At 37.1% G+C, this 1153433-nt stretch overlaps 4 protein-coding genes, 2 long non-coding RNA genes and 1 other non-coding gene across 9 annotated transcripts; 2 read left to right on the top strand and 5 right to left on the bottom strand.

Annotated features, from left to right (window-relative positions):
- Positions 1-41112: 41112 nt before the first annotated feature.
- On the bottom strand, positions 41113-42913 carry LOC127467609 (uncharacterized). 2 transcript variants are annotated; one of them, XR_007903216.1, is made up of 3 exons: positions 42830-42913; positions 42088-42145; positions 41113-41311 (listed from the first exon to the last, which is right to left on the bottom strand). It is a non-coding gene; the product is annotated as an uncharacterized LOC127467609 (long non-coding RNA). The 2 variants fall into 2 exon arrangements; XR_007903215.1 differs by lacking the exon at positions 41113-41311 and adding an exon at positions 41325-41483.
- A 249315-nt stretch (positions 42914-292228) lies between these two features.
- GPC6 (glypican 6) lies at positions 292229-1047793 on the top strand. The gene is made up of 9 exons (XM_051779729.1): positions 292229-292604; positions 526149-526307; positions 705619-706010; positions 845844-846009; positions 981041-981171; positions 989952-990095; positions 1037806-1037942; positions 1046932-1047107; positions 1047548-1047793. Exons 1-9 carry the CDS (start codon positions 292229-292231, stop codon positions 1047748-1047750), a joined length of 1884 nt encoding a protein of 627 aa, XP_051635689.1. The 3' UTR covers positions 1047751-1047793.
- A 24532-nt stretch (positions 1047794-1072325) lies between these two features.
- Positions 1072326-1090490, bottom strand: DCT (dopachrome tautomerase). Its single transcript, XM_051779730.1, has 8 exons — positions 1090010-1090490; positions 1081288-1081587; positions 1079710-1079810; positions 1078462-1078628; positions 1076616-1076795; positions 1076375-1076510; positions 1074728-1074929; positions 1072326-1072941 (listed from the first exon to the last, which is right to left on the bottom strand). Exons 1-8 carry the CDS (start codon positions 1090398-1090400, stop codon positions 1072760-1072762), a joined length of 1659 nt encoding a protein of 552 aa, XP_051635690.1. The 5' UTR covers positions 1090401-1090490; the 3' UTR covers positions 1072326-1072759.
- Positions 1090491-1096321: 5831 nt separating this feature from the next.
- On the bottom strand, positions 1096322-1100932 carry LOC127467604 (uncharacterized). Of its 2 annotated transcripts, none has more exons than XR_007903206.1 (4): positions 1100267-1100932; positions 1099893-1100025; positions 1099171-1099336; positions 1096322-1098420 (listed from the first exon to the last, which is right to left on the bottom strand). It is a non-coding gene; the product is annotated as an uncharacterized LOC127467604 (long non-coding RNA). The 2 variants fall into 2 exon arrangements; XR_007903207.1 differs by having other exon boundaries at positions 1099171-1099316.
- On the bottom strand, positions 1100802-1100874 carry TRNAF-GAA (transfer RNA phenylalanine (anticodon GAA)). The gene has a single exon. It is a non-coding gene; the product is annotated as a tRNA-Phe (tRNA).
- A 5093-nt stretch (positions 1100933-1106025) lies between the features above and the next one.
- On the bottom strand, positions 1106026-1119656 carry TGDS (TDP-glucose 4,6-dehydratase). Its single transcript, XM_051779733.1, has 12 exons — positions 1119528-1119656; positions 1118032-1118098; positions 1117545-1117613; positions 1114845-1114935; positions 1113723-1113865; positions 1112145-1112243; positions 1111280-1111339; positions 1109622-1109665; positions 1109175-1109340; positions 1108557-1108615; positions 1106580-1106677; positions 1106026-1106207 (listed from the first exon to the last, which is right to left on the bottom strand). Exons 1-12 carry the CDS (start codon positions 1119602-1119604, stop codon positions 1106107-1106109), a joined length of 1074 nt encoding a protein of 357 aa, XP_051635693.1. The 5' UTR covers positions 1119605-1119656; the 3' UTR covers positions 1106026-1106106.
- A 379-nt stretch (positions 1119657-1120035) lies between these two features.
- Positions 1120036-1146324, top strand: GPR180 (G protein-coupled receptor 180). The gene is made up of 9 exons (XM_051779731.1): positions 1120036-1120248; positions 1122751-1122909; positions 1125956-1126150; positions 1129611-1129791; positions 1129995-1130044; positions 1133562-1133719; positions 1139989-1140180; positions 1140534-1140611; positions 1142269-1146324. Exons 1-9 carry the CDS (start codon positions 1120098-1120100, stop codon positions 1142425-1142427), a joined length of 1323 nt encoding a protein of 440 aa, XP_051635691.1. The 5' UTR covers positions 1120036-1120097; the 3' UTR covers positions 1142428-1146324.
- The last annotated feature ends 7109 nt before the right edge of the window (positions 1146325-1153433 follow it).

The raw sequence follows: 1153433 nt of genomic DNA, 5'->3' as shown, positions 1-1153433 counted from the left end.
AACAACTTGCATCATCAGGATCTTCATCACAAAAGGTCCAAGGAGTCAGCTCTGAGTCCTTTCTCCCTGGTTCGTGAAGATTTCCTCCCAGGGAGTAAGACATTCCATTCTCACTCTCCAGGTTACGGGTTCTGGGTGTCTGCTCAGTCCTTTACCCCAAATAGTTTTCACCAAAAAGTCCTCACCCAGAAAAACCTACTGGTTTGGCTCTCCCACTCTTCCTTAGCTGCTGCAGCTTTCAGTTTCGGTAGCCCACATCCAAACCCAACGTCGGCACCTCCGAGCCCTCTGGCCCATCTCCCATTTCTGCCTGGAGTTCTTCCAGCTTTTGCAACGAATCGCAACTGCTTCTCCGGGCAACCGAGCCTCCTGGCCCGTCTCTTGGCTTGGCTCCAATGCCTCACCTGCCTTGAGTCCACACCATCGCCTCCCCGGGCAGTGGGGGAAGAAAAAGATCCCCCTCGCCTTGACCGCAGGGTACTCAGTCCAGTTACAAACTGTCCCAAGCCCCGCAGCCTAACTGGGGAGGGAAAGAGGCCCAGGCCCCTCTGTAAGGGGCTGAAGACCTCCCCCCTCTCTCCCTCACAACACACACACACTCCAGCTGAGCCAGGGCAGCGGGAGCACAGGGCACCCCCCCTTGCATTTGGGGGGCCCCCGTCCACCCCCTCGACCTCTCTCTCTCACACTCATTCTCACTCACGCTGCCAACAACTTCCGGCTGTTGTGAATATCTAATTTCACAGGAGCAAAAAAGAACAGCTGCAGTTGGTCTCAGGGGAAACTCCCCTGGGTCCCATCTCCTGGGACCATCTCTAGCTCCCAGCCCCAGGGGGAGCGGCTCAAACTATGACAGCATATGACTTCTATAGGTCCTATGTCTTGTGTGCTGCCTATGAATATCTCAAACACTACATATCACTTCAACTAGATACCTTTGATTAACTGGCTGAAAAAAGCTCACTATTACACATAGGCATCACCAGTGTGGTCATGTAAATTAAAGCAAGTAAAAACCCATCCACAGTTATAGGAAACTTAGAAGACACACAATGAGGAACAATCACCACAAACTGATTGCGAGTGATCTTAAGCAAGAGCCACCCTTGCTCTTGCTTAAGATCATCCATGTTGCATATCCTTATCCTACTTGGGTGTTTACATACGATGTGTATTGTCACTGTCCATATGGTACAGAAAGTAGTATTCGGTGTAAGAGTCACTCACTCCTGAAACAGGCAAAATGAAGCCATGCTTTCATGGATCAATCTGGTGGCTTGCTGCTGCCAGCAGCAGAGGTTCTTGTTCCTCCTCTTTCTTTACTTGCTTATCTGTCCTTCCAATTTCTCTTCTGGTTTTGTAGTTTCACCTCTTCCTACATTGCCAAGCAACGCAGGCATTGCCAGGATTTGATCAAAATTACTAATTCAGCTGAAAAAGATCCAGTTTTGTCTTCCAATTTAGTTTTCAATTGATTTAGTGTGCTAAGGAAATTTAGAGAAGGCGTCCAAAAGTCAGATACAGCATCTGAAGTGAAGAAGAAAGGGAAGGTTTGGGAAGGTTTGGGAAGGGAAGGTTTGGGAAAGGAAGGTTTGGGAAGGTTTGGGAAGGGAAGGGATTAATCTTTTGGCATCAATAACTCATGCAGCTAGATCATATGCACATGAAATCAGAACCTTTTTTCAATCTATTTTGTGAAACTTAGTCTTCATTGGCAAAGTAGAAATCAAAATGAGATTTTTTTACAGCTCATTGAGGAAACATTAATTAGTCACTAAATTACAGGTGATGTTGTCTAATCTAACAAGGAGATATCCCTAAGCGAGTGAAATAATGCTTACTTTAATTAAGAAGAATAAGCAAACTGCCTCCTAGATGAGGAAATAAAAGTTTCAGGTAGAAAAATTAAATTTGTCTGGACCCTCGGAGGATTCCAGAAGTGAGATTGGTTACTACAATTCAGCAAGAAAATCTAATCTACAGTTAATCCAAAAAATGTTAGTGCAGAAAGAGGGAATGCCCCAAAGCCATGAATTCTGGCAGAAAGTCAGATTGATAAAGGTGAGACAGAGTGCCTTTCATATACATTTGTAACACTCTGATGCATTTGTAGATGTTATATATAATATCTTTTATTTACATTCGATATTAATTCAGTTTTAATCAGGAAGAATTTTACTGTAATTACATAACAGCATTTCTAATTTAAGAATTTGGCAAATCTATCAATGATGCTTCTTGGACATTTTACCGAGTAATTAAGGTATAAGTTATTTAAACAAATAACTTGAACAAGAAGCAAGTAACTTTATCTAGTAGAGTTTTCACAGAACTCAAAGAGTTCTCAAAGAGAATTTCCTCATTTCCCTTGCATTGACTGTTTGGATAGTTGTCATTACACAAATATGGAAGGTCAGAAGACCAGCAATAACTAAGAAAACAGATTAGCATCAGGGAGATGTTGTGCTTAACATTTGGAAGCAAAGGGTCCTCTAGTAGTTTGCTACAGACTTTATTTTTCTTTCTCAAATTTAGACAAGAAATGGAACATAGAATATGGAAATATTAGGATGAAGATTAAAATGGAGGAACAAATTGTCATTCAGCTTAGTGCTCAATATTTATTATACCACAGTGTAGAAACTGTATTGACCTCTGAACTGAGGTCTTCCAATTCTCAGGCAACTGACATCCTGATTTTGCTATGTAAAGCCTATAACTTCTACCAAGTTCCCAAGAACAGCACTACACCCATTGTGAGGGAAGCCAATAATCTTAAGATCTTAATTCTTTTTCATTAACTGCAGCAAGAAAAATCTGCACAGGACTTTACTACAAAGATTTGTGTACCATACATGGATTACAGAATATCTAACATGTCTTTTACTTATTGAAACCATTTTTTGTTACAAGTGTTTGGTTATATTCAAGATTGGTTCAGTGGACCAAACCAATGATATCTAAGAATTCCAGGTTTAAAATTAGGACTGATATTTGCACAATTCTGGCACTCAGAAACCTTTCAAAAAGGAAAACAATTTCTACGGGGTATAAAATTTCCAGGCATTCTGGTACTAAAGCATAGTGGAGCTACAAATCATCGCAAACTCTGTCACCCCTTCCTGAAAATGAAAGTCACCTGCAGTCCAGCATAACTCCTCCAGCGTAAAAAGTGTGTTTGTCTTGCTGATTTTGAAGAGAAACAAATCTAGAAACAATCAAAGTTGCACGTGTGTTCTTAAAGAGACGATGAAAGGAGACATCTGTGAACAACATATTTATAAAAGATGTTAGTACCATTGCTTAGAATACAATGGAACACACACTGATGCAAAGAAAAAGAATAACAAAATATGAATACATACAGTATAGAAAAGAAAATGTTTTATTGTTATTGTTCAATAAATATTTTTTTTCAAATCAGCGGCCACGTATTTAAAGCTTAAGATAATGCTGATTAATGAATTTTTGTCAAAATAAGTTTATTATTCAGAAAATTTCCTTAAGCTCTATATTCAGTCTAAATAAATACTTGCTATATCTTCTGACAATTCTGTATCTAACCATTGCTTGTAAAACTATTTTGCATATATGAAGAAATTAACAATAATTGTAGGGATTTCTTTTTAGGAGAAACTAACATTTGTGGCTAGGATCATAGTTTAGTCTCAGACAGGGAAGCAGGTAAAAACTGAAAACAGTTCCACCTCTTAGGGAAGTAGTGGTATATGTTTATTTTTATTCCACTCTATTCTTTAACATTTTTATTCATTTCCTGATGAAATATTTCACCAATTATAGTTTCTACATTGCACCAAGAGCCAATGTTTTTGCAAGCTAAAGATCAGCCCAATATATTAAAAAGGCATTTAAGTTGTTCTCCTACATCATAGAAAAAATTGCTTGTCCCTTGGTAGTCAAACCTTGCATCAATGGATACCTGCATTCTCCAGAACTCTATTCAGAGGCTCAAAAAGATGAGCTGATCCACTTCCGTACTTTCACAATCCAGTCGGTTATTTTTCAATCCAGCTAATTATTTTTATAATTCTTTAACATGTTAGTATTTGTTTGACTGTAGGTTTGATTTTTTCCTCAGGTTGTGGCTCACTTTGGATAGATTTCTAAAGTATTTTAACTGGGCTTTTGTGTCTAAAAAAATTCAAGTCTATAGTGCTTCTCAAAGTGGCTGAAACTAAAAAGAAACTGTGTTCTTGGCTTGATCCTTGGGCTGTTTATCCATTTCATTCTAAACAGTAAGTTGCTAAAAAGCAGAAACAACTGAAAGCACAAGGAATCTAGCACAGTGCTGTGTTTTTTGCCAGATTAATTTTTTAAATAATATGTTACTGCACCTGTGTTTCCACAGCAGCCTAAACTGATGTTAATATGGGCTGCTACAGTCCAATCCTCTCTCATTCATGTGTTCCATCTCTCTTCCTGAGCTGGCTTTGGTGTTTGCTGGGCTCTTCATTCACCTGTCCTGTGTTCAGTGTCACGAAAATCACTATTTGGCTCGCAGGAGGAACCAACAATAACCAAATTGAGTACCAAGAAAGGTGTACCAACCCACACACACTTGAGATTTGGGTTAGTGCAAAATTACAACAGCTGGCAGCCATTGACTCATAGCCTGCATCATGCTCTTCTTGATTGTTCTTGTCTCTTGAATTTTTTACTCTATGGGGATCTAAAGTCAGCTTAAAAGAACTGTGTCATTACAGAGACTTGTCTGGATCTGCGGTAAGAATTTAGCCAATGAAATTAAATGGTGTTTTTTACAGCAGGACAAAACCCATAGTGTTGATGAGCAGACTAGTTAATATCATTCTAATGAGATAGCTTGCTGTATTACTGATATTTATTTTACCATTTTATTGTGACACACCATAACAACCATAAAATCTCGGAGTTGCTCATGTTAATGAAATGGCAAAAAAAGTGCATATATACAGATATTTAAAACCATACACATGTATTTTTAAATGTGTATAGTTATATACACACATATATATATATATACACATTAGTATGGTAGACTGTTGTTGTGTTAATGCTCATTGCATCTGAACTGTGCCTGAACTGTGTCTATGCAGTTCTTAGTGTTTGAGGACAAAGAAAGTAACTGCTCACAGTGTATTTGGTTTGCCTCTGAAATAATAGTACAGAACTATTGACAAAAGGCTCACCTAACAGCAGAGCTGAGATTAGGTGCTGAGGGTTATTGTCTTCCTCTAGTCTCAAAGCTATGTGAAATGTCAGTTAATTGAAGATGGTAATTGTTCCACATAACAACATCAACTGTTTCATTTCAGGAAATGTGCTACTCTTAAATTAATAGCCATCGATCCAGAGGTATTTCGTGATTCTTCTGCATCCCTTTCTCAAATTATCCAGCTATCAGTCCTTGGAAGAAAACCTATTTCACCATTTTTATTGACCATTCTTTACTGAGTGACCCGGCTTCCTGTTCAGATAGACTAAAATAGGTCTATCCATCTGAATGTATGTCAAGCAGACCAAGCCACCTAACTTTCAAAACATCTGCTACTTCTTACTATAAATACTCAAAATGAAAACTTTAAGTAATAGTACAGAGTAGTTACATGGTTATTACTGATTAATACGATGAAGTGCTCTCTCATGCTGGGAAATTGCTTTTGTGATAGTAAAAATTCTTCAAGTTTCTTCCAATAGTGCACTCCAGTAAAAAAATGTTTGATTTTTTATGAAGAAATGCAGGTTATCTGAGGGATTTTGTTTGCCAAAGGACTATATTATTTTTACAGCCTACTTGAGTAACAAATAACAATATGTCTTCCTTGTTGCATACAGAAAAATTGCAAAAGCTTTTGCATTACTTCGCTGTACCTTTGAAAGCTTAATAGAGAAATTAAGTCATGCAAAGGTATTCTTTTGTTCTATTGTAGAAACAGTTTACTTTCTCTGTGTGGTCATCAAAAATCCAAAAATATAATTCCAATAAGCAGTTGAAAACATTTATAGAGATAAAACTCAAAACATTTTGGTGTTTGCAGTTTGGTAAATTATCAGTCTAGTAAATTTAAAATTTAATTTCAAAATAAATTGTAAATTCTATCAATTAATTGCTTTTGGTAGTACTGAATAATAAGATTCATATTTTTTTCAAAGCTTTCATTTCCATTTTAACTTGGAACAATTTCACTTTCACTGATATATTTGAAAACTGTTAACTATTCATAATGTTTAGATTCCAAAGTGAAATTTATATAAAAAGAATAATGACAAAAGTGTACAGAAATATAAAGTTTTTAAATAAATATATACTAATATATGGTTGTGCAGCAGCCTAGAAAATGTCTCCTTTAATCTCAGAACAAAACACTCTACATTTCTGTCTTCAAGGGCTTTTTCTTACTTGGAGATACAATTTAATGCAAACTCAAACAGTTGCTATCAGGAAAGAAAAAGCAGTCTTGTGTAATATAAGATACTTTGCTATTGTTTCAAAAATAATAGGCTGGTTACAAAGAGTTTCTATGTGTGATCTTAAGTGGCTGTATTTTTGTCTTCTTTTATTTGTTAACAGACAGTTTTATATTAAAAATGGAAGGGGGAATCTGATTAAAGTTTCTAGGACAGCTACAGTATAAAATCAATTGAAATTACATTTCAATATAACATACATAATGAATTCAGATGTTATATACCGGTTTTAATGCTCAATCCGGTTTATAGTTAATGGAATCAAAAGGTAAGGGAGCCAGGGAAGACTTTAAGAAAAAATTTACTGCAGCTCAGAGGCAATGGGAAAGATCCCCAGGCATATGGCTCTAAGTAAATGAAAGTGAAAATGACTGTTGTGAAAATGACTGTTGTGAAGATACATAAAGGAGTAAAAAGAACTAGTCACAAAAGGTGAGAGCATTTTTACGTCATTTATGCCTGTGACAGTGAACATACACACAGTTCATCCCATTTCTTGTCAGTTCATCTCATTTCTTGTCATTTTGTCCATACTTGCTCCTTCAGTGAATTTCAGCTGCATAGTTGCAAAGTACATGTGAATCAGAAATAACTGAGTAAATTATTTGGTCGTTCTGTGAAGCAGGGTAATTTTGAAGGCAAAAGTTCCTCTTCAAAATCAAAATATTTTCTTTTTTTTTTTTTTTTTTTTTTTGCAGATCCTGTGTCGGTGATTTGTGTCCATACTTTGTTTTATTCTGTTTCAAAATCTAAGCTTGCTCATTGTTTCATTCATTTTGTTGGTTATAAATATGAACAAGGGTCATTTGAAATTATTGAAACTTCAGCATCATCCCTCATTTGTCACTTTAACTTCAAGTTATTCCAAAAGGTTACTAGTTTTTTGAGACCTTTTGGAAATGTGAACCACTTGGACAAATTTGTGCAGTACTGATACTCAGTTCGGAATATCTGAAAATATTTGCATATCTAAGCATATCTCTTTAAAGTTTATATTAGCTGTTAAAGATTGTCTTTTTCAAAGTGATTTCACATTAAAATATCAGAAAAATAACATTAATTATAAAGATGAGGATTACAAATGTAGATAACAGCTGAACACTGCTAAACAAATTTGTAAGATAGCTATAATCACTTAATTAAAACAAAATGCATCTGTATTGAAGCACGGTAATAAAGGAAAAAGAGGTAATCCACAGTAACAAAAACATGAACAGATCAGCTGAAGTATGTAAGAGTAGCATGTAATAGATTGGCTCAGGTAAGTCTAATTTATGCCAACCTTAAACATTAACATTCTAATGGCTGCCAGAAATTTAGAATATGTTGTCTTTTGAATGCCAGGTAGTTTAAAGGGTAACTACCAATTACGCGTAAACTGAGTAATTTCAGAAATGACTTCATGTTTTATTTCCTCCTTTGGCCAAACTGGCTCTGATACCTTTGCAGTAGACTTCATTTACTCTGCTCCCAGATTTAAAGGGAAGCTGTCCTTTCCCACTTATCAAATGGACTGAAATGACCTCAACAGGGATCACTGCAAAGCTGGTGCCAAGGAGCAGAGTTACATAGAGGCCAGTTCACACTGGGTGATATTCTATCTAGTACACATGGCTCACACATGGTCCATGCAAAGCTTATCTCCTGTCCAAGCCTGTTTTAAAGAAACCCTTACTTGACTTAATCTGTACGTTCTGGAAAGTCAACTGTTTGTAATCTATATGCAACAACATTAGTGTTTAAAAGAATGCATTCAATTCCTGTAACGAAGCTTAAAGGGAGCAGTATTTTCTCACCCAGATGTGGAGGGGATGAAAACCAGACTCCCCTTGTGTCAACCTTTCCTACATAGCATTTAGATGGAAAAGGGCCACAGAACCAAAGGCCACTAAAGATACAAACAGCAGTACTTGCAGTTGTTGTAGTAATCATAACTACCATTTTTGCCACTCTGCTCCCATCACAAACAGTGAGACCTGATTCAAGAAAGTACATAATACTAAAAAACGTCCTTTTTTTGAAACATCACATAGCACTTGTTTTGTTTTAAGCATGCATTAGCTTTCTGTTAATGTCAAAGTGCAAGAGCAATAGCCTGACTCCGAATCATAGCAGCAGCAGGCTTGGACTGCATCGTTCCACACTGTCTGTCTGCAAGAAAATTGACTATCTATTTTATATCTTATACTGATGTTGGTCAACTAGAATGGATATACTGTAGGGACATCCAAAATATCTGATTCTGCATAGATATGCATTGTTTTTATATAAATATTAATATAATCACTTGAAAACATAGAAATTAAGATTAGGGTTTTACTGTGGATGGAACTTGCATCACTGTGATGGTACTCTGTAGATGTTTAATGATACGAAAGAAGAGGGGCTTTAATTTACATGTAGTGTACACATTACATTTCTCTGTGTATTATATTGAATATGGTTATTAATATATAAATCTGTATTAACTAAGATTTTTTTGAAGTGAAAAAACTACACATTGTATCTAACTCACAAATTTTCATTATAATGCTAATTAATACTTTTCCTTCCCTGAAATATTTATCTTCACCTGAGAAAAAAAATAATTCCCTTTGCTTACATATGTGTCTGCCCATACAAGTTCTCATATTATGTTCTGCAACTATTAAAAATTATCTTTGTGAGGGAAAAATCTAATTACCTTCGTAAAGGATGATGTTATTTTTCTTCCCTTTTTATAAAAAAACTTTATTTTTCTATTTGAAAAAGTCTCTGAAAAATGTCAGTTTAAAATTACAGAAAATTTGTTTCATGGAAAAGAGGAGTTATTTTATCTTAACAAAATATAAATAAAAACCGATCTTTTAGGTATTAAATTTTCATAAAATTTGATCTTGCAGTCATTACTTAGAGTCATACAGTTACTAGTAAATTCAGAGAAAGGCTTTGTATGACTGGGTGAATAAAAAGGAAGATTATATCACTAGACAGTGGAAATAGTGCAGATGCAGCCTGGATGGCTGCATTTAGAGAAATAAAAGAGCAAATTTTAAAGAAATATGAAAACAGAATATTGTATATTGACTGCTGTCTGTAGATGGATAAGAAGACAAGAAAACTAACTGTGTTGAACATTTGCCAAAACTAATGAGAATTAATTGTTGCACCCATAAGTTCTGATAGAGTTTGAATATGCAAAACATGCAGCATCACCACTACCACTGAGAGCACCCTCTCTGGAAGACACTTATCCTCAAGTAAACGTTAGTCTTCCATCAGTCTTTTTTGTTCAGCACAATTACTTTGCCAGGGCATCTGAACTGCATGAACTTCATAATACTAAGTTAAAAGGTCCAATTTTCCTACCTCTTTATATTGAGAGTGTCATCTTATTGAGAGAATTAGGTTTATGTGCAGTATACTCTGATAGAATATTAATTAAGTTCCATTGAATGGCTACTTCAGAGCTACTTCATTTTCAAAATATCACCGGGGCATAATTTAATTAAATTACATAAATTTTAGTCAGTGATGGAAGAAGTAATATTTGCTATAAATAGCTGTAAGTTTTTATTGAAATCCCTATTAGGAAAAAAAAATGTATGGTGATATATCACAAATGTAATTAACAGTCTTTTTATAAGTCATGGAGGAAGACACATCAAAAGTAAGTTACCTGTTCCCAGGCAGGTAAGCAGGATCATTGCTGTTTCTTCTTTCCATGCCTGTAGGGCAGAACTCATTCATAAGTCAGACAGTAAAATTTAATGATGTACAATCTGATATTAATTGTGCATATACTCATGGGTCACAGTAAAGGGTTTTTCAGAGGTGGCAGCTTGCCGCTAGTGTTTAATGTCACATGATTCATAGTAATGACTTGAAGCTCCTAAGTATCTACAACTAAAAATAATTTCACTCTGCAAGTGCCCTCCAGAGCAGAGTGGCTATCTGTCAGCACAAGATAGTGGGTAGCGACTGACTACAGTTAGCACCACCTATGAACCATTTTTCAAGGATAAAAAAGTGATAATGGCCAACTGTGTCATTAGAAACCAAGTTCTTTGCACTGGGTTAATTTTTAATATTTTCCCTAACTAGTAATATAAAAAACTAGCTTCTATCATTATCATAAAACTGCAAAAGGACCCATAGGCCAGACTTGAAACAGAGTAGCAATTTTTTTAAGCTTCAGCCATATTTTCAAAGACAGAAGCTCTCTTCTTTTTCCCATTTATTCCTTTACTTGAAACTGGAAGCTTTTCCTTCTGCACATCATGCCCAAAGAAAATGATGGGATGGAGGACTTTGGAGATTTTCCCTCACTGACAGTGATAAACACATTTGAAAATTCAGTCCTTTGACATTTTACAGTTGACATGACAACTCATGGCAATTCATGACAACTTCATGACAACCATCTTCCTTCTAAAATTTCTAGTGCACTTTTTGCTTCCAGTCCTGCTTAGAATGGAGAAAAGCAGTAACAGAAAGCTGAAAAAAATGGTAAAAAGAGATCTTCTACTTTGAAAAATATCAATTCTTCATTACTTTCTTTTTTTTAATAGGAAACATAGACAACATATTCTTATTTCATATGAACTATCTTGCTCAGCTCAGCACAGAACACAGAATATAGTTGCAGAGAATAATTTTGGAATTGTAACTTTCTGTTTAGAAAGACCACTACTAAGTATAAAAACTATGTCAAATGCTATTCTAGCATAGGGTTTTCAGTGTGAGAACTTCTAAAACACAGTAATGGTTAACCAGATTTCAGCATGTGTCTCTCTGAGGCAGACAAGGACACCTTGGTGTTCAAACCTTTTAAAGAAGATACCTTCCAGTACTTACCCTTGTCCTTCCAACACTGGCAAGGGGAAATACAGTAGACCTGCAGTATATTTGGCACTGAGACTTAGCATCTGCAAAAGCATCATGAGCCAGGGATATGATTGTCCAGCTCTACTCTGTGCTGGTGCACCCTCACCTCGAGTCCTTTGTGCAGTTTTGGGTGCCACAATATAAGATATAAAGCCATTAGAGAGCATCCAAAGGAGGGCTATGAAGATTGTCTAGAGGGGAAGCTGTATGAGGAGCAGCTGAAGTCACTTGATCTGTTCAGCCTGGAGAAGAGGAGACTGAGGGGAGACCTCAGTGCAGTCTACAACTTCCTCGTGAGGGGAGGAGGAGAGGCAGGCACTGATCTCTTCTCTCTTGTGACCAGCAATAGGACCTGAAGGAATGGCATTAAGCTGCATTGGGGGATATTTAGGTTAGATATTAGGAAAATGTTCTTCACCCAGAGGGTGGTTTGGCATTGGAACAGGCTCCCCAGGGAAGTGGCCGCAAGCCCGACAGAGTTCAAGAAGCATTTGCACAACTCGCTCAGGCACATGGTGTGATTCTTGGCGCTGTCCTGTGCAGGTACAAGAGCTGGACTTTGATGATCCCTGTGAGTCCCTTTCCACTCAGGTTATTCTATGATTCTATGACACTACAATAAGCCTAGGAGACTCTATAGTAAAATTTTCTGTCACATTTGCAGTGAGGTTATATGTCAGTGTGCCTAAAGAGCATGAGGTACCTTCTACAGCTCTGCGACATGTCCTTTCACTAGAGGTTATTTGGACATCTGGGCATGCTCCAGGTATCTAGAAATCTGGAAGATCTCTTCCCAAAGATCAGTACATAAAACTGACATTCTTTTAAGACAGGGAAGGTACTCAGGGCTAAGTTAAGTCTTTCAGATTTAGGTGTCAGAATTTGAATTCCTCTGCCGGTGCTCAGTTACAAGATTTGCATATGTAGGCTCCAGTCAGTGGGAAAAGAAATAAAGATATTCTGGCAGTCTAGTTTAAGTACCCTGAACTGCTCTGTTCTGACTCTCCTGAGCAATGTTCTAGCAGTTAGTATAGTAAGAATAAATAGCAAGACTATTGGCAACAGGAATATGCCTATCTCCAGCTGGGAAGGAAAAGTTTAAGGTGAATATTGTGCCACAAAACTCTTTCAAGCAGAACAAACTGATACACGGGGTTTTTTAAATGTGAAGGCATGAACTCATGCTACTCCTTGTACAGTGCTTGCAATTTTGGAAAGTTTCCACTTTCTGCTGCCTCAATAGCTAATTGAAAGTGATAAACCACTCCAGAGAATTTAGGTCTACTAAATTATTCCCTGGAGGGGTGACTGGCTAGAGAGGAAAACCTTGGTAATTAAGATTGTGAATTAGACACTTCAGTTAAGAAGATTAAACACAAGCTAAGGAGGTTTAAAGAAAAAAGTATAAAGCATTACAGCTAAAAGAAGGTATTAATATTGTATATGAAAAAATGCACATCAACTGGATTTTTTTTTCATTCCAGTGGAAAACATTTTTCCTGATATAAACATAATATGTATATTTTAGAGATCCTTCAGGCTGCCGAAACTTTTGATTTTATGTCTGTATGTGTAATCAATTTTTCATCTTATTTTTATTACTTGTTACTGGTTATTCTAGGCATTCTTTACTATGACTGGGAGTTGGATCATATAGACCTAGAAATCAGTCATAAAATGCTATTGTCTGAGAAAGAGTGAAAAGGTAAATAGGTACTGCTGGGTTTTTGCTAGTAAAATTGATGACATGAAACATGTTACTTACAAATTTTGATAAATTTTATATATGCAAATATATATATATATATTTAAGAAAGGGTCTTTTTCAATCTGAAACCAAATGTGACCTTTAAAAAAAAGAGGGCAGGTGGGAGAAATGATTAAAGATCTTAATGAATATGTAGAACAGGAGAGCTGGAAAGGTTACAAGTTAAATTATTTTTCTGCCTGTGAATGCAAATAGTTCTTCATAAAGTTGGTTATGCAACACTGATGCAGGAATATTTACAAATATTTTCACAAATCCTATTTAAAAGCTGCAAAATGCCAGCACATACTGTTGGTCAGTAAACAGATTGGAAGACACAGAGGGCAGTGTGCAATTAAAGGAAAGCATCAGAAGGTTGCTGTTAGGAGAGAGAGGAGGCAGAACAGAGCCAAGGAACTGAAGAAAAATGATATGCTAATGTATTAGAGATCTATGTATCAAAATCTTGACAAAGTCTTTCATAGCTTCTACATGCTAAAATTCTGTTGCTGTTGGAGAACTTGCTCCCTATAAACTCTTGGAAGTTGTATGAAGGTAGAAACCTTCTTTATTCAATGAAACACTTCAAGTAGTTTAAGATAAGAACAATTTATTGAAACAAACTAACATATTTTGGCTAGATCTACTTTTGTTCTAACACTGATTGTAGTATTTATAGACAGGCTTTGCAGAAGTGCTCCTAATCTATTATCAAAACAGAAGCAAAATGTTGTGTAGAATAGATGCACCATAGAAATACATATGAAGCATTAGTTGCTACATTAGAATCTGGAGAAGTGTATGACAATTTCAGAAATATTCTGAAGAAAGGAGGCAGAAAATAGTCTTTTGAGGCACATTGTAGACTCTGCGATCTTGTTGTAGCCTTTTTTTAAGCACAAAATATGGCAAAGGTTTAAAGATAGTTTTGTAGATTGTCTTTAAGAGTACACACATTTGAATAATGTAATTTGGGAGACACTGACTATGCAACTTTCTCCACTAGCAATTATCTAGATCTTCCCTTATTATACTGATTATTTTAATAATGAATTCACTCTGCTTGTGTAGAAGTGTAGTTCACTGTACCTGAATTTAACAGTTCAGTTAGATCATTCTAAAAGATAAATTACAATCTGAGTACTCTGCTTAACCTGACCATCACTGTTCTAAAAAGACTTGCAGGAAGATTTTCTTTGGAAAAGGTGGTTCTACAGTCACATACTCTACCATTTACAAAGAGTTGGAAGGACATAAGTAAGACTTTTCTGGGTGCAGCAAAATCAGCTGGCAAGGAGATATCACCTGGGAACAGATGTCAACTGGTAGGAAAAGTAAAGACAGAAAACAGAAGACACTGCAATCTAAATGTCTAACACATGCTTGTAACAGATCTGCTTATGGCTTTGATGATATCTGTTACATCCCTACCCTGCACACCTCTTTGAGTGGTCAGATTAGTATTTCATCTTTGTACATTTGCTTAAAACAACCAGGTTAGTCAGACTAATAATCCCAATCAAATTTGAATAGAAAACTCACATGTTCAAATGATTTTCCTGGTTTCATAAAATTTGGATTTGATTTCCCTAGAGGTGAATTTTTCTACATGACCAAAGTAAAGTAATTTAAATTCTTCATTGGATCAAGTTGTCCCTCCATGTAAAAGAACCAAATAAATATTTGCAAGCAACTTATGATGTCATGAAACTCTTCTGTTTTCAACATCAAAATGAGAGAGCTCTGAACTTGGTATTTCTACTCGATAACAATTTCAACTTCACAGTTACTTTGAGAGCCACTTTTCAAATCCCCATTTCTAGAGATACTTTAAAACTGCATCACTTAAACATAATAGTTCAGTCTTTGGATGCCCTGATAAGGAAATTACATTGCTATGGTGGTGCACTGGCTTTTGGAACCAGTTCACCACATAACCATTTTGAAGAAGAAACAGATGGTTGAAATGTTATACTTGTATGACCTACATACAATCCGTTTATTATTGCATTATGTGTTCTTAACTTACCCTACACTTCATTAATTATTGTATTATGTGTTCTTAACTTACCCTGCAGCTAGAACATTAAATTTGCACTTCATGATGACTATATGGAGGAGTTATAGAAATCACAATTATTTGACATTAGAATTAAATGAGGAATAACTTTTTCTATTATTATTTCTCTTTACATAAACACACAGTGAAGGTTCAAATGTAATTCATGGAGAGCACCCTAGAGGGAAAAAAGTGATTTCCATAGCTGAAGGAAAGTTACAGTATGAACAAAACATACAGTATGAAAAAAAAGATTTTTTCTTACATGCTGTATGTATTATGACTTACCACAACAGTTTACTAATGGTTAAATAAAATCTTGGAAATAGAAATGTAATAAAAAAGTTTTTCAGACTGTGGACAGTGTTTAAAACTTAATTCTGACAGCCTAGAAAACTATCCTTTTTAATTAAGTAAATTTCTAATTAGCTAAGAGAAGTGGAACAGATTTGAATCTATGTGAGATACTTATCTTAATAGAATCAAATCTTACTGATTCAAAATTACCCATTGCAGATGTTGTAACTCACTGTAAGCTGTTTATCCTGTCTTAAAGCATCTGGAGGTTTGGTTACAATGCATATGCAGAGGTTTCAAGAAGGAAATTAACCTGTGATGATCCTCTATTATGATGACAAGTAGCAATACTATTTTTCTCACTAAAGTGAGCTTATACCTGCTTTTAGAGTTTGTGAAGGATTTATTACGCTTGGCTGAACTTACATGGATAAAGTAGGAATCAGTCTGAATTTTATCTGATACCTGAACTGAATCTTCTGCATTTCTTTCTTAGAATAAACCAGATAAGATTTTCTACTTTGTACATATTGTTACAAGCCTATAAATTTTATGCGTCTGTAATATTGTGGTCTATATTTATTGTTGAATCTCTGCTTTTGTGCTTCCTATCATTACATGTTTTAAATGGCTATTCATAAGATTTGCTAGTTGAGATCCAGTGTTTCAAATTCGTTGATATCATGATCTAAAAAGTATGGTATAAGCCCTCGTATGTGTAGCAGGGCACTAATAGGAAGTCTCAGAATACATCTTTCCACTCTGGATCTGTATATCAGTGTACATCCAGGGGCACAATTAACAGAAATCTCTTGAAGGTAGGCAGATTTCCCGTGTGTTTTCCATTTTGCCAAACAGATGCGGGGCAAACTCCCTGTACTTTCTTCCTGAAAGAGGCAGAGAGAAAGAGTCTTATAACAATAATCATATAAATGAATGACATTTCTACTTGAAACATTTTTGAGAGAGTACTATAAACATGCAATAAGCTGGTATAACTGACTGCAGACTGTAATTTAAAGAAATTAATACGATATAAAACAGACCTGTCTTCCCTTCTAAAATTGAGTAAGGAGGTCACTGATTTAATTTTTTTAATGAAGTCTGTGACAGGTATTTCTGACAGAGAGCTAGTAATATCATCAAACCCAAATATTAACATTTAAAATGTCTAGCCTAAATCACAGTCTTTTTTTTTTCTTTTTCTTAGAGATCTATTTCTTGTATGTTGTTTTTAAGCAACTGGCAGAAAAGTTAGTCTCTCAAGCTATAGGATCCACTATCATTTACACCATTTTTTTTAGCAGAAAAACTTTAAGGTGGGCATTTCATGTTTCAGTGAATCAAGTATTTTTTTCTGTTTTGTTCAGCTTCTTACAGCTTCTTCTGTTTCTTTCACCATTCCTAGATAGTCAAGTTCAGGTAGAGGGCTCCAGGAAATATATGTCCACTGCTCCCTTGATTGATTAGGAATTAAGCAAAGTCATCATGGAAAGAAATTCTTTGCTAGGAAGAAATTCTTCAATGCGAGGGTGGTACGGCCCTGGAACAGGTTGCCCAGAGAGGTTGTGGATGCCCCATCACTTGAAGTGTTCAAGACCATGTTGGATAGGGCTTTGAACTACTCAGTCTAGTGGATCCACAATCCACAGCAGGGGATTTGGAATGGGCTGGCTAGAGAGGCAGTGGAGTCACTATCCCTGGAGGTGTTTAAGGAAAGTCTAAATGTGGCACTCAGTGCTATGGTCTAGTTGACATGGTGGTGTTACGTCATAGGTTGGACTGAATGACCTCAGAGGTCTTTTCCAACCTAATTGATTTTGTGATTCTTTGACCTAAATGGTCTTTAAGGTCCCTTCCAACCCAAGCCATTCTATGATTCTACGATCATCAGGATCCTGGGATCATGACACCAACTCTGTAAGATAAGACAAGGACAGTATCCACTGTGCCCTTCCAGAATCCCTCAGGGATTCTGTGGTCCGTGTTGCACCTTTTATGCAGAGTGTTTTTAAACAATGGGCTTTGCATCAGACTTTTAATGTAAATGGAATGTGCTCTGAATTTTCTTCTCTGCCAGTTGCAGCCTGCACACTGTGCCAGTTTTATTGTTCACCTTGTGTCAGTCTGTGTAAGACTTAACTGATGAGTCAGAATATGCAGCTAGTTATTCTTACAGCTGATCATCCTTATTCTAGAGTAATATTTGAGTAGAATTATCTGTAAGCAATTAATATTTTTTAATTTATTTCCAGTTTATTTTTTATGCCTTAATGTACGTCATTAGAACATGTGTGTTTACTCCAGAGATCCTTTCTGTGCCTTGAAATCTCATATTGAGAATATGCAGCCTCTTTCAGAATCATGAACCATGTAGGAAACTGCTTGTTTCAGGAATAAGCTCATGGATGAATGGATTATTGTTGAGCAAGTGGGCTAAGCATTTCAACACTTTTTGCCAATTGGAACCTCATTACCTTTTTTTGAAGATGCAAGGCTTGTTACAGAATTCTGATTTATTTGTTATTTTTATTCCTTATTGAACACACCATTTACCTATATTTGCCTTTTTGTATGTAAGTTCTTTGCAAGTTCTGTATTTGGGACAAGTTCTATCACATTAAAGAATATATGAAATTGTAATAAAAGTGTAAATGTGTCTCATGCGTATATCTACATCCTTTTACATAGACTTATCTGGTTTGTATTCCATGACTAGGAGGCATACAGCTTCATGATGATTTCTATAACAAACAGAACTAAATGGATATTTTCTGAGACAACTTTCAGCAGAAAATCTATTTGCTGAACCCAATTATTATTTTTTTATTTATTTTTATTTCTGCCTCTTATTACTATATTTACTTCTATGGATTTTATAATCATTTTCTGAAGTCATCCTTGGTCACATTCTTACCTAGCTACCCTAGACCAGAAACTGAATACTTTTTTTTGGGCTTAGACAGTGTGTGGTTACCACAAGTTCCTGGTTTGAGACCCTAAAATTTTGGATCTGTGACCAGATCTAGGCAGACCACCTAGCAAGATAATTTTGGGTTGTATGCCAGATGAACTGCTTATATGATGCCAGAAGCAACTATATCTAATACAACTGGGAATACCAGAACATTTTTTGTCACAGAGACGGGAATTTAAGTACCTGACAGACTTAAGATTAGCCCTGGGTTCTGTTACAGCGAACTTGGAGATCAAGAGATTTCTCTGATTTTCATCACATTATGAAAGGGTTTTGTATGATCCCTGTAAGGGTATATATTTACACAATAAGGAAATTAATTACATGGAAAATGCATTAGCCAATAACACTAACACCCCCGATCAATCAGTGATAGATGTGAGTACAACCATGTAGGTATGATTATGACCAGAAATCATTGAAAAGGTAGAAAGAAAGTACAAAGAACTTTGTTTTGACCTAGAAGTTCTGTATACAATGCAATTCTTGCAGTGAAAAAGCAGAATGCCTTCACTAAATTGAGCAAGATTAGAGAATGGACAGCTCTTTGTAAAAACAGATTAACAGGGCAGTAGCAAATATCTTCACATTATCAGGATTACCTTGACAATGGAAAAGAACAAATCGTACTCTGTGAATTTGAAATTGCTTTCCTAATGTTGCTTTCCAAACGTACCTGTTTATCTCTGGACTGTAGGAATTAACATCGAGCTACTTAATAGCAAAGGCTGACCTGTTGATTTATTTGAGGAATTAAGGTCAGTGTTACCATGTCTTTTGCCATAAAAGGAGGAGATGAGAGAGTAGAAGAAAGACTTGGAACCCTCAAAATCATAACAAAGTAATCTTAAAGTTACTATAGTTTTTGCGATTCAAGTTGAAAGATACAAATTGTCTTCCCAGACTGGCAGTCCATTAAGAATTCAGGACCTGTTTACTTCTCTAATTTTGATTAACCAAGTTATCTAGTTTGTTTGCTCTAGGGTGGTTAATTTGGAAGAATTTTCAATGTATGATGAAGTGAAAATATGTGTCCTCAACAGAAATCCCAAATTATACGTGACGAGGGAAAATATCTTTTATGAAATAAGAAAATGAGGCCCCAGGGTTTTATATATAATAAAATACTGTACCAATGTGTGTGGTTAGGATGCTGGAGTTGAATCCATGAAACCAGATACATTTCTTAAAATCCTTGCCCAGGAAGATTCATTGTAAATAGTTAACTCTCCACCTAGAATACGGACAGGGACAGATGAACATATCAGGTTGAAGCTGGACCTTATTGTGCAACCAATAATGACAGGAAGATCTGGACCAGGGAGAAAAAAAAAAAGGAAAGCATAAGTATATCATTGTAGACAGGCCTTGTGGGAATACTAGGAACACGAAAAGGTTGTGACTGTTTCTTTTAATCCATTTATGAATTTTATCTCATGACTCTTGTGTAAACTATGTAAGTAATTTGACACAGTAGGAATTGAGGCACCTGCAAAAACTCAAACAAAATGTAGGTGAAGGGGTCTGGTTTACATTTTTATGTGTTAAATTTTGCATAAGTTGCACTTGATTATAACACAAATTTGGATATAGCCCTGAAATTCTTCTGAATAATATTGCACTCGGAAATTATTTTTAAGTTGTTTATATCTTCTGGCTACTATTCCCTCTTGCTTTCTTCCCTTCACTACATGTGCTTCTTAATTAGGGCTCATCCTTCTAGAAATTAGAAACTCCATTTGGTTTGGCCTAGGATTTCAATTTTTAGGGGAAAAGGTAATGCCCAAAGTTATTACGCAATAATATATACAGAAGTGTTAATTTGATGCTACCATTTGGGGTTTTTTTGTAAAAATTCTTGTAATTCCTTGAAAGTTACTATAATACCTTTGATACATATAATTTAGAGGCCTTGAATCTCCAAACATTTATTGTCATGATTAATTTTAAACATCTGCTTAGCTCATTGATTTTTATGACATTACTTTTACTTAAAGTTAAGCACGTGAATATTTTATGTAAGAACAAGGCCATGACTTGCTACAGCCTAGTGGGGTTAAATAATCAAAAGAGTTTAAAATACAACAGTTGAAAGAGCTACATTGCAAGAGCTCTGGTACATTAGGTTACCGCACTGTGTGAAATACTTTGAAATAATATTACTTTTTTAGAAGTGCTAAAGCCATATTTTCACTGTTTACAAAATCAAGTAAGAAATTAAAATGTAAGTATAAATATGCTGAAGATAATGCATACAAACAGATGGGGTTAATCGAAGAACTCAGGAATTTCTCCAATATTATTTTGGTCAAAATGAGGTTTGCTGTTATATATATATATATATATATAATATCTATATTCTTACATATATACATGCTAAGCCCTGCACAGCCACTCACTCACTGCTGTGCAGTGAGGTGGAGGAGAGAATCGGAAGGATCAGTGAGGAAGCTCTAGGGTTGAGATAGATACAATTTAATAGGTAAAGCAAAAACTGAATACTCCACAAAGCAGAACAAAAGCTGAGGCTGGATGCACCCCTCCACAACACAGGGATAGGCAATCTCATTGTCCTCAAGTGCCGTAATAACACAGTATATACCTGGCCATGTGCCCATCCTCCATGGGCTGCCTTCAGCAGCCTGCAGCCTGTCCATGTGGTAGCTGGGTGCTTCCCTTTCCTGCTGCTCATGGCCTTTCTCTGTGAAGAGATCACAGAGTCAGGCTGATCTAGGAAACAGTCCCAACCTGATCTTTGCATCCAGGAGGACCAGCTATGTCCACAAACAGCGCGTGTCTGCAGCATCATGGAGGACCCCAGGGATGGCCAGGATCTCCTCAGTGAGCACCATTCCACAGGGTCTGAGCTCAGCGGACAAAGCTGGGACCAGCAGCAGGACCACTGACAGCCCCCAACACTGGTGCACCATGGGGGCAGACAGTGCCAGAGATGAGGCTCAAGATGAGCTGTCATGTGGGCCCAAGAGGGAGATGAGCTTCCCACAGCATCCAGTCCAGGACTGGTTGGAGACAGCACATGTGGAATGTTGGGCATGGGTACTTCCACTGACTGAGAGAGGTTGTTCAGCCTGGAGGAGGGAAAGCTCCAGGGAGACTTTCTAGCAGCCTACCAGTACCTAAAGGGGGCCTATGATAAAGCTGGAGAGGGACTTTTTACAAGTGCATGTAGTGATAGGACAAGGGGGAATGGCTTTAAACTAAAAGAGGACAGGTTTAAATTAGATATTAGGAAGAAATTCTTTACTTTGCGGGTGGTGAGGCACTGGAACAGGCTGCCCAGAGAGTTATTCAAAACCCACCCAGACTCAGTCCTGTGAAGCAGGCTCTAGGATGACCCTGCTTGAGCAGGGAGATTGGACCAGATGACCCACTGTAGTCCCTTCCAATCTTTCTCATTCTGTGAAATAAAAATTTCCACATCTGCAGGAAAAAATTCTAAAATATGACTTTTTAGAAATATCTTAGGCACATGCAGAAGGACCTGTCTGGGAGAGTTCCTGTGACTGCCTGAGAGTATACCCAGGGTGTTTATCAATACATCTGTCCATACAAACAGTGCCTAACAATTGGTCTAGGTCCAACAACAGCTACCTAGAGTAAGGATATGGCGGTAGGACTGTCTGAGATTCAAACCTGAAGAGGTTCTGTGACATTTTGTTGAATGCATTGTTTGAAACCAGATAGCAGTTCAGTCAGCCACTTTGTCTCAGATCAGTTCCTTGTCTTATCATGTAAATATATTCATTTTCTTTTGCAAAAGCTGAATTTAAGTATTTAAACAACAATGTCTTTAGAGCCATGCTTAACACCATTTTTCTCTGTTTCTTAATGGGCATGTGCAATCTACTCCCAGGTGCAATAATGAACTACAATCAGAGTTACAGCAGTTGGAGGGGTATTCTTCCACTTTATTGAGTTAATCTTTATCAACTCTAGCAAGGTCATTCCTGACATATTTTGTCAGATATGGTCTTAAAGGCTGCCAATCTTGAGTCTCTACAATTTAACTCAGTAACCTATTTAGTTCTTAGAAGTCCTTCTAATAGAAAATCTTTCTCCAAGTCTACCTTAAAGTTTTCTTCCTTTATTTTAAGTCTGATACTTTTTGACTTCTCCACTATGAACATTGAGAACAGAAGCTTTTTACATACATTAAGGCAGTTATCATGTCTTCAATTTTCTCTTCAGTCTATAGCAACTCCTCTTACTAAAACTCTCTTACTAAGCCATAGGAGTTGGAACTCTACCACCCTTATGGCTTTTTTTTGCTGGATTTTCTCTAACTGTACTACATCTTGGGTCTGAAAATATCATGAACATGCTATCTTTACAATAGAGGAAATGTATTTTGGGAATAGAAAGCAGATTACTAAAAGGTTAAATTTCTAAATGAAAGATGAGTAAAAAAAATTATAGAGTTTTACATAGGAAATGGATATGGATAGAAATAGTTTTAATTGTGTGGGTTCTGCCAAAATCCAGCTTTGAGTTTGAATTTTATTCAGTATGGCAAAAAATTCAGGGAACATCATCCTGTAGTCACGGATTCAGCAGTTACATAATCACGTACATCAAAAGCACCATGGGAAAGAAGTTGATTTTTCATTAAGCAAGTGGACTGATGAACTGGTTCATAAAAAAAAAATAGGCTAAGGGCTCCTGGGTTCCATATAGTAATGGATCTCACGCTTATTGTTTTCTTCTCAAATCTTTGCCATCCTTGCCAGCAGAAAGCTTGCACATCACCTCTGATCATTCTCCCAGGACCAGTTCCTGGTTGCACTTTGTGATTTAGAATAGAGTTCTAACACGGCAGATATAGAAGGAAGGAAAGTTAGAGGAAAATATTTGTGTTGATCATTTTCCTGATCATTTTCTCCCCAGTGTTTGGGTTCATAAAAGCAGCAGCAATGATTTTAGGCACATAGTTTATTGCATGAAATTCTTACACAATACTTATTCTTCCACCTAGAAAGTTCTTAAACTACCATTTGTCAGATTTTTGAGAGGCAATCTAGGGAAAGATCAATTTATACTTGTCCTGTGTCTTATATTCTTTACCTACGTATCTGAAATGGAAGAAAGAATGAGTTTTGTTCTGATCCAGTATCATGGTTCTCATATTATTACATTATAAGTTTGTTTTAATGATCTCTTCATTTTATATCATTTATTTCTCTATAAAAAAATCAGAAACCATAGCTATTATATTCATCTAACATCTTAATGTTTTCCCTTTTGGTACTAAATCTTCTTCATTCTTCGCTTTTTTTTGTCTTTTCATATTTTACAGTTTCCCTTTTTCCCATTACCTCTTGTCTGTTTTGTTTCACAGATAAAGGAAAATAAAGACAAGGACATAGAAAGCTATTTCCACTTTTTTTGGTCTTTTGTGTTTCTGTAATACTTTTGCTGTTCTTATTCTTCATCTGTCTATCTTTCTCGTGTACTTTTAGGGCAATGACTGTGCTTGTTTAGCTAATATTGCTAATGTTTTTAACAACATTCATGAAGTTTTAATTTCTCTATTCCAGTTCCTATATTAGAAAAACCACACTAATAAAAACCCCACACTTGTACTGCCAATTCCATCTGGTATGTCACTGAGATTACACTCAGATGACACTTAGAGAAAGCATTGTCACAATGCATAAAATTCAGCAGGAACAATAATAACTAGGATAATAATTTTTATTCCTCTGATTATAGTGACTTTCTCATTATGCTGTCATTGTTGGGATAACTTCTTGTTCATGTTTGCAGCTTCTCTGAAAGAATATTTTTGAATGTATAAAATTAGAAGGTAACGTGGTCTTTATGGATTTAACAATTAGCCACTGCCACTATAATGTCCTTCATTTTATCTAAAAGTTTGTCCTTGAACAAATTCTAGGCCTCTTCTGTTTTCATTGTACTTTGTGATGATCTTTACCTTTTCATTGATTCAGCACTTACCTTTGAGCCTTACTTTTCAAATATGTTGAATTTGCCTTTTATCAGCTTAAAAATGTGAATCTCATGCATATTTACATTGCAAGCTGTGACAGCTCTGGAAGAGGTCAGTTGTGTCAACTGCTTCATACATCCACAAGAAATTCTATTATCTCTTGAACAGACACAGCTTTATTATGTGTAAAACTAAGCATATTTATAATATTACCTCCTTATTTTGAAACTAAGAGTTTGGGGGTATAGTTTTACAGTTTTAAGTAAGAAGGGTCTTAAATGAATGCTGAAAAAGAAGAAAAGTAAAGTTTGAATGAAAAATTTTTGTTCCATTGTACTTTTGTGGCTGTCACAAAGGAACAGTGTTAGTTTTAAAATGATAGCTGTGACTTCCTTGTCATTGTGATATCAGTTTTTCTCATTATGGGATGATAAGGCCAAACAATTTTGATTAAAAAAAAATAAAAAATCAGGCAATCATTGGTTGATAATCTGTTGAATCAGATATTTCATAGGCTAGAACCTGATTCAAAACTGTTCTTTGCAGTACAAGGACACAAAATATTTGTATGTCTTTGCTTTTAATTTTATCTCTTCTTTTATGTAGCTCGACTTAGTCTGTGATGTCATTTTAAAAGCATACATTTGTTTATGATGATCACCACTGAGGTAAATTATTGGTGAGATTGTGTTTTGTCTTGAATTGGATTTAAAGGTCATGGGGAGAATTGGGGCAAAGGAAAAGTTACTCTAGTACAGAACCTGAACTCAACTCTGACCTTCAACATTTCAAGTAGGAGTTGCATGAAAAAGGAAAAGATAAGGCTGGGACGGCTGAAAAGCTAAAATGAGGAGAAACAACTCAAAGTTTTGCAAAAATACATAATAAAATTAACTCCTGCTGGGAACTGTTTTGTTTTAGGGAAATCCTTACCTATCCATAGATATGTTCTTAAAACAATAGCAAAGTGCTGCCTGCACTGTTTCCTTTGCCGCTATTTTGTTGGTTCCGTGAATGTTATCGATCACTTAGTCTTACATGAACATTTCTGTCTCTTTTACAGTGACAAGATACTCTTTTACAGTGCCAATATATTTATTATGTTAAAAGATATAAAATATAAAAGATATTACGGGAGTATTTCGTAAGCATTATGGTGCTCTGATAATGACAGGTTGAATTTACCCAGAAGGAGGCTCTAATATCCAATGAAAAAGAAGCTCCAACTCTTCCCAGTGCTTGGAAAAATATTTAGAAAATATTTATCACTGACAGCATCTGGCAAACACTTTAAACCCTGTTGTGTAGCTTTAAATTCTATACATAAGTTATTGTTGTGGTTTGAACCTTCCAAAAATCCAATTTTCAAGCCTCCCACAATTTGCCTCAATGTGAGAGAAGGTTTCAGACATAACACATCTACTATCATGAGGAAATTATATCAAAATTTATTACTAACCACAATAAATACTATAATACATTTATATACAACAATCCTAACTATCTCTCCTATGGTAAAGCAATATATTTACATAGATCAAATCCCTCCTTTCCCTCTAATAAAAGTTCAGAAGGAAAGGAGATCACTTTCAGGGCAGCACAATCTCTTCTCTTCCAAGCTACAGATTCACTTCGTCATAGCTGGAAAATCTCTCTCTCTCTCTTCATTACAACACAGGGGCTTTCTCTCACCCCTCTTGGCCCTTTGGCTCCAACCGAAGGTCTCTCCCATGGACTGCAAAAGCAGGGACAAAGCTCGCTTCACCACAGTCATATCACAAAGTACAAGGCATTTCATGAAAGTCTCTTCCTCAGGGGGTCAATTTCTCTCGAGTTAGGACGGTTTAGGGCTCTCAGTTCAGTTTTTGCCCCAAGTGTTCTAACAGAGCTCCTTTGCTCTGTCTCAGCTGCCAACGTGGCGGGGGGGGAAAGGTCACTTCCCTCGCATTCTGTCCTGGTCCAGCTCACAGGACGTCTCCGAGTTCTCAGCTCTTCTTTCTCCCTTTAGCTGCTGCTGCATTTCGGGACTCCCTAAAAGTTTGGAAGCCCACCCCTCCTCTTCGGGAGGTCTCTGGGTTTCTAAAGGGTTTTGGGGAGATTTAATTCAGTCTTACCCCGAAACAGTCTCTACCGAGTTTTCTCTACTCTGTTGCCAATTCTCCCTCCTGCAGGACATCTCTGCATCTCTCAGCCTGGCTCTGTGCCATCTCACTGCTTGCTGGCTATCTTCTTGGCTTTCAGCCACAGCTCTCCACCCAGTGCTGCCTCTGCTGCCGCTCCGGCATCTTCCTGCCGCCTACTTACAGTGGGAGAAAACTCCCCTTAGCCTTTGGCCATGGCACTCAGTCCAGTTTTAATATTTTTCTTGGTCCCCCCCAGCCCGGACGGGGGCTGGGGGACCTTGGCCCCCAGCTGGGCTCTCTGGTCCCTCTCTCAAACATGTGGTGTCTCAAGCCATGGCTGCCTTTCCTCTAGCTACGTTATCAGGTCCTTTTCCAGTCTTAAACCAATTCATTTCACAGGGGTGAATTATAGCTCCTGATTGACTCTACACCAAGAACACCACCCCCAGGGTTAACCACTTTCTAACTCCACGACAGTTAGCAACGAAAAATTAAAGTTACTAACTTAGGGAATTATTAAGGGAGATATTTTAATGCAAAAATATAGAAAAGGAATTCAAAAGAAAGGAAGGCAGTACATGACATTTTTACATTGAGTTAGAACAGATTTGTGACAATTTCATAAAATATTTTGATAGAAGAAAGAACACTTTCATCAAAATGTTTATTTTTTTTAAAGTTCTTATTAATACATTCCTCAGTCTCCTGTTGGACTGTGGAATATATTGTTCCATGGTCTAATACAGTGGAATTCAGAAAGGATTTCTGTGTTGTGTAACAAATAATGGCACTTATTTTATATATTATGTAAATTTCATATTTGGGGAATTTACCTTCATTGAAATATTGGAAAATATTCTCTACTATAGGAAGGAAATTATTACTCTTCTTCAAAAGGAGGTGTTTGAAAGGACAGCATAGGAATCATCAGATATGTTTCTTGTGTCACAGAACCTACATATTTTAGAAAATTACCAGTGTTATGTCTTCCATTTCTCCAGCCAAATTAAAAGAGAGAAGGGAAAAGGGTTTTTACCGTTGTTTTAGACTAAAATGTTTACTGCATTTTGAAATGCATTTTCTCAGATTTCCCTTTGGAACTTTTTCATTGCAGGAAATGCTAGGAAACAAGGTAACTAGATCTCAGTGTAAGTTCTTTACCCAGGACTGTTCATTGCACTGGGTCGCTTCTTCTGCTACCATTCATGTTCTCACAGTTTCATCAGAGATTATTACAGTGACAGGGAAAGCATTCAAACTGATACAAAACCCAGCAAGAAACACATTGGTTAATTGTTCCTGTTACATATCTACCCAAGGTGTCTTTCTGTCACATTCTGATCTTTTTGGTTTGCTTTAATTAATTTGGTTTGCTTTGTTTTATTCCTATTAAAGCACAGGGTTTAGGAAGAAAACAGATATACTTGAAACAAACAAAGAAAAAATGTTATTCCAAATATCCTTCATATTCTACATACTTTAGAAAAAATATTTGCACACATTTACAGACTCATTTGAATGACTTTTAACATTTTTTCATATTGAGTAGCCTTACCTTTGCTAACGAGTGTCAGTGAAAAGATCACTGAAGTAAAGATGGTTTTTATTATCAGTAACTATGAAAATCTGGTCCTCACACATCTGACTTTTGTTTTTAAACTACTCAGTACCCTTAATTAGCATAACAAAAGATTAAACTTTAACCTTGTTTTGCAGACTTTTAATTTTTAAGGAAGTGATTCTAAATGGTCAGAAAGCATAAGGCATACTGTCATTGCCAATCACGTGAACACTGCACCATAAACATGAGCCAGGTGCAGATTATGAAGGGCAGCTAATTTAGTTCTTCAATGTTTATAAGCACTTCCACTAAACTACATGCTATAGGGGGGGAAAAAAGTAGTCTTTTTTTTCTGTGTTAGGAAGAACATGGAAATGGTATTCAAAACTTAGTTGATATCTAGTAAGTACTCCATTTGGCCACTGCATTTTTTCACTCTGTTTCTTTCTATATTTTTCATTTGTATTTTTTAATTTTCAGGGCACTTTGAAATTAATAATTCAATGTGAATTATTCCTCTATTGGAGTTTCTGCAATAAGACTGCAGTGAATATTGCTGTTTGTAGCAAAGGCTCTATCACAAGTCAAAGGAGTTTTATTTCTTTGTGTGTGCGTCCATTGAAACAATTTATTTGAAGACTGAGAGTGAAAGAAAAAGCAACAAGCCAAAAGAGGCTAATAAAAGTCAATATCTTCCCTTTGAGCAATGTCAATCAATTTGAGTGAAATAGATTCCCTGCTTGTTCCATAAGAAAAGTACTTTGTGTCACAAATGACATGGAGAATTCTTGGGTGTCCTCATTATCAAGAAATACCTGATGTTTTGGTCTTGAATTCCCTATTTAATTGGTAAAGGTTATTTGTCTTAAACTATCTGTTTCCATTAGAAAATTTAGAAAAAAAATATAATTTTATTAAATTATGTTACACTGAAAGATAAGTAGCACTTCCCAGGACAAAAAGTACTATAGTAAGTCTGGAATTATTTGGCATTAAAACAACATAGTAAATTGAAAATGTATAATGGATGTTTAATCAACTCAGCAGTGACAGGTTTGAAATTTTTGTAATACTTTGTCCTATCCAAAGAGAGATTCCATTATATTCTTATTCTCTCTTATCTGGTTCATATTTTAGTGGTAATTGTAGTAGTAAAAAATAAATGGGAAAATGTAAATTTACTTAAGGATCTTTTGCATTTAAATGTTAAAAACATTCAACTGGTATACAGAATCCAGCTTTCCTGGGCAATATTTGTTATGTATATAAAATGAAATTTTATGGAAGTAGAAATATTATTTTAAAATACATTTGGTATTTTAAAATAAATTATTCAAACAAATATTTTATGTTTAGGTAACAAATCTGCATCAATTACCTAACAACACTTTTTTTTTTTTACTATAACATATGGTTACTATATAGTTAGGACAATAGGCTACAGTGGGCTTTAGTTGGGAAATGCTAAGGACTGCTTTGTCTGAACTTTCATAACAGGCTTGTTTTGTCTGGTTTTTAACGTAATAATTTTTCATTGTTTTTTAGTTTTAATTTCCAGTCTTTTGGCTTAGTTTTTCCTTCTTTACTTTGCTGATCAGTAAAAACATACAACCTCTATGCTAAGCAGTGCTAGAGATGGTTCCACTGAGGCATCTAATGAGATTTTTTGTTTGTTTTTTAAGGCTATTTAGAGTGTTTCTTAGTCCTTATTCACACCAATCTTCTTGAGGGAGACATGTTAAAATCCCACACATTCTTTTTTATCCCTACCATAAATGTTATATAATACACACACTACAATACACAGTTTGACTGTAATTTGGTCCCTTGTTGATGACAGGCTCCAAAGATCTTGTTTCTGCCTATAACCCTTCTACAAATTATCCTCTTACTACAGAACCAACTTCTCTGCTAAATACTGTATTATTAATTATGGGTAGGGGTAGAGAGGAAATAAATATCTGGCAAAACTTCCTTATAGAAATTTGATATAGGAGAGCGTACCTGCTTTCAGGAATGAATAAATATTATATATGGGCAATTGCAGACAAGATTTGAATTACTGAAAATACCTGTGCCTGTTGGTGAAACACTAAAAAATGTATTCTTAGATGACTCATCCCTTTATCTTTCCTTCTTGTGGTGCTGCATGGAGGGTGTTGTATTCTGGACTATGTAATTACCGTTGTCCTTCTGCTTTGCTATTCCTACACATTAAGGACAGGGAAAGACAACTGACCTACACAAAGTTTTTTCTACAGGCCAAAAATAGATGAAATATCTCCAACTTGAAAACATTACATGGTATTCTTTACCCACAAGGCTCCATCTGCTCTTCTTATGGCTGTGTCTATAAAGAGTAGAAGTATATTAACAAGAAATGGTTTTATCAAACACTCACTATTTAAGGGAAATTCCAAGGTGACATATAAAACTCATCTTTCTCTTCACCATTAACACCGTATTAAAAAGAATTCTGTTCTGTCATTTTCCTCACTGAAAAATAGGAATGCAGTTTGCCACATAGGTTTTATAAGTTTTAATTTATATGCTTTTCTATAGGTGATAAATGAAAATGGTATTTGGTCCCGACATTGGTTAAATAAACATTCCAGATGTTCTGTTTTTTTGATTCAGCTAAAATATCCTACAGTGGGTTCAACATCTGTAGAAAGTCCAACCAGTATTAATTAATTTAGTGCATCTTGATGAACTCATGATGAGTTCATTTGCTATTGCTTTAATTGTTTTAAGTGCTTTGGTAGGATTTCCAGAATAATTAAGTATTAATTAAGTGGATCTATGTTGTTGAGAATCCCCTGATACACTGAGTATTTCAGTGTAATGGAAAACATCAAAGTCCTCATCAGAACGAACAAATCCCTTCTTGTTCAGAAAAATAACTATGCAGAAAAGGAAGTAAAGAAGTCAGGGCAGAGGAAGCCTTCCTTTCTTTCATGCTCTGTTTCAGATTCTCAGACAGGTCTTCAGAGTAGACATTGTGCTCCTTACATGTGATGACAATAAAGTGGTCATGATGGCTGAGTTACAGAAAGTTATCTGGTTCAGTGTTATTGCTATAGAGTGGGCTAGCAGCACTGCTAGGACTTACTGACAGATTAGAGACCTTTCAATGAAAATGGGAATAGCAGGATCGGGTCTTTTATTCAGTAAATTATATGAGTGACTATTCTTTTGCCATGTTTAAATGCAAAACATATGAAATATATTTTTGTTTTCAAGTTGTTAAGTTATATGTTAATGCACCCCGTGATTTTCACAACCACGACAGAAGTTTCTTGGCATTCTAGATTAAAAAAAAAAAAAAGACAAAATTAAACCTGAAATAATTCAACTGTTGTTTGAAAAATGGTGATCTGTCACTGAGTAGAAAACTAAGGAATTGTAAAAGGGGGAGGGATAGGGAAGGGATACTCTTGTACTGTTATTGTGAGTTATATAAGTATTTCAAGGAGACATTAATATGCAAAACAAAAGCTGTCTTTATTCCAGTTTTCTTTATGAACAAGAAAGAAAACCAAACCAATCAAACAAAATACTGCCACTCTGTGTAGAACTGTAAAGGAGAGAGAAAGTGCCTTTCCAGTTCTCTGCTCCTACATTTCCAGAGAATTGAGACAGGTTTTGCTTGAAAAGAAAAATCCCTTTAAGTAAGCTTTTTGTTCCATTGTACTGGCATGCCTCAAACATTCTTCTAAAGCAAACCCCAAAGTATGGCACACCACTAAACTTAAATTTCTATTTCAGTACTTATTATTGGATTTTTCAACTGTATGCTTTCCTTCAGTACTTTAAATTAACTTTTGTAAGAAGAGAATAATAACATGTTGCTCTGTTATGTTGACCCATCTCAAAACACAAAACGATGAGAAATTGAATATATAAAATGAAGTGACTCAGTTAGTATTAGAAGGGTGACCCTAAAACCTGGCCTAAAAATATTAAATACATTTGTTTTATTCCTTTTGTTAAGACACTTTTGACGTGGCTTCTAAAAGGATGAACTGCAGGATAATATTGAAAATCTCTCTGGTTAAGCTTGAGAATAAAATAGGAATTACGATTTCAAAATATCTGAGCGTATCATTATTGTCTACTTAAAGAAAATAAAACTTGACAAAAGAGAGATTGTATAATGCAAAATGATGTGGATAGAAGACATGGAACTTCCAGAAACTAGAAATTAAGAAATTGATGGGAAATCAAGGAAAGGTTCCATGAAGAAAATCACATATCTTTGGATGCATCTGAGATGCGTGAGAGTAATGAAGAAAATTTGACAGTGATGCAGTGAAGAAAAATGCAGGTGGATAGCAATGTACTCTTATCAAGCTGATAGCAGAGATGGAAGAGAAAATATTGGAGGATGAGGAAATAATGGAGAACAAATAAATCAGAAAAATTAAGTGTGATTTCTGAGCAAACAGAGTGCATTACCTAACACTGAAGAGACTAGTGGATAATAGGAAGTAGACTTAGGAGCTGAGACTTCATGGAGGGACAGTAAGCAAAAAGAACAAGAATTTAAATATTTTAAAAGTACTTGTAGAGATTGCATACTAAACAGTTGTTTGATTTTGGTTTGAGCTGAGTTTTTTGTTTGTGGATTTGTTTTCTTTTTTACTTAAAATAACATTTCTATAGTCAAAAAATTACTTAATAGTGAAGGTTTTGGCAAGGAGTTCCTACTACTAGTTCTTTGTTGAGCTGGCATCTACCCAGAGTCTAAAAAAGACATGGTAAATCTTCTCCATTTGATTGAGATTAAAGCCTCCTTTTTGCAATTATTATACTATATTTCTCCTCTATGTCTCCTTTAGAAACCATTGCATGACCCTAGGTGGTATATAAGAGTGTTATAAATCATGGAGCTAAATAAGGAATATTGTCACTATATCATACAATATGAGAACATAGAAGGATCCAAAGAAATTCTCAGGTAATAGGTTTGAAGAAGGCAACTTCAATACTTTTTCACTCAGCACAAGACTTTTCAAAAAGTCAAGAAATGTTTCAACAATTTAATGGAAAAAATGGTCTGGCTGTGCCCATCAGACAGCACATTTCAAATACAAGTGAAGCTGCAAAAGGCCCACACTGTAGTTTTCTGGAAGAAGAGCAAGGCCAGCCCTGTGCACATCCTGTTTTATATTCTTCCATACATACAAGTTATAGCCTGCTAATAGAGGTGATATACTTTACTATTACTGCATTTATGGCTTTATACACTTAACTTGGTAAAACTTAGGTAGCCCAGAATCTGAGAAATAATTTATTTTGGAAATAACTAATATTTGATATCCAGATGACAATTTTCTAGTACAACTCTAGGTTTTTTTCTGCTATAAGGAAAAATTTCAGGAACTTTTTCTCAATAATTTCAAATTTAACTCTGTTCTTGTTTTGACTTAAAATGAGCTCTGTTTTGGTTTAGCAGTGACTGGTCTCATGTTTAAACCCTTTTTATTAATAGTTTTGTTTGTATGTCTGGAACAATTCTCAATACATCAGTTTAGGAAGGAAAGGACTAATATATTTCTCAGGTAATATCTAAAGTCTCTAAAAGAAGAGTTAAATCAGGTCAAGCTATAAAAGACAGACAGAAGCATGTTTCATAAGGTAATATTTACAGTTCTAGTATTAGAGGAATTTATAGCATAGAGTTTCTATAATTCCTAGAAAGATTTAAATGTACATTTGCAAATATTCCAAGGATTGTGAAATACTTAGCTACTCAAAAGACATTATTCCTGTCCTATCAGTTTCTCTGATCTAAATTTATAAAACAATGTTTCTGAAAGATTCATGTTAAGGGTAATAATGAGTTTTTTATCCAGATTGCTTCTAGAAATATAAATAACAGCAGCAACAATAAAAGAAAAAAAACCCACCACATACATTGTATTTTCTGGGTTCAGATTGTTTTTACGTAACCAGTAAATAAACAGTTTTCCTGTTATGAAAGAACAAATTTATATGTACCTGAAAGTGCCCGGACTCTTATAGTAAATGAAAAAATATATAAGGCTCAGAAAAAAGTTTCTCACACAAAACCGCTGGTCATGCAAAGGTGAAGTTAAGAGAGTGGAAAAGCACTCTATCAGAGCATTTCATTTTATAGCTGTATTGCTAAAGTTGTACAGAGAGAATATCTTCTTTCTAAAAGAATACCTCATTGTTTTAGTTCATTCTTTCATTATCTTATAGAAAGATCACTTTCAACATAAATCCTAGCACGAAGACAAGGGACTCGACTGTACATTTTCAAATTACTTTAAAATAACTAGATGTTCCCAAGAAACATCTATTTCCCTAAACTTTTTACATTAAACAACTCTTCATAATACCTTTTAGTATGCCAAAAAAATAAATGGTTATCTTAATAATAATTCAACCACAAAAAATATACAACCACATTCTATAGAAGGTGAAGCAAAATGATACAGAATATGACTGAGAATGATATTATAAGTTATGCAGATATAAACTTATGAATCTTTGTATGATGACTTTTACTGCTTTTACAGCATTGTCCTTGAGAGCTAAAAACCACTTTTTTTTTTTAATACTGCTATGTTTGTAAATGTCTAGGATGATAACGACATATTTCAAGTTGTTTTCTGAATTCAAAAGAGCTTTAGACATCTGAACAGAGAAAAAAAAGTATTTAAGCAGGGAACAGACATAAAATTTACATAAACTTTCTTCTCCAATCACACGATGAGGAATATTACAAGCTTCTGGTTGAATTATATTTGTACTGCTTATCCTTCATAGCAATAATCAACAAGATACAAAATCCTTACTAGCAGTACTGGATAGAGAGATTCTCTCGTATCTCAAGTTACGGACTTGAATCATACATAGTGTTCAGAAATGTTTTCAGGCCCTGGTGCATTATACCACTGAGAAATATGGAGTAAAATTCCATCTATAGATGTCTTTTAGTATTCTAGTCTTTCCTTTTCAGAAAAAGGCACATATATGTGCATGAACAGTGTTTAAACAAACAGTGCTGGAAACACCACAAATGTCAGTGTTTGCCTTCCTTGTAACTCTGTCTACCCATATGTAAGGCAGGATCAGGAATGTGTATCCTGAGAAACAGGGCCCTGAGAAGCCAACAGACCTTGAAACACTGTGATACCCTTTCAAAGGAATGGACTTTACAAGGTGACTTCCTCTGACCTCCTTGGTCATTGCTGAAAGGCGATAAAACTGGTTTAAATAGATCTTAAAAACTGATGCTTGGTCAGAAGCTCAGATTGGCTACCTTAGTTCCTATAGTTGTGTAGGGGGGGCGTGTAGCAAGGTTTTAGAAGTGGGTGGGCTGAAGAGTGATCTACCCTGGCCACCCTGTTTCCAGCTGGCTCCATGACACATCCACTGCAGGACACAGCTGAGCCCATCAGCCAAGTGTGTGATGTCTCTGAAAACATGTTTAAGAAAGGGAACAAATGCCAGACAAAGAGCACTATGAGGGGGCAAAAAAAGGGAAAAACAACTATGCAAATGCCAACGTTAGGGATGGAGCTGGGAAGGAGGTGCTCCAGGCACCAGAGAAGAGATTGCCCCACGGACAGTGGGGGAGAACACGATGAAGCAGGTTGTCCCACTGCAACCCATGGAGAACTGTGCTGGAGCAGATATCCACACTGTGACTAGTGGACAACCCTATGCCAGAACACATGAATATTTCCTGAAGCCCCTGGAAATACCCCTTATGAGCAGGGGAAAGGTCTGAAGAAGAATGATCAGCAGAGACGAGGTGCTACAGACTGATCATGGTGTCCTATTCCCCATCTCCCTGTGTCACTTAAGGCAGGGAGAGGTAGAGGAGTGGGGACTGAAGGAGTGGAGCTGGATCTGAGGAAAAGATGGGGGGAAGGTGTTGTTTTAAATTTTGCCTTTGCTTCTCACCATCCAAATCTACTTTAATTGCCAATAAATTCCATTAATTTTGAAAAATAAGCTTAGAATTCACCTCTGTTAACATAGCCAGTACCACTTAACAGCCCTGGTTGAGACTGTAATGTGACATCTTAAATTGCCATACTCCATCTGCTTCCAGAGAATGGGCCAATTTACAGAGGAAGTGTGTCGCATCATAGATCATAGAATGGTTTGGGTTGGAAGGGACCTTTAAAGATCATGTAGTCTGACCCCTCTGTCATGAAAGGGACAACTTCCACTAGTTCACATTAATCAAATCCCAACCCAACCTAGTCTTGAACAGTTCCAGTGATAGGGCATCCACCCGTTCCAGTGTTCCACTACTCTCATCATAAAAACTGTCTTCTTTATGTCCAATTTTAATCTACCTTCTTTTAATTTAAAACCATTGTCCCTTGTCCCGTCACTACAGGCCCTGGAATAAAGTCTCTCTTCATCTTTCTTATAAGCCCCCTTTTAAGTGCTGGAAGGCTGCTAAAAGGTCTCCTTGGAGCCTTCTCTTCTCAAGCCTAAATAACCCCAATTCTCAGTTTTTCTTCAAAGGAGAAGTGTTCCAGCCCCCTGATAATTTTCATGGACTCTTGCTCAAGTGAAGTCTATTTTGTTCATTGATAAGTGATATCTCTTTATTTATCTTACACCCTATTTTCCCCCCTCTCCTGTTGTGGAGTGGGAGTGACAGAGCACCTGGGTTAGTGTCTGGTGTGTTTCTATGTATCAGGACATTAAAGCTAGCAAAATTCCAGTGCTGCATTGACACACATTTCCATTTATTAGTTGTTTAGATGGCATTATTTATAAGTGCAGATGAATCATTTCAATGATTCATCTCAAATACAAGTGGAAATCATAAGAAAAAAAAAAGAAGAAGAAAAAAAGAGTATAACCCCCCCAACAATAAGAAGTTTAAAGATCCCATTGTAAAGTAAATTGTAAACATTGTTCCCTTTGGATGAGATCTACACATTTTCTGACAGTGTTCTTTCCAGATCCTTCTACCACCACCCCTGCAGTTAATATAGACTAGCATTATACTTATGTCAATAAAGGATTATCTTGGTACATCAACATGTTTTATTTGAAAGCATTTTATTTCTATCTCCATTGTCCATTTCCAGCCAATTAGAAAATCAGTGGATGTATTCATTGACATGTTATTTGAATTGTTATTCTTAGGTAGAATCTATGATTATGAAGTATAGCCAGATTGTTGATGTGATTTTTTAGTTGCTGTGTGAAAAACAACCACTTAGAATCAGATGGATATTTTTGGCTACAGCTTAGTCCTTATTATTGTATACTTTCTTTAAAGTATGGTTAAATTACTAACCCTGGAATCTATAATAATGAGTAAAATATTGCAAAATACAGATGTTTTTATGTTATTAAACTCATCTAGCAGCTCTGTAGCAATAATCTTGAATTCATACCGTAACATGGATGTTAATGGTAGAAATTAGAGCTGAAAATAGCTATTTGGTCTTCTATTTCATGTAGTCACTAGATTGTTCCCTAAAGAATATTTTCCAGTGCTTTGTCTCATCTAGACTTAAATGTACTTAGCAATAAAGCTTCTACTACTTTCCTTTGGAGACTGTGTCACCATGTAATAGATTTCACTATTGGGAATCTTTACCCTATTCAATCGCAGTAAAATATTGCACCTTCACTGAAATGGGAAAGAGGAAAAACATAACAAAATCAAAAATATGTATTGGCTAGAATCTAGCAAGAGAGCTCACTACAAACCAGGGATGTCACATCTCTTAAAAGTTCATACCTTCTGTGATACTATTTTAACTTCCTGTGAAATCTGCTGTTGCATTTTTAATCACATTTTCCTAAGTAAAGGTAAATCCTACATGTTCCCTTTGACTATATCAGTTAGCTCTCATTTAGCATTTCTTATTTGTAATTGCAAGATTGTCTTGCCCTTGAAAATGAGCTGCTGAAATATCCACATAACCATCAAATTTCTATAAGTCAGATTTATTTAAAACAGAGAAAATGGATTTAAGACAAATGAAGTCAAGGACAAATGGATGGCCAGGCCCAGAGAATGGTGATGAACGGTGTTGCGTCCAGTTGGCAGCTGGTCACTAGTGGTGTCACCCAGGGATCAGTGTTGGGCCCAGTTCTGTTTAATATCTTTATTGATGATCTTGATGAGGGGATTGAGTGTACCATTAGCAAATTTGCAGATGACACCAAACTGGGGGGGAGTGTTGATCTGCTGGAAGGCAGGAGGGCTCTTCAGAGGGACCTGGACTAACTGGAGACGTGGTCTGATTAGAATGGGATGAGGTTCAACAAGGCCAAGCACCGGGTCCTGCACTTTGGTCACAACAGCCCCAGGCAGTGCTACAGGCTGGGCACAGAGTGGCTGGAGAGCAGCCAGGCAGAAAGGGACCTGGGAGTTTGGATTGACAGGAAGCTGAACACGAGCCAGCAGTGTGCCCAGGTGGCCAAGAAGGCCAATGGCATCCTGGCCTGGATCAGGAACAATGTGGCCAGCAGGACCAGGGCAGTGATTCTTCCCCTGTACTCAGTGCTGGTGAGGCCACACTTGAAGTACTGTGTCCAGTTCTGGGCCCCTCAGTTCAGGAAGGATATTGAGGTGCTGGAGCAGATCCAGAGAAGAGCAACGAGGCTGGTGAAGGGACTGGAGCACAAGTTCTATGAGGAAAGGCTGAGGGAGCTGGGGTTGTTTAACCTCGAGAGGAGGAGGTTCAGGGGAGACCTCATCACTCTCTACAACCACCTGAGAGGAGGTTGTAGCCAGGTGGGGTTTGGTCTCTTTTGCCAGGTAACCAGCAGTAGGACAAGAGGGTATGGTCTTAAGCTCTACCAGGGGACGTTTGGGTTGAATATTAGGAAGAAATTTTTTACGAAGAGAGTAATCAGACATTGGAATGGGCTGCCCAGGGAGGTGATGGATTCACCGTCCCTGGAGGTTTTTAAGATAAGACTGGATATGGCACTTAGTGCTATGGTCTACTAACCACAGCGGTGTTGGATAAAAAGTTGGTCAGAGGTCTTTTTCAACCTGCTTGATTCTATGATTCTATGAAGTGTATAAAGATGTCGTAACCTTTATGAGGCATTATCTCTTTAGGCCCCAGGGAGGGAACAAACTTCCATAAGTGACAGAATAAGTCATTATTTTTCAAATTAATGGAGTAAGGACAAAGATTAGGATAGCAGTTACACCACTGATTAGAAAATACCGAACTGACTGACAGATATACATACAGTCACCTATTCCTAACATGTTCCTGGCATACAGCATGTAGAATATTTTGACTGGTGCTAGGATTCAAAAAAATAGGTTATAAAATAGTTATAAAATAGTCTAGGCACTGTCCAACTATATGATATGAGGATACATGAAGAGAACAGAGTAAGGTAAAGGGCAGCGGAGGAAATGATAGAACTGTTTATGTGGAATAAGGTTTTACTAGCAAGTTAGTGTTACAGGGAAGGAGAGACACACACATGTGAATGCACATGTACACCCTCCCATACCCTTCCACGCACAATCCTGGACAACAGCCTTAGCAGGTCAAAAGAATGAAGGGCTCCTGCAACAGGCAGAGAGAGGGAGAGCTGCTGCTCTTGGAGCAGGCAGCAAAAGACAGGTCCCTCACTAATCCAGTGATCTCACATCAATTCTGCAGGAACAATTCCTGTTATAAATACTTCTGTCTCCATACCCCCATTCCAAATCCTGTCATTTTATACAATGTTTGTGCTTCTTGGCAGTTTTAGCCTTTAGTCTCTGCCCACTAGACTGCAATGCACAGTGAGGGTGTTACTTTCATAGGCAGATGCCTTGTCCTGTTGCTTAGCTATTTTTTCTTACTTATCTGTTTCTTTTCTTTAGTATGCTGAAAGCAGTGTTTTCTCCACTGTCAACGTTGTACTTCTTCAATGACCAGTAATCAACTGACCATCTATGGGTTGTTTGTAGGTCTAGGTCCTCTGTTTTCAAATACGTTTTCAAGGCACTTGCTATTATCCTGTGTTTAAACTCGACATCATAACAAGAGACACCTGGTACCAAGCTCAAGTTCATGCAGTGAGTTCTCATAACAAGTTGGTAATGTGCTTCAAAGGTCAGGGCAGAGTATTTGCACTTTTGGCATAAGCTTTCATTTGCATTTTTACTGGGCCACTGTTCTCTAAACTAGAACTTTTTTGTTTTGTTGGATATGTAGATGGTAAGGAGTAGGAGGGAAATAAAAAAAAAATTAAGTCACCTCCATTACCAGTGGATGTGTCCCTTATTGAAAATTTAAATACATGCTTTTCTACCTGTCTAATCAGGTCAAAATATTTCTCATCAAAGATTTTGCTCTGTTCTTGGAGAAGGCAATTTTTTCTGTTTAAATTTTCTACTCTAGACAAATTTTGTACCTTAATTAAGAAATTGAAAAGGAGAAACAGGTGTTCCAGAAACATGTACTGTTTCCATTTTCAGCTTTCAAAGAATTAAGCCTACTGTCCTCCATTTCATGCAGTAAAACCTAGCTTGGCAAGCTTCATTACACTGCTCTCCAGAGCAACAGAACATGTGGAGAAGTACACAGAATAATTATTATATCTTAAGCCCACAAGAGGCCCAGGAGAAATGCTGGGTGACAGAAAACACCTAGTCCTGAGTAGGATGCTAGGACGTTTTCTGCAAGGTTAAGGTTGTGTACTGGCAACTACTTGTAACACAGATGAGGTGCAGAAGCTGTACTCAGAGGAGTGTTCTAGTGAGCAGGTAGTTCTGCATACTCTGACCCTGCTCAGTCTCACTTCTTCAGCCTATAAAGAGCAGCAGCTCTCTAAAATGTAATGGATGTGTTTCTTAATGTAGCAGGAAAGCAGAAAATCTTGAACCATTGCTTATTAAAATTCCCATTTAATTTTCTCATTAGTGTTAAAAAAAAAAAAAAAAAAAGAAGGCAATGGAAACCCGGTTCTTGTGGTTTAAGACCAAACCACAGTGTGGATACTCAATGCATGTGGATACCAAAATACTTTAATCATAGATATATGTAACTTTATGAATTACTCAATGTTCCTGTAGCACAGCAGTCCCAGCTATGTGATGTGCATTTCTTGAACTGGGCCACAGGGGCTGAGGTGTTGGAGTCATGGTCGTGGTCCCACATCCTGCTGCACAGTTCCCTTCAGTTTCACAGGATCTCCTTTTTCTGGGTCCCTGCTGGAATATCTTCCTCTGGCATCTCTGAGTATTCTTGATTGTCCTCATTTATAGGGCTGGGTAGAAAATATCTCATTGACGATTAGTCTGATCAAATCACACTCCTTTTCCAAATTGCAGTGTTGTGTCAGAGTCTGCTTGTACCGGATAGTCCAAGACATGGTTGCACTTGATGATCAGCAGGTTGCTTTTATAGTTTGGCTATCTATATCCTTGAACTCAAATATTCTGTTGTTTGGAACAGATGGATTTTTATATTTTGTTTACCTCTACTAAAAAAGAGTTGTTACACTGCTCTTTGCTAACAGTTAGGCTAACTAGACTAAATTCATGATACCTACCTGGGTGGAAGGGGAGAAGAGAGATTGTTTCTGTGTGAAAAATTTTGAAGACTTTTTCCTTTTCTTAAGCAAGTATATGTATGTCTTTCTGTGAGTTGTGATCCCACTTTAGCTTCTGCCCACAACCCATAGTCAGTTATCTCAATAAATGGAAAAATTTACTGTAAAATACACCTGTCCATTAAAAACTCACTGAATGTGAAGCTTTCTGACATTCAGAGGTGTTTCTGTTGTGGGATGTATTACTGAAGATACCATTCATATTGCAATAAGACATGTTCCCAGTTCTATAACAGTCTAGCTGTTAATGTGCTTTATGATCAAATGTCAATAAAATTTGAAATTGGACAGCTTTTCTCTTAATGTTTAAAGAAGTAACCTTTATAACCCATGTTTCTTCTCTAGTTCACAAGTTTCACAATGCTTAAAATATACTTCTTATTATCAACTTTAATTAGGCAAGACATTGCTTTGGATGTTTTTCCACTTACCTGTGTAGCACATCTAGCATGGAGGACTCATATCTTAGTCTCGAAAAGTTGGCATGCACTAACATTAAAAAAAGGGAACATTTTATGAAACTGTACAAGAAAGTATACCTTTCTTATTTACTGACATAATAGTCAAAATTAAGAAGAGTATTCTGATATTAACTCATATATATCATCTTTGAAGACATAAAATTGGTCACAGAGCTAGTGTTTAGCAATTTTAAGATAATATACCAATTTTGAACAAAAATTATCTAATATATTTTGTTTTAATCACAAGTAATTGTATTTGGGTGTGCAGGGGAGCTTTACAATGCACCCAAATTCTCTTAATATAAATGGCTTTTCCACAACTGTTCAATCTGCTATTAAAAATATATATAACATTAATTAAATTGATAAAGTAAATTTCTCACTATTATTTTACCATTTACACTTATGATATATTATATACCACTTTATGATATTGACTGTGACACGTCTGTGGGAAATGTTCTTATTGTGCCATTAAACTAAATCCAATATGCTCTTTATAGAACTATAAACAGACTTAAACCCTTAGACTGTTAGTCCAGAAGTTTGATGGTATCTCTTTCTATTTTTTATTCTCAGTTAAACACATAATACATGATGTCTTCTTTTTAGAGTTAAAGATATGTAAATTGTGTGGAAAAATATTTGACGCATGGGGAAGAAAAATTAGTATGGCCTGTATGTGATTTATGAAAAATGTAGTACCTACCAACTCCAAGCAGAAAAGATTTCTGCAAAGAGACTCCATGTTCAGTTTCATCCCACTGGTATGAGGTGTTCCATCTGGACTACTGGGAGTTAAGAAAATGTAGCCATTAATGTGAAATAGCTGAAACTAAAGAACAGTCCAAACAAAGTTATATTAAAGATAAAGGATTTTGTATTCTTCATTTCTATACTTACATGAAATTTGACAGCTTTTCTTGCTAAATAAATAGGAAAAAACTGATATAGCTGGACTGAGCAGTAAATATTTTGTTTTCCTCAGTTTTTGTAAAACTCCAGTTATTGACTGTAAAAACATCAACAAAGTATTTTTGCTTCCCCAAGAACTACTTTTTTAAATACATTTCGATATTATTTCTATTCAAACACTGATTTCAAAGACCTGTCACCTGAGTTTCAAGTACTAAATGAACTCTTATATCCAGAATTCTTAAACCTAGATTTCTCTCATTTAGAATAAACTTCAATTATTTTTTTTTAAAGAGGAAATCAACAAAACAGATGCCTGAAGAGGAGCAGAAAGCAAAGAGAAAAGAATGTTTTGTGTCTCTGAAGAAAAAGATTAAGAAAGGTAAAGGTTTTATCACAATAGTAGACCTCATACTTACTATAAAACCCAGCACATAGAAATATATATTTTTTTTTATTTTAACAGCTTTGTTGGGGAAACAGACAGTGGGATTGAGGATCCCCTCAGCAAGTTTGCTGATGACGCCAAGTTGTGTGGTGTGGTTGACATGCTAGAGGGATGGGATATCTTTAAGGAGCTTGACAGACTTGAGAGCCTGTGCAAACTTCATGGGGTTCAATAAGGCCAAGTGCAAAGTCCTGCACCTGGAATAGAGAGTCACAAACATTGATACAAGATGAGTGATGAGTGAACTGACAGAAATCCTGAGGAGAAGGACTTGGAGGTATTAATGGATTAAAAACTGAGTATGAGCCAGCAGTGTGCGCTCACAGCCCAGAGAACAAATCATATGCTGCAGCCAGCAGGTTGAGGGAGGTGATTCTTTTCTACTCTGCTCTTGTGAGAATGCAGCTGGAGTACTGTGTCCAGCTCTAGGGCCTGTAGGATGAGAAAGATGAGGACCTGCTTGACTGGGGCAGTGGTTTTAAACTGAAAGAGGTGTTTAGAATGGAACCTATCATTGTGATTGGATTAGTGGAAGGTTTCCCTGCCTATGACAGGAGAGCTGGAGCTAGATGATCTTTAGGGTTCTTTCCAACCCAAATCATTCTATTTTTCTATGATCTACACATATTTCCACTGTAAAATGTCCCACTCTCTGGAAGCAGATGGAGTATGGCAATTTAGGATGTCATCTTACCATCTCAAACAGGGATATTAAGCAGCACTGTCTAAGTTACAAGAGGTGAATTCTCAGCTCTCATTTTTCAGGAGCTCTGGGGTTGATATCTCTAACTGATAAGGCTTGGAACCATCTCTGAGCTTTAAATGAGTTTGTACCATTTCTGACATAAATACTACCAAGAATGCCATTACTTACAAAATCCACCATTTTTCAGGATAAAACAGAGGAATAATATTAGGTATTGAGCTCTTGGAGAACCCAGTGAAATATCTCTATAATTTCAACATTGATCAATACTGATAACATCCGTCCTCACAAAGGTAATGCTGTGATGGCTGCAAGTGGTGATTCTGCCTAAAGATAGGATGATCTGTGTTATAGTATACCTACCTAATCTTTTTCTTTTCTGTCATCTCTCCATCTATAAAGACAGTAATATACTTCCAAAATAGGGTCAGGAATAGTGACAACTCATGACATCTCTACAAATTTACCATCACTTTGTTACAATATTCACTTTAAATGTAGAGTACTGAGGAAGAATAAAGAATCTATTGTAATCCAGATGAGGATATATATTCTCTGCTTAATGTATTCATTTTACCAGCAGCTAATCTTTTAAAATTCTGAATGTTCTATGATTGAGGTGCTCATAAAATAATACATAAGGAATGGTAGCATGGTTATTTTAGCACAATGATAAGAAAACTAGTATCTTTTTCTGTTGTTTTGGTTTTGGAGTTTGGTGGGGGTTTTTTGTTGTTGATTTTTTGTTTGTCTTTTTTCCCCCACAAAATATTCCACATTTAACCTCATAAAGTCATATTCCACGGTGAAATTCAGATGCTCATCTTTCTTGTCAACACATATTTTTAGTTCCTTTTTTATATTTATATAGTCTGAAAATTTTGAAACTTTCTTCCGTGAAAGGTTACACTCTGGTTGAAACTTGACACACATTGACTGAAACTTGACACATATTGGAATAAGTGTTTTCTCAGTATGTAATTGAATAGAATGTATCACTACAGTTGCTATTCCAAAGTGATCATACCCTGCTCAGCTGGCATCTAAACCTGCCTTTAAACCCAATAGGAAGGAATGTCCTTTGAGCTTGTAGTCTCTATCATTTATTTTAGCTAAACATTTACATAAAGATTTTAAGCAATTACAGTTCACTTCCTTCTGTAGTTTAAGACCCCTAGTGATTTCTTGGCAATTTTTGTGTGTACTCTCTGAAGTTTTTTTTCCCAGATCCTTCATTAGCTTCAGAAATCATAATGTGTGTTTTAGATTAAATTATATGGCATCTAATTTATTGTAGACATAGTGAATATGGTGCATAAATGGGTAGCTTTTATAACCTTGACATAAAAGTACATTTCACACTGAGTTTTTCACTTATCTTCTCTGACAGTTTCTATCATTTGCATGCAATTTGGGGATTTTAGTATAAACATTCAAACAACATCGTGATAACCTTTGTGTTGATAATGCCTACCTGATAGGGTCTAAATTTTATTAGTGTAATCTTTCTTCTGAGTTTAAGATTAATTCTGAATTTCATATTATTTTTTATCCCTGTTGATTCTATAAATACTATCAGAATCCCTATAACCACCCAAGATGTGACTTTTAATTTTGTTAAAAATGTGAAAATTTTTTCTCTTGTCACAGTGTAGGAAAATAACACTAAGGACCAAATGTATTTTCATAACAGTAGATGTGTATATTTGTGTACAAAAGTACATAATGAGAATAAACTCATTACAATTTTAAACTCTGCAGAAAATTATGACTATAAGGCAATGTAGGACACAAAATCTCTTCAGCTTTCATCTTCTGTCCTAGTACCTGTTTAAAAGAACTTCAATCACTTTGTGTTGCTTCTCATGCACTATTCACAAGGCATATAAAAATATACCTCTTTTGTATTTTCTTGGTGATGAAAATAGTGTGTCTGATTCTTGAAAAAGAGGAATTACCTACTGGATTGTATTAATTTATCTGCAGACATGTCAGAAGCTGAATATTTATAATGAATTTCAACACAGTTCCCTGAGGAAAACTGCCTGACAAAGCATCAGGCATCGCACTGAATATGCATGTAAGGTAGATTTTCTATTCCTTAAAAAGTCTATTCTGATACATAAAATTCCCTGGCTGTGAAAAATACGTCACAGGATTATCAACAAGTGAACTTGTTCCCTCGTCCATAGTCTTAGAATGCTCATTAAGTAATTCTAAGGTTTGAGTATTACTTTAACCCACCAGGCAGCTAAAGTCATCAGCAAATTAGACTAAATACCTTGGGTTTAGCCTTGTGCATGCAGTTTTTGATGAAAGTTTTGGCTGCACTATCATGTTTTCCTCCAAATTCTTTACTTGTCAATACACTGAGGGACAGTTTGAGCTACAACACAGTTTGGAGTTTTTTCCCAATAAGTTGTAAAAGTCCTTGTTCAACTGTTTGAATGAATCACCAAGAGGACAGTGATCAGATATATAGTGCTTGTCTGTGTGTATACTGAAGAGAGCATAAACAGCAAGACAACCGAGATGCTTTCTGAAAGAATTCCCTAAACATAAAGCACTTCTGAAACCAGACAACAATTTTCTGTGTGGATTAAGGGCAAAGGAAAAAGGCTGGAGGGAAAGCAAGAGGCTCTTGTCATGGTAGGGTCCCTGATTTAGGAAGAGCTTCAGGATGACCAAGAAGTCCACAATAGGGCAGAAGTCACCAAGTCCTCTAAGATCAGTGAGTTGCTTTCCAAGCTTCCTCATTTCTCTTCACCTGTACTGTAAGCTATACCCTCTGTGATAGGGCATTTGTTTCTCTGGGAAAAGACTGTGTGGTCTTTAAGCTGTTCACATCACTCTTTTGTTTTCTGGAGGCTACAGGAATGATGTGATTTACAGACCAGTGGGATTTAAACAGATCTTTGACCCTAAAAACCTTTAATCACAATGCTGCAGCATTCTGTGGTCAGGAAATATTTCCAACCTTGCTCTTGTTTTCCTGGCACTAGGGAAGCAGGATGCTAAAGAAAGGGTTATTTGTCATCTTCTGTGCCTTGTTTGTGAATGGGAATGTCCTTCCTAAACCTGCCTGTTAGAACTTGATAGCCTCAAAAGCAGTCTGGACACATGGTTCAAAGTAATCATCCTAAGACTTAGTCCTAGGAGCTTCTTGTAAAACAAACATGCTATTTTGCTAATTAGCAAAATACATGGTGGTTGAATTTGTAGATATCTTTAACAATGAAGAAGTACATTTTAGAAACTGATTGCATTTTTGGATGTATTAGGTGGGGTTTTTTGAGTTTGAAATTATTTTTGCTCAAGTGAATCTCAAGACTACATGCATAGAATGAACTAAATTCACATTGAGACTGAGAGCAACAATACAGCTCCCATATGGATCTCTAAATTATTGAACACAAAGAAGAATGTTTTTCAGCTTTGATTAGGGAATTGTTAATCAGGCCTATAATAGAATGTAGGTCAAAAACCAATTAAAAGAGTCTGACTAGAATTTTTGATTAAGCAACCATTAAAAACACTGCTTATTAAAGAAAATAAAAAGATGGAATAGATCCATAAATATGAGTACTTTTTTTCTGTGCTCTGGATACAGTGTGACAGTTTGAACAGCAATAAAGCAGTTAAGTTAGCAATCAATTACTAACTTCAGGAACAGAGTAATAGTTTGGCTGATGAAAAGCATATTCAGCCTTTGACAAATACTTGGCTGTCACTATAGTTTATTTGAAATACCATTGTAGCAACCCCAGGTCTGGCTTTTATTTTTTATATCTTCCAAATAAATAAACTATGTATGGTGCTTTTAGTCAGGCTTTGAAGTTCAATCTGTTCTGGCAAGGAAGTGGTACTTCACAAATAGTAAAAATACAGTTCCTGCTGTTACTTATCCTGAAGAACCGTTCTTTTATCAGAAAAGCTTGCAAAACAAATGAGCAGTTGGATTTCCGCTAACTGTAAAGTTTTGTAAAACAGTAATGTGAAAATAAAAGAACATAGCAACAACTCTAGCACTTCAAAATGTACAAAAATTCCAAAGAAGAAATTGTGTATCTTACCTGATTTTTTGACCAACAAAAAAACTTCATTTGTATCTCCAATAATGATGAGCATAATTTCATTCTATTAGGAGCTTTTTCAGATAATGTTTTGCTAGTCAAATGTGCCTGTATATGCATAAAACACTTAACATTCAGTCTAAAATTTAGAAAACACCATACATTTCACTTAAAAACAAACAAAACAAAAACCTTATTTTTTTGTTTAGTCAAAGTTTTTTTGGAAAAAAATCAAGGAGAAAAGTAGTGTTTGATATTAGATGAAGAATGTTAAAAATGGAACATTCTTTTAAGTTATGAAATGAAATGAAGTTTCAGGTGTATTCTGATGAAGAAATCCCAGATGGAAGTGAGACACTGAAGAGATTGTCATGCATGAAGTATATTCAGTCTAACAGGATTACCAATAATTATATGCTCATGTTGCAAAGAGTTTTCAGAGGAAACTAAGGGAATAAAGCGGGTGTTGGAAAAATTATAGACCACAATGTTTGTCTCATTTCTTTCAGTGTAATATGTTTATTCTTTCATAAAAATACAGTAAGAAAAGGTGGCAATGTTGTCCCCTGATAGATCCTGTAACAGTAAATATATGAAGCTTTGAGAAAGGTTCTGTTTTTTACAGAAATAAATATGCTAATAGGAAAAGAGATACTATAAAAGCAGAGGGCAAAGAAGTTCATGTCTTTTGATCTTTTTAAAAATTGCCTTATGATAAGCTATAGTATTTCTGTTACTGATTTTTAACAGATATCTGTATATATTTATTATCAAAACAGAAACCTGAAATATTATGAATATACATGTTCATCATAGAAGCAGTTTGGGGAACAAAATAAAGCTTGTGAAGAAGATAGCTTTAATTGAATTTTTTAGGAAGAACTGATAGCAGTATTTTTTGACATGGGCCTACAAACACCTTCACGAGATCTGAAATCAGTGCAGCACAACTGGTTTAATTTGCTTTGTAAACAAGGACACACAAGCATGATAATAAATGGTCTTCTTTATAAAGACTAGAGTAGACTGGAAGCTAAAGAAGAGAATCAACAGTATTTGAGCAAACTGCTAATAGATAAGGCACATGATCTTTTTTTTTTCTGGTCTTGAAGACCGAGGAAAAACATATTTGTTGTGTTCTATCTTCATAGCTTCTAACCCTGGACCTCTTCTGGTCCTGAAAATGGCAACTATCTTTTGTGCATTTTTTTCCTATGGTAGTATGAAGACTGTCTTGTAGCTCATCACAGTGAGATCTTTCACAGCATGAAACTGAGGATAGGAAAAGGTGTGCAGGATGGATATGGCACAAGGTATTGGAACAGCTGAAGGTGCAAAGACTGCTATAATAGTTTTGGAGGACTGGCAAGGGTGACAGGATGCCAGTTTTGACCAAAACTGCCCATAAATAGTTATTTCTTCCAAGTAGTTTCCCTTGAACTGTGCCTGAGCATTGTGCAGAAGCATGTTGATCAGAAGGGCCAGGACCAAGCCAGGATCTGACGGAGTCAGTATGTGCAAACCCTGCTCAGTGTTTCTCCTTCCTCTTTTATGTACAAGTACAGACATGACTAAAGGGGTTAGGACTAATTTCAAGGAGCTAATTCAACTTTATGTGTCTCCAGTGAAGAAACAATGAGAAAATTTCTGATTCCTTCCCATACACTTACTCTTAAAAAAACCCCTTACAATTAAAACTTAACCTTGACAAATCAATAAGCATAATTTTTTATATATTAAAAATATAGGATATAATACTTACCACATTTCTGTTGCAATAAATTAGATGAAGAAAATTTTGATTTAAGATTTGATTACCTATAGATATTTATGCTTTAATTTTCAGAGATAGATGTTGCTATAGAGACATGACCACCCTTTTACAGCAATTTAATTTACAGATCATATCTGAAGTCTGTCTGCAGCAAGTCTGCATGTTCAGTCAATTCCATCAGATGGTGCACATTGAATCTGCCTTATGCTGCTTGCTTCCTCACCTAGAAATAGAGAGAGATGAGCACTTTCACTTCATCGGTTAATATGCATGCTGGTGTCTAGATTTGTTGACACAGAAAGGATGGAACTGAGCCTGAACATTTCCCTGGTGCCCATGACTGAACCCAGAGAAACACTACCTATTACTCTTGTCTCATATGCATGCTTAGAAAATTCATATTTTTGAATGTAACATATGAACATGAACAAACATAAAAGGTCAAGTATATGTCTGGAAGATGGAAATAATGTAAATTTAGTGGCTTGGATACATCTAAATAATATCTTTCTTGGGGATAGTCCATTAAAAGAATATCCTTTCTGCTCAGTGTTATGCAAACTCCCAAGTCACAGTTTGTTACATTTCTACAAACTCTTAAGCTTTGCATTTTCTGAGTTAGAAAAGCAGATAGGTGTCTGTAAGGCTTGAAATAATTGCAGAGGTATTAAATAAAAATTTGATATCATAACAATGAAAGAGGCACAAGAAAGAGCACACAACAGTGCTACCTATCTCTTTTAATACAGTTATTCATACCTATCCTCTTTGTCATACTACATTTAAAACCAACATGCTATAAAAATAATGATTCTGATTCTGATGGGTGTACAGTATGTTTTATGTGTGCTTTAATAATACACATGCTGTAGTGAACTATAGGGCTACAACTATACTATGAACAGTTAGGATCCTTATCTGAAGTTGGTAGGATCTGGTACAAATCTCAGCTGCAGGAAGTCCATGTGGAACCAGAATTTTAATCATTTAAACAATGTAAAAGGAGTAAAAATTACACAGTAATGCTTAAGATTAATACCTTGAAGCTGTCAGTTTTTAAGTGCTGGAAATGTGGTAATATTACTCTTGTACTGTTTCTTGTTTTGTTTTGTTTTGTTTTGTTTTACAAGAAAGCTATCACCCCTTGCATATAATAACCACAAGATTTTATTTCTGTATCGTGTATATTGTTTGAAGTCATTTATTTTTTTAGAGCCTGTGGTCTATGTCTCTAGCTGCTGAGTCAGCAGAGTATGGTCCAGTCATAAACCCTGTGTGATACTGGTCAGCTTTGGGCAGATATTTTGGGCACTGTGGGGTTAATTGCCTGTGTTTAGATGCACAAATCCCACCTCTGTCATCAAAACTGTTGCCAGAAACTAAAAAAGCCCATGTCCATAAAATCTCGTAAGAGTCAGCTATAGTTCCTATTTTTAAGCGTTCGAATCTTTAGGAGAAATATACTGTTGGATCTGGACATAAATGAATGTGCTATGTATGGTCTTAAAGAATAGAATATAAGTCTGAGTGCAGTATACTAAGACACTAAAATAATACAAAGGTTAATGTTTTGTTGGTATCACTTTGTCATAAGTAAAATTTTTGTTTGGTGTACTAATATGCATTTCAGTACTTCTCTACTTCATATATTTCCAAATTATTATCTGCAAGCAGTTCTGTGTACAGCTTGATGCATTATCAGAAATCCTGAAAATAAGTACATATAGAGAGGGATGTAGTGTCTTAGTACCTATGAAAATTATACTTTATTTAATTTTTTTGTATTTTAAACTGTATAAAGAACAAATCTAATATATAGTTCTTGTATAGTACAAGTCAAGATTTATTCTTGCAAATGTCTCATATGTGTTTGGCAATAATTGCATGAGAATAAATATTTATCAAGCACTCAGGATTAATGTTAAGGGTAAATTAGAAGTTTCCTTTCTGAACAAGTAGGTTCTGAAACAGCCTTCTCATCAAATTAGCAGAAACAACAAAGGTAGTTGGTTTAAAAAGAGTCTACATGCTTTTCAGATTGACTAACCTAGTTGCAGACATGTAAAGTACAACGCTTAATGACTCAGGATATGTCCTATGCTCTTATTTACCTAGATCTGTGTACATAAATGGCAAATAGATTTATCTTTGTCTGTGTTTGCAGGATCAGAGACTAAATAGCTATTGGATAGTTCATTTTACAGGAAACCTCATTTCTTAACTTCAAAACTAAATCAACAAATTTTTCCTTACTTGTGTGTATAGAGATTCTATCTCAATACATCTTGTGAAACACTTTTCAAGCTACTTCTAAAACAAAAGTATATAAAAGGTTAATACAATACTTATTTTTAGCTTCACATGAAAAAATGGCAATTTGACTGTATTGTGATTTGAAACCAGATAAATAATGAATAGTTCAAGTAATAATTACCTTATTTCAATATTTACAGAAAACTGGCACTTCATCATCATCAAAGCACATTGAGAATTGTCTTATTATCTACACAAGTGCCTGGTTTCTATAAATATTGAAATTTGGTAATTATCACTAGCTATTTCTTCCTTATCTACTTTTCAGAATTAAGCAAATAGAAATATCATTTAGTTATTAACATTTTCCAAATACATATCTGGTTTCTTTTTAATGAGAGTGCATATGTAAAGAAAGTAAATTGCAAAATAACATTAATGAAATGGAATGAAACATCTTTGTATCAGAGGCATACCAAAGAAGGAGCTAAGACTCTGTTATTCAAATATCTAGATTTAGCCGGAGTCCATTCCTAAAAGGAAAGACCACTTCACAAAGAAAGCCTAACTGACAAAAAAGAGCCATTGACCATATATGCATTATGAAATCAAAACCTCAATTTTTTTTCTGTGTGGCACATATTTGAGCCAGGCTGTGCAGAGTCATTTAGCCTTCTTCACTGAGGTAAGCAAAAAGATAACATTTCCCCAGGTTGTTATCCCTTGTGAGTTCCTTTGGGAGATGATAGACAGGACCAGACTGAATTTGTCTGTGTTGCAATTGTGCTTTTTTCCGGATGCTAATCTATGATCACATGGATTTGTATCTCAGATTATCAAGAAGAAATAATCCATAACAGAAATGTGCATCTGTTAAACTCTCATTCTCCGCAACAAAAACCCAAGTAATGGAATATTGTGAAAGAAACTTTGTATGGACTTAAGGAAACCATCCATAGCCTGAAGATAGGGCACAGATATTAGCCGCAGTTCACTGCAAATTCATTCAGTGTCCTAACTTCAAAATCTCTTTTTTTTTTTTTTTTTGTCAATGTATTTGGGTATGCTCTGGAGTCTAGCTCTAGTCTGGAGGAATCTTTAGCCATATCTCCACTAGTATGCAAATCAGGGTCTGTGAACAGGCTTGAGCTCTGTCCAGTGATTGTCCATATAATTTCATTGTTTACCTGCTCCTCATCAGGTCTGGCTCATGCCAGCTTGCAAACTCCCACACATGCTGAGAATGCTCCTGAAAGTAATTTACAGAAGTTGTTTATTTACTGTTTCACTTATTCTCCACATTAATTTGTCTCTCTCTTAAACTAGATGCAATGACCACTAAAATTTTTAATGCGACTGATTAGATAGGATTCACATCACCTAGCCTGAGATGTCAAGTGACTTTATTATTTTGCTTAGTAAACTGAACTGTAACCAGAAGTCTTTCTTTCAATAAATATAGGTGGAATCAAAACAATTAATCAATATGTAGATGTCAATGACATATTATGTCTATAATATGTATTTTTAGGATGGATGAGATTAATCCCACCTTTCACTGTTTTCTTAGTTTTTTCCTTTTACACCCTTAGTCTCATTATGATATATATAGTCCTTAAAGATGAACATCTTTCACATCCTTCAAGTGATTCTTGATCATCTGCATTACGGAGGAGCTCAGTCAATCTACACTTATCAAATACTTCCTTCCCTAAAATAGAATCACTTGAAATAAAAGAAGTATATGATTTTTTTTTGCCACCTTTCACCACACAGATATCACAAAAGGACTTTAATGTTGTCACAGCAGTGCCTGATGCTGTAGGGGTTCAGCATGAAATTATACCATAATTAAGACCCTATAAAATAACACTACTTCCCCTCTTTCTCTAAGATTCAAGATACAGACCTAGCTAAGACAAATATGTATTTTTGGCATTTATTATATCTTTACCTTTGAAAGAGCAATGTAGGTAAAACCCCATCATTCACAGCTTAGTGATACATAGCCGGTCCAAGCTATCTAAAGAAAATGTTTTTTCACTATGACAGCAATTTAGGAAAATAATTCCATGCTTTTTATCTAAGTCCGTATGCCAGTATTGTACTGGTGAAACTGGTAAAAAAATTCTTTGAGTATCTCTTTGTTGCCATTTAATTTTAAATCTATTGAGGGAGGGTTGGGAGGAAAGTTACTTCCCTGATTATTCAATATATTACAGAGGATAAATACTAATGGCGTTCCCCGTGCACTTTTCAGCAACAGGTAAGCTATGAAATCCCTACATTTTCCTCAGTGGCCTTTGAGGCAGAAAGAAGGAAATCAGGAAGACATAATTCTGACCTAGTATGTGGAGAACAAAATCAGAGATGCAATTTATGAAAGGAAACTAGAAGTGTAGAACACAAAGAGTGCTCATCCTTTGCACAATTCCTGTTATTAAAAATGAATTAAATGTATAAAGTCAGTAATACGTGAGATCTAGGTTATGATAGTTTTACAAGGAATAGGGTTGAACCTATCAGCACTATGAAAAAATTACATACTACATTTGTGTGATACCAGTTCTTCCTTGACTGAAATATTCCTTTTTCTTCCTTTTTATAAATAAATCTGTGACTGTTATTCTATAAAACAGCAGCAATACCTTTCTCAAAACGTATGTAGAGCACTGAACCCGTTCCTTCTGTCTTTGCCTTATTGCGACTTTTATCTCTGTCCCAGGGCCATGCATAAAAAAGTCTCTAGACAGGAAGTAGAAGATGGAAAACAACATGAAAAAAACAACTCAGTAAGGGTGTATCTTGGATACAACAAACATAAGGTATGCTACCTTTTGGGAGCTCACAGTATAATACCTGTCTATTCCTGTACTCCTGGAAGTTCCTCGCTCTTAATTCTGAGATGGTTGCGTTGGCCAGCGGCAAACAGCCCCCTGGCAGACACGTCTTTGCAGAGCCTCTAGGTGAGGCCTTCCAAACAGCACTTCCAGGGCTTGGGCAGAACAAAGATCTATCTCCCACGGCAGGCAACCCTAGCATGGAAATATAACCCTGAAGCATTTTCACAGCATCCAGTTCCTGAAATTCTGCCTGCATGGTAATCCACAAAATGTTCTTCCAGTCCTATTAATATACAATATCTGTAACAAAATGTAAAAGTCATAAATTATATTGTGCCATAAAAAGAGACAGAAACTTGTGGGTATATTCAGCAGTCACCTAATAAAAAGTGACGTATTCCAGTTTTCTGTATCATTTTCCAAGGTTCTCAAGGCAGCTTTACAAATATTGTGGATTCATTACTTTGGCAAGTGAAGACTGCATGTTCAAATAAAGAACATAGCAAACATTCTGTACTTTTATAAGGAATCAGAAGATATTCCAGAGTATCTTGACATCAGAATCTTAAAATTTATCAACACTATATTAATCCTTCAGAGGTGCAAAATTTCATGGCATGAAAATTATGACAGAAAAATTATTTGTTTTCAAAGTACAGTGCATTATCTTCCTTGTTATAAATAATTAAAAAAATGTTTTCTAGCTTTCATATTTAATAGATTTTTAAAATAAGAAGTATTAATTGTGCCATTTTAAAATGTTACACAGTCTTACTTTAACTGGAGAAGATAATAGACTTAAATCAGAAATAGATGTCTCAGAGTGTCTTAAAGGATTGTCTGTCAATGACTTAAGACAAGTTAATACATTTATAAACATCCATAACTTACAACAGGTTTAGAGAAATGAATAATTTTAACATAACTACTGCTAATGCATTCTCTTTATTTTAAAAAAATGCGTATTTCATTATAAATGGCTTACTGAATAATGAGATGGCTTTTATATCTCTTTATTTGATTTTGAATGTGTCAAGGTTTATTCTAACTTGATACAAACTACTACAACAATCCTTACTTCATTTTCAGAAAATGCCATTTTCATTACACATAGCTTTCAAATATACTTAAAGTATTTACAATGAATTTTGAAATATGAAAATACATTTTATGTTATCACAGTGGAATTTTGAGTCAACCCTTAGTATTTAGAATTATAGTTTTTAGGTATTTGTCTATTTTTATATCCATTTACAAATGTTTACATGTTACTAATACTGTACCTGATGTGTGAAGAACTAGCTGAGGGGCAGAGCTCAAAGGCTTGTAGTGAGTGGGGCTACTTCTGGTTGGTGATCAGTCACTGGCAGTGCTCCTGGGGGCTCAGTCCTGGGGGCCAGACCTGTTCAATGTATTTACTGACAATCTGGATGCAGGACCTGAACACACCATCAGCAAGTTTGCTGATGATACCAAAATGGGAGTTGCTGTTGACACTCTTGAGGGACAAAAGGTCTTGCAGAGAGATCTGGATACACTGGAGCATTGGGCTATGATTAATAGGATGAAATTTAACAAGTCTAAATGCCAGATTCTGCACCTGGGACAGAGTAATGCTGGGCACAAGTGAAAATTGGGAGAGCAGTGGCTGCAGAGCAACCCTGCAGAAAGGGATCTGGGGGTGCTGGTTGGCAGCAGGATCAGTGTGAGTAAGCTGTGTATCCTGGCAGCCAGGAGGGCAAATCCCATCCTGGGGTGCATCAAACAAAGCATCAAGAGCCAGTCAAAAGAATACACCAACGCTGTATTCAGCATCGGTGCAGCCTCACCTCAAGTACTCTGTGCAGACCTGGGCCCCACAATTTGAGGAGGATGTTGGGGTCCTTGATTGCATCCAGAGGAGGGCAACAAAGCCGTTGAAAGGACTGAAAATTATGTCTTGTGAGGACTGACTGAGGACTTTGAGCTTGTCTAGTTTGGAGAAAAGGAGTCTGGGGAACCACTTCACTGTTCTCTACAGCTTCCTGAGGAGGTGTAGCGGAGAGGGAGGCACTGATCTCTTCTCCCTGAGATCCAGTGACAGGATATGCATGGGAATGATCAAAGTTGTACATGGGAAGGTTCAGACTGAATATTGAGAAACATTTTTTTTATTGAGAAATAGGTCAAACCCCGAAACAGGCATCCTAGGGAGGTGGGTAATACCTCAGTGTTTAAGAGGCATTTGGCCAAAGCCCTTAATAGCATTCTTTAACCTGGTCAACCCTGAATTTGTCAGGCATTTGGACTAAGGGGTCATTGTAGATCCTTTCCAACTGGAATTATTCCATTTATTCTATTAAATACTATCATTGAATCATTCCCTTACTCCTTCTGGAGGTATTCCTTGAGTCTGTGTTGACTATAGTGGTAATTTAGACAAGTATAGTTCACATGTAAACATCTGCATTTTTAGAAGTAGGGCAGGTCAAACCTTATGCCCACTTGAGTCACTTTTCTACAATTGTACTCTTCCATGTCACCCACAGCTGAAGTCAGAAGATATTTGATTTCTTTGTCTCATGTATACTATGTTATTAATCTCTCAAATTCCTACAATACAATGTATTTGATTGAAAATTTGGTTGGGTAAATGATTACCTATATTAGACTACAAAATTTTATCCTATAGGTATAAAGTGATTTTAAAGATAACCTTAGGTACAACAATTTACTAAAGACAGTTCAAAAAGGAGAGAAAGGATGAGGTTTTTTCCTTTGTTTTCAATAAATGCCTTTACTGTCTTAATTCTTTTCTGGCATCTGTCTTGTTAGGTTTTGTAGACATTGGCATCACTGGGGCAATTGATACTAGGACATCAAACAAGATTAACTAAAGATTAAGTTGGCACAAGGTCTTTTTTCCAAAAGGTACTAAAAGCAAATGTCCAGAGAAAAACCACAACAGCATATGGAAATACTTCTTCTAGCCTACTAGACTACCTGAGGCAGAAAAGGTTTGTATGGATTTTTCTGACATGAATTTGTCTAGTCCTCCTATGAGCCCATTTACATTTTTATCATCCATAACACTGTGTCAAAGTGAGGCACAGTCTATCTGTAACCATGTTTTGAACCTGACAACTGACAGCTTCATTTGATGCCTACTAGTTCCTTTGCTGTCAAGGGGCAGAGAACAATAGATCAGTTCTCTACATGCTCTATCATTTCCCCCTCAGTCATTTCTTTTTCAAGCAGAAGAGTCCCAGGCTACTTATTTATTCCTTGTAAAGACATTGTTTCATGCTTTTCATATTCTTTGTTGCCCTTCTCTTAACCTCATCCAATTCCTCTATATCATTTTGTTTTCTGGGTACCTACAGTACAGACAGAAAGCAAAATGCTTTGTACAGCTTTATAATGACATTCTCCATATTATACTGTGTTTCATTTCTAAAAACTCAGTAGTTATTGTTACTGAGATTCACCTAATATCTTAAGGGTTTTCTCTGGTATAGCCTCAAGATCATTTCTCTAATTGATAGTGTTTCACTCAGAATTCAGAATGTAAGATGATTCTTTGCTATGAACATCACTTTATCTAAACTTGTCTTCATTTTGGTAGTTATTTTCTTCCCTAATATCCTAAGATTCTTTGTTGGATCCTTCATAATTGGCCCTGGTCTTTGCTACTTCAGATGGCTCAGTATCATTAACATTATTTTCACTTTGTTTTTCACCTATATTTTAGGTCACTTATGAATATGTTGAATATTATGGAGCCCAACACATACTCTTATGGACTATCGTTGATGTTGTACACCTACAGTGAAAATTGACTATTTACTGCCATTTTCTGATTCTCTTTTAGAACTATCTCTAAATACTTACAAAGACCTGTTACTCGGTAGTTTACCTGATAACCTTTTGTGATACATATGGTGAGCCAGATCTCCCTCAGCGCTTGCTTATTCTAACCACAAAAAGTTAGTCGTGACAACATAGGGGTAAAATTGTGTGGATATCCATCTCTAAGAAGTGAGATAAGGTGATAAAAGGGCTTTCTTGGCCCAGAGTTCTGTGAAACTCTGAAGACAACTGCCATCTGAAAATTAATAAGAATGTGAAGGGAATGAACATAGGGGATTCAGTGGTTGAGACTTGATCGTATTTATAAACTAACAAGCTCATAGAAGTATTGCAACTAGTATATTTTCATATTAAAATGCAATAAAATCATACTGAATCCTCACATTTTCCCCACGTGTCCCAGAAGACTTTCTACAGAATGAATACGAGAACAGCTATGAATCAAATGTAATTCTGGATGCAATGAATAAGATCAACAAGCAACCCTAAGGGTAGCTCCAGCACAGTAGTTTACCATCTTTTTTTATTAGTTATATAAACAGCCTCAAGATGTTTTGTCATATGATATCCCCATGGCATCTTTAAAAAACCCAAAACCTTTTAATCAGCCTGTAAAAGCTTGTAATGTGTAGCTCAGCCTTGCAGCCCTTTGCCTTATCTCCATGTACAGCAAAGGCTAATTTGTCCCCTTTAAGCCTTTCACTGCAACCCGACGCTCTCTTAATCACCCCCTGAAAATCTGCTGTGTTTATCCCCTTTTACAGAGACAGGTGCAAGGGATTTTATTAATGCAATACCTTCTTAAGTGGTTTAGTTTTATCCGTCACTATTGATCCAATGGTTTAAACCATTAAGAGAGTGTGAACAGACACTTTATTCTTTGCTTAATAGAATCCATTCTAGAAAAAATACGACAGTATTCTATTCTCTTTTACAACTTTAATTTTTTTTCTGTAAAACCTCAAACCAATAGCAGATTACAGAACATTTAGCTGCTATGTAATTTTGATTGACATATTTGTTTTTCTGTCTTTTAATTTTCAAGTGATTTATTCAGATTTTTTAAAATTCATATATAACATTTTTGTAAAAATTTTAATATTTAAAATATGATTGCATACCATAAACCTTCTGAACTTTTCATACAGGTTATATGCTACAGAGGACACGGACATACTGGAGAGACAACAGTCAAGGGCTACAAAAGTGGTTAAAGGTCAGGAACATTTCACATTTGAGGAAAGTCTGAGGAGCTAGAACTGTTCAGCCAGGGGAAGAGAAGGCTTAGGGGAAATGTCTTCAATGTATATAAAAACCTGAAGGGAGGGTGTAAAAAGGACAGAACCAGTCTCTTTTCAGTGATGCCCAGTGACAGGACCAGAGTCAATGGGCAGAAACTGAAGGGCAGGGGGTTCCCTCTGAATGTCAGGAAACACTTTTTGATTGTGAGGGTGATTGATCACTTCCACAGCTTGCCCACATAGGTTGTGCATTCATCATTCTTGGAGATTTTCAAAAGCTGTCTGGACATAGTCCTGGGCAACCATCTCTTGGTGGCCCTGCTTGAGCAGAACAATTGGTCCAGATGACCCCTGGAGCTTCCCTCCATCCTTCATTTTCTTTTTTTTTCTGTGAAGGAGTTAATGAAAATTCAGTCATATAATGTGAACATGTAATATTTTTTTGAGAAAGCTCAGTGGTCCCAATCATTCAAGAGAATGTTAAGTCTTATCAGTCTGGGGAAGTCTTTCTGCTTTCCCAATGAGTTATGATACATAGCAGAGTCAATCCAAACTTTCAGTGTGCATTGCCCTGAAAGAAATGCAATGATAGTGTCCTGTCATGAGCATTTTAGCACCTAAAGTAAACAAGCATAGTAAGAGATGATATTAAACAAGACAGGTGTAATTTTTCTTTGACTTTTTAGTGCTAATAAATAAAAGTAATGAGGGTTTGAGTATTATCTAACCACTTGCATGCTTAACCATAGAAAACACCAAGTCTTTATGTCAATGGCAGTGGCACCACTGAAGCACACTGTCTCCATTAACTAGACCTCAGGAATGCAGGCTTGTTTCACAGCCTTTCCTGAAGACTTTTTAAACAGTTGTTCCAGCATGACTGTCAAAGAATTATGCATCTATATATGTAAAGGAAGAGTGTTTAGAACAGTCCAGGATATTCAAATTAAAAACAATATTCAATTAGTGGCAAGGAAAAATACCAGTGTGCTACTTACACATTCAGTGGAGATGTACTGGGATGTGTATTTGTTTGCATAACAGAGTTACTATCTATTAAAGTTAAAACAGTCCACATGCATAGCAGTAGGAAAATAGTTTTATCATAATATATCTGTAGTTTGAAAGCTATTTATTTTTTTTAAGGTATAAATTTGCTCTTTAGAGGGGAAAATCTTGTTCTTTGCCCAAGTTCTATATTTATCTAAACTTTCCAGGAGTTTTAAAATTCTGTTTCTTCTGCAAGGAATTTAACATCCTCCAGGTTACATTACTCAGAAAAAAAATGTAGTATTTCTACTGAAAGAGTAGTATTCCCTTCCTGTGGGACAAGAGGAAGTTTGCAGTCTCTTGCACTTTTGCACATGCTCTCAATGAAGTTATCATGCTGCCATTGGCTCTGTGACAGACTGAAATCTGGTTAAGCATGAAGCAGTTCAGTTTAGGTTTGGGTTGTGGACCTAGATTTCTGAAAGATAATTTGGTGGTATTTTGCATTCCTGCTGTCTTCGGAAGCTCTGTTCTTTAAAATCCTTTTGACCTCTTGCAGTCTTACAGATTAAATAACCATGTATTTATACAGGTGTTCTCAATACCATAGAGTAGAATGGTCTTCAAATATAAAGAGAAGTAGATGAGTAAGATGGCAGACAGAAGTATTATGGATATGTTGTTTCCCCTCTCCCTCTGTATTTTCTCACCTTGCAGTCTGGTTAGTGTCAGTGTGAGCTGACAACAAACAAGTGACATGTACATACTGCCATGGAGTCCACCACGTGCCAGCTGACTGCAGCTGGTGCCAGCTCTCACTGAAGGCAGCAGAAAGATTCCTTCCAGCCTATTTTTCTTTAAAGTCTTAGTTTTCTGTCCTGTGAGAATTCAACCACTTTAAGCAAAGTCCAAAAAGTTCCAAAAGAATGTCTTACAAGGACGCTGCAAATCTGAGTCATTAACAGACAGAATAAAACATTTGAAAGCTTATGCATGAGGTAGTGAGTAAAAAGGATTAGGGAGGAAATGCAGGTTGTTTTAATTTGTCTCTGAATATCCTTCTTCTCAGGTATCCACTTTTAACCCCTATAGGATTTTTTTGGGGTGATGACAAAGCAGTGTCGGTACAACTATATGAAATCTTTTATCACTAATGCAGGAACCAAGCATTATATCAGCTCTTTTTTTTTACCAGGTGTCAAGGGTGTTTGGTTATGCTCCCAACTATTGCAATTGGAGAGGTTACTGCCTAGTGTAATTGCAGCCTTCCTCCATTCTGTTATTGCTGCTGGTTTCCACTGAGCCAAATCAAACCTGACAGCTGGCCAGATGCTTCTTGTGCCAGTCAGCAGGACTCTGGTCTCAAAAGAGCATCTGGTTATAAGGAAATTTTGCAGCAAACTGTACAGTCAATTTTATTTTCTAAAAATATCAAGATGAACACTGAATAAAAGGTATTTAGTGACTTCACTAATACACTGGTTTTTTAAAGGTCGGGGTGAACAAATTCTGTTTATATCACTAATGGAGACTTGTATAAAGCTTTTTTAATAGATAAGCTATGTATGTCATATCTGTATTACAGCCTGTGCAGTCCACAGACTCAAGAGCAGCTGCTTTAAGTGTAAGCCAACAGCACAGAACACATTTATTCCAGAATTTGTTTAGTGAGGTCACAAGTCATTTTAATTTGGAAGCTCTTTGGGACATGGACTCTTCAACTGCCTTGAATATTTTTTTTTTATTACCAGGTAATAAGGAAAGGTTTTGGGGTTGTTTGGGGTTTTTTTAGCAATTAGAAGAGTACAACACTTTCCACAGAAGACATCAATGCTCTCATGCAGTTTCTTTAGATGAATCTGGACTTGTTTTCTTTCAGCTTATTTTCACTTTGCTCAGAAAATCTTTTAAGGAAACAATGAAGTAGAATGCTTCTATATTTCTTAACACAGAAAAAATTCTAAGTATGGATAGGTTGTCTGTTTTTTTCATTTAATCTTTTTCTTTCCTCAATGGAAGCTGTTGGATTTATGGTCTGAAAATATGTCTATTCATCCAAGGAGTGAAGAAGAAGGAATAAAAGTTCCATGTATGGTAAAGGCTATTTGCCTTTCTTAGTGTGTTGGTCCATATGTGAGAGAATATACTTTGGATGTGTCTGAATATGCTGAAACATATTCACATATGTTTCTTACAAAACTGGAAAGCAGGTACAGCTGGTGAAACCCTACCAAACCCTCAAAGAGGCCTCCCACTGCCTGTTTGGACTTAGTCATTTTGACAGTATAAAACATCCTTTAGAGTCATTATATTAAAGTCTCCATACAGTTCACATCTATGGTGCACTTCAGCTAAAAGCAATAGGAAGAGAAAAGGGGTAAAACAGGGTATTAAAACTCCTGGCTTCTCATCGGACTTTTCTCACCATCTTAGTCCTGAATTTTCTCAACTTATTTTTATCATATTCAAAAGGAAGTTGATATATATGCTTTTTTTTTTTTCTTTTGGTCACAGAACTTACCCTGAGAACATATGTTAAGTGAAAATTTTTGACATCTGTATTTGTGTAATAAGTGATATTAAATTTTGTGTCACTATATAGTAGATTCCCCACACTCATTGTTTTTTTCCAATTAATGGAGTGCTCTGATTTGAAAAGTTTAAATATATGTCTTGCATTGACATCACTTCAGAAATAAAGGCTCAGGAGTAAAGATCCTATTCACTTCATCTTTATTTCTCCATTTTCGTTTTCCAACTGAAAGCCTGGAAATTTTACATCTGTTTACCAATGGCCACACACCATTTAACATGATAACACCAGCCAAATGAATCTCTCTTAAGTGTTACATATGTCAGAACTGAGCAGCAGTTATTATTACCCTTAGTTTAAAGATAGTGAAATTAGCTCCTGGGGATAAATTCCTTTTAAGCACCAATTAGCATATATCTCTTTTCTTTGCCATTGCTAGTGCAATCTACTGTGACCAGTGATTCAGAGGACCTAAACATTGGCCCAACCTTTCTATATATTGTGCTGGGAAATAGTAATTAAACTCTTTTCATTCCCTCTCCTTTTCAGCAAAGTGATTTGTGCTTTTGTCAAAAAAAAGCTCCATATGAGCTGTGTATCCGCATTCTGAAGTTACCAGGAGCTATTAAACATTTTGTCCACAGCCCCACCTCTGCACTACCCTTTCTGTAGGTTCCCTGCCCATCCCAGGATTAATCTATTCACATGTTTTAGTTCAGGGTCAGCAACACCAAGAGCAGCACCAGCTGACTAAAAAGCCTGGTGTTGCTGTTATGGAGACCCAGGTGAGGAAAAAATACTAGTTCTTTGATGCCACTCAGAAGTGGAGGAAGATTTACGTGAGTAGACTAATGGGCAAACCAATATAGGAAAAAAAGAGCATCTGTGACTTGATCCTGCACCTGAGGAGGCTGGGAAGTATGGACACACTGCTAGGAGTACTATATCAGTGCCTTAGAAAGCAAACAGTGCTTGGGAGGATAGACTGTAGTCTTGAAGAAGTCTGAAGTATCCTGAGTAAGATGGTGAGCAGAAGGTTTCAGTACTGTTGTAACCAGTCAAGCGAGTATGACTGATATATCTTTCCACTTTCTTGACCATTTTCCAACTCTCTCCTCATGATCTCAACTAATCATAGCCATTTGACACTGTGTGTTCAGCGAGGTGGCCGGGCTTTCTGCATATATTTCTGTCTCTCTTTTCCCCAGAACTGTCTGATTCTGGCAGAGCATCATACTTTCTCCTTCCTTAGTTCAGGTACCTGGCCTGAGCATGGAGGCAGGTTTCTCTGCTGCTGTCACAAACATTTTGTACAGTAGCAGACAGACCTGCTAATTTTCTTTCCGCTTGTGCCTTTGCCTTTGCTTTCTAAAATTTCAGTAATGATCTCTGCTCCATGCAGCATTGTCAATGATGAAGTGTCATGCACAAAGTGCTGCTGAGCATTATAACTACCACTGCTGTGTACTTTTAGCATTTACGTAAAACTTCCCGCCTATGGATTTCACCTATCTTTTGCATGAGAAAGCAGAGTGAAGTGATTTACAGAAAGAACTAGAACAGTTATCTGACAAATCACAGCTAGGAAAAAACACCACCAAACCCCAGGTCTTCCTTTGCTGAGCAAAGGTCTTTCTTCTTTCCTAAATAGTATAAATTGAGGTGTAATATGGTGTGTTTTTACATGACTCACTATGTATATTGCAAAGTTTTACTTATCCATTTTGGTGTTCGTTTCCTTAAAAGTGAGGCACACGTAGAAAATCAGGCTGTTTCAACTTGACTACTGGTTGAATGACTGGTGAAAGTATATAACTAGTGAAACAGGCAGGCTTGCAAACAGTATGTTTTGGGTTGTTTTTTGGATTTTTTTTTTCAAAGGCCAGTTCACACTCTACTATATGAACATTGGCATATTATGATCTTTATTTGTGTATTCTTGTTTTGAGTTACTACTCATAAGAGAATTTAAAATGACAGAACAATAAAGATATTTTCATTGGTAAATATAACATGTAAAAGTAGCTGTCTGTTCAATTGGTAAGTGGAATATTTCTGAAATACATAATTTAATATAGAAATGTTTTTGTTTATACATCTTGAGTGATTTTTATTTTCACTCATACTACTTCATGACCCTTATGCTATATATAAAATCATTAATTAACTTCTAATATTTACTTTAATTTTTCCTAAAACTGAAGGAAATCTGGCAGAAAATGTGGAAAATACAGCTAAAACATAGATTAATAGGTGGAAGCTAAATGACTGTAAATAATTTCTTAAAATAAATCAGTTTCTGTGCTTAATAAACTTACAAAATTTAACCATGTGGCTTATAGATTTAATTTATGACAGTCTTACTTACTTCTATATGTATCACTTTGTGTTAGCATAAAGTCTTCGGTTGTTTTTAATCACAAAATTAAATTTTGCTCTAAAATTAATTAAGATTCGTTGCCCAAAGAAAAAGTTATAAGAAAAAAAAGTGCATGACTCAAAGTCTCACCTGTAACATACACAAAATATTTCATTGAATTTAATTTTGATTGACTGCCACAGATGAGGAGGTTTGGCTTTCTGAAAGTGAGGGAAAGATAATGATGGGCATAGAGAGGTTTGCTGAGGAGCATCCAAATTCTTGTTATGGAATCTCTCTTTGCTATGTCTTGCTGTTTTGTGTCCACCTCTCATCTTTTTTTAATTGAAGACTTTCTTAGTTTGTGGCTTCTCAGTAAAGTAGACCATTGTAGGACTGAAATAAAAAATTCAACCCTGAAGTTGTCAACACAATCATAATTTGTGATTATGTAATCAGATTGCTGAAGTGACTCATAGAGCACCATAGTCTCCCATGAACAGCAAGATCTAGCAGAGCACAGCAATGTAAGCTGCTGCTGTCAAAACATTAATGCAGAGAAATAGACCCCTCTAAAAAGTGTGTGGTCACCATGAGTCTACCACCAGCAAACTGTAAGAAGTGGAGCATGTTTGGCATGGGGCTGACCCAGGGGTTTCACCACACCTGCAGGCATCCATCTGTGGAGCTGGTTGACTTCAGCTTCTCTGATGGAGACAGAAGTGAAAACCTCTCCTAATGCCACACTGCCGTGGTGACAGCATTGACTTGGGAAGAGGAGACTGGATTGCTTGAGTTTCCCAGAGGGATGCTGCAACCACCACCTGCGCAGCTGCTAGCTGTACACAGCAAAGAATTCAAAAGGTATGGAGGCAAAAGGGAGAATAAGAGCAGTGGTCAGACAGTATTTACTCTGCAGCACCTATAGGTCAAGCTGTGTTTCTTCCTGTGATACACTATGTATTCTGGACCACAGATTATTGCTCTTTTTGCTACTTTTTTTGGTGAGGTATGTAAGGAAAATGCAGGAATGCTTTGAATTTTCTGTCTTTAATTTAGCAAATATTTTCAGACATGTTTCTGACTATTACATGTTTCATATAAATCAAGCAGGAAGTGAGTTTCCAATTCATATTCAGATAGAACACATGAGATCTCAACATGATTCATCTCTTCAGAGAAAAAAACATGTCATGAGACCTATCTAATTTATCCAAAATAACACAGAAACTTGCTGAAATTCCCACAAGTGACAGAGCAAGAATGATATTATAAATTTTTATTTCATGATTTCTGTTAACTTATATCTTAAAAAAATTGCAGATGATTCCTATAGCAAAATGCTGACACTTGCTGAGTATGTTTTGGGAGCTACTCATCTGTCCTAACTTAATATGCCATTTGATTAAAGTCATATGTTCTCAGACTGCTAAAACAAGAATTTTATTGTTAGGAAAAGGAAACTTAGCAAACCGCATGTTTTTAATACAGTGTCTTGATAATTTTTTTCTGTAAATTCACTTTACTTTCAAAAATAAAATTTTGCAGATTTTCAGAGGTTGATTTATGTTACACTTCATTTCACCTAGCTTTAGATGTCTAAATTGGTCACCCTAAGCTTCTACAGCCAATGGGAAAGGAAATTCCAAAACTTCCAAGGTATCAAACCTATTTCATGCATATTCTCAAGATGACCTGAATTTCCTTGGACGACACTTTTCTCTACACCTCAATTAAATTTAATTCTCACATGAAGTATAAGTGCATTCTTGTGAAATTAATGAAAGATATTTTTTCTGTACTGCAGAAAAGCTTAACATGGTCTCAGCTGTTTGAGAGGGGGAGGGAGTGTCAGGCAGGAGGTCAAATAAATAATCCAAAGGCTACATATACTCATCCCTAAATCATAGGAGAGATCACTTCAGGAAATTATGTGAGAGAAAGAAACAGTCTTTCACTCTTTAATGTAGACCTGATCTAAAGCCTTATGATGCTATATTGAATCTTTTAATATGAGTTTAATGACAATCCAGAGATAATTGAAGAAAACTCATTGAACTGGAACTCAGTTTCCATTTTCCTGCACAGCAAGAGCTCACAAAGAAGATGAAAGGCCTGAAGAATAAATTTATCTTAACTAAAAGCATTGTTTGACTTTATAAGTGTTTAGTCTTCATTTTATTTGTTGTATCCTTTTCTACTATGATTGAAATACTAATGAATATTAAGAAATAAATTTAAGAGATTGCCTCATTTTCTCATGGAAAAGGGATGGAGCTTTTCTTTAAGGATCTCCAGCTACCTTTAAACACTGAGTGCTATAATGACTGAGCTTCTTACAGTTGTTGAAATAACCATGATCTTTGAGTTGAAAGAAATCAACCATCAAGAAATAAGAATTCCTTGTTCATGTTGATACTATACCTATTTATTGTGAGCTCAATTAAGAGACAAAATTAGAGAAGACCAGACCCAATTTCCTGTTTATCAAAACTTTAATATATTTCAAGACCACAAGGGCAACTGGTAACCTTTTACTCCAGAGTAGGTTTTCCAATGGCTCTGCTGCTGCTGCACACCAATTTCATACAGATTTATGTTCCAATTTGATGTAGTGACAGAGGTTGATTTTTTATAGACATAATTAGACAAAATGTTTATTAAGGTTTGTAAATTCACAGACACTTCACAATATATAAACTTATTTTTTCAACAGCAGCTAATCCAAATTATCCAGGGTTGACCAACACTGTGTCTGTTGACCCACACTTAGATTTTATGAAAAGTGCAGCGACATCTGTCATGAGGTTTTACACAATAGTCATTACACTTTGTAACATTAAATCATCTTTCTGGATATGATTTTTCCATTGTTCTGTTTCCTACGAGTGAACCAGTGGCTGCATAAATAGCTATGTCCATTGCTAGTAAAAGGAACAGCATAATAGTGCCTTACTCTAGGTTTATGCAGATGTATCATTGCTGTTGTCAATGAAGCTACATCAATATAAATCTAGATTATCGCCAGCATGAATTATGCTTACATTTGTAATTTAGATCTTATGGGATAGTATTCATAATTGAAAATGCATTATTTGCTATTAATGGTAAGATTCTGTGTACATGTATTGAATTGATTTTAGTTCTGGCTATCAATCCAGAAGATTCTCCAAATACTCTCTAAAATTTTGATTATCTACTTGTTTTAAATTTTAATATTTAACATCACTAGACTTACTTTTGTAGACTCATTATAGTGGGATAGTAATTGTTCTTGCTGAGGAGTATATGAAAAGATTAATGGATTGTGACTCAGTACCTGCTGAGGCTTCAAGCAAAATAATTTATGCATTCTTAACACATTTATCTTTGAATTTACTTCCCAGCAAAAACTATTATCGAAGGTGAAAGCATTCATTGACTTGTAATGGTAATAATGTTATCTGGATTTAGAGGTAATATTATGCATATTATTGATACTGAGGATAAGATAAAGGCAGCAAAAAAATCAAAATGTGTTGAGGCTAACCATAGAGGTCAATGGGAAAGAGACAGTCTTACACAAATACATCACTGTTAAAAGAATTACTGGGTGGAAAATAGATCTAATAAAAGAAAAAAATAAGGCAGGCAATGACACAAATGGTAAAAAATAGCTGACGTTATTTTAATTTGAAAATTCTCTTCAGAAATGAAGTAATATGAATAATTAGCAGCAAAAAAAAAACCTGTAAAGGCAAAGTCAAACATGAGCAAATCGGTCAGTTGAGATGCTGTATTGCCCAAGATGTTAATATCTCTGTTTAATAGGCAGAAGAGATTTTCAAAGGTGTGAAGGACAAAGGATGTCTTACTTTATGCAGGTTAGTGATAATCAAGAGCCTAGTGACTGTATGTTTTGGTATACTTACTAATGGAGACACCAGTTAGGTCTTTTCAACCTAAGGAACAGAAGGTTCAGGAGGATCTTATCTTAGTTTTCCAGTACCTAAAGGACGTCTACTAAGATGACAGAGACCATATGGAAGAAGCCATATGGAGTGGACAAGGAGCATGGGTACAGGTTACATTGAGAGGTTTCATCTTGATATAATATGGAAATTTTTTACAGTGACAATAATCAATCACTGAAACAACTTGGATAGGGATGCGGTGAAGGCCTCATCACTAGAGGTTTTCAAGACACCTCAAGCAGCATGGAATTATAGTAATTTTATTTTGCAAAATATATTCATTTCTTATACAGGATATGTAGGTAAAACCTTCTTATTTTATAAAATTATGGTGAACAGCAGAGGTCATAGCTGAAACAAAAAAATTCAATTACACAAGAAGGAAGAATTTTGAAAGAGCTTGCTTCCATGTACATTTCAATAAATTAGCTTTCATCAGTGGAATACATACGACCAACATCTTACCACTGACTGCTTTGCATGCAGTGGGTATCCACATTTTGATCTCAAGAGAATATTTACCTGTGTCTCCCATGCCTTGTGACTGACAGCAGTATGTATGCACCACATTTACATCACTGCTCTAGATACGGGTATAGCTGGAAACCTTTCTGAGAGGAGAAGATGAATTGTTACACAAATCAACTCCAATCACACCCAAAGGCTTAATTCAGCCTTAATAGATCCAGAAACTAACACAGCCCTCAAGATACATTAATGATATATTGTCTTCTTATTCTCAAGCTGTTCACAACCTCTCCAGTGAAACACTTGTCCCACCAATCAGGGTCTGGGTCCAAATGACACTGCTGAGAACAAGACAGTAACCTGTTCTGAAAAACAAGATCTCAGTCTATGGCAATTCACCTTCCTTCAGCTCTTCAGGGTGTGCACTTCCAGAAAGAACCTGTAGAAATATTTAGAAAGATACAAAGGATTCCAAGGGAGAAAATATCTGTTATTTTGACTGTTTAAATTAGGAGAAGCAAATAAACTGGATAGACATGTGTGAACTACACAGAAGGTACATTTTGAGTTATATTTTAGTCTTTGGTGTATGACCCTTTCAATGTAATGAGCAATCTAACTGAGGTAAGGGGTGTAACTACATCAAATTATATGAGATTTATCTCTTTCATTTCTGCTTTTTGAGTGTTTCTTTCAAGAAAGTTGGGAGTATGTGATTTACAAGGCACACACAGCTAGCTTGACACATTGTGATGCCCTTGAGCAATGTCTGTGAGCTGCACAGATGGCCAGAACACATACAGTATGCTTTACCTGTTCTGGATGCAATGAGCTGATTGCATATGCTCAGCGGCCTGTTATTCAAAACATTTAAATACTTGGCCACTGATCAGAGTTACAGCTGCTGCTCAGGCCAGGTCACTGTTGTTCAGTAATCCTGGAGAAACATTCTTTTCTCATTGGTCTTAAAGTAAAGGCTAAGACACTTGTCTGCTTTTCCCTTGCAGGCAGCATGACATGGTTGTGTGTAATAAGAACATGTGGAATCCACCACTTCACATCATAAGGGGTTGGAGTGGAGGCTGAGTGCTTTTGAAGATCAAAAAAAATATGCATATTAACCACAAGAGTTGCACAAGAGTTCATCCAGACAGTTCTTGTATAACTCCAGTGAGGAAGACTCCACAACCTCTCTGGATAATCTATTCCAGTGTGCAGTACTCACACAGTAAAGAAGTTCTTCCTTATGTTCAGATGGAACTTCCTGTGCATCCGTTTCTGCCTGTTGCCTCTTTTCCCATTGTTTGGCACCCCTGAGAAGAGCCTGGCTCCATCCTCTTGACACCCACACTTTATATATTTATACACATTAATGAGGGCCCCTCTCAGTTGCCTTTTCTTGAGGCTAAACAGGTCCAGCTCCCTCAGCCTTTCCTTGTAAGAGAGATTCTCCAGACCTTTGACCAACTTAGTGGCTCTCTGCTGGATCTGGTCCAGGAGGTCTGTGTCTCTCTGGTACTGTGGAGCCCAGAGTTCATTTCACTTTATTTTACGTACTGGACACTGACATTTTTGTGTCTATAACTCTACAGCTAAATGCAAGTGGACACTCAAAGTTGTGTTCTAGAGTTAGGTACCTCTCTTAGCAACCACAGGAGTACTCTAAGACAACTCTAGCCTCCAAACATCATTTGTACTGAAAGTAATGATGGTGAATCTGATAATATATGAATAATCAAATCCTTTGTAGATTTAATTTTTAAAAAAGAAATATGGAGTAAAGAAAGGGCCCTTTGTTCTATGTTCTCTGTTCTCTGTGTATAGGAATAAACAGAGAATAGTCCATGGGCAAGCACATGTGTTTCTTTTCTATGTTGCTCAAAGCTCTTAGAAATGGACCTATCAAGGTGAATCACTGCTATCCCTGTAGAAGTTTGGGGGTTAATGTAGTCTAAAATAATGAATGAACTTCATCAGTTGACTTGATAAATTTGTTTCTGATTTATTTTTAGCAAATAAAGAAGGAAGATTAAAGTACCTAACACTGTAATTGAACTCAAGTCCTTTTCAAAATCCCTCTGAGAAAAACACTGCTCTACCTTTCATCTATTGTGATATAATATTTTATTATATCTGTGCTCCACTTCACAGTTCTTTATTAACTCCCTGTACAACTATTTACTGTTCTGAATTACTTCAGATGCCTTTCTGAATACAAGTATCCTGGTTCTAATAAAAAGAAAAAAAACATAGAAGGTTTTCATGTGTGTAAGGCATTTTAAAGAAAGATACTGAGGCAACCAATGCATGAAACACATTTTTATGGAGATATAAATCACTCAAACCAATCATTTAAATACTCCTAAATTAATAGTGAATACAACTCCTGAAATTAAGAAATTAAAGAAATTATTTTGTGAAATCACTTACTTGTGATTATCCCCATTTTGAGTTCATTATCATTTTAATAATAAACCTGCATTTCAATAAATTATTTTCCTTCTTAAGTCTAAAGAACACTATTGATTTTGAAGACTAGTGATTAAAGGAATTATGACTTCTTTCATAAGGGTTAATTCTTCAACTCTTCCTGTAATTACAAAACTGAAGGTTTGGCCATGACAATTTTCATAAAGGTCAGACTAATTCTCAGCCTAGGAGCACTGCATTGCACTAATGTTTTACTGGATATCTTCATTTATGTTTCTTTAAATCAACCCCTCCCTGATGTGTTATGCAAAATGCTTACAAAGGGCAAATGAAATAACTGTTTAAAGAAAGCTAAAGATAAATAAAAGTGGAATTTTGTTCTGCCTTTTTCTGAGGCAGATTTTGCCTCACCTAGTGCTAATTTGAAAGCTGGCCATCTATCCTAACAAGGTATATGATTCCTGTCCTCTATCCTAGACATTTTATTTGATACTGTACTGTCATTCCATATATATTTTAAGAAACAAAAGGGTTTGGTGTTTGGAATATCTTCTTTTTGCTGAATCACTTACTAGTTCTCTTCTGCTCAGCTCCCTGGATGGGAGTGTTCCAGGGCTGAATTTTCATGGAAGTAAGTGCCATCAGTTCTGTCTTTCCCACTGTAGAGGACCAACAAAATTGTCTCCATCTTTGTTGTCTTTGTATGATTCCAAGTATAATTTGAAACCTGAGAAGGCTATTCATTGTATCTAGGATCCAATCCTGCACAGAGCTATGCATGTCTTAAAAGCTGATTACTCCTTTAGTGCCTATTGACAGTGGTGCTTAGGGTGTTTGATATCTGATAGGAAACTCCTAGCTTTTAACAGATGGGGAGAGAAGGCTGCAAGTGATAATATCCCATAGGAAAATTCTTAATTGTCATATCTACTTTTATATCTTTACTGAATATATATAAATCCCTGTGCAAAGGTAAATCTATTAAAAGGTGACCTGCTGAGTTTTTAATTTAAAAAATTAAGTTCTGATGTCACCCACTGTCCCCTTTTTTTGATCTTTAGCTAAGAGAAAATAATGCATCAGGGGTTAGGAATATCATAATTACTTTTTAATCACAAAATTAACATCTGAATAGTTTTAAAACCAAAGAGCTCCTTATAAAAAATAAGTGACTGAATACATAAATGACTCATTTTAAGACCAGTACAGGGAAACAGAGCATAAAATCATGTGTTTATATATTTAGAACACCAAAATTATGAATTTATCTGTCTATACAGCAGTTTATTGTGATAGAAACATGGAGAACATCTGAGATTGAAAAATTCACAGAGTCTGAATCCTTTTTGTGGGGTCTTGCTCAAAATCTCAGAAAATAAACAGTGGAAAAGGGATTTCTTGACATCCTTAAGCTTTTGATCTGTCCTTACAATATATTTCTATTCTTTACATGCTATTCTGTGCTGTAAATACTGTGTATGTGCTTAGTATTCTTTAACAAAAAACAAAGTTTTGGAACATAGACCAGAAAATGGATTTTTTTTTCAACTGGGATGTTGAAGCAAATCTGCACTTTTTTATTATATACCTGGATTTTTGTATATGGCATTTATTTTTGTACAGTCTTTCAGCTTAAGTGAAAGGCATAAGAATTATCTCACTTGAGTCTTCATCATACTAAAGTGTAGAGTACCTGAATTTGCATAAGAGAAGGAAGCCCTGGAGCACAGGTTTTGCCACTTGTAGATCTGCTCTAAACATTACTATTGCTTTTTCCTCCTCCTGCTCTGGTTATTTTTATTCACTTATTGTTCATTCACTTTTATTCAATTTCATTCACTTATTGTTCATTGTTTATTCACTTATTATTCATCATGCCTCTTTAATAATTTATAAAGCATCTCAGAGATCTGTCTTCTTTAGTGATCTGAACAACTCAGGCCAGTTGAATACAGATATTGTGTAGAGCAAATGGCTGCATTGAAGCAGATGCTGAAAACTAGCTTGAAATGACTTTGCCTACTGTCACAGGTCTCTTTCTCCACCTTTTTTTTTTTTTTTTGAGTGCACACTGCATGAGACCAAGTTTATATCCAGCTAAATAAGACAAGACAGCAATACTAGAATTTGGGTAGAATCTTCCAGTTTATTTGGCAAATATTTTATGTTAATGGAAGTTGGGTTGACAAAGAGCTGCTGGTTGTGTGTGTGCATGTTTTACGAGGGAGGAAAGGGAGGTGGCCAAGTAGCAGGAACCTGGCTTGCTTCCATGGTAAAGCAGGAGGTAAATCTGGTACTGTCCAATTGATTTGCTCAAGGTGTTTGCTGGAAGTGGCTGCTGTCTTACCCATATATTGCATAGCATGAACATTTACCTTGTGTATTTGTCAGAAAGGTTATTCTGACAAAGGTTTCTGAAAGGGTTTTCACAATGCAGCATGAATTCTTTCCCAAAACAACTGTCCTAGGTCTCCAAAGCAGATGGTGCTATCAAACTTTTGATTGTGGACTCTCACTAATTTTTGTTTTGCATTAAGTAATAAATATTATTTCAAAACAGATGTTGAAAAAGGGAGGTAAAAAAATCCATATTAAAATTTTATAAGTGTGTAACTAAAATCCTTTGTGCCAGGAAAGTGTTCAGATAAAAAAATTAATAGCAATATAGGCATAATATGATCCTCTTTTTTGATCCAAAGTAATGGAGATCAAATTCAATTAATGTTCTCATTCTCTCTTTTGCTTTCTTAATGTAATTCAAAGAATTTATTCTAAAACCACAAGTGATGAGGAGGCCTGTTTTGAATGTCATGCAAATTAGCCAGGGGTTGGATAAGTATTAGTAAGGTTCTGTAGAGGAAATTCCCTAGCTATTGTGAATATTTCTAAAGAAAGTAACAATTGCTGAAAAGAAGTAAAATGAAGTTTAGGGAAGAACCACAGCTTGGTTAAGTATTTGAAAGAAATGTATATAGAACAAAGAAATAAAATGGCTTAATGTGTCTTGCTTGTCCAGACGCCAATTAAAAGTGCATATAAAATATGTATAATACTGTTATTTGTAACAACTGAAAGTTCTACAAAAGTTTAATATGATTTAAAGTGGTGCTGCTGCAATTGCTTCTTCCTTTCTGTACTTGTTTTTGCATTTCTGACCCTGCTTTTCAGTAGCTGACATTCTTCTGCGCTGTGGTTATTTCAGGGAACTAGAGCAAAAGAAAGCTAATCTCCGGGTGGCAAAAAAAACACATTCTGAAAGGCCAGAATGGTAAACAAACTGTTGGGAAGGAGGAAGATCATCTTGAAATAATCTAATGAAAGAAATTATGGTTTAGTTTTATTAAAACACCCAGGATTAACTACAGACACATCTTATCTTCCAGAAGTCTCCTCATCCAGGATACATTAAACTTTACCAAGTGAATGTAAACATGATATGGAGAAAAATCCCACATGGTTGTGAAAAAAAATAATCATGCTTTGTCACAATTTTTATTAACTTTTATTATTTGAAAGGATGAAAAATAGAAAACAAGATTTAGGTATTTCCCATCACTAGAAAATTGGTGGAGCAATTGAAAATAGGACGAAGTGTTCTAGCATTCAGTTCTAAAACTGCCATTAACTATAATTTTTATATTAGTAGTAAAGAAAATTTTTTAAATAAAACCATTTGGGAAAAAAATAAACATTCTGCAACATATCTACTATGAAGACAGTTGCATTAATTATTTTATAACTGTTATTTGCTTTCATATATTCATGTATTCTATGTGTTAATATATTTATTTTGTGTGAACAGCTTGCACCTTTTTATTGTTAGTAGAAATGTAATACAGCATTGAGCATTTAAAGCATTCAGTGAAAACTAATCATGGAGTTGAATGAAGTTATTCTAGATATATACTGATATAATGGATTGCCAATGAACACAAAGAGCTTGGAATTCAGCCATTAAAATCCATCTGCAGAGCATTAATTTAGTTCCTAAAGGAGTTCCTGGGAACTCCTACCAAGAGGGAGTCAGATGATTCTGTGTGAATGAGGACAACTGAGAAATGACTGATTGTGCTGTCCTTGAAAGGAAGGACTTACAGCTCTATTATACATCCTCAAAGTGGCAAGAATTAAGAGTTTTTCTTGTGAATAAAATTTGAATATTTCTTTAGCTGCAGTTGCATGCAGGGAACCTCTGGAAAACTCAGATAATTTAGATGTTTGTAAATAAAAGACTTGCCATTTCTAGCTATTCTTTTTCTGTCCCTATTCCTTTGGTTATCTAAGTACCTTCAGGGCTGCACCACTTCTGACTGGACCCTGCTGCTGTGCTTAAGCTACCTTGAAGGGAATCTCAGGGGTTCAACACCAGCCACCTGGTAGATTCCCAGAAGGAATTATTTGGGATGGTAGCATGTGCACATTACAGACTAGAGTTTGTACAGAGCTCTAATTTCTCTTAAGACTAAGGAAATTGGAATGGAATAAGCCACTAATTTGGGAATATTCAATAATTTCATTGTCCTGGAATCTCCAGGCACTATTTGGTTTATTCCAAATACCGTCACTTTCTTATTCTTTACAGGGCAATGGAAAGCACATATTTTTTAGTTTTAGCTCTTTCCTTTGGTCTCCAAGATTTAGTATTTAATCTAGGCTACATCAACAACATCAGAAAATGATCCAGTAAAAAACTAAATCATATGTTCAATAGACTTCAGGAAGGTCTGTCAAGAAAACACGCTAAACTCATTTGACACAGAGTCTTAGCTACCCAAAACTCATCAGCAGAAGAGCAGCTACTTACCATGACTTCTAATCAAATGTGTTCTGATATAATCAAACTCAGATTTGCAGGTTTTGCTATTAGAGGTATGAAGCATTAGTCACTAGGGTTGATGCAGAGAATAGTGAGTAAATTTTATAAGTCAGAATATTCACAGATTGTCCACATTATCATATGCATTTTAGGAAAATGACTAGGTTTTATTAAAAATAAATTAGCTAGAGCTCTTATTAAATAGTTCTCTTGGGCACAACACTGATAATACCATATGTTATTTTTTTCTCTCATTCTCAGCTTTTTTAATGAAGGATGTATGGGTGAAAGCAGTGAAGTTTCATTAATTTAATTAATGAATTGAGAGGCCATATGACCATGAATTAACATAAATTACTCTATGGATACTACATTATGCTTTTGAGGAAAGAAACATTTTACTGACCTTTTGTCATCTAAGTAAAATGAGCAGAAATAATCAACAACCAGGACTCACTAATTAGCAGATCAGGAAATTTAAAAACACTTTAAAACAATTCTTAAACTTGAATTTCTTTTAAAGTAGATACTTCAGTGCATGGAAATTTGAATATATCTGTCATTTCATTTCCATTATAATCTACTCTTCACCAAGATATTTGCGAAGGAGAAGGAGACTGTTTTTCAGTTGGGCTAGGAGTACAGAACTCAAGATATCTGTTTTACTTTTTCTGTGAGACACTCGATGAGGGATTTTTCTGTGCTTTGAGATTCTCATCTGAAAAATTAGGATGATCATTCATAAGCAGTTTGTTAAGCACATGTTAATGAAAAATGCTAGACATATAGAAAAAAGAGCACTATTTAGCAAGTTAAAGAATTCTTGAGAAAATAATTGAACTTTTAAAGAATGTACTCAAAGGACTTCCAGAAACTCCAAGACACTTCTTTCTAGTGCACTAGTTGGTAACAGCATTTGACAACCGAAATAAGAGCTAGTTTTATTATTTTTTTTCTTAAAATTTAGACATTGTGTCAAAATGTGTCTGCAGAAAAACAGGTTTTTTGAAAGAGACGAATATACACCAAGCAGTAAGGTGGGTATTTTAAATACTTAATTAAAAATAAGATATTTTTACAGCTAATCAACAGTAAGTTATAATAATATTTAGTCTGTAAGGAGTCCTGAAGTATGAATTATATATTCTTCTTCTCTTCGTTTGATTACTTAAATAAATAGTTTTATGGGGTTTGAAATGTTTTGAAGTTTTATGTGTGACATTTAACATGGATTTTTAGAGAGGTGAATGAATCTACTGTTATCTAAATATTTACACATCAGAGTTTTTTATGCATCTGGTCACTCATTGCAACATGAGACCATGTCTGAAGTAATGCGAATGCAAGAGACATGAGATTTATACGGATATAATAAATATACCTTGGTCTTGTCCCAGAAACAAAGAGAAGTAATATATCTAATTGCAAAAGAACAAGTATTTCAGAAGCATGTTAAAGTAATTCTTCTCAGACTGCTTTATTACTTGAAGTGCCTTCAATGTTTGAATCAGCTTTTATCAGAATGCATGTAGTCTTCATGAAAGTATATGTTGGAATATTTTTGTTCACAAAATGCTGCCAGAGTCACCAGTGGAGCACTTACAGATGTATACAACTGTAGTGGAATCTGTATATGAAAACCACTCAGATATATTCATGAAAGAATACGCTTGCTCTGCCACTAGCAGTGTTTTATGTGCAAAGAACTGTTTCACCGGTCCTGTAACAGTTTCTGTGTCTTCCAATTTTTTTTCTAAGTACAGTTCAAGGTATGGTATTTTGCCCATGAAACCTTTCACTGTGTGACTCCTAAGTATCTTAGAGACCTGTTCTGTCTCTTTGCTTTATGTCAGTAGTTGAGATCAGCTGAGACATTTAAACTGACAGCCTCTATATTTAGTTTAAATGTCATGGGGCTGGTGACACATTCTCCTAAGAACAAAGCCATAGATTTCTACAATTCACTTATCCTGTTGTTACATCAGAATTAATTTTAGGCAGACTTCTTTCCCTAGCTGTATTCAGATAGAGCAGGTTGCTTAGGAAGACTTCTAATCAACTGGGGAATTCCTTTCTGTCATTTGCCATTCTCACTGTCAATCTATATTGTTATGAGACATGCCTACCTTTTTCTGTATTTGTGCCTACATCTTTTTTTCCCCTCCAGTGGGAAAAAAAAACCAGCTATACTGGGAAGTTGCCAAGACAGCAAGAATAGCCTCCTGGGTGAGTACACAGAGCATTTTTTTTGAGACCTCTACTGAGTGGAAAAAAGGCAGTATAAAGCATTTTGTAATTTTAAATGTATGGAATTACTCAAAATATTCTCTGCAGTAGGCACAGAGAACGTCTCACAAAAATGAACCCATAACTTCAATTTTAATCAGACTTCCTTATCTGTAATACATTTTATCCTCTCTTATACCTCCCATTAGACTCTGGAATGTATGAAGCTCACCAGCATGTGAAATATTCTTCATGGTATCCATTGAGCTATTTTATTTATACTACTCGACTTTCAGCTAAAATATGAGAAGAAGACATCTTACAAAAGATTTTAGAAATTCTCTGTGCAGCCCATCTCTGAACACTGTCCGCAGGATGTCTGTTGGGTTGACAGTCCAAACCCTATTAAAGTAAATGAGGATGATATGATCAAAACCTCATAGATTTAAAAGTTTCACTCTGACTGTATTTCTGACCTGCAGTTTAGGGGGGACATGGCTATATGCTTTGTGACTAAGTCATTTAAACAAACAGCAGTTATCTTCTCTGTCCACTTGTGAAAGTCAACCTAGTTCTACAGGGTCTAATTTAGCATAACGAATCCCTACACCAACTCTGGTCAAATTTTTTAATATTAATTCACCCCTATAATTTCCACTTTACACCTAAAAGACTCTGACACAGTAACTCCTTAACAATTAAATGGGAACAAAGTTGGGCTGGCCCAAAACTGAAGTTTGTAAATCTCTGTGAAGATCTACCAAGTCATTGGAGACACATAACAGCAAATGCTCAAAACCTTCAACTACTATGTTGGCTGGTTTGTTGGGTTTTTTTGTTATTTTTCATTGCTTTTGACATAACTCATTTTGTGCTTTCACTTTAACTGTTGTATTGGTTATCTACACTATAAATATCTACTTGCCTTTGGTTCCTCAGAGAAGATTATTAATTCTTGTGAATTAAAAAAAAAAAAAAAAATAATTTCTTCAAATACCTTTCTGGTTAAACTGGGTCTTCCCTCTTAAGTGTCTTTTGCTCTCCAGTAATCAATTTTCTCTCCTGTTTTTTCAGCTGTTCTGGTATAGTTTGGTAGGCAGCATAAGAGGTGGAACAGTAGGAAACTGATAATTTTTGCAGTGTTAGTGGAGTGATTTATAATTATGAAAAGCAAAATCCAGAAGGTCGAGAGGTTGCATAAAAAATAAGTGTGTATATGATGCTCTCAAAAGAATCTGGAGAATATGCTTTCTAGCATTTCAGAAAAAAAATGTATATATAGATGATATTAAAAGCACACTTTTATATTAAAAAATTATAATTAATTAGGTATCATACATGTATTATAAACTGCAGTTAATAAATGATACACTTACATAGCCTAATGGCTACATTTTTAATCACAATTCAGCTTGCCAGTGGAAAAAATTGGTCAGTTTTTTAAATACCCAGCATAACACAAAACTATAAATATTTGGATTATAGGGCAGATAGTACAGAAACTATGCCACAATAATGCTTACGGGCTTCAAACACAGTTACAGGAATATCTGCATGTATTTCTCCTCTGAAAGACAATAGAAGGTTTACTGGAAACTTGTAACACAGTCACAGTACTCTAGTGGTTAAAAAGCTTTTTCTGATTTCCTCTTTAACTATATCTTATTCATAGCCCAATTTTACTTATGTTCTTCAATCATAGTAAATCTTATCTGAAATTTTTGCTTCTTTTAAATTCCAAAACATCTATAGATAACAAATATACTTCATGGTTTTTTTGTTAGTCTAGATAAACTACCTAGGTAGCCTCATCTCCTCGGATGGTAAGAGAGATAGACGACAGGTTAGCAAAGGCATATAGTGCTTTCAGAAAGCTTCATAAAAGAGTTTGGCAAAATAAACACTTAAAGAAAAGTACAAAGATCAGTGTTTACAGAGCCATAGTGCTGTCTATTGTCTTATATGATTCCGAATCATGGGTCATCTACCGCCACCACCTGCAACTCCTAGAACGCTTCCATCAACACTGTCTCCACACAATCCTAAACATCCAGTGGTCAGATTATGTGACCAATACATCTGTTCTAGAACAAGCAGCAGTCACAAGTATTGAGGTCATGTTAATGAGAACACAGCTGCGTTGGGCAGGGCACGTCTCCAGGATGAAGGACCACTGCCCCCTAAGATGCTGTTTTATGGTGAACTTACCACTGGCTGCCGCAGGAGAGGAGCCCCAAAGAGAAATACAAGGACTCCTTAAAACAACATCTCAGCCTTGGCCATATTGATCATCATAACTGGTCTTCTCTGGCCTCCAGTCAGGAGGTCTGGAGATACACCATCTATAATGCTGCAGATGCTTTTGAGAAAGCACACAGGATCACTCTTGAGGAGAAAAGACAACGCAGAAGGAATTGTGCCTTGCAGAATACACCATCTAAGGAGTCTTTCTGCTGTGCCTTTTGCAACCGGACATGCCTATCTCATATTGGCCTTTTTAGCCACCAACGCGCTTGCAACAAACGTGGGTAGAGCCTTCCCCAAATCGTTTGTGAAGCCTAACCATGATGATAGATAAACTAAATTATTTCAGTCCCCATCCAGACATCCAATCTTCTGGATCACCCAAATTGTCCTTCTCTTTTCTATAGCACATGTAGTTCTCAGTGTATTAGCATAGCTGCAAAGTGCGTATAAACACCACGTACAGCACTGTGCTTTTCACTTGAAGTAATAACATCTCCTTCTGCAGCTAATGGAGAGAAATAATCCAAATAAGTTTTAAATCAGTCAGAGGTACCTGTGTCTCTACTGTGACAATACAGAGATCTTAAAGAAAATAAAGTGATAAATTAGGTACATCATGAGATTTATAAAGTTAGGAAATTTAAGAGATGAGTGCTTACACTTCACATACTGAAAACTGAGTCTCACAGGCCTAACCAGGCAAACTTCTCAAGACATAGGTTTTAGTGACATTGCAGATGGACAAAAAACAGGATACAAATTGCATATTAGATGGAAAAAAATGTCAAAAAATGCATTGTACATCTTTCAAGGTTAATTTTGCTGTTTCCCCCTACCAGTCTTATGTTTGTTTTAAATGTGACATTTTAAATTTTTCTTATTCTAAACAGTAAGGTAGGATTTTCTCAAAATGGAGAAAAAAGAATCATTAATGAATAATATAAAATCTAACCAAACCTATTTCTATGCTGGAATTTTTGTATGTTTGTTTTTTTTCTTCAGGGTTTTGATTTTCCTTTGAAAGTGTTGCTATATTAAGCTTAGTGCTAGAAGTTATGATTTAAAAAAAAAATCATTGTTTTTCATTGATTAACTAAACTGCAACAATATTTTTAATCTGTTTTCTTCTTAGAATATATTCTAATATAAATTAGTATTTTGTAATTAACCCTATTTTCTATGCAATATGAGAAGTAAGAAAAAGTGTGGTATTTCAGTATTTTGCTTGAGAGTAGACTAAAGACTGCAGGATTTGTCACCAAATAAATTCTGAGATTCTATAGTTTATAATAGTTTAAGTCAACTTGTAAATAAATTATTTGGGAAACCTCCAAAGCAGTTCCAGCCCTAAATCATCAGATTTACTGTCAGGAAGCACATTTCATTCATCATAATTTGTAAAACAAGAAGATAGCAGACCAGAGCTAGCTCAGCAGCATTCAGATAACAATCACTAATGGGTTGACTAGCTCAGAAATATGTTGACTGCTAGAAGATAAAAGAGTTTCCAGAAAGAAAAAACAAGCATCAATGACACTCCCTAAACCAATACAGTTGTTTGACCTATGCAACACAACAGGCACTGTTCTTCAGGAAAATTTGCTGTCCACTGCCACCTCCCAGAGTAGGAAGCTTCAGTGAACAACAATGAAGTGTATTTTAGGCTGCAAGCCTTAACTCTGCCAATGGGATTCATTAGCAGCAACATGAAAATCAGATAATTGAAATGGGTTTAAAGTTGCAGAAGTAAAGCTATCATTGAATCTCAAGGTTGTCGGAACTTGCTGATGATAGGTACTTTGCAAGAACTTTAATCTGATGTTTCCAAGTGTTTACTGCAAAACCTGTTCTAAGTATTCTGCAAAGAAAAAAAAAGAAAAAAGAAAAAGAAAGTAGACAGAGTACAATTTTGTATTCAGTAAAAGTGGCAACACAGCCTACCTGGCATACATTTAGCATCGTAAAAACATTGGGCCACCTGAAGCAGTTACCACACAAGTCATGTATATACATACACTAAGTGTGCCTTTGTGGCATGGACAACCAAACTGCAGGTGAAAATGCAATCTGACAGCAGCCTATGTAAACTTGCATCAGGTTTTGTCTTTGTTACAGGATTTCCTGCTTCCTGGAAAGAAGACGAACCACTATATACCTATACCGCCTGATGCCCCAGTTTGGTCTGATGTCAACAAATTTTAAACACCTAAGATCTCACACCTTTTGGAGCATAAGGAATTATAAATGTTTTACTCAAGAGAAATAGGCACATACCTATATATCAAATATGGAAAGATTGACCTCAAGATGTTTTCCCAAGGTTAGACACAAAATCTATGGCAGAATCTGGGACAGAACAAAGGATTGAAATCTTGGCGCATTTTAAAACAGTGGGAAAGATCTTTAATAAGATTATTATTAGTATTTCATAATAGATCTCAATTCAGTCTTGATCCTTGATTTTAGACTGCATATGACACAATATCTAAAATCATTATGCAAAAAGGAAAAGGCAGTGAACCCAGACATAAAATTATATTACCAGTCTGGAAGTCTTCCCAAAGCCAATGTGCTTTGCTTCCCAATTTGCTTCCCAAAGCAAATGCAAAGCTTGTTGTATTGGGAGCTGGAGTTCATTTCCACATAGTAGCCCTCACAGTGCTGTGCTTTGCATTGCTAGCCAGAAGGGTGTTGGTAACACACCAGTGTTTTGCCTACTGCTGAGCACACCATCAGCACTGTAACATTCCTTCCTCAGTCGAGGGCAAGATCCTGGGAGGGGACACAAGCAGGCCTGCTGACCCAAACTGACCAAAGGGGTATTCCAGACCATATGACAGCAGCTCAGATATAAAAGCTAAGACAAGGAGCAGGAAGGCAGGCATGCATTGTCTCCAATGGCTGCCTGCTGAGGAACCATTATGTGTGCTGAAGCCCTGCTGCTCGGGAGTGGTCAGCCATGGCTGCTGATGGGAAGTAGAGAATAAACCCTGCTATCTTTCCCTTTGCTTTTGCGCGTGCAAGCTTTTGCTTTGGTTTTTTTTTTAAATAAACTACCTTATCCCAACCCATGGGTTGTTTTCCACCTTTCTCTCTCCCCCGTCCAACTGGGAAGGGGAGTGATAGAGTATCTGGGTGGGCACCTGGCGTCCAACCAAGGTCACCTTGCCACAGTTTTCAAAACCTGATAATGGGATATTGAGAAATCTTTCATCTCATATTTTCATGCTAGCATTGCTGAATGGACTTTAAATATCTAGGGAAGCCATAAGCATATGCAGTACAATTTCATATACCATGCTTGACAAAGAGTAGCGACTGCATTAAATTACCTCTGAAAGCATGTTTTTTATATATATTTTCAAGATCTTACCAAGCACAACCTTGAATGTCAATATCTTAGAAATCTTTAATTGCACCCTATGCTAAATTATCATCTAATGTCAAGGAAAAAAAGTTAAATCAGACTGTATGAATTATTCATCATCCTCTCCAATTCAATATGAACACTATTCTAGCTGAGTGTTCAGCACTTCTGAATAGTATTGTAGAAGGTGAATACTTCTCTGATAATAGAATGCAAGAAACTATTACCTGACCTTTATAAAATAAAGAATCAAGACGATACACTTTAGGAGAAGAAACAAAGTTACAACTGAAGATAGACTTTGTTAATAGGCTCAAATAAATATTTGCATAACATATTTCAGAGCAAGTCCACTTGCAGGGGATTAAGACTCCAAAAATGATGTTAGAAATCAATATATCTCTCCACTCTTCCAACAATTTCTTCAGTCGTGTCTTCAGTTAAGGTACAGAGCCTGTTTGGCATGTGCCCATTAGAAATCTCTCCTTCTGGGAATATTCCTAAAGCAATTGTTGCTACTGTTCTGGTTTGATAAGGTTTTGCCTGTACTTTGCCGAGGATGCATATACTGAGGGAGAATGCTGAGATGGGCTGCTGCTTTTTGTATCTGTGTATTCTTATAGTAGCTGTATATACCAAAGATAAACGTTTAGTGTCAGTTAATAAAGGCACTCTTTGGATAAAACATTATTGTCACATGCCTACCGTGTAAACTTCCACACTTTATTCTGCACACTTTAGAAGCTCTTTGACTGATCCAAATAGATTCAACTCTCACAGATCTTACTTCCCAGACTGATCATGTAATAGTAAGTGTGGACATGGAAGGAAGAGTTAAAAAACAACCACAACTGAAAAAAAAAAAAAAGGACAAAGAGAAGGTAGGAGACTGTTGTCAAAATCCAATTATTAAATGAGAAATGGAATTTTAAAATCCTGATGACCAAAAAAGCCTGCAGTGACCTGATGATCTGAAGATTGAACTTTCCTATCCAAACTAAGATTATGAGACTTACTTTCTTAGACATATTTTAATATTTTTATCTTTATCTCATAATAGGAATGATTATTTGTTAATGGTTAGCAAGTTAATGTATATTATTATTGTATAGGAAAAACATTAGATGTCTCTAATTCACCATAGTAAACACTGTTCTGCAGAAGCTGCCTTACACACTGTTTAGAAAGTGCGTATCCTCCAGCTGGCCTTCCAGTCTGCCAGCTGGGAGGAAAAACTGTAGAGAAATAGAAAGATGCAGCAACAACCCTATGAAGCACAGCAAGAATCTTTAGTCCGGGAGAAAATAGCACTGTCCCACTAACACTTGTGTTCTTTCTGTGTCATATTATATATTATTCATGTTCTGAATTTTTCAAATATTTTTCTACTAGTTAGTTAGTAATCTTTTAATTCTCAATTCGTTTATTACAAAGTTAGTTGTAAATATAAGTGTGATAGAGTTCTTCCTTTGCATTTCCATATACTATACCCAGTACATGATCATTGCTTAATACTAAGTAGTGAAACACTGTTGTGAACCTGAAATTTCAAATATCTTCACACAGGTTAGGAGTAGGAAGGAAACCAAGAGTTTCCCTAAATCATCACTTTCCACAAAAAGATCAACAATCATCTGTTTCTGAATAGAAGAGGGATTTGCAAAGAAATAATTATTCTCTTTTTTTTTTCTTCACTTAAAGCATTGACACAAATCTATGGTAGCTTCAGTTTCATTATGGATTCATTCACCTATGCTGTTAGGGAGTATAGGGAGTGGACTTGAGTACTGGATGCTCGACTGAACTTGCTGCTTAACTCCTAGGTACCTCTCTATCTTTATTTTGGACCACTCTGACGTAGCTCTTGGAAGAAAAATTTGCTGTAGAAGAGAATAGATGTAAGCAGTATAGGTAGAAGATAGTATGGATAGGTCAAACCTGTTACACTTGACTCTGACCTCAGGACTGATGTCTGACCCCTTTTTTATTTAGTGGGACAGACAATCTATCTAGATTTCTAAGTCCAGTGCCATCTTGAAACCAACAGTTTGAAAACTAGATCTTAGTCACTTATTCCTCTTAGAAACACCTACAAAAGACGATATATTCACTTACTGAGGAGTCTTGTCTAAAGATAAATCTGTGGTCAAAAGAGGTCTATCTCTAGTGTCTAAAACAAGATGGAAAAAATTTAGTGCCTAAAGTGGTATGACACAGCCATACGGTGTATGTCTTTATACTCAAAATTTAGAAGCAGTGTTAGTGCCTGAAAGAAGGTCAGTTTGTAAGGGAGAGAAGAAAGGAATCAAACTGGCTAGCTCTTTAAAATTTAAAAAAAAAAAATTACAAAATTATGGTAATGAAAATTTACTTGCTTCTATTTTATCATAATTTTTCATTGTGTTCTTAATGGATTTCTAGTTTGGAAAATACTTCCTAAAATATTTTTAATGAACCAAGAAACAGACACATAAAATGAAGGAATGTCATTCAGATGATAACCAGGCACTACATGTATACAGGTAAGTTACTGAACCTGTTTTAGGCAATTGTCTAAGATCAGGGCCATGCAGCATAGACTGATAGCACATCTGCTATGGTTTATAGTTATACAGAGAAATATTTATCTACAACTAAATTCTAGTACCTCTGAAACAAGCACAGTGTGGAAGTAAGAGTTCTATGTTAAAAAGAAAGTGCCAGAAAATACATTAATGGGTAAATTTATAGCTATTTTTTGCTTTAAATTGTCAAGGGTTTAAAAGAGCAGACATATATGAAACAAAAACAGTATGGTATTTCAAGTATATCCTGAAAATAGAAACATTGCATACACTTGTATTTACAAGATAATACAACAATTCTGGTTGTCATGGTAGATTTTCTGTACAAAAGGGTAGTAAAAGCCTTCTGCTAAGAAGGAATCTGGAAGTTCCAGAATCATGAGAATTGAATGCAATCCCCAGCATCTATTATTATGCAAGAATGGTTCAGAATGGTAGAGAGTATCTTCTTATGCAATATTGAAAAAAAATTACCAGTATCTTCACAATGTTTACTTTCTTGATGGACAGTTTATAGATAGGTGTACACAGAAGTTTTATGCAGCTGTCCATACATAAACATCTGGTAATATCTGAGATGACACAGTTGCATGGGTTTATCAGCTCTGACACAGGACCTGTATGAGAACCTGTCACCACCAGAGGACCATCTAGGCTAGGCAGGCTATCGTTGGGAATCTCACCTTTAACCATCACCTTGACATGGGCACCTGAATTGAACCCAAGGTATTTAATGGTTAAGCCATTAAATAATACAATAACGAAAACCAAAATTTAATAGGGTGCAATTTATTTTCCTGAATATGAGTGTCTTGTACATTTTTAGGTATCGAGAGTTCTCCCACCTAGCTTTTGTCTCTAGGGAGCTGTAGGCCTCCTATAGATCTCTACTCAGATCTTAGCAGATATCTAAGCAGCCTCCTCAGATTTCCCAAGTCAGTAGGCGTCTACGCCTGAACAACTGAATACAATCCCTAAAAGCCTACAGTCGTAGTACAATTTGATAGCAAATCAGCTCTGATGGATCTTACTTTTACTGTTTTTTCAAGTGGTCAACTACTTGTCTGGGTTTATGAGCTTTCTTTTCTGAACAGAGACACCTCTCCAAGAACATAAGTATCCCAAGAACATAAGATACATAAGTATCCCAACCACTACAAATATGTTAAACCTTTCTGTGGTTAAAGAAAAAAAAATATTTGTATCAAAGACAACAAAAGTTAGAAAACGGGAAAAAAAGCACCAAAATTATCTAGAGAACTTTTCTATTTCATTATCCAAAGGATTTCTCATCAGTATGCTGATAAGAAAAAGACAGTGAGATGTGTGTTTCCCATATCAAACAGTGCTTGTTATTCTGTTCTTGAAGCTGCCCCAGCAGCCAACGACCTGTGTGAGAACCTGTGCTGACAAGCTCCACAGGTATCCAAGCTTAATGTAGCTCCAGAGTGCTTTTAATAGATAAGCATAGTCTATCTGTTCTGGCAAAGAAAAATAGGGCAGGCAATCAGACAGCCATCTTCCACAACCTGAGTGGAATACTTAACATAAGTCAAGGGTAAAGAAAACAATCTTCCCAGAACAATGCCTTAAAATACTATTGAAAAAAAAATATCTGTGTTTATACACATATGTATGTGTATATATATATATATGTATATATATGTATGTATGCACATATTTATAAGAATACAAAATGAGAGATTGCTCCTTTATTTGCTTAAATAAATTATTTGACAAAACAGAAGCCCTTTCTGTATAATAGTCTAGATATTACATCTAGTTAAATGGCTAGAAGATGTTATATAACACCAGAAAAACATAATGACAAAAAAAGTTGACCCATGAGAAAATGTTTTCCTTAGTCATTCTAGTTGTCTAGAAATGAAAATTCTAATGCTACTGCATAAGCTGGCACACAGAAAAAAACTCATAAGGCTTTTATTTTTTTAACACATTTTCCTTTTTATTGAGTTTTATTCCCTTTTTATTGCCAATAAAATCTACAGTAAGATGATTTTGGTGTAATACTGTGTATTGCAAATTCCCTCCTACCGAATCATTTTTTCTTTCTGTTGATTTATACACAGATACATCTGAGAACAGAGTACAACAGCTTTTTTTCCTTAGTTTGTTAGATGACATTGTTATTATTATTATTATTACATTTTTTTAACCTTAAATTCTAGAGTTACTTATTCATCTTTAAAATTTGGCATGTTAGTTTCGAGTAAGCTTCTACAGGGAATAAAGTCTGCCATCATGAATTTAAAGGACCAGAAAACAGCTTATTAGCTTTTTGTTTAGAACAGCTTTAATCACATTTGAAGTACAAGACATCCTGCAAATTAGAGAAAATATCTCCTTTGACCAGTGGAGTTGGAGTATCAATAAGCTGATGAAAAGATAGAGGGAGATGAGGAGCCATTTAGATGTTCCCATTGTCTCCAAATTGTCATCTCACGTGACATGATCCATATCTGAGTAACATCAGTGTGAATGTAAGATAAATAATTCTGTGGAAGGGGATACTGGCACCTAGTCAAGCTTTTGAAGTGTTACTGAAGGAAAATGGTGTAGGGAGGAAAAAAATTAGTTATAGACAGAGGAAACAAGGTATCCAGGAAAGAAGAATTAAATCAGAGTCCTACTAAAATAGATCTTATGATATAGGGGAAGACTGCCCAAACGTTCATGATTTCTGATCGCAAATGTCGAAAAATAGTGAGATTTAAAAGCTAGCAAAAGGCTCTTATTCTACTTTGTGAGGCGGGGCCTACTTAGGTCTTCAGAGCTGTAAAGATCAGACACTAGACATGCTTTTCAATGAAATATGAAATTATTTACATAATCATCACTTTGAAGAGCTAGATACTTATGTAAAACATTAACTATTGAGATTTATGACAACAGCATGAGAACTGACAACATTGTCTGTGCAAGTTTGTTAAAAACAATGAAAAAAAGGAAAATTATATGTGTGACTTGCTAGTGTCCCTTTGCTGCTGTAGTATGAAAATCAAGTGCTATAGAATAATGTTCCTTAAACTCACTGTCATGCTTATTTACTACCATTTAGGGAGCTATAACAGTAAGATAAAGTTTGCTAACATGATCAGAGATAAAAGAAAAAAAGCTGGGAATAGACGTTTGCTAAAAATTTTATTTTTTCTTTTAATTTAAATATTACTTTTCTCTCTGGCATTTGCTTTTGTGATCCACACAATATTTTAGTCTCCTTTTTAGTGCTACCATCAGTGAAATGTATTCTGAGATAATAAAACAAAGATAGGTTAAACATTGATATTGTCAGTCTGAAGCATGCACTTTTGAAAAAAAAAGTGTTTAACGTAGTTCTCTTTAGTTGTCTCATTAAAGCAGTGATAAAATTCACAGTCTGCTGAAATCAGATAGTTTTCCCATTCTTTCCATGGTGTCAGCATTTTATTTAGAGATTCAACACTGTATTTCAGACAGAGAGTATTGACTCAACTTTTCCCTTTACTCTGTGTCCCATCTCCTAGAGACTGCTATTCTTTTAACAGGAGGGGAAAATGATAATGAATTCAGTGGTCATTAATTGAGATTATCCTTGTATGCATTCAGGTTTTGAAATATAGGGGCTTAAGACCTTTATATATTTCAAAAGACATTCTAACAACACGAATTCCACACCAGATTAGACAGAAAAAATGGAACAGTGAAAATAGCTTGCAACAAAAATCAGATACATTGTTATGCACAAATAAAAATTACCAAATATAAAACATTACAATAATTATTTTTTTTAAACCAGAGAATACCTTTTCTGTTTTTCTTTACCAGTTTCACTTCCTGTTTCTTTTTAGCGTCAAAAAGTAAAGAAAAAGAAGAAATAGAGAAGGAGGAGAAGAGTAGGAATCTAGGAGGAAAAAGACAAAAGGGGAAAAAAAAGATTAAGATATTAAAAATAAATTAATAAGTAAGAAATAATTCAAACTTTGAAACTAGTAACTTTTTAAAAGGAAAAATAAAAACTCAAACCACAAGTGAATTTTCTTACTTGTCTGAAGATATAACACTGACTAGACACTCAGACACCACTCTACCAAAACATGCTGGTACACAATACAGTAAAATCCAACAGTGAAAATATTCTCATCTTGGTTTTCTTTGGCAGATGTTTCAAGCATAGAGATCCTAAAATATAATAATTTTTCTCCGATGAGACTTTCAAAAACTGTCATGTCTTCTTATTCACTCATCAGTGGAAGCAAGGTCTAGTAGCAAATCCTGTGCTGGTTTTGTGCTGTTTTCCATTAGAGCATTTAAAATGGGATGTATATTCTCTGGATAAATATCTCGAGAAGTTTCTATCAGTAAAAACCCTGAAACATTTTGAGAGCTCATTTGCTTATGAACACAGTGTCTGCACTAATGATGAAAGTTTGTGTGGTTGCTTGTAAGGCGAGGGAGAAGTGCCATCAGTTTGATCCATGAAAGGTTTATTCAGCCAGCTTATTTCCACTGCATGTGCTACCAGGCCCTCTATGTCCCTGCCTGGAGTATGGTTAGCTTTAAACTGTCTCTTGTTACTTATTTTTGCCTACAGCAGTTTAATCTTAGGTCATTCAGCGGTCAAACTAATGTATATGTTCCTGAGATATGGCTGTAAGCCATATGGAAGAAACAATACTCTAGTTTCTGATTATGGAAAAGCGCAGTATACTTTCTTCCTCTTTCAGCTTTAATGAGGGTGAGGAAGCTAGATTGGTAAGATCTACATTTTAGGCTTTTCCTTGGGGAAAGAAGTGGAAAAGTAAGATTTTATGCATGAACAAAGGGATTCAATTAAAATTAACTGATGAATTTTTCCCCTGACTTACATGGCAGTCAAACACTAATTGTGATGTCAGTGTTTTTATAACATGTGATCTTAAGGATTTAAGATTCTCAATGTAAAAAAATGTGAATAGTTGTTAGCAAACCACATTAAAAAAAAAGGAAAATGGTATGATTTTATTAGATGATTCTGTAGATTATACGTAAAAAAAGAGTTTATCGCATATTATCACTCCATATGAGTTTCAAGATATTAATGTAATCTGTAGGGCAGAACTGATCCTGGATTTAGATCCTCTTTTGGCATAATAAACTTTATTCTGACACAACGTAAAAAAGAAGTTGTCTGTCATTACAAATATGTTTTTCAACTACCCTGTATAAAACCTTCACATTCTTTTTCGAAATATTTTCTCTGCTGGGATATCCTTGAACAGATATTTTCAGTCATTTTGCTGGCATTGTTGTCCTTTTTGATAAAATGCAACTCGTTCTAGTTTTGATAGTGAAACCAATATAAAGCACATTTTGCCACTATTGCATCTTGACATTTGAAATTACACATTCCAAGTTGCATAATATAACCATATTATGTTCAGAAACAGGAAAATTTATTTTTTTATTTTTCCTCTAAAGGAACTATCCAGAAACTGGTTAGATCACATGCGCTGCCTAATTACTTCGTTCTTAACCATAACAGCAACATTTACTTTCTTGTCAATAAAGCCCTTGCAAACAGTCAAGTCACTCATTTGGAATAAATAATTGCTTGACCTCTGATAGTTGTGGAAGAAAAATCTATCAACACAAAGATATCACGCTTGAGGAATTCCCTGTATTACGGATTATTTAAAGCTGAAAAGTATCACACTGTCCATACTTTTTTCATAAACATCATCTACAAGCCATTATTAGAAGAATGGTCCCACACTACATGAACTTTGGTCTGACCTATTTAATTCATATTTTTGTTGAGTGATTTGTTCTATTTTCAGGTTTCTGTTCCTTTATTATTTCATGGTTAGGCTTCACGAACAAAGATTTGGGAAGGGCTCTACCCACATTTGTTGCAAGCGCGTTGGTGGCTAAAAAGGCCAATACGAGACAGACATGTCCGGTTGAAAAAGGTACAGCAGAAAGACTCCTTAGATGGTATATTCTGCAAGGCACAATTCTTTCTGCGTTGTCTTTTCTCCTCAAGGGTGATCCTGCGTGCTTTCTCAAAAGCATCCACAGCATTATAGATGGTGTGTCTCCAGGCCTCCCGATTGGAGGCCAGAGTAGACGAGTTATGGTGATCAATATGGCCAAGGTTGAGATGTTGTTTCAGGGAGTCCTTGTATCTTTTCTTCGGGGCTCCTCTCTTGTGGCAGCCAGTGGCAAGTTCACCATAAAGCAAGATCTTAGGGAGGCGGTGGTCCTTCATCCTTGAGACGTGCCCTGCCCATCGCAGCTGTGTTCTCATTAACATGGCCTCAATACTTGTGACTGCTGCTTGTTCTAGAACAGCTGTATTGGTCACATAATCTGACCAGTGGATATTTATGATTGAATGGAGGCAGCGTTGATGGAAGTGTTCTAGGAGATGCAGGTGGTGACGGTAGATGACCCATGAACCTTTATTATTTAATTCTTAATGTAATACCAGGGAAGGAAGGAGGGTGTTGAGGTAAAGAATTTAGAATCAATCTAGGAACAATAAATTCAAGTTTTCTAGAGTACAATAACAAGACTGAGAAACACAAACTGAAACTGTTCATATTGAAATGTATCCTGAACAACATAGGTGCCAATGGATTTGACCACACACAGGAATCTGGCGCTATTTGACATTACTTAAGGCATCCAGGACCCCACAGAGGGGTGCCAAATATTATACCGGTGACCTATGTCCTTCTGGAGTTGCAAATCAGGGTCAGGAACAGGCCTAGCTTAGTCCAAACAGTACTAGGTATCTCTGATTAGACAATGCAATTGTGTTTGTCGGTACAGCACCTCCTTTGGTCATGTATCTTGATGAACTTGGAGCCTTGCTCTGCTGTCTGCCATTAAGTAGTTTTTACCTGAGCCATATCTTGCAAGTTTAAATGTTTTTCTGGAGTTTTTAAAGCTTCATTAATTTACTATTACTCTTATCTGCAACTTCGCCTCATTTGTATACTTCTGTTATCATGTTCACAGGTTATTTCTACAAGAATATTGTATGTTGCTATTTTATTCTCTATGACAAATTTTTACTTTCTATTTTTGTATCTGTTAATAGATGAGAACTCAGAAATTATTATACTGCCAAAGATAAGCACAGTTTTAGAGACATTTGATAGCCTCAGATATTTCTATACTGAATAAGACACAATTCATGCACTTTACAGAGAGAAACTTCAGAATATTGTGTAAAGGTTTTGTATAACTGCATTCTCCTGAAGAGAGAGCAAACTCCATCACAAATCTGATATGCAGAATTCTGACTAATTTTTTACTTTCATGTTAAGTTTTCCCATGGTTTCCTTTACTACTTTATTTGGTTTAATTGTCTTTTTGCTTAGCTCAAAACACCATGAGATTTACAACAGACAGCATCTTTTAGTGACAGCATTGTTTTGTTTTGCTTGAATAATATGTGGCATTTATGTTCTATCAAATGCAGAAGGTCAGAGGATAAAAAGAGGTTTTGTTTGTTTGTTTACATTTGCTGAAGTCCATTCTGGGATGCAAAGTACAGAACACAGTGGTAGAGATTGCACTAACACTATATGTTGCATTATGAAAACCTTTTATCATATTGGGAAATAAAGGTAGAAGATTGTGTCACAGTTTATTGGACATAAAACAGTCAACCATCTCACTATGATTGAAGGAATACTGTTTATAAGTGCAAGTTCTCCCAGGTCTGTGTGCAATGATCTCTGCTGGAATGCCTTGAGCACTGGAAAGGAGAATTCACCCTGCAGGGAAGTCTGACACCTTTTGTGTCTCTCCTGTGGACTAAGGAAAAATATTGCATCTTGAGCCAACTCCCTTTTCCTTTTACCTCCTTTTATAGAATATTCTTTTCTTTCAGCAGACAAGCAATAATACCGTGTGCTAAGACACTGCCATTTGAAATGTCTGCTGCACAACCAAACCGTGGGAGTGTATACTAACGTTTACTCATCCCCTGCTGCTCATATATATGTAAGGTCAATGATGAATGAGATTTGGACATAGGTCTGTTTAAATTCTCTCTTTTAATGACAGCTTACTTAATTCTTGTTTGAAAGACAAGCCAAAATTCTGCCATTTCAGGACTTATCAAAGCTGAGGTTAACCTCCAGCACTATTCCTCATAAAACTCTGATAAGCATATTTTAATAGTTCACAGTCAGCTAGAGTAAGACAGTCACAGAGAAAAGCACCGCACTGTTTCTCAAGAAATTAATGTTCCCTGTAAATCAATAGCATTTAAAATACCAGAGACAATGAGTATATGGAATTCACTAGTTGTGCTTTAAAAGGAGGTACAATCTCTTTTGAGAAAGGATTAGCCACAAAGTTTATTGGTATTTTTATTCACACTACACCTGCTTTTATTGGTCAAGTATAGCACACCACTGCATGCTAACAAGTGTTTAAAGTGGGAACAACTCTATACATTTACATCTTGCTCAAAAAAATCTACTGTTCTTCTGATGCACTATTTTCTAAAAATTCTACTTTCCAGTTATCAGTATTTTGATTAAAAAAAAATAGCTTACTCTCTTGAATCTTTTGAAAAGCTTTGCTAGAGAATTTGACAAGTCATAGATATATTCTGTCTACTCCACATTTGATTCAAAGTCATGTTAAAATATCAAGTTCATCATCTGAGTTTTAGTGCCTTTTTGATGGAGAATGTACATGAAGAATGTGCTACCCTTTCTCTTTTTTGCTAGATTTGAATTAACAATTGTCTGATTATTCCGAAGCTTTCTGAATAACTGGAATATGTTGCCCTTTTGTAGCAACAGTAGTTCATGGATTAGAAGTTTTCCATCTTATTAATTTAAACAATCAATATGACAAGATTATCCTTTCTTTTTCAGTTATCCCAAGTTTTTTTATGAATGCAACATTCTTCTTCATCAGAAATAACTATCTGAGAGCTTTGCAAGCAACTCAACTGTAAAATTTCTCTTGAGATAAATTTCGGATTCCAAAGACTGTATCGACACAGTGGGTCGTATTAAAATTAAAGTACAGCAGTAACTTTAATTTCTAAAGACAAACTAAAAAGCTGTATTGAGAACAATAGGAACATACGGGAATTGTTAACCTGACAATATAGTATACAATAACCATGGGTAAGATTCTCACAAACTTTAGCATGAAAACAATGCCCGTTAAAGCATCCTTCTGATTTAAGAGATTTTGTGTCACATGAAAGTTAGGTATTTATTTTAATGCAAGGTAAGATTTGCATGATTATAGAACCTGGACCATTAAGGAGAGAGCAAGTAACAGCCTCTTGATGTTTGGACATAGTGCTGCTATTCCTGGAAGAGGGTTTGAATATGATCATATTCTTCGTCCTACTTTTAGGTGTACAAACATGCTCATTTCAGAGTAAAAGTACTTGTGAAATACGACGCATAAAGGATAAGACCTTATACACCTCCCTGGGCTCAATTGTTTTTTGTCATGAATCTGTAATATTTCCCATACTTTTGTAACATTATAGAAGAGCAGAGATAAAGGATTAACTACGTAAAGTATTGCTTTCCTCTAATAATTGGCTTTTATATTGAAGATATACTGACTTTCCTTTTAATATTTCAGTATTAAGTCACCTTTTTTTTCCTGTGATATGATAAGATCATTTCTCTGCACCATCTGTTTGACACAGTATTCTTGTGTTATACTCTGTATAGTGTTTGTGGTTTGCTGCTGCCCAATCAGTACAGGAGATTCAATTACAGAAATGCTGCTTGCATAGCTCTACTAAGAGTATATTAAGCATAGAATATCTGGCTCAATTTCATATTGTAACATTTTAAAAAGCTAAAAAAAAATTAAAATATTTTCCTTTTGCAGAAGCATCATCAATGATGCATAAAATAGGAACTTGGTGCATTAAAGAGATTCATAACATTAACAGGGTTTAAGATGGTTCATAAAGTTGGAACATAAATGTAAATGTAAGATGGTGCAAAACCCCAAGATTGTGGAAGTACATTACCTTTGATTTTAAAAACAAGTAATTCTTGTTTGTTGGAAAGAAACATCATCCATGCTTACACTGCATAACAGAGTGCAGTACAAGAACAACTGAGCTAACTCAGACCTGATTGAATTTGTTAGGCTCAGGTAGACTTACCAGTGTGCACCTTAAATAGGCTGCACCAGCCTATTGCTGTATCCTGATGAACACACTGAATCATTATTACTTGGGCATTGCACCAGGCTGCTACCATGCTCATGAGTGTGTTGCATGTACAGCTTATATTAGAATGAAAACTGGCTCACAGAGCAACAGTTTGAGTTTGTATTTCCAGTCTGGGGTGTCTTTCTCTACTTTTTGCCAGTAAGACTATAAACAGATAGGTCCAAATTGAAATGTCTCGCAAAACCTTTGTACCAGGCTGCAGTACTGTAAGTTCAGAGGATATTGTCCTTAGGGAACTACTTGTCCCAAAAGGGCATAAATCCTAAGCTGTGACAGATGTTTTCAGCTACAAAAGTACTCAGAGTCCAAAGAAAGGGGATTTTTAAGGTACTTCCCTAGCAACTGTCATCCATGAAACAGACAAGTAATAGAGTTTAGTCTCTAAACTCAGTTCATCCAAGACAAGGCCAACCCTCTACTACAGCTGTGCTGCAGAGGCATTTCAAAGTAGAACACTTAAATAATGCAAGCATGTATTCACTATCTGGAGTTTCATTTGCTTATGTTTCACTTTATATATATATATATATATATATATATATTTATATATATATAATATATATATTTTTTTTGTATTTATTTAAACAGTCAAACATATATAGAAAAAAAATCCTAAAATGGAAAAGTAGGGAAATGGAACATCATTAATGTTGATGTAAAACAGTGTTTGTATAATAAACATAATGAAATTGAGTTAGTGAAATAGAGGAATTAACTGGTAGATTTAAAACAGAAGCAAAAGTAAAGCTTCCTGTTCTGGTTTCTGCCAACAATAAGTACAGTGAAAGCAATTTTGAATTGAGATATTTTTCCAGTTTAAATTCAGTCATAAAGGAAAATCAATCGGTTATTCTTACAGAGCAAGAAAGATGACATTTGTCTCCCCATTCCTGGGCTGCAGTGTTACTGTATATACCACCTGCTGGTTAATAATGTGAGAGGAGTCATTCTTTCTGAAGAGAAATTGGCTTTTTGTTAAAATATCCAGCACTACTAATAGAAGTAGCTTCTCTCTGTGTTTGCAGTCTGCCTTCTGTTGTGTTTGCTACAAAATCGTTGCTCTGACAATTTGGGAGGCTTCCAGTGGGCATGTTACAATGTTCTGCTTTCTGCAAAGCCTGTCATCCTCCAAAGAAGGAAGTAGAGGTAATTACGTCCAATCTCTAACATGCATTCTCATATCTTTCCTAAAAGGAGAATTTTTTGTAGCAAAAGCACTTTGGTATTTTTCTTTGTGTTCATAAAGAGAGTTAGTAAAGCATTTTATTGAGGGCTCTGCTCCTACAACACATGGCCAGCAGTGTGAGGCTGTGTAACACTTTGAACCTCAGCACTGGCATGGATGTTGGAGGATGTCCTAATGCTCTACAGCTGCCTTCAGATGTGCTAGATACGCTTTCAGACCAGGATACTGGGATGTGAATGCAGTTTAAAATCAGCCTGGACCTAAAATGAAAAAGGGATAAGGATCAAGCAAGGAAAAGGGTAAAGCAGGGAGGCTGAGGTTGACACCAAACAGAGCTGTCCTTTCACTCCTTCAAGGCCTCCAGGGTGCTGGATTTGCCCAGAGTTGTGACAAAATAGGTGAACTAAAAGTGGACTCTTTATCATAATCACCATTTCCCTCCCCTGAAACTTCTTCCTGAAAGAGAGGACGTTCTGATGGATGGATCTTTGGTCTAATCTCACCACAGCCATCACTGAATTATTTTCTGAATGCAGATATGAGAATACAGGAATTTCTACAGCAGTTCCACTGAGTTAATAGCCTTGCCCATCTAATCCATTAATTCATCTCTTAAAAGAGGCCCCTATGCAAAGTTTAGGTAAATGTAAAGGAGCAGAATGTACAGTGATGCTTGCCTGTATGAAACAGTCCCCAATTCTGATGAACTGAAGCAGTCCAGTGTTGTTTCTTAATATTTCATAGCTGATACTGTGCTTTTCCTCCATGAGCTTAATAATTTCTTACCATCTTGGAATGATGGGTGCAATGGTTTGATTATATATATATTTTTAAAAAGTCCACTTTCATGTCAAAAAAAATGCTGACCCCACTTCCTCTGCTGAATAAGGATTTCCAAGTTAATTTCTCATACTGGTGATTCCATTTCAAGTTCTTCTCCAGCTCCCACTTTCAATGAGTTCTAGTATATTTAATTTCTCCTTAAACAGAAATCATTGTGTACAAATCTTCAACAAAACTTGTTTACTTTCTCTGTATCTCTATTAGCTCTACTATACTCTTTTCACAAAAAGGAATCAGAAGTCCGTATATTCAGGACGCATCACATTATTATAAAAGGATTATTTCAGACTTTTTTTCTGTTTATTGTTTAATAGATCTTAAAATTTCCTTTTTTTAAAAAATGAGCGTTAAATCAAAATATTCATATAACCATCTTTAGTAAAGCATAGCTTTCAGCCCTCTGTGGCAGTAGCTATTTAGAATCAGTCACTGTATATAGTTCGGCTTGTTTTCCTATGTGTGCTAATTTGCGCTAATCAACACTGAATTTCATTTGCCACTTTATTGCCTAGTCAGTCAATATTTTGACATACTTCTGCACATCTTTACAATATTTTTTTTACTTTTACTATCATGAATAATTTAAGCTTATCAGCAAATTTTATTCTCACTACTTACTTTCTCTTTCAGATAATTAATTGTTATGTTGAACAACACATACTAGGAGAAAGAAGAACCCAATTTAAATCCCTTCTATTGGGAAAAGAACTGCTTATTTTATGGTTTGTTCCCAAATTTTTTATCTGATGTGACTGATAAATTTAGGGTTTTTTCTTTTTGGTTTGGTTTTGTGTTTTGTTTCATTTTTTTTAATAGTCCTTCTAAGATACCCTGAAATTTCTCTTGAAAATTTAAACTGTATAGTGCTAATATTTGTTTATACGATTTTTTGTGCAAGATTTCCCTCTAGAAAAGTTTGTTGATTTATTCCTCTTCAAACATAGCTTTTATTGTGATTTTTAGGATACCTTGTATTCTGGGATAACGTTCTTTTGCCCATGCAGTGTCCTGCTGTTACAGCAATATTTCAATACATCTGAACCTTCAGTTCTAAAGATAAAATGTTGGACAATAATAGTTAATAATTATATGACAGTCAAGGTTCTGATCCAATGTGTCTCAGCTACTGTTTTCTAAAATAATACAGCAATTCTGTAAGTATAGGTGTTTTTTTCAGAATTTTTTCATCAAAATTGAAGGATGGTAAAGGTCATTTAAGGTAGATATCCACTGGTACAGCTGCTGAATACAAGATTGTTTGAAGCTGTGATTTGCTTACTGATAAAATAATTCCCAAACAACATTTAATAAGTGTAGTTAGTCATTCTTCTAGGAGAGTATTAGTACTAATTGTCTTATAACCTGAAGTGGTGGAATGTATTCAACGTTCACAGTGAAGAGAAGGCTGCATTTGTGTAGACACGGTCAGTGCACTTCCCTTTTAAGTGAAAGGTAACTTCTACCTGATAAACTCATGCTTGTTTTGTAAGCACTGAAGTATTGGGAAAAATTCATTATCCCGATGAGGAGGGAACAAGTTAAGAGGGAGGGAATATTCTGTTCCCATATAAATAGCAAATAAAACAGAAAAGAAGACAGAGATATTAGGAAAAACAACCAAACACACTTATGAATTGTAAGAACAGTGAACAATGAAATAGGTGTCTGGGAATGTTTTATAACCTTCATTATCAGGCAAGTCTGTCAGGAATGATTTAAAGATATCTGAGCACAGCATGTGGAGAAAGGTTTGACTATATGATTACTTGCATTTACGACCAACTAATTTTTTTCTGATTCTAATATAACTTTTAGTCATCCTCAGTAAGCTCTATTTTTTTAATGTTAAAAGTAGAATTATAACCTTAAGATAAACAATTTAGTCACTTGTTAAGAGGGAGCATGTGCATGTCACTGCTGCTTCTTTTATCCGTAAGACAGCTGTAATTATGGCAGATCTTCTACTTGTTTTGAAGTTTAATTTTTTAGCATTTGTTTCGACCTGCATACGCCAAGTTTTTAGAGACTCTTGTTCTGTTCATCTATTAACAAACCAAACAAGCGTTTTGTCACACAGTTGGAAATTCATAGACTCATTTTAGTTTTGCATGTTTTGAAGCATTTGCTCGTAATAATAGACTGTTGACTCCTGAACTGTTTCCACAGAAAAGGCAATACAAAATCTGGTTCAAGTAATTGTGGTGACGGCTAAGTTGTCACTCAGATAAAACATTTACCGAAGACAAGGACTTGTCTGAATGAGAACTCCAAAAGTCTTTACTTTTTATTCATCTAATATTTCTCCCTCGCAGAGAGTGGAATTCTGCTCAGATACCTAAATTTATTTACCTAAACAGATATGCCAACTACCACTTGAGATGTTGTAGTGTTTCTAAGATATCCACACAAGGTTGACAAAAATTAGAGTCATGAGAATTCTGCACCCTTCGGAAGGTGCGACTGAAAAGCCAGGGAGGACATCTAAGGGCATCTCAAATCATTAGACATCTGTAGTTAGACATCAATTATCTCATGATAACTGAGACATGCCTTTTCAGACCTTTCAGGTCTTCTTTTTACCACAAAGTTGGTAAACAGCAGTCAAATAACACTTTCAACAGCTGATAGATCACTTCCTGATTTTTGCTTTTCTTGCTTCACAATCACTCTACTTATGCTAAAAGTTTTTGCCTTGTTGAAAGCGCTTTTGTGTTTTACTTGTTCTCTATTTGCATCCAGATGCATTTTAACCCAGAAAGTCTTAAGTATCCAGATATCCATAGTCATTTGCAAGGTGCAATTCACTTTCACAATGGGTCTGTAGTGATTTGCTTGTTAACTATAAGCAGACATAAACAAATACATATTCCTTGTAACTAGCCCATGAATTAAGAGTTTACAGGACTTCTCAATATGTCAGGGCACAAACAGTAATGCTCTTATGCCTCTGGATGAAATAGTTTATGGAATTATCTCTCACAGCTGCTTGTTACCAGCCTCACAGCTGAGATGCCATAACTGATCATTTTAATTTCCAGTCCATTTTTGTGCAAAGTGAAATAGATTAGTTTAATCTAACACTGGAGCTGTTTTAAACAGATTTACTTCTTTGCATTGAAATGGAGGAGGTTTTTCCAGTAAAACAGCTGTGACTCAAATCATTATTGTTACATGGAAAGGAGTAAAACTAAGAAAAGAGGAGACATTTGGGTAAACAGTACACTTCAAACTGAGATTTAGTCAAAAAGTAATGAAAGTTTTGCTTTAGAAAAAAACCCTCTGTTTTCTTATATTGTTTGCCACACACTCTGTATTGTCTAAAACACATTTTCTGTTTGATTAAATAAATTGTTCATTTTATTAAGTCAAAATTAGCTCTGATTTGTTCTCTAAAATGCTTCTAGCCCCATTATTTCCTTTACAACACTGACATTTGCAAAGTCACAGAATAATTACATACAATTTTTTTTCAGAGTTGTAGATAGCCTGAACAACTAGTCCTCAATTGCCTTGCAAAGATGTAGCAGAGCAAATACATCCTCTGGGAAGAAGCCTATCACTATTGTTCTGCATTTCTCTTATTTTTCCTTTCCCTTTGGCTGGTTTGACTTCTGTTTCCTATGTTGAGGCTATATATTCTATTACTTAACTTCCCCATCTAAGTTCAAGGAGGTTAAGGGCACTGATTTCTCTTCTTTCTTTCTTTCTTTCTTTCTTCCTGGCCTATTTCACAGGCTCTGTGATTTCCCTTTGGAAACTGAAATTCAAATATTTTCTGTGGAGGAAGCATTAAGTGCTGTCTATATTCTTCATTATCTTAAAAACTTCCTGTGCCTGCATACATTTATATTCACAAACATGAACATACATAGCATGGCAGCAGATATAGCACAATTGTGCACTGAGCATGTCTGGATCTATGTAACAGCTATGTAACAACTACTATTTATTGTGAAGTACTATGGATTCCAGAGCAAGCATCTCTCACACAACACAGGTGCTCTGCTGTCTGTTTTTCACACAACATAACCAACACCATTAAAAAAACCTAGTCCTTACTAGCTCTAAGACGAAAAAATCAAGCAGCTTATACTGAAGGTAAAAAGGGCAGAGGGTATGTCAAGTGCAGAAAATACTTGGTTGTGCTTGCAGCTACAGTTGTATGCTTCATGACCACAATTAATTAGGTTAGGACAGCTGCTGCATTGCTCTCTGAGGGACATCAACAGTTGTAAGAATGTACTACATCCAGTTGCTCAAAGCCTAGCAGGCTATGTCCTGCTCTCAGATATATGTGTTTTGCCATCTGGACTAAGACAATGCAACATACCTGTGCATCAAACCATCAGCCAGTAGGAAACACCACCTGCTTCACAATTTATGACACACCCTCTCTCCAAATGAATCGGCAACTGCAAACACAAACAATTCTCTCATGTAGTTTTACTTTCTCACAATACTGAAATATGGTGGAGGTGAGTTATTTAATCAGGAACTCCCAGAGCTCTGGGATAGTCAATGCACCCGATGAATTAGTATTTTTGAGAATCCACTGTGACTGATCGTGGAGAAAGCTAAACTGACAACAACGTCTTTGGGGATGCAAAGCTATGGGGTTTAGTCTATATATTAGTGGTCTGACAATATTTCTCAGAAGCTGGGAATTTTAAAAGAGCATTAGGTCCAACAGGTTGTGATCTGAATAAATATATCGTGTGTATATGCCGAGGATCTTGATCACTTCTTTCTCTGAAATTTTATTTCTCAATTTCATTTTTATATGAACAAAAGAATTTTTTTCTGTTCACTAGAACTACCTAGCAAGGAAATAATAGCAGTAAAAGTGAGTGTGTAAGGTTATCTAATCACTGATTTAATCATAATATGGATCAGCTAGGTGAAAAGGGGTTATTGGAAATACCTTACCTTTCCCCTTTGCTTTTTTACTTTTCTCAAGCTTTGAAATAGAAAATAAAGATGTTAGACTGAGACCAAGCATAATAAAATGTTTAGAGTTTTGTTTTGTTGCATTTTTTAATGGAACTACTTTGAGCATTACCAGAGTTTGCCTCCTGATGACCCTTGGTAGATAGATTACAAAGACAACACTAATATATCAAAGTATAAGGGATATGAATACCTTCCTTTGAAGTTTACTTCAGTGACCTCAGGACTGGGCAAGTAAAAGGTTTTCCTGAACACAGCTGTTTTTCTCCTCTAATCTAGTTTTTTTTGACTTGTAGGTTGCATCCACTCTGTGCTAGCCTGAGAATAAAGAAAAACTGTCTCTAAAATCAAGCATCCACTTTTGATACACCTTTGAATAAAAGCACCCTAACCATTGTATTCTATTTCTCAGGCTGGTAAAAGATTCTGTGATGGAGCTTTGATCTTGAATTTTTACTTTCCCAATTTGTCTGTCTTCTTTCATTCTAAAATCAAATGCAGCTATCAGACAAGTCCAAGGCTTCCTTTCATCCTGGATATAGAAAAGAGCTCAATCTGCATCTAAAAGCATGCTCAAGCCATACAGTTTGTTCCCATTATAGAGACAGATACTGAATTATGCAACAAGTTCCCAGTGAGCAATTACATTTTAATCACTGTAAAGATTTTTTCTCCAAAGACACTTCTATAGATGATTTATTTCAAAAGATAAGAATTGTGCCCATATAGCTTAAATAGGAAAGTATTCAACTTCCCCAGAAAAATTTCCTGGTAGGCAGATTGTTTGAGGAGACCAGAAACTAATAATTAAACCACCTTTTTTTAAATATTTATTTTCCTTATTTTTTACAGTAAATCTTTGACACAGCATGACCTATAGTAGATTAAGTATTAGTTTACAGGTCCATTTGGTCACTCATTGCTTGCTTTCTTGGATTAGAAACTCCATGAATTATTTTTACTTTTCATAAATGGATTGTGATGTTTACAGTAGTTGCCTTCTGTGCAGCCAAATTGAATAACCATATAGTACTTCAAAGAATGGCTGGAAATAGAAGGATATTATAGAAAACTGTTTCAGTGCATTTAACGTCAAAATGAAGGTTTTACTCAAGGGAAATAAATGTGATATTGTTCAGAATTGGTGATTTGCTTATCATGATGCATAAGACATAAATTGTGTAAGTTAAGACTTAAATTCAAAAGCACATTAAAGATGCTTATAAACTACATCCATCTATTTAGGTTCTGACTCTAGATAAATTTCATGCTGTGCTGCCACAGTGCTACAAGGAGTATTTGGTACATTTGACATGGAAAAGCATAAAAAGAGATGAGTGCATTAAAAAAGAGGTGAGAACCCTTCTTTTGTTGGTCTTTCTACTAAGAATTTGAGCATAGTTTATAACTGGTATTTGTGTTTCCCTCATGATCAGAAATCCCCACATTCAGTTGCTTGTACAGTCAACTGAAGCTCAAAAGCTATTTTTGGTTTTGATTGAAAAAGAATTTTAGACCATAGTAAGAAACATGCCAAATGAAGCAGTCCTTTGCACAGAACATGGTTTTCTAGCAACTATAAGCAGGCTTAGCCAATCTCTGGCATTTTTGCCAGCACAAAGGAACAAGCTGCGATATGGCAAATGCCAGCCCCTTAGGGATTTACAGGAAAAAAACCCAAAAATTTCAGCTCAACTCAGGAAACCAATGTCTGGTGAGTGTTGTTCATGGAATTTAGGATTCTGCCAGGTTGCTACAGCATGCACCACCTTGAGGCTCCAGAGAGATTTCCATGAAGTACTTCGCAATTACCATAGATTGTATCCTAGTTGCCTGAATCCACATGTACAGCTATTTAAACAAATAAATAAATAGACAGATGTTTAGCATGGAACAATGTTATACATTTCATAACTGTGCAGTTTTCATCACAAGAGAAGGATTCAGGACTTACATTTTACAACCTGCAACCAATTTTATCGAACTCTATAAAATGTAAATGGATTAAGAAATTTTATAACCTGGACTGCAGGATGCCTTCTGATCTTCTCGAAAAGATGAATATTTGTAGTAGTTTTGCACAGGGGAAAAAAGAAAGAAAAATTAAATAAAAGCTTTGATTGTTGCAATGCCTAGCTGTAAATAAGACACACACTAGCACATTGGGGGAAATCACTGAATCAGTTAGCACAGCTTGTTCCAATTCTTTTGTATCCTGGAAGAGGTAGTTAGAAAGTAGAACATAACAGATATTGTTTTAACATCTCTTTCTAAAATAGTCAATCTCAGCATACAATTTTCAAAAAATAGTATATTAATATTCAGTAATAACCTGAATGTAATTATTTACAGATTTACAGTAACTTCTGTAAAGTTACTGTAAAAGACAATATACTTTTAGCAATACATGTTGACTTTGGTACTTTGGAACCAATATGGTTGTCCAGTTGTTAGCTAAAGTCTTCACATTTTCTTGATCTTTAAAAACTTTCCATATCCTAAAGAAATAGCCAGGAGTAAATATAATTCTTTGAGTTATCTATATTATCCACACTCAATGTTAATGTGTCAATAAAATTAAATACTTCTCTTCAAACCCCAGCTGCTGACGTAGTAATTTGAGAATCTTATATTTTATCTGTTTATTTTTCAAATACACTTAAAGTTCTCATGATTATGAAAAAAAGTCTGATGTATAAAGCAAGCGTAATATAACAGCTCAGAAATGAGATGGAAGCCTACACATTTATTTATGTCACTTCTTGATTATTTAAAGACAATGTTATGATTTTTGTGCCACATTCCCTATTTTTGAATGCTCGAGGTTGTCAATATGGAGTTGCAATAAATCTGTGATGACATATTTTCCTGATGAGACCCATAACATTTGTTGTGCCAAATAAAAATAAGCAAAGGAAACAAAGAAACATTAGGAGTTAGAAATGTGAACAAAACAGAGGAATTGAAGCCAATGCACTCAGGTGTTTAGCAGGGTTTGTTATGAACAGAGTTATTGAAATACTACTTTTCTTTTTTTTTCCCGTTTGCTCACACTTATTTATCCACTAATTTTTTAGCCACAAAATCTATCTTGTCTGGATTTTTTCCTTTCCTCTTCTACAGTCAACCTCTCCATCTCCTTTTTTTGGAGCCTTCATTTTTGACTCTTAGATGTAGCTCACGCTCCCATGACAATTTTCCTTCCTAGTCCTTGGGAGAAAAGCTATTCCTTCATTTAATGCAAATTTATCAGCATACTTGGTGTACTTAGTCTGTGTTAGCTCAAGACTTTGAAGACAGAAATTGGTATGTAAAGGCTTTGTGCACCACTTAATACAGTCAAGACTCCATTAAAATAATGTACCCACTGTATTAATAGAATAATTAAAAGGTGCTTGTGTCCCTGAAATAACAGAAGCGTGTTTTATTTTTCATCATCCTAATTAGAATATGTTATATTATTGTAGGTGGACTATTTTATTTCACTGAAATGAGAGGAAACCTCAAGAGTGAAGCCAACAAAAAGCTTGGTATTAGCATAAAACTCTGATAGAGGATTGCATTGCCAATGGTATAGGTAAATCAGCTTCTCATTATGCTTTCATAATATGAGACTTTTAAAGGGTAAAGGGTAAAATACTATCTGCTTTATGATTAATGGAAATTTTGCTGTTGGATATATAGGAGTAGGAATTCATCCCAAAGGTTTTGTTGTGGGAAATTAAGTGATTTATTTATGAAATATGTTTTCATTACAAGTGTACATCAGATTAGTAAATATGAGGGCTGCAATCAGGACAACCCTACCAGGTACAACAATGCTGTTACTTTATGATATGAAGAGTGTAAAAATGCTACTTCAGGAGCTACAAATTTTGATCGACTTCTTTAGTTTTCTATTGTTTTTTTCCATAGATGCTCTCCTGTAACCTAAGGGAAAGGATATTTAAATGGGTTTCCTTCTAAAACTAAAAGTTGAATAATTATTATTTTCACCTTATATTATTTATTCTTTTTGTCCTGACAGCTTGTTAAACTACAGTTACCTACCAGAAAACTCACCCTTGCCTTTTGTCCCAAGTTCTTCTGTATTTATGACACTCCTGGCTAGGAAGCCTTTTAAAATTTTATACAACAGGCAACATATATAACATTAAAACTTTGTTGTTGTTATACAACAACTTTGTTGGTTTTATACAACAAAGGCAACTAGGAAATCTCTGTCTCCCTACTTTTATTGTGATCTCATAAATACATCTAAGACATATTTATATAGCATCTGTACTTTGATAGGAACTTTTCTGAATATGTAGTTTTGCTAAGAATTTTAGCATTTTAACAGATAGCATCCCTTCACTTGCAAAGATTAGTTAGAATTAAGTTATTATGCCACTAGAAACATCAACTTTGATTAACATTTTACACTCATGAGAATAACTTTGGATTTAATTTATGACAAAACCCCCTTCCCCCCAAACAGTCAAAACTTCAAAGTACATAATATCATAGGGAGATATAAAACTGATGTGGGAATAACTTGCAATAAGAGATAGAGTAACCATTAAAATTAATTTGCATATAAAATTCCATTGTGATTTTCCCTTTTTATGTTAAAATTAAGTTCCTTTACTCTTTGGTCATCACCTTACAATAGAATAGAACATAGCACAAATTTCTCAACTCCTGTCAAAAACTTGGATGAAGCTCTTTGATCAAGAAAAAAAAATGTAAAAATAAATTCAAAAACTGTATATGGAAAGACTGTGAAAATAAACAGAGTCAAGAAAAGATGTTTTGTTTTTTTCTAATTGAAAACATTTTCCAAATTAATTTTCCAATTATTCAATGCCCTGAAAACAAAGAAAGAAACATGACAATTAATTGATTCCCCTACCTTAAAATTCTAAAGCACTGATTCCTCATAAATAAAAAGGCTTAAAAAATGCACACTTTCAAAAAATTATGTCAGAGGACTTCTGCTGGGCCAGCATTTTGGCACCCTGATGATACAGAATAATTTTCCAAGCAGTACTGCTTGCAGGATTCCAAAATTTCAGAGCTGTAACTTCCAAAATTTGTTTCTAGGCTTTCATTAGGAGATTAGCAAAAAATTTACAGATTGTTAATAATGCAACTAAGTATCACATATAATACTGAGGTATTGAATAATTGACTTTACAGTAACATTTATTTTCTGATACTCTTGTGATTTTCTTTCACTTAATCAGAAAATATTCTGCTCAGATCACCGAGAAATAGTTGTATTTTCTAGTGGAATAAGGAGAATGAATATCATGTTTCCAATTTCTGTTCAAAATCTCTTTTACATGTAGTGACGAAGGAAAATGCACAACAGTTACCCGGCACAAGGGCCAGGACCCGGCGCTGTCCTCCTGTAAAAAATGTGTCTTAATCATCAGGTGACAGAACCAGGCTCCTGATTTATGGAGCTACTCCTCCTGGACTGAAATGATGCCTGTCTGGAATAAGAAAAGGCAAAAATTTGGGCTCTGTGCATGCAGTTTAATGTGCTCTCAGCGACTACGAATACAAATTCTCCCAGACTGAAAGAAGGTGGGCAGAACACAATTTTCTGTTTCTAGAGAGCTCACATGGACCGATTTGTCTGGGGATACTTCTAACAACTGATTTTTAATGGTTACGTTTGAAAAATAAGTAGTCTGAGTTGCTTTCTGCATCTCTGAATTTATTTAGACAAAGTATATTTTTACAAGCTGGTTGAACTTAAACTGATTCTGGTTCACGCTCCACACACATTAACAGCAAGATAGTGTATATTCTTTACTGAGAGACAAGAAGCATTATCCCAGGAGCGGGATAAATGCAACTGTATGACTTCTGAGCTGGGCAGTGCTTCTTTAGCTCAAATTGCAGAGGGAGATGCTTGTGTCCATCCTAACTGAGACAAATGTGTCTGAAGTTTGACTGCACTACACTTGGGTAGAATATAATATTCTTAATGTCACCTCTGGAGCTCTGGGATTGTATTCTTCCCTTTGTGAGAGTTAATATACAATATCCATGGCTTCACTTAAACTTTTAAAGATATGGGATTTGGGAAAGGATAAAAGGGATTCATGTCAAATGGTGTGAATAATTTCACTCAGAAATCATGAGAGTTGAACTTTAAAATGGGAAAAAAAGTACTGAAACAGGTCAAAATTATGTACAATGTGAAAAACTAAGTATGTGCAACCGACATAAGGCAGAATCACACAGAGAATTACTGTTATATAAAAATTGTCAAGACAGAAGAAGATGTGCTATAACCTCACAGAGGAGTCCACTTTCAGTCCAGGGCCATTTTAATTAGCATCTTTTTGGGGTGAAACACAGAGGAGAGTAATCTAATTCAAAGAGGAAAAAATTGGAGAGGAAATTGCAAATACTCTTGAAGTAAATGCTTTAAGGACAGAACTTTAGAAAAGTATTGTCTTGGTAAGCTGGACAAATTCCTAATGTGGTTGAATTTAGATTCCATTACAATTTTATAACATTCACTTTTCTCTTAAAGGAAAATCAAAACCAGGAAAACTTCATTACAGATTAAGTTAGGAAGCAAAGAACGATTATACATAATTTGATTTTTCTTCTTCCTTTACTCATATTTAATAAACATTTGCTGTAATTGTGATCAAGGTTTCATTTTTTTAATAACACTTTATAAAGTGTTAAGTGAAGTATTATGTAGACAATGGATACTGAAAGAGCAAAAGCAGGCTCTGAGAAAATGCATGTAACACCCATCATTTCTAAAGAAAGCACTTGTTTTACAGGGTTGCTGTATGTAAATAAAACATGCAAGCACAGGTAACAATATCATAGATGTTGACTAAAAGATAGATCATAATTTGTTTTCACCTTTCTAGTACTAAAAAACTGCAGCAATTTTTGAGCTACTACAAGTATATTGATACTTGTGAAACTAATCTCACTGAGTTGTACTATAAGTAGCAAAATACTCATGTCTGAATCGAACACCCTGTTTAACTTACAGAAATTTCATATGAGCATTTTCAAAACCAGAAATGAGTCAAGGTTATACACATAATACTATCCTAGAGAAGAATACATTTGTAGCTAATAACACAACCCTCTTTATAAACCTGCAGCAAAACCTTTGCATTACAATGTCAGTGAACACAAATTCTTTACAGGATTGCAAACATTCTTTTAATGTACTGTAACACTAAACATCTAATCAATAAAATTTCATTAAATACACCAAAACAACAGCAATGAAAACAAAAATCCAACAAAAAAGAGCAGTCTAATCAGGGAAATCTGCATGTTTTAAATAGCCGGTTGAAGGTCTTGTCCATCAATGTCTACTCCAATTCTGAGGGCACCACTGACAAGCAGCTCTGTGCTCCATTAAAAGACACTGGTCTGTGAAGTGATTTGGAGGTCACCTGTCATTTTAAAAACACGATCAATACAATCCTGAAACGGCTCTCAGATTCATTTAATAAGTGAGAAAGGAATAGGTCAGTGATGCCCCAGTGAGTTGCCTGTTATTTTCTGAAAGGCTTTATTTTTTTATCAGTGTACATCAAGTTCTTTTTGTGCTTTTATAAGTAATGGAATTTGCATATTTTCACACTGAGAAATTCCCTGAAGAAGGCATATTAACACCTCCTTTAATAAAATATGGGCGAGACTTCCCATATTTTCACATTCATGAACTTGCTTTTACTTCTAAAGGGAAAACAAGCCCTTCCACTGATTGCTAAATGGTGTGTCAGTCTTACAGTAGAGAAAATAACATAAAGCAAATATCAGGAGGCAAGGAGAACTTAAATGCTATTTCTGATTTTATGTTTGAAACTACTAAACTCTATAGTTAATAAATGGTGTTTGAAATAAAGAAGACAATGTCCTGCTTGACCAATTGTCAAAACCATTCTTTTCTGTTAAATGTACCTGATAAAAATAATACTTTCTTTTCAGCTGAAAAAGTTAATTTAAGTCCTTTGCAAGAAAACATTATTATTGTTGCTTTGTGACAGGAGGAAATGGAGGTTGGCACAACAGTGATGAAAAGTGTTTTTCCACCCATGATGCCTAACCATTAAATTGATTACTCCATGTATTTTTGTCTACAGGTGAAGATTTAAAAATTGTATATATTTTCTTAAAAACATAGAAACTATTTTGCAGAGTACAGTTAGAAAGCAGCAGCAGAAGTTCACCTCGTTTCACTGTGGGCAGTATCTCAGCAGGGACAGCAGCCTTGAGCTGCATAGGTGGTCCCAGGTGAGCACAACTGAGAGCGCTCACTTGCTACTGTCTCAGGGTGGCTCAGTAGGATTGAGGAATATGGGAGTAAGCAATAAGGGAAGAAACCAAGAGAAGGGGGAGCCCAGACTGTGGACCTCCAAAATACAGTGTGCTCTGAACTACTGGAAGATGCTCACAGTAGCTGGTCACAGTGTGGTCTTCTTCCTTCTTCCTCACCTTGCCCCTTTCAAAGATAAATGAACAAACTCATGTGCTTGTTATCTTGGCAGATGCCAAAACACCTCACTCACAGCTGGTCATTAGCAACAGCCTGCCTTCCACCTGGAATGTAGCTGTCTCTTCTTAAAGCCCACAAGACTTCTCCTCAGCAATTTTTTGGCTAAGTCCAATCCTGCACACATCCATCATCCCTCACCACTTGTTGCACTTGGTCCCATCCATTTGACCAGCCTGAATTCCTGCTTTCTAGATGCTTTGCTGTGAATCAAAGGTGGGAACTTACTGTAGTATGTTTTCAGACTTTTCCCTTGTTCTGCAATGTGTGGAAGAAAAATGGCACTCACAGTGTGTTTCCACTAGTGCTAACTTCCCTGGCTTCTGTCCCTCGAACCACAGGTCTTCAGCCCCAGAGCTGGATCAGCTCATGTGACCTCAGCAGCAGCTTCATCCTGATATTTTCCAAGGGCTTTTGCTCAGCCTGCCCTGTGATTCAGTGCCTAGAACACAACCACCTCAGTGAAAATGTCCCCTCCATGCACAGGAGACTGGAGACTGGTGAATCAATTGCTAAGGGCTAGTGGCTTTTTGATTCAAGATTAATTGTACGCTTCTTTCTAAGCCCCTTCAAGGCATCTGAGGCTGTATTGGAGGGATGTAAGATTTCAGGACTGGTACTTTTGTTCTGATTTCCTTAGCTTTTTCAGATGCATCTTTTTGTTTTTCTTTTCTGGATTGCAGAAGCATGTGCTAGATGGGTCAGGGGTTACTTTATATGTGTGCATACTGGAGAGGATATCTTGGCATCCTTGTTACTCACCAGATTCTCTTCAAATCCTATAGACTTTACTTTTCCTTTGATGTTCACCCAAGTCAGAATTTCTCCGCTATGTGACATTAATGAACATTTGTCTGAAATATAATCAGAGATTAAGTGTCCAATATAGCTTGTAATAAAGCAGCACCTCTTCTTCATTGTTCTATGGAGCAATCTTGAATTTGTGCACATCTTTTGATCACCTGTGAAGTTTCATACCCTTTCTAGGCTTCCAAATACACCTTGATAATTTTTAATAGGTGAAGTAATGGTTCTTCTTACATTTCCCAGATCATCATGGTTAGGCTTCGCGAACGAAGGTTTAGGAAGGCTCTATCCACATTTGTTACAGGCACGCTGGTGGCTTATGAGACCAATACAAGACAGACATATCTGATTGCAAAAGGCACAGCAGAAAGACTCCTTAGATGGTATCTTCTGCAAGACACGGTTCTTTCTGTGTTGCCTTTTCTCCTCGAGAGTGATCCTGCATGTGTTCTCAAAGGAGACAGCTGCGTTATAGATGATGTGTCTCCAGGCCTCCCGATTGGAGGCCAGAGTAGACCAGTTATGATGATCAATATGGCCAAGGCTGAGATGTTGATTCAGGGAGTCCTTGTATCTTTTCTTTGGGGCTCCTCTCTTGCAGCAGCCAGTGGCAAGTTCGCCGTAGAGCAAGATCTTAGGGAGGCGGTGGTCCTTCATCCTTGAGACATGCCCTGCCCATCGCAGCTGTGTTCTCAGTAACATGGCCTCAATACTTGTGACAGCTGCTTGCTCTAGAACAGATGTGTTGGTCACAAAATCTGACCAGTGGATGTTTAGTATTGTGTGGAGGCAGCGTTGATGGAAGCGTTCTAGGAGATGCAGGTGGTGGCGGTAGATGACCCATGAATTTCTCGGAGCCATGGGATATTTCTCCTGATCTATGTCTAACTCTTCTCTCTTGCAGCCTATTCTCCTTTTAATGATTACCATTTGAGTTGTAATTCAAATAAAATGAAAAGAAACTCCAAAGGAAAAAAAAACCCACTTCATATTTATTGAAAATTATTTTATTTTTAAAACTTTGCTAAACCACCTATCCATACATTCTAGCAAGGAATTCTCTTAGGAAGGCAGACTATGGTTGTCTTGTAAGAAGAAATTGATGCTCAGGTCCCAAACCCTGGACCTCAGTACTTGGGATAGAACGTAAACAGTTGTCCCATGTGGTACCCCTACTTTGCTATACCAACTCATTCAGGACACCAGGCCAAGAAAGATGAGTTAGACTCCTGGATAAGGACTAATACAATATTGAACAAAAAGAACAACTCAAATCAAGGCATTGTATAGTGGACACAGTATATCCATGTCAGTAAACACTAGACTCCATATGACAACCCACACAGTTGGCTTACTAGTCTCATTTAATACTGAGCCATATTGGAAGCAGGGGCTTATGTTGAAAACTTTTTTTGTTTTTTTCACATGCAGCAATACAATATGTAACTTTTGTTACTTTTGTTGTTTGTGTGTGTAATTAAAATTTCACATAAATTAACTACTACTGTAGTAGGAAAAACTGGAAATCAAGCTAGTGGGTTTTTTTAAAAGTTTCTTCTGAATTTACTGACACTAGTAGTAATTTGGGTCTCACAAGGAGGGAAAAGAACGCTTAGACTGACAGTTCAAGTGAGATTTCTTTCATTCTCATAGCATTGGCAAGAATATATTGCTTTATGCTTGTAGATCCTCACAGGGTGCATAGTTTGTTGGGGTTTTTCCTTTGTTTACTAGATAGGCAAAGCTGAAAGCCCTGCTATTTTCTGAATAGAGGGATTTCTTCCAGGTTCAGCTGGAATTTTTCTCATCCTGAAAGCCTTTATCAATTTCAAGACCTGTTCATATTGCTAAAGTGGGAATCTTTTTTCAGGTGACTAAAATGGACATTTTTTTGGTTATTAAGAAAAGAAATGTGATTTATATTCACATTTTTATACTTGTACATTTCTATATCATTAAAGTACAAGTATTTTAACTGTATTTGTAGCCATTTGCTCTTTCTATATAAAATAAAAATCTATCAATACATTTTCACCACAGAAACCTAACTGACATTAGTGGTTTTTCCAGACAAAAAGTCAGGACAAAAAAGAGTAAATGTTCCCTAAAGAGAGGCAATTGCACCAGGAACAACATAGCAATACCTCAACCTCAGACATATCTATTTAAATGTACTTGAGCCAGACAGAATTCTAAAGATGTAGTAAAGTTGTGCAACAGCCAAAATAGCTGTTAAGGCAGGCACAAGTGAGAGGGAGGAAAGGGAATGAAAAACCCTGAATGGCAATTGTTGTGGATTTCTCTGCAGTGGTAGCTCTCATGAATGTTACCCACAATATTGGCATTAAAAATATTCTGAAAGACCCACTTGTAAAATGCTCTTATACCCATCTCTACCTGATTTTTTCCTCCTTTTCCCAGTATCCAAAACATACCGACAAATTACAGAGTTAATAGTACTTTCTGGATAGCTGATGAGCCTTTCTCAGAGCACTTGCAAATCTATTCATGAATTCCTTATTCATGATTCATGGAAGTAAACTCTTGCTCAAAATCTGAATACTTTATTCATAAATAAAATTATATGAGATGGAGATAAAATAATTTGGTTTGGTTAATAAAACTCCAGGTGGCACAGTGTATTCATCTACAAATGCATTTCAGAAGTTCGTCACACAGTGCAATGTGTACTGCATACGAGAGAGGGATTGTTATTCTAAAAAGAGCATGTATTAATTCAGTATGGATTTTCTGGTGTGAAGCATGGGATTCTTATGATTGTTATGGAAACCTGGAGCCTTTTCATCCAGCCATAGTCCTAGCTAGACTCATCATTGCTTTGGCTGCACCTAGACTGCACCAGGATCATATCTGAGTTAAGTGCCTTTCTGCTTCACATCACATACAGCTCTTTATCAGGCCCCCAAGCTGCTGTTCCCAGCCATTCCTGAGGGATATCTAGTCCCATGGGCCAAAAGTATGCCAGGGCATCTACCAATAATTAACAGAAGATCTATCAATTATTTATATTTTACCAATAATAAAAGATTTACCAGTAAATTATATGTGCATTTGCCCCCACTGAGAAGATGAGTCTACAGGAGGCTGGATCCTCTGAAATGAGCAGGAGCTACCTCAAGCTCTGACAGGACTGACAGGGCATCTTATGCACCCTCCAACCAGTGCCCCCTTCACCTCCTCCACAGCGCTGATGCAGCCAGTTAGGGGCTGGTAGGGCAGGTGGTACCTGGGAGAGCCCAGGGACCTAAAAGCAATGCTCAGTTGGTGAAATTGCACCAGTGCCTGTTGCTTTCTGCTGGCTAAATACTATATAACAGAGAGGATCTAAATAACTTCCTCAGCACAATAATATTTTCTAATAATAGTGTTGTTTTAGCTGACATAATATAAACATAAATGCAACAAAGGCTGTAGGGGGAATATCTATTACTATGCCAGATGTTTCACTTGGAAAAAAAAATTAGCCAGAACACAGAAGCTGCCCTCAGTCAGTGGATTTTAGTTATTTCACAGAATCCTAGTGAATCTGGACATGCAAACAACGTCACCTGTCCATTATATTAATTTTAAGTTATTATGCAAATGGGAAAATGTCCAAAACCTTTCCTTGCCAAAAAAAAGAGGTTTTTAATTTATATTCTTTGATTTGAAAATCCTACTGAAACATCCTCCTTTCCAAAGTAAACAAAGTAGAATGTACCTGTCTGCAAATAAATTAAATATGAGTAATCTCAGTTTCAAATGCTTCTTTTGTTGTTTGCTTTTAAAAAGGTCAAAGGGCCTGGCAACCAAAAACAACATTGAAAATGGAAAAAGATTTGCACTTACCAAATCAAATATGATTTTCAGGGCCTTTTAGAGGATTTTTCCACATTCTTTTAACTCTGCTCTTGACCCATTTAGTCTTTTAACTGTGTTGTGCTTTGCATCTTGTATGTGACATCCAGCACTATGTTAACTTTTCCCAACTTCCCCATGTAATTTCCACTTTAAACATATTTCATGAACATTAATGTTATTTTACAAAACTAATTTGATGTTTTGTCTTTGATTTTTCAAGGCAAAGGCCTTTTTGGTTTTTTTGTTTGTTTGTTTTGCAGTTTTTTCTTCACTGCTTTTAAGCTCTAATGTATCACCCTTGCTTTTTTTCTTTTTTTAATTGGCGAATTAATAGATTGGCAAAAGGATCAGAAGTACTCATTTAATATATTTTCTAAAAGACTAAATCTTTTGTGGTGTTGACTTGCTAATTATCCTGGGATTGTTCTCTTCTTTTTTGGAACATCATTTGAGAAGTCCTGCTAAACAATCTCAGAACAAGTAAAATGAGTTACCAGATCCTCAAAAATTCTTTCATTTGGGCTTCTTCTGTTATGTATTGGATATTTCTAGTCATCTACTGAGTAACTTCTGCCTCATTCAAAAGAAACTGAAGTTGACTGATCATTTTTTCGTGAGTCTCCACCACTTTCACTGAACAGCATTTATGATATTCTGGCTGGGGATTTGAACTTAACATTTGACAACTGTTTTCTACTAGCAAGATATTTCCAGGCTGCTTGTAACTTACCAAACATATCCATTTAAAAAAAAAAAAAAAAAGAAGAGCTAAGTTCCTAAGTCTAACAGCCTAAGATGATTCATATACTTCCTGAATACAAATCAATGCTTTGGATAAGAGAGCATGGGCTTCAGCAAACACTGTCAGTCAGACAATGAAACAAAGCAGATGTCGAATGACACTTTGCATTTAGCCTGGCAGTTTGTGGTAGCAATCTAGCTTTCAGCAAAATAAAATATAAATTCTTAAATGAAATTGAAAAAGAGGAAATGAACCAAAGAGTATCCCGGTGTGTACATATGCATTTATTCCTAGGTTTCTGTAGATTACACAAAATAACTCTTTCTGTGGATATGAACCAAGGAGCTCATTTTCCTCTTTTATTTGTCCAGCCTTGTTATTTTGAAAAACAATGGCATTTCATGTTATTAAATATATTTCAGACACAAGTGTCTGAGTATATACACACATGATCAAAATATTGTAATATGGTGAGATTGCTTCAGGAAATATATATTCAGGTAAATTCTTCCAGATACATTTTCCTCAAAAATCTCTGCTAGGAATATTTTTAAATTATTGTGACTTTCATATCTGGCATTAATGTACCTGAAAATGTTATACTTTAGGTTGAATCAGCTTCTGCTAAAAGACACTTGTGGTACAAAAATAAAACATAAATCCATGATATATTCTTATTTTTCACACATTATGTAGCAATATAAAAATCCCATTATTTTATTTGCAGTTTTTAAATTTTAAATGCTAAGGCAAATAGGGATACAAATACTAATACTAATGCAAATAAAGTAGGAACAAGTAATGTGATGACATCCAGGAAAAAAACTCCTAACAACTAAGCAAGTACAGTTATCCCTCATGAATATACAGCTTAAGTCTGGGGACATAAAGGTCTTTCCTCATCACATGAAGACGAATTAGAAGAAAATTCAAATCAAGCAGTAACTAGTGCATTCATACCACTTCACTATAGGGATTTCACTTAGGCTTGCAGTGACATTAGGTTCTTAGATATGCACTGAAGAAAGAAAATGTGCTGCTGCCTATAACATTATTTTACAGCATCCTAATTTGCTCTGACCAGATCTTTGCTACCTCCCATTAACTATAAATGAAGTCATGGGTGACTACATTGCTGCCTGAAGGATCTGTATTACGTACCACAAATAGGTGAAATTAATCAGATCAAAATAGTCAAGTACACAGAACAGGTAGTGTGGTTTGAGATTTCTGAGAATATGATGTATATAAAGCACTTATACATCACTTTTGGGAATGCCAAAAGTAGACAGACAAGCAGTTCAATCCGTAGGGTCATGCAAGGTTTTGGAAAGTTCTGACAGAGGCCAGAAAAGTGAGATGAAAGCATGACAAGAGTGAATTCATACAACGAACACTGCAGTGCCAGAGCAAGTATTAAAATAGTGGAATTGATGCTAAAAAGTGAAGAAGAAAAGCGAATACCAAAATGCTCCAGAACATGGCTGAAAACCCAAGGAAATCTTTAGTATTATTATTTCACATCCTTTTGAAGTGGCCAGAAGTTAAAAATTTGGAGAGAACACGCAGCTCATATCGAAGGAAGACTGCGAGCAATACAAAAGCACAATCTGTAACAAAGGTCTCCTTCATAGTTGAAGTCAGGAAGGAGATAAAGGGAACCTTCAGAGGAGATGCCATCATTGACTGGCAAGGGATTGCCTGCTCTAACCTCCCAGTTCTGTCCTCAGTGGTCAGGAAACATAAATAGCAAAGACAGCTCTTCAAGACCCACATTAATAATACCTAGGATTGAGCTTCCTACACAAGTGGTATATTTATAGAAATGTTGGTTTTATCTGTAGAATTTGAATATTATATTGGGTAAATCATTTAGGCAAAAAGTATAACTTACAATATCACATACCTACTTCAGCATCACATATTTATTTTGAATTAACAGCTCCAGGATACAATATGTAATTAAGAACACTATAAGCGATTCACTTTGAGATTATGAAGATTTAAATCCCTCTGTTGACTTTGGACATGATTTCTTGGTTCATTTTCCTAGTATTGATTGGACTGGCATCTGTTCGTGCTTTCAGAAATTTTACTATTTGCATTAAAGCAGGTTATATTTTCCTCCTCCCTGCATTGCCCATACTCCTCCCCCAGCAAAAGACTGATTAAGAAAATAGACTTTATATTTTTTATATTTATTTAAAGAGTTCTTTAAATGGAATATAGGTCTAAATCTTCTGCCTTTAGAGGATTATCCTCAGGAAAAAAAGTAGAATAAATAAAGATGTTCTACCATCAAATAAATGAATCACCACTAAAAGTGTTAAACTTTTTTTTGTAAAGTTCTGAGTCCACTCGTTCCTGCTGCCAACATCAATTTCAAAATGAACATAGGAAACAACAATCTTTAGGAAGTGTTGATTTTCCCCAAAAAATGCACTGAGCTGAATCCAAGGCAGGAATCTTACACCAAAGCTGACCTTTTCACCCTTGCCAGAAGCTTCAGACATCAGATGTTTTAGCACTGTGCACTGCCTAAAAAGCTGGTCTCTTTTCCTATTGGCACAGTCCTCTGCTTTTGCTGCTGCTGCCAAAGGCAGTACACCAGGGTCTTCATGGATGTTTTGGTGGACTGTCAGGAACCATAGATCAAGGCTGAGCCTCTGAGAGTCCCTTGGCTATGGACAGAGGTCTCAGGGGAGGCTTGGTGTCCTCAGGGTCCCAATGTCTACTTTGCCTGTCAAGAACATCCTCACTCTTCACAGCAGCTTCCCAGCCTGGCCAAACACCTCTCAAAATCTGCGTGATTCCCTTCAGCTGTTCTTCACCAAAGCTTATTTGGCCTTTATATTGGGGAAAGCAAAACTCAGTTTTTTTCTTGTGGTGCTGAAAGAAACTTTTTACTGACTTTAAAACTAAAAGTAATTGATTTGAATCTTGAGTAATCACTTCAAGGTTTAGTTTAAAATAAACAGTTTTCAGCAGACTAGACACAAAAGTGAAGGAAGAAAGGTTAAAAAAAATAGTTCATCTTGATTGAACAAAACATCTATAATTTATAAACAACTTGGCTAGACAGGTTAAAGCCCTTTCTTGTTTGTTCCGGATGACATTTGACCATTAAATGATAAATACAAGTTTCAAATTTTCCAAAGGATTTGTTATTTAAAAGTATGTAAGCAGTCTTCCCTGGAACACTGAAGTAAAGCTCTTCACATTCTGAACGCCTTCCTGTAGCAAAAATATTATGTCACTAAAGGAAAATCTCAGCTTTCAAAATATACATATGGTCTCACTTTTACAGTATTCTAAATTAATGATACTAGATCAAATTTTATACAATATGACCAAACAGTTCTTTGAAAGGTTCTATTAGTGAGGAAAGGATATCCTGGGATATAAATCCAACAAAATCAACAGATAAAAGACAAATAATTTTGCCGGAGCAAAGACTTCCTCTTAGGAGTCAGTCTAAAATCTATCTTTGGAAGGTTTTATTCCTTATTTTGTGGAAAGAAGTATCAATTCCTTAGACAGTGCTAACCCACAGAGTTCTCTATTATCTCAAAATTGTTCTATGTAAAAAAAAAAGCTGGAAATTCTACTAAAGTAGAAGAACGAGCAATAATATAATGGTGGATCGGGTCTCAAAAAATACGGTCTGATTCAGCTAAATTGAGTTAAAAGCAGCTGTGAACTTTTCTGGAGTATTCTACACTCATGCTTGTGTAATTGGGAGCAGGAATCAAGGCTCAATTGTGCAGCAACCTGAGGGTTAACAACACTTGAGACTACTCACCTGGTGTCTTTCTGCTGCACTTACCTACACAGAGATTATTCTGGTTTTTAAATGGAACACTATATCCATCATTCTGTTACTTCCACTTTTCTACGAGTGAGGAAGCTTCTCCTGTATATCCAGACATCTCATTGTCAATAATCCAGTATCTAAGTAACCTTCTTTAGTGTTGAGGCATATAGAGAAAGAGAAGAAGTTTTTTTCTATCATGTTTTTTCTATCTATGATATAAATATCATTAGATAATATTTTTTTCCTGTTCAGTTATAACACCTTTTAGCTTCAGTCTTTCCTTATTAACTATCATCTGAAAACTCTTCCCTTTATTCTTCTTTCTTAGATCCTTATCAGATGTTGTTTCAAAACAGTTTCTTTCCTGCAAGCTGATATGGGTGAATATAGTATAAATCCAGAGGTTGGGAACTTCTGGAGGCATAATGTTTATTTCTTATTGCATTCTTGGAGCAGGTAGGTCTATAACATCATGTTTATGGAATCATAGTATCAAGTGGTTTGATTTGAAACTAGTGTTTAAAGATCACCTAATCCAAGCCTCACTTGCTGTGGAGAGGGACATCTTTCAGTGGATAAGGCTGCTCAAAGCCTCACCTACCCTGGCCTTGAAAGCTTCCAGGGATGGGACACCCACAACTTCTTTGGACAGCCTGTTCCAGTCTCTCACTACCCTCATCCTTAAAAATGTCACCATTATGTGCAATTTAAATCTACCCTCTTTCAGTTTAAAACCATATCCTCTTGTCCTGTCACTGCTTGACCTTATAAAAGTCCCTTTCAGGCTTTCTTGTTGGCCCCTTTTAGGTATTGGAGGGCATGTCTAAGGTCTCTCTGGAGCCTTCTCTTCTCCAGGCTGAAGAGCCCTCAGCTTCATATAAGATGCATTCCAGCCCTCTGATCACTTTTTGTGGCCCTTCTCTGAACCAATTCAAACAGGTCCATGTCTTTCTTGTAATAGGGACCCAAGGACTGGATGTAGTAAGCATTTAAGTTCAAAATAAACATTAGTTTTGATTCAGTTGCACTTCCTGTATCTGTTGCAACTCAATTAGCTATTTTGGTAAGAATACTGATGTATGGGATGGACTTTTTAATGCTCTGTCTTGAAATATTGTCAGGACACAACTCTATTGCACCATTTGGCTTTGAAGATTCAAGCCTAATTTGAAAAACTGTTGCCAAAAACACCGTGTGGTGCTATACAGTGCCACAGCTTTCCCTTATCTATAGGGAAGGAAGACAGTAGACAGTTCACAGAGCTACATCTTGTCTGTGAACTTTAGAGTGAATGAGGCTCCCCTGAAAGCAATGCACAGAAGTACCTGACCACAGGGTGGATGGATCTGGTTTCAGATCTTGACAGAAATTTCAGAGATTTTCCGTTTTCTGAAGTTTCAGAAATGAAGAAAGTACTTGGAAGGGAGAGGAATCCACTGGGGAAAATTCAGTGCTTTTTTATGTCCTCAACTTCTCAAAAAGATTTTCAGAAAAATGTAAATAATCTGACAGATTATTTCCAATTTATAGTATCAAATGCTTACAGCTGTTGCAGTTGACCACCAAAGTCCTATGGAAGACGAGATGACAGAATTCTCTGCTTTCTTGTAAATAGGGAAACTGAACAGTACAAAGAAGATCTCTATCTCATGTTTCTTCTTTTTTTTTAACTTTACATTGAGAACAGGTTTTTGTTTATTGAGTATATCTTTGTCTCTACCACTGAGAAGTTTTAAAAAAACACCACATCATTAGCTGAACTCCTATAGTTGTCAGCACCTCGTGATGTGTGAATGCTGAGCTGCAAAATGCATCCCACAAGCAGCAGAAAGATGCATTCTTTCAGGTATCTTTACCCTTGTTACCCACCTTGTTCAGATTCATGTTTCTTGCACTGTGAGCCTGGGCTCCCTGGGGCAGGTATTGACCTCTTCTTTGCAAAGCATCAGCAAGACATTCATTGAAAATTAAATGAAAGGAGAACCTTTTTTCCTTTCTTGTGCAATCAGTTTTACTTAGGAGGAAATAAACACAGAAGTAGCTATGCTTTTTAACCAAAAAAATAACTGTATGTCTGTGCTTGCCGACCCTTAAATAGAAACAGACTGAAAACAGGAGGAAAAATTAGACTGGTCTCCTCACATTTTTTTTTAACAAATATCTCAAAAGAAGGTATTTGTTTTGGTATTTTTACCAGCAGAACTCCCAGCACTCTTCTAAAAAATAGTCCTTGTGTTTAAGGTGAGGCTTCTCACATTTTTCATTACTGCAGAGGCATTAAAAGCCTGGGAAATCCTCTGTTATCAAACAAGGTAGGTTATCACCAGTTGCAAACTGCAACATTTCATCCTCTTTAATGGTGGCAGTTTTCCTCAGAAAGCCTTTTTGTAAGCATTAAATTCTCTTTTGGATATGCCTAGGCAGGAAGGTAAGGAGTTTTACCTTACCTGCCAGTGTCCTTTCCCAATCTGTGCAGTATTTGAAACTATATCAAAATAAGGTAGGACACAGCAGGCGACTTGAGTAGAGTTGGAGCTCTGGGAAAGTTTACCAGTAGCACTGCTGAGGATCAGCTCTTTGCAGTGTCTCCATCTGGGATTGTAGTGATGGGCTATAGGCACATGTCTTTTGATCTCCGCCAAAGAGACATGGAACAAGGCAATCAAGGGAATAATCACCAGGTAATTATCAGGCTCAGTTCCCTTTGCCCTTTTTTTTAATCCAACAGCAAACAGCTTCCTTGTGCCTTTCCTTATGCCAAAGTTTGAGCAGGGAAAAAAAAGCCTCGTCAGTCTCTCTAAAGTACAGGTCCATCAGTAATGATGCAGTTTACTCACGACCTGTGGCTCTGCTTAGAGCAACAACCCAACTTCACAGCATCTTTTCTGTGTTCTTTAAAGATTATGCCTTTTCTGATTTTTAGCAAAATGAGTTGCAAAGCAACTTTTTCTGTTACTACTGATTTTTCCCCTTCTGGTGGATAAATAGTAAAGTAAAAGACTGAAGGCACACTCCTGCTCTTTCTTCCAGCTGCTTCTGAGCACTATCAAGCATTGCAGCTAATGGTGTACATGGACATCAAGTGATATGACATGATGTCTTTGACTCTTCAGAAATTTTAATTGTAGCTGGGAAAAATGACATATTGGACCTCATCATTGACAAAATATGACATTGCATTCTATGAGAAAATAATTCAGAATCTAGTATAGAATAGAAGGAAGTTGTTTCTGGCCTTTAGTCCAAGATTCTGCAGTTAAATGATTTTGTGAGAAGTCTGTCTTCCTTATTTTTACTTTCCTTAGTGTCTATCTTGTATAAATGGTAGTTTATCCCTGGATGCTGGTATCAATGCAGGGTCAATAGAAATGTTTGGTACTCTTTAGTTTCAGTACTCTGCACACCAAAGCTTTTTCACTGCTAAGAAAGTACACATCATAGCAAAAATATCACTGTACTTTGAATACAACTGAGTAAAGATTCATGTTATGTTAACTTGAAAGTGTTTTGTAGAGAATAGTCCAGTTAGTTGCAATTGAAAACTGATTATGAATCACAGAATCACAGAATGGATGAGGTTGGAAGAAACCATAGTGGGTCATCTAGTCTAAACTCCAGGCTCAACAGGGTCGTTCTAAAGCACATTGCACAGGATTGTATCCAGATGATTCTTGAATATCTCCAGCAATAGAGACTCCACAGCCTCTTTGGTCAATCTGTTCTAGTTCACAGTCACACACACAGTAAAGAAGTTCTTCCTCATATTCAGGTGGAACTTCCCATGCATCACTTTCTGCCTGTTTCCTCTTGTCCTCTTGTTTGGCACCACTGAGAAGAGCCTGACTACATCTTGATTTATATACACTGATAAGGTCCCCCCTCAGTCATGTCTTCTTGAGAATTAATAGACTCAGCTCCTTCAGGTTTTCTTTGTGAAATAGATACTCCAGTCCCTTATTCATCTTTGTCTGCTGGATTCACTCCAGGAGCTCCATGTCTCTCTTGTACTGAGGAGCCCAGAATTGGACACAGCCCTCCAGATGAGGCCTCACCAGGGCTGAGTAGAGTGGCAGGATCACCTCCCTTGACCTGCTGGCAATACTTTTCCTAGTGCACCCCAGGATACCACTGGCATTCTTGGCCACAAGGGCACACTAGTGGCTCATGGACAGTTTGTTCTCCATAAGGACCTCCAAGTCTTTCTCCAAAGAGCTGCTTTCCAACAGGTCAGCCCCCAGCCTGTACTGGTGCATGGAGTTATTATTTTCCAGGTATAGGACCTTCCATTTGCTTTTGTTGAATATGAGAGAGTTAAAGTGAATTAAAGTGATGTCAGCACTCTGTACTGCTAAATTGCTTTTAATTTAAAGAGACAGGCAGCACTTCCTATTAATCTTTATCATTAATACAACCAGAAAACATGAATTTTCAGAAATACTGAACTCTAGCAGTCTGTAATTGGTAACAATATAGATATGAACAGAAACTAGAACTCTTCCATTAAACATCTTTTCCATTTTAATGCATCCCGTGAATGTAGGGAGAATAGTGTTGCTATACCTCTTTATTTTAGAAGGGCTTTGGACATTATCACATGGCAGTATTATAAATAATCAAGGGAAATACTGTCCAGGTTAAAAAACTGTAATACTGATACGAAATTAGTGAAAAAACATTTTAGAAAAGAATTACCTGTGACTCCTTGTCAGAATGAAGAAACGTTTATTGTGTGATATCACAAAAATCTATCCAAGGCTCTACAATTTTTTTTACTCATGACAGTAGAAGAAAGAACAGCTTTATTAAATTTTCAGATGTTATGAAGCCCTAGGTGTACAGGTCCTTTGGAACATAGGATAAATGAAAAAAAAATTATCTATTTTAGTACTATGCTTAAGTTAAATATAACTCAGCAGGAGGAAGGGAATGTATGGTGGCAGTGAAATCCTGTGATACAAATGCAAAACAGGAAATAACCTGTTTTGCAGAAAAGGCCTCAAGGATTATTATGGACTGCAAAATGAACATTTGCCAACATTTCTTGCAGTATTGTGGAGAAACAGCTTCTCTGTTGGGACAAACCACAATGGCATACAAACTTTTTTAACAGAGTTTTTGCTTTCTTTATTCTCCTTCTAATTATTTACTTTGAGCATTGATCCAAAGAAACATAAGATAATTAAGATTAGAAGGAAACTGTAGCTGAACCTCCTGCTCAAAACAGAGTCTCTGAAGTACTCCAGTTCTTACCAACTTGCAGATATGGTCTGACCCATTAGCCCAGACATCTAGATGTCGCTTTTATACAGGCGCAATTTCAGGAATGGACGTGAGCCAGACAGGACACAGGAACACTGGGAACTAGCAAGCTCTAGAAAACATGACCTATGGAAAAAAATTAAAATATTTGGGTAGCAGAATCAGAGAAAGAAAACCTGGACTTTGCTGTGATAACAGCCTTCAAATGTGTCACGGTAGCTCACAGAGGACTTGTAGTGAAATTAGTGTAATCAAATTCAAAGGCCTTCTATAAAAGGAAGGTGATTTTCACACACACACACATGCACACACATGACATATGCAAATAGATTTATTTTTCACACTTTTACTTTTATAAATTTCGTTCACTCAACATACTCACATGCTCCAAGTGGTCTGTTCAGGTCTCTGTTTGTGTGCAATGGAGAACAAGGTATGAGTCCTTGTCCTTATCTTTTTTTTTTTGGTCTTATTGGTGGCAACAAACCAATTTTTTGACAGATCTTTCATACACTGTAGGAGTCAACAGCTGGGTGGTCATTTCTCCCAGAATCTTGCTTAACTCAGCTTCCCTAAATCATAGGTCATTTTACTGCTTTCCCTTCTTTGGTACACCAAGTTTTCCTGACAGGCTAAAAAGACTGATATATATGATATGCTGTAACCCTGTTGGCATCCTCCTGGAGCTTGTATGTGAGTTCTTCACTGATGAGACATCTCTTATCAATATGGGCCACTCTTACAACCCCATGACGTACAGTTTCTTTTGGTGTTTTCAAACACATATTTCCAATCATACTTCATTCATAACAACCTCTAGATTTCTCTGCAAAAAATATTTACAAGTAATAATACAGTTGCATTTATACGCACTGTGGATAGGGCAAGAATTGGAGGGTTTTTAAGTTGGAACAGGAAGAGTTAAACTATACATCAGGGAAAAAAAGACAAAACCTTTCTAAAAAGGCAACCCTAATCTAGATTTCTAGTGAGGTTGTACAACTCCATCACTGCTGGGTTTGAAAACTAGTTGTTATCAGCTGATCCTGGCTGGGAGCTAAGCCCTCATCCAGTTGCCCACTCATTCTCCCCACAGTGGGATAAGGGAAAGATCTAGAATGGTCAAATCGAGAATAACTCATAAGTCAACATTTTAATAAGGAAATGAAAAAGAATGGTGTGAAAAAAATAAAAAACACATTACAAAACAGCAAGTGATGCAAGGGCAATTACTCATCTCTTCCCACCAGCAAACTGATGCCCAATTGGTCTCTGAGCAATAGCTACTTCAGAAAGAGTCCCTATGCTACACCCACCCAATTTTATTGATTAATATGATGCCATACAGTTTGAGTTATCCCTCTGGTCAGCTGACCCAGCTATGTCCCCTACCAACCTCTTGCCCACTGTTAGCCCACTCACTCGTGGGACAGAGTGAGAAACAGAGAAAGCACTGACCTATGCAGACGCTGTCCAGCAATATGTAAAACACTGGTGTGTGATCAACACTGTTTTGGTCATAAATCCAAACCACAGCAACACAGAAGTTGCTGAAGTAACTTAACTTCATCTCAGCCAGATCCAGTACACCACTTTACACAAATATCTTCAAGAGATATTTTACATTTAACTGTTCTTTCTTAGGGGTGTAAAGATGGATGAGACCATCCCTCTGGCTATATTTCCACTGTAAACTGAAACAAGAGCAAGGCATAAAATCACAGGTGCAGTTTGGCTCACATCCACACAGCTAAATCCTCTTACACCCAAAAGCGATGGTGACTGTGCCCAAATTTATAGGAAATATTCCTGTCATAAGTTATCTCAGGAGCTATGCCCAACCATCATCTGGAACTGTAGTAGCTGGCAAAGACCAAAATCATTAAAAGGACCCGTTTTAGGAACTAAATAGCATGAATAGTCAGGAACTGGGCCTTTTACTTAATTGTATGAGCACATCTTCAAAGTTTCTACCAAGTTGTTTTTCTATAAATATAATGTGTTGAAGTAAATATTTGCTTGTTTTGCCCTCTTTTGATAAAAATTATGTGGGTTGATCAATCTTCTTTTGTCAGAAGGAAAATCTTTACCTTAATGCTATGATAAATCATCGCATGGGGATACATGGAGTAAAATAGTATTCCACAAATAATTGCTCATTCTGAAAAAAAGGAAGAGGGGGGGAAAAAACCAACAAACACCTATTGCTTTTCACTGATAAGGGAGACAAAGTATAAATAATTTTATAGATCCCACAAAAAAGTTTGCACAGAAGCAAATAGTACAGTCAAAAATTCCTTCTAGTGGCATGACTGTGCCTCTGTGGATTCTGCAGTTAGTATTGACATATATCTGGGAATTGCAGAAAAGAAGTCCCTTCTATGTATCTGATATAAGAGGATAATTATGTTTGTTTGAGTGAAAATTTTTTTAGGTGTAGTAATTTTTTGCAACCTTTGGGGAGAAATTAAATTTTAACCTGTTCTAAATATTTCATCCATTGTATACATATATTTTCAGACAGTTCTGTCTGAAGGTTCAGACTGTTAATGTTTCTAAAAGTCCTAACTCCACATAGTGAATCAATACAACACACAGAAAAAAATAGTATTCAGTACATTCAGAAATAAGGTCTTTCCTCCTTTAATGAATTAAATAAATCTATTTTAAAATTGGGGATATTTGTCATCATCATGGTTAGGCTTCGTGGACGAAGATTTGGGAAGGCACTATCCACGTTTGTTACAAGCACGCTGGTGGCTTATGAGGCCAATACGAGACAGACATATCCGATTGCAAAAGGCACAGCAGAAAGACTCCTTAGGTGGTATCTTCTGCAAAACACGATTCTTTCTGCATTGCCTTTTCTCCTCAAGGGTGATCCTGCATGTGTTCTCAAAGGAGACAGCTGCGTTATAGATGGTGTGTCTCCAGACCTCCTGACTGGAGGCCAGGGTAGACCAGTTATGTTGATCAATATGGCCAAGGTTGAGATGTTGATTCAGGGAGTCCTTGTATCTTTTCTTCGGGGCTCCTCTCATGCGGCAGCCAGTGGCAAGTTCACCATAAAACAAGATCTTAGGGAGGCGGTGGTCCTTTATCTTGGAGATGTGCCCTGCCCATCACAGCTGTGTTCTCAGCAACATGGCCTCAATACTTGTGACTGCTGCTTGTTCTAGAACAGACGTGTTGGTCACAAAATCTGACCAGCAGATGTTTAAGATTATACAGAGGCAGTGTTGATGGAAGCGTTCTAGGAGACACAGGTGGTGGCAGTAGATGAGGATATTTGTACTATTTAAATATTTTCATTGCATATCAAAGAACAATAGTTTATCACACTGCACATTAATATGGCATATGCATAAATACCATCAGTTTTCATTAATTACTTTCATCTCCAAAATCTCTGTTGTCTGATTAACATCCAGATCTCTATGTAAACTAACATATGACAGATTAATTAATGTAATTTCATCTGTAGCATGCTATATTTTGCCTATTTATATTTTACAGTAAAAAAAAAATGAAATCAGTTTTGCATATACTTTACTAAACCTTTTTGTAAATTACAGCTTTGAAATTCGTCTCCAGCTCAACTGTTCCTCTGTTGACTTAGTAGGCGGTATGTTTCCAGGAACAAGCACATAAAGGAATTAAATCACTAGATTTCATTATTTAAGTGCAACGTACTTATTTTAAAGGGCAAAAGACGGTGTACTGCTTATCTGTCAGCTACACCAATAATAAAACTAAATGTTCGGAGCAATGCTCCCTAATTTCCTGTTATTTTATTTTGGATTTGATATTTCTAGAGGAAATACGATTTAGCTGTGTTTCTCCTTCTTTTAAATCTTCTTTTCCATAACGTGACTTTCACAAAGAAAGAAATGTTAAACCTTGCTGAAAATGTTTGATTCTGTTAAAGCAAAAGTGACACATGTTCCCTGTGGATCTAAAAGAGCACTTCATTAGTCCAACCACATAATTTCTCAAAGAAAATCATTATTCCAGTTGTGTAACTGAAAGTCAACTTGCAATTCACTTAAATTTTCTATCTCAGAATTTCACAGTTTTATTTGCTTACAATTTTTACTTTGCATGGACTTGTAGACTTGGCTGAATTAAAAACTGCATGTAGGTTAAACAACTATTGAAAAAGTAGAGGGAAAAAAGGATTGACTCTGTTAACATTTCTCCTTTAGGGTATAGACAGCCATAGAAATCATTGCATGTAGTTGGGAACTTTTGGAAAACAATTTATTAAAAACAGAAATGAACACACAATAGCATCCTTAGTGTGAATTTAGGTACAGTTGTCTTACAACTCCCAGTCACAAATTTCCAAGTTACTTCAGTGAAGAGTCTGTGACTTATTAGAGTGTTAGTAGTAGTAAACTGAGAAATTACTTCCATTATGTCAGGTTATTAAGACTTTAATTCATTGTTTGCACTTTAATCTTGTTTCAAATACACCAACGGTCATTGCAAAAATGTAAGTATTCACAGAAAATGGCAGCATATTTAACAGATTAACTACCAGATTTATTGCTGTAGCACACATATTAGTGCATAGAGCCCAGTGTATATTTTGGTGTTGTACCGTGGTAACATGAATTTATTTCATCTCCATTCCAGTGGATATCATTGGGTTAGGCAATTTACGAGAAAAGAATAAAAATCTGTTATTGCCCCAAAGGGTTTGTTTTTTTTATACTTCTACAGATGAAACTATAACTCTTCCTGGTGCACACTTTTCTGAGAACCCATGCATTATTTACAGGAAATGTTTTGTCCTGGTACTCAATCGTGATGCAGCTGTTACTAGAAACTGTCTACATTTGTGGGGGGAGAGGATTAGAGAAGCAGAATCTGTAGGATCTATGCCTGAACTATCTACTTCATAGAAAACATGGTGTAGCTTTGTATGAACACTAAGATTGACTTAACCACCTTAAGCTCATGGTAGGGTCAGACACAGATGAAAGATAACAACAAGTATGGAAATAAGCACAAGGAAAGCACAAAGATAAGAGAATAAACCTGTGATATGTTCTGGTACCCTGGTAGCTTGGAGCTGCTGGGGGGGGGGGGAAAATACAAACCAAAAAAAACCCCCAAACCACTCAGTTACATCTGTATTAATAAATAAAATTGATAGGTCCTGATTAGATGACAAATATCAAGGAATTGTAAAGTCAGATGAGCAAACTCCTTCTCCTTTTCACTCCTAGAAGAAAAAGGTATTAATCATCCCTCCTGTTGAGAACAGTCTGTGTTATATTCTCTTCTTCAACTGACTCCTAGGTTCTGTCTGAAAGTGTGGATCAAAATCATGCTAGGGAGTGTGCTAGCCATTACTGAGGACAGATAGTTGTATGCCAGTTATCAAACCTGTGTTCTTGGTCTATGTGCATTTCTGCTATAAGTGGACCTTGAGGGATCATATAAACAAAGTGTGGGAAAGTAAGGAAGGTTGAGAGATAATGTAAAGAAAGTTTTCATGTAAAGAAAGTTTTCAGTGTAGAGGTAACTAATGGTACAGAATGGGGAAACTAATCTGTTTGATATTTTGAATGTGTTTGTGCCTTCGTATAAAGTAGATTACACAATTTAAGTACTACTTGAAGCCAGCGAATTCTTTATTTTAACAAGCCTCCAACCCTTTCAGAAGGAAGAGTTTGTTTCACACAGCAGACATAAAAAACCTTTTCTTCTCTACTGATCTCACCTGGATTTCATTGGATTGCTTGACAAAATTTTTTCCTTGTTTTTTTGCTATGCTGATTTGTTCTTAACTCCTAGCAATACACAACACAATGTATTCTCAGAGAACAGCATAAGGGCATCTATGTTGCTGTACTAAGACAGTTCAGGGTCCCTCAATCTCATCTACTTTACCTATCATTTGTCTCCATTGACTAATAAGAGCTGCTTAAGTAAGGATTTACAAAACCAACAAGACTAAAATAATCATTGATCTTTTCCTGTAATATTTTCCCAGTTCTTGTCAGTCTTCAATTTAGGGGTTTCTTGAGCCAGAAGTAGTTGCTTTTAGCAAAACATTAATACACTGTCATTTGGATGTCTCCACGCAACTGCTTAGCTGTGAGCTAGATGTCTAAGCTTTGATTATAGGTAATAGACTGAAATATGGTTAATGAACTGCCTAGTCAAGGCAGTCAATAGAACCTCAAGAGAGATTCAGTTCATGCTAAAGAAAACATCTGATGCATAAGCATAAATGCATGGTGTCATTTGAAGTACCCAAGTTTATCTCACCAGCTGTGGTCAAGAAAGGAAAGGTTTCTTTCAGGTTTGACATCCATCTGCAAGTTTCTAGGGTGTCTGAAACAATATTAAGTGTCAAAGTAAATAGGCTGAGGCTTTTGTATTTAATAGTTACAGCTGGACTTTCCTGGACTTCTCGAACTTCAGTAATTCATCAAGTCTACAGGATCCTTGGGCAAGGTGTTCCAGGTACCTCATGTATGTTTTGTGTGAGGACATGCTTGACATGTTTCCTTCTTTTTTTTTAAGTTTCTGTTCTTCTTAATATGTTTTTCATCTAAAAACTGCTCCCTTCATTCCATTCTCTCTTCCTCTTTTTCAGTAGGAAGATTGAACCATTGCTTTCTATTTAATCGATCATGATTTTTTAGACTGCCTTATTGTCTAATGATATCTCCAGCTGGTAGGACTACATGAGGATAACCACATATAGAACATACGAGACATAATATTTTTTAAAGTTCGAAGCACATCTTGCCGGTTTCAATTACAACTTTCCAAACAACTTAGTTGCTTAAAAACTTTGCTCATTCAGTCTTGGTCAATTTCCCTCTGCTTGATTTTTGAGTCTTTATTGTCTTGCCAAATTCTAACTGTCTTGGGATCTTTTACTTTTTGAGACAGTCTTCTACATTGTCTCATGCATTGTCTACTGTCTGTCTTGAATGAAGTTACTTTCCTTTTAATCACACATTTAAGTGCTTTTCTGAAATGATGCCCAAACTGCTATTGTTCTCAACCAACATGTTTTCTTTTTCTAATTCTGTTCTATTGTTTTATATTTTCAGTAAAAACATCATTACATTCACTAACACTCAAGATAGAAAGACATTTTAAATTAAACTGAAAATCAATTAAAACTTAGTTTTGACTAAAATATAGTCTAGTTATTGGGCATAGATTAAAAAAAGATTTTGGAATCCATGCATCTTTTGTGGAAATTCAAACTAAGCAAAACATTTTTTTTCTGCCTCTTTAAAGAAGCACGTATTTTGAAAACAAGAGATTGACTCTCCTGGAAAAAATATTCTGGACAGCAAAAGTTAATGAAACTAACTCAGGCAAATCATTAGTCAGGCTCATGAAGCCTTGTATTCAGGTAGTTAGAAAACTTAAAGCAGAAGTTGAACTCTAAAACCACAGAAACTGTGATGAGGAGGAAAAAGAGGTTACAAATTCAGAAAGTCACACCTGCCAAGTTTTGTACAGATCTAGTAAGAATTCATGCCGTCCTTTGGATGCCTATATCTTAAACTCCTAAAAACATTTTGAGAATAGACTATTTCAGTTGGAAAGAACCTACACTGATCATGAGCATCTCTTTCTCTACTCCCCCTCCTCAGAAAGCTCCAGAGAGCAATGAGGTCACCCCTCAACCTCCTTCTGTCCAAACTAGGCAAGCCCAAATGACTCAGCTACTCCTCATAGGACATTCTTTCTAGCCCTTTCACCAGCTTTGTTTCCCTCCTCTGGACACTTTCAAGAACTTTCACATTCTTCTTTAGTGTTGGGGCCCAGCACTGAACACAACACTGCAGGTGAAGCTGCAACAATGCTAAATACAGAGGGATAATCAGTTCTTTAACCTTCTAGTGATGCTGGATTTGATGCACCCCAGGATGTGGTTTGCTGTCTTGGCTGCCAGAGAACAAGTTTTCTATTTTATGTTAGCCTGATTAAATATCTGCAATGAACACAGAGCAAATGCATTCATGTTCTTGTACATAGACTAAAAAAAATAAAAGAAAGAAATACATAATAAGAATAAAATATTTTTCAAATGAAAAATATCTAACAAATTTATGAAACTTTGTGTTGCCTAAAGAAAAAAAACATATGAAACATACAGAGTAAATGGTATGTGTATAAATATGTATATATGTATATACAAATATATATGGATATGTGTACATACCTACATATATGTACATATGTACATGTATAGGCATATATACATACATATTTATGTACATCTTGATAGGTAGGTAGGTAAGTAGGTACAAAAAAATCTCATCAACAGAGACAAGAGACTTTGTTTATCAAATCCGTGTATTTTTTCATTCACCTTCCTCTGTAGCATGAAAATTTGGACAAACTAAGTTCCCTTCACAAGAAGTACTCTTTACCATGAAGAGGCAGAAAGCACAGTTATACTTAATCCTCTAGAGATGGATCTTGGTTGTTGTTTTGTACCAAAACATTTCAGAAAAAAACTTACAGCAAAGTGTAATGAATAGGTCCTCTACCTCAAATGAGATATTCTCTTGACCAGTGCTGAATAATATATTTGTCATCTAAACTTCTGTTTGTTGTAGCGCTGAAATCAATAGAAACACTTTTCTTTCACAGAAATGTCTAAATTTACCTGGAGAAATGTACTAAACTTTAACTGGAAGTATTTTGCTTTAAATTTCCACATGCAAATCTGATCCTTCTGAATGAGTAAAACTGAGAGGAAATGTAGTTTTCATATGTCTAAGAAAATATTAAAAACCATAAAAACTCTATGCAGCTGCAAAATATCCATTATTGTATATGAAAACCTGTTTTCAAAGTTCATTTTGAACATTTTTGTCTTAGATGACATAGAACTGTGATTAGCCATACTTTTGAAGAATACCCTCAGTAAATGAGCAGAGAAAGTTGACAGAAACAGCTTGAAATATTTGATAATTAGTAGAGATTCCTCCATTCAAGGATATGACTGGGGCAGAATGAGAATTATTTTAGATTTTTGGAACAGAAACTATCAAAAAAATAATTTAACTCAATAATTTTCCAAAACACTAATCAAATATTCTAACCACAGAGCACTCCTTAAATTAGGAGTACTTTCAAACTGTTGTTTTTTCCTCTAGCCTTCCATTTAATCTCCTGAATAATAAAACAATAACAAGAAGAAAACTCACACAAACTTAGGGAAACCTTCATTATAAGTACACGAGTTTCCTTTCATGAAAATGCTGTGCATTTTTCATTCTCATAAAAGATGAAGTTATGTAATTGAGAGTAATGCATCAAACCACATTAAATTTTTGAACACTTTTTATTACTGTTCCATGAAGCTGGACTAGAGTATGGAGAAAGAAATTTTGTGCAACATTATTTTTTTTCCAGTTCTCCATCTGGGACAATCTTTGTCCTTTTTTCATTTCTGTATCATTAGAGGTGTGACAAAGTATGACTCCATCATTCTAAAAGCAATGGAAAAGAAAACTGCATTGATTAACTCACCTCAGTGACTGATCATGAAAGAAGATGCCTTTGTGTTTCTCGGATTTGTACTGAGGCTCTAGTCTTGGGAATGTCATTACACCTATTTAGTGCTGTGCTGTAGTTTGTAGTTTGGGATTTTGTTTTAAAGCTCTACAGTAAAAATACGTTTTAGATTTCATTACATAGATTTAATATCTGGTTTAAAATGCTATCAATTTTTACTGGAATTTTTTCAGACTATGAACTGCTTAGAAATAATAAGACAATGAGAATTACTCCTTGTTATTCCATTATTTTGTTATTTATATATTATTAGATATATGTTATTTCATCCACTTTAAGGTGCTGTGGTCATGGTAATCTGCTGCTCTATGGGGGTTACCTACAACACTATTGCTTATGTTGACTGTTTTACCACTCTGTTTCTGAGGGAAAAGCAGTCATAATCAAGTTTCATCCAAATGGGCTGATAGTTCAGTCTGTGAATTGTTTACAGGACAGGCTGACCAGTTAGGAAGATGAAAAATTATTACTTCTCTTTTTGGAAAAATATCACTCGATGTGACAGGGGAAATGATAGTTCACATATGAGAAGTTACTTTTTTCTATATTAAGACAGGTTTCACAACAGTACTTTTGAAGAGCAATGTAAAAACAATAAAACATATAAAACGGGCATGAAAAACATTCTTTAATTTTCTTAAATGTATACATTCAAATATTCTTATTTATTTATTTAAAAAACTAAACATTCCTCAAGCTGCAATTAATAACAGAAACAAGGTAATTTATTTGTAGAAATGTGACACCTCTGATCATTTTATGTCTATCATCCCTATTACTTTCTGGGGAAAGTGTTTTAAGATTTGTTGTGTTGCCTTGTTTGTGATAAAGATATTTTCCATGGTAAATTTTATTGTTAAAAATGAAAATATGACAGAAATTTTACTACTAGAGTTTTCATAATGGTTTTGAAGAAAGACACAAATTGGAAGAACAATAGCTTACAGATTAGGACTCTGTATGGGCTGTTGGACGCTAAGATTCAAGTCCCTGTTGTAGTTGGGGCAGATAATTGAACTTGATTTACCTCTTTTCAAATAACCTACCTATTTATATTTATTGTGATGTTTATGCCTTTGTTACTTTTTATGGTAAAAAAAAAAAACAACAAAAAAAAACTCAAAGCACAGAATCACAGAATCATAGAATAACTTACATTGGAAAAGACACTTTAAGTTCATTGAATCCAGTTGACCCAGTGCTGTCAAGTCCACCACTAAACCATGTCCCTAAGTGCCACAGCTATTCATCTATTAAATACTTCCAGGTGATTACTCCCCCACTTCCTAGGCAGTCTGTTCCAATGCTTGACAAACCTTTCAGTGAAGAAATTTTTCCTAGTGTCCAATCTAAATTCCCTGGTGCAACTGGAGGCTATTTTCTCTTGTCCTAGCACTTGTCACCTGGGAGCTGAGACCTGCTCCCACTTCACTACAACTCCTTTCAGATAGTTGTTAAGAGTGATAATCACAGAATCATCTAGTTTGGAAAAGATCTCTAAGATCATCAAGTCCAACCTTTGACAGATCATCACCTTGTCATCTAGACCCTAGCACTAAGTGCCATGTCCAGTCATTTCCTGAACGCCTCCAGGGGTGGTGATTCCGTCACCTCCCTGGCCCATCCATTCCAATGCTTAAAACTTTCCATGAAATTCCTCCTGATGATCAACCTGAAACTCCCCTGGTGCAGCTTAAAACTACGTACTCTTGTTCTGTCACTAATAGCCTGGGAGTAGAGGCTGACGCCCACCTTTCAGGTGGTTGTAGAGAGTGATAAGGTCATCCCTGAGCCTTTTCTCCTCCAGGCTAAACAACTCCATCCTGACTGACCAGTCCTCATAGGAATTACCCTCTAGACTCTTCACCAGTTTCATTGTCTTTCTCCACACATGCTCCAGCCTCTGGACACGCTACAGCACCTCAATGTTTTTCTTGTACTGAGGGGCCCAGGACCGAATACACGACTTGAGCTGCAGCCTGTCCAGTGCTGATTACAAAGGGACAATCTGGTCCTGCTGGTCACACTATTTCTGATGTAGGACAGGATGCCACCGACCTTCTTGGCCACCTGGGTACACTGCTGGCTCATGTTCTGTCGGCCGTCGACCAGCACCCCCACGTCCTTTTCGACTGGGCTGCTTTCCAGCCACTCTTCCTCCAGTATGTAGTTCTGCGTGGGGTTGTTGTGACCAAAGTGTAGGACCTAGCACTTTGCCTTTTTGAACATCATACAACTGTCCTTGGCCCCAACACCTTTATTTTTCTTTCAAAGCACAGTAAAAAAAAAAAAAAGTATAAACTTGGATTTTTTTAAAACAAAATAATATTCCAGTTGTAGAGACCTCCCTGCATACTTTTTTTGGCCACCTTGAGTGTTTAGCCAGGTTTTTGAAGACATTTAGATGCCTGAACCCTGTTGTGTCTGTAGGGGAGTATTACTTTATATTTTATAAATGTATTCTTAGATTTCTCTTCTCCTGAAGTAACAGACTCAGTTGGATAGCAATGAGCAATTATTCCTCACTGAGTTCAGAAAAAGGCTCTAGTCCAAGTTCCTCAGTTAGCAGACAGTGTTCAATTCATGCTTTTTGTCACTATTGCAGGCATTCAAACTGGGTGCAGTCTTTCCAGGTAGATTACTGTCATTGATTGTCACCTTGCAGTGGTAAACAGGGGACTGCTATAAAAGGCATATAACAGAGGAGCAGGGGTTTTTTTAGGGTTACAAAGGAAATTCCAAATTTCAAATCTGATCTGACATCTAAGTCTTTAGGATTCTTCATACTTGACATGTACATAAGACAAACTAGTCTTATCAGTACTAATGTAAATATAGTTTTCTTTTATTTCTGAGCATGTTCCATTATTAAAAATAAACTTGAATTAGTTTATTAGCAATGAAAACTCTGGAAACATTTTTGTGGTAAGTTGTGCATACAAGTGAGTACTTATTCAGGATAGATAATATTATTTATCCTTGCAATAATGGACAACTTCAACTGAATTTGGGCAGAGAAAAAGAGTAGCATGTGAATTTGAACTTAAAAAACTCTTGGGTTAGATAATAAGGATTTGTCTACGTTCATTAACTAAATATGCACTGGATTCTTAAATAGCACTAAAGCCAACTGGACAGAAAAATTTAAGCCCTCTTGCCTGCTAAGACCGGGTTGCCAGATGTAAAATGATTATTTGCTTCCATGTCTCTACTTCATAATACTTGACAGTCTGTGAATGGGAGTGAGTTTGGAAAGATCATGGGCTGTTCTGACAATAGAGAATTGCAAATGATCTCTTTTCAGCAGCTTAAAACACTCCCTCGCAGTGCTTAATTAGAAGGGACTTTGATTACCACATTCTATTTTTTTAATTGGTTGACTTTTCAGTCAGATAGTAATGCTCTAACATTTATGGGCTTATGCTTTTTGGAATATTTTTTCTCTAGAAAAATTAGTGGAAGAAAACACCCCAGAATAAAAAGAAATCCTGTAGCTTTTTTCCCTCATTCATACAGGTACTTACAGTGACTACCAGTGGGTCTTGAAGTTTCAGATCCACTGTAAAAACTCTGTTGTTTCAACTAAAAGATAAAATGAGAATGAAGCAAACAAGTTATCTACAGTAGCAGTTACACAATGCCACTGTCTCTTCAATTCCAGAAGATAACTCTCCTTTCTAATTCTGGTTTTGGTACTTATTTAACTCAATGGTAATTGATTTTGATTGAGTCCTCAAAAATTAACACTTTTAAAGTACTTCTCTTTCAGTTTCTGCACTGTTCCTACTCTTTCACCTTTTCCTCTCTACTTTTGTGTCAAGGTCAATTTGGCCCATCAGCTGATATAGTCCTTTTCATCAGATTCCATTATGCCATTGTTTGCTCAGCTACTTTTTTCATTCACAAATCTGATTTTCCTGTCAGTTCCACTATCTCCCTTATCATTTACTTCTTTTGAACTGAATGCCCTTTTCCAGCCAAAGTTTTCTCCCTGTATTTTCTTTGTGTTCTGAGTTCTTCCTTTGCCTTCTCTAGTTTCACAGTCTTGGATAAGTGAATTTAACCAGCGAATTCCCACCTCAATAAGATATTTGTTTCCACTGCATTTGAATCAGATTTGCCTGAAATTTACGCTGTCAGATGCCACCACTGTTATAGAAGGAACACCACCCTTGTTTTCACTAACGGTGCTCTAAGAATCTCATCTCACTCACCTCATGGCCAGGCTTCGCAAATGAAGATTTGGGGAGGGTTCTACCCACATTTGTTGCAAGCGCGTTGGTGGCTAAAAAGGCCAATACGAGATAGACATGTCCGATTGCAAAAGGCACATCACCCTTGTTTTCACTAATGGTGCTCTAAGAATAGCAGTTTGGCAAAAAAGTCTAGAGGTAAATTTTGAACTCTCAACCATGTTAAGCAGGAAGTATGGTCAGTTACCCGACTAATGATGCAGGCAGAGTTTAATCGTGACAAGGACAACCAAAAAGAATGGATTCTTCAGAAGTGTTAAGCAACAAAATCAACTTTCTAATACATAAGCGTACTCAGAACTAGGTAACTGGGCATACTTACAGGTTTGCAGTGGGGAAAAAAAGATATTGCAAGTCACTAAAAGTGAATTTTTTCAGCCACTGGAATCACTTCATGACGAACTGGACCAAGTATCCCACAAGAGAAGATGTAAATGCAAAAAATGCAAATGATTTGGAAACAATGTGTATTTTTATTGGTTCGTTTTTCACATGTATGTTAATCCTTATGTCTGAACATTTAAATAGTTGAATTAGACTTCATTCTACAGTAAATACTCAGAGATTTTTGAGTATAAATAACACAATTTTGGCAAGAATGAAGCTTTTCACCATTAATGAAAGGTCCAGAAAACCTCAATTACAGAAGATATTACCAACACCAGTGAATATCTAATAGCAGAAAATATTAAGCTCCTTCCATGACATACATTTCTATGCAGGAATTATTCAGGATACACACTCTAATTTGATATGTATTCAAGAAAGATACTTTTACTCAGTTTTAATAAATATGTGAAATTTGATATCTCAATAAAGGCATTCTGATGAACTTGAGATGTCATATATACTTAAAATCAACATGATTCTAGAATAATAGTGTGCAAGACAGTGGAAAATGAAATAACTTTTACTCCCTGCAGAGATTAAATTTAGAGGAAATATTGAAGAAAATACTATAAATGCAGGTTTGACCTGTATGTAGAAGTAATTGGAGCAGAAATAAAACAAGACCTTCAGATGCTCATTTTGCTTCCAATAGTCCTACTATCCACTGTTCAGGATGCACACAATATTTTTACATGCAGAATGGAGAGAGAAAACAGGAAGCAAATCAGTTACTGTAATATATGTATTGCAATGTACTTAAAAAAAAAAGAGGAAGAAACAGATGTTTCTTGTGCAGGTATAAAATTCAAAAGGATAATAAAACTATCAAAGAATGTGTAATTAAGTGTAGATTAAAGAGCACAGTTATGTCGTTAGAGCATATGTTCTGAACTTTCATGAGATAGGATTGTATAACACTAGACACGTACTCATGAAAACAAGGAGATTGAAAGGATTTGCAAAAGAAATGTTCTTTTTATGTTCTGAAAGGTACAACCTGCAAAAGGGGATGAATGCAGCATTAATGTACTGTAGGAGTTGTAGAGCTGGACTGATGCATTAGCATCCATTATCCAGTTCTCTGCAACTGAAAGTCACTTTGACTGAAGGTCATTATGAGCAAGATATGGTCTCAATAGTTCTTGGAATTGGTTTTGATAGAAAAAGTGACAATTCTGTGAAATATCAGATTATTTTCATTAACAATACAAGGAAAGAATTTATTTCAAGTATCTCATTCTTTTCCAGACTTTTTGAGAAGGATTAATTTCAATTTAAATTACAGATGGAATCACCAGTCCCTAATTATTGTGCCTAAACAGATGTCCTCATGCACTTCTGTGCTAACTAGACACAATATAGCTGTCTAGAAAAACATTACTTAACAGGTTATAAGTGTTGGGATAAAATCCAAGTGTCAGTAACATATGTACATCAGAATGTAATTTTTCATTTCATTATCATCACGCACCATTTAGGAAGATGCAACAAAACCTTAGTTTCTAACTAATATCAGTGCTTTGTCCAAACTGTAACCATGTAATGTGTGATTTATAGCCACTGATTATAAAAATAGACATACAAAAATAATATATGCATACATTGCAATCCAACAATGAGAAAAATATGAGCTAAAAAGATATGAAAAAGAATTGTTTTGTTATGTACAAAACATTAGATATTCAGTCTTCTTGTACATACTTCCATATGAATACCAGTGAATATTTTCAAATTATGCCACAATCTGGAAATGAAAAAAAATAGGAAGCAACCTTAACACTTTCAGACAACCAGTATATTATTTTCTCCCGTGACTTTGTGAGTGCTTCATCAACATCCATCATCATCCCATTTATGAAAGCCAAGGACAGCAGCAGTCAGACAATCAACAGATCTGCATATTCTCCCTGGCAGATACTGGATCTGATAGACTTGCAAGAAATTTAGAAACACTTTGCTTCTGATAAATGTTCATTTGAATTTTTTTCTGGATGTGACATCTCTTTATTTCAACTTCAAGTTGTCATTTGGCAAAATTGAATTGTCCACAGGCAGAGCAAGCCCGATTATAAACTGATTGTGTCAAAGAGCAGGAATATTTTTGACATCCTTAAACACTGGTAAGTAGACATGGACCATGCAGTTTCAAGATGCCAATCCAAACCAATTTTGATTGACGTCAGACTGAAATAAGGAGATTCTTCTATATTGATAGGTACATAACATCTTCCAAGGTATACGAGAGTATCCAAGATAGGAGGCTGATAGGTACAACACAGGTCTCACAGGAAGTCACCATTCTTCTAGACTGACAATAAGTAGCTAAGCAGGATACCTGACAGTGCCTGAAATAGTCCTTATTATCTGTATGTAGGCAACTGAATCACATATTTTTTACATTCAGGAGGTAAGCGCTGTTCCTATTTTGCCAGACAAGTTGTTCCGCAGTTGGGATGCACAGATCATCAGAAAGGCCTTGCAGACTTGTTCATCCCCCAAGGGAATTCGTCCCTTACCCTAGTTTCTCCCATGCTGTATGGTTCTACATGCCAGGAGTTTTCTATGGTAGTATGCAAAAGGCCTCCCGCCGTAGCTTGCTGGTCTATGCATCAAAGCCTTTATCGCAAAAGCACATGAGGAATGTGGAAATCCATATTCTTTTTGGTTCTGTTCTGAACTCCATTCGGTATCTGTGTCCCATCAGCTCCATCATCATTCCTTCTAAGCACAACAGGTTGCTTGGAAAAATGAAGGTATGCCTTATGAAATCAGAGTACTTATTCACAAAATGGCAGACAGTGAGTGTACAAGTAGATGTACTAGAAAAAAAAAAAAAAAGAAAGAAAAAACCCCAAAGCAGCCAAAAAACACATAGCAATGAATTGCAGGGAAACTTAGTATACCTGGAACAATGAATTGCAGGGAAACTTAGTATACCTCGGGCAGATATAAAAGCATGTATAAATCTAAAACATGTATCATGTTCAGGTTCAAATGGATGAATCACCAAGAGGATTGCTTAAAAGCACTGAGTTTAGTTTCTTTGTTCAGGAATTTCAAGAGCTGAAATCTCCCACTGCTAAAGAGTCTGGTAGAAAAGTACATCCTACTGTTTGGCATTGGGGTATGAGAATAGCCACACTGGTAACAAAAGCTCAAAATAATTTCTATTCATCTAAAATATTTTTAGCCCAGGTCTGTTCCATTTGTCAATTATTTGCCTTTTTCTGAACTATTATTTCACTTTATTCAGCCCCAGATATGCTCACAAGCATGTCTGTGCTTGAATGAGGATTTCCTTCTTATCTAGGACACTCTGACACTCCATTTCTTCTTATTACATTGATTGGTCATTGTGATCTTTCCATAGTGTTTCTACAAGTCTGAGATATAATAAAAAAATATCTCATGCACTAAGAAGAAATGCTTCAAGAATCTGTTTTCCCATCTGGATTCTTGGGTGACCGGTAAAATCAACAGTAATCAGGACCATTGCTGGGCAGTGGAATTTGGAGATTAGTATTGGTAAATTGCTTGAACAATACCTAAAACATGTTTAGCCTGTACCAAAATTTTCCAATAAATTCACAGGTACTGGGTTGGTCGTGCCGTGCTGGAAAAGCAGGAATTACATGTGCCGTGGAAGAGCCCTGTGGATATGGGAGATTAGAACTTATGCTGGGCTTCTTTGCAGATGAACACATCTTCCAACTGAATATCACAAAGCTTCAATTTATTATTTTTGCCCTGTTACAGGACCCTCTTTTGGGAATTTGTCTACCTTAGCCCGCAATGCCTGCATTTTATTCAGAAATTGCTTTAAAAACAGTGGGCGGTAGCCAAGGCTCAAGGCAACTCTACCATTCAGACTACCTTTATTATCAATTGTAAAGATGCCCTCAGTGCCCAGGAGCTCTAGGTAAAATTGATCCCAGCATTGGGATATTTTTGAAGGTCTGAAGTTGTGAACCTGTTGGCTGTTCAACTCTCTCCCTAATTTGTGCAATTTTTGTAGTGTGGATGGATTCTTGTCCCCATTATAAACTTGGCACAGACAGGAGGCAGCACTGGGGCTGTTCATGCTCAGTTCCCAGCAGCCCAGTCTGATTGCATCTCTTCAGAAGTTTTTGACAGCAAGCTCGTAGGGAGCTTATGAGTTTACATCTGAAACTGTTTGAAAGCCTATCTTCCTCAAGAAAAAAAAAAAACAAAACCCACAAATGAAACAACCAACCAACCAATCAAAAACCCAACCCAAAAATCAAACAAAATGTAGCAGTTTTTAAGTTGAAAAAATATTAAACTTGTATTGCAGTTGAAGGGGGGTTTCTATCCACTTTCATTTAGTATTGAAACAAATGCAAGAAAACTTTACCCAAATAAATTAGTTTTTCAGACAGGTATATAATTTGCCTAATGTATTTGTGTACTCCCAGAAGGCAAGTTATACATAGATTTACACAATTACCTGGATTAAATATTAGAAATCTCTCTTGCCCCCAGAATTTTCCTCCAGATGCTCTGACATAATTGCATTCAGTTGAAAATATCTAGTTGTACTGTTGGATAAATTGGTTTATTGCATACTTTGAAATCATTGAATATTATTCCTCCTTCTTGCTCTGTGTGAATACCTAATTTCATATTACTTCTTGCCAGAAACAAATTGAAATAGATGTGCTGAACACATGGATATGAAGCAGGCTGCCCAGTAATAATTGCTTCATGACAGTTTTGTATTCTTCCAGTTCTTCGCCCTTTGGGATTCTTTAGTCGTTTGGATAGCATTAGTAAGAGAGAGACAAAGTACTGTCTCGGGCTAGATATTATTAGTGCAGACTTGATAAAATCTAAACATTTTTGGAACGATTGTTCTCTGAATATATAAGTGGATTCTGAAAACCTCCAACCACTACTGTTTTTACTACACTTTACATTTTTTAAAGATCACAAAAGAATTTCAGTCTTGAAGAGAAGTCACCTTTGTATGGAAATTAAAAATATTTCAAGATCAGACTATATTCAGGGCAACAGTTCTTTTTAATCGACTATTTTTCAATATAGTCCATCCATAAAAAAATTACATAAACGTTGCATATAAATAAAAGTTCTCTTAAAGTAACTTTTTAGCTTTTCTTTACGTCTAACAGAAACACTATAGTCAGAAAATTCTCTTGTTTAGATTTCAGTATAAAACAAAAAGCAATCAGCCTCTAAATAACTAACTAACTAAATAAACATCAGCTGTTAATAATTCTTGCACATCAGCTAGTCGTTGTGTAAAACAAAAATAAATTTTGACATGGAACTTTTCATACAGAAAAGTTTAAAAAAATCTTTATTGAAAAATAAATTTTCTATTTCATTGAGCTGTATTTTGGAAGCTTTGCAGCACATCTGCTTGTCTATAAAGCTGAAGAGAGTTCTTCAAGTGTTATGTTTGCTCTAGGCTTATGTATTATAACTCATTTTGTAGATAAAATGTTTGAAAATTTTTACAAATAACACTGAAATACTTCTGCTGTAAAGTTTTCATCAGCAATATTTTTCTTCAAATTTGGTTTGGAAAGGAGAATTTAGTTCAAGTTTCACTAGGTAACATGAGAAATTCTTTATCGCTAATATATTTAAATTACTCAGGTTTAATACAATGAAGAGTTATATTACATTATGTCTTCAACAGTAAGACCAGTTATCCTCAGGACAACTGGTCTCCCAAGCTGGTAGAAAAGGACAAGGAGCAGAATGGACCCCCTGTAATCCAGAAGGAAGTAGTTAGTGACCTGCTGAGCCACTTAGATGCTCACAAGTCTATGGGATGGGATAGAATTCATCCTAGGGTGATAAGGGAGCTGCTGGAAGAGCTCACTAAACCTCTCTCAATTGTCTATCACCAGTCTTGCTTCACCAGGGAGGTCCCAGATGACTGGAAGTTGGACGATGTGACGATGTGACACCTATCCACAAGAAGGGTTGGAAAGAGGATCCAGGGTCAGCCCGACCCCGGTGTCCGGCAAGGTTATGGAGCAGATAGTGAGTGTGATCACACAACAAATACAGGGTAACCAAGGGATCAGATCCAGACAGCATGGGTTTAGGGAAAACAGGTCCTACCTGACTAACCTGATCTCCTTTTATGACCAGGTGACCTAGCTGGTGGATGAGGGGAAGGCTGTGGATATGATCTACTTGGGCTTCAGCAAAGCCTTTGACACCGTCTCCCATAGCATTCTCCTGAAAAAGCTGGCAGCCCACGGCTTGGACAGGCACACTTTTTATTGGGTTAAAACTGGCTGGATGGCCGGGTCCAGAGATTGTGGTGAACGGTGCTGCATTGAGTTGGTCACTAGTGGTATCCCCCAGGGATCAGGAGGACTGTTGGGTCCAATCCTGTTTAATATCTTTATTGATGATGTGGAAGGGACTTGAGTCTACCATTAGCAAATTTGCAGATGAAGTTGGGTCAGAGTGTCAAGCTGCTTGAGGGTAGGAAGGTTCTGCAGAGGGACCTGGAAAGGTTGGATCAGTCGGCTAAGACCAACAGCATGAAATTCAACAAGACCAAGTGCTGGACCCTTTGCTTCAGCCACAATAACCCCACACAGTGCTCCAGGCTGGGAGCACAGTGTCTGGAAAGCAGTCCAGCAGAACAGGACCTGGGGATACTGATTGACAGGAAGCTGAACATGAGCTAGCAGTGTGCCCAGGTGGCCAAGAAGGTCAATGACCTCCTGGTCCGTATCAAGAACAGTGTGACCAGCAGGACTAGGGTAGTGATTGTTCCCCTGTATGCAGCACTGGTGAGTTGACACAGAATCACAGAATATGCTGCATTGGAAAGGACCCACAAGGATCATCGAGTACAACTCCTGGTCCTGCACAGGACCATCCCTAAGAGTCACACCTGTTGCCTGAGAGTAGCATCCAAATGTTCCTTGAACTCTGAAAGAATTGGTGCTGTGACCACTTTCCTGGGGAGCCTGTTACAATGCCCAACCACCCTCTGGGCTAAGAACCTTTTCTAATATCCAACCTAAATCACCCCAAGATAACTTCAGGCCATTCCCTTGGGTCCTTTCACTGATAACCACAGAGGACTGTGATGAGATCTCTCCTCAGCCTCCAATTCTGGGCCCCGCAATTAAAGAAGGACATTAAGGTGCTGGAGCAGGTCCAGAGAAGAACAACAAAGGTGGTCTGGAGTGCATGTCCTATGAGGAGCAGCTGAGGGAGCTGGGGATGTTTAGCCTGGAGAAGAGGAGGCTCAAGGGTGACCTTATTCCTCTCTACTACCACCTGAAAGGAGGTTGTAGCAAGGTGGGGGTTGGTCTCTTCTCCCAGACAACTAGTGACAGGACACAGTCTTAATCTGCTCCAGCGGAGGTTTAGGTTGAACACAGGAAGAATTTCTTCACAGAAAGGGTGATTAAATGTTGGAATGGGCTGCCCAGGGAGATGGTGGAGTCAGTGTCCCTGGAGGTGCTTAAGGAAAGACTGGACATGACACTTAGTGCCATGGTCTAGTTGACATGGTTGTGTTAGGTCATAGGTTGGACTCAATGATCTCAGAAGTGTTTTCCAACCTAAAGGATTCTGTGATTCTGTGATTATGGTATTTCTTAATTACAGTGAATCCACAATCAAAGCAGTTAAATTTAACATTACTCTGGTGTACCAAAAATTATTTCTAAATAAAAAAAATACTTCCAGAAAAATGTCCATCTCATTATATTTTATGATAACTTACATCTATTTTTTAAATTGAATTATTTGTAGCTTTTTTGTGTCTGTTAAAGAGCTGTCACAGAATGTCACTTCTGTAACAGTGAAACACAGCAACATACATATGAATATGTCTCAGTCTCTGACCTATAACAACACTCTGGACATATCGTTATGTCTATATGAAGAACATAAATTAGAATAGATCTTATAATGTTTTGCAGTAGAAAAATTTTAAAGTGAAGACTGACTACTTCTATGGATCAAGTCAAAATAGTAAAATATTTCATAGTTAAATAATTTATAACAACATTTAGATGTTGACTTTCTAACTTGTTTTATGATGAAAAGATTATGTATTTCTCTTTTTTTCTTTGTTTACAGAACTTATAAGAAAGTTATTTCAATAAATACAGATGCATTGAAACCTATACCGTGCACAGAAAGGGCACCATAATCAAGACTTTTAAATGTCAGTATTAGTGTTTCAATAGTTACAGAAGGATAGATATTGAAAGTATATATCTTGGCATGAAAAATATATCTGCCACTGATATATCATTAACTAAATGTGTGCATTTAAAAAATTGTAAATGTACTGTATTTCTGCCCATAAAAAATTTACAGTTACTCTCAGGGATGGAACATCAGTGAAACTCACCACAGATAAATTAGATATTTCTCTTAAGAGCAAGGTTGGCTAAAACTTCAACTTTTTCACACTTAATGCTCGAAGGCAGCCAGTATATCACTGACCTTGTAAATGCAGTCTTGCCATCACTGGTAGACTCACAAGTGGATGTAATCGTGGATGCAGAGTGACCACTTGACTAGGATTTCTGGGTTTTCAGTCTCTTAAGTGTCATGCAAAAATGTTAGAGGCAGTATTTCCCTAGATATTTGTACTATTTCTCTATGGGGAAAATGTTGTAAAGAGTAGCCATAGTTGAAGAAAGTGATGTGAACATGAGCAAACTTGCTCATGCTAATCTTGCACCTTTTCAACATAATATTAACCTTGATTTTATAGCCTGTTTTGTTGTTTTTCTTTTTTTTTAATAAGGAAAATACTTGTTTCTTTCTCCTTCAAAAAATCTGAAAACGTGCCTGGGAACCCTGAAATAATTAATTATGTATTTAGCATAATGAATCTTCTTAAGCCAAATGATCACCTCTAGTTGCATTTCAATTTGAGCCAAATATTTTAGAAAACCTGGGCTAGATTGTGAATCACAGTTGTGCTGAGATCACAGTACACTGGACAAGATATTTAAAAAAAAATAAATCACATACCTTCTGTTATACAAGCTGAAAATGTGGTTTAGGAAATGCAGATTTGAATAGCAGTATTTTCTTCCTTCATAATCACTCCACAGGGCAAAAACACTGAGCACAGCCTCACTGTAGTTTTAATACTGTTATTGAACTTTGGATCATGATCTATTTTAATATATTCCTTTAAAAACAGGCAGAGAGGTATAGAACAGTTACACAATAGGCACGGACGAAGGCTTCTCATATTTAATCATCTGTTTCTCAGGTTTTTATCACCAATAAAGAACCTGCAGAAATGACCTACACTCCCAGAAGTAAAATATCTTTCCAGGGAAAGTATTTGCACAGAGGAACAATTTGAAAAACGTCACCTGAATACAAAGCATTGGTACAGAGTTTCTAGTACCATGGGTACGTGGCTGTGACAGTGTTGAGTGTAGTGCTTCAGGGAAGTGTTTGTCAGCATTAGCTAGTAAAGGCCTAATTTCAGAAATTTACCTCTTTAGAACTTATGAATTCATTTTGGCACAGAAGTTCTCCTGACATAGTGTCTCATGATAAGAAATTAGTTTTAATTTTGCATAGCTTTGAAAGATGATTGTCATTTGTGAATTATCTAAGTTCAACAAAATATAGTAAACTAAGTAAAGGTAAGAAATTTATGGTAAATATTAAATATTTAAAATATCCGCATTGCTTTGAATTTAAAAAAAAATTATTATAAAATACTCCAACAATTAAAAATCAGCTTTGTGAGTCTGTTCAAGACAAGTTCATCAGGTCAGGCTATCCTGTTTGTGAGCACTTATATCTGATTCCATATAATTAGAGAGTTTTGGGTTGGAGAGATAATGTGGAAATCTGGCTAATTCAAGTTCAAGAGGGTTTCAATCTGCACATACATTATGTGCCTTTTTGGCTACAGACAAAAAGATTCCATTTTGATCATTTAGTCTGATTTTGTGCCTAATGCAGGCCACTGAATTTCGCTGTATCAAGATATCCATACACAGTCCAGATGTGTCATCTAAAAATATTCTTGGTAATGTATAATTATTTATGTCTGTGTGTCTTCATTTTCCTGTTTACAACTTCTTCTCATGTCAGACAAAAATCTGAATGAGATTGACTAACTGTCCCTAACATGCTATTTTGCATGTTGTAGTTCAACTGTAAAACAAAAGGCAGTTTTAAATACCATAGTCAAAATAGAATGCATCTATAATACTTTATTCTTGAATTTTCTATGTGCCAAATTAAAAGAAAAAAAAATCTGATTTATTGATGGATTTTGAAAGTATTCCAAGCTTGTAATTCACTAATATAGAAGTAAAAATAATGTGTTTTTTAATATTTACAATTAAATCAGCCCTTAAACTCATAATTTTGCAACAGTGCCCAATCATATCTCCTTAGGATTTTGATTGATATAAGATGTGAAATATATTAGGTATTCATTGCCTATTTATAAATCAGAGCACCTGTGTGAAGAAAATTTCCTTTTTTTATGCTTTCACAGTCCATATGCAGAGAAAGCCACTAAAAATAGTCTGCATCTGGTGAGTTGATCACTGTGACAATAAAAGGTTTAAACAGCAAGATATCTCTCTGCTTTCAGTAACACCTACCAATTTTGTTCACTGTGTGTACATCATTCAATATTTTCAAGCATTATGATGGCCACACCTTTCTTTTTTTTCTCTTGAAAAGTGACTACATTACTACTAAATTTGTGATATATAATGTGTTACATGAAGAAAAAAAACATCAGAATGCAGAAAACAAAATTTGCTTAAAATAGTCAATTTTTCAGACATGATTTTCCCCAAGAAAATTCCTTTTAAGGTAATTTAGTACCTAATTGTTTTCTATCATATTGTTAATTTTTTTTCATACACCAAAAATTGTAACAGGGATGTAATTCTCATCATGTTTTTTAAAAAGTGAAATTTTTTTGTTCTAGTTTTTTGTAACAATTTGATGTTTGATACTCACATTTGTAAAGCAAAGCTTGTAGAAGCCAATAGTCTTGCCTGATCTCGACTACTGTGTAGTGAACTTTTTTTTTTGCTTTAGGAGCCAGGCACTTTAATTCTTCATCTTACACATATGCTGATTTCCTTCAGGGCTTCCACTTGGAGTCCCTCGACAGAGAAATGTCCAATTGCCCTGAGAAGATAATTTGCTTCAAGACTGTCTGTACTGCTAGAAATAGGTATAATTTGAACAAGATTTTCCTTCACTATTCTGAATAACAACTCAAACCTTTTTCATGGCTTCTAATCTCCCTCTAAAATCACAGTTCCTTGGTGTCAGATTGAAAAGCAAACCTGTGGTGGTCTGTAAAGCAGTCATCTTATTATTCAGCTACCATTTTCTGGAAGATGCGTTGAAAATTAGCATTTTTCATATTTTAACATGCCTCTTCACTGGCAATGGTACAGCTCAACCTACCATGCCCCACTGGAAGTAGATTTAAAGCCAAAATGAGTGCCTCCCAACAAAAACAAACAAACAAACAAACATAGAGTGCAAACTTACAGTGTCTTTAACTTACAGGTCCACATAGAATTACTTTAAATAGAAGTCACCTTTCTCCCTTCTCTTCTCTTTGCTTTTTAACCCTCATCCATTATTTACTCAATTCTTTCTCTCTTAGATCAATATCTTCAGGCTAAAAACTTAAACTGTAAAAGTTCAGCTGTTTCTCATTCATCTGTATTCCTGTTTTCTTTGAAGAGCTGTGTTGTGACTAAAAATCTGTGTTGAAATCAAATTAACCAGAACTAGCAGTTCAGTTTCTTTGTTTATATTTCAGTTAATTAAGTAAGGTAGCATAGATAGACCTTCCACTTTAGTCAGAAGTATGGAGCAGGCACAGCTTACATGTTTTTAAGAAGAAAACCTTGAAACCATATACGTTTTTTTTTTCATATTGGCATCCCACATGTTCATGCTACCTATACGGAAAACAAAGAAATAATCTTTTTCTTTCAATATATCTCTTCCTCTTTCCCACATGTTATCTTTAGACCTGTTATTACATTACTCACTTTGTTGCAACCCTGGAGACTGACATCTTGCTTTTGTTAGAAACTACTTTCCTCTAGTCTGTCACCCTGAGCCAAACAAGACAATGGTCAGCCTTGATAGGCTGTGGGATCATAGATGGGCAAGCAGTTTTTTTCTGTTTGTGGGCAGATGCTTGGGAGCCTAACAGAAGAAACAATATTAGTGTGTTGCTGAATTGGAACTTTATGTTTGCATGAAACCTGCATACTCACATGAATTCCGCAAGGCCAGCTTTCCTAAGGAGAGGTAAAACTGCTACAGATATCAGGCTTGGTTTTCAAATTGCCCAACAGTTACCTCTGAATTTAAAAAAGGCACTTATTTTGATGTTTAACTGTTTATTTTTAGCAACTTCAGATCAAAGATCTTGTACTTGTGAGATGCACTGAGACACAAGACTTCCTATGGTATTTCATAACAGTAAACACACAGAAGAATGCAGATCAATATTCATCAGTAAGCACCACAGAAGTTATCACTGACATTCATCTAACCTGAAAGAAATTGAAATGCTCTGCCAGAAAGAACTCTCTCTGAAATGAAAATCAGAGAGTAAAAATTTCTGTGAAAAATTGTAGGTTTTAAAACCTCATAATCTGACTAAAGAATGAATTTCTAAGAAGACATCCAAAACCTGATTCTTTTCAGTCATACGCTTTTGCTATAGATTGAAAATAATAGCTGAGCTAAAACTTGCAGAACCAAAAGTAAACCGAGAAAGGATGAGAAAGCAGCAACTGAAGAGAATCTCTGTGTTCTTTTTATTTATAAGGAGAAAACCTGTGCTTTTGTTTATAGAGAAGGAATTGAGGCAAGGACATCTACCTCCTTTGCAGCTTCACGCTTCCTTTTTTTGTCAGTAATCCAGTCTTTGATGTGGGTTTGGGTCAAATATTAACAACAGATTATACATTTTCTCAGTCTATTTCTGGGTGTTTTATGATGCTATGGTTAGCTGACAGTTTAAGTTCTTTTCCAGATTATAACAGTATGATCTTTCTTCCTCTTGCCAACATTTATCAGATCCCACTGTAGGGTGATTCGAAAAGTAAGCTCAAGCTGCAGTAAAACTAACTCATCGAGAAAAATCACAGATCTGATCACTCATCTCTGGGAACAGTTTCACAGGGGCAACCTTACACATGCCACTGAATGGTAACAGGTTGGTTTAATAGCCCCCACCTGGCAGACAGGATAAGGAAACGACTGCAAGCACTTCTGCCTTAAATCATCTTAAATTGTAGAAATACCTCATTAAACTTGCTTTACAGCAAAAATTAAGAAGAGCTACTTAACCTATCAGTATTTTTGGCAATTAAGATAACCTACAGGTTATGTTTTTTTTTAACAGAGAGTGGAATTACTGGAATTCTGGGTGGACTGACCTGAAAAAAATTACCCAATTTACTTCATCATCTTAACAATGGAAATTGGATTAGTTCAGATTTATTTTCCAGAAAAGAGTGACTTTTTTTTATACTTTCATTTTAAAAACAACAACCAGACAAATAGTAGAATGATGAACTGCTATAGTGAAATTGGGCCATAAATCTGGGGAATATGAATGATTAAAAAAAATTGAAAAACATTTCATCTTTTTAATGGGCCTAATTGATAATATTCTTCTTCAACACAAGGTCATACATTACTTTCAGGAATTTCAGTTCAAATTCATCTCTGTCTTCTAGATGGTAGTTTTGTATAAACCAGAATTGTTGATTATAACTGTCCTACAGCAAAATGAAAAATAAGAATATCAAAGAATCATGAGTAAATTGTTTCAAAGTACAGTAATTTATATTGGACATCTGGACATGTGACTCATAGGAAGGAAATTAGTACTGATCAGATGAAAATTCAGAGAATGAAGAATTTGCTTACTTTTATATAGTCTGATTTATGGGACTTTAGGCTTATGTTAATTTTGTATTGATTACAAAGCCTTTGCATAGATTAATGATAAAGGTTAAAAGTCCTTCAATAGTAAAGAAGACTGGAAAGATGAATTTCTTCACTTACAGGAGGCATTATTGGCAACGTTGATTCCAGCACCCCAGAGCCTTGCAGTTATAATGAACATGTCTTATAATGAACATGGATTTAGAAGCTATTGCCCAAGAAAGCAATAGGAATAGATCTAATGAAGGTTATTGTGATTCTCTTTACTTCAGACATAGTTATGTTTAGTCTCTGTATGGAAAAAAAAGCTAAGTGTTTTAGACACCTAATACTTGCTATTATAGCAAAACAGTTTTAGCATATATGCTGTATATGCTAAAACTGACTGACAAGTAAAAAAGTTCATATTAGCTATTTCAACAAATAATGTTATCTCTTTCTGATTCTTAACAATGTGAAACAAATGGGAATGTTTTGGTTTGTGACACCATTTGTTTGTATTACATTAACTCATAAAATCTTTGTTTTCTCAATGGAAATACTGAGTTCATTAATGTATAATGTGAAATGAATGTCACTGTCAACTTTGAAAGGAAACTTTCAAATACTGGACTAGAGACTTAATGTCTGATGCTCTTCTAGTTAAAATGACTTGCCAGACTTATCTTAAGATCATTGATTACACTCTGTTTCTTGTGTATACAGATTTCATAAAATAAGTGCAGTTAAACATGATATGTTGGAATCATTTCATAATATATGGTTAACCATGCAGAATTCTCTTAGCTAATGCCATTAGACAGGTTTCTTAATTGCTTTCTAACAATAACAGTAACAGTATTCCTTTGTTTCTAGGTGAGATTACTTGCATCTTGATATTCTCTGTACAGATATAATTGTTATTTGTGTTGACTTGTTTATTATTATGATTGTTAAAATATATGAAGTAAAAAAAGAGGATTTTAGATCAAATTATTTCCTCCAAATAAGCACCTATTACACATTACAGAAATTTTTTTCATAACATATATCTAGTGCATAGACAGAGAGGAAAAACTGACAACAGTTCAATACACTCTGTTTCAAAGAGTTCTTACCTGCATCCTATATGTGTACCTATAATGTAATATGCTGTATACATGTACAGTGACATAGTTTTCATGGTAAAACTGGTAAAAATTCTGTCTCTTAAGAACTGAGTGGATAAAGCACAAGAAAGTTACTCTGAGAGATAAAGAAATCTAATGGTGGCTTGATTATCACCACATTCCACATACAGACACAAGAATCCCAGACACTGATGATCTCCCTTTGCAGAGGCAAGCTAAACATAAATTTGAAGTTTGTTTGGCTCCTCTGTTCTACATCACCTTATGGCATATAATTCAGGTTCAGTCCTCTGCTACTCCAACTCAGGGTTCTCCTTGGGATCTGATACAGACTGCATAAGATACTTTTCTTAGGAATAGTCACAAAAACCCATATGACTGCATTTCACTAAAAGAAATGACTGGTCAATTGCAGAGGTAAGACTCATAAGGACATTAAGAATTTGCTGCTAGAATTTATATCACAGTATAGAATCTTCCTATGATATTAGACACTCCTCCAAATGTAGGTGATTTCACTGGTTGTGGTCTACGTTGTCAAGTAATTTAGCTTGTGAGTTGTCTCCTAGTTTCATCTACTGTTACCCACATTGCATGAACATTTATTCACTCCATGGTTGAGCACTAAGGAAAACTATCTCTGTCACTCCAAAATAAACTTCAAGTTCTGTGGATAATTCATTCCAAGGACTGGTTCCAAAAGGCAACACAAACCAGACAGCTGAAGGCTTGGGTTTCTCTGCCCTGCAGAGTCCCTCAACAGGCTTTTTATTTTCAAAATACTTTCCCATGCCTGAATATCATAACCTGGAACCTGTAACGCATTCCTTCAGTTTTATGATATAAAAACACCACCTGGTGGGTTGCAGCACAGCCCTCATGTTTTTTTCAGGCACTTTAAAAATAAACAAACAAAATGATAACTAGGTCTCTGAGACAGGGAGATCACTGTGTGAGGCTTAAAAGAGGTGCAGGGCATTGTACCATGCGGTGGAGTTCCGTTCAGCAGTTTCTTCTTAGGTATTGCTGTCCCTGAGCACAGTAGGAATACGCTGCTCAACACCATTTTGCCTGAAGGATCTCCTTCTGGGATGTATATTTATCTATGTAAATATAGCTCCAATGAAATTTTCTGTACTTCAGCAGGAAACACTTTCATGAAGCCCCAGCTTCTAAGAAATGTTTGCCCATATCAGATATTGACTGTTTTCATGGCAGTATGCAGCCCTTCATCCTGCCCTTCAACACCAGATGCTGAAACCAAAATTGATTAAAGACAGGGGTTTAGGCATAAAAGTGAAAATATACTACTACAGGTGAAGCAAATATGAACTCTATCAATACTCCACTTTTTTATTTTATTTTATTATATTTTATTTTTTGGTTTTCCTACATAGAATTTCTAAAATGTAATCCATTTGTGAGCTACATGATCTGGCATTTAGTTATATTTTTCCATCAAAGATATAAAGCATGATAGTAGGGAATATGTTGGAAAATATTCACTGGTCACTCATTATTGAACCTGTTAGGTGAGTAACTGTAGGATTTATCTGTCCAAATTCAGAGCAAATATCTAGATCTGAGCATTCCATCTCCTTCTGCATTTACTTATTTCTCTGCATTCATTGGACTTGATGATCTCAGAGGTCTTTTCCAACTCAGCTGATTCTATGATTCTATGATTGTGATGGGAGCTGCTGTAACTGACTGATGCAGGGATTCAGTTGTCTAAATAGAAGGACTAAAAGTCACTGGAGATGCTCTAAGATGTCCAAGACATCCTTAAATGGTTTTACAAGAATCAGGCTGCTTTTGGATAAGCAGCTGTATGTCAAGTGTGATACCTCTCTTCCCTATGCCTAAAATGTCTGTAGATGTCTATGTTTAACCAAATGAACCCAAGGTGTAAATGTAGACTCTACAGATATGAAAAACTAGATGGAATTAATTGCACCTTGCATATCATCTCTTATTAATATCTGAAGCTCACCACTTCAGCATCAACATAATGTTACCTTGTGCTGCATTTGGGGTAATGGTCACACTTAAGCTTAACATTTCTGACATAAACTGAGTCATATAACCACTATAACAAAGTGAATGAAATTTTGCTCTGTCAAAATATGAGCTCATTTGTGATTTCAAAAGAAGTGTACTGAATTGTTTTTAATGGATGTATTTTAAGGGCTCTGGCCTTCACATTTAAAAATGATCTCATACAACTGAGAAGGTGTAAGCTAGTTTTTGGCTTGTTGGACTTTTTTAATTTTACCTTTTCATTACTTTTGGTTTGGTTTCTTCTTGCATAAGGCAAAGTGAATGTAGAAGAATTTATGAGAATTATGAGAATCACTGACTCTAATTTATAAAGATAATCAATATCCCTGTGCTCCAAGGTACACATTAGTCACTGGATACTAGAAGTTAGGAGTCCCAATGGACTGATTATTTTAATTTGTCACTGTATTTATTGTTTCTCCCACCTCAAAAGCATCAGGCAACAGTCACAAGCAGACTCAAATAGTGAAATAGAGACATTACTGTTTTAGCAAAATCTATTTATTTGGGGTTTGAAACTTCTTTTCTATTGCACCTTACCCTTACTGGCAAGTTATTGGAATTGACACAGTGAGACTACACTCAAAGTAAGATTTTAGACCCAGAAGAATGACACAAGGCGACAGGAATAAAAACTATTTTACATCATGCAATTTTATTATCAGTGAATGCTGTTTTCTAGGCTAATTTCATTGATAGGGTATTGATAGGGCAGCAGTTATATGTATGTTTATGTAACAACAGATTGCATAATGAAACAGTCTTCATTCATTCTAAATTAATAAAGTTGGATCCTTTGTTTTTTTATTGTGAACCTTGGAGCAAATGGAGTTTCACTGAAAGACAAGTTTGAACTACTAAGAAATTCAGCTGAGTAAACTGATTTATAATTCAGATATGGCAAACATATGTGCAATGTTACATAATTAAAACTTTAAAATTAAAGCTTAGAAATCTCCAGAGTTTCACTGGAAAAGTGTTTGAAAATTGTAACATTTCTTTAGCCTCTGTGGATCAACTGTTATTTCTCATTCATAAAATGAAAACTAAACAAAATAAAGATATATTTTTTACTAAGTTGATTCCTGACTTAATTCTCAGCAGAAATATTTCACGTATCTCTCACTGTTCACATCTTCAAAAGTAACATAGTCAAAGAACAGTAAAGCAATGTAGGTTCCTTCCCTCTGTACTACTTGTTAATGAAATCCAGTGGGGGTTTTTTTGTTTGCTTGTTTGTTCGTAATTAGTGCTGAATTGTGAAACATTTAATACTTATAGAATCACAGAATCACAGAATTGTTGGGGTTGGAAAGAAGCTCCGCAGGCATCCATTCCAATGATGCTGTTCTTTTCTGTTTTGCTTAAGCTGTGTAATGGAGAGGGGAAAAGTTGCATTGCATAATAAAAACACAGATTTCCTGAAGTGTGTGAACACAGCCACTGCTATATGTGTACTATATGAAGGGCATATGTTCAAGCATAATATAGCATATGTTTTCCTTTCAGGGACATCCCTTAGGTTTTCCAAATATAGATGCAATCATAAAAACAGCAGCCTCCAGAAATTAGTCCTTTGCCAGGTACACTTCCTAATAGAGTTTCACACATCTTTTCCTCCCCTCATTAAGACTTCATGATCAACATCACATAAATTTCACATGAGTCTTTGAATAATAGTAGAGGCAGTCCATTGTTTCTACTTTTCTTTCTAAGCACGTGAGACTGATAAGTATTTTGTGATGCGTTTAAGAGTTATGGCTTAAATACACTAGCTGGGGGATAATCTGACATATTCTCAGTATTTTTTTTCTCTTTTTTTTTTACTGTTCATTAGGTTAATATATATATTTTCTCTTTAAAGTAGGAAATTAAAGTTTTCATAGGAACCACTATGTATAACTGAAGTGTTTCTGGGGTATTTAAGCACAGCTCTGTGATTTAGTTAATATAACTATGTTTTGAAATATTTTCATGATATTGTATAGTTAGGAATAAAACCTGACAAAAAAAAGGTCTAGTGAAATAAAGGGAGAAAACATCTATTAGAAGTTTTGAAAGCTCCAGCTGACAAAAGATTGAACAATAAAAAAGAAGTTTTCGGAACTAGTATGTCATTTTAATTTAGGGAATGAAAATGCAAAGTAAATACTTGGTTATTGTTGTTGTTAAATTAATGCATTTTTTTTAAGTTTACATAAAGTCACTATTGAGAAATTACTACTGTGAATTGCAGGAATCAAATTAATATTACATCTTCTTTCATACTACAAAAATACATCTACATTAGTCAATGTTAATGTTTACTTGACACAGTAAGGAGATTGTCCTAACTCTTGTTTGCTGCAAATTCCTAAGCCCATTGCTCTGATATCACTGTCCCTTCATTCCACTTAATCATTATGCTATTCTTCTTGCTGCCTTTCCCTACAACTTCTTCAGCTTACTTTATCAGCTTCATCCAAATTTTTCTTCTACTTCCCCAAAATGCTATTGCTCTTCACTGACGTCTATAAATTCATGTCCAGCACGCCCACATGTCATCTTTTTCCAGGTATCTCACTGTTCTAAACTACATTTTCAACTTCATATTTAAAAATTCATCTATGTCAAATCAGGGTTTTGGTCTATCCATCTAGGCTTTATGTATTTCTTTAACCTCTCATAAAGCTTCTTTATGATCTTTCTTACAAATTTTGAACAGAACTTCAAGTAGTGATGGTTTTCTTCAGAGCCTATGTGTTAAAAGGTCCTGAAATTTCAATTACTATGATTTAAATAATTATTTTTCTTCTGAGAAGAATTTTGCCTACAACTTTACAGTGCTACACTACACATTCTTTCCTATCTGAAACACTATCCCATCCTTACTTAAATTTTTCTTCATATTTGAGGTTCATAGATAATGCAGGTTCCATAAAGGCTGCATTTGGAATCTTTCAGAACATCATAAGAGTGTTGCACAGAGAGAAATCCAGTTCTTTCTCCTCTCTTAACTCTTTTTCTGGGTTTGTGTCCAATGGGATACCCACAGCAGCTTATTTTGCACCATCTGTTTCCCTTGAATCCCCATGTTAGTTCTGTTATGTGTTACTCAGCAGACAGAAGATAATACAGCAAGGTGGTTGAGGTTTCAAACTTTCTGGTTTGGTTTCAAAGTAGGCCATTGTCAGAGGATGTTTCATTTAATACTTTTAATATATTCAAAGTCCCAGCATGGCCCTTGGTAGGCAAGCATCTACTACCCAAAAATCATAGCCCATTTTTGTAATATTTTGACAATTGCAGTAGACAAGATCCATGTCAAATGAAAATCTTCCATGAGTTTATGATTGACTTTTCAAATCAAAGGTTCTTGCTGAATATTGAAAGGAAATTGTATTGTTGCTGCAGTTACTCTGGAGAACACAACAGATCAGCTCTCAAGGCTGCCAGTACCTTTATCTCTCACAAGCCTTAAATATCTTTAGAACACGTTAAAAAGCATTAGAAATACTCTGCAGCTGTTATAATATAATGAGATGCTGTAATAGCAATCACAATGTTCGGTGAAATTATTTTACTGATTTTTTTTTTCTAAACCAGAGTAGGACAATACTTTAGATTGCAGCCACTTACTGACTTTCAGAGTTGATGTCAGGGACAAGTACGTGATATTTGTCAGCTTTGCTTTATACAGGCTTATGCAAATTATAACTTTTCTTCAGAAAAAAATCCAATCTGAATCTCCACTGAGACTTCTGAGTTTTACCATTTTCCAGTCAAAATATTATTTCTAGTATGCTTTTGATACTAAATTAGACATTTATCAGAGGAAATACTTGGGAAACTTAAATGCCTTTTCTATAACATAACTCCAGCTTCAGGCATGTGGGGAGACTATAACCAAATAAGTTTGCTTTGTGTTTGGTCTGTTCTGCTACAAATATTTGGATAGCTCTCATTGCAAGTATGCTGTGAACTATGGAGATTAAATTCATTTAGAGAGAAGGATTGTTTCTGTTACTGATAATGATTTACGAAAGGTAGCATATATGTTTAAATCCTGATGCATAATGGACAACAGAACCTACTTATTTAAATAGAAAGTATAGCCCAGGTGCAGGAATTAAATTCATAGTTATACTTTTTAGAGCTACATAAAAAAACCCCAACAACATAGCATTCTGGAATCAAAAGACAGTTCTGTTCAAACAGGCTATTTTTAAGGAGTGTAGGTTTTTTTCAGTGATTTTTTTTTTTTTTTTCACCAGATTATACCTATATAATTTTTTAAACCTTATTTCAATAAAGTCAAAGTTTTGGCATAGATCTATGGGGCTGAATAGGATAAAGGTTTGCTATATGTTTATACTACAATCCTAACAGTGTATTCATTGAACAGCAAAGAGTATGTTAAATTATTTATGACATTTTAATTGATCAAAGGAAAATATATTGATAGGTTTTAACATTTTTTTTAAACACTGTTTTCTGTTTTCATGGGAACTTCCAAAGTCTGTAGTTTTCATTTGAGGCTGGAAAAAAGAGGAAAAAAAATCCATCAAAAGAAATCTCTATTTTCCATAATATTGTAAATTAAATTTTCACTAGAAATTAAACCTCACTCTCCAGTCAGTAATTAATATCTAGTGACATTGCCTTCAGATTCAGAACACATACTCTAACTGTAGCTGCTTATTTCTTCAACTGAAAGACCTGGGAGCTATATTTCATTTTTATGGTAATTTGCTTTTATAAGTGATATCCTGGTTAAGGATCTGTCTCTCACTACTGTGATAATGTATCTGTAAATACACTGCGAAAAATCTATTTTGTTATACCTATAGCACTCAGCAAACTGCTTTGTTTTATAGGTGAGAGATGAATTTTTCACTGCCTGTTGAAATTAGACTTTTTAAATACAAGAAAACCTCACTAAAACTCTGGAAAAATTATACAAACCATTTTTTTGCTTTGTTTTGCTGTTGTTCTACTTACAGAACTTCCCTGAAAAAAACACCTTAATATACCTCGATATCGATGATCCACCCAACAAACATTCAGTGAAGTGTTGAGTGACTGCTCTTTTTCTAGACAGGTTACTGAGTGTGCATGATGAAGAAAGGTTGTATTCTCTCCTTCCCAACATCTATTGTCACTCTTCTTTCTTGTATGTCCACTTGCATTGTACTTACGGAGCTAATTTTCACAAATTCCAGGAAGAGAATTGGATTGATAAATCCACACAAAATAGCAGTATATTCTGCTTAGTACAGCAGCATAGAAGACTATGTTTTCTTCAGACAAGATCTAGCAGTTTTTTTCAAACAACATGGTTGACTTAAGCTGACTCTTCCCGTAATGCTTTTTTTTTAAAGCTGCAAGAAGGATATTTGAGTACATAGACCATAAGTTCACAAGAAGCATCTTTCAAGTTGCTTTTAGAGAAAAGAGTACTTTTAACACAAGCACCAAAAAAAAGTTGTTCTTTTTAAAAATGAATATCCTCTGCAGCTTCTGTTAAACCAACTTAACAAAGAAGATAACACCATGACTAAAATATTTATATTTCATCCTAGTCCCTTTGAATATTCAAAAAAAAAAAAAAAAGGTTCACTACTTTGTTCATCTTTCCTAATGATACAGAGAGGAAAGAAGTAACTAAACAATGAATACCAATGCAGAAACTCAGACTGTAAAATCAATATGTCAGCTCAGTAGAGCTGAGCTTCTTTCTAATGCTGCTGTTCCAGCAGTAGAGTTTACCTTCTGAATTATATATGTATTGACCTAATTACATAAATATTGACTTTACTTTATATGAAGCCTTTTTCAGTCTCAGTGTAATTACAATGTCAATATTTGTTGTATGTAATAACACTAAATTTAGACTTGTTAATTTTGATTGATAGTGGCATGCCACAAGTTATTATATAGGATAAGACAGTTAGTGTAGAAGCACGCACAGTAGACACAAGCTGAAAATGCTACCAAATTTCAGTGTGTCTACAAGACCTTCTGTTTCCAATGTGTAACCAGGCAGAGGAAATATAATGGGTGATTACATCCTTGTTCCATACAAGGTACTGTTTTGAGTTGGAGAAATGTTTACCCTGGTCCAAAAAAAGTACAAATATTCAGCTGGGAACTCAGTGAAAAAGTTCCTGTTTAAAATTAGCTTTAAAATTTTGCCTTACAACGTTGTAAGTCCTGTTTAAATTGTGCCAAAATGGAGGTTTATGTAGCAACAACTGCATTTTTCTACATACCTTCCATCAGGTATACATTATTTTGGAATATTTTTGGGACCCAGGCACAAAAAGTTTCACATTAAATTATTTCTTTTTTTCTTCAAATTCAAGAAAGATGTGAGCAGTAAACTTTTAGATACTACTGGGACTTGCAAAACTGTTCACTTTGGTTTCCAAATGTTTGTTGAGATATATTTCTACAAGAACAATTTTGTTCATAGCTGGTAGACCTCTGAACTGCTTTCAATGATGAATAACCATATAGTGTAGTGTGTGTTTCTAGATGCAATTATAAAGGATTTAAATTTGGCAGTTGCATGGGAATTAGAAACCAAGCTGTGACAGTCTGTGTGCTGAGGATATTTAAATTTGTTCTAGCTATAATATGTTGCCAGTAGTGACAAGGCATACATCATTCTGTATTTTCTTGTTTGTCTCAGCAGGGATGCCAGACAAGACGAACCTCAGTGACGTAAAGCAAATCCATCAAATCAACGATGGCAGCACTTTAGACACAAGTGGAGCAGGATGTACAACAATGGCCAATTATATAACATTTATGCTGATTAGTTTGGTAATACTATTTCTCAGTCTTTGGTAACTGCTTAGCTCTGGCTTGATATACGTATCTCATTGTCGTCTGTTTATCCCCACTCACAAGTCTGGAACAAGGGATCTGGTGAATATTTATGATATGTTGTATAATATGAGCCTCTGATCTTCGCCTAAATATTAACAAAAAGTTTTTTGTGTAATAAATTTAACCTGTGGGTTTTTTAAACACCTGTAGAGTCACACAGAATCATGTTTTCTTTTATAATATTTTATGCTAAAATTGTCTATGACTGTCTATGATAGGCTTTCTCTTAAAAACAAGTTGTGAAAAAGAGATCACAGTATCACTGAGTCATGGAAAGGGCCCCTGGAGATCACCTAGACCAACCCTATGCTCTGAGCAGACTCACTTGGAGCAAGTTGTCCAGGGCCAAGTCCAGTTGGTATTTGAATGTCTCCAAGGGTGGAGATTCTACTGAGTCCCTGGGCTAACTCTTCTGGGTTTTGAGCACTCCTGGTAGAAAAATTTTTTCTTACATTTAAATGTTGTCTATTATATTTCAGTTTGTGCCCATTGTCCATTGTGCCCATTGTATCCTGTCACTGGGCACCACTGAAAAGAGTTTGTTTCCATCTTCTTTACTCCCCTTATTTATTTACAGTATTTATATACTTTAATAAGATCCCTCCCTTCATCTTTTCTTCTCCATGCCAAACAGACTGCCTCTCCTTTTATAAGATTTGTTCCCATACCTTAAAAATCTTCATGGCCCTTTGCAGGACTCCATTTACCATGTCCATGTCTCTGGACATAGCACTGGAGATGTGGTCTCACAGGTGTTGAACAGAGGGGGAGGATCACCTTCTTTGATCTCCTGACAACATTTCTCCTAATTCAGCCTGGGAGGTAGTTGGTTGTCTTTGCTGCCAGGGCACAGTGTGAGCTAATGTTCAACTACGTGTCCATTAGGAACTCAAGGTCTTTCTCTGCAAACTGCTTTCTACCTGGTATGCATCAGCCTGTACTGTTGCATGGGATTATTCCTCCTCAGGTAGAGGACTCGGCATTTCCCTTTCCTGAACTTTTTGATGTTCCTATCAAGCCATTTCTTGAGTCTGCAGGATCCCTCTGAATTAGTAATTCTTTTTCATAGTTCAGAAAAAACACATATAAGATACTATATATCTATATGAACATACACATATAAGTCCATTTTATCTCGGGATAACAGCAAGGTTAAGATTCAATGTTAAATTAAGGTATCTTTATATGTCTACATATAGATATTTACATACCCGCTCTGTATCTCTAAACTATAACTGTAGTTATTGGATTCAATTGCTAAAATACCAACAATGAGTACCAATTGTGATGCTATAAAAAACCTACCTGGTGTCCACTACTGTTCTGAATGGTTTCAGCTCTTTGGGCAAGTGACCAGAGCCCTTTGTCAACACAGTCAGTGAAGCTCAGTAGCTTATTCAGCTCCTGTGAAGACAGACATTTAAAAAGGCTACTCAATTGCCCAAAAATAAATGAATGGTGCCACCTAAGATTTCTTGGAGTATCCAAAACATCCTCATGGGACTGGCATATACAATGCATGATTTATTGGAAGTTACTTAAATGGGAGCCATGGGGAGTGGCAGCTGGCAACTAAGTGGTACATCCTTTGTTAACTCAAATAGATGTAGACATTCACATGTGGGTCCATGAATCATAGACCAAACCTCCATCAATGTTATTGGTAGCTTAGATACCTAGTTGCAGTGGTGACACATGAATGCAAATCTGAATCACAAGAATCCCAACTCACGTTCTTATGCTTCATAAGATGAGGTAAGTTAATGTGTTCCACGGTATTAATGGCACATTATATAATGCTGTTATAAGATTTGATTATTCTGCCATGAGTAATTCCTGCATAATTTTAAGCAGGATATGTTTAAGAATATTTTGTAGTTATTTTTCCTTTACAGTCCTTTACAAGTGGAAAAAAATAAGCTGTACAGGATTGTATGCATTCATACTGTACCTGGAACTCTTACTAGACTAAAAAAGTTACTCTTATATGAGACTAACATAAAGAAACATGTATAAATATTTTTATTGCCAAACATATGTGTTAGTCATTCATGTGCGCAGAATAACATACAGGTAAACAGATAAAATTTAGAAAAGTAAGTGAACATTCCTGTGAGCAATTCCATGCCCAGATAAACACCATTAATAGGCAGTGTCTACACTTTGTGTACCAGTGTCTACACTTTACTTGACCCTTTTTTTTCTTTTGCAGGTTTTGTAAATCAATCTTTCAAACTCCCTAGTCTTTTTCCCTCAGCATACATGAAATTATGAAATTGGTAATTCAGGGAAATAAAATGTGATTTCTTTCTTTTCCTTTTTATGTCACCTCATACTGGTAATCAAACTAGTTCGTCAACTTTTTTTTGAACAATGATCAGTAGCAGTCCTCTGTCCTTCATGTTGCAGAGAATGATGAGGGAAGAGTCAGTAAGCCAGCATATAAAATAAAGCTCATTAGGGATAAGCCTGGGGGTGGCTCACTAATGTTTAAGAAACGATGTGCTAGAGAGATCCTTTGGTCTGCCATCTCAGCAATGGTAGGGGATGGAGATCCATGCAGCAGCAAAGACACAAGGGTTATTGGTGTGTTAGAAACCATATAAGTGTGTGAGAATGATCATGTAGAAATTAGAGTTTCTCCCCCCAAAAAGCAGCAGGATCAATAGCCCAACTGAAGTGCATCACACCAATGCACACAGCATGGACAACAAAGAGGAGTAGCTGGAAGCCATTGTGCAGCGGGAAAATTATGGCATAGCTGCCATCACAGAAACATGGTGGGAGGTCTCACAGAACTGCAGTGCTGTGATGGATGGCTATAAACTCTTCAGAAGGGATAGGCAAGGAAGGACAGGCAGTGGGGTAATCCTGTATATTAAGAAGTGTTTTGATTCTCTAGAGCTTGAAAACAGTGTAAACAGGGTTGAGTGTGGGTAAAAATCAGGGGGAAAGTCAACAGGGCAGATTTCCTGGTGGGAGTCTATTACAGACCACCCAACCAAGATGAAGAGGCAAACAAAATCAGCAGCAGGGAGAAGTCTCACAATCACTACCACTTGTTCTTGTGGGGGACTTCCAACTTTCCAAATGTCTGCTGGAAATAAAACACAGCAGGATATTCCTGAAGTGTGTGGAAGTGAACTATCTGTCACAACTGGTGAGTGAGCCAAACAGGGAAGACATCCTGCTGGACCTGTTGTTTGTGAACAGAGAAGGATTGGTGGGTGATGTGGTGTTTGGAGACCATCTTGGGCAAAGTGATCACAAAATGAGTTTTCTGCTCTTGGAGAAGTAAGGAAGGGGAGGGGGGTGTCATTAGAACTGCTGTCTTGAACTTCTGCAGGGCAGGCTTTGGCCTTTTTAGGAGGTTGGTTGAGAGAGTCCCTTGGAAGGCAGTCCTGAAGGGCAAAGCAGTCCAGGAAAGCTGTGCATACTTCAAGAAGGAAAACTTAAAGGCAAGGGAGCAGTCATCTCCACATGCTGAATGGTGAGTCAGTGGGGAATAAGACTTTACTAAAGTGAGTTTGTTGAGTAAAGCAGCTTAACTAAGAAAGCTTCTGCTACTTAGTATTATAAAAGTTTAATATCTAGTTAAAAGTTTTTCTTCAGTGATACCTTTGTCTTACTTAAGATATTGATGTCTATGGATTTTTGGATTTTAGCTTTCTGTAGATTTTAGAAGTAGCTATATTATATCTCCTACCCTGTAGCACAGTACTTTACACATTTACCCAACACTGTTACCCCATTCCATATCACTCCCTCAAAATTCCGTTAGCTTGTTTAGACATCCCTCAAGGTAGGCCTTCATTCTGTTTAAGAGCATCTGCACCCTGGCTTGAACAACAAGATATCACACAGGCAAAGCGAATTTCAAACCCAGGACTTTGCGGAAACTCCAAGGACTGAATGCGCTGTGAGGAAGAGGAAGATGGGGAAGAGGGTGTCCCAGAGCCCCCTGCCTCAATTTCCAGAGGGGCGTGCTGGGGCAAGGAGCTAGGGGTGGATAGATCTGGGATTGGTTAGAATAATACCTTAAATTGTGGAACCCCATGGACACGAGAGACATGTCGTGTATTCCTGTAGGCCTCAGGCCTCAAATTAAAGGACCTACTCTCTTTATCTTATCTTATACACTAAATTGGCTTGGAGTCCTGTTTTCTGCAGTCTCTAAAGTCAACAATATGAATGTCTAAAGTTAAGACTGTGTCAACATTCACATAGGTCATTTTATTATCAAGAAATTCTCCACAAACTTAGAATATTTACAGGAAACTGGCATACAGAAGCTGCCAAGTTGGACAGGAGTGTTGATCTGCTGGAGGGTAGCAAGGCTCTGCAGAAGGATCGGGACAGGCTGGATCAATGGGCCCAGGCCAATGTTATGAGGTTCAACAAGGCCAAGTGCCGAGGCCTGCACTTGAGTCACAATAATCCCATGCAGCTCTACAGGCTGGGGAAAGAGGGGCTGGAAAGCTGCCCAGTGGAAGAGACACTAGGGGTGTCTTGTCATGAGGGGTGTCACTGTCATGAGCCAGCAGTGTGCCCAGGTGGTCAAGAAGGCCAATGGTATCCTGGATTATGTTAGAAATAGTCTGGCCAGCAGGACGAGGGAAGTGATCACCCCCCCCATACTCAGCCCAGGTGAGGCTGCATCTTGGGGCTCTTCACTACAAGAAAGACATTGAGGTGCTTGAGTGAGTCCAGAGAAGGGTAATGAAGCTGGTGAAGGATCTAGGGAGTAAGTCCTATGAAGAGTGGCTGAGGGAGCTGGGGCTGCTTTTCCTCCTCCTGGAGGAAAGGAGGCTTAGGAGTGACCTCATCACTCTCTACAACTACCTGAAAGGAGGTTGTAGCAGGTGGGGATCAGCCTTTCCTCCACAGCAGCTAGAGACAGGATCAGAAGATATAACCTCAAGCTGTGCCAGGGGAGATTTAGGTTGGACAGCAGAAGGAATTTCTTCATGTAAATGGTTGTTAAACATTGGAATGGACTGCCCAGGGAGGTGATGGAGTCTCTAGCCCTGGAGATATTTGAAAAGGCATGCAAATGTGGTACTTAGGGATGTGGTTTAGTGGTGGACTTGGCAGTGCTGGGTTAATTCAAAGAACTAAAGCTTTTTCCAGCCTAAATGATTCTGTAGTTCTTGACTGTCCATTTCTACTTTCTTTGGGGGTATCTGTGTTTTCAAATGTGCTTTTATCTCCCCGGGGAAAAGGTACTGAAGTACTTATTCTCATAACTGATGTCCTAGCACTTTAAATAAACATTTCAAGGTGACAGCTTTCCTATGTGTAGCTGGTGAAAGAGAATAAAACCTATTTATTTCCTTGTGAGGGAAATATCATTGTTCCTTTCATGATTAATAAAATATAATGCATTACTACAGCCATGTAAAAGGTTATCTTTGTGTTTCTCTCTTTCTATAGATAGATGTACATATACCTTGTTTATGTCTCTGTACCTGTGTATTTATATGTTTAGTAAAATAATACTCTTGTTCAAATTATAACAGGATTTATGTTAACCTATTGAAGATTTCAAATTAAACTTAATATTTCCATAGCATCCTCTCAGGATAATGAATTAAAATATATGGTTGAAGCTATCTCTATTTTTTTTAATTCAGTTCTACTTTGAAATAATTGTGCAAATATTAATCTTATTCAGAAAATTATGTTTTTTCTATGTGCTCTGAGTCATAACTGACTATAATAGGTATGAAAATAAAAGTTGTTTCTAACTATATTACACTAAAACAACTAGTGTGACTCTAGTAAACTCCAGATTTTCTTCTTGAAAATCTCAGCAAAGTATTAATTAAGTTCTAACTCTTCATTCTTTTTTCCTGGTGATACATGAACAAACGTTGCCAGACAAAATGTGTGTATCTTGCATTAGAAACTTTTCTTTTGCTTTATTTTGGTACTTTTTAATGTGAAATGCTAAAGACAATATACCTGCTACCCCACAAAGCTCTTTTCCAGTTCACATTGAAAAGGAAGCTCACGCTGAGCTTCTGTGGTTGGGAGGACTTGGTCGATGCATCTCATCACCCCTCACAGTGCAGAGGGCTGTGCTAAGATCACCTGCTGTGCATGCCTAATTAGGTGTCACAGCAAAGTCTCTCCAGGTTTGTCAAGCAGTCTAAATCAATTGTTAGTCTCTTGAATGTAAGTCACATAGGGGTCTTTCTCAGTGGCAGTTTCTGATTTTCCTGCTTCTCTCAATGTCACTCTCTTTCCCATTTCTGCTGGTACAAGAGTTTACAGGATCATGCAGTGAAACTGGTCGGGGTGTTTCTGACCCAAAAGATCTCTTCAATAAAGTTCACCTTGCATCTTCAAAGACAATGCCACTGGTACAATGGATGGTACGGCCAGAGTGCTCATGGAAGTTTAGTCACACATTTATAGCAGGTGAACACAATGTTAGGGACAGTAAAACATTTGAATAGCATAAACATATAGGGCAAAGTTGTTTTCATAATTGCACCTGCTGGAAGGATTCATACTTCAGTACCTAAAGCAGGATGCAGACTTTAAAAAAATCATATTAAAATCTGATTTTATTCATACACATGCCACATATGAATGTGTATAATGGATCTCTTTTGCTGATGTGCAAAAACATACTGTCCAATATATACCTCAGTATGCCTTATCCTGAGTTTTTTCCCTTCCTTTGTCCCCTGTATCTGTCTTTAGGGCACTGGTATTGTATAGAACATGCCTTCCTGTTTACTTTTAGTTCACTTTATTTATATCCATAACATCTTTGTACTAGCTTTTAAAAATAATTTTCATGTCTGTTCACATCCCTGCTTTTTGGCAGACAGAACTCTTCATGAAACCTACGTCTTTCACCTTTATATTAAAAGAAAATTAAAACCAGAGGTTTATCAACTGAAGCAAAATATGGCATTCCAGGCCTTCAAAAAGGTGAAAAGTAACATGATCCTGAAGCATAAAAGTTGCTCGTCATCTATATCTTTATTAAGGTATTAAACATATTGTATTTTTAGTTTCAGAGAAATGATGGACTGGAAATTAGTGCATGGGCCAGGTCCTTCTTTTAGACATTTGTAATACTCCTGAATTCCTTGGATATAACTGAAAGCATAGCTTGACTTTATACTATCTATATGCAAAATTGAATTGATACACTTAATACAATAAGATTGTTTTCAGAAAAGCATCAAAAAATTACAGGTAATAGCAATTTATATTTTTCTGCTCTAGATTGGTTTTATGTACACCAAAACAAATAAAAAAATTATTTAGAAAATGAAGATTTATATTGAGAACTCTTACCTCTATGACACTAAGGAAAAATAAGAAATATGTAACTTGATGATTAAAAGATCAGCATTTTAGTCATCTAAACAGCAAGGGTAAGAGGAAACTACTTCTGCTCAAATATGTAATTAGACTTGCACATTAATATGTGGTTAAAATAAGTATTTTGAAACAGTTTCTTACTTTCTTGGTTTAATCTTTTGCCCTGAAAATCTTGTTTCTCTGTAACGTTTTAGAAAACCACTGAGGACAGCTGTTGACAATGGAATTTCTGTGAGAAATGTTGAGGTATACCCTAGATAGGCAAAAAGGTTTCTACACTATGTCACATTATTTATGGTGATCTATGAATAAAAAATACAAAATACCAATTTTATGGAAGACCATAAGTATGCAGGCAATTTCAAATCCTAGAAAACACTGTAAACCCACTGATTAATAAAAAACATAGTTAAAGTGGTTTAGACCTATCACTTTCTTTAGGCAAAGGGGAAAATTAGTCTAAATTTATGCCTCTAGAACTTAAACTCTCACTGACTGAGCCTTTTCTGCACTCTGGAATAGTCCAGTTGCTGAAACATAGGGACCTAGTTTTACAATTAATTTTTTGTTTATGAATAAAGAGAAAATGCACCATACATAGAGAGTCAAGACCTTACTTCTAGTAGAATTCAATTATTAGTCTAGATCTATTAAAAAAAAATAGAAAGCACTGTGACTTTCTTAAAACATGTCTACACAGAAAAAGTTTCAATAAGAGTAACAATGCAAATAAATTGTAATACATAAACTACATAGTTTCTTTTTTGTAGTTTTATACCCAGCTTTCCACTGTTTGTATGGGTCCTAAAACTGGCAATTTCAGACTGCAGAAGAGGCATTGTGTAGGGTTGTTAGCATCTGGAGTCCTTTAAAAGGAGGAATATGACATTGATGCTTTACTCTTCCTCACCTTAGGATTCACTTCATGTAATTTTATATGTTTGCTAACATGCTTTTATATCTTTGCTCTTCCTTCATTCATCTGTTGCTACAGATTACATCTGAATTTGCTATATATGGTACCATTTACATGTGTTAGATACTACCTCTTGTTTCTCTTTGTTACCCTTAAAACCAGTTTTGTCCTGTTCCAGATCTGCATTTCTTTAACAGCCATGTGTCAGTTGTTTAGAGCCATGGGGGCCCCATGGCTTGTCTTTTAGAATCCCATGCCTGTGCTCCTCTACACCAGACCCTGTGTCTGCAGTTCTCTGCTCTTGCTCTGTCTGTATTTCTTTACTTGACATCATTGTCTTAGAGTCATAAATATGTCATACATGGAATAATTGCTTGTTATTGCTATCTATATAAAACTGTGGTTGTCTTATGCAAAGGTAAATGAAAGTAAACCCAATTTGCCATAGTCGTCTGGCCAATCAAAAAAAACTCTTGCCACAGCTAAACTGAGCGAAACAAATCTTCAGGCAAACAAAGAAACTTTCAGACAGCAAGTTTGACGAGTGCCAGTCCAGAGGGCTTGAAAACTTAGTACAAACCAATAATGGCCAGTTACTACCCATGGCAACATCATGTTACAAGGCTACACAGCTACACCAGGATGGTCTGAGACACCTGCCCCTGCCTGGTGCTGCAGAGGCGGTGCCCTTCTCAGCCCTGTCCTTCACTGTTTGTGCCAGCTCCTGGCAGATGCCTTAGGTCATCTCAAAAGGTACAAATAGCCTCAGAGTGGCCAGCTGAACTGAGCCCTCAGGATCAATGGGTCACCTTGAAAGCATGATTCCTGTCATCCTGAGAAAGGTATCTGGGGTCACATACATCTCTTCTGGTAAAGAAGATACTAGTTCAAGGATATCTAATATTTAATATGTTGAGTTACAAGAGATAAAATTTACTTTTAGCATGGGATTCAATCCAGTTAAGTCCTTCCAGTTTCTCTTCATATAAGGAGAACAACTTCTAAAGTGTTACCTCTCTTCATTAGCTGCACAGGGCATTTGGATACTTAGCCTAGCAGGACTGGTCCTCTACATCACCTGATACTTGGGCATCATCTGGATCTACCGTATAGTCTTCTACAGTAGGTCTAAACTATGTAACCTGTAGTCTTGAAACTGAGAAAAATATCTTTCAGATTTTGTGGAGAAATCCAGGGAGAGGCACTCTTCATATGTTTCTAGAAAATTACTGAAATTTCAAATCATATTATATGAGAGTTTATAAATCCATGAACATACTTCCTAATCCGAGCAATGATCAGTCCTATTTCAAATGTAGATAACATAATAACAAATAGATCATGTCACGTTCTGTGGTTTACCAAGAAAATGCAAATGATTGTGCTTATGTCTGCTAAGATTTGATCTTCATTTTTTCTTAATGTAATAGAAAAGCTTGAAGCCAAATTTACTGATTGTGACTCAATAAAATCAAAGCCAGAAAACCCAGCTAAACAAAAATTTAAAAAAAATAAAATAGAAAAGAGGTAGGACATGACATTAGTCCAATAGCTAGAAATCTGTAATGGAAGCCCTGACAAATTTCATTCCTGTTCCCTAAGTGGTTTATGCATTTTAAATGTAATTTTTCACAGATAAAATCCTGATATAGTCGAGAGAGAAGACAGTAAGATTTCAGACTCTCTGTGAGCAAATTCACTGTCTCTGAGCTCTGATGGTGGAGCAGCTTTTGTGTTATTGCCTCTAAAAGCTATTGTTGTCCCCTTAGAAGGTAACACGTCTGGTCCTGAGTTGCCACAGCATAAAGCCTAGCAATTTGCAGAAACACATTAGGGTCTAAATTGCTGTGGCAAGGACAAACACTCGTATCACTGTTGAAAAGAGAGAAATCTCCAGGAGAGAAGAGCCAAGACCAGTAATAGTTTTCCTGGACCTAGTGGAAACTCCCTTTTAATGGGAATCAGTTCTGAGTGTTGAAACTCTAGCCAAGTACTGCTTTCAGCAGAAATTAGAAGAGGAAAATTGTTTGTCAACTTATATTAATATATATAAGCTTACCTCCATACATAAACAGGCATGTACTAATATATCAACTAAGGATCACAATCATTCCTTTTCTTTTTGTTGTTGTTATTGTTTTGTTTTTGTTTTAACAAACATGTTTTCCTTTAAGACATAAGAGGGTTTTGGAAGATCATCTTTCTGTTTTAAAAACAAAAGGCAACATAGAACCAATTGAACACTCAGGAAAGAAAGATGACATCAACATTTACTTTTGTATTTTCATTTCTAAGGTAATAAACATGCTTCATAGCTATCTTAACCAGGAGTCCATGTACCAATCTTTAACAAGAAATACTGGTTATCTGTGCATGAAAACATCTGGTTTCAAAGACTATAATTTGACTCTGAAAAAGATCCAGTGTTGTCAATATCCATTGTTCTTAGTTTTTTTTAGTTAAACTTAAACAACAGTGGGTCAAAGTAGTAATTAACATGCAAACAATATTACCTTAAATGTTTTCTAAATCCCTGCACAAATATGAACCTATCTAGTTCTCTGGCAATACAGACAAAAGTAGATATATATAGCCACAAACTAGTATGCGTATAGTTCATCCCCACAAATGCATTACCTTTTTGTTATCTCTCCCACATCATAAACCCATTGCTCCTTTTGCATGCTAATTTTATTTATTATTCTGTATAATTGTAAGTTTTAGCATTTGCTTTATAATTCAACCGTAGAATTGCAGAGCAGATCAATTTCTTTGTAAGTTTGTTCATGGCCTTCTGATAGGGAATCCCAATGTTGTTCAGGTCTGTAGAGCCTTCTTCAAAAATTTATGCTTAAAAAACAATTACTACAAGGGAAGCCAATCACCACATCAGGTACAGGATATTAACACTGGTATGCAAAATTCTGCCTTTGTTTCCAGGCAGATAATTTATTTAATATCAGTTGGTAATTTTAACTGACTTCAGACCAGAAATTAGAAGAATCATGTAAATTCATAGAACTGTGAATTTATTTTTCAGATTTCCTGATGAGGCAAATGGGAAAAACTATAAAATTGCAAACCCAAACTTGTTTTTTTCAGATAGACCTGGAAATGTTTAGGGAATTAAGTATGTTTATATTGCCTGAGCTAGTGGGGAATACATTTCATGAATCAAGAGGTCCCTCTCATTCACAATTGCTCACAACCGCTTTTCACTCCATGATCCAGCACCCATTTTGCAATTTCTGATTCTCCTACAGTGACTGTCACAGTATATTTTATTGCTCATAAGTGCTTAGAAAACCCATAATTAAATAGGTATCAAACCCCTCAGGACAAATCAAATAAAACTGAGGAATTCCAATGAGTTCAGATAGTTTTCAGTCTCAGAAGGAAAATAACATTTATTCATTCACTGCTAAGTGGTTACACAGATTACACTCTCTTTATATCCATCATGCATATTTTTGTAGGCAGTAATTGTTGGCATTTCTGTTTCTATACACTATCTTCTTTATCACAGTCATCTTTTCAACTTCCATTCCACTTTCATCCATTAGAGTGATAACACATATCTTATTAGAGACCCTAGCCTCTCTCCTATCAGAGACCCTAAAACAGAAGAACAAATTTATTTCTGTGATATGCCAACCATTTCCAGGGAATGTAGTCACAGGAGCTGGATGAGCCAAGGAACTGATAAAGTTCTGATTATGAGATGTGTCAGTTTTAGATTGGTTGTACAATTTTAGGCAAAAAAGCAGCACCACCATTTGCTTTAGTCGATAGATTTTTGCTGGACTACATTGAAGAAACTGCTGGACTACACTGAAGAAACTGCATTCTGTGACTAGTACATTATCTGATTGGCAATTTCAGCAAAGAGGCTGAGGTTTGAACAAACAGAAGCTGAACCACATCAACCTCTATCAGTGATTCTTCCAAAATGGAACTGAAGACAAGTCTTTGACAGGGTAATGTCAGGAAGCCTGCAGTGCTGCTGCGGATGTTGTTTGTTCAGTGTCTAGATAAAAGGCATTAGATTCTTGCACTGTCACTCCAACACATTTCAGAAATACAAAAATGGTTTGTAGAAAAGGCCCATAAAGCTGTCAAATGCTATGGCGAAATTAAATTTACATTTCATGAAGGTTAATAATTATCATTTCTCAAACATTCCTAGATGGTTTAAATAAAATGTTCTTGAGGATTTGTAAGCTAAAACACATTACACTGAAATGGCTTTACATCAAAGCCAGATGCTGGCTTTTCACCAAATTATGTCTTTGCTATACGATGTATGTGTGTGAAGAGTCTCTCAGATTGTGAGGTTAAAAACAAAACTCTTGATGCAGACCTAGCTCTGCCTTTTATTTTTCTGCCCTTCAGGCTGTATCTCATTTATTCAAAAAGCTTCAAAACAGTGAGTCTCTGAATGAAGTTGAATTTGTCAAATTCAAATATCCCATTTAATGTTGCCCTAACCTTTATGACACAGTAAGTACATAGTAAGATCTTATATACCTTTTTTCATAACAAGAATCAACCCAAAATAGAAAATCCATAGCACAGTATAACAGATCGCCAGTTTCATGTGCAGAGAACTGTTGTAGATAAAAACTCCTGTAAGATTCCATCTTATCACCTCTAAAGAAAGAAGCTATCAAATTGCATGGCTCCTTGATGCCATGCAGTACATGGCCCAGGTTTACATGACAAAAAGAATTATTTATGAAATTACTCCAAGCATCCAAGAGGTCACAAAGAATGTTATGGCAGATTTTTTTCCCACAGATTCAAAATGGTTGTACCCATTATTTGCAATGCCTTTAATAAAGACTTATTAATTTCAGGAAGTATGAAGTAACTAAAATGTTATGTGTGGAGTCTGGGATTTTACTGAACTGATTAAGTGATCTCTTATTAACTGATTAAGTGACCAGTGACAGGACCCAGGGGAATAGTCTGAAGTTGTTTTTGGGGAGATTTAAGTTGGGTATTAGAAAAAGGTTCTTTACCCAGAGGGTGGTTGGGCACTGGAACAGACTCCCCAGGGCCATGGTCACAGCACCAATTCTGCCAGAGTTCGAGAAGGTTTTGTATGATACTCTTAGGTACATGGTGTGGTTTTGGGTGATGATCCTGTGCAGGGTTAGGAGTTGGACTTGATTATCCTTGTGGGTCCCTTCCTACTCAGGATATTCTGTGTGACTCTGAGTGAAGTCTTTAGACACAAGTATGTAATACTTGGAGGTTTCTCCCATGAAAAGATTGGAAAGTTATTAACTGTGCATGTGTGGTGGAGATTACATTTAATCCTTAACACTGTGTGCATTTAATCAGCACTGAGGGTTTGTACCAAATCTCCTGCTCTGTTTTATATTTCATGTTTTAATTAAAACTTTGAAAGTATGCTAAGTTTTCTCTCTACCTTTAAATGTTAATTTACTTTTGTGTTAGGGTACTGCAAATGAGTGACCATTTTAGAATATCAGAGTATTCACCTACTCCCGACTACAACTAAATGTTTTTTGAGAAATAAAAGTAAGTTTCAAAAACCTTTTCCACTGCTTCCTTTGAAAATAACTTTTAAAATAACTTTGAGTAATATGATCAGTGTAAAAAGTTTCTGTCTTCCAGGCCTTGATTTTACTACACTAAATCTTTCTAGATATTATTAAACTGGACTTCCTCCAATGCACGAGCGCAGCCCAACTCATCCGCAAGCTTCTCTGTTCTATCAGCAATGTATACAAACTGTCAAAGGCAAATAACTCTTCACTGGCACACCCGAAAAATAAATGACTGAGAAGATACACAGTTACAAAAAAGAAGTGTCATCTCAAATTATAGCTTTTTTTTCCTGTCTTCTTTTCTCAAAGAGGGAGTAATAGAGGGAATAATAACTTAAATAAGAGTGAAGTTAAGAAGACTGTTAATTTTGAGTTCCAAGGTGAAAAAAAAATAACACCTTAGCCTTTAGCATTAAAGAGACAATTTTCTCTATGATAATAAGGTCAAAAAAAAGGTGGGGAAGGGAGAATTGGGTAAGAGGTTTTAGTTTTTCTGGCTAATCTTTATTTAAAAAAAAAAAAAAAAAAAGGAAATGGAGATGAATAAGCCTAAGTCAATGTATTTCCAAATCAACTCAGTAGGACTTTCATGAACCAGAGTATTCCCAAGTAAATACCTAAAACTATACCAGAAGAGTTGAGCATGGTCTAGATATTATTCTAAAGTTTCAATAATAATACAGAAGAAATTATCTAATAAATGTAAGACAGATACCAATATCCTATTATAACCTTACGGTCCCACTTCTTGCACTTCTGCAAGTGCTGAAAGCTGTAAGTTCACACATAAAGGAAATAATTATTTATTCTGAATAATGTTTCTTCACCAAAACTATACAGAAAAGGTTACACCATTTAAGATCAAATTATATATGTTGTCATTGATTCTGACAGCAGACCCTGCTCCATTGCAGGAAACTTTTAGTATAGAGATTCAAGCTTTTGTTACCTGTTCAGTCAAAAAAAATCAGGAAGAAAACAAACCTGACTAAATTCTATGAGATTTTCATAAAAAAATAAGTATCTTGGGGAAAAAAGTGCTAATCAATGCATAAAAAAATTGAACTATTGAACAAAAACTTTGAGAAATCAATTCTAAAAGGAAATCCACCAAATATCAAAAAGATTGTTTAGACTTTTTTTCCTTGCTCAAAGGAAGCATACTGTTCACAGAAAGTTACTACAATAAAACTTTTATTTTGAGACCTTTGAATGAATATCTAATCAAAGACCTTGCTGATAATGTAAAACAAATTGAGCTTGCAGGAGAAAAGATAGAAGTCATCTCACCTAAGCTCAGTCTTCTGAAAAAAAAGTATTTGGTCCAAGCCTGTTACAACACTCCCTTAGTTATCTCTGAGATATTTGCAGTACATGTCATTTTAAGATCAGCTTATATGACAGGAAAATGAACCACCCCCTAGAGATGTCATCTTCAACTCCCCGTAAAAAGAGGTTAGATCACTGATGGTTTTAGATAGCAAATAACCACACTCATCCCCACCTCAGGTGTCCAGCAGGAGTGAGAGAAGTAACACTGGCTTAATCAACACAAGGAATTCTGAATATAATTATGATTATTAAAATATTTATTAAAATACTGATTATTATTATGTAAATAAATTAAATTTATGATAAATACACAGTTCAACAATTTTGATGCCTTTTAAAAGGACTAGAGACTAAATAAAAAGCATCAACTTAACTGCATCTACAAATACAGGTTTTTTCCAATGTGTTGATTTGAAGGTGAAGGGACTGGAGCACAAGTCCTATGAGGAAAGGCAGAGGGAGTTGGAGTTGTGTAGCCTGGAGAAGAGGAAGCTCAGGGGAGACCTCATCACTCTCTACAACTACCTGAAAGGAGGTTGTAGCCAGGTGAGGGTTGGTCTCTTCTCCCAGGCAACCAGCAGTAGGTCAAGAGGACACGATATTAAGCTCTACCAGGGGAGGTTTAGGTTGAATATCAGGAAGAAATTTTTTACAGAGAGGGTAATGAGACATTGTAATGGGCTGCACAGGGAGGTGGTGGATTCACCCTCCCTGGAGGTTTTTAAGATGAGACTGGATGTGGCACTAAGTGCCATGGTCCAGTAACCATGGCAGTGTTGGAAAAAGGGTTGGATTTTATGATCTGGATTTCCAGCCTGGTTGATTCTATGATTTTATGATTTCAGGCAGCCAACTCTACACCTGTATCAGCCTTACGGCAGTAAAGAACTGGTAATAGGACATTGAGTTGGTTATTAGGCCATGATTGGACTAGGAAAAGAAAATATTTCTTAGAGAGCAGAAAACATCATAATCTGACCTTCCAGCTAACTATTTGAGTTTGCTACAAACTCGATTTGACAGAAACACACATAAATTCAGCCTTCTGCTACTAACTGTAAACCTTAAAAACAATACATTTCTTTCCAAGGGATTATTAATGGAGATAGTCTGGATCTAAATGGAGAGGTTAGTGCATTTTAGATCTGTGCTAATGAAATTAATGAACAAAGTCATAGTGCTTAATGTATTAAATATTACATTAACAGTCCATTTCCAAAGGATTGATGAGTTCCATGCTTGTTTCAGATGCTATTTAAAACTGACAAGTAGACGGGCAATCTGAAGATCTGAACATCTCTGATTTTGTTTTCCAAAATTCAATATAAAAAGCACCAAGTCCACCACAACCAACAGCAACAGAACAGCAATAAGAAAACACTTTTCTTGGCAAAGTTCTGCTGGAAGGCAAGACTACAAAGTAATGCTGCCTCAAGATATCACTCAATATCACAGATGCCTTATACAAAGGCTAATGAGCCTGTTGCCAGTACAGAAAACAATATTTGCTGGCAGCAAAATTAACAGTAATTTGCTGGCTATCTTTCTGCCTTCATTAGCTGATAAATTCCAACAACATTGCTTCTAGGGAAATATCAATTGCTATGAAAAAGGCGTGCAAAAATGTCATAACTCTAAGTGGTTTTGTGACAGGATTATTAATATTTACAATTCACATTTATCACTGAAGATTTGAAAGTTAAACTTTTCTATAATATGGAGTCAAGGAAATCTGTTTGCTTGGATATAGAAATGAAGAGTAAAGAAGAGTAAATGGCAGTCCAGTATTGCTGTAATGTCTTCAAGTGATTTCTAGTTTAAGTCCTTGAGAGAAGGAAGAAGAGCTAATGGTTTGTCAACTTGTAAACACAAAAGTTTTTCTGAAAAAAACACTATACAAATATCCACTAGTAATGCTCAAAGGGTAAATAAAATATTTATTTCTGTGGGACATATTTTTTCAACTATTATTACCCTTGTTAAAGGATAAGACCTCTTACAAAAAGATTATAAAAGTTAATGGTAGCAAGGTTTTCTATATCGAACAATTATTTTACTACGACAGAGTAGAAATGGCAAAGGGAGCCTTGTAGTTACATTGAGGAGCCTTGTCATTACCCTGTGTTGTATCTTCAAAAAGTTTCCTCTGTAAACAGTCAAGATCAGCTTGGATAACAAACATGATGTGAATTTAATGATACCTACTAAACTGTAGATTTTTTTATTGAAACAGCTTAAGTCTAAATTTAGAGACCTATCTCTGCCAAAAAGTACACTTGATGATGTGTTTTCTTTCTTACCATAAAAGTTACCGTATCTCCAGCGAAGTTTTTTTGTAACATGTTTTAACAGCTGTTGACAAACAAAAGAGATACAGGAGAGCAGTAAAGAGAGAAGGATAGAAATGAGGGATAGAAGGAGAGAGGAGAAGATTGAGAAAATGGATGGAGTAGAGAAGGAAATTGGGAAAGGGAGAGATTCAAGAAAGGAAGGGGGGAGACGAGGTATCTGTTTCACAGAATCACAGAATATTCTGAGTTGCTAGAGACTCATGAGGATCATCAAGTCCAACTCTTAAGATGGTCCATGCAGGCAGCAAACCCACAACCTTGGCGTTATTAGCACCAGGCTCTAAACAACAGAGCTAATCTCAGGGTCTGGTAAGGCAAAAAAAGGCAAGGAAAGGAAAGTGGACAAAGGAGAAAGAGAGAAAGAGAGGAAAAAAGTAACAGAAGAAATGAAAAAGGGAAGGAAGGAAGGGAGGAAGGAAGGAAGGATATTTCTCTTGACCATCTATTTCAGAACTCTGAATGTTATTCATATAAACATCCCACTCTCTGGATTTTGCTAAAATTTTGCCTTGTTGTGGAAAATACGTTCTATTGGTTGATAGTGCATTTCACAGAATCACTGAATCATCAAGGTTGGACTTGATGATCTCCAAGATCGTCAAGTCCAACCATCAACCTAGCACCACCATAATCACCCCTAAACCATATGCCCAACTAACACATCCAGACACCCCTTGAACACTTCCAAAGACAGTGACTCCACCATCTCCTTGGACAACTTATCCCAGTGCCTAACACTTGTTCAGAGATTTTTTTCTAATATCTAATCTGGACTTCCCCTGGTGCAACTTAAGGCCATTTCCTGTCATCCTTTCACTTGAAACATGGCAAAGGAGACCAATCCCCACTTGATTAAAATAATTATTTCCTTGGTTTTAAAGTTGATGACATTTTATAGGCAACAGTAACTTTTATTTTCTTTACATATTGGCAGACAAGGAAGTTAAACCTTCATTTTCCTTTTTCTGCTGCCTTCACAGGCAGGATAAGCCTCTTAATAAGCATGGGCTGGTACCTTTGAGTACTTCCCTTTCGTATCTAGAGTGGGTGGCTGATGTTGCAAGGTGTTAGGTAAAATGGTACAGAGAGAAAACATTGCAGTAAAAAAGACATTTAAATAATACAGAATAAGCTCTAACCCTTTTTAAAGAGAGGGCAAGACTATATTTAATATTTCAAGGGTGAATTTAATGTGTGTATTATAGTTTATATTCTAAACTCCTGTAAAAAGCAACCACAAAATCCCATATCTTCCTGTTGAAAGGGAAGTACAAAATTCTGATAGACAACATTGCAATAAAAGCATTTATGCCTGCATGATAGGTGAACACGTCCTATATTCACTTATTTTCAGGTAAAATGAAAATTTCTGTTGAGTTGCCAGACACTTTGAGCAATGTTTGTTCTGCTTATTTTCTGTTTACTTGAAGAAAAAGCTTTTAAAACCTTTGTAAATCCTTTTGTTTAGATTTCCTGCATGAAATATACTGATACAAGTAAACTATGTTAGATAACATGATGAATTTATAAATGCCCTCCATTTCATGTAACCGGGATGCCTAGAGATTCCTCTAAACAGCAGGCTAAATGGAGATCACTGATTTGATTGAAAGCATACTGGGTCAAAATGGACTACCTGGAAATGCATTACAAGTGACACTGGTGAAAAATACTGCTGAAAGCACTTCTTTCTCCAGGGTGGCATCAATTTTTCCACTGGTGCTGGTCAGAAGACTTCAGTACATTCACCCACAGATCTGTACTTCTTGCAAGTGCCAATGCACCATATGGCATATTAAAGATCTTCCCAATAAATCTAGCTAAGGATACCTTTCCCTCAAGCTGTTTGTTTGTTTGCTTTATAATACAGTTTCCTGGTCTTGAAAACTGCTGGGTCTGACAACGAGGGCAGTGTACATTTTGCAGAGAGTTTCTGAATCACTGTTATCTGCAACATTTACTTTAAGTGTTAAGAATTCTATTTTTCTACTGATACATATCTGTCTTTATGAGATCCTGAAAATATAAGATGTAAAACAAAATGTGGTATTGGCAAACAATGAAGGCATATAGTATTTGTGGGCTTTTCTTCCTTTTTGTGTTTTAAATATTTTCTCTTTCAACTGTCATTCAGAAGGAAAATTTGCATTCTGATTGCAAAGACAGAAGTTAAAAGCAAGTGGGAACATAAAAAGAAAAGGATTACTAGACAGGATATATGCTGCTTTCCATCAAAACTAAACACTTAGGGCTCCCAGGACAGCTGCTGTTTTATATAATATCTGAAAAATCTTTTTTTTTATATGACTTTCAATATATCATGTATTCAAATGATGTGCATGCACTCGTTTCATAAAAAATTAAATGGCACCTAAACTGTCATGTATTGTCCATCTTATATGGAAAAACTATAACTCAACACCTTTGACACTATAAGTAAACCTTTATTTCTTTGAGATTTAAGAAAATAAATGTTATCAATACAATATGTAGAATTAATATGTGATTTTATTCTTTAATATAAGACACAAATCAAGCACAGTCAATCAAATACAACTGATTATCAAATAATAATGAAGCACAACAATCTCAGGCAGTAAGAGTTCATGGATCTGGTACAAATACTTGTGTATCTTCATATTCATAGATTCCCCTACACTGGCTCTGGGTGCCTCTGTTACACTGTAAAAGAAACTCTCATTCTCTGGCTTTCCTTTTATTCTCCTATCAGAATATAACAAGGTACATTTTCCTGCAGATGTGCCTGATTTCTGGTGCACAAACATAAAACCCCCTAGATTTTTTTCTTTTTTTCCTTTTTCTCTGTAAGGCTTCCTTACTGAAAGATTTCAATCTGTGTGACACTATCTTTTGTACTTGCCTCTATCTGTGGCTATACCAGTTGTAACTATCCACCCATCCCACATGTGCTCACTCATGTAGTTACTCTTCAATAAGGCATAACACAATTTTTTTTTTGTTAACTGTGTTGTTCAAATACACCACATTTTGGCATTTACTTTGCTGTTTTATTTCTATCATACTATTTACTTCATTTGCTCTCTTCTCTTTTCCTTTCCCTACTTGTTCAACACAACAGAGTGTGATCTTCCTGTCTCCAGTGGCAGTGAGGTTCCTTGCGTGCTTCAAGCCCATGTGGGACAGTGTTATGCTGACAGTGCCAACCTCCCCCATGTCTGTAACAGCACACTCTCACTGCCTCCGGCATATTAGCTAACCAAGCAGTGAGGCAGACCAATGTGTTGATCCCCCTGAAAATTTATCCAACAAAAAATTAACATTTGGTTTTGGTCTCAGTGCAGCAACTCTGGCAGCAACTGCTTGCTGGAGCACTACTTCAGATCTAGAAGTGCACAGTATTCCCATCTTAGAAGTTATTGTAGTTTGAAAAATTAGGTTAATGAGGACACTGTCATAGATCTTAAAAGATGTGAAATTGAACCCTCATGGCTTGGAGACGTAAGGATCCTTCACTGATCATTCTAACTACTTTTGCCAGGTAAGACAGAACATGTCTGCCATTGCTGCAGCCTGTTTAGTCAAGTGGTGCCCAGAGTGCCCCTGTCATCTGTGGTTCATGGAGAGATAAAAACATACACACACAAACATGCACAAGTACAGCCCTTCAGGACACTGGGATTTCTGATGTATCTCTACCGTCATCATTCCTACCACGCAGTTACTTGAACAATCTATGGGATTTGAGGTCATGGGGAAATTAGCTACCCAACAAAACCTGCAGTCTTAAATATCAGGCCTTATAGAAATCTTTTACATCCTTATTTGAATATTTCACTCCAAGAATCAAGAATTTGGTGTTATCTATGACTTGTTTCATTTATTATCCATCATATCAGTCCCTTGCTAAAATGTGATACAGTTTTCTTTTAGAGTTCCTTCAAAACTAGAGGGAGGAAAATGCATCACAGTTAAAGCTCTAATGGTGTAACTATTTTATGTCTTAAGAATTGTGATCTTTCCATCAGTATCTATCTTTGGAGGTCTGACGTGCTACTAGTAAAATTATCTTCTATTTTGTCATTCAGAACAGTTTTTTCTATCTTTCTGCAATATGGTCACGGACTACTCTAATTTAACACATTCACCCTTTTTTAAAGCACTCTATAACTCCACTTTCTCTGCTATCTCTCCTTTTTATTTCTTTCTATTAACAACAGAGAATCTTCCTCCTGACACAACCTACCATGCATTTTTTATTAAAAAACTGTCTGTGCTGCAAGAGCAAGTTGATAATCATCTGCTATGTGACCTTCTCCTTTGTCAGATTGCTCCCTCAACCCCACTTACACTGTGGGAACAGTTCTCCCTACCAAGTGTATTGTTATGTGTTTCCATTGTCCATTACTTGCATTCATTGCAATGAATATACCTTAATGTTGTATACAGCAGTACTATAATGAACATATTTTTTGCATTTCTTGGCTTTCTCCATGGTCACTGAAACGAGTATTTTTTTCTATTTTGTTTTTCTTTCCAGGAATGCTTCAATGAGCTTTGAATTAGAACCCTACATTGACTTTCCATGAACAGCGACTTTGTCTTTTGGATATGACATTTGTATTCAATGTGCTATTAGACTCTGGGCATGTCACCAGTGTGGGAGAGTAGGTCATCTCAATAGAAGAGGAGAAAAGTGAAGGATTTTCTCCAGATTTTCAATGAAACCTTGTTAAAGAAATGGCTGTACTTACACGAGGTTTTTAAAGGTCTTAGAATACGAAAAAGTGTTGCAAGATTAGTAAACATGATTGCTGAAAACCTTTAATATCAGTTAAGTTAACAACAGCCACTTAAGAAGAAAAAAAGTTCTGTAAAATGTAAACATCTTCTTGATATACAATTCTGGTACCACTGGGTTTTTTCAGCTATTCATCGAAGTAATGCTGTTATTTGAAGTGTTGGTACTGATGGTATTACTGTAAATTCTCTTGTTTGTAGCATTACACCTGCAAAAGAAAGGTATTCCCCAAGAAAAGACTGAAAGGCGAAAAAAAAACAGGAAGGGGAAAGAATATTTAGTGAAAATGTTAATAAATACTAAATAACTAAATAATTACTTAAATGAGTGATGTCATTATCATGATGATTTTAGCTGTAACAATGTCTGCTTACATCACCTAGAATTGTCTACAAAATATGGAGGAGTTGTGCCAGGTACCTATTACTAACATATGCCATCAATTTTTAATATTCTTTTAAGTGCATTTTGGAGAAAAGTATATTTTATATTATGAGTTTGCTTGTTTTCATACATACATTTTAGCAAGGCTTGAGCTGGCATTTGGTAAACCTTTCTTCCTTTTCTTGCTAAAATAAGTGATTTTATTTGATGTTTTGTCAGAATACTATTTAAAGAAAGCCCCAAAGTGAACTCTATTTAACTTCAGAGTAATTTAAGATCGGGCTTAAGCATGAGGTCAGTATTGTATGACAGTTTCTTCCTCCTTTACAACAGCTATCATTTATTTAAACTGAGCATAAAATAAAATTTATTGTACCTCGTGTACCTATAAGCAATCTCTGTTGAATATGACTGATTATCCAAATCACTGTGTTTTCTTTGTCCATTTTATTTTCCACTCTTTTGGAACATTTTAGTGGAAAAATTCTCCTGGAGAGAGATCTAGTTAATGTTTTATGAGATAGACAACTTCCAAAATTCCTTCTGAGCTTTGCAAAATGTGAAAATAAAGTTGTCAGGTGTAAGAGCAATGGAGCAGTGGAGCATTTTTGCTGCTCCGTTTTGGAGGATGAAATCACATGGTGCTGTCCAGGGAAAACAGATTTAAGTCACTGTGAAGTGTATCATTATTATTCAGTCTGATTGATCAAGGTAAATACATTCACTTCATTTAGATCAAATAAAGCCACAACCAAATTATTCTGTACACAGTCAGTGTATGCCATCTATCTAATCTAAACCAATCTGTACACTTTCTCATTTTGTTACCAAAAAAGATAGACTGGTTCCAGCAACTGAGAAATACTAAGTGGATGATAAATAGCTCAATGACTTTCAGACTGTGAGAGCAGCAAAAAATAAAATAATAGGAAAAAAAAGACAAGTCTTAAATCTTACAAGTTACATGGATGGAAGGAGTCATTTGATAAGATTTTATTTGAAATATTGTTAGTATCAGGTAAATCAGATGTACCTTCTGCCAAACTGTTCACTAAGTTTTGGAATCAGATGGAATATTTTGATACTAGCAGGATGAATAGGTGATAAATAATACAGTTGGGCTACTTGTAAACAATTCTAATTCCTTCCATTACCTTATTAGACAACTGTCAAAGAGACTTACCATGTCATATGATTTGGTTCTAGATGAGAAGAGAAAATTTTTGAGCTCCCAAAGTGCTGAAATGAGGGACAGTTGAACTTACAAATGTGTATTTAAAAAATTTTCTTTCATATGTTCTTTAGATTTATGGTTGAGAAAACTATATGTATTCTGAGCTCTCAAATGCTCTGTTTCATGTTTCACAACAAATTTTGGTTTTCATATAGAGTATTTAAAAGAAGGACAAGATGCAATGATGCCAGTGAGAAAACTTCGCTTGTGTGGTGGAAAACTGCACCTGCAAATGCACTTTTGAATTCTATTTAAAACTCTAGTTTTAAACTGAAAGGGTTAAATGTAAATAAAATATTATCATTTTTTATATATTGATTCTATCCTTAACTACATGTGAAAGAGAGCATGATTCATGCTAAGTTTGCAGTCAATAGACCAAACCAGATCATGACCAGAGTCAGTTTCTGAAGAAAGAGAACACCTCCCTAAATCCATGGAAAATTTGATCCCAGAATTTCATCCCTCTATGGCAAGAACAATATTTGAACTATTTTATCAGATCATGTAGATTCTGAGTTCCTGCATCAGTAACTGATAACAGTAAAAGGGAGCAGAAACACATCACTTCTTCTTGTACTTCTATAGGTTTCATCATGAGTATTCCAAATAAATAAATAATGTTGACCTTCAGTGTTTTTTAGTTCTGCATTATGAGATAGAGAGTATAACATCCTGACAGACTAATAATGAAACGACAGAAATAAATTATACCAGAAAGTAACTATTCTTTTTTCAGAACAAGGTTTAAATAAGTAGTAAATGAGGTGTAGGGCAGAAGAACAGTGATAGCAAGAAAAAATTATCAAATGGTCAATGGAATTCTGGGGAAAGTTTGTTTCTGTTACAGTCATACAATACTATTATGAGGCACTGAGAGGAAGTGCCAAGCATGGTGAAACCACTGTAGGTGTTAATGCATGAGTTTCCTAGCCTATCTCATTAATTTTATCTGAAAATATAGCCAAAAAGGAAGGATTAAGGGATAGCAATGCACTTGGTATGATTGGAAAAGTCATTCAGGAAGTTCGAGATAACTCTTTCTCCCAAACTTCAGCTTTATTCCACACCATCTGCTGTGTCTACTACAGAAGTCAAGCCACGGTGGAGTTAGGAGTGCGAGATCTATGAGTGCAGAATAAAACCCAGATCCAGAAAACAACTTATTCTGAGTATCCTAGTCTTGGCTCATAGATTACTACATATTTTAGAATAGACAGTCACTAAATACAGTACAGTTATACCTCAGAAGAAAAGACCAAACCTCTGCCTGACATATGTGTTCAACCCCATAAGCATATTTTGCCAAATAATTTCAAGATTTATTACCTGGACATGAGGATTTGTGGATTTTTAGTGAAATTTTGGATTGGAATTTAGGCATTAAATTCCTCTTCTAAATTCCTATATTTCACTTTAAGCATCTTTGTGATTGAAAAGACTTCCTGTATGATCCAACAGCTGAGTACAGACCTCAATGAAGGGGACCAAATGATGACAACATAGCTTAAATTCTAACCATTTGTATCTTCTTGAGTTCTTGGTTTTGTAATTTCAGCATTCTTTTAACACAAACATGTAAAATATTTAAATTATGTGAGTTTGAGTGATAAATAAAAGTACCAGAATTAAAAAAAAAAAAAAAAAGCAAAAATCAAATCCATGTGGGATTTATTTGATAATCCTATTTTATAAATAAAGGATGAGTCTCTTTTATCAGTTCAGCATACTATCAATTCTCTCATTAGACAGGAATATAAGAGAGGGATGTTCCAGTCCCCTGCTATCGCAGGCAATTTGCTAACATGGTGGTTCAAACAGAAACCTCCTAAACAGATTATTTCTTCACAAAGATTAAGAGAAGTGTACTCAACAAAGCAGAGAGAGATAGTGAACACTGAGGATGTCAAAAAGAAGGCAAGGATTTAAACCTTATAAGGGAGCTTACAGTGAAAATGCCTGGGAGATGAAATTAGTAACATAACTTGCACTTATGGATGCATGTAGGAATAAGCATAGACTTTCTTATGGATCTTTAGGGAAAGGAGGACTTATTAATGCTTCCTTGTTTGGTCTGGAATACTCAGGAAATAGTTTTCCTGTTTCCACTGAGAGAAAGACGATGTGAGTTTGACCTTATATTGAACCAACCTTATAAATGTTATAAAGTGTAGCTGGTACAATGCTTAAAATAGTCCAGAAAAGAAAAAACTCATTTATTCTTACTCAAAACATGGTAAAACTGGGAAGAACCATGTTCAATACTTTATACCAGCCAGACAGTAAAGGTAAAATCTATAAATAAAAGGCCTACTGGAACAACTAGTTCATGATTAGTCTAGATAATTGGATGATTGATTTTATTTAGTTGTGTGTCCTGGTTTTGGCAGGGATACAGTTAATTTTCTTCCCAGTAACTTGTACAGTGCTGTGTTTATTAGGATGAGAGCGATAACACACTGATGTTTTAGATGCTGCTAAGTAGTGCTTATTGTAAGTCAAGGACTCTTCAGCTTATTATATTTCCCTGTCAGTGAGGCGGCTGCAGGGCACAAGAAGCTGAGAGGAGACACAGCCAGGACAGCTGACCCAAATGAGCAAAAGGGATATTCCATAGAATATGAGAGCATATAAACCAGGAGGAAAGTTCGCCAGGGGCTAATCAGGGTCAGGATAGGCATTGATCAGCAGGTGGTGAGCAATTTTACTGTTCACCACTTCTTTTGTATATTCTAATTCTTTTCTTATTGTTAGAAGTAATAGTATTGTTATTCTTCTTGTTGTTATTATTATTATTGTTGTTATTATTGTTATCATTTCTCCTTTCTTTTCTGTCCTATTACACTGTCTTTTTCTCAACAGACAAATCTTATTTTTTTTCTGATTTTCTCCCCATTCCAGTTTTAGGACAGGGAGTAAGAAAATGGCTGTGTGGTGTTTAGCTGCCTGCCACATTAAATCATGACATTGTGATATAGATGTTACCTTCTCCCAGCGTGGACAACTGGTTGTGATCTTTACACATAATTAATTTGTTTAATCCATGGATGTCCTTTAGTATATCTCATCCCTCATCCCACATAATTTATCTTAAAATTAAAAAAAATTCAATCAAACAAAAAAAGAAACCAAAACCAATAGAAAAGCATGTTTGCATAACCTATGCAAAAATACACCAAAATAAATAGTTCTGAAAAAGTCAATCAATGATGGACATAGCTTATACCAGATATTGTTTCAAGATTGACAGTCTTCCCATATTTAACATTTCATTTAATCAAGATGAATACATAAATGACTTTTTGGATTATTTAAATTTTCTTGATGTTCTGGCATGACAGGACAATTGTTAGATATAGAGCTCCAATTAAAGGACTTTTTCACTAGGTTTATCATTCTGGACTTGCTGCAGCAACTGCTAGTACTACCAGTGAACAGCAAAATTGAGAACTACACAGCTGATAAGTTTTACCCTTTATCAGCCTCATGCTAATTTAATGCAACACAGAATATTATTTGCATTACTTTGAAAGTAAAAGGATGCTTCCCATGAGATTACATCACTATTAGACGTTTCTTACTCTGTTTTGTGTGAGTCAACACAGTGTTCAAAACAGGGATTGTACAAACTTCATTTGTGATAATAAACTTAATGAGCAGCTCTGAGAAATGTCTCAAGAACTGAATTATGATGACATAGTATTTGCAAAATAGAGCTTTGCAATTTTTTTGTATGTTGCTTCACTAAAGACACAGTAGTACTTTCATTTTCAATTTTCAATTGAAAATGAAAATACCAATGTGCATTTTAAACATCTGCCATGCTAGGCAATCATTTGAAGGGAAACAACCTCTAAAACAGATATAGGATGTAAAATTAGAACACTCAAACTTTTTTCTTATGAAATAACATTGTTATAGTGTTTTGTTATGTTTTCTGTTGCCATATCAGTAAAATACTTGTTTTACGGTGCATTACTAACAGGGACAGGGACGAAGGATCAATGTAGAAGATTTGTTTCATTAGGAGAAGTAATTTTACAGTCCAGCTTACTTAGTACCAGAGGGAATGGCTGAAAATGGTGGTGCACTAATCAAAGTGAAGGGCACCTAACTTGGTCATTATAGAAGCAACTCCAGCAGAAATCAATGGAAAAGGCTTATAAGGATTCATACTTACAGGTTGGATTTTGCCTGGTACCCCATAATCCTTATAAATCCAACCCTGACAGGGACCATCTCGCACTGAAACTATTTAAAGATGAAAATTTCCAAATATTTTTGGTTCGATTTTTCATAAATTGGGACATTTTTTTAAAATTCATTTAATGTTTGATTTGCATCATACTTTTTTTTTCTTGTGTCTGACAGTCTTTCTTCTGTCATTTCATTTTCTGTTTTGATATTTTTAACCACATTCTCACTGTCCTCATCCTTTTGTTCTCATTTCTGTCAGTCTGCTCACTACAGACATCATCACCTATTTACTCTGAATGAAATAGCCAGCATGGTGGGCCGTGGGCATGTCAATAATTCATATTGTACAGCAAAGAGAATTTGATAAATACTTGTCATCTCCGTAAATCACCTTGAAAACTGATTATATGTAGGATGATAGAGATCAGAATGACCTGTGAAACTGCATTTGGGGACAGAAAGGTGAAAAGACAGGTTTTCTACTGTGAAGGACAAAATCATATATTTTATTTGTTTTGTAGAAAAGCTGGTGCAACTTCACCCAGTATGGCTTTTTTTCCAATCACTTCTCATGACCAATATTCTATTATTTCTAAAACTAAATTATCTAGTGCAAAACAAATAAAAAACCTACCAAACAAACAACCCCCCCAAACAGAACTACAACATGGAGAACAACTTCTGGCTAAATTGTTCATCTGGGATTTTGTTGCTGGATATACATATTGTCATTTTTTCTAGTTGTGTTAGCTTTGCTCCACAGAACTTTGACAAGATTGTATGTGAAAGAATTAGTGTCTCCTGTTCAATACCGTATGCTTCTAAAAACTATTTGTTTTTCATCATTTCTTAAATCCTTTAGCAAATTTTCTTCAAACAAATTGGTCAGTGTCACATAGAATAGGCTGAAGACAAAGAATTCTTGAGTGGAACACTCACAAGGTAGTCCTTTTCCACCGAAACACAGCAGAAGGTTGTAGCAGATATTCTATAGGGGAAACTTTAGAGAGCACTTGTGAGTTAACAGAGCTATGATGATGTTCTACAAAAGCCATAAAATTATGTGTTATAAAGAAACAACTACAACTGGCACTATTGATGGCAGTCACAGAAGAAAAGCTAAAAGCTAAAGAGTATGATGGATTAATTTGTAAACTTTCTTTCTCTGATTCAAAGTTCAGATCATTTGGCACATATGTTACTTGTATTGTAACTACTTTTGCCTATGTCATAGTGATAAAGGCCTTAATCTACAAATTTTTCATTTCATCACCAAATTCCAACTCTGTCAAGCAAAGAGAGGCCATGTCTACATACTGTATGAGACAGCTTTTCTGGTTTCTGTGTGTTGGTGAATGCCCAAAGCACATCCCAGTCGCATACTAGGACAAGTTATCAGTATGTAAAAGCCTTCTCCCATACTCCCAGAGTGGACTTTTGGAGCACAGGAGCCATCATCTGTTAAAAGAGTGCAGGTCTAGGATACATGGCTTAGGAATGCAACAACAGCAAAACTAGTGACAGCCACAGAAAGACAAAGACGAGAACCAGTGCTGAAAAAAAACCCAAGCTGTCCTTTTTTTCAGGATTTCTGCATATGCTCTTTGAGTCTGCTGTAAGACAGAGCAAGAGCAAGAGCACTTCAGAACTCCAGACTTAATTACCATCAATCTGAAAACAAACAAGGAACAGCTATAGGGTGACAAAGAGCAGAAGTTAATCTGTGCTATAATGCAGTCAAGAACTGCATGCCAAAGGCTGTCTAGTTAATAAACTAATGATATAGACTCTGTCAAAAATTTCTGTGATATTTCTGCAGTGCAGACTTGTCTAGCGAAGGTCTTCCAGATGCATGAAAATGGAAAGTATTCAAATGTTTTTTATTAAGTAAAAAAAGATTTCAAAGAGGACACTCTGTATGAATGTCATAGCTATATCCCTAGTTTTGCTGTAATGTGATTAGTTGAAAAATAATTGTGTCCTGGCCCAAATTTATCCTTTTCAATGAAGTAGTCATCATTTTTTTACCTAATATTTATCAACTGTTTAACATCAGATGGTAAAACACTGCTGTTACTTTTATGTTCTAATATTCCTTTGACTTTACAATATTAATATTTTTTTAAAAAAATGTAATTTCTCATCACTGCAGAAATTATGGAAAGGAGTTCCAATTTGTGCTAAAATTATTTTAGATTATTTTGAGACTCTCTTTCATTGTTATAAATAATCGTGGTATTCCAAAAACTACTTGTTTTGTTTTCACCCTGATAGGCAGCCAAGCTCCACAGAGACACTCATCTACTGCAAGATGGAAGAGAGAATTGGAAGGGTAAAAGTGACAAAAGTGGTGGGTTGAGATAAAAACAATTTATTGGGGAAAGCAAAAGCTGTCCACAGAAGCAAAGCAAAACAGGGCATTCATGCTTCCCATTGGCAGGGAGCTGCTTGGCCATTTCCCAGAGAGCCGGGCTCTGTGATGCCTAACAGTTACTTGGGAACACAAGAACCATAACTATGAACAACTCCCCTTCCTTCTTCTTTCCTCAGATTTTATTGCTGAGAATGACATCAGATGGTGTCATGCTTGGGTCAGTTGGGGTCAGCTGTCCCAGCTGTTTTCCCTCCCATCTTCTAGTGAAACCCCAGCCTCCTTGTTGGCATGGCTGCATGGGAGACAGAAGCGGCCTTGACTTTGTCTAAGCACTGCTCAGCAACACCTAGAACAGAACTGTGTTAACACTTTTTTCACAAATCCAATGCATAGCCTCATACAAGCTACCACAAAGAAAATTAACTCTTAGCCAAACTGTATTGACCAACACCGGCACACCCCTGTATGGTGGGGACCAATACAGTGCTGTGTTAACAGAATACAATTTCTGCAGTCTACACTGTTCATAAGGACTGTTGTTATAGTTTACCATTAACTAATTATTTCAAGTTTCTTTGTTCATCCTTAAACCTTCTTAGGGAAAATGTTTACGAGAATATGTTGCATTGCTCTGCTGCTGTCCAAAGAGCTGTTCTGAAAGAGCTACTGCCTGTTTTGGCCCTTCATTGTGCTGCTAGGACAGGTGAAAGAGGAAGAAGAAAAAAACTGAGTAGTTATAAATCTTCTTCTAATTGAACCTGATCTTTGAAAATTATATGTAATAGGATGTAAACATATAAAAAAGTTTAAATTTTGTTTGAAAAAACAAATGCATAACAGAAAAAATTTAAAAGGGGCAAGTAACTATTTAACTTATTTTAAAATCATTTAAACTATTTTAAAAGATTATGCCAATAACTCTTGACAAGATTTTTGAAACAATCTTACTGAAATGACACAAGAAACATCATAACAGAAATTTACTTTACAAGAAACTGTAATGCCTGTTTTTTTTCTAAGGAGGTTATCCCCAATGAAGCATATAGTCATTTTTTGCTATGAATATACATCTTTATTGCTGCTATAAAACCGATAATCTTTTCACGTTATTAACATTTGTAGAAGTATTTAGATAACCTTTATATAAATTTTGCAGCAAAAGAAAATAATGAAACTGACTCTTTTATTCTTGTTTCTTTTGAAACAATAATAAAAATTATACCCAGAAATCTGAATACCTCAATTCACAAGATTCTGCTTTCCATCACATCAACCTATATTTTGAGACACATAAGTATATGAAAACTGAGCTGCACTCCCAGTATAATGCAATTCTGGGAAGTCATCCAAATCTGGGAATGCCGTTTTATGATCAGCACATCAAAAATTGATAGATATCTCATAGTCAACTAAGAAAAGCATATAACCAAGGATTTTGAAGCGGAGATTTTGTATTTTATAAAAATTATGCAAGAGACTTTCCTGTTTCCTTACTAATAGTGCCAGTTTGTATTCTTTGAAAGACCCCTTTCCACTTACAGTTGATTTATTAGCAGGCAATACAGTTCAAACAACATTTTATGTAGCCAAGATTTCTTCTATGCAAATATTAAAGATTTGTAGACAGAACCGCAAGACACAGTGGTGTTGTCTACTGTTTAAAATCTGCCTTAGCAAAGCTGCAATTAAGCAATGTCTCATTACTTGCAAAATCTTTCCAGCCTAACAGTCTTTCTGCTTCAGTAGTTTACTGCTTTCTTTCTCCTGGAATCTGAAGGTTATTTGAAAAGAAACAGGCAGAAAAATTGTCTTTGCAGGAGGAGTAGATTAGGCAAACAGTTTAGAAAGGATGAACTCTGGAAGTGGCAGACTTGAGTGTCTAAAATAATATTGGAAATTGCTTTTCAGTGTTTATGTTCTCTGGCTTCAAGAACATGTAGTGCAAGATGATGAGTGTCAGCAAATAAACATGACAACTCCAAGAGGGAGTCATGAAATGGCCATAAAAAGACCTGGTAAATACAGCAGTACCCAGAAATCCCAGAACTTCCAAATCACAGATTTTTAACAACTGAGGAGGTGACAAGATATTAAATGCGCAGCCATTCTTTCACATTTGTAGCAGGTTACTTGCCATGGGAAATAACCTGCAAGTCAAGTTTTCTTGTTGGGTTTTTTGTCTTTCTGATACTGGGGTTGTATGATGTCCAGAACACAGTCCCTAATTTCAAGTTACATTATCATTTATGGAGTTTTTATGAATGAATCACCTTAAATAATATACTTAGTTTTAGGTACAATGCACACTGATTGCCAATGGTTCTCTTAAAAATTTCTATTTAACCTCTAAACTATTTCTTGCAACTGAATGGGTCATTCCAAGAGTTAGGTTCATTATTATACCAGGTAGAAGAAAATGATAATTTAATCTTCTCAAGTACAATTTGCCCTGTGCAGATCACTCCTGCCAAAAGCTAAAATGCACCACAAAGTTTTTATTATTTTTGTTAGCAGTTGAATGATAAAATCCATGCTTAATTACAGCAAATAAAGTCCTCCAGAACTGTAAAGGAACAAAAATCACAGACACTCTGTACCTACATATTCTGAAGCAATATATTTAATGTAATATGCACATACAAAAAATCCAAAACCCAATAACCTCCAATGAAGATAAAATCTGAAGTCTTTCTTTGGAGAAATTTAATAGATTAGAGAAGAACAAAAAAGTTGGATGAATTTGTTTTGAAACATCATTCATTCCTTGTCATGGAGTTTAAATTAAATTCAAATCAATTTCTGATCTCATCTTCTTATCACTTTTTGTGTGGACATTTTGAACCTGAGGCTAAAATTGATGAAAGCAACAATTTGTAGAACATCTTGCCTTACCTTTAAGAAGGCTCATGCATATCAAAACAAAAAAAAGATATAGAGTTAGAGCCAGAGGCAGACAGAAGAAAGAGGTATCACGGCAAAAAGCTGTGTATATTTCTGTGTTCTTTGGGAATGTTGTTTTTATGTTAAATTTCATCTCCCGTTAGTAAATGTCATTCGAAATATTAAAATGACTGACAGGTGATGAGAAACTGTGCCAGGGGAATATGACTAAAGCAAGAGGTGAGGTGGGGCAAGGCAGGGACAGAGAGAGGGAGATGGAAAGGGACAGGAACATGGAGAGGGAGATGGAGAAGGACAGGGACAGGTAGAGGGAGGGGAACAAGGGATGGGGAGAATGGAGTGAGGAGGGGAGGGGACAGGAGGTTTCTTTCTAATTCTACTTTCTAATCCAGTTGAATTCTGCACATAACAAGGTACATCTAATATGTTATTTCACGTAGTATTTGAGACTATAGAAGACACTCTGACCGCACTAGAGAGGAAAAATCAGGAATTAGACATCTGTGTAGTGAATTACAAGGTTGAAGAAAACTGTAGCAGATGCTATATGGTATAACATGGATGGAATATCATTTTAGCAATATAATTACAACTGCAGGTTTTATAGTTAAATGGAAATTAAGTATGCCAGTTACAATTTGAAAGGGACAGAAAGAAGCTGAACCTGAAGACTTTATTTGCACATTAATTTCTGAGTAGTTATCTGTACACTGCAGGAAGTGTACATGAATACAGGATTGTGAATCCTGTGTTATGAATCATTGAATGTGCTGATAAGAAGGCTAGAGGTGGTGACTAATTATTATACATAAATATATAATATTTTTATTAATTACAAAGTAATAAAATGCATTTATTAGTGAAAATATAGGTTGTCATGTAGAAGATACTTCCATGTAGAAGATAGTTCCATCACTAAAGAATAATGAAAGTTACAGTAAGAAGGAAAACATGACAAGGTGTATGTATATTAGAAATGCACTGCAGAATGAAATAAGCAAGATAACAAGTGAACTGAATATGCTAATGGTAAAGAATATAAGTGACATCCCAGATGCTATTTTACATCAAAACTCTTCTTCTCTCCCTATCTTTTCCAAACTTGTCTTTATAAAACATTCATACGTACAGTTTCAAAATGCTGAAAGAGAGGTTTCAAACTTTTCTTCTCTAAAGGACTTCAAGATGCAATTACAGTAGTCCAATCTATTAATTTGTGTCAGTCAATGTTCCTGAAAACAAAACATTTTTTTCATATGTGTACTTTGCTTTTCTTCAGGAATGTTGTTTTTATATTAAATTTTATCTCCCAGAAATAAATATCATTCACAGTACTGAAATGATAGGTAATGAGAAATTGTTCCTTCTAAATGGGCAATATGACAAATGCAAAAGAAATAAGATCTTTTTAGCAATTTGATTTACAGCACCTGAGAATCTGATCCAATAAAGGAATTTTTGTTACCTTTTTTTTACATTTACTTGTGCTGTGAAGAAGAAAACACAGCAAGCATATGTGAAAAAAATTTCAAGTCATCCAGTTTTCTTCAGATGTTGCTCAGGAATGCAGAATAAAAAGAGAAAGAAATAGTTTGTTAGCAATGAGAAAATAATTTACACACAAAACAGCCAAAACCACCATTCCTCTGAAACCCTGCTGCAGTAGTTTGGCCTAGATACAAACTTCTGGGTAATTTGAGATTAAACATTAACTTCAGAAACACAGAAATAAACATCAAACTATACTTGAGGCCATAGAGTTAATCATGCTACCATTCTCATTTGTATTTGTCTGTTGAAAAGCTTTAAAGGGAACGAAGTTGTATTCTAAGAGACACATTTTAGGCAGTAGATTCAAAAGCAGCTGAGCTTACTCAAAATCACTCCAAAAACCTTTTTTCTTTTTTTCTGAGAGCAGTTGTATTCAATGGGCATACTGTTCCAATGTCTTGCAAAACATTATAATAACTAGTGTTAGAAGACAGAATGAATTTTTTCTGTGTGCAGAAAAGAATGTTGAATCACAGTGGGAGCATTGTTCTAGTTCAGTATAATCGAGCTGTAAAACCAAACCCTAAGACTAAGAGGGAGAACTATCTTATGAAAGTGCTTAAAATGGTCTAAGAACTATGAAAAGTATGTAAAATTATCTCATTCAGATTTTACACAAGATTACCTAAGCTAAATTTCAGTTTGAAACTCAAAATCAAGACTTAAACCATGGTTTGCAACTGAATTGCATTTTTCCCCTTTCTGTCCAGCTTGTCTTGTCCTTCACCCCATGTTAGTGATCTACTCACACAACAGTTCAGAGAGCATTCATAAACCTCTGAAGAGAAGGGTTTAAGAGATATTCTCCTCATAAGTATTTCTAATTAATTAGATTCAGTTATACATTTAGCACTCTGCCTGCAGTAGATTTCAGTGCAGGTCATTGGTAAAAATACACTTCATTTAATCATTGTTTCTTCCTGCTTGTAAGAATGGGACAAGGTGATGAAACTTTATGCAGTCCAGTGTTCCTAAGTTAGGTACTGCCATACTTGAAAAGCAAATTTTAGTGTGAGCCATGGCAATTCTGATAATCTAACTCTGCTGCTTGGGTTTCTCATAGAGTCAATATAGAGAAAAAATAGTTTTGATGTTTGAATGTTTTGGGAGTTAAGTATCGACATTAGATTGCTCAAATGGAATAATCTGGGCAAACACCTCTAAGAAACTAAAATTCAGAAATCTTAAAAGTTATAAAGATCTCAAACTGAAATAATGTATTTTGGAAAAAAAATTGTTTTACTCACTTATGATTGAAAAAGAGATTGTTTCACATTACTAAACAGTTAAAGCATCAGTGAGGGACATGTTATTCCTTCATCAAGGACTGTATCTTGGTTTCTTCCCGGTAATGTAAGTTTTATGTTTTGGGATATACAGGTACACTGTTTCAGTGCATGGTATCTAAGGGATACTGTGTTAATTCTGTTTCTCTATAGACTGTTAGTCATGTCATCACCAAAGAAAATCTATGCTGCACTTTACTTGAGCACTCCTTAAAATGTCTGCAGTAACAATCAGACCATGCTATATCTGAAGAGTAGACAGTATGTGTTATTACCTAAGGCTGAACCCTCTACATTTGACCTCAGTGTAGTCAGAATTATTTTACCTGATCTATCCTACAGGAATTAATCTATTTGTTGCTGCAGCAATTGACAATTCAGAATTCTGCTAATCTGGAGCTGTTCCGAAAGTTGTTAAAGATCTCCAGTAATTTACAGGGAATCTGACTTGTATTATTTATCTTTTGAGACACTGGAAGCATGAGCAAAAGAGTAGTCAGTGTCACATTTTTGCCCAATACTTCTACAGTGATTTTTTTCCTTACTTTTCCACTGCAACAAGAGAGGAAATAAAATTAAAATCTCCCATGTTTCTCAAGGTTTGTCCTTACGTGGAAGATCAAGTCATATAAGTCAGAAAAGATCTCCAGAGGTCATCTAGTCCAACCTCTTACTCAGAGCACATCCAGCAGGTTGCTCAAGGGCATGTCCATTTGGTTCTTAAATATCTCCAAAGATGCAGGTTCCATAGTCTCTCTGGGAAACCTGTCACAGTGCTTGACCAACTTTATGGTAATTTTTTATTATATAGAAGGATTTTATTTAATTTCCTTATCCTGTGTTCCAGCTTGTGTCTGTTATCTCTTGCTTTCCACTCTGCGCAGCTGAGAAGTTTGGCTCTGTCTTCTCCAGTTTCTTGCATTGGTTGCTTGTAGGTAGTGATAAGATCCCCCTTTGGCTCTCTTCTGCAGGCTAAACAATCCCCATTTTTTTAGCATTTCCTCACATGGCATGTGGATAAACATCCTCAAATGATCTTGTTAACTCCCTGCTGATCTCACTCCAAAATGCTTTTCCTTATGCCATCTCTATGAACAGAACCTCTTATGTGTATGAATCCGGGGTCCTTTTTCATTAATTCAAGTAAAAAAAAATTTCAGTCTTTTCATTTTAGTCCTGGATTGTTTACCAGAAAGACATTCTGCTCTCCACTCCCTCAAACAGAAGTTGCACACATTATTATACAATTAACAAATGTCACAGAAAGCTCTTGGAGAAATTGTCTTACAAAGTATTTTGAAAAAATTGTGCTGAATTAGTAACTAGTCTTAATACTGTATACTTTTATTCCTCTGGTTGTTGGATATATAGAACAGAATAAGTGATTCCCTACATGCGTACATAAATGAACAACTTTAATTTGAATTTTCCTTTAACTTCAGTGCAAGTAAGCCATAACAGTTCAGAGTCCTTTGAGCCAAAGTTTAATGAAGTGCTATAGCTTAGGCTAGTTTGTTTTATACATATCTTAACTTTTACAGAATAAATTATTTGTACCAGTCTGCATGGAATACAATACAGGGAACAACTGAAAAAGGCTTCCTTTTAGCAGTCAGAGTTTATTTTAATGGCCACGTTTCTTTAAATCAAGACTACTCCCATTTTGTAAGATTTCTATATTGTGAACAGTTGCTGTATTTAATGAGTTATGAGACTTCATGAATTTTAGAATGGAATCATACAATTACAGAGTGATTTGGGTTGGAAGAGACCCTAAAGATTGCCTTGTTCAGCCCCCCTTCCATGAACAGCGACACCTTTGAGCAACCTGGTCTAGTAGTAGAAGGTGTCCCTGCCCTTGGCAGAGGGGTTGGAACTAGGTGACTTTTAAGTTCCTCTCCAGCCCAGGCCATCCTGTGATCTCTTGTGCTTGTGATGAGTGAGCCATATACTTACCCATACACACTTAAAAAATTCAATCTCGTCATAGAGTGTCCCTGTAGAATTTGTATAACTTTCCTATGAACAATATTGCAGTTATCCATTTCTTGAGTAAAATGCACCAGGAAATCTAGGGGTTTATGAAATAGATACTTTACTGTATAGTTTCTGTTGTCTTTTTTTTTTTTTTAACTGACTCTACTTCTGTAATTGTTGCTTCTATGACAGAAAAAAAAAAGAAAAAAAAGCAGCATCATTTTGCTAAAATCTATTAGCAGTTCTATATTCCAGATGATACTCCAATTTGATCAGGGGCTATAATGAAAACCTCTAAGTATTGACCCTGAAATATATATTGTATTGATAATACTAAATGTATGATCGATCATATCAGATCTTCAAAGAGTTCAAACAACTATAGAAAATCCAAAAGTTTGATTTAGGTCTTAATATTAGTTGAGACCAGGTATAAGTTTTTACTTACTCTTTAGTAATAAGGAACACAAATATTTCATCAGCAAAATGAAATATCAAAAAAGTTGACAACACTGACAATATTGATTACTACATTTGTTTACTACTAAAAAAGAAAATCATATACTCAGTCAAGCTTTGAATAATATATAATAGCAAAATCTTTTTTTTTCTATGTTACATTCTTCACTGGACCTGAAGCACTGCCAAGTCATAACTTTTTTGTGCAAATGAAATATCTATCCAGTCATTCCAGATGGTTAGGCTGAGAAACATCCCATCTAATTTTAGGCAGATAATCAAGGTGCTTCCTCTTGAGTTGATGCCAATTCTTTCTATGACTATACATGAAGGGAGCACAGATTTAATGGTAAGAGAAAATGTTAGCTACCTTTGGCTCTTCTTCATCAGTCTGGATAGAAATGTGGAGCCTAGAATACTAAACCCATAACAGTATGATCTGTATGCAGGGCTTGGCTAAGAGAGCTCGAGAGTTCACTTTCTAGTCAATTAATTTAGAAAACAATATGAAAATAAAAATTAAATATAATAGAAGCTTAGGGAACTAGCATAAGAGCTTGACGAACTTGGATATCAAAGGACTACTCAATTTCTCTTCAAAAAATTGCTCATATAGGGAAATCATGGATCTTCAAATGTTCTACTTGCTCTTGAGGTCAAACTCAAGACAACTCAAGGTCTAACTCAAAGACAAACTGGTGTTTCACAAGACCAAGAAATGAAAGAAGGCATAACAAATAATGGAAGCATTTGGTCACACAACAGTTTCAAAGCAGTAATTCTCAGACATTAGTCAGAAATCTTCTGGAGAGAAGAAAACTTTTCATTTCCTTTAGCACCTGTTTCTTCATCTCAGATTTTGAAAGGACAGAGCATTAAGTACAGAAGGAAGACATTGTATTGCAGTTATTCCATAGAGATTATATTGCAGCTACTCCCACCAGAGAAATATTTTATTTAGAGCCAGTTGCACAGTACTAAAGCTTGGTATTTAATCTTTGAAGACCTTAATTAATTGAAGCCCGTGAGGAAGGCGAATGCTTGATATAGCATTGATATAGTCTTAGGTTACTCAGTCATGAGTGAAAATATATGTTTAATTAAATAAATATTGTGTACTATATAGTATACCTACTAAAACTATGACAACTGCTGCTATGAGGTTGTTTAAATAGTTAATATTCATACTGAAATGATCATTTATATATCTACTGATAAAGGATGGCATAAACCCACTCCAGAAATCAAACTGCTTTATTTATGAATAAACTCTTTGTGCCATTTTCTCTGTGGCTCTATTTCAGAAATTTGATGGAATATCAATGTTTTTTCTTTTATTGACAGATGTATTTTGAGATATAAGAATAAAAAAAAAAGAAAATAATTTAAAGTATCTAGAATCTTATGGAATGTTTACTTGATTTTAACATAATTATGTCAATTTTATTTAATAAAATGTTAGATCACTTTTTTATTCTGCAGAAATTACGATTTTATTATTTTCAGGGAAAACATAGGTAAAGAGAAATAAGAAGGAAATTTGTAAAAGGTAATTAGACAAATGAGGTAGTTGCTTGGGTTTTATTCTTATATCAGTTTCTATAAATATCGATGTTTTTCTGTTTGCACTTTCTTTGCTCAGTCTTAGAGTGAAGCAAGCATATAGAACTGAAATTCTGTATGTAAACTGACTATCATGGCACTTATAACTGCTAATAACACCTATTAAAATCAGTTTTGTGGGAGGAACAAGTAGACAGTTTCCAGAAGTATCATATAAACATACCATCTTCCCACTTTCAGGATTTTTGTGAGGCTCCCTAAGCAAATAAGTGTCTTTTACATGAATATTGAAAACTTGCGAAATTAATTTCTCTGTAGCTTAACATAGTATAAACTTAAAGTTCCTCATTTCAAATTAAATTAATTCTAATTATTTCTAAGCTCATTTGTGCAAGTATTAGTCTATACATTCTATTTAAACAGGTCTTTTTAAGAATTTAAGCCTCGATGACTAGGTCTTGAAAGGAAAAAAATCACTGATAGAATTTTTTCTCCTCAAAATAATGCAAATAATTCATATAATACTGCTTCCTTTTATCCTTTTTAATACCCATTCTAGTCTCAGTTTTATGATTATGTACATGAACTGTACGTGCTGAGACTGGTCCTATTGATTACAACTCATTCTAGTTACACCGTGTGACTTAGGTGCAAGTAAATATATGCAGCAACAATTCTTTTGTAAATATATGTAGCATAAATCCAGATTCAAGATAAATTCGAAAGTTTACTCCTTACCCACAGCTGTTTTCAGGAAACATATATGAAGATGACTGAGAGATAGCTGATAAGGAGGCAAGAGGTCAATACAGAACAAGCAATTGGATTAAAATTATTAAAAATAATATATGCATTATATGTTCCTCATACATTTTCCCATCTTCTATAGTATAAACATCCAAGTAAACTTATCATTCAATCAAATATTTGAAAACATTATTGTTATATTATTACCTTTCTTCTTGAATGTTTCTGTCTCTTCAATTATTGGCAGTTCTTCAATTACTGCAAACAGTGTTCATTTAAATGAGTGATCTGAACCTGTAATCATAACGCTGATTACTTTTCTTACAAGACATTATCTTTGTATCTATAGAAAAAGATTTACAGTTTTATGTAACATGAGTCTAAGGCACTGATGTATCTTTTAAAAGCAAAGATTTAAAAATCTAAGGCATTTAAAAGCACAAACATCAAACAATGATGTCCACTTTTCCTGTATGAGAAAAAAAATATAACCTTGATTTGCAAGTTTATATTTCTGTTTTACAAGACTCAGTAACCACAGAGGTCATACTTAAGCTACCTATATTGGAAGACCCCAATGCCTTATATTGATCACTTCTTTGATACTATGAAGTTCTCCTTTATTAAAACCTGCTAAAAGTTCAGAAGCTATTTCAAATTCTGAAGGAACAAACCCATATCAAAAACTTTTTCAAGCTAAAAAAATAATAAAATAAAAAGCTTGAATTCCTTCCCTTTTTTTTCCTGCAGTAGACAGTAAAACTGAAAGAAAAACCTATCTTTTGTCTGCCTGATGTTACAAAACCTCCTCCAGCATGCTTGTTTGGATGATAACCTTTTATGCAGAAACATTTTGTGGAAAAATGTAAAAGAAAATCCTTTTTCTCATCTTTCAATATTAAGCATGAATTTGAACTAGAATTAAAAATGAAGATAATTCTTAGCAATGGAAATCATTACTTTGTTGATTTCATCATTAGACCTGTGGTTTATGGGTTTCAATACAGCAGGAATTCCCGGAACATTTTATCTGATCTTCAGAGCTGCTGCAAAAGTAAAACCAGTGTTTCAGAAAGCCTTCTTTGGTAACTTAGGAAGAGATGAGAACAGAACATAAGACAATTAAATTCTGTTCATTGTATGCTTTGGGTACCTAAAAAAAAAAAAAGGAAATATTGGTAAGGCAAATAGTCTTGTCCTAGAAGTTATTTTTCTAATAGACTTTGGAATAAAAGTGTCAGTAACAATTTGGACATCTGCAGATGTGTCAGTACCTCAGCTCATTTCAAGGAACTACTCACCTCCAAAATGACACAATCTCAGAGAAATCTATGTTTTACATTTTTACTTTTTAAGGAGCTGCACTAAAATGTATTTATATATGTAATAATTTATTAAATTTTATATAGAATCTGCATAATGCAATAAAGGAAACTGAATGTTTTTAAACTCAGCAATGCAGTCGCTTATAGATCTAATTTTTAAGAAAGTGGCATTCCATATATACTTTGCTTTTCAGCTATACGCTTGATTTTTAAAACCTTTATTCATCCAAGTGCCAAGAATATTTAGCTTGACTATACATCTCAGTGTATTTCAGATATCAAAAATATTATGTCTCATAGAAACTCCACTTGCAGGTTTTCCCTTTTGCACATTTGTTAAGTTGGAAAATAATGTTGATTTACTTCACACAGAGAGAACATCTCAAATTAGACTTTGAAGGTAAATTAATATCTTAAGGTTTCATGCATCTCATAGCTTTCTATGGGATGTTTCCTGCCTGCAGACTCTGCTCAGTACACAGTACTCTTAACACCTGACACATCCTCCTCTGACACTTCCGAGGTAGTTGCACATCAACAGCACACTCTTATGGGAACTGTTGGCACTCTCATGAAGTCCAGAGGTAAACACAGATTTACTTAGCCATCTGTTACATCCAGTCATTATTCCTAAAGACTTGATTCCTCAAAGTTTTGAATCACATACATAACTAAAATATCAATTCCAATTCTGGAGTTTTTTTTAAAAAGAAAAGAGTTTTCCAATTTTTTTTCTGAAAGCATATTTTTGAGAAAAAAAATGAAATTGAGAAAAAAATTACAAAGTATGTCAGTCACAATTTGTCAATAATTTTGCAACACTTTTCTTAAGCAGGAGCAAGCTATATTTATAGATGCTCATTTGCAAAAATAGTAAAATAAAAGTTTGAGCTGCCTAAGATCATCTAGATTGTATTATTTTTTATAGTTTTTTTTGCTACTGACCAAACTGATATTGCTCAGTTTCTTTTTTCTTTGCCTTATGTAATTTCATTTATGAACTATGGTTGAAGAAAAAGAAAATGTGGATAATGATGATAAGAAGAAAAGCAGTAGAAAAGGGAAGCACAGAAGAAAATAAAGAAGAATTGACTTTTGAGTCTTTTCTTATAACACACTGAGTAAAGGTAAAAACTGAGAGAACAGAAAAAAGAAACATAATCATGATGCAAGAGGAAACTGAAAAATCCCCAAACGTATTTGTTGTTGATGTTATTGACTACTAATGTCAGCAGTTGCATCAACATTAAGTAGACTTTCCACAGTATATCTTATTCTCAGTGTCAAACATTTAAAAGATTGAGTCCAGAAATTTGAGTTCTGAAATTTAGTTGCAATTTCACTTTACTGACCTCATCTGCAGCCACATTTTGGAAATGGTATTATGAAGCAACAGCTAATTGCAGTATTCAATTTATAGATAATATGGTAGCAGGTGAACTGAAAATGCAATGGGAGACACAGAGTCAATCCTCTATCAGACTGTAAATGGACTGTGATTAATAAAGAATATTGCTATTTTTAGTGCGTGACACAACATATACTGGCAGCAACCCACTGAAAAATTTCTGTAACGTTTCTGATTCTCTTATCCTCCAGGAGTTTAAATTTTGAAAAATGTAGAGCATAGATATATATAATACATCAATTCTGCATTTTTTATTTCATTAAAAATAAATTAAACCTAAAATAACTATAAATATGGAGGCCAATGGAAAGTAATCTCACCAGATTCTGAATTTCCTTAAATGCTTTCTAAAGTATGCCAGGCATGTGAAGTACTGAAGAATAATTCTTCAGTTCAAGGTCTAAGCTGAAGAACCCCATAAAATTTGAGTGTTGCCTACTAAAAGCTAACGTATTTGAAAACCTCAAACATTTGTTGCATTTGACAAGTATTATGGAGAAACCCCAATAAATATTGAAATGCATAATTATACCATGATAGGGAAGTCACTATGTTTCTAAATTACTTATCTTCTTAAATCAAAAGCTGTCAATTTGAATTACAACACTTCGTTTTATCAAACAACATGGCTTATATGCCAAACTCTCAAACAAAAAAATATTAGAGAAGAAAATGAGAAGAGTGCTTAATCTTACTACAAAAATTATGCCTTTTCTTGTCCATTTTCACTTGTAATTCTTCACATTTTTGCCCTTTACAGGAAAAGAAAATCATCTCCCTTTCAGAATTTTCTAATATCTTTGGACTAAAATTTTTCATCTATTCAGACTAAAAATATTTTTAAAGGATTAGCTCTTAAATATGTCTCCCTTTTATAAATATCAAAGTTCTGAAACCATCTCAGATTTACTTTTGAAATTTTCTAGGACACATTTAATTTTCTGAAAAAAAATAATTTTTTGTTTAAAAAATTAATTGTTTTGAGCACAAAAAAAAGACTAAAGTAGATTAAAAAATCTTGATGACATAAAATGCAACCAATTTTTGGTTCAGAGATTTATCAGCAATATGAGATTCTGATGTTCCATCTTTCAAGTCAACCACAAGAGTCATGGTAACAGCCACAGCTGGGGCAGAGAAGAATGTTCAGCTAGAGGGTTTCATATTGAAGGCTGATTTGTCCACCTAAACACAAACATCTGGTTAATTCCATAATGTTTTGGAGCACTTCTCCATATGGGGCACTTCTGCAGATAGCACACACATTCCATATCAGACTACACAAACTGCATCAGAGACTGATGTGAAATAAAGTTGTCACTATCTTGGTCATTGCATAAAGGAATATTATTCACTGAAGAACCTGAAACTGAAGTTACTGCAAGTAAGGAGATTCCTCAGCTAGCTGTGGGAATGCAACAGGGTATCTGCCATACTGTGGTGGTTTGAAAAACCTTTTCTCTGAGATAGTAATGATTTGCCCCACTGATAACTCTGGACCAATCAATGGTCCACATGCGCCCTACGGAAATTACATACCCACAGAAACGGAAGAGAAGGTGGTGAAGATAGTTTAGAAGGTGGGTAGCCATGATCTGAGCCAGGACGAAGCAGGGTGCCAGTGAGCTACTCTGGGGGTCAAGGGCCCCCAACCCCCAGTTGAGGCTACAGGAGACCCGGTATAGTGTCAGAGTTGGACTGGGTCCCATAATCAAGAGCTGGAAAAGTTTCCTTACTGTCAGCAGCAGCAGAAGACACTGAAAGCGGCAGTGGAGCAGTCCTGAACAGAGACAGAGATGGCTGAAAGCCAAAAAGATAGCCAGTAGCAATGAGATAACGTGAAGCCAGCTGAAAAGACACAGAGATATTCCTGCAAGAGGGAGAGCTGGCAACAAAACAGAGGGAAACTCAACAGAGCTGGTTTGGGGTAAGACTGTATTACTTTCCCAAAACCCAGAGACTTCCTGAAGAGTGGTGGACTTCCAAACCCTTACGGAGTCCCGAAATGCAGCAGCAGCTAGAGAGAGAGAGAAAGGAGCTCAAAACCCGGAGTTGTCCTGAGAGCTGAGCCAGGACGGAACGCAGAGGATGTGGCCATGCCCTCTGCTGCTGCTGCTTCTATCATGCTGGCGAGCTGAGACAGAGCAAAAGAGCGTTGGTAAGACTGAACTGAAAGCTGTCTTCAATGTTCTAAACCAAGAGGAGTGAAGATCTACAAGGAAATCCCCTGAAGGTTCGGGTTTGGGGTTGGAATTTCCACAGAGTAAGAACCAAAATCCTGACTGCCATACTTAAATCTGCTACCTTGGAAAAAATGAAGGACACTAACCAGTGACACAAGAAAACTGAAATGAAGGAACTGTGGCCTGAGGAGTGACAGAAAGACTTTTCTCTTTTCTTCTTGGACTTTTATTGAAGAAAAGGAGAAATTTAATTTAATGTAAATATATATGTGGGTGTAAGTAAACCTTTGTAAATATTTTCCCCTTCCCCCAATAACGAATAGTTGTGTTTTGTCTGAAAACTCTCCACATGAGGTGAAAAAGATATCAAGTCCATACCATCACTAAACCCTCTCACAAGGGCAAACTGTGGGAGGGGGGCTTGAACTTAAAAATTAGATTCTTGGGAGTTTCAACCACCACAAGGTGAAACATGACTATTCAGGCTTGATGAATTTGGCAGTTGATAGACTTGGCTACTCCAGCTGCCTGTCCCCAGATCCAGCCACTAGTGAGGCCAAGTATTGGTTCTCAACAGGCCTGCATGGATGAGCACACACCCTCACACACAAAATTCACACACATATGGCCAGGCACCCCATGCTAAATTGGATGGAAAACAGCACCTTCAACAGTAGCACCTACATAAACTCAAACGAATATGAATAGAATGGAAAGTGTGATCCCATGGCATTTCACCAGTAGATTGGGATTAAAGACCATAAATGGACCACACACACATACACATACATACTTATATGTACAGAAGGAATCATGGACTGGTCCAGCAGCTGGCCTTAGGCACTCAGTCTGTGCAGTGGGTTGCCCTTGGATTCCCTGGTCTTCTTAGTTGCTAGCACTTGAGCCTATGAGCCTCTGCAGTTTTTGTCTTACTTACTTATACACTTGTTGGTTAATGCATTTTGAAGATGGGTAGTGATCACATATATGCAGTAAGAATAGAGAGCATATCCACACAGAACACAGTTAAAATTAGAATTGTTAAAGTGCAGGGCACAGGTGACCTGTTTACACCTTTACCTTTTATCTCGATTTCTTTCTGTTTTCCCAGGCTTATTTCTTCCCTTTCCCTGTCTTTGATCCTTCAAATAAAGATTTTATTGTACGTCTTGCAAATTCTCACAGTCTCCTGAACATATCCCATAATGTTTTAGGCAGTCTAAAAATGCTCTTTCCTCTGCATCCGATAATTAATCCTATAGCCCTCTTCAGCAATATCCCCATTTACTCCACAAGGCATTTAAGGAGGAAGTTTCTTTCCCTGATTCTGGGCCCATAGTTCTTCTCGGATGAACAGAGTCTTCTGGTACAGATGGAGTTACTGGGGTCCTTGGCCTGTTGTTGTTCCTCTATTTCTCACCAGGCTTAAGTGGCTGTGGTGATATAACAACCCAACATCCCCTGAACAGTATTCAAGTTCTAAAAATTGAAAGATTATTTGGTCACATTGGAGGCACCGGGTACATTCTTGGGAGCAGGAAGGCCAGGAAGAGCCAGCGCTTCAGCTGCGAGCTAGGAAAAATGCCTGGCTCATTTTAGGAAGGGCATAAAAGCAAAAGAATTGAAGCAAGGTGCTCTGAACTAAAGGGCTCAGGGAATGAGGATGGTTTCGAGGGGCACATGATGAAGGTGACAGAGGTTGTCACAGCTGGTACATCTGTCTGAAAGGAGTCATTTACCTCCTCTTGACCCATACATTTGTCTGAAAAATGGAAACACTAATATTGCCCTATGAAGGTTTGAAAAATGCATAATATCTGACAGATACTTGGAAATCATGCCACTACTGTAACACAAGAAGAAAGCATTTCTAATTATGAACAGTGTTTTCTTATGCGGTTGTCAAAACCATTTAAGTCTTGTACACTAAGTTATTAAAAGTCCTGTGCCTCCTTCTTTGTCTGCACGTTTCATTTCCATCTGAGGAACAGCATGAGACAGCGCACTTCTGGTGTATATATATATATATATATATATATATATATATATATATATACTGACAGTGTCAAAGGATTTGAAACTGGAAAGGACCCTGCACACTGAGAACTTACAATGTGCCCTTCAGGAGCTTAGAACAGTCTTGTACATGTGGTAAGTAATCATACAGCTCAGCTTTGAGATATTTGGGGAGAAAGTGACAGCCATAGTAAGGCTGGGCTCCATTTTTTACTTTTTTTCTTTCTTTTTTTTTTCCCATATAGTACAAGACAAAGGATAGGAAGCAAGATAATCTTTCTCTAAACCACAACCTTGAGACACTAAGATTTTCAAAGGAATTATCACAATTGTGATGTGTACTGAGAATACACAGATTTGTTTAAATAACTCACTTTCTGGCACACTGAGAGAAATTATTTCCTGTCAGGAAAGATCAAACAACTTGTTATAGAGAACTATAGAAGACAAATATAACAAATTGCCTTGCAAAATAGTGTATCATTAGTGTATCATCAGTAGTATAACTGCCCACAGCAGTTAAAAAAGCACTGTAGGAGCCAGGAAGTAAGCACCTGTCTTTAGGACAAACCTCATTTTCTTTGGAAAACTAAATAATTAAATTAAGTAATAATAACTATACCATCAGAAAAATGTTTTGTTACTAGTGTATGTTTCACACATACTACACTGAGATTTATGAGAAGCAGCTGATGTCTAGGTTAATATACCAAGTGCCAACTCAATGACAGAATTTCCTTCTTTGCATATCATAGAAGTACTGTATATTGTAACATCTGAAAGAAATATAAATGGAAATAGTCACAATCTTTCATGTGGAATTTTTCAATTTAAAAAGTCATGATTTATTGAAACAATCTCTCAGTAAGAGTGTCACTGAATGTTCCGGGTAAAAATTAGTTTATGACAGTTAAAGTTTTATAGTTTTTAAAATCTATTTTCTGGTCTTCAGAAGAAAAATTCTCTTAATATTAAAATATAAATAAATTTATAAAGTGAGAAATAAAAGCCAAAACTAAGAATAAATGTTTTAGAAATTACTAAAGCAGAATGTTTTGGTTAATCTTTACAGATGTTTTTCTTTCTTGCATTTTCATTAACATATTTCTCATATATTCAGTGTTTCTTTCCAACCCAGAAAGAAGCAATTTAGTTCCTTAAAAGCAGGCAACTAATGTCATTATAGATACTCTAATGTTTTTCCAGATAGTTGCGTAGAGCTAGCACGTCTGACCAAGAATCATGTAAGGAGAGGAGCAGCAGATGGGTACTTCAAAGAGCTCTGCATGTCTGCATTAAGGTAACAGAATCCTACATTTTCAGACACTGCAAGACAAAATTATTTGATGAACATATGTAAACATATCTTCATATTCAACTACGCCACTTCTTTTGATTTTCTTTGCTTCTTCCCAAAACCCAATCCACTCTCCTTAAGTCTAAAGCTAAATAAACAAGGAAATTTGCATAAAGATTACTTACTTCTACTCTGATCGAGTTACAAGAATCTTTCAGCTGTTTCATGGTTTTTTATAACTTCATTATATTGATCCCCAGTTTTTGATGGGTAGAACATGCAAATCAAAACTTTAACATCTTTATAAAGTAAAAGGAAAAGTAAACAGAAATTAAGGGAAAAAAAAGCTAAACTCTCTGAAGAGTGTTGCTCTGGTTTTACGTCATATCTATCCAAAATTTGATATTATTAAACAGAAAATTTGAATACACAAGGAAATCAGCTATTGGACCCTTCTTTGGCGTTTATAGGAAGAAAAAGCAATCAAAACATTTACAAGTAAAGAAACAACCCAAATAACTGGCATTTTTGTGCTTAGTGGTTAGTTTTCTTATCCTTGGTTCATAAACCATGTTTTCTTTACAAGCATCTGAAACTAAAATTGGAACATCTGAAAAAAATTATTTTATGCTTACATTAATGCTTGCTACAAATCAAGGCTGCCGGAGACCAAAACTCGTATTTCAACCATAGCAAAGCAGAACATAACACAAATACAATATAAACTGTGGAAACTTGTTTTCATTTTATCCTTACAGCTATTTTGTTTCTAGTAGCTTATCTTTTTAAGGATTAATCTAAACCTAATTTTAAACAGATTCTTTCTTTCTTCTTGGATATATATGTGTCTCAAATACAGACATGGACACACATATACTGCCTCACCAAAACATTTACTCCCAGTGCAGTCAGAAAGAGAATAGTGTCCCCAAAATAACTGGATCACTCAGGAGAATAATGTAGTTGCGGAAATCAGCATTATAGTTCCTCAGAGCTAGAGAAAATATGAAAAATGTTGGACAAAATGTGAAGAATTTTTTTTGTCTTCTCGTTCCTTGGAAAAAAAATTACCAATGTTTGAACACTTATTAATTTTTTTCCTGAACAGTTTGAGAGGATCCAGTGAATTATGCACTAAAAAATTAAGTGCATCCTCTAGATTTGTTTCATTCAAATTAATGATTACTCTGAACCAAAATCCCAGATCTTAATATATGTTTATTTTCACTTTACGTAGATTTTCAACTGGACAGCATAGTTTCTCATCTCTATCATGGTCAAACCCACAGTTCTATATCTCAGCTCTTACCAGCTTTGGACAAATGAGGACACAGCACAATTTTGTATGGTTATCTTCTTTTGCAAACTTTACATTACTGATATATTCAAAGATCTTCACTAGTTTTGAACTAACAACAAAAAGAGACGTATTTTCCAAACAAATAAGCCTTCTTGTAAATCTAGTGCCTTTGCTAGTCAGAAAAGCATAGTTTCAAACCCACTGTCATTTATGACAGGTTTGACATATGAAAATAATGAAAAGTCTTAACTGTGATCAATAAAAGAATAAATGCTTGACAATATGCACATTCTGTAATCACAAACAAATGCTTCTTAAAAATGTACCGGAACTGAACTAACTTGTTGGAAAACTTGAAGGTCGGTTAGAGACAAGGGACTTGGTAAATGGAAGCAGTCACATTGCCCACAGAGTTGCCCTGTCACAGGAAGTATTTTCCTCCCGCACTCAGGTACTTCTTTTTCAATACAATGCATCCCTGATTTGTCAAGAATGTGACACACTCTATTAGAAGTGAATACTGCTTAAGTGTCTTCACAGAGCAAGTTCTGCTGAGCAGCCTGCCGAAGTGTCACATTTTATTAGAACTGCTACCCTGTCCTCACGTATCATTATGCGTGGACAACTATGTAGGAAGGTATCAGTTAATAAAATTAATGCTGAAAATGAAACAAAACCTGAGATGATTGCATGACAATGACACAATACGTCTGCCCACTTTAGAACATGCTATAAAATAAAGGTACAGCTCTCACTATTTCAACTGGCTTCATTATAAGTGGTTTTTTTGTACTTGCAAATCACTTTAAATGGCTACAGAAGGAGTATTTTACTTTTATTGTTTAATTTATGCAAACAGGTCTGAATTTACTATTCTCCTTTCCCTCTTTTTTACATTACTTTTTCTTTTTAACCTCTTATTGTGACTTTTTAGACAAAGATTTCTTCCAGTGTTTACCTTCCTTAACTTGTCTATGCTGGCTTGAACAACCTGAGTCTAAAATGCATTGGAACCCATCGGTACTATTCACAATATACGTGATGGATACCAACAGAGAGCAAATAAAAAATAATGCAAAATATAGGAATTAAAGGCCCATAAAACAGTTTTAGTCACACTAACATTTTTCTACCTGAATATTGTACATGGATGCTACAGAGTTTTTAATTGTTGGAAGAAGGATCTGTCACAGAGGCATATGCTAGATCATGCCTAGGAAAATATTCATGCTGACTTTAGTAATGTCAGAGTGTATTACTAGGGTTCCTGAACAAAGTGGCATTTATCAACAATAGTTACTATTTGGAACATTTAGGCAAGAACGTGTCCTCCAGCACCTTTAATGCAACAGACAGATCCTGGAGGAGTACAAGGGAGTCCACTAGTTGCACAAAATGGGTTGATTTGGAAGGTCTCCAAATGGCAATTCCTACTGCTCTTGGAGAAAAACACAGGGTAAAAAGAACCATTGGTTTGACTGAGCCCAGGGGGAGAGGGGGGGGATTTCTTGTGTTCTTGTGATAGGGTCAAATCCAAATCCCCCGAAATAATTTCATCTTTCCTCTACCACGTCCTCCATTTGGAAGATGGAAAGGGAAAGATAAAATACAGAATTCCTGTTGAAAATGCAGCACTCAGCTGCTAAGTAGAAGAGATTTACAAGATAAAAGGGATCTTGTCTTTACAGTCTAGTGCTCAAAACACCTCATCAGGCTATGGAGTCCTGGATTATGTTCCCTGTTTTGTGTTTTACATTTGAGAGTCATTGATTTTAAAACACCCAGAGTAGTACAAAAGACTGTTTCCCGTCTGGGTTTCCTAGCTACTAGGATAGCTAATAATGCTTCAGGTCTTTAGTTATGAAGAGAGGCAATGAAGAATTCTGGGACTGTTTTAAAATAACAATATAGATTCTTTAAGTTTTAAACTTGGATCATACATAGTTCAGTCCTACAGAGATAATAGTTTATGATAGTCATAATCTTTGCTATCATCATGCAACTCATTTCATTTTCACCTTAGCTCAGCACTCATGATTATAACTTTTGTAAAGTAATTTCAGTCAATATTCTGCAGGACCTTGATTCACAAGAGCATACAGGGATGGGGAAGGGAATCTAATGTATCACCTAAAAATTTCAGATATATTTTCTGTGGTACTGTTTAGCTCACTTCCTTTTCTACTCAGTCAAGATATGTATTCTGCTGGATGTTTTTTCTCTCTTTGTGTCAGGTAAAATGGAAGGAAAGTCATTTCACAGTGTACAACATGTTTTCATCCGTTGTTTCTCAAGTAATGAACGAAGTTATGCACAGGGCATTTATTCAGTTTGCTCATATGTTAGATTGTACTTTCTTGAATAATTCATTATGGTCCTTACACTCCCATAAACAAATCAGAATAGGTAAGGGAGTCTGGGGAGAGACATGCAACTGTCGACAAGTTACTATCACCTGAGCAGAGGTCATGAACAAAGTTGAACCTCTGGTAAACTAAATATGTAAAAATGGCGCAGAAATGCAAGATCTTTCCTGTCAATCTATACATCGAGGAATTCACAATATGAAAATTTCAATTCTGTTAACAGAAAGGTAATAAGAGATAATAAAATGGCACTACAGAAACACCGCACTACAATTGTTAGACCAGTGCCCTGCAAACACGGGTTTTTTTAAATCAAAGTTATCTACTGTTCTAAACCCACAAAAGTTATCTTGTGCAATGTTGGAAGAATGGTTTTCATCTACATCCTATAAAAAAAACTAAACATGGGTTGTCTAGTTATTATTTTTGCATTTTTCCATTTTGATTGTTTCCTTGCCTGTATGTAAACACATAACATTTAATGAACCACTTGCTCAGATCCTACAGATCACTTATAATACAGAGATCATGGATGGAGAAACAGCCTTACATTGGGCTTCTCCTACAGCTTCTTTGATCTGTCCTACTCAGACGAAATGGCATGAGTAACACTAGCTGCTATAAATCTATATGAGTTATTCTGTTTTTTTCTAGGAGCTGTCTGACAAAACAAGGGACCAAGATCAGTGTTATGCTATATTGTTATTGTGATGCCTTAAGCCCCTAATGGTTTTTTATTTTTCTAATATTTGTAAGACTTGTAAATTTTATAGGTAGGTTTTAAAAGCAGAAACCCCTTTGTCCTTTGTTCCTTTCCCTTGTTTACACATTCCCTAACCCTTTTACCCCATTCTATGCCTTCTATATCAAACCTACCCCTGAATTCAGTAGCAGTGTTTAGTCTTTTGTCAAGGCAAAGGCCCAGACTGTTTGGAGAACAGCATATCAGGGCCTAAACCACAGAATACGGTCAAAAATTACGTAAATATGTACCCTTTGTGCTCTGATGAAGCTGAAGATGAGGAAGTAGGTGACCCCAAAAAGACCCCAGACCCAATTCTCAGGGGGAGGGCCCGGGGTGGACCAGAGGAAGGGCCAAAGGGTGGACACATCTGGGATTGGATGGATAATGTTATAAAATGTAACCTCTCAGGCACGGCGGGCGCGCGCGTCTATATCACCTATTGCCTTGGCAAATAAACCCTTTCTTATCTCACCCCTAATTAACTGCTCCGGAGATTTTTTTCAGCACCAAAATACACAGGTAACATTGTATACTGTCCATCTTCACACATATACCCAAATACACATGCACACATGCACATATTTCACAATGTTTTCTCTTGAGGTTCGATGGAAGTTGATTAGTTAAAAAGGTGCTCTCCTGTGACTTTATCCTAAGACATTAATGGTCTCCTTGAAGGTGCTAACGGACTAAAAGGTGTAAAATGAATTCATATCATATCACACCTGTGTCTAGAAGTGTATTTCTGCAACCATGAAATCTGTGATTTTTCTTACAGTCTTCCTCAAAAACTGAAGAATATCTTTATATCAAAGTAAGCAGGGTTAGCAGAGAGATTGACATTCATGTGAATTCATAGATGACTGGAAACTAATAATTATTTCATTCTATACTCAATATATTATGAGATGGACTTTGTACGGTTTAAACCGTTGTGAAAGAAATAGCATGAGATGAGGGAAATATTCACTGTTAAAATCCCCACGGAGCTCATTATAAAGATGAATTGATTACAATACTGAAAAAAAGAATGAAAAACTAGACTGAAAACAAAAGTGACTATCACATGGGGTTTGGTCTTATGTTTTAGGGTTTTTTAAATATGCTCTTGTTTCACTGTGTTTTGACATTTTTGTTACTTGGTCATCACTGAAACTTTATTTGTGATGTCAGAGAAAATTCATAAAGCTCCAGAAAGGCTAAGGGAAGTGTCATGGAACAAAAAGAGTTGAACTGATATTTTGGGGGGAAAAGGGATTTGCATGTTGCTCTTCAGCAAAACTTTTATTTGCTAGTTCTGCAAAATATGATCCTTGCTGCAGTCACAATGTCAAAATATGAGGAAAAAAATAGGAAAAATAAAATAAAGGTCCTACAGAATTTTCCAAACACAAAACTAGATCTCAGGCACTAAGATCAAATTATTTATAAGGTTTCTTTTCTGTTTGTAACTTTGGTTTTGAAGCCTTGGGCAACTGGCTCTAGGTGACCCTGCTTGAGCTCTGGGATTAAATCAGCTCACGTTCAGAGGCCCCTTCCAATCTTAGTTTTTCTATGATTCTGTGGTTAAAAAATTTAACCACATCTGCGTTTGACAGACGTCAATGAACTACAGTTTTTTTATTATTATTATTTCTCTTTAGTTAACTATAAGGACAATTCAGAGGAAAATCAGATTTGTGTCATTCACTCGGTTTCTTCAGAAAGATGTGAGTAGCTAGACAATGTAGTTGAACTTATTTTGAAGATGCCTATCTTCCCATTGCAGAGAGAGCTGATATCATTTAATCAGTTGGATCATTCTGTAGACCCTATTGGCTACAAATTAGTTGACAAGACATTTGTGACTGACACTGTTTGAAATACCATACATTATTCTCTTCGTCCCTTACTCTTGCATAAGGACATGGAACTTCTGTAGATCTTGTGTGAGATCTGTTGGTGTGTGACATCTCAAAAGGCACCAAGAGCCTTTGAGTAGATGCCCGAATCAAGGCTAAAATCTTCTACAAATGTAGTGGTGTCTTGGACACTACCTTGTAGGTAGACATCTAAAAATAGGTGTCTAAATCTGCTTTGCAGCTTGTCCACATCGGCACTTGTTTTGTTTTCAGTATAAAGGACAGCACAAAACAGTTGTTTAGCTGTTTTAAAACTGAAGACATTACATTTAACATCCCTACAATGCATGCTGATCGTGTTACTTTAGTGCAGTCATTGGCTAGCCAGACCCTATGAATTGAAAACAACGTTAGCTGACACTAAACAAAATTATCTAATAGACAAAAATTATAGTAGAATGAAGAATAAAAGATAACCAAAACTCTTATTAAAACTATCTCTTTTGCAGAAGAAAACTTCCTTTTAATGCAATCTAAATTGAGATACTGTTGATTACAGATGTAAGACTACAAGAAGCATTAAACAGAGACCTTCTTAATTAGTTTACATTAAATTTCTCAATTACTTTGCTTCAAACTCTCTATTTGTAGCTCATGGCATTTGTGCTTAACAGCAACTTGTTGGATTAAAAGCAAAAATGCTTCTTTCCTTTTTTATTTTAAATAATCAAAATATGAAATTAATCAATTCGCATTTGAAATTCCTTGTGCAATCTGAAGTAGACAGGAATCCAAAATCTTTTTCATGATGTTAGATAGTCAACACATTATATGCACCACAACAACTAAAGTATAATAAGTACCTGTTTTGTATCAGATGCCTATAGTCAGCATCTGATCTTTTTTTACTGCTATCAAGTGCACAGCGCTTGATGCAATGGTGCAATCAAAAAAAAAAAAAACAAACCGAAAGACGATTTTAGAAGATATCATTTGTCTTTTCTCTTCTTCTGCCCTATAAATACCATATAACTTCACTATATTATTTTCTCAGCCTAGTTAATTTTTCTGGCATTGGTATTTTTCAAAACTACTCGATAGTTTTTGAATTAGCATTGTATGTGTTTCTTGCAGACACTCTCTCCTCTGAACGAAACTTATGTTGATAGTCTTAAGACTTCATTTCGTTTCAAAAAACTTACTGACCTTTCAATCTTGTTTGGAGAAGAGTTGTGAATCAGAAAGATAATAATCAGATTTTTCCAATTATACTGTAAGCCAAAATTAGTCCAAGCAAACTTATGCAACTTTAACCCTATTCCACTTGGAAGAAAGGTGGGACCCAGAGATTATGAGAGGTTGCTCCACAGCCTTTTTAAAATATATTCTGTAGTCAATTGTAGATAAGACAATTACAGCATATTAGAACTACATTGTCCATGTAATTGAGCTTTTTTTTTCCACAATGAAGTCTGAGGAACAACTGCCTATAAAAGGGTATATCTATGTACACACACATATATAAGTCATTAAAAATCTCTAACTGAACAATGAATAACCCTCCTGTTAGATTATTAATTTCTAGCTTCATAATAAGTTAGACTTTTTATGCTAAAACTATAGAGACATATCTGTTTGCTGAAGTTCCTTTACTGTTCTTTACAGGGGTTTAGTTGGTTTTTCTTGGAAAAAACTGCTCAGGTCTGATATTTTGAATTTGTAAGGCAGGGTGATTGGTAGATACATTAGGCAGCCTTAGACTTTCTCTTGCCACCCTTGTGAACAGAATTTTTCTTTCTCCTCTATACTTTACAACTTGTTCTAACACAGTCTAAGCTAGTGTAAACGTCATAAGGACAATGAAGGGAGCAACCCCAAATTCTCTAGATGTTTTATACTAGTCTGTAGCATACAGAAGTAGAGGGTCTGATAAACACAGAATTAAAAGTAGAAAAAAAAATCATAAAAGAGAGGAAGTCATAAGATTTATAAACAATACTAAATAAAATACCAGGTGAAGTGCTTGCTTTAATACTGGCTCTCCCATGCAGACTATTACATATAATAATACCTTTATAGCTGAAACCCCAGGTAACTTAATTCTATCTCTATAGTTTCAACAACATCTTTTAGGGTAATTTTAATGTTGTTTGGAGAATTCATTTATTCCTCCCCCCTCTCACCCAGCAGATGAACTAACCTAACATACAGAGAAATCAATATCAGGACTCCATTATAACAGCTGACAAAACATAATTTGTTAAGAGCTACTTACTTTAAAAGACAGTTGTCTTACTATCATTTGGGAAAATATGGCCCTACTTTGAGCTGGATTTTTGAGAAGATGACCTCCAGATGTCTTAAGTAAATAATCCTATGAATCTGTGATTCTAAAGCCTGTTTTATCTTTCAAGGAGTTTGTGGCTTAATTGAACATAGATCACAAGAGTCCATCCTGGAAAGAAAGTAAGGATCAGAGCAAAACAAGACAAATCACAGTCAGGGAGAATGATCACAAGGAAAACGAGCTATAAGACTAATTTGTTCAACTGGAAAATTATGTCAATATCTGTTCCCTACTTAATTCAGGGCTTATGCACAGTTGAAAGAAGGGCAGACTTGAGCACAAAGTCTTGTAACAGGACTACTGAGACCTGTCAGGCTTGTTACTTCACTGACAAATCCACTTGAACTCAAGACTAATACTTCCAAAAATGTAAGTACCCTGGCAGACACCACTGCACTGGTTGTCCTTGGTGCAGGCTTTTAGTATTTTCTTTAATGTTGCGTGAGTTAGAAACTAAGCATGCTAAAGAGACGTTATTTTTTTCTTCTCTTCATTCTATCTTTTGTCTTCCTTAATCAAAAGTAGACAGTTCAAAAATCCTCCAGACCCAGAAAGTAAGGCCTAAGTTTAAGTTTTAATCTGCCCTTGGAATGTCAAAACATGATGAACGTAATAAAAATATTTTTTCCCTTTAAAGTACCTATCATAGTTATGATGTTCTAATGTACAGAACATAGTTTACTATCTTGCACGACACTAAACCACATTGATCTGTTTGCATTGTATCTCCTCATCACTGTCTAGTTAAGAGTACACCAAATCATTTCATTCTTTAGGAATAGTTGAACATGCTTCTCTGAAATTGTTATGGGTGCTTGAAGGATAACTGATTGGATGACCTACCTACATTCTAATAATGAACAGACTACAGAAAGTAATACAGCATATTAAATTGAGGATATAAATCTCTTTCTATTACTACTGTCTTCCACAACACTAATGGAAAGTTCAGCTTTTTATGGTAGCTTAAATAAGAACTGGAAAATGATAAAGCAGGCAGGATTAATTGAATTCCCAGGAGATATGGCTGTTGCTGGTCTGCCTTCTCTTTGTTGGTCTCCAGCACTTACCCTGCAGTACATCTGTGCATTCACCCTCTGTTTAAAGTGTGTATTTGTGGCAGATTTGGATTAAGTTTTTTATGTATTGTTTGATGAGATTAATTTTCTGCAAACTTCAGGGGCCATTCTTGTATTGGCATTACACATTTATGTATAAAACTTAGAATTTCCATTTAGAATCCTTGCCCACTCTGTAACTATGACAAATCAGCAGTGTCAGACAAGAAGCTTTGTTGCTAAAAAAATAAAAAGGTTGTGCTGGTTCAGCATCCAATACAAAAGTGTTTCTCCATCGTTTCCCTTAACCTCAGATGCATAAACTCTCTTCAAAACTTGATGCCCTTGGATTTACACTGAATAATATCCCTCCTGATGTGTATATAAATTAACTCTGAAAAAAATCTCAATTTATGAAGTTTAGAAGAAACAAGTATATACAATACTGACAGTTTACTAATTTTATAGAGGTCTTTCTTACCTTTTTTTTCCTGCATTAATTTGGCTTTAGTAATAAGAAAAAAAGTTTTTTGTTGCCTTATTAAACTCTTTTGTTGTAGTGTATTGGCTTAAGGTTTAACACCAACAGTCAAGATAGAAGTTAATTACTATTCAGTACCTTTAATTGCAAGCTACAGTTCAAATACTTCAGGCCAAGGTAAAGCAAATAACACTTGTCACCTGTAATTATTGCCGGTTTTCACCACCCTGCCTTAAAGATCCTGAGCTGCTGCTTTCTTAAGAGGTCATTAAGGATAAATGAGTTTAAAAATCATATTTCTAAAAGATCAAAATAATACTTCACTTTGATAATTCTTTTCGTTGTCCTCAGTAATGCTCGCGTTCACCTTAAACATTGTTTAGGCCCAAAAAATGCCTTTCTATTCTTTGGTTACTATGCATTCCAGGAAGTCTTCAAATCATTTACTTTTGCTTACTGTGTAATACTCACAGGGTCTGAGTTTAGAAACGAGTTGGTGGGTTTGCTTTTTTCTTTTTAACAAACTCCCCGAAAAACCTTGTAGGCAAAGTACATCCTTGTAAGAAAAATAAATAGGAAGTTTTATAAAAATGCAGTGGTCAAACGGAGACTGGCATTGTCTCTAAAATTCATATACCTCTTTTTCTCCCTTACACAGCGTGTGTGAAAAACATAAGCAAGTAAATGGAAGAAGAAAATTTACATCAAGCTGCTTCTTAATTGAGCTCTAATGGATCCCCTTTGAGACTCATCATAACACAGAAATTCATATGTAGTCTGATTTGCATCTCTGCATTGAACTGACTCACAGGTGTTTACTTTTGCTGTCTAGCAATAACAGTCAGTTTTTAGGACTAGCTTGCAATCTAAATCCTCCTCTGATCTCTTCTAAGCAACACAGCCCAGAGCCTCAAAAATAAATTTGCTGATAATTGTCTGTGAAACACTATTTCCCTTAAATATCTGCACCTAAGAAGTACAATTTTTAACCTTTCCTCACAGAATTTTTATGGTGTATAGGTGAGTTGGATAGTTAAGAGTAGAAGAAAGAAAACATGAAATCAAAAAATGTCTCTGCTAGACAGTCCCTTCCATCACCATCAGCTTTATCTGTTTTCTAGTGATTATAAATCGTCACTGACAGAAACAAGGTGAATGTGTGGTTTCAAGGCAAGTATTCAGTGAACTAGTGAACATTGTAAATTCCAATTTACAATGTATTTATCATTTTCATGCATGTGCAGATGTGCATTTATTGCACACACAGTAATGTAAACAGTTCTCTGAAACAGATTGATCTGGAAAATGTTCATCCTGTTGAGAGATGAAATACTGCAAAGGGAAAAGTAGGGCTGATATTGTCATTGAAACTACTCTATACCCAAGGAAAAGACTTTGTTTTGGATGCTGAACTTCACTCACCTAATGACCACAAACTACTTTAACTGCCTGGAATTATTGGTACCTTCCTAAGAGGTTCTTAGCTGACTTTGGTCAGAACATTCAAGTATTGTCTGTTAGGACAAGCTCTAAACTGCTGCTGTACATGAAGTGAATCCTACCAAGCTTTTGGACAGGTCTATGCTCATTCTCCTGGGTCATTTTCTTTCTCTTGAATTGTCGTTGGCCCCTACTCCTGGCTGTAGTCAGTGAGAAGTCAGTTGCAATTTGAGAGGAGTAGGAGGACATGCTGACAGCTTCAGGATCAAAATGTGCTCTTATGATGAGTTCTTTTGTTTGCTTTTATTCAAAGTTCATCATCTAACTTTGTTTTGAGGTGATATAGGTAATTGAAATGTTCAAATGTACAATTAATACTTTGTTTGAAAGGAACTCATTCGAGTCAATTAAATAATCCCTATGAAATTCAGTTTCAAAAAAAAAAAAAAATCATGGAGAATTGTCTGGGGACAAATTACCAGGGAAGAACACACATGAAAACATGGAGAGAAAGGGAATGTCTGTTTACCTAGGCATTTCAACTGTGAAATGGAGATGCAAGTCAGAAGTTCAGAGAGTAAATTATATGTCTGCAAGAATTTTGAGAGAATGTTATCATCACAAATAATGTAAGGTCCTGATGGTACTGGCCCAAAATTCTGGCAGTAATCAAAGTAGAATGTGTTTCAGATGATGCTAAGGATGTATTATAATGCCTCTGCCAATTCACTGCCTAGATAAAAGCTATCAGACTAATTGTTCTCTTAGTGATTAAATTATATAAAAAAGACAATTTTCACCTTCAATAATGTGCACCATGAGCATGCTTTTAGAGACCTAAAAGTATCTTATGTCTTTTTCATCTTCCTGATTTTATAATTTATATAGAGACTATCATGAATAAATTTTCAAGACCTGGACAAATACCAGATTAAGAAAATGAAGAGATCCTCCAAAAATAACAGTATCTAAGATGGCAAACTAGTCTCAGACTATATCTTAATCTTGACATCCTGTGAGTTTCTATGCATCACTTTCACTGTGTGAGACTCCTCAGAGGGTTAAAACTCAGGAAGGACAGTGACAGTACATCAAATGTGAGCAGAAGACAGATATCAACAAATCTGAGCTGATGCCTTCCTCACTGGTTTGGTTACACCAAGTGCTTTGTCAGCAGAGCCCCCAGCGTATATGCAGAGCATGACAGCAGAAAGTGCTTTTCTGCCATCATAGTCTCACTAATTCTCTGAATGACAAAAACTAAGTATGACACTCTCCTCTGTCAGCATAAATGTTTCTGCATAAGGTGTTTTTCTGACATAACAATGTCAGTAAGGGGTGAGATTTTTTTCACACCCTCATCTATGAAAGCTCTACTGATCAAAATTAAAGTATAATTTGGACTAAGACTGCAAGACTAAGAAATCAACCTTAAAATACCTAAGAACCCTCTGTCCTTTCCATCTGCATGGAGGAAAAGCTGAAATGGCAGAAGCAGGATTTGTGAGCCACATAAGGATAACATCAGGACAGATTTGATGTGGGGCTGTAAAATTAAGTGTTCATGTCAACCTCATTCAAAGATGATGTCAAGGAGTTTGGGGAGAACTAAGTAGTGTTTGGGGATTGTAGTGATGTTAAACTGTGATGTGATTATCAAGATGTCACTTTCTGTACAGTGATATACTGGACAGTTGTTTCTAGGAAATTGGCCATATAATGGAACCTCTTTTCCATTGCTTTCTATAGGACACTGCTGGGCCTGTTGCCATGACTTAGCCCACTGTCAGTAACAGTGCCCTGTAATATAAACTGAATTTATTATTAATAATAATAATAATAAATTAAGAATAATGACATCAGAAATTATGTACCCATTTGATATTTCATATCTTTCCTTTCACAGTTAAAAAAATGTGCTACTTTAATGGGTACATAACCATATAAGCCAATAATGTGCACTATATACCATGCATACAGTTACATAGAGATCTAGACACAGTATGTACCTGTATATTATATACAGTTTATGTAAAGATATACATATATATATATTCATATTGTGTCTAACCCATGCCTCAAGATGCTAAGTTTTAGATGAATTCTTAGACTTATTCAGTGAAGCATAAAATACAATTTTCCTGGAAAAGCCCTGATATTCCACTCTCCTCAGTGACAGATCCTGATGCCATTAAAGATACTCTAAGGTCTGATCCACAAAATTTGTGCGTGTTGGTTAGTGAAATGTTTGTTTTTCATTACCATTATACTCACATATACAGTCTTGTACAAATATATTCAAGGGAGTACAATTTCTTCATGAACAAGCTCTTCTTATCAAACTGTTATATTTAATTTTAAACCTGTAAAGTATCCCTGGAATAATTCTAGCAAAGTTCAAGCATTTTGCCCTCATCATTTATAAATATAATTTATAATCAGTGGTACTATTAAAAGGCATTGCTTTATTCAGAGCATTCATTCCGAATTTCAATTTTCTGCCTTGTTTGCCTTTGACTTCAGGTGCTTTGTATTAACTATTTGTATTTATTTAACTTGGCATGGCTGTTTTATCTGCAATTCATATACACTTCATTACTGCAATTAGGTGACTGAAGTTACAAACTTGAATGTATCATGTGGGTGGTAAGTAGCAGATTTCCTGGCTTAAGTGTTTTTTTTTCTTTGAGTATTTTCTTTTGGACTGTATAGTCATTACCTGAGTAGTTGTTTTCTTTCTTACTATTCTCTTAAGAGTCATTTGATACTACTGGCAAAGGTTGACTCGCATGCAGATCTGGCTTCTTATTCCTGTTCACTAAGCATCTAGTTCCAACCCCTGCCATGGGCAAGGACAGTTTCCACTTCCCATTAAACCTGGCCTTAAACACTTCCAAGGAAGGGGCATCCACAGCTTCTCTGGGCAACCCGTTCCAGTGCTTCACCACTCTCATACTTAATCTGGGACAAGCCTGTGCTACACCAATCCTGTCTGTTCGGTGTGGAAGGTTCTTCCTCAACTGGAGGAGTTGCAGCATTCTCCAGAGGATGCTACTTGGTCTCTCCCTGGCCTGTAGATGACAACCTAAACACTGAAGCTCTGATGTATAAATCATAACCTAGTGACAGATTCCTCATGCGTCTGGTTAGATAAATGGCTGTCACCTTTGGCTGATTACATATATATAATGTACTACAGGCTGTCACATAATGAGACTTAACTGTAGTATTCATCCAGTTAAATTAATATATTGTTGTCAAGAAATTATTGCCTTTCAGGAAAAATGTATGGTCTTGAATGCAATACATTGAAGTCAAATCAAATTTTTATTTTACTGCAGCAAGTACTCACTCTGTAAGTTCTTTTACATTTTTTCATGTTGTATTTCTAGATTAAAAGATGTTAATTTTTTTAATTCTCATCTATACATAATTAGTTTAGTAGTTTAGATAATACTGCTTTTATTGTTAATATAAAATAATGAACTGTTAATCAAAACTCTTTATATCAGCAAAGGTTCAGCACTTGCATATCAAATCTTTCTTCAGGGATGTATAGGTGCTTTCTTTTTATTAGGTTTATCAACGATTTTAATACCAATAAAATCTCAAGTGCACCAAGACTAACATTAAGTTTCTGTGTCCTGCATTTAAGGTCCAGATTTGAAGTTACAGAAGAAGAAGACAAGGGCTGAGTTAGTCTTTTTAGAGCCTGAGGACAGAAAGATAAGGGAAAGGCTGTCCTTAGGTCAGCCATTCCTGGTGTTTGCAGTGGAAACTTCTGCTACAACTTTAAAGCACATGAGCACAAAAAGGTATATACTACACGTTACTCATCCTCTGAAACAGAGGTGAACAAAAGTGTCCTCACATACGAGAATTTGTAATTTGTATTTGCACAGCACAGAATTCAATGCCAGGCAGAGGCTGTGTCCTACCTAGTTCTGCAACTGGAGGCACCCTTGTCCTGTGCCTGTACCTTCAGTACTTATAGTGCTACCTTAGTGTACTTATGTTGCTTCTGAGGTCTAACGTAGCAAGAATCTGCATCTATAGTATGATACTGCACTGTGCAGTCACATTGCATCATTTAGAGCTAGCTGAGATGTATCTAACAAACTGTGGTATTACCTCTTGTAAGCTTGTCCTTAAAGCCCTAAAAACTTGGACTGAAATCAACTCATCTGAGATAGCTGACACCTCTATTGGCTACAATGACCATGTTATGCTATAGTGTTATGGTATTGCTGAATACAATTTCTTCCTAGAAAGTATAAATGTCAGTTCTGTGGACGGACATTGCTCTGGTTCCATGATGTGCCACATTAAGAAGAATCTTCAAAGTCAAGGACTGCCAGTGCAAGTGTGGTTTCCAGCCTGTGCAACGAGAATTTGAAAAGCAAAACTAATAGTTTCTCTACGAATAAGAACAAGCAGATTTTTAATCCTGCTTCAGTAATTTCTGAAGAATATGTAGATTGTCTCCTCTTTTTTATGTGCCTGTAATTGTGAGATGGCCATTCTATCAACATGTCTTAAATAAAAAGTTAATAGCATTATTAGACTCTGTTATGTATCTATTCCAGCCAGTTACAATGTCAGCACTGCAGGAGTGTTTTGATCTGTATCTTCTAATCACAGTTTTCTGGATGATATCCTTCCTAATCTCTGCATGAGAGATAGTTAATCAGTATTGTCTTGAATTGCAATAATAAAATTTCAAAGTTCACTTTCAATACTCTTTCTCTCAGGCATCATTTCTTATAACAATTACTTAAATAAATTTCATATTCCGTTCCTAGAGTTATCTGTAGTTTTTTGATTTATTTTCACCCTGATAGAATATTGGTTTTGTTCCACTACTATTGAAAATATAGTTCATAACTTTTAGCTCCAGCAGCTGGAATTTCTACACATAATCTAGAAGCATAACACCAGAGATCATGTAATAGATTTTTTCATGCATAATTTCAGAAAATGAATATCTTAGCAGCTACTGAAAACTTTATAAAAATTTCCCAAATGTTTCTTAAAATCATGCAGTACCATTTTCAAATTAAGGTTTTTCAGGAAGGTAAATCTCTTTCAGTATGTCTAAACATCATCAACTACTACCAGTTGAGACTAGGTGAAACATTTGTCCAGAGCTGGCAGAAGAATGGGAAGGTAGGGGATATATAGCAGACCTGTTCCTGTGGACTGGCAACAACAGGCTGGGTAGCACGCTCCCTGATTATAAAAATGGCTCCAGATACATACCTTTTATCACTTGAAACAGTCCCTAATTGATGTTTTGCCATGCACTTAAAATATTTGAATAACTGTAGCTTCAAGACAAGATTTAAGAGTTCAAATATTTTACAATCTCACATTGAAAAGCATTACTGTAAAAGAAATGTTATTGGCATTTTTAATGTGGGGCAATGTGCAGCAGGGTCTTGTATATGTGTTAACCACTTCATGGAAAAATATGCACAGACTATTTCTGTAGAAAAAGAAATTTACACATCTGAAAGGACACAGAACTGAGGTCCCCATGAAGATTAGAGATAAAAATAATGTATCAGATTGTAACCATTTGGGTCTACGCAACTGCACTTGTACAGGAACATCTGTTCCTTGTGAATATTAGTCAGAAGCTGCTGAGATGCACTATGGATTTAATAATTATAAACAAATTCCTTCAGCAAATAAAAAAAATCATCAGAACAGCAACAACCACAAAAATTCTTTGCCATAATAAATTCAGTGTTTGATCTTGGTGTCCCAATACTGCACTGAATTAAACTTATGGATCACTTAACACTTCTGAAATGAACCCTATTTATACTTGTAACAACACTGTAGTTAAACTCTTCCAGGATCTCTATTATCTGCCTTACAAAAACGTTCAGGAGAGTTAGTAACACTCTTCGCAACAGCAAAAAGGGTTATTAATCAACACTAAAATAAACACACCGAAACAATTGTAAATTAATGGGTTTGCAAATCTGTAGGTTTTTAATGTAAAGACTAGTAAAGTTTAGTGGCCATTTGAGAACTTACTGTAAAAACACTACAGTATTTTTATGTTCCTAATAGCAAAGGTGGACTTAATTAGCAAATGTGATCCTAAGAGCAAATTAGAACATCATAGGCAAAGGTCTTGTCTCAGCAGATAGAGAAACACTTCTAACCTGAAAATTTCAACACAAAGTTGAACATCGGTTTGAATTTGCCATCTGATTTGATAGCATTATCTCAGTTGTTTTATTTGCTAATACAGAGGATAAGTTTGTACAGTTTTTATACCTCTCAGTAGTTACAGGGGATTTATAATAGTTTTCAACCAGCCTGTAGGTATAACTGTAGGTAAAACAAACATATGAGAGAGCTCAATTTCTAACTTGATATGCCTGATTTATATTATAAAATTTAATTTTTCAAAGTTTTTACATAAAATTATGGCATTTTTAATCCACAGGGGTTTTTTGAGTTCTTCGCTTGGCTTTTCTTGGAGATTCCCTTGAACAAGGGCAGAAGGTAACTACTGGCTCCTTAGAGATGTCAAGTGCCCTTCCTGTGATCTAGTGCTTCCCTGAGTCCGTTGCCCCTGATGTGAACGTGAGTCGTTGCTCATTAATGGCATTATTGGGAAAAGGTCAAGGTTGGCATCACAGGCCTGAATTTGCACATGGGCTCCCCTGCAAATTCCCTCAAATTTGGCCCCTTCCCTTGTGGAAGTTGGGCTTCTGTGCTCAAAGCCAGTGTTGATGTGGTGCAGCCAACTAATCTTTCAACAAACCACCAGGTGAAGAGTTTGGGTGGCAGAAGCACCTCATGGAGGCTTCCCTGGAGGCCTCCACCCTATCACATCAAGGCTGCACTTATGCTCAGATCCACAGTCCTGGCCCTTGCCTGAGCTATGCTGTAGTTATGGACACATTGACCTGCTGACTTGACTTCATGTGTCCACTTCAGGCTGGACTGTCTACTGCAGTCTTGCACAGTGAATGCAGGACTCTTAACTGACCATAGTGACAATCAGTGGTCCTGCTCTGCTCTTTTAGTTTGCATAGTGCTGTCGGTGCTGTTCCCAGCAGAAGCCCTCTGATCTGTTCCCCTCATTTTAGCCTTCAGCACCAATGTTGGGAGCAGGTACAGTGGCATTCAGAGGAACCACCATTGCTGCTGAGCTTCCTCAGGCAGCATGGGCTAGATGAGAACTCATCTCCTGGATGGGGAATTTCTCCTAGCATAGGTGAAGAATAAGAGCAAGGGCTTAAATGCAATTCCTGAACAAAAGAATGGGGAGTGCCCAATGGTAGTTTATTCACTGCCCAAAACTGCAGACCACCTTCTCTCTACATAATCATTTACCAGAGCTACCACTTTTTTTTTTCAACCTTTATTGAAGATTTGTGGTTTTTTTCTCAGTTCAAGATGAAAGAATATGTTACTATTGTTGATATGGTGTTGTCATTCTCTGGCACTCAAAAATCATTCTGAATCACAGGGTAAAAGCAGCTCTGTTAGTTCTCCCTTTGCCTTCAGTCTTCTTGATCTATATATTAAAGCTTTTCTAGATAATATCTTTTTAATTTCATGTTTCCTTGCCTCTTTTTAATTAAAAGGTCACATTCTTAGATAATAATATGGAAGTGAGAACATATGAAATGAAAATAATTGATTTTGCAAATGCCAGTGAGTCTGAACAATGGTTTCATAGACTTTGATCTGAACCAAGTTTGTTTGTATATCGAGTTTGGAAAAATCCTTTACCCACAGTCATACAATGCTTCCCTATCTCCTCTATGTCATAATGTTAACACTATGAACTGTAGGATCCCAAAATCAAATATCTGCAGAAAGGAGTCTGAGCAGTCTCAGCAAAAGGCCTTGGGCTATGAAAGCTGGGGAAAAAAACTCAGTTTGAGGACCAGACAAGACATCACTGGTTTGGAATGTCCTGCCCAGACCCAGAGAGACTGTACTTTGATTTTATCAAGCCTCTGCATAAAATCCATTGTTGTTTTCTCCCTCCCTCTGTATCCTGTGTATTCTGTAAACTTGAATATCTCTCCCCCATGTAAATCCCCAAAAATGTAATCCTAAAATAAGTGGTTTTTCCCTATGTTGTAATTCCTAAGACCCCAAAAAGTGTAACTTAGGTTTTCCACTTAATTATCCCCTGAGACCCCCTACTTATAATAAGTTCAACCCCCCATTGAATATGTAAACCCCAGACCCTTAAAATATCTGCTTGTAAGTCCAATAAACCATTCCGGATTCTGCGTCCAGCTGGGATTGTGATAGTTTCTTTGACTCCCACAATGAACAAAAACCTGAGGATGTTCCAAATTTTCTTTGAGGTAATTAGCTCTCCTCTATACTGGCATTCAGCTCACACAACAGTTGGAACTGCAGATGATTCTTTATTTCTTTGCAATTCAGTCTGAAGCCAAATCAGTTGAGCAGACAATATTCATGTAGATTGCTGATGATGTTGGTACAAGGGAATCTATTTTTGCTTTCAACTTCACCTCACATATGAGTTAGAAGCATGTCTGCCAGTCAATGCAAGTGCCCTGGAAAAGGGTATAAAACTGACAGTTTGTACAACCAAAGTTGCCTTAAAAATGTCCTTCTATAAGCAATAGAAGATGCACACAGAAATTAGATAATTAGAAATTTAATAGGTTCCATTACATTTCTTTAAGCATACAATGTATCAATTTTATCTCCCTGGAGAAGTATAAAAATAAAACACAAAATGGTTTTAAAACCTGGACAAACACTCTAGATATAATTACTCATCTTTGCAAAGAACATTATTATCCATTATGAACATGTTATCCTGAACAAAGCATTCAGCCTGTCTTTTGTTTTGCTGAGATTTTTTACAATAAAGACATATACAGCACACAGTATCATGTTTTTCTAGTTGTATTTTTATGAGTAAATACAGGGTTAAACATTTACTTGATCATGAAGAACTAGGAAAATTAATAGGGACAACAGAATGTCTCCCACAACATCTAGAAACTTCTTCCTCATTCATATTTTATTTTTAGCAGTAACATTAATCCAACATCCCAGAATGCTTTGAGAGATCTGGATTCAAATGTCCAAGGCACACTGGGGACTGAGAGGTCCACACCAAGTCCACACTGAGTAGGGACGGGACTGTGAACAGGGGAGTTTCCCATTATGATTCACTGATGCACCCATTTTCTGCAATGTCCCTGTTACCTATGGGTTGGTTTTGTGTTACACAATCCAAAATTGGTGAATATCAGGGTTATTTATGAAATACTATCTTTTGGTTTTGTTTACAGAATTTTCTTATTTTTTCTACTCTGTATTTTAAACTTTATTTGATTCTTTTTTGTCATGTCATGGCTAGGTTTCACGAACGAAGATTTAGGAAGGTTCTATCCACATTTGTTACAAGCACGCTGGTGGCTAATGAGGCCAATATGAGATAGACATGTCCGATTGCAAAAGGTACAGCAGAAAGACTCCTTAGATGGTATATTCTGCAAGACACGATTCTTTCTGCATTGTCTTTTCTCTTCAAGAGTGATCCTGCGTGTGTTCTCAAAGGAGACGGCAGCGTTATAGATGGTGTGTCTCCAGAGCTCCCGATTGGAGGCCAGAGTAGAGCAGTTATGTTGATCAATATGGCCAAGGCTGAGATGTTGTTTCAGGGAGTCCTTGTATCTTTTCTTCAGGGCTCCTCTCATGCAGCAGCCAGTAGCAAGTTCACCATAGAGCAGGATCTTAGGGAGGCGGTGGTCCTTCATCCTTGAGACGTGCCCTGCCCATCGCAGTTGCGTTCTCAGCAACATGGCCTCAATACTTGTGACAGCTGCTTGTTCTAGAACAGATGTATTAGTCACATAATCTGACCAGCAGATGTTTAGGATTGGTTTTTGGTTGGTTTGTTTGTTTGTTTGTCTGTTTTGGTTTTGTTTTTGTTTTTTGTGGAAACTGCCTAAAAGAAATATGATTCTAATATGGAAATACAATTTAGAAAAAATGGGAATATTTATTTCAATTGACTAATACTTGAATTCTGTTTTTTGGTAATATAAGTACAGCCAATGGTAAGGCTCCTAATGAGTGTACATCTGATTTAAATATGAACCAGAAAGTTTCTGACACTGTGACTTTTAGAAGTATAATATGTATAACCAATATTCCTACTTTTCTTTTCTCTCTTTAATTTACTTTTAGTATCAGAGAGGTTGCTTTGTAACAATAAAAAGTTTAGGAATAATTTAATCTCTTCTTTTACCTAGATGTCTTTAACAATTTACTTCCTTACAAATCAGTCAATGGCAATAGATACAAATGAAAATCATTAATCTCTGTATAATGCATGCTGAGTTTAGACTGTATCCAGGAAGTATCTTAAATACACTGGTCAAGAAAAAAATCTTTAAAAATTACTCTGACTGAGATTTGCATACAATAAAATAAGTAGTTGTCCCATTTCTACAATTTACAGTAAAGATATATGTTTCCAAAATCTTCATGTCTAATTTCAGGTTTAACTTTTATATATTTTTGATGTCTTTACACTTTGTTCTAATTATCCTGCTTTCATATAAAAAGGATGGGTAAACAGTTAACATTAGTAGCAACATAGATCAAAATGTGTACAGCGGGAGCAATAATGCTCATTGTTGCAAATAACCATCATCTGGATGATTATATTCAGACCTCTATTTCCTGTCTGCTATGTAAGTCCACTGAATAGGCCTGCACTTGAACAGGGCTTTTGTTGGTTTTATGCTTTTGGGGATTTTTTGTTTGTTTGCTTGTTTGTTTGCGTTTTGTTTGGAGTTGGTAATTTTTTTCCAGATTTTTTTTATTTTTTTTTCATTAATTTCTCTCCTAACTCTGTAGATTGATGTAAGATTATCTGTTTCTAGATATCTTACATGTTTATCGTACAGATAGCTGCTTTCTATGAGATTTTCAGGGTCCTGTGACAGAAATGACCAAGTATTTCTGACTTTAGACATTGCATCTTCGAGTTGTACTTTCTCTTCGTGTATGGACATGCTCACATTTCTGTATGCTGTTCCTACGTGTTTAATACTGTCTTCCTGAGAGTACATGGAAGAAGACAGTATATGAGCTTTGTCAGAGTGCAGTGCTAATGCAGTTGGACTGTTTCTGGTGTACGAGGGAGCTCTTTCAAGCTATTTTTTTATTATTATTACTATTACTTACTGATATTTATAAAGCTAAAATTACTTTGGGATTTTGTTCTTATTTCACTTGCAACAGTCTAACTCAAACTTACAGTAGGAAATCTATACCCACACTTACTGCTTTTTTTTATTAGCTAGTATTTTCTTTCTTCCTCCTTCCAAGTTTACTCCTGACGAGCTTACAGGTGATATTTTCAGTCAGAAGAGACCACAGTGATTTTCCAAAAGATTTTTCCAGGATGCTTGTCATGTGAGGGAGTTCCAGAATTTTTGTGAATCAATACACTTAACTCCTCTGTGCAGCATCACTAATTCCCTAAATTCATCGAAACCTAACCACTTCCAACCAAAAACATTTGTTACGGAATTCCTTTTTTTATACATATAATTAATTTAAATTGACTGATTTAAGTTTTTTTCTATCATATCTTTAAAAGGATATCCATATCAGTACAAACTTAGCACCACTTCTTGTTGATTCATGACTTAGCAACAAAATCTGCCAGCTGTCACAAATCTGAATAGCCGAGGCTATTCAATACTAATACCATTATTAGTTATATTTGTTCTCCAACGTTGTACTTAGGAAGTTAAATACTTCTGTAATGATACTGTTCCCAATTTGCCATCTGTTGAATGATGATAGGTCTTTATGCAACACTTACAGCAAAATTAATACTGAAGTCTTCTGTGGTGATTAAAAAATTGCTGTTTCTTGAGAAAGAAGCTATACACTTTTACAAACATGTCTTTAGAAAGATAAGAGTGAAAAAACAGCCTAAAACCTTTGAGAAGATTGTAAACAAATCAAACGGTACAGTAGAAAATTTAAATAGGGAAACATTGCTGAAAAAAGCTAAAAGACACAGCCTAAAAAACAGAGACTGAGTAGGATTATCCAAAAGCCAAATCACTGAGAACTAGGAATCAAAGTCTTGTAACAGCAAGTTGGAGACCATGTTAGAAAGGAAATGAGAGACAGTCATATTCCTAAACTAGGCAAAAGACACTGAGGCACTTCAGGAAGAACCTTAAGGATTATCTGCATTTGTATTTTCTTGCCTTAAAGTTTCTTTTGTAATGTTTTATTCAACATAGTGATATTTTTCATTTTTAATCCCTGTCAGGCAGACTAATATTTTGGAGGTCTGGCAACATCAACCCGGTAAATGAAGAACGGTGCCCAGGTAAGCACTAAACTCATTCTCCAGAGAATGATCAATACACACTGCTCAAGAGTCTTTTCCTAATTCATTTCTTTGTGTGCTCACAGGCTTATATGAGAAAGAGAGTTCTAGAGATCTGGCATATCTGCACCTGGCTGCAAAGGCTAATTTGGGAGTGGGACTTTCCGAATGTCTAAATTGTGGAGGCCTTTTACTGTTGTTGCAACAGACAGAAAGAGTATCAAAATGACTGTGATGTGTCTGGCTCAATGGACAAGAGCACACTCCCAAAACAAAACAGTAAAATTTCCTTCAATGTTTTTTTTCTATTTTACTCCCACAAGATTATTGACTATCCATATCTTCTGTGTACTGATGCTTCTAAGGCAAATAGTTTGTGATAAAAGAAAACAAAATATTTAACAGAACCAACAGTTGGAATGAGTGATAAAGGAACATCCATATTTTCCAGAGGTAAATCTTTTGAGACCAAAATTCCTGAAACAAGATAATTTGTCTTCAAAAGATGCATAAAACATATGCCTGTACTATTTTCAGGATTCAACCTCTGTGTCAGACATAGATTTCCTAACCTGCTGTGATAAAGCAATTATCTGAAGCTTTGAAGTCAACTATAAGAGAAAATATTTAAGGATTCCATAGTCTGGTGGAGACATCTGGCTGGAAAACAGAAATTAGTGCAAATTTATTGCACTAACCTAGGAAACAGTTGAACCAACAGCCTCAACAAAACACCTGATACTTTTTAAGGCTGAAAATATGTTTTAGAAAATAGAATGTCTGTAAATACAGTGGATGTTTGAACTCTAAAAATAAATCACAGATCAAACTGTTCACTTCTTTTGAATTGTCTAAATCCCTTTCTGTTAGGCAACAAAGCCACCGAGAATAACTCTTTAGTAGAATGTAAATATTATTTTTTCAATTTGTCTTCTACAGGTTGTATTGGGTCTGGCTTAGATGGAGTTAATTTTCCCTATAGCAGCCCTCATCCTGCTGTGCTTTGGATTGGTAGCTGGAAAGATGTTGGTAACACCGGAGTATTTTGGCCACTTGCCAATGCCAATCAAGACATTAGCCCCTCACCAGGCGGCTGGCCATGGAAAAGATCCTGGGAGGGGACACAGTCAGGACAGCTGACCCTAACTGGCCAAAGGGATATTCTACACCACGTGGTGTCTGCTCAGCAATAAAAGCTAAGAGAAGGGAAGAGGGCAGGGGGAAGGTGAGAGGGCATTTGCTATTATGACAGTTGTCTTCCAGAACAACAGTTACGTGCAGCCCTGCTTCCAGGGGCTGGACATCACCTGCTGGTGGGAAGTAGAGAATAAATCTTTTGTGCTTTTTTGCTTCTACACACTTTGCTTTTGCTCTATTAATCTGCCTTTATCTTGAACCATGAGGTTTTTCCCATGCTATTTTCTCCTCCACCCTGTCCTGCTGAGGAAGGTAGTGATAAATCTTCTTAGTGGTCCAGCCAAGGTCGACCTATCACAATCCTTTTTGGCTCCCAAACAGGGACATGAAGAATTTGAGATATGGCAGAGGCAAGGGGTGGAAAATATTTGGTTTGTGTGGCAAGATTTTGGTAGTAAAGTGGCTACAAGGGTGACTTTCTGTGAGCAGCTGCTTGAAGCTTGCCTTTTGTCTGATAGAGCCAACGCCAACCAGCCCCAAGACAGACCCACTGCTGGCCAAGGCCAAGCGCATCTGTGATGCTGGATGACATATTTAAGAAGAGGAAGAAACCCCGTGCATTTCACAGCCAGAGGGAGGAGTGAGAATATATGAGAGCAACAGCCCTGCAGACACCAAGGTCAGTTAAAAAGGTTGGGGAGAAGGTGCTCCAGGTGTCGGAGAAGATTCCTCTGCAGCCTGTGATACAGACTATGATGAGGTAGTGTGATAGTTTTCACCCTAGGCCTTCCTGGAGACCAGCTTGTAACCAGGAAGGAACTAGGAAGGTGACCCAGGAAGTATTCCATGCTATTCCTTTACGCAACCTGGGGTATAAATAAGGCACAGATAAGAGAGCTCGCTCTCTTCCTTTCCGGCGAGGTTCGAGAACGGTGGGTCCTTGTCTCGGTCTTACTTATCTGGAGCTGAGGCCTACAGTGACTGCTGTTATCTGCCACATGTGGGGGGAGAGTGCTGGGCCGCGTCCAACCATCCTGCTTCTCTCAAGGGAAGTGGTGAGATTTTGCCAGTTCTTTATTTTACTGGTTACTGGGTTTTTAGATTGTGTATACCTGCTTTGCTTCTGTCCCAGGTTTTTAGGTTGTGTATACCTGTTTTGCTTCTGTCCCTTTTCATCCTTTTTTTATCCTTTTTTCCCTTCTCCCTTCCCCTCTTCCCTTTCAGGAAGCTATTTGGGGTTTCTGGGGCGATAGGTATATAGTATTCTCACTGTACATATCTGTTTTATATGTGAAATATATATTTTTGCTATAACTTTGGCTGTTTGTTTTTTTTTTCTCTCTTTGGGAAACAGGCTCTGTTGTCAAGTTTCAGAGACCTGGCGGGAAGCCAGCTCAAAACTTGCACAGGTAGGTTGTCCCTCTGCAGCCCATGGAGGTCTGTGGTGGAGCAGATTTCATTATGCTACTCTGATTTTTTTGACAGTAAATAAAACTAATTTCCCAAAGTCAAGTCTTCTTTGCCTGTGACAGTAAGTGGTGAGTGATAAGAATAATAAGTAAGTGTCAATAGAATAATAAAAATTGTCTTTTTTTTCATGCTATTCACAACACTGGTAGTTACAAAAGAGGTACACAGACCAACAACTATGAAAGAATCCCCATTTTCTGTTTGCATTGACCTCGAAACATGATGAATGATTTCTAAAAAGCATTATGGACATTAAAAATAAATGTTAATCATTTCCAAAAATTCATGCTTTCATATGAAGTGACTAATGTGTTTCCTTGAAATTAAAACTTTTGGCTCTCAATGCTTTAATTTTTAAGTCTGTATGTATACTGTGTCTGCTATTAGTCCAAGTGATTCAGATGCTATTGCCAGGCTGAAAAATACAAATAGTCTAATATAACTTGACCTTTTAAAAGTAACATTAATTTTTAGATTAAGAAGACTTATGTGTTTTCATCAACTGTAGAGGCAGCATGTTATAAATTTCTGACCTTTGTAATAAAATTTTATTCCTCTGATTATTGGGAAGACCAGAAATAAAAAAAGTGGCAAGGTATTTAAGGGCTAACAAATTGACATCTGGTTTAAACTAAAACTATAGGTTTTGACTCTGCACTAATTTTTAATGAGAAACTGTATCTAAACACTTTGTATTGACGCTGTTTTTAGCATTTATATTTTTACTTCACCTGACATCTAAGTTCTGTGTACCTGCTTTGACAATATAAATTGCATATTTGGATTACTGTAAAGTATAGAACCAGTAAAAAAATAAACATCTTCCCTCAATTAACTTCCAGATTTGACAAAAAAAAGAAAAAAGCAGATAAAGAAAAGGGATAAGGAGATGAACCCAAGATGGTTTAGTACTACAAACTTGCTTACATAATTAGCTGATCCTACTGTAGGAAAATCCTTTTGCCAATACAAGAGAGAAGAGATTATGAGGGCTAAGATGGTTGACTGAAATTTTCTAGTATACACTGATTCTTTTTTTCCCTTCAGTGTTTTCCCTTCATTTCCATGATTTTAAATGATACTCTCCAATGAAGAGTAAACACCTTTTTTTCCAAAGTAATGAATACGTGCAGTAATGATACAAGCAACTGTTACTGTCTAACAGAGAGGTAGTAGCTCACAGAATAAGAGGTGAAGAGAGAAAAGCTTGAAGCGTACATAAAGATTGGAGTCAGGGGAAGATTTTTGACAAGCCTCTTACATATTTTACTGTGTTCACTTTTGTTAAAAGGCAAGTCTTCAGGGAACTTCTCAATAGTGCTAACAAAGTCCAGTCCCTTGTATAATTGATTGAGAAAAAGGCAGGATCCTGCTTTGAATCCTCCTCTGGAAGAACCTAACTATATAGACTAAATTAGCAGCTGAAAAGCCTTTGTCTCTCTTCATTGACTGTTAAAGAAGAAATGAAGATCAGTGTCTCTAAGTACAAATTAATCCTTAAGAAGACCTTTCACTTAATTGAATCATACCTCTGGATGATGTCACATCACAGGATGGTTCTTCAGTTGTTCCCTAATGCAGGCAGCCCTGTGTGACAGCTGGCTCTATGGCAGAGCTGCAAAGGCAGGGGGTAAAGTGAAAAGGTAGCAAGACAAACCATGGATAGAAAGGAAAAACCCAGGATATTTCAGAGTGATGAGAACAACAGCATGTTTGGAATACAGCATTTAGAAACACAGAAATTTTCTTGTTTCAGATTGTCAAGCCTTTCTGCAATTTTATTCCCATTGTGTAGAGAGAAACAGGACTGTGAATATATCACACAACACCTACAGGATGGACAAGGGATCAGACCCAGCCAGCACGGGTTTAGGAAGGGCAGGTCCTGTCTGACCAACCTGATCTCCTTTTATGATCAGGTGACCCGCCTGGTGGATGAGGGGAAGGCTGTGGATGTGGTCTACCTGGACTTCAGCAAAACCTTTGACACCATCTCCCACAGCATACTCCTGGAAAAGCTGGCAGCCCATGGCTTGGACAGGGGCACTCTGTGCTGGGTTAGGAACTGGCTGGAGGGCCAGGCCCAGAGAGTGGTGGTGAATGGGGCTGCATCCAGTTGGCGGCCTGTCACTAGTGGTGTCCCCCAGGGATCAGTGTTGGGCCCAGTTCTGTTTAATATCTTTATCAATGATTTAGATGAGGGGATTGAGTGTACCATTAGCAAATTTGCAGATGACACCAAGTTAAGGGGGAGTGTTGATCTGCTGGAAGGCAGGAGGGCTCTTCAGAGGGACCTGGACTAGCTGGAGACATGGTCTGATTCCAACAGGATGAGGTCCAACAAGGCCAGGTGCCGGGTCCTGCACCAACAACCCCAGGCAGCACTACAGGCTGGGGACAGAGTGGCTGGAGAGCAGCCAGGCAGAAAGGGACCTGAGAGTGCTGATTGACGGTAAACTGAACACGAGCCAGCAGTGTGCCCAGGTGGCCAAGAAGGCCAATGGCATCCTGGCCTGGATCAGGAATAATATGGCCAGCAGGACTAGGGAAGTGATAGTCCCCCTGTACTCAGCGCTGGTGAGGCCACACCTTGAGTACTGTGTCCAGTTCCGGGCCCCTCAGTTCAGGAAGGATATTGAGGTGCTGGAGCAGGTCCAGAGAATAGCAATGAAACTGGTGAAGGGACTGGAGCACAAGTTCTATGAGGAGAGGCTGAGGGAGCTGGGGTTGTTTAGCCTGGAGAAGAGGAGGCTCAAGGTAGACCTCATTGCTCTCTACAAGTAGCTGAAAGGAGGCCGTAGCAAGGTGGGGGTTGGTCTCTTTTACCAGGCAACCAGCAGTAGGACAAGAGGGTATGGTCTTAAGCTCTGCCAGGAGAGGTTTAGGTTGGATATCAGGAAGACATTTTTTACAGAGAGAGTAATCAGACATTGGAATGGGCTGCCCAGGGAGGTGGTGGATTCACCGTCCCTGGAGGTTTTTAAGGTGAGACTGGATGTGGCACTTAGTGCCATGGTCTAGTGTCATGGTTTGAAATTGGCCCCCCTTGAGAGTTCGAGGGGCTCAGAGGTGATTGGGTGCCAGGGCAGTGTTCCCTGAAGAGCCAATCACCACTCATGTTGTTCACTTCTGCTCAAAATCTTATATCACAGCACCAGAAGCGGTTGGCAGTTCTGTCTTGGCTGTTTTGCTGTTGGTGTCTCTGCTGCGTGTAGGTGGAGAAGGCCAGGGGGTGGCTGGGCTGCCTCTCTCCCCCTCCAGGGGAGGAAGGGGGGCCCTGCGACCCCCCAACTCTGCTTGGGCCAGAGTTGGAAGCAGCATTTGGAGTGTGTGCTGTGAAGTAAGAGATTTCACAGCACCTGAGGTAAGAGGAGAGAGGCAGGCTTTGCAACCAAGCCCTCTCTCCCCTCCTTTTCTGCAGTGAAGCTGTAGAGGGGGGCTTTTCTTTCCCTCCACTTACAGTGGAGGAGAGGCTCAGCATTGAAGCTGAGCCAAGAGACAAGACGGAGGAGGTAGGCCCAGCACTCGGGAGAAGAGTCCCAGGTGAAATTGGAGACGGGCCAAGAGCTCAGGAATTGCCTGCCGAAGCTGACCGGGGGCAGCCAAAAACTGACTTACAGGAATGAAGATTCCAGGACACGTACGTTGATAAGCTACGCTGCAGCAGCCTACAAACCAAGGTGGGACACCGAAAGGGAGAAACCACACAGCAGCAGAAGAGCAAGGACTCAAAGCTATCTTCTTGGACTTTGTGAGGAGGAGAGACTGCAACAAACAACTGGAACTTGGTGAGGGGAGAGCGTTCAGGCCCAGAACACTCCCACAAGAGGGACTGGTTACTTTCCAGCCTTGAAAGGCTTCTTTCTGGACTAAAGTTAAAGGAAGGGGCTAAAAGGACTGACAGAAATGTAATATAGTTGCTTTTAGTTTGTACAGTATATTTATTTGAGTAAATAAATGTATATACTTCCCCCCTTCCCCTACAGAAGCCTCTGGTTTGAAAGTTTCTCTCTGGTGTTAGGATAAATTGTTGGGAAGGGGTGGGGGGAAGCCTGGAAATTGGATTTTTGGATTTCTAATGTGGCTCAAACTGCCACATCGAGTAACCACAGCGGTGTTGGATCAAGGGTTGGACTTTATGATCTCGGAGGTCTCTTCCAACCCAGTTGATTCTATGATTCTATGATTTTTTCTAAATAACCAGTATTGTATTTTAAAAATATACAATTTCTATTTCCAGAAAATTGAATCAAATGTAAATTAATTGCATAGACTTATCACAAATATTTTCAAGACAACTGGTAATCTTAAATTTTTGTTCAATAAGATTTTATGAGCTTGGAGCTGCATTGAAAGTTTTCCTTCATGTTTGGAGAGATTAAAAAGCTCTACTTTGGAGATTGTTTTCTTCTGAGACAGCTGGAATTGGATGCATTTCTAGTCAGTGACATAGATATTTAGGAATGCACTGAACATACATTCCATTGCACAGAGAGGTGGAAGCTGCTTTCAGAGGGAAGCAATTTTTCTCCAGTGGCACCCGATTCTGCATTTATATGAAAATACAGAGGTGAATGTTTGATGTCCGTAACCGGTCTTCTTATTGATCTGTCTCTGAGACAGATACAAAGCTTTTTATTTTTTTCTTTTCCTGCTAGTATATCCTGTCAAGACCCTCACTATTTACTTACTTTTGGAAAATAAACATTTCACTAATAGCCATGGAATTGTCCATATTTGATTATATCAGTGCTCCTGTAGGCAAGCTTTAACATACAACAAATTCACCAGGTCACTGTATCTATAATCCACCGACCAAAATGTCTGTCCTTTGGCACTGTATCATTACTGGTAAAATGTGGAAAGCTTTGCTTGCCAAACAGATACTCTAACCAGACAAGTTATAGTCATGTGTCCCAACATATTAGGCTATGGTTTGTAGCCACCTGCTGTGGGAAACAGAAGCAAAATGTCAAGCCTGCAGCACTTGAGGATCCTGTTTTAGGCTCATGGTTCTGTATCAGCTAGGACTCCCTGCTGCCCAGAAATGAGCTTCTCTTTCTGACTGACAACAGGATTGCATTCTCACATCCTGAAGTGCTCTTATTTGCACATTTTTACTCACCTCTATTAGCAAGGTCATTTTGTTCCAACAGAATAAATTCTTACAATATAAATTGTATTCTATTTAGAACACATTTATACCCATTTAAATACCTACCTCTTAATTACACAGAAGATATATACATTTATATCTTTTTGATATCATCAAATAAAAGACCAAGTAAATCACACTTCAGTCTTTATATATGTAAAGGATATCATTAATGGTGCTAAAAGTTAATTATAATTCTTTCATTGGTGTGAGACTTTTTATATTATGCAACTCTTTATGTTCCTCAGTACATCCCTAATTTGCTTATAGTAGGATCTTTGCACCTTCATCAGTAGGAAAAACATTTCAGCAAGCTAGAAAAACATGATTTTAAAATGAAAATTGTCATTGGAGTACAAACCCAGACATCATTCTGTTCTGAAACTGTTCTTTAAATGAGGGGTGTGGGATGTATGTGTGTGTTATTTAGTCCAGCAGTAAACATATTCTTACAAAAACTCGGAAATGAAAATTTCAGTTATTAGTAATACTTACAACAGTATTGTGAACTTTATTCATGCTCAATTTGACTGATGTTGATCAGTTCATCTGAGTGTGTAACGATGGATAATACTGGAAAGGCTTGCACACCAAAAATAGTCTTCCTCTAAAGAGATAATACTCATGATTAACTGATTAACCAAGATCAATTAATTGAAATGTAGCACAGTGACATTTTCTCAGTTTAATAGTGAGCATTGATTTGTTTAGTTGTTTCAAACATCTAATGACCAGTCAGTTTCTAAGTAATTAAACAGTGTTTGAACAAAGGAAGTAATTTTTAGACTATGAAAAGGAAAACAATAGTCAACATTCTCATTTCCCTCATAAAGAAGATACTCATTGAAGTTTCAATATGTTTGTATGAGTGTAACCATGGAAAAATAAGACAATAAACTTAGAGATAATAAATATGGAAAAGAGAAATATAATCTGAAATTTTATTCTTGTCTTTTTCTCAGCTACATTCCTAAGTCAAGACAAGAGCTGTGATAATGAATATATTAAAAGTAGCAGTCTGCCCCATTTGTAAATTCATATGTTAACATTTATATTAGAGACAATCACTTTGTTTCTAAATATTAAATTTTAACAAACATTAAAAAGACTATATATCAAAGTTCCTTCTGGACTATGTTCTCTTTTCACAGCAGCATAAGGCACTTTTTAAGAATTTATCAGCACAAAAGAAAATAAACATAATAAAACCTGATCACGTCTCAGTGGAGATGAGCAGAAGTTAAGCTAATACAACAAACATCCGAGTTTTTGTAAGAATATGTTTACTGTTGGACTAAATAACACACTGAACTAGGTACAAATTCAAGTGGTTGCATGATGAAAATACTCAGAAATATGCACAAGGAGTACTTCAGTCACATTTCAGTCTCTATTGACAATGGTGGAAATGTTGTCCCAAGCACGGGCTTATTACCCAGTGTGCAGCACCAATTCATACACCAAGGAGAGATATTTCCAATTTTTATTCTAGTTCATGCCAAGTAGGGAGCTAAGAGTTAACCCACAAATGGCTAGTTCACCTATCATCAAAACCTTAAGTCATTTATACATTTTAACGTCATTTATTGGTTACAGGGTACATAACTTTTTTATTAGTTAGTATTCAACCCCCTATTTGCTAGTTATATCTCTCATTTCTCATGCTAATTAGTCTGCGCGCACAATTCTTCCCTCCATTTGAGTCTGAGGTCCATTTTGAATTGGGGGTCAATGACTCGAGGTTGTGAAGTCCCACTTCCGCAATTACTTTTCCCCCAGTTACTGATCAGGTCCACACTGGACCACGCAGCCCTGGGGACAGGGCTCGTCCAGACAGCCTGTTCATATCGGGATTGTCTTCATTTTTCCTTAAAACAAAAGATTCGCCAAGCAAACAGAATTCACAATGAAATTGCTTACTCATAACTATCCAGCTGTAGCTACTGATTAACAACTAGGAAAAAAATTGCAACGTTTGATTCAAATCTTGAGGTGCTCAAATCTTGAGGGGCTTGATATCATAAATATTCCCTTTGATATTACTATTGTACTTTACATCAATAACAGGGTTCTTATAAAGGAACACAATAATGGCACAAATCTCTCTGATCTCTTCTCCAAACCATGATTCAACTCATCCTAATACAAATGTCAAAATCAAGTGAATTCATTCTAAAAGTGTTCAACTTCAACTTAGACATCCAAAATTAAGAAAGATATTTCTCATCCTGTGTGAGTTTGAAACAAATTCTGTTTAGGCTGTTCCTGTGCTGAGTATCTACCAACAAAGAAGCTTTCTTCAGTAGTGAAGCATTTTGTCCTTGTAGGTAAGATATGTCTCACTTAAATTTAGACAACTACAATTGAAGTAGTTTGCAAGGCTTACTTCAGAGTTAATAGAGATAAATAAGCGTCTTGAATCAAACGCATTGTTTATGAAGACAGTCTGGACAAATAATCAAATGTAGACATCCTAATTCACTTTTGTGAATCCTAAAATACGTTCTTAATTTCAGATACAATGTTTGGAGTGACAACCAGACACGTCTCTTTTCCTTTTCTCTCCCCTCAAAATTCTTATTCCTCACTGTATTATGAAGATACTTTGCAGTCCTATTAAGAGTGATTAAATAATAGTTTAAGTAGATAATCAGTGTCTGCTAAGACAGATTACCTTATTAAAGAGAAATTTAATTTTAGCCATCCCTAAAAACTAGGACAGAATAAAAACCCAAGGCAGTTAAGGTCACGTTCAGAGTGAAAAGTATCAGATCAAGATGAGCAGAAATGATTACACAAAAACAGTCCAAGCAAAAGCAAAAAACACAGATGTAGGGGTAATTTATGTCTCGATATAGGCAGAACAGGACTATGTTTTAAGAATCTCTTGCTTAACCTGCAGTGACCTCTTGACTCTGTGCTTAAATTATCCAGAAAAAACATTTACTTCATTATAAGAGGGAATTATTTTTTGCTGTGCTAATGATAAGGCTCGTACTGAGAAATAATCAGTTACTTCAGTTTTCTGCTTAAATTCCATGTATTTTCTTTCTCTCTGATTAATGGAAGTTCCATTTTTCTTTCTTTTTTATGCTGTCATGTATCATCTGATCTGTTTCTTTAAGGATACCAAAATTGTGGGACATATTGTCCCCTCTGACATACAAGTGGCTCCCAAAGAAAACTTTCTAATGATCCTTATTCTGTGTTTAAAAAGCAAACACCAAATAATGGGTAAAAATTGGTGCACCATGAAACTGGACAAGCTCTGAAAGTTTCATTGCTCATAATCCTCTGATGCATTAATAATGATACCAAGGGACACCTTGATCTGATAAAGGCTGGCTCTAGGGGCTAACACGAGAGATATAGCTGCCCATATGGTATCCTTCTTGATTCTAATGGTCAAAAGGAAAGGATTGGATCACATAGGATGCACCAGAAAGTCAACTCCCAGCTGATCAGCTAGGAGTCACTGGCAGGTCTTTTTCTCTCAGTCCATCTGAACCCTCTTCAGGGGATGAAAACTTCTGCAGAGAGAAGATACAAGATCATAGAATCATAGATTCATGGAATCATAGATATATAGATCTAAGATCATAAAATCATGGATTTACATTGAAAAAGACTTCCAATATCGAGTCCAACTGTTAACACAACACTGCCAAGTCTACCCTGAAACCATACTGCTAAGTGCCACACCTACATGTCTTTTAAATACCTCCAGGGATGGTGACTCCACTACTTCTCTGGGGAGCCTGTTCCAATGCTTAACAAACCTTTCAGTGAAGAAATTTTTCCTAATATCAAATCTAAACCTTCCTTGATGCAACTTGAGGCTGTTTCCTCTCATCCTATCACTTGTTACTTGGGAGAACACACCTACTCTCACATCACTATAGCCTCCTTTTGGGTTGCTGTAAAGAGCAATAAAGCCTCTCCCGAACCTCCTTTTCTCCAGGGATTTTTTTTTAATTCAGCATGACTCTGCATTCAATACTTCAAAATGTCACTTCACCAAATTCTGATCTCCTGTATACCTCAAAACCTTGTAACTTCTACATCCACAATTAGATGTGGCAGCAAATGAAGAAACAAAAATCAGGAAGGTATCTCTGTTGTTATACCCAGACACCACCTGAGATTCTCATGCCTGTAAGGCTTTCCAAAGAGAGAGTGTTCAGGGGTAGTGGAATAAGGCAACACGTCTCACAGGGCAGGATAACATAATTGCTAAACAACTTACGTGGGTTTACTTACCTGCAGACAGATACTGCACACAGTTTAGAAATACAAAGGATGTTTTCGTAAAGACAAGGAATGACAAACATTACTAAAAATTTTAGTCTACAACTTCCCCATGTATTTTGGCATAGATTGCTACAGCCTCTGACACTTTTAAATGAACTAGGCAAGGTTACAAAAAAGCTACCTTTTGTCTCTGACCTTTGTACAATCAATGTTATCCTAGAATACAGGTAGAAATTTTTAAAGGGTGAGAGGTGAAAGAGACACAATTTTTTGTATCTATCTGCTGCTCCTATTGATTATTTCTATGGGGACATGTATCCTACCTGGTAGTAGAACTACCACTTTTACACAGATTTCCATGACAGAGAGCTATATTAACTGGCAGATCCATTTTCCTTCAATCTCATGTACAGCTGGGACAGAAACATTTCTTTTGTAAGCTTAATTCTTGGAATGTTATATGTTATATGTAATTTGAATCATACAAGTTTCACAGAATAATATGGCTATGTATGCACTACAGTACTGATATCTGTTTCTTCTTCTCCCTCACCCCCAATATCTCCCTAATTTATCCTTTTATTTTTGTATACTTTAGTTATGTTGTTATGAAGAAGCAGACTGTATCTGCCTTTATTAGGCAGAGGTTGAGACAGGAGGAAAAGACTCTATTTCTACAACAAACAGGCACATAGAATGATTTTTCACAAAGTTATCAAAAGGAAATATTTGAACAGATTTTGGTATCATTTATGAGTAAAAGAGTGTTGAGCAATAGACAACTATGGTCTGTTGTCCAACAAGTGAATAAAATACTGGCAGATGGCAATACATTATCTCTAATGTGTTTATTGCAAGATGTCCAGTGCCAGCTGCACTCACCAGAACATCTCAATATTAACTTCTTTCTCTTTCATTGCCACATGCCACCTAGTGACTTAACATTGAATCACAGCTTTGAAGCTATCAAGACTGGGAATTACAGGTACCATGAGAACAGTCTTGTTTCTTCATGCTTAAGGACGTAATACTGTCCATGGAAACAGCTAAACGCTGAGCATGAAGCACACCTTTACTTTGAGAGCAATATCTCTCACAGACCTCTAAGGACAAAAAATCAAAACAAAAAAATCAGATGTATCTGAATGATGCAAATTTTTGTCTTCCAGTATTTGTGCCTGTGAAAGTTAAATAGTAAAAGAGAGACCAGGTCATTCAGACATTCAAATAATTAAAAAAAATAAATTGCAAGACAGCATGTCTGCTGAAAATCAAGGAATAAGTTCACTTAATGTATAAAAATAACAAACATTCTCTTCTTCTGACTTGGACTTCTTAAACATTTTATTTAACTTTCTTATTTGTCTCCATATATTTTAAACCTTTTAAAAGTCATGTTTTTATTAATGTGAGTTCTGAGGATTTTTTACTTTTACATTCTCAGAGAATACAAAAAGTGGGGAAGAGATCCTCTTTCTGACTGCAATCTAAGGCCATGTTGCAGAGATATTTAGGTTTTTGAACACAGCATTACATTTATTACATAGAATAGTAAGAGTATAGCCTTTGTAGGATAAAATTAGAGATCTTAAAAATATTATTTTAACTGCTTCACCAGTAACTGAAGCCCTAGAAACTCACTAAATTGTCATTCTAATAGCTTTAAAATCAAAACTTTTGTGCTTTTTTGTACGCAGTTCTGAGAAGGGATGAGGTGATCTCAGTATTCTTCCTGCTTAGGAAACAACCCAAACAAAACAAAACTATAGAGTACTCATGATGCTTATCAAAATACCGTGTCTACTTTCTCTCAAGTGTATTTTGATTGAACACTGTCTGAGAGGTTCTTCATTACATAGGCAGTCCAGACATCAGACATCCAACATGACTTTATGTAATGCAGATCAGAAAGCATTTGATGGCAACTTAATATTTGAAATGCAATGAATAATTCACTATGTGGATCCAGAACAGCATTCTCCAACTTGCTACTTTAATAAAATTAAACTGCAAAGAATTATTATCTCAAGACAAAACAGGATACCAGACCAAATCCAAATGACATTTATCATACAAGACTGTTCAAAGATCTTGTAAATTAATGCTGCAATAAATTCTCCTTTGAGCAAGGGTTACTGTGTGACTGGTAACATAATAATTATGCCATGTTTGCCTATAGTATTTTTTTTCATTTTATAACTCCTGACCTGCTTCCTAGAAGAAACTTCCCTAATCTACATCAGGAAAGCTGAAGTCAAAAGAAACAAAGAATTTGTTAATGATTTCTCTCTTGCCTGATTCACCTGCAACTGTACAATATTGAAAACAGCCTGTCTTTCAGCAAGATTTCGGAATTCAAATCTGAAATATTTTTTACTTCTCTGTGGATTTTTTTTAAAGGATCATGCATAGCATGACTCCACAGTTTTAATGATACAAGGTATTTCCTTGCCCAGCAGTTGAATGTTTACAGATACTCCAGGATGCACTCCATGAGAAGCAGTATCCATAATACTATCCCCTGTCAAGATCAAGTGCAACTGCATTTGCCAATTTTATCCCTTGGTCTTTATTTGCACTGAATAGGACCAGCCGAAATGTCTTTCATTATAGTGCTTAAGCTTCAGTCGTCCTCATTTATGAAGTCCAAGATTTACAAACATAATTAACAAGTAATTTTGAGATTAACTGAAAAATTCTCAAATGTCTAAACAGAGGTCGATTTTGTAATGCTGATATGACATGAAAACAAATCTGGACTGTTGCTACAGACCTACACTGGTGCTTCATCAGTATTGACAAAAGACAGATTGGGGAAAGGCAGTTTTGTGAAGCTTAGGCTTTGATGGTAAATATTTAAAACTTAAAAAGCCTCTCTTTTAATTCAGAGGCTAAATATTCTTCCATAACTGTTGATTCTCCTTCAGCCTGTCATGGATATCAGCTTTGATAAATGAGAGGATGGGAGTGATTCATCCTTCCTAATGCTGTGCACTACAGCTCACCTCAGCCTCTCCTGAGAGTTCCCAGAATCTGCTGAATTTACTGGTATCATCTGTGGCTCATAACTAAAATTTTGAAATAATACTTTACTGCAATATAAATGTATTATATATATATATATCAGTGAAGTGATATACATAGATATCAGAGATGGTAATGAGGACAATATACACTGCATTGTGAACAGAATCTGCCTTTGAAAGGCTATGTGTTCATTTGGTGTTTAAAAACCATCTGTTTTACAAGAGAAGGCAGCAGCACACACCGTAATACACCACAGGCTGTCAGTTCTGTATTTACTAGACAAGGACAATGCCAGCATAATTTTAATGATAAGCTATTCTGGTTGAAGTTAGACAGAACAGCTTCCTACAGGTTCTTTGTAGATGTGGCAGTTTGGAGAAAACCTCTCAGAGTTTGACAAAGTAGCTGAGTTGTTAATAATGTCTCCCAGAAACCTTACAGAGGCAAAGAAAGAGAATGATAAGAAAGAGGAAGAGGAAGAGACAGACTTTGTGGTTTAATGACCGACTCTGGCAGGAGAGCTTCTTGAAAGATATTTACCTAAAAATTGGAGGGTTTTTACAAACAGTAAACAAACTGTGGAAACTGTTGCTTGGTATTGGGGTTTTTTTGGTTCATGACAGTAGTAATTTGCTGCACTGAATCTGCTGAGCATTCCCTGTGCGTCATGTCTCACTTAGGCCCTTGGAAGGATGGAAGGTTTTAACCCCTGTGGTAGTGTGAAAGTGCATGTCAAAGCTACCAAGGAATCACAACTAAAAGAGTTGCGGACCTTTTTACAAATAGGTAATAGTTTAATAGCATGATTCAGGCAATCTATTTTTTCCTGAATCCTAAAGAAGAACTTCATATTGTCTACCCTGGAAAGAACAAGGGGCTAGGGAGAAAACTCAAGCATTGGTCCTGATTATCCCACCACGCAGTTGTAACTCTCCCACTAGATCACTATTCGACTGTCCCAGATAGCTTTTTCCAAGATTAAACCTGAGCTGAATGAGGGATTTAGTCAATTCCCAAAACAATAAGGACAAGACTACATCAGGACTTCTTTCCTCTACTCCCACATCCTCCAACGCAATCCAAGGACGTCTTGCAGCATCAAACATACCTGAAGACCCTTTTCCTTTCCCCAAGGCATGCAAATAACACCTTCAGTTTCACACTAAGACAACACTCTAGTGAGCTGTATCACAGACCTACATTATTTCAGACACTCCTGATGGAAACAGAAGTTGGGATGGTGCAGATTGTGTGCGTAGATTGTATGTAAAAACTGTAGTACCATATCTTATAGGGCAGTCCAGTCTTCTCTTTCATAACACTACTCATGTCCAGAATATTCAAAGTAAATTAATCATGCCACACTTAAGGAAAATGGTGTTGCTTGAGCCATGTTTCAGTTCAGTGATAAGTGAAGGAGTCTAAATTCCTTTTTAATCTCTGGCAGGGTAAAACTGGCAGACACAAAACATGTTCACATGAAGTCTAACACAGCCAGGCAGCACAAAATGCACAAGTGGCACAGAGTAAAAAGGATCAGAGCAGTGTGAAAAAGGCATGTCCTAAAGGTCTAAGCTTCATTTGGGCAGCCAGCTTGGAGTTAAGGAATACTTCACTCTACCACTAGTGATCTGCTACATAAAACTTGCACATGAAACTTTACTGGGCTGTGTGCTAAAGAAAATATAAATTGAAAATGTGGGTTGTGTACAATCTGATGTTAAATTAACTGCTTCTGAGCTGACTCATTGTTAATACTCAATGTTATATCACTACTAGGCATCATCGTACATACCTATTAGTAGTCTAACACTAAACAAAATAATATAAATCAGTTTAGAACTTTAAGTGAAATCAACATAATTGTGTGTGTGAGGTTTCTTTAATGCAGTAGTTTAATGCAATTAAAGCAGAGAAAATTGAACAGTAAAGCATAAGCAGAGAAAGAGTCCATTAATTATGCATTTACAACCTGTGATGCTTATTGTATCAAAATACCGAAGATTTCAAAGCACAGTAAAGGGCTTTTACGAATGAACAAGTTGTAGTGCAACAGCTTCACAGACCTCAGCTGATTTGTGGTAGCTGCCTGTATACAGGCTCTTACCTTGTGGTAAAGTTAACTCAAGCTGCCTTAACCTTATTTCATTAACTTCTTACCCAGTAGGAACTATTTTCATGTATTTAAACTTTCTGGTGGACACCTAAATTTTGAGATTAATGCACAGCACTGAAACATCAAAGCCTGTCTGGTAAAAAAGCCTATCCAGGTTTGAAAATGTGAACAATATTTTAACCTACACTGATGGAAAAAAGATTTGCTGGTATCACACAATTTTCTTTTTCTCTGGAGAACATAATCAAACCTTATGACAAAGTGAAACATCCAGAAGAAAGTCAAAAAAATCCAGATGCATATACTACACGTTTTACCAAACCAAGGGGTATGTTGGTAAGAGCAGCATTCTCTAACACTGTAAAAGTCCTTTACCTTGCAAAGCTGTCTTTAAGTTAACAACAGAAGAACAGCATATCTAGAGGGACCTTGACAAACTTGAGAAGTGACCCTACAAAAATCTCAGATATGAGTACACACTGGGAGAAGAAATCAACAAGAGCAGCCCTGTGGAGAACAGGCGGTTCTCATGGGTGAAAAGCTGAACGTGAACCAACAGTGTGCACTCGCAGCCCAGAAGGCCAAGCATATCTTGGGTTGCATCAAAAGAAGAGTGGCCTTATAAAAAGGAGGGAGAGGGACTTTTATGCAGGTAGAAAATACACTGTTCAAGGGGCAATGGTTCTAAACTGAAAGAGGACAGGTTTAGATTAGATGCTAGGAAAAAATTCCTTACTGCGAGGGTGGTTAGGCACTGGTATAGGTTGCCCAAAGAAGGTGTGGATGCCCCATTTCTGGAAGTGTTCAAGGCCAGGTTGGACAGGGCTTTGAGTAATCTAGTAAATGGCATCCCTGCCCATGGCAGGGGGGTTGGATCTAGGTGATCTTTAAGGTCCCTTCCAACCCTAGCCATTCTGTGATTCTATGACCTATTTAGAATCCTTTCTTTTCATTCCCTCCATACACTTTTACCAAAAATTATTGAACACAATAATAATAATAATAATTTTTAAAAGTTAACAAAATAAAAACACAGAAAAACCCATTCTTAACCATAGGAGAGGGAAAAAAACCCCACTGTTTCCAAATGAATGCAATACCTATAGTTTTATTTTTATTAAATATTTTATTCCTTTTTTTTTCTGTATTCCTTCAACATAACAGTTATTTCCTGCTCAGCTTATTCCATTTTCACAGATGAGTTACCTATTCTTTCAAGTTCTGCTCATTTATCTCATTCATTGAAGAATCAGAAACTGTCTCTTCTGAGTCCTGTTAAAGCTCTTTATTCACAGTGCTCCTCTGTGCTTTGTGGTGCAACCACCTTTGAAAGTGTTGAAAAATGTACTTGATGAGGGAAAATGTTACACTTTGAAGAATTAGATGGATGTGCATACAGGTCGTTATTTCATGAATATGAGTGAGAGTTGTGAAGGGAGGGGCATTATTCTTACCTGGCTATAGACCTTCAAAATGTTATTTAAATCTGTCATCCTCATCAATTTTTATTGATGGAAGAAAGAGAGCTCCAAAGAACAATGTAGTTCACCCCAACACAGATACATAAGACAAGCCAGATTAATCCAAAGGTGTCTGTTTCTTTCCATCATCACAAAAAAGAATTTAGGATGACTACTTCTAACTTAAACACCTAATTTTCAGACATCCAAATGTGAAAGGTGCAAATGTTGCTTTCAGAATTATTCAGTCTTACCGAACTGATTAATTTCATGCTGCTGAGGATAATATGCAACAAAGTAAGAACCACTTCCTTTCATAAGCATTCTATAATGTATATACTCCCAGTACTTTAACTAACCCATTGGTTTTATAATTTATTTAAACAAGTTAGCCAGTTACCTTCTTTAGTGATTTCTACAGCTTCCCTTTCTTGCCCCATAAATGCAATCTCTTTTTTTTTCTAGTAGTCTATATAATCTGAAATAATTTTCAACATATGGTACCCTCCTCTTAGTATCCCTCAATTAAAATACAAACTGTATTCATATCTTATTTGAAAAGGGAATTTTCTGCAATAATATTAAACTGGTATCTATCAACTACCCAATGAAGTGTTGAATTTTTCCCATCATAGATAAAGTATTAAAAGATTTGAATTAGAACTAAGTTAACTATGTTTTAAATATGTGTTATTTTTACTACTTCCTGTAATGATATCAAAAAATATTTTTGGAAGATAACAGTACTTTAGTGTTACCTTTGTAGAACATTTCTCTAGCTGTTCCGTTAAGTAAAATGGACACTGACCAAATGATAATATTTATGTGTAAGCAGGACCTCAAAAATATATTATATATGACTAGGAAAGGAAAAATGAGCAGGACTTGGAAGAATAACAGCAACAGGAGATATCACTATCAGAAATAAAATTAAATGTAGACAGGAACATCAAACAAGAATGTTGCATTATAAATAACCATGTCCCTAACTGAAACCATAAATCAGACTTTACTTATCTTTAATCTCTCTCTTGAGCATTGTAGATGTAGTTTCAGCTGCCTAACTACAGTCCTGACTGGCATTTGATCCCTGGGACCGTCCAGTCAGCCTTGAAGCAATGCATCCCCCCTCACATTAATCCACGCCCTGAACCAGATTTAGGCTTCATTTCTACTCTAAACCATATCTCTTCCCAGGCTGCTTTCAAATGACTTTCCTGGTTCACCTCGAGGAAAATTTTGAGACTATGCATTCTGCACGGCTCCTCGGCAATTGTCATGCAGGCAGCACAATGCACCCTGGCACTGGCCCATTAAGGCTCCAGTCGTGCCTCCAAGGTCTGCCCCTGCCTGCATTTCATCTTCAGCTCCCACTTTAGCCCAACTGCCTCTGCCAGTTCCATGAGCCTTGAAGGTCACTTGGTCAATAAAAAGATCAAAAGTGAATAATGAAGCCTAAATGCACAAAAAGGCAGGGGAAGAAAGTAATACAATTGTACTACAGGAAATAACTCCCACAACTTTTACAGAAGTGGATATAATGTCTGTTACAGCTAATAAATAGATGACTGCCTTTATTACTTACAGACTTCTTATGCATAACATATCTAAGTTGATGCCTTTCCGATCCATCTGCAAAAGAAAACAAATAAACAAATTTGATTTAATTTTTTTCCATCTCTTACTTTAATTAACTATCTTTTTTTTGTCTTGAAAATGGTAATGTTGGCCAAAAATATCCATTCTAAATATTCTTACAAATCATATTGCCTGCTTCTCTGAGTTGCTTATCTGACTGCCCATTCTTAGCTAAACTATAAGCTATTTGTCTTTGAAAGGATTATATATATACATTGAACTGCATTTTGTGCGATCTTGAATACCTACCCATCAAAACATTCGGGCAAACTTTTCAAGCTAAACTGTTCAAAAGAATCCCATTTTTTTCTTAATATTGTTACGAATGTTTGTTTCAAACTGCATACAACTGTTAATTATTGATGAAATACAACCAATTCAAAAATGAATAATAGAAATAAAGTAAAACTGGGGGGGAGAAGAGTTTAGAGGACAATAGAGCTGAGGAAGAATCAAATCCAAAGATTTTAGCTTCTGTTGCGCATTACTTATTGCAAAACCAAACAACATTGACACGCCCTTTTTACATCAGAAAAGCCTCTGCTATAAGATGATTTGAACTAATTGCACCAAAATTTTAATAGTAATACACCTATAAATAACCACATTGAAATTACACCAAAATAAGCTAAATATGAAAAATATTCTGATTTATAAAGTGTCCAGCAAGTGAACTGCTGTAAAGTCAGAATAGAAATAGTGATCAAGCTAATAAATAAGAATGAAGTATGTAAAAGAGAGAAACATAAGATGAAAGAAAAGAGTATTAAATACACTACACCTAGGGTTGTTAGTTCTTAATTTAAATTTATAAATACAATATGCACAGATTTAAAAAATAATTCCCTTCAGTAAGTAATACAAAAAATAGTTGATAAAATCTGGGTGCAAAAAGTATGTACCTCCACCCTTTTTCAAAGTCTTATCTCTATTGTCCTGCCTAATCTGCAACTGCATTGTGATGAATGTTTCAAAAAGGTAAGAAGATTCTGGAGCAGGTCAAGTGGAGGGCCACAAAGACCATTAGGGGTATGGACCATCTCTCTTGTGAGGAGAGAATGAGGGAGATGGGCCTATTTAGTCTAGAGAGACTTAAAGGGGATCTCATAAATGCATACAAATATCTCAAAGATAAAGGTACTAGATTCTTTTCCGTGGTGTCCAGTGACAAGACAAGGAGTAACAGCCATAAACTAAAACACAAGAAATTCCACCTCTACATGAGGAAGAACTTTACATTGAGGGTGGCACAGCACTGGAACAGGTTGCCCCGTGAGGTCGTGGAGTTTCCCTCTCTGGAGACATTCAAAACTCACCCGGACATGTTCCTGTGTAATCTGCTCTAGGTGACCCTGCCCTGGCAGGTGGATTGGACTAGATGATCTGCAAAGGTCCCTTCCAGCCCCGACTATTCTGTGACTCTGTGATTCTGTGAATGAGGCAACAGAAGGTAATATAAAATCAAGGTATTAGGGTTTGAGTAATGTTTTCAGCAGGTCAGATGAAGAGTGCGACACGTTGATAGAAGAATTTCAGAAAGGAATGTAGAAAAGAGTAACAGTACTCAGTCTTCAAATCTTATAATGTTGTGTGTGGAAGATGTACAACAACACTTAAAATCTCTTAATTTTGTCAAGTCAAGTGCTAATGACAAAAACACAAAACATAATAGATGTGTACTTCAGCTTCATGTATCAAGAAAGAAATCTAGCAGCAGGATTTCTCAGTGGATTAGTATGTGTTATAACTTTTGGGGATTCTATTTAATTTTATTCCGAAGTTAAGTTAGCCATTCGCTTTCCTAAACAAAGGAATGTACCTGTGTTGTGTGTTTTTTCCTCATAATAGAAAACAAAGATGCACTTTCCAGGTGTGTTTGATTTATTTAAACTTAAACATTTATTCAGTGATCAGTTTTCTGCAATTTTTGCTAAAGCAATGTAGTGAGAAAGGCTACCAGCAATTAAACTACATGATTAACAGTTGGTTTGAAATTAATAAGCACAGGAACAAGTTGTTGATGCAACTAAATGCCCAGGGCTGGACACAAAGTGAATTGGAAGAATTATTTTAGGAAACTAGGTGTACATTAATGACACCTTGACAGCATGTATGTGGATACTTACTACATATGTAACTAAAATGAATCTTCCCTTGTTACATATTCTATGGAGCAGATGACTTTGTGCTGAAAGAATGGAGATTATGTCAGTCAAAATACAAAATTGCCCCAACAGAGAACTGCAAGAGTTTAATCCCTTGATGAAAAAGTGTATGAAGAATTAAAGAAAGATTTTCACCTAGTTTCTCTCTGGGCCTTACCATTCATGACTTCTGAGCGCTCATTCAGTTCATTCAGAAAATTCATGACAAACAACTAATTCAGTTCTCTTACAGGCACGTTTAATAGTTGAATAGGTTATACTCTGACAGAGACATTGAAATCAACTTGGAAAATTTTAAAAGGGTGCTTTTGACTCTAATATAGACAGTTGTTCTCTGATGGCTCCAATTCCAATTTGCAAATGCTCTTATTGCAGACATTCAGTTTCCTTGCCATTTTATTTTGAAAATTAATTAATAAATACACATAATAAATGCATAAGTAACAAATGCATTGGCTTTTTTGTTACTGTAGATACAAAACCGGAGGAGAAAACTCTAAGGTTATTGTAAATTTTATGGAACAACAGGGTAAGTACATACTTAAATGTCAAAAATTATTCTCAGTGTGTCTCAAGGCAGTTTTAAATGCCTTCTTTTTGTTAATGTGATTAATGTGTTACCTTTGAAAATAGTCACAGAAGATAAGTGTGGCAATAAATTTGGTAACCAGTAACCAGAAATATTTCAGATTTCATTCTTGATTTTCATTAAAATAAAAAGTAGCTTCCATAAACTGTGACTATAATCCCTGAACAAAATATGTCCTTTGAAATTTCCAGAAAGCAAATTCTGTAATTCTCTCAATGTTTAAATTGGGACATTTTCTTATTATAAAATAAATCTTCCCTTTCTGAAATTAAACCCGCAACAGTGTGTGTACAAAATACATGGACAATGTCTTTCTTCACTGTGGTGTGCTCACCTTGGCTGAATGCCAGGTGCACACCCAGCCGCTCTATCCCTCCCCTTCCCAGCTGGACAGGGGAGAAAGTAAGGTGGGAAAAGAAAACAACACAAATTGTGGGTTGCAATAAGGCAGTTCATATTTATGCAAAAAAGAAAGCAAAAGCAGCGTGCGCTCGCACAAAGAAGAAGCCAGCAGTTAATCTCTACTTCCCATCGGCAGTGATGGTCGGCCACTTCTCTGAGAAGCAGGGCTCCAGCATGATGTTACAGAGATTATCAGAGTTTTCATGTTTCAAAAAGAAAAGGGAGGAGGTGCAGTAGTTTGACTCATGAGAAATGTATTACTCACAGCTGTTGGGGGAAATATTTAGTATTAAAAAAAAAAATCCTATCTTATTTATGTTAGATATTCTTTTATTATCAGATCTTAGTGTTGAAATCAAAATATTTCCGTTCACATTTTTAACTAGTGATAATCGCAAAATTAATATTTCAAGAGTTATTTATATACTTGGTTAGAAACCATGTTAGACACTTTAAATAATATTTTTAATAATACAGTTCAATTCTAGGATCAAAGATTAAGGCAGGCATAAATAAGATAGTCCTTCATTTTCTTCTCAATTCTCCCAATAAATATTTCACTACTGTTACTCCAGGATAAAAGTAATTGTTAATCAAATAAATATGTAAGCAATTGTATTAGAATAAATTGAAAAAATACAATAAAATCAGCCCAGTGTGCAAACAGTGCTACACCTTTTCTGGCAAGCCTAATTTAATTACAGGTTGATTGTTCAACTCTGGACAGCGATAAACAACAACCAGTTCACCACAGCAGTAGCTAATTCCTCCTCATCAGTTCCTTTCATTCCATTTCCTCTGATCTGAGAATTTGGCTGAACACCCAAGCAATTATCTCTCCTTCCACTGTTACCACTAGAGCAGCAAGGGCTCTTTTGCCTGGTAAATGGCAACATTGCTTTTCCCTCACATAAGCGCTGCCAGAGCAGTGACCTAGCCAGGTAGGTGACAATCCTAGTGTGAGACCCATGAGTCCAGTGTCTTCCAACTGGATGTCTGGGAAAGAGTTAGGCACCTTCATAGGCTCATAGTCCTTATGACTGCCATTGGACAACCAACTTTTGCAATCACAGATGCAAAAAAGAGACTTCAGTGTGCTCTAACAGTTCTTTTGGAGAGAGACTGGAACTGCAAAATGAGCTGGGGAGCTACACTACCAAACAGCTTAAAAGCAGTCACAGACTTTGAGTTGGTCAGTGCATTCATTTATATATTTTATTTTATAATTTCAAGACAGTGTTATGAGTTTGTCTGCATTCAATAATTTCAGATGTTTGCAAGATGACTGTAGTGTTCCCCTTGGTTACAGTGAATAGAGGAGGACCAGGAGCACCATCTGGTAGTATGGCTATCATCTAGAACTGAAAAATTTACCACATTTGTTGTGGTAAGAGGAGATGTTTACTAGTATTTTAGATGACAAGTTCTAATATAAAAGCTTGAGTATAGGTTTTCACAGCAACAACAAAGGCTTAGACTTGACCTGGGACTGTACATTTACTGTATTATAGAGAGTAATACATGGTTATTCCTGAGAGGAGCAGTTGGGGAGCTTGGAAACACTCTGTACCACTGTGTGACAATTAATTCATCTGGAGTCTTGTCTGAATTGATGTGCTGTTCTTTTCTGAGTAGTGCTGATACTGACTGCTTTGAGCTGTTTTAAGGAAAAAACAAAGGAATATTTATAGGTAACCACTTACAGAAATGAGCATTGTGAAATCATGAAATTAATTGCTGAATTCTTCATTTCACTTCTTAGATTTCAACAGCACCTTCTCTTCAAGCTACCGTGAGGTATGTAAGAATTTGTAGCTATCATCAACAGATCTTATTCCCATATAAAAGGCAGAACTACTTCCCATTATGATTTCCTCTTGGAAATACTCCCTGCAGGAAGATAAACATATGGTAAATGTGAAAAAGTTAATTGGCTATATATTGGCTGTAAAAGTTAATTAGCTGCATAGTCTTCTATATATTGGTATTTTAACAATTTACCTTCAGATGTCAAAACTGATCCTTTCATTTTCCTTGATCTGTTACCTCAAAATTAGCTTTCAAGAAAGTTCAAAGCGATAAACAGATCTTTCTGTCCAGATACTGCATGCACCTTACAGAACAGTGTTATAGTCTTTTGTTAACTTATTCCTTCATGTCTATTATGGTCTGCCCCAGCTAGATCTTTCCAAGACAGAAGTACTGTAGAGACAGATAGAATTAAGCAGTCTGGAGGCAAGACAGTCTGCATCACTTGGTTTTGAAGTCCTCTTTAAATATTATAATAATTTATTATAACAGTGTAATAATCACTTGCTTCTCTTTTACTTACTAGAGCCTCTGGACCTGTCAGTGAGACCACTGAGATCTTCAGCTAGAAAGAAATGCACAGCCTTGAGGAAGCTGGGTAAGATCAGATCTATAGGAAGGTTCTTTATTTGTCCCTCTTTTGGGAAAAGGAAAGGTAGAAAGGGGGCTATGATGAAAAAGGATGAAATTATTTTTGCATTTACAGAGGGGTTTTTATGCAAGAACCTTACAGCAGTTATGAATTTCATGTACTCACGCAACTTCCACATGGAAGTTCACATTTCCTGGCGCCTAAGGGCTTAGAAGACATCTTTTCAGTGGCAGAATATATACTAGATCACCAGACACTGTCTCTGATGCCAGCTAACTAATTATTTCAGATACAAGTTCTTAATTCAAACCTAATCTAAACTTTTATCAAATATCTGTAATAAAATTTGTAATACTTACCAGAAATTACCCTTGCGAGTCTTCAATTTTTCTTCAACTTCACATGTATGATTTCTTATAGTATTCACAGATGCTTCTGCAGTTACATCCTTCCATCATAATCTGAAACCTCAAAGACTGAACATCTTTTCTCATTTCATTAGATGCCTTAGTTATCACAAAACTGAGAAAAATAAGTGACTATCAGTAAATGACTACCAATATTACTCAGCTCTTAACACCGCTGTCTCTGGTCTGACTTAATTGGCCAGCAATTTCACAATGAACACTTTTAATTCCTTTTTTCTATGCAGATTATTCCCAAAGAAACAGTAAAATTTTCTAAAGCATCTGAACTGTTTATTTCTGCATATTTGAAACAATTCTCCTTGGATCTTATATACAATTCCAGTAAGCTTTTATATCGGAATTTACATAGCCTGGAAAATCTTCCTTTTTTACTGCTCCATTGGCAAAACTAAAGTAGTATAACACAATCTCGTGATGGTCAAACAAAGCATTGGCCTATTTGTTCAATCTGTGTTTGTCTTTGACAAAGAGCTGAAGTGCTAGACTAGAAACAATTGAATAAAAAGACAAATCTAGACCAGCATCAAGAAAGGCTTCTTAGCTCATTATAAGGCAAATTCTTCTTAATTCAGTATAGGGCAAATTAGATGCAAAATTAAGAGCTGGCAAACTCTACAAGCATTTACAGCTGGGCACTTCTTTGTCTGTGTCAGACTGTTTCACCATCAAGTTAGCTTTGCAGCAGCAGCAGTTTAGATCCCTGCAAGCCCAATAAAGAACGCAGATCTTACTAAAGGCAAATTATTTTCTTTTTAAAATACTGAGAATAAATACAGCCATTATATTATCAAGATGTAGGAGATCAAAATTCCTCTCCCACATCAGACTGAGGAGCCATAAATCCACATTTTAAGACTACTATTAAAGCATCAAGATAGAAACTTGTTTCCTCTCTATGCAATGAGGCTCTGGTGGCATATTTTGAAGAATATAAAGTTCCAGAGGCCAGAAAACAAGTTAATCAACACGTCTACTATGAGATGATGCTCTGATTGCTTTTTACCTGAGCAGGGAATGGAATCCAGGCTTTTTATTTTGTGGTTGACTGCTTTATAATTTTGTAAACACATCCTAAAAAGTGGGAAGTGCATCACTGCCATGTTCTCCTGATCCTTCATCAGCTCCTGGAGTCTTTCAGTGCATAGTCATATATGTGGTTTCCAGGATCTAAGTGGTGAATGTGTTTGTGGTTTTTTTCTCTTAATCTTGGTATCCTAGGAAACAGGTAACTAAAAGAATTGAGATTTCAGGTATAGTAGTAGCCATTGGTTACCTTTAGACCTCCTACTGCATTAAATATCAATTTTTTTTTAGTGGGATGGCTGTATAGGATTCCCTTTCTGAGATCCTGTCCAGCAGAGGAGAGAACAGGCTGTCATGGCATTTGGCTTCTATCTCTGGGAAAGATGAATTCAAGGAGTATTCTGTGGTAATACAGTGCCTGAAGGTGTGACTAATAGTCTTTCTGAATGAAAGCCCGTCTCTGTAACCAATGGACATGTTAAAATCAACAGGTCTCTCCATCTGTCCACATCTGTCTCAGGCTCAGTCTGTGACATTTGGTACCTCTTCCTAGTCCATCCCAGCTACACCCTGAGCCCATCTCAATTGGTGCATGCCATCTCCTTTCTCCACAGCTTATTTTTTTTTATGGGAAGAAGGAGTTGCACTGCATTCAGGTGAGTACCCCGACCTGGATAAAAGGATCCAAACCATGATGTGCTCAGGGAGGGCATCTGTCTCACTCTCCTGACACAGTCACAAAGTCTGCTAACAATGAGCCTAGTTTGGAAATTTATAAACCACTGACTAAGAAAAACCCCAAAAAATCCCCAAACAACAACCAAAAATGCATGTACATATACCCTGAGTATGTATGCAATGCTATACGTAAACACAAACCCCCTAACTTTGAGTTCAAGGTACCACCTATCCTTCAGATGGGTTGAGAGATCCTGTACGTCATTCTTTCATGAATTGCTACTTGTTTGGAGGACCCTCCAAAGTAAAAGCTAAAAGCTGCCCACAATGTTTAGGTATCCTGTATTTGTATGTGCCAACGTTTTCTTGAAGAACAAAGGGCTGGTTCTATCCTTCTGGTGAGTGATATGAAAGATCTTGCAGGTTTGCCAAGTCAATCTGGACACCTCCAAAGTGAAGGTAAACCCTCTTTCTTCAGCCTGGACATAAGTCCTCAGATACTATTATGAAGACTTGTGACTAATGTCAAGGTCTTGAGAGAAGCTTTTTAACATCTCACATGCAATGATAGATTTTATCAATCTTTCCACAGCTGGAAGACATTTACAGAGGGCAATTGAGCCTTATTACCAAATCAGGCTGGCAGACAGGACAGGTAGCCTCAAGACTATTTAAAAAGACGACTATCAAAAACCATAGAGGATACTAGACTGGATATTAAGGGAGAGAGATGCAGACCAGAAACATTACCTGAAGATACCAGAAGCTGTGTCATGAGGGAGTCATCAGTAAACATTTGTACATTTTTTGTTTTCCTGGAACATAATTGAAATTAGTGATGTTAGATACAGCTGGTCTACTGCTTGGAGACTTTGATAATGAACTTCAGAAAGCTGCCAATGGACTCTAGGTCTGCTATTTATTTCTGTGCCTCTAAGTCCAAGTATAATGGAGCTATTGATCCTTGCTGGATTTGCATCTTGTGGATAAACACAGTCTTATTATAAACTGCAGTTTATTTAGCTTAGCTGTCTTGCCAGAGTGGAAGCTCATCTTTGCTGTTTAGTATCCTTTTGCTGTTTGTACTTTCATGTGCTATGTTCATTGGACAGTACAACCGCAGAGTAATTGAGTTACCGCAAAAGCAGTCGAATAGTCTCATCCCAAGTCATGTAGCTGTAAATCGGAAAATACGACTTTTATTTATGCTGAGAAACACTTACATATTCTTACATCTGAGAACTTTATATGTTGTAGTATTATTACTTGCCACATTTTCTTTTTAACTCCTATTTCATTGTTTTATTGGTAGACAGTAAGGAAATGATTAGCAGCATTGAACAGAAGTTCCTAAAGCTTACATCCCATAATCACTCATATTTAGATCTAATTCTCTTCCTTGCTGTCTTTTTGCCTAACATGTCTTTCAAAGCAGCCACATTTTACAAAGACATATATAAATATAATGGCAGTCATATTGATTCTCTGTTCCAAATGCTTAAGTCTCATAATCGTTCTAAGAAACATGTTTAGATAGGACAAGATCTCTGGCACCCCTGTCTTGATTTGGGGCATGCATTCTGGGATTGTTTCCCAGTTCAAGACGAAAAAAAATAATATCTGAAATATTAACATTTCATGGGTGTCTAAATAAAACACTTTCATTCTAAAAAAAGAAGGTGCATATGCAGACTGCAGAAAAATGAAGGAAAAACATGATTTCAATTCTTGCTAGCTTGACAAACTGAAAATAAGTCCCTTTCAAGTTAAAATTGTTTATGTATTAGTTAAGGGTAAAATCAATGCTGGACTGTGAGTAGCAAAAACCCAGAAACTCAGAAATAGTTTTTTTTTCCAGAATTGAGAAAAATGGAAAACTGAAATAAGGTGTACTTTATCACAGGGACAAACTTGTTTTTAATTTTTTTAATTATTTTTCCTTTACTGAGATACACAACTCTTCCAGTCTATTTTAAACCTACTGACCTTAGAATCTCACACAATTATTCCAGCAGACTATTTTTTTTATTAAAACTTTTTGAAATAACTTTTTGGACAAGAAAGTGGTACCCGCTGATACCACTAGGATCCAAACTAGGGCTCAGTTTGGAAGCATAAACATGTCAGACACAGGAAGGAACAACTTCATTGTTGGTATACTGATTTAGCATTCTTTCTATGTATAGTTTTGTGAAAAACATTCTATTTGCTCACACAAAAAATGAAAATAAAATTCCTAGGTTACATCTATAAGACTAAGTATCTGAGATGAAGGGGATCAAACTGTACCTTGTGCTTTTCTTGTTTAAGGGTTTTGGCAGTTCTCAATTTTTCAAAAAACAGATACTTGGACTCAAACTGAATTTTGCAAAGAGTTGCAGCACACTGCTGATACAAGTTCAGGTAGCACAATAGTTGTTCACTGTGTTACATATACTGGTTCCTGCTGATTTTTTCCCCAGCTCTTTCAAATCATGATGTGATATATATTTAATGTATATGTGATGTACTCCTGTATATTTAATATTTTTTTAAATGAATTATGATGAATAGGGAATTTATAAAGCTAAAATAATAGACATAAAGAAGCAGGACAGTAAGTTTGATTTTGAAGGTCAGTCATGTAGTCATTTCAAGTTTCAATAATGTGTCTTGATTATGAGGTTTTGCTCCAAATCTTCAAAGGAATGAAGATTTTGTACTGATTTTGTATTTTCTGGAGGGTAGTCAGTTTATAGTTCAAGATTCAGCAACCAAAATCACTACTCTTTTTACAATTTAACATACAGTCATAAAATTCATAGCTGAGTTAAGTGTTGTCTCCTAGTTTTTCTGCACTTCCAACTAAAGTAAATATGAGTAAACAAGCTAACAAAGTTCTGTGAATATTCCCTGATGATTTTGTTCTGTTAAGCCATGGAATTCCTTCAATATAACTATTTTTTCATATTTTTCTTCAAGAACAAAGATAATATCAGATACTGAACTCAGAATTCTGAGGAGTTCTAGCTGCTGTAAAAATTTGGTTTATTTTATTTAAAGAGTAAACTGTGCTCATCCCTTTGGAAGATGGGTTTTGTCAAAGAACTTGCAATGATTAAAAAGCAATTCCAAATGGGTAGAAAATGAAGATTTAAGGTGATGTTAAGATTAATTCCCTGCACAGTACAAAAGAAAAATAGAAAGTTTTCTCATTTTTTTATATAGAGTCAATGTTTTTAATGAAGTTTTTGCTTTCTAAAGATAGACTCAGGCTAATCAGTTTGCTGAGGTTTAATTTATAATCTGGTGATGTCCATTTTGCATATTTGGACACTACTTGTATAAATAATGCAGCTCCTATTATCAGTTTTTCCCAAAAGATTACAAAATAACTAATTAATCTAATTTACATGAGGATAAAGATAGGTACCTGAGCCTTTTTTTTATTTTAAGCCACTATGTACCCTTACAGAACTGTTTTCTAATAAATATTGTTTGAAGTTTTCAAAGATAGGGCTCAATTCCCTCAAAATGGATTATTCTGTGACTATATTCCCTGGATATTATCTGATATCATGCACCCATTCAGCTGAAAATTAAATCTTGGAGTCCTGAGAACTCTCAGCACTATAAATTGCCTCCTCTTTAGTCTTATATTCTCACATGCGTGCTCATAAATGAAAAATTTGTGGAACAGGTTAACCCTACTGCTGTGTTTGCCTTTGAACACTGAATTCCTCCTCCTTTTTTTTTTTTTTCTTTTTTACTTTTGTGCCTCTGGATATCTCTATATTCATGTTTGCTTTCCCAAAAAAGGAAATGCAAAGCTATATTAAAACTTGTGTGGGTGAAAAAGTAGAGTTCAATAGATTTAAATCCCTAGATGATTGAGAGGTACATTCTTTGCATTCAGCATCACTGTAGTCAGTGAGCTAAAGGGTTTCAGAGAGAGCGAAAATAAAGATCATACCCAAAGGATTACTTCTCCCAGTACTGTCAGTAATAACCCTGAGTTTTATCCTTAGGCAACACACGTGGAAAAAAACCAAAAACGAGTACATAAATTATTTACAACTATTAAACATTAAATGAGAAAAGTTTGGGGTTTTTTTCAGAGGATATGATGTGTCAATAAAATAACAAAAAGGCAATAGCAGCATATTTGCCGTATTCCCGTATTGGCATCCAAATTGAAGGGAAAGTGGCAAGGACAGAATTTCCACAGATTGCCTATGAGTAGTTACTTGAGTTATAAATATGGGCATAAATTAGTATAACTCAGTTCTTCTGTTACACGTGGTACAACGTTTTTCCACTGTCACATTGTCTTGTGGGTTTATGCGGCCTCTCATTGCTTTCCTGGTATAATACAATAACTATGTCTGAATAAGTAAATTTTCCTGGTTTTTGGCTGTTGCTGCATCTCATAGATATGGAGCAAATAGCAAGTTTTATCATGATGTATAGATGCAATGGTTACTTGCACAGGGCTAGCTGCATCCAGTACTCTTTGTGGTAGCATCAACCACACGTCCCTTAGTGTCAAGTTTTCTGCTTTTGCCTTTCAGGGCAAGATCTTACAGGCAAGATGTCCCCCACTTTTAGGGCAGACCTTGTGTACCATCTCTTATACTGTACATCCTCATGGTTATTGTGATGGTCTGGATCTGACACCTGGGATTCTGCAAGGATGCTGGAGCAGACTGATGAGACAACTTTCTTAATGTCAACAGAAACAAGGTTTTCTAAGGAGGTGAAAAGAAGGCAAGAAAGCATGGCTATCTTATCTTTCCTTAAAGATTAACTTTTTCTTTAGACAATATTCTTTTTTGGCCAAACTAGTTCATATGGCATTCTGGGCAACTAAGCATGAATCACCTCAGTCTTTGACTTCTCCCTTGCCTTTAAATACATCAAAAGTGTTCTCTTGTATGGCTTTCTTCAACCTGCAGTATATAGTTCCTGTTGTTTTCTGAACTTTCTGTGGACTTACTCCAGTACCATGTGCAGTATTATTACATGGTACTTCAGAGATCCTTCAGTCTTCTACCTGTTTCCCTCTACCCCTGCCCCAAATCTTCCCAGACCCCTTTCTTTTTCTGTTGTTATTTCAAAAGGAAAGTGAGGAAACTAGTTTTCAGCAGGAACAGGTCCCTGAATAAATAACTATGCTGCATTATTTCTGATGGACTAATACTCAGAGGTAGGAGGTGATGAAAGAATGATCGGGTTTTGGCAATTATGTTGCAAATAAATTAGATTTCTAGTTAATTTTTCCTACAGCATTGTGGAATAGCTCCAGTTTATCAAGAAACTATTCTCTTATTAGTAAAAATTACTAAAGTTTTTTCATTTAGTTTAATGTTGAATGGAAATAGCTAAAATTATTTTCTTTTAGAATAAATAGAGATTGTTTTATTAAAATAAAATGGCAGGAGGGATTTTGAGATGTTCTCAGATCAGCTTTATCTATAAGCAATGCTTTTTCATGCAGCAGATATATTTTAACATTCATGTGTTGTATGAAGACTTATCTCTGAAATGTTGTCTCAGCTTGCTTATTGGTCTGCCATTTTTGCTTCATGTTTTAAAAACCTCTGTGAAGTTTCAACCTGGACTACATGAGAAAAACAAAGCATTAGAAGCCAAAATAGAAGATGAATAATATACTGTCTAATACCAACAGGGCAGAATAAGATTCGGCTTCAATAAGATTAATTTTCTCCTATTTCTCCTATTATTTTCAATCATAGTTTTAGTCATGTTTTAATTGAGTAGAAGTTTAAATTTCTGGTCCTTTCCTAAATTATATGCTAAAATGAAAGTGCTAAAAGGAAGAATCCTACATTTGTCATGATTTTTAAATAGTATTAATTGAAAAAACCAACAACCACCACCACTGCCAACAAAAAAAACAACGAAAAAATCCAACTAAATTGCAGCTCCATGACTCCTTGGAGGAACTGCAGATGTCTTAGTCATGTAGTTTGTTGGGGTTTTTTTAATGCTAAATTATAATGCTCTCAGAATTTTATCTTGTTTTGAGCCTTAAGGCTGCTGCAGGACAGTACAGAGCAGCGCAGTGATGAAGGCAGGCTAGACCTTCAGTCTGTTCTCTAAAACTCTTCCTGACAATCCTGATGTTGTCAGGCATTCTGGGGAACTTGTCATTATCCATGTCAGTTGGGCTGCATATGCTCTCAAGAATGCAAATCTGTTATGCTAGCAAATAGAGCTCTGCTTTTGAATGTGGGCAGTGCAGTCATGACTGTCCCTGAGCAGCAGCTGCAAGGAGAGTTACTAGATGGCTTTGAGATACTGGAATTCCCAGGGATGAAAAGGAACTAGGTAGTCAGAAAGTCAGAAAAAATGCTTTAGTCCTTGAATGAGAAGCATGGTCAAAACTAAAAAAGCAAAACCAACAGTGTTAATTTTACATTTTATACTGCCTAAATTTTCATTACATTTGCTTTAAAAGAAGAAAAAAAAGAACAAGTGAGAAAAGGTCTGGGAACTTCAGATGTAAATGGATTACATAAAACTTGAAGGCTGCTTAGACCATGAGAAATAAGGTGCATGTAAGCTTTTCAAATATATCTATTAAGTACTCTTTTAAGAGAAAAAGACACAAGAAATACAAAATTCATTTTATGAATAGTCTAGTCTTGAAAGCATGAGGTACCCATTGGTGCCTTGTTTACTGATTTCAGTGATAACTTCATGCATGCAATGTGTGACTTGTACACATACATTTGCATTAGGCAGAAACCACGTTATCAACTCATTGACGAGTTATTTCTTTCAACTTGGTATACGCTGAGTTGGCTGCAAGTGTGGCAGCCTGAGTGAACCTTAAGCTTTAGAAAAATCATTGGTGTGTTTGATTTACAGAGTTTGAGAGGCTTTACTTGCTGTAATGAGATGATTTATTAATGTATGTCTGCAATTATAAGCATGAAAAACATAGCTCTCTGTTTCTAGGTTTCCTACCTGTCCCAAAGAAAAATCAAGTCCTTGGTTTTACTCATTACAGATCCTGTGTACTTTTACAGAATTTGCATTATGCAAGTAGGTCACCGATAACCTCAAAGTTTCTGTGCTGTTTGAATGCTGTTGTGTGAACACAAAATGGAAATTCATTTGAAGATAAGCAATTTGCCAAAAGGATTTGGAGAAAACCATGAAACTATATTAAACTATTTGCTATACTGTATGTTTTGTATTTCTCTCTCTCCAATAGTGAAGTAAACTTGAATGATAATCCTGGTAAATTATCTGAATCAGTTATTATTAAATTTTTGTTAATTAAACTACTTAATAACTTCACCTACTGATTTTTATTAAGGTCAGCTTATATTTTTCAGTGTTGCTTGATTAATATTCTATCTCTCTGTTTACTAAATCAGCTCTGAACTGTTAGTAAAAGGAAGTATTTTAAAGTATCCTGGTTATATCTTTTAAATCCCCCTAGTCTATTTAACTGAATCCACAACATATTTTATGTCGATAAGTGGCAGTCTTTACAACCTCACAATACAGTCAAGGATAAAAAGTTGCATGGATATGAAGTAAATTGATTTGAAATATTGTTCTTCTATGGCAAGAATGAGTTACTGGTGTTTCTCTCAAGGGTTTGCTTCTGTGTGTTGTCTTAAGCTACTGATGTATTTTTACATTACATAGTGCCCAGTGAGTTGTTTTCTACTATCTTTTTATTACTGATTGAAACATAGCAAAGGCTAAGTTAAAATTTTATCATGTCAGACTGCATCAGATGAGTGACTAGTCTTTTTGTTAGTTTTGTTGTACTGGTCACATATTTGAACCCAAAATAAAGAAATCCCAGCCTCCAAGAATATTGAATATTATCTGAAAAAAAGTATTGTCTCAAAAACCAGAGAACCTGAGGCTGACCAAGTGGTTCAAGTCTGTCTCTTCTGGGCAAACAAAAGGGAATTGGTGTTATTTAGGATAATGAAGAGTAGATGTGGAAAGATGTACATCAAGTTTTCTGATTTGTTATTATTGATCACTCTAAAAAATTTTTCCTATAATTTTTTAATGCACTGCTTATCCCACTTCTGTGCAACTACTGGATTACTTTGTAAACCTATATTCCATGAACTGATTAATCTGATAAAATCTATTTTGTAAAGCGTAAGTACTTACTCTTTCAACCTATTATTTTTGCCTATTATATTTCACTCTAAAAAGGTAAGTACATTAATATGCAACACATTCATACAACCTGATAGTGCAAGCTGCAGCTACTGAGGTTACAGCAGGGACAGACACTACCTTGTGGGGGAACAGGTTAGGGAGGTAGGGTATCTGTATCAAGAGATATCCTTTGCCAGACCACCCAGGGCAGGAGAAGATAACATGAAGTACAGAGCTTTGGGTGGGAAGAGTAATTGTTCCCTTTCTCACTAAAATGGCTATGGTCTATCATGTTTTTCTTCTGCTTGGCATTTGGTGACAAAAGAGCTTGCTGGCTCCATGTGGAAATCCAGCTTACATAAATTATGATGCATCCACTACAGTGGGGTGTATGCATGAACCCATATTTTCATCCAAGGTTTCCTAGGTAGAAAAATGTGATGCAGACCCACCGTTTGCTATCTTAGTAGCCCTTTTCCTTGCCACCATTTCTTTTTCCAAAGCATGATTAAAGTGTGGTCATTTTACATTTGGTTTGAGACATTACGGAACTGGAGAAGGATATCAGTTGGGAGGGCAAGCTGTGCTGGTGACCCACAGAGTAGAAAGAGCATGAAAGCAAATGAGGTGAAAGTAATGAAAACTCCCTCTATTAATCTTCACCTTGAGGCAGTGTGAGATACATCATTACATCCTCAGGAAAGTTGAAAAAGAGACATTTAAAGATTAAAATATCTAAATTTGTCCAAGTTCTCTAAACTGTACATAATATGAAGAAAATAAAAGTCACCTCTTGTAAAAGACACTAAAAAGTGGGACATCTCCCAGAATAAACCATGCTGTATCTGCCAGGTAAACACATGAGAAAGTACATTGAACAGGTGTGGGGTTTTTTTGATAACAATCACTTGGTAACATGCTGGGTTGCACAGGTACAAAAACAATGCCAATAGCCTTCTGTAGCTGAGGTCATGTTTTCAGTCACTGGTGCTCCCACCTGCTCACTGTAAGCATGTCAGAGGATTTCACTGCTAGGTGGTAGATGCAAGAGAGAAAGAGAATGGGCTTACATTCACCCTAATAAATCTCATGTATATGAAAAATTCTGTTTTCTGTTTGTAAACAGGACTATTTGGTTCACTGACAGTTTCTGCCTCAGCTCAGTTATATGTAAATGAATGCTTAAAAAAGTGAAAGCAAGAAGAATGATGCCACTGTAAAATTTACATTCTGTATCTCCTGTATCACAGAGATGGGATGTAGACATTGAGACTTGTTCCTGTGTTGGAACTCTGAATGATTTGTAAGCTGGGATTCGGTATACTAAACCATCTCAGGAAAGTAATAAAATTGAGATGATTAAATACTATGTACTATTGTTGGCTTCTTTAAATAGGTAAATATTTGTCAGTAAAACTCTGTCCTTTTCCAGCATCTGCAGAATTATGCTGTGACTCAAATGGTATTATTCTACCACCTACAGAATGTTTTTGCTCAGAGATCAGAGAGATGGAGATGATAAAAATGTATTCTAGCAATAAATGTGTTAGGGGAACATTTCTATTGCAAGGATGTTAAAAGGTGAATCAAAAGAACATCTACCTTTAGCACTTTTTTTTCAAAGAGGATTTTCTCCTTTGTTTTCTATGAAGGTCTAGTAAACAAAAGTATGGATTCATACTGCATAGTCTTATTTTTGAGAAATAAATATTTTTTCCATTTTCCTCCTGTTATTTAAGGTTTTGATCTCTTGCTGTGAATATTTATTTTATATATTTTTCAATTGTAATATTAAAGTGAATATTGTTATTATTCTGTCAACATTTCATTTCATCAGCATATTCCTTACCGAGAAATAGTGTCTTGAGTTAATTTAAACCAATTAGTTTTACAACTTTTTTTTCTTCCTAAAAAGAGCAGTTGTCTTTGGTTTCTTTAAGCTGGTGTAGAGGAAATTTGTATAGGTGTGCTCTGTACCTTATGGTTTGTGGCATTCACAGAATATCATATATAGGAAAACCAGAAAGTAGATAATTGATATGACAAGGGTTGGCCCCGAGGAGAAATATTAGCTCCACGTACATTACATGCAGACTTTTCCTTCACAAAGTACAAGATGCGATAACAGAACTGTGAGCTTCATATGCTGAAAGAGTTATCAGTTTTATATTTTGTGGAATATTTTAGCTGAAAATGTCTGGCTTCACTCATCGGCTACAATCACTAATATTTTGGATTTGCCCTTTTGGAAATTATGATGTGATTTGTGGCTTAATATATAAGATAAAGCGGAAATATATGAGGTCACAGCATGGGGTCACAGAATAGGTCACTACTGTTTTGTTAACGATCATTTAAGCTAAGGTCAGTGTCTTCCTATTTAAAGACTTTGTAAACATCATGTTCCCTTGTTGAGCTTAAATATTCCAGTTCCTTTGGAAAGTAGCTATATGTAAAATTCTCAGGTGCTAATTCTTTAGCCAAGATTTGCTAGCTGCAGAATATCTCACCTACTGCTAAACTAATACCTTCATAAATATTTCCCTGGTACAGCGCTGATGGTTATTTTACACTGAGAATATTTTTGCAGTGATCACTGTCAGGAGAGATAGGGTCTGATTAACACTGGTCACCTTTGCCAGCTGGATCTTTAATCACAGACCCTGCAATAAACAGAGGAATTTAATCAATGAAATTGCAGATACTATAAAGAAATATAGGTGAGGACTAAAAGACTATTGATAAAATCTGGTGATTATTTCTCATCAAGACTTTAGGCTGTTATCTTCTTTACCTGTAGCACTACCTGGCAGAACTGAGTGGCCAATTATTAATAAACACTGCAAAGGAAAAAACCACTGAAGTAGTCCATCTAAGCTACATTTCTTAAAACTTACTTTTATTTACTTGATGTATCTTTTTTCTGTATGTATTTCTTCTGCTCTTTACTATGGGATCATTTGGTAGACAAGCGAGTTATGCACACTAATTTGAAGTTTGCATTATTCCTCATCATAATTCTATTGTAACTTAACATTTCAGGTAACCACATAACTTAAAGCCTTTCTAGAAAACGATCAAATACTTTCACTTAACAAAAAGATCATGTATTTGTTTTGCTTTCCAATTAATAGAAAAAATATTATTTTGACTGTTACAGTACATGAAATTTTTATAAAAATATAATCCAATTCTCCTATGTTTTCTTAAACCTTAATTTTCTCTTTCCTCTCTCATTTTTTTTTAAGTTTTGGAGAAAACAAAACCACAAACAACAACAAAATCAAAAAACTCCCAACTATTACATGTGATAAATGAGATTTTGATGCTTTTTTTTTAATAGAAGTTGCATGCAACTGTCAAGGATTTTCAGGGAAAAAAAAAAGGATATTTGCCTTAAGTTTGACTTCTTTTTCAGCCAAAAATTTAGTAATAAATCTGCCCATGTAAAAAAAATGCCTAAACTTAAATCAGATTACAATATGTGCATCATATGTAGAATACGCTTGAAAACTCTAAACCTAAAGCACCATTGTAAAGAAGTAAGTTAAACTGAAGCAATTAAAATTGCTTTTGAAACCAACAAATGGTATCATTGCTCTTGGTGATCTGGAACACATCCAATGTTTTCTTGGTTTTTTTAAATCAAGTAGGATAAAAATATGATAAATATGTCTACAACCTCATAAATTCATGATAAACTGTCACTCTCTTCCAAAAGCAATTTCTCATTGATAAATCTAAGCTAGCAACTTGAGTATAAACTTCTCGGGGATGAGCATAACTTCTATAAAGACACTTACAGGCATATTTGCAGTATTCAATACCTTTTCATTAATTACCTTTATAAAAATATCCTATATATTTTAATGTTCAAAAACCTTACTCTATCTCTGCAAAACAGAATTCTTTCTCATGTTTTCTGTGCTTACTTCTACATATACTTTGAAAAATATGAAATTAGTTGTAGTTTTCAAATTCAGATGCTCTGCTACTTTTATGAGAGCACATAAGCATATTTCTAGGAGCTTTGTAAAGGTATTTCAGGGATGAATCCAGGATGACAATGGAGTTAGTGAGTGAAATCTTTCTTACCCACTGCAGCAGAAAATGTACACTGCACAGTATTCATCATGCTCTTTCTCCAGTAATTACTCCAGTGACTACTCCAGTAATCACACTGTATTTCAAAATGTCAGCGTAACTTTATTAAAAACTGAAAAAAATAAGAATATCATGTGATGGACAGATTGCATAAGGGGCATGGAAGTGTGATCTTCAGCTAAATATTGGCATGTGCCTTACATGTCCCCTGTGTGAAGACTTAAATTATTGAGTCTCCTACTTAATCCTTGCATTTTTGCAAGAGGTGCATGGTTTAGTATTCAAGTGATGTTCAGACTAGTAGATTACAGATATGATGCAGGAAAGCTCTTCCCCAAGTTTCTCTGACAAGATGGTATAAAGTTTTTAGCTTGCATGCAGATTTAGTCCCCTTAGATGCACACAGAGGAATCACTAGGACGCAGACAAATACACCTTGAGGGGCTCCTTGAAGCTCTCAGGCTGTAGTATGGGGGATTAGGGGCATGACTCTTCCTCTCTACCTAAAACAAAGGCTGTCTGTTGGACTAGTTTGCAATACTAGTCTCAAATAATCTGAAAAAGTGCACAAACTTATTAGTAAGAGGAATATGCAAATTCCTCTATTCCTCAAATGTGCAAATTCTTCAAGTGCAACAGCAACAAATCTTTTTGCTTTTTCCTTCACTTAGTTTTCTTGATGTATTTTATTCTATCGTCTGGTTAGATATCTAGGGTGCACTAGTCCATTTTCTACATGTCAATTATTCTAGTTGTTACTATCCATTGTCTGGCAATATGTTTTTTCCTGTTATTACTTTTTTTTTCTGGCTATTTATCTGGAATTTTTCAGCAGCTGGAGTGATAAGACTTCAGTAAACCCAATCTGAAATCTAGACAAAAGGACTCTGCACACGGATAGTCTACGTGCATCTAAATGCAACCTACTGCACATGACTAGACCAACTATGCAACATTTAGCACATCCATTTAAACATATGCAATTTGCATACATCTAGTAAATTACAAGCAGAGATAGTATTTGGGAGGAAATCAATTGCAATAGTTCTACTGAGACCAGGGCAGTTTAATACCTTTTTTTTTTAACTCACTGTTTTTGGAAGAGCTTTGCTAGGGTTTTGAGCTTTGCATTTCAAAATAAGTACATGATGTAGGAAAAGCATCACGAGACTACTCTGTAGCTCTTCCCTTGAAATCATGGCAAATCAGATTTACAAAAGGATCTGTATGGTGTATGTGCCAAGATACCAAGGTTCACATTCAGCACATTAGGATACCTGTGGTTTCTAAGAAGGCCTCCAAAGGCACTCTAAGAATTGTGAGTTTTGTCAACTGCGTATTTAGCAAATATTTATTTTTATATAATTTATAAGGATTTTAGAGTGAAAACAAGCATCAGGAAGCCATTTCAGGTAGACAGAAAAACATGCTTATTAAAGAAATATAGTAAGAGTATGAACTAATACTTTTTCTTGAGCTGAGAGGAATCCAGTCACTACACATGCACTGAAAGACAACAGGAGCCAACAAAAATATTCTGAAAGAAAAAAAGACTGTATTCAAGGTGTAGACATCACAGTGCTGCTCTTCTGCTCAGGCTCAAAAAAGTATATCCCAGTTTCAGTCATCCCAAGCCTGTTTCATCATTCCAGTTTGACAAGCCACAAGACAGGAGTCAGTGCTGTCTTGCTCATGACTCCAATAGCTGAGACCAATCCTAGGAAACCAGAAAGCAAGCTGGAGCTGGGTGCCAAGTTCTTTTCAGAAATTTTTTTTAACTTTATTTCTCACCCAAGAATCCGTAGTATCACATTGAGGACTCAGAGTTATTGAATAATCTATGTTAGAAGGGACCTCAAAAAGTTATCTGATCCCACCACTACTGAAAATAGAAATACTAAAGTGCAAGAATTCCAAGGGGTTTTTTTCTAGCAATGGTGGAAATCAGTACAAATAGGCTTACTGATCTTCTGCATATTCAGTAATCTTCATATACAAAACTCCCACTGGAATTGCAGATAACACAGAAAAATGTCTTTTATATTTTTTTCTCTTTATTCTAGATGAATTGATACCTGACTTTCTGACTCGGCAGAGAAACTTATTTTCAAAGATTTGAGGCTGAAAGTGACTTCTCAGCCACTGACTTCCAGACTTCAACACTTTCTCTTTTCTAGGGAAGGCAGGGAACAAGCTTGTTTTCAAAAGACGTCACCCTAAGACTTTATCAGATCACTGAAATGTGTTAGCCCGTTATCTGTGCCTTGTCAGGTTATGCAAAAGGTCTTGCAAAGGCTGCCTGGAGGCAACTGGCCATCTGCCATGCTGCCTTACATGCCCGTGGGGTGTTATGCTCCTTAGGAATCACTGGGGAACAAACCATCCATAAGGAGCAGGTAGACTGTTGGATCCTACACAAATATGCGCTCCTTTGTTTGCTGAGTTCCCACAGTATCTGTGTTTTATCTGCTTTGGAACTGATTTATTTTTAAGGGATGCAATTTGTAGTTGCTGCAGAGGAAACTGCAGTGGGAAAACAAAGTGTCCCTCCTTTTTTTTCTTCTTCCTTTCTGCAAATAAACTCCTGCCCTTACCACTCGCAGCACTTTTTTGAAATCTTAACATTAAGACTCTGAGCTTTCAGAAAAAAAAAGAGAGTTGGTGATAGGATTATACTAATGATAATTTTACTGACAGAGGTGAAAAGTACAAAGAAAGATAACCATAGCATTTTGATGAAGAGTTCATGTGGGGGTAATGAAAATAATCTCAATGACAAAGGTATCCTCCTAAAACTTGTGTGCCTAGAAATAAAAGTAAAACCTCTGAGTTGTTTAACAAATACACATTTTATAATTAAAGCCAGCTACTGTCTGAAGATAAGAGGGAGGTTGAATGCAATATCTAACTTTCACAGAAGAAGTAAAGGTAATGCTGGGATCTACAAAGCAGCACTGAAGTAGTAGAGGAAAAGCTAGCTGCCACTAAATTAACCAACAAAGAATTGAATAAGGACAGATTGAATAAGGACCCATAACTGATTTTTCTGTATCAAAATTGTAAATCAAGAGAACTCCCTGAACATGAGTGTTGTTAAAAGAATATACTCCTTTTCTTTGTAAATTCTGTAAAAAGTTTTGTGAAGAAAGTGGGGTAAACATCTCACAAAAAAAAGATTTTTTTTTTCTCCCTAAGCTTGGATTTGTAGCTTGCTGAACAGGAATATAAGGTTGTTTGTCTGAATAGTGTGCAGATAAATATAGAAGAGAGATTCTGTGATCTTTACTTAGGAAAGAAGATCCTTTTATTCAATTACTTATGTGGAATTTAGTGTAAAGGATAGAAAAAACCCCAAAACTAGGACTTTTACACTGAGATTAATAAAATCTTCTGAGTTTTGCCATTTAAAGTTCAAATGGCCATAAACTGTGTTGAATCAAACTAGAAAATACTGCCGGGACTTAGGAAAGTTTCCCTGCCATGGAATACCACTTCTTGCTAAGTCAGGAGTACTTACCGAAAAGGAGGGATGGTATGGAGGAACTCCTTTTCAGTGAAGTAAAACATTCTTTTAGAAGGAAGTGACAGTATTTGTCCAGCCAGTGATTTTGTAAAATATGGTAATTCCTGTCAACTGCCTTGACTGTGGAAAGTGGAAAAAAGACAGGTTTTGACAATCTCTGTAGCACTTACATGGTGTGGTTGGTAGGCTGGAGGTTTATGATGGATTTACAAGGCATGCATATTTAGGGAGGGGTCTGTACTGCTTTCTGCTGGAGATCTGAATTCATCAAAGGCACTTTAGAAACTGGTTATCTTTTTGCAGATCCAAAGAGATAAGCATTTACTTTATATTTAGGTTACCTTCTGTTCTATGTACATAAAATCAAAGCCAAATTAAGAGTATAACATCTGCATGGTCATATTGGCTTTGCCCAAAGGGTAGAACTTGCAGGCTGTTCCTTCTCCAACAAAGTGGCCCAAAACACATGCTAATTGAACGTATAGAAAAGGACAAATTTCTAGAGATAACCTGTCATCTTGAGCATTTGGTTGCTCAAGGTATTGCTGAGCCAGAAATCAACGGTGTATTTAGCAATTCTCAGATAATTTCTTTTCCATTATTTTGCCTAGACTCTCCATGAACACATGTAAATCTGTATTAAATATCCACAGGAAAGAGACAGTATTATCAGTTCTTTTACATGCTACACAATATTCTATTTTGATTATTAGGCATGTCATTCCCACCCCTGACAAGAAGGTGATGACATCATTCTATTTAGAGTACCGAGAAAAATGAAATTAGATAACTGTGCCTGAGATGTATTTTCCTTTAATCCTCATAAGAGGTTTCTTTCCTGTCTTTACCTAAGAATGTGCCTTTTCTTCTCTATCACCCTTCCAGTACACGTATGTGTGTGTTCAGGAACTCTACTGCAACCTCCTCCCACATTTCTTTCACTGATATTCCTAAAAGATATTTTGTTTTAGAAAACTAAAAAATCCAAGAAGCTGACAGGGTAAACATGCCAAGAAATAAAAAGAAAATTTATTCTCCAATAAAGTCACAACTATTATCATAATGCATATTCTATGTCAAGTCTAAGATGTCCTGTATTTTTGCTAAATGTAAACTTGTGTGACTCGTTAGGACTCCATTCATTATGGAAATAGACCAGTAAATTACAGCTTTTGCAAATGCAATCATTATAGCTGTAATTTACAAAATATATTAAACCCTTTGATCTTTGTCAGAGAACATATCATATACTTTTAAACACATTGCTTGGAAATGGTAATTTAAAAACTATAAACCTTACATTCACAGCTTTAATGCATATATTATGCTGTATTTTCTACCGGAAATAATGTCCATGTTCTGTCTATTGCATAGTATTGCATCAACTTCCAGCTGAACAGAATGATGCAACTTGATAAGATATGAATGAAAATTGTCACCAATGGACATCTATGGGTTTTTGCATTACTCAGGACTATGATGTAAATAAAACTGATTTTTTCCAGTGCTAATGTATTGCATATTGAATATTATCAACTCTAGTACTGCTTCAGTACACCCTGTAGTTCAGTATCTTAATATACATGTTTAAAAGTAAATAATGTTTCTCAAAAATATTAATTTACCATGTAAATGCTGTTTGGAAATTAACACTTTGACTTTGTATATCAAGTGCTTTTTTAATTCAATTGTTATTCTCTACTGATAGTAGGTGGTGCAGGAAAGCAAGGATAAAAAGATGCTTAGCCATTTCTGGGAATCTTTAAGGTAATATTCTTGTATGGTTTATAATCAGAACAGATGTGGTATCTTATTTATGGAATAACTAGAGAGGAGGAGACACATAAAAGTACATGTTTGAAAATGAAATCTTTTACATATTTGTTCTTATGAAAAATGGCATTTGGTCTTGAAAGATCTAGTATAATGTCAAAATGCTGTCTGAGCTGGAGACCAGTCACTTAGAAGGATAGCATCATAATGGCAAAAAAAAGCAGTACGTAATATTTAAAATGCTACTCCTTGGTCACAGATGTATAAATAGTTGGATTTTGGAACTTTCCCAACATTTACTCAAGTTTTAAAAATGTTTTGGACTTCAGTGAAATTGAACATAAGTACAGAACTTGTCTATGTATGTACACTTTGATGGTTTCACTGTTTATCGTAATGAATAGGTATGATTTAAAAATAATTTCATTTTCACCCTGTTTTATTGAACAGGCAATTTCTAAGGAAATACAAACTGCAGATATTTCATTTGAGAGATAATGCCACTGTTGTCCATTGTTTTTATTTAAAATGGGCAGATTAAATAAATGACAATGCCTTAAATAAATAGATAAAAAAATATGGGTTTTAAAATTATTTTTATGAACAAAACCCCCGCACTATTTGCTGTAATCCTCACATAAAAGGAGCAATGGTTCTGTCCAGCTTTCAGGTACTGCTGCTGCAAAGCCCAGGTATTTCAACTTACCCATTCAGTTGCTACGCATAAACTTGTAGCATTCGTTCGCAAAAGGTTTCATAAAATGAACAGCTAAGATAAAAAGCTGCTATTTGCCCAAAATAACATAGCCTGCAGATTTCAAGAGTACCACTCCTGCTTATAATTAATAGGACATCACTGATTACAACTTATAAACCTTTTTTATGGGAGCCTAAGCCTCCTGTATTATGCCTAACTGAGCATATGGAATCTTCGATCATTTTTTTACCTTCTGTCTCTGAAAATTTTCAGAGGAAAGAAAGCTAGTTGTATTTCATTATTCTGTATATTTATCAGGTCTGTTTTCTTGGTCATGAGTCTGAAAACTTTTTCTAAGAGGAGTTACCTAGCAGCTGTGTTGACAATTTTATTTTTGAGTGCAACTTCAAGAGCAAGATGAGTTCTTCACACCTGTGCCTCTAGAGCTCACTTTTTGAAAAGAACTTGACTTTGCATTAATTTTGCTGCAAACACCATTCAGTACAAATTAAAAAACCCACAGTTTCTCCTTCCTAGCATACAATGATATGGAAGAGCAGTCTGTGCTGTGTGGAGAAAGTTTTTTTAAGAAGGCTCTGGACACAACATAAAAACGAGTTAAAAGGCACCTTTGATGCTGCAATATACACTTTCATTGAACTGCTCTCTGAAAAGTTTTGCTGGGACAAACTCATAGTTCAGTTGCATTTAGAGCGTTACCTCATCACCATGCAATTAACCATTTCTGGGCTTTTAAAGACACACGTAGGAAAAGAATAATTTCTGTGAGGATGGAAATCCCCCTGAAATGAAGGCAGGATCCTCCCATCCCTCCCACCCCCAGAGCTACAGCTTCTGAAGTGTTGTAGGGCCCAGTGGTGTGTACAGGGGCTAATTGCACCGAAGCAGTCCTCTGCCTGCAGAAAGAGCTGGAACATCAGAGGCACTTCACCAAGAATAATTCTATTGGACATCTGAGAATCTCACCTCAACCTGTGAAATTATTTCCTCAACCTGTGAAATCCATTATGTGTAAGCTGCAAACTTGTGGAGTGCATAGGTTTAATAGAGAATTAAGAAATCAGCTTCTCGTTCTTGTGAAGTTGAGTTATAGAGCATTTTGACATTTACTAAAGCTTTATTGTCTAGTCAGGTGAAAGATGCTTTTGTCTATGCAGTCCCCTTAATACCCATGACAACAAGGAGAGTTTTTTGATAACACCTGAAAATAAATCAGTGTATCTTTCAAAGTAACATCATTTATCCTGTTTCCAAAGTGAAATAACTCAAAAACATGAAAAAAATGAGCCAAACTTCCTTGCACAATCTCAATCTCATGCTTATGTACTACCCATTATAATGTTTAAGATCTGTAATCATGGGTTTTTCCACCATATCCTTGAATCATTCAGAGCTCAAGATGATGGCTACTTGGCAAATGATGTAGCAATTCAACATTTATTTTTGCCCTTATTGTTTAGAGATTCTATAGATCCTTTACTGAACACCGTAGAAGTGTCTCAGCCATGGGTAGATTGTTCCAATGGTTGGAGGAATTAACACTGGATGCTACTCCACTTTCTATTGATGATATTTTTTTTATGATTGGGTGTGAATCATTACTTGTAATTAATTTTTTATACAAGTATTTGGAAACAAAGGCTAAAAATAATTTATATTCCATATTTTTGAGAGATATTTAGGAAAACTTTTGCAAAAAAAAATCAATCAGTAGAACTTGACATGAGTGAATACATATTTGGAATAACTTGGGGAAAAAAAGCCTGCTTGTGGTAAATTTGGCCAGCAAGTCTGCATTGCAAAGTCTTCTTTCTAGGTAATCATCTATGTTACTACATTGACTGTGTTTAAAGAGGGGGGCTCTCCAAGCAGGTAAATGACTGATTTTCAGTCTACCTGCCAAGTAAGAAAAACATTAAAAATTTATTTTCAAGTGCTATTATATCTTTCCTCAGAAATACAAAACCCACAAAACTTTCCCTGGTGATTACAATATTGCAGATAACTAAAATAAAAAAAATCTGGTTTGTACTTATGCAAACAAATTGAGTTGTTGAAAAGGTTCCTTCCCAAAATTGATGTAGGAAAAACCAGCCTTTTACCCAACAACTTAGAGGTTTGAGCCCTCACTGATGTGCAGCAACTCAAAATCAAGTCCATCTCTGCCAGAGAACACTTTAGCCTGGGAGACACTAATCACCATGTTAACGAGGAGGAAGGAGGACTTGAAAAAAAAATTAGAGGACTTTTGATGGGTTGGGAAGCAGAATTGTTTTTTGTTTGGTTTTTTTTTTATCATGTCCAGCTGGAAGAGGATGTGTTTGGTGTGACCACCTCAAATAGCCTCATAGTGTGAGTCCTGAAATAGGAGAGCTTTTGTCTCATATCTATGATGTGCCTGGCAGAAGGTGTTATGTTTCTAAGGGATTGTGAAAGCCACTGGCTTAGAGTGCTTTTCGACTTGGGCTTTCTTTGGACCTCTTCCACTTTGTAGAAAATTAATTGCATATGTACTGAGAACACACAATGATTCTCCCATGTGATGAGTAGGAAATTTGTTGAAACCTAGAAATACCTGTGTTTAAAAGTGAGCTCTTGGGAGGGTCAGGCATTCCTTCCACATGCAGGACTACAACACAATTGGCTGTTCAGGCCACTTACATCTGAGGCAGGATTCAAGAGTGGAATGACCCTGATTTTCCCATAGCAAGTTTCCCATGGTATATAAAGGTTATATCATGCTGTCATTGTCTTATGTGAAAATGTTAATCATACTAACAATGGTATGAATTCAATGGGTATTTGCTAAAAAAGCAGGGGTGAATAACCCCCTTTTTTTTTTTCTGGCAAATTTACTTTTTCCTAAAAAAACAATTACCTAGAGACACTCCTGAGCTAACCACAGAATCTTCTTTACTATTTTACAATGATTTTTGCACTTCAAACCAGTTTGATGATTTTCATATTTGCATTTTTGAATCTGTGTCAACTAACTGTGGCAGGAGAGCCTACCCCTCATAAGACCTAAAATCCAATCCAATGCACTGCTGGTGCCAGGGTGCTGTCTTGGTGTTAAAGTATGCTAAGACCATCCTGGTTCACCAGACTTCGAATACACATCCTGCTATTGAAACGGGATTTGACAGATAAGCTAGTCTGCTGGTTTGTAGATCTATGACTACCAGTCAATCACTTTATACTATAAAAGTCCAGTACCCTTGCATACAGTCAGGTTCATCTAACATAACCCTTCTTAGGGTGTATGTGTGGAAATTCCTCCCTTGGCTGGGGATGCCCTCCAAGGTTGAGAGAAATAGATCTCATGAGCTTTGGTATGGGTGAGTTACACCAGATATCTACTCAATAATTATTACTTTTTGCTAGCTTTAATATAACTGCTTCAATAATGTTTTATTACAGTGCACTATATTATTTTATGCTATATTATACTCTAGTAGTATATTTTTAGTGTTTATATTGTGTAGTAAATAGTTCTGATTAAGATATTTTGTCTGATCATTTGTATAAAATAAATTATTCATTTTATATAAATATTCTCATTTTGCCAGTCATTAAAACCTGTGGAACAAAGTGGTTTAATCATACTTCTATAATTCCTTTAAATTTAAACTGTTAACACAGTCCGAGGCTAAGATAGTATTCAGCCACACCTAAACCTTTCTCTGAGAAGGAGTTTAGAAAGCAAGGAAGTCCTTTCTGTAACTCTAGACTCACCAGCAAGGCTTTTTAATAACTTTGTCTAAGCTTTTCAGACCCGCGACACTAATTTTCCTGTGGGTTGAAGAAGATTGGATTGTGGGGAAGTCTGTCATGCTTGATATGTGGTAAGCTAATGTTCTGCTTTGACCACAACATAGAGGAAAGTTAGAGCAATCAGAAGAAATGAGGTATGTGTAACATTTGTAACACCCTTCAGATCCTATCTTTGGGTGAACTGTGTATATCTTACATGTATCTTACACACAGTGAGACTTACATATAGATCTGTCAAAACTTTTCCACACAGTAATTACACAAACCTTGTCTAACTTTTCTCTAATACAGGGCACCAACATGTACTAACAGCTTGTTATTTGTAGTGGGCTGATAAGATATTGAGTTCTCTATCTGTGGGTTGCTAAAGCAGGGTCGTCTTCCACCCCATCCTCTGGGAGAAGAGGGTCGGTTATATCACTTGACACTGTTACAATACCAATGCACCAGCCCACCACTCCCCCAAAACTAGTCCTAGGAAGAACTGTGGTATATGATTAAACCTTTCAAGCTAGCAAGTCTTTGGAGCTTTAAATGGCTTGCGGACTTGGAGAAAAGAAAGAAACATCCTTCTTTCAGTAACCTCTCTCCCAAACCGATCTCACTGGGGGGTCTGGCACTGGTGCCCTAGGAACATCTCACCTTAGGGGAAGGTTAGAGGGACAGGTGATAACCCAATCTTTCTGACCAGATTGCAGTACTCCAATAAGACTCACTGCTCACCCACCCCTTCCTTTCCCACACTAGCCCCCTCACCCAGCCAACCCTCTACACATGGAAACTTTGGTAGGAAAAGGGAGAACAAGGACTGCACACATGAACTTTTTATCTGCTGTATAAACAAGCAGTGTCAGAGCATCATCACTCAGGTGGGGAAAAAGGGAGGGAAGCAGAAGGAATAACAATGTGAGAGAGGTAAAACAGGCAGAGGAACACACAGGGTCAGGTGGAACCACGCTGCCTACACTGACCCAGACCCAAAATTAACACTGCAGTTAATGTGAGACTGCAGCAGTATTGGCACTTAATAATTTTAGTCTAATTTGAATGCATCTTGAATTATGATAGTGTCATGATATTGCTCTGTTGCTCCTCAGTGATAAGTGAGTCTTCAAGTTCATGGTCTTTTAACTCTTCTGTTGGCCTTCTTCACTTCATCCTGGATCTGACACCTCTCTCTTGTGTTTTGGACAAGATGTTGTACTTCTCTACAGTACTCATAAAAAGCATTGCAATCAATCTTTTAAAACTGTAAGTTTAGATTTTGCTATCAAATACTTAACAGAATATTTTTCTCTGTCCCTGAGCAGAGACTGAATTTACCTTGCAGGAGTTTTCTTCACTTCCCCTATTCAAGTCTTTGAAGATGCATATTTGCAGAAAGGAAATTTATGTGTTTGTTCCCATGCTCTCCTCTCCTAGGCTGTCAGGAATTATCCGGGTCAAGGGCTGTCTTTCTTATTTCCTCATTCATTGTGCGATGCACAGAAACATCTTTCCTACTCTCTGCTTTAGACAATGGACTAATCCTCCTTCTAGCTCGTCAACTCAGGTATTTATGTGTGCAACAAATAATAATTAATGGAAAAAAGTATTTAAAGTGCTCACTCCAACCTGGCAATACCGCCGAGGAGTCTATTTTTCTGACTTCTCGCTAGCAGGCAATTTGTAATTTTGTGGCTAGGAGCAGATGGATTCCTGGTGAGGAGGAAGTTTTCGGGGTTTGAGGGTGCTTTTCCTTCCTTCTGCCAGCAAACAGCGATCCACGCCAGGATTTGCTTTCTGCTCCTGGATTTCGGCGATGCAATGTGTAGCACGTTTCTCTCTCTCTCTCTCTCTCTCTGTCTCTCTCTCTGTGTGTGTGTGTGTGTGTGTCTGATGTGTGTATGTGTGTTGTGTGTGTGTGTGTGTGTGTGCGGCTCTCCCTTGCTGTGTCTTGTCTCCAGGATTTCTCCCTGCCTGGCTCCGGAGGCTGCTCCAGCGCTGTGCGGAGCAGAGGTTTCCCCAGCTCCCGTAAATACAGGCACACGCATTCAGAGCACCACACGCACGCACACCACACACACAGACACACACACAGAGGCACACAGGCACGCTCCGAGCCGCTGTCCAGTCCATCCCCACGCCGACTGCCTTTCCCACCACCTCCATCCAGCCTGGCAGAGGCGGCAGGCACAGCTCCGTGGACGGTCTCGCTGCTGCTGCCCCGGGACTCCGATCGCAGCAACGCGCCCGCGGTTTCAATCTTCACAACCTACAGCCAGATTTTTGCCCTCTTTTTTTCCTTTTCCTTTTTATTTTTTGGTTTGGGGTTTCTGGCTGTGGCTTTTTTTTGTTTGTTTGTTTGGGTTTTTTTCTTTTTCCTTTTTTTTTTTTTTTTGGCGTGGGGCGAGCGCTTTGCTTTTGGCTTTCGGAGAAGGAGCCGGGGGGGGACGAGGCTACCGCTCTCCTGCCCCCGCCGTGCGCGCATGTGTGTGTGTGCGCGCCCATCTCCTCCCCACCTCGCAAAAGTTTGCCTGGGCGGCCAGGGGGCTCCCGGGCAGCCGCCCCCGCAGCCGGGGGGCGCGGCGGAGGCGCGGCGGGGCGCTGGAGGCGGCGGCGCGGGACTTGCGCGCCGCGCGGGAGTTGCGCGCCGCGCCATGCCGGCGGCGCGGGGGGCTGCGCGGCGCTGCGCCCTGCCGGGGCCGCTGCTGCCGGGGCCGCCGCCGCCGCTGCTGCTGCTGGTGCTGCTAGTGCTGCCGGCCGCGGGGGCCGAGGGCAAGGCGCGGAGCTGCGGCGAGGTGCGGCAGGCGTACAGCGCCAAGGGCTTCAGCCTGGCCAGCGTGCCCTACCAGGAGATCGCAGGTAAGGAAGGGGCCGCGGCTGCGGGGCGCGGGCGGGGCGGGGGCCGCGGACCGGGGACGGCGCTGTCGCGGCCGCCGCCGCCGCCGAGCTGCGCGCACCGCCGCGGGAGCGCGGCCGGCGGTCGCGGGGGGTGTGCGCGGAGCGGAGCGGCTCTGCCGACCCGGGTGGCACCCGGGGGTTCCCGGCGGAGCTTGTGCGTGTGTAAATAATGGTTAAATAAACACAGAAACTAAGGGGGTGGGGGGTAAAAAAAAAAAAAAAAGAAAAAAAAAAGGAAGGAGAGCGAGGGCGACGCGGGCAAGCTCAGCCGCGGTTCTGCTCGCCGGCAGAAACTTCTTGAGAGTTGCAGCCGGGCGGCGAGTGGCAGCAGGCGGGTCCGCAGTGCCGGCTGCCTCCGCTGCCGCCCTGTGCGGGCGAATAACTTTGCCCCCTGCCCGCGGACACAGGGAGTGCGGGAGGCTGAGGAAGAGGAGGAGGAGAGTGAGGAAGGCAGTCCTGCTCCCCTCCCGCACCCCGCCGCGGCCCCGGACCGGGCGGGTCGCCCCTTGGAGGCGCCGCCGGGCGCCTCCGCCGCAGCCCCGATGGAGCAGAGGCACCGGCTGCCGGGGAGAGGCACCCACTCACGTACATACACACCCTCTCCGCCGCCCCGGAGCTCGGGCAGCCTGTTACATGGCTCTTCCGTCTGCTGAAACATGCCTACAACAGGTTATATCTCAATCCGCCTACGAAGGTGGGAATGTTTTTTGTTGTAATTTTATTTCCATGCTTTTCCCTACAACCTTATCACAAAAATACGTCCGGGGCCGATAATCCTTTAGCAATCGGAGAGCACCACAAAAAAAGAGAGAAATTATATGGGAAGACATGAGCTGGGGCTTCTTAAATCGGACTGCTTGAGCCCTCAAGAAAGGTTTATGCTTTGCCACTGGCACTTTGCTGTTAGGTCCTGCTATTTGTAGAGTGAATTAGATGCTCCTTGGTTTGCTCGTTTCCTTTTCAAAGTTGGAAGCAGTAGATTTATATTCCTTGAGGTGAAATAACACCACAGTTATTCACTGTACAGTATTTAGCACTTTACGTGAGGAATGATAAATGTGGAAAATCTCAGGACAGCGAGGCTGTAGTTCACAAAGATACGGGGAAGGTTGTTCCGTGTTGCCAATGCAGAACAGACCAGATCTCTGCTCAACCACGTTGGGACCCACTGATGCGCTTTAGGACAGGGCAGGAGAGTAAAGGGCCTGTGGGTGTAACTATTCCACAGGCACCTTCATTCCTCAGGCTTACCAATTCTCTGATCTTTCTGTGCTTTTTCCTTTCATTTATTTTCAGGTTGCTCATCAGTTATTTGAAATCATGAAATCTCTCCTGTGAGCCACAGATCCTTTGAATATGCAGTCAGGCTTTCCCTTTGCTAACTATTACACCAGTTCCTTTGAAACAAGGTGGAAGGATATGTTCTCTCTCAGTAAAAAAGGAAATCCAGTAAATTTCTATTAACTTTGGTTAAACACTTGTTGCTTTCAGCTCACAGAGAAGTTTTATTGTCTCATATATTTTCTGAATGTACCATGCAAAGTTGACATGCAATTTTTAAGTAAGTCCAGCATTTGCATGTTTTTGTTGACATGTATCAATATACAAAGACTCAGAGTAATTAAATATTTAGTAGTAGTTCAATCCAAAATTACTCAGTGGTTTCCTGCTAAGTTTCATAAGTAATATCTACTTTTATGATTAAGAAGTACATGATTTACAGAGGTATGAGTAATTTTTTCTGAGCTTCCTATTGAAGTTGTTTGTTTTCTTTGTGGTTTATCTGCCTTGTTACTATTTGGTGTATCAACTTTTGAGCAGTTCTGTTTGTAGCTGTTCAAGTTACTCAGTTGTTGGAAGACTAGGACTGCTTTAAGGTGTGTTTCGGAGTCTGCTCTTCTTGTACGTTTCTGAGAGGTTGTGTAAAAACTGTTCATGCAGCATGGACTCTTGTTAATGTGAAAGCTATGTGTTTGTGACCTGGTGCATGGTTGGAAATTTAGTTAAAGCAATCAATGTACAAGTTTCAGATTCTTTTTTCTTTTTTTTTTTTTCCCCATTTTGTCTTTTTCTACCTTACTGTTGTGGTTAAGGAAGCAATTTGTTACTGTTACAAAAGAAGTGTAATCTGTCAAAGGCCTCGTTTCAAAGGAGTTCAGAGAACTTTAATGAATGTCATATTTCTGAAAAAACATTATGTTTTCAAAAGATTTTGCCTTAATGCCTTGATAATATGACAAACAGTAGTGGACAGCGTGGTTTGGGTGTTTGATTTAACATTAGTCAAATGTTTTCAGTTGGCATTTATAGCTAGGACTACTGAAATGAATAAACTGAAGGTGTAGTACGTACGTACTGATGCAAAGTGTTTATGTACTGATGTAAAGAGCTGAAGAATCTGTTTAAGTTAGAAAGGCTATGGACACAGAGGTGTCTCTCTGTGAATGGAGCTGCAAGAGAAGACTTGTTAGACAACTTCTGTGACATTATTTATACTGTCACTTTTGAACAGAGAATGTAGAAGTTACAAATTAAAAAAACTGTCAGTTTTTGCATCCTAAGGCAAGGTTTTCCTCCAGTATTTTGTTGCACATGAAATACACTGAAGTTGGTAGTAATGTCACTACACTTGTTCGCTGTACTTTTACATCAATGCTAAATTGTTCAATGTAATTATACAGAACTTGTTTGTAATCAACCTGCTGCGTCTGACATCTTGTCTGATCGCCAAGTTCTGGTGCTGTGACTTGCATTAGAGTACAGTATATAAAGTTGTTTTCCAATATAGGTTGTCAGAGTAAGTCCTTACTTGCATCAGAGTACAGTATATAAAGTTGTTTTCCAATATAGGTTGTCAGAGTAAGTCCTTAATAAAGGACTTTGCCTGGGAATGGAGAGAGGAAGAAAATTTGAAGTATACATAATATGCTGCTGTGGGCTTGATTCTGTGCATCAGTCATGTGCAGGGTTGGTAGTAGGAGCTTGCAGTGTAAGCTTGGCTGTCCTTGTAAAATCTGCCCTTTCTGAGAGCTGCTGTGGAGTATCCTGCATGTGAAGAAGAATTCTACTGTGAGACTGAGGCTGCTGTGACCCAGCATTCATGAGCATTAGTGGAGCTCCTGAGGACTCTGCAGGAAATGTTTTGCTGTAGGAAAATCTGTGATTTGAAAGTCAACACAACAGAGAAGAATCATAGCACATATCTGTTAGCAATAGTTGTTTAACTCCAACCATGATTTCAGTAACTTACATCATCTTAGAGGAAGCCATGAAAATGAAACATCAAAGTTAAAGTTGGAGTGTGCCCTTGTCTAAAAGTTTTCTGAATGAAAGTGAATTTCTGACTGTTTAAAGTAATGTATGTGTCTGTTTTTGCCTTTCTACTTTCAGTTGTTCTAGAGATTCTGAAAGGTGAAGGGTGTGGGGGTTTTGCGTGTTGTGGTTTTGTTTGGGGTTTGTTTTTTGTTGGTTTTGTTTGTTTGTTTTGTTTGGGGATTTTTACTACATACTGAATAGTAGTTTATTTAGAGAAAGACTAGAAGTGTTCTGGTAAAGCGGCCGACTGTAAAGATGTTGAATTCTAAATGCTGCGTAAGAAGTATGTGAGCTTTGTTCTCCTGCACAGATGATGAACGAGGTGAGATTCTGGCAACACAGAGACACCGTAGTCAAAGTAACTGAAATGAAAGCAGAAGCAAACCCTTCATTTTGAAGGTCAGGAGTCACTTGAAATTGTGCTTTGATGAATGGGCTTCAGACTAGCATAATACAGAGGTGTTGACGAAAGGGAGCTAGCGAACATATCACAGTTGCTTGTAATTCTAAAGTGGTAATAATTATAATGATAATAATAATAATAATAATAATAATAGTAATACCTCGATAGTCACTCATGCAATTGAGGTATTAGTCCATGTCCAAGATAATCCTTCTGAATGGTTTGCTTTCCTTTAAGTAGCTCTAAAATGCAATGAATAGCGGAAAATACTCCTGGCTGAGTCTGTATCCAAGCACTTGTTCATTAATACCTTCTTTTACTGTTTCTCTACTGCTGCCACTGAGAACTGTGTGAAAAAAATACCTGTACTCCAGGAGGCAGATAAGGATTCATAGGCGCCTTGTATGGTTGCCTCAGCAGTGTTAAAAAAAAAAAAATAGCCTTACTAAAATCAATACTATATTCTGTGCAGCTTGTGAAATCCGTGTTGGTCCGTTAGAGATTAATTCACTCCTGATCTACATGATGGCAATGAAGATGGACATGGAATTTCATGTAAACTTCATCCTTTTTTTTGTTTTAGTGCTGTTGTATTTGTATCCTCCAAATTGTGTGTGACCGCCTCTCACCTCTGTTTGCAATTTCAGTAACTGCAGCATCACCTCCCCTTACAGCCTCCCTTATTTTCCTGTTGTGGGTGCATGGTGCATGCTAATAAATTGGTGTATGCATTTAGCTAGGAGGATGTGTAAGCTTTCCTAAGACCTGGATTTACTGTCACTTCTGTACATATTTACTGGTTGGTATGTGACTGATGCCATTAAAAGGAATACAACTTATGTATGCACATCTAAACCTAAAGGTACTGTTTGTAAGATCAGAGCCTTTAAGAAGAAATAGCATGTTTTTAATGCTTATAAATAATTCATTTTTGAATGAGAATTTTAAATCTTGGCATCTGGAGTTTCCCAATGTGACTTTATGCTTGAGTATCTTGGAAAGAGGGACTTTAAAGTAGAAAAGGCAATGCTTTAATAATTCGTGTAATGATTAATTTCAGTATATTATCTCTAATAATCTTTTTTTTCCTGCTGTCAGTCAGATTTATAATCAAAAAGCATACCTAAAGCTATAGTATTTTCTACACTCCTAAGTGCTAATGTGTTAAAGTGTTCTAATACTGTATTAGTACTTATTTCATCATATGCTGTTGTGAAATACTCCTGAGATTAGGTGGTGTTCAGACACCAGCGAGGTCAAGCACTATGTTAAAAGCTCAGGCTATTCTTTTTATATTACTGCAATAAAGAATACATTAATTTCATTTATATTACCACTTGGCTCTCATAAAAGGTCAGTTTCAGCTGAATGTACAATTACTTGCAAATGACAAATCTTATAACAAGTGATCAACAATAAAAGCTTTTCTGGGTAATTTGTCTTTAAAACTACCACCTGCCATTTCTTTTGAATGACTTGAGCATCTTGCAGTATCACTTGGAGATCTCTGTCTTATTCCCCACTATATATGTAAGAAAACTATGCATACTAATCTTTGATTCTGCTTAGTAAAGTAAAAATGCATAATTACATTAAAATTTCTAGTTGAAATAACAGGCTTGGTGCTTAAAACTCCATTATGGTATCAAAGTATCAGCACTCCCATTACTAACAAAATGAAATTACTTTTCCAGTGAACTATGACTGTATGCCCCCTTTCATACCTGGTTAATGGGTGCTATCTCCCTGGGAAGAGAACCCTCATTCTGTGGTTTGACTATTCATGCTACCAGGCATAATTATTTTAGCAGCTTAAATATGTGCAAAAGAATTAACACTTCTCCACAAATTCCTAAGAACAGCATATAAAGGTTGGTGTTTAAAGGCAGAATAGTTATTACGCTAAACAGACAGAATACATTACAAGATGCAAAAGGAATTTAAAATGTGTTGCAGATGGCAGGAAAACATATGCCTGGTAAAATTCTTAGCACTTTATTCCTATGTATGTAAAAAAAGGCCTAAAACCTACTGAAACTAAGGTTTGCTTTCTTCACTACTTATGGCTCTAGAGCTCCTGCATTCATCCAAAAAATAAGCTTCCCTAATAAGAACATTTTTAGTTCTTGTTATAGGAGGCTGTCACAAAGACCACCAGCTCTCTCTGACAAGCTTCTTTTGGCTAACATGACCTTTTCCTTCCAGCAAAGTGAAATAGTGGCACTTTATTCTGTTGAGCGATAGTGGAATACAGAAGACGCAGCATTTGGAGGCAGGTGCTGCCAAAGAGGCACTGGAAGAGGTTCCCTCTGACTGCACAGGTGACAGCAATTTGGGTCCTACTGTGATGCCTGCCCAGCAGAGCCAGACTCCGTGGGCAAAATCAGGGATTATGAATAGTGCTACGAGGGCTCCTGCCCCCACCCCAGCCACTGTGAAACCTGAGTGCCCATGCAGAGGCTCCGCAGCACAGCCCCAGCCCTGGGATGGAGACCTGCTGGCCACCTGTTCTGGCCCTGATTTTCAGGGATGGGGACAGGAGCTGCTTTCAGTTCATCAAAAAGAAGCAGCCAGGGCTGATACTCCTAATGCAAACAGCAAATTGCTCTCCAGCTCGTCTCGCCTGTGAGGTCTGTCACCTTGTGCTTCTAATGGCCTTTTAACTGTGTCTCCAGCTGAGCAGCAGATGTAAAGGGTACCGAGCATCCTGAGCTGTTTTGTTTTTTTTTTTCTCCTGAAAGAAGCATTTCTACAGATGCTTGACTAACAATGGAGCCTTGGACCTGCTCGCTGACCTGTCGGGTTTAAAATAGCAGGGCAAATCTCCCAAAACAAGTGCAAGTCTTGACTACTTTTAACAGGTGCTCTGTAGGGCTGTGGCATTAAATTAGGGATGCTTACAGAATGACACATCATATCTCTGTGTGTGTATGTGTGTGCATGTGGAGGTAAAGTCATAGCTTCCACCTGCAGTGGCTTCAAAGTCACATTTAAGAACTGAAAGAGCCAGAGAAGTTGCACATTACCAGAAGAGGTGTTTGTAAACCAGATTGAAACTTTGTTTTATGGGCCTGAATAACATGTGTGCAAACACACAAATGCAAACATATGCATAATAAAAAACTACACAGGGCTCAGTTCATGTATGTCAGAAAGATCAAAGGCTAAGTCAGCCATGCTAATCCTAGTGTTTGGAAAGTCCAAGTAGTTCAAACCTACTGCTTGACTAAGCAGTAGGTCGTATAACCTGCCCTGTAAGTTAAAAGCTAGACCTCTCTGTTAGCAGAAACAGTTTCTTTGTCAGTCTCTGCAGCTCTTACCATGTCTATAATGGTAGCAATGCACTTCTCTGATATTTTTAACCATGCCCCTCTGCCTGTGTGTTTAGTTTTTAACATACTGGAGACTGCAGGAACACTGTTCTGGCATTTGTATGAGTTTGACTTGGAGGGAAGTCAAGGGATGAAGCTTTCAGACATCTGGGTATCAGATTGTAATATATATGTAGGTACAGTGTGAGGATATATGTGGATACTGCTGTGGTTGGAGAACTATGGACGTATGTGGAAGTACTCCAGATCTGGCAAAATAGTCTGTGAATGCCTCAGTAAGGTTCTCATATAATATGTCTGTGGATGGCTTTTGAGGTATGATATCCCTTATAAACTTGGAGTTTGTCTTTGAGAGCAGTAATTAATACAGGAAACTAAAATGACTTCCTTAACCAGGATTAGTGTTTTAAGAAGTGAAGCATAACATTGGGGAACAGATATTTATGTGCAGTTATCCTCCCAAAAGTACAGCAGTGGTGACTGATGGTCACATGACCAGGGAGGGTCCTGTCAGATCCCATGTACATTTCATGTAAGTTCTTTCCAGTTCAGGATTCAGTTTCCCGTCTTCAGGAAATGTCTTTGAGCTGCTCTTGTCTAAATTTTGTTTTGTGATATCAGTCATTAGAGAGTGTCCAAAGGAGGGCAACAAAAATGGTGAAGTGCCTTGAGGGGAAGCCATATGAGGAATGGCTGAGATCACTTGATCTGTTCAGCCTGGAGAAGAGGAGATTGAGGGGAGACCTCATTGCAGTCTACAAGTTCCTTGTGAGGGGAAGAGGAGGGGCAGACACTGATCTTCTCTGTGGTGACCTGCGACAGGACCTGAGGGAATGGCCTGAAGTGAGGTCAGGGAAGGTTTAGGTTGCATATTAGAAAAAGGTTCTTCAAGAGGGTGCTTGAGCACTGGAACAGGCTCCACAGGGAAATAGTCACTCTCAGACACCTGGTGTGACTCCTGGAGATGGTCCTCTGCATGGCTAAGAGTTGGACTCGATGATCCTTGTGGGTCCCTTCCAACTCAGCATATTCTGTGATTCTGTGATTTTGTGATTCTGTGAAGTAGCAGGGGTTACATTTTGGATAAAGTGTTGGTATTTGTGATTGCATCATTTGGATCTGGAACAACCACTTCTCTTGCCCAGTAAGTAGGTGCCACATTGATCTGTGTTTTGGTTTTGGATAGTCTTTTGTGAAGGTAGCAACGTGTGGCTTTGGAGTCCAGATATGCAGCTCTGTATACAGGTAGTGAGTCTAGGAAAACCTGACTCAGAGAACCAAGGGCACAGTATAGGGTAAGATGAATTGTTGGAGAGGGGACTGTTACTGGAAGCTGAATGAAACATGAGTGGATGTATTTCTTTCTCTCATTGCTTGCATCACTTTGCATTCATTGTGTGAGGTACTAAGACCTTTCATGCAGTTAAAGCCCCAGGAGAAGGGGAAAGGACTGGAAAAGTACTTTCATGCAAAGATTTTGATGAATAGGATGCAAAGAAGAAGGAATGGAGCAGAGGTGCTACTTTTTTTGTTTGTGCTTTTGTTGTTGTTGTTGTTTTTGTTTTTTTTAATCCCCTACACAGTCTTGGTCTGTAAAGTAGATTTATCCTTTTTCACACCATCTAAGTTGTTAGACATCGCATCTCGAACAGATGACAACCTGACTGACCAAACTCCAAAATGGGGAAAAGCTCTAATCAAGATGTATTTGTGTTTCTATTGTTGAACTGTTTCTTCAGAGCTTGTTGCTCTGCTAAGTGGGCAGTTCTCAATAATTAAAGCTCAGTATCTAATGTGTAATTGTCTCATTGCAGAGACAACAATACAGCTTTTGCATGGTTTTGTCTCTCAGCATAATTTTACATAACTGTGCTTCATAAACTGAGAGAGCAGTCTCTCAGTTTCTTTAACCCTAAAAAAAGTTTTAACAGGCTTGGGTCCAGACTATTGAAGTATGGTTTTGTTTACATCCCACCCAACTGTGTGGGAGTTGTCTGTCAGCAAAGTTGTTCGTCGTTCCCTCCTCTGACTGCTTCTCTTGAGTCAGGTCTAGCACTGTCTGTCATGCTGGCCTGGACAAGCAAACTGGTCTGATAGTTAACCCACCAAAAAAGATCTTGAAATTACTTAACGGAGTATGTGGGAATGTGTGCCTGAAGTCATGAAGAGAACATGGGCCTCACGATCCGATGGTGTTTTTCAGGTACATGTCATATGATTATCCTGAAACTACCAGAGGAAGACTGTCCATCTTTTGTCACGTGGCAGTGAAACGCAGTGTGGCAGAACTATAGTGCTCTTAAAGGTAGAGTTGAGAAGAAACTATCAGCAGCTGAGCCTTCTTGGCTATTATCCCCACTTCTGTGCTTGGCTTTCTGGCTGCATCACCAGAATTTTACAAGACATACTAGCAAAGTCATCTGTTTTCTGAAGCTGAAGGAGCTGAACACTTGCCTGGGATGAGGGTACTGGAGGCACTTCACTACCTTAGGGAAACTGTTAACCATATCAGTGTGTGATAGTGTGGTCAGTTTACTGGGTGTCCTCTGATTTTATGGCATGTTGAAATTTGGGGTTTAGGAGGCAAATGGGTGGGATTGTTAGACCTCAGGCTTATATATTGCTATTTATTGCTGTTTTCATGTTTCAAATCTTTTCTACACCTGAGGATGCCCATTCCCAGCTATATGTACCTTTGACATTACAATTGTCTTAATAGTAGTGCTGAAATAGAAATTGTTAAAAGCAGCGGCAGAATGCTTCATTGCATGTCTTAAGTGTCCAATTGTCAGGCAGCAGACTTGAGAAGCTGTTGCACAATTTCTAAATATCTTCTAAATATCCTGCTTTTTAAATAAGTGCTTGTCCTTAAGAAGTTTAAGCAATGCAGTGACAAATCAAAGGCAGGGGCTGATGAACACTTAGCGCCCAGTGGCTAAACCTGATCTGTTTTCCATCTTTTCTCTTAAACTGATGTAATGTTTCAAAGAAAAAGGAACTGTAAATACAAACAGTGACTGCATCTTCTTTAGTTACACAGAATTGATTCACAGCATAAACACATAATAAAAAAATTTATTTCTCTGATATTAGCTTTTGGCTTTACAGCTTTAACGTATAAGATAATACTACATACGAGCAATTTAGGTTCCTTGGATGAGAGTAGTTATATATCATTTAATCTGTCAGCATTGTCTCTGTTGTAAAGAACTATGGAAAATATCTCTTTACCAGTTTTTCACTCAGGCCATATTCTCTTTAACCAGTTAGAGTTATTACAAACTACAGTATTCTTGTCTGGTTCAAACTTTGCATAGCATACATGTATTTGAAGCTGTTTCAAAAATGTAAAAGAAGAAGCCAAAGCTGACCCATAGTGAAACCTTCCTTAATAAAATAATTTTTATTTTGTGAAGTAGTCTATCCTTGACTAGCAGTCCTGTTGCAAAAATAAAACAAGGAAGACAGATAATGCAAATCAAAATTGCAAAATAAGTTTTTTTGGCTCTACAGAAGTTTAGTTATTTCTGAGCAGAAAATCAAAATCTAATTTAAAAATGAGGGTATTTAAAGAATGGCGCAGGGGACATTTATTTATTGAATTGGTGACAAGCCAGGAACAATATTCTTTGACCATTGCTGTTCCAAGAGATAGTCTGTTGTGCTGACTATGTGCTGGCAATGAGTACTGTTAATTGAATACCTGGAACATAACTAAAATGCATTGATTAAGTACAAACACCTGTCTTTGCCATGTAGCATGGCTGATGAAGTGGAAAGACTCCCAGAAAGGACTTCCTGAAATTGAATGCTGAAACAGTGATTAGCTTGTTCTTAAAGCTGATCTTCAGAAGTCCTGCACTGTTTTTTGAATAAGAACTCCAAAGCCTCTTTCTTCTGTAACTACTGAGACAACCAGTATTTCTTCATGAGACTTACACAATTGTAGTACCATAGTTTTGTACTCACTGTTTAAACCTTTTCCTATTACATAAACATTAAATGTAATACAAATAAATATGCTGCTTAATTTTTTAATTGTCCTTTTAAAAAACACCAGCTTCATGTCCTGGTGAGATTCAACAGTAATTGATGGATTGTTTGTAGACACCTCTTTGTTATTAATAATTTAAATTTTGAGTTTACTTTTTAAAGCAGCTTCAGCTGGACACTGTAAATCATTGTCTAGAGCACAGTCTTTTCTCAGTACAGAAACTGGCCAAACCACAAACTCTTTCCACTTCATATACCGAAATCTGGTTGCTGGCAAATACCTAAACACATAAATACAGATCATTGCTGAAGTAAAGCTTTTCTAAATCTGATGAATGGATTTAAATTGCTCTTTTCTCGTGATTTGCCCAACAGTCTAATGCTATCTCTTCAACTTAAAAGAATGCACAGAATTATTATGTCCAAAGTGTGTGGACATATATATGTTCATTCATATACCCAAACAACCCCTTACATTCGAAAATCTGCTGAGATTGTATCATACACCAGACACTTTTTTCCAAGGTCATTATAACACTGTAGATAACTTTTGGATTACAAGTGAGGTCCAATTGTCTTTTTAATAGTTGCATAGTTTTCCTGACATTGTTAGTGTTTTCTTGTTTGGTATTTTAGAGTAATTTCCATTTTCTGGTGACAGGATGTTCACTGCCATTACCTCCATGCCTAATGAACCTCAGGCTAGATCTGCTTTTGACCTAAGGGGAAATGCTATGGAAGATCCCTGTCCTTTTTAGCTGAAAGAACAGCAAAAATCAAACTCAAGATGAAGCAAATTCTATAGTTAAGAACAGATTCACCAGATTCTAGTCTGTAATGCTGAACAAATCTGATGTTGGTCCATAAGCGTCACTTGGGTTAAAGAATCATGTGTATTACTTTGCTATTGATTCATATACTTTTAGGTTATTTTTTATAGTCCTGTCTCTATCATTACACTTATTGTACAGCACAGACAATAAACCTTGCTAGAAAGACTAGTGGCATTGGCATATTAGGGTCATTATCATTTTAATGGCTGATACCTAGGTGCTTCTCTTTTTGTTCCATTCTGTGTCTTGCCTGATGTTCAAAGCCAATCAACCTGTTGCATGCAGTGACTGTTGAGATGAGTCATGTGGAAAGGATGGATGTAGCAGAATAAAACTTCTCAAAATGGAATTTACAGTTTCTATACCTTTGTGTTAATCCAACATAAAGATACAGAGGTACAATCTTAATTAGTTTAAATAGGTGAATATGAGATGACCTATTTAAAATTTTCAACAATGAGCATTTTGGGAAGATGAAAGTAACAGCTAGGAGCCACATTTTTTGATTAATACATATTTGTATTTTTGACACTCTAATATGAACGGCAAATTTGTAAACATGACTAATATTTAGTCCACAAATATTTGTCTCATTTTTATTTCACCCTGCTAATCATGTGGACCCCTTTGAAACAAAGGAACTTACTAAGTTGTGTTAGAACAGGAACACAGTATTCAAACAAATGTTTGTGGAAAAAGTGTCTTGGTCAGTTTAGTTTTAAAAGTGAGCTGCAGGCATGCCTTACAACAGTGAGAAGTTAATTTGCAAAGGCAAGCTAAAGAATATATTCTGAAAATTTTCTCGGTTCCTTACTTTGTGACTCCTCTTTCTAAATCATTCTTTTCCATTCTGTCCAGAGTATTTCATGTTTATGCTACACAGACACATACATCCCCATTTCAAAAGAAGAAAAAAAAACCAGATAGTTCATTTTTTAACATTACTTGTCATTGCTGAAATACTTATTGCTTCCACAAAGAGTTAGGCCATCGCTCTTTTTACTGATACACTCCCTTAATTTTAGGCAACTTCCTGCCTTGCAGGATAAAGTTTTCATATAGATGCTTAAGGCTACAGGATACAATGCATGAGGGAAGTTAATCAGAACAACTGAGTAATCAGCCAGTGAATGTTATCTAGCAGAGAAATCTTGTGTCTGATGCTGATGAGTGAGACAGTTGAGTTCTGCACTCCTCACCTTTTGAGAGAACATCTTCAAGGCCCTTTTAGGAGGCGTGTATGTGATCTTTCATTTTGAAATGATTCCACTGTGCATAAAGAGTATCATGTAATAACAAGAACTAACAGGAAAGTGGAGAGGGACTTTTTACAAGAGCATGTAGTGATAGGACAAGGGAGAATGGCTTTAAGCTGACAGAGGGTAGGTTTAGACTAGGTATTAGGAAGAAATTCTTTACTGTGAGGATGGTGAGGCACTGTAAAAGATTGCCCAGAAAAGTTGTGTATGTTCCATCCCAGGAAGTGTTCATGACCAGGCTGGATACGACTTTTAACAACCTGATCTAGTGGAAGGTGTCCCTGCCCACGGCAGAGGGCTTGGAACTAGATGATCTTCAAGGTTCCTTCCAACCCAAATAATTCCATGATTCTATGATTCTGTGTTCACTAAGCCAAAGAGGGTGTTTGGTTTTGTGCCCGTTTCTTAGCATATCAGAGGACACTGTTTTGAAAGAGTTAAAACATTCTCAACAGTCCAACAAACACATAAATATCTTTATGAAAGGTAGCTGCTGGAAAACAGATGGAAAGCAACATCCTGGATCTGCAACCCCCCTGTGAGGTGAGGACAGGCTCCACTCAACTAGATTGCTTCTTCACTCAGTTTCTGTTGAAGAAATAGTTATTGCACTCAAAGCAAAAGTATTCTAGTAGAAAAGGTTGAGATCAGGTTGTCAAAATTGCTTTTCTTTGCCAAAGAGAACCCTATCTATAGTAAATCTATTTAAACATAGTGTGACTTTGAAGTAGGCTGGCATTGCTACTTGATCTTGTAGCTTCTCTTAATAAAACTAAATCAACTTGAAAATTGGTTAGCCTAGAAGGGGTGTTTTTTTGTGTTATTTTTTCCCTCTTGAGGAATATTCAAACAATTCCCATTTTTTTCGTGTGCTTATAATTTAATTTAAATTATTAGTAATATTATGCTAGATTACAAGCAGTCAGCAATGATCTAAAAGATGTTTGATGAATGCTTTGATTTATGGCATAATCTTACATGGGATTTGATGAGAAACTCATTGCTTGGGTCATTATATCCTAAGTTAGATGAAGCACAATGAATTATGAGTTTCGGTAACCTTATGATTTGTCAGTACTGCTAGCAGTACATTTTTCTTTAAGTTCTCTAAGGGAGCAAACTACAGTGAAAATTAGCATCTACACCTTAAAGTGTGAGGTTCTGTAGGGCCTGGTTTGGGTTAACTCATTTCCTGGTGTAGGTGGCTACTGCCCCTCTGGCTTATGGATTCTCAGGTACCTCAGTCCCTTTTGATATATTGGGTTTGGGTTTGGGGCAGGATCCTTAAGAAGTGTTGCCAATTTGGCATGAGAGCCTATGCAGAATTATTTTCTGTTTTCTGCAAGAGTGAGTCTTTCATGGAAAAAATGTATTACCTATTGGAAGTGCACATGATTAGTGTTAAGGGTGAGTTTTGAGTAGGCAGTAGTTCCAAAAAAAGATCAGGTATTCCTCAAACGTGCATGACACAGAAAACATTCTTGGAGGATGGTCTTATTTTCCTGTTAGTGGGAGCAGGTTGTGGAGCAGAATGGTTCTTCATAGACCCTTGCCAAAGGGTTTAACGTTTTGCATTCTATAAATATTTTTTTTTAAAAGAATAATACTATTTTAAGAATAATGCTGTAAAAGCAAACAAAAATATTCCATGGAGAGTCAGCAGCAGAAATCTTAGTGCTCTCTGCTGAAGATGAAGCTATTCTCCCAAGGTGTTCCACTAAGGTTAAGGTAGAAGAGAGAGGTCTTGAAAATCCTGTGGGTTCTGTCTGTTTCCACTCGAAGTTTTATTTGCTTTCTGAGCCTAGATACAAACTTGGTACTGGGAATATCAGCAGCTTTAAAATTTTCTCCTGGGCTAATTGTTTGACTTTAGAAGCACCTTAGAAGGTTGCAAAAGTATTGCTGGCCAACAGGCACAAAATAATTATATAAAACTGAGCTCTAGGTTGCTGTTGGAAACCACCAGGATAATGAGTCAGTTTTAGAAAAAAACAGGTTCATTATTTTTTAATTGGGCTTCTTTTCAATAAATTCAAGGGCTGCTCATCAAAATGCAAGAGGTGTTCCCAATATCATAAAGTTTAAGGAAATGAAGTTCTGATGGATTCCATATATCTAAGGTGATGAATCTATCGATTGTACACTGCTGACCCTCACAAGTTCTCCTACCTCTTCAAATGTCTTCTCAGGTGAAAAACAACATAAACATCAATTTAAGCAGTATATAAATATGAACTGAAGTAAGTACTTAAAATGATACTTTAACAAGACCAAAAGCATTTTGGCAAGATTATTTCAGGAACACTTAAAAGAAATGAGAACAGTTTTCCTATGTGATTAACACCATTATGTTCTCATCCATTCATGACATTATATTAATTCAGGATATTATATTCATTCAGGACTTATACAACAATTTTCTGAGGAGCTGTATAACAACAAAATAAAAGGAATAAAAGTCATAGAACTAATAATATATTTTATATTAAGAGAAAGTAGGATGCAGAGTGGGCCGGGAGGATTGGGGCACATCTACACTCAGCTTGCTGCAGAACTGTGATATAGGCAAATGTAGGAACTAAAGGAGCATTTCTCATGCAGTTACATAGATATATCTATGACAGAGGTGGTAAATATTTGGTGGAATGCTGATGAGTGGATTTACAAGGCTTTCTGAAATTGTTTTTTTGCTTTCACTTGCATTATGAATTCTCTCCTTGTTACCATCAATCCCAAAAATAAAACCAGGATCAAAACACCCTTACAAAGAATCTTGTAGTCATCTGATAGGGACTTAATACTGAAGTCAAAAGTGAGCGTGACACTTCTAGCACATATCTTACTGTGTCTTCCCGAGTGACTAACAACTGCATCAGTCCAGTGTGATGCCTTTCTGAAAGCCCCTCCCCCCCTTACTGTCTTCCCTTTTTCTTCCTTGGGTCCTTCCTTAAACACCCTATAAGTTTCCAACATCTCCACAGTCCCTTTAGCACATCTCAAAAAATTTGATGCAGTCTCAAAATGCTTTTCCCTCTGCACCCATCCCATCAGCAGTCCTTTACCTCTGTACACAATTACCCTGTTTCTTGTGGACAGCATGCTGGGGAGAGAGTTTCTTTCTTTGACTTATTTTTTGTTTCATATCAAACACAACAATCTCATCAAGAAATGATTCTCCTTGGGCAGTCGGGAGTAGCTGACTCAGTGTCCTCTGGTTTTCACTGACTGTGTTACTAGAATTCCTCCACCTTTATTGTTTCTGTAGTCCTAGCCAGGAGTTAGTATTTAATTTTTGTTGCCTTTATTATAAAGATAATCTGACAGTAAATAACTAGCAGCTTCACTCCATGTCACTTTCTTTCCTAGCTGCTTGATCTTTTACTAATAGTTTGTTGGGGTTTTTTTTGGTGTGTATCCTGCCCCTGCTTCTGCCTCTCTCCCACTCCTCCCCCCCTATTTTAAAACCACCTTAATATTTTGCTTCTGCAACTCCAAACTGTAGTTTTACCTGCCAGTTACTCAAAAGAAGATATCATTTAGTGTGGTCTTCTTACATTCATGATTTAGCCTCCCTTCAATGCACTTTCTGTCAGGCTCTTTTTGGAGCACTTTCTTACCTTGTCAGGCACAATCTCCATTTTATCTATATCTCAGAAAATCATATGAGGTCTATCATTGCAGCTCCTCTGGACTGGTGGATACAGTACTGATTTTCACCAAAGTCTGTCAAGACTGTTGGATTTTAGAAGGGACAGGACTTCTTTCTTTGCCCAAAATTTAATTTCCCAAACTATTGAGTTTGGAAGATTATTTTCTCAAAAGTTAAACCATATGTAAGAAACTTTCTGGCCTTGGGGATATGGAGAGGAGTCCAGTCAGTTCAGAAGGAACAAACCATTGGGGAGTGAAAGCATGAGGCACACAAGTTTGCTTCTGCAGAGCTATGTAAAAATAGAGGAACACAGGCCGAGTCTAGCAATATCTGCTGGAACAAAAGAAGCAATACCTAAAGTAATATTTTGTAATTTTAGTATATGTGTTACTACAGCAATTTTTCTTAAACTTGGACAGTGCCAGAATCTTGTTTACAAACTCTGATTTTACGGCCCATCTGTAATTAGTCCATGTATTTTATTCTTAGACTATGACACAAACGCAGTGGAGTTCCTGTCCTTTTTAAAAAGGTGTATGACAGCCATTAGCTGTCCCTTCTATGTTCCTGCCACAGCAGAGGTCCCAGGAATTTTCTGCTAAAATTCTCATATACCCACAAGAACTGCAGAGGCAGCCTTCGTGAGCCAGAAGAAGGGGCATCTCTGTGAGGGCTACGGGTAGGAGATGACGCTGGCTCCACAGTGGCCCCTTTGCTGCATTATGAGGTGACTTACTGTAGAATCATGGAATGGTTTGTGTTGGAAGGGACCTTAAAGATCACCTACTTCAAGGCTCCCTGTCATGTGCTAGGACACCATGTTGCTCAAATTACATCCAACCTGTCCTTGAACATCCACAGCTTCTCAGGGCAACCTGTTCCAGTGCCTCACTACCCTCACAGTAAAGAATTTCTTCCTAATATCTAATGTGATCCTACCCTCTTTCAGTTTAAAGCCATTGCCCCTTTACCTATCACTACATGTCCTTTTAAAAAGTCTCTCTCCAGCTTTGTCATAGGACCCCTTTTGGTATGGGAATGCTTTTGTAAGGTTTTCCTGAAGCCTCTCCTCCAGGCTGAACAACCCCAAACCTCTCAGCCTGTATTCATAGGAGAGGTGCTCCAGCCCTTTGATCATCTTCATGGCCCTCCTCTGGACTTGCCCCAGCACATCCATGTCCTTCTTATAAGTCGAAACTGTAATGAGCTTCTCTGGCATCTCAAGTCCGTGTGTGTCTGTACTCCAGGAACAAGTGCCCTACAGCTCACTTGCAAATGCTGTGGTGTGGCCCAGGTAGGTATGGATGCCCCACCTGACCTGACTTACACTGAGTAACACCACCTCTTGCCTTATAAAGTACTTTGATGCTGTGTGGAGAATAATGCTATGTAGAATAGGGTGTTAGGATCGCTCTGAATTTGGATAGGACATGACTTCAAATAAAGATGTTAGAAATGAGAGGTTTATTACTTTTTTCCCCCTCACACTTGAAGGAGGGAGAAATATTAATAGCAAACAGCAGTACAGATATATTTTTGCTTCTCAATCATCAGCACTTTGGGAAGAATACAGACAAAACAAGAAAAAAGCGGCAGCAAGACAGAAGTGGCAGGATGTACTGAAAAGCACTGCCTTTGCCATTCTGTTATATTCAGAAAAGTCAAAATCTGCTCAGAATATAGGAATGAAAAATGACAGTCTGCTAGACTGAAGCCTGACAAAATTGCAGTGAAAGTAAGCTAGCTCCAAGCAAAACACTGCTCATCTACCATTTACCATGATGTTGACTCTTAAGATAAGAAATATGATACTGTATTTGGAGAGTGAAAAATTAAATTTTTTCATTAGCATGACAGTTTTTAATGCCATTATTTCATAATTACTCCACCAAGTTTGGAGTAGAACTGTTTAGCATTGCCAGTAGCTTTTTCATCCCATTGAACAGTACTGAAAAGTGATCAGCATAATAAAATGTAAATATAAAACTAATACGAAATTACCAGAGCTTTGGCTTTTGTTTTGTTTTAAACAGATGCATGGGTTTTTTAAAAAAAGCTTTTTTTTTTTTAAAAAAAGTGCACATTCCCTCTTTTTATTACCAAAAGGAAAAAGTGGAATTTTTGACCCACAGAAGGCAGTTTCAGAATAATGTATGGAATAAGCTGTTGCTATCTAAAAGTGGCGAATACCAGAGGCAAATGCAACTCCAGTCTAAATCAAGACTGTGCAAGCACCTAGTGTGTGGCACCACAGGGCTAACTGATCTGTTTATTGCTACTTTAATCTCCTTTACTGGCCTGCACATGCCCAACAGGCACAAACTTTGCTGACATTTTTTATGTTAACTGTGCTTTTAGTAGCAGTAAGTAAATGCAAATGTTAGGAAACACCAAATCAGATTTTTTTATCAGTGTAAATAAAATGTAGCATATTGTGATTATAACCTGACATGAAAAGTATTACATCAGCAAAATTATTCTTAGGTTTTATTATGGGGTTAACATTGAATAGTGGTGGTATTCCTTGCCACCTTTTTTACCTGTGACTAACTTGCCTTTATAATCATAATATAAAAAAACACCTGGTCAAGATAGAGCTATTTGAGTAATTCAGATAGGCAGAAGAGCCTGAAGTTTTGCATTTCGTTATCAATCTATATGTCTGTAGATCAAGAAAACAGTTTATTTAAAAAGATTTTCCTTGGAGAAAGTTGACGGTTACTACTGATGTAGAGTCTGGACACAAACAATACAAATCCATATAATGAACCAGGTATTGTGATGACTGTTGTTTAAAACTTACTTCTTACACAACAATTTATGATGGGATATTGGTAGAAAAAGCTTTAGTTTGAACAGAACCAAAGCTGGAAAAAAAATAGGTAAGAGAGAAAAGTCTGTGAATTGGACTGAGATGTTGGTTCAATAGAACCGGACATGACTTTGTATTTCTGTATGATGCTAGGGGCAGGCAAAAGAGATGGATCCAAAAAGAAATGCACTTGGAAGCCCATTGACAATAGAATCAAAAGGAAAGCAAATGGGAAATAAAGAGGAGGGTGAGGGAGAAGAGGCGCTCCGTAACAATGTGCAGCAGACTGTGGAGGGAAGTGGAGGTGAAGGAAATGTCATGTGGTAGCTTCCCTTCAGATGAGAGTCTTTAGCCTGTTCTTGCATTTTTTGCACATGAATTCTATGGAATTATATTTGCTTTCAAAATCTCATCAGGCACAAGTGCTTGTTGGAGTATTCCTGACAGTATTCCTAGTGTTTGAACTTTATATCTGTGATTAGTTCCTTCAACAAATATTCTATGCAGTTGCTTTGATTTTCATAATTACTCACTCTCAATCAAGTACATTTCTCAAAGACTGAAATTGTGAAATATAAATTGTTCATGATCCTATAATGAAAAAGCAATTTTAAAGGTTTTGGTTCTTAATATATATTCCATCTATGAAAGGAATATGACCATGTGAAAAAGAACAAAGAGCCACACTCCATGATATTTTCCATTTAATGATAGGTTAGGGAATATTTTTTATACCTTCTTAATGTATTAAGATGCCAGTTTCTGAATACTTGAAAAACTTGGAATTGATTTATTAAAGATGGAAAACTATATAATATTTGTGAGGTGCATATATATGCATGTATAGGTGATTAAAGCAAAGCTATTAATTTGCTGGCATTTGTGAAAATATTTTTTTACTATGCATGTGACATCAGAGAGTCTCAGCACATGAAATGATGTATGATGCTAGCAAACAGAAAAGCAAGCAAAAATGAAAGGTGTTGTTTCACCTGGAAGTGAGGACTGGAGCAGAGGCTGTATTTTAAGTGTTTTATTGAATCCAAGTTCAATAGTCCACTTATACAGGACCTATGAATATGCAGACCTCCAAAACTGGAACCTAGAAGGACTTTATGAATAATTTAGATACTAATATCTTAGAGAAGAGTTGAGGCAGTGTCTTCTTAAGAACCCCAATACCTCTGTAAAAAACATAAAAAACAGCCAACCCCCCAGCCTGAACAGTTGCATTGGCTGTTTTGGGGCAGAAACTTCAACTGTTCTATCCATGAAGCTACTGAGACAGAAGAGGGCTATTCTCCTGTGTATGTTTGACACTTTGAATCCAACTGGATTTAGACATCTGCTTAATCAGGTTTATGAGCACTCCTTTGCCTGATATTCTGGTGTGTAGGTACCCTGCAGTTCCCTTGGAAGTATATAGGTCTCTATGGTCTTTATGTTTTCTTTTTTTTCTTGTTATGGTACATGAAAAGAAAATATAAAATATGTGTCTTTTTTTCCATTGTAGTTATTTGTAGCCACTGGAGAAGGGAAGACTTCTAATTAAAATGTTCCATATCATTCCCTGGAAGCATTCAGGGAATGTACCTACATTAGCATTTCAGTATGAATTAGGAATGTGCTTTTGAAGTAAAGCTCCCCCATTGTCTCTACTTGCTGAGACATCATAGAGTGGTCTTAGAGAACACAAGATGGACTTTTTTTTGGCTAAACGGAAGATGTGCTCCAGCCATTACCAGATAATCAAATCCCCAGGCCCAGATCTGAATAAATCCAAAGCCTTTAATGTGTGTGGTGGGGATGTTGGTTCTCATCATCCATGCTTTACCCTAAGGAGTAAGTTGCTTCTATTGAACTGCTTGCTGCTGTAGGTGCAAGCACAAATTTCTTCAAAGCTTTCTCTCTTTTAGCCACAGGGTGAGTCTGGGTCCTCAGCATAGGCAGTTGGAATCGCTCTGCTGTGGGAAGGTGCCTAAATCTGAGGCACTGAAATGTTCACATTAGCTGTCTAAAAGTAGGTGCTATAAATACAGTTCATAGTGTTTATATCATAAAATAGAGCAAACCAATGCAGGCAGCAGCTGTATGTCACTTCTTACTTCAGTCCCTCTCGATGAGTTATTCTCCCTTGGACGGACTGTGATGGGGATAGCGCCCCATCTGTACTAATCCAGCTCTTGACTGCTGTTTTAGAGAGATATGATAATGTTATAGAAAAATATGGACCAAAAGAAAATAGGCAAACCCCACTTTTTTTTTGGAACATACCCTTCTCCACACTTGCATTCAGCTGCTTTTAATCACTAGGCTAGTGCGAAACAAATACTTTCATCTGGTACTAGGACTATTAAGTAAACCGTCTAAGTTGTTATTAGCATTAACTCCTGTTTTCTAGCTTGTTCTCTCAAAAGCTATTTAGTAGCTCTTGTTTCACTGTCAATTTAGATGTTGTTACTCCCTCCCAGAAAACACAGACCTCTCAGTTCATTCAAAGAATAGTTTACCAGTACACATTTCTCATGTCAAGGCCATAATAAATCAAGTATGGAATGGTGCAGGCTTTAGTGATGTACTTTCCTATAACTTACTTATTCTCATAGCATTCGTAGCATATATTTCTACTTAAAACACTAAAAATACTAGCTTGTAGGTAAGATCAAGGGAAAAAAAGAGACAATATATAGTAGCATATTGTTAGAAATTTAGAATTGTAACATCAAGCATTAAAAATTTAGATAATTAAGATTGTTGCAGTTTTGTTTAGCTTCCTTATATCTATAAGTAAAGATAGTTCTAGCAATACAATCATGCATAAATCCTCATACATGAATAATGGTACTTACACAATTAATTATTTTTTCTGTCTTACACGAGATCATATTCAAATTTTGTTCTGAAGATAAGCTATAAATATTCTCAGAGCCTCTTCTCTTATAACTATTGTATCTGGAAACTTAATTAAATCCTTTTATTTTCACAATACTTTCTGAGATATTACTTCCCTTTTAAAGGTGAGAAAGAAACACATTTTTAAAGATTCAGATGCTCAGCTTGTGTTGTAAGAGTACTTAGCACTTTATATTTTCAGAGCATCCCTAGCACTGGTTTCAGCTGCAGTCTCCAAGCAGATCTTCTGCATATCAGGCTCCATTGTGTCTGATTTTGGACACCAGAAAGAGATTAATGTAAATGAAGAATCATTTGTGAAAGTTTGGCTGAGATGCAGAAAACTATAGGAAGAAGAATGGTGCAAAGCAGTTCTCCATGGAAATGCTCTCGCCATCATACTCATGAGATTATCCTTTCTCTAGCTGCAACTCCCATCTCTGTTCACTAAATGCTTTCCAAGTTTGGCAAGAAAAAAAGGCTTTTGTCCTACAGGCTGAATGCTACCTAATCTTGCTGATTCTAAACCTACTTTAGTCCTGTACCATTCACCATTGTGATGTATATGCATGCAGGACAGGACAGTAGGTATGATTTTATTGTATGAATGTTTCATTTCTTAACTTTCTTCATGATTTTTAAAGAGGACTGCTTCGATGCATATTAAAGTCACAGTGAAGGTGCCAAAATTTAGACTTTCTTATTGCCATGACATCTTTCTGTGTAAAATTCACCCCACATCTGTTTCCTATGGTCTTTGTTCTGCCCAAATCACATCTTGGTTCATTTTAAAAAAAAGTCCTTTATGGACCTTTTGTAGTGTGATGAATTTTCCTGGTATTCATATAGTAGTAGATTAGTGAGAATTGTATTAAAATGAACAGAGAATATGATGACATTCATTGAAAAATGTGAGATCAGCTGCACATTGAAGTGTTCTGTGACTCTGACTGGTTGATAAAATTGGAAGATATGTGTCAAAACATACACAAACCAGCACCACTGCATACACTGTGGCACTCTTGCCCTAGTGCAGGTTAGGAGGAACCTTAGAAGGATATTTACAGGTGAAAAAATAAACACTGGTGTTCAGTTTGATTCTTTTGAGCATCTGACATGGGTTCAGGTCCATACATGCATGAAGAGAGTGGTTTGGGATTTGTCTCACCAATCCTCTTCTTTGTGAAGCCATTTCTGCTCCAGGATTGTTTGTCACTGGGGGACCAAGAGACAACTAATGTGAAACAGTTTGCAAGTACAGTGGACTTGTCAGCAGAAAGACTACGGAAGGCACAGTTGAGTAACAAATGTTTGGTTTATGTTTGAGCTCTTCCAGAGAGAGGAAAACCACAGTTGTTCAGACCAAGTGGCAGCTGCTGAAGTACTGCTGTAAGTGTATTGAAGTGCCAGGTTCATATGGGACGCAGACTTATTTTAAACACTCCATGAAAATGAGAACAATTCTTCAAAGTTGAAAGCTAAAGCATTTATTTATTTCAGATGTTTCTCTTGGAATGATTTAGTAGACTAGACTCTTCATTTACTATTGAGTAGTTTATTATTGTTTCTGTTTCCTTCTGAGAGTTGCTTTTGATATTGTACTGTGAAGTTGAGAACCTCCCTGAAAAGTCCATGAAAGAGAGAAACCTGGCTTATCTCCTCCTCCTTGCTGCCTGGTGAGGTTACAGCGATGATGGAATTACATGAGAGGAGCAAGTGGCAAGGTTTAGGAGACATACCGTATTGTGGTACTCCTCATCTAATGCCTTTCACTGGGTACAAAACCCTCCTGTATTACTGATTACCACTTTTCTCATTTCACGTATCTGCTTAAGAAGCTTTTTTCCTATTACTATTTCAGACTTGTAAAGTTTTTGTTTTCATAGGTCTCGGGAACATTTTTCATTGTACTGAAGTCTGCAGTGTGTAATGCAGCTTCTATCCATAGCACCATGACCTTGTACCAGCCAGCAACGTGGTGTCAGTAAGAGGTGTCACTCATTGGCAACAAATGCTCCTCCTTCGCCATAATTTTACCTGTCTCCACAGAAATTGACAGCTCAGATGGATTTCCCAGAAGCAGAGCTTTCGTGTTGAAGGCTTAATTTCAAATTCTAATTCTAAAATGTGTGCGCTGCCCACGTCTAATTTCATTTGTGCCTTCGCTGTGTGCTGAAAAAATTTCATCTTCTCTCTTCTCCTTCCCCTGTCTTCTGACATAATTGTAGTAGATGCTGCCCCAGTAGATTTCAAGCAGCATATTACAGGCAAAAACCCAAACAAACAAACAGAGCAAAACAAAATAAAGAAAACACCCTAATATGCTTTTCCCCTTCAACTTCCATCCTAATGCCTATAATCACATATAACTGAATACAGTCAGAGACATCCTGAAGAGGCAGGACTGAATCAGAACTGTAGATGGTCTACTCCAAGACAAGCATAGATTAGACAGTATTCCTAAAATAAAATATAAATCTTTTTTAAAAAAATTAAAGTTTCTTATTCTATTTATTTTTTTCAGAGATTAAGTTCACTCATTGTGATCTTTTTTATACCTTTGCTAAGTATACCATCCTGTTGAAATTGTTGTGCACATGTTGTGCATTGTAAGGGTTTTATAGTAAATAGTTTTCTCTTTTGATTTCGTTTCCTGTTACTTAATAATTCCTAAAATTGCTTTTTATTTTGAATAGCTGCTGGGTATGAAGAGCAGTAATCAAAGGCTTTAAATTGACTATTAATATTAGTGAAAGATATAGCAGTCCTTGACTGTTTATCTATGGTTAAGGCTGTCTCTTCTTTCCTTGCATATGCAGTAGTTTGCAAGTAGCTACTTTGAATTTCATCTGTCATTTCTTTGCCATGTGATTGAGTATTATGAGATCCTCATACAGCTCTTCAAAGACAGCTTTAATTACTCCTGTTCTGGTTAATTCTTTACCATCAGACTTTCTCTTCACTCACATCCTCATTTCTCATATGCTAAAAAAGGAAGTTCAGTATTACACGAACCTGAGTGAAGTTGTTGGGAACATTTCGTTCTCTGTTGTGAATACTGACCATTTTATTTCTAACATGTTTTCTGTCTGCTAACCAGTTATTAAGCCAGAAGACACTCTTGCCTCTCCTCCCATGATAGACAGGTCTAAGGACCTTTGAAGTATGAATGATCTTTCCAGGAATACCACTGTAAGGAGATCTGTTTGTCTAGAGAAGTATAGCCACAACCGTCAAACAACCATCTTTTTTGAAGCTAGAAACACTTACCAAGAAAGATATGGGATCACATTATTAATTGAGATGAATACTTGTTTCAACTAACATCACATTCATTTTCAAAGTTAATCCAAATAGCATTCTCCCTTTCAGGTAAGCGTCAGGGCTTTTGTAACGGCACTGTAAATCTGAGGCAGAGGTCATTTTTCGATTTGGAGATCAATGGGGGTGAATGCGTGGCTATCAGTACAGCAATTTACTGTTTCTGCTATTGGTTGTACCAAGTAGAGGAAAATAGAAATTTTATATAATAAATAAGGTTTGTTTTGAATTTCTATACTAGAGTAGGATCTTGCTTTCCAAGCAAGATATGTCTTTCCCAGCTCATAACTATGAAAAATTGCACCACAGTTGATTTATGGACCTTAATGTGATGGAAGGTAGAAAAGTGTAACGATGCTTACTTGGAGGTTTCCTTTGTTCAGCAACAAAAGTTCTCAGATCAGAATGTTCTAGAAATGCTGTGTAGAAATATGGAGATTTTTGTCCTAAGTATTAGAAATCTTTTTTTCCCCCTTTTTCCTCAGTCTTTTAATTTGAAACAGTCTGTTACTTCACACTGAATTAGCTTAGTTGTGAAAGTGCTGATGCCCACTGAAACTTCAGGGAATGAGAAAGGGTCTCACTTATGTGATTTTGTGCTCCTGTTGCAGGGACAAATCTTTTATCAGTCTTAAGATACTTGTGATTTTTTAAGAAAGAGAAATTTCATCAGTTTGCTGTGACTTAAGGTTTCCATTCTTTAACCTGTTTATTAAAAAAGTCTGCAGGTATATGAGGCCCACTGAATAGCCCTAGAACATTCTAATTCTTTTTAAGTGTCTGAAATGTTGGCACTAGAAGATATATACAACTTTCAAATATATGAAACTTTTAGATCTGCTTTCTCTGTTCCCAGAAGCATTTTATTACAATATCCAACTATGGTGTGTTTGCTTTGTTGAAGTTTTTATTATATGATTTGCATTTATGGTATTTTTTTTGCTAAACTTCTGCCTTCCTTCCTTATCCAGTAATGCAATATGTTAAGCTGTGGATTTTGTTAGCCAGCATTAATGGTAGTCTGCTTCTAGTGTGTTTTTATGTGACCACATTTGAAGTGCCAATAAAAAGTTATGGGTTCCACAAGATGAGAACGTAAAAGATGCAAAATTCAATCCTCTACCTCCTAGTCTTTTAACCACAATATTATCTGAATCAAGGACACCGTCATTATGTGCCATAAACCCTAGTATTTTTAGAGTGTTTCCCAAAGCAATTCTGACAGATTTGACAGATTCTTTTTACCTGGTCATTGCCTACCAAGGGTTTTTGAATACTTATGTATGTTATAAGAAAATAGTAAGAAGGGGACTTAGCGCTGCAGATACTTGAACAAGTAATAGTGATCTGGCTCTAGATGAGCCTTCCTCAGGAGTATTTCAGCACAAACCAGTTAAAAGGCTACCATGCTTACCAGAGATTACTGGGAAAAAAAAAAAAAAAACCACCTGTGACTTGCCTATATCCTAGTACAACAGTCAGGGATGTGTCTTAGGTTAACCCAGAAAGGTTTGTCTTGAAGGAGTCTAGTTAAGGCAGTTTAAAATAGTCTTGGAGGAAGATGCTATTGAAGCACTGTAGAATTGGTGCTTGACTTAATTACGTAGCATTTTATTTTATTTTATTATTTTATTTTATTTCAACATAAATGCTAAATCTCAAATAGTTAGAGAATACTACTTGGTGATTTAGTGGCTCTAAATCCTTTCTCCTGGCACCAGCACTGAAATTTATGCTCCTTGGTCAACATTGTAATAATGCCCCCCTCTCACCCTGTGACAGTGAGCTGAACACTCCTTCCCTCATGGGGAGGAAATCTGTCTCCTTGGCTTTTTTTTTCCTATAAGTATTAATTCTTCCCTTGCAACCCCTTCTTTCTTGGGCTTCTTTTTTGCCCTTCAGTAAATATAACACTGATCAGCATCCAGACAGTTCATTTCCAAAGAGACTTCTCAGCTTGGTCCTCAGCAACTTCTTTTAACATCAGCTCCTGACAACAGCTCATTGTACCTTGTTCATAGTCTAAAACCAGTCTAAAATCACTCTTCAGGCACTGTGGAAGAGTTACCCCATATTTGTGAGGGTAAAAGGGGTCATGGAGTAGGACCAGATATTCCTAGTGGGTGGAATCTTCACACTCACCCCCAAATTGTAGGGTCTTGGAACCACTAGACAGCCCTTGTATAAACACTTGTCCTGAACCAAAATATCCTAGCCTGAGTTCTTGCCAGCAGGACCACATAACTCCATGATTAAGATGTTCCCAGCCAGTCCCTGAAACTTAGGATTATCTATATGTTTGCATATGAATATATATATATATATATACACACACATATACCTATATATCTAAGTGTGTAGAGAATAATAGAACTGTACCTCTTTTATGAAGACAGGCTGAAAGAGTTGGGGTTGTTCAATCTGAAGAAGAGAAGGCCTCAGGGGGACCCTAGAGTAGCCTTCCAGTACCTGAAGGAGGTCTGCAGGAAAACTGGAGAGGGATTTTGTTTACAAAGATGTAGTGATAGGATGGGGGGGATGGCCTTAAGGTGAAAGTGGGTAGATTTAGATCAGATATCAGGAAGAAATTAATTACTCTGAGGGTAGTGAGACACTGGAAACAGTTGCCCAGAGAAATTGTGGATGCCCCATCCTTGGGTATGTTCAAGACTAGTTTGGATGGGTCTTTGAGCAGACTGGTCTAGTGGAAAGTGTCTCAGCCCATGGCAGGGTAGTTTTGAACTAGATGGTCTTCAGGGTTACTTCCAGCCCAAACCATTCTACATTTCTACAATAGATACTTCATCAAAGGATAGCATTTGCCCTTGGGATGCCTCTGACCACAGACCAAACCTGTTAGGAAGGACCTCCTTCATTAGGCTGAGAAAATGTATGGCTAAAATCCCTTTTTTTAAGGTAGGAAAAATATCCAAGAAACTCCTCAGTCTTTCCTGAACCCTCTTTCCCCTCACAAAACTTTTTTACATAGGAATCTATTCTGCCTCTGTCTCTGATGCAGGTCTCTTGCAGCTCTTTTAGCAGGCAGTTACAATTCCTTGCTGATTTCTGAAACTAGCAAAGGGTTTGCTGTAGGATCAAAGCTGGCTCTTTCCCAAACTTCTCTAAGGGACACATGTGCAGTGCATCACTGACCATTACTGAAAGCAAGTTAACTGTGGAGGCTGGATCTTCTTTAGTAATGAAATTACGAATTTTCAAGTACATAAATTCTTTGAGAAAAAATGGTTTTAAGCTGGAGTGAACTTTTGAGCAGCATAATGCATACCTGTGACAGGGACTGTGCAGGCAGAGCAACCATAGCTGATGTGTTGTGTTCTCAGTGTAACAGTATTTCATACAGTGGATCAGCATGGATGCTACAGCTGCTGACTGCAGAAGAGTGTGAGGTTTAAAATTAGGTGAAATGTCAGAGGTCAGATAATGGGACTGAGGTGCGAAAAATTAAGTCTAGTTAGACCAGTTGCTTGCTAAAAAGCTGGACAGGATTTAAAATTTTGGGGGGAGTGGAGGGGGGGGGAGTTGTACACATAATTTTGATTAGTTTGTTTTAATCCTTCTGTCATACAGTAGCTTAGTTTTCAAGTATGCTCTCTATTTCTATGCAATGTGCCAGAGGGATTTTCCTCGCTATTGACAGGAAAACATTGGAAAATGTTTCTTCTTTCTTTTGTGTCATTTGTTATGGTGATTCTTGAAATATCCCATTCTGAAGAAATATATTTGTTATTCCCTGGATGCCCTAGAAATAGTCTGTTGCTCTACTGGGCACTTGTAAGTGTTTCAGTACCTGTGTACCATGTACTTTCATCAGGAATGTCTTCTTGTTTGTCAGGTCATCCAGACAGTGCTTCCTCTTTAAGAACTAAATAGAATGTCTTTAAAATATAAATTTGCAGAATGATACATTAATTCTATACAGAATTAAGACTATGCTTAATAAGAGCAATCTTGTATGGCTGCTACAGCCTCTCTGAAGGTTTTATTACTCTTGCTTTTCTGTCAAGACAGACTTTCCCTCTATGAAGTGAAGCTTATCTGCAGATCCTTTATAGTTTGCTTACGCTAAAGAAATTGTCTCCAAGTAAAATCTAGCGCTTTCCTCCTCTGCCATCCCCAAGCTAGAATTTTCCTGTCTGTTTACTCATCGTATGAAAAATGCTCTTTCTTTTTCTTCTCTTTGCTGAAACCCCTGGTGATGACTAACCCAGGCACTGAGGAAGAGGTGAAGAGATTAGTTTACTTTCTCCCCACGGTTCTTGAAGTAATGCTTTGGTGGCTACTTACTTCAGAGTTGGGAACAGAGCAGTTCCTGACAGAGATATGTGTGCTTAATTTGTATGAGAACCATTCCTAAGACAACTTATAAGGATTTGTCTGGGATCAGTGGACTTGGTAATATGTCTCTCATTCACAGAAAAGTGAATTTTGTGCCTTTACTTTTGTATTAAAAATAAAATGACTCATCAGAGGTTTCAAGCTTTGGGCATAATATGTGATTTTTTTTTTAGGTCATTTAGAATATATATCTTTAGGTTTTATTGCACCTTAGACAACAAAATGTTAAAGCAAGTGCAAAATCTCGGACTGGAAAAGTAAAACACAATTATGTAACATCAAAACCAAGAAACTGTGAAGGTGTAAAGATTTGTGCAATGTAAATAAATGCAGAAAATTTTTTTAATCTTTTTTAGCTATCAGTGAGGCAAGTGTTGTAACTGTTGTTTTCCCTATCTTATTTCTAAATATTGATAAATCATTTTAGCAACTGGAAACCCTCACCTTCAGCCACTGTTTTGTTCCTGTATGTTGTTGGGACAGGTTCAGTAAATGAGGTAATAAAAATTCATCCGTATTTGTCTGGCAACTCTTCAGAAACAGCAAGTCCACAATCACAAGAATACATGTGGAAGTCCCTGATTGTTGATTATACCAATTTAATGCATGACATAATAAGCCACTTAGGAAACCCACTCTGCATCCCCTCCATATTTATTTAGGTTAGGCAGATGCTAATACCGTTCAGCTGATCGGAGTAGATTGAGAAGAATTGCGTGACTTCTGTAAAGGTTTTGATTTCAGCCAGTGGGTCTCTAAATGGTTATGTCACCGACAAGCAATATTAAAAGAGGACAAAACCAAGCAAACTTCCTTCTCCAACAACAGAATACATTTAGGAACACAAATTCCTCAAAAAATTGTAGTGATGATCTAATGGTAGTTTTTGCAACAAGATAGGGGATAAAACATACCCTAGATCTACGTTTAGATCCCTTTCAAAACTGCTGGAGAATATATGTAATTTCAACAGTATTTTCTGTGATTGCTTGCTGTGAGAAGACTGCACTCCTTTTGAATGGGAACAAACTCTGTCCCTTCATACACATGTGCAGTTCCCAAAGAAAACAATGATTCTATATAAAGTGGTTTCTTGAAAATGTTTTCAGGTGCTGAGAGGCTTAGAAAGAAATGGTCGACGAACCATTACTGGTGACTTAAAAGCTGTACTTTCAGGATGGAGTTTTCAAAAGCTCTTATTGAGGACCTCCATAAAACTCATGGGAACAAAGGTACTTTTGTTTTGAAAATCTGCCCTAACCATGTAAGCTTTCCAGGTGCTACAAGAGAATGTGAATTAGGCTATCTTTTGCCCAAGAAAAGCTTGTTTGACCACTACTGATATGCCCTTACTCTGTCATGGGGGCATTTCTGCATTCTGCAAGCAGTGCAGAAATGGGAGTTGCCACAGCATCCAAGGACTGTCATAAAATTATAAACTAACAATTGAACTCATGTGGAATCAACTCAATTTTCCTCTATTTAGTTCAGTTTCTGCTTCTGTCTAACAAGCAAAACGTGTTATTCCTTCATGAGAATGAATTTCTGCTGTAATTGCTTTAATTAAATGGTACTAGACAGGTAGTGATGTAGGATAAAAACACTGCCAAATTAGATATTCAGGGGTACGCTAACATTCTAAAGACCCCTGGGCAAAAGTTAAAATTGTAGTATTTTGTAAATTGGGATTTATTATTAGCATCACGACACAAAGCTCACTGTGCCTACTCAAAATGTTGCAAAGTGTCATTCCTGATCCCTCAGCCTCATCTCTTGGGCAGCCTTTGGCTGTATTATTTGATGATTTTTTTTTCTGGCTTGCTTGTTTTTGTTTGTTTGCAATTTTGTTGTTGTGTTTTTTTTTTTCTTATTTAAACTTCTCTGTATCCTTTTTCAAACTTGGAAGTGTGGTCATTGCTATAGAGTCAGTGGAGTACATAGTGGAATGGTCACTTGTGGTTGGATTTAATAATAACTAGGAGGGCAATGTGAGGTCCATTTATAAATTATAACAGCTTGAAAAGCTTTGTGTATAATAGCTGGAGAAATACAGCAGATGTATTGCCCAAGTTCAAGAGCAATTGATTACAATACAATCAAAAGAGACGTACTTATGAGAGTGCAGGAATTCTTAAGTCAGTGCTTAATTTCTGTTTTCCTGACTGCTGGATCCAACTGTTGTGTCTCATTTTCTATACGCATCATAAAGCTACATGAATGTGTTACTGTTTCTCCCAGCCTGATGAAGCCTCCTGCCCTGATCAGGGACACTAGGTTTAGATTTCATTAAGTTCCAGATAATAAATGCATCACAAAATGAAAGGATCAATCGGTACCTGTTGCATAAATTTTGTAGTGGTGGCATCACTTTTTGTGAGGATTAGCTCATTCCTTTTGTTGCTACACTGTACTTCCTGCTTATCATTTAATTCCTTCTCACGCTGTCTGAAGTATTTAATCTCTTGCATTATATATTGGGTTTAAAATACTATATTACTAAGTATTTAAATATTTTATAAACATACGAGCTTTATAGTTAATATTGTTCCTGATCTTTCTGCTAGTTGACATATAATGTTTGCTCCTTCTAGGTAGGAGAACAGTCTAACTCTTAGGATTAGACACATGGGTTCCAGTGCTCAAATGGGATCCACAAAAGGCAGAAGAGGTTCCATGGCACTTAGTAAACCTTAGTAAACTTAGGGAAATTGTACTGGCTGTGCTACCAACCAGCATCCATCTCTCACCTATTGTTCCTTTCTAAGTTAGGTCATATCGAGTGTGCAGTAAGTACAGTATTCTACAGACCTCAGTGTCTGTAAAAGCCCTGTCTGCAGATTCGTCTTTGAAGTGCCACTGTCAATGTAACTGCTTTTATATCCAGCAAATATATATATTCTTTCCAAGTCTTCTGTACTTTTCCTGACTGCTAATTTTGTCTCTTTTGTAATCTTGTTATCTCATCTATTTCTTTGAATGGTGTTTTTAAGGAGGCTGGAAATAAAGTTGCCCTTGCAGTCATGAGAAGAATTAAAAAAACCCCCCAAAATCAAAAAACCCACTAATAAAAATAAGATTTAGCTACTGAATGCTGAGCATTCCAAAATTGGAAATTATGTGAGCAGCTCTTTATCTTGTGCTTGAGAATAGTATAGGCTGCAAGGGTGATAACTGAGTGCAAGACAGCATAACTGCTGGGGGGCAAACAGGGAGTTGAGGGCTTCAAACCTGCCTCCGGTAGTGGTCTAGTTCTTTATGTTAACCGATTGCTAAATTTCATAAACAGTTATCACAGAAGGAACTGGAGCATACTTCTCTCTCACCTAGCTGCTCTGCCCTCAAAGCTACAGAATCATGCTCTTTGCTTTTTCTTTCTCCTCATGACTAAGGAAAGGCTGGAGGGGGCTCTTTCCCAGCCAGAATAATGTACAACCCATTTGTGAAGACACTTTCCAGGGAAATTAGCGGTTGCAGATAAAGCTTCAGCTCTCCCACCTCAAAGCAGTACTGAATCCATTAGTCAAGGGTATATATGGGACCTAGAAACATCAGATGGATTTTTACCAGTGCTGCCTGAAGGAAAAGAGTTATCCCAAGTACATTTTTAAAAGAAGGGGTTTCTTCTTCTCAGGAAAGTTGTTTACCTTTTATATCTCTTCAGAGATCTTGAGAGGGATAGCACTTAAGATATATATGGGTCTGCTTTGCTAATTGGTGGCTACTTGGAGGCTAGTCTCAGTACTATTCTCTGAGGTTAATTGGATCCTCCATCAGCCTAGCTTGAGTATCTACTTCTGTCATAATACCGTACAGTGTAAGGAGCTGTGCCTCCCATTCCTGATTTCTTACTCAAGTCACATAACCTGATGCTTTGCATAACCTGCAAGGTAGTAGGAGACATGGGCTTGAATTTCAGGAGCCAAAGAAAGGAGCTGAACCATTATCTCTGAAAACATCCTGAGTATATCCTTGAATCCGAATATATCCTCTGACTTAAGAGTTTGAAATTTTTCTTTTTTAATGCTATCCTGGCTGAGACGTGTATCCACCTATAGCAAACTTAAGTTTTACTGATGATAGGTATGCTCTTAGTTATTCTTTATGGATTACATTGAGACAGTCTGTTCTTGTATAATGCCTGTAGACTACAAATTGAAAATAGGCTCAGCTACACTCAGCTACTGAAAAAGAGGAAAAACTAGCACTTTGCGTTACATTTTAAAAGTGTTGGTTAACACTGTACTTCAGATGTGCTTGATCATGATCCAGTGTGTCATAAGAACATTTACTGAATTCAGTTTTTCATGGAAGGTAGGCAGAAGATTATCAACTTGATTTTTATGTTTGATTTTAGCTAAATTCTGACTTCTCAGTATTCCCAAACCTGGAAAAAAATCTGTGTATGTATTAAAGGAAAATTTTAGGCACCTGGAAACTTTTCAAATAGTAAAAGTAGATTCCTTGAGTAAATTTCCATCTGAGTTCAAGACTTCAGGATTACTTTCTTGAATAAAGGCAACTCTGTTTTTTTTTATTCAGTCTACTTCAAGTGCCTGATATCCTTCTTCACTTCTTTTAGTTTTTTCCATTTGGACAGACATGAATTAACCTTACAGTGTGCCTACAAATGAGTGAATTAATACCTAGGATATGCTGCTAATGGTGTTGCATTTACTGCTGAACTAGGAAGGAGAATTAGTTACCTTAGCGTCTGGCTGTCTGTGATCTGGCACCAAGCTTAATTGGACAGCAGCAGCTCCTTGAATTAACAAGTCCTGCTGGCAGCATGCACCTGATTCCCAGCATGAGCAGAGGGGATGCAAGGAAAAAGATATCTGACCAAAAAAAAAAAAAAAAAAAGATGTTGCTGTGAAAGTGAAGCTCATCTTTTTACTTTCTTTAATTTTTTTCCCCATGATAATTAACAGGTAGTGATGAAACATCATTTGTATTTCAGGAACTGCTAGCTGAGAAATACTTTCTAGATTTTGAAAATTTTTGGCAGAAAGTTCAGAATTTGTATCTGTCTTGTGAAATCTTGGAACAGAACAATCTTATTTATAGTAAATACTGACAGAACATTGGATATATAATGAAGAATCATGCTACTTTGTGTAACAAAACACTTTTCATACCACTTTCTCTAGTCAATGAATGCATTTTGACAATTAATTACTGAGTATTTTGTGGTGTTTTTTGAAGTATTTTTGACACCGACAAGGAGAAATTATGGCATAGATACTTATGGTAGACCATCTCAAAAGAATCACCCAAGAGCTGTAAAAATGGTTTTGGTGGGGGAATCCCTGTTCTTTAACCATTATGTGGCAGCTTGGCTGTGGAATATAGGAAATGAAAATGATTTTCAGCTTTATGTCATGTATCTGCATGAAAAAGTTGAATCATTCAGTATGTTTAGTTGGTTGCAGCTAAAATATGATGCTCACAATCTCTTGTATCTGTGTTTGTGCGTGCGTATGTGTGTGTGTAGGACTTCTGAACCTGATAAAATTGTAAATAGATTTAAGTGTGCCTTAGAACATAACCTTAAAAGCCTTCTATCCTCATAATATAGTAGCTGATAAACTCGTTATTCCACCTGTTTACTCCTCTCTTTTGCTACAAGTATGGATTTTGTATGATTTTAGTTAAAAGAAAGAAGGGCAAAAAGAACTGGAATTGAAGAGGACCGGTTTCTTATGGATTTTTTTATCTTCGTTAATAATTAAATTATAGAGCTCTTCTTTTATCTCTGAATATGCATATATTCTGGTAATGGTATGCTGGCTGCCACACTTGACAGCAGAAGTGGGCTGATAAGATTGTTAGCACCCTGCATTTTAGTGCTAGGATCCTGGTCTCTCTTCTCTTCAGCAGCTGCTGCTTTCAGAATTTGTAAGAGCATAACTATCTTTGAGATTTTTATCTTCTCAGTCACATTTAGTTGAAATTGGACTACTTAGTTCAAAAATTACAAGGAGAGGACACACAGACTGTATTATACTGTAGCGCAGCCTTGTTTCCATAGGAAACTGGGCTAAAAACAGCCTGAAAGTCAGCTTTATCCTCTGCCAAAAAAAAAATCCCCTCCCAATTTGTATGCTCTAGATCATAAGGTAATGAGGATACTCTGAAGCAATTACTTTTAAGGAAGATTGCATGCCAAAGCACACATTGGCAATGCCAAATACTCATCTTCTGTTAGAAAGAAGCATTTCCTCTGAGGAGGAGTAGATAGGAGTCATCTAGCTATGGAGAGCCTTCTCTGCCCAAACCTTTCCACCCTGTCTCCATGCAGATGAAAGGAGAGGAGAACTACAGAAAGGTAAAATATTTTTTCTTCTCTACCTCCTGTTGAAGATCCAGATAAGTCTTCTGCCTTCCCTCTGCCTCCCTGTTCAAAGCTCCCTTTCTCTACAGGTGTGCAGGGAACATTATGAAACTAATTAGAAGTACAGTATGAAAAAAATTTGAGATGCAAACTTTCAGTTTTATATTGCAACAAGAAGAAGCCTTGTTTGTAGAATTTAATTGATATATGACAAAGTGAAAGAATGAATATTTGGCTAAATCATAAAAGAACTATCAAAACCCAGCATCCCATAGAGATATATCACTCAGTAAACATGAACTTTTAAGAATAGTTTCACCTGGAAATAGTATTACATAAAAAACAACATTGAATTGCTTAATAACATGATTTCAGACATCTTAGAAAATATTGTCAGGAAAAAAATCATCATTATTTCAATGATAAAAATGAAAGTCACAGCCTATTTGCCAAGTACAACTAAATCAATAAATTAGAATAGCTTAACTTGAACAGTGCAAAATTTTAAGACTTTTGTCTTGGCAGGCTTGTCAGAAACTTGACTAAGTGCTAATTTGCTCTGTATTTTTTATGTGCAAAATGTCAGCTCTGATCTAGTATTATTTAGCCTTTGGGCCAAGTATTGGTCACTCAAGTCTCACAAAAATAACATATATTGTATGTCTAGTACATGTAACAGACATGCTGAGACCAGCTTACTACTTTCACAAATATGTGGAAACTAAAGGCTTAGTCAACAGAAAGCTTCCTTATACTTTTAGACATTCAAATAATGATTGTTTATGTAGTAATACATTTGGAAGTGTACAGTTCTGGAAATGACCTAGTACGTGTAGGTGAAAACGCTTTTAAATTGAATGAAACCATAGATAATCCATCTCATTTGTGTTAGATGGGCAGAATGCAGTAAGTTGTTTAAGGCTTCAGCATTAAGCCTCAAGTTAGTTACCTCAACTCCTTCTGTAGGCAGTGGAGAGAAAGGGGCATCTCCAGAGTGTGGTTCATCCCGTGCTAATTGTATGACTGGCATAAAAGTGGGGAAAAGTGAAGAAAAGAGATATTCTCATTCTGAAGACAAGGAGTATTTTAAAAACTTGCCACTGATCTTAACACGTCTTTCACCTTTAGAGCAGGACTTCAGACATATGTTTTGTTGCAACATTTACAGCATGTGACATACCAGCCTGTTAAGATGTATTTAGGCAGTGATGCATAGGAACTGTGCCAGGTAAGGATTTCTCTTTCTACAGCATTTTGCAAATAGACTAAGGTTAATGCAAGATGCAGGTAGGATATATCCTTCTCTCCAGTTTGCTTAGAGATAGTGTGATTGGCTTATTGAGTTCTAAAAAGCCTTTTTCTCTATTATTATTTAATCAGGCTTAGTACTAGTAAATATATTTGATAGCAGTTTTACTATCTGAGGAGCAGATTGATTGCAGATTCCCAGTCATGTATCCAAGAGATGATGTTATGACAGCTACCATTTTTATTTCATTGATTGAGAACAGTAACGAGGTCAAAATCATACATCTAAAACTGGTCCATTTAAGCCTCTAATGAGCTGTATGATATGAAAGCTTTTTCCATGTCTTATAGTATAGACACATACTGTGCAATAGGAAAAATACAGATAAGCAAAACATCTGAAACAAGAAATAATTTCTAAAGGCAACAGAAATAGCAAGATAATAGTAATATGTTTTGAATTTTTTTATGATTCTAATATTATAAAGGAAATCTGGGGTGTAGTAACATGAGGCTGCAATGCCATGTTGGCTTGCAGCCAGAAATTATTTGCCATTGTCACTGGAGGAAGGTATGTGCACTGAAACACATGTTTATGGAGTCTGTTGCTGCCCACAGGTACGATCAGGAGTCCACTGTGTGGAGACCTGGGAAATGCTGACTGGGAGAGCCATGCTCTTTAGAGTTGCAGTCTAATTTAAGATGTGATTGAAGAGGTAGGAGATGGTCCTAAGAGGACAACTGAGGGCAGGAGGCTTCCGGTACTGGGGGAACAAAGCCAAGGAAACCAGCTCTGTGCAAAAGTCTCACATGCATGTTTTTATTCATTTATTTATCTGTGTTCTTATGACATTAATTATTATTCAGGATTTACTGTAAAACTATAGGATCTTACTTATTTTTATCTATTAAGAGACAGATGTGTTCACCCACTGAATCAATACATGTGTAACTTTTCAGGTATATCACTCATCTCTTATAGGATTGAATTCCCATGGTTTGCAGTTTCTAATGAGCTGGCATACCAGCTATCCATCTGAACTGAAATACAGACACTTAAGACTAGTAGATTGCAGTAGAACTGCAGATGTGTTAGTGTCTTAAGAGCTTATCTTAAAACAACCCTTCTCTTGTTTTGGCATCTTGCTTCAAACCACTGAATTTATGGGGTGTAAAACAGTCTGTGAAATTAATCACAGCTAAAAGAATTGCAATTCAGCTGTATTTGTAGGCCAAACCCTGCATTTATTCATGCAATATAATGGCTACCCATGAAGTCTGGTGTACTAGTCCCGACATACTGATGGTTTCATTCACGTGTTCTAAACCCAATGAAGAACAAGACCAGAAATCAATTTCTTTTAGTTGACAGTATTGTATCTTGTCTAAAAAATTATTTCATATAATTTTAAACATAGTATTTTGTTATCTTCCTCTTACTGTTTCTCCCTGTCTTTTAAGAAGATCTCAATCTCTTTATCTGAAGTTTTTTCCATCAGGTAGACCTTTTTCTTTCTTAGTAACTCATCTTTATACTTTTTTTCTTAAAACGTGTTTCAGGTAGATAGTTTTGACACTTTGTTTTCCTCTCAAATGCCAGTTGTAGTGTGGAGAACAAACTAAAAACATTTTAACTTTTTTAACTGTTTCAGCACTGGCATTCAAAACAATTGCATTACGTTTCAATCCTGAAACCTGGTTTTTGCATTGAAAAAAATTCACATTGAGTCAGTGTCAAGTTGATTGTATTTAATTTTTCAAAGATGTCTTCTGAAAGTCTGTCTTGCAGTGTAGAGCCAGGCTGTCGCTGCTGTTTGTTTTGTACGTGCCTCACTGATTTTTGTGGGATAACAAGTAATAAGGCACTGAAAGATTTCTGTCCTTAAGAAGCATACCAGCCATTATTATAGGATCATTCTGTTTTTTTCAGCCTCTTCCAGTGTTTTCTGTGTCAAAGTTCCCAGCCTGACCTGGAGGCCACGTAGCAGCCATCCCCTCTCCTCAGGAGATGCTGGATACAGGGCAAAGGGAAAGGAAGCAGCCAGTACCATTGCAACAGAAAACTATAAGACCAGAAAAAGCCTTGCAGTTTTGGTGCTGACTCTCTTTCCCCGTTGCCATTTTTTCTTTTTGAATACTTGTTAATATTTTAAGTGCATTGGCATTTCTACCCTTGGCTCTCCATACCTGGAAAAGGAGAGGAAAAATTAAGACCATTTTGAGCCATCTTCCCTTCAGGCCTGAGAAGAGACCCAGAGTGGCTATAGATGAAGGTGGATGTGCTGGGTATGGATGCAGATGGCTTGAATGTACCTAGGTATGGGGCATCCACCACTTTTCTGGGCAACCTGTTTCAGGTTTCACCCCCTCGGTGTAATTTTTTTTTCCTTCTATTTAGTCTGAATCAACTCTTTCTTAATTTAAAATCTTTACTCCTTGTCCTTTTGTTATAGGCCCTACTGATGTCCTGATTAACCACAGTGTGGCCCTTTGAACCAGAGCACATTCAGGCACTGAGGGACTTCTTGGAGCATCTAGTTGTCAAATTCATTTCCACAGTGTGTGTCAAAAGAGAAGTCTTCCAGAAGAGTTTGTGTTTTGTTCAGAGGCAGTACTTTTTTCCTAGGGACCACAAAAAGCAGCTTTGTTGACACATTTCCGTTTGCCGCTCCATGGTATGAAGTGACAAGTTATCTGACAAGACTGGAAAAGGAATTCGTAAAGCTATTGCATAGCAAATCTTTTCCTGCCTTTCCCTCTCTAATTTCAGTCTGGAATGGAATATATGAACAGTTTTTGCATACTTAAAAAACAAACCTCAACCAGATAACAAGTTAAAGATTTTTTTGTTGAAAATTGATTGGCAAAATTTGAAATTCCTGATAATAAGGAATGCCATAGAAAATTCTGAGCAATACAAGGACTGAAACTTCCCATCTCCTGCAAATAGCTCCAAGAATTTGCTTTTAGCAGTGTCTCTAGAAATAATGAGAAATAGCACAGAAGATTAATGACACTGCCATTATCATAGTGCTGATTATAATTGGATACACATTAGAATAGCTTCACACTGTGATTAGCTGTTCAGTTTAGGATTATTTTAGGTTTAGAATTTTGAATTTTAGAAAGGTTTACTGTGGTAGTTAGTTGCTTTTTGTGATGTATTTTTTTATAGCTGTACCAAGATTTATCAGGAGAAGTGGAACAAAAAATATTCCTTCTTTATGCAGACTGCTATTTCATTTTCTGTTTATACACTTATAATAGGGTCAGAGTAGTAGACCAGTAAAAAATCTTTTGTATTTTACATGTTAAAGGCATTCATAAAATTACTACATGGCAAATCACTCTTGATAACAATATGTACCAGGTGTAACAAGACTATTACAAGGCTACTGTTAATGAATAGTCCACTTTCCAGCTCCTTTGAACTTTTTTCTTTTAACAAGTGGATATGCATATATAAGTTGGTATTAGTAAAATCTCTCTTGGTTTCTAAGAATTGCTGGAGAAAGAGGGAGTGGGAGAGGCAGACAGGTGAGAAAGTATAATAAACTGGTAATTCTTTAGTGAGAAGACACAATTTTCTCATGCAAGCCCACTTTCAAATGGAAATTCTCTCCTTCAAAGCATTTTTGTTGGTTTTTTGTTATTTAGAGGAATATAGGGAATGCATATGAGGAGCAAAGAAAATTTTAGTCATTTGCCAAAAACATTGTATTACTAGATCTTACCTCCTGAATAATTATGTCCAATATCTACTACAGTAGGAACAATTTACAGTCCCTTTTGCAAATATAGTCAATCATATTTTACAAATAATGAGCACATTTTGCCCACTTGTGGTTTTTTATCCTTCTTGATTACTCCATTCACCCATGCATTGTTCCATTTTCACTCCATGGTGAAAATATGGGTATCAGGCAAAAGTATTCTAGACACAGTACATTATGTAAGAGCACAGGCTCTTTTCCATATACTCCTAGTATAGTAGAGGTGGTTTGTTTGGTTTTGGTGGGTTTGTTTGTGTTTTTGTTTGTTTGTTTTTGGGTTTTGTTTGTTTGTTTGTTTTTTGTTTGGTTTGGTTTTTTGTGTTGTTTTGTTGAGTTTTTTGTGGCTTTATCATCATGTTGTCATCTCCTAATCTTCTGGTCTAGATTTCATAACAAGTAACCTAAAAGGTGAGCACCCACTGTAAATTAGTTGTTGAACTGGAGAGAAAAAGACATCTAGTGTGTGTGATTCATCACACGTAAGATTTCAGTTTTACTTCAATATGAATCATGAGCTAAAGATACTCTGCACTAACTGCAGAGAAATCTTTGATGGCTAGCTTAGGCTAGACATATTTTAGATGTCTGAACTGGGTCAGTTGAATGTGGTGGTCTGTGATCACTTGTACACAAAGACTTTTTCTTGATTCTCCTGGTCACAAAGAGAGTTCTCTTGTGCAAGAAAACAGTAAATACACTTCTGTAAAGTATTCTACCAAGGAAAAAATTATGCAATGTCCAGAGCATCAGTGCCTTTATTCTTACATCTCTCTTCCCTCTTCACAAGGTGTGATGGACTGAAATGTCAGTAATGTCTTAAACATTGTCAAAATCATAGAAAGACTTTTTGTCAAACTGCAAGGAAGCAACAGTCTGTCTGTGACCACCAAAGCCTGACTGGAATTTGGACTGTGAAGGGAGACTTAAGATAAGGCTATTGTCTAATCATCTCAGGTCTGAGAAGAAGTAAACAAGGCTCAGGAAAGAACTATGTATCTGTGTTAAGAAGCAGCCCTAGCTGGGCTCAGAGGGTGGTGTAGGAGAAGGATTTGGGGTGTATGATGGTGAAATCTCTCCACACCAAACCAGAAGGAGAAAAATTCCCCCTCCACACTCCAGGAAGACCATGTGCACACAGGACATTCACATCAGAGGCCGCTGAGAAGGGGTCATAAACCATCAAAGACCCTCAAAGCACCCCCAAACTAATTCCTGAGGCCTTCTACCACCAGAGGACTGCATGTGATCCAAGTGAAGTAACAAATCCAGAGCTTGTCACAAGAGATTGCAAAGCTTCCCCACTCACCCCCAGGGGAGGTGCCTGGTCCTGAATGTATATTAATCCACTGGACGCTGTGTTTTGTGGGACCCTCACCACCGAGAAGACCAAAAAAACCAGATCGATGGGATGCTGCTGGATTACATGGAATGGTGATACTTTTTCTGTTTTAATCTCTCTCTGTCATTCTCTTTCTTCCCCCGTCTGCTTTTTCCTGTTTCTATCTCTCTTTCTCTGTCTCATATTTACCAGTAAATAGAACCCATACTATTGACTTTGGCATCTGGTCTCGTTTGTACCTTAATTTGGGCAGAGGCATTTCTAATAATTTTAATAACCGGACCAAAACACAAGGCCATGCAACACCAGTGATGCTGGAATTAAGTGTCAGTCCACTGCAAACATGATTAGTGTCAGATTTTGAAATAGCTCACTACCGCAATAATAAAATGAATTCTACTCTATAGAGAGTTTCTCTCCAAAATTAGTCTTGGGATAAAGTGGTGGATTTAACCTAAAATGACAGCCTGCAAAGAGCTGCACGGGAAGATAGAATACTGGTACCTTAGCAAAACTGAGATGGAGACTTCTTCCTATGATAGTTCTACAGAAATATCAGAAAGAAGTTGCATTAGTAAAGTTGAAAGCATAGTTAGAACTCTTCTTGGTAGGTACATTATGAATAACATAATCTACATTTAGAACTCTCCAATGGTTTTCCTAGATTCCAAAATTTTTGGTCTTACTGATACCTCATGTTGCAGAAACATTAGTGAAGTAAAACCTTAATTTTCCTTAATGCTTTATATATTATTAAAAACCTAAAATATATTCTTTTAAACTTAAATAATTGTTAGACTGTGTAAAATAAAGTTTTAACATCAGTGACTATTGAATAAGTTACTGGCAATTTTTTTTTTAACTCTTGGAGAGCTCATTCTTGTTTTTATGAGCCTGATAGCTTGATTAAACATTGTCAGATGATTAACTAGCTTCCCAATTAAAATAAGCATTTGATAGTTAAATGCTGATACTACACTGATATCCAGCTATAATGTGAAATGACCTTGCAGTTTTTATACATAAAACAGACTTCTTTGTACATGATCATAGCCATATCAAGTATTGCTATTAAAAGCTGGAATATTTTTGAATTTGGGGGAAATAAGAGTTTTTGTCATAATATTTGAAGCATTCATTAGATATAGGAAGAATTTCTTGTAGAATAATCTCCAACTCTAAACATTCTTCATAATATTTAAAGTGTGAAGACTTCACAGACTTTATGATGCATGACCAACAGGAATTACAGAGGACAAAGTCGAACTCAGTGCCTACTTTTTTGTTGTGGAATGTAATATTACAGATAAAACTATAAGTACTGTAAGATTTGAATACAGAATAATTCTTTTGAGCAATTTTATGTATAAGTTATCTAAAAGTTGTACACATGCAAACGAATATATTTTAAGTATCAGTTATCCTTAGAGAAGCCTATGATAAGGTAACTTTAGAAATCAGTAGAATTCTAATTATTAGCTCGTTTTCCTGTCATTTTATTTGTTATCAGTTTTAGCACTTACAAAGGTCATATTATTTCTTACATAGCAACCAAAAATAAGTCCTATTTATCTTGTAGTAGCAAGAGATAATGATGTGCTGGTGTTTCCCTTTAATCTGGAAAATGCTGTCATTCCCAGTTTAAAATGGTCTCTTATCTATACTATTCTAATTTTCTACAAGTTTGCAAATACTTGAAGGCAAGCACACAGTTTAAAAATCTGTAGCTATGTTTCTTGAATCTTTTATGCTCAGATGATGGCAGGAGATCAAGACACCAAAGCTTCATAACTACTGCCTGTCAAACGAGCTATGGGAAGTGATGATGTCTCTGTAACAATAGTCATCTGCACTTGTGAAGTAAAATACACAAGCTTAAACGCGGGATACTCAACCTTTCTAGTTGGGTGGAAAATGCTTATTACAGGAACCTAGTGACTTCTGTCAAGAAGCACCCATTAAGTGAACAACATTAGTGGAAACTAAGACAGAAGAAGGCTGAAGTGCTGGAGATGTTCTGATGGCCATAAAATATGGTAATTTTTTTTAATAACCCAGTGTTTGCTTAAACCCCTTTGGAGAAGGTGGTGTCAATTTTAGCTTTTAAGTTTGATACCTGATTTTTTTCCGACTTCCTATCACTTTGCAGGTGCTGGCTTCTGATGCCAGACATTTTTATGTGGTGTCTTTTGATGTTCACTCTTAGAGTCATAAAATATCTGGAGTTGGAAGGAACCTACAAGGATCATTGAAATCCTGCACTGGACCACCCCAAGAGTCACACCATGTTTCTGAGAGCATTGTCCAAACACTTCTTGAACTGTCAGGCTTGAAGCTGTGACCATATTGAGTCCATCATCAGCAAATTTGCAGATGACACCAAGTTGGGGGGGAGTGTCGACCTGCTGGAAGGCAGGAGGGCTCTGCAGAGGTATCTGGATAGACTGGAGAGATGGGCTGACTCCAATGGAATGAAGTTCAACAAGGCCAAGTGCCGGGTCCTGCGCTTTGGCCACAACAACCCCCTGCAGCGCTACAGGCTGGGCACAGAGTGGCTGGAGAGCAGCCAGGCAGAAATGGAGCTGGGAGTTTGGATTGACAGGAAGCTGAACATGAGCCAGCAGTGTGCCCAGGTGGCCAAGAAGTCCAATGGCATCCTGGCCTGCATCAGGAACAGTGTGGCCAGCAGGAGCAGGGAAGTGATCCTTCCCCTGTACTCTGCGTTGGTGAGGCCACACCTTGAGTATTGTGTTCAACTCTGGGCCCCTCAGTTCAGGAAGGATATTGAGGTGCTGGAGCATGTCCAGAGAAGAGCATCAAGGCTGGTGAAGGGACTTGAGCACAAGTCCTGTGAGGAGGGGCTGAGGGAGCTGGGGTTGTTTAGTCTGGAGAAGAGAAGGCTTAGAGGCGACCTCATCACTCTCTACAACTACCTGAAAGGAGGTTGTAGCCAGGTGGGGGTTGGTCTCTTCTCCCAAGCAACCAGCAGTAGGACAAGGGGACATGGGCTCAAGCTCTGCCAGGGGAGGTTTAGGTTAGATGTTAGGAAGAAATTCTTTACAGAGAGGGTTATCAGGCATTGGAACGGCCTACCCAGAGAGGTGGTGGATTCACCATCCCTGGAGGTTTTTAAAAAGAGATTGGACGTGGCCCTTAGTGCCATGATATAGTAATTGGAGTTGGTTCAGGGGTTGGACTTGATGATCTTGGAGGTCTTTTCCAACCCAATCTATTCTATGATTCTATGATTTCCCCGGGGAACCTGTTCCAGTGTCCAGCCACTGGATGGAGAACCTTCTCCTAATATCCAACCTAAACCTTCCTGTACAGGGCTTCATGCCATTCCCTCGGGTCCTACACTGGTAACCAGAGAGAAGAGATCAGTGCCTGCTCCTCTGCTTCCGCTTATGAGGAAGCTGTAGACCACAATGAGGTCTCTCAGTCTTCTGTTCCCTTGGCTGAACAGACCAAGGGATCTCAGCTGCTCCTCATACGGCTTCCCCTCAAGGTCCTTAACTATCTTCGTTGCCCTCCTTTGGACGCTCTCTAAGAGCTTAATATCTTTCTTATATTGTGGTGCCCAAAACTGCACACAATATTCAAGGTGAGGCTGTACCAGTGCAGAGCAGATGAAGTGATACAGGTCTGTTGTTGTACTGAAGTTTGCATCAGCGATAACAGAGAAGAAAGTAGTATTAGAATACAAATAGCTTAAGTGTCTTCATGAAAAGAAATATTTGGAAATAGTTTTTGTTTCAGTTTTTTTAGTTACTTTTGGTAATATAATTGTTATGATTTGAGATGTAAAGTACGTGTACAAGTTGGTGGAGATAAGGATCCAAGGAATGTTCTCTTCTGTCTTCATATGGCAGTTTACTGGCCAACCGTTGTTTCAGATTTTAGAGGGGTTCAAGTATAGCAGATATTTTTGATCCTGTGGCAAAAAGGCAATGGCTTCCAGTGCAGCTGAAGAAGAGATTGATGAAGGAGGTCACAGACGTTTAAGTGCAGAGGTTTTCTATCCTTCTTGTACCTGCACATGGGTATCATGGAGAAGGTTACTTTGATTACTTCTTCTTAAATCCATGGCAGAGAAACTCCAGCTTGTTGAAGCAAATCCTAGCAAACCTAGGCCATAAATTCAATGTTTCTCAGTGTTATGCCCTATATTATTGTCAAAGGTTGGGCTTGATGATCTTGGAGGGCTTTTCCAATCTTAGTGATTCTATGATTCTGGGATTAGGTTTTACATCATACTTGATCTGGGATTAATCTTGGCTAACCTGAAGGACTGTTCTTGTATTTTCAGTGCTTATCTGTGCAGTTAGCTGTACTAACCTTTATGCAAAAGTAGTATTCTTTTCTCATGTCTTTGTGCCTTCAGAACAGTATCTATCAGGAAAAAAATCTCTTTGTTTACAGCATCCTTTTCACTTCAAATTATTGTCTTCAAATTCATTACAAAATTCATGAAATCCTTCATTGCAACATTAATCCTTTCATGGTTTCTTGTTTTTGATATATTCTTTTTACATTAATCCTGTTATGGTTTCTTGTTTTTGATATATTCTTTTTACATATTTTGTATTTTCTTAGATTGTAGATTTTGCAATCAAATAATATAAACAAAAGTTATAAATCAGAATGTCCTAATCATGAGATTGTACTAAAATTAAATTTTTTTATGTTTCTAGTAGGGTTTTTTTACACATGCTTCTTAACATTTGGGGTGTTTTTTCCTTATAATAAGACTGGTTCTTTTTTCAGCTGAAGGTTGAGTTTTGAATAATCATGTTTAAATGGATACATAAGGAAAATACTAAATAATGTAAGACTTTTGATGACACTGTATAACCTTAAACCACTGATGATATTTAATGATCTGTTTTAAGTATATTCTACATTTGCACTCTACAAATGTTCTGAATATTAGAATAATATATTACAACAGAATAAAATTAATGGATATGATCAGAAGTTTAAGGCTTGCAGACATGGCTTGTCTCTTAATCAAGATCTTTTAAGTTTGGATATTCATAAGAATTCAGAAAATGTAAAGATATGCAGTCACTTGATCAATGAAAAAGGGAAAGACTGGACTTCCTCTCTCAGACTATTGGCTCCAGAGCAGATTTCCTGACTGACTTAAAATGCTGCTTGGGCTTTTCATTTTTGTCCTTTGAGGAGGAACAACTTTTCTTGTATATAAGGCGTAGTGGAAGAAAGACCACAGTTAAGGAAAGAGTTAAAGATCTGTTGGTACCAAAGGCTAGTGTTTTCTTAAATGCTCCTTTGGTTTGTATTTGTAATTTTACAATAATAAATAAATGAATTCACTTTTGATATTATAAGGGCAAAAAGCCCTGGTAAAATTTAAAAATTTTAATCGGTTATTTTGTGACATGCCATCATCAATTTAGTTTCAACAAATTACTGTGAATGTTTTTATATAAGAGTAGCATACTTGGTAAAAATGTACTTTAATTATATGCTGGTCTAGGTTTTGGTGGGATTTTTTTCATAAATAATACTATATTAAAAATTGCATTCCTATGTGGCTGCAAAATTAAACTGTTTTCATTTACATTTGATTTACTTTATTTACTCAAACTGACTAGGTACTTTAAACATGTAATTAAACAGTATCTTTTAATGAGTGAAATTTGAGCAAAAAAATTGAATTATTCCCAATCTTTGATGGTAAATGTATACAAATATTATTTTTCAAAGAATAAATTGCAACCCTGAAAAAATATATTTTTCCAGAGATTTCAAGCCTGATATTATATAGGTGCTATTCTTTTAAATTATGTTATCACTGAAAGGCGAACAAGTAAAATGCAGGAAATCTAGTTTCAAGATGGATGCCTTATATTTATATTTTTGTGGTACTTTCTATTCAATTATAATCAAAACCAAACTTTTCTTGGAGATTGTACTGATTTTCCAGGAATTTGGGTTACATTTTTTCAGAACCAGTTACTCTGAAAGTATCAGCGCATTGCACTGGTCCGTCCGTTGCTGACCCTTCTACTTATTTTTGTCTCAGACTCAATTTTACCTGAGCAACACAAAACAGACTAAATAAAATGATCAAGAGGAAATGACACTGGGGGAGGGGGAGGCTTGGGTTACCTGGAGTGGGAGCAAGGTAAATAAACACACTTCTGATATTTTTTCCTTTTTTTATCTTCCATTAGCTTTGACTGCTTCATGAACTGTGTCTTACAGTTTCAGAAAAAAGAAAAAGGGAACAAAAATGCCCCCTAACCAGAAAATTAAAAAAGCCTATAACTGCAAGTTCAGTTGCTTTCATTGTGTAGTACAATAAGAGGAGTTGTTGGTTACAGTTAATACTCCTAGGCAGTAAAACACTGATCTGTCAGCATCTCTGTTACCTCAAGTTAACGAAGGGAAGTTAAAAACTTCCCTTTCATAACTTCGGTCACTGTGAACTGTACAGAAGGAATTTAACCTCTTAAGTCCCCCTCGTTTGGATTGGTTATATAAAAAATAAATTAAACACTGATTTTCATGAATTGCTTAGAGTTGTTGCAGGTGTTCCTAATTTCCCAGCTACTATGTAACATGCTTGTTGAAATGGACATTTGACTTGTGCACAGGATTTCAAGCCATGAAGCTCAGCAAAATGGTGCCTTAAAATGCAGGGCCAAGATCATTCTTGATGGCTGCTCCATAAGGCTCGTATGGCTTTGGTGTATAGAAGAGACTGAAGCCCGCTAGAGGGCTCACAAAGTGTTTGAAGATACCCAGCTTTCATATAAAATCTGCAGCTTTTCTGCAGGACCTGACAGTAAGCCTGAAAAGCACCTGCTAGCATCTGGAACATAAACATACTGAGTACAAGTAGAGATGTCTCAAATTGTTTCAAGGATTACTATCAGCTACAAATTCCCAGTACTTTAGTGTGTGTACCAAGCCTGTGTAGTACCCTTGTACTAATGGTGCTCCCTAAGAGCCAGATTCTGCACACATTTGCATATGGCATTTTCCCTTGCCAGGAGCAGTTCAGATTTTTGCTTCCTAGCACATGATTGGAAATTCAATAAAGATTTTATTCAGCTTCAGAACCAACATCTAAACATCTGAGTGTAAGCCAGGGGTCCACACTTCTCACATAGAAAACACAGCTTTAGGCAAACCAGTCAGCGTGGCCAGAAGCACTAATTGGTCCACAGTAAAGTTAACCCAGGGAATATGATTCAGGTGGCTACAATGGTCCCGTTTGACATGCCTTGCTGGTTTACAGATGGAAGCTAGTGCTGAAGGTTATAGGTGTCCTACCGCGTTGGAGTGGTTTGGGTTGCTATAAAACCTCAGATGGAACAAAGCTCCTGAGGAGGAAGCTAAAGTAATCACCTTTGGTCAACTGAGTGACTCTCATCCTAGGGTGGGTTACAAATTTCTAAAATTATGACTCAGTTCTAAAATTATGTCTCAGTATGCATACTGTTTTTAACTAAAGCTAAAGCAATTTCTTGTAATTTATTTCTACCCCTCTACAGCTTTCCACAGGGAATAAATAATACACATGCTTAATTGATAAGTACATTTGGTATAATTCAGTCTTTTTGTATTATCAAAGGAAAAATTACTCCTAGTACAGGGTGAGGACTGGAGCTCCTTATCCCACCTGTGCTGGACTGTCTTCCCCACAGGACCAGGATGAAGACTAGCAGCTCTTTGGAGAAGATTTCATAATTCATTCATGATGACTGTGTGCTATACCAGTGCAGTGGGCTTATTAGGACTGACAAGACCCTATTACTTTTGCCTTGTATATCAGCACAGTTTGGCTCTCTTGACAAAGAGCATCTTTTGTAACAAGGAAAACCCTGTGTATCCTTTGAATAACACTATTTTAAAATCAGTGTTACCAGAATAACACAAGGTCATCAATAATCCTCTCCTTCTATCTGGAAATTTTAATATGAGTCTTTGGAAAAGCTATAAATGTTGATAAACATCTAAACCTTGCTATATATAGCATCTCACATGGAAAGGCACTTCAAATATCAAAGTGAGACACAATGAGCCATCATTAGTTTGTTCCAATTGATACTAATAATACTATTTTCATTTTTAATCCTTTTTTTACAAGTGCATGCTGTGTACTTAGAAGAAAACACAGCCTATCTTAAATATCAACAATTTCCACTTGAGGAAGAAAAGATTTTCTAAGCCCTGAAAAAAGCATTTGGAAGCACATGAATGAAGAACTAGAATAAAGTCAGGGTAATCCTCTGTCCTCTATTATGCAGCAGGTCAGATTAGAGGATCACTGAGATCTTTATGGTTTTATAATTTATGATTAACATATTAATTTTTGACTGTGTGCTTTGGATCATTTCTTTGCAACAATGCATATAAGCACATCTTTATTTGGAGCAGGTGGAGCCGAAGCAAGATTTTAAATTTAGGCAAATGTTGAAGTGCTTTGCAGACTGGATCTTGACTCCTGACGTCCTGAGTTCTCTTTGTCTTCCAGAATGGTTGCAGTGAAGTATCTTTTTTTGATGTGGTAGTTGTCATCCCTTATGCTATATTTAGTAAAATAAAAAGAAAAAATATTAAGGCTTTAGTACTTCTTCTTTGCCTAAAGAAAAATTCTATGAATTAAGAAATACATTAAAACAAGTTTTATTTAGGTGGAATAATTTTTTCTCCCTAGGTTTTTTTTGTTGTTGTTTAAGTTTTACATTTTCACAGAATTGTAGAATAATAGAATATAGGTTGGAAGGGACCTCAAGGGTCATCTGATCCAGCCTTTCTTGGCTAAAGCACAATCTAGACCAGATGGCCCAGCACCCTGTCCATCTGAATCTTGGAAGTTTTCAATGTTGGGGAATTCACCACTTCCCTAGGGAGATTATTCCAATGTCTGATTGTTGAACAACTGTTGTTGAACACTGTTGTCGAACACTGTTGTCACAGCCCATCAATTTGCAGGGCTTAGGCTCCCGTAACAGTTCACAACCAACTCTTCCTTCACTGATGGTGGGTCTGTGTTTGCAGCAGCTCTGATTTTGTTCCCAAGGCCTGGGGCCCAACGGAGCTGCTAAAGACAGAGCTGAAGAAAGTGTTGAGAACCTCTGCTTTTTCAGCATTGTTGGGTTACTGATTCACCTCTCTTGTTTTACAGTGGGCCAATATTTCCCTTCTGCTGCCTTCATTTTCAGAAAAAAATACATACATCACCGATAGAAATATTCTAAAAGTTCAATTTTTCTTGTGGAGATACGTTAAGAGAATGTAAATAATGGAAAATTAACATTATCGATCTGAATTTTGTATTTCAGGACCTAAATTAAATCTGGGTACAGTTACAGCACAACTACATAAAATATCTTTGTGTTTCTAATAACCTGTTAAGGTTTTTAAAAGTAATAAAACTTAGGATATTAGTCAGCTTGATATCACTCTTATTTAATTAATTAAACATCAACAGTAACATTGAATGTAAATATACTGACCCCTGAAGAATATACACTTGATTTTTGTAATATGAATTAGCTGGCTTATAAAGTGTAACTTTTAAATAACTCCCTGGAGGTATTAAAAGACATGTAGATGTGGCACTTAGGGATATAGTTTAGTGGTAAACTTCTCAGTTCTGTGTTAACAGTTGGATTCAGTGATCTTATGTTTTTCAAACATAAATGTTTCTATGATTCTATGACTAGTTCTCCAAATGTGTATTGGGGTCATTACTTTCACTACAAAGTCCCTGTGCCAGCTAAAACCAATAAATTCATAGCAGTGTGGTGCACCTTGAAATGTATCAAGGAGAGAAATAATAAATACATGTGCCTATAGTAAAAAGAACCTACATCTTCCTGTAGAAAGGATTCATCTTTCCATCTCTCATCCCTTCTCCCTTTGCTACTACAGTACCAAAATTTACATCTCTCAGAATGTTTCTATAACAAGTAAAGTTGCAAGTGTAATTCATAGACAATGATATGATCAAAAAATTGCTTTGCATTCACAAAGTTTCTGTCAAGGTTTCTTGTATTGATTTGTTATTCATACACCCTGTACTTCCAATAACATTTTTGCATGCTGTTGTCATCTGTCTTCAAGAATCTCAGATGTGTTTGGTTTACTGGGTTCTCAGCCATTTCTCAGCTGCAGTTCTAGCCACTGCCAGTTTTTCAGCTAGCCAGATGCTACGAGTAGGATAGCTGCATCTATTCTAGTGAAATACACACTTTCTACCAAACTTCATCATTTCAGAATGAAAACTTCGCCATCACAGAATCCCCTCAATTTTATCTCCATTGGTGTCCTTTCCTGCCATGTCTTGTCTTTCTCCCAAACCCACTGCACTTCGTCGCTTCTGTCTGCACTTCCACGTGCCACAGTCTTTCCTGAAACTTCATTTTACTGCTTGTTTGTTGGATAGTTTTGCGTCTGTGTGTCATTTGACTCTCTGCATATCAAGGTTTAAATGGTTTTGCTGCAGACAGCTCTAACTGTTGTCCTAAAATCTGTTGACTAAAAACTAAATCAACAGATAACCAACAAGAGAATGACTAGAATTTGTATACAAGTGTGGGTGATTCCAGATGGCTGGCTGAATTGGAAAACCACCCTATAAGTGTCTTAAGACTTAATGGTAATGAATAGTTTTTGAGGTCCTGTTTCTGCTTCTGTGTTTTGAGCTGGTGAGCTGTATGGTTGTCAGCTTAGATGAGGTTTAGGACTGTGTGCAGGCGGCGGTGGGAAAATGAAAGCATAGAAGCAGCAAGAGAGTTTGTCCTGGTCTCTGCATGCCTCTACCTTTTGGCAAAACTGCACTTTTATAGTGGTGGTGTTGATTTGTGATTCTTAGCAAGTGTACATTAGTAGTCCAAAAGTCTACTCCAGAGGTTGCCAAGGGCACCTTCAATTTTTGTGTTAAATTACTTTAAATTCTCATACAATATAGTAGTGTATTTTATAACACCAGAAAATGATGAATTAAAGTAATACTAACTTCATCTTATGAAAAACAGTTGCAAGTATGCCACAAAATAATCTAAGGCTGCACTCCTGAATAAGCCAGTTGTTACTGGGAACAGTAGTAGTTGTACAATAGTATACCTAAGTAGCAATGGGATTACTTGTGTTGTATGTCAAGTTTTTGAGTTTGCAGCCTTGTTGGTTCTCCATCTTCATTCACAGTATTAAGTGCAAGTGTACTGAAGAGTGAGGAATTGGTTGAAGGAGCTTGTCAGTGTTGTTAATGATTTATTAAGACTCTGGTGGAATCCTGAGGCTTCAAGTTATTGTCCCTGTTTTGAACTAATCAATTCTGTACATAACTCTGCTTGTAATAGTGGGAACATGATCATATTTAGACACCTCTATGTATATTAACAAAGAACTGAGCTCATCTCCCTTTCACTACTCCCTTTCACTAAAATTTAATATCACTGATAACAATAGGGTGGAATTTTTAAATTGTGATGGAAACAAAAGACTAATTATGAATTATCAAGATCAGTGCAATAACTACATCTAAAAAAATCAGTTTAGGAAAGATATTCTTGTACAAAGGAAAAATTATGAAGTTCACAAGGTCTATTTGATGAGCGTTAGATTCAGAGAAAGAGTGAAAACCATATTTAAGTGGTTTTCTTTTAGCTTGTGTCTGATTTCACATAATGGTTTCTTTTCCCAAGATTTTTCTATACCATTCTGCAACACCTGTAGTGGAACTGTTCTGGCCCCATTATTAAAGAGGGCAGAATTGAGGTTAACATCGTTAAATCTTCTTTCTTTGATTTTTTAGAGGCTTCAGGATATTTTAGTTCAGATTGTGACATTAGCAGGTGACCCTGACTATGTATGAGCTGGTGGGTTAACCTGAGCAAGCAGCCAGATGCCAACCCTGTCTTCTTGCCACAGAGGCCAGCCCTGCAGCCTCTCACATCTACCCGAACCTTGGGACATACACCCAATACAGTCAGAAACAGTATTTTCTTTTTTGTGCCAAAGAAGGAAATGTCCATTCTTCCCTCTATTGCCTGTAGTTGTTTGAAAATTGTTCTTCTGGCCAGAATTAACCCTTTTTCTACTTTTTCTTTTTTTTAGTCTCTACTTAATTTTTGGCCTTCTCCTTTTGAGGTGGGGAAGTGGCGTGAGTAAGTAGGGTTTGATGAGCCAAAGAAAAGAGACAGGGAAGTTACTGACTGAGATGAATGGTGACATACAATGTGCAAGAATGGAAGAGAATGGAAAGGGCAAATCATTGTGACATGTACATCCCATGTGTACAGATGTACTCTCCTCTTTTTACTCACATGTGTTGTGCTGCCCATCCCCATATCCCAAGTATGCTCACTAGCAATTAGGAAGACAAAGGGAAATTAAGGGTTCTTTCCTCTAATCACAGAGCAGCAAAGAATTCTCACATGAAATACTGAAACAGATGCTGAAATTAAGAAAACAAAACCCAAACAAAAAATACAGAAAAACTGTATTGTAAATATTTATTTTATCCGTTAATGAAGTCTCCTTCCTGTTTCTTAATAGTTGTAGTTCTTCTCTGCCAGAATTACCAGAAAGCAAAGGCCAGTTCAGACCTCTATTTGTTGATGGGCCTTAGATATAGACAATTTTTGAAAATCTACTTCTTAATTAAGGCAATAACCAAATTGTATTCTCAAAAACATAACAAGGCATAACCCTAAGCCCTACCTCACAGCTTTGGGGGAGTCATAAGTCAGGTTCACATTGATAGAAGAGTATGATGCTGCTTTATCAGTATTGGTACCCATCTGGCAGTGGAAAAATATTATTAATGATCTCTTTTGGCAGTGCTCTAAACTTTTGAACTTAAAACCTTGAACTGCAACATTTTGAATTAAAAAACCCTCACAAACAAAACCAACCAAGCAAAACCCCATCAAAGCCCCCCCCAAATTTTAGTTACTTTCAAAAACGTGAATACCAGAATTAATGTAACATTTCAGTAATGTTATAAATGTCTTAATGCATCCAAAAGTTGTATTTGCTGTCTTAGATGCAGCATCATGCTTGAAGTACGTTTAATTGGTCATTTAAGCTTAAATTTAAGTCCTTCTCAATTTCACCGAGTTCCACTGAAATTCTTATTTTGTGTGAGTATAATCTGCAATTCTGTTTTGAGTTGCAACCTTGAGTTTAAACCTCTGACATTCACATGGCTCTAGATATAACATATTACCGAGGATTCTTAGTTTTCTTGTAGTTGACCCATTTCTTCATTGCCTTATGTCTCCAGCAACTTTGGATTATCTACAAATGTTTTCTATACTGATTTTTTTAATGAGTAAACATTTGGTTTTATCCAGAAACTACCGTGATGATGTCTGAAAATGCACTGTCATAAATAGCTAGAAAAACATCCAAGCTGAGGAAAACCAAAATAAAATATGGTGACATAGAAATATTTTTTTCCCAAACAAATAGCTTTTGTCTACTTATGTCATGTCATTTAGGTGTGTTTCTTTAAAAATATTAATATATTTATACAGTTTGTCTGTGGAAGGATTTTGTATTAATGTACAAAATACCTTTTGAGAAAAAAAAAATCATAAGACAAATATGGATTTTTTAAATCATCTGTTTAAAATTTAAAATTTCAGATACTTGAATATGTATGCAATACTGAGGACTAGAACTAGTTTGCATGTTTAGTAATCTTTACTGCATGATGTTGGCTTACTGAGAACAATAGTTTGTTTATGCACATGTGCATAAAAGTGATAAAAACCTTCAATTTGAATCTAGAGGGAAAAAAACCCAACCATGTGAATACAGCTATAGCATATTTGCTGTTGTGCCTTAAAATACATATTTTCAATTACATTTTTCAGCATCAGTAAGTTACTGTTTCATACCAGGATATAGCCTATGGTCTTAGGTGATAGCTGGCGTTTTCTCCATACTCTCAAGATATAATACAGGGAACTTTGGTCATTTACATTTCACACAAGCAGGATTTTCCCATCAGTAGCTTTACAAGGTTATCTGTTTATAATCCTTCCTCACTTCTTGAACATAATTTTGCTCTTAATGCTGATGCTGAATCTTGTTGTAAAGACTATCTTTTGTTACAGGGGTTTAAAGTAGGGTAATAAAATCTAGTGATGTGGTCATTGTCATTTACTAAAAGCCTATAGTCAGACAACTTCTGCCAGAAGTGAAATTGGAAGCATTATCAATGATGATGTTTTGTAAGATCAGATGGGTTTAATTATGTTTTATAAGCACAGATGAAAAGAAAGTGTACTTGTTTAAGTACCATTTCATCCCATTTATTCACTACACTTCCTCCAGTGTACTGTATATGTTTCACAGAAAGCTCTCCAAAGACAATATTTTGAAATTAATTATTGTTATGACTTAGTCTTTTTGCTTTTTTTAAAAAAAATAGTACTGCAGGGAATCCTTGGACTTCCCAAGAGTGCTGCTCTGTGAGGTCCTTTGATGCAAAGGGGTTTGCAGGACAATAAGAATGCAGTTTTGCAGTTTGCACTTTTCCCTGTTTACAGACCCTGTAGAAAGAAGAGGATCAGTGAAACTATTGCTTAGCATCTGTTTGCTGGTCCTTCTAAATTGTGTCCCATGAGGGTAATTCCTATGCCTCCTTATCCCCAAAGTATTTTGTTGAATTTGAGTTTTGTGAATTGGTGATGCACTTCTTGCTTTATGTATTTTCCTTTTGCCACTGAAAATGCAAGGTCCATTAACTGTTGTTTGGTGAATACCTTTGTTACCTTTTTTATGTTCTAAATTGTAAAGCTCGCAGTAAAAGGTCTAAAATCCTCAGACAATATAAACATTTTTATCAGGGATAAAAATCCACTGGGGATTAACCTAAGTCAAAGCCTTGATTTTTCTTCTTATAGCTTGATAAGTGGGATAAATTTTATATTATATCTTCACAAAATATTCCCACTGTATTAGTTTATACAGTGCTCTTCAGAAAAACCATGCCTTTGCCAGAAGCTGAGCTTCTGTTGGCTAAGGAATAATGATGACGAAGGAGAAGGGACCCAAAAGAAATCTTCTCACCTGACATCAGAGATGAACGGAAACAAATAAACACCTCTCAAACACTGTTAATCTGGTCAGCAGTAGGATGAGATGCCTACTTCTATAATTAGAAAAAGTGTCTAGCATGAAATTCTTAATGGTAGATGTCTATGATATAAACATTGGGACAGATAAATTCCCATTTAGAACCTCTGTCATTTTACACTGATGAAAACACAACACTTCATTAGTGCTGTATTATATTTTACATAAATAGAGGCAAATATATATGCATAACCTACATTTTCGTATAATTTAAGGAAGTATTTTTCTTCTTAACAAAAATTCTATTTGAAGATAAGTGCTTCTGAAAGTCAGTTTTCAGCTTGTTTATGGGAGGATTGATTGAGTTGAGCAGATTCTGCATTTAATGACAGAGTAACGTAAAGTTGTAATATTTTAATTCCAATCTAAGCCTACTTGGTAAAATACTTAAAATATGATTGGAATGCAAAGGGAAGTTATTATTAAATGAAATGGAAATATTTTAGTGACACAGAAGCACAGAGTTAGTGAAAAAGTATGGTTAGGGAGCTAGACCAACATACAAGCTGTTTTCCAGAATATCTAAAGCTCCTGATTTTCAAGGGTTTATATATCAAGTTAAATGTAGCATGAATGTAAACAACTTAGCAGAGGTTATATGAGTTTCGTCTTCTGAAAACTTATGTCCATATAGCCCAGAATATGCAGAGAAAATTACATTTAACTTTGAATTTCGAAATTAAAAAAAAACAACTTAATTCTTTTCCCATACTTTTTTTGAAAAAAAGAAATAGTTTTAATTTGGAACTAGTTAAAATAGAATCAAATGCAACAAATTAAATTCTGTGATACTGTCTGATGTTACAGAAGGTATTAATCATACTCTTCAAACAGGGACTGTGAACTGAAACATGTTTTAGGAAAACTATTACTTATTGGCAAAGTCATTTATGTAGATGCCAAAGAGATCACGCTTTTAAAGTTAGTTTAGTTTAGTAGACGTACAATAATTTGGAATTTCTTCAACAAATTGTTGAGTTTAATTTTGTGTTCTAATTTAACAGTGACATTTTCAAAATGTCTTCTGGCTAAGTATGGAGTTATGTTAAAGCCTCATATATATCAATGATCAAGTGTTATTTATAGAATATTTCCAATCTATCAAGAACAGACAGAACCCCTTCTGCAGGAAAAAAAAAGCATAGTTTCTCCCAGGCCTTCCTGGCTGTCCAGGATAAACAGGGTATGAACCAAAAGCCGTGGAGGTTATCAGAAGGGTTCCCCTATACCTGAGCACCTTGGATTTGACTTGCTGCCCCTTAACTCATCAGAACTACCTGCATGTTTTAATTAAAGTTTATTCAATGGCAAGAGGCCTTTCTGTGCAATGAAGAATAGAAAGTAGTAGCAGTACTTCTTCTGCATGGCCTGCTTTGCTATCCAAATCATACTGAACTATTCATCTTTTAGGGGCTATTTTCAAGCCAAGCAAAATGGTTGTAGTGCTGACAGAGGCATTGGTTTTCTTGTCAGACTGTGATGTGCCAGCTTTTCGGAAAAAGAGGGTAATAGATTAAAGGGGAGTCTTACTTTTCTACTTCCTTTGGACATGGCTTGCCTTTCTGGTTGGCATATGACAAGCTTCTGGTTTGGGAAGGAGCTTAGGTATCTAATTCAAATTTGACATTAATGGTTCATGTTTGATTTTCTCTCTTTAAAATCTCAGAATAATACAACAGCACAGGTTGGAAGGGACCTCAAAAATTATGTCTACAGTTTGTAAGAGATCTGCTTATTTGAGGTGTGCTCAAGCATTTATCTATCTGTCTGTCTACCTGTCTGTGTATCTGTTTATTTATTTGCATGTTGGTGGATTTATCATCTTCTGAGCCACTATTATTTTCATTAACAATTATGCACTATAAACTGCTGATTTTACATAAACTATAGTATATATAAATTTATATAGAGAAATTTATATATGTAAATTATTACACAGCTGGTCTTTGACAGACCTATAACTAGAATGCATTTAACCTAAGAAACATTTATAATGCCTTCCAGATAAGTTTGCAGTTCAAGTAAAAGACCAGAGAAAAACTAACAAATTTTAAGTCCCTTGCAATATATATATATTTGAAAGTAGATATAAAACCAGATTGTAGCTAACTATTACTTTACAACTAATGAACGTTGAAAGAGAAAATAACATACTAGTCACAATCAGAAAGCTGTAAAAGAGAAAATTAATTATTAAGTTTATGTTTACAATAAAAGTGCAGGATTATGATACAGCAAGACAAAATCTAAAGAGTAAACAATGGTATCTAATAGTGTGGTTTCATTCATATGGTTAATGTGACATTCTGGTAGTTCTACTAACTATATATGCTCTGTACATTGTTTTGGGGAATATTTGCATAGAATATGTAAAATGCAAAACAATATTGTATGAAAATAGCTTTTAGAGGTTATTCAGGTCCTCTTTCTTACATATTTTATTTATTTGTATGTGCTTTTATTCATTGCATAAGAATAAATTTGGTCACATTTCAGAGTGTAATGTATCATTATATAATCCAAATATTTCTGGTAAATTGATTATAAAATATTTTTTGTGGTGATTAATCTATGAATAAGAAAGGTGGATTTATTGAATTAAGTTGCGAATTGAACAATTATCTTAGATTATAAAAAGTACCACATTTAATCAGTATTGTTTGTCTAGAAATCATTGTGGAACATTTATGCCTGCTAAACAGAGCGTTCCCTAAATCCTTAATGCAAACAAAAATATGAAGACACAAAACTCTATGGGAACTGAAATTAAAAGGCTGGTGCTCCCTAATGGAGAAGAAATTTATAGGATATTAAATATATGTTTACTTGTATTTTTATTTCTCTATGTCATTAAAGAACAGGATAAAAATAATATTTTCTTCATACAGTCTCAGCTAGTGAATGAAAAATGTACCTGCTGTACCTGAAGCATTCTTACACCCTCCCCCAACACCAATCAAAGACTAAAAATTTTGTGTAGAGTCAGACGTGGTTCCTAATAATCGTTTGCATGTATCTGTGCATTTCCTCACTTGGTTTGCGTGAAGGTTCAGGCATGGATCTTGTTCATACATGGCCTGACAATAAATTGATTTAAGGATTGAGAGGGACCTCTGATCTCATTGATAAAAGCTTGTTGGTTTTATTAAGAGCTGGATACTTCCACTGCTTCATATGAATGCTACCTTAATTCTCATGCCGTTGTACTGACATGAATAGGCTTTCCTCCTGAAAGATGACGACGAATATGTTAGACGGCAGACCTTAATTTTGCCTGATAAGATGAAAATATATCATTTGTTTTATACTTATTACTCTAATTCTCCAAATGTTTTGGGAAATAGCAATAAATCATACATCTTTTAACAGATTTTACTTGTGTGTATGTATGCTTTGCATATATACTTGTGCAATTAGCTGCTGGCAGTGGGCAGTAAAATGTCTATTGCATGCTCTCCTTATGGGTATGAATTTCAGAATTAAATTTAGCTTATTGCAGAGGAAATGTGCTGATCCACTGGCAGAAGAGTGTCGTCTATACCAATGACTGTCTGCTTCTCAGGAGAGCAGGGGCAGTCGTGGTGCTGGAACTGGTGCTCAGCAGGTGCTGATATGGTGGCCAGCAGCAACACCTGGGAAGCACAGAAACACTGGCAGGAGGAAAAGAGGGGCCAGGCAGCGCAGAAACTATGTTTCTTCCCGGAGAGATAGAGAGAGATTTTGGCATGTTTCTTTTTTTTTCATTATGGTTATTATTTCTCTTCTGAGACCACACATGAGAAGAAGACTTAAAACATACTCGACCCTAAAGAAAGAGAAGAGAGTCCACTTAGTTGACACCAATCTGCAGAGGGACCTGCTGGCATGTATGCATCCAGCCTTGGCTATAATATGGTCTGTAGTTCAGTGGCACTTAGGAAAAACCATTGCCTTAATATTGTGTTAGCCTCTACTGTATAAGTGTTGGCCTTCAAAAGCTTTTTATGTTTTGTTTTGTTTTGTTTTTCTGAAGCTATTCTATTCTATTTAGTCAAAAACCACGCCAGTCAAAAAACATGAGTACGTTGTGCCAGTAAGTCCTATAAAACTTTCCTCCGTCGGGAGTTCTCAAGGCACTAAACTCAGCTGCTGCTCCCACTAAATTCAGGAAACTGTATTACTCTAAATCCCCCATCTTCTCACTCTTAGAGGAATAGCAAAATGTATGGGATTTATTTCATACTGTTCTAATGTCTAAGATACTTCTGCAGAAATCCTGCATTGCAAAAAAACCTATTGCAGAAATAAGCAGACGAAAGAAAACACATTGGAAATTATGTGCAGCTCCAATGATGGCATAAGCATACTTTATTTGCCTTCCATTTTTTCTTTTTTTTTCTTTTTTTATAGTGATGTTATTTTTTAAATCATGAGTTGAGCATTTGTGATGACAGTACTGACAATGTTTTTCAACAGAAGTCCTGCTTTGATGCATCCAGACAGGCATAAGGCTGAATGGTTCATAGGATTAGAAATGGGATAAAGAATAGTAAGCTTTGCATTCGTAATTCAGGAATATTTCAGTATTAGTACCTACTAATTGGTATTGTACAATATAGTTTTGTGGCTAATTTGCAGTAGAAGCTGTTGTTTACAGGCAAATATTCATATCACAACTCATAAGTTTCTTAGACAGCTGAGATCATTAAATCATAGAAATGTAAAGCTCAAACTGTCTTAAAGAGATCATCTAATTCATCACCTATACTGAAAGCAGGATCAAGTACATCCGTATGTGACAGATGCTGGTGAATATTCTGTGAGAAAGCTTTTCCTGAGTTCAAACATAAATTTTCTTTTCTGCAAATTAAAATAATCTCTTCCTATCTGCCATGGCCACAAGGAACTCAAGGATCGTTGTGTTTTCTGCTCCAGCTCCTGCTCACTCCAGTCAAATGCTTCTCCCCTTGCTCCTTCCTGCTCTCAGCTGCACCTCATGGGCTTCTTCTGGTTTTCCCTCATTAAAATTACATGTTTTGGTCTTTTAGTGTCTTCTTGTTTTCATCTGGGCTCTTCAATTTGTCTAGTCTAACTTGCCCCAAAACAGTGGAAAAGGTCCACTAGTGCTAAGTAGAAGAAAATAAATACTTCCAGTGTCTCATATGATAACTGCTGACTAATAACTGCTTTTGTTCTGCAGCAGTGACATGTACAGACAGTGATGACTCATACATTTAGGGAGTCATTATAAATCCCCAGACCCTCTCTATCATACTGCTAAGTTTCCAGTCTGTTATTTGATCATTTGGTATTGTATTGACACCCTGCCCAACACTGCCCCACCATTCTTTTTTTTTTTTCCATTTTTTTTTTTTTTTAAGCATCACACTTAGGATTATGTCAGTAGGTTTATCTGGCTCACCAGGTTCACGTGGCATTCTGGTTGTCTGCACAATTTTTTAGAAACTTCCCCAGAGTCATGGCATGCCCTGTGAGCCCTGTAAGCAAAGTTTCTTCTGTACCACTCTGCTGAATGAAGCTGAGTCCGGGGCAGACTTCTGTACTTATGGTCGTCCGTTGTCCACAGCTTACTGAAGAAACATCAGCAACATTTCATGTGTTGTTTTTCAATGTGTTTTGCACCATCTAGGGCTACACTCACTTGTCCCATGAAGACATTAGATCTGTTTGAGATGCCCTGTGTTTTCTGCTGGTTTCCAGATGCTAGGTCTTGTGCCCAAGCAGGGTAGGCTGCTCCCAATAGGTCTGTGTCATATTTATGAGCCTTGTGTCTGGAGACTTAAATGTGTTTGGATATGTCTCTCTCCTTCTGCCCGTGATTCTTCAGATGTTACCGTAGATTATTGCCTTATTCTTCCTTTTACCTCTGACCCTATTTAAAAAGAAATAGTATTTGCTATGAACAGACTTTTGATTTCTCACAGTGTCAAAATATAAATGTGTGTAATTCTAGAGATTTGGCATGTTTTCTTATTTCCCTCAAAAGTGGACAGAGAAAGAATCTTTACTCCGGGCTTCTTTTCTTGTGTATTTTATTAAGATCCGTTGATAAAGATTTTCTAAAGACATTATTCCATCAATTTCTTAGAGTCACAATAATTAAAAATAAAAATTATTTGTTCTAGAAATGAGATATACGCTTTTTATTTTTTTCCTCAGCTGTATAGGGAAATCATCGTGTACAAAACATGTCAGTAACTTAACTGAACTATTGTTAGACTGCAATGTCAATATGTACAGAGATGTCATACATAAGTAAAAGATTGAAAAAATATAAGTTTCTGGTTTTCTGATTTTAATTATTCTTTACCTTTACAAAGGGTTAAGTGCTTTCAGAATAAATATTTTCAAACTGCTGAATAAATCCTTTCAAACTACATATAAGCCCTGTGTAAAGACAGTCAGCAAAGTTGATAAGTATAATTTTAGAAATGAAGCTGAGTGGCTCAGTTTTTGCTATGGAAGAGATGTAACTTCAGTAAATGAGAACATTTATACATTTTATTTAGTTGAGGTAGTTGTTGCTGATCTTACATTTTCATTTTATAATATAAATTGAAACATTTCCAGTAATTACATATATGTTGATATTAAACCTTTCACTGAAGATAGTAATCATATTGATATAAATACATCGCACAAGGATAGTAATACTTGAAGTAGCTTATTTTATATTAATCCAAAATGAATAGCTAGAAATAAGTTGAAAACCGTTCTTGGGTATCATTTTTCAACATTACTTGAAATAATGGGGATTGTTTGAACCTTTTTTATCACTATGGCTCCAGAATACATGCATTAATTTTAATTCCCTTTGAAGATGATTGCCACAGGAAATTAGCCTTTATTATTGCACTGGCCTTATACAGCTGAATAAAGTTTGAAAAAACAAAGATCAAAAAAGAAAAAAGTACTTTGCCTACTACACCTTCATTTTCTTCTCCATTTTTTTTTTCCAAGAGAAATCACAGGTTAACTTCTGGTGAAATTGCTTCTTTCTCAGTTAACAGTGTTTCTAAAGCATGTTTGGGATTAAATGATCTAGCTATAGATTGGGTAGATACTGCTGAGACTGCTGAAGTTGGATATGGATTCTTTTAAACATTTGAATGAACTCCTATTATTGAACCTGAGAAAGCTTTGTCAAACATCAGGAGTTACCATCTGCATAAAGTAATTTTTACCTTCCTAAAGCACTTTTGCATTCAAGAGTTAAACCTCCATGTCAACTAAGAAAAAAAAATACCAGAGGAGCATCTGAATGTAAATGCATACCATGCTTCTTGATATGTTTTAAGGTATGGCTGAATTTTATTTGCAGTGTCTTTATTGTTTCTTCTGAGATATGAATGTTTACAGATATTTTAAAGTCCGTGTATGACAGACACAAACCTAAACATCTAGATTCTTGTCATTTAACCAATTCTGAGGACCTCTCTACAATGTGCTGGGGAAGCCTTCCTGAAAAAAAGAGAGAGAGAGAGCAGAGGTAGTTCAAAGGACAGTTTCTAACTGTTGGTGGGCTCCAGTCCTGATTTGAACTCTGTGAGTTGCAGCGGAAGACTGTGACTTATGACTGATGAAGTGGATTAATGTTGTATCCAGAGGTTTCTGGCAATTATTTTATCTGTGGAGATACTGGATTGCACAGTGTGACAGTTGTTATTGGTGGCACGGTAGAGAGCCTCTGGGATGCACCATGTCAAGACAGAGAATTAAGTACCCTCACAGATTATCTTCAACTCTCACCCCATGTCATTTATTTTGACTTCTGTTATTTCTTTATTTCCAGTGACTGGAAAAATCATTGCAAAATATCTAAAGTTGTACATGGGTGAGGAAAAAATAACTTCACATGGTGCTTCCTAAAAAAATCCCAGTTGTATCACAGCCTTATAAACCCTTTCTTTTGGTTCTAGTGCTGAAGTGAATATTCAGTTTTACAAGAAAGAATCCCATCTTTTAATACAAAGAAAATAAAACATCTTTTTATTGCAAAGGTAATTATGCATTTTAGGTATGGGTGCCTCAGTTATATATCCTTATGTGAGATTATGCCATGGAGATTACATTTTAACATAGATACACAAAGATGTTTCAATGGCAAAGTTTTCTTTCTGGTGTTTTACTATTGGTTTAGGTTTCAGGTGAAAGTTTGCAAAGTTTCTCTTTGCCATAACAGGAAGATTTATGTGATGGATCTTTAACATATTAGCCACTGGCAGGTATTGCAATTGCCTGGATGAAATTTTCAAAGTATGTTAAAGTGCAGTGTTATGAGTAGATGGTTTGCAGTATCCCAGTTTCCCTTTTAAGCTTGACTCAGAAATGTACAATGTTCAGTGTTTCTGTGCAAGAATATGTTAGTTTATTTGTAAAGCAAGTGGGTTACTGCAGTAGAGGGAAGATAGCTGACAGGCTGGGGGGCAGTGCCATCCTTTGGATTTGCAGCAGGCCATGGGAACAAGCCCACAGGGTCCTGCTGTGTGGTAATACTCACAGGAGTGACCGCCGTGTTGCAGTTCTGCAGGGAGGAGAACCTTGGTCCAGGCCTGTAACAACCTGCTCATCAGCCTGAAAGCAGGTACGGTTAGATTAGATATAAGAAATTATATCTAATTATATCTGTGCCACTATCTGTAGAACATTACAGAGAAAACAGACTCTTTCGGAAGTGGGTAATGGAAGGACAACAAGGAGCTCTTACAAACTTCAATGCAAATGATTTCAACTGAATATAAGGAATAACAATAATTTAGAGCAGAAGTGGTTTATAGTAAGAAAAAAAACTCTACAGAGAGATATTGGAATCAACTTCAGTCTTTTCCCTGGAGAATTTCTAAAGTCCGCTGACTTGAAGCACTGAACAATCTGATCCAGTTTTTCCATTAAGTGCCATCTTGAGCAGAAGCCTGGACTAATCTCCTCCAGAGGTCCCTCCCAGACTCAATCTCTCTGTGGTTCTTTGAAGGCAGCTAGCAGGAGCCCCTAGGAAAAAAATGTAGTTGAAAATATGAAAGGGGTTTACTCTCACTTTCTTTAACTTGCTTAGTGTGGACATAATATGATTTATTGCATCAAGGAACAGAAAGTGCAGATCATAATAAAACCAATAAATTACAAGAGAACAAACTAGTTGGGCTGATGAGTCAGATCTCATTGCAAATAAATCTAAGGGAAAAACATTTACAAGCAATGGCAGTTCCCCCTAGAAATTATATTTAAGGGAGAAGCACAAACTGTCTCAATACTTGTGACGCCTAGAAAGTAGCTCCCTTAAGTAAGCCTTGACTTCAGTGCTTGAGACCCAGGGAAAAAAAAGCATCTTCAGAAAGTGGAAACTAGGTCAAATTACCAAATTAGTGTAAATGAAATAACACTAATAGGAAAGAGGACAAAAATGGAAAAGCCAAGATACAGAATTATGCATAACATAAAAAAAGGACATAAAGCGAAACTAAAAGTCATTTTATAAACACATTAATAATCAGAGCAAGGAAAATAAAAACGTTGATATGCTATCAAACAGGGAAGGAAACAAACTGAAAAATGGTATTAAACCTGCAAAAGTGTTTAATATCTTTTTCAGTTTTCATTAACTGGAGCTACTCGGCTTTAATACAACTACTTAGCCTAGGAATGGGCTAAGATGTCAGACTGGAACGATGAAAGAGCTTCTGAAAGACTACATAGAACCAATTATGTATTTGAAAATAATCTCTGTTTAATGAAGTTTATTGTATAGCATTTAAGTAACTAGATGAAGTCTTCTCAAAATCCATTAGCAGTTCTCTGTTGTGAAGATGGAGAACGTTTCAGAGAATTCAAAAAGAGCTGACTCAATGCCTGCTTTTATAAAGGAGAGAAAGGGAGAGCTGGGGAATTACAGACCCATCACCGTAATTTAAATGTCATTTAAAAAACCCCCAACAACTGGAACAAATAAATCAAATGAACTGTAAACACCTGCAGAATAGCAGGGTAATAGCCAACATGAATTTATCAAGGAGAACTTGTGTGATACCAGTCCAATATCCTTTTGTGACAGCATAACAGTTCTTGAGAAGGTGATGAACCAGATGTCATCTCTCTTGACAAATAAATCTTCCAACATTGTTTCACATGACATTTTCATAAGAAAGCATGAAAAAAGGAAATTACACTACTATTATGTGATCATGTAATTAGTGGGGAAACTATGCAGAGTTTATTGTTCCCTGTCAAGCTAACATGTTCTGTAGGAATAGGTCCTCAATCTTGTATATTTGCACAGTCTTAGCAATGGCACAGACAGTGAAATAAAGACTAGTCTAATGAAATTTCCACCAAAATGGGTTGGAGAGGAGGATGAGCAGAATCAGCAAACTGGATGAGAATTCAAAAATTGATGAGTTTAAAAAAAAACAACCCAAAGCCCCAAACACCACAATTCTGTGATGACAAAGGCAAGTTCTTATTTTTGGTAAAAAAAAAAATCCTAATACAAAGAGAAAAATGTTTAGAATTGAACCTTTATGGTCATTGATGTTATCTCCATGATTGTAGTGATAATTCTTGGTCTCAATTTTTTAAGAAAAATTTTAAATAATGTAAATAAGATACTTTACACTACATAATTCATTATGAAGATAATTATGGGAAAGTTACATATAAAGCTTCCAATGTCCTTATCTTTGATCTTGTTACAAAGTTGTTGCTAGTAAGAAAGGTAGAGCTTACACTTTTGAATTTTATGAAAATGTACTTCGTCTCTTTCCAAAACTTAGAAACCAGTACATTTTCATTTTACATTCATAACTTCTTGTTTTCTAGATAATAATGATAATTTTTCCCATGCTCCTCCGGAACAATTGTACTTGTTTCATAGTCCACAAATTTAGACTATAGCATCATAATATTTTTGATAACTAACAAAAAAAAAAAAATTCAGCTTTTATAATGTTTTCAGCCAAGAGTTTTCTAAAATATATTCCTGAGAAATGTTAAGGGCCTAGCATTTGTATCATATCTTCATACATGCCTTAGAAATTCTCTCCAGTGGATGCAAATCCAAATTTTAGGGCATGAATTTCTATAGGTGTGGTTATGGTAGACTCTGTTGTTTACATTTTTCCACTTCTATACATATAATCTCATTGCATTTATTTTTTCTCATTTTCATGCTTTAGCCACCCTGACCATATGTTAGCAAAGTGTTTTTCCAATAGATGTCTCATACAAAATACAAAAGAGAAGTAAAAATTGCATATTAAGTTCACCTAGACTAAAAAACATGCATCAAAAAAAATTCTACAATTTGTTGGTGCTCTGAAATTTTATTGAGGCTTAGGTGACCTTACTGTAAAATGAGTGAACTAAGAAAATTTTCACAGGATCTAATGATAAATTTAGAAAAGAGGCATTATCTCTGGTTCATATTTCTTAGTTAAATACCACTGTATTCTTTAAGAGATGACAAAGCATTCAGCTTTAAATGCTCCATATTCAAAGCTGGGGGGGGAACAGTCAAAACACTTGCTTCTTAATTTCCTATTCCAGAATTTATGTACATGCAGGCAGTTTAACATTTTTAAAAATCTTTGAGCAGGATTTACAGAGAATCAGGAGGGGAAACAAGGAATTCACTGCTACAGTCAAGAAGAATTTTGTCAGATTAGTGACATTCAGGTTAGACTCTGGTGCCTGGATTTATAGCTGCTAATTTTAGGTATGTAGGTATCACAGTTCATTTAAGTCACGCTGGGCCACTGTCACTGAAAAATACTTTCAAAGATACAGTCTAGAAAGCAGACAAAGTCCACACAAATACATAAAAATAATAGTAATGTTCTGCGATAACAACTTAATCATTACCAATTCCTTTGGAATTTGTTTTGATAAAATTAATCATGAGATACTCATTTGGGATTAATGTGGATGAAGTACTTAAAGGATTTCAGTGTTAACTGACCATTATACTGCAATGTTCCTACATGAAGTTTGAGCTCGGGAGCATCACACACTGAAGGTGACTTGGTTGTAAGGTAGCTCCAGAGCTACAGAAGTATCTTCTGTATGAGTATATTATTTAGGTATGGGAATGGTTCTACACCCTTATTGCACAAACTGAAATCTGCATGTAGTGTCCTTTGTGGTTTGCTTTTGAATTTAATTGAAATTGCCGATCAATTAATTTATATCTATTTAAGTCAGAGAGTACCTATGCATAAAAAGATGCTAAGTTTAACGAGCAGGAATGAAGCATTTACAGCTGAATTGCCTACATTTTGTGTAAGTTACCAACCACTGGCTTTTGAATGTTACTTTGCTTTTATTAACTTTGTCTTGAAACTAAACTGCATAAGATCAGTATAGATATTTGAACTGTTAAAATCGTGCTCTTAATTCAGGACCAGCTTCTTTCACACTAAGCGCCTGTCATAGAATCATAGAATCAGCCATGTTGGAAAAGACCTCTGAGATCATCAAGTCCAACCCTTGATCCACTACTACCTTGTTTACCAGACCATGGCACTAAGCGCCACATCCAGTCTCTTTTTAAAAATCTCCAGGGACAGAGAATCCACTACTTCCCTGGGCAGCCCATTCCAATGTCTGACCACCCTCTCTGTAAAGAAATTCTTTCTAATATCTAACCTAAACCTTCCCTGGCCGAGCTTAAGACCATGCTCTCTTGTCTTACTGATAGTTGCCTGGGAGAAGAGACCGACCCCCACCTGGCTACAACCTCCTTTCAGGTTGTTGTAGAGAGTGATGAGGTCTCCCCTGAGCCTCCTCTTCTCCAGGCTAAACAACCCCAGCTCCCTCAGCCTCTCCTCATAGGACTTGTGTTCGAGTCCTTTCACCAGCCTTGTTGCTCTTCTCTGGACCTGCTCCAGTACCTCAATATCCTTCCTGAACTGAGGGGCCCAGAACTGGACACAGTAATGGGCAGTAGATTCAAATAATGAGAAATCAAAAGGAACAGTGGTTGTAATAGCTGTAAATGGTTACCTTTATGGTTGCAGACTGGTTTTCCATCTGCCTCCTTCTTTTTATGATCTCATTCTCATATCTTACTGAAACTATCATCTTTTGGACTGTGCCAATTTAAGTCTTTGTGAGTATATGTTTTTAATTTCTATTTTGGAAAATCTTCAGTGAAGTTTGAGGTCTTCCTGTGAAGTGACACCTTTGACTCTAAGGTTATCATTCATCTTCTGTCTTTTACAATTTCTAGTGAATTGGGAAATGCTTTTGTCTGAATTCAGTCCATTTTTATAGACTAGCTAAAGGTAGATTTACTCTATGCAAGAGAATACAGAACAAAGGTTACTAACCTTAGTCTGACTTGCACCTACGTGTCACAGCGCACTACTCTACAGAGACACTAGCTGTTGTCCCCAAATGCATGTTAACTGAAAAATTGCTGCAATTTCTAACAGAGATATTGTAAGAGAAATGTGTTTTGCACAACTCGTATTGAAAAAGGGGAGGTGGGGAATATAAAAAGAGTCAACTGCAAACTTCATGCCTGGCAAGTGATTCAGGGGATTGCTGGCAGTTGCTAGAGAAACAAACAGAAGAGGTTATCAACCATGCTGCCCAGAAGTCAGAAAGATTATGTGTTTTCTGTGTTCAGTGTCTGACAGGAAGTATACAATTTGTGTATGGGTAAGAATATATATGATATTCTGTGTTCTATGGGTGAAATAATGGAATCTTGCTTTGTAAGTGAAAGCAGACTAAAACCATAAAGCATTAGTGTTGCTTTGTTTTAAAATCTCATGGGTTTAAAAATATTCTTTGTGATTGAGAGCTGAGAAGGAACTTGAGCAAAATTCGGCACTTGCAATTGTTTAATTAAAAACAAAATCAAAAGCTGAAAATTAATTTCTAAAGTTTTTCTCAGTTGTCAAAGTCCACAGGCAGAGCAGACTGAGCTGTCTATTTCATCAGGAGATAAAACAATAAATACAAATCTAGTCCATGGTGACTAAGTCAAGTTCAGAAATTTTAGACAAATAATTCAGGTCAGATCTGGTATTAAAATATGTTATTTCACTAGAGTGTGAAATATTATTTAAGAAAGCAGAGAGCATTATTTATAGTTTTGCAGATTACCTACTTTACTCATTTTGCTAAACTCCTTCTGTGCTGTAACATGGAGCGGTAAATGTTTCAGGGTAGACTTTATGAAGAAATGAAGCGGTAAATTGCATTATGTTTTGTATTATCACTCTCTGCCGCTAAACAATGTGGCATCAAATTGAGCTCATATGTACAACAGCTTTTACTAGAAAAAACATAAATTCTAAGCAACTCGTTCTGTACGTAGCAAGTTTTCTTCCTCATGCAGTCTCAAGTTGTTTTTCTCTGAACTTTTTGAGTGTATTACAGAGGATTGTGAGCCCAGGTTCATTAGTTTTGGAAGTCTGCGAAGACATTTCATTTAGTCCATCAAAGCAGGGAGTATGCTCTGGTCTGGCTGAATTGTGCTGGCTGTGGCATCCTACTGAATGCCCTCTTACCTGTGGGCCCCTCACAGCCTGTATATGCTGTGGGTAGCATTCATATATATACACTCAGTACAGGCATCAGTGCTAACAGCTCCAGTACTGGATGTCTCCTGCAGCCTTCATCGTGTGTCGCGAAAGGGGCTATGACCCACCATCCTCAGCTGCTGATAAGGAGATATCTGGCTCTGAAAGTCAAAGAAACTGAACCAAGAGTAAGAATTTAAAATGCATTAGTTGGGAAATGCTAAGTCCCTGTCTGGATATTTTGGTAAATTAAGTGGTCTTTCTTCATAAGAAACTGGTCTACATCTGTCTGGTTGCACACACAGATGTATTTAATATGTATTAAAGGTACATCCTTGGTCAATTGGCTTCATGTACCATCTAGAAAAAGTTATTTGCTGTGGATAATAAATGGTATAGAGATCAAACAGCTCAGTAATTTCACTAAGCCCCTGCAAAGGTCAGAGCAATCACAAAGTTATTGTTTGGACTTACTCCTTTATCTGCCTCTGAGCAGGTCAGTCTCTTCTAGAATTAAACTACAATGGTCATATTGATGGCAGGAAAACCTGAGGAAGAGCAGAACATACTCTAGGCAAATAAATAAATAAGAGGAGATGGAATTAAACACCTGACTGTGATTTACTGTTTAATATACACTCTGTTCATGGTGAGTCACAAGTTGGAGATGACCAATTCCACTTATCACAGAGTACATTATTCTTCATTACCACCCATTTAAAGATCATTACAGTGTAAGTAAAGAGCACTTCTGGAAAGAAAGAGACATGAATGAAACTTAAAATGGTAAGCACCCAGAGGTTTTTATGTTTCCCTGCTGTGTGTCACTTTTTAGTATGACACTTTTTCTTCCATTAAGCAAATCACTTTTAAAAAATTTGCTACATCTTTCACATCTGAAAATGAAGGTGCTCTGTATCTCAGCTCACAAAAAAAAGAACCCTGAAGGCTTTTTCTTGACCAAACCCTTTTTAACCTGTGGGAGGGGAAGAGTATGAGATGAAAATAAATGTCATTGGTCTTCTAAGGAGAATTTTCCTTTTCACATACCTTATTGATGGGCACTTTGTTTCCAAAACTTCTTTATGCATGTTTCAGAAACTTTTCTTTTATTGTTTTCAGATATTTTAAAAATTCTCAGTAAAGAAGCCTATTAGTAGCAACAAAATTGGCCAGTCATTGTACAGATATTATTAGAAAGTAAAAACTGGTTTTTTATAAATAAAAACTTTGTAGCAAAATCATACCCCAGAAGCTGCAGTACTTGTGTCAAAAAAATTCTACTGGTGGAAACAGTTCAACTATAAAACAGCTGTGTGCACTGATGGCTGAAGAAATTACCATTTTAGTGTAATGGCTCATATTGTTGAAAAACTCCACTAAAGATGATGAAAAAAAAAATTAAATGTTTTTTATTATAAAATATTATTAACTTTTCACATGATTGGGCCATATGAAAGAGATGGAAGAGGAAAAGGTAATTTAAAAAATAATTAAAATTGATATTTGCAAAAGGTTTATTACCTAGATTTTTAATAAGGTTTTCTACTAGCTGCTCTTGTCCCTGCTGTTCCAGATTTTTCTGCTAGAAATCAGTCATAGATTTTAACAGTAATTTACCTGTCACCAGGAATTTTAATTGTCAGTGTGATCATTTATTAAAAAAAAAGAGGTTGATCTGCCTTCTGCTATGCAGCATGTATTTCCAGAGATTCAAAAAAAGCAATTGTGCAGCCATGTCCTGTACAATAGAAATAACACTGCAGGAAGAAAAACTACTGTGTATGAGCAATTGTCTAGTGATAATATTTCTGAAGGTGTAAATACCAGTGAGGGGTCTCGTGCTATGGGCTATGGTATATGCTGCCTTGGAGGAACTGCTTTTATATCACCAGAGATATTTGAAAGTCTTTTCACCAAAGGAGTCTGTGCACTAAGGAAAAAAGGGACTTTGAAAGTAGTTGCCCTTTATTCTGGCTCTGCTCAAGGTAGCAATGGGGCAGGAACAGGATGGGGACAGATGCTGCTCTCCTGGAGTAATAAATGCTTGGTTTTGGTATTGGAAACCCACAATCCTCTCTTAACAGACTACTTGGTTAAATGTACATAGGTCCTCATTGATAAAGGATATGTCATGGGTTAAAAAGGGGTTTTCCCTTGGAGCTGGAAAGTGGTTAATCCCAGGGGGTGGTGTTCTTGCTGTTGACCCAATCAGTGCCCCTGCAAAATTAAACATGTTACAACAGGCCAGAAAAGAAGAGATTACGTAGCTGGAAGAAGAGAGGTAGCCATGGTTTGAGACCATGAGGAGAGAGGGGCCAGGGAGCCCCGCTGGGGCCAAGGCCCCCCAGCCCCCGGCTGGGGCTGCAGAAACTCAAAACAGTGTTAGACTGAACTGGTGCTGTAGCCAAAAGGTGAGAGAAGTTTTCTTCACTGTGAGTGGGCAGCAGAAAGATGCCAAAGCAGCGGCAGAGACAGCACTGAATAGAGAACTGTGGCTGAAAGCCAAGAAGATAGCCAGCAGCAGCAAAGATGGCGTGGAGCCAAGCTAAGAGACAGAGAGATATCTGACGAAGAGATAGAGAACCAAGCTCAATAGAGACTGGGGTGAGATTGGCTTTATTTCCTCAGATCCTTGAGACCCCTCTTGGAAGGAGGGGGTGGACTCCCACTTGAAGGGAGTCCTGAAATGCAGCAACTAGAAAGAGAGAGAAGCCAAAAGCTCAGAGATGTCCTGGAGCTGGACCAGGATGACCAGAAGGAATGCGGGGGAAGTGACCTTCCTTCCCCCCTCTCCCCCCACTTTGCCTTATTGGCAGTTTGAGATGGAGCACAGGAGCTCTGGTAGAACGCTTGGGGCAAAAACTGAACTGAGAACTGCCGTAAATGTTCTGACTCAGGGGGAATTTAACCCCCCTGAGGAAGGGACTTTCATGGGATGCCTTGAATCCCATGATATGACTGTGGTAGGGCGAGCTTTGTCCCTGCTTTGCGAGTCCACAGGAGAGAGACCTTCAGCTGAAGTCGAAGGACCAAGGGGTGAGAGAAACCCCCTGTGTTGTAATGAAGAGAGAGAGAGATTTTCCAGCTACAACAAATCCAGCTACGACTACTACCTTGAAGAAGAGAGACACTGATGCCCTGAAAGTGGAAAGGACCTTTTCTTCTTTCCTTCTGAACTTTTTTGGAGGGAAAGGAGGGATTTGATCTATGTAAATATATTGCTTTACCATAGCAGAGATAGTTAGAATTGTTGTATATAATGTATTATAGTATTTATTGTGTAGTAATAAATTTTAATATAATTTTCCTCATGCTAGCAAATGTGTTATGTCTGAAAACCCTCTCATACTTAAGCAAACTGAGGAGGGGGGAGGCTTGGAAATTGGATTTTTGGAGGTCTCAAACCACGACAGGATGGAACTAAGTAATTTTTTGCAGTAAGATAAAAAAGAAGGCCCATACTGAATAGTAAATCAAAATGGTATAGTAAATAGTATAGTAAATATCAATTTACTATTTAATAGTAAACAGTAATAGTAAACTACTATTTGGTAATTTATAAATTAGTACATTGAATAGTAAATAATAAATCAAGATTTGTCATAACTAAGGCTTCTAGTTTTGTTCTCTAACTATGGCAAAATACTGTTTCTCCTTTTTCTACATGAATTAATATTTAAAATATAATTTTCGTACCAAACCTACACGTATAAAAAACATGAACTCTTAACTGTTGGGAACACAGGCCATTTTCATCCTTTACTTTAGGCACCTGCTTGAGTCACTGCAGCTAGAAGGGTAGTTGGCTATGAACCCTCTACTATTAGAGGAGTAAGTTAAGGCTTAAGATGCTCTGAGGAAGACTGTGTATATCCATCTTCATTGGCTCTAGAAGGAACTTATTAAAATTCTAACTTAGATAGCTCAGATTTCATACATGTTGGTCATTGTTGCTAGATTTGGGCTACCAGACTGTGTGCTCCACGCTGAAATTTAGTATTCTTGACATTGTCCACCTCCTTTCTTTAAGTTTTCTTCTATGATGACAGGAACAAGGAAGAGAGAATACAAGAATATATAGGTGAAATCTTATTTACCAGTCTCAAGACTGTACATCTTTATACACAATGATGACTTAATGAAAACTGTGCAAGTAGTCTTGAGTACAAAGTATCACTTTGCTCACCTATGAATTGAGAAACCAGCATGTACATTCAGCCATATAAAGACTGAGATTGACTCTGAAACTTGTTAATTTATGTAGATTGCTGGTCCCTCTTTTGCATTCGCCTTACAACAGCCTTACGTTGTTAAATCAAATGGAATCACTTAAGTGCAACTGCATCAGCATGGGTGCAATCCAACACAGTACTTCAAAATTGTACAAAGGTACTTAGAGATCACTTTGTATTAAACATAAAAATTATCAGGCATCATTATTTAGTGACCAAGAATGGCTTATCTTTTAGCTTTGTTCTCTGTACCTGTGGATCTTGTAGGTTTCTGGGGAAAGGGGTTCCTTTCATTGTGGAATTGATGGAGTCTTTTCTATGAGCCAGACGTCTGCACTGTGATAGAAGGAGGATGTTGGATGTAATGGATTAAAGCACTCCTGTCAGAGACTGGATTTGTATCTCGCCGGATTGTTTGATTGATGGGTTGAATAAACCATCTTGTCTCTGTGTATGTGGGGGTGGGGGTAGGGAGGAAGGGCTAGGCCTAGGCCTGCAGCCAACATGTCCATGTCCATGCAGAGCACATGGGAGGGAAAGCGGTGTCACTGGGCTGTCAGTGGGGTCCACACCATGTCAGTGGCCAGCCCACACCATACCCCCTGGAGCCTTTGAGTGGCTGTGGCACCCCTGACTTTGGGTGGGGGGACAGTGAGGGGCAGTGAACCTTTACTCCTGTGGGCAACTTAAACACCTATTTTCTGTATTTCACTTAAGTTGCATGGAGTTTGTGTTTGCTGGGTGTAACAAAGGTTCCCTTATTATAGCAATGCCTGCTAGTCTCAGTAATCTGTTGTAACACTTTTGGGAAGTTGCATGTTATTTCTGTAAAACCCTTTTTGCCAAAATGCCAATTTTCTCACCAAATAAAAAGAAATCTCTTAGAGAAAAATGTGTAGTTTTTCTCCAGATGTGAACTCAAGGTATCAAAGAATCAAAGACTTTGCAAAGGTTCTTGTGGGTGAAATCTCTTCAAGTCTCAAATTAAGGTGTACAACCGGTAAAAGCATGGAGCTTCTGGACCCCAGTGTAACAACTCCTGAAAAGTTCTCAAGAAATGTGTATGCCAAGGACAAATAATCTAGACCAGAATTCAGTGCAATGCTTCCTTTGTAATATCTGAAAGTAGAAGATTATGGGGACAATGCAATGATAAAGCAGAGATCTCTTTCAGATCTTCTAGGTATGGGAGAGGGCAAAGCTGCAGCTATGTCATCAGCTAGGACAGCTAGTATTTAAGGTCTTCCATCAGGCTTCTAATAAAGGAATTTTACCAGGAACTTCTTTGAGAGGTTTGCTTTTATCAGAGATCTCCAACCTCTAGCAGAGGGGATTATCTAGGCACTAAAATACAACTGCCCCTGTAAAATAGTATAAAACTCATCCCATGTCCTGAATTTACCAGATTTTGGCTAGTAGGATATTTAAACTGGGGAGTTTAAAACATCCCTCCAGCAGAGATTTATGATAGACTGGCAACATTGATACCCAAATAAAAAATACCACTCTGCAGTATGATGTCTGGAGTCTGCAGAATGCAGAATGAGTTCAAAAAACCAATTCTCTCTTCTCCTCTGGACACTAATCAGCTTTACATTTCCCTCTCTGTTACTGGACACTCTTTTCTGTTGTTCTATTTTATTCTTCTATGCCTCAATAAGTTTTCCTTGCAATATATGCTGAAGCGAAGTTTCCACACACTTGGCTGTCAGGAACTCAGAATTTCACTTAGCACCAAAAATAATCTAGTACTGATCAGGAAAAATATTTTATTCGTGGAAGTGATAGTTTGGTAAATTGTAAATTATTAAAACCTCTCCTTTTCAAAGTATTGTTTTAAATGAAAACCAAAGGATTGTGTAATCTATTTTATTATTTGTATGGAACATCAGTTAAAATTAAAAGGAAATACCATTAAACTAAGCAGCAGTCTAAGTCGTTTTTATATGACTCCTAGCTCTTAATAAAAACATAGCTGTTCGTGTAATTCACTATAATGTTGGATAGCAATAAAATGTCTTCCTCATTACAATCAATACCTATGAATACCAAAGACCTGTAGTGTACCATGGCCTTTCTCAATAGGCAGCCTCACTTGGTGGTAAGGAAAATTGCTATTGTCTTATATGAAACCATTTTAGCATCACCCTGAGCTTAATAGAGCAGTCTTTCATTGCCTGTTAACAAGCTGAGCTATTGCCAGGAAGTGTTTAAACTGACAAATGCTGTCAGCGCTCTTTCCTTGCAAAGATTAATCTTTTTGGTGTGTGTAGTGTGTTAACATTAGTTTGATTTCTATCAAAACATATGGTGATTAGTTTATTTGACAAACCAATCAGTCTGTTAGTTCAGGATAGAGAAAGTCTCTCAATAACAATAGCCAGATATCAGTGGTAAGTGGAAGTCCCTATGTCTGCGCTTAATTTCATCATCATTTCAGATGCATTAAAATATGGAGGAGATACAAAACTCTATCTTGTGCTCTGTAGTCACTAGTTCTTTCTGTGCAATATACAAGACATTGCTATTATAGTGACAACCCACATATATCAAAGTGATGGAATGGCAAGCATCTCATAAAATCCAGACATGCTGACATTATACAAGCATTTATGTACTTGCAGTTGCATATAATGTATACTGATAATACCATATATAAGTAGAACAAATGAAGGTACACAGTATTTATAGAGGTTTTGTGTAAGGTGAACGGTCACATAAAGAAATTTAAGGAAAGAATTGTTCCATTGCTCTGTATCCTAAAAGGGAAAAGATCAATCCTAAAAAATTTTGTTAACATGAGAAAAATAAAACATGTAGGCTTTTTGGGTACATACATCAATTTTATGATTTCAACAGTTGAAGTTATAATAAGGATGCATTCTTTGTGCTGCAACATCTTCCAAATTACAGAAGTGGTCAAGCAGGCTTTGACCATCTGCCTTCAGCTTTTGGAAAGCTTTCACAGGCTGTTAGGAGACAGGAAGAGACAAGAAGAAACACTGAAGAAGATGGGCTGGTGTGTGCTGCTGTAGGCACTTTCCTTCCTGCTTTATTTTATTGCGTATCTTGATTCCATAATTTATCACAAGGTAACCCCCTTTAACCCTCATGGCACAAAGCTGTGCTGTACTTATCTTGCTGCCTGTTTCGCTGAGTGCTCTTCAGGTAGACCTGGTGGATGATACGTGTTATTTTTTGAGTGTCATAGAACTAGTAGTGATTTTACTTCTAAGTCTTATGGTTAGGATTTTACTTTTCAATAAGCCTGGCAAAAGGAAGTAATAATTTTTTTTATTATTATTTTATAGGGGAAATGCACAATATTTTATTCTCTGTGCATTTCCAGGAACCTGTAGCTTCATCAGATTTTCTAGATTATAAAATTCTTGAGGAATACATTTGTTGCAGGTAGATCGGTTTGCACGCTCCAGTTTCAGCTGCAGGTTGAGCTGTGGGCAGAGGGAGCCCGAGACAAGAAGCTGTGAACTGCTGACCCTTTGCATAACAAAGGCACCCAGAGGGCACTGGGACCTGTGGAGCAACCAGGAGAATGGACACTGAGAGACACAGCTGGAACTGAAGATTCAGGAAGATGAGCAAGAGTTTCATGTGCTTGGACTGTGAGGATATAAAAGCCCAAGGGGTCCTTGGTTGAGGGTTCCTCCTCGGAGGCACCAGCTCAGGCTGTTTCTGTGTTACTGAGCCGTAAATAAATGGCTTTATGGAATGAGACATCTGAGACTCCACTGTAGGAAACCTGGTCTGATTCTGAGTGGGTGTTTAGGGAGTCGAGCGGGGCACTTGTTGGTTCACTGGAGCCGCCCGCTGAGAAGGGGCTTCGGTCCCAGTGAAAGTCTCTGGCTTTGAGAGTGTGACTGCCAGAGAGTCTTGTGAGTGGTGAGACTGGGAAGTTTCCTTAACAAAGTGGAGCTGGATGTGAAGGGAGAGGAAGACGCAGTTGTTAGTCTGAACCTTCTAATTTCAACTGGTTTTCATGAAACAATTAGCAATTTCATTATGTCTTTTGTTTTGAACTGGAACAGTTATTAGGCTCTTTAGATAAAATCTTCTGTTTTCATGAAGTCCGGAAGCAACCTAAAAACTCGCTTTCAAATTAAGTAAGGATCTTTCCTTGAGAGTTGCTTTTTCATTCCCCTGTCTAATATAAACTTAAGTTGTAGCCTTTCTGAGACATGTAGTTAATCTGTGGGGAAAAGTGACTCTTTAACGAAAGTTTTTTTTTTCTTTATGCTCTCAGGAATGTCTGGAATACTGTAGTGACTAAAAAAGAAGAAAAAGAATTAATTACTAACTTTCTTATGCCAGCTGTGGGTTCAAATCCATATTTCTTGCTGCTTTTCTCAAGATATGCAGTCCTAGAAATAAGGTTTCAGAACAAGAAAAAAAAAACTAAAATATAAAGAGATACAGATTCTCACAAAGGGGGGAATTGTCTTCTTTTTTACTTGCAAAACCTCAACGGAATCAAAAGGAGGACAGAGCAGTGCTATACAGTTCCCTGAAAAACAGTCCTCCTCTATATCCTGGAGAAGTAGGATTTTGCATCGAAATCAGGCTCATGCTACAGCAAGTCTCAATACAAGCACTGTATTAGTTGAGACATGGGGGGAGTTAGGAGGGAGCAATCAAAAGGAAACATAGAGGAAACTCCCACTTCATTTAAAGCACTTCCTAATTGCTAAGTTCCTGAAATAGTGTTTGAGACAACTCTGAAATTTCATGCATTCTAATTACATACAGCAAAATAAGATACAGGTTTTTCAAGAATCTTCCCATATCTGTGAAATGCCATTGAGGGTTGAATGTACAGCCTCTCTAGATCAGGAGACCAAGTTAAATTGAGGGCTGTCACTGCATAATAACAATGTTGTTCTTCATAAAACATTCGTTATATTGTGGGCCAAAGGTTTCCTGTTTCCCTGAGCTGTGGGATTTAGCACAGTTGTGTTAGTGCTGAGAATTTTACGCAAAAGCCAGTAGTTATGCTTCTGATATTGTAGAGATATCTGAAGTTTTAACTAGCTACCCTTTGCACAACTTGTGAGAAAAATTTAGGCACACATAATTTAATTTCTAGTTCTCTTTAAGTGGAGTTTGAAAGACACTTTCCAAAATGCCGAACTGATTTGGTTTTTTGGAAATAAAATACATATTTGTCAGTTTATTTATAGCTTTTTACTTGAGTTACCTTATTTTGAATGTGTAAATGAGAAATTATCAGAAATAGGACCTATGTGTACATCAGGCAAGTAAAACATACAAGGTTAGTATACTGTTGTAAGTTTGCATACCACTGGGGATGAGACCAATTTTTTTGTCATCTGGTCCTCATGACTATTTAAAAAAATGCAGAAAGCATTTCTATATAATGTATCATAAAACACTTTGGAAGCAGAAATCTTTTTCTTCATAATCATGTAATTGTACTTCTGTTCCAAAATATGTTTATCCATATTCAGAAGTTTTGAAATCTAGTTTGTTAAAAGTTCTGCGCTTCTAAACATTTACACTTACTTTGAGCAGATTTTAATTTTTGGAGAAGATTTTCAGTGCTAAACAGAAGCATTTTCATTGAAGATTGCATCTGCTGCAAAGGAACAGCAAATGGGTGTTAATATCAGTGAAGATATTTGCAATGTGGAGGCTTTTCTTGTTTTTTGTTTTTTGGTTTTTTTTTTTGTGAAGTTTGCATAAAGTCTCTGGAACATTTTTCCCCCTTATCTTCCTGCACCAATACATTAAAGCCTTTCCAGAACAGCAGGGATGCTTTATTAGCATTTGCATTGTGTTCATAAAATTATCATCGTACTCCTTTTGTTCAAGGAGATCTCATATGATCTTTCTGAATAGCTGCAGAAATAAAATCAGCTTGCTGCCTGCAAAAGCCGAGGTCTTGCTGGGAATCAGACTGTGGCCCTAGTAAAAGAGTAATGTTAGGGTGATGGAATCCAGATCAAATAACAATCTCAAAAGTGTGGGGAACATGGGGAAACGTAGGAGCTCTGTCTTCTGAGAACTGTACTTCAATATTAAAATCTGTCATGCTAATTGCTTAAGAAATCTCTCTTAGATTGCTTTTGGTTGCATGCAGGTGAAATTTCGTTATTTAAAAAAATACCGAAAAAAACATCCATTGTAGTTTCAAGTACCTTGTGGTCAGTCGGTGGCTTTTGCTGCTTTATGCATTAAACTATAAGCAGTGTAGTTGGCTGAAGAGAGGGATATGCAGACAGTCCTATGGTTTAGAAGCAGATAGCTGAAACAATACACATTTACTTTACTGTTTCAGTCATTTAGTATCTTTTGGAGAAATAGTTTAACAGTGTGATTACAAGAAAATATATGCACAGTTTAATGTGCGTAACCAAGGTAACGCTGAGGTCTGCTGGGAAGGAAGAGGATTTATTTTGGAACCTGTTTTATAAAAATGTGTATTAATTGGTATCTCAGAATTGTGTCTGGATTTCAGTTTCCTATTTTCCTATTCCAGTTTCACAGGATCTGCCTGTGTGAGAGCTGAATCTCTCAAAAATGCTGACATTAATTTTTAGGTTTTGAATCCAATTTTGAGGGAAGCTTTTACTTCAGGGAGTTGAATTAGGGCCTATAAACTGTATAGTCTGTGATGACACACCAAAAAGATGTGGTAGCTTGTTATAATAAGGACTTGTGCTTGACACTTTTTGAAACTTTATAAATGCAATTTCTCTTTTTAATTGCCCTGTGAATTCTTGCTGCCCAATGCAAACCTTGCCTGGACAAAAAAAATTCTGATCCCCTCTGGAGTCTGGATCCTTATCTGGAAATACTGGCTGGAAACATAACCCCATGTTACTCATAGATAAAGGTCCAAGCTTTCAAAATAGGTTGCAGGGAGAAGTTTAAGGTCCAGCCTTACACAGACAGGTTGAATTTAGTGTTGTTAAAAAGCATGCTTCCTTATTGCATTGCATTCAGAAATGGGGTTTCACTAATAAGTCCCAAAATATCTGCTGCTTTTCTGTTCATTTTCATTTAAGGATTGTGTTTCATGGCTGACTCAAAATCTGTAGGTTTTGGATCTTAAGCAGATTTTTGCCCTTCTGTCTGCTGTTTAGCTCTGATAGTTTATCTGTTAATGTATTAATATGAATACAATTTGGAGCAATGATCATGCTGGAAATCCCTGGTGGAACTGTGTGACTACAAGGCCTTTGAATTTACTGTCTAATATCTGAAATTCACGTCTAATAGCTTCAAGGTCAGACGTCTGAAGCAGTTACAGTGTTTTGTGTTGATGAAATATTGCATTAGCAGTATATAAATGTTGATTAAGTGTTATTGACAGTCATTGGTAAATTATTGGCTTGCTTTTGCTGCTACTGCTAGAAAACTTAGATTTCTCCAGACTTCTTACAGCATAGGTAGACAGTTTTACATAAAAATTCAGTGATCACATAGGTAGCTGCTTACAAATATGTTAACTAATGATTTAATTGGATCTCATTTATAAAATATGGGAAGGTATTTTTTTGTGTGTTGCGAGATTAATCCTTTTTTCTAAGGATACCAACAAATATATAATATTATTTTAAGAAAAAATAACCTGTCCATTGTCTTAGAAAACTGCTTAGTCCAAAGCCTGTTAAATTCAATGGGAGTCATTTGATTGACTCTTAAAAACCCAGACTTTTGCATCATGCCTTTTCATCTTTCGTCCCCAAACCTTCTGCTTTCCAGGCACTCTCTACCTACCATAAATACACCATGTCTTCCATGATTATGAACAAATTCATATACTACATAGTATAGCAAAATATTCTCTATGCCTTTTCTGACTCTCATCCAAACTTTTTTTACTCATACAGTGTTCCATAATTGTCTGTTTTCTGGTGTTTTCTAGGTAGAGCGTATTTGTTATGACAGATGTGCTAGATCTGCACTACAAGTTGCTGTGTTAAATACCTTGCATGATTCTCATGCGTAGAATGAGAATTATGTGTAGTTTTGCAAGTGCAGATGGTAGCAGGAGAGTTAAGCAATCAGAACAAAAAGGACATGGACCTGCTGGAGCGAGTCCAGAGGATGGATTTAAAAATTATTAGAGGGCTGGAGCAGAGCACCTCTCCTGTGAAGATAGACTGAGACAGTTGGGGTTGTTCAACCTGGAGAAGTGAAGGCTCTGGAGAGACCTTCTAGCAGCCTTCCAGTACCTAAAGGGGCCTACAAGAAAGCTGGAGAGGAAGTTTTTACAAGGACGTGTAGCGATAGAAGAACAAGGGAGAATGGCTTTAAACTGAAGGGGTGGGTCTAGATTAGAGATCAGGAAGAAGTTCATTATGCTGAGGGTGGTAAGGCACTGGAACAAGTGGCCCAGAGAAGCTGTGGATGCCCCATCCCTGGAAGTGTTCAAGGCCAGGTCGGATGGGGCTTTGAGCAACCTGGTGTAGTGGGAGGTGACTGCCTATGTCACAAGAGGGTGGAACTAGATGATTTTTAAGGTCCCTTCCAACCCAAACCATTCTATGATTCTATTCCATGATCATAGAAATGCAGTGAGCAGATCTTTATCCATCTATCAAAAAAGAGATCTAAAAACAGCTCCTTCTAATACTTTGGACTTCCCAGTGTAAAACTGTGTTTTATAATCACTGAATGACACATCTTCATCCCTCAATCTTGTTGTTGAAAGCTCTGAAGCTCATCTAGGTATTTTCTAAGGAGAGAATGGTTTGTTGTACTTTGGATATTCTGAAATTGTGCTGAGGAGATAAAACACTTCTTAGCATGTCACAATACTCATTTATAAATCTACTAAGCAGTCCTGGATGAAAAATCCTGACAAGCATACTTAGCTCAAATCTGTGTAAATTAAAAAGGGAAAAAAAGAAGTTGGTTACCATGCTGTCTATTTTGCATGTTGTGTTTCCAAAAACTGAGCAGTAAATGAAAGAAAAAAAATACTTTGTTTTCTGACATCAACATTAAAACTAAAAGATGTCTCTATGTCTGTATGCATTACATAGAGGATTATATTTTCTACATGCTATTCAGATTTCTTTTGGGAGAAAAATGCTTTTTGGCAGAAGTGTTAGCTTTATAGGTAATCTCCTTTCTTGAATGTCAGTAGGCATCTGGATAGATTTACTTGTTCTCCTTCAGTTCTTTCTGCCTTATTAACTTCTACTTTTGTTAGGATTTTGTTTTACTGTTCCTCCAGCTGAAACAGACATTTCCTTAAGAGAGCAAACATAACTCTGATGAGGCAGGTATCAATTTCTGCATTTGACATGGTTACCTCTGAGTAAATGAGGTGGACTCTCACATTGCCCTCCTATATGGTGACCTTCTGAGAAGTGTGTCCATACAACAACCTTATATCTTCCTTGTCCACTTATGTCTTCTGCGAGTCAATGTACTAAGAATACGACTGATGCAAACATGTATAGGAAATAATGTGTGTAGTCATTACTGAGTCATGATTGTTCCGAGGCACAGTAGAAACTAACCCCTTTGAGAGGACAAGAAATTTATACCCTTGTTCATCTCCACCCTAATTTTTTCTGAGTATACCATTCTGAATCCCATAAGTCAGTAATGAATCTAAAACCTTGGAGATAGCTATAAGGTTTATAACACTGAAATGTAGGTGGGCACAACATATTGTATTTTCCATACTGTTGATGTGAATAACTGTAATTCATGCTTAAGATGTTGCAAATGTTTAGACATGAAATAAAGCCGTAGTTTAACTTAACCAGTAAGAGCATAAAGAAAAGGTCTCAACAAGACAAAGGAGGTAGAGTAATGCTGAAGGACAGTAAAATTCAGTAAGATTCATCTGGAAAGTGAAAGAGATTACAGCATCATTTGTTTATACTGTCCCTTCTTTCCTTTTTCCCTTTTTCTCAGCCAGTCGGGTAAAATTGGAGGATCTGTGTAGTGCCCTGTGAAGCCATGTGACCCACCCAATGCTCCTCCCACCCCAAGTTAGTCCTCTTGCAGGGTAAATTCTGCCATCTTTACTTATTATTTCATGATCTGTTATATGGGAAACACTGCATTTCAGCCAATAAGGCATAAAATTCTAATCTGTTGGTGTTGACAGAATTACTCTCAGATTAATATTACTTTCAGGAGGATAAAAGCTTTACCAAGGCAAAATGAGATTTTATATGCTCTCAGACTCTGGAAATGAAGACCGTTTTTAAGAAGAATTTTTGTTAGGATGACCATTAAATTTATTAGGGGTAAAATGTTCTCAAATTTTACATCTTCTTCCTGTTCTTCAGAAATTTTTGTTGGGCAAGAGACTGTAATTAATGACCATATATAGTTCTGAATCTTTGTAATGAGCAGATGGTAACTGATGCTTATGTCTGTTCAATAATCTCATATTATGCTATTTAGTTTTTGGAACCAAAGTCTGCTTAGAACTGATTTTGATTGTTTCTCTATGTGAAGGATCTGTACCTTGGAATCTTGCAATCAAAATATTTTGAAGGTTATATCTTAACTATATTACTAGAACTGATTCTTCTATAAATGGTATAAAAAGTGTTAGATCTAGTATTGTTTCCAAAGTGGGGGGTTTGTGTATGTATATTTTGTTGTCATTGTTATTGTTTTGTCCGAATTTGCAATAAGCGTGTTAAGGTAGATTTAATTTTCTTTGATTGTTATTCCATTTGGAAGACACAAGTTAAAAATGTTCATTGATGTAAGGATGGTTGATGGCTTTAAATATGCTGGATAACATATACAGAAGTGCTTTGTCATAAAAATACAAACACAGAAAAGTTAAGAGTTGAGTGACAATAATTAGCTAGACTGACTTTTGGAATCAGTCTAATTCTTCAATTTAACGTCTCTGTTGGTAAAATAGGTATAATAACCTAGTTATGTAAAAATACTCTCCCAATGAACTGTGCAGCATCATTTTCCAGATGCCGTAGTCGTATAATTGTATGGATATAAGGACTAAAGTGACCACAGAATACTTAAGAATAAAGCTCCAAAGACATTGAAAAAGGGATGGTAGATCAACATGGTGACTGAAGAAAGCCAAGTCTGCCTCAGTCATCTGGAGAATGGAAAAGACCTATGGAAGAACAGGAGCTCGACATATGTATAGATTTTTTGAAAGGATATTTATCCTATTTGAAAAGTTAAGTTGTAAATGTAACTACATTTTTTTTAAAGAATGCTACCACGTACCTTTTCCTAAGTAGCTGATAAGATTTTAATTTGGGTTTGCTGAGGATAAATTGGTTATTATCTATGCGGGCTGCAGTCAAATACCATATCTGACTACGAGTGTGGGAAGATACTCTGTGTTCTTTGCTATGCCTATATAATCTGGCAAACTGGAAATTGATTGAGCTAACCTAGAACTAGTTGGAAACATGATTGCTTCAAATTCATACATGAAAAGAGCAAGGAAAGAATAACCCTTCTGGTGATCTGAGGGGGAAAATGTTCACTAAACTCTTCAAGTTACTTTGAAGTCTCATGTAAGCCATCAGGTGCCCAAGTTTTTAAATTACATACTTTAAGAAGCCAGGCAGTCATATTCCAGCAGTGCTTTCTATCTATACTTTTCCCTTTATGCTCTAAGTAGAAGAATGAATTTGTACTTAAAGGAAGACTATAAACATTCTGATTGCCTGTAACGGGAGTGATAGATTTTATGCTGTACATCTTTTCAGCGAATTTTCTCAGGGACCCTCCACCGTATTTTAAGATTTTATGATCTTGATTACTAAGGCTAAAAAAAAAAAAAAATCTGTTTCATGACCATTTTTTTCTGCATCTTGCCCTTCTTTCAAATTGATAAATGGACTTCAGTAAAAGGAACTTTTGAGATACATGAAAATGGACTGTTCAGACTCTTCCTTCCAAAGTGTAAAGGGCATATAGTTATTTTAATAAATCTTTGCTTAATACAGAGAAGAGAGTTCTGTCATAGAGAAGGGAATAAGCAGGTGAAACAGCACTTATAAGGGATGAGGAAAAAGATGTTGCACAAATGAAGGCACAGGGTCAGAATCTGGGGAGTGCCTAGGTTGAGTGTTTGAATAGGAAAGGCTGTGTCTCTTAAAAGTTTTTCTGAAAGAGTCTGCAAGGTGGAGATATGTCCTAAATATAGGATCTAGACATGTCACTTGAGATAAGTCATTGGTTTTCTATCTGAGGAGGCTGGAATTATTCACAGACATATAGAAAAGAAAGAGTAAAGATCTCTCAGGCTGAACAGTAAAATTAAGAGTTCTCTTTATGCCATTATTATCTTAAGCCAATAATTAGGAACTTCTTGAAATATATCAGTGTTATATTAAAGCAAAATTAGAGAAGTAGGACTAAAAGCAGAAAGGAGTGATCCCAGAAGCTGTAAGATGACTGTATTTCAAGAAAAAACTTGTTCCAGCAGCATTTGAAGATTAGGAGGGTGAAAATTAAGCACTGGTGCTGCTTTTGGCCAAGGAAAAGCATCGACAATATTTCTGGGAAAGTTGCATCCATGGAATACAAGGATAGAAGTCATGCTGAATTACAGGATCTACAGACACAAAGTATAAACAGAGAAAAATAAGAACTTGGAGATAACTGTAAGAAAATACTTAAGATGGGATTGTAGGTGGTTGATTATGAGTTGTTTCTGTTGTGGTTTTTGTTGAACCAAAATGACTGAGGATTTGGACAGGTATTCTCTGCCTAAAGAAGTTACCATATCTGTCTGTTGTCTCACTTAGAACACTATTAGAAGGACTCAAATATAGTCTATGGAAGTCTTAGTTTTCATCATATTGATATTGCAGATTCAGGATCCAGAGCACTATTAAGTATGCTAAGATTATTATTATTATTATTATTATTATTATTATTATTATTATTACTATTACTATTACTATTATTATTATTAACAGCAATTATAGTAGCAACAGCAATAGTAATAATAATATCAACAACAACTTTACCTGCAGTAAGAAGATACGAGTGATAGCACTGGATAAATCTGAAGAGACATGCACTACAGTACTGTATATCCAAGAGCCACCAGTATCAGATGCTGAAGCAAGAACAGAAGATCAAAGGAGCATAGAATGATGTCCCTCATTACTTGCCCAGACCCCAGCAATTTATAGGATTGGTTTTTTTGGTGGGGTTTTTTTTTTTTTTTTCATAGTTCTTAAATTAATTATCTTCCATGATTTAGGCAACATTGTGTTTCAGATTAGAGTAAATTTGTTGATGGGCATAGCCTGACATAGCCAGTCATTTTTCTGTGGAGATGATAGCTATAGGTAGAATCTGATATGTACTTCACTCGTGGTACTACCTAACCTCTTTGCAGCAGAGAACTTTCTTTTGAAGATATTGACTCAGTCTATTTCTCTTTACATCATTTCCTTGTATAAAGTACTGTTCTATTTTACTTACTTTTAAATTATAACAAAGAGTTGGGTATTGTGCCTTTGTTTTGTTAAAGATGAGACAGTAAGGGATAGTTCTTTTGGAAAAGATTGTGTCACCACATGTTCTTTTTTTTTTATATCTTCATAGCTTTGAGCTTTAATAACTGTGTTTACACAGCTAAATACCTGTCAGATTTCAAGGATTTGATCTGAGAATCAATATTTTAGTGTTGGACTTTCAAACCTATTCCTCAAATCTCAGGTCTTAGAATAAAACCCCTAAACAGTTGAATGACATAAGACACATCATATTGCTCTTGTGTGGAAATGGTATCAGTCTCTTTTTTTTTTTTTTAAGGGATTTAGAGTGTATCATTGTAACTTTTTTTAGTCAGTTTTATTTTTGAAAAGTCTGTTAAAACTTAAGCTGAGGCATTTCTCATGGGTGACTTTCTGGTGATTTTTTTCAAAAGCAAGCCTATTACTTTTTTTTCAACCAACTGGCTTTCAAGTCTGTTCTACTATATAAAATTCTACTATGTGAACCACCTAATATGCATTCAGAACACATAGTGCTTTAATATCATCTAACAGCAAATTCATTCTTCTATCTTATTTTGGTGTAGTCAATTTATTTTTTTTATTTTTCTTTTTATTTTATTTTATTTTTTTTTTTTTAATTCAATTTAGTTCATTGAAAGTATCATATGGTAAAGACTCAAAGACGTGAAGATTAATGTGTGCTTTTGGAAGTCTGCCATGTCATCTTTGCTTAATCATAACAAATATGTGTCCAATGCTCCCAGAGTCAGGATTTACTGACAGTCCTATGTAGTATCTTAAGGATTGCTTAGGATCTTCTGCATTTTGTCAGTGAAGGTTGTAGTGACCTAAATTAAAAAAAGCTAAGTCCATAAAACCATTCAATCCCTTTTAAAAAAGATGTGTCAGAAACAGCACTAATCCATGTCATTGATAGCAGATAGGTCTGTACTTGAGTGAAGTTAGTCATTCGTTTTGGTATTGATAAACCTGACCACATCACTTAGGAAAAATTTTTGAAGCCATACACTTGCAATTTTGACTTTGTTCCTGCTACTTCAAAGAAGCAATATGGCTAATGCAGTCAGAAGAAGATTGCTTTGGTTTGGTTTTGTTTGATTTGAATTCCCATAAATACTGATTTGGTCGTGGAATAAGGTGGCTGACTTCAGCTGAGTTATATCCACATATACAATATTTGACCCAAGTGATCTGATGCAGGGAAACACTATGTTTAATAATAAATCTGTTTGAAAAAATGTATCTCTCAACTTGCCAAGGGCCAGACTGCCAACTTCAATGCGTTACTGGGAATCTGAGAGGCACAAATATTACCATGACAGAAAAATCTTAAAATTCTCTGGGACTCATTCTTTCTTAAAAAACCTCAAATCCCTCTTTTGGTAACTTCAGTGTAGAAATCTTTATTTTTGATACAAATAGTTCTTAACAGTAGAAGTAAGGAGAAAGCAAGCATAGTGGGGCATGCACATTCCTTAGGGACTGAAGATTACTGTATGACTAACATGACCTTTTTTAAGTGATCATGAAAAATGCAACTCCCAAATTTTGCACTCACTAGAATGCAAAACAGGCTACATACCTGGAAAAAGACATTACCAATAGCAGAAGTAAAAATCAGTGCTGCATTGTAACAGGCATTGAAAAATAATTCTTGAAGCTGTCACAAACAATGAAAGGATAATTTCTGCTATGTGTGTAAGTTATTTGAAGTGCCTCTAGTAACTGTTTGTACATAGAAGAAAAATGATATTTGGGCCCATTTATCTTATGGTCATTCTTCGGTGATACTGAATAATTTCGTAGTTTCACTGTGTTCAGCCTGTTTTAGGCTATTTTTCTGTTAGCTGCCAGACAATGCTTAAAATTAGTTTATGCAAATTGATAATATTTGTTTGTATTTCATTTAAATAATATGTTTCCTTTATAACTAGCTTTTTTATTATCACCATGGCAGTTATAGCTTCTGCGACTGGTTTTTTTTTTTTTTTGAGTTATATAAAGCACTTATTTAATTTTACTATGCACCAAATTTGTAAAACTACTAACCTACAATTTGACAAAATCTTGAAATCATTAGAAAACTCCTTACAAGCAGCAGAGAACCTGCCAAAGCCAGTGAAGATTCTTACCACACATGGAAATTGTTTCCTGAAGGCAAGCAGCTTTCCATTTTTGTGAAATGATCAGAAACTGTAATTCTCATTTTTTTTTGTTTGCTTATGCCCCTTTTGCATTATTTTATAACCTGTGGAAGCCAAAATGGTGCAGTGTAGGAGGATATTAAGCCCCCTGACTCATGTTCACATATTTTCAGGATGACTAAAAAAGTTCTTATTTTTCTCCTTTGCTGCCACACCTGACACTCAGCTTTAGTACTGTAAAGTACTGTTGTTTTTAACTTAGAAAATGCCCAGGACTGTGAATCCTAGTGGAGTAGGAAAGTTTCCCTTTCTCCTGTTCCTTGTCTAACTTCCAGCCATGAGAGGAGCATCCAGCCAGGATGGTCACCACTTCAGCCATTTCAACACATCCCGTTTGCAAACATTCACCATACAAGCTGGAATCCTGATTTTTAACTCCCTAAAAGACTGCTGTGGTTTTGAAGGGGGCTGAATTCTCAAACTCTCTCTCTATCTGCTAAATGCATCTTGATGGGCATTCTGTGGCACTGAGGCCACTGGGAGAGGAGAACCATGTCCAGGGCATCTAAGCCCAGCTCCACTGTCATGCATGCTCCTGGGGCAATGGTTGGAAGGACAGTTGGCACAGGTGGGAGCCACGACAGCTGCTGTCCTACCCATTTCATGGTGCAGACAGTCAAATGATCGACTATTTGATAATTTCAGAACCTGAGTCTCAAGCTAATAGTTATTAACAATAATTTCTACACTTTAGCATCTTTTTATATTCCATGAGTATACTACTGCAGTAGAAGAAATACATCCTATCACCTACTGCATGCCTGAGAGTAATTTATTGTGCACTGAGAGCTGGCTTTAAAAGTTGAAAAGCCTGTAAGGGTGAAGTCTTGTTGTGTATCACATTGTTCGGTCACCAGAAATGATCTTGCTTTGTTTTCTTTCTTCCTTTTCTTTTTTTCACCTTTGACTAACAGCCTTTAGGGAAAAATTAGTTTATTTAAATCTATATTTGGAGGAGCTATTAAAAGAAAAAAAAGCCAGAAACAAATGAGCTACAAGAGACATAACAATAAAATCTTTCCTTGGTTATTTCAGTGTCTTGACAGTTAACAGCTTAAATAACACTCTTCTTTCTGCCCCAAAGTCCCTAGTTTGAGAGTTTTTAAAAGACATTTTATCTGTTTCAGGTGCTAAAATTGTTCTGGAACTGCTGAGTGGATGCTCTAAGTAACTAGGTCTCTTGCTGTTCCTAAGTAAGAGTATTTCCTTCCTTCTTTCCTGCCTTCCTTCCTCCCTTCATCCATTCATCTGTCCTTCCCTTTCTCCCTTTTTTCCTCTCTTCCTCCCTTCTTTCCTCTTCTTTTGTCCTTTCACTTTCTATGAGAGACAGGGAACAGTTGGTGACTGAGTCCTTTCCTTCTGTTTTACTTACTGTTTTTAATTTAATATATATTTATATTTTACACAGATTCAAGTATATATGTGACTTTTCATATGTTTATATAAATAAACATATATATATGAACTAGAAGCATATAAACATATAAAAATCATTATACATATAAAATGATAAATATACATACACAAAAAAGTCCTGACTTCAGGCTTCTTTCCCCTGTAATTCATCTTCTAAAAATGAAATGAACAACATTTTGTATACTGCAACATGAAGAATATTAAACACTGGAGCTAATTCCTTTGGTTGCTGCCGTGTTTTGTCTGTAGGCAGTAGCCGGGGCAGGTAGGAGAGAGCAGTTAGGTGAGCAATGAGAAGATACCCTCATCTACCCACATGTGCTGTCAGCTTGGGAGGTCTTTCTGGGGACTCTTTAGGAACTGGAGCAATCAGACAGACTGGATGAAGACTGCTGATTATAGACTGAAGGATGTGGAATCTCCTTCTGTACAATATGTTCAGACTGCTATAATGAGAAGTTTTGCGATACTAGGAATTCTCCTGCATTTTCTGTAATTCTTGGAAAACTCATGTCAAAATCTCTCTCTCTCATGAAAGTACTTAGTACAAACATTTTAGAGTTCATGCCATGATAATCATGGCTATCATAAACAGCACTCTTTTTCTTTCAACTCATTAATGAAATTTAGCTTTTACAGTACAAAAAAAAATCATTTAAGCGGTGACTTTAGTTGCTTCTGTGGATTTCCTGAAAAGTATAAAATAACATTATTAAAGAGTCACCCAACTGTGGAAGTGTTAGAAATTGCTTGTATTTGTATATCTCCATCTTGAACTAGAAGATAAACTTTGAGAAAATTATCTGCCATCTTATTGTTTCTGTTTGAAATTATAAGATGTGGCTTAAATACATGACCATAACAGGGGCCATGCATTTAAAACACTGACAATGGTTCTAGACAAGCTGAATTAATTTGTCTTGCAGTCATAAAAACTATCGAGTACTCCTAAAACCAATGATCTGAATCAAAAGATGAAGAAGAATAGATATGGGGCAGGAGATGAGGCAGTGAAAATGTCTTCTGAGATAACTTATTTGCATTCTAATTTCCATAAAAAATGAATTATTATTACATTTCTGCATATTCAGAAGTTAGTAAATACATTAACTTTTTTTCCTAGTTCCATGGAAGAATACACATTTTAAAAACATTTTATGCATACCCTCTTGTGTGATTTTTGAAGGTTTATAATGTAAGTAGAATTATAAGTAGAATTTTAAAAATGAAGCAGAATTAGTCATAACTTAGAATTAAAAGTAAAATAGTTCTGCATTGGATTGTATGGTTTAATAACAAGAATAGAAAAAGAAGTTATTGTACTCTGGCTGTGCTGAAAAAAAAGTCCAGTTTTACAATATCTGCATATATTCAGATTATCTGAATATTTTATATATATATTTCTTGGAATTGCACTATAGTTCAGTACAAAGAGATGTTTAAAAATGAAAAGTATTGGTATAAAAATATTTGCATCAAAGATGAGAATAAGCAAACCTCTGACATTGTCTCAACATTACAGTGCCTACAATTTATTTTCATGTTTGTGGTGCTGTTAGAATCACGTAAGGGATGTTAGACATGTGCTTAAATTTTTTTTCCAGTATTGCTGCTTTCTGATCTGACATATACAACACAATCTTAAAAACACTACGAAGATACATGAGTACGTTTAATACTATTGTGCATACTGTGTGAAGGAGATGGTGTTTTCAATAGAGTTATTCATGAAGGATATGCTTTGCATTGCCACTTGAAACAATTATCTTGTTTCCTAGTCATATGCTCTTGGAATTTTTTTTTACCTTTTTGTTGTTGGTATCAAGTGTCCAGTAGGATAAAATTAATCCCCGCAACCATATGTTATACAGCTCAGAGATCATTATAGGATTTTTTTTATTTTTTCAATGTGACTTTTATGGTGTTTTTTTCTCTTTATATAATTCATGATTCAGTGAGCATATGATAGTTGAATTCCTACAACTTTTCTTTTTGAGTAGTTTTAAAATAATGTCATCCTTTTGATGATATGAGAGATTGTGAGAGATATTTGAAAATAACTTATTCCTTAGCAGTGTTTAAAAAAAAAAATAATTTCACATCTTCTAAACATGTTGTTCAAGTGATTAATATGATAAAATGAGCTTTATTGCTGACCTTGATCTGTGACTTTTAGCTGAAAGAGCAGCTATCTGTCTCACATGGACAGCTAAAACAGTAAAGGGTGATTTGAGAAAGGGGCACTAACTAGGTGGTTAGCTCAATATGAACTTATTTCTGTACTTGAAAGCAAATTTTAGAAAATGTAAGTTAGTGTCCTGGCCAGGTTGTGTTCTGGTTGTGAAGTCCATTAGCTTGCGTCCCACTATATGCATGAACCCATGGGCCAGAGTGGTTTGCTACTTGCAGATCTTTGCCAGAAATGGATCACAACCTGCGGGATCTTATACCTGCAGAAATAACCTAGGGTGGTTATTTCTAAGCAGAAGAAACAGTCCCTTTCCAGCTGTTTTATTTAGAATTACAGGTTTCAAGCTCAGTGCCATCCTCCCTAATTAGGAGACCTGAGGGTTGTTCAAGCAAAAGGTATTCTCCAGCACAAACGTATTTTTATCTCCAATACAAGTCTGCTTTCGGGGCCTAACTGCAGTCAGTTATTATAGTCATACACATTTAGCTTTGGGCAAACGCCGTGAGCAGCATTTGTATTCAAGACAATAGGCACTCATGAGTGTCAATTCCTGTCTACTATGCAAGTTGCATCTTTTGATCTCTTAGAAAGAGCTGGAAAATTGGATGGCATTTACAAAAATCTTTCAGCAGAGCAATGTCAATAAAATAATCATGTTGAGACCACTACATGGAATTGACTTCTTGGAGGGGCCACAGGGATGGTTGCAGGTGCAGAAATGAATTGTGTAGCTTTTGATTACATAGACCGAAGTTCATAGATGAGAAATTGTGCACAGGCTCCAGGCTGTACCAATCTCTCATTTGACTTGGTGAATTGAAGTTTTTCCCGCTTCTTTTTTTTTAAGCAATGTGTATGGAAACACTGTGTAAATACTTTGCCTTCAGCACACTAGTAAATACATAAAGGCAACAGCGAAGTGCAATTGCACTGCTATGGCTTGTGCATGTTAACAAATCAGGGCGAATGAGTATTATAATTTCTTACTGAAACATTCTTTCACAGTCTGGCTCCCCACAAACACTCTTCCTGTGCAGATTTTTGCAAATCTGCAGTGTTTAATGTGTCTCTCTGCAGGTCACTGTTCCCTAGCCACACTACTTCCATAAATAAATAATTGCCAGTGGTTTAAAATTATAATTATTATTATTCATCTGTTGCATGGGTTAGGTATTAACCATTAACTTGAAAACATTACTGTTGTCTTTTTGGGGGTTGTTTGGGTTTTTTTTAAATACATCTGGAAGAAACTCTCTAATGAGTATATGTAAGTCTTCACTCCATCTTAGATGTCACTGCTTTGAATGCAGCATTCTTCAAAGTTTATTCTTCTAAGAACCCTATAAAATGTCAGGATGTTTGTGAAGTACAAATGCAAGTGCTGCACACAGAGCAATATTGCAGGATTGCCAGGGTAAGCTGAAGGTTCATTAAAAAGCTGGTTTTATTATGGGAGAGGAGTAATCAAGTAGTGGAAATGAGAAAATAATCCAAATGGAAATACAGAGTAAGGGAAAAAAAAAAGACTTAATGGAACATATAATATCAGTGCTTCCTTGTTAGGAGATGGATGTATCGTATGTAGGAAGAAGAAAGTGGTAGGTTTCTCTGACATCAAATTAAGATCTTCAGTTTTACTGATTGGTATATGTCTTCCTTGCTGTTCCTTGTGTAAACAGCAGCATGCAGGATTTTAACAGTGCTTACTTAAGCTGTGAAGAAGAACTAAAAAATAAATTCTCTGTTGTTTGCATGTCAATATATTTCTATAATTTTCCGTAAAGTACTTTTCGGCAAAGGCTTCTTGCTCAATGGCCTCAGAGGAGAGAAGCTGATGATGCTACAACAGCTGCTGAAGATAGATATTTAAAAAGATGACATCTAATGCTTGAGACTGATTTTTTTTTTTCAATACAGGGTATCTTTTTAACTATAGGATGTACCCATTATCTCTTTGAGATTTTGACATGTGAGTTCTGGAATAGAAAAAGTTCATATTTAATTATGCCAAAACAGGCTTTTTTTCCATTAATTTTTCCTGTCAATTTTTGAACCTTTGTAAATATTTACAAGGTGTTCTGTACCTTAATTTGTTGTGTGAGACAAATTATGTTACTTTTCCTTCCTTGTTCTGGGGTTGGGTTTTTTGGTGGCTGTTGCTCATTTTGGTAGTAAGTCTTCTCTTACTTGCTGTATCAGAAAAGAGAATGAACAGTCTGTATGCACCTTCTTCAAACTAACTGAGAATTTAATAGACCTCTATTATATCTCTCTCCTCTATTTATTTCTCATTCAGGCTGAAGCATCCTTGACTGTTTTGTAGTTCCAGGTAGAGAAAATCTGTAAAGAAGACTAATATGTTAGGTGAAGTTAAATAATCCGAAAAGTCAAGACTGAATAGTTGAAGCAGCTGAATCAAAAGAGATCTCTGTTGGCTTCTAGAGTTCTCCCAAGCATTAGCTGGTATTGCTCATTGGAAGTTTACTCAATACTTCATTGCTCATTTATGAAGTGTATACATCTTTGAGTCTGTCCTTTATAGTTCTTCCTAGAAATACAGGTTTGATAATAAGAAAGAGCAGATCTAAAGGATTTAAATGTGATCTTTGTGATAATTCAAATTTCAAAAAACATCAGAGTCCCTTAACTTTTCTCTTTGACATGCACATACCTAAATAGAGCAAGATCACCTTATAAACGCTGAAGTTTATTCACTGACATGGTATGCTGCTAACAGTGACACTTCCAAACGACATTACTGACAAGGACTCTATTGCTTAATTCAGTTGTTCAGACTTGATTTTTTGGAAACATTTGTCTGGTGATTTGTGTGAAAATGTAGATGGAGACTAACAATGAGAGTAGAAGGACTAAAAAGAAAGAAGTTTACTGGATTTTAAGGTTTGGGGTTTTTTAACAATACAGAGTAAAGCAGAACTAGGGAGATTATATTTGTTGGCAGATGTTGTGAGGGATTTGCCATTTCCCAACTCCTAGCTTTGTGCTGAATCTTGTTAAACAAATACTACTAAGCTTGCGGTTTGCAATTTTGAGCTGGATTTTAAATACATTGTTGCCTACACTTTCTATATATAATCTTACAGTTTTATGGATTCTGTGGAAACACAAACTATGGGAAGGTGAGAAACAGAGTTAGTCATTCCACAGTTCCCATATTGCTGTGATTCCTTACCGCAACACATCCTTCTTGGGTGTGCAGTGGGAGAAATAATGTTAACACCCTTCCCCAGTTCTTTGGACAGCTTAGCCAGATCTACACCTTCTCTGAATGACTCTGCTTTGATGCTAAGTATTGTGACATAGATAATTATGGACAGGATACTTTTTTGGAAAAAAAACCCGCCAAAATTTGGACCTTGGCATACGGTAATACTCGCGTTGTGAATTAAATCATCCAGTTGATTGCTGTTTGAATGGAAATGGGAGTCTTCCTTGCAAGGGTCTTTGCAATAGTATTGTTAGCTTGGATAAGACTCCCCAAACCACTCTTCTACTGGCTTGTGGTACTACTCGACAACCCTAGTACATGCATCGTGCATTTGCAGGAGCTATCTTAAATGACATAGAAAACATCTTCTAACTGTTGCAACAGTATGTGTGAAAGCCTGTCCTACATGAACATTTCTGCATCTGTGGCAAGTTTCTATAGGTTATTTTCAAGTGGTTTGCCTGCATATTATTTGATTAATCCCCCAGTAGGATCTGACTGGGACACTGTACTCAGGATGTTAATCAAGACATTTAAGCTCACAAATTGAATGAGGCACTGAAGGAGCTGCCTGGGGGAATCTCTACAACTCTCTGAAATTCCCACCTGGAGAGCTTCCGTATCTGTAGCTCCTCAGTCAAATAATTAATTGTGACAGAAGGTGGCTCGAAGTTCAGTCAGTCGCTTTGCTTCAAGTCAGTCCCTTGTCTCCAGCCGATCCATTAGCTCATCCGTGTAGAAGACTGGCCTTGGATGTCCTGGGCCTCTCAGGGAATACGTTGCTGGGTGTGAATGCAAGCACAGTTGTGATATCCAGCTGCACCACTGTTGCCACTGTGGACAAACTAGAGCTTTGTACTTGGAGCTTAACTTCCATAGCTTGTGCTTCAGAAGAACAACAGGGGAGGTGGCTTACATAGAAGGGACATGGAAGTACAGCAGTCATGGGCTTTCCCACCTCTCCAAATCTCCTGCGACCTGCTACTTAATATCTGCAACCAAATGGCTAGTCCACCTGCAAACCTAAAATACTTCGGCTTCTTTCACTTACTAATGTGACAGTGTTTCTATTCTTAGTGGCTGTAAAAAGTCTCAGTCTCACCAAATTCTTCAGGACCCTGTGGCATAAGGAAAAATTCTGGATTCCTGTTAATCATAGAATGGCCTGTGTTGGAACTTAAGGATCATCCAGTTCCAACCTCCATACCATGGGCAGGGACACCTTTTCTAATATTTGCAATGGCATTGTTGGAAGTCTTCCTTCAGGTCTAGGTGATTAGTAAGATAACAGCCTGCAGTTCTTCTTGCCAAGTTATGTGAGTTCTGCCAGTTATCGATAGTAGTAGGGTTGGGCCTAGCGGGTACAGAAAACTGTGAGTATGAGAAACAGCAGTGAAGTCCTTTACTGCTATCATGTCATTGAGAGCATGCCTCCTTGTTTGTCTTTAAAATAAACTTTGGAATAAAATATCTGCACATCATCATTTAAAACACCTTGTAGTATATCCATGCTATATCTCTCCTACCAGTGACAGCTGACAGTGAAACAATTCTCAGGTCTATCATCAGTCTGTCTGGGTTGCTTTCATAAATTTAGAAAACACCCAAAGAGCCATGCAACAGTTAGACCTACTGCTCCATACCCTCCTGTGTTACAAGCCTCAAATGAAAGCTTCATTTTGAATCATCTACCTGGACTGACAGCTTGACACCTAAAATGAAGTGTTCTCCTATCAGAATAAATATTTAAAAATATATCATTCAGTTTACTAATGTCATGATTTTAAAATTAAAGTATAGTGTCAGGAGTGTTTCAGAGTGCTCCTTTTTTTTTTTTTTTTAATTTTACTAGCCCAGATAGGCTGACACATCATCATTATTATACTTTAGCAATTCCACTAGATGTTTCTTTCCTTCTTCTACCATTTCTGCGAATAAAAAATAAATTAAAGAGTGAATTTTATTGAAGTATTACACATTATTTTGTATTTGCCTGCCAGTCTTTCAGTAATGCACAGAATGTCAGTGTGGCTCCTTTAGAGTTCTTGTGGAGATGGTGCACTTTGAAATATATTCTTTATGCTGGTTTTGGCTGGGGTAGAGTTAATTTTCTTCACAGCAACCTATGGTATGGGTCTGTGTTTTGGTTTTGTGACCAAAACAGTGTCAATAATACAGGGATATTTTAGCTGTTGCTGAGCAGGGCTTACACAGAGCAAAGGCCTTTTCTGCCTCTCCCCCCACCAGTGAGCAGGCTGGTGGTGTGCAAGGAGCTGGAAGGGGACACAGTTGGGACAGCTGACCCCAACTGACAGAACTGTATGGCATCATATTCAGTGTATAAAGCTGGGGGAAGAAGGAGGATGGACCTTGAAGTGATGGCCTTTTCTCATCTCAGTAAACGGTTACATGTCATGGAGCCCTGCTTTCCTGGAGATGGCCAAACACCTGCCTGCCCATGGGAAGTGATGAATGAATTCATTGTTTTGTTATCTTTCAATATGTGGCTTTTGCTTTACCTATTAAACTGTCTTTTCTCAAACTAAGTTTTCTCAATTTTACCCTTTCCAGTTCTCTCTCCTATCCTGATTTGATGGCTGTGTGATGCTTAGTTGCCATCTGGGGTTAAACCACGACATTAGTCCAGACAGTTTTCTCCCTACTGAAATTTGAACCCCAATTTATGTGGGATTTTATGCAAACATATGAATTCCCATTTGCTCAAGGTTGCTGCTTAAAATTACAGTTCAACAGTTAACTGTTGATTGGTGACTAAATGCTGCATAAGGAATATTTGTTATCTCAAAAAATATTTTGCAAATCTTCTACTCCTCTGGGAATGCAAGCTCCTATTTACTACACTGAGCTTCAAAAACAGGCTAGTAACATGCCACAGCTGAATTATCCTCAGACATGAATGCTGGTTAAGTGCATGCCTTGCTGTCATCCATTTTAGTTAACACAGTAGCTTTTTTTTTTTTTTAAATCTGAGCAAAATTTAAGTTTTACATAACCTGGAAAGTTGACCCCCTCCTAATTGGCTGATATGCCCGGGAAATGCTGTAGCTTGTATGCCAGAGAAAGAACAGAAAGATTGCCAGTGAATATGAGTATAAATTGATAGGAACTACCACATGTGTTTGCCTAAATTAAGAGTATGTTTGTGATATATTTAAGCAATTAACTGTGTCTCTGTTTCTGGTCCAAAGGCCCTTATAAATTTGGTTGCGTTTTTTCTTTGTGTTGTTTTGTCTGACCAGTCTCCTTGTAATTTTTTTTTTTTTTTTAATAGATGATCCCAGTCTTACTGCTGTGTCACTAATTGGCTTTGTTGCTGAAGTAGCATGATCTAAGAGTAAAAGATTCTGTACTTGAAACAAGGACCTCTCACATATGCTTCACTATTACTAGGGACATACTCCCTTACTTTTTTAAAACCTGTACAAACCTTTCCTTTAAGTGCCAAAATCTTTTGAATTAGTGCAAAATATATTCACTGGTCTATGTGGCTTTTTCCATGATTGATTTTTTTCGTATTTATGCTTCTAATGACTTGTGGTAAATCTTGGTGGCCTAGTTCTGCAATATTTTATACAAAATGTTTCTAGAGTGTCTCACATTTTGTAATTTGGATGATAACTTCTCCTAAGCAGGCTCAAGCTCACTGCCCACAGGTAGAACTCCTTGCATTGATTTTTTCCACTCCTTCTTCCTTACTTCATATGGTTGGAGCTCTCATGTGTTATCCCTCTAACTCACCACCAAGTTTTATCCTGCTGAAATGCAGCATCTCCTCATTTCACACCCCTCCCTCCTCCATTCCAGCCTCTCTCCGCCTTGGTATTCCTTCACCAAGGCGAGTAGCTCCATGTGTGCATCCTTCCCCCCCTGTGCTATTTAGACCCCTTCCCTTCTATTTTCACCCTTCCCACCTCTTGTCAGACGTCTTCTTTGCTCCCCTGTTGGGATGTGCAAAAACTAAAGTGTGCCTTCCTATGGCAGCTTTCCCTGACACAGATTCCTGAGTCTCCCTCACCCAAGGCATATGGAAATCTCCTATTCCCCACCTCCTTAGTGATGCATGCAGGATAGTCTTTTAATGTTCATTCAGCTAAAGTATAAAGGGTTTTCTTTGGGCAACTTCTTTTTCTGTCACTCCCCATTTGTCCATTGGGAAGGGGAAACAAAAGTCTGCTTTAGTGCCTTCGAGTTTTAACTAAGACACAGTTTTCCTTACTGAACAGAACTTTTTTCTCTAAGCAAACATCATTGACAAGACTCACATGATAGGCACAAAATTTGAGATATAACTCATGAGTCTGTACAGTCACTTCTTGAAAGTCATGGAAATATCAGAAATATGAGCAAAAATGAGGGTGTTATTTTCTGGCTATGCATACTTAGGTTGAGCTGTTTTCACTGAGTAACATCATGTGAGTAATAATATTTGAATGAAATTGCAGTAGTTTTTCATAAAGAAATGGAAGAAATCTGGTCTGAATTGAACAGCCAGAAGAAGAGATGGAGTAGATTAAAACTGTATGAAACAGAAATCCACATAAGTTGATAGGAATTGATCAGACACTTATTACCAGAAATATAAACATGAAAATGCCTCCCACAAACATATCTACACTTACAAATACACCAAAGCAAATACGTCAGCATATAGTACAGAACAAACTTTTTTTTTTTTAATTGAGGGTAGAGCAGTTGCTCAGAATACAGATTATCTCAAGGTGCATTAAAGACATTTTTCCAAGCCTAATGTAAACTTGCATTGACAGCACTGTGTAACTATACTGCATAATGGTAGCCACTGCAGAAATACTGAAGCTGGCAACATCTTACACAAGCACTGGAATCATGTGATATAGCATACAATTAAGTAATTTAAAAGCAGTGCAACTGTATTTGCATGATGCCATATCCAAACTCTCTTCCTGCTGAGAAATATTCTGTCTTAGGTGTAATGTTACATTTATGTTAGGACACGTGCATCATGCTGAGCTGCCTCGTGCAGACACAGGAGCTTGGTCAGCATTAGCTTCAGGACCTCAGTGATCTACAGCACGGTGGAAGGATGCCCCGTGGAGTCCCTTGTTTATACATTACAGTGCTTTCTCTGACTCTTTATAAGAAGATGTGTTAATTGAGTTTGCCACTGAGAAGTCTGTGCAATAACGACTTCCCTTTGCTTTCATGTTTGTGATGAATTATAAGTTATCAATATTCTCAACAATTAATTGCAGTTAAAAATCTGTAAATCATCTAAATCTGAAAAGAAACTTATTTTCTATGCTGCAGCAGAACCTTCATCTTTGCTTCAGCTGCATTTGGGCAAGACCTCTTGAAAACTGCAGTATTTTTCACATTCACATGAGTGTCCCCATGGGAGACATCAGCAATGTAAATACTGTACTGGGAAAAAAATTAAAGCTTAATTGTTGCTCCTTAAGTTGATATTAAGCTTTGCATTTGTTTTCTCCCCTCTAACTCTCTAATTCAAATTTCTATTCCTGTCATCAAGCATACAACGTACAGAATCTTTTAACACAGTGAACTGGTATGTGAATTGAGTTGTGCAGAGAGCCAGGCTGTGATGGGAGAGTGGTTCCTGAAGGACATAGTAATTTGTGCATTGTGTTTGTATGTAATTCTGCTGTGACTAGACAGATGGGTGGCTATAAATGAAGTATCCTCCTATTCCCTCTGAGACATGTGTGGTAATGTCCTTCTTTAGATGTTCTGTCATGGCAGTGCACACAATTAGCTACAGAATATTAGTTACTCTGCAGGATGCAAATCAACATCTTTCTGTAAGTATAGAAAAGGCACAAATCTATCAAATGGTATCAAGATACCAGATTTGCAAGTATACCCAGCTTGTAGTAGTGATTTGGTTGCTCACCAGCTGAGTCAGGGGAAGAAAGTATAACGAATGGACAGTCTTATGTTTGTTTGTAATGAATCGCAATTTAATGTTTTCGTCTCCTTGCCCATTTAAATGCAAAAGAGGACATTTCACTTTGTAATGAACCACATACACTGATATACAACTTCAATGAAATATCAATTTCTTCCAAAGCTTCTCATTGAGATGTAATAGTTTCACAGTAGAGAATGACATTGTGGTTAAACACCAGTAAGGATCTAAGTCAGAAGCAAACGCTTCTTTAATGTCCTTTATATAGAAAAGAGAAATACATCCTCCTGTTAATTTTAATATTTTTTTCAATGAGGAGGATTTCCATGAAATTCTTTGTGACCTTAGCTACACCAATAGGTGTCTGGCTATCTGTTATGAGCTAGTTGGGCAGATTGTTTTAATTGAAAAATAGATGGGTTTGATTAAACACCTTAATCTGATATGTGCATATAAAAGATCTCTGCCAAAGACCTTCAACAGGCTGTCAGTTTGTCATTTTGTTCTTAGACATGAAGTCTTAACTCATTTATCTTGCAAACTTGGAAACTGAATTTGAATCTGAATGCCCAGTGGCATTGCACTCCTGAGAATGAAACTCTCAACTGGGACCTGAAACTCCAGGACATGACCTAATTTTGAAAGCACAGAGGCATTTGATAGCCTCTGTAGAATCCCTTCTTTTCTCAGACACTGTGCAAATTCAGCAATTCTGTTAATGTTTATTTTATTGTGAGCCATGTTGTGGAAAGATCTAGATCGCTCTTCTTACGTCAGTTCTGTCTTAAGGAGTTAAGGCATCTCACATTTCTTAGACAAAATAAAATTAATAACCCTCTGGAGAAGCTAATTTATCTCTGTTGATTATAAGGTAGCATAGGGATGACAGGATAGACGAAAGTGTCTGAAAGCTTGTTGTGTAAATTAGTGTTTAATAACCTTAACCTTGAATGCAGCAAAATCTGCTAATTATAACAGTCTATGTCTTCATAATCTACTTTCTGTTAGCTTTTTACGCAATAGAAAAATATGTTTATTCTAAAGCCTGAGTATGGCTTTTGGAAGGACTTAGAAGCAATTTTTAAATCATATTACAAGTTCATAACTTTCCTTGTTCACACACTTTTTTCATGACATACAGCAGTACCCATAACCCTAAACAGAGGATTCTCTCACCTACTCCTATATAACACTTCTGTATGTTTAGTTCTGCTTTAAGCTGTCTCGTGTTACGTGATAAAGCATTACAAATTTGCATCCAAATCTTCCAATTTGTCGCGTGTTAAGCCTTTAGAGAAGACAGGCAATATGAAGTTGCTAACAATCCACTTCTTCCCTATTTCTACAAAAACTTCCTGATGAGCCTTGATGATATTGTAAAAGTAGGAGAAAGAAAATATATCCATAGCATTTGAAATGAAAAGACCTTCAAGAAAGTGAGTCTTTAGCATGAAACACCAGGAGTTATCTTGAGCATTGGCTCAATATTTCTGGAAAACCAAAAAAGCTGCTCTCCATATCAAATTTGGATAGACACCTTTTAGAGCAAGTCAAGCCAAATTTTAAGACACTTCAGGGGATCTGAGAGTGGATTAAGCAGTTCACGCAGATGTTCCTAGTACACTCTCCTGTCACTGTTGGAAATGTTTGATTGTGTTACTCGTGGTAGATTTTAGAGTGACTGTTTTCCAAGTGGAGGTTTTTTGGATATTTACTAACAAATCTATTAGATTAGTGGGGGGGTTTGTTTGTTTGCTTGGTGGGTTTGGTGTATTTGTTTCTTGTGTCCCTACTTTGCAGTACACTTGCATTTGTTTTGGAAGAGAATTCTTTTCTGTGATTGTTGAGACAAGTAGCCACGTCTTCTGGAGCAGAAGTGTTCCTTTCAACGATGAATTATTTGGTCTTCTACTTAGGGCAGTATTTGTGGTTGTTCAGTGGGGAAACTATTGAAGCATTAAAGCTTTAACATTACCCCACTTGAACTTGTTACATTACTGCAACACTGTAAAATTTCACACCATCTGTTAAGTTCCTTGAAAGATTCCTGACTCAAGAAAGTTCTTGAAAGGGAAGCTCCAAGCTTCTTCCAACATAGATAACACTGAAAGCAGTGTAATAACTTAAGCATTACCATCAACTTGTATTGGGTTTTCTTCTCGAAAACCCAACCCAAACCAAACCAAAGACCCCAAACAAAACAGGTTTTTTTTTAAAAAGAAAAAACCCCACCCTCAAAACCAGTCTTTTATTGTAAAGAAGCATTGCCTTCTTGTGTTTTTTTCACTCTTGTGTTGTCTTCCTTAGAACATTTGTTCAGCTCTAGGAAGGTCTCAAAAGCAGGAACGCCAAACCAGAAGCACCTACAAGAGTTCTCTTCAGGAATTAATTTTGTCTGCTGATCATATGTAGTCTGTGTAGAAATTGATGTAGAATGGCAAGTCAAATCTGCACTAGTGATACTAGAATCATATAAAGCTCCACATTTTTGGAACGATCTGCAGATTCTAGTCTATTTGTACTACCTCAGTATTTGTTTTGTGTGGGCAAAGTCCACGTGAATCACTGCTTTGAAACATATTATGTCTATTTCCATTCAGTTTGAAGATGGGTAAAGAGCCTCACGTAATTTTTGAATATGTTGCTTGCCAGTGTACATTAGCTTTGTCTAGGCATACTAACCAGGCTAAAAGTAACAAGTCGTCCAGTAATTCTTCATTTAATTCTTTGAACGCACATAGGCTGGTAGTGGGTATACCATACTGAATTTGTCAGTATGCCTTTGCATTAATTTATCTTGCCTGACAGCAGTTTCATTCTCTTGCTTGGGCTTTGGCCAACTCAAATTATCTACTTAGACTGAAGCATCTATTACAAGGATTGTGCCAGATCTGCGTAGTATTGGCAAGTTTTTGGAGACAGCCTTGTGCCCCAGAGGTCTAACATGTTTAGTTGATTAGGAGTGACTGTTAGGAACCCCATTCCTGTTCCCTACATCCATTCATTCTGGCTGTGATTCAAAGAAAGCTCTTCCCTTGGCAAAAGAAAAAAAAAAAAAAGAATGTTTCAGTTGGAACAGCCTTGTGTCTCTTCCTTTGAGTGTCATTATATTACAAATAGATGTCTTTTATAAATATAAAATCTGTTAAAGAATTATGGCGTGCTCAATTTTGTATCCAGCTGACTGACTTACACTGTACTTGTGAAACATGATTTCTGAGCTTTGAAATTCAAGTTCTCGGTCACTTCCATTAGCAAATTAAGAACAAAAGTTTGACTAGCATTGGTTATTTCACAGAAAACTTCAACTTATGACAGGCAGGCTGCTGGTCACTTCATCAGTTCCTCTGATGCTTTTCTACTGAAGCATTTGATAACAGCTAATCCAACAAAGGTTTAACGGTGTTTTTAAAATCAGCTTCTCTTTTTCTCAAAAACCACCAGATGCTGCTTTGATCCCCTTTTGCACCTCTTGTCTTTTAGTCTTATTTAAAATTACTGTGTCTGTTTTGGAGTTTTTTGAACATGCTCGCATCTGCTCTTTTGTGGTTCATCAGAAAAACCTGCTGACAGTTTTATCTTCTTAAAAATAAATTCCATGTCTCCTACCAGCATTTCTCTTTCTTGATGTGAGAAACTAGCTAGTAATTAGAGTCCTGAAGATCCTTTGTGTTAGAGGAGAAACTGACAATGAGGTTGAATCTCTCTTTGTACTTCCTTTGTGAAATAAATAGGGTTGTGTCAAAGTAATGTTACTGAAGCACTGTATGGTAAGGAGATGTGCTTTTATTCACAGATTCTATTCTCCTGCCTGGCTGTTTTGTTGCCTGCTGCCTCTGCTTCACTCTGCATTTCTTTAATCACCCTCCCTACCTGAGCAATAGGAAGGCTTTCCTACCATCCAGCGGAGATGTCGAACCACCATGCCCATATCTGCCTGGCACCTGCCTTTGTGCAGGAAAGTGGCCAGGGTTTGTTCTGCCCTGCATCTTCTGCTTTAGCAGTCTCCTTCCCTGGAACTGCTCGGGAGATGTGCCAGCTGTCTGGGAAATAGAGCTTTGACAACAGCACTTCATTCCCAAGTCATTTAACCAAAGCATTACCTACCTGAAAACCTATGCACGAAACACCGTTGAGATTGGACAAAATGATCTGCAAAGGTCCCTTCCAACCTCAGCTGATCTGGGACTGACTCTGGGATTGTGATCAAACGCTGTACAGAAGTTTGCCAGATGGGAAATATTGTGGCCCTCAGCTATCCACATAAAAAATGGAACCAGATGCACATCTCCAGACAGTGAGCTGATGAAGATCTAAGTGCTGTTTGCAAAACACTGCCTTCCTCCCTGTTGACAATAGTGGAAATATCCCAACTACCTCTCTGTTAGCGCTTCATTTAGGTTGTATGACTCTCCTTGATCTCCAGATATAGATGTAGGTATTGGAGTAAAATGGTCTACATGAGTTTGAAGGGACATCTGGTTTTAAGAGACATGTTTGAAGGATTTCAATTACACTCTGAAATGATGGACCTAGAATCTGTCCATATTATTCCATCTCATTTGATCTGATGACTAAGTAAATACATCTCCATCCTCTCCTTCATACCTGAACTTTTGTCTTCTCTGCTATAGCATTTGTTTTCTTGTTCTGGTATTCTGCACATCTTTTGGTATTAAGAGATTATCTTAATCAGTTCGAGTTCTGGAACAAAATAAAATGCAAATGCTAAATAAACTGTAGAATAAAGATATGTTCTGTCTTTAATATACGATTTATATATAAACCTATATAGAGTTTAGATGAACGTTCGTAGCATGAATTTCTTTTTCATAATACCCTATATTGATAATTTGGGAATAGAAAGCAGATTGTAAGCATATAAATTTTTCTGTATCTGTGTGCAGTATTTAGGTCTTGAAAGCAAAGCAAGAAAGGAAACAATTTTTGGAGTCCTATGTCATCTCTTGTATTTCAGAGATTTTCCCAGTACTATATCAGAGTAAACCCAGTATCTTCGGAATGAATACAAGAATATAAAGATGAAGTTATGTGTCTGAATCAGGGAGAACAACAGTATCAACCTGTCTCAAACATCACATAGGAGCTCTGTGACCACCTGCTTAGTGGATGTAGGTGTATGTGTGCTCCCTTTCACAAGTGATTCGATCTTTACTAAAAGCAACACCACATGTCTCTGGAAAGCTTTGTGTCTGTAAGCCAAATGAGAACTGAAATTTGATTGAAAATTCCAGCTGCCTTCATCTGCAATATCTTCCTTTGAAATACCAGCCTAATTTATCATAGAAAAGTGGAGATCCATACTTTTATCTTCAGTTGCTTTTAAATGCATTTTAAGTATCAGTTTCACATTACTACCTAAAAGAAAGACAAAATCAAAAGCTGCTGCTTCGAATTCCCTTTTGTAACTTCTCCCCAGTCTTTAACTTGTTGCAATCAGTTGTTCCGTTTCCATGGAACTGTATGAATTAGACATCTGGGTAGGGAAACAAGGAAAAAAGGTACAAAACCAGAGCACATATCTTATCTGACATTTTCAGAAGAAAAACACTATGTTTTCTTTCGCTATCGGGAATGTAAAAATGGGCACATTTTGAGTGTTTTGAAAGTTTCACTTACTCTTCAGGCAGAAGGATCATTACCGGAGCACTTCAGCAGAGCTCTTTTCTCCCCGTTGAATTGTAAGCGCTCAGCAGATTATAGCAGCTGCGACAGGGTTTAGATTTCATCCTTTTTGTTGGGAGCAAAATAATTCCCTTTCGGTGAAAATAGCATTAACAATACTTCTCTATATTTGTGAGAGTTTTATCATCTTTTTGTGGTTGAGGACACTGTCTGTAACTCAAGTTTCCTTGTCATTCAGGTATGCTGTGGCATGATCACAGTGAAAAGATTCATCAGTTAATCAATCCATCAGTCCATTTTTGTATGCCTATACAATGATTCATCAGTTAGTCAGTATGCTTATTTAATTGCTGCTTGCCCCTTGCCAGGTTGGTAGAGATGCCATTGTGGTCCCCATAAATTAAAAATAGTATTTTGCTAATGTAATAGCAGTTGTGATTAATTATTCATAAATTCTTATTTATGTGATTATTCTTTTGACTGTGATGTAAATGATATTTAAACCCTAGGCTCTATTTTTGGAAAACTTAATGACAAAGAAAGTACTGCCATTTAATCTGAGGTGAATTGAATCTCCAAAGAATAAAGGAAGAAAAATAAAAGGAACTGTGATCCACATCCTATTCTTTTCCTCAAGTCCGTGAACCATTACATAGTGAAAAGGTTAACAATTTACCTCTAGAATAACAAGCTTCAGATTGTTCTGCTTTAAAAATGCATTTTTTATCTTCTCAGGGGCTGGAAGCTACCCAGATGACTTTTATGTCCTTATGGCTCTCAAATAATACAGACACACACACAAGAAGCAAAAGGGTGGGAGTTGAACCCATTAAAAATAATTCAGGACAGAAACAGCTAACTAGAAGTGACAAAGTAGAACTCTCTTTCTGTAGTCTTTTGTACTTTTCAGTGATTTTCTGCTGATTCTAGTAGCAGTATCTCTTGTAGCAAGGTAGGGCTCTCCCTGCTACCCCAACACTTCCACCTGTGCAGGATGCAAAGAGACTTAGAGGTGTTTCATTGCTGACATACGTGTAAAGAAGGGACACATCATCTCTCTGTGATTCTAGCATTTGGGGTAATACCATCTGGAATGCTGAAAGGTGTCAGATTTTATTCAGGGTGAAAACTGACCAGGATCCTTCATTCATGTGGACAGTGTGGATCATTTCATCAGCAGCATTAAGGTATCTTTCAGGCCAGGGCATGTCCTTTGACTCTGAACCCAAAGCTGTAGTATAGTTCTGCCTCCCAATTCCTTTCTTCTTTTGTTTTATATTCCTCAAGGAAAAATGTCCAAATTTTTACTGAGAAATGTGTCAGCTGCTTGAAGTGGTATGTTTTAATGTTGCACAATTCTTTGCTCTCACTAGTTTCTAGAGAATTGTAGCAGAAATCCAGGTTGGTGGAAAGCGCAAAATGCTTCAGCAGAAGTGTTGAAACCACACAAGCAGTAAAGAAAAATATCCACTAGATACAGTAGCCCTAAAAGGAGCTGAACAAAGGAAGATTTCCATCTTCTACTCAAATTTAGTTTTGCCAGCTCTCTTAAGGTTACTATCCACAGCATTTTCATTACATTAACATCAATAAAGACCTGAATCTCAGGAATATACTTTTTCTAAGAACTGGCAAACACTTTAACCAATACAGTAAAATAGAATCTTTTCTGGGAATCACCAGACCTAGCATGGGTACATTATTTTTATGAAGCATCTGCAAAATCTTATTTACTTCTGCTGCTTTGGATTGCTATGATAAATACACGCTATTTTTTAAAGAAAATGAGTAATGTCTCTATGTTATAGGAATAAAAACCAACAACCAGGTTTTCTCTTCTTGATTAAAAAAAAACCCTCACATTTTCCTGTACTGCCCCAAAGCGCTATTGAAGGTCCTTCTCACAGTCTATTTTTGAAATAGAAGCACTACATCCTTTCATATGAGCAGCATGAGAACAGTGGGGTTTGGATTTTTATTCTCGTAAGTCTTAAAAATGAGATAAAGATAAAAAAAATAGGATATAATGTAATTACTAGCACTGGAGTATTGCCAGGATACTGGACCTTTTTTTCCCTGAATTCCTTAAAAAATATCATAGGACTCTCCAGTTATAAGCAATGAAGATCACAATTCCATATTTGACATGAAAGACTCTGCCTCCAGCAACAGAGAGCATCAATCTGGGCATTTGCTCAGTACTGACTCAAAAATGCCCTCTAACGACTCATATTTTCTGTTGGTTTTGTTGGCTTGGGGTTTTTTTATAAATTTTGTCATGTACGTAGAACTTGTCAAAATGTCTTAATAACCAACATATGTACATTTTACAACACACTGTCTTACAGTCAGTATAACAAGATCAACCAGTACATATAATCCAGTCTATACTCCTTAACACCATTAACACTTTCTTACAAGAGAAGTGTGTGGAAAATTTGGGGCAATTTTATCTTCTTTGTTCATGCAATTTCATGTGATAGAAAGTAGGATGGAAGTGGTATTTTAATTGCAAGGTGTTTTAAAAACGTTAATATATGATAAACAGTTACAAAGTCAGCAGGAAAGAACTGTAAATTACAAAGCAATGTCCCACCATACTATGCTGGTTGTAAACTGTGTCAGACTCTATTTTACAAGGCAATGAGAAAAGCTATATCCATATTCCAGTGACAAAGCTGATCAGCATCTACCAATGAAAGAAACTACTTCTGTGAAATCTGAATTTCCTCACAAAGTTGATATAACAAGCCCTGTTACTCTTGTGCAAAAAACCAATAAAATAAAAGAAAAAAACAGAACAAAACCAGAGGAAGTGAAAAAGGAAATTGAATAGACTTGCTCTCATAGAATTATTTTTATACCATACATCAAGTAGTTTCCAAAGACAGAATGAAATAACTTTGTAAATTACTTGAGTTGAGGTGTCTAGGTGGAAGGGAGCATATATGTGTGAAAATCTGCCCATCTCAAACTATCAACAGCTCTAGTTTTCACCCTTAAAAGGGAGAACTGGTAATACAATATTAACTGTAGAAAGCCTAGAAAATATCTTTATTCACATACTAATTGGAGGAAAACACAAAAGTTATTAGATAGAACGTGTACTTACTTTTTAATTTCTCTCATTCCTGTTTATATGCATAGGATGTGATAAAATCAATGATCTGCATGGGTAAATGAAATCAACATCAACGTGTTGACTTCATCAACATGAAAACAGAATCAACATCAGCACGGCTTAGTGAAATAGATGATTTCTCAGGTTGTTTTCCATTTTAGGAATCATGCAACTTAGGTTTTCCTTTTCTAAATTTCCTGTCAAGCTGTTGATAGTAAAAAATAGAAAGATCACATCTAGTGGATGCCTGGAGGGAAGGAGATGGGCATCTCCATTATTTTTCTGTGTCAAGGAGTGTGCATAAGGAGGTTCCTTTCTTCATATGACGAATTGGTGATGATTTTAACCCTCTGTCTATTCAACTTCCCTGACTACTGATTTTAACTTATGTTTGGATTGTCTTTGGTTTACAATAACTCGGCTCCTGTATACTGTAAGGCAATAAAAACATAAACTTGTGTAATACAAATTTAAACAATTTTAAAAGAGTTTCACCACTTTTGGAAAACTGGTTTAAGACAGCTGAGGCAAGAATATTGTTGTGTCCAGTGAGATTAGAGGTTATGTGGTTGCCTTGAACATCTCTTGAGTTTTTCCTGGTGCTCAATGCAGTGACAGCCTTTTAGAAGTGATGTTGAAGTGCAGTGGATAGCAGTCCTTTAGAAACTGGTTACATCATCTTTGACTTCAGAGTTTAGGAGGATCAGGTCCCCAGTTTCATTGCACTCAAAGTCCTTTAAAAAAGCTTGCATATGTGAAAATAGAACAGATTAAGATAGGCTTTGTTCTGAATTTAATAGTTATTTTTGGCAGAAATTCACATGTAGCAATATGGTTATCCAGGCAAATTTTTGTCTGTATGAACTATATATTATATTCCTCTTTGCAAGGATGTCAAGCTGAAAGCAGGTTGGAACAGATGTAATTCTCAAATATTCAGGATATATGTAGGTGGCCCCCTGTGAGGGAGACCAAAATTTAACAAGCTAATAACAAATGAATAGGAAAAGTGGCATTCGACAGAAATGCAATTATATGTTGTGCAGAAATTTTAATGATCTGGAAAAAGAAGTCTCACAGCCTGATGTTATAGGGATAGTAATACCAAGTACCTCAGTATGCTTAATTGAAGTATGGGTTGTTGTTATTACTAACATTTAAATGTATTATAACCAAGCTCTGGAGCATTACCACAGTGATGCTTCACAGAATGATTTAAACAGAATACAGATATATTAGTCCATTAATTGTTAGTGATTTAGTTGTAAGTTGTAGTTGTGAAATATTACTTCACTGGATGAACAAAAGAAAAGGGCAAATAATGAAAGATGGGCTTTTACTGAGAGGACCCACCTCCTCATTTAGTCAGTCAAGGGTTGTTATGCCTTTATTACCCTGTAATTTGAGGGCAAGTTCAATGAACAACTGTGAAGGCCATTAGGAGCTGTCGTGGAGAATTTATTTGGCTTCGAATAGAAGGTGGATGCAGAATGGCAGAAGCTGTGGTCTTCAAAGTGGGTAATTCTCCTTTTGCAAGCTTTCTAATACTATGTTTATTGTTTCCTAATATGTCTCCCTAGACTGTTCTTTGTTGCGTTTTCTGCTCTTGTCATGAATAAAATTTATGGAAGTGTGGCCCAGGAGAACCAATCTTGTTTTGTGTAGCGACTATGCTAGCAGCCCACAGTGTCTTACTGAAAACTTGCAGAAAACAGTAAAATCTACAGCTCTTCAGAAGCTAAAGGTCTGGTGACAAATTTTTCTTCACTGCTGTAAAATACAGGTTGTTTTGGTAAATAGACTTTTTCTTACAGTGTTTAACTCCAGAGCAAATCTCATCAAAGTTCGTTAAAGCAAATTTGTCAGCTAAGTTGTTACATCCTGGTTTGACAGTGTAAGCATCTGATTTGGTATGAAAGCAGTTGTTGCTCCTATGTTTCCTGAAGTGTAATAGACATCTTGAATACAAGAGAAAAATCTGGTCCTTGCTTTGAATAATGCATTATATGAACTTAAAAGACATAAGAAGATATGTTAATTTTGAGAAGAGACTGACAGTGATAAATTCATCCAGTTGCAAATGCAGAGGACATTTATCCTGAAAGAACTGGTGCTGCTCAAAAAGTGGAAACAACAGTTTTGCTCTGTGTTTTGAAGGTAAGAGTGGGAGTAAGGGAAATCCTTTTTTACCAGACACTGTATATTGGATGTGAAAGATATCTGTAAGGAAAGATACAATTTCTAAAGCTCATGTCACCAGTACTCTGTAATTCACATAGAGTTAATGTTTTGTGTTATGGAAGTGTTTGAGAAATGTATTTTATTTATTCTAAGTGAAATCAATCCTTGAATTTTGATCCACTTTATAAGTATGCAGTTTCTCACCAGGATTTCTCTTGCAAATGTCTCAGAGAAAGAAAATTAAAAACCGTAGATGAGTATGAAAATTAAAAACCATACCTAAAAAAGTTTTTTCAGATACAAAGTCAGACAGTGGATTCAAAGGCCTTAAGTTCATGGTCATCTAGAATTAGTTTTGAGACCTTTGTGTTTCTCTTTCCCAGTTAATGTTGCTTTGGTAACCACTCGGTATGCTAAATTTATGGGATCTTATTGTGGCATTAATACCATTTATTCGAGTCAACATAAATTGACAGTTGCAGTGCATTTATGTGCATTTATACCAACTAACTTACCCATTCTTCTTAATACTTTGTCAAAATGGGGATTTTAAATAGATTCACTATCAGGCTTAGTCTCAGAATTTAAACACTGCTTTGTTTCCTGATGTTATGCTTTAAGCCCAGATGAAATTAAGCACCATGCAGCCACTGGTTCAACCCCTCCTCTCTCCTCCTCCCCACCCCAGTGGAATGGGGAAGAGGGTCAAAGTAAAATTTTTATGTTCAGATAAGAACAGTTTAATTATTGAAAGCAAAGTAAAATACAGTAAATAATGGGAAACGATGATAATAATAATGATCATAAAAGAGGAAAAACAAGTGATGCACAATGCAATTGCTCACCACCTGCTGATTGATGCCAGACCTCCCTTCCTGAACCCAGATCGGCCCTCCTTCTGGGTAGCTCCCCCCAGTTTATGCACTGGACATGATGTTCTATGCTGTGGAACATCCCTTTGGTCAGTTTAGGTCATCTGTGCCAGCTATGGGCTATGCTCCCTTCCTGTTTCTTTTGTGTACCTCCTCACTGGCGGAGCATGAGAGAAGGGAAAAAAAAAAAAGACCTTGATTTAGGATAAATATGGCAGCAAAAAACCAAAACATCAGTATGTTATCAACACAATTTTCATTCCAAATTCAAAACGCAGCACTGTAACAGCTACTGAGAAAGTAACTGAAACCAGGACACCTGAAAAGCGCAGTGTTATAGAAATACTGCTGAATGAATATAAATTATCTAAAAACTGTAGCTAAACTAAGTTTCTACTGTCATTCATCTGAAAAAAAAAAAAAAAGAAAAAGAAAAAGAAAAGAAAAAAGTTTCCAGATACACAAAATAATTATTGTTCATAGGATGTATTTCCTGCCCAGCAATGATCTCTTATAGCATAAACTCTTAATAACGTTAATATGCCAAATCTTCTCGTCCAGACAGAAGTACACAGTCCCAAGTATTTTATTAAATTATCAGCTGCATCTGATCAATTACAAAGATTCAGGCACTAATTTTTTTTCCTCTTAGTTGCTTTATTAATAAAAAAGAATTAATATGCACTTTTCAATTGGATATTTCCACAAGGCATGGACTGATTCCTTTTATACCTAGGCATTATTTAAAACATTTCTTTCAACCACTGGCTTTTAAGGCATGCATTTCCATTCTGCTTTTCTTCTGATTTTCCTTCCTTCTTTCATCTGCAGGGTTTTAAGCAATTTCTAGAGGCAGTAGCAGAGTTTTCTTGTGATGTTATTGATAGCCTAGAGGGCAGTTTATGGAACAGCAATAGGAGGTGCAGTCAAAGGCAGAAAAAAGCTTGGAACAAAGTTGAAGATGATAACTATTTTAAAATTTAAATTACATGATCTTCCAAAGGACAAGCAACATTCATTTGCTAGCCATCAGTTATTGTAGGAATGGTTATTGTGGGTTTTTTTAGTTCTGTTCCAAACTCTCTGTGGCAAACAGTTGCAAAAATGTAGCTATGTTGCTGTTATCCACTGTGTTTGGTTTTGGTGAACAGCAATTCCTCAGTGAGCAATGAGCTCACCTAGTGTTAATTGATCAAAGCAGTAATGGGAGAAGAAAAGAGAAACCTCTAAACATATGAAAAGCATTATCTGACATTCCCAAGTCATCATGAGTCTGGGCTTACCTTTTGTGTGTTCATTCATTCAGCTGTTGCCATTTGTAGGCTACATCTACAAGGCTAAATGTATATGTTCCCAAAGCATTCCCAACTCCTGAGTGGAGGAATGCAGAGTGGTCTGGCCCATGCCAGTCACGGTTAGCATCCATTGAAGAGGAGCAATAGAGTCAAGTGAGACAGCTCTTGGCTGTGAGGGGGACTACCAGAGCCCCACATAGTGCTCTTGTGATCCTGCTAATATTACCCTTACTCAGGTGTGTACAAGCACACATGCACATTGGAGGCAAAAGCTCTTTTCAGTTTAAAGTATTATTTTGCATCACAGTATTTTTATAACATCATATAGAAAGTACATCCTGCTCAAGGCTTGGCAATCTTGTTCCCCATGTTGAAAGTAGAATGCAGTTGCTCGTGTTACTGCGCACTGTGAATATCTCTGTTAGAGACACTGAGTTGTTTTCATGGTAGTTATGTTTTAAAATAAACAGTAGTGGATGATCACTACTGGTATTCATGTTCATATTTCCCAGTTAGGTTGCCACCTGAAGGGGAGCAGAACTGCTCACTCCCATATGATGTGATTAAGAACAACAGGAGATGGCACTTCCGCAATAACAGTGTGAGCAGTGTTAGAACTGTCGGGTGAAGCTCATGTCCATCATTACCAGCAACCGCAATCTTCACTGCCATGGCACCATTCCCCTGCTGCTGTATCTGACCTTAGTTGTGCAACCCTCTACTTCTGCCTTCGCGTTTTACAGAACTGCTGGCACACCAGATGCATTATGTACATAACCGGTTCCTGCAGCTTCAGGAAAAGGACACCTGGGCTGTGTTGGCAATGTCAAATAAATCAGATACTTCTTTGTGAAGAGGTAGTTATGTTGCTTAATTCTTAGGCTCTCTAGTGAAGCAAACCAGTGTTCCCTCCTTCCAACATGAACCCAAGTGCAGATCAGGAGGTGCTTTGCTCTTAGGGCAAATCATTCATCAGACAGGACCATGTCAGGCTTGGTTTCTTCTGCCCTACACAGTCCTCTACACTATCCCAATGGGCCATGTACTTTGAAACACACCGTATGTTCTGATGCCATATCTCTCATTCCTGTAGCAGCATGCTGTGTACACCACTCTGTGCTGACAGATTGCGCGACAGCCTTCCTGTTATTTCAGGTATTCAAACTGAAACAACTTAAAGCTCAGACAATTATTTCTAACAGGCACAAAGACATGGCTTGAGCGAGTGGTACTGGACTGCAGGCCACTGTACTTCCAGCCTGACCAAGCAGTTTCTTCACTGCATGGCCTGGGGCCCAGGGCTGTTTAGCAGAATAGTTGTAGTTTTGTCCTTAACAGACAGATGCAATTAATCTCTGCTGAAGGATATTTACTTTCACAGTGTAGCTATGTTAGCAGAATGATGTGAAAAAGTGTATTATGTATCAGAGGTGGAATAATAGCCTTACAGTAGCTCTTTTTTTTTCAGCTGTCCACATTCCAATGTAGGTCGCCAGTATTAGAAAGGTCTTCTTAGACCTTCTCATCTCCTGTATATCAGTGTGAAGAAGTAGGGCTTGCAATCAAGACCTGAAAGAATAGCTACTTTTAAGTCATGCTCACGCATTACGCCTTTTAATTGCCTGATTTTCATGGAATGGGTTGCTCTTGCATGTCCACAGGGCTTACCAGTGTCACTTTATGGTGCATCATAGCTTCATAGTGCACTCAAAGGGAAAACCACTCATTAAAAAGATGAACAGTGCCTGCTTTTCAGCACCTATTACTATCAAGATGTCTGAAATATGCAATGCACATTCTTAATGGGTACTGACAAGATACTTTTAAGCACATTGATGTTTTAAATTTATATTTAGACTAATGAACAAGATGTATCTGGAGATTAACCTTTTGAGTCTATCAAACCAGTGGGATAGCCTCCCCTGCCCCTGAATCCCACTGTTTTCTTTCTTAATGTTTTATCCATACAGTGATACATTAGGGAGATAGCGAGGTTACAGCTCTCCTTGAAGCATCCCAGATTATAGAGAGAAAGTGTGGTAATTTACCAGGGTAAAAAGAACCTACATAATAGTAACATAAAGGACAGAGCACAGTCAAGATTATTGCAATTATGATTTTGACCTTGGCAGTGACTTTGCACTGGCATTGTAGATCTCCATATTTTTTCATATTTTTTTTCAGATAAAAGTTGCTTAGCTGGAGAGTGAAGAAATGTTGCTTTTCTAGACCTGATATCCCTATTGACCTTGCCTCAGCTCTAGAGTCCCAGTTGAGCGCTCTCTGGCATAAGAGAGCCTTATGCAGCAAGCATGCTTCTACTTATCACCACCCATCCATGTGTAACCTTTTCCCATAAGGGATTTCTTTCTGCAATTCCTGTAAAAGCCCACTGGAAGGTTATGATCATGCTGTCACTGCATTTGATGGATGGACATGAGAAAAACAGGTTTTAGTCATGCCTTGAGTGGGACTAGCAGGCTCTGTGAAGGTATAGATAGAAGGGCAGGTGATATTGATAGCAATGCACAATATGAGCAGTCTGTTTGGGATTGTTCTGCACAATTTGATCTGTCCTGGCATGCAACCTATATGCACCCATTTAGATAGAACAGAGATTTGCTTACTTGACACTAAAAACTGGAAGAGAGCCTGTTCAATCTGAAGTACTGTTTGATGTAGAAGTCAATGTAAGAGTTCAGTCTTAGAATAATTTTGTCTAAATATGGTTTTGGGGGAAGAATACTTTACCTCCCAAATTTCTTTCCCCTGTTGTTGAAGATTCAATTGTTTCTGCTAATTTCTAGACCCTACTTTCTCATACAGTTTACACTTATATGTACTGCTGTGTGGTTGTAAAACAAGCCATGTTGGGACTTCTAGGCAACAGGTTTTATGTCCTTGGATCACCTGTCGTAAATGCATGATCACCCACCAAGTTAACATGATGTGGAGGACTGCCTAGATCATCAGTGATATTGGAGTTCAGAGTACCTGGACATAAGCCTTGAAAATATATGACTTGGTTTACTTACCTTTCTCCTCTATTTGTTGTCTTAATAGCAGTTTTCATCACACCTAGCTTTAGGAATATTCTTGATATTCTTAAATGAGGAGGATATCTGCCCTAGGCTTCCTTAGTAATAGCTGAAAGAGACAGGCACTTTTAACAAACAGATTTTCATGCTAAACATTAAATTTTTATATTTTCTTTATCACTGCAGAGAAAGAATAAAAGTGTTTTCAGAATGGGAATCTATTAAAACATGTGCCCCAGAGACTCTAATGCTAAGACTTGCTCTGGTGGATCATCTGTGTGTTTGAATTCTCAAAGATACAGAAATATGAGTCCCCTGACCTGGCTAGATCCCTCCGAATATTACTAAAATAACTCACAGTATATGAATAGCTGCTTCAACAGTGTGGGGTTTTTACATTCACTGAGATAATAAAACATGAACGTTCTAATGAAATACTTAAAGTCTCATAAAGCTATATGTGATGTTCTTAGCTGTTTTTTTTTAAAGGGATGGGAACAGTAGGGGCTTCAGTAGCATTGCATACATTGGATGTTTGGAACTTACATTTGCAATATTGGTGTTTATTTCCAGCTCTCACTTCTTAATGAGTAGTTTTCCTTTATGTAAATTTTTCTCCTAATCACTTTCCTAATAAAATGCAGAAGATATAAGGGGTTTGATTTCAAACCCATTTGTCATATCTTACACTTACATCTTTGTATGTATAAGAACCAAAGCAAGCTACAGGAAAAAGGGCCTTGGTAAGCATGCAAATTTGATTGCCAAAAAAATTCTATTGCAAACAATGTCAGTGAAAGATTTGTTAACAGGTTAAAAATTGGAACAAAAACCACTATGAAATTTGAATCTTTCAGATTCTTCTCTATTGCATTTTTTAAAAATTGCTGAAATTGGAAATTCCACTGAAGTTTTGTAAAACAAACAGTCATACCACTACTTCTTAATTCCACAAAATATACTTCTATTTTAAGCTTACATATGTTGTTCACTGATAAGGTTAATGTACTTTCTAGATAAATGTCCTGTTTCAAACTAGAAGGATTAGGCATTTTTTTCCTGATACAAATGATCATTTACTTTACCAGAAATTAGTGTTTCTCATTCAGTCTCCTAACTATTGCAGATCTATGTGACGTTTACAGTCTTCCATACTTCATTAACTGAAATGATCACCTGCAGGCTTCAACTATTTAGTCAGCTTTCTCTTGCAGTACACTAATGAATAGATCTACTTAGCATATTGACATCAACTGTCTCTTTCAGAAGAACAGTCCTTTTTATAGAATGTCTTGAGTTAATATAGCACAGGAATTTTTTTATTTATTTATTTGATTAGTGACTCTCTCACAAGATTGTGATTTTTAATATTCTTTTGCATGGTAGGCCATGTTTTGTTTGCATACTTTTCTAAAAAGAAGCAGATGTTCTACTATTGACTCTGTAGTCTGTGGTACTCTATATACTCACTGCAGTGGAAAAAAGGTTTTTTCCCTGGTTCTGAATATTTGTGGCTTCATGGCATAATCGAATCTATAGTGAATAACCTTTATACAGACCTATCCAAATATCTGATCTGCACTCAGTGATTTGCTGCACTTAGGATTCTCCCTAGAGATTTAAGTTTCCAAGGATCAGTTCCTGAAAAATGTCTTTAGGAGGGCATGCAACTCCTCTCTCCCTGTTGAAGACTGACAAGAGAAAAAGAAAATTAGCCACTGTGATGGTTAACCAGCTCTTTATTTATCCATTGAAATACTGTGTTTTCCCAGGTGTACTTTAAAAAAACAAAAAACAAAAAACAACCAAACTTTTTTTGCTATTCATTTCCTCTTATTGGTTGTCTTACTAAATACAGTAATGTGTAATGTCCATTTTCTAGTATCTCCATTGCTCGTGAGGAATCCATATGTCTGTACACTTTTACTTTCTCTTTTCCACTCTAGGACTCATTAAGAATTTCAGTCTGTGCTGTAATCTTCAGGTGAAGGAGACAGGAAGAGAGGCCAGTTGTCTCAGTGCTCAGCAGCAATTTCCTTATTAAGGCAAGAACAGAGCAAGGCAAAAGCAAGTATAGTAGTTGCTGTCATCATACTTCCATCTGTTTTTTTAAGTTACCAATTCATTCCAGAAATAATTTCCTCTCATTGGAACAATACCTTCTCATACAATGGAAGCAATGCTGGATGTGTATGCATTTTGTTATTCTTAACTTCCTAATGATCACTTAAAATCAGGCATCATCAGAAATCTTTAGATGGAAATTGCAAGTCAGTTGCTCAAATATTATGAAACAAGTTCATGTGTCCTTTATTTTACTCACAGCTCCATTTTTAGTTTACATTTTCTTTTTAATGTGTCTTAGCTGAGATGGATGGAGGAGGGGAACTGTATAAAAAATATTGGATAGTTTAATGTCTTGATCAGTTATTTCTTTCTTTCCCTCATGCCAGCACATGGCTGATCTGAATCATGGCATTTGCGTGTATGGAATTGATGGAAATACTGTAGGTTGCACTAATGGTTCTAAAGCCCACCAGGAGAGGAGCCTTAAAACCCACCTGGGATCCCACGGGGATCTCTCACATGTAGGGAAGAGGCACTAGGTTGAACCTTTTCTACCAACTCTATTTCAGAGTCTTTTTGGGCTTGAATTAGTCAGTAGTGGAGCTCTTGTGTGTATGCCTTCCACTTGCTCACCCTCTATGAAAACTTTTGGCAGAGCTCCTGCTGACAGGGGCCTTTGTTCTGCTGTCACCGAGATGGAAACCTGCCTATAAATGTGAGAAATGTCTCTCAGGCGTCATTCTCCTGCCTTCAACAGAGTTACACAAGGGATAATTTTGGACATTTTCAGCAGTACTTTGTGATTTTTAGTACCTGTATGCATACAGTTTGAAGCACGTATTTAATCTGCACAATCAATTTGATAGCTGCCCCAGAAAGATGTCACCTTTTGTCAGAATTATTGCTCTGTGTATTCCACAGTTAAGAGACTATTAAATCATTTACTCTAAAACCTTAACATTCTCCAACTTTGAGACTTTGCTTCCTTCAAGGAAGTACATCTGGTCCAGTATAATGTAATTTTTTCCCTGTTTTTTAATAAATTCTTGAGGAACTAAATAATTAATAATGCTGTGATTTAGAACCTAAGGCAAATACAGTTTATTAAGCCAAAGATCAGAAATGTGAAAGTTCTTTTTTTCTTGATGTGCTGTATTTCAGGGTATATGTTAGACTGTGGTCTGATATTCACCAGTCTTGTGAGCAAAACCAGTTGCTGCATCAAGTCCTCTGTATGTGACCAGAGCCAGGAATGAACTAACAATTAAGCAATTAAATGGGTGATGAGAGATCCCATGATTGAGCTTTCTCCTTGCCCTCTTCTAGTTTGCAATAGGGATGTACTCAATTATTCAATCACAGAAGCTTTTATGTTAATTGTGTCTGGATACGATCTGCATTTTTAGGTCTACGAGGCCAAATCTCAGGTTCAGAAATCCTTTTAGAGTCTCCTTCTGTTGTTGAATAACACTGCCTAGCTCTGAAAAATAATTTCTAATACTTCGTGGTTCTCCTGGAGGTTGCAGCCAGGCTTTTGGCGCTCTGGAAATTCAGCCCAATTTATTCATTTAAAGATGATAGGCAGTGAAACAAGACTCAGCAAAGGCTCAGTGGTACTCACTGGTACTTTGCCTTAAAATATTAAGCATTTCATAATATCCTTCTGTTACTGGACCTTCAGTGAATGTGACGATTGGAGTTTGGGCAGAGGAGAACCCTACCAGTCCTTGCTTTCACTGACACCTCTTGGGCAGCCAGCAGTTTGGACTTGCCTTTACAGAAGATATCTTTGTTTATTACCAGCAGCTTTAAATTTGAGAATACTCCAAGCAGTCCTACTCATAATATTCCCCTATACAGCCATTGATATAGCAGATACTTTTTGTTTCTGTTTTTTTTTTTCTTTCTTTTTTTCTTTTTTTGCAAGAAAATGGAAGTAGTGAAAGAGCAGTAGTAGCTTTTAGGCTATTCCATAGCCTTTCCATAAGCAACCCTGATTTCCAGGGAAGAGAAGGCATTTAATGTGTTTTCAGGGTTGTATAGGCCTTTAGAGTCACAAAACTTCCAAACTCAGACCCATGAGATACTATAACAAATTTGAGGGGATCTGTTCTGTAACATCTGTTTCTCTTCACATCTATGTTACAACCTCTCCAGCACTCTGAGCTGGCTGAAAAATGAATGTGCTTCATCCAGATACAGGTTGTGACAAGCAAAAAAGATTATATTTTATTTTTAGTGAATTTTTCTTTGAAAACTGCAACTGAATGGTCCTAGAAACAGGGGAAAGCACTTAATACACTGTATGCACAAGAAGACAATGCTGCTGGAGCACAAGTGAAGGTTTCATTACCATGAGGAACAGCAATGCTGACTATTCATTAGAATTCTCCAGCACACTGGTACACTGCATGAGAACACTTTATTTTGTATTCTGGGTTTAATTACCGCATTAGACCTTAGACCTCTCAGCAAATGAAAGCTTCCTGCCATTCTGATAGCTTATTTGATAGCAATGATTGTTAACCTTGAAGGTGCCTTAAATGACATTTGAATAGTGTTATGGATTTATACCGCACATCGTGCTGTTTTGCTCACTCTCCATTAAACCAAACAAGACACCTCCAGAAGGCTGTATTGATTCTTGACCACAGATCCTGGCTCTGCAGGATACCAGTCTATTCTTCAGAAAGGTCGTGCTCTCTCAGAAATCTTTTTTGCAGAAAATACACATCGCATTGCAGCCAAGAGCTGTGCAAGATGACCACATAACCTAGTTTTAATGAAGGTTACTGTCCTTCTGCTCCTACTACATCAATAGTGCAATATCTTTTGCAAAATATATGCGTACACAATTTTTTCAAATTCAGCTTTATTGGTCTAATGAGTAGCAGACGTATTAAACCTGTTCTTGTTTTGTGGATAATTTAGTGAGTTCTACCCGAATTTTAGGAATAGAAACATCTCATTTGCTTTTAACACTTTTTTTTTTTTCCTGTTGCCCTTTACCTCTGCCTGTAATCTTTTCCTATTTATGTTCTGTTTCTTTGCCCTTGGAAGAAAACACTGGGAGAAGCCACTACTCTGATCACTTTTGACTCACCTTACAAAGGAGAAGCGTACCTTTATATCTTCTTTTGTACTTTGGAGATGTTTGAAAGCTTTTCTGCTTTAAACGTGCCTTACAGACATTTGCATCTAGAGTTTTTTTTACAATTAGAAGGAACTCTGAACTCCTAAAAGCCGACAAGGCAAAAGAAAACAGACAATCATATTAATGATAAATAACTTTCTGGATTTTTTTTTGTTTGTTTCTCTATATTCAAACTACATGCATTTCAGCTTTGTAGCCTCAGCTTTTGTTTCCTGTAAGAGGCACTGCATTACCCATTCAGACAACTCCTAATGTATCACATCCAGTATAACTCTAACCTCTTATTTCCACAAAAACACATGACTGAATTCTGTTATAAACTATCCAGACACTTTGGATGGACTTTTCAAAAGACAGGTACACTCTTGGCTTTCTAGGCTATACTTAGAGTCAATAAAATGATCTCTTGATTTGTACAGTATAGATTCTGCTGCAGGTGTCTAGATAAGTGTTGAGAACTGTGTCCAGTTCTGGGAATCTCAGTTCAGGAAGGACATTGAGGTGCTGGAACAGGTCCAGAGAAGGGCAACAAAGCTGGTGAAGAGTCTTGAATGCATGTCCTATGAAGGGCATCTGAAGGAGCTGGTGCTGTTTAGCCTGAAGAAAAGGAGGCCCAGAGATGACCTCATTGGTCTCTACAACTACCTAAAAGGAGTTTGTAGCCAGGTGGGGGTTGGTCTCTTCTCCCAGGCAACTAGCCTAGAGGACATAGTCTTAATCTGCATGAGGGGAGGTTTAGGTAGGACATTAGGAAGAAATTCTTCATAGAAAGGTTGATTAGACATTGGAATGGACTGCCCAGGGAGGTGGTGGAGTCACTGTCCCTGGAGGTGTTTAAGGAAAGACTGGACATGGCACTTAGTGCCATGGTGTAGTTGACATGGTGGTCCTCGGTCATAGGTTGGACTCGATGATGTCAGAGGTATTTTTCAGCCTAATCGATTCTGTGAATCTGTGATAATACCATTTGCTAAATGATTTTATAATCCCATTGCAATTCACTAACATAACCTTTCAATATTCTGTCAAAACCAAATTTAGTTTTCAAAAGAACATATTAATCCTTAAATGATTTGTCCCAATTGACTTTTCAAGTTGGTGATGCCGGTTCATTTGTATATATACTCCTGAATATGATTTGCAGCTGCTGGAATATTATCTAGAGGACTGGAATTAGAAGTTGCTACAGAAACTTGGTAGTTTGATAACCTCCAAAGACTTGTGAGGAATGGACTGACTTTTGGTTACAACTCCAAGGAGAAAAAAGCCACTGACTCTTCACTGCTTCTTAAAACAGGATCCGACAATTAATAGGAGTACCCAGCATGTTAAAGCTTGATCTTCAGAATGACTGACTCTTGACTTCTGCCAGTGCTTTTCACTATGGATTATCAATATTTTTAATTGTTATATGAATTATAATATTTAGCTAATAATTTTTGAAACACTTTATTTTCTTAGTGATGTACCGGTAATTTTTCAACTACCATGCAGCAGTGGGCTACAAGTTGGTCTGCTAAAATTTTCTGAAAATTGTAGATAGTTCTTTGATAAAGCAGTGTTTTGAAAAAGCTCTTCTATGGATGGTGAGGCTTGTTTTAATGTGACATTTTAGAACCACCAAGAGCATATGTGTTTAGAGTTCTCTACTAGTAATCAGGGACCTCTGTGACCTTTTAGCTGTGTTTATCAAGCTCAGTCCTGAAGTTTTGGTGTAAAGCAGCTATCAAGAATGAAGGCAATGAGCAGAAGCGTGTGGATGTTGATGCAAAGAAAAGTTATCTACTAGGCAAAAAGGAAACAGAAAAGCATTTTCCAGAACACGTTCAGGTTAGTTTTCTTATTTTGATGTTGTAGTGAAACGAAGAATTTTTTAAAAATATGTTTTATTTCTGAATACACAAGTTCATGAAGCTTGATGGAACGCAAAACAAGAAACTAGAAACTTTCTAAGGTTATTTCTTCTTTAAGTTATTCCAAAGAAAATTATTTGGGGACTGCAGTCTTTATCTTTTGCATCTGCTATCTATTTAAATATGTGTTCATTTGCTTTGAGCCTAATGACATCATTTCCCTATTTATAATAATCTAATGTGATAAGTCTACTGAATCATGAATTTTATTTCCCCAAGCTCCAGAGTCCTTTGTATGTAAACTGAAGCAGTTGCTGATATAAACAGAATAATCAAAGCTACTAATCTGAACATCAGGCCTGAATTAAGGCCATTAAGTAAAACAATGACATTAGAGAGCTGAACTGTAATTTACTTTAAATTAAATTAAATTGAAAATGTTAGCATTATTGTACTGTGAGATATTAAATACTTCTACCTCCTAGACATGCACAAATGCTGATGAATTTTCCTAATTGTTATTGGTTTAGGAAAAATGCAGTACAACACACATTATTGTTTGAACTCATTGACTATAAAGAGAGTATAAATGACTTCTGCCAATTGAATAACACTGTTAAAAAAGATGCAAATATGGGAAATAGTAACATTATAAATTATTTAAATCAAATATTCTTTGATAAAAATATAATTGATTGCATTCCTTTTCTACACAGTGCTACTAATTATGGTCTAAAATTAACCAGAGATTGTTAGACAAACCAAAATTTTTATTTTTTAAAAATTGAGTTTATTAGGAAATTCTGAAATTACTTATGAATGAAAACTTAGAGGAATTAAAAAATAAGTTCATTCTTTTGTGCTTTGGTAAATTAAAATCTTGTCTTCCACTTTTAAAATGCAAAACATGAAATTAAGTTATTACATAATTATGAACGATAGGAACATATTTATCTTTCCTTTAGCAGTTATTTTTCTAACCAAGAATCACAAACATTTTTCATCCACATTTCTCAAAATTTTTAAGAAAATTTTTTGAAAATTTTAAGATTTCTTACAGATTTGTTTGGGGTTTTTTTATACTTTTGTGTAAAACACCTACTTTTAATTTCAGTGAGTAGTTATTTTGAAAAAAAAGATTATTTACATGCAGATTCAGAAACAGCTGTTTTACTACTAATTCTTCCCAGGTTGTCCTTAGGGATAATGCCAGTGTAGCCAGCCTTTTCCACCATCACTTCTGTGCTAAGAAAAAACACTGTAACCCGTGTCAAGAGGATTGATCTTTCTGCCGCAGAATTTGTCCATGCTGCAGACAAACTCTTTTTGTGAGCTGGGGACAAAAATCTGTGGAGATCATGCTGACACAAAGGGACTATTCAGCTGCTATCACAGCCTCCTTCTGCTTTTCCTGGTGGCATATTTATTTGTTTGAGGCATCCACTGTTTCATAAAATTCCTCCAGTCTCTCCTTGATTCTTCACAATCCTTTCCAAATACACATGCAGACTCATGTACACACTGGAGAGATGTCTGAGAATTACAAAAATATCCATATTCAGAAAAAAACGCACCTTTGTTCATGGTGTTTGTCATAGCACATAGAGAGAAGGATTGCGCATGGCTTTGTTGAATGACAAGTTAGACTGACAACACATGTACAGATTTTTCTTCTGTTGCTATCTGTACTGCAGTATACATTGTGAATTTGCTTCCAATGTGTCAAATAATGCTAACATCACCATATTAAAAGGCGCAGGTAGTACTTAACTGGAAAGACTACACATATATTCCTGGCAGTGCTGAGTTAATGATTGGACTTGGTGATCTTCGTGGTCTTTTCCAACCTAAAATGATTCTGTAATTCTATGAGTCTGTAAATAAATGTGGTGATGATATTCTGCAAGCAGATAAAGGCAATTTTGCAGAGTTGAAGCTACCATGCATTGTATGTAATTAGTAATAGATATAATAGCCAAAATTATATACATAAAGAAGGAAGAAGGAGAAAGTGAATAAATGATGAAAATTAATTCATAGAATCATAGAATCAACTGGGTTGGAAGAGACCTCCGAGATCATCAAGTCCAATCCTTGATCCAATACCGCCATGGTTACTAGACCATGACACTAAGTGCCACATCCAGTCTCATCTTAAAAACCTCCAGGAACAGGGAATCCACCACCTCCCTGGGCAGCTGATTCCGATGTCTGATTACTCTCTCGGTAAAAAATTTCTTCCTAATATCCAGCCTAAACCTCCTCTGGCACAGTTTAAGATTGTACCCTCTTGTCCTACTGCTGGTTGCTTGGGAGAAGAGACTGACACCCATCTGGCTACAACCTCCTTTCTGGTTGTTGTAGAGAGTGATGAGGTCTCCCCTGAGCCTCCTCTTCTCCAGGATGAACAACCCCAGCTCCCTCAGCCTCTCCTCACAGGACTTGTGTTCGAGTCCCTTCACCAGCCTTGTTGCTCTTCTCTGAACCTGCTCCAGCACCTCAATATCCTTCCTGAACTGAGGGGCCCAGAACTGGGCACAGTACTCAAGGTGTGACCTCACCAGTACTGAGTACAGCAGCAGAATCACTTCCCTGGACCTGTTGGCCTCACTGTTCCTGATCCAGGCCAGGATGCCATTGGCCTTCTTGGCCACCTGGGCACACTGCTGGCTCGTGTTCAGCTTCCTGTCAATCCAAACTCCCAGGTCCCTTTCTGCCTGGCTACTCTCCAGCCACTCTGTCCCCAGCCTGTAGTGCTGCATGAGGTTGTTGTGACCAAAGTGCAGGACCTGGCACTTGGCCTTGTTGAACCTCATCCCATTGGACTCCATCTCTCCAGCCTGTCCAGGTCCCTCTGAAGAGCCCTCCTACCTTCCAGCAGATCAACGTTCCCCCCCAACTTGGTGTCATCTGCAAATTTGTTAATGGTACACTCAATCCTCTCATCCAGATCATCAATAAAGATATTAAACTGGACTGGGCCCAACACTGATCCCTGAGGGACACCACTAGTGACCGGCCACCAACTGGATGCAGCACCGTTCACCACCACTCTCTGGGCCCGGCCCTCCAGCCAGTTCCTAACCCAGCACAGAGTGCCCCTGTCCAAACCATGGGCTGCCAGCTTTTTCAGGAGTATGCTGTGGGAGACGATGTCAAAGGCTTTGCTGAAGTCCAGGTAGACACATCCACAGCCTTCCCCTCATCCACCAGGTGAGTCACCTGATCATAAAAGGAGATCAGGTTGGTCAGACAGGACCCGCCCTTCCTAAACCTGTGCTGGCTGGGTCTGATCCCTTATCTATCCTGTAGCTATTGTGTGATTGCACTTAGGATGATCTGCTCCATAACCTTGCCAGGCACTGAGGTCAAGCTGACAGGCCTGTACTTTTCCAGGTCCTTCTTGCAGCCCTTTTTGTGGATCAGCATGACATTAGCCAATTTCCAATCATCTAGGACCTCCCCAGTGAGCCAGGACTGTTGGTAAATGATGGAGAGCAGCTTGGCAAGCTCTTCTGCCAGCTCCCTCATCACCCGAGGTCCATTTGCATTGCATTCGGTAGGACTATATCAAAGTGGTAATGAAGCAATGAGGCTTGCAGATCATACACAGACTAAAGACTTCAAAAATTGGCAGATTTATTAGGGGGAAATATCTGTCTTTTTAACATTTTGATACTGCTTGTAAGAAGGCACACAAAATGTTTTAGCCATTTATAATTTAAATTTTTCTCACACTTTTTAATATATAATACAATTTCTCTTAAAATTAATGTTTATTTTCTCTGATAGCCATGCACTATGGACTGTTTCAACTTGGTGCTTTTACATTCATATCAAGTGTCAGTTGTTTGAACAGTCTTGTATCTTGCAGTCACTGCGGATAATTTGTGAACATCAAGTCTAGCAGGGGCCCACCACTTGTAGGTTCACTTCCAGCTGGAGCAGGAAATTATCCTCTATACACTCTAGGAATCTCCTAGACTGCCTCTTCTCTGCTGTGTTGAGTTTCCAGCAGACATCCAGTAGGTTAAAGTCACCCACAAGAAAAAGGGCTGGCGATTTTCAGACATCTGCCAGCTGCTTGTAGAATAATTCATCACCCTCATCATCCTGATTGTGTGGTCTATAACAGACTCCCACCAGGATGTCAGTCTTGTTGGCTTTCTCCCTGATTCTGATCCACAGGTACTCAATCTTATTTTTACTGACTACAAGTTCTACAGAGTCAAGAGAACATATAACTCTAACATATAGAGCCACCCCTCCACCTCTCCTACCTTGTCTGTCCGTTCTGGAGGGGACATCCATGGCAGCACTCCAGTTGTGTGAGTCATCCCACCACATTTCTGTGATGGCGACTACATCATAGCTTTCCTGCTGCACGATGGCTTCCAGCTCCTCTTGCGTTGGTGTACATGCACCTCAGCTGGGCTGCTGATTTTACTTCCAACCCTGGCTTTCCACCCTTAGGCTCATCTCTGGAGAACCTGGTTTCAACCCCTTCCCCCTTCAAACCTAGTTTAAAGCCCTCCTGATCAGCCCCAACAACTTATGGGCTAGAGTCCTTTTGCTCCTGCTACATAGGTGAAGCCCATCTGATTCTAGCAGTCTAGGTACCATAGAATTTGCCCCATGGTTGAAAAAGCCAAAATTCTGCTGGTGGCACCAATCCTTTAGCCACCTGTTGATAAGATGGGTTTTCCTACTGCTCTCCTCATTCATCCCTGCTACTGCAGGAACTGAGGTGAACACCACCTGTGCTCCTGTCCCATTAACTAATTGACCCAGCGCCTTGAAGTCCTTTTTAATTAGCGTGGTATCTCTTTCATTAGTCATCACTGCCAGCCTGGAACACCGGCAGTGGATAATAATCAGAGGGCTGGATTAGCTCAGGAAGTCTTCTACTAATATCCCTCGCCCAGGCCCTGGGAAGGCAGCAGACTTCCCTGTGGGATGGGTCCGGTCAGCATATAAAGCCTTCAGTTCCCCTCAGAAGGGAGTCACTGACTACAACTACCCTTCTTTTTTTTTTTTTTTGTAACTGTTGTTGTTATCTGTCTGGTAGATGGGGTGCAAATGGGCGATCCTCTTCTTCACTGCCCTCTGCCTGACTCTCCGGGTCCAGGGCCTCATACCTATTCTTTAAGGGCACCCGGGGAGGTGATGGGGTTGAGAAGGGATTCTTTTACCTCTTTGATCGGGGACCTGTTTCCATTCCCACCCATCTACTTGGTTTGCTCCATCTACCTGATGGCAGGGGAGGCAGATGTGCAGAGTTGGGGTCAAAAAGGTATGACTCCATCAGTCTATTTCCCTTTCACTCTCCATGATACTTCTTAGCCTCTCCACTTCTTCCTTGAGCTCTGCCACCAGGCACAGCAGATCATTCACCTGCTTGCATCATACACAGGTGTCTCTCACACTGTCCTCTGGTACTAATGCCAGGCTCAGACACTCTGTGCAGCCAGAGACCTGAACAAGTGTCCTTCCTGGGGGGTTCTGCCTGAGTTAGCACACACACATCCACCCCCAATAGCAGCAGCAGCGGCGGCAGCGGCAGCTTTTGCCCATTTGGAAACGATTGTTGGATCAAGTTGAGTTGCAAGAGGTGGAGAAAAAAAAAATATACCCACACCTACCTCACAACCCACTAGAGAGAGCTGTTTGCCAGGCTCCCTGGAGCAGTTTAAATCTCTCAGCAACAACCTCACCTCCACTCCCTAGTCAGCTGATTAGGCCTCGCAGGGCAGCTGGGCTGAGCTGGGAGCAGTCCTCCCTGATTACAGAATATCTAGGGTGGAGATGTTCCTGAGATTTGGGTATAATGTTGAGTTTGGAATCCTAGAGGAGGCTGTCCTTCAGCCTGCCTGTCTTATTTTAGTACTCATGTTTATGCATAAGTGAAATTAGTACCTCTGAGATTATGCACGAGTTCTACATCACTCTTGTCCCTTCTGCTGGGATACTGAAATGAAGGATTTGTGCTTCTCCACTGAGATCAGAATTTTATATTACAGTCCTTCCTGTCTCTGTTGGCAATTCCCTCCAGGCACCACAGAAAACACGAGCAAGATCTGCTGCTGGTCAGCTGTAATGGTTTCCTCTCACTGCTGCAGAAAGTTATCTCAGATAAGCAGCTTGCTAATTCTATTTCTTTTAAGTATCTAGAGGAGGATTGCAGTCATACAGTTGAAAAACTTCTTGGAAGAAAACAACAATAAACTGAATTGAACCGTGCTCCTATCGTGAAAAAACAGCCAGTAGAAGCAGTCAGATGTGCTTGGATAATTAATCACTGCTTGATGAATGGCATCCTTCTGTTTATTTCTTTTTAGCTGAGCAATAACTTGGTCGAGAGTGGATTGATATTTTCAGAAACATACACCTGAATTTTATAACATCCGAAATTGACTTGCAGCTGAAGTGTAAACTTATTTCTGTTAAAAAAAATTTACCTCATATCACTGCAAATAAGTGAACCAATAAAAGCAGCAAGAATGCTGTAACTGTAAAAAATTGAAACACAGAGTAGTACATTGTGCAAGAAGGCAGTAAAATGTCAGCAGAAACAAATAGTGCATACTTAAGTATTTACAGAGTAGAGATATTTCACACTCATGGTCATTTCTGATGTCAGCAATTCTGCCAAGATGTGCGGAGAAGGGCTGTGTAGATACTGCCATGCAAAGATTTTGGGAGGCACAGGAGATGAGCTGGGGTCATTTTAATGCGATGGTTACTGTCTTTAGAGATTCCTTTTCATCACTAGAGTGTGATGAGTTATAAAATAAATAGTTGCCATCACCATTAAAAAACAAATTGCAAAATGGTGTCATGGAAATATGTAATTAGATGTTGATTATTATATAGGGGAATGTCAAGAAAAAAAATAAGATCTAAACTACTAGTTGCTATATTTGAGATTAGAGTCCTTGCTGAAAACATTCTCATAACTCGAGAGAAAAGCTTAAATAGTTATTTATTTAAATAGTTTCAGTTTTGAAATATTGTACAAATGAATATTCCTTTTTATTGACAATTTTTAAAGGAAATGTTATAAGAATTTGTATTTTCTCAGTGGTGCCAGAACTACCTGTCCAGAATCATGTGGCTTTACTACTGTTTGGTAAAAGTTTAAGACAGGAGCGCAGTATCATTCTTGTATAATTTTATTTTCTACTGTAGGCAAATTCATGCAATGATGTACAACAGATATATTTATGAAAGACAGTCCTGTTTGAAAACTCTTACAAAAGTATAGAAAGTAAAATACCCATTCTAGCAAATGTTGACAATTCTTATAGACACCTTATTTATCAGACGCTTATTTTGAGCTTATTTTTTGTTTTATTCTAACAAGACATAACATTAGTGATAAAGATATGTCTTTTATTAATTTGAAATAATTAATTTGTAGTATAAATCTCTTCTGGTGTGCTTCTTGGTTTTGTTGTACCATAAAAATATATGGGAATAGCAAACTCTTTTAGAAAAGATAAATAGTTAATAATATCTGTAACTAAGGCAAACTTTTTGAGATGCTTAAATTTATTTTTTTTTAAAGTATGGAATTTGAGCTCAGTGAAAGAATTCATGAATATGGGTCAAAAATGGTGAGCAGTTTTCCCCAAGACATATATAAAGTCATAAAATAAAAAAAGTCTCATTTTCAAAAGACAGCTTTAAGTTACATATTTAAATATCTTGAGCCACTAACTAACTAACTAATTTATTTCATAAAAAAATCTTTACACAAAGCTTTTTAGGGAAATCAATTACAGCAGATATTGATTGGAAATGAAATATATGGAAAAGGATTTTAGCTGTGAAACTGAAGAAAAAGCTATCTCCATGCTGCAATGGAAATTAGACAATGTTTGGTTTTCCCTGCTTTTAGAATCACAGTACTTAATACATTGAGCTCTTACCCAGAATGTTCAATTATCAGATCTCAAGGCATCTAGAGAGGATTTAATTGCAATTATATTAATCCCACCAAAGACCTCTTAAAATAACCAAGTATTAAAAATCTAAAAACACAAAAGAAATCAAGGAAATGTCTAATGAGACATGAGGTCTACTTCCTCGGGGAAATTTCTGCCTGGGACAAGTTTTGTGCAGAGGTTTTTTCAGAACTCTGAGAAGCAGAAAAAAAAAAGTGTTTTTCCTTTTTAAAACCTATTTTAAAATTGTCTTCAGGCAAAGATGTGCACATCAAAAGATCTATGACCAGACATTTAGTCTTTAAGGCATTGATTGTAAGTTACATATGTAAAGGTAACTGACTGCCCGTGTTGCACTGCTGAACATTCTCTCTTCTTCTCTGCTGAAGATATTGCACTGTTTATTTTCCATACTTATTATTAATCTTTTTTACCAGTTAGGCTTGATGCTTGCAAATAAAAGCTATTGTTTATCTTACCAGTAACACAGGCATTATGTTTGACTGTGGGATCTGTCAGCACACCATGTTGGCAAAGGCAGGAGAACAAAATGATTCCAAGAATACAACACATATAAAATATTGCTGCAGAGCTAAAGAAACTTGTAAATTGTGTTCTACTGTAAGAACAGTTCAGTTAAACAAATCTCATTTCTGCTTGTAAATGTTATTTCTAGAGATCTTTCATCCAACTGTCATATAAGGGACAAAACAATTAAATCATGTCCTCTGCTGTAATATTCTGGACTTTGGTAGTGTGTGAAAACTAATACAAATAAAAGTAATGGGAAAAATTCAGTTTATGGCTAATATTCATTTTTGTTTTAGTCCTCTCAAAGGTCAACTTACATTTATTCTTAAAGTTTTTTCTGAACCACATCTTTAAGTAGTACCCACACTGCACTATTTACCTCTTCAGGATAATTTTTTGTGTAATTACACCTCAATTAGCTAATTTACTCCTTTGTTTCACTACAAATAACAAATAATTGCAAATCAATATCTCAGCAGAGTGTCTTTCACAATATTCTTGGGATATTAGTACCAACAGTATTTTTTTGTGTATGTTAGAAGCCTCAGATAACCACCTTCAAAAAATCTAACTTGATGTATTTGTTGCTTCTTTTTAGTAAAATCATGATGTTTTTAAGATAAGCTGACTTTAGAGAACTCTGAAAGGAGATTTATGCAGTCACACAGTTTTCCCACTTGTGTCTGCTTGAAGCCCACTTGCTAATTTTCACCCAAGCTTCTACTTTGCAGTAGAAGTCTCACCAACAAATTCACAAACTTGGGTGGAAATACAGTGGTAAATAATGAGAGGAAAACTTAAATTTATTATCTTGATGCAATATTCAAGAGAATTCAGCTTGTCAGTGTCTGGCTGTACAATTTTGCCATCATGAAAACACTGGTTTTCCTTGCCAGTGGACACAGAGAAGGAGGTAAAGCTTACTGTGCTGAAGGAGGAAAGGACAAATATTCTTTAGTTCCTACTGCATGTAAACAATGTGTTACTCTTCTGTGCTCTTTTTCCATGTGCACAGAGGTGCACCTGGCTCTAGTATTTATATGGAGTCTATCCATTGGAGTGCTACCTACATGATGGGCATAGAGCAGTCCCATTGAAGAGTGACGTGTCAGGTTTACTAATTGAGGTGTTGGCAATTCAGGAACATCAATAGGTTCCTGACCATGTAATTGTTTGTGGGAGCACCAAAACACTATGCTCAAATACTATTTTTGTTGCCATCTGACAATTTTAACAGCTTCTCTGGGTAGTCAGCTGAAAGCCTCTTCAAAAATAATGTCATAGGTTACAGTCTGTAGGTCGTCCACATGTGACCACCAGTTGAAATCAATAGTAAGGCCAGAAATACGTTTCCTCCAAGTAAAGAAAAAAGAAAAGCAAATGAAAAAATGAGAAAGAAAATAAATGTCGTCTTTTTTTTTTTTCTTCCCCCAATGATAGTTTATATGCAATAAAAACTGTGGCATGGTTGGGGATGAAACAACCTTCATACACAAATATATCCACAATTGTTCTGATAGCTAGTTCATGTTATTTAATGTGCCAGAGAAGTAAGAAAACAATGAAAAAGTGCCTGTGCCTCTGTCAATTAGTTGAGATCCACCTATTGTGCTATTCATAAAGCAAGCATTATTGGTGCAAGTGGTTGTTATGTATTAGGGAGCTCATAGCCTGAAGACCTGGTGTAGAACTGTCATTAAAGTGAATACTAAATGAAGTTCATTCAGTTTAGTTTGTACATGATGCCAATGCCTGATTTTCAAAGTCAGGCTAATAGAACAGTTTTCATCGGTCCTGCTATTCCATTACTGTTAGAACATTCTTAGATTTTTTTTTCTTCTAGTATTATGGTTTTAATAGAATTTCTGAGTCTCTTTTGTTGCTCATAAACTTAGATTTAATTGGATCATGAGATCTCAATACTGAAAATTCAACCTTTTATTCTTTGGAAGTAGAACTGCTTTTTTGTATTTCCACCCTCTCAACTGACTGACCTCAAAAAGATAATCAATGCTTTCATGGTGGCATATATTTCAAAACCAGAAGATGGCTTGAACTCAGTCATATAATTTACATATGCATTATGAAGATTAAAAAACCATGTCTCTCTGTCTTTTTAAATGAGTTTGGAAGTCTGCATGTTTATATCACAATTTATAATGAGAAGATATTTAGTCATGTTATTTAAGTGGACACCAGACATTGAACAAATAGTATTTTTTATAGTTTTCTTGAAACTAGTATTTTTTTAAATAGCACAGATTAAAATGGTCCATAACAGAAAGATACAAGAGTCCAAAGAAAAATAAATTATTTCAGACTGATTAAAAAATTAGCAATGGTACATTGTGATGTTGTTGGCTCTGAAAAATCAGCAAAGCTGACTGGTCAATCATGTTGCATTATCAGGTTGTATTATCTCAGTTGGGGAAGAACCTGCATATTTGTATACTGAAAACGTAGCAGGAAAAATTCTGTTGTTACATTGCTGTTTTATATTTTGTATTCTTTTTAGGTTTCAGTCAGTGTAAATATCTTTAAGACAAGTATTAAAAGCAAGAGTTCTCAAAGTGTTGCATAGTAATTAATAAACTGAAATAATATTGAAATAGTATTTTTTCCTGCTTTTACTTGAAGATTACTTCTAAATGAAATAGGAGGTGTGTGGGTCAAAACACAGCATCATGAAGCAGACAGATCTAGAGGTGCTGTCTGCAATGTCATCACAATCCAAAGCATAGTTGGTACACCCTGCATGGTGAAAGAAAAGTGTCTCCTTTAGAGTCACTTGATCTCTGTGGTTTATAAACTGTGAAAGCCAAGAAAATGCTGAATGAGAGGGGAATGTGAATATGCACTGAAGATAAACAGAATACAGATTAAGGACTGGTTTGCCCACAAAGTACAAATGATTACTGAAGAAAAGATTTTCATATACTAAAGCAAAAGTCTTTCATGTTTTACACTGATGACCGTGGCACAAATAAGATAAAAACAAAAGTGAAAAAGATCGTGTTTTACATGATAACTTTTACTAGAGCTGGAAATAGGTCCTATTTTCTTTTCAGATAGGTGGAGAGAAATGGATCTCAGTATGATTTTAAGAAGAAGCCATGCAAATACACTGCAAGATAGTTTATATCATGTAAGTTAAGTACCTGGTGCAATAAACTAATAACCAGCTGTACATTCGCCAGAGGAAGCAGCATGACCTTTTCAAAAAGTACTTGGGTCTGCTGCCCAGCTATTGAATCTCACAAGACCATCTTTGTGTGTATTTACAGATTGTATTTAAACTTACAAGGTTCTTAAAATTACAAGGCGGTCACTATTTTGAAAAACAATTAAGACAAAGGAATTTAATCTTTTAATGTAAAAGATTGCATTTGCATGATGCAATTTCAGAAGGTGTAATGTGAATGAAAATACCAAAAGCAAAACAGTCAATGCATTTTTTTAGTGATTGTATATCAAAGTTGGAAATCAATGGGGTTCCTTGTCCAAAAAATAGCTGTAAGATTATGAGAGAGGGCACAGAAGTTCAACATGGTAGGTAAAAGGGAAATCCCTTATGAGCCTGTTATTTTCTCTGACTTTCCCTAAAGCCCTCTCTCCATTTCTATAGCTGCTTGCATCAGGGAGAGATCTCTGTTCTCTAGCCAAGGGATACAGGGAGCCTTTGTGTGCCCACTGACTGTGACCAGGAGTACTGTGTTGTTGCTGCAGAAGTAGGATCTGTGCACTGGGACCTGTGTCCTTAGATGCAGTGACTGTCATGTAGGTGTTTTTCAAAGTGTCTGAAATAAAGTGAAGGCCTAATTGCAACTCAGCAAGTGGTATTTTCTTAGCAGGATGGTCAGTGTTACCTTGCCTTGGGATGGAGCCTGAGAAGGGCAGTTGCTCAAGGTCTGATGATAAAATGTCAAAATGCAGTGTACAGAGCTAGGGAGCTATACTTACATCCCAATCATCCATCCTCCAGGACTGGGGAAAGGGCAGATCCCATTGACTTCACTAACAAAAGGAGTCTCAGTGGAAGTTAAAGATTAAAAAAAAACAACAATCAAATAAAACATCAAGCTAAACCAAGAAAGAGATTGCTCTTTATGGGTTACTTTGTGAACTGTGAAACTGTTGGCCATGGGTCTTTATGGACACCAGGGCTGTGCAAGGGGCAATCTTAAAAGTTAATGAAACAAATCCTATCAAGAGTTCCTAAATGCAGAGGTGTCTGTCATCCCTGAACTGGGAAACCTGTATGCCGCAGAAACACAAGCACTGAGTGAGTGTCTCCCTATGTGCTTACCTTAGGCATATACTTTGATTTTGGCCACTACTGGAAACAGCTTATAGGGCTAAATAGAGTGTTTTATGTTGCTGTGCTCAATAGAGCCAAGGTTTCCTTCTGTGTCTTTTGCTTCTCCAGATGGAAATGTCCTGTGTTAGCTGTGTTTGTTTTTTGCTGGCTTTAGGAGGGAACTACTTATCTACATCATCAATAGGAGGATAGTACTATTATTTAGGAACAAGGGCAAACCTGAGGGCTGCACTAAAAGGGCTACAAAATTCTGAAACTCTATTTCTCAATTTTTACTGGGAACAGAAGGGTGTTTAAATTAGTCAAAAGATGTCTCTGTGGGGACTTAAATGAGGAGCAGAAGCTGGGAAAGCAACAGCTCTAGTAAGTAACAACTCTAGTAAGCCTTTAGGCAACAAAAGTGAAAATCTGATTTTGTGGGAGATAGAGGAGAGGAGAGTTTTTAGGGACAGGTTTTTAGGAGAGGAGAGTTAAAGGGACAGGAATCTTACACAACATGGAACAACTAGCACTCTTAGTCTTGCTATTGAATTTCAAAAAAGATATCTCTAAATGTCTTTTGTTTTAAATCAAGTATTTTAGTTACAGTGTGAAAAATCCAGGACATTTTTTAACTTAAAATATTTGCTAACAAACTTATATTTTATATACTTTCATTGTGGTAACAGTTGTAGATTTAAATAATACTTGTAGTTTTACATAATATTGCCTTAAGAGACCGCAGAAAACAGAACTCCAAGCCGACTTAGTATATAAGATATTGATAGTCATCAGTATTGATTAAAATGTAAAAGTGAAATAAGTTTACAACAAAGGCCAGCTTGCAATCATAGACCTTTGTAAGGGTTTTTTGAAGCCATTGCAAAAGAAAGTTAAGATGAAAAAAGAATAAGGCAAAGTACCTTATATTAATGAATTCTCAAATATCCTGAATCATCATAATGGCTAGGCTTTGCGAACGAAGATTTGGGGAAGACTCTACCCATGTTTGTTACAAGCGCGTTGGTGGCTAAAAAGAGATAGACACGTCTGGTTGCAAAAGGCACAGCAGAAAGACTCCTTAGATGGTATATTCTACAAGGCACGATTCTTTCTGCATTGTCTTTTCTCCTCAAGAGTGATCCTGCGTGCTTTCTCAAAAGCATCAGCAGTGTTATAGTGTGTCTCCAGACCTCCTGACTGGAGGCCAGAGTAGACCAGTTATGTTGATCAATATGTCCAAGGCTGAGATGTTGTTTCAGGGAGTCCTTGTATCTTCTCTTCGGGGCTCCTCTCTTGCGGCAGCCAGTGGCAAGTTCACCATAAAGCAAGATCTTAGGGAGGCGGTGGTCCTTCATCCTTGAGACGTGCCCTGCCCAGTGCAGCTGTGTTCTCAGCAACATGGCCTCAATACTTGTGACTGCTGCTTGTTCTAGAACAGATGTATTGGTCACAAAATCTGACCAGTGGATGTTCAGGATTCAACGGAGACAGCGTTGATGGAAGCATTCTAGGAGATGCAGGTGGTGACAGTAGATGACCCAGGATTTGGAACCATATAAGAGAGTGGACAGCACTATGGCTCTGTAAACACTGATCTTTGTACTTTTCTTCAAGTGTTTATTTCACCAAACTCTTTTATGAAGCTTTCTGAAGGCACTATATGCCTGAATATTTATTATTTTTCATAACACTATTGGAATATTATGAATGTACAGCACACATGAAAATCAAGTGTCTTATTTGAGACATAATTATTTATTTTTTTTTCAGTAGAGGACACATGCAGCTCACTTCAGGGAGATTGGTGAAATAATTTTGTTCAAAATTTTATTTAGTATTTAAGCATCTAGATAGGTTTTTATAGTTGCCACTGCAGCACTAGTAACATAGTCTTCCCACGTAAGTACTCTAGAGCACTTTTGACAGTTTAAGAAGTCACGACGTAAGTGTAAAGTAGTCCATATGGTCATAGTACAAACATTTTCAACAAACTGTGGTAATAATTGGTATTTCGTCTGTTCACAATGAATATATATGATCTTGCTTTTGGAAAGCCTGGTCAAATGTGGTAGTTAAGAGAGCTGTGGGAAAAAAAATGGAGGAAAAAGAGAAAAAGAAACTTTCAGATTAGAATTCTGAAAACATATTTTATGCAATGAAGATTTCTGAGAAAGTTGCTTCACTAGAAACCAGAAGGTAGAAGATGATTGAAACAGACAAGAAGATGAATAGATACAATTAGCCATGGATCTAGGAGACAGTAAGGCGAAGGTATCTGTGTAGTTTCTGGAACACAACAGTAAACACAGAGTAGGCTGTCAAGGAAAGTACCTGCTCTAAAAAACATGAACTGAGAAGGACTGGAATTAACTTTCATTTACTGCCTCACAAAATGAGCTGCTGCTTTGCTTTTAATATTAAGAGGATGTAGCTATAGCTCACTTTAGTTAATATAGATGTTCAGATAACATAATTATACTGAAGACTTGACAAAATAATAAATTACTGTGCTTTTGAAGTAGCCATTTATTTCTGTATTTAAAAAGAAAACATGAGCTCTTTGCAAGCAACTCTGCCACTGTAGGAAAAGCTGTATTTTTAAGTTTTTAGTATTTTTTCCTGTAAATATAAAAAAATGTACGTTTGAAAATTAGAAGATAGAGTGTGCAAAAAGATGCTGTCAGACAGTGGGGCAGAGAACCAAATCTGACTGTAGACTATTTGCTATGCTATCAAGTTTAACTGGTCATTGAAGCAATTTATCTAAAGTTGTTTTCATGTTTCCATTTTACTTTGAGTAATACAATTTAAAATACATCCAGACAGTTTTTCTCTTGACCTCAGAGGAGGAAAGGCTAGGCAAACATTTTTTATCCCAGAGGCTGGTATCATAAATTACCATCTTTAGTAAGGTACAATAAAACCCCTCATATTCAGACCCTGGTTCTGCATCTTCCTTCCAGCACTGCAATGCCGATGAGTTTGGAAAGTGCCTTCCTGAAAAATGCATAGAAGTTAGTGTATGTGAAATGTCCATTTGTTCTCATATCTCTTGGTGTCTCCCCAAACCATGACACTTAAATTCTGCTTTATGAAGGCTCTGAAGGAGGAAGGTCCCAGTTGGGATGGAGAATATCTCACAGTACCAATACCTTAAAGTATAAGCTTCACCTTTTCCATTCTACCTTTGCTTTTGAGTTGTCATCTCTCTTAAATCCTGTCAGTTTGAGTATTTTACGTGAAAATGCATTTAGTGTTTTAACGTAGTTAATGAGGTTTCTTTACTTGTTTAGTAAGTGTTTGTTCAAATGTTTGTTCAAAACTGTTGTTTTCTGGAAACCATTACCCACAAGAGTCCAAGAAACCTTTTTTCCTTCTTGAAAACCTATTTGGAAACTTGACCTTGTTCTCTAAGACTAATATGGTAAAATTTTATCTGTATTTGCATAGTATTTAATAACATGAACTGAGCATCATTATCCAATTTTAATTGGTGCTGTAAAAACACAGATGGAAAAAAGAAGGTCCTCAAAATATGCAGAAGATAACTACCAGATGGATAAATTTTAGCTGTGGAATACACGGAATGAACTAACCAGTGGAAGTATATATTGCAGGCAGAGGTTTCAGTGCAGTCTTGGATTTGACAGTCATTTCAAATGAAAGTTTGTTTCTAATCTGGAAGTGCAGTTGATAGGGTACTGGTGAATCTCAAGGTTAGGCCAGTGCATCTGGATGCAGTTTCACTGTTCAAAGACTTTGCATCTGCACCGTTGTTATGTGTCCGCTTTCTAAGTTCCTGTGGTCTTTCTAATTGTTTAAATGGTTCCCTTGCTTAGGTTTTGTATTCAGTTTATCATGTGTCAAGAATTAGTAGCAAAAACAAGAAAGAAAGGTGCAGGTTGCCTGAATATTCTGAAGACAAAATGAAGTAGATAATTAAAGATATTTATCTCCATTATTCTTTTTAAACATATTTTTAACAAATCCAAAAGTACAAAGAAATTGATAAATTATTATTCAGACTGTGAAAGCAATATATATTTTAATGGGAGGAAAAAACAACCTGCTGTTTGTATATTGTTGCTTCTTTCTGCTTTTTTTCTGGAATAAATGAGGTTGCAACTCTTTTGTGGACATCCTTGCTTATTCCAAGCAGTTGCTAGATGCTGCAATGTGCTTTTATGGCAGACAGTACCAGTTGATGCCAGTGGAGAGGTCAGTAATAACGAAAGCAGATTACCAGCTCAAACTATTAATGGCGTTAAATTAACCTATGAATTCTTAAATGATTGTAAATGTTAGATAAATTTTAAACGAAAAACAGGCAGAGGTACTGTAAAAACTACATACCTGAATATGTGGTGTGTTGGATGATGTTCTTGCATTCAGTGCTGCTTCGCTTGTAAGCTTCACTCAGTGAAGAGCTTGTTATCATTTGGTTGCCAGCTTTTTCTCTGCTTCAGAAGGAAAGTTACAGACTGCTTCTCTGTTATTTCCATCTTTAAGTCATGTTTGCTGGTAGGTTTACAATCATACAGCACATCAGACTGTCTCCATGTGCTGATGTCTCTGCTGTCCTGGTGGGACCCCCAGGACCCTGGCAAGGCTTCTGGTCCTGCAGGGACCTCGTCGGGAGCTGGGTGTTACAGAGGAGTCTCCAAGACATGGCACCAGGCCCCAAATCTCTTTTATTTTGCTTGCTGATTGCTGTTATTAACTGTGTGAGTATTTGATTCCTCAGTAATCCCCCAGAAAAAAAGTAAAAATGGAAGGATGGTAGTCGTGTGGTTTAAAAATGCTTTGAACTCCCTGGGCTCAAAGCCACCCAACTCTTTTCTGTCTCCCTAGGCTGCACACTGCTCAAATACAGAAACATGGACCAGTGTCATAAATAACGGCAAAGTAGTGCCATGTTTTACCAGAGCAATAGTATATACTCCTTTCTCTTTTTTTTTTTCAGAGAATTAGTAGTAGCTGTGCTTAAAATAAACCTGCTTGTTGTTAATTTGGCCAGGTCATCCGACATACTTTTTATCAGTGATCAGTGTATATCAACTGCCCAGCTGCAAACAATCTTTTTTTTTTGGTCAAATAACTATAGGAGTAACCCCTAAAAATTATTTTAGTTCATATTGTACCTATTAGATTACTGTACTTTTAAACTTATTGTACTTTTAAACATTATTTGTTAACCCTAGTTGTAATATTCCATATTAGTATTTTAAAAATACTCTAAACAAATTATTGGTTGTCCAAGAACATTGGACTGTCAGGTAATCCTGATGGATTAATGTGTTTGCTGTAAGTGTAATGAAGCGTATTTTACCTGAAAAGGTTTTAATTAGGAAAGCATCAGAGGTTTGTATAACACAAAACCATTAATCTGAAAATGAAATTATAACAAAACCACATGAACACACCTCATCAACTAACCCCAAATTTGTTATAATTATAGAAAATTACATAGTCTGTTTAATACATAAATTGCAAGATAATGAAATTAGGGGTCATCTACTTGAATAATAGTACTTGTTTTTGGAAAAAAGCACACTAGCACACATAATGGAGTGGAAAAGGGGCTATGATAAAAGCTATTCAAACAGTCTCCACTGATGCTTGTAAACTGAAAAGGGCAAACATGATCTTGAAGAATGTCTGTAGAAAGACAGACAATAAATCAGAATAATTGTAGAATTTTCTGTTGTGTTCACAGTATGTTATATTTAAGAAGTTTTGGTAATTCTAAGACAAAAATGTTTGAAAAAAGGTCTCAAAGCTTCATTTTCTAACTTCTTCCAATCATAGAATGTACAATAGAAGGGCAAACATTTTGCTAATGGAAGGAGTGACTTAGTGACAAAAGTAGCTCTATAAGTAACTGATTTTCAATGAGAAAGGCTAAATATGTTAATGATAATAGTTAAAAGTGTTTCTGTTCGGTAAACTCAGTATTGTTTACTTATTAAATGAAAACCATGTCTGTGAATATCCAATTAGATCACAAAATAATTACTGTTATGTATAACCAAGACAGCTCAAAAGACCCAAAGTGATTTGTGGCTTCATATTATCATGGCTTAACTATTCATTAAATTTGTTTTGTAGTTTCCATACATCTTGTAGTGGTTTTGGAGAACTTGGGGAATTTTTCCCTGCAGCATAGATCTTTGAAAAGTAATAACATGTTTTATCACTTTTGCCCAGGTACAGTGACCAAGGTAAGACAAATGATTTAGCTGATGACCTCATACAGAGTTTTGAGACTTACAGTAATTCTGATGCAGAACCAGGTTCTGAGTCACTGTTTCCTTTCTGCACTAGCCTAATGGTCAGTGCCCAAGTCCAGATGTCCGACATCTTTGTGTCTCTACTGCTGACATACGCAAGCTTGTATTCTATTTTTGAGGATAAGAGTAAAATATAGTATGTATCCCTATAGACTAGCTATTATCAGCATTGTCTGAATTTGGCAGTTTATTAAAAAGCTTGGCAAAAAGCAAAGACTTTTGACAGATTTTGACTACATTCATGACAAATTGTGACTGAAGCTGTATCAGCAGCTGTAATTCAGCTACACAATAAAGAAATGTGCTACGTTTACGATTATTAAATATGTAATATTGACTATCAGATTCCTTTTGTAAGTCAGAAAGTGATAGCATAACTAGCCACACAAGAAGCAAATCCTTGAAAAGAATGAAAATGTCTTGAAAGGCCTGGGTTTCCTTTCATGTCACAGCAGATTAGTGGATCACCTTCTGAAAGTACATGTTGTTCATCAAAAAGAAAAACAAGCAATATTTTATCAGAATTCAATCTGTACACATATTTTTCCCCACTTTTAAAGTATGTGTATATATATATATATATTTATACACACATATACATTTCTTACACATTATATACGGAGAAATACATATATAATGTGTATATTATATACAGTTTTCTTGCACACTACATCTATACAGAGAAAGTGGAAGATGATGTTTTGTGATTACAATTGATTGATCAGGAAAAATATAAGCATGAAATCAAGAGGCATTGAGAAGTGTTCTAACCTATAAGTCTGGTTGTAAAGACATCACAGCAGTTACGCAAACATAATTGTATTAAAATGCCTTGACACAAAAATGTCACGTCAGCATATTATTTTATGAAGTTCTCTTGCCTTGTAATATCGTTACAGAACTGCCAGTGCAGTAAGTTCTTTGAAAATATCATCCTTCGATATTTTGTATGCCTCAGTGATTCATATGCCAAATGAAATTACCTTACGTGCTGTAACAGAGCAGTGAATATTTTGTTCATTGAACTTTTTATGACAATAGTGAATGGTATTTCTTTTCAACTGCTAATTTTTTTGCTTTCCTTATTCCATTCAAACCAATAATTCAAGCTTTTTTAACTTATGTAAAATAAGTAATGGAAAGGCAGGTTAAAATACTTAGGTATATGTATAAAATGTGTACATATTTTAGTGTGTTCACATATGTATAAATATGCATATGTGTAAAATAAACAGGTATAATGTGTGTGTGTAAGACAGCTTGAATGCTGTGGTAAATATCTCACAACATGATAGAGTTAGTAAATGTCTAACTCCACTTGTTTTTCAAAAAGCAAATCTCATAAGTAAAATGACACAGTGTTCTTTTGCACACCGGACACTCACAGACATTTTTTGCCTTTCTCTTTGTTAGAGCCAAAATATTATCCCAGAGTCCTAGTGGATAAATATATCAAGTTCTAAACTGGAAATAAGCAGTAACCAAGTACTAAGTACTTTTTCCATGACAAGACAGAAAATACAAAATAGTTTTGTTATGTATCTCTTTTGAAAATGCTCTTTCTTTTTTAGATTTGCTAAAATATTTAAATTTACTTCTGAAAAAATTTCTTTTAGTTTTCAAATATTTTAGTAATAATAGGCATCAGGAATAGAGATCAGTATGTAAAACGTTTTCCAAGTACATAAGTGGAGACGTGAGTCTCAGATACAAGAACATTAATTCACAGTCCTGTATCAGTCTTACCACCATTGTCTTTTGAAGTCATACTATAATTGTTAGTTGAAACCATTATCTACTTCAAGCTACCATCATAGATCCACTGTTATTATAGTTGACCTTGGTATTGGTATATCCATGATACGTGTCATGTACATCTCTAAACTTTAGCACATATATAGGATTATCTACATAAGCTGTACCAAAATATTATTTCTGCTTGCTGTATAGATAAAACAAGTACCACTGAACAGCATTGTGTGTTCTCAACAAAGCAGAAAAAATATAATATTCACAAAGAATTCTAGTTTTGTCTTCAAGCATGTTATTTTCCTGTATTAAAAATGTGATTCAGAGAGAGATCGTAGCTACCTGTGTAGAGTTATCTACTTTGGGGTAAGCCAAATAGGTCATCAGTCTCCTGTGACTATGTTGGTCAGCCACTCAACTATGCAGAAAGTAGTCTAATGCCATTTTGACTTCCAAGTCGTCACAGCTGGCCTCCAGCTACCAGTCCAGTAAGTCTTAGTGCTCACATTGCACCTCTGTCATATCTGTTGCTGGCTCAGGTACTCCAGGGTCTCTCAAATGGGACTACACGCGTATATTTAGGTAGATGAATCCAACACTAGGGTTTTTAAGCTGAATTGCACCTGAGATGGCATTATTTTGACACATATTGCATTAGCCTTTACCAGGAGCAGATCTGTGGTCAGGCTTTCTGTCTCAGTCAGAGATACAGTTGGTTAGTTTTGGGGTTTTTTTGTATTGTTGGTATTGGTTTTACATAACATGATTTTTCCCACAGTGGTATGCATGGTGTAAGAACTTAAGCAGTTAAGGAAAGTTACATCAGACTTAGGAAAACTAAGAAAATGGTAAGGCAGGCAAATTACAGAAATACTGAATAGGCACAATTGCATTGAAAAAGACTGGGGTTTCTTGGTGCTGGACACTGTGATGCTTGTTCAGGTTGCCCGCTTTAGACCTGTAGTGATTGTAACTGTTTTAGATTATTTCATCCTGATTAGTTTTAGTTTTAAACATGAACAATAATATTGTTTCTATTTTTCTACTAACCACAGCACCTGAAAGACATCATGATTTGGGAGGAACTCAGATTCCTCCAGTCATTAACGGAAATATCAGAGAACCCCAAATGACACTGAAAACTGATCCAGAATATCCCGTTGCTGCCTTCTTTTTTTCTGTCTATTCGGGGAAATCAGGCACCTTTATATAGTGATTCATTTCTCCTGAGTACCCAAAAGTGGGCCAGCTAAGGTCATACAGAAAAAGTTCAAACATGTGTTCGTAAGGAAGAGAGGTAGAAGTTATATTTAAATTATGGGAAATATTGTATGAATTTAAATTATTAAATTTGTTAAGAATATTTTTTCTTCCTTTTCAGAAATGCCATAAATATTATAAGGAATCTTAAGTGTACAGAGCTACTTTAGAACTTTATTGTGTGCATGTTTGTCTCTAATGCCTTCAGGACAAAGCGTTAATCAAATGCACTAATGTTTATTACTGCTTTAATTTTTTTTCTTATCTCATTTGTGTAAGGAGATGTCTACTACACACTTATGTAACCTAGCTCCTCTAGGCTAGTGACACATCAGAGTTGCTACAGATGTATAATAAAACATATGGGTCAACAGTGGCTGTGCACTCTGCATAGTATTAGAAATATTGGGGTTTTTTCTCTTTCAAATCAGCCAGTGGGTATTTATTTCATTATATTTCCTTAAAAGTTACATAAGCAGAGATTCTCAGTCTCAAATCTCCAAGATGGTCTTTTTTTTTTTTTTTTTAGCTTACTTTATGTCAGTCTAGACTGTAATTAAAAAAAGAGCTTATTCAGAAAAAATCTGACTTGCTAAATGGTAATTCTATGTGCCTCATCTTTAAATTAAAAATTTACTTTCTCTTTGGATAAAAAATACATCTTCTTTTACTATGTACTTCCAGTGTTAAATTTTCTGTTAGAAGTAGGATTTTAGGTTAACATTACAGAAGACAATACATCATTGACTATTGTAAAACTGTTGGATCATCTTAGTCTTGTCCTTAGCAATGAAAAGCTTAGCACAGGTTGTAAAACTTGACTAAGAAGCAGGTAGACTCTTCATAATGCACTGTGCATAATCTTGTGTCATCGTGGCTTGATATGAATACAGTTGTTAACTACATCTTGAACTGCAGTTATATTTTTTTTACTCTTCCTTTCCCTTCTGTTTTTAACCATCTGGACCTGTGTGCAAATTCATACCCATTATGACTTAAAATTTGACAGAAAACATTGACTCTGTTATGAGAAAAATTTTGTGTACTATGAGCTGTTCCTCAGTTATCCTTATGTACACCACTTTCCTCCACTAATTCATTAGGGTTTTGCATATGCAAATGCCAGACTCCTGTAAATTCTGCAAAAATGCTGTGAACAGGTCAACCAGATATGCATGTCTTCCTTGTCAATCAAATATGGGATAACTGAAAACTCCAAGTGCTTCATGGACACCAATATTTGTTCATACCCTTTTTACCATGAAGTTAGTTTGCCTTCATGACAGTATATATGTATGTATGTATATATAAAGAGCTATATATAAAAATAGCAACGCTTTAGAGTTCTCTCTCAAACCAAAATATTCACATCTTTAATCTCCAAATGCCCTGCCCACTCTTTCCCTTAATGACAGTTTATGAAAGAGAATCAGACAAAAAAAGAGAAAGGAATCAGAAAAAAGTCTATGTTCAAGGTCTTCAAATTTAAACCATTTGTGAACCTGTATAAAGAAAACTTCATAGCAAATGCAAAGGGTATAAAGCACAGGACTGGATAATAATTAATGTAACTGTTTACAGATAATACAGAAAGTCAGGAATTTATGATCCATTTGAGGTAATTTTAGAATGCACCTTAATTACAGAGAACCTATCAATCAAGAAAAATAGATTAAGCAGCACAGTTCTTTTAGCACTCAAAAAATACACAGTATACACCAAAATGTAATACCCATTGTTATACCTACTGGTGTATTCGTTCATGTTGTTGTATTCATGAACATGGTTAAAGAAAAGATAAAAAGAGTTTCTATTTAAAAAAAGATTTAATTTCTTCTTACTTCAATTAGTAAAATATAAATAACAACTCTAGCAGTCCTTCTAACCTTAATTCTATTCATCCATGTCTTTACATAACAATGAAGTATCAGAATTTTTTATTGTATAGAGATTGATTTTATACTAAATACACTTACAGTAAGATATTACCATTAGGTGAATGTAATGTCTGGAAAAAAGTCACAGAATGGTTCTGTATAATATTAATAGTGAAATAAAAATATTCAGAATGAAAGGACAAGGCTGAAAGATACAAAAATTGCATGTAATGTGGTATAAAAAAAAAATGTGAGTTTCCTTAAATTTGTTTTTATTTTTCCCCTGATATTTTTCATTGAAGAATGGTTCTAAGATGCCTGAAGTGTTGTCAAATGTAACTCACAAGATCCAAAAGGTTCCCCATATGCTATTTGTTTACTTTATTTCTTGAAGCTTCAGAAAACACTATGGATGCCTATAAACAACCATCATTTAACCATCCTGGAAGAATAGATCACATGTAGTCATAATGATCCTTTGTTGCTAAAGGAAAGTGTAAGGACAAAAGGGAGCTGTCGGATACGCAGACTTGGCAGTCTCCTAGATCTCAGCAGTAACAATATCTTTCATGATATATGTCAGACCTTTTACACTATCCTGAATGTTCCAGATGAACTGAGAAGACATTTGGATTTCATGCTTTAACTGGGAGAGGCATTTTTAATGTTGTTTGCTAGCATCTTACTGAGGCTATTTGTCTACTCACCTGGGGAAGTTCTCAAACCTGTCACTCATGAGTCTCTTCTTGGAAGGCATGATTGGATAGCTCCCAGAAATAAAAGATGTAAACAGTGTCATAAACGATTACTGTCTCTCAAGACATCCTCATTTTGCCAGAGGAGTATGTTGCAACTGTACAAATGCAGCCTCATTCTTGATTCCACTTGTGATGACTTACAAATATAGGAAATAGGTAAACATGCTGTGTCTGGAGGGCACATAAATATGACCTAGTAATAATAAACAGCAAATCTCATTCACTATACATCAGAAATACAGATTTTCTTTATAAAAATTCAAGGTGAGATAAAAAGTGGTAAAATGCTTACAGCATGCTTAAGGATGGTATGGTGTTTTCTGTTTTTTCACTTGCTGGGTGTCCTAAAACAGACTTCTAAATTTATAGATTTGCTGAGTCTTTCTTTCAGGACAAAAGCACAGGTTCTGAAGCGATTCACAGAGCACTACTAGATATTAAAAAAGCTTACTTATTGTTAGTAGCAAAACTCAAACCCTGTAGAATGCACCAAAGAGAAAAATCACCTAAACTTTACATGTCCTCAGCTTTAGTGCTCTAGGTGACTTGAAATATGGAGTTCTCTTTATCTTAGAGGATTTTTTTGTTTGTTTGTTTATTTTTAGCCTTTTATCTGAATATACTCAGCACATTTTCAAGATTTCAGGGTTTGCATTCAAGCCCAAGATCACAGTGTGGCTGTTGCATTCAGCACCTAAACCCAAGAGTTTTTCATAGAATCACAGAATGGTTTGGCAGGGACCTTGAAGATCATGTAGTTTCAACCTCCCCACTGTGGGAAGGGACACCTTCTACTAGACAACATTGCTCAAAACCTCATCTAGACTAGGACTGAACACTTCCAGGTATGAGGGATCCACAACTTCTCTGGGAAACCTGTTTTGGTGCCTCACCACCCTCACAGTAAAGAATTTCTGCCTAATATCTAATCTAAACCTACCTTCTTTCAGCTTAAAGCCATTCCCCATTGTCCTGTCACTCCGTGCCCTTGTAAAAAGTCCATCTTTAGCTTTTCTGTAGGCCCCCTTTAGGTACTGGAAGGTCACTAAAAGGTCTCCATGGAGTCTTCTCTTCTCCAGGCTGAACAGCCCCAACTCTCAGCCTGTCTTCACAGGATGAAGCCTCATAGAGATGCTCCAGCCCTCTGGTCGTCTTTGTGGCCCTCCTCTGGGCTTGTTCCAACAGGTCCACATCTTTCTTATGTTGTGGACATTTTAATGCTCTCCACATAGAATGAGAACCAAACCATAATTTTCTAATAATATTTCTAGAAAAACTGATGTATCAGAAATGCTGACTAGAACAGATACATTGTGAAAACCAGTAGGAAAGATTGTTTAACAGTTTTAGAGAAAGTATCTTTTGAAAAAATATGAGTAAGAACCAACTCAGCCTTACACATCACTAATTTAGTTCTATATAAAAAAAGGTTTTTTAGAATTGATTTTGCACTTTTATGGTTCATTAAAAAAAAACTCCAGTTGGTTTCCTGTCGAAATATACTTGAAAAGATGAACAGCAGAATTACAATGCTGTTCAGATTTTTATAGCTTTGCCTTCATAATATGAGGGAAGTGTGTGAGGTTGAACATCGCAAAACTTTTGTATTTCCTAATTTTATTTTTAGATTTGTAGTTGAATTTAACACTTCTGAATTTGTTAGATTAACAAATGGCATGGTCCTCAAGTGGTCTTTACGTATCTCTGCATCAGCTTTAGCAGTGTTCCCACTGCTGCTGTTCTGAGCTGCTTTCGGCAAAGATTCGTTATGGGAATGCTAGTCTGTGGTCTGTGTAACTTGAAACAACTAGAGCACCATCAAAGGCACTTTTCCCTTTGGGCTTAAACTTCACATTCAGAAACAGAAGTGGTATTCTCACTCTACAGGTCTCAGTTATAATGTCAGGAGACCATTTAGTGATGGAGACTTGATTTCCTAATATCTGGATTCTCCTATGGAGGTTAAGGCTTTATATGGGTTTTCACTCAGACACAGAAGTAAATGACCAAGCTGGTATCTTGAGCTCAAGGAGAGAGCTCAAGAGAAAGAGATCTAAGATCTACACATTTATACTGTACATACAAGTGTTCTTACATGACAGTTACAGATATCAAAAGGTTCTTAGAGTTATAATTTTGGTTGAGGGGTTGGCAGGTGGAGAAATCACTGTAAATCCCATTCAGTTGTGCACAGATGAAGAGATGTCAAAAGAGAGAGGCTGATCAGTATATATAAGAGCAAAATTATTCACGACACCATCAGCACACAAAAAAGAGCTAGACATGGCTATTCGATATACTTTAAATTCAAGTGGTAAGTTTTTTATTCAGAAGTTTCCAACCCATCTCTTGAACTGAGTCACTCAGCAATATTGTGGATTGCCATTTGAATAAATGGCAGTGTCTTCCTTGCTTTTTTTATTGTGTACTGAGAATGGAAAAGAACTATGGAACAACTATTTTCATGACCCTGAATTTTGCTCCTTTTTTCTACTATATTCTCCTTTTTCTGCTATATTGACCACTAAAGTGATATACAAATAAAAATATTCTCTTCTAGAAAAGCCAGAATTTAAGAAAACAGTAAAAAACCTTTACTTAAATGAATGATGAAAATTTCCTTTTTGTCTGTAGATTTTAATAGTAAATCTTCTTTTTCTTCTTCCTCTCTTCTTTGACATTTATCTGCTACATTCAATAGCTTCCATTAGGAAGAAGGTGCTATTTCTGAAGAAGAATGTGACTCTTACTTTCCTTTTGCCTTAAGATTTGGCACTGACATTAGTTATACTTTTATCCAATAAAGAGAAGCTTTCTCAAAAGTGATTCATGTTCTGTCTGTTTAAAGAATGCAGAAGCATATACTCCCTTCAAAGAGGAAAAAAAATATATTTTTGGGCCTTCTTAAGTCATGTCTCTCCTCTTTATATCATTTTAATGGTTCCTTCAGTTTTTATGGAATGGAGGTTTTATTGACTAGTCAGTCTAAAACACAGTGCTAAATATTATATACGAGCTAAATAAGTTGATTGTTATTTTGCCAACTAGATGTCTGAAAAATATGAAACTCCCCATTGTGATCATCTAAAGAGAAAGCTCATTTAGTCTCTGAAGAATCTATAGTAATGTTACTTTTTGATTTTGTTTGCATTCATTGTTAGAAGCGAAAGGAAGAAGTAAAAAAAAAAATCACATCTGAGGAGAAAAAGCAACATTTTAGGAAAATTATTTATTAGTTTGATCGAAATAATAGTTCATTTCTTCCCTTTTGTGTTTTTAGGTGACCCTTCCTTCTCTAAAATAAACATTTGATTGCAGAGGCAAAATCCATTCTTCCTTATAATAGATCCTCACGGTACAGCAAGAATTAATATTGTCTGTTTTCATGTTGTTTTTTCTCTCCAAAAACACTCCTTAAACTTGCTAGTTACTTGCAAATGCTAAGGAAATAACAATAGCCTCCAGATGCACAACACACTAATCTAATTCTAACCACTGAACTACCATATTTCGAGAGTAGTAACTGTAGTTGTCCTTAGGACAACAAAGCAAGGAAAAGATTTTCCAGCTGAGGAGAGAGAACTCATGCTAAAAGACTAAGGGCTACTACTGTAAATAAATTTATTTGCGGATGTAAGTTAGGTGCTTCGTAAGTGAAGAAGAATATGTTTTGAAGTTTTCTAAGGTCTCAGTAGAAGACTTAACAGCTGCAGTGTCCCAGTGTTGATTAAACTGGGCATTTGGCTTCTGTCTCCAGAATCAGAGTACTAGACAACTAGTACAATTTTTTTAAAAGTTGGACCATTAAGAGAAATTTTTCCTTTTTACGCATTTAAAATGCAAAGTATCAGGATTTGCATAAAACTGAGTTGATTATTCTTTTTTTCAAAGAAAGCTGAGGTGATTGCGTAGTTGTCTGACTGCAGGTGCCAGTGGGTCTAAGGAAAATATTAAGTACTATAAAATGCCTGATAAACCCACAACAGTGGCTGCCCTACAGCAGAGACTGTGAGACCTGAGTTGCATTGCTGCAAATAAGGATTATCAATCAAAATCATTTCCTGAGCCAGAACATGCCTCATTCTGCTGAAGAAGGAAAATTCACACTCATTTGCATGAGAACAGGAATGAAGGAAAAGAGAAAAGGCCAAAGTTCACATGAATCATAGATGGTTCTTTAGGAAAAAACAGAATATTTGAAGTTCAGAGGTGCCTGTGGAGATCATCAAGTCCAACCCCACTTCTCAAATCAGTGTCAGCCACAGCACATGGCTCATGTTGAATTTTGAGAATCTCTGAGAATGGAGACTCCAAAAACTCACTGGGCAACATGTGCCAGGGCTTGGTCAGGCTCACAGAGATGTTCAGAGAGAACCTCCTGTGTTTCAGGTTGTGCCCATCTCCTCTGGTCCCATCCCTGGGCACCACTGAGCAAAGCCTGGATCTGTCCTCTTTACATCCTTCCTTTAGGTATTTACATACATTGATGAGATCCCCCTGAGCCTTCCTTTCTCCAGGCTGAGCAGCCCCATGGCTCTCAGACTTTCCTTAAATGAGAAATGCTCAAAACTATTAATCATTTTTGTGGCCCTTTTTTTGCCTCACAGCTTTCAAACTACTAGGGGTTTTTTTAAGGTTGTGTGTACAAATAATAGTCAAAGCCACTCTGTAAAGTCTACCATAAGAGGAATAAGGCAAATTACAAACAGTTGCTTTTTCAAGAATCAAACTATATCTTCTTTAAGTTTTAATGTCTGGATAGACTTTGAGTGCTGCTAACCAGACTCTTGTCACTTAGAAAGCCAAATGAATGACAGGATGAAATCTGTCTGATAATCTTTTGTGGCTGGGAGGAAGCAAAGAAAAATTATTAATTCATTAAAAAGGTGGGGACCAGACTTAGGACCTTTAAAGCTTTTTCAAACTATTTCTTAATTCCTTTTGGAGTAATACTGAGTTTCAGAATGAGTTGCAAAGAGTGCATGTATAGAGATACATAAGACTCATATCGACAGAAACATTCATAGCTTTTTGCATCTTTTAAGGGCCTTAAGACAGGTCACATTGAAGACTGCATGTAATGTCTTGATAACAGATGCATCTATTTTAGCATTTTATCTAGGATAAAAATTATTTTGAAGGAGTTTTTCTGACCATTCCACCTTTAAATGTTTCATTGTTATCATGGAAACAGTGCTGGAGTGTAGAAAGTGAAGAATTTTTGGATGAAACTTAACCAGATGTTTTTCTGCAAATCCCACATGCACCACAAAATGAGTCTGTAGTTAAAGCTTCCAAAAACCCAGTAGAAAGTACTTTGTCCTACAGAACCCTCTGTTGCAGTGCACTGATTGGTAATGCAAAAGATAACCCACAATGCACTTATATATGCCCAAGAATTAAATTTCTTTGTCGTTCACAGACAGCTAGACCATTTGGAGGTGGAAAGCCCCATCTTTTTTTTAGAGAAAAATTGGCAAGGTGATGGATCATTTGTAGTAACAGCTTCTTTGTAGCTGAACCCATACAAAAGTGTTCAGGTGAAGTTTGCAAGTTAGACTTCAGTCAGCGCGAAAGCTGACTTCGTAGCATTTGGGCAGCCATTTGTTTTCCTTCAGTACTGGTGTAATGGGTCTGCGGATATGATTTGTTTTCTTTGCAAATGTTGACACTGTTAAACTAGTGATCTAAGCAAACTTTTATTAATATATTTATGTGTATGTGTATGTAGACACATGCACACATACAATAGACACGTGCACACCAAACATGGTGTAGTGTTCATAAAGCCCTGTATTCTAACTTCCTTTAAGTTGTTTCTCACAGAAATCTTGCTGAAGGAACTTCTGCTGGTACACATGTGAAAAAAATCCAATGTATCCTCAAACAGCTGTTTCTATGAAAAATACATTAATGCACTTAATTAGTATTGACCTTTTAGAATATTCATCATGCCGTTGCTTTATTATCCTGAAAGTTCACTTTAAAGGAGGTATAGTTGGTATTGCAGGAAGAGGCTGAAAGAAAATGAAGTTGGGTTTTATTTTTATGCTAAAGTAGCTGGTTCCTGCTGGATAGCCTTAATTTGTGTCATCATTACACAAACAATATTTATTTTGTGCTATTGTAAACTTTCTTAGATTATATTACTTTAGATGATTACTCTGGTAGAACAGGAAAGTTATTTGTACAGAAATTGCTTAATAGTCATGTTTTAGCATATTTTCTTGCAAAAATAAATGTCTTTATCCAAATAAGCAAAGTAATAACAATTCCTCAAATACAGTCACATGTCCATTGAAGATTAATCATCAGGAGTAGTATTAAGGATCTTTTAATACAGTATATGAATGATTTCTTATGAGTCTTCAGTCATTTTGTGTAAAGATACCTAAGGTTATTATTGTTGCTTACTTGAGTGTCCATGTTTTCTGTTAATATTTTTCTGGAGCTCTGTCATGCAGACTTCATCTGCTGTTTTACAAATAAACTCAAGCCTATCAAAAAAAGACCTGATGCAGGTCATAGCCATGGTCATTTTTGCACTCCCCCATTTAGACTTCCCACATGAAAATGAAATGTCTTTGAGATATGGTTTCTATATCCAAATTACAAACAAGAGGAGCAAAGACACAGACTTAAAATCTGCATGGGTTCTTAAATACACATTGTTCTTTTTCAGAATTTTTAGAGTGCTTCCCACTGCATTGAGGGCTTGCACCTTGCAAAATGCTCATCTGAATTTCTACAGTTTTCAAATTCTTACTGCTATATTGGGGTTATTCCAGCATATCTTGGCTAACTAGCTGGTGGCAATACTGGATTTTTCATTTTACAAATTTTTACATTACTTACCAAGGATAGATTTAGGGGAGAGCACTCCAAAACAGCTGCCATCTCAGCAGGGTTAATGCAAGAGTTCAATGTATCTATGAGGTCATGTAGTGAGATAAACACATTTATCTCGTTTTTGTATTAGTATCAAGTATATTTGATAATATCCAAGTTAGTATAAAAAATGCATTTGATTTTATAAATGTAAATGGAGTCAGTGAAATTTCTGCTCTGATATTTTTATGCAGTCTGGAAAAGGAATTATTCATAAATCAAAGGGATTGTAGTGGGTCAGGCAAGTGCAGGAAGCAACACTGTTCTATCACACCGGTGTTTACATCTACAACAGCAGCAGGACAAATTTCTTTTGTATGGGAGGGCTGTCTACGTCATCTCTCCAATAAGTAAAAGAGGTAAATAAATTTGGTAATTGGGAAGAAGTGAATGTGTATTCCAAGACAGCAAACAGAGAAATAATCTATTACCCCAGTATATTTCAGTAGGAACAGATGCTCATTAAGAGCATGCAATGGGAATGGAGGACAGCAGGATTCCTGAGACTATTTCTGAGAGCTGGATATTTAGAGAAATCTGTTAGACTGGATGTTCGAACATCTACCTTAAGTACAGATTACTATAAACATTTGCAACTGTTTTCTATTTTACATTTGCTTTAAAGGGCTTTTTATTCTATGCTGAGTTAAAGAAAATATTGAAGTACAGCAAAATTCTTCTCACCCATTCAGGGGAGAAAGAAGGCTTGAATTCAAAACATGGACTGCTGGAGACACTTTTACAATCATCTACCTTTGCAATAAGTTATTTTCAGGCTTGACACATAGGCATAACTCTTCCCAGTTTGAAAATGAGCATCTCAGAAACCAGGAAAGGGACTTTCCCACTGAGGGATCGTGACATTTGTGATGGTTCTTTTACTGTGAAAGTAATAGACAGTTCACGTGAATGTCCCAAGTCCCAAAGGTGCTTACAGTTGTTCATACTTGCAAATAGAAGGACAAGCCCTTTAGTAAGTGTATTTTCAAAACTTACCACAGAGGGGCCACACTTTGCCCGGAGTCTATGTGTGCTGCTCTTCTGCTGTATAAAACCATTTTGACTGGACCACATGAGAGTCAAATTGGGCAATTTGGGCAGAGCTAGGCAGGTAAATACAAGGATGTATGGAGACACCTGTATTCCCCTGAACTAATTTGTTCTTCATTGTCTGGTTTAGGTTCCAGGAGCAGGCATCAAATATAGCATAATTAAAGCTCCTAATCTGATTTTGACACTGCTGTTGTTCCTGCTGCTGCCATTCATACTGTCAAAGGACAATTAGTTTCATTTACCAAGCGAAAGTACTGTTTAGGGGGATGCAAATTCAACACATCTTACTCAGCACTTGGTCTGTCATAAAGGTAAGCAATCTCTGACTGTCTGTGAAGACTTTACACTTCCCATGGGCAGTACAGTGGTGAATTTTTAACCAGTGTCATGCTTCTTTCTATACCTGATGATTAATGTGCTGGTAAAAACTTCATGCACACTTAATCATTCATAACCAAACATAACTGAGTATGTGCTGCTAAAAGCTTCAGCATTTATAATTAAATGACAACAGGAGAAAGAAACCAGCTAAATCTGGAGCTAGACAGTTTGAAAGCTGAATAATAATGTTTAAATTTTCCTCCATATTGCACAGTGGCATTTAAGAGGATTTCTTGGTGAGTTTTATAATGAGGGAGGGAAAAAATTATAACAGGTCCTTCTTGGGTACACTGTGTTTTCTTGACTAGGGAGAAAAAAATGGGGCAGCGCAAAGGCAGCCTAAACATTTTTACAGGAATATGCATTAGAAAGTTTGTTTGAAGCCCTGGGCATGAATTTTCATCATGTAAGTTTGAAGAAAGTCTCAAGAAGACAGCTTGTTGGCTGTGAAGATTGTAAGAAGAAGGGGAGGGGCAGTCTCGGAGTCTATTTTCTCATCTGGGAACTCTCTTTTACTATATTAGGGTGTTCATGAGAAATAAATCAATACCAACATTACTAGAGAGTCTCATCTGCTACTCCTTAACCAGCCTCACCTTAGAAGAGAAGGAAATTTAACTTTAATCTCCCAGCATGTGAGAGGGGGCTTCAGCCTCTGAAGGACTGGATAGAGGCACGTGCATGTTATCAAGTCACAGCCTGAGTGTGAGCTTGATTCAGAAAAACACAGTTCATGAATTTTAACTAAATTCAGAATGACCTGTTGTTTCTCATAAATTCAAGAATATAGCCTCATAATTTTTTTAAATTGTTACTTCCTTTTATGATTTATTTACTTTTATGATTTACTTACTTTTATGATTTATTATAACTCATCAAAAGTAGCTTATCTTAGATTTAAAAATAGTATTACTAAAACCTATATAGGTATTTAAAACAATTTACCTAGGGATATGAAGGGTTTTCTTAGAATGTTTGGAATTAAATTTTAGTATTTTCGTGTAATCCACTAAAAAAAATAAATAAACACACTTTAAAATCCAGATTTTTAAAAGGACTTTTTTCTGTTTCTTCAGCTGGGAAAATGTCAAGCAGTAGTAAAAGGGAATAAATTACACGATGTTTCCACCCTGTGGGGCTTTTTTTCCTTTTTTTTTTCCTTTTTTTGTGTTCCCCCAAAGCAGGTGTAATAGATGGATCAGTAGTCTAATTTATTAATTCCCTGAAGCTTGAAAGAGATACCTTAGGGCAAAAGAATGTGGAAGCTATCTGAAGCAATGCAGTATTCAATTATTTATTTGCCTCTGTCCTTAAAAACTGCTTCAGCTCCAGATCTTCCCATTTCTCTTATATAATTAATGGGGGTATAAAATACAGCTCAGAGAAACTTGGCTGGATTTGAAAGCATGCTTACATGTCATGTTTTTTGTTCACCATAGAAAGTACATAGGCATATATGTACCAGTTTCTGCTTATTTGGTCAGCAAATACTTGATGTTTGTCATGCGTTTAACTATGTCCTGAAAGTGAGGACACCTGTTTTTGCCAGACACATTAGTTGTAAGTGCAATTTGCAGGAACATATCTGCACAGGTGTATAAAATACATTTATAAACTTGCAAGTGGGTATATTTTTAATGATTTTTAGGACTAAAGCACAACTTTAACTTAGTTGTGCTGAGATAGACCTTAGAAAGTGACAAATTCCTATTCATTTAGTCACCACAGACAATGTTTTACAACAGGAACAGAAACGTTCACTACAAAACATGGAAGGGATGAGGGCATGTTCTTGGGAAGTAAAAGGATTAGGTGTATTCTCCTGGCTGAAAAGAGTGTTGAACTTAGGTCTTCTATTTAAGGGATAGACTCTAAGATGAGAACCACCACTGCACTCTTCAGGTGCTTCTTTGCTTCCCTTTCTTGAAAAAAAAAATCAAGAATTCAACTGATTGCCTCAAATAAGATGTGTAAAATCATTTCCATGTCATTGCAGAAATTCCAAGTTGGTCATCTCACCACTTCACAAATCGCCACATAGATTCCAGATCCCATCCCTCTTCTGCTTTTCTCTTTTTGTTAACTTGGCGTAATCAACCATCAATAGACACCATATTCCTAGACACTCTCTTTTCCTCACTAATGGGAATGCCCAGATGGGAATAGATAGCTACAAGCTCACACAGCCCTTGCTCCAAATCAACTGGGCATCAGACTCATGAAAGTAAAACTTTAAAAAAATCAGGGGATAGACTTTTGAAAGTATGTATGTGTCAAAGAGTGTTTTAAATATCAGGCTTTGTACAGCTGAGGATAGAAACACCCACTGTTTGATACCTATGGAACTTTTGATCTTAAAGACACAGGAGACCTTGAAGATATTGACTTGTGCATCCGTTAATCGCAGTAAATTGTAGATACTTGTTATAATAAAAATAAGCATGGTGTCAAGATTTAAAAAATATAACAAATGCTTGGTTTTTTAAAAATTATTTTGGGGACAGATAAATGTGATAATATTTCAAACATTATAATTAGATTACTTACTTATGGCTGTTACATATGTTATCACCTATATGGAGGAAAAGTATGTGTGTTTATGAAGTTAATTAACTGATTTGTAGACTAAGAATTCTGCTGATAATAGAAAGCTGAGTTATATGGTTGAACACAGGATGTAATTTGTATTTGGATTCCCTGTGTAGTTTTAAGATAAGTAAAATCCAGTAAATGTAGCATTTCACTACTGGTGAAATCTTCAACTTCTAGAAATCACCCATTTCCAGTAACTGAAGACAAACCAGTCCAGTTTGGGACACTTGTATATGCTGTTTTCCACAACAAATATTTTAAAATATAGTGCATACTTTTTGCTTCTGTCTAGAAACCTGTGATATAAGAAAATGTGCCTATGGATAAATGCATTCTTTCAGAACAGCCCTTTCCCAGGCTTGCTAGACTGATCTGCATAACTCACAAGATTCTCTGTAAGGAGACAAATGTTCTATGGAAATCACAAAGACTACTGTTTTCTTAAAAATCGGGTCCCGTTTTACACTCTGGTGTACTAATCTGAACCTTTCAACAGCAAAAAACAGATGCAAAAATCATACTATTAAGTATGGTAAATATAGTGATTTATCAAATTTAGCCTTTGCAAGTTTTCTATACAGAGGTTAACAGGACTATTTATTTGGCTGTGTCTGGAGCTGATTTAGCACTAGAAACACCAAAGGAAATACAGTTTGCCCTTGAACAGTGCTATAGTTTAGGAATGTAAGACAGTATCTTTATTTTGAAAAGTGCATGATCTCTATAGATAACAGGTTGCTCAATTTGCACACATTAAGTAGACTTTTCATGTTGTTTTTAATGTTTAGTTTACAGAAACCCAGGTCACGATGTGTGACGCTGGAAGCGGGGTGAATGAAAGCACAACTTCTCCCCTCATTTGTGAGAAAGGAAAGAGTGGGGAGGAGGGTAAGTGTTTTAGCAGCTGTCTTTGTCAAAGATTATTTAAAAGCTGTAAAAGCCTTCATTTGCCTTCAGGAATTGTGACATATGGTCAGAAATGGTTTGAAGATTTATTGTCATTTTTGCTGGATGAGATTCAAAGTGTTTTTTAACAAGGATCTTGTCCCTCATCATCTTTGGAAAAATCCTTCAGAAATTGTAAAGCATACAGAAAGCAGACTGAGCCTTGGAGTTTTTAATGATTTTTTTCTTTCTTTTTAAGAAAGGCAGTAAGCAGGTTTTTCAGATTAAATAAAAGAAATCTTCACAGTAAAAGTGAACTTTATTTTTTACTTGCAATCCATTTTTTATTGTGACACCATTTCACCATATGCATTAATGACAGATTGTTCCTTTCCCAGTTAATTACAATTTCCAGTGCAAATTGTGCACACTACACATAGATTCTCCATGCAATTACAGCTATCCATTTTGTCTGGACCTCCCTCCCGCAATAGTTAACAGATGTGGATTTCACATTTTGAAGGCATGATGAAACCTTTCTACCCATAAAAGCCCATCAAAACTTGTGAGGCCAAGAAAGTGACAGGCTGGTACCAAATGACAGGCTTCCTGATCAAGCAAAAGAGAGGCTGGTAGCAAAGGGAAGACAAATGCCTGAGCACAGAAGTACTTGGAACCAAAAATATCCCCCAAAAAAGTCTTGAAATGGTTATGAACAAATCTTCTCTTACTTGATTCTCCAAGCTGAAGGTATGTGGAACAGTATTGTGCCTGCTCTTGCTCCCACTGTCTGCTGCACCAGTGGGAATTTAGAATACAGCCCAATGCAATGAATATTGATCTCAAGGTATATGAGGTACCAGAGAGATATGGCAAAGGGCACCTTTCTCATCCCTCTCAAATTTTGCGTAAGTCAGAGTGATTTAAGCTTTAGCTGAATAAAATCCTCAAACTTTAGCAGGCTTACAAGAATTTATTGTGTTCCAGTAAGAAAATAACACAGAAACATAATACTCTAATCATATTTTTAAAGGTAACTTCACAGTATAAAGTTATGGTGCTTGCATGGTAGAATTATAGTTGCTTTCAGATTCAGTGTCCTTGGTTGTTTTGTGAATAACGATAATATATCACATAAGCAGGAAGTGAATCATCTACATATGTAAAACTTCTCTATGTCTAATGTGCCACCACGTTAGTGCTTCATGGTGGGAACAGGCGAAAGGCACCATGCAAGCCTTTCACACTTTCATGATGACCATGTGAAGACCAAGAGGAAGGTGATCCAATTGTAGTGACAGGCAGAGAAGCAGAGTAAATGTATTTTCACCAGGGTTTCTTGGAACACATGGAAACATGAAGAGTGGTAAGGGAAAGACAGACTTGGTATGACTCTTGGCCAGGCGTTTTTATCACTCCCTTGTTTTTCTCGCTGTTATCACTGAAGTTTTCTGGTCTTTTGGGGAGGGGGGACAGTATCCAAATAACTTCTTGTCATGCTCCTTACTTTGTTTCCAGGTTAGATGAAATCTGAGTCAGGATTACATAAAAATAAAACCACTCATTCCAACATCCACCTAACCATCCAAGACAAAAGAAAAAATTGTGTTTTAACAGAAACTACTTCATCTAATTTTCCAGATGGTTCTGGCTACACAATTGGTGACAAATTAGACCTGTCCAGAGCTGTCCTCTGGCAGGGGGGCCAGCAGACCTGTCTGTTCAGTTCTCTGCCTCCAGGTGTTGCTTTGTGCAACATACCCATGGGCACAGTGGTTGCCATATGCCACTCCTAACTCCATTTTTTCCATACATGCCAATGCAGGGAGGAAACTGGTCTATAAGTGCCGTGCTTCAGGGTTCTTTAGTGTTTTTACCTGTTTTATTCTTTCTTCAAGTGCGCCAAACTTTCTACAGAGCTTCATTCTTCCTGGCAGGAAACTATGTTTTTTTGGCAGCAAGACCTTCCTAACCCTCAGGCTGTATTTTTCAGACTTGATTTGCATAAATTTGCATCAACCCACCAATATAGGGCCTCCCATCTGCTTTGCACTATTATCACTGAGTGGTAGGAATAACACAAATGTTTGAAACAGAGCTACCAGACCTGCCTGAGATGCTCTCCTCTCTCACACGGGGACTGCTGCAGTGCAGCAACTTGAAACCAAACTTCCAGGCATGAACAGCACTCACTGTGAAAAACACCCCCTTGCAGTGAATTCAAGGGTTCAGACTGACGAATGTGTTCCTAGAGGAGCAAAAATGCAGTGGGAACATCACCACTGAGGAGAAGCCAAGCAGTATAGGTTCTCAAAGAGTGTTGTGGTTGTGCTGGCAGTAAATTCCCTGCTGTCAGAGAGGCACGGATGTGCCAAATACCAGATTGGCGAGGTGGCCGCCACTGCTGTGCCCCTGTGTCTTCCTAGTGCCCATCTCCAAGTCAGAAATATGGGATGGAAATTAGGAAGGAGTACATAGTAACAGAGATGTTTGCTGCAGAGTGGAAGGGGAACCAGCCTTGATAATGAGGAAAATAAATCCCTTTCTCTCCACACCTACATCTTGATTAACTAGGATGAGCTATCCCAGGTAATAGTGAAGCAGTCTTGTTTTGTGAAAGATGAATCAACGCAGGCCCATGTATGGTGCCTCAGAAATTGCTCCAACAGGATGTCTTTCTGCTTCTGAGATGCAGAACTTAAGCCCTAACAGTTTTCTGAATTACTTGAGATTTTCTTCTTATTAATGCTAATTTAAATCTTCTTGAGGAATTTGGTAGCAAGTCTGTCACAGGCAGAAAGTCTCCCTTTTTATTTTTAACGAAGGGAAGATTATACTTGGAAGGAAATCTTAGTAATTTTCATTTGATTTTTACGTGAATCACTGAGATACCACTCCATGAATTAAATTAACCTTGTTGCTACAGTTATATAGAAATTCACACTCTCTGATGGCTCTTAATTCTTAGTCTATTTTCAAACACCTGTTTTTGAACACAGAGGCAAGGCATCTATATGACATACACTGGCACAATATATTACTAGGAACTTCTAATACCCTGTCCCATGGATACTTATTGTCTCATTAAATAACTTATGAAAAGGAGTTTGAATTATCCACATTAAATGATAGCTAGGAGACCTGCATAATGAATTTATAAGTTTATCCTAATCAAATGCTGTTTTCCAGATATAATTTCTTGGCTGAGCCCTGGGCTAAGGACAGCTCAGTAGGGGGTTAATTATAGTGATGCTTTTAGTATGAAAAATAGTTGCTTTCCCTTATGGGAAAGTCTCTTTAGACTACTAGGTCATGATAATGAAGCACTGTTTGTCAGTGTGGAAAACTGCAAGTAATAGTTACTTTTATTAGAAGTTGATGTAGATGATTTTGATGAAGTTTGTGAAATACTGGGAAATACTTGTCATTGCTTCCAGAGAGTACTGGAAAGTGAGTAGGATGAATAGACTACTGTACTTTATTTAATATACTACATTAGAAATGTCAGCATGCATGAGAATAACATATTGTGGGTGAAGCAACCATTGCTTATTAAAGGAAATCAATATATAACAACTAAAATAAAGCCTCTTTTCAGTATAATGGGGGACAACATTTTCAAAGAACCTGCAATGTGCCTACAAAGAACATTGACTCCAAGAATAGATACTATAACTGATCTTGCCATTCATACACCATAAAACCCTTTTGTCCCTTACATTTTGGGTTCACACAATGAGCTGAAAGTCTGTAAATACAAAGAAAAGTGGAACTTTTTTGTTTGTCACTGTACAAAAGTAGTAATTAATTTTATTGTTGTGCGTGTATTTTAAGGATGGAGCAGAATAACAGGGTTAGAGTCTCTGGATCTACGGTAAGAAGCATGTTGAAGAAAGCTGAATTATATGGGTTGAAGAATCTTAGGACAATCAGGATTTTGACTTAGGCCTTAAATACTACACAACTATTAGCATGTTGCATACCAAGGTCAGGGATGATTTTCTCTGACTTCATTTTTCTGTTGCGAAGACATATACTTACGTGATCTCAGAAGACAAAGAGACAAGCAGATGTGTGTTTGAATTCTTAAGTATTGATTAAAGTGTCTGAGGCTGGGTTCTGAAATTATTTTGCATAGCTTTTGTTGACACTGCATCTAGTCTGTCTTTGTTTTAGTTTAGGGAATAGCTTAATATAGTGCTCTCGTTGAAGCATTAAACATTGCCAAAGTTTGCAGTACAGAGTGTAAAGTTGATGAAAAAAATACTAGTATGTGGGTTTCTAACATCAGCTACAGTTGATTGCAGGTATCTAAGAAATTTAGGAACTCAGTTAAAAATCATGATAAAACAGCATGATCTTCCCAAAATATAAAAAAAAAATCAAAAAATCATCTAATTTGTTTTTTACTGTTGATTTGGTTCTGATAGAATCATCCATGTTTCTCTCTCTGTTGTTTTTTTTGTTTCCTTGTTTGGGGTTTTTTTTTGTCATCTTTTGTATTCAGAACTATTTCTTAGAATAGTTCTTATACAACTTGTTTGACTAAATCCTTCTAATTGTTATAGATTGTTGGAAAAATTTCTACTTTCTTTTGTCTAAGGAAATATTGCAAAATTTGGCCTCAGATGTATGGGCTTCAGTCTCTTTTTACCTCTTATTGTAGGTTGTAAAGAGTAAAACACTGATAAAATGAAAGGCCATTAGCAGGTTGGAATGAAGGGCTGCTTTTCAGATTGCAATACATACCCCGAAGTGAGTATGAGGAGAAAGAAATGCACCAAAAATGGGAAACCACAGAAATACAGTGCACAATATTTGATCGTAATCGCAGAATTCCTGTTTCAGCTTAGGAATGCTACAAGTGGTCATTTTTGCTTCTGCTTTATAATGAATAAAACCTTTGCAGTCCTTATAAGGGACAGAGAAAAACCTCAGGAAAAAAATTACTTGCCTAAGTATGCATACTTATGTACATAGTTTCTACTATGGTGGAAAACACACACAATGTTAGAGATGATGATAAAATAGAGATTTTATCTTTGTTTTAGCATTGTTGATAGTCTTCCTAGGACTTCACTGCACAACTCTGAGGGTTTCTTTGCTACAAATTTTGGATCGTATGCAATTTGGAAGAATTAATACATCTCACTTATCACTGGATTTAAATGCTAGTAACAGCAGTTGTGACCTAGCATTTGACAGTTTAGTTTAAAGAAATTTGAAGGTAATAAGTATATGTTTTTCTCCTTGGTGCCCAGGCATAACTGTGATTAGCTTTTGAGATACTGTGTTTTAAGCAAACCCATTTCCTTTCAAAAGTATGAAAAACAAACTGATGTGTAGGTCCCTACAGCATAAGCAAGGTATGAGTAACCCTGTCAGATTTACTCTTTCAGCATTCAGCAGACTACTTAAGGAAAGATATTAATTCATTTTTAATGTTAGGAAAATATAGTCATTAAAAAGCAGATAACATAAAATGCCAGAAATGCTTTTAACATTACATGAAGTGCACTACTTGCCTAAATAGCTTGCTACTTTTGGAGATCTAGATATGGTGAGGTATTAAATATTAAAATAGAGGTTGCTTTTTAAAATACAGTGTTTCTTATCAGAAAAACAGTTTGAACAAGCGGTGCTGTTGTATAATGCATGATGTTGCTAATAAGAGGGTCTTGGAAAATAATTTTTCATGCTGTAAGAGTGACTAGTGTTCTGAATAAGAAAGATTCTTTCTCTGTTCATGTTCTCTTAGCACATATATAACAGTGCTGTCAAGCTGCTTGCAATTTTAGATTTGCGATGCACTCTGAGTCACATGAGGTCCATTCGGGGCTTTTATCCTATTTTTGTTTACTTACTGGTTATCAGCTCTGTTAGCAGGCTATACATAACCTTGATTGGAAAGTCATTCTCAAAGAGTCGTTATCAGTGCTTCAGTATTAGTTTAGATGAATGTGTTGGAAAGGTTCTGCAGTGTCTGTACTATGTCTGGTGTTATTTAATATTCACGGTATTGATTTGGATGAGACAATGGGAACAATCCTTATTCAGTTTTCCAGTGATGATAACCCATACATGTTTGAACCTCCAACATCAAAGGAAAAGATTCTGAAATGTTGGGGAAATCATGGGGAAGAAAATGGAGGGAATTTAAACAAAAGCAAAGTTAATCTGGGAGAAACAGCAATATAAGTACAGGCTAGGGAAAGGTTGATTATGTAACATTTTAAAGAAAAAGATTTTTTTACAGCCACAAGGCATTACAAACTGAGCAGAAGTCAAAGTTTTATTGCCAAAAAACACCCAGGTATATAGTGGGATGGATGGACAAGAGCATTTTTGGAAAAATATATAAATATACCTTGTGCTGTGATGCAGGGACGTTTTGTCCAGATTTGGACACACTTGAGAAAGAGCAATTGCAGATAGTCCAGCCAGTGTAATAAGAAATATAAGACAATAGAACCTCTGAGAAAAGGTGGAAGAAATTGAAGTTTCTCAGTTAAGAGTGTCTTGGAATATAAAAAAAGTGTTTAATAAAATAAATTCAAGTAAGTTCTCCAAATTTATGAAAGGAAAAGTAGGTAGGCATTCAACATCATAAATTTTCTAACACTAAGGCCATTGAGGCATTGGAATAATTTATGAGCTGACTAGACAAAAATCTTTCAGTGATGGCAGATACATTGAGAAATGGGAGATGGACGAGACCTGTGTATTCAGTTCTGAGAGAGAATTCATTGGCACGAAGTGCACCCCGGACACCATTCCTCATCCTGCAGAAAACAGTAAACCATAGTCTCACTTCAGGATGGATTTGGGATTATCAGAGTGTCTAAACCTTTGACCTTATAAATTAGTGATATTTAAACTATGCTGTAATTGTTTCATGTTAGAACAATGTGTTAGGAAGATCTAAGTCGTGTAGCTGTGTGGGCTTTTAGGGTGCGACTTTGAATTTGTATTCAAATGAACAGAGTAACACACTTTTTATCTATGCAAGTATATCTTTTAAGAAAATTCCCAAGGCATTGGAAAATTTTCATACAAAATAAGAAGGGATGTGAAGTAGATGGGAATAATGCATTTGTTGCTAAGAGATTCTATGTGAAAGTTTATTTTTTGTGGTCTGGTTCAGTTTGTCTTGGTGACAGTATGCAGTGATATGGCTTAAGAACAAGTAAAATAACATTTCCACTCCATAAAAAGTAATAAAGGATGACTGTTAAGGAAAACTGAGGGTTTTCAAAAAGCCCATATGATAACATGGAGCTAAATGACTCAAGAAGAAGGGACATCAGACTGCATTCATTTTTTTTGTCTTTAACTTGCCACAGACTTTGAGCTAATCTCTTTGCTTTGCCTTATGCAGGCTAATTCTTTGGAAAGAAGTACAATGAGTGGATCTCACCGCTTGTTTAACAATATGACTATCCTTGTTCCACTGAGTACTTTAGGGAACTATTATTATTTAATAACTACAACAATATAAGGCAGAAAAGGAAAGGTTGTAAGGTTTGTAGGCACAGCACACATGTAGTCTGGTTAAACATGAGGTCTTGCAGTGAAAAATTAGTACTAGTCAGCCAGAATCTGCTTTGTTACTTATTCCCTTTAAAATATTAATATTCTTCACTTACAGTGTTCTGCACACCAACAACAATAAAAGGAGATTTTCGTAATACTCACTCTAGTAATTTGAATTTATTTCTTTTGTAATCCCAATCCTGTTGTCTTTCATCTCTTTTATATAAAACTCTTTTTCAGTAAGTACTTTACTTAAGATGCAAACTTAATGCTGGAAGTATTAACATTGGACATTGTGTGATAGCTGGAAGAAGGTAGGCATATTATCCCCCTACCATTTTATACATACAAGTTTTATTTACATTTTGCATGAATTTTTGTTCTGAGTCAGAAATGTTGATGCGGTAATCTCATAACCTGTTGATTTTAAAGTCTACAATTCATAATAAATGTAAACTTTCCAGTGATCCATTATTTGCAAGCACTGTAAGTGAAAATTTCAGCTGCATATGAAAAGGATTAAGTTCCTTGAGGTAACTTTTGGGTAACAAAGTTCCCTCAGTGCCGGGTAGAAGAGCTTTTCAGTGGACTAATGCCTCCAACCTAATCAGTTTTATTGATTTAAGTGGTCCACTCTGGAGCCTATTCTGAGTCACAGTCAGGATTTTCATATTCAACACAACTTGGGACTTTATGGGAATCAAAAAATATTCTGTATTCTGGTGTATTCTTGTCCGGTAGCTTAACTGGAAAACATCAGCACGAACTATTCAAGAAGAATATTAAAGGGGTTAAGATTGTATTAACCCTTTGTGAAAAAAGTTCTAATTGGATCTGAACTATAATAAAAAGAAGTAAATAAATATCTTGGTTTTTATAATGTGTAGCATTTGGAGGTGGATTAAGAACTACAGAAGAATATATTGTAATTATTTAGTCTATTTTATTTGTTTCATTCCAAAAATGTTGATACATGGGATGGTGATAAATGGAAAGCCTGAGATGTTTACTAACACTTGATTGAATATTTACTGCTGCTAGTTATGTCTGCACCTGGGGATGTAAAATTTTATCTAGTCCAGTTTTCTGTTGCAACTTTCAGTCTGCTCGTGATTTCTCACGAAGAGGACAGGACATGCAAGTTCAATTTCAGCCTTAGACTAACATTTTTGAATTCAACAAAAAACCCCAATGATCCAGGAATGCCACACTGAGATTTGGCCACACTGAGATACTGAGGAGTAGTGTCTTCTCTAAACAGGTCCATTTGCATTGCATTCAGTAGGACTGTATCAAAGTGGTAATGAAGCAATGAGGCTTGCAGATCATACACAGACTAAAGACTTCAAAACCTGGCAGATTTCTTAGGGGGAAATATCTATCTTTTTAACTTTTTGATAGTGCTTTTAAGAAGGCACATAAAATGTTTTAGCCATTTATAATTTAAATTGTTCTCAAACTTTTTTAATATTTAATACAATTTCTCTTAAAATTAATGGTTATTTTCTCTGATAGCCATGCACTATAGCCTGTTTCAACTTGGTGCTTTTACATTCACATTCACATCAAGTGTTGGTTGTTTGAACAGTCTTGTATCTTACACTCACCGTAATTTAATTAACTGTAACTTTAGTGTCCAAGCTTGAACTCCCAGCTTCCCTTTACAGTCAAGGAAGAGGTATTTCCAGAGAGTAATTCTCCTCATCCTTAAATAGGTATCTATGGGGTCAGACAAATTTCCTTCTGGTGTAGTCTAATTTTCTTCATCATTACATGTATGCAAACACTCAAATGTAGACATTTAACTTTAGATGTCTGAAATTAGAGGAGATAAAACTTATCTAGACAATCAGTACTGCACAAATAAAAATATTTATTTAACAGAAAAGCCTTACCTGGAATTTCAAACATTTTTCTTGATGAACTTCATAACTCATTTGTTGAATTTCTGATGAGATCGTACATTGTACTGAGAATAGTCTGCAATATTCAACAGCTGAGAAACATTTTGGTTTCTTGCTCTGAAGTATCGGAAGTCACTTATTCCCAAGACTATATTGTATGCCTGTGTTGGAGAAAATTATATAGACATTTTCATGGCCAATTTCTGAAGATGAGAAAGTCATACTTTTGTTTTGTATAAACAAAGGAAGTAGGATTGGATTTTGTACCATCTTTCAATTGGTAATCATTTACGTGTGTGCCAAGAACAGAACTTTAGCAAGTCAAAAGAGTTGGCTTTATGAATCTCAGATCTGTCAAATCTCATGTGCTGAATGTGAGACTCCAGCCCTTCTCCTGTTTTGATTCTTTTCTCATGTTTCTTTACCACTACGCCTGTATATTTGCCATACAGTGCTATAGTTTCTCTCCTACTCCATGAGTCCCTGAACAGATACTGCACTTCCTGGTCAGGAATCTAGTGACCAGCTGCATATACAAAATGAGTCAACAAATAAATAAATAAATAAAATATCAACCGTACCATACTGTTTCCAGGGCATATCTTGTAACCTAGTTTTGCTTCAAAGGACCAACAAGAAGCCATTTTCCCTTTTTACAGCCCTGTGTGCAATCATGTATGTGTCATGATAATGTATAGAACATACATAATTTTCTACAATAGTGTAGGAGAAAACTAAGAAATATGTACATTTGTCTTTACTGCAGAGATGAAAATGGCAACTCAAGGTATAACAAAGACTCTTGTGACTCAGATCCAAACAATTTTCTGAGGTTTTATGACAATACAGATATAAAGCTAATTTGAAACAAAAGTCTTCGATTCTCTATGAAATAGCACATTCAATATATTTTGCAATATATAGACAGCAGTATGTGGCTAAAAGAGGCAATAAGATGTATGAAAATATAGCCAAAAGAGATTGGTAAAGGAAAAGGAAACTGTTACCCCTTAATCCAAAGCAAAATTACTGTATAATCACCCAAGACCTGAAAGCAAAACTGTAAGAAAGATAAATCAGTGAAGCAACTGCCTATTTCTTTCAGGGAGTGAAATCTACCCACAAGAAGCATTTCTTTTCTTGTATGCATGAAAAAAAGAAATAAATGAGATGTTCAAATAATGGAAGAATCTGCATATTCATCACTTATATGGAAATGAAATTTGCTATGCGGTCATGATAAGAGTTGCATTTCAGTAGCATTGATAAGTGAATGCCAAAGTATACATTTTTAGGAGACAACCTGGTTACTTTGGCAACTCAGGCAGTATTAGTCAATTCTGATAAGGCATCCTTCTTTCATTACCACCTGTGGCCTTTGTCTCTCTGTTTCCTAGTAACATCAAGTTGTTTTGATAAAAAGTAATTAACATATTCAGTTGTAACAAGACTGTACATAAACTTGATCATTCTTTATTGTTTCTTCTTGAGGCAGCATAATAAAAGTGAAGAGTAAGCTTTGTTTCCTTTTCTTTTTTCCTAACCAAGCTGCGCGAATTACACTAAATTACTGAAGCATCTATATATCCAAGCCCATTAAAATAATACAATTAGGTTTAAAAATGCCAGTTAGGATTGCTGCTTTAGATCAGGGGATATTTGGTTAACGAGAGGGGAAAATAGCCTTGAGTTATAATAAAATAAGAAATGATTATTGCGTGAGCTTTAAGAAAATTGCAACAATTCAGAGATACAGAAAATAGTTAAAGGTCCTTTCAAAATGTAATTGTGAATGATTTCTATTATGAATTACCTTGATTTATTTAGCCACGTCTCAAAGTCCTGATAGTCCTAGGCCATGAAAACCACTAACTTTTAAAAATTTTTGTACAAGAATTATTGTTAGGTTTTATTCAGATCGTTATTCATTTTGACACACAGAAAAAATACCCACTTTTGTATGCATGTGCTAGAGACTCTGTTTTTCAGGATGTAAGATTTTTTTATTGCTGGCAAAGAAGTCAAAACAGGGAAACTATACCGCTGATGGCAGCAGCAATTCCCTGCATTAAATTCCTGATTGCTTCAATATATTACAGAATTACCTAATGACTGAAGTCGGACAGAGCCTCTAAAGACCAACCCCTCTGCTTCAAAGTAGAGTCGATGATAGCAAGTTGCCAAGGAGAGAGTCCAGCTGGGCTTTGAATAATGTCAAGGCTGAAGTCTCTACAACCTTTCTGGGAAACTTCTACCGGTGTGCAATCACCCTTTCAGTAGAAGTGTTTTGTTGTTTAAATAGAATGTAGCAGTTTGTGTCCCTTGCCTCAGCCTGTCACTGCACACCACTGAAAAGTGTCTGGCTCAGTCCTCTTTACTCCCATCAAGTACACACCGAGACGATCATCCTGGACCTCCCTTCTCCCATCAAACAGTCTCTCTCAACCTCTCCTCATCCTCTCCTCATCCTCTCCTCATATGCTCCAATCCCTTAATCATCTTGGTGAACGTTTGCTGGACTCTCTCTGTGTTTCCATGATCCTCTTATAGTGGCTGTTCAGAACCAGACACAGCACTCCAGATGTGCTCACCAGGGCTGAGCAAAGGGAAAGGATCACTTTTGCTCAACCTGCTGGCAACACTCATCGTAATGCAGCCTGGGGAAGCTGTTGGGGGTTTTTGCTGCAGTGGCACACTGCTGATTCATATTCAACTTCTTATCCATCAGGTCCTTGTCTGCAAAGCTGCTGGCCAGATATCCCCAGTCTGTATTGGTGCGTGGGGTTATTCCTCCACATATACAGGACTTCACATTTCCCTTTGCAAAACTTCACGAGGTTCCTGTTAGTCCATTTCTTCATCCTGTTGAAGTCATTCTGGGTGGCAGGACAGCCATCGTCTTTGCTTTGTATAATCTGCAAATTTGTTGAGGGTGCACTCTGTCCCATCATCCAGGTCATGTCCTTACTGAAGTCAAGATAAAGATACATCCACTGTTCTTGCTTCATCCACAAATCTAGTTACTTCACTGTATAAAGTTATTGGTTTGCTCAAGCATGCTTTCCCCTCCATAAATCCATGCTGACTACACTCAGTCACCTTCTTGTCCTTTATATGTTTAGAAATGGCTTTCAAGATTATTTGCATTATGTCCTGCCCAGAGACTGAGGTGAGGTTGGCTGTTCCCTGGGTCCTCCTTCTTGCACTTCTTGAAGACAGAAGTTACATTTGCTTTCTTCCAGGCCTCAGAAACCTCCCTGTCTTGCCATGACCTTAAAAAGATATTTAAGAGAGGTTTTGAATGATGGCAGTCAGCTCTGTCAGCACCCATGGCTGCATACCATCCAGATACAGGTTACCTATGTCTGCTCAGTTTAAATGTTCCCTAACTTGATCCTCCTCCACTGACCTTTAATCTTCCTTGTTCCAATAGGTGTCAGGGCAGGGCTTGATGAAGGCTGGTCTTGCCAAGGTCACCTTGTCAGGGTGAGGAAAGTGTTGAAAACCTCAGCCTTTGCCATGTCCTGTGTCACCAGCTACCCATTCCCATTCAACACCAGGCCCACACTTTCCCATTTGCTGTCAATAGACCTCTAGAGGTCCTTTTGCCTTTCCTGCCCATTGTCAGATTCAGCTTCAGGAAGGCTTTCACTTTCCCAGTCAAACGTGCCTTAATTTGAGACCAGCTAAAATCTTTAGGGGAAAAAAATATGCAAAATATGTTAGTGTATATTTATGTGTGTTAGTGTGTGCATATACATATGAGCCGTATATATTTATGTTAGTAAATTCTATTGACCATACAAACAGAGTGAAAAATAAATGTGATCCAGTTCTGTATATATCACAGATATCAGAAGCCTAAAAGAAAAGATACCCTAAAAATTAGTGTAGATAAAAGAACTGAGCTTTTGACTGCCTGACAGATTGCTGGTGTAGCTGGAAGTAGCCACTCCATGTCCGTGAAATGTGACATCCCTGCTCTTGAAAAATAAGTGTCATGAAGGGATTTACTCGTGGAATTAATTTTAAATTTAAGTAGGTGTAATTAAATTTGTAAAGTGGAAACAGCAACTCAACAACTAATTATTCAACACCTTATACATTTAGGTACTATATCACAGAACACACATAATAGAGAGTTTGTGGTCCTATATGAATGTGTGTTTGTACTATGTAGTGTTGTATATTAGACTGATGGCAGTATATATCCCATTGATTATAATCTAATAGCACCAGTAAATAGTACAGAGAGATGAGAGGAATACCCATTCAACAGCTATAACTGAAGACAAAGAAATTAGAGAATGTTTTTTCTGTTCCATTTCAGACAGATGTATTAAATATTTTCTGTTTGTGAAGTTTTTTTGTTTTGTGAAAAGTAAGAAAATCTGAATATATTTATTCACAAAATAAAGCAATCTATTAGAACATTGTCAAAATATTTACCATTTTATGATGTTGCATAAATTTGTTTAAAAGCCATCATGCACATTTGTTGTTTCTTTTGGTTTTCTTTCTTTTTGTTTTAGATCTATACAGTCACTAGAAAGTCCTGCACATTGTGATCATAACATCTTCTGATTGACCCTCCTTTTTTATTATTTATTAAAACTCTGTGATTTTATTTAAGTGTCCAGAAATGTGCCAGTAAGTTCCTACTGAGAATCAGCACTTGGTGAATATTGATACTGATTACTCTGGCATTTTTTGCTATGCAGTCAAGTTCTCAAAGACTTAAAAAATTAGAAACCAAAGAAACCTGTAAATATTCTACATGAACTTTAGTCTTCTCTGAAGTTCTCTCTACAACAATGCCAGAGGGTAGAATAAGAGTTGTTCCATATTGCTGTTGAGTAGTGTTCAATTTTAAGTACAATTTATTGTTATACTTCCATGATGAAATAATTTTCAGAAGTCTAATTACGAATTTCTGTGACTTTGTGCTATTTTTTCTCATAAGCCCAGTAAACAAGTCTACATATTCTTTGGAAGAATGAAAGGAAAGAGGTAATTTTATGTTGTAATATAGGAACAAGATGATTGCTTGCCATTATCACCTTTATTCCATATTTTTAATAATTGATAACATAATGGTATTTGCAATATTTATACAGTTTAAAAAAAAAAAGAAACATTTTCCCTAACTAAATATTTCTCATATTGGACTATTGCTGCAACTGAACTGTAAAGAAGTGTAATGCAATTTGTGAAAATGAAACACTGCAATTTTAATTTTTTCACAAACTATTTGCTTTACTCATTAAATATAATCTAAATTTCTAGTCAAAATTTCTTCTTTTGGTAATGTCATGATCATACTCATTTTGCCTGGTGTTGACTTATCTATGTCAGATGAATCTCCTGCCTTCTCCCCCACCCTACCCCTGCAGTGTCGCTTATTTTCTCCTCTGACTTTGAAGTGCCAAAGCTTAGGTGTAAATGTGGATAGCCCAGATGTAGACACCGACAATTTAGAGAGATAAATAGTGGAGTAAATAAATCCTGCCTTCTTTACCTCTGAAATGAAATTACATATTTACAAGAAAGGCCATTGATTATGTTATGGTAGAAAGACTCAGAAGTTCCGTAATGAGTTCCTTGACTGCCTGATGAAAGGCATTTGATACAAAATCTCTGTGATGGTCAGCAGCTTATTTTTCAGTCCCTTTAAATGGCAAGGGACAGTTTACTGTGACTTTGATATCTGTTATTATATTGTAGAGAAATACTTGTTACTTTGGGGATAAAAAAAGCCAAAACCAGAATAAATTTTAGCTTAATTAGCTCAGTTGGTTAGAGCAGGGTGCTAATAATGCCTAGGTTGTGGGTTTGATCCAGGTATGGACCATTCACTTAAGAGTTGGACTCAGTGACCTTTGTGGATTCCTTCCAACTCAGAATATTCTGCTGTGGTGCATCCCCTCCTCCCTGAGGCCTCACTATGATCTGAGATTCTTTAAGCGAGCTTAGAACTTTTTTTTGCTACACTGTCTGCTGGTCAGAAAAGAGCTGAGGTTAATTCCTGGTTCTTTTACAGCTCTTTTAGTTTTGAATAGTGAAGGGAATTAATTTACTCACTATTTGCTAAAACACTGCAGCTAGATGAAATAAAAAAGAACTATGAATTTCTGTGTGAATTTGAATATATGTTTCTGTCACAATCTTGATCTGAAAATCTTGTATCCAGAGACACATCCTAAAGGCAAATCATGTAGATATGCTATAACTATATCCCATATGAAATGTGTTGAAAATGAAGAGCTGTAGGCAAAGTGCAGTTTTAGAGATATAATTATGGTTCAGGACTTATAATTGGAAGCAAAAATCAAACAAACTTGTTAAGGTCAAGCCAACTGTAGCATTGCAGCCAACCAATCTCAGTATAAAAAAGATGCTTCACAAGGAATTCCATCCCTTTAGACTGAGAGATGTCTGAAAAATATTTCTCCAACAAGTACAGTTTTGTGGCAATAAATTCATGTATACTTTTAATTCAGAAAATAAGATACTTGGAGAAGATAGCAACTGCAATACTTCCCTTTCCAAGGAGTAAAAGGATGGGGAAAGAATTGAATATTTATGTATGTGAGGGGGAGTGTTATTAATATTGCATAATTTAATATGTTGAAGTTAATAATATCTATGTTTATCCATTTGAAAAGGATAATTTCTACACAACTTTCTATAGAGAGCTGATTAACTTATATGTTTGTAAGTCTTATTACCTTAAAGGGGGTCCATTCAGATGTTGAAATAGAGATTTGATTTAAAAGCTATATATACTAACAGTATTCAGGTTTTCAGCACTAAAAATACATTATCAAAAAGCATATCTGTGCTTTGAAATGTTTTTCTTTCTCTGTAACTAGAGTATTTTTTGGTTTTGTTTGAATCTTGTTTAATAAGTGAAAGTATTTCAGAGGCAATATTTACACAAGAAGAGCTGAAGACAGTGATGATATCAGTATCACAAGAATTGGAGTATAGTTAATACAGCAATATCACCTTGAGATAGGGAAGCTGTATTCAGGGGACAGTCGGGTATTAGGAAACCTGAACTGTAACTATAAGTAGTTGTTTAGAAAGAATAAGGACTATGATAGGAAAGCAGATACTCAGCTTTATCCTTCTGTGTCCCTGGGAGTTGATGTAGTGGAACAGAGTACTCTACTGGGATCAAGGAGAGATGACATGGCCATCATCAGTAAGATGAGATGCAGCTGACTCAAGAAATTCCCTTTGCAAATAAATCAGTCTTCCAGGTTACAACTAAGAAAATTTTGCTAATACTCTTATTACTGCAAGAACACAAGGCTCCTGTCTCATCTGTGAGTATGGTCAAACACTTTGATGGACAGTAAGCTCATTAAGCCCTACCGACTGATAAGCAGGTAATACCAGCTTTAGACTGAGGTCCTATAGATCAAAAGAGCAAAGAATTATTTTTGTGGGTGCCCCATCCCTGGAAGTGTTCAAGGCCAGTCTGCATAGAGTTTTCATCAACCTGGTATAGTGGAAGGTATCCCTGCCCATGACAAGGGAGTTGGAATTAATCTTTAAGGTCCCTTCCAACCCAAACCACTTTATGAATCTATGAAGGAAACAAGAAAAAAAAGATAATTAAGCTTCTGTTTAGAATTAGAAATATTATGGGTTTACTACTTCCTGATTAGGTTCTGCTTTGGAGTATTCCTCTACACTTTTGCAAAACACACCAGAGGACAACACAACCAAAACTGAGAGAATTTGCATTGCAGTTGAGTGGTGCCAGAGCACCAGTTCATGGCTAAATGACTCTCCATTTTGTTTTATTTTACTGGGGTTTTGTCTTGGTATGGTTTTGGAAGGAACTGCCTTAAACTTACATGTTGGTAAAAAGTACCATTAAAAACTACCTGTAATTATATATTCTCTTGCTTAAATTTCCCCAATTTCAGAGTAATGCGAGATGACAACTGAAAAATGATTGTTTAAAAGGTGACCTTAAAAGATTGAGGTGATTATAGACCTGTTAGTTTGACTTCTCTAGTGGAAGAGAAGTTATAAAGGTATGTATAATTATTGTAGAGAAGAGAATTACTCATATTTTGTTTACAGATTATCACACAAGATGGATTTATAACAGTGTCAAATATACTTGATTTTCAATAAAATCTTTACTCAGTCCTTCTCATGTTTTCTAGGGGAGTTACAACTGTTTAAAGGATAGGAGACTAAAGTTGGGAATAAATGATCAGTTTCTTCAAAGGAGAAAGGTTCTGCTGAAGAGTGAGATGAAACCTGTGCTCTTTAACCTCTTTATGAATGACCTAAAAAAAAAAGATGTCAGAAGGCAGATACAGCTGAAGTGATCAAGTTGTGATTAAGTTGTTGATCCTGTTAAATTAAGGGCAATGAAATTAAAATAAACCTAATTAATCTATATTTTAGTTATAGCTGTGTGTAAAAATAAGAATGTGAGTGAACAATGATGATCTGTAGTTTAGATATTACTTTTCAGGAAAGAGTTCTTAGAGGATAGTTATTAAATCTAACTTCTCAACATCTGTGAAAAAGACAAATAAAATGTAGGAGATTCTTATGAATGGCCAGTGAAAAAGAAGCATCATTATACTTATGTCCAAACAAATGTTTTGCCCTTATCTTGAACATTCTGTTCAATTCGGCTCACGTCTAAGTAAAAAAAAAAAAAGTAAGAGCTTGAAAGTGTGCAAAGGCAGTTGGAAAAAGAAATACAGACTTCCATATAACCAGGATTATTAAGTAGACTAAGAGTATTCAACACTGAAAGGAGATGATTGACTGAGGTCAAAGTTGATTCTGGAGATCTCCATAATATATGGAGAAAACAGCCAGGTCATTATAGGTCATCATGTTTTATTGTACAAGGAAAAATTATTGACATTCAATTAAACTGTCGGGCATAAAGCTGGAAAGAAACAAAAGTATGTTTCTCACATGACCCATAATTATGGAACAAGTGTGGAGGTAGCAGGGTGTTGCTATGGCCAGATGTATAAAAGTATTCAAAGTGCAATTGCATATCTTATCAGCGCTAAGCTTTGCTGCTGTTAAAACTGCAGCAAAGTTGTTATGGAGTTTTGTACAGGGGAATGGATTATCCTTACACCACAGACTGGCAGTTGGGAAAGTTTTGAAAGAAAGTGTCACTGTACTTTTTCTCTGTTCTTACACTCTTCTGGGTATCTGCTATTTACTCTTAATGGTCTAAGGCTCTGGAGGTTAAGTAGTTCATGGGCTGGCTCCTGTCCATTTTTGCATTAGTCCTTGCAGAGCAGATTGGCTAAATCTGGCTACATAATGCTGAATCTCTTCTCAACCCTGTGTGGTGCTTCTATGGCCCTGGCACACAATTCTTATTTTGTATTTCTGTATGTGCACGTGGTTTTTCACTCAATGTGACTGAAATAACATGAAGACTGTGTTGCAACTTGCCAGAACAGGCTCTTCAGGTGTGGGTTGCGTGGCACCAGGACAGGGACATGATTATTCCCTCTACTTATCAACCAGAAGACCATGCTGGAACATTGTGTCCACTTTTAGGATACCCAGTATAGAAGAGACATTGTCATGTGTTGACATGTCATCTACCAGGACCCTGACACCATCTTCAGAGCTGCTGCAGCTGCATGTTGTTCAGCCGCAGATCCAGGACTTGCTACTTGTCTTTGATGAATTTCGTGAGGTTTATGATGGCCCATTTCTCCATCTCTCTTTCTGAATAGTAGCTCTGACCTCAAGTAGTCAGATGTTCCCCTACCTGTCATTTGTTAACTTACTGGAGGTATGTTCTGAACTATCATTCACATCACTGACAGAGATTCATTGATTCATTCAGTTGATTCATTAGCCTCAGAATGAACTCTTGAGAAACAGTACCTCAAACTGGTTATCTGTTAGACTTTGAACTATTAGCCTTGATTCAAATTTGCACAGTCAGTTTTTCATCCACTGTGTAATTCACGCATCCACTCCATCTGTCTCAGTTTGGCTACAAGGAGACTTTGCCAAAAGCTCTGCTAAAATAAAAACAAATGTCTTCCAGTGCTTCCTCCACACTACCTCCATGATCCACAGAGGCTGTTAACTCCTCATAGAAAGCAATCAGGCTGGTCAAGTGCAGTTTGCTCTTGGTAAATCTGTGATGGCTGTTCACAGTCACTTGTTGTTCTTAATGTGCTTAGAAATGGATCTGTGGGGACTTACTCCACAAGCTTCATAAGCTTTCATATTTTCAGATGAAACATAAACCAAAGTAAAAATTCTCTTCTAAAAATTCCTTTTTCATCCCAGTAGAGTTATTCTAGTTTGCATTCATCTTTTTTTTTTTTTTGGTGAATGATGAATTATGCATAGAGTATTCTAGATAAGGTTTAATATTCTTCCTTACAAAGTTGCAGTAATGCTTACCTTCAATTCTGCAAATACATACTGTGACACATAACAAATGCATGTTGTAGCCTTCATTATGCTGGCATCTTTCAGTTATCCTCTCTTCCACAAGTAAACCTATTTCTATCATATCTTTTATGTTCCGTCTCAGTAACATTATTTCCTGACTGTGTTACCTTTTTTCCTAATTCTGTTGTTCCTGAAGATTTGTGTCTCATATATGGTATTCTTATCTTCCTGTCTTTTTACTTGAACAGTGTACTCCTGCTCTTTATGCCAAAATCACTAGTTAACATATTCTTAAGAAACTCTATGAGTAACTTCCTTCCAGCAAAATATGTTGCTTTCCTCCCTTGAACTAGTTTAGTCTGCACCTCCATTATCATAGTAATAAATGTTAAACATTTTTATATAAACAATTTTTCAAGCCTTATTATAGCTAGCACTTGGGGAATTCTGAAAAAATATATCCATATTTTCTAAAGTATGTTTCTATTTTCTAAATAATTCATTTTCTAGATATAAAGCCAGTCTGGAACCTATGTTTAGTACATACCTTTTATAATTTGTTTTTTCCTTATCAACATTCTTTAAAATATTATTCCTTTCAAAACAATTACTCTAAAACATGCATTTTTTAATATTCCTACTGAAGGAATATACATTTTTTTTTCTTTTTCTTGTAGGTTTTATGTTTGCTGATGTCTAGTCATATGAAACACTGTGCAAGATGCTGGTGTTTCTTGCTAGACAAGTGAGAGCATCACTAAAAACAGGACAGAGAAAGTTTCTTCTTAAAAAAAAATGGGTTGGATAGGAGAAATCAGTGGGGCAGCTTGTTCTATTTAGCATCACCAAGAGGAGACAATTTGGCTCCAAGTCAACAGATGTGTCAGGTCTGTTGAGGACACCTGGCTTGTTTTCACTTGTCTTGAAAGGCTGAGAACTACACTAACTTCTTTGCACCTGCATGGATTCACCTATTTGTCAGACCCCAGAACAGATTTAGGGGAAGGAGAGAGTTTGTAGGGATGTCTAGCTTTTTCTGTTGATGCCTGCAAATGTAGCACAGTAGTGTGTTGTGGTTGTAGCTTACATAGATGCTGGGTACAAACTGTGGCTGGACCCAGCACCAAGAGATTACTTGTATAGCTGCCCCCACAGAGCAAGTGGGATCTCAGGGGTAAAAAGAGGTGCTGTATTGCAAATCTCTGGTCTGTAGGGATGCCTGGGATATCTCACTGAGAATCAACACCTGCAACTTAAAAGGATCTTGATCCACACTTAGCCAAACTGTCTACGTTACTTGGCATTCCATATATAAAATGGCTGTAGTAGCAAAACACAGTGGTGCAGGTATACCAGCAATAGCATTTTGTTCTTAGTTCATTCTGAGTTTCATGATTTAATTCTGCAGCTAAAACACAGCATGATTTTAAAAAACTCACTGGGCATTCAAATATTAACACTCTTATTTTCTGAAATTATTAATCAAGAATAATATAAAAAGGAGAATAAATAGAAAATATGCAAGAAAATTGCCTTGAATACACTTCCCAAATGTCATTTTCACATATAAAGAAAGCCTGAAAAAATATCAAAACATTTCTTAGTGCCTAAAAGAGTATTATCTTGCTATGCTTTCAGAGAAAATACTAGCTTATAACATTTATATGCAAACAGTGTTCACATCAGTGAAGTGGAAGTAAAAGTAAAAGGGTTATTGGGTTCTTTTATAATTGTGTGAAAGGAGCAATCACATCACTTTATGAACAGCAAGTTCTTAGGTCAGGGAGCATTCAGAGACAAGCCATAAAATAAAGAGTAATATAGTGAAGATTTCAGTAAAATAGTAGAATCAGCACTTCTTACTCTAACTGGAAAAGGATGAGGTCTGCCTTGGGAACTAATACTTCTTAACAGTATTTGGGCAAAGCGCCAAAAGGAAAATGCATTTCAGAAAAAGACAGGGCAGTAGTCAGTAGGATAGGTAATCACAGCAAGCCACTCTAAAGCAGCTAAATCTAGGCTTTTAAATTGAGCATGAATGGGACTTTCAAGTCCTCATGGCTGAAAATACAAATCAGTGTTGTATTTATCAGATTACTAGTGAAACAGAAGCTTGAATTTTAGATTCACTTACTCTCCAATGCAAAAATGAATTTATGTAAGTAACCTAACAAGTTAAATAGAAATGTTTTTATAAAAATACTGAATTTGACATTCAGTTAGATCTGCATAGGCTTTGCAAGATGTAACTGGAAGATATATTACCTTAACGATGTGTCCATCCATGAACAGTCCACACAGAGTTCACAAAATCTAATTTTTCAGTTTGTTACTGCTTCATTTTATTGTCTAGTTTTGTTATTTGCAATGTATTATAAAGAGCAATCGATTCAAGTAGTCTAAGTGTAAATGCAGATTACTGCCCCTTCATCTTTTTCTTCCTCAAGTTGTTTTCAACTATAACCTAAGATTATAAGTGGAGCACAATAAGGGGCAAACAACTCTTTAAGCATACTTTAGGGATTTTTTTTCTCAAAAGTAACCACATTCCCAAGTTCAAACATACATGAAGAGCTGTTGGAACAGAAATCTGTGTTCACGCTGATGAAAATTTTACTATAGAAGCAATAAGTGCTCTTATGATATGTAAATAGCAAAGGTAACACCTGGAAACTGCTGATATTAGACAGCGTGATAATTGAGATACAGATAATATTAAATATTTATTTCCTTTTAAGAAATATTTGACGTTGCTTTTGACTCCCAAATAGTGTTAGATGTTAATTAACTTTGTCATCAAGACTAATTTTGATTCTCATGTGTTAGCCTTTTTAAATAGAATATGTCTTATATGTCTTTAATCATATGTCTATTAGCATCATACGCAAGAAGAAATCTAAGCATTTCCAGTCTAAATCCATCCTTGGATGCCAAGCATGTTAACTTTAATACCCTTCTAAGGTCAACTAAGAAGTCCCCTGAATCTGTTGCTCATTTGTTTATAAAAAGATAGTTTAAAGCGATTATAGAAGTACATTATTTTGCTGTTTTGATACAAAAGATTTATCCCACCATTGAAAAACTAAGCATTTTTAAGATATGACTTCTTAGACATTCAGTTTGTATTAATTTATCTTAAAAATGTGTCAAGCAGAGTTATATCAGTCCTTCAATCCACTACCAATAGTTCTGTTCTCAGAGAGAGACTATGAAAAATCTTGAATGCTGCATATCCTTTACAGCACCTCCTTACCTCCTTAAAACCCCAGACTGCCTGGTATCTTATGTCCTAGTAAATTGCCAGGCTACGATGGAATTTCTTATTTGGAAGAGAGTACAAGAAAAAGCAGCAACTAGTATTGAAAATTTCACAGCATCTATAATTTTTCTTCTGCATGAAGGTGCAATTTTCCTTGTCATTGAAAGTGATCAGTAACCATAGATGTCACAAAAAATAGAAATAAATAGGTATATTGGTCATTAGTTGGTCTTCAGAGTTGAAAGATTCACAATACTGTAAATTACTAGTGATGTTTTTAAATATTATTATCATTGAGTTTTGATTTTAGAACTTATCCTCTCTTTACTTAAATTCCCATCCGTAGATGACAAAAATATATGCAAACAGACTTTATTTTTTAAATAAGTTCTTGTGGGTTCATTTTGTTCTTTTATTATAGTAATTTGCATAGTAAATGATATCATGTATTTTCATCTTTTTGCAACTTAATATCCATCTCGCTCAAGTCTAAACACTTGGTCTCACTCTATTGTGTAAATCTGCACAAGCACAGGCAGAAGCTAACAGACAGGTGTATCAGATACATGTAGTATATAATGGGGAAACTTAAATTTCCTATGGTTTTCTCTTAGGTATGGTGGAGGCATTGCACTCTTTGGTTTTTCTACAAGTAAACAAAAAGACTGAGCAAGTACCCGGAAATTTTCAAGTGAGGTACTGACTCTAATGTGAAAGTAAGGAATTATTCCAGTGTCTTTGTCCCTCTGCTCGCACTAAAAGAACACTGTGTATTTCCTAGAGAAATATTCTAGAGGATTGAAATGAATTTTAAACATGTTACCTTCATGTTCACTTTTATTTGTCTCATGGCTTATAAAGACGAGCAAGACTTGAGCTGTGCTTCATTTTGGGAAAAGTATCAAAAGCTGCTAATCCAGATCTTAGTAAAGATCTTAAGGGATAAATGTACTTAGCTCTCCTGATTTATATAAGTATGCTATAACCTTTCTGCTGAGATCAGCTCTTTTGCAGGTTCGTCTTTAATTCTTTTCCTAAGTAAACCATTAATGAGTAATTGATTATGAGAGATTGTATAAAAGTTAAATTTTGAACTTTTTTACCTCCGCTTCAGATGAGCTGTGTATAATTATGCTGCTAGAACAATAGTGAAAAAGAACAGTGCTTAGCAGTCTTTTGTGTGCACCTGTAGAAGAAATAAAACAGTTCTTCCAGCGTGAGAAAAAATTGTAAGTATTGCCCATAAACACCTATTTAATCAAAAGTCATAGTCTCCTAAAATCATCTAAATATTTTCAGATCAGTAGCCTTTCCTTCAAAGAGTTGTCTGTGTATTGTAGATGACAGTGCAGCACAGATGCTTGCATGCTACCTGTACATAAGATATTTAACCTATCTTACATGTCTTACATATGTTAAGCTATTGCACAGGAAATTGTTTCAGGAGGAAAGACTGAGAGAGAACCAACCTTTGGCATTAAATATCCGACCTGGAATTCATCTCATGAAACTTTAGGCAATAAACAGCTATTAAAGATTTCAGCAGTGGTTTAGTTAATAGGAAAAGTTAGGTGATGGGAAAAAATAGAAATAACCTAAATTAAAGGACTCTATCCTAAAATGATCATGAATGGCCTAAATGATCATGAATGACCTAAAATGTCATGGTTTGAGACAGCCCCAAAATCCAATTCCCTAGCTCCATTCCCCCTCCCACATCTCAACTTAATGTGAGATGGTTTTTTCCAGACAAAACACACCAGACTCAAAGTGGGGGAAAGGGAAATATATTACAATGACTGTACAAATAAATACTATATCACATTATACACATGATCACAACTACCTCTACCATGACATATAGTATTTACAGTGGACCAGATCTCTTCTCCCCTCCAAATAAAAGTCCAGGAGGGAAAGAAGGACAGATCCCTTCCAGTCTCTGAACAGCAGCATCTTCTGAGGCAGCAGTCTGTCTGTGTTCTCCACATGCAGCAGCTGATAGCTGGATTTCTGCCAGCACTCACGAGGGAGGTATCCAAACCTCTCTCGGCCCCATCGCCTCCAACCAAGGGGTCTTCCGTGGGCTTCGTAACCCCAGACAAGGTCGTATCACCACGTCATATCACGAAGACACAGGGGGGTCTTCGTGACGGTCTGGTATCTCCAGGAGACTCAAACTCCTCTGCAGGGCCTCTGTGCCCTGCCTCAGGCTGCCACCATGGTAGCAGTGCAAGGGGGGAGCCAAGGTCAACTCCCCCTACATTCCATCTGGCCGTCCCGGTCTAGCTACGGGACGCTCTGAGCTTCTTAGCTCCTCTCTCACTCCGGTGCTGCATGTCCAAAACTGCTCTCCAAAATAGGAGTCCATCTCCCTCTTCTCCAAGAGGGGTCTTAAGGGAGTTTTAGGGGATCTGGTACAGTCTTACCCCCAGAACTCTGTCTCTCAGGCTGCTGGCTCTCTTTCTCTTCCCTTTCCAGGAGTCTTCTCTCCGGTGCTGCATGTTGTTTCTGCTGCTCCTTCAGTTCAGGTGTTATCTATCCTGGCTCTCTGCCACCGTTTCTCTGGTCAGTGCCGGCTGCTGCTCTGTGCCCATGGAGAAAACATCTCCCGGCATAACTACAGGCACCTAGCCCAGCTTTATGCTGTTCCAGGTCCCTGCAGCCCCCCAGCCAGGGGCTGGGAAGGCCCAGAGGCCCCGAGGGGCTCAGAGCCCCTTCCTCGTGGCTCTACAACATGGCCACCTCTCCTCAACAACCAAACTACATCTCATCTCTTCCGGTGAGTTTGTGGAATGTTGACATTTTTGCAGGAGCGCCCATTGGACAGAACTTCAAAACTTCCAGGGGTTTCCACCCCTTGGGGTCTACCACTTAATTTAGCCTCTGGGGGAAAACAAGATTCAAACCACGACAAATAGATTGCTGTTATAGGTATTGATATTGACAATTAACATGTAAACAGTTAAATATAGATAAGATATATCCAGAATGGATGAGTACCAGAAGAATTTGGATCAGGTTACCTCGGGCAGAGGTAGGGAACTGAACTTGTTTCATCTGGAGTAAAATCTCTATCCACTGAAAGACTGGCAGAGAAGCATCTCTTGAAGCTCACATTCATTTCAGACATTTAAGGAGAGTAGGAAGAGGAATACTCAGTTTGTGAGCCCAATATGTGTGCCAGAAACCTGCCTGTTTACTTCGCCCAATGCAGGTGCAGTCTGAGTGTGCTCAGAATGGGAGACTGGTGCTGGAAACACACCTGTGGTAGTTCAGGTCCCTGAGAGCGTCGTGTAAAGCTGGCGTTAGGTAACAGTGCTCTGTAGGTTTTAAGGAGCTTAATTTTTGATGTAAATGAGAAAACGGCACCCAAAAGCTAATGTCACATTTGGGATTTTGGTGTTAATGAAGTAAATCTGTTCTAGCTCTTTCTTAAGTACACTGGGAATAAAAAGTCTTATTTTTTTTGTATATTATTTCTGATATATCTTGGGAAGGATTTCTGCCATGCCTTCTTGCCTTCCCAAAGGATGACCATAAGAAACCATGTTCTTTAGTCCTTAGAAAAATGAGCTGCTTTTTTTTAAAGGGTTTTTTTTTTTTTTATTCTTATATAATGTATACTTGTGTGTACTTTAAACGGTTACCTTTATTCTCTGACGTATATGTGTCTCTGTATAGTACAGAAAGCCTAGTAAGCTAATTTTGGATATTGCATTTGAATTATTCACTTGAAAATTGTAACACATCAGCTTAACACTTCTGATTGCATCTGTTATTCTTTAGTTCTAGTGGTGGTTTTGCTGAAGGGAGGCTGAGAATCATCATTTAGCATAGATTCTCTGTCTTGAAATTTACAGAATGTCATAACAGCCTCACTAATGATCCATACCTTTTCTTCTCCCCTCAAATAATTTCATATTGCGTATTCAGAAAGATAGCAATTCCTCAGCTAATTCTGATCTCTGATGATTATTTTGGTCTCTGTTGCCAAGCCAAGGACTATTTTCCGTTGCTACATTTTCTTTAATCCTAGACCCTAGTAAGCAATAATAATAAAAAAGTGTGTATGGGAGGGTGAGTAATAAAGAACAAAATAGCATACAGAAAACTAATATCTAGTGGAGCAGTTCAGATGTCAATATTTGATGCCATTATCTTCTCTCTCAGATCATTAAACAGCTGATGACACTGAAATGGAGCAGAGAACTTCTTTGGCAGTATTTTGTCTTTAACTATTATGTTTCCCTTCCTAGACTATTTGCAGAAGCATTGGGAGGAGTTCTTTCTTGCCCCAAGGAAAACTTGCTTTACAATTTCATAAATAGCTTCTGTATTAAATGGCCAATGATTTTCAAACTTTCTGGATATTTATAGGCTGAGTCATTTTACTCAAAGCTTTACAAATGTAGAGACATTTGAATAAAAGACAGCTAGTGTTTTTTCCACCTTTTCATCTACAGGAGAATGTGGAAAGCCACAAATAAATATTCAATAAAGCATATGTATTATAACATTAAACTGGGAAATGTGAAAACACTAAAGTGAAATGGTACCAAAGTAACAAGAAAGGTAACACTATACCAAATAACTGTAATAGTACCGTAACTAATAGAAACTCAATCTGTAAAACTGTGATCTAATGAAGAGAGATAAAAAATATTTTAAAACAGGATTTCAAAAGAAATCTGAGATATAAAATATAAGGATATTTAGCCACCTGTATGTTCCAGAAGGAGGAACTACGTGTAAAGAATTATGACAGGAATTTAAATAAAATGCTGTTAACTTTTTGGGGTTGGATTTAAAACCAGTGCCAGGGTAGATTTTAGGTATGCAGTCAAGTTTCAGAATATAAGTTTGTGAGGTGAAAAATTATAGGATTCCAGACATATAAACATGGTTTTGTCATATAAATTTCTCAAACTGTCAGTGGGACTGCAATGCTTGTATTCTTGTGTGTCCTTCTCATTTTCAGTGAATGAATACAATCCCATCAAATTCTGCTAATCACTTTCTCTGCCACAAAGATGCTTCAGAAAATATCAGCTGCTTTTTTTCTAAGAGGTCTTTTATCCAAATGCAAGCAATGGGTGATGCGCTAAACACTCTTCTAAGGCCTTATGACTGTATATGATTATATAACCAAAATGATTATATAACCAATAATAATAATAAAAATAAAATAATAATAATAATAAACTAACCTACTAGATAAAATTTGTAGTAGGAAAAAATCCTTTCCAAATTCCAAATAAGGTACTAAGATGATGAAAGTGCAGGTCCTTGCTTTACAGCTGTTGGACTGAAGAGATAAAGATCAAAAGAGTCCCCCCCAAAGAAAACCAGCTTCCTAGAAGGAACTTCAAAGGTTCATGTTCCTCATTTTGATCCAAGACAGAATCCTATACTTACAACACTGCACATCTAACCTTTTTACGATTTCACAATTTCCACAATCTATTCCTGTATTCAGTTAGCTTTACTCTTAAAACATGTTTATATTTCTTAACTAAAATTTTCTTGCTAGAGTGTAATACCATTTTTTCTTCTCTTATATACTGAGGGCATGGAAAGTAGCTTATTTCCCTTCTCTTTAGAACTGCTTCTTAATTTTGAAGGCCATTCTTATATTTCAACTTCAGTCATTTTTCTTCTATGAACAATAAATCTGGTTGTTTCTGTAGATTATGATTATTAGACATCTGGTTGCTCCCCTGTAGGATCTCTCTAATTGGCCAATTTTTCTTTGAAATGCAAGGCCCAAAACTAGACTCAGTGAATAGAACATGCTTTACCAGTCCCTAAGAATTATTACATGTGGCTTGCAAAAATATTTCTCTTTATACATCTCAGTATGATAGCCTCTTACCAGTCAGCTGGCATTGACAGCTTACTATCAGCTGAGAATTCATTATAAGCCTTAGATTTTTCCTTTTACAGCTGCCTCTCTGCCAGTTGTTTCCCATCTAATATTTTTGCACCTGTTTATTCTGCCTCACTGAAGAACATTGCATGTTGGGTTTTTTTTTCTGTAATGAATCCCATCCTGTTTCATTCAGACCACTTTGTCAATTTTTTGGTCTTGTTTTCTAACTTATTTTTTTATTTTGGTGTCTGTGAATTCAATAGGTATATTCTCTGTTCTGTCATCTAGGTTGTCAATGAAGAGTGAAGACTATTAATGTAGTACTTTTAGTACTGTGCCTATATCTGTTGATCGTCATATACCTTCCAGTCTTACAATGAACTATTGATAACTGCTCCCTGAGTGCAGTTCTTAAACTGATATTTCACGTCTTAGAATAGCTTTGTCTCCAGCATTGTTTCCATATAAAAATATCTCATGAGCAAAATGCTCAAAAGCATTTTTAAGGTTAGTATATCTTCTGCTACTCTGTTTATCGTAAGGACTTATTCTTAGAAGGAAAACTGAATTGGATTTGCTCCCGTAAAATATGTTACCTGCTATTCAACTTCATGTTACCTTTGAAGTTTCTAAAATTCTTGATTTCTTCCAGCGTTGTTCCAGGTACTGAACATAAGTTGAGTAGTTATTTTATAATTCCTTTTCTCTTGCTTTTGCCACTTTGTAGAGATAAAGATTGTGCTTGACCTTTTTAAATCTGAAATGTCATTGTCCTCTTGAATTCTGAAAGATAACTACGAATGCTTCTGACATGGTTGTAGTCAGTGTTTCGTGTACTCTAAAGGAAATGTCCTGAGATTCAATTGATTTGACATCTAATTAAGCCAGATATTCCCTCCTCAGTTCTTTTTCTATTCTCACCTGATTACTTGTCTCTCTGTTAAAAATGTTATCTGCCTGATACCTACCTGGTAAATGCAGTAACCCCCTCTTTCTTCAGTACTGATGAGATAGGCTTGAGCTTAGGAAATCAATACAGACTGATCCTCAATGTTCTTGTGTCTTCTTAATCCAAATTTGAACCCCTACTTACAGATGCTTTTTGTGCTCAGACAGGTCTGATTTCTCTCCAGACAGCAGTTACAAAATTTTCTAAAAGCAGGTGGAAACTCTGTAAAGCTCTTGATATGACATATTGTTGGTTTGGTTTTGTGGATTTTTTTGCTTTTTCTCTCTCTATTTTTTTGTAACTGATATTCAGTCACAGAAATGAAACGTGTCTCTAAATTGTCATTAAAAGTAGGATCTGGACTGTGATATAAACACCTCATTGTAGGGACTCGATACATCTGCCTAACATAAATGCTCAGGGTTTTCTGAAACATGTTACAGAATCCAGAACACTCTTTTAACACAGGACTTTAGTCTTCGTGTGTCAGTTCAGTTCAGGTATATGGTACCATCTAAAATGTCCTACAACATCCTGCTTGACTTCAGCTGCAAATTCAGAAGGTCACATGTCTCACATGTGTCTTCTGTTTTATTTGATCACTCTTGCAGATATCCCAGGTATGCCAAAATGTCTTAGATGCAGCTTGGTACCTATATTTAGGTAGCTGATTTCCCCACATGCACACACCTGTAGGCTATAAATTAGATGTCTGATTTACAACTTAAATCCTACCTCAGATTTCATAATAATAGAATTATTACTGTTTGGAAATAATCCTGCTTTTTATAAAAAGTGCTTGCATACCTTTTCATCAGAAACTGTTCCACTCTTGTATATATTTGATTATTTTCATTTATTCTTTAGTACTAAGGAAATTAAGTAAGAACACCCCTCCCCCAGGTTGTTTCTGAAACTTAATCTTCTTGCTTCTCTTTTGTATACTGAATTCATAATCCTTAATTTGTGACACCAAAACTGGTTGCTGTGGAAATAATTGCAGTGTTACAAACCTGATTAAGAGCTCAGTTAGTGAAGCAGCTGGAGAAATAAAAAAAAAAGTTGTTAGAAATAAAGATTCTACTTTATCATTAATATCCCTGGTAAGGAATTCTGAATTAAAGCACAGTTGTTTCTGAACAGAATTATGTGACTCTTTTTTCAGCCAACATCAAAATTCTTTTTTCCCCCATAGTTCTTTGTAAATATGTTCAATACAATAAAAAGAAACAAAACAGAGAATATATATAATACAGTGAAAAAAAGTGCTTCTAATATATATTCAGAAGTGGTAGGAAAAAATCCCTGAGCTAGAGTTGCTGCTGGCATGAATTATTTCTGCTCCTCTTGCTGCAGATTAAAACATCCAAAAGTATTTTTCTCTTAATCCTTTTTTTCAGGTTAGTGACTTTTTTTTTTGAGAAAGCATATGGTTTTCTTCATGTATGATAAGACTAAAATTAATCTGAGGGGGGCAAATGAAACAAAGTAAAACTAGATCATTTGAATAGAAAACTGCAATAGAGAAAAAGATTTCTTAATTAGCATCCCAAAAGCACTTCTTACTTTAGGGTAAAGTGAGTAATGTTGCTCAATAATATTGGCAGGCCTATCTCTTGTATACTGGGAGCACCATGAAACATTCAGTCCAGAGGTTTACACTAAAACACTTTGACAGTTTGCAGACATCTTAACCCAGCACTCCACCGAACAGCAAAGGAATGTGTTCCCAACGTGGAAGAATTTACATTGGAGTCAGGTTAACTTGTTCCCGTTTCTTTGTTCCTTTCAGTTGCTCCTCTGTACCTCTGTTACTGTCTCCCGCTTCTGTCAGTACAGCTCCAGTTCCGACTGTAGGAGAATTTTTGCAGACGTGCTCAAAGAATGAGTCCCAGGGATCCAAGAATACAGAGACAAGGCAAAACATGAAGGCAAGGAAAAGAGACATAATCTAAAAAGTGTGAGAGAAAGAGGGTTGTTATGAACCATCTGTGTTTCCTTTGCGCAAATTTATATTCTGGACCAGGCATTAAAGACAAACTTTCCAAAATCATAGCAGTTTAAGTTGTGCTAGACTACCTCCCCTGTTACTGGCCACACCACAAGCATTATTTCTAGTCTTAGAGTTTGTGTAGCAGCACCTAATCACTATAAATCTGCATCTTTAAGACTGAATTGGCTTAAAATATCTCTTTAAGTTTCTGTATAAATCACAAGATTGGAAGATTTATTTCAGAGGAATGAACCTCAGCATTCCTACCAATGCATATAGGCATGGAGTGAGAGTGACCAATCTCTGAATCTTCCTCAAACTGTGTAGCAGCCCCATAAAAACGTCTCTAATGGTGGCATGGAAAAACTCAACTTTCAACAAATTTATTTAATGAAATCTATGTGCAATTGACTAAGGAAGCTGAAAGATAGAACAAATTTCAGCCTATTGACTGTATTGTCAGTCAAATAATATTGCCACAACATTTTTAGGAGCATGTTCTGGCTGTGGAGCACTTACAGAGAAGTAATAATCTGAATTCCTTTTGATCTGAAAAGTGTAAAATCCTGAATCTGTAGTAGGTGTTGATTTCTCAATTCCTAGTGCAACAACATGAAATGATTAGGCCAAATCATAAAACATATTAAATTGAATTAAATTGAATTTGTACTTATAAAATATTCTCTTTTTTAAGTTGTGCACCAAATTTTATCTCAAGTTTAAGAAATGTTTGATGATTGCAACCAGCTTGTTCACATATGCCTTAATTACTCCCTTGGGATCTTGTAGGATGTCTTTAATTTGTAATTGCTAGCCCCAGTAGTCAATGGTGCCTTTTTGATTTGTGACTTCTTGCATTGCCAAAAGAACATTTATCATTAATTTTCCTATCACTTCTTTCTTTTTGAGCCTTCTGTTAGTTTCTCTGTTTTATTTAATTTTATCACAGTCAAACTGAAACAAAACAGCTCATAATTGGCTAGGAAATAAGGGTAATGGCTATGTTAGCAAGTAGTACAGTCCAATAAGAGTAGATCTTTAGAGTGAAATAGCTTCTGCTGAGGACCTGATGTCTATATTATATGCATTTCAGGAAGTTTATTTGGTTCTGGCTGTAATGGTTCTGTGGAATGAGTTTGTCTCGAGTACTGGAATACTTAAGGTAAAGAAAGTCTGGATGGCATCTTTTCACTTGCTGCAATTTAATTGGAAAGAAATGCAAGTTGTGCCTGCTGTCTGAGACATGACATGAACCAAAGCATCACAGGTGCACCCACTCCAATATTCACTTCAAAAATCTCATTCCTGGTCCAAACCAAAATGCTAAAGTAGCACACCCAAGGATTAAATACATATAGGAACTCAATAAGGCACAAATACCAGGGGAAAAATTTTCTTTTTTTCAGAAGACAAAATATCCCAGGATTCTTGATCAAACCATAGCAACTCCAAAATGCCCAGCCTGTGTTCAAGGTGCTATTTGGCACTGTGTAAAGTCAAGCGACAGTACTGAATAACTTTCTTAACTCAGTGCTTGGTGGATGATGGTTTGCTCTGCCTTGACAATGCTAGTGAAAGTTTGCTAGGCACCACCAGAAAGCCATCCTGCAAGTTCTGGTTATTAAGCAAACCAAGCATCTAGGGAACTCTGAATATCCAGGATCTATTGAAACTGAATTCAGGGTACGCAGCTTGAAAGAGAAAATGACTTTATGATGTGCATGACCAAAAAGGTAAATAATGTGACAAGCATGGAAAGACCTGTCCACCAGTTTGATTTCCTGATAATCTGTGATCTGGGTGCTTTCTGAGAAGGAACTTGCATCTGTGTCAATATATTCTGCAGTCATCTTCTTTGTCCAATAACTCCCAAACCCATTTAGAATTTTACCACCCAAACAAAATATATGGTAATGAGTCAAATACTGAATACCTGCTTTTTAAAGTCACTGCTTGATTTGATGCCTTCTGGTTTTTGCAATGTAGGCATATCCAATGTATAGGCATATAGCTATACATAGCTATATATAGCTACTTAGCAAGTAATACAGTGCAATGAAAGTCAATATGTAGAATTAAATGATTTGTGCTGATGACCTGATATCCTAAAATATGCATTTGAAGGGATTTTACATCAAACTGACAGTAGTCTAGTTCCATGAACACCTGTTAGTGGCTGGCTCATTTTAGGTGAGTGCATCTATCAGTTTACTTTCCTTTTATAGGAATCTATTTCATATGCATTGAAGGTGCATGAACCAAAGTGGATATTTGCTTCAAGTGCTCTCCAGATAAAAACAAAATACTGATGTGGATTCACACTGCTAGTAAGAGTTCCCTACTTACTCTTCTCTCTGCTATTTATCATTTTACAGATCTGCTTCACATTTCCTCAGTAATCTCTTTTCCTAGCTGAAGAACCCTAGTTTATACATATTCTTGTATGAAAATATTCCATCCTTTTCATCATTTGTGCTGTCTTCTTAAGTTTATTACCTCCTTGAAAACTGAACTGCAAAATTCAAATCCTTCACCACTAAGAGACTGTGCTGCAGCAGGGTTGAACAAGGGAATTGCTCTCCCCCATTTGTGGGACCCTGGGGTCAGTCCCTGGAACTGAAGGTTCGTCATGTTCTTGTTCCTTAGCTTGGCACCTGGTCAATGGGGAGTAGAAGCCTTATTCAAATACAGGGACATAGTGGAGGAGAAGTGGAAGGTGGCATTCAGGAAACTGGCAATTTGCAGGACTAGAGGAATAACAAAACTGACAAGGGGAAATTTGATAAGGGAAATGGAAAAGAGAGAGCAGGGAGGTCTAAAGTCACATATTTGCCTCAGAATGTGGAAGAAAATACCAGTATTCCTCTGAAAATGTCTGTCAAGAATGACAAAAGAGCATCCTGCTTGCAAAATTGGTTCTAGTAGTTTGGGCCTATATTCATTGTTTGCTTTGAGGCAGAGCTGAAATCCTGGGCAAAGCCCACAGGTGATCCCCACATGCTGCACATCAGAGAGCTGAATTACAGAGCTGTTTGCATTTTCTGAGTAAAGCAATACATTCTTCAAAATAAACCCCCTTCATAGAAGGTTGACTTAGGTACAAGCCAGATAGACTCTGCCCCTTCTTGGAGAGTTAAGAGTTCTTACCAATGACTGTTCCTTTGGATCAATCAATTCCCACATGCCTGGTGGGAGCACTCAGTCCAAGGAAGTAGATTACATCTTGTCTGAGGTAAAACTCATGTATCAGATGTATCATTCAAGGGGTCACAGTGCCGTCTGTTTTGATCTGCTGGTCCTCTTCTGTTGCACCAATTTACTTGTTACTGTATACGTAGGATGCAAAACCAGCTGATAATTAACTTGAACATCCAGTGCGTCTAACATTTAGCACAGAGCTCATTATGATTTCACAAAGCATTTGTGACATTTACTTTTCTTTGTTTATATACAGCAAAAAAAAAAAAGTGACGTTTGAAGGAGCAATAGACTCCTGCAAACAGGGTCTGGAAAGGTTGGAAAGCCACATGCTCAAATGTAAGGAAATGTCAGCATTACTGCTGCAGAAGTGCCCAGCAGTCACAGCGGCAAGTTAAGTCAATTAGAGCAATATGATATACATTAAGTGTTAATGCTCTTAATGCTCAGGTTCTACATAGCTTTAAGAAGAAAAAGTGTAGTGTATAATATGGATGGTTTTCCTTTCTCTTTAGCAAAGTGCTTATTGCCATTAGTTCTCTAGCACTTCTAGAGCAACTCTGGTGTAAGGGATGTGTGCATATATTGTGGTATAGACATATACGGATAGGTCTGTGAATTTTACCATCTTGGTCAGTGGTAAGCTATACAAAATTGCCATCAGAGCATTTTTGAATTACAGTCAAGCTGTTGCAGGAGTGAGAGTAGTCCTTAATAAAAATCAAGCCGTACTGCTGTGTTGCTGAGATCATGCCTGCCCTCCCGATGGAGCGGTGCAGTAATGCTGCGAGTGCACGGCTACTCGTTCACGGGTTCGCTGTTCTTCTGCCATACCAGACACAGACTCCACTGGAGCTTCCCATCCTGAGCCTGTCATTTCTGTTTCAGTAAAAAAATACCCTTTAGAGTGACTCCCAAAGTTTGTCTGTTGTGTCCCTGCTTAAAAATGTGATCTTCCTTTCAGATGAATTTGTCATAATTTGTATTCTAGCTGAGATGAGAGGGAGAGAAGAGAGAAACGGGCAAGGATCTGATGTTCTCTGATTCTCTGTTATAGCCTGATATTTTTTTCAGCACTGATATTAGCTGAACTGACAGTATCATCGTGTCAGGATTTCAATCTGTGTTTACAGACATAATGTATAATTCTTCATGTTGCCTAGCAGTGAGATTAAATATGGCTAAGTGATTTAAGTGCATTGGCTTGCAATTCTCCTGTTGTCTGTAATTTGCAATTTGCACTAATGTTCCCATGACTGACTTTGCTGTAGTGGACACAAATGGAAAATATACACCTCCAAATTAATCTAAGTACTTATTTGGGTTTCTTTTTTTTTTTTTTTTGGTGATAAAATGCATTGAAACACAGGTTATGAAAGGGCTCTTAGTGAGAATTTAAAAACAGAAAACAGAAAGCTAATGTGCTTTTTCAGAGAGACACTTCCAAAAAAATATTTATATAAATCTTCTTTTGTGTAGGCTTTATGTGTTTATGTAATTTCAGAAAAGAATTATGAATCAAATTATTCTGAATACCTTTGTAAGTCAAGTAAAAGACATCTAAATACTTTTTTTGTGTGCAGAGGAGATGAAATGTCTGCAATCTCATTTTAATTTGCCATACTAAATTGACTCCTTTTTTTATTTGTTTCTGGTTTGCATAACAGTTACTTCTGCTCAAACTGTTCTCCCCTTCTAAAGGAGGGTTTGCAGATGGTATAAGCACATTGATGTTTTCATGACATATAGACTGAATTCCTTTCATAAAAAGGTAGATCAAAAATAACATTTTAGTAAACACAGCTATGCTAAAATACCAGGTTTCTTTGGAAGATGTGACAATCTTAATTACCCTGTCATTGTGAATGTTCAGCTATAATCATTAAAAAAAACCCTCTATTTTGATTTTTGATGTTTTTTCCTATTTCAATCAATTTGGGGTATTTCTTCCTATTTTAATCCCCTATGTGAACAAGTTCAGCAATCCATGTTGAAAGGAAATCAAATTAATAGAAAAATATATGGTTCATCATTGGTCTAACAATACATAATCCAAGTGTCAGACTGTATTGTAACAAGATAATACAAGAAGTTAACTCTAAAAAGGAATACTTGGTATGTCAAGCATTACACAAATTTTCCTGAAAACCTGTTTTCTATCTTTTTTTTTTAGTTTAAAAAAACTTACGAAAAATCTTCTGAAACAAGAAATTGCCATTTAAATTTACTTGGTTAAAGGATATGCTTTTTTAATTATATACCTCTGTTTTTCACACTCTCCTTCCAGTTTGACTTTCACATAAATCTCAAGCCATGCCACCCCAGTTTCATCAGTGCTGTCAGTCCTAAAGCCCAGCTGCTCTTCTGTCACTTTTGCTGTCTCTTTGCATGCCTGTGCAATGCACTGATTTTGTTCCCAGTGAAACGCATCAAGTACAGCCATCTGCCTATGCAAACACAACAGGAAAACCTCTCTTGTCTTGTCCCTTGAAGCAATTCTCCTACTAGATCTCTCCTTCCTTGTTTGTGCAAAAAGTGAATTGAAAAGAAACTAAATATCCCCAAGTTATTTTCTCATAGTGTTTTTCAAACTTCTCCATTCTTTATCCAAAGTATTCATATTCCAAGTGTGGAGAGTATTCCTGTCACCAGGGACTACACTGACACTCGAATAGCAATTTATTATTTCCGGGAGTGATTCTGTACTACATGTAATTCTAAATCAACCTCTTCATCTTCACGACAGCTGTACATGCAAAAGTTTGCCAACACACCCTGGTATAGATGATGTATACCATCCCAGCCACACCATATTTTGGTATGCATTGCTTTTTCTGACACTCTGAAATTTAATAACAACCAACCAATACCAATAAAACAAGTCATGTACTATAGTACTGTGGACATAATCATCTGTATTTACATTAAAAAGATTCAGTAGCTCTTTCTTCATTTAAGTGAAGAACTGTTATTATCTGAGATTGGAAAATAACCCCCAAACAGAAAAGCTGTTAGGATGTTAAGTTAGGCCAAATACATTACTATTCTGGAAAGTGGTACCCCAGATCTCAGGAGGCAGACCTTGTTTGTTTTCATGGAAGTGGCTATGGAACATCTGAAAACAAAATGTATGCAGGAGAAATGAAGTGAGAATATTTAGAGTTGAGGGAACAGTAGGAGCAGATAGATGTCTTAGAGAAGATCCACTGGCTATCCTGCTGCCATAGAGACATCAAAACTGTCAACACTTCAGGATATAGAATAGCACATCATTAGGGACAGGACCCTTCCTTAATGGACACATGTTCACTGTCCAAAAGTGGCACATAAAGGAGCAGTATTTGCTATCACAGCGAAAAACCGTCCCCCACAACAGAGTGAAATCCCTGTGTGCAACAGCTCCCATTTTCCCCTAGTCTTGAAATGGCAAAAATCTACTTGTGATAGTCAGGCTGTCATATTAGATGGACAGCTCAAATATTTTGAGGGCTAGAGAATGGCAAAAGAATTGGGAGTCAATGAGAGTACACCCTAACTTCATCTGATAATAATAAGGAAAGTTTATGAAATGATGAAGGAATTATGTCACTGTACAAAAAACACTTTAAATACAAGCTTCAACATACAACCTATGCAAATCTTAGAGTAACCACTGAAAGTATTCTTTTTTCAAAAAGCAGTGCAGTTTTAAATATATGTTTTAATTTTTTTATCTAAATTTCAACATTCCTTTTTTTTTAGTTTCTGTTATTTTATGTAGTCAATTATATTACATCAATTATGTGTTAAGCCTAAGTGCAAGTAATCAGAGGAGTAGACCTTTTAATTACAAAATAAAGTTATTGTACTGTACAATTACATATTCATCCTCATTAAAACTACTACATGGTGTACGCATAAGTAAAATTTCTTTTGAAGTTCAGTATTTTCATAATTCCAAAATGTCAAGAGTAATTAGTCTATATTATGTTTTTCATTGCCTCAGAAATACAAAATACTTATAAAATCTAGACATGAAACAGAATAGATGAGTTTCAGTTTGATTTCCTACCAAGCAAAAACACCCTTGACACAGAGTCAGATTTTTTGTCTTTTTAAACTTTTGGGTTCATACCATTATTTTTAAAATGCGTTTCAGGAGCATCAAGTCTGCAGCAAAACTTGAAGTTTTGCCAGCACTCAAAATCATAAAATAGTTTACTGCTATCATAGCATTTTATTTAGAAAACCAGAGGCACCAAGCTACAGAACTAAACGCAATGACACGTATCTGGTCTTTCAGCCCTGTTTTGGAAGTGCAGCAGTGCAATGCAATTCTCAGAGTAGTTATAACCAGTGATACTTCACAGCAGCTCCAATGAGCAGTTCCAAACCAGTCAGCTAGCAGATGGGCTTGCTGACATGATGGGCAGATGAGCCTCAAAGCCCTGCAGTCACAGCTTGTTTTGTTCCTACCAACTACTGTATTTCATGCCATGCTCACTGTTGACAAAAAATTTACAGCAAGTGATTAGTGTTGATGAATGTTTCTTATTCTTAATACTTTGTTGCACAGACTTATTACATCTCCACTGTGGTGATTCAAGCAAACTTTTTAATTAAGAATTGAAAAGGAAATTATTAGTTTGAAATCCCCATTTCATAATACATATGAGATTTGAAACACCCAGGGTTGTTTCCCATTAGCTTTGTTCTAAATGTGGGAGCAGTGGGAAGTTGAAAGTTTGATGATAATTGCTGTCTCAAAAATCCAAGATCTAAGCAATATCTAAAAGAGTTTCAAACTGTAATACAAATGGCCAAAATAACCCATAGCTGTAATTAGTAATATTTTTAATTGTTACAGTAATTTGTCTGTGATGAAAATCTCAGTTTTTATTGTTAGCAATTTTCAGAATAGTAGCCTTCAGGTATCATTTTAACAGAACATTTCAGTACAAACTTCACTGAGTACTCTTATTTTTTTGACTCTTTCAGAGGAAGTTAACTTGCTTGACATATTATGTAAAGAGATAAACCCCCTCACTAGGGAAAATAAACCCGTGTTCCTACTTCTCTATATACCAATACAAACCTTTCATACAGGAATCATGTCAGGAACATTATAATTTACAAATATCAAGAGAAGAGTTAGTGATGATTTGTTGATCACTGGAAATTAAGAAATTCTTGGCTTTTTAATGTGTGCTTATGTGAATGAGATACCTAAAAATGATCACAATATTACTGTGACTGGACAACTGTATTTCCAGTTTTCTGTGGCAAAGAATGAGAAATCAAAAGTTCACAAATGCCAAAGGTTCACTGAAAGAGGCTTGGTAACAATTCGTCCAATGCCTGAATTATTATGATTATGATAGTTGTTGTCAAACATTTACTTCAGTAAAAGTAGGTATATAGGTTAGTGAAAACTGCATGACAAACTTGATCTAACCTGGGAATCACTTATGCTGTGAAAAAAAATCAGAGCAATAAAATGAATGAATGAAGGAAAATTATTATTCCTCTTGCTCAGCTACAAAATAAAAAAAAAACAGTATTCCCACATTATAGCATGATCTTTGATATATCTGATATTTTGTAGACACTCTACAGATAAAATACTGATGTTAAACTCTCAACATTTTTTTTTTCCATTTAAATGGAATAAAGACTAGTTGGGAACCTGCCGTGCAGGTTTCTGGTTAACATACTGCTAATGAGAAGGGGAGAGTGGATAGTTTAGCCTTTAACATTTTGCAAGATATGTTTTACTCTTGAGGCAAAAGCTATTTTTTCAGTGGTCTCACAAGGGAAGTTCAAAGAATTAGGAAGGAGAGAAAAGTGAAATCAAATCCTTTAAGTGGCAAAAAAACCAAAAAAACCTTAACAGAAGTGTTCTGAATAATTTGCTGGAGCTACCAGTCAAGAACTATAAAACAAACCAATCATCTGCACTGATTGTTTTCCACTGTTTGAAAAATATGTTATTTGGGGAAAAAAAAAATAAAAACCCCACACAAAATCACTATAGTGAAAGATACATCTGGTATCTTGGGAAATTCTTTCTTCTGTAAAAAAATGTTGAAAATGAAGGACTATTTTTTTAATTACTTCTATTTTAGATGAGCTCCTTTTTAAATATAAGGTAATTAAATCTTACTAAAAAAAAACAGCCCAAAAGCTTTAATCAGTCTTTTGAAGGGTAAGTCCTATGTCAGTAGTATGATATTTGGGCTTTACTTAGTTTAACAAAGCCTGCTGGCAATTAATTACAGATGGTAAGTTGAAGTGCTGATATAATTTAAATTTTGCGATTTAACTTGAGTACTAAAATGCTACCAGTATAATTTTCCTTTGGGTAGAGAGAAATGTTTTTGGTAATGAGTAATCAAGTCTTTTTAAATATAAATATATTTCATATAATTGAATCTCGAGTCCTTTTGGGTCTCTAATACTATTAGTTAATCTTTTTGATAGTCGAAATTCTGTAACTTGAAATGACTTTTGACAATATCAGTACAGAAAAATAATCAGCAATGAGCTTGAATCCTTCATGCAATTACATTTTGTTCTTCTAGTAGCATGTGAAAAACATATAATAAGCATGTATTTTTCAATGTGCTTATTACAGCCCTAATTAGACCTACAAACTTTTAATATTGGAAATGAGAAACTGATGATATGGTGAATCGATTATCCTCTGGAAGGAGTGTTTAATGGACCAGTTTTGCTTCAGTTTTCTGCCTCTTTCTTGTAGAAAATTTACAGATTTCAGGCTGCTTTAAAAACCATAATTATAGAATTCCCAGAAACTTACATATGAACTCCTAGTTAAATTAGAGAATATACACATATACATGGTAACACACACACAGACACACAGGCGCTGACACATGTATATGTACACATTGATGGACCGCTCAACACACACATATTTCTGTGATCAAAGAAGAATTTAGATTTTATCTATGATATTGTCATCAGCTGAAGTAGAAGATTATAATAAAAGACTGGATGCAAATGAACTCTAGTGCTTGTAATATACAGACTGGTTTGGATATTGGTAAAAGTAAAAATTCCCATTGTTCAGAAGAGTGCTTATTGATGGAAAGATTTAAATGACTGTGCAACTCCATTTGGTTTAGTCTAGCATCCCCAAAGCAGCAAGATGCATGTAGAAAAACTCTCATGAAAAGTTTATAAAGAAACATTTATCTTACAATCCCTTAAATTCCTGAAATCCATATAAGACACTCAGAACTCTATAGTTCAAAGTTTGAACACCATTAGCTCAATCTCTGCCAAACTCCCTCAAAACTTAAAGTTCTTCCTATTCTTGTAAGTATCAGTGTGGCAGATAATGATATGCCATAAATAAAGACTTGTCTTTTGCAATGGGGAATAAGTCGACAGAAAAGTACTTTTATTAACTAAAATTTTTAAGAGCTTAAAACACTGTGCAAGATCTCTTTGTAGACTAGCCAATGTGTGGAGCTCAGGTTGAAAACTAGATGAGAATTTCCAACTATAAATCAGAATAATAAATCAAGTTGAAGTCCACTGCATTTGTGTCAGTGGAGAATATGCACATCAGAAGTAGTGAACAATCCATGTAAAAATTCATTTGAGCCTGCCTACACATTTCTTTTGGCTCCTCCTTGACCTCTTCAGCCCACGAGTGATGTGTGTTTGAAAAACAATATTAATGACAGGAAATCTGCAACTTTATGGATTTCTGAAGAGTGGAGATCAGAGTTAAAGGCTGGCAACTCAACTTCATTTGTCCTGTTCCTGTTCAATGCATGAACAAAGCTTATTGGAGAAGTATTAGCTGTCTACAGGTCCAACTAAGAAATAAGGAAAGGTCTCTTTTGAGGATGGAAACTGATTCTACAATACCATATTAAGGACATCAGCACAGATAGTGATGTTTTGGACAATGCCACTGCTTTGCTGCCATTCATAAAAAGCTATGTGTATTTCTTCATTTGTAACTGTTACTCTGTCCTGTGTGATTTAAAAAAAAAAAATTCTTTGAGTTGATAACATATCCCTCAATACACTGGAAACAAGAAAAGGAAAGTTGCACATACCTGCTACTTGCAGGCTTAGCTTTCTCTTCGGTTTAGGGAAATGTGCTGATTTCGGCTGGGCTAGAGTTAATTTTCTTCATCGTGGCTAGTATGGGACTGTGTTTTGTATTTTGTGTTGAACACAGTGTTGATAATATAGAGATTTTTTTTTTATTGTTGAGCAGTGCCTACACAGAGCCAAGGTCTTTTCTGCTTTTCACTGCCACACAGGTGAGGAGACTGGGGATGCATGGGAAGCTGGGAAGAGACACAGCTGGAGCAGGTGACCCTAAGTGACCACAGGGATATTCCAGATCATATGACACCATGCTCAGTAAATAAAGGGGGGGAGGGGGGACAAAGAACGGAAACGTATGGACTGATGGCATGTGTTTTCCCAAGTAGCTCTTACACATGATTGGGCCCTGCTCTCCTGGAGATGGCTGAACACCTGCCTGCCCATGGGAAGCACTGAATTAATTCCTTATTTTGCTTTGCTTGCGTGTGTGACTTTTGTTTTCCCTGTTAAACTGTCTTTATTTCAAACCCACGTGTTTTCTAGTTTTTACCCTTTCTGTTCTCTCCTCAGTCCCATTGGTAGGGGAGTGAGCGAGTAGCTGTGTGGTACTTGTTTGCTGGCTGGGGTTAAATGAAATGACAAGAGGTTTTAATTTTATCTCTTGATAAAAACTTAGAATTTCAATGCGCTAATCTCAACCGATATGGCAACTTGGATGCTCTGGAATATATATATCATTATTCTCAGGAAAATATATTCATTGACTCACAATGAAATAGCAAATAATCTGAAGAATCCATTAAAAGTGTAGATAAATCTTAATATGACAAAAATACATGTATATTCTGAACCCTTATCATAGACCACGGAGGAGAAGCATTGGTCAGGTGTAGTTTTAAGAAGGGAGTTTTTAATTTGTCCTTTTTTTACATATACTTAGAAATGGGTCAGGAAAAGAAAACAGTATTTTGCAATTTTTTTTGTGTTTTGTTTGTTTGTTTTGGTTGGTTTTTTTTGTTCCAATGCCCCCGTATGAAACTAATGGCACTGTTTACTGGCAAGTTATATATGCAATACAAAATTGGGCAAATGTCAAATAGAAGATTCAACTCCTAAGCCTGTGGAACATTTCCTTTTACCAGAAAATCAAAGCACAACTCTGAGGGTTGTAAAAATGTGCTTTCTATATTTATGCTGCCTAAAAAGGCACTTCTTTTATTAGTTAAAGTTTTAAAGACAGTGTAGAAGCATGCTTCATAAAGAGGAAATATCATATTGCAAAGAAAGTATTAAATATGCAGGTTCGCAGAGACCGTTTCTGCAATAAGAGAAATATTTTATTCCCTAAGTTAATAACCAGTACCACTTGACAACATATGTAGTAAAATCTGTAAAATCACATTTTGTTATGTTGTCCAAAGTACTTTTTTTCCTCATCCACTGGAGAATTTTTTTTCAAACTCCTTTATCATATATTATATGTCATGATTTATTTGTAACTAACAATCAGTAATCAGGAACAACACTTAACACAATACCTTTGGCTAACATGGATGGTATTTTATTTCTTGGCAGGCAGAGGAGAAGGAGATTTTAGAATGTGTGTATGGTTTTTAATTTTAAAATATTGTTGCAGTAATCTTAATATTTTGGAAACTTTTTGATGACAAGTCCTAAATATTCAAAAGTTAATTATACAATAAGTCATAAAGTTTCAAAACATTCTATCAAACAAAAAAATAGTTCCTCCAGCATTTTGCACAGCTTGGCTATGAAGCTCCATCAACACTCAAATCAAAGTCCTAATCTATAACACCTGAGATCTGTTGCATAATAGTACAAATTTGTGAATAAGAACATCTAGTTTTCAATCAAGTACTAGGTGCAGACTGCTCTGCACTGATCTAGCATGAGAAACTCTTATATAAAGAAATACTGTTTTATTTCTTTATTTAAATAGCATTGAGAGTGAGATGTACTTGCAAGCTAAGGGGTAGCATTTTAACATATCCTCATGCATACTATTTTAAGCCAAAGGTTTAAAAGGTAATTTTACATTAGGCTTTCTTTTTTTTTCTGCATAATACTGTCAGTAAACATCTGTATCATGTTTTGCATAAAATAAGATGAAGTTATTAAGCTTTTTAAAAAGAAATAAGGTATTTAATGGGGGAAACTTACTATGTACCAATAAATGATAAAATATAAATAATTTCAAATTGTTCTGAACAGTTGCTTTAAGTTACACTGTAGCTCTTATTTTTGATATTGGGAGTTAGTGGCAAAGTACCTTTAACTTTAACAGAAGCAAACCTGGCTTCACATCTCTTAAGGAAATGTAAGTTAAATCGAATAAATTTAAACAATATCAATAAGAGGTCTGACTTGTGAATATTGTTGCACCAAGCAGAAGAACTTTTCATATTTAAAAAAAATCAAGGCAAATATAGAAATTTTAGAGTTTATGTAAAATCGGAGAGGCAACCTCTGAAACCATCTTAACAAACTTATTTAATTATCTTACCTAACTTAACAAAATAAGTAAAAAAAAAAATTATTTGTAGTGAAGTTTATAGCAGATGGACCAAGGCAAAATATTCTTCACAATTTTTTCTGACTATCTAAATATAGTTTCACACAAGTTTCAAGAGGACTTTTCCTTTGGATTAGCGCACAGTAACTAGTATTTACCTTAAATTTATTTATTTTGAGGAATGATTTTTTTTAGAATTTTTCCCATGTATCTTGTTTTCCTTTCAGTGTTTTCATTTATACAATTTATCCTATGTTGTCCAAACAATGAGTACATCGATTAGGACCAAAACTTAGACATGTCAGTACAGTGCTATTTATTGCCACAAATATGTTTGCCTTATGGTGTTGTCTCTTTTCTTTTTTATCATCTACTGATTAAATAGATTTTTGGCATTCACTGTTTCTTTCTATGCTGTTAGATGATGAGCCAGCTATGTACCACTGTGCCTAGGAAATGTCAACAGTTTACCACTGATAGAACTTTCTGTTCTTCTGAGAATATCCAGGTTTGCTTGTAAACACTTATGAACTGAAAGAAGAGCATATGTAGGTTTCTCCTAGCTGCCACTACTTTGCATTTGTTGTGCAAATTTACTCACATTAAATTTCAACATTTGTCATTCTGTATTCTTACAATACCAATGTAAATAATCACATGAACAATCACCTAATTCCTGAGAAAGACAAAATCTCAGAAAATAAATTTACTTATTTCTGTGTAATTCTATCTGTAAATCTCCACTTTTCTGCTAAGCTTTATATCAAGGATAACACATATCATTTACAGGGAGAAATAAATGAAAAGAAAAATGTTGCCTAAATTTAAGATTCTTTTACAGAACTAATGGTCAGAATGAAAACACAAATGTGTTTTTTCTCTGTAGCTACTGAGACAAAATTTAGTAGTTAGACAGTAAGATCTAGCAGGGTTCCTAATCCAGGAAATAAATGTCAAGAAACCTTTGGGAACTTCTTAAACTGTATGGGTTTCCCCAAAGTATTCATACACAATACTTAGGGAAAATGTTGTTGCTCTTCTTCTAACTAGCAGAAGTTGCAACTGTTAGTGTAGGTTGAGAGTGTTCACAGACAAAAAATGTAATCAAGCACATCTCAGATTGTATAGGCTCCCAAACCTTTGAGAAATTAGATCATAACCTTCTAAAGTGCAGTATATTCAAGCTCAGGAATAAATCTTTTTGGATATGTTTTAAAAGAAGTAGAGTGAATAGTTTCTCATTATCGTCTTTGTTGATGACATGTTTTCTGTTTTTTACATTGAAATTGTAGTATATTTAGGGGCTCTTTTTTCCGCTACCATTCCTTTCTTCCTGCATGTTTATCAAATTCCTCCTGCCAGTGAAGGAATTTACAGTAAATACAAAGTAAGTAGACTTTATTGTAATACATTCAAGTGCCTGAAGGAAATCGTATTGAAAAATTATGTGAGTTTTTACTTTTATTTTACAATAAAAAAATAATTTAAATACCTGATTTTAATATACAGGGAACTGGAAATATCTTAGACTTTCTATTTATTTTTTTTTAAACTAAGTATATACCAGTATTAGCTTGTACTTTCTTGCATTTCCGCTCTTGACAAAAATGCTTTGATATGAATCTTTGCACTTTACTCTGTGAAGATGTAAGTCCTCATAGATGTAAGTTTATAGTTTAAGACTCTGTTTCCAAAAAAAACCTGAATAATCTTTTGTCTACACACTTCTGAGAATTCCTGTCGATTAAACTGAAATCATCTGAGTCTTCTAACGTGTAATAAATACAATACTTTAGGTAGTCAGTATGTGAAAACTTCTTTCCAAGTAGTGCACTCTTTTGTTTCAAGGACAGTGAGATAACACAAAAACAATAAAATAATTTTCAACATCAAAACAAGTTTCTGAATATTTATAAGACATGTAACATGGATAGAGGTGAGCCCAGTAGACTACCACCTTAATAGACAGCTCATTTTATTCAGATATAAAAAAAAAGTTGAAAAAGAATTGAAAATGGTCAGATCTCCCTATTTTTTACTGCTTAGAATGAATTGAAGACCAATCCCAAGTGAATATACAAACTGTTGGCTGTTTTTGAAAGAAAAAGGGAAATAGCACTATGAGTCAGAAACACAGCTTTTCCAAAGTGGCATAAGAATCAAAATGCATATGGAAAGTATTTGTGCAGAAGAGGTCTCATAAAGTTACAGATCTTGAAAACTGGTAAGAGAAAAAGGTTTTCAGTCTGGTGAGTCCTGCCAATCATGGTATCTGAAGTCTGTTCTACAGAATTGAACTGAAGATAACAGACCAGAAAACTCTTCTTTCTATTTGCATTAAATATTACTCAGTAAAAAAGGCAATGTACTGAGAAGGAAAATCTTTTTATTTTCTCTCATCAATCCTTGATGAAATTTAAAAGCATTTTAATTTATTTTGAGAGTGAAGCATCCTAGGTGAATCTGTCCTCTGAAGGTCTCTGCAACAACATAATACTGAAACCAGGACAAGAGCATGTAAAGTCTTTGCATCTTGATATTCAGTGAGACTGAATACTTAGTTCTGAAGATTGAAGGCACATATATGTGGGACCACATGAAAAAGGAAGACTGTATATGAAGACTTTATATGTATCATATATTTAAACTTGTATGTATTTGGTTTTGTTATTGTGTTACACTGACAATTAGCAATACAGTTATAAGTGCAACTTAAGGCACAAGCATCAGTCTGTAAAGTTAAAATATCTTAATGACATTTTTTAAATTAATTCCAGAAATCTGGAATGCTACATATTACATCTAGAAAAATATCACCACATTTTTTACTTTTCAGTGTTTCAAAAAAAAGGCTAAACTTTTTATGAAGTTATCTACTAGCTCTTCTGCAATGATTCTGCTTTTATTTTTCACACTCCATATGGTTTTTCACTCATATGCAGCTATACAAGCTCCTTGCAGTTATCCTCTTTTGGGTGGGTTTTGGCATGAAAAAAATATGCCAATCAACACAACCTCTTCAAAGTTGCTGTGGAAGCAAGGATTCTGTGAAAAATTACCAATATATTGCATTCACAGCAAAGCCATACAACATTTGGCAAAATCTTGAAAGTAGAACTACCAGCTACAGTGTGTGTATGTGTGTTTTTGTGTGTGTGTGTGTGTGTGTGTGTTTTGCAGTGAACCTGAAGGAAGGACAAGTTTCACTTCCTGGAGATCTGCAATCTGTAAAAATCTTCTTTAAGACTGAAATTATTCAGTCTGACATTGGATCATACCTTTTTAAGAACCATGTCTGAGTTAGGAAGACATAGAAGACCAGGGGATGTTTTCTGCTTGCATACCTGACTTAACCAGAAAACTGCTAATAAAGGGCTGATTCGTAGCCCCAAATTGTGTCGCATAGTCAAGCTCATACTCACATTACTCTACCTCTTTTGGAGCAGAAGCTGTTCACTTGATCCTGCACTTCATATTCCTCAACTTTGATTCTCCTGTGGTCCCATAATAGGGTAACGCTGTGGCATTATTGGTGTATTTATTCAGGTGACATTATTGGTGACATTATTTCAGTTGAAAGTATCTGAAATAATGTGAGGTTTTGTCCTGTCTAAAGAATTAGTGTGAATTGATTTTATATTCTATTTTAGTTGAGAGCTTATGAAAATTAAAATAGCAATGACATGGTTCCTTCTGGACAAATGTTACATTATTTATACCCTCATTATTAATACACTTTGACTGTCTCTCTCTTTTAATTTCCTTTTCTTTCAGTTCCCCTTTTCTTCTCATATTTCAAAAGCACTAGACCTTTGTTTGACAATTTAATTACACTATCTAAAATCAAAATGAGACTATCTAAGGGTTGTGGTCCAATCCTGGGTCGCAGTTGAGCCTCATAGTTATGCAAACTTATGCATTGAGCATGTGGGTAAGTAACGAAAATATGACAAGTTTGACTAGATTTGCTTTTTGAGGATTGTGGGATCATTCAAACTTGGAAAAGGGCAATTTAGGCAGATCAAAACTGAAGATTATATTAGCTTGACTCCAAAAAGTGAAATAGGTGAACTTTGTTCAGTTCTGAGCAGCAGAAGGAAAGTGCAAAACTGATCATGTCATGCTACGGAAACATTTAAAAAACTAAGATGTAGTCACTCAAGGACAATGTGATTGCACTCTATTTCTCTGATCAATCCCACTTTCACCGGTGTGGATGTCGCTCCCTGTAGTATTTCCAGTTTTTATCTAACGAATCTGTTCTAATTCCCTTGTAAAGGAAATTTTGCAACGTTCAGAGACCTGATTTGCCTATAAAATAACTGACACAGTTTCAGTTTGATGATTTTGTATTTGGAATGTATCTTGTCAAACAAGTCTTAGATGCTCTCTCAACTCTGAATGATGCATCAAATTAGCATTAAATCACTGCTTGCTGCTTCTCTTTTCAAAGTTTGTACTCACAGATCTGCAGCTTGACATGGATTATGCAGCACCTGCCTTTAAAAATGCAGGGAGCTCATTTCATATCTTCACTCTAGAATTCATTCCTGAAGGAGATGGATTGGTTAAAGCTTTGAATCTCTTTTTGTATTACTTATTTAATCTTTATAGCTCTAGTATACTGAAAATCAACTGAGAATTATTATTGTGGGACCTTAAAAGGTTTTGTCACTAGCATATATGCCTGTCTTTATTATTCTATGATTACTAATGTTTTAATCTTTTTAACAGAATTTTATGTGAGTAGTAATAGTAATAATAATAATAATAATTTCAGATTATCATAGGAACTTCAACTCTCTATTGCACAAGACCTCCAGTTTCTTGCTCCAGAAACTTATTTTACGTATCACTCATATGAAGAGGACAGTGAAGGTGCTCAATTTGCTGTTTTCTTAGATATCTTAGATATTGATACATTAAGGTTGTCTCGGCTGAGTTTATCACTAGATTATGTGTAAGTAATCACACACTTATAGGTTATACCAAGGAAAGGTTGAAGCAAGGACTACAATAATGTGATACATGAATCATGCTGCTTCATTGTATCTCAAATAAAACTTCAATTATAAGCCAGTAAGTTTGATTCATTTTAGATCCTGTTTATCCAAACCAACCCCTCATGATCATGCACAAATCTTGCTATATTTTAGGAACTATAAGAAAAAAAATAAATAATTCAGTAATCAATACATGATCAGTAATAATTCAATTATAAACTTAAACCCCACACATCAATAAAAGTTACATACACCAGCTGCTTGTCCTGCTGAATTTTATTTCTAACAGTATTTATGAATGAGGAACTTCAGGTATGTAAGTCATCCCATAGAGCTTTTTGGAAATGTTAGGTGCAGAAATTATTGCAGAATTTGTCATCGTCATCATTATCATCATCATTTCAGAGTTTATTTTGAACATTGTGGGTAGCTTTTGATTTTTTAGGAAGTAATGTTATCCTGAGGTAGTTACTTTAAAAGTTTTCAGATAACAGTGAATTACCAAATGATAGCAAGGAGTAGCCTAGGTGGATTTTTCGTGTCTTGTTTTTAATACTTTTTGTGTAAAATAAGTTTTAGAACTTTGTCATGAGACCATGCAGTATTATTTTGGATGATAATTCCTTAAGATAGAATTTTAGCTTTTGTGTTGTGTTTGTGTGGCCAGGTTTTCGTAGCTGGGGGGCTACAGGGATGACTTTTGTGAGAAGCTACCAGAAGCTTCCCCCATGTCTGGCAGAGCCAATGCCAGCCAGCTCCAGGATGGACCCACCTCTGGCCAAGGCCAAGCCAATCAGGAATGATACTTATGCCTCTCTGATAACTTATTTAAGAAGGAAAAAAAAGTTATTGAGCAGGTGTAATTGTGGCCAGAGGAGAGCAGAATGAGAATATGTGAGAGTAATAATTATGCAGACACCAAAAACAGTACAGAAGGAGGGGCAGGAGGTGCTCCAGGCACCAGAGCTGTGGCCCCTGCAGCCCGTGGTGCAGACCATGGTGAGGCAGCTGTGCCCCTGCAGCCCATGGAGGACAACGGGGGTGCAGAGACCCACCTGCAGCCTGTGGAGGAGACCCATGCCAGAGCAGATGGATGCTCAGAAGAGGGCTGCGGCTCCATAGAAGGCCCATGCTGGAGGAGGCTGTGGAAAGAGGAGACCACAGTGGAGAAGGTATCCTGGTAGGATTTGTAACCTTGTGGGGGACCCACCTTGGAGCAGCCTGTGCCTGAAGGACTGCACCCCATGACAAGAGTGACCGACGTTGGAACAGTTAATGGAGAACTGTTGCCAATGGGATAGACTTATGCTGGAGAAGTTCATGGAGGACTGCCTCTCGTGGGAGGCAACCCACACTGGAGCAGGAGAAGGATTCCTCTCTCTGAGCAGTGACAGGAACAACCTGTGATGAGCTGACTGTAACTCCCATTCCCCTATCTCACTGAGCTGCTAGGGGAGGGGGAGGTAGAGCTGGGAAGGAGGGAAAGGAGGGGACAAGGTGTTTTTAAGATTTATTTTTCTCCTCATTATCCTGCTCTGATTTTGTTAGTAATAAATTCAGTTATTGTCCCCAAGTTGAGTCTTGCCCGTGATCGTAATCAGTGAGTGATCTCTCCCTGTCCTTATGTCCACTCATGAACCCTTTGTTATGTTTTCTCTCCCTTGTTCAGAGGGGAGTGATAGACCGGCTTTGGTGGGCATCCAGCCAGGGTCAACCCACCACAGCTTTAGATATTTTGTTTGTAATGACTGTGAGAAGGTTAAACCTATTTAGCTATGCTATATTGCTTTTAAAAAGCGTGCTGTTCCAGTGGAAGGGGATTGAGGGTGTTCCTAAAGTGATGTTAAAAGACTGCAAGTAGTAATCTGATTCTCCCTTTAGGACATTAATCTTTTAACAGTAGTATCAGCTAAAATCAGCATTGATAATTCAATCACTCAGGAAGTGAATTTGCATTTGGCAGAAAATGGTTGGGAATATCTGCAACAAGTGCTCAAAACTGTTGTTGCAGTTCAGCAACTGCTGTTGCTGAATGGATGTAGACAATAGCCATAAAGTTTCAAAGAATATTCATTAAACACATTACTAATTAGGCAATTTGTGAACTCCACCACATTACTTAGTCTGCTTAGAAGTCGCATTGAAATAGGGACTTTTTCTTAGAAAACAGTACATCAGAAAAGACTTTAACAAAATGCTTTGGTATTTTCCGTTTAATCAAGATGTACAGGATTTGCTTTTCCTTTTTTACACATAGCTTTCAGTAAAGTTAATAGCACCTGCATTATATTGTTCCTCATTATAAACATGTAAATGTCTTTCAGAAACATAAAATGCCATGAGAGCTGTTAACCAGTAGTATATTGTATTTATTAGGATCATGAAACCCTAATTTGTAATTTAGAAAGGTGTCACCTGAGTGAAGAGGTTATTTACTGGCAGGTGTGTATAAACACGTATATATATATGCATATATTTTGTATACTTGTTTTTCATAAACCATTCTGACTTGTTTGCTGATGACTGTCTTAGCTTTTGCAGAACATGATTTGTTGCCTTATCTCATAAACCTACTATAAGCAGACCAATCTTGATCCTTTTTGTCACAAAAGCAGCCAAACCACTCCAATTTTTCTGAAAATGACTTTCCACAGTTTCACAAGAAGGAAATATTTTTATTTTCATGCCATGCTTTTAACTGCATATGTAGTTTTGTGCAAATGTTCATCATTTGTACATAGTCTTTCCAGTGTGATTGTTTAAATCACCACTTCAGAGCAAAGCTCTGTCTCCAGATATCTCCTTATTACCCATAAATCAATCCAGGAAAGAGAGACTTCACAGGCTGGCATTGAAGAAATGTGACACAGTTGTGCAGTAACTTAAAAGATATGTAGAAATGACACTGAGTGGAGACCTTCTTTCAGATGCTTTGCACACTTCACCACATTACTTTTTTTTTTCTCCTTTGTAACTACAGACATTACCTTTACTTGCAGTTAGTCTGGGAAGACAGGAAAAGACAATTTAATGTTATTCCACAGTTTACTATTCCTTAACTGAAACTTGTCAGTCCCCTTTTATAACTGTATTTGTGATATACAAGGAAAATAAAGTGTATGCTACTTTCTTTTGATAATCAGTAAAGACAGTTATAAGGAAAAGGATATGAGTTTTATTAGGAGATTTTCTATTTAAAATAGTTTTAATGACAGTAACATTACTGTTGCTGAAAATGTCAAAATTACTAGAATTTAGAAATTACTAATAACTAATTTTTAAAGAAAAACTTCATGAATATTGCCTAGAAATATTTTTCTTCTTTCCAGTATTTTTTACCAAGGTGAAAAAAGCAAAATATTCCAGGCACAAGATTTTAGGCATACATTAGTCCAACAGAGCACCATAAAGTGCTGTAGTACATTTACTGCTGCTGCTGTTTAGCCCAGCATTGAACTATGTAGTTCATAGTTTATAGAAATAAAAAAACCCACCAAAATAGTACTCTTTACTAAATATGCATGATTCATATTGGGATTATGTGTATGTTGATCTCGCTCTTATTTTACAGGTTCATTCTTGCTGTTTGCAGGGGTTTCTATAGATAATCGTAGTCATTCCTTATTATGGGTGATACTCTCAGGCACATGGTGTGACTCTTGGGGATGGTCCTGTGCAGGGCCAGGAGTTGGACTTGAAGATCCTTTTGGGTCCCTTCCAACTCAGCTTATCCTGTGATTCTGTAAATGATTTTAACTGCTGCTCAGACAGCACTTCTACTTTGGGACAGTGCAAGCAGCACACTACACAGACCCCCTTGGCAGTGAGGGTCACAGGACTTTCTCCAAGAGCAGTCTCATAGGAGGAGAAGGGAGGGAGGTCAGTAAAGCAAGGAAAATTCCACCTTTTTAACCCAAGGCATGCAGGGAATAAGAAATCTTTAGATTTAGTCCTTCAGAGATAATAATAAAACCTGGAAGCATTATAGCTACATTTGCAATGTCAACTTGCACATTGTTATGAATTTTACGGTTGTTTTTTTGCAGTTTTTGGGATAAGGTGGGCAAAGTCCCTTGAGGTTTGAACAGACATGCCCAGAGATTTCTTTACATTTCCACGTGTCATTACTGTGATACCTTACTGTGGCTCCATCCACAGGGAGGCTAGGGAATTCCATATTCTGAGTAGTTTCTGAGAGAAAGAACCAAGACAGAAATGTATTGAAGGTGATCTGAATTTAGGCAGATGCCTTAGAGTCTTCCTCATACTAAAGGCAATAAGCATAAACAACTTTGAACCAGCCTTTGCCAACATTCTTCCTAGCTCCATCTGCTGTAGATCTGCAAAGACTTTTCTCCATGAGTTAAGTATTCTCTTTGGATAGTATCTGTCCATATTATGTGAGTCAAAGTGCAGAGTAAACAGTAGTAAAGGGTGCCTTGTATTCTTTATAGAAAATAGCATGTTCAACCATAATGAAGAAGAATTATCAAGCTTCTTCAAGGAAAATACAGTACCTATCAGACCCAGTACATGATGTTCTTTCAGTAAATAAATTAAAAAAACAAACCTTGGTTGTTGTTTCAGGTGTGGGTTTGTGTTTTTTTAAATCTTTCTGGTAAGATAACCAGAGGCCACTGCTGTAAGCTGCCAGTCAAAAGCTGTGATTTACTGGAGAGATGTGCCAAAAAAGGTATATTAAGACGGTAACAGTCATTCTGTAAAGGTACAACAGAACCAGTTAGCTTATTACTGTTTCTTCTATATTTAAATGCTTAGATTAAGTCTATGAAGTACACAGGAGCCTTTTAATTTACACAGTTAAAAATGCGTGGTCAGAAATATGGTTACATAAGAGAAGACTTCAGACGTAGATAGGGATTTCCTTTCAAGTTGATCTTTAATCATAAAGGTCAAACCTTTGACATTAAAACACTTGAAGGGCAAGAAACATTCCGTTATTGATTTTTGAGACCCTGACCCTTGCCAAGTATCACAGTCCACAGAGGGCATTGACAAAAGTACAATAATAAAAAGAGCTAAAAAAAAAGTTCAGTCTCTTTTTGTGTCTAAATTCAGTTTAAAAAAACAAAACAAAACAAAACAAAAATACCCACATGAACAAAAACCAAAAAAGACCATTCTGTAGGGCTAACAATAGATTAGATCTCGAACACTATTTGGAATAGTGGCTAAGCTACTATCCTCTAAAAAGCTTTCTTTTTCCTTTTGGCAGTGATTACTGTGGTTGGATGATATTATGGAAGTGTAGTTTCTGTTAATTAGAGTGAGCTAAAGGTTTTTTCAAAGCAAACAGAGTTCTGTGGGAAAATATTGATCAAAAAAAATCATGATTTTGTAAGCAGGTTTTTCTGTTACACTGCAGGACTGCCTACATTCCTGAGCTTGTGGCATCAGCAGTGCAGGACATGCCTACCCTGTATCCTCCTTTAAGCAAGGAGACCACTTAAATTCAAAGACAATGTCATGCGTGCTCTGCCAGGATCTCTGAAGTACTCTTCTCTAATTCATTGTTAGAATCATAGAATCATTTGGGTTAGGCAAGACTCATAAGAGAGACCAACTGTTAACCAAACACTGCCAAGACCACCACTAAACCATGTCCCTGAGTTCCACATCTGCACATCTTTTAAATATCTCCGAGGATGGCAACTCCAGCATTTCCCTGGGCAGCCTGTTCCAGGGCTTGACAATGCTTTTTGTAAATAAATTTTTCCAATCCAAACCTACCTTGGCGCAACTTGAGGCCATTTCCTCTTGTCCTATTACGTGTTACCTGAGAGAAGACACTGACCCCCACCCCATTAGAACCTCCTTTCAGGTAGTCATAAAGAGTAATAAGGTCTTCCCTCCTCGAGGCTGGACCACCCCAGTTCACTCAGCCATTCCTCCTAGGATGCTCCAGACCCTTCACCAGCTCACTGCCCTTCTCTGGACATGCTCCAGCACCTTCATGTCTTTCTTGAAGTGAGGGGCCCAGAACTGGACACAGGATTCACGGTGTGCCCTCACCAGGGCCAAGAACAGGGGAACTGTCACAGCCCTGGTCCTGCTGGCCACACTGTTTTTGATACAAGCCAGGATGCCACTGGCCACCTGAACACACTGCTGGCTCATGTTCAGCGACTGTTGACCAGCACCCTCAGGTCCTTTTCCACTGGGCATCTTTCCAGCCACTCTTCCACGTGCCTATAGCACTGAGTGGGGTTGTTGTGACCCAAGTTCAGGACCCAACACTTTGCCTTGTTGAACCTCATACTATTGGCCTTGGCCTATCAATCCAGTCTGTCCAGGTCCTCCTCTAGAGCAGAGGGATCGTACAGTCAAGCAAAGCAACAAACCTTCCTGTCAGAATCTTTTCTGAATAGGGGATAAGAAATGACCTCAAGCCATGACCCAAAAATGGTAGGTCCCACCCCATCTTTTTTTTACTCATTCAACTGCTTTGCTCACAAGTTCATTTCATGAAAGGTGATTTTGCCTGTGAAACATGGGGGCAAGCTCCTCTGACCACATGTGTCAGTTGCTGGCTCCTTTTTTTCTGGGGATATAGGTATAGCCTTTCGATGCACATGGAAGGGTACAGAAACCTGAGAACTTGACCCAAACCAAAAGCTAAGAGGATTTCTGCCTCCTATAATAGAAAATGTGGAAACCTCAGTGATTTTCAAAACTGGCAAGCTCTGGGAAAGCACTGGGACTCAATAACAGAAAAGAAACCATGTAGTCCATTCTCAGGAACCCTTCAAAACTTTCCACCTTCTGCTGAAGAGTGACAGCACTGTTGCCTAAACCACCTTCAGTCCAAACATCCCCAGGCAACTTTAGGCACACACACCAGCTGCCTCCCTCTTCAGAGAACGCTCCTGTGTCCGGCTTGCCTGAAAAATGAGAGGACCTGGACACCCCAGCCCAGGCACTAGGAGATCTAACAGCTGGTTATTGAAAGCAGTAATGAACAAAGGATTTCAAGAATGTCAGTCCTCATTGCTGAACTCTGAGACTCCTAAGGAAATATAAGTTATTGAAAATGTTTCAGAATTTTCTGCATATCCGTCAAGTTTGCTGATGCATGGTTTTAATAATATAAAATATCTATTCTCATGATATAGTTGACAATATCCACAGAGAAACTTTAGTTTCATAGTGATAATTAGAAGCCTCTTAATTCAGAATATTTTTTATTCATACTTTAAAGCATGGGTATTTTCAGTTTCCTGAAGTTATATCTGTCACATAAGTGAATCAAAACAATCTAAAAATAGTCAGTTGATAGAAAAAAAAATTTCACATGAGAGAACTTTCCACTGGCACATTTTTAGTAGATATCTGTACCTGTACTTCTTCCTCCTATGTCAGCTGATATCCCCTGTCACTGAAAAAGAGTCATTCCAACAGTGTTAATTTTCATAAGAGTGGGCAGAAAAAGATCTGAGTTCCTTAATTGCATAAGATTTCCTATGGGAATTCATAGAACATTCTCCTGTACACGTTTAGGAAAGACCTAAATACTTACTTCTGTAGTTCTGAGATGTCTTAAGGAGATGCCATTTGCAGAAAAAGGCACCCACTTACTGTGGTATCTTCTTCCACTTGGCCAGTCAGGAAGAGCTAAGCTGGGGAAGTTTTTCCCCTAACTTCTGGGAGTCAATTCTCCCTGAGTCACCGCAGGGCATGCCCAAACCCAGAACATACACAAGAGTACAAAGCGATCTTTTTTTGCTTGCTACACATGATAGATAATTAGGACTAATGAGCTATGAGGCTAAGCAATAGATCGATTACCATCAGTGATAAGACACCCAATAATCCTCAGGTGCAATCATCATTTAGGTTGAAAATGAGCTGATTGTCCTTGTTGCTTCATTGCCACTCTCCAGTTTGTCAATTTTTTTTTCCCCGTGGGGTTTCACACTTTCCCATGTCAGTAGTTTTCCTCTTGAATCCTTTAACTCCCACAGTTCTGTCTGTGCTTTGGTTCCACTACTTTATTTGGCTTTAGCATCGACTTTCTCACACTGTAACAGTGATTAGATCTGTAGAACCAAGCCAAGGACACATAAACTTGCACCAAATTTGGCTCACAGACCACAGAACTCCTGTGTGGTGGTAAGAGGATTTTTTTTTTTGCATATTTTGGCCTCTCGTATTAAGTGACTTCTCTGTGCATTACACTTGTTGACATATTTTTAGCATGCCTCTGTGGGAGAAAAAAAATAAGTTTTTTCCCCCCTCCTATAAAGTCAAAGGTACATAAACTTGGAGAAACTGCTTTGCCTTGTGACTTGAGTCACAGTAAGGTTAATACTTAGGAGCTGGTAGAGGCATTTTGCTTTTCACAGTAGTTGTTCCAAATAGAAATGAAAGGATAAATGCCAGCATTTCTGGCCCTGAAATTTAACGGATAGACCTTGAGTCAGTACAGTAACAGGACTCTCAGATCTTTATAAATTGTAGCCTCTCTTTTTGTACTCTCTTTTTCCTTAAGCAACTAAGAAAGAGATTAGGCTGAAAAATATCTCAATAAAGACCTTATGGCAGAAGCACCAAAATCTTACCACTGACATATGTACTACAACCTAGGACTTAAGACCAACTTGACATTTATCATTTATCTTTGTGAACTGTTTCTATGACTGGCATTGCAGGAAACCATGTCATTATCAATCAGAAGACAGGAAGGTAGATTAATCTGGTAGAATGAAAAGGTCTCTTTGGGCTAAGTGAAGCTGTATGAATAAGAGAAGAGCATTGTGATTAATGACTCTTAAACAGTTGTTGTTAGAAACATGGATTTTATGCATGATAATACAGTGATTAGCAAGGGATCTGCACAGCTTTAAAATACACTTGAAAGTGCAATCAAATGGCAAGACTGTAGCTCATGCTGCTTTAACTTTTGTTGTATGCAAATTAGTAATGGTGTAGCTATCTTAAGGACTTGTTTTGGCAGAACAGCACACCCAGTTGGTCCAGGGCAACTAAGTCCAGCACTCTTTCCTACCGCAGCAGTATTTTTGTGGGTTTCTGAACTAAGTGGTGTAAATCTGTCTCTGTGTCATGTACTACAGTCACATTTGGATTTCAGTTTCATGTGAGGAATGTTGATTAAAATCTTTATAAATGCATGAATGTGTACCATCTCATCTTGTTATCGCAATAATAAAATTATTCTGAGAGTGGATGAAATACAAAACCTGCCTTGCATTGTGTTTTACAGTCATGGTAAAGCGATGTGCTGCTTGTATTCTACTTCTCGCTATAATGTTATGTAAGATATTTCTGCTATTACAGCAGAGGATGTAATAAACAGCAAAACTCAGTTGAGGGGGAGGGGAAGTTGGCTGCCATTCCCAGGTGGAAACATGCCTTGAAATCAGAAAATTGCAGCTGTGTAGTCGGTGAGATGATGAAACTGTACAGTGCTGAATCATAGCCTTACCATTTGCTTTCCACAAGGCACTGAGCACAAAGCCAGTAATACACTCCCCAAGAGGTAACTAAAGATTCTTCTCACAAACTGTGCTATCAAAAAACAATTTGTCTGACTGTGTATGCTCGGAAAATAAAATGATCCTGAGTGTTCAAGTAGTGGTAGTGCTTCTAGTAGTTTAGTTAGGAATACTCTAGGGACTTCAGTTCTTTCTTTAGCATCTATATATTCTTAGCCTGAACAGGTTTGCCTTGGCTTCAGCTTTGGTAACTTATTGCTGAGATCTTCCCAAGGACAAGAGGGTCACGGCTTCTTGCAAATAAATGTTCCCTGTGGGACCTGTAATGAAGAGACTGTTAACTAATTATCAGTCTGTTTGGAAGACATTAATTTTTTAATTGACCTCAAAGAATTCAAGCAACAAAAGGAATCTGAGCAAAGGTGATTTGGGTCTGAGGCAAACAAATGAGTCTACTTCATGGGGTAGTTGCACATGTTCATTGGAGTACACTGGACATAAAAATTTTTCACGTTCAATATTCACAGAATCAAAGAATATGCTGAGTTGGAAGGGACCCACAAGAATCATCGAGTCCAACTCTTAGCCCTGCACAGGACCACCCCCAAGAGTCACGCCATGTGCCTGAGAGTATCATCCAAACACTTCTTGAAATCTGTCAGGTTTGGTGCTCTGACCACTTCCTTGGGGAGCCTGTTCCAGTGCCCAACCACCCTCTAGGTGAAGAACCTTTTTCTAATATCCAACCTAAACCTCCCCTGACGTGACTTCAGGTCATTCTCTCAGGTTCTGTCACTGGTCACCAAAGAGAAGAGATCAGTGACTGCTCCTCCTCTTCCCCTCACGAGGAAGTTGTAGACTGCAATGGGGTCTCCCCTCAGTCTCCTCTTCTCCAGGCTGAACAGACCAAGTGACGTCAGCCGCTCCTCATATGGCTTCCTCTCAATGCCCTTCACCATCTTCGTTGCCCTTCTTTGGACATTGTCTTAATGTCTTTCTTATATTGCAGTGCCCAAAACTCCACACAATACTCAAGGTGAGGCCCCATCACTGCAGAGCTGAGCGGGACAATCCGCTCCCTCAACCGGCCACCAATGCTTTGCCTGATGCCCCCCAGGACACGGTTGGCCCTCCTGGCTGCCAGGGCACTGCTGACTCACATTCAACTTGCCATTGACCAGGATCCCCAGGTCCCTTTCCATGGCACTGCTTTCCAGCATCTCATTCCCCAGTCTGTATGAACATCCAGGGTTACCCCATCCCAGGTGCAGAATCCTGCACTTCCCCTTGTTGAACTTCATATGGTTGGTGATTGACCAGTCCTCTAATTTGTCAAGATCTCTCTGGAGGGCTTCGCTGCCTTCAAGGGAGTCAAGAGCTCCTCCCAGTTTTGTATCATCTGCAAACTTGCTTAGTATCCCTTCCAGTCCTGCATCCAAGTCATTTATGAAGATATTGAAGAGCACAGGGCGGAAGATGGAGCCCTGTGGAACTCCACTAGTGACAGGTCACCAGTCTGATGTTCCCTCATTCACTATTACCCTCTGTGCTCGACCCGTGAGCCAATTGCTCATCCACCCTATGACGTGTTTATCCAGCTGTGGGCTGGATATTTTGTCCAGAAGGATGATGTGAGAGACAGTAACAAAAGCTTTACTGAAATCCAAAACAATTACCTCAAGTGGCTTCCTTTGATCAGCTAGGTGCGTTACCTTGTCATAAAAGGAAATCAGGTTGGATAAGCAGGACTTTGAAGCTGTGCTGGCTGTGCCCAATGACTATGTTGTCTTGCAGGTGTTTTTCAATACTTTCCAGAATAATCTTCTCTATAACATCACTAGGCACTGAAGTGAGACTGACAGGCCTGTAGTTTCTGAGGTCCTCCTTCTTGCCCTTCTTCAAAATCGGAACAATGTTCACCAGCTTCCAGTCAGCTGGGACCTCTCTTGATTCCCAAGACCACTCAAAAATCATCTCTTTTGATTAAAATTAGAAGAGTTGTGTCCAGTGGCACAATCAGTATGTTACAGACAGCTTTCCCTCCCTTCCTTCAGCTGTCATTTTCTGTGCAAATGTTGCTCTTGTCATCACTTGTAAGGCCAATATTACAATGGAATTAATTTAAAATGTAATCTGTTTCCTTTTAGTTTGAGTAGGAAAGTTCAATCTGTGACTCGAATGCCAGGTGCAATTTTACAGATGCTGCTTGCAGGGCTGTTGTACCCCACAGAGAAGATAATTACAAAGTCAGAAGGAGCCTTAGGACTTTTTGGTTAGGGAACAGATGATATTTTAATTTTCACTATTTGAATGTTGGCTGAAATGCTATAACTCATGTGTCTAGTTTATTTTAAACTGCTAAATAAGCTAATGCAGACAACATGATAGTGCTTCTTGTGTTTGGTTTTTTTTCAAGTTAAAGATGATTGTTAGTCAGAATCTTCTACAGAACTGTTTTCTCTTTGCACATGAGTGACAGGACAGAAAGGTATTGGAAAAGAATGGCTTTCTATCATAGAAAATTAATAGTGTGATCATTAAGAGTTCTCCAGTGCTCTTGATTTCACCAGTAGAGAACTTAAATTGAAAACTTGAAAAAGCAGGCATTTATCACCAATACTGAAAAAGATCCAAATCCCAAAACTGTGGGCAAGGGTTCAAGTGGAATGATGTTTTTCTTTTAATGCTATTCATCATGTTTTTAAAATAATTTAAATTAATAATTTTTAAAAATACAGAAAATTAGGTGGAAAATGCTAATTCAGGAACAGAACTCCAGTGGTTCCAGTCCTTTATAATTCAGAGGTAGGAAGCTCTGAAGTACCTAATCACAGAACCATAGAATAGCCCACGTTGGAAGGAACCCTGACAGATTATCTGGTCTCAGTCCCTGTGGGAAAGGGAGCCTTGATGGGATTAACTAACACTGTCCAATTGCATCTTGAAAACCTCCAGCAATGGGGTCTCCACCATGTCCCTGGGGAGGTTGTTCCAGTAGCTGATTGTTCTCAGTTTAAAAAATTTCTTTCTTATGCCAAGATGAAACTTCTCTTGGTACAACTTGTACCTTTTATCCCTTTTCTTCTCCGTGTGGCTCCTTGTGAAGAGAGATCCTCTATCCTCTTTGTACCTGCTCTTTAAGTACTGGAATACTGTGAGTAGGTACCTCCTGAGCCTTCTCCTTCTCTAGGAAGAAATACCTAACTCTTTCAGTCTTTCCTCACACAGCAGGTTCTCCAGTTCTTTGATCATCTTCATGACCCTCCTTTGGGCCCTTTCCAGTCCGTCTGCATCTTCCTTGAATTGTGGGGACCAGGACAGTGCTTCAGGTGCAGCCTGACAAGAACTGAGTATAGTGGGATGATCATGTCTCTGTCTCTGCCAGTAATGCCGCTGGGGATGCAACCCAGTATGGGATTTGCCTTTAATGCTGCTGCAGTGCACTGCTGACTCATGTTGGCTTGTTGTCCACCAGGAGACCATATTCTTTTCATCAAGGTATCTCCCCTTGCTACAGATTGTAGCCTGTACTGGCTCTTTGGCTACTCCATCCCAGGTGCAGGACTTGGAACTTACCTTTGTTAAATTTCATACTGTAGTAAATTGCACTGCTTTCTCCGCAGCTGACTGAATATGGGCAGGACTGAAACAGATACTTCTAATTTCAAACAACACAGCTAATGACAAAGCCAAATCACATTAATCTAATCTGCATGATGTAGAATGCAGAGATATCTTTTCTTCCTTTAGACTCTGTTGATGCATACAAGGTGATGAATTTTGAAAACACACCTTGAATTTACCCCTTTGTTTTATCAACATTTATTCACTCCTGTATTTATGAAGCAGTGTGGTGACTGTATGTTTCTCTTCCCTCCAGCCATACAGTTAGTCCTACCACTCTGTGAAGAGACCAGTATCAGGTTTTTAAATTTATGATTAGGATAGAAACTATAAAATATTGACTGCCTGAGAAAGAATTGTTTCCAATACTGTTAAACTTGCAACATGACCCATAAAAAACTCTACCTGATGTTAAATGTTTTATGGATCATATTTCCAGTTCTAATAGTGTAAACAATGTTTGCATCAGATGTTCAGAAAATCTGTTGGTGAAATTGTTAAGGGTAATGTTATATTCCTTAGGGTTTATTGATCCTTCAGATTGTATCCAGTGCAAGTAGATACAATGGTCAAATCAGTTTCAGCATTTTGATACACAGTAAAAGCATTTATTCCGGTTGAGAGCTGTAAATTGTAATTTTTTAAAGACTTGTGAGGTTTGTAGCATGTTTTAAGGACACCAAACTGCAATACATCTGAATATAAAAGAAGTGCTTTATAAATTGCTTTATCACACTTCAAAGCTGCATGCTAGAAGGATTGCCAAATTCAACTGCAAAACTTGCCAATTTGGATCATGTGAAGGCAGGTGTGAGATTACAGCTGTAATAAAACTGAAATTGAATACTGGTAGCTGTATTTGTAGTAGACAATTCATTTGATTTATATAACCTAAGCCACAGGAGGAGATATTTGTAGGTCAGCATCTTCAGCTGGAAACAGTAGTTAGAAGAGTTGTGGTAGGTCGCTAGGAATATTGAGTTCATACTTGTTCAGTCTGGCAAAATGCTAGTGCAGTGAAACTACATTCTGTCAAACATCTTTGGGGACACACCATTTGCAACAAGGAAAAACTAGTCAGTTATGTCCAATGCCACTTGTCCCATAAAAAGTGTTGCTAAAATTAGCATAAGAACCTAGACCATATGGAGTTTCCCAGGGCAAGAATTGGTACATTAGTTATGAGCACATTTTCAGCCTGCAAAATACTTGAGGTGTGTAAATACACAAATTAGTGATTAAACTCCTTCTATGGTAATAGAACAATGTATTATAAAATGCAAACAGTAAATGATCCAATTCAAGAAATCAGAGGAAGCACAATCAAGTATAGCCTGCAGAGCTATTTCCAATCCAAACAGTCTGTTAGGACACAGATTTGCATAAAAGAAGAAAAAAAAATCCAAAATAAAGCACTCACCCCTTAATTAAAAAAAACAAACTAACAAAGAAACCAACAAACTCCCCTCCCTAAACTCCCTACTTCTGTTTTGAGAAAATTGTGTCCATTTTTTTTTTTTTCTACAAGGAGTGAACTATTGACCTGGTGATTCTAACATGAGTTGGAGGTTTGGTAAGAATGAGTAAAAAATGGAAATCATGCTTTTAAAAAACAAATAAGATTAGGCATACAGAAATGACTTTGTCAGAGAGTTTCCATTTGCCATTCCTTGGAAAGCACATGAGTTTTTTCTAAGTTGTGAACCTATGGAGACTGCAGCCAGTCATACTTGGTATAAACATGCCAGGGCTTATGAGACAAAATTTCTAAAATCTTCATCTTTGCATGCTTCTTGGCATGAAGCAATGGAAGATACTTTTGCTTTTTCTTTTGCTTTATCTGTAATCTGACCTGAACCTCTAGTTCAGGAAAGAGAAGAAGGCAAAAATATTGAAGCAGAATATGAAGAGTAGCAAAATATTTCCCTTATTATTTCATTCTACAAAAATGCAGGGAGTGAGTATATGGTTGAGGAGAAGAGAAGAACTAGAAATGTGGTTTAAAAAAAAGTTCATTAAAGTTCAGCAAAGTTTTTGTGATGATGGTGGGTGGCTAGTTTAGATGATTTAGGAAGACACATTGTTGGGAGAAAAAGGCAATGAGGTAATATAGAATTTGCGAACATTTCTGATAAATGTGAGTTTCAGATTTAAGCATTCAAGAACCTCATGAATGAATGAATAACCAGTAAATTAAAAAGAAGAAACTTAATGAAAATACACATATAAAAAAGAAGTGCAGTAGGAATCTGAATGAGTCTGTAGCAGCCAAAGTGAGAAGTAATTTTTGTAGCAATGCAAAAGTAAGACTGCAAATAAATAAATGAAAGAAAAATTAATATTGCTGCAAAAATAACTGTTCAATAGGCTTTAATTTGTCATAGCATTCAGCACAACACAGTGTGTTAAAAAATTTAGACTCATAACTGTTACTTACTAAGCACGGTGCCTTCATGATTACCATTAGTTCAGTTTATAGTCTGGCAGTCATGAAAAACAGAGCCAGAGAGAAAAGAATAAGAACTTGACATGAGCAGAGGAAAGAAAACTGAGCTTTATAAAATTCCTTGGTTGCAATGGCACTAGAGGACATAATCATAATAACCATAATGAAAGCATAAACTACGACTCTGGCTGGAACTGGGATAGTAGGTGTTTAAAATAAACAAAACCCCCTGAATTTATCAAGGAAGGGGGTTGCACACATTATGGATGGGTTTTTGGTTTGTTTTTTTTTTTTAATTTAATCAAGCATGCAGTATTGCTTCTAATGACACAGTATTTCAGCTTTACTTGTCTTTCTGACATCTAATAAAAACCTCACAACATTACTGTTACTAAAATAACCTTTATTGTTTCTTATTATGGTACCTCCTTTACCTGTTGAATAGTTTCAGTTTAATGTGACAGAGATGTAGAGGGTAAGGCAAACATTAGTTTGCCACTATCTTTTATGTTTGACAGCAGCTGGCTCACCAGGCCCCGTGTGTCTTGTTTTTTGCTTAGATGTGTGATTTTGAGGATGGAAAAGAATTATTTGATTGTGTTGGGAAGGTGTAGTAGACATGGGAAACAATCTTTACAATATTTTGATGGTCATGGGGTATCTTTTTTTCCCAGGTTTATACAGTGATTTTTATCATGATGCTTTTGGACATAACTGAGACTTGTAGCTAGTACTGCTGAACAGTAACTGATAATAATTAATGATCCTTCCTGAAGATGTATAACTGAGCTTTTAAAAAATCTTGAGATTGCTAAAAGAAATCTCATGGCATTATAGTTCATATATTATGATGAACTCTTGCAGAAAAAAAAACAAACAAAATGGGGATGCATCAGGGTTGAGGAATGACTGAATTTCAAATTAAAAGTCTTCATTCAAGAACTGAAACATAAAGTGGAATAAGGTGAGGGCAAACTCAAGACAATGTTTATTCTAAGCATGTGCAAACCTCTTTGTGATGCTGCCTTCAAAATGATGCGGCAGCTAAATGTATTATACCCCTGGGAAGCATTAAACTTAGAGCCTGATTCTCCTCACTACATAATAAGAATGGTGAAAAGCAGCCTTAAAGTAGGTATAAATTGCATTTAAGTCTTCTTTATGGCTCAGCAGTGGTAGAAAGGAGTCTTCATATAAATGAGAATCAGGTCCCCAGTATTTATTTAACCCTCGGGCTTTGTATATCATTTTATTTGCACCTTTAAGAGATTTGCAGAGGGATTTTTAATCAGGATTCAGTGTACAGAAAGCTAAATGTTTTCATTGCCTTACAAGTTACTTTAATCGTAGAGGTAGATCATTCTTTTTATTTCTCAAGAGGGAATGGTAGAAATTCCTGCCTTTGTACAAACTGAGCTAAATGTTTCTGACACCCTTAGTACAGTGTCAATTGGAAATTCACATTTCATGTAATAATAGACCATTTTAATTTCATGAGCTGAAGAATTGGTTTCCACTTGCAAATTGAACTGAAGAAAGCAATATTGTCAGAAGAACTGGCACAGTGCTTCAAGAGATAAATCTATTGAATTAAATAAGAGGCTTTCATTACCTTTTACATTACATTTCTGTATAACATAAGCATTAATTAAACTCTTCATTGCTTTCTCTTATTCAGCAGAGCACTTGCTCAGTCTGACAAGAAATACTGCCCAAGAAAACATGTGGCATCCAAAAACAGTCTTTAAAATACATTTAAGCAGAAGGGAAGGAAGGTGAGAAGGGGAGAATGTTTTGGTGCACTTGGGCGAGTGGGACCTGTCTACAGAAATGCATAATTTCTGTTTTTCAGGTTTTGACAGCAAATGCATGATTTCTGTTTTTCAAGTTTTGACAGTTCCAATGACTTGTAACAGGTCATCTCACTAGGTATTTCTCCAGGCATTTTGAATACAGACAGACAGCAAGCATCTGTTTTTCAAATCTTAAGTGTATTTCTGTAAATGAGGAAGGCTTCTTCAGAGTGAGAAAACACTTTGATGTGAGATAGTTCTGCCTCTTGAAGTATCAAAACAATTCTGCAAAGTGTGTCTCCCCTCCCATGTGAGGAATACCCAACTATAGAAAAGTTGTTGATACAGATTCAAAGTGTTCTCTGTCAAGAAGTCAAGCCTTAAAGAGCTCTTTAAGTAATCCACCCAAACTGGAGAGCCATCATTTGTATTTGGTTCTGGCGCCTTTCTGTCTGTATTCAAATATTTCCAATTCCTTTTTTCTTGTGATTCCAGGGGAACATTTGAGAATCTGCCCTCAGGAATATACATGCTGCACCTCAGAAATGGAGGACAAGTTAAGCCAACAGAGCAAACTGGAGTTTGAAAACTTAGTGGAGGAAACAAGTCACTTCGTACGCACCACTTTTGTATCCCGGCACAAGAAGTTTGACGGTAGGCTGGATATAATTTACTTATTTCATGGTTATGGGATTTAAGAGTCAGGTATCCATAATAGATTCCAGTGTTCTTTTCTTTACCATTAGATATCACATTTGCAGTTGTCAGTTTGGCTAAGATAAGGGTTAATGTACAGCTGGTGTGCTTATCAGCCTTGTGAGTATTGCCTTTAATTACAATGACATCAAGAATAAGACTATTAAGCGCCTGCAGGCTTGGCTAATGTTGAAAAAAGAGATTAGATATGCATAGAAACGTTTATAATTTTTGTCTCCTAGTTTCAAATGCAAAATTTAGATTTGTAATCATGTTCACTGTTGCAAGATGAACTGTGGATCTCCCATGATTTTTGTTATTGCAGAGAACTATTTGTGTAGTTTGCCTTTTTATAGCCTTAAGGCTGTGGTTTTTTCCTGCATGATTTTCTTGTGAAGTACAGAGTCTTTAAAAGGGCTTCTGGCTTCCAAACACAAAGGCCTCAGTTGCGTTTGAGAGGGATTATCATACAAAGTACTTAAGCAGTATCAAACACATCTTTTCTACCTAGAAAGAACTGACAAGAACAGTTTGGGGGTTTTATTTGCTTGCAATCAGCCTTTATAAGACCTTTGTAAGATCAGGGTTATGGGGTCACAATTTTCTAAGTACTTGTCTTTAACAATGAAGATTAATCAGTTTTCGTGGTTGTGTCCATATTTTTAAGTCATGGTTTTATCTAAATATGAAATCTGCATTTGTGTTAGAAGTGTCACCCTAAGCACTTCTGCATATGTGTAAGTTGAAAAGGGTATGGCATTAAGAGACATAAATCAGCATTACAAAGAGGATTGCGGAGCTTTGTGTAGGTTGAAAGCCTGAAAATAGGTGGAGTAAAGCTGACTAACCCCAGGTAATTGGTCATATACACACATGTAGGAGAATGGTGGAAAGGTTATCTCTAAAAATATAAGCTTACTTCGGAACTCTATGGTTCCATTAGGAAAAAAGTGAAGATGTCTCTAACTCCTTGGGGTAATTCTGTATCATATCCAATTAAAGATTTTTTTTTCTAATATTGATTCTCTCAATATGACACAGAAGGGAAAATGAATTAAAAAAGAAGGGAATGGAAAATGTGTAATATGGGGATGAGTTGGAGAAAAATCCACAGCAGCAGATCAGATGCTAATATAATTTAGTGAGTGTCCTTGGAAGGTGTGAATGACTGTGCACTGTTCTGCATTATGATGACTTTCCTTTTAAATGTGAATTTGGAACTTTTTGTGCAGTGGATTTTCAAAATTTTACTTATCTTCAAAGGATCTATAAACAAAATAAATCCAGAAGTCATGTGCGGTCTTACGAGTGTGAAAGCAGAACAGATATCTCAAACCATCTAGGGCATGTACAAGGCTCTTTTTTTTTTTATAGAAGGAAACCAGGATGATTGCTGGTGTTCAGTGAGCCATGCAGTATACTCAAAATTTTGGGCTCATTGACCACAGAGCTCAGTTGTCACCTTACTAATTCTTTGACAACTTCAGACCTTTTTATGTTGCAATGAACTTAAGGGTATTATGGCACTTTCAGTAACTGAAATTCGGTATCTTAATGCTGTTGGTAAGGCATAGCTGACACTTACTGATTGCTTTTAAGTACTCCGCTCTGGGATTCTTATGGATCTGCTCCACAGATAAATAAATGGAATAAAAGACTGAGTGTTTTCTTCTGTCTTATGGTTGATGTTTTAAAGGGAATTTGCAATGTGACATCTTATCAGAGAGCATTTGAACTTAGTGTATGCTTTCAGTATTTTAATGCTATTCTAAAGCTATTCAAAATTTGATCACTTATATGGAAAAATTGCTTAGTCTTTCTAGAGAGGCAAATACATTAATGTAAAAATGTATTCACCTAATAGGCTGTCTTTCAGTGTAAAACCAGCTAAATATGTTGCAGTTTAAAATAGGATGCTGCTTTTCAGTATGAAGCAATATTAAGATTGTTAGATAAGGTCAGTGTTTTAACTGTTCAAGAATCATCCTTTTTTGTTGTTGTTTTTTAATTTGGTACTTTGATTGCACAAGGGAATTCTGATACATGATTCTGCCATTTAATGCTAGTATACCACAAATAACAAAACAGATACAGCCAATTGCGATGATTTTATGGAAGTTTTGTAAAGTACCGGTGTTTATCAAGAGCAGCGCATGTAAGCAATAAATGAATATATGAACATCTAAGGAATGTTGCAATAGATATTAGCTTTGCTCCTGTAAGGAGTTAATTTAAACTAGAGTTGCTGCCAAGCTCTTTGTTCATTCAGACATTTATATAGTTTTGAAAACTCTTGAAAGGGACATCGAAGGGATATCTTGTAGACCTTCACTTTTTTTTTTTTTTTTCTGTACTGGACATGTCTTAGGGTAATGTTAAGTTTTGGAACATAAGTATTCTTGGGAGTATGTGAACTCTTTGTTGAATTTTGATCTGACCTTCATAAGCTTTACCTTTCTTATTTTATGTTGGGAGAGCAAAGATTGAGTGAGCAATTTCTCTTGCATTTTTGAGAGTCTTGCTTTGGCATAGCTGGGTACAAACAGTAAAAAATGCTGCGTAGTTAACATGGCTTCAGGCTCTAAAGCTGAGACAAAGAAGGATCTATGCCAAGATTAAGGTGGAGTCCCAAGAGGTAAACTTGTGTCCTCATTTCATATGGACACCTGCTATAAACCAATTAGAAGCGGTCAACAGGGCATGTTTACATTGTGAATACTTTCGTGTAACCAATACTGTAGAAGAAGAAATCGCACGCCGGGGTGTAGTAATGGTATTTAAGGGGCATCTTTGTAAATAAAGACGGACATTTTGCTGATCACATTGGTCATCGCAGTTTGTGTCGAGCCCCTCTGCCAACAGTTTTATTTGCTTTCTTCCCCACAGCCGTACACTTAGGCATAGATGGAATGATGTTATGATTTTCATTTTGAGAGACAATTTGAGATCTGTTTTCCTTTTCAGAATTTTGTCCCAGATTCGTGATCTAATCTTAAAGGAAATTCAATCTGCTTTAACTTGAATATTGTCTCTTTAGCCCTCTGGTAAGACAAACATTCTTATACAGAATCATAGAACATGGCTGAGATGTGATGGAGGTATTCTAGTCAACAGTCCCAGCTCTCTCTGCTCCTATGAGAGGTGATCCAGTCCTCTCATCACCTTACTGCCCTTTGCTGAGTTTGTGCCAGTGTGCCCATATCTCTCTTGTACTGGGGAGTGCAGACCTGGACCCATCTCTCCATGTGTAGCCTTATCATGCTGAGCTGAGAGAAAGATTCACCTCCCTCAGTCTGCTGTCAATGGTCTTACATAATTTCTATGTCAGTTTTGTATTTCATTTTACCTCAAGTACAGTACTTCCAAGTCTTTACATTACAAATTTCTGTAATAACTAAAAGCAATAGAAGCTAAATATGAAATTTGTAACAGAGAACTTTAAAAATTACTAGGCTTTTTGGAACTAACTATGATCAGAACTTGTTAAATCTTTCTTTTAACTGGCAATCAATTCTTGCATTTTAAAGCCCTTTATAAGCTTTCACTTCTTATTCATTTGTCCTTCACATTTCTAAGGGGCGGTCAGTATGTTGGGACTTTTAACTACTCCATTCTTCTACGTTCATTTTTTCCTGTTTTATTTCTCATAGTATGTGAGGTTCAAAGATATCTCAGAGCCAAAGGTCTGACAATGTTATTTTTCATTCAATTTCCATGTTCTAGACAAGAGTGGATTAGCATACAACATAATGCTAGCTGCCAGTTGTTTCTTGGCTGAGCCTTATGTGCAGATGTTTACAACTGTATTGCCCACATCTACATATTTGTCATTCCATTGACATACTGGATGGTCTTTTCAAACAAAATCAGTATCTGGAATTTCACTAATGGGTGCATGAGGATCCAGAGAATCTTCTCTTAAGAATCTTGCCAAATAAATAAATCACCAAGCTGAGAAAAGTTCCTTTGAAATAGCAGGTGCTCAATGTTCCTAGCAAAGAGGCCAACACCTGTTTCAGCAAAGGACACACAAACCTTTCCAAACACTAGGAAAAGAAACAAAAAACTTTTCCAGCAGACAGAAAACACACAGGAAATGAAGAATTCCAGCAGATAGAGATTTTTCTTTAACCTCAAGGCTTTCTGTAGCACTAACCTGTATAAGCAGACATGTAACAATCAGCTGTTTCCTGTTCCTAGCACTAGACAAATAGTCATGCTCCAATTCTTGGACCTCAACTGTATACCTCAAAGCAGCTTAAAATATACTATGCTCCCAGTGTAGCTGTAATAGTATCATCTTATTATCACCAATTCCCCTGCATACTGACATTGCTGAGCAGCTGTTTCACATACAAGCCAATTTCTTTTAGGTATTGCTCCATCAGCAGCCGAAACCAGCTCCGGCCGGAAGGTTTTGTCATGAATGTTAATGAGGAGACAAGTAGCTGTTCAATGACATTTTTTCACTAATCCTTTGAATAACTATAGGAAAAACATAGCAAAGAATTTTAATTTAAGCTAAATAGATCTGAACCTGATAAAAGAGACATCGTCTCTTCATTGTCATTAAAAATTACAGTTCCAGTCTTGGCAATGGTGTTAAAAATGAACTAATGTCTAAGAATAGCTGTCATGAACTTGAATGGATAAGGATAGCCTTCAGCAGAATGTGTGAGACATGACGCCTTCTAAGGAAAATAACCTGGATAGCCTAAGAACCAATCTGCAGCCTGATTGATCTGTCATACAGGGTCATCACTCCCCGTGCTCCTTTTTTTTTACATTCTAGGAGAACAGTGATCCATACTCATTAGTGCTTCTCATATTTCTTACAGTCATTACCAGCAGTAGCAGTGTAAATTACACAGCAACAAAGAAGTTTTCAAAGATAATCCCCCAAAACTATGCCTGTAAGAATAGCTATCATCCCAGACACCCCATATTCCCTTTTCTTGAACAATTTATGAAAGAATTTGGAGGAAAATAGTGGATTTGAATCTTTCCTTCATACCAGAGCTGACAAAAATATGTTTTGTGAAGTTGTTTTCCAACAAAGTAAGAACTCTTCAATGAGATGAACTATTATCGGCAGGTATAGCTGTCACCTTAAACTTGTCAAAAAAAATGTGTGGAAAGTGAAATAAGGGAGATGCTGGAAATTGGAATACACTGAGGTTCAGTTACATAGCCAATACAAGTCTCCTACTCTCTGCTCCATTTTCCTCCCCTTCTTGCTGCCCAGCCTGCCAACCTGCCTTGCGCCCCAGCTCATGCCCAGAGTCACAATGACCTCCATGGATTTCTGCAGAACAGGGGAAATACAGCAGCACAGAAGGTCACTTCAGCAGGTGAAGGATGGACTTCCAGTAGTGTATTTTTTTCATGCTTTACTTTTCATGCATTGAATATGAAAGGAATGGTTTTTGGCTTGTTTGGTTGGTTTTTGGAAGGAGAAAGTCAGAAAAGTCTGCCACAGTTTGGGAGACAGGAGGCTTCTTTGGAGTGTGGAAAGTCAAATAGTTATATATTCATATTGTTCTAGTGCTGCTGTGCCTGAGATGGTGCATGGACTACACCATGCCAAAGCTGGGATAGCAGATATTTTGTAGTTTAGCTCTGGACAAGATAGTGGTGGCTTGGGTTTTTTTGTTTGTTTTGATTTTTTTTCTTTTTTTTCTTTCTTTTTTTCTTTTTCTTTTTTTTTTTTTTACAAGAGTTCAGTGTTGCTTTGCAACGTATTTTACATGAAATGCAAAATTCATTGCAGGACAGGTGGATTTTTAAAACTGCACAACTTCTGGGCTGTCGCAGTGCTAACAGGCCAACAGTTTCCATATAATTCATCTACTGGTTTAACATACTACATAACTTGCCTTAAAAAAAATCAACATCTGCTGACTTGTAACATGTAACCGCTAACAAGCCTTCGTTGGACATCTGGCACAAGTTTCTAAGCATTAGAGATTCTTGGTAAGAGATGCCATACCTTATAATTGACAGGAAACACTAATTTGAAAATAAATTATTCTACACCTCATTAAAATCCTATCAGAACTGATAATAGCCTAAGAGAAACCTTTATTGCCTGCAAACAATTTTAGGGTCTAATTCTTTAAGATTTGCTCTGAGATTACTGTTTATCAGTTTCACATAGTATGTCAAAATTTGTTAACTACAGTAGAGCAATGGTTTTTTTTAATTAAACAAAAGAGGAGACGTGGCAAGCCTACAAAACTTGCAAAAGGAAGGATTTGCCTAGTAATAAGAAGTTTCCAGCCACGGGTGCAATTTCCTCTAACCTGGTCAGGTCCAGTACTGAAATGCAGTGCTCTGGGAACCAGTGTCTTCTGCACACTCCCTGCAGTTAGAAATGTGCTTTGTGTATTTGGGTGGGTTGTGCTCTCTGCACTTCCTCAGTTTCATTTGCTAAGTGCAGCTGGTCAGCAGAGCATGTAATTTGCTAACCTGCTGCATCAAGTTTATGAAGCTGCAAAGCAAAGAACAAGCTGCTACCCTGTGCTGGAACAGGCAGACATCACCCACTCTCAAATGGATCTTGTTAGAAAGCATGTTGTCCAAATAATATAGCCAAATCCAAACAGGCTTTGAGAAAGCAGGGATCCAATGTTTTTCTGTTAGCAGAAAGCAGAATTTGCCTTGCTGAAGACAAGACATCTTCCTGTATACGGAGTACTCCTGTGCGTTCCCTCAGTAGTCAACAGGGAATGAAAGGTGCAAGTCATGCTAGTGTAAAGTTTACACCTCAAATAGGTCAGGAAAAATCTTTCCCTGGAGTATTTATTTCTCTCTATTGATTAGAGAGGATATTTAGACATAGATGCCTATACTTTGGACTTATTTATACATTTATTCAGATAAATTTCGCTCCAAGGAACAGAATAAAAATAAGGTGTGAGACATCTAAAACACTTTTGAGACTCTCCTTTGTGCTTGCTTTGGCTCTTTTGCAGATGTCATCCTCTCTTTTTCTTTTCTGTAGTATTTTGTGGGGGAAAAGACATTTGAAATATTGAGGCAGGTAAGCACTATAGAGGTCAGTCATTATCTTATGCTGGTTGAAAAAAATGCTATCCTGTTGAATTCAAATAGCGTTTAATCTTCAGTGAAGCTCTTAACAGTGTATGTTTTTAATATTTTATGATGGAAATAGTTTTCTGAAATTAATGTCTAAGCCTTAAAAATATCAACCCATAAGTAAAATTACTGATTTACAAATACTAAAACCCCTGTGATTAAAGATGCTTCATATGCATATGGACAAGAATAGAATTAACAATGGACTCAGCCTTAAGTCGATAATACTGTTGTCTTCTTGCAATCATTTGTCAGAGGCTCTCTTGTCCATACATGATTCTTACTCTGACAGTAGATGCTTACCCATCACACAGCAAGGACAAAACTATGCGTGAGAATAAAAAATAGGGACTGTTTATAAAACCCAAGCTTTGAAACAAGGGTATTCATACATATTGTCAGTACTTGGATAATAGGAACTGTACCCTTATAATTTCTCATTTGTTGTCCTCAACCCTCATTAAATGCAGAAATACTGTTCTTTAGATTAATCTCTTGACTGCAATACACAGGCATTGTTATCTTTTTGCTGACCTTCTTTCCCTAATTCTTTTGCCCGTGTGTCCAAGCAACTGGGAAATTAAAAGGAAACTTAGTATATCATGAAAAGGTTCCTGTAATACTGAAAAATGATTTAATGACTCTTTGTCGCTCTTCCTCTGCTAATCTAAATGACTTTTTAGAGTTTAAATTAAAGTTTCCTTTTTTTTCCTTTTACCTCTGCTATGTAGTTTACCAGAAAAAGATGGAAATGGCTCTTTTTCTGGGCGAAATGTCATAGGACTGTCACTTTCAGCAGTAGGATAGATCCTTTAGGGACAGAAGGGAACTATATGCCTATATGCCTGTGTGCCATAAGAATACTTTTAGAGATAGCTTAAAAACAGGCATATGAAGGTCCACTTTTGCTATGCTCAGTGGCAATTATGAAAATTGTGTACATAGATCAGAGCTACCAGATATTCAGGAAGATATAAAAGGTGTCTCATAGACATATTGTTCCTCAAGTCTTCCTCACTTGCTTTACATTATCTCTCATTCTATACCAACGGCTGGGAGGTAAAAATAAACATATGCTGCCTAGACCCCCAGAGTAGAATTTGTCTAGTTGTCTGTGTGGTGCTGGGAGAAAGCAGGAGCAGTCGGTCTCCGTGTGGGCAGCCCAACTCAGTGCTGGTGAGGGCTGGCAAATGCAGTGCAGACAGGCTGGTTAGTTTAACACCATAATCACCACCAAGCTGATGTTAGATGTGACACCACTGTAAAGAACGCAGTTGCTACTGGCCAGGGTGCTACAAACAAAATAAATACAGATAACCAAGACATAAACCCATCAGATTACCCATACTGCAGTATTTCTTGTTCTTGGACATTCAAGTGTTGTTTATATATGTGTATATATTAGTTCACAAGCTTTATAAGAAATAAAGTCTTTTATTTTCTTCTAGTTGTAACCTTTATGCTTTGAATGCTTTATGCTTTCAGAATGATATAGGACTAAAATGTCCACTGAGTGTTTCAGCGATGCTCAGGTCAGTTGCCTATGATTAACAGCAGTGATATCGCAAGGGCAATGTGTAGAGCAGGAGATGAGGTGGAAAAGGGGGAGTTGGGACCAGGAGAGGGAAAGAGAGGACCAAAAATAACTGTCATGAGCTATCTGTAAACTAAATTTTAATAAAAAGAAAACTAAAGCTTAAAGCCTGAAATATATCTTTTTAATATATGGTAAGTTCTTAATTTGACATTCTTAGGTGAAATTATTTACTGTGAATTGATACTTTTTTGCATTATCATGGGAGGATCTAGAAACCATTCACTATTTCCCAGTTAGGAAATTCATCAACTCACAGCTAAAAGGCTGTTCTTGCTCTTGAAGAGCTACACTTCTAGTGAAAACGTTAGACATATGTAAAGCAGGAAGGAGGTGAAAACAGCTCATTTCAGAAATGTAGGACATTTTCAGTCAATGATGTCTCAGCAAGATCGTGACTGGGAAAAGGCAACAGCAGGTAGTTGTTGAATACTAACATCAGTGAGTGGGTACAATATATGAGAAGTAATTTTTACTCTGACAAGAGCAACTGGTCTACACAGGTGCTAAAACTGTGCTGAGGAAATCAATTCTGTTGTTATCTCCTTTTCCCTTCTTCTGACATTGAAGCATTTTCACAGGGGTGTGCAGTTTAAGGAAGGCATCAGTTTATACAAGCTTGCTGTATAAAAGTTGAATCAAAGTTTGGTAGGTGGAAGATGAGGTGATTTCTTCTTGATGTGAGCTAGTTTTTGGAGCATGTAAAATCTCTAGAGGGGAAAAATACAACAAGCTTTTTGAACATAATAAGAAATGAATACATGTGAAGGAATACCAACTGGGAAAATTACTGTTTACTTGAAGCAATTAACTCTTAAAACTAAGCAAATATATACAATTTGGATTGTTTAATTTTCAAAAGCTGGAAACAATTTTTTGAAGAAAACACCTTGTTTCAATCATCACACAAAGCAAGAAGCAAGATTTGAATTTGAAATATGTATTTCAGGTCAGCAAAATACCACACAGATTTAGTTTTGAATTTCGGTAAATTCAAGTATTTTTTAAGATTTCAAATGAATGCTAAAGGTTATTTTCAGCTGAAAACCCCAACGTGTTGCATTAAAAAATGAGGAGAAAAAATTATAAAATCTTTTCCAATAGTGTATTTTATGGCACAGTGAAGTTCTATGAATTTGTGAAAAACATCAGCACAGCATTTTTTTTACAAGTTGCTGCTGTTAACACTTGATCAGCTTTACAAGCAAATCTGAAACGCTCCCAGGAAAGTAGTGGGTTTTTTCAGTATCTACTGTTGTATATATCTCCATAACTTTCCTGGCACTCCTACAAGTAAATAACATAATTTAATGTCTCATTAAATAACTTGCAGGGAGAACCTTCTCAAGTGCCTAATGAAGTTTCAGTACTGGCCATGAAGATGCTTTTAGGTCATGAGGAATGGATCCCAGAGTCTCAGATATCTCAGGATCATTTTTTGACTCTGCCTAAACCCAGCTAGCTGGGATCTGCTGCCTAGTGAGCTACAGCTAGTGAAGAGCTACAGCTGTGATATTAGTCTGCTTTTTAGTTCAGTGTCCAGAGCCATCCTTTTCCTACATGTAGCCTACATTTAAGATTCAGCATCCTGTGTTCATACCAAAACATACATGACAAGATATTTTAAAAGACCACTGTGAACTTGTAAGCATATCGATATTCAGCTTCTAAAAGTTATGATTTGTTTATTCACGCATTGAATTTTAAGTCTAAGTAAAGGTATGGAGTCTCAACCATTCTCATGTAATTGTATATCAGTAAGGAAGGAAATTTGTTTGTTTATTTGTTTGTTTGTATTAGCCGGAAACTTGAACCAGTGAAACTTTCATTTTCAGTGAGGTTTACTACATTGCCACATCCTCCTTGGTCCAGTTTTGCCACATTAACCCAGAATCCAATCATTCTTGGAGTTTTCTTTAGATTCCTGTTTTACTAGTGTGATAAATGGGAACAGTGGCATTTCAGACAAAGGACTTAGCAGTCCACTGTCAGAGACTAGCTTGTCAAGCAAGTTTTATGGTGACATAATTAAAGACAGGGATAAAATAAAATGTCTTGCAGCATAGGGATTCCTACGTGACAGGTTGTCTGTTAAATAAAAATTAGAAGTTAAATATCCAGTGATCATTAAGGAAATTTAAATTAAGAATTTATACAGCTTAGATTGGAAATTACCCTACAACAGACTTTTCTACCCACAAAATTTTATAGCATTTCACTTCTTGTATAAATATGAACACATCTTTAATATTTTTTGCAGTTTCAGTGTCATGCAATCTCCATATAGATGGGATGATTGGATCGGTCTCTGCCTTATTAGGTCCACATGACCTTGTACAAGAACTTCTTTTTATGCTAAAACAAAATATGATAAAAATAAGAGAGGTTCTGGAAAGTGAAGGAGAAATAGGAACATATTTCAAAATGGCCCTTCAACAATGCTCCTTATGGAAGGAAGGTACTGCTGGTCTCAGCAATCTGAGTATACCTGAATTCCATTTTTTTTCGAATTTTACATAGTTCTTGAAAAGGAAAAAGTTATTAGTGTTTGTTCAAAGTAGTAATCGATCAGTTATAACAACAGAGCCAGAGAGACAATACTATACTTTCCAGGATAATATCTTGCTTAACTGTTCACAGCAAACCCTAAAAGTATAGCAATTTATTTGGATTTATTTGGCATCTTAGATTCTTACATTCTCTTCCTTTACATGACTGGTTTTTTGAACTGCTTTGTTTTGTATGCATGGCAATCCATGACTACATAAAACTAGAAAAATCCTTATTCCATTCTTAGCCCAAGGATAAGTCTGTGCCGGATCTAAATATGTGCAGGCTTAATGCCAGGACTTTGCATGGGGATCAATTGCATTTTCAGCTAATGCCTAAAATAAAAAGCAGCAAGCCAAAGTAATGATGTACCCACCAGTTATAAAAAAAATCCTTTTTAAATAAAGCTCCTTTTCATCACCTTCACCTATGCTCGTGATTTATGTAGCTACGTTGCTGAGAGATGTGTTTCTCTAGCGTGATCTGTTTTTCTACTGAAGCATCAGTAAGTTGCTTGCTAAAACTTTATCACTGTTGTAGTGATGTGTCTAGGAGGAAATTATTTTGTTCATCTATTACTAAAGAAGTGCATGGAAGAAGGGGAATGAAAGAAGCGCAGGAGAGGAAAGGAAGCTTAGAGGTGAGAAAAGGACAGATGAGAACTGACTATACTTTTATGGTGGTCTTAGTCCCATGAAAGAATGGGTAAACATTGAAATGTAATGGCCCGAGGAAGGCCACATCAGCAAAAGTCTCTCATTGGGCAATCCACAGGGCTTTATTGCCATTGCAGTCTATGGACTTGTCAAAAGTTACGGGATCTGGTAAATCATCTAAAGGTATGAGCAGGAGAAGGTGGCTACCCAAGGATTGTTTACAGCAGGAAGTTTTTGTTCTTATGGAATATTATCTAAGACATAAATCCGCGCTCCTCCTGGCACCTGCTTTTCTTATTCAACTCAGAAGAGGCTTCAGAATGCATGGAGTATCTGTAATTAGGCCTTCAAATGCACAACTTGGAAGGAAACAATCTTAGCACAGCATAAAGACAATAGCAGTTTCCTGGTTTGACTAAAATGTCTAAATGTCTTAATCACCTTAATTTACATCTCTATTGCTGCTTTTTACAAATTCCCTAAATAGAAAATGTGTTACTATGCAGACTGGCAATGCCCTTATTGATAATCTGTATTGTATTTATTCATTTTTACTACTTTAAGCATATGCAGGAAAGATATAATCCATATTTAACTTTGGAATAGCAATGATGTGAAAAGCTTTTTATATAATCTCTGGAATAAAAACAAATACAGCATTAGGGGAAAAAAGTACAGACCCAGTGATCATTTACAGGGATGATTTCTGCATCCCTAATGTACTGCTGTAGTTGTGCAAAACAAAGTATCCCTGGATATTCTATTGGCAGGTCTCAAACTAAGACTCGTGATAATACTGCTTGCGAGTTTGTGCAGTGCTGTTCATTTTACATAAGGAGATAAATACCTATCTGTCGTTTTAAGTGTATCATTATTAGGCATACAGTCTGATGGATGAAGGCTGCACAGATAAAAGGGCAAAAAAAGACATCTTTGTAACAAGTACATTTTTAGATCAAAATATTAAAATTTCATTTGCCAATGAAAAAGGAAAAAATTAAAACTATTTCTGCCTGCAAAATTTTGTAAGACACTACCTGATGTTACTCTTGTTTGAATGAATTACCCTAGTGTTTCTTGCCTAAAACTTGTGTACAGGATCTCAATATTCCTAGGTATGGGTTCTTTCCTTCTTTTTTAAAATCTCCTTTTGCTACTCAGACTGGCATATCCTTCTCACTTGAAATTTCCTTCATTACTATGACAAACATATTTAGACTGATTATAGTTAAACTCCTATTGTTCAAGAATTGTAGGATCAACCACGAGGCCACCTTACTGTGATGGTCATGCAAACCATCAGTCAACTTTAAACCGACTAAACTGGTTTACCTTGTTAAATCAGAAAAAATGTGCTGTGATTTCTTCAGCTAAAAGAAAGGGGAGGAAAGGATAAAAAGAGAGAGGTGAAAGTTTAGTGGTCTGTCCATGTAGTATGGCAAGTAACTCTTGGAGATAAGAACAAAATACTGTCAAGGGAGTAATAAAATTAGGAGGTGGAAATTTTGAGGAGGAAGTCAATAAGTAGGTGCTTGGCTGTCTACTTATGTTCAGCTGTGACATGAAAACCTCAAAGTACTAATGCAGTTTTCAAGATCCTAGGAAAGGGCCAGACTCTGCTCCCACCAATGCCTTACCACTTAGTCTGTTTAAAAGACTTTATTAGACTACCCAGTGAAACAGCACACTATCAAATTCACTAATAGACCATCTACAACAAGTGCAGCAAGTTCTGCAACAGCTAAAAGGTTTCTTCTCAGCTTCTGTTTGCAAAACATGTGTGAGTTAATGGGGTATCACATTTACATAGTGCTGGGGCACTGACCTGGAGTGTCTTCAGGAAATAGATCTAGCTTTTATCTAGATGTACAGTGCTTTACAATGGAAATAGCCCACATTTTCTAATAAGAGAGTAGTGTTATTTGTTATACTTGTTATATCTGTTATGCTATATGTTACTATGCTGTTCCTTCTTGGAGGGAAGTTATCTTTCAAATTAGTCTTATTTCTCTGTGTTTGCCAACTTAAGTATCAAGTAAACCAGGGCAGCTCAAAGTTTACCGCAATGATCCCAGTTTGTTTGCCTAGAGGAAAGAAAGTAGTCTGGTTTTGTTTCCAAAGAGTTGAGTGCCATTTGGGAAGGAATTTGGAGATTGTTTTAGAAATGTCTAAAGAGTAGATCACTTCCAAGGCCACATTCCTTGTAAAGGCATGCTTCTGAGATTAGTCACACAGATAATGAAGAAACAGAACTATTTTTATGCTGGTGTAATGTAATATTTTAACTATTGAACATAGAACATGGCTATGGATTGTCAGGATTTCCTGTTAATGCTCTCATCTCTTTTTTCTTAGGTAAGATATGAAGAAAGGTTGAAAACAGATTTAGCAATTAGACTTTAGTAGCTAAATTAACATGGTCTGAAAATTGTTATGCGCTGTGCCATCCACTCTCAAAAAAGACAATTATGAATTGCATATTCTTTCTCTGAACAATGCTTTCAACTCTGAGTCTGCTTCACATCTTTCTGAAATTATACTCAAGATGCTTTTCTGAAAAGAAAATTTTTAGTCAGATTTTGCAGAGTTGTGCTACACTGTCATGTTTTAACCAAATACATAATTCTCTCTAGTCACATAGAAAGACTTCCTACAGATTATTCACAGGGGATGAATATGCAAAAGATCATTGTCCTAGAATGAGAGATGGAAATCATAGGTGTTAAATGAGAATGTAAATCACGTATCTCTAAATCTTTGAACCACAAGGATGCTAACTTTCAAGCAGTTTAACTTATCTGGATCTTGACAGTTCTTTCATATGTATAAGAATCTCAGACATATTTTGTTTTTCACTCCATGTATTTTCATTCTACTATTTATATTTTTAAATCAAGATTAATTAATTAAATTCTTGCAACTTCTCTGTGAAATCAAAAAAGATATTCTTATAATATTCACATAATTATAGAGGTAATGAAAAAATTGAGGCACCTAAAGGCAATCTGACTTGCCTGAGGTCACACAATTTCGTAGTGAAAAAATTGCAAATGAAAAAAGAGCTGCTTCTCATCTGCTTTTGCTCAGACTTATATTATATATAACCTTACTCTTTTTGATTTTCTTGATTTTTCTTGATTTTCATTGATCCAAGCTTTTACTGTAAGCAAACATTCTTTTTATTTTCTCTCGTAAGTTTTATTTTCTCTCATATACGCTTCTTATTACTTTTTAGTAAATTCCTTTCAGTTCAGATTTTTGCTGAAGAAATGTCCAGACCTATACACAATATTCAGTGAATGCACCATGTTGCCGTAGAAGGGGTTTCTCATGTACAACATCCTTCACTCTGTGAAATTAAATTATTATTTCTTCCATGCTGAAACACTGTGTTACACTTTCACATTGTATTTACTACCCTCAGGTCATTTTCCCCCAGGTATTCCTGTTGAATTTTTTTCTTATTAGTCTTAAATGCATTCTCTTGCATTTTTCTAGATAGATCCTATTTCGCTAGTGACTGCCAATTTTTATTTTCAGTCATTACAGGCTTTTTGTCTTACCTCTTATGTAAGTTGTAGCACCTCCCATTTTGAAATAATCTACAAATCTAATTAATGTGCTGTTTACTCCTTCTCCCAGGTGATTATTAAATTATTCATTTGCAAAAAAAGCACCTATTCTTTATCTAACACAAGCTTTTTGGGATATACTACTAACATCACTAATTAGACTGCTGAAATTCTGCCATAACCTCCTCTCATCATTGATCTTTTAAAACAGCAGTTCTGTCATATCAAATTTCTGCTTTGCAACTTCATGACAGCTTCCCACAGCTGAAGTGGATCATTGAACCCCAGTTATTTATCAAACAAAGCAAGCCTTGTTCTTCAGATCTGTTACCAAATTGCAATAGTCTTCTGGCCTTCTTAGATTCAGCATTCATGAAAACTTTTAGGTTGTCTAACATCAAAATTGTTTCCATGAGTACCATTACTGCATTGACCACTCTATTTTCTGCATCTCACTGGTTATTAGGCTGCCTAGTATATCTCTAAAACAGTGAAAGACTACTTGATTTCCTCAAACTTTCTCCAAACTGAAAAAATAAGTATATTATTTCACCAGGACTGACTGGGTTTTGATTTTATCCATCAAATTCTGTCCAAGGCACCAAGAAACCATTCTATAGTGAACTAGCTATAAATTATGAATATTAACGTTTGGCATATTTTGCAGCACCTTTTAGCTGTTAAGCAGAACCTCCTGACTACAGGTTCTGTAGGTAAGGACTTCAAATACAGTTTCTCTTTTAGAAATGTTGCTTCAGTTGCCAAATGTTTTATATTTACCATATTTCTATACGAAACTGGAAAATCACTGTCATATCTAACAACAGTGAACAACAGTGGTACCTAATTTTTAATCCTCTTAAGGCTATCTGTTCTTCAGAAAGGCAAGACAGAGCTGCCTTTTAGGCTGGACAGAGATTTTGTGCTGGTATCTTCTGCATGTGCATGATTTCCGAGATCCAGCTTTGCTCTTAACTTTCAGAAGTAGAAGGAGGGTAGTGCTTAACCACAAATGTACTTAGTAAAGAGCAGATTCTGGCTTTTATTCTTTCTCTCTCCTCTCCAGCTATGCCATGTTATTTGTCCTCTAGGAATGTGTTCTGATATCACAGGTACTAAAAAGTGTCAGCTGTTGCTAAATAATGGGTTTTGAATGACAAGGACAATCTGAGAGAATTAATTATTACATTCATTGTTTCCTTAATGTAACATAAATAGTTGTGACTGCATACCCAGAATGTCAGCATAGTTGTATAAAACAAGCAGACAAACCCACAAACAAAAATATTTAAAGAAATAAAAAGTAGAAAAACTAACCATTGCATCCCCTCAGGACCACAAGTGAGTCCATAGACAAAAGCACAGGTGTCCCTAGCATAGTCCCATGGTCAGAAATATTTAGGAAGAATAAATATAAACAAAAAGAAGTCTGGAAAAAGACATGTATTCTATGTCTTTAACAGATGAAGGCAAGAGGAAATTTGTTTGCAGATAATGCAAATATACTTAAATCCATTCCTTCAACTGACAGTATAAAATACATGTAGATAGTTTGCTGGCTGGCCTGGTCCCTGCCTGTTACAGCACTTAGCTCTGAGCTATCCAGCATCTTAAAGCTCTCTTCTCAGAGGACTGATGGAAATCAGGATGTCATCTTGAATCTTTTCTGTGCAGAGAGTACCTGCACAGAAATATCTGTGCAGAGAATACCAAGCTAAATGTTCTTCTATTCCTTATGCAGCTGTTCCTTGAAGATGGGTTATTAGTGAAGTGATTGATTTATGCTTCAACCTTTACCGTTCAGTAACTGATCTGTTTGTCTTTGCCTCTGCAAAACAGAAATGCCTGTCTTATAAGGTAACCCTGCCCTGATTTCAATACATGCTATTTTAAATGGGAACAATAAAACCTGATATTTGAAATGCTTCATGAGGAATATCTTAATAGAGATGATGGTATTGACAAAAATACCAAGAGTAATTACTGTGAATATACCTTTATGTTACCTGGAAACCTGTCTCAAACAGATGTGTATTGTGTATTGCTGTATACTCTTGTAAGCATGAATAGATGTAATCATTTATTCACAGACAATTGCAGTAAGAAATGCTTTTAATCAGATGTCTCAGAATTAATATTTAGAATATCTGAATGACTCTGAAAATACTCTCTGTATTACTCAGTAGTTTCAAGCTAGTTTTATTTAGTTTTAAGGCTTAATTTTGGAAATAAAAAGACACACACAAAAAATGAGATGTGAGGTTATTTAGGAGTTTAGTATTTCTGTTACTGCTTGTTAATTACAAGTGTGATCTTACAGAGTCTATTGCCCTCCCTAGAAACAGTGCTCTGGAAAAAAACCAAACAAATCTAGGATGTCCTGAAGTGCAGCAGGTGTTGACTGTGTCATTTCAACATCAGTTTGGGGCTCAACAGCCTTGCAGGACTGAGATTGTCAGTTTGCAGGTGTTAAAATTAAAAGGCTGTGAGGCCAGCTGCATTCAGGCACTGCAAGTGTTCACGGCAGGCATTCAAGGGCAAATCATGCTTGAACAAACTGATTACCTCTCCAACGAAATGAGTGGCTCTGCAGATGAGAAAAGAGCCGTGGAGGTAATATACCTTGACTTTGGTAAGGTTTTTGACACCGTCTCCCACAGTTTTCTCATTTGATAGCTGAGGAGACCCCGGCTACCTAATCTGACTGCTGTGTGGATAGAAAATTGTCTGGGCTGTCAGGCTCAAAGGGCAGTGATCAGTGGCTAGATGCCCAGCAGGCAGCTGCTGAAGAGAGGGCCCCAACACGCTAGGGTGTGAGTGCTGGGGCTCACAGTGTTCTTCTGTGACCTCGATGGTGACACAGAACAAACTTTTTACATAGCACAAAGTTAAGGGAAATGGCTGTCCTTAGGAACTTGAACTTTGGTCCAAAGGCTTATCATAGCAAACCTGGACTAACCTGAGGACTTAATCAACAGGAACCTCATGAAGTTCCATGAGCACCTAGGAATGGAAAGCCACTTGCAGTATAGAAAGCAATTACCTGAGAAATAGCCCTATTGAAGGGACCTAGGGGTAAATGTGAATGACAAGTTGGCAACACTCCCAGGGATGGAGCATCCGCAACTGCTCTTTAAAAAAAGTACTTTCCAACCTCTTCCAGTGCCTCCCCATTCTTATAGGAAATAATTTCTTCCTAATATCCAATCTAAACCTACTCTCTCTCAGTTTGAAACCAATACTCCTTGTCCTATTTTTCCATTCCTCTGTAAAAAGTCCCTGCTCTCTTGTAGGCCCCTGGAACCTTTCTGTTCTCCAGTCTGAACAACCCCAACTCTCTCAGTCTTTCCTTATTGGAGAGGTGCTATAGTCCTCTGATCATCTTTGTGGCCCTCCCCTGGTCTTGCTTCAACAAGTCCTTCTTATGTTGAGGATCCCAGAGGTGGATGCCATACTCTGAGTGGAGTCTCACAGGAGCAGACTAGAGGGGCAGAATCACCACCCTCAACCTGTCGGTCATGTTTCTTTTGATGCTACCCAGGACTTGATTGGTTTTCTGGGCTGCATGCACATGTTGCTGGCTCATGTTGAGCTTCTCATAAACCAACACCACCAAATCCTCCTCCTCAGGGCTGCTTTCAATGCATTCTCCCCTTGGCCATGTTAAACATCATGAGATCTGCACAGGTCCACCTGTCAAGCCTATCAAAGTCCCTCTAGATGGCATCTCTTCCTTCTTATGTGTTGACCACACCAAAAGGCTCCAGTTGGCCATGTGGTGAGTGGGAGGTTGGGTTAAATGACCTCTATAGGTCTGTTCCAACCAGCATTTCTGAGATTCTGTGGTTTGTCTTGCAACAATAGCTGGAATAGCTGGAACAACAAAAACATGAGATTTTTTAAAGATTTTAAAATCTTGAATAGCAACAGGAAGCAAATGATCTATATATAGAAAAGGAAATGGAATATTCTTAACTGAATATGTAGCACAGCTGTATGGATCCAAAAAAATTAGCTTTGTGTAGAAAGCTGAGGAAGTTTCCCTTCCTGTCGTGTTTTAGCTTCAGTGTTCTGTGCACATTTATATCCCTTCTTTCTTGCTTTCCACAAGCTTGGCAGTAAGTTATTAAAAGTGTTTTCCACTCTGCCTTTGGCAGTTAGATCTGTTCATCACTTTGTTCTGTTATGAATTATGTTCCAATGTAAACCTGTGTGTACTTTCCCCACAAGCATTTCAAACACTGGCCTATCACTTTCTATTATGTTAGTTGCTGTTGTTTTCAGTTCCTGATGATTCTCTTTCTTCTTTACATAGCACTTAAATAATAAAGGTTAGTCACTCTTCTGATGCTACACCTTTTCCATTTAGCTTAGTTGCTTTCGCTCTGCATCTTTGATACCTCTCTCTCTCTCCCTTTCTCTATCTCTTTCTCTCTCCCTTTCTCTTTCCCTCTCTCTCTTTTTTTTGAATGGGGATGTCAGCCAGTATGTGGATGACTTCATCTAAGCAAAGTGTCTCAACTCCCTTGACAATAAGTGGAGAGAAATAGAAACTCTCAGGGTACAGCATATATCCTACTTTTGAATGGGTTAGATGAATACATCTTAAAAGTGGCTCCTTTTTATTGCCTGCACAAAAAATGAAGATTTAGCCTCTCAGATGTATGTCACAGGTATCTAAAGTTAGGTATGGTGATATCACAATACATCAGAGGGATCACAGCCAGAAAGAATGATGTTGCCACTATCCCATGATAATAGAAGCTATTCCTCCTTCGTGTTTTAAGGACTTGTCATTCCTTGCATGTTCAGAGTTCTCTACCTAAATCTCAGTGCTGGCTTTTGTTTTTCCCATATTTTTAATTTTTTTTTAATTTTTTTTTTAATTTATAGACACAGTGTATGGAGTCATTACTCCCCTCCTATTTGTTTATGTATCAGGAGGTTTCAGGCACTGAAATTGCCTTTCACACTCACAAAAATGGTCAAAGGATCACAGTCTTGGGTATCTCACTGCTAGATTTGCAGATGCAGATTTCATTTAACAGAAACAGAATGGATTATGTACTACTTTTCTGGTTGTTTTCTTTCAGTCTTTTACATTCCAGTTAACGCATTGGGCTCTGTTATTTGAATACTATCAATGCTCCACAGCTTGAGAAATATTATAATGTATCTGACTGGTACAAAATGCTTCTGCTGTGTGTTAAGTATAACATTATGCAGCCAATGAGATTTTAATGACTCTTTAACACAGTTGGACTCCAGTAATAAATGTGTCAAGATTTCAGACACTTACATCCTCCTTATTTCTGACTGAGGACAATGAAGGAACCTAAATACGTGGGACATATAATGAGATTTTTTTTGATCTATAATAAAAAAGCCAATGCTGTAGCACTATTTTCAGACTCCTCAGATTTAAACTCATCTCACTTCAGATTTTAATGCACCAAAAATCAATATTAGGCTAATTTTATAGACATAACAGCAAACCTTCAATTTTTTTGTTTCCAGATATTCATGAAATCTCTGATGACTCTTACAAGATGAGCTTTTTCGATCACAAGCAATAATGAATCCATCTGCTTTAGAGATGTAAGATCATCAGGTAGCAGGTTTTCTATTCTTCCAGATTTCATTAAAACTATGATTTAAAAAAGGAAAGGTTGACCAAAAATTTGTTTATTAATTTGGTGGCTGACTTTCTTTTCTCCTCTCTTATTGCGGGCGTGTTTTTATCCTTTTTTCCTTATTGCACAAAATACAACCCAAGTGATTTGCATGCATATGTGAGCAGAAACTTAGGTATACGGTCAAGTAACATTGCACCAATATGAATTGAAAAAGTAAACTTGGAACAATTCTTGGCCTGCAAGTTATTGTATGGTTTAGGTCATTGAAAAAATAAGTGATTTTCACTGGTAATGTAAACAAAGTCAAATGTGAAGGAGCAACTTTTAGCTCTCTTCACACTGTGTTTTACAAAACAGCCTGGCAAAAGGAGTTTTTTTCTACCTTTTATGAATTTCATGTAAGTAGCACAGTCAGAGACAATTGAAAGTCACAGAAAATACAGGACAGTTTCTCATAAAGGAAAATTTCTCACCTTTTTTTAATAAGTAATAATAACTTTACCTCCGACTCAACACTATTCTTGGTGTTCCATTCTTTTAACTCATTGAGATATTAGGACTAAAGGGTCTGATGTTACTCATCCTGCTACAAGACTCTCTAGATTGCATATCAAATTCTTGGTCAAAAATTTGAGTGTGACAGTAGAAAGAATGTAATGCCGTAGTGCTACTCTAAAGTAATGCTGGATGTGCCATAGTGGAGATATTTGATCTGTATCTTTCTCAGGAACAAAGATGCAGTTGTATATTTGGGTTAGCCATGTATTTTGGTTTGGATACTCAAGAAATATCTACATTCATATTGGCTTTGATTTTCACTACAGAGAAAAATCCCTCTTTGCTGAGTCATTTTTGTAGCATGCATATATAAATCTGTGTCCACCTCTTCTGCATAGTAGTAGTGTTGTCTGCATTAATAATTTCTGGGGTTTGTGGTTTAGCTTTTTTTTCCATGTATATCTAGTTCTGTAAAATCCACAAAATAAGCCTAATCTATGGTTAGTATTTTGATGTTTCTACTTTTAGTCGACTGTGATGTCCCCTAAGCACTGCTGGTGACAAGTGTTGCAGAGCTTAAACATTATTGTTGTGATTTCTCCAGCCCATTCTGTCTAGGAGGGGTCTGTGTTTGTTGTAAGGGTGGTCTGCATTGTGGAAATGGCAGGACAGTGCTGCACAAGCTTTGTGCTTTGGAACAGACATTAAGTATTTTGAAGTCCATACTATAACTGACAAAGTGATAAGTAAGTATTTCATAAGAGGCAAGGTGGTAGGTCAGTGTTTATAGCAAGAATGTTATGACTTGAGTTTACTAAGATACTGTTTCCTTACCACTTTTTAAATAGCTGGGGTGCTTTCTATAACACCACAGTTTTAAGTCCATTTTCTTTTCCCTTTCTGACTTACATATTGTTGTAGGTAGTTTTACTGGAAGTTATGGCTTAACCACAGTAAGGTGTTCCTTTGCAGCAGACACAAACAGTATATTTTTGAAAATGATACTGTGTCTCTTAGCCATCACCTTTTTCTTTTCAGTATATAAAAAGTAATTTAAAATAAATCACTCCATTGTTTCTGCCTTCAGCCAAAATGTCTTTCAAGCATATTTATCCTGGGTAAAGAGGAGTTTGGTCTTTTATGATACACATTCTTGTATGCCAAACATCTGCTGTTAGATAGATTAGACTTTGTCGTGAACATATCCCAGTAACACATTGCTATGGGCAGTCTTAGGCTGCTTTACATGACCCATTATGGTATCACATGTGATTGTTCTCCTTCAAAAAGAATGATATACTGATGAAGAATTAATTAAATTTATAAGGAAGCAAAATTTGCTTAAGGGCAGAGATAATAAGTTCACCTATGATTATATTTACTGTTTATTCTTTTGTGATTAGAGGGTTAGAGGAGTTTATTGATTAGCTCTCTTCTCCAAAATTAACATAACAGGTTTTTTTCATAATAAAATTGAAAACAAGGTTGTGCTATTTTAACTCATTTAAGCCTCAGAATCCTTCTTTTGTTTATAAAAATTTGTATGAGTACATTGAAATTTAAAGTTTTTGGCCTTAAACCAAAGTTCTTGTGTTTTTTAATGAAAATGTGGATTTAGGAACAATACATTGTAATTACACTGTCTTGTTATCTGCTCTTTTCTGTTATGCTAAATGGTTGTCAAAGTAATCAGATATGTTTGAACTATTTAGTTGAGAAAAAAATGTGCCCCTGGTAAGCTTTTTAACACACTGAATTACAAGGGGGAAAATTCGCTCACCTAATATTAGACATGTTTGCCATTTGAGGTGTTTCAGGGCTCCCAAGACAAATGCAGGGTTGGGCAAATGATACAGTCAGAAGGACTGATCTCCCCAGTGTTCAAAATAATATGATACCCTTTTCAGCAACTGATTCCTATGCTGAATGTCTGCTCATGACCTATATTTTCTGATAAATACACCTCATGCCCTATGAAATGCTACCAGATATTCCTTCTGGCCTTCAGATGCCTCTTCAAAAGGGTACGGTTGAGCCAGAGGTCCCATGTCACCCTTGTTAACTCTGCGGGGACATCTTGCATAACCTAAACCACCTCAAATGGCACCAGACTGCTCTACCTGGATAACTGAAATAAGACATATGCTTTTTCAAGTGCAGAATAAGCCTATGACAAGGAGATATGGACTGGAAACCTAGGAACAACTATTTTCTTCAGGACATGGAAAAGGCAGTGTCTCTGTGATCAAATGATGAAAGAAAGGACACTACAGCTCAAAACACAGTAGAAAGAGTTTGTTAGGTGTCTGTGAAGTAGTCGGGTGTTTCAGGTGGCTTTACCAGCACATTGCAGGCGCAGCAGATGTGGATTGACATTTATATTTTGAATTGGTGAGTGTGAAAGGTGTGAAAGTTTCATCTGATGTCTGCTGAATAATTACATGAATACCAAGGAGTCCCATGATGAGGGTGCTGTGGTGAAAGCTAGAGTTGTCTAGGCTACAGTCAAGAGCTGGAGCATCATAGCACATTTTTCTTCCTGCTGTATTGTGGACGATGAAGAGCGAGAAATTAGATACCCCTTTTAAACACAGAGAGAGTAAAGTAGGATCTCACAGTCCTAAGCCTTGGAGGTCAGGAGAATTAATGGCTTAGAGCAGTAAGCAATACTGATAAAATAGAGGGAATGTAAATGAGAAGAAGACAGTTTGGATGTTTTGAGATTTTTTAGCCTATCAGTAAAAAAATAGAAAGAAGATAAATCTTCTTGAGGAGGTGGGATGCTCATCAATAGGAAGGGAAGCTAATTCATGTTTGATTAGAGCTGATGTTTTTTTCTTTCTATTTTGGGGAGATTTTTTATTTTTAAGCAATATTTTTTTTCCTGCTCTTGTTTGAAAGAATGCATTTTCTGATGTAAAAGTCAGAATCTGCATGGTCCTTCAACATCATAACAGGAAAATTTCATTTTCTTATCCAGAAATGATATTATTATAAATACTTCTTATTACTGAATGAAGTGTAACCTAGAATATTTTATTTAAATGTAATTTTTGAAAAATGAATGCAAAATTATCTCTAAGTTCATTCAGTATCAAAATGCTGTTACTGGGTAAAAATGAATAAACACTTAAGAAACTATAATTCAGCTTTTGTATATATATCTTTTAATATAAAATTTTTGAACTATTCTAAAAGCAATACTCCTCAAGACATCTTTATTTATGAAAAGTGATTTGTGACAGGTAGGACATAACTCTATAACTCTTTAGTTTCATTATGGATTCTGTTTGAGAAAAAAAAAACTAGAACATTCAGTGTCCTTGTAATTTATTACATTTATGAAAGAAATTGCTATTGGTGTGTCTGCTGGTATATGGTGCAAGGGCGCTGCTTGTCTTAATCTCAGTTTCCCTGCAATTAATAATTACTACATACTTCCCTTGTTCTAGACATCTGATATTGTATGCTTGTTGTTGGAGTCAATACATTGAACAAACCTTTTTTTTTCGGTTTGTTTTGTGGGGTTTTTTTCTCACTTTTTTTTTTAAGAAGTGCTCTGGTTGTTGAATCCAAAAGTGGACTCGCCCAAGAGCACTAAAATGGTAGTGTTCCATTTTCTTTCTAATTTCCTTTCACTATAAAAAAAAAGTTGGTTCAGTAATAGTTTCTGGTATATTAAAATTAAAGTAAGGTACCGTTTTTAGTATTCTTTTCTTGCCTCCAATAAAAAGCAACAAAGCTGGTAAAGGGTCTGGAGCACAAATTTTATGAGGAGCAGCTGAGGGAACTGGGGTTGTTTAGTCTGGAGAAGAGGAGGCTGAGGACACAACTACCTGAGAAGATGTTTTAATGAGGTAGCTGTTTGTCTCTTCTCCCAGGTAACAAGTGACAGGACAAGAGGAAATGGCCTCAGGTTGTGCAAGGGTAGGTTTAGACTGGATATTAGAAAACATTTCTTCATGGAAGGGGCTGTCAAGCCCTGTAACAGGCTGCCCAGGGAAATGCTGGAGTTGCCATCCCTGGAGATATTTAAAAGATGTGTAGATGTGGCACTTAGGGACATGATTTAGTGGTGGACATGGCAATGCTGAGTCAATGGTTGACGTCTTTAGGGTCTTTTCCAACCTAAATCATTCTATGATTCTATTTTTAGCTATGACACACATTCAGTGTGGCGTTCACGGTCATACTTGGCATTTTCTATTGTTCATTTTTAAATTGGGGTAGTATTTAGTAACTTTATTAAACTTATGACACACCTGGGTTGAAAGAGACTGCCAATAACTTTTTCCCATCTTTAGCAGTTCAAAAAACACTTTTGGGTACTAAAAAGAATGGAGTTGCTAAAATTCAATGCTTTGCATCTGTAAATAGTAATTAAACATCTGTGAATAATTGTACATGAACAGATTAGCATTGAATTAAACAAAATAGAACAATGTCATTAAAACACAAACTGTAGCTATGCACAACTATAAAATTCTTCACTGTTGTAAAATAACAATAACAAAAAACTGCTACCTTTCAGAGGGATTAGTGTTGATGTCATTGCAGCTTTCTCACTTTCTCTATTTTGCAGTGGCATATGATGGTCTACTCTCTTTAACTCTTCATCTAATAGCAATACTGGAATGTATCATATATCAAGCCTGAAAAATGCACATTTTTTTAATGTAAAATCAAAAAATCACCAGGTCAACCACCCATTCCTGCAAGGAGAGACAAATTTTATTTAGAAAACAAAGCCTTGAATAGACAACTTTGAGAACCTTAAGAGTATCCTCCATTTCTTCTGTATTCTTCAAGGGTAAGAGGATCAGCATCTGGCTCAATCAGATATCTGAGAACGTAGAGTCTCTAGAGAATCCTTATGCAAGAAAGATAAATAAATTTCTCATTGGACCATGAGGGAAGTTTTACAAAACAAAACAAAACAAAAAAAAGTTAAGAACAAAAGCTAGACAAACAATGACTGTAATAATGGATATTGTGTCACAAATATTCATCTTTGTGCTAGCAATCTTTTTGTGAACTGCAGTATCATATGGTTCTCACCTGTTTGTATGTGCTTTTATCCTTCACTTTTTTTTATTGCTCTTGAAAAGGAATAAAAGTCTTGACACATTACATTTCTAAGAAGCCTATTGTAACACAAGGAGTGAGCAGAAGTAAACAGAAATAACAAATATGAAGTGAAAAATCATATAAAATGGTATTAATGGATCTCTTTGGGTTAAATAGGCCTTTTTTAAGAACTTGAGTTCAATCGTTTTACAGTCGATAGGACTCTTTACACTGACTACAGTGAGCTTTGAATTATTTCTTGCTATACAGGTTTAAAGAGACAATTTTAGCTTAGAAAGGGACCTTTCAAATAGGGTTTTGCTTTCAGCTTCTTAGGACAACACAGATTAATATTTTAGCCAATTGTAAGATGCTGACAACATCTGTATTATAAAAAGTTCTGCAACTTATTGAAAAACTTCAAGTTTCATAAGCTCTACTCAGTGAGCTCCTGTTCTGTTATAAATTACTAACTCCAGTATTATTGCAAATCCAGATAAACTCCCTGGTGATTACAGATTACAGTCACAAATCGAAAAGGTGCAGCACAATATTCTTTTCTTAGGTAAATTAATTATTTCAGTTCTGGGCAACTCAATAGTGAGAACTGAACCACCAGCTGGCTAATATGTACAGTCAAAACATTTAGCAGCAGGTTTTTACATTAGTAACAGCAAGAATCCATTTCACGGAAGACAACAGAGAATAAATGATTCTCATTTTAAGAGTCCTTAAGGCTAAAATGCTTTATCCTCCTTAAGTGTTCTGACTAACTAGCACCACATGATGTCATCGAGATTAATTTTATGTAGGTAGTTTCTACTGCAGAAATACTGTAGAAATGTGTACAAGACTATAGGAAGTAGGGGAGACAGAGGAGAACAAATTATGCAAAATAAAATTTTCCATTTTCATAATCAAGCTTTACAAATCTCAATTCTCTTTGGAGTGTGAGGGAATCTCCTTTTTCTAGTTGATGTGATTATAACCTCAAAGATGGAAAGGACGAAACTCTTCCCTACTCTCAGAAGTGTTCTTTTCCATGAGTCAATGTATAAGCTAAACATTTTTTAGAGATAAATTTGCAAAGCAGTGGTGCAACATTTTTCTGGAAAGCATACAAAAGACATTATATCTAGGAATCTGCAGCTGTAGTTTGCTATTCAACTGGACCAGCAAAGATACAGGGTAGATAGGGTTATGGTGGAGCTTTTTGGTTTTGGTTTTGTCCCGACTCCCCCACATCTCTCCAGAAACACCTTTTGTCACGTAATTTGAGGAAACTACATTACCTGTAAAAAAAACCTTCTTATTCAACGACATAACCAGTAGTGCTTTAGCTATCTGGACTTCCAATAAAGTCAAAGGAGGCACAAATCTGTTGTGTAAGCATCAGTGCCCAGTTTCATTGCAAAAAAACCAGAATACCCAAAATGTATCTATCAGAGTAGCAGGTATGACACAAGACTTGTTAGAGACATTGATAAGTCTAATTTGGTTTGTATTGGTCTATTTCCTAAGAATTGTGATCCAGGCTTGTTGCAATTGACAGGAATTGGTCCATTAATTGCGATGGAAAGATAAGACACAGGACATTTTGGAGACCCACATTCTTCTGGTGTGACAGTTTGAGGCCAGGAAGATTACAGTAATGCATTTCAAATGACACTAGTTGCCTGGGAAAGAAATTGAACTGAGTGTCTGCAATCTAGCCAAAATCATCAGTGGATATTGTCATTTCTTCAGCTATACAGTAGGATAAACAGAATCGCTCTCCAGATCAACCATTGGCCTGAACATACTTATCTAAACACACATACAAACATTAGACAACCATCTACCTACTTGTGTCAAATTCTATGTGAGATGACCTATATGTTCCAAGATACAGTCTTGGCTATCTCGATGGTATTAGTAACTGGTTATCAGCAATTAAATTGAGACCAATTGGCTTCCCAAATCTTCAGTCATTATAACAGAAGTTTTCCCCATTCCCAGATGATGTCATGGATATATTGGCATGTTTTGAATTAGACTCTGTATTAGTCCCACTTGCTGTGGGGACATCTAGATTTATATTTTTCCTGTCTGAAGCTAATTCTTAGTGTGGGCACCAAGAAGAGCATTTGGTGAGTGATAGATAAACCCCAGATACACTGGAAATTCACAGTATTCTGTCACGGTAGCTGGAAACCAGGCATAATATTTTGAGGGATCTCAAGACACTAGAGACACTAGACACTATGTCCAGTCATTATTCCTTCTTACTCCAGACAAATTCCCCCTTCCAACCGAAGCCTTTCTGTGATTGTGTGAAATTCTATTATGCACAGAGAAACTCAGCAAAGAATGATACACAAAGCATATGAGTGCAAAAAAGTTATTTACTGGCTAATACACAGGACAGATAGCTGGGACTAATGAGCTACTAGCCTAACATTAACATGATCGTGCAATGAGATATCCCAAACTGGAATCACTCAACAGTCAGATTGATGCTCAACAGTGCCGGGTTTCCATTTCTGCTTTTTTACTTTTGTGCTTTATACCTTCCTATATCACTTTTCTTCTTTTCAAGTCCTTGATCTGCTAAACAACTGCTCAGCTATCTCTGGTTTTGTTTTCGTTATATTGCACGTTGTAGCTAATGGACCTTTCTCTATCAGGCTGAGCGAAACCAGTCTTGCCTCACAGAGAGCAGACTGCCTGGACTGACACTTACAGAAGTGAGTACAAGATCTCCAGAAGACTTGCATTTTTCTGGGGAGGTAGCTGGAGGCCAGGAAGAATGCTGCCTGAAATAATGTCGAGTTTGGGCAACTGAGTCCTCCACAGGTCAACATTCATCTGTATATTTGTTCCTTGATAAGTGCAGTCCTAGTTAAGTCAATAGAACTTTGTCCAGACTAAAACTCAAATCCTGACAAATTTTGTTTAGAAATTGTGATTTCAGAAAAAATTGATAAAATAATTCTGCAATTATGCTTATTGAAAATAATTGCAGGAATGAATAAGATTTTTTCCCTTTTTTTTTTTTTTTCTGAAAAAAACTTTTTATGTTTTAAAACCAAGACATGTCATGGTGAGAAACAGTGACAAACAAGAAAATGAAAATATATCTGTGTCACACAAATGCACAGACATCTAAAAGTATATGTTCAAAATACTATTTTCAGCATGTAAACAGTGTTTGGCATAGACTGTATTTCTCTAACCATCCATGAAATATCTCTATAGACATTTTTTCTAGATGGATAGTCTCCACTTTGTCTGTTGAATGAAAGAAACTGGGAAGATGGCACAAAATGCCACTGTATATGATTACATTCTCACTAGGAATAACAAGAATTAATATATTATCTGTTCATTTTTTTATAAACTTGCCTCATATGTATTATCCTCATATGTGCAGATTAAAATACTGCCAAATTAAGTTTTTTCCACAATTAACCCACTGGCTATGAAATTGTGATAAATAAGTGTATTAAATATCTTCCTTACAGAAAATTAGAAGACTTTCAGAATCTGATGGAAGAATTTATTAAAATATTCTTTCTGGACTACTTCCTCAATATTTTGATGGCCTGATTTTTAATTTCATGACTGGGAGAGGATGTTCTTCCACTCCCTGAAGAGTGGAATGGAAGTTAATAGAAATTTCATATATTGCCATGGTGGGATTATTTTTAATATTTTCATAATGATGTTGATAATATTATGTTCTTTATTTCTTCTATTTTTTTTTTAATCCATAGATGCAGACTATTATATAGACATCTAGATAGCTTTCACAGTTGAGGAAAGGGGGATGCTTAAAGATGTTTTGATTTACACAGGGACAAAAAAGATCTAGGATGGAATGCATCTTTGTTGCTTAAGCATGCACTTTTATCTCACAGGAATCAGTGGGATATAGAAAGGTGATTAAAGTTAAAGTATTGCTGGCATGCATTCCTTGAAGATGAAAGGCATAGTTCTGGTCCTATCCTGTCCTGTCCTATCCTAATCACGTTTATAGTTTTCCTTTTGTTTGAAAGCTGATTAGACAGAATAGGGGAGGGGAGGACATAGCAGTTGAACAAAGCATATTTTTTTCTGTAAATGTTTAATGAATCTGAGAATTGATAGCTTTAAGATGAAAATTTTGAATTAAATATTTTGTGGGAAATTTGAGCTTTTAAAAATATTTAAAATAGAATTTTGGAGAAATTATAAAGCCCAAAATAATTCCGATTAAAAAAATAAATCCCATTTTATTTGTTTTCATTTTTCTCTTTCTGAGTCGACTCAGTTACATTGCCTGAAATTCTCAAAATATTTTTCTTTAGGTTTCTTTCTTTACTTTTCTTATGTTTCTTTCTTTACTTTTCTATAGGAACCCTATATTTTTCACAAAAGAAAGCTGAATGCAGTGTTTACATTTTGCTGCTTTTAGCACACTGAACTAGTTTGCTGATTTGATGGATCAGTGTTTCCCATATGTCAGGTATTCCATCCCAAAGTCAATTTTCCAGATATTTGGGCAATAAGGCATTGTGGAGGAAATTCTTCTTTGTGAAAGCAAAAAAATAGAATTAGTGTTGTCATTGAATGTAAAATATTTCCAAATGTTGAAATAGAAGGCAGATGAACACCCGGAGCAGAAAATCATAGTAGAAAGATGTTTACAGCATGAAAATATGTGAAGGAGTTAAAAAAAACCCAAACTTGTGGAAGGATACCCTGTCTACCTCAAAACCTCTATGGCTAATATTATTCTTTGAAAGGGAGCTTACAGCCTTTCAGAGAAAGACAGCTCAGGGATGTTATTATCTTTAAAAAAGTGCAGTGTTGCATGCAAAATTTTTTTATCATCAAAATCACACCTTTTATACTGAGCCAATAATATATGGTGAGTATGTTACAAATGTTACCAGTTTAACCAAATAATTATTGTTATCCAGGTCTAATTACAGAAAAGAATACAATCATAGAAAAATATCCAATACCAATACAACTAAAAATGTTACACTCACCATCCCAGTTTGGGTACATGTGTAAATGCGCCTCTTTTCCCTGGGGTTATGTTTACCCTTCCTCTGCTCCTCTGGTTCTAATGGCCATCAGCACTTGTCTTCCTCAATAATGATGTCAGTGTCCCAGCTTTGTACTAGCAGAAGGCCACTACTGGTGCTGGGAAATTCCCCCTCCATGCTCCTGGCTTTTCTTGGGAGGATTTGCTTGCAAATTTTACTAAATCTTCTGTTGAGTTTGCTTGCTTGTTCTTCCTTCATTAGCTTACAAGCTAAAGCTTTATGTAAGATTCTACATATGTATTCTTGACCTTTGTTCATTGTTACCCTTGAACTAAACTCAGCTTTACTTAGCTCCTGAGATTGCACCCCTACAGTAACCAGGAATAGACCAATGGTGATTTATTTGTAGCTCTGAGACCTCTCTTATCCTCCTCTGTGTCAGCACCTCCATGCTATCATCCTATGCTTGCACTGCTCTAAATAACCTTTTTATTCTAGAGACAGAGATACTTTGTTCTGTGCCTTTTATGTTTTAAAACTGTGGATAATATTCATTCAATGCAGAACTACTGCTTGAAATTACTCTCCTTTAGTTACATATAAGTGTGTATGTGTGTATCAGTCAAAATTTTGCTAACTATTTCTGTGTCACCACGGAATTGCACAGATATAAAGCTAGAACAAGTTCAATTTGTAGCAACCTGGTCATTAGACCACTGGTGTTAGAAATAAAGCAAAACAATGCCCAGGCTGGAAAGGTAATGCCACGTCAAATAGAATGCATATCACAGTCACTTTGCTAAATGAAGAAACTCAAATTGCCATTGTAATCTAATTCCTGGCTTCCAAATAAACAAGATAACAGACCGTTGTCCGATTTTTACTCCCCTGAAGAGGAATCTGTCTTATTTTTGTATTTTTAGTGTCTGTACAGACAGAGAAAAAAAATGAGAAGAAATCGCACTAACAAATGTCAAATTAGCAGATGCTCAAGAGGCAACTTGAGGCAACAACAGCAGATGTTGGAAAAATTCCTTCAGATACAGAGAGGTCTGTAGCTCAAGGCAGTGAAGTCAGAGCATGGAGTTAGATTGTTTTAAGGAAGATCTGAAAAACTATGACAACTTATCTTACCTAAATACTGCAGATTTGTACTGTGGCTTCTTTCCCCTTCATATAATTGGATGTAAGTCTGTTACATGATGATTTTTATGTTTTTTGTCATGTGACAATATATGACATAAAAAAATGATGATCACGTGGCTTTCACAGAAAACAAAAAATAAAATGGAAAATTTTGAGGTGTGGAGTGATTTAAAAATATCACATGGGTTTGTAGACAAAAGTTTTTTCTTCAAAAATTGGTTTAAGACAATGAAAAAGTTTATGCTATTTCAGGTATGGGATTTTGATTCTTTTTCCATTGCTTAACTCAAGCTTTTCATTATTTAGTTACATATTTAAACAGTCTTACCTTTGGATAACAGTAGGAAGAAGGCATGGGTTTTATATTGAAGAAAGAAATTTCACAAACATAGAAAGTTTACAAAGTAAAATCCCTTAAGCTCTTTCAAAGGGTCATAGTACCATACCAAGATGTTTAAGCTTTCTGATAACTTTGACCTTTTGGTTATATTTCTCCAGAGCGTTATCCCAATATAATTTGTTTTAAGAAGGATAAAGAAAACAGGAATCTCATGCAGTTCAACAAATGGAAGTGTAAAGCCCCATGCCTGGGTGGGAACAAGACCATGGACGAGAACAGGCTGGGGGCCAACCAGATGGAAAGCAGCTTTGCAGAAAAGGCCGTGGAGGTATAAGACGTGATCATACTGGAGCAAGTCCAGTGTAAAACACTAAAATTATTAAAAGGCTGGAGCATTGGACATAAGTGGAGAAGCTGAGACTGGCCTGGAGCAGAGAAGGCTGGGGACAGGAGGAGGAGCTTGTCGCTGTATACAAATATCTGAAGGGAGTGTGCAAAGAGGATGAAGCCAGGCTCCTCTCAATGACAGGACTAGATGCAATGGACACAAGCTGAAACAGAGGAGGTTCCCTCTGAACATCACAAAACACTTTTGATTGTGAGAGTAAATGAGTACTGGCACTCTTAAATAACTGAGTACTTGGGCAACTTGCTCTAGATAGCCCTGCTTCAGCAGGGGGTCAGACTAGTTGACCTCCAGAGGTCCCTTCAAACCTCAGCCATTCTCTGATGTGATCATGATGCTTTAATGTCACTTATTTGTGCAACGGTCTCTATTGTCATTGGAGAAAAAAGCAGTAAAATTTCTGAAGGGTTTTCGAAAAGCTTTGTAAGAAGTCTTTGACAACTACAGACACCTGATTTACAATGAAATTCCCACATCTCTACAAGAAACTGGAAGATATTTTGCGAGAACTGTTAATGTAAAGTACTATTATTTCCACAATTATTTTTTTTTTGCCACTTGCTTATTAAAATGTTCTGTGATAGTGAAGGTAAGAAATAAAGTTGGTGTAAGAGATCAAAAACTTCAAGTATAGCTTTACGTAGATGGAAGTGTGTAATCATCTCGTGATCTTTCAGTACTTAGAACACAGTATGAGTTTCATCAGCATTTTCAATTTAGACAAACAGCTTCGGAAAATGCAGTTGTATGGATAGCAATGAAAATTTCTCAGCACTATTTTGTAATAGAGTTGTCATTTTGTACTGTTGTTTACTATATGGCTGAGATTTTTGTCTGTTTAATTTGAATGAAACAGCTGTTCCTGTGTCAGAACGAGCAAAGACAGAAACTGAACCAGGTCCCTTCCATCACACTGTGAAATACAAGTATTCTCTTTCATCTTGTAATTTAAATTCTTGTGAGAAAAGTTCCAGGGAAGTAAGAAATAGATGTACTTCTATAGAAGTACAAAGCAGGTACATTTAACTTTGAATGGCATGCAGCAAAAGTGCTTTTCAGTGTGTCTTTCAATTCCTGCCAATTTGCATTAGAAAAGTGTCTAAGTAGTTAACATATTTAAATAAGAGCTTTGAAGAGATGCTCTATATTCTGTATAAAAGATAGGTATTCAGTGATGTTTACTGAATTTTTTAAAGCTTGGAGTGCTAAAGAAACTTATCTTTCAAGAAGAAAATCTGTTTCTTCACATATATGCATGAAGATATTTTATGGAGACAGTATGCTGAATGATTGAATTTGAGTTGATAATTTACAGAGACAGTCAAACAGCATAAAAGTAATTTTTAAAAAGCCAGTGTAATTAAGCTTGTCAAATGCATCCTCAGTAGTATTTGGGTTTATATTTTGTAGCTGTGTTTATTCATGGAAATTTTGCCAAGATACTGCAAGATTTTAAATTTAGATTTTAAAATCTAAAAAAAAAATAAAAGAAGTTTTTTAAAATTAATTGTTATTAATCTGACAGTTGTTGAAAATGTCTCTCTGAGCCACTAACTTGAATTTCAAAAGGATAATTAGCAGCAGACCACCAATGTATGTGACTTACATGTGTTACAGCATCCACTTTAAATCTGTTTTGAAGAAAAGATTGCACACTGTGAGTAGATGATATACACATGTTTGATTGTATCCTGTTGACCCCATTTTGACGGGACATTAACTTCCATTATGCAGTTCACTTGTGTTTCACCTGATATGTCAGCCACAGTCTATAGTAAAGAGTCAAGGCTTCACAGAGTATTCAGATAACCTAGCCAAGATTTGCTGGGAGATCAAGAGCAAGTATTTGCTGTGAAGCACATAGCAGGATGGTTTTAGTGTAAATAAAGTTGTGCAAAGAAGCATGAAATTGAGAAAGTTCTTGAAGCCTCTGGGAGTGGAGTGAGCTAGTGCTTGTGCCACATTTGACACCCTTGGTTGGGTGATTTCTCTTCAAAAGGTGATGAAGTAGGGTAAGAAATCAAGAAGTGCCCGTTATGCAGACCCTTTAATTTCTCAGAAGGTTATAATGTTGGAAGCCAGCAAAATGCATGACCAAGGGAAAAGGTAAAAAGTTACAGTGATGTGAAGTGAGTGCATCAAAAAGTTTACTGCAGTTTAGTTTAGCTGGTGGCCATTTTATTGTTCGTTTGAGGTTTTTTTAATAGAATATCTTTTATTACTAGTAAAATTTTTCACAATTATTAGTGCTACCTTGCTTCATATCTCTTAAGGCAGTTCAAGAGTAGTACTTATAAATTGTTTCACAAAGCTGTGAATGGGTTCCTTGTCTACTAGGCATATCGCTGCAGCTCAGCTAGAGCATGCAAGAAAATTGATTAACCCGTGTTTTCTGAAAGAAGCAATTTCAGAGTGTCTGAACAAAATCTGCCTGTGTGAAGTGATGCAAGGTAGTAAATGAGGAGGGTGTTAGTTGGAGAGCTCATCCAACTGTAGATTAGTCTCAATAGATGTTTACATTGAGGTCCTAACATGTCATTCAGAATGGACAACTAATGATTGTAGATAATTAGTTCATAATAAATGGGAAATTTTGAGGTTCTGTTTCTTGTATTTTAATAAATTTAGCTGATTTTTTTAATAGTTGTTTGGAAGTACAGGATAGAGGATAGAGAAAATATAAATTTATTTGTTGGTTTTCTCTATGGGCTTTCTGTCTATGTTTTGGAACATTTTGCTTCTTGGCATCTAGCCATGCATGATTTTTGGGGTGGTTCTAAACTAAAACTTCTATGAACATGCTGAAAAATGAAGTGTAGATGGCTTAATTAAAGTACCTATATTTAGTTATCTTGTGCCATACTACTTTTTTTGACCTCCACCTGTTACTTCAGAAAAGCATACACCTTGATACAGCCCTCAGGCATAATATCGTATGTCTTGAGCATCTTAGAACATTCCAAATAATACTGGACATCTCTATTTAGCCACCTGAATTGACACTGAAGTTATATTACACTCTTAGAGAAGGATAGAGTTGCTTAAACATAGGTGCTTAATGTCATTCAACATCCATGGTACTGTACATACAAGAAGCTTATGTTTAGGAGCAGTATTTCTTAGATAGGACTCAGTTTCAAACCAGAATGCTTTAATTTAGTGGTGTACTACACAGACACTTACAAGCGAGCCAACTGTGTAAATTCCTATCACAGTCAAAGGAGGTCTAGCACATGGCAATGCAGTCCAACAACTATTTATTCATCTCAATTCGATGTCCATACTTGACATCTCAGAAGGTTGTAGACACTGCTTTGGTAATTGAAATAACATCAAGGATTTGCTCTCAAGGCCGTGCCTGAATTGCTGAGGTCACCTTCTGGTTCCTGCACATAGGTGCTAAGTGTTGCCTGAGCCAATGTCTGGAACATTTGATCCGCTTATGGCACTTCTGAAGTAGCAGCTGAAGGGAAGGCTGGGTACCTTACTGAATTTCAAGTAGTGCTCAATAATTATGTTTGGGCAAGTTAATTAAATTTTTCAGCCCTGCTGATGATGGTGGGTGCCAGGACATGTAAATAAATTTGGATATCTTCACCTGAGGATTGAATCTCATCCTTCATGTCTGTTTTTTTTTTTTTCCCTGATGTAGTTGTCTGTGAGTTGCCTGTGGTGTTCTGCCTGTCCTCTAGCTGCAAGACCAGAATGATGTGAATCTCGTAGATCTTGTGTCACTTCAACCAGAATCATGCCCATATCTCAGATAAAAGGCCATATTGAAGGGCCCTAGACACTTTACTTTAGCAACTGTGGGAAATCATTAATATATATTTCAGTGAAGTGATAACACTGCAAGACCTTTATAATCTGAAAGTGACCCTGAAGTATAATGGCAAGTAGTTTGTAAGTATGTTAAGACCTCAGAGTATTTGGAAACAGAAGGGGGAAAAAAATAAAATCAGTCTTGAAAATAATAATTACAATTTTTAAAAGTGTTATGCTTCCAATAAATTAGTAAGATTTACTAAGATTTTCACAACAAAAATAGGCAAACCATCATGCAGAATATACACATAGTTGTTTACTAGTGAACAATGCAAGATTTTATGTTATCTGGGAAATGATCAAATAAAAACACTAAGGACCCAAAAGGAAAGAAACTGGTATTCATCACAAAAATGTTACTATTTAAAAAGTTGAATGATAATCTGAAATACTCAAAGAACTCAAGCTGAGGAGTGAAAGGACAGATAACTGTTTTCCCACCAAATGTGATATTGAATGCTGCCAGCTTCAGTCCTGTCTGTATTTGCTGTAGCATTCTCTGTCAAAGTACTTAAGCTAAGACTGGAATCTCCTCTGGGAACATATGAGAAATGAACTGTGACTTTCTTAGCAGGTATTGGAAATAAAGAGCACTGATACTTGTAATTTTTACAGAAAAGAGAAGAATCTGTGTTTGTACTAAATGTTGACTCCTGTGCATACTTTTTAATGCACACCCAGTTTTTTCATGTTTTTCCTGTGATAGAATGTGACCTTAATGGTAGCATTGTCAGTGGTATGGTGTCTACTAACTGAGAATAACTCTTTTTTGCTAGAGAGAGTAAACAAACTGGCAAGGAGGTATTTTTGACTTTAAAAATTGGAGTTCAGATAGAGTATCTGTGAAAGGAGAAAAAAAATACTAGATGTTGATATGCATAAAAGTAGATTCGAGTATAAGGACATTGCTTTTTTATGGTTCAGAGGTCTATGTCTTTTACTTCATGAATACTTGCTACCATGAGGAACTGTCAAGATTCCAAGCCTCTGACAGCATGAATTCTGACTTCAGATGTTCTTTTCCTTTTTTAATTAGTGAAGTTCTTGAGCACAGTCTATTACCCTCAGTAAGCCAGACAAACCTGTCCTATCTCTAGTCCTTAGTGCTGCTTGGAAGAGTCTATGGTTTCATTACATTCCAATACAGAGCTACTGGAATGCTTTTATAACTCATGCATTACTCATCATTTCAAATTGCTGCCTATTTCACTGCACTTAACCTGGCACAAAGTGTCTTAGGTTCTTGACAGTCTCTTGCCTTTGACATATTTATTGGCTTTGATTGATTTGCTAAGTGTTTTCCATACTCCCAAGCCCGTGTCGGTTTTGTTCCTTTGAGTCTGTCATGGTCTTATAGACAACTTGGTTCCTAGCAGCCGCTCCCTACATTATACAGATAGAATTCAGTTATACTTACCTGCTTATCTGTAAGTGACTTTAGACTCTTCATAATAAGCTGGAACAGAAAGCTGTCTGTTTTACAAACTGTACATCTATCTTAAGACAAAATATCATTTTTATAATCAGACTACAACTCATATTCCTTACTAATAGCAAAGTTTGTTCTGCAAATGAGGAAAAATAAATGCTCTATTTGACTACAGAGGGACTAAAATAAATCCACAGTGTTTGGCTCTGATCGTATAATTTTCTGGTTTTCATTTAGTTTTGTTTTCGTTCCCCTAAATTGGCTCCATTTAATACTGAACTAATGGGCGATCTCTCCCTTGGTTCTAATTTCTGCTTCAGAAATTCTGATTCTTAAGCCACACATTGTTCTATTTTCAAACTCCTGCTATTCTGGCAGATATGATTTGATACCATGTGTGAAGGACTTGGATCAAAGTAGACTTTTATTTATACAAGGCAGGGAGACTATATCCAGTAAGATTCAGAGGCTTATCCTTATTCATTTATTTTTAGTTAAATAATTATGTCTTGATACACGTACTTTGAGACTCTTTATTCTGAAGTGGGAATTTAGAAAATCATGCCTAAGCAACTTAGCAGCATGTACATTTTCTACTTTTTCTTTATCTGTTCTGCTTAGGAATGATCTTTAGTGCAGTTATCTGTGACTTTAGTCTCATTGTTTGGAGATTTCTGCTACATTGCTATAGAAAGACTGACTCCTCTGTTGGCTTGCTTTCCATTACATGGATTTTCAGTCAGCAGAAGTGCTGATTATACTTAACCCTCTCAATCTCTTTCATAGTAGTGAATGACTAACTGAAAGAGTATGTGAGCACCATGAGATGTCAAAAGCATTCAGTAAATTTAGGTCTGTGGTAACACAATAGAGTTGCTGCTGAAGAAGAACTGGGGTGTCCTCTGCAAGCTCTGTGTTGCTTCATGACTCACGTACACTTGATCACACTGGTCTTACATTTATAAGTGCATGGAGGTATCTATTGTAAGCTGTAGCAAACTTCAAAATGTCATCTCTAATCTTGTGCATTTGTTTTAATTTGCCTTATGTTGCCTTGCTTTGAATGGCATTTTTTGAAGTGATACAGCCTGAATTGTTGCAAGGTAGAGACACAGATAGCTGTGAACTGATCTTGTTAAGAGTTCATTAACATAAAATGGCAGACATGCCTTAGAAATTGAATACAGGTGGTGCAAAGAGAAAGTTATTACTTTGTATCTGACTTTGTCTGGAGACAGCTGGTGCTACTTTTCTTCCTTTTTTTTTTTGGTAATGGGAATTCAGGCATTTTATTTATTCTCATCTGATATGTCACTTTCAAAACATAATTAAATGGTTCTGAAGATGTTACTAACTGTAATAAATAAAGATGGATTTGATTCTCAGACTTGCCAAGTATTGTAGAGTCACAGAATCATAACATGGTTTAGGTTGGAAGGAACCTTAAAGATCATTTAGTTCCACCACCCCTGCCATGGGCCCGGACACCTTCCACTAGAGCAGGCTGATCAATACCTTATCCAGCTTGGTCTTGAACACTTCCAGAACCCCAGTGATTTCAGTATGTTTTTTCAAATCGAATACCTCAATCAAAAAATTGCAAAATCAAAATGCTTGCATTTTGTTTCAAATATTTTTCTGTATTTGCACCTGAGTCCAGGCTAATCAGTATAAACATAGTTGGGCATAGTGCCTATATATTTTGCAAAGAAGTTGGCTTTTGGTACATTAAAATACTGAAAATAAATAGTTCCCTACATCCTTCATGGTCCTTCATATCATATCCTCAATTCCCATTAACTTTTTATCCTGAACAGAGCTAACTGCAGCACTAACTGGTAACCTTTTGTTAAATCGATCCAGGAAGATTTTGTGTGGCTGTGTACCCATATATTATCACAACATAATCAGAAAAAAAAAAAAAGAAAATTAGTGGCTTTTGTTGGATTGACTGACTGAGCTAAAATGAGGTACTAAAACATGTTGTTGAGATGTGAACCAGAAAGAGAAAAGTGAAAAATTAGCTACCAGTTAGAAACAGTTGTGTTTGGTTGTCATTCTGCTAATCAGTAAAGCAATTTGAGAGAAAAGGGTGTATGGCAGTTTGTGGAAGAAGGGGAGGATAATAGAGCAGAGGTGGGAAGATCATTATTCTGCATGAAGCTGACAAAAGCAGGTGGTGAATACCTATGAAACATTCAGGGCTAGCTGGCAGGGTGTCACTGAGAAAAATGGAATGTGCAATATCTTTATTCAGTCCATAACTTTTACTGTCCAGTATAATAATGGGATTTAGTTTCCAGGCTCATGTGTTGAAGGTATTTTATAGGTCTCACTTGAGGGATAGAGAGAACAGTGACAGACTGTTCCGTGAAAATAGTTTCCTCCGACGACTGGATGTTTCTGTCGTTCGCCCAATTGGCTTTTCGTTTTGAGATGTGGCATTCATTTGATTTCAACCATATGACTTCTACAAGGACATACTTTGCAGTAGCTGAAATGTATTACAGCCTGAAATGAACAGCTGTAGGTCACATAGGTTTTGATGACTGAGTTGTCCAACTATTTAAATATTGGCTTAGGACATAAATTGAAAAGTTTTGCTCTATAATGTTTTCATGCCACTGATATTTGTGGATTTGGGGAAATTATCCCTCTGTGAAGGGGAAAGTTAGAAGATACTTTCTAGTCTAGGAAAAAGAAGAGTGATAGGAAATTTTCTTCTGATTCATGATCTTTTATGGATCGATTACTACAGCTTAATTACCTTTTTAAAAAATAGATTTCAGAGTTGAATGATAGGTAACACTAAAAATGCTCAGTTAAACAAGGTTGGAAGATCTCTTTCATGGCAGAAGTCAGTAGTATAAGACTATTTAGAATTAATGTGTAATTCAGGTCTGTTCCAAGATGCAATCCTGTTTTGCCAGGGGAGTACTGAGTGAAAGTCATCTTTCAGTTATTAAAATCATGGAATCATTTTATCACTTATGTTGGAAGGGACTTAAGATCATCTTGTTCCAACCCCTCTGCTATGGCCAGGGACACTTTCTGTTAGACCAGGTTGCTCAAAGCCCCATCCAGCCTGACCTTGAACACTCCTATGAATGTAGAATCCACAAATTCTCTGGAAAACCTGTTCCAGTGCCTCATCACCCTCATAGGGAAGAATTTCTTTCTAAAATCTAATCAAAACCTACTCTCAGTTAAAGCCATTCTCCCTTGCACTGTCACTATATGCACTTGTAAACTGTCTCTCTCCATCTTTTTCACCCTTTGGGTACTGGAAGGCTACAGTTAGGTCACCCCAAAGCCTTGTCTTCTCCAGGCTGAACAACCTAAATTCTCTTAGCCTTTCTCCATATGAGAGGTGCTTCATCCTTCTAATCATCTTGGTGTCCTTTCTCTGGACCTGTTCCAATAGGTCGATGTCCTTCCTGTGCTGGTGACCCCAGAGATGGATGCACTGCTCCAGGTAGGGTGTCAGAAGAGTGGAGTAGAGGGGCAGAATCACATCCTTTGGTGAGGGGGCCTCACATTAATGCAAGCCAGGATACAACTGGCTTTCTGGGCTTCAAGTGCACATTGCTGGCTCATGTCCAGCCTCTCATCCGCCAGCATGCCCAAATCTTTCTCAGCAGGGCTACTCTCAATCTGTTCATCCCCCAGCCTATATTGGTAACAGTGGTTGTACGAACCCAGGTGCAGCATCTTCTACTTGGTCTTGTTAAATCTCATGACATTCCCATGGGCCCACTTCTCAAGCTTTTTCAAGTTCCTCTGGATGGCATCTTGTCCTTCAGGTATGTCAACTGCACCACTCATTTTGGTGTCATCTGCAGCCTTGCTGAGGGTGCACTTGATCCCTCTATGTCATTAATGAAGGTATTAAATAACACTGATCCCAATTCAGAATCCTGAGTGACACCACTTGTCACCAGTGTTCATCAGGACTCTGAGCCATTGATTGCTACCCAGGTGTAGCACTACTGGGTGTGACCATTCAACAAATTCCTCATCTACCTAACCGTCCACCTATTAAATCCACCTCTCTCCAGTTTAGAGAGAAGGATGGTGTGGGGAACTGTGTTAAAGGCTTTACAGAAATCCAGGTAAATGACATTTGTAACCCTTCCCTTGTCCACTCTTATGATCACTCCATTGTAGAAGGCCACTAGGTTGTTTAGGCAGGACTTGCCCTTGGTGAAGCCATGCTGGCTCTCTGGAATCGCCTCCCTGTTCTCCATGTTCCTTAGCATAGTTTCTAGGAGGATCTGTTCTGTGGTATTCCCATGCACAGAGGAAAGGCTGACAGGTTGATAGTTCACAGGGTCCTCCTCTGTTCTAGTAAGGTAATGCTCTCATAAAATCAAATGCTCTTTTGTTTGAGAACCTAATTGTGTGTCACTTTTTCTCAGTTTTGTCTGTGTGACTGCTGGTGCTACACTTACATAATACTCTGAGAAGGGCTTATAGGCATTAAGCTAGACACTGAATTTAAGAAACTTTCAATCATCCTACTCGTGCTGCAGAAACATCTCATGGCACATACTTAACTAGGAGCACCTTAAAATGAAGGCATCTAAGATGATCAGTCCTCTTTGAAGCGTAACAACTTGATCCTCATTACTTTACCAAAGTTTCTTTAGAAATGAGTGTACAAAATTATAATGTGAAATTCTTATTTCATGTTCTAAATTTGTTTGTATTTTATCATTTGGTAGAATTCAACATCACTTACATTAAAAAATTAATGTGTGAAATGCTGAAAGTTTTTAAATAAGCAGAAAAAGTATGTTCTGGTGCACTGATATATCTCTAAAAATGGTGCTGGCAGTTCTGGGTAAAATCATACTTTGTGGATAGTACTATGAATCTCTGGGGATTCTGATTAACCACTGGAATAAGCAGAGCTCTTCAAAAGACCAGTATTGCAATACCTATATTCATATAGCTCAATAGACATAAAGACCCTAGAAAGTATCTTCAGTTTTCTACCTAGATTTTGTGTAAGTGGTACAGATGATGAAATATTAGGATGGAAGGGAGTTTATCAGAAGCTTAATTATTTATTTTTTTAAATTCACAATGATGCAAAATCTCATTGTTTGGCATAAATACATGGGTTGTGTCTTATTTAACTTTATTTTTCAATCCTGATTCATAGTCTTTATGCTGGAAATAATATTTCCAACTAGAATGATAGGCAAAAGTTTGCTTTTAAGCCTGTTACATCAGCCCTTCTGAATTTTCTTTATTAGTTCTGTTTTCTGAAGTGATAGCATAAAATCTGTTTACTGTAAGGATTATAAGTAAAAAGAGTAAAACTGATTTTTCAGTAATTTCACACAGTACTTAGTATGTGTCTGAACTACACTGTACCCAGCAGATGAAGACTTGCTCTGCTTTGCAGTTGCTGTCATCTTTCCCATTAACCACAATTGTTTTAAAGACTTAAGGGAATGAATATTATTAACAAAAGCATGAGAACTACTTTAATTGTTAAAAACAATAATAAAAAAACCCATTTGAACCCTAAAATTAACAAAATTAATATTTAATATGACAAATCTACTGTGGTGAAGGTTCTGGAAATTAGGAAGCCGTGCAGTGTTCAGAAGTAACCGAGTGAATGAGGAGGTGCAAGGCGAGCTCAAGGAGGTTGCAGAGAGCTGCATGTTCAGTGACCAGAACCATGATCCTTCGAACACTGGATCTCTGTAAATGATTAAAGTGGTGATAAAGGCCTAATACACGCCTTTGAAATTATAATGATAATAATCCTTTAAATGCAATAGATAAATGGCTATGGAAAAGATAGGACTGCATAAAAAAGTACCTTGTATTTTTGAGGTTACTCACTGCATTATTATATGTATGTGTGATGGCTGGGTAAAATATTTAGCAGATGAACTGAAGGTTAACAACACTGATTTATTCATTCTTGTCCCAGCAAAGCTTAGCTAACTGGACAGGAATCACACCTTCCCTTCCTCCTTATTTATTCTAGTACAAGGGCAAGTTTAACAGTGCATTCTTTCCTCATGAATTGCATTTAAAAAAAAAAAAAGAGATTCCTATACCAGAATGCAGTTGTCCATAGCATTGAGATTATGCCAGTATCATTGTAGTAGTTTATATCTGCAGCTTGTTTTGTATTAACACATCCCTCCTAACTGGCAAAGTCCTTAGTAATTGAGGGTCTCCTGGCTTCAGAACTCCCAAGTATGCTCCTTCACACAGTTTGATCTAAAGTCCTCTGGAGCTACTGGAAGCCTGTTGCCTTCAGTGTAGTTTCCATCTGACTCATATGCTGTTATGAGCCCTTGTGTAAAAAAAAATTAAAAAATCAGTTATTTCTCATTTTTTCAAGTGTAATGACTGCCGTCATTCTCAGCTTCATTATAAGGGAAGACTGCTTTGGTAGAGAAATTTGAAGAAGCCAGATGGACTTAGGTATTGACAAGGAGAAGTGGCCTTGAACCTTATTCTTTTCCTTCTTTAACTCAGCAAAGGTCATTTATCATCTCTTGCTCTGCCTTTCTAGAATATTATACCATGGCTGAAATGCCAAAATGCTGTTTGCATACTATTCCAGACCATGACTGTTGGCAAATCTGTCCTACCTCTATGGAATTTGAAGATTACTTTGGAGGCAAATTTGTCTTTACTTATACTTTTCAAAGTGTTTTCCTATTTCTTTTTTTCTTCCCGTTTCTTGTTTTACCTTTATTCCCCTCTGTTATGCAGAGCCAGAAAATTTTCTTTGGTCCCTTCATATTTCATTAATTGTGACAGAGTGCGCCTCGGGAGACTGCATCACTCCAGGTAATTTCATCAGTGTCAAAATGGATGTTAGCCAGTGGCCTTGACACTGCAAGTTAATCTTTTATGAAAGATTTAAACAGACAACAATAAGGCATAGGGTGGTACCTTTATACTAAATTGGGGAGAATTCAAATGTCAAAAGCATACTGCATTCTCTTTAGTGTTTTTCAAATTTTCTTGAAGGTTTTACATTTGCAACAGGACACATACTTTGAAAAATCAAAGCAGTAGTGGTAATTTTCAATGAGTTGTCAAATTTACATTTCAGAATCTCTCTTTCTCTCCTCTTGCTTGGATGTAATAAAACGCCATAAAGCCTGACAGTCACCCACACATACTAATATATTAAGTCCCGGAGAAATAAAACCACAAACTTTAAAGTGCTGACTTTTAACTCCTGCCAGTGCTGTGTGGTAATCACACAAACGCAGTATTTTATTTGTACAGTAAAGAACTTAACTTAGTATATGAAATGTGGCAATACTGAAAACAAGTCTGAGTCTTTACAATATTTAAATTGAAATGTCGTTAAAAATTACTTGGCTTATATTATTAATACAAAAGATTAAAAGACTTCTACAACTGAGATGCTTGTGATGTGTGTTGTTGGAATTTTGTATGTTATTTTTCCCATTTTGTAATAAAAATGCATTCAAATGTTCCTTTTTATGGAACATTTCAGAACATCTTCAGTAATAATCTGATTTTTTTGCGTGTTCTGATAATTTTTTGGATAAACAAAGAAACAAGTGATCTTAAGGTCTATAAAAATATCAGAGAATTTTTTCTACACTTGAGTAGAAAGTATTTATTTCCATAATAAAGTCCACAAAGTCCTTTAATAATAAATTATCTGGGTGTGTGAATAAGGAGTTGCACAAGTTTATCTGGTTACAGACTGAAACTACAATGATTTTTTTTTTTCAAAGAAACTCATCAGAGTAAGTTAGTTTGCCTCTTTTTAAGAATAAGTAAATAAGGGGAATGCAGCCCTACATGATTAGGGCTGCAGATGCAAAAAAAGATAAGCTAAGGTAGGTTTGAGATAAGATTTTGTTTAAGCAACAGATGCAGATTTTTGGTCTCCAGGGTAGGTTCTATTTTCATAACTTAATATTATATCAAGAACTGTATCAAAATTTAAAATAATAATTATAAACTATAAAATAATAGGAAAGTAGTCCGGACCAACAGTGTCTATGTTACTTACCTAATTGGCTTCCAGGGAGACCTCAGAAGATGAGACAGAAGGGTGGCTAGAGGGGTACTTTGTACAAAGTATCATAATCTATATCTGCTGTCTTACTTTATGGTTTGCCAACTTGGTTTAGGTACTTTACAGGAATTTTCTGATCAGTTTTGATGATGAGACTGACTTTAATATAGGGTCCCTGTTTTTGATGAGCTAATAAGCCTCCATCTGTTAGAGCTATTACTGTTTTATTAGTTGGTTACCATGGAAAAATTGTTTACAATCTGTCTAGTCTTAAAGCGTGGTATGTATCCATTCTTCACCTGAACAGATCCCTTCTTTATAGTCCTTATCCATAGCACTCAATAGCAAGAGTGCTGATATCTTGTATTTGAATTTGGGTTTTGGTTATTTGTCCAGTTTCTCTCTCAAACTCTCTTTTGTGCATTTCTTATACGGAGGTCTTAATTTTTCATTGGTCTGATTTATCCTTTTGACATACTTATGTGTGAAAATAGCACTCTCTTCTCTTAGGTACTGAAATTATATTTACAAATTATATATATTGTAATGATGAAAAGAAAGACACAGCAAAACAGTGAATTTAGAAACAACAGGCAAAATGAATGGGCATTTCACTTATTTTTAACTTCTCTAAGGATGTATAGAATTTAGTAGCAAGAGTGGAAATACTTCCATATGTTTTTAAACACAAAGTCGGGGGTGAAAAAAGAAAAAACAACTTGAAAAGAGAAATTAATCTGCCAAGCCTTGACAACATTCAAAGCATAGATGTGTAAATCTCAGCCAGTTCCCATGGCTTCTTTTAAAGTCAGCAGAGATAAACATTCCAGAGAGTAATTCATCTTAGTCTTCTTAGATGCCTTTCTTAGCATGAGATTAATTTTCCTTTGTCGACTGCAAAGGAAGCCTAGAATGACTTGTTGAGACTTAAATGCCCAGTCTTGAGATGTCTATACTAGGGCTAGCCAATCTGTCCCAGCATTTAAAACAGAAGGCACTGTTAGACCACTTAGTCTGAATTTCTACGTATCACATTTCACTCAGTAACTGAATCCAGCAACTTCAGCTAAAGCTGACATAAAGCTGAGCCAATATTAAGGTCAGCTTTAGCTCATCTATCACAGAGGATCTTGTCATCATGTACCAATCTGAATTCTAAAACCTGTATTAGAATGCATGCCTCTACAGGAAGTGCGTGGGTGAACTCTCAGTCTTCTATTTTTCTATCTCAGATCCTAAGCTATGACATCATCTGTCTCCTGTGCAAGTGAACCAGGTTTTCTGATTCTAAATGATCATTACTCTACTTCAAACAGCTTTCTGTTCATTGCATATGCAACGACTTTGTTTTCTCCCAGCCAATAACTTTCAATTTCCTCTCAAAATACCATTTCCATGTATTAGGTGTGAAAAAGTCTCTCTGAAAGCTATGGGATTTAATCTATTTTTGAGAATCTAGTGCTTGGTGTATCTTGAGTTTCATTTTCTCACCTTCAAAATATTGCCATATTGCAAGTCAGTTAATACCAAATGCAGCAACTTAAATCCTGTCTGATTTGTCTGTCTCATTACATTACACCTGTTCAAAAAATCTCCTTATTAGCTTTCTGTAAAATTTCTTATGAACTTAAAAGTGGCTCTTTCTTTCCCCACCTTACAGATGCTTCCACAATAGCGATCCAGGTATGCTGTGGCTCTTTGAGCACCTTTTGTCACGTCACTAATTTCCACGCAGGCATGTATGCATCAGACTATTCTTTGAAATTTCCTCATTATCAGCTGGATTTAGTCTTTAGCAGCTGTAAATCTGACTGTAGAGTTACCCTGTGATCGATCCAAATTTAGCAAGCTGACACCATCCTGTCTTTCAAGTCCACATTTAAGGAAGATAGGTATGCTGGAGATTTTTAATGATCTTTTAGACTGTCAAGTATACAGTGTGTATTGTGAAGAAAGCCCTTGAAATCGGTGATTTTAGTACTGAGAACATCTAGGATTTAATTTATGATATAATAGTTAGCATTCCTCAGAGGAAATCACATGCCATATTTTGGGTTGGTTCTTAAAACTTTACAGTTCCAGTAAATCACTGATTTTGCCTGTTTTCTGAGATGAGGGAAATCAAAAAGATTGATTGATCATCTAGTATCATTGTCTCAAAATACAGGATAATTTAAAATATGCAACAATTGCAATGATCTGAAAGTATTACCCAGCTTGACAGTTGACAGGCTTCCTATGCCTGAATATTATTTTTTTAAACTGTTTGTCATGTTTTCATACTGAACTGCAAGTATGGGAACAGGCTTTTTTTCCTATAAAACAAATTCAGTCAACCTCTGACTCCTCCAACCATAGTTTCACCACCGGAATGGGCACAAGGTGCCTGCAGACTTCTATGCAGATCTCAAACAATGCACTCTAGCTTTTCTTAACTGGGATTTACTTCCTGTTGTTTAGCCTCTTCTGGCTTGCTCAGCTTTCACAGAGCAGCATGATCTTTCCCAGCCTCATCAACCATCACTGCCACGTGTACAAAAAGTAATACTGTGGTGTTTAAAGCCCTTTCACCCCTGGAAGCTATCCCACTCGATAAATATCAGCAACTATACACATTTGGAGTCATGAGGTTCATCGAGGCTTAGATATCTGCCAAACTTGAGCATTGCAAATGGTATTTATGTGAGTATGCAGGACACAAGAGTGAAACATTTAACGAAAAAATCCCCTCCTCTTCAACCTTTACCATATTTTAGTGTTAGTTTTTGTTTACTCCTCTTTCCCTTTTACTTAAGCTCTGATCTATTTATTCTGACATAAGATAAGAATTATGTCTGTCAATCAGCAGTCATGTTAACAACTAGTGCCATGGTGGAAGGGAGGATTTCCTGTGGCACCTGGGAGTAGAAAGCTTTCAACTTAGGTAGCAGCTTGCCCTTCCCGTTGGCAGTGGCTGGGGCATTGGTGGGAAAAGCAGATGCATAGTTATGGAAAAGAAACAAGGATCTACTAAATCTCATCTGTGACTAAATGAGAAATATAGAAGTTTGAACTACCAGGTCACTGTACCTTCTGAAGTCTAAGAAGTCCAGACAGCTACATATACAGCAGAATCACAGGTATGAGGGGGAAGGTGGTGGTGGGCAATAACAGGTGGTGAGTAGCAAATAACATATAAATTCAGGAGAGAGTGAACAGGAGGTTGGCTGTCGGTTGGTCTGGTTAGTTCTTATTTAGCAGGAATACAAGTACCTGGTACAAGTAGGAAGTTAGGTTATTTTCTTTGACACAACAGTTTCCTGTTTCTACCAGTCAGTGTATTCTGATTTCCTTTCTAGCTTCATCCATTTGCTATTTATGTATTCATTCAAAAGACCACGTGTTTCATGCTAACCAATAAGAATGACAATGCTAAAATATCTATTAAAATATATTTCCAGATGTTTCAGTGAGATTTGCTTATGTTCATAGCTAGCCAATATAGACTTAAAAATGAGAGTATAGGTGTATTTATACCTTTTGATATATATGTTTTACATGTAAGTATGCAAACACTGAAAAAACTGTAGTAGTGGACATTACTGAATTTTTACTTAGACTTAGATTTTAGAATACCTAGCATTAGGGAATGCTAAAATTAAGGTCTGCACACATGAATGATAATATAGTCTTTGCTTTTATGATCACATACATTTTTAACAAGAGCCTTTAACTAATGCCTTGTTCTCTCAGGGTGCATTGAAAGAAAATGCTGTCTGTAGGATGTCTGATTCACTTATTTTTGGTTTGAAGATGTGTAACACTAGAGATGGAATGTGATGGCTGTGAAACAGGATGACACCATCATTAATGAAGCCATGTTAAAAGCAGTATTTTTGTAAGTAGAAAAATGAGACAAGATTTCAGGAACCTATGCCCCTTTCCCATTCTTAAATTGAGGCAGCAGTTTTTTAAGTTGAGAACAATTGCTCATGTATCTCTCAGTTAGACCATCTCTGGTAGGAAGAGGAGGCCTATGGAGCAGAGAGCCACAAGAGGAAAAAGTAAGAGGTGATAAACTAGTTCTCTCCTAGGGGAAAGAGAGAAAAAAAGATGTAAAGTATGACAGAGTCCAGAGGGAAGGAAAAGGAATTTCCTGAAACCTACACCTGAAGTTTAAAATTATGTCTTCCATCCAGGGCATGAAGTACTCTTGTAACTATTTTTCCACCTTTCTGGAAAATGTGGGGACAAATTTGCAGAACTGTTGTGTTTCCAATTGTAAGTAAAATCAATTCAAACTGCTCTGAATGAGGACAACGTTATAAATTAGTGTATGAAGAAGTCAGGTCTCAAGGGATCAAAATTGCATACCCAAAACTGGTGGGTACCCAAAACTGTGATTAATTTTCAAACTGAAAGATGGCTGTAATAAATTGAATCTTAGGAATTTGTAGTTAAAAAGCATTCATTCACCATTCATTCACTAGAGCAAAACCACCATGGAAACAGTGATGAGGAAAACAATTATACTTTCAATTCAAAGATTGAATAACGTGTGCTAAATAAGTCATGGGGTCAAACACTGAATAAAGCGAAGAACAAAAATGCCACCTTGAATAACAGTAAATGCAACTAGAAACTTTGAGGAAGAAATATAATGAGTCATGTAACTAAAATATTATGATGGATGTGTCAAAGAGGCTATAAAGTTGCGTATGTATAGGAAATTTTTCTGAAAAACTTCTGGGCGCATTAATACATAACCATGATATTCTTCTCACAAAGGGCTGTGTGTGCTTCAGATTAATAGAATTCTGCATATTTCTAACTTCTTGGAAAATAATCTGCCATCTGATTATCTATAATTGTGTTGGTAATGAATTAGGATCATCAGCATTTTTCCAATCAGTGGCACAAACTGCTTCAGCTTCAGGCAGTGGAGCAACAAGTAGCAGTAGTAGACTATGCATCATCTATGTACCAGCTGTATGGATAATGCAACATATGGAATCCAAAGTATAAAAATATTAAGGACCTTTGAAGTTCAGTTACAATTTCTTTAAGGAAATTTACTTTACAGATTAGAGGCACTTCTGCCCATATAACGTTGGCTAACCCGGTCTTCTATTTCTATGTACCTGCATATCTTTTTTTTGTTATCAAAACTCCTGTTTCTCATACTTCTGCAGAGTATTCAGGCCATTACATCTATTCTCATTTTACTTTTATGTCAGGGAGTAATAATAAATAATTTTAGATTAATAGCTGAGCTCCCAGCCATGCCCAGTCCTTTCATGGAACATTGAGGTTGGTCAGACGCAACTCAGCCTTGGTGATCCTGATAAAGAGACAATAACAGTATCAACATTTTCGTGACTATTCTGTTACATTAGACTTAACAATGTGGTGACTGATTAAAGCATGTAAGGAAGTGTGGGGAGAATAAATTAAGATAGGCTGAAAGCTATCCTGAATTCCGTGTCATCATGGCAAGGTCATCCTGTTTTGGTAGCAGTAGTATCTGGGGCAGGGCATAAAAGTATCCCTGAGACTTTAATGGCATGCAACTGTGCAGTCATCATAAATGACAATATTCATTTATCACCATCACGATTAAAGTAAATCATCCTGGATAACCAGTGAAGATGCACTGAATTAAATTCATTTTAGATCTTTCAAGACCTGCACCTATTTATCATAGTTTTATCATTATTCCAAAAGTCATCAGTTCTCATATGCAGAAAAATATCAGCATAAAACCTGGCTAAATAATTCATTATACCATATAGTGAAAAAAACCCAACCCAAACCAAACCAAACCAAAAAACAACAAAACCCCAAACAAACAAACCAAACCAAACCAAAAACCAAACCAAACAAACAAACCAAACAAACAAACCCAACAAAACAAAAACAAACAAATAAAAACACAAAACAAAAACAAACAAACAAACAAAAAAACCCAAACCCAAAAAACCCAACACCACTGTTCCTTTACCTTGATGTGACACTCTTTAAAAAAAACAGTTAAAACGTGATATACTGTTCATGAATGATCCATTATTCTTCATTCTTTCATTTTACCCCTTTTTAAGAAATAGTTTGTAAGTACTCCAATCAGTATTATAAATTCTAAAGCAATTTTAAAACTACTGGTGATGCTACAGGTTTTGTTATCCCATGTATTTCACACCTCTTGTCAACCAAAATCAGACTGTGTAAATCCTGCCCAAACACTTGGTAGACTAAATTCTCACTCTAAAAATGTGATCTTTGACTCCTGATTAGAGGTTGTGTTACAACAGTTCTATTATTATTTATAAGTCTTGGAAAACCGCACACTTTGTTTTACATTATGTGTGATACTAGCCAATCATTCTGAGAAATCATTTTTCCCTTTTTAACCAGAGAATTCATCTCTCTCTCCCCCCTTAATGGTGATGATAAATATAGATTCATTGGCATTTTATCTACGTTATTTTATGGAAGGAGGAAGTTACATTCCATAAGACTCTTCCCACTCCCTTTTAAATCAAATTTGTATTTTTTTTAACATATGTAAGCATGAAATTTGCTAATGTATTTATTATTTTGTGTGCTATGTGCCCTATATGTTGAAATTTAAGTCACAATGCAATCAAACAGAGATGGAATTTAATTCAGAGAATTATTAAATATATCAAGATACCTAAAGTAATTTTCAAATCTTTTTTATATTTGAGTGGCATCTTCTGCAGTGATACAGTCTTGATTCAAGGAATATTGTAAAGAGGGGAAGCAACCCACAGCGATATATAACTGTAACCTGGATGAAATATCGTATTGAAATTTAATCCAATCGATCAATCAGTCAATGAACAGAGTAACGATTTTATGAGACAATTCCACTTTTAAAACAACTGTTACTTCTTTCATTAAGAAATCAACATATAGCCATTATTTAAAGGCTGCTTAACTGACTCCTGAAATAGGTCTGTTTCTATCAGCTTAGCAAAGTGCCACAAATCTCTAAAGTCAGTGCAACCATAGGCAAGAGCTCATGGAATAGAGATGTGCTGCTAACAGCAGACGTGTAAATTTGGGTAAAAAGAGAGGTGGTAACTATTACTTGTTATGGCATAGTTTACCTATGTATCACAGAGCTTAAACCCTGAAAATTCAACTAAATATCCAATCCAGTCTTCAGGTCTTTCTCTTGGCAATATATCTGAGCCTTCAGTAGATCTCAAGACCTAAGAAGCAAGGCAGATATTCATCTATAAAGCTATATGCAACACTATAATACCTATGCAAGTAGTTAGAAAAACTCAGGAGACTAGGCAGCATACCAGAAGAAAACAGCATGCAATCAGAAGTGCATCAAAGAAAGATTATTTAGGTGAGATACACAAGATCTGAGTGCAGCAAATCTTGCATTTTGGAAGAAAAGTAGGGGTAAAAAAATTCCAAATTCTTTTCCTAAAGAGGGGGAAAATTCCTTCCAGATCCCAAATTAGCAATCAGTATGATCTTGATTTTTTGGGGCATTTATATGAAGTGTCAAGCATCCTAATTATGATAACCCAGGAATACTGTATTGAAAAACTCTTCTCCTGGTAATTGCTGGTAACAACTACCCAGTATTTCCCAAAAGAACCTGAGGCAGCCTCATGATTCCCTCTGTGTATCTAGCATGAGGAGTAGGTTGTAGCAAGATATTGGGAATATAAATAAAAAAGGAATTTATTTTGCAGACATAATCTGCATGCCCTTTCCTTGCCTCCCATACTGCATTCATTTTAGTGTACCATGATGTTCTAACATATTAAATTAGTCTAGTTGGGGACCATACTTAGTCAAGAAGAGAGGGAATTTTAAAAATGAAGGGGTTGCTGCTCCAAATTTGAAAGTAACTCTCTAGTAAACTTGTGTGTGGAGGAGAATTAAACAAAGAAGGTTACAAATGTGATTTAACACAGCTCTTCTGTACCTTTATGAACCTTTCATGTTTTCATTTCCTTTTAGAACTGTAAAGTTGGGTAAGTCTGATGAGGTTTCAGGAAGGTTTCCAAAACCCTGACATTTATTGCTATGGTCTCTGACTCCAGGTGTAAATGTGCTAGTGTATGTTGGCTCATCTGGACTTTTGGCGATGTCTGAGACTTGTTCAGTTCCTCCTCCTATGTGTATTCTGGCAATGCCAGTGGGCTAGGCAGCCATATGCTCCTATATTAATTTTGGCAAGGCTAGTGTTGATTCATTGCACATTCCACAACACAGTCATAACCTACTGTTGTCCCAGTGGTGCTGGTGACATTACTTTGAAATCCTAGAGGTAAGTCAATTGGAGTTTTTTTGTTGTTGGAAGGAGGAGTATGCTTTTTTATTATTATTATTATTTTATTTTTTTATTTTTTACTACTTATTTCCACAGAACATGAGAACTCAAAGCTTTAGCCTTTGGATATGAAATTTACAATGAGCCAGTGCAGCTGAAGCTATACCTTGGCTGTTTGAGCCAGTTTAGAGTAGTGTTAGTAATTTCCCAGGGTTTAAGATAGAAATGTCTTAGGATTTTAGTGTTCATCCTTGTTCCTAATAGAGCTAAAACTCATGTGTTGCTTAAACACCCTTTAACAGAAAATAGGCTTCTGTCCATGTTCTTCTGCTAACTGAACTGAATGAACTTTTGGTCACATAAAATAGTACAAATAAATCAGGAAAAAAATTTAATTTCCGGTACTTCACAACTAAAAATGTGTCTTAATAGATCAGATGGATAAAATAAAATTTTTGATTGCTGAAAAGCCAATATATCTGATTCAGAAAGATTCTTTATCAAATAATGATGAAAATTGATATTTTGGTAAAATAATTTATGAAAGCAAGTTATACAGCAGAGTGGGGATAAGCATAATGGACTTGAATGTTCTTGCAGATTTCTAGTTTTACTGAACAATGCTGAACATAAAAACAAATTCAGATTGACTGTGGGAACTGTGGTTTATGACTTCTTGGTCTCTAGGTGTTCGTAAAAAGTGTCTTAAGAGAGCACTTTATTTTAGAGGCATTTCATTCTTAGCATATCTCTTTGCAAGGTAGTTTTTATTTAAATGAGAACTGTCTATTTTATTTTATTGTACATGCAGTTAAGAAAAAGGTAGCATTTTAATGCTATATGACAAATAATGCTACTGAGAAGCTGAACATATACTTGAAAAAACTATAAAAGTCTAGTTACTGAAGCATAATCATTTTACCTCTTGTCTTGGCTTTTACTGGAATGTGGAGAAACCAGCAGTGCATCTTAAAACACTGTGGAGCAGTAAGGGATATTTTAGAATTTACTCTTCTCTACAGAATCCTATTCTTTGCCAGTACTTATGTAACATTAATGTAAATATTCTCATGGCTACCTGATTCACTTCCTTCTCAGTACTTCAAGTTACGGACTGTAGCAATCAACTTGGTCAGTAGTCTAACCACTGTGGAAAAGAGCAGACCACAGTGAAGAAGAAACTATTCTTTCTGTTGAAGAAAGCTATTCAATTGCATGATTTAATATCCATGTCAATGAATATTTAAAGAATCTTTCTGAAGTTTCAGAAAGAAAAAAAAATCAACACTGTATTTTTAAAATGTTCTTTGTTTATTTCTTCAACAGAGAACATTTGCTTTTAATTTATGCGTAATAATGTGGAAGGAAATGCACTCATCAATCCTCTATTGAAGTTGATCCAAATTGCTTGATTTGTGGAATAGCTTGGAGGGGAAAATCTACCTGACATTTGTCTCTGTAAATTAGTGCAAGTTTTAGTGTAGTCAGATAAAATCCAGTTTCCATATATGCCTCATTAAACCAAGAGAGACTGCAGAACTGTATTTTCATAAGTGTAAAAATGTCAAAGCAAAAGTGTGCAAGCATTCAGAGGACAAGAATATATAGGTCTATCATCCATGAGAAATATCTGGGATAAGAATATTTGATTGATTTTTCTTCTCTATTAGGATTTTGCACCACAGACCTCCAGCTGACATTTCCTCATATTTTCCTTGTATTTCTCTTGCTATTAAATGGGTATTGGCTCAAGACTCTAAGGAGTAAGGCTGTGAGGGTCATTGAATCTTCCATTTTGGGCACAACAGCTAGAGATGTATGGTTAGTCTTGCTACATTTCTTCCATTGCATAAGCCCACTTCTTTTAGTTGATCACTTCTGTTTTCCAGCAGGTAGCAATGACAAGGATTAATGGGAAATTCATTCAGAAGTATAAGCTACGCTGTGTGAATATTTGCAAAAAAGGCTTCTAAACCGTGACTGAACCAGTAATTTTGTTTTACATTTGAATTTTGATTTATATTATAGAGTAAATCTTGCCACTGAGAATTGAAAATAAGGGTGCACAGGAAAATATTTGCTAAGATATATGTCTATTTTCACTAGTACTGATAGCAAAATCAAGATAAATCTCTATGGCTGGGTTGCACTGACCAATCTAAATGGGTTTACAAAGACAATCATGATGCTGAGGAATAAGGAAATATAAAATGTGTTACAACAAACCAAAAGGAGTTCATTGAAGGGAGGACAAACTCCAAAGTATTTTCTGAGTTTGCAGGGTGGAAAGGCAATGGCTAGGTGACACTTGCTTTTCTGTAAGGTTATGGATATTATTCAGTAAGCCAGATCAGAACAATACTCTTTATTTAAATTGTGCTGCATTTCTAGTTTGTAGCTTATGAAGAACAAAATGTCCCTCAGTCAAGTTTCTTGTGAATAATTTAAGGTTATTGTTGAATTGCCTAATTTTTAGTAGTGAAGCAATTTAAAAGGGAATATATTAGGTACAACATTCCCTTGACATTTTCTTTCTCCTTGATTCCATCCTTATAATGCTACTGTCGACGTTCCTTCTCTGACATTTATTTTACTTTCTTCACTAGCTATGTAATTCTGTGTAGAAATTAACAGACTTCTCTTAGTTGCATGCAGTACTAAGTTATATTAGCAATACTGCTTATTATTTGGATTAAAGAAATTATCTTGTTTCCTGCCCAGAAGAAAATGTTAGTTAATTGATGGAAACCGAGTGGGAAAAGCTAGTCTAATTCTCAAATGTTTATATTAATCCAAACAGGTAAATTTGCTTAACCACAGTGATGCGTCCAAAGCCTCAAGCTAGGAAGAATTTGGACCTTTTTCTAATTAACAATGACTTTATGTTTAAAAATGGATTAAAGATAATGCACGACTATACACAGTAAGAGATTCTGTTCATGGCAACTCAGAATAAAAGTCGGGGTGATATATAATACATTTTCTTTAGCTGGTTTAATAACATTGAATATACAGCTTTCACAACTTAATTGGGAGATCTGGAGTAGCACAAGGACATTTTTATTTCCAGCAATTTGACTGAACGGGATTAGGGGGGTTTTGGTTGGTTGGTTGGTTGCGTTTTTTTGATTGTTTGTTTTGGGGTTGGTTTGTTTGTTTTTGTTTGTTTGTTTTGTTTCATTTTGGTTTTCCTTTATCTATTTTATCCTATATGTACTTTCCTGTGGACTTTTAATTTTTTTAAAACATTTTGCTGTGGCTTCATCTTAACACTGATTTTGGAAGTCATAATTTTGACTTCCAAACCCCAGCAGACATAATTGTCTGTTAAACTGTTGTATTTTCCCAGACATCTTATGTAGTTTGATTTTTAAAAGTTTTTTAAGCCCCATATGTTTGGGGCTTTTTTGGCTTGTGAGGGCAGTGAAGTATCTATTTTCTTCCAGGGACAACAAGGGAGAGGAAGGGGAAGGGCAAGGGAAAGGAATTTTCAAAGCAAAATACCCCACTGTTTTCTGTGCTTGTCATTTCATTTCTTTTCCCAAAGACTATAAAATATTTGGAAGGTCTTACCATTCCTTTCATAAAAACTAATAGATGTACCTCTGTGTATTCTATTTTGCAATTAAATGACATCTTAACTCTAAGATAAATATTCTGAATATGATTTTGGGGAATGTATGTTGGCCAGTATATGCATCCTACCTATGTAAACTTTTTTTTCCTATTTAAAAGAATAGGCATTAGCAGCCCATTTATTGAAGATTTTATTTTCTCTCCTATAATGTCTAGAACTCTTTGCTCAATTGCATCATGAAATATTGTGTTTGAAATTAGCTTCTGAAATGAACTACTGTTCTTACTGACTGTAACATACAGATATTCTAATATTTGAAACAAAGTTCAATAAAATATTTTTTATTTATATTTAGTTTTCTCTATTCCTTAATGCATAAATACATCACTGAAATGATATGTTTTTCTTCAGTAACCCCAAAAATATAAAAAGTTAAACTTATTATAATTTCAAAGGAAGATGAGTTTTTGTAAGACTTATCAAGTATTTTCCTGAGATCTAATTCCCTGAGAGATGGGAATGTTGTTAGAATATTGTAGACACATGGGAGAGCTACCAACCAAATACAGCAAGTTGAAGGAAACTCAGTGTCAGAGACCAGGAAGCATTCTTTCAACTGCCTCCCTAGTCTGAAACTCTTTAATCTCCTTCAATTTCTTAACAGCCTGTGCAGAGTAGGAACTTTACAGGCACATATCTGCTCTGTATCTACCTAGATCTGCTCCATAGATGCACTTCTATGTCTGATGGAGAAACCAAATGTTTTCCAGACACTATAAACTCCTTCTACTATTAGAAATTCTCAGAATATATTTCAAACACAGATAGTAATGCATAATGTGTGGCAGCACCTTTTATATAACATAGTGAATCTTAGCAGGAATGAAAGTGTCAGAGCATGAGCAGAGGAGGGAACAAAAGCTGACTGGGATGTAGGCTGGGTGTGGAAAATTTCCACTCCTTTTCTTGAAGTACTCCCATTGTTTAATAAACTTCTTCAAATGCTGTTACCTAAAGAAAGAGTATGAAAGAAACATGAATCTGTAACACAGTAATTAAGGAATGCAGCTATAATAAGGGATCTTTAGTTGTTCCTGATGCAAGGATTAACTTTTGTATATTACATTTAAAAAATTAATAACATTTTCTGACCAATTTAAAAGAAAAGTTCTCTGAAAGATTTGCCAAGGCTATATTTGTAGACTGGTGGTAGCAAATGAACAAAGAGTTTTTCCCAAAGCCCAGAGCATGATATCTGAGTCCCATACAAGAAAGGATGAGAAAGGATTGCAGAGATGCCCACTGCACAGTGTTTCCCACAGGCTGGCTCAGACTGAGCTTCAGCGTGCCGGTTGGCTTGGATCTCCTTGGCTCTTAATATTCTAAAATTCTCCTAAAATTCTCCTGTGTAAATAAGGCATAATGACAGCTAATATATAGGTACCAAAATCTTCTGTTAGACTGTCATTTTATACCTAATATTTCCTAGAGCAGGCCACATATCTAAAAACTTACATCTACAGGCAGAAAGATTACTTCTTTAATTTCCCTTTGTGGAAGGATCTCCAAAAATGTGGCGATCAGAGGACTAAAAAAAAATCAAGAAAATATAAAAAATAATAAATAAATAGTGGAATAATCCTGCAGTCAGACTTTCATGGCTACATAGATCCCTCTGTACAGACTTTGCTGTGCAAACATGGTACAACTGTAAAAGGTGTCAGCATATTTTTGAAAGAAATAAAGTTTCTCCTAACTTAGACAAAGTGATCAAATGTAACAAAATAGATCTTAATGCCATTGAAAATGACCAGTAGAAATACCAAACAAATATAATAAATGAAGATAGTTATATAGAGCCTGAAATGTTGCCCATTTCTTTAAAAAACCGAAGTCAGTCATACTGTCTATGGGCACAGGCTTAGTTCCTGTAAGAAGAAATTAGTGATATTCCAACCAGATTAATTTCAGACTAGTATACTTCATAATTTACATTCATTTTGATTCAGACTGTCCTCTAGTCTGAATCAGACTGTCTCTCAAGTACGTCTCAATCCACCATGTAGGAAAAATATCTTCTTTCCCTGAATCTGGGGGCTAGGATTGAGCTTCTAAACTTGTCTTATTCAGACAGGTTTCTAAACTGTCAAGAAGTGGAAAAGTATAAGGGCTTCAACACTCCTGCTAAAAAGGCAATTTATTTTAAAAAACACCATTTTTTAATACTAATAAATTCTTGGATAGAGTTTTGAGGACTTAGAGATTACGAGTGTGGTGTATTGCAAGATGAGATGTGATTCTACATTATTCAGTACCTTTTACTAACATGCAAAACAAAGAGAAGAAATAACCATGGAATGATCAGTTAACTTTGATCTTACAACTTCAGTCTGAGAAGTATTTGCTATAGGACAATTAAATATAATAGAAAAAAAATATCGAAATTAACACTGAATGTTATACCTGCAAGATGCATCCTTGTGTAATGACACTGAGAAAGATCTTGGGATCAGGGATGAAGATGAGTAAACAATGTTGGGCTACAGATAAGAAATAGCCTGTAGCTACTGAGAGTAATTGTCAGTAACCAGGGCAATAAATGGCACTGTGGAAGGAGTATTACTTAGTATGCAGCATCAGTGATGTTATTGCTGAAGTACTGCATTCAGTTCTGGTGATGATGCTGTAAAAGCTGTTGGTGGAGATGAATTACTAAAAGATTAAAGTAATGGTTAAATTCAGATTTATCTCTCATGTTATGAATTTAAAATAATTCTCTAGTTTAACAAGTAGAAAGTCAAGGGTGGCTCATTCTAATGCTTCTAATGAATTTGATCCAAATGATTTCTGCAATAAACAGCTCTATAACATAGCAGAAGTAAAAATTGCCTGTACATGGAAACTGAAACTAGGTAAAAGATTAGTCTAGATGAAGACAGAATGCTTTCACATGAAGTCTCTGAGAAAATGTGTTCAGTGATATGGTAGTTACCCTGTGACTTTAAATTCAAGCCATCGCGTTTTTCTCAGACACATATAATAACCCTAAATGAAATGAAGGCTTTAATTCTTGAATTATTGCATGACTTTTTTATTGTCTGTATTGTGAAAAGACCAGGTGATTGTAAGAGTTACTTCTGGCCTTTAAATCTAAACTTCTGTGAAGAGGCCACTGGAAGAAAAGCTCACAGATTTTGGAACTGACACTGAAATATAAACCCCATGAACAAAAGTGAATGTAATATTGGTATGCTGAAGAAGACAAGCATACTATACTATTTGCCAATTTCATCCCACATGCCTAAGCTTTTTAATTTTAGTTGAAGTACTTACAAAGAACAACTGATTTTTGCTGATCATCAGAGCGTAGCAGTATGTAATATTATCTAATTAAACCAGCTTCTAAATCTGCTTTTATTACTTCTGTTCATTACAAAAAATATTGGATTCATATTTTTAAGAAAATGCCATAACAAAAATTATCAGATGTCAGATTTTTTTTTTATTTTTTAAATGACATAATTTCATGTTGAAAATGTCACAGGAAGATGAGTTGGGATATTTGAAGGTTTTGTCAGAAAGCTGTATCTGTCTGGTCAAACTTGCACTTTTCAGATGTTTTTGCTACTGTGTCTGGCCATGGTTTGTATAGGAACAATAACTAAATGTTTTATTATGTTGCTTATGATCCATCCAAGATTAATTGAGACGCCATGAATTGATAGCACAAGTTCTGTAGTTGTTTTTTTTCCTAATTTATATATATGACTAAGATACATAAATACTTAAAGTGTTAAGTAGCCTTATGAAGATGAGCTGTCGCTCCTTCAGTAGCATCCTAAGTACTGATGGAAACTAGGAAAGAGACTCTCATTTTATGTTAATTAAAAATCACCTTGACAACTGAAGAAATCCCTTTAGAGAGTTAGAATTCATTTACATGTAATTAATCAAAATGTTATTTGAGAAGACAAATTCATTTCAAGGAAACATACAAGTATTATTTTCTCTTTTAAAAGTATGTTTGAAGAATTGTATGAAATGCAAATTTTTTTCTAGTGATGCAGGTTTCCAAAATTTCTTTGCCAATGACATTCTAAAAATCTTCTTAATTAATACCTATTTTCTCTTTTGTGGAATACTTTTATTATATTTAAGGACAGAATCAAATACATAGGACCATCCTAAAGATCATCCTGTTTGGATGAGCATACTTTAAAAAAAAAATTAAAACTTCTATTTATTTCCTACAATGGAATTATGTTCTGTGCCACTTGCTCACTTTCCACAAACCCACAATCCACAAGATTGAAAATCTATGAAAAGTCAGATGTGAGTGAACCCACTAACATTTAATGTGCAAGAATACTCATCAGTCATTTCTCTATCCCTTCTTTATTCTAGTTTTACTCCCCAATTAGGAGCAAATGCTGCATGAGTATTATTATTCATAGGATTACCTGTTTCAGTGGCTGAGCCCCTTGGAGTTAGTACTGCTATATGAAAGCTGTGCAATGCAAACCCTTTTGTACTTTTGCAACTTTGCATGTTCACAGTAATGTTTGCCTATCCCAGCTTAATTATTTGTGTGATAATCCAAGAAATTTTCATAAAGCCTAATTAATTTTATGGTTGGATATAGAGTCAGTCTTTTGTTGTTCTGTAGATGCAGTTCATATATCCCTTTAGAAGCAAGGCAGGCTTTGCTGTCAGAAACAGTTTGCAATTCTAAATCATAAAGGTGTAATATAAACAAATAAGATGAATCAAAAAAGTGGAACTAAAGCTTATTGGAGAGAATATAATTTCCCATTCTCTTTAATATGTCAAAAGCTTTAGCATGTCAGAAGAAAGAGCTACATAGCAGTCATCAAGTGTTCATGGAAGAATATAAGTGGTTTTATACTCTTTTAGATCAAGCTTTTGCAATATTTCACATTTTTTTCCAACAGTCCTATGATCCACAATCAGGTACTACGTAAACTGGGGGAATTGTCTTTGCATTAGGTCACTTGATGGATTTTCATTTCCATCCATAAGTTCTTTTTGGCCCTTTGCATATGTCATTCATAGCTTTCCAATGATAGAAAGGTAAAATTTGGGAGATGGGTTATAAAGAGGATAATGAACATTGATTAGTACAAATGAAAGAGAGGGACCTCCTTCAAGTGTAGGAAGCAGAATTTAGGAAAAATATTTTAAAAGTTTTCCCTTCTTTTCCTACACAATGTTAGTGAGCTTTCAAAACAGACTAAACATATAAATATGAAAATCAGATATATTTGTCTATCATACCTTTACTGAAATGTGGCTATTCCAGCAACTCATGTCATCAGTACAAAAAGATTGGCAGGAGCTCAGCTGGATTACATCATCAAGCTGTGACCAGGTGTATTTGCAGTTACCAAAGGGTAAATTCCTGTATTTATCTATGACACAAGAGTTGATGCCTTTAAATGAAAATATGAAGTGTAGTCTTACTTCCCAAGAATGACCAAGTCTAGCATTGTATTTCACACCTGAAATACAATGTTCCCCTCATCACTGTCCTGATGCTGCTTTCTACATCTGACAGGTCTTTCAGCACAGCAGAGGAGCAGCCTTAGCAGCTGAACACAGAGGTCTGTCTATCCCAGACTTTGTCTCTGACAGTTGCCAGTAATGGATGATTACAAGTGTGGAACAAACAGTGATCAGTCACTACCTTGTTCAGGTTTTAGCCCAACACAGCAAATAGCAGTACTGCAGACTAACATGCTGCATTTTGACATATTTTAAAGCTAGCACCTTAAGAACCCCAGGTACCACTTCAGCTGTATTCTTGAGCAGTAGGAATGCTGACAGCAGCTGTACACTGAAAACTGATCTAGCCATTGTACATTCCCCTTATCTGGTGATATGTTAGCTGCTGGTATTTAGGGGCTCCTCATTTCTATTTGTTTTTTATTCGGTCTGCTTTTGTAAGTGGGCTAGGCTGTACATTGAGTAATTTTCCCCCCACAGCTTCTAGTGATAAACACCAGCTGTCAACAGTGAATGCAGTGACATGAGAAGCATACAATGATCTTCAAGAACAAGGTCAAATGACAGGTAGTTAAATAATGTAGAAAGGATAATCTTCTGAACAAGCAAAAAACTGAGATTGGCGCAATGTTTTTCACAAAATTTGCAATCAGCAGATGGCAACGCAGAGGTCAAGCTCCCAGACAGAATATATCATGTAGCTGAATAAATAATTTGTGTATAAGTGATACTCTATGAAAACTAATTTTTGCTATTGAGATACCTACCTGACCTTGTGATGTTACTGTTAGTACTCTTTAAATTGTTTTCTAAGTTGCATTTTAAGATATTACTTGAAATCATATGTTGCTACTAGAGTCAAAAGTTATATTGTTATACACATGTTTAAAGGTCTCATGACTGTGAAAGCCTGAGGCTTTGTTTTCGGTGTTAGTGTGTGTACTTAAAAGTGTCTTATGATGGGAACATGACAGAAATCATATTCTTGAGAATTTAAGCAAATCTTAGGTGCTTCTGGAATTTTATCTAGTTGGTCTATTGCCTTTCCTTGCATATTGCTTTTTCACTTATGTCTGGCTTCCTGTGTTTCATATTGTCTCTTGAGAGGTGTTCCTTTACATTGTCCAAAAGCTTGCATTTATCTGGCTAATAAAATTAGCAAAGTGTTTTGTATAACTTTAGAGCTTAATTCAATTTTCCCTTAAGCATGAGGTTCTTTATATTTCTTTAGATTTCATTAAATTAACAGCATCACACTTATTATGCAAAAGTTTAATTGAACTCCATAAATATCTTTTCACTACCCTTTTAGAGCAAAAACAAATTAATGTTTTTCTAAAGTGGATCTTTTATGTAAATAGAAAAAAAAATACAGTAAAGCAATAATCTAAAATCAGTATGTAACCATAGAACCCACAGTGAGCTGTCACAGACATAATAATATAACTCTAGTGGAAGAATTTTTAATGGAAATGTCAAATACAATTGTATTAATAGGAAGTTATCTCCCTATGATGATGTAAGTACTATTTCATTGTCAATTGTGAGTTTAAAAGATTCCTTTCCTTTTATATATTATATTTTAATAAAGGAAATAAAAATATCAATCAAAATCTGTGATGAAATAATGTTAAAGGTTTTGAGGAACTAGGCAATGTAGGAAAATAAGGCAGATAAGGCTGCCACAATATCCAGAGATTAAAAACAGTGAAACTACCCCCAAGAATTGCATGCCTTTCGTGAACTGTCAGTTGATGATGAGAGATGAGGTGATAGTAAAGTGGAATATTTCTTCCCAGTGAGCTGAAGGTGTGATATTGACTTTTGAAGATGCAAATATAACTTGATTAGACTGAATATATTCTGGATTTGCTTTCTACTTTTAAAGAGACAATATCCCTTTAAGTTAATGGAATACTAGTAAGCAGAACCTCATACATTATATTGCTTTTAACACCCAGGACATTCTCCAAATGTAAAGAGGGATTTATATATTAGTGCAACTACACTGATTTCAAAGATCACAAAAACCTCTTTGACCATCATGATAGAGAAGACAGTTTTGCAGATGGGCTTTACAGCTACCCTACTTACTGTTCTGATAATAATCTTATGACCTTGGTGCAAATAAACTGGATTCACATCCAGGAAAACAAGAAAAAAATGTTATTGACAGCTTGAATATTATAAAAATTACTGTCTATGAAAGTCAAGTGTTTAAAAAACTCAGAGGAAACTTGTTGCTAAAATGGCATTATACTCCAATTCTAAAACAACTCTTTTGTAATACCGTTAGTAGCTACAACTTGTTCAAATGCAATTCATTATTATTTTCCTTTTTGTAACATTCAAATGAGAAGAGCAAGATTCATGTCACTGAAATGACAAGGATGTATTATATTGTAATATTATATACACTAAGAGAAGCATAGAGGATGTTATCAGGTTCTAATATTACTGTTTCCGGCATTTGAAGATGACCTCCAGTAATTTATGATATTTTTATGAGCTTTGCTAGCTGGAAGCAGAGAAATTTTTTAATATATATCTCTCTCTGTCTTTCTTGAGAAGGTTTTGGGCTCTGAATGGGTTTTTTACTTTTTAATCCTCACTTTTATTGTCATTGAAGTTGTTGCACAATACTTTCAAGCTGAAATTCCAAATAACCTAGCAGTGTAATAAAAATTTGGTACTGGACATACATTTCCATGGCTACCATCAACACTTTTGAAGGATCTACTTATTAGCAGAGGTTGGAAATTATTGAAAGTATTGAAAATCATAGCTGTTGTAGTGAGAAGGGAGGCTGTCTACAAGCGAGAGGGTTCTCTTTGCATATTTTGCCTTTTACAACACAAAGTTGCTAGCTGATGCAACTTGTGTGTCACTGACAAACCTGAGCTGGTAAAAAGCAACTGAGATTTGAACAAAGGGCTTCAAGTTGTGTATTGTGTATCTTGATTTTTTGAACAAAAGGCAATTTTTAAAAACTGTATTTCCTCCACTGTTACATTAAATATGTGCAGATCATATTTTAAACTCTAATAGATATAAGGAATCTTTTTTTTTCTGAATCCTATGTCTTCATATCTGTTTGCCAACTGAAATTTGCAATGATTATTGAAACAAAAAACTGGAGTTCAGGATGCAGGCGTAGCCACATTAGAAGTAAGATTCACGGTTAATTTTACTACTCTGTATTTTTCCCCCATTCACACATTTTGATTAACCTGATGCTCCTGAGACCTTAACTGATAGTCTTAAAGGATGGAGTCTTATATTTAACTACAGAATGGTTTTAATACAGAAGCAACAAAACATGTAACATGCAACAGTTGAAATTATTTTCTCTTCATTGCGGTACCTGCTAAGAGCAGTGAGACAAAGCTATAGGAAGGAATGTTTAACCCAACAGCGTATTGTGCTTAGTGTGGCTGTGTGTAAGTAGAGTCTGATTCAATACATGCTTTCAGGAGTTTTTACCTTTTGTAAATCTTTCTTGTATAGAAAAGTGACTAGGGGGACACTTACCATCAGTTTTGCAGAGTTTTATATGAGGAACATTTTAGCATTAGATTGCCATAGAGATTTAATCAAGTAAGTCACTGGGAAAAAATCAAGAAAAGATTTTGATCTGAGATGTCAGGGAATTCTTTCAATCCGCTGCCTTAAAAATAAACACTAAATACTATTAAAGCCTTTCTGTTGCTCCAAAGCAGATTCTCTAATGCTGTCAGTACTGCAAAATTACTCTGGAGATCTCTATTGACTTAATAGGAAACCTACATGATCAGTTTTGGGTGACTACCACCAGTTATAGGAAAAATATAATTAGAAAAGCTTAACCCAAATCTGTGGTGTTAATGTGCACCAATGCTTTCTTTCGAAACTTTAATCTCACATAGAAATGAAGTTTTGAAAAGAGTGATTCAGGTCCATAATGAAACATATCCATATATGACACCTTTACTTAAGATATTATTAGAATATTTTACAGCTCTGTTTTTAAGGGTAATTTAATGATAGAGATTTATCTCCTAACATATGATAATGTTCATATTTGACTTTCACTGAAATTCTTTTTGGGTATTTTTTTCCTCAGGATTTTTTTTCCTTTCATACAGCTACATGCTTACATTAGGCATAATGATTCATTATCATGCTGTATATTGAAGAAGTAGACTTCTACCATAATTTAAGCATTCTGACATTTTACATCTTGCAAAAGAAAAAGATGAGAGCAAGAAAAATATTTTGCTATTCCATGATGAATTTAATAGCTATGTGAGTTCCTGAGTGTTTGAAGAATACAAAAATATGAGGTCCAACCTGCTATACACAAGACAGATATACAAAGAGATAGGTATCAGTTCAGAATTACAAGATGAAGAACAGCTGTGAAATCAGGCTGATGAACAAGGCTAAGAATAACCGAAATAAAAATTGTAGTTTCATATGAAAAATGTTGCACGAGTGATTAGTAGGTAGGTATTTCTAGATGTGCTTATTGAAAAAATATGTTGCAAAATGAAATTTAAAAGGCATATATCTTTATGGCTTTTGTTTCATGTTATTACCATGTTTTCAAATGAAAGTGAATATAAATTAGCTTGAAAACAACTGAAAACTACCACCAATAACAACAAAAACAAGGGAAAAAAACCAAAACAAACAAACAAACCAAACAAAAAAACCCAACCAAACAAACAAAAAACTCCCACCTAAAACTAAAGTTAAAAATAACATAACCCACAATCAAGCAGTTTGCAAAGAAAATCGCAACACAGTTTTGTAATCCTGTAATGCAGCAAAGGTGAATGAACCTAGTGACATCTTATTGAAGTTTCAGGGGAATGCTCAGTTCAGACTATAACACGGTTAAATATATATTGGGAATTACCAGGAAAAGCCATTCTTTTACCATTTGCAGAATATGGTTCATATATGGTTGGTTTATGCTGATTTACAGGATAGGGCGTTTAAGGTTCAGTAGCCCTTGTCACCCTGGCGATTCATCTGTCAGAAATGTTTGCATTATGTGGTGGAAGGGATGTGGTTAAGGCTGCATAGAAATTCAGTGTTTAGGATCACACTTTTTCTACTTCCCAGAGTGGAGAAACTGTACAGTCAAGCTACAGTTTCCACCTTCATATTCTTCTGTGGTAAAATCCTGACTAAAATGTGGCTAGTATTTTACTTTATCTTTTATTTTAGGACTACTATCTGTAGTGTAGGAGATAGCATGGGAGGAGAAGTATATAATTTGTGCTGGCATGATTCTGTATTTCAAGGTAGTCTATAAGGAGACATGAAAGGATGCAGAGGAAGCCTCATTTCATACACAAAACTCTGTCTTCATGTTTCTTCATCTGAAGAAAGAAGTTTTTATCTGCTTATCTACCTTTAGCACAAATTAGTGGTTAAACGTGCTAAAATTTTAACACACGTATGAGCTCACCTCTGACTGAATACATTCTGTTTGGCAAGTTGCCTTCACATCATTTGCAGTCACATTTTTCTGTGCCTTAAGTGTTTCTAGTTGTGCATGGAGAACATTTATGTACAAAAATATCCATGTAAAATGGATAATGCTCTCTTCTATTTTTATTCCTTTAAAACATGCTCAATATAAATATGCAAAAAATAGAAGTAAAAAGGCACAAGGAGAATAGAAAGCAAGTTAAAAATACTTCATCAGCGAAGAAGATATTGAGTCAGAAAAGTGGAAGCTATACTGCTTGTCATACATCACTTTGAATCTTTAGAGAATACTTAGATACCATTATGACAGACATTAGTGCAAGAATACAAACATAATTGCTATTAAAATGCATCAGTGTGGGCAGGACTCCATTTCCCTTATGTAAGGAACTGTGAAATAACTTATTAACAAGTTCTGGGGTGACAAGGAGATAAGAGAAAAGAGAAAACTCTTTTTCTGTCAGTCAGTATTATAGTTGTTCTCAGGAACTGGGCAAAGATGCACATTTTGTTCCTATTGTAATTTATAAATATGCAGTTACTCAGTCTTTATATTGCAGTTGTTGGTAATAGTCAACTGATTAAATACTCTTAGTTACTCTGAAAATCAGAGCATCCAAGAGCATACTGGTTAAACAGTTTGAAGAAGCTGTTAGGACACAAATCTAGAGCATGATACACATAAAATGTATAATGAAAGCATGTAATCATATGCTGTGGATCCAAAACAAATTAATTACCATTACATATGTACCTTTATCTTATTTTCTATATGTTCACATGGACTGCATGCAGCTGGTGAAAGCTATATACTTTACTTGTTGGTTTGAAAGAATAGGGTTAGTCTGAAACTGAGTCACTGCACCTGGTGCATTTATACTTCCCAAAGCAGCACTTACAGGAAAAACTGCAAACTTTATCTAGGCCACTGTCAGGAAGTGATGAATGAGGTCTGTGGTGGTGTAGCCCCAATTCTTTTCCCATGGGTTCAGTTGGCTCCCTTGGAAACATTAACTAGCTGGTTTCAGAATATTCAAGGTTTCCTACCAAATATCTGTGGACTAATAGCTTTTACAGGCCTTCTGAAATATTTTCTTGTCTATCAGGAGGGAACGTTGAATTTAGCTGTGTACTGTTTTGAACAAGCCATATAGTACTATATTTCATGAATAAAGGCAGAAAGTATTGTTTGTTAATCTATGAACATGTACAAATTCACTCACATATCAACTTTTAAAAGTTAGCATCTGCATTATAGAAAATCGGAAATTTGACATTTGAATAATTTTTAAGCAGTCTGCTAGCTGCCTCTGATGACTTTTTGAAATACAGACTTTATGCTGGAATCAATGGAGATATGATAAAAATTGCATAGAGTAACTGATACAAAAAATTGCCTGTAACATTACCTAATGTGCATTTTTATCAGCTGTGAAAAGTAGCAATTAACTATCTGGTTTTTTATTTGATTTGTGAGTTCCCTTTTGATATGAAGAGGCTGTATTTGTGTAGTAGCATAAACAAACTACAGACTGAAAGAAATGAAGGTTTAATTTGCATTTTTCCAGTAGTCAGATCAGAGTTCAAGAGAGTTTAAGAGTTCAAAAGATTATAGCTCCTTAGGACCTTAAATATAATGGTCCCGTGTTGTGTTGATTTCAGGTCAGTGTAATTCTGTCAGTGGCATGGGAGTTTATCTTCAGAACAGAAGGAGATAAAATACTGTGTTTTCTGAGAAGTCCTATGGTGGAATAATGTATTTCATGTTCATAAAACTTAGTTCTGCATAATGTCTCTAAAAAGCATCACTATAAACATAAGGAAAATATGTGATGTAGGTCTGTATTTGTGTATAGCAAACACATCTAAATTCTTGTAATACTCAACTTTGTATTTACCAATGAATAGCAATGCTCCCTAACTGTGCTCTGTTGCTAGAAATGTTTTTTTTTTTATCATTGCCAAAACCACAGCTTTACAAAAAGAAAACAAATCAGGAGATAAAAAATTAATGCATTCATTATAGTGGCCCTTTTTCTCCCTGAAGAAATCCAGCACCTGTTAATAGTTCTTAGACAAAGAGGGAGAGAAAATGTAATTTCACTGCACTATCCATTAGCAGGAGTTCTTAAATTGTCAGCAGAAGGATGACAGTATCCTTTGATTTCCTCCATGGCTATGGAGGAAACATGAGAAGTTTACAATGAAATCAATATTGCAGATTACATGGTGATAATATAGTCTTTTAAAAGGATCTTCATTCCTTATCATCTTGGTTCCAAATAAGAAAAGAAAAAGAAACTCACCCAACAATACAAACGAAACCACATCAAACAAAATATATGAGTCAAAATGGTAAGAAAACAAGGACTGAATTTTAACAGGCTGGAATAGGGCAAAAGTAAGTTGCTGTGAAGTAATTTCAAAAGGCACATGGCTTTTTGGTTCCCATACCCTGTAAGATTTTTGACTGTTAGAAAAGGATGAAAAATTAAGAGAAGAAAGAAGGTAGAAATGACTGACTGGAGGTCTGGGCTAAGTACTGTGTTTCTGAGGCCCTTCTGCCCATCAATGACATGCAGTCTCTGATACTCTGGTAGTCTCATGCTCTGTAATGCATAAGGCCAAGTGTGATCATGCTGCTATCAGTATCAGCAGATTTAGAAGTTAAGTGAAAGAAATACACTGAAATCTTACTTTCCATGGCAAAATAGCGAGAGGTAGCAGCATTTTTTAGCGATGCTGAAAACCACATCTTCCCACTAACTTTTAGTAGATTCTGCTCAATTAATAAGAGCATATTCAAAATTATTGAGACCTTTATTTTCCCAACTTGCCTTCTGTTGGTCTTATTTTCTTCTGTGAAAGTGTAATAGCACACCCTACACTTTATTTACAGGAATTTTTTGTGTTTTGGCAGTGTGAAGACCCTTTTTCTCGTTTGCTCCCCAAATGGCATAGGGCTTTGCTTCATCATCCAGATTCTTCAAAAAAAATAAAGTTTATGTTCTCAGTTTATGTGCTAAACAGACTGAAAGCATGCCCTCACTTTTTTGCTCTTTGTATAGGAGTATACATATATGCAATGTACATTTGGACAGAAAGTGCAGAACTAAAATCCTTGTTCAATGAAATTAATTCTGAAGATTAATGAAGAACCCGATGTTCATGTTGATTTGTATTATAAAAGATCTTAAAATTACATATTCTGACATCTAGAAAGATTTTTTTAGTTCTATTTTTTTATTGCAGATGTGGCCTCATAATTTTGAAAATCACATTTTTTCTTCTATTTTAACTTTCCCTTTTGAATGCATCTCTGTCTTTCTTTCTGTACTCAGCTCTTTTGTACCAATAGTCCCTTGAGTCAGAAAGAACCAACATGACCTTGAACACAGATCAAAACAGATGTAGTAAATTTGCATAGTATCATGCAGTTTTCCTTGAAAATATATCACCTAGTGGAAAATGGGGACATACAAATGCCCAGACAAGATGAAATGAAGGATAGCTTTGGCCAAAGGTCTTTGACATATTAAACTGTTCTTTATGAGAAATTACAAACTTCTGCAACTTTTTTTCCTCAAATACTCTGAAATAAAAGTCAGTAGGTTGGCGGACTGAAAATGTGGTGCTGAGTGGGACTTATTCACACCAGGAGGAACTACAGTGTTTTTGCACATCTGTATGCTGTTTGGCCTCATGAATTTAAAAATCAAGGGTGCTCCCTTTTAAAAAAATCAAAGCAGTCCCTTCCTTTTTCTAATTCTTGCCCCTTTACCCTTAGTGTAACATGCACATACCAGTATCCAAAATGTTTCTTTACATTTACTTTCATGTTTGCTTTAATTAGATGCAACTGTGAGCTTATATTTTTTTCATGCTGACCAAGAACAGCATCAGCTGACTGACATCACAACATATGCTGGTGCAGGCTGGCTGGGTGATAACAGTCCTTGTGAAACAAGTTGGGAAATACTCTACATATTTTCTGTGTTAACTGCACTACACCACATGCCTTATATACAGGATTCAGTAGCTGGAATCTTTCTGGTGGCAGAGAAATAGAAAGAAAGCTAGTCTCTTGTGGCTACACATGGTATCCCAGAAGTACCTCTGAAATTCACTTGAAAAACACTTGAAGGTTCAGATTGGTTGAGCTGGATTAAGTCTATCTGCTATTAGTATTGTTAATAGCAAGTGATTTCCCAATTGGCCTTGTCCCCATAGTTCATCAGATGTTTGGAGAGAAGAAAATCTGAAGATTTGTGTTGGAAGATTTCACAGGTGGGTGAACAGGATTAGATACAGTTGAATCAAATGAAGAATCAGTGCAACGACTCAGTCAGTCAAAAGCATAGTTGACAGAAGATAATAGAATCAAACCTCTACACCTGGTTTTTTAATTTATGTGTATTGACTACAAAGATAAGAAAACAGGAATAGGCGATTATCAGTAGCGAAACTGTGTGCATGCAAAACTATAGTTAAGCACTGACCTTCAATTTGGGTTACTTTCATTTTTCCCTGTTGTGAACTGACTAGAGCCTATCATTTTGCAAAAGGAAGTGTGGAAAATGCTCTTCACACTTCAGGTCTTAAGAAGTGAGAAGCTGATATGTTAGAGCTATAGGTCAGTGAGTGCTGCCAAGATTTGTGACAGCAAGTACCATTTACAGATGTCTCTCTTCTGTCTTTGCTATTGTTTTTTATTCCTGAAATACTAGGCAACCAAGCCTAGTAGACAGTTCAGACTTTTGGCCAACTTAGTTGTATTTGTCTAGCAAGGACACTGAGCTCTAGGAGGGTATTCCTGCAGAATGCAAGGAAGATAAAATTAGTGTCTCTCTTGAAATAGAGTGGTACAGCTCTTTCTATGTTACAGCTACTTTCAAACACCAAATGCCAAACTTCTTTGAAATCAGCAATGCTTGTTGTTGAAGTTATACATCAAACAAATTGTATATTGATAGAAGGAACATGAAAAGAGTCTGAGGATTATTATCATACATGAAGAAATCATCTCATATTTCAACATATTTGATTATGATATGGTGCTTTTCTGGGCAGTTTCTGGAGTAGATTAACTTGACATAGATATGCATGGGTTTTTGAAAGTATCCTCCATAATCTGCTTATTTATAACATTTGGAAACACAGATAGGGACTAGAAAAATACATTTTAAATTTTACGTAGATTAACATTGAAAGGCTATTTGAAATAGAGAATAAGTTGGTGCTAATCAGGTATGGTCTATATATCTGGCATACTTTTAAACATGTAAGCCTGCATTATTTTCAGTCTGGTACTTTAAAATGGTTAATTCTGGTGACCATATTGTACTGTCTCTATTTCTCAAGGATCTGGTCCAATGCCCATTAAAGGTTAGAATCAGGTACCAACAGAAAACTGGTTATCTCTCCCAGGACTCAATTTCTGTAAGTAGCATCTGAAAAAAGGAACTTGAGTTTATGTTCATTGTTTTGAGGGGGGAAAAAAGTGCTTGGAAATTAAATGAAAGAAGGAAAATAGAAAGATTTAATTTGTACCTTATTTGAATTTGCTTACAGAAAGGACTTAGAGATTCCCACCGATTAAAAGATTTGATAACTTCATAGAGATATTGGAAATTGCAGCTCTTTAGTAGTTTTCATGAACTTTTCATGTTATTTAGTGCCTAGGTTCTTTTTCTGATGACCTATGCCTAGTCTTCATGCAAGTGTTACTCTTTACATAACTATTTTTGAGTTTATTTGTCTGCCAGCTGTTATTTTTATTATGGTCACAGACTTCCAAGGAGCTGAACTTTTATGGTAAACTAAGCTGTCAGAGAGGCAGTATACTTTTTTTTTTTTTTTAATCTGTGTAATGGAACTTTACGCCTAGCATAAAGATTCTCCACACTTAACTAAAGAAATCTTTAAAACAGATCATGCTGGCCAGAGAGTTGTGGCCTTTTTTGACTTAAAAGAAGAGTGGTCATTTAGACAAAAATTATATTCATCCTTAGGAAAGGTATGAAGACAGAGCTGATATGTTTTTTGCTGCAGGGAATGAATGTATGAAAAACTCTGAACTTTATTGCTGCTAGTAATGGAGAGTAGGAGGAGGAAGAGCAATTTCAGCATCTTTATTCATTGATTTCCAACAGTGAATCATACATTCCCTCACAAGCTGTTCAAAAACTTAAGTAATCCTGCACTGATGTCTTCTTAAAACTCTAAAATGAAAACCCAGTGAGCAGTTGGTCAACTTTCAATCAAAGTCACACTGAGACCCTTCTTCATCAGGTTTATCGACATAAAAACATGCCTCAGAGCATGATGAGTAGTGCCCTGGCACACTAGTGAGAAATTATAGGGATGGGCCATCCTTTGTCCACCCTGGCCTGGAGAAGAGCTAGACTGGACCTTATGGACGGGGCAATACTACTGAATCAAAGAGGAACACTTCTTGTCCCTGAGAACAAGTGACGTGGATTGCCTCACAGCTGTTACTGCCTATGACTTCACTACCTCCCACATCATTCATTTCTTGCAAAAACTGTTTGGAACAGTTCAAAATAGAATCAGAAAGGAGACTAACAACAAGACAACCTGGTGTCTGATGACATGACTTGCTTGCCCCTTTATTTATGCCCTTAAGCCTAACCTCAGAGGGACATTAGTGTTTACACCAGCAGCCACAGATAGCTCATCTGTTCACACCTACCCCGAACCTCTTCCTCCCAGCCAGTCTCTTTGCCAGTCACATCACAGTGCACATCCCTACCTAAAGTACTTGGACACATTTCAACAGGAGAAGTTTGGTTTTTCCTACCAGAACATCTTGACTACATACCAACTGCAACTTCAGTTTGTGAGGCTCCATATTATGTATACATATTTTACCTTGTTCCACCATGTGTACTTACATGTGCTGGTGTACGTTTCCATCTCATATCCATAATTTGTGGCTATGATGTCTTAAGGACTGTCTTTATAGAAGTTAGAGTAAACTCATCAGACTAGAAAAACTACCTGGATTTGGTAGTCTTTTAAGCCTTTCCCACCTCTAACTTTGTAGTTACAGGTCCTAGTAGATAGTGTTTGTTTTCAGTACACACATGGATTAAAACGATCTGTAGAGCAGAGACTACCCATTCTGCTGTTGCTGAACAATTTGGAAATATTAGCTCATCATTTTCCAAGCATGTACTTAGATAAAACATAATAACTTGAAATGAAAATAAGGAAACGAATCAATTAAAAAAATGACCTAGTGAAGCAGACTAGCTTCACTGTTTTCTGCAGCTACAAGGCTGTGTTCTCCTCTGTCGAGAATGGAGACCTCTGTGAGCTCCCTTATTTGTCTCATAAAACTTTCTCAATCATTAAAGACAGAAATAGTATAATAAAAGGTCAGGGCAGAATCAGGTGTTTCCATCTGGAAGAAATCTTATTGTGTGGGTCTGTCTGCAAAAGGACCTTCTACATCTTCAATAGCAGCACTAGCCTCATTTTATTTCCTGCAGCCATACTCATGTAAAGAAAATTTCCTTTCTCTACTACATCTCTTCCTTCGCTACAGGAAATGAACTCTTAAGCTTTAAATATTGACATTGCCTTTACTCTTTTGTGTTACTAACATATCCTCATCATAGCAGTGCATGTACTGTGCTTGGAACAGCACATACCGTAGGAAATTTTCTTGCAGGTAGCATCACTGTTCCTGATCATTCCTCCGTAGCCCAGGACACAAAAGTTATGGTGCAATTGATTAATCTGCAGGGTTTAGAGCCTCTCTTATGCACAGCTTTGTAGCCCTGAATGGCACCAAAAGCTTCTAGATCTGGCCAACATAGACCTTTTATGGGAAATCACAGCTGTGCACTCAGAAAACTGGCCATCACTCTTCCTGCCTATGGGGTAATGGCGACATGTAGAGCACTTTGTATAACCCAAGACAACCAAGTTTCAGAGTCTTCACCTAAAGCATCATCAGTTTCATGAGGATTTCCTCAACTTAAGGGTTTATGGAACACTATTTCTTTTATGGGTAGTGTAGCCAATTTGCGTTGGCCAGTAAATCAAGAAACTTCCAGCAGTTCTCTCTTATTTCTACCCATATTATTTTGCAGCACTAAGCTCGTGTACCAGTGAAACATGTTGCTTACCAAATCTGAAAAAGTACAGTTGCTTGCTTTTTTTTCCTTGAGAGAACTCAGTGAAAACATACTGAATGTTTTTAGACACACATATAATGAGTATATGTAGAAATTAATTAAATGGTCTTTCTGAATAGGATACTAGCAGATTTAAACACAATTATGAAGTCAAATATAATTTTCAGTGTATAGATCAATTTTTAATTGCTAGACTAATTACAGAAAGACAAGAGACCTTTGAAATCATTTGACTGAACAATTAATCAAATGTGGGGTTTGTATTTTTGCATTCCTCTCCCTGCTCCTTTATAAGTAATACTAATCTTCCCATAGTCATGTCATAAAAGCTTTTTATTAAGTCATTTAGAAGTTTAACTTCTTGAATAACACAAATGAACCATTGCATTAATATGCTAATTTATACTTCTAGGGGTCTGGAAATTTTTGAAGTCTTAAAATATTTATTGCTGTTTTGCTTTCAGCCAATGTAGGAAGTGAACTCAGTCTAAATTTAAAGATTTGTTTTTGAAAAAATTCTGAAATGTAAAGAACTTTTAATAGTATTATAAAAACACTTCTGATTTGGGTATTTCGGCTGCTTGAATATTTTTTACTGAAATCAGTCTCTATTGGATAAAATTTTCTTCTTTTGGGAAATTTTTGCTAATTAAGCCATCTGAAATGTGAGACAGTATCATTCAGCAACTCAGACTTTTTCTCTGACTGTGAAAAATAAGACAGAATGTTAAGGAATTACAAGCTCTATTTTTATGAAAGATTTTTCCATCACTCCATAAGTGAGGGTCTATGGGGCTCTGCTACAACTCATGAACGTCATAGAGTATCAACGTGAAACATACAGAATAGGTTGTAATTAGATCAAAGAAATAAGTTGAACATAAAATATTTTACAGCTACAGGAAAAGTAGCTTTCTTATGAAAATCAGGATTAGATCGAGTTTTGAATTTCTTTTAAAAAGTGAAAATCGGATTCTCTTTTGTGATAGTATATTTTCAATAATCTGTGACTTAATGGTAAGTTCTCTGAAATAGGAAATAAGTACTTAAAATAGGCACTGCAGGATTCGCTGTCATTAAAAAAGGTACAGTTTAAGGTCCCCTAATCTGGTTACATAATACCATCTCTACAGAACTGTGTGCTTTCTGAACCTCTTTGAAATATTACACTTAATATAGAAGAAGAATGCTGCAGCTCTTTGTGAAAGTGGTTTGTGAGAGGAGGTATCTTTTTTCAGAGGGAGAAACAGGTGTGTTGATTTTCAAATTACAAAGAAGGAAATACAAGAGACAGATGTTGACTATGATAAGGAGATGATGATGTATATGTGATTAATATATCACTAAGTATGTTTTGGGGCAGTCATATGATGACCTCTTTATTCAGATTAAAAGCATGTGCTCTAAATAACAGTAGGCTTTTAATTTAATCAGCGTTTGTCTTTATACTGCCAGGACTCAAATGGAAATGTCATTGGCATTTAGGCTGATGGGACCTTGCAGCTACTATATCATTCTTGTTAAAGACAGTAAATGACTACCTATGTGACCTTTCCTGTTATATCCTCTTAGATAGGAAAATCATAGGAGCTGTAAATGTTGTCATTATGTGCTTTGCTAATACAAATCAAATCCTGTTTTGTGAATATCCACTTAATTGATATTCTTGAATACTATCATTTTTTTGTGCACATGAAATTATAGCCTGCCCTGCTTTAAGGAGACTAAATTTAAACATATATGAAAAATATATTGTTTAACATAAATGCTGCATGTCAGTTAAGAGTGAAGCCAGATATTAGAAATTTCATATCAAAATACCATATTGCTCATAAACCCAGAAGAAATTCCATGCCTTGGAAATTAAATTCCATGCCTACAAATTTAAGTCTTAAGTTTTATTGAAATACAGCGTAAAAAGAAATCCCAGGTATAAGACTTAACCTTACATCGAAATGCATAGCATGTTATATATGACAAGATTTTGGGATTTTCTTTTTTTATTCCAAGATCATTCAAAATCTGTCTTGATAAAACAAGAAAACTGCAGTCAGCCTTGTTATATGTTCTGTGAGTTATATTATGATATAGACAAAATGCAAGCGAAAAAACTGGTTTTTAGGGGCTAAACATACTGAGAGAGCTCTAGTGCTCTGGTGGAAGTCAGCTACGTATGCACCTCTGTAACAATGCAGCCTGCTTCTAAAAACCTAGGTAACAGCTTCTGCAGTCTTACAATGCATCACTACCTTGCACTGGATTGAGGTAAATGCAAGCATTTGAATTCAGTCAAGTCTACATTACATCATAGTTAACTAAAATCTAGGAACAACTCAGTTACCTAACCACAAGATCCAGTGCCACATGATCTGTTCTTTGATACCTACTCTTACACCAGATATCTCTCCACGGTGTTTTTATAGATCTTGAACCATAGCTGCTAGTCCCATGTGATGACTCTGAGTACGGCAGGGTTCTCAAATGGCAGTGGAAGCCTGCCTTTATTATCAAGAGAGTAACTCATCTACTTGATTACTGAAGAAAGGATCCCTAGAAATACTTCTGAAGTCGATTGCAAGAGATGGGTGACATACATGACAAACTTACACAAGTGCCTACATTCTGGACACATAAAATTTGCTTGTCTTCTCTGCCCTTAACATTTTTTTAACAGTAGACAACACACCACTGACCTAATAATTTGTTTTCCCACCTAAATTATAGAAAACACTATGATTCTTGTAAGAATGGAGTTCACATGTAGTTTTTGTACAATTAAATTTTTTATTCACCGTCAAATTCCTTTGATTAAAAAAAAAAAGATGCTTATGCAAATCACTTTTACTTTGTATGTACTTTCATCTCTGTGGCTTTCATTTGTAACCCTAATGAAGATAAATATTTCAGTCATGGTTCACTGTTGTGAAATTTCAATAAGAAAAAAAAAGTCAATGGGAATTTAAAGTTGGACCACATTATTAAGACATTTAGCTCCTGAGAATGCAAACACAGCAATCACAAAGAGAATGAGACAAATCACTTTTCTGAGCTGAGAATTCTCAGAGATAAGAACAGAGGAGAGGTTTTCCCTGGCCTCTCTGCAGATAAAGATATTATTTTTTTTTTGATCAAACGTGCAATTTTAACACTCAACCCATTTTTCCAAAATAGGATCTCCTGGAAGACTTCTGGGCTTCTTTTTGTTATGAGATGATTTACAAAGTCACTATGGGTAAAGGGACTATCAAATGGCTGTGTATACCAGAAGTTAAGTATAGGAAAATAGACTAAATCTTGGAATGTCTGAATATATTCAATAAAGTTTTCAAAGACCAGCTAATATACTAGAAGTAATTGAAGCCTTTAAACAGTCTTATAAAAAGTTCATGTACGGTTTAATTATACAATCCTCTGTGAGCATTTTCAGGCTAAATATTACAGTAGGAGGGTTTTGATTTTTTGGGATTTTTTTGACTGTAATAACATTTGAAAGGAAAATCTATTTAATAAAATATGAAAGGATGAGTTTATGAATTTCAATTCACTTCTACTTGTCAAAATTATTTTATGCTATTTATTGTGAGAAAGTGGTCTTTCTAATTGCTCTGATGTATAGACTTCATGGTAAGTTAAGAGCACAGACCTCTCTAAATCTGGTTATATGGATTTCTCCATTCAAATTAAATTTGTGTAATACAGAGAAAACTTCGATGGTTTTGTCAAAATACAATAAAGCAAATTCAAGTTAGATATAGATCTACTGAAAATCATGAAAATATTCTCTAGAAAGGAAAAGAATGCTATGTAAGTCTGTATCAGCAATGAATTGAAGCTCTTCCTTTTAAAAGGTCTTATTATAACAACAACTTTCATTTTACTACTGTTTACAAAATTTAATTTTTCAGTTACTGAGGGGACTTTTGGATTGTGATAGAAATGAGCATGAGTTATGTGTCCTACTGAGAAAATGTGATTATCTGCATGAATAAGAGATAGGTCAGACTTAGCGTAGTGATGTCTGGTTTGTGCATGTTGTATCCACATAAATGTAAAGTGCATACCTACCTTCATAACAATGAAGAGCAAATCAGAGTCCCTTTCCCCTTACTCAAACCATGCTCTTTCCCCCTTGTGTGGTATCATCCTGTCTGACCCTCTATCCTCCATCTATCCACAGCTAAGCTTTCTAGAGCTATACTAAGGTTATACCAATTGATGGCTTCATAATAACATTTTTCTCCCTTTTGATTGACTTTCTTCAGACAGATCTTGACTCACAGCAATATGAATTTCCCAGCTGAAGAACTTCCAGTTGAAAATGTGTTCTCTCAGTCTTTTCCGAGATGAAATAAATATGGGAGAAATAAAAGTATAGGTCTACAATGTGAAAGTTTTTAGTTTAAGAGCAAAGAAAGGTTTGATGAACACAGCTTCTATAATCCAAAATATTTCTCTGTCGCCAGGTTTTGGTGCATCAGGCTGTTTTTCTGTGCTTGTCACTAAGCTTTCTTCAAACATACAATTAAGTATGGAGCAGGGAACTGCAATATAGAACTGACTTAACTCATTCCACAACTGGAACCATACAGTCGTGTTGGTATAGAACTGAATCCGAACTCATCAAAACTCCTTCTAGGCAGCAAAGTTAATTAGGACCATGCTAATGAATTTAGAGTGCTTTTGGGACTTCAGATGTTTGTTTTTTCTTCTATGCCATGCTCCATTTAAAAATATAGACATGCTAAAGAAAATGGTATTAATTGGATGCTCTCAAATATGTTTGTCAGAGATTAGAATATCAATGCATGATGTTTTTTTTCTTAAAGCATTGATGAATATCAATGCTTTAAGAAAAGTAACAAGGGCTTCCTCTGTTGATTAGTTAAGACATGAAATGTTTTGGCTGATTTATGCAGCTCTAGAATAAAATTCAGATGTGTAAATGTGTGTGTGCACAATTTGTGGGTGAATTCATGTAGATGAACACAGATATGTAAACTATAGATGTCTTCATCTGAGTTAATCATCTTCCACTTACTTCCACTTATAATCAGTGGAAACAGCAGAACTTCTAGAGTGTGATTCACTGCGTCCTAAAATAGACTTCTAAATCTGACTATAGGATTACAGTCCTATTTCTCCCCATCAACTATACAAGGATCCTACAGTGACTAGCAGATATAAATTGCATTGCAGATTACTTAGGTCAGATATCCCATCCTAAATCACCAAAATAGTTTCTCTCAGCACATATTATAAGGATCTGAGGTTCCCTGGAAATGCCATGATAATGAGTAAGCAGTGTAGGCATTAAAATAGCTAATTAACTCTAGTGATAACATACCTGCTGTATGTTTGTCAAAGTGCTTATGAAAATGATAAATACTTTTAACATTTTCTTAAAATGTATGTTCCCAAATCTTCGTTTGCAAAGCCTAGCCATGAAAATGTATGTTAGGTTTTCTTCAAATTGCATTAAGAAGTTTCAAAGCAAAATATCTGTACCACATTTTGTCAACATAGTTTTGCTTTAGAACAATTCAGGTGGGTCAGCTCGAGTGAATCTGAGTGCTTGCAATGATAATAATATTATTAATAATATTAAAAAGCAATAAAAGGTAGGAAATGAGACGAGTTGTTATACAAACATATGGTAACGGACTCTGATTTTTCTATTTATCTGCTAACTGGACTAAAGGATGACCTCTCTGTTGGCAGAGAGACTTCTGGCTATGCTAAGGAAACCTAAGACTAGGCCATTTCCTAATATTTTTTTTCATTTTTTGCCTCTCACATATCTTCCTAGTTGTTGAAATACTTGATTCAAGGGATGGGATCATCTTTAGGAATAGCAGCATGCTTTTATCAGAAGAGACCAAGGAATTACTTAATAGTACTTATGACTGCACTAATAATTTTTTTTCCAGTATGCAGAATTATCTGACTTGGACATACTATTGCAAATTTATGGAAAAATAAGGCTTTAGAACAAAACCTGAAATCTACAGACTCAATGCTAAACACCTTTTCTGATCCTAAATATTGTGGGACAGTATATATAAATATTTAAGTGTATATGAGCATAAACTCTCTTGTAAGAAATGTGCTGTGTAAGAGTGGCAGAGGGCTGGGCAGCTGCTGTATGGGAAGCATTAAAAGGAGTTGCTTAAGACTTAATGTTAGCAGAACCCAGCCCTAACAGATGACTACAAGTTTGAAGTCTGAACTTCAGCTAATGACTGGAAGTTTTAAGGCAGGCACCTCTAAAAGTCTTTCTCTTTTTGGACCCTTATTTTAGAATAAATTCATTTCCTTTTAGATCGATTTTCAGAGACTGTGAGGAGAGTTCCAGACTAATTTTCAGAGGTGTTATCACTTTCTTCTCCAAAACTGCATTGGGCTGCTGTGAAAATTATACCAAGAGCCAAGTGATCAAGCTTACAGAAGTCAGGGTTATAAATTAGCGAGAATGGGGCACGGGGTACCATGTATACTTGAAGCAATTGTTGTTATTAGAGAGTTTCTTCTGCTTCTCCATCATAGGATGGAGGGTTTATTCTTTCTTTTTCCTGTTCTGTGCCCTCTTCAAGCTTATCTACCTACATCTTATTGTGAGCTACTTTTCTTTGGTTGTGCTAAGTGTAGTTAACATCATTTCCTGGAGTCCTTTTTCATAAAGGAAAACTGCATTGCTATTCAATATACAGTCCAGTAGTGATTTTGTGCTTTTGAATTTAAGTATCTTGATATCTTATATCGCTGTGTGTCATGAATTTTTTATTTATTTTTTTTTTTTTAGAAAAAGCATAAGTGGCAATTTTAAACATTGCTTGTCATACTGGTGAAATTAACACTGAAAATACAAACAAGCTGTCTTTCTGTTCAGTGTAAATCTCAGGGGGTTGAACTAAAACTACGATTTGTTATCATAATGATTGCATAAAAGAAAAAGATGAAAATAATGATGATAAAGAAGCTCCATGAATAAATGATAGCTGAAATGACTTTAATCTCCACTGTTAAGTAGTCTCTCAACCCCCTCCTTTTAACATTTTTTTTTCATAAATCCTATACACCAGTTTGGTGTAGGGAAGCAAAAGCATTTTTAAAAAGAAAAAAGTCTTCAGTTGTAACTGATAATATAATAAACAATGACAGAGATTGTCTCTGGTCCAATCTTAAGATATAATATTTATATTCCTTAGTGGCCAAGAAATGGGCACGTCAGTTCAGTGAATCTTCAGCAGAAATCAATAGCTGCTTTGTATACAGAGGTGAATATAAAAAATTACATGTAAATAAACTAGAATACTAGACTACTAGAAATTATATGGTTGTAGATGCATTTATTATAGACAGAGCTGACAAATGGTGCTAAAGTTCCCTATTACAATCACTGGTTTCAGTCAGTAGCTGTGAGATATCAACCAGCATTTGGTTTCTGCTAAAGGTAGATATTAGTCTTTTAAAAGTTTATGCAACTTTATGGCCCTTTCCATATCTTACATTCTTGAAGTATTACTCTCCTTACAAGAGAGTTGGAGGTTTTCTTATTTTATATAGCAGTATAATTCAGTAAGTGGGAGAATACCTTGTTAGAGATAACTATCAAAATATGTGCGGTGTTTGCTATGCACTTTCCTACTGAAATACCTAGAAAACTTGCACACTTGATTTCAAAATAAGAAAAAAGTGAAAATACTGTTATGAAGAAATTTTTAGTGTCAGAATATTTCGCTGGATTATTTAATGAAGATTTGTGTAGTAGCATTATTTACATATTGAATCAAATTTCCAATTTTCTTACTAAAACTACTTATTACACTGTACCCCTCTCTTACCCTCTCTCTCTCTAAATGCTTATTTATAAATAGATTCTATAAACTTATTTAATTTTCCTCTGTTTATCAGGCTCTATCCTTGCAGCTGGAAAAGATGACTTTGCAAGTGCCATTGTGCATTACTTCTGCCACTCACAACTTTGGAAACCTTCTCTAATAAAGAGTTTTCATTATTTGTTGTAGCTGATATATCACTGCGTAATGTTACAGTAATAGAAACACATAAATAGGAAGATTGCTTTGCCTGGCAGTAGATGGAAATATTAAAAGTAAGACTTGCCTTTAGTGTCAGAATAAAACATCTTACTGCTTGACAAAACCTCCTGTAATTGTCATGTGTTGTGGCATTTGAGGGGAGAGAAGATATTTTATCTGGGTATGTTATCAAAGGAACTTCACTGATATTGTAAGTGAAAAGGAAGGAAAAATTATAGTGAAGTATTAGAAATGCTAAATTTCTCCTGAGAAATCAGGAGATACTTATGGTTAGCCTTGGAAAGAGAAATTAAAAAATACCAAAATATTCTGTAAACTGAAGTGTCCCAAAAATAAATACTTTCTTCTGGATAGATCTCATTATTTTAATAGGAAGGGAGAAAGAGCTAATTCTGTGGTATAGAGATGCCTTTTCTGCCCAAGTGGCCAGTGTTTTGTTCCTCTCATTTAATCTTGCCACCGTTCAGGCATATTGTCTGCACAACGAACAGAACATCAGGTAACCTGTTTTCCAAATTTTATTTGCTCTTCTGTTGCTATTGTAATATCTTGCCTGATTTCAATGGTCATAATAAATACTGATTTTTTTAGGGAATACAGAAAAAATCCAACAAACATTATCTTCTTATACCAGCCACAGGCAAGATAGACTAAAATATGAAGTGTTTTATGGAGCACTAAATTGAAACTGTCTTGGCTAAAATACAATCAAATGACAGTGCACAGGCATGCTTTATTTTAGTTCGTTTCCATTCTGTCAGGAAAAATTGGGAATATCAGTCCTCCTCTCTGTTTGATTATTCTATTATCAAAGGAATGAGGTGTGCCAGAAACATGCATGTTGATTTAGTGTTGCACTGATGAAACCATTCTGGTTTTGTGATGTGTCATTTTTCATTGCTTTCTTATCAAGGTGTTTCAGCTGCACCCATCCCAGGTCTTGTAATTGCTTCAGTTGCTTGTGGCAAAGTTATGTCAATGTCAATTGCTAAATAACTTTTGAGTGCTCTGTGTTGGATCTGTTAAAAGAGAAAGACAGTGCAGGATGAACTTTTACATACTGATGGTGTGTCACTCTGGATTGCAAAATAAGGCTTTCTACCAAAGAATGTGGTTGCTAGTAAACATATTAAACATAAAGTATTAAACATGAAACCCTGATATAATGTTTAAAGGAGTGAAAAAATACATTTATGTTAAAAAGAACTGTAAAGTCATGTGGAGATCAGATGACACATCCATAAAATATCAAGTAGAAATCTACAGCAAACCTTGTTATTCATCCTAGGTAAAGCTCCCGAATTTCAGCAAAAGATATGTCCCCAGCTGAGACTCAGTGGACACAAAAAGCTCACACAAAAGGCAGAGATAATATCCATTTGGTATTCCTGCGTTGCTTTGATATGAGATAGCAGTGCAATAGGGTAAGGTTGTGCATCAGTGGTAATTAGCAGTTACTGGGATGTGGAAGATTGTTCATCCTGCTGTGTAGACAGCTGCTGAAGCAGATTTAGGAAGACACCACAATTTTTCCTGAAGCACATTAGGTACAAGGAGCAAGAATTTCAGATTCTTGTATCAGCCGTACATTATTTTAATATCATATAGCAAAATGAAAATGGAGAAAGTCTGAAAACTAAATGTGTCATATGTCAGAGAAATCAACACAATACAAGACAGTATTTCTTTCTTGAAGTAGTCATGTTAAATTTTCAACATACTAAACTACAGAGTCATATGTGTACTTGTAAAATATAAGAGAGGGACAAACACAACTAACTGTTTTTGCTCTGTGACAAGTTAGGAACTAATAAGTTGACCATCAATTCTCAAATTGCATTTTTCAGTGACTGTATGTAAGAATACTAACTGGAACATATTTCTAAAAATAATTTTTTTACCACTCTGAATTTTTCATGTCTGTAACATTCACAAATTGCTATAACTCAAGACCATACTCAGCTTAACGTGATTTTGTTTAGGAGCCAAGAAGCTCTGACATGCCAGGAACTGGAATCTCAGGCTATTGTGAAGACATGTGGCAGAAGCAGATATGGGAAATCTGGGGGAAAAAGGTAGAAAAAAAAAGAAAGGGGCAATATCAGACTGGCTTTCAATAGGGGCCTTTGCTTTGAAATGTGCTTTGGAAGTACCTTGGGTGCTCTGAAGTCAGAATAGGGTCCAAGTTAGAAAGAGAAACAGATTTATTGACATTGACACACATTGGTGTGACCATCTCTAACAAGACAGTGACCTTTGCCTGTAACCATTCAGATTTTCTCTACCTTCTGAATTTGGCATAGCTTAGGACTGGAAGCTGCTCTGTGTTTGTTTCAGAGAACCTGAAGACCACAAAAGATGAATCACTGAGTTCCCAGACTGATCACAAAATAAAGATAATAACCAGGTATTACCATAAATTTCTAGGTGGCTTTGCACCCTTGTTTGAGCAGGAGCAAGCTCCTACATAGTGGAACCTACAGCACTTGCTGAAAACTACTCCTCGTTTTCTTCACATCCACTGGGAGACATTACATTTACAAAATACCTGTTGTGTCCTTACAGATGCTGTGATATTTGGAACTGATTAAAAAAATATGAACACATGGAAGTGAGATCACAGCTAATATTCAAAGAGGAATAGAAAAGGGTTTCCATGACATAAACTGGACAACATTTTCTGGTAGAAGCAATATTTCTTGTCTCTGTTACATTCTCTGCAGCTCTGTTGCTGAAATCACTACAGACATTTAGTTTTGCAGAATTTGGTCTTTAACTCAAAAATAATGTGTTTCCTACATATAGACAGAGGAGACTCCAATAGAGCTTACCTCCTACTGCTTGCCTGTCATTTGAGGCAGGTGATTATGAATGTATTTTACCTACTCAAAGCCACTCTACAATCCATGTCAGGTGCAAGAGATAAATAGTTGTACCACCTGGGGGAGAATACCCCCTATGACACAGACTTTCTTTCAGTCAGGTGAGGAACAGTAAAGATATAGAAAATAAACTCTTCAAGATACGGTACCTATGTGAAGATGCCAGTGTTCCCAGGCCATCCAGGTGCTCTGTCAATATGACAGCATTGCCTTCTGTATCTGTATTTAGCATCCCAGTTCTGCTGCATAGAGCAGGACAAATGATCTGATTTCAACTTCCTGATGACACCAGAAACATATTCTTCTTGATTTCTCCAAAACAGTTAAGCATCTTCCAGAATCCACTAGCTTTCATGTAACCCACACAGCAGCCGATCTGAGTTGTTGTTGCTGTTGTTGTTGAACACAGTCTAAATTTTTACATTAGTATCCTCAGTGGCTCTACTTGTTTTACTTTAGGGGATAACATATGGTGTAACATATATGCAATAATAATTTACAAGACTCCTGGGTAAGGATCCATGTTTGTGCTCTTTTGAAACACAAAGGAACCATTTCAACTTTTCCACATTGGAACAACATTCAAGATCCAGTTGCTGTAATAAACAGTGACATTCCCTAGGTAGATGATTTATATTTTCCAAATTAACATGAAAAAGGCCAAGAGTTTCTGTTACCAACTTGTTGGAAAGTTAATTTAAACTTTAATTACAGGGAGACATTTTAAAATTCCTTTAGATTTTTTTTTTAATTATTCTGAATTATAGGCTTGTTATTTCATTCCAAACATGGTTTTAGAAAGGATATTCTTCAGGTTTTAACTGAATGGAAAATAAGTGTTGCAATACACCTTCTTTGGCAGAATTTCATTTTTCTTCGTTTGCTTAGCATTTCCTATTATGTCTTCAAAAGTCTGTCCTTTCTGATCCATGAGATGACTGTAAAAGCAAAGCAAGTTATATCTCAGTTGGATCAATGCAATACAATACTTCTTTATTACTGTATTGTTTGTTTTCAAAAATTTTCTTAAGTAACTCCATTCTAATCCCAGAGTTTCGTGAAACTGTACTTTTCAGATTTTAGAGCACTTAACTTTCCCATACATTGATAGTCTCTGTATGTTTCAGTGACTTCCAGACTACTTTTATGTGCTCTGTTTTCTTTTGATTGCTTTTGATACCTTTTTATTCACTTAAATCCAGTTAATTGCATTGATTTTTTGAGTCAATAATTTTGGAAGAGCACATTTTCAGTTCTTTACTTGAATAAGTTGTGGGGTTTTTCCCTGGTGATTTTTAAATGCTTTATTTTTTTTTTTTTACTTTTTTACCTTTACTTTGACGTGCAAAAATTTGTACATGCTCTAAGATGTTTATAAAGGTGTTTGAGACAAAGAGAAAATGGGAGATGTAAATATCTTTTTCTAATGTGTATCTGTTTTTAAGCTAAAGAAGCTGTCAGGACAATTAAGCTTATGTTTTGTTTCTTAGTCACATTTCACTGTGCAGTATCAATAGTTTACACACAAGCAGAGAAAACACTTCAGAATTTCAGAAATGTTGAAAATATTTCTTTTTAGTTGCCTGTCTTTTACTTAATATGAATGGCCCAGCTACTCAGAGTGGTTGATATGTATTTCTACAGCAGATGGCTGAATTTCTCTTTCCTTTTAATGATTTACCCCACAGTTCCAGTTTGCCATTATTCTACTTCTGACAGGGAGGCATCTAAAAAGGTGTAAGATGGTGACAGCTGTGGACATTGAAGTACTTTGAATAACCATAGATGAAAGAATAAAACTTTGTTATAAGTTAAATATTAACCTTCATTATAAGACTAATAAATGTCAAATATTGTTATAACACCCATATAAATATAAGTGTATTTATAACACCATATTTTTAAAAGAGGAGTAGCAAATTTTCAGATGTTGTATCTATTACTTTGGATTTCGTAGGAGGAGAACTTGTAATTGTGGCAAACAGCAAGACGATTATAGACAAATATATATTTTAATACTTATTCTAGTGAAGTCTTGAGGAAGACTTTATAGCATTTTAATTCTGGTCAGAATTATGTATCACGTTATAGCCTTCCTTCAAGATCAAGCAGGAGGGATGTGTGATGAGAGGAGTCAATCATGCCAGTGCTATGGATTTATGCTGCTTTCACAAAGGCTGTATTTACGCTGTCATTTTGAATGATTCAATTTTTTCAATCCAAAAACCTGTTCTTCCTGGTTTTTCACACCTCATGCATGCAGAATCACTCCTGGAATCCATTTTGGAGTGGACCGACTGTGTCTGTTTTGCAGATAAGCATCACGAGGGTCTCTTTGCAGGCTGGTCCAAGGGTCAGTCCAGCAGGCTGGGACTACACTGCACAGCACAGATTTTCATATTCCTGCTATTGAATCAAAAACTTGACAGGTACCAAGGAAGCCATTTAGCATGTTCATTCCATATAGAAGTATTAATTTTTAAACACCTGTAAAAATACTTCTACAGTGTTTCATACCCTCAAATGAAATTGTCCTTCATGAGATCCAGTGTCACATGATGAGAGAAATACTATTCATGGTGTGCTGAGAATGTTGAAAAGGCTTGTGAAATACTTGTGAAATACATCCAAATTATATATAGCCTGAAGATGCATGCAGACTAATTCATAAAGAGCAGGATGGGCTTGAATCATTCAGGACTGATTTAGCTAAGTCAAGGGTCACTCCCTGGAGCATATCACAAAAGCCACCTGACCCAAATGTGTACATGCATATATATATATATATATATATGTATATGCTTATTGATAGAAAGGCAACACTTGGTTTTAAAAATCCAAAGATGTGTCTCAGTTGCAGGCATGAAGAAGTGAATGGTTCTTTTTCTTTCAGTAAGACTGAAATGTCAGTATTACAGACATCTATAAAAGCCACGATAATGTAAACATGATTTACCTTTTTATAGAACTTTTAGATATTTTCCCTTTTACCTGTGATTTTGCTGTTAGTAATGTTCATTTTCTTATCAAAGGTACCAATGAAAGTTTCACCGGATTTGTTAACTTAATGTATGATGACACACTCATTTTTTCTGTGTAAGCTAGAGTGGAATCAACCCCCAGATATCTAGAGAGAAAATAGTCTTTCTGGAAATAAGAACACTGGACTCATAGTTGGATCAAGAATGGCAGGTTTTTGGCAAAAACTTCAAAATTCATGTAAAAATATATAATTCTTTTTAACTACATAAGGCTAACATTAGAGTTCCAGTGAATCTTAGCAGACTATTAATATTGCCCTTTAGAGCGCAGTGCTAAACAAAAACACTGTATGTCACTAATGATTAACATAAAACTGCTTCAAAATTATATACTAGCAATTAAAAACCATTGTATAGAGATAAAAAACAAATTAGGAGGCAAAAAATGACAGGAAGACTGCATAGTCTTTCCCTAAACCTTACCTGGAACAGTAGCTGCCTTGCTCCAGTTGCTGAGGTGATATTATTTTCAGGTGTCACTCTTTTGCTTCATAACGTTATGTTAACTGCATATGTATTTATGCATAGCTTAGTGCCCTGACTTATTTATTTATCTTTAAATTTCACTAGACAAAGGATGAGCTCATAAAATAAACATCTTCCTGAGCTGACTAACCATAACACAGTATATTCTTTTTTTTTCTATTTTACATGTATGTAGATATTTTCTACAGCAAAAAAGATTTCTTTCATAAAACATTATATATGAAACTTGTGGTTTTACATTTTTTTTCTGGGAAAAGATTAGTGTATCTTAACTAAGCACCATTCAAATAGTTGAAATGTCAATGAAGAGTGAAATTATGAAATATATACACATTATATTGCAGAGTGCTATCAACAGTGTCTGGAGAAAAACAAACCCAAACATTCTCTAATTGATTATTTATAAACATTTGATAGATTAAAGTTGGTGAATGAAGAGAAACTCGATGACATAATCCATTTTTACTTTGAAAGAGACTCCACTAAGGTCCTTCATAAGTGACTGTTAGCAGTAGGGTGTCAAGCACAAGATTCAGAAATAAGCTCAGCGATCTCTGACGAGCAATTCGGAAGAAATATTTCCATATTTGAAGGTGATAAAGAATTATTCAGGATATTCAAGAAAAAAAAGAAATTAGTAGAACCTCAAAGAAAACTAGAGAGATTAAGAAAATGGAATCATGGGTTTAGATAAGTTCACTGTTGAAAAATGCTAGGAAATCTATTTAAAGAATATGTGAGGTGATTAATCAGCTCAAACTTAATTGCTTAGCTTCAGGATAAAGAGGAGACCAAAAAGACTTAGTAACTTCAGTTGAAGAAATCAGAGAGAATGGGCTAGAGCAGATAAAGCTACTAAAGAAAAAGGCTTCTCACTCGAAACCTGCAAATAAAAGGAATAAAACTCAGCACAGGAAGGGGGAGAAGTGATGAGGACAGGTAGAATACAGAAAGTTGATCAGAAACTGTGGACAAGATACAATGATCTGTCCTATATTTTAGAATTTGCAAGCTAAAAGTATAGTAACATTTTGTAGAAGAAAAAGATTCTATCAAACTATAAGCTATATAAGTATATTTTCTTTCAATTTCTCCCAGAGAAGTTGAATTTAGAGCTGCAAAAAATGTGTGCATGTGCTTGCAAAAATCTTCATACCAGCAGTGATTTATCTAAATTCTTGTCTCTGTCGCATTTGCTTACTAGCCTGGGAACTGTAGCAAACTCTTGTAAAGTTCATTGTCACACAAGCATAAGGAACAGCAGATTTTGTTGCATGCCACAGAATAAAGGTTGGAACCTAATAGGCAGAGATATTTTTTCCATAAATGTCTAAGAACATGATACATATACTTATGTCAGCTTAAAAAGATGAACTTTATTTGCAGATAAATGCAAAGTGAAAGAGAAGTTGCATTTATTAAATAAATAGTTCATTTTAAGTGAGAATGCTTTAAGAGTAAATCACCTTTCAGGTATTCATTCACTGAAATGCAAATGAACTGAAAATATTTTTATATGAGTGGGAAATTGATAAAATTTCATGCTTCATAATTGCAGTTTTTGTGTCTGTGCCTTTACCATATTATTTTTCCCTTCTTCTGTTTCTTTCTTCCTATGTCCACAGAGGAAAAAGTCTTGGACCCAACATCAGTAGATGTGGAATGTTGCAATATTTCCATCTTTTTTTTAATAACTCTCAAAAACAAACAAACAAACAACCCCCTCCCAAAAAAACCCTAAAATACTCAAACCCAAATCATAGTTGCTGGTTCTTTGTATAGTCCTTGGAATTTTTAATATCTTAAAAGAAATTTTAAAGTATGTGCAAGAGCACAAGTGAATTATAAATACGTAAAAGATATAAAAGGCATTTGCATAAATATGTATATTATTTTATACTCATTGATTTCTTTTTATGTTTCCACGTGGGCTTTAACAGTAATCAGAATAATAAAGAAAGAAAAATAGCTGAGTTCTCAACTTTACTTTTTACTGCCTACTGTAGTCACGGCTGAGTTGAATTGCTTTCTTATTTCTGTTTTAGGAAGATTTTGTGAGTCTCTGTGTGATTGGTAAAGGACAAAAGACCTTATTTTTAAAAGTTTGCATAAGAAGTTAGTTTAAAATAGGTTTATTCTCTATATGAACACAGGAATTGCTCTAAATATCTTCATCATGTTGTGTTGAAAATTATTTGTTTTCCCATTTCTCTTACACAGAAACAAGAAAACTGTTGCTATGATGCACTCGTTCTTTCTGTTGTCTCCCTTGTGTATCAGAATGGACTATGTGAATGTACTCATGAAGAAATATCCTCTTCATCATTTATTATTTATTTGGAAGCACAGATTTACTTTTCTATTAAAACCTTGGAGCCTGAAGGGAAGGTCTGAGATTCAATTTGCCCTTGTAGCCTCAGGACCGTACACCCTCATCTTTGCTTTAAAAGGTTGCATTTGCACCCTTTGCTCTTTCTTGACACATATCTCACACAAGCACAGAGCCAGATGCCAAGGCACCCTGCATCCACCTTGAAGCTGCATCTCATGGGGCCTCAGCCTGGATTTTCACCAGCAGGGAAAACCCTTGAAATCAGTTTTGTGTGCAAGCACAGACTGCAAGGCTATAGACCAACTGTAGATACAAGGGAAATTTTTACCACACAGGAGTCACCTGTGTGCTTTCTTCGTTATCCCTAAAAATGCAACTCTGGGAGCAGACTCCACCTATGAACTGCAGTGTAAAGTGTGATAATAATTTGCCAGTGAAACAGTGAAATTTCCTATTTGTAATGTTTACATACATATTCTCTACTTACATATGCATGGTGCTAATCACTGTGCTTGAATTTTTTTTTTTCTTAATACTCTACTAACATGAAGAGTTATCAAAAAAATACATTTTGCATGCAGAAATAGTATTCTTTGTAAAAGATTACTGTGATCTGGTTTTGTAATGTCTCTCCAGCACAACTGAAGTTTTATTGAGATGTTAATTTTGCATTGTTTCATTGTGGTTTAGGGACTGTAAAATTGGATAGGGACTAAGGTGGTCTTTTTGGCGGATTTGATTTTTTTTTTTTTTTTTTTAGAAAAGTCTGTGGGACATTTGCATTCTATTCATTTTAATAGCAGATGTGCAATTTTAAGAGGGTTAGATTTGTTTTATATAAGCTTTTGTAGACAGGAAGAATGAAAATTTATGTGATATCTGAAGATTTACAGGTATTGGTCTCTAAATTATTTTTGTAGAAATAACAGAAAACTTCATGTCTCATTGCTTTATATTATGCAAATTTACCTAACTCAAGCTCTCTGGACCTTTGATTTGCACTTCACTGTAAGGCACGAAGTGGAGATAAAGTCATAAGAAAGTGTCTGAAAGATCACTAGAAACATCAGAGGGTTAGAGGTATCAAAAGTCAGGTCCACAAAAGCAGCAGTGTTTATGGAGAGAGAACTATTTTTAAAATAAATAATTACCATTTCTGTCTAGGGAAAAGTAGAATTGATAATTGATAGTTACACTGTCAGAAAACGGCTTTTGTCACTATGGGCTTGTCTGAACTAAACTTGTGAGAGGTCTAACTCAAAATAACACGGATTTTTATCCTTAGATGTGGAACATTTACAAGTAAATGTTAATTAACAGAATAATTTCTCGCATAGACCCAGTAAGTAATTCTTCAGTGTTTACCTCCCCTTTACACATCAGAAAACATAAGTACAGTCTCTGTGAGTCACCAAATGTGGGACAAGGAGCTTTTGTTATTGTTGTTTATTGTGTTTGTCTTCAAAACGGGAGTATGTTTATTTTTTTTTAAGACAAGTCATCTATGCCTAGGAAACATTTATTTTTAGCATTTTTTTCTTTAAATATTCACAATGTTTCAGTATCAAACAACTTTTTTTTTATTTTATTTACTGGGTCTATCATCTGTATTCACACAACAATACAATTAAATTCTTTTTATATTCATTATATAATTATTTTTCTTTATGCTGTAGATATTGGTGGGTTTGGGAAGTATATTACTAAAAAGGGGCAAGTCTAAGAAAAAAGTACTCTTATTAAAATTTATATTAAAAATGTTAATCTTATGCTGTTAATATTCTAATAGCTGAGGCTGAGGTATTTTTGTCTGTGAAAATGTATTCAAAAACATGCAGCAGTTTGCTGCTAGGCTTAAGGTATAAGAGTGTTTGAACATTGTGTAATGAAAATGTAATCCAGGGAAATTATTCATTCTTAAGCATAGGTTCTTTAATACAGTTTTGTAACCTCCTGAATATGGTGAGTGTACTTGAAAGGACAGAAATAATTATTTCCTGGAGACATAAATGTTTCTCTCACTGAGACTGGGAAAACTTTGAATAATTGGGGATTAATGGAATAGATGGGAAAGTCATAAACTCTTCTTTTACATGTAGATTAACTCACAGAATATGTTTATTAACTGCCTGGAATGACTTTGTGGAAAGAACACATTTTAAGATGTTAGAAGTTTAAATTAGCAGATGACCACTTAATATATGAGCTTGAAACACAGTATTTATAAATATCCTGATTTAGAAAGATATTTCCACTGAAGAAGGCATATACAAAGGTGCTTAAAGTAAAGCTGACTCTGAAAGCTGGCTCTGAAGTTCAATTAGGAGTAACTTAATTGGAAGTATGCCAGTAAATTCTTCTCTGTTTTAGGGAAACTTGTACACATCTGCTTTGCAGTCAAGTATACAATGAAGTTATTTCCCAGATAGGGTATGTGATCCATCACATGTCTAAACCAGGGACTGCTGTCCATACCTTACCATTTTTTATGGCATTATAAACATAAATTAACTAAATTTATTTTTTGTTTTATTTAAGGACTGAAACCATGCTTGAAAATGAACCAACTTTCCAAAAGGTGCAAAGTTCTCGGATGTAACTTTCAACAGGATAGCACTAAACTCATTTCAAAACCACACTGTGCCATTTTTTTTATATAAATGATGGAACGAGTAATCCTCAGTTAGAAAAGATTTTTTTCTTAGACCAGCTTTGAAGGTTCCTAAATAAACAAATATTTGAAAGGTGAAAGGTGTACTTATCGAGACAGCATGCTCAGACTGTGACATTTTATGTAGCTGATATCACATCTACTGCCTTTGATTGTGCTCATCAGATGGCTTACCCCTTTGCTGCTGCATCAATACAAAGTGGCATTTGAGAAGCTTCTAGATCCACTTCTACTTCATAATTTCAAACTTGATTTGAATTTAACTGTGCATTGTTTTGAAAATAGCAATCAAGACTTCAAGTACTAGGACATATTAAAAGGTGATTGTTAACATTTAATAGAGAGTATTAAAGGTTTCTCAAGTGCCACTGCAAAGTCTTCTAAAAATTGATCTACCCAGTATGGTATCAGCACTATAAAACTAATAAATAAAAACAAAATTTAAGATATGATTGAATAGAGTTGAACAGATTATTTAGAGTGTCTGGGGATAGAGAAATGACAGACAGACAGGCAGAGAGATGTGTATGCATGTGTATACATATGAGCCCATGAATTCTGCTAGGTGTCCATTTGGGTATTTAATTGTAGGAGTTTGTGCACATCTCTTACACTCTCCCCATCTGGCAGGAGCTTTTCCAGAAATTAACTGCATGGAAACTACAGAAGCATCAGTATTCCCCGTTAAAAGAAAACAAACACACCACCAAGTTTTTAAGCTGCTCTTGTCTTGATAATTTGCACTTTATAATTTTTATTGGGATTTAAATGAAAAGAGGACTGTAAGACTGCTGTGTGCAGGTCTAGGGTAGTAATAGAGTACTATTAAGTGCTTAAAATTGAAAATAAAAATAATCCACAATTTTTTTATTTATTCACATATTTTGGATTCTTTTTGTTTCTTCATATTTGAAAATGTGCAATCAGTTGTGTTACACCTACAAGATTCTCATTACTACTTGAATCAGAAAAAAATCAAGCAAGCAAACAAAAAAAAAAAAAACCTGTTCTATCTACTAGGATTTCCATTTAATCAAAAAGGGGCAATAGTCTATAATGTCACATCAGTTTCCAAATTTTTCAGAGTGTAGAATAGGAAAATACTGATATCAGGCACTTAATTAACTACTGTTTTCAATCAGCTGAGGATAGGATAGACACAGTATGTAAAATAAGAAGGTCTGATCTAAACAATTGTCTACTTTTCAAAACATTACGAATGTTAATGATGGTGCACATGTGGACCTTGTGTCATATTCAAGTAAATGGCTTAGTTGCACCCCTCTTTCTTATAGATTGCCCATGTGAGACTCTCATAGAAGAGATAAATTGATTTGGAGAGTCTGATTAATGTTGTGAGATGATTTATTGGCTTTGCATATGTTTTCCTAAGTATCTCTGTCTTTATTTCACTCTTTTTCTTCATGAATCCTGTATCTACTTCTTTCTTAGAGAAGTTCTAACTTCTTCCTGCTTTCCTTTTTCACTGAGACATCTACTTTGGACCTAGTAACTGAATATGTCTATACTATATAAACCATGTCCTTGGAGTGGGTTTGAGAACTGGAGTGATGCTCATTCTTGCTACACATTACTGGAATGGTTTTGTCCCATACCACCTAGTCATTTCTTTGCAAGACAGTGCTCCAGAGTTGTTTGTGGAGAACACTTGAAGGGCAGTTCCCAATACATGGTATGAGAAGGACTGCACCAGTCCTGGCTTTCCATAACCTACACAGTTTGTGAGTCCCACAGCAACACCAGTACTGTCCCATCTGTCCTCATGCTGCCTTCTGGCACGTGCAAAGCAAATCATAGAATTGTAGAATGGTTTGGGTTGGAAGGCACCTTAAAGATGATCTAGTTCCAACCTCCCTACCATTGCCAGAGACACATTCCACTAGACAGTCCTCAGTTTCACTCTTTGCTATAAAAATGTCAGTCTAGCTGGTGGCACCTCAGTGCTATATCAACAGTTTGAAATGAAAAAAACCCACATGTACAAATAGCAGTAATGTATGAGGATCAGCAGCAAGATAACAAGAGGCTTCAGAGGAAACCGGTCGCTGGGGTTATGCAGTATGTCAACCTGTGCAACTTGTCCTGAAGGGCAAAGGACTCTTCATGACCTTGTTTTATTCAGCAGTGCAAGTATTGGCTCTTTGCGCTCAGTGGAATTAGTGTTATTGTACTGCAAAAGTCTAATTTGGATTAGTTGAATTCTACTGTAAGGGAGGCTATTAATCGGGTTTAGGTGAGATCAGTCCCACCCCAGGTGCTCCAGTTCTCTTGCTATATACTTTTGTGTGGTTTTTGTTTTATTGGGAGGTAGGATTTCTAGGGCTTTTACACAGTCCTTTATCAGTAGCTAGCTGGGTTTCTGCTGTTGGGAGGACTCTGCTGGTTCAGAAGCATTCCTTCAGAAATTCCATTCCTTCCATTATATACTGAGAGACTGCTGGTAACTGCTGTATTTCTGTGTTTGTGCAGCAGAAGAGAGTTTGCCCTTGCTTGACAAAGGGAAATTCAAAAAACAAATTTCAAATTGCACAGGTGTTAAATCTTATCTTATTGGAACAAATGTACAGCTAAACCCCTATGGTGTGGTCTCAGGTTCAATAAACAGCTTAGTTATTAAGGTTAAACAGTGCTCCTGAGAGATATGTTAATGTCCACCTTATTTTTAACAAACATAGTTTGAACGGCTTTGCAATCTGAAGGGACACTGGGTTAGAATGGCTCATACAGGGATGATTAACTGTTGGATCTAGCACTGGAAAGTAAAAGTATCTTTTGAAAAAATATTTTAAAAAAAGGTTTATATAGCAAATATCTTTAGACAAAAATGTTAAAAATTGTCAATTTTACTTAGTATATCTTTACATATATTTTTTAACCATAGTTTCTCATTATACTTTATTTTTATATATTGTATGTGTTTTTACCTATAAGTATTTGACTTAGTAACTGAAACATCTCATGTTCTTTCCTTGGTCCAAATAAATATTGAAAAAAGTACAGTTTCATTAGGAGTGATTCTTTGCAAGGACTACAATCTCAACCAAAGAAAAAAAAAAGTAATTTTTTCTTTAGAATTGAAATTTTAATAAAATTAAATGCTGGTATAAGTTCAAGATATGAATTGAATTAACAGTTAATGTAGCTTCAATAATGCATTGATTTAAAATTGAAAAGATTTCAATACTGAATCTGGTGCAAAAAGTAAAAGATTTTCTAATATTTGTGCTCTATCAGTGGTGGTATATAAACCCAGAGCAAAACTATTGCAGCAGATAAAAGGCAAGTATTTTAAAACTTTTAACATAATGTTATCATGTGCCTTATTATAGAAAACATAGCTACACTCTAACAGATATTGATAACCTCAATTCTTAAATAGCATTCTCTTGAGTGGTAAACCTTTCTTTAAAATATTCTTCGCTGAAGGGAATTATATGGCAAATGTCTAATGAAGCAAGACAGTCTTCTAGCCTGGAAAAATGAAAGTATAAATCAGAGAAGAGAAACCAAATTGTGTAAAGACTGGATATAGATTGAAAAGTAGTTTGCAAAAAAATGCAGGATGGGGTTATGCAGTCATTGTTTTCTCTAGACAAATTGATCTTTTGCCTAAAAAAGAGGTGATTTTGTAATCGCAAAGTTGCAGAATAACTTCAGTCTCTGGTCATCAAGGTAAACTGTCTTCCTACCATGCACTTGTTACCAGAGGACTGCTGAGCAGTTGCACAAGTTTTTGTTTTCATCCTCTTTAACTTTTGTACATCAAGGTTATATATCAGTAATGTATATTATCTCTCCACAGTAATACAGCAACACAAACTTTCTAGTCATGACCTATGGTGACGGAGGCTTCCTGTCTTCAGAGTTTGTGTTGCCGTATTACCATGAAGGGATAATTTTTGAACAATCAGATGATGTCAGGTCATAATCTACCAAAACCAGAATAGATTCTTCTCATCAATGAAGATGACATTTTCATTCATTTATGAAATCTTTTTACCGATGAGCAGCCTGAGTTTTCCTAACTGTGGATAAAAGTAACAAGTTGTGGACATATGCTGTAAAAGAAAAGTAATGATTCTGCAGTTAATTTTTCCCTGTACCTTTCCTTAGCACTTTCCTCGCAGTATGTATTCCATTCTTTTTGTGTTAACATGATCTTTTCCTAGGTGTTTTTTTATTTATTTTAGTCCCATAAGAAAGGGGACATGGACTTGTAGAAGAAGGCTTTAAACTAAATGTACAGTTTCTTCTTCCATGAAGAAGTATATGATTCCTTAATCTCATAAATTATTTATTTATGTGCTTAGCTGTGCACTGAAAAAACCATCCATTTTATTAATGCACCTTTTAAGAATGCTTAAGAACAGCTATAATATATTTGAAGAAGGAGTACACAAGTTTCAGAACAATATCTTAATATTGTATGCCTTGGGATGCTGAAAAGAACACCTGAGTGGGAAGAGCAGTTAGCTTCTCCAAGGAGGCAGCCATATTTCCTCCACAATTATTCTATGAAAGGAGAACACTCATGCAGGCAAAGCTTAGAAGAAACATTTGTATAAGATCAACCAATAGCACTAATTGGGATTTAAAAGAATGAATAGATGGTCTTTTTGTGACTGGAAGTATCAGGATAAAAATCAACACATGTGTTTACTAAGCTCAGATTCAAGAAAACACACCTGTTTACTTTCCTGCTAACAAAACTATTGTTCATACAATTTTTATTTAGAGTTATCTTTGCAATTAAATTACTCTGCACTGTTTTAGTCCCTTTTGTAATCAGACAGATAATCAGCTTTAAACTACTTAATGTTATTCATATAAGTGTTTTTCCCCATGGGTCCAATAACATTAATCATAACAACAGAATAGCAAGGTGATCTTTCTAGTTTCCTTAATCCTATTTACACCATATGGCAAACACAGTCCGACTAGAAGGAGAACAAATGTTGTACCTTCACAACTGGGAAAGAGAGTTTCTTCCAAGTAATAGCAAATTAAATTTTAGTTTTCACTGGAATGTACTGATGGTAGATCTTCATATTGCTATCTCCCTAACATTTCCTAACAGCAGTGAAAAAGTTTTTTGTAGCTACAACAAACCTTTCCCACATTGCCTAAAAAAAAAGGAATGGGTATTAAGTATTTTTCCTTAACTTAGACAATACACAAGTGGGGCTCTGACAAAAGGTTTCCCTGTGTGTCACCCTCTGACTGCCCCTTACTAAAAGGCATTCATCGTCAAGAAATTTGCTATGTCAACACATCAAACTAGTTCTTGGAGTTTAGTGGAAAACAAGACCCAATTCCAAGGATTTCTAAGCTCATTTTGAGTTTCATAAACCCCAGAAGTGTGACTACAACATGGCTTTATTTGGAAACAGATTGCCTTGTATATTCAGATGGCCTTACATGTTCCTTGAGTAAGTCTACTAAAGTGAGTGAAAACAAACTTGACTATACAACAAATATCTAAGTATTTAACTTCTGAGTTTGAAATACAATTGCAAAGATGAAAACAAAATAACATGAATCTCTCTGTGCCTCATTGAACTCACTGAAGGTCTTCCTATGTTGCTTTCACATTTCTGAAAACTTTGAGGGAATTAGCACTTCAGAGTTTTCTGAAACTGCAGTTTCTTACTGAAATTGTTCAGGATATAAAACTACTACCTTGCCCATGGCTTTTTAAGAAATTTCTTCTAGTTCATATTTATTCTATAATTCAATCAGAATTTAACATTACTAGGCCATACCTCTTAGATAAGTATGTCAAACAACTCTGGCTTCTTTAGGCATTGGTCTTTAAAAGGAAAAAATGCACATGCATCATCACTCTGACTATGGAACTTCCTTGAATATACCTTTAATCATACTTCTTATTTAGCCTTTGCATACTAAGCTTTTTCCATACTACCCAAGGCATTTTTAAATGTAATAAGCAGCAAATAATAGTAAGTACTCTGTAATAATAATAGAAAATAATAAATAAATTGTATCTTTTCATGTGAGTTGCCTGCCATACTTCAAAATGAAATAAAGTTTTAGTGATTAATGTCTAGAATTAGATGAAGATGATATCTGTTAGCCATAGAATTAACCAATTAGACATGAGAGTATGCTTTCCCTTTACCTGCTTACCTCCGTTTCTTTTACCAGTGTCGTAGTCTAACCCCAGCTGGTTAAGGTCTGAGCTCTCTCTCTATTTATATGTGTATGTGTATGTATATATTTAATTGAATGAGACATGAGTCCTAATACAGATATTTTTTCTAAGATGGTGCATATTTTTAAAAAATTATGAAAACTCATTACTTCCCAGTTAATAGAAATTCATCTGTAAGAAAACAGTTATAGCTAATTTATAATTAAATCAGTAGCAGTTAAGGTGGCAAAACTCCATAGTTCCTTGAATATCTGGTCCCATTTGAGGCAAACAGTTCTGAAATCAGGTCAGAAGCAAATCAAAAGTACACATCATGCCCTCAAGCCAAGAAATATGTTTTTCATTTACAAAACTTCATTAAGTTACTTATAAGCCATGGGTAGGAAGTTATAGCAGAAAAAAAAAAAGGTAGAATAGAAAAAAAGTAATTAGAAGATACTTTAGCCCCACATATGCCCCACAGAGCTTAGCAGTTGGAGATCAGCCCACATTATCAGTGAATCTCATTTAAGCTTCCTTATCTTGCTTAGGAAACTAGGGAGTGAAAAAGATATATCTTGTTAATAGACATCAGACTACATTTCACCTCACTAAAAATTTTCCTTATCATATGCTAAATCTTATTATCCATATGGTTGTCATTTAGGCCACAGCTAACCCATTTATCTTTTATTGTTATTTAATGTTATCCATACGTAAAAGTATTTCAGAAAACTTAATTCATGTCATCTATCACTACATGTAACAAGCATAAAATTAACTAAAGAAAACTGTAGCTTTGCACAGATGGCCAAGTGCTTTCTGATAGTGGTTCACATGTTGTCTTTCATCACCACCTGGATATATATTGCTTCTTAAGTAAAATATAAATACACATGTATAAATACATAAATACTGAAATGCTGTCATCTGCCTGGCATGAAACCTGATTCTAATATCCAGATCAGCTTCTTTTTTTTTTTTTTTTTATCTACCATAGCCGCAGTTCTACAAGGCACTTAAGTCAGGGATAAAATTAAAAATGACTGTAGGATTACACATAGGATAAAGGAAAAATGTATTTCAAAGTAGAAGCTTTCCTTTGAAAGTGTTTGGATCTTAATGTTAAAATGCCTTAAGTGTTTTGTGGAATCACAACTGCTACAGAGAAGTTCAGAGGGTAAAGGAGTGATTACCTCCATCTTCTAAATTTGATACTGTACCGTTCAGTTCTACACAGAAATTGTGATGGTTTGCAGGAATCCTTGACAGATAGATAACACACTCAATCAATTAAGTAGTTATCATCTCATCACTCTTTGTTTCACTTATACCTTATTTTAGAAAAGAAGTTTATATTTTCAGTGTCTTTAAATGCTCTAAGAAGTGTTCAAAAGATGTTCTTTAGCAATTGCCCCTGGGAGTAATATGTACTTTATGTATTATTTCCATGGTAACTTGAGGGAACAGCAACAGGGTTGTATGCTATGTTATATCCATCTTAATTTAGTTTAGGACATGTTGTTTCTTGGTTTTTTGTTGGTTTTGTTGGGTTTTTTTCCCCCAGGGTCAGCTTTCATTTAACAAAATATTAAACGGCCTGTAAAATGAAGATTGAAAAGGCAAATATCCTTTAATATAATACTGCACTGAAGTCCTTTTTCACAGTACATTTGCTTTCATCTTAGAGTAAAATGAGAATCTTTTTATTATTATTATTTCTAGCAAAGCAGTAACTGATATCTCTTGCAAGTTTTCTGTGATGATTTGAAATTTATCCTGAATCTCTTGGAAAAGTGATCCCTGACCTTTTTCCTGTGCTATTCATAGTTAATGAAGGTACTAGTCATGGACAGAGGCAACTTTTTCATGTGAATCCAAGCAGCTGATTGAGTTGATAGATCCTCAGGAGACATCCTCAGGTGCTTCTGTCTTTGCTTCTTTTTAAATTACAGCATTGAAGCAATTTTCTCTGTTCCTACCTGCCTCCGCAGCCCACACATTCTATCAGTATAATTAAAAATTTTTCCACTCTTCATCATCTTTAAAGCAAAAAAACATACTTTGATTGACCACAATGCTTTTATAATATTTGGTTCCCAAACGCAGGACTGGAAGGGATACTAAGCAAGTTTGCAGATGACACAAAATTGGGAGGAGCTGTTCACTCCCTCAAAGGCAGGGAGGCCCTGCAGAGAGACCTCAACAAATCAGAGGACTGGACAGTCACCAACCATATGAAGTTCAACAAGGGAAGTGCAGGATTCTGCACCTGGGATGGGTGTACGTAGAGACTGAGAAATGAGATGCTGGAAAGCAGTGCCATGGAAAGGGACGTGGGGACCCTGGTCAATGGCAAGTTGAACATGAGTCAGCAGTGCCCTGGCAGCCAGGAGGGCCAACCGTGTCCTGGGGGGCATCAGGCAAAGCATTGGCAGCCGGTTGAGGGAGGGGATTGTCCCGCTCTGCTCTGCAGTGATGGGGCCTCACCTTGAATATCGTGTGCAGTTTGGGCACCACAATATAAGAAAGATATTAAGCTCTTAGAGAGCATCCAAAGGAGGGCAACAAAGATGGTGAAGAACCTTGAGAGGAAGCTGTATGAGGAGTGGCTGTGGTCACTTGGTTTGTTCAGTCTACAACTTCATGAGGGGACAACGAGGGGCAGGTGCAGCACCAAGCCTGTCAGAGTTCAAGAAGCATTTGGATGATCCAGGCACATGGTGTGACTCTTGGGGATGGTCCTGTGCAGGGCCAGGATTTGGATATTTTTGGGTCCCTTCCAACTCAGCATATTCTGTGACTCTGTGATATAAAAAAATAAATGGGACTCCCTTTTCACCTAATGTTGTTACTTGGTATTTTTGCACAGGTAATGTAATTTTCTTCAGAGTTAGACTTTTTACTGGTTGTCCTCATATTTATATCCTTTGGTCAAATGCATATTCATTTCTAAGTAGATGACATATGAAGTACTGAGATAATGAAGAATCTGTAATAAATGAAACTACAAGAAATGAAAACAGCAAGTATTACTGCTGGAGATAGTGACATGCTAGCAAAAGACATTTATTAAAAGATTAGGTTTCATTTCTCTGTTTGTGTTTGTCTCCTCTTAAACATTAAGAAATACTATGTCAGACACCATACAACTTCATCATGAAGCTGTCAGGGGAAAAAGCACACTTTGCAGATCCTGAAATATAGTGTATGGAAGGCATTTTTACAAAATATCAATAGAAAATATACTTCAGGGAACAGTTGTGCTATGTAGAGACAGAATTACATTATAGTCGTCTCCATTAAGATGTCAGGAGTCACCGATTGATTCCATGAAGTCATTTCCTGTTTACAACAGAGGAAATAGCAATCAGCTGTATGATGGAACAAATGCATTTAGTTACACATAACGTTAACTTATCAGCAGTTTAATGACAATCACTGTATTTCAGGTACAACTTAAGAATATTTGCATGTTTACTTCACACTGGGGCCAGTTTTCACAAGAAAGCCTTGGGGGGGGTTAATAAACAATAACTCTTAATTTTGAAATTCTAAGTGAATTGGGCTAGAAATTTTCAAGAAGGGTAAATGGGTTAAAATTAAAACAATATTTTAACAAAACTTTTCAAAACTGAACTTTTCTATTTGACTTCTTGTATTTTTCTAATTCCTGTAGGTGGACACAGTTGAAATTCCTGATTTGTTCTTTTTTTTCCCCCATCTTTGAAATGTTCCTGTGTGTTGTTTACTCACTTCTGTTGCAGAATGCATTGATTTTGGCACATGGTTTCAAGTCTGCGAAAAAAAATGTGTGTGTGCCTTAAGCTTTTTGGCTGAAGGAGGGAAACGTGAAGGTTACATTTTGTACGAAATGTTTTCTGTAGCAAGTTACACCTTCATCTGTAATGATACTTCTGACTTTCCACATGTCCCTTCTCTTACATCCTCTTCTTGCAGTTGCTCACAGTTTGCTCAATTTGGTGCCTAGAAGGGGGCAATGAAAAGGTTAGGGTATAGTTTTGCTCATTTTATGCCCTTTATTTTGTGTTTCCTTCTCATACTGTATTTGGGGTTAAAAAAAAAGGTAGAAAATGACAGCTGACAGGCTCATTTTCCTATGGAAAAATGATTTCATGAGTAGCTTTTAGAGAGGGGGCCAAGTCAGGAATTGGACTTCAGTGATCCTTAAGAGTCCCTTCCATCTCAGGATATTGCAGGGCATTGAAGGCAGGGTCATTATCTTTCTATTCTATGACTATGATTTTGGAAAAGGAGAGAAAAGAATCGAGATAATTGGTTATCAATGGAGGCACCACATTTGTATAGTACAAATCCCATAGGACCCACAAGGTTTGGATATCATGGTAAAACAAAAATACTAGTATCAAACACTGTAGCAGGATATCAGGGAATTTTATTTTCTTTCTGAGTCCTGGTGAATAGGTTTGCTGCCCACCCAGAAATGATATCTTCATTAATGAAAAGAAAACTTCAGCATGAGACTGAAATTAACAGAAAGGCAATATTTTGTCTTTTTATGTATAATGTTTAATTTAGCTATTTCTTTAAAATTCATGTTTTGTTGTTCAAGTGAAGTGTCGTGGGTTAAAAAAGGTTTTCCCCTGGAGTTAGAAAGTGGTTAATCCCAGGGGGTGGTGTTCTTGCTGTTGACCCAATCAGTGCCCCTGCAAAATTAAACATATTACAACAGGCCAGAAAAGAAGAGATTACGTAGCTGGAAGAAGAGAGGTAGCCATGGTTTGAGACCATGAGGAGAGAGGGGCCAGGGAGTCCCACTAGGGGCTGAGGGGCCTTGGCCCCCAGTGGGGCTGCGGAAACCTGGAACAGTATCAAACCTGGACCAGGTGCCGTGGCTAAAGGCTGAGGGAGTTTTCTCCACTGTAAGCAGGCAGCAGAAAGACACCGAAGCAGCAGCAGAGACAGCACTGAATAGAGAACCGTGGCTGAAAGCCAAGAAGATAGCCAGCAGCAGCAAAGATGGCATGGAGCCAAGCTAAGAGACAGAGAGATGTCCAACAGAGAGACAGAGAACCAAGCTCAGTAGAGACTGTTTGGGGTGAGACTGCCTTTATTTCCCCAAACCCTTGAGACCCCTCTTGGAAGGAGGGGATGGACTTCCACTTGAAGGGAGTCCTGAAATGCAGCAACAGCTAGAGAGGGAGAAAGGAGCTGAGAAGCTCAGAGATGTCCTGAAGCTGGACCAGGACAGCCAGAAGGAATGTAGGGGAAGTGGCCTTCCTCCCTTCCCCCCCCCTTTGCCATGTTTGCAGTTTGAGATGGAGCAAAGGAGCTCTGGTAGAACGCTTGGGGCAAAAATTGAACTGAGAGCTGCCCTAGCCATTCTGCAAGGATTGTGTGAAAAATTGCATGCTAACACATTTAATGATTATTGTACCGCGTGAAGAGGCAAACTTTAACGGTCTTGCTACTTTATGTTGGAGAGCATTGCACAGAGATCTCCAAAGTCACCCAGACCTACCCACAGCAACCCTGAACTTCAGCTGGAAGTTGAGGAACTCTGCATTGTACTATGCCAGTATAGATTAAATCATCTGAGAGCTTAGGAGTCAGAAATCTAAGCATCTGCTAAAAGGAGAAAAATGTAATTTTTCAAAACTATAGTTTATGCGTGTTAGGAGTGATAGAATTCCTCACTGGCACAGAGGCTATGCAAGAGCCACTCCATGTCCTGCTTGCACTAGGTTGGAAGTGGGATCAGTGTTTCAATTTTCAACTCTTCTCTAACTTTTAAAATTATTTCCACTCTTTAATATTTTGTGTTCTGTGTCATCTTTTGGGGCCATTCTTATCTGCAGTGCAGGAACTCTCTGCCAACCCTCATTAGGGTATATTTACTACCATTTGCAAAAGTAAAACTGTGCCACTAATCCTCCCTTGTAGTGTGACCTCATTTGTATATTGAAATGGTGCTGCTGCTGTTGCCAGTATCAGTGCTTTCCTCCTGAAGGTGACAAAATGCCTTGAAGATGCTAACGAAGTAGGAGTCCCAACACCCCTGCATGATAATTAGATAACTTTATTCTGCATTATAGATGGAAGTAATTCAGGTGCACAGAGGACTGAGGGTTTTCTCCAAAGGGCATAGTATTTTGAGACGTAAAAATTTATAGGACCAGATTTGAACAGAAGTTTCTGTATAACACTGTTCACTCCTATCATAAAAAGATACTGCAGTGGCACATTTTCAGTGTAAGAATGTTTGAGTTCCGCTTTTCTGGTCATTGCCTGTAAATTCAAATGTATATAAAGATGTTTTGAAAATTAAACTAATTTCCATAATTCTTCTTGAGTCTAGCTTAAACAAAATTAAAGAAATCTTGGTGGCATCTCCCTCTGTGGAGATTTTCAAAACCAGACTGGATAAAGCTCAGAGCCCAGAACCTTAACTGATCTCAAGGCTGACCCTACTTTGAGGAAAAGATTAGACTAGAGACCTCCTGAATTTCCCTTTGTATCAATGTTCTTATGCTGTTTACTACTGTGCTGCATGCCTATGATAATTACATGCATGTATATTGTGTGTAGGAATTGAATATTTAAAATGGGATTAATGGAGAATGCATTGTATTTGTTGTAATATAATACCATAACACTAGAACTTCTTTGCATTAAAGAAATTATAGCATATTTTAGAACCTCTCCTGCATAAATAAGTATATGACTTAATTATAACTAAAATGTTTACTAATGAAAACAGATACTAGTTATGAAAGCTGGAGCTAGAGAATGTAAATGTAAATGGCTCAGAAACTATTCTGGGCACCTGTAGTGCGTACTTTCAAATTGATTTAAAATGTATTAGAAAATGGAAATTATGATTCATATATTCCTTCCATAATAATTGTAAAATATGTTTTGTCTATGAAGTTTCAAGAGGTTATGCATAACATTTATACAATGAGTGTAGGTGAGTTTACATTGTGTGTAAATTTATCATTAGCTTGCATCATCCAAACCCTAGAAGCCGAGAGACTGGAGCTTAAATTCCATATCTTTTCTGCAGATTAATGCATTAATTGGCACACACTGTACATAAACTTGTTTATTTAATGAAGTTCATGATGGTCTCTGTGGGTGAATGCACACATTAAAATACTACAAAGCATGCCTAATACTTTTTCTTCCTTTCATTCATGGAACATTTTTATGTTAATTCTTGATTATTTTCTGAACTCTTCAAGTTTAAGGCAGAGCTAATCCATAATAAGGGAAATCCAGGGAACCCCTGGAGTCAGGGTTGTAGTCTCTGCCTGTCAGCCTTACTTGCACTGTGTCAGTAGGGAACTGAGAAGAAACTATCATGACGCTCTGTGAGGTTTTGGCAGATGAGGATGCTGCCCTTTGTATTTAAAAGATTATTTCACCTCCTGCCTGTGTAGCAAGCTATCTTAAAAGTTGGCTGTCTGAGAGTGAATAACTAGATCCAGGCTCTTTTGCAAGGTCTTTTCACAGACAGAAAGAAAAGAAAAAGACCCAATGCCCCCATTTGAATGTGCAGTTCACGGTGCAAAAACTGCAGCCTGTCAATCTAGTGAGAAAATTCAGCCACTGAAGGTTGCTACAGGAATCAGTATCAAGAGAGTGCCGGAACAGTAGCTTACTCCAGAAGGCAAAATGAAAGGAAAAGTAATGTTGTACCAGGACAAGCATATGTTGCCAGTTGCTGTAGCACATTACTTGTAAAACTTGATCCGGAGTTTGAACCCATTTAGTGGTGACTGCCTATAGGTAGTGTCAGGATCTGTTTGTTCTTCAGTGAATGAAGAACAAACACAGTGTAAAGCACAGCACCTAAGAAGATATTAGGTAAATAGGTAATTAGGTAAAAGATGGGGTGACTGATATGTCTGAACTCTATCATCCATCCTCAGCTGTCCAAGTAAAACCAGTTATCTGTTTTGGATTTTACCAAAGACAATATATTTGGAAGAGGTAAAAGAGAGTAACAGAATGCAAAGCAATTGCCTCCTTTGATTTTACTTATATGAAATATTTATAACTTGCATTCACTTTGTGATTTCCACTCGTGTTGAAAGCATACAACTTAGTACTGATGTGAAAAGCATAGATCTTAGTATTTGTCATCTTGTGAACAGACCAGAGTAGCAATCTGAAATCTGACCTCACGTCTGTTGTCTGGCTACTTAAGTGGAACTGTTGTGGGAAAGTCTGCATACAGAAAAATGATTGAAATACTCTAATATTTTTGCATTTCTGATGTATATTTGACTTTGATAATACTTGTAAGATTGTAAATACAGTGGATAAGCACAGTCCAGATCATGGTCATACAGTAATGACCAGCTGGAAGCTTCTTTTTCTTAAAGGGAGATATTTGGGTGCCATAGCTCCACCAATCAGATAGTGCTCTGTGACAGAAGGCCTGTGCCATGCTCAGGCAATGTGTTGACTGGCCATCTTGGGTATCCTATCTTATTCATTAGATATTCAGTGATTACATCTGGACAATATGGATATTAGTCCTGCAAAAGAACATGTGCATGTTGAACACTTAACAGACTTTCAGGGTCAGGTCCAATTAACTTAAAACCCTGGTAGCAGCCAGCAAGAAACCTGTGCTGGGGCATTGACCTTGAAGAGGTTTGCTACACAGCAAAACTTAAGGATTTTTTTAATTTTTTTTTTCCTCAATGAAGAGCAAGATAACAGGAGGTGAATACAATTAATGACAAAATTAATCTGTAGCAGAGATTCTTTTTAATGTTTCTTCTGACACAGCTGCACCAGTCCAGAAAAGGTTTTCTCCTGCCACCGCTACTCTTCCTCATTTTCTAGGTAGAGTTCTGGCCACTGTGCTCTTCTGCCTTCCCCAGTTTACCTCTTTTTCCTTCCCCTGTGACTCTTGGGAATGGGCCCAAAGGGGATGGTCCTGTGCAGGGCCAGGAGTTGGACTCGATGATCCTTGTGGGTCCCCTCCAACTTGGCATATTCTGTGATTTTGTGAAAGAGGCATAGTGAGTTGGGTAAGCCTAGCTGTCCTTTATTCCTCATTCCTCCAGAAGTGGCACCCTTGAAACAAGCATAAAGCAGGCTTTTCTTTTCTCTGAGTGATAATGGTAAGCCCTCTGGATCTGTAATACGCAGCCTGAGCAGCCTCCTGAGTCCTGGTTGTTTGATAGTTCTTCAGAGAGCAGACTAAGAAGGAACAGGTAACAAAGTTCTGGTCGTCATACTCCTTTCTTGCAAGGTAGTTGGTCACCACCTCAGACTTGGGGATAGCCATGACTTGAAAAAGTCCCTTCATGATTTTATGTGAAGGCTTTGCAAACCACACAGAGGGATTCTGTGGTGATGTGGGAATCTTTCTTACTTTCTTTCTGTAGCACCCAGTATTCTCACTGGAGTTCAATACATTTCAATTAGCTGTAGAGGCTTAAAATAAATAGGCTAAGAATCTGTAGAGCAGCTTTTAGCACTTCCTTTTGTCATTTTTTATCTTAAAAAAACTTAGTGAAAGTGAGGTAGAGAATATTAGTATAATGCAATTAGATCAAAAAGTTCTTCATTTGGGTTCTTTCAGGTTTTTTAACTACTATGATTTTGATTTAACAAGTCACCACTGACTTCCTGTAGAAAACCAGAGTGCAACAAGCAAGCTATTCTTTGCAACTGGTTGGGCTTGGTGGGTGCATTTCTTTTCTCTGTTGGGATTAAACTTGAGATCAGACTCACATGGGCTAAGGTGATGCTTCATACATGATACTGTGGGACTTCTTGCTACATCAAATAAAGCTGATATTAAAGGTTTATCAGTAACATGGTGTTTCTGCAAGAAGAGGTTACTAGAGAAAGAGAATATGAGAAATTACCAAAGTCCAACATTTACTGAAATGGTGGGTGACATAAACTCAAATCTGTTATTTCCTGTCTACTGGGAGCTTGCATTTATATCTCCCTATATCCTGGTCATACCTCTGACTTCATGGACACTCTTATAAAAGACTTTAGAATTTATCTTTTAAAAATACATGTACTAATTTTGATCTATTTCTCAAAGCACCGGTGCTGTAGCTGGGCATCCTGTTCTTCATAAGATTTCTGTAACCTTATGCATCTGGCCATCTAGGAACTTTCAAAGGAAATAGGTTTCAGGACAAGAAGAAAGGAGAAAGAAAACCAATGGGGTGGGGAGTTGTGTTTTTTTTTTTCTTTTTTTATAGAATGTAAATCTTTTTCTTCTAAGAATTTCTCTTCAATGAGATCTTTCTCATTGCTGGATGTCCCACTTGAACTAGAAATGCAGAAGCTTGAATAACATATAGTAGCAATACTATACTACTTAATGTTTCTATCTTTTCCTCTTGAATGTATTTCAAAGTTCATGTAAGTTTACCATATCTCTTAGTAAATTTTGGCATATAGAACAGTTGATCAGATCCCATCCCTTCCAAATTCTCATTATGATCCCCTAAACTTAAAATGATCCTTTGTTCTTACTGGGTTGAATATGCAAAAAATAGGGAATAATTTGTCAGCATGAGAGGAGTACATTATGTTGGTGAAACTTTCATATTAGCTGGCATAATTGACATCAGCAAGTCACACGTCCATTCTGATTTCAGGTGAGCGAGGGAATAAGGGTGACAGGGTGTCCTTTCCTATTCTCACCTGAAATCTATACATCACATGTTTCCAATGGCTGTATCTATTAGTATTTACTGTTGTTGCACAGTTTCTAAAACATTGGTTTCAGTAACATTGCTTTCCGTTTTTAATAACCCACAGTTAACTGAATCACCAATCTTTCTTCTCTCCCTTATCTTTTTTAAAAAACATGCAGACTGATTTGTTATATCTAGCATATGCTAATATGCTGTTTCTGAGATACATTGATTTACCATACTGGCTGAAGCACCAGAAAACAACCTCTGCCTCCTATTGCAAAAAATCACTCACAGAAAGAACTGCTTGCAATGTGTAGATAGATGGGCAGTGATCAAGCCAGACTATACATCAAATTTATGTCTCAGAAATTTTACTATTAATAATTTTTACTGTCAACTTTTAATATCAAAGAAGAAAGTACAGCACAGTGTTTTAACACACTCCACAACACTTTATTAAATAGCATAGCAGTATGCTGTTGTAAATTGAGGTCAGGAGGAAGGGTAGCAGTACTTTACAGGCTTAGGAACTCGATATTCTGGTATACCCCTGAGATAAGAGTCTCTTTTCCAAGACTGTTTACAGCTGACAGGGTATTGTGGTTTAACCCTAGCCAGCAACTAAGCCCCTCAGAGCCACTCACTTACTCCCCCAGCTAGTGGGATACGGGAGACAATCGAAAGGGTAAAAGTGAGAAAACTCATGGGGTGAGATAAAGACAGTTTAATAGGTACAGCAAAAGCTGTGCACAAGCAAAGAAAAACAGTGAATTCTTTCACCGTTTCCCATCGGCAGGCAGGTGGTCAGTCATCTCCAGGAAATCAGAGTTCCATCACAGCTAATGGTGACTTGGGCAGACAAACACCATCACTCCGAATGTCTCCCTTTCCTTCTTCTTCCCCCACCCTTATATGCTGAACAAGATGTCATATGGTGTGCGATATCTCTTTGGTCAGTTGGTGTCAGCTGTCCCAGCTGTGTCCCCTTCAGCTCCTCACACACCCCCAGCCTGCTTGCTGAGTGGATGAAAAGAGAAAGGGCCTTGAATTTGTGCAAGCGCTGCTCAGTAATAACTAAAACATCCCCCAGTTATCAACACTGTTTCCAGCACAAATCCAAAACACAGCCCCATACAAGCAACTGTGAAGAAAATCAATTCTATCCCAGCCAAAACCAGCACACGATGCAATCAACAACTCCAGCTCATTATAACAGCAATAATAATAAAAATTAAAAAAAAAGAAAATAAGTAATTATCAGAGATATAGGTAAAAACAATGATTTTGTTTATCTCAAGCAATAAAGGCAGCCAAAAGGGACCCCAGAGACACCTGAGGGAAGAAATTCTAATGCTAATTGGCATGATTTAAAAAGATGGTTCTGTTATTGCCAACAGTCTAATTTAGTCATTATCTCCCCAATGTTGTGGCAATCAAACCCGTTATAATTTTAGTAGATGGATAACAAGGTATGCCTCAGTCTACAGATGCTAGAAGGTAGTCTAAAAGAATGTGAAAAGAGCTTTCTAATAAATACATTTTGTATATCTTTTTATGAAACACCACTCCTTAATGTTATTTGTCTGCTGAATGAGCTTCATTATATTTTATGAAAATATGTAGTAGCAATTTGTCACGAGGCCACAGAAAAACAGCAAAACCAAACAGAATATCTACATCTTCTTAATTTCACCATTTCTCAAATGTGTACATTTTTGGAGAAAAACAAATATTTGGTAGAGAGAAACTGTTCTCTGGCTTTTTTCTTCCCTATACTGTTTGCTTGTTTTCAGAAAATGTCCCTGTATTACAGAGCTCTGGTATTCACCTGGAAATTGTCAAGGTTGTAAGAATTGAAAAGCAGATGTGCTTACTCAAAGATTTGTTGCAATGCTGTCCTCACATCTGTTCCCTGAGTACACTTCCTGCTCTGAGAATATCCTATCAGTATCATGCATTTTTTCTAAACTATCTGACAGCGTCCTGTAATGTGTAACACCTGCTTCAACCAGCCTCTTCACTAAATCATATGTGGTTCAAATGAAGAGTGGAGGAATGAAAAAAGGGTAATATATGTATATAGAGAAATGTCTCTTTCCAGACCTCCCTGCTACCTGGAAAAACTCTCTATGCAGCCTATATGAAGTCCTTGTCTTTGCTTGACTTTTCTTATTAAACTCACTTTTACCCTTTCCAATAGGTTTGCTACAACTCAAAATGCCTGTTGTATAAGGATACGCCTTGAGAGAGGAGAGAGCCTTTAACTTTGGGAAGTTTTTGAAGTGCACCCTGCTCATACAACATCGTGATGCTGAAAGTAGCAGTAATTTTATTCCTATTAAATAAGAGAGTTAGGAACTTGGAATAGGATTTTCTTCTTTGTGACGGTTGTTCATATCCCATGTGGCACTTCTGCTGCATACTTTGCTTGACATTTGTCAGGAAGGGGATAAATACAAGCCCCAGTACTGTTGATATTCTGCCACCCCAAAAAAGAGCATTTCATCGTGGTTTCTTTGTTTCTTTGCCAAAAATGTTGATGCTTTGAAATCAAGACTTGGTCTTAGTGACAGGTTTGGGTTATTCAAGGAACAAATATCTGAATGAGAAGGGCAGTAGCCAAAAGGTGTTCTTATTCCATGTGGAGATCACAGGTTTGTTCTTTACTTTATCTCAAGAAGGTATACTAATGTCCCTGTTTCCAAAATCTTTAAATGTAAAATTCTGAAAGGTCAATTCAAAAAAGTTCTAAGTGGGATTATTAAATTAGAAACCCTCAAAAAGATTAAAGTTTGAAATTAAATGTTTAGTACCAAATTATTTTTGTTTACGCTTTGTTTTGTGCAAAACAACAGAAAAATACTGAAGATGAGCTTTTGAAAGAAATCTCTTGTTTGCTTAGCTGGTAACTGACAAGAGTTCTAGCAAATTTGATAGAATTAATTCACTTCCGTGACAGTACTACAATTTTTCCCTGGATGGGTGTCATGGTTTGAGATAGTCCCCAAATCCAATCCCCTAGCTCCATTCCCCCCTCCCACATCTCAACCTAATGTGAGATGGGTTTTTCCAGACAAAACACACCAGACTCAAAGTGGGGGAAAGGGAATATATTACAATGGCTGTACAAATAAATACCATATCACATTATACACATGATCACAGCTATCTCTACCATGACATATGTATTTACAGTGGACCAGCTCTCTTCTCCCCTCCAAATAAAAGTCCAGGAGGGAAAGAAGGACAGATCCCTTCCAGTCCTGAACAGCAGCATCTTCTGAGGCAGCAGTCTGTCTGTCTTCTCCACATGCAGCAGCTGATAGCTGGATTTCTGCCAGCATCCACGAGGGAGGTATTCAAGCCTCTCTCGGCCCCATCGCCTCCAACCGAGGGGTCTTCCGTGGGCTTCGTAACCCCAGACAAGGTCGTATCACCACGTCATATCACGAAGACACGGGGGTCTTCGTGACGGTCTGGTATCTCCAGGAGACTCAGCTCCTTGCAGGGCCTCTGTGCCCTGTCTCTCAGGCTGCCACCGTGGCAGCAGTGCAAGGGGGGGGAGCCAAGGTCAACTCCCCCCGCATTCCTCTGGTCGTCCCGGTCCAGCTCCGGGACACTCTGAGCTTCTCAGCTCCTCTCTCTCTCTGGTGCTGCATACTCCAAGGCTCCTCTAAAATAGGAGTCCATCTCCCTCTTTTCTCAGAGGGATCTCAAAGGAGTTTTGGGGGGCTGGTACAGTCTTACCCCAAACTCTGTCTCTCAGCTGCTGGCTCTCTTTCTCCCAGCTCTGTCTTCCAGGAGTCTTCTCTGTGGTGCTGCATGTTTCTGTTGCTTCTTGGTCTTATCTCTGGCTCTCTGCCACCGTTCCTCTGGTCAGAGTCGGCTGCTGCTCTGCGCCCATGGAGAAAAACATCTCCCGGCATAGCCACAGGCACCTAGCCCAGCTTTATGCTGTTCCAGGTCCCTGCAGCCCCCCAGCCAGGGGCTGGGAGGGCCCCAGAGGGCCCAAGGGGCTCAGAGCCCCTCCTCGTGGCTCTACAACATGGCCACCTCTCCTCAACAACCAAACTACAACTCATCTTTTCCGGTGAGCTTGTGATATGTTTACATTTCTGCAGGAGCGCCCATTGGGCAGAACTTCAAAACTTCCAGGGGTTTCCACCCCTTGGGGTCTACCACTCAATTTAGCCTCTGGGGGGAAAACAAGATTCAAACCACGACAATGGGATAAATGGGCCTTAGAAAATGACACTGCCTGAAATGGATTAAGACAATTAACTTGCATAAGGAGTCAAATCTCTGACCTCTACTTTGCTTCACCTCTCAGAAGTGCCACAATCCACTGATAGAAAGATGGAAGTGATAGCCTTTACAGAACAGAGCAGATGAGTGCTCTTGTATGCAGAATGGCTTTCGAGGAGTTGGATTTCATGTGGGTCACTCCAGTCACAATTTACTGCTGTCTACTGCTAGGGCAATTTGCATAGAAGAGATTTTTATACAGCTTGTTAAAACAAGTGTAAAGGAGTCATCACCAGACAGGATTATACACAATGGGAATATTAACAAGCCAGCAATCTGTCATACGCTGTCTGATATTTTTTTTTGCTAGTAATCTTAAAGCATAAACTAGTCGTAATATACAAGGTACAGAATAAACAGGTACCATACAATCCCTGCTTACACACAAATACCTCCATCTCTTCTTGGGAAGAGTAGCCCTATTGCAAAAAGGGGCTAGTAAGGCAGAAGCCATGCCCAAGTAGTGGTTCATCCCCTCACTGAAAAATTTCTCAGTGTACATTGCTGGTGCCTTCAAAAGGAGAAGGAGCAGTTGTAAGGACAGGAGGAGATTTCTGCAACTGCAAACACAGTTGTAAGTCAGGGTTGGATTTCCGTAAGGCTCCTGGTTCTGAAAGGGTAAAAACAAGCACAATGTGGAGGAAATAGCAGTCATTTAGCAGGAGTTATTAAAAAAACACAATTCACAGTTGGATGTCAGCAAAACATTTTTACCCCTTGATATTAATACATTTTCTGTAGATAGCGTATGTGTAACAGAGCTGCAAATAATTAAGTATGTGCTTTCTGATATTGGAAGCATAGAATGCTGTGGCCGATAAGGGAAGCATATCTGTACCTCATATAAAGAGACACTTGTAAAGATTTCTCTTTTGGCTCTTATGTAGAGTTATAATTAATTTTTGCTCCAGGAAACAGATTTTCAGTTTATTGAGAACATTCGTCTGTGCTGCTGAGAGAAAACATCCATTTTTTGGGCAAGGGAATCCCTTGGCCATGCCACAGGTTCCCTGCCAAGTGGGCCCTCAGTGACTCTAGAGCACACCTATTCTGCTATAGTTTTGCTTATGCAACTCCTATGTAGTAAAATGCTGTTTCTTTGGTGAGCTTCTTGCTTTATTTGTATACTCAGAAGACAGCAGTCCTCATGCATTGGTGCTGTCACTACTCATTTGCCCTGTGACTCATGTTCCCAGTCCTAACCTCCAACTGATGCAATGCCCACCTTCTGCTGTATTAGCTACACACACCTAAACCTCTCAGTTAGCATGTAGTATGAATGGTTGTAATACAGAAGCAAAATACTTCCCACCACCAAAGAAAATTCTAAACTTGTCATTCAAAGTTAAACTATGTTTGTACATAAACTATGTTTGCTAGTAGGCTTATTTCACTTATTTTATATTGAGTCCCGTAGATCAAAAAGCGTGGACTTGAATAGAAGGAAGTTATATGACATCACATTAGCTTGTAACCATGAACATTTCACTACAGCTTTCAACTTTCTGGTGCAGGTGGTGATCTGCAGAGTTTCACACATCTCATCAAACTCCTAGATAATTCACCCACTGCACTGCCTAGCAGCTTTGTCTTTTCCTAGTTGCATTTTGGGATGTAAATATAATGTGCAAACATGGAGAACGTGTCACTGATTCACTGTTCAGAAGGGCTCTAATCCAACATAGCCGCCTATGAAATGCCACGTACACCGGTCCTGTTATTGTCATAAAGAGTTAGGTGATTGTAGGAAAATATGACCTTCTATAAAAAGCTGTCTAAATTATCTTCCTGGAGCTTGTATGGTATTACTCATGATGAAAAAGGTGAGGGAGTGTTTTTGAGTGGGGTTTTTTCCATAAAATTTTTCAATCAGGAAAGAATTAGAGCTCGTGCTTATGTTATTCTTTATTCAGTAAAGGCTGCAAGAAGTCACTCATAACCTAGATGATAATTTTGAAGGAGAAAATTTACACGAAATAGAAATTCAGAAAACAGTTTTTCTGAACGGCTATTAAACAGTAGAATTACATGTTGCATGTTTTTGTTAAGGGGACATACTTTAGCCAGTGCCAAAAAGACATTAGCATAATGCCTTCAAAACATGTGAAGGGCTGTATAGGCAAGCAATAGTGAGTCTGCCTTGGAAAGTTAAAAAGCTGTCTGAGTGCCAACAAGTAAGGGTCAGAACAATACACTGCACTCAAGGATTTATGTATTTTTATATATATTTGCATTTCAAAGTTACAAAAACTTTCATACTCTTCAAAGATCTGTAATACATATCCAAAATTATATTTTAGAGTGTATAAATGAATACAGCGTAATTGTTAAAGTTAAAATACAGGATTCCTTCTGAAAGAAGTCTAGTTATGACAATGACCTACCCCTTAAATTACTTTTTCTCTCAGCTATTGTCCTCAAGTTGCACCAGGGAAGATTTAGACTGGATATTAGGAAAAGTTTCTTCAAGTGAAGAGCTGTCAAGCACTGGAACAGCTTGCCAGGAAAATGGTGGAGTCACCATTTCAGGATGTGTTTAAAAGATGCGTAGGTATGTCACTTACAGGCATGGTTAAGTGTCAGTCCTGCCTTAACAGATGGACTAAATGATCTTAAAGGTCTTTTCCAAACTAAACAATTCTATCATTCTACTAATAGTTCAGTTGTCACTATTTATGCAGTGTTTATAGCAGTCAGGGCCTCTACCCTGTAGGTATTTAAGCACCACAAGAATTTACATAGTTAATCATGATAATTATAGAAGGTGTATGCTTAAGAAAGCACAGTACAACAATTGCACAACACATGACAAGGGCACTGCCACTGCTAAAACAGTAAGCAAACAAATGGGGCAACAGCCTTGTTTTAATGTACTACATTACAAGATGCGAAAGATAAGCCTGAGTGCAAGTAGATAAACAATCCAATACTCCAGTGGGATGTTGTGCATCAGAGGCAGAATACAGTGCAGATCCTTCGAGATAAAAGTCATCTGATCATATTTCTTGAGTCTCAGCAGAAAACGAAGAGCAGTACATTTAAGCATGCAGATAGATATGCTGCATTTAGAAACTGTTGATTGTCAGCAAGAAGTGGGTGAGGTAGAAATATGAAAGTAGGAAGAACATGACATTCTCACATTCTCCATGTGAAAAGGTAAAAGAAAATGTGATCCTATGGCTATATTGATCTGAGAAATGTATTTATTAAGATTAAATGCAGTCTTCTGTATGTATGAAAACCTGCAAATATTCGCAGACCAACTGCACCATCTTAGTGAATGGCAGATTAAGCTATATCTTTAATAATGAAAATTTCCAAACATTTTATTTAAACAATTAATTGCAATACCATTTATGAGATATATCTGGAGGAAAAAACCCACTAGTTATACTTTAGTGGCCTTTGAAATTTTAGCTGATATTTGTGCTAATCCAGTACAACTACAGAATACTTTTATGGTTTGAAGAAAAGCAGGGTAAAATGAAAAAGAAAAAAAAAAAGAAAGTAATAACAATTCTTCACATTTTCTGTGTCATTTCCTCCATAAGAGGAAATTTGTGACTACTAGTTGTTAAAAGTACCTGCATATCATAGAATCAAAGGATGGTTTGGGTTGGAAGGGACCTTAAAGATCTTTTTAGACCATCATATCCATAGGACTTGATACTTATTGCCAGTAATACACTGCAGATTATTCTCACATAAAAGGTTAATCATGTGCATAAGTGTTTGCAGGAAGAAGCTATTAAAATGTGCAGTGTACATGCCCCAGTAGCAAACCTTGAAGAAAAATGAGACAGAAAAATTCCATTCTTTAGACCTTGCTGCTTATCTGGCAAGTTTTAGCTGTCAGCTCACACAGCCACAGTCTGGATAACCATCATCAAACAAAGGGAGAGAAATCAGTGTTATAATTATTTAATAATAATATTATCATCTGTTATAATAATATTGTTTTTATGTTATAATTATTAATAATATCAAAAATTTATAAAATTGCTAAGAAGCAATCAGAGCCAATGTCTCCTTTCTAATATATGAGCTGGATCTTCAAGGTTCAATGCATTTTACTCTCAGTAATATCAGAAACAGAACACTGAATTACCTGCCTTTTACCATAGGTTTGGAGAATAGTTGCTGTGCATCAGCTAATACCCTGTTAACATTTTTTGTATGCGTAAACCTTCAGGCACCATTTTCAACCCACTGCCCAGCAGAAGTGATCACACAGTCCATTCTCACCTGCAACTAGCACTTCCCTCACCTTAATTTCCCACCTGAAAGGTTTTAGAATCACCAAATTCACTAAGCAAAATACCTTTCATTTTTTTTATTTTGCAACTAAGTGGAGGAATTCAAAACCATGTGTAAAAATGTGAGCTGAAAAAGCTAAGCACAGATTGTCTTTGATTCTAATAGGTATGATAGGATTTTATGTAAGAATAAATATTTTCACAGTTTTTCTTATAATCAGATCACAAGTGGAGGATGGATCCTAACTCCTACATTTCTACACTTGGAGTTCTCAGCAGGACACAGTAGCGTATGTCAGGGTAAAATGTTTGATTTCTTAATTGCTGTGAAAGACCTGTCTCTCCTGGTACGTTGTACAGAGAGCATTCCAGCCTTCAAGTGTTTTCCAAATATCTCTGTGTCCTAGTTTTACTGGTTTGTTTGGTCAGGTTTGGCTTTGAAACCAGTCTTATGAAATATTTTTTCTAAATTAAGCTATGACTTTCTCTCTCCACTTCCATACTTGACTGAGGAAGTTGAGCACATTGGTTGATCTATATAATGAAATATCTAGGTAACACTGTGCTAATCTTTCAAAACACTTCTTGTGAATCCGCATTTGCCAGACAAGGTTTGTTTTCCCTTTGGGTAACCTGAGACACCACAAATACAGGAGCATAACTTGATTTCAGACTCCAGGCACAAACTAGTCTGTGTAAGGCTGAAGGGTCTTAACATAAAAAGACTAAGCCCAGTGCAGCTGATATGGATTTACAGCCCTCATCATGCTAATATATTGCAGAACACATAACAGCTTTATAGGCAGCATACTTAATAGACACAGAGCAGAAGTCCCCAGTATAAGAGAAGATGCCATATAGTTTCTGATAGTGGGAGTGGGCTCAGCCTCAAACTGTTTTTTACACAGCTGTTCCCACAAAACTGAACAGCTACACCCACTTCAGATTCAAATACAAAGACTGTGTTACAAGCTGCCACCATAAAAACCACCTTTTCCCTTTAATTAAACATGAAAAAAAGGGAAGAAAAAATCTCAAGTGGCTGAAAATGCACAATATTCAATAAGTCTTGCAATTCTAATGTCCTGAAGAGTTTCTGGAGTAAAAATCCTTTCTGCTCCGCAGTTTTTAGGCAGTAATGCTGATAGCCATTACTGTAAAAAGTTAGCTGAAAAGGACAGCAGCTTTCACTACTCCAGTCCTGTCTAGTTTCCTTGAAGACTAAATAAATCAAACAGATTCAGAAGTGAGAAAAACAGATAGCCAGAGCAGAAAATACTGCCTCAGTGACGAGGGTTGAATGGTGCATCATAGCTTCTGAAAGAAAGACAATCTAGTATTACAGACAATCTAGTCAGCTAGTCTGACACTATACAAACTTGTGGCAGTGTCAAACTGTTTGAGATATTATCATTAGCTGCCTTTCTAGTGATAAGCTTATTGCAATCAAACAAAAATAGAACATTTTGAGCAGCTAAGGCTAGCAGACATGCAATGAAATGGATTAGAACTCATAATCTGCTAAATGCATCTGTTTTGACATTGCCTGTTAACAAAGTGTGACCACTCAGCATGTGGCTGTGGTAGCTGAAAAAGAGGTATTTCGGCTGTTAGAAAGAACCACAACCCAATATGCTGAGTGTTTCTAGCCCCCAAGTCTATTCCTACTCTGGGATTTTGTTCATCACATCAATAAGTAACTGAGTTGGTAGATGCAGTTGCGCAAATACAGCTCTAGTCATCTCTTTCTGTCTTCCTGTTTTACTTAAATTTTAGGTCTGCTTTCCAATGCATTGTTTTTCATGTTGATAGAAAACATATTCAGGGTTGCTGGTGTAGTTCTGCAAAGGATTGAAGATAAAAAACATGAAGTGAATATGAAAAGGATACAGGAAAGCAAGTGATGTTAGGAACACAAGTGCTGCATTTCGAATAAAGCTGGAGATTTGACTGAGGCAGGGAAAGTGAAGATATCCTCTGTATGCCTTTTCTGGTTTTATCTGTTCAGGTCATTTCTAAGCATGAGGATGAGGAAGAACAGTGTTAGGTTGGGTAGGAGGAAAGAGAGAAGAAACTCCAGGAGGTGGCAGGGTCTGTTGATAACTCTCATTCTATTACTGCCAGACTGCAAATCCTGATGACTGATACGCTCCCTTCCATTTTTATTTTGTTCGCTTGTTAGATCCTATATTTTGATATCAATTTAAAGTTAGTAATTTCTCTTCCACAGTACATATGTTCCATAGCCACTAGGTGATAGATGTAGAAAATTTAGCCTTGGTTTTTACTGTAATTGCTGACTGACTTTACAAATTACCTCATGCAAGTAGATGAGTTGGGGTTTTTTGTCACCTTGGACAACTAAAATAATAATTTTTCAAAAATGCAGTCTCCTTTAGTTCTCTGCTGTGAATTTCTCCACAGCTTCATTGAAATAAATTTAGATTGGATGCCGTTTCCTCTGTAGTCTCTCTGGAAGACTAGGAAAGAATCCAACCAAATCTGAGATAAAACTACTGAACAAGATATAAGCTCAAGTTTAGCATTATAATTTGGTCAATGAAAAACTGACATGAACTCAGCATAATGGCAGCCCCTAGGTATTGAATTGAAGATGGAGAAGTATACCAACAGAGAAATGCTTGGTAAAGCTGAGAGAGAGGGAAGAAGACACCTGGAATAATATCCCAGTTGTACTCTGAGGCACCATACCACCAAGTCCTGCAGGAAGTCTGTTGCCTTGACAGGCAAAAAGTCTGGAAAAAATTGTTGCCATTATAATTCCCCTGCTGAAAATAGCAGAGAATTCTCAAATAATGTAAGAGAAAACCCCATTGGCAACTGTAGACAGAGATGGACTGATGAAAGAGTCTTTAATTACTTTATATGATATACCTCACTGGATCCTTGAGGGGTTATTTGCAACCAAGTCCAAACAGAGGACTTGCTAAAATGCAGAGAAGGGGTGTAAGAGATTTTTTTCCAGAGAAGAAAAAAAGCTAACAGAAACCTGGAAGAGTTACAAAGAAACTATCAGAGGAAGAATTGTAACTGTAATGTAGAAGAAGTGGTTTAATTGTTATTCCCCTCCAACTAATAGGTAATAAGAGACTCTGACATTGACCACCAACATCCTTAATTTATTTTTTAAAATTATTGTGGCATTTTGAATTATTATTTCTATTACCTGTAAACATTTTATGAAGTGGGTCTTGGATATATATTATACTCCTAGTCATTGCATTGGTAGATTAATATTATAAAAAGAAAATTAAAAAAAGTCAATTATTTCTGGACAAGATGTTTCACGACCTTTTTAAGAACCTCTTAAGACTAAGAGTCTGCTGGGAATTAAATGTAGCTTTTAGCTCTTCCCCAAACAGACCCTAGGGCTATTTGAAACCCCAGCTGATCAAATTCCTCTGTAGGCAAGCCTGAGAGTTGCTTAGGAATACACTTGGTCTTTCTGCTCTCCTTGATATTATGTCTCCGACTGCAAGCAGTATTAAATTCCCTTTGTAAAATCAATAATGATAAAGGAAGCATGAAAAGCTGCATCATCCAAGTTTCACTCTATAGAAGTACCCTGTCCTTCTATTTTCCTGTGCATCACTGCCTTAAATCTCAACAACTTGAAGTGCCTTGTCATTAAGGTATCAGACTCCTTCTGTTTTATGGAGACATGTAAGAGTTATGAATAAGGTGAAATCTATAAGGTAAGACTTTTTTCGTGGTAAAGTCCAAGGATAAATAAGGATTTCTAACTGGGTTTTTTAGAAATGATTGATTTTGAGAGAGAAAATTATCTCCATTTAAAAAAAAATTTTTTTGAGAGTGCCCAGGGCTGAAAATTAAAGAGACAGAAGCCAGACCGTAGAGAAAAAGGGTTATTTTTAAGGTAAATAGTGATTACAAATTTTATGGTTTCTGAGAAATGAATTAAATAATTAAGTCTCTGGCTCACTACAAATTTTATTATGCCAGTAAACAGACAAAAACAGAATTTGGGGAAAAAAAAGTAAGAATCAGTAATAGCTTATTTCTATTTCTGGAAGACCCACTGGAAAAACTGTCTATTCTGCATCCACTAGTGAATGGAATGTATAATTTGCTAGTTTTGCTTGGAAGAGACCATCTCTTTCTGTGACAGTTCTGATCAGAACAAACCATCAGACCTCTAAACCACCTTCTGCTGTGAATGACTATCACTCAGAATTATAACAGAGCAAAAAAACCCCTCAGCATATGTCTTTCATAGCTTTAGCTTAGCATACTAGCCCCAGCTTACGTCTCCTTTCATAGTAAAGGCTATATTTTTACACTTAAAAATGTCTCACAATTTTGACAGAATCGTAACAACCATAATGCATAATTTACTTTTCATTATCAATTTTAAACACTTTGCAAAGGTGTCAAAAACTTTACTGGATGCTTGTTCAGTGTTATAAATAGATGGAAAATAAACCTTAACATTTTTAATACTTCTGTTATTTCTTTGAAACAATTGTATTGTTCATGACTCGTGTAGAGCGGTATCTTTTCACACATTTCAGTATAAATGCATGCTAGTTGTATAAATGTGTAGCTACTCATAGCTAAAATTATGGTTCTTTGCTTTGTTGTTGCTGTTGTTTGGTTTTGGTTTGGTTTGGTTTGGGTTTTGTTGAAGGATAGTATTTTGGTGTTGACTTCATATCATGTATACAGAAACATGGTCCCAGACAGAAGTAATGTAAAAAAGACTACAATATAAAACTACTGTCTCTGTTCAACACATTAAAAAAAAAATCTTTCAAATAAAATTTTTAGAATATGAAATTATTTCAGCTGGAAGTTTAAAACATCAGAACTGTCTTATTCTGTATCACTTTAGGATCTAGACTAGTATTACCATCTTTAAAATTCAATTAAATGTTTTGGAGCATTAAAAATTACACACATTTTGTCATTAAGATAAACCAAGGCAAATATATGTGTATTAATAGAAACTGACTCCCAATAGAATCTATCCATATTGTTTCATTAATTGAATGAAGTATTAAGCATTTCAAATTGTGATGGATTTTAAAAGCCACCCTAAAATAGCAGTATTATATTGCAAATGGGGACATCTGTCCTTCGCATTTCAATGTGTGTAATCTCTAACGCCCAAAAACATTTAATTGAATTCAGCTCAGCAACCCACACATACAGATTCTGTACTGGCAGAAGTGCTTGTTGGATCAAACCATTGTTTGGCTTGAATTACATATCCAAATATTTGTCATTTTGTTGCCTGACTTTATTTACAGGCCTCTTGCTATTTTGTCCATTTCACATAAAATAAAGTGGCATTTTCATAAGTTTAAAATATTTACACTTCTTGGAATTGAATTTTGTGACTTTATAGAACCACATGGAGTGAATAAAATTGCGATGTTCGGTTAAGATGGCATACATGAGAGTACCCATAGCATCAGGCTTGGTATTTGCTCTTGTGGAGGAATAACAGTAATTCTGTTTTCTAACTTGTGTTTGAGTAACTGCGGTGCCTATCAATAGAGAGCTTGTCTAATTATTCTCTGACTTGACATGAGGCTTGGTTTTCCATTATATAGCTGATAGAAATTCACCACAGTAACATTGTAAAATAGAGGCACTATTTCTAGTAATTAGTTCTAATCAAATGGTCATTCCCTAAACCACATATACCTGCTTCTTACAATAGAGCATTCCAGTTGATGAAAGGCAGAATTCTGTTTGCTTTTTCTTTGTTTACCTCGTCCCGTCACCCTGATTTTTGTAAATATTTGTGAATCAATGGATTTCTTGTTTACAAGCTCTCCTACAGAGCTTGAATACAAATCTTTTTATGTGAGTCTTGGGTAAATTATCACACATTATGATAAGTATAAAGAATTGGCTATTGTTCATTTACACTGCAGTCATCTTACATTCTATTAGACATATATTAAAAATCTCAGTTGGGCGCTCTTTGAGAAAGTCAAGGTTGTAAGGTCACAGATTTCATGTTGAACAAACCCCACATTAGCCACAAAAGAGACAGCCTGTACCTGTGAAAAATCTTGTGGTTGTTTTTTTTTTTTTGAGGGGACCAGCCATTATCATACAGCATTTGCATCTTGGAACTTCATTCTAGCAATGGTATCTTAAGGTTAATCTGTACAGAAGCTGAGTTTTCTTCAGCTAGTTATTATTCAGTGAATGGCCTGGCTTGGACTGCTGAAGAATCCTTAAGTAGTTTTTTCATTCCAAGTCTTGATGTTGTAAAAAAGAAACTGGTCAGTTTTGAAAAGGAATTTTAGATGATTTTCTCCTTCTTCTCAGAACCTAGGGCAGGAAGATAGGCTTTTCACAATCTCATCAAGGACTGTGACAATTACTGGTAAGATACCTACTTGCAGTGACACAGTTATTTGGGTAATGTTACAGCATGACTGAGCAATGTACCTTTCAAACCTACTACTGAAGTTTGTGAATTAATTCTTGAATGAATTCAGTAAACTCTGATACATTAACTTGTAACTGGCTTTAATGATAGAGATGGAATTGGTCCAGGAATTCTTTTGTGCATAGTAGAAGTGGTCAAGAGATTCATGACAAAGTTTTGTTTGTTTATTTTAGCTGCAAAATCCAATTAATTGAAACAGAAACTGATCATTGGTTAGGGTCATTATAAGAAGTCTTTTGCTGGCAAAGCTGCCTCAGCTCCCCAGTGAAATTCCTGCTCAACACCAGTAGTGAATGAGAAATTGGATTTAATGTGTAGGGTTGTGGTCTCCGGCATGAGAAGAGAGTGCCACATTGAATAGGTTATTCATTTTTCTGGATTAGTCTTTTTCAGATTTTCCTACTGGAGCTGCTTCACTTTGTGTGCCTAATCCTATATTATTTGATGAATCAGTGTCATCAATGTCCCAAGTAACTCCCCTGCCTACTGAATTTATCCTTAATAATTTTATTGAAGGCAGAAGTTCTTCAAAAAGGGACAGACATAATAAATAAGATCCAAAACCAGTAACTTCATCAAATGGAGCATCTGTGAATGGAGTGAAAAAAAGGGACTTGAGCCAGCAAGAGCAAACAGGAAATGTTAGTATTATTCAGAGCATCTTGAAGGCTGAAAATGACACATCCTCCAGTTATCAGAGCAGTGATGGCAGTAGGGCTGAAGCAGGGAAGTTAATTTGAGATAAAAATGCATGACACCTGAGACAGCAAAAATTATACTCAACTCAATTCGACACTGCTCAAAATTACCAGTTTAATAAGGATCCCTACGCACTGTCTTGCCAGCCTTCAGCAATGACTCCTGTAATAATGATTGCTGGCACATATTATGCCCTCAACTTTATTTCTTTTCCTTCCTTTCTCAGTATTTTGGGGCATTTTTACTGACAGTCATTGATAAAAATTTTTACTCTGCTCTCATGTAACAAAATAGGAGAGATGTTGAATTTTTGGGAACTAAAGCTCGAGGTAATCCACTAAGTGGGTTTAGCAGAATGACTGCAGGATCCTGGCTGAGCTGCTTCCACGAATAATGACTATAGATTAGATATCATAATAGCAGCTGTCAACAAGCAGGGCACAAAAGAGTTTTTTTGAAGTCACAATTACTTGACAACCTCTGTTTCCTTCACGTACCAAAGACATGTTTGATGTGCCATCTGTTACCCTCCCACTTCGCATCACCACTGTTTTGGGCACCATACATGCTGGCTGCTGCTTGCAAGATGAGTCAGGCAGTTCAGCAGAGCATATCCTTCAGCTGTGGAAAAATGCATAAAAGTGATACCAGTATGCTCACTGCATGGGATGTACTAAAACTAGAGCCTTTTCAGTTCAGCTGGAAGCTGTTTTTCTTTACATTTGGGATTGGTCTTGGCAGGAGGTTGGAAGTAACTACGCCGTGATAGCTTTTGTCTGTAATTTGCCTTTGCTAGTCTGACATAGTTGATCTCAGTGGGAATAAATTAATCTTTCAATCACTTAGATATTGACTGGGTAGTTGGAGTTTAGAGACATCATATAGAATTGCTGAGTCGCAAAAAAATTGGCACAGGAGAGGTAAGATGAGAAAGGATAGAGGTCTTCTACAAGATGAAGCAGGGAGAGCAAACTGTACATTCCTTTGTTTTCTTTACAGAGTAGCTGAACAAAATGTTTTCTAAATAACAATCTAAAATGTTTGACTGATTAAGATGTAATACATGGAGAAAAAAATATTATTTGCTCTGTTTAGAAGGCAGATGTCTAACTGAAAGGCAAAACATGATTTTCCTGGTTTAAAAAATGATAAGATAGTTACCTAAAAATAAGTTCCCTGTAAGATGATTTCTGAAGAAAAGTATAAAAAACGTTACAGCTCCCGTAATGTATTTTTTGCTGTTGCTTCTCTCTGCATTTAAAGTCCATCATTGCAAGTCTTTTAAATGACATAAATCAAGAAATCCAGTATTCTGAGAATGCCTAATGTGCATGAGGATACACATTGTAACAGTACAGTAAGCAATATTGATTCAACCAATTCTTTGCAAAGAGCAAATGCAAGAGGAAAAGCCTCTCAGGTGTTGTTTCTTGTGCTCCCCGTGTTTCAGTCTTACATGTGGAAAGCTATTTGTGGGTGTGGGTATTACTGTTTTGGGCACCCTCATTACATCTCCTCAGTTGCTATAAGCAGGCAGCAGTGACTAAGAAAAGAAAACGTGTGTTTTTAACCTTTGGCTATTCTGTATCCCAAAGATGAGGCTGCCCACACTCACAGTGAGTAACAGATCTTTTCCACTGTCTGAAACTCTTAGGGAGATTTTGGAAATCAGAGCCCCCCTCCTTCAGCCTGAGTGGATCAAGACATACTGGTAAAATTCTGTTTAACTTTGCATAAACCAGTGGGACTTGCATACAGATTTAAAAGCAAGAAGAAAAATGGAAGAAGTCAAGTCAAGGAGTTAACTACCTTCTACTCTTCTAGAATTTGAACACATTCAAAAGTCCCTCCTTGTACCTATGTGAATGTGGATGAAAATTTAGTCAGAAGTTTTCTAAACCAACCTTCCTGTCTGAGTAAATAGGATTTTCTATACAGAGTTTCAGGAAAAGCACCTTAACAAATAACATAAAATAGAATAAAATAAAATAAAACTTTAAAAAGTCATTCAAGTTAAACATACATGGCAGAATGGATTTAGTTCCATTAGTAATTTAATGGAATCAGTTATTTTCTTTGTAGATAATATACTATTAAGGTGATTCAGAATTTGGGGCTGATCCTAAACTAAGAATTTACATTTTGAACTGTTTTCAGTTTTCATTTCTAGATTATTTTTTATTTAAATTTTTTATTTTTATTAACGAAAAATTTGTGGGTTTTTTTAAATCAGATCTTACTTTCAAAATTAATATATTTTTACTTCATTAAAAATTATTAAAATACTAAGTAAAAACTAATTTTTCATTTTTTCCTGTGATTTGCGAGCAAAGCACAAAGGTATTTTTTGCAAAGCTCCAGTCACAAAATATTTAGTACATCCTAAAGAAATAGTACAACATGATTTTTACTTTTTCGTAAATTTGGATCTGAATGTGTTATTCTTTGTATTTCTAGGCAAGCAGCTCTAACAGCTGAAGTGCATGTAAAATACTATTATGAGGGATAGATATTTTTGTCTTTTTTCCCCCTTCATTTGAATTTCATGGTCTTACTAACTGTACTAATGCAAACAAATTACCAGGCACTAATAGGTTTGGTTTGGGGCAGGTGGGGGAAGGAGGAAAAAATTGATTCGCATACTTCAAACACATTCTTTTTTTAATTTTAATTTTAAACAATTAAAAGATTGGGTTTAGTGGAATGATTAAATGGTTAAACCTACCGGATTAATTCTTTCAACTCTGCAAGTATGCAAAACATCTAGGGGTAGTTGTGTCGTGGATTCATGTATTTTATATGTGAAAGCCTTACAGTTTTCATAAGAGAGCAGTAACAACAGACAACTGTAAAAAAAATCAACTAAAGTGGTAATGATGAAAGAAAATACAGTGCTATACAGAATTCAGTTATTTCAGTTTATAGCATCTTCTACTTTTCTAAGTTCTGACTAATAGAGCTTCTAAAAAATGTTAGTCATTTTAAAACTGTCCAACTAAGAAAAGATATTTTATTGAGAACTCAAGAGTTTGGCCAGGTTATCCAGGGTTCAGATGAAGCTCACGAAAATGAAACTTTCTCTCTGATGTTTTTGTAAAGTCTTAGCAACATCGATTCTTTACCTTTTCGTCTAAGCTTCCTTGGAGATCTTGTTAAAGTTTCACAACTTGCTACTTGCTCCCTTCTGAGGTTTATTGTTTCTCTGTGCAGTTAACCAAATTGGTTTCAAAACATTGGGGTTTGGGATTTCTCTAGGGATGAATTAAGAAATTCATGTTACTTTCCAAAATCTTCTCCAGGGACATCCAGGAACTTTTTGCTATTGCAGCTTCACATCTTCTTTTACTTAAAAATGCAAAAATTTACTTTTATAGTTGCCCACTATTAAAGTAAAGAGCAAAATGGGCCCGGAGATGGAAGTTAGAAACCTGGTATACCCTATGGCCATGTCAAAACTATTACATCTCCATCATAGAACTAATCTTTCGCTATTTTTCCCCTGAAGCAATAGACTGGGATCTCATTGTGCTTTACAAGCTAAGAAAGGTCAGGCCAGCCTCCTCAGTCTTTGGATGAATGAAATCCTAAGAACTCGTCTGTGCTTAGGATGATGCTGATTAAGTTAGTGCAGAGACAAACAAGATCTAGCTAGAACAGTTTGAATTTACTTTTCACAGCTGTTTATTGCTGCTTCTCTGGGTAATCATTACAGCCCCAGCAGCTGAGGCCCAATAACAGCTTGTGGGAGTCCTCCCACTCTGTTTCAGGGCAAAACAGCTGTATTAATTTAAGTCACTGTGGAAGATGGCTCAGGCTAACCCAAATGGTGACTCATTAGTGCAGCTCAATATGGGAATAATGAGGAATGGCTGTTAATCCTGAGAGCTAAAGCTACTATTGCTACCTTCGAAGTGAGTACTTTATGGTTCTTGAAGGTACACTGCTACGTAAAGGCAATGGCTAGAAGTCCTAGAGTGTTCCAGGTTGTATAAGAAGATATGATTATTATTTTTGAGAGCTTTGGCCCTTTAAAACAGGACAGTGAAGACTTCTGTGTAGTTTAACAGTGCTAAAAGTCACAGTGGTTCAAATAGTATAAAGTTTCTCTTTCAGTTAAAAGAACGGGTCCTTTCAACTTCAAAAGAATGAAGTGAAACAGAAAATATTTTTAAGTAAAATTAAAATTTCTTAATTGATACTACTTTGGTTTTATTATTATTTCTCTCCATACAAATGAAAAGTAATGCTATTTAATAAAAATAATCAATTGAGCTCATTTCTTTAAAAATAATTTAAGTTTATTTTACATATTTTTTGTCCATGGCTAATGCTAAATTTCTGATCAAATTTGGACTAAAATACAGTTTGGTTCTTTTTTTTTATTTGGGAAACATCCAGCTTTACATAAATGGAAAAATTATTTATTTCTTCTGTTTCACAGTACTGCATGCTGTTGGTGAATGCTGTTAGACATAACCCTCATGATCAAAGATACCTATGTTGCTAAATAAGAGACCCAGGAAATCAGCCTGTTCATCCTCGCCGTTTATTTTTTAGGGCAGTCCTGATCTGGTCTGTTTTGGACCTTTTTAACTAGCTCTCTCTGATAACCTTTAGCATTGTGAACACAAGACTTATGAGCAACAACTGGTTTCTTTTTCTTGCCTTTTCAAACACTGATATTTTAAGTTAACTGACAGAGGTTGTGTAATCAGCCTATTAGACTATTTGTGCATCTGCTTATTAAAGTTCAGTTATGCCCTGTCATACAGTTTCTAATTATCTTTTTTCCTGAAGTTTCCTGAAAATCATCACTTTCTTGTGACATCCATTGCCTCTTGACATATGGAATTATTAGTTATAGAGAATAAAAGGGGGAGGTGAAGCTTTTCCTTAGATAATTTGTGGGGAGCCAGGGACAGATGATAGTTCTTTTGACTCTCACAGATGAAGGAGTATATGCAATCTTTGCAGTAATATCATTACTTATTATTTATTATCTGAGACAGACACCACACCTCTGGCAAATGACAGATTGAGTTGCTGCCAGAACCATCTTTCCTCTGGCCGTTGCTGAAGGGCACATATTTATTTCCTCCCAGGCTATTTTTGTCACTGCTTCCCACTCAAGGTAACTAGAAAAGGATATCTGATAAGTTTCTCCCATGTGATCTCAAAGAACACTGCAAGACAACCCTTGGAGGAATTTCTAATTCCATTTATAATGACAGAATTGCAATTTCATAATTACTAAATGGTGCTTATACATACATATTTGTGTGCAGATATATATACATGCACATATAAATATCCATGCACGTGTCTGAGAAGCTGCACTGATATCAGGGAAATAAATGTTTTGTGATAGGTAGTGTCCCTTTTCTCCTAAACAGTCTAAAAAATACCTATCAACAGTAGCATAGGTTTAATGCTGGCATTCAATTAATGGTGTAATTTAGAGTTTAGGTTTCAACGAGAATTCTGTTAATTTGTTCTTATTTCTCTCAGACTGGGGAGAGGGCCTGCAATATTCTGTGGATCATTTTGTTCCTTTATTTTGTGGCACTGCTGAACAGCAGCCTCATGATCCACCTGTGTGGAAAGGTTCATGCTAATTGTGATTCATAAATGTTATCCTCCCATTGTGCTATTTTAGAGCAACACTCAATCCAGGTAATTATGGTCCATTGCATCTGCTGCAAGCAGATACTATAAATCCTTCAGCCAAGGTGGTCTTGTCAGGCTGAGAATAATGTACAGGTCCTCAGAAAGGATTTGTATTCAAGGTCCATTTGATAGGTATGTTTTCCAGTTTTTCATTTCTCAGAACTGATGACAAACCAAACTAGTTGGTTATTCCCCACCAATGCTGTTCCAGCCATAAGATGATCAATAATCTGTGATTAATTTAGAGTCACTTGTATGCTAGTGCTAGGCAGTTTTGACAGCCTTACTTTCAGTATTGATTTCTTGTATAATTTACAAAAGGAAGGCATACCAGAGCCAATGATGCTTGGAAATTTTTTTGCATTCTTATAGATACACACCAGCACTGCATCAGAAAAATCCCCATGATATAAAGTTAATTTGAATCAAATAGTCTTACCCCTGGTCCGCTGTCTTTCATTGATAATGGATTTAAATTCAGTTTAAAAATAAATAAAAAACCTTTCACCAGTGTATGAACTACAGTCTGTCCCAGCAACTTAACGTACTAGTGGTATTATGGTTTTATAAGCCCTCACAGTCTAAAAGTCTGAGAGATAAAGGCATGTTTTGCTTTGTTGTACATTCAAACAGAAGCCATTTTTGGTCAGCATAACTAAGGAAGTACATGATGCCATTCAACAAATAAATACACATGATGGTCATGTTTTAGAAGTAGCGACTTTTTCTTTTCTTGGAAAAACATATAGTGTTAAATTCAGTTTTCTGTTTTAAAAAGTGCAGTTTCTGTTGAAATCAATAGCATTATTATGGCTGAAAAAAGGTAAATTGGTAGTATATTAGGCTGTATCACTATGGCACAGGAAAATTCATCTGATGGGAATGAAGGATAATAAAAATTGTAGCAGAGAATACAGGATATCCTGTTAGATAATACTTTATATTTGGAACCACCAGACAAATACTTTGGGATGTTTAGTGAGGCCTAAGGAGAACAGCCTTTAGAACAAGTTAAAAAATAGTGAGTCAGTTATAGCAAGGAAATGTTCCTCTCTGCTAATTGTGATAAATGACTGCTTTAATAGTGGGTTAATCTTCCCTGACATTTTCAAAACTGTGAAAATTTTTTAAGCAAATAGAAAAGATCAGTGGTGAAAATGAAACTAATTCATTTCCCTTTCCAGAATCATCAAACTGTAAGATATGTTAATCATTTTGCAAAAATAATTCCCTTTTGGGAAATTTGCTAAAATATTTTTAGTTAATTATGCATTTTAATTTGCATAATGAATTTATGAAACTAAATAATAACAAAACAAGAAGACATGTAACATTATATGAAAACAATGGACATCGTTTTAACTGAAGATCAAACAAATGTGCTGCTGATAATATTAAAAACATTGAGCTCATTTTCAGTTCTTAGTCGTGACGCTTTTTTTATTCTTAAACTGCCCTGTGAGACGTGAAAAGAATACAGGAATAAACTAGTCTGGAGTGGTTTTTATTGATAGTTTGGAATTTTTTGTTATCAAATATCAAGCTGAATGTATTAGTACTTGCATCATGCTGTTTTGCTAATATGTGTCAAACTATTCTATATAGTAAAATACACAATATCACAGAAACAGCAGGTAAATATGCAGTTGTATATACAAAATGAAATTAGAATGCCATCTGCAAAGCAGCCATCCAAACCCATGGAGAGTAGAGATACATTTAATGTGATTTGTAGAGCTGACATTTTCAGCAAAGATGCAATATATGCAAAAATACCCACCTCACAATGGGAGTGTCTTGTGACTGGTTTTGATTAAAATTTCTTGACCAAACTGAAGGCATCAACCACTCAGCCTTGGTGAGAGGACCGCTGTCTAGTACAAAGGCTATGTACAAAGTATGTTGCTGCAGCTATGAGAAGATCCCAGCTCAGAGACCCACGAGATAGTGGCAAGAGGGTGGTAATAGAGTTTTGTGATTTTGGCTCTCTCACCAGTACAACTATTTTAATTCTTTCTTGGGTGAGAATCTACCTGCTGCTTTCACAAACGTGAACATCTCTGCACATCCTGCTCTGATCCACGCCCTCACCGTGAGTACTGTGTGCAGTTTTGGGTACTGCAATATAAGAATGATATTAAGCTCTTAGAGAGTGTCAAAAGGAGGACTATGAAGATGGTGAAGGGCCTTGAGGGGAAGCCATGTGAGGAGCATCTGAAGTCACTTGTTTTTTTCAGCCTGGAGAAGAGAAAACTGAGGGGAGACCTCATTGCAGTCTGCAACTTCCTCATGAGGGGAAGAGGAGGGGCAGGTACTGATCTCTTCTCTCTGGTGACCAGTGGTAGAGGACCCAAGGGAATATCATGAAGCTGTGTCAGGGAAGGTTTAGGTTAGATATTTGGAAAAGGTTCTTTACCCAGAGGTAGGTTGGGCACTGGAACAGGCTCCCCTGGGAAGTGGTCCTGGCACCAAACCTGACAGAGTTCAAGAAGTGTTTGGATGATACTCTCAGGCACATGATGTGACTCTTGGGGGTGGTCCTGTGCAGGGTCAGGAGTTAGACTTCGATGATTTTTGTGGGTCCCTTCCAACTCAGGATAGTCTAGGATTTTGTGATCTCAGGTGACCAAGGCTGTGCCTTGTGTCTGTAGAGCACAAAGGAAGCATATGCTCCAATACTAACCACTATATTTGCAAAAGTTGTGACAAAAGTTCTTGTTCGTAAATGGCAAATAAGGGCATACTTTATCTGCATTTTGCTGTTCATTATCTGTGATATCAACTATAAGTGTCAGATCCCACCAGCATTTGCTGCCTGGCATGATTATAAATAGAACAGCACTACAAGATACTGCATACAGTATGGAAACTTTTCAAAGCCCTGGACTTAGGCTATATTTATTTTAGATGGACTTTACTCATAAGAATCCTTATTCTCTTCATTGATGCAATGAAGCCTAGGTTTATTCCATGTAATTTAGGCATGTGACCAAAATATAGAAGTCAGAAAGAGATGCACTTTCAGTGAGTCAGATCTTATATTTCAACAGAATGCAGAAAAATCCATATTGTACAAGAAGTCTACAGATGTTCTTCATTTAAACTACTAAAAGGAAGGTCTGTGAATCTGTTAGCACTGTACGTTGATCTATTTTGAAGACCCATACTTACATAGTTATAATAACTGAAATAATTTGTAGGATTTAACCGAAGGTACTCTTAATCATACTGAACATAAGATAATCATATGGAACATAAGATTGGTGTCAAAATTTTGAAAAAGCATATCTCTATGCCCCACAAATTATCCTGAAGAAAAAAGTGTATGTCAAACTTTGCAGAACAAGTGATTTAAACTAACAGTGAAATTGTACTTTATGTTGTAGGGGAGTTCATGGAATTCATGAAGAATTGAACATCCTAGTTGTTGATTTTCAAGATAGAACAGATATTTTTCTAGTTAGTATCTGTTACCCTAGCATCTGCCTTTGTTTTTTATCACAGCATGCTTTTGAGTGCTGGGCAGCTGGGTAAGGGATTTGCACAGGCATAGGAAAAGAAAGGTAAGTGACCACAACAGCCTGAAATCCCAGGCAGGGAATTTCATTACAATGCTAGTTCATATTTAGTGCTGTTCCAGAATGTTTTTATTGTACTTATTCCTAATCTTTTTCATATTAAAGCAAAGGAAAGGGAAATGACAAAATATAAAAAGTAGATGGGAATGACAGGAAGGTTATCTTCTTTATCTTCTCTTTTATCTTCAACATGGTACTCATAGATTTAACACATTTACTAGGGTATGCAAGTAGAAGTCCATCTGATGGCCCAGTAATGAAATGACATGCAATATTCTGTGATTGCCCTCAATTACCCTATGCAAAGCAAGAATTAATTACTAGCATTGAAAAAATTCACCTTTGTCCCTCATTTCAGGCTCTGTTATACTGAATGTTTCTCAGGTGATAATAATAGAGGTCCACGTACTTGATAGCTGGCTTTTTTCCTTGTAATGGAGCTGATCCTCTTACATGATAACTGTAGTCTAATCAATCAATGACTGAAGTAAGCATTAAGGTATATACAGAGCATTTTAAAAGTGCTGAACCCACCCATGTACTGTTTGGCACTTTGTTGTCCAAGACTGTAGTACACAGGATGGTTAATTTGATCCATTTGTTTTGCAACAAGGACTGCCACCACCAAGTTATTTTAATGTAATGTTATAAATCAACTTGAAGGCTGCATAAAAAAATAAATAAGCCAAATAAAACCAACATAGAGATTCATCACATATTCTCTGTTTTCCCTTGTTGAATTAAGAGATGCATTTCTAAAAGAAAAACAACACTAAGTGATCATTACCCTAGACTCCCTTTGATTCCCAAGTTGCCAGTGTAGTATTATGTTGGTGGAAGGAACTGGTTGCTTGCATGTGATTTTAAAATATATTCTGTCTGTACATATTTAGTACAAGTCTAGTCATAAATGCAGAGCCAGAATAAGAAATTCAAACAGAAATTACTCCAAAAAAAAGTTATGAGAATAATCATATTTCTCAATTTCATATTTATTTTACAATTAGTTTTACCCTTTATTCAGGTCTAATTTAAAAGGTAGAAGTGATGCTGTAGTAATAGTAGAGAGTATCATGATACATAAGAATGAACACTACCATCTTTATTTGGTTTTAGACATTTTCTTCCAAACAAAAAAGGCTTGTGGGGTGTGTCCACACACATGGGTGAGTCCAAGTTGCACAAAGATTTTTTTGTGTACTCTGGTATGACAGTCAGGTGCATGCTAAGGCTGAAGACAAGTGCATGAAGAGTAAAGGTAGGTTGGAAATCAATTCTAAAGTCTCAGTAACTTTGAAATTTCCAGTCCCCAGTGTCAGCTGGGGAGTGCTGATAGCAAGCTGCTGGTGAAGTGAGAGCAGCTTCTGAAAGCAGTTGTTCATATTAACCTGCTTGACTCTGCTGTGAAGGGTACTGTATATACTCATTCACTCAGGAAAGAGTGGGAGGAAACTTCAAAAATCTCTCTTTGCTCTTTCAACAAAAATCTCATCTATGTAGACATCTCTAATGTATTGGCAGTATCTGAAGCAGTCATTCAAACTTCCTTTATAGAAAAAGAATTGGCACTTGTAGAGTGTGGTTCCCCTCATTTCTTAGGTACAAACCACTTTAATAGCTCTCTAAAGGTTCCTACTTCTCACTACCACAAGGAAAGGCGGTCTAGAAAACTAAATTTGTTGTAGATGTCTACAGAGATCTACAGGTGGATGAGATAAATCCCATCTCTGGTAAGTGTCTTAAGAGTGCTTTGATCCCATTTGGTGCTAAGTCAGACTGGTTATTTTGAGTGATAACTGGATATTTAGGAAGCTGATCCTAGCCATTTCCAATAGGTAGAAGATTTCAACTGAAAAGCATTTAAAATAAGCTGTTTGCCTTTGCACTGAAGGGGACTGAAACATATCACACACCACCTGTAAACATGAAATGCTTCAGAAAGCATCTCCCATTGAGAAAGCAGTATTTGACAGTAACATTGTGGGTGGGCATCCATGTCAGTCTGGCACATTAACCTGCATATAATGAATGAATTCAGGATAGACAGAGAAGTCACCTAATCATGCAAGTGTGTTCTTAATTACTTTCTAAATAAACAGTAGCAAAGATGGTGCTTCAGCAACACAAAAACTTGATCAGACACTAGTTGCAATGAAGACTCACTGAAGGCTTGCTTCATTTTATGTATATACTGTGTTTTGTCTCTTCTTTAGCATTTTTTTAGTTTAATATTAGCAAAAGATGCCATAAAAGTTTGGATTTTTTTATTTTTCTAAAACCTCAATATTTTCTTCAAATGCTATCTTATTCACGCTTTCTTATGATCCAACCTAAGGAAGTATTTTCAGGATTTTTTTCTGCTGAAGGGAAATATTTTTTTCCTTTTAGAAAAGTAGAAGTATATAAACCCAAAGGATTATAGAAGTCAGGCCACAGCTCTGGAGCTGAGGTTCTGTTTTCACGGAAAGGAGGATTAAAATCCTTCTCTTTCACACATTAAAAATTGAAGTAAGTTTCTAACCAAAACTGCAGCCTTCACAGAAACATGGTACAGCTGGAGAAAAAGACAAGCTTGGTAGCTGTACATGGGTATTTTTGTTCTTGTCTCCCCTCATTTTCTACCTACATTGTTATGAAGCAAATGGAGGAAATGTATATCTGAGACTGTGTAATTTGTTTTAATGAGCTGTGATCTCTGCAGGAACCGCACTGACCACCTTCACATAGACACACTAGAAACTTTGCTGATCTGCAAAATTTCTAATGGAAACACAGACTCAGAAAAATAAAAATATAAACAGAAAGAACTTAAGTCTTTGGATACCTGTGACTGAATATCCCCAACACAGTAAATTGTTATGAGCCTAAGTTTTTTTTCCTCATTTGACTTAATAGGGAAAAGCTGTGATAGCACAGGACTGGGCTTGGTGAGAGAACCAGGCTGGCACACTTTTTGATGTTAGGTTATGTGCAGAAATAGGACTAGCAGAGAGACCTCTAACAGAGGAGATACAGAGGATATCAGCAGAGCATCATATAAGAACACTGAATGAGTCAAAACCACAGTGCTTTCTCCCTGGGTAATACATACTGAAGCTCCTTCAGTAGTCTTTAGAGAGGAGTGAGAGCAAGGAGTGAAAGGAGAGCAACTGAGTATAGTCATAAAAGCACATGGCTAGTGTAGGTAGCAGTAGGTCAGTGGAAGCGCTTCGGTTGTTCTCACCCTAGGAAAACAGAAATGGTGAGGTCAGCCGAGACTTTAAGTGAAAATCAGAAGATGATAGTGTCTGAATTACTCCTTTTTTTTTTTAAGAATGTATAAGGTGGCAAAACAGTAGGAGGCTTTATAGGATTCAAATGATAAATGTTTGCAAATTTTTGGTTATGAGATCATTATGATTGACAGGGTAAGGTACAATTTTGAAGCCTGGTCCTGAAAAAAACAGTAAGTATTTCTCTACCCTTCAGGATGAGGCTAAGATGGAACTTTAAGGAGAAATTAAATGTGCCATTAGAACATTGTTAGTATCTGACTATATTTCACCTGTAAGTGAATAGGTTTCTACATAGACAACTAGTAAGAATAGAATGCTGAAAGAATATATTTGTTTTCCATTGTTTTTCAGGAATCTTTATACTCACTGAAACATCCCTAATGAATGTTCAGTCTCAACACAACAGTTAAATGAGTGAAAGTTCAGAGCATTAAATTGTGGGCTGCATTGATTTTGTGACCTGCATACACAGTAAATTTTTCACATTGAGGCTACCCACAAGGTCTTTTGTTTTCCACTTCTCAGATTTCAGTTTGAAATAACTGAGAAAAAGCTTTCAGAATCTCTTTCCAGAGTCATCTTTTGGAGGTGACCTTTGACTTAAAAGGGACAGTTAAAGCAGCACTTCATATATCAGAAAATTACATAATTTTCAGAAATCTTTTACTGTTTGGTTTAGTAGCTGAGAGGTGAAAATATAGTATTGGAATAAAAATTGTCTGGAAAATTAGTAGTTACTTGGTTTTAAAATTCCTTGGATGCTGATTGAGGAAGAAATTAAAAATGCAACCCTCTCACTGAAAAGTCAGGGTCCCTTCAGTTAATATGCTTGCATAGTCTGTGTATGATTGACACAGGGGTTCTGTACATAGAGGTTTTGATAAGGATGTAGAGAAGAGTGAAACAAAGTTAAAAACAGATGTCAAAGTAGAAAGCGAAGTTTTGTATAAATGCTTAATTTTTCAAGAGAAGCCTTCCAAGATAGCAGTGGTCTTTTTGTAGTTTATGAATGGTGTGATTTTAAAGGGATTATATTCCATGAAAGCTTATAGGAAGATAGGAAGCTTTGTGTTTGGTCTTCATACTGTAAATAACCAATTTTAATGCAACTGTTCAGATCCAGCTCTTTTCCTATGTCTGTTAAGGTTTTGGGAAAACAGCCTGTCATTTGCATCGCTGACTTAAGATGTGGGTTTTGACAAAATTACATGTTTTCATATTTTTCAGTCTTCACTTTTCATTGTAGGAAACTAGACTTCAGGAGTTTCTGAGGAAGGAGAGAAAAGAAAAAATAAGACTAAAATTGAACATTGAATGCCTTACCTCCATGAGAAGACTCTTTACTGTTCTGTAAAAAACAGTGATTATTGAGAGTTACAGCACATTTTCATGAATGTACACTCATTTGGTCCAAGAGGACATTTAGGGCTAGTCTGGTAATTAGTGTTTTCTAGAAGAGATTGTAGATATAACTTATGGCATCACTGTCAAAAACTGGTTGTTATCATGGAGTAACAATCATATATCAACTGCAAAGTATAACTTTAAGGTAAAAACAAGCCAGTGTCATTTTATTCAGAAATAAATAAAGTGAGTACTCTAAATTACTAATAATTAAAAAGAACAGGAGTTGAATTCTATTAGGAATTCAGTTAGTGAGGAGTAGTACATGAGTAGTCTTATGGTAAGGAAAAAAAAGACCCTTGTTTTCTCTAGAAGGCAGGACTAGACCACAGTAGAATTTATTTTAGTACTGTTTGTTTGTTTGTTTGTTTTCTTTAATCATTCTGAGCCTATGCTGATGTTCACAGCAAAGAATTTCAACTTTTGGTTAATATCTTAAAATGTTTTCCATTCTGGGAGTAAAATTTTCCATTGAATTAAAAAGCTTCTTGCAGCTATACAAAAATTGCAGTTGGACTAGATGATCATTGTAGGTACCTTCCAATTGAAATAGTCTAGTCTATTCTATTTACTAAAAAAATTCATCTTATTTTCTCATGGCCACACCCTAAGACAGATAAAAGGTTGAAACTTGGGGCCTGAAACAGTCTCAGGCAAACAGCTGCTAGCATTTCAGGGTAGGGGGTTTATAAATTGTACAGTATTTGCACTTTTGGGGTATGAATCACAGCTAGGAATTACTCTGCAGCTAGTAATTAACTGTAAGCTGGTGAAACAGTTTATGCAGAAGAGAATTTTGTTGTTCATGAGTGGCAATTCAAAACTACCTATTGTGCAGAAACACAGTGTTGCTTTTGTCCTGGTTAACTTCTGAAATGTGTATTTTCTCAGGCTCTGATATGCCTCTGAGCCATTCAGACTAAGTCCAGGTAAAATATTTTCAATTCAGCAAATCAGCTTCCTGCTGATGTACATTGTTAGGAAGTACTGAAAAGTGCTTTCATTTTTGTAAATAACAACAGATCATATGAAAATGACTCATCTGTTATAGAAGACTTTATATAACCAAAGTATTCATTTCAATCTTTGGATGCATGTGGTGATGTGGGAGAGTTCAAGCATTTGGACAGACCTGTTAATACAGGAATGAAATCCTATGGATTATATTGTTAAATGCAAATTTCACTAGATTTTAATTTTTTTATTAAAAATTTTCTCAGCTTCCATGCTAAAAGTGATATTTCAGGAATACAAATGAGCAGACTAAATATGTCTTTTAGACCCATTACAAAAGAGAACAAAGAGAAGATGCTAGAGTTTGGCAGCAGACTTTTGAAATACAAAACTCATGCTTAATCTCTGTGCTGACATTTCCACTGACTGTACTACAGGTCCAGAGGGTCTCAGAGGTATAAGAAGCTCCTCAGGTTTGATAAAAGTTTTTACATTTATGAAGAAGAGCTTATGCCTTTTGAACTCTTTCATAATACTATTTTACACTGATCCTTTCTTAAACTAATGGTGTTATATAAAATAAGAACAAATTTTCCCTTGAGGATACCAACCCACTGGTGAAAGTGTATTAGACAATCCTATACCTACTTATAGAAGATGTGAATAGTCACAGCTGCCAGATGCAAAGTCTTGCAAGGTGCTTTTTTTTTAAAACAAGATCCAAAGAATTTGGACAGCATTCAAGCATGTGCATTCAAAACTGTAGTTCTGAAGTTTTGCATGATTTTCCTGTCCTGTACTTGGAGAAACAGAGCACCCATCACATACCCCTTACTTTCCGATCTTAAACATTTTCACGTCCACACCACTCAGAACAGCATGGATCAAATCAGAATCACAAAACACGGATAGTCCTCCAAATCACCAGAAATTACAGGTAAAGGTTATTTGTGGAGCATTGCTAAGGCAACCTTGGGATGTGGTTCCTCACAAAATACAACAGGGATTTCTCTTTCCTTTTGTTACATGGAAGGCAGAAGCAGAGGTAATTGCCATTGCAGTGCTCTTGCTGTAGCTGTTTGTAGCTGAAGCACTTTCCCAGAAAAACCTGGCTTCTGTATCTGCTTTTGTATTCACAGATAGAGTTCTGTATTGCTCAGGTCCTGAGGAGATTGATGTTTCAATACCAGGGGACTGATGTTTCTTCTGTTGAAGGTGTGTGATTGCACAGAGAAAACAGAGAGAGAACTATGTATTGGGAGACTAAGCCAAGGAAAGGAGTGAAATTTCAGCCTTGTTTCATTCCTCAACATTTTCTACTGTGGGAAATATTTGCCTAACTGTAGGGTCCTTGTGTAATATTTAATGCCGTCAGATACCACACTGCATCTCCAGAATTCTTGTACTCTGTCTTCTGGACTTGGCTCAGGTGTCTCAAATGAGAGATAAATACTGCCCACTGGGCTTGCCATTGATTAACCTGATGCTAAGGTGACTCAGATATGTGTTTTGCATATCATTTACCAGAGGTGTCACTTCTCCCACTCTGGGTAGCTGGTAACCTTCCCAAGACCCAGCATTCTATATTCCATAGAGCTAAAGAACAGAAGTGCCCACTATGATCAGCTTGCCTACCTTTGGGATTTTCATTAAGGATTTGGGTTTTTGGGTTGTTTTTGAGAAAGGGTAGTTGCTCATACTTGATAAGTATATTTTAAAACTAATTACATTTTAGCCTGAATAGCTGACATTCTTTTCAAATAAAATACTAGAAATAAACTTAGTTTGTATGGAGGGAAACCTGACCAAACTATAACCACAAGTAGTATTTAGCATCCCTTCTTATCTGTCAAAAATGCTTTGTCATGATAAACATACAAGAGGTATTCTTTAATGTGAATACTATTCCTGAATATCTCAGTCAGTTGTGGGTTTGCATCATATATTTATTAAGACATGAAAACCTGTTACTAAAATTAATTTTTTCCTCTCTTGTCCACTTTACTGATGAGAATATCAAAATCTCTGTTGCCTTGGAGACATTCTGCTGATTGCTTAGATTTTTCAAGGTAGAGGTCACTCAGTGTTACTTTTGAAGACGGATCAAACTAGCTTTAGTACTAAAAACTTTTTTGTATGTTGACAGTGAAGAACTACTTATAGGGAAGACAGTACAAGGAAATGCTTCCAGGTAAAACAACTTCCTTTTGTTTTTAAGTGGGTTACCTCTTCAAAGTTCATTTAATTGCTCTTCCCATCCCCTTAAATGTATTTTTAAGGAGATGAATATGAAATGAAGATGCAGAGTGAAGAAGGCCACTGCCAAGCACTTTTTGTTATCATGTATTTTTAGAACAGTTGGTTTGAACCTTGAACAAGTACTGCTGTATGCCTTTACCTTTTGACGCTGTAGATATTTTTAATGTTGCCAAGCATGTATCAAGAAGTTGAATACTCTAAGGCAGGCAAACACATTGACATCCAAGACTGAACACATTAAATTAATGTACATAAAATGCTATATCACATAACAATATAATAGAAATAGATGTTGCTCTTGCAACTCAGTTCTTGTCTGTATCAAGCATCTGCTATCTACAACCTCTCTCTGCTGAGACTTGATTGACAGCAGTGAGGGAAATATTTGAATTGATAAATATCTCCTTAAAATATCAGCTTGTACCCATAAACTTTTCTTGGTGACAAGTGAAACTCTTTTGCCCACTCAGGAATATCAATGAAATGGCTTAACAGACAACATTTTCCTTAAAGAAGGAAATTCTAATGACATTGATAGAAAGAGTAACAACAATTAGGTCTTGTAAGCAGAACTGTGACAGTTTAGTCCTTTTCTTTGAGCTAGCTGATTGCATTTCCTTCCTTGTTGCAACCTTCACTTCAAGTTTAAGATTTTTCAGTTTTGCTGGTACACAAAGCACAGTTTAAACTGAATAGACTTTTTGGCATGATCTGTTTTTTCTAGCCCTTCCCATCTCTTCATTAGTGGCTCCCATTTGACATGGTTTGCACTGCTTATCCCTCCACAAGTTGACATTTTCAGAGCCTTATGCTGCCATATACTCCTTTCCTTGGTGTGCTGGCTGTGCCTTGTACTGCTTCTCTTCCTCTTCTACCTGCATCAGCAAACCCTGGCAGCTGGGCTACCACCTTCTGTTATGACAGCTCTTTTAAGAGTGTACACAGTATGAAGTATCAGACAGTTTCTCAGGTTACAGGAACATCTTTAGCAACTTCTCTATCACTCCTTTACTATCTAAATTTTTCATTCCAGTGTTGTTAACTGCTGCCTTAGAGTAGGTGGACCATTCACCCCCAGCTATTGAAGACCATGTGCTGGTAGTTGCAAATTTTCCTCCTTCATATTAGTCTTCTTTTCACAAAACAAGATCAACAATGTATGTCTCATCTCCCTTTAAAAAACATGTTTTTCTAACTCTATAAAGGCAGTATACAAAATAACCACATCCTACTTTGGTTTTTTTTATTAACCTCCTTTCTCTCTCCTAGAAGCCAAGAGAATCCTCCTGTTCTGAGGCTCTTTTACCTGGAGCACTCCTAAGACAAGGAATGTATGATTGGATTGGTGCAAGGAGAGTTTGTCCCAAGTCCTGTCCACCCAGCTTATGCAAATTTTAGAAAACTTGTTTCTCTATCAGTATAAAGGGTTCATAATTTGTGCAGCAGTATCACTGCTGGACCAGATCTTCTGTAAATGTGCCTAAAAGAAGAGAGGAGATCTAGGGTTTATGCTTTTTGGAGGCCTAATCAGAACAGAGATAATATTAAAAACAATGCAAATAAGGTCAGTTTCCAAATAGGAAATCTTCAAGTCAGAAATCCACAGAATATAGATTATTTATTTTGATAACTACTACAGTGTCTTTAGTAAAGGACTACAGAGCATTTGAAAAATAATACCTTATTCCCTAAAAAATCCCTTTAGCAGTAGTGTTACTGTTGTCCATGGCTTTTGCTATGTAATCATCATGACTGAGGGAAACACAGGTCAGGCCTGCCTTTGGGAAAAGAAAGGAGAGTAACACAGTCCATCATACCAGAATTATTTTTATTAATGTTATAGTGAAAGCTTTGTATTTTGTTTGATGTGCAGCATGAGTTTACAGAGATGTTTCAAGTGACTAAGGTATAACTGATGGAAATGATTCATTTGGGTTAATTGATTACACTAATACAAAAATACTCTAGCCCACCTCAGGGTTTTAATGGACATCACACCTCTGACCATCATCTGCTGCTTGAGCTATAGCACAGCCTTTACATGAGACAGAAAAGACATTCCTTAGGCTAGAGCAATATTAGACTGTTTCAGTGTGTTCTTGTGAACAGTTTTCAATTCCAGACTTTATGTGTCTGCATTTAGGTATTTAGGTATTTAAAAGTTGGTATGTGATATTGTATCTGTTTACCACTACTCAAAATTCTATTCCTGCAAGTTTTCAAATCCTTAGAAAGAGGAGTTTGAACAGTTGCAATCAAAGAAATTGACACTTTTCTCTGAATCCTCTGAATCCTCTGCCACAGCAGCTCATTTCAGGGCAATTTGGTTTTAGATGGTTTGCTATCAAGTTTGACTGTCATTCAGTGGTTGACATGGGATAGGATGTGCAGCTGAGAATCCTTCTGTGCTGCCTACTACATAGAATTCTAGTATCAATAGCTATATTGGGGGCTTAGTGTCCATTTCACTTCTTTCTGTAGATGCATATCAGCATTATTTACATTAAAAAAAAAAGATGTTGAGGGGATTCTTTTTTTTGTTGTTTTTTTTTTTCTTTCCCTTGGTAACCTTACTTGTTTCCCTCACTCAGGAATTCTTGCAGTTGGTAAAATGAGGAAAACTGGAATTACCAAAAACAATGCACTCTGAGTGGGTTCAGGTACACTAAGGATCTGTGCTGAAAAGGTTTGCATGGAGAAATATTTAGGGCTATAAAAAAATGTGATAATTTACATATAAATTGATTTTTTTAAAGAAAAGGTTAGCTTTCAAGAGTTTGAGCGAAGAGGCATAATGTAAATTTTATTTTGTTGACTGCAGAACAAGTGCAAAATTAAATTATAAAAAATTAAATTATAAAAAAACCAAAGACATTTGGAAAAACATGTTTCCGTAAAAGACATGGAAATTAGTTGTTAAAACAATGGCCCTCAATTTTCAGAACTTTGACAAAAATAGAAGTTTTTAATAATATATGATAATGTTCAATACAAGTATTCTGGATATGGAGCCAACTCAAAACCTAAACTCTCAAACTTGGTTGGGTTGGGGTTTTTTTGGCATTTGCCTTCACATTTCTATATTTAAGAATGTTGATTATGTTTCTGTAAAATAATGTCTTGTAGCATACAGAAGATTGTTCAGAGGTTATGGTACAGAAAAACTGATATCTCGGCACCAGTCCTCTGTACCTTGAGAAATAAAGTAGCAATATCCAAGACTAGCAACCCCTTTTTTTCCTTACTGCAGGACATACTCTTTTCCTAGTCTCACTTTAAGAATGTGTGCCAAATCATGTTACCTCTTCCTGTGCCACATTATAGATTTACTGTAGGAAAAAAAAAATCAGACATAACAACTAGGAAAAGCCTTTTTTCCCCTCCTCTTTCTCTCCTTTGAGCAATCATCTTCAAAAAAGGCAGGGCAGTGGTTAAGGATTTAGCAAATGCTGCATGACTTTTTGGCCTGTCCAGAAGTTGAGTTCTCAATGAAGTTTTAAGCACCTTCACATGGACAATGAGCAAGTTTTGCTGCTTGATGATCACTGAGAGGAGATGATGGTTTCCCTCAAGGATTTTCTCTACCACACAGGAGGAAAGCAGAACCCAGCTCCAGCAAGTGAGGAGCAGCCTCACAGCCTCACTGCTGCAGGCAGAGAAGATTGGCCATTGCAGGGGTCTTGAGGGAAATGCACCAGCAAAGCTGCTTTGGCCAGGGCATTTCCTCCTCATGTGAAAGGACTGAGACAGCCTCAAGGTGTCCCATGCCAGTCAGGGGGTTAATGTAGATTTCAAAAGAAAATTTTTTAATATTCTGCAGGGTTTTTGTTTCCAGATCTTAAATTTCCTATAATTCTTGCTTCTTTTTGTCAGCTTCTTCCTACATGGCATATTGTCCTTACAATTCTCTCCTGTCTTCTCTCCCACTGTCTACCTCTTTCCCTCCTTTCTTATCCTTCATAGTAAAAGCTTGATGCCTCTGCATAGTAACAGGAGAACTTGAATGAGCAGCCAGTCAAATGCTGAAATGGGAATGTGACTAGTTTTCCCAGGTAATATTCACAGGAGAAGCCAGCTCCTACTGCCTTTTGCCACCACCATTATGTCCAGAGAGAGGACACACTCTTCTTTGCCACTGCTAGCCCAGTTTTCAGTTCTTCACATCAATTTCTGGCCAGCAGGTCCCAGAGAAGCACTTACCTTCCTATGATAAATGTGATCCTTCACTGGAAGCGATACAATTCTTGCTAAGGATTGATAATAATTACCCCATTCACACAGTATTTGTGATAGCTCTGCAATTATACTCCCTAGCTTACCCCTCAAAACTTTACAAATTATGTCAGCTCCACAAAGTGACATTTCAAGAATTTATTACTGAAAACCTAGGACAGGTCCTTATCCACTATGTATACTCCTAAATCAGAAGGGAGGATTAATGGTCTGTATATTTAAGAGCTAAGAATTACAGGAGAACATGTACGTAACAGGAAACGTGCCTGGAATTAGTTACCAGTTCAAACTTTGTACTGGAACTAGGAATGCCCATTTTATACTTAACAGAGCTGGTTGCAATATGGTGCTTTTCAGAGGGATGGGAAAATCCTCACAGGACAGTGATATTAACTTGGGAAAATTACCTATTTTAAAAGAGATTCACATGGGAAAGATGGCAGTAATAGTTGCAGAGAAACGTGTACAGTCCAGATTAAAAGCTGAGAAAGAGGTTTACAGGTGGACATGGTGACTGGATAAAGACACCTAGCTCTCTAAGCAAAGTGATTTTTCTCTGCTTTTTGAACCCTGTGGTTCTTGAAAAAGCTACTGCATTTTTGATAAACAAGACTCTTGAAAGAAGCCTTAGTCATTATGTATCTTTGTTGCTAATGCTAACAATTCCCCCAACCTGGGAGTGCAGTTAACCCCTCTTATTAAGAACAAAAGTCCTAAATCACTGCTTTCAGCTTCTGATTACTAAGTAGGAGTAAAATGAAAAAAAGAAGATTCCTGTCAAGACAGGGTTGTTATTTCCCCACAGTAATTTTAACCAGCATTTCAGAAAATATTGGGCTAAGTATTCTATTTTATCCTCTCGCAGTTATCTAACCTGAATCTAAAGATCTGTCTGTTCTTATTGTTGTATTCATCTAAATTCAAGCAGGACAGCCTAAGTTCCTAATTACCTGTTCAGTTCTCAGTTTTCAATTGCACAAACAGCATGTAATGCTTCCCAGGGTGTAGCCATATAGGTCTTTCTGAACATGACAGGAATGAATACTTGCTGAGGCTGCTAATCTCAATGACTATGCAGTAGATCTTATTTCTTCTTCCTCCTTCAAAGCTATGAAGTTCAGAATCACTGTTAAGGATAAGAGGTTTGAGTTTTAAATCCTTTAAAATCAGGTCAAGCAACCAACACCTTGTAAAACCAAGATTAAACAGCAAGTGATAATGTTTAATCCAATTCTGTTAGATTTTACAACAAAAGAAACACATAAGCAGTGTGCTGCATTTTATTCCAAGGCCCAAATTTGTTTGCTGTTCCTTCCCTAAGCTATATTAAAAATGTTAAAGGTTAGCTATAGTAAATGTTTTTATAGTTTTTAACTTTTACCTCCCTGAAGTATACTTCATGACTTCTGTCACTATAATATCTGAGTACTTCATAGACTGGTTGAGTATGTTGTTAAAGCTTTCAAATCCTCTCTGACGCATGCACAATCTGGTTAGCCCCATTTTTCTGATGAGGAACTACAGCATAAATTTATGCATAGATCTTTTGCAAGCAGACATCTCACACTGCTGGACCAACAAACAGCCTCCTCAGTAGGATCTTTAGGAGAAGTCAGTGTACTTCACTTCAGCATCTGCTGAACCAGAATGCAGACAGACATCATTTGTCTCTGCTTGTAGGAGGCTGTGTGCACAGCTGCAGAGAAAATCAGAGTAAAAACTAGGTTTTCAGCCTTGAGCACCTACATTTGAGGCTACATGAACATCTGATATTGTTTTTCTCTAGTGTTACTTAAAATAAGACAGAGGTACTTACTTGCTACTATACATGCAGCAGTAGCAATAATCGTTTAGTACTGAAGGGCAGCAATATAAAATAGGATTATATAGTAGGATTCCCATACATACATGCATTTAAGGGATGAGTCATGATCTTTTATGGTCAATACATGCTCTAGAAGTGTACAGAAACAACCTTTTGCTATATGATTACTGTGATTTTGCTCACTTATTATGTATGGTAGCAAGTCACAATCTTCTCCAAAGATAGTGAACTAATGGTAATTGAAATAAAGAATCTCATCATAAAAGGCCTTTCCATAGTTACAGCTGATTTCTCAGACAAAATCGCTATTTGTCACCATTACCTTAAATTTTGAACCACTATTGCTTACATGGACTGCCTAAGTGCTTCTTGTTTTAGCCACATAGTCATAGAGCTGGGCTTTTTGGCTAGTATATTAGATATTTGGATAGTATATTAGAGACACTTAGTAATGATAAGTGGGTATCATGCATCACTAAGCTTAAAAATTATTTTAAAAAAAGAGAAAATTTGCATAGTGTCAGACATTTCTTGTGCTAAGCTTTGACTTTGTGCTATAGAAGAAAAAAAAAAGAACCTCAAAAAAACCCAAACCACAAACAAACAGTAGAATTCAGGAATTAATCCATATCTCTTTTGCATCTTGTTCATTGCTATTCTGTCTACATTTTGGTTCTTAGTAGCTTTTGTTTTGGGATGCATTTCTTTGGAAGAACCAGATGCTGCATCACAATTGCTGTTGACACTCATTGGGTGTCACACTGTTGTAAATCCTAATTACATGTTTTTCACAGTTCCTGAAGCTAAATGATGATTTTTCCTACTGCGACTTCTTTGTATCTTTCTTTCTTGCATACTGTGGTTAGGTTTACATCTTCCAGCAAAAATGTACTTGAAATAAACAAATTCAGTTGCATAGCTAAAAAAAATGTAAAAGGCTGTTTTCATGGCTGAGATCTCATTAGCAGTTGGAGCAGGTTAGCTATGCTCACAGAGAACATCATCTGGTTTGGTTTCATTTCAAAGAACTCCAGTGGCACAGTCCAAGACCATCCTGCCGTGTGAAAGAAAGAGCATCAAAAGTGCATGCTGATCCAAACTAAAACATCTCATGTAGATTCCCTGCTGAAATGTAAAGAATAGTGTCCCCAGACAGACACAAACTTCCTTCTTCTGTCATCTACCAGGTTATCACAAGTATTAACTCTTACAAGTAGCAATGTTTTCAGATGGATGGAAAAGTAAGATCCCTAGGTCACCTACCACATATGGATGAGATCACTTGAGCATGCTGTCAATATGGTAACTGTTATGTCAGAAAGTGGCTTAAGTAAATACTGTAGGGCAGGAAAGGAGGAATCTTACCTGCAAAAGACAATAGAAAAAGATGGTAATGCAACCTTACTGAAAAACTAATCAGTACTTTTACAGAATATTTTATGAAATGGTAAATTTTCTAAAATATATTTTGCCTCAGTTATACCTACAAAAATGTAGGTTTTTCTTGTAACTTATTTTATCTGTGAACCAAGTATGTGAAATATGTTTTATAAAATAAGGACAATTATCAGTGTAAACAAAGTCTGTGTTATCATAAGTAATAAGTTAGTAAACTAGCTCACTTTTATTCTGTGTATATGCCTTGTCATAGACAAATAACTTATTTTGAAAATATTTATAAATATTTATAGAAACGGAAAAACATTTTCTCAAATTCAATTTAATGAGTAATAAAATCTACTGTCTGTTTTTGTCTGCTAAGGGATCCCTGTCTTCTAATAACTGAAGGAAAGGTAACTAGACAGCAAAATAGTCTTTCTTGTGTGTGTGTAATATGGTGTTGCCAGTGTCCAATCATCATTATATTAATGGGTGAGGATATTATATTTTTAACCATTTGTAATGCAATATTTTGTAAAGATAATATTCATCAGTTTTCAGTGTAAATCAAAATATAATAGGTCTTCCAGGTCTACAAAACAAACTTCTCTTCTTAAAAGCCTTCCTCAGCTTTATTGTCCCATTAGTTTTATTGGAAATTCCATGCAGAAACTCTCTGTTTAATAGAAATCATCTAATTCCTAGACAACCTGTATTAATGGCCTTTTGTTCTTATGCCTGTTTTAGCCGTCATCTTAAAAAGCTCTTTTTTCTCCCTGGTGTTTAACACTCATATGTATTAGAGAGTAATCACATCTGGCCCCTCCCCAACCTTCATAATGTTGGGTTAAGCATGACATGCTCTTTTAGTGTTCCGTGCTATGACAGGTTCTCTGTTCTTTTGATTATCCTAATGGTCATATTAAAATGACCAATGAATCCCTTGTTGGTATGTTTGATTTGTTATATTTCTTTTCAAAGTGCTGAGAAGACAACCAAAAATAAATGAAATCAATTCACTGCACATTCCTTTGAACGGACTTTTCTACCTGTCCTTATTTTAATAGAAATTTGGATTCCCTAAATAGCAAATAACCCTTGCACAATTATGACATTCATAAGCTGTGGTTATAATCAAAAGAATATCAGGAGGCAGCTGTGATTCACCAGTTTGTTGCTGCCCACTGGGACTCTTTTCTCTTTATCAGCCATCAAATCAGCAACTACTAGAGCTGTTCACACAAATGTAACTCCAGTACAACAAGTTTAACCTTATTTTTATCCAGCTCCAGCACAACAATTCCTTGACAGTTTGTTTCCCAAATTGCTATCACCCACTGTATTTTTCAGCTACAAGTCAACAAGGTCTGTTCCATGGGAAATCCCCAAAACAATAGCCTGAAGTTAGAAGCAATGTTTCTGTTCCCTGAAGATAATGGCTCATGTCATAGAAGTAGACTTGCTGGTCAATCAAACCAATTAACACATGCCTACTTGCCTTTCTTATCTCCCATGATTTGCAATGTGTCCTGTCCCCTATAGACGTATTTGCCAAGACTGTGATTATAATTTTTTAAAATTATTAACCAGAAATGTGACTGCCGGAATAAAACTTCCAATGGTAATGCCATAAAAACAACAAACACAACTGCCAGAGCTAAGATTTTGTCTGGTTTGGGGTTTATTTTTTTCTTCCTTTATAGAAATGCTTCAGAAGCTCCCATAGTTGAAAACACCTTTAATATACTTTAAGATCTTTGGATAAAGAGCAGTAAATAGATGCAAAATTTTTGTTACTTTTATTTGGGCTAGAGTCATGCATGATAATATTATGCTTAGGCAGAAGAAGAATTTCAGTACAATATGTAGACTAAACATCTTATACTATGCGACTGACACAGATAATAAGAAATGACAAAGTATGGACAAAAATACAGTTTTAGTAGCCTAATATTTCTTTTCTGCTCTCATTCATATAACTGGCATGAACCTTCAGAACCCTCTTGGAGGGGGAAACTTGGGAACACTTGGACTTTTAACATCAGGCATTGATCTGAGCATTCTGGACAAATCAACTAAATGAAAGGTGTGAAGACTGACAGATAATCACAACCTAGTTTTGAATTAGGAAGAGTGAAAACAGTGCAATTCACATGACTGTGTACATTGTAAACATCTGTACTGGTCACTCTTGGTATTTTTATAGTCAATTAAAACAAAAAAGCACTTCAAGGTGCAGCTTATATGTCTCTAATGTGCACTTCACATCTGTATTCTAAGTACTAAGCCTACTCACTAACGAAAAAGGGACTCTGCTGTGACCAGTTTGGATACAGGTATCAGCATCATCAGCATCCCAAATTAGGTGACATGAATCCAACCTTTTAAATAATTAAGTGACAAATCAAAGCTTTTCCCAAACTCACTCTTTACTTTGCAGTATAAACACAGACTTGTTAAAGTAAATACTATATTATCTGTGCTTCTGTATCATGAATTGTGAAAAAGTAATGAAAATAGAGTTTCCATACTGGAGAACAGCTGTGTCTTTAATGAACTGTACAGAATTAGCACAAGCTTCACCCACCTTTATTCCTTGTCAGTGGAAGTAGGCACACATGCCACATCCATGCACATTTTGCTCCTGTGTGGCACAGTTTACAGTAGTTGAACATAAAATCATAGAACAGGTAGGGTTGAAAGGGACCTTAAAGAAAATCTAATTCTAGCCTCCTTGCTTTGGGCAGGGACACCTCCTACGAGACCAGGTTGTTCAAAGCCCCGTCCAACCTGCCCTTGAACATTTCCAGTTATGGGGCATCCACAACTTCTCTGGGCAACCAGTTCCAGTGCCTCACCACACTCACAGCGAAGAATTTCTTGCTAATATCTTACCTAAATCTATCCTCTTTATGGGTAAATTCTACTATGAAAGGGGAAGGGAAATGAGAGTTTGTGAGATTTTTACTAGTTTTATCACTAAAACAAAGAAAATCTTACTAGCTTTTACACCTATTAATTTTACCAGTTTTTTGTTTGTTTGTTTACAAGCTGATCATTGTAACCTAAATTCTTTGTAACTGTAATAGATATCCGCATAGGGAAATGCTATTCTCTATTACACTCATTAAGTATTCCTCCAGAGATAGTTTAGAAGTGCTGTATTAGCGAAATAAACATTCAGGAAAAAAAGAAAAAAAAAGGAAACAAGAGTCATAAGAGATTATGAACTCAATAAAGATTTAACATTTAGTCCCTGACTACAAAAATTTAAAGTACTGTCAATGCTGATGAATGAAGAAAAATGGCTATCTAGAAATAATGGCTCAATCAGAAATTCTGATGATGTATTTGTAGAAATAAACATTTTCTTTCCAACTGGACACTTTTATGGAAAAGAATAAAGTTTTAAATTTTATAGTCTATACACTTAGAAGAGGTCTACAATGCATGTTATTCCAGGGTGGTGAGTTTAAGTCAAGATTTTTACCATTATGTTTATTTTGTCATGAATAGATTTGCACTTTAAAGTTTATAAGTGTGGATCCAAATAACAGTAGTCTTAAAAGATGTCAATGAATCAGTAATCATGTCTATTTTGAAGAGTCATAGATTTATTACTTTCTGAAGGTTTGTGAAAAAGATCTAGAAATATTCTAATTGATGCACAGTTCTGTATTTTTATACTTACTTACTAAAGATTGCAGTGGCTAAGTACATTAATGTTTATAAAAATGTATAATATTGATTTTGAAATTTAAGTCTTCTAGCACATGTATAGACATCGACACATGAGAGCATGCATGGAAGATGTATAATAATGTTAGGGTGACAACTACCACATTATCTGTTTTCCCCGAAGTTTTAGAGCCACTGTCTTCAGTAACGATCTTATACCACTGACTTTACTGGAGTAAGTTACATGTTAGGAGTCATACTGAGTGGGAAATGAGAAAAAATCAACTGCTCTGATTTCTGTGAGTCTGCACAGTTCAGGTTGATTTGGGCTTCTTCCTCGGTTCCTGTTTTTTGTTTGTTTGTTTGTTTGTTTGTGGCATAGGTTTTTTGGGGGGGGGTATTTTTTTGAAAGGGTCAGTCACATGCTTATTAAAAGAACTAAGCATCATTCCTCTTACTCGGTGGTGATCTTCATTGTTTTGGATGGTGGTGGGTGTAACCTTCCATTCAAGGTTCCAGACCTTCAGCCCCGAAAGAACTATGTCAGTTATATTCTTGCTATAATTTGACATAAACATTGTATTTAGTTTCTGAATGCTTTTTTCTTTCCCTTCAATTTATGAACAACTTTCAATTATGAACATCTTTAGCAAAATTTTGGGGGAAAAAACCCAGTATGCTTGACTCAAAATAAATATCTGATTTTTATATCACATTTGAAGTGATCATGCTAGTAATATAACCAGCTAAGCACATTTGACAGGAATTTTCTACTGAAATAGGTGTTTGTTCTCATTCAGAAACTCGCAGACACTGCTCTTAGAGCTTGCTGGAGAAAGATTTTAATAAAAAGGATCAGAGAAGGGAATCATATTTGTTCTTTGGCTAGACAAAAGTTACTAACACAATCCAACTTTTTAAAAATGTTATCCAAAATGTGTATTATTACGTGTGTTTTATTAATGGACTTGTAGGAAAACATAGTAAAGCTGCTAAGAAAATTTGAGGTTGTGGATTAATGTATCCAAGTGTTGTCTTTTGGTACTTTTTAAAATATGTTTTGATATGTGATGTCTTTTTTTAACCATGGGCCCAATAAGCTCACCATTTTTGAATGTTTTTTCTTCCCACACCTTTCTTGACCTATGTCTATAATGCAGAGTCTAATTAGATAACAAGAGGGCCAGCCTTTGATATCAATAGCTACATCCCTAACACACATCTGATCAACCATGCTTGTGGTGTGTGCCAGGCTGTATGGGGCTATGAGCAACCTGATCTGGTGGAAGGTGTCCCTGCCCATGGCAGAGGTGGGGGTGGGGGGTGGAACTAGATGATCGCTAAGGTTTCCGCCAACTCAAACCATTCTGTTATAGTATATGTGGTTATATATTTGTGAGTTACTATGCTGATGTAGTAGCCCTTAGTCTGAAAACTCCCATATAATAATTCCATCATTTCTGGTGAAGAGGCATGGTGAAGTGAAACTCTGTCTTGGTAGTTACATGGAGAATACATCTTGACAGAGGTCTGTAATTGTTGCTTTATGTCCACGTGGTGAATTGAAGAGACCACAGAAGTTTTGGATTGTATTACTGACCTTGTAGCATGTCTATTAAAGATAAGGAAACTCAGGTTGCAGGACTTGATGTGCAAATGAGTAGCAAAATGGAACAGCAAATGAGTAAAAGACCTGACAGCTTTGAAAGGTAGGAAACAGTTCTGGCACTTCAGAGGATCAGCACCTCCCTTTTCCTTTCTCTGATCTTCAGAGACTCTCTTTTTCACCCCCAAGCTAATCCTCAAGGTGTATGAGAGACAGTCTCCCACATCACATCATTAAGACTCAGGAATTTAAAAACATGTCATTAACAGTTTCCTGAAATAGTGGATAAAAAATAAAAATCAATTCTAATGCGAAGATCAATATATTCTTGGACAAGATAGGAAAGAAAAAGAAATAGTTTTGGGATGATTTTTGGCTTTCTTCAGAAATGAAATAATTTACAGCACTCAGTTTGTTTTCTGAGCTTCTTAAACCTGTGTTTTAAATCCTCTTTAATAACTACTGCTACAGTTATTTGTTATCATGTAGCTGGATGGCAGTGGAATTGTTGACATTTTGTAGTTCAATCTAGGGTTGACGTATCATTTGAGTGGCAGTGGTTTATCATCAAATCCACATTTGTTCATTCGTTTGTTTATTTTCTTAAATTATGACATTATTTGTTTAAGAAATATGTGGGGGCAGGGGGGCTGCAGGGGTTTTTCGTTTGGATGGTTGGTTGGGTTTTGGTTTGGTTTTGTTTTTGCTATTGTTGATGTTATTTGACCAGTCCACATTTTACCAGACATATGAGCCTAAGGTGATGTGTTCCTTAAGCACAAGTTTACCATCAATGTGCATTTTGGCTCTGCATAACTTTTTCCAGCATTTACTCAAATGTCTGTGGACAACAAAAAATTGATCTGAGAATATTGTGCTAACAAGAAGCATTGCCAGATGATAAAATATTAATTCTTTTACTTTATATGCAGATATGAGAGAAGCAGCAATTACCCCTACTTTAATTGTTTCATAGATGAGTACAATTATTATGTTATTCATTCCATCTGCAGACTGAATGGAAAAAATAACATCGACATCATATAGTCAGACACTTTATTTTAAAGTAAACCTTACCAATGTTAGATATATTAAAGCAATAAACCAAGAGATTAAACTTTCATAAACAGTAAGAGCTCATTGTTTTGTAAATGGATGTATAATAACATCTTTGTAGCTCAAATGAAACCGTAAAAGTGACTGGCTGCTTTAGTCTTTCTGGAAACTTTTGATTTATTTTTTTAATCACATGTTAGCTTTTTTTCATGGCAATTAAACATTGACAATGGGCCTCAGTCTTCTTTCTGCATTACTTTTCTCTCATTGAACTGCTGTCATTTCTTTATGATGGCAAGCAATTTAAAGGTGTAAGAAAACCCAGTTAAAGTGTATGTGGCTCCTACTGCTATAGGTGTTTGTTACTAATAAATGAAGTGATAGCTGGTGTTGGAATGTGAGGTTTATCTTTCTTTGTGATTTGTGCAGAAGAGAGGGGATGGAATACCTTTGAAAAGCTGGTATGAACTGTCTACAATCACAGAAAGGCTGTAGCTAGACTTTGTGTCTGTAACCAGTTAGTGTTAGGGAAATGTTAACTGAATTTATTAACTAGACTGCAGTTTTGAACGTTACTATAGCTACAAATAAAAAATGTAATACAACAGGTGTTATGGTCCATCCATTACAGGAATCTGCTAATTTTGTGAACAGTTTTTTTAAAAACACAGCTAATACTTAGATATACCTAACTAAGAAAAAGTAGTATAATGAATTGTAATGACCATAAATGCTCTAAAAGAATTAAACCTCCTATAAAACTGCTTCCACAGGTATTGTAACAGCCATTGAGAGCAGTAGCTATACCTAGGATTGGGAAGCAGTTCCTGGAATCCCCATAGTTCTCCAGCTCAATCAACTCATTTTGTTTTCTTTTTTTTTTAGGGAGAGAGCATCCATTCATGCCTACCAAAAGTTACTAGGACATTCTCTGCCCCCCTCTGTCATGTTATTGCTTCAGGGCTAACAGGACTATAGAGTGCTAAGAACATATTTTGTCATTGAACAAATCTGTTGACTCAAACTGCCATCTTTTGTGGAGACTTCTAAGAGTCAAACAGCACCCTAGAGAAACCCTAGAAGAAGAAAAGTAATAACAGCAGCAGAATTTCACTTCTCATTTCCCACTGCCATCAAGATACATGAAAATATTTTCTACCTCTGTACCCAGTCCATATCGAGGAGAGAATTGTAACCTGGGAATATTTCACTGCTGATAGGATTGAGTCTTTCATATTTTTAAATGCTGAATGCCCTCAGTGACTTTTTGTTTCTTCCTTTGCTTTTAATTTCCAAAATCCTGCCTTCATTTTTTTATTAAAGCGTATTTTAGTCTATCACATCAATTGCTATCTGCATCCGTTAATGATTTTTTTTCTGCCAAATATAATCAGCATGGCTCTGCAAATAAGCATGACCTAAAAATAAAACAGATAATTTACATCTAGATATCATGGAAGAAGGCAGTAAATCCTGAAATAGCATCATCTTTGAATGCTGCCTCTTTAGATGACTTTCCACAACTTGCATCAGTCAGTCTCTGTGTTGCTAGGGCATCCCTATTGCCTGGTATTCATTTTAATAATTTTAGTGATGTGCTGTTTATGTAAAATTGAATGAACAAAGGAAAATTTTGGGACTGAGTCTGAGATTTTGCCTTTCATTTGTTTCAGCTGCAGACAGTATTTGCATGTAGCTTTTGTGGTATAATTGTGTTTAGTTCTGCTGACATTGTAGTGGGTTAGTAGCAGATAATAACAGATGAGGGTTCCTTTTGTGGAAGTTAAGAAGTAGCTGATTAATTGTTATTATGTTACACTCTAGAGGAAACCTTGTAATTAAACCACAAAAAGCTACATTAACATAATGTTAGGGGTTTGACTTAATCCCACAAAAGCAAGAAAATTTGAAGTTAATGGTGAAGAGGCTAATGTTACCTGTTTCAGGCCAAGTGCTGTTCTTCAGAAAAGAGCTTAGCCTGACTATTTCTGACTATCATGGTTGTTCCTCTGTGTGATTAGGGCAGCTGCATTTAAATCAAATTACATCTTTTGACTTTTCTTTATGTGTGCTTGCAGATCAGGCCTTATCAAAAAGGTTATTGAGCAGTTAGCAGTTAGCTTTGGAACTAGGTCTGATGTTAGATTTCATGCTTCTAGACATATAGTCCTGTCTTTGATCTAGAGGATGCACTCCTTGGTATTTACTTTTGTTTGCAGGTATAGTGTATTTCCTGAAAGCCTACCAGACTAGTATTCGTACTTCTATGTGGCATATTTTGACTTGCACTTAAATACTATTTCTTTATGTGTATGATTTGGAAGTAGAAACATCTAGTTTATTTGAATGAGTGCTTTTCTAGAAGCTAAAATCTTCCAAGTTTTAATACACACTCTGTTCAGGAAATAATTTTAAATTATTTCCACAGTCACACTTCCGTGTCCTGCTTTCTGTGTCTTCAGCTTTTTTATCTCACCCACATATACTGACTGAAGATTTCAAAGCCCACGGGAAAGTCTATGCAGACATGCTCTCAGAATGAAATGTAACAGTAAAAAATTCCATTGTTAAAAGTTTGAGACAAGTCAATGATTAGTCTGCCAGGCTGATCACAGTGACTGCTTCCCCACCTCTCCTTCCTCCATCCCAGCCCTTGACTGCTGGAGAGTTACAGCACCTGTCTGCAGCCTGTGTTGTTAGTCGTCGTACCCATCTCCACGGCAGCTGATTGGGAGCTTTGATACTCCTGAAAGGTCTTGATTTGATGTAGTCCTCTTCTATGAGAACAATTTAGCTAACTCAGACCTTAATTCTCTATTATGTAGCCTGTATGATCCTGTGGCAATTTCATAGGTGCATCTATTATGGGTAGAAAATTACACATCGTTGATAGAGTTGGCAGTGAAGTGGCAAAGACAGATGATTACCTGAAAAATTCACATCCTCTAACTAAAAGACTTCACTTCCCAAGGATGGGCATCTTCCCACCTTGTATGCCTAAAGATTACTTTCACATATATTTCCAGAAAATTAATGCCTAACGTTTAGTACTGAAGCAAGAAAAAGAAACATGTAAGTGCATAAGTTCCTGAATCAATCACAGGATTCATATGTAGTGAGTTATTTCTGGCATTTTCAAAAACGTGTAATATGAAATTAGTTTCTAGAACTTCTTACTTTAAAGGACAGCAGTGGCACGTGGTCTGTCTCTATGAAAACTTTATGAAAACAGAAACATTTTTTGAAATATTAAGAACTCATTCAATTATGAAATTTAAACATTGTAAATGGACTCCAGAGATACAATTGCAATTCTAGGAATAGACTCCTTTATGAGCTGTCACAGCTAAAACATCCAAAATGAGAATACATTTTTCATGTTGTTCTAAGGCTTTAAAAACAGTAAACTTGAACTTTATTTTCCAGTTCCCAGGTTTCAGAGTTAGTCCAGTACACATTTTAAATGCATATGCCATGAAATCTGTCCTACTTAGTTATCATGCAAACTCATCAACCACTGAATTTTAAATACATTGTAGTCATCCTTGTTTGGGGAAGCTAAAAGCACGCAATCTTACCTCCAAAGGGTTTGTTATTCTAAACTCTGACTCATATAAATATGCAAGAAGCAAGTTCTATAGAAGAAAGACAGGGTTTTATATTTTTAAGCAATTTTTTTCTTTTCATTGTTTTGTGGGTTTTTTTGTTTGGTTGTTTTTGGTTTTTTTTTAATTTCTAGAACATACACTTTTTCAGTGCTGTCTGGAATCTGAGCATATTACATCCCTCTGACTTTCTGCAAGCTTTCCTGGTTCTCTTTATGCATGCTTCTGGTGCTTCTGTCTCCCCCTCTCTCCTGGAGAAAAGTCCAACTGCTAACATCCACACACACAAACCAGCCTCCAAACTTCTGGTTAACTCATTGACATGCTGTAGTTTGTATGCAATTGATACACCTGCAGTTTTAGCTGTCTGGTTTATATGGGCCTTTTAATTATTTTTATCCTTCTCCTAGTTGAAGGCCAGATATTATATTACTGGCTTCAATAATATTTGTTCTCTGAGTGGTCTGGTTCTAATCATTTAATTTTGCTCTATTAAGCCACGGAGCTAGGTCAGTTAGTATTATTTTTAATATGTGCAAGCTACAACCTTAGAAGTTGCAGGAAATTTCACCTATATTATCTTCATGGGATCCTAATTGATGTATGTAACACCAAAACTGTCATCTAGAGGAGTCTTCTTTCAGCACCTCTAAGAGCCTTATCTTCATGCCTGTAGAGACCTGAATTAAAATATTTGATTTGTAAACACTTTTGCATACTAGTGCTTGACAAACACATTAAAAATGGTCACTCAGGAGCTACAAATCTCTTGCCTTACAGCAACTGCATATATTGCACAGCTGGCTGTCATGATGCTAGCAAGATTTTTGCTCTTTGATCAAACAGGAGTTTAAAATTCAAAATATTCAAGATGCTTATCATGACTGTCATTTCTATGCCTTCCAGAAAGCGCTAAGAAAAACTCTTCCACCATTCAAGCACCGCCTGTCTAAGATGCACTTTTAGAGAAATTGCCAGCTCCATGCTGAATGAGTACCTTGCTATTTTTGCTGAAGGTAGACCCTTGCCGAACTCTGCCTGTTGGGGCCCACTAAATATGAAATAGTTGGAGCACTGCACAGAAACCAGACACAGGAGGACACAAAAACTACATTGGCAAATGATCTGTCAAGTGACCCATGAACAAAATCGAGATTGAGTTGCCCTTTGAAATAAACCTATTTGAATTTTATTATCTCTAGAGCACCTTGTGTCTCTAATCTTGTGAAAGGTTAGTATTCCATCCATCAGAGCAAGATTAGAGCTCTAGTTGGTGCCTGTGCTTGATGATAACTGAATGCAGTATTTGGGGCTGGAGGAAGGGGATTCATTACCATCAGCAGTTCAAAGAAAGATTGTGTAAACAGATGCTCAGGGAAGCATGTTCACAGTGTAGACCACATATATTCCATGTCAGGATAGCAGAAATCAAAGGAGCAGAATATCAGCAAAAATTTTAACAATAATTTAAACAGAGCAAAGTTACCTTATTCCTATCCTTTTATTTCATGTCAGATTAGCAGACCCAAATGGCTGCTGCTTACCAGGTTAGTAACCAGCTAGTAGTAAAATGCTAGTCACTTTCTTGGTGTACCTGTAAAGAAAAAGCTAAGACAAAAGGAATAAATGAGAAATAATAAATGAAAAATATCCAGGGCTCATGGTTCTCATATGCATAGACAGAAGTGAAGAATGCAGATTCTGTGATGTTAAAGAATAAAAAGCTCTAGTTTTATTCATTCAGAAGTTCTCCTTCTCTTTATGTCTGGTAAAAAATTATTTCTCAACTTTTATGTCTTTTTAGACCTTACCTGACATTTTGAAAGAAGCTGTAGAGAACAGACATCATTTTTCCATGTCCTTGTTTGTCTGAACTTTCTAAATTTTATATTATGCTCTGAATTATATATGTGATTATATATGTGATTAAGTTATTAACAGTAGTGACCTTACTTCTTGTATTAGAAAAAGAAATATGATTAAGTTCTTCATTGTTTTGTGTGAACTCCAGACCTTTGAATTGCTTCAAAAATATAGAAGTAATTCAAAGGATTAAAAAGTGTATATTTTTCTAATCCTTTAGTTCCTCTTGGTGGGTCTGGATATGTGCCTCTGGCTTTTCTATCCGTGCAGAGCAGACCACGTATTTATGTTCTCACATTTGGCTTTGAAGGATAACAAGAGGCCCTTTGGACTTGATGCCAGTGTATCAGCCAGCAGCAAAATAACATGAGACTGAATTTTTTATTTGCTGTCAGACTTCATAACATCACAAAGGAAAAAGAAATAGAGGGTAGGTCTGAGATTTTCCAGAGGCAGACATTATGTTAAAGCAGTAGAAATAGTTGCTATGCAAGGTAGGACCCTGTTTAGTTCTTAGGTAGTACCACAGTGTAGTCACAAAATTAAACAAACAAACAAACTCCCCTCAAAAGCAAAAAACACAAAACAAAACAAACAAAAACCCCCCAAACTACCAAATAAAAAAATAAAAAAAAAAACAAAAAAACCAAAACTCAACAAGGCAAAGTAAAACAATGCCAAAATAAACTTACATTTGTAATAGATTATATTGATACTCAGAGTATAAGAAACCATGACGTTCAGCTACATTAGTTTAATTTAAAGCCTGTGACAGAATGTACAAACTCCTAAGAATAAGTAAAGATGTTTGGAGGAGGCCAATTTTAAATTAAAACCAGGTAGTAGCAACAAAAACAAAAAAAATCCAGGGTGTTATAAAATATTGCTGTGTGACTCTTGATTCCAGAGACAAAAGCAGCTGTTTCTATGTAATTAACAGAAAAGATTTTTCAGTACCTCCTGCAATTACATTTTCAGGTACTTAACTGATTTTTACTGTATTAAGGGACTAACAGTATAAACTATACCTAATATGTGGTATTTTATGTGCTTAATTAATAAATACATATGAGGTGGGTGGTATGGCACCTCTTGCAATTATTGTGACATCAAACATAAAAAATTCAATTAAAATGTATTATACGTACACATATTACAGGCAGGTGTGTGTGAACATGTGGTCTTTACAAGAGAGGAGTGTTTGAATAATAAAATGATGCTTCTTCATTGAAAATGGAGAATACTTTCTAGATAATGGGTTGAGTGAGCGAAACAATTTAGTGCTGAACCCTGATATAAAAGTCACCTATTGGAAACACATTTCTAATTATATGATTTGTAAATGTGGAAGCACTTGAAGTATAAGGCCATCTAGGCTACATAAAATTATAATGTACTTATGATTTTTATTATTATGAAAAAGGAGCACTGTAATTAGTGTCACCTAATATGTAACATACCTAATGTTTTCATTTTTCAGAAGTTATCAGTGTTTTATTGTGAGTTTCAAAGTCCTCTCACAGTTATTTAGGTCCTCATAAGAGAATGTTGAATGTTGTCTCAATTTAAAAAGTGTTCTCTCATGCCCTTTTCAAAAGGAATCCCTATTTTTTCAATCTGTACTCAGTTGTTTGGCCCCTATTCCTGTCCTATGTCTGATGTTTCTCCCAAATGATTAAATATATATACATTAGGGAAACTAATAAACAAAGAACTTATTGGATAAAAAAGTTTACAATAATTTGTTTTGCTTCTGTATCTCATCAGACCACTAAAAACTTTAGTCTTTCAGATAATGCAGTAGTGGAAGCTTTAAAATCACTTTATCAAGCAGTAATGCATGTACTCATATGTGTATTAAATGAAAATACTAACCCTGATCCAGTGGGGTTGATATAAAGGACAGGCTCCTGCAGGATGTGAAGGGCAGCCAGCATTTTAGAGCCCGAGCCAGACTTCTGATCTAAAACCTTCTTTCTCTCCCTGTGGAGAACATTAAGGCAGAGCTGGACCAGGGCTTTATGCCAAAGTTCTTTGTTTGGGTATTTGGGGTGAAGCAGTGTGTAGCCCGATCACTCAGTTTTTGGGACCCTTGTTCTGCCCATGTGTTCAGGGAGATGGTTTTGATGATATTGATACACTGTATCTGAGAAACATCTGGATTAAGTTTAGCTGTCTTCTTATCACTTTCCCTGTTTCCTTCAGTTTCCATTTCCCTGCTTTTCTATCTTCTCGCCAACTATTTTTGTCCTCTCTAATTTTGCTTTCCTATTTCACCTGTACTACCTTATTTCTGCTTGTCTATTCTCTCATATTTTAATGTTTCTGCAGTAGTATAGTGCAGAAAAAGAAGTACAAGGCCTGTAGTCAGTGTGGATCACCCTCGCCCCTTCACTGCCTACTGCCCAGTAGGACTGATCAGCTTTTCAGCTTTTTCTTCAAACCTCATCTCAGAGGACTGTAATTCTCAGCTGGCAAGATTTATATGAGAAAAACAGTTAGTTGGGTTTTCTTCCCAGATGTGCTACAGCATTAATTTTATGACCAAACAAGCTGGAAAAATACCCAAATATTACACAAGGAAGTAGCATCCAGTAGTAATTTTGGAGACCCAGAATATTTGCTTCAATTCTGACTCAGGAGGAAGCATTGGACAATGTAATATGAAGAATTACATCTGTCTGAGAGAGAGGAATGAAGACTGTATGGTAGGGAGGGAAGACAATTAGGTCTCAAAATTGCAGAGAAGATGGAAGAAATAGTAAATGCCTGAAGGCCTGGAAGCCCAGTGACTTCTATGCAAAAAAAAAACCCCAACAGACAAATAGAAAAACCATACAAAAATCCAGAAATAGGTTCTAAATCTCATAGCTCCCACTGAGCCACACCTCTTCATTTGTCACAAAACCATAGGAAGAAGTCAGAGATATTGTTTGCTTAGAGAGTCAACAGCTTGTAGGGTCATTAAAATATTCTTGTCACTATGTTCAATAGATTCAGCAACTGATCAGCAGACCAGCAATAGAAGCACAAAACTTTGGTGTCACTATATGGACATATCCATTTAGATGAAAACATCATATGCAATACAGCAGCTAATAAATGGAAACAATTCCGCAAATAAACGTAACCTAGGAGTTTTTAAGGCCACTCTCGTGTAGATTATTCAAAGAAAAATTAGATTATACTGTTAAAAAATCTAATGTAACCCTAAATATATACCAATCTTGTAAAGCTGTTTTTTCAGTTCATCATACCATATCTTATATCTAAGTTTCCTTCTCACTGGAAAGCTTTCCCACTAGACACACTTGTAAGAGAGAGAAACATTTCTGTTGAGAAGGTAGGTCAGATAAAAATCAATCATGCAGCATCTTGATCCAGTGAACTGATGTCTGTAGATGAAGATTTGTGTTGGCTTTAAAGCTATTCAAATACAGACTTCATTTTTTAATCCCCGATCTTTGAAACATGCAGGTAGGAAAGTTTATTGACTTTGCAAAGGTCTGTTGGGGATCCAAGGTCTTTATACAAGCATATGAATGTGGATCCAGGATCTGACAGACTGTTTTCTTCAAAGCAATAGATCTTTTCCTACATTTGTAGCTTCTTTGAGGCCAACTCTATTATCCTGAACCTTAATCCCTAACTTTATACTTAATCTAGGATTTTATGCATTGCCTTGTTTTAAGTCACTGATTGCCCAAATCTGATCTATAGGACATTAGTGCTTAACTTTCCCACTGTTACCTTAGAAAAAAAAAAATCATGCCTCTAGCAAACTGAGAACATTTAAGTTGACTTCATGACATTTAAGTTAACTTAATTTGATGTCATAAAACAAAAAGAAAGTTTGCTGCTTCAGTAAAGTTTGACCATATAGCTCAATTTACAAGCAAGAAATTCAATCACACCTCTATATTATTGCAGTAACAAATAGTACTGTGCTCAGTGTCCAAGTAGTCAAGAAACATCTGGGAAACCAGTGTGGATTTAATACTGCCTGGCCTTAATAGTGCATGAGGTTCTCTTGAGTGTAGATGTAGAGAAATTGGATAAGCTCAAAAATAAGTACATTTTCTTGGAGGTAGCTTTATATTTTTTGTTAGTGGTGCTAAACCACAACAGAAGTTATTAGCTTCATTCAGAGGTGTCTGGAAAAACAGTCAACATGACTTCATTACCTCTTAAACTGCAGAGTTATATACAAAATTGATTTTATGTACATAATAATTTCAATAGGAAGTCAAACTTCAAACTGCTCTTACATCAGGCTTCTACTGATTAGTTCAAAGAGAAGTCTTTGCAGATATTTCAGTAGTATCTGTTTCAGGCCTAACATCTTAAGAGGGTTTTTTTTAATGTAATATACTGATTTCTTTAAAAGTACTAAAATGAGCCTTCTTCAAAGAGAGAGGAAGGTGAGATGAGATGGAAAGGAAAACTGCAATGGATTAACAGCACTTACATTATATAAATACAACTGTGTTTTAGCTCTCTACACTTGGAACTGTGACATGAAAGTAGCTGCAGTTCTAATTTTAAACACACCACGGTGCACCCACTCTGTTTAAAACTTGTCTTTCCACACTGAGACCCAGGACCTGCACTTACTACTGGGTACTTCACCAGATGGATCTAATCCAGCAGATGCTTCAGAAAACAACCTTTTAATGAAGCTGAATAAGGCCCAAGAAATGGTTTTCAAACACTGCAATGACAGTTCTTCACTGTAGTCTATTTTGCTTAAAATGGGAGAAACAAAAGACACTATTCCAGAATAGATGAATAAACCCTCCTTAATGCCACATGTGCCTAAACCCAGGCTGAGATTTCTGCCCCTGAAGCCCAGTTCCCAAGTATTACTGGTGTCAAGTTGTGGTTGATCACCTCAATGCAAATATAAGGCTATGAAGATTTCAGTGTTTTCCTCTGGCTAGCAAAAGCCTTCTTCCTGGCAAATGGCTCCTGCCCTTAGTCAATTCAAGCTGTCTACTCTGAGAACAGATATGAGGGCAAACAGTGACTTTGGGGCTATGTTCCTCCCCAGCACAACACCTAACCTTTGAACACCACGAGTGAGTCAAGTGATGGCAAATACTGCCTCTGGTTAGGGACCTGCTTGTCAAAAAATTGCCTCCTATTTTTTTTATTATTATTTTTTGGACAGAATATATAAATTATCCTGGCTTAAATCAGTTTTATCTGGACTGTAGCAAGGCGATTTTTTGTTACTTTCCCCCTTTGTCATCTGGTCCACATTACACTTCCCTGTATTAAAAGTCAACAAACTTTTAATACATTTAGAAGATTGGTGTGGAATATAGGCATGGCAAAGAATTTTCATACAAAGTGTTAGTTGGTAAATCTCCTTAACTGTTGAACTGGATATTTAATAGCCTCTAGTGATGCGTAGTGAAAAACAGTACAGTCTCTATATTTTAAAACAATTATTGCACTGAGTCCCATAGTTTGTATATTGTTAATATAATTTTCATGAAAGCTTTAAATGTTTTTCAGAAGAAACTGTGGTGACTCATGAATCTTTCACGAGGTGTTATGCATTTTTATGAACATATGATGTAAAATTCATCATTCTGAAATTCATAGATATCCATGAAGTGCTACATGTCTCTCTTTGGTCATGGATATTCATGACAGTACTACTGCTGTAAGCGTTTAAATGCCCATTCATAAATATTCTAGAATGTAACCGTCTGATGCCATGTAACATTTTGCTTACGTTTTATGAGTACTTCACTTGGGCATTTTCCACTTGATAATGAAAGCAGAACCTTCAGGGACAGTTACTGGTGTATATATAAATTATGTGTAAAACTATCTCATTGTTTTGTTTTTATTCCTAGCATTTCCTATCATTGTTATTGCTCTAAGATCAATGAATTCTTTGAGGGCATCTTGGGAATTTCAGGTTTCATATTTATAGTCAAGGATACATCATCAGTATAAAGTACCACATGCAACAGAATATGAATTGAGATTTGAGACTGCAGTAAGATTTCAAAAAGTGTATGTTAATGTCTAATATTTCTCATGTGCAAGTGATGTGTTTCAAGTAGTGTCTGTATAGAATCCATGGCAGGATCAAGTATCCCTTTTATACATACTCAAGTGTTGGTAAATGACCTTTTGCAATGAAGAAGCAGTAAATTTAGCATTTAAGGGTTGCACCTGCATTCGCTAAAATTGTTGACGATGTTCTCATTGATTTTGGTGTTGTGGAATAAAGTCTTATAGGCCTTTATCAATGCACGTAATCAACTTTGAGTAACTGACATATCCTTTAACTTTATATTAATGTTCATTTGTACAATAGTTTCTTTGTGTATGGGCATCAAATAATGCCTTAAATTGTTTGTCAGATTAGGTTCCCATTGTGATAATGGCTTTTGATGTATAAAAAAGCAGCATAGCTTTTTTTCTCTTTGGCCTGCACTGAATCTATCCTGTTCCACCCAGCCCATGGTAGATGTACTTGTGATTCTTCCTCATTTCATGTCCCTCATTTCAGCGCAGGACAGTCCTGTTTGCATTGTCTCCATGCTCCACAGTGGGGAGTGGCTAAGGATGAAGCCTCAGTGGTTTTGTCTTCCCCTGGGTCTCCTTCCTTCCTTCCTTGAAACAGCCTGGCCCATAAGGCAGAAAAAGTCATGGACTCTGGACAGGAGTCAGGGAGAAGATTGCAGTGAATTATCTTCTATTACCAAGTCTTGCTATAGTCTTAGAAATGGAGGGATTAGGGAGGGAAGAGCGACCTCCATCTTTATTGACAACCTCTGAGATTGCACTGCCTTCTATATTTAGTAGCATCCAAAAGATTTCTTAATATCTTGATATTTACAGGTATAGGACATTCCAGAAAGGTATCAATATCCAGTAACAGCTACATAATTTCACACATAGGTGATTTTACCTTAGACATAACAAAGGATGTAAATCACCTATTCTGAAATTCGTGATTATAGGGCACATTTAATTATCAGACTTGTATTTCTCATATTTAAATGCGATGTATATATATTCAAAATAAGTTTAAAAAGAAGAGCAGTTTTCAACAGACCTCATCACACTGCAGCTTTTGTTTTGTCTAATGGGAGCTGAAATTTGTTTCCCAGATGAGACTGTTGAGTGTTTTTAAAGGTCAAAACTACAAGGGAATTTTCAAATTAGTTATTCAGGCTTACTAAAAAGTAATACCAATGCACTGGTAGTCTTATGCATACAATTTGTTTGCTCTTGAATATAAAACAAATGTAATGTCAAAACTAGAGGGAAAAATCATCTGCTGTAAGTATTCTCCTTACAGCAATTTTTTTCTCAATCATGAAGTTAAATTGAGTTCTTTTTGTTTTGTAAGATTAGTTATTGTTAGAAGAAAGTCTCTAGAAACCTAAAGCAGAAGGAAAATGAAAAGGCTTGGAAACCACAGAGGTTAATTTCACTTGAATTTCCTTGAGATAAATCGCAACTTTCACTAATTGATGTCATTGTGGAATATCTTTAAGAAAAGAAAAGAAAAAAGAAAAAAAAAGAAGGGAAGGTTTGGGAAGGTTTGGGAAGGTTTGGGAAGGTTTGGGAAGGTTTGGGAAGGGAAGGTTTGGGAAGGGAAGGTTTGGGAAGAGAAGGGAAGGTTTGGGAAGGTTTGGGAAGGTTTGGGAAGGGAAGGTTTGGGAAGGTTTGGGAAGGGAAGGTTTGGGAAGGGAAGGTTTGGGAAGGGAAGGTTTGGGAAGGGAAGGTTTGGGAAGGTTTGGGAAGGTTTGGGAAGGTTTGGGAAGGTTTGGGAAGGGAAGGTTTGGGAAGGTTTGGGAAGGGAAGGGAAGGTTTGGGAAGGGAAGGGAAGGTTTGGGAAGGGAAGGGAAGGGAAGGGAAGGGAAGGGAAGGGAAGGGAAGGGAAGGGAAGGGAAGGGAAGGGAAGGGAAGGGAAGGGAAGGGAAGGGAAGGGAAGGGAAGGGAAGGGAAGGGAAGGGAAGGGAAGGGAAGGGAAGGGAAGGGAAGGGAAGGGAAGGGAAGGGAAGGGAAGGGAAGGGAAGGGAAGGGAAGGGAAGGGAAGGGAAGGGAAGTATCTGTACATAAAGAACCCCCAAAGGACCTCTCTGTCAGAAACCATAGTCACTTTGCATGAATTCCTATATTCTTCTTACTGTCAGCCTTATCAGGACGGGGAATTTAAAGAATGCTTGTTGATGGAAGGGTACGGACAGAGTGCTCCAGGACAATATGATCAGGCAAAATGTCTACTCTGTTAGGAGAAACACAGATTATATAGTGCTCATGACGCTCAGCTTCTTGTTCACACTACATTGGTTACATAAGGAAAACATACTCTGCTGTCCACTGCTAATTGGGCCACAACAGGTGGTCATAGGAGATGAGAAAACTTTATTCACCTGCCAAAACTCCTCCTTGGCATCTTGGCACAAGGCCTGCAGCCATATTAGTGGTGCAGCATTTTTTACTATCTGCACCCAGCCATGCCAAGGTGAAACACACAGAAATGCAAAGGAAATTGTTCACACAATTTTTGCCTTACGACAAATGCTCAATGAAATTAGGTACCCAAAATCCACACAGGGTGTAGATATATGTACGTCTTCTCAGTAAATGCTTCTTAATGCTGAAGAGCTCTGTGCAGCTACACTGGATTTTTCTCAGTTAGGAGCATGTGCAATGCATCAGATGCACCATAGTATGGCATTCAGGTCTCAAGTTCTGCTAAAAAAGGAAAGCTATGCAGAATATATGGTAATTAAACGAAATTGTCTGTTTGTCTCTTTAGTCTTAAAGCTCGTGCATATACTTTTGGGCTTGGGAATCAAACAACAAACTGTTCCTACCTTTGCATGTTGTCCTACAGTCAGGTGTTGCTTTTGCTTAAATTACAGATGGAAAAGAAAATACAAGGGAACTTATCAGACTGGGAATATTCATAGAATATCCACTCAAACATAATACAATTTTGTGTCTCTAAAAATTGCCTCTAGATGTTTGTGCATATATTTTGTTGAAGGCAATTATTGCATCATGTCATGCTGCAATATTATCCGCAGTCTTGATCCAATTCAATAAGTCCAACTTGACTCATGGTGACAGCTAGTCATCACTGGAATTAGGCTAGCTCCCAGGTTGAATTGCATTATAGCACTAGTTTACCTATGTAAAAATAGAGTGAAAATCTCACCTTGCAGTTGACAAGATAGTGACAGATAAGAAGACCCTGTTTTTAATCTGAGTTGTACCAACCATTCAGTAAGAGACTCCAGCAATTCTGTTTTTCATTTTGTAACTGTGTTGTCTTATCATAGATAAAACATTTAAAAACAATTCACACTTTGTTTCCAGAGACTATTACTACCTATCTTGCATCCTAAATTTACAAATAATCTTTAAAAATGAAAACTAGCTAAAGTGTGATCCATGGACTGGACACTCTCCATTTAAGCCTATATAGAGCATGTAATGGTTTGAAATAGCAATCTTTTCTCCATCTTTTCAGTATCTCAGTGTACCTTAGACCTTATTTTTTCCAACTACCTCATAGAAGTGATTGGGCTTCCTTAGACCCTCTGGCTAATAAAGGAGATCTGAATAAAAACATGCTTGTAACATAAGAAATATCCGGGACATATATAGGTCATATAAATGAATCATCACTTAAAATTAGGAAAAATTATTTCCAGCATTAACACTGCTCATGACATCCTATTTTGGCAGCAAAAAAATTTCACAAGATATATACTTTAAAACACTGCACAACTCTGTGTTATATAGATTCTCCTCTCCCACCTAGTACTTGAGTGCCTTCCAGGAGCACATTAAGTAATATGACTAATGTATGTCTCATCTTCATTCTTTTACTTTAAGCTGAAATGTTACATTATTTTTCAAAAACTACCTGCAAGTTGATGAAATATCATCTTTTCAATGAACATAAAATTTTTACATTACTTGGAAGACCGTGGAAAAATTCAGCCTTTGCAGAAGCACATACAGTTTCTCCTGACATAACTGAACAAGTACATAGTTGTGTCAGGACTGTTTCTATACATAAGCATTGCAGAGCAGACTCCTTTCTTGATATATGGAAGATTTGCAGACTAAAAAAGCAAGCAATCATTCACAGTAGCATTAATTTTGCTGGATGGGAGTTGATTGAGAATTTCTCTAATTACTACAACATGTGAGATCTGTTTCTGTCTGGAACTAAAAAGGTATCTAATTCTGTAGTTGTTGATTTATTATTCTGATCCTGCATAGGGTTACTGATGCAGATAGCTCTCTTAAACTGTCTTTTGTATCAAAGTGTGCAGAAGACTAACGGTCTAACTTTTTAATGGCATAATTTGCCTTAAGCAGTAGCTCTCGAAGACTAGAGACCTGTAAGAAGACTAAAAATTAAATAAATGTACTACTGTTTAGAAGACATTAGCTTTCCTACAGAATTAATATGTATGGTGTCGCATTTGGAATAGCATGAAATTTAAGCTTGTAGATTTACTAATAATGTTTGTACCACAGTATAAATAAAGATTGTGACCAGCATGGACCACATGGTGCTAGGTGCTGCACAAGCAGAGAATACATGTCTACCTCTCTTGGTTGGCTTCCAACAAGCTAACTGGGAGATTAAGTAATATCCCTAAACAAAGAAAGAGTGGGCTAACAATCATAGACAAGGAGTGTCATCAAACTCAGTTAAGCTTTGCTGTGATTGACTTATGCAATGTCATGATCTTTTAAAATGAATAGTGAGACTCACAGGATAGACAGGGATTGCAAGGAACCATCATGTGAATTGCTTGTAGCATCCTCCCAGCATACACAGCCTTTTTGGGAGAGAAGACAAGGGACCTGGATTCACTGTTTTCATGACTATCTTTCCCAGTTGTCACTCAATTGCACTGGTATGAAATCCTGGCTCCAAACTTAAACCAAATTTTAATTTAAGCCCCAGGTTCTCTGCCATCTTTTTGCCTTCCAGATTGTGTGACTAGAGAGCTACATGTATTCAGCAGTGCAGACAGTGTGCGTTATTTCTAGAAGACGAAATACTGGATGTATGAAGTAATAATCAAAGTGATCCAGATGTCAAAGATACCACCATATCAGGGTTAACAGTGAAAAACATCTTTGTTCGCTTTTCCCTTAAACAGAAGACTGTAGGTTGTAGATGTTGAATTATTCTATTTGGCAACAAAATTTTGATTGTGGGGTTTTTTTTGTTTCTTTAATTTTGGTTTTGTTTTGTTTTTGTTCTTTTCCTACATAAACTATTTAGCAAAAGCCTCTCCTTTTCCAGATGGAATTTATTCCTTATGAAGAACTGTGGTTTTAATGACAGTTTAGACATTCATATATTTATTAGACTGTTTTCCCTATAATAAATGCTTTGATGTAGCTAGTATATTCTCAATGTTCTGTGTATACATTTTCATAGCAACCCCTTTCCAGTTATCTGAGAGACCAAAGACTGCAACTCTGCACAACTTCTGCCAAAAATAACAGTTTCTTTTCTTACTGAGTCCTGGTAGACTGGCACACAGTGTTTGGTGGATTCTGCTTTTAGCAGATCACAGTTGCAAATCCTTGAATTTAATGTGACTTTTTTTCTTACGTAGTCTTAAATTCCATCCTATCTTTAGCATGCAATGATTCTGCAGCAGGGCAGTATGTTAAAAGAGTATTCACATTATATCGTTAGCCAAGATTATAAGAAGTCAGCACATCCCTGCAGTTAGCACACACAGATATGTCTATGGGCAATGACCACAAATTTAGCATCTGGTATCCCAGAGTTGATGTGTGAAGAGTCCTGCAATCACTAAAAACCATTTAATTGCATTAAATATACGTATTTTGCCAAAGGTTTTGCCCTCTCTACATTTCTGTCTGCAATGCCCCATTTACAGGCCACAGAAGTTATAGAACTCTTTTCCAAAGGTGGTTTGAGGTTGAGAACAGACCCTATAGGAAGATGGGATCTTCTGAAAAGCAGGAGACACTATGCCTACTTTGGTCAGCTGTGTTTAAAGAACTGTTGTATACACTCTGTGCTTTTTTTGAGGAAAACCTAACTACCAAGAATCTGAACAGAAGAGATGATTACGTATTGCCCCTGTATCCCATGGGCTTGGTTTCCAATAAGAATAATTTCCACAAGGCAAAATTTAAAAGTAGGTTTTGGTTTGGGCCTGGGTAGATACAAGACACAGAAGCAGTAGTCTGAAATCCTTTAAAAAAAAATTTAAGGTCTGCTCTTCCAAAATGAAGTTAATAGAATGGTTGTGACATGATTGGTGGAGGGTTCAAGCACTATTTTTCAGTAAAGTAAAAAGCTATTGAAAATACTAACATTTGCTTAGCATTACCTAGACATGTTAACACTTAACACTTTTAAGAAGAATTATCATTTCCTCTCAGGTCTCTTTCAACTTCTCTTCAAGAATATTTGCAAATAAATATTCAGATTTATTTCTGTGGTTTTCTTCTACATTGTAAAAAATTTAATCAAAACAGAACTTCTAAAATCATTACATTTTCAGTTAAATCATGGTATTAATGACTTTACTTTTAGCTTAGAATATTTAGTATACTGGCTATGGAGGATATTGCAAGGGGCAGGGATTCCTATTCAAATAGCACACGAAGAAGAAGTGTAACTGCTCTCACCCAAGTTCTTTTAAACGTGTTTTTCATGCTCAGTGTTATTGGTTCTACATCTTTCTACGTTGTTGGGGAATTCAGTTTATGCTCTATTATCTTTAACCTGTAAATAAAGCAATTTCCTATCCTAATGATGAATTTCAATAGTAAAGTGCTGTGGTAAGAACATATTAATACAAGCTGTGATATATTAGGAATGCAGTTAGAAAACCTTTCATACCTTACTGTTATAGCTGTTAACACCTGCTTTTTTTCCCTTCAGAGTTTTTCCGAGAACTTCTGGAGAATGCAGAAAGATCCTTAAATGACATGTTTGTTCGGACATACGGCATGCTGTACATGCAAAACTCTGAGGTTTTCCAGGACCTCTTCACAGAGCTGAAGCGGTATTACACGGGAGGCAATGTGAACTTGGAGGAAATGCTGAATGATTTCTGGGCTCGGCTGCTGGAGCGGATGTTCCAGCTCATAAACCCCCAGTACCACTTCAGTGAGGACTACCTGGAGTGTGTAAGCAAGTACACAGACCAGCTGAAGCCATTTGGAGATGTACCCAGGAAGCTGAAGGTTCAAGTGACTAGAGCGTTCATTGCTGCACGGACCTTTGTTCAGGGGCTGACAGTAGGCAGAGAGGTTGCGAACAGAGTATCCAAGGTAATCTAAAATCAAGGGGTTTTTTTAAGCTTGAATTTGTTCTATACTTGCTAGACAATTGAAATCTGGTTGTATGCTTTTTTTTTTTTTTTCAGTATGAGGCAATATGTCTGGTTGTTTTTTATGTCCACTGATGCACCCATCCCAAGTTTATAAATAGAGGCAACAGGTTTTTTGCATTCTTTCTGGGGATATTAAGGCAATACTGACTGACTGGAAAGCATTTCTTTGTGCTTAGGACACAATGAAATACCGATATAGATCAATGCTTTAGCAAGGTAGTGATTGTCATTTGTAATTCAAAACTGGCTACATATATATAAGATGGGGATTATGATCAGAATTTAAATGTTTCAAGCAAATTTATGCTGCTGTTCATTAGGACAGTACAGCCCTCACAGCATTCATTCATCATGCAGCTGGGTGATGGATTTTGTTAGAAATGTCTAGTCATGTTTCTGATGAGAAAATAGACAAATAGTGACACCTCTGGAGCTTGAGCTTTCCCAAAGGATGGTTTGACTCACATTTATTTTAGTTTCAATTATTTATCTATGCAAATATTTTTGACAATTATAATCCTTGAGGACTTCACATAATTAAAGCTATGTAAAAAAAACCACATACAAAAATAACCCATCTGGGTACCACAAATGTGCCTGAATTACTTTTTCTTGTACAGTATTTCAAACTCAATTGTATTTTACTTAAATGCTATTCCAACTGGATACTTGTTCTGTGACCTTGCCATTTCACAGTCCTCATAGTGTATTTTGACCTTGAATTCTGAAATTATCTAGTGAGATCCACTGTGAAATGCTCAAACACTCACTTTTGAACATAAGTGCATGAATGATTTTGGTGGTTGGCCCATCCAATACTTTACCTCAAGCAGACTGTCTCATTTGCTTAATTTAAATCACAGCCAGAAAGTAAGGTAGAGCCGATATATTGCACAGTAGACTTCAATTCAAGCACTCAAGAAGATGAGCCTTCTATACTTTTCTTAATCTGTATTATGTGATATTTTGCAATTACAAATTGAGAAGCCATGGAACCAGAGAACTGCTCCATGTCATGAAGGCAGAGCCTGATTTTATGCCTCAGAAACTGCATTGGAGAAAAAGGTCATTTTGCACTTAAAATTTGGTGAGTGAAATATGTGATCCTGGTTAGTCAGCTAGAACCAAAGTCTTTTCCTCCCAAGTGCCTTCCTGGGCTGTGGCATTGCCTTCCTTTGTTTTCTGGCACTGCCAGGTCTTGCCATCCTTTTTGAACAGTGGCAGAACCTCGGCAGGAAATCTCAGACTGCCTAGTCTGGCTGGGGGCAGATATAGCTTTTTAGCCTCCAAGGGTTCAGAATTCATATATCTACAGCCCCAGATTTCCTCTGAAGAGCGATGGTGTCCCCATGGGTCACTTTTAAGTGAAAGTGCTGAACTCTGATGTCACTGTTGTCAGCAGGGATTAAGCCTTGCTGCATTAACTGCATCAGACTGTAGTGAGTAAGCTATGTAATTCATGTATTATATATATAATTTGAGAATCCCTCACAGATTAAGGTCTGAATTGTCTGCTGAGATGTCACTTTCCCTGTGTACATACATGATGTACAGAATGTGCGAGTGTCCAGTCTCACACATCCAGGCAATGTTTTCATCTCGGCTTCTGGGTTTTGGGTACATAAGCTCTTTCAAGAACAGGATTTATAACGAGATCACTAAGTGATCCTATGATCCTATAATGAGAACTACTAGCTCTGCAATCATAAAGTAGGCTTTTTGTAGTGTCACTTGAAGATGATAACAATAGCTCAATAACGCTTCTGGTTTTTTCTTTTAACATGAAAGCAAGACTTGAAATAATCTTTAAAAGGACTCAGTGGTTTGGTGCAGGATACACATAGTGATATTCTATTAGAATGCATCCAGAATACTGTGTTCAGGTTTTGGCCCTTCCTGTACAAGAAAGACATTGACAAACTGAAGTGAGTTCAGTGAAGGCAGCCAGCATGATCTGGACTGGATTATTTGTCCTGTGAGGAGAGGCTGTGGGACTGGAGCTTATTCATCCTGGAGAAGAGGGTGCTGCAAGGGCACTTAGCAATAGCTCCTGGTGCTGGTAGGGAGGTCATTAAAGAAATGCAGCAAAGTTCTTCACATGGTGTGATATGATGGGCATGAATTGAAGCACTTCCCCTTGTCCTATCATAGCAAGCCCTACTAAAAATCCCATCCCCATCTTTCTTATAAGTCCCCTTTAAGTACTGAAAGGCTGATAATAAAGTCTGCCTGGAGCTTCTCTTCTCCAGGTTGAACAACCCCAAATCTCTGAGCCTGTCACATAGGAGAGGTACTCCAGCCCTCTGACCATCTTTGTGGCCCTCCTCTGGACTCAGTACAACAGGTCTACATCTTTCCTATGCTGAGGATTCCAGAGCTGGATGAAGTAATCCAAATGGGGTCTCATGAGAGCAGAGTACAGGGGCAGAATCACCTCTCTTGACCTGCTAATCATGTTTCTTTAGGATCATTATCCTGTGATCCTATTAAAAGATTAATGAAATGAATATTTTTTATTAAATGTAGAATATGCTTTGATTGCCAGACTAATTTTTGTATTAAAATCTCAGTATCTGTATTCATTCCCAGAGCAGATGATAAACAATGGCTGAGTTTGGGACTTTGTGTTACATGCAGCCTGGTGAGGCAGATATGAAGAACCATAAGTGGCACCAAATGTTCAAGATTAATAATTATCCTGTGAAAAGGCTGTGGTTATTCTGAGAATGAAGCTTTTGTGTTCATATTATAACTGTGATTTTCATGCTGGTTTATCTACTACAGAAAATGACAAATCCTTTTCTTTAATTTTAAAAGACTACAACCGTTTCTTGGAGTTAGCACATAACTTTCAACAAAAAATGAGGCAGGTAAACATCTTTTGTTGCAGTTTTGGAAGTCATCCAGATTAGCATGGATTTCATTCTCATTGTACTCTAAATATTGAGAGATTCTGTGATAAGGATGACACATCTGGGTAAGTCAAGAGAAATTAATAAAAGAGAAAATGAAAAGTGGAACTGTTGCAGTTCTTTTGCAGAAGCCTTTGTCCATTGTCAGAACCGGTTGGGAACAGAGAGGGATCTTCTAACTGCAACATCACAAGCTTAAAAGCTTTCTCCTTTCTATTTGTGGACCCATTATCTCACTGAACTGCCACTGATACAGAGAAATGTTGAGCCTACACCTTAAACACCATGAGGAGATTTACTAATGAGAAAGTTGGTAACAACATATCCTTCAGGCCTTTAATTTACTTTTTCATTGTCTTCTGGACCATTTCTGTAGAGGAGTTGGTGGGTCACACATGCAGAAGGATTTTTTCCCTCTCTAATATCAGGGACACATCCTTTTTAAAGATTTCTCTTTAGAGAGGTTATAATGTCTGAAAACAATGCGGTCAGTGTATTCCTTGCAAAGGACCTACACTCCCCTCTTTTTCAAATTAAGTATGCACTCAAGCACACTAAAAGTAGGCAATGTGTTGCAAAGATTTTCCTCTTGCAGTAGTATTTTTCAATTTTGTAATTTCCTTGTCAGTGACATTATAATTTAATAAGTCCCATTTAGATAAATGAGGAGGGATTGTGGTTAAGACATCTTATTTTTGTAATTTTTTTCTATTGTATTTCAATTGTAAGCAGAGAGTTGCTTCCATCTATTTTAAGTTTTATTATGCCATTTTAGTTGAACAGTGGTTTCATAATCTCTAAGTCCAATTATAGTTCTTAATTTTCAGAGCTTTTCAAAAGTTTTTATTTCTCATTCTCATGCATTAAAAATTTGTCAGTGCTATGTTGCTATGCTGCTTAAATCTCCATTCAAAGTAGTATATTTCCACTGGCTTGGATAGACCAGGTCTAAATTCTATATGTGGTTTAGAAAGCTGCATATGCATATAACCAAAAAAGTAATTATAGTATTTCTTAAAGTGAAAAATTTAATTCTTAAAATAAGCCTATTTATTTATTAGTATAGAAGAACCTAGAATGTGTCAAGTTGAAAATCATCGAGTTCAACTCACAGGACTGCCTAAACTAAACCATATGACTGAAAGCATCATCCAGACATTACTTGAACTCTGACAGGCTTCATTCCATGATCTCTTCCCTGGGGAGACTATTCCAGTGACCGAGCACCCTCCTGGTGAAGAACCTTTCTGTAATGTCCAATCTGAACTTGCCTTGATGCTGCTTTAATATGTAGTATTCAATATACAACGTCAGAACTGCCTTTTCGGGTACATTAAAGGTCTGTTTAGTTGATTTTGCCTTAATGCCTAGTAGTTTAAAGGTCAGCACAGGAGCAGAGCTTCTCAATTAGCATACCTTCTTAAGCTGTAGGTGGGAGATGTTTATGGACTTTTTGAACTACAGGCTCAGAAATAATTGGTAAAATTTTCTACCACCTATTTTTCCAGGAGTTTGTCAGATTCTAAAAACCTAGCTTTTCTTCCTTGTTACCAGTTGGTGGGGGGAAAAAAAGAAAGTGTGCTATCCTTTCCTTTTTATCTGTAAAAATATAACATATTAAAATGTTACTGGTTTTTAATTTATTCAATTTTTCTTAATTTTTTTTCTGGATAAGAGAAATAAGTAAAAAAAAAATCACCAAGCCTGCTGTGATTTAGTATTTAATGTTAAACTAGAGAAACTACTGAAAATATTTCTGAAGTTGCTGCTCTCTGTGATTACCAATAATGTGATAGAAAAGATGTATGCATACTTTTCATGTTCATCTTTTACTGTGTCTGAGCTCTGGATACTTTGTAAGAAAATAATGCTAAGTTATTCTTTCTGACTCTAAACAAAGCATTCTCAGTAATCATAATACTCTCTTTGAACTGTCACTGAGTTCAAAGTGGAGAATATAAGCAAAAAAACACGTAGGGAGAATAAAGGAATTAAAATTTTTAAATTGAAGGGTCTATGCAATTTTCCAGAATATATGATTCCTGAAATACTTTCCCCAAATATGTTACTAGCTGAGTTACAACAATTTTAAGGCTGATTGTACTGGGAATTATTTTTTCATTAAATAAGGAAGTGATCTGGACCAAACATGGCATGTTTAAAATAGAATTAGTTCCCAAGAAAAGATTAAGACTGAAGCTAAGGGTATTTCAAAAGATAATCTAAGTATCTAACTGGGTGCAAAATTGCCAAAAATATTGTACTAGTTGGTAAGGGCATTGCTGATTCTCTAACATGGGTGTTATCCCATCAGGTTGGCATTCCAACCAAAGGAAATATTTCCTGGAAACATTTTCTTTCCATTTCTTTTAATTAAAATATATAGAAAACAGGAGAAAACAAAAAAAAAAGCACATTTTTTATGTTCCGTGAGCATAACTTCACAAGTCTGACTTTTGCCAATGTCATGTGTTAACCTGGGTAAATTCACGAGAACATGTGAGTTTAACAGGAAAACACAAATAATGAAGTACAACTGGTCAGTCCTGTTCAAAAGCACAGCCTTTAGGCAGCTGTCCATTACCCCACTGCTGCTCAGAGCTCTGATTCGATCCCAGGCAGACAGTTACATCTTCTTTTTCTCCTGTACTAAGTCTGGCTCAATAGGAACAGCAACTGGTACAACAGAGTATTTTGTTTAGAGTGATCTAGGGTTTTAGTTATTGTTTGCTAGTTTTCCTTTTCTCTAAGTTTGACAGTTTTGTGGTTTGGGTTTTTTTGTCTTATTTGGGCACTTTCTTCCCATTGTATACTGGGATAAGGACAAGAAGAATTGTTAAGAGTTTGACTTTGACTTTCACAATTGCAAATACACGCTACTGGCAACGAAAGTAATTTTTATACCCTGAGTAAAGTGAAGCTTAGCTGAGGGGCATCATTAAGAGCGGTTAGTGATTTTGTTAGTGGCATAAACATCAAAGATTTGTGATCTAGCCACTAAGAACTTGTATCATTAATACATTTGAATATTAATTACCATTTATTACAAAATAAAAAGAGGCTGTTACAATACTTTTCTCATTGTTTGGCATAGGCTATATATCTCCTCCTTTTTAAACCAATTAAAACCATTCATTCCCTGAATATTATTAAATTACGTTAATATCAGACTTCCTATTAGGAACTTGGTGATATATGGGCAAAGTGAAATAAATTCAGTAATACAATTATAAGGTAAAACCCAAGATAAGTAGTGAAAAGCAGCCTCTAGTAATTGCCTGTGATTACTTCTACTCACAGAATGCCAGGCCACTGCTTTTCTAATATGCTGAATCAATATTCTTACAAACTCTACTTTTCATGGTTTATAAATAAACATTCAACAGTTTGTGAGAGACATAAATAAAGGCCAATATTGAATGACACATTGATTCAGACTGTAATTATTGCAGTGGGGGAGAGAATATGACATAGTGATAAGTCAGGTAATTAAAGCCAAAACAAATTGTACTTTGAAGCTGGAAAATGTGATTTGCAGGGTGTGACAAACAAAGAGCTATGTGTCTTGTATATTTTGACTTCATTGGCTGAAGAGATTTGGCTTGTTAAAGCCAGAGAGGGAAAGGAGATCTAAAAAGGACTATATTTTTCAATAAAATTTAATCCTTAGTTCAAATTGTTGGTTTACAAACAGCCCAGCAGAGCAAGCATAGCTTTTATCATTGCATCTGTGTCTATTGTTTTAAGGTTTTTTCAGTCATTCATTGTTTGAGTTTTAATTGAGTTGATATATCTTTCCAAGAACTGGATCATACCATGACATGAATGGGGCCACATTCTTTTTTCCTTTCTTGTCCCTTGGTGTTTCTTGGGTAGAGAGTCCAGGGATTATCCAACCAGGGGAGTTTCAGAGCTCTGAGGTGTCTGTGGCACAAATGCAAGAGTGAATTGTATCCACACTGGAGTGCTTTCTGGGAAGTATTCTTTGAATTGAGGTTCTTTAGCTGTGCAGGTTATCTCTTCTCCTTTCTCGTAAAGAAAAGGCACGTAAACTGATCTAGTTAATTGCAGACATTTCATGGAAAAATAAAACAGATGCCTTCCAGATATCCCAGACTTACTGCAGGTGCACTAATCTGTTTTCTACTTTGTGTGCACTGGAAACATCAGATGTTCCAGAAGAGCAGCTCAGGAGAAAAGGCCTAAAATGAAACAGCAGCTTCAACAAAAGGAAAAAGGAGGTAGGAAGTCTGTAAAAGCTGTGGTCTAGAATTGTCAGATATAATCCAGCCTGACCTCTCTGTTTCATAGGTCCTTAAATTTCATTCAGCTACCTTTGTACTGAACTTAATAACCCAAATTTAACTGAGTCATGCTGCTCAATAAGACAGTCAGTCTTGCTCTGTATCCCTGTAGGTAGGTCTACCAGTCTGGTTTATTTCTACTATGTGCCACTTCTCATCTCAAAATCTGAAGTAGTCCTGTGTTTTTGGATTTTTTTGTATCATTCATAAGCAAAGATCTTCTGATTACAGTGCTTTTGCTCAGTTTGCGGGTTTTTTTTTAAATGCCTGTTGCATAGAAAATACCCTTTAGTTCAGCTTTACATGAAACTTCTAACTATATGTTAAGAACCATAATGTATTTATTTTAGTTTAACAAAGCCATTAAACACTGTCATGACACATCAGAAAATTAATTAGTTGAATTGAGGTTTTCTTTAGAATTGCTGAAATCCTTATTTTATAAAAGCCTTTAAAGTTCACACACCAGTTGTATTTACTACCTACAAAAGAAAGATGTTGGTACAGCACCTGCAGAAGCTGTATTAGAGAAAATTTAGAAGAGGTATTCTTAAGAAAAAAGGATGTATGCCAATGCATGATACACAGTCAATTCATGATAAAAATAATAGTAAAGAAGCAAAGCTCACCTAGGAGCTTGTTGACCCTGCTAGATTTCAAAATTCTGTAATTAATCTTACAGCAGGTTTTACATTTTTGCTGCTTTAACACAGGAGAGTGAAAGAAAATTCAGGAGAATCAAATGAAAATAGGAAGGAGATTAAAAATTCTGAAGGTTAAGCAATGCAAGGAGATCTATATCATCTTGCAACTCGCTGACTTTTTAGAATTACTCTTTTTACAGATTGTCTTAATCCTATTTTGAAGGCAACCTATGGAAGCACTGTTTTCCAATCATGATTTGAGAAAAGCAATTCATTTTATTTCTCAGGTGAGCCAGAAGCAAAAAAAACCTAATAGGTTATTCAGCCTTCAGGTTTCTACAGAAAACATTAGTCAAGGAAGTATCTGATTTACCTAAAACATATCAGGAATACTAACTGGAATATAATGCATATCTGCTTAAGGGTTACAGTCAACAAAGTCATCAGTGACACATTGAAAAAGTTAAATTTCTTTGAGATTTTCAAATAATGACGTCCAAAATCAACAATGCAGATCTAAGTTCAATTCTCAGTTCTATTCTAAGTTCAATTCTCAGGGGTCAGTGGCAATTGGCTTCATTATCTGCTTACGTCTTGCATCTCAAATCTCAAACAAAAAGAAAAGAATACAAAATGAAGCATTTCATTGTCAGGAAAACAGTTCTGGTCATCTGTAAAAATTTAGACTTACCCACATCATCCAGCATCTGTTTCTTACGGAAGTTTTTTTTTATGACACAAGCTTGCTGAATTTTTTCCATAAACTTTTTTGAAGATGAAATGTCACTTTTGTTCAGTCCACGTGTTTAAGACTATCATTGCTTTTGCTTTGTCTCTTTTCCTCCTTCTCCTTTTATCTTTTAAGCCCTTAGGAACAATTCAATTCTTAAGTACAATTTAAATGTACCAGACAAAACTGGAAAAAGTAGAGCTTTGAATAAGACAGGAGGATTTAGCTGACCTCAGCTATACACCTGTGACCTTTATGTGGCCAAGAACAGAAACTAAGAATACAGAGAGAGAATTTTAATGCAAGACATACCTGCTTGTCCTTCCTAATTGTTTGCCATCTTTCAGCCACTGGTGTACAAGATTTTGCCTTTCCCCAACACCGCAGTGCAGTTTTAGGCTGCAAACAGCTTCCCCAATCTCGAAAATTGTTTTTCATTTGGAACTGCCAGAGATGTTTTGCTGTTCATGTCTATCCCAATACTGTGCAAGTCTGACTTCTGGTCTTCGATTTCTGAAGATTTAGCAATTTTGTATGAACATACCAGTGGAAAAATTACTGGATTTCTTCAGGAAGCATGTACAGACTGTCTACTTAACCCCCGCTTACATGATCTTCAGTATCACCAAACAACAGAATTGCATCTACACTTGCCTATTGTGGTTTTAATCTCATAATTCTTTCACTGATGTTCATATGTTTGCATCAGCTGTAGATTCAAAAGCTAATGTGTATAAGGCAATATCTGGCAAGCTGATAAAGTTAAGCAGGGTTAGTACACTCTATCTCGTATTTCCCAAGTAAGTGCTCTGTATACTGAGTTGTTATGCAAACATGTCAGCAGTTTTCTACACAGAGAAGGCACTGATCTAGTTGTTCTATTTCAAATGGAGGTTTTATGCAGATAGTTGGTAAGGGAAGCTTGAGTCACCAAAGATACCATCTGAATTTCACAAAAGTAGCCTTCAGTGTTTAGGTACAAGAAAGAGAGAAATGACAAACTGTGTTCTTAGCAATTTGCTGGCTCAACAATGTCACCACTCTACGTTGCTGTTATGGAACACTGGGTCAGCTGTTATGAACCATGTTTTTCAGATACGTCTCAAAACAAGTGAATGTGTATGGATCTCAGATCTTTGTCTTCTCTTCCTGGGGAATGCAATAATTGACCTCTTTTGGTCTGTAGCATCTAAGCTGCATTAACTCAAACCAGCTCAAGCCTAGGAGCCATAGAAGCATATCAGGAAAAGCTTCTCAGCTCAACTACCATCTTCTTTTAGGTCTATGGTCTTCTTCTATGGGAATCAGATTGGAGCAAGTCTGACTTAATTCTCACCTGTAAATATGTGGTACCTAACTCCTCCCTTTCACTATGCCTTAAACAAACTCCTCCTTCTGTATCCCACACCCAAAACTGGTAAGCTCTTGCCACGTTTGCAATTTTTTCCTGTTAGAGGACTATGTTCTTTTCAGATCTGGCCACAATGCCTTTTATACTTGTCTATTTCCTAGTTGATGAGGGAACCACTAGAAGTATTTATTTGTCTCATTTCTTCAGGCTATATCTGTTATTTTGTTGTTGCTTTACCTGATTATATTAATATCAGAGTGCCAGTCAATCCACTGTTTATTTGAAAAAACTACTTAATTTTGTGCACTGTTGTGGAAAGGATAGCATGAATGAAAAAAGAAATCAGTTCTCTTTCAGTCTGAGTGTTAGTTTTGAATTTACACTGACATTTTCTTTGAATAAGGTGTGGCTATTTTAACAGTTAGTATGAAATCCCACAGAGAGACAGCTTAGGGCACACTGCTGCCTTTAGTCCTGGAGATTTTAAGGTAAACTTCAAGAGAGTAACCTGCTACCACATAGAGCACAGGAAGACAGAACAAAAAGATGTTCAGAAAGCTTCTGGCAACATATCCCACATGAGTAAGATGTAGTTTTGTCAAAAAAATAAGCTCCTGTGTATCTTTCATCATCACACATCTGCTTGTAAGGAACAGTGCACATCTGCTTTTCAATGACAACATGCAGAAACCAAACCATAGGACAAACTGCTGTCAGAAACTTCCACACTGATCCTCAAAACTGAAGTTTTTTTGGGAGCCTTCAGAATATTTTCTGGCCATAAGTACATGGTTAAAGAAATCTCTCAATTCAACACAACATTTTTATTGTTACACAGTTGTATATTGCATTCAGCATTCAAAACTATGATAGAATATACCAACTGGAGATTAATATAATTCAGGTTTTCACTTAAATCAGAGTTAAATTTTGGGTGAAAAATATTTTCAAATTTATTTGTGTTCTGGAGTTTTCAAACACAACAGAGGAATTTAGCTGCCAATCTTTTCCACTGTGCATTTAGGTTTTCCTTCATATAGTTACAAGAATATATATGTATAATATAAAAAAGTGTCAATAATGTGAAATAGTAATTTATACAATAAATTTTATTACAATTAAAGAAAAGAGGGAAAGGGGCAGGGAGACAGAGAGTAACATGTTAAAACCAATATGGCTCAGCTGTTTCATGGTTAAAACCCAGCCAGCAACCAGGCCCCAGCAGCCTCTCACTCACTCCAGGCCAGCAGGACTGGGGAGAGAATTGGAAGGGTAAAAACCTGAAAACTCGTGGGTTGAGATAAAGACAGTTTAATAGGGAGAGTAAAAGCTGTGAACACAAGCAAAGCAAAACAAGGAATTAATTCACTGCTTCCCATGGGCAGGCAGGTGTTCAGCCATCTCCAGAATACCAGGGCCCCATCACACCTAAAGGTTACTTGGGAGGACAAACACCATCACTCCAAATGTCCCCCCCTTCCTCCTTCCCACTACTTTGTATACTGAGCATGATGTCATATGGTGCAGAAAGGGACCTGGGGGTCCTGGTCCATGGCACGTTGAATAGGAGTCAGCAATGCTCTGGCAGCCAGGAGGGCCAGCTGTGTCCTGGAAGCATTAGGCAAAGCATCGCTAGCTGGTTGAGGGAGGAGATTGTCCCACTCTGCTCTGCACTGATGTGGCCTCACCTTGAATATTGTGTGCAGTTTTGGGCACTGCAATATAAGAAAGATATTAAACTGTTAGAGAGGGTCCAAAAGAGGGCAACAAAGATGGTGAAGGGCCTTGAGGGGAAGCTGTGTGAAGAGTGGCTGAGGTCACTTGGTCTGTTCAGCCTGGAAAAGAGGAGACTGAGGGGAGACCTCATTGCAGTCTACAACTTCCTCGTGAGGGGAAGAAGAGAGGCAGTCACTGATCTCTTCTCTGTGGTGACCAGTGACAGGACCCAAGGGAATGGCCTGAAGTTGTGTCAGGGGAGTTTTAGATTGGATGTTAGAAAAAGGTTCTTCATCCAGAGGGTGGTTGGGCACTGCAACAGGCTCCCCAGGGCAGTGGTCATAGCACCAAACCTGACAGAGTTCAAGAAATGTTTGGGTGATACTCTCAGGCACATGATATGACTCTTGGGGATGGTCCTGTAAAGGGTTAAGATTTGGACTAGATGATCCTTGCGAGTCCCTTCCAACTCAGTATATTCTGTGATTCTGTGAATATCCCTTTGGTCAGTTGGAGTCATCTGTCTGAGCTGTGACCTCTCCCAGTCTCCCATGCACCCCCAGCCTCCTAACCACCTGACTCCTAAGAAAGCATCCTATGGCCATACCTTATTTTCCATCTGATTCCCCAGAACTGCTTCTGAGAGAAATGTCGTCTAGACTTAGACTAGTACTGAAGCACTGTGAATGTACATATATCACTACAGTGCATATTTTTATATATAAATGTCTATTCTCTATTTAAAATTCAGTCTGTACCTCTCTCTCCCTTCTCCTACTTTCACTCCTTTTCACTGAATCAGTAAAAAGTAACTTAGCCATTGACTTCAATCTGAACTTGATTAGGGTCTGATTGTTCGGATTTATATAAAATCAGGTAGAAAACAAAGTTTTTAAGGCAGAGGTCTTTACAGGGAGATTGAAGCACTTAATGATGGAAACTTATTGCTGAGGAAATTTGGGTGGAATAACAGATTTTCAGTCAAGAAATGACCATTTAAAGGCATACGAACAGCACTACGAGTAAACATAGCTAAAATGTTTACAGACTATCAGTTTGTAGTATAATTCAAAAAATTGTCATCAGTCAAATTTCACATGTGATTTTCTTTTCTGTACTTTTCTGTAAAAGTTTAATACACTTCTGAAGTGTATAACCTTACCTGCCAGAGATATGCTCCAAACTGGGCAAGCACAGTGTTCGCAGTCCCTAAGGGCAATTTCCGTGCCCTTGGCAATTAATTACAAACAGAGAAGCAGAAGAGATTACATACATGAAGAACATGAACAAAATTCACTACTCCAAATGACTTAGTGCATTCTTGCTCACTCTAGTGAGTCAACTGGCTGCCAGGATTTGGTTGCCACCTAGGAATTAGTGCAGGCATAATGCATCTATAGAGCACTGGAAAGAGTCTATCCATGCAAATGGATTGGGATCCATCATCTTCTTTTTACTCATCAGTACTTTATTTCTAAAAAACTTTTTTCTCTATGAGTTAAAATGCCCTATAAGCCGTTTTTTGAACAGTAGTTATAGGGTGACAACACAAAACACTATGTAAAAGAAGTGTTGGAAGAGAAAGCCCTGCTAGAAACTCTTTGGACCTTTCTCTTTTATCATCCCATCTGGAGAGATTCAGTGTTACGAGAGCATTCCCTTAGGACATATAAATACACTGGGAAGGTTTATAAGCCAAGACTGGTGGACAGCAAACTGAATATGGGCTGGCAGTGTGCCCAGGTGGCCAAGAAAGCCAGTGACATCCTGACTTGTGTCAGAAATAGTGTGGCCAGCAGGACCAGGGCAGTGATTGTTTCCCTGTACTTAACAGTACTGAGGCCACCCCCCCAGTCCTGTGTTTTGGGCCCCTCACTACAAGAAAGACATTGAGGTGCTGAGTGAGTCCAGAGAAGGGCAACGAATCTGGTGAAGTCTCTGGAGCACAAGTCTTATGAGGAGCAGCTGAGAGAGCTGCAGATGTTTAGCCTGGAGAGAAGGAGGGGGAAACTGTATCACTCTCTAAAATTACCTGACAGCAGCTTGTAGTGAGGTGGGGGGTCAGTCTCTTCTTCCAAGTAACAAGCAATAGGATGAGAGGAAATATCCTCACTTTGCACTAGGGAAAGTTTAGATTGGATATTAGGAAAAATTTCTTGATAGAAAGGGTTGTCAAGCATTGGGACAGTCTGCCCATGGAAGTGTTTGAGTCAAAATGTATAGATTTGGGACATGGTTTACTGGTGGACTTGGCAGTGTTAGGTTCATGGTTGGACTCAGTGATCCTAAAGGTCTTTTCCAACCCAAACAATTCTATGATTCTATCATTCTATACACATTAAAAAAAAAAAAAAATTAATAAGACTTGACAAATGTATTAATAGTACTGATATTGTGAGGTAGAACCTATGCAGTGGGGTGTGTAAAGCAGTAAGTTATTCTTATTACTATATTGCGTAGAAGAGACTGACAGTGGAAGAAATGTGTTAACTAAATGTATTGAATTATTTTTCTTTTTTACAATCAAAATTCTTTTCCTGGTGACTGCATATTGGCCCTTGGGAGGAGTAAGTACCTATCAAGGAAAGATTAGATTTCTATAGACTGCATGAGCTTACTGCTCAATCAAGTGATAATCCATTTCAACATGTTTTTCTCTTGTTCTGTCTTCACATTCATGTGCATATTCACACACACACACACATATACAGATTCACATAGTGGCATGTTGGCAACTAAAGCAGTGGGAGAACTTACTGTGTTATAGGAGAGATGCGCTGGGTGATCTTCCTTTGCACAGTTTTATAGTTGTTGAAGTTCACTAACCTCAGGTTACTCAAATATATATCAGAATACTAATAGAAAGAGAGGACTAGACTGTACATAAGCCTATGGACACCCAATCTAACTGCAGGTAATAGCATACAAATGATACTATTTGAGCTTGTAATGGCTGTGTGTTGTTACATCTGTTGGATAGTTACGTGTCTATCATGAAATGTTGATATATTTATACATAGATCACAGAAATCACTATTTGGTCCAGTATCTTTGGAGGCAATCTTAGTACAGAGAAAATCATTCAGTCAACAAGTACAGAAAATTACTTTAGGTTTTCCATACTGTATAGATTTAGCTTTTGTAGCTTTATTTTTGCTTTATTTTTGTAGCTTTTATTTTATTTTGGGGTCAAAGCTAAAGCATTGCTAAGAGTCACATTTTCTTGCTCATTTTTATCAGTGACTAAGGACTAAAGTATTTTATGCTGTCAAGTTGACATCCTTTAAAAACAGTGAGAATAAACAAATGCATTCTAATGGAACCATTTTTCACTATTATCTTTTTACCTAAATGTATTTGCACCATCATCCAAAAAGCCTCAGAAGTAAAATGTTTCCTAAATACTCTAAGATACTCAAATATAATGCTATGTTTAATGTGAAAGTGGGAAATGGACAGGGGTTTAGAAAAATGGAAGTTTTGGCAGACGAAAATGCTTATAAATGTATTTATAAGCAAGAAAAGTTACAGGCTTATAATGCAGAGAATATTATATGAGTTGAGAAGTTGCTAAGAAGCATGAAGCTTGATGTGGAAAAAATAGAGATGTTCTTGGAAGCTAAGATCAAGAGTGATATTTAATAGCAAGAAATTTATATCACCTAAGATAGGCATTTGTATGAGGTAAATTCAAAATAGAATGACCTGATGCTGTTTCTACAGTCTCTGCAGAAAACTAGGCATCTCCAGGGGGAAATCACATCTTATACAGGTTAAATCATGTTCTAGAGCTGCCAGTCTCTCTCCAGCAAAGGAGAGGGAACACAGAGAACCACTAGTAGCCATTCAATGCATGGACCAGCCCATAACTAGTCCAAGGTAAAACTACCTGTTAATGTGGACATCCCATGAATTTAATGAAACTTCCTCTACACCCAAAGTGAAAATTACCTAAGATGTTCTTGCCTAAGGTGTTCTTCCATTTATCATGGAAGTCTTATGTTCTTTCCTTTCCTTTTCGCTCAACTGCAGAAAACACACCTGTGCATTTTACATGTGAACCTTTCTTTTTTTTAATGAACTTTTACTTCATGTTTTTAAATGACTCTTTATTTATTTCTCATGCTTAGCATTTCATTAGAGAAGTCAAGAATAGTGTTCATATACTTCTTAGGAGCCCAGAAGGCTAGTTTTGCCTCACATATAGATCTATTGTAGTTATTTCTTACAAAAAAACAAAAACAAAAACAAAAAACCTGATTAAATTCGGAATTTTGGTTTATTCTTTATTACCCCTATCCATCCAATTATTCAATATCTCAATGATTTTGCTAATTTTGCAGATGATGGATAAAGATTAAAAAAGGGTAGAATCAACCTTAATTTCTTTATATGTAAAATGTAGTGCTTCATAATTCAGTTTCCTGAAGTCAGACTTGAAAAGTGGGACTGCTGCTGAATTGGAATGGAAAATGTCCTCTTTAATCTGTTGCTTCAGGTCCAGGTTATTCATTATTGGAATAAGGAGATCTTGTAAATTAAAGAACATGTGATATGACAAAAGAGAAGAGGAAGTCTCTGGTTTATAGAGTTCAGCCGCTATGCATGCTTGTAATAGAATTGCAGTTTGATTTTCTTAGCAATCATGAGGGAAAAGAACTTCTAAACTAGCAATATTACAACATAACTACAAATGTAATATGTAAGAAACAGCTGTTGGTTAATACCTTCTGAGACAAGAAATGTCTGATTATAGATTTTTTTTTCAGCATTAGTACTATGGACTTACTCTTTTCTCAAGATAGGAACCTATACCCCAGTACAGAACTAATTTTGTTCTGATTGCTGTCAAAGGTATTTCCTGATTTTTTGGCATGAGATATAAAGGGTGGTCGAAGGGCAATAATGGTGGAAAAAAAGTGAAAATTTGTATTCCCTGTTCCTTTACTGTGAAAGTGGATCAGAAAGGCTTTGGTATGTATCAGCCAAAAAGCATCCAAGAACTGTTCTTGTCAGTAAAATGGTAGCGTTTGCTGCTGGTAGTATCTGAAAACAGATGTAATTTGAACTATTAGTACAGGCATTTTTTTCTAAATGTCAGATTATTTAAAGCATATGTCCTCAGTAAAAAAAAAAAAAAACCTAAAAATTGTACAGATGAATGTGTTACTTGAATATCAATATAGTTCTGCCTTGGTATTTTTAATTTCCCAAATGCTTATGCTCCATTTAGCCAGGTAGATTTGCCTATGAATATTTTTCACATTGAGGAAAGTGATTGTTTTTTACCCTGGGACCATAATTTTCTTTAGGTGGTTTTTTTGTTTGGTTGGTTGGGTTTTGTCTTTTTTTTTTATTGTTTTGAGTTGTTTGGGGTTTTTTGGGTTTGGGGTTTTTTTTTAAGAATTGATAGATTGCTGGGCTTTCCTGTTTGTTACAAAATATGAAATGAACCTGGTAAAGGAGTTATATCCTCAGTAAATATGAACAGCCATTTTTGGGATGTTCTTGAATATTTTAATGGGTCTTATCTCAAAGCATGTCGTTCAGCTAATGAGGGAATTGACTTTGAATTTTTCCATAAATTTTATTCTGGCGTAGTGAGAAAGGTGTAAATTAATCTACTGTGAGATAAATCTCTTTCACCTCGGGAAGGTGTGGAGAGGGTAGGCTGTATTGTTTCAGCTCCCAGTTCATGAGGTTCAAAAGGGAGCTGTAATTGAAGGTAACAGCCTACACTAGAATGGCCATATTGCAAGGTGGAAGGGTCTGTTTCATCACATAGTCTAATCTCCACATTTTATCAGTCACACCATTTCATAATGTAGTGGGACTTAAGGGTAGTTACAAAGTTTTTCGTCAGTCTGATAATATTATATATGTTCAGTAATAGAGTTTCAACCATTTACTCAAGAGACTAAAACTTTACATTGCACCAAAGTTTAATTTCTGAACTAGACATTAGTTACACAAATTGAAAGATTTCTTACCTATTTTTTTCTGAAATGGGGAAAAAAATTTATTCCTGTTTCTCTTACTTGTTTTATAGTCTTTATGCTAGTTTTAGTGTATATTTTCATCAAAGGAAAAAATATCTCAGCAGTCCTACTAAACTAATAAATTAAGAATTTTAGATGAAATCTCATCTTTACTGGCTTATTTATTTTCGTAGAGATTTATTCAGAATCACATTTTTCCAAACGTGGAGGTCTTCTTGGGTTAGACTGTCTAGTCTGGTTCATTAAGCAAAAGTGTGCTACTTTATGTAACAGAATTTCAGGTTAACTTTAGGTTAACCAAAGTACCTATGTTTGGAATATATTTATCATAGGCTTCTTCAATAAGCAATGAAAAGAGACAAACATCTCCAGAAAGCAGTTCTCATGTCCAGTCTCATCAGTTGACCTCAGGATGTTGCTTTTTTCTTTACCAACCATAGAGAAGAAAATAACTCTTAGAATCATAGAATCATAGAATCATAGAATCAGCTGGGTTGGAAGGGACCTTTGAGATCATCAAGTCCAACCCTTGATCCACTACCGCTGCGGTTGCTAGACCATGGCACTGAGTGCCACATCCAGTCTCTTTTTAAAAATCTCCAGGGACGGAGAATCCACTGCTTCCCTGGGCAGCCCATTCTAACCACCATGTCTAACCACCCTCTCTGTAAAGAAATTCTTTCTAATATCTAACCTAAACCTTCCCTGGCACAACTTGAGACCATGCCCTCTTGTCTTGCCAATAGCTGCCTTCTTTACATTCTTTACCTGTATGCACAATATTAGATGGGAAAAAATCCAGTCTGTTGATATTAATATGCAATATAATATTTTTTAGCTATTAAGCTAGATATTGTTGGGATTTTATCATAGATACTTATATTTAGCTACTCTCTCCTAATTAAGTGACAAATAGAGTTGTTAACAATATTTTGTTCCGCATTTATTAGTTAGTTATTTCGGAAATTATTTCTGAATGGAGAACAGACCAAGACAATGATTTTATGTAGAAATCAGCTGGTTTAAAGGCAGCAAATGTAACATTTTCATGCAGTTTAGTATTCTGGTGTATTAGCAGAGTTGACTGAATAATAAAAAATAGATTGGTGAATATGTTTGAGTAAAAGTGGATGGATTTTCCTTTATTGAAATGAGTATATCTGAAAATGCTTTGTAATCCTCAGTTTTGTAAGTTGTAAATGAGTTAATCAAAGTATTTATGTGAAGAACCTGCTGTTAGTTGGTCAGCAGCTGAAGAATTTTTCTTTAAAATAAAAGGTCTAAATACATAGCTGACTACTCAGGCATACCATTATCCAATTAAAGTACAGAGTCTATAAATAAGTCAACCGTAAACATAATTTCTGAAATTATGGTTGCAAATGCTATTGAAAAAGGGGGGAGGACATCAACACAAATAGAAATTTATCAGCATTAGAAAAACATCCTGAATCTTATAGCCTGTACAACTTGCAGTGATATTTCATCAGGTATCCTGATTAGGGTTATGACACAGAGTGCCAATGTGGTTCTAGCAATGAAACTTGTTTAGTAATATATTTTCTGTCTTTATCACGTTCTGCATCTTGTATTCTCCCTGTTGCTTCCCCACATCCCAGATAACTCAAACAGTAAATAAGTTGCCTTTTTTTTTTTAAAGAAAGAACTTGATAACTCAACCAAATTTAGATGGCTTATTGACTGGGAGCTCAGTTACTTAAAATCAGCGCTGTGGGTATAAATCACATGTAGCAGTGCTGCTACATGCAGATAACTCACAAAATGGATAAAGCTCAAGACATGACTTTATGCAATACTACTACAGTACCTCACTTGTTGACCACATTGGAAATGCTTAGATTTTATTAATCTTTTTACTGCTGACTTTTGGTGTGTTTGGGGTTAACATTCTGCAATTAGCACAGAGGTTTTTGTAGCACTTAAATGAAAAGCATAACATTAGCATGAGTGTTAAGCCTCCTGGGAATATAGTTCATGTCTGTCCAACTTCAGAATTTATATTGCTGGGAAAGTTTTTAAAACACAACTTTAAAGAGTTATATAAAAAGTTATGTAAGTACATAAAAGGATACATAACTTTGGTTGGCAGAGAAAGTCATGACCAACAGGAACTGTAAACACGACTAAGGTGTGAATATCGTAACTATTGAAATATCTTTTTGATACCTAGTATCCCATAATCAGTCACAGCATGTACTTGGACTAAAATTTTTCTCAAGCAAGTGTAATCTGTGAATCTGGGCTCTGTTACTATAGCATATCAGTACATGAGACAGTTTGCTCCCATAAACATATATGTATGAGCACATGAATACTGTGACTTTTGCTTCAAATGCTGGACATGTGTGTTCTTCAGAGGCTGCTCAGGGTACCTACAGCATTTCCTCTTTTGATGATTTTTGAGTGATCTTGAGAGTCCAGAGGGGTCCCAACTGACTGGAAGCTGGCAAACGTTGCCCAAGTTTTCAAGAAGGGCAAGAAGAAGGACTTCAGAAACTACAGGCCTGTCAGTCTCACTTCAGTGCCTGGTAAAGTTATGGAGAAGATTATTCTGGAAGGTATTGAAAAACCCCTGAAAGACAACACACTCATTGGTCACAGTCAGCACAGCTTCATTAGAGGAAAGTCCTGCTTATCAAACCTGATTTCTGTTTACGACAAGGTAACCCACCTAGTTGATCAAGGGAAGCCACCTGAGGTAATCTTTTCAGATTTCAGTAAAGCTTTTGATACTGTCTCTCACAGGATTGTTCTAGACAAAATGTCCAGCACACAGCTGAAAAACACATCATGTGGTGGATGAACAATTGGCTCACAGAGGGTAATAGTGAATGGGAGAACATCAGACTGGTGACCTGTCACTAGTGGGGTTCTACAGGGCTCCATCTTAGGCCCTGTGCTCTTCAACATTTTCATGAAAGACTTGGATGCAGGACTGGAAGGGATGCTAAGCAAGTTTGCAGATGATACAAAACTGGGAGGAGCTGTTGACTCTCTTGAAGGCAGGGAGGTCCTGCAGAGAGACCTCGACAAATGAGAGGACTGGGCAATCACCAACCATATGAAGTTCAACAAGGGAATGTGCCAGATTCTGCATCTGAGATGGGGCAACCCTGGGGAATGAGATGCTGGAAAGCAGTGACACAGAAAGGGACTTGGGGGTCCTGGTTGAAGGCAAGTTGAATATGAGTCAGCAGTGCCCTGGCAGCCAGGAGGGACAACCGTGTCCTGGGAGCATCAGGCAAAGCACTGGCAGCCCACTGAGGGATGGGATTGTCTGGCTCTGCTCTGCACTGATGTGGACTCACCTTGAATATTGTGCACAGTTTTGGGCACCACAATGTAAGAAATATATTAAGCTGTTAGAGAGTGTCCAAAGGAGGTCAGTGAAAATGGTGAAGGGCCTTGAGGGGAAGCTGTGTGAGGAGTGGCTGAGATCACTTGGTCTGTTCAGCCTGGAAAAGAGGAGACTGAGGGGAGACCTCATTGCAGTCTACAACTTCCTTGTGAGGGGAAGAGGAGGGGCAGGTGCTGATCTCTATGGTGACCAGTGACAGAACCTGAGGGAATGGCCTGAAGTTGTGTCAGGGGAGTTTTAGATTGGATATTAGAAAAAGGTTCTTCATCCAGAGGGTGGTTGGGCACTGGAACAGGCTCCCCAGGGCAGTGGTCACAACACAAAACCTGACAGGGTTCAAGAAGCGTTTGGATGATACTCTCAGGCTCATGGTGTGACTCTTGGGGATGGACCTGTGCGGGGCCAGGAGTTGGACTTGGTGCTCCTTGTGGGTTCCTTCCAACTTGGCATATTCTGTGATTCTGTGATTTCAACCACCCTCTGGCAGAGTGAAGTGCCTGAAACCACCACGTCATCCTCTCTTCTATTGTTCCTTTATGTCATTTTGGCTTGAGCCTTTGGCACTTCCATGCCACTCTCTGAAAAAACACTGCTCTTCATATAGATAGGATGGCCTTGGCAGTGCAACATACTCTCACCACCTCAACCCACAGTTGACTGGCATCTGTGTCCTGGAAAACTGGCATATTACCTTGCAAGGGGCATATTGCCATCCACAGAAAATCCAGCACCTCGGCAGCAAAATTATCACAAATGGATATCAGCTGTTAATGTTCAAGGACTGATTCCAAGTCATTGGGGTTGGCTAGAAGCATGAAGTCTTTATTCTCTTTATTGCTAAATGCAGAAGTCTCTTTTGCACACAGCCTGCTGTCTTTCACATAAATAAGTCTAAATTGAAGAGTAATTCTCCATACAATATTTACAGCACAGATATCTGTGCTCTTTCATGAAGAGAGATATACAGTTTTCAGGAATTTTTTTAACTGAAAAATCAGAAAAATATGTTGAACATTTTTGGCTTCGATGTCTTATCTTAGCCATGTTTTGGAGAAGGAGTCTGTGGTCAGTAGTGAATTAGCCTGTTATCAAGGTTAATAAATGAATGTTTCATACCTACCACTGTCTTTTCAGAACAAAAGGTAGGACAGAAATCAATGATCTGAGTCTTGCCCATAGTCATGGGTGCAGACCATGCCTTTCTTAATCAGGAAATCAGATAATGCAATGAAATAATGCAATTAAAACCGTATGCCAGGCAAACATATGTACCATTAAAAAATATGATTTTGATCTGCAAAATGTGCCAGAAGGTGTTTGGAATTACTTTTTCTTCACAGATTTATTTATCACATTTAATCCACTTTAACAGATTTCTTAAAATAAAGTAGAAGGAACTCTGAATTAGCATACCAGAATGTTAAAATAAGCTCACTTTGGCTCTTAATGAAGATTCACTGAGCCAGGGTCCCTACATAGTTCAGTCTTGTCTCCAGATGAATGGAACATTTGCAATAAAGATTAGGATGCTGCACTGAACAATTGTGGAGACCTGAAAGGAAGAACAAGATTGAATTAATTCTCCCACATTTCTGTGCAGTTTTAGGGCTAAGAGAGTGAAAAATACCAGTCTTTGATTTTGCTTACCAGACAAATATGTCACTGGATGTGTATAGCTGGCTGCAATGTTAATATCATGCTGACATTTTTGCATACTGTATTCTCAGACTGGCAATGAACTTTGATTTATCACACCGTTTTTAGGTCAAATAAATTTTCTAAATACTACCTCCATTTTTTTGCTGGGCAACTGAAGAAGTCTCTTTTCCCTATGACATGGTATTAGAAAACATGAAAGTCAAGGTTGGTTTTAAATTACTGGCTTCACATACTTTTATTATGAAAAAAGCTAATGAACTGCCCCCTCCTCTTCCCCTAATTTTTCAATATTATTGGAATATTTTAATTGCTTTTTCTTTTTTCAGGGTTACTTTTCCCAGGTACTTTTAGCCAGTCAGACACAGGTATACAGACAAATAAAAAGAAATGGATGACTGAACACTGCCTCCAAAGTGGCACAGATTAACTCACATTTACATGCTCCTGTTACTATGTAGAGCCTTACACATTTATGCAAAAACTAAATTTCTTTTTTCTAACACAGATGAGTCAGCTTGGGTACTGCGGAAAAAAAAAAAAAAGGAATGTTATATGCTGGTTTTCAGCACCTCTGTGTCTTTTCACAGCAAAATGTGTTGTCATGATCATCATGTTGAGTTTCGGCTGGGCTTTGTGTTGTAATTGCCAGCAGAGTAGTAATAAGCTGGCTGCCAACTGGGCTGAGAAAACTCACAGCAGGGTGGGCAAGTAGACAAGAACCCCATGTGGAAGTACACATCCGAAACACGGCTTTCATCCAACCGCTCTGAGGATCTCTGGAGCGCAGTCTCTCCAGCTGCAGATTTCTCACAAACACAGTGCAAACAGTATGTAATCTTTGGGCATTCTAGCAAAGAACAAATTTACAAAAGGGAAAGAATATGCCGTCAGCACTTTGCTCACAGTACATAATAAGGTTAGGAGGAATCAGGATTAAAAGCCATAGGACTGTCATTTTTTGAAAATAACTAAAATGTCAGTAGGTGTAGGCGTTCAAGTTTATGCCCCCTTGTTTTATAAAGTCAGCCCACATTACTAAGCGCACAAGGTGAACTCACTGTGAGAATTAGCATTCACTGCTTGCCAAGTTTTCCAAGCCTTTATTTCAGGGAGTGGAGATAGTGCTAATTGCAGGGAGGGGGCTTGTGCACCTGAGAAGATGTAGGAGTGATATTGTGTGTGGGTACCTATTACACATTCTAATGGGAAGGTTAAATGCTCTCTGCTCCCATCACAATAAATCCTTGTCTGTCTGGACCACTGAGCCTCTCCTCCAAGAGAGACATCATGCCTTTGGATAATTCTGGCAACATTTTAAAGCAAATTAGAGTTTGGCTTTATGGCATTTTCCACACTATCCTCACACAGAAAGGATTATAACTATTTTATCTTTTAAAGAGAGAGATGAGTTATTCTGTGCATTTCTTGATCTACTGCATAGATAGAAATACTGTTAGCACAAGTTTACAAGACCTCTAAGGCTGATTAACTGCATATAAAATAGTAGCATGAGAGCATCCTGTTAAGAACAAAGAAACTATAAAATGATCCAGATGCAGCTGCATCTTAATATTACTTCATATGCTGGCTATTAAACATCTTGCAAATGCTGTTGACTCCTCTTGAATGCACTTCTTGTTAACTGTACACTAATCCTATTTGTATTCAATGGCTATGTAAATTTCTTTTTATGGAGGTTGTTTTTGTTTCCCTGGCAAATTGCATTTGTATGCAAGAGATCCTGATGATTTTATCATATGAGAAATCAATATATTACACATAGAGAGACATGACAATCAATGCAAAACAGTATTATGAATCTGAGACCCTTATATCTTCAAAGCAATAGAATAATCTCTTAATAAACCTTTTCTTTGAATATTACATTCAAAGCATATTCTTTTGCTCTATTCAATGAGTATTCTGGGTTTTTGTACTTGCTGTTCTGTTTCTGTTTGCAACATATGTCAGTATGTTGACTTCGTACATTAGTTCTGACCTGGCAAAAGACCTAAAAATGTATTCATCTTTAAATCTGAGGTACTAAATCAGAACTAAGGACATCACAAATACTTTTTAAATCCGGGCCATGGCCTCCACAAACAGAATGTAATATGTATGTTGAATTTGCAGAAATAGATTTTTTCTTTTTTAAGGTGAATAAGTTTTGTTACTTTCACATAGTGGTTTTGGAGTGTTTAGCTACTATTCAGCAGAAAACACATAGAAAGAATTTTTTTCTACAACCAGTGATTCATGGCCTCTAGAATGCCAGTGTAAGATGGCATTGTTATCAGAAGTAATGTTAAATAATTAGTTCCCAGAGAGTATTGTCATACTCATTGTTATGGCAGATTAGTAAGGATTAGAGATAAAATGTATTTAATTTTTTATTATATTAATAAAAAGTAAAAAGATTGCTAAGTCTAAATCTTTCATATGTTAAATAAAAACAATGGTTATTTTTCGAGGCTAGTGTGCTCAAGAATTGGGACTATTATGATATTTACAATAAAATTATTGAAGAAACATGACTGAATTATGTAAACTGATGTTTTGTTAAAAATTAGATTTTTCTAGTGTTTGAGAGAAGCCTGAATCTCTCTAATGCGAGGTTTCACTCTTTTATTGTGTTGTGTTTTAGGAATGGTACTCCCCAATTCAGTGCTTCCACTGAAACTACCCTGCCACTTGTTCCTCCCTCTCCCTACCCCCACCATCCCCTGTCGTGGCTGGAGAGGAGAATCAGAGGTACAAAAGGTAAAGATCAGGGGTTGACATAAGAAGAATTTACTGGAAACAGCAGAGAGATAAGAAAACAAACAGTAACAGCAACAATTTTAATGACAAAAGTGTACAAAAGAGAGTGATTCACATGCAACATCTCACTGAGGAGCCCATTATGTGACTATAGCCCTGCTACCAGAAGGGAGTCCTTCTCACTGGAAGAGATTCCCTTCCTCCTGCCCCAAGCAATGACCTGAGGTGGTATAGAATAGTCTCTGGGTCCTAGCCATGCCCCCTCGTGGCTACTGCAAAACTCCTGGCTGGATCCAGGACACATTTCAATCACTAAATTAAGATTCACTTTTGGATATTACGCAGATGCCATTAAGGCTAAGAGTTTTTAAAGCAGGTAGAGATTTGTGTGGTTCTGTCTGAGACACAACAGAAGTGGATACCGAAACCACTTGGTAGTTCCTAAAAATTAGGACTCTGAAATTTTTGTTGTCTGAGCATCTGTATCTTCTAATTGCACTAAATTACTAGCTTGAGACAGAGGTGATTTTTTTTTCTCTAAAATATGTAGATCTTACTCTAGGAAACTCCAGACTATCTAGAATACAGGCATGCCTAGACTTCTTATGTGTATTTGTTTCACTAGGGCTTGCAAGCTGACCTGATAGTTTTGGAAAGTTCTCTTTCTGCTTATTTTGAAAGTATTTGCAAGTTTACACATAACAATCTCAGGGCATTTTTTCTTTTCCAGAACAGTTTGGTAACATGAGCATCAGGTTGGGATGTTTTAAGAACCAGCAGCTTGGTGGTTAAAGGGGGAGAATCTTAGAATAACTCTTGTTCTGACTGATATGTCCTTTCTGGCTTGTTCTTTGTTTCTCCTATGTCAATCCAAGCTAAAAACATAGAATTCTTACTGATTAGTTATGAATTGTTCTATCTGTAAAAATCAGGCTGGTGGCCTTAGAAAAACAGAGATGGATCTCTGTACAGAGAAAGCTTGTGACAGCATGGGTATGGTGACAGAAATACAGCTTTTCACATGAGTGTCTGTAAAATACAGAAGAAAATAGAGAAGGAGCATAGGGAACTCCCTGCCTATATGGAAAGTGCAGAAATAAGTCTTTTATTTCTGAAGAACAACAGTTAGTAACTTCTCAACTCAGAGAGGTTGCACTAGATGAAAAGAATTGATTACTGACAAACATGAACCAATTGTAAAATGAAAGAATAAAATTGCTTAGATACAAGTGGATGTAACTGGGTTGTATTCAGTTCAGTCTGAAAAATATTTGGCCACATCCTAGTTTGAATTGAAAAAGTGTTCCCAGTATCCATGTATCCACAATACAAGAAAGATATTGAAAAAGTGATGAAGACTCGGAGGAATGCCATAATAATATTTAGAATTAATTAAAATATGTCCCATAGGAAGAGACTGAAGGAGTGAAGTCTATTTCTTTAAGAAAAAAAAAACTGTGTAAAAGGTGATTTAATCATGGATTTTAAACACAGTGTGGAACAGCAGTTTGATGATCGAAGAGGCTTGCTTTTAATTGACTAAGATACATAAAGATCCTCTGGCTGGAAGCTGAAACTACGCAAATTCAGGCTTTATTCACTACACACATTTTTAACTGCGAGGGTAATTATCCATAGAAACAACTATTCAAAGGCTATGATGGCCTCCCTAGCACTTGAAATTTTGAATATTAAATTGGATATTTTATGAAATAGCTTTTTCAAAAAGCTCCACTGTGTTTTTAACCTAGTTATTTGACTTGAAGTAGGAATTCATTCCAAGACTTTTTGGCTATGTTTTGCTAGTTTTGAAAACAGATGGCTGCAATAGCCCCTTCTGAATTTAAAATTCTATCAATATAAGGGGAAAGTACTGAATAAAACTACTTTAATAACCTTATGTGAAAAATTATCCTGATCATACTGATTTACTAAATATTATGGCCCACTTACAGCACCCAGACATGATAGCACAGAATAAGTTCAGTGAGGGAGATTTGTCTTGAAGCAATTTTTGTAGTATTTTGATCCTATGCTCAAGGGAACTAAAATACCCTCACAGAATAATTTTACAGTCTTTTAATGTAATGTAGAAAAAGGTATGTGAACTATGTGGGCTGTCTGATTATTATTAATCAAAGAATCACAGAATGGTTTGGGTTGGAAGGGACCTTAGAGATAATCTAATTACAGCACCCCCGCCATAGAAAGGGGCACCTTGCACTAGACCAGGTTGCTCAAAGCCCCATCCAACCTAGCTTTGAACACTTCAAGGGATGGGGCATCCACAACTGCTCTGGGCAACCAGTACCTCACCACCCACACAGTAAAGAATTTCTTTTTCAGCGAGTCAGTTTTTGCAATGTTATGTACACAAACTGCATGCTGGAGTTAAAAAGGGATAATGATTAGGGAGTCAACTAGAAAGGCTAGAAAGATGTCTCCATGCAATGCAGATTAGTGTAAAAGATATTTTGAATATGCATTTAGCATTGGTGACTGGTCAAACATGGATATTTGAATCAGAGGAACAATTTGTTATTTATGAATGCCAGATTACATAAATAATTTGAATATCATTTGTGATACTAATGTCTAAACAAACATCAACCTAAATGTATGTCCTAAAGTCCTTATGAGCATTTAAATAAATGACATCATCCTTGTTACTTCAAAAAATCAGGTCACTTATTTCTGCACCGGTGATTTAAGAGATTTGAATGAGGCGTTCGTTATTAAAAAGCTTCAATAGGATATTAAAATTACTTGTGTAAATGGTATTTGCAAATACACAGAATCATAGAATGGTTTGGGTTGGAAGTGACATTAAAGATCATCGAGTTTATTAAAAGTAAATGTAATGCATACCGTACTGCGTGATATTGTATCATGTTGATCATCTTGTTGCATTTGCCTCTGAGTGTAAAAGTTTCAGTTTCTTTGCTTATCCTTTTTAGCACAAAAGGTACATCATAAAAACAATGATTATAGTTGTATTGTTTGCTAAAAGCTACAGGACTTTATTTTTTTTTATGTTGAAAGCAAGAGCAAGACAGAGACAAGGCTCTGTGGGAGACTGTAGACACTGAATTATCATAAATTTGGAAATACTCAATAATCACTTGTGTGCAGACTTCTCTATAGCTTTTGTGAATGCTCTAGGTGCAACATCAAACATAATTTTCAGTCCTTTGCTCATTTTAAAAGGGAACAAAAGGTTGAAATTGTTGAAAAATATTCATTTGCCTTCAAAAGTTATTCTTCAATGCATTTAAAAGACAAATGTTTGAAATTTCATTAAATATTAGCAAAGTAAAAAAACAGTTGTTCCTTACAGACTGTTTGTTAAGTAATCCACAGAGAAATGAGGTAGAAAAAAAGGCAAATAGGTAGCTATCTTTAAGTAATCAAATAATGTAATTTAGCAACATTTATGATTGTTATATATTTGTTTATTTCTTCTGCATTTGTTAGTTTGAAAAGTAGTGCTACTGAAATAAATGCTAATGCAGCCTACATTGGTAAGGGAAGAGACACTGTCTGATTTGATGTAAACCCCTCCAAGCCTATAACTAAAGCTTAAAATTTTGGCCTGTACTATTCATTATTCAATACTACCACCTTAAAAAGAAGAATTACAATGTGCTCTCATCTTGTCCACTGCAGAACATGGAAAAAGTATCAGGTAACCTTTAATACCACAAGATGGGATTGCACTAGTCCTTAATGAGGTTCAGGCTCAACTTTCTTATATAACCTTGGGACCTTCCAAGCCGTCTCTGGACAGGAGCACTAATTTTGTTTCATTATCCTAACATGTGGCTCTGTTTACATCCTGCTTTTCAGCAAAGGTTCAGCTGTGGGCTGTGGCCCTACCAGGTGGAAATGCATCCAAAGTCAGCCGGGAGGCAGATGGGAGCACATTCTCTGGGTTGTGGCAACCATTAGTAACTGTCACTTTTCAGCTCAGACCTGCATAGTTTTCTGGTTCCAGATGGCTCTGTTAAAGCATTTGGGTTTAGTGCTTATTTTTGATTGCCAAGGTTGCTGGTTAGTTCTCAGGAGCAGTGTGGAAACCAAGCCTTTGCACAGGCTTGGGTGTCAGCCTGGGCACTGTAAAATTAGTTCCCATCCAGGACAGGAACCTGATGACACTCATCCTCATTCTCTGCTCTGTGCCTGTGGGGCCTTTCTCTTCCAGCAATGGTCTCATGTTAGAGAAGAAGCAGATAGCGATTGTCTCCCATGAATGGAAATGATGGAAAGCGCTCCTGTAGCCATGTCCTCTTCTCTTTTGGGAAAGGACAGATAGAAGCTGAGGACAGATGAGAGCTAAGACTTTGCATCCACCATGTGCATAAGAGCTTGGCATGGATGGCAGCTTTGCCTTAATGACTCCAGAGGTTTCAAAATAGATGCTTAAGTGCCTAGCAATCAAATGGTATGTACTCTTAACAAAGGATTTAAGCCCAAGCTGTGGCCCACTGTAAATATAGTTTTCCTGAATGAGTTTTCCTGAATGTTGAATCCTCTAAGAATTACCTTTGCCTTGTCGATTTCTTTACCTATATCCTCAGCCTTATCTCCAGCTCTATTTTTTAACAATTTTGTTCCTCTATTATTTTCTCTGCCACTGTATTCTCTCTCGCCCTTGACTGCGAATCCTGTGTTTGCAACTGAAGAGTATTTTGGAAAGTAGCTTTCACACTGTAAATAAACTGTATTACAAGAATTATTTTTCCATTTCTCTTCTTCCCCTGTCTATATTGTTGGCATTATCTTTAAGTCAATGTTTCCCCATTCACTTTTCAAGCTGTAAATATTACTATTTTCCTATTGTCTACATATATACTTTCACTTTGAGAAGTTTGACTATTTTAATTCCTTTCTTGTGGACTTTTCAAGAACTTCCTCACTCTCAAGTGCTGTATTCTGCTCTTAGTTTCAAACACCAGAAATTACTTCAGAGTTCGAATCAGTATTACTCTTCTGGGCTCCAGATGCACTCTCCTTATGCTGTATAGGTTGTCAAGGTGTTGGTAAAGAAATCAGAAGGAATTGCTTTTATCCATAGATATACTGTGGACTTTGCTTCTCTGAATTTCATCTGGTCAATTGGCAATAGATTCTCTTTCCAGAAAAACTAATCCTACTGTCCTCACTGATCATTTTGTACAAGTGTTTTGAGAGGGGCTATTGTTCACAGTTGTCCTGTGTTAAAAACCACTATGCTATTTACAGCTTCCTGTCTAGTGCTTTTTTTAAGGTTGACAAAATTGAAGCTACTTCATTTCAGTCAGAAGAACAGTGAAGATAATCTTTCTTAGCTTCAAGATAAAACTATTTTTACAGTACCAGTGTGAAACACTTCTGGTCTCACTTTATCATTTTTTGCCTTTCTTCACAAGGAGAAAGGGCAAGTAATGTAGTATTGCTATCCTGTTATTCCTTCCTCCTACAAAATATCTATTTCTACCGTAGGTGGCAGTTAACATTGTTTGTCCTACTTTATCTCGATTAAAGTTGTGGGAGGAAGTCATGTGTCCTGGGGAGCTGCTGTGTATATAGCCTCTTTCTATATTAAGTGAGTGGGTTGCACTTGAAGTTATAGCGTGCTTTCTTTTCTTCCGCTTGAAGGTCAGTGGGAATGCCTGATTGTTAAATAATGTCTTTGTCCACTACTCTCATAGGGTTCAAAATGCAACTTCTGAGGAGGGAAGAAGATCAAGAACAAATTGAGTTTGCTTGTCTTTTTTTTACTTTGTTTTGTTTTGTTTTGTTTTAATGAAGAGCAGTAAACTATTATAGTAAAATTCTATGACTATTAAATTATTAGGGCTACTTGCAAAACAGACTGTCTGAATAGGGATGGCGGAATGTAAAATGTTATCTGCAAAATGGGAGATACGTCATGGTCATCATGACTGTTAAAACAACCCTTCTAGTAAGTAACAAAATATACACAATGAAATTATGAAAGGAACTTACTCAGGCAAATAATCAGAGGGCTGGAGCATCTCTTCTGTAAGAAAAGGCTGCAAGCTGTGGTTTTTCATCCTGGAGAAGAGAAGGCTCTGTGGCGACCTTATTGAGGACTTTTGATATTTAAAGGGGACTTCTAAGAAAGATGTGGGCAAACTTTTTAATAGGAGCTGTAGAGATAGGACAAGGGGTGATGGTTTTAAACTAAAGGAGTGTAGTTTCAGGGTAGACAGAAGGAAGAAAGTTTCTATAATGGGGGTGGTGAAATACTGAAACAGGTTGCCTGGAGAGGTGGTAGATGCCCTATCCCTGGAAATATTCAAGGTCAGGTTGGATGAGGCTCTGAGCATCCTGAGGATGGTCCTGCTTATTGCAGGTGAGTTGAATTAGATGACACCTTCTACTAAACTGGGTTGCTCAAAGCCCCATCCAGCCTGGTCTTGAACACTTCCGGGGATGGGGCATCCACAGCTTCTCTGGGCAACATATTCCAGTGCCTCACCACCCTCACAGTAAAGTTCTTCCTAAAATCTAATCGAAACCTGCCCACTTTCAGTGTAAACCATCACTCCTTATCCCTCCCCATCTTTACTGTAGGCCCCCCCTTTAGATAATGGAAGGTTGTTGTAAGGTCTCCCTGGAGCCTTCTCTTCTCCAGGCTGAACAACCCTAACTCTCTCAACCTGTCTTCATAGGAGAGCTGCTCCAGCCCTCTGACCATCTTCATGGCCCTCCTCTGTACCTACTACAACAGGTCTTTCTTATACCTGCAACCCTAGGGCTGGACACAGTACTCCAGGTAGAGTCTCCAAAAGCAGAGTAGAAGGAGAGAATCACCTTCTACTCTGGTATTGATGCAGCTCATTCTATTGATGCTTTCTGGGCTGCAAGTGCACATATTCAATTTTTCATCCACCAACACCCCCAAGTCATTCTCTGCAGGGCTGTTCTCAGTCTACTCATCACCCAGCCTCTATTCATGTTTAGGATAATCTGATCCCAGACTTTACATTTGGCCTTGTTGAACTTCATGAGTGAAGTTCACCTGTTTAGGTGTCTACCTGTCAAAATTGGGTCCACCTGTCAAGGCTGCCAAGGTCTCTCTGGATAGCATTTTTTCCTCCTAGAGTATGAACCACACTGCACAGCTTGGTGTCACCTGCAAATTTGCTGAGGGTGCCCTCAATCCAGTTGTCCATGTCACTGACAAAGATATTAAACAGCGCTGTTCCAGATACCAACACCTGAGGCACACGATTCATCACTGGTCTCCACCTGCACATCAAGCCATTGATTACAACTGTGACTGTGACCATCCAGACAACTCCTTATCCACCAAGTAGTCAATCCATCAAATCCATGCCTCTCCATTTTAGAGACAAGGATGTTGTGCAGAGCATTGTCAAATGCTTTACACGAGTCCAGGTAGATGCTGTCAGTCACTCTTCCATTATCCACCAATACTGCACTGTCATGGAAACTGTCATAGAAACCAACACTGTCATAGAAATTTGCCATCAAATTCGGTAAACACCATTTGCCCTTAGTGAAGCCATGTTGGCTGTCACCAATCTGTCACATCTGTTTTCCATGTGCCTTAGCATAATTTCCAGTGGGTTCTGCTCCATGAACTTGCCGGGCCCAGAGGTGAGACTGATGGGCCTGTATTTCACTGTGCTTTCCTTTTTTTCCTTTTTAAAAATGTCAGTAGGAACTTCACTAGCATGCCATGACTTCTCAAATATGATGGCCAGTGGCTAAGCAAATTCATTACCAATTCTTTCAGGATCCTTGGATGTATTTCATCAGGTCCCATTGACTTGTGCACATTCAGGTTCTTTAGATGGTCTAGAACCTCACCTCCTACGATAGGTAGTAATTAGTTCTTGTATCCCTAGCCTTTTGACTCTTTGAATCAGGTGCATGATGAGGGCATGTGCCAGTGAAAACTTAGGGAAAAAAATTCCTGAGTTCACAATGTCCACAATGGACATTAAACATCTCTAAGGATAGGTACTTTTAACATGTGTGTATTGTCATTCGTATTTCTACTCACTCAATCCTAAACTTCTGCAATCTGGAGGGGGATCTCACTCACCAACTTCGAAATAATTTTGCGCAAATGTTATCTGAAATAATGTGTGGATTGGATGCCGTGTTATGACATCTGGAACACTAGCCCCAGCTGTCTTTGGAGTCAGTGCTCATGTGGCATCAAAATTAAGCTAAGCAAGCTTATTCATTTACATATTTTGCATATTTATAAAAGCACCATTTTTCTGTATCAGTAAAATTAGGTGCAGAGACAAATGAGCCTGGCTCCATTGATTTTAAAGGGCCTGACATGATTGACACCAGCTGAGATTTTGCCCTGCTGTGTTTAGCTCTGGTTTACACTGAATCACATAAAGCCAGGAAACATGATGTGGCAAATGCATAGATGTGTTTGAAATCTTGAGAAGCTTCTGCACAATGGTATTAATTTCAAGTCCATGAAACTGTACAAGCAAAAGAACTGGGATAAAGCAAAAGTGGCACTGGACCCATGAAATAAGCCTGAAAATTATTTGTAGCTGAGAGTACTGGGACATAGCTACTAAAAACTGCCACAGTATCTGAAGTTACACTGCTGTGGCCATCACCTAGGTGGAATGGGACCTCCAAGATACATTTCTGCTGGAATATTATTTCTTGATTTATTTTTCATCATCCCCTGCAGCTGGAGACTCTCCCTCGGTTTTAATGAAAATAAAAACACAGCTGGGTAGGAACATGATCTCCTGGAAAACAATGAATTCTTCACACTTCATGGAATAACATAAATAAAGAGAACTCACAGTAGGGTATCAAAGAGTACACAGAGGAGTTGGTGACTGACAGAAATAAAGTAAGGAGGTGCAGCTAAAAACACAGGTTTGGGGAAACATGGTCTCATGTGAGGTTTTTCTGAGAAATGGGGGTGGTTCCAAGCACAGTTTCCTGGAGAGGGGATGAGGTGAGGTGTGTAACTGCAGCTGCACTGGTGTGCAGGCTCATGGTGTTCTGGTCACCTGCAAAAGCCAGGAAACCCCTGAAGATTTGATAAGGAATTCAGGAATGGTAGCTGTTGGCAGCAATATAACTGATCCTAATGGACTTTATTGCAGATGTTTTCTTACACATATGTGCATGGGTGTGAAGGTATATGTGCATTATATACAGAGATGGACACAAGTGTCTATTAAGATTGTTTGTATGGTTATCAAAAGTTTAACAGTGTAATTAAATAGGTGAAGTACCATGTTACTGACATGACTGCTTTAATAGATTTGAACACTATTTTTATAAGAGGACATTATCAACTTGCAATCTTGCATCTGAAAGTATTTTTACTGTTTCAAGGCATGCGTTAAGTTATAACTGTCAGGTAATAGAGGCTGAAATATTTCACCTGTTATTCTGTTTATTTAGTGTGTTTGACACTTTTTCATATACACTGGGTTTCCCCAGTTACTCAGTGACACCTTTTGTTGTAGAGATCTTGTTGAAAACAAAGAGAAAAATCATTCTTAAGGGGAAAATTTTTGTGCCTTTCTCTCTTTACTACTGTCCTTGATCCAGAAATATTTTTAAATGTGGCTCTAAATGTAAGCATAAAAAAGCTGAGGAAAATTATTTTATTTGAATGCTTTGAAAAATAACATTTCTGTAAAGTTCTTGTCAAGATCAGGCCCGTTGCCAGGGTAATTAGTGGGCAGATGTAGTCCTTGGAACTACTTTTAACTCATCTCTTGAAACTGATTCAGTTTTAATTTGATGATCTCCCTGTAATGGTGCTTACTGTACAGTCAGTGCTGGTTAATAGGAGCATTCCCTTCTTTGCCAGGAAGCAGTTTCATGTAAGGTATTTAATGGATATTTCAGACCTCATGTCAGATACTTTGATACCTGAGAATTTATTATTACCGTCTTAAATGCAGTAGTCCCTTGAATAAAATCTTTGAAATTTGAAAAAAATGTTGCATTATTTTTCAAATATGTGGAGATATCACAGAAGGAAATAGCACTACCTTTACACATTTAACAAACTTACATTTCTTCCATTTTCACAGCTGAAAATGAGCCCTGTTCTATGATTATAATATCTTCTGATCCTTTTTATGTGACGAAAGGGCATATTTAAATTTTATCCATCATGATGAACTAAAAGGAAGCCTCAGGAAATGCTTGTATTTGCTAGAGGTGATCTTTGATTTACACTAGAAAGAAATTGAGGCTTTGGTACTCCAAAGGTGGATTGCCTTTTAGAAGCAGTGCTGTCTCCATACAGCCGTGTTTGAGATCTGGTTTCAATGTAGTAATGATTAAAAAATGTAGAGGAAAGCAAGCAAGTGATTCTGAGAAGGAAATGGACTGAAGTTTATTTTTCTTGAAACAGTGTGAGATTTGGCTCTGCTCTGTACCTCCACAAGAGAACCTTTATTGTACTCTCAGGAATGGCAGTTTTACTGTCAACTTCCCACACAGTTTTTCAGCAACATCTCTTATTAGTTTTCCTCTTCTTTGTTATTTTTAATGACCTTTTAAAAGAAGACTACCAATGCTTTCTAGCTATATTTAAAATTGTGAGGTCAAGGAATTAGAAGAAATAATTTATTTTTATTTTCCCCCTAATTATATCTCTTGTATTGGCTTTTTGGCTCCATTTAGGCAAAGGTTCCCCCAAATTCTGGAATATTACACCATTATTCATAAATGGAGCAATTGCAGTTTGTCAATCAATTTGTTGCAAACAATTTGTTCGGTAAGATTGTGGGAGGAATGACTGTGAAGTGAATGAGCTGTGTGGAAGAGTGCAGTGCCTGTAATGGGAACAGGCTATGAATCACTTTGTTGTGAAAAGAAAGGCTTCTGTTAATTTGTTCAGGAAAAAAAAAGCAGTCTGTCTGTCACTTCCTATGTGGCTTATTTTGGGTTTTTTTGGAGATGTAGTTCAGATCTCAGAGACCATTTACCCTTTTGACTTTAGTTAATGTCTTTATTTTATCTCTATATTTAAATAAATGACAAGTCTCCAGAGACCAGGGAAGTTAGGAAGGGTCTTGAATTGCTGCTTGGTTTCAGCTTCCTTCAAAATAATAATAAGATAAAATGACAGTGTTTCATTAGTTACATAGCAGTCAAAGTACTGTCAGTCAGACAAAATATGAATTTCATGTTCCAGGTTCAACTTACATAATAAAAAAAGAGAGAAAACAGAAAATACTTTTTTTAAAATTATATTTTTATTTAAATGATACATCATAAAAGGCCATTTGCTTCAACAGGTCCAAAATATAATTTATACATTATGTTTGCTTTATAGCATTAGGCTGCCCACAGCAATAACAACCAACAGCTGAAGTAAAATGTGTTGTCAAGCAATAGTGAAAGAGGGAATTAAAGGGAACACCTGTGTCTTGCTATTAGAAATCATATCCATGCTGGACTCGTAATATCCTAAATAACACAAATTAAGCTAGAAGTAACAAAGCAGAGGGAAACATCTGTATATTGTATGCTGTGATAGTTATTGGTAGAGTATCTGGCCCTGGTTTTCCTCTCAGTAAACATTATTTGCATAGTAGTTTTCATCCATTGCCTCTTTAACTCTTGAAAAAAAAGTTGATGTCTGATGAGGGTAGGATAGTTTATGTTACAGCATTAGCACACGGAGACAGTCTGATCCTGATAAAAATACACAGGTACAGATGTAAGTCATGTAAATGTACAGTACAGAAGTACAATGAACATACTAGTTGGCATAAGTGGAAAATACAATGTTTAAACTTTCTTGAATATATCTCTTTCTCACTAAGTGAAAAACTCAGGAAAAGGTGTTGTAATGCCAGGGATGGCTGAGATGACAAACAGCACATAAAATGCAGCCAGATTGCCACATCCCCATAAATAAAAGGTTAGGTCAAAGAAATTTAGCTCTCCCTAACATGAGGTGAGAGGTACAGGAGGTACAGAGCATTTAAACAAGCTGTCCCATTCTACTCAGTACAATCAAAAGAACAGGGAGACCATTCATCTAGGTGGGTGTCAGTATCTGTTTAGTGAGAGCTGAATATCTCTGCAGCCTCTATCAGCTGTATTGACTAGGTCCTCCTCTGTCTTTTATGGGAGCTTGGACATAGACCTCACTTACAGACACTTAGGTGGTAAAATATCTTAAGCTGAATGTCCAAAACCCAAAGCTGAATCCTACTTTTGTAGTTTCTTTACACACAGATTCAGTTCCTAATATGTCTTTCTGCAGGGCCCCTCTGCCCTCAAGGGAGACAACAGCTCCTCCAAATTTAGTGTCATTGGCAAACTTAATTAGTATTCCTTCAAGTCTTGCATCCAGATCATTAATGAAGATGTTGAAAAGAACTGGGCCTAAGGTGGAACCCTGTGGAACCCCACTCGTGACTGGACACCAGGGTGATTCACTATAATTCTTTGTGCCCAACCTCTGAGCATTTTCAATACATCAGTCACTCTATCTTAACTTTAAAGAGAACTTAGATGCCACCTGACAATGGTGGGAAAAGATTTTTTTTTCTGTGAGTCACATATATTTGTACCTACACATTTTTTTACCTGATGTCTTCTCCAGACAAGATTTCCTCGGAGAATGGAAAGAAACCCAGAAGCATTTAGAAACAATATGTAAAGTGTACAGGACCTTAAAATGATATCTATGACTCTTAGTAAAATCACTTTGAGTCAAAATTCTGCAAAGGAGAATTCTTTAAAAGTGTTCCCTTCTGATAAAATACTAAAAGAAAACCAGTGCAATAAATCTCTTAGATTCAGATTTTCTTTTTCATTCTTCTAAGATGTATCATTAAAAATGAATTATTTTTTTCAGCTGGAAGGTGTTCTGTCAGCCGGCTGAGATGGTTGCACACTGGGCACATTGGGCCAGAATAGCTAAGATACTACAATGGCAGATTCTAAACGAAACCTTGAGATAGATGAAGTTAATAATACGTGGGATGATGAAAAAATACATTTCTGTGAGTGCTTGATGACACATATTATGCTGTTCCCATAAATACAGAATCTGCTGTTCCATAAATACAGAATCCTTTTTAAATTCTCGCAGTGTAGTTGTCTCAATGATTTCTTACAGATGATCTATAGAGACCCTGTTTTGCTTAATTTATGGCTTAGGGTTCCTTGCATATATTTATGACCAAGCATGCTTACTGTTAAGAGGTTCTTCTGATGTAAGAATAACAGCCATTGTGATTGCAGAAACAGTAACTTTTTACTGTGACTTTTCTCTTAATTCTGCTGACTTTATTAGTAAGAAAGTAAGTAATGCATTTTTCTATTCTTCATCCAGCTATTGAGTATGTTGTATAATCAAAAGGAAACATACTACTAATAAAATTACATTTCTTTATGCATTATTCACCAATCTCCAGGGTTTCAATGCTATTTTGTATTGCTAAACACTTACTATATTCATTATTTAACATGCAACAAAAATGCAGATAAACCAGGCCATTTGGGTGGTAAATCAGAAGGCAGAGAATATGAATTAGCCAAGGAATGTCTTTTCATATAAAATTTTACTAGGTTCTAATTTTAAGAAATACTGCAAAGAAAAAAACTCTATTAAAAAAAAAAGGAAGAAGAAGAAACCTTGCCTTCTTGTATTCTGTCCTGTTTATGTTCTTCCTCATTTGGAAGATAGCCATGGCTCTCTCCCGTCTTTATGCTCAGAGACTCTCTCATTGTTTTCTGGCCTTCCTTACTCTGTATTTCCAAGATACTAAACACCTTCCTAGATCTCTTAGTCTCTGCATATACGTTGCTCGTATGTATCAATGACAGTTGTTGACAGATTTCTGCTTTATTCTGCTTAATTGCTGTTAGCCTTTGTGTACTGTTCATGGCAACCAACTTAGCAAAGGTGATGGAGACAGGAAAACTATAAAAATGGAAGAAGAATTAAGAGAAAAAAATAGTAGTGCTTTCTCTAAACCAGAGAGGTTTACTGTTGAAAAGGGGAAGTTTAAAGTGTTCTGTGTTTTGTATCACTTGTGTACAGCAGGACCCATGATTCATACATCACATAAAGCCTGAAGGTCTCCAGTCGTGACACTGTCCAGTTACCCATGTTATAGAAATTTGGGGTTCAATCCAGACCCTGTACCATTGATTACGGGTGGGCTATGCTTGCTTATGGTTTTAGTAACCAATCTTTGATTTTCAATTAGGGCATAACACTCCTTTAAGGATCAGTCTTCTAAAGCTTCATAGTATTTTGAGATGTTCCATGGTGGCTCTTGTCCTAGACACTGGTATGACATTTTTTATTTAGTCAAGAATCAAACCTCCAAAATATTTCTTTATGGAATCACTATAAACCTAAAATTCTTTCCTCTCAAAAACTCTTTTCATGTGAGCTGATCAGTTTGAGGCTGTCATGTTCCTTTGTCTTCAAGGAATCTCAAGGCAGAGTGCCATTCTATTCCTGTATCCACATTCTTTCCCACCATTATTTTATAGAATCATAGAATATACTGAGTTGGAAGGACCCCATCAATATTATCCAATCCAACTCCTGGCCCTGCACAGGACCACCCAAGAATCACACCATGTGCCTGAGAGAATTGTCCAAATACTTCTTGAACTCAGCAGGCTTGGTGTTGTGACCACTTTCCTGGGGCGCCTGTTCCAGAGTTTAATCACCCTCTCGGTGAAAAACCTTTTCTTGATATCCAACCTAAACCTGCCCAGACTCGGCTTCATGATGTTTCTTTGAGACCTGTCACTGGTCACCACAGAGAAGGGATCAGTGCCTGCCCCTCCTCTTCCCCTCATGAGGAAGTTATAGACCACAATGAGTTCTCCCCTCAGTCTCCTCCAGGCTGAACGGACCAAGTGTCCTCAGCCACTCCTCATACAGCTTCCCCTCAAGGCCCTTCACCATCTTCATTGCCCGCATTTGGACACTTTCTAAGAGCTTAATATTTTTCTCATGTTACAGTGCCCAAAGCTGCACACGATATTCAAGGTGAGGCTGCACCAGTGCAGAGAAGAGCGGGACAATCAGCTCCCTCGACCGGCTGGCGATGCTTTGCCTGATGCCCCGCAAGACATGGTTGGCCCTCCTGGCTACCAGGGCACTGCTCATTCATATTCAATGAGGACCCCGAGGTCCCTTTCTGCAGCACCTCTCTTCAGGCAGTTGTTCCCTAGTCTGTACACTTAACCAGGATTGCCTCATCTCAGATGCAGAATCTGGCACTATCCCTTGTTCATGCAGTTGGTGATTGGCCATCTCTCTAATTTGTCAAAGTCTTTCTGCAGGGCCCCTCTGCCCTCAAGGCAGACAACAGCTCCTCCAAATTTAGTGTCATTGGCAAACTTAATTAGTATTCCTTCAGTCTTGCATCCAGATCATTAATGAAGATGTTGAAAAGAACTAGGCCTAAGGTGGAACCCTGTGGAACCCCACTCATGACTGGACACCAGTGTGATTCACTATAATTCTTTGTGCCCAACCTCTGAGACATTTGCTCACCTATCAAGTAACATGGTTATCCATCTGTATGCTGGACATTTTGTCCAGCAGGATACTCTGAAAGACAGTATTGAAAGCTTTTCTGAAGTCCAAAAAGATTACATCTACTGGCTTTCCTAGATCACCTTGGTGGATTTCCCTGTCATAGAAGGAAATCAGGACTTTTCCCTCATGAAGCTGTGTTGACTATGACTCGTGATTGTGTTTTTCTTTGGGTTTTTCAATATCTCCCAGAATAATCTTTGACATGATTTTAGCAAGCGAGACTGACAAGCCTGTAGTTTCCAGGGTCTTCCTTCTTGCCCGTCTTAAAAACTGGGACAACATTTGCCAGCTTCCAGTTGGCTGGAACATCTTCAGATTCCCAAGACTGCTCAAAAATCATCAAGAGAGTCTTTACAATGACATCAGCATCTCTTTGAGGATTTTTGGATGAATCCCATCAGGCCCCATAGATTTGTAGGGAGCCAGCTGGAGCAGCAGATCCTGCACGAGTTCAGGATTGACTGAGAGTTGATCATTCTTATAGTCATGGTCCTCCAGCTCAGGGCACTGAGACCCCCTTGGTCTGTCATCAGTGTCGAACATGGAGGGAAATGATGCATTAAACATCTCTGCCTTGTCTATGTCCCTGTTTGTAAGGGCACCTCAACCTGTAATGGGCTGATGTTATTTCTACACTGCCTTTTGCCATCAACGTATTTGAAAAAACTCTTCATTCATATTTTTTTTCCTGTAGTGCTCTGAATTATATTTCAGTCCTCTGTGTGCCCTTTTCTGACCTTGGTGTGTTTTCTAAAAATCCAGTGTTTTTTGACATATGTGTCAGAATATTAGCTTTCACCTGAAAATAATATCTTCTTACCTTCATAGTCAGTGGAGGCAGGGAAGGAGGCAATAACTCCAACTGCAAATTGTGACTCCTCTAAGCCCCAGAATTCCGAAATTCAAAGAGGAAGACCTCAAAATGATCAGTTTCGTACCCAAATATGAAATGTAAAAAGCTGTTGAATAAAAATTAGCATGATTTTGGAGGAACAGACTCACAATTGCTGAAGGCTCCTGGCTGGCAAGGCATCAGTGGGAGCACCTGCAGTGGAGCCCCTGCTGTGCAGTTAGCCTCCTGCCAGATTTTCCCTGTGTGGTGGTGGAAGCAGAACCTGCAAATGCTCCACTGGGATTCCTACTAGGTAAGTGTCAATGTATTTCATTTTGCAGGTGAGCTCCAGAGCAAATTATACTAATAAGGATTCCCAGAATGGGTATTTGGGAAGGACAGCATTAGAGCATAATGATGGATATTGCAATGGATATCTTAATACTTAATTGGATAACCAACTTATATACATCTCTATAGCATTCATTACTGGAGCAGCTGTGATCTGATTATATCAGCAATCTGAACTTTATCAAATCATTAACTTATGGCACTAGTAGTTTCTGAAGAGAATCAAAAATAAAATGGCTGGCATTGCTGTTATTGTAATACATGACATAGCACAGTTGCAACTGATAATCAACAATGTGATCAATTCTTATTAAGGTTAATACCTGTATGTTTGTCAACCATGGAGCATTATAGTTTTAAATAACATTTTGGAAATGAGACTGGCTGAAATATAATCTCTTGGGAAGAAGTTTTATAACTGTGAATTAAGTTCTTTGGGAAGCAAAGTGCAGTGCATGTATTAGCATGTACCTTGTGAGGGAGTTGCATGCTGTACATGAAGTAACAGGGCCCCTGTTTAACAATGTCCCCTGGAATAGGTGCCAGAAAAACAGGTGCTTAGTGGTCTCTGAAAGAACTCGCACAAACCAGGTGGGACTCCTATGTTCCTGAAAACGACTGAATGTATCTGACATTGCTATAATTTAGGAAGTCTGGAACAATGTGGATTGAAATGCACACTTTTTTCACTTTCTGTCAGCTGCTGTGAAGAACTTGTGTTTTGCTGTGCTGATGGATAGTGCACTGGACTAGTGCTTAAAAAATTCTGCTTAGTCCCTACTGGTATCAAGGTTTGGAGGGCAGCACTCATGTTAGGTAGGGCTGAAATCTGGATTGAGTTTGTTTTTCAAAATCAGTTCTGTTGTAATTCAAGAACATTCTTTTCTCCCTTACTAGAACGGCCTCATTTAGGGTTACAGATTGAGTCTACTAACATTCCCTGAGTGAAATGTACCACTTTTGAAAGTGTTAGACTGACAGCAGTAGAAGATTAAGCCATTGGCATGTCCAATGAACAGGTTCTGTAGAATCAGTGTCACCACATCTGCTAATACATTCATCTAGTCGTAGTTCGATTTTGGTTTTTACACTTGGAAAACACAATATGTAAAATGCAGCCTCATGACTCATAACCTCCTGGTCATTTAACTTCAAATCTGCAGCAATCTGCCCTTGTATTTTTTGTGTGAAACAAAGCTGATTCATTGAACTGCGACCATCGACTCACACAAACAAGTCTTGCTCTCAAATATCATGAGAGAACTGACATTGTGAAGGATAAGTCACAACACTATTTATCACTCTCCTTCACCAGATCAAATGTTTTTCATGTTGTCCTGTTTGTAACCTTTGTAAAAGAAGAAACTGAAAACGACAGCATAAATGTTAGCATGTTTCCAATCACATCATGATTCAGCTCTTCTTCTTCTTTAGTATCTATTCTTTTAATCAAAAAAGAGATTGTCTTTCCTGTCTGCATTCCCCAAAAGATATAAATTCAAAATCACATTAAGGCAAAAAACCCGAGTCACTCAACAGGAATAAAGGTTTAAAATTCCACTAATCGCAATCTCTCTTTCCAGCACTGTGGTCCTACAGTGAAATGGAAAAAAAAAAGGACATCCCACTGGGTCTTTTATAAAACAGCACAAATGTTACATAATCCCAAAGGCACAGGAAAATGTGATAAAACTGTAAGATAAAACCTATGTTTTATCTGTTCATGAGAAACTCATAGGTCTCTGTGATCCTCAGGCTTTTCTCTCACACTTAAAAATACTTCTGTCCTTGGAATCTAGCAGAACATTTCTGACCATCATTTTGACACCTCACCATCCAACTGTAAAGACGACTTCCTTGCATATCTCAGGCTGGCAGAGCTTGCTTTTTGCTTGACCATGCAAAAGTGCTGTCATTTGTAATTTTCCTATTTCGTTTTTTGTTTGGTAACAGTTAGGGGGTTGGCATTTCTGTTATTTTTAGTGAGTATTTTGTGAATGTGCTTCAGTTTAAATGAACCAAAGGCCGTTACTGCTCAGTGGATGTTGCAGTGCTTGCAATGATACTGCCAGGTTTTTCTGATTGGGTGGCATAAGCATACATATTAAAGAAAGTCTTAATGGTCCTGATCCAATAAAATGTTGCTAGGATTCTAATAGTAGGAGCCAAGATTTTCATAGTGATTTCAGTAAGATAATGCAACAATTAACTGTTTTCTGAATTGAGACTATAGTGGACTACTGCATACAGATTGGGTTGAGATGCCTTCTCCATACTTAACTTTTTTCTTTTTTTTTAATTATTAACATTTTTGTGTACATTTCTGGGGAGTGAAGAACATTTCTAAATGCCTATGCAAGCATTTTGTTTTGCTTAAGAAAGGCAAAGAAATTTGGCAAAATTTTCTAAGAAAGAAAAAGCATCAAAACTATCATATCCCAAATTAAATTTCAAGTTATTATTCAAAAGATGCAAAAGGATTATTTTTGTGCTTTTAAAAGCTAATCCCTCCTCTGCCCTATGAAATCCTACTATCCCTTCACTGTGGAGTAGGTAACTGAAACCATGAAATGTGAGGAAAACTTATTTAAATAAAAAAAAGGAGGGTGGTAGATTGCCTGAGTACTAGATTCTTGGTTCTGTTCAACTGCCGTAAACACAAAGAGAAAGAATATGGATGCTTAGGCAGAATATCTCTCAGTTGACACTCATAAAACTAAGACCAGGTTCCTCTTAACGTTTCATTTTTTTAAAAAAAACAGTGAAACTAATCTTTTAGCACCATTAGGGACAGAGCGTTTTGTTTTTGCGATGAAGTCCAACTGCAGTCTCAGTATAGAAAGTACTTTGGGCGTACTGTTATTCCCATTAGCAGAATTAAACAACCTCCTTAAGTTCACATCTTTAATACGGTGCTAAGTACTTCAGTACTTTGAGTCAAAATGGAAAATGTTTAAGGAACTCTTGACTAGTGTGTAGGAAAGAAAGTTTTAAAAGTTACCTTGCATCCCATAAATGTTCTTCTAAAGATGGTTCCAAGATGACTAAGGGACACTGTAGAAAAAGTAAGCATCCTAGGTGTTTGATTATTCATGTGAGGAGTGTGGATGAAATTTCAACACCCTTCACACTAATCAGCTTCAAATTCTCTGTACTTTAAGCTATAATAGAAAGTAAGTTCAACACATACAACCACAGCAACTGATTGGCTTGTTTCGTAGTCTTTACTCAAAAGAAGAAAAATTAATTATCTCAGAGTAAAAATGACAGTTGAGGATGTGAGTTCCTTTTAAAGATGTCAAGATACAAGGAACGCTGTGCACCCTTACACTGCAACAGGCTTTATGGGTTTGTTTTCCTTCTAATACTCACATTTCTGTTGGTTTGCCATCCATCCCAGGTGCTGCTGCAGAAATGAGCAGTTTGTGATTGAAGAAAAAAGAGAAGTCATCATCAGGGAGATGGCACAGAAATCTAAAAATATGGAATGAAATAAATGGCAAAATCTTCTCTTTGTTTACATGCCAAATTGTAGCTAAAGAAATCAATTGCAGCTTGAAAAGAGTCCTGCCAGAATTTTTTCTGCAATCAAATCAAAATTCAAACTTTGTCTTGGAAACCCTGTGATTTTATTGTCACTCGTGCATCCCAAGTAAGCCACCAGTGTCTAAACATTTCATACATGAGGCAATTTGTCAGATTCTGAAGATGACACCATAATTCCCATAGCATATTTTTGTACTGAGGAATGTTTTCTGCACCTTATTCAGTACCATGTTTTCTGCATACAAATAAGCTCTGACATTCATTGCTTCAGTGAAGTGCTTTTCACCTTATTTGTAAAAAACTTTGAAACAATGAGGACAGATGGGGATCAGTAAGGGAAAGAGCTTCTGTTTTCAGCAACATATGCAATCATCTCCTGGGTTTCTTCAGACAAAAAAATTCTTTTCATGTTCACTGAATACCAACTATGAGCAGACCTGGCACTGGGACAGTAGCCAAAGCAGACCAGAAGGCCTCAAATAGTAGATAGGAGGGGACAGGCCCTCAAAACTCTGTGGGAAGTATTTTCCCATATGGAAGAGGAATGGATGCATGTTGAACATCATAGCACTGCTATGTGTTTATTCATTTGACTGAGTCTCAAACTTTCAGTCACTTGAAATATGGCCTTAAAAACAGCTCAACATTTGTGTGACTGGAACACAATGAGAGCACATTTTGGAGGCTGCAAAACATGCAGACATATTTTGTTTTGGTGGGATTTTTAAATTGCTCAAATTAGGAACCAAGTTTCAGAAATACATGGAGAGTTGCATTAACGTGTCTGGTTTCATAAGGAGTTTCTCCAATATCCCTTTCAAAGGATGTCATAAATCTGAGTTACCTCTGTTAAAATGAAATATTTTAGGCTCATGGCTGACCCACAAGATGGGTCTTTGTGTTTTATCGTGTTTCCAGCAATTTACGCTTTCAGCTTGGGGTAAGACAGTTGCAGGACGTGGGCACACCTTCTTTCTTCCTTTAAGTAGAGTAGAAGTCCCAATTTTTTCAGGTTGTAGAAGTAAATGAAGAAGTTATTCTTTCAATTGTGGGAATGTTTACTTGCAAGACTACAATAAAACTGTAGGAAAGTATAGAGTGTTCTAAGTTTACAAAACTGCTTACTGTAATTGAATCTATTCAGATTTTACTAAGCAAAGTTCTTTTCCTATATTCAGAAATCATGAGAAATTTTACTCACCAGGAACATACACATGTACATATAGTGTTCTAGTGTTATTTTGTTGTTTTAAAAAATGGAACATCCAAATGGTTAGACACTTCATATGAAACAGCTGTCAGCCATCTTAAAACTTTTTATATTCCTTCAAAAAGTTATGATAGGTTTTGAAACACTCTGCTCAAAACTTTGTGCACTGTAGTGGGTTGACTCTGGCCGGATGCCAGTTGCCCACTAAAGCCACTCTCTCACTCTCCTTCTGCAATTGGACAGAGGAGAGAGGAAAAAAAAACAGCTAAGGATTCATGAGTTGAGATAACAGCTGGGAGAGGTCACTTACTGATTACCTTCACGGGCAAAACAGACTCAAAGTGGGGATAGTACTTAAATTTATTACTAACAGGATAAGAGCCAAAGAGCGAGAAATAAAACAGCCTTAAAAACACCTTCGCACCACCCCTCCTTCCTTCCATGTTCTCCTTCCTCTCCCCCAGGTGTGCAGGGGGACAGGGAATGGGGTTTATGGTCAGTTGTTTCTGCTGCTGCTCAGGGAGAGGACTCCTTCCCCTGCTCTCATGGGGTCCCTACCATGGGAGACAGTCCTTCATGGACCTATCCGGCATGAGTCCACCCCTTGGGCAGTTCTTCCCAAACTGCTGTCCCATGGGTCACTTCTCCATGGGGTGCAGTCCTTCACGAATGAGCTGTACCAGCGTGGGTCCCCCACAGGGGCCACAAGTCCTACCCGGGAAAAACCTGCTCCAGCGTGGGCTTTCCTCTCCATGGGATGCAGGCCTCTGGCAGGACCCTGCTCCGTCTTGGGCCTCCCATGGGGTCACAGCCTCCTTCATGCATCCACCTGCTCCAGCACGGGCTCCTCCATGGGCTGCAGGTGGGTCTCTGCACCCCGATGGTCCTCCATGGGCTGCAGGGGCACAGCTGCCCCACCATGGTCTGCACCACAGGCTGCAGGGGCCTCAGCTCTGGTGCCTGGAGCACCTCCTGCCCCTCCTTCTGCACTGACCTTGGTGTCTACATTGTTGTTCACATGTTCTCACTCTGCTCTTCCCTGGCTGGAATTCCTTCTGTGCAACAAACTTCTGTTCTTATATATGTTATCACGGAGGTGTTACTATCACTTCTGATCGGCTCGGCCTTGGCCAGCAGCAGGAAGTCTGTCCTGGAGCTGGCTGGCATTGGCTCCACTAGACAGGGTAAGCTTCCAGCAGCTTCTAACAGAAGCCACACCTGTAGCCCCTCCCCTCCGCTACCAAAACCCAGAAACCCACTACACACACATAAGTAGAAATTAAAACCAGAGTGCTTACAGGAAAACACACTGTGCAAAACTGAAAAATAAAAGGTTAATCTTGTTTGCATATGAGAGCTTTAAGAAGTGGTGATGTTTGGTTGACCAAAAATGTTCAATTTTTGTTAACCTGTATATTTTAACAGAAAACTCCTCTAAGGACTGCAGTTTTGTAGATTGTACATAAAATTATTCACAGTAAGAATTAATGTAGTAAGGAGATCATTTGAGAAAAGAGGCATAAGAGTATAGCTTACTTTCTTTCAGAAATTGAAAAAATATTTATGAAAACCTTTAAAGGAATTAATTCAATTGCAGTATTTAAAAGAATAACGTAACAGAAAACATGTATCTACCTAACCACAGAACTTCACTAAATGAGGAGATCTTGATGACAGAGTTATGTTTTTTGTGATGGCAAAAGAAGGCATCTTTTGGATTGGAGTATTCAAAAACAATTCATAGGGAGAGATTTGCCAGTCCAAAAAATGCTTATGGGAAAGTGTATCTGGGACAATTTTCAAAGCTCATTTGTTGGCTGGATATTTATGAATGTTATATGTACTCTGAGAAATTCCTCTAAATGGAAAAAAAAAAGAGGAAAGAAGTAGAAAGCATTTTTAAAGGGTCCTCTAAGAAAATAATTTGTATGCTTAGCCTGTCTTTATTCAGTGGGATAAGAGGTTGCAAGTAGCATAATATGTCATTTTACATTTCTGTTTTCTCCTTAGGCTTGATAGAGAAATATCTCACTGTTCATTGGGAATAGACTGAGGGAACCAGTGAGTAGTGTAGCAAGGGTATATGCGTCTGAAATTAACACATGTTGTTATGAAATGTAATGATGTGAGAAGGAAATTTGGAGAAAACATAAAAGTAAAAAAGAAAAGAGGGAAGAAATTTATAAAAAAAAGATGCAAGAGTGAAAGCAAAAGAAAGCAAAGTAAAAGGAAAATGAAAGATAAAGTTTTATTGAAAGCTATTTCAAGTCTTCACTTCTGCAATGGTAATTTCTAATCTTCATTTGGTTTTGATTCTTTTTTCAATGGAATTTCTCTGTGTCATTTCTCTTTCTGGACTGTTCAAATAGAGATGTTTCTGTCCATATTTCTTATTCTGTTTTCTTCACATTTATCATCTCTTCTCTGAAGAAAAAATAGGGCTCCTGAGAGTACTTCTTCACTTGTTTTTCAGGATTCTGCTAATGAAAGGGTGGTTTCTTAAGAGCTCTCGTAACCAAACCAATTGTTCCTGTGCCCAGTTTTCTACTCTATTTTCAATATACTTTCACTCTGGGATTTTTTGGGGACCTATGTTTCTATTACTGAGCATTGCATTTTGTATTCAGGCCAGTTTAACATCTTTCCAGTCCTACCAGTCTTAGGTAGGACTTCTTCTTTGAAGAAGACCTGAGTAAGAACGCCAGCCTTCCTTATCTGGAAACCACATACTTAAAAAGTTGAACCTGTCTTCTGGTTCAGACAGTTACAGACCAAGGGCACAGCCCACATGTGGCAGGGAAGATAAAATTTCCCAAGCATTTCCAAGCCAGAGAGAACAGTGATTCTCATGTTGTCATACCACAACACTGCAACAGGTGCTGAGGGTTGGGCAGAGGTTATTTGCCAGGATGACTGACCCAAAATATCATCATCAGAACCTTCTCTGTCTCGTGTCCTCCTGCAGGTGTGAATGACTTCATGCAGGTGCTCATTGCATAATAAGAGCATGAGAGAACATTTTGTTAGAAGCGAAGAAATCCACATACAAAAGGCTTTATATTTTGACCAAAGTTTCATCAGTTAAGATACTTTTTACCCACTTGGTTGATCAACTAAGCTGAATTGACCTTTAGTCAAACAAAATCATAAGGCTTTTTGTATGCTAGGGATCAAGAGTATACACACATTTGCGCACAGAGTGATAGTGACTCGGCTGAAAACAGCAATATAATTTTCCTTATGTTAAAAGTAATTTATTTTGCATTAAGTTCAACATTATCCATGACATAAACAGAAACAATTTCAGTTTAAGCCAAAAGATACCCATTTAGTTACTTTGGTCACCAAATTTAGTGCCAAAGCTTCTTTATTTATAATATTAATCTGGGGTAACTCAGCTTCTTTTGAGAACAAAATGGTAGTCAAGAAAAAATTAATTGTATGGTACTTGAGAGGGAAATAACTGAAGCTAGCTATTGGAAAAATGAAAGGAAATGCAGCACAGATGAGTGTGAGGTACTTTACATTCAAAGCAAAGATGAAAGCATGGTGAATTTAAATTAGTATAATGACCTACAGAAACTGCGTCAAGGTCTCTGGAATTATTCAGCCCTGGCAACCAGAAGGTGTTCATATTTTATTTTATTTAGAGTTCAAATTAAGCACAAGCACTGGTAGTAGTCATTTCACCCTTCTCATGGAGGAAGCACTGTGTAGAACTTTGTTTATCCGAGTAGAGCCTGTTGCAATGCTCCACATTGTGCTGCTGGAAAATAGTATTGCTCTGATTCTCCTCTTCTTTTCTTTTTTCTTTTTTTCCTCTTTATATTTTACCTCTTTCCTCTTACTCTTTCCTAGTATCATGGAATTAATCACCAAAAAGCCCAGGTCGAAAGGGCTCCAACAGCTCGTGTAACCATCTCCAGTCTGTATACATCTTAAATTTTGGGGACCAAAACTGGAAACAGTGTTCCAGAGGCACTCCTCTTTCTTTTTGCCCTTCATTTTATTACTGAAATAAAGAGCCCTGCTTGACTCTCATTCTTTAGTTTTATCTTTTCAAAGAGTGAAAACTTGGACTTTTAAGATATCTGAAGGTTGATAACAAGGCCATCCACTCACTATTTCAGCAGTCTTTTGAAGTCTTGTTAAGAGTCTTGTTTGGGATTTTTTTAATATGAGTTGTGAGTCTCTGGAGCCTAGTTCACAAATTTTAAATGGATAAGGTTGGCAATACTGGCAACCGAGCTTCTGAAATGTTTCAAAGAAGATGATTCATCATTTCTTATAGTCTATCTTTGAAAAAATAGGATAGATGTTCTTTTTTAAAATAAAGAAAAATTAATCAGGCTGTTATGATAAAATAATTACACTTCCTTTCTTTTAAGCCTAAAAAGTGCAAGTAAGTTTTGTATTGAAGCAGAAGAAGGCAACTTGGCTGGGAGAAAGTCTAGAATGTAGATTTTCTTCTTTCCTGAGATGATGTATCCCTGCATAACCAACTTGTAATTAGCAACATTAAGGGGCACAGAACCCAAATCAGTACATATAAGCTGTTTGAAAATGACATCTACACTATTTCTACCTGTGATTAGGTTCTGAATTAACTGTAAACTCTTAGCAGAAAAAAATATTAAAATGTCACTGTGGACAGTTCAATGAAGACATCTGTTCAATGCACACCTGCAGCAAAAGGGGAAATGTTATGTGGCTTTTATTTCAGTGGAAGCCTTACAGAAGAGATAATGACAGGAGCAGGCTCAGAGTGCTGAACACCTGCTTCAGAGGTCTATGTCTTTGCTCTAGTAAGAGAGAGAGGATATGAGACTAGGTGACCCACTGTTTTGTCCCAGGATGACAATTTCTATGTTCCAATAATGAAAGGAACAAAATCTTCTGTGCAAGAAAGAGCAAAGAGATCTGCAGATAATAGCCAATTAGTGGTTCAAAGGCTAATTAGGTAAGTTCTCAAATAAAGTTTTGAAGGTGATACGGTCAGCTAAGCAGGGAATTACCATAAGAGGGGATAATGATGCTCTCTATACAGCTCAAGAAAGGACAACCAAATACCCTAGTGATGCTTAAAATGGTAAGGAAAAGAAATATACTTAAATAAACATACCAAAAGGAAATCCCTTAAATCAGTGGTTCTGGAAGTCACTGATGGAATTTGAGCCAAATGAATGATAAGACTTGTATTTTAAAGTAACTCCTGTTCTATTGTTTATTTCTTAGATTTGAGAATAATCAGCAAACAATGGAACATGAACTATTTTTTAAATGTAAATATAGAGAAACAGATATACATGCACTGATAAGCACACACAGTCACATACACACCTTGCCTGTAGTTATTCTGAAGTGTATTATTTGAGACTAAAGGCACGAGGCTGAGTTCATCCCTGAATTAATAGCTAGATGATTGGATAACATTTAAAGAGATGCTCCACTCAAACAGGAAAGTAACCTGCAGATTGATTTATTCAGCTTTTACAGAATCTTACTAGTTTAATGACAATATATCTAATGGAGGGTGTGAGTTTCGAGTGAAAGGAAAGAAAGAGGGATGGTTATTTTGTTTGCAAGTGCAAGCATTAAACATCCAGGCAGATATAAAAGTTGTTAGAGGCAAGTAGTGCCTAAATCAATAACGAAGCTACAGAAAGAACTCGTGTATGTATGCATTGCCTTCCTTCATCAGCATAAGTACACCCTCTCCCAGCAAACACTGGCATGCTTCCTTAGTGAGACCCAGTGCTCACCATGCCCCTCGGGACTGGCTGCTTGACCTCAGCAGTGCCTGCTCAGACCCTGCGGCACGCGTATTAGCACTGGGGAGGCTTTGCTGCAGGCCAAAGAAGGGAGTAGTCCTGCTTGAAAACTCAGCTTTTCTGAGCTGTTCTGCAGGGTTGCTTTTCAGATAGAGTAGCTCTCTGGTCATACAGTCACATCAGCTGATGCCAGTATGAAGGATATGATGGGAATAGGCCACCAAGTCAGGGCTGTTGCTTTCTGCCTGGGTATGTATTCAGCAAATCATGAAATGTCACCTTTATGTATTCTTCCTACTTTAGTCTCCCAAATTTACAAACTTGACTCTTTTGCATACTCTGATTCCTTTTTCCTACATGCAGCCAATATTTGGGTTTTCATATGGTAATCCCCTTTATAGGAAGCAAATAATGGAATATATAATATTTATGAGTTTTATAGTCCGGCTCCAAAAGTCGCCATGTGAATTAATGTCCTCTGTGGTTCAGTGCGACAGCGTAAACTACCAAACTGCTTAGGTGCTAACACACATCAGCTTTCCTTCAAGCTAATAACCCAAGATACTAAGTGACCTAAATTACATTCAAACATGCTGAATGTTTCACTTACTCAGTATTTTAAAAACTAGGTCTTTTCAAAACTTCAGGTGTTCTGAAACTTTGCAAAACTGGATTTGTGAATTTTGTCTTTGTTGCTGTGGTTTTTTATTCACCCCATTATTAAGTTCATTCCTTTTTAAAGAGTGTGTTATACTGCAAAGCATGTGGAATCACTATTCCTTCTAAGCAAGGGAAGGACTTAGTAATGCGGTCCTGGGTTCACAAAGACAGACAGGGCTTTTAAGATGTGGCCCCCTGCATCTCGCCTAAACGTCCTTGTGACTTGCAAAGAGAACTGACAAAATATACTATAGGCTGAGTGTTTCTGCATGGCATTTTTTTCACATTCAAACATAAGAAAAAATTCAACAGTAAGGAAAATTTACTGCCTCAGCTCTGTGCTTGCAAACTTGACATGCTCAGAAATATATCCGTCACCCACGCTACGTTTATTTTTATTTGAAATACACAACTTTTATCATAAAGGGTAGGTTTCATCTAACTTACCTTTAATAATGTATGTCAGGCATTTAGTAGGGCATGCTAGTTATCTGTGCTTGCTACCTTGGTAGTCAGAGGGAGATACCGTCTCTAAAAAGCAATTTGGTTTCTTCTAGTATAGGCATCTAACAAACCATGGTGGAAAAAGTTGTTCTCTGGAACTATGTGTCTTGTAGAGGATTTAAGCACATTGCTCACAGTTAACTTTTAATGTAAAATGTTCTACTGTCAATGGGAAACAGTAAAAATAGGATTTATTTGGAAAACAAATGGAAAAACTTCATTTTTTGACAATAAAGATATATTAAATAGGAATAGGATTATACCAATAATACTGTTTCCTTTGTTTCAGATGTTGTTGGATTTCTTTTTTTATGCTTTAATTACAACCTGTGTGTATTCACTGTAAAAGTATGTTGATTATTACTTTTTGTAGACCACTATAGAGGTTCCTTAGAAGGGCTTTGTGTTCTTTTAAGGAATACTGATGATGCATACTATCTAAGTAATGAAAATCTCTGGCTGCTTTTTTTTTTCTTTATTTTGCCTTTTTTTTTTTTTCCCCACAAGGTATCCTCTAAGCTGATGTCTGGAAAGCAAATATGAACTACCAGTAGCTGAAAATAGATGGGGCTTTGCTTTGGTTAAAACTTGTGCAGGATGCTTTTTTAGGTTGGAAATCTCTATTTTTGCACTTCAAATAAGTCATATGGACAACAATCATTATCATGACTATGCTTCTTTTTCTTCATCCATTTCATCTTTCATTATATTTTACATTGTGTGTCTGTTTTGATGTTACTTTCATGAAATTTAGATCTCCAAAACTGGAGTTTAGGAAAAACTTATGTGCTGAATGGAGCAATGGTGCAGGGATTCTTTCCATAATTTTTTATCATACAAATTTCTCATGAACATGGTAAGTACATATTCAAGTGACATATTCCAGTGTACACGAGCCAAGTTATTCATGTAAGATAAAGCATAAATGTGTGTAGTGATTTGCATTCTGCATATGCTGAGAACCCACCTGAAATCTGTTGTAAGCTTTTTAATGCATATGATAACACCTGTGTAAGATCAGATGGTTCTCACCTCATCCAGTAATGCTACAAATTATTCTTTTGCCCCTCTCAGAATTACAACAGCTACACTAAATGTGTTACCTGTTTTTCAAGGCCCTGGATACTGCAAAAACTGAATCTGTGCACTCTTGAAGGTGATAGAACAGTGTGCACCAAGGATGTACTATAAAAGATACCATTATCCTGCAATGTTAGATGTATTTTCTTGTCACAAGAAAAAGAGATACATGGCATTCTTAATATGTTGCTCAATTCCAGTGATCTTATGGAGTATTGCAGTTATTTCAGTGTAGTGCTATTTCATTCTGAAGTATTATTTTCTTTTTTATAAATACCCCATTGATGGCCTTTCCACTCCCACCCTCTTTTTTGAACCAGTTATAATTACACCTTTCTTATATGGAATGATTGCAACTATTATTGAGATATTTATATCTTTAAAAGCTGTTTCTCTTTTTCTTAACCAAAGGTTTAAACCTCCTAGTATTATATGCATTATTTAAAGAAAAATAGGGAACTGATAATTCTTATTTTAAAAGTGTTTTTAAACACTCTTATTTTTAAGAGTGTTCTTTTCCACAGTTCAAACTTAAGCAACTTCACCAGAAAAAAGAGACCAGAAACATATACCCTGAAAAGAAACTCAACATTTAAGCAGTTCAGGGTATAAGTCAAAACTGAAGAATAAAAGACATTTCTTCTGTTTTTATCATTGGACACTAACTGAAATTTTAGAGATATAGTGCAATACTATGCTAAGTTTATGAGCAAAACATTGCTTTTAAATTAGTTAAAGGGATCATGGTTTTCTCAGCCTTCACTTTAAAGAAAAAATAAAGATGGTTTCAAAAATATAATTGCTTTTGATTTTTTTTTTCCAATAAGTCTGTAAAACCTGTTGTAAAGCACTGTTGGCACAGGCGGAAAATTAAAAAATAAAACAAGGTAATAAATTGTTTCTTATGACAGAAGACTGTTTAAAGAGAAAGAAAGGAGAACAAGGCAATTTTGAATCTTGGTGCTGGAGAAAAATCAATGATGTATCTTAGGTCAGTACCACATAATACAGGGCAATGATCTGGATGAGAAAGTAGGCAATGAGTTGGATGTTTATTAATAACAGTGCTTTAAGATTCTTTACTTAATTAGCATGATTTGGCAATTAAAATCCAAAGGTATACACCCTGCCCTGAGCAGCATAGTGCCTATGAAATTCAACCAAGTTGAGTATAATGCTCATGGGTGAAAATAACTGAAATAACTGATCTTTTGTGGATTTGTTTGGTTTGGCTTTTTGTTCGCTTAATCTGGAAGATGAGAAGCCATGAGAGGAGGATAGAGAGAATGGCTTCTCTAAGGGAAAAGTTTTCTTTTGGGAGTTTTCTGCTTTATGTTATTTGTGCTGTTTGTGACAATTTAGTTAGAAAAATAACCCACAGAGGATCTTCTCAAATAAGAAAGCTTTTAAAAGAGACAGAAAGCAATAATGATGATGACACTGTGAATGTGATAATGTTACTCTCTCACTTCATTATTTCCTATAACTTTGATCCTAGTATTTTAAGGCAAATGTTGCTGTGACTGAAACAATTGTCTCACAAAGATGTATATAAAAGAGATAGCATCACCCAGGAATGCCTTAGTCAAATGAGGAGCTATTATATGCCTAAAAATCAGAAAAAAAAGAAAGCGAACCAAACCAAAACCAAAAATAAAACAAACAAAAAATCCTTTCTCATGATAAAAGCAGTCAGAGCTATGGAAAATGACAGGGGAAAAAAGTTGAATCATTAATATTCTTGAGTGGGAAGTAAGGCTGTTACGCTAGAGAAAATACAAGAAACACTTTAGTAAACTTGATGAGGGCATGCTGAAGGCTACAGAATAAGGCACAAGACAGTTTGCCACAAACTGTCCTCAGATCCTGCACTCATTGATATGAGTGGTTTTGATTTCTGTGAATTTATGCATGAGCCACTTCGCAACACTTGTTTCTACAGCAAGAAAGAAGAATCAAGTTGTCTTCTTTTACGTATAAGTAATTCTGACTTGATATCCATTACTTCTCTAGTTAAAGAAGCAAAAGCAAACACATAATAAAATCTTAACCTTCAGGGAAATAATCCATCACCTACAGAGGCCAGGAAGGAATTTTCTCTCTCCTAGGAAGAATATTGCCTTGGGTACACTAGGCAAATTTTGTCTTGCTCAAGAGCATGAAGTGCTTGATCATTGCCAGTGGCAGGCAGAGCACTGTGATAAACAAGTTGTCTGATCCAGTCTGACAAATGCTGTGTCTCTAGGTTTAATTTATTCAGCTTTAAAGTTTGCTTATGAAGTTGATGGGGGGCACAGCAACCAACAACACAATATCATTTAACTTGTCCAGGAGAAACAGTTACAGTTTCAGAACACACAGCCTCTAATTAGAGTAAATTACTCCTGATGGAATAAGCAATCTGAGAAAAGGAAGAAGAAAAAGTGAGTGTAATTTCTAATGCCACAGGGAAGTCTTGACTGTCCAAAAACTGTCTTTAAATCTTCAGAGCTCTGCCTTGAAGCAATAGCTAATTGCGCTGGGCAAGAAATAAACCTGATTAACATTTTGTTAGTAAATTTGAGCACAAAAGATGGACTTACAACAATATCTGAGGCTTATCATCTTCAACTGAACCTGACATTTGTTTAAGAAAAAAAAGTAAATTGAAACCATTAAAATGACATTAAATAAATTAGTGTATTCATTCTGTACATTGCTTATCACTTTCTCATTTCAAATAATATGTTTGAAGATCTCCATTTCTGAATAACAGGGAAGGGTTACCATTGATTTAAACAGGATATGACACATTTATATATGTTATGCAACAGTTAATATTAATTCATATCACAACAGTATCTGCTGCACTTTAATACAGCGAATCCATCAGCAATATCTACAATAAAAATCTAGGAGAGATGTATTAGGTTTATTGCAAACAATTTACATTTGTAACCTTAAGGCCTTATTCCACAGGATTGATTTGAATTCATTTCACTGCATGAGGCAGTAGTTATGATTTTTTCTGCCCTTCAGAATAATTCAATGGAAAGCTTGGATGGGCCACATCTTTATCTGTTTGGATTCTCATGGTACCATTACAGCACATAATTGTAAATGGATTTTTGAAGGAAAAGAGATTTTCTTGTTGCTGTTGATTTGGCTTTTGGTTTTCATACTTTTAATGAAAGTATTTCAGAGCAATTTCTCTTCTGTTTGTATTTTTTTGTTGTTGTTCAATATCTGTTAGCTCAATTTTGTGTGGAACACAGAAGACAATAAGGGAAAGCTCACAGTAGTGAAGAGAAACAATATTTTCCCCTGCATATAGAAGAGAATATTCCCCTCAAAATCTATAATGAGAATATCCAAAAGGCATAAACTTTTTGTAAGCATACTGCTTATTTGTAGACATGGATTTTCAGACATTTGGGAAAGAAGAAAGAGATGTAGGGAGGCAAAATTTAAGAATATATTTTGTAGACAACTCACTTTCCTTTACTGAAAATTAAATAAATAAATAAATAAAAATAAAATTAGAGTTTGAGAAATAGATGAAAAGAAATGGAAGTAAACACTGTGGAGGTAGATGAACTCTAAGTGTTCATCAGTGTGAGGTTTTCTTTCAGGGGTTGTTTTTTTTTTCTTACTGCTTCACAGTTTTTCTGGTAGTCTTGCTGTCACATGGGGTTTGCTCTCAGTTTTTTTCAGTAGGCTGAACATGACTCGCTGGTTCCTCTCAGTGTCCCCAGTTCTCCTGGCTGCCTGTGGACCACTCATTTCTATCTGGAGAAGGCTTCTGAAGGCTGAGTGGCAGGAGCAAGTCATCTGTTGTTGCACTCAGTAACACTCAGGCAGCTATGTACTGATAATAATAGATATGCATTCCTCTTTAATGTAAATTTCATGTTTTATATTTTATTTTCATCTTTACACATATGTATCATCATATGAACTTCTTCAGGAATTTTTTTCCTAGGACTTGTACTCAGGAGTGCAGTATTGCTGACTGTTCAAGTCCTCTGTACCCGAGAGACTGGTTTGTTTAACCTAATTCTCCCATGCTCAGATATGAGCCTTCCTAGCCAGATGTTCAAATCATTGGCTTGAAACACTTAAGAGGACCTTAGAAACTTTTCTTTTCCCCCAAGTATTAGTAATCCTTTTATTTAAAATTGGTGCCAGGAGGTTTGTAAAAACACTGACTACTTCTGTTTCAAGTCATTAATTATTCAAGTTTCCTCCATTTACTTTATATTTCAGTCTAAAGGAATTCTGATTTCTCAATGAGGAAAGGATCATGGTAAAACAGAACTGTTGGTATAAACCCAGTATTTCTTAGTATTCAGTATTGCAATCCATTCAGAGAAGTGGGTGCAACTGCCCAACCTTCTTCCTTCTAAAAGAATTCAGAAAGCATACAGCCAATTAACTGCTGAAATTTTTTTGATTAAGTGTTTTTTCTCTCTCTGAATAAATGATGTTCAGAAAGCACATGTGGAAACATGATCATTAGATTGTATGTGTACAGCATGTGTATAATGCTTTAAGGGCACTGAAAGGCTGATCTGAGTCCCATAAGGATACTTTTAAACAAACTTTCCAACTGGTCTCTAGTCTCAGTCAACATTAGTTTTGCTCTTACATTAAGAATTACCGGTATAAATAATGGTTTGCTCTACTTTCCTATATCCTTATTTAAAAGATCAGTATAGCACTGAAAAAACAATAAAATTGAGTCATTTTGACTTGGTCCCACACTAGAAGATTATACCTCTAGACACAGACCAAAGGCTATTTTCTCAGATGTCTAGTTTTAGATTTAACCTGACATATTGCTGCCTTGCCAAAAATAGCATGCTCATTTGCCAAGATGTGAAGTTTCACACAGTGCCATATGCAAGTGTCCATTTGCAGACTCTAAAGGTTCAAAGGTTATATTAATTTCTTAAGGGGAACTGAATCTTAAACTATTGAAATGGACATCCTCAAATAGTGTGGTTTGTGTTATGATTCTGTCCTTGTCTATCTCAGTTGAAATTAGATGCTTGAAGGAAATCATAGTTCTCCTTCTGACACCTCTTTATCTACAGATTTTCTAAAGTATTTCTTCCTCAGTATATTTTGCCTTTTGCTGCTGGCTTAGTCACAAAATGAAGTCAGACCATGACTGCAAAGAGGCAAAGCTGACCCAAAGTCTTCAAAAATGTTGTAAATGTTATATTGCAGAATATATGTAGCCTAACTTGAGGCTGAAACCTGCCCTGAATGAGATGATAGGCACTAACTATATTAGGGGAGAAGAGAGGATAGAATGTCTACAGATATTGGCCCCTGCATTGACACTGCTTATTGCAAAGATTTTTTTCTCTACCCCTAGTCCAAAAGAATGTATCATAGACCTGAGGGCAGGCTAATTCACACGTTTCCTTCCTGGATCTCTGTACTGTAGGGCATGAAAATATATATCCATTGCAGGCAAAATGTATATCCATTGCACTATACTACCCATAAAGGAAGGAATCTCTCAAAAGAGAAAGCATGTAGATGGAAGTTCAGCTTCAAACTGCAGCATTTAAATTAATACCTGGTGTTATAACTAAATTGTTGATTCGCTCAATAATTTTAAATGCTAAAACAAGAGGATTGTTATTTGGGGCTATTTGTAGATCCCTTGATTCATGAATGCTGGAAGTCTCTTGCACAAGTCCTAACTTGCAGTTATTCTTTCCAGATCAGATGTGCACTGGGATCAGAGTAGAGTGAAAGGAAAGTTTTATTCCAACATTTTAGAAACCTAGGAGTTGGATTTGTTTCTGAGCTTGGCCTTTCAGAAAAAGGAATTGGCTGTTCTCATTACTGACTGTAGGATTTTCTTAACAGACATGGATCAGTTGGGTCAGAAGGTGAGAGATATCAAGGCATATCGAACATAAATGAGAATCAAATATCATCATTGGCTGCTTTTCTCTGTTCTATTGCCTTAAAAAAAGAAATCAGTCAGCAGAGTCTCTATGGTGCACAGAGCTGCCAAATTCTGAGGCTATGCTCTTTTTATTAAACCAAGTGTTGGAAATATAAGAGAACAGGGAATCCAGAATCACTTCAGTTGCTGTCTTGTATTATCATCTTGGATGTGGTAGTGTCACCTAATACATGCCTTAAATAGTTTAGCCATTTTATTGTATCTGCTTGGATAATCCATCACATTGCCAAGATTAAGTGAGTTGCGATTATTTTTCCCATGTGTCAAAGTCGAAATATCTTTCCTTATGTATTGTAAGTGCACTCTAGGATTGTGACTACCCTGTAAATTGTCTTGATTGGCTCTTTGGGTAAGGCAAACCGTAAAAACAGGTGTTAAGTCTGCATTGCATGATGAAACCGGAGCCGAGACCTGCAAGCTGAACTCATTGAAGTTACCTCTGGAGCCAGGAGCAGCATGAATGTGGCTGCACCACACTCTGAGACAATTAACTTATGGAGAGGTTGTTTGAGAGAAAGACATAACATTGATTAGAGAAACACTACTGGTTTTGTTTGTTTTGTTATCTCATCTGTATATAATTTTATATATATATAAAATATTGAAAGGGCATGTTTTTTTAACTTAGGCAGACACTACTTGTTAGTGCTTATATATCCAGTTCCACAAGGGCTAGAATTGATTCCCTATTGTATTGTCTGTATCATAGCTCTGATAAAAGGTTTGGAAAAGCTTTTCTGTTCTATTTGCCTCTCTTGGTGTTAATAGGATCGATCTTTTCCTTGCTTTCATTGCACTTCAGACATTCAATGAACAGCACTAAGAGCAGGGAGAGAATGAGGATGGTCTTAAAAAAAGGGATCATTTCCTTCACAGATGCCTATGGACAGACAAGCATTCTCTTGATGACCTGGAAGGTCTAATTACACTGCAGTACAGTGAAAAAATGTAGAGGATACTAGTCTTCTTTGGAAAAAACCCCAATTAAATTTAAGAATTATCCTTAACACCCTCTCATACAGAAAAAAAAAATAAAGCTTATAATTTAAAACCAGTAGGAATCTCCATACTAAAATGTCCCTTCACTCTCCAATCACAAGTTAACAACTGATACAACTTTTACTAGAAGTTGAGGGTTGATAAATCCAGACCATGGAAGCAAGAAGCAGATATCAAAGACACTGAGCAGGAGGTCTTATATAAGTCATGTCAGTGAGCTATAACTTTACTTTTGTAAGAATCTGTTTATGAAAAATGTTTATTCTTATGAATGTTTGCACAAGTTTGTGTGATAGTTATTATTATTATTATTAATAATAATAATAACAACAACAATAATAATTCTGTGTGAATGAAGATTGAGGAACCTTCCATAAAGGCTGCTGTTATTTTCAAGTTTTCATTTGCAAACCTTAACTCATGGATAACAAAATAGAGTAAGCAATCCCTAATAGGATTTTCAATTTTTAGTTTAGAATTTTTTATTTAAATTTCCTGAACAAAAATTTTATTATTTTCTGGATTCATGCTTTTCTTTCATTCACCGCTATCTACATGCTCCTCAATCAATCAGATATTTATACTTCAGTCTTAATAGTGTTTTCTGTAATCTCTGTGTTATTTTTCTTTCTTATTGTCCATCCCAGAAGGAAGTCTTTGCACTGCAGTTTAGTTTGGATGATCAGTTATTTCTCTTCTCTTGTTGACATACGTCTATTGAGGGGATGCTGTTTTTGCTAGAGATCATTCGGCCCCCTAACAGTTATACTACAAATCCAAGAGAGGTGCAAATTCTTTATTTCCTTCTTGAGGAAGCACACTGGGGGATACCAGAATTCTCTCTGGTATTAGTCCTAGCCTCTATATGGTGCTCATACTAACTGGTCATTGATCCTTCTATTGGGCCCCATCTATTGATCATGTCAGTGCTGACTTACGTGTGTCCAGTAAAGGTCTTTTACCACCTGAAAGGCTGCTCTGGCTAGAAAAAACAAAACAAAACAAACAAACAAACAAACAACACCAAAACAAAAACCAAAAACAAACAAAACCCCACAAACACACAAACAAAAAAAACCAAAAAACAAAAACACAAAAACAAAACAACCTTTCATTTCCTCCCTTTCAGACCAGCACTGGTATGACCAGTGACTACTAGACCAAGGAGATTAAAATAAAACTACTCACAAATGTTTTAGAGTGCCAATTAAAAAAAAAATACTATTACAATTTATCCTCAAATAAAGCAAAATCTATGAGACGGAGTAAAGTGACTGGATATACAAGCAGTATTGGGTCTACAAGATCAGCAGAAATTTCCACTTGTTTTTGAAGTTTTTCTTCACTATTAAAAACTGAAATGTGCTTTACTTAGAAGACAAACTTGATTCTGAAAATGTTCATGGTCATATATTCTTTGGCATAAAAGGAACAGTAGTTTTCCAGCTGATCACTTTTTAATCCATGGATGCAACAATAAATAAATATTTTATAAACTTTTTTATTTGTCTATTTCACCCAGCTATGTTTGTTGATATGATGTAGAGAATGGTGTTTGTTCAATCTTGAGAAGAGATGGCTTTGGAGGGATCCTGTTGCTGTCTGCAAACACTGAGTGTGTGGTTGCAGGAGGGAGCCAAGCTCTTTTCAAAGGTGCACAGTAGAGCAAGAGGCAACAAAACCCAGTTGCAACATTAGAAATTTTACTTATACATTATAATTGTTTTTCCGTGATGAGGTCAGCACCAGAACAGTTTTTCTTGGGAGGCTGTGGATCTCCATCCTTGAAAATGTTCAAAATAAAATAAAAATTTAAAAAGTTATCTCAATTATGTAATAATACACTTAGTGACGTAACAGCTGTATCTTCAGTTCTGGGCAATATTTTTGGCAAGGGTTGTTCTACAAAATATTTAGAGCAGCTGGGTTTCAAAATTATATTTTTATTAGAGAAGGGGATGTGGAGCTGAGCTAACTTAGGCTTCATGTAGAGGTGCTGTGAAAATTAAGTAGTTCATTAATTGCTGCTTGGTGATTATCTTCAGGTGACTGTAAATAAACAAACTGTATAATGGGATTAAATCATACTTCTCATGCATTATCTCCTTTAAACTTTAAGTATTTAGTTTACAGAAAAAGTGAGGGTCTGTAACTTGCCAGGAAAATCAGGAGTCACAGAGCATGCTGACCACCTTTGCATGTCAGTAGCAGAAGACCTATTGCAATACAAGGCAGACTCTGTTAGTGGGATTTCTCTAGAGCAATAATGGCAATTTTAGGGAATCTCATAACTTCATATAAAAGAGGCAGAGTGTGCTGATGACAACTCTGCTCTTCACGTGAAACTGAACTGAGTTTAAAAATTTGGATTATTTCTCTTTGTGTCTTTGACTACTGCCTATTTTAAAACTGTGCTTGAAGTAACAAAGGAGGGTTGGGCTAGGGGTTTTTTTCTGTAATGTCAGTAGTACTGGTCTCAAACACTTTGCTGATGACAATCTCTGAGACTCCCAACGTGCTTGCGCTGGCCAAGTCTTGGTGTGAGCTGATCCCAGTGTGTTATGCTTGCCCTCTGCAACTTGCATCAGGACTGAGTGCAGCGTGAGGAGTGGGGGGAGGCTGTAATGAAGGCTTGCAAATCCTCCTTCCTCTTTGCCATGCTATCTGTATCATCCTGATGTAGGTGGTTCAAGCAGAAAAACATGAGATGTTACAGAGATGCCTTGGACTTTCCATTGACTAGACCAAATAGAGGCATCTACACTGGAGACATCAAAAATGAGGAGCAATGGTCTGACACTCAAGGGAAATAAATAGATAAATGCTTAATCAACTCTAGAAACAGCAGACAAATATTACTGTGTGAAGCAGCCTGTTTCATTCCATAAAGCAAACAAAAAAGGAGTTGGAAGGAGAGGACAGAGGTAGGGGAGGATGGAATTAAAACTACAGGAGCAAACAGTAAAAACTAGTATATATCACAAGCTCCATAGGCCACATACAGAGACAAGAACAAAAAATAAGTTTGAAGAGGAGTCAGATTTATATTTTACAGTGCAAGGAAATGTAAGTGGGCTGTAGAGATTTTGTGTACAAATCTCCATAGCTCTCCATATATTTTAATCATATCTCGTTTTGGAAAATGATGTGTCTTACATCCAAATAAAACTAACATGTTTTTTTAATTAGCTACAGTGACCTTAATTGAATGAGAACAGAAAGAACACAAGATGACTGCTAAAATGAATCACTCTAGTCGAATTTCACCAGTAAATTGCTACCAGTGTACTTCAGTCAAAAGGAGTCTGCAGCTAGCCAGGGGTTACCCCTAGTGACATGGTTTTCATCACCAGCACAGGCAGCCCTGCAACAGTTACAACATTTCAGGCAGTTTTCAAGAAGAAAGAGAAAGAGCATCTAAAGAATTGGTACAAATTGTTATGTTCTTGTAAAGTAGGCAGAAGCAGAAGTGGCCTTTCACTTTCAGCTGCACTTTGGTTGTGGTCCTGAGAGCCTGGGCTCCTGACTGCCAGTACCCTGAACTGAAACTGTGAAAGCATCCTGTGAACACCTAGTCCTTAAGTGTCCTTTCATTTCAGTGAGATTCCTTTTCTTGAAATCTTCCTTATGCATTATACATCATCAGTACTATTTTTGTTTAGACACATCAGGAATCATCCCACAGCAATTAAAAATCATTATTCCATTAACTTTCATGCACAGAAAGAATTAATGACTCCATGAATCATAATTAAAGCTTCCCCTTCTTTTGGCAAGCAGAAAGCCAGACATTCAACAGACCTTCTTGTTATCTATTTTGGCTGCTCTAATGCTTTATTTTTCATCTTGCTTTCATACCTAACTGAGACATCCATGCTTTCCCTTCATGTTTCTTTCCTGTACTTGGCTGTGAAGCTGTTGAGCTGCAGACCACAACTGATAAGTAAAGATAGCTGTATGGATAGGAAAGGTACTTGGGGTATTTTTCTAGTATTTTAAAGAGGACTAGAGTGGGGGGGGAGGGTTGTTTGTTTGTTTTTATTATTATTTATTTATTTTATCTTTCAATGTGAGGTTGGAAAATATTCACTATATTTTCCCAAATTAAAAGGCTGCTAATTTGACTTATGGTTGTCCTGCTGGTTTTATCCAGCAATCAGTGTTTTATCAAAACATTTGGTGGCAAGGTCATAGTTACAGAATCACAGAATATACTGAGTTGGAAGGGAACCACAAGGGTCATCAAAGTCCAACTCTTAGCCCTACAGGACCATGCCCAAGAGTCACACTGTGTGCTTGAGAATATTGTCCAAACTCTGTCAGGCTTGATGCTGTGACCACTGCCCTGGAGAGCCTGTTCCACTACCCAAACACCAAAGGGGAAGAACCTTTTTCTAATATCTAAACTATACCTCCCCTGACATAATTTCACCTCATTCCCTTGGTTTCTGTCACTGGTCACCACAGAGATCAGTACCTGCCTCTCCTCTTCCCTCCATGAGGAACTGGTAACAGCAGTGAGTCTCACTGCAGTCTCGTCCTGGATGAACAGACCAAGTGACCTCAGCCACTCCTCATGTGACTTCCCCTCAAGGCCCTTCACCATCTTCATTGTCCACATTTGGACATCCTCTAATAGCTTAATATCTTTATTATATTGCAGTGCTCAAAACTGCACACAATATTCAAGGTGAGGCCCCATCACTGCAGAGCAGAGCGGGACAATCCCCTCCCTCTATCAGTTGGTGATGCTTTGCCTGATGCCCCGCAGGACACAGTTGGCCCTCTTGGCTGCCAGGGCACTGCTGACTCATAATCAACTTGCCATTAACCAGGGTCCCGAGGTCACAGGTTTTGAAATTCAGAGGGAAAAGCATATATATTCAATTAAAAAAAAAAAAAAAAGCAAAGGGATAGGTTTTTTTCTCATAACAATCCAGGGAAAAACATAATAAATGTTAACGTATATAATCACTTGATTTTCCACATATCAGATTTTCTTGAAAGCAAATCAATGTAACTTGTTGGCCCTCACACAGCTATAACCTATGCAATGATCCTTTCCTCTTGAACCCTGGCCTTTCCTCCCTCTTTGCTTACTTCTGTGTTTACCTTCTGCTTCTTCCATCATTTTCTGGCAGTCCTGTGAGCCCAGCTGTCTCAGCCTTCTTTAGGATAGTTGCTGGTGCAAATCAAGGACTAGTAATGCAACACCTAACACAAAAAGAGCTGCCCTGCTGAGGAGGAATCAGACTGTTACCTGCTAAAAGTCAACTTTCAGTTGAAATTCTTGTATTATCCAGTTGCAGTGTAGGGCTTTTTTGTTTTTTCTTCCTAAAGGATTACTAATTATAATGCATATGTATATATAACTAAAATTATGATCATGTCATTTTTACACAAAATAGTTAGCTGTAAGAAAACACTGGTGATACTGGCAGAGATGGGGTCTCTTTCCTGAGGCATTTTTCATCATGAGTGGCAGGAACCACCCATTTATCTCAATTACCACCTTCCTAAAATATTTTTTACCCAGTGTAGCAGATCAAGCCTTGCAGCATGGCAGAGGTATGACACTGCCTTCTGCTAATTGTCCTCTTCTTTCTGTTTTTCTTCTTCATATCTAAGATACTTGTGTTTTTTTCCAAACCAGGAACAGAAAACATCTGTGAAGGTACTTCCTTCTACTGAAGAGGAGAACCTCTTAAGCTCTGCTGTTACAAATCCTTTTTCCACATTAATTCTGAAGGAGAGTGCTAAAAGAACTCTTTTAAAAAGTAGTTCTTTTTTGTTCTTTTTTTAGTTGGTGGTAATGCAGGCTTTTTTCCCATAGTGCTCTAAGAAGTGAATACAAATTATCTGTGTTCTTTTTCTCAGATGCCCAGTGAATCCATAGTAACAAATTCACTTTGTATAGTCAACCAGAAATTTACAGGCCTACCTTTGTAGCACCATAGTGAGAACTGTCTGTGTCTGGGGTGATGTTCAAAGATGTCCATAATTCTTACCCTGGTTGAGGATTTTTACAGAGACCTTCAGCACCTCATCCATAAGTCTTCGCTCCTGAGAGACAAAACACATAAAAGAGCTTGATTCACTTACCATCTGACAATACTTTTTATTGGCAAGCTAAACAAGTGTTGCCAACATGTAGAAGAGATCAAACCACTCCAGTGTCTCAGTGAAGGTACAGTCTGGTCACAGTTTCCCGGGATATCTGGATTTTTTTCCTGTCTCCATTTATCATTGGTATCCATTACCATTTTGATGGGAACCTGCCACAAGGTTTGGCCTCTTCGTTCCTCTTCCTGTTCTTCTCAGACTTATAAACACTGTTTATAGTGATGTTCAGTGAAAATCTAGTCCCAACATTTTCTATAGATTTAAAAGGAGAAATCTAAATTTATCAGAGATAAGAAACAATAATTTATCACATCAAGCGTGGGAGCCAGTTGTTACCATAGTCAAATATCTTTTCTATTATCTAGCGTTGCAACTCAGAGAACTTTCTTCAGCAATAACTTGAGTAAATATTATGAGCAGCCAGTTGCAGTCTCTTTCCCTTGGGGATACAAAAATCTAGTAAAGAACCTACCATACATATTCCTATAAACTATTATTCAGAAGGGAACAATATACTCTAAATTCTTTGGAAGATATAACAATGCCACAAAATAAAAATTAATAGTAGGACGTTGAATGATCCCCCACCCTACCTTTTCTCCCTCCCTCAGTAAAGAAGAACATTTTCTAAGTTTCATCATAGCAGCTTTCAGCAGAGATGATTTCTTGCCCAAAGGCACAGGAAGATTAACCAACTATATCCAACTGCTCAACCAATAACTCATCTAAAAAGGAGTGTAAAGAGCATATTGTAAGCTTCACAAATGCAATCAGTTTATCAAGGTCAGATAAGGACAAGAGCCTGAACAGATATGATTCAGGATAAAAATTGAACAGATACTGATACTGTGCGATTAGAGACAAAATGAGGCTACCTGCTAAATCACAGGGGTGAAACACCAAATTCTGCAAAAATTCATGGTCACTAGAACATACAGAGCCTGAAATCCCTGCTGATGATGAGAAATTCACTTAGCAGTCAACAAATTTATTGATGTTTTCCTTTTACAAATGTGCGGTGGAATTACTGGTGAGAGATTAGGAAGAAATTTGTAATGCATAGATGAAGAGCTTTTATGCACATTTTCTATCATGTCAGTGAAATGACAGTGTGTCTCTGACAGTGACCTCTGGTATAATCATCATTAGTGATGGAGCAAGATGGCATCTGCTGAGAGTTTGACACCTGACAGGTGAAATATGTTTATATTTTATGTAATCAAGGACAACATTTTAATGGAAAAATGCTGCATAAATAAAGTTAAGTCAGCAAACCAAATTGCCTTACAATCTTGAATGTGTAAAACTGGGAAAGAAGTGGTCTATTCTTCAGAAGATGTGAGAGAAGAAGGAAAGTCAGAGGGTAGAAATTAGAGACAAAAGAATGTGTCATGGTCAATGTGCCATTCAGCAACAGTAGAAAACAACAAACAGGCAAAGGAAAGTTAAAAATATTTCTGATCTTTTCAAATCTCATCTGTAAAATTGAACAGCTTCATTTTCACTTTTTAATTTGTAATTCACAAAAATAGATGGCCTAAATAAAGGTCCTTATACTTAGATAATATTTTTGTTGTAGAGTTGATTGTCCTTTGGGATAGTTGTGATGAACACTTAGGCTGTCAATTTGCTGTGGTGCTGTGTTCGTATATGTGAGTCACTAGGACTTCAGGGTTTAAGCCACACATTTCTTACTATCACAAAAAGAATAAGATATCCCAAGGAATCTTTCCCTGAGGATTTTTGTCTTTCCGAACATGTGGGTGGATTGTAGAAATGCATGAGAGAAGCTTACTCAACTTTTGAGTCAACACTGTCTTTCTCCCACACTGCTGACTGGATGCATAACCACCTGTATTCCCAAAAGTGCTTCATGTTTTGGTAGAAAAACACAGCTAAGTCACCTTTGTGTGCTGTCATAAGGGTCTGTTCTCCAGACATGTGAGACACCGACACCACTGAGATTGCTGTGAAAGAAACTTGTCTTCAGTCTGGCGTTTGGTTAAAGCTTACAGGGTTTTAGAAAGTAAAGATGAGATAACTGCTAGCTAGTGCCTCTTACTGTTTCACATTTAGGAATGCCTACTCACATATGGACAAAAACTTACTGTCCTAAGACAAGTTTAAAATAACATGATGTGTTCTTACCTGTTAATCTTGCAGTTCAGAAGTCACTTTAGATGCCTATGTATAAAGATATGCTCTGAGTATAATCAATACCTTTTTTTATTGCTTACCTGCTAAGTTTCCTGAGTTTTCTGGAAGCACCGAGAGTAACCGTGCGATTAAGTTTCTGTTACAAATTTGATCTTTACATATGAAGTGCTCTCAGTCTCTCAAACAGAAACTTGCTACATGAAGCTGCTCTTGAGTGGTCTTCAGACAGATTTGTGTGTGCATACGCATCGTACATGCAGTACAGTGAGGCTGGATAAGCCAGAGATTAGTTTGGCAAGAGGTTGCAGAAATCAGAAGCATAGAAGGCAAGTATTTCCTTTCCACTGTTGTTTGGTTCACATGCTCAGTTTCCTTTCCCTGTCAGTAAAACCTAGGCCATTACAATGTTTTAGAGAATAATATCGTTTTCCTTTATATATCAGCTGCAGAAAATATGATACTTCTTCATTCAAAATTAAGCTCTTACATATACAAGATAACACCATGTGAAATATGTTGTTATTCTGTCACAGAAAGTATATTTGTAGAAAAAGAAGACAAAATCTGAAACTTGGATTATATCGCTGAAAGAAAGAAATTACCTTAGGAGAACACTAAGCAAAAGAACTTCATATGGAGGTTAAAATCTAAAAAATCCAAAAACTGAGATTCTCTACATCTTTACCAAAAGGTACAGTCATAATAAGAAAGACACTGTTAACTGTAAAGGCTGTTAACATTCAAAGGTTTGCAGAAGTATCTCAGCTGCATTTTTCTAGCCTTCACACTTCAAAATACTGGTGCTCTGAAAACTTTCTTAGAAGCAAGGTTGTTTCAAACTCTTGATAAGTGATATCAATAAGTAGTTGCATCAATGAAACTTACCACTGCAAAATTTTTATAGATTCACATGGTTCACTTTCTGACTAAACTTGACAATTTCTAGAAAAATGCAAAGGCAATGATTTCTTGTTCACTGGAGTCAAATAGTTGCAAGCATGTATGGAAACTATCATAATTTGAAGTAAGCTTTTTTGGTTTAGTTTAGTTTTAAAAATTCTTGATTCATTCAATATTTAGTTGAATGAAGATCTGGTGCCATGAACAAAATAATAGGACTGTATTAAACAATAACAAACAAAAGGTGTTAGTATAGACACATATTGCTTAGAAAAACCTTAGTTTTAAAAAAGCTGTGAATCTTTGAATGTCCTCTTATTCTTATGTGGACCAACCCTTCAGCAGAACTGTGAACAGGGACACTGAAGCTTAGCCTTTCATTTGCAATAGGGGCAGCATTCAGACCTTTTTTTTTCCTTTTTGTACAGGTGCAGATCAGGCAGAGATAAAAGCAGAACAGATATGACAGTTTCAGTTAATAATAAAGGCTGATGCTTTGTGCAGTGGACTAATGCTGATATGGTGGTACTCAGGTGTCGGACTTGTCTAGGAAAATCATTGCTATGCTAGTAAAATCAGTCCTGTACAAAAAGGATATATAATGAAAAAAATAATGCAGGAAACAGACCCTTCAGTGCACACAGAATTTGCAGAAGGCACTGTAACAGCTACTGTTCAGTGTGCTCTGCACAGCAAGGGTGCTTTTGTGTCCAAAATGGATCAGTTGAGTGCACCCAAAGCAGACTTGGGTGAATTTTTTAGAAGCAGGTGATTGAGTAGTTTTTTAAATAAAAGATGAGAATAATACTAGCTTAACATAGATGTTGTTATGAATTCTTTTTTGTTATTATCACTATTTTTCAGGACTTAAACTTTTTTCTTATGCATAACAGACATTTCATCTCTCTGCCCTGAAGTGTCTCCTTATACTAAGAGGAGAGGTAGGTAGAAAATATTAGGAGAGGTTTTAGGAGAGGCAGACCAAGAGTATAGAAACAAATAATGTAGCTATTAAAACCTGTGCTTAATTTGGTTAAAAATATATATATATTTCTAATACTGAAAAGAAATTCAAACTCCTTGGTCCTCTTCCCAAAGACAGTATAGTCAAATCCAACTCATGGAACACCATACAAGAGGAGAGAACAATAATTTGAAACCAGATTTACACAAATCTTTCTGGTAGGATTTCTGCTTAATTTGTGCATATAATTGCTCTTTGTCTATGTCCCTCTTCAAGTCAATTGAAGCTCCTTTCAGAGTGTGATTCATCATCTCTTAAAATAGATCTGATAAATTATCTAAAAACAGAGCCTAAGGTAAGTTACTCACACTTAGATCTCTAATTTTTGAGCAACTGAACCTCAGTTGATGCTGACAGTAAAGTAAGATCAGAGTACATGCGTTGCAATTGCCATGCTGAGCTATTTCCCAATTCTTTTCTGTAACCTCTATCCCACTCTAATGAAACAGCCATCATAAGAATGATTTTTCCAAGCTGAATTATGCCATAAGGACTTTATTTTTTACCTTCTATCTTTCCCTCACTTTTAACATTTCTATCTTCGTAAAATCTTTTCAATCTCTGTTCCCAGGCCTCTGTCCTTTTCTGATTCTTTGCTTCTTTATTTCCCTTCCAGTATACTATTTTTAGTTGAAGGTCCTCTAGGGTCTGTACAGGTCCATTCCCTCCTTCCACTATGCCATACCTCAGGGTAATCTCATCTAACAACAATCTAATTTACTATTTTTTTTTTCTACTGGGAAGGTATTAATTTACTATCAATAGCAATCCTGTTTCCTTCCACTTAAGCTAAAACCTTGTTTCTCTGATACCTCAGGAAAGAACATTTTCTGGTTTTAAGTTTACCTCCATTACTCTGCAACACTTTGAAGAGCAGCAACATCTCTCTTTTTAGAAAGTCTTTTATGAACTGAAAATATTAGTCTCTGTTTGCAATTTTCTCCAGATTACACACAAATATTGTAGAATAATTGCACATTATATCAAATATACATATTTTTCCTTAATTGACATACTGTTATCCAGGCTCTCAACATCATGAGTCATCCTTCTCTGGCCTTGACCAATGCAGTATTGCTTCTGTTCAGCAGTCTTCCTAATGTTTTCAGAATGCTGTAAAGATTGTTCTTCCAACATGTTGCTTTGGGGTTTTTATATTTCCCTTTGCAGTCCTCCATTCAGGCACTGGAATGGTCTGTCCAGGGAAGAGGTGGATTCTCCATTCCTGGAGGTTTTTAAGATGAGACTGGATGTGGCACTTAGTGCCATGGTCTAGTAACCACAGTGGTGTTGGATCAAGGACGTGATGATCTCAGAGGTCCTTTCCAAACCCGTTGATTCTATGATTGGGTCCCCCTTTTTATTAAATTAAACATAAGCTTTCTGTCACCTTTGTAGCTTATCCCTTCCTCTCATCAGGTCATTTCAAACAGGCAACTGGCTCACAACCAGCCTCCATCATTGGTCTGCCCCTGATTCTTATTAGGAATATCCTGAAGTAAACCTCTTTCAAATTTGCTGAAATTGTGTCCACAAAGTACCAGAAAAATTTTCATCTGTGCTATTCATGTGCTACATATTTCTATTTCCTGTTATGCTTATCAATTTTTGGTTCTCTTCATTTGAACAGCAGTTTCTCTCCATTCTCCTATTATGTTCAGTCTATATGATTGCTTTTGTTGTGTTTTTTCTCAGTCTTTTTTTACAACAGGGTCTGGATTTTTGGCTAGAGTTCATGGTAGCAGTAGAAATTAAAAGAAAGAAAAATAAGGAACAACTTCAGATTTGGATGTAATATAAATTGATACACTGTTAACAGGGTGAGATAATCTGTACTTATTTTACATAACAACTTACAGTTATTTATTTTTGTTGACCAAAGAGTATTTAAATTATATTGCAATATTTTAGTTTCATTTTTCTGAGTGAAAAAATACACTGAAAAATTTTACTGCCAGAGAAAATAGAATAATGCAAAAGCGTGTGTATACAGATTCATAATCTTGAAACTTAACATAAAAGGTTAGAAGTAATCATATGTTCCTTTAAACATCACGAATTTGTTACAACCCTCATAGCTCCTGAAGTGGCAGTATCTACTCAGGCTGGTTGACAGTGGTTTCATGTTTTTATTCTATATAGCTCAGCTGTGTTTTGTTGTATTGTTACCATTTTAATCTTATAGGAGATTTCTGTGTACATTACTATATAATGCAGCAAGAACTGCTTCAACCAAGAAAAGAGTTATTTCTGAATTACCATTCTTCAGTAACAGAATTCAGCAACCATGCTTATTAAATCAAAACTTTAGAAAAGAAAGCATAAAACCGATAGTCCATATAGATGAGAAAGATGTTTCTCAATATTTGAATTGCTCAGATGTGAAAATCAGTGCAAGCTATACAATCACTCTTATATTGTGCTTATAAAGGGACTTTCATAACAATGCAGTCTTAGCAGTTGCATATTTTATTTCTTCATGATAACAACACTGGTTAATTTCAAATTATTTGTATAAGGTGAAGATATAAATCCCAAAATTTTATAGTCTGTGAAGCACAGGGAAGGATTGCATAACTGAAGCTGCTTTAGAGCAGTGGGCTACTCCATCAAATTAGAGAGTTTTTTTCACACTCAAAATTTGGACAGGAAGCTGTCAAACTTATTTGAGTTTTGGCACAAAAGCTTGTGATATCATAGTTTATCATTTCTTGAAATGGACAGACTGTTTTTCTCTACATCTGATTTAAAAGCATAATCCAACATCCAATTTCCTTTTTTTTTTTTCTAATTTGAAACAAGTAGATTCCTACAGATGACATCTCCTTACTGTATTAGTTTTTGATTAGAATTCCTTTTCCAACCTCATTTTTTCTTCCACAGGCATTTTTAATACCCATAAAAAGCCACTTTGTATTCAAGTTAAGTTGTCAAACAACAGAATTCAGAGGGCCTTCAGAGAAGGCAAAATAGGCTAATTCATTTATTTTATAAATTGTCTATGAACAATAATTCTAGCCGATGCAAATTGAAGGCAGGCAATTCTCCAAATCTAGGAAAAAAGTAACTGATTTAGTCATGCTCTAAATTAAATTTTACAAACTATTTTAAGTCTTTTTTTATATACTATATTTATGCTATAGGCTTGTTTACATAAACTCATATCTCACAGTCAGAATATTGCAATGTCTAATTTAGTATATTAGAAAAAGAGATGTCATTGAAATAACTCTTGTCATCTCTTTACCGCAGTGTTTGGTAACTAGAGCTAAATTCTCTTCTATAATCATGTTGCTTGTCCATTTAAAGATTTCTTTGGAGTTAACCCACTCTGAAATCTGAAGATTCCTTAAAAACAACAACCACAAAACATAAAATCAAATAACCTCCCAAAAAAAACCCAAAAAAACAACAAAACAAAACAAACAAACAAAAAACCCTACATGTGCATCGGCATTCTCTAGGGAGAATATTATGAATTTAAAATTCATGTGCTAAAAATTAAAGGTCCTCATTGGTAGTGTATGCCCAGTGTATGATTCTACATTGCCATTTTCTAACATGTCATTACAGGTGCTTTATAACAATTGCAGTTATTCAACCATCTAAATGTTCATAATGAGCTGGCAACAAAATAGAAGGAAAGAGCATGTGTAATAAAGACTATGTTCCGGCAGACACCATATTCCAGTATGTCTGTTTCCCTCCTAACTCCACCACCTCCATGCCCTCAGTCTCCCCAGCTGCAGGCTGGTCTGCAAAAGATGCTCCTTCTGAGAGAAGTCCTTGCCAGTTAGTTAGGAAGATAGCTGGAGCCACTAGCCTTGTGGAATATTGATCACCAGCCCTCTGTTATTTCACAAACCAGAGAGCTCAGGTGGCTGCCCTTCTGCTCTTGTAGCACAGCTGATCAACTATGCAGGGACAGGGTAACATTTTCAGGGAAAGTGTTGTGGCATAATGTGTAAACGGGGATAGCAAATGAAGTGTGGAGAACTGCAGGGACAGCAGTTTTGTTGGTGCATAAACAATTTAAGAGGCCTCACATATACTCCAAATCTTTCTACTGCTGTGGGCCTGCAAAACGCCAGGAATATGACCCTGACTGACAGGTTAGCTCATTGCAAATAGTAACAAGCAAATGTTCTGGGAGGAATATTGCAAGCAAATATAAAAATAGAGAACTTTGGAGTCGGATGTTTGCTTTAGAGAAGCTTCAGATTTAATTAATTCCAATACCCTGAAAGCAAGCAGGAAATCACAAAACATAGACTTTGGTATGTTTTGTGTGTTTAGTCTGCCTGAGGCTTATGCCTGTGGTTTTTAAAGATGCATGGAAACGTTAAACCACAAACCAGCAAAAGCGGTGAAAAAAATAATTCTAAGGAGTGTATGTGCTCTGTCCTTTTCTTTCCCAAAATGAGAGACATTTTAAATTGAGTGACCAATACTTGAGTTCTGCAATTTGTACTGTAATAACTAACTACTGCTAGCAACACTGAAAATTCAAGGACATTTCTCTGCTTTGAGGACTAGGTTGGGTAGTTTCAAGCTTAGATTGTTCATATTTATAGAGTAAATGATATAGAGAAAAAAAATTAAGTAACCAAACCAAAAGAAAAAACACCCAGTCTGAATTCAAATTGATTCTTCTTATGAATTTACAATTTTTCTTCTTTATAACAAAAACTTTTTAATCGAAAATATTTTTTTCAATTAATTTAAAATTAGTTTCTAAACAAAGAAACAAACAAGCAAAAAAGCAACCCACAAACAACCCTGTGCTAAGATGCAGAAGGGAAACACAAAATTTAGAATTTTCTAAAATATTTCCATATTGTACTTGGACTATTGGTATTGTTTACTAAATTGCATGCATAGAAATGATGAACCTATTAAAAATTATACACAGACTTACCTCCTAATGAACGAGTACCTTTTTGAATTTAGTACAAGGGTATAAGAGGCTAATACAATGTTTCTACAAGCTATATTTCCCAGGGATCAAGCAATTATGGGAAGTGAAACCATTTTAAGGAGGAATTATCACAGATGCTATACCTTCCATGAGAATAAAGACAACTGTCCTTTTCTGACATTACCCTGCTGTTTGACAGAGTATTATAAGATCTTGAAGTGCTGTGACTATTAAACTTTACAATCCTATTCTTACAGGTCACTGAAAATCCTCTGAGATGTTTTGTTATATTTCGGCCACAGATAAATGAAGCAGAAAATGACTTTGTTAAAGACTTGTCAATTAAAGAAGAAAAAAAATCTGTGCTTTTTCTGCCCTTGTTTTGAAAGATTTTTTTTTTTCTAGTAGAGGATTTTATATATTTTTTTAGAATTTAAAAGACAGAAGAAAAAGCTTATATGTGGAAATTAAGCCTTTGAACAAGGGAATAGAATTTCTGCATAATACAAGCATATGAGATTTACTAAAATATTTTGCAGTCTTCCAAGTGGTAGTGTTTTACCTCTAAATTGCATTGCCTGATGCATTAAGGAATAAGGTACACATGCTCTGTGCAGTTGCTTTGAATCTTTGACATACAAGTAAGTATTTTAAAAAACATACCTTGGGCCAGTGTCTACTGGGACATGCACAACACTGAACTACAATTCACACATGAACTGCAAACTAAAGATGCTTGTATAGATGGAGAAAGATGATCCCCTCCCCTTTCTCCTCCCCTCCCCTGCTGTCCCTCCCCTTCCCTTCCCTCCTGCCAGATTTTCTGTTTCACTAATTTATAGCTTCATAAATCTTCATTCGCGAAGCCTAGCCATGATGATGATGATGATGAATTTATAAGACATTGTAAATTATTTTTTGTTAAAAACATTAACAAAGCAGATGTTACTGCTGTAACCCATTCCCATGAACTGCACAAGTAGTTCACAGCTCATTATTTATGTTCTCTTGTTAATACAGAAATCCCCTAAACTTTCCAGCTTTAGTGCATAGACTTGGACCTTAGGACTTAATGATTGAGCTTGAGGTACAGCATCCTTCCTTATTTTCAACACAGATTAAATATGATCTGTGTGATATGATCTTTTTACCAGATTGACTTGTTTACCAGTTCCCTTTAGAGTGAAGAGGATTTTTGGCCCCAAATTCACTGTTACTGGCTATCATGGTTTAAGCCCAGCTGGAAATTAGGCACCATGCAGCCGCCGGCTCAACTCCTCTCTCCCCTTCAGCCCCATGGAATGGGGAGGAGGGTCAAAGTAAAACTTGTAGGTTGAGATAAGAACAGTTTAATAATTGAAAAGAAAGTAAAATACAGTAATAATGGTAAAGTATAATAAGAATGATAATAAAACAGGGAAAACAAGTGATGCACAATGCAATTGCTCACCACCTGCTGACCGATACCAGACCCCCCCTTCCCAAACACAGATCAGCCTTCCAGGTAACTCTCCCCAGCTTATGTACTGGGCATGAAGTTCTATGCTGTGGAACATCCCTTTGGTCAGTTCAGGTCATCTACATCAGCTATGGGATATGCTTCCTCCCAGTTTCTTTTGTGTACCTCCTCACTGGCGGAGCATGAGTCAAAAGTCCTTGATTTAGGATAAACATGACAGCAAAAAAACCCAAAACATCAGTGTGTTATCAATACCATTCTTATTTCAAATCCAAACCACAGCATTCTAACTGCTACTGAGAAGAAAGTAACTCTACCTTAGCTGAAACCAGGACAATATCCACCCCATCCAACCAGACACTGGCCATGTCTAAAGAAGAATATTCCTGAAAGTACTACTTCCAGGTCATATTCTGGTAGATAACACTGCAGTCACAAGTCCATGTACGAAAAATTTCTTTTCTCACAAAGTAAGGATTGGAGGATACTAAAAACAGCTCTGCAAGGTCAAGTTTCTGTAATTTCCTATCTGATCTCCCTTCTACAATGCACCTGTGCACTAAAACTCTGTCTAATGGGTCACTGTAGAATTTATCAAGAGACAAAGATATTCCTTTCTATGTCTGATCATGTGTATTTTCTCATATATTTTTGAAGATACTGTGGTACTTGGAAGGGTTTAAAGGCTGAAGGCTCACTAGAGAAGTTCCACTGAAAACATGAAGTACAAGTGACAGATTTTAGTCTGTTTCCAAGAAACAGAAGCTAACTATAAGTGAGAGTTATGTACACAGTTTCCTCTGTTTTCTTTCAAAAGCTGGAGTAACAAAAAGAAACTAAGTTTCTTGCAACAGACAGCTATCAGTTTCTCCTCACTTCAGCCCATTTCTGTTCCACTGAGGTTATGTAGGTGCATTATCTATACATATTCTGTATTAAGATATCTGTGTTCTGCATGTTTCTCTATCAAAGAGCGAGGAAATAATTTAATAATACTGCCTAGAGCCTTTCATTTAAATTTTCATTGCATCTGGGAAAGCTGCTAAGTGAATGAGCATTGACTTTCTGAGATAAAAATAAACCCATAGTGCTTTAATTTTTTTTGGCAAAGAACCAGCATTTCATAATTTCATCTTTTTGGCTTGTTATGGGCTAAAATTCAACTTTAATGATCTAATTCAATGAAATAATAAAATCCCAGCTTCACTTCAGCTTTTTTTCTGTTTAATAGCTATATGTATTGGTTCATACACGTTTTTAACATCTGCAGGTCAGAAACTGTCAAATTGCTTAGACCAAGGTATGTGTTTCTAACTTAGGCACAAGTGAACACACAAATTTCTGTATTTGAATTATCAAAAGACTGATGATTGTATCACTAGTGATGTAGCAAGGGTCACGATTTTGTCATTTGGAAAGGATGACTCCATGGTCCTCTGCCAGGTTTTTTATTGACTTCTTACGTACTGTCGCTACTGTTTTTAGCACAAAAAAACCAAGTTTTATCTGAACCAAAAGGATAGTCTGAAACTGGTGTTTGAGGAACTAATGAACATTTATACAGATGTAAGGAAGGTGAAGGAGATAATTCATTGAGTATTATACTTTAAATTATACCTGTTTAGCAAATGATAGAAATAACATAAATGCCTTATATTTCAGTCATATATAAAAAACAGTTAAGAGGAAGGTGTAGGGTAGACTGGTTTACACTCAAAATTTAGAAGAAAGTGTAGATGCCAATATTTACTTCCCTCTTGACTAATTTTTTTCCTTTTCATCAAATTAGGGGTAGTCAGGAAGGGTAGAAGTAGAAGGGAAGTGTCACGTCTCTTGTCCTGCTGGCAGTGATTTTCCAAATGAAGCCCAGAAGTCTACTGGCCATCTTTGCCACAGGGGCATATTACTGTCTTATATCCAACTTGGTGTCCAACAGGATCCACAGGGCTGTCTTTGCAAAGCTGCTTCCCACCTGTTAGTCCCCAGTGTGCTCTGGTGCACAAGGTTATTCATTCTTTCAGGAAGGACTTTACATGTACCAAGAGGGTGGTCAAACCCTGGAACAGGCTTCCTAGAGAGGTAGTCAATGCCCCCAGCCTGTCAGTGGCTAAGAGGCATTTGGACAATGCCCTTATAAATACACATTAACTTTTAGTCAACCCTGAGGTGGTCAGCCAACTAGACTAGATAGTTGTCTATTCCAACTGAGATGGGGAAACGTAGTAACAAAGGATGAGGAAAAGGCTGGGGTACTTCATGCCTTCTTTACCTTAGTCTTTAGTACTAAGTCCAGTTGTTCTCAGAGTACCCAATTCCCTGAGCTGTAAGACAGGGATGAGGAGCAGAATGAAGCTGGCAAAATCCAAGAGAAAATGGCCAGCAACCTGCTACACCACTTAGACCCACACAAGTCCATGGGGCCAGATAGGGTCCACCCCAGGGTGCTGAGGGAGCTGTTGGAAGGGCTCACAGAGCCACTTTCTACCATTTACTGGCAGTCCTGGCTAGCCATGGAGGTCCCAGTTGACTGGAGGTTAGTTAACACCCATCTACGAGAAGGGTTAGAAGGAGGATCCAGGGAATTGCAGGTCTGTCTGTCTGACCTCAGTGCCAGGGAAGGTCATAGAGCAGATCATCTTGAGTGCCATCAGGCAGAATGTGCAGGAAAAGCAGGGGATCAGGCCCAGCCAGCAGGGGTTTGTGAAAGGCAGGTCCTGCCTGACCAACCTGATCTCCTTCTATGGCAAAGTGACCTGTTTAACAGATGAGAGAAAGGCTGTGGTTGTAGTCTACCTAGACTTTAGTAATGCCTTTGACACCATTTCCCACAGCATTCTCCTGGAGAAACCAGCTACACATGGCTCGGATGGGTGTACTTTTCACTGTGTAAAAATCTGTCTGGATGACCAGTCCTAGGGTGTGGTGGTGAGTGGAGTTATATGCAGCTGGCAGCCGATCACTAGTGGTGTTCACCAGGGTTTTGTATTGTGGCCAGTCCTGTTTAGTATCTTTGTTCACGACCTGAACAAGGGGATTGAGGTCACTCTCAGTCAGTTTGCAGATGACACTGAGTTGGCTGGGAGGGTTGGTCTGCTGGAGGGTAGGAAGGCTCTGCAGAGGGATCTGGACAGTCTGGATTGATGGGCTGAGCCCAGTGATAAGAAGTTCAATAAGGCAAAGTGCCAGGTCCTGCCCTTGGCTCACAACAACCCTATGGAGCACTACAGGCTGGAGGGCAAGAGGTTGGAAAACTGTCTGGCAGAAAAGAACCTGGGTATGTTGGTCGACAGCCACTGAACATAAGCAATGGCAGGACACCCTGTAGTCTGCCAGATCAGCTAAGACTGTCATCAGGAAGAGGTTTATGGTGATGTCCAGTGGCCTACAGCATGACTGTACTTTGCCTCTCTGAGTGGAGAAGTCTCCACAGTTTACCTTTTTGGATATGTTTCCACATTAAGGCAAATGAACAGTGTGATTTGCCAACTTTCAGAGGTGTTGGACTCGTGGACTTTGAGGTGCAAGGGATTTCTCCAACATCAATCAGCTGGAACTGACTTTGGTGGTCTCTAAGGCACAGGGGGCAATTGGGGATATTTCAGAATAATTAGACAAAAATGTGTTTAGTTGGTTGGTTCATGCCTGATTCAAACCTGTTTTGTATTGCCCTAGTGATTCAGTAATGCTCAGACTTTGTATTAATGTGAACAGAACCATAACCTTCGCCTCATCAAGGCTTCTTCTCCTGACCTTCTCAGTATCCATAAGTACTTCTCTTTATCATCTTGTCCCACTTATGCTTTTGTCTTATGACAAAATTCTTGTACTATGCTGAAGACTAATTCAGTAGTGAATTAGTCACCTGGGAAGTGATTGTCCCTCTCTGCTCAGCACTAGAAAGGCCGCGCCTGTGTCCGGTTCTGGGCCCCTCACTACAAGAAAGACATTGAGTTGCTAGAGTGTGTCCAAAGACCAAAAAAGCTGTTGAAGGCTCTGGAGAGTAAGTCCTGTGAGGAGCAGCTGGGTGAGTTGGGGCTGTTTAGACTGGAGAAAAGGAGGCTCAAGGGAGACCTTATCACTCTCTACAACTACCTGAAAGGAGGTTGTAGCAAGGTGGGGGTTGGCCTCTTTTCCCAGGCAACTGGCGGCAAAATGAGAAGATACAGCCTCAAGCTGCACCAGGGGACAATCAGGTTAAACATCAGTAAGAATTTCTTCATGGTAAGGGTTGTTAAGCATTGGAACAGACTGCCCAGGGAAGTGGTGGAGTCACTACCCTTGGAAGTGTTCAAGAAATGACTGGATGTGGCACTCAGTGCGTTGGTCTAGTCGACAAGGTAGTGTTCGGTCCAAGGTTGGACTTGATAATCTTGGAAGCTTTTTCTAACAAAAATTAGTCTGTGATTCTGTGATCATACATCAAGAAATCAGATCATATGTCAAGAGATCAGATCATACTTACATTCCCATTCCCAAGGAAAAAACTTATGAAACAAGCAGCTTAGTGCAACACTCTAATCATATAGTCAATGCGAAGAGTGGCGATGTTGCTTCTGTTCTTTTAATGAAGCACTTTACTCCCCTGTAATTTTTGCTTCATCCTGTTACTAAAAATTTAATAAACAAGGGCTAGGGTTTTTTTACCTTGATTTGTAAGTAACCTTTCATCAGCGAGGTTGTATACAGGAGCAAGGACTGTGCACTATTGAGTGTGTTTGATTTCAGATGATAGAATTAAATCCTAAAATCCATTTTTCTGCAACCAGTGAAAATCATGCATTTAGCTCTTACAGTCAGCACCTGCATTTCCAAAATTATCAGACATTTTCAGATAGCTACACATATATCAACAAATTGTGTGTCTAATATCTGTCTTTCATTGAGTAATATTTTATTTTTAGCAGGCTATTCTTTTCTCTTTTCAGAAATAGAATTTCAACACCAAAATCATAAAGACTCCTCATCTGACAAGTGCAGACACCTGTGCACTTATGTATGCATGCATATGTGCATTTAACATGCACTGTGCACACTGCATACAAATTTTTGTCATTCAAATATGAAAGAGAAAAGAGCATCAGCAGGGATCTCATTCAGTAATTACCTATTGTTGAACACAGCATTAGGCTTTCCCAGAACTTACTCCTGGATAATTGTCATCTACTCTACGAGTGTGTGAGTTCTCCAGTAATTTTTTTTTTATGTTTTTGTGCACATCATTCTTTAAAACAGGGGAAGAAATAGGCTTTTTGGGGGTCCATTTAACAGATTCATATTTGAGGAATCAAAGCTTTACAAGGTTCAATTTGCATTTAAAATTCAAAATCAACTGCATTCTTATGAAATGATTATTGATTTTCTGCAGAGAAATGCTAATCAGAATGTTCCTGAAAAAAAGGAAAGGAAATTGAGTGTAAAAGAAACACTGTGAAAGAAGATAGGATATTTAGTGCCTCCTATTTTTCTGAAGGAGAATATGCTTTTTGGAGCTTTAAGCTTGATGTCCAAGATTCTCTTCAAAGCAAAGTCTCTGAAAATAAATTCTGAAATTTTGGATACTTTTCTTGCTATCTCGATTTTTCAGTAGTGACATACTTCAAACTACAGGGGTTATTATAACTGTTGAAATTATGAATGTTTTTATAAGATTTAAGACCAGTTCTTAAATCTGATCTCCTTTCTCCAGGAGCTGTGCATAAGACCTAGAAAATGTTGGGAATTCTTGTTTACTCCTCGAAGAAGATGTAAGCAATTCACAGAGGTCAGAGTGAAAAGGGACCACTAAGATCAGTGGGGGTTGGTCTTGGAATCAATCTTCTGCACAGCTTACATCTTGTGATGGACAAAGTCCTGTTCAGCTTCACCCATCTACTTTGAGCAGGGCATTTTTTTCAGTTTATTTCCAGAAGTCCCTCCAAACCTAATTTTTACCTTGATGTTATGTTAATCAATGAAAATAAATCTAGAGTACAGAATCTAGCAGCTTCCAACTCTGCACACCTAGTCTGCATCCTGGCTCCACATCAAATTAAATTTCTGACATACTTCACTCCTTCCTCCATTTCCTAGCTTTCCAGTTTCCATTTGTAAAGGCCTGGTGAAAGCAGCACTGTGATCCAACAAGGTCCAGCTTGTCAGAAGCACAGAACTAGAAGGTTTGTTTAGCAGAACTAGGTTTGTTTCTTGACTGTTGCTTTATTGTAATGTATTTCAGTTTCTCTACCTAAAAATATGAGAAATCACTTTCCCAGTGGCCATGACTGCATGGTATTTGTAATCACGGTCAGCAGCAAAGAAGTTAAAAGACCAGAAAAATGCAAACTGTCACCCCACCTCCCCCGCCACCAGCAGGCTTTATGAATGGTCTTTTATGAGTGTTGTTAGCTTTCCAGCTACAAGACATTTTAAATGATGGATGAACAAAAGCATCATCTGTGCAAACACTGGGATGTTTGAACCCAGAGGAAGGTTCAATAATTAGTCATGCAAAATATTAGTAACGCCCTTTGGTCATATTCCAAGTTCCTCCTGGATTACAACGCAATGTCACAAATCATCAGCTGCCATGACTGTTATTTTCACAGAGGAAAGGTTTCCTGGTGGTAATACTGAACCTTGGAATAATATTTAACTCTGCTTCTTCCCTAGAAGCTGGTAGTGTACGGTGACCATTTCATTCTACAAACAGCTTTTTCTGCTTATACTTCTGGAAAATTGACCCTTTTTCCATCTTTCCTTTCCAATCCCGTATCCCTACAGATCTGAATGTGTTCAGCAATACAAAATAGGACAGTTTTCTACTGTTTATATCATCAGCATAACTACGAACAGCTAAATATGCAGAGCCCTCTCTGTTATAGCTTCAAATGAGTACTAAGATGCACCTTTCCAGGCCCACTGTGGGCCTTAGGCTACATAGGGGGAGGTAAATGAGGACAGGATTTGAAAGCAATGCTTTGTCTTTCACAGTTGTACCCGAAGGAGGCATTTGCCCAGCAGAAAGGTTTTTGGATTGTATTGTGCATGGAAGAAACAGCATAGTTTACAGACTACTGGAAGGTTTGCAGAATGGATGCATAGAAATAAATGACATTTTAGTCAGCAAGCTAAGAAAATTTGATCTGGAAATCTTTGGGATATAACAAATAGGTTATGTTTATTATAATACCATTTTTTGCAAATGCACTTCTAAAGTAGGGCTGCATTTTAAGCCATTGTCTCAAATAGAATTGGACTTTAGGGGCAGTATGGATACAGAGATTACTTAAAGAGCAGTAGAAAAAATGAAAATGCCTTTCTCTTCAGCTCTAAAGTTCTCCAGCCACTAGTAGATTTCACAGTCACTGTTATTGACAGCAAAGGCCCATACGATGTTAAAGATACCAACACAGAGCTGCACATTACTCAAAAAAAAAGTCCTATTCACATAACATTCTACCTTTATGCTGGATCATTGTGCACTTAGTATCACTTCAAGATAAAAAAAGTAGTTTGGGCAGACAGGTTTAAAATGGAACTCAGTCAAGCACACTTTCCTAGATAAATCAGGGTAACTTCAATGTGCACGTAGCTGAAACCTCCTGTGATTAAATATCGGTTCTGTATGGCAAGGCACTCTGGCTGTGACTTCGATTGTCTGTTTTCAAACACAAGCCTCCTGCATAAAAAAAGATTATTTAGTTAGCTAAATAAAGTGCTTGTTGAAAATTCAAAGAAATCATTTGTGTGATAAATAAGGTTGCTTGTTACCAAGCTAGGATGATTATAGCTATTTTATGAAATTTTAATTACATTATGTGGATGCTCAAATATTGGTTTTGAACATTAATCAAGTTACTTGGGAAGCATTTCACGGAAGGGAAAATAAAAATGAAATGGCTTATTTATTTATCCCAATGTATTAAGAGCAAAATTCAGCAGGGAAATCACGAAAAAGCCATAGGGAAGAAAGCACTGCCTAAGTGTGTTCACAGTCAATAGAAGTCTGAAACAACTTTTCACTTGAATAATCCTCCAGCACTGCCTCAGTAGTATCTTCATGCTCCAGACAACAGAGCATACTTAAAAATCTATATGTATAATTTTCTGTGTAAGTTTATAACCTAAAGCTTTCAGATATTTTACATATCTAGGAAATTATAAGATGTACTCATGTTACTAAATAAACGATTTTGTTATTCATAATATAAAGCTATTTGTGGGATCTGAAAAGTCCATAAAAATTCTTGATCGGAAAGAGAGTTTGCAGTGGAGAAAGGTGAATATAAATTTCAATTAACTAGACTGATATGGATTGATGCTGAACTGATGTGACAAGTCCCATGTTTTGCCACTGCATATGTTTCCCTTCTCAGTTATTTCCTGTGGTACATAGCACAGGACAGAGGTGTCACCAGAAGTCTGCTGATTTATTTCATTATATATTTTTATTAGCCTTTAGAAACATTCCACATTCATATTGACATTGTTTCAAGGGTATTATCTGTGCATGCAGTTTCCCTGTGTACATAGCAGCACTGATGGAGGCAAAGCCCCCTTATGGTGCTTCATCATATACATCCATGAACTCACAGATGTATTCAGCAAAGCCCTTTAAAAAGAGGTTCAGGTGAGTAGGTATCTCTTCCATACTGCATCATGAAATGAGAGCACTAAATATGACCTAGCTCTGCTTTTCCCTTATCCAAAATTGGAGTGATGCAGAAAAAAAAGAAGCATTTCTCCTTCATTTTCTCCCTTGCAGAAGCTGAATCAAGGTCCAGCAGACTTTTGTCCTGTCAGCCACAGAGCTATGGCTTGCGGTTTCCTCAGGCCCAGAAGGAAGAGGGAAAGGACAGAAACAAGACAGCAGATGCTGTTGTGCGTTTCTGTCCAGATGTACAAATAAAATTTGCCTTGCATCTTGAAGCTGGTGCTATGTTACACATGCTATTTGCTCATCAGGAGCCCCAAAAGCTGTAGCTTCAAGCAGTTATCTTCACACCACACCCTTGGACATCCTTTCCAAGCTTTCCAAGCTAATTTAGAAACTCTACAGTATGATACTGTTTGTACTAAAGGGATGGGATAATGTGCAGTCAGAACAGGTAGTGACTTTACAGTATTTTGGTTTTAATTTAAAAGAACAGTGTTTATCTTTCCTGTGTATATAGCAAAGGTGGTTGTGGACCAACAAAGGCGATGAGAAAAATAATATTAAGGAAAGTATCACAAATTTTCTTACACAATAAAATCTAAACTATATCAAAGTTATTTCTTGAGGAGTTTGTGTAGTTTTATTTCAAACTAGTGATATTTATATGCAAATATTATGTTTTAATAAAGGAATTATCGCATTACATTAGACTGTTTGGCAATGAGAATTCCTCATTGAGCATTGTTCTCAAGCCCTTTAAATGTAGTTCAATGTTCTTCCCAAAAGAACTTCACTTGTACTGTACAATACATAGCCTATAAAGATGGAACATTTCTATGTATTGCTAATAACTTCAATAATTATATCTGATATGATTTGTGGCATTTCTTTTCTCTTTGGAGAAGACAAAATGCCTGAGAAGAGAAAAAGTATAGTGGACCGATCTGGTGTTTGAATAATCAGATAAAATTTTGAATGTGAATATTTTTTTTCAGCAACAGTTAAGATAGAATGAAAACCCAAGAGAGAATCTAGATACTCTCAGCATGCTTTATATAAACACTAAACCTAGAAAACCCTAACTATTTAATCTCTGTCCAAAGGCTGACTGTCTGCTGCCTGTTTATGTAAATCAAAATATTATTTAGATCACTTCTAACCTGTTGCCCAAGGTTGCATTTTCATTAAATATCAGCTCAGATCTTCTCTACTGTTAAAGATAGTGATATTCAGGATTGAACATTTGTATCACCAAAACATGAACATGGTCTAAATGTACCATGGAGATCATGTATCTGTGAATCTCCAAAGACACACATTCATTTTGCATCTAATTTATACAAATTGCATTAAATGGACTTAGTAATCACAAATATTCACCTTTCTTAAGAAGCCTTACCTAGCTTTAACGATAAAGAAAAATATTTTGTACCCATCTGTGTAAGTTTGTCTCCTTAGCGAAATTTTAACTCCCAACAGAAAAATTTTGATTCCGTGAGATCCAATAAAAATTTTCATGCTTTTATTGTTTTATTTTTAATCTGAATTGTTTACTTGTGTATGTCAAGCAAGCTCCATGTACTTGCCTGGATTTTTAGCATCGAAATTTTGATTTCAGGAAGAGAAAACACTTCAAGCTCTTTTATGTATGTGTGTTTCAGCTCTTCATATACCTATTTAGACAAAGTGAAGCATGATAAATCTTAGAAGGAACACAGTAAAATAGATTTGCTGAAGACTGCTGAGGGCTATGCAGCATTCATAACTTCCAAAGACACAATTAGAGACAGTACTTGTTCCATTGCATTTCAACTGGGTACGTCTTAAATTAACTTTGAATAGAGGGATATTGAGGGAAAAGAGAGACCTTCAAAGAAAATTAACTTTTCAATGCAAGGACCATCCAGGTCCAAGGACATTTCTGTCTTTTGCACTTTTCAAAGTGCAACTGAATAAGAATTGACTAAGAGTATTTTATGTTCTGATAATTATGTAATTACTTTGTTTTATAATACCTTTCATTCTAAAGAATCCCATGAACCTTTAATATCCCTAAAAGGAACTGGGAGATATTTTGCTGAAGGATACCAGAGTACAGCTGGAGAACAAATAGCTTTCTGCCAAGTCAAAGTTTAAGGATTTAAAAACGTTTCTCCAAGCTTTTCCTCTCATTAGGTTAGTGACCAGTGAACTTATATGAATGAGAAAAACTCTGATTCCTATGACATGTACTTTAGCCTATGTCTTCTTCATTTCAAATGAAATTCATAACTAGGGAGGAAAGTAAAGGAAATTGCAACTTCTTCTGTTGGAACTATTCCACCTTGGATAAGTAATGAACCCTTCCCTTGTAAAGGCATTTGAGTCTTTAGTAATTCCACTAGTAATCCAAGATAACTCTCTAGCTTCTGAGAGTTAGAATTAATCTCTTCTGTTTTCTCTACACTCTTGAATGTTTAACTGTATATATTAACTAGGAAAAAAAATCAACAAGAGAGAGATTGTCAGAACAGATTTGAAAAGGAAGAATCCCTTGCTCCCTTGTCTTCTTCTCATTTTGGTATAAAACCTAATGTTTGACTTCAAAATGTTCTTCTGTAGTCAGTTTATCAGTGTGGTGGGTTGACCACCCACCCAGTCACTCATCCACTAGTCCTCCAGCAGAATGGGGACAACAGTTTGAAGAGTAAATGCAAGATAAAGACAATTTAATAAGTGATGGGAAGAGAAAAAAAACCACAAAGACTGAAAAGGCAATCACTCCCCATGCCACAAGCAGACATGAGGTCATCTGTCCTGGCTGTGTCCCCTCCTAGCCTCTTGCCACACCCAGACTACTTGATGGTAGGCAACATGAGAAACAAAGAAAGTCTCAATGCAGGCACTGTTCAGCAGTAGCTGAAACAGGTGTGTTATCCACATTGTTTCAGTCTCAAATCCAAAACACAGCACCATAGGGGCCACTGTGAAGAATGTTAACTCCATCCCAGCCACATCCATATAATCAGCTAAAGAGATCAAAATTTTGTTGGTTCTGCATTTCCCAATGGAAAAGTTAGTTTACTGGAAAAAATTCCACAAACAGCTGTATACTAATATATCTGTTCAAACTTCCGTGTATGTGAGAACAAACCTAGATTTCCTTTCAAAGAAATCACATAAAATATGTGGATTTATTTACTTTTAAATGAAAAAATTACTCAGTTGAGTTTTCTTAGACTGAAGATCATAATTCCCTAAAATCTAGGTTTTCAAAATTTGTAGAATATGCTACTAAACTGTGGTTTTCCAGATATTTTTCATAGTGTTGTGTTCTCAATAAACTAACATAAAAACTAAGGCAGAAATTAGAAAAATATAAAACCATATAATGAGTATTTAGAAGAAATACATTTAAATGAGTAGGTTGCTCAGCTTGCCACACTATTTTGATTATTTCCTATGCTTTTGTTATTCTTCTATATTCTTCACTGTATAACTCAGTGTTCTGCAAATACAGTAGATCAACATGTTCTTTTAGTAGATATTTTACAGAAGGTAATATTTTAAAAGAAAACAAAAAAGCAAACCCAAAATCCCTCATGCTCAAAGAGTTCTGGGAGGGTACAAAGGGAATATATTATAAATAAGAAATAAACACTAGACACAGAAATTAAGTTGGAAACAGCATTTTTAAATAAGTGTTCTGGAGCCGTGTAAGGAGAGATAATGTGCCACAATACCTAAACTGCAATTAAAATTGAAGGGGCTACAGTAACAATCATATTCAGGAAAGCTCAAATTTATAGCTCCTCTTTGGGCTCTGTTTAAAGGTTTGGAAACCTGTAGAGTTACACTTTTATAAAATCAGTGTGAAAGGAATTATATAACAGAATATGTAACTAATGCATCATCAATACCAAAACAGATCAAGACCCCCATCCTCCTTACTTTAAAAGTTGGTCTTTTTTCTTCCTCACAACTAGTTTCACTGAGGATCTGCCTTTTTCTTCCCTTCCCTTCACATGGGACATTCCCCATGTTTCATTCCCTTTCTCAAGAGCCCTGTGTACTGCATGTTCTCTCTGTCCATTTGAAAGACACAGCTTCTTTTAATTGTTCAGATATTTGAGACACAGGGGACCTTTCTATGGCACCTTCATATCCTACTCTTCCTACAAGAGAAACTTATCTCTGATATCCTTCCTTGTAGATCTGTGTCTTCTTATTTTTATTTTCATTTTCCTTGAGTCTAGTGCAATTGCCCGGTTTGGTTTGCCTCCCACTGGGTTTTGAATAAGATCTCTGAACGTTCCCAAACAATTTGATAAGGTCTCAGTCCAACTGCAATTCAGTAGAAGGTAAGCATTTCGGTATCTAAAGATATTTTTAAGTGGTATTCCTTTTTAAACTATTTTCAAAAATAGCGTGATGCATCTGAGATGGGAGAGCTGTGAGGCATAGTGACTTATTTCCCAGGGTACATTTTTGTCATTGGGCCAGTGAAATATACTAATGCAACAATAAAAAACAAGATACATTTTCAAACACAATTTTAAGTCCTAGAACAGAGAGCCAAATAAATTGCTAATCTGAAATTGTGTTTATCCTGGAGAATATTCTTCTTTGAGATTTTCTCTCAGTTGATTTAGATTTCCCAGTATCCCACTGATATGACAAACCTGGACATCAAACCATCCATCTCTCACATTTCACATTTAGAGGGTTTCAGTTGCCTGAATTAACATGTTAGTTTTGTAAGGTGACATTCTAATTGCTTCCATTTTGTTCTCCCATGAAATAACCTCATTTCCATCTTTAAGTTGTCTACTCTGAAGTATCCATTATCTATTTCAGCATCTCCTCCAAGCTGTTTTTTGAGTTGAAAAGTCATTGTATTTCCTTGAACCAAGTTGTCAACAGAAATTGCTTTTAAGTTGTCCTTGATTATTCTGTGGAACTTTGTTGACAAAAAGAAACACTGATGTAATGTGCCTAAAACATTCAGTATTGAGAATATTTTAGCTGAAAATGAATAAATTCAAAGAATGAAAGAGAATCTGGGAAAAGGGAGAGATGCAAGGACAGAGAGGATTAATGAAGATTTGAATTAAAGCAAGTGTCCTATTTACTTATTCCATTTCAAATTGGGTTTCTTGACAAATGGTATTATTTTTCATTTACCATTGTATTTTCTCCATTTGTCTGAACAAGATGGTGGCAGGAAATTAAAATAAGATTATAGCTTATGATTAAGCAGAAAAAATCCAAGACCACAGTGCCTGTTCACATGTTAAAGATTAATATTTGATCCTGCAATTTAGCTGGAGTGTGACAGCTATTGGACAACCTTATTTCAAGAAAATTTGAAAAAAAATTGAACAAAATGGTCTTAACAGCCTTTAATGTTACCTTAAGATTCTAAACACCTTCCAAATATCCTATCATGGTGAGTTCTTATGCCTTCAAATTTGAAGGGACTGCACTTGCTGCCTTTTGAATTTCCTTGCATGACGTAGTGAAAGATGAGGTAGCTACCAGACTCCAGTAAATGCCATTGTATTTATTGGAGTAACGGACATTTTTTTTCAAACAGCACTGCTTTATTTGATCTCTAGTCTGGTCATCATTCTCCTTGTAGAAAAGAAAGAGAAAATACTCTGTTCATTCACGCAAATGGAAAGGTAACCTTCATAATTTAATTTCTTTAGGTAGCATGGGATGGATACGTGCATTGTAACTTAGCCTGAAAGAGCAAACAGCACATGTGATTAGGCATATGCTTCTTCTTAATCGTGTAACTTATCCCTCTTTTAGTGGTTATATTTTAAACCAGCTTCACTTCCTAACCCTCAAGGACAATAAATATATCTCTGGTATTACATTACTTTGTTGAAAGGACATCTATTTTCTGCATAATGATTTTTTTTTTAGAAATCATTATACTTTTAGGTTGAACTCCTTTATTACACATGTATTTGCTTTGGATATACAATTATAAACTGTATCTCTTCTGAGAGCAGTTGATTTAATAAATTTATTTTTATTTTCTGAAGAAAACATCTTATCAAACCAGGGAAAGAGTTGCTTAGTTTTCTGCAGCATGTCATAGAAGGAAAATGCCAGGCCAGCTACCACTCCTACCAACTCAACTGGATCACACCATTGTGGGCAAGCATTTGATACTTAGCAGAATCACTTTGGCAGGTACTGAATGGAGCTGTTGATACTATTTTTGCTGAGAAAATTAGTTTGAACACATAGTGTAGTGAGATAGAAGGTCAGATTAAATGTGGTTGTCTCTACCATTTCAATTGCTTTTATAGATACAATCTAAATCACACACTTAATTCCACACTCCTTGTTATTTCAGTTTTCTGTTGTGTTCTGTATTGTAACTTGTAGTGTTTTACTGATATTAAGGACCTATTCCATGCAGATTTAATACATGAATTAATTTAGTATTACTTAATTATCAATGAAACAGAAATTAAGAGAATCTTGGCTTATACAAAAAAAAACTTACTTATATCTTCTTCCAAACTAAGAATTCAATCATCATGGCTGGGCTTCGCGAACGAAGATTTGGGAAGGGCTCTACCCATGTTTGTTACAAGCGCGTTGGTGGCTAAAAAGGTCAATACAAGATAGACACGTCTGGTTGCAAAAGGCACAGCAGAAAGACTTCTTATATGGTGTATTCTGCAAGGCACAATTCTTTCTGCATTGTCTTTTCTCCTCAAGGGTGATCCTGCGTGCTTTCTCAAAAGCATCTGCAGCGTTATAGATGGTGTGTCTCCAGGTCTCCCGATTGGAGGCCAGAGTAGACCAGTTATGGTGATCAATATGGCCAAGGCTGAGATGTTGTTTCAGGGAGCCCTTGTATCTTTTCTTCGGGGCTCCTCTCTTGCGGCAACCGGTGGCAGGTTCACCATAAAGCAAGATCTTAGGGAGGCGGTGGTCCTTCATCCTTGAGACGTGCCCTGCCCATCACAGCTGTGTTCTCAGCAACATGGCCTCAATACTTGTGACTGCTGCTTGCTCTAGAACAGATGTATTGGTCACATAATCTGACCAGTGGATGTTTAAGATTGTTCGGAGGCAGCGTTGATGGAAGCGTTCTAGGAGACGCAAGTAGTGGCGGTAGATGACCCATGATTCATATCTGTATAAGAGAGTAGACAGCACTATGGCTCTGTAAACACTGATCTTTGTACTAAGAATTACTGTGAAGATAAAGGACAGTATTTTATTACACTAGAATTTCTATGGAAAGAGTGTTTCAGCAGATTTTCCACATAGTAAGGGTTTTCTTTGTTTCCTAAGCCTCCCATTTTTTCTGTTACAGGCACTTTAATTTTTCTTCTATCATAACTTCACTCATGCTTATAGCTCAGTTCAGGGGTGTGTTCAGTATTTATGGCTATATTTCATATTGTGTGTTAAATTTAAATGTATTTTCTATAAATTCCAAAACTCTGTACAGGTTTGTTCAGATTATTTATATTCTTGTCTGGACAGTCATCTTACTTTTTACAGGACTTATATTTAAATGAGAGATAAAAGTATATGAACAGGCTATCAAAGATGCTGAGCAACCACAGTTTCTATTGCCTTCAACATTGCTTTGTGCAGGATTTTCAAAAAACCTGTCAGTGGATTCCTAGCTGAGGAAGTGTTTCACTACAAATTATTTAAAATTTCAAGACTGTACAGATGTAGTATTTGAATGCTAAGATATTCAAATAAGTGACTTTTGTAGTTTGAGAAGAAAGGTGAAGCAGTACATTTCTTCAGCAACTAAGGTAACTACTAGAAATGAAATGGTATTTTATTTATGTGAAGCTGGAAGCTGGATAGAGTTTTACTGCTTATGTGTAAAATAAGTTCACTGTTATTGATAGACCTATTCTTGACATCTTTTTGTTGTTCATGTTGTTTCTCTCCATTTTGTGGGAGTCCTTGACAACCAAAATTGGTTTTACTTCATCCATCCTTCATATCAGAGAAATGAAATAGCGAGTACTGACATGTCAAAGACAAGTTTATCTGTGATATCACTTCTCCTTCATTTTGATCTGATGCTTTGTTTTCATTCCACACTCATCTTCACTCCCAATGAAGAGACAGACATAATGCCATAGTTCTGCTGACTGAATGCAGAAAACTATGTTCTGTCATCAGTTATGCCCCATCTAGCTCGAATAAAGAAACACATTTGAAAACATGGTTTGAGTTCCATTTTAAAATATGTTTTTTCTAAATGTGTTTCATTTCTAGTGTGTTTACTTAAAAACTATCCGTTTATGGGCTTTTGGCTTTGATATCAGTCTGTTTATGTCAGGTGAATTGCTGAAGTTGTTACCTAATGTTGAGGTCGTATATATGTGAAGGAATTGTTACATATTTCATCATATCTGTGATTGTTTCTTCTCCATACCTAGAGTCTTTAAGGCTAAATTTTCAAAACAGAATATGTTTGTGAAACTGCATGTTTGTGTGCATGTGGCAGAGAGCAAGAGATAGAAACTGACCTACTGTGTACTATACCCAACGGATGATAACTATTATAACTAAATTTGTCATCAGTAAAGATCTTTTTCTTTTATGACACTAACATTATCACAATCATCAATATTGTTCACAGCAACCTTTGCAGAGAATTCATCAAAGAACAAGTGAGGCTTAGATACCATTCAGAAACAGGCTTAAATGTTGCTTTATGTTCATACTGCATGTGTTCAGAGTCAAATTCAAAGTGATTGATTTTTCTTTTCTTTTTTTTTATTAATGTGGACAAAATTAAATCTCTCTTAACAAAATCATCAGGTATATTCTCAAAATTTCAATTGCATTAGTATCAGTCATTAGTAGTCAATCTCTATATCAGTGAAAATCATTATGCTAGATGCAAAAGGACTGGTTTGTGGTATTATATTATATTAGTAATTTGTATCATAGCATAATGTTATCAAATCAGCTAAAGTGTTCACCCAGGAAAAAAATTAGATGTTTCATCAGAAGTGACTGAAATAGAAGTTGACCAACTTCCAATATAAGCGTGGAGAATGACAGACAGTAGGAAAGTGCCTTTCTAAGCTGAGGGGTTTTTTTTAGGATTGGTGGTTTTTTTTTCAATAAAGTTAAGCTGTATGCTATGTGCTCATTTGGGCATGTATGTTTTTATCTCACTTTACATTCAAGTGAAGGCAAGTATAATTTTTCCACTCCTGTGCCACAGATCACTTGAATTCTAGATGAAAGACAGATAGAAAAAAATGGCATATGTTTTAGGCAATTTAAGCAGAAAACAGGAGCATTTATTTCCTGCTGTATGAGAGCATCACCAGGGAAACACAGTAAACATTTAGGAAAAACTTTGTTAGCCCTGGTCTTGCTCATATTCAAGCCTTTTGTTTAAATATAAGCACAGAGGTTAAGTAAAATATTTACAATTTTTCTATTGTCATTAAACCACTCCTCAAGTTTTTTGCTGTTGGATGAACTCCTTTTGGCTCTATGGGTGCATTACCTAAGTCACTTAAACTATATTTTACCCTCTAAAGGAATGCAAAAGAATGGATACAAAAACTGTACTTTAGTCAAACAGAGAAGATAGTTTCCTGCAGTGCTTCTGGAATTACTTCATGGTGTCCATTGTGCTAATTTATAATGGGTAGTAGATTGAGTATGTGCAAGAAACAAAGCAATACTTATGTCACCTAATGGCTATTATTTTTCATTAAGCTATTTGTTAGAAGTTCAGGATTATATAAATGAAAGAAAAATAATTTTAAGCTTCTGTCTGAAAGCTAGATTGTATTGCTATTTATTAATTACATAAATTAAATTTGTTTTAAACAAGAGTGAGGGAACTATACTGGCAATCTATATTTTTGCCTGTTTCAAAATAATCTTCTCCTTGTCAATAATTTCATGAATTGCAATGCTAATGTTTCGTTGAGCTTTGTTTTTCATGTTTGGGAAATATCACTGACTTTTTTTTCCAATTTATTCCTTGTCATTTTTAATTTAGAAAATGCATCAGAAATGTTTTTCTATCACACTGGAATTACACTAATCAAAACTTTACATTTGTGGACATTTACTATTGCTGCCAGACTTGGCAAGGAGAACTAGATTTTCATAACAGTTCACTTTCAAATGGAACAAGGACTTCCACATACATAGTGGAAGTGGAAAAAATTAAAAATTACATCCAGATAAGTACTATTGCAGTAGTCACAGAACCACAGAATATGCTGAGTTGGAAGGGACCCACAAGAATCATCGAGTCTAACCCTTAGCCCTGCACAGGATCATCCCCAAGAGTCACACCATGCGCCTCAGAGTATTGTCCAAAAGCTTCGTGAACTCTGTCAGGCTTGGTGCTGTGACCACTTCCCTGGGGAGCCTGTTGCAGTGCCCAACCACCCTCTGGGTGAAGAAATTCTTTCTAATATCCAACATAAATCTCTCCTGACATAAATTCACATCATTCCCTTGAGTTCTGTCACTGGTCACCAGAGAGAAGAGATCAGTGCCTACCCCTCCTCTTCCCCTCATGAGGAAGTTGTAGACTGCAGTGAGGTCTCCCCTCAGTCTCCTCCAGGCTGAACAGACCAAGTGACCTCAACTGCTCTTCATACCACTTCCCTTCAAGGGCCTTCACAATTCCTGTTGCCCTCCTTTGGACACACTCTAATAGCTTAATGTCTTTTTTACATATTGGTGCCCAAACCTGCACACCATATTTAAGGTGAGGCCACACCAGTGCAGAGCAGAGTGGGACAATCCCCTCCCTTGATTGGCTGACGATGCTTTGCCTGATGCCCCCCAGGACACGATTGTCCCTCCTGGCTGCCAGGGCACTGCTGACTCATATTCAACTTGCCGTCAACCAGGACCCCCAGGTACCTTTCCATGGCACTGCTTTCTAGCATCTCATTGTACCTGTATTTTTGAAAAATACTTTGAAAGAAATTGAAGCATTCTAATATTAAAGCCTAATTTCTGCAAGCACCAAGCATGAGAGACACCATATTGTCGTGGTTTGAATCTTGTTTTCCCCTAGAGGCTAAATTAAGTGGTAGACCCCAAGGGGTGGAAACCCCTGGAAGTTTTGAAGTTCTGCCCAATGGGCGCTCCTGCAGAAATGTAAACATATCACAAGCTCACCGGAAGAGAAGAGTTGTAGTTTGGTTGTTGAGGAGAGGTGGCCATGTTGTGAGCCACGAGGAAGGGGCTCTGAGCCCCTTGGGCCCTCTGGGCCCTCCCAGCCCCTGGCTGGGGGGGCTACAGGGACCTGGAACAGCATAAAGCTGGGCTAGGTGCCTGTAGTTATGCCGGGAGATGTTTTCTCCATGGGCGCAGAGCAACAGCCGGCACTGACCAGAGAAACGGTGGCAGAGAGCCAGAGCAGATAACACCTGAACTGGAGGAGCAGCAGAAGCAACATGCAACACCGCAGAGAAGACTCCTGGAAAGAGAGCCGAGGAGAAAGAGAGCCAGCAGCCTGAGAGACAGAGTTTGGGGTAAGACTGTACCAGATCCCCTAAAACTCCTTTGAGACCCCTCTTGGAGAAGAGTGACATGGACTCCTATTGAGGAGAAGAGTTTTAGACATGCAGCACTGGAGAGAGAGAGGAGCTAAGAAGCTCAGAGCGTCCCGTAGCTGGACCGGGACGGCCAGAGGAATGCGGGGGGAGTTGACCTTGGTTCTTCCCCCCCTTGCACTGCTGCCACGGTGGCAGCCTGAAGGCAGGGCACAGAGGCCCTGCAAGGAGCTGAGTCTCCTGGAGATACCAGACCGTCACGAAGACCCCCCTGTGTCTTCGTGATATGACGTGGTGATACGACCTTGTCTGGGGTTACGAAGCCCACGGAAGACCCCTCGGTTGGAGGCGATGGGGCCGAGAGAGGCTTGAATACCTCCCTCGTGAGTGCTGGCAGAAAGCCAGCTATCAGCTGCTGCATGTGGAGAAGACAGACAGACTGCTGCCTCAGAAGATGCTGCTGTTCAGGACTGGAAGGGATCTGCCCTTCTTTCCCTCCTGGACTTTTATTTGGAGGGGAGAAGAGATCTGATCCACTGTAAATACTATATGTCATGGTAGAGATAGTTTGTGATCATGTGTATAATGTGATATGGTATTTATTTGTACAGTCATTGTAATATATTCCCTTTCCCCCACTTTGAGTCTGGTGTGTGTTTTGTCTGGAAAAACCCATCTCACATTAGGTTGAGATGTGGGAGGGGGGAATGGAGCTAGGGAATTGGATTTTGGGGCTATCTCAAACCATGACACATATGATGAAAAACATATTCCATATTTCCAAATGTTGTGAGCTCCCATGATACAAAGTTCAAGTAATATCATCTATAGCTTTAGCTGATGATAGAAATCCATACAAGAAATTTTGTAATTTCTACTATCTTGGTGTTTGGATAGAATGTCAAGAATTACAGAAATTTTGTGTATATATATATATATATATATATATATATATATATATATGCCCACAAACTTGTGTGTGTTTATATTTTTTTGTACTGATGAATTTTATGTTTAGGAAGATACATGTTTGCTCTTGGATCATCTCCCTTAACCAGATGGTATCTTTGTGATTGTTGTGACACTTCATTGTTGCTACCAGATGATGACTCACCAAAGGAAAATCCCAGCACACCCAGTAGGAGAAAATAAGGCTGTTTGGTGTTCTTTGCTACATCTAATTTTCTAAAAGAATTTCGACAGATGTGACAATTTTGCTGAAATGTTGTCAAAATAATAGCAACAAGTTGACAAATCAAATCTGGCTCATATTCAGTCCCCTGGTTATTGTACTTGTTCATATGCAATAACAAGGGAATTTATATCAGTGTCATCCTTGACAACTTGATCATTTTAGATGGCACATTATCAATTTTTCGTCCTTCTCCATGCCTTTTTTTTTTTTGCTGCATCCTATTGTCTCTGATATTTTTTACAAATAATTATTACCAAGGGTAAAATAGTGTTCCCTAATCCCCAGCTGGCAAGAAAAGAAATAAAAAAAGGAAATCATAAGCATAGGAACTTAAAATCTGAGGTCACAATATGAAGGAAACTAATCTTTCATAGATAGTTTTCCTATTTTGTGCTATTTGCCAAAGTAAAACTGGAAACAGCAAGAGCAAATATACCCAACACCTGCAGCAGTGGAGTCCCACATTTGAAAAATGCCAAACAGAGATCTTTGGGAATGCAGTCTGGCTATGGCATCTAATAAAATATGATAAATATGCTTTGTGAGAGAAGCTGTTTTGCTCACTCGACAAAGTATTCCTATGTAAAGATATTCTTGTGGTTCCATGATGAGAGTTTTTTAATAAATCTTTTTCCTCTCTTCCCTGAACAGATCTGATTTTGACAAAGATTTTGGTGAAATGACATAAGGGAAGAGAGAGAAACCGAATGGATGGATGGCTTCTTTGAAGAATAACTATAACTGTGTCTGAATCTGAACTTAGAATCACCAAAATTTCACTGTCCACTGCCCAAATAAGAGATTTACAATACATTCACTACATCTCAGCTTTGTAGCTGTACTATTTTACATAGGGGATAAAACAGTCATTAGGCAGAACCAAAACAACCCTTACTTTGTAAAACTGGTTATGAAGGATTTGAACCTTAGCCTTCCAGGCTCTGCCTCTTGGGGAGCTCTTCATTTTTTACATGCTCAGCTACTCTGTGTTGTGTTGCAAACTGCTGAATTCTCAAGGTCTTTGTCAGAATAGATTCAAGAGTCATAAATGCACTGTGTGAATATGCAAGTTCACAACAGATATCGTGTTTAAATGAATAAAAGGGTACAAATCAACCAAAACTCCCCACATAAAGTACTGTTAATTAATCAATAAGGCATTTCAAAGTATGATGTGTGATCTTTAGATTGGAAAGAGAACAGAGCTTTTCCTCATTTCTTTTTTTTCTCTGCACATGTTGTTTTGTGATTTCAGTATGAAATTTGCTATTTGTGGGTAAAGTAATCCAAACACCAGCCTGAACCCTGATATGTTTTCTGGTTTCTTTGTCAATTCAATTTACTTTTGAAAAAAGACCACTGCATTTACAATCATATTTTTCTATTTAGTAAAGTCGGTAAGTGTTTATATGAATTCATTCTGGCAAACTATAGTTATTCTGCTGTCATTCCAGGTCTTAGTGCATAACCATCAAGATGAGAAATTACACTAATAAGTACATGTGTTGTCACACTCTATAGAAAGTTTAAGGGCTGAGTAGCCATTCCTATTACACAACCAAAGCAGTAACCTGCTTTTGTGATTATTTTAACTGATACATCATTTTGCAGCAGTGAAAACTGAATGCAAATTTTTAGAGACAACAGAAAGTTATGTTGACAAATGTGAATGAAGGAGAAAGTATGCCATGGAGAATGTAGTAGGTTTTAATGTCAATGTTCTCCAATTACATGATGTAAGAAAGTAATGTGAAAAAACATGGGTAGGTAGAGAAAATGACCATCTATATTAGGAGTAAAAAGGATTGTGAACTTGTTTAATATGTGGTGTAATTTCTGTAAACAAATAAAAAGCTAGTCCTTACAGCTGACAATTTGTTGTAAAATAATTGGTTTATATATAAAATACAGATTAGGATTTAAAACAGACCTGGTACTTGCCTTTATACAGCACACTGGTTAACATCAAAAGTATCCTTGACAGGGGTCTGGCATCTCTAGATGTCATAACAGTGTACAATTTTCTGTACATCTTCTGATCACTTAATGTGATCATAACTAGGTTGTGTGATGACAGTCATCTAGGGGTAGCATACCAACAAAATTCAGGGGGAAAAAAAAGGTTAAATTAGGAAAAATTAATCTTCTGAAAAAAAAAAAGAAAAAAAAACAGACGAGATTTCTCTTGGGAGCAATGGGTTTTATATTCTTTAAAGGAAAATAAAGATATGTAGAATGAAAGGCAATTCCTCCCATCAGGATGAGTCCCTTTTTTTTACTTCTGAATTTGGTTTGGGTTAGGGCTGGATTCCTTCTTCCCTTTCTCTCCTGGTGCAGACTATCTCTCTTTAGGTCCCTAAAGCCTTCTTTCATTGCAGAAGAGGAAAGGTTTTTCTGTAAATGCAAATTGTCTGATAATGGGGAATTAGATATAGTGAGGTTTTCTTATCTTATGAGGCATTTGAGGAACTAAGTATATTTGTGCAATACAGTACAAGGATTTATTTTCCTTCTCTGTTTTCAAATGAACTTTTCATAAATAATTTCAAAAATCCAATAATTTGTAGAGCGTCTCCCAGTTACATAGTGTAATACAGATTTGCACTATATTGTTTTATGGTACTTTATATGAAAGAAATCTTATAAAGACAAATAATCTGTCTTTTTTTTTTCTAATAGGTGCATTCTGGTTCAATATAGTTAGCATAAGAATTCATACATTTGCAGGGTTGAAATCCATACCATATATTTCACTGGGCTCCAGTGTACCTGATGCAGTGGTTAAATGCAGTATATTGTAGCATTTTGAAAGCTTTAATCATTATTAAATACAGAGAAAGATTTATGTGAATCTTTTTGACTCACAGAACCTACTGTTCTGGTCTCATAAAGCACAGAGGAAAGTCCACATTGTTTTTCATCTAGGAAAAAATAATTATTTTATTCTAATGTCATTCTTTAAGATCTGCAGGAAACCATCAAGCTTCGTTTATCAGTTTTCCTTTTATTTTCATTTTTCTCTTCATCAAAAAATAACAGTTGCTACCTATATTTATCTTTATGGCTTTTGAATACTTTTTTTTAACACCATCTTGTATCTTAATCATGATAATTTAATTACAAGATAATGCAATATGGGAGAAAGTAATGGTAATAGAAAAATAGAGTTAAAGCAAGCATCATGCCTAGTCTCTTGAATTTCATTTATGTTAGAAGAAAAATCTTCATAATAGAGATGATGTTCTGAGATCAGCTGAGGATACTCTTTCCCTGCATAGTAGAGCTGGGAGGACAGAGGAGGAGAGTGACTGCATCATGACCTCTCCTCCTTGAGGTGCTGACTGTGTGAAATTAGAAGTCTTCCCTTGTTGGCTAATCCTTGAAGTGACTATGATTGCTCAGAACAAAGTGAAATAGGTCAAAGCATTGGTGACATTAAGGGGAAAACTTTAACTGACTCCTGATTGACCTCTGGGCCCCACTATAAACCTGGTCTCAAGTCTGACCTAGAGTATTTCCATCTTTTGCCGTATGCCTATAAAGTTTGCTTTGTAAAGATAACATTTCCATTATAGACATACCAAAGGGACATATTTGCCAAAGCCAGGGGCAGTGAACTTATCTGCTTTTTTCTAGTTCTTTACTAATCTGTATTTATGTAGTCAGTGCAGGCAAATCTTTTGAGACTCACAGACTCATTTGCAGAAAAAACATGCCAGCAGCACTATTGCATCTTAAATCAGAAAATTTAGAAGAAATACAGATTGAGATATGTTAAAAGCAAATATACAAAATGCAGTTATGCACTGGCTTAGAGCTTGAAATAAAACAGGATTTTGACACAGAATGCTAGTTATTGCAGTTATTGCTGTTTTTATAGTATGTGTGATATGCTAGGCACTTTACCATCCTCACGATAAATCATAATCCCTGGTCCTGTAAAACTGTGAAAAATATCATCTATTACTCAGTAAAAAGATGGAAGGAATGAAGTAAAGATAAATAGGCTGCAGCAGGACAGTAAGGAATGTAAAGGAAATAAGGATGCATTAGTCTGTATTTTTTCCAAAGCCTTAACTTCATATTGGAAGTCCTAAAAAAAGCAGGATTTATTTAGGAATAGCTTCCTTTAGTGACTCAATATTTGTGTGCATAAGCTCACTCATAAAACTGAACATCTAAATAGAGAGGCATCCCAGTTCTATGCTGCTTATATTGTAAGGGTGTGTATATGTGGTGAAGAGAATTCCTTACCATATAACATTTTCCTTAGTGTTTGTCCTTAAGTGGGACTGTACGTGTTACCAGAGAAGTACTGCATCCTTTGATTTGGTGTCACATGAAGCTGTCTGGTAGACTTATAGCGTAAGGCCATTTAGCTTAAATTATAGCATTACACTGCTTTCAATTCCAGTGTTTCTCTTCTAGCTGAAGAGTCTCCATGGTCAATGGCAAGTTGAATATGAGTCAGCAGTGCCCTGGCAGCCAGGAGGGACAACCGTGTCCTGGGGGGCATCAGGCAAAGCATCATCAGCCAGCCAAGAGTGGGGATTGTGCCACTCTGCTCTGCACTGGTGTGGCCTCACCTTTAATATTGTGTGCAGGTTTGGGCACCAATATATAAAAAAGACATTAAGCTATTAGAGTGTGTCCAAAGGAGGGCCACAGGAATTGTGAAGGCCCTTGAAGGGAAGAAGTATGATGAGTGGCTGAGGTCACTTGGTCTGTTCAGCCTGGAGAAGAGGAGACTGAGGGGAGACCTCACTGCAGTCTACAACTTCCTCATGAGGGGAAGAGGAGGGGCAGGCACTGATCTCTTCTCTATGGTGACCAGTGACAGAACTTGAAATTGTGTCAGGGGAGGTTTAGGTTGGATATTAGAAAGAATTTCTTCACCCAGAGGGTGGTTGGGCACTGGAACAAGCTCTCCAGGGAAGTGGTCACAGCATCAAGCCTATCTGAGCTCAAGAAGCATTTGGACAATGCTCTCAGGCATATGGTGTGAATCCTGGGCTGTCCTGCACAGGGCCAGGAGTTGGACTTGATCATCCTGATGTATCCCTTCCAACTCAGCATATTCTATGATGTCTTATGTTATGCTTGCTATTTACTAGAAGCATATATCTAAGCAAAAAGCATACGTTTACAAAAGTAAAATTGCAAGCTCAGGTAATTTCCAAGACATAGGACAAGATACAGCCCTTTGAAGTACACTATTCGAAATTATCTATTCAGGAAGTATTAAAATTAAATTGAATTATATTCTGCACTATATTCTGCTCTTTGAGATCAAGATTAGCTTGTTTATAAACAATTATGATTTTTAATTTGAGTAAATATCAAGTGAACAATTCCTGATATGTCTCCCTAGGTTGATTTCACTAAAGCCATCAACCTTTACTATAGCATGTTATCCTGAACATGTTGTGAATTTCAACATGTCACATTCCCTCTCTCCTTTCCTATTATTTCTTTCACTGCCAAAACATCTGTTTACTTCTCGGCTCTGTGTAAGGTGGCTTGTGTTTGATCTTAAAGTCCAGTAAAAACATGTGAGAAATTAGTCAAACAGAAAAATAAGGTAAAGTTGAGCATGCCAATATTCTAATTTGTTTAAATCTACATGTGGCTGGAAAGAGGAAGAATGATCATTTTCAGTCAATAATGACCTTGTTTGAGTGATCTGTAAGACAAACTGATGGGTCATTCAAAGCACTCTCTTTGCCTCTCTGTTTTTCAATTGACATCTCATAGCAAAAAGTGACTGAAAGCTGCTTGTGAACCTCCCAGTGCAACAGATCGTTAAAATCTAGACAGCTTCAGGTGACCAAATCAGAAGAAACAGCTCATGCAGCACTTGCCCAGTAGCACCTATGTTCCAGCTTGAGAACAAACACCAAACAAAATACAAGCAAAATGTGATACATCCCTAAAACGCCAGAAACAGTATACACCACATGTAAAACCAGACACCACCCTGCTGGCACCTGAAGTCAGGAGCTGCCACAGACATCACTCCTTCCCCTCTCACTGCACAAATGTCACCGTGAGGGATAATCACTGGCTACCAAGAGCTGTGTCAGGCAACCAAACCCGCTCCCTACAGCCAGGGCTGGACTCCTGGGTGTCAAGTTTTGGAAGGAAGGAGCTGTTTCCCTTACCATGCTTGAGCATGGTCCAGGAGGTACAGCTAAGCTCCTCGATTTAAGTGTGTGGTGCTGCAGAATTTGCTTCTCTTATTGGTGGTCAGGCTATTCAGGTGGTTTGCAAAGGCCTAGAAAATGCCCTCTTTTTTCCTTTTAATATTTTGAGGAGGTTATAAACTAAGGAAGTAGAGTACTTGATTATGATAAAATATTGTTTCAGTGAGTCTGACTGCACAAGTAGACTCAGAGTAAGAGAGCCAGGATCTGGTCATCTGATGTTATGACTGGTGAAACGTGCCCATGCTGTTGGAGGGGTGTAAGCAGCTTGTACAAGTGGTAGGTTTTGAAAATGACATTTCAAAGGGGTGGTGAAGTGGAGGGAACAAATTTGGTCTTCATTTTACATTAATATAGAGATAACAAAGAACTGTAAAAAGAATAAACTGCATACTCCAGGATAAAAGTTCTGACCTTTGACATCTGGAAGCTCTTTTAGGGGGACACAGCCTGGTCACAGTAAGTTAGGTAAGATAATTGAAAAAAATGCTTTGGAAGTTTTTCATCAAAATGCCTCATCCATATGCAAGTAATATGCTCTGTTATGCAGTGTCACCTGACCTTGTTATGTCTTATTCATTCCTAATTAGAAATGAGGTATCCAGATGTGAAAGGTCATTACACTAGTTTCTCTGACACCTATCATGGCGTATTTCTGTCACCTAGATTTTTATTAGAAATGCACTGAACAAGCCCAGCACACTCTGGCATATGTTTATTGCCATGTTCAAGGACCTACAGGTAAAAAGAATATTTTGTCTACCCAGATGGTTATTGCCACATTTGGTTTTTAACTTCCACAGAATCTCATAGTGCTAATTGGTTTACACTCCGATGCCAGGTTACAGAGATATTATTTTTAGTAATGGCACCATTGATAGCAATTCCTCTGCAAGAAACATCTTTTTAAGGACTAAACAAAAAAAATAGGGACTTTCTTAGCCAAAAACAAAGTTCAATTTTTTTTAAAATGCTTATTCATGTGAAGTATATTTTAAGTTTACCTTTATCTAAGAGTATAACTTGTAAGGTTCATTTTTTCTTTTGTTTTTCTTTTGTTTTTGTTGTAACTTTTTGAAAAGTCATTTCATTCATGTTTATTGAAATGCCTAAAAGAAAAAAAAATAAAATTACAAAAAGGCTACTTTTTAAAAAAAAACAAACAGAACCTTCATTTTGTATTTCAACATATATGAAATGTCTAGTAGTCATCATTTTTTTTTGTTTTCAGTTATGGAAGGTGACTTCTGATATCCTATTTAGTCTGAAGAGTTTCTTATTTGGCAAATAACACCATTAAAATCAATTGCACCACTTTCTAAAAAAGACACCATTCCAACTGAATCCAGGCTAACAGAATCTGGCTCAGAACTGATACTGTCAAAATTGGTTGGTCGTAATTTTGTCTCAAACCCACTTGAATACCAAAAAAAAAGAATCAGGGGCTTTTCAAAGTTGAACATCAATACACATCAGAAAGTCAGCAAATTACTTATCCAACGTTAATATAAAGCTGTTTTATTACCTACATGCTAGAATTAAGTTCTCCCTTTTCCTTGAAAGCAAATATAGTCTCTGACATCTGTAAGGATTACCATATATCCATCTATTTTTCCCAAAGTAACAGAATGTGATTTGTGACTGAATTTTCGGGTAATTTTCAAATACATTGGCTGCATATGGCAACAAAAGTCTCAATAGGGCTGAATTTCATTTAATTTCATTTCATTCAGACAGAATGTTCACAATGTCTATCACCAGTAGTTTTGAAAGCTCTACTGCTGAATAGTACAATGATATCATTGCCCTTTTTGTAGCTCAGTCAAATCTGAACAGATTTTCACAAGGATAGCCACCGATATTTTTCTAATCTCTTCAAAATTTCAGATGCTATCCACAAACAATGGGAGTATGCTAAAGACTGCTTTGAGGATTTTTAAAAGCCAGAAATATGTTTACAATGCCAAGGGTTGTCTAACCTCAACAGGGGGTCATTTGACTGTATATTACAAAGATCAGTCAATAAAATCAATGTCATTTTTCTATCAGACCGTATATGATAATTTAATTGTGTGGTTTCTTTCATTTAATGGTTAAATCGCTTGCTTTTCCTATTAATTTATCAACAAGTCTTCTGAGATGTTCAACAGATGTAGGATAGACTACTGCATATACCAGGAAACAAGTTCAGGGACTATACCCCATAGAGGGTGGTGCATGGCATAGCTCATGCCGTAAGGACTAAACCCTTTTGCAACCCAAAACAGTGTGGCCTTTTCAATGGTGCCTTTTGTGGATACATTCTGTCTGGTAAAGCTCCAGGCCGTAGTTAGCACTCAGCACTCAGCAACTGTGTACAAATATAAGTTATGGTACCAGCTGTGACACTCTGCCAGAACTCTCCTGAGGAAGGACCTGGGAAATGTGCTCAGACCTCATCTGCAAGGCATCTAGACTCCCTTCCTACCCCCATGCCTGAGTTTCTTTAGAAACTGGAAGTGCTCCTGGAATCAGTGATAGAGATGTCAAATAACAGCAGATGTTTTTGATATTAATAGTCAAAGAATGCATCAAAGAAAAAGTTCTTCTAGATATTTTTTCAAACCAATGTTCAGTACAATAAATTAAGAGCACTTTTATGTGTTATTAACTAAATGAACCCATGTACATGAAATCCAAAGGAAAAAGGTGATACAAATCTTAAAGTTACAATTTGAAAGTAAAACCAGATGTGAGGGTAAGGCAGAAACTCTCCAGCATTGCAAATGCCACACAGCCTTAGCTTGCTGACTTATATGAAAAATCAACGATTTCTTACCCATATGAACTGAAATTTTAAAATATAAAAACTTCAGCCATATATTTTATTGCTAGCACCAGGAATTGCTCAACCAAATTCCTCATCTCTGAGGTTAAATATCTCTGCTGTAGATGAGACCTTGTGGTTGTTCATTATCTGCTGTCTCTAGGACCTCCTTTCAAGAAAAACTGGACACTAAATTTAATTATAATTTACCCCAGATAAAGCTTGGTCTGAGCGAATGATTTAAATTAATAGAAGTTACATTAGCCCTTCAAATAATGAAAATTTCCAGGAACATTGTGCTACGTAGATAGACTGTGAGAAATTGCTTTTTACTACAAATGTGAAAGGTAGATATTTCTCTGAGCACACATTGTTTACATTAATTTAATTTCCAAGTCCAAGGATTTTTCCCATTTCTTAGTCTTTATTTTAAACTACTCATTTATTTTTAACAAAACCTGTTCAGGAATCTCTCAGATATTTGAAGAACTACTGTGCAAATTATAAGTTATTGACTACAGTAGCTTCAAGGTCTTTTTAAATTCATTTTCAAACATCAGTTGGGTTTTCTAAGGACATTGAAATGTTGATCATTCTGACTGAAGTCTTCCTTTCCACTTCCTATTCCCCTGTATTTGAGGGAGAAAAAAAACCAACAAAACAACTCAAAACCAAAACATGACTTGAATTTTTATATTGCATAAGGGCATCATAAGTACCATTATTTGTGGAGACTGACATAACCCTTCTGGATAGCTGATGGGTTATAATCACAGGTCAATTTTTTGTGGGTAAGATGTGGGTCAGAAGTTTGTTATTTATACAATATTAAAATCAGAAGGAGAGAGGAATTACTGTCTCATTCCTTTGCTTGGAATTTGTGAGACAAATTATTGGAAAAAAAGGCATTATTTTTTTGCTGTCACCAAGTGTATCAACTATATAGCAGGTGTTTCCTGTGGCATGGATCAGTTTGGTCTAAGGTCAGAGGCACAAGACGGAATTAAGTCATTACTGTTTGAAGCTATATGGCAGTCTGGATTCACTTAAAAAGGGAAATTGCAGTTCTCCTTCTGGCTCTGTTCATCTTCACTTAAAAGAAAGTTGTGATAATATTGGAACTGGAACATAGTCAAAATACTGGATTCAGAAGCAAATAGGAATGATAGATCTCCATGTTGACAAATATTTGAATTGAGCCAGAAGAAATTTTTCTTTTAAAACAAATTCAGCAGCCCCTAAATTATCATGTTTTGTATAAAATGTACATGTGTACGTTTCCTCCCAGACTTGAAAGCTGAGACATAAGCAATAACTTGCTGGTTTTCCATCATCCACCTTGTCAGTAGCATTAGGACAACTATCAGGGAGAGACTAGTTATGTAAAATATCACAGGACTTACCATCTGCTAACTTTGTAAAATTTATTTTGCTGTATGTGGAGACTTTAGTGTTTTCTGAAATTGGTATTGTAATTTGTACTCTTTCCTTTTGCAGGCTCCTTGCTACTAGAAAATAATTGTTTTGCTTGCATTTTCCATGAAGTGAGCAGTCCTCATTGCCCAAGAAAAATAGGAGAATGTAGAGCACATGGAAGATTTATTTTCTCTGTCTAGATGATTTAATCTTTTGTTTCTGGAGATTCTGATAGAGATTCTTGAAGTAACTCTTGTAAAGCTCTGCCTAGAATTTGTACAAAATCCCATTTTTGTGATTATTTTGAAGAAGCAAGTTCTACAGTTCTACAGTGGTAGAAATGCTAACACTGAAGATGATTAAAATGCTTTCAGTTTTCCATAGGTGGGACTAGTACTACAAAATACTTGGTAAGGGTGAACAAGAAGGCCTTTAATGTTAAGAGACATATCAGCCTCTGTGGGCTTTTTATTATTTATCATTATTAAATTTTGTTATAAATGGTCATATTTCAACTCTGAAAGGAGACAGCTTTCACGACTCCCTCTGTAATTCCTAGTAAGGTAGCCTGAAAGTGCTAGTTTAGTGTTTCTTAATTCTTTCCCATCAAATCTCTACCAACCTGAAATAAAAAATTATTTATTGAAATGCATTATAGGAGACAGTATGTTCAGTTGCTCCTCAGCTGCTCTGTTTGAAAACATTAGCATATGACATAATGCACCTTCTTTCATTCGAGATTTAGCCAAGTTCCTGCTTATCTACATGAGGTGGCACCAATAGCTGACATAACAGCAGGTGGAGGATGTTAGAGTCTGGCAAACGGATAAGCAAACTGAATACAGAAATTATTAAAGGAGTGGAAGCAACATACATTGTAAAAACTTGGCAATCATTTTGTCTCATTTTCTTTTCTGGTTGCAAGCCATGCAGAAGTTACAGCAGCAAAAGTTTTTTGTCTGAGTTTAAATGTGAAAAGATAAGATGGGATGGAAGGGAAGAGGAGGAAGGGTTTCTTTCCTATCGTTGCACAAAAGCTATTTCATCTCTCTTTGTAAATAAAGTTACAGAATATCTAAGAATTTTAGAAGTAGGTCAATGGCATTCAGTGGCATTACGTTTCATGAGATTTTGATTATCATTACTGATGGGAAGTCAGGTGAAGTAACTGTATTTTGATGGCAGTCACTACTTGGATTCCATGTTTGCTTAAAAGATCTGAGTTACATGAAGTTTGTCTACTGATTCACAAAAGCTTTATCAGTGTATGTTCATTTTTCTCTGTTAGCAAGTATAACCACTTTATTACCATGTTGGAAGTTGGAAATGCTTGAGGAAGCAAGTAACAGACCCATTTGTAGCAGTGGACCAAAGCTTCCTGTTGTCCATCGGCACAGAATAGAAAGAAACACCATGACACTATACTCAAGTATTAGAACTGTAAAATATATACATAAAGAAATAAAATATAGTTAATACTCACTAGTTTTCCTATGGTATATCCTTCTCCATTTTACATTTGAAACTCTACATCCATATCATATTTGATGAAATTGTCTGCTATCACCAGAATTTGAAATTTTGAGCTTTCAAGCTGATACACTGCAAACTTGAAGATTTACAGTATTTATTTAGCATTTTTTAACTTGGAGTTTTGCTTCAAACATTTGGCAGATATCTCTGTACAATGGTAGATGCTGTGGAAATGTGACCAAGGTGTTAAGGAACAACAATCTCTGACATGCTCTATGGGTGATTATTCCTAGTTAAATTCTCATCCCATCAGTTCTGATTTAGGACTTCATTAAATATTAAACTGAATGAATTTGCTTTTAAGTTTCTACCTAGTTTAAGTAACAAGTGAACCTCATTTTTCTTTCTGTGTTACTGATATACATTCTGTGTAACTGATATACATTTCCATATATGGAAATAAATGTCTTCGCAAATTAACATTTTGTGAAATCCTATGAGCAAGTATTAAAACTAGCGCTAGGATCCCAATGAGGCTGTAGCAGTCTTAATTATTTTTATGGGCTTAATCCAATTATTCTTTATTGGAAACCATGATGTGTAATTCCAGTACTTGCTCTTGGTAAAGAATCTGCTTCAACTATTACAAAAAAAAAAAATTAAGAGGTTTTCCAAATATTCTCTATACAACTGGTGAACTGTTTGCTTGAATGTGATGCCTGTTATTTTGATAAAATACCAGGGACCTTTAGGAATGACAACCATAAACCGTCACAGTTTAAGAAGAAGAGACAGGGTTTTAACACTGAGGACAGTCATGCCTTGTATCCCATGCAGACCAAACTACCGTGGCAGCACACACTCTCTGGTGGGTCATCTTTCTGCCTACTCAAGAAGTGCTTTTTCAGCATTTAAGACCTACCACTCACCTAATTCCAGGTGATCTGCCACTCAGGAGATTTACTGGTGGCCAGCACTAGGGGCTGAAGCACAGATCTCCAAAACTAGTAGCACAAGTCACCCACTGCTTTTGTGCATAAAACATGCTGAGGGTAGGAAAGGGTGAGGATTAGTATCAACTCCTGCCATTTGTTGAGTAGCATCAACTCCTGTCATCTGTTGAGTTGTAAAACCAGTGGTTTACATTAATATTTTCAATTCTAATGAAGAAGGTATGATTGCACGTAATTGAATAGAGACCTGATCAGCCTTGTTGTCCCTGGATAGTGACAATTCAATCTTTTGCTATTCAAATACTAATTTAAAAAATTTCTTCCACTGATTCTAGTGATAAAAACCTCACCATATCTCTTTTCTTTACAGGGCTAAATGTCTTAACATTTAATTACTGTTAACAAGACCTTTATGGGAAGAATAGAAAATTTCATGTACTGTAATAGCATTAGCATATTAAATGTAACCATCAGGTGACCCTCTTAGGATTACTGCTCCCAACTGAAGCCTATTCAGCTTTTTCTTCGTTGTCATTTAAACTTCATTACATATAAGAATTCATTCTTTTTACTCCTTTTTGTGGCAGCATTGCAGTCAAATTTGTGTAAGATGATAATTCATTTGGTTGGATTGATAGAATTTGATCTGATTGCATTCTGGCTTGCAATAGTCTGAAACATGAGTTAGATTTTTCAAAGACAAAATAAGCATAGAAATGGTTGTTCTATGCAGAATTAAATAAATTAGAAACAATTAGGGTTTTTTTTCTTTCAAGGTGCTCATATTTATAGAATTTTGCCCTTAAGTGTACAGAGTTTGATATTGCTTCAAATTTCTTATAATCTGCTTGCGTTTTGGAAGGGCAACCCTGATTAGGACAGGGTTTTTTAAAAGTCATCCTTAAGGTCATAAAGCATGACCAAGTTGAGGTCCTACAGCATCAAAGTTTCTGTTACTAAGCAAATGCTGTTCAACCTTCCAAAAAACAACTTCTCTGGTTAAAGTAGCAAAAATAGAATGAGACTGCTGCATTACTGTCAAGAAGCTTCTGACCCTTGGAAGAAGAGAACAAAACATCTATAATACTAACCTTTATAACAAGAGGTTACTTTTCAGTTTTTCTACCACTAATTAATAATAACACCTAAACATCATTTTGCATTGTTTTAATTGGCAGTGCTACTAAGATTAGGACAAAAAGCAGGTGATATTGTCATGCATAGCTGCTTTGCTGTTATTTCTGCCAGTCTCCTTTGCTTTGCCAAACAACATCATGTAGGTTCCCTTGTCGTGTTATACAAGCACAGCAACTCACATTTCAGGTGGCAGAACACCTGCCACTTTAGAGCAATGAAATATATACACATTTTTTACAACTGATTTGATTTGCACAGCTCATGATGTTCCTTAAGGAAGCAGTGAATGCTTTGCTTTCAGGAGATGACAGCTTTGGAGCACAAGGTCATGTTTTTATCAGAGAAGCATTCATATGGGGCAGTGATGATGTACCAGCCTGCAAAAGCATTGTGTGCACAGACAAAAGGTCTTGGTTTTCGTGTCAAAAAAAGAAAGCCCAAGCTGGTGCAACACATGTTAATATTTGATAAAAATAAAGCTTCCCTTATTTGTTATTGTGGTGGGTTGACCTTGGCTGGATGCCAGGTGCCTACTCAGCCACTCTATCACTCCCCTTCTCAGCCAGACAGGGGTGAAAGTAAGATGGAAAACAAGTTGTGGGTATGGATAAGGCAGTTTATTAAAGCAGAAGCAAAGTAAAAGCTTGCATGTGCAGAAATGAAGCGAAAGATAACAGTTTATTCTCTGCTACCCATCAGCAGCAATGGTTGGCCACTCCAGAGCAGCAGGGCTTCAGCACACATAATGGTTCCTCAGCAGGCAGCCACTGGAGACAAGGAATGTCTGCCTTCCTGCTCCTTGTCTTGGCTTTTATATCTCAGCTGACATCATATGGTATGGAATATCCCTTTGGTCAGTTTGGGTCAGCAGGCCTGCTTGTGTCCCCTCCCAGGATCTTGCCCTCGATTGAGGAAGGAATGTTACAGTACTGATGCTGTGCTCAGCAGTAGCCCAAACACCGGTGTGTTACCAACACCCTTCTGGCTACCAATGCAAAGCACAGCCCTGTGAGGGCTACTATGGGGAAATGAACTCCAGCTCAGTCAGACCCAATACAGTTATTTAGCTTGTTTTGGGTTTTTTGGGGTTTGGTTTGGTTTTGTGGTTTTGTTTTGTTTTTTGGTTTTTTTTTTTAATTTTTTTTTTTTTTTTGTAAAGAAGCCTTTTCTTTTTGCAATTCAATTTGACTTTTCCATTTGTATCTTTTCACTGTAGAGATGAAATATTTTTTAATCCAAATGTATATATTTGATTGTGCAGGGGCCACCAGCTGATTGTTTTTTCTTATTTGAACTTTTTGAGATTTGTCAGTTTAAATAAGCAGGACACTTTGATAGATAAAAGAAGTTATCTTAATTATATAGCAAGTGTTCTATTCCAATACAATATGGTTGAATAAGAAGGAAGCAAAGATTGCCATGAAGACACTAATTTCTTTTATGTGGAAAAGATGATGATTATAATTAGTTATTTTACATGCCATGCCATCAAGATGTCACAGAGCTATTTCCCCCTGTATGTGCTGGTGTCTGTGGCTTAGCTAGGCATTCATGAACATCAGATGGACCTTTTCCAACAATCCAGAGTTGGCACCACAGTGTTGGCACGGACACCATGGGGGATGTGACGCTTCATATTTTCATCATCTTCATTAAATTTGGTGAAAGTGGACAAAGGAATTATCTTCCTGAAACTAGCAATTTGGATTTATTCTACTCTTTTTGCCTAAGGTAAGGGCATTAATCATAAAAATTATATGATCCACTGGCCCATAGTCCAACAGCCCATGTCTTGAAAATATCCAAAGTCTTTGGAGATTCACTTTGTGTCTTTTTCCTTCATAGTAAGTGAGTAAAACTCACTTTTTTGTCTACAAAACAAACAAAATGCAGAGAAACGATCTTACCATGACATCAAAGAAACACTGTCCCAAAATGACAAAGTCTACTTGACAAAACAGTGGAATTTGCTTCACATCTTTCACTGCAGCAGGAAAGGAAGAATTTGCCTATAGGGATCATTCTGGAAACTTCCTCCTTTCTGAGCTCCTGAATCAATCAAAAATGACAAGCAAATCCAGGTATAATTCATAATTATTCATGCTTCAGATCAGTATCTTATGTTACAAATAAGTAGAGAGAAGCACATAGGTCTGACTCTGTTTCGAATGGGGACTACGGTCACTGAATGACACTAAAAACATACAAGACCATGTTTCATTATTAAAAATTGAAAGATTTTTTATTAACTCATCGACAGTTTATAGATTGGACGGGAAGAAGGAATGGAAGAGAAAACACTAATATGATAATAATAGTAATCATTAGTTCTATTACAAAAGTATTTTTCTAAATTATCTCAGAGTTAACACTGTTAGTGAAAGATGTAGTTGTCATAGCCTGGGAGAAAGGCAGAGAAATAATTAGAGGGAATAGAAAGAGACTGAAAACATAGGCAAAAAGTCCTTTTCTAAGGGTTTCTAAGGAAGATTAGCAATCACACAACCAAAGAAAACAAATAAAATTCCCAGACAAAAATGTTGAAATTCGAGTTTCATGGACAATAAAATTATATCTAATATTTATTAAAGAAAAAAGAACGAGCTAAATGAACATGAGTTTATTAGCTATGTTAGATAGAAATGTCTAATGTGAAGAGCTAAATTTCAAGTAGAAAGCGGAGTTATTTAGTAATTGTCAAAAGGGTATAAAAACTAGGTAGAAAAGCAAGTCAGAAAAAGAAACTTTACTTCACACATTAACTAAAACTTCCTATCTAACTTTTTACTAGCCTTCCAGACATGGTGAAGAATTAACTTCTTCTTGCAGGAGAGTCATGAATACGTCAAGAATATGGGGTAGATGGCCAAAGGTTTTTGTCTTTAGTGTTAGTAATTTTCTCACAAAAAAATGCATTTTCGATAAAACATCCTAAATATATATTAAGTTATAATTTGGAAATAGTTGAAAACAACCATCCATCTGCAAATCTCTGCTTTACAGAGGAGGTTGATCTGTGGTTTCCTTTATTCTATTTTATGGTTATTGTAAAAAAACTATCCAGAAACTTCAAAGCAGGAAAGATTCATTTCACCATCCCAGAATTCTTTGCTATTTTTTCCCAGCAAATTGAGTTGTAAGTCATTTTCAGGTGGTTTCTCCAATAAGCTTAGGCAAGTGTAATTTCATGCAGTGCAATTCAGACTCACATTCCCACTGTGAAAGAGAGCTCATCAGTCTGTCTCCTGGACAGAAAGGCAAAACCCTTCAGAATTACTTAGTGTCAGTTATATTTTCTTTGCAGTGCAATATAACTCTTCCCTGGGAATAGAATATATGTTGTGTTTTTTTCCATTTTTAGCCAAGATGAGCCAATGCAATTTTAACAAAGCTTTTATAAGCATTTAGAGAACTACAAAGGTACAAATGGTGCCATATTAATATCACAGTGAAGTAAATACTCCTCTTTTTTTTTTTTTTTTCTGGAGATTGGCATGGGTAACAGACAGATTCAGCACCCACAACAGGGCTTTTCAGATTAATTTGCCAGCCAGAACACCACTTAGTGCAAAACATGATGGTGATGGTGTGATGAATGGAGCTCAGTAACTTGTCTCTTTTTCTCACCCTGGTCACCAAACAGATATCAGATGGTATGAACAGAAGTCAGGATCCTGCAGTTGTCTCTGCATGGAGAAAATGCTTTGCAGGACCGGGGCCACAATATAGCCATTATTAGTCTGCCTTCCAATTGGAGACTGAAAATGAGATAGTCTTTGTCTTCTTACCCAAGCCCAAGATGTCAGGGGTGCTTTTGGAAAAATTTTGATTTGTGTAAATCAATCAAGAATGAGGAAAAAAGATGTCTTTTAAATGGTCAGTATTTGGGGATTTTTGTCAAGCTGATACTCCTATTTTGTTACTGACTAAGACATAGCAGTCTTTTGTAACTCTTAAAAAGTTAGAGTTCATTCCACATTATTTTCACATTGTAACCTTATTTTTAATTAATATTATAATTCTAGTTTAATTAATTACTTCATCCTTTATTCTAAAATCTTCACTTTTAGAATAAGTATAATAAAATCATGGAACTTCAGGGTAGAAGACAAGAATAATAATGGTGGAAGAGGCTTTTAATTTTATGTTTCAATATTGTTGTGATTATTGTGTGGCATGTGTAAAGTGACACACTTGTATTTGAAGATTAATTGCCTTTCAACCAATAGCCTTGTAAAGACACTGGGAAAAAATTGTTGTTATGGATCAACCATCCTGATTTTGTCCTCAAAGTATTAATACCATCAAAGTGTGTGTTGAGTGACTTATCATAGATACTTCCAATATTGAATTATAAATTGAAATTTCAGTTTATGATAACAGAATTAATATAAGAAAATTCCATATTAAAAATTGAATTCTTTGAAGTTTAGAAAGTTGATTAAGTGGTTTATTTGCATGAGGTATTGGCAGGAATGAGGAAATCCTAAAAAGGGTAGGATCATGTAACAAAAGTGAAGATATAAGGTAAACATAGATAAGAAATGCTTGATAGGAGATATTGTGGTACCGGAGAATGGATTCAAAATATGAAGACTGTTATTTGCTATAATTTTGTCATTTGGGTTTAATTTCTTTGTGCTCAGGAAAACATTTTTATGCACTTGTTTTAGCTGTTTGAAAGGAATTCTAAAAATGTTTGCAGTTCAAGGCAGGTTCTCTATGTTTAATGGCTCCCTAGACCATTTTCTGGTGCCTAAGGGGCCTACTACCACCTTAAAACATAACCACTAACCTCCCTCTGCCCCAACCCAAAACCCACAAGTTGTGTGAAAACATCAAAGAAAAAGTTGTCCAAAGAGCTTTCAGAAGTTTTGGTTCTGCTGGACTTGAGGATTTGGATGGATAAGAGAGGTGGGGTTCTTTAATTTGAACAAAAAGAGATTAAAGAGATTCTAGACAAAACCAGCTAACTTTAAGCCTGCACATACTGTAGCCATAGTACTTACCCCTAGAACTATATAACAGCTTCACTTCTCTGAAAACTATTTATTTCTTCTTGTTGCATTACCATGCTATTGTCATTGATCACTTACCCCCTATATATACAGTCACTTCTTCTATTACTTTATTTCTCTTGTTTTTCTGGGAATTTTTATGAAATTTGTGGCATCATAAATGGTTATATCACTCTCAGAAACACTTTACCTCTGTGCATCATAGTAGCCTTTTTTATGCTACAGTTCATTGCACTCTAAAAGCATAAAAGCTTTCAAGGCAGTTGACTCTGTTAAGGTTGTATTTGCCTATCGCTTTGGACACTGTACACTTATAGGATAAAGCAGCAGATAAGTATTTAGACTGAAGTAGTCTTTAACTTTATGTGATACTTCTGTTGAATGTTTTCTCAGTTGTCTAGAGGAGATTCTGTACGTCATTCTTTGTTTTGATTTTCTTGCACCTTTGAATGATAGTCCTATTTCAAATCCTATAAAACATTCAATTTCTTTTTCAATGGATAAAAGTTACTTACTGGAAAATGTTGGTGTTCTTTCTCTTGGTTTTTTTTTTTTTGTTTTGTTTTATTTAGGTTTTTTGTTTGGTTTGGTTATAGGAGACTGATAGTCTTAACATCATATTTGGATTCTTAAGTTTAACTACCTAGATTTCAGAAGGACTGAGCAGACAGTCTATTCCATGCAAGTTAATAGGATTTGTGAGATGTCTGGTTGTTTCGCAATTACTTAAGAGTCAACTTTGTTACAGGTTCTTTAGTTGTTTTCTTGGTTGTTTTTTAAACATTGGCCCACACACCTACCTCAATTTTTCACATAAGTTAGGAGTTGCAATTTTATGGATAGGTTGTAATTTATCATCTATTTCTCTTAACGCCCACCTTGTGCTCATCATTTACAAATGATAATAAAAAAACACAGAACTTGGCATCAAGTATAATGGAAATCAAATTTAAACTAAATAACAGTAGAGGGAAACTGTTATCATGTAAGAGAACTCAAAAAGATTGGGTTTTTTCAATAAGATGAGCTAAATATATACAGTAGCACTCTCCAGACAAAGCGCAAAATTTGCAAATGCTTTTTCTCTTCTTTGAAATGTAAGTGTATTTCACTTCAACAAAGAGATGTGCCTTTTCATCTTCTTTATGAGGTGTCATATGCATTGTCTAATGTAAATGAAAAATTGTACTATGTGGGTTCAAAATTCCTTTTTCTTTCATGCACATGACATCTTTGCTTCCAAAATCTAATGTAAATAAATCATTATGTCAATTGAAAACAGCATTCAACATCAAAAAAAAAAAAAGGGTGAAGAGTGGGGGATGGTTAGAATATGCATGAGGAAAGGCATCTTTCTGAGTTTAAGAAACAGCACTGCTTTGTTAAATACTCTGGCTCTATTTACCTTTGACTCAGGAGGGACTTCTGCTTGAATTATTTACCTTCAGAGCTCTGTTTTAACAGCTTAGGTGACTTTGCAAATGGACCTGGCAGTGTTGCTTCTGGTGGTTTTCATCTTCTGCGAATATGAGGACTTCATGTTACACCTGTAGCATGCAAATACTACCAGCAGGGTTGTAGTTATCTTTCAAAACCTGTGTCCTCTTTCATTACAACTGTTTCTGTTCTGCACAGGATGCTTTTGAGATGTGATGTTGGTGTGTATATAGTGTAGCTGTTAGTTTAAAGGCTCAGAAGGTATTGTCACTTCGGAATCTCATACTTCTAAACCCCAGAAGGTCTGGGTAGAACAACTATTAGATGTTTTTCTGATTCTTCTCTTAGGATTTCTCAATTACTTTTGCAACTGCTTCCAGGTTAATTATCTCTGAATCAAGAAATCTTACTGGATGTTGAAGGTGTGATTTCAATCACATCCCTTTTATCTTCGAGATCTGATGAAGACTGTTGCATTGCCACTCTTGCCATTAGCTTCTGTGTGTGTTCAAGCTTTCAGCAATAGTTTGTGCCAATCCTAGAGAAAGGGCTCCCTCAAAACAGTAGTGTATTGCCACCAGAGCAGACAGATGACAGTTCCACAGTGAGACCTCAAACAGATCAGATTGCTTCAGCACAGCTCAAGCAGTTCCGTCTCTGGGACCTCCCTTAGCACAAATAAAGTATTGACTTGTATTAAGAACTAGCCTCATTTCTTGCTTCAGATGTGAAAAGTCCAGCTTATTGCTAATCTTGTTTGAGCATGGCAGTCAAATTTGTGACATAAACCTAGAGTAAATCAGACATTGGCTGCTGTATACAAAGTGAGCCAGCTGCGCATCTGGGATATTTCAATGTCTGGCAGGCCTTGCCTTAGATTTTCTGTCATGGGTTTGCAGCTTTTTTTAATCTGCTATTGTGATGGGTTAGCCTGTTTATACAGCTACTGCATTTGCTTCAGAAGAAAACTTCGTATTAGATAGCTTCCAGGCATTGGAACTGCATGTTAGCTTGCAGGAGACCTCTAGCTCTCTTAAGGGAATGCAGAGATACATAAACCCTGTGAAGAGGGCAGCATAACTATTTCAGAACCTGATCTTCAGGTCACACGAAAAAACGCGTTGTAGGAAGGAGAGCTTTTGAGTCACTGGAAATTAAGCCCTCCCTTAACATTTCCTGAATAAGGGAACATTTACACTATATTGTCTTCAGTGAGTAGATCAGCTTTGTATCTGCAGAATTAGGATAATAGAGATAAGAATGTGAATTTTAAATTAGCGTTTGTGAAGCATAAGTTATTGTGCTCAATTTCACATAAAAGCTTAGATGAAAAATAAAAGCACGTGGTGAAGATAGAATTTAAATTTCCACATATGACAAAAAGAAAGTACTTGTAGCCAGGTTTCTGTTTTTCATCTTTTTTAAAATATTTTGCTAACTGAAAGTTTATAGCAGAATTATTATATGTTTAGAAAAACTTATTTGACCTGAAATCTTGTTTGTGAACATAAATCTTTTCTATAAAATAAAAGTGGAATGTCATGTCAGTTTCACAGCTTTTTCTATTGTAATTATCTTCATTTACTTTCCATGGTGTTAATGGAAAAACATCACAATGGGAGAATAGACTCTGGCACCTATCAGTGCTGGAAAAAATGCACTTACAGGGCACAATAATGAAGATTCATAAGGAACTGATGTAACACATTTTTCGCAAGTGGCCTTTACCCAAGTTTGTTGCTTCTTGCTGAACAATCGTCATTAGCTGCAAGACATGGCTGACTTCACAAAGAGTTCTAGGAAGTCTTGATTCATTGTTGTGACTTTATTAATACAAAATCATGAACCTGAATTAACCAACCAATTTAGATAAGACCATCTGTTGTCTAATAACATGTGACTGTAATTTGAATAGTGGTTTTGTAATAAGTGTATTGTGGGATGAAGGACAAGCAGATATTAGCTTTGTCTCATTAGCTTACAGGAAAAAAAAATGTAGTTAGTTTGCCTGTATGGAACATGGAATATTTTTTCTTTAACTCTTAGTTCATCCTGTGTACAAGTAGACTCCCCATCTGTATCCTCTCTACCAGATAATAATGTCAAAAACAAAAAGAAAATGAGATGCAGTGCACCTTTTGGAACACTCTTGTAGTCCTTCTTTAGTGGCAATAAATCTGTTTTTTTCTTGCTTGATTTTTCTTGAACTTCTGGATAGCCTGACTGCTGTGAAGATGAAAAGACAGGCACTGGTTTATTAACATTATGTCAATGTTACCTGGTTTTGCTTTGTTTAGTTGCTGTGTCTGGTCTATTACAAGAAGATAATGTCAGCTAAGTACCAAGAGTGCTCGAAAATCATCCGTTTCTGTTTGGATGTTTGACTATGAGAAAATGGACAAAGCACATGTAATGCTGATTTGTCAACTCAAACTCTCCCAAAAGCTTTCTCATGTTTTTATATAAATGTTAGATAACACTTTAGAGTAGATTAAGCTTTACTACTCACTATCATGCTTTTATTGAACCTCTAAAACTGAATTTTATAGAACCATTGCCCAGTTAAGTAACGAGGATAAACTTTTCTTTGGTCATACAAAGCCAGGCAATAATCCATATGAATAAAGATTAAGACAGAAATAAGTACACATTTGTAAGGCAGTGACTTTTCTAAAAACGAGACAATATCGTGTGTTTTATATCGATTTCTTGTTGAGCTGTTGCTTCCTCTCGTATCTGAGTGACCTTGAATACAGGACAGCAAACCAAACAATTAGCAAGGAATATAGTAGTACTAATCAGAAGGTTGTATTAAAACACTAAGCTGTGTGGTGCAGTCAAAATGTTGGAGGGAAGGAATGCCATCCAAATGGACCTTGACAGACTTGAGAAGTGGGTCTATGTGAACCTCGTGAAGTTCAATAAGGCCAAGTTAAAGGTCCTGCAGCTGGGTTGGGGTAATCTCAAGCACAAATACAGGCTGGGCGGAGAATGGATCAAGAGAAGCCCTGCTGAGAAGGACTGGGGGTGTTGGTGGATGAGAAGATCAACGTGAGTCAGCAGCGTGCAACCACAGCCCAGAAAACCAATCAAACTGGGCCAAAAGTCTTGGACTGCATCAAAAGAAGCGTGACCAAGAGACTAAGTGAGGCTATTCTCCTCCTCTTCTCCGCTCCTGTGAGACCTCTGGAGTACTTGGAATGCTGCATCCAGCTCTGGGACACCCAACACAGGAACGACATGAACCCGGTCAAGTGAGTCCAGAGAAGAGCCATGAAGATGATCAGAGCTCTGAAGCATCTCCCATATGAGAACAGGCTGAGACAGTTTGGGTTATTCATTCTGGAGAAGAAAAGGCTCCAAGGGAACTTGGGGCAGCCTTCCAGTACGTAAAGGGGGCCTAGAGAAAAGCTTGTGAGCGACTTTTTCCAAGGGCATGTGATAGCACAAGGGGATTGACTTTAAACTGATCACACTTGAGGCAGAACTTCTTTACTGTGAGGATAGTGAGACACTGGAACAGGTTGCCCAGAGAAGTTGTGGATGCCCCATCCCTGTAAGTATTCAAGGTCGGGCTGGATGGGGCTGGTGAGTTACCTGGTCTAGTGGAAGGTGTCCCTGCCCATGGCAGGGGGGTTGGAACTAGACGATCTTTAAGGTTCCCTCCAATCCAAGCCATTGAAAAAAATTCATGAAAGCTAAACATATAACATACTAAACTTCCTTTAATTCCTCATTGAGTTCCTTGCTATGGATTACATCAACAGGTTTTGCACTTCCGTGTTTCACAACACATATATACAAGAACATAAAACAGCAAGCAATACCAAGCCCTTTGATCTCCCTTTCTCTCTATTCTACTGATGCCATCTTCACAGTCTGACTGCTGAGCTTCAGAGACCAATGCTGAGTCTGAAAACTAAGGCACCTTTTCAGTAAAAAGCTCACTATCCCACCGCTTAGTCAAAGACAGAAAACAATCCAATATTCTGCTGAAAGCAACCTGCCCAGGTCTGGCATAAAGGTGGGCTGTAATATGTAGGATGAGGCCCTCCATGGATATCAGCTTGAGAAGGCAGTGTGGGCACAGTGAGCTCCAAAGGCCAGTGTGCTTTTAAGTCTCCAGAAAAGGAAAGAATCTGAAACTGATTCTTTTTACTAAAAGATCCAGTTATTGTATTGAGTTTTTCAGAGAGGGAGGATAATGAGTTTTATGTGCAACTTAATGAAGTATCACCAGAAAAGAAATTATGTAATATGAACTCTTTAGACAAGATTGAAAGAGCACATTTTGTGTTTCCAGAATGGTAAAGATTCATTGCGGCTTCACATTTCCTAAAACACCCTGAGGTGAAAATGATGTTTCCTCGTAAATCCTACTGTATCATCTGCACAGGAAGCTGCTTTATGTTTGCATTCATATGGTTTTAAAGCTGTAAAATAGCACCCACAAAGTTTTCTGAAGCATTTTATTTTTTAGTGAATCTGTAAAGAGTTGTAAGGAGCAGGAAGTCTTTTGTATTTGCAGGAGCAGAAAGTGTGAGCCAGGAAGTACAGTCCAGACAAAATGAGGATGTATTGCAGGTGCTGATCACTGACTTGCAGAAGATCAGAAGGTTCTTTGCACATGAAAAAAAAACAAAAAACAACACATCACCAGCAGGGCCACAAGCTAGAAAATAGTACTGCAACATTTTAGTCATGTTCAGTTTGTTTTCTTTACATGTTGGGGTTTTTTGATGCTTTTTGGATTTATGACTGCAATCAAAATTCAGTATATACTTCCAAGCTTAAAGTAAAAGGAAATTGTTTTTCAGCAGAGGAAAGATAAGTTAGACATGTAACAGTTTCATGTAATGGTTCTATGTGGAAGATATTTTTGGGCAAGTATTGTTATACCTGTTACACCTTTTAAAATGGAAGATCATGTCTTATATATGTGACTTCTGCTGAATATGATTAATCCCAGAAAGCAGCCATTGAAGCCTTTGGACAGGGGAAGAAAAAAAACAATTTCTATTTTAAAGGCAAGGTTATAGTCAAGGTTAATTCAGGATGTCATGAAAGTGTGGCTGTGACAAGATTTAGTGACAATGTAAGGGCAAATTAATGCAAGATCAGTGGCCTGACTATTGATTCTTATCATGGGATCCTGCCGAAATGAAGTCATTATTTAATTACACTTTTACTTACACTATAAATGGTTCCCAGAATAGACTGCACTCGATTTTGATGTCTGCAGCTCCATCTTCACTTTTCTTTCATGCTCATAAATGAGTAGGGAATGGATATAAGCACTCCACAAAATTTTCATTTATTATGCTTCACATGCTTTAATTTCCCCACATGTTTTAATTCTTCTATTCAGAATATTTGGTGATATCAAATTATTCTGAGTACAGAAACCTCTGAAGATTCTGAGACCAAAATTTCTCTAGATTTCATTTAAAAAAATAACAATGAATGGTTTTTCTGATCTTCTTGAGTTGTTTAAAATGCTTTCTTTCACTATCTCTAGAAGTAGACTGTAAAGTTACTGTTCATACTAAAACAAGTAACTTAATTGGAAGCAAGAAGAAGCTAATAAGTACTTCACTGGGACTTGAGATACAACAGCAAGGGTTTTGCCATGTAGAAATCTATATGGGAAAGCTCAAGCATCTACAAAATGACACCAACATTCATTGAACAATCCAAATTGCATTGTTTCCCTATTATAGACTTGATTCTCTTGATTGTGAATCAGATCTGTTTGGCAAATTTGTGACTAAAAAATGTTGTCATTTATTCAGGTTTAATTTGTCTTGTGGACCAAGCCCCACATTTTTGTCAAATTACACAGGTTTGAAGACCCAACAGTTAAGAAAAATAATTGTGTGTTAGAGGTCCTTTCCAACCTAATGATTCTATGAACCTCCACAACATCTTTTTTTGTCTTGTATTCTGTAATTTTATATTATTTTTGAATAAAAGAAAATAAACCCATATAATTTGCAGAACATGAAAAATAATACATGTAATGAAACAAATGTAGCCTCTGAAAGGCAGTATTCTTAGTGAGATAACCAAGTCTTATTTCGCCCTTGGTGTGGACTTTTTTCCTTGAAATGGTATTCTCATTTTAAAACTTTTACTATGAGGGAGAGAGAGAGAGAAAAAGTCAGCTTATTAGATGAGTAAATAATGTAATTGCTTCCCGTAATAACCATCTCTAGTTGTCGCTTACTAATCAGACATTAAAAAAATAAACAAATAAAAAGCAGTGCATAATGGGTTTGCTTGCTTATTTAGTAGCATATGATTAGCCATTAAATGATAATATAGCAAGATCTTTATGTTAAAAACCATAATATTAAAGGAATTTCTTTTCTTTCTTGTGCACCTACCTCCATAAGTAATAGTGTTAAAATTTTCACATCTATTTTCAACTACTGCAGAGGGAATATATACATCTAAATTGGAGCGATAATATGTAAAAGATTTTGTTAATGCTTTTTCTCTGAATGAAGAGATTCCACTTTAGTGAAATTCTTTCTGGTTCAGCTTGTCTTTCAGTGCCCTTGACAACTGTAGGGTGAGAGAGAGGGATGGGGAGAGAAGGAGAGAGAGGCCAATTTCTGTTCTTCAGGATTTCAGTCTTAGTTGTGTGTTAGTCTCTTTTTTTTTATTATTTATTTAGCTTCTTCTAATCATAACAGGTGCCCAGCAGTTATTTTTGTTCCATCTCTAGCAGTAGGAATGTCACTGATCTCACCATTTTTAAGTGTTCATGCAGCCAGTCACAATTGTGGTAGGTAGAACAAGAAATGGGAATATGGGTGTAAAGGGCTGATTATAGTAGGAACCCACTTTCAGGAGTCATCTTGTACAAGGGAATATTTCTGAAGCATTATTTTGTTCTTTGTTATCACAGTGTTATTTGCCAAAGCTGTCTTTGGGTTTTATACACACAGTTGTAGCCAATGGACAGAATAGCAAGATCAACTCTGATGTTTTGGCACATAGCAAAGGGCAGGCCTGGGCCTCTTAATATATTCTAATCATTTTTTTCTAAAAACTGACCTAAGAGCTCCCTTTTTTATTGTCCTTGAAAGCCTAGATGTTCACCTACACAAGGAGAAAACCAACAAATCTGACCATGCTCAGGTCAAAAGGCTTCTGGCAGTGGATTAACAGAGACATGGGAGACACTCAGCAAGACAAGGAAGGATGCTAGAGAAATCAAATGAATGCAATGAGGGAAAGTTTTGCTATGGACTAAAAGGAGACTTCATCACTCTCTACAGCTACCTGAAAGGAGATTGTAGTGAGGTGGGTGTCACAGAATCACACAATCGTAGAATGGATTGGGAAAATATAGAATGGTTTGGGATGGAAGAAACCTTAAAGATCATCTAGTTCTAACCCCCTTGCCATAGGTAGGGATGCTTTCCGCTACACCAGGTTTCTCAAAGCCCCTCCAATCTTTTCTCACAAGTAACTAGGCAAGAGGAAATGGTTTCAAGTTGTTGGTGGGGAGGTTTAGATTGGATCTTTGCAACAGTCTTTTCACTGAAAGAGTTGTCAAACATTGGAACAGGCTGCCCAGGGAAGTGGTGGAATCACTGTCCTTGAAGGTATTTAAAAGACACGTAGATGTCCCACTCTGGGGACATGGTTTAGTGGTGGCCTTGGCAGTGCTGGATCAATGGTTGGATTCAATGATCTCAGCAGTCTTTTAGAACTGTGATCCTATGGCTAGTTGCAACTAGAAACCAATTTTATCCTTGTTAGACTAATTCAGAAATAAAATTTAGCCTTTCAACTGATGTTATTCTGGAAGGCTTGCTAACATTCAGAACTTCTCATTAGAGGTATTGTTTCATAAGCTGTAAAAACGGTTAAACTTTTATTTTAACTTGTTTTTTTTTAATTCCACTTACTTAAGAATAGAACAGTGTCCATCAAATTAAACTTTTGAAAAAAACTTACTTTATTTGATTATTTTTCTGTGGGCTGTTCATGCTATAGGTTTGTGGGACTGTGGATTAAGATGCAGAGTGATGGTGGCAAATTTAGATGGAAAATAAGCAATGACCACAAAAAGGGACTACTTTTATACCATGATTTTTCTCTGTTAATTAGAAAACTGTCTTTTGTTGAGAGAAGCAAACTGGATGTACCCAGTTGAAATGGACCTCAATAATTAATTTTCAGGTCATCTATCAAATGCCATTTTACTGATATGGGCAATCAGCAGGTAATATCAGTTTGCTTCTTGGACCAGAGATACTTGTGCTGCAGTTCAGTTACTGGTGGCTTTAATTGACTGTTATGTTTAAATTATGCTGTGCATGGATTCTGAAAATCAAGTAATCATAAGGAAATTTACTCTTTCTCTTGCTATGGAAACAATCTTTTAAATCCGGGTAGTGGGTGGTATGCCTGAGGACCTTGGGCAGCTTTGAACCTCACTGCACTTGCCCATGTAAATAAAAACTTGAACCTTAGTAGTTGGTACAGTATCTTATTTCATTCACTCCACTGCTCTTTATGAAAGAAACCAGGCATCTTTTACCCTCTACTTTTTAATAGAAATGTTTCAGCAGCTTTATAAGATATAGATCAAGAACTAGTTTGCTACTTAGGACATCAGTTTCTAGAAATACTGCTGGAAACAAGGTACTCTTTACTGAATGGACAAGCACAGTGAAGCTGTACTTTTTTATGACGGTTTGTGCTACTTGGACAAAACTTTTCAGGCTCAAAATCTATTCTAATATCCAACTTTAGATACACAGGAAACTACCAAGTTTATGACATTTCTCATATTCACTGAAAATTTGGCCTGTCTGTCAAAGGTTTCATCATGGCTAGGCATCTCGAATGAAAATTTGGGAAGGACTCTACCCACACTTGCTACAAGCACACTGGTGGCTAAAAAGGCCAATGTGAGATAGACAAGTCCGGTTGCAAAAGGCACAGCAGAAAGATTCCTTAGGTGATATCAACAGGGCACAATTCTTTCTGCATTGTCTTTTCTCCTCGGGAGTGATCCTGCGTGCGTTCTCAAAGGAAGCAGCAGCATTATAGATAGTGTGTCTCCAGACCTCCCAGTTGGAGGCCAGAGTAGACCAATGACACTAATGTTAATTCACGGTGATATTCCTGTTGTCTTCTTTACTCAAAGTGAATAATATTACTGCACTTAGGAAATCTCTCCAAATTTGTGAAATACTTTTGTGTTTTGAACATGACTGAGACTTTCCTTGCTTTTAAAAGGTTTGGAAAGAGGTTGTGGTAGTGTAGCTAACAGTTCATCCATACCGGAGATGGTAATGATGAGACATCTTTCCGCAGGCATTATAAATGGATATCTGGCACTGAGTGCCTTTATGGTTTGAGTATGTTTATCCTTGTGGTTCTGGAAACCAGACCACAAGGTGGATTATATTGCTGTATATAAATTGTATTCCAGCATGTTTTATAAATCAGGTGGCTTAATCAGATAAAGACAAACGGCAGTGGAATAGCTTAAATACAAATTTGCTGCCAGGTAGCCATTATATAGCACTGTATTTTACTTTTACTGGATTTTCTGACTTAGCTAGCAGTAAATTCAGTCATTTTCCACTTAGAGACATGGGTCAAATTGGCATTCAGTCCAATCTGTGTGGTCCTTTCAGGCTCAACATGAATGGGGGTTTTGCCATCCAGCAAGGACTGACATCTTATTTTACAAGCTATAGAACTTCTTTTCATTTCTTAAAGAAGAAATAAGTGTGCTGAGGGAGAAATACAAAAATCCTTTCCCTGGTCTGGCTGCAGATGTATTCAGGACTAGTTCAGTCCACAGCACAATCAAGACAGTTCTATTTATTTTGGAAAGATTGTGACAGTCTATTGGGAAGAGTGATACCAGCAGGGACATGGGCAGTCACAATTACAAGCCTTCCCCAAATGCAATCTGTCTCAGACCTGAGATTTCAGGAGTCCTCCATGAAGAGCATAGCTGCAGTTGGCTGCATCAGCCCCATGGAGTACCTACGCTCAGGAGGGTGTGTGGTGTTGTAGTCACTGATAGCATTGCCAGAAGATCTGTGGAAGCATGACAGATCCAGATTCTATCTAAAAGGAGACTGGAGCACACAGTATGGTTTAATGCACAGATATCACATCCTGACATGCAGTCACAATGTGACCATAGTAGCTGGAAGCACTACACCTTCAGGTTGATGTATGGAGTGGATGGAGGAAGTCATTACTCTTTCCCATGCCTTCCAAATCCATTTAATATAAAACATTTAAGCTGAGGATGTGTCAGGTAATAAAGTGATAAGAAAAGATGATGCACTTGATCTTAGCCAACAACTGGGAAGTGTGCAACTGGGACAGGGGCTTCAGTGCACACTGCAGAGCACTTCCAGCCCACTGAGGATAATATAGAATAAGCACTTTAAAGGCTGTTGACAGATCTAAAAGATGACACATAAAAGAATGATTTCCTCACTTGAGAAAGTGAGAACTCTAAATCAATACAACTACTGTAATTGTAGTTTGTAGTGATAACTGAAATTGCTGGGTTTTAAATTACTAAGGCAAAATGTCTAAGCAAAAGAAAATAATCTTAGGCTATATTCTTTACCTGCTTAATATCTTCTTTTAATTTACACATTTATAGATCTGTTGCCTTAGACTAGTCAGTCTAACACAAAATGCATTTTCTTGCTCAGTTTTGGGTAAAAAAAAAAAGTAATTTGAATAACAGCTTACCTGCTGAGGATTTATGAGGAACAAAATACTAAGAAGAATGTTTTCATATGGTTGTAAACCCTACTCCTATTTTTTACATCAGTGTAAAATTCATGGTAGATTAAATGAAGAGTTAATAGTAAATTTCAAATAGTCTATCTCAAAATAAAAGAAAAAAGAAAATCTGATTACCAGATATATTTTAATAGAATAGGTTTGGTCTGCTTCCTGTAAGTATGAACAAGTGACCAGTTTCAACTCAACAAATTTTGTGTCTTTGGGTGCTTACTCATTTCAAACCAATGCTACAATGTCCTTATTTTCCATTAGAACTATTTTCCTAAAATTACAGTACCTAAAGTATAATTTTATAGTACTAGGTATCATAGAGGCAATTTGCTGCAGTAGTTCACCCTTCTGCTATCAGGGAACAAGACAATGTGTCTAATTTTACTTTATATGTACATGATTTCATGTTTTCTTGTGTTTATGTGGATCTGAGTGTGAAGGAGGAAGAAAGTTTAATCTTTTACACAAGACTAGTTTGTTTTTATATGATCCAGTAAAACATCCCCCAAGAAAATATATACTTGATTCCATATTATGTAGTCATGCAGTGCTAGTACTTTGGACCATGTTTTTCTTTAGTGCACAACTCAGAGACAAAATGCTGAAAAGAAGCCTTGTTCTTACTGTAGAGACATTAATTCTCCTAACTATTCATGTTTTAATCACCTCACTATGTTTGTCTTAGAGTGTCGTGGAAGTAGGACACACTAGTGAAGACCCCTCTGTTGTTTACATTTTGTGTCTATAGGGAAGAAGTTATGAGGAAGGGATTAAAAAGAAAATAAAAGAAAATAAAATAATGCTTAAATTATGAGATGAAGATTTACTTTCAACTATACAGTTGTAAAAGCTGCAAGTGCAATAGTAAGCAGAAATGTGGGCACACATCCCATAAACAGGTCACTCCAGACCATAGTCATCATCCCAAGGTGCACTTGAGTATCTGTTAAATATTTTATATATGGTACTTATATTTACAACTAGCTCTGTGAAAACCTAACAAGAGCATTTGAAAGACCATAAAAGAGGAAATGTTAACATGGAGCTATAAGGATCTCACATGACTTGGGCCCAGTGGGCATTTGTGGATCCTATAAATAGATAGTGAACTATTTATAAAGCATCACTCTTCCTCTGTGCTATGCTGAATATATTACCAAGACATTGTGGTTGGTTATTAGAACCCAGCAATGTATCTGACTAGGTTCTTGCTGGTATACCTCAAAGATCTGACATCCTTCTTCATGTTAGAAGTCAAGAAAATATTAATTATGTTCCCTTTCGATCTCTGTGCTTGCATATGATCCACACAGAATTTGTTTTACTGTCCTGTCTATTGTGCTTCATCTTGTGCTTAATTCACATAATGAAATTAAAAACAAGCATAAGCAAAATACTATATTCTATTGTATCCCAGATAATTAACATCTTGCTTTGTGCTGGGCTGGAGCGTCTTCAGAAAATAGTCAGTCTTTAAAGTAGGCTTTACATTCCTTAATGAAGTCATGACTGTATGTTTGTACCCATATGATCTCTGATACGGTGTGACCAGCCTATTGCTAATAATTAGGTTGAATGTTTTGTTTCAAAACCCATCACTCTTTAGTTGGCCTTTTGGTTTTCATGGAGAAGGACCAAGAATACGAGCGACTTGAGAAATCATATTTTGTTTCTATGGATATTCCTTAGCCTTTTTTTCAAATAGCCCAGAACTAATAATGGAATTTTACCATTTGAATTTACTTGGAAAATGTTCAATATAGGAATATGATGAGGCTTACCAAGTAGGCAAAGCCATCAAACTTGAAGTTACCAGCTTCATTATCCCTACAATTTTTTTTCTCTCTCTAGTAGAATACCCTCCTTTTAGTACTACTGAGTTCCTACCCTTTTGTCACCGCTGATAGGCAGCCCAGATAATTTATCAGTTATGTGGGAAAACAGGTGTAAGGAGTCTATATATCCTTACTTGCTGTGTCTAGGAGATTGCCATTGCCAACTAATTCAGATAGTGATCACCTTACTAAACACTGACCACCTTAAAAGTGTCTTTTGCATCGTGACTTCATCCATGTTTTTTAGAGCAGGAAGGAGATGAAAGAAGATGGGTCAATCTGTTGTCACTTGTCACCTCAAATTATTGCATAACTTATCATCAGCCAAGACTGCCAGTATTATGTATGCATTTATTTCTTTCTCATCAGTGTGTTCTTGCTGACACTGCTCAAATAAGACATTCCACAGTCCCCTGCACCACTCTGCTTCATGCCCTTTTTCAGTCAATGAAACAATTCACACATCTGTAGACCGTGAACGAGAGGTACTTGTGAGTGATCAGAACACTTTTGCTGCTTCTCTCTCTCTCTCTCTCCCCCCCCTCTGAGAGACCTGTTTTTCTTCTCAGGTGCTTTTTTTGGTTGGCACTGAGAATCATAGGTAGGCAATCAGCAAGACTCGTCTCAGGTATATAGTCTGCATTTCAGACTTCTTGGGTGTTACAAGTAGGACAGAATTTAACCGTTCTTCACGTCATTTTCTTGTCCAGTTACTGCTGCACAAAATGTCTAAATGCTCGATTTGATCATTATCTCCTGCTGTGGCAGTTCTCTTTTTCTCAGAGCTTTTCCTTCTGCCTATCAGGGGGTTTGATTTCCAGATTATGAAGGACCTCCCTTTCTATTTCTGATTTGTACCTGGGCAATACTTAACCTACTTCTCTACAACATTTTTTTCCCCTCACAGAGAGCACAAAGCCACTATTTTTTTGACTATGCAGAGCACAGTTTGGCATTTTTTCCCCCCACCTTTCTTTTCTAATGCCTGTTTTAACTTGACTGTTCTACAAGGCCACTGCATATCATGGTTCATTAAGATCCTCCTACTTTTCTATTGCACAAACCAGGGGATTTTTCTTGCCTAAATTTAAGGATACACATGAAGATATTTGCACATGGATTAGTGATTACAGCAACACAAGAGAGAGTAATAAGCAGCTATTTTCAAGAGAGAGTAATAAGCAGCTATTTTAGATGCTTGTGCTTCTGTTGAAGTGAATCTATTTTGTAAGGGAGCCTGAGTCAGTTTTTGATATCTCTGTATACTCAAACAAATCACACTAAAGACGACTTCTAAAATGCTGGTCTTTATGAATTTTCTTTTTGCTCCCCAAAGTATTTGAAGTAGCCAGTTTCAGGGGATTTTTGGTCCCTGTTGCTTACAGTCACATCCTGTGTTCAGCCCTATAATTTGTGCTAAATTACACATGCTTTCCTCTTACACTAAGCCACTCTTATCTGGTGGAGGCCATAGATGTTTCTACACAAGACTGGAAAAAATCAGCACGCTCCCTTTTTAGTGAGATGCAGTCTGGGAAGAAAGAAGAGTAACTACTTCTTATTAAGAGAGTGTCTTAAAGCCTATGTTCCAGAAGAGATTTGAAAGCCTAACAGCTTTGAGATTCCTTCCTTGTTTCTGTGTAATAGAAGACTTCTCATCTTCTGGGAGTGGATGGAAGAAATTATTTCAGAGATTTTTCACCTTTGTGTTGCCCTTGAAATTATAGGAAAGTAACAGATGGAATTTGTACCTCAAATTCTGTTTAATGTGGGATTACTCTAAAAACAGATGAGAATGATAAATATTTTTCCACAAAATTTGCAGGGCAGATTTTTCAGCTCAGTATTACCTCATGGGATGTAAATCCCCATATCCTGGAGTATTTTCTCAGCTTGCAGTATTTTAAGTCAAAGAAATTTTTGTTTCCACCCAGTTTGTTTGAATTTATCTATGTCTCTGACAGGTGAAGTGGGATGTAAGAACATTTTAATATTTATATCTGAGTGCTCAAATATTCTATTTTGTAAAAAAAATAAGATTTCTTTAGAGGATCATTCAGAAATTAATCAAGAGATCAAAAATATAGCCTTACACAAAATATCTTGTGACTGCTGCTTTTCAAGTGGTTTTCTAAATTTATATTTTCTTTATTGAAATTGTTTCATAAGTAATTTTCCCAGTTTCCCAAAAATAGGAGAAGCTATTCTTTTCCTCTGTAAATAGAGCTTTAGTCTCACTCAAGTAAACATCTGAATGTTTTGTCCTTGTGGTTTTTTGCTCTTGACTTCTGTAGGGAAATTATGAAATTCCACAATTCATCTCTCCAACAGTTATTTATTGTTTGATGTAGAGGCCTGTGCTTAGAGACGTTCAGTCATTATTTTCGTATAGCCAGTTTCAAAATTGCATGTCATGATAACTTAGGCAAATTATAGATGAGACTGATACTTCTAGGAAGTGTTGAAAAATCTGATCCTTAACTTTTAGGGTTTTATCTATTTAAATTCCTTTAAAAATTTCTTGTAATGCTTTTGGTTTTTCACCTGTAAAATGGAGGAGCAATATTATTCCACCTTCAAGAACTGCACACCTACTGGAACACAGCAGACATGATGAAATAAGTATGAAAAATGCCTCAAATTTTAACAGGTGTTAGAAAGAAAGGTAATTCCCATATTTCTCATGATTTCAAAGTCATGGATACTGGAAAAGGACATCTCAGTTGGACAAGAACAATGGCTAAAAGTTCCTCTTCTCTCTTAATGTTGCATAGCTTGTATCAGATAGTAAATGTGCTATTTCTTCTCTTACATTATAAAACTTCTCTAGGGTTCAACGATATTGCCTTAAGTTTTTTCTAATACTTTAATGAACATGTTGAACTATACATTATATGTTTTCTATGAAAATATTTTCTTGGATATGAAAATATCAAAATGAAAATATTAAAATGACATTCTTGAGATATACTATCCCAGAATTGTGGGAATCTTGCAGCTATTTAAGTGGCTGTAGTTTTTAATTTTGATATAATTCAAGCACAAAGTCAAAGGCACTAGTACAAAGCTGTACTACTCAAACCAGGTCTTCTAGCTTTCAATCATCTGGGATGCTATGAATTGTTAGAGAGAGCTATTTTTATCTTTAGAAGGTTAGTAATTGACTAGGCTTTTGGTTGAAAGAAGCAAATATTCTCAAATTGACCCTCTACAACATAAATTACCAACTGAGTATGGCTGATGCAGTACTTCCATTTTTATATCAGATAGTGCTATAAAAGCAGTGAACTAAGGACTTAGCATATAATGAGTACTTCAATAGAGCATCAAAAATCTTATTAATATTTCTATGTAGTTCTAATTGGATACAAACAGAAATAATTTCAGTTGAAATCTGCTGAAAAGAACTTCCTTGATACCTTGACTATTAAATGAAATCATCAGAAACACAGTGTTCATGAAAACAGCAAAAATATGGACAAGAAGAAAAATTAATCCCTTGGATCCAACAGTGAACAAATCTTCCTTGAAGAGAAGAATGAGCTAAAGGAGCAAAAGCATCATTACTAGCTAAGCTTTACCTGCTTTTCTCAGTATTAAAAACAAACAACAACAAAAATCAATAGGGAGTAATTGTAATATCTTGAGAAGATAATGTAAAAGCTATATGGCAAAAAGTAGCGAGTGACTGGGCTGAAGTTAATTAAAGATGAAATGAAAGAAATGAAAGAAAAAAGGACCTGTAGCTTTTAGTAATCTTGTGTAGCCCATAAAGTGTGTTTCAAGATATATCTCAGTTGGATTTGGTCACATCACTGTTATGATGGGTGATCAGAAACAATGTTTTTGTTTCCTCAGTTCTAGCACGTTAAATGCAATAATCAGCAATTCTTAATTAAAAGTCTTTCTTCTTCCTTCTCTTCTGAAATCACAAGCATGAACCTCTAATCTTTATGTCCCATTTGATTTTAATTAGAATATTTTATAGAACTGCTAGAATTAAACTAGGAGGAGGGTGTTTGGACAGTAAGCCCTAGAATTGTACCATGAAGTTATCCACAGATATTTTAACTTTTTGTTAGAAGAATGTGGGGAGACTTCTTGGAGTTAGTCAGGACATTCTGATGTGTGCAAGTTAAAACTTTGACCTGGCCACATACATAAGCATTTTATTACATGAGGATGGTAAAGGGACTTAAGGGGAAGCCATCTGAGGAGCGGCTGAGGTTGCTTGGTTTGTTCAGCCTGGAAAACAGGAGACTGAGGGGAGACCTCATTGCAGTTTACAGCTTCCTCATGAGGGAAGAGGAGGGGCAGATACAGATCTCTTCACTGTTTTGACCAGTGACAGGATCTGAGGAAATGGCATGAAACATAGTCAGGGGAGGTTTAGGTTGGAGGAAAAAGTTTTTCACCCAGAAGGTGGCTAGGCTCTGGAACAGGCTCCTAAGGGAAGTGGTCACAGCACCAAGCCTGACAGAATTCAAGAACCATTTGGACAACGCTCTCAGACATATTGGAACTCAACTTCTGCTTACTTCCTGCTTTGGTGCTTGTCTTTTTTTAAAAATTGACGTGTTCTAGGTTTGGAGATACAAAACAGTGGGATAAATGACTCTAAAAAGTAGTTCTGATCAGTGGAAATAATAAAGTTCAGTTCTTCTTTAATTTAGATTTTCTGCAGTTTAATAAGATGAAAGTTCCCCCTAGTGCTTCTTCTAACCTGTGAGTCATTCATAGCATCATTCTTCCACATAGATTCTCTGATATCTGTGAGGAACTGACCTCATCTTTCACCCTTTTCCCCAATAAAGGCAATAATAGAGTCTCTCTCCTCTTCTTCACTCAGCTGTCTATTTCAAAAAAACATATTAGATCTTAATGTACTGACATCTGAAGTGCTCAGTCAAATTTGACTGGAACTGGCTGACAGTTCAAAAGCTATTGGAAAAGGATGGATAAATATGCCTTCACACACACCAACACTGTTATGCTAGTAAAGTGCATTTCCTGAGGAAACTAAGGCAAAAATCCTTTCTGAGCATACTCAGAAGCCTGTGCTGTATCTCATAACAGAAGCTTTTTCAGGTAAAAATGTCCTGTGTAAAGACTATGTTCTGCATAGTTCTCTGAAAATCAATGATTTAACATCAAAAAGGAAGAAACAAATTCCAGAGGAAAAGAAGTGCAATTTTAGTACAATCCTGATAATATGAACCACATCAGTAAGTTTAGCCTGTACCACTAGTGCAAAGTCTGATTCATGCTTTCAGCACAAGCTACCATGATTACAGAAAAACAGCTTAATCCCTTCAAATTCATGTGAGAAGTGTTGCATTTATTCATAAATCTACACAATGAGTGAAAGGAGTGCCATTGCTTTGGAATCTCCTGTCCAGGAATTTTGAAATTACTGAGGAATCTGTAGCCCTTTGTCATTGCTCTAGATTGTCACTCCAGCAGGAGAAACTTGTGCTCCTCTGCACCATGACAAGATGCTATTGTGAGTAGTACCTAACATGCACTTTTAATCCAAGTTAGAAACTCTGGCCTGAAAATGTACATTGTACTAGTACATATAACTTTAAAAGTCTGAGATGGAACATTTAAATATGAAAGAGAGCAACAAAATAATATCTACCTGAGGAACTTCACATGTAGTCAAATGTGACCAATTTGTTGATTTAAATTTAGATATGGAGGATTCAGTGGATGTCTTCCAGAAGATGATTAATCCTACCCTTCAAGAGAAGGATAAAAAAACACACAAAAAGGACCTATTTCTCTCCATTGAACATGAAAGGCACATTGTTGAAAAGATGCCCAGCATTTTGATGACTAAAAAAGATGAGATAAAGGATCATTACAAATAATGAAGTCTTACTCAAAAACCTTTCCCCAGCCTCCATATTCCCTCTCCAGGAAGTCCATACCATTCTAGTGCAAAGTGTAACACCTATTGCTAAAAGTTTATATCTACACACTACTTCCTTCTGTCAACCATGTCCAGTGTTAACAAATTAGACTGAAAATCCTAAATTCATTGGGTGTCTTTCCATTGTCTCTGTTGTCTCTTTACAGTTCACCATGTGTCGTGCTGATATGTAAATGGAAATGCATTAGACTGTTGTCTATAATACTTTTTGTCACTTGAGATGTTAGAAGCATAAAAAACCAAACCAAACCAAATCAAACCAAACCAAACTAAACCAAAACAAGAAAATACCAAACCCTGCCTGATATCTTTATGAAATTTTCGGAGAAGACTGAAGGGTATTTTCATCTGAAAACAGCATGATATCCCTTTGTCATGGTGTAGTTCTGAATAATTTTATGAAATTTGTCAAGATTATCCTGGATTTACCGTGCTTTGATAAGGAGGAGATTTTAATCCAATGATAGTGTGACTGACAGTTCTAGCTTACATAGGAAGAGTGAGAAGTCTCCTCAGGATCCTCCACATTAGGATCAGTCAGTTACTGTCCAGCTGATTCCCTGGGTGTTTTTCCTTCACTTTTCAGTAGATTTTGAGGGGGAGGGCTGGAGAGACAAACACTGCCATCAGTAGGGGAGTGTTGATTTTTGCATTCCTGAAAGTCACTGCTGTGCTAAATGAAGATAATTGGCAGGAATCAATTAGTCTCATAAGAGGGTGTTATTAAGAGTTGAGCTCTTTTCACAAATTGCCCCTTCTGCACTTATTGCTTGAGAGACATATCTCAGCGATCCAGAACTTCACAAACAGGAGATTGATTTCCTCCTTTTTCTTTTTCTTTCCCCACCTTAAACTCTGCAGGTCAGTCCCACCCCAGGGTGCATCCGGGCGTTAATGAAGATGTTGTACTGCCCTTACTGCAGAGGACTTCCCACTGTGAAACCTTGCAACAACTATTGCCTCAATGTAATGAAGGGCTGCCTAGCAAATCAGGCTGATTTGGATACTGAGTGGAATCTGTTCATAGGTAAGAAGAGTTTAAATATTAGTGGAAGGAAATGCTGGTAATAGCAAATATTTGCTGAGTTCTGTGAGGTTAGGAGACACTGATGATCAATATTTGGAATGAAGCAACTGCAGATGCACCTCACTTTCTAACTGACCTTCCTGGCTTGCATTAAGAAATAACTGTTTGCCCTGCCCTGAGCCAGTCATGTCTAGTATTTCATATTTCAAAAGGAATGGTGTGGTGTTGCGGCTTCGGAGCTGAATTATTACATGCTATGTGAAATGTCAAGAAAGATTTGGTTGAGGATTTGATAACAATCTTAACATGGCAGAAATAGTATATATTACAACTGAAAACTAGGCTCTTGCAAGCTGAGAAGATAATAACATTGTGTAACATCCAGTCAACATAAATCACAAGAGATGCTGTTCTTAATTCTGGCAGTATATAGGCAAAAAACTTTAAAAGTTACATACATGAGAAATTATTAATTCCTTATTCTTGCTTAAAATATGTCAGTCTCCCTTTCAGTGTACTGAATAGAAAGTACCAAACACAATCAAATGTTAGAATGGAGCATAGAGTATGTATTTAAGGAAAACTGCTACTACAGTTTTATTCACCTAATTCTTCACTCAAGTAAATTAAGAAGAAAATTAGAATGAAATTTCCCTTAAACAGCCATTCGGTTATCCTGTAGCCAAAAAAAAAAAAACCACCACCACAAAAAAAAAAATTCTCCCAGAAGAGTAATATATAATAAGAAATAAGAGTTTTAGGTTGCTTTTTGTGATAGGATGACAGGATGGGATGAGGAATTAGATAAGGCTAATGATAATATAGAAAGAACAGAAACAGCTACTTACACCAGTAACCAATTAGCATCATAGTTTAGACTGGATTTCAGGAAAATTAATACAGCTGGAAAAAAATGAGATAAAACTTTCTTTATTGTGGCTGAAGAAAGGAAATGTTATTTTCTACTTTGGAAAGATAAAACACAAGCAATCTCGTCCTGCTGAATTTCAAACCCCACTGACCAATGTGACTTTGAAAATTTGATTCTGACTCATTCATGGATTTTTGCTTTACTCAGCAGGGCGAGATGTATAGGGAGAAGAAAACAGGATGAAAAATGAATCAGAGTATGAAATGTGAAAATGAGCATTGAGTGTGCTATAAAAATAGCATGCAAACAACAATATAAAACAAATGATGCATGTACACATGCCTTCTCAGTACCTAGTACTAGTTAAAGGAGTTGACATCAGAAACCACGCTGTGTGGAGGGATACCCATCCGATTACTGGTGTGAAAAGGAGAGTCCGATCATCATCAGCAAGCTGAGTGACATCTGATGGGAAAACAATGCTAACCTATTAGAGACATTGCATAAGCTACTTTTCCTTTGTCATTAAAGAATAAGCAAGAGCTGAAATGTCACTAATTCCAATCAAAGAAAATAATCTAGGCTTTTAGAAAAAACAAACCAAACATTTGAGTGACACAGTTTTTATTAAGGCATGCACCTGTTTAAATCAAAAGCTGGAAGGTAAGGTTTCAGGTCTTAAGAGAACATTTCATTTTTTGGTGCTTTAAATTCAGTACGAGTGCTGGGCAGGGTGGCGTATGTGTTGGAAAGCATGGAAATGCTTACAGACCAAGACTTTCAGAGTCTTTAATTCAAAGCCCTTGTCTTCATCAATGTCTTTCCCATTTTGATTTTTCTTACTCTCAGAAAAGAAAAACTGCATGAAACCTTGTACATTATGTTAAAACATAGTGCTAATTTATTAAATACTATGTCAAGCAGGCTGCTATGCAATTATCCCTGCAAGTCAGTGATGACAAGGCAGTACACCAAACAAATACATCAAATCATGTTTCCTCTTTCTTCTAACTATACAACTTCCCCTCTGTAACTTTATGGGGAAGAGAAAAGAGAAGGAACAGAGATTTTCATGTGTTGGGAAAAGATATGCTGTTTTATCCCATTTTTCAGGCCTCTGACAGCTTTGTTGAAGAAGAGGGTCCTTCCTTTATGAAAGATTGAAATGAGGCAAGTTGTCTCTGTCTCTGACAGCTGTCAGAGGCTTTCTAATAACACATGCAATTCCCTTAGTAGTAAACCCAACAAAACTTCTACTCACTGAATTAAAACGAACAGCAGCACTTTACAGCACCGCTGAGCTATGAAAGATTGGAAATTATGCATGAACAGTTTTATCCCTGTTCCAATACTAGGAACCATGCACTAGGAAAAAAAAAAGATAATTTTGTGCACTAACAGTCTCTGCATAGGCAGAAATCCCAAATGTTAGTGCATATTCATACACAAGATAGTTTTGCTTAGTTCATAATCTGTGCATTGCAAAATAGTTTTGCTTAGTTCATAATCTGTGCATTGTAAGATCATTTTGGCAAAAGTTGGTACTAGGAGAAAACTCTCAGATATGTTTGTCAGTAACTAAATCCTGTAGTTTGGACTGCATATCCTAGTATTGTTCTGTAGTTACTGTAATGGTCCAGCAACAGCCAAGATCTGCAAGTGAGGAGGAGCACAAGAAAGTAAATAGGCTGTCTCACAACAGGATGTGTTGCATGTTTCACCTAGTTTATAAATATAGAAGTCAGAACTGAAGTCACATCTATATAACACTAATAAATCTTGCCTGTACTTTCAAAGCTGGGGATAGTGGGACAGCTTCCCTTAAACATCTGGTGCTTTCCAAGATTTTATAGACTGTGAAAATTGGTAAGAGGTGAAGCAGCTGCAGTATCATGACACATGGTTTATTATATATTTCCTGTTTGTGTCACCTTAAAGTCTGTGTCCTTTTTGTGTGATGTTTCATTATAGACTTTTTGTATTTAGTTGCCTTCATTATTGCACAATAAAAGCCAAATGTAGCACATCTTATTGTAGCAGATCCTCTACAACTCAGAATTCTGCCTGAGAAAGGAAGACAAATACATAATATCACAGTTATGAAACTATAATGAATAAGTAGTCCTTCCAGGTATCTATACAAAATATTTAAGAAGTATTTAAAGTAAAGTTGCCACACTGATTTTGAAAATGTGTATTTTGGCAAAGCCTGCTTTTGAAGTTTTGCCTGTTAGTTTACCTATCATAATCTCCTCTGTAAAAGTCTCAAGCAAATTTAGCACATGCAAGAAAAAAAGAATGAGTGGAAGAGCTGTACTGCTGATGAAGGAGATTGCCTGAGGGAGGAGCTGTCTGATTCTATTGAATGGGGAAAAGGGGGTTTTCTCTGTCTCACTGCCCAACAGATATAGTCAAAATTATGCTTTTCTCCATGGAGCCATACCAATTAACAGCAATAAGGATGAGGGATCCCACTATTCAGTCTGTCACAGAAACACAGAAGAGATAAATAAAACTATTCTCACTTACAAAAACTCAGACCCGTCTATCTTAGGGAATGACATTAAAATTTAGCAATACTGTTACTCCTCTTTCTTTTGCTAATCTCCATTTCAGTCCATGTTTATATCTTAAGATTCTTTTATTTTTCTTAATCTTGGCTTTCCCTACAGTTGATCACTTATTTGCCTTTAACCGCTCTCTTCTCAAGCAGGAATTTCAGTTGCAGAATGAGCCCACCTACCACCTAAGTGGACACCACACTTTCTCTTGGTGCCCTCATTCAGCTTCAGAATCAATACCCATAAAAACATTATTTCCACGGAAGCAAGTACTTCTCATTCTGACAGCTGCCTTAATCACCGGTTTGGGATAGCAAAGAGTCCATAAGGCATTTGGGTTTTTGGGATTTGTTTTACAGTTAGCATTGGAGTTAACTTTCTTCTGTCTTGAGAAAAAATGATAATACTAAATATGAAAGTCTAGCAAGATTGTGAGCCAAATGTGATAATCCTTACATAAGTAATTGAGCACAACAGAAGAGTAAAAATCTGGCTAGTTGTTTTAATCATATCAGTTACTCTATCTGAGCTTTGTTTTTGTAGACATGTAGACATGTAGCTTTGTTGCTGCAGTTAGTGACAAGATGTAATGAATGTGTAGTAGCATAGCAATGCAATTCATGGAGGTTTGACACTGAATGGCTATTTATAACAGCAGAGAGTATAAGTCCTTTTTCTTTTCCCCCTAAGAATTATTCAATGATAAATCAGACTCACCTTAATCTTACCCCCATGTTTTAATAGATGGGAGATTGTGGAAAACACTTCAAAGGTTGTGCAGTAACAGAGATGTGAAAATAACAGTGATTCTGACAGCTCAGGATTGCATCCCTGTCTGTGGAAAGGAGCCAACGGTCTCCTGCACTAGTTCATGTCCACAGCCATCCTTCTGCTTAGACTGGAAAGAAAGTCACTTTGCTATCAGTGTATTCAACATTTGACAAGTTCTGTAGTGTAGTAAGGCAGATCAGCATGTAGTGTGTTCACACTGCAGTATGCAAGGCCTGCAAGGCTGGCATCCAGGCTCAGAGAGCCAGAGAAATCTTTTACTTCCACCATCCTGCTAGGCTTCAGCCAGAGAAGAAAATTGTACCTGAAAGGCATCAGCAAAAGCTCCTCCTTCCAGTGTTGAAGTTGTTTCACTTACTGTCATTACAGCACCTCTGCATTACTAATAAACTGTCTTCTTCTTGTGCTTTAAGAATCCCTTTTTTTTTCTCATCAGTATGACACAGACACTGCACTTAGGAGATCTTCTGAGGCAGAGTATACCATGCAGTCTCACTTAGAGCAACTAGACCATTTTAAGTAAAACTCCCCAACAAAACCTTACCTACTTAGTCCTAATGAAAGCTGTAGTGCTGAAAATATACAATCAGTTTTATTTACTGCTTACAAAAGTCCTCAGGTCTCTATGTTTTCTCTCTTCTGTGTGCAAGCACAAAGATAAACATTTTCCTTCAAGACTCCCTAGATTTGACTTTTTATAGTAGCTTATGACAAGAATAACTGTGGTCTTCAAGACTCACTTTGCTTCATAGGAAAATCAGTCTAGAATTGTAATAGCAATCTTATACTATTTTCTTGTGCTTGTGTACACAGCTACTATTAATAAATACAGTCGTGTATGTGTAGGGAACTACATTTTAGGTTCACGAAAATGGGAAACACCTGAAACGTATTGAGATAATATTCACAACAGATTGGAGATTTTTTGTCCCTTCTTTCTCTAAAGTGTACAGCATAGAATCACAGAATCATAGAATGTTAAGGGTTTGAAAGGACCTTAAAGATCATCTAGTCCCAATCCCTTCTGCCACGGACAGGAATACCTCACACTAGACCAGGTTGCTCATGGGCTCATCCAATTTGGCTTTGAACACTGCCAGGATTGGGGCATCCACAACCTCCCTGGGCACCCTGTTCCAGTGTCCCACTGCACTCACAGTAAAGAATTACTTCATAATATCTAACCTAAATTTCCCCTCTTTCAATTTGTACCCATTACTCTGTGTCCTATTGCTACAGTTTCTGACAAAGAGTCCCTCTCTGACTTCCCTGTGGGCCTCTTCAGATACTGAAAGGTTGCAATGAGGTCTCCACACAACCTTCCCTTCTCCAGGCTGACCAGCCCCACCTTTCTCAGCCTGTCTTCGTTGGGGAAGTGCTCCAGTGCTTTTATCAACTTCATGGCTCTGGACTTGTTGCAACAATTTCATGTCCTTCTGATGCTGGAGCCTTGGAGCTGCGCACAGCACCCCAGGTGGGGTCTCAACAGAGCAGAGGGACAGAATCACCTTTTTTGACCTGCTGGCCATGCTCCTTTTGATGCAGCCCAGGACACTGTTGGCTGCCTGGGCTGCAAGTGCACACTGCTGGCTCATGTTGAATTTTTTGTCAACCATCATCCCCATCTTTCTACACAGGGCTGCCCTTAATCATTTCTCTGCCCAACCTGTAGGTGTACCTGGGATTGCTGTGACCCAGGTTACACTGTGCTTTGTTGAACTTCACGAAGTTTCCATTGGTCCACCTCTCAAGCCTGTCAAGGTCCCTCTGGATGGCATCCCTTCCCTCCAGTGTGTTAACCACAGCACACAGCTCGGTGTCATTAGTGAACTTGCTGAGACTGCACTCAATCCCACTGTCCATGTCGCTGACAAAGATATCAGACAGCATCAGCCCCAGTACCAACCCCTGAGGGACACCACTCATCACTGTCTCCTCAGGGACAATGAGCCATTGACTGCAACTCTTTGTGTGCAGCCATCCATCCAGTTCTTTATCCATTGAGGGGTTCATCCATCAAATACATGTCTTCCCAGGTTAGAGGCAAGGATGTCATGCAGGACATGAGTGTCAAATAGTCAAATGCTTTGCCTCAATTCGGGTAGATGATGTCAGTTGCTCTGTCCCTATCCACTAATGCTGTAGCCCCACCACAGAAGGTCACCAAATTTGTCAGGCATGATTTCCACTTTGTGAAGCAATGTTGGCTGTTACCAATCACCTCTTTGTTTTCCATATTCCTTAGCTTAGTTTTCAGGACAATCTGCTCCATCTGTCCCTTGTATTTATCCTTGCACACTACAGAACAAAGTCTGGCAATCTGCTGTAACTCTCAGTAGGCCAAAGTCTTGTTCCTGCTTAATTATGGTAAGTAAGAGCTAAAATCTGGGATTTTAGCAACCTTAGTTACCTGGGACTTGAATATCTTCCCTCTACCACCCTCCTCCTTAATCATTATATGAAACTAAACTGTGATATTTTTTTATATGTTAACCTCTCATAAAGACCCTGGGAGAAAAAATAAGTGATATTTCCTTCACGGAGAGGCAGTGCAGAAAGTTCCTGCAGTCCTGGGGTGCCATTACTCCAAATTCAGTTTCTGGTAGAAATTCATCAATTTTGGTTTGATGACCATAGAATGGACACTTGAATGCAAACATTTAAAGTTCATAATGTGCATTTTGTGCTGATATTAAAACAGATAGTGTTCATAGTCAAGGCAGCCTAAAATTCAAACTCTGCATATAAAGCTTTATTTTAAGTTAGTGTCAGCTTAGAAAGCATTTAATTGTTGTGGTGGGTTGACCTTGGCTGGATGCCAGGTGCCCACCCAGCCACTCTATCACTCCCCTTCCCAGCCGACAGGGGAGAGAGTAAGATGGAAAACAAGTTGTGGGTACAGATAAGGCAGTTTATTAAAGCAGAAGCAAAGCAAAAGCTTGTGCATGCAAAAGTGAAGTGAAAGATAGCAGGTTTTATTCTCTACTTCCAATGAGCAGCAATGGTCGGCCACTCCCGAGCAGCAGGGCTTCAGCACATGTCATGGTTCCTCAGCAGGCAGCCATTGGAGACAATGCATGCCTGCCTTCCTGCTCCTTGTCTTAGCTTTTATATCTCAGCTGACATCATATGGTCTGGAATACCCCTTTGGTCAGTTTGGCCTGCTTGTGTCCCCTCCCAGGATCTTGCCCTCCACTAAGGAAGGAATGTTACAGTGCTGATGCTGTGTTCAGCAGTAGCCCAAACACCGGTGTGTTATCAACACCCTTCTGGCTACCAATGCAAAGCACAGCACTGTGAGGGCTACTATGGGGAAATGAACACCATCTCAGCCAGACCCAATACAATTGCTTAGGCTAAAATCAGCCTTTCTTACATTCTACCTGAATGAAAATTATCATGAAACCTCCAGTGAAATTATCTTTGCCAACCATCGAAATGAAAATAGGGGAAATTATCCTAACCTAATGCTTTTCGTCTTTTCTAGCCATTTCTTAGGGAAACTTTTGTGTCTCCAGAGTTGCAGAAGTAAGATTTTCTTTAAGTCTCTTGTCTATACAGACTGTAGTAGTTATTATTAAATACCAATGTCTGTTCCCTTAGTTGAAGTGTTAGGGTTTGGTGAAGGGTTCTAAGGGGTTTGGTTCCCATTGTGATTATATACGAATAAATAGAATATCTAGTTTAGAATTATTTTTACTCACTTTAGCTTATGTTTTTCAAAAGCAAGGGAAAATAAGTAGAGTACTCTGTTGTGTGATTGAACTGCAAATTTGGTTGCTCAGAAGTTGAGAACAAACAGATTTGCAGATGTAAATCTAATGTTGTTTATGAAAAAAAAAAACCTTTAGCATGTTTCAGGCCCATCAGTCTCCACAATGCATGGGTAGCCTACAAGAAGGCAATTGAAGTGCTATTAAAAACACAAACTTAACATCGTAAAACAAGTCTGTCAGTTCAGGTTAAAAATATGTAATTTTACAAATGAAAAGTGAACTCAACTTGACAATGCCTAATTAAAAGATTACGGTACTATAGTTTTGAAATTCTCTAATATGCAGTAGCCTTCATGATCCCATATTTTCACCTTGTTTCCCAGAAAAAGTAGAATCACCACCTACAATTTAAATACGATACCAAGATCTAATGACTCAGAGTATATGGGAACAGCTCGGAAAAAAAAGACATCACCTGTCAATGAAGGAATGGGACTGCACCCACCCACACTATTCCATTTTTAGGATTCTCCACCAATCTCTCTCTGCATTCCCTTTTTATTAACCTCTTTGGGTAAACAGCACCAGGTGTTGCCATTCAGTTAACTAGAATTCCCAAGACTTTGGTGGCCTGATGTTTTGATTTCACACATTCACACACGCTATCATTCTGTGATTGTTTTCAATCATGCACATTATCATGCAGACCATTAAGCGGTTTTTCTGCTTTGAGAACACAGCACTCTCTTTATCAAAACATGGTCAAGGCCAAAACACTACTTTTTGATCCTAATTAACTGAATGCAGGTGCTGCTGGTTTAACTTGTTCCCACAATCACCATTCAGTGAGGTAAATAATGTGAAGAAGAGGGGAACTGTGTTATTTCCCTACTGTTTCTCTTACCTCAGAAGTATAAAGGATACGCAACCTGGGCCTGTAATTCCTCAGATGGTAATGAATTCAGCCTGAGAGAAGCTCTCTGAAGTTGTGGTACTGCCAGCAGAATGCAAATAGCACCAGTACTTGCCTGCTGCTTAAATCTCTGTGCCTCCCCCCCGGGGCAATACAGATTATTACAAGCAGCTCACAGCACCCATTACCCTGTATATTTGCTTCAGGATGTGTCAGTGAAGAAGGGGATTCCCTTCTGTTGGAAGGACTATGGGTATCTTGTGCTCCAGTTACTGGCTCAAGAGGGCTGAGACTCATCTGGTTTGATCTTGACAGTGACACCATTGACAGCTTGTTACTAGGGTGATGCATCCTGGAAGGATGCTAATGGCTTCACTCAGAGTGACTCTTGAAAACTGCAGCTCCTGAAGGAGGGCTGTGGATATCTGAAGATGCAGATATTTAGTGGAATGATAGCACCAGACTTCTTGAGCCCCTGAACTTTGATGTGACTTATGGAAATGAAGTATGATGATTAACTATGCCATTTTCTTTAAGGCTAGAAAGATATTAGTATATGTGTGACACATTGCCCATCATCATTTCATGTGACAATTACAAATACAGGATCACATTCAGCCATTCTAGAATTCTGCCTTTGGCATCTATACACAATTCTCTTCAACTCCATGATTTCTCCATTTGTAGGAAAAAGCTTCTCAAAACTTGAAGTGGTACGAGAGCCACATACTCATCATTTTCATGGGGCACAACAGAGCCCTATGTTGACTGCAGCACTTAGATGCTACATCTTTTGGACATAACAAGACAGATCAGCATTGTCAAAAAAAGTTTAAAAGACTTTATGATGAAAACATTGGACCCAAATGATGACTTCTTAGTTCCATTTTCATTCCTCATCTCTCACTTCTCACATCATTTTACATCAAAGGGAAATGTCTATCTAGTACATGTGAGTACAGTTTGGAAGCTGCATAAAATAGCAAATTTCTCTGCACATTCAGAGGAAGTGCTATGGAAGCTGTTTTGCCACTGCTCTTAAAATGCTATGAATTATCACAGGAATGTCACATAGGATACCTCTAGAAACAGGAAAATATGTTAATTATTTATTGCTCAAATACTGTGCGGTTTGCGATTATTACTATTATTTTGTACTTTTCCAAGTCCATGGCTATGCCCTCTCAAGGAACTTCTTGCTTCCAGGAGTACATAAAACAGTACTGCTCTTTCTGTCCTAGATTACCATGTATATTAGCACCTCAAAAGAGTTTTCACTGGAGGATTTGATCTCTCAGTTAATTGCATTTATGTAGGGCTGAATCCCTGTTTACCTGTAGTGATATCCTGCAGGAACCTCACTGTGCTGATCTCCCTGTTTCACAAACCAGGGACCAGATGGAAAATACTGTGCCTCTCACCTGATCTGGTTTCCCTCCTGGTTTGGGGGATTTGAGACAGCAGATCTCTCTGGCATATGGTTGTGAGGGGAGCCCACACAGAGTGTGAAGAACTTGGCCATGCTCTTGCAGTTCAGCTACCTCAAAGACCTACTTTGATGCAATTGTGGGGGTTTTATTAAGGAGTACAAATCTAAATGAAGAACATGTGACTTCTTTCATTTTACCCAAGCAGAGGGGTTTAAATTTAGTTTTAATTGGTTTGAACTTTCTACTTTGGCTTTGCTTAATTGACGCAATGCTGCATTACACTAGGAAGGGAGAAAATGATGTTATTTCTAAAAACGTATCTTCAGTTACATCATCATTTGACCTGGTCAGTACTGATGAACTTGATGTAATATGAGTTCTATGTTTTACAAATACTCCTATTTTTATGAGAAAAAATAATCATGCAATAATTAGAACATTGCCCGGATGAGTACTGACAGTTTTATTTCAACTTTTTTTTTCTCGCTGTCCATTTTTCTGTATTTTATTTCTGCTTGTATTCAGCTGTATTTAAGACCGTATATCAGAGGAAAGTATTTTTTTGCATCATGACACACTTTTATGCTTTTAAAATATTTGTCTTGGAATCTGCATCTATTTCAGAAAACTGCATAAATAGGAAACAGTTTTCATACACTGAAAATAAACATGAAACTACATATAACATATATTGTGGCGTATTAATATAAAATGTAAATAAATTACGCGGACCCAGCTAGCTAGTTGGGGGTTCAGCACCAAATCCTTTTTATTCAAATGAGACTAGCCTTTTATATGCACCTCAAAGTAACATGTGACTCCCTTGACCAATTACCGAGGGCATCTCACTGCCCGTGTGTGGGAATACTTCAGGACTTCATTTCCCAGGATACCTCATCCAGCATCCTTCCTGTAACCCAACTCCTACAATATATCACATTTTGAATGATCTGGTAGAATGATTTACCAACTATTTCAGATTCTCTAAACTTCACATTAGAAACAAATGCCAAATTGTGTTCTCCATTATTCAGGTAAATGTAATGGAGAGATGCACGTAACTTAGAGCAAATTTGTTCCACAAGTAGCCTCCTTATCTTACTACTATCAAAACACTTGGTTACATCTGAAAATACTTTGCTGTGTTTATTACACAATATAAATAAAAAACGATCACGTACCACAATGATGTCAAAGCAAAATTGACATTGATTTGCTTTGTACTATAATTTTGAGCCATTGCTTGATGAAGGTTAATCTGTTTAGGATAATATCTCAGGTAGTATATTATCTATTTAGAGTCACATATTTCTTTTTGACATACAGAGACAAAGTAGTATTGGCAACCCACTTTAATTTCTCCTTACAAGTAAATCCTAATGCTGCACATGAACAATACACACACACACACATAAAGCGTTTTGGGTTGTAACTAATCTGCCAAATTCAATTAATGAGAAATTTGAGGGGTTCTTAATATTATTTAATTATTCTTTTTTAGTCCTTGGATTTCAGAGAAAGTTTCAATTTTACATTTCCCAAAGACTAAAAACTCAAACCAAAACTCATTAAAAGAATTCAAATGTGTAGGCAATCTCAACCTAAATCACTAAATTTTCTTTACTTTTCGACTGCTTTCGCAGATTCTTTTTAGAGCCATACGTATATTTTCCTATATTGCCAAAAGCTCCAAACTTTATTAGCAGTATAGAAAAACCTACTGAAATGTATAACTTTGTATGGAAATTATATATTATAATATTTATATATATCATATATATATCTATTACATATGCTTCTTAATGTAAACAAAATGTTCTTTTTTTTCCTAATGAAACCATATATATATACAAGGGCACAGATTACACTCTGTCAACATTCTTGTTTCTAAAAGACTTTTTAAAAATAAGCTGATAGAAAAGAGTAAATAGGGGTCAACTGGCCTAGAAATTTCTTATGACTTGGCAAAGAGACTATGATAAAGATTCCTACTCAGCACCCCATATCAGTGCCAGATTTAGTGGAGCAAACACTTAAAACCATTAGAGAGATTAGAATTTTAGTAAAACAGAAGATTCAGGAAATAATTATTTCTTTCTGATATGGGTCCCATGGACTTCCTTCTTGAAATATGTCAACCCTCTATCTCTTCTTGTAAAAAAATTTTTTCAGACATAGGAATTATTAGGAAAAACATAGACCTTTTTTTTTTCTGCCTCCATTCTCTCTACTTTATTAACAGAAAATCTTACCATTTCTGTAGTCAGGAGAACCAGTTTGATATAGAGTGCTATGACAAAGCTGCTATGGTCAAAATTCATTTAGCATTTTTGCAAGAGTGAAATCTAAAAGTGTTCTGATACACTGGGGAAATTCCATGTGTTTAGAAGGTAATATGAAAAACTCAGCTCTTATATTTCTGGTTTCTCTGTGTTATTTGGTGTCACCTGTCCTGTAATGTAACATTCAACATCCCTTAATGTCATTTATATTGCAAGTTCACTTATGGGAGTTTAAACTCCCATGACATGTATTTTTCATGTAGTCACCAGAACTTTCCATGTCAGTAGGAGCTCATCTTCATAATATCACACTTCAATTTGCAGCAGTTAAGAGCCTTTTTATCTGTCTTTTCTTATTAATTCTTAAAATACAGATAACTATGTAGGAGAAAATAGCAGCTTGAAAAATAAAGAATGCATTTTTGCTTCCACTGGGTATTTGTTGCTGACCTCAGAAGAGAGTCCAGTTTTTCAACTAAGCACTGCATCTCACTGTGATGTTGTGAAATGAGATGAAGGTCAGTCTTCACTTTCAGTGTGCAGGCTACAACAGCATCTTGCACTTAGTTCAACTGTAGAATGAGATGAAAACCATCACTAAAGCAAACTGTGGAGAATGGACAGTGCCAAAAAGGCAAGAAGTTATCCTGAGGATGAGACAATAAAACTTACAGTGCTCACAAGCTTCTAACTTGGAATTTCATAGTTGAAATGATACAGAAGGTCTTCCAGTAGATTTAACTGTTCTAATAAAACCTGTTGGATCATATCCATTGGCCTTTAGTTATACTTCAGCATTCGTATTTTAATACGTGAGTGAAAGGAAGCTGATAAATAGGCTATAGACTGGAACTCCTATATAGATACAGGAACAGTTCTGGCCCCACATAGCTACAGTTTGTGATTTGTGTTTCATTTGGACACTCAAAAGAAGAGAATTATTTATTTCTTATGAGAAACTAAAAATTAATCCATAGATATTTTGTCAGTTGAAATTTTGTTGATATCTGCAGTGCTGAAGACATACTTTAATCAGGTTCTCCTCCTTGCACTGCTTTTACTATTTGGTAGCTTTTCATAACAGTTCAAAAATTAAATTATTGTGTTTCCTTTCTACTTTATCCTGTGATATTTTCTGTCAGGAAAACCCTTCTGTGGGAGTCATGAAAGATGGCTGCTCCAAGTTATGCTAATGGCTAAAACCAAATTTTATTAATATGGAAATCTTTTATTCCAGATATTAATTACTGACATTCTCATATTAGCATGTTGACTGCACTCAGATAAATCACTTCTAAATTGTTAGACATCTTTCAGTCTTCTCATAATATTTAGTTTGATGGTCTTCCTCATATAAATTAATATATTCTTACAGTATCTTTCAATCTTTTATTGATATAAATGAATATTGTCTTTGGATTTTTTAAGTGCAACTGGTAGAAAAATACCTATAGAACCTAGTGATCTGACTGATGTGTGTTTTGAAGAGTTTATATAGAAATTAATAGTTTAAAAATTAAAAGTAATCAAAATTATGGTAATATGTTAGTGTTTTTTTAAGAAGCCTCTGAAATTTCAATTGTGATCAAACTTTTCTATAAAATCTTAATAAAAGTATAATAAATTACTCAGGTTGCAATCAGAAGGAACAGCGTGGCAGAACTTTAACTGATGCAAATAATTTACTAATGGAAATATGGAAGTGAACAATACATGATGATCTAATTCCACTGTTATTGAATATATCTCTTAAAAAGTAATTTTGAAATTATTTCACTTTGTCAAGCTATTTGTTACTGAATGATGAGGAAAACAAGTATTTACTTTTCTTTGTGTAAAAGCACTTCCAAGCTCCCCAACCCCCATTCAGTTCAGAAAAATAAAAATCTGTCAGTTCTAATATGTGGCAAGATTTGTCTTCCCTTTCCAAAAAAATTTGATAATTAGAATATCTTGGTATATAGGTCATGAAGCCTAAAGCAGAACTGCTGCATAAAGTCCAATACATAGGGCAAGGGTTGTCTTGCATAATGTTTCAAGTTGGATTCACATTTTTTTAAAATCTGGCAATATTTAACCCAAGCAAAAGCCCAGATAGAGCTGACATAAAGGTACTTCTCTTCCAGTCTTCCATGTTGCTGTTGTCCGAGCAGAACAGGCTACAAGGCACAACCTCTAGACAGCTACTCTTTACAGGGAAAGAAACCATCAAATCAACAAAAATTGCACTCTTTGGACAATAAATGGTCTCAGAGGGAAACAAAAGCTTACAAATAGCTTTTCCCGCAGCACATGACTCTGAATTCTAATTTTCATTTTCTCTTCATTTCACACTTATTTTATTTGGTCCAAATGGTGATATAGGTCCAAATTATGTAAAGTCTTGTGACTTTACAGTATTCTGTAACTGACAAGAACACGGTCCTTTTCAGCTGATGACACTATACACACTTTCATTGGAGGTGGTTGAGGTTTTTTTTCCAGTTGAGCTCACCTCTTAGTTTTTTAGTATGCAGAGCAAGTTGCACACAGGAGTCTTGTATTATAGCTTAATCAGCTTTGTAGGAAATGTGTTTCTACTTGCCACAATTCATCACTTATTTTTCCAAACACATTCTATTTTGTTGTCACTTTCACCTCTGTGGACTTCTGAAACAAATATTTAAACTGCAAAGCACTGCATTTGCTACAGATGAAAATAATCAACATTTACGAGGAAGGATAATACATCTTACGATTTTTAGGTTGGTCACAAAATCTCTGCATTATCAGAAGTCTTTTTGTTCAAATTTTTGAATGCTTCTCCATAAATCTACACCAAGTTTGAGAGACCTGGGAATACCATACAAAGTAAATAGTTCTGCCTAAAATCAGTCTTCATTTATCTCATGTGTTGTTTGAGTATCCCAGCTCAGTTTATTTGCAGACTTTTTATTTAGCATCTTTTTCTTGGAAACTGACTCAATATATCCTACACATATCTGTTATACAAGAGACAGAAGACACTCAGATCTCTGACTTACTGTGTTTCAGGAGAGGATTTTTTGAGGGAAGGAGGGTAGATTTTCTGAGAATTTTCCCTCCAGCTCAGGCTAGACTGAAAGACCTTCAGGCATAAAAGTATTATTCCAACTATTGAAGATACCTAATGGGAACATGCAAAAACTAATTAACTTTTCCGGAAGTCCAAATTGCTTTTCAATCCTTGTAAAAATACACTCTTTAAAATAAAAAGTAAAAGTGGTATTGAATTAGTAGTTACTAGATGTGCAGTCTCTACTTTTCATTATTTTATACTGAAATTCTATTGAAATTAATAGAATAAATAACTGCTATATTGCCATAGAACTTGCAAAAGAGTTAGAATTCAAGGCAAATGGGTTAAGTGTGAAATACCTTATTTTCAATGGAAAGTGAGTAGCTATTCAATTTCCATCATTTGAGCTTGAATTCCATAGCTATTCAAAGCTTTAGTTATCTATCAGATTCCTTTAATTTTTAGATTCCTTTAATTCCTTTTGTTTGATTTCTATTGGATGACTAAGTATTTCTCTGAAGCATATAAAATAAGCTCACCGAATTCAAACAACTGAAGGGGACCTCATTTGAGAAAAAATAGGAGAATTTAGATAAGGTATATGAAAGGTAAGAGAAAAGGTTTAGAGTTGTGCTGTTCCACCTTATATACATGGGTGTATTTTATTTATACTTCTTATTTAGTGAATGAAAGGGTGTGGGAACTGAGTGAGTTCCCAGGAGTGTGTTATGAGACATTTTAATTAACAGAATTTAAGAATGTTAAAATGTTCTTATATTAAAAAACTGTATTTAAGCAGGGGCAGCAAGCTGGTGCTTGAAGAATACCAGCTGTATTTTATTTGGGAGAAATGGTAGAAATGCCTTCATAGATTTTAGAGAAGGGCCAGGAATATGAATGGGCAGCATTCCAACCAAAATACCTTTTTGCAATATTACTATTTGAAAGAAATAATGATTCAACACTGCATGTAGTATGTCTCACCTTTTAGTGAGTCAAAGAAACACAGAAAAAAATCAGGCCTTTGGAACACAGTCTTTTCTTTACTTGACCATTGGCCAGCAGAACAACAGGTTTCATCCTGTTTTCCTGATGTGTAAACTAGAAAATTTTCACAGCGTCCGTGGAGTCATGTGGATGATCAGATGGAGCTCCTGGATTAAAACAAAGTATTTTCTAATTATTGCAGCAACTTATGGGGTGAATTGCTGATATTTGTGAGCTCTGTAATGACCTACACATTTCTTCCCACTATTTGAACATTAAATGAAAAGACGTTTGCCTAGTGAGAGTGACACCTTTTTTTATTAACATGTCAATTCCCATAACAGCTTGCTGGAGTAAGGGAGTTTGTATGGATTGAAAATTCAGGTTACATCAAAAAAGCTTTATTACTAAATGAGCAATAAACACAGATATCAATAAGATACTTTGCCAAATGTTTTTACTGCAGTTAAGGTGCAACTGAAGCTTTATTTAGTGCAGGTACTAAAATCTGGTTTACATACTAATTACAGTATATAACGGCACAGAATTGAGTCTAGGCTTGCTGTCTGTTTTTCCTGAGCTCCCAAGTGGGTCCTATAACCTGTATTGAGCTCACTGATGGCTGTCACATCTATTATTTGTGAAGCTAGAGTGGATATTTCCAAGTAGAATGCCATCTTCCCTCTTGCTACAGAGACTGAAGGAATGGGTTAATTGCCTTTCTTTTAAGGAAAGAAGTGTAGAGGCAAGAAGAGATGTTGAATAAGAATCTTAATCTGTTTGATTTCCTATATGTACAATTCCTGCAGGTATAAACCTGAAAAGAGATTAGTTATCACAGTTTAGGGCTTATGTACTAATAAACTGCTACTAAGACATCTCAAAAATCCCAGAATGATTCAGACTCTGTGTCTACATCAATGACTTTCAATCTGAAAAGGCTTATTCAATTCCCGGTTTTTAAGACCATAATTTTTAGATTTCAATGTATACTTTGAGAAGTTATCATGACTATCTGAAATTTCACATATATGTGGATAATTTTGCCTCTAGGAAGTTCTTACCTAAGACATCATAAATTATTTGTTTCTCTGCAGAAACTCACTGTGTGTGTGATATCTGCAGCAGTGATCCAAAAGAGCACGGGGAGCAAATAACACAGATCTCATGGGCTCTGAGCATCTGCTGACCAGTGAAGATGGCACCCAGCCATTGGAGTAGATGTGCATTTTTACATGCAGAATTCTGAACGTTGCCTGAAGATGTGGCTTCATTATTAGCTGACCTAAGTTCATCTAAACTGATGCTGCTTCAGAAAAGAGTGATGCCAGACACACTTCCTTGCACTTTCTTGTGTTTCAGTCCCAGCACTGGGGGCCAGAGAGCTGATCTCTTTGAAAACCGCTTCTTTCTTTTCTGTTTTTTTAATGAGTGTGCTTAGCTGAGTTTGTTCTCTAATTTGTATGACTCTGTCACCCAGTGGGTTCTGGCATCATGGCAAAGGAGGGGATGTGTGATGAGCTAGGAGACTTCTTAATAAACAATAGAAGAACATCTTAAGATGCTCTGTATTCTGAAATCCTTGCATTAGGTATCCTCATTTATAATGAAACTGCAAGATTTTTATTTAAAACTTTTTAATTCTTTTTCCTCACAACAGCAGTAGGTCTAGTGCGACCCTTCTGAGGGATTCTCTGCAGTGAGGTGTAGTCATAGCCCAGTCCCCTTTTGACATTCAGGAGTCAACACAATACCTAGAAACTAACAACTGATCCCCCTCAGAGGAGACAAGGAGAGCCTGAAAGCCTCCTCCTGTGGGTCCTGCTGTGTGAAGAAACAAGGATCTGCCACTACTGTTACTACAGTCTCTTATGGATGGGGTGATCAGGGCTGGTACAGCATTTTGTCCTAAGCATATGGAGTGGGAAGGTGTGACAGAAAACTGTTCTAGTCCTGTGAAGGCAGCATTTGAGCAAGCTACATTTGGGAATTGCTGTCTGGTCATGCTTTCACATTTGGCACCCATCCTGCTTAAACCAGTTAAGGCAGTGCCCACCCGGCAGCCAGCTGTGTGGCTGTACCACTGTACCACCAGCAGTGCCCTGATCTTGAGATCCTCCACCAGACTAACTGCACTGCCAACACAGAGCAGGGACAGGCAGCATGGTGAAAATGAGCTGGTGGGAAGAGAGGGTGTCAGGGAGAGAGAAAGAGCTCCCTGGGCCAGTAATATCAGCCAGGCTGTGATCTAAGAGATTAGTGTGATGCTACAGAGAGATGAAACTATGGGCAGCTGCCATGAACAGGGCAGTCACACTTCTGTCCTTGTCATATGTTTCTGCTGTGCCTTTTCCAACAGAAGTGGGATAGGCCTGAGCTACCTGAATTAACACATATGCCACAATATCACCTTATGGCAGAAATAAATAATTCAAGACAAGAAGTGGAATGCTAATTTCATCTTCATCAGTAGATTTTTAGGTGCATTTAGAAGGAACATCCCTAAGGTGAAGTGACCCAAGAAGGCTGAGCCAATCTGAGAGCTGGAAGCTACTGAAAGCAGAGATCTCATTCCCAGTCACGTGCTTCTTCTGCTTCCCTTCTCCTGATTTGCTTTCCAAGCTTTCTTCAGACTACTAACCTGGTCAAAAACGAACCATGAGGAGAAAAGTTACTTGAAATTCTCAGCCTGGTTAGTGAGCAGCATCAACTCCAGGAATGGATATCTCAAGTAAAAATGCTAACTTTACATGATACGGCTGAGGTCACCATTACTGAAAAAGTGTCTTGACACTTATTTCTTCTCCATCTCTTTGACACCATATGGCTTCTATTTGCACTGATTCCTTTGCACTCACTTTGATGCTGATAGCATATTTTTCTGAACAGGACCATTACCCAAGCATGAAATAATCATACCACTCAATTTATTTATTTTTTTAACCAGTTTAGTTTTCTGTGTGATTATTGAGTTTTCTTGGCTTATTGCCCCATTGGATCACCATCCAATTCATGCTAAAGCCATTGTAAAATTAGCTGTGAGTGCTCATAACAGGGACCGCAGATGAGATGTGGGGCGAGAGAGTAGGATCTCCCTCCTTTTAATACTACCAGGCAGTAAAAGCTTTTACCTGTTGCTCCATCTTAAGGGTCTACTTTCAGTCCTTCAGTCCATTAGAGTTATATGCAGCACACTGGTGAAAAAACCTGCATCTCTTTATAGAAAATAAACTGTCAAATACTTTAAATGCCTGCTATATATGCCACTTCATTATTCTAGTTTTAATAATTGTTAGATAACTGGTTCACAAGTTCCCTTTGAAAAACAGAAAATTATCTATGTATAAATTTCTACTCTTACATTTCTGCTATTCCAATTGTTTTATGGTCTAGTATGAAGACATTTTGATTTTGCTTTATTTTAATTTTCCGGTAATCTTACAATAAACATCTCACAGTATCTTACTGAAATGCACATGTGGGCTGTACTACATCCTCCTATATGTTAGTAAACTAAATATTTTAGAGACTTAAATCAAAATGTTTTAGAGGCTTAACTGTGTGTATGAACTGGAAATAATTAAGAAATAGATGAGAAAAAGAGCAACTAAAATAGAGGAAAAGGATTTAAGAAGGAATTTTCTTATGGGATTTATAACACTGGGCTGCTAGGCAGGATATGTAAGAAAGTTGACAGAGATGGCAAAAACTCTATAAGAAGGCTCCTGCATGAATAACGGCAACAAAATTTAAAAAAAATTATCAGAAAATAAGATGGTATAGACAGAAGGAATGACGAAATATGAAGCACAAAGAAAGTCTGGGTGGTTCCTTGGAGTAAATGTGTCAGATTATTACACGAGGTCACCTTTAGTCTGGATGCTGAGACAAATACCATTTTTAAAATATTTGCATTTCATTCTATCCATGAAAAAATAGCAAAAAAATTGTGATTACAGCCAACAGTGAAGAAATCTCTGAGAAATACAACTTCAGCCCATGTCAGAATTGTATTGACATTCTTCTTTCCTTGTGTTTTTGAAGTGTTTTAGTAAGAAATTCAGAATGCTAATAGCAGGTTTGGATAACCGGCACTGACAGCAAAACATTGCTAGAGGAGCTGAAGATGAAAACTGTAATTAAATTCACACACAAAAAAAAAGGTTCTAATTTAGAAAGAAGAAGTCCTCTCCATCTTCCATATTATTACTATTTCAGGTAATGAGATATTATTTCCTCATACCTATGCTTTAAATAAATGGATTACTCCTTTTATAGATATTAGTGAGAACTAAAGCACAACGACAAGAGTCTGTGCACATGAGCAAATACCACTTTTGAAGAAACTTACCCAAGAAGGGTAAAGCACAATTTCTTGCTGAAGTAGACAATGTACACTCCTGAGTCATTACCTCAACAGTCTCTTCAGAGACAGTTAAACAGAAATGGGGATTTCCCATGTCCTGTAGGACCTAGACTATATTGCTGTCTTTTTTTTTTCTCTTACTATTAGCATATTTTCCCATTACATAGTAAAACCATGGTTCCAGCCTGCTTTTTAATAGGAAAATCTTTAACTTTTCAAGGTTTCATTGAGCTCTACATTGTCTTCAAAACCTTTTTGTATAGCTGGTATATTGCTACAGCCTTTTAAATCACAGTAATATCACATTACATTAACTACAGAGAGCTTCCCAAGTAGATATTTTAGTTTACAGAGTGTTCTGTGTAACCTCCTAAATAAACATGAGGTTTTCTGTTACCAGAATGTTAAGCAGTAGCACAGTTCTGAGATAAGAGTAAGTACATGAGGAGGACTGTAATTACAGCAATTATGGAAAAGTAATTTACTAGTTGTGTAAACTGAACAGCTTTGAAAGAGAGTGGATCAACCATAAAAAGAGGTTCAATATTGAAAATAAATATTTTGGGATCTCTGAAATGCTTGTTATGTGGATAAGCAAACCATAAACATTTTGCCTAAAGTGATATATTTTCATTTTGAAGGTCCTTATAAATATAACTTTGTGTTTTTATAAAAAGACTTTAAAATGTCAGAATTATACATAGATATGCAGATCTGTCGTTTCCCATCTGGTATATACCCAGAACTTACCAAAGAAACAAATAAACACAACTGAATTTACATGCATTTGGGGAGAAAAAAAAGAACAAAACCTGAGCTTTTACATTTTGAAACAGATAAAATGATCCTTTTATTAAAGGAAATTGATAGGTTAATGCCAAAGGATGCAATAAAGAATAGGGTTATCTAGAGAGAAATTTGATCCAAACATGTCTTCCGAAATGTAGATGCAGCCTTACATTACATAAAGATGTCTCAGAAGACAAGTCATCATGAAAACAGCTATGTTCTAGCCCAAGAATATTCAACCTTAATTTATGAATGCTTGGTCAAGAGAACTTGTCAGAACTTGTCAACAGGACTTTGTCAGCTCTTTCTGAAGACTCCACAAAATGGGATTAAGGAAAGCAAGACCATGTATCCCATACAAAATTTCTAAAGATGTTTGCACCTTCACCACAAGGACTACACAAATTTTAGAGAGTATATAAATAGAAGGATGAAAACAATATTATAGCTGACATTTTTATTGAACCCGGCCCATTTTTAATGTATCAAAAGCTAGAGCCATGCTGTGGGTAGCTGTGCTCTGCAGCACATCTCAGCACCCTGCCCTCCTGCCAAAGTGCCTGCATCCTTCCTATGAAAGTCAGAAGTTAGGGAGAAGAGCTTTATACCTCAGCTGCATCCCAGATGGAGATGGTACATAGACTGGAGGCACCCCCAGTTCCTGAAGGGCTGTCCAGTATCTCACGTTTAAACAATCTACTTACAATGACAATGGCAGCATTTAGACCCTGCTTACCTGTCAAGCCAGAGCAGCTCAAAACCTAATGTAATTGACTGGATAATGATAATAATGTTTCTTTGATCTGATTCCTGAGGATAGATGGTTTGATTATCAGACCATCATTATCAGACCAGATTAGCTGCACTTTGAAGTGTTACATTCGTGTTTCTCTCAGTGAATAGCATCCATTACATACACTTGCCATATTCCACAGTCAAACTAAACCACATGGCAATTGTATATTCCATTACTTTGTAGTAAGTCGCAGTATTTAATTGCATTATCACAATACTAAGTCATTACAAGCCAGTCAGAAACAAATAGCAAGGCCTGAATAAGTATTTTTATCCATTCAAGCTGCGAGGACTGTTACATAAAAAACCTGTCACTTATGCTTTGCAGGGAGAAAGCTAAGATTTCTGTCTATGAGTTAAATGCTTGAAAACTAAAGGGCTGGGCCAAAACCATTGTAGAAAATAACCTGCTTCTGTAACAACCCTACTGCTGTAAATGCTTCTTTTATATGAAGCATTTGGCTTAAATGGATTGCAGTTGCTCTTGACAGTATGAAAGGAGGTACCCTAAAACATTTTAAAAACCTCTTGTATTCCACCTTTAAAGCTTTGGTGTATTAACTTGGCACAAAATGGCTTATAAGAAAACCTTGCTTATATGAATGACAAAGCTGAAGAGGTCTATATGCTAGAGAAAGAATGCATCACTTTGTCAGGGGGAAAGAATGCAGATACCAGTGAGGGCTCATAAAACGAAGAAACACCATAACCCTTGGTCTTTTATTTTGTAACACATCCAGAATTTTTCACTCCTGCTTATAACATGTTTTTTTACTATCAATGAAGCTGTGCAAAAAGGAAAAAAACGTAAAAAGGATACCTATTTGTACCTTGCTAACAATTCTCATTAAATGCACAGCACCAAGCCTGACAGAGTTCAAGAAGCGTTTGGACAATACTCTCAGGCATATGGTGTGACTCTTGAGGATGGTCCTGTGCAGGGCTGAGTCAGACTTGATGATCCTTGTGGGTCCCTTCCAACTCAGCATAACCTGTGATTCCGTGATCTGATTTCTTAATTGCTTCTTTCTGTAGCAGTAAGTGTGGAAGTACCAGGCAGGGCTCTGCTGGAATTTAGCAGGTGCTTGTATACAATACTTCAAGATTCTACTGAGTGAAATCTGCAATGTAATATTTCTGGATCTAAGTATCTAGCTTTAACTGGAATTAAATTCTACACCATAGAAGGTAAAAATGAGGCTTTAAAATGTATGGGATGACTGAAAGCATTTATGATTATTCCAAAATAGAAATTCTTGTGCTGTCTTTAATGTATATTTGTCTTATTTATATTATTTGCTTTGAAGTAACAAGTAAAAAACTACTACAAAAATAGTCTTCAAATTAAACAAAATGTAACTCAAATAAATATATACACTAGGAAGATTAGCCCCACTCTATAAAATTAGTAATCTCATGCTTTCAGAAAAACACATAAGGGTAAACAAATCTCCTTTTGTATCCCAAAATTTTATTATTCTTTTCAGAATACTCTCCCCAAGAACTACAAAAAACACTGAACTTTTTCCAGCTGTCTGGAGTTCAACACACCAAATGTATCCATAGTAAAATAGAGCTTGAATGTCATTTGAAGAACCTTAAAAACAATTTAATTATTGGTAGCCTCTTCTAATGTTGAACAAGTTTTTTGAGGGATTACTATGATGGAAGCAAGTGAAAAGGATTGCTATGTGTTACTTTTGTAGATAATGTCCTTGCATAAAATTCTGATGTATTTTAAGTCAGCTGAAAAATAAGACACAAGTTCTTGCAGTGGAGAATTAGAAAATATTTCAAATTTCTATTTCCTCTCTAAGCAGGAAACTCATTCTGTAAAATCATATTAAAAGAATCATTAAAATAAAGATAATTTTCATGTTTAATTTGTTGTAAAAACTGCAAAGAGTAATATGCCTTCGTATCATTTTACATTCAGCTTTTTCCAAAACATTTATTTTCTTAACAATGCTGAAAAGTATGTATCAAAAATTGCAGGAAGCTGTTGCAAGATTAGTTTTGGGGGTGAGTAAAGAAACATTAATTTGTAAGATAAATTATAAGGAATAAATTGAGTTGGGTTGTTAGGAGGCTTATATGACAGTGAAAAAAATCTGATGAGGTTTAGAAAGGTATGAAGTTGATAAGATAAAGAATGCAGAATGCTGTGGTGAATGTCAGCAGGCAGGGATAAGGAAACACTACCAAATGACCACATCCCAACAGCCTGGGAGGCAGGTCAGACACATGGCTCTAAAGGTGAGGAAGGGGCAACGCTGTAAGCCCAGGTTGCCTCCCATCCCAGTATTAGCAACTAAGTCACACACCTGCTGATGGAAAAGATTTCCAGTCTAGCAATATAGACATAGCCAAAATGAACTACAGGGTAAGACGCAAAAAATTCAAAATGTGCATGAGATTAAGGTTTTTATAAAATGTGTGGATGCCTTAAGGAACACAAAGTCTGTATGCATGCTGAAAACATGAGCAGAATAAATAACATGGGGGGCATGGGACCCAGGTGATGCAGTAAAGAGGCAAATTGGAGGGAGAATAGTATTTCTGAACTATTTAGACAGTAAACACATTGGGGAAAAGATTATGCTTTCTAATGGATTTATGAATTATCTTCCCTGTCATCGAATTATCTGCTTGTGGTATAAAATTTTTACAAAAAAGGAATAATAAGAACATCAGCATTTACAAGATGATTAAAATGCTCCAGGGGCATATAAACAATCAAAAACAACCAAAAACCTTTCTTTGTAAAGAGTCAAAGTAGAAAATTTGAATATATATATCTCATGGTGGGAGAAAAGATATTTCTTGTACGTTTCAGAATTGGTCAAGTTCGTGAGAGTCACAAGCAGTTTTCTCAAGGGCTTATTCTCTCTAATGGAATTTTACTGAAGATTGATTACAGTACCTTAATAATTAGAAGGTCTTAATAAGCAGTTTACCATTGATGAATAGAATTGTTAGAAACTACCTTACTCTTGTTGTAAGCTAATAAGGTTGAAGTGTCAAGTTTTAGAATGCATTTTAATCTTGGTGTTACATAGTAATTAAAGGTAATTAATAATCCAGAAATAATCACCAACAAAAACTCCAATTCCTTTTCCTTGTTTAAGAAATTCTTTACAGAGGTTAGATGATGTATTCACATAACAGAAAAGTTCATAAAAGAGAAAAGACAGTTTCCCTCATTTTTAATCAGCCGGGGAGAGAAAAAAAATGAGCTGTGAGACCAGAAGCTGTGACCAAGAGCTCAGCATAGAAAGCTCTCTGGAGGATCAGGGTGTTCAGAGAGACACAGATCACTGCAACAGCAAATAGAGGAACATTGCTCAGTGCTCTGGGATCACCCACATACCTACTGAGTGTCAGTTTTAGGGGATATATGAACTCTTTCACAAGAACTATCCCAGTTATCTCAAACACAGCCCTAAAGACACTCTCGCAGCACATAATGTGGAAGGGACGTGAATTTGGCCTTGGTCCTGGTCTTGGCTTTGCTTCTGTACATCTCCATAACTGCACACAGAGAGGCATTACTGCAACAGTTCCAGTTTTATCAAAAATATAAATGGAAGTTGGATTTGGAGAAGGGGGATAAAATTGGAAGCCTGGACTGGGTTCTTAAGAGTTTGCCCATTCCTTAATCAACCCTGCACCTCACTGACTATTAGTAACAATGTATTTTCAGGTATGTTCCCACTCAAAGGTCATAATCTAAGCAACAAATAGTTTTGAATAGGTAGAAGAAAATATTCATCATCCTGTAGCAGTGCAAAATAAAAGCAGTCTCCTTCCTCACAGCAATACCAGGTCTCTTGTGCAGTTCATAAAGCAGTTAGTCACTTTTTGCAGTAATACAATATGTCTTAAATATTGAGTGAAAAAAGAATCCATTGCAGGGTAATTAAATATGCTAATTCCCCTCTATGTCCCAAATGGATTGATCATGACTCTTAAGCAGGCAAATTTCATTTACTTTAGTTAAAAGCAGATGCAGTATAATCAATGCTAAATTTCCTGATTAACCATAAAAGCCCTGTTTGAGTAAGTTATCCCTGGCATTTTAATAGGTTTTGATATAACTACATTGTGTAAGCAGGGTTTATTAATATCATAGTGTGATATGGGGTGAATTGGTTTATGTTTTGTAAAAATGTTAATATCCTGTGTAGATGACCTTGCACCTCCTTTCACATGTATTTTAGCTCAAGGAAGCAAGTGAAATTTAAAGCCTAACTACAAATAACAGTGTGGCAGAAAAAATAATTTTGATTTGTGAGGAATTAAAGTAGGATTTTATCTCATTAAGAACATAGATAAATGATTACACATCTTAAAATCTAAACTGTGCAACAAAAACAAGGTAGTGAACATAAAAAAGTAGATAACATTATAGTTTCACTAAATATGTGCATAGTGCAACAAAGGCAAAGAGTTCCCTAAATCTTTGTGATTTATGGGCAAGCAAGTCAACTCACTTTGCATGTGGAGGGTCCCATAAAAGCAGTTTCAATAACATTTTATTTTAAAAGCTGCTAAATTTTTTTTCTTTAATGTTGCTGTGCTATACTCTGTGTGGTCTGACTGAAATATAAGAGTGCATGTTGCTGAAACATTGTTTTGCTGCTTGTTTGGGATGACACATAACTCACAAGTGGCGTACTGGCAATGAAACCTTTATAACACTCTGTGTGATTAATGATTCTAACCATATGTTGATGTATATCAACTATATGATACATACACCATATGATACATGTACACTGTAAAGCACAGGCTTTACATAGCGCTTAATAAGACAAAGGTCAATATAACTTAACAATAGTGACAAAGTTTGCCAGCATAAAAATCTGTAAACTTTAGTTTAGCAGTATAAAGTCAGCAGGCAGAATAGCTGAGTACAAATATATAAGATCATTCTGGCCCTTGCACAGAATGGAATGTTTAGGTAGTCCATCTTAAGAAGCATTTAATTTGCACTTGCTTCTCTTACAATGTTTTATGCCCTTGCAGATAGATTACTTATTTTAAAATAAAATATTTCATGTGTTACCGATTCTGTTTCCATTCTCACAGCAAAACTGATCCCAGGAAGATGAGGCATTATCAGTGTAGACCTAAAGTGTGGCTTGTGGAAATACTGAGGAGCTAGGATCTTTGATTCTCCATCCTTGCCACAAAAGGGACTGTAGGAAGAAAACTCACCTTCCCTAGAAAGTGAATCCATGGTGGGGCAAAACAGCCCCATCTTGTCCATCATAGCACTCCGCAGCCTCATCTACCACTAGACACTTTTGAGAATTGGATGGAATTTTTTATATATATATATATATATAATCACAGTATATTAGTTCATATATTTTCTGGGAAGATGCAATCTTCCTTTAAATTGTACCAGTATGTGTTTTCTTAGGGGCACTTACATCAGATAAAAGGGACTGAACTGAAGTCCATCATTTGTAGAGGCACTTAATATGGCAGTTTTGTTCTTTTTCTTTCTTGGTGAAAAGTGACATGAAGTTTCAGGACAAACCCAATATGGAGTGATGAAGTTTGGCTTGCTAGTGATGCATGATGAGGAATTAATTTTCTGTGTATTTCTAGTAATCTCTTCTCAAATTTTCCCAAGAGAAACCTATAGCAAGGATAGAGTTCTCAAAAAGAGGGATCTCCTTGCCCGTAGCATGATGATTGTGATGATAAATTCAAGTGGATACCTCTTGAATTAAAAGTAAATAAGTGACAAAAATAACTGTTGCTGGAGCACTTAAAATGACTTGTTTCAATATTTGTTTGTTTATACCATAAAATGTCACTTGTTACTCAGTACATACTTAATGAGACACACAATGAGAGGAATGTAGCAGCAGCAGTATGTTTCGTCAAGGTTATCAAAAAAACTTAAGGAAAGAAAACCTGACTAGATTAATTGTACATCTGTTAACACACTGAGGTTCCAAAGACACTATGCCTTTTATCTTGTACAAATATTGGTAGAAGAGCATATATCATTAGTAAGGAGACAGCTAATTTGGAAACCTGAAGAGCAAAAGTGACCTAGACTACAGCTAGGGTCTTGTTTTGGGTTTCCAGCCTTTTGATATAAGTATGTGGTTACATTAAGGATCTTTGCTGTCCTACTGGCTCAGTCTTAGTTGTTTAGACTGTAAAATTTCAAGGCCAGCATGTATTCTAAGTAGAATGTGCCCAACCATGCCGCAAACTCATTTTTTGCTTCTTCTGCTAGTACACTTATGTACTAGTAGTCAGAATTCTGTTTTTTCAAGAAAATTAAAATGCTAAGAAACTGAAAAAGTCAGTCTTCTAGCTTTATGATTTTGTGCACGCCTGTATTGCATCTTTGGTCTGCGGCATATCTCATGTCCAGTGGGATGTCACACAAAGGGGTTTAATGGAAAATAGTGTCTTATCAGAAGTGAAAAATTGCTGTATTTCCTAATCATAGTTTAATCGGAAATAATTGTAAAATGATGCAGTACATACCTTATTCTAAGGCACAGATTTTATCTTTTCAGAAAAATAATACAAATACTTTTCATAAACTGGATGCTGGCATGCCTCCTCTTTCCCATTTACAACTTGGTATCATTCCTTTTCAGCTTAGGTACTGTGGCGGGTTAACCTTGGCCAGCAGCCAGACCTCCATTCAGACTCTTTCTCACTCCCCCTCCTTATCAGGACTGGGGAGAAGATGTGATGTGAAAGTTCATGGGTCAAGAAAAAGATGGGGCAATTACTTACCCGTTACCCTCATGGGCAAAAGTCCACTTGTGAAAATTAATTTAACTTATTGACAATTAAAATAGTTTTCAATAGAAAGAATCAAAGATCAATATTGAAACAACACATTACTCTCCCCCTTCCCCACAATTAGCTTAACTCCAGAATCCAAAGTCCTCTATTCCCCCCGAACAGCACAAGGGGAGTCAGGAGGAGGTATGGTCTATGTAAAATTAATGATCTCTGCCCCACCTCCCTCTCATGTGTTTTACGTGCTCCAGTGTGGGTTCCACATGAGCAGCAGTCCTTCAACGAAAAACCTGCTCCAGCATGAGTCCCCCACAGGTTGCAGTGGACTTTGGTGCAATGCCTCGAGCATATCCTTCTCATTCTCCTTTTCTGGCCTTGGCCTCAGCAGAACTGTTTCTCCCTCTGTTTTTCCCTCTTCATCTGCCTGTTTGGCACTTTTATCCTTTTTTAAATATGCTTTCCCAGAGATGCAACCACTACAAGTGAGGGGTTCAGCTGTGGCCTGAAGTGGGCTGGTTGAAGGCAGCAGTCCCTGGCCTCTTTCCACAGAAGCCACCCCAGTCACCACCTTGACACCTACAGCCAGTATAGGTATAAAGCTGATAAGACTGTTTTAGCATGTAGTTTTCCTAAATGTTCTGTATAATCAATGGCGACAGATGGGCCTCTCTGAGGGGTAATTCAAGTCTTGGGCAATCACCAACCAGAGGTGTGCACATCTCTCCTGCTTTTCTATAACACTGCAATAATTTCTTTTAAATCAAACAAAGTACATCTCCAGAGTAGAGCAGATAGCACCTTTTGAGATCTATTTATCCCTTGTACGTATTCAATGAAACTGGAAAAAAAAATATAGACACTGAACTAGTTTACACAAGTATACCACCAAGCTACCTTAATCAAACATAATTACATATTTTTATTTGCTTTAAATTTGCCTAAAGGTGCAATAAAATAAAAGCATGTATGCAATGGAGGGTATTTGTAATACTAGGAGGTATGGCAAGTGGGCTGTAGAAAACATATTATAGTTTTCAAAGCACTGAATCAGATTAGCATGGATTAACACATTTGTTTGAAAACCCATGGCAGGAAGCATTATAAGTGCTTGATACATTATCCCTTATTACATTGTTTTTTTCAGTGGGACAAAGTAAGTATTGCACAAAAATAAAAGCACTTTGTTTCATGTTTCATTTTCCCACAAAAGGAAACCATCTATCAAGATGAGAAGGTCATTGTTACAATACTGAAAATATAATAGTGACAGGTCCATGGTTTACTGTCCAAGTGCTTTTTAACGAGTATGCTACAGAATGCTTTGTGGTTGAACATGGCAGAGTATGTATTCACCTTTGTTCTTCTTGTTTGTAAAAGAAGCAACTAAATATAAAAAAACATAAAAGACATTTTGCAACTTGCAGAGAAGTATCAAGTTACTTGTCAGAGTGTAAGCTATTCCTACCACCTGAATTTTCCCACTAGACTGAATTATAATTTCATAAAAGTTGTAAACCACTTTCTGCGGGAGTATCTTGAGCATTATCTGTTGTGCACATTAGATGAAACAGAGCTACTTTGAAAAAATAATGTGTGGGCATGACATTAAAAGTGGTCATACCACATATGCATGGGGACAGCAGCAGATTCAAAGTTTACGTGTAACTTTAAGTATGAAATTTCCTGATTTTCAAGTTTTTGCCTTTGCAGCTTTAATACTTAGTCCTATATAAGTCCTTTAATACATAGTCCTACAAAAGCAGAAAATGAACCCATAGAATCATGCCTTTGGAGACCTTCAGAGAGATTTTAGAATCAACACACATGAAAGCAGGGAGGAGAACCATTTTTTTCAGGGGTGGTAGTGTAGGTCAGTACACCTCACTTGGGTCGATGATATACTTTCATTTATCCTTTTCAGCCTTTTGTGTGAAAGCTATGAATATATCTTATATCCTGCAGATGCTTGGTACTGCATTTTGAATAAGGAATGAAATGTAAAATTAAATGATGGTATAAGCAAAACTCACACCAGGCTGTTTTCTCTGACAGTATAGACCTGAGCAATAAACATAACTATGCTTCTAGCAACGTCACAAAGCTGGCCTTTAAAACTAAGCAAATGGTTTTTCACATCAACCTGCTCTTTTCTTTAAACAGAGCTTCTCCAACTCATTTGTCTTCATTCCTTTGGAAAGCAGTAAAATCTTGCTTTCCAGTACTGCCCATGGTGTTATACCTCCTTTGTATCACTACTAGTGCACTATTTGCTATCTTTTCCAGATGGTTGCTTTCTCTCTCTTTTTTCTTTTTTCCCTCTTCACTTTGCTTGCAGATGGTCTACAACAGTCTCCATTTGCCCCTTTCATATCTGTAAAACATGTAAAATTAATTTTGAATGCATTTCTGGAAGGGACCGCTGAGTTATGGAACCACTCTCCTACAATCTCTGGCAAACATTTCTTGTCACAGTTACAGAAATTAAGAGCATTGTCCAAGCTAAGTTCTTGGACTGCCTTGGTATGGAAAAACCAAAGAAAGAAAAAGTTTTTGGTGTAAAATACCTCCTATCTTTCCTCTGTCTGTGAAACACTGATGGGTTTCCAAGTGACTTGGAATAGGTTTCTAATATTTAGTTGCTCCAAGGTAACCATTGGGATAGACTCTGCATCTTAATCAAGGTGGGTCCAGAGAATACTTTCTTCAGCTGCAAACACTAGTATAAGGACATCACAGATTAAAAAGTGTGTTTGTTAACATGCATTAATCCACTTCAAACTGGAAACACAGTTTTACTCTTAGCGGAGGGAGCCCTAATGCTTCAAGGTTTTCTAAAAGCAAACCATATTTCTTAACATAGAAAAGGGGCTAGTATGCCAAGCAGTACTTTCCTCAAACCAAATTGTAACTGTGACCATGCAAATTTTGAAGTGCCAGTAGTCATAAATGTTTTTGTATTGCTGGAAAAAGCAGGAGTACTGGCAACAGCAAAACTGTATATTGACAAACTGCTGAAATTAAAATGAAAGCTCTGGTAACACCTGGTGCTTCATGACTGTCAACTAGTACTTGCTCAGGGCCTCCCACCAACATGGAGAACCTTGTTTAAAATACGGGCCAAACTTTAAGTGCTGTAATGTTTATTGAGTTCTTAGTAACATGACACCACCTCATAACACTAGAAACTGTAATACTTATTTTTCCAGTAGAACTAAACTAACTCTAGTACCTAGAATTGGACTAAAGGGAACAGAGTTGTTAGGTTACTGTAATTGCAACACAGTGTAGCTTTGGTAACACTTCTCTTTCCATCCCTGATTCCCTTTCCTTAGTTCTAATACATATTTATCCTTTTGCCTGTAAATTAATCCTTTTCAAAGTTATACTGCCAGCACTCAGTGAATTCTTCCCAGTAGAGCTTTTATTTAATGTTGAAATGCCCATTTTAATTTTTTAAAAGTGGGTTCACAGATCCAGTATTGCAAGTTGTAAATGGATTGTCAAACTGAAACTGAACTTTTAATTTCCTTTACTGTTCTCAAGATGAAGGAGTTTTAACTGTATTTATTTTACTTTTCGGGTCCTAAAATTTATAGATCAAATGTGTTTGAAAAAAGAGCTATCCCTTGAGAAATTTTGTGACTCCTTTTAAAAATATGATTTTCATTTATTGGATCCCTAGTTTAATATTAATTCATGTTGTGATTTGACCCCAGCCAGTAGCTAAGCATCTACATAGCAGTTCATCCACAGTGAGATGGAAGAGAGAATCAGAAGAGCAATATGGAGAAAATTTTGGTGTCAAGTTAAAGACGGTGAAGGAAAGAGGGAAGCAATCCACAGTTGTTGCCACGGCAGTCAGTCACCACCTCCCACGAGCAGACTGATGCCACCCAGTGTCCAAGCAATGGCCACCATGGAAGACAAACACATACTCAGTTTTATTGCTGAGCACAATGTCATATGGAATGGAATATCACATTGTTCGGTTCAGATCAGCTGCCCTGGCTATATCACCTCCTGACTTCTCATCCATCTCCAGTGTCCTCACTGAGGGGCAGACTGAGCAGTGGAGAAAGCCTCACACTGTGCAGGCACTGTTCAGCAACAGCAAAAACAATGGTGTGTTACCAACACTGTTTTAGTCCCAAATCTGAAATGCAGCATCATACAGGTTGCTACCAAGAAAGTTAGCTCCATCCCAGCCAGACCCAGTACACTTAGATATTTAAATAAATAAGAAACAAATATATTTATTACTATTTCCTGATAGTACTTGGGCACTTTCACTCCTGCGTTGCTTTTCTTTTTTTTTTCCTTTTAAAAGCTCTCTGGTTCTAAGACTAATTGGTACCAGACTATTTTACTAATTTGCTTAAGCAGTTGAGTGTACCTACAATCCAATCTACAGTCTCAGCAACAGAGAGGAAATCTGTACACAGCAACATAAATTATACATAGAGATGGATGGATAGATAGATAGATAGATAGATGCATTGATTGTATATCATTTCATGTCCATGCATTTATCACAGATTTAAAACACATCTATTTAATAAATTTGGAAAATCATACAATATTTTAAAGAAATGAGACAGTAAAACAATTGGTGGTGATTTTTTTTTCTAGCACATGCACCCTTGACTCTTTCAAATGGGCTGCATTAATTAAGGGAAAAAAAGGTATACTGGAGCTCTCGTGTAAAAATGCAAATTTTTCATATCTTTGATACCATTCTGGTATGACTGATAGAAGTAAAAGGAGAACTCAGAAGCACAAAAGCAAAAGAGCTAATGCTCAGACTATGTCCAGCAACATGAAAGCACTTGGGGGTTTTTTTTAAGCAACTGAGTAATCCAATCCTGATTTAGCACAAGATTTTGCAGATGAATTACGGAAGACAAAGTTCCATCACAAAGATTGTTTTTATTACTAGTTGTGATCATTTGCCTCTTTTTCATTTTTTCTTCTAAATTATGGCAATATTTTTAGCAATAGTAAAGAATTCAAGAGCACAAATAGCACTGAATTGTAGAAAAGTGGAACCAGTTCATATACAGTAAACTACCTAAATTGTTTGCCAGATGAAGCATTTGAATGGATTTTCCTTCATTTAAGAGGGCCCTGGGGAACTGAGAAAACAAGTTAAGGCACTCATTCTCTGAAAACTCTTTTAGAAATCAGAATATCTAGCATAATGTGCTTGCTTCAGGGTTAGTGAAATCTAAATCCATCCTTCACAATGCTTTCAACAGTGCTGTGGCAATTGCCGCTTGTCCTGTTTTGCAATTAAAGCAAACCTCCATCACATCCGTTTGCAGTGAATCATAGAATCACAGAATCAGCCGAATTGGAAAGGACCTCTGAGATCATCAAGTCCAACCCTTGATCCACTACCACCGTGGTTACTAGACCATGGCACAAAGTGCCACATCCAGTGTCTTCTTAAAAACCTCCAGGAATGGTGGATCCATCACCTCCCTGGGCAGCCCATTTCAATGTCTGATTACCCTCTCTGTAAAAAATTTCTTTCTAATATCTAACCTAAACCTTCCCTGGCAGAGCTTAAGACCATGCCCTCTTGTCTTGCTGATAGCTGCCTGGGAGAAGAGACTGATCCCCACCTGGCTACAACCTCCTTTCAGGTAGTTGTAGAGAGTGAGGAGGTCTCCCCTGAGCCTCGTCTTCTGCAGGCTAAACAACCCCAGCTCCCTCTGCCTGTCCTCATAGGATTTGTGCTCCAGTCCCTTCACCAGTTTCAGTGCTCTTCTCTGGACCTGCTCCAGCACTTCAATATCTTTCCTGAACTGTGAGGGACCCAGAAGTGGACACAGTACTCAAGGTGTGGCCTCACCAGTGCTGAGTACAGGGGAAGAATCACTTCCCTGGACCTGTTGGCCACACTGTTCCTGATGCAGGCCAGGATGCCATTGGCCTTCTTGGCCACCTGGGCACACTGCTGGCTCCTGTTCAGCTTCCTGTCAGTCCAAACTCCCAGGTCCCTTTCCACCTGGCTGCTCTCCAGCCACTCTGTGCCCAGCCTGTAGCGCTGCCTGGGGTTGTTGTGGTCAAAGTGCAGGACCTGGCACTTGACCTCATTGAATCTCATCCCATTGGAATCAGCCCAACTCTCCAGCCTGTCCAGGTCCCTCTGCAGAGCCCTCCTGCCTTCCAGCTGATCGACACTCCCCCCCAGCTTAGTGTCATCTGCAAATTTGCTAATAGTACACTCAATCCCCTCATCTAAATCATCAATAAAGATATTAAATAGAACTGGGCCCAACACTGATCCCTGGGGGACACCAATAGTGACCAGCCGCTAACTGGATGCAGCACTGTTCACCACCACTCATGGAATCAGAGTCATAGACTTATAGAATATCCTGAGTTTGAAGGGACCCACTATGATCATCAAAGTCCAACTCCTAACTCTGCACAAGACAGGCCCATGAATCACACCATGTGCCTGAAAGCATTGTTCAAATGCTTTTTGAACTGGTTTGGTGCTGTGACCACTTCCCTGGGGAGCCTGTTCCAGTGCCCAACCACCCTCTGGGTGAAAAACCTTTCCCTAATATCTAACCTAAACCTCCCACTGACACAAATTCAGACCATTCCCTCAGGTCTTGTCGCTCATCACCAGAGTAGATTGGTGCCTGCCCCTCCACTTCCCCTCATGAGGAAGTTGTAGACAGCTATAAGACCTCCCCTTAGTCTCCTAGAAGATCTCTTGATAGGAATGGGGATATTGCCAGTCAGTCCACAAAGTGGGTTAACTTGGCTCCAGCAGTGACCCAGTTATACAGTTCTCTCAGTTTTTACGGAGGTGAAGTTGTCTTTTCTCTCCGCATTCTGAATTGTCTACTCATTTTTGCATGAGTCTTAATATTTTGGAAGTTACGCAGAATGAACAGAACAAATATCCTGAAAAGTGTCTCATCTGAAGGACTTTGATAAAATATTGGACATATGTCTACGTCTTTCTTGGCAAATTTTTTTGTAACTGAAAAAAAATAGAAATAAAGGATATGGAAAATTTTCAGTGCATGCAAAAGTACCTCTGAATCATAGGCAAAAAGAAAATAACCCCTTTTCATGCAGAACTCCACAAATATTGTCTGGACTAATGGTGTCTAAAATTGCATTGAATACATTGTAACTTTTAATTCATTTTTAAATCACTGTTACTATAAAAACTTCTTGAACCATGGTAATTATTCTAAAATGAACACTTTTTCTCTACTGTTTTCCCAGAGAGGTTTTTCCATCAAACAGCATGGAGGTATTCTCACATGTACTCCCTGTTTTCAATGGCATTTTAAGCTTTATATAACATGACCCTTTGAATCACAAGGTGAATATAAACAGGTAAAGAGGTATTTAGAACAATTGTGGCTTTGTTAAAGTATACAAACAAGTGACCAGGTTTTCAACAATATTCTGCATGCAATTTTTAATAGTCTCTTATGATTTGCTGAGTACTGGACATCGGAGTTGAAATTACAGCATTCTAAAAGCAATAAGTTCACGTGGATGGAAGGACTGGGTAAATTTTGGTGCTTGCTTGGCTACCAAGGCATGCATTCAGTACTTGCATCAACAACCTGATTTTCAGGAAAAAACAACATTCATATCCTGTGTCAGGTTCATCTGGCAGCTTTCGACAGCTTGCCACTTCTGTTCATCACAGCTGTGGCAGTGGGTCAGAGGGGTCCTTCTCTTTTTAATGTCAGTGATCAGAGGGGTCATTCTCTTTTTAGCATATGTAAGAGGCATATGTTTATCCATTCAAACTTTTCCTTTTTTCTTCCCCCTCATTTAATACTTGGGCTAATAGGATTGATCTGGGATATGATGCTTAAACAATTTATGCTTTCTGTTTCTCACACTGGACAGTAAAGGAGGTATCCACCTGTTCCTAACCCCGACTTCAGCCAGATTAATGAGTATTAATGTATTTTATTCTTCTCATTACAAAATATCAGTGCAGTGTGATCATCATGTAGCAGAAGAACAGGAGGAACAAAAGGATATGCCTGTTGAAAATAAGTTTTTTCAGAATAGACATTTTTAAACTGTGACATGCTTTTACTATAAAAATACTGTATAAAATTTTTCCTCATTAGATAATCATAGATGAATAAGAATCTGTACTAATTTGTTCTAAATAAATAAAGTAAAAAAAAAGAAATATATTCTTTGCATATTAGAAGCTGCTTCTGTAAAGGGAGCTGCATCACATTGGTACACACACACTATTGCTAAACTGTCTTGAAAAGTGAAGATGACTGCATGCAAGCCTGATTATACAAAGAACAGTGGCAATGACACCAAAGTAATCTTGAACAGAACACTCACAAAAAATGTGGGTCTTCTTTCGGGACCTTCAATGATATTAATAAGGGTTTCATCAAATCAAGAGATCTTATTAAACAGATATGCTGTATATATTTTAATGATAGACTATTTAAGAGCTTATCAGAATCCCAAATGAGAATGGTAATTACCTTAATGGGATACCGATTCTTGCCAGACATGGGACACTAGCTGTTGGAAGCAATGTCTTTGTCTCTTAATTTTTTGACTTTCTGTAATAAAATAAGAAATGCAATTCCTGTTACTACAAAAACAAAAATAATAAATGCTTGAAAGTTTAATCATTAGAGTGCTCCATTAAAATATTTGACCTAAACTACTCTTTAGCTTTTTTATTATTTCTGAGTTGAGTTTAAATAGAACTTCCTGGATGGGATATACTGCTAAATTGATAGGGACCAAAGCTGTCTTCTATGCATGCTGTTTAAATCTTCCTGATTCTCTTAGGAGGACTGTCTGTGTGATTCTTTCCTCTGATTTATCATTCATTGAAGTTATTACGGTTTTCTCAGCATTCAATGAGCTTTAAAAGAAATCCTTTGCAATGCCATGGGTGTACTTGGGATGAATGAGGAAAATATTACAAATTCTGTTGTAACAGTAAACACACAGTAAACTTTGTTAAGGCTATGTTTATCCAAAGCATCCTTGCGTCTAACCTTTAGTTCAGAAAAAATACTACTTTTCCCATTACTCCTCTTCATTATTTTCAAAGGCCTGAAAATGAGGGGAAAGGGCATTAGTAGATAAGATCTTGCACTGTGTAAGCTGTGTTTTGCTCTAAATGATCTTCAGCAGCTGGTGACAGATAAGAAGCCCAAAAAACGTTTCCTTTACACAACCCTGCATAGCAGTACAGTATCTGAGATTTCCAAAAAGAGCGCTAGTCTTAAAATACTAGTGCTTAGGCTATATAGCTACTAATTCAAAAATATGTGAGGTGAAGATGCAGCAGCATTTTACCTGACCTTAAAAATGCCCTCATTTAGTTTAAGCTAAATATTAGTAGTCAAGCAATTCATGATTTTTTCCCATGTCCATGAAGCTATTGACCTGTGACACGGTTTTTATTAGAATATCGTTTATATTTCATCCTCACAATTTCATGTAGTCATTACTCATTAAAATATGAAAGTCAAGATGATGATCAGAAGAAGGAAGAGCTGCCTGTGTGCATGCTTCTGATACAGATATTGACCAGATGAGGTGAACTGAGACCCTTTCCTCCTAATCCCGGTGCATACAGTTTCTGCTAGGAGTCACTGTATTTCTGAGTCCATGAAACAAAATATAATTCCTTTTAAAAATGTCTTTGGCAGAGGAATGTTCAAAGTTGCAATGAAAAGTGTCATTTGCCCCAGGTGATATTACCTCTGCACTGCTGCCCTTATGGGGCACACTTGGGCTTACTTCTCACTGTAAGTTGTCACTCAGTGCTGGGAAGTTAAAACTGAGATGATAAAACCGTGTGTGGTCCCCAGCTTCTTCAGCTTTCTCCTTTACACTGCTAGAGCTGTATTTCCCTCTTCTCTCATTTTGCTCAGAATGTTTTATGGATCATGTACTTTTATATCAACTTCTCATTTGATTTCACCAACTTTGCTATTTTTTAGTGTGGTGTGATGTTTTTTATCTTCCTGCAGTCACTGTGCATTTATTCTGAAGTAATGCAGGAAATTGGTGTGAACAGTTTTCCTTCACTCTCTTCTCAGCTAAGCCATGTGTATATTGATAATGATGGAAAAAATGGCTGTTGTCTGAGTTGCAGTGTAGGTTGGTTGGTTTGTCCATGTATTTGTTTTTCTAATGCAACAGGCACCTGCGTATTGATGTTTTTACAGCTCTGTTCAAACCTTGTACAATCAGTAGTGCAGGCAAAATTACAGACTGGGTTCTTGCATTCAGGTAACCTATTGAGCTAAGTACCTATTACTTATCTGCAGGCTAACTATATTTCAGAAGTGCTGACTTGTTTATCCTAAAGGCTACACTGGAAGTTTTGTGCTCCCTTGTTTAGTGCACATTCACTGACTAACAGAATGACTATTTACACCTGTTTAACTGGTTTTCCTAACCTCATCCTATAAACCTCATGCACCCTTTCACGATCATTATATATCATACCTATTTACAATCTCTTGCTACAGCCAGGATTTTCAGATGTGCACAGATTATACACAAATTATACACAGTTTAGATCAGTGTCTTCCATGGCCAGCTAATGGTAATAATATTCTGGAAGCTACTGTTTTTGTCAGTTTTGAACCATTTATAAAATGGGCAGAAGTAGTTGGATGAATTGATAATTATCAGTAAAATATCCCTAGCTTCTCTTCCTCATCTGACAACAAGATGAGGGAAATTACAAGAGTCAATCATTCTGACACTGAGCAATGATTAACCAAGTCAAAAGAATAAGACATCACAAAAAAATCTAGCTGGAATATATTACTCTTGTTCTGAGAGTATTAGGACAGGTCTATGTTCAGTGCTTGATCAGGCAGAATTGCCCAATTCCTGGCCAGAATAACTATTTCTCCATCTTCCACGGATTGTTTTTTTTTACATTATTTTTAAGCATACCTGGGGGGATGGGATATTTTGTATGGAGAAGGCCACTTCGATTTCACATGACTCATATGATATCAACCAACAATCATCGCTTTTCTTAATAAAATAGCTACCATTAAGAGATTCTGAAAGACAGAAAACTTGGTTATACTAATCTGCAAGGTGTTTGATTCTTCGTCTTTGTTTTGACCCTATTAGGAACCACTAGGGCTTTCCTGGAGTATATTTTTGCTTATTTGCAGTGGAGGATACAATTACAGAGCAATTTCGTTTTTAGGCAGCAGAAAGATGTTGTGTAAGCAGAAGGCACTGACAGCTGAATGTTTTTATGTGATTCTTAATTCACTAATTAAAAAAGATCATTCTAGCAAACAGAACTGCCTCTTGAGATAATGCTTAATGAACATTTCAGTGACTGGAATACCTTTAAACTCCGGTCAAGATTGCTACAGCTCAGAAGATTGCATTCAACTAGACTGCATATTATAGCACGGAAATTAGTTTTAGCTTTCATCAGAGAATTTTGAACTGTTTAGCATATTTATATCTCTTGTATTTACATTTGCTGAAAAAAGTGAATTTATAGCCACTGTAAGCCTGCGCAGATCTCCTTAACAGTGTGTATTGATTCTTACACAACATCAAGCTTTACCTCATTAATAATAGTCTTTTGACATAATTCCTCCATACAGACACTGGTTTTCATTCTTTTGGGAATCTGCTGTTTTGGGAGATATACGCAGGACTCCTTACAGTGTGACATGTACAATGTTGATGACTGAATCTTAATAACACCAGCTTCCTATGAGCACAACCAGCAACTTTGGGAAGACTCCTTACAGAAAACACCTGGTAGGATTTGGTAAGGTTAAAAGCATTGGGAGCACTCACGAAGATGACTGAACTTTCTTGATGATTTTTGTAGATTCCTTTGTCTCTTGGAGGGGAATTAAGAACAATACACTGCCCAAATTAAAACAGAATGATATAATGCCACTGGCCATTAATAAGCCAAACCAGCTGTTCTGGGATACAGTCTGGGACTCAGCAGCTAATTGCTGATATTGCACCACTACCAGAAAGAGCAAGGGATTTCTGTTTGTTCAGATTATAGAATTCCTATTTAGGACACAATGATCTTTAGCACTGAGGAACTGAGGATTTTAATGCATCATGGGCTGGTAGTTGTTGCCACAGTGGAGCCTCACCACATGCTCTGTCTTAGCAACAGGCTTTGCAACATGATACATATAGCAAGCCTCCAGTTAAACAATTGTAGTGTGATTTACACTTCACCAAGAGAGTTACAAAAAAAATAAAACAAGCTCATTAGTTGCAATATGTGTAGAAATTTGTCTGATCAGAAGTGACTGAAGATAACTGTTGTGAAAATAATATGATGCTAATGTAGTTGTTCTTTCTTTTATTGTCGGGATAATTGAAATACTTTAAAGAAAAAACTATTTTATGGGTATGGTAGCAATGCTCTAATTTTAACACTCTATTATGCTTCATCTATTTTTTTTTCCATATCTCCTTATGTCTGTGCCTAGGATTGATACAAATTTGCTATTCAGTCAGGGAAGTAGCACATTTGAGATAATTTCCTTTCTAATTAATTTATTATTAATTTTCATCATAAAGGTTGCCATACTCCTGCAATTGTTCAATAATAGTTCTTCCCATAAATGGAAGAAGTGTAATAAAGGACCATATTCCCCATATTTTGCAAACCTAACAATGAGTCTCACCAAAGCACACATGGTAGGATTCTTGGTGTTTATCACTCAAGCATATGGAATTTAAGATGCACAAATAACTTAAATGCAGGGGGAGTATCATTATATCTAATTTTTGGGAGTCTGGCTCCCAGGATGCCACTACCTATACAGAGAATATAGGAAAAGACACATGGAAATGTACTCCTCATCAACCAGTGTGCTAGGTTTCTAAACTGTTTGAGATTCCTCTCTTTATGGATACTGCTTCAACATTGCATCAGGTTTGAGATTCCTTCTCTGTTCAATTCAAATGGATCATTAATTTCAATTGGATATGAACATCTCAGTATCATTTTTGGATTTAGGCCTAAGTGGAAGAGTGTTGTTTTGTACTACATTTTGCTTGATGTAAAGTGATGGCAGTATGAAAACCATTGGCTCTGTGGTTTGCCTTTGATGGTAATAGGGAACTAACATTTGGTTTTGAAGCCCCCATTTGTTCTGGCAGGGCTTTTTTGTTTTGATTTCCTGTCATATAATATTAAGTCACACTCTCTTAGCTTATTCTATTTTTCTCTTTTCCTTGTCCATGTTTTCTCTCAAAAAAATGCCAATTCTAGGATTCAAAAAGACAAATTTAAGGTTAAACTTCAAAATCTATTCAGTTTCACACATGCTTTTAATACATAATTGTTTTAATATAAATAATTTCACCAGAGCTGGAGATTGAATAGAAAAGTTATTAATTAAAATTGTATCATGTATATATGCATAATGTGCCTTTTTAAAATAAAAAGGATGAAATAGTAATGAAATATAATAATTGGAAATTATTCTTGTGTCTACCATATGAAATTAAGTCAATTTTAATAAAACCTGTATAGAAACTATGTGAAGCAGTGAGCAGCGCTAAGAACTTCTACAAATGTGTTTGCACTGTTGATGATGCTTTTTGGCTTTGGCCTTGCAGATTGCACATTATCTGGGGCAGCACTTAGTTGGGTGGGATATTCTGCTTTTCACCCAAGGATGGAGGTGACTTATTTGAATTGGAGGCTGAAGTAAAAAGGGACAGGAGCCACTCTTACGACTGCACATTAGGAGCTTGCACAGCCTGATTTTTCTGCCCTCTTTGTTGACACATGGGCAAAGCCAGTCGAAATCCAATGTGCATGAGTTTATGTGTCTTTCATGCTTGCTTTATATAGTTGTCCACGCATAGATCAGTGGACGTTCAGATCTGTTTTTTGCATGACAGGGTGAGTGATAAGAAAGCCTGGATGAAGCAAGAAACTTTGCTTGTGTATTGCTGGATGAGCTCAGGTACTGTGTTCCTGTGCTGCCTCAGAGCATCTCTCCCAGAGCCACCCCAGACCAGAAGATTTCCATGGCAGTGACTAGTAGACAATGAACCACAGATTCTCTGCTTTGGCCAGAAGACTCCTTATAGCACTTTTTTTCCCCTTCTGTGAATAATTTTTTGTTCCCTGCTTTGTTGCTTTATCTTGATGCCCTGAAAAGAAAGTTTGGGGTTTTTTCCTTTTGTTCTCTTCTATAGAAGAATAGGAGAGGTAAAAAACTGCTTTTCTATCTTCAACTGGCCTCCTGAGCATGCCTTCTGTGTAGTCAGGGTGATCACAGTGTTAATGACTCATCGTTGTGCCTAATCTGGTAAGTAGTACAGAACTTTTCAAAAAATGACAAAATTCCATATACATAGATTGAAATAAAAAACCCACAGACTTTTTACAGTAATATTATACAATTGACTAGATCTCATAACTTGTACATTGGCAGACTCTCTAATCATCAAAGCAAAGAAATCTGAAAGTATTTATCCAAGATAAAAGGATGCAAGAGCTTTCTGCACTTCAGTTCCCCAGGGTATTTTGGGTCACTGGCTGTTTCCAGTATTTCCTGTGCCTTTTTAGATGTTGCATCTGTAAAATATCACAAAACATATTTTGAGTGCTGAGCATAAAATGGTGTAGTTAACAGAACTCAGTATATATGAATTAGAAGACTGGAAATTATCTTTGAGATTCAGTTTAAACTTACAGGATCTTGAGGGAATATACTGAGAAGCACTTGTCAGTCTCACAACATCTGCAGCAAGGATGCCTGTGCAGAAGGGCAAATTACCATATCTTCAGAGAGTGTGAATATTTCTCAGAGTAGGTGAAGATATATAGTGTTGAGAAATGCCTAATAAAACTCAAACTAAATTTGTGTAATACATCAATCTTCAGAATTTGAGTTACTTAGGTCAGGATGAGCATTGAATGTGCTGAATAAAAGTTTACTGCCTTTGACTTGAAATTAAGATTATGTGCCAGTGACCCAAGTCAAACAAATGAAAAAATGTGTTCGAAGTGACCAGTGTCTGAAGATAAGTAGTTTGGATTCTGATTAGAACTTGGTAGCCTTGGAAGTTCAGATCCTTTGCTATTTGGAACAATACAGCAATGCTACCATTTGTGCTTTAAAAAAATCTGAGAGAAAACTGCAGGCACTGCAAGACAGTCAGATTGATTGCTTACGCTCATCAGAGGCATAGTGTGTGGGATCCTTACCCTGGCTGCTGCTCCAGGGAAATAAGCCAGGAGAAGGGATTGGTCTAACATCTCTCCCCAGTGGTCTGTCAGTGAGGCAGCTCATGGTGGGTCTGTGCTGTTCCATGTGTGAGTCAGCTCCATTCAGTGCTACCATGTACTAGCACTGCAATGCAGAGTACAGGAGACATGAACATACTGGAGGCAAGTACAGCAAAGGGACACTAAGATGGTTAAGTGACTAGGATATGTCATAGGAGGAGAGGCTGAGAAAACTGGGCCTGTTCAGCCTGGAGAAAGTTCAGGGGAGAACTCATCAATGTGTATAAATCCCTAATGGTGAGGGAGTAAAGAAATTGGAGCCGGGCTCTTCGCACTGGTGCCCAGCCAGACAGTGAGATGAAATAAGGACAAGCCCAAATAGTCATTTAATAATAAGAATGAAATAATCTACTGTGAGGATAGTAAAACACTGGTACAGTTTGTCCAGAGAGGTAGTCTCTATCCATGGAGATATATTCAAAACCTAACAGGGCAAGGTGCTGGTCAGCCTGCTGCAGCTGACCCTTCGCTGAGACTGGTCTTGGACAAGGGCATCTCCAGAGGTGCCTGCCCACCTGAGCAATCCTCCACCGAGAACCACACTTCACTTCAAACATGGGTCTTCCTCAGGAGGATGACCAGCCTCCCCCTCCCCCTGCAGTGTTATGGGCAGGCTTCAATCAGAGGGAAGAATAAGCATGTAGCAGCAAGGAAAGAAAGGTGGGGGGTGCACAGGCACCTATCACAGGTGCTGCAAGTGGAGCAGTTTGAACTAAAGAGTGAGACCTGCAGACAGAGTTCAAGAAAGCAGCAATCTTCTGTTTCCTAGAGAAAGGTTGTTGCTCTTTACAGAACCAATTTGTAAATATTTCATGCTAGGAAGAAAGTAGTGAGTTCCTTCTCTGTACTCCAAATCTCTACCCCAGAAGAAAAACACTACATGTGTAGGTGTTCTGCACACACATACATTTTTCAAGCTGTAAAAAGTAAACACATTTTTGTTACAGCAGGAATGTAATGGTGCAATCTTTAAGAAATTGCTTCTTAGAGAGAAAAATAGCACAACAGGATCCAGCAAAATCCTAAAAGGATAATTCAGCACTAAACATTCTGGGGCATGAGAGTTATTTAATTTTTAAATTGCTATCACAACTTTTTTGAAGGAAAAAAAAGCTCTCAGATTTTCAAGTGTGTTAAATAAATCTTTCCTGTGTCTCAGTAATATGTGCTGGAAGTGCTTGAGAGACTTTTCAAATATTTCTTATAGATTTACCTGTTCCCTGATAGAAATCTCAGTGATGGGATCCAGAAACCCTTGCTCAAACAAGCTGTCATATCACTACCAACAGAGCTGTGTGTGTCAAAGGCATTGTGCTGAGGTAAGGGTTTGCAGAACAGGGTCTCCTGAGACCTATGAAAAGGGATCCTTTCAAAATGATGTACAGAAAATTTCTTGAGGGGTATGGGGAACCAGGAATGCAGTCAGTTCTTCACATGTTGTCTGTACTGCTATTTCCTCCTCAGGGGGAGGACTCCTTATACTCTTTCCCTGCTTCAGCTTGCGGTCCCTCTCATGGAAGACAGTCCTCCATAAACTGCTCCAACATGAGTCCTTCCCATTGGCTGCAGTTCTTCACAACTGCTGTAGTGTGGGACCCTTCCATGGGGTGCAGTTCTTTGGGAACAGGTTGCTCCTGCGTGGGTCCTCCACAGGATCATGAGTCCCGACAGCAAACCTGCTCCAGCATGGGCTCCTCTCTCCGTGGAGCCACAGGTCCTGCCAGGAGCCTGTTCCAGCACAGGCTTCCCACAGGGTCACAGAATTTTGGGCATCCACCTGCTCCAGTGTGAATTCCTCTATGTGCTGCAAGTGGACTCTGCTCCACTGCCGACCCCCATGGGCTGCAGCGGGACAGCTGCCTCACCATGGTCTGTACTACAGGATGCAGGGGAATCTCTGCACTTGGAGCACCTCCTCCCTTCCCTTCTTCCTTGAACCTGGTGCCTGCAGGGCTGTTTCTCTGATATATTCTCGCTCTTCTCTCTGGCTGCCATCACTCTTGCACAGTAAATTTTCCTACTTCTTAAACATGTTATCCCAGAGGCACTACCACCATCAGTGATGGGCTCAGTCTTGGCAGGTCGCAGATCTTCCTTGGAACTGGCTGGCATTGGCACTGTTGTACAGAGCTTCTGGCAGTTTCTCACAGAAGCCATCCCTGCAGACCCCCATTATCAAAACCTGTCATGCAAATCCAATACACACAGGGGAATTACTGTAGCAATGGATAACTCAGTGCTGTTCCAGGAATGTATGAGGACTATGGCTCCCCATTCCAGTTCATGCCACTTGTTTGCATTTTTACTAAGACCAAGGATCCAGTGTTAATTCTGAGAACTGATTATTCTTTACAAAATAAATGGCTTGTGTCAAATTGTTTATATAATGAGCAAACTGAGAAAGGAAAGGCATCTAATTCACCCAGTTTGCAGCCTCATCCTGACTTTCCAGACCAACATTTGATCTTTGCTCTTGAGTCCTCTTCATTTGCCACCAAAGTGAGTCTTCTTCCTTCTCCTCTTCTGCATCTGCCTTCTTCATGACTAATCTCTTGCTTCTTGCTGCAAGGGAAACACTGCTCCCCTGTTCTTTGTATCCCAGGGCAGAAGTACATATAACAGCATATTAAAAAGCAGCATTAATAGATATAGGGCAGTGTCATGAAATAATCTGAACATCATTTTGCTTAATAATCATGAGTAAAATCCTGACACTACTGAATCAAAGGAACTTTTCCCAGTGACTTCTACTGAGACAAGACAGTAGCCCAGGTAGTCCCATATCGATTGGTTAGATTCATAAAAAAGTGAGCGATTGACTATTTTGTCAGAGAAGAATAAGAAATAGATGGCAATGACATTGTGGAAAATGTTGATAAAATGCTACAATTGTAATTTCTCAAGTGTTTTTAGACCACTTTTTTGTTTGTTTTTTGGAATTGAAGGGGTGGTGTTAAAGTAGTCCAGCTTCCAGTGCTCTAATTTCTACATGTATTTGATTATGCAGGTCTACATACATAATGCTATTAGGCAATAAGTCTCAAGGTGTCACAAAACAAAAACAGCACCTCTTTTACATAGAATGCTTTTGCATAAAAGAATGCATCTTTGCAAAAGGAAAGTAATAGATACATTCTTTCGTACAGTATGTAAAATCATTTTCATTTTCTTATAATTAATCATATTTCACTTTGGTTTGTGGATTCTGACCATCATTACTGAATACAGAAATCTTTGGGGTTTATGATTAATGTTGACTATTCAAAGCAAAAAATTTCTCCCCTGTACTCTCCAGGAGGAGGGCAACTATAATTTTAAGAGAGTACCAACTTTAGAATAAATAGTCAAGAAGTTACATACAAAATTAATCACTGTTCTTAATCTTGTTTTAAAGTGCTGCTTTCCCCAATTCCAGTATACTGTGCTCAATTGCCTTTTGGTTTTAAAGGGTTGGGTTTTTTTCTGTCAGCTAGTGTATCCAGTTGGAGAAGCTTAACAACCTCTTTACTCGGAAATGATGTTTCACTTTTACTCACCATAAGTAGATTGTTGCAGTGATCTGGCATTTGAATTTGGACCAATTATGCTAAATAACAAACATAGCAATTAATCAGAGACTTCCTTAGGAAGCAAAAATTGAGGATAATCAAACTTCAAAGATTTTACCTTGCCTTGCAGTTTTGCAGTTTTGATTAACAAATGCAAACCCCTGTTGTGCCTAACAAATCTGTATTTTCAAAGCTATGCAGCAGACATCAGACATAATCTCAAAGATACCAATTTATTTATGCAGAATTCAACACCTATTGAGGCTTCTGAACAGAGAGATAGGAGTCTTTTTTAAATAAGTCACCCCTAGAGAGACACGTGTTTCCAGGCTCTATTCCTAAATTCAGTAGGTTCCTACAGACTGGCTACAATTCACTTCATAAATTTAGTAGCAATGAACTTGGAACCATCTTGAATTACATTTGTTGGTCACAGACAGTCTCTGAGTTTCAGAAAGGCACTTTAAAATTCAAAAAACCCAGAGACTGCCCCCTGTTGTGATCTATACTCCATTCTTTCTCCTCCCAGTCTGTAGAGATACCTTTATTATAATTTGAGGTATTTTTCTTAAATGAGACTCAAGCATCCAAAATTGCCACACTTTGCTGGCACTTTTGTTCTGCATTGTAGTTTTTACTTGGAAATTATGTAAACCGAAGTAACATATTTAGGAAAAAAACTTCACTGTGATGTAAAAATTCATTCAGAAAGTGATTTGTGAAAGAGGAAAGCATGATGTTTCTCTTTTAACTTAATCCCTGTCTTCTCTGAACATCAATATATACTATAAGTTTTATCCTGCATTTTTTTAATTCAAATTATACTGACTGTTATTTATACCTGCCCATCCCTGCCAAGTCAGCAGTGTGCCCAGGTGACCAAGGAAGCCAGTGGCATCTTGGCATGTATCAAGAATAGCTTGGCACTGGTGAAACTGCACCTCAAGTACTGTGTTCAGTTCTGGGCCCCTCACTTTAAAAAGGACATAAAGATAATGGAACCTTTCCAGAGAAGGGCAACAAGGCTTGTGAAAGGTCTGGAAACATGTCTTATGAGGAACAGCTGAGGGAGCTGGGTTTGTTTAGTCTTGAGAAGAGGAGGCTCAGGGGGAACCTCATTGGTCTCTACAGCTACCTGAAAAGAGGTTGTAGTGAGGCAGGGGCCGATCTCTTCTACTGTGCCTGCAGTGAGAGCCCCAGAGGAAATGGCCTTAAGCTGAGACAGGGGAGATTCAGATTAGATATTAGAAAAAATGTTTCCACTGTTAGGCTGGTCAGGCATTGGAATAGGTTTCCCAGGGAGGTGGTAGAGTCACCATCCTTGGAAGCGTTTGAGAAGCATGTTGGTCCGGTGCTGAGTGATGTGGCTTAGTGGTCTAGGTATTACAGTGGTAGTACTGGGTTGATGGCTGGACTTGATGATCTTAAAGATCTCTTCCAACCTTGATAATTCTATGATTCTATAATTCTATGATTCAAATGTGAGTCATGCTTTACATTTTCTAATTTGCATATTACCCTTTTTCAAACCAGATTTACATGCTAGCAGTTGTGTCAGATTCAAAAAGAAAATTCAGATTACTAACTTAATATTTAGCAACCTTATCATTCTTTCCTTTAATTAAAGTACCAAGATAATAATGATTCTCTTGTCAGGCAGCTGTGACCCCAGGTTTTGTTAGCACTGTGTGATTTTGCTGAAATTGGATTGAATCTTTGACAGTAAAAAATGACCTTCAGTCAAGAGCATTCCAAAGTCTTTGCTAATGAGAATCTACACCTTATTTCTCATGTTAATTGTGCAATTTAATGTCTTTATGTTCCATGCCCTACAGTTCTCTTTCTTGACTTGTGAGCTATTGTGCTTTCTTCATATAAAGTATTTTAGGTTGGTTTCTACCATTAGCCTTTGCTCTGATATCCATGATATGTAATTTATGAAAAGACATTTGAAATAAAAGAAAGACACAAAGCAGCAGCACTTCTGTTTTGTTGCTTGGAAAACAATATATTCAAAAGCTTTATTGACTATTCGTTACTTCATGCCATGTCATTTTGACGCTATAGTTCATAGTTACCTGTCTAATCAAGCTTGGTAACCCATTGAATCTATATTTATACCTTTGTTTAATGCAAGATATGTCAGTGCCACTAAAGATATTAGTTTTTGGTAATACACAAAGTCGTGATTATTCATACTCTTTATGATTCATTCATCTATTTCAGCATTAGAATTAGGTGGACAATATTTCTCCTATGCAACTAAATAGTCTAATGTATTCTAAAAATACTTCAAATTTTCTAAAATGCTGCTAATTTTACACTGAAGTAAATTTCAGGGTTTTGTACATGACAGATGATGTAATAAGGAATATAAGAAACTGTGAGAGGGAGAGGAGAGCAAAGGAGCAGAACTCAAAATAACAAAGTAGGACAGAGAGCTAAACCTGGGCCTACCAGAGACTGTCAGAGTGCTGTAATGACCAGGACATTAGTTGTCTTTTCCTCTGCAATTAGAAGCAAAAAAAAAAAAAAAGAAGTTGCCCTTGATCTAAGAAATCACTTTCATGAATTTGCTCAAACTGATTCTTCTCAGGAATTTTTTTTTTATGGAACTACATTTTCTGATTAAGTAAAACAGTGGAAAAAAAACCTTGGTACTCCACATGGGGGTCTTGCAAAAGAAAAGTAGAGGAGGAGAATCACCCTTCCTTGACCTGCTAGCCACACTTTTTATGCAGCCCAGGATATGATTGTTTTTCTGGGCTGCATGCGCACGTTGCTGGCTCATGTTAAATTTTTCATCCCCAAGTATCCCCAAGTCCTTCTCCTGAAGGCTATTCTCAATCCATTCATACTCCAATCTTTATCCATATTTGGAATTGCCTCAACCCAGGATCTTGCATTTCGCCTTGTTGAACCTCTTACACCTGTCGAGGTCCATCTGGATGGTGTCCCTTCCCTTCAATGTATCAGCTGCACCACTCATCTTGGTGTCATCTGCAAACTTGCTGAGCGTGCACTCAGTCCTACTGCCTGTGCCATCAGTGTTGATGCCACCACAGACCCTTGAGAGACACCACTCATTATTGGTTTTCACTTGTACAATGAGTCATTGATTGTAACTCCTTGAACATGGCCATCCAGCTGATTCCTTAAACATAGAATCATAGAATTATAGAATCATCAAGGTCGGAAGAGACCCTTAAAATCATCAAGTCCAACTATCAACCCAGTACTGCCACTGTAATACCTAGACCACTAAGCCACATCACTCAGCACCGGACCAACATGCTTCTCAAACGCTTCCAAGGATGGTGACTCTACCACCTCCCTGGGAAACCTATTCCAATGCCTGACCAGCCTAACAGTGGAAACATTTTTTCTAATATCTAATCTGAATCTCCCCTGTCTCAGCTTAAGGCCATTTCCTCTGGGGCTCTCACTGCAGGCACAGTAGAAGAGATCGGCCCCTGCCTCACTACAACCTCTTTTCAGGTAGCTGTAGAGACCAATGAGGTTCCCCCTGAGCCTCCTCTTCTCAAGACTAAACAAACCCAGCTCCCTCAGCTGTTCCTCATAAGACATGTTTCCAGACCTTTCACAAGCCTTGTTGCCCTTCTCTGGAAAGGCTCCATTATCTGTATGTCCTTTTTAAAGTGAGGGGCCCAGAACTGAACACAGTACTTGAGGTGCAGTTTCACCAGTGCCAAGCACAGGGGGATGACCACTTTCCTGGTCCTGCTGCCTACGCTATTCTTGATACATGCCAAGATGCCACTGGCTTTCTTGGTCACCTGGGCACACTGCTGGCTCATGTTCAGCTGCTGTTTATCAGCACTCCCAGGTCATTTTCCACTGGGCCACTTTCCAGCCACTCTTCCCCCTGCATGGGGTTGTTGTGGCCAAACTGTAGGACCTGGCACTTGGTCTCATTAAACCTCATACCATTGGTCTCAGCCCATCTCTCTAGCCTGTCCAAGTCCCTCTGCAATCTAACAATCCATCTATCATACCTGTAGTTCTCCAACTGGAAGGTCAGAATGTAGTGGTTGACTGTAACAAAGATCCTACAAAATTCCAGATTGATGACATCTATGGAATCTTTCCTTGTCCACTGATACAATCACTCCATTGTGGAAGGCCACTAGATTACAGCCACAATTGGTCCTTGGTGAAGCCATGTCAGCTGTTTCTAATCATTTCCCTGTCTTCCATGTTTTGATATATGTTCTAGGAAGATCAGCTCCATGATCTTATGGGGCACAGACGTGAGGCTGACTGATTGGCAGTTCCCAAGGTCCTCCTTTTTACCTTTTTTTTAAATAGGTGTGATTTTTCCCTTTTTCCAGTCACTGGGACTTTGCTTGATTGCCACTTTTCCAATGTGATGGAGAGTGGCTCAGCAACTACATAAGACAATTCCCTCAGGACTCTGGGATGTGTCTCATCTGGTCCCATGGACTTATATATGTTCAGGTTCCTCAGATATCTTTGAACATGATTTCATTTCCCCAGTCTCTGCCTTGAGGTTCAGGGACTAAGAGATGTGTGAAGAGAGATTACCATTGAAAACAGAGGCAAAAAAATATTGAGCATCTCAGCCTTCTACACATTGATCATCACTAGTTCTTATTTATTGAAGGGGGTACATTTTCTTTAATCTTCCTTTTCTGCCCAAGGTACCTGCATAACCCTTTATTAGTCTTCACATCCCTTGCCAAATTCAGCTCCAACTGTGCCTTAACTTTTTTGATCCCATCCGTACACATCTATTTTCTTCCCAGGAGACATGTCTCAGGTTCTGCTGCCTATGTATTTACTTCTTACATTTTAGTTTGACCAAGAGATCCTTACTCAGCTCTGCTGGTCTCCTGCCCTCTTTTTCTGATTTCCTCCATGTGGGAATCAAGAGCTCTTGTGCTCTAAGAAAAATATCCTTAAAGAGATGACAACTCTGTTCAGCTCCTTTATTCTGAAGGCAAATTCCCAGGAAGGTGCACCCACTGATTTCTTAAACAATTTAAAGTTCAGTCTCTTAAACTTCAGGGTTCTGAATCTACTCTTCTCCTGGCCCATATCCCTCAAACCCAGGCTGCCGCCTATCTTGACATCTCTAATTAACTAAACCATATTGGTAAGCAACTGGTTGCCTCACCAATTAAGATTTAATGGGGCAAAGATGAGACAATCAATGGATTGAACACTGAACCCCAGGAAGCATATTAAGGCATCTGGGAATACTTTCTTGTTTGCATTTTGTACATCTGTCCTGGCTATATTACAAATCCACACCAGAGAAGCCTGATCTCGGAGCTGTGTCATGCACCCACCACCAGTGACCGAAAATGGTACCTATTTCATGTACTAGGCATAGAAAAGTGGCACATATATATGACTGTGTCCTTGGATGTTTTCTGCTGAGAGGGTTTTTTACTCAGCCTCCTGCATTATATTTATCTCAATTTCTCTTCAGCTCTCCCTCAGACTCTTTTTGTTCAACTCTTATTTCTTTTTTTATCTCTTTGTACCCTCTCTGTATCTGAAGTCTTCTTGTATATACTCTCCTCACTCCATAATGTTCTTAAAAGAAATTAATAAAATCAATATTCCTTTCAAAATACTGCATTCGTTTGTTGGACTGCATGATTTATCCCCTTCTACCTTCACCAACATTTTCTTTATCAAACCTCTGTAGAGATTAGTAGCCAAGAAGCCTGGATTGTCATTTTTTTCTGTTTTTTTTCTTTGTACAGTGTAGTGTTGTTGTCCACCAGCATTCAAATTACTCCTGTGATATATAATATTATTATTAAAAATAAAAAATGTTTTAAGTTATTCCTTATATTTGAATTATTTTTTGCTTCTTTGTATTATTTATGGTCCCCAAAATTTTACTTCTGTTTCCATTCATTTGTGGGTTGGTTTCTCTTATGCAGTTTGCAAATCAAATTATGTTTGTGTAAAGATTGAATAGTCAAAAGGCTAATACTTGAACAGGTTCAAAGCTGACAGGACCGGTTCATAGTCCCAAGCCACTGAACACAAATCGAAGAGGCCTGTTGACTTAAAAAAAACCCATATTAATTAAGGAATATTTGGGGATATCTTGAAAATAATGAGGTGGACTAAGAAAGTAAGTCTTCAAAATAAAAGAAGTATTAATATGTGGAACTAATATGTCAGCCTATATATCAACTTCTGTGTAAGACAAGATGTAAGAGGTATGGAAAAAATAGAATTTTATTATATAAGGAATTAAAGGGCCCCCATATTTCAGTGACTATGCACATTTTACTCAGATCTCAAAGAATCAAGTGAAAATCAGGATATAGTATCTCTAACTCGCTTACTCAATTGGATAAATGTCTGTCAAAAATCTAATCCAAGAGGAGTTTTTCCTTCAACTTGAAAACAAATTAAAAACTATGCAATAAATTAATGACAATGAATAACAACTTCGAATATTTAAAAATTACCTTAAACCGAAACCTTCACCTGAAAGAGAACAGACGCTTTCTCTTCATAAGTAGCCACATGGGGAAGACAAGGAGCAGTAGGAACAAGTTGCAGAGGAAGAGGTTTTATCTTGATACAAGAAAGAAATTTTTTATGCTGAGAACAGTCAATCATTGGAACAATCTCACCGGGGAGGTTTTCAAGACATAGTTGGAGATGACACTAGACAATTGCATCTAGGCCCCCGTTCCCCTGAAAGGTTGGACCAGATGATCTTTCAGGGACCCTTTCAGACAGGGCTGTTCTGCATTTCTGTCATTCTATGATCTGATTCTGACTTTCTACTTTGTTTTTTTCCCTACATAATTAAAACTCTAAAAATAAACCCTACAAACATTGGTTTTATTCTAGTGACATCTTATTCCCTTGAGGGTCTTTACTGTGATATTATCAGATCAGAGTCAGCCCTCAGAGGTACCTGGATCCATTGACCAATTTCAATCAAATTCATCAGACAGGTAGTGGTGGGAAAAGGAGACAGAAACTGAGGGTATGCAACAGAGCAGCAAAGTACACTGGTATATAGAGAAATGCAAGAAAGTAACTGATAGGCACACTGGACCTCATTAGTTCTGCTACTCATGAAACAACTGTTGATAGCTGGTATTTTACAGTAATATGATTGCTGCTGAGTTAAATAGCTACGCAAGAAACTCCTTGTTTATTTCAAATTATATACAGAATTAATGAGTTACAAATTATAAAACAATCCAGCTTCAATAAATATCATAATGAGCAGCACTAGGTTTACCTACACAAATGTTCAAAGTAAAATTACTCTGTAGCTACACTAAGATTTAGAGCTCCCTAAAATGTAAATACTTAAGAGAAGCTTACAATGTGTTTAAAATTATCTGTAGTTGCATTTGAGATCTGTGATAACAGTGCATATATTTTCTGGATTGCCTCACTTTAGAGGTTTCCCATTTTATTTTTATTAGTGTTAGTGTAAAATTCACCTCTACCAGTTTATGGTAAGGCTCTAAAAATTCAAATAATAAAGAGCTTCTTTCTATGGCTGTCAGTAGTAAGTTAACTTTACATTAAAATATTCACTACAGAGAAACCAAAAATAGCTATTGCTGACAAGTTTAGTAAACTGTCTTTCTGCTTCAATGCAATGCTAAATTCCAAATAGTGAATCCTGTTTTAGGATTACCATGGTTGTTATTTTTTTTGAAAAAGGGAATTCATGGTAACATGTTTATTCATATGCAGTATGGAACTTTATTTTCTTATCTGAAATCAACAGATAAATATAAGGGTTTGGTAATCTAACAGTGTGTTCCCCAAACAGCCTGGGCCTTTTCATAGTTTGATATGATTCTCCTTCTCTTTTCTCTGGTAACTCTGCACAGAAGTAGGAGGTCAAGAAACATTTCCACATGAATAACATCACTAGAAAGTGCTTCTACTCCACAGAAAGACAGCTATTGCAGAAAGACAGCTATTGCCAGAGTGAAAAATCATCTATCTGTGTAGATTTAGCAGGGATAGCCCTGCTCTATGGACAATTTACATCAACGCTCCCCAACTCAGTCTGCCAACTGTCCATCTTATAAAGCTTGTGGGCAAGCAGGCTGTTGCTTACCAAAGGGTCTCCTTGACCAGGCTCCATCAGCATTCGCCACGCTCACTGGCTGTTCACTGCAGCACACTGCCTGAGCCATGAAGCTAGAGCAGCCTCTCAGTGAGAGAACACGATTCTGAAAACAAAACTGTTCTGTGCAAAGATCACTTAGTTTTCAAAATGCAGCACAAAATTATTTAAAGATATTTTTAAAAAATATATCATCAGTGTCAGGCAGAGCAGTGGTCTTTCCCTTGGGATTCAGTACAAAATATTGGATCACTTAGAGGTAGTTCACTGAACACTGTCAGATGCCTGTATTCCTAATTAGCTATTTTACAGCAGTTTGTGTTTGTGGATGTTTTGGAAACCAGTCCCAAAGGATGGAAGGAAGCCCTGCAGGCACTGCTAGAGGTCTTTAGTACCTACAGATTGTTATATCAGAAAGGAATCATCCTTTATAACCTATTCGTCTCGAAGGCAGATCATTATGTTTGAAGTAGTCATTTGTCTTTCCCATCAATGCAGATAAACAAGTAGCTTCAGAGTGTTGTTAAATTTTTCTTGAGATAGAGATCTGAGATAGGTCAGGTGAATCCATTTTAGGAAGGATCTTTCTTTCTGTCATCAATCATGAAAGAAGTCTGAGCTGTGTAACTCACACCTGATATTGAGTGCATAGTGTTCTAGAAGGAAGAAGAGCTGAATCCCACCTGCAATCTCTGTTGAAGGCAGCAGGAATTTAGCTACAGTCACTAACTGACATTAACATGTCTATATTGTAGAAATGTACATATAATTAAATTCCACCTAAGGTGTCCGAGAGTGTGCCTCAACGGTACAGACTAACAATGTAAAGAAAGATATCATCAATGCTAGCGCTGTTTCAGTGAAATTAAGTATTTTGAGAGATCTGCTATGGTTACCAGCCTGGTTTCCTTTCTGCCTCTTCATATCTACTGGGTTTGAAACCATTCAAGAAAGATTCTGATAATTTTAAAATAGGAATATGCAATAGACTCTAGATTTTCTATATTTTCACTGACAAGAAATACCACTTTCATTTGTATTGATGAGTGGGAATTTTAAATAATGTGTTCTTTTCTGCTGTTGATTCATGTGCTACTAGACTGAAAATTGCACTCTAGCTTCTGGCTTAAAAGAGAGAAAGGATATTTTTGATAAAACATGAAGTCTCTCTAAAATACTCTAGGTTTTTTCTGTAAACTATCCATCCATATGTGATGAGCTGATGTGGCAAGAAACTTTTATACTTACTTGCTTGAGATCAGTTTACAATGTGTTCCTGAATTTCCCCTGAGGAACTGTGTACTCATTGATCAGGTCATGATAATTGAACAGATTATGTTTATATTACATGCTATATGATGTAAGTATGGTTACTGAGCACAGATAGAGTAGATATGTATATATGGGCACACCTTAACGTTCAGAGAAAAAGACTTTAATTCTTGTGCAGACAGTCAAGGGTTCTTTCTTCTGTAAGTTAAATAATTATATAAACTAAAGGTGAATTATTTTGTCATTACTAATTAATAAGACAAAAAACCCACCACTGTCCACCTGTGGAAGAGTCTATCTTCTATGCTTTTTACCATCATTGAAATTCAGTTCAGCGTCCTGCTGGAAACTTTCTCCCAGAATATACGATTATGAAAGATAGTATTCTGCCAAACTGTTATTTAAATTCTCTATTTCAACTTTATTGTGTGATACCAGACAACTTCAGAAATCTTTAACATCCGGTTTAAACGTTCATAATTGTTCTCTGTGAGTTTGAGCATTTCTGTCTCCACGGGAATTCTTCAGACATACCAAAGGCTAGATTAACACATGTATTGATAGAAGTCTTCATCTGCTGTAGTGTTTAATAGTGCCTCATCAAAATCAGAATGTGTAGTGAGATATTTAGGAGACTATAAATCTTTATACCCTTGGGATAAACCACTCCATCTTTTTTTGACTATACCTATTATATATCCCTTTTGTTGGAACCATACTAAGTACAGAATCTAGATTTGCAAAATGCTTTTAACTGTACTTCAATTCTTTTTTTTTTTTTATTGCTTTTCCCCCTTATTTTATTCTTCAGAGACTCACATGCATAAGACATTCTGCTGGTACCCAAAAGGCTGAATGACCTTAGTAAAATAATTTTCGTTAGAGTGCTTGTGCCTTTCAGCCCCTACAATAAATCCAAAGTACAGAGAGATATGTTCACTTTCTGATGAACAAATACTTTTTAATATAAACAAAATCACAGAGTGCTGGAAAAAAGTAAGCTTCATTCTCAATCCTTTGTGAATCAAAGTAGATATAACTGCTTAACTGTTGTGAAAAGAGGGTCCTGATCTTAAGTGACATTAAATTCCTGCTGCTTTAGTGAATTAAGATCTCTGTTAAGGCAAATATTCATACCAGCATAGTTCTATTGGTGTGTGTAACTACTCCATGAACCAGGGTCCTCACCTGGCTTACTAAATACATATGACTTTCAAAATCAGGTCCCAAGTGATTTATTCCCCAAAATAAGTGTTAAAATTGAAAGGATCTCCCAGGAGCCCTACCTTAACACCCTCTGTAAAGTTGCTGCTGTTGTGTTCCAGGATCTAAATAGTAGACTTTATTCGTTGGTCACCTTTTGTACTCCCCTGCACACTTCTTCCCCAGAGAATATGAAAGCTCAGATATATATCCAAATTCCTCCCTGTCTGAAATTAAGAGAAGGTGTGCTGTTAGCCTCAGTGGGGCTTGGCCTTTGCTTTGAGGCATCCAGATTTGGGAAAATCATTGAAATATGATTCTGCTTTTCTGCATTGATGATCTCTTTTTTCCCAGTGCTTACTGCAGGCTGTTTTAATGACTTTTCATTACAGAGTAAGAAGGACTTGTCCTCCAAAAGGGTTTTTTTGTGTGTATCTTTTTGTTCCAGAGCACACAGTGTAAAGTTAAAGTGGCAGAAAGCAGCTGACGACTAATATGGATATTCTTGAAAGTCACATCCACTCTTGCCCGAGCTGAGACAATGTCCTGGTTTCAGCTGGAACGGAGTTAATTTTCTTCCTAGCAGCTGGTATAGTGCTGTGTTTTGGATTTAAGATGGGAATAATGTTGATAACACAGGGATGTTTTAGTTGCTGAGCAGTGCTTACACAGAGTGTAGGACTTTTCAGCTTCTCACAGCACCCCACCAGTGAGCACGCTGGGTGTGCACAAGAAGCTGGCAGGGGACACAGCCAGAACAGCTGATCAAAACTGACCAAAGGGATATCCCATATCACATGGTGTCATGGTCAGTACATAAACTAGGGGGAAAGCTGGCCAGTGACAGCTGCTCCGAAACTGGCTGGTCATCAGTCAGCAGTGGGTCAGCGTTGCATTGTGCCTCACTTCTTTTGTAGTATTAGTTCATATTATTTTCCCTCCCATTTCTGTCCTATTAAATTGTCTTTATCTCGACCTACAAATTTTGCTTTTTTTTTTATTTTATTTTCCCAGCTATTTCCACCTCCTGCCTGGGGGCAGAGGTGAGTGAGCAGCCATGTGGTCTTTAGCAGCCCGATGGATTAAACCATGAGACACAAGCACCTTTTTTTCAAGCAAAATAAAGTTCTTGAAACTTGATACTGGCACTAATAATAAAGAAAAAAAATCCTGAAGGAAAATGTGAATGCATTAACATAAAAGTCTATAAAAGGAATGCTGCAAACTGTCTGTCACATCAGATAAGTGCAGTAGTTCACAGAATCACAGAATATGCTGAGCTAGAAGAGACTCACAAGGATCATCGAGTCCAACTCTTGGCCCTGCACAGGACCACCCACGAGAGTGTCAGGCACATCCTTGTGTGCCTGAGTGTATCATCCAAACACTTTGTGAACTCTGTCAGGCTTGGTGCTGTGACCACTGCCCTGGGGAGCCTGTTCCAGTGCCCAACCATCCTCTGCATGAAGAACTTTTTTCTAATATCCAATCTAAACTTCCTCTAACACACTTCAGACCATTCCCTTGGATCCTGTCACTGGTCACCAGAGAGAAGAGATCAGTGCCTGCCCCTTCACTTCCCCTCACGAGGAAGTTGTAGACTGCAATGAGGTCTCCCCTCAGTCTCCTCCAGGCTGAACAGACCAAGTGCCCTCAGCCACTCCTTATATGGCTTCCCCTCAAGGTTCTTCACCACCTTTGTTGCCCTCCTTTGGACACTCTCTAAGAGCTTAATATCTTTCTCATATTGCAGTGCCCAAAACTGCACACAATATTCAAGGTGAGGCTGCACCAGGGCAGAGCAGAGCGGGACAATCCCCTCCCTCGACTAGCTGGTGATGCTTTGCCTGATGGCCCTCAGGACACAGTTGGCCCTCCTGGTTGCCAGGGCACTGCTGACTCATACTCAACTTGCCATCAACCAGGACCCCAGGTCCCTTTCTGTGGCACTACTTTCCAGCATTTCATTCCCCAATCTGTACAAACATCCAGGGTTGCCCCATCCCAGGTGCAAAATCCAGCACTTCCCCTTGTTGAACTTCATATGGTTGGTGATTGACCAGTCCTCTAATTTACTGAGGTCTCTCTGCAGGGCTTCCCTTCCTTCGAGAGACTCAACAGCTCCTCCCAGTTTTGTATCATCTGAAAACTTGCTTAGCATCCTTTCCAGTCCTGTGTCCAGGTCATTAATGAAGATGTTGAAGAGCACAGAGCCTAAGATGGAGCCCTGTATAACCCCACTAGTGACAGGTCACCGGTCTGATGTCACCCCATTTCCTATTACCCTCTGTGCTCGACCCATGAGCCAATTGCTCACCCACCACATTATGTGTTTTTCCAACTGTGTGCTGGACGTTTTGTCCAGAACAATCTGAGACAGTATCGAAAGCTTTACTGAAATCCCAAAAGATTACATCAACTGGCTTCCCTTGATCAACTAGGTGGGTTACCTTGTCATAAAAGGAAATCAGGTTTGATAAGCAGGACTTTCCTCTCATGAAGCTGTGCTGGCTGTGACCAATGACTGTATTGTGTTTCAGGTGTTTTTCAATACCTCCCAGAATAATCTTCTCCATAACTTTACCAGGAACTGAAGTGAGACTGACAGGCCTGTAATTTCTGGGGTCCTCGTTCTTGCCCTTCTTGAAAACTTGGGCAACGTTTGCCAGTTTCCAGTCAGTTGAGACCTCTCTGGATTCTTGAGGCGACTCAAAAATCATTGAGAGAGTTTTTGTGATGACATCAGCCAGCTCCTTGAAGATTCTTGAATGAATCCCTTCAGACCCCATAGATTTGTAGGGATCCAGTTGGAGTAGCAGAAGATCCCGCACAAGTTCAGGGTCGACTGGAAGTTTATAATTTGCTTTTATGGTTCCTACTAATTCTCCTTTGAGAAGTCATTGTGTAGAACTTGCTTTATACTCCTTTTCTATTCCTTTTTCAGCTGAAATGTAGTGCTGACATCTTTTCTGTTTATACTTTTTTTTAATATTATTTCTACTTAGACAATCAGCTCTTCTGGTTTCTCGAATTTGTTGTCCCGACACATGGGTATCTGGACAGAATGCAAGGGACAAAGTTTAATTGGATCACAACATTACTATTTAATTAATTTGCAGTCTGTCAAGCAATAAGTTTTCCAGGGCAGTTACTTTCTGACTGGCTTCCAGCTGGTGGAGCTTAGCTGTCTGCTCACAGCCCACTGCCGTGTATCCTTTCACAGCTATCCTGGTCTGAAGCCACCTTACCTTATTTCCAATTTTAAGGTTAACAAACTGAGGACAGAAGATTATATCACACAATGAGAACTCATCTCCTTTCTTGCCTTCTCTAGGGGATGCATTATCCCAAATCCTCTGTTGTCAGCTAACAAAGTCTCTCATACTGAAGGCCCCTCAGCTGTCAGTGATGACCTTGAGTTCCCCTATGGCTCATTATAGCTTGTGGCTTCTGCTGTCTCCTACTGTATAGATTTATAGATTTATAATAAGGTGTTTGGAAGATTGTGATATTGTGGTTTGGAAGGTACATGGAGTTGATGTTATATGACAGTGTTATCTTAATCAGGGCTGGGGGGGGCACAGGACAACAGGAAAGGATTCAGTGGCTCGAGAAATGCCTTTCCAGCTGAACACACCTCTATCAGATAACTGCCTATCATGAGCAATAACACAGTCAGGACAACAGGGATCTCGATTTAAGTTACCACAGTTTAGCTGCTCTTCAGTGCTTGTTGTAAAGTGATATAATGGAAAAATTTATTCTTTATTATCAGGAAAACCTGTTGTGACCAATAAAACATTACTGTGGCCTTTAATGTCCCTTAGGATAATAAATACTTCAGTGTACTGAATAATGAGAGACTTGTTAGAGTTTATTTTCTGCTTTAACAATCTCATACTTATTTAAGTGTGATTTATAAAACGAAGAGGTTTTCATAGGGAAGGTCCTATCACAACATAGAAAGATGTCTTAACTTAGGCAAATGTCTCTGTATCAGTTCAGAGCTTCTTATCTTCTACTGACTGAATCACAAAACCACAGAATCGTAAAATAACGTTGTGCAAGTTTGGAGCTGGCTTCCCACCAAATCTCCAAGACTCGACAACAGAGCCTTGCTTCCCAGAGAGGGGAGAAAAAAAACCAAACAGCCAAAGCTATAGCAAAAATATATTTTACATATAAAACAGATATATACAGTGAAAATACTATATACCTAGAACCCCAGAAACCCCAAATAGCTTCCTAAAGAGAAGATGGGAAAGGAGAAGGGAAAAAAGGACAAAAAAGGATGAAAAGGGACAGAAGCAAAACAGGTATGCCCAATCTAAAAAAAATCCAGTAACCAGCAAAATAAAGAACTGGCAAAATCTCACCACTTCCCTTGAGAGAAGCAGGATGGCTGGACGCGGCCCAGCACTCTCCCCCCACATGTGGCAGATAACAGCAGTCCCTGTAGGCCTCAGCTCCAGATAAGCAAGACCAAGACAGGGACCCACCGTTCTTGATCCTCGTCGGAAAGGAAGAGCGCGAGCTCTCTTATCTGTGCCTTATTTATACCCCAGGTTATGTAAAGGAATAGCATGGAATACTTCCTGGGTCACCTTCCTAGTTCCTTCCTGGTTACAAGCTGGTCTCCAGGAAGGCCTAGGGTGAAAACTACCACAAACATCCATACATAAATTGGTACAAATAGTAGTTCAAATAGTTAGACTGTTTTCTACTGGCTTTGATAATTATACTCCAAAAGCAGAGCATTAGACTTAATGATTAGTGAACACTAGCGAACACTAAAGTGAACACTTTTCTTTGGAAAGCAGAAATGATTCGCTTAGATACAAAACTATGATATCTCAGAAATCCCCGGTTGATACATTCCTAGCAAAAACTGGTTTATTCCAGATGTTATAGAACATACGTGTATATGCACAGTGCAGCAGAGAAGATTTGTACAATATGTCACAAATTACCAGTGAAGACTTAAAATATTATTACAAGATATCCTTTGACCTTTCTGATTTCATAATTAAATTGTTTTAAGTGTCTTCTCCAGAAGGCTTTTGATACAAAGCCAACCTGGATAATTTATTTTGGTTTTATACATGTATCTCAATATTTTCCAAAAAGACCCATTTTCTTACATTTATACATGCTACTAGAAACGTCAAGACTCAATAGCCTCATGGCACTTAGTTACACTAGAAATCCATCACACACATTTCAAAAAGGACAACTGCCTGTATTTTTTAGGCACACTTGACTTAATTTACTTTTTACCATATCATGACAATCTAAAACACCAAAAGCAGCAGTATCATTGCATAGAACCTCAAACTGGTGAGTAAATCTAGCCCTATTTTGGTTCTTCTCCAGTTACAAATGCCTAGGACTCCAGCAATGCTTTGCAACCTGATGGAAGGTCAGCCTACCAGTGTTTTATACAATATTAAGCAATAGGTGCTGTAGCTAGCACATAGAACACAGCATTTTAATCTGTAAAAGGTACAAAAGATTTAGCTGAGCTGACTTGCACTTAGCAACTAAAACTAACTGACCTATTTACTGAGATATCTGTAACATTATGAGAAACAGAAATGTTTTTAAAAACACCAGCTCAAAATGGGAACTGCATCCATCTCATTAAGAGACTATATTATGGTCTTTTATGTGTATACATGATCGTCCAAGAAAATGTAATCAACAACATGAGCCATGTATCCTGTTCTAAGGATGATTTTACAGACTGTATGGAAGTACGCTTATGGACAGGGAACGTAGTAAGTGCTACTTAAAATGCTGAGGCAATTTAAGTTGTAAGCAATGGCAGCCAAAGTTTAGAAATAGTCATGAGTTAAATTTATTTTTTACTCAAGAGTTATTTTCTGATTTTGGGGGAGTTTTTTGTTTGAGATTTTTCATGGTTTTTTTTTAAGAAAAAGCTACCAACATGAACTTAACTGTATTGTTAGGCTTCACTCACATGTTAGGGCTCAGTGTGCTGTCTCTTTGTGTTCATGGCAGCACCTAGATAGTTAATGGTTTTGGACCTGGTGATCTAGCACAAGAATTCTGGGGATATTTGATTACCTACAAACCCATATATGTAACTGTGCAGTCCTGACACTTTTAGCTAGGTTTCCATCCCATTCACTGTCTGTGTTTAGTGGTCCAACTGTGCAGATGCCTTTATGTTAAGGAAGCTTCCCAGTCTGACCATTCACAAGACTCTCTGGCAGTCACACTCCCAAGGCCAGAGACTTTCACTGCTGGGACCAAAGTCCCTTCACAGGGGGGCTACAGGTGCCGTGCTTGACTCCCTACACAACCCCCTTGCACAGCCAGACCAGTTTTCCTATAGCAGAGTCACAGATGACTCAGTAATCCTTGTGACTCCCCTCCAAATCGACATATTCTGTGATTCTGTGGTTCCATAAAGCTGTTTATTCACAGTGCAGTAACACAGAAACAGCCCAAGCTGGTGCCTCCAAGGAGGGACCCCAAACAAAGGACGTCGTGGGCTTTTATCACCTCACAGTTCAAGTACATGAAACTCTTGCTCATCTTCCCAAGTCTTCAGCTTCTGCTGCGTCTCTCAATGTTCATTCTAGGTTGGCATCACCCATCTTCATGCCTTCTCTTAACCAAAGGGTTGGCAGTTCACAGCCTCTTGTCTCCAGCTCCCACCCAGAGCTCACCTGCATCTCAATTGGCATCTTGCAAACCGAGCTACCTGCACCACGTATATTCCTCAACATATAAGCCCTTTCTTCTAGGTATCAACAACTGATTAAAATAGTGCCTGAAAGTTGCATCTTCAAACAAAGCAGGATGTGATTTTGAAAGGGAATTTTTCATATGCCAAACCGTCACCCTTTCCCTACACCCACCCATAATAGATGTATTTCTAGTGCAGAGGAGTCCCACTTCCTCCAGTATCTTCTCATTTTCTCTGTCATTTACAATCAGCTCCCAATGACAACAGCTGCCTTGTTCCCAAGTTGTTGTTTAGGTTTAGCAAGCCCTAGTTGTTCCTAAGAATGAATCAGATGAGAATAAATACAGTTTTCCAAACAGCAAAATCTTTATATTGTTTCTTAAAAAAATATTTCCATTTTTTTTTTATTTTCTTACTTATTCTTCAGAAAACACTATGGTCTAAGTATAGGCATTCATCCTAGAAGGTATAGGATAAACTGAAACATATATGACATTTATTTAAAAAAACACAACCCTATTCTATATGTGTATAGAGATGAGAAAAAAGCAAGTCTATACCTCTGAGACTGGATATTTAATAGTTTGACTACTATGTAAATGAGTTCAATAGTCTGTGAGCCTATTTCTTGAAAATTAGCAAATGAAATACAGACTCTATCTCTGGGTCTGATTTTGATCCCGTATTTATGGGCACGAAGTGAGTCTACTGAAGGCAGTGAAGTGTCACAAAATGAAAGCTAGTGCAGATTAAATCAATTTGGTTTTGCCCACCAGTACTCCACATTCGCTTTACAATCAGTTCATGACAAATTGCATCAGTAATCTCAATGAGATAAACGTTAAATTTAAACAGGAAGCTTCTCATGAATAACGTCTGGAAATGTTTAATGTCTCCTTTAATCTGAATGAAAAAGTAAAGCTTCATGTAAAACAGTTTAGCTCATCTGAGTTGACTTACTGCTTAAGCTCCCTGAGTGAAACATTATTCTATGAGTATGAATTTGAGTCTTCCCTAATCACAGCATATGCTGGCAGCTACTGTGCACTATATTGGCCACTGTCTAAACATCTTAATATTTACATTTAAGGCTTTTTCTCCTCTAATGGTATAGAAATTTCTCTAAATTAACATTTATCTAAATTGTATTACATTCAGATTCTGACTTTCTTGGAGCAGCTACCTTTACTGACATATGGAAGAAATAGGCTTAATTTTGGCAATTAGACCAGTCATATTTCAAATATATTTACTGGTCATTAGCACAAATTACCTTGGACTGGGTGCATTTACATGATAGATTTTTTTGCCAGGAAAGTCCATTACAAGAAACATCTCGTTCACTGGGTTATTAGAATAGAAAAAACAACATCAAAATGATACTATATACAAAAGAAATTAAATCTAGTTAATATGACTGTGGTGACCATTCTCTGATGATCAGTAAAGAAATATTATGCATGTGGTGTGATGTGAGGTGGGGCTGTCCTGTGCAGGACCATGAGATGGACTTCAATAATCCTTGTGGGTGCCTTCCAAGTCAGGATATTCTATGATTCTAGTAGACTAGTAATGTGCAGACAAGTCACGATTTGTCTGAACCCAGGTGTTGCAGCAAGTTGAGTGACTACTCATGTAAGATGATTTGAAAACTGTCCGCTGAAGCTGAAAAGGTCAGTAAGAAAGAATGTGCTCTGAAATTTCATTGTTACCAGATTGTTCTAGATTTAGATCTGCCGTACATATTTTAAAGACTATTGTCTTCGAAGTTTCTACAGGTTTTTAATAGAACTCTTTACTAATGACAGAATTTTGGAATACAAACTTAATGCAGATAGAAAGGTGTGAGTCTTACCAAAGGAATTCTGAAATCATGACCAACAAAATGTCTTAAGAAATGATACAAACCCTGGAATTGCTCCAGTGTCAGCCAGAGCCACTGGGAACATTTCCATTCAATTTAGTAGGTGTTGGATCAAGCTCATTTGCACTTTGAGAGCAATATTCAACAGTAGCAATGTTAAATGATCGAGGTAGTTAACAAAATTTAACTAAGCTAGTCAGACTTGTTGTATGATAGGAAAAAGTTCAGCAACAAACAAGAAGAGAATCCATTGAATAGATCTGGTTGCTGATCTCAGCATGCCTTTCTTTTTATGTGAAAATTTTATTTCATTCACAGCTCAAAATGCTTATAAATTCACATTTTAGTTAGGAAACTGAATGAACTAGCTAATGCTTCCTACAGATACATTTCAGGGTTTCACTCACTTTTAAGTTGTGACACAACCATGTAGTAAGAATTGCTTGACCTGCCATTTTCTTGTCTAGAACATTATATTTTGTACGGCATCAAGTTTTCTTTCTTCCTACATGATTATGTAACATAATTTGAGATACTTGAGGTCATGACCCATTACTGGAAAGATTAAAATACAGCCTTATCAATTAACATAACTATAAAAATAGCTTAGTTTTACTCTTGTTTTTGACCAAAACTATAAATCATAAAATTTTGGCAGAGTTAGCATAGCTATACTAATTTAATTAGTAATCACTGTATTTCAATTATCCTTGTGAAGAGAGATACATAACAAAATTAGAAGTGTTTTTCTTCCCTGAAAGACAGAAAGGTATTAGAGCATAACAACTTCATTTTTGTGACTAATCAATTCTATGAAAATTTATAGACCTAATGTAATAAAAGACCAAAGGTAAGAAAAAAAGATCATAAACTAATGAAACTAATAATATTAACAAAGTATTAAAGCAATCAATTATTAAAGAGATATAAAGGTTAACTACCCGTGAAATGAACATACTAATTCAATGTTATTTGATGATGTACTCACAATTTCTTTCTAAATTTACTTCACTGTCTCAGGAGAAAATTTACTTACTCTTAGTTGTGTTACATTAAAAAATACCCACGTCCAGGTCAGATCTATGGTAAGCAGATACACTGGTGATTCTGACAGCACTCTCTGTCAGGAAAGAAGCATCTCCATATTACTACCTCAAGCTGAGCTACTTCCCAACCCTTTTGATATGCAGGCAGACAAACTCAATTTTGCCCTTAATTAGGTACCTAACTTTCTATGAGGTGGATCCAGGCCCAAGCTCGAAAAGCTTCAAACACCTCCACCTAAGAACTGTGTTCCCAGAGAGTTGAACAGTCTGAGATACTTCTAAATACAATAAAAGGGTCCTCAAGTAAACTTACTCTCTTGAGTGAACACTGAAATTACTTAAAAAACTATTCACCCAAGTTAATTTTATGTCTCTGGGATGAGAATGCCGACATGCTTGATTGTCTGAGTGCGGTTTTGTTCATTTTCACTTGAGATGCTGTTTGATTGATTCAAAGACAGGCAGTGACAAACATAATAAATTTGAAAAGCAGAAATTATAATGTATCCTTGCAAATTAATGAGGTATCAAAAGATAAGAACAACTTAAGAATGCTACTGTCTTCTGTCTGGTTTCACAGCATCACCCAGATTGGGAAGGACTTCAGGAGGTCTAGTCCAGCCTTCTGCTTGAGACATGGCCAGCTGTGAGATTACATGAGATTGATTAGGGCATTATAGGGTTTTCATACATGTGTAATATATCAAACATATTTCTGTCTCTCAAATACACTTTAGCCGTGAATTCATTTTTTTAAAATGAAATATGTATGTTATAGTTCAATGAAGAAAAATAAGTCTGTGTGCATTATTACATAATTAGCATACATGTAACAGATGGATAGATATATACATATATGCTGAATCAATGCAGTAGCAGTTTGTAGGTTTAAGTTTGTTCAGTAATCTATTGCCCTTATCCTGGAGCCTGGCCTTGCACATCAAGTTTCTCCAGTGAGGATGAAGTATGACTGAGAGTGCTGCCTGAAGGAAAAGAGTGTGCAGGGCAGGTGGGTACACATTTAATGGACCGTGGCAGATGACAGGATGCAAAAAGACAGGAACAGTTCAGTGTGAAGCACAAGACTGTCATCCCTGACCAAGGAAAATGTTTACCCACCGCACGTTGTCTGTTATCTAAGGTCATTTAGCTCGGCACTTAAGAAAATTAGGGCTTCCTGCATCTGTTTTCCCCAAAGATCTATGGTGCTACATTTTTGATAGCTTGAATCCAATCTTTTATATCTCAAAAATGAGATAAATACTGCCAAGGTTGGTGATTAGGGAGGACCCAAGTGACTAGTGTACCTTTGCCATATAATAAACTAAATTATTGCTTTGGCTTGCCTGTGTTTTTTTTAGGTACTTGAGAAATAGAAAACCAATGAGTGCCTGTGTCTTGGGGCTGACTGGAGTGAAAATAGTACAGATTAGTGACTACTCTGGGAGTAGTAATTGCAAGTGGACTAAGTTTTTGAGTATCACCCATTAACAGCAGTGCACATAGACACTGCTGGTTTCATTTGCTATTTCATTACAAGCAGTGGCCAAGAGATGCACTTTCCCAACAGCCATAGGTCTGGCAGCATAAATATTTTTATAGTTTTTCTCTCACTGTGTCTCACATATTAGTACAAATTTCAAGCCTGTACCAGCTTTCCTATTTCTATTCTTTGTCTGACTCCTCTCCCCCCATGACAGAGACAGCTGCTGCCATCTCCTTCAGGAGATATTCACTCAGCATTTCTTTCTCTCCCTCCTTATTGAGAGGAATTGTACTTGGAAACTAACTCGTGTCTTGGTTCATTCACCTCTTTGCTTCCTGATACGGGAACATTTTCTCACTCAGGTCTGACCATAACTGACATTTGTTTAGCTGAGGGGAGAAGACTAGCATATCCCTACCCTGTTCCTGCAGTGTAATGGCAGGGCATTTGCCCAACACCTCACCAGCTCCCTGCTGTCAAAAATCATTCAATTTGTATCCTGTCACAGGGTAACTTAACTACTACAAGCTTTTTACCACCCCTTCAGTGTTGTTTTTTTTCCTGTGAGGATTGCCACAGAAGGTGCTTCTGCCTTCACTTCTCTCCCTGCCTGGCTCTCATTATTCATTTGGTTCAAATCACCTTTCTGAGTTGCCCTGGTTGACCAAGGAAACAAAAAAAAGAGGACAAAAGGTGAGTTTTTTGAAGATGACTGTGTGAAATAAGGGTAATCTAGTTTCTGTCAGGAACTAGCATCTTTTCAACCTGTGTTCCTTATGCTGCTGTCTGAGCTGCACTAATGCCTGCATAACTCTCTTTCTACTGAGTAAGTGTAGAAACCACCAGGTCTTCAAAAGCTGATATAGCATAATTTGCAAGATACCAGACTCACTCAGTTGCCTCCCTATTGGTCATTATTTGCAAACAGATTTGCAAATCTGACTATGATGCCCTTTTCCACTTTACAATAGTGCAAGACCAGAACTGGATCTTTCCTCTCTACACCTTTTACTTCCTCACCTACCACAGAACTTGCAGATTTTCTTCTGCAAGCACACAGTGAGTACTTCTTTTCCTTGAAATCTCTTGCAAATTTACTTTCTCACGACTGAACGATGTGCAATTTATAGTGTACCAGTAGACCTCCTAGAGCCAAAGTCAACTCAGTTAGTACTTTTCATCAGAGTTGTATTTCCAGTGCAAAAGCTCCTGGTTTTGGTAGTTTTTCCCATTATCTTTGTTTCTGCAGCAGAGACAGGTGTATTGCACAGGCACAGGTGTCTGGCATCTGGCTTTAAATGTGCTCATCTATTCACATCTGAATAAGCAATGCATCCCAATGAATTGGCTTCAAAAAGAGCAACTCTAAATGGAAAGATAAAAATTTCCTTCCATTTCATACTACCGCTGCCTATTGCAGAAATCACTGATTCATACCTAAGACCAAGAAGGTGGCAGGTTCTGGATGGTGGAGTTTGGAGTTACAGCCTCCTGAGCAAGACCTGAGAGAAAAAAGCAGTGAGTCTCTTCAAATTTCCCAATTCAGCAAAAACAGAACAATAAGTTAATGCGAAGAGAATGGATCTCCTGAAAGGGGATAATCTGACATTTGGCCTCTGAAAGATTGTAAGCTGTCAGTCTTCTTGGCTTAGCTGTGGAAATTGCTTATTTTTTCCAATAACTTAGAGGATTGGTTGTTTTGGCAGTTTTTTATGTACTAAGGAAAGCCTTTTCATTTGAAGTTGGGTGTTTCTATAAAAAGCCTGAAATTAATGTTTTTTTCAACAGATTTTTGACCTGTTCAATCAAAAAGCCCTTGAATGACAAGTAAAATCTTGCTCAAAATGAAGGTATTTCTGCTACCATTAAAGTATCTCAGAGGGAGAAAAATAAAACTTACCCATATCCTTTCTGTTTGTTTACTCCACATAGTGTTTAAACTTTCCCATGGCATAGGCCTTTGCTAGACATTTCAGAAATAAATGCACAAAGCAGTCTACTTAACTTCCATCTCCTTAAAAGGTATAGTTGCTATTACAGTAGAGAATGAAGAGAAAGCTATTTCAAGTCAGCAAGTAATAGTTTACACTTCATAGCAGGATTTTTTTAACCATACAAGTGAGGAAAATTTCTAATGCAGTTCCCTCTCAAGAACAAATTTAATACAAGGTGGTAGTTTTCAGGTATCACTGGCAAAGTTGATTAACTTTACAGGTCAGTCATCATGTTTCCCACATAGCTTGTAAGAGGGAACTCAGACTACTTTTGTGAAAAAGAGCACAGGCACTGCAGCTGCACAGTGCTTATGAAAGAGAACCTGAGCTTTTAGATACGTAGCATCTTTTGACAGCACCTGCAGAGCCATCCAATGGTCTGACTTTTGCTCCAGACCAGGTTCTCTTGGGGCAATAAATATCCCAAGAGAAGGAGCTCCGGCCTTTATCTAACCCACTGTTTGAATGGCAGATTCTAGTTTCTTCATTCTGTGCCTCAGACCTGAACAAAGACTAGCACCACCTAGAGAAGGATTCATCTCCTTAAACTTCATCGGCCATCTAAAACCTGGATGTTTAGTCTAGGGTGACCACCTGGGATACCTTCATAGGAAATGGAGATGGATGGGTGCGTAAAACTAGTAAGATGGATCATCCTCTGGAACTATTTGCTCCTCTGTTCCTCCATTTTCTTCAGAGAGAAAACTTAAATAATGATTTTATATTGGACACCAATTTTAGACTATTAATCTTACCAGAATGAGTAAACTGTTAATATGCATAGCACCAAATAGACAGTTATAACCAGGATTCTAGTATTGCAATATAAAATTGCCCTAAAAAATCTTCTTCAATATCCTTTGCAGCTGGAGACAGGGGAGGTTTATGTGACAGCTATATTCTGTATTTTCTCATAATAAGAAAAGTTTATACATGCCAATATTATAATGAAGAAAAAGTAGGAATCCAAAGTGTCCATAAAACCATCTGTGCATGTGCTGCCAGTCTGGTCTATACTGTATGTGCTCAGATAAGCTCTTGCCTGAAAGTCTCAAATGAGGCTAGTCTTCGTTTATGTTGACGATGTGTCTGCACTGAATTCAAAGTCTCCAGGCTGTGTTTGATTTTCTGTACACAGAACCTGGACGTACTTTGGGTGCAGACAGTGACTATTCATCTGGGTGATCAGAAACCCAGTGCGTTGCACAGTCAGAACTCTGGTAATTTGTTACTGAAAGTCATCAGATGGTACATTATTGCTAAATGTAATAAAACTGACAGTATATGTGGAAGATAAATTTCTATCATCAAATGAAAAGACTGTTAGAGTAAAAAAAACTGTGAAGAGCCACCACTTTGCAGTTGTAAGGTACTGGAAGAGGTTCAGCTGTGTATTGAAAGTGTATACAGTTTGTGAAAAGCTGCAAAGAGTGACATGATGAACAGGTACACTGAGCCTTGATGGATTTTTATGAATCCAAGTGAAATAAATTTACACCATGAGCCAGGAGGAATAACAAATTTTAGTAAAATCTGAGTGGAGTTTAGATGCCAACTAGACACAGAAGATAAATTCTACATGTATGCTGTCATTTTGCAAAAGATTACTTCCTGTTAAGATAGTGCAAGTCAAATCAAAACCAAAGTAAGGCCACTGCTTAACACTGCATGAAATGCACAGTGCCTAAGTCAGTACATGACCTACTCTCTCGAATAAACCTATTTCAATAAATAACACCAATTCAATTCATAGTAAATCCCAGGAGTTATGACTTGTCCTAAAACAATTACTCTAAAATGCTCAGTGGTCACTGCTGGGATTCACCGGTTGACTGCAACCTTCTGAGGCAATTCATAAAACTGAGATGGGAAAGCATATTGAATAAGGAAACTAAGAAATACACAGTGCAGTTCAGTGTGCTAGCCTGCTATCTGCCCACCCAACATGTCACATGTAGCAGGTTAGAAGTGCAAAGCAGATGGCATGGGCAGCTACAATGCAGTGGTCCTCTGCACTCAACAGATGGCATCAACAGGATTCAAGAAAATTGTTGATGTCATCGTGGACCCGTGAGCACAACAGGAAGGTTTCCGAAGATAGCTACTGGAGGTCCTGCCACCATAATAAGAGTCAGCACATGTCAGCATTCAGCACCAGCTGAATAACTTTCAGAAATTAGTTCTGTATACCTTTCTCCTTTATTTGATCTAAACCTATAAGGTCAAATGTCCCTGTTCTTTCAGACATTTGAATCCAGATATAAATTTACAGCTTAAGATGATCCTCACAAGCTGTTCCCTTGTCTTTTTGCAGCTTACTACAAATGGTATGTCAAATGGATAGCTTAGTTGGGTTTTTTAAATGCAATTCCTATCCACTTCTTGGCAAGATCTTAATTTGTTCCTGTTTATCTACAGTTGTCCTTCACTCTTCCTGCAATAGTTGCTTTTCTATATCCTGACAAAAGAAAAGGAATGGGGTGGGGTCACACTGTTGAAGAGTGAGTTTGGAATGTTTTCACTAATGTCATAGAGACATGCACAAGAAGTTCTGGATGGTTTGCAGTCAGTGGTTCTTAACTGGTTTCAAGTGAAGCACCAGTTAAACTTTTCTGAAAACACATTCTGAGATCATCTCACTCTGATTTGTGGGAGGGAGCGAAAAAAAAGATAATAAATAAAGTAATGAGAAATTAACTAAATGCAAATTGTTTTATCAAAACATGGTGTTCTAATTACAAAGACTTTAATTGCAAGTATTGGTAATAAGAAAAATAATTAGTGATGGAATTATGCCTGAGGATAACAGTCAGAAGATGTCTCATGATGCTATCAGTTCACAAGATAAGACAGGATAAATGTTAGATGCTCAGTGATTGCTGTATTTTCTCCCTTTTTTTGCTTTCCCTGCTTGTGAGGTATTAAAGCAACCATATTTGCAGTCAGACCATATAACATCTACTGATGCAATTTCATATGCAGATCAAGAGGATAAAGACACAATCCCTGCCTCAAGAAATATAAGACCTACATTCCAATCATGTAGCAAGTAGAAAGGTATGAAGCCTTGCGTGCTTGGTAAATACCTTGAAGTTACTTTTTGGACACACTATTATATGCATAACAAATTTCTGAAATAATTTCTCATAGATAGATACTCACAGCTACTCCCATCTAACAGTAGTTCAGGAAGATGTGTGGGTATTCTTGGTATATGAATTTTGGATGTTCCGAACACTGGAGATAGATTGTATGTAAATTTTTAGGTTCTCATGACAAAGGTTTTTTTTGGCAATGTGCTTATAAGTCACTTAGCCGAGTGGCATTCTTGTCTCATGTGGAACCAATATATAAAACTATAATATCAGGAACAATTTATGCAGATAGTCAAATATCTACTGTTCACTGAAAATTTTCAGAGGTTGATCCACACTTCTAGCTTTGACATTTGTGTCTCACAATTGATTGTATTCCTGTTCTTCACCATATGCTTGGTTGGAGCAGATCTTGGACCAGTATCTCTGGAGATACTTGCATCTCCCCATGGTTAGTGAATTGAGTAATTTGCAAACTGAAACATTCTTATAAGATACTCTTCTGCTAAATTTATGCTAATCCACATCTGAATTATAATCACTAACACTATGAAGTTTTCATGAACATAGTGTTTCACCTAATTCAAGGCTCTCGAGTCAAGACCATTATTGTCTTTGATTCTCAATAAAGCAAACCTAGTGAGAGTATCTGTATGAATGAGTCTTTAGGGAAGTCTAGGAGTCATGACTCTGCTCTTGGAAGTCTCTATCTTTCACTCAATGACCAGTTTCAGGTGGGTGATGTCAGTGTGGGATGAACCTTTTCTATGCTTCTCTTGTCTGTTAACTGCTAACCATCATGCTACTTCTCTTTTTGGTTAGCAGTCGAATGTGGGGTTTTTATAAATAGTAAGAGGAGTAAATAAGTAAGAAAAATAAGAGTAAAAATAAAGTTGTCTTTAACACAGCCTGGAAAAATGTCGAAGTAATCTAATCAAAGATCCGAAAGAAGAACGTAAGGTTTCATTGTTGATGCAGACATCTGCAAATACAGGGTATCCTCAATCCTTCCGTGACATTGGGAGGTATCACTCCAGTCGCTACAATGACACTGTTAACACTAAAGCAGTTGAGACCTGCAAACCAGGTTGTTAGCAACAGCCCAGCATTCAAAGGGGAAAGCAGAGTGGTCATCTGCTGGCTTTAGTGCCCCCTGCACAGGTCTTGTTTTTGTCTGGAGTTCATTCTGAAATGCAGGATGCATCATCAGGTTTATGATTTTTACAACATCTGCCTTGACAAAAATATGACTGAAATGAGAATAATATGGTCATGGTGCCAGAACATTGAGAACAGTAATAATGATATCCTCTCTGTTCATTATGATCATCATTTTATTCTCACTATTACACCAAACAGCATAATTTATTGCAGTAACATGGCCTGGCTATGAGTGATTATATAAATATGTATTTTATCTTTTTCAGGGGTTTTACATATTCATGCTTTCCTGATGAAAATATATTATTTACCAACAAGAAGAAGGTCTTAGATGAGAAAGAAAGCAAATTTATTCTACTTGGCAGCTATCCATTTGAGATCCAAGCAGGGTATGAGAAATGCATGCAAATGTGACACCTGCCTGTTGATACTAGGATTCCTATGGATCATCTCTTAAAGCAGCACTTTGTTATCATCTTCTGCATCCTGATTCTGAACTATGTGAATTTACACTGCATAATAAATTTATCTAACTTTAAAATATATCCAATTGCTAAAGACAGATAGTAATCCCTAGGGTAATGCATCTTAAATAATCTCTGATGTCAGAGCAAAAAGTGTTGATTTGCCATCTAAATAGACTCTAGAACACTGATCCTTAGTGGTATTTCTTAGAGCTTTGGGACTTCCTTTCTATAAAAAAAGTCAGCAATTAAAAAAGAATTAAATTTGTTACTGAAATATATCTTCATTTCCCAATCTCTGCTTGGTCTCCATTTCACAAGAGATGGATTCAATCTTGAGGATATTTGAACATACAAGTAATTCTATTCAACTTAAAACTGTCTGAAATACTAAGCAATTGTACTCATATACATCAGAAACAAGCACTTTCACTTGATCAAGAACTTTAAGATCAAAGTGTCTAAATTGCAAAATACCTTACTTCAGTACAGATTTTCATTTTGTCTTTTGAAAGAAGTCAGTTCTGATACTGTTTTATAGACTGGATTTTTACACACTCATTTTCCATCTAAGAAAACAAATTTAAAGGGAGCTATTAAGCTTTGCAGAGCCTTTATAACAGTCTATTATGTGATCATTATAAGGAATAATTAGGTAGATGGTGACCTGAGTCAAAGTTCATGTTAATGCAGTACACATTCTAAGCTCTTCAAATATGTGAAACATTAAATTTCTTGGACAAATAGGGTCTGGCATCCAAAGGGCAGATTTTAAATATTTTTGAAAGCTTTTTAGAATCTAGTTATATCTGACACAAATGTATCGATATATTGTAAGTAATGTTTGGAAGGCTGCTGTAACCGGGTTTTATATTAAAAGTAAACTACCAAAGATAAAACTATTAACTAGGCTTCTAAGTAAATATTGAGCTTAAGCCAGAACTAATGTTTTATGTATATGTGACTGTGGAATTTTGCTCTATTAATTTCACACTTACATTTGTCACTCTAGCAAAGCATGTGTACATCTTTCCTTAAGAGAAAAATGTTAGTCAGGTTTGGGGTCGTTTTTCTGGTACTTTCTTTGCTTTGGGTTTGTGTTTTTTTTTTTAATCCTGAGAATAAAATTATGAACCTCTTGCAAATAATACAGCTTTGCTGCAGTCATAATTTTCAGGTATACTAATCCAGCTTTAACCTGACCATGCTCTCAGTATTGGCAATGGTAAAGCTTTCTCTGCAGCAGCACTGTGCAAGTCCTGAGAACATCTGAAATATCACCTGAGAGCTGTTTTCTGCTGAAAAAGAAAAAGAGCAGTCTTTAATGATGAAAGAAAAGGAAATCAGCTGATTTCATAGTTGACCTGAAGTATTTCCTGAGGGTCTGGTAATAAGAGAAGAAAGGGATGTGGCCAATATGTTAATTACATATTTCTCTCGATTACACTGATTTCACAGAATCACAGAATCAATTATGTTGGAAAAGACCTCTAAGGTCATCAAGTCCAACCAATGACCAAATGCCATGTCAAGTAGACATTGTCTTTAAACTTCTCCAGGGACAGTGACTCCACCTCTTCCCTGGGCAGTCCATTCCAATATCCAGTCACCCTTTCTGTGAAGAATTTCTTCCTAACGTCCAACTTAAACCTCCCCTGGCACAGCTTAGACTATGTCCTCTTGTACTGTCACTGCTTGCCTGGGTGAAGACCCCCACCTGGTTACAACCTCCTTTCAGGTAGTTGTGGAGAGTGATAAGGTCACCTCTGAGCCTCCTCATTTCACACATGCTTCTGAACTGACACATGTGCAAATTATATCAGTTTGCCATTAGCATGGGTTTTGTGGTCTGGTTTCGACTGACCCTGAAGGCATGCCTTTTCCATAAGGCAGATGTACATCCCATATTAGCTGGCAGTGTGTGTTCCCCAACCCAGCTCTTAAGTGGGCAGACATTCCAGTAGCAGTGACAATGTCCAAATCCACAGAGGTGTGAAAGTGAGGAGCGGCTGCTTCCTGGTCATCTGATCCCTGCAGAGCATCCAGAGGCAGACAGAATGGCTTGACTAGGCAGTTTGAGTTTCCAGAGATCAGAATCTTTCTTTGCTCTCATAGGCAATTAAGGAAAGTTTAACACATCTTTTATGCTATGGTAAAGTTGAACTAAAGTGTTTACAGTAGAAGTTATGTTCCTAATAATGGTGTCTGCTGTGTTTTCAGTACCATACTGTCTTTCTTACAGCATTCCTGACAAATTGCTTTTATTTTTGAGCATGTTCCCTAAAGACTTCCTAAACACTGAAAAGGAAATAATGGCACAGCAATTTAGAAATAAAAGAATGACATACACATTAATTGATATCTCTTTGGTTTTGAACACTCAAAGATACTTCCAACTGCAACTTTCATCAGGCTTCCTTTTGGTCTTTAACTTCCTGTAATTTATGGACTTATTTTAAAATAATAACAAAAGTCTTATGAGATATAGAACTTTATTGATTTTGTTGAGATTAAAGGAAAATTGACAAATACAAGAATCTGAAAAACATGGCATCCCACAACGCTTTCTCATTAAAGATGTTGTGGGGATTTTTGAGAAGTTTTACATACTACTGAGAAGACAAAACTACCACATGCTGAATGCTAGTCTTAAGTGTTGATATCCACATAAATTGAGCCTTGCTGATTTAGACTCATAGTCTTATGATTTATTTCTATGTTAATCATACAACTGCAAATATCAGGAAACCACAAAACAGATAAGTAATGTTCTGCCATAAGCCCTTACATGAGTCCATTACACTATTTTGAAAATATCCACGTTTGAAACTAAGTAAGCTGCTCCCACAGAGAAAAGCTATACATCCTTTCCCTTCTATTTTAGGTCAGCACTGCTTTTGATTCCAATTACTCTTCTTTAGGGGACAAAAGTTGTGAAAGAAAAAAAAAATATTCCAGCCTCCAAAGAGATGTTGAGGAAACACAAAATAATTGAAACCACATCTTTTAGGACCTTTACTCTGTTTCTAGCTGGTTTACACCCTAACTGTGCAGGTAAAGAGGAAAAATCATTTTCCCTTTCTGCTACTTGGCTTTCAGTGATCGAAAAGGCTCTCCAGGTGACAGAGCAGGTGCCTTGGCCTTGGGAGGTCAAGACTGTGGGATATGCCACAACACCTCCTCCCTGTGACTCTTACTTGCTTATGGGACAAGTCCCAAACAGCTTCATCTGGAAGTTAGCCTCTTCCCATTTTAGCATTCACCCTGTCCCTGGGTCTTCCTCACACAATACCAGTAATAATTTTACTGCTTCTTAAAGACCTTGGATAAAATTTTCATTTTAAGTATCTATAAAATTAGCCAAAACATTATAGCATTATAATTATTAAATATCAATTGTGAAAACTGCAAATATTTTCTAGTTAGAACTTGGAAAAACAAAATTTTACAACTTTTCAGATTGGTTATATTTAAATAAATGTACACAAGTGATTGCTCTTTTTAGAGATGTAACTGCTCTGAAAAATCTTAAAACAAGTCTTTATAGTAGAGAAATGAAATTATGTATGCACTGGATCAAATTTTTGCACAGGAGTAAGTTGAATTGAGTTTTGTTCTGTGTGTAGATAGAAAAGGATAAATTATTAGTAGATAATGAAAATCATTGAGAAGGCAAAAAAATGCCAAACTTCTTACATCCTAATTAATTTTTCATTTAAAGAATTATATTGATTGCTTTACTGTTGTGGTGTCCAATTTTAGTGTTACAAAATCTAGACTTAAAACATCTAGTGTACAGCAACATAAACCTTTCAACTTTAGAGCTGCCTGTGGGTATACTAAAGTAATACAAGATACTGTACCATCCAACCATCTAAACACTGACAAGTGAATGAAAGTTTCATTGTAGGACTAAGTTTCAGCATTTTATAAAATGACTTCTCTATCACTGTCATTCTCACATAACTTTACATGCACCATCGTCATTAAACATTTTGAAAAAACAGTGGGTCAGGATTTGTCACAGCACTTCTGAGGAAGAAAAGTATGTTATTTGAGAAGTGGCACAGGATGTTACTATGAAATCCACAAAATGAAATCAACTAAACATAGAAAAGTAGTTCTATTATTATTTGTGAAATGATTGCCTGTGATTCTGTAGTTGAATGGTATGTGGAAGTGAGATAGGTTTTCAGAAGGTATCTTAGAAGATAGGACTACACACAGGGTAAAGAAATGCTCTTTCAAATTCACTACTTAAACTGTAGATAAGAGATCATTTGTCAATGTCAGCTCAACAGAAATCTTAACGTATGCTTAGATATTCTAGTAATAAGAAGAAGAAATTTTTGAAGATTGCGTTCTCTTCTAATAAACCATAAGCAAATTACTTTTTAAGCCATGAAACATGCAGAAATAAAGACTATTAAGAGAGGCAAAATTAATCTTATTGCTAGACTTACCAGTATGCCTCTTACCATACCCAGGCAAGGCAAATCCATTTCTCTCCCTTTCACACAGAAGATTATTTCAATTTTCTCTACCTAAGTCTTTGAAGGTACATTAATACACCAGTTTTAATGCCTATGTTCTGAAACTGAGTTGCCTCGCTAACTGTAGTGAAGAGTCTAATGATTCAAGGCATACTGCATGTGCTTCCAGTGGGCAGTCCAGATCTTGCTTTGCTAAATGATTTTCCAGAGTACCTGTTTCTCTGCAATATTCCCTCCATTGACTACTCCCCTAAATGAATCCAAGTCTAAACCCCAGCCTACAAAAATGCTCCCTCACTGAAAATGTTCAAGGCCAGGTTGGATAGGGCTTTGAGAAACCTGGTCTACTGGAAGGTGTCCCTACCCATGGTGGTGGGACTTGGAACCACATCATCTGTAAGGTTCCTTCCAACCCAAACTATTCCATGATTCTGTGATTCTAAAATCAATGGAAAGGCAGGTTAGTGCTTGTGTCTGCAAAAATTTTATCCACAAGTGATTTCCTGACAACTCATTCTGGTCAGGATGAGGTGACAACAGACTGCTGAGGTTCTCCTAGTTGTGCCCAGACACCTTGGGGCTGCTCCCTGAGGGCAGATTCTGACTGACACTCCAGTGTTGGAGAAAGACTGGTGGGATATGAGAAGAAAGGATGCAAGCTGAGAAAAAGGTGAAAATGAGAATATTGATGATTTCACTGCATTGCCTTGGTCTCAGATGCGTAAATATTAACTCTCAGCATGAGCTGATTGCTTTAGTGGAATTTGTTCAGCTTTGCTTCTATACAGCTGCTGTAGTTGCATATTGCACAGACATAACTTTGGTGATGGCTTCAGACTTTTGTAAAACAGGGAGTTGTGAGGCACAGACCTAATAGCATTGAGCAAGAGGGAGTTCTTTGGCTAATCAGCAGATATCCTCTTGTGGACACGTTGCTACCATTGGGTTAATTAGGAAACAGCTGGCATTGGCTGGGGGGAAGAGGGAGGTATAGGGCTATGGAGTTCACCAAATCCCTATAATGCTTTATTATCTTTCTCTAACCTTTTAGCCTTAATTGCCATTTTCGGAACTTAATCAGATGCATGTTTTCAGAGCTATACCCCTCAAGTGGTAGGAAATGGGTTTGCTTGGGTAAGTGTGTTTAATCCTCTGGGTTTTCCTGCAAACTGTTCAATTTAATTGGATTACACCAGGGGTCTGACTGGGTGTGACGAGGGCCCTCTTCACAGGCCTTTGATTGCTTCATATTGTGTTCATCCTCTTTTACTTCAACCTGGTGGGTTGTAAAATGTGACAAACTGTATATCGTTAGACTTAGTAAAACGAAGTTTGCAACTAGGGCAGGATATGCTGATTTCTAAAGGCAGACAGTTAAAGAGAAATGTGGATACATACGGTATCTACATTAACTGAAGTATCTGATGGGAGTCTCTTTTTTTGAGCTTATGAACTGAGTTATCACATTGCCTGGTGCCTAGAACAAGCATTTTATAGCAAGGGTATATGGAAAAGATGAGCACAGCAAGAATAAGATTAATAATACCTGGGTTTAGAGCTAGTGAGACAGGACAGAGCAAGAGCAAAAGAGGGAAGACACTGAGGAAAAAAGATCTTAATAGATGCCAAGCCATACACAGAAACTCTCAACCACCTATCGATGTGTGAAAGAGGAGCCCTGTGGGGAGAGAAACCTGAAGAGGTAAAGTTAAAACCTGCTAGAAATAAGCATAAGTGCACAGCAGAAAAACCACTATGTGGATCACAAAGTCGTGCAAAAAATGCTTGCAAGGTGGGTGGTTTTCGGTCTAACTCACATGCAATCATAAGAGATTTAAATGTTTTAGAACGTGATGCAGAAACTGCTGCACCTAGGCTCTGGGAGCATAAGTGGGGGGAGCTGCCTTGTGCTGTAGTGTGGACAGATGATATATCCAAATTTTGTGAGCAGGATTTCAGGGAAGAAGTCACACATGAATCATACTGCTTTCTTCCCTGTCCACCTCCCAGTGTTATCCCACCTTACTGTAAGAGATCAAGTAGCCATAGTCACACACACACAGGCCCCAGTCCAATTGCAGTGGTTACTAATGGGAAATAAAGACAACAAGGCTGTCACTGAAAAGAACAAATATTAATGTTTTACACTGGAGGACTAGATTGGGTTTTGAAATTAAGAGACTACAAGATTTCAAATAATTCCCAGCATTTTCTCAACTTAAATACTATGTTGTTGAAAAATAAAGTTGGCAATGAAGTTTCTGTTGAACTGTTTTGAAGTTACTGCATCATTACCTGTGAGGTTAAAGCTGGTGTCCATGGGAGGAAGGTAATTTGACCAATTATCTCAGAATCTATAGGTTTTTATAGCTAGAAAGCAGTCTAGAAAGCAGTCTAGAAAGTCTAGAAGTCTAGAAAGCAGTAGGATAATTTTCTAAAAACAGAATAATTTTCTGGATATATGGTGTCATATGGTCATGAATATGATGGAGATATGAAATTAGAAAATCTTCAGTCTCTTTAAATGCTTTCTGGTCCTCAAACATATAGTAGGTGAAAGAACTGAAAATTGGGCAGGTTCAATGCATTAGCCAGAAATAACTTCCAGTAGGAAGTAGCTGAACTCAAGAAGAGTATGCTTGTGGAAACCACCTACTGAAAGCAAGGGAAAGTTGCTTAAATGGGGAGACAGAAACAAATATGAAGAAAAATCACTGCAGAGGTTTTTGCTCTAGCTATGCCTGACTAGATGATCTTTAAGGTTCCTTCCAGCCCAAACCATTCTATGATTCTATGATAAATCTGCACAGAAGCATCAAGTATTTGGATTTACCTAATGGTATGGTGGCAAAAGTGACTGCAACTTGAATATTCATTACCCTAAAGCTGTACAATATCCCAGTACATTCCTGAACAATATTAATTTTGTTCTGTACATCACAGTCACAATGGCATTGTCAACATGGCAAAGAATTTCATACTCATACAAATAAAAAAGGCATATTATAAAATTAATTAAAGATTGATCAGATGAATGCTGTGAAAGTCTACAAAGGGTTGATATAAGAAATTGAAATAAATTAGGAAGTTGAGGAGGAAAGGAGAAAAATTTCCTGCAGGTGTCATTTGGAACAAAGAGCAAATTTTGAATAAAAATGTAAGACAAATTTAAAACAAACCCCAATAACTAGAAATTTGTAAAGGGAGATAGGGTTGTAATCTGTTTCTTAAAAAAAGTATAAAGTATAAACTTTATATTTGAAAATGTGACAGTAGAGGTTATTTATTGTATTTTGAAATGAGACTAGAGGAAAAAGAAGCAAAACTAAACGAATTTATAGTCTTCATTTGAAAAAATTACCTACAGCGAAGTGTTAAAGTTCTGAATTAGTAAATTTAGACTCATTACATAAGATAAATAAATCAAGAGATTTATTAATTCTGTGGTTAAAGCACACCATTATACTCTATATCCAGTAGGGAAAAAGGAACAATTTAGAGGAAAAAAATCAATCTTTGGCTAGGTCTGTGCGTGGTAAATATAACAGGATTGCAGAAGTGACTAGGACTCTTTGCGATTGTGTTCATAACCTAATTAGGGTGGTAATTAGGACACAGGTAAAACCACAAAAGGAAAAAAAAAGGATGTTAAATTTCAAAGAGTGAGTTTCAGAAGAATGTAAAAGCACAGGATGAAATCAAGTAGGATAAATCAATAGAGATAAAGGACACAGAGGGAAATGGAAAACATTCAAAGATAAATTAATATATGCCCAAGGGTTATGCATGTAATCTAGCTAAAAATACACCAGAAATAAAGGCTAATGTTGATGAACAAAGAAGACTAAATCCGAAAATATACATTATAGCAATTACTAAGGGACTGTATAAAATGAATACAGCTGAAAACAAAAGGTCAGGGATGAAGTTCACAGCATATTTAACAAATTTTAAGAATACATTTTCTATGAAAAAAATATATACATATCTCAAGGTAAAAAAGAAAATATGTCTTGAATTTGGAAGTAATCAGAAGAAGACAAAGACCAAAATAATTAGAGAGAGAGAGAGATATTATGTGCAAGACTATGAAAGAAGGAACAAAAACTGTTGAAATTGTTTTGGATTCAGAGCAGAAACTGTCCTGCCAGTGGACTGTAGCTCTGATATTTGCTTTTTACAACACTTCATTAGCATACTGCAAGGGACTATATGAAAATCTTAAAATCAGTTTTAATGTCTCTTGTAAATTCAGCCATTTAAACAGCCAATTTATAGATGCTTCTGTAGGTAGTGGGTAAATTATTAGGAGATTGACCTCTTGCTATCATTGATTTCTATCCTAGTTTGGACCCAACCACTGCTCAGAAAAATGACAAAAGAAAATTACACTGAAATAACCCAAATCCTCAGAGTTACACCATATACCTGCTTTGTATGTAACTTTGACTAACATCAGGAGAACTTGTGAAAGCTCAGAATCTTCCAAAGTTTTCAAGCTAGCAGATGCACAAAAACCTTAGGAAAATTTAAGCTAAATTTCAAGAAGCATGTTAAATCCCAGTAAGGTTCTGGCAAATCTGGCATTGTTTTCCTTTAAAACAGTGAATCAGGTATCTCTCTCTCTCTATGGTACTGACCATGGACAAAACCCAGCCTGCCTGATTAAAGTTCTTCACCGAGACCTCTTTATGTCTGAATTTCCTAGATAACCCCATTTCTTCTTCCTTTAAATGTAAAGGGAACATTCTGTACTGGGAAGACCAAAAAGGATCACAGCTTACACACTTAACTGAGATGCCTAAAATAGTGGGATGTTAAATCATATCTAAATATAGTTTATTACCATAATTACAAAAACAATTGGTCTCTATACAGAATAATGAAATGAGAAAATCAAATTACTGCGTGAATTAAGTTGATAAATGCACTGCAATATAGTAGGTAGAATGGATCCAGTGAGATAGCTGGATGAAAATGAGTAATTGATAATCATTTTACACCAGTAGTTCTCACTTGCTACAGCCATAAACTGTCTTTCTGTAATTTTCCCAAGTATATAACCCTCTTTCTTTTTTTTTTAACCAAGTAAAAAAATATCTGGGCTTGACAGAAATTCTGTTCATTCCTGATAAAAAGTAATTAAAAAGCCAAGTACAGGGTAAGAAAAATTTATGTTCCAGGAAGCAATCACTCAGAAATCTCCTTAGCTGGAGGAAGAAGGAGAAGGAATTTAGAAGAAGGAGAGGGAATTTAGTTTATGCTTTCATTTTGAATCTGATCCTCTTAGTCCTTTCTTTGCCACTTCATGTTAATATGTCACAAAAATCAGACTCAGATCTGAAAAGAAACTGAATTAAGCTTATTAAACTATCCAACGAAACTTCAAAAAAAACCAAGGTGGAAATGGAGGATATTTAGAAAACCCTTCCCAAATGGCAAAATAACCCAAAAGAAGTATTCATATCACCTAACATTAAGAGCAGTATTCAGCTTCAGTTTCAGACAACTTGATTTAAATGACTGCGGTGTAAATGTCTACAGATATACATGTCTAAACTTTGAGCTGAATCATAGTTCTATCTTGGAAAAAAAGTAACCCTGTATCCCTAAAAAGAAAAAAGAAGGCAGCTTTAATCTACCCAAAAATAGGTTTATCTTTGTGTTTAATATATTTACATTAGATGAGATGAACTCTGCCTTAGCAGTGTCTTTGTTCATCTTTTAGTGCATAATGGTTCATAAAAGCCACATGACACTTTTCCCTTCTAAGACTTGTATAATCCACTCTAAGTTTAATGTTTTTCACAAAATGTGACATAGCTCAAAATCTGAAGCACACAGTTTAAGAGTTCATACTTTACTCTCTCCAAAGTACCACTGATGTTTCAGATATTTTAATCCTGACCTTATTGTACAGGTCTTTCAGACTGTGTGAGCAAGTGCAAATGTTTTCCTTCAGTGTATACTAGTATAATACATAATAGTAGTATACATAATAGTGCTAAATTACTATTTGAATTTTAGTAGTGTGAACACACCTCTGATGACGTACACAATCAACATTTTCCTTTTTTTTTGAGCTGTGTTACTCAGAGAAAAAATGCTTAGTATTATTCACAGTTACAAGAAGTAGCAGTCAGAAACTTGATGTGCCTAAGTGGGATGCACCATAGTGCAATGAAAAAGGAAACTACACCCTAGGGTGTATCAGTAGAAATATTGTCACTAGAGAAAAATTAAAACCATCTAACTAACTAAATAAATAAATAAATAGAAGGCAGTTTGCAGTCAGGAAAAAAGGTCCAAAATGGAATTTATAGAGAATGGCTGAATATGTTCCAGGTCTAAGAAGAGCTAGAAAAATAAGACCTGGAAGAGAGTAAAAAAATGTGATTGTTCTCTGTCTTGGTAGTGGGTTGATCCTGGCCAACAGCTAAGCATCCACCCAGTCACTCAATCCAGCATGGTGGGGCAGAGAATTGGAAGGAAAGCTGAAAAACTGTGGGCAAATATAAAAACAGTTTAATAGGTGAAGCAAAGCTGCATGCAGAGCAATGGAAAATAAGGTATTCACTTATTACTTTACTCCAGAAGGCAAATGATTAGCCATTTCCAGGAAAGCTGATGGGCAACATAGGTAATGGTTACTTATGAAGACAAAAACCGTAATCATGAATGTTACTCTCTTTCTCCTCATTTCCTTGAGCTTTTGTTGCTGAGCCTTACATTATATAGCCTGAAGTATCCCTCTGGCAAGTTGGGGTCAGATGTCCCAGCTGTGTCCCTTCCCAGCCTCTTGCTTGTCTCCAGCCTCCTTGCTGGGGAGGCAGCTTGAGAAACAGAGAGAGGTGAGTGCTGTGCAGGCACTGTTGAGCAATAGCCAAAATGCTGGCATGTTACCAGCACTGTTTTAGTCTCAAATCCAAAATACATCACCATATGGGCTACTTTGAGGAAAATTGACTCCATCTCAGACAGACCCAGTCAGTACATTTTCTGAGAAACAAGCATAAGGAAAGAAAATAGAAATTAAAGTTGGAGGATGATGACACAATATTTTTTTTCTGGGAGTTAAATAAAGATGTTGCAAAATTAGAGCAGTGAGATTCTGGAATTCCTCTCACTCCAATAAGGAGGATAAAATTAATTGCTTTTAAGGTGAAGCCTCATAATTTTATGAAAAGCTTTACATCATAACAGTCTTGAAATATCAGTTCCCAGTGACCCACATCTCTTCCAGTCCTTTGTTGTTTATTATTTGGAGAAGTTTTTTAAGAAATATGTTAACATCGAAAAACTGCTTTTACTCCCTTTTCTCCTCAAGAGTGATAAACAAACAGTAAATTTGAAGCACAGTGTCTGCAGGTAATTTGGAATTAACTAAGCTCCTTAATATCTGTTATCTAAGACACTGGTAGCTGTTTAACTTAGGTAGCACAGATCAGGATAGCCTGGGAAAAGCCATCCATCAAGAAAAGTAAAACATTCTGTCAGTTAGCATGAACTGGGGGCTCCCTGCTGCTGCAAACTGCCAAAAATTTAAAATATTTTTAGGTGTATCTGCAATGACTGTAGGTCAGATATCACCTAAAGGCAAAGGAGCAAAGGAACTTCCTTTCCAGCCAATGTGTGACTGAAGCCCACTTCCAGGCAGCTGAGGGATAAATACCATGCAGCAAAACGCTCCTTGAGATAGCACATCTCTTCATTGATTCTCAGTTCAAAGTGGGGATGGAAACTAGATTCTTTTATCTTCTAAAGTCTGCAATTTGTCTCCACTGGTTCTAGACAACTTCATTCTGTGCACTCAATCTATTTACAGTAGTTGGAATAGGCTAAAGCTATTTGGAGCCTCTTCTGTGGAAGATGGAAATACTTACTCATCGCTGCAGACAGGAACACTTCTAATATGCTCCTTAAGCTCTCTGACAGTCTTCTCACTTATCCCCATTTTTTCAAAGAAAGGTGGTGAGGCATATCATTTATAAGTTGTTCTAATGGGGTATCACACTGTTTTTAATAGGACATTTGGAGAAAGAAGAATCATTAGTGCTGTGTTGTGAGCGAAACCTGACATCCAAACTAAACTCCACACATGGGAAGGGGTTTTTTCCATATTTTTTATAGTTTTATATTTTTAGAAAGCAAAATTTAGCAAAAAAATTTTGCAAAGTTAAAAAAGGCTGTATAGCTCTTCATGCCATTGTAATTGAGAGCTGAATTTCCTGTGAAGTCTGTCTTCTGTCAAAAGACTTCACTAACATGCCTCAGATAAAGTTTACTGCTGCTTCCTTAGAAAAGGGCATTGTAATACCAAGAGAAAATATATTCCTACCATATTGAAAAAGAGAACAATAAGATTGTCATTCTGAATGAAAATGAATACAACAGTCTTTGCCCTGGGATTCTCTTCTGCCTAATAATCACTTACAAAAAATATTTGTACAAAAATGAAGTTCCATAAATTCTCTCTGAATTAGTTTCTCCTAGCAGATTTTCCCTTATTAATACTTCACTGCTCTGAGGTACTACATATTTTCACAGCTGCAGAAAATCTGTGCTGAAAGGAATAAGAGATTCTGGAATTTACACCCTGGCAGTCTTCTAGAGAATCTGCTGACAGCTGGAAGAACAAGGCCGAAAAATCAGCCACAAAGGCATTTCTTCATTTTGGGGTTTTCCTGAATCTCCTTTACTCTAAAACAGATAATTCCAGAAATCTGAAATTGTCAGGAATGGAAAATGCTGCTACAGTTCTTTTCTTTGCACTAGCATGCATCAGTTTCAAGGAGTATAAGTTTTGCTCCAAAGAAAAGATATGCCCACAACAGAGCAAGAAGTCTGCTATACATATCATGAATGAATGCATTAGAAAATTTTCTCAAAAGAAAAAGGTTTGGAAGATAAGATACTATCTTAAAGAGACATTTTCTAAGGTCACATATAGGTGTATGAAGAGAAAAAATGTCACACAGCACATTTGAGGTTCTCAAAAAAATATATAGGGAGATCAGTGTTGTATTCAGAAATACCTAAAATTCATCATTATAGAATAAGACTCCCAAAGCTTCTTATTCCCCTGGGTATGCAGTTTATATTACAGTAAAAGAAAATCAAATACAGATTAGGCTTTGTTTCATATAAACTTGCTCCTCCACCTCTGTCATTTGGCTTTCTCAGCACTCATGCAGGACTCAACATTTACTAATTTTTGCAAACCTAGTTTTGAATAAACTGGGGTTTTTTTAATGCACTCTCAACATTTCAGTACCCAGAACACTCTATCAGAAAACAGACAACATTAGAAAAGCGAGGCATGAGAAGAAGTTTCTCAGCACAGAAGTTCAAGAGGCCCAGTCGGGAGCTAAGCCAGATCCCTGGCCCAATTAAATGCTGTATCAAGTTCAGAGTTAATATACTCGCAGTTGTTGATGTGGATTTTGATAAACGGGTTTCATGCAATACGATGTAATCTTTAAGATTCTTTTCAAATATGTGCAGTTAATAATTTAGTTTGTCTTTTGTTCCCGTGCTCCTAAATGGGCAGTAATGCTCACTGGCAGTCATCGAGCAGCAGGTTATATTCTACATTCTCTGGATCTGCTCTGGTTCAACCCTTTTATCTCCAGAAACAGTATAAAGTAAGGACCTCCTGTAATATGCTCCTCTTCAGAAATATTTTAAACTCATTGTCAAAAACTAATAATATAATTTAGAGATGTTTTAATGGTGCTTGAACAGCCTTGCTGTACAGCATATTTGGGATGGAGGAATGCCTATTATGGAGCTGGGGATCAGGAGTCTCCCTTTGTAGAGACTCCAGACCAATAATGACTACCTCCCCTAGAAGCCAGATATTTTATGTAACCCTCCTCAAGTTACCCCTGTGCCATGCAAATATTCCCAGGCAAGAAACATTCCTGTCTATAAGTCTGGATTCCTTTGGTCTGTACTAACAAACACTGTCCCATTAGATTCCCTGGTACAATTTGGCTCATAGGCTCCATAAACTTTTTCCAATTAGCAGGAAAACACAAAGGAAAGCTTTGATGCAGTCCTTACTGTGCTGGCTGGTCCCACTTATTGCTGTTTCAATGTCCTAATGGCTGGACCCTTAGCAAGGATTTGTCATTCTCAGTACCTCCAGTCTCCCACGTATTATGTCGGAAGTCCAAGAGTCTGAGGAAAATCAGACCCCTAAGTGCTTCTAGGTAGGTACCTGCTACACAGACAGGAATGCTAGCTGGAGGTACCAACCTCCTTCGTACTAGAGGCGAGCACCTCCTGGGAAAATGACTGCTGCAGTGCCCACCTCTGAAGGGACAGGCATATGACTGAGCTGTGCCTGTAAGCAAGTACCCACTCTAATACCTTTAGCAGGAAAATCAAAGTGCCCTGTCTCTCCACAAAATTTCTTTTTCAAAATGTTGTTTCTTTAGGAAATTTCCACAGTTGAAATCAGAAGGAAGGCTAAAACATTCCTGCACAACATGCCGGTTGGTGTTTAGGAGGCATTTGGACAATGCCCTTAATATTTAACTTTTGGTCAGCCCTGAAATGGCTAGGCAGAATGGGTAAACATTCATTGCAGGTGCCTTAGCATTGAAATATTCTATTCTTTTCTAATCTGTTCAATTCTATTACATTCTATTTCATTCTATTCCACGTCAGATGGGATGGAAATTTGTAACATGATTAAAAGCAGTTTAAAAAAAAACTAAATGCCCTTGTTATTCCTATACCAGAAGAATACTTCCATTAAGAAAATAAATATGTTTTAACCAGAAATTAGGTTTTCACTCAGAACAAGCATTTCTTCCTCAAACATTAGTTGATAAGTATTCCCAAAACCTGTCTTGTTTCAGAAAGGAATTCATCATCACCTGTCTGCTGGTAAGGAGGATAAGGATACCTGGGATATACAAAAGAACTGAGTAGGCGTGAGACAAAAGACCGTCGATGACTATCCTGTCTGGTGGAGCCAACAAGCTGACTTTAGCAGAGCCATTCCATTGTCTCTGTCCCAGACTCCCACTCTAGCCGTGTGTATCAGCTCAGGCACGGCAACAGACCCATGCTAGGTCTGTGCATTCTGCCTCTTAGCAATAATCCCTTGGGCCAGGAAAGCAGCATGGAGGCATGGAGAAAGCTCTATGAGGTATAATGCAGTGCCTGTCAAACTCTATACTTCCTTTCCAAGACAGCCATTGCAGACTTGGACAGCTCTATGCTGAGTTTTTTGGTTGACTCTGCATAGTGCAAGGAGACCAGGTGATATTATTTTAGGCTCTGTAAAGTGTCTGAACTATTTCTGGGCCAACCTGACCCTGGAAACTGTAAAGACACCTTCCCACAGCACTGTATAGTAGCATACAATTTTTACCAGACCAGACTCAGGTCTGCAAGGAGCCAGCTTGATGTCCCTGCATCTGCCGTTCAACTAACCCACAACTTCTAAACCACTCACAAATAGTTGAGAGTTGATGGAGTAGAATTCATTTCAACCATGTAAATTCTCAATAAGCTGCAATGTCTAAGCAGGAAACTGGAGGGAGGGAGGGTAAAGGACATTCACTGAAGTGAATCCAAGTGAAACATTTAAAAAGTCATTACATTAAATTGCAGGAATAATACATGAAGCAGGATGGTTTTGGAAATTAAACAAGCCTCTGTTCTCATAGGCTGTGATATAAATGATATCCAGTCATTTTCTTGTGGCTTCTTGGGTTGGGATAAGTGAAGAAACTTACTACAAGGACTGGAACAAAGTAGATTTCTTACCACAGCTGTCAAACCAAAAACTACCTGGACAAATGCTGCCATTCATTTAACAACAGAAGTTCTGAAGATAATTCTTGAGTTTATTATTGAACAACCTTCTCTGCTCAACTGAGCTGCTTTACACAATCATTCACTTATATATATATGTATATGAAAATAACCATTCAATCCTCAGTGGTTCTATTCATTCTCAACAGTGTATTTAAGTGCTTTGCAATGTCTTTCATCTTAGAACAGGGAACATACATACTTTTCATAGTACCCACTGGCAATCCATACTTGGTGTGGCATAGCTGGCCAACTGGTTTTTAAGAGGTGGTGGTTGGGCAACTGTTCTCAAACACACTCAATAAATGACAGACTAATTCCTGTTTCCCTGGGGATATGGCAGCCAAATGAAAAATAAAAAATTGTCTCATATGTTTCAAGCAACAGAGCTCAAAGGGAACAGAAGAGAACTTCTAGGATGTTAACATTTAGAAGAATAGGATTGACTGGAAAGGCAAAGCTGCTAATTATAAATTTTAAAAAAATACTGACTTTTTCTGATCCTTTATGAGAAATATCTCAGTTGCTAAGAATATATCTGACATTTCATAGGAGCTTGGTCTGTTTATTCAGCATAAAAGGGAGCAAATGTGTTATTTATACTTTAAAGGATCCAAATGGCAGCACCTTTGTGCCCTAAATAAATTCTGGAGAAAACTAAAGAAAACAAATATATTCCTTTTCTCATTTTTCCATGCTAGTTAAAAATGTCTGTCCTGAAAAAAAGTGATAAAGTTACAACAAATATTCAATTTCAGGTAATTCCTGGACAATATCCATTGTAACAAACAGCTACCCTTATCAAGAAGGAGTGTATTTTTATGCCAACAAGGTGGTGTCCTGTGAAGATGCCAATAAAAACGAAAAAAAATCTAAGTAAAGCTTTGCCAGTACCTATGGTGTAACTTTGAACAGCAGCCTGCAAAGTTTGTTTTTTATATATCTGCATACACGGATTACTTATGTCAAAGTAAATCCAGTCCTTAAAAAGTCAGCTAATTATAAATTACTGATTTATATTCTGATATTTCTGTTCCCAGTGAAGTCAAAGATCAGACTTGTTCATTGGCAGTAAATAATATAAGCACATTTATGGAGAAAAAGTAGGTATTTCAGAAATGTTTACAGAAATAGCTACAGAACTATAGATACCTGTCTTGATATTTTTGAAGGGATGAAACCTCCTGCTGTGGATTATTTGTGGGGTACTCATTTCCCTCTATTTCCCAAAGGAAGTCTACTGACATAGGGCTTGAGTGCTAATGAGTTCCTGCAATTCCCATAACTGGTATAACAGATGCAAAACCCCATCCGCATCAAACATTTGGCTACAAGAGGAACAGGAAGAAGCATCTGTTTTTTGGCAAATGAAGCACTGCTCAGCATTTCAGTGTAAGAGGGGAAAAACACAGTGAAACTCTAGTCTAAGGTACAGTTCCATATTCACATTAATGTACAAAAGATGTAGTTGTTTTAAAGCAATAATAAAAAAGCAAAGCCACATCTCTTAAGAATCACAACTCAAAGCAACTGTGAAAATCCTCTTCCTCGTGCATCCTGACTCTAAAAGCAAAGCCTTTGGATTCTGTGTACCAGACAGCAGCATGATGCAGCTTTGTGTTTAGACAATACTGCTAGTGACTAGGAGTATTTCTTTGAAAACATACAAAATTAGATGAAGGGTAATCATAAAAGGCCATTTTGACTCATCAGACAATTATTTTTCACAAAGAATATGACAACCATGAACGGACCATTTTTTAACCTAGCAGTTCCTCTAGCAAAGGTGTCATGACTTCCATATGAGCTCTGGGAAATATATCATTTATATATAGCTCAGCACTTTTTCATTCAGTGGCAATACTGTTACTGATATCCTGGTGATCTGGAAGAACAGGACACCATGCAACCCCGATTTACTATAAATTCAGTTCTGATAAATTGCTTTACTGACTTATGACACCTAACACCATCCTTGCCAGTGTGGAGTTTTACTTGATCAGAAAATATGTCAGAGCTTGAAAGGAGGAATATGAAGGCAAGTATCTTATAGAGTTCTTTGATTTGCATTAGGAGAAAGGATTTGAAAAATAAGTCTGTCATTGCAGTCTTAATATTTGTTTTGTAAGGACTTCTACTTACTTCTTGAATAGTTTTCCTGAACCCTTATTGAGTTCAGTTGCTGCTGCTTTATTCCAAATTCCTTTGGGTTTCTGAGTTCCTACTGCTTCAGACAGAAAGTTTGAAGTTCTGACTGGATATTCATTTTGCCATTTACGATCCATTTGCTGGTGGTCCTGGGTAACCTGGACAGCTTTAGCAATATTCTCAGCACACACATTCCTATGTAATGGAGGTCACCAGCTTTAGCTTAGGTAGGACTGTTCGCCTCTGCCTAAAGCATCTAATCACCATAAAGCTGTAACTGTTCAAATTGCTTCTTATGAACTGAAAGGAGAGAAGAAATGATGCATATGGACATCGACCGCTATTTGGTGTCTTTATTTAACTCTTCTGAAAGGAGTAGTTACAAGGTTCATCTGTCTTAATGAGGGCCGAATCCTTTTGGTTTGATTTGTTTGCTGGTGATATTATGATCCCTAGAACATCCATGCCTAACTGCCCTAATTTCCCCTTCAGAATATACAGCAGAAAGCACTGAACCATTCTACCATACAGAATAAAGATATGACTATATCTATGCCCACTAACTTGGCTATAGCTTTGATGATACTGCAAAAACAATTCCTGCTCCTGAATTATATATATATATATATATATATATATATATATATGTATATATATATGTCAATGTTGCTTTTGCAGCATTTTTGCAACCTCATTCTATTTGGCATAATTTGGAATTGCCCATAGCATATATAATAGAAAGTACATGTTTGTGTGTCTCATTCCTTTTTTTTTCCAACAATAAAGACTTGTGAGTGAGTACAGGTAGCAGTTCAAGGGCATGAAGTATTACAATGTAGAAGGAGGGAACTGAGAAATGACATTTCATTAGGTAATTAATTCTGCCACTGATTTGATACCTGCAATGTCTGTAATTTCTCTGATGCTGTTCCAGCTATGCAGTTATACCATATTTCCTCATTCATTCCTGTTCTTTCACTTACAGCACATTCTTCTTCTATGAAATGAAGATCAAATATAGCTATAGTAGTCAGGGTTGTTTAAAACTGATCTGGGGACATCAGGAACAGAGATTATATCTACCTGAGCTGTTAGCTATCACTAGCTACTTGTTGTCAGTTAGCCATAATTGAGCATTCATAACACCCATTGTTTAGTAGATTGTTTTTGCAAAATTATCAAAAAAGACTATAGCCTCTCCTATCCTTAGGTTTCTTTAAAGAACTCTTTTCTCTTTTTTTATCTCCTTTTCCTTTAAAGAATAAAACTGGAAAAGCTAATTTTATTATCTCACTGAATCAAACTGGACAGCTTACTAAACTCTGCCAAAGAAATATTAACAGATGGTTGGGCTTCTCTCTAGGTAGTGTACGTACATGCTTCCTCTACTTCTTTCTCATGTAGAATGCTACCTATTAAATGAAGGACTACAGAGTGTTGTTGCTAACAGCAGTCTTGTTGCTTTTCCACCATAGTTTATAATGTTTGCAGATGCAATGGACTTTTTACTTGAACAGGTGTCCCAAAAAGGCTGTGGATTCTTGGAGATATTAATCCCTCAGTTGGACTTGGCCCTTAAGAACCTGAGCTACTTTAGAAATCGAATCAATCCTCAAAGTTAGCCCTAATGACCTCCACATATCCCTTCAAATTTAAATATCATTCGGTCTAACAGGTCCTAGTAACTTGTGAAGTAAGAAATTACTTGTGGAGCATTGGTTCACTAAATCTCTCAAATTTGAGGGAAAGTCAGGTTTCTCTGGATGTTTGCTTGGGTGTGTTTCAGTTTTATGGGTTTTTTTTTAAATACGATCTGTGGGCTGTAACTTTTAGTGTAATTAAGGGAGATGCTGTTAAAGGAGACTTGAAAAGCTCTCTGTCTTATGTGTTCCTTTGTGTAGTTCTTTCAGATATATAAGCTGCACTCCTTAAACTTTGTTTTAAGAAGGGGAACTGATCAAACTAAATGTGGATTACTACATATCTAAGCTGGACACATTAGGCTTATTTTTAATATTTATATTATAATGTAGATTATTCTGGTAAAAATGCCTAAAATAAGTCAAATGAATTGTGCTTTCAAAATTCTGTTTCTGTCAAATGACAACAGACACTGCCTAGATTAATTGTTTAGCTCAGCTGTAAACATTACAGATGCCTGAAGTTAGGTGAAATGGAATCCATCTAAGATTCTGGTTAATGTTTAGAATTATGAGGCTTATGTATTCTGTGGCCATTTCTAATCCTATTGCTTAGTTTTTTGTAACTGTCAGGGTGATTCATTTCAGTTTAGGAAGTCTTTGGTCAGAGGCCATAGCAAATCATGTCCAGGAGCAATTTTGCTGAAAAATTTTATTTTCCATTCCCTCTCCTGGAGCATGAGGACAGTTGCATGTTTTAGGGAAAGGTCTTGATTTAGAGGTGCTGAAGACTGCACAAACTACTGAAGAAAGAATTAGATATTTGGGTGTTTGTTTTATTTAAAGGAAGAAGTATTTTGCACTCTGCATTTCAGGTTTCTGATTAAGTTTTCAACAGGAATTTAGGAAAATACTCTGCTTTTGACCCACTTTATTAGTAAGGTCTGCTATCTGTTAGAAAAGTAAGATGTCCACATATGGATTGCCTCATCATCATACACAAAGTTACAAGACTCCTTGTGAGAATCTTAATGTGGTAGAGAAGGGCTTAGAAGCTGGCTGTCTTCCAAAATGATACTGTCCCTGGCTCGTCTTTTGTCACACTATCAGATACATCCACTGTCTTTTCCACTATCAGCCTCAGACAGTAGTTGTCATTTCTGTAAATGTGAATACAGTCAAATCCCTTAATGCAGAAAAGCTGGGAGTGTAGCTCAAGGACTTGCTGTCTTTTGGGGAGGTGGAAAGATACTTAGCTCATCTGGTTCCTTCATTTTAGCTTTGTTTCCCTTTTAGAAGATTTAATTACTCCTTCTTCTATTTCTTTGCTTTTTAAGTGATGCCAGGACTGAAGCTGTGAAAATTCTTCATTGTAAAATTGAATAAGTGAAATTTTTCTTCTTCACATTTCCTTACGTAACTGAAAATCAAACCCAGATAAATCAAAAGGAATGGATCTCCCTTCTCGATAAAGATTTAGGCTGAAAATCAGTGCAACAGTACAGATGCAAAAAGAAACCAAACTTGTTCCTTTCACTCACCTCGATATTAAAAAGAGAAATTTGTGGGATGTCTCTGTTCAGGAATGCAGAACGAAACAAAACAACTGTCTAACTTACTGGAAACTGCATCCACTGAGTGTTAGAAAGCTCTAATAGGCATCCCTCTTCCTTTCAGCTACTCACCAATTTTATGTTTTTTACTAAGAAACATGTAAACAGCAGAAGAGAAACATTTAATTTAGAATTTTCAATGCTAGATAAATTTGCATTTACTTCACTTCTTAACTTTTTGTCTCGTTTCAATTTTCTCTCTGTTGTGACAGTAACAGCAGTAACATTAATACATAATTAGATGGGTAGGAATGTGCTCAAAGTCAATAGCTTGTAATAGCTCCTTTGGAGCCATTGCAAAGTATCTCCTATAGCAAATACATGGTTATGGACTTGTTAAAACACACATTAGTTATCCAGTAGACCATTATGGCTCCTTATAGTCTACCATTTGAGTAGCTTTATATTTAGAGTCATATTGATCAGTAATTAAGAGTTAGCATGGTGGAAAAATAGAAATACATGATAAATAATCCTAAAGAAGTTATTTATAAAACTGGTAAAAACATCAGGAACTGGCAAATATGTTTTGCAATATTTTTTCTTTCATGTAGAAACCAATAAACTCAATAAAATTATAACTGATATTATGAGATTCCCTTGTGTAGGCTAAGAAGCTTACTTCATCCAGAATTAATTTTTAAAGCAGATCTATTAAAACTAGGAAGGAGTCAGGCAAGTTACCACCACATATGCAGTCTTCATCTACTCATTGTAAAAATTAGTGGTGGTGAAAGTAAGCACTGATAAAGGGAATTCAGCCACTTTTAATTTGATTCATCTGGAGCCTTCACATCTCTCATTAGTCTGTAATCCCATACAGGTGAGTTTATCCAATTTTCTATTTTACAACTATATTCACTGAAAAAAAATTACGATAAATAATTAATTACAAATAGTTAAGTCTCTATTAGAATATGCCTAGAAAAGTTGTTCAGGCATGATAATCTTTTAGACTATTTGAAGTGCCACAGTAGTACTAATCATTAAGGTTTTCCCATGGTACTCAAGATATTGGGACACAATTACATATAAACCTAGAAAGAACAGCTATTCCTTACGTGTTTTACATTTCCCTCCACAAGGGGACTGCAATATTATTACTTGTGTAATGGAATTGTTTAATTCACAATAGCTCTTGCAAATGTAAAGATCTAGTTACCATGCTTGCAACTCACTGAGCAAAAGAGGGATGTTCTTCTATTTTTTAATTGTTCCAATCTCTGCATTAACATTAATTAGCAAATTTGCCTTTCAGTCTCTCCCACGTGGGGCATGTTCAGTCAGGGTTGGGTCAATAGGGAATTTAATTAATTTATCAGCAAATTGGATTTTTTCATTAGGTGTCTTTGCTTTGGTTTTCTTTTTTGTTGTGGGGTGTTTTTTTCTGGTAGTGGTAGTGGGTTTTTTCCCCAGAAATTTTGGTGATTTATATAACTATAGGGTTTTTTTTTAATCTACAATTCTCTAATGCAGAGGTTGTTAATGGAATGATATTGAACAGAAATGCCTAATTCGTAAAGGATATCAAAAGAGAAGTTCTGTCTGCCTCACTGGTCATTTATAAGTAGGTAGTTTTGTTACTGGGAACCTTTTCCTGTGTAGGCTTGCAGTCTAGTGGGAATATTACTTTACAGTAAACCTGCCAATAGCTGGATGTATAAATGCCAGATATTTATGGCATAAGTAAAAAGGGTATCAGTGTGCAAGAATTCAATTCGACAAGGCTAATCTCAAATGCAATTAATGTTCACATTCTTTAAGTGCCCCTATGGTAGTCCTTTTGCCCAAGGAATTTATTGGAAGTGATACATTTAATTAAACTTCTTGAAACACTTGGGCAATAATATCATTTATGCAATAAGGCACCACTTTTGGAAAATGGAAAGAGGAACAGCATGATTGTGGTATTCATTCCATACTGCTTTACGTTTAACGAAGGTATGTGGATTCCATGCAAGGCTGCATGTCAAGTGCTGCTCTGAAAAGGTGATTTCCTTGTGTTCTACCAAGATACTAAACAAAAGTCAGAAATGTTTTGATTTTGTGTCAGTTTTGACTTAGCTATATGTAATGTGTGAACAAAGCAAGGAAATTTGCTAAACTGCTTGTAGGAAAAAAATGTGGCTTTTTGTATGTCATTGGGATTATTACTTTACTAATATGAAAGACAATTTTCTGCCTACTTAACCTCTATTCTTTAACTTGTTAACAATAACAAGGTATAGCCCTAAAATAACCAGTGCCACGGACAATCATGGAACAGATCATCTTGGGTGCCATTGGATGGCACGTGCTGAACAACCAGGGGTCAGGCCCAGGCAGCATGGGTTTGTGAAGGGCAGGTCCTGCTTGACCTACCCAATCTCCTTCTACGGCAAGGTGACCCACCTAGTGGATGAGGGAAAAGCTGTGGATGTTGTCTACCTGGATGTCTAGATGGTCTAGTTGACAGAGTAGTGTTGGGTCATGGGTTGGACTCGATTATCTCAGTGGTCTTTTCCAACCTGGTTGATTCTGTGTGCAATTCTCTGTGTGACTTTAGTAATGCCTTTCACACTGTTTCCCAGAGCATTCTCCTGGAGAAACTGTCTGCCCATGGCTTGAACAGGTGTTCACTGGTGAAAACTCTCTGGATGGTCAGGCCCAGAGAGTGATGAATGGAGTTATATCCAGCTAGCTGCCAGTCACTGGGGGTGTTCAGCATTTGGGCTAGTTCTGTTTAATATCTTCTTGAGGGCAGGAAGGCTCTGCAGAGGGATCTGGACAGGCTGTATCACTGGGCCAAAGCCAATTGTATGAGGTCCAACAAGGCAAAGTGACATGTCCTTCCCATGGGTCACAACAAGCCCACACAGTGCTACAGGTTGGGGGCAGAATGGCTGAAAATCTCCCCAGCAGAAAAGGACCTGGGGGTGCTGTGTGACAGCCAGCTGAACATGAGCCAGCAGTGTGCCCAGGTGGCCAAGAAGGCCAATGGCATCCAGGCCTGTACCAATAACAGTGTGGTCAGCAGGACCAGGGCAATGATCATCCCTCTGTACTTAGCACTGGTGAGGCCACACCTTGAATCCTGTATCCAGTTTTAGATCCCTCACTACAAGGACATTGAGGTGCCTGGACCACATCCAGAGAAGGGCAATGAAATTGGTGAAGGGTTTGGAACACAAGTGTTATGAGGAGCAGCTGAGGGAGCTGGGCTTGTTTAGCCTGGAGAAAAGGAGGCTTGGGAGTGACCTTGTAGCTCTCTACAACTACCTGAAAGGAAGTTGTAGCAAGGTGGAGGTTGGTCTCTTCTCCCAGGCAACAAGCAGTAGGATGAGAGGAAATGGCCTCAAGTTGCACTAGAGGAGGTTTAGATTGGATATTAGGAAAAAATTCTTCACTGAAAGGGTCATCAAGCATTGGAACAGTGGCCCAGGCAAGTGGTAAGTCACCATCCCTGGAGAAAACTGTGTTTAAAATACATGTAGATGTGACTCTCGGGGACATGGTTTAGTGATGGACTTGGCCTTGCTGACCTAATAGTTGGACTTGATGATCTTAGATATCTTTGCCAACCTAAATGATTCTATATAACTTCATTTAAAGAGAGATTCTCTTTCTTGCTACCAAGACTGTCAAAATGTGTGTGGTTGCAGAAATGACTACAAGAATTCTCACAGAAGTTTCATTTTTATAGTTTTCTTGGTGTTTTTTTTTGGTACAGCTAGGCTGTGCTAACCTCACTCTGTGCTGATTCTGCTCAAGTCTGATATACTAAGATAAATTATACAATGCAACAAATTATTGTCAATATTTGTCTTTAACAGCCCTGTTTTCACAATGTTCTAAGGGCTTAGCATGACAAGTGAAATCAGTGAAGACTGCCTGGGTGGGTAAAAATTTCCTCTGTGTACCACATGCCTGGGAAATTCGGGAGAGTTTAAATCCCCATAGCCTGAATTCTGACTCCCACTGTTTGAAAATGGCTCTTCACAGAAGAAAGTGAGTATAAAAATACATATGTGCATGGATCTCTGTAGGGAAAGAAAGGAAAGAGGAATTTTGGTTAATTGTTTGCATGGACCTTATAGATTCTGAATTATTTCAGAATTTTTCTGCAATGACACAAATATATTAGAAATATCTGGCAAGATACTTAGGAAAGTTTGCTCTGAACCTATAACCCTGAATATTAATTCAATTAATATTTTAATATTTTCTTTAAAATGAAAATTTCTCCTGAAGTCTCATTAAAAGAAATAAGAAATAAAAAATAAAAAAACCCACTGTCAAACAAAAACATTAATGATGAGATTTATGAGCAAAGTTCCAATACAGGCAGTGAATTCTGCAGTGACACCAGTGTCCCAGATGTCTTCTTTCAGAGAATGAAAGAATAAGAATTGGGATATGTTGGCCATTTTTGTTATAGAAGCATTTATATAAGATTTTTTAGAGGCAGATAAAGTCCCAAAATATTAACTGTCAGATGTGCTTCAGTAAGAATCATGAAAAAGCTTAATCTCCACCATCTTGTGTGCATGTGTTTGTGTCTCATTCAAAAACATATAAAAATATTAAATATATGTAATAAAAATGTGCTGATTTTTTTATGTACATATATGTATGCATATAGACCAGGAAAAATCAGAGTAAGTAAGGGTTTTTCTAGGGTGATCTAGAGTAAAATTTTATATTAAACATGGGAAACCCTTCAAATGGCAATAGAGATAAACAAACAATACCTAAGCACTGCTGAACATGCAGTGCTTTTGTGTCTCTTCAAATCTGTCCAGGCTCAGTTGGAGAAGAAGGTAGATGTTTTTTGAGTGATATGAACGTGTTCTCTTCTTTTGCTTCTGTACTGTCACTGTTTCCATGATACAAAATACCACAGAGAGCTTATTTGTGTTTTAGAAGTGCCGTATTTCTCCTGAATTTAAAAACAAGTTACTGTTGGGGGCTTATTTTTGTCTGTAGGGAAAAAACATAGAGAAAATTTTCATCTTTGAGAAAGTCTCCTAATACTTGATTAATAAAAAATAAGGAATGGAGTTTAAGGAGATAATGATAAATGAGAATGTATGTGCTAATTGCATGCAGCATGAGTCCATCCATCTTACCAGGTGTGAGTGTGCCAGTCTGAAGTCAACCCGCAGAGCTTCACTGACAGTGAGGTTATAGGGTATCCTTCAGCCTCGTTATACAGACTGTCTGTTCATCATGAGGAGAACATGAATGCTGAATTCGAAAGAAAGATTTCAGACATCCCAGTAGGGTCTGTTGAAATAACTTCTACAGCATTTTGGTCTTAAGTATTACTTTCATCAATGCAAAATCCTGAAAATTTGCAAAATGCAATATTCAGTTACCCAGATTTACCATTCCTTCTTTTTCAAGGAGCCAGAGCATAAGTTGGACCACCCTTGGACCTTCTTTGTTACACTTCTAGCCCAAGTGTGATTCAGAGCTGTTTAAGAACCCTAAACATTTCACAGGTTCTGTGTGATTTACTCAAGCATAGGACAGAGAAAAAACACCTCTTGCTGACTTGATGAGGACTTTTCATGTAACACAGGGTCTTAGGAGGGACAGGGATAATAACATTATCTTCCACTATTGCACTCTAGGAGAGCTGTTTAAAGCCACTGTTCATTCTGCATAGTCACTGGAATGGTAAAAGAGGGCTATATTACATGAAAGAGTCAAGTCTGAAAAGTTTTATTGTTCTTTCTCTTTTCTTAATTAAATACAGATACATCTCACTGCCTCTTAGAAATTTATGCAAAAACAATATCACTTACTTATTGGAGACTGGTAATGAAGCGTAGCATTTTCTTCTATAGTGAAATGTAGAAGCATAGTTATCCTTGTGATTGTAGAAAGAGCATAACTCACAAAGCAGGAGAAATTCAGATATTACTTAGAAATAAGGCATCCACGAAAAGAAATGTATTGGTAAAATTATCCTAGTAAATACCAACAGAGTGACAAATCATCCTGTCATAGAGGTAGGAATCTCAGTTTCCGGAGAGCAACCTGATAATTTGGAGATAAGCTTGATTCAAGCCCTCTGATTCAAGTACTTATGAACACAGTCCAAGTGAGACCAGCATCTGAATATTGCACTTCATGGTGGCCTCTGCTTGGAAGATGGAACATCATCTATAATGACTAGTTTTGAAAAAGAGAATGAGAAACAGCTATTATGAGAATTAAATTATACTAGTAGATAAACTAAGGGAACATAAGTTTATATTCTGACTTTTCTGTAGCTGTATGTTAAAAACGAGTAGATAAATGCTCAATGTAAGTAAATAAATATGGTAATGTGAAGCATTTGAATCTGAGGGACTTGGGCAGTAAATCATTCTCACTAAATCATAATTGTGTCTGATACCACTGAGCATAATTTAATGGCATTTTAAGGTTCATTTTATATGAATAATAAATAGGAATGTAAGATGCATACGCATATTGAAACAATTTTACTTTGAAAATTCAATGCCACTTTTTTTATTATATGACAATTTTGGTGTAGCATCTCTAACCCAGACCTCCACGTTTTTATTAATTTTTAGCAGATATGAGTATAAAACTTGTTCATGATTGCTAACCATTTGTAGAAGTGATAATAAAAATAGCTGCTACCTGTTTCTTCCATCAGTCAGTTCGAAACCTGGGACATCAGTCACCTCGGCTGTAGGATGCATCCCCCCAGTTCCTTCTCCCCATGCAAGCAGGCTGAACATTTTCTGTGCTTTAATCACTTATGCAATCGCCAATGCTCTCAGATCAGCTGAAAGAACTGGGAATCTGTGCTGAGCGCTGATACCACTCTCTGGTGCTTAAATCAAGAGTTTTTTAGTCTAAATGGTCTATATAATATATGCCCAAGGAGACAGAGGGAAAGCAAGGTGTTGATGAGTGTACATGGCACTGAAACATGTATACATCAAAATCAATCTGAACAGAAAGCTTCTGTAACTGCAGAGAAAGTGGTATAATTCACATCTGGTGAATATCGCTCCTGTAAAATGGAAGATCACTTAAATTTACATGGAAGAGGTGAACCTACATGCTCTGTTTTTATTAGACACAGATAATTTTGTGTTTTCTTCTTCTCCTGTGCAGTCTCAGGATGATGTTGCAGATGAGATGAGACAAGCTCTGGACAGAAAAGAACTTGAAGTGAAACATAAAGTACTATATCACTTGCAAAACCATCTCTCAGCATCCCGTTGAACAAAATAGGACTGTCATATGCCACAAGAAGCTATTTATCCAAATTGATTGTATTCTTGCTGTCTCTAGTAGTATAATCACTGGGATCCTTTAGAGCATTCAGACTCTAAATGTTCCTAGATTTAAACACCAGACAGAATCAAATATAGTTGTGTTTTTATCATCTTTTCATGTTAAAGGATGACCCCAAAAATAGGAGATTTTTGTTTTCCAATGTCACGAGAGATCTTCTGAAAACAAATATCTGAGTAATAGCCATACATTTCCTGAACAAGTCTGTTATCTTCCTCTTATGAACCCAGATAACAACATCTTTTCATAAACAGCCAGAGCTAAGTGTTCTTCCACATAGGAGAAAATCTTTTGGATAGTATGTAGTTAAATAAAACATCAACAGTATAAAATATGGAACCACACTTAAGGTGTGATGTGTTTTATGAAACATATAATTCAGCACACAGGCAGCAAAAAGCTTTAGATGCAAACTGCAGCTACTCACATAAATTGACCTTAAGGTCCATAATGCTACCAAAATGCAAAAGAAAATTAACTACACTGTGTCTCTACACACTGTATTCTAAAGCATCTAAATTCTGATAATAGCTGATGTTAAATACTCTGTAAAGCTTTGGCTTCCACATCTTGAAAAACCTTGAGTAAAACTAAAAGTGATACAGGACAGAGCAAAGAGGGTGAACAAAGAAATAGGAATTTTCCCACACTACAGATTACTCTGTGGACCAGTACATTTCATCTTGGAATAGAATAGAGACACCTCCAGGGAGATACTGCAGTGACCTATAAAACCCCAAGAAGCAAGGGGAATGTGCACAGAGAATTTATTTCCTGTCCCTCATAGTACAAGAGGTGAGAAATATATGATTAAATCAACGGATACCAGACTGCAAATCAGCAGAAGGAGGTGCTCCTCTACACGTGGCATGGTTAAGCCTCAGACTTTAGTGCCAGGTGGTGCAGCTCCCCGAGTTTACATGAATTTAGAGAAGGGATTAAGCAGACACCCTAAAATAAAATCAGATAAGGGCTTTCAAATACAAAGATGCTTCTCTAGCAGTATACCTCTTCAAGGGCATGTCAGTATGTGCCTGACCTGTTCTTCCATGCTTTCTAGGCATCTGCTATTAACCACTACCAGAGATTAGTAAATTATGTAAACCTGTGTCTGACCTGATACAGCAATTTACAGCTCCTAAAACTCCTTAAGCATCCACAAAACTTAAACCACCTACTTATTTATTTAATACTACATAAATCAGTGTAGCAATTCTGTATGTGTTGTATACAGCGATAAACAATATTTTTGTATCAGCTTTCACTTGCATGAAAATTAATAACTCTCTTCCATTATATCCCATCTCATTTTCTACTTCAATATTATTTGAATAGATGTGGCTTCTTCCATTAATAATAGTAGGAAACAACAATGTAAATCCTTATGTTCAGGTGCTGAATAAGCCCCCCCAGCCTACTACTTTGAAGAACCATATGGCATTACCAACTTGTGAACTAAACCTATAAAATATTAATTACAGATTGATTTAGTCTGGCTGGAATTCAGCATTAATGGTTTCACTTAGTGTTACCCAGCTTTTCAAAATTATGTCAGAAGGAGAGGGTAGGAAGTCACAAATGGAGCTGAGGAATGTGCTTTAGCTCTTCATCTCTAGAAACCTGGGGTCAAAATTCAGTTGTCCATGCAGACATGACTTAGCAGTGTCAACCTGTGCTCTTGTGAATGTTAGTGTGGATCATAAAACTACTATGTAACAAGTGTAGAAGTGAAGAGTGAAGTCTGGTGCAGGTCAAGAGCGCAGTACACTGAGGAGAGCTTTTAAATTATCTGTTTTATGAGTGGCTCTCAAATGAGTCTGAAAACTGAGTCTGAAAATGACAAAAATGAAACGAAACGCAGCCAACCAATTTTGTCAGCATCTCCTGCTACTACACCAGAGAATTTCCAAAGCAAGTAAGCAATACAGAGCTTCATGTACTTCTGTTTCTTATTTCTTTCTGGACTTTGTGCCGTGAAATGGACAGCCATGTTAAGATTAAAATGTAGTATTCTATTAGCAACCATTGAAATTAATTAGACTGCCAAGTTCTATTTTCTAGGTATTTGGCTGAAATACCTTTTGCAAAATAGATGTTCTTTTTTCTCTCTAAGGACACTCTTGGTAGTTTCAGTGGCATACAGATGCACTGGTAACTGCACAAGAGATTCATACTGTGGATCAGCCCTTCAACAAATCCATACCATACTAGTGCAAACAGATGGCTCAGATCTTTGGTCATCCAGACTGGGAACCAGTAATAAGGCACCATGACCACATCTTTGATTTCTTTTACGTGTAAACCGGAGAGAGGCTAAATGCAACTCTGAGGTTTATCCTGGTATACAGGTATGGGATGCAATCCCAAAATTACAGAAGCAAGATATAGAACCTGAGAAAGATTTTGATTTCAGGCCAGGTTTACATTGCAATCACAAGAATTAGAGATTTCTGTGTGTTTTTAAATGGTATGTATGTCTCTGGAAAGGAGACAGGAAGCACAGGTATATACCTCAGTGAGGGAGCGCTACACAATAAGTTGTGAAATGCTTTGGCTGAGCAGAACCTATGCAACGAAAGGCCATCCGTAGACATGACTACTCCAACGGGTGAGGGCCAGCTGGAGTGCTTGCCAATCTGAGAGCTGCATGCCTGTGTTAACATGGCACTATATGGCATATCCTGTCCTCGTTTTGTCCATCAGACCTGTGAGGGTATCTTAGATCTCCCTCTAAGCAAAACTACATGACTTTCATTTTCATGGGCACCAGGAATGAAAGACTTTTTACTTTTTTCTACTATTATATAAATTAAACAGGATTTTCTTTTTTTGCTTATTTGTCAATGTCTTTATACACATGTAAAAACCACACCATGACTGTCAGTATAAATTTAAACACATCAGACAGGATCTAGGCTGAGAAGTAAGACACTAAACAAAGGGTTATAAATCTCACATTATGAAATTCATATGTTCATTTCACAGATCTTGTTCTTTGTTATTTTAGTTCATAATTTTTTTCTGTATCTAAAGAATTTGGTTTTATTTTTAATATTACTTTTTTTTTTGGTACAGAAGTAAAATGCTCAAAAAACACATCTGATTTACAGCTAGTGGAAGAAAGATTAGGTTTTTTATTCATTCAATGTGTTGTCTTCAAAGCCTCAAGAAGGTCAAAAAGACTACCTTTACAAGTTAAAGCAATTACATAAAAGGAAAACTTGATGAATAATTTGTTGGTCCAAGTTATCTCAAGTGTTCCTGTAGAAAAGCAAGCTCTGTAACAATCAGGAAAGAATCTGAAATCATTTTTTAAGGTGATCATATTTCATCTGCCATTTAACATGACATCTGCAAAGAAAATATGAAAGAGGAGATATCCCAGGTAACCAAGCACACTGATGTTGGAATGGGAATTATTTCCTCAAAGAAAACATACCTTTACTTTACACAAAGGTTTGGTTTATCCAGTCTATGACATTTATTGGACATTTAACTTTCAATTATCCAGATACTATTAAAATCAAATTTGTTGCCTTCTGTTCTCCTATAATTAGCACTAGTGCCCTCTGAATGTAACAGTTATATTTGGTCAAATATGAAGTAGCTAATCACTGAGATAAGTAACTTCAATGTGAACGGAGTGGGTAGACTAAGACTTTCAAAATGTGTGTTTTACTTGCAATTTAAGAGACAGGGAAACAAGATTTAAAAAAAAAAACCACAATTTTTTAAAGTAGTAAAGTAAATTCTCTTCTTCAGTTTTGCCATTAAAAAAAAAAAAAAGAATATTTCAAAAAGCTTTTAAGCCCACATCTGGAAAGAAATATAAGAAAGTATTATTATTTTAATATGTATGAGTCTATAGAGTTTGTCCTTTCACCTAAAATGTTTGTTGGAGTTTTTAAAAAAACATAGAAAAAAATACTGTGTAAGAAATTATAGTAGCAATACATTTTACATGTATTAGATGCAATGCATTTTTTAATCTTACTTTTTGATTTGTTTTTATTATGAACTTTCCATTAAAAGAAACAAAGGACAGCTTAAAAGACATTTAGTAATTAAAAAACTGTACTCAGTGTCATCATTTATCTTTGGGTTTTGCTTATCTTGCTCTTATAAAATGCATACTGTTATGTTATTTAACATTTGTAGTGAAAGGATTTTTAAGTGACTAGTGATAATTAAAGTGCAAGATAAACAAAATATATTATTTCATTATTTTAGCTAGTAGTTTTTAATGTCGTAAAACATGCAAGGGCTGCGGGATAAAGAACATTCTGGTAAACTTTTTTTTTTTGCAGTATATTTTACAAGTTATCTTATATTGTCTGGCATACAACCCAAGATCACAAAATAAATAAAAATAGGCCTGTATGATTGTGATCTATGGGTAACAATCCTTTTGCTTTTATTACACACGTACATTATCTGGAAATGAAACACTGGCTTTCTTGAAAACAACAGGAATTTATCTATTTGTTTCAATAGAGGCAGATTTAATTCTGAGAGTATATCTGCAGTTGCAGTTGCTTTGTTTGTGAGGTAAATGTACGCAAGTTGGAGCACTCACCCTTGAAAATTGTTTTTCTCTTACTGCTTTACTACTCGTCACAGTCAAAAGTGACTCCCACTGAATCTCTCATTAGAATTGTTTTCCTTATTTTCAAACCCTAGCAAATCCTATTCAAGCTATCTAAACTGCTCACTAGATTCATACCCAATATTAAAAATCTCTTTTCATACAGTCTGCCCAGAACTGTTTCTCCTTTTCCTCTCCAGCCATTCAGAACAGCCCTTTCCTTCACCTCCTTTCTGCCTTTTTCCAATATTAGTTCAAAACTTGTCACTTCTCCTATGTTCTCGGTGTTCTCCCATTATGCTACTTATCATTTTGACACTATAAGAAATCCTTTTTGCCAAAAAAAGTCACGATTTATTACTATAAATTCACCGTTGCTTTTTCAAGTAAAGTTGGCCTATCCTTTTCATAAAGTGCTGGTTCTAACAAAGAGTACTTGCTAGCTTCTTTTCATTAAAAAGAACTTTTAAAAATGTTTTTCAAAGTGAAAGAGTCAAAACCCTTCACATGCAAATGTTTCAGTAGAAAAACATGATTGCATACTTATAAAAATTACTATTTTTGCTTATGGGTGAATACAGAGAGAGGAAGTAGAGTCAAGCAGTTCAAATAAGTCTGTGCTGAAGAGCTTCAAACAGCATCATTTTAAAGACAGAAAAATATCTTCAGAGCAGGCAGATTCCTTTGATTGGATAGACCAGCTTTTTTTCAAATTATCCTCTTTTTTACAGAGAACTGACTACTCCATTCATCCTTCAAAAACCTCTTTCATAAGTCAATGTTTAGTTTAGACCTCAATTTAAATTAAAACAGGAACCAGGAGAATTTCTCCCTATTCATTTCTTTGCATTCCAACTAAAATAAAATAAGTTTCCAACCGGGGCGTACATGCTCACAAACATGTGACTAATTCCCATCACATCATCCAATATATATCTGCATTTACAATCTCCGTTCTGGAAGTCAGTGTTGGGAGTTTCTAAATATGTTGTCATTGGCACTAAGATTAACAGCAGGACTTTTTCCAGCAATGGTACCTAAGAGAGCTTGTAAAGCATTTTTTAATGACACAAAAATCCATATTTTGCAGAAAAATTACCCTGACTTTAGAAGTTTTATACACTTCTAGGTTATAAAAGTCTGAGGAACACTAGTGCAATGCATTCAAATAATCAGCATGAAGTGAATCAGATTCAAAACACTGTAAACACTACTTTTTTACCTCTTAAAAAACAAATTTAAAGCTCTTGCAGGTTACTTTTTCATCAGAGAGACTTTGTTTTAATTATAAAATAACATATGAACATAATAACATATAGCCACCTATTTTAAAGGTTGGAATTTTACATCAGAAAAAATGCCACTGCCTAAGACTGCAAAACTTAACTTGCAGCCAAATTAGAGTGTGGTATCAGCTGTTTGACAGGTATATGGTCAGTACTGTTGTAAATTAACGGCACATCTGAATCAAAATCTGAAATAGACACCATATATATTTTCAAAATCTGAACTGAGTTGATACGTATTGAACAAACAAACAGAGAGTATTGGCAATGTACACTTTGCCAGCTCAAGATACCTCAGAAAACAAACAGATAACATTAGTTCCCTCATTTTAAGAAGAGTTACATTTTTCCCCACTAAAAGAGAAAACCAACTTAAGTATGAAAAGCCCACAAGAGTCAAAAAACTTTTTTCACCCAAAAGTTTAAAAGGATGAAAAGGAGTTTATTCAGCTCTTAATGCTATACTCAACATAGTTCATTTGGAAAGGCTATTTTCATTCGTCTCTGTGCTGAAATAAGGGTATGGTAGAAGTTATTTCCGTAAAATAACAGTGATCATTCTTTCCCTGAATCAGCACTTGCTGATGGACTTCTGCAGGGTCAGTTGATAGAAAATTCAAATTTAAGTAACATTTGAGTAGACCGTGAAATACGTAGTGACTTCATTTATTACAGTGATTATTTTTGTTATGTGCCCTAATTTCAGAGGCCCTTGTCTCACATCAAATTTTCAAATTTCTCCAGTTTTTTAGTGGAACGTCCAGTTGGCATTGCACAGAGAAAAGAGAAACTACATTACCCTCAGGGTAGCTCCTCAGGTTAGAACCAACAAAGAGATACACTTACTGTTTATAAAGAAAAGAAACAGGTCTTTGATCATTTATTACCTTAGAGCATTTTTTATTGAAATGCCAGGAGCTTAAAAGTTGGCTTGCAAGCCCCCATCATTCTTTGACAGAAGTAGGATCAACACAGATCTGCACTCCTAAGATTCCCCAACTTGAAAGACCTTTCAATACACAGAATGAAAGGTCACCATCTCTTGATGAACAGACTGAGGAAGAGAAAGTTAATGTCTCTTTCAACCAATATTTATGCTCTTTAATCATGTATAAACACCATTTGGCTGGTTAACTATGGTTATCATCCTAGAACAATAATTATGATTTAGGCTGTGTGTAGGTAACTCACTTCAATAGGTGGAGGTAAATCCTACAGCTTTAAGTGCCCACTTTGATGTTAATAAAATTATTTTATGAGCATAAGTTAGGGAATAATATGATCCATTCTGTTTCATCTTCTGCCTTTTTAGTGGATCGCAACTTTACCAGACCATCTGTTTTCCATAAAATATTTATGTGTACATATAAAAAAGAAAGAGACCTAGAGAGAGAGAGAGAGAGAGAAGTAGAACACTACAGAAATAGGAGAGTATCTGAGGGCAGCTTTAAAAATGCAACATATGTAAAACTTTTTGGATGAAACATAAGTGTAAATCAAAAGTAATATCTGAAACCCTATGAAAACGGGTTTATTTTCTGATCATCAATAAATGCTAAAGGGAGTTTTAGTTCATGAGTTTTTAATTTGGAAAGAAGAATCTCCCTAGTGATATAGATCTGTTGTACACATAAAAAAAGAGTTAGGAGGCAAATCAACATATTAATATTTTTTGGAAAACTATCAATCTACATGTATGCTCAAAATAATTAGTTGGTTAAAGAGAGTTAAACAGCAGAGCTGCCAGCACTCAGTCAGTAAGGAAGCTGAGCTGCATCTCATCACAAGTTGCACCCAAACTTTTAAGTATTGATTTAGCTCCTGGCATAAACAATTATATTTCTTATCTAGACAGTGAAGAATGTGGCTCCAAAAATCTCTCAGAAGAAATCTTGCCAGACTGGTTATAGAGTCTGGACTAGGCAGGCAGGGATATCCTTCCACAGGCCTCTGCTGACACGTCTCCCCACTGACTGAAAAACGAAATCTGTGTAGAGAATATATGTTCTGCATCAGCCAGAAATGTAGATCAATAGGGGGAGATTTTCAAAGCAAACCAGTTGGTGCAGAGGACCTGATTATCTGCAGTATACACATTTCAGGGCTCTGCCCTGATCCTGAGCACCAATGTCCAGTGATGGTGGGAATACAATGGATATGATCCTGATGTACATCTTCCCTTGCAGCTTCCATTCAAAAGGATCCAGTTTGTGTGTCCTGAGTCCACACTGCAAAGTGAACCAAAGCACATTAAGTGAGGACAGGAAAGGAATGTGCTTAGAAAGAGTAGAATAAATGCACCCACTGCAGCTAAACTGTTTCACTGGACAGCTAAACTTTCTGTGCAAACTGGATACCTAACTCAAGATGGCATTTCATGTATGTGTTCAAAGCTAAAATTGTTGAGGTTGAATATTCAAATACTAAAAAGAGCTAAAGAGATTGGGTTTCTCCATATTTATTATTTTTCCCAGAATATAATCTTGTGTCATTTTGTAGCATTTTTCATATACCTTTATTTCATTGTCTAAGGAAAAGAATATCAAATTGCATGTAGTAGGTATGATCAAACAAAATTACCTTCAGTCAGCAATGGAACAATTTCCATGGCCATTTTACAGCAACTAAAAATAAAAATGAATAAAAAATCTTGCTGTTGTACACATGCACATTCTAGAGCTTTGTTCTTGAGTACCTTGGATAAAGCCCTTACAGCTCTGACTATCTCTCTCCTCTATATTTCACTGTGGAGTAAATTTAAGACTCTTCAAAAGGCTTCTAAGTGGTTTTATATATTTTTTATAGAAATTATCTCCACAATTTGCGGTACATCCATTTTGAAAGGAAACATCCCTGTACTATACTCCCTTACAATCCCTCCATTTCTTCTAGTCAAAGCCTCTGCTTCTCATATCCTCCTTCAAAAACAATCATTCTAATAACATGTCTGAGAAGGGCCGATTTTACTCTTTTAAAGATAATCATATGTGATGTTTGTCCTCTTGTTGCAGACAACACCAAAAAAAGACAGAGATTTTGTATCTTTCAAAGGATTTCAGGAAGCAGCTGAATCTATAGCAGAAAAGCGAGGTGATACATGGCAAATTAGTTTGCAAAGTTTTTTATTTCTTTATTCTTACCTACCCTATTTTAACTAACAGATAATAGAAGAAGAGAAAAAGGAAGCAAAGAGAGTTAAGCCTGCAATTATTAGAAACCCAGAGGCTGCAGCTCTTCCACAGAAGCAACTGTTTCTTCTGAATTAAAAAAAAAGGAAAACATATCATCTTTTGAAGAGGGAACTAACCTGATGAAAGAAGGAGAGCACATGTTATTTTCAAACTGGGTTTTCACTTGACAATTTGCATAACAGATTAGCCTATGAATAAAGATGTCATTCAACAGGAAAAATCAAGAAGGCAGCTGACTTACTGCCTGCCACTGCCTTGCTGAGCAGCCCATTCTCACTGCACTTCTGTCTAGCTAGCTTAGCTCAAACAGGCATAGCACTGGTTTATTTGTACAGTCAAGCATGACTGCTAAATGATGACCACTAAAATAAAAGGTAAATAGCTCCATGCAGTCATTGATATCAGTTATTTTTTAATACACACACTGATTTAGTCCAGTGTCAAGTTTCTCAAGTTTCCAGTTTCTCACTTACTTCAATTCAATGCCTAAATTTAAGCAGAATAAATCAAAGCAGAGCAGAAAACCAGAGATGAGACAGGAAGGAGGAAGAGATATAAGAGGTTTGGACTCAGCAGAGGTGTGCAGGGAGGCACCGTGTGTCAGCTATCAGTCTCAAATGGTGACTTGAGGAGGCTCCCCCGACTTCTCCGTGCTGGCTGGTGGGTGATTGCTGTAGCAATGCTGAGCTCTGAGTTACAGCCTCACATAAGGAAGGGTTGCTCTGGTGTTGTGGGAAGGTGGGCTTGAGCTGCTGGGGCTTGGTCATGAGCCGAGCATGAGGAACAGCCAGAGATTCCAGTGCACCTGCTGAGGAAGGGCTGGGGTCTCACTGCACGTAGCCCTCAGGAGAGTCACGGTACTGCTTGCAGCCCTGATGCATGTGGGAAGACCACTGAGGGAGAGGAGAGCATGAAGAAATATCCAACATTATGCACAGCATATCCCACTGCCAGCCAGAAGCCACTTGCTTTCCAGGTCACCGGGCAGCAATAGTCAGAGGTAGCTAATGCCCAGGGCTCCTGCCTTTTGGATGCCCCTCTGCAGCTGAGCTCCTAGGGTGTTGCATCAAAGAGAAACATCCAGAAGCAGCTTGTACTGGCCTGAGATATTAATTCTCATTTCACTGCTAAAGAAACCTACTTACTCTGTATCTACACCATCATAGCATTGCAAGAAAATTGGTATTTGTATAATACTAGTGACTTCAAAGTGAAAACAGAAAAAAATCACCTATAACTGATGTTTGACATTTGTGTTGGTGACGCAGTTCTCCTTTTCACTTCATAGAATCATAGAATTGTTTAGGTTGAAAAATATCCTTAAGATCCTCAAGTTCAACTCTTCCTTCCCATTGCACATGGATCACAACTACAGGTCCTGCTTGCATTGTCTTTGCCTGCAGTTGGAAAAGTGTTGCAGAGTAAACATTTAATTCATTTTGATCAAAGTCTGCACCTTGTATCTTCAAAGCGAAAGTACTTATTGAGATGCAGTGTTCAGTAATCAGTAGGGATAATACACAAGCAATCTATCAGTGCTTGAAGCTGTTCTCTCTGAGCCTTTTCACAGCCCTAAATTGCTTATCATAGGCAGAATTGATGCATTACATTTTGTCTAGAACTTTTCTAAAAAATAATGGAGTCATTTCTGGAATTATTCCAACATACCAGACCTATAACTAGTTCTGAATCAAGGTCGTATTATATAATTAGGGTTTGGATATTTCGCTCTCGCATAGAACAACCACTGCATTCCCTCTGCAGTCTTGGTTGGAGACAAATACACACCAGTCTGCAAAGGTTCTGCATGCACTGATACGCACCAGAGATCATTGCTCAACTCACCTCTTACATTACAGTATTTTTTTTCATTGAAAACCCACTGAAGGGGAAAAAATGCAGAACTCTATATTTTGTAAACCTCTGTGAGCAGAAGAAGTTAGGTGAGGACTTATGGCTTAATTTTTATATGCATTTCAACATGGTCTTTCGAAAGCTATGCATAGGGCAGCAGACCACTGTTCAGCTCCCAACTGGACCATTGTTCAGCTTCCAACTGGATTGAGTAACAAAAGTGCTGACAAAAACGGCTTCATGGCAAATATTAGTTTGTCAAAAAAAAAAAAAATTAACAGATGTTCCAAATACAGGAAGCGTGGCACATAAGGAAAGGCTGAGAGACATGGGTTTGTTCAGCCTTGAGAAAAGAAGGCTTAGGGGAGACCTCGTCACCATGCTGCAGTATTTAGGAGGAGGATACGAAGAGAGACTCCCTTTTTACAAGAAGTTGCATGGAAAGGACAAGGAATAACGAGTACAATTTTTTCCTGGGGAGATTCTAATTGAACACAAGAGGACAATTTTTCACAATGAGAACAATCAGACATGGGAATAATATCCCCAGGGAAGTGGTTGATTTCCCAATATTGGACACTTTTAAGATTTGCCTGGACAAGATGATGAGCCGTCTGGTCTAGACTGTGCTAATGTCAAGAAAGATGAGACCAGATGATCCGTGAGGAACCTTCCAACCTCATATCCTACGATTCTATGATGTCATCTCCATTTTAAAGTTTTGCCAGTTTGAATGTAGATCATTCTGTGGGGCTCTGCTTTACGGGTGTGGGACTGGGTTCATACACACTTATGTATATGCACAGATACACATGCTCCTTTGCCAGCGCGCACACAAACGTCACATGGATAATTTGGCTCAGTCCTGGCATGCAAGACTACTCACATGGAGATCTCCATGCTACTGAAACTCCTACTCTGATTCAGGACCAGATACCTCATGTTCTCCCAGACCTAAGCAGGTGGTTGATAAGATATTATGGCTGCTCCATTATAAGGCAGGGAATGTTCTGCCACTTGACTGATTTCCCACTGCCCCATCCTGTAATGTGTGGAACTAGAGCAGATAATTGCTCCATTTTGCAAATTATGAAGCTGAAAACATTAAATAATTTATCTTGTTATTTTCTGTAGTGTTTCCCCTTTCTGTGTGTAGTAATTGTAAATCATAATAATGTACAAGCCAAAAGCGCATTTGCAAAATTCTTAAATTATCCAGGGATGAAAACCCAGCTGTCTGCTCAGTTTCTTTGCTGGACTCATGTGCCGGTCAGTTTTAAGCAGCATAAATAATCAGGTCCTGCAAATGCACAGAATATGCCAATAGTATTTCAGGTGTATAAATCTGTCTTGTCCTGTCCTTCATCTATTATAAATTTAGCAAAAGACCGGAATAATAAATTCATTAGATTTTCTTCCTTAAACAGATCTGAGGCAAACTGTGAATAGCAACAAAAAGACACCAAGAGGCTTTTTAGGCCTGTATTTTTACGGAGGTGGAATTTTCTGCAAAAATTCATAAATGTACTGTAGTTTTTGAGTTTATTTGCCATAGCTTGGTGCTAGCAACTAGCAAGCAGATAGTGGTGTTTGCATCTAGATATGCATCTGTGTGTCTAGCACTTTCAGTTATAAAATTTGTATCCGTACTGGTAAAGGTACATGTGTGTGCACACGTGTATGTGTGCATGGTTGTGCACACATAAAGCACAGCCCTACCAAATGAAGAAAATAGGTCTCACCAAAGTCATTATAAAGAAGGAATTGTTTCATCAGCCTTCATTGTGCATTTTAAGTGACAGTTGAATCAGAGCAGATTTTGCAATTATAATTCTTTGATCATTTACTTTAAAATAAATTATGACAACTGAAGGAATGATCTCATGACGTGCCCTTAATAGTACATTAGGGACAGCATGAAACATGAAATAAGAAAAGCATTAAAAGAAAGGTGTTAAGTTTTTTAAAATTGTTACAAGACAGATGGATCATTACTTGAGGAAAACCCTCTCTTCTGTTTCTGTGCTGTGGGTTTCATCAGCTCTTGGTTGAGAGGTGCCTTACTTAACAGCTGCAAGACATTTATCCCCATAACACAGCCCTACTCCATGTTCTTGTTCCGAGTCTGGTGTATGCCGTCTGCTGTATTTTCCAGTAGAGCCCTAGCTCCTCTGCTGACATTACTAACAACTCTCTTCTGGGAATCAAACCTGTGTGAGACACTTTGAGTGGCCCTCCCTGTCTCAGAGGGACTTTTCTCCTGGTTTGACTGAAATAGAGAAATATTTGCCATCCACATGCCTTGTAGTGCACTGCAGAGAAGGCTTTTATAGAAAACTTAAGGGGTGGAAGACACTTGTCTTCTGATAATTTGTTATTAAAACAAACACTTTTACCCAGTGACTCAGTACCCTTGGACATGTGGTCTCTTATACTTCGCTATCTGGAATAAAAGATGTGTCTATTTATTCTCTTGCTTCAAACTCCATTAAACTCTTGTTAAATAAAATGTCTTTCTGGAGACTGCATCCAATTTGCGCATGATATCTGGGGGAAAATGGGATGTGAAGGAAATTACTGTTAATTTTGAAACAAAATTAAATGCACTGTAAAACTTCCAGCAATATCTGGGAATTTTTTCAATCTGTGACCCAAGAGATAAAAATGCAATAGCCATCAGAGGCTTTTTTCTTTCCTCTAAAGTATGCTTACTGCAGGAAACCAGTATGAGCAGACAAGATGGTGTATACTTCAGTCTGGGCTGTCATTAGCTTAATTCCCATACCATCAAGCAGTGGTTTGGGTAAGATGGAATTGGAGATACCTGTACAACACTGTTCACTTTTGAGAGAAAGGAAAGAAATGCAAAGCACTTGAAAGCCCGTGGGTTTTTTTTTGTTAATGACATATCTAAGAGTTCAGAGCAAATGTGAGCAAGTGATTTATGTAAACCAGCTAGCTAAGTGTGAAACAGTGAAGCTGAATGTGAACCGGGGGTATTTTGTCTGATTGTCAAGAATATGCACAACACAGTGCAATCTCTATGGTAACCAAATCGTAACACTACTAATCAAAGACTATGCCCTAATGGTAAAGGGATAAACAATTGCATAATGGCAGTATTTATCTAAGAAATTAGATTCTTTCAAGCAACATGAAACTCTACAAAGCAATCACATATCAGAAACCCTTAGATGTATCATAAGTGACAATAAAGATAAAAGTCTACCTTTAACTGAACAAAAAAAAAATAGTTCAGAATAAATATGTCTTTAATGGCCTCTGTCCCCATGAATAATTGTTTTGTTCTTCACTGTGAAAAGGATTGAGATTGTCCTGTTCTTCCCCTGTATTGTAGATTTTTCTTTCCTAATCATCTGGAAGAATCCATCAATCTGCTATCACAACCTGCTCACCATTTTCTCAAGCATGCAAAGGTAGGGAGATGGAATGCACACAAGCTAGTACATAACTCTTTATGCATTTCCCAATCAGCAGTTATTGTTATACTTTCCTGCTTTTCCACAAAATAAAGAGGACTAAAAGCCATTTACTGTTTAAAACAAGAATGATTTATGGACACCTTTTTGTCCCAGAAACAATTCATTTTATACCCAGCATTCACTGAAAGGCATATATGACATGCCTTGACATATCAAGATGTCATTTTACTGTAGAGATTTTCTTTTTAGTTTGTTTTGTGGAGGCCTTTGGAACTTCCTAAGCACTTTCAAAGCACTGTCATTGGTTATTGTAGAATAACAGAGGTCTAAGAAGTATAGCAGATGCACAGAAGGAACCCAACTGAGAAGCAGGTACAGGGTAGAATTTTGTTCTTAGAGCTGTTGTCATGGTTCTCTGGTGCCATTCTATCAATTCTTTGCTGTGGCACATATTTTGCTGCTGACTCACAATACTGTAATACTGCTTTGGCTGCAGTTTCCAGCACCATGGCAGTCCTCTATTTCAACTTCAGCAAAGCAGCCTCTCTCCAATATGCTGTTCCTACTATATCCCTCTGAAATACTTTTCCATGCAGCATGCACATCCCTTTCCAGAGCTGCTCTTGATGCTACAGAGGAAGTCTGGTACTCATTCTTCCTGGTCAGAGCCTTCTGACCCAACAGTGTGCCTCTGAGTGCATCCATTGTCTAGGCCTGCAGTCACCTCTTCCTGCAAACCCTTGGCGTGGTGGGAAGCACTTAAAAACCTGAAGCAGACGGCAACACTAGTCTGAGTACCTGTAAAAGCCACATCAACAAAAGATGCCTTTGTAAGGCAAGCTCCTTCACATTCCCAACATCTTTTTGTCTGCTCTGCAGTAGATTACACCCTGCTGAAAATTAATCTGCTTGAAAACAGGATTCTGTTTCCAACCACCTCCGTCCTTCCCTGCATCTGTCCATATATATTTCCTGAGCACCAGTTGGCATGGAGCAGGACAAAATTTTGTCCTGAGTGGTATGGGGGAGATTAAGTCCCTTTTTCAGTTGGCTTTAACAGGTTTTTTGACTGCATCCTGATCTGGGCAGGCACAGTTGGCCAGTCTTCTGACACTGCTTTCTCATTTAGAATTTCTCGGAAGTTATCTCCTCCATGCATAACATCCAAGTCCTCTTTTCCACTACTCCATGTAGATATCCAGACTGCATATTGCATCCAGGATAGCAGAAGGACAGGAGAAAGTGCCTGGGGAGGCACACGAACACTGTTGTGTCTCTTGTTGTTCCTTCAGGCAGCTATCCAGAAGCATGCAATCATGTCATGACCGCAGTCATTATTCGCTACATTTCAAAGAACAGCTTTTATAAATAGAGGTGGATTTTCAGTTCTACTGAACCATTTACACTAAAGGAAACCACAAGTATGAGTTATGGACAATCTGACATGCATTTTTTTTGGTACCTGGCCACTTAGTTCACAACAAATATATTTTCAGTCCTTGATTAGATATTTTAGACTTTCCATAGAAATGAAGGAAGGAAAAGCTTTGTAGTAAGAGGCATAGTAGAGGTATGGAAATATTTCATATTCTTTCCTTGCAAGACTCTCTTTCACTTTAAATTGTTGAGATTCCTTCTAATCAAACAAAAGAGAAAAGTAAGAACTGTCTTTTCACATAGTGTCTTTTTTAGCTAAGTGACTGATGTTTTACTAAAATTTTTATGTATTGTATTTCTGTCAAGAAATTTTGGGCTAAACAAATTCATCTGAAACACAGACACAATAATTTGTTTGTGAATGGAAACTCCTCTACAAATATTTGTGTAAACTAACACCAAATACACCATTATTTGCAGAAGAAAATAAACAAATAAAAAAGTTAAGCAATGAAGTTAGAGCAAGGGGTAAGTTGAATTTATTAGTTGTTATATTTCCATATAGAGAGAAATGTTTGAAATAATCAAAATAAATATTTCTGCACCATAGTTTGAGTAAACATCACCAAAAGACCAGTCTTGTTCTAGTTCCATTTGTGCAACTCATCTTTGAGAGAGCAGGTTGTCTAACTCGCTTCTCTAAAAAAAAGCTATCATAGAATCATAGAATCATAGAACAGGTTGCATTGGAAGCAACCTTAATGATCTTCTAGTTCCAATGTCCCTGCCATGGGCAGGGACACCTTCCACTAAACCAGGTTGCTCAGGGCCCCATCCAACCTGACCTTGAACACTTCCGTGGCTGGGGCATCCACAACTTCTCTGGACAACCTGTTCTAGTGTCTCACCACCCTTATTTCCTCTTAGGAAAAATTTCTTCCTAATATCTAATCTAAACCTACCCTCTTTCAGTTTAAAGCCATGACCACTTGCCCTATCATCACATACTCTTGTGAAAATTTTCTCTCCAGCTTTCTTGCAGTCCCTCCTAGGTACTGGAAGGCTGCTCTAAGGTCTCCCTGGAGTCTTCTCTTCTCCAGGCTGAACAACCCCAACTTCACTGCCCTTCTCTGGACCCACTCCAACAGGTCCGTGTCTTTCTTATATTGTGAGCCCCAGACCTGGATGCAGTACTCCAGGCTGGGTTTCACAAGAGTAGAGACCCCACTTGAAGATGGGGTATACGGATGATATCAATCTGCTTTGGGTGAAAGGAGATGCAATGAAATCAGTGTTAGTATCCCGGAGGTATAGCTGAATTACATCAACAGAATTAGCAGAATTTCATCAACATTTGTTATTCTAGTAGAGGACCTGGATTAAGCGGATGTGCAGAAAGACTAGGAATTGCATGAAAATTGGTGTCAAGCACAGGTCTGTGACAGAGGAGGAGCTCAGGTGTGTAAGGAGGGTGAGACAGAGCTGTGGAGCATCTTGAATGCAGAGGCACAGACCTGCTGCTTTAGCGGGGCAGCTGCTTAAGAGGGGATCCAGTGTGAATAAATTCACAGCAAACTTAATCCCTAGACAAACTGGGTGGATGGGATTTGCCCCCAGAGGTCTCCAGAGCTGACTACATCTCCACATTTAATGTTCAGGGAATCAGGGGGGACTGTTCAACTAAATGCTTAGAATTGTAAGAACAGGTTAAAACTCAAAGTTACAGAGAATTGATCCCAAATCATCCCCATACCTCCCTAGATTTCCTAGTCTGTTTTTATGACATTCAGCAGTCTTATGGGGAAATAGAGTTAATTCATATTCATAAATCCCCCTTGGATGAAGCTGGAGCTATTAGATGGTTTTTTTTTTAATCTGGAAAATGTTCATTTTAGGTAATCAAAAATTTTGAGGGAGAATTAACACAATGGTTCCCTGGCCACTGGCCTGGTAGCCTCATGAATGTGCAGCCCAGCCAGACAGCAATCTTACTGTGGAAAATGTTCCATTTTTTAATTTTTCACCCTCAATTAAAGGCATTTTTCCTGCTATGAAAGTTTTAGTGGGAACAGATCTTTTATTTTCTACAAAACCTATCTCTGTGTTATTATTAATATTTATGATGATTACAGCATATCAGGCAAGTGACCTTGTGTGATGAACATTAACTTTTTATATTACTTTGATGTTCTCTAGACTGGACAAAAATTTTTACTTTTGATCTACCAATCATTTAAAAGATCAGGACACAGATAATTTAGAAGAATTAAGGAGCTCAAGTGCAGGATTTTTACAATGTTGCCCCTATCCTATTGATTAGTTCTGTTTCATCCCCATAATATAGTTAGTGCAGCTAGACAAGCGTAGAGAAATTGCTCTTTCCTTTCAAGAGGAATGTCAAAACAATAAATAAATTAGTCATACCCACACCATTGATTTGTGACAACCTTGATGTATTTAATCACTTGGGATTCAAACATTTATCTGTAGGGGAAATATCATACCATTTTTGTTTCCTGTATTGAGATTCACTGGGAGAAAATGCTGTTAGGCATCTCAAAATTCTCTGCACAGTGGCAGGATTTAAATGCAATGAGATATCCGCAGTACATTTCTATATTAATCAATAAAATGAAAGGCAAAAATCAATTTTGTCTGTGCAACTGTGTGTGACACCTCCTTAAGAGCTGTTCCATTGGGATGGATTCAGGCCAGCAAAGATGGTCATAGGTTGATTGTTTATTCATGGCAAGGAAAGACATAAAGCCATCTTACTGACAAAGTATCAGGAAAGATGTTACTCATAGGATGTCTATTCAAAAACCTGGCATTTATACCAGGGGAATTTCAGACCTTAATAGCAATTGTGGCTTCCCTCATAAAAGAGGGGCAAAGATTTTCTTTGATTCAGAGGAAATAAAGGCTGAGTTTACCGAAGGAACTGATGATCATCCAGATATTCTCTGAAAAGATGGCAACACTAAGAAATTTGCCATATGGTCTTGGAATTATCAAGGTATCTTTATTGTAACATTACGAAATTAATAAAATGTGATCCTCTAGTTTCATATTCTACACCTACTTCCCTGTACTGGAATAAGCGATTATCCTTAACACAACCCCATGTCACTCACAGTTTGGCTTCTAATTCAAGATTTTAGAATGTTAGATTTTGACCTGTGTCATATTTTAAAACTTACATTTATCACTTCTTCTTCAATGCATTATCCAAGATGTTATTTCACTGTAGATTTATTCATAAATATAAACATATTTTCTTTGGTGCTCTTTTCCTTCTCTAGTTATTCTGAATATTCAGAGTGAGGTTTTCTAATGATTGTTAAACCAATCCTGTGGTAATATGAACTGAAAAGCTTGGTTTGAGTGACAATGGTCATCTCAAGAACACTTCATTGCCTAAAAGATGTTAGGACTTATTTCATTTTTTCTTATATTCATGACTCGATTCCATTTTATTGCTCAGTCATTCAGTATCATGAAGCCCTTCTCAGATTTTCTAGGATAATCTTTATCTTTACTCTCCTCAACAGTAACACCAGTGTGCTTTTTCATGTTACTGTTTACACCCAGTCCCAGATTGTTTACGAGCAGGTAGCAACAGGAAAGTCTTAGGCGGAGGGTCCTGTGGAATTTGTTAAAAATGTCTTTAGAACAAAACTTGTCCCAATCTAAGCTTTCCACAACGAACTCAGACTGCAAGCTTGACTTTAGATAGGTGAAATTAATTGAAGCCCAACCACAGAATCACAGAAAAAGTCTGCATTAGGAAGGGACTGCGGAGACCTTCCTGCAATCGAAGCCCCTAGATTAGGTTTTTCAGGACTCTGCAGAGCCAAGTGTGAATATTTTCAGTAAGAGAGATTCCATCACATCCTTGGCTGACCTATTCCAGGGTTTAATTTTTGAAGTGGTGATTTTTTTCTTATACGCAAAAAGAAACCTGTGCCCATTTTGTCTTCTTCTGCCACTCTGTGGGAAGATGGCTTAACCATCTTCTCTGGACCTACCCTTTAGGCACTGAAGACTGATGAGATCTCCCCTAAGCCTGACTTTTGTAAGCTGAACAAATCCGGTTCATTCAGCCTTTATTTGTCAAGTTTTCCAACATTATCATCCAGATGGGCATCCACTGGATTCTTTTAACCCAAAGAATGGCTAAAAATTCATTGGTAATCTTATTGCAGCACTGAAGATGCATTACATCCAGCAAGAGAGAGAGAATGAAAGAGAAAAAATTATTCAAGGAACAAAAAAAAATAGAATGAGGACCAATGTCCTTCTGTAAGGTGGTAAACTGAGAATAAGAATGTGTTAGGTTTAAACTGGGTTTTTACAGAAGAAGACATTAAAGTCATAGATACCACCAGACTTACTCATAGAAAGATTACGAAAGAAACTTTTTACAAGGGCATGTAGTGACATGACTAGGGGAAATGGCTTCAAACTGAAAGAGAGTAGGTTTAGATTAGACATTAGGAAGAAATTCTTTACTGTGAGAGTTGTGAAGCGCTGGAACAGGTTGCCCAAAGGAGTGGTGGATGCCCTATCACTGGAAATGTTCAAGGCCAGGTTGGATGGGGCTTGAGCAACTCAGTCAAGTGAAAGGTGTCCCTGTGCATGGCAGGGGACTTGGATCTAGATGATCTTTAAGGTCCCTTCCAACCCAAACCATTCTATAAGATTCTACTATATGATTCTATGCTATGCATTGATTAGATGCTGATGAAGGGTGAAGTTCTTGAAATATTCTTGAAATAACCCAAAATTTTTTGAAACTAACTTCTTATAAAAATAAAATATGTATCACTTTTCAAGAAGAGATAACAGACAGCTCATTAATTATGTTTTCAAAAATGTACCATACATTCTGTCAAGATTGGAAAAAGCTCTACTGTACAAAATTTAGAAACATAAGTAGGGAACTAAAAAAAAAAAACAGTGTAGAAAATATATTCACTGTAAATTCTGAATAAGAGACACTTGAAAAATATGTCAGGACTGACATGGGAAATATGAATTATAAATCAGTTGTGATGAAGGGGATAGGGAAATCAGATGCATCGAGGGAATTGAGGTAATTTTCTGAGTCAGACATATGGGCCAAAAAGGACCTCTGCAAAACAACACTAATGAGATCCATCTCTAAAAGTTTAATTAGTTCTAGACACCACAATACCAGAGAACTCTTTTAAAGGAAATAAAGAAACCAGGAAAAGACCTGAAGAAGACACAGAGTAAGAAAAATTGCATGGAAAGTATGACCGAGCACAAACTAAAGGACATGATAAATGTCTACATATATCTGAGGAATGTAAAAACCAAGAAAAGAATATAAATGTTCAAGATTATATGAAGTAGCTTATTAGAGACAGTTGAGTCAAATTAAGCAGCAGAAAAAATACACCGCATAACTGGACAAATATTCTGATAATGATGTACAGCAGACAATGAAATAGTTTTCTTAAAAAATGTGGGAAGAATGTAATAAAGCTATTTTAAAATTTGTCTGCATAGATCTCTAGGGAATTTATACCATGGGTAGTAACTCTGCATGGGCAGCAGAATGGCTGAAAAGATCTTTGAGGTTCTAATGTCTGGACTGTACCAAGATAATGCAAGCTCTATACTCAGGAGATTTTTACTGAGGAAAGGATGCATTAAACAGGAAATTTCAGGCTATGATTTGTTGTCTTCAACCATTTGACCCTATCTCATCAAGAAAGAGTCAAAAAGATAGACTTTTTTCAGTGTTCCAAACTCCACCTATCTTAAAAGAATTGTGAACACTAGTCTATGTTAATACAAATTTAATTTATAGCAGGTAGCGCACAGGCATGCATCAATGGGGGTTCTTTTATTTACTAACATTTTCTGTGACATCTCTTGGCATATGGAAACATCAACAAGATAAAGATTTTACAAATGTATTACATTTTATTAATGGATGCATGTCAAACATTCAGACAGAATCTTCAACATTTAGCAATAACATTTGCTAAAAGTCCAGTTCGGAAGAACGGCTTGCATCCAGCTACTATAGCATAGTGGAAAAACAAGAATAGTAGACAGGGATTGCCATTGTGCCTAGTCCTTGCTATTTTATTTTTTTCGTCTACATGAACAAAAATAAAATATAATCTAATAACAGTGTACTAAACTCTGTAGAATTGATCAAAGTTATAGAAAGACAAAGAAGAAAAGTCATTTTTATATAGCCATTTTTTTCAAACATGGAAGAAAAATTTATGTTATGTGAAATGCTCAAAAAAACTCTAACAAAATTGCAGTTCACCCAACAAAATTCATTTTGTTTCTGTCAGATGCAAAAAGATGACAACTGCATGTCAATAATGTTTTCATACATATATTGTACATGATATTAAACTAATTTCTTGAGTTACTCTATGTGAGAGACAGATAAAAACCTAGCAGGAGTAATGAAAAATTCTCCATAATTATAGAACTGCTTATGGAAAACTTTAGTTTATTAATACTGTTGACAATTATTTTTTCCCTTTTTTTATGGGAAGAGTAAGTGATACTATCATGAATGAACATGGCTACATAGCTGATCAGAAATATCAAACCTCACAATTTAATTGTTAAATCTGCAAATTCTTATAACTGAAATTAAACATAGATAACAAAAAACTAGATCTGATTATCTGTATGCATTTTTAAAGTTTGCCTTTTTAATTAGTTGGCAATTAACCTAGAAGGGACGATTCTGCATTCCAGTCCCTCCTGAAAGAACTTTTGACCTACTCATTACATAATTCTTCAGATATCAGTCCTACAAACATGAGCCAGAAAACTGGACTCACACCTTCTTAATTATGTGTCTTAAATACTAAGACAGAGACCAGTCTTTCTGTCCAGGTGAGTAGCTAAGGATTCCATAGACAAAGCTTTGAAAGGAGAACTATTGGGCACTTAAGAATAGCAGAGGTAGTTAGGGTGTTTTTCCAGCAGGTAAAAAGAAATTGAAGTAAAACAAAATTGAAATGGAGTCTTCCACGTCTTGGTTGTACTGTGTAAAGGTAGGCACCTTCAAGAGTGCATCCTTCTCCACTACTTCTTTGAAGAACTCCTTGCTCCAGGAAGATCTACAGAAATTGTAAGCTCAGAAGGATAGATCCCTATCGGACTGCAGCTGTGGGAGTTCATTAGGGAAATGCATGCAGACCCATTTATTCACATACCCACCTCTTAAACCAACTCCCCTGAACCATAGCCTGGACATCATGACCATCTAGACTCTGTACCCAGACCTAAACCTTTCACCAAGTGTCAGCCCTTTCCCGCAGCTGGTCTCCTACTTGCCAGATCATCCATCAGCTTGAAGTTTGCTAGCAGGACATATGCTCTCTTCCCTCAGTTTTCCCAAGCTTCTTCCTCACCTCACCTTAATCCATCTCTTTCTTTGCCCTTCTTTTCCCCCGTGTAAACAATCCCAGGTACCTTTTCCCCATTGCTTCTTGTTTTGTTCAGCTACATATGCTGATACTTTTTACCTCCAGAAAAGTTTCACCTCAAATACAGCAGTTTCTCATGTTTTTCTCAAGCAGGGACTAGTCATTTCCCTGCATACCTTCACAGAGAAGCTTAACTGGATATTGATAACTGAATATCCAAAAAAGGAATATTGAGATCGCCTTTGCACAGGTGCAAACATGAGTTTTAAGAAAAGTACCTTCTCCCACATTTAAAAAAAATAAAGTAGAATGTAGAAAATTATGTTAATATGCCAAAGCATATGTAGAGTTTAATGATAGTCAGAGAGGAAATCTGTCAATTTAGCCTCATCAGAAAAGAACCATACACTGTTCTCATATGAATAATAATTTGAAAAAGGAACAATGGACCCTAAGAAAAACAGCAGTTTTGGCATTACTGCCATGCCTTACTCTGATTTCCTTACTCTCATCTCCTTTAAATGTGAGGTAGAGTTTTACTTCCCTCTTCTTGAATTTTCTTAGTAAATCAGAATCTAGCAGTAAAAGTTTTGGCAGAGTATTACAGGGATGTATTTCCCCTGTTATTATATTTGTAAAAAGTCAATACGTACCCATATTTCACTTTTCAATTTTTAGTTTTTAATTTGTTTCATTAGTTTACCATCTAACGCTTCAAAGATTTTATGACCACTATATATGGTATATTTAGTGTCATGATGGAAAACTCACTGAGTTTTGCCTATGTGACCTGCTAAACACAATCCAAACTTCTGCCTTCCCTTGCCCTTGGTCAGAAGGTTGGGAAGCTACCAAATGATCTCTGCCTTGCAGCCCATCATATCAATAGTTATATCCTTTTCCAAAACAGTCATTGCCACTCTCAAGGTCATAGTCAACTGCAACAAGTTGCTCAGGCTGTTTACAACTGATTAGTCTGCAATGCATGGACTTGTCCATAGACAATCCTTTGAAGCTTCCCAAATAAAAATTTATCCTAACATTCTTTCACCAGCAAGTATGTGAACAAGCACTTCACAATTCTTCTTAAGTAAATGTAAGACCACATATAGGAGACTAGAAAAATATAGAAAACTCCTAATCAGAAATTTAAGATAAGATCTTCCTCCTTTTTTTTTTCCAAAACAAAATATACCTTAAAATTTTGTGAAGGGCATGCAATTTTGTATTTTACCATTCTTTGTCTCCCTGACAAAACAACATTTATAGAGGCTTCATCCACAGATCTTTTTCTGGACGACCCTGAGGAAAGCTCAACCACTGCTAGAACCTCACAGATAATTTTGAAGTAGAAGAGCAACTGTGTGCATGAAAGTAAAAACTGATGTCACAGCCAAACTAACAGAGACCCAAAAAATGCGTTTCCTTATCAGCCTCCTGAGTCTTCCCTATCAGATCCTCCTTGCACTTTCTTGATGATAGAAGGGTGACAAGAAAAAGAAGGCAATGATTGTTCTTACAAGAACTTTGTATTTCAGTCTAGTTTTGGGGTTTTTTTCACTTATCAGATATCTCATAAATCAGTATTCTTTCCACAGGATCTCTTTCTTATATATTGCTAAAAATTAAATAATGTCCTTCTAAAAGCCAAATACCTATGGTATTTCTTGATGCAGACAAGGGAATGCAAAACAGTTAAAGAGAGATGCTGTGCTCAGCCAGGAGAAACATTCTGGGGTCCCTGGGACTACAACCTTGGACTCCAGTAGACATGGGTGTTTTACTGCATCAGGAAGGTCCCCACTCCTGTTTTGAGCAACATGCATCTAGGAGAGGTCAAGAGCAGTGGCACTGATGGTGAATCTGGTGTGCCATATGCTCTGTACTTTCTCAGGACCATTTTGCAAGTCTGTGTCCTCAAGTGAGCAATTAGTCACGTTCATTGTTTCCAAGTCCCTAAAAAACCCAAAATGCAAGAATTACTTACCTAAACAGAGATCCTGATCCACTCACCCTAGCTGGCAACTAGATGCCAGCTTTTTGCCAAGTGCTATATATATATGGAGGGGGAAGAGATGTCCTGATAAAGCAGATTCTGAAAATGCAAAAGAGGTAAAAATAAAAAACATGTAATTAAACAATACAGTCTAAGTATATTAACAAGATAAAAAAACCCAGGTAGTCAGTTAATCAGTTTTCGGATTTTTATGGCACAAACAATAACTAAACTCCTCATATCTTCTATTTGACCTGATTGAGAAATTCTTAAATACACACAGAGTCACACAGAACTAAGGTCGGCTTTCTTCCAGTTCAAGGGTCTGTTCTTGTAAATTAATATTTCAAGGCTGAGGCATATAGATTTTCTTAACTTCATTTGAAATCTTTCCAGCTTCTCATGTAATAATATTCACAACATTTTCATGAGACAAAAAAAAGACTTGGGACAAGAGTGTTGTGTTTGTTGATACATGATTATAGATTTGAAGAGCTACTGTCTGGTAAGGACCATTACAACATTTTGACTGTTCTGTCATAAATCTCAGATCATTACATTTCATCTGATTTTCATTATATTCAATCTAACAACTTCCATTTCACTCAATTGCACAGAATAGCTAGTGTGTATATATTGTATGTGTTCATATAGAACAGTACAGGTGAATAATAAGGTTTAGCACTGGATTGAGGGTTAGGTTTGGCAAACAGGAGGATTCAATCTAATAAGTTGAGGAAATATTTTCCAAGGGAGCAATTCACCTTAAACATTGTGGGGTGTTTCTTTCTAAAAATCAATGTTAAGGATGAAATATTCAGTCTTAATTTAAATCTGAGGGCTAACTCAAAAAATTAGTAGACTGAATCTAGTTAAATACAGTAGTGATTATGTTCCCAAGGGACCTGCACAGTTACAATAATAAGACTATATTAAGTTCTTCCAGGCTTCTCTTAGTCTACAGCTGTCAGGTATCATCTGGATGTGTTTGACTTAATATTATGAACAACATGATGGTTAGAGAAAAGGTAGAAGAAAGAGCTCAGTCAGACAGAGACTAAGAAAATCATTTTGGCATTCATAGAAGTGGCACTTGCTCATCGTCTTTTGCTCAACTGAGCTTGTAGTACTCCTACCAGAAGGAAACAGGAGTAACCCAGCAGCCCGGTCACTGCTAAATCAGCCATGGCCCCACACAGCTGCTGAAACTGATGACAAAATGAGTCCTCAAACAACATTAGTTTTCCATTTGTGCACGAACTCATCTGAACCGTGCAATTGCCCAAGACTTCTAGTCTGAGCTGATCCCTAAAACAAGCCTTAACTGGAAGCACAACTTGTGTCAGCCTCAGAAATAATGTTTCAGGAAGAACCAGTTTTACTTCAGCCCTTCAAGCATCTCTCATCACAGCATTTAATCCATTTCTCACACTCTTCCTCTTCAAATATGTCCCTCTATAGGCCTTTAGTTTAGCATTAGTCCTGTCCCACTAACCCCAAAATGAAAATACAAACTGCTGATATAAAGATGTACCTGTCATCAGTAAAGATGTGAATATTTCAAATCATATTCTCCCTTAACCCATGGTTCCTTAGTCATATCCTTATAGATACAACTAAGTAAGAGATCACAAGGATCTAATGACAAGTGTTACTGTTGGCTCACACCCTTACTGCTTCAGGCTAGCTTCTCCACAGATTTGGGTTGAGAATAGTTACCCAGAGTGGTTCAGACTCATTCCAAATCAGAGAAGGAGACAAGCAGTTAATGAATATGGACAAGCAGGGATTTATTTGCTCTCTTCTCTTCTTTTCTCTTCTTTTCTTCATTTTCTCTTCTTTTCTCTTCTTTTCTTCATTTTCTCTTCTTTTCTTCTTTTCCTTTCTTTTCCTTTCTATATAGCAATAGCATAGATCTATAGCCCATGCGATTGAAATATAATACTGGACTCTAACCTTAATTTGAGCCCAAGTTCTTGAACTCACCATCAGACCTATACCATACTATATCAAAGAAAGAAGCCCAACATAACAGAATCTCACCTTTAACATCCAGGAATTACCCACGTCCCTCAACCTCTGCCCAGTTCCAGTACAAAGACATATATATATATATATATATATATATATATATATTTGTAAAGACTAGGCTTAAAGTTCAGAAAATAAAAGCTGATGAACCAAAGGATATCTTTCTAAAGATACAAGCTCTCTAAGCCAGGAAGAGATTTTTAGTTTGCACCTCCTAGAGCTATTAGTTTTGAAGCTGAAGGCACTTGGCTTGAGGAAAGGCTGTTTCTGCAATCAAAGCTGTCGTTCTTGTGCAGTTAAGGATGATGCACTTTTCTGCCACATATCTGAGATTTCACTTCAAGATTTAATTCAGAACTAGTGTCCCATGCCATCAAAAGAAACAGCAAGTAGATTCAAGCCACTACCCATTCTCATGAGAGGTCTGCAGCAACTACCTATTTACTGAATGCTGTTTCAACACAGTCCCTGATCCAAAACATGTACTAGAGCTTAGCGCTAGACTTGTCCAACCTACTAGTTTCCAAACTAAAGTGGACTTGTACAAAGAGGCACCTGTCCTTAACTTAAGCTGTAGTCTACAAAAAAACCCAAACCAAACCAAAAGAAAAAACCCCAACCACCTCCTCGTCACTGTTTTATTCATTTACCCTAATCTTTATTCTAATCCTGAATTTAACGATCAAAATCCAGCCATCGAGACCCGTGCCCTAGCAATGGCTAGTACTGATTGTGGCATCTAGGATTTAGACACATTGCTCACTAAGTGCTAAAGCATAAATGTTTTATACAGGTCACTCAATGTGTAAGGAAGAAAATCCTTTATAGCAGTCCACACTTAGATATTATCTTTGCATGTGGAAAAATGGCTTATTGCAGGAATCTGTAAGTATATGTGTGTGCATGCATATATGTATGTGTGTCTCTGTGCGTATGAAAACTGTTTCCTCTATCAGAGGTAGTTCCTCTTTTCACCATTTCCCACTGGAAAGAATTTTAAAACAATGTGCAGGCAAAACATCATCTCTGAAACCAATTTCCTATCATCTCACCACTTCTCACCTTTAGGAACAAGTGCTTTATGCCCCACACCAAATAACTGGCACTACACTCTTTTCAACCTAGAAGTACTGTGAAATATTAGATGTAAATTTGCAAAAGTGCTTAGGTACTACATGCCAAGTAATTCTAGTTTCAGTGGGATTTTTAGGCATGCATTGACAGCACATAAACAACATATTGTTGCCCTCAGATCAGGCTATGCACGGGAGTGTGTGTCTCAACCGCTTGGCTGAGACACCAGCCACCTCTTCCCCTACCTCCATGCACATGTGCTTCTGTGGGGAGGGAGAAGATGGCCACACAGGTTGGAACGAAGTTCTGTGACTTTCAACCAAGTGTGGAGCTAATAAACACTGCTATTGGGGCTACAGGGTGCTCCAAGCTTTCTCCACAAAGAAAGATTTTTGTTATCATGTTAAAGTTACAAGTGGCATCTGTTTAAAGCTAATTAGATGCTGAAAACTTTTAAATTATTTTGGAGAGGGGCTCTAATATAAATTAAGCAAACTTTTTTTTTAATTCAAAACATATAAAGAATATGTTTCTCGATGCAGCTTACAACCATGTTTTGAAAATGTAGCAAGGCAAACATGGTTTATACCTATATACTATGGCAGAAATCCAATATTCATCTGCTGTTCATATTGCAAGAAAATGAGATCATTAAGGTCAGAAAGAACAGCTGCTTTAATTATAACACCCTGATATATCATATCAAAGTTTTCATCATCTCACACAAACTCTAAGAACATACACCAAGGATTCATTTCTATCATCCTGTTTTTTTCTTGGGAAGGAGGTTACATAAGTACACTCCAGAGCACTGGTTGCTTCAAGTGATGTGAGGCTGTGTAAAATAATTTTACCCCAAGCTCAATAATGCCATGTCAACTAACATTAAGCTAACTTCCACAGTCTTTATTCCTCTTTTTGTGGTGGCAGCAGTAGAAGAAGATATTTTTGGCAGCTGGGAAGCTGCCCTGCAGGCTTCACAGTCTTGCTGCCACACATCCCCACAGGCTCCTGCTCAGGAGTGCTCAGTACCCACACCTACAGCTGGCAACACTGGTCTGCCTGAGGCACCCAAAGGTATCCCTTCTTTAAGGGAATGGCTGCTTTGTGTTTTAACAGATGCTATGCTTCTGGTAGCGGAGAGATTAGAGGGACCATTCAACATTGAATCAGTCATGGATCCTATTGATGTCAAGATTTCTGAAGCCATCATGAACATGCAAGAGAACAGCATGCAGGTGTCAGCAAAGGTACTGTGTGAGTCGTGCCTTCTCTGTTGTTGAATGCCACAAGCGGGGGGGGAAAACATCTCCACCAATTTTTCTGTCTAGACTATTAAGAAAGATTGTCCAGACCACCAGAAATTGCTTTTCCTTGTTCAACAGTTTACCAGACTGCCTTTGAATTCTTCATCCAGTTAAAAAAGCTCAAACTTTTCAAAAGGAAGTGGAAGGAAGAAAGCTACCATTTATTAAACTTCAAATTAATAGCTGTAAGAGATTTAAGGAAAATAGAGAGTGCTGAAAATCAGCAGTAATTCTGTAAGCAATAGCCTGCAGAGTACACCTGGTAACTTCCACTCGTGTCTCATCTGTGATTCTCCATATTAGCTTCCAAACACATTTTGATCTGTCTAGGTCAGAGTGAAGTGCAATGTGTTTGAGGTGAATACACAAAATGTTCCATTTAACCTCCTTTAATAGCCACTCAGGGGAAATATTACATTGGACAGTCTCTGATTACCAGACCTCAGTTTGATAGAGTTTTGTCTGGATTCTGACACAAAGATAAACAGAGCTAATGATACCAGCTTCCTCCTTTCCATTTTTAATGTGTGTGTGTATACACAGATCACCATCACCTCTGAACCCCTGTTAATAAGATCCTTCAAATTCAGTAGCAGGTGCTGTTGAGCCAATAGCCAACAATTAATGGCTCTCCCTTAATACTCATCAGTGCACTGTTGCTGAAATTCTAAAGTCAACAGTTTGCCACGTTCTCCGCATTAGGAGTTTCTATCTTGCATTTAACTCCCAGTAGTCAGTTGGGTGCTGGCCAGATTGCCATCTGAGTCAGTGAATTTCCATTGCATGGAAGGAAGCTGCTGTAGCTGGGAAAAATGTGGGGACAAAAGGCAGGAGGCTGAGGTTAATATTCTTCCTGCCAACCCAAATTAGATGTTTTTTATGGCCCCAGTGCCACAGGTTTTTAAGGGCTTCTTTCAAGATGCTTTTTACTTTCAACCTACATGATGTTTCTTGGATTTTAAAAGCAGACTACATCCTGCGTGATGAGACTTTGTTTTGGCAGCAGTGATCAAGTGATCCCAAATATTTTGGGAATTAAAGGCTAGCTTCAGCAAACTCAGCCCTTACCTAACAAAAAATATTTTCACTGAAAACTCGCTGAAGGCCCAAGTGTATATAATTTTCCTTTTTACTTGTTTGATTTTCACAGTTTTCCTATTAGTTGGGAAGCTGCATCCCCTGCCAGAGTCCAATGACATATTGGCCTGAGCTCATCTCACTACTCATTTATAGCAGAGCAGACTGTTTCTCCTGCCCCTCACAAATATTTGCTGTAGAGAGTGATTGCAATGCCATTTGCAATGCAAAAGCTTTTCCTCTAAGAGAAACCTTAGTCAATAATTTTTTAAATATTGCAGAACAGAAATTATATCAGCAAAATTTATTGTATTTTATTTTCATAGATAACAAAGCTGTCTATCCTTGAGGGACCTTTGTGCATTTCTGTGTCTCCTGAAATATGATTTCCTTGATCTTCTTGGTTATATCAATCTTTATTCAGGTCACATGAAAATGCTTTTTTCTTTAAAAAAATGTATAAGAAGGCAAAGGCTTTGGGCTTAGTGCTGTGCTCTTCTTTGCCATGTCAGATCCGTAGAGATGATAAACGAGTAGACTTCGAATCAGTCCTCTGTTGTCTAATTTTTCCCCCTATACATACTGACCACTTAGAGCTTCAGTGAAAATGACAGATACCTTGCCAGATGTAATGGGGTGCATGGAATGCAATTGCAGACCTAATGTGGGAGAAAAGCCATGCTTGTCAATTATTCTGAGATGCTGCTCAGAAAGCTTCAGGCAGGGTGTTGAAATCATGTTATTTTCTCTTTCTTCAAACAATTTTGTATCTTGTATTTGAGTATACCTACTGAAAAAAGTGGTGACTAGGAATCACAGCTATTTTTCCACAAGTCAGTCAGTGCCTTTTTACAGTGGGAAAATGGCAACACACTAATAATATTATGCCTGCAACACCCACATACACATAGATTATTTTTCACCACTGACATGTAGCCTTTTCTGCCTAAAAATCTGGTTGATGTCTGAGAGAAGGCTCTGTGCTGAAAAAGCAGAATTTTGGACCACACTGTATAATGTTGTTTCTCTTTTAAAAAGAGTAGAAAAAATGAAAACAAAAAGTTTCTTCCTCAAGGAGTTCTACTACTACATCCCCTTTGTGAGCCAAAGACCCAGAATTCATTTAATCCAAAATCCATATGCTCCTGTTTCAAATATTTATATAAAATTGCCCTATTCCAAAAGTCATTAACATTAACTTGCACTATCAATTTGTCTTTGTATTACAAAATTATATTTTGTATTATAACAGCTGCAATTATATATTGAAGTCTATTTGAGAAAAATAGATTTTTTTATATAATACAGTGACTGTACATTACTGTCCATATGAGGCACAATTAAGTGAGCAACAACGTACACTTTCCAACATATTAAGTGTATATAAATAAGTAACAATGCATACTCTCATGTGAATGAAGTCTTCAATTTTAGACATCAGCAGAAAAATACAGCATAAACTTTCTAAGTCTCCATTTTTATGGTTTGGCCCTCAGTTCTTCACTTGATGAAGATCTTCTCTTACTGAAGGTCTTATCCAATATCTTTTCCCTATAAATATGCACCTTCTGTTCAGCACTATTTTTCTGAGAAATAGTCTTCATGGTTACAGTTATACTAATAAATAAAAGGGGGAAAAGGACCATGGTTGATCTTGGGGCCAAAGTGTCGCAGCCTGATTCATTTCTGTACTGCTGAGAGCTACCTCTGGAGCTGTTTCATTCTGCCAAGAGCAAGTTGGAGCAGTCCAAGAAATAGCCAACAAGTTAATAATTAATCAGTGCAGACAGTCAAGGCTTATGGCTTGAGTTCGCTCCTTGTCTTTCATTTCCTTAGAAGATAAAAACCCTCTGTCTTCCACTTTTGATGGTGCACATCAATACTGAGACAGAGAATTATAGAGATGCCACATGTACCTCTTCCATTTTTGTACTTCCAACCAAGGACATACAGACTCAGCCACATCCCAGTATCTGTCACTGCATAAAATGGAGCATCTCTGTTCCTAGGCCAGTAACTTTTCTTGTTTCTGTCATGATTGTGGTTGATTTTTCTAGCACAGTTCACATTAACCAGGTACTAGTATTATGTTAAGATCCAATTCATCCTGAGGCTGCAATCTTTCTGTCTTCCTAATATTTGTCTGCAATTTATATTCAGCACTGGTGGTCTAGAAAGTCTGATTCCAGAGCTCTAAGCTTCATGGCTGCTCACCTTGCACATCTGTCATGTCCCTAAATGACAGCCACACAAGGTCCTTATTTTGCCTCAGGGAAAGTCCCATTCCTGACAACTGTGATAACTGGAGATACTGGTCAAAAAAGGATCAATGTTCTAGAAAGTCAGACCTCAAGGCCCAAGGCCCAAGGCAAGAGAAATCTATGTGCTCTGAATCAGATCGAAGCTTCCCTTCTCCAAAAAAAGACAAGGACTTAAGATCATCAAAAGCAGCTTCCATAGATTCATCATCTAACAACTGCAGCCATTCTTAGAGAGCACCTTCTGCAAACAAAACCACACAGAGTGCAAAACAATTAGACTGGGCTGCCTGAGATGCCTCCCAAGACATCAATACCTTTTAGCAGGCTGTGTGATCTGGATCTACCCAGGCTACAGTGGTGTTCCCTGAAGGTTGCCTGTGGCAGAAGTCAGGGTGCAATAGATTTACCTTGGATTTTTTCTTGTAATGTCTGAGACAGGATATCTTCTTTATTGAAACCTTTTTGTTATTCGCCAGTGACACCTTTTTGGTATTTGAACAATATAGTGACAAACTCAGCACTCAGCAACATGTTGATTATTTCTCAGGCAAAAGTTTTACATTTTGTATATTGTTTCCCATGGCTCAGCTCATATCCAAGACCTGGTCATAGCATACATTTACCTTATTCTCACCCTCATTCTCCCTGAGGTAACTCAGGTAGTCGTGTTAAGAGACTCATAACATATAAATGCTCATTTCAATCCTGGCCAAAACAAGCATGTTTTGAGGGCCTTCACAATTTTCCTGTAAGGCTATCAGTACCATTATCTTTCATTCCTGCTTCAACTCAAAAGGTAAATGCTACATCTTCTCCCTTTTCACATGAATGACATCTGCAGAGATTGCTCATTCACGAGAAGTGGAGGAAAACTCAAAAAACAGCAGAAAAGATGTAATAACATCCTTTTTTTTTCAAAATGGAGGAAATTCCTGATCTGTTTGCATCAGCATAATCATGTCTTCATTGCTACACAAAACACAACATACTGGACTATTTTTTGCATTTAAAACACTTTGGTTCTATACGTTTGACTGCAATAAGAGTAATTTGGCTGCCATGACGAGATTTTTCCACTTTCATAAAGTCTATCCCATAGCTGAGTTTCCCTTAGTAAGTCTTAAATCTGCTTTTATCTGAGCTGATGGATGTGCCATTTTAACCTATAAATATATGTTCCTTCTTAGCAATTACTTCAGCTAAATGGATGAATGAGTTCCATGACATAGCAGACTACCTATGCATTATTTATAAGGAGGAAATCTTCACAGAACTACATCCAAGGTTCTTCTTAAAATAGTCCACGAGTTTCATATTAAGAAAACCTCTTCATTTATCTGTGTTCTTTCCAGAGCTCTGTACAGGAAAAATAAAACGGCATTTCAGGTAAAAAATCAATGCTATTCTATCTGAAGATGAGTCAATGGAGCAGAGTCATACAGAGACACTGAATTGGAAACACTGAGCACTGGCACATGGCTAAATAACAGTATGACTCAAGGCTTCATAGAGATCAAACCATATCCTCTGCAAAAATTAAAAACTTCAAGTTCTCCTGGGAAAAGGACTCTTTTTTTTACAGTATCTACATCCTAGTCCTGAAGTAGATACCTCCATTTAGTCAGCTCAGTAGATGTTATTCTTCACTGGCTCTATTGACTTGCTCTCACTGCTTGGTTCATATCCCTGACCATAGAGATCTGGTCCATTTGAGCTTTAACTGCAGTTCAGTGGGGAATGGCTTTGTGTTAAGACGAATTACTATAGATGCTGACAAGAAAGAAACTCAAGGAAGTTTTGACCTCCACTGCCTAAAATTGAAGCTCAGATGTATAACTTAAATGTAAACACATGTACACACCTAAATTCAGGTTTCTTCATTTCAAATGGAATCCACTCCCTAAATTCAGATAAAACAAACCACACCAATTATATATAAAATGCAATTTTTTAAAGAGAGTGGATTTAAGTTACCAATTCACAACATATGTAATCAAACACATAAATATTTTTCCAGAAATTGCTCAGTATCTCTGAATAGCATGGTGAAGAAAGTACTTCATGTGTTTCTGAAGAAGCATTTGTTAATATCCGTCATCAGCTTTACAGTTTCTGTTCTGTCAGTTAATATCAGGATGCAAATTTAAAAGTGTCTCTTGCACTCAAAATTTAGTTACTGAATATTGTATTCTTACTGCATTTCTGCCAGGTCATTTAAAAAGTAAGTTATTTCTTCTTCTGTGATGTAAAAATTACTATCTAGTTTGCATCTCTGTTATTGTCTGACTGTACGTAACTTTGTTCATATAAACCCACTTGCTACAACTATTTGGATGAAGCTAAATGCCACAAAGTCTATTTTGGGTTTTTTACAGTATGTCATAAGAAAGATGAAATATAAATTATGGAGGCTTACAGTTGCAGCACATGGTCATACAAGTAGCCTAACAGTCACACACTGGAAAATTTAAGAAGTGCCCTCACTTTCCCCCGAGAATCTAGTTGCATGTTTTGGATAATTGTCCCTTTGTAAGCAAATTCCTGACTGCTTAGTTGAGTCAATGGGACTTCATAGATATCTAAACAAACAATTATGTTTTCAGCATATCACTTATCTTGAGTCAGAAAAAATGTAAGTAAACTTTTGTAAGTGTAATTCATGCCCTCAACATATATCTTTGGCCCTTTAAATTGTACAGTATCCTACACAATCCTGTATAAATCCTGAATCTTGTAATCCTATAATCTTCGTTGAATTTCTTCAGAGAGGAAAAATAAGGTTCTTTCCTGGTGAAAAAATGGTCAGAATTTTGCAAGCTAGAATCACCTTTCTTTGTTGATTAAGTTAATGTATTGTCCAATAGTCCTCATGACTAGGGAGGCTAGAAAATCTTAAGACAGATATTTGCAAACCAGAACAAATGGTATTCCACTCATAAATTAAAAATCCCAATGGCCATACAACAGCTGACTTGCTGGACTTTGAGCAAAAACAGATCTGATGGTTTGACACATATTTAGTATGAATCAGATTTTTTTCAGCAAATTTTGAATCATTTGGGGCCATTAAATTAACATCAGGAAACCTAACTGAAAGCCAATTGTAATTTATCCTGAAACAAACAAAAGTCACACCATCCATGGCTACTTCAGGACAGAACCACTCAAGGCAGAAAATATAAAAGTCTGAAAGTGAAACATGAGTCTTTTTAATCAAGCTCACAACGTAACTTGTGAGCTTGTTGTCTTATTTGCCACTGTAGTGGGTTGACCATGGCTGGATGCCAGGTAGCCATCAAAGCCACTCTATTACTCCCCTCTGCATCTGGAGAGGGGAGAGAAAATATAATGAAAGGTTCATGGGCTGAGATAAAGACAGGGAGAGATCCCTGACCGATTACCATCATGGGCAGAACAGACTCAGCTTAGAGATATTAATTGAATTTATTACTAACAAAATCAGAGCAGGATAATGAGAAGTAAAATAAATCTTAAAAACACCTTTCCCCTCCCCCCCCTTCCCAGCTCTACCTACTCCACCCCCAGCAGCTCAGGGAGATGGGGAATGGGTATTACAATCAGTTCATCACACATCGTTCCTGCCCCTGCTCAAGGAGAGGAGTCCTTCCACTGCTCTAGCATGGGGTCCCTCCCACGGGAGACAGTCCTCCACGAACTTCTCCATGTGAGTTTGTCCCACAGTCAACAGTTCTCCACAAACTGCTCCAATATGGGTCACTCTTCCATGGGGTGCAGTCCTTCAGGCACAAGCTGCTTTAACAGGGGTCCCTCAAAGGGCCACAAGACATACAAGGAAACCTGCTCCAGTGTGGGCTCCTCTCTCCACAGGTTCACAGGTCCCTGCCAGGACCCTGCTCCAGCACAAGCTTCCCATGGGTCACAGCCCTCTCTTGGGCATCCACCTGCTCCAGCATGGGACTCCTCCATGGGCTGCAGGTGGGTCTCTGCACCCCCATTGTCCTCCATGGGCTGCAGGGGCACAGCTGCCTCACCATGGTCTGCACCACGGGCTGCAGGGCCTCAGCTCTGGTGCCTGGAGCACATCCTGCCCCTCCTTCTGCACTGACCTTGGTGTCTGCATAATTGTTACTCTCACATATTCTCACTCTGCTCTTCTCTGGCCCCGATTACATCCATCCAATAACTTTTTTTCTCTTCTTAAATGTGTTATCACAGAGGTGTTTCTATCACTCCTGATTGGTTTGGCCTTGGACAGCAGCAGGCTGGAGCTACATGGCATTTTCCCTGCCAGACATGGGGGAAGCTTCTGGCAGCTTCTCAGAGAAGACCTCTCATAGCTCCCCAATATCAAAACATGGCCACTCAAACCCAACACAGCCATAGAAAAAGAAGTAATTTGGTCCTACAATCAAAACACATCATCTGTACAGTTTTCACCTCCATAAAGCTCATCCAGGCAGTCTGTGCCTGGCATTAGGGTTTTGTAAAATATATCTTACAAGAAATTCTGACATTTAATTTTTTTTTTCTTCTGAATAAAGGCAAAATGCTGAAACAGCCAAAATACAATGGTCACAAAAAAAAGAAAGATGATTGTAGAACTGAAAAAATCAGTATGAAGGCATCCTAGGATCCTACTTCATAAGAGCACTTGAAAATTTTAACTCTGTGGATATTCTACCTCTTTTCTGATACGTAGCTCGTATGACAATGCCTCTGGGAAATATATTTGATATCCAGTAGTCAAAAGTGTCCTCTGTATACTTTAGGACCCATCAGATACATAACACTGAAACTTTTTTCCAAATGAAAGCATATAAAAAATTTCATAACCCTGAACTTATTATTTTTTATACCTAGAAAACAAACACACTAGCAGAAAATAATTACCACTATTGCTCACTCAGTGTGCCTCACCCCTCTTCTACAGAGAGATTGGCAGGGAATAAGGGAGTTGTCCAGTTATAAGGCTATTCCATCACTGACCTTTTCTCTAAGACTACAAATAAGATTGCAAGGTAGGAAGAGCTGTAGGGATTATGAATGACCTCTGATTCTGGGTAAATACCACATTTTAACAAAAGTGAAAACAGTTATCAACTAAGTCCTGCCACGAAGAACATCCTTTTGCTCATTTCTCCTCCTGGAAAGACAGCAATTAAGATGTTGTCCTAAATCAAGGGGATTTTAAGGTCCCTATGTGTTTTTATACCTTCACCAATTAATTAATAAGGCTTAATTATTTAAACGGAGTTTTAATGCAGGCTAAGCACTCAATTCACTATTATAAAAATGTCAATCAAATCTGGTTAAAATATACAAAAGGAAGAATAAAGAAGCTACAAAATACCAGCTTTCTTTTTTTTTTTATGATTTTCATATAACCAACAATGTCTTTTTCAGATTTTCCAAGGATGTGGCCAACCTAAACCAGCACCTGCTCTGAGATCTTCCCGTTCTGTCCCTGAAAACTTCAATACCCGGTTCAGACCATATAACCCAGAGGAGCGACCTACAACTGCTGCTGGCACAAGTTTGGATAGGCTGGTAAAACAAAATATATTCCATTTTCAAATTAGTAGAAAAGGCTTAATAATATACTAGAAGGTTGCAATCTCCTAATTTAATAATTTCATAATTGCTATTGTTTCTTTGCCAGCTGTTCCAGCATTCAGTAAATCTTTTTTCCCCCATTGGAAATGGTATAGAATTGCATTGTAGGAGAATAATATGACTCTGTTTTTATGTATTAGAAATGTTAGAAGAGGAAAAGCTCTTTCCTGGAGGCCAAAAAACACATAAGCCATGGCAGGTACCTTGCAGTATAAATTCTCTTTTAAAAATTATCTACAGCAATATTTTAAATTGTTTATTTTATATTAAAAACAAGTTGTTATATATTGAGGCCATTTTTATCACTTAGTTCTTGAACTAGTACACTTGCAAAGGCACATTAATTTGTTTCACTTTTTTACTTAATTATAAAATGAACACTGCTTTATTTCCATCCATCTCAACAATTGACTTTTATCAACTAAAACTGCAGTGCTCCTTAATTTTGCTTTACTTATTCAATCATTTTGGGGGAAAAATGCTTTATTATAAGATTATTTTCTTTACTACCAGTCATTGGATTGACATTTAAGACTTCGATATTCCTGCTATTTGTACATCTATAGATTGATAGAAGGCTAATTACTATAGCTGTTAATATCATCACAGGACTCCTCTCTAGGTGAAACCAATGAGCAAAATCAAAGAGTTTTAAAGCTCCTGAATTAAAACACACTGTATTGCATGTCCTCAGCTTATTGCTGCACACTTGCACAGCACTGTTCTCCCTTGCTGAATAGAGGAGCACTCAGGTCTATAGCAAGAGTAAGGGGAAAGGAGAGTTCATGTGGAAACAGGTATGGGTATATGGTGACCTGCACTCCTGGTGGCTGCCAGGCAGCTACTGACTGCACTAGGGCACCAAAATTTCTTGCTGTCTGATCATGAGCCTAAATTGTCTAAAGATTTCTCCAATATGCAGCTTAAATCATTGAGCAGGAACCCAAATATACTAATTCAGATGAGGATCTGGGTATCTTCTGGACACCACCATTCATCAAATTCATTTGATGATCACAGTAGTCTTTCACAGTGCCAATCTTTCCAACCACTTCTATATATTCTCTATCCTGTCTACTTTATTCTGTCAATCTTCATGGCAATTCAACAGGAAAGTAACATGGCATTTCTAGTCAAGGCATGGGATTACCCAGCAGCAAAAAGCAGCATTTGTTAGTTCTCTACTCTTCTGGAAACAGTATAGCCTGGTTATCCTAAATGGTGAAGCAGAAAAGATGCTTACCTCCATTGCAAACTTAGTGCTTTCTACCACAGCAGGTTCATAGCCCAGTGTAAAATCTCAGGCTAAAAATCTGACTGGCAATGCTCAATCCATATTTGATGGGCTCTCAATTTCATACTTTCACTTTGTATTCAGAGAACCTTCAGAGTCCTTCTGTATTGCTCATAGCAGAGTCCTGGATCTTAATCTAGAATTGGCCAAGGTGAAGTGAAAAGTCACCAAAGCCTTTAGGTTTCAGTCACGCTCTGTCAAAGCTAAAGGTTGCAAACAGTTGAAATGGGACAGAGAGTATATAAAGGCTGATAGTACAGTTCAATTTGAATTACTATGATGTAAGAACAGTTGGAGCATTTTTGCAATGAAAGAGGCAGGTTTAAGCAACACGAGATATTGACACAAGAATACTTCTAAGCACATTAATATTCTTTTTAAACTACAAGCTTCCAAAATACTGAGCAGCATCCTGAATAAAGCAGCCAGCCTTTAAAGACTGTAGCTAATGGAAGATAATTCAGTGAAAGATAATTGTGAATGCAGATAAACTTTATAACTCCTGATAATTTCTAGATTTTGAAAAGGGAACTTATCTCTGTATGATTTAATTTGTTTTGTTCATGCATTATTTCAGACAAAAAACCAAAGAGTTTAGTATTGCTGCTATTACTTTTTAATATGTTCAAACAAATTTCCTCTTTGCTGTTCTTGCTGACAGTATTTAATTTAATAACTATTTATGGTCTGTTAGTGATGAGTCTTGGTTTCAAATATATCTTCAAATGGCAGTGATGAATGTGTTGTCTCCTTCTGGGCTGAGACCAACAATCCCTCAATTCAGAGATGGCCACTGGCCTCATCTGGAGCTGGGAAAGGCTGTTTATGTGGATTAAAGCAGAAGGCCTTATTTCAAGCTGTAACCCCTTAGCAGCACTTGGGAAAGGTCACTGCCTGCATCTCACACTTTCTTGGGAAATTTTATCCAGAAGGATATAAATGCTACACTCCTGCCTCACGGAAACACCACTTAACTTGTCTACACTAGAACCTTAGCATTTCATGTGCTGAATCATTCCCTGAATGACATATCTCTCTTCATTAACTATAGCCAGAGCTTGGAGGACCAGCTTCATTTAGGTCCTCCTAACCCTTGCATGGCTAACAGGACATAAGAAGAACCCCACTCACAGCAGTTTCCCTGTCTACACACTGATCATTTTCTATCGCTCACTTAATATAAATATACTGCAATATTGGTATTTTGATGGTACAGTTAAAAATCCTTTTGATTATTGCAGATATAAGAAACAAGTCTTTTCTTGCAAGTCAGCTGACTGTTCAGTGTTATGTTAATGCTTTTAGAAGTCTATTCTGGAGTTTGTATTCATAAAACACTGTCAGACAACTTAACTCTAAACTGTCACTGCAAAGTCCAAACACGAAGTTACATAAACCTCAAAAGAAGTGACAAACAATTCTGCTTTTATCTGTCTTTGACAGGAGAAGAAACCAAGTTTAGAAAATACTTCCTCTGCATCCCAATGTTATACAAAAATGTAGCACATCTAAACCAATTTTTTTTTCTCCTGTTCATAACCCCATTTCCAAGCTTAATTCAGTTGAGCATATTTTATCAGGTATGTTGCACAAAGCAACCCTGATAAGAAGCCTGCACTGAAATCACCCAGTACTGAACCCATCTGAGAAAGTGTTCCTTTATCCTTGCCTGAATTATGTGATTAATCCAGCTCTCCTGTTCCAAAATGAGGGAAAGTGGTTTCCCTGTGTTATTGTCATAGCTGTAACAAGTAAGGCTTAACAAATAAGAAGTAGATCACAATAAATCATAAGAAATATGCCAAAAAATTAAATATAACCCAAAAGCTGTGGTATATGTGGTTTCAAAAGCATCAGATGTATTCAGGAAGTTATGTAGAGCTTGAGAGACTTATTGAAGCATGGATGTAAAGCATCATCTGAGACATCTCAGGGTATCTGAAACATGGGACCAGCAGATATGGCACAAAGAACTAGAAGAGACCAGTATACTTCTGGAGCAGCAGTGGAGAGCTGGCTAGAATACACTACAGCAGCTCAAGCGATTCAAGTTACTTATGCTAAGGCATTTCAATCATATCTTCACAGTACTGGGCCTAAAAGTCAGGCTCTCTCTGAAGTCAATGTAGAAAGACATACATTTTTTGGGAGTGATTCACCCCACATGTCACAGACACTTCTCTCAGACTGGGAAAAGACTGGGTAAAAAAAAAGGCTTGATTGCGATACCCACATGTAGATATGTAAGACTGAGATGCCTTGGAGTTTATAAGACATCTAATTGAACTGATAGATAGGACAGTAATTTGGGTTGCTTATGCCCTTCTGAACTGGCAGCTGAAGTCTGGATAGAACACCCTAGAGGATGTCCACTATGTGGCATCTGAGTGGGAAAACAGAACTGAGCCCCACCCGTTCTCCGCATGTTCCACTGGGTGAAATTCAGCTACATGAACATAGTCACCCAATGCTCTTTGAGATGCCGTGGTCTTTAAGATGTCCAAAGGAGAAACTGAAGTCACAGGAGACCTGGCTGAAAGTAAGATGGAATATCTCAGAGCTACTAAATCCGCTTGCTTTGCCTATATTTAGATAACTGTATTCCACCCTATTTCTCTAGTGACTGTAACAGAAGCAAAAATGAGGACTTTTCTGATTCAGTATAGAGATCCATAGTGCAGATACCTATAACCAACTGTCTAGATTTGAGTCTGGATGGCTGTATTTTTTACTGTTAACACAAAAAAATAAAGGCCTTCTTTCAGTTTTCTAAGCATGGGTTTAGGCAACTGAATTGAATCAAATATTTCTAAAGAACAATTCACCTCATCCTAAAGTATACATTTGAACAGCTCAGAAAAATCTTTCCATGTACCCCTACTACAAAGTGACAATCTTAGTCTAGGCATTTAGCAAGTACACCTGAATACAAGTAAATTAAAAAACTGTCAAAAATTAAATAATTTTAACCACTGAGCTCACCTGCTTCTGTAGAGCATGATGTAAAGTTTCTCATTTAAAATCAACTGCTTATAAAGATTCGTTACCTTCTCTGTGGTTGCCTGTTTGGTATAACCTGTGGTTTATTTTGTTTTGTTTTGTTTTGTTTTTCTGTTCCCTGAATCTGTTTCCCTCTTGCTTCCCAGAGGACTATCTGGAGGACAATGCAGCATGGTGTAAGCTTTGGTATTCTTATTCTTCACTTCATACCCATTTGTCTTTGTACAATGCTGTACAAAACACTTGTTTAAGTTTCATCTTCACCATCTTTACTTTGTGTGTGTGTCTTGTAGGCTAAAATGCTAGCAGTTCTTTCCGTAATTTTGTATTGTGGCTGATTTCATTCTACCCAGTGTCCAGAGCTGGTGCCTTCCAGCATTTTTTTTCTCACCTCAAGGATGATGCCCCACCCCAGAAAGGAGTGTATGTATTCCCTCAGCGAACTAAAAACTGATGTAAGCATCCCCACAGTCTCAGACCCCACAAATGCGTGTGCAGCAAAGCAGACACTGCAGTGACATTCAGCTCTGAGTCCTGTGCCTGGAGCAATGGAAATGAGCTCCCAGGCCTTCCTGGGCTCTCTCCCTAGAATTGCCTGCTGTCCAATCCCCTTATGCTTTACAGCTTCATAAGTTTTTGTACCTGTTAGAGGTCCCTGGTTTTGGACAGAAAACCTTCCTCAGCAGGGTTCATTCAGCACAGCCCAAGGGAAAGGCAGGAACACAGCACCACACAGATATGCATTAGCTTGAACTTAATAGTCCAACTCCGTAGCAGGACTAATTAGCCTACAGAGAGCACCATGCTGATACAGCCATACTGCCTCAAGTACCTCTGTATCTACGGCATCACTGTACAGCACAGTGCTGTCTTAATTCAGCTGGAATTTCTCCCGAGATCATACTGCAGCCCTACCTAGCTGGACATGTATAAAATAATTCCAAGTTTTCGTTCAGGAGATCATGGAAGCTTTCTTGATTTTCCACAAGGGAGCTGATGCACTATTAACCGTATAATACATAATGTACATGCATACTATGGAGAAAGGTGACTGAGAAATTGGCTGTGGCATTTCGCAAGTGATTTTTACATTCAAGTACAGTATAGTGGCTGCATAGATAACATGCACCCAATCTAAAAAAAACACCTTTCATGCGCTTTACCCTGGAGAGGAGAATATAACGTGTCATATTTTGTAGGAAAATGTTATTTTAGAGTCCCTCCTGCTTTCCGTAAAGTGACAGTAAATAAAGTCTCAATTTCCGTAAGGAAAATGCCCTGAACCATCTTTATTAGGAATAAAGTGGGATGTACTTTAAGTTTCCATTCAGTCATCTTTTTAATTTTTTTATTCCATTGTGTAATGACTTTTGTCATAATAAAAATGTGATAGTAATCTAACAAATCTGTTGTGAAGAATTCCTTCCCAGTGCTCCAAAACTACATGAAATAGAAAATATGATTTAAAAAAATACAATCTGCTTTGCATTTTAGTTATAGAAGACTAAAAGTAACAGGACAGTATTCAGACACTGATCTGAATTGTCCAGGGAATCCTCTGGGGCATTCCTGAAAGTAGAGTTTTTGTTTCAGTTGATAGAATTCATTTAGTCCAGAATCTAGAACTGTTAAATATAGGCAGTGATAAGACAATTTTCCTGAGATAGAATGTTTGTCCTCAACATTTTTTTCTCAAGAGACCCTAGAATGAAATCCAGTGGGTATAAATCTTAGACAGTTTAAAATCCTGAGATTAATTTTCCAAGTACCTTCTGTGTCCAGAGTCCATAGGGAAAGATACAAACAACGAGCCTTTAAAATTCATCATAACTCAGGAGGTTTGGGTCACATTCTTAAGAATGATGATGACAGGCTCACCCAGGTGTTTTAGGAGCCCGCCGGCTTCCCACAGGCTACACCCCCACAATCCTTAGACGCTGTACTTTTGGATGTGTGATGTTAATCAGCAGGTGACTCCTGTAAAACAAAATGTACAGCTCCTTCAGCTTTATGTTTTGCATCTTTCGGCAGAGTCCTCTTTCTTATTAGTTGTTTGGATGCAATACTCTCAATGAATAAATATGTTTTGCAACATTCATTGCGGTCATTTGGTGTCAGAGTTAGGATGTGTTTGGTTCTCCAAAAATAAGCGTTTGCTTAGTGTTAAGTTTTGTTTAGTCTCTGTTTCTGTGTCACAGCAATATCCAAGTAAGTTAAGTCTGTGGAATCACTTTTTCCCTCATGGTTAATACCAGTTTCAGGTGGCAAAGGCAGATGAATGATGCTGGCTGTCAGAACCCTCCTGGGAGACCTGACAGAGTTCTGTTTTTAAAAATGGTGATATTATTCCATCTCCCAGCTGAATGGTTGTGCATGCTGCTGTATCTGATGCATTGCATTCCTAATGTGCGTGAGGTGGTCACTAAGAAAGAGCTTTATTACAGTGGTTGCTTTAGATCTCTACCTCAATTAGTTGTCAAAAAAAAAATGCACTATCTTGATTGCCACGCAGTTTCTGCCTTGCCTGAAGAGTGATGTGCTGCTTGTCTCAAGGAACACAGTGCCTGCTTGAACATCTTCTAAAACATACATGTTAGAACTAGTTGAACTTCCTTTACCTGATGGGTGTGAAGACCCACTGAGAGTCATCATCTCATTTCCAGGAAGGTCTTAGGGGTGTGCACAGTATATGTATCCTTGTTAGAGAGATGGGGAATACAAAACATGTAGACAGAATCCACTCCTGATTACTAGACTTGTCTGCAAACAGTAAGATGAAGAAATGGCATAGTCGTGGAGCTTCAGTTGTTGTACATTGAGAAATTATGTGATTCCTGAGCTTAGCTGCTGCAGTAAAGAGAAGCAGGATGTCTAGGCTAAAATCTGCACATCTGTGCCCTGTCAAACCAGATGAACGTGAAGTCAGATTTATTTGCCCTAGCTTTCAATGTGTCTAGTGTTGCTATCAAAGTCTGAGCTATTACCTCATTTCTTTACTAATCAATGGAGATCAGTACCTCCAGACCTTGCTTATGATACTCACTTAGAGAAGAAAAGAATCTGAGTTAGCCCTTTTTTCCCACTAAGTATGAATAGAATTTGGATGATTAGCTCAGACATACAATCTATAGATGTCTAAATATAATGCTGGGTGTTGGAGTTAGGCTCCATTAATCAGATGTGCATAAGGGAGATTTGGGTCTATAAAACATATTGATAGTTCCTATAATAGTGCTAATCATACTCATTGTCATGGTGTCATCTGACACCTAGAAGGATGGCTTGAACAAAAATAACTAATTTGAAGGCTGCACAACTTTTATTTAATGGCAATTCTGCCTTGTAAATCTGGATTAAAATCTACTTCCTTCCACTTGAAGTTCTAGCTTCTGCTCAATAAGGACTAGGGGTTTTTTTCCAGTTTACAGAAAGTTTATATTATCAGCCTCTGGAAGATGAACCTAAGCAGAAAATATATTTGCACTACTGTTTCAGCTGAAAGATAGATCAGATTTCATTTCACGTCTTTGCATGAATCTCTGCAGAAGGAAAGTGAATTCCTAATGTTCTTGTTAATGACAAAGTAGTGACTTTATAAACATCTTCTGCACTTGTAGTAGGGCTTGTGTCCCCACTTGCAGTGCATAAACCATGCTAATTTAGATGCTTCCAAGTAATATGACTGTAAAAACATTGACTGACTGCATGCCTCGAAAGTATTCCACTGTGATAAATTCTTGCATTGTTAAGATGAGCACAACCAACAAATTATAAGTTCCCATAAAAATGGATTTGTAATATATCACCAGTTCACTTGGTACTAGAGAATTAGAGTCCTTTTTGTGCAAGAGAATACAGAACATAAAATGTCTTTCCAGCAACAAAGTTAGTTGTGCACAAGTGTGGATGCCAACAGAGAAATTAAAACTTTGGTAATTTCTGAATCAATTGCAAATGGTGATTCTCACTCTCCAAAGAAAAGTAAGTTTTATGCTTTACTGGCAATTAGCTTTCTCCAGCCTTTGGAGACACTTTTATTCTGTTAGACTACAACACACAGATATATTGTGAACTCATAACAGGAGTTCTCCATTAAGAACCAATAGTAGGTTACAGCAGACTGAAACTGATTTCCCAAGCCAAACATCTCATTCATTTTTCCTTGTAACAGACAGAAATTGGCACTTTATGGCCTTTTATGTGTATTACTAGTGGTTAAAGAAGAGGTAAAATGCAAGGAATAAAAAGGCTTATCTTCATTACAAATTGTGACCCTTTTGTGAACCTTCTTTAGTCAAAACCAAACATTTTGCATTAGGAAAGATTTCCCATATTTTCTTCCTGCTTTTAGCTCCCATCCTTCAATCATATCAACGTATCAGTCTAGGTTGTTGCAATAGCAATACAGGATGCTTCTGTAATGCAGAGCTGAATGTAAACAGCAGATCTTGAGCTGCTAGTTACAGACACTTATTGATAGGAAAGCCAAGATGATTAATAATACTGGGGAAGGCAGAAGGCAAGGCTTCATCATATCAAATTTTATCCATTATCAATAGAGGACAACTCTAAGACTGTGCATCTGTGAGCAGACTCAGCAGCACTTCTGGATCCCAGGTCTGGGTGTAGACCCTAGCAACCTTGCAGCTCCACATTAGGGCAAAATGAGTGGCTCAGCTATTATCACTCCAGATGCTGAGTCACTGTAGAAAATAGGAGAATACCTGCAAGACACTTCAACAGATCCCATTCTGGACACCAGCGAGTACTGAGGTACACAGTAATAAAGAACTTCAGCTACAGGATTAGTACTATGGACTTAGTAGTATGGACTCCACAGTTGGTTACGAAAACAGGCATTTTCAGAGTGTAATTCCCAGTCTAATGTAGACATCTGCCAGAGGTTGCATGAATAGCTCCCTAGAAATGCCAGTGTTTCTCTGTTAACTGTGAAGAACTTTAGGCTTGACAAGAGACTTAGTTTACAGAGGGCTAGAGGAGAGTTAGATTAACTCCTGCTGAGCATTCAATACCTGACTTCTCCACAAACAACATTACCAAAGTGAATGTGACTGAGACTTAGAATTAAGGACTCATGTACTCACTGGGGGCTGACTAGATGCTCACAATTTCACCCTGTTCCAGTGGCTTTGTGATCTGGTGGCAGTAATCATAAATTCCCATCATGTACATGTCTTTATTGGTTTTCTTGGGTCTTGCTGCTTCTGTACTTAATGTATGTCATGTTAATGTCATTTCTGGTACATAAGAAATGGAATTCACTGTGTCTTATTCAATGTCTCTAATACAGGTGCTCTGTGGAGCTGTATTTGTTAATATTCCGTGATGACAATGGGGAGCTAGTCAAGGTGGTGAATGACAGGTAGAAATCATTTGCTGAAATACAAGTGACTAGTGTTAAGCAAGATGCTCTAAACTACCTAGACATCTGCAAAGAGATAACAGATGTGATAAGGGCCTTACAGAAGTTCTTCAGTCTTCTGGATGCTCCAGAGGACTCCAAAGTGACATTAGATTAATTTATATCTGTATTGAATGAGGGATCTAGGAGCTACCATAAGACCTTAAATTAGACCAAAATGAGGCAGTTGCCAACTTGAATAATTTCTTAGACTCCACTGACTAAGAGGTAACAAGTTGTCCAGAGAGAGGCATCTAGAGTCTTCACATGAGGGTCTCTGGTGCAGGACCTATTGGATGCCTGTACTGACATGTGGAAGAGAGGGAAAGCCTTCGAAGGCAATAGACATCTGTGTGTAGACAACTGAACCCAACTCCAGGTCTCTGCTGTCCATGGTGGGTTCTTTGACACCCACCTGACATGTCACCACCCACACTGAGAGCTTTTAAATTCAGGCAAGGCTAACTCACTGCCAGAGCCTGATATTCCTATTCATTTGCATGGGAGCAAACGATGCTGCTGATACACAACCAGCTCTCAACAGTCCCTAGGATAATTGCCTTTGCTTTAAAGTGCTGGGAATTTTGCTTTCCTATTATATACTTGGACAGCATAAATACTATATAGGAAACCAAATGAAAACAGACTGGAATGAAAGGGGTTTTTATTCTGAAACATTCAAGCCCATAAAAATTTCCAGCAAATAATAATAACTGTGTTGCCTACATAACTGCTACAGCAACTAAAGTAAAAAGCTAATTTCTTGGAGTGCATTGAGTTTTTTAATATAACATGCCTACAGTGCTCATGTATTAAAGTGTGATATATATGGAGAAATAACAGGGATTTGAGTAACATATTTCTTCTGCTGAAAAAAGGATCAGTCATTTTTAGAAAAAAATTCACTGCATAATAAATGAACCTGAAAAAAACTTCCTTTTCCATGATCTCACTAAAAAAAAAATCAGGGAATATTTATAATATTAGAAATAATTTGTACTTAAAAAGTCCTTTAACTGTTGTGCTTTCATTCAGACAAAATACAGTTGACCAAATTGAGATATTTAACCCTAGAGCCAAATAATATTTCCTTTGCTGTCAGTTGAGGGAAAGAGGCACTTTCAGGACACAGTTGATCTGAGCTGCTTTAAAAATCTCTGTTTGATTAAGTAGTGCTTGCACTCCTCATTTCCTGCTTCTCAATATTGGCTGCAGAAGAAGAGTTTGTAGCTTGGACATGAATGTTGACATGTGAGATGAATTTCAGTCACAGATTCTGCTTTATGGAGCTCATGGTCTGGATAGACTGTGAAATTACTATCATACACCTTGATGGTTTGGCAACAAGGGAGTCACCCTGTGCTTGGCATTGAACACATAGTAGAAATATGTTTCTGTCTTAAACATTTTAATAAGATCTTTCTTGAAGACCTTTTTTTCCGAAGTAGAAGATGCAGGACTCCCAGTCATTGCTCAATGTCTGTATATGATTTTCTAACCATCCATTTGCACTACGGAATGGAATAATCTAGAAAAATTAATCAGCTGTTTCTGTAAAGCAAGATATTCATAATACCAAAGTTAACAAAGTCTGAATTGTAAATTGTTTGCCTCACAAGAGAAAGAAGAGAAAGCTGACGTAGTCTTCCCCTTGTCACTTATGCTCAGGCAATTCAGTTTAGATTACACTTCCAAGTGCAGAGCAGTAGAGATGCAATACTGTCCAGGGTACAAGACTCACGAGACTAGGAATATCCTCCTCTTCATGAAGTACAAAGTATTTTCACGTGTAGTGATGGGACTGGAAAACCATGGCTGTTTTTATCTGCAACGTATTTCTTCCAGATTATAATGCTTACACTGTTGGGAAAGGAAAGAGAACAGCTCTTACCTGAATCCCATCCAGATCTTTATTCCCAGGCCAGCTAGAGTTCACCTAGGTAAAGAACTTCATTGTTGGATGGAAAATGGATAACTCAACTCCTTTCTACCTGCAGAGAGAGGCCCAGATTCATCATACTTTTCAAGTCACACCTTGCTTGATAAAAATTGGTGTGGTAATACTGAGTCTCTTAAAAATCTCTTTTATCATTAAATCAGATGGATATAGACAGATACGAGAGGGATGGATTAGAGTAAAAATACTGCCTGCAAAATGTGCAGCAGCTCACTTGGGAATGTGACCAGCTGCAAATTGACTTGGTAATGTTCTGGGACAAAACCCCTGGAATTCTCAAGCTAGTTGTGGATGTACTTTTAAAAAATCCTATTTCCCACAGGTTGTAATGCTGATTTATTTCTCTGCTAAAATGTGAAATACCACGGCTGGCAAACACGTTTTTAGAAATGTAAAAAATATTTAATGATATATTGGGACATATTCTTCAATGTCATGTATTTCTTAATGTGTCCCCATGGCAAGGCACCATAATCACTTCAAGGCCATTCATTCCCATGCTATAACACTCTCTCTGCTCTCAGCCATTCGCTTTATCAGAGAGGAAACAGAGATTGGAAGGAAGGAAGGAAGATGTGACCAAGATATTTCTGTATCTTATAACCACCTAAAGATTTAATTCTGGCCTCCCAGACCAAATAACCAAGGCCACCCTCTCACTACAGGAGATGAGCCATACTCTGAAGGTACTCAGTGCGTGCTAAGGACACAAATAAGTTTCTGAACTTTCCACCCACACAAGTGCCACAAACACTCTGGAAGCTCACCAACAAAGGCAAGTGAACTAACTGTGCTTTCAGGAAGGGCTCAGATGTTGCATATTGACCATACAGCTGACTTTAGACCCATACCTACATATTTTTTCCCCCTTTGAATCACCAGAGTGTCTAATGCTTAGACACTTCCGAGCTTGCTTTGCACTTTTTCAGGTAGTCACGCCCTAAACCAGCCAGGAATGTCCTTTTCCACTATCAGTATTGACAAATAGCTGTAACAACAGTAAGGCTCTTTTTAGGATTTATTGCTCTTCTGAATGCAATATTATCTGGTTTTGAGACCTTATTCTGCTAGCTGTTGGCTTGCTGAAGTGTTTTCTAACAAAGAAAGTAATACTCACACTATAATCCAGGCTAATGACAAATTTCCAGCAAGGAGTCCAAGGCTCATTTCCACAATTCGTTTAATTTTAATGGATTAAATTACATAGTCATGGGAAAAGGGCACTAATAAGAACATACCTGTGAATGCCTTATTCTCGCTGCTCTGGTGGAAGTTGCCATAGTAACTTATCAGGATAAGTTAATCAAGCTTTGCCTGTTAGCAGAAACCAGATGGAGCAAAGAATCCAAACTATGTATCTTTAGGCAGCTGTTAGAACTCAGATTGATGTTCAGCTAAATGCAAATAGGGAGAGGGTCTGTTAGATAGAAACCATAGGCATAATATATTGGTATAAAGAAATATATAGAGGAAAATGGGGTGATGAGTCAGAGCAAGGAGTGTTTTCAATTTTGATTCCCAGTATTTAAATGTTTTTTTCTGGTTCAGAAAGTGTGTTTATTTAAATAAGATTCTGATATTCCATATGGTTCATTCCATTCCTTATATAACTAGTATCATATTTCCTTACTCATAGAAATTTTTCTTCTCTACTCAGCCCTACAGGGGTCAGCCCAGCCTAAGAAAATCAAGTTGTCCTAGTGGTCTTTCATATGCCTCCAGGAACCTACACTTACTTTCTTTTACAGTAACCATCTATGACTAGGTGGTGAGTTGTGAAGGAGGAAAACAATATGATTTTCATGGGCCAATGTGGGGATCAAAAACTTGTTTCATGGAGTGCAACAACAGAGAAAGGTGCTGGGTTTTCCACCATGGGTGTGCTGGAACACAGAGAGAAGGGGAACACTAAGGAGAAGACTGTTTCCCTATGTTGTAAATATGCAGGCAGGAAGGTTCGAGGCGGCTAGGGATTTCAGTTCTGGGAGTTGGCTCTAGGCTTAGGTGCAGGTTCAGAGAGCATTAAAACTCTTGAGGCCTTTGCTTGGGAACAAAAAGTGTGGTTTTGTTTCCTTCTATCCCCCGCAGCCAAAGAGGTCAAGCAGTAAAGTTTTTACTTTTTCCTTGCATGTAGAGAGTTTTTAATTTGCCTGTAGGCTTCAGGTGTGAAAGGCTGTGACAGTATGGCCAATGCAAACAGGTGCCTAGTGCCCCTCGCCTACTGATCTGCATGATAAGGGATGGGACCATAGCACTGCAGCCTAGTAAATATATCCAAAGTTTTAAGCATGTTGTGCTGGTTGCCACCAAGGTAGCAAGCTGCTACGCTCCACTGCGAATTCAGAGGAGGGAGGCCAAAATCGTGAGCCTTGGGTAGGCTTATCAATACAGAAGGAAAGCCAAGAGATGCTTTTCACCCACACAGCCACCAGGTTGTAGCCTTTGGGGTGCATCGTACAAGAGAGCTTGAGCTAACTTTGCTCTTCATCAGAAGAGGTAGTAATCCTGAAAAAATCCACAGGCATCAAATGAATCTGAATTTCAACAAGCTAATCAGAAACACCAAGGTTAGCCTGGCTTGGGAAGGTACTAAGCATCCATCTAGTTTACATGAAAAGCACTCATCTGCACATTTTTCTTTTGATATTTTACCAGGTTTTCCTAAGTAGGAAAATAAAATGAGATAAAATTGCTAAAACCACCTTGAAAGGAAGTGTAAACATCACAGAGATTTGGCTTGCATAGTACATTTCTTAAAGGGCTGGAAGCCATCTGTGGGATAATGTGAGGCAAGTTATATCTTCTGAAAATAATTGAACCCAAGAAGCATAACAACATAATAGGAGGATGGGTAATCCAGTTCGGATAAAATAAGTTATTCTACCTTTTCTCCCACACCCCATTGAATTAAAACATTTTGTACATTGAAAAAATCATGGTATATTTTTCTTATTTATTTTTTATTATACAATTCTTTTTAGAATTCCTGAAAAGAAGAAGGGTTATCTAAGAGCTGTACAAACATACAGCTTTTGCACTAAGAACTTGAGTCAAAAATTAATTCAGGTCCCGATTACCCCAACTCTTGGCTATCAAACCATATTTCCTTTGAAAAACAGGCAGGAGATACAAATAGGGCAGACAATTCTTTTATTTTTCTTCTTTATCAGGTTTTGGTCAGGACTAGAAACAAACAAGCATATACGGAAAGTAAAGTAAGCTTCTGACCTAGTCCGTTATCTCAGGTTGAAGTAGAACTGCATCTGTATTTTGCAGATTTCAAAGGTTCAGAAACATGAAGTACTCTGGCTTTGAGATGGTTCTGAATTGCAGCTTTAAAAAAGAAAAAAGTCACAGCTCTCTATCTCCTTGCTTTGATGCATAGCACTGCAGAAGCTGGAACACATCTGTAGATCTGCAAAGTCCAGGCGAGAGTCCTGGAGAATGTCACTCTCAGAGACAAACTTGCAGGATTGCTCTTAGAGTAGTCCACTGATTGCTGAGTTGCTTTGCATCTTTCTAGTTCTCTATTTCTGCTGTTTCAATAAAAGCTTTCAGATTGTCTGCTTGCATATTGTAAGCCAATTCTTGAAGAAGTTACAGTCACAGTGGTAAAGGTCTTCTGGATTTTAATGATTTAACCTGTGGACTCCCTCTTTTTTTTTCTTTTTGTAACTCTTTTGACACAGCTTTGCCTTCCTCTTGAACCTATAGTGGAGTTCTGACCATTTGCCATTTCCATCACAGGATGAAGCCATGCATACAGTAGCTGTTATAAATTCAGCTGAGTTATAAATTCAAGCAGTTTTACTGTAGAATAAAATAAGACAGACAAAGCATCTGTAAGAAACAAAACTTGTTTAGTTGTAAGTGCCTTTGATCAGCAAATGTGGCAAGGGCATGAGGAAAATAAATAGGTTTATCTTAAAATAGGACATAGTTTAAAGTCATTCCCAGTGTGGAAGTATTCTCTTTGCATAGCTGAAACATAAATAATGTAGGATTGATGTTAGATGTTGACTAGGCTATTCTGAAAAGAAGACTATAGAAACTATGCAAACCAACCAGCACCAATGAGTTTGCTTGCTGTATGCCTCAAGACAGAGAAATTGAAAGAACATGTAAAACTAGGCATGAATTGATGAAGAAATTAAACTACAAAATGACAGAAAGAAGACAGGAGATGTAATGACCAGTATAGGCTGGTTCAACTGGTTGGTTGAATTAAAATGATTACATATGCAGCCTCAGGAAATAAAAGCTCCCATTCCATTCAACACAGTTTATAAAGTTTTGGTCTGGTAATGAAAAATGGAAATTAACCTCTCTAATTAATTATAGCAATTATCTCTCTTCTGGGGCAAGACAACTCTGAATCCAGTCATATTCCTCCAAGAAAAGAAGCACTGTGTGCTGTTATGCACCACACACCTTAAGCAATCCAGTATTTTCTTATTATTGTTTTTCTGAAACACAAGGTTTCTCAGCTGCCAGCCCATGGCACTTCTGCATTTCACACTGTGAGTAACCTTCACTTACTGCACAGGGAGCTCTCTTTGTGTATGAGCAGCAGGCTGACACAGAATTAGGTTGACTTCTTACGCTGTTACACAGCCGTAATTTTTTTCATGGACTATGAATCTGGTTAAAATAAAACCCAGGTTGTTTCTCACTTATAGACCTTAGCTGATTTGTGCGAAAGGAAAGTGGTGCAAATCATATTTGAAACAAAAGCATTTCTTTTCTGTGCCACCTGTCATGGAATGTAAGAAAAGCAATGCTAGTGTTTCCTTGTTAGTAGAACTTTATCTAGATTTCCTGGGTGTTCTTATAGAGATGTGTATAAGTGATATGTTGAGGTGAAAAGGATTAACACTAAGATTAAATCCACCTGTACTTGTTTCTCTACAGATAGGAAAGTTGTGAGTACTTTATTTTACCATACATGTACATTTTATCACATATAAAATAGTTAAATTCAAATTGGCTCAAAAACATTTCTGTTCAAAATCATTGTCAAAAACTGAGGAACTTGCCCAGGAAACTACACTTGAATGTTTGCAAAATATGAAGCAGTATGAGTAAATAGCATTTATTGCGAGTCAAAAAGTCTGCTATCTCTTGGACATTTTTTTCCAAAGAAAAAGCATATTTAATGTGTCCCCTCCTATAAAATGAAGTTGATGTCTACTTATATTAATATTTTTCCTTTGAGATCACTGATGAGGAGTTTATACAAGCTGTTCATTGGCAATACACCACACCTATGCTGGAGCGTTATTTTTGGGCAAGGTATTACATTAAATCCAAAGCACTGGGGGTATCTGGAGTGTCTTTATCTCAGTGTTTTCATGTGATAAAAGTATACATATATTTTTTATCATATAAGCACATCACATGTACATATAGGTGAATTTTTTGGACTTGCAGACTGAAAACTTAACAGTCTAAACAGAGGAGTTTTGTGCACGTAGGAAAGAAATTTTTTAACATCCCATGCCTCTACCCCTGTTCAACTGAAAATAGTCTCTACAATTTAAACCTCTCTTTAAAATGGACAGAGCCTGTTTTCTCTCTTGATAGTGACAAATTTTTTGCATCATGAACAGCCCTAGCTATAAATCTCACTTAAGGCCAAAGCTGGGCATCATTTCATTGTCAGTGTTCAGCCACAACATCCCACATTCACAGGCTCTGAGCTCAAGTACAGAATTCATAGTCATTCATAAAAATTGCATCAGGAGCTTTTGCCTTGACATATCAGGATGACCCTCGTTTCTGAAGGCAAGCAGGCATCATCCTTCAGGGTGCATGTTCCCAAATGGTGGTGGGGGAGCTGCCCTCCAGGTACCACTGCACCAGTAGCAACCAGCTAATCAAGAGGCTTTTAACTGCCAGGTAGCAAAACACAACAAGCAGAAGGGTTGTCTGCCTCAGGAGTTTGCACAGTTCACTGTACTGTAAAATGGGGAGAGCTGAGAAATGAGACTGGCTGATTTCTAGCTCACTTCCGTGAAACTTTATTGAAATGAAAAGGCCTAGAAGCCTCACGGTGTAGAAGAGGGGTACAACCCAGAGGAAAGCATCTGAGGAAAGCAGAGTCCTTCTACAACAAGACTTCATCCTATGGCTGCTGTTTTATCCCTGTGGGTCCACTTGGTCTTACTGCCCATTAGCAACCTAGTGGCAAATTGCCATCTCTTTCATGTCCCTTTTTTTTCTCCTCTCCTTATCAAGATCCTTTTCAAAAGGTTTCATGGATCAGCTCTATGCTGTACAGTAACGCACCCTAAAAAGTCAGAAGTCAGCTCTGGGTGAGCTGGTGTACCTCTGCCACTCAGCTCCATGCCACACCATGGGAAGCTGCCAGCTCGGGTCCTAGAGGCAATAAAGATATTTTAGCACCATTCCGCAGCTCTTGACCTACCTCTCCAGAGGACTAACTGGTTCAGTTGACATGGTTCTGCCATTCAGCACCTTGGTGTATAACAAGCCTGGCTGGGGCTATCTCAAGGATCTCTGACTACCATGATGTAGCTGGGCCCCTGTCCATCCTCTTCCCCATTCTTTCATCTCCAAATAGCAAAGGGCTTTATGTGTCAATTCTTTCCCATTTATCTCTTTTGTCTTTCCTAGAGGAACATACTTCATGCTGTTAAGGTTGTTTTTTAGTGTACCTAAAACTGATGTGTCTAGTTGGATGTGTGAATTGCAAATGAACCTCAGGAACCTATAACACAAAGATGAGACCATGCTGTGCATCTAGGCTACCTGCAAAGTCAGCAAAAGCAATCCCACAGACATCCAGTCCATGTACTTTCTCAGGATAAATTGAACTGGCCTCTAGAAACTACTACAGTGGGAATTCAGACAACTAGGTTAGCCTAAAGTTTTACTTTTCAAGTGACAAGGCAGGTGAAATGAGTGCTGCTTGTAGTGAATAGCATGCAACAACACGTATCTGTTCTTTAAATGCCTTAGTCCTCTAAACAGTGTCTTTGGAGGTAGTATGGCTGTGGCTACGTTGCTATCTTAGTCGTGGCTGGGGCTCTTCACTGGCGCTGCAGCCAGATGCTTCTACTTGCCATGGTGTCAGCATCACCAACAGGCTAGCTCTTCCATAGTCTGAGATGGGATCACAGAGTTCCTGATTCAGGAAGAACCCTGTAGAAATGTAATGAGCTGAGAGCTTGGAGCAATCATGGTGTTAAATCTCTTATCTTTCCAAGCTTGATGGCCTCACGAAAATTGGTTTGGGTAAGCAGACAACTAAGAGCTTTGACTGCTAAAATCAAAAATAAAATCACATTATTTCTGAACAGATGGCTCAATAATGTAAATCAAAATAGCACTGACATGGAAAAGAAACTAAAATTACAATATTAAGCATATAAAATTAAGCAACCCAAAAGGGTTATTTACAGAGGCTGATTTGACATTAAAATATATACTAGAAATTACTGTGCCACTAGAAGTCACTTCAGAAAAAGAAGTACAGCAACAGTTTTATGCCCTTTAAGCATAGAGTTTATTACATAGTCAGAATCCCTATATAGAATTTACAGTTCAAGGGCTGCCTTGTAGAGAAAATGCAAAAATCTTGGACAGGTCTCTGCAAAAAATGAGAATGATGCTGTGAAGGCAACAGTTTGCAGATGACTACTCAGAACATCTCTGCCTGCTCATGTTTTTCACAGAGATAATCAATTTTGTAATCTAGCTTAGTAACTCATCTCTGTTATTTAAAGTGACAACACTCAGCATCCTGCTTTAAAATCTTCCTCTAAGAAACATGGAGAAAACCTGTGTTAAAAATAGTAAGCACAGAGACAGATTTTTAAAGATAAATAAGCCCTTCCTTTAATTTCAGAAAGAAGTGTCTGGCCTTACTAGTTGGCTTAATGATCTCAGCAAATAGACAGAATCACCATGTTTCCATGCAACTGTAGCCCTTTATCTAACCATGTCTTCTTGTGAGACTCCGTGAAAACCAATGATAGGTCTTGCAGCATTCAGTGTTTATATTGGTAAAATTCAGTCTAAGTTCTTCAGGCAGCACAGGCTGGACACATAATAAGTATTTTATAGAATAGGACAGCCAAAGAGAGTGATCTAAGTCACCTAGGATTTTAGTCTGTTTAGATAAAACGTGTTTTGATAGAGCAAGACGCAAGGTCATGTATCTGGGAACAATGACTAGCTGCCAGACCTAAAAAATATGAGACTATCTTGCAAAGGAAATACTTAAGAAAACTGAGAAGATAACAGGAAAAGGCAAGATAGAAATTTCCAGCTGCTGCTGCAAAAAGGTTAGCCATCACACATGCAGTCATGAGGAGTAACTCTAGATAGAGTGCATTACAATAACCCATTTTTGAGTTGACAAAGGTACATGGCAAGGTTTTATTGGAGTGAAGAGGTTGTGTTTGCCTTTACAGGCATAGATGGATATATTATTTGGGACTATAATTGCAAGCTAGGCATGCAGGAGATTCTTAAGGTCTTATATCACACCCAAATGGCAACCTTCCAGCTCCCAGAGCACAGACACACTCGTTCAGATTTGGTGCTGATATAATATTTGATAGCATTCACACCTGAACTTTCCAGTTCACCCAAGTTGTCTCAGGTGATCTGTAACACATCTGCAGACAGTGAAACATTTTCTGGCAATCTTGCTCATGGAGGCACTCAGTTAGTTAGATCATTGCACCAGCTGGAACCAATGGGACAGTTATGAAAAGTTTCATCAACATGCTGTGTGCAGGCACTGACTCCCCCAGTTCCATTTGGATCTCAGTTGTTTCGTTACTCTGCCTGTAATGCAATTCATTCAGAGCAGGAAATAATCCCCAGGTTAGAAATAAAGCGCTTGACTTTGATGTTTCAAGGGAGGGCTGCTAATTAGCTAAAAATCTCCCACCATTTTATTTATATAGAAAGCAAATTTGATTTTGAAACCACTGAGAAGCAATAACCACAGAACTTTATGATGTCATTGTTAAAGAGATGTTTTTCAGGTTTTATTTACGACCTAATTTTACACAAAGTGCCTGCAGTGTTGTCAGCATATAGGAATACCAACAAAGTGCAGGGAAATCAGAGGCCATTTGAAAAAGTCATTTGCTCTGTGATCCTCACAGGCTGATTCCAATAGAGGATTCAGGTACTGGTAAATTATGTCACAGAAACACCAAACTTTCAAGAAGCTGGATCGCAGTGATGAGTCCAAAAATACGGAGGCAAATGGTTTAATTAGCATAGGAAGACAAAGAACCTTAGAAGTATGATTTAAAATATGTGTACTGAGTAGGTGGGCGGTGAAAGTGCATTGACAGATAACAGAAAATTTAAACACTGGAGTATATCCAAGCCTACCTTACCTTTATAGCTGTCCTAGTTCCAGCTGGGATAGAGTTAATTTTCTTCTTAGTAGCTGCTACTGTGCTTGGTGTACTCTGGGTTTTTTGGATTTAGTATGAGAATAATGCTGATAACGAACTGATGTTTTAGTTGTCACTAAGTAGTGCTTACTCTAAATCAAGGACTTTCCAGTGGCCCATATTTTGCCAGTGAGGAGATGAGCAAGAAGCTGGGAGAGACCATAGCCAAGACAACTGACCCAAACTGGCCAAAGGCTTATTCTGTAAGACAGATCATGTTCAGTAGATAAACTGGGGGGAGCTGGCTGGGAGGGGATCATCGCTGCTCAGGGATGAGCTGGTCATTGATCAGTGTGCAACTGTACTGTGCATCACTTGTTTGGCTTGGGTTTTATTCCTCTCTTTTTCCTTTTCCTTTTCCTCATCATCATTGTTTTATTATTTATTATTATATTTCACATATTAAACGGTTCTTATCTCAACCAATGGGTTATACCTTTTTGTGACTCTCTGCCATCCCACTGCATGGAGGGCAGAGGGGGAGTGTGTGAGCAGCTGCATGGTACTTAGTTGCCAGCTGGGATTAAACCACAACAGTAGCCAAATTGCCTTCTGAGGGCAGAAATTTACATTAGAGTCCACTGTTTCTGCTCAAAAAAAGGTGCCACCTTGCCACAGCAACCACACCCCTCAGTGTATAATATGCTAACATGGTTATAGTAGGCTAAATATATTAACAACAGTTCAAGTACCGCCTTGCAGAGGGGAGTACACACCCACTGTGTCTACATTTCTAGCTGGCTAGGTTTTGGGGGCTCTGCCTTCCGCAGCGTGGATTTTAGGGTAGCCCTTGAGGCACACCTGACTTTGCTGAGCTGTGTAGTGCAACCAGTCCAGCTCTCACTTAATTTCTGAGGCCAAGTTGTAATGCTACACTGGAAACCACCACACCAGTTCTCATCCAGATGCCTGTAAAAGCTCCATCTGGGGTGACTATGACTATTTTTAAGCAGGTCTTGAATTATTTCTAATTTTAAAAAAAAGAGGGAGAGAAAATTTTTACATGAGCAGATTGTGATAGGACAAGAGGGAACAGTTTTAAATAAAAAGTGCAGAAATTTGGGTTAGCTGTTAGGAAGAAATTCATTACTGTGAGGGTGGTGAGACACTGGGACAGATTGCCCAGAGAAGCTGTGGATGCCCCATTTCTGGAGGTGTTCCAGGCCAGGCTGGATGAGGCTCTGAGCAACCTGGTCTAGTGAAAGGTGTCCCTGCCCTTGGTAGCGGAGCCGGAACTACATGGCCTTTTAGGTCGTTTCCAACCCAAGCCATTCTGCAATTCTATGATTCTATGATTCCTGCATAGCGGTACTAAACAACAGAGGAGAGATAAGTATCTTGCTGAAGATTACTCTCCCTCACATTCCAAGTCTAGGCCCAGGACCCACTTTCCATTCAGCCATTAGCAGCAGCAGGGATGTAAATGCAAGACATGCAGCACTACAGGGTGATTGTACCGTATCTCACAGCTTATTTTGGCTATCAGTAGCCTCCTGTCACACGTACCCCATGGAGTCAGCTTTCCTCTGTGTAAGGTCTCAAACAGAGAACAGAGAACCTCTAGGAAGTGAGGTAAATTTCTCACAGGCACAACATGCTTGGCACCATGCGAAGCCTTCCTCTGATTTTTAAGGACTTTACTTTTGAAACCATTTTAGTTATTTGGAGCCTATAAAGTAGACATTGTCTCTAGACACTTTTCTTCTGGCAACGCTTAAAATCCCTTGTCCCAGGCGACAGAACAAGTCATCCCCTCATCTCCACTCAGGGCAATGTTCAAAAGTTTTATTTATGTATACATCAGCTTAAATCTCAGCTTCAAACGACATAACCCAGCTGCAAAACCTGCCAGCTCCCAGATGTTTTTTTTCTCTGGCTGTATACTTATCTCTCAGAAGACTGCCCTGGGTCAGGGGATGGCAGTGATTATCCATATTTCTTTCCTACCTCCAAAGCAATCATTTTAAATCTACACAGTCTTTCTCACAAGCCCTTGTCTAGGTCTTGTCTAGGTCATATATTACTACTCACTATGAAAACTGCAGAGTCTTGCTAGATTGACTATAAAATATCCGCAGGTTGCTGCAGGTTTTTGATTTGTTGCAGAGTACTAGATGAAAATCCTTTCAGCTAAATATGAATGAAGACTTGAGGTTTATACAGTGGCCTTGCAAGAAGAGAAGGTCATCATAACTCTACCCTCTGAAAAGAAAAAGAGGGTCAAAGGAGTGCAATTAAGATTTTTTTCTGGAAGTAGTAGGACAGCATTTAATAAGCTCTGTGTTTGAACAGTTTAGCATAGTGATGGCTCTTATCATGCGTTTGCTGCTGACAGATATTTGGGCTGTTCCCAGCAGAAAATTTTGAATTTTTAAAAATTAATTTGTCACCAGCTGACAAAAAAGCTGCACTATTAGTGCTTCAAGAGAAAGGAAGTGTATTGCAAGTCTTTATCTTTGTAAACCTGAGAGAGACTTTATGCTCTTCTTTTTTGAGGATTTATCTTCAAATCCAAGCCCAATGCTCAGTGACTATGTTATGAAAAACACGAAGCAACATATGAAGATCCATCACGTTTGTAACATGCAGAGGTAACTAGGGCAAAGCTACTCCTTCCCAGACCCAATCACAGCCTCTTTCAGGAGAGGCAGGAGTATTCCTATCCAGCTGCAGTCCAACCAACCCCATGCAGAGAGTGGAGGGTTTCTGGAGGGTCCTGCCTGAGCTGCTCCTCAGGACTCATGGCATAAAGGCTTCTGTGTGGGCACATGGGCTTTTCTTACCTGAGATATATTTTTTTCAGTTCTTTACCCCCTACCTTGTCGCAGCACTCTTCTTACACATATAGACAATCTCAGATACATCACAGAAGAATAAATATTGCAGATTTGAGCTGGATTTATTTTTTTATAGCTACTGTCTCCAACTGTGTTTGCTGTACAATCTGCTGGCCACAACCACCGCCCTGCTGAGCTATCTCTGCCCAGCAACTCTTCCACAGGGCTTCAGTTCTCTTAGAATGGAATCATTTGCAACAGGATTTTCATATAAGCCTTGCAACAAAAGAGAAATTTTCTTTGCCCTTCTTAACAAAAATAAAATAGTATTTTATTTTTGAACCCTTCTAACAATGACGGTCTCATCCTACTAATTAATGCAGGATATGGCAGATATTAAGGTGCATTTGGCTTGGTTTGACTGCCAGTATGTTTCTAAACACATGGGCTGCAGCTGTGCTTCTTCCCCTAAATACTGAAGTGACACACCTTGTCTTGCTTAGTTAGATTCCCTAAAATCTCTGCAAGAAATGCTGCCACTCATCATTTTCACTCTTCCAAGGCCTCCAAAAAGTAGCTTATCCAGAGAATAGAAAGTTGTCAGCTTTACATGTTTGTAAAGCACCTGGTTGGTATAGTTCTCCAGAAGGCATTGCCCACACACATGAAATTTGTTTATTCATGTATCTAGTCTAAAAATAGTTAAATTTTTTTTTTTCTAATTTAATTTCTAGGATTGCAAAAGACAAGATGAGGATTATTATAGTATTCTTATTCCCATGTCAAAGAAGACTAAAGCATGGTATAACTCCACAAGTGCAAATAAAGCCTGTACACACTCCTTCTATACCATATTTTTTATCATCACAGTGGCTATGTAGAGATACAGGAAATATAAGTACCACTCAAACCTGTTAATCTTCTTGAAAGAAATCAAGTAATTGGACTGCTTTGGAAATAAATATGACTTGTTAGTGCATTTTCAAGTTTCTATTTCAATAGAAACAAGCCATTGCTTATGGCCAAATGTAAAATCATTAAGTATGACAAATTGACAGACTTCAGTTAGTCTTAGATCAGTGAACAAAATCATCACAATCACATAGAAAATTGTAGGTGAGGTCTTCATGCCAAACAGCTTTGAAAGTCTTCAACAATAATTTTTCACATGTGTAGACTACATAACAGTGACAATATCTTCCTGGCTACAGTATTGACGCATCATCAAAAGTGTAGGTGACAACTAAGTGACACTCTGGACAACTTCAGAAAGAAGTCAGACAGGTCTTACAGCATGTTAAAAACTACACTTCACTTTTAGGAGGATTCTATGTCTAGGAGAAAAATTAAGTTAGGTAACATATGATCATGCTGGTGAAAGAAATCTCCTTGTGATTTCCATTGACTCTCAGCCATTAACATGAAAACATCAAGAAATATAAGAGATAGATTGTCTTTAATGGTTATGAAGATTTTTTTTACATTGCAAACTCTTGTATTGGACCTCCTTTTTCTCAGAATCCCTTCAGAATTTGATCAGAAAAAAATTGACCAAAAAAATTCTGAGATATACCTTTCATTCCCTGCATTTTCACTCCACAGTAAGTATACTTGCATCCAATTTTAGCAAACAATATCAAGTAATATCTACTCCTTAATTTTCCTATGCCCTTTTTAGATTTCTCACATGGAGAGTGTGGTCTTTTCTCTAAAAGGATATAATGGAACTATACCCTTGTCATCTGGTCCCATTACCCATCCTGCCCAATTTCTCTCTCCAGAGAAACAAAGAAGAGAAGAGGCTATTTTACATTTCAGACACTAAGTATTTTGATTCCCTGTTTAAGATTCCGATTGGTCACTAAGTAATTATTCTGTTAGGTCAGGAAGTTTATTTTGGAGCTCTTGTCCTCAAAGGTACACATTTTCAGATAGATATAAATGTTTTTGGTATTATTTGTGTAAAGATCTGCGTTTGTGTCAGCTGATGCTCATGGCCCACCTGTATTTCCTAAGACTTGGAATTGGTTTAGTATTTAAAAGAGTCGATGTAAGGACCATTAGCAATCAACAAACAGTTTCTTTCAAACTTCCCTCATGGTAAATGAAAAGTGTGTACAATCTCTAAAAGGCATTGGAGCAAAGCTTAATCCTTGGACACTATGCATATATTAACCTCTATAAAGACTTTGATCAAACCCTTAAATGTCACCAGCCTCCTTTCTGTTTCTTCCGGGCCATATAACATCACACACAGCACGAGAACTCACCTTTATTGTTTGCAGGCATGCCCAAGGATATTTACATCATCCACACACAGCCCAGAGATACCAGTCTCTGTCTCTTAAAAGATCTAAATAACTCACAAGGCATGGAAAGCAGAACTGCACACAACAATTTAGATTAGAAGGAACTCCTGAAGGTCACCTGGTTCACCCTCCACCTCCCCTTCACATCCTCATTTCATCCAAAGCAGGGACAACTTCAAACATGGGTCTATCTTCAGATTCGATCAGGTTGCTCAGGGCCTTGCCTACATCAGGTCAGTGAACCCCTCAGTAGACAGCACAAGCAAGATGTGCCAAATTTTGCCTGGAGGGCATCAGAGGCCTTTGTAATGAACGACCAGGTCAATTAATTACTGCATCCGCAGTGTTTTCCACACTACCGAGGGCTCTGAGGAAAACTAAATGGGATAGAACAGTTAGTTCCTCCATTTGTAACTCAAAGCCATACTGCCCACAAAGTGTCTGACCCCTCAGCAAGTCCTGTGGGGCCCCAAAATATACCTTCTCTGCTTCCAAATGGAAATTCAAGGGAGCCAAGTCCTATTCGAATTGTTTCCTTTAAAACAAAAAGGATCAAGAAACTCACTTCAGTCACTGCTGTTTGCATGTGACACTGTTGTCACCTTCCCCTGCCAAGCAGGCACTGCTGGGACACAGTCTCCTGTGAGCAAGCGCATGCACACACCCCCTTGCAGAGCAAAATGCATACAGAGGTAACACGTGTCAAAGACCTCCAATTGCCAAACAGGCAAGTAACTTTCCTCATAGTGCACCGCATGACTGAGTCCTGATTGAGTATCACATTCCTCCTGGATGCAAAAGCAAACCATTATGGACAAATGAGTCAAAAAACCAAAATAAAAATCAGTCAGATAGCTCAAGCACACCTGACAGAGCTATTTAAAGGATTCTGACCATTAGCTATCACTTCAGTGATACTTTTCATACTGACATTAAATGTGGCAGAGGAGCTATTTTCTCAGTCTCTTGTTTCTTCACAAAAGGAGACAAACATCACGTACAAAATATTCAGAAAAATGTTAGCTGCCTTTGTTACCATCACATCTTCACCTCTCTCTAACTTCAGTGTTTGGGGATGGGAAGGGTACATGTCTGAGCAGCAAAATACTAATTTTTAGGCTTTCAAGGAATAGTCTATATATGAAAAAGATGTGTCTACATATGGATGATTACACTGATTTTTAATGTTTGAGTCCCACATATATTTTGCAGATGCAATAAAAAAACTTAGAACCAGGCATTTAAATGTATGTATGGTATATTTTCAATGTTTGGGGTTTATGATACAGTCGACAGCAAGATTATGAAGAGCATAGGTTTTTTTCCTTTGCTGTTACAAAATAAAAGTTCTATGTCTCAAACCAATGATAATCAATATAGTTTGAAACCTAGTTTTATGAAAAGTTAAAGAACACATTTCGAGGCTGGTTTTGTTTGAAATTAAGCCATTCCTCAGTGCATCTCATTATCTGAGTCTTCCTTCACATGCGCACACATGCACACAAACACACACACAAAAGTCTTCACAGCAATGCCTTTCCTTATAACAAATACAGAGAGTAAGTCTCCCACATGTCCAACCAAATGGGTTCTCTATCCTAGTAGCAATCCACTTATTGACTGCTGTTTTCATGCCATGGGAAAGAAGAGAGGAGTTCCCATACAAACCTCTAACTACTTCTAACTGCAAGACAGTCAGGGGGCTGGAGCACGTGGCATACAAGGAAAGGAGAGCGGAGTTGTTCAGACTGAAGAGGTGAAAGCAAAGATGGAATCTTATTGCTGCCTTCAACTACCTCATGGGAGGTTACTATGAAGATTGAGGTTCCACAGTCAAAGAGTGAGTGGCAGTGGACACAAACAGCAATACAAGAAAATCCAATTAGATTTTAGGAACTTTTTTTGCATAATGAAGGAGGCTGAATATCAGAACAGACTGTTGTGAGAGGCTGTGGTACCTCCCTCTTTGGAGATAATTAAAACCTGAAGTAGGCAAGGCCCTGAGCAACCTGATCTAACCTGAAGACAGATCTGCTTTTTAAGTTGTTCCTGCTTTGAACCAAATGAGGATATGAAGGGAAGGTGGGGGGTGAACTGGCTGACCTTCTAATCTAAATTGTTGTATGGGTATGCAACTATGTTTTCTATGCCCTGATATTTTAAGAGACAGAGACTGATATCTCTGGGCTGTGTGTGGATGATGTAAATATCCTTGGGCATGCCTGCAAACAATAAAGGTCAGTTCTCGTGCTGTGTGTGATGTTATATGGCCCGGGAGAAACAGAAAGAAAGCTGGTGACATTTAAGGGTTTGATCAAAGTCTTTATAGAGGTTAATATATGCATAGTGTCCAAGGATTAAGCTTTGCTCCAGTGCCTTTTAGAGATTTTAAGAACAAATCACTTCCCTTATTTGACTGTTGGCTGAAACTCCTCTTTTACTGAGGTTACGTCCTCTCTCTCTCAATTTATATTCTTTCTTTTCTTCTCAAACAATGAGGTATTAAAGTCTTCATTTGCAAAAAGTAAATGTTTATCCTTTTTGTAATTTAGCTCATCAGTACTGTTCAATGGAAACACCAGTGATACAAACTTGAATGACAGTTTTGGGGCTATGTGTATCTATCTCTTCATTAGGACATGGCCCAGTGCCAATAGCAATCTTCCCACTGCTTTCAGTGAATTTGAATTAGATCTTTTAGGGCTAGATGCAAAAAGAATGGACACACTGAGTGAGTCCAGAGCTGAATCCAAATCTTTGAGTCAGATATTAGCACTATTTGTATCATATCTGGGGACAGTTTTGTGCCTCTTTATGAGATGCGACACAAGTTCCAGAACTTAAACCAAGAGTCTGCAGGCTTGGTCTTGGAAACATATAAAACAATTCTATTTAGAGTTTTTTTAGTAATGTGTTTCTAAAAAAGAAAAGTTACCCATGGGAAAGTTTAAAATTTAGCAGTGATTTGTCAGCTAAAAAGATCTGGGAGTCTAGAGATAGCTAGTCACTGCTTGGGCAGGCTAACATTTTAGATCTTGACTTTGTTGACATGTTTGGTGCTTTACCCATCAGTACCAGGAAGCACCTCCTCATATATCCTGGATCATATATATGTATGTATATACGTTCACCACAGCATCACCCTGAACCACTGAACAGAGATTGTCTTCCAAAATGGACATCAAGTGTGACAGAGCTCATTATCACAGCATTCACAGGCACATGCAAAGTCTAGGTTTAATTCCTTTCCCTGATTGATGAGATTGCAACCTCCTATCTTCATAGAAAGGGGTTTATCCATCACCTGTCTTCCATCCTAGCACAAGAACATCCTCCTGGATAAACTCAGCAGCATGCAGGAAATGCATCAAAATGTCTTAGGACAAACTATGGGAGTGTGAGTGGGCCTAGCTTTGAAGTTCATTGATTAAAATGTCACAGAACTCCCAGTTAGTTAGCATGTCTCTGAGATGACTTCCCCCGATTTCAGTTTACAACTGTACATTGAGAGCTTGAGCACTTAGACAATCTTTAGGAGCAGATTACATGTACTTTACTATCACCCCTTTTAGATGCAGTATGGACAAATACAGTACAGCAAGAGAGACAAATCTGAATACTGAGTTTCTTTTACTTTTTATCAGTGGAACACCAATTGTTTCAGTGTCATAACTAAAGCGTATTAAAACTTGCCTATAAAGTTTCTTATTTGTTTGGGCTTGGAGGCAGATGAAATATGTTGCTAAATTGGGAATGCATCACCAGTCTTGTCTATTCTATTAGAACTAATGATAGGCAGAAAAGATGCAGAAGTGTAGCATAAAAATTATATCACCCATTTTTGACAAATTGTGGTTTTATGGTACCTGTCATTTTGAAGTGCTTTCAGTTTTGAGGAACACTAAGATGAGATCATTTAGATATTATTGACTCTGCCATTATGGCTTCAGTCATAAGTATTTAAAGCATTCAACCCTCCATGAGGAGCTCTGAACTATAAATGGTGTTCTGTAATAAGGACAGCCTGCTGTTTTATAGCAGTGACACCAGATGTGTGGTGTCTTTCATGGCTGCCTCTAATGATGCAGCAAGTTCTGTGGTTCTCATGTTGCTTGGAACAGCAGTTTCATCGAAGACAATGAAACTACACCCATGTTAAGATATAGCAAGTGTCTTTTTATTTCTTTATATGTTTCAAAACTTTTTAGCTAGATTAGACTGTCTTTTCTGGAGTGATGTTAACTTAGTTTGGAATTACAGTAAGCAAACTAACAAACTCTTGTCCTAGATAAACAGGAAGTGCAGAATATATATTCGTACACATCACCACATTCCTTTACTATAGCCCATACTCAGCTTTTTCAGCAAGGGGCCTTGTTTTTCAGCAGGTCTGAGCCCTGACTGTTGCAGTGATTGTGCAGGAAGCCTCTGCTCATTCCTCCAAAGAGTGTAAGTGTGGACATAGCACAATAACTCAGATACCCTCTTAAAACAAACCTGGGCATAATGTTCACAAATTAAACTGTAAATAGAAAAGAAAATCTAGAGCCTATAAAGTTCAGTGAGGTCAATATAAAAATTTCCATTCACTTTGTTAGGTTTTGGGTGAGTCACAAGGCAGATTCAGTAGGTGTTCAGAACATGAAGTTACGGTTTTAAACTTGCTCTGGTCTAAGTGTGAAACAAAACAAACAAAACCAAAAAATGCATTCAGTTCACAGAGACATTTTTTCCTAATACTAGCCCTTTCAATTTAGGATACACCATACAAAGTACCACATTCAATAGCATTCCTTCTAAGACGTGTGAGATCAGTATATTTATTGATGTAACCTACATCCCATGGAGAGGAGATGGTCTGTGCCTAATGTGCATCCCCCCAAAAGCAAGAGTTAATGAGAATTAAGCACTTAATACTGGGTAAAATCTGTTCCGGGCTACAGTAAAACTAATACAAATCAGTACTACGATGCACTACTCTTTTGAGCTTCAGTGGTCTTCCTTTTGTGGGAGCAAGAGGGCTCTGGGGAAGAAGATCATCAGGATATTGATTTAGTATCCGTTCTGATTTAAGGTTCTTGCAACAAAGTGAGTTATGCTGACTTTCAGTCTGTGTGGGTTGTTATTTGGATTCTAGATAAACAAAACAATTGTTCGTTAGAAAGACATTAGAACTTTTGTTTAGACTTCTCATGGCAGGAGGAGGGGGGAATATGCCTTACATTTGCTGTTCTGTTTAAAATTTTAAAGATTGAAAATCATAGGTAGTTTATATATGATGTATTCCCAAATCAGCTCAAAATATACTTCATGAATATTGCTGCTGGAAAAGGAGACATACTTTCAAATGGCTTTGCTGTTCATAAACAAGTTTTCTTTTTACAAGTGAATACACAGATCATTTTGTTACTACTGTACTGCAAGCTTGCATCAGCAAACCTGAGTATTTGTGGCTTTCACAGTATCATTATTTTTTATGTGAAGCAACTCATCCACAAATGTCTGCAGGACATCAGTATATACTGTGAGCATTTTGCACATATTATGAGGAAATATCTCCTGGATTTTCTAGGATGCTTTAGTCCCCAAGTGTGGATTATTTTTTTACATAGTACTTTTTCTTCGCTGAGATAAACACCGAGAAATCATCCATCTACTGAGAGAAAGTAGCTTAGCTTGTTGTCCATAAGGAGGGGCAGCAAGAGCTATTGGCTCCCAGTATTGTAATAGCAAAATTTTCTTGTGATCAAAATAAAGTTTGTCTGAGCAGTAATGCAGGCTACCACTTGTGGTGTTCAAGAAAAACCAGCTCTTGGTATTTGGAGTCAAATTAATGTGACGAGGAGTCATTTCAGCATGCCGTGAATTTAGTCTGCTCAAAATACTTTTGTTATTCATTGTATAGGACTACATTCTTTCTTTACTTAATTGAATTTAGTTTCATTTTGCCTACCAGTCTCACTTGACCTATCACTGTGCATTATTTGTCCCCTCCCCATTATTATAACTTCTTGTTTCTCCTTGTGGTAAGAATACTCTGGATTTTTCAGAAATCTATTATATCCTTATGGGAAATTGTTCAATCTATTTTGACTGGGATTTTTTGTGTGTGTGTGTGTGTTTTCTACCTACTGAATTCCTTTCAAATTTCAGAGAAAAATAACATCCTAGCACTGATACTTGTGGGTTGTCTGATTTTGAAGGAAAAATTAAATCATCTACAAACTGTCCCTGGAATTTAAATCCAGCCTAGGCAACATCACTTAATCTAACTTGTCAGGTTTTTAAAAAACGTTAAAGTATAGAGCTTTCATTTGGCTTTGTTTTACAGTGAAGGTGTTTTTCAGAAAGTTATTCCAAACTAGCAACTGTGACAAACATAGTATTTTGGAAAAGCCCTTAATTGAAATATCACCAAGATTAAACTGCTCTGAAATTCTTGTTCCACTACTGTTTCATGAATACAGCATGATCATCCAATGGACTGTTATGAAAAGAGACACTTAGAAAATGTATTTTGTACACTAAGGTTTGTGTTGCTCCTAGAACAGTTAACAACTAGGATTTTCAGTGCCTGTATCTTCAAGCCATGTTCAAGGGCACCTTGATTTAGCTGTAATCAGTGCCCCAGTGTATAGTCATTGGGTTATTTCTGTTCTTTGGGGAGAAAATCAGGCTGCCAATGCACATGTCCTTCATGGCAGAATATCTGTCTAGAGAGAGGAAAGCAGATGTATGTATAAGGCTAAAAATCCCAAATATAGCTTCTAATAGGTGTGATAATTATTTTCAGGAAAAAGTCATAAGATGCAGTTTAAATCCATGGGGCACATTGTTCCAATGAATGTGCAGTGTATTTATTAGGGTACTCAAAGGATTTACATCTGCTCCAAAGTAGTACATCTGCTCTATGACTACAGGCAACTTTAGTTTCTAGGGAAAGTTTCTTGAAACTATTTTTAATGTGCTTTAACCTCTTGCATGCTGAGTTGACATATCTACAAGTGACTTGCCTCACATAGCCTTCACTGTCAAAGGCTAGATGGCATACAGCTGCTCTGGATGCTCAGGCTGATGTAACACCTCTGGCTTGAGTATCAGCTCCAGACTGTCAAGACTCAACTACACACCAACCAAAACCTTTGTAATTCCTAGTTTCTGATAAAGGAAACATGGGTATAAAGACTGAATGGGAGTCATAGGTCTCCAATAGTACCTGATTTAGATGAGTGGGGGTTGAAGAACACATCATGGCATGCAGCAGCAGAGTGTAGGATTATATGTTTATATATACATATAGAATGACTGAAAAATCAATATGCTTGAAAGAATAACCCAAAAAAAGACCATGTCTGCTTTGCACAGCCCTACATGCTTTGACCCAAAAAATCTCCTGCCCTATAGCTGTCCTCCTGCTGGCAGGCTCTAGCTTGAGGGTGCTAAGGAAGAGTTTCTTAAATCCCCTTCCATCTCTGCGTGCCTGCATGAGTTCACTCATGTTCCCCCTCAACTGTTTGCAGACCAAAACTGGAGTTGCTGTAACCCTGGGAGATGGTTAGCAAGCTGGACCACAAACTCATTATACCCCAACCACGCAGGACAGACAGAGCCAACTCTCAGACAGCTGAAGAGACAGATTCTGTTCTGCACAAAGGAAGAAGAAAAAGGGAGAGAGATAAAATAGAAAAAAAATAAAATAACCCAATGGAATGAGAAGTAATAAATTTTTCATTGTATTCCATGGCAAGTTATTACCACTGTGACCAAAAATATTTGAACTTTCTCACCCCTTCCCATAGCTGCTGAATTCATCTGACCAATGCTGCATGACTGTTCCTCCTCATATGTGCCCATTTCTGTCTCAAGTTGTGAACTAGAGAGAATGTAATTACTTGCTTGATATTTAGGGCAGGCTAGTCAACAACTGTTTGCTCTGCTGGCAAATGACCAGTAGGTCAGGACACTGCTTAGAAATATCACAGGAGGATGTTGCCATTCAGAGTGCTGACTCAGGGAGAGGAGAAATGCCAAATGAATGAGCAATCATCACGGCGTTTTGCTTAGGATGGAAAACTCAATTAGGATTCTGTAATTCTCCTGCTTCTTGTTCTTCCTTGTGGCAATCTTTTCTGCACAACAGCAAGATGTTAACAGTGCAGAATAAAAGGCATGCTAATAAGTATAATTTCCCTTTTTTTTTCCCTTGAAAACTGTATTTGCTTCATGTTCTTTATTCCATTGTACATAACAATTAAATAAAGAAAAAATGGTGCTGGGTTGTTCCTTTCCACAGGGCTTTTAATTTTTTTAAGCCACTGCTCTCTGAGCATTTGTACATTTGAGAGCAATTGTACATTTGCTCCCTTTCTTCCACAAGCACCCAGTGCCCTCTAGGAATTGCTGTTCTTGTATGCAGAGATGTAAGAACAGTGGATAACAGCAGAACAGTCTGTCTGAAAATCATTCTCATCTGTTTTTTTCTTTTTTATCCCAAGTGTTATCTTATTAATTATAAAATATTTTTGTTGCTTTATTATTTTTTCCTACTTTTTTTTTTTTAATTCCCTGTGTCTCCTGTTATTGGCTTTGATGGACAGATGAGGTATGATAGCCTGAGACATGTATGACAGAATATGACTTTGGCCTGCATAAATTACTGTCAGGGAATTTTCAGGGAAGTACTGAAGGAAATTTGTAGTGACTCAAAAATGTGTTATAAATTATAGCATAATCTCCACTGCTGAACAATTTTATGGTTAAAGCAATTAAGTGAGTTTATACTTTCAGTGAGTCCTTATAATTTTTCCTTATAGTTTAACTTCTCAAACTGCTCTGAGTCCTTTAGAGGAAAATATTTAGAAGGGGCATTTTCCCTCTGCCTTGCCAAAAATCATATTTCTTTTTGGTCAATGGTGTGTCTTTACTCTTGCAGGTAATTCAGAGATGGCAGGTTTTAGTCTTTCCTCACACACCCATATCAACTCCTACAGGGAGTAGCTAGGATCCTTCCACCTTATGCCACTACCTTCCTGATCCTTTTCCACTCCATGTCACCAAATCTCAGGCTATTCACAAAACATTCTTGAAATACTCCAATTAAGAGGATAAGAAATGAAAGAGTTGGTGAAGCTCAGTATTCTTATGGGATACTCTTGAAATTATTCTTCAGGCAGTGGCCTATATTTTATGCATTCAGTATCAGTGGTAGTTTTGACTCAGTGAGGGTAATCTCTTCTGTCTGCTGAAAAGCTTCTGACTGGAAAATAGCTAAAATTGACAGAAAATATGAATGTTTCTATTATTATCTTTAGCTCCTTTGTGACACTACCCTTTGTGAAGCTGTATTTTTTTTTCCATTTTGAGTTTTTTGTACATGGTAAAGAGCTCTGGATTTACTTTTTATAGACAAAATTGCAAATTTTCTAGATTTTTCATTCTGTATCCTGTGAAACTACTTTTAAAATCTGCGGTCTTCACTCTTATGGTAAAACAAATCCAATTTTCCAGCTTTTGTGACTGTTACTAAATCCTCCAAAACATGATTAAAAAGTTTCTAGATTTTGAAGGCAAATAAATTACAGCATTTGTTACTATTATAATGTCACTATTTTTATGATAGACTCTTGACCATGGGAATACAACTTGTAATCACCAAGTGCCTGGTGTGGCCTTGGATGAATCTTTGCTGAAAGGTATCAGCAGGCTAAGGTGGGGAAGGCACTTTGAAAAAGAGCCAAATAAATAACTGGTGCGCAGCTGCCTCAGTCGGGAGAGTGCTGGCAAGGGGATGGGCTGTTTTTAAGCTGCCTGTGTGCAAGGAGCAAGCATCAATCTTCTGTCCAGCTACTGGCTTCCATCAAGAGGGGTAACTGGCAGGATGCTACCTGCCAGTTACAGGCAGCTCTGCAGCAGGTAATGCTCAGTTATACCTGTTAGTGCTCAGAGTTGACAATAGCAGGCAAGGACTGCCTGGGCATTGAGGAAAGAGTGGGACAGGAATATTTTACTGTTCTTTGTGAAGTGGCTCACCAGCTATCCATTGCAAATTGATTACTTTGAGTCCTGTAGCTTTGCTTTCACCATTCACCCTGCCCTCACAGCCTACAGCAGAAGATGCAAAGCACTTTCTTCCTGAATCCCATTTGGGTCTCAAATATCCCAATGACAGCATCCTCATCCCTGAAGAGCCATGCAGCCTGAGCTCCCTTTGCAGCCTCTGTGATGCAGGGGCCTCTTGCATTAGTACTAAAGGGAAGGGGAAGGGGCAAGGACAGCAAGATGGCTGGTACCTGTTGCAAAAAAAAAACCCAACCCACAAAATCAACTTTACATACACAGTTGCCTGACTCAGGCCTTTTCTCTTGCCTTGGCAGCATCCAGAAAGTTGTGTGTCCCCCTCAGCAACATGGTGACATAGAGTTCCCCGATGCCAGCAGCATGCTTGTGGTGGCAGGGAGATGGATGGCAAGCTACAAAGCCTGCCCAACAGCCATAATAAATACTTGAGCAGTAATACCAAGTCTAGTTGCATGCTGTGTTTACCTGCTTGATTTAAATACAGCATGACCTGTGCTATGTTGTCACTACTGTTAGGTAGACATATCTTTGGAGAAGTGGGGAGGCTTATTACCTAAAGCAGTATCCAAGAAGGGAAAATAGGCTTTTCATTGTGAAGAAGATGCTAGAAATGTAGGGGTAATACTTTGCTTACCCAGTGACAGTCTGGTTTCAGGTAATTTTCTTTGTGTATGGTTATTCATATATATGGGGTATTCCTTTCTACTCTCCCTTTTTCTATTTGGAATAAAAACTCTTTGGGACAGACACCTTCTCATTCAGATTCACACAGTATGCTTGAAGTGCTGGCAACTGTGCTCGTTCTTATCCATCAGTGTTTGCTCTTTAAAATGTCCAGATTAGATTCCACAAATGGTTTTGCAGAGTGTATTGAATTTGTGGCAGAGGTGAGCCGTGCACCTTGAATTCATACTGCTCACTGAGTCATGAGGCTCAGACTGAAGACTCCACATATGTATATCTGCTAGCACTTTTAGCTTCAAAGTTAACCAAAAGCTAGAAGGTGTCCATTTCCTGATTCAGGATTAGATTGAGCACCAATCTTTCAAGAATGTTTAAATTCATGACTTTCCACCCAGTCATGGCAGAAAACAGGAAATTGATTAGTCTCATTAGATTTTTACTGCTTTAGGATAAAATCTTATGAGAACACCTCACTACTTTGCTGTACTTCAATCTGGACTTAAATTTCCTCCCTCTCTTAGAGTGATCCTTGAGCACCAGCAGTAGCTGGACCCATACACAACCTCTATGCATCCTACCTGCATCTGTCTGAGTCTCTGGAAGCCCTTAGGAAGTTGTTCTGTGAGGATCCAGTAACCAGGGTACTTTATCCGGAAAGGACAAGAGAATGCAACTTCACATCAGTTCACATCAGCTCCCCCTGTTCAGCAGGAAGGCAATGAAAGCCATTAGTTTATTGACACAGCAGATTGACAGTACAAGGCTCTCTCTGACTCTGATTGTTTTCCTGATAAGCACTTTCTCTGCTGAGCCTAATGTCTTTTTATAAACCTTTCTACGTCTGAAAACACTATTGTTTTCATTCTAAATCTTTTGTGAGTTTCATTTTGGTCTTAGATGTTTTAACTAATTATATTTGCATATTATATAACACCAATTTATTGAATAGTCTCTCATTTTTGAAGCAACTCTGAAAGTGAAATTGTGCACCTTCTTGGAGAGTCTGGAAAGAAAATCTGGCCATGAAAAAAAAATACAGAACTCCATGTCACTACAATAAGCACATGCAATGCCACAAAGCTTCCACACTGACTTAATTCTTTCCCCACTGTATATATTCACCACTTGCAATAATGCAGATTTGTATATTTGGATTAAAATAATACAGAAGGTAAATATCCAGGCCATTGAAACCAAGCTCTAGTTCCAGTTAAGCAGAATGACCAGCAACCAGAGGTGCTGGGGGGGGGAATCTACCAGGCATTAATTCTGGATGGAATAAATCGTGATGTTAGATGAAGCAAGAGTTTGCATGGTGCAGCTGCAAGTTTGGGGTGTTCCCATAAAACGTTATTCCAGGTTATGATGTGGAGATGCACACTGTGCCAGCTCTAATGCCTTACTCTCTGCAGCCGCTCCGCCTCGGGCTCAGCCTGAGGGGCCTGGAGCTCTCCCTGGGATAAGAGGGTCTGTATTCCGCGGTGGGCAGAGGGCGATGAGCGCCGGGCCGGGCTGCCCAGCCTTTCCGCGCTGCCCCGCGCCTCCCGGGCAGCCCCTTCCCCTCCCCCGCTCCCCGCTCCCATCCTCATCCCTTCCCAGTTCAGGGTGGAGCGGAGGCCGTTCCCTGCTGTCGGCCCTGGCAAACTGCACCCGGCGGGCACGGAAGGGCGCGGTACCTGCCCGCTCCCGGGGGAACCCAAGGAGGACGGTCCCCCAGCCGCCCATCCTCTGGGCGCGGGGGAGCGGGAGTGGCAAAACACGAGCTCTGAGGGAAGGAGGTTTGTGTTTGTTTCTCTCGTAGGAGCTCAAATGGAAAACAAGGGAACAACTTTCCAATAACCTTAAAATTAGTGTTTAGTCATAGAATCGTAGACTCATAAATGGTTTGGGGTGAAAGGGACCTTAAAGACCATTTAATTCCTACCCACCCTGCTGTGGGCACGGACACCTTCCACTAGACCAGGTTGCTCAGGGCCCCATCCAACCTGACCTTGAATACTTGAATACTCTGGTTGAGGCATCCGTAGCTTCGCTAGGCAACCTGACCCAGGGTCTCACCACCCTCAGAGTGAAAAATTTCTTCCCAACATTTGATCTGTGCCTACGACCTTTCAGTTTGAAGCCATTCTCCCTTGTCCTATGGGTCAAGAAAGGTACTGTAGTGTGATTACCTAAACAATTAATCGCTCTGCAGCATAAGAAAGCCAGTCATGGAAGAGCAGGTGCTTTTATACCTAAACTCTCTCAAAAACGAGGTTTGTTTGGCTCTGAAAAAATGCACAGTGCAAAAGAATCCTGAACTCCAGGCGTGTTTTTTCACATTGTGTGGAAAATATCTCAAATATTTTATGATAGTGTACCATAATTTCAAAAGCTTAAGCTGGATCCTTCATCAAAACTCTCACTTGCATACTCTGACTTTACATATTTCTTTTCTTTCTGTACTTTTGGCCACCTTAACACAGCCTTTTCTCCACGGCTCCGTCTGCTCTGGATAAACAGCTGATTATGCCACCCATTGTTGAGGGAGAGAAAGGTCAGAAGCCCAGAAATTGCTGCCAGGATAGCCAACATCTTATTGCTGAATCCTGAGTTATTTTGAGGCATTGAGAGTCCACTGAAAGCTTCTTCATTTTGGAAGGCAATGAAGCTATGTCAAGAAGTAACTACTAGAAGAAATGAAGTTAAATGTAAGGCTACTTGAAGTATGAAGTACAATTATCCTTCCTCTTTATGAAAGGACATATCCCAGCTCTTGCTGTCCTTTGAAATCATACGCTTCTCACAGCTGTTCAGAGGCTTGAACTCCTTATTTGCTGTAACACATGCAGTTCCTTGTAAACCCTTGAGTTTTAAGAGAAGAAACAGCCACTCCACTAATAGTACCAGATGAACATTTCCAGGACAAATGAAAGTCTGCGTAAGCTCGAAATACTCAATCAGTAATTGTTTACATTAGCTATTAACATTTTTGCTTGGAGAGATGAAGGACTGTTCAGAAAAATCAGTGCTTAAGAGCTTAGCCTTGCCACAGAAAAGCCTCTGGCATTTTATCTTTAAGATTCCAGCATATTTCTGTTGCTACTTTTATACTTATCTGCAATAAAAAGCTGATTCCTCTGAGTGCTTTGGATTTGCTTGAATCAGATTTATAGACCAGCTTTTTAGCACTGCTTCTAGGTATTTCAGGGAAGGGGAAAGTTGCTTCAGGTCCTACAGATTTCCAATTCAAGGCACTGATGTTTTCAGTAGCTTCTACTTTCCAAAAGCAATGTTTTTATTTACTGGTCATCCAAGTCTGGAGGGTAAATGGACACTTTTATGGAAAGGGGTAGAGTTTTAGGTGACATTTGACAGACTCCTGCCCTTCCTTTCTCCCCAGCCAAAATAAATGTTGAATGTGGGAAGAGTTTGGTGTCAGGCTCTACCTACCTGTAAGCAATAATGTCAGTGTTTTTATTAAAAAAGCAGACTCCATTTGATAATATGAGACAACTTTATGCTCTCTACAAAGCTGTGGAGGCTGCTGAAGGTAAGATCTCCAGGTGAGAGTTAAGACACGGAAAGATAGCAATGCCAAAGTCACATGCTTGTTTTACTTGTGTAATTTCTGACCACAAGTCTGTCAGCTCTGAACAGTGACTGTCTAGCCCCTTACAGGGGCACTTGCCACTGGAGCCAGCAAACATGTGACATGGCACAAGCATTTGCAGGCCACAGATGACAAGAAGACTTCTACAAGCACATGTCAGCATTCATGCAGACCTGTAAATTATTTTCCTTACAAAACAATCAATAGGCAATCTGGATTGTTTTAAAATGCCTGTTTCAGTTCAAAACTGAATGAAACAAAATTTAGCTAAGTCATCCAAGACAGCACACTGGATGGTCACACATAAATCACAAACTATAGGAGACTTGCCCGGGTTGCTCCAGGGATTCTGAGTGGTGCTAGAAACTCACTAGAAGTGAAGCAGTGCCAGGTTGCTATGGACTATGCTGTGACTTAGATACATAAGTGTAGGACTATTAGTATGGGAGCTCTAGCTCTCTGAAGCTCTCTGAAGTTACATATCAGTTAGTCTGAGTATTCGGTAGGGTTGATAGGTGTTCTTTACTGTTGTTAAAGGCCTTAACTTTTTCCCTGTCAAAGATGTGGACAGCTCTTAGAAACAATGACAGCAAAAAATCCCCTCATTTCACTTTAAAATACTCTGGTGAGAAAAGTCTTGCTTTGGAAAGTCGCCTAGCTCATTTGTTTTATTTCACAAATTACCCAAGTGCCCATTTGTGCTTTATAACTGGGATTCAGCGTTAGTTCTTGATTAGAAGAGCTGTCATCTGTTTTTCTGTGCAGAAAGATGAATCATGAGCAGGCAGTTATTGGTAAAGCTCCGGACCATTTAAAATCACAAAGTCAAATTAAAAAAAAAAAAAAAAAAAAAAAAGAGGCAGAAAACCAAAAAACATTTGTTGCACAAAAAGACCTGGGTGAAATTCTCAGAACTTCTATGCCCTGAGAAAGTATCAATAACCGTAAAATTTCACAGCCCCCTTTTTAGAACCACAGCCTTAATGTTTTGTAGGGAAAATAAACCTTTGGTTAACCTTGGCACTGGTAGACTTCATTAAAATAACAGCCTGTCACTTTCAAGTTTAAAATAACAGGGTTGTCAGTTTTATATTCAGCGGAACAATCTACGGTCTTATTCTCTGGGAAACACAGCGGGTGTACAGGCAGGGGGACTGGCAGCAGCAAAAAGACTGAGCAACACTGCCATCTCGAGGGCCCCCCAAAATCCAGGGTGCTCCCTGGCAGCTGGGGCAATGCGATGCTCAAATCCTGCTTAATCCATGTGACACGCGCTTCACTTTTTAAAAAGGCTGAAAATAATACACCATCAAGTGCGAGGTGGTTCAGCAACTGCTTGGCATTTAAATTTATTTTGTGAGAAAGTATGGAAATACATAATGTATGAAAAAGTAATCTCCACACAGAGCAAATAAAGTTCTGCTTCGCTTGTTTTCTAATCGAAGCAGGTCACCCTCTCCGAGGTACCTAATGTGCATTGAAATTTTGGGCATCTAATGAACCGTTCTAAACAAAAATATGTGCCTAAGCTCCCTACATCTAATCAGTGGAGAAATGAAGGTGCCTTTAAAAAAAACCTCAAAGAGATCCTCTTTAGTTAAATAGCTGGGTGAGATAGAGGAAGCCCAGTTCAGCTGCTTATTCATAAGTACCTAGTACCTCAGAGACACCTATATGAAGATGGCAGATATAACAAAGGACATACAGGAGACCCATCTTTCTCAAGGGAAAGCCCCTAAAACTTATGGGTCCAAGTTAATTGCTTTGCGTTAAGCTCATTTTGCAAGTAATACTGTGTGTCAATTAAAATACCCAGACATCCTGTACTTAGTTACTTGTGACATATGATTCTTACCCTGACTGTGATGTACACATGTAGCAGATACCTAAACATAACAGTTAGAAACAGTATATATATGTTCTTGCTGACCTAGTCCTTCTAAACAAATTGTTGGCCATTAGTCTTAGAATGCTTTCAGATTAAATCTCTAATGGACATAAATCGATGTATGAAAGTCCAGTGCAGTTTTCTGCTGGTACGGCAGAACGTAAATCAGATGGTGATGATCTGTTTGTTCTTCCTACCTGGTCACATCCACAATAAAGGGCATGCTCTTTACAAGCCCACATGTGGCTCAGGTGGTCAAGCACCCTATCCATAAATCCGTTTTCCAGTTGCCCACAATTGTCCAAGGGCTACATCATTTTTAATAAGGACTGCAAGGGTGCTGGGTGCATGGCTGGGTGTCTTAGACAGTTCCAGGGGAAAGCAAGGAGCAGGCAGTAGAAAACTGTCTAGTTTTTCCCCTGGAAATAATGTAGAATAAAGAAGTGTCATTAGTTAAATGCTGCTTGTGAATTAAAGGGCAAAGGACTAAGTGACTAAAGAAACTACGCAGATGTGAACATGGTTTGTGATGGCTGCTTTCATGTCTGTTCTCTGAGACAAAATGCCAGGCTGCTTTCTACTCGCTGTCTGTAGCTGTTCTGTCAGTGTGACACACTGGTAGTATACATTTTACATACAGACCCTGAAGTCCCTGACATTACTTTGTCACAAACATCCACTTGAAACATCTTCCAAGTGTCTATGCCACCAGATAACCAACCCATGGTACGGCAATCAGAACAGCACCCTGACACACCAGAGAAACAGCGTCCAGTGAACAACCAGAAACGTCTGTACATTTTTCCAGGTCATAAAGGCTTAACTCTCACTGGGGCTTTGAATCAAGTTGTTTCTGAGCATCCACAGGCAGAGGGTATTGACAGAAAGGCAAGATGAATATTCTGCTTGCATTTCAATAAGGAAATCTTTCCAAATTGCAGACTAAACAAGAAAAAAAAATACAATGCAAAAACACCAGGAAGAAGAAAAGGATGTTAATGAGCACCATTTCTTCTTAACAAAAAGAAGATTCCAGAGTATTTGATTTCATTTATTGCATTGAACCTGTGTCAGGTTTGGATGCATTTCACCATCTTTGAACACTGTTTTAGCATCTTGTGATATTCCTCTATCTGTGAGAGTAGAGATTATATTGGTGGAGATGAAAAATCTGGAAGGAATAAGACATGGACTTGCCAGAGGAGGACTTTTAGTCATCTCACTTTTAGTCTTGCATGGTATTTCCAATGCTTTTTTGAATTCTTCTTGTCAGTCTTTCTATTTACCCAGATGCCCTGACATAAACCAAACAATGCTAAGGTCTGATTCCTACTAAAGTGACAGGCTTGCTTTTTAGGTTGGTTCATTACTTTGGAGTGCAAGGTGAGTAAAGAAGACAGAAACATTGGTCAGCTTTATTTACCTTATAACTGAGCCCATGCTGGTAGGACAGGAACTGAACTCATGGATGCCCTTCCAAGTTCTGATGAGAAATTGCGTGACCTACGTGACTGATTTGGTTGCCTAAGAAGTCAGTGGCAGAAATAAGAAATCAACTGTATTTCTCAGTTTAGGGCATGTAACTATACCATTCCTGTAACTCTGGATATAAATTTCTCTTTACGAATGATGCAAACATTTAACTATTTTCACTTACAGGGTAATGTCTTATTTCTGTTAGCAATTATAGATCAAGGTGAGACTATTTTAATATCCATTTCTATATATCTCTAAATAAATTAAAGATGTAACTCTTTGCTTGGCTCTTGCTATATCTTTTTTCTTATTTTTCTTGATCCAAAACAAGTTTCATACCTTCAGAGTAGCTGAAAAAAAAAGATATTTCAATATAATATCAGGGTTATGTCAGGAAGATAACAAGGGAAAGTTAGGCTAACTACAGCCAAAGAGATCCAGCTGTCTTAATCCCTATAAATCTCTGCTAGAGAAAGAAGAAAGAAAATATGTAAAATATCGAAATTACGTATGTCTCATGTTTAATGTTTCCACAGATGTCTAACCAAGCTTGAAAGTTAACATTTAATTCAAAGAATAGGAAATACCAAGGAATCATTTACAAGACCACAGGTCACCAGGGGAATACAGTAGTCTGAATTCGTAAATCACAAGCAAGCAATGTTAACAGAATCCTTAGTGGTTTTTATCTCATTTCCAAGGGTCTGTACATCTGTTACATATTTTTTTAAGTGCTGGTGGTAATCATAACAGTGTACAAAGGAACATACGTAACCATGGGGACTAATAAAAAAATTTCTGTGGTCATGGTTGACAAGATCCTGGAACTGAAACCTCCGAAAACCACAGGCAAAAGTTTTACATGTCATGGCAGGCATTACATCACCTAATTCTATTCTGCATTTAAAGTTAAATTAAAAGTATTCCAAAGTCATTGCCTGCCTGAACATTCATCATACAGAAGAGAATGTGGCCATCAGGCTACTCCCTGAAAGAGGAGATGAATCAATCAGTGTTCAGAATCCCGTTTTCAAAGCCATCAGTCACCATATTGCACTTCCAGAAAGTTTCAGGATGAGGTTCAAGAAACCACTTAGGTAGATGTGTAAAGTCCACTGCTAAAAGCTGAGGGTTGACAGAGGTTCGGTCAGACAGCAGGAAAGGGCAAGACTTCGAGGGCTGAGTCCACACAAGTTGTTTAAAGCTCCATGGTGAAATAATGCAATAGGGGAGGTGGGCAGTGGGGGATAGCTGTGAAGAGAAATATCTGAAGGTGATAAAAAACTGTTAAAATGCACCTGAATTGAAGGCATGTAGAGAGGCTGCAAATGAGAACCTTTCCCTAGGCTGTAGTCATTTTTACTATTGATGCTTTTTGTGAGTCATGCAAATGTCTCATTTACCCGAGGCACTAAAATGAGAATGACACCTCAGGAGGATGTCTCTGAGATTTAATTAGTTGTCATTTACCAACAATCCCGAGTAAAGACCATATTACTTTATCAGGTGTACTTCTGTAACACAAATGAAAAAAATACTGTTAGGAAATTTAACAACATAGCGTATGCAAACCTCATTTAATATCTTTGAAAGTAATTGGGGAATGGGAGCCCTCATTTTGATTTTGAGGCAATATCTGGAAAGCATGTGCAGCATGTGAGCTGTGAGAATCTCTCTCCATTCTTTTGCTGGCTTCTAGGAAAATGAAAGGACTCCAAATTGCAGTCCTTAGAAGGACCAGGGGGGAAAATAACTTTCCGATAGGTGTTGAATAACTTGTGGTTCAAAACAGAAGTCTGCAAGTCCTACAGCACCAGTTTTAATTTGATTATGGTCAAAATCTGAATGTAACTCTAAAACATCTGAGTTTTCAATAGTTTAGAGTAACTTCCAGCAAGCTCTGAAAGCTAATTATTCACCACCAATATCAATCAGATTGCTTGTGTAAATAGTTATCTAGGCACAAGCAATAAAAAAGAAAATCTATCCCTTTGACTCTCACAGTCATCAAGCTTACATGAATGGACCCTACTCCCTATAAACTCTCCTCCATGTGTTTTCTATAGGATTTCTTTATCCACACTGTATCTTAGCAGAAATTTACACACTGTCAACAATGGACAGTTTCACTGAGTTGCTTGTGCTGGTTAGTTGTCCCAGTCCCACCTGGGCGGTTTTTACCCTCAGCATGGGCAGAAGAGGAAGAAGAGGGGCTGCTGTCTGCCCAAAAACCCTGGTCCCATGGACCAAAGACATCAGACATGACAGGCATCCTGAGACCATCTCCACTTTCTGCCAAAGGCTTGCTCACAGCCTGTAAACTGGAACTTAATTTTTGGCTTGACAGGGCTCCCCACTGAGACTTTAAAGGCTTGCAAATGCTACTAGTATCTCATGTGAAAACAAAGGAACTGGAGCTTGGTGAGGGGTGTGGAGGAGATTTTTCAGGTGTCTGTCACGGCAAGAAACACCATCAACAACCCATACAGCCAAATACTGTCCTACTTATTTTTTATAGATGAAAATTCAGACTGTGCTTCTGAAATAACATCCTCAGCTGTTTCTATCTCTTGGCTTATAAAGTGACATTCCACAGAGTTTAAGCATGGCAAAGCAGCATGGGCCATTTGCTTGGAGAGCTATCATGTCCTGAGAACAAAAGATAAAAAAGATAAATAGCCAAGTACAATACTGTACTTCAACAACCTAAAAGACAATCTCAAAACTGAATGGAAGAATGGAGAGATTTTATTTCTTGGTTTCTTAAAGAACAAAGCTTAGCTATTTCCTTTAAAAGCTATTCAACAAGCTCCCCTAAAGCCTATAACAATTTAATGTGAAATGCATGTTTCCATAAGAACAACAGTGGCAGCATTCATCCTTTGTAGTCTGTCCTTTGTTGTTTTTTCTATCTATTCTTGTAGATTTTTCCACTCTAGTATACCGAACACAAAACAAGGACTGATAAAATTTTAGTCAGAGCATTTATTTTTTAAGTTGATGCTGGAAATTCAGTTTGTTCCTGCTTGTTGACTGAATAATGCCAAATTAAATTATTGTTCAAGGAATTTATAAGGTAAAGAAACTGTTTAGATATTGTCCTAACATTCCTTGCATGCGGATTCTGTATCCAGCAACAGATATTCATCTACACCTAACAGCAAAGAAGGATATACTCTCTGCATGAATGTATATACACAGGCTTCTCACTGTTGCTGAGATCTAAATGTACTGCAATGTATTCAGACTGCGTATCTTAAATCAGTTCAACATCAGCTCAGCACTGCACCATTTTTTTTAGAACCCATGCATGGAGCTCTCTATATAATATTTTTCTAAGATGTGACCAAGTTGGTGGGTGAGACATTTTGTCTGATGTACACTGTTTAAATGAATTCACATTCAGCAAACTGTGAGGCATATTAATTCTTAAAAAGATGTATATTTAGAAAACCTTAGACAAATGGAGACTAGGAAGAGCAAGATGCAACATGTTTTTATTAATGTCTTGCCTGTGGAAAAAGGTGACTTTGATTGTTTGTATGTTCTGAACTCAAATGCTGAGTGTCTTGCTTTTAAATACAGGCAATTAAGTTTTAGCACCTTTAGCCCTTTTAACCTTCACCATCATCACCATTACAAACCTAAACAATGTATTGTTTAACATTATAGTTAAGGTGGTTGATGTTTTTAATCTGTTTTCCCTCTCGTTGTGTTTTAATCAGGTAACAGATATTAAAGAAAAGCTAAAGCTCTCTAAAAAGTTCTGGTCAACATTACCCTACACAATCTGCAAGGATGAGCGAGTGACAGCCGGTCCATCAGTCGAGGAGGACTGCTGGAATGGCCACACCAAGGCAAGGTGAGGTGGACCCCTCTCCACCACACTTGGTCCAAATCCCCATCTGGCCTGAAGCAATCATGAAGCTGGGGGTATTTCAGAAAACTGTTTATGAGAGTGAAACAGAAATGAGTAGAACGAGTAATTGTCCACACACAGCTTGTAGCCAAGATTACTTATTGTCAAAGTGACATTAAAGTCGGAGTGTGAGTCAGGGTAAATGTGCACAGTTTGTCAGCATGTGAACACAGAAAATGTGCATTGGTTCGGCTCCAGAAGGATAATTTATACTGAGATTTCAAAGAGCTCTTTAGGTCCATTTAACATCCCTGTGTTGGGACTGACAGCTTGTGAAGCAATTGCACCCTCGGGATGTCATATTGGGATGAAATAGAAATTGGAATTTTGGCTCCATTTCCTATTGGCTGGTAAAGCTTAGGGATGTTTACTGGAGGAAAAAAAGCCTGAAAAACACCAACCAGAGAATAAACGTAGCACTGCTACTTATCTTGTGTTGAAGATTTGACCTTATATTACTTCATCAGAGATAACTGTAGTCATCTGCCCTTGTTTGTGATGAGTTTTCTGTGAGTTATAATTTTGAAGTTTGCTTGGCCCTGGCTGCGGCAGACCTGGAGCCAGCAGATGATCAGGTGTCTCCAAAGGTCCCAGTGTAGATTCATCACCTAACAGTGGAGAGGATCTGATTATCCTTGCTGAGAGAGAAAGGAATTGGCTCAGGGACCACACTGGGGACAGTCTGCTTTCAGGTCTGCAGCAGTAGCCTGTGCCTTTGGGTAGATGTGAGGAGTGGAGAGGTTTGAGTGTCTGGTGACAGCTGAATCCGGAGAGCAGTGATACCTTTTGGCACTCAGGGACTGGAATCTTATTTTCCTTTTCCTGACAATACATACAAAGAAATAATATAAAAATGAGATAATAAGAAAAAACAACCAGACAACCAATTAAAAAAAAAAAACTCAAAACAAACAAAACAAAACAAAAAAAGAAAATAAGACAAACACATAAAATATAAAAACTCAGTGAAAATAAAACAACATAGGAAAAAAACTTACAAACCTGCTCAATGTCATTTTACATGGATGGATGGATGGATGGGTGGACAGATACTTAGATAGATTGCACCCACCCCATCATCTCACCATCTAATCATTTTGATAAGGAGCACAGTTTACAGGGGGAGGTTTCACACTGAATGCATACCATTCTTTCCTAGTCTTACTATGTAACATTTAAAAAAATTCATTTTACAGACAAGAGAAGAGGGCTGTTTGGGATGCTGCTAGCCTCTTGAATCCACCTTGGGATGCATGTGAACAAATCTGCCCAAAAGCACGAGTCATTATTTAGTTCCTAAGTCCCAGATCTAGGGAGAGCCCCTGGGGATTCGGAGAAACACAACTAGGAGGAGTGTCTGGCTATTACAGGACTCATCACAAAGGAACAGTGTGAAAAGACAAATAAAAATGTGGATTTTGTCTTTCTTTATGTTATCTCTTCTTGTTAGTGAGCTTTGAAAGCCATGAGCCCAGGCTTGTGCACTGCAGTAGTTAAGCAGAGTTTCCAGGCATCCGAGCTGGATGCCGTTAGTCACATCAGGATGCATGTATCAATAAAAGATATATGCCACTCTTTCTACAAAAGAGCAGTCAAACCCACTAATATCTCTCTATCCCTGCTAGTTTCCATGACCAGTACTAGTGTTTGTACCAAGTGGCCAAAACTTTTCAGCTCTCTTCTGCTTCTGCACTGAAGTCTCTTGCACAGCTTCCACATTTGTTGAGAGTTATGGAGGTGCATTTTATGCATGCAGGTTTTCAGCCTTCTTTTGCAGTATTTATCTTATGAGAAGCCTGGTTATTTTCATGATTTCTGCTGAGATTAATGTTCTGGAGCCATTGAGAAGAGCTATCCTCTGTCAATAATGTGCCTTGATAAGTGAACTCAGACATTTCATTGGATGTAGAATCACAGCTTCAAAACATCACCTGAAAATATGATTTCAGCACATCCAGCCACTGCTCCTATGCCCAGTTTCTGTTTAATATCCATTCACAAAGGAAATGTATAGTCACAGGTTTTGTAACAGAATTCGATAAATGCTTCAGGTGAAGGCAATAGTAATGAATCAGAGAAATGCCACAGAATGCCATGGCCTGTATATGAAGTAACATTGAAAACGATATTGAAAATAGTATTGAAAATAACTAGTTTTAGATGCAAAATCACCTCTTGGGTGGTGAGCAAGGACATTTACTGCAGCATTAAAAAAACCCTAAAACATAAAGGTTTCCTTGTTCAGACTGATTAGTATCTGATATCAAATATTATTTCACAAGAATAAGCATGGCAAAATCTGACCAATATTCATATATGTATAACTTTGTTCACTGTGTCATATGTCACAGCTGTCATAAGCATCTCTGTGCTATATGAAGAGCTGCATATTAAATTCCAGAGAATATGGCAACAGCCTATGATAGAAAAAAAGGAAATTTAGCCATCTCCCATTTTCCTAGACATTAATACTGTAAGTAAGGAGAAAACATGGTGTTGGCTACTGTTGCTAAAGGAAATTATTGCTGGATTTTTATCAGAATCTGTTATGGAATAAGGAATTAGAAGCTTTGAATTGCCAAACAGACATTATGCCTTATGTTTCATTTTGCACATCACTTTTTAATGCTGCTTTTACAGGGGAAAAGAGTTACAAACCTGAGATCACAGCAAATGAAAGCTTGGCTTTCTCCTGAGAGAGGCATTACACCAAGGTCATTTGTGGTTATTAAACTCCCTAAATATCACTTTGTTGCCATGATTAATTTACAGTGACACCAGGTCGCCAAATGGAGGTTGCCAATTTGTGAGTAACCATGTAGTAACAGAGTCATCCATTTGGCGTTCTGGAAGGGTGCACTTGACTCATTGCTGATCCTGTACGAAGTATAGTTTTAATCAGGTCACAACAGGTAGAAATTAAATGCTGTGGAAATGGGAAAATATTTATTAGATGGATGAATCTCTTTTTTTGAAAAATCCATATTAAAAATAATAATAGCTACTTCAGACAAAGTGCCACTTAGAGAGATGTCCAGCAGGACTTCTCCTTCATATCTGTATCACAAAAAAACTTGAACATAATTTTATGTTCAAAGAATTAATGTCTTCTGCCAGATGTACAGAGAGATTTTTGAAAGCTATATGGGATCTAAAAAGCAACAGGAAGATCAAACTTTAAAAATTTACCTCCCTCCCTAAATACAATTAAATTCTTAACAACCACTGATAACCTCTTCACTAATACATTTTCTCCAGAAATTAAGAAAGTTTCCCAAGAATTATGGAATTCAATCTTTGGGACTTAAACCAAGTCCAAGGTATTAGTCCTTGAACAGGTGACTTTTACTGAAGTCAAAACAGCAACCAAATCCGAAACCACTCTGGTCTTCAGGAGAAGAACCTTGAATTACTCCAACCAACTCAGTCAGGTCATTTCAACCAAAACATTCAAGAGATTGTGTCATGCACTGTCATACTGGTGCTCATGCTCATCAGGACTGTAGACTTATTAATATGTCTCAGCTCTGAGAGGCTGTAATCCATGAAAGAGATGAGACCTGCATTCCTTTCCACAGGGAACCCTTCATTCCTCCAAGTGCAATGAAGAAGAAATAGAATTATATTAAATAAAAAGAAATAAACAGGAAAAAATAGAGAAAGGTAAGGAATAAAAGGAAAAATGAACATTATAATTTTCAACATCTAGTTCAAAACTACAAGGTATGTCACCAAAATGAATACAGTATAGATTCTCAAATGTCTGAAATTCTCTTCTTCTCCTGCCACACTGTCTACTTCCCTAGCAGAGACCCTTTAATTCCTGGTGAAATTCAGGTGGGAAGAAAGGCTCTCCAGATCAGTGCTTTCCCTCCTAAAGTTACTCACTGCTGACCAGCAAGACTTCCAGTGAGAATGAGTTGAATGTCCTTTACTTGGAGGTAGGCACAGATAATTGTTTACCACCACTAGTGAAAGTGTGAATAAACCACTTCTCAGTAAGTGTGAAAACTGCCTATTCTTAATTGATGGCTCTAGTCTATTTTTACATCTTCCTTTCAGCAAGTTGGCAGATAAACTATTTTCTTCCTCTCCTTATGTCTCCTCAAGCTTTTCTCCAAGATGGATCCAAAAAAAAAAAACCAAACTGAAAATATCCTGTGGGGATTACCTCCTGAGCAAACAGAATCAGATGAGGTGATCTAGTTAGCCAAACAAGCCAATTTTCCACTGCACTTATCTTTCTGGACCAGATGTGACTGCATACTCCCAGCCCAGCCTTAGTAAGCCTGTGCTGTATTTTGTACTCTATTGCCTACAATTCTGTGCACCTGGAAAATCTCCAGTACTGCCTAGGTGACATGCTCCAGTTGTACTCTAAGCAGCTGCTGTGGCAGCAAAATATGGAAAATGTTGCCCTTTAAGCCAGATGTGTTTTAAAAATCAGAAGACTCCTCTTTTTTTTTTTTTTTTTACAGGAGCAGGACAGGTGGGGGGGGGTAGTGTCATATCTACAGCCTTTCAATAAATTACCTGAAAGATTCATCAGTCATTTCTAGACTTGAAAAGGAAGTAGAAATCTTGGAGTATTAACTGGTTATTAGGGGAAAAAAGAAAAAGTGATTTTAAATAGACTTTCTGGTTCTTGGCTATGATGTACCAAAAGACACTTTTGCTGTGTCTGCTGAGATAAGAGAGAACTCAAGAACTGTGGAAAAGCTAAGAGGAATGGCAGGCATTAATATTTTAGAAAACAATGTAAATTACACTAAAATCCTGACATAGCTGAACAAGGAGCAAACAGCAGAAAACAAACAGTATTATTCAGCTTCTCTATACTCAGAGGGCTAAGAAAGCTTGATTATTTTTTTTTGCTCAGAGGCTGCAGAGAACAGACACTGATTCAGGTTGACGCTTCTTTTCATTTATAATGGGCATACAGTTCTTGTAATGGCCAAGCCTACGAAGAGATCATTAACTAGAGCAGAAGCAGCGGCAAAGCTCAAAATTCACAAGGGTGTCTCCACTTACAGAACTGCAGCAAAAGCAGCTGTGTTCAACAACTTTGCCCAGCCAGCAACAAATCTTCTGTCAAAAAGTGGTCCCAAGACATGGCTTCCTATTCGGTGTGACTTAACCCTACCCCACACACATCAAAATGCTTTTGTCAGAACACATGCTGGGCTGCCTCTCCGAGACTGTTGCTCAGGAAACACCTTGGGCTGCATGTTCTTGTGTCTGCATCAGTCCTTTAAAGAAAGGAAAACAATTCAAAGATATTTACATTCAATATAGGCTTTTCTGACTGTTTTTTCCTCCCCTGAGGAAGCAGGTGAACTTGTTCAGTAATGAGGCCAGAATCCAGCTACACATTCAGACATGTGAATTCATGTACTTAAATGTGAATAAGACAATAAGGAGTGTGTTGCCCATGTGATAGTAGTATCATTGGAGACTCTTTGGCACATCCGAGATGAGTATGACACAGGACACTACCTCCCCTCTGGACCACAGGCTATATTAAAATTGCTTAAGTGATTTTAAAACCACCAATGTTAAGGTGCCTGAAGACAGACCCAATATCTCGTCAATGTAGTCGGAGACAGTTTTCCACTGCCTGAGCACACTTACCTCCTGCTATGTTAGATGGTCTAAATAGTCAAGATATCTGCATGTAGCTGACAAATTAGACCCTGGACCTGCAGGATATTCAAACCCTATTGGAGTGGCAGCACAACACCAAGCCTAAGTCCTGGTGGCTAAAGTGGCATTCAAGACTCAATGCAGCTGCCCTAAAGTAAGACACACACTATAATTTTAGATGCCCCAAATGTCCAAGACCTCCCCCTCAAGCCTGCAGATATGATCCAGAAAGCCTCACCTTTTAGAGCTAGTGATGAGAAGAGGAAAAATAACCAAGAGTATTCAAATGGCACCAGATGTCTATGTTTATTCAAGTAAATCCCAGCAGATGAAATATAATGAACTAGTCATTTGGCCAAAGGCACATGGGACTCTAACAGCTGTCCCCACTCCACTGATGAATAAACTCCTGACTAGCTGTGACTAGATCTTGTGTTGACTAGATCTGGCAAGAGTGACACTCTGCTTGTATGCAGACACTTTCATTTGAACTTACAGGTTTTATTATCTGTGTAAACCTAAAGATAAATTTTTAGCCTCTTTAATTATTTTGCTCCTACACCCTAAATGCCAAGGGAATTTAACTATCCTCCTAACCATTAGGCAATCATAAGACCATGGATTTCTTGTGACCTACATCCAGTATGACTCCCTTACACACCTAGGTGAGGTACACTGGACTGTTCTTCTGAGAGGTTAAGCCTTCTGTGCCAGGAATGCTTTGGAGATCAGCACATCCTGGGCAGATACAGCAGGATATGTGACAGTTTGACAAAATCTCTTCCTACAACTGAACGGGCTGGCCCATTTAAAGTTAGATGGTCTTCAGAAGGACATCAGATCCACACTAGCCACAGTGTAAAATATGAACCTGGATGAAACGCGCACATCAGAGCACTCTCTAATTGCTCTCAGAAGCAATTAGAATCTTCTTCTATTATTGATGATAAGACAAAATGAAATCAAACAGAAATCAGTCAAAGAAAGCCTGTGAGCTGCCATGCAGAGCTAGCCATAGCTTCTCATGGATAGCATGCAATAAAGAGCAGCTAACCTTTCAAAAACAAGGAGAGCAATCCACATGAATATTCAGCAATTTCAGATCACTTCTGGTTGCTAACAGCTGTAGCCATTTTCATGGACAGGATACGGGGCAAGATGGAAATCCTCTCTGAGCCAGAAGGTCAAGTCTTACATCCTTGCTTTTTTTAATCAACTTTCACCTTGAAATCACTGATTTAATTCTAGAATGAGTAATTTATCTACAGCAGCCATTTCATTTGTAGAGACGTGTGACAGATGGAGATCTGTTCCTTTACAGCCCAGGGCATCCCTACCTGCCAAGGTCTCCATCCTGCTGCTTCCAGGCATCTCTGAAGAATTATTTCCTATTCTATCTTTAGTGATTCATAACATCGTGGTCTGCAGTCCTCTGTGCTGGAGTGCTGTCTCTGTATTCTCACCGTAATAAGCCTTACCACAGGAGTCTGGATGAGATCCCCCAGCATTGTTATTTCACATCATGGTACTAGTGAAACAACAGGACATGCAGTTTGAGGCTGGATATTTTTGGCAATTGTGTTTGGTTCTTATATGTTCACGCTCCCCTGGGATTATTCTCATGTAAGCTTTCAAAGGCCACTGGCAACAAATGAGTCTCATCTTGCAAAGCTAGAACCTATTACAATGAGACTAAACCCTTCCTTGGTGCAGCAAAGCAGCTGCCATTTTGTGAACCTCCAGAAGCAACACAAAACTTATTTTCCCTAAACCATGACTTCAGCGGAGAAAGTCCTTTCTTCTCCCTTACTTTCACGATTATTTTTAAGATATATTTATTTTTCCAGACCAGTATGAACAATGCTGTCATCAGTGCCAAATTTGAATACTGATAGAGAATTGTGTGTGCTCAAGTGAGAGTGATATGAAATATTCTTAAACTATATTTGGTACCAGGCATCGTGAACGTTTGTCATTAGTAGGCTAGACTGTGCTATCATTATTTACTGTCTGAGCACACACCCACATGAGGAGTCTAACAAACATCAGCAGCATAGCCTGGTATGCACACTAATTGCAAAATAGATCATATCCTTATAAAAAACATATACAAAGGGTTGATCTGCCCCAAATCCCTTGCAGTCTAAATGTGAGACAAAGACAGTAGGTAAAGACAGGCAAGAGAGAACAGGGAAGCAGTGATACACTATTTTCTCAGGGCACAATACCAGCAGAGAGAAAAAAATGTCAACCTTTTATCAGCCTGGCAGCTGTAAAACGCACAGATAATTTTTAACAGAGATTCAAAGCAGAAAAAAAGGTAGCTTTACTGATGCCTATAAAGAGAGCTTCCTGAGGACAAAGAGCAGTAGGGAATAAAGTGTGCATCTTTGTAACAAAGGGGGATGGAGATTTTTACTCTAGGATGATTGGAGGTTGCTTTTTTGTAGCAGAGAGTTACCTGCAAAAGCACGCTTGATGCTTGTGAGCAGACTAAGACTGTATTTGTCAAGGTCAGAGAAAGGAATGCTGCAGTAATCAAGAAATTAAAAGCTAAGAGCCTGAATAAAAAATTCAGTTGGATGGATGGATAGGAAATGCCATACCTTAAATGTTATGCACGAAGTACATGAAAGATGCAAGCGTAGCCTGGTTTTAAGGAATAAGGACAAAATCAAAGAAAATACTGGAGTTTGGTAAAATCACAACCCCTTTTATGGGCCTGGATGTGATATAGGCTGGACATGCTGTTCACAGTGGCCTGAAAGAGGGATACAAGAAAGAATTAGAGAAGAAAATTTATTAAGTGGTTTTTTAAACAAAGCCATAATGCCTCAAGGTAGGCTTCTAAACTGTCTCAGAACAAAAAAAAAGCTCTATATAACAAAGGACTTTGTATTTTTTAAGCAGAAAGAGGTAAAAACAGAAGAATGCACTGTTAGACGTTTAATTTAGTGTATAACCATTCACATCAGCAGAGGATATGAACATGCAGTGACTTACTGCTGGCTTCTGAACCTTTTCCATAGCTCACACAGTCAGTGCACTTGCTGGAGAGTATATGTAAAGTTAAGAGGTTGAAAAACCTAAATTCCTTCTGCTCCCTGTAGTAGCTAAGCTACTAAAAAGATCCTTCCGAGTCAGTAAAATTAAAAACTATATTTTTAAAATAGGTCCACTGGATCTGTTCAAGAATTGCATATTGAATTGCTTAGCACACCATTTGCTGCACAGTGTTTTATTTCTGAAATTACTGCATCTCAAACTAATGATTCATCCTGCTATGTAGATACTTGCCTGAGATTATGAATGATGGGTTAACCAACCAGATCAACAATCCAGAAGTAGATGTGGACATCACAAGGCCAGACACCTTCATTCGACAACAAATCATGGCCTTACGTGTCATGACTAACAAACTGAAGAACGCATATAATGGGAATGATGTCAACTTCCAGGATACAAGTAAGAAACCATTAACTGTCATTACATAAATGTCTTTTTGGAACACATTTATTAACTGGTTCCATTGCAATGACTTTCTTTAGTCTTTGTGCTCTGCACTGCTGACAATATAAGAATTCTTTTTCTGTCACATGAAACTCCAGTTATATAGTTCTTTCTTTTGCTTCTTTCATTAATCTTCATGTCTAGTGTATCAAGACATTGAGAGCTTTCCATAATGCCAACAGTCCACTTCTTTGTCAGAAGAGCACTTAATCGTCTAATTAAGTAACAGTGGCTTTCATTTGGATGCTTTGCTGAATGAAATTTAGCATCACCACCACTTTCCCATTCCCAATGTGTTTATCCCACTGGGGTGCCAGATGGAAGGGGAATGAAGAAAAGGGATGAAAGCTATAACCAACAACACTCATGCTGTTTCCCTCACTCCTTTGTGCCAGGTGATGAAACCAGCGGCTCAGGCAGTGGAAGTGGCTGTACAGATGACATCTGTCCCACCGAGTTTGATTTCATCACCACTGAAGCACCACCTGTCGACTCAGACAGGAGGGAGGTGGAAGCTTCAGCCACACAGCCTGGCTGGTCACTGCAGACGTTGCTTGTCATCTTCATCAGTCTTGTACTGCAGAGACAGTGGAGATAATCCTGGATCTTGTGGGAGAAACTGTGTTTTAGCTACAGAAACAGCCAACTTTCTTCTTTTCTTATACTCTTGGACAATGGACCATGCCACAAACACTTGCAGTTTTCTACAAGAGAGCAGTACTGCAACCTGCTTCCCGTTTTAGTTTTCCCAAAGAGTACCAGGTACCAGACTGAACTGCTTCCTGCTTTTTTCAGATATCTCTGAAGACAATATCCACTCTTGAGAGAATTCTTTCTCAAACCTTTATTACAGGAGACTTTCTGAGTTTCATTTCCTTTTATGCTGCAAAAGGGAAAAAGGATCTTACGGTGTGTGTTTTTCCCCCATCAGAGAAAAAAGAGGGGGGAAGAAACTAAGAAAACAGTTTTCTTTCTGAATCAGGCCTGATTCAAGGCTGCTGTATTTCAACAGAATATCAATGAAATAACAAAAAAAAAAAAAAAAAAAAAAAAAAAAAAACACAAGAAAGGAACAAAAAATGCAACCGTTCTTCGCTGACAGCCAGGTTTCCTTAGGAACTTCTGTAGGATGATTCAGGTCATCAGAATGATCATTGTTATAGGGAGGAAGGCTGGATTTTTTTTTTTCCAACACGAAAGTATGTCTCAACAGTGAATGTCTTGCACTCCATCTGTCAGCCTCATCAGATTGGTATGAAGGCAGAGAAGCTGAAAAATAAGTTTACCTTTTAGTATAGTAGTAGCTCCACTAGCTTCAGAATATCATGTTACAGTTGTTTAGTATTTAAATCTTAATGCCCAATAAAAATATGAGTAGTAGCACAGTTTCTTTTAGGATTTATCCATGTTATGCAATTGGCACAGTTTTCCACTTAGCTCACCGCTGTGAGCTCATCAGCCATGACGGTAATATAAACAACGCTCTTGACCCCTCAAGGGTTCAGACAGAAAATAATCTCTTGTGATAGAATCTTTTTCCTTTTGTTACTGTTCTGACATCGATTAGAACTTTCTGCTACTATGTTCATTATCCTACCAAAATGGCAATTCTCTAATGGACTAACAGCAACTGGATCAATAGTGTGTTTCACACCTAACTACATCTTTCATATCAGTTAATTTGAGTGTCACAAGGATTTCGTCTACAAAATCTGAGAACAAACAAAGATATAGTACTGACATGGAGATTTCTTTCACTTTTTTAGTCTTAGTATGATCATCTATTTTTATATATATAAATATATATAAATCACAGATTTTAACTTCTTAATTACAAGCTCAGGGTTGACACTTCTTTGTAAGAAAAAAGCTTTTGGTCAACCAGCTCTTCTTTTTTTTGTGCTGCTCTGGAAAGTAGCCCTTTAATGACTGGTAAGCATGAAAATCAAAGAAGAGAATTTTTTACGTATCCAGTTGTCCATTTCTTAACAAGTTTGCAGGATGAGGGAGAAAACCTCTCTCATATGTATGTATTTGGGGGGGGCATGTGAGTTTGTATGATAGGCCTAGAGAAGGACTAGGATGTTAATTGTGATGGCAATTGTACTCTCAGATTCTTCAAGCATACCTTGCTTTAATAATCATTGCCTAAACGACCATGGTCCTGGATAGAGTTTTTTGCATCTGGTCATAAGACCCAAGGTGGAAGCTGTTTCAATCCTGGACAAATGAGTGTCAACAATTAGACATCAAAATCTTCCTTCTTCTATCAACTGCAGACAAAGGACTTCTGGGGCAATGCTGTGTGGTGTTGAAATGATTTGCCAGAAATTTATTTCCTGATTCTTATGTTGACTCTGGAAATGGTATAGACAAATTGTAGTAACACTGTAAATCCAGCCAACCACATTACAATTTAGCAGCAGAGCAGGTAGATCTTATCCATTGCAATCACTTTTTCTTGTCAAATTATAATTAGCTATCGATTTAGGCATGAAATTAAAATAGAAACACACAGCACGTTAGGATAAAGTATACTTAAGCACTTTTACCAGAAAGTATTTACAAACTATTTATATAGTATGTCTAATAACAAAAAGCATAGGTTTTGAGTCACTTGTATTCCATGCTTTTTCTTTTTCCTGTTTATTTGTTTGCTTGCTTCAGAGTATAACGGTAGCATCATAGAATGATAGAACCATAGAATCATTTGGGTTGGAAGAGACTTTAAAGATCATCTAGTTCCAATCCCCCTGCCATGGGCAGGCATGCCATTCACTAGATAAGGCTGTTTAGGGCCCCATCCAACCTGGCCCTGACAGGTGGTCTGTTCCTCTGGGCCCAGATTAGTGTGCATGAGTCACTGTCTAAGTGTTCAGATCACACGAGTCTTACACCAGCCGTAGCAGTGTGACCCACTTCTCCAAGGGTTCCCCCTGGAGCAGGTCTTGTCATTCAGTATTTACTGTCTCTAGGAAGTTTAAGCCAATTCTTATTGGTTTTTTCTTTTGCCCTGGCACAGCAGGTACCAAGCACAGGGTCTTTGCTTTTAATTTTTTTCCTAAACTTGCACATGCATCATTTTACAGAGAGAACTCTCAAAATCTCCCCGGTCCATGTCTTTCTACCCATCTCCACATCCTTTCTACACTTCTCTTTAGCAACTTTGTTTCAGGAGAAGCTGAGTGTGATTTTGATTTCTCCCACTGTGTGTTTATTCAGTGGTAACTGATACTATTATTCTCCGTCTGGAAGCTTATCAACAGGCAACAAAGTCCAAGGCCTCTAAGGCAAGTCCTCTGTTGTACCTGCTCCACACTGCTAGTAAAGGAGCTGATGAACTCATCAGGTCTTTGTGTTAGCCTCAGCCCACATGTAGGTGATCTGGAGACTATTTTCAGCTGGTGCAACCAAAGTGTGTGTCCAGGGTGCTCTCGGCTGTTTGTAGACCTCCACGGACTTTTGGACAAGGAGGAAGAGGGATCCCTAAGAACTAGCATGTGTGCTGAAGGTTGTTCTCACTCGGGGAGCTTGCAGCAGGGACCCTCCTCTTCTTGGACTGGATTTTACAAACTGCTGCTCAAAAAACAAACCAGCCTAATCTTTGTCAAAATGAAATTGTATCGAGGGAGTTCTGCCAGAAATTTGTGTCTTCCATAACATTATTTCTCCTCTTATTTTCCTACTATGCATGGTGATATCTTGTCAGGAGACGGAGATGCCTTTTCATGAGGTATTGTGCATACATTTCTTTAATAGTCCCTAAAGGTTAAATACTCTGTTCCTACATTGCATTTTTCTGAGATCAAGAGAGCTATTACATCTGCAGAGGAAATTAATTTGGGAATGAAAGAAAGAAAAGAAAGAGCATTCATGTTCATAAATATGAGACTCTACATAATTTCCAATGTTTCTGTTTGCACATCCTTTGCATCCAATAACTCTTCTAATAAGGTAATTTTTTGGTGTGTTACAATTTAAATTTCTCTTCTGCTAGCAGTCAACAAAGTAAGAAATTATAAAGAAGACAATTACCTGTTCAAGAAAGAGGAGCTAAGTCCTAAGGAAAAGTCCTTTGATTGTGTAAACCATCTATGCTGCACAATCCAGAAATTCTTGACATTTCATGTTCTTTTAAAGTGGAGACTAATAAAAAATTAGATGCAATTAATTACATAACCAGTCCTGCAGAGCCCTGTGAGGTTTTTCTTTTCAATATTAACTGAATTGCTTTGGCACCAACCCCAAATTTTTAATGTTTATTGTATTGCAGATTTTTCCACTGATAACTCAGTACATAGTATTATAACTGCAGTGCAGACTTCCTGAACTCTGGCCAAACTTAGGCATTCCAAAAGAGACAATCAGGAAAAAAAAATTGAAAAAAGGGGGTAGAGATTTCCAGCAAAAGGAGAGGAACTTGTGCCTCGGTGTTCTGGTAAGGGTTGATCTATCCCAATACCCTAAGAGATATCACAGAACTCTGTCCACGGAAAGCTCCCAAAACCTGAATGTCAGACACAAAAATCATCCCAGTTCTGTGGGATTTTTATGAAGGATTATTCTCACAGATGTATGAACCAGTTTCAGCTGCTTCCATGCAAAATGTCTTTACTGTGCGAGTAGCAGCACACTGGAACAGATTGCCCAGAGAGGTTGTGGAGTCTCCCTCACAGGAGATATTCAAGAACCATCTGGATGCAATCCTGTGCAATGTGCCCTGGGATGACCCTGACTGAGTAGGGAGGTTGGACCAGGTGATCCACTGTGGTCACTTCCAACCTCACCCATTCTGTGATTCTGTGGTTATGTGATTCTGTGAGCTGGAGCTGTTCTTGGGAGCTGGACTGCACATGCAGTGTCTCAGTAGGCAGCAGTTGCCTTCAATTTACTGACTCTGAATCATTATCAAATGTAACTATACTTATTCACTGAGACATTTATTACTTCAACGTGAAAAATAAATTACAGCACTGATGCAAGTTGTGTTTTTTGTTTTTAATTTGCTTCCTAAGGTAACCCATTAAAACTGAACACAGAAAATTTTAGAATGATTATGTATGTTTCAACAGATTTCATTTTGGATATTAAGAAGAAATCCTCATTTCAAAGACCACAAAACAATATTTACTGTATTAATCCACAAATGTTCAAAGCTACTAAAGGAGAATGAATAGAGTTAACAACAGTGGAATATTACATAAAATTGCAAAAGCCATAATGTTAATGGGAAATTCAGCAGTCAAAGGCTAAATCTTAGCATCAGGACTGAGATTATGTTGTCAGAACACAATAGACTCAGTAATACCTACTTTCAAGAAAGTTAGGACAGGTGATGTACTTAATATGGCAATGTTTTCATTACAGCTACTCAGATGGACTGTGAGGATCATATTGACATGTGTAATTATGATCATTTTTTTAATAAAACAATTATAAAGACCAGAGTACCTTGGTAACAGGGTACATGAAAGATAAATGTTATGATAGTAAGCATTATCTAATGTGTTAAACAGTATAGGAAATGTAATGGAAATCAATGTAATTGATTTCTGGAAGTTTCAATGTAATTGAAACTAATTTTTAAAGTAAAATTCTAACATCTGACAGGAATGATGGTCTCAGATTAATTTAGTCAGAACATTTTCCCACTGTTTATCATATTCAAATCTGCTGACCAAAATAACCAATCAATCACTTGAGGGTAATTTGCCAACATAGCAGGAAATGTTTGTTTACAGTACTTACTTACTTTTTCTACTAAACTGATTGTGCATCATATGTGATCATATGTGCATTTCACCTGTGTGAAATCCTGTCACCATGACAATGCAAATGAGAGCTTTGTCATTAACAAAGATTTTGACTATAATCAGGGAGAAAAAAGAAAGTCTCTTTTTTTCTGGAAGCTGTTCATATTTGGTTTCTTTCTGACTCTCAATAAAAAAACAACATTGCCCATAAAAAAGTGACATTAGCATCATCACCTGTCAGTTTCCAAACTTTACTCTGAAAGAGTTGCAATCTTTCTGCCTGGCTTCCCCACAGCCAAGGTCTCTGGACTGTCCAGAAGCTGAAGAAAGTCGTGTATGGTTGTCTATAACCTAAAGTCTACAGAATTAAATCAAACCATTTAAAGAAAATGGGTCAGTATTTCAATCAGTTCTCATTTCACCTTTATTTTTAATTATGCAGCATTGGTAATTAAGAGTGTAACACACATGAAAGGCTTTTGTAACATGTTGTGCTAAAAAAAAACCTTCTTTTTCCTCCTTTTTTCTGGCACCAGAAAAATATGTGAGGCTTCATACTTATAGCAGTAGGCAGTATCTGATGTGTAGTTTGTTTATTAAATTCAGAACAGCTGCATTACTAAGAGGAGTTGTCTTTTTCTTGAGAGGGAACAGGGAATGGGAGTGTCCATTTATCATTAGCAAAAAAGAGTTACAGAATGGCAAATATTTATTTTAGATATAGTAGGGGTCCATCCATCCATCAGCATTTCTGAAGACATTTTAAAGCCAAATTTCCACAGAAGACAAACCTACTCCCACTAAAATATAAATCAATATGATTTTCTTCCCTGAAAAAATACAGATTATATGGCTTACAGTTCCAAGCATAAGTGCAGTTGGAAAGAAATTTACCTTCTCCAAAGTGGGATGCCAGTCATTTTGACAGCTCTGCTGCTTTCAACTCCTGGAGCTGCTTTTGTACCTCTCCTGAGCTCCCATGCAGACCACCTGAAGAAAGGAGCCTCCTGGGTGTACAAGTTGCCCCTGTGGATGATGAAGCTTGTTTTTCCAAGAGAGTTAGAAAGATAATTGAGGAGTGAGTCAGGGAAGCAGTGACTTCACAGTGAGGCCCAGTAGATATATATGACTGGGGCGAATTAACAGTAAAATCAGGTGAGGGACAGCTGGTATTCCTCATATATGTCCAACTCTTCCTTTCAACCTACTGCCTATGAATTTTCAGTGTAATCTAATTATAACCATCTACTGGTGGACATAGCAAAGGCACAAATATTGCTTCACAAGTCAGTGGTGTTCTGGTAGTCTGCTGCAAAGTTTCTCTTCTCAGTTTCCTGGTAGATGTCTCATTCTCTGTCTTTCAGAGTGTGAGGAAGAGCTTACTACCTTAGACAGATTTTTGTGTGACAATAATACTTTTTTCCTTTTAAAAAAAGTGTTATTTAAGCACAAAAGTTGTTCACATCTGTCATAAAGATTTCTCAATTTCACTATGCATCTAGTGAGTTTTCTTCTCAAGCCTGAAGACGACAGACTCAGGGGCTTTGGAAAAAGCCCAAACTCCATTAGTCCTGTAAGTTTCTTAGAGGTTTCCCATGTTCCACTAAATACCCCAAACACCAGGTTACAGGTGGACTGTGCTGCTTCTTCTCCCTCCTCTCCTCACTCCTCACCTCAAAGTATCATCGTGGGCTTGAAAAATCTTTCAAAATGAATGTTTCATCTAAGCTAGTACCTTAAAAAAACAAAAAAATCCTTTTTGTCATGTCTGTGTTTCCTGATGTTAAATATTTCTAACTAAAGCTCCCTGTGTGCCACACATCCTATCTGTCTTTGAGTCACCAGTGTCGCTATGACAATTTTCTACTCCAGGCTGAACTGTCTTTTCAATCATTTTTAGCTCACTGGATTTTCTATCTCCCTTCGTTAGATTTCTATACCTTTGCTAGCACTTAAAGCTTCTATTTTCAGACAAAGGATGTAGCAAAAAAGAGGTTTGGTTCACTTACTTTGGGGGATTTTTTCAGGCTTTATCAGATCCCACCTTTAGCTTTTATTCTTTACTCTAAACATGCTCTGCTGGGTGTACGTTCTTGATTATCTGACATAAATCCTGATGACTCCTTTTTCAATGTAGTGTATAGTTAGAACTTATGGACTAGGAGTTGGGGCATTCATTCTGTTGTGGCAAAATTCTGTTTCTTCCTTATAACTGTAGCGGACAGTTTCCATTTTGTTGTCTGCCATGCTGATAAGCCAGCAAGGCCAATGGCAAAGAACTTGTGGATTTTCCATAGCAAGATTAACTTAATGGGCAACAACTTCAGGAAACAATCCATATCACTTCTGTAATTGATTGTTTTGAGGACTGGTGTTGGGTATTTTTTACTTCCTTTTATTTTAACATTCTGGGCTTCATTTGATTTACTTTACACATTGGCTATGTGTGTATTATGTTGTACACATGTAATATAACTACGGATTAACAGTTTCAGTCTTTAGATAACACAGAAGAATTTTAAGTAGTTGGTCAATCTTAGTTTGTTTCTAAGAGCTACAGAGTGATGATTAGTCTTAAAAATCTGCCCAAATAGAAGTCCGAGGACTTCAGATTTCAGCTTTGTGCTATTAGTTGAGTTTGAGGCTCCGAGAATATTTTGTAAATAATTTGTGAATATGTGCATATACTTGAGGGGAGAGAAAGGAGCGTTTGCATCTCAGAAGTCTTCTGAAGTGTCTTTTCAACTTCTACCTAGTCTGAATCCAAATTTACAAATGAGCAATTTGCATTCAGATGTTCAGGGCTGTCAAACTATATCAATTGATGGACATTTATATACCAACTCCTCCCAGGTTACTTTGTTTTGCTGAGGAGCAATATCATTTAATGTCCTCTAGCAATTGTGTTATATTTATCAAATTCAAAGAAAGGGTGTTGTTTAAGTAGGTCAGATGTCTTAATTTAGGTGCCAATTGACATTTATACTTGCTTGTAAAACTTTTATGGCTCCAAACGTATGAACAGTGCTTGAAAGCATGCAAATTATTAGCTCCAGTTTTTATGCTATATTTCTAGATAATATTTATCATAGTTAAATGTGAATTTATAGAGATGATATTTTAATGCAAGTCAAGTTTAGAATAATTCATTTTAGACAGAAATAAGTTTGGGTTGAAAAAATCTCATTGAACATTAAACCTGCTTTTCTACTGATCCAATTCTAACATTTCAGCTTAATCTGATATCAAAAAGAACCAAAACCTACAGATCCTGTTTACAGATCATACCTGGAACTAAATGGTAGTTTCAATTTTGGGAGAGTTGCAATCAAAATGAAAGTTAGATAAAAATCCCAAGTTATCCCAGCTCTAAGTACTAACTATTATGATACAGTATTTAGCAACATATGTCAGTGTGTGTATATATATAGCAGTGTAGCAAGGCAGAGTTTGAACTTTTACAGAAAAGATTCTTTATGACTTTGTAACTTCAGAGAAGTAATGTACCAGTACAGAAATAGAAAAATATATACAATCATTTTGATACATTTGTGAAATAGGTTTCACAGAACCTCATATTTTTTGTGCAAAATGCCTTAAATGACTTTCTGTAGGGCTAATGCAATTGAATTTGTTTCTGTATATAGCCTTTTATAGTAATTACTTCGGATGCAACGCTAGACTTTCCTTTCCACTGCAATCATATACAGCCTTACGACTACTAGCAACAACAGACAATGAATGCTCTGCTTTGTTAGCTGTGAATGCACTTTTGGTCCACTTGTAGACTGAGAGCTTGGAAACAAGAAGTGGTGACAGTGCGAAGAGTACCAAGACCTTCGTGATGGGCAATACCTGCATTCTCTCAGGCTTGAAATCCTTTCCCACCCACTCACTTTCCTCTCACGCAATCTGTCTTTATGAAAACCGGCTGTGACTTAGGGCCTCAGATCATCCCACCAAGCACTAGGCACTTCAGAGAGCACATCACCTTTCTAGATCTCTGCACTTAGTCACAAGATATGGGCACCTGTGAAGGGGCTTACCTCTCTTCCCATCACAGCCTGGGATGACAAGATTTGTCATGTAAAAATCTCACTTAAGTGCCTGGAGGTAGATGCCACTGGTGAGATAAGGGATCCAGCCTTCACCCAGACTCTCTCCTGTCCTTCTCTTTGTTGGCCCAATGGTGCCTCTTCATGCCAGAGCTGGAGTGAGGAGCCTGGAGAAAGGTCCCATCTGGGGAAGTCACAGTACAACGACTTTGTTTCTGGGCAAATCAATCCTGATGTAACTAGACAAACAACCAACATGCATTCGTTGTTCTGAATGCTTCCCAATGTTGTTACCTTTGCATTCTTCCTTGTAAGTCATTTGAACCAGTCAAATATCCTAGTTTCGGGCAGAAAAGGCGACTTCCTTCAATATGCATACGCACAAGGGATGGAGCTTGTTTCCAAGACAAGTCTTTTCTGAAATCCAAAGCTGGTGAAAGCAGTGCACAGGGCTGAAGCTAGCTCAGAGAGTTAGCAAGGATTATGATGCACATGGCTGAAGGACAGAAAGCAAATTACTACAAGTTCCTCCTCAAGAGTGAGGAACTGCGATAAAGATACCCTTTGGGCTTAATCATTAATGCACTTAGTCATTTGTCAATCTCAGCCCTTACTGCATCAATGAAAGGAAAATACACGTCTAAGAGGTCAGTAGAGAGAGCAAGGTTAATATATACCGGTTAATGTTGACAAACTGCTAACAGGCCTCCTGAAAAATAGCTGGTTGTTATGACAGAAATAACTTGTTAAAAGCTGAAAAATAATTAAATGCAGCTTATTCTGTATCCCCCTCCATCTCTTGGGTCTCCATAATGAGGAAATCCTTTTTCATTCCCCATAATGAGGAAATACTTTTTCATTCCCCAACATACTTTTTGGGAGGTTGGTACTTGAAATGTGGCAGAAACCAAAAGCCCTAGCTGTAAAGCATCCATTTGGTGTCCAGTTTTCTGGGTCTCCTGCTCTTCCACTTTGTTTTCCTTTTTGCTTTTCTAAGAATGTCCCATGCACATAGTATATGTCAGAATGCATCTCTCTGCCTGTATGCACATTTATTTATGCATATACAAATATATATATATATCTATCTATAAATACAGTCACAAAACAGTAAATTTGAAGTGCATATGCTATAAAAAATATTGGAAAGGCTCCATTTGTCACAATACTTGACACATAAGTAATGAGAAGAGTCTTAGGCAGGGACTTGTGCTTTAGAGATGATTATACTTTGTGTCTCTATAAATGTTGTTGAAATTTTCTGAAATGACTGTAAAAGGGTGAATCTGCAGAACTTAATTTGGCAACATCTGCTGGTACTGGTAAGGAAAACATAAAAAAAAAGACAACTATCCAGATAAAACCAGCAACCCATATAGTATCTCATTCATAGTATTTTGGGGCTTTACTGATATGAATTTCATTATTTTTTAGGTTTCATTTGAACTGCAAAAAACATGTAGAAGCTCACCAAGCTTTCAGAACACCTACCTCCTTCCTTTCATACTACAAATATTGCTAAATTATGACTTTTCTATATTTATGAAAGTATGTTCTTTAAAAATTAATTGGGTAAAATACAGATGATCAAAACCATCATCCTAGTTGGTGAAGATTTTTTTAAAAAATGGAAATTCATAATGCATGGAAAGTGGCTCTTACTTCTAATGGTATCACACCACCCCCTTAAATGAATTACAGATTTATAATCATACTGCTACTGTCCATCACTTGAGAATGACATGACTCAACAATACCCAATGGATTACCCCCACAGCCACCGGGTCTTTTTCATTTCTTTCTTCTCCCCACGCGTTCCTCCAGAAAGTTTTGATTAGTAGAAATGCATTCAGATTTCCCCATGGATAAAAAGAAGGGGAGTGTTTGACATTTTCAAGACAATCTCAGACAGTACTGCTCGGCCCATTGCTTTTCCATTTCCCCCTGAGCCTTTACTAAATCCAGTGCAAAACAGTCAATGTGGTTTTCACAAAGCAGTGATCAGTAATGTAAATACCATTTCTTCCTTCAAGACTTATAAAGAATTCTGTGTTTCTTAAGTTTGTTTCTTTCACAGTTTGTCATGTCAAGGATGTTAAAGATGATATTTGGAAATCACAGAACGCTTAAACCATAAACCATTGTGTTTCTGTCCAGTAGTAAGAAAAGTTTGACTGCAGGGATACTTTGTTGGAAGGGTTGCATTAACAGTCATTTACATATATATATATATATATTATATATATATATATATATATATATATTTGTAGAGCTGCACCTGCTTCTTTCATATACCTTAAAATTAGTACCAGATAATGAATGTCCTCCTACGAAACTCATTTTTTGTATTGCATCTTCCTGAAATATAGACATTAGAAGACATTGCTGCTCAGCCAAGGCAATTTTGCCTGGTGCAATATTATGTTACTAGACAAAGGCATTTGAAAAAGGCCACATATTTTATTTTCTAAATCAATACTTTCTTTTGCTGCCTACTGAAAAATCCTTTTTTAGTGCTTACAACACATTTGAGAGTTAGGATAGGATTGTAATATTCAGTAACAGACCAAGACAATAACTAGTATTCTTAAAGATTAATTTTATTTGCCCTGCCTTTTGCCTACAAACATTATCCACATAATGCTTTTCAGATAGATTGTACCTTGTTAGTTTCTCTGCTTCATAGTATACATATATTAATGAATATGTATTTCCATTGACAACAGTGCAAGTTATTTCTCACATAGTGTTATTCTACTGTTTATTCATGTGCATATTTTAAATTCACAATGGCTTGTTGGAAGGTCTAATTGATTGTCGCTGATTACTAGCCAGAATTTTATTTTGTTAAGGCATCTTTACATAATATTCTGATCATTACATGAAAGTTTAATTCTGATTATTAGATCTTAATGATACTCTTTTCAAAATCACAGCAAACTTTTTATCAGTGAATCTCCAAAACACACTGTGTTAAAAATCTCAGGAAACACAGTTTTTCCTATTGTCTTCATAATAAGAAATAAATAGGCTTTTCTCAGTTAAGCAAGAGGATTTATTGACCTTTATATTAATCTTGCCATAATTGGACTGGCAGAGCATTAGAATATAGAATCCACAATTAACTAACTCTCTGTGCAGAGAGAGCAATGGCTCAGCTAAAAAAGATTGCTTGTCAGGAAAGTCTTACTGATGCAACACACACATTCATTTGCAGACCATCTACTATGCGTATCTAGTTGCAGCAACTACTGAGGAATGCAACATCAAGAAAGAAATGAGGGAATCAAACTATCTGTCTCCCAATGCCATGAGATCTCGACTGTCTATGCAACAGACAGAAATAGGGAAACACATTCTTTCCACCTGCTGTAGGTGCCTATACTGTATGTTGCTCTTACTTCTCTCTGTTGACACTACAGAGGATTCGTGGTCTGGCATCATGGTATAACAAGCTATGTTATGCTAATGATTCATTAGCATCCTCAACTTAGAAACCTTTATAGATATGTACAATGCCACAGTAGATGGTTTGCACACAGACCATTAATCCAAGTATTAAAGATAGGTGATCAGAAGTAGTCATTTTTGGTGAGGTAACTATTCTCAAGGTGTGTGAATGAGGACTCCCCAGTGTAGTTCCTTTCAATTCAAAGTTTAAGTGTTACAGAACCTGGACAATTTATATTGTGTGAGGACTATGCAATGGAGGATCAGAGACACCTTCCCCAGCCTCTCTGGTCCTCCTCCCATTGAAGCTAGTGAGAGTTTGCCATCAGCTCCAGTACTAGGAAAAGCATATCTAAGAAATTTGATACTAACCATTTAAATCTGTGTTTATATCCTCAGTGTCTATCTCTCAAACAACACTGGTGACACTTAGTAGTTCATAATTACAATGGAAATAAAGTGTGGGACTACCTTTTACACTGTTGCTTAATATTCAGTACTGTATGTATATATCAACTTGACACCTCAGTGAAGACTTTGACATGCCTTATTCGTTCTAGTTATTTTTATGGTATTGGTTTTGTTAGATTGCTTTACCTTATAAAGAATAAAACTATAACTGCTCTGACTCAAAACTGTCCAATTCATTTTTATCCAAGATTTGTTAAATCTAAATCATGTTCATCGGTTCTTCTCATTCTCATCACCCTTCACTCACCATGAAGGCAATGTATATTGGTGGTTTGAAAACAGGGATTTGATATTCTCTGATGGACTACAATAAATATCTGAAGTACCTGCCTCGTGTCTTGTGGTTTCTTGTCTGCAAAAAGAAAAGTGCTCTCTGCAGACCAGTAACATTAATCCCATGATTGGCAGCTACTGGAGAATCATGAGGTAAAACGAATCTTTAAAATAACTTACAAGAAGTTCATTCTACAGCATTCTTTTTCCAGTTGTATTTATGTGCCAGGCATATTTCCCTAAAATCTGTCAGAGAAGTGAAGAACATCATGACATCTAAGAATGAATTTCAGACAGAAGACATTTATTTATTCTCTTGCAAAAGGTGAGATCTTTCCATGGTTATACATAAAATACTTTAAAAAATTATACTTAATTGTTATTTTGAATTACTTGTTAGTTCAAAGTCAATCATATTGGGAGCTAATTTAATGGTAGCATTTTATTGCAGTTGTTGAATATCTTTTTTTTTTTTTTACATAAGACTGCCCATGATACAGAAGTCTAAAAATGTAAATCAATCTTGTTCTTTGAGAAATATGGGATCTGGCAAATGAGAGGGTTTGGTTTCTCCTTTTTAATTTGACTTATTCTAATTCCTTCAGTTGAGTCTAAGATTTCATACTAGGTTTTTAAACTGGTCAATACAGCCTCTTAAAAATTCTTCTGTTGATTGGGTTTCAAGTTTAAGGGTTTTGTTCAGCTGCCTACATATTGCTTCTGGCATCACTTGAAACAGCTTAAGCTAGCTAAGGCGTCTGCCCAGAGCCAGCAGACATGACATAGGACCTGCAGAAGCCCAGCATCCTTCCAGACTGGCAACTGGTTGTCCAGATGGGATGGTCTCAAGAACCTTAAACTAAAGGCCTATGTTTAGGCAAGAGAATCAATTTCCTAAATTCAGGTGAGCTGAATCCCACCCTAACCCGATACAAACCTATATCTGGGCAAACTGAATCTCACCCTGAGGATGGATTTTGTTGTCTAAATAGAGGCACCGTTGTCATTCTGGACATGGCAGGTTTGGTTCACTGCCCACTCTGGATCTGCTTTATATGTTGTGTCTACATCTTCTAGCCCACTGATTATGCCTTGAATTTTCTAGGGTATCGCAAATGGCACTGGACACTTTTGTGAGGCCTATTGAGTCATGGCTTGTATTGCATTCAAGATACCTGCCTGTAGCTGGCAAATATGCAGAGCAGCAAGAAATCCATGCCTTCCTGGGGTACAGGCTGGAGCAAATCCATGGCACCAATGAGCATCTCCAATGGCACTACATTACCTACATCTAGGGACCCACAGTAGGTGTCTAAGACAGATGAAGCCTGATACTTTCTGGGGGTGTCTGTCACCGAACTGAGAGAAACCAGCTCGTTTTAAAGCAGGTTTTGTGAATAAATTGTTTGAATGGGGTTAGGAAATGTACTCCCTTCTTTACAGCAGACTGCGGTGTTGCTCATTCTAGACCAAAACACTGAGTTTTCAAAAAAAAAAATATAATACTTTGCAGTTTTCAGGCTCTGAAGAATGATTTCCAGCTTCTAATAATTTTATAATATTCTTTATCTTATTAACAAAAGGCAAACTTTGCTGTGCATGGAGGTAAAAACAATCGCTTGTCATAGAAGATCTTAGTGAAAGCATCAATTTAAAGTTCTGCTACTTGCCTGAAGAGACATTACCTGAAACAGTGCATAGAGTCTTCTGTGAATCATGGAAAATCTGACTCATTTTAATTATTATTCTCTTCTTGGGCACTTACCAGAAGCTTCTGTTAATTAATAGTGCCTTGCTTTAAATCCTGCTGGAACAGAATGAAAATGTGAATTGCTAGAGATTTGATTCCATTAAGTGTTCAAAATCTACCTGCCTATTCAAACACCACTGAATCCTTTAGTCTAGAAATACTATGATGACCATTTTCTTTGCCAGATTTCTGATATTTATTTCATGGTTGTATGAAACATTGCAAGTCTATTACGATCCTTTGTCTCATCAGAATGCAAATAAAATTCAAGGAGAATAAGATATGAGAAACTATTAAAAAAAAAAGTGAAAATATGAGTACCTAACTGTTTGAAAACAACAGACACTTCTATTTGAGTTGCAGGTAAGATTCTGGTCAGTTTTTTTACAATTTAGAGATGATATTTGAACACCAGCCTTAGCACTGAAGTGATATTGATATACTAAATTCTGAGTCTTTGGTGAATTTATTAGCATACTCTTGGTTTAATACACTATTGAACCTCATATCGCATTTGCATCTGTGAAATGCATATCCATTCACTTGAATGTTCGGGTAGTATAGATGGTAAACATTAATAAATCGAATCGACTGTTGACAATCCAGGAAAAACCATGAGCAAAGAAAATGTTTTCTGATACATTGCTAATCTCAGACATACCACAAAGCCATCAAATACATTCTCAAAAATATTCTGATATTTAATATAAAGAATATGCAGGTGTCAAGTATTTGCAACATGATGTAAATGCAAAAAAAACCCTCCCATAGAATTTGGATCTGCATGAGGAATGATATTGTCTTATAAGCAGAGGGACAGTAGCCCATTTTCATGCGGCTCCATGTGATGGATGATGCTCACTTCTGCCATCAGCTTCATCTGACCAAGGGAGGAAGTGCAGGGCTGGGCAGCCCATGCAGTCGGGAGCTCTGGGGACAGGGCAATGAGAGAACATGAAGGATATGAGAGGCCTGGAAAAGAGACCAGCCTACTGTCCAAAGACAGCTTTGATACTTATAATTGCCTCAAGCAAACTACTCTATGAGATAGTGGGTATGGGAGAGAGAGGAGAGTAAAATGAAGGAAGTCCAGGAGCTACAGAATAATAGAATTAAGAGAAAAAAATTGAGTTGAGTATCAGTAAAAATATCCTTGAAGTGACACAGTAAAGATATGTAGGAGGCGTACCCCAGGGATGCAAGGTGAAGCATTCTGGGTCTTGTAGTCTCCAGCAGTACACTGACACGTGGGCAATATGTGTTCTACTGCGATTGGGTCTAGGCAAATCCCATGCTCCCCAAAGGGTATATAAGGGGGCATTTTCCTTTAAATAAAGGATTTGACTGCTTGCCAACTGAGCTGCTGGGTCTTGTCTTATTATATTAATAAGCCACAAAGATACCAAGTCTGGCTCCTGATTTTAATTTTTGTGATAAAATTTCTCTTTCTTGGCTTTTTTTTTTTCCTGTTAATGATTTTCTTCAATTATGCTTTTATTCAGTTTTGGTAGATATATTAATTAATTCAAAACAATCAATAAAATTATAAATACAGAAACTCTTCCCACACTCTTAATTAGATGTTAAAAACTTCCATCTTTAACTGTAACCCTGACTTTACTTAAAACAGCAGACTATATACAATACAAAGGGTTAGTACATGGGACAACTATTTATGCTACTCAATTTATGATGCTTTTCTAAAACACAGCTAGGTTTAAGCATCATTCTACCTTTTCCTACTGGTATGGATATTAATAAATTAGAGGAAGGTGAAACAGACATATTTGTCAAGTAAGGCAGAAAGAGCCAAAAGGACAAGGCAAACAATGTGGAAGAGAGGAGAGAGAGACCGGAGAGGTCTCTAAAGGAACCAAAAGAAGTGAAATCTCTGGGCACCTCCCAGCAGAAAACAGAACTGGGAAAATCCTGCACTAAAATGCAAACACACTAGAAATTCAGATTGGATTTCTTTTTTTTTTTTCTTTCCCCAGCTGTTATGAATCTTGGAAAATTCTGTTTCCCAATTGTGAGGCACTGAATTATTTTATTATCAGGTCAGAACCAACTCAAGTACTTGTGGGGGTAGCGCTCACAGAGCCCACACGGCAACCCTGCTGGGTGACCACAGAGCCCATATGGAAGCCTCATGGGACCGCTGTCAATCAAAAGGGCAGTCTGGGAACACACCCACGCCATGCCCCCTGGAACCCCTGATCCAGCCTCTGTTTGGCTGCACCACACCTCACTCTGGCCTGGAGCCACAGAGTGGTCATTGAGCCAGAGTCCCACCTGGGACAGGTTGCCACAGGGACACATAAAACCAACAACATGTGCCCCTCTCTGATGCTCTCTCTTTCCAGGGACCTGCCACCTATCATTAGAAGCTGGACTTCCATAGGACTCTTTGGTAGTAGCTATTTAATAATCTATTTTTCTCTTATTCTCCTCTCTTCTTACTCACTCTTCTATCTTTACTCCTTTTTCTTAATCTTTTTATTTCTTTACTCTTTTAATCTCTCTTTTTACTTAATATTCTGGGTAACTTAAAACTGGTGGGTTGGATTTTGTTAGTTGTATGAGTTGGCATGTGCCAAGTTGGTGCTTTGTGAAATGCTTTGTCTTGGTTATATGCTACCCCTTTTAAACTTTTGACAAGATCCTTATTTTCTCCCTAAACTGATCAGTAAAAGTATCTCCTAAGAAAACGTGTGCAGCGTTTTTTCTTTAGACTATCTCAAGTTATTAAAGAACCAAAGGGTCTGCAAGAGTTTGATGAGCAAACTTTTGGAGTCTTGTATATTTTTTAAAACTAATATTCCCAGTTGAGATTGTGGCTCCATGGTCAGGTCTTACACCAAATCAGTAATTCTCACTGTATGCTGAAATATTTGAGGGACTCATCCCTAAAACAATTGCAAAGATCCTTAACCATGCCACAGACACAACTGAAAACTAAGAGATTTCTATTCTGGAGCAAGCCACTCCGCTCCACATTCCATGAAGTGTGGAAGGAAAAAAGTCTGACATTCCCCGGCTGCAAATTGAATTTACTGACATTTACCAGGCAAAGGCAATATTCCAAGAAGTCATTTTGTTGCTCAATAAATTCCCATTCCCACTCACTTTGCTCTGTAAAACCTGCCCCTACCTTGCTTCCAAATGAAATAAATCAGAATATTAGGGAAAAGTAGAGGGAGAAATTTTGTGAAGTACTACTACAGATGTGTTTTCCGGATAAAAACCATACCAATATTGAATAACTGACAGCAACTAAAGCAAAAATGAGCATGAGACAGGTTGTTGTGATAAGCTGACACGAATTCATCTGTCTGAATAACACAATTAAGAATACATCAGAAAAACACGAGTAGAAATCCCCAGACCTAGCTAAAAAATTTAGATACGGGCAAGACTGAAATGAAAAGTACCACTTTTTTTCCTCCCTTTTCAAATTTAAGTAGAAATATATCTTTTATCTTTATGTTTCTGTCCTAGCACAGCCACCAGGGTATACTTCTTACCAGCAGATAGACATAGTATAAATGAACGCTGAGCTCTGTCATCTCTCTCTCCATATGTCATGTCCCTGATCAAATATTTTTAGTTGGGAGGTTCCATTTAAAAAAAAAAAAATTTCTATATTAAAAACAAATGCTTTCATTGTTTTTGCAAAATCACCAAAATCACCTTATCCTAAGATTACATGTGGAAAATGTGGGATGAAAAAGAAAAGGAGATAGGAAAGAGTATATATATATATACAGCCTGAGTAAAAGGATGGCTTTTCCTTCTGTTAAAAATCCAGCTTTTTATTTCCTCAGGAAGGATTGTGCTTTGCCTTCACAAGTGGTATTTTTCAAAGCTCTGAGTTGAATTGTAAGTCCATAGGGTTTGGCACACGGAGCGAGTGTACACATCTGCAGAAGAAACAGGCTTTCTACATCTCATTGACGCTCCTGTCTCCAGGCTTGGGAAGAAGATACAGCTGCCTTGGGATGTGACACGCATCTGAACAGCTTCTAAATGAAGCTGTTTGTTCACATCTCTGCCAGACAGCCATGCCAAGGGGACCAGCAAGAGCATAGCATGCCAAGCCAGAGTGCACCTGCTAATCATGAAGACAGTTGTTGATGTAGGTCCTAAGGACTGTAAGTAAATATGATGTGCATCTGTGAGGGCTGAGCACTCCAGTTCTTCTCACAATGCTCTCACCAGGCACGGCCAACTGGAGCAACACAGGAAGTAGCTCCTTGGCAAGGTCTCCCCACCCTGAGCAGCCACTGACCATGGGATGGCAGGACACAGCAGTATGAAAGAAAGTAGAAGAATTTGCTGATAAAAGACAGGCTGGACTTTGGAAGTCTCTGGTAAAACTGAAAGAAAAACCCAATGAAGAATGTTTAATAAGCACTTCAGGCTCTATCTGAAATTGGTGGCAACCAGCCCAAGCAAAGCCAGTCACCAGCCTTATTGCTGACAAGAACAGCTTCTGACCATTTAATGTGCTTAGCAGTTTTTCAGTTATCTCAAGCAGAGGAGGCAACTGTGAAACTGTTACAGATATTTGAACAATAATCTCTCCACATAAACATGAAGCTGCTGAAAGATGTTTTCAAGTAAAAGGCACAGGGGGGGAAAAAAAGGCTAGTGAAACCTCAGGAGACCTTCTAAGTCAGAAGTGAAAAAATCTGGTAAGAGACAGGATGGACCAAATCCTTAGAGATGGGTGGTAGGGAAACAGGTCTGGAAGCAGCCTGGGACATAGCAAGGAAATCACACAGCAAAGGAAGCTGCAAGGGGGGGCTTTGTGGTCTCACCACTGAACATTTAAGCACTTGTCTCCCAGACATCAATCCACATAACACAATTCACTATATCCAGAAGAGACAGCTGACCTCTCTGCTACACAACCATAGAAAATCAGGAACCAAAGAAGGAGACCCATGACAGACAGAACCACAGTGCTGGAAAAAGAGCTTTTTAATCTAGCCTGTGAGAAAGCCTGAGGACAGAGATAAGGGCTGAAGACATTCCATTTGAGCTGTAGACCTAGTGACTGCCTCCTGTACTCAGGCACTCGGAAATGCTGCCAAGGGCAAAGGCTGGAGTCCAGCCGTACTTTTTTTCCATTCTGCCTGTTGAAGTTGCTCCAAGGTTCATGGATTTGTAAACAGGCCAGAGACAGCAAGGTAGTGAAAGAAGGAGAGTCGAACAGGGATGGATCATATGATGAGGAAGAGATCTGACTGCTTATTTGCTATCTAATGAATAGTTTGGTGTGTTGAGGTTTCTCACTCTCATAGTCAGATTTACTAGCTTAGTTGCTTCACTGTAAATCCCATGTGTCCTGGCACAAGGGCAAATGAAACCTTTGAAATGGCAACACCTGGTGATGGTGACATCATCATGAGTGCAGACAGATTTGTGAAGAAGATCAGGAAAGGAAAAATGAACCAAGCCTGCAGATTCTGCAGTTAGGTGAACACCTGGAGCTTTCTTCTTGCAGAGGAAACTGCTGGGGCTTTGCTCCTTGGGGTGTGCCCTGCTGGTATGGGAGCATGGTTTTGGTTCTATACAGTGCAATGGCTTATACATCACCTTAATTTGAAGCTCAGTATAGAGGTGATTTTGATGGCCAAGGTCTTTTGGCCTTTAGGAGAGGAGTTGAATGACCCCTCACAGGAAGAAGCTGCTGTGTAAAAAGATGGACAGCACTGGTACCATTTCTTCTGGCCACTCAGGTCTTGGAAAGCCCAGTTTCAGCAAAAAGCTCTGGAAAATTAATATCTGCTGTGTCTCACTGAAGCAGAGCAGGAGCATAGACGTAGCTTTGTTCATAACCTAACTTTGTGCAGGTAGCTGCACGCAGGGCACTTCACTGGCTGCATGCATTGCGTAATGCACCACAGCTGGTACTTCAGGAAACCAAGTTTCCTTCCCCATAGCCATCAGCCTGTATGCCTGGTTCTGTAAGTGTATACCTTCACTACTAAATTTAGCTGATACTCTTTCAATCTGCTTCTCTTCTTTCTCTTTTCTCTCATCACATGCACAGGCAGGTGTCTATCCCAAAAGAAAGTCAGTAATGGTATTGCAACTTCCAATTTTACTGTAGTAGCCATGAGACATGGTTGCTTTAGACCACTTCTTTCCTAAAACAGAGGCAGAATTGGAACAGATTCCATTTCAAGCATTTAGCTAAACAGCCAGCAGTGAGATTTAATTTAATTCAGAAAACAGGTTCTCACTAATTCCTTAAGAGTATTTTCATGATAATCATTCTCACAAAGGCACAGGTCATGACTGACAGATGATGTGGCTGTCACCAGCTTACTATGCTGTCAAAAAATTAGACACCTAACCTACTAGGTGACTCAGAAAGCATTAGCTGCTCATGGATCCAGTACAGCCAATTGAGAGACCAATTAACTAGTGACTAGAGAGCATTAAACTACTCAGAAAGATAATTTACACAAAAGCCCTACATGCAAAGCTGAAAGCTGCATTGGTCTAGCTAACAAAAAGCACGAGAAAGAGATGTTTTTGAACACTTCTCTTCCAGAGCTCAAACATCTCATTCACAGTTGTTACATGCTCCTGTGTGATTCAGAGCCTTTTCTCAGAGGAAAGCAGCAATTCAGTAGGAATTATTTTAAAGGGGTGCAGGGAGGTGATGGTTACATCCATCTCACCTTGAAGTCATTGAGCAGTGCACCTCCCATCTGTCAGCAAAGCATCTTGCATAAAACACAACCGTAAAGAAGGATGTGCTGATCCCTCATCCTTTCTCCCTGGGCTGGGCTGTCTGATTGTTTAGTTTTGAATGTGAGAGGAAAAAGTGAAGAGCAGACGTGGTCCATGGGCACCAGACGAGGTTATGCTTTGCACTGATTTGCAGGATAAAAATCCCAGTGTGTACTGGTCTCTGTGGAGATTGGGGATTATGTGTTTTCAGCATTCTTTCCCTCAGTTTAGGAGTCTATGGGAGCCTTTGAGCATCCCTCTTCATCCCACCGCAGGAGTAATAGCCTCAGGACAATTCATGAAACAAGACATGGCAGGTATTTACTAACACCTGCATAAACCAGCAACAAACAATGCCTCTTCTGTAGTTTGGGATCAATGGAACATTAAAACATGTAAAATCAACCTTTACAATCAAACTTGTTGCAAGATTTCCTCCATCCATTCTTTAAAGTGTCTTTGCTCAACTTCCTTTCTTTTTAAGCATTTCATATAAAGTTTGCCTGTGCTTCCTCCATTCATGAAGGGAACAACTTTCCTTGCTTGCTAGACCAATACTGTACTTTTGTAAAAGAGAGAAAAAGCTTTCTGGTGTCACCATGTAATTTTCCAGTAAGCCACGAGAGGGCAGGTTGTGCTCTCAATACAGCTGCAGATTTTTATAAGCAGCTGTTAAAACCAGTCACAGTTTTAAAGCCCGAATTACTAAACTAAGGGCCAGCCAGTGGAAAAAGGAATGCACGGGTCTTTGACCCTAATATTTTTTAAGTGCATAGTATCAGTCTAATGCCCTCATTGCTTTTCTTCTGGAAAGAAAAATACCTTTCCACTCAATTTACAAGAGAGAGCAGAACAACTCTGCTTTACCCACCAGCTCTTAGGCAAAATCTGTTACAACAAGTTAGCTACTGTGCTACATTTTTGACATTTCTCCCCCCTTTCTTTCCTTCCTCTTTCCTTTCCTCCACTGCCACTGTGGGGCGGTTTGCCAGGCAAACCCTTGGGACAGCACTGTGCAAACCTGCAAGGTGATGAAGCTAGTCAATCACCCTGTGACCCCAAGGAAAAGCCTCATTCACCCTTGGAAATAACAGCCTAGTGTGCATGCTAAACTTTGGCATTCCTATCCCATGAAGGACAGAAATGTGTCAATCTCCATCCAACGGCATCTCTCTAAATTAATATTTAGCATGAACTGGTGTGTGTTCTGGGCTGTTCACCCTGGAGAAGAGAAGGCTCTAGGGAGATCTTATTGCAGTCTTTCAATACATAAAGGGGGCTTATAAGAAAGATGGGGACAAAATTTTTAGCAGGGCCTCTTGTGATAGGACAAGGGATAATGGTTTCAAACTAAAAGAGGGTAGATTTAGACTAGATATAAGGAATAAATTTGTTACAATGAGGATGGTGAAACATTGGAACAAGTTGCCCAGAGAGGTGGTGGATGCCCTATCTCTATAAACTTTCAAGGTCAGGTTGAATGTGGCTCTGAGCAACCTGTTGTAGTTGAAGATGTCCCCATTGATTTCAGTAGAGTTGGACTAGATGATCTGAACCCAAATTCTTCTGTGATTCTATGTGAAGACCCATAGTCTTGTAGTGATGGAAAACAGCTGACATCTCCTTCAGAAAGGCACATGGAGGTCTCAGACCCAGCTACAATCTGACACTGATCGGGGTCCAACTGATGTGACACGTGTACACCAGGTCTCTGGAGACCTCATCTGATGTCCTCAGCACCACGTAACACTGGTTCCTAAACAGTAAAATACCCCAAAAGGCAGCCTGGGTTGGTAGCTAAGTTACTGGGCTGAGCTGCTGTATGAAAAGTGCTTCAACCTTTGACATCTTGGGCATAAGCCAGGAACAAGTGCACTGGAATCCCCCAAAACAGCAGAAATGGCACCACATTGTTGTCCGCCTGACGCAGCAAGGGCTATCTGAGTGGATGGTGAGCAAATAATAATTTTTTTTTACCCAAAAAGTCCACATTTTAGAGATAAGTTTTGTGAGTTCCACATATTCAAAACCTGCTGACATCTTTCTAGTTTGCATAGGTAGTATTGAGCAGGCCTAGAAGAAATACCACAAACTGTTACTAACTGAATTTTTTTTATTCAAGGCTACAAAAGCAACGTTTTTGTAAGACTCAGGACTTCACAATACACAAAGTCTGAACACCCCATTAATGTAATATATAAAGCACCAAAGCTGACAAAATATGTCCAGGACTTCATTTGCTGTATAAAAAACCTGTCTCAAGATAAAATAGAAAACCACCCAAATGTGGTTCAAACCTATGTCTAAATAAAGAAATATAGGGAATATATAAAAGAATGTTTAAGATGGGGTCTAGTGAGTGCCATATCCAAACCTAATTCCCCACCTGCAGACCTGGGTAACTCAAGCTGTCTCAGTTTCGTTACCTTGAGTCCTGGGTCCCAGAAGGTAAAACACGAGGTAAAACATGAGTGCACATGCAGGTGTCAGAAAACTCCTGCTCTTATATTTTAGGAGAATTTGAGTTTCAGACTTTGCCTACTGTTAACATCAGCTTGATTGAAAATAATATATAGAATTGATCATGTTTCTGAAATAAACTGTAACCAGGGGGTTCCTATAGTATTTTGTCAAACTGCAGGAGACATTTTGAAACTTAAAAAAAAAGACTGTGTTACTCAGAATATTTATTGATAACAGTAAAATAATATGTTATTAAAATATATATGTAGAGTTAATAACTTTCAGCACATCTTAATGCTCCTAAATGAAATCAAGAACACATTGAGGTGAAAAATTATCTTGATTATTCAAGTTTCTGCTATTTGGATTCTTAGCTGTCTTGATCTAAATCTATAGAGGATGACTTACAAGTGTCACACACTCCAGATAACATTTAGTAGTGAGCAAAATCTAACTTGTCTTGGGCTTTGCTCATATGTACCCAGAGACCTCACACATTACAATTCACAAGATAACAAGAAAAACCTGAATGAGAACAATTTAGTCAGCTGCCAAAGGAGTGTGTGATAAAGTCTCAGCTAAGATCTCAGTAAGTCAGTCAAGGTCACTTTCTACAAGAATAAGCAAAGACACAAAGCGAGGGCACTAGGCCTCTCCCATGTACTTTTTGGGGCTGAAGCTCACATTCATGAGTGGTTCAAAACCTCTTCTCTGCCTTCGGTGCTGGAAAAGCACAAGCAGCAGTACAAGCACCGTCAGAGCTATAAGTGCTCCTCCTATTGTGGATCCAACCATGACAGCCCAGGCTTGGGTTTCTTCAAGGGAACCTGCAAATATGAAATGACTGAAGTGAGGAAAGCCCATTATTTAATTTTCCAAATTACGTGGAAGAAATAATATTTCCCACAACCTGATAACTATGATTACTTGTGCAGCTTAGTGACCCACAGGCCACAGGGGATGCTGGTAATGCACCATGTAACCGAGATACATACTAGGGTTGGAGATGTTTCCTGCCTGAGAAGTCTAGAGCTGAATTTAAATTTCAACATTTTATACAAATTAAAGTGTTGGCAATGGGAAAGATTGGCAGTGATAAGATAAAAAAAACATTCTTTCATCTAATTTGGCCAAAATTATGAATTATTTAAGCAATTCTTTCTACAATGACTTTCCAAGAAAGCTGCTTCCAAGCTATTTTGGTCAATAGAAAACCCTCAAATTTTCCTGTAGACAACAAAGCAGCTTATTGTCAAACTTTTAACTGAAAACACTAATTAGTGTGGTTCTGCTGACCAGCTCCAGATCATATCTGCTGATTTTGAACCACTTCTAAGGAACCACTGTCTTCTAAGATAATATTGTCCATTCCAATAATAACACTGCTCTACTTGGCTGGATTTCTATGTTTTTATTTATGCTTTCAGAAGCAAAAATTCCCTGCAGTCCTGTTCTGAAAAATGCTACATATACTGAGATGTAATAATTACATTTGACTAAACATTAACAAAAAGCTCTGAAGAGGACTTCAGGTATTTAGAAGTTAGCTTGACAAATCGGTTTAAGGAGACAGATGGCTCAGGGAGACATCACACTGATAATAAAAGCAACTGAAAATCTTTTGCCCCAGTCTTCAGTCTCTGTCAACAAAATAGTTGAGGGCAATCATTCCAAAATTCAGCAAGGTCACAAAATGAATTGTTTACCACTTTACCATCTTTCAAGAGCCAGCCACATAATAACATATGTTGATTTCTAATGTGATTATATAAAGTACAATTAGCAAGTTATATATTTAGATAAAAGAGAAGGGTTTAAATGTAAAAGCTTTATTGTCTAAACACAGGCCATGCACACACCCCTTCATAGAGAGCTAACAATTTATTTAGGTGGAAGATGAGAAGCAGCAGAATCACAAACTGCCCTTGTTCCTCTGGATGCCTCATGCTCAAGGGACAGCTGCATTTTCAAAGTAGGAGAAGGGTATAGTAGTCCAAAGGGAGGAAAACTTAAACTCCATAAAAGGGGAAGTTTAAATTCTCAGGAAAAATTCTAGGGATGACCCCAAGAAAAGCACGGCAAAAGCTACCATGCCTTCACAAATCAGGGGTCTCCTGCATGAATGCAGCCCAAGGACAAGGGTTTCAATCTTTTGTAGTCTATAGACCTTTAAACAGTCTCCACAGATTAAAACAGATTTTAAACCACAGGCTCCTGGGCTGAAAAAGTATTTTTCAATGACTGGCATTAGCCAGAGAAGCTCCCTGCAAGAGTGTCTGCCCTCTGATGGGTTAAAGAATCCTCTAACAACATTGGGATAAACAACATTGGGAACAGGAGTCAAAATCAACTACTCAGCCCAGAGGAGCGCTATTCACAATGCTGGAGCAGTTCCAGCTGATGTGTTTTGCAGCAAAGGAAACTAAGCATGTGCAGACTTACATGGTGAGTTGTGACTACCTGTCTTTGCTACCATATGTGTTTACTAGTGAGCAGGCAAATAGACCTGCGTGTTTTGCAAAAGGCTCCTTGTCTTATATATGCCTGTGTCATTGAAAATCTGATCTGTCTCATCACTTGGCCTGGAACAGCGTCCACACCTCTGAGGCATACCTGGCAGGTCAATGGCATAGGTGTAGCCAAGTTGCTCCGCAGTTTGGAAGAGCTCATCGTTGGTCACAGGAGGGAAAAATGGGACCATGTTGTACAGTCGGTTGTGACCGATCGGGGCCAGCTCATCAGGCCAAGCATTGTCATGGGGCTTAAAACGTTTCATCCACTCATCAAAGATGGCATCAGTAAAGGAGTGAAGAACCTGCAAATCCAGGCATGGGCACACGCATTTATTAAGCTCTCTCAGAACTCAACAACCTTTAAAACACTCTCACCTAAGGTGGCTGGAGCTTTTGAAAGAGAGAGAAGAGGATAATTTAATTTAGATGGAATTAAAGAATGGGAAACTAGGAAAGCTCAGGGGAAGACTAAACTGATCTCCTTCTTGGGACATTCTGCTGTATGCATCCTTGTTGCTGCTTGTTCATAATAAGCTGTTTCTCCAGACAGTCCTGGCATCAAATGGACAGGTTCACCTTCCCAGGTGAGGGACCACTGAGATCATTCAGGTGAATGTACCTTTCAAAATTATTTTAATCATTCTCATCTCTGAACAAGTATGGGAAGTTGCATGAAATTTGATTCCATCATGCTCATTTTAGAGTGTGCCACCAGCTCCACAGCTCCAGGTGCCCATGAATTTGATCAGCTGTTGCTCAGTGTGTTTATAGGTCTATAGTTAACTAATACAGAAAAGTTGTTTCAGAAACCTAATACAAGTGTCTGGAACAATCCAAACTGATTTCCTCATGTAAAACATGCACTTGTGTTTTTTTAATTACAACCCTGGAAAAAAACTTAGAAAATATCATATAGAAAATAATCTTGTGTATAAAATTGCAGCGTAGTGAAATAAATTTGACTGTGTAAGAAAGAAACTAATGTAGGAATTAAAGAATTATTAAGGAAATAACCTAGAGAACACTACATAAGTATTTGGACTAATTTCTCCAATAAAAGATTGCAAACTTAAAATATAGGTAAGAAAGAAACATATATGTCTAATATATAGATGTAATATACAAATAACTTATATATAATGACTGTGGTTTAATCTAACAAAAAGGAAAATAAATTTGCATGAATTTATTAGGAGAGAAACATGTATAAGCAGAGTCAACTGCTGGCTTTTTATTTGCACACTGCTGTTTGTGCTGCCCATTGCAGTGCAGCATTATACCAATGCACCGGTGAAACCACATTATTTCTATTTCCCAAGAGACCCTGATATTAGATGTGCTTCCTTTTAGCCTGTAAATTTTGACACAAAGAAACAAACTACTCAGTCTACTGCTTTAAATTAACTAGCCACACTTTCAGTTTACCTTGTTGCTGTAAAATTGTCTGATATAAGCCATTAAATTTAGATACCACGTAATGAAAGGATTCAGAGCAATGTGACTTGGAATAGCAGCTCTTCTCCCCAGAATCTTATTTTATATTTTACAAATCACCCTGAGATTTCTTTCCTTTTTTATTGACTATTATGCAGGTGTGGCAGTGTTCAAGAAAAGATAAAAGATTCCTTCTTTTCTATTAAAAGACAAATTTTTAGGGAATTAATTTTCCTTGTTCTGCAAACCTCTGGTGAGAAAGGTGCCTTTGAGCCACAACCATTGCCTGTCACGCTGGGGGTAAAAGACCTACCACAAAGATGGGATCGTTGGCAGCTGCATGAGGAAGAGCACTGGTCCCATTCAGGAAGGAGTGAGCCAAGTTATGAAGGCTCAGCATTGAGGAGTTCAAGGCTCCATCTGGTTTATCAAAGCCCTCCAGCGCATTCCTGCGGATGGGTAAAAGCACCATCAAGGAACCATATTCGGCTGACAAATGTGCTCATAAAGAAAACCAGCGACCCAGATGGCTCTAGAGGAGCTGAAGGACAAACCTGAAACTGAAACTGGAATTGCGGAAGAAGGGGGGTCTGTCGAACTCCTGCAGCGACAGGCACCTCCTGACATCCTCCATGGTGGGCAGCTGCTCACTGGAGCCCTTGGGCGGCCTCCGCTGCAGCGGCCCTTCATCACTCCCGTTGCACAGCGTGACCAGGCGGTTGTAGTCGTCCAAGCTGAGCAAGTAACAGAAAGAGGCACAAGTTAGAAGAAGGTGATGACTTGTTTGTTGGCTTTTTCTCCTGTAGTATAAGAGGCCTCAGCTCTCATGTGACAGAGCAGAGGCTGGGGACAGACACCTCCTGGCACATGTCAGTTTACCTCCTGTGGGAGATGAATTTATTGCAAGACCGTCACCATGCCATGGTTTTCTGTGGCTCTGCATCCTCTGTGGACCATCAGTCATTTGGACCAAGAGCTACCAGGCTCATTGTCCACAGAGATAGGATGCTTTTAAAAAGGGAAACCCAAACTCCGGTCATGCCTTCTACCCTCTCAAGGGTTTTAGAAGACCAGTTTTCATCAGGCAATCTGAAACAGTCTTTTCAATTTTGAACTGAGAAACTTTCACTCCTGAGTAAGGACCACTTTTTTTAACTCTTAGCAAAAAGGGAAAAAGTCCCAAACAAAGAAAACAGGAAAGTCCCACTGTGGTCTGAGCTAAGGAAATGCAATAAATGACAGAAAACAGGATTTCACTTTCCATCTCTCGTCCCCTTTAGAAGAAAAGCAACTACAACTCATTACATCCTCTTTTTTCAGGGCCTGGAGAACATCTTGCTGATACAGGTGTTGCCCAGTAGCTAATGCGGATCAAGTCCTTGATATCAGGGAGAGAAAGAGGGAAGGAGGAGGAGAAAAACACTGTAAGACTTCTGGAAAAAAGAAAAATATGTCTTATTCAATATGAAATGAAACAGCATTTTCAGAAACTCATGAAGTAAACAAAAGGTCTTTCCTGTTTAACCTTGCCAATGCAAAAGTTTAGTCATTTCAGTTTTCAAGAAAAAAACAAAGCATTATTTATCTTACAGAAAAAGTTGGGGCAAGATTTAAAGCCAACTGGTGCCTAAAGCAGGAATTTCAAGTAGCTCTTTAGGTATCCAGAGAAAGATGCTCTTCTGAAAAGGCCTGAATTTTTGGTACTTTTCTGTCTGACTGACTGCGTGCTCCCCCTGAGCTGAGAGAAGAATGATATATGGGTGTTGTAACCAACAGCATCTTATGTCACAGCGGCCCAATCCTGCACCTGAATCCCCCATCAAAGCCCTGCTCTCATACGAATCAGTATCTGCCTACAGAGAGCTGGCAGCAAGCTCCTGGCTGGCTCTGTGCTGTTTTTCATGTGAAATCTCAGACACTTCGAAGTCAATCCTCAAACTGCACAAAATGTATCAGGGTTAAGGTCTCACCTAATAGAAGGAAACAGATTTTTTAGCCTATCTCCAGCTTTGTATGCGCCAAAACAGTTTTCTGTTTCTGCTGCTGAGATCGGTTGGAGGTATATTACAGAGAAGCAACACACAGGCACAAAATCTATCTTTTTTAGAAAGATACTTGCCAAAGTGTAAACTCTTCAGACCTTTGCAGCCATAAATTGGCTGAATCAACTAAAATTCTGTACCAGAAGTATCATTTTTAAAAAATATACTTCCATAATACCAGGTGAGAAAGTTTATACAGCACATCTACGCATAAACTGACAGTGATTCCCAGTTTTAAATAAGACGTCTTGGCTCTTTTCCTGCTGCTCACTCACACTGAGAGAGCAGCCCATGCTGTGAATGCTGAATGAAAGCAAGGATTGGTCAGCATGCAAGCTTGCCCTAGATATTTTCATACCTGTTACAAACTACTTGCCAACGGGAGAACCTGGAGCTCAGGTTGATCAGCCCTGGGTCATCAGGCCGCGATGCTCCAAAGAGCTGGTCCGTGCAGATGTCACACTCATTTCTACCCGTGGCAAAGTTCCAGTAAGGCAGCGCAAAGGAGTCGTTGCCCATCAGTCGCTGCAATGGACAGAAACACATTAGCAGGGAATAACCTTCAAAGGAAAGAGAAAGAAAGGGATGCCTTCAAGCTGTTCACTGGGTATTCAGCGGATATTTCACTGTATATTCTGCTTTTAATTCTGCATTTTAACTACATGCATTTCACAGTGCTGCTCCAACTCCTTTCAAAAGATTGGGGCGTTAAATCAGTCTAAGCAAAGTCATTGTCACTAGTTTCCCTACTGTGGGACTGCACTTCTTCTGGCCACGTTAGGATTTCTGCCAACTCAGAGACCAGGCAGAAGAGCAGAAGCAGAGATGAATTGAGCCTTAAGCAACTAAGAGGCTTTCTGAGTGATGTAAGTGGGTAATCGGTAAAATTGTGCATGTGGTTGGCTTTCGTTCCAGAAAGGCTAGCCCTGGGGAGGAATCTGAACTGGTATTAATAGGGGAGTACAGTGCATTTGCTTGTGCTTGCTTGTTAGATACGATTTCACACAAACAAGATCCTGCAGCTAATTTAATAGCAACCATTTTCATAATGAAGATCGGCAAGGCTGAAATACAGTAACATTGCCAATGCAGATGTCATGCAAATGGAAATGAGTTAATGCTTCTGTAACTGACCATCAGGCATGTTAACATATATATCTTTAAAAAGATGTATTGATAAATATATGTATGTATTAATTGTATAATATGGCACATTTAAAGGGAGTGATATTTAGAGCTAGTTTCGTTGGGATGACATCTTCAACATCAGCAGACAATATCTGTTACCAAGTTTTACATTAAAGTGTCACTTTGATTTTGTTAATATATACTATTATTTTACATCTTCTGTCCTCATTTGTGAATGAAGGGAAAAAATCTCTGTGATAACCTTCACATCATTGTTCACAGTGAGAAACTGTTCAGTCCTCCGTATCCTGAAAGCCCTAATTTCACTCAAAACAGAAAAAAGGATCAGTGAGCAAATACTTCTGGGACTTCGGGTAAGAAACTATCCTAGGAAATAGCTTACCCTTGGCTGGCTCAACAAAGTCACATAGCAAAAGGGAGAAGCCACACCAGGAAAGGGAAAAGCTGTTCAGCTAACCTGCAGGTCTCTCTCCAGCAACAGCAAATGGTACCTATGCCAAGTGACAAAGGCAGGTCCTTGATGGGAGAAATCAATACCTTTGAAGGGGCGGCCAGGACCTACAAAGGAAAGATAAAATAGTCATTTAGGAACCAAATGAGGCTTGAGAGAAAGACAGCACCTTCTTTTATTGCCTGGAGTGGAGTTAAACAAGGACTTTCAGCTCAGTATCTTTGAAAAGAATGCACACATAAGAAGTAACATCACTTACTTGGAACAAGTGAAACAAACTCCTCTGGGGATATTTCTTCAGTGTTTCTCAAAATTTCACATTCCCTACAACATTGGGTATTGTGAAGATTTCTTCTCGCTTTAGTGGATTTTGATTTTAAGAAGCAGTTTTACTTTCTCAAACTCTAGCTCTTTGCTAATATGTACCACATTATCTCATTCTATTGCTCAGCTGCAGGACTTACACCATGTATCTATCAAGAGAATCTCAGCATTTTCCATAACATGGTAACAATAATTCAACATTCTTTGCCAATTTTCTTTAAATTTTGCTTGTTATTTTTGCATTGTATTTTGCTGTTACACAAGAACTAAGATACCCAAATGTGAGAGGCTTCAAACCACATATGGATTTTTTTATCACTGCAGCAAGCTTCAACCCACATATGTATTTATTTACCATTGCAGCAGCACTAGAAGTTGCCTCTTTCCCTTTCCATATGACTGTCCTGTCCCCTGAAGGACCTTTGCTTTCACTAGGGCAGAGACTGCTTCCTTCAGCCCTGCAAAATGGAACCATGTGAGAAGGACAAACTGAATGAAACCCACTGCAGAGTAGCAGACACCCTCCAGCAAGGAGATAGATATGGGTTGTTCAGCTTGCACAGAGGACTGCCAGGTAGAAAAGCCATACTGGTTGATGTCTCCTCCTGCAAGAAGTAGGCTTGGTGAAATGGGGCTGGTATAGGTACTCCTGTCTAGAAAAGCAATCAGGACTAGGAATCTGGATTTGGGAGAAAGCATGGGATTATATACTCAAACCTCTAACCTAGGTTGGTTTTAAAAGCTGACTGTGGTTAGTCAGGCAAATCCCATCCTTAGTGACTTGCTGAAGACCACAGAAAGCAGTAGCACTCTGGTCCCAAATATCTGTGCATGGTCTGTGCCTTCAACACTGTAGAGCCCCTTTACCACTGCCACTGCAAGCACTGCCTTGTCCTGTGGACTAGAAACATCTTTTTGAAGTCAGTCACTGCCTGACCACACTTCAGTTCACTCAATGGTGAATACTGTGCACTGCCCCCCTGCCAGATGGAAGATGCACCAGGGATTGCAACTGGTGTGCTCCAGCTGCCACAAGGTAGGGGACCGGACCACAGCAGGTCCAAAGGACATCTCCCTTGACTATGGATGACCACCAGCTTCTCACCACTAACTGTTTTACTCCACAGTGCTGCGCCTACTACTGGGACTCACTGCTCAATGAGGTAGCACAGCTGTGTTAAGCGTATACCTTTGTTCGGCAGTGATACTCATCAGCCTTTCCTTTACCTGCAGAGCCCATTGGATAAAAAAAGCACTAACCCATTAGCGTGTCTCTGACTGAGTAGTAATGAAGCCAAACAAAGTAGTTATAAATACTACAATTGGCAATCTGCGGTTCCTCTCCGGTTGGACCAAGCAGACTTCTCCAGTGCTGAGTTGCAATTACGTAGTCCGGGTGAATGGTTGTCTTTGCACGGTCTAGAGCATCGAAGAACTGCTCTCTCTCCTCTGCTGTCAGGGAGTGGACATTCTTCCTGACAACTGCTGGCTTCCTCGTGTTGCATTCAGGGCCAGTCCAGCCAAACTTGCAGTCACCACAGTTATAGCCACCAAAGTTTCCTGGATCAAGAGGGTACAAGCAGTCATGACATTAAGAATCAGGGAAAACTAACAGTGAAATGCAGAAGAATTAAGATTTAGCACTCTTTTCCCCCAGAGATGCCAGTTCCTGGAAGGGACAGGAGCTGAGCAGATTGGCAGCTTTGCCAATTGCCTAACCAGAAGGATGGCTGGCTCGATTCCCAGAGCCACAGCAGGGCCAAGAATCACACACAGTCAGATGGGGATGTGAAACGCTGCGTAATGGGCTTGATGCCCTGAGGTGCTCAGAGCTCTCCAAAGCCTTCAGGCACGTGAGAAGTCTCAGTGAATAGACAGCTGAGCAATTGAGGTTAAGACCATGATGAAGTGCTTTTCTGGATTGGCTCTCAAGTACTCCTGTTCTTCAAGGATCAAACCAAAAACAGGGTCAGTTCACATGGATCATTAAGTAGAGAAGAAAATCCCCAAACAAAACAGTTCTCTTAAGGACAAAACTTAGGAGAAATTAGCACCTCTTAACAGTGTATCACAAACCAGGACAAGCACCAGGGGTGCTGTTGGTCATGCTTTAAGCATTATTAAATGGTGCTGCAATAACAGCCTGAGAAACACTGCACAACTATCGTTTCCTGCTGGCATTATTCCTAAGGCAAGTTATCAGGTCCGCTCTAGGCTATTAGGTCAGACCCTCCGATGTGATGGAAGAGTCCAGGAAAGCAGAGTTTGCTTTAAGCGTGGTCTCTTGCACACTGTGGCAGACAGCTGGCAGCAGCAGAAAGGCCCTGCTGCAGCTTAATACCCCATTGGTGAGGGAAACCGGGAACAACCGACCATTCCTGCAGTGGACACCTCCCTCCTGCCTGCATTGCCGGTAGGCTGCTGGCATATAAATGGTGTAGGACAGTGGGCATTGCTGCCAGGGGAAGGGGGAAGCAGAATGGCAACCACGTGTCCTCTGGGATCTCCACTCCATTCTCAAAAATCTGCACTGAGACTCCTTAACCCCACCCCACCCCTCCAACTCCCTGTACACACTCACTCCGCAACAACCATGCCAATCATTTTACAAAATGCAAGAAAATCTCACTGCTTACCACACATATCACTGCTGCTAGATCCAGGACAGGGTTCTGGCTAACATGGGGATGGGGAAGTGTCTTATGAAACGTTCCTGGATAGACAAATGTCCCTAGGCTGTAGGCTTGAGTCTATGAGCACAACAACAGTTAACACTAAAGTAAGATTTCAGATTGTCAGGGGCTACAGAACTTATTACCAAATTCAAAGATGCACGAGGATACAAGGGATGTTACCAAGAAGACTCTGTAACTCATGGCTGCCTCTTAGGGTAAGGGCTACCGAACTCTAAACATTTGTGACAGACTTCTGTGAGACCTACCAAGATGATATGAGGACTCCTAAATGTGGTTTTGTACAGCTTATTATTATTTCGGGGGCCCTGAGGTCTGTAAGTTTACATGCTACCATGAAGCTTAGGACCAGTGCTAAGGTTGGGGACCACAAGCACGAAGACTTCAACAAAGTTTTGGATCATGCACAACTTGATGGCATACCATGGGGACAGTTTCCAGGTATATGGCTTACATTTGGTGCCAATGCAAGTAGGAGCAGTCAGGTTCAGCTGCCATGTTCCATCTAGGGCAGAAGGCACTTGAAGCCACAGGTCTGCATTGGTTTAGAAGGATGAATACATACACCAGTAAAAGCAAGAAGGTTATAGTTTTATGAAAGAAAGAAGATTGTATGGATATGTTATTATGATGAGGGCAGAGATGGCAGGGGAAATAACATGGAAGGTTGATTTGATCACAATATCCTGAGGATCCCATTAGAACAGCATTATTACTGTTATCTATTTAGTGTACTCCACTGTCTGTGTACTTGCTCATTCTTCACGGCTCAGCCTAGCAGTTAAGGCCCATCACATACTGTACATACTGTACTGACCAGATGACAAATATCAGGAATATCTTGTAACACTGCCAATTAGGCCATGTATATTGTTCAAGTTTCAGTCATGGACCATGAACTTCTGGAAAGCATCTGTTGATGCCTCACACTCGAAGGTACACTTCAATCCTTTTTAAGAGAAGAAAGAAAAAGCAAGAATTAACCATAAAAAGATCTGTCGACAGCCTCTTTCGAGATTGGTAGTAACACTTGCAGTCATTTAAAGGACCCCTCTTCTCACGGTGCTGGATAAGCATCATACAGCACTATCAGAACCAAAGTCAGTGCAGGACCAGGTTTGTCCTGTCTGGTCTTAGTACCAGAACCAGTCACTTGTTGAGGCTCTGATGGTGCCTATTCCTCTTTCAGTCCGGGCCCTTTGAATCTATGCAGGTCTTGATGCCTGAAATCATTTTATCAGACAATATCTGTATTTTAGGTATACTCTATGTGCCTCCTCAGTCTCTGAAAAAACATTTGCAAAAGCCTGAAACACTGAAGCATCTACATGGGAAAAAACCTTTTCTCCACCTGTGTGGCATTTGGAGCCAGGTGGACAGATGACTTCTCACCTGTTTCCCTTGGGTAGGTGATAATTATTTCCAATTGATGCTCTGCAGGATTTTCTCCCTTAACCACCCAATCTATGAAGGAATCCAAGGGGTCCATTCTCTTCATCGCTTCCCCTGACACTTTTCAATGTGACCTGAGCTTTTACTGAGTAAGTAGGAGGACTGTAGAGGAGACTGGCAAACAGGAGGAGATGATTTCCAGGGAAAGTGTTATTTCACAGTGCAATATTTCTGCTGATTGTGTTGAACATGTTTGTGCCATCCTTGGGTCTATTTTGCAATGTTCTATTGTCAGAAACACACATAATAGCAACACTTTATGATATCAAAACTTGCTTTTCGTCATTTTCTTTCAACAGACTCCTTGCATCCCCGGATTGTTGTTATGCAGCAGCTGAAATGGCAAGAAGCTGATGAAGGTCTGTGAGATTTCCTATAATGGAAACAGGAATGACTGCAGTAATCAGACCTAGGTTTTTTTATGTCCCACCCAAACCACTTTTGCAGTATTTGTTTCTAAAGCACTCTACCAGGCCACTGGTCTGGAAATGATCCATTGCGGTTTTCAGAAAATTTATTTACCGCCTTGTGGACTTCCCACATGACAATACTGTGAAATGTATGTCCTATTACAGCTTAACTTCCATGTCTGCTATGTTGGTGATGGTGGACTTCAATAGTACAGCTCTAGGAGAGCAGGATATAGCACCCAGTAGATACTTTCAGTAAGGCAGTTAGACCCATTCCAGATCATTTTGCACACAGAAACCATAGGAACACGCAAGGATTTACGCCCTAGCATTTTTTCACCTTCAGTGACTAACGCATAGCAACTCAGTGTACTACCTTCCCGAGGCTATGCCAGGGACAACAGAGATTATTATCATCTCCTGTGGTTCCCAGAGAATACACTGTTGGAGGTCATTCTGGTGCCCAGGCAGGAGATGATGTCACTGTTGGATGCTCCTGGCTTGTTCCCCTGTTTCCAGGAATGACCATTGTACTGCTGCTGGCCAAAAAAAAAATCGTCTGGGATGTCTTCTCCACTAGTCCTTTTGTCTGGATATGGGATAACATGCTTTGGGTGGGGCCTGTCTTCTTCTGTGACTAATCTTACCAACATTCATGGTGCTCTGTCTCAGTGAAGTTGGATGAATCTCACTGTTTCTGTAGACACTGTGGCCATGCTACTTGTCCCATTGGGTCAGTCCATGGGCATGGCACTGAGACAAATGCACTTCTTATGACGTGACCCTTGATATGTGTTTATACACATCATTTGTTTATACTAACACCGGTCATTACATACCACTGCAGCTGCTTCTCAAACCCAGAGATTGCCTGAGATCATGGATTTTTCTGCCTCTTAGGGGTCATAACATGTGGTTGGCCTCCAGACACCAAACATAACACAAATTAGTAAGTCCATCAAGTCAGTGTCTTTTCTTCAGTAAAAATGAACCTACTCAACACTCACCATCTTCTGCCTTGTTTCATTGTATCAAGATGAAACCTGAGCAGCTGCCACACCTCTTCCTTCCACAGGGACCAGCTTAATACGCTTCATTTATCAGATGAGGAGAAAGGACTCCTTTTCAGATTTCTTCAGCCATTGCATTAAAACAGGAGTTACATTAGATTTGAAATACCAGCACACTGCAGGTGGGATAAGGATTCCTACCATGTGAGACAAATGGCTAACTCTCCTCTCTTCTAGCTCTTCATTTAGACACCCTGATAGTCTGTAGGATGTGGAAGATCTGTACCTACTACAGGATTTAATGGGATCATCAAGGTATGGCTATTATTTAGTACTATCCCACAGGCATATTCTCCTACAATAAGTAATTTAAGTGTATTTTATAACTACTTCAGAAGCTCAATTTTATCTCATGGGATGGTCATCATATCAGCTACATGGCTTAACTGGCAATAATCAGCACATGCCCCCATGTAAACCTTAGAAAGTGGCAGCAGAAGAAAAGAATTATAATTATGTTTAACTCCTCAGTGAACTCAAACGTCATTGTTTAATCACTAGCACAATCTGTACTAGCAACCACATGACTGACTGCAGTGGTTTTTCACAATAGTCTTCTGTCTTGAGTTTTTAAAGTGCTATACCAGATATGTATCTGTAAAATGTTATCATCCAGAACTCAAAATAGCATTTAGTTCATAAGTCTTCTAAAATAATTTTCTTCTAAATTAAATTTATCGCACTGAAAAAACGCTTTGTTGTCTAACTAGCTACAAGTCTCAATATTCAAGGTTAGACTAGTGTATCCAACACCCTGTCTAATTCAACACGTACATCTTATTGAAAAACAAATTACCAAAGTCTCCTTCACACAGTCTGCACACTGTCAGGATCTGACATCAGGTCATTTCAGTTTAAGAATTCAAATAAATTGAATTAATATTAGGTGCACCCAAACCAATTGTAGAAGACATTCAATTAATTCAAAACTGAAAATAGACAGGAACTAACAGCTCTTTGCTACCTTCCAACTACATTAATGGTATAATCTCATATTTTTTATAGAGATTATATTTTTGCTGCAACCAACACACTGAGTGAAACATGCAGCAAGAAACATCCTGACAACAGATTTGCAGCTGTCTATTTGACCATGCCCCTTGGTACAAAAAATGGGAAGCAAAGCTGGATCTTTCTGTTGTACTAATCTTATTCCATTTTTCCCCAGTTAAAGAAAGACTAATGCATATTATCTGCTGAAGCCTAGAAATGGAAAAAAATTAATATGATCCCATAACCATTATCAATATTTGCATTTGGGTTCTTTTTATTTTTCTTTTCCTTTTTCTTTTCCTTTTCCTTTTTTCTTTTTCTTTTTCTTTTTCTTTTTCTTTTTCTTTTTCTTTTTCTTTTTCTTTTTCTTTTTTTTCTTTTTCTTTTTCTTTTTCTTTTTCTTTTTCTTTTTCTTTTTCTTTTTTTTCTTTTTCTTTTTCTTTTTCTTTTTCTTTTTCTTTTTCTTTTTCTTTTTCTTTTTCTTTTTCTTTTCCTTTTCCTTTTTCGTTTTCTTTTTCTTTTTCTTTTTCTTTTTCTTTTTCTTTTTCTTTTTCTTTTTCTTTTTTTTCTTTTTCTTTTTCTTTTTCTTTTTCTTTTTCTTTTTCTTTTTCTTTTTCTTTTTTTTCTTTTTCTTTTTCTTTTTCTTTTTCTTTTTCTTTTTCTTTTTCTTTTCCTTTTCCTTTTTCTTTTTCGTTTTCTTTTTCTTTTTCTTTTTCTTTTCCTTTTCCTTTTTCTTTTTCTTTTTCTTTTCCTTTTCCTTTTTCTTTTTCGTTTTCTTTTTCTTTTTCTTTTTCTTTTTCTTTTCCTTTTCCTTTTTCTTTTTCTTTTTCTTTTTCTTTTTCTTTTTCTTTTCCTTTCCTTCCCTTCCCTTCCCTTTTTGCTTTTTTATAAATATTTATCATCTAGAATTGGATGGATATGATTTTAAGACTTTTTCCCTCAGTGAACAGCTTCAACGAATGGACAAATTTTCATTGTTCCTTTCTCCTTAGAGAAGTTTTTAGCAGAAAGCTCAAATTGACTAATTTATTGCGAAAACTTCAGAAACCCCCTTTTGGAAAATCCTGGCCCTGTTCCTCATAGCTCCTTCAGGTTTCCAACCATACAGCCATCAGTTATATGACATGTTTAAATGGTACTGTCTAATCAAAGAATCAGCTACATGGTAGCTGGAGTTCCCATAGGTTATAATTTACACAATGTCTAAACTCTAAATTAAACACTGCCAAAATGGCACTGGAACACTACCATTTTTACTCCTAAAGTGCTAGAAAGAGCCTTGGAGAGGCTGGAGTTTGCATAGTCTAGGAACCATTTCAAAGAGGCAGTTTGCAGATAATATACTTTAATAGTAGAGATGTGCACTGTTCCATGTCCCTTTGAATGAGCATATTTAATTTATCTTACTTAGGTACCATATGTTACCTACCATTATGTTACATAGGTACCATGGCACTGGATGCCTAATAAATACCACATGTCACATCACTTAAAACTCTGGTGTGCGGACAGTCAACCAGTGTATAAAACTGAATGGGAAAAAAAATACAAAAAAACTCTAATAGACACAGAGCCACAATTACCAGCATTGTAAAAGCATCAGATCTTCTTAGCATTATCCTAGAAATGCCTTTGCATACAGCATCAAGCAGAGTACAGCCCAGGAAAACTTTCTGAAAATCATCCTTAAGGATGCCTTCCACCTTAATGTTTTATCACTGGTATATTTAGTTTTAAAAACTGCAAGGAGAAAGCGGAATCCAAGTGAAATAAAAATACAGCAGGAGAACCCAAATTGAAAGAGCCAAGGAGAGCAGACAGTTCAGCAGAAGTAAGGCTGAATGAAAGAACACTACATTCTGCTCACGCATCTTGAGATTCAGTCCTGCAAATATCAAATACCATCCCTATCTCTCCTTGGATAAGGAAATTAATGTCTGCCTATGCATGTCTGTCTCCACTGCTCTTCACTTCCAGGTTTTCATGTCCTAATTACTTTAACTGTATAAATATGGGTGTATGCCCATGTGCTTTAGTCAGAATTCTTCTGACTCAGGGTTTGTGTCTGTATGTGATACCTGACTTAAGTTTTGGAGGTATATAAGAACCTTTAAAAAGGAAAAAACCTGCATCATTTTTTTTTTGTAAAGCATCTGGAAAAGTCCTTCCACATTTGTATTTCAAGCATTTGAAATCCAGTCAAAGGAAGAGATAAAAGCTGATTTATATTCTAAAGTCTGTTGTTATTGTTTTTGGAAGTTTCGGTAATGCCATGTACCAGTTTAAGTCATCTGCCACTACCACTCTGTTTCCAGTCGATAAGAGCATTGGAAAACTTAACCTTTTGGGTTGAAATTTTCTGCAGTGCTGCCTTCTCAGATTGATCTGGGCTTTTCTCATAGTGAGAGCCAAGATATATTTTAGACTAAAGAGTTCAGCTATTTCTAAGAATCAAGCTGAAGGAAAGCAGTCTATTCTTCTCATGTTGGAAAATTCAAACAATTTTATGTTTTCAACAAGAAATCCCAGGCTTCATTTGAAATCTGCTTAGCAAGTGACTTCAATGCCTGGGATGTGCCTTTTGCCCAACTCCTAGTGTCATCTCCTGCCAGCCCTGCACAGCACTCTGGACTGAGTCTGCAGTTTCTGCTCATTTTAACTCTCCTTCGACCAGGGCTGTTGCTGAGAAAAGTCTTATCACCTTATCCTGCCCTGACCTCACCTTCTTACCCCCTCCCTCCTGCCAGCACTAGTGAAGTGGTCTTATTAAAACTTTATTCCAGATCCATTTCACCTCCAGCATGCAAACATAGGAGCCCATGTGAAGTCACCAGTGAGAAGGAGCAGCTGGAGATGGGGAGGAAAAGGATGGGATGGCCTCTTTGGTGGTTATATAGACACATTTTGGATCAGTGTAAGTTGTAGACTTAGTTAACAACCCTGGGAAACACCCTGTCCAGACATCCAGACATTTTCAGTGCACAGGGCTATATTGTGCTGCAAAGTACTACTCCATGAGGAATAAATCTCTGATCAATGCACACTGATCCATGTTCACTGCATAATTAGCAGTGACAGAGGTTTGAATGCAGCGCTGGAAGGTCCAAAACCTTGTGGAGAAAGGTGATGGGTGGCTACAGGGACACCTCCAGGGCCAAAGAGGAAAACATAAGAGAAAACACTTCTTTGACCCTGCTACTCTGAAAAAAGTGCTGATAGTATCATAAACATGGCAGATTTTTTAGGAAATTAATAATATTTGAAGTCTTCTTGATGCCTTATGCCATCAGAGATGTTTCTTGCCTTTGGAGCAAGGTTAGGAGGCGTATCCATCCCCATTCCCTCCCTCCAGCACCCATCTCACCTGTGCACCGACAGCTATGGTTGAAGAACTTGAGGGGCCACCGTTCCCGGTCATCCACGTTTTGAAGGGTGTAGGGGCCACTCCAGGGCTGACTGTCTGCCTGCACCCCCTCACACCGTCCCCTGCCCTGCAGGGACCCACAGATATTGCCTGGCTCCGTCCCCAAGGCTGGGCAGCAGCGCTTCAAGCGAAGGGCTTCCACCGTCATGCAGACACGAGGAAACTGTGCCTGTGCGGGACAGCAGCAGCTCAAGTAGCCCAGCCCAGCCCAGAACAGCCACCTCAGGATGCCCATTACAGGTGGGTGCAGGTCCTGCCTTTCCACTGGACCTGAGTGAGCGGAGCAGGGATATCTCTGCCGTGGGACAACCTGGCCTTGCCACAGCAACATGCCCTAGCCAACCAGGGTAATCCCTCTCACTGCTGAGGATGCTGGTTTGGGGGGTTTGCTTAATCCCAGTCTCTTAATTGCCTTGAATGCAGTTCAAAAGGTGCTTTGACTCTGTGGTGCCTGCCCAGCAGCCACGGCTTTGAGCAGGATTTATATAGAAGCTGGGAGAAGCCCTCATTAGAGGGATTAGCACGGCATAAATCCTCGTGTTTTGCACATGACATCAAGGGCAGAAAAGATGCCAGTGTGAAAGTAAGTTCTGTAGACTCTGGCGGCTTGTCAGGAGAATGAATGCCTCAGATTTATTTTGCCATGTCTTTTATGAGCTTTGAGAAATTGACAGTCTTGTTTTAGTTGAGGTGGCTGGATAAACACGTTTATTCTTTTAATCAAAACCCTGTAAACAGAAATAAATAGAAAAGGAAACCTCTTTTCTTTAAGTTTGTTCACTGCAAGATAATACTTTCCACTAAAGCAGCCACAATAGAAAACTAACTGGAAGTGCAGAGGATATAGGTGCCTCATTAACAAAAATTAATAAATATGGTAGTTTAAGTTTGAGATGGAGACTCCACCTGCCAACTGCAGAACTCCAATGCTTATAATGAAAACATCTGAGTGGCAATTGGAGAAGGATTCCCTTCCTAATAGCCTTTTTTACATGCAAAATAAATTATTTAATTGTTTTTAAAGGGTGACTGGTCATTGTTTGCTCTCTAATCCTTTCCCCATCATTACACCAGAGGTTGTTTTGGAGCTAGTCTGGCTGTTGGACTTTCAAAACCATCACAGCTGAGCATTTATTACCCACCTAGCAGGAGACAGTCTATGAGATCAATACACACAGCAGACATGCATGCAAGTGGTTCTGTTCAGAACATCGACAAAAATAACTTTTAAAAGCTCCTAGTGCGCAGCAATTCTTGCCCACAATGCAACCCTTGTGTGCTAGAGGAATAAAATTAATAAATCAAAATAAAGTAGGTATAAGTGATTCTGTGAGTCTGAAGCAATAGCTATCAGTTCAGGTCCATCATAATAAATAAAACCTGGCAATTCGTCCCGCTTCACTGAAAGGTTTCACTACCTCCCCACTCTGTTGTTTAGCCATTTTTGTAAGCATGTATAATGAAAACTGCCACGGTTGTGTCTGTGCTATTCAATATTTCAATGGATGTTCAACCACACCATTCTGGCACAAGAACTCTATGTTCTATGCAGCCAGTTATTGCCGTCATGCAGCTAAAGAGTTCATCCACACTGCGGACACTGTCATCAGCACTTTCAGGTTCTCAGATCTTTATATCAAAAACTTATTGTTTGCCAGACAACTTGAAATACGATTCTACCTCATTTATGGAGGCACAAAGCCAATTGGCAATACCATGTAGTCTGAAATGGGTTTCAACACATCTCACTTTGGATTTAGTTTACCTGGAACTGACTTTCACCTGCTGCTCTTGACACAACACGTGAAAAAGACAGAAAGTGTGAATAGTGGCTGAAAAAATATGTTGAAGAAACTCAGGAGTTATAAATGGAAGCACTGACTCAAAAACCCTCTGCACAACACTCCTTTCCATACTACTCAGCACTTGAATATATCTCTCTAGTGTAAGAAGAATTAGTCTTTGAATCTAGGTTAGACAATGCCTTGTACCAAAGTTACCAACATACTCTCTGAAAGCAATTAAAGTGAACACACTTATCAGCATCACCAAAATAAAATCAAAACATATGGATAGGATTCACCTAACCTACCAAATCCCTGAACTGATGTGTCTATACATAAAATGCATCCAAGCAGCCATTATAATCAAAACTGGCTCAGTTCAAACACCCATAAGAAGGGTGACTGGCATTTGTGACCCTACATGAGACAGAAAGGGCAAGCTCAGAGTAAGGCGAGGTTTTGAGGCACAAAAGTCAAGGAAAGGCAAGAAAATGTGTTTCAGTATAGTACAAGAGGAAGCAGAAAGAATGTGGAGAAAAGAAATAGCAGGCAGAGGATAACATGGAAATTACTTGGTGCGCAGATGAAGGAAAACTATTAGTAGAAGAGTGGCACATATGTAGTTTTTATTATGATTACTTACCTCCATCACAACTACATAACTGAGAGCATGCAACAGTATGTAGTCCTAGTAGAGATGTAGCACTAGCCTCTGCTGTTCTGTAATGCATCAGCATTTTAGGAGTGCCTTTCCTGGCCAGGCAGGGAGCATCAGGACTGACAGAAAAAGGACAGACCACATCCTGACACCACTGTCTGCTGCTGCATGATACAGCGTGAGGAACACATTGAGCAAAATTACAAAAAGACAGTTGTCTTTCAATTAGTCATTTGGAAAACAGCAGGCACTGTACATTCCTTAGCGCGTTGTTGAGAAGCTCCCACATTTTTCCCCACAGCAATCACACTTAAATAAAGAAGCTGTTGTTGGGGCTGTACAGTATCAGCACTATACTGGTTTACAAAATAGCATCCTAAATGACTTTTACTTACTATGGAGTTTTACTCTGTCTTGAAAAATGAGTAGTGCTATGTGTTGGTACTACTGCCTGAACTATCAAAGGACTTTTCAGGCAGCAAATCTGAGCACGCAAGCCATGGTCAATGATCAAAACTGTGCCTGCACTGCCTTGTCCACACATACTGGGCTTGCCTGCCACAGTTTCATAGCTGGGAAGCTACAGAGGTGGCTTCTATGAGAAGCTTCTGGAAACTTTCCCCATGTCCAACAGAGACAATGCCACCTGGTTCCAAGATGGACCAGCCGCTGGCCAAGACCAAGCCCATCAGCAGTGATACATCAGCAATGATGTATCTGGGATAACAGATTTAAAAAGGGGAAAGAAGTTACTGCATAATGGCAACTGCAGAGAGAAGAGTGAGAATAAGTGAGAGAAACAGCTCTGCAGGTCGGTGAAGAAGGGGGAGGATGAGGAAGAGGTGCATCAGGCACCAGGTCAGAGATTCCCCTGCAGTCTGTAGGGAAGACCATGGTGAGGCAGACTGTCCCCCTGCAGCCCATGGAGGTCCACAGGGAGCAGATATCCACTTGCAGCCTGTGGAGAACTCCACACCAGAGGTGGATGCCCAACAGAAGCTGTGACGCCATGGGAAGCAGGCTCCTGGCAGGACCTGTGGAGGCAGGAGCCTGCGCTGTAGCAGGTCTGCTGGCAGGACTTGTGTCCCTGCAGGGACCCACACTGGAGCAGTCTGTTGCTGAAGGACTGGACCTGTGGGAAGGATTCACATTGGAGAAATTCATGGAGGACTGTCTCCTGTGGGAAGAACTTCAGGCCGGAGCAGGAGCAGAGTGCGAGGAGGAAAGAGTGGCAGAGACAATGTGTGATTAACTGACCACAGCCCCCCCTCCCTGTCTCCCTGCATTGCTGGTGGGGAGACGGTAGAGAATTTGAGAGTGAAGTTAAGCCCAGAATGGAGGGTGGGATGAGGGAAAGGTGTTTTTAAGATTTGATTTTATTTCTCTTTACTCCACTCTGATTTGCCTGGTAATAAATTAATTTCCCCAATTTCAGTCTGCTTTACCCATGACAGTAATTAGTGAGTGTCTCTCCCTGTCCTTATCTCAACCCACAAGCCTTTTGCTGTATTTTCTCTCCCCTGTCCAGCTGAGGGGGGGAATGACAGAATGGCTTTGGTGAGCACCTGGCATCCAGCCAAGGTGAACCCACCACACCACACATCTGAGCTACTAGGTCAGGCTACCACACCTGAAACTGGGTTAAATATACTAGTTAAAATATTTAGGCTTTACACTGAAAGTACAGGAAAACAGTATTTCAGCTACTTTGTAGTCTGGATTCGTGACCATGGTCACCCTCAATAGCAAACTTCTCATCCTGTCATCAAAGACAGGATGTGGTAAGAGAGGAAATAAAGAAAAAGAATACTCCAAGATACAGGCAAAAAAATCACTAAACACAATCCACACGAGTAATACAGAATTCCTGAATAGTAAGTAGGCAGTGGGTTCACATTTTTTTTCTCAATGACACTATTGTTTCTCAGGTTCCTTCTACTGTACTCAAGCACAGATTAACATCAAACCAGAAAAGTATTTAGCCTTTGGCATTTTGGAAGGAATTTTGGTCAAAATAAAACATTCTACATATAAACTTGTGTGGAAACCAATACATCAATAGAAAGAATAAATAAATTACAGGTTATATCATAAAGACAGGTGATAACTCTAGAAATAAGAAGAAAGATAATTCTATAAGGAAACCTGCAGCTTCCAGATGCCTGTGCATGTTCTAGATTTCCTGAATCCCATAGCAAATTTAAGTCTTTAGGAACTCTCAGCACAAACTACTGCTCTTTCATCACCTTATCCTTTGGCTCCCTGTCCTGTATCTGGGAGAATGAAGCCAAAGTCTGGGCATGCCAAAGCAGCTCTGAAGATCTCATGATCCTGCCCTTGCGCAAAATCCTTCATATAAACAGGGTCTTCATCTCCTGGCTTCTTCTTTTTTTATCCAGTCCCTTTCTGATTTGTGGCATTCTTTTCCTGAAAACCAATTTTTATGCTACAATACATTCACATATTGTTAGAACAGAGGAGCACCTCAGAGAAGAACAATCTGCTCAGGTCTCATGGAAAATACACAAGATGAGTGCAGCCAGGAATTCAACCTGAGTTAAAGACAGTTTTGCAGTCTTATGTGAGTTTTCTTTCCTCAACTGCTGTACTCATACTCTATCAATCAGGATGCTGGATTACTCAAGCTTTCCTTGTGTCACCAATTTCACATCATCTTTTTGTGGATTTACCCACAGGCTTCCTTGTGACAGAGGATGAAATTCGTCTCACTTGATGTTAGATATCTATTGATTATTGATATCTACACATAACCAGTCACTCATGGTTTCCTTCGTAAGATACTCTCTTAATGGAGAGAAATAGATGGTTTTAGGGTGCAATTCGCTTGGTCTGTTTTCTGTACTCACATTAGGAAAGGATGAACTGTGCCACACAAGACCTAACCTCAATTTAGGTAGATGAATCCCACTGGGATTCCTCACTGATTCCTCACTGGGCCTTGCAGTCCGGCTGAACTTGCCTCCTGCAAGTCTGGAGCTGACTGCAATGGGAATTCCTCATTAAAGACATTCACTTCAAAAGCTCCAAATTTGATGGCACTTTGCTTCTCACTTCTCCCAGAACACGTGCTAGCTGAAGCATGTACTATACACAACTTGCACAGAAAGGCCCTAAAATCATACACTGCTTTAGTATGGCAGATGCCTGTGTCAACTCAGTGAGATCTTTCCACAGCCTTAAATAAACATTATTTGTGGATGCATTTTTATACTTTTAAGTCAGATGCTGCCTTACTGCAGTTTTATTCATTTCTGTCAGAGATAATGAACAAGCACTTCTATTTCCTTTGTAAAATCATTCTTCCATCCCATCCCTCATTTAACACATCTGAGAAACTACTTTGGTGATCATGAAGGAGTATCATCATTTGGTTAGTGAGACTCCATTAAACTTTCTAACTAAACAAGCATACTTTTTCCAGAGTTCATATCATGTAGGAACTGAGATAAAAGCTTAAGCTATCTATAGTTTAGATAAATACAATGCTGACTGACAGATTAAACCACTGCTAGGGTGACCACTTAAGCAAAGACAGCTTTTTCTCCAGAATTATTTCATCAGCTCCTAGTCTGGGCTAACTATAAAGGCAGTCATAGAATATATTCGCCTCCCCATTCAGACTGGCATCTTGGCAAGTTCAGATGACCTCTCTATCCTAATTTCTCTGCCTTAAACTTAAAAGAAGGTGAGGGTGATTGGTTTGAACTCAGACAGACACTGCTCTTCTAAATGTCTAAAGTGAAGTGAGGTGAATGTCACTAAATGGCTGTGGTAGGAGAGGACCTCCATAGAATAGATTTGTTCCAGTTTAAGTAAGGTGAAATGGAATACAAACAGATTTAATATCCTAGTTTTGGCACATGTGGAGCTTTACAGATGTTGTGCAAAACCTGTTCGGAGCCCAAAGCCCAGTGAACGTACAGGCTGTCTTTGTGGCCCATGATTTGGGACATGATCAGGAAGGCGTGAGCGTAAGACTTCATCTGCAGTGTGGAAGGGTAGGACAGAGGCTCTCATCTCAACAATTCACCTACGCAACAAATTGTCCCATTCACAGGGGAGAAAATATGAAGAAGGAAATCCAGGTCTCGTTCTGTACCACATTAAAAGAAAAAATCTGAAAGATAGAACAAACACTGTATTTGAAGTCATATCAGAAATTATAGAATCATAGAATAGTTTGGGCTGGAATCTTACATTAATCTTTCCAGAGCCTGTTCCAGAAGACACTCTTCTCTCACAATTTTTATTCAAAATCCTAATGCTACTACTTATCCCAATGCAAAATATAAAATGGAACAAAAGATACTCATCCTTCATGTCATGTGGGCTAAACCCCAAGAACATTGTTGGGCAAAGTAATGAATGCTCCCTTGCTTAAAGCAAGAGGATGTATGTACATTCCAACAAAAAGTATAATGTTTCCCCTGAGGTTCACTGAGGAATAAAGATAGCATTGATAACCATAGTAGGACTGGAGGTTAAGGTTTCTCTTAACTGTCCCAGATTTGCCTTGTTAACTGTACCATATATTCTATAGATCTACGTTACTATGAAATATGAGCTCTATATTCCTACAAAAGCACAAAGTAGGAACTCTGGAATATATCGCTAGGAAAGAAAAAAGAAAAATAAAAAATTAAACCAAAACTCCCAAGAAACTGGACCAGAAAAAGCCTCATTACATGAGGTTTTGTCAGCTGAAAATTTCTGTTTTAATTTCCAGAAAGTTGAAACCCACAATTCTACTTCTTCTACAGGACCAGAGACCAGATAGACAATAACTAAGTTTTGTTATCAAAAATATACAAAAATAAAAAGCACTAAATGTGAGTCCTGACTCATGTTTCTAAACCCCTTGCCTCTATCATACTGTGTAACTAAATGAGATTTACCAGATGTCTGTAAACAGTGAGGGAGACAAAGTCAGAAATCTTTTAGTCAAGAGACAGAAACAAATATCTTCTATCAAACAAACCTAATTTTCAACCCAAAGAGAAGGAAATTTTACTACATGTGAGCACAATTTTTTCACTGCTGAGAGTGTTGTCTAAGACAGTAGCAAATATCAAGTGCAGAAATTGCAATCAGGGACAAGGAGGGGATTTTTAAATCAGGTACACGTGCAGTTAAGGGACATGGAGGAAGAGGAGGATCATCTCATATGAGGAACACCTGAACCTGCTAAAACCCTCAGGAACCCTACAAAAAACCACCAGGCACAGCAAATTCCTCCCATCACTATCAAAAATACCAAATAAAGGTGTTTCAAAGTAAAGCTCTAAGCTTCTTTATTAATTGTCATGTTCTGTGATTGCAAGTTGTTGCAGCCTGCAGCTGAGCTAGGATGTGGGGTACACCTCTCTCTGAGCTGCTCCTTCTGCCACAGTTTTCATTCACTTAAAACAGAAGCCAAAGATGGTCATGGAAAAAGCACATGAACCAAATCCACCAGATTTCGAATATTTGCATGCAGCTGAAGAAACATTGTAAAATGTAATTTCTTCTCTGAATCCCTGTGAGGTATCAACTTCAGTATTTGATAGACATTTTAAAAAGTGTATGTAACCATATCTGTAGGGGCAGAGAAGTTTCCCAGTTGCAGAGAAGGAACTTTGTAACTAAAACATAAAGTCTTAGAAAGACGTGAAAGTAGTCTGGATTTGCATCCTAGCAGGGGGTTCATCTTGAGGGAAGAAGCTGATAGAAAAATAAACAGAAATGTTTGATGGCAGAATAAATCTAGAAAGCGGTAAAAAAAAAGATTATGTAAAGAAGATACAGCTGAATGAAAAATGTCTAAATATTGTGTGACAAGCAATAAAGCAGCAACTCTTGCAGTTATTTTTGCAGAACCTGCCAAATCACGTCAGAAATCTGCATCAGGCCTGCAAAATCAAACAGAAAGAAGTTTAAAAATACCAGAATTAAGTTTATCTCTTCATTTTATCCTCTTCTTCCACATAAGACCCTAGGCCTTACCCAGTGTTGAAGCAGCATCCAAGGCTTTGTGAGCTGCAGTGCTGGGACACAGAATCACAGAATATGCTGAGTTGGAAGGGACCCACAAGGATCAAGTCCAACCCTTACCCTTGCACAGGACCATCCCCAAGAGTCACACCACATGCCTGAGAGTATCATCCAAACACTTCTTGAACTCTGTCAGGCTTAGTGCTGTGGTCACTTCCTGGGGGAGCCAACCACCAATCCAAATCCCTTACCAAACAAAACTGAGATTTCTTCTCAGTATCAGTGCTATCATTTAGTATTTTGGTGTACCACAAAATTTCTGTTTAACATCACAAAACCTCTGAGAAGGGAATTGCTGTTACAGGTAATATTATCCTTAGCTTAAAAATAGAAATTTCAGACACTACCACAGCACATACTTGTCATATATTCATGTGCCTGGGTACTCCTGCTAAAACTCAGACGCTTTGAGAGTGACCCACACCCTTTCCTGGCCCTCAAAAAATCCAGTGGTAGAGAGGACCAAATCTCCAGAACAGCACTGAGGGGGTAAGGCCAGACCACTGCATAAGAGGAGTCTCAGGGCCATGTCCTGGCCCCCCAGCTGAGCAGCACCAGCTGGCTGGTGTCTGCACTGTGTGGGGCTGTTCCCTCCATAGCAAATGTACCTTGTCTCTCAGGGTGCCGGTGAACAAGCCAAGTAGATAGTCAGAGATCTGATATCCAAGTTTGCTCCATGACTTTCTTTTATTCAGCAGTATGAAAAAGGCCAGAAAGTAAACAGTCATTCTTTGTTTTGCCCCTCAAAGGGCACCTGCAGGAAATTAATCACACCTGCAGGAAATTAATACCTCCCTAACTCATTCCCAAAGAACCATTAATGTCTCTTATGAATAATTCAAAGCTTTTTGCAAAAAATATGTATTTATTTTTTATATCAAACATGCAAAAGTACATATGAGAAGTCAAAAGCGACCATTTTAACGTTTCCTTCTGTCCTTGAGTACTCAAGCGTGCAGTCTTGATGTTCGTTCGAAAGCTTAAAAAAACCTTTACGAAAAATAGTAATATAAGCAGTTATACTACCCCTTATCTGTCTTATTAGTAGGATCTAAGTAACACTACCACTACTCCTGTTTGTACTAATAGGATATTCATCTGTAGTGAGTGCTCCTTCTATCAGACAAGTAATTCAACATCAAGGCTTGATGTGAGGCTGTGATTAGAAAATGACCAGTGATACTTTTTTGTGAATAGATGAAAAACGTTGAGCAGAGAAGTAAGGAGCTGCTTTACTGGTGCATTTTGCACTGGTGACATCAATACGGAAAGTCCTTTTTCTGTATATTGTTCTGGTATCAATATATTAAAAAGGCTACAAAAAACTTACCTGAAAACAGGAGAAAATGTCTTAAAATGAAAGTCTCAAAGAGTTTGATTTCTTCAGTTTATCAAAACAAAATTGGGTGCTGACTTGACAGTTTCGTGATGACCAAATGTCATGTACCATGAAGACCTCTGATCTAAGAGAGAGAAGGTTTAACAGAGGGTAGGTCCAAATAAAAGGAATATATTTTAAACAATCACAACAAATTACCAAGGACAATTAATAAACTTTCTGCCTCTTCATGGCTTCGAATCAAAACCGGGTGCCCTCCTTAAAAATACGCTTCAGAAAAATCCAAGCGATTTTTCCCAACTTATAAGTAAATAAAGGATCAGTAGGAAATACATGAATGGTAAAGACTAGGTGACATTAATTACCACAGTTCCTGCACTCGAAGGTATTCCTTTGCCTTTATGGGAAGTAAAATAGTTTCAGCCATCTGTTGACAGCAGAGTCGTGACGTCCGGCAATTTTGACCTGCGCTCCAGATTTTGACAAAAAGTAATCCCTAATCCTTCTGTCTCTGTCGCCCTTCCAGTACTCTTGAGAGATTCCCTCGCTCCCTGCCCCTATCCTCCCAGTCATCCCGCTTCTCATCGCACACTTTCACTTTCGCTTCTCTCTTCCCTCCCGTCGTCGACAGTGGAGATGGCAAGGGGCAGAGAAGGGACCGGAAAAGAAGCTTGCTGCTTTGTTTTACCATCCTTAATAAAAAAGGTAAACTTAAAAGAGCTAAAACGGGAAGCTGGAAAGCAGGTAGCGGTTCGTCACGAGCGACACGCTCGGTATCGGCTCAACATAGGATTCCGCAACTCTCCACAAGCCCTGGGAGCAGGGGCCGCTGGGCTGCTACAGCAGCAGCATCCGCTCGCCACCTCCCGATCATGGAGAGAAAAAAAACAGAGGCTCTTCTGCCGAAACCCGGGATCGAACCAGGGACCTTTAGATCTTCAGTCTAACGCTCTCCCAACTGAGCTATTTCGGCTGCCGTGGCTCCCGCTATGGCGTGATAGGGCTAATTTGTTCTTTCCCACCCGTCACCTGGCTGAGTTTATTACATTTGGTGATTTAAATAAAACAGATGTTATTCACTCTACAGTGCGGGATAGCACAAACGAATCAATGAAGAGTCTTTGCCGTAAGCCAAATTAAAATGCAGCAGTAACACAAAACTACCCGTATACATCTATGCACCACACATAACCTACACGTGTTTACTATCAGAACAATGGTGTTTTGGCTTTGGCTCCCTGGATCATTTGGGAGAGTAACAGAAACAACAACATTCTGTGGGATTTAGGAGCGTTAAATTAGCAGTATTTTAGCTTCAGTTTTCAGGGACTTTATTTTGAAGCCTGACAAATTCTGTGCAGAAATGACGTATCACAAAGAGACTGGAATACAAGGGGTACTTGCACCCCCATTTTTCCATGGTCTTGCTGGGAGTTGCATGTTCCACAGGAAAAACTCCATGTGTCTGCATAAATCACAAATCCTAAGCACAGTTATAAGAAAAAAATAGTTTATGGTCACATTGTTGATTAGGCATTTATTGCAACAAGCAACTGCCATAACATTCCTGATACAAGCTAAAGGCAAGGGATATACCCAAGTGCCCACAACAGTGCACACTGCACTGGTACTGTATGTTCATCTCCCAGGTTTGTGTTTATTTGCACATCCCATGGCTCCAGAAAGAGCTACCCATAACAGCATCCTCTATTCATGCTCCCTGCACACTGTGTGGGGAGAGGCTGCTTAGCAAGACTGTTCACTGCTGCTCCCTCATGTTAGTTAAAAAAACAAAACAAAACAAAACAAAAACACTAAAACTTTTTTTTTTACCTCTCTTCCACAATAATAGAGGAGTTCAACAAATTCCTCCTTTTTCAGGTAGGGAAAAACCAGCCTCTTCCCAAGCCAGCCATATGAATATCCAGTGACATAGACCCCTCTATTTCCTTTTATTTTCAAAGAGTATTTTTCCTCAAATTGTTCCACTTTTGGGAAGTATTTTGTGAGCAAACACCATTCTCCAGGAGCTGATACATTTTCAAAAGTCAAAGACCTATTTTCAGAAGCAAAAAGGCTGAGGACCAGGCCAGCAGTTTCATGACTGAAAACAAAAACTCTTAACAAAAAAATTTCTATTAGGGAGAGGTTAAAAAAACCACCCACACCACTGTACTAAAGAGGTGTGCAAACAACATACTGATACAAAATCTCATCTTCTCGTGATTTTCCATTGCCACTGGCAATGACTGTTTTGCTGAGAAATTATGCATGTAATCCCTTAACAAGCATGTCTCCTACTGATGCAGCTAACACAACCTTGTGATCTTTGCTGCAGATAAGCTCCAAATGTGTCGTGGCACGCTTAGAAGTCAAAAACACTATTGACTCAAGAGTTTTCATACATTACCAAAACAGAGCTACTACGGACCAATGGGTTATTCTGATATTTATTATTTTTAGAGACATTTGTTTTGCCAGGTAAAATGGAAATAAAAACTTAAACAAATGAAAAAAAAGAGTAGGACAGTTCAGTCCCAGATATAGAATATTTAACAGTCACCTTTTCCCCAGAAAGAATTCAGGGAACAGTTTTGCATTAAAAGTTCCTCCTGAAAAGTAGAAAAGATTTTTGCATTTCATGGCTACTTAAAGAGCATAAGAACACAGTTTTAGTAAAATGAAGCATTCTGAATCAAGAAACAAAAAAAAAAAGCCCACAACATGTTTCTTTCACTCACAACCTTTCTCCTACATCAAATAAAGTACAGGGTGGACAAACTAAAGATTTTTTCTAGTCCATCATATGATGGCAGTGATGATCGGCCTCAACCACAGTGACACCCCTTCATGCCAATCAGCATACAAATGTAAGCAAGTGCCAAGGTCAGACCAGAGAAAGCCTTGGAGAAAGTAAGAGTTATCTCCACTGCACAAACTGCAGCCAATACATACACACAAGGGCCCACAGGCCACAATTTGCAGAATAAGCTCTGGATGCCCCATCCCTGTAAGTGTTCAAGGCCAGGTTGGATGGGGTTTTGAGCAAGCTCATCCAGTCGAAAATGTCCCTGCCTCTGGCAGGGGGCTGGAACTAGATGGTCTTTGAGGTCCCTTCCAACCCAAACCACTCTATGATTCTATGACTGCAGATGGCTGTCTCAGCTGCCCATTTCAATGTCTTCCCAATCCTTTCACTTGCTGCTGGCGAGGGAGGTACTGAATAGCAGGTGTGCTACACCAAAATAATTGGGTAGCAATGTTGGTTTTCCCCCATGCACAAGGGATTTCAGGAGCTGCTTCCCAAAGATCTGATCCAGCTCACAACATTAACCCCAAAAAGAGATGCAAACCCACAGCTGTACCCAAATAACTTCCCAAGTCCATGATGGAACCTGGACACAAAACCCTTCCAAAAGGCCAGTCTTATCCCTTAGAAAGTTTTAGTGATTTAAGTGACATACACGTTTACTCCACTTATTTTCTTAATTCGTGTAGCCTTTGTTCTGTGACACAAACCTTGAGAGAACGGAGTGAAAGATTACAGTGTTCACAGTATTTTACATCACTCCCCCTTTGTCATCTGCAGAAATGCTTCCCAGTAAAAACAGTGAGAAATAAAACCTAAAAGTATTACAGTTCCCCACAGTGACAGTTCACTAGTTGATCCTTTGTTCCTTTCTTCCTATAGAAGCCAGAAGATTAATGGCAAAATAAGCTGTTTCCTCTGACAGGAAAAATACTTTTCTCTGTGAAAGAAATGGTCCTACCAGAGCACTCACCCACTAAGAAAACCTGATACACAGCAAAGTAGCTCAAAGAAAAAGCCTCCTAGATTTTTAAAAAAATATATATTTAAAATGTGCATACATACATTTATATATATAAATAAAAGTAGGAATATTGAGCCAAAAATCTCAATCACTTGGAAGGATTAAATCTTCAAAACCTAAATAAACCAGAACAGCTTCCACTAAAAATTAATTGATCCTTTTGAAAAATCCACTCCTGGTAATATCACTTGATTGGATAGTGACATAAATATCAAAGCTTGCATCTTCAGTATCTAAATATTCAAAACAATTTTCAAAAGATCTATTCAATAAAACAATCACACTCTACTGCTTTCTTCTGTGCATTTCTGATAACACCATCATAAGTTAATTGATTTTTAGTGTTCCAAAGACACTGTACCTATTTTGAATGTTTTAAATAATTTCAAATTAAGGTTTATGTAGGTTTTATATAGTAAGATTTTAGTAATCTGTAATCTCTCCTCCTAAAAACACATCACAACCAGTATTCCAGTATAAGCAGATGTGAAATATACAGACTTGTGTGCATCTAACCCAAAGCAGCTGCCACGGTAACCATAAATACAGCTAAAACAGATCTTTGCAGCACATCAGCTATTTCTGGTGGCTTTTGTAGAACACAAAACATGGACATGGATATTGTAAGGAAGGATGCACGTTGTACAGAAGCCATATCTGAAGAAAAATACAAAAATTAAGAAAATATTTGAATGTCACCAGCAATGTGTTTGACAACGAAATTTAAGTGATTCATCCATGGAAGTGTATCTGGTAAACCAAGTATGCTAACAGAGCAACACATACTAACTCCTGTAACCTCTGTCCTTCCCAGATGGAGGCTTTGACTTCCAAATCAAGTATATCAGAAATCCAAAAAATATAACTGCCACACAATTCAAGTGTAGCGTTATTATCCCAGTTTGTCACAGAAATGTCACCTTCAATAACACGCTCCTAAACTTTAGAACACATACTTGGCACTATGGCACACCTAGAAACAGCCTTTTTTCTAGAATGACTCTTGCCAAACAGAAGTGGCATTTTATCAAAAGCACCGTGCACCACACAAGAGGTGTGATGACGTTGGGAGCACTTGTGTTTTAAGAGTTACCTCCCGATTTCTGAGACAATTTTGAAGTCACTACAACTGCTGAGAACACCACAGCATCCCAGTCTTATGCTTCTTGCAGCTCTACCCAGGGGCCACAGAAGGATCTGGGACTGTGCCAAGTACAGAAGCTCAAGTGATAAAACCAAGAAGAGTGGTCTCTTTTGTATCTGCCACACCACCTCAAACTAAAAAAAGTAATTTTTTTAATACCAAAAAGAGGTAATTTTTTCAGGATAGAGGAAGAGCTAAGAAATATTTTTTTAAAAAAACCCACCATCCACATTTTCAGTATGTTTTTCTTAATTAAGAGAAACCAGTTACACCATGACTTTTATTACTGAATCAACTTAGAAAAAGATTCACTGACATATTTCTAGAATTGAAGTTTTTTTCCAAATTTTACATTAAAATTCAAATATTGTTTTATCTTTAAAATGTTACAGAAAAAAAAAAGTGTGAAACACTGCATTGAATAAGGTCTGCCAACCCACAATTCACAGAAAAAGAAGTATCTAAAAACATTTTCTCTATAAATAGCCTTCATATCACAGGACATAATATCACTGGAATGTTAACTGTGTTCCAGTATTTCAAGTTTGTTACACTTACATTTAAGAAAAGGAAATTAACATGTAAAAGACAGTAATACAGTAAAAAGAGGACAAAGTTTAAGAAAATGCTTCTGGAAATCTCAGCAAGAACACCTGCTGCTTCTTGACACCTTTCCCCCTTGCTCTCCTTAAAAAGAGGCATTTAAAGTTATACAGGAGGTAACAGTTTAATCAGCCATCTACAGAAGTTAATATTGCACCAAGAGAAATGGACAGAACAATACAGGTGCCATGTCTAGCTTTTATCAACTCATTTCGACTCGCAAAAAAAATAACATTTCTCCTCTTGATTAAAAATAATATATTACACTGTAAAAACAAACTAATACAGACAAACAATTTCACAACTAAAACGAATCTAACTGAAAGTCCCAAAGCTATAATTGCAATTAATTATTCTTAGTTAATAAGGCAGATTTTACTTCAGTTACATTACTTTATAGCATTATAAATATGCTTCACTCTGTGCAGGTCTTTAAAATCAATACCTAGTGAGAATAGAGTATTGCACCAAAAGCTGAAACTGTTCCAAAGTTGTGCCACACTGTAGCTCTGTACTCATCATATGTATCTTGAAAACATTCAGACTCCAGTGCAGCCACTTGATTGCAGGCTTTGAAGAAGAGATCATATGAGGTAGAAAAAACTCCTTCAGGTTCTGCACCACCCTATGGACCACCGAGTTGTGCAAATGGCTCTGTCACAGGAAAAGGCTCCAAAGCTTTCTCCGAGTTTTTCCAGTTGTGAAAGTTTTCTTTGTACCATTCAACTAGTATGGAGAGAACGTTGATGAGTCAAGCTGACCAGAGATAACAGGGAAGTTCAAATATTCCACAGACATCATAAGACTAACAACATGCTAAAAGTTCATTATGCAAAATTTTAACCTATAATACCATAAAAATCTAGTTTAAATTTTAGAAGTTCTTCATGCAAGACTTATTCTAGCACTAAAAAGGGATTAAACTTTTTTAAAATCATGTAAATTCACTACTAAAAAGCAGACAATTCTACGTAAAATTTAAGTGTTAAATTCTATCTCTTTATCTTCTAATTAACTAACCTATATACCCATTTCCCCCCCCTTCCCCCCTCCCTCCTCCTATCAATTCTACATCAGTGTAAAAGCCATCAGTCCTACTTGTTTTCTTTATTCCTTCTTTCCAAGGCACTTTAGGTCTCCATCCTAAGTTGTGCATCTTTTCTGAATTCATTGGATATCTCAGGTCATTTGTAGGCCTGATGAAGTATAAAATGCATACAGAAAACAATTTGATCAGACTTCATTAATTAGAGATGCAGTACTTCACATTGTCTTCAAAGGAATATTAGGTATGCTTCAATTTTAAAAATTCCCATCAACATGAACAGATTGCATTGCCTTCAAAAAATACATGGCAGCTGAGTGAAGCTACAACAATACAATTCAGTTTGTACAGTCAGTTACTTGGAATTGACTAGAATAAATATGAATTAATATTTTATTGGCACAAAATTAATGCAAAACTCGAATCTCTGCCAATGCAATTGTGCAAGTCACTGCATTTGCAACACAAAGCCAGTGTTTTCTAATATTAGCATTTACATTTTTCATCCTGAAAACTCGCAAATTTACACATACTTCAGATTTAAAACACACAGGCTTCCAAAGCATTGTCATTACAGTGCCTCAGGGTAGCTACATAAACGTGGCACTACTGAATATGTAGAATCCCAAACTGCAAGATTCAACACAGAAAGAGGTATCTTACACAAATTTTCACTTCCACAATCTGGCAGATAGGTAGCCTAGTCTAGCATTCCTGCATTACTGGCACTGGCATATTGAATAGTCAAGGTACATGTGCAAACACAAACCAAGTACTTCTCACTGTTATGATAACACACTAATCTCAAGCAGAAGCAGAACTAATTTTTCCATAGCAAGTAACCCCCATGACCTTTAAGTCGTTCATTACAGAATTAAATAATCATTAGTTAGGTAGCTTTTATAAGACCTCAACCTTCTTTGAAGCATGTATTCCTATGTGGTTAGTTTTCCCAAGCCCATTTATGTTTAAACATGAGGAAACAGTGCCTAATACACATGAAGAAACATCCCAGGCTGAATTACACTGAGACCTACTGAACAGTCATATCATGTGAGCCAAAGGCAATTTGTTCAAAGGTCTGTGATACTCAGACAGGATTCTGAAGAACGCTTCCTTTTCAAAACAAAAAAAGTACATTTAAAGACACTTCAGTTGCTATGATAACAATCCACATGTGAACAGAAAGTGAGAATTCTAAAGGCCATAATACTTAACTGCTATCAGTAGACACGTCATTTCTAATCACTCTGGAGAGAGTGATATCTAAAGTAAGCAGAGACTCATTGTTGCTGAAAAGAAATGGAGATAAAAGAACAGAGCGAAACCAAGCCTGAAATTAAGGACAGAAACACACAGCAAAAGCACATCTATAAAAGTTATCCATTTTCACCACCACCCTAACTTTGGCACTTTAGAGATTTACATCCACTTTTGAGATAGCAGCTTCAGCTTAAGATAGAAATCTAAAAGTAACTACACTCCATAGGCACATATTTCTGCCTTCAGAGTGGGTCTTACTATAAAATACATATAAGTCTGAATTAGTCACATTAACGTCAAAATACCAAAGCTAAGCAAGAGACAATCCATCTCACTCAGTGATGTTGAATACAAAGTACTGAATAACCTATATAAACTATCTTGATGAAAAAATTTAGCTGCTGTGCAAACCTGTCCTCTCTTCCCAGAGTGGGCTTCAGTAGTGAGAAGTATGAAGAAAGTTTGAAGACAGACAGATTAGCATTACACATTCCCCTTCAAGACATACACTCTGACCTAAAGATCCAAATAATAAATCGAAATCCTGTTTTTCTATACAATGCCCTGTATAGATCATAGATGCCAAATACACTAGTAAAAAAAAAAAAAAAATTAAGACAGCAAAACAGCTTAGTCCCTCAGAAGTGTTCCCTCCTTCAGAACAGAAACACTTCCACAAAAAACTATTTGGCAAGAGTATCAGAAACCTTCAGGACAAAGCTATCTTGCATGTCCAATATATCCTGCAAATGTTCCACACTCCTTACCTGTCTTTGACATAATCCATCCAGTGCTCCATTTCAGATTCTGAACTGGTCTTCTTTATCTGTCAAGAAGAGAAACAATTATCAACCCCATACATCTTGCACTACTGTCTAAACATACACTTAAAAAAACCACACTTAACAAGATATGTTTGTTAAGAAAAAAAAACAAAACAAACCACAAACAGAAATGGTCTTTTGTAAACTGAGTTTTCAAACAACTGAAATTACCAAAATTGTCTAGAACAATTTCGATATTTCTCCTTCATCTGAGCACTGCCAAAACATCCATAATCAAATTGTTAGATTTTAATGTGCTACATTTTCAGACCAAAACTAAAGTAGCTAGCATGAAAAAAATCCTACTAAATGGTATTTAATCACTATGCCAGTTATGTCCCAGTCAGGATAACTGATGCAGCAGTCCAACACAGCATAGCCTGTACTGCAAACTCACACAGTACAGCTGCCACAGAAGCGGTAGCACATCATTCTGCTACAATTACCTTCCAAGACCCATCACAAATCTGAGCTCTTTCAGAGCTACAAGAGGTTTGTAGAAGAATTGTAAATACATGCAAAGAAAAATGGTAAAAAAAAGCATCAGAACTGTTTACTCACTAAATGGATTAGCTCCTTAGCAAGCTGGGCAATGGACATCTCAAAGTTAGTTCCAATGTTATAAATTTCACCTGGCTTCCCCTCCTTCAGGACAGTAAGGAATGCTTCCACCACATCAGTTGCATAAAGGAAATTCCTTCTTTGAAGTCCAGAACCATGAATACAGCTAGGACAAGAAAAAGACAAAAAATTTTTGTTAAACCTTAAATAGGCAGGTTCAATTTATTGGACTGTGTTTTAAGCAGTTTTACCGATAGATGTTACCTGAAGGTACTTTCAGTAGCTGACATGTAAACTATCCTTTACTTTAAGGAAATCCTATTATTAAAATAACTAATTCATAACTTAGTTATGAAATTATCATTTTACAAACTGTAGCACATATTTATAGTCACAATTACAGTTTTATAGCACAAATACCACAAACAAAAAACGCAAGTTACCTACCATTTTCTGTTCTGTTGCAACAAAGATATAAACTTTGGAATAACCTAAGGAAACGAACGAAAAAAAATTACTTAGCTATTTTAGAAGCTGTTAATCTGAATAAGGACTTCACCAGTCAAGTATCATTAAGCATTTTATTAAAATCCTTTAAATACTTAAGTTTTATTAAGTCTAATGAAAGAATGTATCAAGCCTAGAAACTGCAAGGCTTTTGGTCCTTAAGAGTAGATGCCTCTATTTTAGTGTAAACCTTATCTTTCTGGCAGTTACAAAATGTAACATTTTTACAAAAATAAAAAAAATTTCCATTACTTTTTGCACACAACAGTAACTAGAAATAATTACTGCCAACAATTCAGAACAAGGTTTAAATATCCAGCAAATTATAGTAAATCTATAATCAAAAAGTAAGAGTTGTTGAAATAGTTAAAATTGGAAGAGAACCAACAGAGAATTTCAAGGACAATAAACACAGATCAAGCAACAGCCACTAGCTTGCTGCACAAAGATTTACAGCATTATGTTCAGCTACAAGTTTACATCCATTCATATTGTCCCAGAAACTTCAGAACAGTTGGCCCCATTACTAAAGTTCTTAAACTGAAGCCATAAGCAAACTACTCAAATTATTTTAATTTTGTTAACTTACTACTTTAAACAAAGGAACAGACATACTAAGTAAAAGTAAAAATTCATCTAGCCTAGTGCTGTGTTCTTAGCAGTAACTGAAATTGGGTATGTGAGGAAGAATATATAGAAGTCAAAAACAAGCAAATAGTGATACATCCCCTGAATATACTTCCAACAATCATGCAACTTGTAGCCAGGCATTTCCCAAGTCACAGATCATTGAAAAATGTATTCTAAAAAACATTGCTTATCCACCTGCAATAATGTAGGGGAAAATAAATTTATCTGGGGGGGAGGGAGGGAACCATTCAAGAGCCATTCAAATTAAAAAAAAAATACCTCAGTAGAACTGCAAAATATAGTTATATTTCACACAAGTTCCAAACTCCAAGGAGTACATATGATTATCACTTTCATTCCATCAGTATATTTCCATGAACTAGATTTCCATAGCAGATTTTGGTATAGACTTAAAAAGGCAGTTCCTCTCACAAGTAACCATTTTAAATAGTTACCCTGCAAGGTCTGTATAAACACATGCAAAGACCAGTCACTTTGCGCTACTTCTCCCCTCATATCTGTATGCTATAAGCTTCATCTTATCTATTTTCTGCACAGGTTAGAACATCACTTTCTATACCAGACATATTGTGCTCTCACAGTTTATTTTTTGAAATGTTTACCTTAGTTATTACAAACTCCCAATTACAGAACATGACATGAGTTTATGTAATTTGTAGGGGAACCCTGTCAAGATATCCTTTGAAAAACAGAAAAATAACGAAACAAAGTCACTGTCATAAAATTCACATAAATAATGAAAAGTCTCTAATTGAAGTTTTATTGATGATCAAAAAAGATGTGCTCGTGGTAAGACATGTTAGTCTGAGTTCAAAATATACAATCACACATTAGTTGCAATAGTGCTTTTTTCAAAAGTGACCCCATGTATATGAGAAAAAAGTAACATCTCTGCAACCCTCGATTAGGGTACACTGAAGCTCAGAGTAAAGCATAGTTTAACTTACTTTTTCTGGATACTGATGTGGTCCATAAACATTACTGCTCCGTGTGATAACAGCTGGAAACTTGAGAGCATTAAACATATATGTGATCACATAAGAAAATATATACCAGTAAAAATCTGTAAGCTTCTTGCTCTTCAATAAACCACAAACTGACACAAGCACAGTGCTTATTCAAAAATCTTGTAAGCCTTTACAAACATTAATGAATTAAACTACCTGTGTTTCTCCCAAACAGGCAAGGGCCTCCAGCCTTCTCAGCCTGTTAGAAGTACTACAGGTGACAAATGTTTGAAATCTCTGTCTTGCTACGGAACCACCAGAGGACATTATACACATGTACTTATTCCAAGATGTCATTAACATCCTATTCATGTCCACTTTACATCAAAAATATCATGTCAAGAACAAAAGCCTAAAGCATTGAAAATTTTAAATGTTTTTGCTTAAGCAAATCTGACTAATAGGACTTTTTCTTCTTTCTTTTTTTGTTTTGACTATAAGCCTGGTCTTAATACAATTTGAATTTTGCATGTTCTGCTTCTGTAAAATACTTTCTTATTTCCTTCAAACTTAGCAGTGGTTTTTAAATTCCTAATGTTCTCTTTCACCATTTTATCAAAGTGCATTTTTAGACATTACAGTGCAGATTCAAAAATTTAACACATCTGACCTGTCCACACTGTCTAGCAGTGTATCTCCACTACTTATTGGTGGACATTCTCCAATGCATCCAAACTAGAGGACTAACAATAAGGAAAGAGGAGGCACTGCATGGACTAGTAGTGAGGGTTTTTTATACTCTTCTATACATAATACAGACACTTAACTATAGGCTTCAGAGTTTTTAAAGCTTCCATCAACTTACTTGGTACCTTTCCCAGTAAGACTGAACAAAACACTCTGCAGCTGCTTTAGAGGAGGCATAGGGATTTGTTGGACGTTTTGGTGAAGATTCATCGAATTCCTAAAACAAACAAAAAAAAATTGCATTACTCCATTTCTTTTGGCCAGATAAGCCTTAAAATTATAAAAGAAAAATCCCTAAATATCCAAGCACATCTGTCTGACAAAGTCCACAACAAAAGACAGTCTATTTATCAAACGCAGGAGGCAGCCAGGTCACCAGTAGCAGTATTTTTGTACTTCTAGCAGAGTACCTCAAGGTAGCAGGTCCTTAGATTTTTATCTTGTAAGATAGTAAATCCCTTGCTACAGGGAGGCTCAATCCTTTTCAAGTTCATATTGCCTCAGAGCGTCATCGCACCACCACTAGCAAATTGACCGAAATTAAAGGGGTCTTTTCTTAAGCTTCTCTATAAATTTTATTTCTGTAAGAAATGTAGAATTGCAACACAAAAGCCTCCAAAGCAAAGCTTCGATAATTCTGACCACTTCCAAAAACAGGTAGTTTCCAGGTTATCTTGCCACTTCAGTCTACTTCTCACCTGGAAGAAAAAAACCAAACCAACCCAAACCAAAAGAAGGAGGGATACTACACAAAGTGTGATTTTTAACAATGACCTTAACACGATTAAAAGACTTACTGTTCTTGTCTGACCTTTGCCTCTGAAATTAATTGGACTTCCTCCCTTCAAAAAAATTCTACAAGAATTTCTAGTGTGATTCACAAAGATTAAAGTGCTCTTTTCAAATGCCTAGAGGCAGAAAAGGTTCATTTGAAGGTATCAGCCAAACCACTGGTCTACACACAAGAAAACATTATCCTCAGATATCATTAAAGTCTACTGACGGAAGTTGTGTTGAAGGAACTGATAAAAGACACTGCGACAATAAGAAAGTGCACAGGATTTTCTGAAGTACATTAATATTTTCATGGACTATAGCACAAGGCTCCTTGACTGTTATTTATGCCCTCAAAAAGATGAACATGCATATTTTGCCTTTTTACTGAGCTAAATCACATTTCCTGAATTAAGGTCAGGCATAAATTGTCAGAAATCAAAGATTTTCATAGAACAACAATAAACACCTGAATATTTATTTCAGTAATACGGGAATTGTTTCCTGTTTGAATTGTCACTACCTACAGTTCTGTTAGCATTTTAGCTAGAGAATAAAAGCAGTTCCCCACCTGTCAAACTGTGCCCATTACTGAAATCTCACTAATGCTCCAAGACAAAAACTACATAATACACTCTCTGATACTATTTCTGAGCAGTATTCAGGTCATTAATGACCCCAACCTCACTGCTTTAGGTAATATATATTCAATATAAAACACAATATTAAAAAAAAAAAAAAATCAGGACAATTTTGACACTCAGCTTTCTAGAAACAACCAGTGTTTATTTACATGTCCCAGTACTGTCAGAAACAGCTTGAAAGTCACACATTTACAAAAGCCAAGGAAAGTTAGGCGCAGTTTGTTTTCATATTAAAAGCAAGTAAAGCTAGGAAAACCCTCATGTACTTTCAAACTTACCCCATCAGTGCTACCTCCATATACTTCATCTGTACTAACATAGACAAACTTCTCCACATTGGCTTCATGTGCAGCAGCAACCAGCACATTAGTGCCATAAACGTTCACGTAGGTGAATTCCAGGGCGTGCCAAAATGAAAGATCTACATAAAAAAATTCAAACAATTCTGATTAAATTTAGGCAACACAGGGCTATTGGTTCCTACTGAATAATACTAGAGGTTGAAATATAGACTTGTCAGATAGCAAGGTCATTATTAAATAAAGGGACTTTCTACACTTACTTGAAGACAAAAATCCTTGCTTTCAACAAGAGGTTGGAATCCGGAGCAAAAGCTTGTTGGCTATGGACTTTTTAACCTAAAATAGCATTATCTAACTTTATTTAAGCATAACTACTTCCCTTTTCACTAGGAAAGGTTAAGCCCAGTAAGAAAAGTGTCAAAGACAGTTGTAAGATGCAGTAACACATATCTATTACTGTAATTAACCAGCACCTGCTCTAATTCTAATTGTCCAACTGACCTAATGACTTTGTGCATATCTGACAATTTCAAGAAGTATTTTCCTGGGGAATTCTTTGAGGATTTCTTCTCACAATGAAAGGAGTATGGCAGGGATTGTTCTTAATAACAGTGATAATGAAGAGCAGCAATCTGAAATAGGCACTTTTAAGTACAATTCATTCTCTCTAGAACTGAGGCAGCATTCTGACGGGACTTAATCCTTCAGCTTCTACACCGTGTTTTCTCATGTGAGGTTGGAGCCAATCAAGTAAAAACTTAAGACTCTGCACAAACTCTCTCTCCATTGTCTTTATGACTCCATCAGTACACTGTCAGTTACATGTGAGTCTAGATGGAATTTAATGCAAGTAAAAAGGGGGAGGAGGGCATTACCATTTATGTGCAATCAAAACAGACAATAGTCAGATGAAGCACTTTTGAAATCAAGGCTATGACCTCCTTTAAGTTAAAAAGGCTACCAGACAGTGAAGCACATCGTTTGCAGATACAAACTGGATTCTTAGTTTATATGAAGTGAAAAGACAAAAAATATCAGTATACATTTCAAGCAGGTATAGCCATAGAAAACAATATGAAAACATGCAGTGATGCTCACCTACATGTGTTTGGGCTGCAAAATGAAGGACTATATCTATTTTCTCAGTTTCAAAGAGGTGTTTTATAAAATCAGGTACACAAATATCCCCCTAAAAAAAATTAGAAAATCATTTTTGATAGAAAATAGTCTCATGCCAATTGTCATATAACAAATCATTACAAAGTGAGTACAGGATATACACACCACTACCAACTGAGTTTTGGGCAATTTATCAATTCCGTGTCTAAAATAAGACCAGATAATAAATTTCACCCATTTTGCGAAACATCCTCAACAAAACTTATTTCAGGAAACTTATTACTATTAACATGAAAAACAGCAACGTTCCCCAAAATACACACAACAGCAACATACTGTGGAACTTCAACGCTGAGTTTGAAATGCCAAGTTCCGAGAGCAACAGTTACCGGAGTCTGGCTAAGCAGACAGTGACATCCAGTGGTGAAGCTGATTTCCACTTCTGTCAAAATAGATGGCTGCACGTCTTGTGAGGATTTTGCTTTTTGTTGTTTGTTACAGTAATTTATTTTTTTAATTGACATATTTACCAAAAAAGAGACAGGCATCGACAAAAAAAACCATTCTTTAATTTCACATCAGAACTACCACTTTCTAAAGGTAAATGCAAGCTGAGAAAAACCTTTTGATATTTACCTGTTGGCTCAACTTAAACAAGACAGTACCTGAGAAGAGGTGTCTCGTGGAAGACTTTTGTATTTTCAAAAACAAGGTAGGTAACTAAAAATAGTTCAAATGTATCTCTTTCAAGAAGTTCTCAAGTAACAATTCTGAATAACAGCCTCAAAAAAGTATTCTGTCAGAAATGGGAGGAGGGTGAACTGATTTCCCTACTTCTCATTCCTGAATAAAAATGAAACACTCCAGTAAATACACTTCAGGCTCATACCTTATTTTGAACTAAATGGTTACAATTACTGATTTTTTTTTTAAACTGAAATTCAAGCTTAGTACATCTGTGATGAGCAACAACAGAAACTGTGATAAAAATTCATCTTTTACAAAGCCCCTGATGCAAATTTGCTAAACTTTTACTTCTCTACTTTCCAAAATAGGCTTCCTTTTCAAGTACCACTACAGTGTCTATCCTTCTTGCTGTCTCCTAAGGTCAGCAACAGTGTTACATTTCTAATCAAAGGGGTTACACATCAGAGATTATTTTTTCCAGGGCACTTTTTCCTGTCTGTGTAAACATATGCGTGGTTGCATATCAGCTGCATGTTAAGTTGTGACAAACTGTCCCTAAAAAACAAACAAACAAAAACAAAAACAAACAACAACGACAACAACAAAACATACAAGCACCAAAACACACAAAAAAACCCCACAACACTGAAAAGCTGGAATTATTTACACTGGTCTAAGTTTTGTGACAAGACATTCCTACTCTAGTTCAAAAGCAGTATAACCAGATCATTTCTTGTTACTGTTCCCCTGCTTCACACAGGGACCTGATTGTTCAGTGGCTGTCTTCTAGAATTCCATGCTCTCCTCAGCATTTAAATGTTAATATCTATTCAGCTAACAAGGCTTTTATATGGCACTCATATATTTCATATCATAGAGTGGAAACAGTCAAAGACCTTCGGAAAAATAATCAAAAAGCCAGTCTGGCTGAAACTGCATATATGTGCACATCTGCATACAGACAGTTCCTTTCCTGTCACACAATTTTTATACCAATAGCCCAGAGATAATCCCTTATCTGAAACAAAGGGGTTAGGTTCACAAAAACATAAACAGTCTTGGGGGTCACCAAACAGGTGAGGGCAAACTCAATTCCCAACTTCACCTGAATCTAAGAAAAAATATAAGCTCACATCTACTACCTCTGACAATGTTGCTATTTCAGAAAACTAACCTATATGCACTTCTCAGATGTCCTGCAGCCTTGGGCAGCCCCCAAGACAGAGAGACCAGCATCAGCACTGACTTTGGTAGAGAGGAAGAACCTCAGCATACAAGCCCAACAGTCAGAATACTGATCTGAACAATAAATCAGAATCAATCTCCTATTTGAAGACAAACTGTGGAAGCAGTAAACAAATTTAAGTGGCAAAACTTCAAAAAGAAAAGGTATACCTTGAATGTTACCATGAAACCCCATTCCAGAATGACTGTGAACTGCATGAGCATCAACAGCAGCACAAGCAAGAACGTAGCCTGACGTCCAGTACGAACACAACAGTGTGTTGCACACCATGGAATATGACAAGCAGGGGATTTTAAAGGTTCAAAGTCTGAGAGCATCAGAGAAGCACAGAAGAGCTGCATCTAAGTCCATCTTGACCACACACATTAAAAGTGAAACAACCATCCCTAAAACCACTCATCTCAAAATTACACTTTTACCAATTCTACACCTTTATGATACAGTCAAATACATCAACTCTTCAAAGACTAGTCCATGGTCAGAGGCTTTTGAGGGTGAAATACAAAGGCCATTAATATGGCAACAGATGGAGTAAATGCTGTTATGTCCATCTGACTGTCACATACACTGGTATATTACCTATGCTGACTCATTTCTGACAATGAAGGAGTAGAAGTAATTTTAACTTTATCATAAATGAAAGTGGTGGTTTCCACTTTGGGGACCTCTGGAGACCACATTACCTGGGATACAAAGGGATAAAAATCAGTAAAAAGTCAAGTTTCTAGAAGAGAAGGCTTTATCACCTGGATAAACTTGTAGTTTTCCTTCCCAGAGACAGTTTCAAGATTCTTCAAGCTTGCACAGTAGTCGAGCTAAAGAGAAATAACCACCCAACATCAATAAGTGGGCTTCATGGAAGCAAATAAGCTAACCTAATCAGTAGAAAGTCTGAGAATAAAGTAAAAACTTATTTCTAAAGAAAACCTATTTCATAAGCAGATGTGATTAAGCTTTAAAAACACAACTTCAAAAGATACCTTAAATGTAAAAATTCTTAAACGCAAGTTTAAAGCTTGAAAAGCTTCCCTCTTTCTTTTTTTTTAAATCAAATAATTATTTGTGGTGGGAACACAAACAGCAGTTGATTTTTTTTGCTTGCATAGGAACAAATGGAATGTCAAACAAAAATTAATAACTAACAATAGACCATATAAATTTTAACATGTTATAGACTGCATCAAAAATCATTTAAAACAGTTTTCCATATCAAGAAAGAAAACAAGCTATTACCTTATCTAAATTTATAATCAGATAATTTGGATAGTTTTTCACGAGGGAGACCACTACATGTGAAGCACTGCAGAGTAGAAGAAAAACATATTTTACAATTATACACTTAGCTTTAAGGTAACAAAGAGATGACAAATTACAAATAAGTTCAGCAATATCAAAAGTCCTCAGGGGAAGAAGGGGTTATACTCAAGAGAGGTGAAAGAGGAATTCAGAGATATATGTCAACATTATTCTAACATATACTCTATACATTATTCTAATATACTGTATACATAACTGCATACAGTTAAGAAATTAAAAATCGGAATAAAATTTCATGCTATAATGAAAGAAATCAGCATTCCCCACAGTCACATTAAAAAAAAAAACCCAACAAACTGTTAAGTGCTATATTCAATTGCCATTCTAAAATACTTTTACACTCTTTATACATTAGGCATCAGGGAGAACCAAACAGTCAACTCACCTAACCCATAATACTGACTCCCATCACTCAGCTCTCCGACACTGCTGTCAAGAAGTGACAACCAGACAATCGGGTGGCATTTCCTCCTTGGCACAGTCTTGTGTACAAGAAGCTCACCCCAAGGGCTCAGTTTTAGTGGGTGTTATTCATACACAGAAATCTAATCCTCTCATAGCTTCTGACTCAGAGCTCACTGATGGGCTCAAGCTTAAGACAGACCAGACCTTTCTCTGACTCCAGTAGAGCCAACAACACCAGGGGGCTGACAAGGGAAATAGCAGCTGGTTCAAAGCACTTCGACCCCCAACCCACAAAATCACACAAAATCTTTCAGGTTGGAAAAGACCTCTGAGATCATCGAGTCCAACCTATGACCGATCACCACCTTGTCAACTACACTATGGCACTGAGTGCCACATCCAGTCACTTCTTGAACACCTCCAAGGACAGTGGCTCCATCACCTCCCTGAGCAGCCCATTCTAATGCCCAATCACTCTTTCTGTGAAGAAATTGCTGCTGATGTCCAACCTGAACCTCCCCGGCGTAGCTTGAGGCTAAGTCCTCTCATCCTGTCTCTAGTCGCCTAAGAGAAGAGGCCGATCCCCTCCTAGTTACAGCCTCCTTTCAGGTAGTTGTAGAGAGCGATAAGGTCTCCCCTGAGCCTCCTCTTCTCCAGACTAAACACCCCCAGCGCCCTCAGCTGTTCCTCACAGAACTTGTGCTCCAGACCCTTCGCCAGTTTCGTTGCCATTCCCTGTACAACCATAATCCCGGCAGAGACCGAGCACCGCCTCCCACTGTCAGCGAAGGGGGTCCTTCATCTTCACGCTGTCCGCGGGCGAAGGGCGGGCGGGGCAGCACCCCAGCTCGCTCCCCAGCACTTACCACGACCCAACGCACAGCGGGCCACCAGCAGCCCCTGAGCGAACGCGGCCCGAGCCGCCGGCGGCGCGAGACCGGCCCGGGACAGGCACAAGGCGTCTCACCCGCGCCACCCGGCAGGAGCCCGGGCGGGGCACTACTCACATGAAGCCGGCGCCGCCCGTCACCAGGACCCGCTTCTCGAACGCCGGCGGCGCCGCGGCACCCGCCCGCCCCGACATCGTCCGCGCTTTACGGCACCGTTCCCCTCTCCCCCCCACGGCCGCGCGTGCGCGGAACGGGCCCACGGGTTTCATGGGCAGAGTCGCAGCACCTGCGAGAGGCTCATTGAAAAATCGCCCTCCTCGCTCCCTCCGCGGCCCCAAGACCGTAGCTCTTGCCGCCCCTCAGGGCACTGGCGCGGGCACGGCTTGCACAGAGCGCCAAAGCTCAACCTCCAGCGAATCGACGGACGTCACCTCTTTTACGACACCGGGTCTCTCAACTTACGGCCGGGCCCGGCAACGGGACACGTTGCGGCAGGGGCGGGGCCTAGCCTCCCGGTCACGCCCCCAGGGGCGGGCACGCCCCCTCATTGGTTCTCTCTGCGCTCCCGCCCTCTCGCTCGCGCCAGCTCGGGGGGTGTCACGTGATCCGGTGGGGCAGAGCGGGGAGGGGGAGGGGCAGGAGGATCCCGGTGTCCGGCGGGTCCCGATCCCCATCCCGATCCCGGGGATGCGGCGGCGGCTGCTGTGGCTGCTCTGCGCCGCCGCCGCCGGCTGCTGCTGTTGGGGCCCCGCCATGGGCAAGACGCTCCGCGGCGGCTTCGCCAGCGCCGCCGCCCGCCTCGAGCCGTGGCGGCCCGTGGCGCGCTTCCAGTTCCACGGTGGGTGCCCCGAGGTCGGGGAGCGGGCGAGCGGCTGCGCCGTCCGGGAACGCGGCTGCGGGGGTGTGAGGAGCGGGGAGAGCGGCGGCTCACGGGGGAGCTGCGGGGCGGGGAACGGGGTCAGCCCCGCAGCTCCCCCTCCTTCCCTCCCTCCTTCCTGCACTCTCTCCACCGGGATGCTCAGCAGGTCCGATCCGCTGTTCCGGGCAGCTCGGCCAGCAGTGGAACCCGTCCGGAGCGTGACGGGGCTGTCCCGAAGCGCTGGAAGCGAGAGTTGGGAGCAGCCCCACGCTCTTTGTGACGGATGGAGAAGTTTCGCGCGTCCCCTCGTGTCCCGCAGCCTGGGGTGGGCACTCCCGTCCCAGTGTCCGGGAGAGCAGAGGCGTTTTAGCTGTGACACGCATCCCTCCTTTCCTCCCGGGACCCCGCCGAGCGGCAGCGATGCCAGCGCTGCAGGTGGCTGTGCCCCATCGCCGGGTGCTCCTGGTGTCACCACGCGTCGGGATGTAAAGTCTCACCTGGTTATTCCCAATGGCTTTTCTTTCCTGTGTTACTGACTCCTTGTTAGTAATAATTCCTGACTGTTAGCTAAGAGGCCTGGCAGCAAGCTGGGATCCTGTTGGAATGGCCACTCCAGAAGGCTGGAAACTACTCTCCTTTCTACAGAAGTTTTACTCTGCAGAAGGAAGCGTACGAAAGCATGATGAGTGCCATGTACGGTCAGCATGCTTTTCCTGGATGCTCAGCATTTCCGTAGCTTAGGCTGTTTTCTTTCCCACTGAGCCTCACGGCAGCAAGAGTTTTGCAGAATACTTAAAAATCAAATGGGACAAAGGAAAACATAAGCCAGATGGAGTTGGAGTGTGACCTTCCAGCACTGAATGAGAGATGATAGATGGGGTGGAGATAGCTTGTGGAGTGACTTGAAAGCAGTTAATTATCACTGTCCTAGAAGATAATTGTAGAAGTACTCTAAATAGATCTAAAGGGAAAAAAACTGTACTGCTTAAATCTGAGGAAAGACTGTTAATATTAAAGATGAGTTGTGTAAGTGTTCAGATATAATTCTGTAAATTGATGTTGCGTATTTGCTTAGAAATACTCCTCTTTTTGCATGAATACCAACATGAAGCTTTTTTTTAAATAGTTCAAAATTTTAGGCAAACTGTAGTTCATACAATGTTTTACAGATACCAGGAGATCACCTTATCTGAGGTTTTATTGCAGGACCACTGTCTTGCAGCTGGCTGTGAACAGCAAACCATCCCTATCTGAAGCTAGTACTAGTCTGTTGACTCAAATCTAGCTCATGCCAAGGTTAGGGGGAAAGAAGATTACTCTTACAGATAAACATTCAAAGCTTGCTTAAACTTGAATGGAGTTTGTGCTCTTGCAGTACCAATTGATTTTTCTTCTACATTAAATTCTACCTTTTAATTTAGGATACCCTTATGTTAAAGAAGTCTATGGCAATATATGAAAGAATTTATCAAAATAAATTTGAGGATTGTAGAATTACTCAGACAAGATAAATTGTGCCAAATGAGCTAGTTCTAAAATAAGTGAAATATTTCTGTGTGTCTAGGTGCAGCCTATAGTGACAGGAGAAGGAGTGGTGGTTTCAAACTGAAAGAGAGTAGGTTTAGATTAGACATTAGGGAAAAAATCTTTACTGTGAGGGTGGTGAGGCACTGGAACAGGTTGTCCAGAGAAGTTGTGGATGCCCCATCCCTGAAATGTTTAAGGCCAGATTGGATGAAGCTTTGAGCAACCTCGTCTAGTGGAAAGTGTCCCTGTCCGTGGCAGGGGAAATGGAAACTAAATCATCTTTTAAGTCCCTTCTAACCTAGACCATTCTGCCATTCTGTGATTCTGTATGTAGATTGACACATTAGAGAACACTTTTGAAGTTTGATTTTCTTTGTATCAATTTGACATCTGTCATCTCTGCAATTAAGTATTTTAGCTCTAATCCATCCATAACATGAAAGTCCATTTACATAAGTTCTTCTGGTATTTCTCTTAAGCTCTCTTAAGAGCTACCCCATGATGCTTGTAATCATGCCACAAAGGTCATAAAATACTAGACTTTGAACCAATTATTGAGGCTACTGAGACACTGTCTTTAACCTGAGAAAATAAAATTTGGGGTGGGAGGAAGGAAAAAAGAAAAAGGTATCTGGAAGTCTGTTTAAAAAAAAAAAAGAGGGGGAAGGGGAGGCAAAGCAAGGCTTTTGTAGCAGAGAAGGTTAATGACATTTGGGTTATGTTGAAGGTTTGTTTAAGTACCATCACAGGGAATCATGCATGCGGTGTTTTGTTAATGAGATGTATAGAAATTGTTCCTGAAAGTCCATAAATACTTTTATTAGGAAGTAGTGGTAAAAATTTAAGAAATTATGTGAAGCTGTAGTGTGGCTACTTATAAAAAATCTATGCCACACTGTTTGCTTGTAACTGACATCAAGGCAGAGTAGTTGATTTTATTTTTTCAATATCAAGGTGATCGTGCTGTTCTGTGTGTCAGAATCAAGAATGTGGCAGTAGCTGTGACAAAAGCAGCTAGACTCCACCTCTTTCAAGCACAGGAATGGCAGAAGCTGCAGAACAATATCCAGGATCACAGCTGTACAGGGAAGTTCTCTAAAGCTCAGCTGACAAGTAAGTTGCTACATTTTTCCCCCTATAAATTAAATTACTGGTCTATTTAGAACCCTGTTGAGTTATCTATGTGTTTAGAATATTAATTTCAGTGAATTTTTGCATCAACTAGGACTTTGGCCTTCTGCAATTAAAGAATACTACAAGGAAATAAAATCGCTTTGTTTGCATCACTTCAGAAGACTTTGTTTTCAAGCTGTGATTTAGTATACTGCTGGAAAATTAAATCCTCAACAAATAATGAATTTAATGCAAACAGCCAAACTTTATGACCAGTTCTCACCTCATGCTCTCACTTGTTCGCAACTCAGAAAGGGTACACGTTTGGCTGAAGTTTTCATTTAGTCATTCAGTACAGAGATTTTTCTTTAACTATACTTGGAGTAAAACTCTGTCTTTTTGGTTTTTTAATCTCAAATTTTCTCTTAAAAAAGATTGTCGTGAGTATATGAAAGAGTTTACAGAGAAGACCATTTTCCTATGAAACTGAAGAACTTGAGAATCTAAATGTTTGGGACAATCAAATATATTGTTTGAATTGTAACTTTTATTGCAGTGGACTGAAAAAAAAACTAGAGGCAAACTGCTGGAATCTGCTGCAGTTACCCCTAAACTTCTGAAGTGAATGCTTGTAAGGTGGGAGTATGTATCCCAAGTACAAAGTAAAAGGGTAATTTTGTACCTGCAAACCTTCTCTTAAACTACCTCATAATAAGTTTTTCTTTTCTGCAAAAATTAATCTGCATTATATTGCCTTCCTTTATAACTTGCCTCTATTATAACTCAATGTTCTTTCACCCCTTAATTTTGTAATTTAATATTCATCACTGAATCTCACATTCAAATGTTTTTAATATTTCAGCTGAGAATTATACCAGTATACAATATGTAGATTGTCTTTTTGTCTCTCATTTACAAAGGAACATTTCTGATTTGTCAGGAGGCTTCTGTTCTCCAGTTCCATGGAAATGGCATTTTCAAAGCTGAGAAAACAAAAATAAAATTATATTTTCATGATAGCACAAACCTGTCACACTTTGATGTATAAAACATGTTAGAAAATTTTTAATACAGTATCAAAGATGAGCTAATCAGGATACAGCTTAACGAGTACCCACCTAAATGTGAAAGAACAATAAAACACTGAAGCATTAAGTTATGTAACTAGAAGACAGACTGAAATAATAACTTTTGCACTATTTGTTAATCGTAATAGTACCAAACTTAATTAAAGCATAAATATTCCTCTAAGAAATTAAATTAATATTAGAAGCTTCATTCAAATGTCTTAAGTGACTGCAGCTTCTCTTTTAAATACGTTTCCTCTGTGCAGCCAGAATCCCTAGAGTAACAGATTGATCTCCTATAACATTGTCATAGTGAAATCTTATACAGATGTCACTTCTAAGGATGTAGTTTCCTTACACTTGACGAGAGCTGCACAGAAATGCTGCTAAAATAACTAGCAGTTGGTCCATCATTCCTCACTGTCCCAGCAGTGCACTCGCTGTTTTCTGCTGTATTTAAGGAGTTGTATGACCACAGGGTGAGCTGGATCTGTTTGCTGAAGTTGGGCAAAATCGATTACACATTTGTTTTATCTTACTTCATTTCCTCTGAGTTAGCTTGTAGATTTGATGGAAAACTGATTAAACACACTCTGTGTGATCCTTAGTCTCGACGCAAGTAACACGGTGTCAGAACTCAGCTGAGAGCTGAAATGGAAAGTAAAGCCACTCCTGTCAGCCACTGTTTGCCTTTCATTTGAATTAAGCACCACATGAAATCCTGGTTTGTGTGTTGTCCAAGCTTGTACTTCATGATAATTATTGCAAAGAAACAAATAGAATGATTCTTTCTGGATTCTAGTGTTGATCAGTTCATACCTTCAGAAAACAGAAAATAACTTCTTGTAGTTGAAACAGGTTTATTTGAATTACATAAATGTTTTTCACAGGTAGGCTTCAAATTAGAAATTAGTTCTAAATTTTGTCTACAAAATATTTAGGGAAAATGAGCTTGTTAGAGGATTGTTTTGTATGTATGTTTGTGGCTTTTTCATTTAGAAAAACCTTTCATAAAAAAAACTTGGTTTGTAGGGTTTTTGATGAAATTTTTCTCTTTCTTCATCCCTAGCCATTGTTATCCTAAATTATTAAGGTGAATTCATCTACAGTCCAGCCATGATATTGTTATTTCTCCTACAGAGATGACTTTCATTTATGGTTTTGCTGATTAGCACTCCAGTTCGCTAATCAGTGTAACAGTACTTAAAATTCATGCAGTTTCACCCAAACATAAAGAACCACAGGTTTCATCTGCATCAAGAGTTTGTTTCAGAAAGATTGTGCTTCCTTAACTGTTGCTCTTAGGAAAAATAGTGGCAAGACCAGTGAGCAGATGAAACATTAGTCTGTTACACAGTTACTTTTAAATGTAATCTGATTGAAATACACAGTTTTATTTGGCAATGGTTTCATCCCTTAACTGTCAATTGAAATTTAGTATATTACAATTTGGGAAAGGTGCTGTGAAATATGCTACCTTGCACCTTTAAAACATGCATGCTGTTGTTTACAGAGCTCACATGCAGGTGTTCCTATCCGGTGCTCTAAATCTCTTTGAAAACAGAGTAGAGTAAATTTCACAAAGGTACGTTTCATGCTGCAGAAGTATCTGTTGGGCAGTACAGAATAGCTAATCCTATCACTACTGTTCTGGAGGGTGTAAGTGTGCTAAGCATAGGAGACACAGTTTGCAGTTACTGACTTCTGGCAGAAGAGAGCCCTCCCAGCAAAGGTAAAAGCTGAGAGGTGGAATGCGGTATGTACCCTCACCAACTCTTGCCTGCACCTGTTTGAAACAAAAGATGAAATTGGAGGTCTGGTCTCTGGTGTTATGGCTAGCTTTCAAGATTGTTTTCTATTGCATGTAGTTTACATTGTACATGATGTTGTGGATTTAAGTTTTATCTTCATTCAAAGATGAGTCTTATAAAAGCAAACTAATCAGGTATGTACTTTTGTTTCTTTGTTTTCTTCCAAAGTGACTGTGAACCACACAGAGCAAAATCTGACAGTGTCCCAGATTCCTTATCCGGAAACATGGTATGTGTTTTATGTAGACAAGTTTACCTGCGAGGAGAATTATTCTGAATCCGAGGATATTCAGTTTGAAATGATCTTACTAAACCCAGATGCAGAAGGGAATCCATTAGATCACTTTAGCGCAGGGGAATCGGGTAAGATTTTTTTTCTTAAAATTAGATTTGTAAGTTAAGGGTCTGATCACTCAAATCAGTACTTACTATGCTTGGAAGAGTATGGGGAATGGATAGCAGAGTCTCTTGTATTTCATATTCTGCATTCTTGTGGAGAGTAAACTTCATTTTCTATCAGTACAGAAAAATCCTTTCCTTTCTCGAGACTGACTTTCCGAAACTTACCTAAATGGAAGTATGTACATACAAGGAAAGTTAGCGTTAACATCTTTGCTGGTCGGTATTTTTGCCATCTAGAAATTCTAATCTTCCACTTCAGTGTGAATTTAATCCCTGATTTTAATGAATTAATGTAATAACTGTATGAAACTTGATTCTGTGCAACACGAGTACATGCACGATAAAACATTTTGTCAGTACAATTCCAGTTCAGTGTTTAGATTTTCCTGTCTTAGTCACAGGCTGTAGATTAGATTTGTCACTCCTGATTTTGTTTTATTTAAGAAATGCAATTTTATATCTTTACATGTCCACAGAAAAATTACTTGAAGTGACTTGAGACAGCAGATAAAGATAAAATTTTATGCTTTGGATAATCCACCCTAATGCTTTGTTGCAGTGTGTAGCATCACTGCTTTGGGAGGCCTCATCAATGTGTCACTGACCTGGGTCTGTTGTGAGAGAAAGGCCCTATAGGCTTAGTCTGCCTTCTTATACAGATAGAACCTACATACCCAGAATGAGCCTAATTGCTATGCTCAGAATCAGATGCCCTGCTGTCATTTGTGGTCTCAAGAGGATATAGAGGGAACAAAAGGGAGCTCCCTTTTTGAAAGGAAGAAAATATTCATGGAAACATTTAGCAGAATCTGTAAGAAAGTAGCACATTAATCATCTGTTTTTCAAGGCTTATAATTGGACTTAACCTCTGTCTTTAATTTCTTATTCTATAAACCTAGCTGGCAGTTTTAATTTTATGAATTTGGTGTTCAGAAGTGAATTCTAAGTTAATTTAATTTTTCTCAAAAAGTAGTAATAGCGTTCTTTTGCTAAATCAAGGGGAAAAGCAGCAATAAGACATCATGTGGCACTTTAAAGTGGTGTACAGACCTTCTAGAGAGGCATCTGAGCTCTGTACTAATTTTGTAAGAAGACTGAGCACTTGGAAGCAGAACTCTAAACAGCTTACACTCTGAGGTGTGTAAATTTGCTGGATGCAAAGATCTAACAAGTAGGAAGCAAGGTGAACTGCATATGCCATGTCTTCCACATTTGCAGAAGAACACCTCTGTTTATTTGGAATTAAAACCTGCATCATTGCCATGAATCCTCAAGTTACGTGCATGTCTGCTTTCAAAGAACTGAGGAGAATCTCATCTCTCTCTCATTTTTAATGTTTTTTGTGCATCTTTGAGAAATAATCTTTGTCATTTTTCCATAGAAACTTAGAACATGAGGGTATCAGAGAGAAGATCCAGCTTCATTTCTTGCTTCTTTCATGCAGGCAACTGAAAATTACATAGTTAAATATGGTTTTAGTTAGGTCATCCTTCACTTTAGTTACTTTAATCTGTGGCCTGACAAAGGAGATCTGAAAATTAAATGGACTGTAAGGAAAGCATAGGAAAGAACTTAAGATTGTCACCTTGTGGTTAAGATGTTTGCCTTGAGAGATGAGGAGGCCTGACTTCTGATCCCTGGCAAATAATCTTTTATCATTTTATACGATAGGGTTTTTGTTACGTATGATGTGGTATTGGTGTAATCTGGGATTTCTAAAGGCAGCTGAACAGGTAGACAGCATTCTGAAGATCTTTGAAGTTAGGGAATTTTAAATTAAGGTATATATGTTTTATTTTCTCTGTCAATTCTAGGTTCATTGAAAGTCAGGAAACTTAGAGAAGACAAATTGAAAATTACGCTTCTGTATTTTTTATAGTTGGTTTTCAATGCTGTTTTCTCCTAACTCCTTTTGGTCTCAAGCCAATAATCCACACTCTGTCTGTGGTTGGAAGAAGCTTTCTATCATAAATGTTTAGTGTTTATTAAAAGCTAGTTGATTTTCCTAGAGAGTTTTCCATGTGTACTCACTCATCATGGTGAGAAACAACTTTTCCTTCTGAATCCTTGCTAACTTCAGTGGGTGTCTTCTGAAGCAGAAATATAAAGAGCGAAAGAAAGAAAAAGTGACTTGATCTAAACCACATATTTTTGTCATTCATAAATCATGCTTTTTTATTGGTGTACAAGAGAAGCAGAGTGGCCCTGAATTTTTTTAAGAGTCTTTATGAAGTTGTGTTCTTTCCTCCCGTTTCACTGTATGTGTGTCCAAAATGTTTCATTTTAGCCATAGAAATTATTGTGCAAGCAACTATTTAGAACTCATCCAGTTCTAATGTGTTTCAGCTTAGATATTGAAATATGTATACATTATATTAAATGTATACATATATATGTATGTATATACATTATATTGAAATGTGTATACACATATACAAATGTGTATACATTATATGTGTATTGCTCTTCCCAATCTCTGGGTGAAACTGGTTGAAAGTTTTTAGCAGACTTATTTTGCTGCTGGAGAAAAAAACATTTTTTGGAATCTGATTCTGTGGGCACCACTAGGTTTCAGGGAAGGTTGGAAAAGGAAAACAGAAGTTTTCTGTGAGGAATGTTTATTTACCTGGTTTTGCCTGTAGCTCACTGGCTTTGATCCTTTGGGAGCTCATGATGGGTTGCAAAGCTTATGGACAATAAAAAAGATTTCCAGGATCCAGGTCTTAAGGGAAGCATTTTACCAGGCTACTGCTAGATTGAAAATTAGAGGAGTTCGATTTTATAAATAATCTAAAAAATTTGGGAATTTTTTTTAGATTAATGCAAAAAAATTCTCGCTAAGGACTAGTTATTGTTTTCTATTATACGAGTTATTTTTCTTTATCTAAAACTTTTGAGGCTTAGTCAGCTGTGCTTCTTGAACTACTTTATGCAGAGGAAGAGTGACACCCAGTGGTTAAAAAGATTAAATAGAAGTCTGTTCTGGGTTTCCTTTATCTCAGATTGTGCCTTTACAAATGGAAACAAACAAAAGAGCTAAAATTGAGTCCTTTAATAAGTGTGTTTCTGACTGTTTAAATGGGCTACAATTATCTTCTGTGTATCAAGAAACTGTATTCCACTTTATCCTATTTCCGTAATTGCTGCAAGCCTTTCCTACGCTCCGAAAAGGTATTGTTGAATAAAAAACACTTTGTCAGATTAAACAATAATCAGCTCTCTGTAAAAAAGACACCGACTGTCTTGGATAAAATTGACTAGGATTTAGACGTTTTAACTGTACTGCCGCTTTTGGATGATAGTTACTAAGTATTATCCAATGATTATATATATAAAAAACCTATCTATTTTGGTTCAGTTGTTTTCTGCTAGTATAAATGTTTCTTTAGAAAAACTAAGCTGTATTTCTTCTTTTTCACAGGATTACATGAATTCTTTTTCCTGCTTGTCCTAGCATACTTCATAACTGCTTGCATATATGCACAATCCCTATGGCAGACAATTAAGAAGCGTGGACCTATGCATGCTGTGTTAAAGGTGTTGACAATTGCATTACTGTTGCAGGCTGGTTCGGCTTTTGCCAACTACCTGCATTTTTCAAGGTATTGTTGCTTATTTTTGCTTTCAGTCTTAGACTTGAAGAACAATGTGTTGTAAAGATCAGTACATGGTCTTGCCTGTGATGATTGTGACAAAACATAAGACTGACCTTTGAACTGCATCATTGCCTAAATGTACTTTTAAGAGAAAACATGCATTTAAGACACATTCACTTAAAAATACAACCTTTTTATTCTTTTATCAGTTATTCTAAAGATGGGATAGGAGTTCCTTTTATGGGAAGTCTGGCAGAATGTGAGTATGCTTGTCTACTGTTTCTTGCATATTCCTACACATGAATCTGCGTAATACATTAGCAAATGCTGTTATTAGGCTGTATTATGATCTTGGACCATATCAGTGGATTTCTAATACAAAATACTAAAAATTGCTTTGCTCTTCCAAAAGAAAAAGCTTTGGTTTTTAGATATTTACAGTAACTGAATTTGAAGTTGTACAATTGGGATGTTTAGGATTTTTCAAAGGATTTTCTTATCTCAAGATTCCTTCATATAAACACTTCATACATACATGCCTGTCATGAGTAAATGTTTCAGTACATGGAAGGGTTTTATGGAGTTTGCATGATTTAGAGAGGCAAACTGTTTAGGAAACTTAGTCAAATTTTATCGAGTGTGTCATTTCACTAACAAATTAACAATTATTGTAATGAAAAAGTGTTTTACAGCATGAATTACATGATTAGCATGATGCAGAAAACACTTGTGTAAAGATTTGGTGCTAAAAAAGCATTTTTCTTCACTGTATAGATATTCTGAGACCTCACTGGAACTAAATTCCTATAATATCCCTTTCCAAAATGCACTAACTTATTCCTGTTGGATTCTTCAGTATTAAATATTGTTGTTGGGTAGTTTGGCATTTTTTCCTGTAGCTCAAACTTGAAGCATTGGGGATTCTTTCTAAGCAAATGCATTGCCTTTTGATTGATTTGAAGCACCCAAAGAAAGTAATACTTTGATCGTGAGATAGTGTTGGCAAGTAACAGCCTATATGGAAAAATATTTCCCTTTGTAGAGTTCATTCAGAAGCCTGCAGTTGGAATTAACAGCCTCTTGATGGCACTTGGTACCACAGTAACTGCCTCTTTCTTGTTTTAACCATTTGAGTTAGCAGCTCCTTGCAACCTCTCCAGCAACTGTATTAATAAACTTTGCCTCTCATCTCATGAAATGAAATTAAATGGAGAATATGGAGGTAGGGATAATTCCTCCCCAGTGTTAACTATCCAGCCAGAACTTCAGAGAAGATAGCTACATGTTAGATTTTCTGTGTATGTGTTGTAGTCAAGAGCCCATTTTTATTTGGATAACGCAAAGATTATAATGAACGAAACAATATTTTTGAATCAATAACTGAATTTCTAAAATTCAGTTAAGAAAGTTTTCCTTTCCTACTGTCTTTAAGGTTTGTAGTTTCCAAAACAGTAAAAGGGCAGAAGTGATAGAAAGGGGGAAAGCTTCAGTGGCAGTTACAATTCAGAAGAATAACTGATGGGAAGTAGTATAGTTTGAAGGTGCTACCATGTTTCCTGTATCACAACAGAAATCAGAGTTAAAAATAAATGTTAAAATTTCTATTAAGTGCAGCGGAGCCAGAATGGCTTTTTAAAAGCCTGTTCAGATACTATTCTTTTCCTAATATGATTTAGTCTTTACCGTGTATGATCCTCAGCCTAATTTATTGCCTAAGCAAATCACATAAATGACAGAAATAATGCTGGCATTCAGAAGCATTGCAAATAGTGGTCTTCTTTTGGTAAGAATGAAATGTGAAAAGTCAAAGACTATTATTATGCCTGTTGAATAGCCAAAAGAGATTGATTGTGATGAAATTGGACAGTTATGGAATCAGCTCAATAACATATGACTTTACACTGACACTGGATATCATGGGATTATTGTAATTTTTTAAATTTTTTTCATCCTTGTTACTTCCGAGTAAGGTGTATGAGGTGTCAAAGATTAAAGCTGATACTGAATTTTTGTCTTACACAATTTTGGCTGTGAATCCACTTGAATTGTTGCCACACTGAAGCAGAGCAATATATATATTCAAGATGTGATTGAAAGATGATGTCGGGCTATAACTTATAGGGCAGGTTATCTTAAGGAGTGACAGAAAATAAAATGCTTCCTAGTACATCCAGATTTGTTCAGTCATTTCTCTAGTTTGGATTTGTGACACTGGTTTGGCTTATCTTGGGTTCACGTAACAATTCTTTTTCTAGTGAGAGAGGAAATAACCATGATGATTTTACCCAAATCAGTGCTCGTTAATTTTATTAAAGAATGATCAAATTTGTATTTACTAGAAGCTCTTGATACATCTTAAACAACAAAGGTGACTGAATACATTAAGAAGCATTTAAGCATATAAACTGTGAGAATACCAAACATATCCAGGAATTACATGTTGAAGTCTGTTTTATATCCGTATCTTGCTAGTATTGCTGAATGTCAGGGAAATATTGCAGCTGATCTTCATCGTATCCCTTGTATCCATATTAATCTCTGTACAGTGGCAGCATTTTCTGTGCTGGTATTTTTAGTAAATGTGGAAGTACATTTATCTTTTTTAGTACAGTCCAGTTGTATAAAAATAGAACTATGCTTTTTTTGTGACAGAAATACTACTCTTGTACCTGCTAGTCTAAGTGAAAATTACAAATAAGGAACAAATTCAATTGAACTAAAATATTAATTAAACAAAACAGAAAGCATCGTTGTGTGTAGAGCCCCATCTCTAGTTTCTGAACTGAATTTACAATTTACATAGTGTAAGAACCAATAATTTTTGTATGTCTATTCTGTGCCAGTAAAATGAGTCAGATCCCAACACCAGCTTGTAAATGGTTTGATAAGTTTCGATCAAAAACTAAAGCTAACAATCACCCAGAAAGAAATCTTTAGGTTTTTCTACTGTCGGTAGTACTACAGTGAGGCTAACAACTGAAGGCTTTAATATATTCTAGCTTGAAGTTTTCTTTATTCAGATACAGTTTCATACAGCTTCAAACACAGGTTTGAGACACTGATTAAGAATGTAACTTTGGGAACAATTAACACATACTCCATAAACCGAGGTAAAAATGGACATAGCAAAATGAAGCAAAGATGCTTTGCATTTAATAAAATGAAATACAGGCAAGTTGTTGCTCTAAATGAAGTTTGTGTTAGGGCTTTTCATTATATTTTCCCCTTTAAGTGTTTCAGAGTGGAATTTGTCCTAAATATTTGTGCTTTCTTTTGCAAGTTACTACATCCTTAAGACAAAGTACAATTAAAGTACAATGAAACTATCTGATTTTTGAACAGAAGATCTTCAGAGCAAGGAAAGGAGTTCATTTCATCATGTTTCATATTTGCAGTATGATTAACATACATATGATTTTAGTTCTTTAGCATTTATAAGTCTGTTTATGTAGATGGACTCCTGAGCCCAGACTACTTTGACACAGGAGTGGGATTTGGAAGGTTGTGGCACTGTGCCCATCTTCTTGCAGAACTGCAGCATAACTGGAGGAAGGCTGATAGTGATCTGTTTGGTAACTGGAAACTCCACAAAAATCCACATTTTGTGGCAAAACAGCCACAGCTAGTCAAACTATCATCAAAATTATGACTAAAGGCGATACAGAGGCGTAAGCGTCCATCCTTCGTTTGTGTGTACCAGAAAGTTCCTCTTTGCTCTAGGAAAAAGAACTTTATTTTTATTGTGACTCTATTCATTTTTCTTTTGTTTTCAATAGTGTGTGACATAGTCTCACAGATACAAATGCTGTATTTATTATTGAGTCTATGTATGGGTTGGACAATAGGCAGAATGAAGAAATCTCATGGCAGACCTCTTCAGTGGGATTCCAGTCCAACGTCTACTGGCATTGCTGTAGTAGTTGTTGTTACACAGGTTTGTATTTTGTATTCATTCTTATACTGAAATATACAGCTGCTATTAAGTATGACAGAACTGTGAACCAAATAATTTCAATATTTTAATTCTATGAAGGAGGGAGTATCAAGACTGGAAAAAAGCCCACAGCATAATGTGCACCCAGTACGTCTAATAGGTAACACCACCTTCTCTTTACTTTAGCAATTTAAGGTGTAGCTCCACAGTATGTTTTTGTTCAGCAGTAAAACCACTTAAGAAGTTCCCACAGGTTTCCAAACTGCTGTTTGTGCCAATTGTTTGTAGCATTATACTGTGAACCAGATCAGTGGAATGATCTAGACTAGGAAAAAAGAAAAAAGATATTTCAGCGCAGTCATTTTACTGATCTGATGTGTAATGTGGTCCTATAAATAGTTGTAATCAGTACAACTGAGGCATTGTGAACTGTATTATGGGGGGTGACAACCAGCAGCATGAGCAGAAAGACAAGGAAAGCTGATGTAAGAAAGCCTTTCTGTCACCAAAAAAATGAAAATCCTCAGTGCTTTCCTTTTGGAACCACTGAAATAGAATGTCTAATGGTCCTTTCAATCAATATAAGGGAAATCTTGAAAGGTTCATGAGCAGGATTGGTCTTGCAAATATACAAATGGTCTGACACATAATTTCATTCAAATATTTTCCATTAGTATAAATTAGAAAGTCAAGTAAACCAGTAACTTAAAAGTAAATTATAATGGAGATTTCAACCCTGGTGGTGCCTTTTGTAAACAAATTTTTTTAAATCACATCATAAAGACAGGAGAATCTGAAAGCCATTGAGAAAGAGAAGAGCAGGGAGAAACTGGAGACGGTAATGAGGAAGAGATTATACTGAAGATTTTGTGCCATTTGGGTAGTATCTGTAATTAGTGTGGCTTCCAAACTAAATCAGTGGACTGCTAAAACATTAAGAGTAGCTGGGAGCTGACATTTCGTGCTAATTAAGAATATAAACCAAAGGCTATTAAGGTCAATGGGACTGTTGGAATTTAAAGATAGGTTCATTCCACCTTACTTTGACACCCATCTAGCACCAGAAATTTTACATACTGGTAGTAAAGGAGACTTCTAAAGTATTTAATTTTATTAATGCCTCTGCACTTGTGCTTGCATATGGGTGTGTTAGTACTCTGCCACTTGAGACTGGAAAGTTTTTGTTGTTGTTCCCTGTTACTAGACATAGAAAGGACACTCAGTATAATCAGCTTAATCTTTTTTTGTTTGTTACTTATGGTAAAAATTGGGGCAGATATCATACATATATGCTGTTTCCCCCAAGACTGACCCATTACACATTTGTGTTGACTCTTGGAGCAGCACTGGAGCATTAGCACAAAGTTGGCTATCTTACTTTTCACCATAAGGCATAGCTCTACCACATCTCCTCCTGGTAACATTGGGAATGTCAGGTTTGGCAGGAGTTTTGTAGGAACAGAGTATGGATATCGGAATATGTCACTGCCTGTGTGGTTTTGCACCCCTATCTCAGTGTCCACTGTCTCTAGCAAAAGTTCCCTGACACGAAGAGTATCCCTGTCCCTTCTGGATAGGATATTTTCCATCTCATGGTTCAGTACATGTAAAATACACCTTCTGGCAGACTTGTTCTCCTTAATACAAAGAGAAGCTGTTGAGCTCAGGGGAGCAGGATTTAGACTATCACCTCTATCAAAGGTGGTGATCTTTAGACTTCAGTCTCTGGATTAATCAGTTGTTCACTGGTCTATCTAGATTGACACAAGAGTTTGGCCTGCTGTAATCAATCAATGGGCACTTTTAATGACTAAAAACCTAGAATAACCTCTTTCCTGTTCTGATCTTTCCCAGAGATTCTTATGGGAGAGCCATCTTCCTCCTATGCCAGAGTTTGGAGAGACTTATGTGGATAATCAGAGATGTTCTGAGGACTTGTTGTGAACGCTGCTGGAAACCATGTGCATTACCTTAATGCAGCAGATAGAGATTTCACCGTGTTAGTTTTATTGATGTTCTACTGTACCTGTCCTCATCTCATCTTCAGGGAAGTCAAGCAAGTGGACAGCCTGGGAAAACATGTTATTCTTCAGCCTAACTGCAGTTTTGACTGGCAAACTGTCTGATCCTATTTGCCTGCTACTAGTTCAAATTACTCAGCCAAATTTCAGGATTTTTTCTCCTCTTTGTACTGATGCTATGAATTTTTAATTTTTATTCTTTCAGAAGCACTAGTAATTTCCCAGGCTATGTTTACAGGCTACCATCAGTGTGGGGTGGACACAACCTCCTAGTAGCGAATCTGTTGTGCTCTTTGCGGCTACAAGGAAGGAGGGACAAGTCTGCCACTCAGCATCTCCCTTTGCCTTAACTTGTTCTTTATTTCAGCTGCAGAACACAAGATTCCCAGGCTGCTGTGCATTCATTCATTAAAGATTTCACTCTGCTACTGGGGCACAAACCTTGTTCAGAGCTTCACTGATGGCAGGCCCTTCATGTCACATAGACCTGAGTAGTTTCAGCTTTCAGGGCTGATCACAGAGGAGGCAATGATTCTAGAAAGATAGCTGATTGCTCTGAACCTGACCAGAATGACATAGAACCTTACTGCATTAGATGCCACACTTTAGGTACACCCTAAAGGTGTGCTCAGAATGAGCTCTACCTCTGATCTTAGCTCTAAATTTTTTTTTTATTGTACTGGCATTGCATGGCATCAGATACCTGAGTACTAAGTATGGTTAAAAACAGCTAGTTAATCCACTTTGCTTTGCTGCTAGTTTTAATCTCCATTTTGCTTCCCCCTTGCCTCTGAACGATGATCTGTCCCATGAGAACCTGCCTTTGCTGGAGATTGATATGTTATCTTGGCTTGTCATACAGTCAGTGTTGGCGTAGCAAAAGGAAGGAGGAGTTCTACCATAATTGTTTCCTCATGACAAAAAGGAAGAGTGTCTGGTTCTTCGTCGTATGGATGTGGAGGTTCAGCTTGTATATCTGGAAAATCAGGATGATGACCATGGCCATCACTCTTCTAGTATTCGAAGAGGAAGGTCAATACTGGACAGTGATTGGTGTCCACTGTGAACCAAGATAGGTCAGGAGTATGTGCAGGTGAAGTCAGGCATTCTGAATAGTGTATTATATAAACAAGGAGATGATCATTCTCTTTTACCTTATGAGGAAGCAGTTGTGACTTTAATGTCAGATGTAGCTGGTGTGAGTCAGCTCTTTAACTACCTGTCTCATCCAGTTCTTTTGTCTACAGCCTAAGCACAGTTGTTCTTCTGGATAACAATTAGAATTTTGCCCCCTGATTTCTTCTCAGAGCTCAAACACAGTTCTACTCACTGCCAACAAAAAATATGTCTCTGATACCTACTTCAGCAGGTTGGTGTCTGGGTGTTTTTCAGCTTGTTCCCAATATTGCAACTGAGTTGATAGTTGCCTTGCTGTGATCAAGGTGAGGGACTTCAGGGCTTATTGACCTTAATTTCTTAACTAAATTTCAATTTTTTTTTTTTAATTTTCTCAACTAGAGAGATTTTTACTTCAGGATCGTGCTAGCGTACAAAAGCCCTTCCTTCATTGAGAACAGACTGCCTAATCCATTTTTACCTAGAAACTCTCCATAGCACAGATTTCTCTTTTATAGGATCCTGGCAAATGAGAATAGTCCTGGCTCATAGTAAGAGCAATGACAGATTCATGTTGTCCATGTTTACACTGTGTTGCACTGACAGTTCCATCTCTACCTCTAATGCCTCTGCCTTCTGCCTATTTTGGAATAATCTAATGAAGCTGAAGGAAACTGGACTTCTGTGATCTTACATTGCTGTCACCATACACAGCCTTTGATCAACTGATGTTGTGCTGTTTACGCTCTTTAAAGGACTAGTCCAGAGCATACCCTGCTGTCAGACACTATTTTCCTATGAGGATTTGGGCTTTGTTCTCATAATTCCTTTACTCCAGCTCTTTGTCATCTTCTCATGAAAGTGGCTTCCTTCATTGCTGTTACTATTGGTGTATATTAAGGAAAATTTAGACCTTTGTGAGCTCTGGTTTTTAAGGTTAGGTAGATCCCAAGGATAGCTTAAAGTTTCTTTTTAGAACAGTATCACAGTTCCATCTCCATCAGCGAATATGATTTCCCCCCAGATGCTTGCTTGAGTCAGGAAGATTCTATATGTAGGTTGAGGGGTTTTTTATTTTCTTAAGCAGAATAAGTACAGTCCAGGGAAGTTAAATACTTGGCAGTTCTCAAGTGTAAATATCAAAAGGCAAAATGCTTACAAGACTGCAGTGATTCTGTAACTGGTAGAACTCTTGTTTGTTGTCTGAACATGTTCTAACTGGACTGTAATAACTTCTGTGATAGGAATTCATCAATTTCATGCCAAAACTAGTGCTATAGACACAATGTTAGCAGACACTGCTGTATCTCAGGGATTGGGGAGCAATGTAGTCTTGTTTCAGTCTTAATCCTTGACAGAATTCTCAGTCAAGTAATTTGATCATTTGAAGATGTTTGCTTGAAGTTACTCTATTTTGAGCATTATGGTGGGAAGATTTGAAGCCTATTGGTCAGATTGTTTGCTAGTAATCAGCTGTGTTGAAGATGTGCACACTTTACATCTGTCCCTCTTCCATCCTTCTTCTAGTTTTCATCCAGGTAGTTGAGGAGTGACTGAAACAACAGCAGCTGTGCTTGCTGTGTCATGGCCTAGGTAAGGGAGGGGAAAAGCATGAGAGTACCTCTGAGGATATTCTAAGCGATAATTATTCTAATACTTGACTGATGAGGCTCAAGGACATCCACTTTTGAAAGGCACAGGTGGATTACACACTTTTTAAAAATTTAATATCAGTAACCTTTTTGTCTTTATGTAGTTAATGTAGTGAGAAAACCTTTGAATGTGTTGAGAAAGGAATCTGACTAATTTATGTTTCTAAATTGAACCATACAATGTCTGCTTCTGAAGGCCTTGAGAGCTACTTCACTCATAAATCAAATTTGCCTACCTTTCTTCAGAAAGCCTGCTTTATTAGGCACCTGAAGCCTCAGTGCAAGTTAGATGTGTGCAGTAGGTGGACTGGATTCCAGTGTATATTCAAGTTTTAAAATGCCATTCAGCTGCTACATAATGCTGTGAGAGTCTAAACTTTATGTGTATTCTAATTTATAATGTTAGCATTCCTAAAATCTTTAAAAGGTGTTCTTCAGCAAGACATCTTTTTTAATGCAAGTAGGCGCCTGCCTTCTTCCAACTAAGATTCAGAAACTAGGCACTTGTTAGTCTGTTTTTCCTTGGAGAATATCAATATTCTTTCTCAGAGTGCTCCTACAAAATTGGATTCTGCAGTAAATGGATACAACACTGGGAGTTAAGGAGGATTACTATCTTTTGTGTAGTTATCTTTTGGGTAGAGTGTTGTCCAGATGGTAGAACAGCATTTGGAACCTGTGACACTCCCTTTCCTAGACCCTAACAGGTTTCTGAGCCAGTTGCTTGCAGAGCCAGGCTCGCTCACAGTTTCTGACCTAGCTGATGTTGAATTCTTTTCTCCACAATGGCACAACTTCAATAGAAGGGGTGGAGAGTGGCCCACCCAAGAACAGCCTATAGCCTGGCAGTTGCGGCACTCTCCAAGGAGGTGGGAGATGTGAATTGGATATCCTTTAGGCAAAGAAAGGAATTGTGGGAGATCCAAGTTCAACCTGGGTGAATGCTTGAGCCTTTAGGCTATTGTATAAAAGGGGCAGCAGCACCACCCTCTTACTTCCCCATCTTTGAAAAGAAAAGTGAATCCTGTTAGGATTTTGAAAGAAAAGGCGTAGTCGCCTGCCTTTGAAACAAGCTTTACAGGTTGTGGATCACAAGTGGAAGGAGACACCTCCCTGTAGCTCTGTGAAATCATTTCAGTGGTCTTCCTGCAGAGTAGGCCGAGTGTTTAACGAGGTGATTATTCCAGATCTTCTAAGGTGCCACATTGCTTCTATCCAAATTACAGGAAACTTTAACTTGTCGAACTTTCTAAAAGTTACAGAATTCAAGAAGTGAGACTGTTCCTGCCAGTTACAGCTGGAGTAATAGGTTATGCCAAAAAGCAGTTCAGGCTGGGGAGTTTTTTTGGTGTGTAGCATGGCCGTCTCTAACAAGCAGAGTGGAGCATGACCAGATAACTTAATCTGTGATGGGAAGGTTATTTAAAATTTAGTGTAACCTTGTTTACTCTAAGTTTACTTTGCTGTCGTTCTTTTCCAGAGCTTTTTGTTAATTTGGGAGCAGTTTGAAGATACAAATCACCACAGCTACCACTCGCACCATGGTTTAGCAAGCGGACTGCTTATTGGCCTCAGAGTTTGTCTGGCTTTGTCACTGGCTGCTGGTCTTTACCAGATTATCACAGTGGAGAGAAGCACGCTGAAAAGGGAGTTCTACATCACCTTTGCCAAAGTACGGGTTACATCAGGGAAACTGATCCCTTCTTCTATAAATATAATTGTGGCATGCAGTTGACTGAAGCACTAAACTCTTTTCCTCCATAAGACAGTTAATGTTCAAGTGTCTGATTTGATTACATTGCACTCTGTCATCACAGTCTGAGTAGTCATTTTAACTTGACAAGGAGTATAGAGCTTTCTGAAACAGAAATCCCACCTTTCATTGTGTGGTTTTCATTCTGTTGATTGAAAATTAAACAATGGGTTCATAAAATAGAAATGTAAATGTAGTTCCTGTAACTGTCATCTCTTTCTTCTAAACTGGCATGTAGTCATTTTACAACTTATACTCATCTTCTTTTTCAGGCCTGCATTCTCTGGTTTTTGTGCCACCCATGTCTTGCAACCATTGCTGTAATATTCAGAGAATATCAAAGAGAAAAGGTATGTACAGGCAAGATAAAAGAGATGGAATTTGAATACTAGTTGTTCTTCATGTTTAGTGTTTGTTAGCAAACTCATGCTCTTAGGCTGTTAATCTTATGACCCCAAAGCAACTTGAAAAGTCTTAGTCACACAACTCTCATTGATGCTAATATGAGTCATATTTTACAAAGGCATACAGGGTTCGAATCATCTAAGGGTAATCATTTCTAGGTTAAGGGAGGGAAAAGGGGAGATTATTAAGTCAAAGGAAAATGTGGAGGGGGTGTTTTGTTTTATTGTTTGCTTGTTTACTTTTAATTAAAAACACCTTGAGGATTCTTTTTACAAAGGTAGTAGAAAGATAAATCAGAGGATTTTTTTTTTGTTTGTTTTTGCTTTTTAGTCTTCCTGCTGTAAAAGCTTTATGTGGCTAAATAGGTCAGGGAACCTGTAGCTGAACTGCATTCTTTAGATCAAGAAGTCTATGTAAATATGTTATTTGGTTTGTAAGCTCTAAACAGTTAAAAACAAAGGTAGACTCTCTGAGTTTCTCAGTTGCTTAAACATATTGAGAATTAGGGAACTACATGTGTGGAGCTTGCCATGTTCAGATGAAGTGCACTGCTATTCTCAGGTGATTGACTACCTCATTCCAGGGTAGGGTTTGCTTCTTTTCTTTATGCTTATAACCATCTGTGCATTTGTATGCAAATATATTCAGAAATTGAGCTTTTATTTTTGTAAAGGATATGTAAGGGAAAGAAAAAGGTTCCACCAAAAATATGTAGTAAATTAAATACTACATTTAATTTTTAAAAAAAAACTATGCAGAAAAAAATTACTCCTCTAAAGTTACTAATGAAGAGACTTTTTGTTGTTGCTTGATGAAAGCCTCCTGAGGACAGGAGGACGATCTCTAGAGGTAGGATCAGGAAATGAATGTTTTTGCACTATTTTGAGCTTACTGAAGGGAGAATACAATTGCTCTGCTCTTGCATTTGAGCAAGTTTAACAATCGTGTGCAGCTGCAGTTCCTGCACTATGATAATTTAGCCGTGTTTGCTTCTTTAAATGCACTTCAATACAATACACAAATGCACAATCAATAAATACTCTAATTACTTAATAAAAACATGTATTTTAAAAGACTCTCTCTACATAAACTGAAGACTTTTTTTTCCCTCAGAAACATTAATGCATTTAATAAATACTGCCGTGCACTGCTTTTACTGATGAAGAGACAATAGAGGTCTGGCTAAGTGAGATTGATAAATCACTATCCTCAAAGCTCCATGATTGTGCTAGTACAAAGTGTTTTCAGGCTTTCTTGGCGGTTTTTTCCCCACTCTGTTTGTTGTAAGAATAGAATATCTAAACATCACCTCTGCTTGTGAAACTGCATGGGTGGTGAATTGCAAGTCTGAAATTCCCCAGAACAGAGACTGCCAGAAGGGTTATGTGACTTGCCCAGGGCTATCTGCTGATTTAAAAACACCCAGGTGTGAGAGTCTGAATTCTGCACTTGAGGTACATGTTCAAATCTTTTGTAACTGCAGCAGTATTAAAACGTCTAAAGTTAAACACTCACACAGTATGCTGATAGAAATTTATTGTGCGTTCTTTGGTGAGAGTTTTTTTTTTCACCTTTTCTTTTTCTCTCTTTTTTTGTCTCTAGATTATTACCATAGGTGTTATCCTCTGTCAGTGCATCTCCATGGTTATCCTCTACAGACTTTTTCTATCTCATAGTCTATATTGGGAGGTATCTTCACTGTCATCAGTGACATTGCCACTAACAGTATCCTCCGGACATAAAAATCGACATCACTTCTGAGATGTTTAGGAAGAATACGTTATGTTATAAATGTGCAATAATGACTTAAGTATACAGGTATTTTTGTCACATGTGTGTGATACATTGGTTTCACTGGAAAACTGAGTGATAATATCAGACCTTTAGTCTGACAAGGTTGCGAGGTTAATCTATTAAAAGTGTTGGGGAGTGTAAAAATCTGTAATTTTAATAGTTTTATAAATACTGTTTATTGGTAACGTCTGGTGCTGAGCTGTATCACAGAAGAGTACCATGAATCTTTTCCATTCACAGACACCAAAAACGCCCATACTTTGTATCAATACTAGGTTTGAAGGTCTTACAAAATGCAGTTCTTAAAACATCTACATGCTCAAACAAGTTTGAAATAGGCCGGTTGTGAAATTGGTGTGATGCATAACGATGAGTACAAGGGTTTTTTTATTTTCATGCTTTAGAGAAAATGCATTTTATGTATCAGTATAAAAGATGGGGAAACAAAAGAGGGAGAATCCTCTAGAAAACACATGTAAAATGTTCACAACTGACTGCAAGAAACTTTATTATTGGTGTAAAAGAAAAGCCTTTTTTGCAACAAATGTTCATACTGGTTAAAATTCTAATGGGAATATAAATAGGGTTTATATCTGCCTCTTTTTTTTTTAAATCAATGTAACTAAAAATTTCATCCAGTAATGCAGGTTTAAACAGTTTTTGAGGCTTAGAAGACATAGCAACATAAAGGTAATTAAAACAGCAGGCTTGCATCTTTTAAAGAAAAAAAAAGGCAAAGAAAATGGAATGGGTGATGTGGTACTAGAATTTTAATCCTGATATAATTCATTTCTGTTACATTGAGGATTCAATCATAATTAAGCCATATACACAGATTAAATTAACAGAAGCATTTCAAATAAATGTTGGTTTCAGTCATCAACTACCCATGAATTCCTGCCCAAGGATACTTAATCAGGATTAAATTTTCTATGAATAATTGAAAAACAAAATACTCACTGGATTTGTTATAATCCATGTTGGCACTGGGTTCTAAGTAGTTGCCATCTTCCATCCATTGTAATAAAGCCATACTACTTTGTGATGCCCTAGCATTCAGAAAGCCAGTGTAAATATATACTTTATTGAAGTGCCTATTTATTGAGTATGATTAAATCATGCTGACATTTTTTTCTTCATAATAAGAACATACCTATTGCCATTGTGAGTGAATTCTTTTTTTCTATTTAGTTAATATTTGTCAAATTTTAGACTTCATACATGTGTATTTCTTCACCAAATGGATTTTATTTTCTAGTAAATGAGGATTTGCTTTTTCTTAATGGTGTGTATTTAATTATGTCTCTGTGAAAACACAGGTTCTAGCTTTAAAATAGCCCTAACTTTTCCATTCATGTTTGCCTTAGTTGTGAGCATAGTTGAAACATAAGTCTGTTCCATTTTAGTTTAGAGGGAAAACTAGACATTTGCCTTTGACTAAGGCAAAATGGCAACATGACAAAGTTGCTCATTAAATCATCTCCTTTCTTATTGTTTGTAATTCAGATCAAGAATGGCAGGTTGAGGCTGGAAAAGATGAGATATTATGATTTCACACAATCTTCAGAATGATTAAAAGATTATTACATTCCTCTGATAACCACACAAAAATATTATTGGTTAAAACTTCAGTCTTTATTTCCCTGCTTATCTCTGTACTTTTCATCTTCTCAAGAAAAAAGCATCCTGTTTTTGATAAGTCTCCAGTAATGCAAGTAGAAGAGTTCTATCTGTCTTCATGTATAAGACTTGAAATTTACACATAAAATAGAATTTTCTGATAGACAGAAGTACTACTTTACAGTTTGTGATCCATCATGATAAAAGTTTTAATCTATGCAGAAAAACCTCTGTGTGACTTTCAGAAGAGGCACTCCATTTGTTTTATTCTCCAGAAGTACTTTCTTACTTCCTGTAGTTCCTCTGGCTTCAGTTAGTCAGTATTATGAAACCATTTACCTTAATTTCTCCTTATAAATATACCCTACAACAATTCATAATTAATTAGTGTAAGTAAGAAACATAAGGTGTTGTCTCTTAAATCTTGCCCAGATTGCCCCATAAGTCAACAGGTAACATTAGCTTCTTAGTTTGGCATTGAATTCAGTTATTTGAAAATAAATTTTAATTTTGCTATTACTGTAACTAGGAATTAAGTATCACTTTCTCATGGTAAGTGGTACAAAGGACATGCATTTCTGCCCAGATCTATTAGCAGTCTTTAAAAACCAACACTCACCAACCTTATGTTGTTAAATAACTATTGTGTACTGTAGCAGTACATCATCATGACTGCAGTGATATTCAAGACATCAGTTAATTCAGGGGGGAGAGTCTTCAAGTATGACTAGTGACAAACTTACAGGTACATACTTACCTGTACTCTAGATTGTAGCTTACTGCCTCTGGATCATGCCAGAAGAGTGGTTCAGGTATGTGAAAGCCTCTCTCTTCTTTCTAGCTTGCATCTCCTGTGAGACCAGCTGATAAGACCGTGGTGTTTTTGTGCTTATCCACGCTGTTACCCATTCTATCAATTTGGTTTCATCTTGAAAAAAAGCTTCCAGCCATCTTTCAGTTTTCTTCAATCCACACATCCTGACTTGAAAGCTTTTCTTCTAAAATGTGCTTTCTGTCACAAAAAAAAAAAAAAAAAAAAAAAAAAAAAAAAAAAAATCCGTTTTCTGTCACAAACTGGGGCTTTTTGGTACACCTGTGCCAGCTCTGCGTTAGGTGACAGCAGTGGACAGAAGCACTCTTCTGGTACAGCTGTAGCCCCACTGTGTACGTGGTGCAGGTTTGGGCCCACTGAAAGCTGCTGCACACCTGGGGAATTCTCAGGGAGAGCTACACCAGCTCCAGGCTCCCTGCCGCCTTACCACTACAAGAGGCTGGAGCAGGGTCCCTCTGAAGGTAACACTTCTGTTGCTGGCCATGATGAGCAGCGCTGTCGAGTTGAGGTCAAAGGACGACGTTTTGAGAGTTTCTGTGCATTGTGCGGTTCTGGTTTAAATACAGTTGGGCATACAGTGTCTGCTAATTCTATTGCCCACACATTTTGGTGCTCAGAAAAGGTGAATGTGTATTGACATGACTGCAAACTGAAGTTGTTTGTGCTCTGAAGAAATCCGCTTCTATGTGCAAGAGGGCATCGCCTGGCCAGCCATCACTTTTTCTGCTGGCACAGATGTCAGTTTGCGTCAGTTATGATTTATTGGTTGGGAGGGAGGATCCCAGTTCAGGAGACATGAGGGTGAGATCACCAGCTTGGTCTACAAGACCCCCCACAAGCTGTCAGGAGACATCATCCTGCATTGCTCCCACCCAGTGATGTGGAGGCTTGTGCAGTTCTAGGGCTCATCGCAAGTCACCTAAGCTACTTGCTCCTGTTCTGCATAGACGGTGTTTATTGTATATTTATTTAAAATGCTTCAGGTAGGAAAATGAATATTTACAATTAAATATATGTAAATGGAAGTGGAAAGGCTTGATTGGAAAAATATCAGGTTTCTAATACATATTACAATACCTAGACCTCCCACACACGACAAACATTTATAGCCAGAACATTTCTTTTAATGAATATTTCTTTCTGGTTCCTATGCCAATGGAAAGCCATGCAAGTATCAAAATGTTTTTGTTTGCATCTCAATCCTCTACAGAACTGGAAGAATGTTTTATTTGATTTGGCTCTAGTTTATTCTGTGCAATGTTCTGCCTCTAATTGATAGAATAAATGTTTTTTGGGCTGGCCAAGGCGAATGTTACGCTGTACCTTTTAACTTTTTGTGTGACTATGCAATTTACAAAGAGCAGGTGATCCTTGTGAATGTCAAACATTAAAAGAGAAAGTATTAAACTGTTCTTCAAAGGGTCCTTCTTTTCTAACTACAGTTAGATCGAACTGGGCTGTGATTTTCCAGTGAATCCGATTCCAGTTTAAGAAAAACCATTATTTTCTGCAAATCTATTTCCTGCCTTGCAAATTCTATGTCTCCCACTGCGCTCTGTCTCTGCCCTCCCCTCTCCCCCTCTCTCATACATATGATTTTGAGTGTAATGGGTGTCATTTCTCTCTGTATCTCTCCATCTGTTCCCACGATCAACACTCACAGTCCAGCCCCTACTTTGCATCTAGTATGTGTATTCTCTTTATCCTTGGCCTGTTTTGATTTCGCGCTTTTCCTGTCTCTCCTTTGCCCTCTCTACCATCTCTTTAGTCTCCCTAGCCATCAGAGACCTGAGGGTGTGGTTTGACATCGCAGCTAATTTGGACTAACTGTTAGCTGTCAAAAAAACCCAGTGTCCCTGTTCCCCTGGCTGCACATTGCTCTCGCTTCCATGGAACTGACACTGGCTGTCACCCAGCAGTTTGAGTGAGGAGTTGAGGAGTTAAACTGGTACAAAATTCAACCTTTAGCAGCAGTCAAAGAAAAAACAATTTAGTTCTCAGTGGTTTTAGCTCACCAAACCAGGTCATCAGGCTTTGATGAGTGCTGGCACTGCTGGGGATGGGGTAGAAGAGCACATTGAAGGCCTTGTAATTTCTCCATCTCTCTATTCTATATGTTTTCTGCTGCATTTTGCATGCTGAGGATTGGACTGACCCTTGCCCTCCACAGCTGTCTTACAACAGAAGTGTGTCATTGGGGCAGGGGAGTTCCAGCAAAAGGAAAACTGTTTGGCTGATTTAAAGTATTCTAAATTGAACATGGTCATTTGTGCCTTTGCAGCTTTAAAAAGGAGCCAGGGGGTGTCATGAGCAGCCTCTAGTTTGAGAAAGTATTTTTGAGGGAAGAAAACCGTGAAAACAGCCACAACTTGAGTGGGCGTCAGTTTTTTCAACAGATGAGAGCACTGCGGTAGAAGGCAACCAAGGAGGTCACACAGCTTTTCACAAGGTCTGCCTGTGGGTAGGGAGAGACTTAATCCGAACATCTGCAACCCAAGGAGCAAAGGTTTCCAGCAGCAGGTACACTGGAAGGCTGCTTTTATCTATCGGCTTGTTAATCTGCTGAGATGTATGACTTTGGGAGTCTGTGGTAGGATGGCGAGGATCTGTCTCGCCTTGCGGTCAAGTGCTGGGGAGTTTGCCCAGGCTGGTGAGTTTGGCTTTTGCTGCTGCTGCAACAACAACCCCCCCCAAAAAAAATTGATTAATGGAAACCAAAAATGAGCAATCTTGGGAATCTCTCCTTTAATACATTAGTTACAGCTTAAAGACTTTATGTGCGCCTTATTAGAGTGGATACTTTTTTTTACTTAGTTTCTCACCCTTCCAGCCTCTTCTAAAACAATGGCATTATTTTCAAATCAAATTTTATAAAATGAACACTGGAGTTGTTAAGAAGAGATAAAAATTTACATAAGACTTCTATTTAACCTATTACCTATGAAAATTTACTTCAGGCTGAAACATGTTCTCCAAAGTTTACAGCATACAGAACAAATGGTTTTTTAAAATTTCTTTACTTATGAGTACCTTAAATTGTGTTTTCTAAAAGGGGAAAAAAAAAACCTTGGAACCTTACCAGTTTAATTTGCATTTTGGCTCTGATGTAACTCAAAATAGATTAGATTAAAAAAGGAAATTTGGCAAGTGATTACTCAATTACATGATTTTACTGCTTTGGTATTTTGAAAATAAAAATGAACAGATCTGTTTTACTTTGAAAAGAGCCTGGTGCACGTGTGCTGTAACCACTTTTCAGAAACCATATGGAAGGTTCCCTACTCTGCATATGGCAATGCTACCCAGGGCTCAGATATGTATTCCTGCGGTAGACTACACAGGATCCAGTTGGATCAGGGATATTATTGTCTCCATTCAGATAGTGCTGTATCAAAGCAAGGCAGAGTGATCAGTTTGGTGTGTAAAACACAGGAAGTTCACAGTGACAGGGCTTCATTGCTCCTTTTCGTAGGAAGGAACTGAAATTTCTTGGAGCTAGTGCTGGTCCAGAAAGTTAGGTGGAACTTGGGGAAGGGGTACAATTTATATGGGATCTGTATTTTGCAAGATAAAAACCATGAGCAGCATCAACAGATACTTTTAAAACATTTCATCATCTAGAGCTACAGCTGCACTTCTCTGTGCCTTCCTAGTTACCCTTGATTCCCACGCAGTCATGTCTCCAGCACTTCTCTGATATCTTTTCACCCCTAGCCTTCATACCAAGGGAAGGAAGCCTCTGCTGACTCCTGGAAGACCAAGCAGGTGGTGACAAGCTCCCTAAAATAACAAAGCTTTGATCCTCCACATGGTGAGGGACACAGTGGTACTGTGCCTTAAGCTGGGTATCATCAGGGTTATCTGTTATTCCCATCACCCTGCTTTCATTAGCGAAGTGATAGAAGGAAATGGATCATCTGTCCCTCCATCACTGATGTGTCCCCTTGGGGCCTCTATGGCTATTTGTGGCTTTTGGGTCTCTGATAAATACAACAATTTTGCATATATATGTTCGGTAGCATGGTCTGGTCACTTGCCCCTCCTGCTCTATAGACCTGGTTTGTTTCTTGAAAGCTCCTCCACGTGCATGTATGCAGCTGTCCCTTCAGTACAAGGCATCACAGTATGTGTCTGTTCCTCCAGCACAAAGCCAGTTTGCATGGGGAGGGGAGGGATTTGACCAAAATAACGGCAACTTCAAATTACAGACACCTTAATTAGTGCCATCTTTGCCCTGGTGAAATGTAGCTCTTCCAGTTGGTTTCAGTGGGGATTAAGTCCTTCAGAACACTGATCTTGGTGTAGTAATAGCAGTGCAGAGCTACAGTCCTGACACATGAAAAGCAGAATATGGTGAGCAGTTGTTAGAAATTAATAAATTCCTTTTGAAAGAGTGATGTGGAATGGAGGTGAAGGGCTACAGGATTTCACTCGACTATTGAGCTGTGGATCTTCAGCAAGCCAGCCCTGTCTGAAGAGGGATCACTACCTAGATGTCCCTCACACAAACAGCTGTTATGGAGGAACAATTGTCCTGCTGTTGCAGCAGGGAGACCCTGCTTCTATCTGCTTCAAAGTATTTTAAGAATTACATGGCACATGAGACTTGGTTGTCCTCTCTACATCTTTGTTTCATCCTGCTGCTTCTTACAGGTAACAGGGTTTGGCTACTACATACCTGATATTGGACAAACCTGTTTCTGAGAAGTCAGTGAGACATCTTTGCTGTTCAAAATAAAGTGCTTCTCAAGACTCTGAATTTCCTTCATATCTTCACTTTTCTCCTGTTTAAATGTGAAGCAATGGCCTTCAGAAACCTCCACTGCCATGCCATTGTCACTGATGGCATCAGTGCATGAGGATCATTGCTGCTTCTCCTCAAGAATAATTGAGTATGTTTGATTTTTTCCTCCTTCCTACCTTTGTGGGGACAAAGGATGAGCTCAGACCCTGGTCTCCATCCAACCTGTGCTGGCACTTTGTCAATGGCCTGAGTCATCCCAGGACTGAAAATGGGCAGGAGAGGAGCTGACAGCTGCCATCCACCCAAAGACGCCATCAGCCCAAAGCATTCCTGCAAGGGGAGAATGGCCACGCACGTCTCAGAAGAGTTGACCATCTTCAAAGAAAAAAAAATCAGGTTTTTACCACTGAGTTTGAGATATGTAGACAGTAAGTTTCAATTTCTTATCTCTGAGGTCTGTTACTAGAGATCAAAATGTGCGGTGGGGTGTGTGTGTGTGTGCGGGTGTCACTGTTGTAACTGACTTAGTTACACCATGTTTCTGTGTTGGGGGAATCAGCAAATCCAGGGCTTCTGTTCTGGAGATGAAAATAGGATGATAAAAACAGGGCAGTGAGAAACCATTTCCCGGTCACCATATCCTGGTGGAATCGCAGCAATTCATGTATTATTCAAAGTCTAGATTTCATGGCCAAGCCTTGAATTAAACTTGAAGTTATCTGTAAAGTCTCTTCCCTGACGAGCTTTCCCAAGCAAGCGCCCTTGCTCCTCACACACCTCACCCCCAAGTTACGGCTGTCGGTGTGCCAGAGGGAAGGAAGTGCAAGCAGCGCCGTGGCTGAAGAGCTGGCTTAGAAGTTTATCCAGGTTGCTCCCACGAGAAGCACGACCGTGGCCGTGCACGACCTGTGAGGACCCACACCTCTCCTCAGCGCTCGGGTCGGTGACTACAGGTTTCTCCGTGAGAAAGGAGGAAGTCCCCGTGGGTGGAAGTCTCTCCGGTGGGGGAGGCGGGTCAGGGCGGGGTCCCCGAGAGTCCCCGGGGCTCGGCGGTTCCTCCCGGGGCGCAGCGGGGCGGCCGAGCCGAACCGCGGCGAGACGGGCCGGGCCGGGCCGGGCCGGCGCCGCCAGGGGGGGCCCTTGGGCCGCTCCGCCAGCCCCGGGCAAGCGGCTGCGAGCGGCCCCGGCCCCGGCGGGACACGGGCACGGCCGGGCCGGGCGAGCAGCCTGCTCGGGGTCCTGCTCCTTCGCTTCGGGGTTTTGGGGTGGTTCCTCTCTTTTTTTTTTTTCTTTTTTTTTTTTGTGGGTTTTTTTTGGTGGTGGTGGTGGTTGGTTGGTTGGTTGGTTGTTTTTTGGTTTGTTGTTGGTTTTTTTTTTTTTCCCTCAGCCTACGATTATTTCAATACACCTGACCCGCTCGGGAAAACCCAGGGTGTGGCTAACACCGAGTCCTAGCGAGTGACAGGGAACGCAAGGGAGTGAAGAAGTTTAGGAAGAAAAGTGTAAAATAGGGGGGGGGGGAACCAAAACAAACAACAAACAAACAAACAAACAAACAGAGCCCTTTAGAAAAATCCTGAATGTCTGAACGTGTGTGTGGGTGTGGGTGTGTGTTTCCTTCCTGCCAAAGCAGGATGTCAAATACTGTCCTTTTCCCCTCTTTTTTAAAGCAGACTGAAAGGAAAATTCTTCACAGAATCTTAAAGAACTTTTGACACAACAGCTGCAAAATCTATTTTCTAAACAAAGATTTATACATATTTATACGAGCTTAATCCAGATTTTTTTTTTAATAAATCATTCTCAGAACTGCAGAGGTAAACTATATGTAAATACCTCAAGTAATAGGCTTGTAGTGCAAATCACATCATTTTATCTTCAATTTTGCATTCGTTTTTCTGGCTTAAAGGTGCATCAGAGATATGCATTTTAGCATATTCAGAACACGGGGCGTGAAATTAAATGTTTGACAGAGTGAGAAAAATATACAGACTTTGGAGATGCCTTAAAAATAGTAATTTATGCAGATCTAGAGGAGTGAAATCATTTGCAATGGAGTGACCCTCTCTCCAGGAATTTTTTGCTCAGTGTTCTTCTCTAATCTCCTGCTGTATCTTCATTTTTCATTGAACTAGCCAGTTTTCTGCGAAGCAGTCTTGTAGATAAGGGAAGTGCTAAAAGAAGAAGAAAGAAGAAGCTCAGTGGGTCCGTTTCCATTGCACTTTTACCCAAGGCAATGGGCAGAATTTAACGGATTCCTTCCAACATATGTTTTTGCCAGATAAGTAAACAGTGTGTGTCGGAAATGAAAAAGCATTTGCAATTTAATGACATTACAGCTCTCAGCTTAGGCTGGCGTGCTGCGAGGCGAAAAGCAGAAAGAGAGAGGAGAGTAGAAAGAGAAAAAGAACAAAGTTCATCTTCCCTTTTGTGCATTTTTATCAAGGAAAATATTACTTCTTTCCCCCTCTTGTTCTCTTTTCTTTTTCTCTTTGCTTTTTTGTCTCACTCATCTACATTTTTTTCTTTTCTCTCCTTTTGTCTCCTCTGTTCACTTTTACCTTTTTCTTCCACTGCCACCGACTCGTTTCCTTTCACCACCACCCCCTTCCATTGTGTCGCCTTATTCATCTATTTGGCCCATTCAGTTTTTACCTATAAGGAGCTGTTTATCCAACAATGTATCTTTTTTTTTTTCCACCGTGTTGTACTCCCGGCGCTACAGCTCACAGTCAACAGGATTGTTGGAGGGATTGTAACGTTTCATTTCAAAGCGCGACAAATCTGCTCGCCTTCCCTTCGTCCCCGCTCTCCCCAGACTCGCCGGTCCCTCGCAGATGCGCAGCACCCTCGGGGCCAGGATCGCCCCCACATCCCCCCCTCCAAACCCCCTCCGAGCCACCACGTCAGGGACGTCCCGCTCGGCACCGGCAGCGGGGGAGCAGAGGGAGCCCCCGGGGAGCGGGCAGGGGCTGCCGGGCAGGGCGCGCCTGCATCTCGTCCCCCCACTTTCCCCAGCCATTAGGTGAGCGCTGCGAAGTCACAAGCTCCCACCCCAGGCTTTCCCTGGAGCTCGGGAGTAATTGAAAAATACCTCCAGTCAATGGCAAGTCCTATCTTACAGGCACATATCTGAAATGATGTTTAAAGAAAAAAAAAAGTCATTGTCTAGAGATCCGTGCATGAGTTGGTTTTGGTTTGGGTTGGGGTTTTTTTCTCCTTTTTTTTTTTTTTCTTACCATGAAATTACATCTTTCACATCTCCCAGATCCGGTACTTGGTAAGTAAAAAGGGAAATCTGTTTGGACATAAGGAGGTAAAGTAGCTAGAGGTGGTAATTTAATCAACCGAGGATATATTTCAATGTTTTCTCTGGTCTTCTAGGCATTAGCACTTTAAATTCATTATGTCTGTTTGACAGATATATGCAGCCTTAAGGATCTAAAAATGAAATCCAAGAAGTATAGCCTGCTAGAGGACATATATTGAAGTTAAGAGATTAAAACGGTCTAACCATTGCAAACAGAATGGAACATCTCGCATTTCTCATTCCTTATAAGCATGACTATTTTGCAGATGTTAAATACGGTCTGCTCTAATTATGAAGGAGGGGAGGGGGGATCTGCTCAAGAGCCGAGGCTTTCTAACTTTTACATTGATGAAGTGGATATTAGAAAGACAATATTAGCTCCTGAACCGTCTCGGGCTCGGGAAGTTTTATATGGGGGATTTTCCCTATCAACAATTTAATAAGGAGGGTGCAGCAGCAGCAGCCTC

The sequence above is a fragment of the Manacus candei genome, unplaced genomic scaffold (assembly GCF_025592945.1).
Source record: "Manacus candei isolate 608988 ecotype Guabito, Panama unplaced genomic scaffold, ASM2559294v1 h1tg000014l, whole genome shotgun sequence".
In the NCBI taxonomy this organism is placed as follows: Eukaryota; Metazoa; Chordata; class Aves; order Passeriformes; family Pipridae; genus Manacus; species Manacus candei.
This window is presented reverse-complemented; position numbering and strand designations above follow the sequence as displayed.

Bases quoted from the DNA above. Each gene is read 5' to 3' on its own strand.
- GPC6 (XM_051779729.1), top strand. From the start codon at position 292,229: ATGTGTGTGTGTGCGCGCCCATCTCCTCCCCACCTCGCAAAAGTTTGC. The intron at 981,172-989,951 runs GTACTGTGTGAG...TGTCTTTTTCAG, and splicing joins GCATGCAGGTGTCAGCAAAG to ATTTTCCAAGGATGTGGCCA. The intron at 990,096-1,037,805 runs GTAAAACAAAAT...TGTTTTAATCAG, and splicing joins GCACAAGTTTGGATAGGCTG to GTAACAGATATTAAAGAAAA.
- DCT (XM_051779730.1), bottom strand. From the start codon at position 1,090,400: ATGTTGCTGTGGCAAGGCCAGGTTGTCCCACGGCAGAGATATCCCTGC. The intron at 1,081,588-1,090,009 runs GTGAGATGGGTG...CTCTTGATCCAG, and splicing joins CCATAGCTGTCGGTGCACAG to GAAACTTTGGTGGCTATAAC. The intron at 1,072,942-1,074,727 runs GTATGCCTCAGA...TCATATTTGCAG, and splicing joins CTATGCCATTGACCTGCCAG to GTTCCCTTGAAGAAACCCAA.
- TGDS (XM_051779733.1), bottom strand. From the start codon at position 1,119,604: ATGTCGGGGCGGGCGGGTGCCGCGGCGCCGCCGGCGTTCGAGAAGCGG. The intron at 1,118,099-1,119,527 runs GTGAGTAGTGCC...TCTACTCTGCAG, and splicing joins ACGGGCGGCGCCGGCTTCAT to TGCTTCACATGTAGTGGTCT. The intron at 1,111,340-1,112,144 runs GTAAGTTGATGG...AATGCTCTCAAG, and splicing joins CTTACTGGGAAAGGTACCAA to TTTCCAGCTGTTATCACACG.
- GPR180 (XM_051779731.1), top strand. From the start codon at position 1,120,098: ATGCGGCGGCGGCTGCTGTGGCTGCTCTGCGCCGCCGCCGCCGGCTGC. The intron at 1,122,910-1,125,955 runs GTAAGTTGCTAC...TTTCTTCCAAAG, and splicing joins CTCTAAAGCTCAGCTGACAA to TGACTGTGAACCACACAGAG. The intron at 1,133,720-1,139,988 runs GTTTGTATTTTG...GTTCTTTTCCAG, and splicing joins TAGTAGTTGTTGTTACACAG to AGCTTTTTGTTAATTTGGGA.